General features: G+C 41.2%; 6 protein-coding genes, 2 long non-coding RNA genes and 5 pseudogenes across 16 annotated transcripts; 8 read left to right on the forward strand and 5 right to left on the reverse strand.

Moving 5' to 3' along the window:
• The first annotated feature begins 38,382 nt into the window (after positions 1-38,382).
• Positions 38,383-40,182, forward strand: LOC118983179 (transducin-like enhancer protein 1; annotated as a pseudogene).
• A 16,731-nt stretch (positions 40,183-56,913) lies between these two features.
• Positions 56,914-59,915, reverse strand: LOC118983184 (protein SET-like; annotated as a pseudogene).
• Positions 59,916-79,624: 19,709 nt separating this feature from the next.
• On the forward strand, positions 79,625-81,413 carry LOC118983362 (uncharacterized). The gene is made up of 2 exons (XR_005065710.1): positions 79,625-79,707; positions 81,303-81,413. It is a non-coding gene; the product is annotated as an uncharacterized LOC118983362 (long non-coding RNA).
• Positions 81,414-113,105: 31,692 nt separating this feature from the next.
• On the reverse strand, positions 113,106-116,085 carry PAQR9 (progestin and adipoQ receptor family member 9). Its single transcript, XM_037040320.1, has 2 exons — positions 115,600-116,085; positions 113,106-114,712 (listed from the first exon to the last, which is right to left on the reverse strand). The coding sequence occupies exons 1-2, from the start codon at positions 115,621-115,623 to the stop codon at positions 113,423-113,425; spliced, it is 1,314 nt and encodes a 437-aa protein (XP_036896215.1). The 5' UTR covers positions 115,624-116,085; the 3' UTR covers positions 113,106-113,422.
• A 23,070-nt stretch (positions 116,086-139,155) lies between these two features.
• LOC118983093 (uncharacterized) lies at positions 139,156-149,888 on the reverse strand. Of its 2 annotated transcripts, XR_005065650.1 has the most exons (5): positions 148,299-149,888; positions 147,184-147,429; positions 146,664-146,924; positions 143,022-143,773; positions 139,156-139,812 (listed from the first exon to the last, which is right to left on the reverse strand). It is a non-coding gene; the product is annotated as an uncharacterized LOC118983093 (long non-coding RNA). The 2 variants fall into 2 exon arrangements; XR_005065649.1 differs by lacking the exons at positions 146,664-146,924; positions 148,299-149,888 and having other exon boundaries at positions 147,184-148,066.
• Positions 149,889-155,830: 5,942 nt separating this feature from the next.
• U2SURP (U2 snRNP associated SURP domain containing) lies at positions 155,831-200,927 on the forward strand. 6 transcript variants are annotated; one of them, XM_037040327.1, is made up of 28 exons: positions 155,831-155,936; positions 163,469-163,513; positions 165,031-165,162; positions 167,509-167,607; positions 169,550-169,664; positions 170,317-170,450; positions 172,929-172,996; positions 173,514-173,608; positions 173,687-173,722; positions 173,811-173,893; positions 175,071-175,236; positions 175,429-175,640; positions 176,562-176,605; positions 179,670-179,774; positions 180,815-180,881; positions 180,958-181,121; positions 182,747-182,909; positions 183,297-183,376; positions 184,230-184,317; positions 185,895-186,017; positions 186,948-187,119; positions 188,133-188,228; positions 188,888-188,954; positions 192,787-192,946; positions 195,285-195,395; positions 197,668-197,786; positions 198,812-198,988; positions 200,018-200,927. In XM_037040327.1, the coding sequence occupies exons 1-28, from the start codon at positions 155,892-155,894 to the stop codon at positions 200,154-200,156; spliced, it is 3,105 nt and encodes a 1,034-aa protein (XP_036896222.1). In that variant the 5' UTR covers positions 155,831-155,891; the 3' UTR covers positions 200,157-200,927. The 6 variants fall into 6 exon arrangements, with proteins under 6 accessions (XP_036896222.1, XP_036896229.1, XP_036896226.1 ...); XM_037040334.1 differs by having other exon boundaries at positions 186,963-187,119; XM_037040331.1 differs by having other exon boundaries at positions 173,687-173,719.
• Positions 181,369-182,469, forward strand: LOC118983085 (60S ribosomal protein L13a-like; annotated as a pseudogene).
• Positions 200,928-262,115: 61,188 nt separating the features above from the next.
• CHST2 (carbohydrate sulfotransferase 2) lies at positions 262,116-264,382 on the forward strand. The gene has a single exon (XM_037040382.1). The coding sequence runs from the start codon at positions 262,230-262,232 to the stop codon at positions 263,811-263,813; it is 1,584 nt and encodes a 527-aa protein (XP_036896277.1). The 5' UTR covers positions 262,116-262,229; the 3' UTR covers positions 263,814-264,382.
• A 125,041-nt stretch (positions 264,383-389,423) lies between these two features.
• On the reverse strand, positions 389,424-918,904 carry SLC9A9 (solute carrier family 9 member A9). Of its 2 annotated transcripts, XM_037040394.1 has the most exons (16): positions 918,494-918,900; positions 902,796-902,998; positions 875,329-875,406; positions 873,692-873,768; positions 786,706-786,821; positions 754,863-754,968; positions 685,501-685,639; positions 680,699-680,804; positions 661,948-662,036; positions 604,083-604,196; positions 601,787-601,898; positions 582,956-583,109; positions 503,659-503,710; positions 487,103-487,182; positions 392,203-392,308; positions 389,424-391,110 (listed from the first exon to the last, which is right to left on the reverse strand). In XM_037040394.1, the coding sequence occupies exons 1-16, from the start codon at positions 918,666-918,668 to the stop codon at positions 390,883-390,885; spliced, it is 1,935 nt and encodes a 644-aa protein (XP_036896289.1). In that variant the 5' UTR covers positions 918,669-918,900; the 3' UTR covers positions 389,424-390,882. The 2 variants fall into 2 exon arrangements, with proteins under 2 accessions (XP_036896289.1, XP_036896300.1); XM_037040405.1 differs by lacking the exons at positions 389,424-391,110; positions 392,203-392,308 and adding an exon at positions 478,548-478,641 and having other exon boundaries at positions 918,494-918,904.
• A 76,120-nt stretch (positions 918,905-995,024) lies between these two features.
• Positions 995,025-1,002,529, forward strand: LOC118983195 (60S ribosomal protein L23a-like; annotated as a pseudogene).
• Positions 1,002,530-1,029,776: 27,247 nt separating this feature from the next.
• LOC118983135 (ubiquitin-conjugating enzyme E2 L3-like) lies at positions 1,029,777-1,030,398 on the reverse strand. The gene has a single exon (XM_037040448.1). It carries the CDS (start codon positions 1,030,396-1,030,398, stop codon positions 1,029,934-1,029,936), a length of 465 nt encoding a protein of 154 aa, XP_036896343.1. The 3' UTR covers positions 1,029,777-1,029,933.
• Positions 1,030,399-1,054,376: 23,978 nt separating this feature from the next.
• On the forward strand, positions 1,054,377-1,077,217 carry DIPK2A (divergent protein kinase domain 2A). 2 transcript variants are annotated; one of them, XM_037040427.1, is made up of 3 exons: positions 1,054,377-1,055,355; positions 1,070,079-1,070,382; positions 1,074,396-1,077,217. In XM_037040427.1, exons 1-3 carry the CDS (start codon positions 1,054,699-1,054,701, stop codon positions 1,074,725-1,074,727), a joined length of 1,293 nt encoding a protein of 430 aa, XP_036896322.1. In that variant the 5' UTR covers positions 1,054,377-1,054,698; the 3' UTR covers positions 1,074,728-1,077,217. The 2 variants fall into 2 exon arrangements, with proteins under 2 accessions (XP_036896322.1, XP_036896330.1); XM_037040435.1 differs by lacking the exon at positions 1,054,377-1,055,355 and adding an exon at positions 1,055,440-1,055,628.
• A 19,165-nt stretch (positions 1,077,218-1,096,382) lies between these two features.
• Positions 1,096,383-1,097,219, forward strand: LOC118983206 (SAP domain-containing ribonucleoprotein-like; annotated as a pseudogene).
• Positions 1,097,220-1,153,433: the final 56,214 nt, after the last annotated feature.

The following is a 1,153,433-nucleotide window of genomic DNA, read 5'->3' on the forward strand; positions in this document are numbered from 1 at the left end:
CTAATAAAAACTGCTTCAAAATAGCAAAGAGCAAAATAAATGATTGTTTATTTTGCACACATTTCAAGAATATGTTATCCAATAGCTTAAATGTTTTAGATGATATTTTATTAAAAATTCATATTTTAATTTATAAAGTGAAAATATTGCTCAATTTACTTTCTGGTAATGATTTGAAGCTATTGTGGCCAAAAAATACTTCATTCTTAGGAGTAAGCAAAGTTTTCAAAGTTTAAAATTAAAAGACAAAGTATTAAGCATGCCCAAATGAACGGAAAACTGTTGGAACACAAGCGTGCAGCTGTGTTTCCTCATTTACGGGCCGATGACCATGTTCACACCCTCACTGATGAGTTCGGGTCCCCACACCGATGGCTCCGTTGTTGTTGACAGATGTGGAAAGACCTTGACGTTACCATGTGCTATTGAAAGTTTACTGAAACCCATATTACTTTGTCTCAGAAACATGCATTTGACTTGGAACTAGAGTTCTGGACAAAGTTATAAACCTTCAACGTCCTGAGAAGTTTAATGTATTAAAATTGAGACAGACCCAAGTGGACTCTGAAAGCATTTTGCAGGTCCACCTCCATGAGCCCGGTTTCTGGACTGTGGCCAGGCGGAACTGACATGGCAGGGAGCCCCAGAGCCCCAGAGCTGCAGGCGGCAGGAAAGGGGTGAGGCAGAGAGGACAAAACCCTGCGGGTGGATTCCCCAAAGAAAAGCAGAGTGGCAGGTAAAAGGATCCTTAAGATTCAAAGTATGTATTGCCGAGTCTCCCCAGTTAACCAGGTTGCACAAAGAATCAAAGTCATGGATGGGAGCATGAAGATATGTCCCAATGAACTGACCACTAACAAAATTGTGCTTCACTCAGACTTTCCTTGCTGCATCTTATTTGCATCTAGCTAGACCCAATATGTCAACATGCTTGTTGGTTAGTCTCTGGTCAGTTTATCAACCTTGCAAACATCTGAAAAGACAGTGCAAATACAGTAGTGCGGGGTGCGGGGCTGTAGTGCGGGGCTAGCCTTGTAAAACACCTGAACCTTCATAAAATGGGTGCAGAAAGAAATGGGAGGTGATGGGCTCTTTTGACGAGTGAAAACCTTGATGAGTTACTTCCGTGCATGACTGAAGGACAGAAACTAAAAAAGGCTGCTGACTGAAAGCTCCTTCAAAAAAGAGTGATTTTTAATGCCAAAGGACTAAGGAAAATCTGATGAGAAAAATGAAGAGGCCCTACAGTACTGTTTTCAAAAGTAATCTTCTACATTGTAATGAAGGGAGGGAGGTTTGTATTTGCTTGAAAGTGCTTTTGTAGGGAAAATTATACTTAAAAATCCACATGCAAGTCATTCTTTGTTCATTGTCAGAATTGGCACTTATTTGCAAATATAATGACATTTTATTAAATAGAAAGTAAACTTAACTTTCAAATTTCTAGTTTCATTTTTGAAGATAAAATTCTAAACAATATCTGCCATGAAAATTTGAAGCCCATTTTAAGTAAAATTTCACTAGCCTTTTCCAGTACAATTCATCTCAGATATGGGAAATCGCCAATTATCTTCAAAGGTGCCCAAGCAACAGTGCAGGGCACTGCATCAGATTGACGGGGAAAGGGTGGGAGAGAGGATGATGGGGGCTGGACTCTGCCCTTAGCTCCCTCTCACTGGGTTTTTGAGGCATGAGCCGTATCTGGAACTCAGGGCTGGGCTGTGGTCCCCCGAGCATGACAAGGTTCTGGCTGCAGTGCAACGACCTCTTGATTTGTAAGTGCTACACATGCACAACAGGAATGAAAAGTATCTGGGAAGCAATTAGTGTGGTGTAGAAAGTCCTTATGTAGCCCCAGTTAGTGATAATCCGATGTTCCTGACATTTCCGTAACATCTGTCGTCCTGCAGAGCTATGAAACTGGTATTCCCCATGTTCTTTTATCTAGGAAAATATAATGGTGTGATTATAATATGGATGATATCTTCGTGATGAGATCGCCTTTTCTGAATTTAGCTCTTTATTTCTTATGCATTTGTTTTTTAAAGCCTTTTTATTTTCAATTACATTTGACACATAATAGTATATCAGTTTCACATGTATAACCCAGTGACTGGATACTATATGACTTATTAAGTGGTCACCCAATAAATCTAATACCCATCTGACACCAAATACAGTTATTACAATACTATTGACTCTATCCCTTATTCTGTACATCACATCCCCATGATTGCATTCTTCACTACCAAGCTGGACTGCTGAATCCCTTCATCTTTTCCACCCATCTCCCCAAGCCCTCTCCCTTTCGGCAATTCTCTGTTCCCTCTCTGAGTCTGAGTCTCTTTCGATTTTGTTTGTTCATTTACTTTGTTCTTTAGATTCCACATATAAGTGAAATTCTATGGCATTTGTCTTTCTCTGACTGACTTATTTCATTGAGCATAATACTTTCTAGGCCCATCCACACAAATGGTAAGAATTCATTATTTTTTATGGCTGAGTAACATTCCATCGTATATACGTACCACAACATTTTTATCCTCTTGTCTATTGGCCCTTGGGTTGCTTCTGTAGCTGGGCTATTGTACGTAATGCTGCAGTGAACATAGGGGTGCATATATTCTTTTGAATGAGTGTTTCAAGTGTCTTTGGATAAATACCCAGAAGTGGAATTGCTGGGGTCCCAGCCTAACTCTGGGCTTACTGGCCTGGGGTTCCAGTGCTGGGAGAAGTCCCTGTAACTCCTGGCTGTGGAAAAGCAGTAGAGTCTGTGGCTGAGTGAGATGGAGGGCTTCTTGGGTCTCAGGCATTCCTCTTAACAGACCAGATCATGGGCTTACTCACACTCACTCACTGTGAGGTCCAGCACTGAGTCAGCAGCTCAGAGAGTGCCAGGATCACACAGGGAGGAAGGATGACTGAACCATTTCCCCAGATTCAGGTTCTTGTACCTGATATGCTAGTAAGCTAAACACCGAGACACTGGTGCTTACAGGTAGAAAAGGGTTTATTTGATTTAGCCAAAGCAAGAGGAGAGAAAGCAAGATCTCTCAAAATCTGTCTTTCTTGAAAAGCAAAATTAGGGAGGTTTTTTTTTTGTGCTTCAGGAGTAAATGAGGGGGTGTGTCAGAGAACTGAGTGGAAATCTGTGTCTCTTCAGTCACAGATAACATTTTGGCCAAACAGGATTCTGAGCATCAGCAGCTGGTCACAACTTTCTTGAAGGCATTTTTCCCTTCTACAAAACAAACTCATAAATTCTCCTGTGACCCCAGAGCTCTGCTCCTGCTGGACGAAGAAACAGTATATCACCAACACCAAATGATATGGTCAGAACAAGGGCTGCTGGGTTGAGGGGCCAGGATCCCGCCAAAGATCTCATAATTGTGCATCAGTGAAACTAGCTTTAAAGGGGAAAGCAGAAACTAGATATCTTGTGACTATTGCCACTGCTTAAGCTCTCATTAACTATGTGCTTAACTAGCCATATTTTTCTATTATCTCAAGTAAAGTGTACCTTTAAACACTTCTCCCAGAACTTGCTGTATAGTTAGGCCTTCAGAACATGACTGCCGTGCTTTCCTTACTATAAGCTATGTGACAATCAAAGCAGCTGAAACATTAACACCTGAAACATTTCTGGATTCTACGATTTAATATCTAAATATGTTTACTGCTGCTGATTGGTTTCAGAACTGAGTGTTCTGGCTTCGGGCTTCGGGCTGAAGGAGCAGTTCTCTCCAGGGCTGAAGTGCTGGCAGGAGCCATTGTCCTGTGTTGGGCCCTGCTCCCACCCGCTGCAGGCCTGAGCAAGCCTCACATCTGAGTCTCCACCAACATGGCTAATGACTTTCACTCCCAATCAGTGATTCCCTGAGACCCAGCCCCACCCTACTCATGAGCCCTCACAAGCTGCTTTCAGAGTCTCTTCTACACAAATGGTCTGCTCATGCTGCAGAATTTCATAAAATCTCCAAAGCCCCCTGGCTGGGTGGATCAGCTGGTTGGAGCCTCATCCCGTGCACCAGAATGCTGTGGGTCTGATTCCCAGTTAGGGCACATTCCTAGGTTGCAGGTTCAATCCCCAGTTGGGACATGTACAGGAGGCAACTGATTGATGTCTCTCTCTCACATTGACGTCTCTCCCTCTCTAAAATCAATATATATCCTCACGTGAGGATTAAAAACAAAACCAAACAAATCTTTGAAAGAGACCATCAGTGTCTGGCCTCCACATGACCTGTACATCTTTCTAAGCCTCAATTCACACCTTAGCCTACCCCAGATACCTCCAAGGCCGGTGCAGGTGGCCACAATCTGCAGATCACTTTGCAGCTTCTACTGAGCGGCTTTAGGCTAGAGACAGGCCACAGCAAACCCTGGCCTCCAGCAAAACCTCTTCCAAGAGGCTTCAAAACCAACACACCTGGTGGCCAGATGCAGACCACACCAGAGAAAAATTCAATCAGCTCCACAAAGGACACAGCCACAGGGCAGACTCAGCAGGGTCTGGAGCCCTGCTCTGTGAGATTGGCCTCGAACAGCTTGTCCACTGCAGACATGGTCAGTCCTCACAGCCAGTCAGCCTGGGGGGTCAATGCTGCCCCAACAGGTCAACAGCAATCAAGGCTCAACTAAAACAGAAAAACACACAGACACACACAAAACAGGGACCCACCTGAGCACCTAGCCCAGGTGACTAAGGAGCCTGTGCCACTGGGCCCTGCAGAACAACGACTACCTAAGGCCACTCTGCTAACACTGGGAGACACAGCAGATCAGCCCTAACATGGGAAGAAATGAAGAGGGGCAGCCAGAATGAAGCAACAAAGAAACATGTCCCAAGTGAAAGCATAGGACGAAACTGCGGGAAGAGTAAAAGAAATGGAGCAGGCAATACACTAAAGGTACAGTTAGAAACACCGACCATAAGGTTGCTAAATAAACTCAGGGGAAGGTAGATGAACTCAGTGAAAACTTTAACAAGGAGATAAGAAACATAAAAGTGGAGTTAGAAATAATATAAAAGAACCTGTCAGAAATGACCAGTACAATAACTGTAATGAAGAATAATTAGAAGGAATCATCAGTAGATTAGATAAAGCAGGGGAGCAAATCAGCAACTTGAAAGACAAGGTAGCCTAAGACATCCAATCAGAACCACAAAAAGAAAAGAGGAAAATGAGGATGGTGTAAGGAGCTTGTGGGACAACATCAAGCATCACAAGACTTTCATCGAAGGGTACCAGAAGGAGAAGAGAGAGAGCAATAGATTGAGAAGTTATTTGAAGAAATAATGATAGAAAATTTCTCTATGTATTTAGATATGTTACAGTTATCATAAAGCAACCCTACTTCTGGGAATTTACTCTTAAGACACACTTCCAACAACATGAAAATACATTGCTGCATTATTTGTATGTTCGAAGTATCAGAAACTACTCAAATGTCCAAATATAGGCCATTTGGACATGCTAAGCTGCATACAGACACATAATGGAGTGCTATACAGCTGTGAAAAAGAGTGAAGAAGATCCCTATGAACTGATGAAGTAATTCCCAGATATTTTTATGTGAAAAAGGCAAATACAAAAAAGCACACACAGATGACCTTTATGTAAGGAAGGGAGGATAAGAAAGTGTGCACAAAACTTTTTTGTGCATATTTTATGATTCAGCAAATGAGTATGTAATATTAATATTAGGAGTCATGTTCTCAATGTAGAAAAGAGGGATACAAAAATACAGAAAAGAGAAAGACAACAAGGACCCATAGGGGCTAGACTGGAATTGGAGGTACAATATAAACTGAAAGATGTTTCACATATACACACTTTCATGTGCATCTCTCTCTTTCTCTGTCTCTCAAACACACACACACACACACACACACATGTGCACACATACTTGTAGCTCTTCTGTAAGGGCCTAGAAGCAATGACACTTCAATCATTGTTTTTAAATACCATTTCCCACTAAAAGGAGTAACGACTCATTGGGGAATTGCCTAATTCCAGGGCAGAGGTAGGAAAAGCACAAGGTGAGTCTTATGCCAGAACCTGAGAATGCGCTAAAAAAATAATAGACACAGACATTTAAAAGGCACAAGTCAATATGAGGGGATTCTCACTGGCCAAATCTAGTTCAGTTTGAGCATGAAAATAAATAAAAACTATAGAAAGTATAACTTGTTCAATAATAAACCGTGAGTTTATATTGGTAATAAAAGGCTTAATGAGAGAAGGGAAAGTTCTTTTACACTCTAAAATGCTAACTAGTAAACACAGAGGCAACAAGGAAGTTGGGAAACACCATTCGCAACCATCAGAGTAAAGACTGATCAGGCAAGAATCATCAACGAAGGCTAAATTTAAGGGTGGAGTAAGTTTGTTGAAAAATGGGATATCTAGCTAGTCTCAATGTAGTTTCCCACATTATTTATTGCAAGAGGAAAAACAGTAATTATACGATGGAGAAATCATCTTACACACGTGAAAAGCGCTAAAATAAGACTAACAGGTATCTTGCATCTCCATGTATACATTCTGGGAAGGACACCATGTATATATTATGTAGGATGTCAGCCAAAATGACATAACCCATGTCTAGTAATAAAAAACTCAAACTGAAAGACATTTAAAAAAATAACTGGTCTATATATCTTCAAAAATGTCAATAGCATGAAAAACCAAACAGAAGTTGAAGGAACAATTCCAGGTTAAAGGAATTATACAATAAGCAATCCTAGACTGGATCTTGTGTTGACAACAAAATTACCAGGAAGGACATTACTGGAGCAGCTGAAAAACCTGGAATATAGACTGTAAATTTGGAAAAAAGGCTTATATCTGATGTCATTTTTTCTTGTTTAAAAATATTTATTTTATTTTTCATTTTTAGACAGAGGGGAAAGGAGAGAGAGAGACAGAAACATCAATGTGCGGTTGCCTCTCATGCGCCCCCTGCTGGGAACTGACCTGCAACCCAGGCATGTGCCCTGACTGGGAATCGAACTAGCGAGCCTTTGGTTCATGGGCTGGCACTCAATCCACTGAACCACACCAGCCAGGAGCAATGTTATATTTTCTGAAGTTAATAACTATATTTTAGATATGTAAGACAATATTCTTGTTCTTAGGAAACACACAGAAAAAAAGCATGATGTATGCAATCTTTTCTCAAAGAGCTCAGAAAATTACAGATATTTTTCTATCCTATAGTATTTTGGATGGATAGATAAATAGATAAATGCAAGTAGATAGCTAGATAAAGCAATCATGGCAAATCTGAAGCAAAGGATATACTGTACTATTTTTACAAATTTAAGTTTGAAAGTATTTCAAAATAAAAAGTTAAAATAGTTCTCATTTTTGCACCTCTCTATATATCTCAATATATACCCAGTGAACCATAAACAAGGTACCAATTTTTGGTATTTTAAAAATAGGTTTAGTGTATTAATTTTACCTTCATTATTTCTCAGTTTCATGTTTTGTATATCCTTATACTTTTGGGCTTGAAAGTTTATGATGTTTTTCTTTTTTTAAATTAATAAGCACTCATCACTTTACTGTACCTACTTTTTTACAGAATCAGGGTCATTTTCTTTATTTACAGACACTATTAAATTGTGTTTCACATGTTTTCCTTGGCCCTGTGCTATGTAAAAAAAGACATTTCAAATTTCCATGTGGCTAATACCATTTAAATAGTGTTTTTACCCAATCATTCCTAACTACATCGTTACATAACAAGCTGAGGTGTTCCACTCTTACTTTTTCTAAGTGACACCAAGAAAAGCAGGTGTGTGTGGTGTGTCTGTTTAGAAAGGGGTTTATATAAACTTGAAATGAAAACATAAATGAACAGAAGGAAGAGTAGAGAACAGGAAAAACAGTACATTCCGTTGTCTATTCATGACCGGCAATTTGCCCCATGTTACGCATTGTGGAATTACTAGTGCTGACAGGAAGAAAGAAAAGGAACACCATTTTGAAACATTTAACAAATATTACTTTCTTTTATAGAACAACAGCACATACACACAGAATCTTTAAGCCTAGCTGAATTACGGGATCATTTTGGTGTTAGAGTAATTTGGGTCTCTTAAAGGGATATCCAAAATTATGTTCTTGGTGCATGGAAATAAACTGTTTACATTACAGTAAAAAAAAAAAAGAACAAGCTTAAATCTGTTTGGTATAAGAGCCATTCAAATAAAACAGAACTATAAGAAATCTGGCCTGCTACGAGGTAAAAAACACAATTTTTTATTTCAAAAACACCCTGTTTGTACACGTTGCTTTCTCCATGTTGAGAGAAAAATGTTGAGATCTTTGTTCTGACTATTTCCTTTTGGCAGGTGTATCTCCTCAGAAAGTATATCCTACATGGCCAAAAAATGTCCCTTTTGCAGCTACTATAAATATCTTAGCCAGGCACTGGAATATTTGCTTATTGTCATTTTTCTCTGTAATGTGTAGATGTTTCACTTCCCCAGTTTTACAACTAACTTCCATGCTGACTCTTTTTTTATTTAATTTTATTTTTTATTGTTTATGCTATTACAGTTGTCCCAATTTCCTCCCTCTGCCCCAACTCCACCCTGCCCACCCTCCACCCCTGTCTTCCACAGTCAATCCCCACACCATTGTCCATGTTCATGGGTCCTTCATATATGTTCTTTGACTAATCCCTTCACCTTCTTTCAAACAGTCCTCACCTCTCCCCTTCCCTCTTTTAGCTGTCAGTATATTCCGTGATTCTATGCCTCTGGTTTTATTTTGCCCATTAGTTTATTTTGTTCATTAGATTCCTCATATACGTGAGATGATATGGTATTTGTCTTTGACTGACTGACTTATTTCACTTAGCATAATGCTCTCCAGTCCCATCCATGCTGTTGCAAAAGGCAGGGAATCCTTTTTTCCTGCTGCCTAGTACCCCATTGTGTAAATGTACCACTGATTTTTAATCTACTCATCTACTGATGGGCATATGGGCTGCAGTAAATCTTGGCTATTGTAAGTAAGCCTGCTATGAACATAGGGGTGCATAAATCCTCTAAAATTGGTGTTTTGGCTTCTTGGGGTACATTCCCAGCCATGGAATATTTCAGTCAAAAGGCAGTTCCTTTTTTAATTTTATTGCGGAAATTCCACACTGTTTTCCACAGTGGCTGCACCAGTCTGCATTTCCACCAACAGGGCAGGAGGGCTCCCTTTTCTCCACATCCTTGTCAGCACTTGTTGTTTGCTGATTTATTAATGATAGCCAGTTTGACAGGGGTGAGGTCCTATCTCATGGTGGTTTTAATTTACATCTCTTTGACGGCTCGTGATGTTGAGCATTTTTTTCGTATGGGCCATCTGCATGTCCTCCTTGGAGTAGTGTCTATTCAGGTCCTTTGACCATTTTATAATTGGATTGTTTGTCTTTCTGGCATTGAGTTGTATAAGTTCTTTATATATTTTGGAGAATAAACCCTAGTTCTATGTATCATTGGCAAAAATGTTCTCCCATACAGTTGGTTCCCTTTTCATTTTGATGGTGGTTTCTTTAGCCGTGCAGAAGATTTTTAGTTTGATGTAATCTCATTTGTTTATTTTTTCTATTATTTCCCTTGCCCTAGAAGACACATTGCCAAAACTATTGCTACATAAGATCTAAAATTTTACTGTCTATATTTTCTGCTAGTATTTTTGTGGCATCATGTTGGGAACTGCCCTGCCTGGTTTCAGAAGCTGTAATCCCCCATGGCTAAGGCTGAGTAAAAGAACTTGGGACCATAAGCCACTAAGGAGACAAAGCTTATCCTCCTGGCAGGGGCACTGCCTCTGACCCCTTTTACTTCACCCTGCTTGGCCCCAAACAACCGGTTAGCCAATGATGGGTCAGATTCCTTAAGGGAGGGATGACCTAAGACAGACATGGTCATGAAGGGGCCCTCAGGGAAGGACTTGGAGGGCTATAGAGAAAGGAGGTGATGGACCCTCGTCCCTTGGCTTTGTCATAGCCTGAGTCTTCATTCTGTCTGCAATAAATCTCCTAATCTCTTGGCTGCCTTACTTTCCCTGCCTGATTTAAGCCTGAAACAATGCTGGAGGGTGGTGCAGACCTGGACAGGAATGGGCCGTTCCCTGGGGCCATCAGGCCTAAGAAAAAACACATAAAATCCTGTGAAACTTGCTTTGCTAAGAATGTCCTCAATTTCCTGATAAGCGTCCAAGCATGAAATGAGTTTGTTTCCCAAAGTTTATGGCCCTTTGACTAACTGACTCTGACTCAGAATGAGCCCTCATGGTTCTCTGAATGTTAATCTGTAAGAAGAAATCAGCAACATCCTTTCCTTTGTTATCTGTAAAAGGTAATCACCTAAAGCAAACCTGAGCATAATGAATGAGAACCTTTTCTGATGTATGCTAATAGAAAGCTATAAAAGCCTGTCCAGGCAAGGGTCAAGGTGCTCTCTCACTCAGAGAGTGGCCATGCTGTCCCTTTTCTCCACTGGACTTCTGCAGTCCGTGTGAATTTGTTCATCGTATCCACAATACCACGGACACTGCTGGCTGGAGTTGACATCAGCATCACAACTTATATTTAAATCTTTTATCTATTTTTAATTTATTCTGGTGTATGGTATAAGTTGGTAGTCTAGTTTCACTTTTTTTTGCATGTCAGTCCAGTTCTCCTAACATCATTTATTGACGAGGCTTTTTTCACTCCATTGTAACAAGCTCATGTCCCCTTTGTCAAATATTAATTGACGATAAAAGTGTGTTTTATGTCTGGGCTCTCTATTCTATTCCATTGATCTATGTGTCTGTTCTTATGCCAGTACCAGAGCCTTTTGATTGCAGTGGCCTTGTAGTAGTTTGATATCAGGTATTGTGATCCCTCCAACTTTGTTCTTCTTTCTCAAGATTGTTGAAGCTATTCAGGGTCTTTTTTGGTTCCCTATAAATTTTTGGAATATTTGTTCTAGATCTGTGAAATATGCCATTGCTATTTTAATAAGAATTGTGATGAATCTATAGATTGCTTTGAGTAGAAGGAACATTTTAATGATGTTAATTCTTCCAATCCACAAACATGGTAAATGCTTCCATTTATTTGTTTCTTCCTCTGTTTCTTTCTTCAGTGTTCTTTAGTTTTCTGAGTGCAGGTCTTCTATCTCCTTCATTAAATTCATTCCGAGATACTTTATATATACATATTTTTGTTGCTATAGTAAATGGGATATTTTTCTTAGCTCCTCTTTCTGATAATACATTGTTGATATACAAAAATGCCATTGATTTCTGCGTATTGACTTTGTATCCCACTACTTTGCCAAATATTAGGTCAAATAGTTTTTGGTGGAACCCATAGGGTTTTCTATGTACACTGTCATGTTGTCTGCAAATAAGGATAATTTTACTTCCTCCTTTCCAATTTCGATGCCTTTTATTTCTTCTTCTTGTCTAATCACTGTGGCTAGGACTTCCAGTACTATGTTGAATAAGAGTGGTGAGAGTGGACACCCTTGTCTTGTTCCTGATCTTAAGGGAAATGCTTCTAGTTTTTGCACATTGAGTATGATGTTGGCAGTAGGTTTCTCGTATATGGCCTTTATCCGTTTGATGTATGCTCCCTCTATCTCCACTTCACTGAGTGTTTTTATCATAAATTGGTGCTGGATTTTATCAAATGCTTTTTCTGCATCTATTGATATGATTATGTGATTTTTGTCATTCACTTTGTTTATTGATGTATTACATTTATTGATTTGTGAATATTGTACCATCATGCATCCTTGGAAAAAAATCTCACCTGATCATGTTGTATGATCTTTTAAATATATTGCTGGATTCAGCTTGCTAGTATTTTGCAGAGGTTTTTTTTTTTTTTTTTAGTAAATAAAATTGCTCCTCCTGTCTCAAAGCTTTTTTTTTTTTTTTTTTTAAAGATTTTATTTATTTATCTTCAGAGAGGAAGGAGAGAGGGAGAGAAATATCAATGTATGGTTGCCTTTCATGTGTCCCCTGCTGGGAGTTGGCCTGCAGGGAACCAGCCTGCAACCCAGGCATGTGCCCTGGCTGGGAATCGAGCCGCGATCCTCTGGTTCACAGGCCCGCGCTCAATCCACTGAGCTACACCAGCCAGGGCCTCAAAGCTTTTCTTTATTCTTAGGATTCACACAGTTCATCTACAAATGGCTGTCTGAATTTGTGTCTGTTTTTTTTTATCTTGTTTTTCATGTGGCAATCCATTTCAGCCTGAAAGTTCAGTTTTCTTTTGTTAGGGAAATTTATTATCATTATGTCTTTAATGTTCACATTCTCATAATTTCATTTCCATTTCCATAGTTACACTTTCATATTTCAAATAGAAACAATTAGTCACAATTTTCTTTCCTCTGACATTTCCTCCAAATCTCTTACCTTTCACTTTTGTTTTGTTGTTAAAATTTTCCCTGATTCCTATTTGGGTTTTCAGCACTGCCAACTTTATGTTTTGGGTTTTTTTTACATTTTATACATCATATTTTTCTTTGAACCCTTATGTTTTCCAAACATGTCTTTGTTTCTTTGCAGTATTTTATTTTAGCCTTTTATGTTTCATTTTTGTTGATGTTATTTTATTTTTTGTTTTATTTTTGTTTTTCTGTACGAACCATAAGGCGCATTATCAGGTACAGTCATGTGGTATTCCCAGCATCCTATATGGACCTGTTCCCTACTGCATTATTCTTTAAAGAGGAGTGTGTGTGTGTGCATCGGCGTGCTCATGTCCTGGTGTGGGAGCACTGGCAGGAGCAGTGGGGGAGCTCTGCAAGGTGTTGAGGAGGCAGAGAGCCCAGCTCCACATCCAGGGTCCACCCTTAATGCGGACTCTGCATAAAGGGGCAGGTGTCTCAGACCCACCTGGAAGATGCAGGCAGTAACACTGGGGTGGAAAGAAATGGTCCTTTTTCAAATTTGTCTGCAATGAGGCAATGCCTGTCTCCTAGTCCAAGAAAAGTTGGCAAAAAAATAAAGCAGGCTTTAGAAATACATTTTTAGAGACTCCTGGGAAGCAAGTAAACTAGAAAATGTAATGATGGCAAGTGTACTCTAACAGTGATTGAAGGAAACATAATCTACTGATCAGCTGGTAACTGTAGAATAGGCTATACTAACAACTCACAGAATATTTGTGTATTAAAAGTTTCCCTGTAAGTATTTATAGACATCAGCAGCTGCAGCTCCTGCATAACCAAGGGATGGCCCTGACCACAAGAAATAGGGCAAGCGTCAGCAACTCACAGCAGAACCAGCAGAAATGCTGCCCACGTGTCCTATTCCCAGATATCAACAGTGACACTGCGGAGGAGCGATGAATCTACATGATGACGCCCATGGAAATAATATTGGAACCACCCAAGAGCAGAGATCAGAAACTGCACATCGCCAGAAGTGTCTTAGTTCCCCTCTCCCCACAGTTCCCCTGTATACACTGGCCAGGACACCTGAGATGCTGAAATGGGCTTTGAGACAATAATCCCTCATCTTTATCCAGGTGGCTGGCACCTGAATAAAACCACTTTCCTTTACATCAGTGCCTCTTGAGTATTGGCTTTCGAAGCAGCAGGCAGCTGAACCTGCATTTAGTTACAGTATGAGTTTTGGTAAAATAAGCAGGTGACAGATTTGATAGATACATAGAGAGATGGTGCTTATAAACAGAATTAATAAATATTCATATTTGCAGAGGCTAGGAAATCAAGAGAGTTTCCTGAAAGGACCCAAAAAAATCTCCAATTAAGGGAGATAATTAAGAAGCCTACCTGATTTTTAAAATGTGCTCATCAAGATGTCAGAGGTCATCCCCCAGAGCACAACTCCTCGGGTTTGAAACCAAAAGATGCTGCCTGAAGCCCATAAAATCACACCCCAAGAGGGAGGCAACAGGTAATAGAAGCTAAGACAAGATTTTATAATTCCGTATAAATGAGGAAATGTGTGTATCTCACCTGTCCACGCCCACTGTCTCTTCGCCTGCTATAAAAAGCTTTATGGGCAAAAACGATTAACTGGCTAGATCGGTCCTTCTTCCCCTCTGCCTTCCCCATTCCCTGACTCGGTTCAAAGTGGCCTCTCTCTCCTCTAAACCACAGTGGTTCTTCACTTGAACATCTCACACCATTGACTATAGCTGTGCACATTCCCTTGTGTTTGTCAGAAAAATGCCCCCTGTGTATGCTCACATCCACATCCCTAGGGAGAGTCTGAGGATGCTTTAAGGTCCCTGAGACGGGCCGTTTCCGGAATTCTCTGGGCAGGCCCAGTCTAATCACAAGTCCTTAAAAAAGATAGAAAAGCCAGGTCCTTTCCCAACTGTAAGAGTAAGAGGAAGATGTGATAACAAAAGAAGAGTTAGTAAATGCAACTTTGCTGGCTTGAAAGATCGAGGCAGGTAGCCATCAGCCAAGCTAGGCAGGCTGTTTTTTCCAGATGCCAGAAAAGGCTAGTAAATGGATTCTCCTCTAAACTCCCTAGAAAGAGTGCAGCCCTGCCCACACCTAGATTTTAGCTGGGTCAGACTTCTCACCTCCACAGCTGTAAGACAATAAGGAAGCTAGTGAGTCACCTTCCAGTGGACTGCAAGCTCTCTGAGAACAGGTGTCTTTTCCTTTTTCTTCATAATAGTTACGCTTGTGCTTGATATATGGTAAGAAACATGTTGATGTTTATGAAACATGGTATTTTAATCTTGTTTCCTCCATTACATCTGCTTCTGCAGGATCCACCTGTTATGCCTAATTGAACTTGGTTACCCTCCTTCAGGAGGGTATGCTATATGCTCTGAAATAGTTTGTGTTCTCTTTCAGGTCAGGCTGATGGGGATGACAGGCAGTGAGAGGTAAGGGAGTGAACACCTTTGGCTATCAGGTTATTCAAAGTGTGGGAAAGATTTGGCATCTCCCCTCAGCTGGGAAGAGGAGCAATTTAGACCAAATAGTACACCAAACAGTCCTGATAGTAGACCAAATGGTAGACTAAATAGTAGACCAAACTGTCAGCACACTCTCCCAGGGCTAGGCTCGACCAGCTCTTTCTCCATTGCCGCCGCCACCTCCTACATTAGTTCACCTTTGACAGCATGTCTATCTCATTTCCTCTAACAAGGGTGACTGACTCTCTTGAGAAGATGCCCAGAGAGAAGGAACCAATTCCCTTTATTTCTAGTAAACAAGAGTCCTGGGTAATTTAAATGCATGCTAGAAGTCTTATGGGGATTGCCTGAGGCAGGCAGACATGACATGTAGCAATTAAACATGGCACTGCTGTAGAAAAGATGTCCCTTGATCCGTGTTACTGGAGGACAGCAGAGATGGGCACTCCCCAGGTCATGGAAACGAAGTAGGGCATTCCTTCAGTGCCTTGCATAGATTGCACCATGGCCTTCCTCCCTTGTCCTCTCTGCCTGGACTGCTCCTTNCTGTGCATGCTCACTGCATGCTCCTGGCGACGATTGGTAGGTGGGCGCGTGATCAGCATCTTGATTGGTAGTTAGTACTCGTGATCCAGGGATGCCCCCAAGGGTGGGGCCACCTGGCTTGGCTGCAATATCCTGTTTGGGTTGCCTCAGCCAAGCCCTCCTGGTGAGATCTTCTTGATAGATTGCATCTGCTATCTTTAGGCCCCGACATTATGGGGATTGCCTGAGGCAGGCAGACGTGACATGTAGCAATTAAACATGGCACTGCTGTAGAAAAGATGTCCCTTGATCCGTGTTACTGGAGGACAGCAGAGATGGGCACTCCCCAGGTCATGGAAATGAAGTAGGGCATTCCTTCAGTGCCTTGCATAGGTTGCACCATGGCCTTCCTCCCTTGTCCTCTCTGCCTGGACTGCTCCTTGACCAGCTGCCTCTCCCACCTTCCCCACTCATATTCTTCCTTCAGGGCTCAGCTCAAGCATCACTTCTTTAAAGAAACTTTGGGGTTTGTGGCTCTGGAAAGAGAGCTGAAGGGACAACCACCAGGATCCCTCTGCTGAGTCATTCTCCAATACCACAGATGACATCTTTATGGGTGGAGCACTCTCCTTCCTGTGGCCTCAGCCTGGAGAAAAGCAGTAAGCCTGTCCTCTGGACTCCCCCTCACCCCACCCTGTGGAGCTCACGCTCCGTTGAGGAGAACAGCCAGAGAGCGGCTCTTTCAGTGACCAAGCATAGCAGGCAGAGGCAGGCAGAGGAGGATCTCGGGGTGCCTTGGGACTTTTGCTGACCTATCCCTAAGACCAGTGCTGATAAAAGCAAGCCTGGGCATGCATTTTGGTCCTTCCTTTGCACAAGCAGGCTCAACACAAGCCATCACACACTGTGGATTGCTTTGTAGCTCCAGTTTGCCCCAGGCCAGTCACAGGCTGAGTCTTAGGCTCTTGGCCTAAACCAGAGCCTCTCCCATAAGGCCTAGAGTCAACCCAGTGGCCGGCTTCAGACAACATCAGAGTAGGATCCAATAGGCCTCACAAGTGGCATATTCAAAGGGAGATCTCAGTAGGCACCAGACCTTGCTGAGACAAACTCTGCATTGTGTGGTCAGCACCTATATAGCAGTTGACATGCTGTGGTTGGGGTTGAGCCCCATAGTCAGCCAGCCACGGGGTCGGTCAACCTGAAACACAAACAGGCCAATGGCAATCAAGACTCTCTTACAATAGGAGGACCCACATAACTCACGAAAGGATCATTTTTGGAGAACCCAGTCAGGTGATCAAGGAGACAGTGCCACTGGAACCCACAACACCCACTACATATACCACCTCACAGACTGGGAGTCATGGCAGCTCTACCCAATACACAGAAACAAACACAAAGAGGCAGCCAAAGTGAGGAGACAAAGAAACATGCCCCAATGAATGAACAGGAGAAAACTCCAGAAAAAGAGCTAAAGAAAATGGAGGCTGGCAATTTATCAAATATAGAGTCCAAAGTAATGGTTATAAGAATGCTCAACACCATGAAAAAGGATATAGAAACCATAAAAAACGACCAGTTAGAACTGAAGAATACAACATCTAATGCAGAATACACTGGAAGGAATACACAGTAGGTCAGGTGAATCAGAGAATAAAATCAGCAATTTGGGAGATAAAGTGGGGGAAAAAATCCCAATTAGAGCAGCAAAAAGAAAAAAAAGTGTCTTTTTAAAATGAGGATAGTTTAAGGGACCTTTGAGACAACATGAAATGTAACAAAATCGGCATCATATGGGTACCAGAAGGAGAGAGAGTGAGCCAACAACCAAAAACCTGTTTGAAGAAATAATGACTGAAAATTCCACTAGCCTGTGAAGAAAAACAACACACAAGTCCAGGAAATATAGAGTCCCAAACAAGATGAACACAAAGAGGTCCACACCAAGACACAGCATTATTAAAATGGCAAAGGTTAAAGACAAAGAAAGAATCTTAAAAGCAGCAAAGGAATAAACGTTACTTATAAAGGAGCTATCGTAAGACTGTCAGATAATTTCTCAAGAGAAACATTTCAGGCCACGGGGGGTTGGCATGAAACATTCAAAGTGATGAAAGGGAACAACCTACAACCAAGACTACCCAGCAAGGCTGTCATTTGAAATTGAAGGGGAAATAAAGAGCTTCCCAGATAAGAAAAAGCTACAGGAGTTTGTTACCATCGAATCAGAATTACAAGAAATGTTAAAGAGCCTGCTTTAAGAAGAAGAAGAAGAAAAAACCCAAAGAAACATAGTTAAAAGACAAAAATGGCAATATATAAATACCTATCAGTAATGATTTTAAATGTAAATGGCTTAAATGCTACAATCAAAAGACATGGGGCAGCTGAATGGGTAAGAAAACAGACCAGCCCTGACTGCTGCTGCTTTTGCCATGTATAATGTGCATTTTCCTGCCCAAATCTTTAAGGGAAAAATAAGGATGCACATTATACATGGGTATAATGATTACATACAGTGGGTACAATAATCCCGTGTATAACGTGCACAAAAATGTGGGTAGACATTATATACAGCAAAATATGGTAGCTGATTGGTGTCATTCCATAAAGCAAAAGGTCACTGGTTTGATTCCCAGTAAGGGCACATGCCTGGATTGCATGCCCAGTCCCTGGTTGAGGTGTATGTAAGAGGCAGCTAATCAATGCTTCTCTCACACATTGATGTTTCTCTCCTCTCTTTTCCCCTTCCCTCCCCTTTCTCTAAAAATAAATAAAATCCAAAAAAAAGTCAAAACCAAAGAAAGCAGACCCATACATATGCTGTCTGCAAGAAACCTACTTCAGAACAAAAGATACATGCAGGCTTAAAGTAAAGGAATGCAAAAATATATATATCATGCAAATGGAAATGAAAAAAGTTGGAATAGTAATACTTATATCTGACAGAGTAGACTTTAAAACAAAGGTTATCATTTAGGACAAAGAAGAACACTACATAATGATAAAGGGAGCAATTCAAGAAGAGGATGTAACCCTTATAAACATGTAGGATGTACCCTACATAGGAGAATCTAAATATATAAAGCAAATCTTGATGGACATAAAGGGAGAGATTGACAGTCATTGTAGGGGACTTTAATACCCCATTGACATCAAATGGATAAGTTTTCTAGTCAGAATATCAACAAGAAAATGGTGGCCTTAAAAAAGACACTAAACAGATGGATTTGATTGCTATCTTCAGAGCATTTCACCCTAAAGCAGCAGAATATACACTCTTCACAGGTGCACAGGGAACATTTTCTAGGATAGACCACAGGTTAGGAAACAAAACAAGTCTCAGTAAATTTAAGAAGATTGAAATCATATCAAGCATCTCCTCACATCACAATAAAACTAGAAATCAATCAGAAGAAAAAACTGAAAAACACACAAAAACATGGAAGCTAAATAACATGTTACTAAACAATAAGTGGGTTATCAATGAGATCAAGGAAGAAACCAGAAGATACCTTGAAACAAATGGAAATGAGGACAAAACAACCCAAAATGTATGGGAGACAGCAGAAACAATTCCTTTAAATGCTATGAGGGAAATTCATAGCATTACAGGCCTACCTTGAGAAACAAGAAAAATCTCAAATAAACAATTTACCTTTATACTTAAAGAAACTGGAAAAAACAAAGCCCAAAGTGAGTAGAAGGAAGGAAATAATAAATATCAGAGCATAAATAGATGAAATAGAGGCTAAAAAAACAATATAAAAGATCAATAAAACCAAAAGGTAGTTCTTTGAAAAGGTAAATAAGATTGACAAACATTTAACCAGACTCATCAGAAAAAAAGAGAGAGAGAGAGAGAAACAAAATAAGTAATGAAAGAGCAGAAGTAACAACTGACTCAACAGAAATACAAGGAATTGAAAATATTGTGAACAACTGTATGCCAACAAATTTGACAATCTGGACAACATGGACAGATTCTGATCTGGACAAACTGGCATGAAAACTGACATACAGATCAGTGGAATAGAGTAGAAATCACAGAAATAAACCTGCATCTATATGGTCAATTACTATTTGACAAAAGAGGCAAGAACATACAATGGGGTAAGAACAATCTATTTAATAAATGATATTTAAAAAATTGAGCAGATACATGCAAAACTAAATTGAAACTAGACCATCTTCTTACACCTTGTACAAGAATAAACTCAGAATGGAGAAAAGACTTCCATGTAAGATTGGAAACCATAGAACCAACAAGAGAAACTGGATGGAAAAGCTGCGGTACATATCTACAATGAAATGTTACTCGGCCTCAAAAAAGAACAAAACCTTAACAGTTGTAACAGCACAGATGGACCTGGAGGATGTTATGCTAAGTAAAATAAGTCAGTCAGAGAAAGACAAGTACCATATGATTTCACATAAATGTGCAATCTAAAAAACACTGTAAACAAGTAAACCAGAAACAGACCCCTAGAAACGGAGAAGAGACTGAGGGTTGCCAGAGGAGAGGGGGTTGAGGGAGTGGGTGGAAGACGTGAAGGGACTGAGAAGTACAGACTGGTAGTTACAAAACAGTCACAGGGATGTAAAGTGCAGCACAGGGAATACGGTGAATGATATTGTAATAACTGTGTACGGTGCCAGGTGGCTCCTGGAAGTATCTGAGGGAACGCTTTGTAAAGTATATGATTGTCTAACCCCTATGCTGTACACCTGACACTAATACTAAATAATGTTGAATGTAAACTATAATTGAAAAAATAAGAAAAATTAAAAATAACTATTAGACATGTGACAAAATGAGGCCCTGTGACTTACTTATCAAAATAAAATACAATTACTAGAAGCAGGCCAACTGATTTTCCTGGAAGTGGAATTAGGAGGTAGTACTTTAAAACAAGGATTAAGCAAAAAAAACCAAAGGACTCATGGACACAGACAGCAGTGTGGTGATGGCTGGGGGCTGGGGGTATAATGGTAACTAAATGAAGGGAACTGAATGGTAATGGGAAAAATACAATAAAGATTAAACTAAAAAGTAGAAAAATATAAATAATACAAGAAACACAGTGTTTATTTAATAAGTAAAGACAAAAAAACCAAGAAAACTAACCACGTGGAATAGAAAAAGTTACCATCTTATTAGCAATGCACAAGGTATAGCATTGCTATATCTTTTAATTTAAGATTCAGTTTCATACATACATCTTATGGATATAATCCAAAATGTTGAAAAACCTTTAAAGAAGGCATTAAATAAAATGTTATCACATAGTCATCAAATTGTTGAAGAGTTTATAAAGACTTGTGGGCAGACTAATGCTATACACTAAGAAGTAAAAGAAGAAAAATTAAAAATTACTTAGTGTAATTCTATTTTGCAAATAATGCACATAAACAGAATTGGAGAGAAATGTACCCGGTAATAACAGTGCTTACAATTAAACAATGGGAATTGTGGCGACTCTCCTCCTTTCCCACTTAGTGATCTTGAGTGTATTTGCTAACCAGAAAAAATTAAGAAAAAAAGGGGAGGATATCTACCCAAAAAGGACCTTCTAAAAGCTTTTAACAGATCAGGGCCAGCATCGTGTATTCTAAGCCAGGTGGTCAGAAGATGGTGTCAAGGTTTCAGGAATTAATGCAGTCAGTTGCAGTAGGCAAACCTGCCCTTCCCCACAGCAGTCTCACCGGTCTGAAGAATCACATGATCCAACCCTTTAGCCACTGGAAGGCTAGACTGTAAGTAGTCAGTTGGCAAGCATTTGTTAGTGTCCCCCAGGTTTTGTCAGTGGACATATAGAGGGTGAAGACAAGTATCATGGTCACTTGGGTGCAGGAGGGGTTAAGGTGGACCTCAACAGGGTGGGAACTGGGTGTAATTTTTTTGTGATGACTGTTGAGGGGATAAAGATTCCTATGACTTATATAAACACGACTCAGCAGAGAGTTTAGTGCATGAAGTAAATGCTGAAGGGGGAAAAATGATCAATGCAAAAAGACTGATGTAAAAACTGTGTCTTATTTTCAGCTTCCTCTTTCAATCATCTTATTAGGTGGGGCAGTTAAGACCATACTATAGTGAAGTCCAGTCAAGATCACAGAGGTTACCTGGCTGATGTCATATCATGGGATGCTATCAATAGCTAATATAGCTCCTATGGCCTGGACTTTGCCCATCTGTATACTCACAGAGAGGCATCATAGGAGGAGGTGATGAACGGCACAGCTTCTTTAAAACAGGTTAGCCAGATATGCTGTGTTCTACAAAGGAAATGGGGTAAAAGTATAGGAAGAGAAGCATACACACCATCCATATGGATATTATGAGCTTATGGCATTCTCTAAGGGCTGCCAGATGAATACCAGAGATGGACAAAAGTATCAGATCCCTCCCAGTTTCCAGGAGAGAATCACATCAATATCATGAACTTTCCAAAGAGGACATTCTGTGATGTTCTCAGACAATAAATTTGCTACTGTTTGTGTTATTTTCATAAACAAAAACAAACACAAAAAGTTATAGGCATCTTATTACACTGTCTGAAAATTTAGGGCAAATCATTCCCATGGGCTGATTATGGACCCATGGGTTTTTTAAAAGATTTTATTTATTTACCTAGCTGGTGTAGCTCAGTGGATTGAGCACAGGCCTGCAAACCAGAGGATTGAGGTTCGATTCCCAGTCAGGGCACATGCCTGGGTTGCAGGCTGGTTCCCTGCAGGCCAACTCCCAGCAGGGGATGCACGAAAGGCAACCATATATTGATGTTTCTCTCCCTCTCTCCTTCCCCTCTAAAGATAAATAAATAAAATCTTAAAAAAATGTCTAATCTTCTGTACAAGTGGATGAACAGTGTATGTAGAAAGATAGATGATAGATGGGTGATAGACAGATAATATATTCTTTAAAAAAGATTTTATTTATTTATTTTTAGAGAGAGGGGAAAGGAGGGAGAAAGAAAGGGAGAGAAACATCCATGTGTGGTTGCTTCTCAAGCTCCCCCTACTGGGGGACATGGCCCACAACCCAAGCATGTGCTCTGACTGGGAACCAAACCAGTGACCCTTTGCTTCTCAGGCCAGCACTCAGTCCACTGAGCCACACAAGCTGGGGCTGGACCCAAGGTTTCTTAAGTGCAATACACAGTGCCAATTTTTGCAGCTTTTTGAATTTTACAATGTTATTGGAGATCACTTGAGACATAAAGACTATACTCACTCTTTTTACAGATGCATAATGATCTATTACACAGATGTAGCCTGTTGTTGTTTTTTTTGTTCTCACCTGAGGACATTTTTTTTCATTGCTTTTAGAGAGAGAGAGAGGTGCAGGTGGGGAGGGATAATAAAAGGGAGAAAGAGAAATATCAACGCGAGAGAGAAGAACCAACCAATTGGTTGCCTCACATATGTGCCCAGACTAGGAATCATATGTGCCTGGACTTGGAAACAAACCCACAACCTAGGCATTGCCCTGACCAGGAATCGAACCTGCAGCCTTTTGTTTACAGGACAAAATTCCAACCAAGCCACACCAGTCAGAGCAAACTGGGTTATTTTTAAAACACTTCATAGAGGTATGATTGGCAAACAGAAAGTTGCACAGACTTCTGGTGAAGATGGTGGAGTAGAGGAGCACTGTACTCATCTCCGTTCATGGCCACATCAAAATGACAACTAAGTTATAAAACAACCATCATTGAGAACCACCTGAACATTAGCTGAACAGAATTCCCATAACTAAAAATATGAAGAAGAAACCAAGATGAGACTGGTAGGAGGGGCAGAGACAGAAAAGGCAGATCCCAAATCCATGGTGTGGCAATTAAGGAACAGGAGGGATATCTCAGCTGTGGAGGTCCCCCAGAGGTGGGAAAGGCCCCAGCCCCATACCAGGGGCCCAGAACAAGGCTCCCGAGCCAGGACGAGATAACATCTGGCTGCAACATCCAGACAACATCCAAGTGAGATAACGGGCTGCTGGAGTCCCAGGAGTTCCTCTTCTAGGATCTGTACACACACTTAGTTGATGACAGACTCACTCACTCCGGGCTCAAGTGTTGGAGCAGCAGCTCAAAAAGCACTAGGGACATATAGGGAGGAATCAAATTGACTAACTTCAGGGTGAGGACTGGAGGAACTGGGGTCGGGGCAGCTCCATCCAGGGACAGAAGTACTGGCAGGTGCCATCGTTCCTCTGTTGCATTCTCCCTGCCACCCAGTTGGTCCAGGGAGGGTGGGTGCCAAAGCTGATCTCCCTATTAACCTGAATAACATTGTTCTCCCTGGCGATTCCAGGATGCCACCCTACCCAAAATGCACACATGGCCTGGCCAGCTTCTGGTGCCTTTTCACACAGCGAGCAGCCTGCCTTGACTCAGGCTGCAGACTATCTTAAAATTCCTCACACAAGCAATGGCTGGCCTCAGTGTGCTCCTGTACCTCTTGCTAAGTGGACCCAAGCCTGCACCAATGGCAGCTGGCCTCAACTTGCATTGTGACTCCCATCAGGTGACTCCAAGGCAGTCGTAAGCTACGGTCAGTATTAGCATAGAATGTAGCCTAACCATGCAGTCACAAGCTTTTTTTAATTTTTAAAAAGATTTTACTTATTTATTTTTTGGAGAGAGGAGAAGAGAGGGAAAAAAGCATCAATGTGGGAGAGAATTATCAATTGGTTGCCTCTTGTACATCCCCAACTGGGGACCTGGCCTGCAACCCAAGCATGTGCCCTGACCTGGAATTGAACCAGCAACCTTTTAGTTTGTGTGATGATTTCCAACCCACTGAGACACACCAATCAGGGCCGAAGGGAGCATCTTTTTTTTTTAAGATTTTATTTATTTATTTATCTTTAGAGGGGAAGGAGAGAGGGGGAGAAACATCAATGTATGGTTGCCTTTTGTGCATCCCCTGCTGGGAGTTGGCCTGCAGGGAACTGGCCTGCAACCCAGGCATGTGCCCTGACTGAGAATTGAACCGCGATCCTCTGCTTCGCAGGCCTGTGCTCAATCCACTGAGCTACGCCAGCCAGGGCCCGAAGGGAGCATCTTAAAAGCAGCAAGGGAAAGGCAGATAGTTACATGCGATGGAGCTCCCACTGGACTGTCAGCTGATTTCTCAACAAAAAAACTTGCAGATCAGAAGGAACTGGCTCAAAATATTCAAGGTGGTGAAAAGCACAGATCTGCCACCAAGATGACTCTGCTCAGCAAGGATAACATTTATAATCAAATGAGAGACTAGGAGTTTCCCAAACAAGAAAATGCTAAAGAGGCCCAGGCGTCAGTATTGTATTACCTTATGTAATCCTCACAGCACCTGAAGATGGAGGTGTTTTGCTATTTAAAACCAGGGAAACTAAGACCCAGAGAGGTAGCCTCACTTGCCCAAATTCACACAGCGAGTCTCAGCGGAACTGGAATGTGTGCCCACACCTCTCCTTTCTCCAAAGAGCTGTCCTTGGCTCCAGAAAGAGGTGGCTTCTGTAAGTTTTAGGAGCATGCTGGCCAACCCTGCTGTCCTAGCCTGCAGCCCAGAAGCCTCCACGGGTATGTGCGTGCCTGTGATATTCAGGCCAGGCCAGGCCAGCAGGTACGGAAAAAGCCCAGGCTGCTGAATGCAGAGGGGTGGCTGGGCCATCGTGGGGGCTAGATGTAGGGACATCCTTTTCCCCAGCACAACAAGCCGTGGGCTTCCTCCTCCCCTCCTGAGCCCTGCCTGATATGTCAGGCCCAGAATGGGGCACTAGCCAGGGACTGGGGGGTTGGCAGGCAGGCAGGGTTCCAGAGCAAGTTCTGAAGGAAGTCCATGGTGGGGGTCACAGGCCTGACCAGAAATGGCGAAGGGAGGGAAATATTTCTGGCCTGAGAGGAAGGACCCAGCTCAAGAGATGAATCACCCAGGACAGATTATCCTGAGGAAGTTCTTGGGGGTAGGATAGTGATCGGCACCCTCCTCCCAGGGTGACCAGGAGCCCAGGGTCAGCTGGCCAGTGGTCAGAGAGGCCAAGTGCGGCTGGAGCACTGGGTCTAAGAGCTCCCCCTGGCTCCGGGTACTTTCCAGAGGTGACTTCTCAGGGACTCTGCATGAAGAAGAGCACCTCCACTTTAAAGGTGAGAAATGGAACCTTGCAGATAAGTTGCTCCCTCAAAGTCACACAACCAGAGATGGGATGGGAACCGGGCGTTTGCCTTTTCTGCGGCTGCAGCTTGCCTCCCCAAAGCAGGGAGCCGAGCCTGCCACTGCCCTCCCCTTCCTCGTGCTCCCTGCAGAGATGTGAATTCTCACCAGTAAAACCATCAGGCTCTACACTCATAATGCAAATCAGGCTTGGGGTCCCAAGCTCACTTCTGGATACAAGTAACTAGGCTAGTCCTAAACTCTCACTGTACAAATGATGAGGCCAGAGAGGGCAAAGGTCTCACCCAGGATCCTGTAGCGAGTCTGGCAGAGGCTAGCTTAATCTGACTCCTGCCTGCCAGCCACAAGTCACAGAGGCTCACCTTCCCTGTGAAGACCTGCATGTCACTGTGTCCCTGCCCTTCTCAGACACAGGTGACGTGAGCAGCTTCCCACATCTGTGGAATGACGTCTGCATGCTCAGCTATCAACTTCTGCATGGCTTCTGCAAACTTCTTTACACTCCTCCTCCTCCTAACTCTTTGCTCTCTGTGGGCTGGTTATCCTGGGATTCTGTGAGCGTCACCTCAGTGTTAGGCGTGGGCCTCTGGAGGTGCTCATGTCAGGGAAGGGGGTCACCTCAGAGCGATGCCGCTGTGACAGGGTCCGGCACCCAGGCTGTGGAGACCAACATCTCCAGTTGAGGAGTTGGCCAGGGATGCCTTCCAGAGGAGAAGGAATTTTAAAGGGTGCTTTTGTTATTCAGTTCTCAGCACACACCTCCCCTTCAGAGAGGCCTTCTCTGGCCACACCAGCGACACCCCCCAGCAAGCCACATTCTTTCACAGCTCCTGGTGTGAGCTGAGTTGTGATGGTGGCCAGGACACTTTGCTAGCCCTGACTTCATGGCGCTCCTTTCCAATGCCAGGCGCAGACAAGACAGAGAGTGGGCATGGAGATGAAGGCAGGGCTCCCTGCAGTGGCCAGTGCTCAACAGGGGGCGAAGTGGACGACAGGAAAGAAGGTAGCTGGAGATGAGGCTACTTCAGACTGAGTGGCCTCGGAAGGTGTATCTGAGAAGTTACACTTCAGGGACTTCCTCAAAGCCAGACAGTAAAGACAAAGCTCAGAGGAGACTCTCGCTCTCTTGGCTTCCGCACTAGAGCTTCTGCCCCAGGCTGCATGTGTCCAGTGTTCTCCAATGCTGAAAGGGCCCTCACTTCCTCAACGGCCTTCCCCAGATGCAAGTCACTGGGAGCCTGGAGCCTGGAGTCTGGAGCCTGGAGCCTGGGAATCTCCACTCCTCCCAGCTGCTCCCGGCAACTCCAAATACGTTCACAATAAAAGCTTTTCCTCTGTTTTGTGTTGCTGAAGTTTTCTTAGAAGTACTGATGAAGAAAATTAAAGAAGCAATTGCAAATACTGTAAAACTCCAGCCCCAGAATCTATCAGTAGAAATGCTTTCCAACTGGGACATCCTTTCCTGATGGGTAGTGACACCAAGTGGTGGCTGCGGCATCCTCATGAACTTGACTTTACAAACACATAGTACTCACCATTTCCAGGCAGCGTTCTAAGCCCTTGACATGGAGCATCTCAAACCTCACAACCCGAAGCGGTAGAAACTGTTATTCCCAGTTTACACATGAGGAAACTGAGGCTAGGGGAGATTTCAGTAACTTCCCTAAGGTCATGGAAATAACAAAGGGTGGAGCTGGGATGTGAACCCCTTCGGAGCCCGCACTTACAGCAGGGTCTGGTCACGAGCACAGCTCAGTGTGGGCTGTGAATGATTGTCAGTGTGGTCCTTGGAACCCGGGCCACCTCCCCTTCTGTGTCTAGCAGAAGGAGCCAAAGCCCCTGGCCCACTGTGCCTGTGTCCCGGGCACGCACGGGCACCTGAACCTGGAACAGCACCTGCTGAAGAGACGTGCCCAGTTATCCACACCTGGTTTGGGGTCTTGGAATGAGTCAGATACAGGTTCCTGACTGGGGGACCTCCCAACTGTGTAAAAGATAGAATCATCGGACAATTATTAACCCCAGAAAAAGCCAAAAAACTTTAAAAAAAACCTGCCCTGGATCATGCAGTTGTTAAGTGGCAGAGCTGGGACTCAGACCCAGGCTAATTTGACCCCAAAGTGTGTGATCTTTTTATCAGGTCATGGTCCCCAGTTGACGCTGGGTGCTGGGATAGAGAGACGCGGGGGCCTCTTGGCAGGGAGCTTGAGCCCAGACATCAAGCTCCCTTGGCGAAGAAGGAGGGAGGGCCTTGAGCCCCGACCTCACGTGGGAAGGGCTCTGCCATGACCAGCTCAGGGGCCGTGGAGCACAAGGAAGAGATGCATTAAAACGTGTTCTCCTCAAAGGAGGGGGTTCTGTCTGCTGTTTCCTGCTGTATCCCGTACCCCGTGCAAGGCCTGGACACCTTCATCTTCAGTGTGGGTTTTGTGAATGTGCGAAGGAGGAAGAGACCCAAGTGTCTAGGACAGAAGGAAGGTTAATCAAGGAAGACTTTCCAGATGAGTTCCCATTTGGGTGGGCCTTGAAGGATGAGTTAGGGGCTTATCAGGCGGACAGAGGGCAAAGGCATCCCAGGCAAATGTGCAAAGGAATAACAGGGTAGAATACTATCAACCATTTTTTTAAAATAAATCTTCACCCCAGGATATGCTTATTGATTTCAGAGATCAAAGAGGAAGGGAGAGAGAAACATCGACCGGTCGCCTCCCTTATGCGTCCTGACCGGAGACTGAATGCACAGCGTAGGTATGTGCCTTGACAGGGCATCGGACATGCTACCTTTTGGGGTCCGGGACAGTGCTCCAACGGAGGAAGCCACCTGGCCAGGGCTCGACTTTTTTAAACCACAACCCACCACACAGACATATACAATACCTGCACACACACATTGTGCACACACATTGTACACACAACCTATGAGACCAAATTACACATTGTACACACATGCAATTAGAACTTTATTATGCGATGAAATTTTAAAAATAAATGTACATCAATAATGGAAAAAAACAATAAATTAAAAAAGAACTTTATTATACACAATGCCCTCTCATTTTTGGTCTCTCTCCATTTCGTAACTGTTAGAGGCAACTCTCCCATTGGTTGTGACACAGGCACAGGGGATTTGGGTAATTTGGAGGCTGGAAGGGGAATTCGGAGCCAGACTGTAGAGGCCTTTGGAAGCCAGGGTGATGGTTTGGACCCTTTTAAGTCCTTGCCTCTTCTGCAAGGTCAGACTCTGCAAACTCCTGGCTCCTTCTCTAGCAATTCAAGTAACTTCCTGCCTCTCCGGCTAGTCTTCTTCAGTTACCTCCGGCTTCTCTGTTTCCCCAGCTGGTTCTGTACATCTTACTGGGTTCCTGGGGCTTTATGCTGGGCTCACTGGGCCTTCCTGGCCTCCCGTAGCACCCCATCCAGGCCTTGGTTTGAAGGACACCCCACTTCTGGGTGGTGGAGATCCATCATCTGAAAGCCCACACCCTCCCTTTTGAGTGCCAGGCACCCACAATCAGCTGCCCTTCCAGTGACTGGCAGATATCTCAAACCCCAAGACCAAGTTCCCCACCCTGAGGCTGGCCCCTCCCCCAGTCCCAGCTCCATGTTGTCCTCACCATTCATACATACTGTCCTGCAGGCCAGAATCCTGTGTCCTTGGGGCCTCCTCATCCTTTCTGTTCTCCTCTCAATTCCATCCACTTCTGTCCATGCCAACTGACACTATCCCTTTCTTAGCCGGGCCTCTTCTCCAAGATCACTGTTTAACCACCTGCTCTTGTCTCCCGCCCCTTCCTACGGGTTCCTCATAACAGCTGCCATGAGACACCCCCACTTCTCTTTATATAAAGTGCAAACTTGTTAATATTCTCTAAATATTGGGCCTCTTCTCTGTAACCCACCCTCACCCCTACTGCCTCTAACACTCTGTTCTTCAGAACTGCCAGACCTCCATGGGCCCTGCTGCCTCTGGCTTCAAACACTCTAACCTAGTTAATACCAACTCATTCCTTCTGGATCCCAGTGTAGGAACATCTCCTCCAGGAAGCCTTCCCTGATTCACCCAGGCTGGATTTGGACCCCTGTCTGTGTGCCCGCAGTCCAATGTGCGTCCCCCAGTTTCCCGCCTGACACCTGTCTCACTGCAGGTGCCCAAGTCTGCCTTCTCCATCAGATGGCCACATGACTGAGGGGCAGAGGTCAGAGCCTGAACTCTCTGGGCTAAAACCCCAGCTCCACCACATACTGGCTGTGGGAGTTTGGAACTTGATTAGGCGCCCCCCACCCCCGTGATCTGCTTCCCCCGTACTGTACAGTGATGGTAGTTGTGATGATAATGGTGTTGACAAGAAGAGCGGCGGTTAGAGGATTCGGTGAGTGATGTGCTGCAGTTCCCAATGACAGTGCCTGGCCCAAAGTCAGTGCTGTCTCTGGTTTGATGATTCAGTCACTCCTGTGACCAGTGACTTCAGGACAGCAGACCCTGGGTGGATCTGACCCACGGCTGTGTCCCCAGCCCCAACATCTGGGTCATGAGTGTGACACAAATGAAGCTCTGGTCTGAGAGATGCATACAGAAAAGAAAGTGCACATTTGAGCCATGCTTTGGAGGTGGACTGCTGAGGGCTCTGTGCTAAGTCTGTGGGTAGACGGGAGGAGGAAGAGGAACATGGCCAAGATGAACCGTGTGACTTTTGCTCCCAAACCTTCGCCTGTTTCAGTTCACCCTCACCCCCACCCCATCATTCACTGACACCTCCATCCACCCACACAAGGCCTCCAGCTGGCATAACAGTCATTGTTCATTCCTCCCTTCACTCTCTCTACCCCTCACCTTCTCCACTGAGTCCTTCCAAGTTCTGCCAGCCTGTCTGAGCCCCAGGCCTGGCATCTTCCTTCCTTTCTGCACCCACTTCCACCGTCGTTGTTCCGATTATGATTGCTGCGGAACAAGTGACCCCAGAACTCAGTGGCATAAAACAACCAGTGCATTATGCTCACACATTATGGGCTCAGGAATTTGGACAGGGTGTGTGTGGGATGATGACTACAGAAGCCTCTGTCTACAGTGCCTCAGCTGAGGAGACTTGAAGGCAGGGATGAACTGATGGAGGCTCCTTCCCCCCACCGCCTGGCACCAGGGCTGGGCTAGCTCCACTGGTGAACTCAGCTGGGACTGTGGACTGAACACTTACATGTGGCTTCTACACAGGCCTGGGCTTTCTCACAGCATGGCAGCCTCCAGATCCCTCCACAGCGGCTCAGGGCTCAAACAGGAGTGGCCCAGCCCAGCCAGAGGCTGCACTGCCTCTTATGACAGAGCCTTGCAAGTCTTGCAGCACCACTCTGGTCACACCTGACTGGTCCAAGTCCTCAGAAACCTGCCCAGATTCGAACTGGGAGAGCACAGACAGCCCACCTCTCAATGGGAAATAACAATGCCAAATAACTACCCACTCAGTGCCAAATAACATGTGGCCATGTTTAAAAGTCACCACGTGAACCAAAACCACCAACATCATGTACCTGGACTGGTGGGTAGTCTTCTGGGTCTGCCTGGCTCCACTTTGTCCAGCCCCACCCATCCCCTCAGTGGATTCCCCACAAAAGAGATGAGTCATCCTTCCTGTCTATCCCTCCCCAGCCTTTCTGTGGAACTTCCCACTGAAATTTGAGCCCCTTGACACACCCACCCACACAGCTGTGCAGGATCTGCTTACACAAACCCCTCTGGTTTCAAAGGCCTCTCCTCTTCCTGCAGCCCAGCTCTGCACCCTCCTGGGGCTATTGCCCAGCTCTTTTTCACCGCAGTACTCCTTCCTGAAATGTCAGAGCCCCAAATCCTGTGTCCTTCAGATCTCAGCTGGAATGCCACCTCTTTGGATCTAAAATAACACCCCCAGCACCCTCCACTTGCCCCTGGGATGTCTGAACTTATGCATGTTTGTTTACTTTTCATCTGAGAGAGAAAGACCCTTGTCTTTCTTATCCCTTGTTGTACCCACCGTTCCCCACCATGGCGCCTGGGACGGGCATTTGTGGATTGTGAGTGAAGGCATGAAGGGTAGTTTTCAAGGACTGGGTGCGTGGGTTGGAAAAGCAATTCTAGGAGGATAGAGAGGCCTGGCCTAGGTGAGGTGGAGGTGACTTACTAGAGTCGGGCACTGCCACTGACCAGCTGAGGACTTTGGGGAAACACTTTCGGGCCATGAGCCTCAATTTCTTCAGCTGAAAGTTGAATCCAATAGCCCCCTAGCTCACTGGACAGGGTGTATCCCAGGACTAATTCAGAACCTTTGGCCAGCTAGGACTGGGTCCGACAGTGAGGCTGAGCTGCACAACTCTCAATGCCCACCAGGTGTCGCCCCAAGCGTGCGCTCAGAGGCCCTCTGAGCCCTGTGCGCCAAATCTTAATTCTATACCCTCAATCCAGGCCCCCACCTCACTTTGTCCGCACAAGCAGGACTCCAGAAAAGGCTGCCGGACCTGGGCACGCACCTTCTGTTCCTATCGACGGGGGTAGGGGAGAAATAAGATGAGACAGTTACCTCCGCCCTAAGGAAGGGGCTGCCTTCCCCCGAAGCGGGTTTTGGAAGCCCGGGAAAAGACGGAACCCGGGCGGGATTTAACACCGCACAGCCGGCTCCATGCTCTCGGCCTGGCGAGGACAGGAAGACAGGTCGGGTCTACGGTTCTTGGCCCAGCCCTGATTCCCCCGCCCCGAGCGCAGTCCTGGGGTGCTCACAGGCCCAGCGTTTTGAGAGTTAGCGACTTCTGGGGATCCAGCGGATTTCCACTAATCGACCCTGCGCGGGAGAGGACGCCGCAGGAGGGCGAGGGGCAAGGCGCGAGAGCGCGCGGAAAGCTGGAAGCAGGGTCCAGCCTTTGGCGGAGCGCTGGGTGGGCGCTCCCGAAACGCGGGCGCAGGTGGGACAGGAGAAAAGAGGGAGGGACGGGGAGGAGGGAGCAGAAGCAGAGTACCCGCACACCTGGTTCCCGGGAGTTTTGCACCTGCAGCTACCGCACAGCTGGGCGGCGCCCCGCGCGGTGCTCGCTCCTCCCACCCTCCTCCGACCTGCGGGATCCCGCGCTCCCAGCGTGGCTCCGGCGCCGAGTGCGCGCCGGAGGTACAGACAGCAGACCCCCGGAAGGCAAAGACTGACGCCTCCCGGGCGGACTGTGTTGATTGCCCTCTGGGGTCGGCCCGTGGGATCAGCACAGTGGCCAGCGGGGACTATGAACCCGGAAAGCGTGGATCACCTCTTTCTTAGCCTGGGCATGATCTACCTCCGGATCTGGTAAGGGCCGTTCGCAGCCCCTGCACTCGTGTCCCGAAAAAGTTGGCGTGTCCCAGAATAAGGTTGTGCCGCCTGATAGCCCCCGTCAGCCACCCACTTCCGTGGCTCCACAGAGAGGTCGCGTGGGCAAAGTGCGGGAGCAGTGATCGTACAAAGGCCTCCCGCAGGCGGGCGCCCCAGGGGCACACAAAGCCTGAAAGGCATGAACAGGGAGACATCCTAAGGACATCCGAATCTGGAAGTCCCCAGAAGCAGAGACAGCCAGTAGGGATGCTCCAGCTTGGGGGACTCACAAGAGGGCTAGCTGCTTCAAAGAGATAGCCAATCCCAGGGGCCAGCAGGTCGGGCAGGAACACTGAGCCCGGATCCCCGACCACAACCGCCCCCAGGGAGGTCAGTCCCCAGAGCCCGAGAGGCGAGGTCACAGCCACTCCTAGATACAGCAGTCCCCGGGTGACAGGCGGGGCCAGTCCATGCAACGGGGAACAGGTACCCAGAGGGAAGGACGTTCGCTGACAGAAAAACAAGCAAACAAACAAAACAAAATAAAGCAACCTCCCCGCCCCACCCCCCCACACAAACCCTGCCCCAAACCCTGGCGCTATGTGATTTCCAAGGCCCCTCAGCCTCCCTGAGCCCTTTCCCTTGGCCAAGGGGACAGTGCTCACCAGACGAAACACACACAAAGGTAGGACGAGAGGTGGCCCGAGACACCGAGGGAGACAAACTCGCAGAACCAGAGCCCCAGAGAGGCGGGACACCTCACCCCCTAAAACTGGGCGCGGGTGTCTGCGCGCGGGCGGGGCAGCCCTCCTGGAGCTGCATTTACACCGCTAGCCACCTTTTGTACTTAGAAGATAATGCGTCTGAAACTCGGAAGGGTGCGTGTGGGTACTTCAGAGCTTGATAGAGATCCCGGCGCTAATGGGCGTCATGGGCAGGTCGCACGCTACTTGTGCCCCCAACCCCAGCCGGGAACCTTCCTATCGCTCTGCTTGAGTGACAAGGAGTAGGGCTTCGGAGACTACGGCGAGGGGTGGTGTGTGGCAGATCCTTCGGGTTTTGTCATTCACTCCTCCCCTTTGCCCACCCCGCGTCTCCAGAGAGGGGATTTCCTAAGTTGAACCGCAAGGGGAGCCCTCGGATGCGCACAGAGCGAACGAGGCGGCCTGCTGGTTCCGACCCCAGCCGGGAGGCCGCTGCTGGAACGGCGCGCGGCCTGCCTGGTGTTTTAAGTGTTATTGATTCGCCGGAGGCTGAGTGGCTTTTCTCCCCCCGCACATCCCGCCTCTTGGAAGCCGGTAAGGCTGACTGACTGTATCCGTTTGTGGCTGTATCTCCTTTTTAATTAGAGACTAGACTGAGGGACTCTGGAGGGAAGAGGGTAAGGGAAGACAACCGAAGATAACCACCCGGGCTGCACAGCCCATCCGATCTCCTGCAGGCGCTGAGACCTAATTGACCCCTGGGGGGGGGGGGTCCTGCTGCCCTGGAGAGAGGGATTCAGGGAGAGAGCTGACTTATGGCCCGGAAGCTGCCCTTTGGGGCAGAGAGAGGTCCAGGTCGGGAGAAGAAGTTGCAGGGTGATTTGCAGCCAGGCTCTGCGGCTCTTTGGGCCTTCAGCTATCCATCTGTAAAATGGGCATGAGAGGTAAAGTCCCTAATAGGCCTTCTAGTTCCCCAGATGTGATTGGTTCCTTATTGCTCAAGACTGATGGTAGGACATCTGTGGTGTTCTTATTTTTATCTGCATAGTTCACGTGACTGAAGCACCACCCCTCTGTGACAATCAGATACAATAATAATAACTTTAACAACGGCATTTTCTAAGTACTTTACATGTTTTAACATGTTTCATTTTTACAGTAATTCTATGAAGTGAAGACTAATTGTCAATATCTTCATTTTAGCCATGAAAGTACAGGAAAGGGATGTAACTTGCCCAAGGTCACACAGCTAGTGGGTGAGGGGAACTTAGATGGCACTTTGGCTCTGACCTCTTAGCTGCTAGACTACTGTTTCTGTGGATTGTTTACCCTCATGTATCATTACACTTCTCTGCTGGTATGGGCTTTCTTTGGGTCAGCTAGGTGCTCAGAGATTCCTCCTGACTTGTGGAATCCACATAATCTTTCTATGCCGTGCCTCCCTCACACATTTCAAACATTCCGGTTCAGTTTTGGTGGCTGAGATGGCTAGTAGCTCTCCTCAGGCTCCTATTCAAATCCATCATCACCTGCTAGCCTCCCTGTCTGTCTCTGTGAGCCTCCGTTTTCAGATATGTGGAATGGCCACGGTGAGTCCTGCCCAACAGGGCTGCTTAGAAAAGTCACATGGGCTCGCGTTTGTGACAGGACTGCCTCGGCACATAGTAGGGGTGCTCCAAAACTTTACTGATGCATTCAGTACATACTTGAGGAGCAGGTGCTTACCCTTGAAAGGTTTTCTTAGGCTCCGCCTAGAAAGAAATGCCAATCAGCCATAAAGTAGGCAATAAAGAGCTTTATTGGGGTTTTCGCACCTGGGTGAGATTCTCCCAGTCTGCAGGATGAGGCCGGGAGAAGTCACACCCAAGCAGGGAATGTAGTGGGGTTTTATTTTCCTTGGCTCCCCGTGGGAGCTGGGGATTGGTGCCCTCTGAACAAAGAAGCAGTACAGCATTGGTGGTCTCTTCCTCGGACTCAGGTTACTGGGAGGATGTCCGTCTTGGCAAAGTCCAGCCGGAGCTTCCTCCTATCCGCACCCACCCTAACAACCCTAAGTGACATTTTTAAGGTCCACAATCCATTTGTTCAGTAGCCATTTAGTAAACTGGCAGGCAGGCTTCTGCTCTCCAAGAGCTCATAATCTAATGAGAAAGGCAATAAACAAGTGAGCAGACAAATGAAAAAAAAAACACATACATTAGGATATTGCAGAGGCCTGGGCCATGAGTAGCAAGAAAATCAAGTAAACAAAACATAGATTATGATAGACAATTAGGGGAGGCAGGTTCTCTTAGTGGGGTTGGTGAGGGAGGTGACTCATGAGGTCACGTGAACGATGACATGAAGCCACGCATGTAAAGCTCAGGGACCGAGAGAGCTGCTCCGGAGAGGTACCCACAAAGACAAAAGGGCCTGAGGCAGGAAGAAGGCTGGCGTGAGAAACAGGAGCGGAGGGAAAGAGGACAGGAGTGGCCAGTTATGCCCCTGGAAAGGCGTGGGGTCAGCTCACCTCTGGTGCTGTTCATACAGGGTAACCGTGCTTTAAGAAATCTCAATTTTAGGGCAACTGCCTTGGGGGAGCTCAGGTTGGAGAGAATGAGGCGCATAGCCTAGTAGCTGGCCATGGCTCTCAAGCAGGGGGAGCTCTTATTTTAACCAGAGAGAGAAGTCTGGGGTGAGATCTTCTCTTTCAAAGCAGTATTGAGGATTATGCAAAAAGAAACTGCAGGTGAGTGGGCCATCTTTGTGTAAAGTAGGGCTAGCTCATCATCACGGTTCCCATTGGAGCCTGCATGGGGTTATCTTACATTAGGAAATGGTCCCACCCTCAAGTCAGTACCCACAATCACTCAGATGCCTGTCTTTCTCTTATACCTCCCCCATCTCTCCCCTTAGCTCCATCAGGCCATCAGTCCGTAGCAAGTATGATCAGCTCTATCTGTAGCCACCCCCATCACTGCCACCAACACCAAGCCACCACTGCCTCTTGCCTGTCCACTCTGCCTGTCCCTCTTGTGGGGCTGGGGAGATGGAACCCTGCGAGCATCATGCCTGCAGCCCTTCAGTGCTTCCTGATGCTCCTGAGAAAATTCCAGCCCTGGGTCTTCTCTTGTCCCCAGGGGGTCCTCCTTCCCAAGCCCTGGTCTGCACCATCTTCTATTTGTCCTTCCTGTTCCCTGGCAACCCCAAGCTTGTTCCCCTCCCAGGACTTTGCATTTTCTGTTTGACCTGCTCAGAATGCTCGTCCCAAATCCTTCCCACTGCTGCCCAGTTCGTTCTCTGCTTCACTGACGCTTCCTAGGGGAGGTCTCCTTGACCACTGCGGCTAAAATGGGCCTTGTCCCTTGCCTCCCAAAGGCACCCCTAATTGCCATCACAGCATCTTTACTTACTGATTTTGTCGTGTGCGCCACTGTCTGAAATGGCCTGTTGGATTCGTCCATGGTGTGTACGTCCTCTCTCTGTACAGGTCCTTGAGGACAGGGCCTTTGCCTGTCCCCCAGCACAGTGCCTGACACCTGATCGATGGTCGGCATGTATCCAGTGATACTCTCACCAGACAGGCACGAGCTCCTCTAGGCCAGGGGTGCCAGAGGGGGATGCGTGTACTCCATTGGCCTGTGGGGAGAAAACACTTAGAATTCTAGTCACAATTTCTCTTTAAATGTTTTTGGTAATAAAACATACACATACATACTAGAGTGTATATAAAAGATGTGTGAACAGTTGTTTTTTAATGAACATCTGTGCACCCACCACCCTTTCAGAGGCAACAGCTACATGAACCTTTGGAGTTTCCGATGCCTGCCTGTGTAGTTTTTCCACATAGAAATGATTCCTAAACAATATTGGGTTTCATTTTGCCTGATTGTAAATGTCTATCTCAATTGAATCCCACCATAACTAGAAACACAACTTCTTTTGTTCACTCAACATTTATGTTTGAAGTACATCATCTTATTTTTCAGTATCAAAAAGGAAATCAAGCCTCACTAGTGTTGTACATACACACCGCACAAATACCAGTGTGAAATCACGAATGCCCAACATGGTTTGGCAGTGCAGTATCAATACAGTTAGGAGACTTCTGCTGGGACCTGCAGGGTGAGGTGGCAGGGCCCACGCCCAGGGAGGACCTGGGGGCCACGCCCTCAGCCTGCGGGCCTAGTGCTTCCTCTCTCTGTTTCTGCTCCAGTGGCTTCACTTCTGTGGTCGCTCTGAGCCAGAGCATCGTCTATAAAAATATCCCGGGCCTGGCCCCCAAACATTGGGCGATCTGCCAGAACCGGCCTCGCACTGTCATCATCATCATCACCATCAGATAATGCTTGCAAATGGGCCTCTATGAGTGTCAGGTTCAGTTTCCCAGTGACCGCTGGAAGTGCTCAGTGCCTGGAAAAGGGGGGGGGGTGCGGCAGGTGGAGCACACGGAAGGAGCTAAGGAGGTCCGTGTGGGCTTGGGTTCCCCCAGACACCGCGAACAGGGTCTTACAGCCTCTGGGGAGACCAGAACACTCTCGGGGACTCTCTCACGTTCTCTGTGCTGGGACAACCCCAACATGGGATCCCGAAGGTGCTGCGACTGGAATTCAGCTCTCCCGGTGAGGATCAGCTCCCTGGTTGGACCAGACCGCCCCGGGTGTGTACGGCCCCAATGATAACTGGCTGAGGCAGCCCTTCCGTTGTTTTCTAAATTGAAGCCCAATGTTTAAAATTAGCTGTTTTATCTAAAAATATACATTTCTAGCTTCTTTTGAAAAATAGGCGTACCCATGTATCTACGTGGTTGTAATGGGCCAGAGCTGAGAATACAGCTTCCAGAATACCGCAAAGAGAGAGAACGGGGCCCAAGTGGCCATTCCCCCTTGGTCCCGGACAGGCTGAGAGGCACAGATCAATGTAGAAATGAGCCTGAATTTTCCAACAACATCAAAAAAAGAACGGTGGATGATAAGGACTCCAGCCACTATGACAGAGATGGTGACAAAAGCGGTGACAATTTGGTTGTGAATTTGTCTAACGAGGACCCTTCGTATCTGAGAGCACACCCTACCCACTCACCCAGGGAAATGGGATTGGCAAAAACCACCTGCGGGAGAAAGATGCTTTCTGCAGCCAAATGTCCATGGCCTCCTAGGGAAGTTACTCTTCTTTGAAATCTAATGAAATGAGCTTGCATGAAAAAGCCAGCTCACCCCATCCAGCACACTGACACCTAGGAGTGACGTGCCAACGCCAGGCACCAGCACCACTCCAGGACTCTGCCCAGGCTTCGGCAAGCCTCCAGCCAGGGACCTCCTCGTTAACCAAGATGCTGCCGGCCTGTGCCCCAGCCTCTTGGGAATGGTGTCCCTGCACCAGCCTGAAGGGCAAGCTGACCAGCCCTCGTACCACCTCCTCCCGCCTCCGCAACAGTCCAGGCAGATGAGTGCAGTGGTCACTGTGGTGGCCTACTGGGGGTGCCCCTGTGGTTGTGTCTGACCCTCCCCCCTCACGTGTGAGTACCTGGGTCCCTCCCAGCCTGGCAGGAATCCCTGGGGGAAACCTGCATACTCCTTCTACATGATGTCAGGTGGGCAGACGCAGCCTGTCCCCCTTCCTCCCGATGCCCTCATTGTGCCTGGCACCCCTGGACACACTTGCCAGATCGACACCCTGAGCCACTGGGAGGTGGTGGGTGCAGTGACCGTCAGCCACCCCTCGAAGCCTGTATGCATGGGTGAGAAGGACTGTGTCAAGTCTGGGACATCAGCCACCACAGCAGTACGAGTCCCATCTCTCAGCTAGACTATCTGAGTGGAGATAACTATGTCTGCTCCGGCAAAGTGCTCCCTAGTGGCTGTACTCTGACAGTGGAAGGGGAGGTCAGCACTTGTCCATTTGGGACCTCTCTGCTGTGACCTCCTGCATTAAGGCAGCACTGACATCCCCCAGTCCCTCACCCCAGCCCCCTACCCAGACTCCTGTAGCCTGCCACGCCCCGGCCAACTCCAAGGTTGGCTTTTCCTGTTGCAGTGATGGCAACACCGCCGTGTGGGACCTGCACAGACGCTGGTGAGGCAATTCCAGGGCCACACGGATGAGGCCATCTGTGCTGACATTCCTAACGACAGCACCAAGCTCTGGACCGCTGCATTGGACAGCATAGTCACATCCTGGGGCCTGCAGAAGGGCCACAGCTGTAGCGGCATGACCGCACCTCACAGGTACTCTCCTGGACTGCCCAGCTGGGAGTGGCTGGCTGTGGGCATGGATACCAGCAAGCGGGAAGTTCTCCATCCAACAAGCCAGACAAGCGCTAGCTGCATCTCCAGGAGAGCTGTATGCTGTCCCTGAAATGTGCTTATTGTGGTCAGCGGTTTGTGAGTTCCGGAAAAGACCACCTCCAAGCTGCTTGGTGGACCCCTGTGGAGCTAGTGCATTCCGACCCAAAGAGCCCTCACCTGTGCTCAGCTGTGACATGGCTGTGGGTGAGAGCTACTAGTCACTGCCTCAGGGGACAAGAAGGCTACAGTCTGCAAAGTCACCTACTGAAAGAATTGTGTGGTTAGTGTTCTAAGATTCCCAGCATTAGTAGAACCACCAGATCTTGGAGGAGTTGGTAAGCGCTGGTGTTTAGATCAGGGTGGATATGTGCGCATAACTGTACAGACATAGTGTGAGCATGAAACAGTGGAAGTTCAACTTTGTCCCACTCTCTCCAGGCGCCAGGCACTTCCTGCCCTCGCAGCCCACTCACAAGACTCCCCACAAGGAGTGGGGGCGCCTTAGGGAGCGCAGGGGACAAGCCTTGCGCTTTAAAGTCCAGTAGGCTTTGGGTTTCAAACCCCAATGCCAATACTGATTAATTATATAAAAATTGCCAATTTACTTCATTTATCAAAGCCTCAGGTTTTTCACCTATAAAATGAGAGTTAAATGCTTCCTTGAAGGGTTGTGGTGTAGTGTAAATGAACTAAAGTTTGCAAAGCAGAGGGGTCCTTTGAACATAATGTCCTCTGGACTTGTAGCTACTGCGATTGTAGTGTGTGTGAATGTATATTTGTGTGTGCGTGTGTGTGCATATGTGTCTATATATGAGGGGCAAGCTGCTGCAGCAAGTATGGGGTGCTATGCAAGTATTCTGTGTTTAAGGCTTTTGTTTGTTGAGTACAATTATAAATACACTTCAAGTCTCACGTGCTAGCATTGTAATGTATTAATGCAAACTTTTTAGAAATATATATAGAAATAATGTTTTTCAAGGCAGCATGGCATAAAAGAAGTGTCTTTATATCTTAATGTCATATTTAAGTAATGAGAAATTTTCTATAATTTCCTGAGAAATGTCACAATGAATTATACATCAGCAGACTCACATGCTTGAAGGTCAGTAGTTGTAAATAGCATTCATTAATGTCACATATATGTTAACACTATGCTCTGACTATATACAGAGAAGTGGCGTGGAGATATTTACTTCTTAGAAGACTACATATTACAAATCAGACTATTGACAAAGTCGCTGTGTACCGTTAGAGGTTAACTGAATGAAAGATTTCTTTTGGCTCTTTATCTCAGGTGAATGATGTAATCGTTTAGAGGTACAAACCAGTAACAGCCCAAAGAGCTGTTAACCGTCCAAATGATCTGAGAAACAGATCATTTCTAGTTATTATTTTTAACGGTTGTGGTGTAACCAGAAACACGAGTTCAGCTGCCTGTGGCAATGAGAGCCAAATTCCCGAGGCAGGTGCTAGTGCAAAAGGACGAGGTTTATTCAGGGGCCAGGACCTGGGAGAATGGCAGACACCCGCCTCACAGACCACATCCCCTTCCTGCTCAAGCCCAAGGTTCTTACAGGGATAGAGAGAGGAGGGCTTTTGTTCTTCTACCCACCTTGTTCATTCATCTTTCTAGCCTTTGGCCTGCTTAGTCTGAGAACCTCTCCCTGTGCCTTCTTGGCCAGTGGGGGAGACTCCCCATTACTCCCTGTCTGTGGTATCAGTGTCAGTGGTGGGAGGTGGCGGGGGGGAGGGGGGCACTGCAGATCCCACCAGGAAGCCAGGAGATGCCGCAGCCTTCAGCCTGCGTCTGGCTGCTGGACGCGATGGCCACACATCCAGGGAAGCTGGTTGGAGTCCACGGGGCATCCCTGAGTCCCGTGTTCACCCCACCACTGGCTGCCTGAGCTCTGACTGTCTGTGGTAACAGTGGCAGTATTTACATTAGTTTTGCTAAGATCTGCTTCTCCCTGAGGGAAAATCACAACCTTAATAATCAATAATCAACCTTATTGATTGTCTTCTAAGTCTGTAAATCTTTAAGTTCCTCTCACAATAGTTGTCCAGGTGACTGTCACAATATTTTTTAAATGGTGCTCATAAATCTCAAACGAAGATGTGGTCGATTTGTCAATATGTGCTAACAAGGTACTTTGTCATGGACTGTGTGAAACTGCACCAAACTTCAAGTGAATATAAAATAACATCCGGGCAGTTGTGACATTTTCTTGGTCATTCCCCAAGAATCACCATTAAGCCTTTCATGTCCGCTTGATCTAGGGAGCTAAGGCTAGACCTCCTCCCTCGGTGCTGACTGCCCCCCTTCCAAGGTGGGCACGCAGAGCAGCAAAGCAGGAGATGCCCGTCTCCCCTTGACCGTCAGCTGCACCAGCCTGAGGAGTAGCTGAGAGATTCCCGCAGCCAGAGTCGCCGTGTTTTCCTCGCTTGTGCTTCACCTCTCCTTTTCCCTCTCCCACTTTTTCCTGTTTCCCCGTGACGCCCAGTGCTGTGCGCAGTCACCTTTCATACTTGCTCTCCAAGTCCAGCACATGCTCACGGGGGAGGTATTCACCCTTCGTATGAGTTCATGTAAACGCTTCGAGGGTAAATGACACTCTGTCAGCTGAAAGTCTGTAAAGCTTTTACCACTCTTAGTAAGAAAAATGTGTGGTTTTGAAGAGCACAACCTAGTCTGGTCTAAGTGGCATGGTTTTTTTTTTACAGGTTTATTTTGCATTGCTCTATAAATAGAATCTGAAACTTAGAAACTGAAAACACCCATCATGTTGTGTAGCTTACTATACAGTGAGGGTGAGAGGCTACCATAGGAATGACCTTCGTGGAGGCAGGGGCAGCAGCATCGGCAGAGCCGCACCCAAGTGGGTGGGAGTTGGATGTGAAGCACACATTTTCCAGTGAGAACATTTGTCGCATCCTGAAGAGGGAAACTGCATTCTTACTCTTTCTGTGCGCGGATCCTTTACATTTTCACCGAAGCAGTTACCGGTACTTGTCCTCTTGTGGCATGACATGGACTGTAGGACTGTCATAGCCTGGCTCGGAGTCAAGGACTTGCAGAAACCAGATGCTCATTCTTAGCTAGAATTCCTTAAAGCAGCATTCCTCAAGCTTTTGGAACCAGGGATTGGTTTTTCCATGGACCGGGGCTGACTGTCCTTGGGCGGACAGGAGGTGGAGATCAGGAGGATACTGGTCCTCTCGGGGGTCGTTGGGGGCACGCCATGCCTTAAAGACTCAGTAACTATGACCCAGATCACGTGTAGCTTGTGGAAAGCAATGGGGGAGCGTGATGAAATCCTGCTATAGGAAATGGGACCTCAGTGTGGTCTGAACTCCCCATAATCAAGGAAATTACATTTTCATTATTATTTTGTTATGTCAATTAGTAGCTTGTATTTGTTGTCTGTACATTAATCTAGAAAACCCTTCTTGATTTTTAAATCCAGATAATATGCTTTATAGAGTATACGTCCTTCTAGTAAGATAATTAAACTAATTTCAATAAGAAATATAAGGAAAAGCTGAAAAATTTAGTGCAAATTAATAATATATTTCATGATAATCACCCAGCTTTATGCTTGAACACCCATAGGTGTATGTATGTTATTATGCAAGTGTAATTAACTAGGTTGCATCCCATAGATTTGGGGTTGTAGTGTGTTCATTTTCATTTGTTTCCAGGTAGTTTTTTATTTCTTCCTTGATCTCATTGCTAACCTATTTATTGTTTAAGAACATGCTGTTTAGCTTACACGTGTTTGAATGTTTTGCAGTTTTTAAATTGTAGTTGATACCTAGTTTCATACCACTGTAATCTGAGAAGATGCTGGATTTAATTTCAGTTTTTGGAATTTGTTAAGACTTATTGTGTCTAATATGTGGTCTATGTTTGCAAATGTTCCGTGTGCACTTGAGGATGTATATTCTTCTGCTTTGGCGTGAAATGTGGTGTAAATATCTATTAAATCCATCCAACCCAGTGCATCATTTAAGGTCATTGTTGCCTTGTTTTTCATCTGGGAGATCTGTCCATTGATGACAGTGGGGTGTTAAAATCCCCTGTTACGACTGCATTGCTGTCGTCTCTCTGAATGTCCCCAAGATTTTCTTTATATGTTTAGGTGCTACTATGTTGGGTGCATACATGTTTACAAAGGTTGTATCTTCTTGTTGGATCTTTACTGATCTTTTTTGTCTCTTATGGCCTTTGTTTTGAAGTCTTCTTTGTGAGATATAAGTATTGCTAACTCAGCTTTCTTTTTGTTTCCATTTGCATGGATTTTTTTTCCATCCCTTCATTTTCACTCTGTGTATATCTCACGTTCTAAGGTGGATCTCTCGTAGAGAACATGCATATGGGTCATGTTTTCTTATCCATTCAGCTACCCTATGTCTTTTGATCAGAACATTTAATTTGTTTACATTTAAGGTTAGTATTAGTAGATATTTATTCTTTATACCTGTATTTCTCCTCCCCCTCCCATCCCCCTTTCTGTTCTTGTTCTCCTCCTCCTCATTCTCCTTCTCCTTCCTCTTGCAGGCCCTTTAATATGTCTTGTAATACTGATTTGGTTGTAATGAATTTCTTAAGCTTTTTTTTCTTTTTGGGGGGAAGCTCTTTATTTTGCTTTCAATTTTATGAGAACCTTGCTAAATAGAGAAGTCTTGGTTGCAGGTCCTTTCTTTTCATCACTTTGAGTATTTCATGTCAGTCTCTTCACTTTGAGTATTTCATGTCAATCTCTTCTGGTCTGCAGTGTTTCTGTTGAGAAATCAGCTGACAGCCTGATGGAAACTCCCTTGTGGGTAACTGTCTCTCTCTTGCTGCCTTTAAGATTCTCTTTTAGTCTTCAGTTAACCTTTGTCATTTTAATTTTGATGTGTCTTGGTGTGGGACTCTTTGGGTTCATCTTGATTGGAACTCTCTGTGCTTCCTAAACTCGTGTGACTTTTCCTTCACCAGGTTAGGGAAGTTTTCAGCCATTATTTCTTCAAACAGGTTCCTTGTCCCTTATTCACTCTCTTCTCCTTCTGGTATCCCTGTAATGTGAATGATTTTATGTTTGATGTTGTCCTAGAGGTCCCTTAGACTTTCCTCGTTTTTAAAAATTCTCTTTTCTTTTTGATGCTCTCCTCGGGTGCTTACCATCTGCTCTTTAGATATTGTACTTTTTTCCCATTACCATGTAGTCCCCCCGAACCTCCCTCCCCCCAGCAGTCACCATGTTGTTGTCCATGTCCATGAGTCCTTTCCCCCTTTTCTCAATCCCTCCATCCCCTAACTTCCCCCTCTCCCACTGCTCTGCATCTGTGGGTGCTTATTATTATTTTGCCTGTAAATCACTGATTCGACCCTCTGTTTCATCTAACCTGCTATTGTTTTTTTTAGTGCATTCTTTATTTCAGATATTGTAGTCTTCATTTCTGATGGGTTCTTTTGTATGGTTCCTATGTCATTGTTAATACTTACTGTCTCTTCATTTAAGTTCTTGCTGAAATCATTTATTCTTCCCCTAAAGTCCTTTAGCATCTTTTTACCTATTGTTTTAAACACTGTATCTTGTTGCTTTTGCTTCCATTTCATCTCATTCTTTTTCTGGGTATTTATCTTTTTAAATTTGGAGTGCATTTCTTTCTCTCCCCATTTTTCTCCCTGTGTGCTAGGTAAATCTGCTAGGACTCCTAATAATGTTACGGTGGTGTGCAATGAATGCTGTCTAGGGAGTGGCACAACCTTCCAGGTCACCTGAGCTCCGTGCTCTAGGAATGTTTCTCATTGGTTATGGGCACCCTCCTGTTGTAGCTGAGTCTTGAATGTTGGCCCTTTCATGGATGTCGTTAACCCTTCAGGATGGCTGGCTATAATGGTAAACCTGGATCACCATGTAAGAGACTGTGCAGGGGCTGCCCCCCAAGGCGGAGCTGTTCTCAGCAGGGTCTGGTGCCTGCTGGAATGCCCCTTGAGTGTGCTACTTGTGTGGATAGTTGGGCCCAGCTCTTGTGTGTTTTGAAGCCCACCGCTGTCTTTACTGGTTCTCCTCACCCATCTTGGGTGAGGTTCGGGTACATGTCCACATGAGATGTTGCGTGTAACTGGCCTTGACTTCCTGGCTGGAGCTACCACAGTGTTTACTGTTTGTAACTGGATGTACTGGACCTGGTGTGCATAGGCAAGGTCAATCTGTGTATAAAATTGGGGTTCCTCTTGGTGGGGGCAGATCTGTAAAAGGACCAAGACTCCCTAAGGTTGGTCTTCACCTGTTGATGGTTCCACCTCCCCCTGAGTTTGCCTGGTCTTCTTCCAGAGCCTGGTGAAGAGAGACCATAGACTGGGCTCAGGCTGGTTGTGACGCACATATTCTCCCACAGGTTGCAAGCTCAGTAGGGTGGGGCAACCAGGGTTGGGAGAGCAGGACAAGTGGGTCCCTTACTTGGGGATAACACAGCCAGGCACTTAATGAGGAGAAATTGGCTTCTACTCCAGAGCCAAAGTACTCAGTCTCTGCCAGAGTCTCCAATTCTAGTTTCCCCTGGAGGGGCTCACAGAAGGTTTAGGTTGGGTACAGCCAGGTATCCCAGCTGCAGGAGTGACCTCAGTCACCCTGGGCTCAAGGAAACAGATTAAAAACGTTTCCCATTAGGTGTGATGCAAGGAGGGGGCTAAGCACTTTGTGCTTGTCCCAGGGTCCCAGACAGTAGCCTCTGAGGACTCACATTCTGAATGTCCCAACTCTGAGCAGCTCTCCCTTCCCCCCACAGCATTGCACCCAGCATGGCTGGGTAGCCAGAACTTGGCAGAGTTGAACCATACAATCTCCCTTTGGGAGTAGTGCCCTCAAGCCTGGAGAAGAGGGGTGGGCACTTCCCCTCTTCCCAAGTAGTAGTGGGGTAGCAGGAGAGATAGGATTGCACCACCCCTTCTGCCCCACAGTGTAGCCATGTGCCCCAGAACCTGCCCATCTGGTTCCTGGACAGAAGTTTACCTGAGAGACATGGTCTGAAAGTCCCATCTCTTCGCAGCACTCTGGTCCCTCTGAGCCACTGAACTCGGCAGCACAGAGCCAGCCAAGTGATTCAACAGGCTGGGGAAGGGGAGCCAGCTGTGCCCTGAGGTGGGGAGACCAGCCCTCTTTCTCTAGCCACAGTGTAGTCACTGAGTCTCCACCAAAAGCCTCCCCAGAAAGAGAGGGCCCTAGAAGTCACTGCTGGATGCAGCTAGCAGACTCTGCAGGACCGGAGTGTGGCCGTGGGGTCTCACCAGCAGTCAGAGACTGGGCAGTGCACTCCCTGGTGCTGCACCAGGAGGAGTGCTCCTCCCCGGGAAGGTGGTGTCTGGGTGTCCCAGGCAGACTGAATCCCCACTGGTCTTCACCACGAGATGCCCTGTGGGCTCTTCGTCCCATCTCTGTTGCTCTGGGTTGGGGATCCCTGTGTGGGGTTGAGAGCCCGCTCTTGCAGGGAGGGAGTTTTGTGGCTTTAATACCCCTCTGGGTTCTCAGAGCTGCAGCACCTGAGTGCAGGGGCCAGCCCTGCCTGCAATTTCACCTTTCTTACCAGTCCCTATGTGGCTCAGTCCATAAGTCTTTAGTTAGCTTCAGTTGGTTATTCAGGTCAGTTGCTCTATCGTTTACTTGTAAATCTGGTTTGGTGCTGGGAGCAGGTGAGTATAGCTTCCACCTACTCTGCAGCCATCTTGGAATCTCTAGGTAGTAGTCTTTGGGATATTTTTGTAGCTAATACTTTTACATTTCTCTCAAGCAATTTTTGTGTTTTGTGTGCATGCATAAAACTTTAATGCATTTTATATGATACCATTGTTTTATTTGGGGGTAAATAAAATTATTTATCACTGTCATTCCCACACTCTGAAACCTGGGATTCATTTTTAGGACAAAATCTATAAATGGTATTGTCCAGAATCACGTTTAACCTTCCAAAATGGACTTGGCAATCATTACAAGCAAAACTGAGGAATTATGTTCCTACAATGACAATTTAGGTGAGTAGCTCACACACATTTTGAGATGATTTGATGGTCTTCTGCCATCTGGTGGACACTAGTAGAAGTGTCACTAAATAGAGTAAAGTAGTCTGTATCTAAATTAGAACTCATTTTCTTGTTCTGAATTCATGTGTTTTGATAATGGAAAAGCTGCTTCTAATTCCCAAAGGAACACCCCACCCACCCTTAATAAACAAAAAATTACATCATAGTTTTTACAATGATGAATCCTGTCTCTAACTCATAAAGTTATACATGCATGTGTTTATACAAGGTATGTATGTTGATATTTTTCTGAATCATACATATATCATACCTAGCATAGATCACATTTGCTGAAATTGCTACTAGAAAATACGGCATGCAAAATTTTCCATTTATAAGGTCACTTGTTAGTTCGGGGTGTCCTCCCATGTCATCTAAGGTTGACGTTTCCTCCTTGACTTTCTGTCTTGGGAGATCTGTCCATGGGTGTCAATGCCCCGTGATGACTGTATCCCTGTCAGTCTCTCCTTCCTTCCCATCAAGATTTGCTTTACGTATTTAGGTCCTCCTATGTTGGGTGCATAAATGTTTACAAGGGTCATATCCTCTTATTGGATTGATCCCTTTGCGATTGTAAAATGTCTTTCTTTTGTTTCTTGTTATATCCTTGGTTTTAAAGAGTATTACTATTCCAGCTTTTTTTTGTTCCTATTTGCATGAAATATCTTTTTCTACCCCTTTTGATTGGAGCATTTAATNATGGGTGTCAATGCCCCGTGATGACTGTATCCCTGTCAGTCTCTCCTTCCTTCCCATCAAGATTTGCTTTACGTATTTAGGTCCTCCTATGTTGGGTGCATAAATGTTTACAAGGGTCATATCCTCTTATTGGATTGATCCCTTTGCAATTGTAAAACGTCTTTCTTTGTTTCTTGTTATATCCTTGGTTTTAAAGAGTATTACTATTCCAGCTTTTTTTTGTTCCTATTTGCATGAAATATCTTTTTCTACCCCTTTTGATTGGAGCATTTAATTCACTTACATTTAGAGTGGTTATTGATAGGCGTGTAATTATTTCTATTTCATTATTCATATTTTTAATTATTTTTGACTTTTTTATTTCTTAAAGGGCTTTATTTACTTTTAGAGAGAAGGGAAGGGAGAGAGAGAGAAAGGGAGAGAAACACTGATGTGTGTTTGCCTCCTGCAGGCCTTCAGCCCAGGCACTTGCCCGGACCGGGGACTGAAGCAGTGACCCTCTGGTTTACAGGCCGGTGCTCAGTCCACTGAGCCACACCAGCCGGGGCATTGTTTTCTACTTCTTAAAGAAATCTCTGTAACTTTTCTTGTAGTACTAGTTTGGTGCTAATGAACTCCTTCAGCTTTATCTTTTCTGGGAAGCCCTTTATCTCTTTCCTGGGAAGCCCTTCAATTTTAAATGATAGCCTTGCTGATTTGAGTGGTCTTGGTTGTAGGTTCTTGATTTTAATCACATTGAATATTTTGTGCCAATCCCGTATGACCTGAAGTGTTTCTGTTGAGAAATCAGCTGATGGTCTAATGGGAGCTTCTTGTACCTAACTAACTGTGTTTCTCTTGCTCTTTTTGAAATTTTTCTTTGTCTTTAATCTTATCCATTTAAAAAATGTTGTGTTTTGGTGTGAGTCTCATTGGATTCATCTTGTTTGGGACTGTTTGCTTCCCAGACTTGTATGTCTTCATCAGGGTAAAGAAGTGTTCAATCATTATTTCTTTTTTTTTTCATTCTCACCCAAATATATGCTTTTATTCGTTTTTACAGAGAGATGAGGGTGGACGGTTGGGAGAGAAACATCAGTTGTCTCCTGACAAGGAATTGAACCCGCAGCCCAGATATGTGCCCTGACCAGGGATCAACCTCGCAAGCTTCTGGTGCCCAGGACGATGCTCCATCCAGTTGAGCCACTTGGCCAGGGCACAGCATTATTTCTTCAAATAGGTTTTCAATTCTTTGCTCTCTCCCTTCTCCTTCTGCTTGATGATGTCCCAGAGGTCCCTTATACTGTCCTCATTTTAAAATTATTATTTTGGTTTTACAAATTTGTGGTTTATTTTACATTGTCTTCCAAAGTTCTGAATTGATCATATTCTTTAATCAGGTTTTGATTCTTTCTAGTGTGTTCTTCATTTCAGTCATTGCATTCTTCATTTAAGACTGGTTCTTTTTTAGGGCTTCTATGTCGTTTTTGTGTGTGCTTACTCTCTCTTACTGAAGTTCTTACTTAAGTTCCAGAAGCATCCTTATAACCAGCACCTCAAACTCTGTATCTAGTAGATTGCTTGCCTGCATTTCTTTAACTTGTTTTTCCTTGAGTATTTTTTTCCATGGGGTGTGTTTCCTTGTCTGCATTTTGGCTGCCTCACTGCGTTCGTTTCTGTGTTTTAGGGTGCTCTGCTGTGTCTCCCAGTCTTGGCAGGACCACCTTATGGAGTGGATGTCCTGTGGGGCCCAGTGGCATAGTCTCCTTAGTCTCCTGGGCTGGGTGCTCCAAGCATATCCCCTTTTTCTGTGTGTGTGCTCCTTCCTTTTGTAATTGAGCCTTGATTACTATTGGCTTGTCAGTGGGTGGGATTGGCTCTCAGGTTGACTGGCTATGAGAACTGGCCATGGCCACAAGCTGCTCTGTGGAGACAGATCCCACAAAACAAGGTTTGCCCTGGTGGGGTCTGGTGCCTGTTGAGACTCTGTTTGGGTGTGCCACTTAAGGAGCTAATTGAGCAGTGCTCTGCTGTGGTCTAAAGCTGTCTATCAGGTATGTTAGTGCTGGGACCTCTTGGAAGGGGCTCTGCTGCAGGCCAATGTCAGCCACTGCATGCGAGCAGCCCAGGTCTACCTGTTAGGAGCTACAAAGGGATCCGTGGTGGGTAGCTGCCTCTGCTGGCCTTGGACACACTTGGGAGAGGTCACACTGAAAACTGAGGCCAGCTGCCACTAGTATCTGGTCTGGAGCAGGTCAGCAAAAGGCACAGGGCTCTTGGAGGCCTGCTGCTACTCACCCATTGCCCATAAGGCTCAACCTTGGATGGTATATGAGTTAGGTGAGGCAGGGTCTCAGGGTGGCGTGAGTGGTATTCACCAGGTTAGTGGATGTTCAGTTTAGCACCAGAGCTGAGCCTAGGGTCACTCAGTGAAGTCACGGAGTATACCAAGCCTTGGGGCCTACAACTCTTTGATAGTTTTTAGAGAAAGACTGCAGGACAGGCTAAGCCTGGCTGCCTGCCATCAAGACCCTCTGGCGGTGTGAGAGGTGGATGGGGCAGGTCTTGGGGAGTCATCAGAGTGGAGTTCACCAGGCTCATGAAGACTCAGATTTGGCCTTGTAAGGGGAAACATGTTCACCTGCCTGCTGGCTGTTGGAGGAGGGCTCAACACAGGGGCAATGGTGGCTGTCCCTCCAACCCTCACCCTGAAGTCACACAATTTAGTTTTTCTGATGGGACAGTTTTTCAAAGGGACAGTTTGTCGCTGTCCCTTTGCCAGAGCCAGGGTGAGTGCCTGCAAGTGAGAGTCTGTGCACAGGCCCTTTAGGGTGAGCCTGGGTTTCTAGCAGCCTTCAGGCTCACCTGGGTGGACAGAATCTCCACTAATTTTCACAGCCAGATGCTATGTGGGCTCCTGTTCCCAGCGGTAGTGTCCTGGGCCGGGGAACCCAGCATGGGGCTAAGGCTCCTCATGCCTCAGCATGGGGGAACCTCCAGACCTGAGATACTCTTCCCAATTCTCAACTACCACTCGTGGGGGTGGGGCCTCACGTTTTGCATCTCTCCCCTTCCTGCTAGTCTCAGCATGGTTTCTTCTTTATATCCTTGGTTACAAGATTCCGTTCAGCTAGTCTTCAGATGGTTCTTCAGGTTGATTGTTCTATTATTTCATTGTAATTTTGATGTGGTCACAGAAGAGGTGAGCATAATATCCACCTCTTCCACCACCTTGTCTAGGATCTAATAAATTCTTAATAATTAATTGAATTTGTTTCTTAGAAGGACTTTTCTTGTCCATTAATAAGAGGAGCTGCGTGGAGTTGTAAATATAACCAATAGCAGAGTAGAATGACACTGTAGATGTCAATGGAAATTGTTGGAAGTATCAGATAATTTTTCAACACTCTCCTTAAGATGATATCAGTAAATAGGTCTGATTGACCATCCTGGTTTGGTGTGCTGATCTTTTGATTTTTCCTATTTCCCAAACTCAAGGTCTATCATCTGTTAGCAAGAAGACCTTGGTCAGGTCATTCAGAATACCAACGGCACAATTTTATCATATTTTCCAAGGGACAGTAGCACCATCATTCATACTTACATCTCCTAGTTGTAATAACTATTAGATGAAGGGAGAGAAGGGGAACTGGAGTAAAGTTTGCATGCCTTTTATGTCCCTAGTCTGGTGCTCTCTATTTTATGGAATGCTCTGTCTTGGTTTTTGTGATTGCAAGTAACAGAGAAAAACAACCCACATGGCCAGAAGCAGAAACAAAACCCATGGGCTGTCGTAACTGAACAACTCAAAGATGTGTATCTGGGTTCCCATGGTGTCCCTGGAACTGAGCTGCTCTCTCTCACCTCTGTTCTCCTGCTGTCGGCCCAGTTTCCAAACACTGCTGTCCCTTGTGGTCACAAGATGTTTCAAGCAGCAGCAGAGCTCATTCAAGTCTACTAGAAGGGAGTAATTGTCATTTCCTAGAGTTCCCAACAAAAACCTCATTGAGTCTTATTGCCTCTATTTGGATCATGCACCCATGCCCGAACCAGTTGTGGTGGCCGGAAGAAAAGCTGGGTTTTTCCTGATGGTCTAGGCTGTGTCACATGCCCACACCTGGAACCAAGGGTACAGTCAACCCTGCCCTCATGTTATGCTCTCCAAGGGGAAGAGTTGGGGATCCCCCTGAGGGAGACTGTGCTGCTGACCCGTGGGGACCCCAGAGGCTGAGTGACAACAGCAACAGATACCAATTACCCATAGCTGCCCCTTAGTACCGCAGGCCACACAAGGGCGGTAGCAGGGGCAGGAGGCAGATGGGAGGGACAGCAGAGTCATAAGGGCATACAAATCAGAATGCTTCTGGCTCCATCCCGCTCTGCTAGGAGGGGACCCCAGCCCCTGAGTTTCCTCCCAAATTATTCTGGGAGTCCCTAGAGACTCTGGTGAGGAGTCCTATGGGTACTTCTGAAACAGTTCTTAGGGGCCGCACTCAGAACCTGTAACCTCTTCCTGCTGTGATGTTTCTGTGCCCGCTAAGAGCAAGACACTCAAAGCGCAGTGCTGCTCCCGTGGTCTGCACCTCTCCAGAGGCACTGTGTATGTGCCAGAAGGACCAAACTCTGTTTAAAAATAATGTGTATCTTTCCACATGCTAGCAGAATCCTTCGTCCCCATTTCTGCCATCCAGTCCTTGTTTCCTGACAGATGAGGGTCAGGTGATGTGTGCCCAGCCAACAAGTAAGCCAGGGGTTGGTTGGGGCTGGGCATGACTATTAGTGGTTGTAAGGCCAAGGGAAGGGAGCCATGGAGCCAAGGGAAATTCCTTGCGGGGCCCTGTTCAAGTTCGAGTTCAGAGCCCATGGACGAAAAGGTAGGGAACAGATAGTTGAGCAGCACCAAAGTGGACAGATGAACTTGAGCCTGAGTTAACTGCCTAAGTATACCACAGCCATTCTCCCAGAGCAGATCCCTGGGTGGGTACTGTATTCTGAGAGGGGCTGTGCTTCTTTGGCCGTGGAGGTTGTATTCAGACAGCCTGGTGTGTTATTACTTATTCTTCCTTGTAGTCCCCTTGCACTAAGGGTCCCTGGGGGCTGCCCTGGCCATCAGATCTACCGTGGGGGCGACTTTGCTCGCAAGTCCCCCCGTGTGCCATGGATGAGAGTAAACATGACTGAGACATGATATGATATTCTTGGGGAGGAGAGGTGGACAGTTTCCCAGAGGAAAAAGGCCTTGAGCAGTAGTCAGTTTCTCAGGGGGAAAAGGCATTCAGCCCCTTCCTCCAAGGGCTTTTATTGGGTTGTAATACACAGGAATACAGGGCGTTAAGGATCAAACAGCAGATAACACTTCCAAGAAATCTGAGGGTTTAGTCTGAGTCAGTGTCTGTCAGGAAAGCGGGTTGCAGAAACTTTGGGAGACATACTCATTTCCTGCTTGGACCCTTAACATATGAATGAAAGCACTCTTAGCAAAGCAGGTTTCACAGGATTTTAGGAACTCTTTCTTATGCCTGATTACCCCAGAGACCGCTCTAGCAAAGCAAGGCTGCACAGCCTCCCCCATCACAGGTTTTCAGGCTTAAGCGGATTAGAGCCAGGAAGTGCTTCTCCCAGAGGACATGGGGACTCAGGCTATGTGAGAATAGCCAGGGGCAAGGGTCCATTGCTCCCTCTTTGTTGCAGCTCTCTGAATCCTTCCATGATGGCCTCCCAAATGATCGTGTCTGGCCTAGGTTGCCCCTCCTCTGAGGGGTCTTACTCATCAAGGACTTCTGACCATGCTTTGGGGGCAGGGAGGAAACTGAGGCAGCATTTGCTACCAGAGACAAGCTTTGTCTCCTGTGGCTCGAATTCTAGAGGTCACTGACTCATCCTTAGCCACAGGGGGTGGAGTTACAATTCCTGAAACCAGGCAGAGCGGTCCGAAACAATCTACACCATAGACTACTGAGAACCATGCCTCTCCTTCAAGGACAGCCAATTACGGCTCCTGGGCCAGGCTCAGCATTCCCACTCTTTCTCCATTAGAGCTCCTTTCTTCATGCAAATCCATGCCTGGAAAGGAAGGTAGCAGTTGACTTGACTGCCCTGCTGTCCTTGAGGCATTCCTTAAACTCCGTAGAGTGGACGTTATAAAGAATAACATCTAATACTAATAGAGAGCTTACTATGTGCTGGGCAGAGTTTTAAGGGCTTTATGTTCACTATAACAATTCCATGAGTTAGGCACTGTTACTATCCATGGTTTATAGGTCATCGAGGCAAAAAAATTGTAATAAATCGCACTCTCCATCTAGAGGCTACACAATTGTCTGTATTGATCAGAGCACCTAGCACAGTGTATGACTTACAATAATAATTCAGTAAATACTTTTTAAAGTTGATGGACATGCAGTAGATGTAGTGGTGGGCCTCCCTGACCTCTTCTTTAGGATCAAAGCATTATTCCTCCAGCTGTTGGGGTGTTGGCTGCCGAAGGCTTCACCAGCATCTGTCTAAGAATTTCCCACATAACAAGGTTACAAGCCTTCCCTGAGGACAGTGCCCAGGGGCTGGTGTATGTGGGAGTTAGCACATGAGTCCCCACTGGGAAATACTCTGGAGGGTCATCCCAGTTCCCCCTCAGGATGCAATCAACTGAGATTGCATCTGCAATTAGAGGTCATCTGCTGTGCAGTGTCACCTGTCCCTCTGTGCCGTCTTCTTTCTAGGTGTTCTTACTGACTACACCCCTCAGGGAGCCACCTGCACACAAGTCTCCCTGAGGGGTTTGTCTCCAGGGAACTTGGCCCCAGGCATGTGCACTGTGTCCTTCACGCAGCCTTGCAGTTCTTACCTCGACAGCCCCTTCTGTAGACTGACTCTTTTCCCAGAGGTTTTAAGGTGGCGTGGCAACTGGTTGCTACAAAATATGCTGTTGCTGAAGCATAGTCTTGCTTTTCACTGTGACCTTGGAAATTCAGGAAGATGCCACTTTTCACCACCGTTGCTCTCACTAAAGCCCGAACTCTTTGTTCGGCCTGGATGTCTGGAGCTGGCCTGAGTGCCCCTGTGCAGGTCCCTGCCCAGGCCACAGTGGCAGCTCAGGACACGAAGAACGTCGGTTTCTCCCTCTGCAATTCTCCCAGGAGCTCCGCCCCAGCTTTACAGCCCTTCCCATGAACCTCTACCCCGGCAACCCTCTTGGGCCAGTGACCAGCACTGATGTTCCCCTGTGGACCTCAGCCATTAGTTCAGTCTCCTCCTGCCTGCCAGTGAATTCTCTTGCAGCTCTCTTGCTCTTTCCTCCCATCTGCCTAATAGTCAGGGCCACACAACGTACTTCTGAATCACAAATTTGGTCCAATTCCTCCCTGCACCTCCTCTGTAAATTTGCCTGACTCCACTGTCCTGGCCTCTCCCTAGGAACCATCAGGTTCTGAGCATGTGGAATAGGTTGGGGCAGGGAGGAGAGGGGAAGGTGAGAGGGACAGCATCTGCTTAGGACATGCAGCTCAGACGGTGTCTTACTGTATACAGTAGGGGAGTTAAGAAGTCAGACAACCTGGCTTCTTCACTTACCCATCCATGAACTGGGGATGCTCTGGTAAGTTGTTAATTAATTAAAGTAATGCAGGTGGAGCACTGGGCATTGGGCCTGGTCTGGAGTGAGTGCTTGGTACATGACATTCGTGTCAGTTACTAGGTTCTTGTCTCCCATTTCTAGCCCACTCTTCTGTGCTGTGCTTTATGGCGCTGGCTCTATCTGGGACTCTGCAGGACACGTTTCTGCTTTACGAACTACTCCACATGGGGAGCTGCTAAAGGGGGAAGCCAGAGGGACACTTCAAGGCTGGGGGAAGGAGGAGGGACTAGCTCCTTCCCCTTGGGCTTTATTGGCATTCCTGTGAGCATCACATTAGCGAGGCCCATCTATCCCAGAGGGGGAGCCATTGTGTTGTCTTCCCCTCACTTGCAGGACCAGCCTCATTGCACCCCACCCCACCCAGAGACACCAGCACTGAGGCTGGCACCCTGTTCTCAGAGACCCCAAGTCCCTCCTCTAAATTCTTCCTCTCTGTCCAACCTCTGGGGTTAAGAGGGCTGTTCTCCCCCAAAACCCTACCCCCGAAGTTGCTACTGCAGTCATTCCTTAGTGCCTCCTTTTTTACCATTTTTGTCACCTAGTTAGCAACTGTATAGCTAGTTGACAATTACATATCTGAAATTCTCACTGCTCAGACACCTGGTATGGATTCTGTCTTGGATGTAACCGTTTTCCATTTCATGAATGAGGAAACAGGGGTTCACTGGGCTAAGGAATTTCCCAAAGTCACCAAGTGGTTTTTGGGGATTTGATCCAGGTCATCTGATGCCAGGACTGCGTGGCCCTTGTACATTTCATCACTGCTGTGGCCCCTGGGTGTGGGATGGGGTGCACTCCGCACATCCGCACCCCCGGGGCCCAGACTGAGGGCCAAGCCCAGCTACTGCATGGGTGCAAATGGGACGCTGAGTGCCTCCAGAGCTAGGTGCCTAACGTCCTCTAACTAACTAACTTATTTTAACCCACTTCTAAATTGTTTATTAAGTAAAAAGAATTCCATAGTAAATCAGTTATACAACTTCTCAATGCCAGTGGAGCTCATAAAAGGGTTCACCAAGGGGATGAAGTTTTACTGGCAGAAGCCGACTCTCGGTAGGCCCGACCCAGACTTCTGCAGGGGACACCCTCAACACACAGCCATTTTAATTTCACTTCTATTTCAAAAACTGTTCATGCAGCACTTTCTGATGGGAGACAGATGGTCAGAGAGAAGAAAGGGAGTCGGGCCAAGAGAGAAACCTCTCACGTCACACAGGGTGGCCCAACTGCTCATGTTTAAGAGATGAGAAGCCAGCATTCTGAAGGAGGCACAGTGACATTCTGGGAATCTGGCCAAAGTAGGGATTATTACGGAACGTTTCTGACTTCTCTCAGAATATTCCGGAACTCAGTGTCTTTATAATGCCAGAGAGATAGATTTTTTCCAATAGTAAGAGTGCCAGTGCATTAGCAAATATTGAGCTATACTTTAATTTTATTATAATGAATAGTTAAAAATGGGATCCCAAATAAAAACAAATGAGTTGCTACATGATCATTGTCAGGAAACCATGAGCGATGAGAGAAGGTCTGCTGCAGCCCGATCCTGGGAGCCAGAGACATAGCGCCGCCCCTGGACCTCACCTGCCACGGGGGCTGGGCCGTGGCCTGGGCAGCGGCAGGTGGCTCTGCCTGTTGTGCCTCTACCTGAGAACAGAATCGTGTGAGCGAAGAACCATTTTACGTATTTAAAGAGCTAAAGCCCCACGAATCAATGTTCCTGGGAAACTCACAGACAAATATAATTTTTGTAAGAAATTGGTTCTTAGAATCATGCCAGGGAGCTGAACATTCAGAACTAAATATTCTCCCAGAATAAAATCCCAGAAAAGTGAATATTTCTCCTGTCCAGGTGCTTCTCTCCTCGCTGGTACTCCATTCTCTCGTGTCAGTGTGAGAATGTCTGAACCTGCAGAGAATGCTGTGCATACACGTGCACCAGTAGTTTTATTGTAACAAGGCAACTTGAACACTTTCACCATTAAAAACTGAGGCTCATCTTTGCTTTGGTATATAACAATTTTGTCTTGGATCTAACAGTTATATCCAAGTTAACAAATAAAGGGGAACAAAATTACAAGTAGAGAAATGTTAGCTCCAATAAAATCCCATCGGGTGGCAGGGCTCAAGTCAACAATAGGAGAGAAGTTCATTTTAAAAGTGTCATCTTAAATTCTAAGGATGTTCGTTAAACATCACAGTTAAACATGCCAAAGGAGAAGCCATGCTGGCAGAATGCCCACGTGACCACCTGAACACCTGCAACCCACCCTTTGCTGGGCTTCCATGACTGCTCCCCACTCCTTTTTAGAGGGGTCTTCTTTTTTTAAACAAGAGAAAGTGGACAGATTCCTGTTGGTAAATTCTAACTGTCCATATTCACATACAGACACAGTGTAATCTCTGAGCCCAGCATATAGCAAAGGAAGAAAAGAGCTAACATTCTGTGCATTACATGGGTCCCAGCACCCTGCACCTTCCAGCAGAGGTAAGGGAGCAGAAGGTTTTCCTTTGTTCCCACAGAGCACGGTGGTGTTGACTCTATAATGAGCTTTTTGAGATAAGAAAGAATGAAAATGAATTTGGGACAGAATGGGGTAAGAGATTTTTCCCTACTGTATTCTGCTCAAGGCACATCCTCCCCCAAATAAGGTGAGAACCATAGTGTAAAGGAGAGAAAAGAGATCTCAAAAGCAGGGCACGTGGACACTAGAGAGAGAGAGAGAGAGACAGAGAGAGAGAGAATGAGACTGCAACTTGCTCCTGGGGACTGGAGAAAATTTTTAAAAGAAGGTTGGAATGTACCAATATTTGATTCTCCTCATCTTCCTCTCCCTCCTCCCCTTCATCATGATTGCCAGCTTCTCCACCTTCATCCTCATCCCTCTTCTCATCACTGTCTTCACACCTTTTTCCTCCTTCTCCTCGTCTTCCTCCTTCTACCTCTTTGTGATCATCTTCCCTTTCCCCTTCTTCATCATCCCTGTCAGGAACCAAGCAGTGCTGTAATGGATTTGGCCAAATACCATCGTCGATGGCTTCTCCCGACTCATCTGCACCTGCATCAGAGTGCTCAGTAGGGCCGGTCAAGGAGCTCTCTCCTTTAAGCATGGTTCCTCATGCTTTAGTTTGTGTGCGACTTGAACGTTTCATCAAAACCTTTCCAGATTTCCATTTGATTTCAGTGGATGCTGAAGATGGATCACCACTCTCATTCAGATGAAGTTCTTTGGGGAGAACTTTGTTTTTAATGTAATTTTCATCAAAATAGAAATCCATTCTGTAACCTGATTTACTCTCTTCAAAGTCTGTCGCTTCACCTCCTATCAAATAATGCAGCACCTCTTCATCCTCTTTCCCAAGCAGTGCAGACACTTGTGGGTGGTTGGCAAATGTTGTTACCCCCAAATCTGAGATTTTAATGACCAATTCTGGCCTCATCTGAAAAAAATCCTTGGCAGAGTTTGTTGTATTTCTGTTCTACTTTCAAAATCTCCACACTGGCTTGTTTGTTAAGCCTGTCTATTCCATCATGTACTTCATCAATATGTTCAATTGCTTCTTGTATCTTTTCCTCTCTTTGGTAAGTCCTGGCTTGGGGGCAGGAGGCCGTCTCAGGTTCTTCATTTGAGGTGGGAGCAAAGACTGGCATCTGGGGGCCATGCTGTGAGAAAAATCCAAGAATCAGACTTGAGAGAAATTGCATGACATGAAGGAGCTCTGAGAACCCAACCTGTAGAGAATTTTAAAAAGAATTTATTTGAGCCAAACCTGATGGAAACTGCCCGGAAGGAAGATCTCCACACTCTGGAGAATGACAGTTTTGGAGTTTCTTTTATGCATTGGAAATTATGTGCTCTGTTAAGGTTGGTTACACTTATTTCAAAGGTGTGTAACCTAGATGCACAGAAACAATGGCCAGAGTCTGCTTAAAAATCTTCACTAGTTGTAGGCATGGGGCATGGACTGCTCACCATGATCTGCCCAGTTGGGAATTTATGATTTATCACAGCACCCCCTTCTCACCCACAATATTGCCTTGTTATGATAAATCAATCCAAGGGTTGTATCCGTGAGCAACCTTTTGGTCAGATAGTGTGGTCTCACAGTGCTAGGAAGGCTCATTCTTAGGAAGTCTCAGTGGACCTTTGGGGATGGGTAAGCACCATAACCATGGGATGGGAGTTGAGGTCTAATTTTCCCCAAAAGGGAAGGACAGACAGATGGAAAGCAGTCAAGTTTTATGACCTTCATTGCGAATAAAACTCTCTGGACCATATCTACCCTGTGGACTCTCAAGATCTGAGTTTTGCCTTCTGTCTCACTTTTCTGTGCTTTACATTTAGTATTAGATTCACATAAGCTATGAAAGGAGGATTAACAGTTACATATCTTCTTAAAGAGTTGGACTATATAGAGAAACCTAAAGAACAAGTATAACTATAGTCATGACTAGTATTATGAGCAGACAGGCAAAAACAATTAAACTGGATTCTGAGTTCAACATTAATTTGTTGGTATCCAGACCTCATCTGTGTCTCCACGTTGCTGTCTGTCTCTGATGTCAGTGTCTTCTTGTCCTAGAGGAGTTTTGGATGTCCCTTGTGAGTGGATGCAAGTGTTGGAGACAGGGGTAGACGTCCATTAGTGGTTAGGTGCCTGGTCAGTTCCCTTTCAATGAGGTTGGAGAGTGTCTTTTATTTCAAGTTCATTCCAATAAACAAAATCTCCAGATGGCAGTCAGTGATCTTTAAAGTCTTTGTCTCCTGGGAGCTTCTATAAAAGGAATTAGTTACCTACTTGGCATTTTCTAGAAGTGATTTTATTCAACCTTGGCAATAGTGTAAGATGTCTCCTTTCAATAATGTCAGCTCATGAGTTCTTTCATCTAATTTAAGTCCAGTTTAAATGCACTGTGATGCATGAATGAATGCAAACCCAAAAACTGGAGAGCCAGGGAGCAGGGAAAAGCGGAGTGGCAGTCTTGGGTTGCCTGTAGCCTCAATTGTTTGTTTAATTTTTGGCCATTGTTTACCCAGATGATGTATCCTACAAGTTTTTCATTACTAATTTTGCAGCATTTCCTATGCAATTTAACATAAAATGTTGAAACACCCTTGAGGTGTTCCAGGGGTCCTTCTAAGTCACCACAAAGTTATTCCTACCTACTTATATGAGATTTTAACCTTCAAAACCTCAATTTGTAATAAAACTTAAGAAGCAAGAAATTAGCATTTTTTTAGCTTGGAAAGTTTATGAACACATTTTATAACCCCTAGAAACATATTTCACAGGCATCAAAGTCAATGGTTAACATGAACTTATTTTTGTAAAACTCTGATAAAATATAAATATTATATTCAATATCAATAACTCAAAAGGCATGTCTTTTCCATTTAAGCCAACAAACTTAAACAAAGTTTTATTTACTAAGATTAATCTTAGATCATATGACTTAAAAGGCATTAGAGCTACTTTCTGTATTTTTGAAAATTTGAGAATACCCAATTTTTAAAAGGGCTTTCCTTTCCATTTATTTGTTTGTCTGCTTGTTTATTGAATTTTTATAAGAGTTTATTTGAGCCAAAACTGACAACAGGTTCCAGGAAGCAAGATCTCAAATGCTCCTAAATTGATTTTAACAATACTGCCCTGAGGAAGAAATGCTCTCGCATTTATTGTACAACATACCTATATAGATAGACACAAACAGGAAACAGTTGGATCTCAATTTTGTTTTGGAGGCGTTTACCATTTATATCTGCCCTTGACAAGTTCAGTTCCGAATAGCCGTCCCCCTTTTAAAATCAGGACATTCATTTTTAGTGCTTCGAAGAATGATGGGTTGATGCCCCAAAGACACTGTAGGTTGATCCATTTGTCTAAAGCTTCTTTTTGAAGCTTTAAGAGACCAATTAAATATGCTTTCCATTTATGCTGCCTAATTTTATAGCTGGCTTTTTCTAATTTTATTCACAAGAAGATGAATTTAGGAGTATCCAAGGATCGTTGTCTTGGCCATATTAGTATTAACGGGAGGCTGAGTGTCGGGGCTGGTCGGCCTGGGAGGCACAATTTCCCTCGTTTGTTTTCAGATCCACAGAGTCTGAGCGAACTTCTAGGATCCTTATGTATGAGTTTCTAGACAAGCCCAAAGTGCTGTCTCTCCCTGTAAAACTGCTACACACCCTAGAGGAGGCTTCTTTTTAGGCAACCCCCAAAAGATTCTTAGGTGTCAGTACCCTGAGCTGGGGGGCCGAGGGCCGGGGCTGAGACCGGAGAGGCTGGCAGGTGGGGGCAGCAGTTTGCAAGCCTGTGGATGGGGCCCCTGCAGCAGCCCCGCCTTGGGCGGCTGCAGTGAAGCTGCCAGCCCTGTGCTAAGTGGACGGATGCCTCCTGCTCTCTCCCACCTGATTGGCATCCAACCTCCTGCCACCCTTGGAAAGGGTGCTGGTCCCTCCCTGTGGGATACCTGTCCCACATGGCAGGGCCTTGCCCCATTCAGGGCCCACCCCCTAGTGTGAACCCTGACAGGTTCCAGAAGTTTTACTCTTAGGGTTCAGTACTTGACCATGCTTGTCTCCCCACTGTTGCATTCCACACATCTACCCCACAGGGGCAAAAGCAGTTTCTAGCTTCTGCAGGATGTTCCTGGACTCCCCTGTCTGGACTGTGTTGTTGTTGTTGTTGCCCCTCACAGATGCTCCTCTGGTCAGCCAGTCTCTGCCCGGTGCTCATGGTCCTGGCAAGTGCTGCCCACTTGGCACCTAGACTCTGGGGTGTCCAGGTGACTTTTCCAACATAGCTAAAACCAACATGGATCTCAAAGGAGGAGAATTGATTTGAAGCCCAGTCACAAGGAGACTTTGCAAACTCTGTTTCAACAGGACCCTTACTCTGTTATTTGAACGGAGAATGACTGGCTCAAGAAATTGGCGTACCAGAATCCAGAGTCTAGATCTGGCTTCGAAAACAGTGAACGAGGCGTGTGAGGCAGAGCCTGCTGTGGTCTGGGGTCTGCAGAAGAAGGCACCTCCGTCAACAGGAAGGGCCTCTAGCTGGGGCTCAGGAACGCGTCCCAGAGGAACCCAGGAGGAAGCAGACATCCACATCTCCATCGCAACACGGCATGAGAAACAACAGATTCCCTGGCATTAATTACAACCAGGAAAAACTAGCTTGACAAACAGGGGTCATGGAACGCAAATTCAGATCTCGTTCAGAACCAGAGACCTGGGCACGCTGCCCAGAGCCGGAGCGAAGCCCTGGGTGCCTTGGCGGAAGGCCCCGATCCCGGGCCTCACCTGCCTCCTCAGCTCAACCAAAGCCGTCCTGTCGGCCTTCCTCAGCAGCTCTCACCTTTTCCTCCCTGGATCCTCTGACAGCAGTCAGTCGTTTGCTGCAGCTGCAGCTCCTCTTCTCTCCTCCACTTTAATTGTCCCCCGGATTTTCCCCAGGGCTGTGTGGTCCAGTCACTGCAGGACACGGTGATCCAGGACACCCAGGCTGTGCAGGGAGGAGAGGACTCTTGCCCTCCTTGGACACTTAGGAATCACCTGCCATCAGGAGAGACCTCTCTAGCCCCATACCAAAACCAGCGCCAGAGCCCACTGAGCCCACCCAGCCCACCGAGCCCACCGCAGGGCAGCGCTTCAGTTATAAGGCTTCCCTGTGTGGTGTGCAGATGAGGGCCATGGGTGGTCCTGGCTGAAGCAGCGACCTGGGGAAAGGTATGTCTGGGGTCTTCTCTGCAGACACGACCAGGCTCGGCAATGAACTCTTAAGTGCACAGCCTCAGGACCACACACAAGCATTTCTAAATGGGATCTCTGGGAAGAGGAGCCTCCAGGACAATGAGCAGCACCCATCAGTGAGCAAGAATTTCAGGCTCTGCTGTAAAGATGACCAGGGCCTCTGTTTGGGAGAGGACAGGCATCATTCTCCCCATCCCAATTCAGGCCTGTTTTCCTGGGACATCACTCCAGAGTGACAGAAAGGAGGAGGAGTCAGGGACCCTCCTAGGGTTTGGGAGCAAGACCAAGGCAAAAAGAAGCAGCCATTACTTAGAAATCCAAGAGGAGTGTTTCTTCTCTCTCTGTGGGCAGTGTTTTATTGCCTCGTGATGGTTGCCAAGACCCACAAGGCTGCTGGAGTCATGGCAGGTCCCAGGCAGTGGACGCCCTCCCCCAGGCCTAAATGAAAACAAAACACTGTCGTGAAAACATGACTTCCTCTTGGCCATTGTCACAACTGTGCCATCTGGATAACCCCAGAACTGGGGCAAAAAGAACACAAGGAGAATACATGAAGACGAACTTCTTCTCACAGGTTTTATTCTGGGGCTCAGCAGACAATCTCGAGGTTGGGTTGGTTTGTGTAAAAGAAGAGGATGCTCTGGGTCTCCGTCGTGTGCCTGTACCTGGAGGCTTAGCCTAGCTGTCCACGTGGGAAGAGACAATCAGAAATAACTCTGGCAACAGGCTGTGAGTGACTGAGTTGAAGGTGAAATCTCCCTGGAACATTTAAAACAGAAAGAATATTGCAGGCAAACTTAGAAGAGCAGCTTTAAGCCATCACTCAGGAATCTATATGACTCTCACTCTTTCTGTTATTTTAACATTTTTGATTGCATAGAAATGCATATCTGCCCATAATTTTTAATACTGCTTTAAGAAGAAAGTATAACTTACCTCGGAGCCTCTTGGTGATCTTTATCTGTGTGGCTTTTTTTTAAAACTGTATCTTTTAAAAATGTGTCTTGAAATTTTAAACAGAATGGGACTCTTCATTGTACAATAAAAATATATTTGAAAACTTAGAAAAAGTTTCTTAGTCACCTAAAATTACTTGAGCAAGATTCAGCAAGAGTTTACTGGACACATCAGAACCATGAGGCTTTCCCAGAGGGCCCATCTCTCTCGAGATAAGCCCTTCCAGGGCGCCCTGCCTTCCTCCCCCCGCTGGCTTCTCTGGGATCAGCTGCATTTCCACAGTGGATGCTACGTGGCCCCCATCTCCACCGCTTCAGATTCAGGGACCTGAACAACTGCCAATGCCCCATTGGCTATTTGGGTTGAGGAAGCAAGTGCCCTTTCTCTTGAAGCTAAAGAGAGTTCGGTCTCTCATTTAATTAGGGAAGCTTTTGTTGAGACTCTCAGTAAGCAATCAAATTAAAAAGCCAAAATCAAGAGTGGCAACCTATTTTTCCTCCATTCCCTGGAGGAAAATGGTTGTCTCAACCATTATCCACCTCCAGGATTTTCTAAGAACAGTTCAGACAAATTAAAGACCTGCTGCTGAGAGTCTTGGGTTTCAAGAAAAGCGTACCCAAGTTTACTCACTGTGAAGTGGGGAGCCAGTGGAGCAAGATGGGTCCCTGCTGGTACCTAGTGCTGGATGCAGGTCTGCAGAGTGGTCCTGGGTGGGCTTCTTCAGAATGCTGCTGACTATACCAAGTAAATGTCGATGTAAGGAACGGCCAAACCTGTAGAGAATGTTTGTGTTTATTTGAGCCAGAACTGTTAACAACTGCTGGGAAGCAAGAGCTCCATGCTCTGGAGAGTGACAGTTTTGCAGTTTCTTTTAGGTATTTGAAATGTGCTCTGCTGAGTGTGGTTACCCTTTTTTCAAAGGTGTATAACCTAGATGCACAGAAACAATGGCCAAATCTTGCTCAAAAACCATTTATTGGGTGGGCTGGGATGGGAGTAAAAGACAGAAAACTGCACTTGAACAATAATTAAAAAGTATATATTTAAAAAACCCATTTACTAATGAAGTTACAGGCCTGTGGCATGAGAACCTTCCATGTCCTGCCCAGTTAAGAATCTACGATTTATTACAGCAACCCTTTTCCATCCACACTTGCTTTTTCATTGACTATATTCTACCTTACTATTTCTTGGAATTCGCTATTGTTTATGTTGTTTTCTCATTACTGAATTTTAAAGAAAGAAAAATAACAGAATCTATTGACTTTTCTACTGGTCTAAAAGGGTTTTCTAAAGTAGCATATTGTTTAATCTTTTGTATGACTGTTAACAGACAACACTGTTGGATCATTTCCTAAAGTTATTTTTCTTCATTCTTTAAGTCAGCAACAAAAGCAGGAAAAAAAATCAGCCAATGTAAGTGTTGTGTCCTAGATAAGATCATAAGCTCTAAGGCCCTAGACGTCTGAATTTGGAGCCTTGGTTTTGCCATTCACTAGCTGTGTGATCTTGTGCAGGTTACTTTACTTCTCTGAGCCGTAATTTCCTCATCTACAAAATGGGATGATAATTGAAGCCACATCTAGTATTTACATGTAAAATAGACTGTATGCCTGGCACATAATATATCCCCAGGGAGTTTCTACTATTTAATGAAAATGCAGGAGCTCAAAACAGCATCGGAGTGGGAGTTGCCTCTTGCTAGGGCATCAAATGTGTGTGGCAGCGAAGCACTGCACTGGTGGGGTAGCTCTGTTGGTTTGAGCGTTGCCCTGATGCACCAAGGTTGTGAGCGCAATCCCTGGTCAGATCACACACAAGAATCAGCCAATGAATGCCTAAAAAAGTGGAACAACACATGATGTTTCTCTCTCTCCATTCCTCTCTTTCTCCAGAAACCAATAAAAAGTAACAGTAAAAAAACCACTTTCATGAAGTGTATTGAAACTTTTAAACTCATATTTATTGAAACTGCATAAAGACAGCTTACAAAGTGCTAAGTAAGGTACAACCCTTGCTTTCAAGGAATTTCCAGTCAAGCAGGGGAGTAAGAGAAATATCCAAATAACTTAGGTGCAGACGATAAGAAAGAGCATGGCCATGGGATAAGAATGAGCTCTGGAGGTTCGTAGGATGGGCAGCCAGAGGGTTGCTTCTCAAGAGCCACAGATGGGTAGATGGGTAGTATGGGTAGGTAGGGCCATACCTGAGGAGGTGACAGTCATTTCAAGTGAGGAAACAATAGGAACAAAGCATGGAGATGATGAGCGTGCATTCCTCTCGGGAAACAAGGACTCACCTGTTTGACCAGAGCACAGGGTGATGGTGAGAGTAGTAGGAAGCAGAGCTAGTTGGCCCAAACCATGGAGACCCCAAGGAGTAAGTATACCAGGGAGGTGTTTGTCTGCTTTATTTTGTTTTTAAGTCGGTGGTGTCAGGGAGACATTGGTATCACACAAAGTGCTCAAGTCTCTTTTGCTTCCGTCCTCCCCTCCAGTAAGGCCCTCTTTCTCTCTCTCTGCTCCTTTTCTGCTATACTTCTTCAAACTCTTGCCTAGATACTTTGTCTGGAATTCAGATGCTTCTAAACCCACTGCAGCCTGACTCCTGTCCCATCAGAGAATTTGGAATGGCCTTCTCAAGCACACACATGGCACTCTTCTCTTAGATTCTATTTATTTATTTTTAGAGAGAGGGGAAGGGAGGGAGAAAGAGAGAGAAACATCAGTGTGTGGTTGCCTCTCACATGGCCCCCACTGGGGACCTGGCCCACAACCCAGGCATGTGCCCTGACTGGGAATCGAACAGGCAACCCTTTGGTTCGCAGCTTGCGCTCAATCCACTGAGCTACACCAGCCAGGGCACACACATGACAGTCTTGCTGCCACTTTGCCATCTATATCATATTGACACACTGACTGTTCCTCCTTCCCTGTCTTTTCTTGGCTTCCAGAGCACGGCACTTCCCTGGATTTCATCCAACATCTCTCATCTCCTTAGCAGCCCATCTGCCTGTGCCTGTCCTGAGCCATCAGTCTGCCTTGGGCATCTGATCAGAGGCCTCCTCCCTCCCCTTCCTCCTCTTCCCCTGAAGGATCTTACCGCTCCTCTTCAGTTTCTCATCTTCTGCCACTTTCATGCTGAGGATCCTTGTCTACAGCATGGCCTTCTGTGCTTCTGAACTGCATTTCCTCTTATTTTATAGACAACTCCACTTGATATCTCTTAGGAACCCTGATGCCAATGTGTCTGACCAGACTCACTGACTTCCACCATCCTACTGTCTGTTGAATAAATGGGACCACAACACGTGCACTGCCTCAGCCAGAAGTCCCGTGCCACTGTACAATGTTTTCTCTCCTTTACTTCCCACACCCAGCCACCAAAGCTTATTGCTTCTCCTTGCCTGTCCCTTGATGTTTTGTTGAAATGCAATATTGTCCCCTTACTGAAGCCCTGCAGCAGTCTCCACCACTAGGGGATGGGTTGCAGACTCATCACAGCTCACAAGCCCTATAGGATTGCAGATCTGGCCCTGAAAAGGCAACTGGGTTTTATCCTAAGAGTATCTATTCCCATTGCCCTCAGGATACAAGCCAAATGTGTGATCAATAAGACCTTTCATTCCCTGGCCCCTGCCTGTTTGGCCAGCACATCTCGGGACTCTCCCCCATTACACTCTGCCCTCCAGTCATCCTGAGCCTCTTCCAGGTCCTGGAATGTGCCGCAGCCTCCTCTGGGCCCAGCCCGTGCACCTGCCGCTTCCTACGCATGGAGCATGTGTCCTCCCTTCTGCTTTTGTCATTTCCTGTTTATTTTTTTTTACAGTTTCCCTCTTTTCCTTTTCTTCCCTTCAGGGAGCCTTCCCAAACTTTCAAGTCCAGGTAGGGGGTCCCTGCATCGTTCTATCATATGCCATTTGTTTTCCATACCTTTTATTTTTTATAATTATTTTTATTCTAGAAGGTTTTACTGTACACATGAATGTATTTTCCATATGAATATTATGTTAAATACCAATTTGGAATAGAAATTTTTATTATGCAAGGAAATATAAAAGATATCTTTATGAATGGATGATTAAGTAGTTAAATACATATTTAGCACTAAGGATAATTACTTTGTGTTTCATTTGAACTAATTTGCTCTGGCATTATATGAATGCATTATTTCATTTGGGATATTCTTGTAAAGTGCCGTTGGTGCAAAATCTGGTTGTTCTAGGTGTTCCTGCTCGGCCTTGTATTTGTCACACACACCTAGCTAGCCTGCTCCTCTCAGAGCTGCTCTCCGTGGAGACCCGTCTGATTAAGCTCCCGTGCGAGGCCCCACCCCACAGTCGGCTTTTTGCTTTCTTGTTCTGTGTCCTCCATCTTCAGTGTCCCTGGGCTTGTCCATAACTTTTATACTTCTGCGTTGTGATCGTCAACTCCCTTGTCAGGTGCCCTCGTGATGTCAGTTGTCAGCTCTGTGTGGAAAGGACAGCGTCTGTCTTCTCCCTCATCTAGTCCCAGCACCATGCACCTGCACCGGTGTGTGGAATGCGGTAGGTGTTCAGCACGTGTGTGTTGGGTGAATGAATGCATGAACTCAACAAAAGTTATTACTATAATAACAAAAAATTAGAAACAGCAGCTATTCAATGTTATAATTCATTCAATCACTATTTAATAAGGAACTATCATGTGTCAGGCTCAGGGTTAAGAAACTGATTATGAAATAGCCACCAAAATGTGAAAACATGTTTGTAATGCGATCTCAGGTAAAATAAATAGACAAATCAGAATGGAAAACTGTATACGCACAATACTATAAAATATGTAGGGCATGGCCTGGCATCGTACAGTGGTTTTTAAGGTTTTCTATTTTTAGGTGAGGGTTTTTTGTTCAAATGAAATTTTATCAGCCCAATATCTGCTGCATCTCAGGCGGAGGGCCAGAGCCTGGCACACTTCTCTTCCACTTGTGTTCTCTCAGACTCTGCACCCAGCGCCGCTACCAGGCAGAGGGCAGCCACTGTGGCGTGGCCACAGAGGGTTGTTTGAAAATCCCCAGAATAGACTTATGGTTAAACATTGCTGTTTAAAAACATGCACTGTTCTTTGAGCCTTTCCAAAAATACTGCTAAACTGACAGCAAAGAAGCCAAAAGGCCAAGACCACAAAGAGAGAGAATGGGTGAAGGGTCAATGTCAGCTTATTTTTGGAACATGGTTAGGGGCTATATGAGTGGAGGCTGACCCAGCAAAGCTGAGAAAATGATTACCCAAGTGTCTGCAGATGGGAACTGTTAAGAAGGAAGCCAGTCTGTGGCACGGCACACGGGAAAAGCCGCCGGATTGGAGGCACAGATTCTTTTGGAAGATCATAGAAGCAGGGCTGCAAACACAAGGTTATAGAGAGTTTTGTGAAGGAGCAGGTTTCTTTCCCCTCTCTCGGCAGCCAAATGACTTTCCCCCACCAGAGTAGAAGCCAAGTGTGCGCTCTGAAAAAGGGAACCAGAAGATGTTCCAAACTTAGCGACAAAGGCCAAGCGAGGGTGTGGAGACACCTCACCAAATGAGGAGATTTAACTGATTAGACTAGGGTTGAACATGGGCCAGTTGAGCTCATCCTTGGCATTTTTATATTCTGTTGCTGAGAGAGAGAAGCAGAGCTAAAAGCCATGTCTCTCCACACAGAGAAAGCCCATATGATATAGAGAAGAATGAAGTCAAACGCAGATGAGGTGGGAGAGAGAGAGATTGATTGTGTGTGTGTGTGTGTGTGTGTGTGTGTGTGTGTCTTGGATGTGTGGAGGTCTTGAGGTAACTGGCTTTGACTGGTTCTTGTAGCTCTCCCTTCAATCCTATAAACTCCTCAGTATCCTGTATTAGTTTGCTGGACTGGCACAACAAAATGCCACAAAGTGGGTGGCTTAAACAAAAGAAATTTATTTCCTCATGGTTCTTGAGACAAGAACTCCAAGGTCAAGGTGTTGGCAGAATTGGTTTCTTCTGCAGTGTCCTTGGCTTGTAAATGGCTTCTTCTCTCTGTGTCTTCACATGGCCATTCCTCTGTGAGTCTGGGTCCTAATCTCCTTTTCATATAAGGACACTAGTCAGATTGAATTAGGGCCCACCCTAATAATCTCATTTTCCTTGAATTGCCTCTTTAAAGGCCCTATATCTTTATATGGTTACATTCAGAGGACCTGTATGTTAGGACTTCAATATCTGAAATTTGGAAAGAACATAATTTACCCCATAATAACTAATTTGTACAGCAAATAGATAGCTTTTTAAATATTTTTAATTTTAAATTACAGTTGACATGCAATATTATGTTACTTTCAGGAGTACAACCCCTTGATTAGACACTATATAACTTACAACATGATCTTGATAAATCTGGTACCTGTATGACACCAAACATAGCTATGACAATATTATTGGCTATATTCCCTATACTGTAATTTATATCCCATGATTATTCTTAACTACCAATTTGTATTTCCAATTCCCCCAAACTCCCTTCCCATTTGGCAACCATCAAATGTTCTTTGTATCTATGAGTCTGTTTCTGTTCTGCTTGTTCATTTATTTTGTTTTTAGATCCTACATATAAATGAAATCATATGGCATTTGCCTTCCTTTTTTTGATTTATTTCACTTAGCACTATACACTCTAGGTCGATCCATGTTGTTGCAGATGGCAAGATCTCATTCCTTTTTATGGCTGAATCATATTCCATTGCATCTATGCACCAGTTCTTCATTCATTTATTGATGGACACTTAGGTTGGTTCCATATTTTGGCTATTGTAAATAATGATGCAATTAACATATGGATGTATATGTTTTTTCAGTTTACTGTTATGGATCTCTTCAGATCTATAGCCAAAAGTAGAACTGTTGGGTCCTTTTTTGTCTCTTGCTATAGCCTTTGTTTTAAAGTCTATTTTGTATGCTATAAGTATTGCTACTCCAGCTTTTATTCATTTCCATGGGCATAAAATATCTTTTCCATCCTTTTACTTTCACTCTGCTTGTTTTTCAGTCTGACCTGGGTCTCTTGTAGACAGCCCATATGAGGTTCTTGATTTGTTACCCATTCAGCTACCTTATGGCTTTTGATTAGAGCACTTAATCCACTTGCATTCGAAGTAATGTTGATAGATACGTGCTTATTGCCATTTTATTATTCATATTTTTATCTTTCCCCCCTTTTAAAACAAGTTCCTTTAACATGTCTTACAATATTTGTTTGGTGATGATGAATTCCTTTAGCTTTTTCTTGTTTGGGAAACTCTTTATCTGCCCTCTAATTCTAAATGATAGCTTTGCTGGGTAGAGTAATCTTGGTTATAGGCCCTCACTTTTCATCAGTTTGAATATTTTCGACCAATCCCTTCTGGCCTGCAAAGTTTCTGTTGAGAAATCAGCTGACACTAATATGAGAACTTCGTTGTAGGTAACTAACTGCTTTTCTCTTGTAGCTTTTAAGATTCTCTCTTTGTGTTTAACCTTTGGCATTTTAATTATCATGTGTCTTGGTGTGGGGTTCATTGGGTTCATTTTGTTTGGAACTTTCTGTGCTTTCTGGACTTATATGTCTATTTCCTTCACCAGGTTAAGGAAGATCTCTGTCATTATTTTTTCAAATAGGTTTTCAATTGCTTTCTCTCTCTTTTCCTTCTGATACCTCCATGACGTGATTGAAGCTGTGGCTAATGTTGTCCCAGAGGCCCCTTAAACTATCTTCTTTTTGTTTTTTCGCTGTTCTGATTGAGTGTTTTCTGTTAACTTCCCTTCCAAATTGCCGATTTGATCCTCTACTTCATCTGCTCTACTGTTGATTCTATGTAATATATTCTCCATTTCATTTCATGTATTCTTCATTTATGACTGGTTCTTCTTTATATTTTTATCTCCATTTTTGTGTTTCTTATCCCTTTGTTGAAGTTCTTACTAAGTTCCTCTACTCTTCCCCTACGCTCATTGAGCGTCTTTATAACTACTGTTTTGAACTCTGCATCTAGTAGATTGTTCGTCTCCATTCTGTTTAGTTCTTTTTCTGATTTTGTTCTGTGCTTTTATTTGGCACATGTTTCTTTGTATCCTCATTTTGGCCACCTCCTTGTGTTTGTTTCTATGTATAAGTAGAGCTGCTATGTTTCCTGGTCTTGGTAGAGCAGCCTTATGTAATAGGTGTCCCATGGGGCCCAGTGGCACAGGCTCCCCAGTCAGCAGAGCTAGGTGCTCTAGGTACACTCTCTGTGTGGGCTGTGTGCACCCTCCTTCTATAGTTTAGTCTTGATTGCTGTTGCAGGCTGAGGTCTCAGGAAATCACCAGGATGGGATGAACTGTGTGAGCCAGGTTAATGGAAACTGAAATATGGTGCCCCACTGCCAGCTCTGTTGGGGGAGAGCTCATTAAAAGAACAATGGCCTCTGCCAGCATTTGTGTCTGGGATAAAGCTGCCCCTCCTGCTCTCGCCCTGATGCCAGGCACTTTAGTTCCTTCTCATATGCCCCTGATGACTTTTGAGCTGCTCTTTCAGTACTGGAGCTCAGAGGGAGTGAGTCAGAGTAAGTCTGTGTATGGGCCCTTTAAGAGGAACTATGTGGGACTACGGGAGCCCTTCTTCTCATTCAGTCTCAATTTCCACTCATTTTCACAGCCAAAAGTTACGGGGACTTCTCTTCCTGGCCCTGGAACCCTGGGCTGGGGAGCGTGGTGTGGGACCCTTTGCTTCTAATGGGGGCACATCTGTAGTCAAGCTATCCCTCCCAGTTTTTATCTACCTCATGTGGGTGTGAGACCAGCCCATTCCATGCCTCTGCCTCCTGCCAATCTCAATGTAGTTTCTTCTTTATATCCTTAGTTATAGGACTCTGTTCAGCTAGATTTCAGGTGGTTTTGAATTCTGGTTGTTCTGTAGTTTAGTTATGCTGACGCCTTGACAAGAAGTTAACTTACGCTATTTTTAACAAGTTTTTTTTAAACTTGATTTTCTTAGAGAAAGGAAGAGAGAGAAGCATTGATTTGTTGTTCCATTTAGGTTTGCATTCATTGGTTGATTCTTGTATGTGCCCTGACCGAAGATCAAATCTGCAAACTTGGCGAACAGGATGATGTTCTAACCAACTGAGCTACCTGGTCAGGGCTAACTTAAGCTATTTTTAATTTAGTTTTCTCTACTTGTACCCCAGAAATTCACTCAGCTCTGACTACTGCTTTGTGAACATTATAGTCTTCCTTAATTGTTCTTTAAATCTGCACTACCATTAACCTCCTGTTTATGTTTGTGTAGCTCATGGAGCCACATGACCAGATTCGTAGAGCTCCACTCTTCAGTTGTCTGACCTTGGTGAAGCTCTCTATGCCTCAGTTTCATCCTCTGTAAAATGGGGGTGATGATAATAGCAGGTTGTTGTGAAGATTTAGGATGTAAATGAATGTAAAGCATTTAGAACAGAGACTGGCAAATGGTGTTAGTGTAAGCATATACAACGGGGGACCAAAAAAACCAGAATTTATTTACAGAAAAATTGTGTAGTTGTCCCTACGTATTTAAACTTCAGTCACCTTCAGAGTACTGTCCATTGGATGCCCTGTACCCATCGAGACCTTTTTCCACAGCTCCAAACAGGTTTTGAACTCATTGATTTGGATGCCTTTTAAGTGCTTCTGCCATTTTTTGGTTTCATCTCTTCCACATCAACAAACATTTCCTCTTGAGAACTTTTATCAAAAAAGTTTTTTAAAAAGTCACTGGGGATGAGATTGGGTGAATAGGGAGGGTGGGGCATGAAGGTTTTGACTTTTTTGTTCAAAAAGGGCTGAACTCTCAGCGTGGTATGGGCAGGTGTGCTTATAAATGACCCATCATGAAACAGACAAATGCACTGAGTCTTCCAAAAAAACTCACTAAAGCCAAACACAGCCTCTCGTAACAATGCCAGCTGGTACACTGATGCAGATGCGTTTCTGGAATACTCACCTATCAGGGGAAGCCTGAAATACAAGGGGCCCACCCTCCAAAAGATAGTTCCGGGTTTTCTGGGCCTGCCTCATACTATCATTTATTCATTGTGTAGTCTCTACAGGAGGTGAGTCATGAACGTGGTAGATATTCATTAATAAATATTAATGAATATTCATTAATTCTACTTAATAAATATTCACTAATTCTACTTAATAAATGTGTGTACTATAATAAGCCGTTCTTTTAAAAAATAAGCAGTTTTAAAGGGAACTTCAAATCTTTATCAGTATGTATATTATCTGCTAATGTAAGAATGTCTTTATAACTTTCTTTTTCATGGTTTTAGTCGATGGCCGCTATAAACAGCTGTAACTGTGAACCACTATCTTAAATACCTTAAGCCAGTTGGTACAACAAATAATTATAGAGCCTTTTTTGTGTACTTTAGGAGTTCTGCAATTCAGGACAGAGCCTGGGGCAAAAGTCGGGCTCACTGGCTCCCAGGCCTGGCTCCAGCCCTCCTCTGCAGGACCGGATAGTCTCATGTTCTCTGGGCTCTGGCTTCTTATTTTACAGACTGAGGTGTGATTATGTACTTTTTAGGATCTCTCACTGCAACGTTCTAAGTTATTTACCTTTGAAAGAATATTTTTTTTCTTCTCCTCTTTTGGGGGGAGTGAGAGCAAGTTGAATTGTTGAAAGAGCATTTTATATGAGCTGCTCAGACACCTTAAAAGTTACACTCTCCCCTTTTCCTGCTTTGTATATAACCTTTAGTAACTCCAGTGCTCAGTTAGATGTATTCTTGGGCATCAGTTATATGAATGAGAAATAAATCAATAAAATGGGCAAAGATAAGTATCACTAATAGTATCTTTTAATAAGTTGAGCATTTTAGTCTCTAATGCATAGTCCTCCCCCTGACCCAAAGAAACCAGTGAAATGGTAAGAAAAGAATAAAACATTCTATTTTATTGTACTGAATTTTAACTCCTTAGCTTTTCTTAATTCCTTCTGAATAGTGTTTTGAGCCATGACCTTGTGTTCAGTTGATTGGTCAGTCTGCAGTTGTAGAGGGGGCCACCACCAGGAAGCAGGGTGCAGGGGGCAAAGGAGGCAAAATGTGTGATGTCCACTGTTGATAAGGCTCCCACCCTCTGCTGGGGGCATTTGCATAAAGCACTCAGAGATCTGTACAAGAGCACACTCCTGCACGTGCCCAGGAACCCCACGTTCCTTGTTCTGTTCAACAGAAACCCATCCACTCCCATGCTCTTCCTGGGGATGGTGCCGAACAGGCAAAATTCTAGCCCTCATGGAGTTGACATTTTAGTGAAATATGTACCTCTGACTAAAAGAAGTGGATGAAGGAAAGTAAAGCAAAGTTTAAAGCCTCTGGGGCAGACGCCCACCTGAGCAGCACGGGGCAGTCTCCTCTGGAGGGCAGCTCTGCCCCTGCCCCCACCTGGGCTCTGCGGGTCCCCACGGTCGTCTTCTTGCACCTTGTGTGTCTGACACAAGGAGGTCATTAACACACCCTCCTCTGAGCATTACTTCAGTAATAATAATGAAATGAAATGAATAATAACAATAATGGGCAGAAATCAATGTTTTATTGAACATTGTATCCATATTCATGCCAATAAAAATAATTAGGTAATAAAATAAACTTTACAGGATCAAAAGAAGGAAAAGTAATAGATTAATATCTTTTAATTGCATTAATTTTTTCAAATGAAAGGAGAAAAATCATATACCAACATACTAGTCTACCACAGAGATGAATAATACATAATAGGTTAATAATAATTAGATAACAAGAAAAATAACAGAAGGAATTCATTTCAGCTTTTAAAGATATTACTCAAATGCAGAAAAAGTTTTCATGTATGAATTAAAACTTACACTTATTAAACAAAAATATTACACCTTGTAGTTTGCACTATTTTAATTTAATTAATAAATAATTATAAATAAAATTCCAAGAGGTCACATAGAATAAAAGACTTAAATTGAGTGAGAGAGAACTGAAATTGCACGAGTTTTGTTACAATCACCACTGGCACTGCTTATTCCCAACCCAGCATTTAGGTTTGGAAGCAGTTGGAGACGTGAAGTGCACCCGCGCAGGCGTGGTGATTCTGAGCGGGTAGGAACTTAACTCTCAGACACATGCATGCGGCAAGTCCGTTTATGCCAGGGCTTCTCTAAGCCAACTTTCATGTAGCATACAATGTTGATTGAAGGATTAGCAATAAAATGTGCTAATTTTATGTATTACAAAATTGAATAGTAACCTCAAAAATTTTTTTAAACTTAGACGAACAAAAGATTTGGGGGGAGGAAGAGTATTTTACATCGTACCTGACGTTGAGTAGAATTGCCAGTCTGTTGCTACAGTAAAAGCAGACCAGCTGTCACCAGGGAGCGATCCCAGTCAGGGCCGCCCTGCCCAAGCTCATTCCCTGGTTCTTGCCTTGCTCAAAGGAGTTGAATACAATTGAGAAACACCACGGTATAGTGGACATAGGATAGCAAGTTTATTTATGAAAAAAATACGATCGCGAAGCTGCAAGCAGGCACCCGGCTAGTCTGAATGCCCCAGGTAATCAGGAAATAAAGTTGTTAGTAAGTTTGTTGGTAAGTTTCAGTTTGTTCTATATACCTGAGCTGAGGCTACAAATGGGCACTCATGTAACCTGAGTGCGCCGACTGTTGGGGTTCAGGGGTCGTACCAGTGTACCTTACCAGGAGCTGGAAGTTCACTAGAAGCTTACTAGCTTCTAGGTTTCCCCTCCTTCTTCCCTTCTAAGCCTTGAAAATAATGTGCAGCTACAAAGACTTTCTTTCTCACCTAGTAAAGTCTCCCTGTCTTAGTGAAAGTGCGACAGAGGCTTCTTTTCCCTGCACAGAGTCTCCGAGACTCCCCTCCTCCTGCATTATCCCTGCTTGTGATGTCCCTGAGGCCCCGGCAGTCTTACTGGACTGGGCTCAGGACTGCTGAGTCAGCAGGTGAGACGTGTCTCCCCAACGCCTCGGTTCACTACCTGTCCTACCTAATGCAACTTTTTTTAATTTTATTTTTTATTTATTTTTAAAAAACATATTTTATTAATTATACCATTACAGTTGTTGTTCTATTCCCCCCTTCATTCTCCTCCACCCTGCACACCTCCTCCCCCACCATTCCCCCCTTTAGTTTATGACTATGTGTCTCTAGTTCATTAGATTCTATATTTCCCCTACTATTCTTGCCCTGCCCCCTGTCTATTTTCTACCTACTTTCTATGCTATTTTCTGTACCTTCTCCCCCCTTCTCCTCCTCCCACTTCCCTGTTACTAACCCTCCATGTGTTCTTCATTTCTATGGTTCTGCTCCTGATCTAGCTGTCCTCTTGGTTTGCTTTTGTTTTAGGTGTGGTTGTTGATAACTGTGAGTTTGCTGTGAGTTTCCTTTCACGGTTCATATTTTTCATCTTCTTTTTCTTATGTAAGTCCCTTTAACATTTCATATAATAAGGGCTTGGTGATGATGAACTCCTTGAATTTGATCTTATCTGAGAAGCACTTTATCTGCAACTTTTAATATGTTTCAAATTCTGTACATATAAGTCACCCCTTTATTGTCTGTTACTACTCCAGTCACTACTCTTGGGAAAGTCATGTCACAGGAAATGAGGGAAAATAGTAAGGAAACTAGTACAAAGAATAAACTTAATATGAAGTTGTGCCCTCTCCTGGAAACAATGGGAAATTTGGGTTTTAAAGTTAATGAGGATTTAATAGCCTTTCTCTTCAAGAAGTTCAAAGTACCTCACAGACATGGTTAAATACATGTTTTCAGTTTCTGAGTTTGAGGAGGGACTTGTGATAGGGATAGTCACTGAAATTTTCCCCTGATGTGAATTTATGAAACAACAGTTGAATTCCAGATACATATATAGGGAAGAAAGAATCAGACCCAATCGATAACAAGCAATGATTTAAAGCCATTATTTAGGAGTATGATATGACATTGTCTGTTACAGTTGAAGATGGACATTCCCGGTGACCCGGCTATGCCACTTGTAGGTGGGGGGCACCTCAGGGAGCTCTCCTGTTATATATCCAGAAGACACATGTGAAAGTATTCTGACAGACTGAATTTACTGGGCTCAGCCATGCTCCTCAATGCCACTAATGACCCTCTAGGAAGATTGCCTCTTTGGAGCCACAGAGAGGTGGATTTGCTCACCGCCGTAGGGAAGGTCAGGGGAACTCCACTGCTGTGGAAGCCGTGGTGCCCTAGCATTCCTTCTGCTCAGCCAGCCAGGCCCATTGCACTGGAGCTCCTGGTCTCTCAGCTCCCTGCACGGCACAGTCCAATTACTACCCTTCCTCATGTGTCACGCTGCAGGTGTCTTCTATCCTGGGGCCTCCTTGTCACCAATGAAGTGTAAGACACCACAGGACCTCTTGGGGCAGACTGGCTTGATAGGGCCCAGGAGGCTGCAGGGAATGTCCCTGGCTCGTGCCTGCTCACAGGGCGGCAGATGTCTCTGCTGCTTCCTCCTGGCTGCCAAGAGGAGCCAGGAAACAGTGTCAGAAGTGCAGGAAGCTAATACCCAATGAAGCAAATGCTAACCACTGGGAGGTAGAGGATGGCAGCAAGCCCATATGTGACTCCTTCTCTTTCCTCTCCCTCAAAGGGCTCTGCTGAGAAATGTTTCCAGGTGGCCTCTCTGGAAACTTCCCATGTGACCGGGCAACTGGCTGTGCTGCCCAGCGAGGTCAAGGTGAGGCAGAAACTACTAGCTCGGTCAGAACCCCCTGGTTTGCTTCTCCATACTCTTGCCTCATTGCCCTGCCTCCCCCCTTCACTCTTGCTTCCTTCGGTTTGCATCCTTCCAGAAAGGTTTAGAATGTAAATTTTGTTTGACTATAATTTCTAGGAAATCAGACTCAAAGAATGAAATTATCGCAATGCTTAGCCAATTGTCTTATGATCACAAAAAGTAATTAAACCATTAGTACAAAGACAAAGAAGAAAAAAATAGAGGGGAAAGAGAATTTCAAGGCTGCAAACTAAAATGAAAACAAACATGGACTCTCAGTGACTTAGAACAGCGATTTTCAGCTGGTGTGTAGCAAGAATTTTTAAAACATGCAAAACCTGCCCATTTAGTCAGGGGCACTGACCTCTTTTCCCTTCAATTGTCAAATTGAAAAATGAGAACCAGCAACAGTAGCTGTAACAGTGTCAATAAATTAGAATTTTACCTATTTTTGTCAAATAGACAAAAAAATTAATATATTTTTGGTGTGCCACAGAATTTTAGCTATTAGTCTATGTGGGCCATGAGATGAAAAAGGTTGACAATCGCTGACTTAGAAGATTTCACTTCTGTTCTTTCTCTGCGGCTCACTGGTAAGCTAAGTTGTCTGGTAAAACATTTGAAATGATTGCAGTATTATGACAGGCTTTCGGTTTCTTAAACCATGCCTCAATATATGGATGCTGCCAATGATTAGTCAAGAAAGGGAAAAAAAACAGTATTCAGAAGAGTAGTCATTGTTTCAGGTACAACTTTAATACATTTTATTTTGTGAAACTGATCGAGTTTTGGAAGTTCATTCAACAGTTCTGTTGTCAGGCCACCTAGAATTAAAATCTAGCCATCGCTTAAAAGTTACTAGTCTTTAAACTTCAGTTTTCTCTTCTTTTAGACAGAAATAACCTGAGGGCTGTCGTGGGTTTTAAATCAGGTAATTCAGTGTCAGTCGCATAGTACTTAGTAGATGTTGTTGTCACCGATTATAGTCCCAGTGAGGAAAATCAGTTCTTCATGAGCAAAAATGCTACTGGAGAAAACTATGTCTATGCTTATTATCATGAGAAAGATGAATTTCAGGAGGAGTTTTTGCCATGGAAACAGCATATTTTTTCATCACTTTAAAAAAATTTGCTGGGATTTTTTATTGGATTGCATGAATTTTTATATCAATTTGGCAAGTATTTGACTTTTTTTAAGAGGGGGGAAGAGAGGAAGAAAGAGAGGGAGAGAAACATTGATGCATAAGAGATACATCGATCAGTTGCCTCTTGTACACCCTCAATGGGGACTTGGCCCACAACCCAGGCATATGCCCTGACTGGGAATTGAACTGGTGACCTTTTGATTGGCAGGCCAGTGCTCAGTTCATAAGCCAGATGATTTTTTTCATCATTTAAATGTGTGTGTGAGTGAACTTATTCTTCACTAAGCATCTAACTAGCATTTTTCTAGGGATGAGAATAAATGGAAGTCAAGATGGACGAGGTCCCTGTTCTCAGCATTTTTTGTTGGTGAAAAATAGCTTACTATCGTTTTTTGTTTATTTGCTGTTTCAGAAGGAGAAGTTCACCACCTGGCTGGTGACAAGAGACCCCAGGACAGAATGAAAACCTGACCCAGTGCTCTTTTGAAAGAAACCAAGACATGTCTGGTCTCTGAGAAGGAGTGGAAGGAGGGCAAAAGGAGCCAAGAGTTCTAATTCCAGAAGGCACAGGTGCTCACAGTGGTCCCAGGGAGGCACTATTGCCCAGAAAGCGTAGGGAAAGTGGTATGCGGGACCACAGCAGGGACAGTGCTGTGTCAGAAGACCTGCCCAGCCCGGCCACTTACCTGGCCACCCAGCCTTTAGAGCAGGGAAGACTTCAATCATGGGCCCCAGGCTCTGCCCCCTAAAAGTTCTGTCTTCCCAGGCAGGGGTGGGGATCCCCTCCTTCTACACCTGTGGGACCACAATTTGCTTCTGCCACTGTCTGGTTGCCAGGTGCTCACCTCTCACCTACCTGTCACAAGCCAGGCTACCATAAGCCCAGTGAGGACATCCCCCCCTCCTTGGGAATTACCCGTTCCTTAAAATAATTCTCCCAAACCATATATACAGACTTTGTCCACGAGGAAAGGCCTTCACCAGGCCATCTTTTAAAATTAAAGCTCATCTTCCATTTGCTCCCTGTGCTCCAACCACACTTGTCTTTTTCTCCTGTTCCACAAATAAGTCATATTTCTGTCGCAGGGTCTTAGCACCTACTCTCCGGCCCCCTTACCCCTGCTGCCTGGAGTGCACATGCCCAAATACTCCAATGACAGGCTTCCCACTGTTCAGGCTTCAGCCGACATATCGCTTCTTCAGAAAGGTCCTCCCTGATCTCCCTATTTAACACTGGTCACCCCACTTGCATCCCAGACACTATATAATACATTTTATTCCGCCCCTCCCTGCCCCATGTTTTCTCTCCCTCCCTTCTGCTTTTTCTTTATTTTCTCATGCCTTGGGTGGAAAGTACTGAGTCAGTCATATAGCTCAACTTAAATATACCATTATTACCTTTTATGGACATTTCTCTCACTGTCCCTTGCTTTCTCTTTCCATCTCCTCCTCCACCTATGCATCTGCCATGAAGCATTTTATATCCTTTGAAATAAGTGCAATATTGTAAAATGTCAGGTGTTGTTTGGTATATATTTTGAATTTTTATTAATAATGTTATGCAATAGACCTCTTCTATTTCTTATATTATGCATTCAACATCAGGTTTTAAAGGCCCATCTATATTTGCTCTACATGCCTCTGTCCACTGCTTCCACTGGCTGGCGTTCTGGGCAGTGTGCATCCACCCCTTGGGACACAGCCGGCTCCTGGCTTCCCTTTGCAGTGAGTGTACTCATCTCTGCCCATTCATGGACTTAGAGGGAACTGATCTGGATGTGTATTCCTATCCAGAGGGAGGGATTGCTGGGTTATGTCCATGTACGGATTTATAAATGCTTCACATATACTAAATCACTCGGTCCTCGCAAGAACTCTGTGATGTGGATGTTATCATTATCTCCATTTTACTGATGAAGAAACTGAAGCACAGACTGGTTAATGACTTTAAACTTGTAGATGACTTCTTCTAGGTGAGTAAGAAGAGCCCCCCAGCGCCACAGGCTTTCTACCGCTCACCCCATTTCCATATGCTCTACACAAATGCCGCTCAGAGATCCACAGCCACCAGCCTGCCCTTTACCTAGACTGTTCCTCCCTGGTTGGTTAATCCTCTTGGCCCTCAGTCTGTGGAAGGGATGGGCCAGGTAGGCCCATTACTATCAGTTCCTCACCTGTCTAGGCTCTTGTATTGCCCTCATGTTATCTAGCCACCCTGGTAGCTGATACTTTGCCAGGCCAGGCAATCATTTGCCTACTGCTGTTGTGATAGAGAGGACAAGGGTCTCAAGGTCTGGGTGGTTCTAAATGCCATTACTAAATGTTATTCTTGCTGAATGTCAAATGTAGCAGAGTATTTTGCAGATGCAGCTGTAAATAGGAAGAACGGGGCAGGAACTCAGTGGGGGGATAAACTAGCCAAGTGCAAAGAAGAAATCAACGTGTAATTGACCACGGTAGTGTATAGAAGCAATGGCTAAGCCTCCCTCCAGGAAATAGAGCTTTGGATAGGAATCTGTCTCCTTTCCTTGCTGTCAGCAAATAAAACTACCTTGAGGCAACCACATCTCATTGTTGACTAGAGCACCCCTTGAGTTCAGTAACAGCTGGGGAGAGACCAACTCCCAACTGTGCCCCCAGTGTACCCCAACAAGGACTTCCTTGATTTTGCCTATCATTTGCCCAAAGCAGATCATACCCACCCTTTCTCTTTGACCAGTTCCTTGTGGTTCCCATACAGATTTACATGGGTTTGAAGATTCATACTCTTCTTTCTTACCTCTGAGGCAACATCAGAGTTGGATTCTGTGGGGGCCTTCTAGTCTTCATAATGTTAATCATGACCTGAAATTATCATCTTTGTTTATTTGTTTACTTGCTTATTGTCTGTTGCCCACACAGTCAGACCTTAAATGCATCATGAGCAAGGGCCTTGTCTATCTTATTTATTTCTGTATCTCCAGCTTCAGTTCGCATATTAGTTAAGAGTGATATAGGAACCCTGGCGAGGTGGCTCAGTTGGTTGAGTGTCGTCCTGTGCATGAGGAAATTATGGTTTGACTCCTGTTCAGGGTGCATGCACATGAGAGACAAGCAATTGTTCTCCCCCCCCCTCTCTCTCTCTCTCAAATCAATAAACAAATCCTCAGGTGAAGATTAAAAGAGTGATATAGAAAATTGCCATGTTTTCTACCCAAACACAGTTGGAAAAATACATTGTGTTCCTTGGTTTCATTTATATAAGTTTCAAGGATCATAAAAATATAAGTATAGCTTTTGTTAATGTAATAAATGAGATTGTAGGTAATATTCTTTATCTCTTTGTGTCTCATGAGGAGAGGTGTATTTGCAAAAAGATGGCTGTTCCATGAAGCAGAATATAGACCAACCATATATAATACTTCATACCTGCAGTTCTCAAAGTGTGGGCAGAAGGCCTTTTGGGGTTCCCAAGACCACCTATTCAGGCAGGGCTCGCGGCATCAAAATCATGTGTGCATAAAACATCTGTTCAAAATGCAGGCCGGATCAATGGATTTTAATGCAACTGAGTGTGAAATGCTCAATACGGACTCAGCTTCCACAGAGCAACCAACGTTTAGGAAACTCCCACTTGTTAAGTTTTGGTGTAGTAACACAGAGGAATGTCTTCACTTATCTGAAAAGACTATTCAGAGACTTCCATTTTCCAATTTCATATCTGTATAAGGTCAATTTTCTTCACATACTTCCACCAGAAGATAGCATACTACAACACACTAAAGTGAGATGCATGTGAATCTAATTGTCTCCCACTGGGCCAGGCATTAAAGAGATTTCTAAAAATGTAAAACAGTACTGTCTTCTCACTACACCTTTTTTTTGTTCTGAAAAATATACTAATGTTTAAATAAAATTCATCTTTTTTATCACTATGTAATAGGTTTATTGTGGCCACTTTAAAATGAATTAATAAATATTTTTTTAAATTCTCAGTTTTACTTTCTAATACAGTAACTATCAATAGATGTCACCCAGCAAAAATAGCTCTTCAGGTTCTCAATAATTTTTAAGAGGGTATTCTGAGCGTAAAAAGTTTTAAAACTTCTACTTTATTCCATTGGAGGGAGCTGAACATCAAGTCTATCAACTAGTTGTAGAGAGTCACTTCTCAGAGCCTGGAGTCTTGATTTTTAAGATCAAGTTTTTATATCTTAAATAGATCAAGTTCAGGTGCTCCCCCTCCAGGAGCACTACGTAGGCTTTCCCCCTCCCCCTCCCCCCAGGCATCTTTGCCTTTCTCTCTCCTAAGCTCCAAGGGCTGTAACTTGTTTCTTGAGCCCAAGCAGCCCAGCTGATTCATTTCTACTGTCTCTATAACTTTCTAAATACACTTTCTCTTATCATTTGAAATGAATAAATAAAATTCAGTTCCAGAAGAACTGAAAACAATAATTTTAAAATAAGCCATTTGTATCAATATTACTATGGAACAAACTTCCACAAAATCTCCGAGGTATATGACAATATTTGATGTAGCTCCAAGATCTAGGTGTGGAGCACCAACAGCCCTGAAGCCCAGGCTTTCATGGGCGCATTTCCATTCCTGCTGTTGGCCTCATGTGTAAGGGAGTGAACGCCAAGTGCTTGGGCACCAGCACGGGGAAGGGCTGGGCCTCCAAGGCCCCACCACACCAACAGCGCGCTGCTGACACACAAGCCCACCTCTCCTGTTGCCGGTGCTCACTCAGTGTTGGAGGTAAGGGACTGCTCCCTTTACTTAGGTTTCCGAAGCTTAGGAGAAGCCTCAAAAACATTTTTTAAAATTGAACCTGAACTACTTATGTATGAAAATGGACACTGAATCCCTAAAACTCTGCCTTTGCCAAATTTTCAAGTTAGTGATTCAAGCCAGCTACTTTTATAACTCCCTCTCAATAAAAGTTCTGTAAAACTACAAAACCAACTTTTTAAAATAGTGCCAATCTGTAAATGATAAGAGTTATACAAGGGTGGTCTCTAAAGTACTTTTTTTTGCAGTTAGATTACGGCACAGTTAATAGAGTGAGAATAGTAATTATAAAGTATATTATGTCGGTTCACCCAAGGGGGACTAGTTTTGCCACTCAACAAGGTGTGGCACACTTCTGAAGAAATGTGTCTCTTCTAGTACCTAATTGTATTCATTGTACTGTGGATTGGGCTAGAGAGAAAAAAAGAATAAAGAAATTAATTAAAAACATAAACTCAGAGGCAACACAAGAAATAGATACCTCATAAACGACACTCTCCTCGACAATTTCATGGCTCTAAGAAAAGGAAGAAAATGCTTATATTTAGATGAAAATTTCCCCAAGTAGTTTGAAATTCTTTAAAAGGAATCCCTGTAGTCCTGTTATGTGAAAGATCAATATTTTCTTCTCATTTTGTGCATAAATTGAATGTTTCTGGTGAAATAACAGGATAAAGTCAAAGTTGTTTAATTATTTGACTCGCTTTAGCATTATTTGAATGGTCTTGATTAATTGATCACTGGCAGTGGAACAATGGAGAAACAGTCTTCAGTTTATTGCCATTTACTAGTGCCTGTCATGTGTTAAACGTGAGGGAATTCTAGGGTGATAAACCTAGTCCTCGTTTCACACGGATCCTATAGTCTCTTTGGGGAGGTAGTTAGTATATATTACACACACACACACACAGAGAGAGAGAGAGAGAGAGAGAGAGAAAGAAGACATTAAAATACAAGTTCTGAAATGCCACAGAGAGTAGTTGAGGATGGAGTGGTGTTTTCAACTAAACACCCATTAAGCTTCAACCTGTGTTGAACGTCATGTTATCTACATGGGGTTACCCTCACCCCCAGCTCCAGGATGATCCCCAATCAGTGCACATCAATCAAAGTAATCCAAGTCTCTGGCACAAGCAATAGGTCCTGGCACTTCATGGGTTCCCAGAGCTGTCCACAGGGGAGCCCAGAGCAGGGGGCTCGGGACTCTGAGGGACTCTGGGAGGCAGATGCTCTCCCTCCTTCTGAACGAATGTGTTACATGGGTGTGAGGTCTGGACCTGTTTCTTGACACTGTTGTGTTTGAGGATCTGCCCAACACAAGCATATCAGTGGGGACAAAGTGCCTTTCCACTCTGAAACACCGGGGCCAGGCATGCAAGTCCAAGGCAGCTTGGCTGCTAAGACACAGGAAGGTCTCTTCCCTGCGTGGCCACCACATCCACCTGCACCGTGCTGTGAGTCCCAGCCTAGTGCCTCAAAGGAGCAGGGACGGTGTAAAATTCATTTCGATAGTGGCAGTGGTGACAGCAGCAACACCCAGTGTCCCATAGCAGCAGTTTCCAGGGTGGCACCTAGTACCCTGCACCCGGGGACAGAACCTAGTGCCACCACAGCACTGTGTCTACCAGGCTGGTTCCGCAGCCTAATTTAGGCCATGGTTCCTTCTCCCCAGCGTTGTGTTACCCAGTACAGTTTCAAAACATTGATTTCCTTAGTGAGTCAGAATCAATTTTTTGTGCTTAAACTGAGAACCCTCCATTTACCAAAACATTCCTTTTTATTTAGACAATAAAATAAGCTGGACTTTCTGTTACTGGAATTCAGATGCACCCTAACTGTTATAGGAGTATTGACAGTAAGTGTCCTCAGAGCTCTGAGCAATAGCAGGTTGTAAGGGCAGGGCTTGTGTGCACTGAACTCAGCCCAGTGCACCTACGGCGGTACCTGTGGCAGGGAACAGTGACAGCACAGAAAGAACTGCAGGTCTGAACTTAGCTCTGTGGCCTGGGTCCTCCTGGAACCCAGGTGAGCATCACGCACTTGCTATCACCCTTTTAGTTGTGGGTCAGGCACGTAGGAAGAATGATGAGTAACTTACTCTTTCCAATCACTCTTCACTCTCCTCACCCCAGCCAAATCCTGCTTTGATATTGTTGGCTAGGGGTTTGCAAACCCGTCACTGTGCTGGTCAGTCCAGCAAGGTTGGCAGTCTATGGTCTAGACTTTTGAGGGACAGAGCTAGTTCTGAGATGCCCAGGAAAGTTTCTCCCAGTTGGCCCCTATCCAGATGAACACGCTTGTGGAGTATCCCCTGGGCACAGGGGTCGGTCATTCAGTGTTGAGGCCTGTCATAGGGCCAGCAGACCATGAGTTTATGAAGCAATGCCACCATCCAAAGTAAGTAAGTGATGTTTAGAAATTAATTCAGAATGTGAGGGCGATCTGGCTGCAACATTTATCATGGCTGGTCTGTCTGACTAGGCGGTGTCCCCTACCTCCCTCACCATTCCACCTGTACACTCAGTCAAAGAAAATGTTCATCCTCATAGAGGAGGACCTTCCCTGACCAAGGGTATTCTAGTAGCTCCCCTCACCTGCCAGGACCTCCGAACACGCTCCCGGCCCATGTGTAGGGGAACGCAGGGCAGTCAGTCAAGTCCCCAGACTCCAGACACATGCAAATGAGGCGCTTCCTGCAGCCAGTTGCTACTGTTTGTTTCTTTAAAAACAATTTGTTAAAGAACTTGACTTGAATAAATAAATAGTACCTTCATCACTATGGTTATTATTCTGTGTTTCTAATTGCACTTAGATTTTGACTTAGTTATTTCTTACTATCTTTTTAGCTCTTCGATGCCTTTAAGATATATTTTTTGTAATTTAGCCAGAATTTGAGGTTATTTTGCATTAGAAAGTGGTCCGAAATATCTATATGGTAACTATATGGTCAAAATTGGAAATATTCTGTTAAGTTTTTAATTCTATTATTATATTTCCATTCTTATAAGTTTTAGTCTTTACGTCCCTTTGACATTTAAAATGATTATTAACTGCGTATGTTTTTCTTTTTTTATCTGCACGTATCTTCAAGCCTGCCTTACATGTTTCTAAAATCGTTAAACATAGTCACGTTATATTTTGCATTTGATATCCCATATCCGAGACATTTGGGGTGCTCTTCCTGCCAGATCTTGCTCGAGGCACCTTGTTTCATAGGATGTTCAGTGTTTTTGACCGAGGACTGTTTATTCTTTGGAGTGTGTGTGTGTGTGTGTGTGTGTGTGAGTTTCTAGAACTCATTTAAAAAGTCCATAAATTCAAAGAGCCTTCTCCACCTTCTCCACTCCCGCGCTCACCTCTATAACCCCTAGAAGGAAAATGCCGAGGAGGACAAATTTAAAAACATGTGCATGCACACACATCTGTGTTTATGATATGATGTCAGCTTAACGGAATGACGTGGAAGGATGCTCCATATGTTGTTAGCACAGGTACGTGGGCCTGGGGGTGAAGGCAAATGCGGAGGGAGAGTGATGTGAGTGATGAGGAGAAGGAGGGTGGGGAGTAGCAAAGCGAAAGAGAGCAAAAGATGCAAAAATTCATGGATCCATCTAGGAATTTTTATAGATGTATATATGCGGAAAGAAAGCTTAAAATAAAATGTATACATTCAAAGTAAAATAATTGAAAACTAAATGAAAAAGTAGATTCAGAGAATAATGCCTGTGGCCATGTTCAAGGATGATTCAATTTTAGGAAATATATCAAGGTCATTAAATATACTATATTGACTAATTAAAAGTAAATAATCTTATGTTATAAATACATATCTTTAAAAGAAGCATTAGTAAAATTCAGGCACCATTCCTAATATATAAAGAACTTCTAAAGTTGGGGGAAATCAGCAATCAATGAAAAAATAAGCAAAAGATCTAAAGAGGCAAATTACAGAAGAGGAAAGGCAAGCGGCCAATACATTTATATGAAAAAATTAAATTTTCACTAAGTCGTTAAGGAGGCACAAATTAGGGACTTCAACCTTCATTTATCGTAACTGCAGCAAATACTCTCTTGTCCGATTCTGGCTTTTAGAATTTTAAAAGTTGTTTTCTTAATTGACAGAAATGTAAAATGTTTCTTGTGTATATAGATTTGTCATTCTTATGAGTTTGATACCATTTTATACCCAAGATTCACAAAAATGGAAGAGGTTATGTTATAATAGTGTCAGCAAGGATGCGAGGAAATCAACATTCTCGTCTCATGTTGCTTATTGGGGGGGTTGTAAACAACAGATTTTGAAATATAATCAGGCAACAACTATTAAAACATTAAACATGTTTATCTTTTGAACTTTTGAACTTGCCGTCTCATTTTGAGAAATCTATACTGCAGAAATGAATAAACTGGGTAGTAGAAGGACGTTTCTTGCAGCCCAGTTTATAATATGTAACTCCATGGGAAGTGGAGAGAATGGACACAGCTTAATATCCATCAGTAACAAAATGATATATTCTATGGAGATTTACAAAATTGAAGCATTTTCCCTAATTCTTTACATTGTGTTTACATTGATTACTGTATTTGGAGGGATGGCCATAATATACTATTACGTGAAGAAAGGAAGATACAGGATGTTATAGATAATATATTGTTTTTTGCTGGTCCAGGATTCACTAACTTGCCTGGTGAAACAGAATCTGAGTTTTCTTTTTGAAAGTGTTATGAACTGGAACCCTGTTCTGCACCCCGCAACGTGATGCTGTTATGTGGTGGGACCTTTGAGGGGTCCTTAGTTCATGAAGGTGGAGTCCTCACAAATTGTACCCTTGTAGAGAGAGTCATGAGCTCTCTCTCTCCCTCTTCCCATCTCTGCCTTTCCCTCCTCACCCCTTCTTCTCCGTCCCAGCCCCTCTCCAGCTATATGGACGCCTGGAAGAGTATCATCACCAGACATGTTGATGTTGAACTTCCCAGCCTCCAGAACTGAGAAATAAATGTTTTTTCCAGTTTAGAGTATTTTTGTTATGGCATCACAGACTAAGTCAGGGAGCCTATTTTCAATCCATGAGCACCTAGGACACTTGCCTGGATGGTCACAGTCAGAGCATTCCTTGGGCCACAGTGATTGATTCGGGGATGGCCATTTAATTCCTATCAGAGGCAGTGAGTGCAAAATCCCAGAACTTACATTGATCTGTGGAAAGACTAGCATGCTCTCTTTTCTCCCGGGTTTCAAACTATGAAGATACAAGCCTGCAGCTGTGGCTCCCATCTTGCCACCACAAGGGGAGACTTGCCCAATAACAGACTAACATAGAGAAAAACAGATACTGATTTGAGGCCCTAGATCCAGCTATGCTTGAAGCTTTTCAGTTTTGTGAACCAACAAACCCCTGTTTTTACTTAAACTACTTTGTTTCTGTGAGTTGCAACTGAAAGAGTCCTGATTAATATATGTAATAATGGGCGTGACTTGATTTTGACTTTGTAAAACAGAGCCTTCCCACTTATGCATGAGTGCTTGTGTAAGTGCACATGTACACATGTTTAGTGTAGGGGAGGCACACTAAGGTGTGAACACTGGCTTTCTCGTGGGGAGGGCACTAGAGGGGGTGTAGGGGAGTTTAACACATTTTTCTTTATACACGTCTGTTTGTATCTTTTGTAATTTTTAAGCCTTATACATTTTTTAAATAGGTGCCATATATTTTATGTTTTTCCAAGTATGAGATTTTATATGGGGGACGTGGTGGTGGTGGGCAATGACACAAGTGACCTGGGAAAAGAAAAAGACTTAACATTTGATACTAGAAACTTTCTTAAAAATCCCCACCCGAGGACATGAGCAGTGATTTTAGAGAAAGAGGAAGGGAGGAAGAGAGGAATAGAAACATCCATCAGTTGCTTCCTACATGCCCCCCACCAGGGATGGACAGAAACCCAGGCATGTGTCCCGACCAGGCATGGAACCCATAGCCTTTTGGTGCATGGTCAACAAACGGGGCCCCCTGGCCAGGGTTCTTTTCTCTTATGGAATCCATCCCATAAGAAACCATAATTGATTTTATTGATTTACATTTTAAAACAAATAATCATATTAGCCTATGAAAACTTAGAAGAGCTTTTCCTAGTGAATTGTTGACTTCAGAACTGAAATATAATTATCGTTCTGTATAGCTTTATCTTGATTATAAATTATTGACAATCTTGAAATGCCCTTCTTCCTAGCTAACCTATTATACATAAAACATCAACCCACTCTACTTAGAAATAAGAAACAAGATTTTTCCCTAGTGATTAAAATGCATGCCTCCAAGTTGTGAAAACAAAAAAGTAAATTATTTGATGATTGACCTGGAAATTGTCTTTATCAAATTCAAATTCTGAGTTAATAAACTAATTTTAAGTTCTTAATCATAACCTATTTTGAAATATGTTTTAAATGATTACTTATGAAAATGTTCAGGACTTCTTTCCACACTGGCACTTTTCATTATTTCATTAAAAATGTAACCAAGTGTCTGATCATCCCAAAAGATCAAAAATCTTTGGTTTCATAATTTTATGAAGATACAATTTGGAAGGATATGTTGTTATTATAGTGCTTATACCTGCATTATTTAGTAAGATGGTTTCTTTAAGATTTTATTTCTTTATTTTTGGAGGAAGGGGAAGAGAGGGAGAAAGAGAGAAACATCCTTGTGTGAGAGAAACACCCATTGGTTGCCCCTGTCACGCCCCCACCTGGACACCTGACCAGCAACCCTGGCGAGTGCCCTGCCCAGTCAGTGAAATAAGTAAATAATGCCTACTGACAGTGCACAATAATATGTAATACTTTTTCTCTTACAGAATCCATCCCATAAGAAAGCATAATTGATTTTATTGATTTACAGCACTGTCAGTATTCTTGTAATGTAAAATTTAGTGACTAGGCTGAACATTAAATTTTAACCTCAGAATCACCATCAATCTTTTATTTAGATCTGAGAAGCTCCTGGGGTGGGGTTCTTACAACAGCGGAGTCTTCAGATGGTTCTTGCACGGAGCAATTCGCCTTCAGTGTGTTATGTCCTCACTCACAAATCTGTAAGCGAAAGTATTGCCTATTATAATGGAACTCATGTGACAAAATAGTTTTTCACTTTGCATCAGAGTAAGAATTATGTTGCTTTGACTAACAGCTTACAGTTTTCTCTCTGATTTATTAACTGTAGCCAAGTCTTTAATTTCCGCGAATAACTAAAAATGCTGTTCTTCTAATCTTCTGCACTGAATTCTGGGCCATGCAGAGATTAAGTGAAGTGACTCCAAACCTAACACCCTGTAATTACAGAATGTCTGTTTAGGTTGGCGGTTGGTCATCTTTTCCCCTCTGCTTCTAAGTTGGGAAAAGAGTTTTCTGAACTGCAAATTAAGAAAGTCTTCACTTGTTCATCTGTGGTAAAGCAAACAAGAGGTTTAAAGAGGCCATCTATTTAGCTACCATTTGTGATGTTTGATCTCAGATTAGGCCTGGGTTTACAAAAGAGGTCTGCTAAATTTAGAGTGCGCAGGATTCTTTAAGATGGCATTACTCCATGGTGGTCTCTTCCGATAGCCTCTACTGAATGGTTTGTGATTAGGGAAAAAAATGTGAATATTTTAAACTCTGACAAGTTTGAGAACACAGTTTTGGAGGGAATAGGAATATCTATAAATTGGTCAAATAACTTACTAAAGGACTTCTTTTTACTGGATTCTTTATTTTTAAGAAATTTAAATTTTTAAAAAAAAATTACACTGACCTACAGTGTTATGTTAGTTTCAGGTATATAGAGTGTTTATTAGAGATTTATATACCTTACAAAGGGATCCCCCTTATGAGTCTAGTACCCCTTGGACACCCTACATACTGCAGTCCTTACAATATTACTGACTGTGTTCCCTGTGCTGTGCTGTACATCCTGTGACTTTTTATAATTGGCAATTTGTACGCCTTCCCTTTTTCGCCAGTCTCCCCAATCTCCCTCCAACCTGACAGTCATTAAAAGGTTCTCTGTACCTATCAGTTTGTTGTTCTGTTTGTTCATTTATTTTGTTCTTTAGATTCCACATATAAGTAAGTCATATGGCATCTGTCTTTCTCTGTCTGACTTATTTCTCTTAACGTAATACTCCCTAGGTCCGACCATGTTGTTGGAAATGGTAAGATTTCATTCTTTTTATGGCTGAGTAGTATTCCGTTGTGTATATGTACAACCTTTTCTTTCCCCACTCATCTGTTGTGGAGGACCGCTTTGTTTTGGGCTGGCAAATGTGACTCAGCTCTGTATGGAAAGCCTACAGAAGTGAGGTGGTGGCAGGAGTCAGCCCTCCAAACCGAGTTTTCTTGTAGGAATCAGGCCTAGAAAATGCATACAGACTGTTATGACTTGCTCTTGCTGAAACGCCCTCACCCTGGTCTGAAACAGTAAATGTGTATTGTCTATGTTCAAGGTAGTTTCCAAAGCCTGCGTGAATTTTCCTAAGGACGGAGCTAATCAGCTCGCCACCTTTCCCTTCTGCGTGTGTTATTTTCATTTCCTTGATCGAACCTAAAATGTGGACAGTAATATCCCATGTAATAGATAATAAATCCTTCGTTGATGTTAGACCCAAGAAAAACAATAAAAGTCTGTCTCCCTCAAGGGTTGAGGTGCTCTCCCCTTGAGAGAGTGGCTGTGCCGTCCCCCTTTTCTTACAGGACTGCTGTTTCCTGTGCATTGTTTTCATCTTCAGTCACAACAGGTAGACACTGCTGGCTGGAGTCTGCCACAGGCACTCAGGTTGTTTCCACGCTTGGCTATGGTAAGTAATGCTGCAGTGAACATAGAGGTGCATATGTCTTTTTTGTTTAGTGTTTTGGGTTTGTTTGGATAAATACCCAAATCTGGAGTTGCCGGGTCCTTCTTTATCTCTTGTTAATAGCCTTTGCTTTAAAGTCTATTTTGTCTGAGGTAAGTATTGCTACCTCGGATATTTTTTCATTTCCACTTTCACGAAATATTTCTTCCATCCCTTTACTTTCAGTCTGTGTCATTTGATCCGTAGACAGCAAATGCAAGGGTCTTGTTTTCTTATCCATTCAATCCCTTTGTCTTTTGATTGAAGCAGTTAAACCATTTGCATTTAAAGTAATTGTTGTTAGATATGAAATTATTGTCATTTTATTATTTCTATTTTCTATCTTGCCCCCTCCCACTTTTTTCTTCTTCAAAAATCTCTTTAGCGTTTCTTGTAATACTGGTTTGGTGGTGATGAACTCCTTTGGCTTTTTCTTGTTTGGGAACTAAACAACTTCCAAATCACCACCTATGATTGTTAACCAATTTATAAGGAAGCTGGTTTTACCTCCTTGGCTGGTGAACCTGTTGCTACCACTGACCAGCACCCAAAGGAAGACCACGTGACGCATTACCGTAATGGCCTGTGTAAAGAAACCCCCAGGGAGGGAAGACTTAGCACTCCAAACTCATTTCTAATTAGAGTGTGATGAAAAGAAACTGTGGAGTCACACCCGGAAAAGGGGGGCCAGGAGGGCTGCTGGCCTGTCTGGGGCAACCTGTAGTCGACCAAGCTCTGCATCAGCATATGAAACAAAGCGTTTTATATCCTGTTTGGGTGTTTACATGTGTAAACTCACCGGGAGTGGTGGGGCTCTATTGGCCGGGCGTCCTGCCGCAAAGCGAAAGGTACCCAGTTTAATTCTGCTCAGGGCATGTGCCTGGACTGTGGGTTTGGTCCCTGTCGGGACGCATACAAGAGGGAATGAATTGATGTTTCTCTCTCACATCGCTGTTTCTTTCCCTCTCTTCCTCCCTCCATTCCCCTCTCTCTAAAAATAAATAAATAAAATATTTTTAAAAACGTGTGAACTCTCAAACGGACCTAGAAGAGGACATTTCCTAGATTAAGAATTTGACACTTTGTTTTAAGAGGGACTACGATGGGTAATGTGACCTTCCACCTTAGAGGTAGTATTATTAATTAATGAAGGGTATTAGGTTAGTTTTATTTTTATAACTCAGATAAACTTAAAGAAATGTCTTGTTGGCCACTGAAAGTGGGAAAACATCTACAATGCTGTGTTTTACTGCCTGTTGCTTCCTCTGCGTGGAGAGCCTGCCAGGAGCAGGGTGAACTGGAAAGGTAAAGACACAGAGCCAGGCAGACAGACAGACCTGCGTTCATATTTCAGCTCTACAGTTACTGGCTAGATGATAGCAAGCATGAAACTTACCCTCTCTGTTTCCTCGAATGTTAGGTGGAATCAATGATAATGATACCGGAGGGTTTGTGGAGATAATGAAGTAACATATGCAAGGTGTCTAGCACTTAGTAGACGCTCCAAAACGTTGCTTTTCTTCTTTCTCTGTGTCTGCCTGGTAAATCACTCGTCCTTAAGATGATTCAACAATTCTCTTGCCTGCCAGCTAGCAAGACCTTTGTCTTATTGTGAAAACGGAAATGTTAAAGTGGAGTTGGGATATTGTTCCCAGGTGGTCTTTGGAACACTTCCTTGTGTTTCCTCTAAAAGACACCGAATAAATTGTCTTCAAACAGCCAGAACTCCTCCAGAAGCTGGAGTAAGAAGACCACTTGGATCTTCGAAGTACTGGGACCCCGAGTCAGTTCAGGATGATCTTGTTTTCTTTTGTACAATCCAGGCCTAAGTTCTGTAATGTCAACTGACATAAAAAGGCGCCTGCCTTTATAACTGACTTCCAAGCCTAGTAACATCTTCACTGAAGAATCTCCCCAGTTGATTTGCTTGTTGCTCTAATTTTCCACCTGCTGTTTGCCTGACTAAGAGATCTGCTCCATCTGTGGAACCAGTGACCACACACACAGACTCAGGTTGCTGTGGCAGCCGTCCTCCGACAGACTTTCCTCCTCCGCCTGGGAACTTCAGGGTGACCCTCGCGGCTCCGCACACATGTCTGTCGTACTCCAGTGGAGATGAACTGGTAAATCAATATTTTTGATCTGCTTTGCTGCTAGAAGTCAATGATCTGTCACAGTTCTTGCCCAGTTCACCTAGTCATCGTGGTTTAAATGTTTTTAGCTTTGCTTAAAGTGTTGGGTTAACTGTTTGAGTAACACACCTCAGCGATAAACGTCGAAGTATGACTTGAGCACATTTGACTACACTTTTGCACAACCCAGAGCACACGTGATTTTATGCTTAATGTTTAATCTGACTATATCTTTTGCAACTATCCTCCAGGATTTTTCCTGTGTTTTCTCTCTGGGGAGGTTTTTACTGGTAATCATCCTATTGTGAATCACCTTAGGAACCCTTCAGTTTTGCCAATCATTCCTTCTAACCTGTAGACCAAGCATAGCTTGCTTTAAATGATACTAAATAAGATGCTGTGGTTCTATCAAGTCTTTGATATTCACATCTGAATTTAATCATCTGTAGGTTTTCATGAAATCAACATCTCACTTCTACAATTGTGTATGACAAACAATTCCCTGTCATAATTTTTACATTAAATAAAGGAACCCTCAAATCAATTTTCTGTTGTGTCTGTGATGTCATCACTTGATGGTTTGTCAGAATTGGCCACCTTTTTCTGTAAAGGGTCAAATTGTAACTATTTTAAGCTTTGCAGGCCATACAATCTCTGTTTAACTGCACAACTCTGCCATTGAAGTAGTTACAGGCAATTTTTAAATGTGTGGGCATGGCTGTGAGCCAAGGTAACTTTACCTATAGCTATTGAAACTTGAATTTCATATAATTTTCACATGTCATAAACTATTATTCTTGTTTTGATTTTTTCTAGCCATTAAAAAATATAAAAACCATTCTTAGCTGTGAGCTGTATAAAACCAGGCAAAAGGCCAGATGTGCTCTGTAGCTGTGATTTTCTGACTACAGTGGAGTGTATGGCCAGGAGCAGATCAAAGTTTCGTGGAGATCTCCCTTTATGATGTGGGAGAGGGGTGCTTCTTTAAGGAAAAGAACACAAAATTACCAATACAAAATTATATAGAGGGCCTCAGGAGGGACCCAGACAGACGAGAGGCCCTTGAAAACTGAGCCTCTGTGTGCCCTGGTGATTCAGCTTCTGGTAGAGCTTGGAGAGCTCTGCTGCAGAGGGTCCCCATACCTGGCTAACCGTTGGCGATATCCAGAGAGTTTTTCTAAGGACCGTTGCCAGAACCCAAACAGATTTCCCGAATTAGAGTCTCTTAGGTCAGAGCCTAGGAATCAGCTGTACTGTAAACTCCCTAGGTAATCACTATACAACCAGGTTTGTAAATCACCATTTTACTAACCATTTTGTAATAGTTAATGATTCCATTAGAAGTGGCATCAGAAAAACATTTATTGCCTTAATTGTGTAGACTGCCCAGAAATAAATGTTAACTATTGTTATTGATCCTTAGACCAAATGTACAGTTTTATCAAGAGAACGCTATTGGTACATTGTCTTGACACAGCGTATTTGCACACAAACCCTCATGCCAGTCAAGCTACACTCTTTCTAGGGACGGTTAACCCATTCAAATGGCTCTGCACCATTGGGACTCTGTTTACTATTTCTATATATTAATCTTTTTTAAAGATTTTATTTATTTATCTTTAGAGAGGAAAGGAAGGAAGGAAGGAGAGAAGGAGAGAAATATCAATGTATGGTTGCCTCTCGTGAGTCCCCTGCTGGGAACTGGCCCGCAACCCAGGCATGTGCCCTGACTGGGAATCGAACCGCGATCCTGTGGTTCGCAGGCCTTCGCTCAATCCACTGAGCTACACCACCAGGGCTCTATATATTAATCTTTATTTTTAAAACTATTTTTTAAATCTCAGATCTTTGAATTGGCATACATTTCAGACCATCCATAAAGTAAATAAATCAGTGTTGAAGAACATTTGATACTTATATCATCACGGTTGGGGGAATCAGTCTATAAGCCTATGCATAAAGGTGGAAGCTGTGTCACCTGTCGTTTCCTCATTAAATGCCAAATTTATAGACGCCTATTTTCATAAACATTAAATTTTCGAATATTTCTACGATGTTTTGAGGGTTCTTCACAGTCAAACTTCGGTAGCTGTCTGTAGAGTAGGTTCATTCATTCCTGTCTTAAGTTATGAATGCATTCATTTGACAAGTGTTACATGACCTCCTGCCACACGCTGCGTGGTGTGCGGGATGCTGAGGATCCAACTCTGCAGTCCCACGGCTCAGATTCTAATGAGGGGAGAGTGATGACAAACAGGCGATTTCACAGGGTGATGGGTGGGGTGTGGGAGACAAAACAGGGTGAAGGCATGGTAAATATATGAGTGTGTGGAGGGCAGGGGCGGCCACATAGATAATCACAGGTGGCAGTGAAAGGCGTCAAGGAGTCAGAGCTGTGCTCTCCAGCGCGGGGGAGACTGGAGGTCTTGAAGAGTGGCGAGAGCCACATGTTGAAATGATATTTGGGATATAATGGGTTAAATTAAATATAACTAAAAATTTCATTTGATTTTTTTTAACCTTTTTTAATGTGGGTACTAGAAAACTACATGTGTAGTTTGTATTTTTTTTCTATTTGACCACATGGATGTAGAAAGAAAGTTAATTCCGTTCCAGTTTTTTTCCAGAGGGCACATATGCCCCCAGGACCCCGGGTGCGTTGCTAGGCTCTTAAGAGCTTGAGCTAATAGTTATATTAGTGTTAACACACTAAAATGTTCAGAACGGTTATCGTGTGCCAGGCACTGAACGATAGAGCTTTACATGCATTCACTGAATCCTCACACTACTGTGAAGTGGGAAATGTTTCTAACCCCATCTTTCACAGGAGGGCAGGGAGGTCCAAAGTGGGTCAGGCAGCTTCCTACGCTGCCCAAGACCATGAAATAGCGGCGCAAAAATTGAACTGCGCCCAGGTCCCACCTGTAGGAGGAGAGGGGCGGAGGAGCAGGCAGGTTTGAGACTCCCACGGGAGCGGCCCAGCCTCTGCGGGACTGGAAGCTCGGAGCCACAGACTCACAGCGCGGGTGGGCCGTGCGGGGGTTCCTGCGGGAGGCAAGCCGGGGCCTTTGGGGGACCTCTACCGCTTGGAAGTGGTCTCACCATCTCCAGGTGACCAGGGTGTGTGCCTTGGGGGCATGTGTGTCCACAGCTCTTTGGACTTCTCTCCCCGCGGGGCAGGATCCCCGCTCTCGCTCCAACTCTGCGCACCCTTGTGGGCTCCCCGCTTGTAGGAACTTGGTCTGCGCCTCCGCGGGCTGCCCCCTTGCGCAGGCACCTAGCTCCGAGGCCGCAGCGTGGACAGTGGGGACAAAGCACCAGAGAAAAACCCGCTGAGCGCTCTCTCTCTCTCTCTCCCTTGTCTACACTGTGCTTGACAGTTGTCTTGTCACAACTATTTATGGGACTAGATGGCATGGACCGGGAGACGAAAGTTTACTTTTAAAGGTACCTTGGTATTCATAGGACGAGCTTCATTTTGTTACGCCCAGCGGGAAAGAGAGAACCTCCTCCTCACCAGCCTGAGACTGGCTCACAGGACAGTTGTGACTCATCCCTCCAGGACGGCTCTCTCTGCGCCCGGAGGAGGGAATGGTGGCCCCCCGAGGCCAAAGGGATTCTGTGAAACAGCAGGGTGGGAAACACAGTGTGGAACCGCCACGTGGTGCCAGGTAAGTCCTCCGATCTTTCTTTTATAACTCTCCTCTCTCAGTTCGTTTGAAGCTAGTTCCACCTGTAATAATACACCTGGAGGAAAAGTCCCCTGTTTTCCACCTTTTGCCCGGGATCCCCGTGCCTGCCTCTGTGATAAATCAGCACCTGTACTGCAACCAACTTAACACCTGGGGAAACGTGTTAGGTGACACCAAAGAGCAAAATTAGAGGCTTCTGGAAGGATTTTGCATCTGCCATCGTTTATATTTGGACCTTTCTCTGAGAGCTAAAAGTGACAAAAAGAAAACACAAAAATTTTTTAAAAAGGCAAATTAAAATTTTAAAAATCAAATCAAAACAAGAATTGATGAGGGCACGCATCTTCTTCTTACTTCAGGTGCAAGACATGGCCGTTTTCTTACAGCTGGAGTATTATGTGGAAATATCTGTAGAAATGTTTATTTCCTTAAATAATTTCTTTCTGTGCTTTATGGCATTTCTGTGTAATGAAAGTAAGAATATGAAGGAAATGTAAATTGATACCTATAGATTACCATCAAAACAAATTTATAGTGGTTAAGGATGAACTAACACAGTGAACCAGTGAATTACATGCTGAAATAAATACCTACTCGGGTCATTTTGAATTAATAATGTAGGTCTCAGAGAATTACATTTGGTACTGATAAATGTTCACATGCCGTCTCCCTAACTCTCAGCTGTTCACGTGCACTTTCACAGTTACGGAGGTTCAAGGTGGGGAGGACGTAGGTTATGTGAGCAGACAAGATACGGGACTCCTTTGATTAATCCTACAATTTTAGGAAGTACTCATAAATTGTGCAGGTAATCAGACTTTTAAAATTTCCACCTTCTTTTAGGAATTCCTTCAGCTCTTGAGAAAAAATAGAAGTCAGAAACTGATAGCGATTTTCTGAGGCAGAGAAAAACAAGTGATTTATACATGAGTCAGAGGTCATGTTGTATCCATATGTAGGATTTCCTTTCCGTTCACGTTGCACATTTTGAGTGAGTGAGCATACTCTGCTCCTTTCTCTTTTTCCTCTGCTGTTCCCATTATGCATATGCTACACCTTTTGTCGTCCCACAATTCTGATTTTGTTGTCCCACAATTCTGAAATATTCTGTTCATCCCTTTCTCCTCTCCCAATTTTTTCCTTTTCTTTTCAGTTCTACTGATGTATCCTAATTCACTGATTCTTTCCTTAGTTGTGTACCTAGTCTACTAATGAACCTGTCAAAGGCATTCTTTATTTCTATCACAATGTTTTTGATTTCTAGCATTTATTTTTATTCTTTCTTAGAACTTTCATATCTTTGCTTACAATTATCCATCTGTTGTTCCTACTGGCTGTCTACCCCCTCCACCTATTAGAGTCCTCTACCCCCTCCACCTATTAGAGTCCTTAGCATAGTTTTTTTTTTAAGATATCTTTAGAGAGGAAGGGAAGGAGACAAAGAGAGAAGTATCAATGTATGGTTGCCTCTCGTGAGTCCCCTGCTGGGAACTGGCCTGCAGCCCAGACATGTGCCCTGACCGGGAATCGAACTGCGATCGTGTGGTTCGCAGGCCCACACTCAATCCACTGAGCTACACCAGCCAGGGCAGCATAGTTGTTTTAAACTTCCAATTTGATCATTGCAATGTCTTTGCCTTACCTGAGTCTGGTTCTGATGCTTGCTCTGTTTCTTCAAACTATGTTTTTTTGCCTTTTAGTAGCACTGTGATTTTTTAAATTGAAAGACAGTCATGATGTACCATGTAAAAGCAATTGAGTACCAGTTCCTGCAGAGGTTTCTGCTCATGGGTTCCTAACGTGGCAAATTGTAATTCTCTGTATCTACCTGTCTGTAGCTCCACTTTTGAGGAGGTAAAGTATGGTTGAGCTCACCGCTCAACCTCACCGCTCTGAGAGATCTAGGAAGAGTTGTTGATTTTTCAGTTTGTCGGGATTTTTAATTGTTGTTAGGGTAGAGTGACAATTGCTAGTTCCTCACATCCCAGAGGAGAAACTGGAACTCTTCTATATTCTTTAATTGCAGCAATTGGAAACCTCTGGCTAACTGAAGGGAGGAAAAATAAGAATAACAAAAAAATTATTTATTTGCGGCTAGGGGTAGCTCACAGAATTGCATAAAGACGTATATAGGGGAGTCGTGGGAAATTTGGAATGCAGAGAAGCCCTGCACTTGCAGGCTGACCTTGGATCCCATGCTCACCCACACCCAGGAGAGCATACCCACCAGTTCAGCAGAGGGGTTCTTCCTAAAAGAAAGTTCAGGGTGTTCCTGGAAGGAGCAGGGGGCCTGCATGACAGAAATGAGGACCTTCGTCCAGGGAGGGAGGAAGCTAAGCAGCCGCTGAAGTTCTGGCTTCCTTCTGATTGCTTCCCGCCGAGATGGAGGGCCTCATTCGATTTTTAGATCAAAGACTCATCCAATGCCTATGGAATTTTAGAATTCTGTGTTCTCCTATATTAGTAGATTTTAGGTATTGGGAGCTGGGTGTCTATATGAAAATTATGTAGACTGTACTGATACGTGGGAATGCTGCTTACTGTTTCACTTGACACGTATTCTAAGTATCTGTGTTGTTCCTCTCTTCATCTATTTTAAGTTGGCATTCAGGAAAAAAAGAACTCTTAGGTAATTCTCTTCCTATTTTTTTTTACTTTGAAATAGATCCAAACTCTGTGAAGAAGCTGCCTGATATAGAACCTGCTTTGTCTTCCAAGGAAAACTGAAGGTAAAATTTCAGACGTCCAGCAAACCGTTTACCAATAATTAGTTTGGAGAATAAGGAGTATTGGCTTCCAATTTTTAGCCATCATTTCCTGCTTGCCTGTTGTACCAAATGGGGTTCAATCACAGAAAACAGAACCCACTCAAACTACTTGGGGCAAAAGGGGATTTATTAATGGGCATTGGTTGGCATCCACATCCGAAGACTGCAGGAGTCGGCTCAAGGTTGAGCTTCCCAAAACAGGAATCACAAAGCCCCTGCTGAGTCAGAGAGCGGCTAGGGAGTGGCAGAGTTAAGATGCTGACTATATCCTTAAAGTGAATGAGTGCAGATGGGCTGCGTTCACGCTTTGAGCAAACTGACCTCAGGCGCGAAGAAGGGAAAGAGGACCAGCAAAGGAGATTGTGGGAGGGCAAGATGAGGGGTGGGAGGAAATCCAGGAGGTCACACCAGCTAAGGGAAGGTGTTCCTGAGAAACAGAGGGGGGAAGAGATCTAAGCAATGGCCGTCAGTCAGGAAGGCGGTTGTTAGAAATCTTCTAAGAACCGTTCTAGTGAGATTACCGACGACAGAATGCAGTGGGTTATGGAGTGAGTGGGCAGCAGGAAAAGGGAGACGTTGTATGCCACTCTTGCAGGAAGTCTGGCTGTGAAGAAGAGGGGTGTGTGTGTGATGGCGGAGAGAGGGTAACTTTCTCCTTTTGGAAGGTGGGAGAGACCAGTAATACATTTGTAAATGTTCATAGGAAGACTCCTATCTAGTGGAAGTAGTTGGACATACAGGATAACAATGGGGAATAGGTAGAGTGTGATTTCTGAACAGATGGGAAGTGGTAGGATCAGAGACGTGAGGGGAGAGTGGGGGTGGGAGGGTCAAAGACATGGAATACCTGAAGTGGAGAACAGGAGAGCAAGCAGTTCAGGCAACACAGAAGGGTCACTGCGCAGCATTAAGTGCTCATACACAATTCTGTACTTTAAAAATGAAGTATTTCATGTATCTTATATACAGATCCTAAAATGTAGCACTAGCTTAGTGAAGGCAGAATGGGGGCTGTGCAAATCTTATTATATGTGGCTGGAAGGTTACAAACCTTATGGATCAGTTAAGACACTTCCAATTACGAGGAATAGATACAACTTGAACTAGATTGTAAAATAAAGGGAATTTATTGCCTCACACAAGGAAAAGTCCAAAAGTGGGTGGCCTTCAGGCACAGATTGACCAAGGCTCCCTTTGTGATTTATTCTTTTGGTCCCATTCCATGAGCTGGCTTTATTCTCATCCTGGCTTACCTCAGGGTTATGCTTTGGCAACATCAGCTAGGGCTGAGGATCTTGGGCGGGGGATGGAACTATGCAGGAAGATGGAACTGTGCGGGGTGGGGGGACCCTGTGTTCTGCCTCCCTCCTTTCACTGAATCTTTCACCATTTCTTCCTTTGCCAGGACCTAACAAACAGCCAGACAGTAAGGGAGCCTAAAATAACTAATACAGAGCAGATGAGGGAAAGGATTGGGAATGGATCTTAAGGCAAACAGGCAGGTGCTGGACAGGCTCAAGAGTTACTGGGTGGCCAAAGTGGGAGCAGCGATGGAGCAAGGTAGATAGAAGTACTCCCGGCACACAGACCCTAGGGAGCTCATCTCACTACCAGGTGGAGGGTGGCTTGTTCTTCCTCAGCCTGAGGATGTGGTGGCTGCCATGTACTGGTGACACAGTCCACTATTAAAAGTGGATGCTGTTGTGAGTGGCCGTTTGCCTCTCAGCAACCGGGTTCTCTGCCACTGTAGAGTGAGGGGTCTGGGGTAGTGGAATGTCTCAAGTTAGCCACGTCCTGACCTGAATGAGAGGAATTTGCATCACGAGGAGATCCTGGGTACTGGGAACTTGCTGCAGTTTTAAGTGAGGATTTTGGATTGTTTGGGGGGAATAGGACAAGAACATGTAGATTACACGAGTAATTGTTGTATTATACTAAGGAAAACATGTATGGAAAAGATGGTGTGGTTTAGCCAGTCAGGTGCTGGGCTGTGCTTACCATTGCTTTGGGCTGGCACTTTTCTCCTCCCTCCTTCTGTAGCCAGGTGCTCCAGAGCTTGGGCGGGAACCCCACATTGTATAGCATTTAGTTTGGCGAGTGCTTTCCATAACACCCATTGGCCCAAACTTCAGTCTCCTAGCAGTTGAGATTATGGTTGTATGCCTGTGCACCAGACAGCCAAGGGGGTGAACAATGAAGTGGACAGCTGTTGTTTTTGTCTGCTCACCCTCCCTTTCTTTCAGAATTAACCTCTCCCCTCCACATGGTTCTGGAAAGGGCTGCAAATTACAGGCGTTCCCACCCTGATGCCTCCAGAGTCTATGTGACCTGAGCTAGGCCAGTCAGAGCCTCTCTCCCCGGAATCTGAAATGGGGACAGGTGGAAGAGGGCCAGAACACAGCTGAGGCTGGCTCACTCGTGCAGGGGGGCACTGGACACTGCTCACTTGGGGTGGGAGTTCCCCGCTGGAATCTCTAGCATTGCCCTGTTGCTGTCCTTTCTGAGGCCTGGGGGGTCAACTCTGTGCATTCTGGGAACTCTCCAGTGTTCTTCCTGCAAACTTTCTTATGCTTGAGAGATTTTCCATTCCTAATAACCAAAAAACCCTACCAGAGGCAAGAGTAAACATGATTTAAAATTTTAGCAGTCACCACAGAGCTTAACAAATGAAGGCAGCTCTCCCTCGCTAGGGTTATTTGGGACAGAATTCACACCCATCGCCAGGGTTCTGGGAATGGCTGTATTGTATAAAAGTCCAGGGACCTTGTGTGCCTTTGGAAAATAGGGAGGTTTAAGGAAAATCTTCATCACCTAGACTTACAAGTATTTCTTAAAAGAAGATACGGTTTCAAAGTAACTCATGAATTTTCTATTTCATTTAACTAAAAAGTATAAAGTAATATACTAAGGGTGCTTCTTCAGGACAAACTTCACTATTCCTGCTGCTTTTTATAAAAGGATGATTTGTTTCTTATCATGCTTATTAATGTTATCATACATACTGTTAATTTAGAAATAATTTGTTTGCTGAAGCATATCTTCTGAACATACACAGAAGCATACAAATACAGTCCTAAACACTATGCTTACAAATAATTTATTCTTATTTCATACATATTTGTCAGCAAAAAATGTATAGTTATACAGAATTTTACATTCAAGACCGTAGGGAACAAATGTCTCAAAAAAGCAAAATCATGGCAAAGTACACAACAGAAATAAGTCACAATTTTGTTCAGCTACATTCACAGAACTGACCAAAGTGATACCTATTTCTATGGACTGGTTTTCTTAATTTACCAGGTAATGTGGAATTATGAATAAACGATGCTTGGCAGAATATGCTAATGCTTTGAAACCACACTGTGGTCCCTGCAGGGAAGTTCACACACACACCCTGAGAAAACCCTTCCAGCTTGCTAAATGTCACTGACCACAGTGTATATGATGGCCGGGGCCAGAGTAGCCTAAGAATTAACTTAGCAAGCCGTGGAAAAAATGATTGTTTCTTTTTCCACACCTGCATTATCCTTTACTCTCTTCCTCCATTATTACCATTAAATGAACTAAAAAAACAAAAACAAAAAAACTGTTACCAAAGGATCTCTATATGGTCACTGTAAATCCTCTGTCTGCCTCTGAACTGAAGGAAGAAATGAGTATGACCCTTCAGCTAATGCCCTTCACCGCAAAAGGGAACCTGCTGGTTGTACATTCTTGTAAATCTGAGTGCAGTAATCATATTTGAATCCTTAGTTTAGAAATGGATGAACCTCATAAGGCAAACGGCTTGAGAAGGCCAAAATAGAATCTTTGCAGAAACCTTTTGTCTTGGAGGCTGAGTTTGTGTAAAGTGAGGGCTTCACGGGTGGTGTCAGTGGTCTGAGAGAAGGATGAAATGAAAGGCATTCACAGCCACTGCAAGTCACAGAACTTCCCCCAGCCTGATGCTTAGCCTGTCCCTGCCCTGTTCTGTGTAGTGATGGCGTGGGGCTTTATTCTTTCCACCCAAGACACATAAGGAGCAGGGTGTCCAGGGCTGTGCATTTTTCTAGTTACTTTTATGTTATTCACAGCGGTTGTACCCTCATCAAGGTGATCTGTTTATTGCCTTGATACTCAGCTGCTTAGAATAATTTTGCTCGTAGCCTCCCTAACAGAAAACCAGCCTGGTGCAAAAGTAGATCTGTGCTAAGCCTTGCTGGGAGAGTGGCCTTAATGAAGTTTCCAACAAGAATTTTAGAAAGACTTTTGAATTTAGCCTTGTACACACCTATGACATATTATAACATATCTGGCAGTATTCTTCTTTTAAAAAATTGTTTTTTAACCCATCTTTGAAACTATACATTATTTACACTTTTAAAGACCTACTAGGTCTTTATCATTTGGGTAAGAGTTCAAGGTGATTAAACTCCCAGGACAAATATGAGGCTTTCCAAAAAGTGCTGGTTCTCATCTATGTGCTAAGGAACAAACAAATTGCTGTTATAAACTTTTAAAATACAAAGTGAGAATATTCCTTTAAAAACTTTTCCTATTAATTTTCTTGTTTGCATCCAGCATATGAAAAACAGATTATGTTCCCTAACTGGAAATGGAACTAAAAGATGTGAAATTCATGTGTCCCCATACTATCTTCATCTGAGAACAAGGGTTTATTTACATGGCATCTTTTTTCAATGCTGGGGTGAGCCAGGAGGGGCAGGGTCATCTCTACAGCAAGGGTAAATAACCAGCTGGAGACCCCTTCACTCTTACTTGAGGGCTTATTGCATGTTTTATGTGGAGCTGTAAGGCATGAGAAAGGTGACCTGCAACTTTTACACATTCAAGAAATTTTCTTTAAGAAATGCCACGTTTGGAATAGCTTCCAGAGATTGTTCAAAAACAACAAAGTATTAAAGCTCATGCATTATATTTAGAAGCCCAATATACTGGGGAAACATTTTCAAAATCTCAAAAAAAAAGTGCTGTTTTTCCATTGAGTTAAATAATAAATAAGTGAGAATTTTGTTGCATATAGGTGTGTTCAGAGCTTTTGACAGGCATGTCCTTCCACAATTAACAGCCAAATCAGCATTCTTGGCCCCTTACCTATAAATAAACATTCTGGTTCTGCAACTTGCTCTCACACTCAACAAGCTCTTCTAAAACAAAATGGCCTACAAATTGGTTAAAAATCTGTAAATCAAAAATTTGTATCAGCTTTCTGGAAAAGTGACTAAGAAGAACTTACACCCATTTTCACATTTAAGAAACAGTCATTCATAACATTGACAAAATTAAGTCTTCGACAGGAGGGTGTGTGGCCTCTCACAAAGGAGTGGAGTGATTCTCAGCTTCAACCGAGGAGTACTTCCTTTTCAACTCATCTAGTTGTGTTTGCTTTTCCTCAGGCCATACAAGACAGAATATCATCAATTTTTCAAGAAAGGGTTTCCAAAAATAATTTACAATTGGATGGTGCTATCCCTAATGCATTTTGCCTTATGCTCTCATTTTATGGAGGACACAAATTAAGGATATTAAGCCAAGGGTAAGTGATACCACTCAAAATATACCTGGGCACTAGTGCTCAGGTCAAAAGCTATAGGACATGCCACACACAATTCCTTGCCTGTCTATTTGAGCACTAATGGCAGGGGCGTTCACATGCCTTTCTAGGGAGCAAATGTAAAACTCAGGGGAAATTCTCCATCGTTGAACTTGCTGTTCCACTCAGGCTGATCAAATCTAATTCTTGCTTTCCCCTTCTCATGCCTTCTGCTGTCTTTTTTACATCTGGTACTTTTTCTTTATAATTTCCTCCATTTTTCTAACACACGTTTCATAGATTAAAACACAAAGATCTTAAAGGAGGAGAAGGGCTAAAGAACATTAATTTTTAGAGATTTAGGCATTTAAGGTTGCATATTTTTAAACTTATCCTGTCTATGGAATTCAGACATTTAATGACATCACAATTTAGGCACTTTGTATGAGCCTTACTTCATAATTATATGAACATTATAAACCTCCCCAAAGTGACTGTTATTATTGTCTTTGTTAACTAGTAGTGATGATAAAATTTTCAACCTCTTCTATGTACATACATGCCTGCTATGCCTTCACCTGAATTCACATGAAATTTTCTAGTTATTTTGAACCATAAAATTCACAAAGACCTAAGAGCAGGCAGAAACAAAAAAAAAAAAAAAGAAGGAAATTGATTGTGGGTAAGTAGCATGTTGATTGAAATAAGATTCTTTGCTAATAGAAAGGAGAAAAGAACCAAACTCAGTGTCTTGGAACATTCTGGTTATGGCAAAGATCAGAGTTTGATCCCTGGCCTGAGGGCCCTTCTGGTGCTCTGACCCCTGTTCTATCCACAGATAAAAGGGTAATGGCTGCGACAAGGTGATGGATCCTCAGCCAAGGTCTAACATGCAGTGGATGTTCAATGGTCACCAAAGGGATCACATGAACCAATGGATGAAAATCAACTCAAAGACTCGGACAGAATGAATGAAGTCAACCATGGCAGAATTCAACAGATGCACAGTCCAAGATGATAAAAATTAAGTGCTGGTAACATTTTGTGTAAGACTTTATAATCCAAATCCAAGGATAGCCATATCTTCACTCTATTTTACAATTACATATATATATATATATGTTTTTTTCTCTCCAATTAGTGTTTGTGCTTTGCCAGACATCATAGCCATGCAAACTAGTAAACACAGTCAAGCACACAGAAATCTCCACATTCTATTACCAGTTTGAAAACAATTCTGTTGCCTTGGATTTACGAAAAAACCTTGAAATGACGATAACGCCTACCATAACTGTTTTCTGCTATAGTTTTGTACAGGTCACCTAAATAAAGTTGTGAAGAAATTTGAAGACAAAAATCCCTGTTTTTAATTGCTGTTAGCCCTCAGATTCAGCACCAAATCATTTAAAAATTATAAAAATCAGCTCTATCCCCAAATTTCGCATTCTTAGAAATCATTGCCCTGAAGTAGCTTGATGAATTAGCCTGAAGTTTTTGACTGCAAGCACTTTCAGGCAGGATTTATGAATGGAGACATGTGAACCACTCTGGCCAGCTTCGAAGCCCCATACTTTCTTCCTAGGCTATTTATAGAAAGTGGATAGCCAGTGGAAAAGAGCACATTTATTTTTACAAGCCAGTCATGACATGACCAAAGAACTCACTTCCACTCTCTGGGAAGGTCATCTTCTTTAGCTGAGGGTGCAGCTACAAGGACAGGGAAGAAAGGGACCCCTTTCGTCAGCTGACTCAGCCTGAGTCAGCCCCAGAGACCAACTCCACAGGGTAACAGGCATTGAAGTCAACACCCTCATTTCCCAGGCATGACTCTATGTCTCCAGCTCCTTGAGATGTCATCTCGGTTATGACTAACAAGTAAAAATGCCATGTATTACATAATATGCCTCAAAATTCTATGCTTTCAAAATAGGTTGTACAGAGATGATGAAGTGCATTCTTATCATTTGTCTCACATTTCAAACAACTGAACACAATAAAGAAAAAGTGAATTTTCAAGGATGTGGCAAAATGGAGAGTGTGAAAAATATTGTTAAAGCTATTTTATTCTGATGGCCCTGTTACCCCTGAAATATGTAATGTACCTGGACAGTTCCATGCAAATTTGGATACTTAGTAAATATTTCCTGATTCTAAAATATCTTCATGTATCTTGACAGAAATTGGATATACTTTAGCACATACACAGTTTCACAAACATGCCTGGTCTGTGTAGTGCACACGGTTTCTATTTGCAAACATGAAGTGAAGCAAAACCACTGTTTTCAACCAGAATGCCCTTTTGTCCATATTATGTATGGTATGTAAAAGCTAAGATAGGATGGGAAAGGGAAAGTGGGGGAAGGAAAAGGCAAAAGGAAGGAAAGTGATTCCTCATTCTCTCTCCCTGGGTTCGGGCATCGGAATCATTTGAAAATGATATGGGTATAATTTTATCCTTAAGAGGCTTCTGATTAAGGACAAAGACACAGGGCAAGAAGAGAATTCTGTTTGCGGACCAAGGTCTCCAACAAAAATTTTAAGTGACAAATACAAGGTTTATTTTTTTTGTTCTCAAACTCATTAATTCTTTTTAGAAGTCTGTCTCTTGAAAGTTCCTTCTGAAAGGGAAGAGGTCCCATTTTACAAGGAAGGTATGAAATACTCGTCAACCTATGTCTCTAGCTTCCAAAGCCACATTCTTTGAGGCTCTAGAAGAAACAATAATGGCATGGAAATAAATTTGCAGGTGGAAATATCCTGATCTCCACAATTGCCTTTGAATGCATGTACTGCATCAGTTACAGGTGAAGAATGACATCCTTAGTAGGCACAAATTCTCAGCCTCTGTACCCTAACGGGAATCTCCTTGCACTTTGCAAAAGGCATGACAGCAACACCCAACTGCGAACGTGCAAAATATATTTACATTCCCATTAAGAGGCTCTAATTTAAATATAGACATATATAAGGTTAGGCTCTGTGTACAAATTAACACATAAGCATACTGGTTCCTCCAGGGAACTGTGTCAAGCCTCTTGGTTTATAAATATAGTAGTGATTAAAAGCACAAATGCAAACAGCAATATTTTTAGGAGCATCCGCCTACCAGTACCGAGGTAAGTGTTCATCTAGTTTATGTGCTTGATCTAAATTATACCATGCAGTCAAGACTTCCCATTCAATGACTTATGTGGCTCTTAACCAAAAGACCTGTCAAGAAGTGTAAGTATTTAAATAAGCTACCTCAGTGGTTTGTGTTAATCTACGGTTGCCACCTCCAGTACAGGTTAGCATTTATAAGAAATGTCTTAAATAACACTGGTCAATGTGATTGTTAAAAAAGATCTCAGGAGCACGTTCACTCATTTCTCCATAATTTAGGGTGACTGTTCGTTACCACGGTCTGCATCTAAATGAGAACTTCAGTATTTAAAGAGGCAAAGGTAATCTTATTGAACTCAAAATTCCAGTTTCAATTCAAGTAATATGCTCCTTTCACACTGTATCTTACCTATTCCTGAGTATTGCATTTTTAAGCAAGGATAGATGGCACCAGTCTAGAACAGTGTCCTCTCACCTTCCCTGATAGCTGCATTAGGAACCACAGTCACATTGGTGGTTCGGCTCCTTATCCTGGCAGAGAAGCCAAACGCTGTGTCCTGGTAAAGCTACTTCCATGTTGCTCACAGCTTGAAACCGACACCGTCTTCCTTCCCTACTGGGTGGAATGTGAAACCCTGATTTGTAGTAAAGAAACAGTTTACTCCAACTGCCCTCCCCTGTATTTGAGGACCAGTCATTTGGGCGTTGCTTCAAAAGGCACATTTATTCCAGTGGTAATTTAAATAAGTAGAGAAGGAAAGAATAAGATTAAAAACAAAACAAACCAAAAAAGATAGGTTTTGTGGAATACATTAAAGTAAGTGGGCATCTGGGACCTACATAGACCACTGAGCTCCTCCCCAGTAGTCTAATGAGAGTCCCTAAGGTGAAGTAATTCACATTTGTATCATGGAACGCAGGCCTTCAGGAAACACTGTTTAGGGAAGTACAGTAGTTGAGAACTCTCAAGCAGCTTGCCCTGGCGTCCGGTTAAAGTGTATGCAATGCAGAAGGGCTGCAAAATTCAAAATTACAAAACAAATAAAATCCAGTGCATATCACAGGCTTGATAGATTATGAAAAATCATTGTATATATTACTATTTAAATAACATCTGAGAAACATTTTGAAATAATTCACATTCCATGCATTTTCTAGCAGGTTAAGCCCTGGGCTTATTTATGTCCTTGTGCCTGTTTCCTACAAAGATCCATTCTTTTGACAAATACAAGCATTCCTCAGACTGAAATGGAAGTACCCAGGGATTTGGTCTACTTACCCTCTTTAATGCGCACCTGATCTCACAGGGGCTACTTGTTATTACCGCTGGCACAGAAGATCATTGGAAAAGCGAATTGTTTGGGCGTTTATTTGGGATTTTATTCGCTGCCTTTGAAAACTCCCTAGATGTCACAGACATCACCAGAATCTTGTCCACGGGCAAAAACCAGTGGCCCTCTCCTTCCTGCTTGACCCTTTTCCCTCTTCCAAAGCCCCAAGTGCATTGAAACCCCCGTCATAGCGGACTTTTCCCCCCCTGCGGCTCTAGAGCAACCTCCTTGAGCAAAGAAGGAAACAACAAAACTGGGAAACAAACCAACAATAGCAACAACAAAAAGTCCAAACAAGTGGGCAAACCAGCAGCCTCCTGCAAAGTAGAGGCTCATTTTTTACTGGAAAATTCAGCACTGTTTAGGAACTTCTTGATGACCAGCCCCAGACAGACGACCAGCAGCAGCATGTAGCCCACAGTGCCCAAAAACGTGGGCGCAGCAGGCGGCGCCTTGAGGAACTGGCGCAGACCCTCCTCCACGTAGTACACCTGGTCGTAGATGCTGAGGAAAGTGAAGATGTGAAAGAGCTGGTGGCTGTGGCCAATGATGTCAAAAAGGCCAGGTTGGATGCGCTCAGGGATCTTGCTCACATTGAAGAAGGCGGCCACCACCAGCCAAAAGTAGCGGCGGTAGAAGTGCACAAAAAGCGTGGGGTTCTCGCCACGCAGATCAAACAGCCAGCTCTCAAGCATGATGGGGCAGGCCATGCTGAGAGGCATGACGAAGACGAAGGTACGCAACGCGAACGGGTAAGAGCACCAGTCAGTGCGGCTCTTGCAGCAGGCCACAGTGCAGGCCACCGCCAGCACGAAGGCCACGGGCAGCACCAGCGCGCGGTAGGCAGCGATGAGGCGCGTGCAGTCCACGTGCCAGCCCAGGCGCTGCTGCACGTAAGGGGTCATCACTCTGGCGTCCAACAAGCTGAGGCTGGGTAGCAGATAATAGTAGTAGGCTACCGTGCTGCCGAAGCCGTAATAGCTGATGGAGGCATAGTCCAGGTAAAAGAAGGCGGCGCGCAGGCGCAGGGACAGGCAGCTGAACACGTGCGCTGTGCAGCTCATGGCGAAGGTCAGCAGCACGCCAGACGCATAGCACCACAGCGGCAGCAGCCACGGGTGGTGGAAGGGCACGTCACGGCCACTCAGAAAGAACAAGCGGCAGAACTTGCTCAGGAACAGCAGCAGGGGGATGAAGTGCGTCCAGAAGTTGAGCGTCTCATTGGTGGGCTTCAGCATCGAGGCTAGGCACTCCTGCGCCGTGCAAGGTAGCCGCCGGTAGCCTGACAGTATGAAGCACTCCACGAAGTCGTCGGGCACCTCGTCCCAGCGCAGCAGCGGTTTGGCGGAGGCTGGAGAGTCCCCGGAAGCCGAGGGGTGGGAGCGTGAGGTGGCTGCCAAAGCCGCCGCGGTCGTGGCCGGCGGACCCTTTGTGCCCGAGCTCCGGGGCTGCAGGCGCCGCGGCATGGTGCCTCTGGCTTGGCTAGGACGCGAACAGGCGACCTCTGGCGCCGGCTCCCGCGCGCTCTGCAGCCCCCACCGGCCGCCGTCGGAGCCTTTGTGCTCGCGCCGAGGGTGTCGTTGCAGGTTCAAGACAAGACCTGAGCCTCTAAGCAACCGTTCCTAAAAATAAGTAAATAAAAATAATTGGTTTGTAAACAGCCAGCGACTAGAAAGAGCGCGCGGGGCTCTGCGTCCCCTTCGCCAGGCTCCTGCCCGCCTGCGCTGCGGCAGCCCCAGCGGTGGCGCGGCGGACTGCGGCGGCGGCGCTGCCCGGGTGACTGGGCATCGCGCGGCGCGGGAGGCGGGGATGTGGGAGATGAGGCTCTAGAGGGAGGGAGGGACGAGCGCACCGAGGGAGGGCGGAGGCCTCTCCGGCTAAGGTTTCGGGGCCGCCTCCGGGGGTAGAGTTGTCCCCTGTCTCGAGTTCCGTGCCATCCTCCCCACCCCCTTCGGGCCGCAGCAGCCGGAGCTGGCCCGTTAATGATTGATGCGGGGGCAAAGGCTGCGCCAGAGACTCAGCGGCGCGTGGTGGTCGCGAGGGCGAGGGTAGACGCCAGGGTTCGAAATCCGACAGCCACGCGAGTGTTCTGGAGGACACTAGAGAGCCACGTTCGCTAGGGGCGGAGAGCTGCGGCCCCGCGAGCGAGGGGGTGGGGTGGGGGAGGAGATGGCGCCTGCGGCGCCTCGGCGGGGCCAAGCGAGGAGATGCGCTAACATTAAGTCTAGAGGTAGTGGTGGCAGAGACGCTCCGGAAATAGGGGCAGCTTTGAGACCGTGTCCGGATCAGGATCGTGTCACTGTCAGAAACATGGGACTGCCTCTCTTTCCCGTGTGTGTGTGCGCGCGGGAGCGCGCGCAGCTCTTGCTGTGGACACCGCATCACGCCTTAGTTTATCTTCTCTCCTATAGCAGGCTTATTCAGGTGCGTCATTAACCCCCCTTCTCCCTCGTCCTTGTCTGGTCCAAACGAACCATCCCATAAGTGATCTCTGGTCGTTCTCACCAACCTTCGCGGGCCGCAGCGCAGTCATCCTCGTGTTCTTGTGTCTTTAATTGGGAATGTTGTTTGGAGCCTGAAGTCCGAGAACTCGGGGCCGCACTGCTCACGACCACGGGATTCAGAGACTAACGATCTGCAGGTTTTCCTAACGAGGGCTTCCGTAGCAGAGCTGTGTCAAGGAGGGATGAATCCTAGCAGGAACGGAGACAGTTCGTAGAGACTGTGAGGCGGTGGCTTGGGAAAAGCCTATGCATAATTGACCAGCAGTACCTGCCAGGCTTAGGTGGCTGCAGGCCAGTGTAAAGGAAGACTAAAGAACTGGAAACCAGTTGTGATGCGCTGCAGGTGAAAATATACCCTTGAGCCTTGTAAAGGCGGCCAAAACCTGCCTGCTGTAAAGTGTTTACCATTTCATTTCACAGAAGTTTCTCTTAGTGATGCCCTGGGGGGTATGACTGAGTCTACCGGCAATATAGTGTCATGGCAACAGGAGATAATTCTAAGGGACCAGACACTGTTCTAAGTGCTTCACAATTGTTAAATCTTTTTTTAATGAAGATTTTATTTATTTATCTTTAGAGGGGAAGGGAAGGAGAGAAGGAGAGGAATATCAATGTATGGTTGCCTCTCGTGAGTCCCCTGCTGGGAACTGGCCTGCAACCCAGGCATGTGCCCTGACTGGGAATCCAACGGCCATTGTGTGGGTCGCAGGCCCACGCTCAATCCACTGAGCTACACCATCCAGGGCACAATCGTTAAATCTTTTAGATATTATTTTTCCCATTTTTACAGATGAGGAAGGCACTACGACCGTAATACATAACATGCCCAATTGGTAGAAGGGGAGATTTGAACCTATGCAAACTGATTCTAGATCTTATGTATTCAGTTCTTAAACCAGAACATCCAACAAACTGTTTTGCTCAAAGAAAACTAGAAGAACAGTTTGATTTAGGAAAAGGTTTTCATTTGATAAATGAAAGGTGATCTTCATCACTACAGCCAATATTGTAAGGAGGTCAAAGAAGATTTACTTAGTAGTGGCTCAAGGAGGACCTAAGTTGTAGGTAAAAATGACTTATAATTTAGAAATTATTCAGTATTACAAATGTCTAAAATTACTAAAAGGTAATCGAAACAGTCTCTTTAGAAGTTTCAGCCTTCTCTCTGAAAAAACCTTTTCCACTAGTGACTGGCTCAGCAAACTCTTACACAATTAGGCCAAAGGTACACTTGCATCTTATGCCTTTCTGAGCTATCACAAATTCCTGATGGATGGCTTTTAAATTAATGATATTTTGCTTAACTAGTTGCTTGATTAGCAAAATGGTATTTTGCCGATGATAGTTGCTTAACTAGTGTTTTGTTTTAGTATTTTCTGTTTCTCCACTTCTAGAGCTTTGCTGTTTTAAAGCCAAATCTAATTTCCTTTCACATGTGGACTAAACAGGCTACTTTGTAAAAGGGATTAAGAGTCAGGCATTTATTATTCAGGCCTAGGAATGATACACCTGAACAAGGCAGGCCAGAAAAAAAGTTTTCATATTCTCTTTGTTACTGCACAAATGACCTGAGCTGTGATCTGTAAAAAAATGTTGATTCTGTAATAATTCCCATATTTGCCAACCTCTTAGTTGCATAATCAGCTCACTTACATAATTGGGGAAAATATAGTAGAAAGTTCACATCAAGTTAAATAATGTAATTGACTGTAAATGAATATAAAACTCTAGTTAGATAAAATAACTTTTATCTATATGAGTAATTGTGATAAGGCTGGCTATAGTAAATTATGATATTATTTAAAACACTCATTGTTTTATAAAGTCAAAAAGTCTGTCATAACCTTCTTACTAGTCTTTTGGGAACTCATTGACATCTCTGCTTTTCTCTCTTTCCTCATCTGTGTCCCAGCCACATGAGGCACCGAACTGGCCAATGCCATGAACTGTGTTCAGGAAAGCTTGCTCCCAGGTGCTGCCCTTACTGTACTGTGACAAGTCCAAGTAAAAGGCAACTGAGGAAACAAACCTGACCTAACTTTATTTTTTAACCCAGCAATATGACTTCTTTAATTACTACCAATCTATTAATTGGTAGTAATTTTTCTAAGTTTCTTGAGATATAAAAATGTGTTCTCCAAACCCTACACAGTCGGGGTTTTGTAGTGTGTTTCATCTCCAGGAAACTAACTGCCTCTTGTCAGTGAGAACCATGCTCACGTCCCCTGGGCTTGGCTGAACAGATACAAGCAGTGGGCTCGCTGCCATTCCCTGAAGGTGCACTGGGAGATAAAGCATCTCTAAGCCGGTGGCAGTGTTTAGAGGCAGAACTGGCTAGTTTTCTCCCAATTGAAGGCTTGTTCAACTAATACCCCAAATGCAATTTGCATAGCTCTGTGAAGGCCCTGTGCATTCGGGAGCTGAGGGGTCCTGACTGCAAAATACAGTCATAGTCATGTATACGGAGCAAACAGGACAAAGAGTTGGCGCATATAGTTTGCTTTGGTCACGTTCTTATAGACCAACTATAGGTTTATTTGTATTTCTCTCTACAGCAATAATAGGAAGCATGTATAAAAAATTCCCCAGCAAATTTGATGTTCTCTAATAGGGACAATGTACTATGTGTAAAACCTGCAGGAAAAAAATGCTGTAATATTTACAGTTAATACACCAGTTTTAGGGGGAAATAAAATTTTTCTAGTTTCATTTTTAGCCACATGCAGCCAACCAGACAAGCAAAACCCAGTGCTTTATTGCACCCAAGGCTCTGTACAAAGAGGGCTCTGTAAGGTTCAGTCCCTCTCCTCAGAAGATACAGTATAAACAAAGTGCTTTCCTCTCCTCCCCGAATTGAAAACAGCCATCACCTGAATAATATTATTACCTAAATTCTTCCAGGTCAGATATGGTTACTATCAGACTATAGGGTCTGAGTTCCCTGATGGTGGAAAACCTGGCAGTGGCTTCAGGTGTAACTATGGCAGCCTTTGAGCAAAAGTGCAATTGGAAGGCCAGGTGGAGTCTAGAAGCTAGAGGTGGGTGAATGAGTTTTTATCTGACACTATTCCTGCCTGTTTTCTGAGTGGTGACAGGGTTATCTTTTTCAGAATAGCTAAGGGAGACTTGTTAGGATGTTTTTACCTTTTGAGATTCTACTCAGGGAGTGACAACTCCATACTCCCTTCTCTCCCACCAGTTTACCTATTCTCTCAAAAGTGGGGTGCACACACAGACTGTTTTAATAGATCTCTTTCTAAATGTACTCTGTGAAGGTTTTAAGATGGAAGGTACATCTTATACCACTTCATATGTAGTACATGGAGATAACTTGCAAGTAATATGCTGGGGCATGGGGAGGGGATAAAAGGGGTAGGATCAAAACTTCACTGACTTCTGCCCCGCAGCCCACCACTCTTATTTGTCCAGCCTGCTTCCATCCCCTCTCCTAGGTCCAGGGTGGGACTTCCCTTTCCTGCCTCTCAGGTTGTTGGCGGAGAGTGTTTTGGGGTCAGACCCATCAGCCAGCAGTCCTGGCTGACCAGCCATCTCTGACCAGACCTGCCCAAGCCCTCAGGCTCTCCCTCAGCTTTCCTGAACTATCGTGGCAGTCTCCATCTGGACCTATTTCTCTCAATTCTGCCCTTTCTGTTTCCTGGCTAGAGCCTGTGTTTTCTTACAACAAAGGCCTCATGTTCGCATGTCATATGCATCCTAATTCAGAGTTACCCTTTGGGGAGGAGATTGTCATTGGCTGCTGCTTGCTCTTGGTAGGAACTTTTCGGTAGTTTCATTGACAAGTGTGTAGAGTTGATTATTGAGTTCTTGCTTCTCATTGTCTGTTGACAGTTGTGTGTGAGACACAGTGCATTATCCTCAACACATATTTGTGATTGGGGGAAATCTTTTCAGTTCTGTAAGCCTTTAAAAGCTTAGAACTTTGAGTCCTAGAGTCTTAGAATAGACTGACTCCTTAAGTCATCTAGTGCAGCTCCCTTCCCATTTATGATAGTCCTTTCGATGTATTGATCATATACTGTATTCGGTTACTGGGATAGGCACTTTACATGTATTATCTCTAAGTCTCAGAATACCCTTTGCAAGGTAAATCCACTGTCCCCATTTTCAGACAAGAAAACAGATGCTCAGCCTTGAACATCTCCAGTAAAGACAATTATTACCTCATAGGGCCTTCTCTTCATTTTTAACATTTAAAAATTGTGATTCAAGAGCTTTGTTAATAATGAGTACACCTGGTGGGACGAGAACAACCACTGGTGCATCTGGACGGAAGCTCAGCGGGGTCACTGAGTGAGGTCGCCGATTGGATCTGGTTGGAAGGTCCCGGACAAGACTGATGCCAACCAAGGCGGGCGTCTCTGCAGTATGTGACAGCTGGATATTGATTAGACATGGCTGGAAGGTACATTTTATATACAAGGCATTCTCCTGTGAACAAAGAACATTTGTTGTTACCAGGAGACTTGCCATAGCCTAGATTTCTGTGAAGAGGCGAACAGCAGATTCCAGGATTTCATAGATGATTCTTGCACTTAGCATAGTATTATTGATTACTGTAATTGATTAATACAGAAAGGAAAATATGGCATCATGGCATATAATACCAACGGGACAGCATCTCTGTGACTGAGCGCTGGGCTCAATTAAGCTCACTTGCCATTCATCTCATTTAGGTTTTTTACTCTTCTTTAAAAATTAAAAAAAAATTATTGAGGTGTAATTGACATACAACATTATATTAGTTTCAGATACACAGCACACTTGTTTGTTTGTATGTATGGAGAAATGGTCACCACATAGGTCTGTTAACATCTGTCACCATACATAGTTTCTTTTCCTTGGGATGATAAGTTTTAAGATTTACTCTCCTGGCAGCTTTTAAATATGCAGTATAATATTGTTAACTGTAGTCACCATGCTGTAATTACATTCCTAGACTTACTAATTTTTGGACGTTTATACTTTTTGATCCCCTTCACCCATTTCTCCCACTCCTTACTCCCCACCTCTGGCAACCAGCAATCTTCTCTATCTATCGATGTGCTTGGTTTTGTTTTAAATTACACATATAAATGATATCACGTGGTATATATGTCTTTTGTTATCTGACATTTTATGTAGCACAGTGCCCTCAAGGTCCATCCATGACATCACAAATGGCAAGATTTCATTCTTTTTTTATGACTGGATAATAGTCCATTGTGTGTGTGTGTGTCTCCACTAATCTATTAATAGACACTTAGGTTGTTTCCACGTCTTGGCTGTTGTAAAAAATGCTGTAGTGGGCATGGGGGTGCAAATATCTTTTCAAAATAGTGTTTTCATGATTTTTCATATAAATACTACAAAGTGGAATTGCCAATTACCATTGGATCATATGGTAATTATATATTTAACTTTTTGAGAAAACTCCATACCATTTTCCATAGTGGCTGCACTGATTTACATTCCCACCAACAGTGCATAAGCATTTCCTCTTCTCCGCATTCTCACCAACACTTGCTGTTTCTGGTCTCTTTGATGGTAACCATGCTGACAGGCGTGAGGTGATACTTCACTGTGCTTTTGGTTTGCATTTTGCTGATGATTAGTGATGTTGAGCACCTTTTCATGCACCTGTACATTTAAATTTCATAAATGATTTTTTTCTTTGAGATACAATACCTGTTTGTTTAAAATATTTATCAGCATAACTATCCAGGTTCCAGTCACTAAGCCAGCTGAAGGATATTTCATATATATTGACTATTTTAGAAAAACACCTTATGACAATACTGAGAGGTAGGAATTATTTTTTAAAATAATTTTTATGTTTCCATTATAGTTGGTGTACAATATTATATTAGTTTCAGGTGTACAACCACTGATTAGACATTTATATAACTTACGGAGTGATCACCCCGAAAAAATCTAGAACCCATCTGGCATTACCATGCCTAGTTATTACAGTAGCACTGACTACATTGCCTATGCTGTACTTGACACCCCCATGACTGTTCTGCAACTACCAATTTGTGCTTCTGAATCCCATCACATTTTTCATCCAGCTTCCCAACTCTCTTCCTCTCTGGCAACCATCAAAATATTCTCTGTATCTATGACTTTGTTTCTAGTTTGTTCTTTTATTCTGTATATAAGTGAAATCATATAGTATTTGTCTTTCTCTCTCTTGACTTATTTCACTTAGCACAACACCCTCTAGGTCCACCCATGTTGTTGCAGATGGCAAGATTTCATTCTTTTTTTATGGCCAAATAATACACTGTTTATATATATGAGGCCTGTCCAGAAGGTATCCAGCCATGTAATGTGAAAAATAGAGACGTTTATTGAAGAAGATACAAGATATAAGAAACATTGTACATAGGATAATGACACCTCAATCTCCTTCAAAGTAGGCACCTTGGGACATCACACAGTTCTCCCAGTTACCATCAGCTGCCTTGTATTTTCCTGAATCTCATTAATGGTCCAAAACCTTTTCCTTTCAAAGGTGATTTTAATTTTGGGAAAAGCCAGAAGTTGCAGGGTGCCAAACCTGGGCCATAGTGGAGCAGTCACCTGGGTGATTTGGTGTTTCTCAAAAAACTCTGCATGAGACGTGATACGTGAGCAGGTGAGTCGTTGTGATGAAGCTGCCAATCACCAGTTTCCCATAGCTGAGAGCTTCTGAATCACCTGAATAGTTTGTGCAGAAGAACATTCAAGCCTAACGCAAAATTTGAGGCAGATTCATTGCTCTACTCGCTCAGTCATTTTGAATGTGACAGCCACACAGTATATATGTTGACTCAGTGTCATCTACCACCCTCACTGACTAGCACAGCGAAGTCATTATTGTTCATGCATGTGCATTACGGTCCACTCTCCATGGCTGCCAGGTTACATCAATGTCACGCAAACTGTTCTTGTTATATTAACAATGGGTGGACTTTTTCCAGACAGACGTTGTATGTACCACTTCTTTTTTTATCCATTCATCTATTGATGGGTACTTAGGTTCTTCCATATCTTGGCTATTGTAGTAATGCTGCAGTGAACATATGCATGCATACGTCTTTTTGATTTAGTATTTTGGATTTCTTGGGGTAAATACCCAGAAGTGGAATTGCTGGGTCTCTCTTTGTCTCTTGTTATATATCCTTTGTTTCAAAGTCTGTTTTGTCTAGTATAAGTATTGCTAGCTCACCTTTTTTTGTTTCCATTTTCATGAAATATCTTTTTCTATCCCTTTACTTTCAGTTTTGGGTTTTTTTGCTCTGGAGTGAGTCTCCTGTAGACAGCATATATAAGGGTCTTGTTTTGTTATCCATTCAGCCACTTGTATCTTTTGATTTGAGCATTTAATTCACTTGAATTTAAAGTGATTGTTGAGCCTCCCTGGACCTCCATGCCTGGTGCTTTGGCCTCTTCCGGGTCTACCACAGAGACCAGCTCAACCTCGGGGACCAGCTCAACCATGAGGACCAGCTCGTCCTGCATCCCTCCACTGCCCACTTTCTCTTTCTCTTGCCTCCCTTTGGCTGCTGTGGCTGTTGCTGCCGCCACTTGGGTGCCCCTGATGCCCCTTCTGCCCCAGGGTGTGGGGGATCTGTCCGTGAAGGGGGTCAGGGGTTCGGGCTCCATTTCCTCCCCAAGGGGCTGTTATGGCCAGCGCCACCCCTGGGGGCCATTTTCCCATTATCTACCCGCCAGCCCAAGGAAGGGTGAGGGGGAAGGGCCGTCAGTTAATATTAGGGTGGTGGTGGTGGTTGTTTTAAACAAAATGGAGAAGCATAAGTAAATAAGAGGCTTTATCTAAAAAAATTAAGTGAATGTTGATATATATGTATTTATTGCCATTTTATTGCTCATATTTTATTCCCCCCCCTTTTAAAGAAGCCCCTTTAACATTTCTTATAATACTTGTTTGGTGGTGATGAATTCCTTTAGCTTTTTCTTGTCTGGGAAGCTCCTTGTCTGTCATTCAGTTCTAAATGGTAGCTTTGCTGGGTAGACTAACCTTGCTTTTAGGTCCTCGGTTTTCATCACTTGGAATATTTCGTGTCAGTCTTTTCTGGCCTGCAAAGTTTCTGTTGAGAAATCATCCGACAATGTCTTATGGGAACTCCCTTGTACGTAACTAAGTGCCTTTCCCTTGCTGCTTTTAAGATTCTCTTTGTCTTTAACCTTTCGTATTTTAACTGTGATATGTCTTCATGTGGGCCTGATTGAGTTCATCTTGTTTGGGATTCTCTGTGCTTCCTAGACTCATATGTCTGTTTCCTTTGCCAAGTTAGGGAAGTTTTTTTTTTCATAATTTCTTCAAATAGGTTCAGTTCCTTGCTGTGTCTCTTCTCCTTCTGGTACCCCTATGCTGTGAATGTTGGTACACTGATGTTTTCCCAGAGGCTCCTTATACTATTCTCTCTTTAAAAGAAAAAAAGTTTACTATAGTTTTAGATAGAGAAAGGAAGGGAGAGAGAGGGAGAGAGAGGGAGAGAGAAACATAAATTTGTTGTTCCACTTGTCTATGCATTCATTGGTTGATTCTTGTATGTGCCTTGATTGGGATTGAACCTGCAACCTTGGTGTATTGGGGTGACACTCTAATCAACTGACCTACCTGGCCAGGGCAGTCCTCACTTTTAAGGATCCTTTTTTCATTCTGCTATTCTGAGTGTGTGTTTTCTGCTACCTTGTCTTCCAAATCACTGATTTGATCCTCTGCTTCATCTAACCTATTATTGATTCCTTCTCATGTAGCCTTCATTTCAGTCTTCATTTCTGACTCACCTTTTTTTGTTTTCTCTCTCCATTTTTATCTTTCATATCTCTTTGTTGAAGGTCTCACTGAGTTACTGCATTCTTCCCCTACATTCCTTGACCATCCTTATATCCAGTGTTTTGAACTCTACATCTGGTCAATTGCTTGTCTCCGTTTTGTTTAGTTCTTTCTCTGGAGATTTCTCCTCTTCTTTCGTTTGGGTCATATTCCTTTGTCTGCTCATTTTGGCAGCCAGCCTGTGTGGTTTCTATGTATTATGTAGAGCAGCTACATCTCCTGTCTTGGTAGAGTGGCCTAATTCAGTAGGTGTCCTGTAGGGCCCAGTGGCACAGCCTCCAAGGGTGTTCCAGGTAGACCCTCCATGTTGGTTGTGTGCACCCTCCTGTTGTTGAGCCTTCGTTGTTGTTGGCATGTGAATTGGAGAAACCGATGCCAGGCCAGTTCATTCCAAGGACCAACTATGACTAGAGTGAAAGAGCTTTTATGCAGGGGCCCACCCCACAGGGCAGGACTCACTTCAGGGCTCTGGTGCCTGCTGAGTCCACCCTCTGACTATTGCTCATGGAGGTGGTTGTGTGGAAGGTCACTGTGGTTGGAAGTTGTCCACTGGGGGCAGTGGCTCTGGGACCTCTTGGGAGATATAGTCCAAGGTCAGCCACTGCCGTTGTCCTGCCCAGGGCCGCCTGGCATGAGCTACTAAAGCAGAGTGATCTGCTAAAGGGCTGACAGATGGCTGCTCCTTGTGCTTGAAGATGCCCAGGAGAGGCCAAGCTGTGAATGGAATCCAGATGCCACTAATGGAGGGCTTGGGGCTGCTTAGAAAGAGTTAATGTGGCATACTGAGTCTAAGTGCTGCTTCTTTGGCATTTGTGGATCTTTGAGAGATTTTGGGAAGATCTGCAGCATGAGCCAAGACTCATGGTTTTTTATGGAAATGCCGCTGGAAGTGGCTTGGGTGTCCTGTAAGTTGGTTGATGTGGGGACTCAGAGTACAAACACTAGGGTGGGACAAAGACTGTTAGCCACGTTGATGGAGACTCATATATGGCACCTGCCTGCAGTGCAGGGGGAGGGCTCAGCAAATGAACAGTGGCTTCTGCCAGCACTTCAGTTTGGGAGAAAGCAGTTCCTCCAGACCTTTCCCTGAAGCCAGACAATTCAGTTTCTTTCTATAGGTGTCTTTCAAGCTGCTGCCTCAGCCCTAAGTTTGGAGCAAGTCAGTCTGTCAACAAGTAAGTCCATGAGTATACCCTTTAAGAGGAGAGTCTGATACTCCAAAAGCCCTTTATTTAACTTATCTATAATCCCCACTGTTCTTTTACAGCCAGAAGTTATGGGGACTTTCCTTCCTGGCACTGGAACCCTGGCCTCGGGGGTCTGGTGCGGGGCTGGTACCCCTCAGTCTTCATGGGGGAATCCCCAAAGCTGAACTATGTCTTCTGGTTTTAACTGCCACACATGGGTGGGGGGCACACCTGTTCCACATCTCTGCCCTTCCTACCAGTCTTGACGTGGCTTCTTTATACCCTTAGCTGCAGGACTTCTGTTCAGCCAGATATCAGGCAGTTCTCAGTGATGGTGTTTCTGTAGTTTAGTTTGTAACTTTGATGTGGTTGTGGGAGGAGGTGAGTACAGTGTTTACCTACCCTCTCCGGAAGAGTAGGAAGCTGTACTCTTGACTGAAAGTCCTGTATTGACCTTTTAAAAATGTATTTTAGTGAACTTGTATTTATCTTTTGCCCATTTATATGAAAACCACAAGAATTTAGGGTTACCAGTGAGCCTCCTCAGCACACAATTTATTTTTACACAATGAACAATGAGCCTTTTTTTAGGAACATCCTTATTGTCATGGTTACCTATTGGCATCTGAGCCTTGGGTTCCAAGAACTATATGGTCCAAATGCATTAAATTTGTTTCAGTCTTGACCCTGCCCTGCTGCTCCGACCTTCCTTACTCCTCCCACCATTCTCAACAGTAGAGGCCTCATGGTCAGGTGCAGTTGATTCACTGTCTAGAGGTGTTTCCTGGAAAGGGGTTGGGGTCATTGACTAACCCCAGCTATTTACCTTTTAAGCAGTAATAAACACGATATATATACAAAGTTGGTACTAGATCCTCTGAGCAGGAAAGAGCAGAGGAGCAAGTTGGAGCACAACAAAGAAAAGTCAGAGTCATCTTGTTTTCAGTTTTAGGGGAAATGGGCCTCAAGTTTTTAATGTAACTACTTTGAGATTTCTTGTTGCCATTTTGAAAGAAGGAGCATTTCCATGCTGTTTCAAACACCGTTAAGCTTTCAGTGTTTTCACTTTTAAGTAAATGCTAGGCTGACACCTGCACCCCATCGCTGACCCCCAGCCCAGGAGGGTCAGGGCTGGGGTGAGGGTTAAGCACCATCTGGCAAGCAAACCACGTGAAACTAAGCCTTGCCAGTCAGCCATGCTTGTTTATCTCAGTGAGAACTGTCAATCCTGGGTCGTTTGTCCTTGGCTTATGTCTCACTTTGTTTGATTTCTCTTTTTGCATAATAATGCTTATGCTCACTAACTTTTCATTAACAAATAGATTTGCATGCTGGAGAATAGAACTTCACTTTGTTTTTCACGTTAAATTGCCTGAATGGCCAGTCCTGCAGCTGGAAGCTTCCTGATTGTATTAACCTGATTGGATTGGGTTTATGTTGGGCTGGGTGGGGAGTGGGAACGGAACAGCCCTCAATCTAGTACTATCAACTCCTTTACAATAGGGAGTTGTAAACTCCCCTATCTACTTACCTCGTAGGGGAGACGGGCTTGCCCAGTTATATTAACACATTACAGCACAACAACTTTGTTTTTTTAAGTTATTTTTTAAATTAAAGTAATATCGAGTAATTGGATGTGGGCTTGTCAGAGCAATAGATTTATAAAACACTTTAAACAATTCCAAAAAAAAGCATAAAGTAAAAGCCTCTCATAAAGAAAGAGATTAGAGATGGAAAAAGAGGCAAGAAAATTCTATTTTACTTGGGGTATTTTTTTGTAATTTAAAAAATATTCATGATTTAAGACTTGGGCCAAGGCTCTTTCAACTTTGCTGCACAGACTGTCTACCTCAGGAGAGACAGGCACAGCACAGATGTTATAAAGAAAAGAATAAAACAGGGGAGGAAGGAGGGAATTTTTTTGTGAGGTGGACATGGAAATAGCCAGGCTTAAGTTTCCACATTAAAGTGGTACTGTCATTTGGGCTGATGTGCTCAAACTTCACTTCAGCCTCTTGGCTGATGGCAGAAAATCATTGCCCCAGTGGGGAATGGAGGGGAGCCCCCGGGGAGGGTCTGCTCCGAAACCTGCTCCATGTGGTCGGTGGGTAGGTCACATAAAGAAAGGATTTTTATTCTAAGTCACTAATCTTCAAGACTAAGTTTGCTGGTTGTCAATCACTCTCCCTCATTCTAACTTCTCTCTTCCCCACCTGTTCCAGCCTTCCTGCTATTCTAAGTCCCAAGCATGTGACTCTAGGAGAGGCACTGCGCATTTGTGTACAGGTTGTTCCCTGCACAGCGGTCTTGCCGAGTGGGCGGGGAGGTCTCCTTAGCAGCTCAAAACCCGCCCAGGAATGGGCTGCTTTTGCCCGATTCACTGGCGGGGTCACAGCTGCCCTTGGGTCCTTGCACTTGCTGTTTCTCTCTGCCTTCCCTCTGCCTCCGATGCTCCCTGCCCTGGCATTCTCCCTTCATTTAGTTCTCTGCTCAGCAGCACCACCTCCCAGAATTAACAGCCGCCATCACTCTCCGCCTCCTCACCCTGCTTTATTTTCTTCATAGTTCACTAACTGACATTATATAATATATGGTGTAAAATATATTTATTCATTCTTTCCCCCTACTGAAATATGAGCTCTATGAGGCCTTTGCTGGCTGCTGTATTCAGAGCACCCTTCAGAGCGCCTGGCAAGTAGTGGGCACTTGATAAACATTTGTGCGATGTTTAAGAACACCCACCCCCAAGGCTTTCTAAGCCCAGAGTTAGGCTCAACTCAGTATTTGTTTTGTCCCTGCTCAGGCAGAAGCTTCTCTAATTAACTGACCTCCAAGGCCCAGAAAAGCTAAACCAAAAATAGAAAACACAAAAGCTGTTGGCTGTGAACCTCAGTGACTGGGGAAGTGGTGTCTGCACTTCAGAATCAAATCACCTGGGGAGCCTAACAACAAAACAAAGTCCCCAAATGATGCGTGCCTTCCACCCCACGCCCTCTCCGTGGAGCCTCTGACAAGGGGTATGTTCACTGGTGAATTAGCAATTTATCTGGAAACATGTACTGTGGGATAGGGAAGACATACAACGCTTTGATTTGAATTTTAAAGGTCAATTCTAACAACGTGGTTTGTCATTAGAAGTCCTCAAATATCTTCTATTAATAGCATCATGTAGCACGCCCACAGCTCAGTAGAGGGGGTTGAGGTTCTGTCTCCCCAGGGTTTCGCCTTAGCTGAGATCCCAAGAGGCGGAAGTCAGTGCTGAGATGGTGCCTTGGAAGTAGAAAAAACTAACGCGCACCCTCTTTGCCTGCCATTTGAGCCTTTAGAATTTACCAGATCTTCCCCCTGACAGTCTGGTTAAAAAATGTTTGGAGTCTGGCAAACGTCCCCAGAACTTTCAGAGCGCTGCTCGCTAATCGTCAGTTTGGGTAAGAGCGCAGCGTGCAAGTGGGCAGGTGGGATGCTGCTCCCGCCCCATGCAGCACGGGGGCGCAGGGTCCCGCCCTGCTCGCTCAGGAGGTCAGCCTTTCGGGAAGACCTGAGGGAGCCGACCAGCCCCCACTGCTTGCTGTCAGCCGTTTTGACACCTGCCCTCTCTTGGACGTGGCAGCTTCTACAGATACCAAGCGACCTGACCTCCCCCGGAGAGCTAGGCTAAAGGTCCCTGCTAGCTCAGTGCTTGCTGCAAGGGGGGAAACAGCTCCTGGGAAAGAGGAACTCAGGCGAGGTGGGGGAAGATTTGCGTTCAGCGCCAGTAACTGGTGGGTTGAAGCTGAATTTTAAATGCTTCCCAGCTTGTTCTAGGTTGGATTTCATGAATTGTGCTTAATAAAACTTAGGAAAGTGTAAGCTTGTGCATTTAAGAGGGGTGATTATCTGATGGCACAGGAACCTTGCCTACGTGGTAGGTCCTGGGAAAAGCACAATCCATGCCTTACTGTCTGAGCTGTTCAGGGGGGATTGTTCCAACTGCAGTGCTTCCTGCCACTTGCATTCTGCACGTTGTCTTTGATGGCAGAGCTTATCGTGACACACCTTAGTCCTGGGTGTAAAAATTAAAACCTGATGTATTTCCTCTTTCCAGTCCTTCCTGCAAATTAAGAGTCTGTCCTGAGAAGACCTCCACACTGCTAATCCTGCACCCACAGTAGTGCCAGTGATATTTCCACCAGGGCTTTCCCCACATCGTATGGGAAGGTATTTATATTTCGGAGCTTAAAACTGCCAGCTCAGAGCTTTCTATCAGAAAGGATTCTTCTTCCAAAAGTGTGAGGAGTCCTGTGCTTATTTCTTCATATAACAATTGAGGAAAATTTGCCATCAGCCTGGCCCTTTCTTCTTTTCTGTGAATGGTAAGATGCCATGTGGGCACCTGTGATGGCTGGTCAGCGGTCCTCAGGTGAAATGGGAAAGGAGGGCCTTTGGGGACCATTCTGGCCTTTCCCTAGCCCTTTCTATTTCTTCTTAGTGTACAGCTTCTTAAGGTCAATTTCCCTCAATTTACAGATATGAAAACCAGAGCCCAGGGAAATAAGACTAGGTGTGCAAGGCCACACAGCTGGGTTTCTGACTCCCAGCCCTGTGCTTTCTCTGAAACTACTTTGGGTACAGTGTGGGGTGGCTGAAAGAGCCCTGGCTTTCCAGATAAGTCCTGGGCTTAAAGGTTGACTTTGTCACATACCAGCTATGTGACCACAGGCAAATTGTTTAACCTCTCTGATCTGCAAAGGGAAACATAATGTTTTCTTGCAAAGTTGTGAATATTGACCTATAGAAAGTGCTAGACACAGACTAGGTATTAATAACAGGTGCTGCCTCCTCCCCTTTCCTTGTTTACTCAAGGAAGGATAAACACTGCTACAATGTTGCAAAATACTGGCTTAAGCTGGTTCAGTTTCTAAGGATGTTTATCTTTTAGTAGAGATCTTTAAAAGTGAAAAAGCCATTGAACTCTGAAGGTATGAACTTTGGTAAGGTGAGGACATCTAGGCATGAAAGCCAGCTAAATGCAGTGGAATGGGTGTTAGGGGCAGCAATTAAAGCAACCTCCGCTTGAAGGTGATAGGAGGAGGCCTGTGTGAGAACATGAAAGGCATGAAGACAGACATGGGCCAGTTCCAGGCAAACAGCCCCAGTGAAGGTTGCCATAGTCAGGGAATTGGCATTACTAGTTAGACTGAAGAGAGACGGAGCTCAGAACCAGAATCCCAGAGAAAGTGAGATACGTGCTATCCGATTGGCTGACATCAGGGGTGATCAGTCTGGAGGGGGTAGGGCCTCAGAACCTGGTTTCTCGTTCAGGACCTGGAGAGGCTGGAGGTGGGGCCGACTGAAAGACCCCAGTGTGCCAGCAACTGCGCCTGCTCTTTTCTTTAGGCCTGGCTCGAAGAGGGGTTACATGTCATGTCAGTTGTCATTAGTTCTTATTTGCATACTGAGTGGTTTTCTTTTTTGAAAAAACAAAGAATTCTAGGGGAAAAAACCCTAAATTCTAAACCATTAGCAATATTCTAAATTCTCTCCTAATCTTTCTTGATATCCTACTGATATTTCATACCATTATAATCCATGTGTGAATTCCATCTTATGTTCTGTTCTAAATATAGTTCTTTCTATGAATTAACATAGTACACATAGTATCCTTTCCATTTTTAATGCCTCCGAAATGTTTCATCCAGGTTACAGCACAGTTCTCCACTGGAAGTATGTGGGATGCTAGGAATGTCATGATTACCTACTGCACCATTATGAGAAGATCTTTAGACATTTTTTCTTTTGGGTTGTTTCCACAGCATAAATTCCCCAAAATGGAATTATGAGATCAAATATATAACCAGTTTGGTGGCTCCTGTTATGATTAACAGATTTCTTTAGGGAAATAAAAAACTGAGGTGTTTCTCCTTACTACCCTGTCAACCCAGAGTCCACACAGGACCCATGCCCCATATTCCACGGGGACGTGCCCACACTTTGTCCTGGACCCTGGGTTCCCACACTGTATGTGTGCAGCAAGGTTTGAGCAAGGCTAGCCTTCAGGCTGAGGCCAGAGTCCCTGCTGGGGAAGCTGACTCATGCTGGCCTCCACTCAAGGCTGACCGCAGCCCCAGGGAGAAGCCGGAGAGGAAATGCGGCTTCTCTGTCTATTTAGAAAGCACGTGCCTCATGCAGCAGAGCCGAGGAGGACGCGGAACTGAACTGGAAAAGGACTTGACTGTATGGATTCCCACAGTTTACTATGGTGTACTGTTGCCAGGTCTTTTCATAATGAAGACCCTATTTGTTCAGTTAGAAGTGGAGATAACTAATTTTTGTTTATTGTTGCTCTGCATTTTGTTGTTCCAAAGGAAAGCCGGATGTCTGTCTCACTTTCTGCTGAGCGCTAGCCTCAGGCCACTAGTCTGTGAGCTACCCTGCTGACATTAAATGTCAATTCAGAAGGCAGGTCCCCTACCTGCTGTGCTGCCTACCGCCCTGCCCGGCACATGGTACAGCACTGTGTGCAATAAATATTTGTTACATCCCTGAATGAATGGATGTGAGAAACTTCTAAAAGATGAGACAACCCAGTTCTTTTTTTCCCCAGAGAACTTTCTATCCAAGGAGGTTTTTTTAATAGTTAACGGTGACAACACAGAGTTTAGCAGACTTGAAGTGCAAACCAGCTATGTCCTTGATGTAAAGACCAGTCCAAACAAAAGGGACTTAATTTCAGAAATTCTCCTGTGAAACACAATTTCATCAGTAACTTTCAGGGAAATTGAGGATCGTTTTGAATTTGGCTGGTGGTGGAGGGAATGGAGATGTGATGAGTCAGCACCCAAGGCCCCATCTCTAAATAGTCTGGCATGAATTAATCATTAGACAACACTCAGGGCCTCACCCACGTTTACTTTCAATTTTCAAGATCATGTTTCACAAATCGCACTGAAAATAATTTTTCTCTCAAAAATTTGGTTAAAGAACATCTATGCTATGAATAGGATACTGTTTTTTCCATTTCCAGTCAAACTGGTTGTTGTTAGTGTAGAAAGCCATTGTTTTTTGATATTATTGAATTTTGATATCTACCCATTTTTTGAAATACTTTTACTGTAGCATTTTTTGTTGTTTTTGAATGTCTTAAATCTTTTAACTATCCTCATCATTTGCTATCATTCTTTTAACCCACTGCTTGATTTAATGTACTAATATTTTATTTAGACTTGTTTATATCTTCCTAAGTAAAACTGTTTTATAATTGTGTTACATATTTTGTAGCACGCTTTGGCACTAGGGGGCACATGTGCAGTGAACTAGTGGGCTTTCTGTCTTTTTTCATCACCTGGAATGGTTTGAGAAGCATGGCAATAATCATGTAGTATTTATTCCAGAATTGTGATGTTTTAGACCATTAGGGACACATATCAACTTAGAATGTCATCCAATTAAAGGTAAAAATTATGTTATTGTAGCCATAAATGAAAATTTGATTAAGTTAAGTAAGTTTTCTAATACAAATTCCAATATTACAGGAACAGAAGGGAACTACCTGCATCCGCCAAAGGCTGTGAATTACAGTCAGCGAGATCGTCAGCCTGAGAGGAACAGCAGAACGACTGCTGTTAAAATTAGTGACAAATCTGGAAAGTTTTAACAAATGTGGTAAGACTCCTCCACGAAGCTTAAAGATAAGCTGTTCGCAGTGGTGTGATCATATACCTAGAAAATGCAAACAGTTCCTATTAAAAAACAATGAGAACAATTAGAAATTTTAGCTCAGTCGATAAATACCAGATGTATATACCCAGATCATTAGCTTTCTTCTATATTAACAGATATCTTTTAGATATGGAAAAATACCATTCATAATAGTGACAAAAATTATAAAATAACAGAACAAAATCAATGATAAAGGCACAAGAATTATGTTTTTTAAAACTAACATTTTATTAAAGTACCTAAATAAATGAAGCATTACACTATATATATGGGTAGAAGGATTAAATGTCAATTCTTAACAAACTAAGAGATACATTTAATGTAATAGAAATGAAGACATGAAGATACATTTTGTTAGAAATTAGACAATGATTTAAATATTTGGAATAAAAATATTTAAAAGTTTATTGGATAAATCTGGAAGAGCAGTAACGGAGCACTTACCTTAGCAGAGAGAACAAAACTTACTATAAAACTCCTAAAATCAAAATGCTATAGTTGCAACACAACACACTTACAATATAATTCAGACATATACTGACTATATATTAGGACTTGTACCATGAATTTGTATTTTAATTATGTGGGAAAGGGTGTGTATTAAATGGGGTTGGCACAATTAACTGTTCATCTGGATATTTAGAAGGGTAAGATCCTGAGTGAGTTTGTTTGGGTTCAAATCCTAGTTATGCACCCTAGCTGTGTACACTTGGCTGGTTCCTTAAATTCTCTAATTCTTAATCTCCTTATCTCTAATCCTAAAGTCTATAGGGTACACAGCAACTGCCACAAATAATTGCTCAATAAATGCTTGTTCTTATTGTTACTCTTATTATTGTTACTTCTTCACATTATATAAAACAAGTCCCAGATGGATTAAAGAGCTAAACTTAAAGCATAAAACATGCCCTGGCTGGTGTAGCTCAGTGGATTGAGTGTGGGCCTGTGAACCAGATGATTGAGGTTCGATTCCCAGTCAGGGCACATGCCTGGGTGTAGGCCAGTTCCCAGCAGGGGACACACAAGAGGCTACCATACATTGATATTTCTCTCCCTCTGTCCTTCCCTTCCCCTCTAAAGATAAATAAACTTAAAAAAACAATAAAAATAACAAGGAAATATAAGAGAGTATTTGTATAGTCTCAGTTTAGGGGAAATTTAACCTGTAGCAAGACGGAAGACCCACCAGCTATAAAAGAAAAATCTGATGAATTCAACAACATAAAAAGTAGAAACTTCTGCCTAGAAAAACAGAGGTCTTGAAGTCAATATAGGACAGACAAGAAAATGTCTTTAAAATACAAAGGATTCCTACAATCTGATAAAAGAATAAAAAAAGAAAACAGTCTAAGGATATGAAATATTAGTTCACAAATGAATTTCATTTAGCTGAGAAATGTATAAAAAGATGCTCAGCTATACTAGGCCAGGAAAACACAGATTGCAGTAGTAGTGAGTTATTTTCTTAATCCATCAGAATGACATCAATTTGTAAGTTCATTGATTTACAAGACGTAACATCCAGATTTGGCTGGAGAACAGGCAGCCGTCAGCACTGTGGGCCAGAGTGTGTCTGCTATAGTTCTTGAAAAGTTAAATCTTGGAAAGTTGGCAAATCAATTAAAATAAAACTTGCACATACATTTTGACCCAGCAATCTCACTTTTGAAAATCTAGCCTGTAGAAATACAAGTGCCAATAATCAAAGGATAGGTGTATAAGAGAAGATTTGTTGCATCATCTTTTGTAGGCCACTCCCTCAAAAATAAAACAAAACAAGAAATGAAACCTGAAAATAATCTGAAGATTTCTTAAACAAGGTAAAGTATGACCTTATGGAATAGAGGGCTTTTCTACAAAGGAATAAATCACACACGCCTGTATTGACCTGGGGCCCAAAAGCAAGTTCCCAAGCCCTAACACAATGGCCCACATTTACTGAACACTCCAGTGTGGCATCTTCCGGTGTAGTCATCTCCTGTGGCCCAGATGGCCCTTCTGAGGGAAACCAGGATCCCTTCAACAATTTCAAAACAAAATCACCTCTACCACTGTAGGAGGGGAACTTGTTATGTTCCATGGCTTGGCCACACAAGAGCGGGAACATCAGTACCGGCCGGGCTCACATGGACAGTCTGCTCCCATAAGCCTTGACATAATGAGCACCAAACCTTAACATGATACCAGATACAGAACTTTTTCATCAGAATTCCATCTTTTTTAAAAATATATTTTATTGATGATGCCATTACAGTTGTCCCATTCCCCCCCTTCACTCCCCGCCACCCTGCACACCCCTCGCCCACCATTCCCCCCCTTTTGTTCATGTCCATGTGTCACAAGTTCTTTAGATTCCATAGTATTTTCCATAGTATTCTTGCCCTCCCCCTGTCTATTTTCTACCTACTGTCTATGCTACTTATTCTCTGTACCTTCTCCCCCCTTCACCTCTTCCCACTCCCGTGTTGCTAACCCTCCATGTGATCTCCATTTCTATGGTTCTTCTCCCAATCTAGCTGTCCTCTTAGTTTGCTTTTGTTTTAGGTGTGGTTGTTAATAACTGTGAGTTTGCTGTCCTTTCACTGTTCTTATTTTTTATCTTCTTTTTCTTAGATAAGTCCCTTTACCATTTCATATAATAAGGGCTTGGTGATGATGAACTCCTTGAATTTTTTTTTAATTTTTTATTTATTTATCTTTAGAGGGGAAGGGAAGGAGAGAGGGAAAGAAACATCAATGTATGGCTGCCTCTTGTGCGTCCCCTGCCGGGAACTGGCCTGCAACCCAGGCATGTACCCTGACTGGGAATCGAACTGCGATCCTGTGGTTCGCAGGCCCGCGCTCAGTCCACTGAGCTATACCAGCCAGGGCTGAACTCCTTGAATTTGACCTTATCTGAGAAGCACTTTACCTGCTCTTCCATTCTAAATGAAAGCTTTGCTGGATAGAGCAATCTTGGCTGTAGGTCTTTGGATTTCATGACTTGGAATACTTCTTTCCAGCCCCTTCTTGTCTGTAAGGTCTCTTTTAAGAAATCCACTGACAGTCTGATGGGCACTCCTTTGTAGGTGACTGTCCCCTTACCTCTTGCTGCTTTTAGAATTCTTCATTTTAATCTTGGTTAATGTAATTATGATGTGCTTTGGTGTGTTCTTTCTTGGATCCAACTTTTTTGGGGACTCTCTGAGCTTCCTGGATTTCCTGGAAGTCTATTTCCTTTGCCAGACTGGGGAAGTTCTCCTTTATTATTTGTTCAAATAAGTTTTCCACTCGTGGCTGTTCCTTTTCCCCTTCTAGTACCTGTATAATCAGAATATTGGAACATTTAAAGATGTCCTGGAGGTTCCTAAGCCTCTCCTCATTTTTTTGAAATCTTGTTTCTTCCTTCTTTTCTGTTTGGTTGTTTCTTTCTTCCCTCTGGTCCACTCCCTGGATTTGAGTCCCAGTTTCCTTTCCATCACTATTGGTTTCCTGTGCATTTCCCTTCATTTCAATCAGTTTAGCCTTCATATGTTCCTCTAGTTTGTGGCTAAAATAAACCAATTCTGTGAGCATCCTGATTACCAGTATTTTGAACTGTGCATCTGAAAGTTTGCCTATTTCTTGGTCACTTAGAATTATAGGCTCTGGGGCTTTGAGCTGTTCTTGAGTTATAATGTTTGGTCTGTTCGCACCTGTTATGTTTGAGGGGCAGAACCTTAGATGTCCACCAGGGCGGGGCAACTCAGTCACTGGGTTGTGACGCAGTCTGGCTGGGTGGTCCGTTGTTGTCGGACTTCCATACAGTTCAATTTTCACTGTTTTGGCTGCGTTTTTGTTTCTAAAACTTTGCTGTTTTTAAATTTAGTTGTGGAGGGGCACAGTGTTTCCACCTACGCCTCCATCTTGGCTGGAAGTTAGAATTCCATCTTGCTAAAGAGTGATTTAGTGAGAGAAAGGACTAGATCTGTGGAGGAAGCTCAGCTAGCCCAAGAAGTCAAAGTAAATGCCATTTAGGAAGATCATCGAAAATATTGCCAAAGCAAGGGAAGAAGCTTGCACATACTTCTGGAGGAAAGATGGGACCTCACTCTCCTGGATGTTTCAAATAGTCACGTAATATGAAATGTTCTTCTCATTTCATTAAAAGAGATTTGTCTTATGTGAATGTTTTTTAACTTCTTGTTAGCATTAACAACCAGTTGTTCTAAAGTTGATTGGAATTGGATAGATACTCCAAAAAAAGTAGTCCCCCTTGACCTGCGGTTTTGCTTTCCACAGTGTCAGTTACCCACAGTCCAAAAATATTAAATGGGAAATTCCAGAAATAAAGAATTCATAAGTTTTAAAATGCAAACACATAGATACATACATATGTATATAAATAAATAAATGTAGGTGATGTTTTCTTAAATGTCCATACCAGGTTTCTCTCTCATCATACCTGCATCCTTGTCCCTGGGATATTCTGTGTTTTGGCTTCCTCTGCTGTTTTTTTGTATTTGCCAGAAATGTATGTTCCACTGGGGACTTCCTCACCTATTCTCTTTGTTGCTTAATTTTATTCACCCCCCCCCTTAAAAAAACCGTCTGTATAATGGGCTCTGGAGGGACAGGTGGTCACTGTGTATGGTTGGTTCAGTCTCAAACCAGAAGCCTTTAATTTCATGTTACTAAACAAGAAATAGGGGAAAACTGCCCTGCTTATGTGTGCATTTATATATATATATAGATATAACTCTGTACAAGGGCAGAGGAAGATATGGAAGGATACACATGAGAGTTAACATCTGGTTTGGCACCTTGGCACTCTCTTGTCCTTGAGTGGGAAGCTCTGGTGATTTAGTGAAAAATAATACTTTATTTTCCAACTGAGGCTATGACCTGAACCAACAAGCTACTATATCCATTATCATCATACTACTTTGTCAGTTTTGAATTAGTTACTTACAAAGAATGCAAAATCCTATAACTGCCCAAATAAATCATCTTAATTAAGGCCTCTGAGCCCAAAAAAGCTTTTTAAACAATAGCTAGGAATAACTCAAATTGTTTCAGAATTTAAGAACACTAGTCTTCAGATTTCCATTTTAAATTTTAAGAAATCTACACAGAGAACTTATTGCAAAAAGAAATTACATTTAAGAACACCTTTGTGATATGTGCCAGGAGCACGGGAGATTTTAAAACTACTTTAGTCTTCTCAACACACATACTTTTGTAAAAGTATGGCCTTTGATTTTTCTGCTAGTCAGTGGAACAGCATGTTCCATTCTCAGTGCACTAAACCACAGGATTAACTAATACTCAAGCAAAAGCAATCACATTTATTAAAGTTCCATGAAGCTGTGGTCTAAAACAATAAACCATAATAATTTGGTATCCATTAATCAAATTACTGTTTCTAGTATATTTTAAATTCCCTATGATTAAAAGGGTGAGAAAGGGAAAAATACTTGTTTTTATAAAGGATAATGTTGGGGAAAGAATAAACCCAAGGGAGTGTAAGCAATTAATTTGCATTACTTGACAACTCATGATTCTGGCAAAACCATATGCAAAGGGTTAGTGGGCTGGGTTGAATCAACGTTAACCAACCACACTTTGTCGTTGGAGCAGGTGGCAGGAATTCAGAACCAAAATGATTGCCTGGAAAGCCTGGCAGAGGCACAAGAAGACAGATGGCAAAGAAAGGGAAAACTTTCCCCCATTAATTCACCAAATATAATACAGTATCTCCTTTTTACCAGTGTCAAGTGCTTTTCAAAAATTGATCTCATTTAATCTTCTCATGAACATTACAGAGAGAGAGAGACAAACAGAGAGAGAAAGACAGAGAGAGGTTGCAGAGAGACAGACAGACAGACAGACAAAGATAGGTAGGACCAATGTAACCCAGCTAGTAGGCAGAAGAGCAGAGTTTTGAATGTAAACAGCCCTGTGTCAAGGCCTGTGCTCTGTTCTCTTTTCCCGGGACTGTTGCCTACACCAGTAGAAATTATTTGCTGAATCTCTTTATTCCTTTCTAGAGTGTAAACTCCTAGATGGCAGAGGCTGCGTCTGCCTTGTGGATCCATGTGTCCCTCACTGTGCTCCACAGCTTCCTCTGCTAGGAGCAGGGCACTTCGTGTTGTTACACTCCATTTGGTGCAATCTGCTGAGGATTTTTCCTTTCCCTTCAGCCAGGCTTCTGGTGCTCCTTTCTGAGAGTTGTTACTGCTTGGTTTCCTGCTCCCACTCTTTCCTTCAAAGCCATTGCCCATGTAGCAGACAGTGGTCTTTTAAAATGCAGATCAGATAACCTTGATCTTAGAATCAAATCCAAATCCTTACCAATAGCCATGGCCCTGTTAGGGAGCTGCCCATGTGTGTCCTGTGGTCTCCAGCCTCTCCCTGTGTTCCAGACACACCAGCTCGCTCCCCATTTCTCATTATTCTGAGCTCTGTTCCACCTTGGAGCCTCTGGGCTACAGCTGCTTCCTTTACTCTCTTGGTTTTCTTTGATTATCCTCGAGAAATATATGCACAAGGGAGCACATACAAGGATGTTTATTGCAGCATTGTTTGTGATACAACTGAAAAAAACAGCCTAATATCTTGTGTTAGAGGGGGCCTATGCACTATGGTGTATATCCTTTGCACTTCAGAATATTATGTAGCAGTTAAAAACAGACATGAGCACAGATAGGAGTATAAATTGGTATAGCACCCAAAGAAGACAATTTGACAATATCTATCCAAATTAGCAATGTAAATGCTGTTTCACTGTGCAGTTTCCCTTTTGTAAATTCATCCTGCAGACAGACTTCCACACAAAGTTCTAGTACACAGAAAAATCAAGTGGCCTCCACTAGAAATGCCCGAGGGTGGTACAGGGACCTTGGGAGAGGGTCTGGACTTCCTCTTCCTGGTGGAAGAGGGAAAAAGTGCTCCAGGGAAAGACTGAATGTGTAGGAGGGCGGAGGGTATCTATGGAACATGGATCTAACATTACAGAGTTCTACTGGGCAAGACAGATCTAGCCTATGCCACTACTGGGCTGTTGAAATGCAGCTTGAGATGTGCTAAGAGTATAAATACGTACTGGATTATAAAAGTTCAGTCTGAAAAGATTGTGAAATATTAATTTTTGTATGGATTACATGTTGAAATGGTATTTTGGTTATATTATATATTAAAATATCATTATTAAAATTCTATTTTTCAAATGTAGATCCTAGAAAATTTTAAATTGCACATGTAGCTCCTATGATATTTCCATTGGACAGAGTTGATCTAATAAGCACAGGGGAAAGGGTGAGAGGGGGATCCAGGTAGAGCAGGGCTGAGGATTAAGGAGGCATTTTGAAAACAACGGCCTCACTTTGGTCCGTTTTGCTCCCAGGTGATGTGTGGTGGTTTTCAGTTTGACCTGGGGAGGGTGTGGGACCCAGCACAGAAAACTGGTGTGGGTTGATGCTAGATGGCCTCTGTTTGTGGAGGCAGTTCAGGATGCACTCCCCCGGGTCTTAACTTGGCTGATAATAGCTCAACATTCTACCCCTTTTACACTGGAGTTCGCCCTGAGTAAGACCAGCCCTTCTCTTAAAAATGTAAAAAATGCTCAACTCACTTATAATAAGAGAAACACAAAACAAAGTACAAGGAGATACCATTTTTCATCTAGCTGATAGGCCAAGATAAAAACAAGATGAAAAACCTGGGTGGGCCAGGTTTGAAAAAAGAGGGTGGTGGAATTTAGTTAGTACGACCTTTATGGAAGACAAACTGATGGTGTCCAGCAGAACCTTAACTGTGTATATTCTTTGACTTAATCCTGGTATTTTGCCTACAGACACACATTGTGTAAAATGACATATGTAAAAGGTATTCATCACAATAATGTTCATAAAAGATGAAGACTGAAAATAATTTAAATGGCCATTAATAGTGATGAAATAGATGATGTGTATAATTTCAATAGAATTATAAAATAATCACACAACTTCACAGCAGGCAGCCACTAAAATAAGGCAGACCTATAAGCACAGAGAAGGGTCTCCAAGATACATCATTAAGTTGTTTAAAAAAAGAAACCAAGTGAGAACAGTGTAGGTAGCACACTGCCATTTCTGTGGGAGGAAAGCTCAATGTATTTACTCACTCACATATTTATAACGGTATAGGCTTTTTGAAGGGTATGGAAAAATTATAACAGTGGTTGCCTCCAAAGGAGAAGTGTGTATTGTGGGAGAAAGGAGACTTAACCTTTCACTGCATACTATTTTGTACCTTTGACAATTTATAAATTATATACATTGTTAATCCAATAGAACTGAGTAAAGCATTTAATGACTTCTATATAGGGCATTTCTAACCTTTTTTTTAATTCATTTTACTCATTTTACTGGATTTACTAATTTTTTTTTAAAAATCCTCATCCAAGGACATTCTTTCTTTCATTGCTTTTTTAGAGAGAGAGGAAGGGAGAGAGAAACATCAATGTGAGAGAGAAGCACCCACTGACTGGTTGCTTCCCTTAAGTACCCAGACCAGGGATTGAGTGCACCTGGCCTGGGGATTGAACCCGAGAGCTAGGTATGTGCCTTGACCTGGAACTGAACCCACAATCTTTTGCTCACAGGAGAATGCTCCAACCAACTGAACTATACTGGCCAGGGCTAATTTTTAGGTTTTAAGAATTTTGATTTTTCCCTCTATTTTGATAAATGGTTTAAGTATGATAAAACCCTTTTATCATACTGAAACAATTTATCAAGTTAATGAAAGTTTTTAAAAAAACACATTGAGAAATCAAAGTCCTCCTATTCTTTGACATTTTCTTGAAATATACATTTAAATTATACAGAACTGGGTAAAACACCCAAACACCCAATGCAACATACCTTCTATCTGTTAAAGAAAACTCTCAAACAATGCCAATTTTGTTTCCTCCTTTCCAATTTGGATGCCTTTTATTCCCTTTTCTTGTCTGATCGCTGTGGCTAGAACTTCCAATACTATATTGAATAGAAGTGGTGAAAGTGGACAACCTTGTCTTGTACCTGATCTTAGTGGAAAAGCTTTTAGTTTTTGCCCATTGAGTATGATGTTGGCTATAGGTCTTTCATATATGGCTTTTATTATATTGAGGAATGCTCCCTCTATTCCCATTTTTCTGAGTGCCTTACACAATGGAATTCTATGCTGCAGAAAGGAAGAAGGAGCTCCTACCCTTTGCAACATCATGGATGGAACTGGAAAGCATTATGCTGAGCAAAATAAGCCAGGCGGTGAAAGACAAATACCATATGATATCACTGTTAAAAGGAATCTAAACAACAAAACAAATAAGCAACCAAAATATGACCAAAGACACTGAAATATGGAACAGGCTGACAGGGACCAGAGGGGAGAAGGGAGAGAATCACAGGGGGAAAGGGGAAGGACTCACACGAACAAGTATAAAGGACACATGGACAATAACTAAGGTGGGGGGGCAGAAATGGGAGGGAAGTGGGGAGCACTGGGGGGGAGCAGGGCTGGGAATATAAAACAGAAAACTGTACTTGAACAAGAATTAAATTAAAAAAAACAAAACTCAAAAATCAAGTACTTCTGTGTTTTTAAAATCTGAGTAAAAACTGCATAAACATAGTAGATATCTTAATCCATTAGAGCTGTTACAACAAAAACACCATGGACTGGGTGGCTTAAACAACAAATGTTTGTTTCTTACAGTTCTGGAGGTTGGAAGTCCAAGATCAAGTCTAGCGGATTTGGTGTCTCGGTGCATAAACAGCTGCCTTCGTGCTGTCCTTTCATGGTGGAAGGGGTGAGAGCTTCCTGGGTCTTGTTTGTAAAGGCACGAAGCACATCCAGCAGGGCGTGGCCCTCATGACCTATTTACCTCCCAAAGGCCCTGCCCCCTCATATGAGGCATTGAAGGTTAGGATTATAAAGTAGAAATTTGGGGGGGACACAAACATTCAGCCCATAAGAGGAGGTACATTTATTAAATCAGAAACAATAACTAAGGAGGAAAATAAAAATGTATTTAATTTGCTTTCCTACCTACTCTTCTGAAGCCAAATACAAAGATCACATGTGAGTCTCCAAAGTCTGGATTGAATTATATGGGTAACTTAATTGAGTTGGAAGTGTAAAAGAAAACTGATTTTACTGTAATTTGCCCATGAAAGAAAAAAGGATGCATGATAAATAGCCAGTGGAACTGGTTAATGAAAGAATGATTTTAGTAAATGACCTGAATTCACAGAAAATTTTCAAAAACTGTCACAAAGTATGATGGTCAAGGTCCTTCGTTTGCAAGGTGTCCCTGGGCCTGGTCATAGTAAACCAGGGGCTCTTTCATGAGGTCTGCAAGCCTCTGGAGAGCAAGTAGGTTGTCTTCTGAGAGTACTTTTTTCCAACAGGACTAGAATTTTGGCTCAGAGTGGGTTGAGTCAGGAGATCAGAAGACTGGGCTACCTGGCAGATTTCAAAAACACAAAATTGTGAGCTAAATTAAATGACTGTTGTATTGAGCTACTGAGTTTTGGGGGTTTGTTATGCAGCAGTGGGGGTGGTAACTCCCCATCAGCCATCAGCAGGGCATGATATATCTCCCATTCCCACCAGCAGTTGGCATGACTGAGCTTTCTAATTTTTACCCATCTTATAGGTGGGTAGATAAGCATAAATGGTATTGTTTAATTTGGATTTCTTTAGGATTATAAATGAAATTGAGTATCTCTTCATATGCTTGGTGGACTTTGGGCTTTCTCTTCTTCAAGTTGCTGTCTTTTTCTTGATGATTTTTAATCCCTGCATATTCTAGACATTAATACCTTTCCATTTTTAGATACTACAAATATCTTCTATTCTGTAATCTGATTTTTATCCATGATGGCCTTGTTGAATAAAACTCAATTTGTCTTACGTAATCAAATGCATAAACATTTTGCCTCATGGTTTGTGTTTGTGAAGTTTTAAGAAATGCTTCCCAACTCCAAGGGTCACGAAGACACCTTACTACACTGTCTTTCAGCTTCTTTAGAGTTCTTAGAAAATTTACATTTTTCATTCATCTTTCATTCATTCTGCTAGTTTGGAAAGTGCATTTTCAAAAGCGCCTTTCCAACCATGACATTTGGTCCCAGGGCCCTGCTTGGTGTGTGGTGTGGGATGGGGTCTGGGTTTTCTTTTCCTTCAGAGTGAGTCAGTTTCCCTAGTTTCCCAATTGTGCAATTGTCTGTTGCACAATTCATCCTTTCCCCCATCGGTTTGTGGGGACACCTTTGTTGTGTATTAAGTTCTCATGTGCAAATGGCATGTTGGAGATCTTTCTTCTATTCCATTGGATGATTTGTCAGTTCATGTGCTATTACAACACTGTTTTCTGTCTGCTTTTTACAAAACATGAGTTTGATATTTTCTTGGTTCTAGGCATTCAACCATATACTTTTATTCTATATTCTCACATAATCTGCTCAGAAACCTGCACGTTCAGAATTATCATCTGTATTTTACATGTAGTGCTATTTTACAAGGAAACAGGCCTAGAAAATTTCATTTCATTGCCTGAGATTTGTGTGCTGTTGTACATACAGTACAGCTAGGGTCTGGGTAAGTGCGCCTGGCTTAAGAGCATTGTTTTCTTCCTAACATGCCTAGTTTGCCAGCTCCTGGTCTGACTGTCCTGTAAGCTCACTGGAGTCCTGACCAATAGGGAAAGGAGAAAAATTTCATCATCTCTGTCTCTTAGCAAACACTGGCATGGTTCTAGGTGTAACTGGCCTATTTTTTCACTCAGACCCCTCATGTCTTTCCCAAGTAACATGACTAATGCTACCAACACGCGAAGTTTTAAAAATCCATGTTCTGAGTTAGATTTTGGTCACATATGTAAGAATTAAAAAAACATACATCTCCAGATGCTGGGAGTGATGTAGTGTTTTCTAATTAAAATACATGCAATTTAGCTCAATGGTTAAAAAAAAAAGAGGCCAGTAAGCCTAGGTCCTCACAATGCAGGCAACTGTTATTACCCACCCTCTTTCTTTGTAGTAGAACCTTGACTTCATGCAGATAATGACCCCCTAGTCAGCCAGATGCTCCATATAAGCCAACTACTGTCATCTTATTCTCCGCCCATCGGTTGGTTTACACCTGGGCAGGACCCCATTTCTGGCCAATGAGATTGAAGGGAAGTCTACTAGGGTGGCTTCTAAGAAGGTTGTTTTTTCGCAGTCTTAAACAAAAAAGATATACAAGCTTTCAGGAAGAAGAGGAAACCTCTTCCTCTTGTGTGATGTTGGGAGCTATGGCAGCCATTGTGTGACTGACAGGTGGGCTGACCCACTGAAGATGGCAGAGCAGAGAGGGAAAGAATCAGGTCCTGGTGAAACTGGACTGGTAAAGTGACAAATCCTGAAACAGTCTCACCTCTGAAGTTTTAAAAATATATATTTTATTGATTATGCTATTAGTCATCCTAATTTCCCCCCTTTGCCCCCCTACCCAGTACCCCCATTCCCTCCAGCAATCCCCCACCCCCTTAGTTCATGTCCATGGGTCATGCATAAATGTTCTTTGGCCACTCCATCGACTATACTGTTCTTAACATCCCCTATTTGGTACCTACCAATTTGTACTTTGTAATCCCTGCATGTTTTCCCCCATTCTCTCTTCTCCTCCCAATAGATAACCCTCCAAATGATCTCTGTATCTATGATACTGTTCCTGTTCTGCTTGTTTCCTTAGTTTGTTTTTTGGATTCATTTATTGATAATTGTGAATTTATTGCCATTTTAATGTTCATCATTTTGATCTTCTTTTTCTTATATAATTCCCTTTAGCATTTCCTATAATAATGGCTTGGTGATGATGAACTCCCTTGGCAATATTAAAAATGTCATTTGTTGAATAAACATTATATTCAAATAGACCAAAGGGTTCATAGTAAAAAGTAAGTTCCCTCCAACATCTGATGCCAGAATTTTAAGTTTCCTTCCCCAGTGGCAAGCACAGTGGCCAGTTCTTAAAGACACACAGGGTCCATCACAAATGACACCCCTCCTTTTTATTACAAAATCATAAGCATGTAATTCTGTAATGTAACAACATCACACTCAAGCACACCATACGTTTTAGGTGCAATGTTCAAACTGCTGTCCATGTTGTACAAAACATTCACATACCCCATCAACCACATTCAAGCAGGCCTTATTTCTGCCGAACTCTGTATATTGCATAAACAAACATACATCTCATACTAGTTATCTACTGCTGTGTAACAAATTGCCCCAGAACTTAGTGGCTGGAAATAACAAACATTTATTTTCTCACTCTTTCTGTGGAGAGTGGTCCAGGGGCTTACCTGAGCCCTCTGGCTCAGGGTCTTTCAAAGGCTGCTGTCAGCGGTCGCTGGAGCTGTGGTCACCTCATAACTCCACTTAGGACGATCTGCTTTCAAGTTCACTTAAGGGGTGTTGGCAGGATTTAGTTTCTCACAGGCTAACGGCCTCATTTAACTGGCTTTTGGCCTGAGGCCTCCTTCAGTTTCTTGCCACAAGGGCCTCTCCACTGGGCACTGCGGAGCATGGCCACTGACTTAATTAGAATGAACAGGCAAGAAGAGCTAGACAAGTCAAGGAAGACAAGCAGCCAAGGTTTGTTAATAACCAAATTTCAGATATGACATTTTACTGTTACTGCATTCTTTCCATTAGAAGCATGTCACTGGATGGGACCCACACTCAAGGGGAGGGGATTACATATTGAGCATGGTTACCAGGGCTGAGAGATCACTGGGGGTCATCTTGGAAGCTGCCTAACAAATGTGTATGATGTATTTCTATCTATAGGTACCTTTGTTGGGCAAGCACAAAGGTTCTTACCTTGCTTCTGTCATGCAGCCATGTGCCTTGGAGCCATTTCTAAGTAAGTAGAGATCTCTCGGTCTTTCAGCACTGGCCAAGCTCTTCAGCCCAACTCATACACTGAGCATTCTTCGGGTGTGCCATATATATTATTCAACAGTCCCTTGTTGATGGGCGGATGGTTAGGACATTTTTAATCTTTCGCGGCAGTGACTTGCTGTACATTTCCATTACTGGTGCGAGAATGCATCTGGAAGGTAAATCCTACAAGCAGAACCGCTGAGTCAAAGGGTAGGTGCACTTGACATTTTGATAACTGGCTGAGTTGCCATCCTGGGGAGGGTGCACCAATTTATTTTCCAACTCCTAGGTATGAGATTTGTCTATTTCACCACAGCTTCTGGAGGTATTTCCCCCCACAAGGGAAAGGAGAAACTGGACAAAAACTAAAAACCAAAGTCCAATAAATGGCACAAATTAAGTCATTAATGTTTAGCAACTAAAAATGGAACAAGACTCTTCTATTTGCTAACTTGATTTGGCCTTACCAGAGTATCTTGCTAGTATCACATACAGTTGAGGGGACTTCTGCATTTAGGCCCCAGTACACCGATCACCTGCTCTGGCTCCTGTCACTACACTCTCAGGGAATACCCACCCCACAGAGGCCGTGCAGCTCTCTAACAGCACACAGCTACGGGATTCCACCTGCATCTGGAGGATGTACTATCAACAAATAGCAAACTAAGTTTACACTGAGTAATTATTTACTTTGGAAACTACAGCTTCGGGCATCTTTGTCTTTTCTGCCCATACTTAAAGCATTAGACAGACAGGGACAGTCTTTGCTGAGAGTCATGCGGTCCCCTGCTTTGCAGTGCTTGCGCGGAACCAGCGCTCAACCCAGCCCGAGCCCGGGTGCTGCCCTCTGTCCCCTCCTCACAGTGCCCAAGGGCCCCAAGGCCCCACCACTGCTACAGTGAGGACAGGTATGCCGGAACTACCACCAGGACTCAGAAGCCACCGTCAGCCACCAGATCAACCCGCAGCTCACACTTCCTATGTCTACCTATTCGGTCATACTTCTTTGCGTTGACATGGCTTTGAAGAACTTGGTCAAATACTTTCCTCACCAATCTCATGAGGAAAGGGAACATGCTGAGAAACTGATGGAGCTGCAGAACCAATGAGGCAGCAGAATCTTCCCTTCAGGATATCAAGAAATCGGATGGTGATGACCAGGAGAATGGGCTGAATGCAACGGAGCACGTGTTACACTTGGGAAAGAGTGTGAATCAGTCAGTACTGGACTTGTACAAAGTGGCCATTGCCAAAAATGATCCCCATTTGTGTGACCTCACTGGGACTCACTACCTGAATGAGCAGGTGAAAGGCAGCAAAGGACAGGCTGTGACCGTGTAACCTGCTCATGCAGGAAACTGGCATCGCAGAGCATCTCTTTGAGAAGCACACCCTGGGAGACAGTGGAGAGAGCTCAGCCTCAGGCTGGCTTCCCACAGCCACAGAGGCGACTTCCCTGGTCACCAAAGCAGTAGATGCCTTTTGGAATTACCTGTACCTTTTCTGTAACACGTACCAAGTCATCCACTTATGTCTTTCATTTATACCATTTCTTCAAATAAAGTAATGTGGTACCCCACCAAAATGAACTATAACAAAATATAATAAAATATAACCTGAACTAAACTAAACTAAAAAGTTTAGTTTGAGGTAAAAGTAGTCTTAGAGCCCAAGGATAGCTCTCCTCCAACTCCCCTCCAAATTCTGGAATCCTTTCTACAGTCAGTCAGCTTGTGTATTTTCACAGAGGAATACTGACTTCATTAAAACGGACTGGAGCGGCAGGGAGGGAAGAAGGCATCAACAGCTTCCACAGTTTCCTCAAGTCTGCTCTTCTCTAGGCTGCTGACTTAATGTTGCAGCATTCCTTCTTCCCAGGACTTGATTTCCAGATGCACCATCACACTGGTTTCTCTCCCTTGAACATACTCCTATTTGAAGATTTAAAGACGTCAAGCCTGAGGACATCGCAGTGCCAGCCAGTTTTTCTGCGGATCCCCACAGGACAGGAGGTGCACTTTCAGGACCACTGGGTGAGTTTGCATAATGACAGAAAGCTGCTGTGAATTAAAAAGTGCTTCGATAATATTCACAGCAGTATAATTCACAATAACCAAGAGCTGGAAGCAACCCAACTGTTCCTTGAATGAATGGATAAACAAACTGTGGCATAGACATACAACGGAGTATCATTTAACCTTAAAAAGAAAGGAAATTCTCACATGTCTACATCGCAGATGAATGTTGAGTATATTATACTAAGTGAAATAAGCCAGTTACAGAAGGCCGACACTGTATGATTTCACTTATGTGAGATACATAGAGCAGTCATATTTATAGAGACAGAAATTAGAATTGTGGTTTCCTGGGACTGTGACAAGGAATGGGGGACAATGGCGAGTGCGTGTTTAATAGGTACAGAGTTTCAGTGTGGGAAGATGAAAAAGTTCTGGAGGTGGATGGTGGTGATAGTTTGCACAAGAATGTGAATATTCATGTCACTGAACTGTACACTTACAAATGGTTAAGGCGGCAAATTTTATATTATCTGTATCTTATCATAATAAAACAAATTATATCCTGTCATAGCAGTAACCTCAAACATTTGAAAAATAAGTGTATATGTGGCCGAGACTCATTATTCAGAAACTGTACAGGTAGTTTGGGCTCACACCTCCCCCTCCCCAAAGTCTTCCTTCATCCACGGTAACCTTCTGGAGCCATTTCCCAGGGCAGAGTTGATTAGACTGAGCACGGACAGCTAACCTGAGCTGGACTATTCAGAACTGCTCAGCTGTGATTTTGGAATTCAGTTTCAGGAACTTTTTGTTAGTTTCTGTGTCTGGGGAAACACTAAGTATTTCATATAGGTAGGAGCTGCGAGGCTGCCACCTCTATGTTTGCTTATTGTTTATTGCACAAATGTTTACTGGTGCCTGCTATGTCCCAGACATGCTACTGTGTGCTGGGATTCAGCCCTGCCCTCCTGGCCAAACAGAGCAAGCCTGAGTGCAGAGGTATTATCTTGAATATTATGTGGACTGTTCTCTCCAACGAACAACACAGTACACTTCGTTTTTTTCACATTTGATTTCCCCTTCTAAATTATTTTTTAGTACATTTTCTAGCACCAGCACTAGCACAATTGCTTAATGAAAGCTTGGTCGACAATGACAGGATATTAGATTTTCAATTGTAACAATAAATGTCACAAGAGCACCAAGATCATTCACAGAAGTTGCATGTGTGTGTTCACTGGCCACCGATAAAGGATGGGATGTTTTTTGTTTACCAGTGGCACCAGCGCCGCCTTGTGGCAAATTATTAAATGACTTTCACTGTCCTTGGAGCCTGCCTACATAGAAATTACACAATTCTTTTTTTTTAAATTTGAAGATGTAATTGGCTTTATAAATGGAACTCATGAATTGTGCTGCATCCCATCAAGCAACTAGAAGAACACTCCCCAAATTACACAATTCTTGAAAAAAGTTTTAATTGGGGTTGAGAGTTTCATATCATTTCAAAATTTGTACAGGAGACTTTCAAATCTGTTTAAAGTGAGCAAGATTTGCATTTTCTCAAAATGAGACAACATGGTGCTAAGGTTTCCATCCTGTTCTCTGAGCAGCTCTTAGTGACTCCTGCAGCAAACTCTTGGGACCAGAACACACCCCCTTCAGAAGTTCCACAGCATCCTTCATGAGGTCCTCCCTGACTCCCCCTATGCTGTACCAATCTTTTGTGCTCCCCTAAGCATGTCTCTGATGTAGAATGTATTCATTTACACATATGTGAGTGCCTGCATGGTGCCTACTCTATTCTAGGGACTGCAGACACAGCAGGAAACAAATTGGACTAATATTTGTCCTCACTGATTACACTCTGATTGCAACACATCTGTCTCCTGTACATCCTGGCAGTCACCTGACAACAGAGACCCGTTTCGTCCCATCCTCACTGGAACCACGCCATCTACCCACTGAACTCCCCAGGAACAACTTCAGAACTTTGAGATAACCGTATTTATTAGGACCACTGCCATGAAAGTTTTCTGGTGGGATCAAAGCTGTGCCCGTCAGCCAGGGAAAAAACACAGAAGCAGAGAGTTCACTTTAGATCCTGTGGTCCACAGATAATATACCCCTCCAAAGATGTCCACAGAACCTTCTGAATATGTTAATTTGCATGGCGAAGAGACTTTGGGGATGTGATCAAGTTAAGGCTCTTGAGGTGGGGCGCTGATCCTGGATTGCCATGGTGAGCCCGAAGTAACCACAGTGTCCTTTCGCAGGGGGAGGCAGTAGAGTTAGAGAGTGGACACAAGATTGGAAGCAGAGGTCAGAGAGGAGAAAATGCTGTGGCTGGCTCTGAAGATGGAGGAGGGGACTACCAGCCAGATATATATATGATATATTGTGTTATAAGTCACTAACTTCGTGGTAATTTGTCATGGCAGCCTACAGGACACTAATATAGACTTCTACCTGTCCTCCCCCCAATCAGCCCTCCCCTCTGCCCATTCTCCCCAGTACACAGAACAGATTTCTAATTTGTTCCTTTTCCCAAGCCATGGCATTGTCCTGCTTTTTCTTAACACAAGCCTGTCACTGTGTTTCTCAAACAGGGCTGTCTAACCTTCGGCATTCTTTGGTGTATCTTGGATTCCTTGAGTTTTCTACGAGAACCTAAAATTTTATATGTTCAGTTCCAAAGTTAGGTAAAAAATTAATATATAATTCAACCTAGAGCCCAAAGGTCAGCCTCAACCTCATGAGAACAGTGAAGGCATTCTCATTAAAGTCAGGAACAAGACAAGAATATCATCTGCACACTCTTGCCGCTATGCTGGAGGTACTGGCTAATGTCATCACACAAGAAAAAAAGAACCAGAAGATAGAAAAAAATGGGACAAGAGGAAGTAAACTTGTAGTTATATGCAAATGATATGAGCTGAAAGCCCAAGAGAAAAAACTAAAAAACTATACAAATAATAAAAGAATTCAGCAAAATGGCTGGGCACAACACTGATTATAGATAGAAATCAATATATAAACAATTACTTAGGACATGTAAATAACAGAAAAACTTATGCTAACAGAAATGATAAAAGATAATAATATGCAAAATCCGTGTGAAGGAAATAAATAAAATATGAAAAAGAAGTATGCCATATTGTTTGATAAAAAGATCTACCAGGATAGGAATATGAAAATCAAGCCTTGTGTTTTAAGATCACTACAGTTGGACATCTGTTATTGGCAACCAAATAAAATTGGTAAGAGAAATAGTCTTGTTCATTTTCTCTTCATAAGTTCATCCTCCATCCAGCTGTTTAATTACCTGCTCTTGCCTCAAGAGTTTCAGTCTTCACAGGGATATTTAGGCTCTTCACTGGTGGAAGGCAGGGCACAGGCTAAGTGAGGTCTGTTCCGTGGGTGGTCCGCACTAATCCCACCTTTGGACTGCCGGGCCACAGTGAGTAAGAACTCCCTAATTGTTGCCTTCTGCTTGTTGTCAGGACCCGGGATGGGCAACTTAAGTCCTCCTTTGTCTTCATCACACACCCCCCATACTCACTTAGGAACACCCATTTCTACGGTGCTCCATTTGGACCATCCTTGGTTTATCTTTCCTTTACCCCATCACCCGAGGATATGTCTATTGGTTTTTTTTAGAGAGACAGGAAAGAGGGACACACACACACACACACACACAAACATTGACGTGAGAGAGATACATAGATCAGTTGCCTCCTGTAGGCACTTGGACTGGGGATCAAACCCGCAACCTAGGCAAGTCCCTGTCCAGGAATGGAACACACCACCATTTCATGCACAAGGCAACACTCTAACCAACTGAAACACCTGGCCAGGGTTCATTATCTTATTTTTACAATTGCTGCATAGTAAAGGTAATCTTCCCACCAGGATCATATAGCTAAAAGAGCAATTTTTATTATCTTCAACCTGTCCGTAGCCCATCTGTGGACTGTGTGATTGGGAAAATGTAATACGAACTGCAGTAAATTGTATGATTTCCTTACTATTTATGGGTAGGCCCTTGGCAACAGTAATTGTGAGTCTAATTAAAATTTCTGATTTTGTAAAATTCCATGTGTCCATCAGTGCTACTTCATCTTCCTTCATTCACAGTTTGAGTAATAGGGCCAAGATTTCATGACTTATATGTATTCAGGAGAACTCTGCTCATTGCTGTGACTGTGAGTTTTTAAAAGCATACTTAATTAGGCCTTAATAAAGGCCTGTGTATTACTTCTTGTAAGGTAACATTAGTCTGATCTTCTTTGGGGCTTAATTGTATAAAAAAGAGGGGGAAGAAGCCTGCATTAACTTTCTTTTAACTCTCGGGGTAAATATTTAGTAAAAATTATTTGTATGGGAAGTAGGACTTTAGGGATTTGTATAACAAGTGTGCATATATTCACTGTGTAAGAGACGAAGTCGGCCTGCAGCATTGCCAGAACATGACTGGGCACAGCCAATCCCACTTCTCCCTTCCTCCCAGCTGATGACTTCACTTTCTAATCCTAGACTGTAAACAGATAATGGAGATCTGGTGTGATGAGCATCTTGGGTGAGAAGTATAGGGTGCTGTGGATCAGAAGCAGCCTCTAACTGAGGCTTGATGGCGGAGGGAGGTCTGCAAGGTCCTGGAGAAAGTACCATCCTTAGTAAGAGCAGAAAAATTGATTAGCTTTCAATTAGAGGCCAGGAGGAAGGGTGAAGAAGCAGCACAGAATAGAAAAAGTGCAATAAGATCTGAGATTGAAAATAAATTCAGGCTCTGGCCAGGTAGCTCAGTTGGTTGGAGCATCATCCCCATACACCAACATTGAGGGTTCAATACCTGGTCAGGGTACCTATAAGAATCAACCAATGAATGCCTAAATAAGTGGAACAAACAAAAATCGATCTCTCTGTCTCCCTCTTCCTGTCTTCCAAAATAAGTAAATAAAATTTTAAAAAAGGACAATATATTCAATTGGATTACCGGTTGCATAACATTGTTCCATTTTAATTTCAATGTACAACACTTGTCACTTTCTAGTTATTTCTTGCTTAGAAATGATTTTTTTGCTGTTTCTTCATCGTCTGTTCTTCTAACCCCATCCCCTTACACAAGAGCCCTTAGCCTGATGATTCCTTAGTGCTTGGTACGTATGACAGTTAACATTGCTTGAGGGTCTGCTGCTCTTTCTCTGACCTGGGCACCAACATCATCCAAACAGACAAAATTCTACTTCTTCAGAGTTGGTTCAAATGCTGCCTTCTCTGTGAAATCTCCCCCATCTCTTTACCCCATCCCTACCCTCAGAATTATTTACTTCATTCAGAGATCCCACAGCTAATTATCCTTACTTGCAGCATCAATTTAATTCTGCGTAGTGTTAGTTTGCTGTTCCCTTCTCTGGTCCAATCCTCATTAAGTTTTAATCCTAGAAAGACAATGTATTTTTACTTGTCTCTGTAAATTCAACACTTTGGCCAGGCTTTTATACACAGAAAGTTCTCAAAAACATTTTCCATAAATAAATTAGGGAGAGAAGGTAGTGAACTTGTCTTCTTCCTCCCTTCCCTCAGTCTTCAGTGCCATTTTTTAAACCGTAAATTCTGACCATGTAACAGTCTTACTTAATATCCTGTTGCAGGCCTCTCTATATCCTCAGAATTCTAACTACTAAGCACACTTAGAAGAACCCTGTGTGAACTTGCTCCCCACCTTTCTCTCCAGGCACATCCCTCCCTACGCCTGGACTAACAAATCGGTGACCACACAGAGGCCTACTGATTAACACCACCAGGCTCTTATTTCAATTACTCTCTGTATGGTGTTCCCTTCCACTTCTGTGATTAAACATGAAAACACTCAATTAAAGAATGCAATTCTTAAATAATTTCCATGTATGCTGGATTTAGAATAGCGTGTATTTATGATTTTCTCTCATTCATCCTGTCTGCCGGTACCCTAACCTGTAGACGCCCTAAACGGAGTCTATCCGATACCTTCATTGCCAGAGTCTCAGGTTGAGTCAAATGCTCCTCTCTCCGCTCTTGGGGCACAATTCTATATTCAAGTGCCTTGAGCAGACTGCAAGTTTCCCACCAGGTCGTGAACTCCCGAGGTTGTGCGAACGGGGTCTTTATCCACATAACGCTGGGTAGGTACCCCGAGTTTGCTCCTGACTTACGTTCTCAGTTGAGATAAAATCCTGCCCAGGTGATCAGTGCGTTTCTTCTTTAAGGAGACGTTCCCTTCTCCCCAGGAAACAGAGCTGGTTCGCAGCTACTAGGGGTTGGCGTTTGCAAAAGGGTTAAGTATCAGCTGGCCCAGAAAGGCAAGAGAAGCAGATGCTCTAAATTTCCGGGTCTGATAAACACGCCCAGCTCCCGAGACCAACCAGAAAAACCAGCCTAGTGGGCGGGGCCGGGAAAAAAAAACAAAAACCAGCGACACCGGAAGTCACGTGTGCACCAGCTTGCATTTCCCATCTCGGCAGTTGACTATTCAGCCTTGCTGGCGCTCTGGCGGGCTCCGCTGTGATCCACTCTCTCGGCTCTCGACTCGCTCGAGCTGCTGCTGCTGCTGCTGCTGCCACCGCCGAAGGAGGGGCAAAGCTCAAGATGGCGGACAAAACGCCAGGCGGGTCTCAGAAGGCCAGTTCAAAGGTAATTTCTTAGAGGGCTTCGTAAGTCAGTGAGTCTCTCACTGTCGTCCGGGGCCTGCAGACGCTTCTGGCCAGCTGGAATAGGACGGGTGGGGGTTCGCGTTCTGGTCGCAATGGTAGGCCGGGGTGCGGACGCACGGTTTTGCGCAGATTGAGAGGCCTGGTATCTCCCCTTAGTCCCAGCCCGGATTTGGCTCGTGACTCGCGGCCCCTGGGGTGGGGTGGCTTTCCTGAGTATTTCGGCCGGTACTTGACATTGGAGTGAAATCAAGGACTGAGGTCTGAAGCGGTGAAAACGCGCTGTTGTGTCTCACCTTGTTGCGCTGAGGCCACGGGTCAGCGCCTCGGATAGGCGGGAATCGCTTCCCCGCGATGAAGTCCCTGCTCCGCTTTTCTCGGTTCTTTAGCTTTGGATCTCACGCTTCCGGCTTCCCTCAATTTCCTCCCTGCCCTCTTGGGAATAAATAACCTGTAAGACCTCCAGTGGTGAGGGGAGGACCAATAGTGGAGGGACGCGGGGAGGGAAGTGCAGAGGCGGCGCAGGTCTCCTTTGCAGTGCTTCACCGCCTTGGTTAATTTTCTGCGCTTCACACGTGGTCTTATCTCATTCCAGAGGAAGTACAAAATGAGCAGTTCATTCCTGGGCGCATATTCGAAGACTTGGGGTCTCCTGCGTTTCTGTGTGTTTCACTCAAAGGAGAACTTCCGTGTACTTGGAAGGCACCTTAGATTATTAGTACATTGCTGTTGAGTTTACAGGGAGCGATGTGCGCGTATTTGTGAAACCATTGAGCTATGGAAGTAGTTTAGTTATTTGTTGTGTTTAGTAGCATCAGGTCTTATTTGCCACCGTGAGCCGTTCATTTAATCTTTTTTCTTTGGGTTCCTCATATCAAACACGATATAAAAAGTAATAGGTACTGCCCGGGGTAGTTGTTAAGCTTTTTGATGGTGATGTAAGAAGTTGTGTAACACTTGAAGGTTCTGGGGACTGTTACATCTAGAGTGAGTGTGATTATAAGTCGGTTATTAAGTTAGGGCAAGCCTTGTGATTACAAATTGTTGTGACAAACATAATAAGCCGTTTTGTACTTGATGTCCCAGTTTCATATTTTGTGCCATTTGGTGAATGATGTTCATAATTAGTTCGTGATTAGTAATGGCTTTACCAGACATCCATCCTATAGTTATATAGAAACTATGGTAGAGGGCCAGTTTTGCGTTGACTTTGTTATTTTCTTCCTTCCCTGGTACATTTGCCCTTGGGGAGTAGGGGAATAGTTGGGTACCTTACTGAACCCAATTTCTCTCAACAGACTCATGATAAAGCTAGTTAGTTAAATCCCTCATGATAAAGCTAGTTAGTTAAATCCGTAATTATTCGCCCTGTAGCGTCAGGATTTTAACTTTTTCTGAAAGTAATATTTTAAGAATATCCTATCTTGAGGTCTTGGATACATTGAAAACATCTTAATGTCCGTGTTCAGTCTTGTATAATAGCACTTCTTGTGGTTGTGTGTGACCGTAACCTGTAATTGTTGGGTCTTCCAGTAGTCTTTTTGAGTATATTGCTTTATATTAATCATCAGTTGATGCTATTAAGACTTGATTTTTCTACAGATGTTTGTAAAAGGGATGGGAATATCTCAGTATTCAATGGATATTGATGTGACTATTAATGTGGAGGTTGCACAATGTGGAAAGATCTTGGATTTTGATAACAAACTAGATTTGGATTCAGTTTCTGCTTTGGTACTTAATTATATTTGCAGTTTTAAGGCACATTGTGTAAATTATTGTCTCAGTGTCCTCTTTTATGATATGGATATAATCCTTTTTACAGGGTTGATAAGTAAGGATTAAATGAGTTGATGTCAATAAAGTACAAAATAATACTGGTTCTTTTCCCTTTTTATTCTTAGAGGAAATGAAAAATACTTTTCAAAATGTCAGGATAAAGTCTAATCCTGAGATAAGTCATTAATTATCATAATGACTTCCCAAATAGTTGCTTTTTATTTTTAATACAAGTCCAGAAATTACTGGAGAGAATGTCAGGTTATTTTGACTAATACTACAGAGTTTGGAATTTCTAGTCTTTTATCTCTAGGTTGCTTTCCCCTCCCCTGGTTAAAGCAGATGAGTGACATCATACAATACAGATGGAGTGAAAAGATTACTCTATTTCATGCTTATTCTTTTTTGGTACTTAAATTCCCATTAATATGGGGAGGGATGTTTGTATATCATATTTCTAGACATTGAGGACAGTTTTAATTTAAAAAGGTACAACATACAAGGTTTTTGCCATTGATAATGGCAAAGTAATTTTACATGTCTTAGTTATAAAATAAAGAGATGAAGTTAGATAATCTCAACAGTTTCTTCTAGCTTTAAAAATTACATTTTATGTATGCATAGTCAAATGACTTACCTTTATGTGTACCTTCTCTCCATGAAGAGATCCCGCGCCCTTTTATTGTTTGTGTAATTTTGCTATGCTCTTCCTTTTAAATCCTGGCAAATATAAAGATTCAGTAAATGTTTTAGGAATGGGCTAAAATTTTCCTGTGCATTATTCCTGTTTATCACCAGACTAAAACACTACTTTGGGGGAGGGGCATGGATGCCATGTTGTAGCTTTGATTTTTGAGAAGAGAGACAAAGAAGGAGCCTATAATTATTTATTTATAAACTTGTTAAACATGTTTCCTTAGAATTTTATCAAATTATTATTTTGACTTTAAGAGGTTTTTTTTTTGTTTGCTTGCTCAGCAAAAATGAGAATATGAAGAAGAATGTAATATTTTCTTTCCTCTGCATGTCCTGTGCTGGTAATAGTACTAATACTGAATTGTGTGCCTGTTACTGAACTCTTATAATTATTGCCATGTTGTCAAAAATTGGTTTAGATAGGTAAATAAAAAACCAAAATACTGCTGGCTTTCTGGACATTCAGTGCTAAGTTGGTTTGGAAAAAATTTTGACGGTTTTCTTACAAGTATTTCACTTGTAAGAAATAAGTACAATGAAGATCCATTCAAGGCTGGTGATCCTTAGGCATTTATTACTGTCTATGTACATGTTCTTTTGCAGTGCCTGAAGATGTGTTAACCTATAAAAGATACCCATTTGCCTTACTGCATCCCATTTGGAGTGCAAGTTGAAGACTCCTGCCGTTGTCTTTTTACAAAGAACTTCAATTTTGAGATAAAATTTGCTACAGGATAGTAAACTAAAAAATATTGATATTGGCAATAATTTGCCTCTTATGCTTGTATTAAGTAGCTATCACATTTTATTACACACCAGCTATGCGCTAGATACTTTGCTGAAATAACTTTTTTTGAAAGCAAGATACATTTGCCTATAGCACTTGAGACGATTTTGTACTGTTGGGAGTTTCTTTGAGGAGTTAAATATTTTTCACTAGACCCATCCTCAGTTTAGATAAACTGCAGGACATTCAAAATGTAGTTATAACTTCTCATGTGTTGATAGTGTTTTGGATGTAATTTTTAAAATAATTTCAGGTTTGTTTTTAACTGTATTATACATGGTATATGACTCATTGATCTTACAGAATTTTTTTTTTGAGAGGTGGACCTTGTTTTGGCTTGGAGAGTGGTATTAAGCCAGGAAGCTTCTCCATGTTAGTGAGGGGAGAGTATAGTATGTTGACAGTGTGCAGTGCAATTTTGTTGTGTAGGTACTTGTTGCAGCAGGTTATATCCACAAGTTGAGGATCTGTCGATTGCCCGTCTGGTGCTTGATTTTGAGAAAAAGGGGTAAAAAACCATTAAATAAGACCCTGTCCCCTTTTGGGCAGTATGCAGTCTAGTGGAAGAAGAGAATCAACATTACAGTACAAGGCAGAGCTGTCAGAAGTACCTAAAAGTTTAGGGAAAGAAGTGAGAGCTGGTTGAATTCCAGGGCAGGGGGAATTTGAGTGATTGAGTCCTTTTTAACAATAAGAGTTTTGAAGGATACAGAGAGGAGGTGTAAAAAAGAGGTGGGTGAGGCAAAAAAAACCTGCTGGGAAATGGATTGATAAGTGGTCTGGTGTAGGGTGCTTGCATATGATACAGGAGCTGAGATGGAAAGGTAAGTTTTAGCTAAATTGCAGAGGGCTTTCAGTGCTGCAGAATAAAATTAGAGAGCCATAGAAAATTTGAGACAGGAAAGTCCTTTATGAAAGCAGTTCTGGGGATATAGTTTAGGAAGGATTTGAAAGTGAGGAGGACCAGTTTGAAGATAATTGCAGTGATGATAATTGAGGATTGCTTCAAAAGTCTCACTTCACATCTTTTCTGGGAAGCTTTTCCTAACACCTTCCATTAAGATTTGCCAGTGCTCTTGTAGCATAGCCACATTTTTAGTTGTCTCTTTTGTTAGCTGCTAATGACCGGAGCTATGTTTTACTTTACTTTTTATCTAATGCAAAGCACAGTAGTAGTAAATGGTTGCCCAGTAAATGGGTGAACAAAGGGAAGATCTGAACCACAAGGTGTCTTTAGAAAGGATAAGGGGCCCTCGTAAAAGCTAAGATGAACAGAATTTGACTCAGTGGATTACAGGGGATAAGGAAGGAGTCCAGGATGACCCTGCTATAATGCTGCTGCTGCCTAACAATACTGATTAGGTAATTATTATGTATCAAACCCTGTTTTAAGCGCTTCACCTGTATTTATCCTTCACAACATTCCTGAGGCAGGTGCCATTCAGTTTTACATATGAAGGAACTAGGCCCAAGATTACAAATTCTGATTCCAGGTTTGTGCTTTTAACATTTTAGTACTTCCAGACCACCCACTGTCAGAGGTCAAGAGGACAAGATGGTTTGAGAGGAATTTTAGACATACTGGATCTGAGTAGCTTGTAGGAGTAGTTGAGAGCAGACTGGGATCTATGAGAGGGATCAAGGTGGAAGATGAAGAATGGGGTCTTCTCAGTACAAAGAGGTTTTGATTTGTTTCCTGTGGGAGAGATTGTTACACGTGTATAGATGCAAGTTGATGCTTCAAAAGATGAGAGAAGAAAGACATTTGGGAGACAGAAATGGGCATGGATAGTTGACTACACAGAGTGGCAGTGTTGGAGGAATGTTACTGTGGATAGCTTGGTAATTTGAAAGCGTGGGTTGTGGAGGCCTTTCACTCGAACTAATGTAGGAGCAACCAGGAAGAAAAAAGTAGTTTTTATTCTCAGCCACCAAGATACAGGGTCATATGGCATACTTACAATTGGCTTTACCTTTTTCTCCTCAGCAGCTGTCAGAATGATTCTTATTCCTTTTGGATTTTCTTGCTGTTTTTCCCCACATCTATACTGTCTGCTTTCATTACCCTGAGATAAATTTCTGTTATGTTTGCTTCTTTATTTCCTCAAGCCTTCCCTATTTTACTCTTTCATTTCTTGCTTTTGGGTCTTATCATTTTGATGAAGAATTGTGCTGCAGACTTTAAGCATTAATTTGTTGTTTGTAAGTTTAAAAGAAAACAAAAACCTAAGCCCAAGACAAATAGTTCAGTTCCAGGTTAAGAGGAAGAGGCTCAGTTTCTGAGGTAGCATTACATTTACATTTACTGTTTATCTGGACCATTAGCTTTAGAAATTGGCTATTCTTTTTTTTTAAATACCTTTATTTTTTAAAGATTTTATTTATTTATCTATAGAGGGGAAGGGCAGGAGAGAAGGAGAGAAATATCAATGTATGGTTGCTTCTCGTGAGTCCCCTGCTGGGAACTGGCCTGCAACCCAGGCATGTGCCCTGACTGGGGAATCGAACCGCGATCCTGTGGTTTGCAGGCCTGCACTCAATCCCCTGAGCTACACCAGCCAGGGCAGAAGTTGGCTATTCTTTTAAAATTGTATTAATTACTGTTTGAATTTAACTTCCATATCAATGGGAAATGTCTGGTTTGCAGTGAATATGACCAGTGCCATCTTAGGTTAATTGAAATCAGCTGATGCATCTCCTAAGCCATGCTGTTATTTTTAAGTCCTGGAAATGATTTGGATGTGGTGGCATAGAAAATAAAAAGGAAGGGGAATACATTCTTAGCTTCTCTTGTATGTTTATTCTTCTGGTTGAACTTGAGAATTATTTTTGGCAATCCATTTGCCCCTGGCAAAGATTTCCCTTTGGGATTTAGAGCTGTCAAATGAAATCCTATTAGGTATGTAAATAAATTTGGGTATTAATGGACATTTTCTTAACAATGAATTTTCCTATGCAGGAATATAAGTCTCTTCAAAAGGAGACTTGAATAATTGAATCTTTATGTATAGTTTGTGCTTTCTTCACACAGGTTGTGTACATTTTCTCTTAATTCGTTTGTAGGTGTTTTATATTTTTTGTTATTGTTATGATTAGGATATTATTTTTGTTACCCAGCAGGTTAATACTGCTACATTGGAAGGCAGTTGATTTTTTCCCCCAGAGCATTCTATCTTTTGATGAACTTTTTTGTCTTTTCTAAGAGAAATTATTTATACTCTTTAGTTTTTAAATTCCTAAGTGTCTGAAAATGAGCATATTTCACATTGTTTCAAAGTGTTTTGTAGAGTTAATTTAGATATCAAAAAATTCTTTCATACCATCTTGTCTTTTAAGAAAGGTTAGCTTTGAGAAGAAAGTGAATGAGGAGGATCACAATAAAAGCTGGAGACAGAAAATGATGGATAAGAGAGAATGGAGGTGGGAGGTATCTTGGTGCTTGGTTATTTCAGGCTGATTTTGACTAGGACCCAGTAAAGTGGAGTTCAGAGAGAAAAATAGATTCAGTAAGAAAATCCAATGAAGTAATACTGGGTGTATTCATATGAATCTTACTTGAATAGCCATGCACCTTGGCTTCTTTGTCCTTAGATGAACAGTGAGAAACCAGTGAAAGTCATAGGCTGTATGTAACCTGAACTGTAGATCAATTAAGAAAAAAATAAGATGAGATTTTGAGAGTTGATACTGTTGGAAGCTGCTGTGACTTGAAGACTGAACTCTTGTGCAATAGTCAGCCAAAGTGGCATGCTCGGGTGGAAGCAGCCCCCTTAAAACAAGCTGCAGATGGATGCTTGTGGGGAATTTGATAATAGGATTTTGTTTTTCTTGAACTGTTTCTGCAGTTGAATTTGTACCTTTTGCTGGATATCCAGGATTTGTCTGTGAATTTTCTTGTTAGAATATCCTTACATGAGTTTGGGTGATTGGAGAAAGGGGGTGGGTTTCTTTGTTGTATAGTAAGTTGCTGCTAAGTTAGTGTTGCAGCAGTGAACAGTGTGTCTTATGACTGTCATTTGCATCATGTTTTGGAAAATACACATGCTGAATTTTAAAGAATGGACTTGCACATTTATTATGGATCACAGCCTTTTTGTAAGTTAGAGATTCTCCCTGTTTAGTTTTATTAGCTGAGAAGAAATTGCTGCAAGTTTGGAAAAATTAAGTATGAGAAAAATTCAGTATGAGAAATACTTGTTAGCATAGTAAGACATTTTTCTGATCAATTAATACTAACTTTTTCATACTTGCAGACTAGATCATCAGATGTTCATTCATCTGGATCTTCAGATGCACATGTGAGTATGAGACAGTCTTTGTGTTTTCTTTAAAATGTATTTTTTTTGTTTATATCTCTACCCTTATTTTACTTAATACACAGTTATAATGTCTGAGCCTATTTTTTTTCCCCTTTTTTGTTTTTTTTCTTTTCCCCTTTTTTGTGCTCTTCTTTTTTTGTTCTGTTCATATAAGTCAGCCCTTCAAACCATGTTAGAAACCTAGTATGTTTATTTCCTTTTTTTATCATGCTTATAAAATTCTGTACATACGTAAATGTGTGTATTTGTACATTGGCTGTGGCATTGCATTATACACAGTGTTGTTTTCTCATTGCACAATATACCTGTTGGACATCCCTGCATGCGAGCAGGCATGGCTCTTGTCTAGTCTTCCTGACAGCAGCATCATATTGGTCCAGTTATTTATTAAGGTATTTCTCTGTTGGTGGGCATATACTTTTGTTTAAAGGGTTTTGGTATTTTGAGTAATACTGCAATAAACATTCTTTACATACATTATTACAAAAACACTCAAAGTATGGTTTTTCAGACCCTTGACAATCACTGAGAATCTTCCAAGAAATCGGTAAATTCAAAACTATTTTGCTGTAACACAAAAATGTTAATTGTCTTTTCCCTGTGGTGACATTTGCATTTATGGTGAAAAAGCAATTGATGGGTAAAATGTCAGCACCTGAGCAGGAATCAAGGCAGTGTTATCAAAATGTACTAGTAGTCATTGTATTCTTTCCCATAGGCTTTAGTAAAAATATGCTAGTTTCTCTTAAGCACGCTCTTGGTGCAGCAGTAAAATTACTAACATTCGTTCTTGTCCTTTGTGTGATTCTTTTATTTTTTTTAAGATTTTTAAAAATGTATTTACCTTTAGAGGGGAAGGGAAGGAGAGAGGGAGAGAAATTATCAATGTATGGTTGCCACTCGTGCATCTTCCTGCTGGGAACTGGCCTGCAACCCAGGCATGTGCCCTGACTGGGAATTGAACAGATTCGCAGGCCCGCACTCAATCCACTGAGCTATGCCAGCCAGGGCCTTTGTGTGATTCTTTTAATGTTGTATGCAATGAAATGGCAAGTACTTATAAGGCAGCTCAGTTTACCAAAATGTGATGTTTGTCTTGAAGAAAAGTACTTGTGGGATTGTTTAAGTTGTGAAATGAAAGTGGATTCTTTTTTCCTGGAATCCCATTTTTATTCCAAGGAGCAACTGGCAAGGTATGGTGATCAGACTTGGGTGTCTGCCATGTATTTTCCTAAAAATGAAAGAAGTGAACCTGTTACTTCAAAGTAAATGACTCTTTGTCACTGATATAAAATTCGAGCATTCAAGTGCAACGTATAGAATTATTGGAAACTTTCCCTATATGTGAAGACTTTTCTGAAATTGGTAGTAGTATTAAGAAATGAGAGTTTTGATAGTGTATAATTAAATTTGTCAGTATTTGAACATTTAAAGTTCTTTCTAGTTTTCAATACTACATATGTGGTTTTTTAAAACTTGCTTTTCTTTTCCTGAAGATGGATGCATCTGGACCCTCAGATAGTGATATGCCAAGTCGGACACGACCGAAGAGCCCGAGAAAACATAATTATAGGAATGAAAGTACCCGTGAAAGCCTTTGTGATTCTCCTCACCAGAATGTCTCAAGAGTAAGTGTTGATAAAGATAGGAAAGTATAGTTAATGGTCCTAATCTGTGCTTCAGTTTGGTGGTTGGATAGCTGGTTTTGTACTTGTTGTTACATTTAGTACTATTTGAAAATAGCATTCTTTGTTGTATTTAGGTTAATGATAAACTTAAGTTCATCCAAGGAAATGTTTTTTTTAGCTCATAAGTGAAGTAGGTTTTATTTGAAATTTTATTTAAAAACCAAGGAGTGTTTCGAATGTAAAATGGTTAATAGTCACATTTATTTTTCCTTCCTTCCACCAAACATTTACTGAACCAAGTGCCAAATGCCAGTCACTGGAAATACACAGGTGATTAGAACAAATCTCTTGCCCTCAGAGCTTCTAGTCCTGCCCTGGGAAGCAAACACAACAGGTTCTGTTTACTCTGGTTGGTGCATTGTCCGGGCACTACTAGAACCCAGAAAAGGAGCTTCTTTACTGCATATGTCTAAAAGGTGCTCGTTTTATTTTAAATATTTTCTTGTGATTAAATTTGGAAAATAAAGAAGGTAATCAGCACCAGTCAGTATTAACATTGGTAACACTTCATTTTTCTTGTTAAGTATTTCTCAGCACAAAAATGTTTTTACTTTGCGAGATTCACCCTACAGGAACAACTTATAAATACTCTTCTTAGTTCTGATTTTTAAAATTTTCACAAATGTTTTGTAAATAAACTTTTTAATGGATGATTGTATTTGTGAAAACATTCCTTAATTCCTTAACCATTTCCCTATTGGACTAAGCTCTTAGGATATAAAGAAAATGTGGCCTAAACATTTTGTTTTGTAAAATTATGTCTTTTATTGAATTTATGTATAATTTTATAATTTGTTTAAACTTTTGAAGTTGAAACCAAAGATGCTGACTGAATGATGGCAAAACATTTTTCTTTCTGTCTGAGAGAAAATTATTTTGAATCTGTTCCTGAAACCCAGTATTGACTTTTGGGTTACAAAGTGCTCTATTTTTTCAAAAGGATTTTAATGTAACTTGAAAATAGTTTTCTGCAATATTATTCTTTTATTCTGCATATCTCAGGGGCAAGCTTTTTTAGTAACTAGGGATTGATAAAGTCTAATTTTGGCAATTGGCTAACTTCTTATTTTAGTAGGTGCTAGAGAAACCTTCAAATTTCAATTGCAGATTAATATTTTAGATTGTATTTATTTAGCATTTCTTTTAAGTTATGAATCAAAGTCTAACATTCAAATGATGAACTAAACTAAAGGCCTGCAATTTATGCAAGCCATATCTCAGAAGGAAATTGCTTCTGTGTTATGTAAATGAAGATTTCATTAAAGTTCTGTTTTTCTCAGAAAATGAAATTAGTATGTTCATAAATATCAGTGTTATTGATGAAGAACAAGTGGATAAAAAGTTGTGGCATATATACACACAATGGAATATTACTTGACCATAAAAAAGAATGAAATCTTATTTTTGTGAGAGTGGATGAACCTAGAGAGTATTATTATGCTCAGTGAAATAAATCAGAGAAAGACAAATGGTTTCACTTACCACATGATTTCACTTTCATACGGAATTTTAAATAACAAAATAAATGAACAAGCAAAACTGAAATAGAGTCATAGATACAGGGAACAGACTGATGGAAACTGAGTGAAAAAGCTGAAGGAATTAAGAAGTACAAATTGATAGTTACAAAATAGTAATAAGGACACATCGTGCAGCATAGGGAATATTACCAATAGTAGTGTGATAACTGTGGTGCCAGGTGGGTACTGAAAATATCAGGTGAAACAAAATGGGAAAGCATTGAAAGCAAATAAAAAAAGCAGTGATTTGCTGAATTGTACAAGGAAGTGATGTGATTTGTAGTACCTGAACTGGTGGTTATAGATGGTATTTTGATTTCTGCTACTGAACCATGGGAATGTATCCCTCCTTCTCCCTATTGGAAATATCCGTTTTCTGTTCTACTTCTTTTGCTCAGAAACATCTGCATTTTCCCTCAAGTGCTTTTATTCTTGCTGCCAACAAACAGGTTCAGTGAGTTTGAAGCCTTTGACCTTTAATTAAAAAAATGGCTTTTGTATGTTACCAAACTTGTATTAGCAAATGATGGAGGTATTCTTTAATGAATACTTCAGGATTAAGCTCAAGGTAGGTGGGCATCTGATACTTCGAGTACCCTCAGCTTTTCTTCTTTACAATGAGTGAATTTTTTTTTAAATCATCTATTCTGAAGACTTGGTTTATCAATTGAGATGTATCAGTTGAGGTATACACCTCAGTTGAGTTCTTAGTGAGGTAGTATTAAGAGTGTGTATGTAAAAGTATGCCTTTTATTTCTTTTCATAGCCTCTTCTAGAAAACAAACTTAAAGCATTCAGTATTGGAAAAATGAGTACAGCTAAGCGAACTTTAAGTAAGAAGGAGCAAGAAGAATTGAAGAAAAAGGTAATATTTAAAATGTATTTTGAGTTATCTTTGGAAATAAATATATCTAAAGGGGGAAGTAAGTGTATGAGCAGTTGAGAGCTGTTTTTCAGCGACTTCTGACTTCCAGGGTCAGATCTATAACATAAGGTGGAATCAGAGGAGTCGAGCTCTGTATCCCTGTGTCCTTCACCATTTCTCTGCTGTGTAACAATTTTGATTATTTTTTGGTCGTTTCTTTTTTATAAGCAAGTGTGTACTTGTAGATTGTACCTACTCCTTTCTTAGATGCACAGCAGCATGCTGTATATAGTATGCTTTTCTCCATCTTGCTTTTTTCACTTAACATTATACCTCAGAGATTACTGCGAGTATATTGAAATACTTATTTCTTTTAAATAGCTGTGTAGATAATGCAGCAGTTTATTCAACTAAAATTCTATTGAGGGCATTTGTGTTTTGGTCTTTTGACATGTCAAAGAGTGCTGTTATGAGTAGTATTATGCATATGGTGTTTCTGCTAGTGTATCATTGGGATATGTTCCTATAAGTGAGATTGCTGGGTTGATGGTAAATAACATAGATGTAGCTCTGCATTATACTGTCACATGGCTCTTTACAGGGCCTCTGCAGGGCCATTTGCACTCCTGTCAGCAGTTTCTGAGATGTGGTTTCCCCGTAGCCTGTCAACAGAAAAAAATACCATCAAAGAAGTTTTTGCCAGTCTGCCAAGTGAAAATAGTATAGGTTTAAATTTGTATTTTTCTTATAAATAAGGTAGGACAGCTTTTCTTGTGTTTGTTCTGTGAACTGTCTGTTCATAACTAAACTAATTCTATAAATTAGGTTATCTATATTTTTAGGAACTCTTTGTATATGTAAATAGGTATATTAACACTTTGTGTATGATACCAGATGCAATGTTTTGTCCCAGTTCATCGATTGTCTTTTTATTTTGCTTCTGGTGTTTTTTTCATGTAGAAAGTATTTATTATGTAATCAGATTTATCAGTCCTTCCATAGGGTTTCTGATTTTTTAGTCAAGTTTTCCCTACTCCCAGCTTACAAAAGAATTTCCTCATTTTTTCTAATATTTATATGGTTTTATTTATTTATTTATATTATTATTATTTATCTGCACCTAAGGATTAAACCCACAATCTAGGCATGTACCCTGACTGAGGACTGAACCCACAGACCTTTGGTGTACAGGACCATGCTCCAACCAACTGAACCACCCAGCCAGGGCTGGTTTTGTTTTTTAAACTGAATTTGATACATTTGCACATCTACTTGTGCATAATGTGAATAATTGGTTCATTTTAATCTTTATTCAAATAGCTATCAAGGTACCCCCTACCATTATTCACTGAAAAGTCCATCTATTCTTCACCAATTTGAGATGCCACATTTATTTAATGCAAAATTTCCATGTTATTGGATTTATTTCTGCATTTTTTATTCTGTTGCATTGCCTTTCTAGTCATATATTTTTAGCACATTTAGTGTAGCTACAATGGAAATTGTCAAGGTTCTTAGCCTTTTTTTTAATGCCAACCGTCTGGAGATAGTCTGCTTCAGTTTCTAATGTTTATGTCTTCAGTGGTTTGTGATGGAAATCTTTGTATTCAGTGAGTTAAATTATTGTGCTGTGGAAACAATATAAACATTAGTAGAATAATATATTTTTATAGTCATTTGCCATTAACCATTGAATTGTCTTTAAACAAATTAATGGGACCTTTCCAGGTCCCACCAATTGCCAGTAGAAGACCAAAGCCTCTGTTCGTTTCATTGTTAATTAATATTAATATCTATTAAGGATTAGCTATTGCCCATTAGGACTTGTTAACCTGCTTTCCCCAGTGTGGGGAGACGTTTCATTGACATTATTCCCTGAGGAGTTTAACCCTGTGAACAATAATAATTTTTATATTGTGATATTACATTCATGTAAATTTAGGAAGATGAAAAGGCTGCTGCTGAGATTTATGAGGAATTTCTTGCTGCTTTTGAAGGAAGTGATGGTAATAAAGTGAAGACATTTGTGCGTGGAGGTGTTGTTAATGCAGCTAAAGGTAAGTGTGAGTGTTACAGCCCTTGAGTAAACCCAAAAGCCTTGGATAAATGATTGCAGATAATTATCAAATAAGTTTGATGGCATTTGAATTTAATGTTTCCTGTCTATCAGCACCCTCTAGTGGTGATATTTATTACCAAACTTAAGTGACTAAATGTGGATTGAGAAATTGGAGTCAGATAAATTTTACAAGTATTTATTACCTTCCAAGTTTTTATTTTTCGAAAAGGTTTTATTTATTTTTAGAAAAAGGGCAAGGGAGGGAGAGAAACATCATTCGGTTGCCTCTGGCTCTCGCCCAACCAGGGATCTGGCCAACAACCCAAGCCTGTGCGCCCACCAGAAATGAACTGGCGACCTTTCAGTATGCTGGACAATGCCAAACCACTGAGCCATACCAGTCAGGGCTACCTTCCAACTTTTAAGATAGTAGAATACTCTCTAAAAATTTTAATATGTCATAATTTTACTATAAAGTGATTAAATTGGTATTTTTGAGAGTAGGATATTAATTGAACTTAACTTCATATTTGGTCAATAATGATTATCTTAGTACTAAAGGTGTTTTATTAAATTTTATTTTTAGATAAAAATAAATAAAATCCAAATAATGTAAAATTAATACTGAAACTTAGTATTTTAAATTTCAGAAGAACATGAAACAGATGAAAAAAGAGGCAAAATCTATAAGCCATCTTCAAGATTTGCAGATCAAAAAAACCCTCCAAATCAGTCATCCAATGAAAGACCACCATCTCTTCTTGTGATAGAAACCAAAAAACCTGTAAGTCATACTTAAATAAAATGTTGACATGATGCCGCCAATGATACTTTCAGTACTTCCACTGTAAGCAGGACTTTGGTTTCTTTTAAATTATTTTGGGAGTAGATGTTGAGTTTTAATGCTTAATCTTCCTAGATGAGAGAGAATAAATTAAAGTAGGACATGGAGATAGATAATAGTTTGTGCTGTTGGAGCAGTGGGTATTTGCTATTGCTGTACTCATATTGCTATGACTGTATTTTACTCATAGCATATAGCATGTGTCAGTTTTTAGGTATAAATGTAAAATGATAAGATTGTATTTTTAAACAATTCTGAATTGAGGTATTTAAGTTATATCAGTATGTGTGGTGTTAGTTACTTTGGAAGCTAAATGTACTCCATCAGTGTATATTGTACCTAGAACAGTTTTGAAATTTATTTGGAATTGCTATCACATACTTTCTTTTAAATGTTCTCAATGTTAGTAAAGTTTTTATTTTTTGAGAGTGAGGTATTTATGAGAGAAGGTAGATAGATGTCATTTAGAATCAGGTTTGGTGAAGAAATATTACATTGAATAATGAGACTGACTTTTCTTACATGACTTTTAAAATAGCTCTAAGAGCAGTTTTTAAAAATAACAACAGCTTTATTGATATATAATTTGTATACCATAAGATTCATCCTTATAAAGTACACAATTAAGTGATTTTTTTTTTTAGTATCTTTACTGTTGTGCAGCAACCACTGATCTCTAATTTCAGAACAATTTTATTATTTCAGAAAGCAAGCTAATGCCTGTTTTTAGTTGCCGCCAATCTCTGGCAAGAACTAATCTACTTTCTTTCTCTTTGGGTTTGTCAGTTCTGGATATTTTATGCAAATTGAGTCATACAACATATGGCTTTTTGTGTCTGGCTTCTTAGCATAAAGTTTCAAGGTTCATCTGTATCAGCACTTCATTCCTTTTTGTGTTTGAATGATATTTCATATTATGGCTGTACCACATTGCTTATCTATTTATCACTGGATGGACATTTGGGTTGTTTCCACATTTTGGCTATTATAGTAGAATATTGCTGCTACAAGTATTTGCATATAGGCTTTTGTGTGGACATATGTTTTTAATTCCTTTATATATACCTAGGAGTGGACTTGCTGTGTCATGTGGTAACTATTTAAGTTGTTTAGAAACAGCCAAACTATTTTCCAAAGTAGCAGTACCATGATATAGTCCTATCAGCAATGTGTGAAGGTTCCAGTTTTTCCATAATTCATCAATACTTGTTAAAGTAGTCTGTTTAAAAAATTTATTGTCATGTTGATGGGTTTGAAGTTGTACCTATTTGTGGTTTTGATTTACACTTCCCTAATGATGTTGAACATTTCTGATGTATTTATCATCCATTTGTAGTCTTCTGTGCAAGTCTTCAGATTCTTGGTTCATTTTTTAATTTGCTTGCTTATTTTTTGTTGGGTTGTAAGAATACTTTACACCTGCTAGAGTCAGGTTTCATAACAGGTCTCTGATTTGCAAATGTTTTCTCTCAATCTGTGGATTATCTTTACACTTCTTTGTAGTGTCCTTTGAGCCACTAAAGTTTAATTTTGATGTTCAGTTTATCAATATTTTTTTCCTGTCACTTATGCTTTTGATGTCATGTCTAAGAAACTGTTGTCTAATTCAAGGTCTTGAAGATTGACTTCTGTGCTTTTCTCTAAAGATTTTTTAGGTTTTAACTTCTGCATTTAAATCTCTGAACCGTTTGAGTGAATTTTTATTATACAGGGGTGGGCAAAAGTAGGTTTACAGTTGTATGTGAAACAGTTTATTCTTGTATTATTACTTATTATTGTATGATTTATTTGTATTACAACTGTAAATCTACTTTAGCTCACCCTGTATGCTGTGAAGTAAAGTTCCAATTTCATTCTTTTTTGCATGTGGGTAGTCATTCAGTGGTCCTAGTACCATTTGTTAGAAAGACTTTCCTTCTCTTTTGAGTTACTTTGGTACTTTTAAGAAGTTATTCCAAAAGCAGTTTTCAAAGTAATTTTGTAACAGAAATTTCAGAGATATTATTGATTGCTTCAGTAATTATTCTTCCAAGGATATTGTTTTGATGGATGTGTATTTTTGGTAGTTGTTTGTGGCAGGTACTTTACATGGCAGGTCAGTCACTTTTTAAGTTCACTAATTTTGCCCGGTATTCCCTCCAACAGTAATATTCAGGCGTAAGTATCCCAGGCTTTGTGGGAAATAATGTTACGCTCCTTTTAAGACTGCTGGTTGTTATTTTGTTTGTTTTTAAAATGGTTAAAATCTTAGTTTGAGAGAACAGGAAGGGAAACTGATAACAGAAGCATTCATTCTTTTCAATTTACATAATTAGAAATAATTGGCACTATAATAAAAACTATTTAAAATGATTATTGAACCATTAGTTTTGTTTACCCTTCCTTTATTTGAAGTATAACTTGTCATATCCTTCATAGCCGCTGAAGAAAGGGGAGAAAGAAAAGAAAAAAAGCAATTTGGAACTCTTCAAAGAAGAATTGAAACAGTAAGTTTTCTAGTGCTGAGAATCAGAGGTGAACTGAGCTGATACTTACAGATGGCAGGTGTGAAGAATGGAGCATACCAGTTAGTACTAACTGGCTTACCGTGAGGTGTTTTTTAGATGCTATAGAGGTATTTTGTGGGGTATGTTTGAAAATACGTTAGCATTTCATCCAGCATCTAGTTTGCTTGTATTATGTGGATACAATTGAATCGATTAATGACCGGAGTCCTGTTTGCAGTGGAAACAATACAGTTAACTGAAGTGTAGGGGTGAGGAATGGTCGAACTTAGCCAAGAAAAAACAAATTCTTGGTTTCAGTGTTGAATTTCTTTCTCACTTTAAAGGTGGGCTTTGTATTTCACTGATTGTATGATGTAGCAGAAATTTTCTCATAATTCTGTTATAGCTGAGGGACTCTAATCTTATTTGAAGATGACACTTGGACAGATTGTATTTTTGCTAAATGTGAACAAATAAATTTTGGCTCATTATTAGTGATTGTAAATATTTTCAACAGAATTCAAGAAGAGCGTGATGAGAGACATAAAACAAAAGGCAGGTTAAGTCGATTTGAGCCACCTCAGTCAGATTCTGATGGTCAGCGGCGATCCAGTAAGTGACGTTTGTTTTAGTGTTTGCATTTGTGATTAACCGTTCTGAAAACTAAGAGTTGTTTTCTTTCTTTTAAAGTGGATGCGCCTTCAAGAAGAAATAGATCATCTGGTGGTAATACAGTTTTTTGCTTTTTTAATTAATAGGAATTACCTAGACATTGTATTTTTCAGGTTATAATTTTTTTTTCTCTTTGCTTTAGTTCTTGATGACTATGCACCTGGGTCACATGATGTGGGAGATCCAAGCACTACTAATTTATACCTTGGAAACATTAATCCACAGGTAATATTGGAAAACTAAGATAAATGTTGGCTTACATGCTTTTATACTTTTTGAAGAACACGGCTTTGTCAATAAAGTCAATTAAGTCAAGAATCTGAAGTGAGCACATTTGATGGAACTAGAGTCTCTAAAGTGTTTTGCTGGTATGGGCTGAATTGTCTTGTAATAATTCTTGAGGATTTGTCTCCTCTTTCTGTAACTGCACTGTGCGTCCTCTGAATTTGAACAATTTTACTAGGTGCTGCTTTTATTATGTGTCACATGAGGATGTGGCCAACGGTGGATGGCATCTTTTGGACTACCTCCTGCTGATGCATAGTTTGCTTCCTTATGGGTTTCTTTCACCTTCCTCCTCCTCCCACTCCATAATAAAAACTAGTATTTGTACTTTTTGTCTTTCATATTTTTAAAATTCTTTTCCCCATGTCATTGTTAGTTGTGTTATGGGGAATGTAGTGGTTGCTATACATAGAATATTCTTTTAAATCTTTTTTTAAATTTTTAATTTTTATTGATTTTGGGGGGGGGCAGGGAAAGAGAAACATCTATTTGTTCTTCCACTTGTTTTTGAATTCATTGGTTGCTCTTTGTATGCGCCATGACCAGAGATCAAACCTGCAACCTTGGTGTATCGGGAGGATGCTCTAACCAGCTAAGCTATCTGGCCAAGGCTCATAGTATACCCTTTTTTGAAAAGTGTGTATTTTTGGCCTTATTGTATATTTAGTGTTTTCTCTTTTCTTAATTACATTGGTAGCTGAGTGCTGGAAAAAGAAAAGACGATTAGATCCTGTTTTTTCTTTAACTGCCAACAAGTACTTCCTTCTTAACTTAAATGTGGTCATTACTGCTGCCTGAAAAAAACATTGCTAAATGCCTAAACTGACTTATTTGAGATGCAGGATCTGCAAAGGAGGAAGTGGGAAAGTAAAGGTGTACTTTTGATTTTTCTAGCCACCCTCACCCTGGCTATTGGTTTATATAAAATAGTGTGTTTTTTGTATAAAAGATTTGTGAATGCCCCACTAGGGCAGGATTTAATTTATGCAGAGGGCCTAGTACTTGAATGGGAAAGTGTAGTATTAATATGTTCATTTTGCAGAAACTACTTTGCATTTTGTTGCACAGAATTCTTTTCTCTCTCTTTTTTACACAAAAAATTTACGACTTTTGATAGATGAATGAAGAAATGTTATGCCAAGAATTTGGAAGATTTGGACCATTAGCCAGTGTGAAAATTATGTGGCCTAGGACTGATGAAGAAAGAGCAAGAGAGAGAAATTGTGGGTTTGTGGCCTTTATGAATAGAAGAGATGCTGAAAGAGCTTTAAAAAATTTAAATGGTAAGAAAGTTGTTATTTGTTTATAGAATTCAGACACTTTTTTTTTTTTTTTTGGTTCTGGAAAGTATTTATAAAAATCAGAGGAAAAGAAAGGACCAGACGTGGAAGATTAAAAATTAATTAAAATTGCAGAAATCTTATATTTTCTTTTGTGAGTTATTACCAGGGTAACCATTCTTTTCTTTCTTGTAGGAAAGATGATTATGTCTTTTGAAATGAAGTTAGGTTGGGGTAAAGCTGTGCCTATTCCTCCACACCCAATATATATTCCGCCTTCTATGATGGAACATACGCTCCCCCCACCTCCATCAGGACTGCCTTTTAATGCGCAGCCTAGAGAGCGTTTAAAAAACCCCAATGCTCCCATGTTACCGCCACCTAAAAACAAGGAGGATTTTGAGAAGGTAATTTTAAAAATGTACATAGGGCCGCATATATTTGTAAATACTAAATCTGTGGTAGTATTTCTTTTCAACAATTTTATAGAAAATGTGGAATTCTGTTTGGCAACTCTTAAGTAGATGTGTTCCCTGCCTTAGCCCATGGAAACCCTGTTTAAAATACTAGGTCTTATTATTGTGGCTACCATTCCTTTTTGGCCACTTATTAAGTTCTCGTCCCTTCCCCATTTATCCACTGTTGTATCCTGGTTTGCTTAAGTACAGTATCTAAATTTACTTTGTTCTGAGAAAGTGATGATTTTGTACTTAGTTAAGTGACTTTTCAGTTAGAAAGACCTCCTAAATAGTTAAACTGTTTGGATGACAGCTAGCTAACTTAGTTCTCAAGATCTTAGGTATTAGAATATTTGAGAGCAAATGTGGTTTTTAAAAAAACATTAACTCTAGTAAAAGCAAAGGGTATTTTCTTTTTATTAAACATAAAACCAACTTAATTTCAAGTTATAAAGGATTTGTTGGTTGCATTATGAATTAATTAATTACACAAAATGTCAGGGCTGGTTTTAAAGGCTTGGGAACAAAGTAGCAAACTGTATTATGGTCAGAAGCAAACAGTTAATTATTTCACAAATTAAAATCTTTATCTGATAATTCTCAGTGTAGTACCTATTGCAGTGCATTGATGTGCATTCTGGCAGGAATGTTCTGATTCTTTGCATTTGGTGAACATTTATTGTTCACTGGACACATACATTTTGCTTTTATGTAATTGCTTAGTGTATAATTACTTCAAAAGCAGTGATTGCCTGCAAAACTTGTGATTAGATGTGTAGTATTTTCAATGCATATGTATATTTTTGCTTGTTACTTGTTAACAATACTCACATATTCTATGTTTATTATCTGATGTGACTTCATATACAGACTCTGTCGCAAGCCATAGTCAAAGTGGTTATCCCAACAGAAAGGTACATGTTTTTCTTTATTATTACTGATCTAAATATAGACAATATCCCCTTCTGAATTAAAAAAAAAATGGTGTTGAGGAAAAGGTGATATCTTGACTGAGCAATGGTTTCTTCCCAGTACTTTTGGGGGGATATTTGAAATTTAACTACCTTTAGTATACTGTGCAATTTTATGTCATTATCTGTTTTGTTTTTATTGTCACCATTGTAGGGAACTTTATAGCTTTAGTAGTAAGAATGTGTTTAATGGATTTAATCTGGTGGTGTTAGTCTTAATCATATTAGATTATTGTGATGGGGAAATAAGGGTTTTAAATGTGTCTTAAATTTTAGATAATGTTATAGTTTGACCCAATATTATTTTTTTCTTTGTTTCTGAATTGTATGTGTGTAATATGCAATCTTAGTCTAGTTTCCTTATTGAAGGCATAGCTTCGCTTTTTTCTGATTGATTAAGGAATTCTTGTTTTCATGAACACTGTATTAGAAAGTTTTAAAAATGATGACAGAGGTGTTTGGAATTCTTTTATTTTCCTGTTTTTCCCAACATGATGTCGAAGCAGAAGAATTCATGCTGTAGGTATGCTCTTGCTCAGTCAAGCTAAGCCTTTTCCCAAACACAGGAACACAACACTGGTTGAATAATAAATGAACACAAAAGAATACCAAATTCTCTTTGACATTGGCCTTGGTGAGCAACACCAGCTGAACTGTCTGCGGCAGCGGGGGACCAGGAAAACATCATGGGATGGATTGGGAAAGTATACAGTTTTTGACCAGACATTGGTACGATCAACTCCAGTAAATGTGGTTTTATTATAACTGAGAAACAATTTTTTTTGTTGTTGTTGCCCAGAATAAGATAATTACCATTTTAAAATAAAATAGTGCACTTAAAATGTCACCTTTTTGTACTACACTGTTTCATTCTGGTAGAAAAGTCACCCTTTTTAAAATAAGAAACACACAATCCTTAGGGGAAAAGAGTGTGATAACATTTATTTAATAATATTGAATTCAAGTTAGCAACAACTAATTGTCAGATTTTGATTTTAAGTAATTGTATGCAACATTTTAAAACTTCTTTTAAACTCTAAATTTTCTACAAATAGATTTTATAGTTACAAGCCTGTTTAAAACTATAGTAGGTTTTTTTCTTCTACTGATAAATCATTCACAGGAAAATATTTTGTAGCATTCAGAAAGCATCTATCAAGTAGTACCTTTACATGTGGCTCAGCTTCTTTCTGAACTAAATGTTGAGTACATTTTGCTAAAAAGTCTTGATTCACCATTAGAATGATTTCTTTAAAACTTGCTAAACCATTTTTTCGTCTATCTTTAATACCTAAATCAGATTGCTTTTGACTTAATTCATACAGGTTTCTGAATGTCTAGCAGTTATCCACCTAGAAATTGATTTTTGTGTGTTATGATACATAAAATTTCCCTTTGCTTTAATACGACACATACCAGTGGGAGTTTTGCAGCTGAATCATAACTTCACACAAAATAATGTCATTAACTATGGATCTGAGAATACATTCATTCTCATTGGATATCAAAAACTGCAGATTTGCAGAACAATTCTTCTATAAAAGAAAAATAGTTTTTAGATTTAAAATTAATGTTTTTTAGGTTTTTGTTTTAATCATTTGAAGTTGAATCACTAGTTTTTAAATATGTAGTTTCCCCTTTGTAAAGATTTAAACCATAGAATTTTTTTTATCTCTTCAGGACCCTTTAGGTAGTCAAAAATTTGTTTTTTTTTCACTATGTAGAGATTTTAGTGTCCACTTAAGTAGGTTTGTTTGAAAACTGAGAAAATAATTATAATCACCATGAGATAAACTATTTTACTCTTCATGTACTCTGAAGCAGGCATTCTAGAGCCAAAAAAAATCTGTCTTAGTCTATAACTATATATTTATTTATATTCTAGCAGTTACATAAACTTAATTTCTTGATTTGAGCTGAGAATGCCAAAGGTGTAAATTAGTGTGTGCCTTGTATAAGAGCCAATATCCTTTTGCTTTCCCTAATAATTATTTGCCAACTCTATGCTGGGGAATTGGTAAAATGAAAAATTAAAAACAGTTTATGCTAAGTTGAGTCATTTTGCCTGACATTATATTCTATGTCTAAAATTCTATTTGGAGTCTAAAAGGTATAATATGGTTTTAAGACTCAGCTTCAGATTTTAAAAATAAAGGCTTTCTATGAGCCTAACCCATAAAATAAATGTATTAAAAAGTTACTTGTTTATTTTTGGCTTAAATACTGAAAAGTAATTGTTATGAAAATGTGAAGGGCATCCCACCATGGCCCTCATTTGGAATATTTTGGAAAGAGGACTCCATTTAAGGCTGTGGCAATATAATTGCTTCATTGATTCTTAATACACAGGCAAAATTATACATGTCATGAATTGTGTGAACTAGTTTGAAGTGTGGTCCAAAGGGATGTTGCCTCATTAAAGGTCAGATTTAATGAAAACTCCATCTGCTATATGTGTACCAGAAAAATCACAGGAGTTAGATGGATTTTTTATTAGGTCAGGCCTTATATTTGTTAGATGGTTTTACATTTCTATAAATGATAGAGATGTGTATAACATTTGAATACCACCAAAAAGATGCTTGGTTTAGTAATATTTTCTTTTAAAAACTGAGATAGTGTATAAGATTCTAGATGGCTATGATAACATGTAAGCTCTAAGTTGCTAATACTACGTATTTGCAGCTTTCTAATTAGTTGTGATTGACAATTTAATGTTTTGCATTTGCAAAGTGAAATTAAGTGGCATTTAGAAAATTAAATCTTTGTTACTATGAAGCTGTGTTGTGATTTCCTACCCTCCCGTCACCTTTCCTCCCCCTCCCACTCCCTCTCCCCACTGTCCCACTCCCTCTTAATGCACAAGGCTCCAGGGTACTTTTTGGTATGAAATTCTCTATTAGTCAGCAGAATAATTTTTTCCTGCACAATATAGTAACTTAGTCAAGTGTAGTTTTGTATAGTGGTAGGTCTGAATCCATTTTCTTTAACTTTGTTGTTGTTGTAGGAATTTGCTCGCCCTGATACATCGAATGATAGAGTTTGTTGTACGTGAAGGGCCAATGTTTGAAGCTATGATTATGAACAGAGAGATCAACAATCCCATGTTCAGGTGTGCATTTTAATGTGATAAAATACCCATATAAAATGTACCATTTTTATGTATCCAGTTCATGGCATTACGTATGTTCACATTGTTATGTAACCGTCACCACTGTCCATCTCCAGAACATTTCTCATCTTCCACAACTGACACTTTGTGCCGCTTAACCAACAACTCCCCATTCTCTTGATCCCTGGGTCCTGGCAGTCAACATTCTGCCCCGTGTCTTTGAATTAAGTCACTCTGTGTGCTTAATAGTATGTGTGCTTTTGTGACTAATTTATTTCACTCAGCTTAATGTCTTCAAGGGTCATCTATATTGTAGCATTTGTCAAATTTCATAATTTTGAAGTTTGAAATATATTCCATGACATGTATGGGCCATGTTTCATTTATCATCAGGCATGCCTTTTAAAAATACTTTTTGCTTCATTTTGGAATTAAAAGTATTTGCAAGAGTAAAGTTCTATAACTTTCAGGTTATTTTGCAATAGGGTGAGAAGACGGTTTTAATTAATTGGACTAGAATGATCTTTGGTCAGTTTTCCATCTTATTTTGATTTAGTTAATTAAATAGCATTGTTTTTAGCATTCTGTAGGAGGAAAACACATTCCATTATTCCTTAATGAAAGAGTCTTATAAGTGAGATACAGTAGAACAAATAAGATTTACAGGAACTTGCTTTTTTCTGAATAGATATGCTATCTAAGATATTCAGTTAACACTTTCTTAAGTAGTTTAAAAACCTCTCTATGAGATTATATCTTGGGAAAATATCTTCATTGTCAGACTCAGTATCTGACACATGAGTGTTCAATAAAATTATAAGACTCGGCAAGATACATGCATGCCTTTTTTAGTCATGAAGGCAGTCTGAGGCTGGGGTGAGGAAGGGCGCAAATGGAACAGGGCATGAGTAAGGATTTCTCTTCAGCAGTCTTTGGTTTTATTTAGAACTCAATAGGCAAATAATATTTCTCATCTGTTTATATTTACTTGAATACAGTTCTTTGTTAAAGAATATGACGTTTAATTTGTTTTATTTTAGATTCTTGTTTGAAAACCAGACACCAGCCCATGTTTACTATAGGTGGAAGCTTTACTCTATTTTGCAGGCAAGTAGAATCAGTTACTTTGTTAATTTTGACTGAGATACTGGAGCTTTCTGATAACATTCTGGGTATTTATTAGGGAGATTCTCCAACTAAGTGGCGGACAGAAGACTTTCGTATGTTCAAAAATGGATCTTTTTGGAGGCCACCACCATTAAATCCATACCTCCATGGGATGTCAGAAGAGCAAGAAACGGAAGCTTTTGTAGAGGAGCCTAGTAAAAAGGGAGCACTTAAGGAAGAGTAAGATTGTTTTCCTTTCTCTTACATATTCAGAAAGTGCTTTTTAAAAAAATTTTGTTTATTTATCTTTAAAGGGGAAGGGAAGGAGAGAGGGGGAGAAACATCAATGTATGGTTGCCTCTCGTGTGTCCCCTGCTGGGAACTGGCCTGCAACCCAGGCATGTGCCCTGACTGGGAATCGAACTGCGATCCTCTGGTTTGCAGGCCCACGCTCAGTCCACTGAGCTACACCAGCCAGGGCCAGAATAGTGTTTTTAAATGGTAGCTTTAATTAATAGTCTTACTAGATGTTAACCTTAATTAAAATTTTTTAACATGTTTAAATGGTAGCATCTCATTGTATACTTCATAATTTTAAACCTCTTAGCAAGTATAAGTGTGTGCTCTTTGGACCTTGACCCCTTCCTACTGACAAAATTAGTGATGATCTCTTTAAGCAGTGATTCTCTGGCAGTGGAATACTTCCGATTCTTACAGAAATTATCTCCAGAGTCTTAGAATTTTTGCCTCTGAATGGAACCTAAAGAGGAAAACTTACTCTATGGCCTAGTCAGTTCAAATGGTTGACTGTTTAAAGCCTCTCTACAGAGTTTGCAGAGTGGGGCCACCCTGGCACATAAGTTATTATCAGTGCTCAGTCAGCTCTGGTACAGTGCAGTTAACCTAGTTCAAGAAGCAGAAACATCTTTTTCCAAATGGCTGCTGAAGATGGCAGAGAGGCAGGTCTTGGCACTTGATGGCCAAGGCCACCTCCTGGGTGTCTGGTTGCCATTGTGGCCAAGCAGGTACTGCTGGGCCAGAAGGTGGTGGTTGTGTGTTGTGAGGGCATCAGCATTTCTGGCAGTTGGTGTAGAAACAAGTTGAAGTACCTGGCCATTCTCTGCAAGTGGATGAACAACCACCCATCCCACAGTCCTACCGCCCCCCAGCCTCTAGTGGCATGTTTTGACAGACTGTCAGGCATGTCAAGTGAGACCAGGCTACTGTGGCCTCCTCAAGACATTTGATAGGATCCCTCCACCCTGTGACATGAAAAGTGAATGGTAGTTCCTGCTGCCCTTGCAGTTGGGCTTCTGAAGAGTACATGGAAGTTTGCCTGCCTAGGACTGTGGCTCATGAGATTGGCTGGAAGTACCAGGTAGTCACAGCCATACTGGAGGAGAAAGAGGAAGGAGAGGGCCCAGATCCAGGAAAATTATTCTTCCTCATATAAGTTCTTCAAAAAATGTCACATATTTGGGGGGCTTAACTACAAATCAGATTTAACACAGTTTAATCATCAGAATTATTTTACTCTTTGGGTTTTATTTTTTATTTTTTAAAAGATTTTATTGTATTTATTTTTAGACAGAGGGGAAGGAAGGGAGAAAAAGAGGGGAGAAACATCAATGTGTGGTTGCTTCTCTCATCCCTCCTCCCTGGGACCTGGCCCGTAATCCAGGCATGTGCCCTGACTGCCAATCGAATCCTTAGCCCTTTGGTTCATAGGCAGGCACTCAGTTCACTGATCCACACCAGCTGGGGACCATTTGGGTTTTAAAGAAAATTAGTTTATGGGTAAAAACTATAATGGTATTTGAAATTTATATTTAAAATATTTATAATTTTACAAAATTTGTATTTAGACAGAGGGACAAATTAGAAGAAATCCTGCGGGGGTTAACTCCAAGGAAGAATGATATTGGAGATGCGATGGTATTTTGTCTAAATAATGCTGAAGCTGCTGAAGAAATAGTGGATTGTATTACTGAGTCATTGTCCATCTTAAAGACACCCCTTCCCAAAAAGGTATGGGAATGATTTTTCTTTATGGGACATTCAATTAAGTAAAAGGGAGATACTAGTTAACTTTTTGAATTGAGATTAGTTTCCTTTTTACATGAGGAACTTGACTGAAGAGATCTTCTGTGCAATTTTGTTGTATTAATTGACACACAAGTTATCAACGGTTTGAAATATAAATGATGTACAAATTTTATCCTTGCAAAATCATGGTTGTGGTGATAGTGAATTTCTTATAACTATTCTAGTTAGTCTTGATTATTAAATTATAAATAATCATTAGCCTTATGACATTGATTCCAAAAAATTCAATATGAAAAATTTTTTGTAGATACATTGTTTGCTCATGGATTTCATTTTTAATTGGTTTTATGTTATCTTTTTGTATTCTAGATTGCTAGATTATATTTAGTTTCTGATGTTTTGTACAACTCTTCAGCAAAAGTTGCCAATGCTTCATATTATAGAAAATTGTAAGTATAATATTGTAAAGTGATATTCCTGAAATTATTTAAGGGTAAGGACTTCAACAATAAGAAATAATTTAAATTTCTTCATAGGTATAGGATTTTCTTAAAAAATTGCATTACATTCCTTGAACTAAATGAATTTAAAATGGTAGTAACTTTGTTTTTATTGAATACCTAGCCACTTGTATAATAAATAAGCTGAAACAATATAAATAATAGCAAACAAAGGAAGAGACAAAAGGCAAAGCATTAACTATAGAATATGTGTTTTCTTCTGGTTGTCATTGCATTGTTGTAGTTCGTTGCTAATGTTTACCTAGAAGGCAGTCAAATTATGTTGCTCTACTGTAATTAACATATAACCCTTCTGTAGTTCCCCAGAGTTCCTTTTTGGTGTTTATTTTATGAATTAAGGAAATTTTTCTCCAGCAGTTGACTGTGAAAGGAAATTTGGAGGTGTGGATTCTAATCTTAGCTCTGCTATTTTTTTGCCTTGGAAGAGTCATTTAACTTTTTTGTTTCCTTCTTTATAAAACAAAAAGATCAGACTAAAAGTGTCCAGATGTAAATGGCTAAAAGTGTCCTAGATGTAAAGTTTCTTGCTAATCCAGGGAACTACTACTTAAGACTTGGGGATTTCGTAGGAGAAAATTTTAGAATTATAGGAGTTAAAGCAGGCAGTTCAGATGCAATTTTAGAATTGGTTAGTTCTTGATTTTCTTAAAAAAGATTACTTGATTTACTTGTAAGTTTATTTTTTTTCAAGTCCAGGAGGGGTTTGTTTGACTAGCATGCTGAAGTAGATAGGGATTTTTGAACAAATTCTATTGTAAAGAATATATTATTTCAATTTCAGTTTTGAAACAAAGTTATGTCAGATATTTTCAGACCTCAATGCTACCTATCGTACAATTCAAGGCCATTTACAGTCTGAAAACTTTAAGGTATGTTTATTGTCTCATTATTTTTTCCTTAGTGTTGTATATAGGGGTGATGGCTGGGAAGCACCTTGGAGGGCTAGGAAAGTACATGTGACAAATATAAAACATAATTTAGATGTTCCAGAAATTATTTTATAATTTACTGCTCTGTTACTTTCATTATCAAAAAACAGCTGAAATTTTAAAGTATGTTATCTACTGTTATTTTTCTGAGTGTTTGTTTTAGTTACAAGTATTTTATTTAAGTAGAATATTAGTCTTCCCTTTTCTCAAAACACATTCAGAAGATCACTTGTTTTATAATGGCATACAATAATGAACCGCATAATGGTGCCAGTGGTTCTATAAGATTGTAACGGAGCTGGGAAATTCCTAGGCCAGTGACATTGTAGCCATTGTAGCGTCATCGTAGTGCAGTGCATTTTCACACGTTTATAATGATGCTGGTATAAACCAACGTACTTTGCTGTCAGTCATACAAAAATACAGTCCATACATACAATTAGTATAATCCATAGTACTTGATAAGAAATGACTGTGTTAGTGGTTGTGTATTTACTGTACTTTTACTGTTATTTTAAAGTGTACTTTTTATTCTAAAAAGTTTGCTGTAAAATAGTATGTTGTGTTATCTGGCAGCAGCCTCATAAATCTCTTGAATATCATTTTGTCTTGTGCTTGATTTAATCTCATGTTTTGTGCAGTATCATGCTGTACAGGCGTGTAGCCCAGGAGCAGTAGGCTGTACCATAGAGCCGAGGTGTGCAGTAGATGTACCATGTAGGCATGTGTGTGCACCGTATGATGTTTACACAGTGATGGAATTGCCTAATGATGCATCCCTCAGGGTGTATCCCTGTTGTTAAGCAGTCCATGACTTGTATAATTTGGATTAGGAACACATATTTTAGTTATTCATATTTATAAAGTATATGCATTATTGTTTTTTTATAACGTTAAGCTGCAGACCAATGTTAAGAAAAACCAAACAGAAAACCTTATAATTGAGTAAATACATATACTTTCATGGTAAGAAGATTTTTGTAAGGAAATTGTTTAGTTTGTGAAGATGCCCAATGATCCCATCATTTAGGGGATTCAAACAAATCACTCCACTTAAAAATGTGTTGACTTTAAATATTGCCCATAAGTAGAGTTTATGTGGAGAGGCTTAGGGGTGGGCCAGAAAAAAAGTGTTAGAATTAGGAAGTACTTCGTTGGATCATAAAGAAATTTGGGTCAAAACTTGCCTACTTTGCTTTCCAGCTTTTACAAGTTTCTAAGATAGTAAGGTCCCAGAATGTGGCCTTATGTGGACCACTAGTATATATGGGACATTGGTCTTAGTGATCAAGGGCAAATAGTAACTATTTCTTTTTCATTATATTTACTTTGAGGGTTTTTTTTAAAAATGTGGCATTGATTTGTTAAAAACATGGCAATGGTAGTTTTTTCTTTTAAATTTTAAAAATGTTAGTTTAAAGAAAAATTTGGCAAATTGGGGTGTTCATTTTCATGTGATAAAGTTTGAGACATATTGTCCTAAATAATAATTCATTGTTTTTCTCCTATTTATTTAGCAACGGGTAATGACATGCTTTAGAGCATGGGAAGACTGGGCAATTTATCCAGAACCATTTTTGATCAAACTACAAAATATTTTCTTAGGACTTGTAAATATTATTGAAGAAAAGGAAACAGAGGTAGGCACTCAGTGTATTTGTCTGATTACTTTGTTTATTGATTTGAGAGAGAGGAGAGAAAAGGGGGTAGAGGGAAAAAGATAGATTTGTTGTTCACTTTTCTGCATGCATTAGTTGATGCTTGTATATGTCCTGACCAGGGATCAAAGCTGCAACCTTGGTGTAACCAGGACACTGCTCCAACCAGCCTGGCCAGCGCCTTGTCTGACTATTTAAAAACTTATTTCTGGGGATGCCATGGAGGTGTGATATGTTACAGATGTAGCATTTCTTTGTGAAAATATTTGCTCTTCACCACTAAATAGTGGGTTTTGTTACTGGAATTGCAAGAACCCAGAAGTTGAGATTATGTGTAACAGGAATTCTCTGTTTTGTGTCCTTATGTGAAAATTAGTGACTGGTTTTTTATTTGATGATATGAAAATATTTTAGTAGAAAAAAGTGAGTAATACAGCAATATATACAGCACAATTTCACTTTGTTAGACTAAAGATAGCTATATGATATTTTCATGAAAAGATGTATCACAATGATAGTGGATTCTATTCATCACCATTTTGTGCTTTTTACCTCCTCAGTAGTTCTTGAATCTTTCATCTTTATTTCTAGAATTCTAATCCAGTGATATGATACAATTCTATCATATTTCCCCTTTCATTCTTACAAGATCCTCCTAATTGGTCTCCCTGCTGCTCCAACCACATGGTCCTTGTTTCAATTTCTTAAATATACAATGTTTCCTTGGTAAATATTTGATAAGTAATGCTGAAATGACTGCTGCTTCTTTGTCAGATTGGATGATAAAATATATTTATTATGTCCTCACATTGGACCTGGGCATATGGGTATCTAGTTGGTTGGTTTGTACTGGGTTGCAGACTAATCTTTAGAAATATGACTTTAGCAAGTTAAAATGTTACAGTACTATAGTATGTGTTTCCACAGGATGTACCAGATGACCTTGATGGTGCCCCTATTGAGGAAGAGCTTGATGGTGCACCTTTAGAAGATGTGGATGGAATTCCTATTGATGCTGCTCCCATTGATGATCTTGATGGAGTCCCTATAAAGAATTTTGATGATGATCTTGATGGAGTACCTTGTAAGTTCTAATTTCAGACTGATTAAATCTAGCTAATAAGTTCGATTCTAAAACTTTCATTTTCATACAAGCTCATGTTGAAAAAGGTTATAATTTCTGCTCAAGGTGTCAGACATTAACTTTTTTCTGTTTCTTATTTCTGCCTTTTCAAAATTCATATAGCCAGTAATACAATGAACTATGCCAAGAAGGTTTTCTTGTCACATTTATTTGTTTGGACAGTTAGCCTTTTATATGAACAAATTTTTCCTTTTGTCTTAATTGTCAGGAAACTATAGGTAGAATTTTATGCTCATTGTTTTCGTAATCTCAGGTGCCTGGTTTGATCAGTTCTGTTTTTATTATTAGTCTTCCTAACTAATATGTTCAGTTTTTTTAGCTGCCTAAAATCAGCTTTAGAAATAAAAATTATACATAATCGTCATTACATGTGAATTATGTTAAGATAGTGAGCAATTTCTGAAATTGATGGTTTAAACTGTAATTAAGTAAAGGTATCAAATATTATTCTACTTTCTTCTCCATTTGCTTGAAATAATAACCTATGTGTTCTGAGTTGATTTATATACTATTTAAAAATTGGATTTCAGATGCAGAGAATTAGATTAGTCATAATCCTTGTTTTTGGCACTCGAGTTATTGTAGGTTCATGTGTGGCCTTACTTTACTTTTTAATAGTCCATTGCGGCAGTTTCCAGCTCTGTCATCTCATGGCACACATAAACCAGTGCTAAGATTCTGGGGAACACCAGTGACCAAAAAAAATAGGTGTAATTTTGGTTCATTCACACTGAACAGCTGTTAATTGTCTGTTGGCTGTTGCCATTTTTTAATCTTGCAATCTATGGGAAAAGAGGTGAGTGCCTCTGACTAAATAGTCAGGTATTATTGCAGGTTTTTAAACTTTTGGGGACACACCGGTTCAAATTGCTGTTACAGTAAACACTCATAGACTCTAGAAGTTAGGGTTATCCCCTAGAAGTTAGGGTTAACGGCTTATCTTCCCTCAATAGTGGATGCGACTGAAGACTCAAAGAAGAATGAGCCTATATTTAAAGTTGCCCCTTCAAAATGGGAAGCTGTAGATGAATCTGAATTGGAAGCACAGGGTGAGTAAAATCAAATACTGAGCTTTAGAAAACTCAGTACTTGGATATGTTTGTGTGTGTTTTCCTTTTGTGTTTTACAAAGTTTCAACCTTAAAACCCAATGTTACCACATTTTATGATTAGTGGCTAAGTTTTCATTGTGGTGGTGGTTATAATTCCCTTGGATCTTTTAGTTTTTGTGCTTTGAGAGTAATTAGAGAAATCACTAAAAACCTTTCAGGTAGAAAGCATTTCAGTAGAAAATGTAGAGGGGGAGACTATTTGTAAATTTACTTAGTGGTGAGTTTCAGGGAAACTAAGCTTTGACCCTTCCATAGTGCTTATTCTAATCTGCCTTTCCTACTTGCTTGGACATGTATCCTAGTGCTTATAATCTGTAATTGTTACTATTTGTAGGTTCTAATGAAATACATTTTAATCATTCAGCATAGAAATAAGAATAACATTATTTGTCACTTCATGAATGTGAATAAAGTTATAGTGTATGTGTGAGGAGGAAAGAAATAGATTTAGCATAGAAATGGCCATTCAGAAAAAATAGATAAAGGTAGATAACCTCTGTAATATAAAATTTCAGTTCTAAAGCTGGGTTTCTACTGTGCCGCTGCAAAAATGCTAATTTACCTTATGGAATTACAGCTTTTTTTCCTTCTCTTCAGCTGTAACAACTTCTAAATGGGAGTTATTTGACCAGCATGAAGAATCAGAAGAAGAAGAAAATCAAAAGTAAGAATCTAAGTTTTGAATATACCTAGCTTCTTTTACTGCATATGTGTTCCCTTTTTCATTAAAAGGTAGCGAGGAGGGAAACTTCACTGTTAAAAAACTTAGGAGGATCATTTTTAGTTCTCCATTGTTTTTCCAGTGAATAAAGAGCTTTAGATTTCTGGTAGTGCTACATCTGGTTACACTTTGCTTTTGAGTTCAGGTATTACATTCTCACTTTGTAGTTGCTAAACAGTCACTTGCATTTATTTTAAATCTCTGTTTTGGCTTCAGAGAAAGTGATTATTAAGATGTGAATGGCAAGGTTATACTTCTTTTCTTTTGGATTGTACATTGCTGGAAAAATGCATGTTGCATTGAGACTATTCTGTTCTTTAAATGTAAAAACCTCAAAAGAACTAAGATTAAAAGGAAGAGATGTTTTCCTTTAATGTATTAAATTATAATTTTAAATTTTGCTGTTTGGTAATCACCCAAAAATTGTTTTTTGCATTTAACACCAAATGTAATTATAGGAATCCTTGCTCCCAATTCTCCTGGAAGTTTATATTACTAGTTCTTAGATAGTACTTGACACCTTTATAAATCATTGCAAAGGAAGTTAGTATTTTTAAATAGGAAAAGAGATGGCATCAAAAGCACTAAGCAGAGGTTTTGTGGTTTTTTAAATCTTTTTCCTTTTATTGCTCTCAAATGGAAGAGTGAACAAAGGGACCTTTGTGTCCCAGCAGGATTTGGGCATAATATGGATTCAGTAGATGGGTATCAGTACCATTTACATCTTTAAGGAGATATGATTGATCAGTATTTGTGGAAACACAGTTTGATATGATGAGGAAAAGTTAGCAGTAATTTCCATAAACGTTGGTGTGATTAGAACAAGTCAGCAATGGTTCTGACAGAATATTTACAAAATACAGATGTGGTTTGCTGATGGAAGTAGCTATCTGAGGCTGTTTAGGAGTATAGGAATTGGGAACAGTTCAGTTTGCTGTAAAACAGTGGTTTTCTTAACCCTTTATATCTATAATCCCATTAATAAACATCTCATTGTGGAATCATTACTTTAAAAACAAGTATGTATACTCATAAAAAGAGTATTTAATTTAGGGGAAAGTAAGGGTAGAAAAGCTATTGCAGAACTCAAATACTGTTCTATTGGTTTTGTTTCTAAAGATTTTTTTCCCATAAGTTTGATACTTGCATTTATGTTTGGAATATAAATGCATTTTAGCAGTGAGTAGAATAATCATAGATTCATATAATAAAGCATGGATCACTAAATTTAATTTATATTTTGATCTTTCTAGGAGCTCTAAATCATAAAAGTAATTTTATGAAAGTACAAAGAAAAAAGTTTTCACATACAATTTTCTGATCCTTGAAATTTTCCTGTCTCTCACTACTGCTCTCTAGTGGCTGAATCCAAAATGCCTTTTTACTAAGGAACTGCTTTTTGGACAATTACTGTATTGTGACAGAAATGTGATTTTTAAAAAATATATGGCACCACCAGTGTTTTAGAGAAAAGTTCCAAATAGTAATATAGCATAAATTGAATGAATTCTGTATATGTTTAGTGTCTTGAATTTCCATTTCTTTAAAGAAAAGGAAGATGAAGCTGTGATGAGATCTGAGCCTTAAATTGGTACCATAAGAACTGAACTCAAAACCAGCTAGAATACATTGCTTGGGCCTTGAAAAATTAAAATAGCAATTGTAAAATATTATATATTTAAAATTATTAAGTGTAGTATAGCTCATTTAATGTCTTAATAATATGGTTAATGTTTAATGTCTTGTCATCTAGATCCTTTCTCTTATATACAAAAACATGCACATCTATTTTAAACATAAACTATACAATACTGTACATAATATTTCTGACCTGTATTTATCACTCTAGTGTCGTGGGTATTATTTCATGTCAGTCTGCATATTTGTCTGCTCTGTAGTCATCTATGTTCAGAAGCAGTTATTCAGATGAGTGCACAAGAAAGTTTACCAAGGAATATTTGAAGTTGCTAAAAAAAATTTAACAAATGTAAATAACAGATTGGAATTTAAACATTTCCATTACATAGATATCAGAATTCAATGAACTGTGTCATGTCCTTACTGATTAACTCTTTCCGGAGTAATCCTTCAATAAACATCTGCATTTTGTGCACACACACGCAGTGTAACCTTTTAGATGAGATTGGGTGTGTTTAGGGTGGTATGGCCATAGACAATGTAACCTTTTAAAAGCATCCAAAACACTTGAAAAAATTTTAGGCGCCACAAAACAAGAAGTTCTTGTTTTAAATGTTAACTTAAAAATGCATTTAGAAAATGTCTGACAAATTAATTAGAAATATTGAAAGGTTTATTTTTTATTATTTTTTAAAGATTTATCTGTCTTATAGAGGGGAAGGGAAGGAGAGAGGGAGAGAAATATCAATGGTATGGTCGCCTCTGGTGTGTTCCCTGCCAGGAACTGGCCTGCAACCCAGGCATGTGCCCTGATTGGGAATCGAACCGCGGTTATTTGGCCCGTAGGCCGGCGCTCAATCAACTGAGCAATAGTTGGTTTTGACTTTTTCTCTTTAAATATTGTATTGAGTTGTGTCTATATGTGATGTTAATGATTTGTGAACTCTAAGGGTATTAAATTTATAAAGCATTTTAGTTATATTCTGGAAAAGACCTTTGGATGAGAAATTAAAAAGCTAGTCTTTTCTTAGTATCTTGTCTTTTCTGATTCTAAATTGCCAGTACTTTATTTTTATCTGCCTTGCTTAAATTTTTCTCATTCAGTGTGAAAGTCTTATCAGATTCTAAAATAATTAAAATTTTATTTGGAAAGAATTTGTTTATACCGTCTTCACATTATTACAGATAGTTTTGTTTATGTACTAAAAAGACTCCTACTTATAGTAGAATGTATTTAGTACCCAAATACCAATGTATACAGGCTTCTCGGGCTCAAGTGCTAAAGAGAAAGGGCATATTTACTAGGCTGAGCCAGCAATATTAGTATTATAATGTTGCTTCTTAGGAACTTGGTTTATATACATAAACATTCTGAGTTTGTTTGGGTTTGGGTGACTTGATTTGCCCAGAGTTAGCAGATACACATACAAAGTCCAGTCCCAGAACACACAACTCCTCCCTTTTTTAAGCCCCTCATTTTTTATGCTTAAAGAACATTTTCTAAATCTTACTCTAACAGTGGTGACCAGCTTTCCATAGAGTGCTTCTTGTCTGTTTCAACTAGATTGCTTCTGGTTCTTCTTTGTATCCCTTCCCATGGTAGTTGCTTCATCATTTTCTTATCCGACAGAACCAGCACAACTTTCAGAATTATTAGTGTGTGGCAGTATTTAAAATTTACACAATGGTTTCCTTATTCCTAGGGTTATATGCTAATCAAATAAGGTCTCTGCATGCTGCATCATTTCATAGTAACTTTATGATCCTCAAACTCATGTATTCTAGCTTATTGTTTCTGCTGAAGGAAGGGTAAACATTAAGGTGAATGAAATCACTCTGAACTGTGATTTTATTTAACTGCTGCAAGGAAAGCTTGTTGCAGAATGAAAGGTACACCTAACATAAGCACAACTTTTTAAAGTGTGTTTTATGTTGAAGCCCCAACTTTTTCTGTGGAGGAAATGTAAGTTTCATAAAATTATCTCTATTGCTTGATCAGATATTTTGTAAAAAATGTTTTGAATAGCATCGTCTTATGTTTTGTTAACGTTATTTAACCTCTAAGGTAATTTAAGCCAGAGTATAAAACACTTTTTTCCCTGCCTTGACGAGCATTGTATTCTGCTTACTTCCAAAGTCAAGAAGAAGAAAGTGAAGATGAAGAAGACACTCAAAGTAGCAAATCTGAAGAACATCATTTGTACTCTAATCCAATCAAAGAAGAAATGACTGAGTCCAAGTTCTCTAAGTACTCTGAAATGAGTGAGGAAAAACGAGCTAAACTTCGTGAAATCGAGGTTAGTATTGCAGTGACACTTAAATTACACTGACCTTTCTCTTCTTTTACTGAACTAGGCTTCCTCTTGGAGTCGCACCTTGGTACATCCTGTTCCCTCTCTGCCTAGAAACCATTATAACAGCTGACTTCCTTCAGGGCTCTTTGTGCACGCATCCCTTCTCTTCCTGTATCCTTTTCCTTACTCTTCTGGATTTTCAAACTTCTCCTTGTTTATCTCTGTTGTGATTTTACATGTATTGTGATATGTGTATTATGTTTTGTAGGATTTTTTTTTAGCTTGTTTGCTTGCTTAATGTCTGTATTCCCCAATAGGCTGTGATATCCACCAGGGGAAAGGACCATGTCTATTTTCTGTTTATCATTGTATCTCTAGTGTCTGGCACATAGGAGATCCTCTGAATTACTTATATCTGGCATTATGAGGTCCATTACAGTTTGAATCTACGTAGTATATAACTAAGAAAAGTAAGACATTTCTGGCATGTTCAAGTTGTATATATTTATTATAGTAGGCTATTTTTTTTTTTAGTATATATGTACTGTTAGTGATAAGAGGAGAGTAAACATTAGGTGGGGCTTAACAGTGAGGAGGAGAAAAACTTAAGGGAGAGTCCAGACTATCTCCAGCAAACTTTTCCCTCTTTCTATCCCCTCCTTTTTTAATGCCTCTATTTATTACCAAGGGTTTTCAGACATGTTGGAGTGAGAAGGGTTTTATAACGAGAACTTCCTGTTCTTACCCCAAGGTGATGACACAGTCCCAGTAAATGTTAGCAGTAGTTAGCAGTCAGTCTGTAATTTCAGATGTGCACAGTAGTGATTTTTAATGCTCTGTCCATTCATTCATTTAACAGGGTTTTTGTGTTTTTTTTGTTTTTTTTTTTGAATACCTAGTCTGTGTCAGTGTTACTCCTCTTACTCACTAATAATGTCTGTTAACATTAGTTACCTTATTTCCACTTCTCTCTACCTGTTCACCACTGGGCTGCTACAAGTTCTTGTCCACCTTTCTCAGATATCACCAAGCCAAAAAGTTAGTAGAAGGCATTTTGTTTTAACCTTACACAGAATCATGTGTCAGTTATGAGTGTAGAGGATGGATTTCAAAGTTAAGTTGATTCATTTTTCCTGGGCTGTATCAGTTATGCCCTTCATGGAATTTGTAACTCAGAACTCCTTCCAGCTTTAGTGAACTCTGCCCTACTGACCTGATGGAATTATTGGAGTAGAAACAGAGACCGAGTTCACTAAAGATGTATTTTCTTTATAATTGAAGTGACATTTTGATAATTAAAAATGCCAAAACAACTGATTGTTCTCAAATGTTTTCTTTATTGGTGTGAAGAGAAGAAAACTATAATGTAGCTTTTTTGCGCATTTGGGTGGTTTTTATGAACGTTATTTTCACACTGTGTTTGTATTTTTGTGATGTCTGTGCACATACACCCCTTAGTATACACAGTGTCATACTTTGTGTTCTTTGACCCTCCAGCCTCCCCTTTCTTTGCTAGACACATGACAGTTGTTTCCTTTGCTCTCGTAGTGCTTACCTTCACAACTTTGTTGGGATTTGCATTGTGAACCAAATTCTAATTTTAAAATGTAGATACCAAATTTGTTATCATTGTGTTTAAATAATAAGTTCTTAAGGGTGTGAACCATAGTCCGGCCTTTGGAGCCATCTCACGGGGCAGTGCCCAGAGTGTGCGGGTCCGTGCCCGATGGCTGGAGCACTGCAGAATTTGGCTTGTCTGACCAGTGGATTTCACATAAGGGAGTTTTGTGTTGATGTTACATTCGGACCGAGTATTTATCAGTTGCTACCTTGCTTTTTCTTTTTATACACTTTTTCAAATAAAAGACATTTTTTAAATTGAATTTATTGGAATACAGGTTTTAAATATACAACTCAATAAAACATCGCCTTCACACTGTGTAATGAGCCCATTCCTGGGCCCATTGCCCCAAGCAAAGCCTCCTTCCATCCCCATTTTCCTCCCTTTGTCCACCATCACCTGTCCCCACCCCTCTTTCCCTCAGGCCATTACCACACTGTTCCCTCTGTGTTGTCTGTTGTCTGTGTCTCTGGGCTCTTTATATATGTTGTTTTTACTTAATCCATTCACATGCTTTCATCCAGCTGTGAGCCCCCTCCCCCCCCAGTAGCTGTCTGTCTGTTCTGGGTGTCCATGCCTCTGTTTCTGTTTTGTTTGTCAGTTTCTTTTGTTCATTAGAGTCCAACATATAAGTGAGGTCATATGGTATTTTTTTAAGAAGGAGTAAAGCAGTACTTGAAAAACTAGAATATTGAAAAACATTCATCTCTTACCTCACAGCTCAAAGTTATGAAGTTTCAGGATGAATTGGAATCTGGAAAAAGACCCAAGAAACCAGGCCAGAGCTTTCAGGAGCAAGTAGAACACTACAGAGATAAACTGCTACAACGAGTAAGGACTAAATATCAATAACATGTGTTTTAGAAAGTTAACTTGTTTGACTACCTAGAGTATTGGTATATTGGTGTATTAAGGAAAATATATTTCAAATTACATCCTTGGATGTGTGAATAACGATACTGGTAGATAATTAAGAACATGTGAAGTTTGATGTATTATAGTTATTTCAACTTGGAAAAGTGTTAGGGCCGTAGTATAATGTTTTATTGTAAGTACTACCTATAAACAAGAAAATCCTGCTGGGCGTATGGTTGGAAACTGGAAGACCCTGTAGGGAGAGCGTTTGTGACAGTGAGACACCAGCAAACGTGAGAAATGCCATAGAGACAAAAAGGTAGAAGTCGGGGTTAAGAAAGTTCACTGAGGACTCGTTTCTGTTGTTTCCAAGGAGGGACAGTGAGTGGCAGCCTACTTCATTGGTGAACTCTAAACTTTTGAGGGGCCTGATACTCTTGTACATTTGGAAATCTGTAGGGGTATGTAGAATTTTAGAACAACCCATGTAGTAATTATTGAGAGAACCCAGGAATTTTATCCTGGCAGCTATATCTTGACTTACATAAAAAAGATGATACAGAAAGAGAAGTGGGAAAAACCTAAAAGGGAGACTGTCACTACAGAGCTGTTAATGGTGTGGGACTGGTGTTGGGAGCAGCAGCATGGCGACGCACCTTTGGCACTGCGGTTGGCCTCTAGGCTCCTGGGACCTCTCTGCCGTGTGCTTATGCAGCCTGCTTTTTCTCTGTGAAACTGGGTTGGTGGTCCCAATTTTGCAGGATTGTGAGTTAGATAATAGCTACTGTTACATTTTATTATTGAATAAAAATGCTTATAATATTTTAAGTATAGCTTGATTTCTATAAATTTTCAATGAGGAAATAACATCCACACGTCACCAGAGGAAGTTAGTCCCCTCAGCTCAGTTTAAATTTGTACTCTACATGATGTATTTTGAATACAGATAAATGAGATTTGTATAAAGATGCTATGTATCTGCACCACGTGAACCCCTTTGGGAATGGCGGCACATGTTGATCTTTATGGGAGACCGACTGTACTTCGGGATGCTCGCCGACCCTGATGGCAGTGCTACACAAATGACCGTTTTAGTCCTCCTGCATTCCAGATGGCAGTTGGAAAGGAGGCTGTGTTTATTGAAGGTCTCTGTGAGGGATCAGCAGGCTGTAGCCATAACCTGATTTTTGTAAATACATTTAACAGATCACAGCCATTCTCCAGTGGGAAAGATGAATACTTTTGACAGTACTGTATGGCTCACAAAGCAGAAAATATTAACTATCTGGCTCTTTGCAGGAAACACTTGCCAATATCTGATAGAGGTTTCTTATGAGCTATCAGATGCTTTCTTGATACATACAAGTCAGAGAAATTAAATTCCTTTCAGTGAAGATCTGAGTTGGCTCCGTGGGGTCATTGTCTGTAGCCTCTCCTTCAATTGTATAATGAATAGAAATTATAATTTCAGGTGAGAAGTGGCAATTGTAGCATCTGAGGGTAAGGAAATAAGTTTTTTCTATTCATATAGTTGTATGGTCACATAGTCAGTTTTTAGTAACATAAGGTAGGATTTAAAATTTCCAATTCAGTTGCGACTTGTCTCTCACTAATAAGATTTTCTGATGGATGATTATTGTAATTAGCTGTTTCTCCTTTTCAGTCTATTGCTTTGGTAATAGCTCTCTTTTGATTAAATCAATTTGCTGTACAATTAGCAGCGCTACTATTTTATTGGTGTCTGAGATGGCAAGGTCAATGTATTGTTAGTTTTTTTCCAATTTCTCCATAGAGGGAGAGGCAGCACTGTACAGATGGAAGCTATGAGACTTAGCCCTAGAGCTTCAGCTCTAACCCAGACCTCATTCTGTGTGACCATGGGCGTGGTACTTAACCTTTCTGAGTCTGTTTTTGTCTCTAGAACTGGCATGAAAGTACTGTTCCTATGGGTGTTTTGAAAGGAATACATGAAATGGTATATGGAAAGTTGTTTAGTAATTGCCTGGCCTATGGGTAAGCACCTGGTAAATATTTAGCTATCTCTGGTATCACTCACTGTTAATATGCAAGGTAAGTAGAAGAAATGAGTATTTCTGAAAGAGTAGGAAATATTTTAAAAAGTGGTATTGTACATTCAGTAGTAATTTAAAATGAGATAAGTACAATAGAAGATAAAGTATTATGTAAATGAGGTCAACTCAGATTGGTATTTTTTAATGACTTAAGTATTCTTTTAAAAAAACAACAGGAGAAAGAGAAAGAATTAGAAAGAGAACGAGAAAGAGATAAGAAGGATAAAGAAAAATTGGAATCTCGCTCCAAAGACAAGAAGGAAAAAGATGAGTGTACTCCAACAAGGAAAGAGAGGTATGACGTTTCTCATTTAGTACCTGTACTGGTTTTAGGGTTTAGAATGATGTTCCATTTTGTAATATTTTCATCACCAATTTCAACAAACTAAACTATTTTTTCATGATCAACTTGTTTGGCTCCTACTTACAGGAGGCAGAGTTAGCTGAGAGGTGGGACAGTTAGTTGGTACTTGGCTTAGGTAACTGGAGCATCATCCTTTTATCCCCTTACATGGTTTATAGTGTGCCTTAACTAAGAGTTCAGTTACCATATTAGGTATCAAATGTAAGGCTTAAATTACGAAACAGCTTGCTGCATCTTTCTTGTGCTTCCAGTGTGAGCATTCCTTAGTTTTCATTTTTACTTCCATAGTCCCTAAATGTCTGATTTATTAGTGAAAATTGCTTCAGTTAACTTTTTTCCTAAGAAAAACCAAGTGAATGCAAATAAAATTCTGGCTTAGTCACTCTACACATAGTTACAAATAGCATAGTTATTGATTAAATAGTAAATCTATTACTTTTTATCATTACTTTGATATAATTTCAGTTTTACAGAAAAGTTGCATGAATAGAGTAAGAAATTTCCAGATATCCTTCACACATGTTCCCCCCAAATGAAATATTTCTACTTTTGCCCAGTTTTCTTTTTTCCTTCCTCCTTCCCCCAACCATTTAAGAGTAACCTGCCAACATGATGCCCCATTTTTTTTACATAATCCACAGTAAAAGTGTAGCATTAAAAAACTTAACTGCTTAGAGACCTTGCTGAAATTTTGCCCAGTGTCTCTGTAATCTCCCTCATAGCAAAAGAAAATCCAGTTTAGTTGAATTCAGTTTTTTGTCTTGATCAGTCTGTCTTTAAGACTTAATTGGTTCTCGGTATAAAGGGCTTAGAATGCTGTTGGAAGATAACATCACTAAGGTTAGTGAAATGAAGCTAGTGTAAACTAGTAGGAGTTAATGGCTAATCTACTAGAAAGAAATTGAGTATCTGATCCTTTGCTCACTATGGACTGTTCTGGGGGCTTTGTTCCATAGGAAAAGGCGACACAGTACGTCCCCTAGCCCATCCCGCAGTAGCAGTGGTAGACGAGTGAAGTCCCCGTCACCAAAGTCGGAGCGGTCCGAGCGTTCAGAAAGATCTCATAAGGAGAGCTCCCGGTCCAGGTCATCTCACAAAGACTCTCCTAGAGATGTTAGCAAAAAGGCCAAAAGGTAAATGCAAGTTGTTTTTTGCAGTATTTCAAACACCAATTTCCTTGTCACTCCACCAGCTTTTGAAAATAATTTGGTTGGTAGCCATTTTTTTAAAAGGATTTCAGGAAAAAAAGTAAAAACCAAAGAGAGATCCTTTCGTTTTAGAGTATGCCTTCCCACCTTCCCATACACATCTCGGGACTAAAGCACAAGAAGGCTTCCAAGAAGTAACCACCAGGAAGAGTTTTAGCTGCTTTACTTTTTGTTTTATTCTTCTTTAGTTTATAGAGAATATTCTTTGATTTTTGTCAAGGCTGAAAGAAAAATGCATCTCCTATTCCTCCTGCAATCTTAATAGCATGTTCTTGGGTAGATACTCACGAAAATAAATACCATTTCAGTGTGTAATTTAGTGTATGCTTTGTCCTTGTAGTTCCAGAAAAGTGGTTCAGAAATGTTTTATTTATCTGGTGCTGTTTTCTTGAGAGCTAAAACTTTACTATTGTAAGCATTTTACTAAAATCTTTACAAAATAGATAAGTACTTGTGTATATGTCTATATGTATACATATAAATGCACTTACTTATTTGTTTGGCTGTCTTTATGAACAGCACTCACAAAATCATGCTTTCTCAGTAGTTTCCTTGAGTGATACTGCAATAGTTGGAGCCTTTTCCCTCAAAAAGATAGGCTGTAAAGCTATCGTGTGTTTAAAATTTTGTGAATGGTATTAGATGCCATTTTGAACTTTATCTTGTGGATTTAGAGGTTCAGGCTTGGGGTATATCAGTAACTTGGGGAAATTGTTAAAACTGCAAGTCCCCAATCCCAGATTTGGATTCAGTAGAGCAGTATGGTAAGGCTCGGCAGTCTGGACAAAATGTGTGAGAGTGTGTGTGCACTGAATGGGCAGAGTAGACATCTGGGAAGTTGACAGCCTCTTGTATCTCACTGATGTTTGTCATTAAATCTCATTGTAGAGAACTTAACAAGTCAGTTTGAATCACAGGGGTACTGTGATAAATTGTTTTTGTTTGTTTCCTCAGATCACCATCTGGTTCAAGGACACCTAAAAGGTCTAGGCGATCACGGTCTAGATCCCCTAAAAAATCAGGGAAGAAATCCAGATCCCAGTCCCGATCTCCACACAGGTCTCATAAAAAGTCAAAGAAAAACAAACACTGACATAAAACTTTTAAGATGCTGTCACTTATTGGAAATGCGATTTTGTTTTGTGCCTGAACGGTCTGGTTTTTTTTTTGTTTTGTTTTTGTTTTTTTAAATGAAAGAGCATTCCTGGGGTTTTTGTTCATTTGTCTGTGAACGCATGTGTACACTCATGAGTAACTGCATCTGTAGACCTGTCATTGTTTTATATTGTGTAAATTACTTTCGTTGTGGCTGTTTTGAAGATGAAATTTTTATTGTGATGAATTTCATCAGAAATGTGTACAATGGATCTGCTGGCAGTAGTAGTATTTTTGTTTTAGGATGCTGTGACTTAGCAAGACTAATACAGATGTCTTCCCCCATTTTGTAGCTTTGACAATTTGGATTAGATTTCAAATAAAATCTGAAGAGAAAACCATAATGTTGTTTTTTTGCCCTGTTGGTGACATCAAGTCCCTTCAAGTCTTACTGAGTTTAGCACTTGTGTTGTGTTTCTATACCTAATGCACTTTACAAGCTCCATTGTTCAAGCAGCTCAAGTTTTATGTTTACTAAAATGACTGTAAAAATTAGGGGACCTGAGACTTCTATTCGGTAGGTTCTCCAACCAGTTTCTTCAATAAGGTTCTCTTGAGTAATACTAGTACCCAGAGATCAAAAGACAAGGTGAATGCGGCATGGCCTTTTGTTAATGGAATGGCTACCTAGAATATTTTTTCTTTTTTCAAAGAAGCAGTATGATTTCAGTACACTCAGCCTATGTCCTGAGCAACTACTTATTATTTGGGGAAGATTAAATCTCCATCTTTTGATTTTTCATCGATCATGAAAGAAGTTTATTTAAAAAGTTTTCTAACAAGGGTTGCTATAGAATTTGTTGTTTGATAGTTGCCCCCGATCGCCCTCTATAGGCGGTCTTCACACCCTGCTGCTTGTGTATGCTACCAGGTTCTGTTTAAGGAACCTTTGGGGTTTTTTTGGTTAGTTTGGTTTTTTAGATTTAATTTTAGCTTTAATTAAAATTTAAAAGTGAAACAGTTAAGGAAACTTAACATCCAGTGGTTTGTAAACTCAAGGTGCAGAAGTTGATTTAAAATTTGCAGAGTTAAAATCTGTTATGCCATGGGGAAAAATGGCTGCAGTCTGAGGAAGAAATAGGAATCATTGTATGATGTCAGTCATAATATTGCTATAAATGTAGTGGATTAAAGGGCTGTGTGGACTTGAACTGACACTGCTCTTATTGAGTCTGCCCCTGTTTCTCCTTTAGATACTTCACACTGTGGTTTGGTGGTGTTTTATTCCCCTTAAAAGAAAGAATAGAAAAATATTCCAGTAGTAGTTTGTTTTGTGTTAGCTTGCTTTTAAAAAACATCTTTTCAAGTTGTTTGCCTAGTCACAAAATAAAATAAGGTCTACACATTTGGGGGGAGTTAGGTGTATTAGCTCAGCAGTGCGTGCGGCATGCCATTTCCAAACTGGGCAAACCTACAGTAGCTTTAGAAATGAGCTGATCAGATTATTTTACTTAGTGGTTGTCAACATGCAGTATTGTTTGGAGGTTATTTATTCTGTTATTCACTCTCTCGTCTGTCCATATTGTCATGAAATGTTAATTTCTAAATGTTGCTCAGAATATACACAAGCATTTGGTGCTAGTTTTTAAAACCTACAAATATAGCCATTTTTAAAGTACATGGTTTTATTCTCAGTTTATTGCCTGGGAGAGTAGAGGTTATATAATTAATTACCTTTCTTTGCAAAAATAATAATGTTTGAGTTGCTGCTGATTTGGACATTCCATAGTTCTGGTTTATAGTGTAGGGTTCAAAATTAGTCAGGTAAAGATTTTGCCAGTCAAGTTGCGTGGAATGCTTGCTTCCTTCTCTCTTAAAAAATATCCCAGAGAAGTAGAAGTGAATTGAAATTGTTAGGTCAATTATGGGTGCTTATTTGTAGCATTTCCTTCTACTGGGATGAGATTTCACAGTTCTTTTGATGTGGATACAGAGACAGTGAGATTGTTTACTCACAGTGGGTAAGACCAGCTTCCTTTTGGCGGGGATTGCTTAGGGTGATAGAATTATGTATTCTCTGAAGTTTGTCAATGTGTATTAGGTTGCATTGGTTTTTTTTTTTTTCCTGGAATTGCAAGTAATGTTAGGTTATTTTCAATTTTACTCAATGAGAAAAGTGTCTAAAGTAATCCTGTTTAATTCTCCATGGATTCTATGACATTTTCATGGGGAATATTCTACCCTATATTTATAATAGTGTATTACTCCTATCTAAATAGTGTATTTCCTATCTAAAAAACTCTTAATTTAATTGGATGGTGAAATTTCTACAGGTTGACTAATCTATTCACAGGCAGGGCCTTCTATTTGCAGGAAATGCCCTGTTCTGGCTCAGTGATGGACAGTTACTGTCTTCTGCCATAGCTATCGATAAGGAAATCCTCTGTTGTCTAGTCTTCTTATAAAAAGCGTGGTGTAAACCCTCTACCCTCTAACCTAACGTTTACAACAGGGATTCCTTATCAAGTTAATTACTATTTAATCTCCCTCTCTTCTACAGACAAGAGAAAATAAAAGTAAGTGGTGGTCTATTTCTTACCAAAGAGAGACCTTTGATTGAAAGAATTGTGTTTGGGAATTTTCTTTTTTTTTTGACATACTTACTTACCACTGTTAGTAAGTGTATGAACATTTCGGAACTGTAACGTGTTGAGAACTTACAGATTAAAGAACTGAACAAAGAGTCCTGGCTCTGAAGAAGGCTCTTAGTTGGCTCAGAATGTTTTTGGCTTTTAGGCTAAAGTTTGCAGAAGTTATTATACACTGACCTAATTTTTCTTTATTGCAGACTATTCCTGTGGGCTTACCTTGACTCTTTTATCCTAAATAAAGAATCTCAGAAGGAGGAAATTCTTGTATTTTGTTCTCCCAAACTTGAATATTCTCGAGCACTTGAAAATATATTTTAAGATATTTCAGTTTTGATCTGATTTAGGTTTATTAAAAATATTCTACACACATTTGCCTCCATGTTGGTGTAAGTTCTGAAAAATTATATGGCTATGATAATATAGTTTATTATTTTTATGATTAAAAATGAGAGCAAATGAATCTGTTTGCCAAAATGACTTAACCTATTCTCAGATAACCACAACAGTATGATTTTTTTTAGCAGAGAAAATTGTTTTTAAAAAGAAATAGTTCCACTTTCCTAAGACAGTACATTTAAGAAATAAGAGCTTTTTCCCTTTGTTTTCCCCTTCTATTTTAATGGGAAAGCTAATTACAGGAAATTCCCTGTAGGTACTAATGAAGGTACTAGTATAAGTTTAAAGGATATGTGACTAAAAACTCAGAGCTTGGTTTATTCATATTTCATATGTGTGTTTTAGAATAGAGGTTAGGAGGTGTTTAATTCATTATCCTTTTGGCGTTTCCTTATTTTTGTTATCAGTGTCCAGGACTTAGATCATATACAAATGCGAACCCCGGGGAAGTGCTGTGAGGGCAGACAGTGGGGACCACTCCTGCTCAGAGCCAGCCCCTGATCACGCGGTGCCGCCTCATGGAGCTTTGTGTACTTGGATTCTCTGTGTAATTGGTTATTTATTTAGTTTTGTAGATCTGTAGATAAAATGTTCTCGTTCATTTTCACATGTAAATTATGCTTGGAATACTTGTGATTCCTCTTTTTACTTCAACAATCTCTTGTACATTTTGTCTTTGGTAATTTTAAATATCAGGAAAGACTATTTTTTGGAAATGAGAAAAATATTGTTGAAATTGGCTCAGCTGAATATTCTACAGGAAGACAATTTTGGGGGGTGAGCTGACCCCATCATTTAGTTACTCTTGGTGTGAGGACCCAGCTGACTGTGGGCCTGCTGCTCAGAGTGTCACTTTGGTTTTTCTACACGGAGGTCGTGCAGTTACAGGCAAAGGTGGTAGAGCTTGCCTTCTGTTGTTGTGGTTTTGACTTTTGGTTACTTGAATAAAAATACGTTGTTTTCATAGCAAACTTTAGACTCTTACTTGATTTTCTCCATGTAGTTTCCTGACGCAGGCCCAGTGAACCGGAGCTGGCGCTCGGCGGCTTTCTTCCGCATGAAATGGGTGCTGTGTCATTTCGGTCGGTTGTACATGTTCAAACTATAATAAAATCGTTTTATGATAGCTTATTTTCTTGATTGGGGAATTTTGTTTCCCTATTGGTTCCCCCTTTTTAAACAGTTACTTTGTTCTATTTTACTTCATTGAGGAAAATTCCAAATACATACAATAGTAGAATTAATAACCATCAACCTACAAATATCAACCTATTAGTATGTATTTAAATGTTTTGTTTTTAAAGCATAACAACAGCATCATTATATTAAAAATAATTCATTTTTCCTTTACATTGTTCTTATTTTTAATTATGGTAAAATACTCACAACCACATTCACCATCGTGACCACTTTTAGGTGTACAGTTCGCAGTGCCGAGTGCATTCACGTTGTGCAGCCAGTCCCCGCAGTGTTGCGTCTCACAAATGGGGTCTTCGCCTGTTACATTTCCCGTTTCTCTCTGCCCCTCACCCCTGGCTGGCAACCTCCGTCTTGCTTTCTGCACGGTTGGCTGCTGCGGATACCTCTCGTCAGTGGAATCACATGGTGTCTTTTTGTGACTGGCACATTTCATTTAGTGTCATGTCCTCGAGGCCCCTCTGCGTGGTCACATGTGCACCGCTTCTTTTTTAAAGCCCACTTTTTCTTTCAAGTTTCTGTAAGTCTTACAGGACTCTAAAAGGGTTTGTCCTAAATGGCACATAGGTGTTTTCTGTTCTGAGTAAAAGCTTCAAAAGAAAACAAAGTATATATGCCAATTACTCTATAACACTTTCTTTACCATTTTTTCACTTGTTATGCTGTGTTCTCTTTAATGGTTATATATGATATAATTTAATTTTCAACATTTCATAGCATGGAGTTCAAAGTATATTTTCAATGCAAACTTGTTTGATTTTGAAATTGTACTGTATTACTGTTAACGACCATACACAGATGCCTTTGTTAGTTTTTTTTTTTTTTTTACTTCCTGATGAAAAGGGAAGTAATGTTTTGGCATTTAGTAAACTCAGTGTTTGGATTAGATAGATACTCATTTTGCTATGGAGTCATATTTGGACTTGAATACCAGCTCATCTTCCTCACTGTGTGACCTTTTGGAGTCTTATTTTCTCACATATAAAATGGAGTAACAACCTTGTGTGTTTATTGTAAGGACAAAATCACAAATTACTGGCACGCGGTTGTCATGCATAGAAGTTAAAGTTCATAAGCATTCACTATTTCTGAAAACTAATGATGGGAACATCTTCTAAAACAGAGTAACACTACAATTCCATAGCATTGGTACCTATAAAAGATACTTTCTTGTACTTGGTTTGTAGTTAACAGATTTTGGAAACTTACATATGGGGATATTCCAGTTTATTGCGCACTGAATGCAATAATAATAAATTATCACTTTATAATCTGCTGGCCTGCTCTTGTAGACATTTAACTATGAGAAAAACATTTTAAATTTTTATCAAGTGAATTTAAAAAAATATGTTCTATTGTCATTTATTATTGTAGAATTGCATGAACCAAAGTTCCTAAAAGGGGGCCCATAAAAGAAAATCTCCATGTAGACAGTTTAAATAAGATATATGTAGAAAGAACCTGGAGAATAGTATGAAATACACTGCATGAGATTTTTTGTCCAAGTCCAAAATCAAAAAAGAAAAATCCATACCAATTATCAGAACTGAGTAGCAGTGTACAATTTTCACAAATGAATGGACAGAATAGTATCCTGAAAGGAGTCTAAAAAGAGGTTAATAATGTATAATTGAATTTACAGTATGTATTTTGCAAGTTAAAATTTTTATTTTCAGATGACATAGAAATAACAACTGTACCATAAAATAGAGAACTACAACTATAGAATTTGAAAAGGAAATGACATTTTAAATTCTCAGAAATAATAGCTTTGCATAATGTCCTCAGGACATTTGTGAAGCTCTGGAAACTGCACAAACATGAGTTTGGGAGAACGAAAGTTTGATTAAAAACACTTGGTCTCCCATCTCGCTGAAACACTGAAATGGGAAAGAAGCATCGCCTCTCTACACCAGCATTCTCTGAACAGCCAGCATTTCTATTATGTGAAGTGCGTTAGATGAGTTTTCAGCATGTTTTGTTTTATTGCAGTTCAATTGCTACAGGGGTGAACAGTTTATTAAAAGCACTTAGGAAAGTGCTTTTCATATGTTTTTTTGGCCACACTAACATTTTAATAAAGGATTTGTCAAGTTCTTCATTTATTTCTGGGAAATTAAACTATCTGGGCCTAATGTAAGCCTCTATCATGGAATGTAGTAAGCTATCAAAACTAAAAGGTGGTGTGAGTAGATTTTTTATCTTTATATTCTCCAATCACAACATTTAGTTAATGTGAATTTTAACTCTTAAGTTTCAAGACCACCTATGTGTGTGTCCTGAGTGTTTCATAGGACGCTTACCCTTGACTTCTGATACATTCTATTTTAAGAATGTTTTCTCCCTAGAACAGTCTGCAGCATGTCCAGCTCTGTACCAGGCACTATACTTGTGGGAGAATGACAAGCAGAAATCTCACTCAAGTACTTCTCAAGATACTGGTTTAATTCTGAACTGATTGCCTTAAAAGCATGATTAATTTTACTTAAATGGCAGGCATATATTAAGAGAAAATCTTGAAGCAGGGAATGATGGTTTTACTTGTTCTCCTCACTGACACAAACTTGTCAAAACCTCCGATTATTTTTTATTTGCATGTATTTTGTACTGAAACAGTGTGGTCTTCATTTTGTTTATTATGTAATAAAACCCAGCTGACAATGTATGAAGAATGAGAAAGGTTTGGTGCTCAGATAAAGAATCACTCTGCCTACTGTGTATTTTAGTTTATAATGGGATAAGTCGGACACTTCAGCTACCTAGATCTGTTTGCATATTTCTAGAACAGCTTATGTTCATCGGTAACAATTGTGACTGGTCCCGCCCTACCCAGTAGAGTCGTGATTCTCTTCAAGTGCCATAGCGGGTCACAGTGGGATTCAGATTACTTAGCTACGCAGAAGGTGGCTCTTCTGGTGCAGCAGACCCTTTTGGTGCAAATGGAGGAGGAGATAACATACTTTGAGAAAAAGGAGGACATGCCTTCCCCTTCTTACCTCTTCGGATTTCATCGTGCTCATTTCCCTATTTTCTCTGAAGTTCTTAGTTCTTTCCTTGCAGACTATGTTGCAGACAAGGTAAATATGATGAATAAACTGTTCGATCTTGGCTCAAATGATGTTTCTCTGATTAATTCGTGCTGATTGCTTTGACCAAAACATTGCCCAGTGCCGAAAGAAAAGAGACTGGGGCGAGCAGGCTGAGAAATATTAGATGTTATTACTTCCGTATTCTCATGTGAATCGGTAGTTGTCAAACCTCAGGGATATTTTGGGTGGAATGTGATTTTTAAAGACATTTCTGACCATGATCCTATTCAATAAATCTGGATTAGTTCCCACAAGGCTTGAAAGGAAGCTGAGTGCCTCCTTGAAATCCCAGCCCTTGGTATTTTGTGGCCCAAGATGACTTGGCCAGCCAGTCAAAATGTACCTGGACTCCAAAGATCCAGGGACTCCCTCAGCCTTCCAAGCACAGGTTCCAGTCACTTCCCAGCTGTGTGGCATCAGTCAAGTTGTTTAACCAGAGGCACTCTGAGTCCATTTTGTCATCTGCAGCAGGAGTGTGCCATCCACTTACCAGGGTTCATCAAGCTGAGCGTCTGCTGTGCACGAGACACTGTTCTGGGTCCTGGGAATATGTGATGATGAACAGGACAGTCTGGTTTGTCCTTCGTCGTGGAGTGTGCATGCTAAAGGGAGTGGCCAGACCAAATCAAGTGAGATTATTTCATATGGCAAAATGCACTAGGGGCGGGGGGAAGACCAAGTGGGTGAGGATTACCTTTTTAGATAGGGTTGTCAGCCTCCTGGAGGTGCAGTGCGAACTGAGACCTGGATGATAGGTGGTGGCTCCAGGGTACCGGGTGCTGCAGGCTGAGGGAGCCCCGGTGATGGATGTTTTAGAGAGGACTGGTGTGCTGAGGAATGGGAAACGGTCACGGTAGCTGTAGTCCTGTGGGGAGAGGAGAGGTTGGCGTGAGAGGCTAGCAGGACTTAAAGGTTTTAAGCAAGGAAGTGGGCTACTCACAGATTCCTCTGGCCACTGTCAAGAGCATGGGGGAGGGGACTGGAGGAGAGGCAGGGGAGCTGGTTGGGAAGGTGTTGGCTGTGAAGACTACATGGGATCGTGTGAGTGAGTGGCATTGACCCAGACACACAGCAGCTTCCTGATAAATACTGGGTTGGCCAAAAAGTCTGTGTAGTTGTTTCTGTAAAATGACACGTTTTTCATTTTTACCGATAACTTTATTGATTTGGGCATTTTGAGTATGTTGGTTATCTCTTGCTATTGGCTTCCAGTGGGTAGAGGCCAGGGGTGCTGCTGAACATCTTCCAATGCATAAGACAGCCCCCACTGCAAAGAATGATTTGGCCAAAATGTCAGTAGTACCAAGAAACCTCTAACCACTTTGGGCACATTTGATCTGTCCCAGCACCTTCTCCATACACTGCACAATTTTTTTTTCAATTACATTTTTACCTTTCTTGAAATAATAAAGCATAATGTGCCAAAAATGTTGCATATCTTCTCTCTTTAATATTAAAATGCCTGCACAAAAGTTCACTGATTTTGATGTTTTTCTTTTAAGTGTGCTGTGATAGGACAGATGTCACAATACAATGTAACAGAATTGTTTTGAATGAAGTTAAAAGACAACTAAGCACTGCCAGAGCCATCACACGGAAAAACTAAGAACTTTTTGGCAAACTCGATAATTCAGCCTCATCTTTTTAGCTAGTGATTTCCATCCCTCACACCCTCTCTCCGAAGTGGCTAAATTTAGGTCACCCTGAGATTAGCTGGATTCTGACTCTCTTAATCTAAACAGAACAGGACATAGCACCTCTGTTGGTACATAGCACCTATGCAGTAGGCTGGTACATGAGGGAATTACAAACTGTAGGCCAGCAGTCCCCAACCTTTTCGGCACCAGGGGCAAGGTTCGTGGAAGATAATTTCTCCAAGGACTGGGGTTGGGGGTCAGGTGGTTTGGGGATGATTAAAGCACATTACATTTATTGTGCACTTTATTATTACACTGTAATATATAATGAAATAATTACCCAACTCACCACATTTTAGGGTTAGCATGTGAACTCAACACTGACAGATGAGTGCACAGTGTGGGAAAGAGGCACAGATAGAAATAAATAAAATAATGGGTGGGGCATGTGTGGACTAAAGTGTCAGATTCGGATTTAAAGCCTGCCACCAGGCACAGCTTGTCACTCACTGATAGAGTTTCAATATGAGTCTTCAAGCAGTTGACCTACTACGGTCCATGTGCTGTCACCCCTCTCTGCTCCTGATGATCTGTATTTGCAGCCTCTCCCCAGCAGTAGCATCGCCGCCTCAGCCCCGTCTCAGATCACCAGACGTTATATTCTCACAAGAAGCACGCAACCCAGGTCCCTCATATGCGTAGTTCACAGTAGGGATCAGTCTCCTGTGAGAATCTAATGCAGCCCTGATCTGACGGGGCGGGGGTGGGGGTGGGGGTGGGCAGAGCTGAGGCGGTGATGTGAGCGGTGGGGAGCAGTGTCAATACAGATGAAACTTCCTGGCTGGGCAGCAGCTTGCCTCCTGCTGTGTGGCCAGGTTCCTAACAGGTCATGGACCTAGCAGGGGGTTGGGGACCCCTGGTGTAGACAACAAAGCATCCTTTCCTACCCTTAGCACCACCCACTGCTCTACTAACTGCTGCACTGTAGGTGTTACTTGGAAAAAGATGTGGTCAAGTAAATGGGGGAAACGTGGCTACAAAAGCTTCATAGCCATCTTCTACATGTGCTATGTATCCCTGTGTAGGAGTCGTCATGTCCCGTTTCCCAAACTTAGCTGATCTCCGAAGGCTCGGGTTTCACCGAATGTACTCTGGAAACCTCCTCATATTGTGATTGGGCAACTCTGTCTTTCCTTCCCGTGACCTAGGGAGTGGGTGAGTTAGGTGTGCCAGCGTCCTTGGGCACAACAACAGAGACCATCTCTAGCTAGGTTAAGCAAAAAGGGATTCAGTGGAAGCCTGTGGAGACTCAGAGAATGACAGGACAGCTGGAAAGCCAGATGTGGGAATGGGCCAGAGATGAGAGCTTTGGGCAGGGGAGCCTGAGTCCCGTAGTGAGCAGTCTGGCCAGGTCCCCACTAGGGAGGGTCACAGCTCCAGCCGTCTTCAGCCTTTGTTTTCCTGCTGGAGGTCTGGAGGAGGGGGGCACCTGATGGACCTAGCTTTCCAGGTCATAGACTTTCAGAAAATACAACTTTAATGGCAGCAAACCATCGTTTACTATACTTTGCCAAGGTCTTCTTAGAAACTTGCATTGTTTTTACTTAATTCTAAATTATACTTAGATGAACATCATTATGCATGGCATTTTTATTTTCATTCTTTTAAAAAAATTTTGGATTATTCCCAGAGATGGAATTCTTGGGTCAAAGAATATAAACATTTAAAAATTCATGTGATGCGTGTTGCCAACTTTCTTCCCCAAAATGTACTATTTTAGACTTTGTTTAACGTTGGGGAGTGAGTGTTTCACCGTACCTTTGCCAGCGTCGGGAATCCTGGTTTCCGTCTGCACTGAGTTACCAGGCACGTTCAGAGAAGAGGCTGAAGCTGTGGGGGCTTTTGTTGGGTGGTGAAAACTCGGGGACAGCTCGGGGAGGTTTGTGATCTCCAAGTATGATCTAGTTTGGAAATAACATTGGAGGTCTTAAACTTGAGTTCTTGTGTGCAAGTGTGACTCAGAAGTCCCCCTCCTTTGTCATGATAGACAATGAGGTCCTCATGGATCAGGTAGCCCCGTGGACTGTGATTTTAGAGAGAGGTCCCAGACCCCCAGGGCACCTTCTGGAAGAATGCATCTGACCTGGTCAAAGCACCATGTTGCCCAGTAAGGGAATCCATTCCGGAGCTAGGGCCTCTGCCTGCCGCTTTGAAGAGGACTCTATGCCAGAGTCAGGCAACTTGGGTTCTTCCATGAATTAGCGTGTGCACTTGAGCAAGAAGTTCTGTCTTTGAGCCTCAGTTTCCTAGTGAGTCAGTCAAATTTCTGTTTCCCAGACACTGATCCACGGACCAGTGACATCAGATTCACATGGGAACTGTCGGAACTCAGATCCCCAGTCCCACCCTAGAGGTCCTGGTTTAGCAAGTCTGGGGTGGAGCCTTGGGCCTGAAATACATAAAATTCCTTTTAATTATGGAAAATTCAAACATATACAGGAGTATAATGAACCCCCTTGAGTACATCATCCAGCTTCAAAGAAACACCTTCATGGTCACTTGAATCTGTAGAAAGTCAACATTTTATTTTTTTAATTGTACACAATCTCAGTAGGTTTCTCTACAAGGTACAGACTTTAAAAAATCCACAATACCATTGTACACCAGAAATAAATGTGATCCCTTAATATCATAAAAAATCCTGTCATTGTCTACAAATTTACAATTGCCTTATAAAAATGTTTTTTTTATTTTAAATTGAAATCCAGGTAAGGATCCCACATTGTGATTGGTTAATATGGCTCTTAGATAACTTAATCCTTTGGTGTCCCTCAATTTATTTTTATTTTTTAATGATTTTATTTATTTATTTTTAGAGCGGGGAAGGGAAGGAAAATGAGAGGGAGAGAAACATCAATGTGCGGTTGCCTCTTGGATGCCCCTAACTGGGGACCTGGCCTGCAACACAGCCATGTGCCCTGACTGGGAATTGAACCCATGACACTTTGCTCCTCAGGCCTGTGCTCAATCCACTAAACTATACCAGCCAGGGCTGGTGTCCCTCAATTTAATTTTTCCCCTTTAAACCTTTTGTTGAAGAAACTGGTTTTCTGTCCTGAACACTTTCTCACAGTCTGGATTTTGTTGAGTGCCTCCCTGCCCCCCAGATGTTTATTTTCTACAATGCAGTAATTTGAGCTAGAGGTTTGATCTGACGTAGGTTCAGAAACTTTGGCAAGAGCACTTCATAAAAGGTGGTGTGCCCTTCCATTAGGGGCACATAATGTCTGGTCGTGTTTCTTTTCGTGACCTTGGCAACCATGGATGACCCTCCGTCATCCCTCCGTTCACGATGGTCAGTGGTGACATCCTCCATTCTTCATTCCCTTTGCAAGTGTCAGTGGCGGTAACACAGAGGAACTTCCCTTGGTTCCCATTTGCTTGTCCATGGTTTGGTTCACATGGGGAAGGTAGCCTGAACACTACCTTTAGTCTTCAGAAGCATTTTGATGCTGGAACATCACTAGCATCCTCCAAAGTAACCACTGAAGTTTTATTATTTTTAGTATCATTTTAACCTCATGGGTTTTAGCATTTTTGAGGTGCTTTAATCCATCACAATTCTTATTCTTAGGATTCCTCTCGTTGGCCAGTGGGAGCTTCTTCAACTTGGTCCCTGAGTCCTTTTGACACATGACATTGGTCTTTCACAGCTTTCCTCGTTTCCTGAAATGACAGAATCTCCCCTGCCCAGGTTCATTGTGCAGTTTTCACTACAGGCCTAGAACAACCACTTCTCACGCTTTAGTGGAGCTCTTATTTTGAAGAGACTCCTTGGGTGATTGTGATGTGCAGCTAAGTTTGGGGAGCGTTGGTTTAGAGTTGAGGTTCCTTTCAACTCCAAAATGCTTTTTTTTTCCTTGCCAATTAAAGTGACAAAATATATTGGAAATTATTTTTTTAACCCTTACCTGAGGATATTGTTTTTATTACTGATTTTAGAGAGAGGAAGGGAGGAAGAGAGAAAAGGAAAGAGGGAGGGGCAGAGAAACATCGATTGCAGGTACTGGAGATCAAACCCGCAGCCTTTTGGTGTAGGAGATGACACTCCAACCAGCTGAGCCACAGCAGCCAAGACAGGAAAGGGTTTTTAAATATTATTTATTTTTAAAAATTTTATTTATTTATCTTTAGAGAGAAAGGGAAGGAGAGAAGGAGAGAAATATCAATGTATGGTTGCCTCTCATACATCCCACACTGGGACCTGGCCTGCAACCCAGGCATGTGCCCTGACTGGGAATTGAACCGCGATCGTGTGGTTTGCAGGCCCGTGCTCAGTCCACTGAGCTACACCTGCCAGGATGGTTTTTAAATATTTATATGAAATGAATATATTTCAACCCCTGATATTCTTTCCTTTTGTGTGCTGCACTTAAAATTGGCACAAGTTTTTAAAATGCAATTTGACCAAATATATCATTCCCTACATATATTCATACACTTTGACCCAGAAATCCCACTTTTAGAAATCTGGTCTAAGGAAATGATTTTTAAAAATGAAAAAAGATATAGGCATTAAAACTTTATTTGGAAACTAGAAAATTAAGCATAGCTCAAACATCCAAAAATAGGGAGGAGTTTGGTGGACAGCAGAGAGTTTACTGGAAGGACCACCATGAGGCCATTATATGGTGTCTGGGAAGAATGTAGCCCGATGTGAAGTTGTATGCATGACATCATGTTAAAATATGCAGGCTAAAATGGTTTAAATGAAATATATCAAAAATGATAGCAGTAGATTGGTAGACTTATATGTGATTTTTCCTTTACCTTCCCCCTTTTCAAACTTTTCCCCCAAATATTTAAACACATATTTTAAATTCCACACATCTGTGATCTTACATATTAAACTGATTTGAGGACCTTGTCATTTAGAAACAACAGGGGTTAGGGCAGGGGTGTCACACTCACGTTCACTGAGGGCCACATCAGCCTCTCCGTGGCCTTCAAGGGGCCGAATGTAACTTTAGGACTGGATAAATGTAACTACTCCTTAACAGTTAAGCGAGAGCTCAGTGCTGCCACTGGGTAGAGACAAGGTGCCGGGCTGGATAAAACAAGGTGGAGGGCCGGGTTCGGCCCGCGGGCCTTGTGTTTGCCACCTGTGGGTAAGCAAAAGGGACAGAGAGTAAGGCACAGCCCAGAGTTCAGGACATCCTAGGGGGTGATGGGGGAGAAGACATGGGCACCGGGTTGTCCCGGCGGACGTGACTGTCCTTCAGCCTTACCTCAGTTTGTCTTCACTGTGCTCAGAAGCAGGCTCCAAGCTGGAGTCCTCAAAGGCCCCCTGTCTGCCTGCTGGACGCGCAGGCATCTCACTGCTGGGATGCCATGGGTCAGCTTTCTCACAAGGAGTTCAGGGTGGTGGCCTGATGGCAGGGGTGGCGGTCCAAGCTAGCATGCTGAGCGAGCTGGCTTGTGTGCAGGTAACCGAGGGAGTCGATGAACATTACTTTGGGGCCTGCCCTTTTCATTATTTAGACTCAGAACAGATCCCTTTGGCTTGTCCTTATTGGTATGGGAGGCATCTTTTCTGACACCCCTCACATCTGGAAGGCCCTTCCCTGGCTTTTTTCCCCCCTTGACAGGAGGTGGTGTGGAGGGGACGCGGTCGTGAGGAAGTGGGGAAGCCCCAGGCCAACTGCGGGCCCCTAACCAAGCCTCTCTCCCATGTCTGACTCTGCCCCTGCGCACTGTGGCCCTAAGCCTTGGGGACGGGAGGGACGGAAAGGCAGACAGGAGCCACGGCAGATGTGGACTTGGAATGCCAGGCTAGGAATTTTCGACTTTCTCCTGGGGAACTACAGGAGCCATTGAGAAGGGATTGACAGAATCTGACCTATAACTGAGGAAAACCACTCTGGCATCCGGTGGGAAAGACATTGGCATGAGTTAAAAATCAGCAGGAGGGCAGCCAGGCTGTGGGCCAGATGAGGCCCCGTGAGCTTGAGCAGAGACCGAGGCAACAGGGTGCAGTGGGTGGGTCCGCTGAGGAAAAGGGGACTAGTATTTGCCGGATTCTGTTGCAGTTTGCTCTTGGCACATAGCTAGTCTCCTGGTATTATTAGTCCTGTGGCTGCTGTAACAAATGCCCACAAAGTCAGTGGATTAAAACAGCACAGGCTTGTTCTCTCAGAGCTCTGGGGGTCAGAAGGCAGGGCTCCGGTCCTTCTCGGGGCTTCCGAGGAGAATCCGTTCCTTTGCCTCCTTCGGCTTCCAGAGGCCACTGTACTCTTCAGTGGGGGCTCCATCTTCCACCTGAAGCCCCTCACTCTGACCCTGGCTCCGTTGCCACATGTCCTTTATCTGATGTGGGCAGACACTCTGGTTTCACTGGAAATTCTGCCTACCCACAGAATCCAGGACAATCACCGAATCTCAAGTTTCTTCACCTAATCACACCTGCCAAGTCCTTTCTGGCATCTAGCATAGAACAAGGGTTCTGGGATCAGGATGTGACATCTTTGGGGGCCTCTGGCAGCACAAAGCTGTCTGCACTGAGGAACATGCACACTGGACCTGGTTGGATAAAAAATAAATCTCTGCATTAAGCCACTGAAATTTGGGAGTTTGTTGTTAGCTAGCATTACTTACCCTGGTATCTCACCTAACCGACTATCATTCTGAATGCGAGAGAGACAGGGGAATGGACGGTTTAGCCCCTCAGGAGGTGGGAAAGCTGAAGGCCTTTAGTCAACGTAAATATTCAACCTGGGGTACAGCTGACACACTTCTGACTCTGAGTATCAGGTGAGTATCCTGTTCCAAACAATCCAAATGGGAAAATAAGAATATATCCATTACCTCAGTGTGAAACCTGAACAAGCCAATAGATCTACAAGGCATTTCGTACATACTTCTCCTTTCAATATATTTTTTAAAGAGTTTACTTATTTTTAGAGAGAGGGGAAGGGATGAGAAACATTGGGAGAGAAACATCAGTGTGTGGTTCCCTCTCATGTGGCCCCCACAGAGAACCCGGCTTGCGACCCAGGCATGTGCCCTGACTGGGAATCGAACTAGCAACCCCTTGGTTCACAGCCTGAGCTCAAGCCACTGAGCTACATCAGCCAGGGCTCCTTTCAATATTTTTATTAGGCTTTCACGGGAGCTCACTTCTGAGTAGAACTGAGTAGAGTTAGAGGCAGCATACTGAGCTGTTGTCTCACTTCAGTCAGGGGCCTGGAGGCTTCATGGCACCAGGTGGAAACTACGGGAGGGACACAGGACACTGTGGAGGGGACGGGGCTGGGAGGCAGAGGGGCTGGACAAAGCAGTCTGGCCAGAGGTCAAGTTTTCTGGATGAAAACAGGGTTTTTTTGGTGGGAGTCTTAAGTTTTTTTTAGTTCTTCATATATTCAAAAATAATAAGGAATAAGAAATTTTGATTTAGAGTATATAAATTGTAAAGTCAAAATTCCTGGTGGTGATGGCTAATGATTTGTTGCTTAGACTGTCTGACTTTTTTCCTGTTCGTGCACTAACACGCACGCAATTTTAACTGCTTTTCACATGCGCTATATCTTGGATATACTTCCTTGTCATTACCTATAAATCTGCCTTATTCTTTCACTGCTATTGATGGGCAAATTTAAGTTGAGCGCCTTTTGAGTGTGAGCACTTTCAGAAATCTGTCCACTGAAGGACAAATAAGTCTGTTGGAGTGCAATTGCTGTATCAAAAAATTTGTAGTAAAAAATATTGCACTTTATAAATGTGATGGGTTTTTGAATTTCCCTTCAAAAATATGCCGATCCTGAGTTTTTGAGGAGCAGAATTAGTGGAGTCAAAGAGGTGGGCCTGGTGTGGGGTTAGGGCGGGTGCTTGTGTGAAGGCAGCAGGAAGAACCAGGACTCGCTGGTTGGGGTTGTGGGGGCCCCAGGACCAAGCTCTGGGAAGAAAGGTGTGTGTCTGTTTTCATGCTCTGTTGTTAATGGTGTTTGAACGAGGGGCCCTGGCAGCAGGGACGACAGGCCCAGAGCCATGGCCTTGTGGTGTGGGGGTTGCTGCATGAACAGGACTTGGCCGTGAGGTCAAAGGGAATGGGCTTAGGGCCCATCCAGGGAACTTTGGACACTTGAGCGTGGGGGGCTCACGTAAGGGCCAGGAGCCTGAGGAGCAGCGGGACTGGGGTCTGTCGGCGCCTGTGATCACTGGCTCTCAGAGTGTCCTAAGACTGTGACCTGTCTTGGCACTCTGATGGCTCTGGAGTGTGGTCCCAGGACTGGCAGCAGCAGCACCACCACTGGGAACTGGATTGAAGTGCACATTCTTGGCCCTGACCCAGATCATCTGTGTAAAGCATCTCTGAGTCAACAGGCAACCGGTTGGAGTTGGCTTCTCAAACAGCGTAAACCTCCTGGGCTCTCAAGGGCGGAAGTGAGCCCCGGGAGAGGAGGCCCAGGAGCCTGGCACGATCTTGCCCAGGCTGGGGCGTCCCCTGCGGCTTCAGCCTGAAGGAAAAGCTTTAGACTTTACAAGTCTCCTGCAACTAACTTGTTTTTCTCCTTTCCCATCATGAACATAATCTGTTGGGCTAATAAAATGCCAGGTAGACCTCATTTCTGCGGCTCCCTGGTAGGTGCAAGATACAATCTATCATCAGTCTTCCTCACATAGGGGGTAAAGGAAAGCTACATGAAGATGGATACCCTAAAAGGCTTATTAATCATGTGAGTTCTGCTTTGGAGAAGCCAAATGGCTCCGTGTTAGCTAATAGCTTTATGATCATGTTTTAGACTCTTAGAAGTTATGTTTAAGGTAAACACCTTGGTCAGGAAAGAGGCCTCTTGGGATGCAGAGTGTGAGAACATTAAAATTGGAAAGGGCAGCTGGAGATGGTAATAAAGTTGCATCTCATCATGGGGTGATATCAAAAACAGCTAATGGAGGTTGTGTAAGCTGCCTGGAGAGCCCGTCTCTGTGCTGTGCCCTGCAGAGTGGGCATGGGAGCGCTGTGTAGAATGCACGTTACAGGCAAGTGGTGGGCACTGTGGTCAAGGCCAGGGCAGCAGGGCCCTGCGCCTCTTCCCCACTGGCTAGGGAAGGGAAGCCATTTAAAGGTGAAGTGGCTGAAACTCAGGGGTGGCACACATTTTAAACCCCTGCAGAGAAAGTGCCGATCTCTGATGGAGTGGGGGTCTTTTATTGTGCCCAGGGTGAGGGGTTGCCAGGCTGAGAGTGAACACGGAGTGCCCAACATCCCCCACCCTGGAGCCAGGGCACCCCATCCCCCTGCAGCGACCTGCGGCTAACCTGGGGGAACCATGTCCAATTGGTCACTTTTGTGCTGCAGGGAGCAAGGGCCGGCCCTTCCTCACCGCCTGTCTTTCTCTTAATTCCGCACATACTCAGTGAGTTTGTTTGTATGCTGGGCACTCCCTCCAGGAGTGAAGAAGGGTGACCAGGAGGAAATGAGTCGTCCTCCCCCCTGCCTGTAAGAGGCGTCTGGTTCCACGGGGACAGCAGGAAGTCTGCAGTCTCCCTCACAAGTGCCCAGGCACAGACACTGTTTGGGAAGCACCATCCCCTAAAAGGGAGCAGCTGGCTCTGGCCCAGTCGCCTGGAGCAGGGCGAGGCTCCCTTCTTCCCTGGTGTCGGCCCAGCTCTCTGTTCATCTTCTCCAGCACATTTGCAGTGAGGGACCACGATGCTGTCGGGTGGCTTTGCAAATGGAGGCGTGTGGATGCTGTCTGTACGGTTCTCGACTGTAGAGAATTAATAAAAGTCTTCATGAAGAGATACTCTCCAGAGGCCTGCATCTGATTTCCTTTGAGATTTCTCCCCTGTGAGTGACCTTTTCTTCTAAGCATGGGCCTCTAACATTCAGAGTTTCCTCGAATTTGCTGCTTTTGCTCCTGGGCTCAGCCTTCGTGATATTATTCCTGCATCCCTGGCCTGCACCTCGGATGCTGGGATTGGGGCCTGCAGCTGGTGAGAAGAAAACACTTCAACAGATGAATTCTTAAGACATCAAGGTTTGGTTATCTCAGCAGCTTAGAAAAGACACGGGGCAGGGAGCTGAAGCAGACAGGTGGAATTAGGACCAAGTGGAATGCTTCTCAAAGTTTTGGGCGGCATCAGTGGGTCTGCAGAATTAACTTGTCTCCATAGATTCTGAGAAGCGGGCAGCTGCTGTGTGGCTGGATGTCCAATCCCTGCCTCAGAGAACTGGAACTGTATGTCTGCACTCAGCCACTTCTCTGGCTTTTAAACCTGCATTTCTTTTAAGTAAATGCCTGACTCAAAGACATGTTACACATACTCGTTTTGTCCACGTCACTTAGTTCTAAAGAACTGTTGTGTTTTTACAAATTGTTCTTTTCAAGAATTCAGTGAAACAGAGGCTGGTGTCAGCAGCTCCTGGTGTGAGGTGGGAAACTGAGGCCCACCTGAGGTCTAGCATCTTGTCTGAGTGGTGTCCCCACATTCCAAGCCGAAGGAGCCAGGGTGCTTAGCTGAGTGTAAAAGAAACCGACTCCAGCTTAACGGGGACAAGAAGAGTGACTGGGTTGCTCCCGGAATGGCCAGCGAGGCAGGGGAGCCCCACACAGAGCGTGGGCGGGTACAGAGGCACAGACCCCAGAGACAGCCGCCTCTGTCCAGACGGATGCTCGTCGGCTCCGCCTGCGCGAGGCTGGCCCTCTGAGTCGAGGTCACCAGCCTGAGTGTTAGCCCCTTCTGGCTCCTCTGGTGGGATGGACTTAAGCTGGGGAAGTTTTCAAACATTTGGTGTTCATATCTTCTGCCCGTTTCTTTATTGAGTTGATACTTAGTTCTTTCTGAAAAGTCCCTCTTAAACGTCTTTCTTTGGGAAGTTTCTGGGAAACAGTGAAAAAGTATAAGAAGAAGCTGAGAGCCAGCTTATCCTCAGGCCATAAATTTAAAATGAAATGTATTTACTTCTCAGACCAAAATATTCATTGTCAGCAGTGTGTATTATATAGGGTTATTTAGAAATCTTTGGTTGTAGAATTACTAAGGAACCCTGAGAAGCCCGGATCTCTCATTTTACTAGCTATCAGGCACAATCCGAGCAACGAAAGAAAAATAAACAATTGAAGAGAAAAAGAATCTCATTGCTTCTGTCTTAGATTTTCAGAAATGACAATATTCTAAAGCCGTAACCTCAGAAAACTAAAGAACACCTTATTTTGAGCCCATTGCTTGAATCTTAGTTTTTCTGTAATTGTGATAAAAAGTTTAACCCTGAGTACCTTGATCTGCTAGAATTTCATGCCACTTGCTTTAAACTGCAAAATCCATTTTCCTACCACCTCTGTGAACCTGTATTGAGCGTTCAGGAAACCTCCCATGAAGGACACACACAAAGACCCCATCGTGAAGCGTTTACCAGTCTGGCGAAGTGGGCTGTTTCCAGGTGAGAACACCATTTCACGAAGGAGCAGGACGGCTCCGCCTCCCAGCCTGCGGTCAGACAAGGACCCCATCGCCTGGTTTCTGGTTTGATGATCCGGTGAAGACATTTCACCGGCCTACACCTAGGGTTTCTCCCCTGCCGATGGCCAGCACTGCTCTGCGGCTGCATTGCCCCCTCCCTCCCAAGACTCTTCCCAGCCCCGGGAGCCACGGAGTTGCCAGCAGTTTTCTGCAGAGGGGAAAGGAGCTGTCCAGTCCTGAGTCAGGGACTAGTGCTGGCCAAGTGAGCAAAATAACGGAAACTTTGAAATCTCCCAGATCAGTAAAACAAAATCCACAGATGCCTTAGGGGAGTGTGGGCATCTGCGCCAAGTGGCCTTTTACTGGATTTAGACCAACTCTGTATTCTGATCTCAAGGAAGAAGTTTTCATTTAGTTCAGTGATGAACTTTCTCATGGAAACCGCGTAGACTTGCGTCCAGAAACCCTGGGCCCAATGCCGTGTGAAGAATTGATTCCTGCACTCTCAGTTCTTTGTGCTAAGACTGTGAGTTTGTGGAACTGATGTGTTGAAAGAGTAGGACCTCTGAGAACCCACAGGAAACCACTTGTTCTCCCCTCTTGTCCTCAACCCCCTACTGGACCCCTCTCCTCCCATTTCTCCCCATAGGAGGAAGAAGAGGGAAATTTTCTCATTTCACTCATAGTTGTCTCTGTAACTTCTTATCCTCAGTCCCCAGAGTGGTATTGGGTTAAGGACTGCAATTGAAAAAATTTTTAATTTCAGTTTATATCTAATATTGTTTTGTATTAGTTTCAGGGGTACAACATAGTGGTTAGACATACACTTCATAAAGTGTTCCCCGATATTTCCATACCCCCCCAGGCTCCATGCACAGTTACTATAATATTATTGACTACATTCCAACGTTGTGCTCTCCATGAGTGTTCTGTAACTACCAAGAGGCACTTCTCAGTCCTTTCACCGTTTTCACCCACGTCTCCTACACCCCTCCCCTCTGGCAACCATCGGTCTCTTTCTGTATCTATGAATCTATTTCAGTTTTGTTTGGTCATTTATTTTGATCTTTAGATTCTACATATAAGTGAAATCAAAAGGTGTTTGTGATTCTCTGACTGATACTCTCTAGGTCCATCCATGCTGTTGCAAATGGTAAGATTTCATGGTTTTTTGTAGCCACATAGTATTTCAGTTTGTATGTGTACCACAGTTCTCTCATCACTTGCCTACTAGTGGGCACTTGTGTTGCTTCCATATTTGGGGTATTGTCAATAATGCTGCAATGAACATAAGGGTACACGTCTTCTTCTGAATTAGTGTCTCTATGTGTCCCCATGTTTCCATGGGTTATATCCATTGTTGGATTGATACTTTTACTATTATATCCTTCTTTGTCTCTTATTATAGCCTTTATTTTAAAGTCTGTTTTGCCTGATAGAAGTATTGTTACCCCACTTTTTTGTTTCCACTTGAATGAAATGTCTTTTTCCATCCCTTTACTTTCAGTCTGTGTGTGTCTTTTGTTTTGAGATGGGTCTCTTGGAAGCAGCATATATATGGGTCTTGTTTTCTCATCCATTCAGCTACCTTATCCCTTTTGATTGGAGCATTTAATCCATTTACATTTAAAGTTATTATTGATAGGTGCGTATTTATTGTTATTCTTTATAACTACCTTCCTCTTTTTCTAGTTTCTTCTTTAAAAAGTCCTTTTAAGATTTATTGTAATACGGGTTTGGTGATAACAACTTATTTAGCTTTTTCTTGTCTGAGAAGCTCTTTATTTCTCCTTAAATGTTATTTTATTTTTTAAAATATATTTTATTGGTTATGCTATTACAGTTGCCCCGTTTTTTCTCCACTTTATTTCCCTCCACTCTGTACCCCACCGCCCACCAGCCTTCCCCACCTTAGTTCATGTCCATAGGTCATACATATAAGTTCTTTGGCTTTTCCATTTCCCATACTATTCTTAACCTCCCCTTGTCTATTTTCTACCTACCATTTATGCTTCTTATTCCCTGTACTTTTTTCCCCATTCTCTCCCCTCCCACTGCCCACTGATAACCCTCCATGTGATCTCAATTCCTGTGAATCTCTTCTTGTTCTAGTTGTTTGCTTAGTTTGCTTTTGTTTGGGGGGGGGGGTTAGGTTTGTTTTTGATAGTTGTGGGTTTGTTGTCATTTTACTGTTCATATTTTTTATTGTGTTCTTTTTCTTAGATAAGTCCCTTTAACATTTCATATAACAAGGGCTTGGTGATGATAAACTCCTTTAACTTGACTTTATCTGCCCTTCCATTCTAAATGATAGCTTTGCTGGATAGAGTAATCTTGGATGTAGCTCCTTAACTTTCATGACTTAGAATACTTCTTTCCAGTCCTTTCTTGCCTGCAAGGTTTCTTTTGAGAAATCAGCTAATTGTCTAATGAGAAGTCCTTTGTAGGTAACTGTTTCTTTTTCTCTTGCTGCTTTTAAGATTATCTCCTTATCGGCCCTGGCTGGTGTGGCTCAGTGGATTGAGCGCGGGCCTGTGAACCAGACGATCGAGGTTCGATTCCCAGTCAGGGCACATTCATGGGTTGCAGGCCAGTTCCCGGCAGGGGCCATTTCCCAGCAGGGGATGCACGAGAAGCAACCATACATTGATGTTTCTCTTCCTCTCTCCTTCCCTTCCCCTCTAAAAATAAATAAATAAATATTTTTAAAAAGAGATTATCTCCTTATCTTTAATCTTGGCTAATGTAATTATGATGTGTTCCTTCTTGGGTCTAACTTCTTTGGGACTCTCTAAGGTTCCTGGACTTCCTGGAAGTCTATTTACTTTGCCAGATTAGGGAGGTTCTTCATTATATTTTCAAATAAGTTTTCCATTTCTTGCTCTTCCTCTTCTTCTGGCACTGCTATGATTTGGATGTTTTTGATAGTTGTGGGTTTGGATGTTGGAATGTTTAAAGTTGTCCTAGAGGTTCCTAAGCCTCTCCTCACTTTTTTTGAGTTCTTGTTTCTTCTTTCTGTTCTGGTTGGCTATTTATTTCTTTCTTCTGCTCCAAACCATTGATTTGAGTCCTGGTTTTCTTCCCTTCACTGTTGGTTCCTTGTACATTTTTCTTTATTTCACTTTTTATAGCTTTCACCTTTTCGTGTATTTTGCAACCATATTCTACTATTTCTGTGAGCATCCTTACTACCAGTGTTTTGAACTCTACATCTGATAAGTTGGATATCTCTTCATTGCTTAGTTCTATATTTGGAGCTTTGATCTGTTCTTTCATTTGGGCCACATTTCTTTGTCTTGGCAGGCCTGTTACATAGTGAAGGGTGGAGCCTTAGGTATTTGCCCGGGTGGGACATCCCGTGTCTCTGCATTGTGGTGCTGTCTGTGGGGGAGGGATCCGAGAGGGAACAGTGCAGCTTATTTGGCTCTGGACCGACTTTCAGCTGGCTTCCCTCCTTACCTACAAGTAAATTGGGCCCTTCTGGTACTGATTTCCGGTGGGTTTGTGTACATTCTAGGACCCTGTGGATCTCTCCAATGAACTCTCCTGTGAGACTGGGAGTTTCTCCTGCCACCTCAACCCCCACAGGTTTTTTTCAGTCAGAGGTTTTGAGGCTTTATTTTCCTGCGCTGGAGCCCTGGGTTGTGTGGTCTCTCTTGCTCCCCAGTTATTCCTCCCAGTTTATCCGCATGAGAATGTGGGACTGTGCTCTGCTAGCTGATGTCTTGCCATGAGTCCTCTCCATTCTGGCTGCCTGTCTCTGCCCCTCCTACTGGTCTGGATGAATATTTCCTCTTTAAATCCTTGGTTGTTGGACTTCCATACAGTTCAATTTCCTGGCAGTTCTGGTTGTTTTTGTTTTTAAATTTGTTGTCCTTTCTGATGTGTGAGGAAGCAAAGTATATCTACCTATGCCTCCATCTTGGCCAGAAGTCGAGCTGTCTCTCTCTAAATTTTAAGTGATAGCCTTGCTTGGTAGAGTAGACTTTGTTGTAGTTTCTTGTTTTTCATCATTTTGAATATTTTGTGCCAACCCCTCTGGCCTCCAACATTTCTGTTGAAAAATCAGGTGACAGTACATGGGAACTCCCTTGTAGTTAACCAAATATCCTTCTTTTGCCTCTGTTAAGATTTTTTTCTTTGGCTTTAAACTTTGCCGTTTTAATTATGATGTATTTTGTTGTGGTCCCCTTTGAGTTCATCTTGTTTGGGACTCTTTGTGCTTCCTGAACTTGTGTTTCTTTTCCTTCACCAGGTGAGGGAAGTTTTCAGATGTTATTTCTTCAAATAGGTTCTCAATTCTGTTTTCTGTCCCTTCTCTTCCTTTTTTAAAAAGTATATTTTATAGATTATGCTATTACAGTTGTCACATTTTCTCCCTTTTATCCCCCTCCACCTTGCACCCTCCCACCCTCCATCACTACAACTCCCTTAGTTCATGTCCGTGGGTCGTACATATAAGTTCTTTGGCTTCTCCGTTTCCTACACTATTCTTAACCTCACCCCCCCCATCAATATTGTGCCTACCAATTATGTTTCTCATTCCCTGTATCTTTTTCTCTCATTCTCCCTTTCCCCCCTCCCCACTGACAACCCTCCATGTGATCTCCATTTCTGTGATTCTGTTCTTGTTCTAGTTGTTTGCTTAGCTTTTTTTTAATGTCAGTTGTTTATACTTATGAGTTTGTCATCATTTTACTGTTCATATTTTTATCTTCTTTTTCTTAGATAAGTCCCTTTAACAGTTCATATAATAAGGGCCAATGATTATAAGCTCCTTTAACTTGACCTTATCTGGGAAGTACTTTATCTGCCCTTCCATTGTAAATGATAGCTTTGCCAGATAAAGTAAACTTGGAAGTAGGTCCTTGACTTTCATGACTTGGAATACTTCTTTCCAGCCCCTTCTTGTCTATAAGATCTCTTTTGAGAAATCAGAGGGTAGTCTAATGGGAAGTCCTTTGTAGGTAACTGTCTCCTTTTCTCTTGCTGCTTTTAAGATTCTCCCCTTATCTTTAATCTTGGGTAATTTAATTATGATGTGCCTTGGTGTGTTTCTTCTTGGATCCAATTTCTTTGGGACTATCTGAGCTTTCTGGATTTGTATGTCTATTTCCTTCACCAGATTGGGGAAGTTTGCTATCATTATTTTTTAAAATAATTCATCACTTTCTTGCTCTTCCTCTTCTCTTCTGGTGCCCCTACGATTTGAATGCTGGAACATTTAAAATTGTCCCAGAGGTTCCAAAGTTCTCCTCATTTGTTTTTTGGAATTCTTGTTTTTTCATTCTGTTCTGGTTGGATATTTATTTCTTCCTTTTGTTCCAAATCATTGATTTGAGTCCTGGTTTCCTTACCTTCACTGTTGTTTCCCTGTGTATTTTCCTTTATTTCAATTTGTATAGTCTTCACTTCTTCCTTTATTTTTTGTCTGTACTCAATCATTTCTGTGAGAAGCCTGATTACCAGTGTTTTTAACTCTGCATATGATAGGTTTGCTATTTCTTTGTCACTTACTTCTTTTTCTGGAGTTTTGATCTGTTCTTTCATTTGGGCCATACTTTTTTGTCTTGGTGAACCTCTTAGATTGTAAGGAGTGGAGTCTTGGGTATTCACCAGGATAGGACAATCCACTTCACTGCATTGTGGCACTGTATATGGGGGAGTGGTCAGAGAGGGGACAATGTTGCTAGCTTGTTCAGCTGCCACCCCACTCCCCATCACTTCCCTTGCTTCCCACAAGTGGATTGTGCCCTTTCAAGTGCTGATTCCTGGGTGGGTGGGCTTGTGTACATTCTAGAATGCTGTGGGCCTCTCCAACAGAGAGGGACTGGGAGTTTCTTGGCCGGAAGTCGAGCTGTCTCTCTCTAAATTTTAAGTGATAGACCCCCACCAACCCCACAGGTTTTTACAGCCAGCGGTTCTGAGGCCTTATTTCCCTGTGCTGAAACCCTGGGCTGTGTGGTTTTTCTTGCTCCCCTGTTGTTCCTCCCAGCTTGTCTGCATGCGAATGTCAGACTGCCCAGTCTGCCAGCCTCCACCTTGTCACGCATCCTCTCTGCCCTGTCTTCCTGTCTCCATTCCTCCTATCAGTCTGGATGAATATTTCTTCTTTAACTCCTTGGTTGTTGGACTTGCATATAGTTTGATTTTCTGGGAGTTCTGGTTGATTTTTGTTTTTAAACTGCTTGTTATACTTATTCTGGTTATGCAAAGAAGTAAAGCGTATCTACCTACACCTTCGTCTTGGCCAGACCTCTCTCTTCTTCTTCTGATACCCCTGTGATACTGATATTTTTATGTTTCATATTGTCCCAGAGGCCCCTTAAACTACCCTTGTTTGGAGGGAATCTTTTTCTACTTGCTGTTTTAATGGGGTGTTTTCTGCTACCTTGTCTTCTAAATTGCTAATTTGAGCTTCTGCTTCATCTAATCTGCTGTTGATCCATTCTAGTATATTCTTCATTTCAGGTATTGTATTCTTTATTTCTGACTGATTTCTTTAAAACAGTTTTTATGTCCTCTTTGGTGCTGGCTATCTCTTTGTTGAAGTTCTTACTAATTTTCTTGAGCATCCTTATAACTACTGTTTTGAATTCTGCATCTGGTAGATTGCTTGCCTCCACTTCATTTAGTTCTTTTTCTGGAGATTTTTCCTTTTTTTTTGTTTGTTGGGGGGAATATTTCTTTGTCATCCCATTTTGGCTGTCTCTCTGTATTTGTTTTTGTATATTAGGTAGAGCTGTATGTCCCCCTGTGTTGGTGTGGTGGCCTTATGTAGTAGGTGTGTTGTGGGTCTCAGTCATGCAGTCTCCCTGATCCTGTGAGCTAGGTGCTCCAGAAATGTCACTTGTGTGAGTTATCTCAGCCCTCCTGATGTAGTTGAGCCTTGACTGCTCTTGGCCCACCCATGGGTTGGGTCAGCCCTCAGGCTGGCTGACTATAAGGGTTGCTATATTATTCTCAAGTTCTACTCTGGTTGCAGTTGAGACCACTGCCCCAAACTCCTCTCCAGTATCCATCAAGACCAATGTTACACGGTAAGTAGCTGAGTCAGAACTCAGGCCCCAGCTAGCTGGCTTTGGAGTCACCTTCCCAACTACTGTGTTACAGTGACAAGACCATGTCTCCCCTGATACTGGAAATAGATGATAAAAAGGAGACGTGCTGCTCAAGATGAACTCAAGGACGATTTGTCCAGGATTGCAATTTTGAGCCCCTCTTTTGTGAGTCTTGCATGAGTCATCTATTACTAACTTGTGAAACATGGGTGTATGTAGCACCTCTTGACTTATTCTTGGCCATCTGAACTTTGGCCAAAACTGAGACCGAAAGAAGCCCATGTCAGTACCCTGTTGTGTGTGTGCCTGTGTGTGGGTCTTCAGTGTCACTGTCACCACTGTCATCATCTGCATCTCCCAACTAGTTACACATCATATTTAAGGCACCTTTCAAGGGTACAAAAACAAATAATATCACCTAAAAGAAAACAGGTAGAGTTTAAGAAGGAGAGATGGAAAAGCAAAGAGCAAGTATGGATATAGAAAAATGAAATAAGGCTAAAAACCACACACAGTTACTGTCAGTAGGGCAAAATTGGACTTTGAACTTCCTACTTGAACTAGGAGGAGCCCAGCTAGTCTTAGAATGTGAACCAGAGAGAATTTCTTCTGGGCCCATATAATCAGTAGATAATGACAATTAAAGTATTTTTCATCTACTTAAACAGGATTTATTTTTAACGACTAAATAATTATAGTGCTATTAATGCCCTCGATTGCCCACTCTTCCTCCTAAAAAGCTTCAATATAAACAAATCAAAACCATAAAAGTTCCCAAAAGAACTAAAATTTCCCAAAACACACAAAATTATTTCTATCTTCAGCGTGAAGTTGGTGAAACACTCTACAGTGAATATAGTGGTAGAGGCAATTTTCCTTTAATGAGGAAACAAAAGTGGCGTGTGGTTTTGTGATGGTGCAGCATTGCTCCTCTTAGAGGTGGACAAGGACCCAAGCAGGCCAGTGGGAATTCCTTACCTACAATTTGGATCACAGAGTAGCTTAGGGCAAGAGGATGCTTGGCAGTCATTCACTTCAATGGCTGTGCCTGGACGGGGCTGAAGTGCAGTCACTTGGGCACCTCCACACCCCCGGGCAGACCTACTGGCCCTGTCCTTTGTGATCCAGGCACTGTTACCTCCTCTCTGTCTGTGAGACTGATGTTCTCACCCCCACACTCTCAATTTTCTGAGAAAAATCTCTTTTTCTTTATGGTCAGACTCAGTTCCTATTTCTTGCAACCCGAGTATTCTAACACACTCTCAATATGGCTTCATAGTGAAACACAGCCAGTGGAGTGTCTTGAGGTGGTACATAAGGAACCTTTAACATTTTGGGTTATGTAATTACTTTAAGGCATATTGGGGAAAAACTATAAATAGCACATCAAGCCCATAATATAATGGGTATCATTGCTTAGAATGGGAATACACTTATTTAAGTCAGAAAATGAGTCATTAAAAAAGAGCACCAATTGGGGATAGTACAGGTGTCTGTGACTATGGGGAAAAATCCCAAAGCGGGTGTGTGAATGTCCAATGAAGGCCATGGGAGCCTGCCCCATTTTGTAGGAAAAGGGGACGCCAGATTTGAGTTTGGGAGTGTTCCCTCTGTGCCACTATGGGGGCGGGGCAGGCTGAAGTGAGGAGAGCCTGGAGGTGGCTGGAACTGGGAGAAGGCACCTGTCTTGGTCCCAGAGAGCTGGCCCCAGGGGCAGCAGCATGCTGGGCCAGGCTGGGAGAGGAGGGCTGCACCCCTCTAAGACTGCCAGATGGTCCTTTGTCTTCCCCCCGCTTGGCCTGCAGGTGCAGAGACCACCTGAGGTAGGATGGGAGCAAGGGCACTTTCAGGGGCTCTTTTTGGGATTCTTATCTTTCTTTTATTTTCCCTCATCCTCCCTTCCTCCTGTCCTCCCCTTCTCGACTAGTGTACCTGGACCACCCCACCCAGCTCAGGCCTGCCTGGCCTTGGTGGCTGAGCCCAGGACAGCAATTGTGAATGCGGGGCTTCCTAGGCACCTTGGCCCCACAAGAGAGGAATGTGCAATGTAACCCAATTCTGGTGTCTCTTAGCTGGAGCTCTAGTGCCTTTGATGATTTCTGATGTTTTCCCATTTGTTCTCCTTTAAGCTCAGGCTCCATAGACGAGGAAGGGGAACCTTTCTGCTGGCATCTAAAGGCGGGCCCCAGGCCCTTCCATCCCTCACTGCCCACCCCACACACTAATCTTGAGATTTTCTGGTGCTCTGCCAAGTTAGGAAAGGGAAGGGTCTAACCACTGCAGCCCGCAGCTGGAACTCGGCTCTGGTCCCCCAGCAGGCTGTTCATCCTCCCAGGGCCTGGTGGATGCCAACCCCATGGCACCTAGTGGCTTCCTATGCACAGGCATTTGTTCTCTCTATAACAAGACCCTGGGTCGGCCAGCTAGTCGTTACTCAACTCTGCCATCAAGGACCTGGTAAGTCACTTACCTTTCGTTCCTTAGCTGTAACATTAGTGGGCTGTGCTCTACGGTCACTGTATCAGTTATTTATGACTACTAACAAAGCACCCCGCACCTTAGTGGCCTGCAGTGACAGTTTCTCAGTGCTGTGGTTTGACTGGGCTGCTGTTTGCTGGTCTCACCCATGTGCACTCATGAGTAGCACTCAGCTGGTATGTCAGCCGGGGGCTGGGTTCAGCCTGGACTTCTCCCATGTGGCCTTTCACCCTGGGCTGCTTCTTGCCATGTTAATCACAGGCACTTTGGAAAAGAATGCTGAAGCTGCATGACCCCTTAAGGCCTAGGCTCTGAAGTCAGACAACTTCACTTTCACTGCATTCTCTTGCTTAAAGCCATGAATCCGGTCAGCCCAGATACAAACAATGGGGAGACAAACTACTTCTCTAGATGGGAGCACCTGACATTGCAGAGAGATGGGGACCAAGGGGTTTGAGTCACGAGGAAGAGGGCAGCATCGTTGTAACAATCTGCCTGATCTCTCAAACCCCTTCTGGTGCAAACCATAATTCTCAAAAGCAATTGCACTTAAAACTATTAGAAGAATGAATGCATTGCTCCTAGAGGAAGCATAGCTTAAGGGGAACGGCAATTTGCCTGGTTCAAACCTCAGCTCCATTTATTTCTAGCTATATAACCTCAGGTGAGTTATTCTTCCTCTGTTTCCCAGGATCTCATCTGAAAGATGGGGCACTAATAATGACATCCGTTTCATAGGGTCATGTGAATACTGAGTAACGCCTGTTCCTGGAGAACACGTGGGTCAGTTGCAGAGTAAGTGTGCTGTGAACGTGGGAGGTGTTGCCATGACGATTTTTAGTGTCCGCGTGGGTTTTAGACAATAGAAGCTGGCGTTCTGGAACCACCATTGAGACTAGACTTTGTCTTGCAATACTGCACAGAACAGGCACCCAGAAGTTTCCCCTCATTCCCAACTACAAGACAAAACCATGTTTTTCTAACCATAATCCAAACACTGGGTGGGGTTTCTGTCCATGTGCATGTATAATATCAAGGGACTTATCAAAATTTAAAAAACTTCTCAGGCAGATGATCTAACCACATGGCTTTGTCCCGACCCCGGGTTCTAGCTGCCTTCAGCTGCCCTCCGTCTGTGGGGACCAGTGGATGCCTTCAGCTTTTATGCCACAGCAGTGGTCCAGAGCTGACATTGTTAAAGGCCTTGAAACTGCCTGATGTGAGGGAGACAAAGAGCCCGCTTGAACTAGCAAATCACTCATTTTTATCGCTGCTCCTCCCAGATGCCAGGGTGACAGAAGAGACACTCAGAGAGAAACAGTTTCCAATGATGTCATCCAAAGAAAGAGGGAAAGGGGATTCCAGTATCGTTTGCTAAGATCTCAGAAACCGCAGGGGCTTCAGATTTCCTTAGGGTTTCTCCTTGTTCTCCAGTTCTCAGCCAACTCCACTAAGGATATGTATCTCGATCTCTCTGTCTCTCTCTCTCTCTCTATACATATATATATAGCTATATATATATACATAGCTATATATATTACATTGTATATATATATTACAGTGTGTGTATATATATATACATATGTACTATATACTATATATATTACAGATTATATATAGTATATCATCTTCATTGTTGAGCTCCCGAAGATCTTACCATTCATAAGGAAAGAGAATAAAACATTGAGCACATTTTCCCGTAAAGTCAGCATGACGTATTTTGGGGCAATAGCAAGTTTTGGAGCCATATGCTTATAAATTAGTCTAAGAGTGTATATTGTGTGTGTGTTTTCACAGTTTTCTAAGACAGCTAGTCATTTCTTACTCTTAAGAAGAAAAATAAAACTTCTAAGATTTTGTTTTGATCTTTAAATCCAGCTAAATAAAGTTCTTCAAAAATAAGTGGATTTTGAATCTGCTGAAGGTCATGAAGCTATTCAAACTAGTATGTCCCTACTAACTGTATTTGAAAACACTGGTGAAGATGACAATATCATCAATGCGAGGATTCATTTTTTATTTTAAAGATTCCATAAACCTATATGCCTAATGATGAGTTTCAGACACACAGAGAGTAGAAAGTGAAATTTACAATTTTCTTCGACTCTCAGAACTTATCTCCAGAGACACTACTGTTAATAGTTTCCATCCTAGAATCTTCTGGCACGCACCATCGTGACTTTGTATAACAGGCTTGTATCTCTGTTTCTTTTTTTTTTTTTAAAGATTTTATTTATTTACCTTTAAAGGGGAAGGAGAGAGAAACATCAATGTATGGTTGCCTTTTGTGTGTCCCCTGCTGGGAGTTGGCCTGCAGGGAACTGGCCTGCAACCCAGGCATGTGCCCTGACTGGGAATCGAACCGCAATCCTCTGGTTCGCAGGCCTGTGCTCAGTCCACTGAGCTATGCCAGCCAGGGCTCTGTTTCTTGATTTCATGTTTAAATGGTATCTTTTAAAATTTTTTTATTTAATTATTATTCAAGTACAGTTTTCTGTCTGTTACTACCATCCCAGCCCACCCCCCAGTGCTCCCCACCTCCCTCCCATTTCCACCCCCCTTAGTTTTTGTCCTTGTGTCCTTTATACTAGTTCCTGTAAATCCTTCCCCCTTTCCTCTGAAATTCCCTCCCCTCTCCCCTCTGGTCTCTGTCAGCCTATTCCATATTTGAGTGTAATTGGTCATATTTTGCTTGCTTGTTTGTTTTGTTGTTTAGCTTCCTGTTAAAGGTGAGATCATATGGCATTTGTTTTCCACCACCTGGCTTATTTCACTCAGCATGATGCTTTCCAGTTCCATCCATGCTGTTGAAAAGGGTAGGAGCTCCTTCTTTTTTTCCTGTTGCATAGAATTCCATTGTGTAAATGCACCATTTAAATGGTATCTTTTAACTTCCTTCCATCAAGAAAGAAGACTGTGGTTCCCTAATACGACTGCCCCCCTCCAACCCATCACACTGCTGCCTGTAATTGTGCCTAGTTCTTCAAATGGTTGTTTTCACTGGGGGAGAGAATCACTTAATTATCACTCCTCCTTCTCGCTCTTCTATCTTTTCTTGGACCTCCTTATCCACTTCCCACTTTATGGTTGTTATCATTACAACATTATGCTTTACCATAACTACGGTCTTGTTCATGTAGCTATAACTAAGCTTTCCATCCTATTCATTCTAAAAACAGTATTTACAATAATGTTGTTGGTCATTGCAGAGCCAGCTATGATTGGAGCCAGGCACCACAGTAGAAAATGTAATCCTTTTTTTAAAATCCTCACCAAGGATATATTTATTGATTTTTTTTGAGAGAGAAAGAGAGCATTGATGCGAGAGAGAAACACTGATCACAGCCTAGGTACGTACCCTGACCGGGGATCAAACCTGCAAACTTTTAGTAAATGGGACAAGTTTCCAACCAATTGGGCCACCCAGCCAGGGTGAAAATATAATCCTTAAAAAAAAACAAACTTTACTCACAGGAGAATTTTTCAAGTGTCTTGTTGTAATGGACTTCCCCTGAAATCCTCCCAGTGTCCTTCACTTCTATGAAATCATAATTTCTACCATTCTTCTGACATAATGTACATTTATTTTTTTTCATTTACTTTGTTTAGTTCTCTGATGTAGGGCATATGAGTGATAAATCTTTTAGTATTTGTTAGACTGGAAGTATTATTTAATCTAATATTGACACTTTGCCAAGGCATAAAATTCTTGATAGAAAACAATTTTGTATTAGACTATTAATTATATTGTGTGACTGACTAGAATCCAGTGTGGCTTAGAAAAGCTCAATTGGTGTTCCTTTTTGGTAATATGACTTTGTCTTCCTGGAAGTTTTTAGGACTTTTTCATTACCCTTGCAGTCAGGAAATGATAGCAGAATGTGCGTAGATGAGGCCCTTCTCTTTAATCCTGTTTGGAACTTGGTGACCCCTTTCAGTCTGAAAAGGCCCCTCTTTCAGGTCAGGGGCATCTTGTTTCATTGCTATTGTGGTTACTTCCTCTCTTCATGTATGACTGTGCATTCCTTCTGGAATTACTATGAGATATATATCAAACTACTGGAAGATTCTCTCTACTTCTCTGTCATATTTTCTATTTCTTTGCTGTTTTACTCTGTATATTCTGAGAAATTTTGATGCTGCCTTTAAAATCAACAACTTGTTCTTCAGTCTTTTCCACTATTCCTTCTATTCTTTTATATCGGCCATATTTTTAATGGACCTCTCTTCTTTTTTCCTGATTGATTGTTTCCCACGGTGCCCAGTAGCTCACATGAGTTTCCTTTGCAGAAGAGTTTCCCTGAAGTGGAGCCCCGTGTTTTCCTGTAGGTGGGTGCTGAAAGGCCACCCATACAGGTGTATGGACAGGTAAAGCCGGGCAGGTGGCCCGGGAGACCACACGGCTGGCAGGGTGGCAAGCTCATCATGGCTCTGACTGCATAGGCATTGCCACAAGCCCTGACGGAACCTGGTGCCTTCTTTGCAATCTGCTGATTTGCCACAGGACACACCTTTGTATGTAGCAGAACCTGCAGCTTCTCCAGGGACCCACACCCTTGCACCCTGCGCTAAGGTATATTATCTGGCCCTGCCTCTCTCTCCACTCGTGTTCCCTCAGAGTCCTCAAAATTGCTGTCTCTGATGCTACCTTTCCTGGTGGCTGGGCAAAGAGATGAGGTAGATGGGTCCACCATCAGAAGCCAGGGGCTGGAAAGTTTTTGTTTTGTGTTGTTTAGAATTTTGCTAAAAAAAATCCTCTTGCATGAAACACTTTCCCACAAAGAATGTATCAAGTTTACCTTGTACTAAATTTCTAAGTTAGCTAATATGCCTTGATCTTAGATGCCTAGTTATAGGAAGAAGATGCACCCCTGAAGAGTCCTTGTTTAAATGGACCTACTATGAAATCATTCATCTGATGAACACTCCAACCAAGCTAATATTGCCTCTTCCGAGGCAGTCTATTCTTCCTACTTTAAATACCGCACCTCCCCTGAGAAGGCTGGCAGGAGAGTTAACAGACTCATTATGTTCCAAATTCTGGTATCTATTTTCACGATCTGCTGATTTCATTAAATACAAAATAAAATCGCCACCTATTAAAATTGCATTAAAGTACTAAGTTAAACTGACAAAAGCTGAGAAACTCAGAGCCTGCGCTGTTTTTTGGCCTCCTGTATACGGAAATTTCTGTGTTTCGTAGACTGAGTGGATTGGGCCCGGCCTGCACTTACGGCCCAAATGTTCTGCATCTCCCCAGGCTGGGTGGCAGCCAGCAGTGCAAGCTGCCAGGGAAATGTCTTGGTTTCTCATCAGTCAGTGATTGAAGAGACTTTTAATGGTTCAGCAGTTATTTTCTGATTCCTGGAATCAAATGAGGCCAGTGTGAGGGTTGGAAGAGAGAAGGTTTTTCATGACCACGGCAGGGCCTTCAGAGGGGCTTGGGCTGGGGATCCTCCCCAGGTGGCCGTTGGGGGCAGCTGGCCAAGAGGCCAGTGGAATGGTTATACTTGTACCATCATGTAATTGTCGTTACTTTCTCCAGAGATTTAAAAACAAAAATTAACCCAAAACAACCTTGGTTCTTATAAAAAATAGGAACAGAAAGTTACATGTCTACGGCTTTCCAAAAACCAACATGTAATTGGCCTGTACCCACGGGAGTGAGGCTGACGGCATTTGAGGGTGTTTGGATGGGTGAAGTTGGATGCCACACAGGGCAGAAGCATTGGCTGATGAGAGAGGTCGGCACCTGGCCCGGGTTGGTGTTCACTTGTGACCTTCAGCCCCAAGACTCTGTGGACTTGACCTTCCTCATCTGTACAATAAGGCTGTTGCAAATAATGTTTTGAAGATTTCGGTCTGTCTGCTGGTGCACATATACACAAATTCTCTAGCAAATATTATATACATCCTATGGGTAGAAACATTTTCAAGTTTACTAGGTAATGCCAAAACCTTTTCTCTAACATAGCAATGATTTTATGATTCCCACCATTAGTCAAGGAGAGAGTTCCCATCCTCACCAACAGTTGGTGCTGCTACATTATTTAAGTTTTGGCAAATTCAGTGGTGAATATCAATATCTCATTGTGGTTTTTAATTGCCACCTCACTGATTATTAACGAGATTGAGCACCTTTTCATGTATATTGGCAATTTCAACTTATTTCTCTGTGAAGAGCCCATTCAAATCTTTTGCAGTTGTTTCTATTAGGTGCCCTGCCTTTTTCTTACTAACCTGCAGGAGTTCTTTGTGTAATGCGCATAGAAGTCCTTTGTCACTAACACGCAGTACCTTCTCCCATTCCATGATCTAGCTTTTCTTTTTCCTTTGTGCCATTTTTGATGAACAGAAGGTCTTATTTTTAATGTAGTTAAGTACATATATTTTTCCTCTACGGTTAGTGCTTTTGCATAATGTTTAAATTTTTGTTTTCCTATTGAGATCATTATGCCCTTCTTCTTTATTATCTTCTAAAAGCAGTGTTTTACCTTTCACATTTAGGCTGGTAATGTAACGGGAATTTATAGTATGAGGTTGGTTTCCAATGGCACTTTTTCCATGCGGACATCCTACTGTCCAAGTACTGTTCACCGAAAGGTTGTCTCTGCCCCATCCTTTGCAGCGATAGAGCCACCTGGCCTATTCCAGTCCATGGTCCATTTTTCTCTTGGTACACCAATATCACACTGTCTTAAGAATGATAATTTTCTAACAAGTTTTGATATCTGCAAGGAGCAGGTCTTCCTTCTTGTTGTCCTTTGAGGTTCTCCTGACCTTGTACATCCACCAGCTTCTATAGTTAGCGGGTATGTTGAGCCAAATGACCAAGTTTGCCATGAGTGAAGCAGTACTTTCTGAGCGAAGCATTTCGAAGGGTTTGGACATGTCACAGGGGTGGGCGCTCGGGCACAAGTGACACCAGTGTGCACTGCCACACTCAGGTCACAACAGAATTTGTGATAGAAGAGGACTACATTATATATATTTTGTGATTTTCATTTGGGTGATGATATATTGTTAACCTCATGCCTCTGTTAGCTACTTAAAAAGTATGAGTTAAATATATTAATCTTTGGGTGAGTAAGAATGTCAAGTGCAATGGCAAACAATGTATTTTCTCTTATCATTGTAACTGTGTGTGTAGTACCCATGTATTGTTAAGTTTGAAAATAATTATATACTATTCTGATAAAAAGGCCTAGTACATTCAACAGAAAAATGAGTGTTTTAAAAAATTATTTTAAAACTGTAAACCTTAACAGCAAAAGCAACTGTACGTATGTACAGTTGTGTGTATGTACGTATGTGTGTGTGTGGATGTATAATTTATAGGAGCATTTCAAAGGAAATAATACATTTTGGATGTGTGCAGTTTGCTAACATCTTGTGCAATGCTCATGAGCCAGGAATAGAAATATTTACCTTTGAGTTAATAAGAGAATAGCGTGAAGAAAGTGTTCAGTGAGCTGGAGCTGGAGCTTCAGGTTGAGAGAAGCTGCTTTAGGGCACACAGGGGCACACACAAACGCTCCGTAGCAGAGAAGCTGGGACCTGGGGGATTAATACTAGACATACAACCCTAAACCCAACCAGAATGCAAAAACCAACCAGTGCCTCCAATCAGCTGTGTGGTTCATGACCAAACGTAAATGAAAGGGGTGATTTGGTACAGAAGATGGAAAGTGTAATAAACAAACAAGCAAACAAACAAACTCCACTTCAGCCTCTGTTAATGAGGGTCCTGACCCCAGTCAAATCACATGCAAATCAAGTGCTGCCTACCACACAGGGAAGGAATTCACAGGGTGGAATTTGTATTGTACTGGGGAGGTACCGAACTGAACCACTGAAGGTTAATGAAGCAGTGAAGCCAAGGAACATTGCAAAATCAAATTTACATCTAGGATGTTTACACATCCCTTCCTTCATTCACTCACAGGTATTTGTTCAGTGCCACCATGTGCAAAGCACTGGTGCTATGCTCTAAAGCAGTTTTAAAGATGTACATGATGGTATTATAAAATATTTAGATTGACTTCTTTTTTTTTAAAGATTTTACTTATTTACATTTAATGGGGAAGGGAAGGAGAGAGGGAGAGAAATATCAAGGGAGGAGAGAGGGAGAGGTTGACTCTCATGCGTCCCCTGCTGGGAACTGGCCTGCAACCCAGGCATGTGCCCTGACTGGGAATTGAACCACAATCGTGTGGTTTGCTGGCCCACACTCAATCCACTGAGCTACACCAGCCAGGTCTTAGATTGACTTCTTAAGTGGAAACATGTCAACTTTTGAATTGTTACATTTCTCATAAAAGACTGTCCTTGTCTTTGGGAAACTTCATTTCTGAGGCAGTGTTTGTTAAAGATTAGGGCCTTTCCACTCACAGTGTGTCAGACGGTTTTCATGAGAACAAGGAATGACTTTCGATTTCAGTCTGGGGCTGGTCTGCCTTTAACATTTTAAAATTCTTGCTAATCTTCCTCTCTTTTTCTTTAAAAAGGATTTTTTTAATCCTCAGCGGAGGACATGTTTTCGTTGCTTTTAGAGAGAGAAGAAGGCAGAGGGAGGGAAGGCAGGAGGTAGAGAGAGACGGAGAGAGCTGTAACAGAGAAACATCAATGGGTTGACTCTGATGGGATCCCCAGCCTGGGACCAAACCCACAGCCCAGGACTGAAGCCGCACCCCAGGCATATGCCCTGACAGAGAATCCAACCCTCAATCTTTTGGTGTAGGGGATGATGTTCCCACCAGCTGAGCCACGCCGGCCAGGGCGCTTTTTTATACAAAGAGAAAGCATGTCTAACTAACTAAGCCTTTTATAGGTGATAATCTAGCCAGAATTTAATAATTTTGTCTTGTTTTGTTACATCTATTTTTGGTTACTTTTCATTTCTGGAACAGGATAATGGTTTTCCATATGCAGTGGTGATGTACAATTTCTATTTGAAATAAAAACATTAGGTCCTGAACAGTGCACCAGGTGAAAGAATGTGTCAACTAAACAATAGAACAATTGGAAACAGCACATGACATGAAGGTGATTGAGGAATGAGTGAGGTTTGGGAAACTCACAGGAAGACACACACACACTTCTTTGCTCAGTTAAGTCAGTGGTTCAAGCTTAAGCTGCCTCTTCTTCCTGTGGTAATTCTGGAAACCTCCCTGGAGGAGGCTTTCCAGCCTAGCTCCCTATGGATGGAGACTGGTATTGGAGCAAGGGGCTTTGCAAATGGGGGATATTTCCGATTTGTGAAAGCATTAAGTGTCAAGGTGTGTGCTGCAGTTGACAGTGGTTCCCCACATAAGTGAGCGTTAGAATCAGCAGGACGGCTTTTCCAGGACCTGCCCTTGGAGATAATTCAGTGGGTAGGGGGAGGGAAGTGTTTAAGCCTCATCTCAAGGGGAGTCCTCAGACCACAATTTGAGAAGGCTTGTGAATCTAGAGAATAGGCACAGAGCTTGGGGTTAGACCCCCTAAGTTTTTTTTTGATCAGGGATTGGCAATATGACTGGGCTGCTTCCACTTTCTTCAGCTCCTCTCTGAAGTCCATGGCTAAGCTCAATTTCAGCACATTTCTGTATTTCTCACATTGCCCATAGGTCTCAAGAGCATATTTGCTACCAGTTAGGTAGCGGTCTTGTGGGAAGGTTTGGGAAGAGAATGCTTGGATATGAGAGGAGGGAGAAAGGAGATCTTCTTTCCCTGCATTCTCAGATTGTTTTCTACATAATGCTAGTACAGGGTTAGGCATTCAGTGGTCCTTGGGGAACACCATGAAATTAAGTTTGCTAAAATGCTACTGAACCTAAGTAACCATGGGCAAAATTTCCAGTTTTCCTGAAATTTTTGTCTTTCTCTGGTGGGAAAGTATAAGCACAAGCTTCTATAGATTGTTCTGAAAGTGAACCCTGATTGTGAAAGCAGATGACATCATTTACTTGCTACTGACAGCCAGAACCAGCAATGTGGGAAGTCCTGTGCAAATAAAGACTTTGAATCAGGAGAGACCATGGGATTACACTAAACATGAGTCCCAAATGCACACAGTGCATCTCCAGCCCTTTGCCTTGAACTAGCAGATGGATAAAAATCTGTTAGGGGATATTTTCTGTGTGAGTGATTTAAAAGGATATAAAAGATTTCTGACCCAGGCTCGGACTGTGGGCAAGCTGTGGGCATATCTGCAGTTATTGAACACATATTTCTAAGGGTTTCCAGCAGGACCTAAGTAAGCAATTGCCTGCCTCTGTGATAGGGAAGTTTCATACGGGCCGTAAACATCCAAGCTGATGGCCAACGTGGTTGCACTGATCCAGCGCTGTGCAGAAACCATGCTGCTCTGCCAAGGCACCCCGAATGGCACCGTCTCGCCTGGGTTCTGCTCCAACATGGTGGGCCAAGCACAAGGGCAAAACCTGAGCGACAAACACCCCGGGCCTCTGATCTGGTGACACCAGCAAAAATGTGACAAATACGTGAAGCCGTTGCAGCCCCCATACATCATGGACATAATGAAATGGGCCAGGGGTACAAAAGCTTCCAGAGCAGTGCCATGCGTATGAATTGTGGATGAACAGCGGCCATATCCTAACCCTGACAAACTCAAAGACCTAAAGTTACCATAGAGGATGGTCTGAAATGAAAACCTCCTAACGAAAAACAAGTCATGGTGGGTAGACGTGCCCTCAGCCTATATTTTCCTCAAAAAAAATTCACCCTTAACTGAGCCTGTCTATTATTATTATTATTTTGCATCTACGATAATACACTTTTGGAATGTCAGAGTAATCCCCCTTTTTCCAGACCCCTCAGGGCACAATCTCCCAGCCAGTCACAAGACCAAGGAACCCCTCACTGTTATCTTGTCACCCATGTGTGATCTCTCTGTGCTGTAGACGTTCATCACTAACTATTCTGTACCCACCAATGTAAAATAAGCGTGTCTCTTCATTTTATTTTTTTATCCAGTCTCAGAGATTTTCCTGCTTTGCTTTCTCCCACCTCCTTTAATCTACCAACAATGGATTTCATGTAACCCTTCTTATGTCTTCTTTGATTCTAGTGTAAAAATAAACTGTAAAACTGCCATTCTCTTAATCCATTGAGATTTTTGCTTACTGGCAATAGTCAGTTTTCCTCAAAGAAATGCTAATAAGACTTTTCTTAGGCTGGATATTTTGTTATAGACATTTCCTTGATATAATCCTACAGAATTCCAACGAAGCTCACCTAGGACCACCCTGTGGGCCCGGAACCAATGCTGGGTACCAGAGGGTCTGACTTTTTGTGAGCTGTTCTTAGAAAATCCTCGAGGTGGTACTAAAAGATAGGAGTTAAAATGAATGGCTGGCTTTAATTTCATCTTTTCAATTGGAGCTACTTACTGTGAGTCTGAACAAAACCTTTTGCTGGATACATGCGAGTCCGAATTGGTTCACCTCCCAAGATAAGGGGCATTTGCTCCTGCCAGCTCAAAGTTTGGGTATTCTTAGGTGACCAGGAATCTATGTGGAGGTGTTTGAGGGAACTCCTCAAAATGAGCAGGGCTCCGTAAGAAATTCCAACGTGACTGTAGTGAAATACTGATTGGTCTGGGGATATGCACATAAAGCTGGTTACCACGCACTCTGAATCCGCACAGCGGTGGTAGACAGCTGTGGTGAGAAAGTGAGGCATGTAAGAGGTGACAGTTAAATAAACTTTGGAGGTGACAGTCCTTTGGAGTTCCACTCATAAGCAGCATGCTTCAGCCCACAACTCAATACCCCTGGAAAGTTGTTGAGACTTTGCAGCTAACAAAACAAAAACATAAGAAAAAACAAACAAAAAATCCTAAAATTAATATAGGAGATTGTGCCTCTAATGTGGACAGAACCCCAGTCCCTTTATACTCCCAGAGGCTACCTGTTTAATTTGTATGAAAATTCAGTTTGCAAATACCTAAAGAAATGGGAAAATTTCATTAAAAACAGTATCAGCTTGAAATGGCCAAAGTGGGAAACTCTTGATACTTCCAAATTATTTTTTCTGTGTCGATTAGAAAAAGCTCTAAAATTAAGCTAAATAAATGGAAAGCTTATCTTGATTGGAAATTACAAGCTTCCAGGAGGGGCATGTATGAATTATTTTCTCTACAGGAAGTTAGTGTGAAAATTTGAGGGACTGTCTCTGAACTAAAGAAGGCTTCTGAAACTGGTAAATGCCAGGGCCTCCTTCCTCCCCGTCATCCAGCTGCTCCACTCTATTTCTTACTTTCTGAGCTTCTTTGTCTGGACTTGCCCTCCCTTCCGTTTTTCCTGCCCTTTCTATCTCCTTTATGTCTTCTCCATCACCACTCCCTACTGACCTAGGGGAAACTGAAAGTAGAAATCTGGACAAAGATAGACCAGGAATTCTGGCGGTTCCAATTAGAACACAATTAAGAAAGCTAGATAAAGATTTTCCCGACTCTTTCTAAGACTTTAATGGGTTCCCAGAGGAATTTGATTGAACTATTATGACACGATCCTGGCTATTCTAACATATTCCAATTAAGACACCAACTGGTTTCTGAGAGCAATGCAACAGAATGGCTGAACAAGGTTAGCTGACAAACTGTAGGGGACGACGTTTAGAAACAGAGACAGACTGGGAAAAATGCAAGAAACTAGTCCACTGGCTTTAACCAGCCACACCTGAGATTTTTTTCCTGGAAAATGGGGTGGAGCAGAATGCAGCTGTATAACAGAAAGCCTGATAAATCAGTGCTTGATTTCTTTAAGCGTTTTTGAGAAAATGTTCAAACAACACTCAGGTCTGTTTCCAGATAGTTTTAAGGATCATTAAAACAAACTCTTACTAAACTCAGCATCTTTGGAAGTTTAAGGTGAAGAGCTTGTAACTATGATTGAATAACGTAAATTAAACTGGCAGACCACACATACTGGTGAACTGGTAACTCTGGTTGATCAACTATATAAATCTATTCAAAAGAGAGAAAAAGATAAACCTGCCAAAACTGTGAACTTACAGCTGCAACAAGTAGGCAGTCAGGTAAGACCCCAAAGGTCTCTTAGACAAGGCAAGAGAGATCTCTTTTTACTATTGAAAACTAGGTCATCTTAAGAAAGATTGTAGAAAACTAAAATGGAATTTAGAAAAAGAAAAGAAACAGAAGCAAGCACAGGGCTGCCCTGAGGACTATGAGAGGGTATTTCCCTTCTCTTTACCAATACCGTAGGAAAAATTAAAATTACTGTAAAAGAGGCAATTACTAAGGCCTTTGTAGATACTGGGGCTACTTTACCTGTTCTTAATCCAAACTAAGTAAATTGCCATCTCCCTCAGAGTAAAGCTTCTGTGCAAATGGTAGGAATGTCTAATCAATCAGTGTCTGTTTTTATTTTTTACTCTTTTTATGTTTTATAGTTGTTCCAATTCCTCCTTTGTCCCCCTTCGCCCAGCCCTCCCACAACTTCCATCATCAATCCTCACCACACTGTCCATGTCCACGGGTCATTTGTATATGGTCTTTGACTGATTCCTTTCCTTTCTTGCAAATATTCCTCCCTCTCTCCTCCCCTCTTACCACTGTTAGTCTATTCAGTGATTTTATGCTTCTGGTTCTATTGCTTATCAGTTTATTTTGTCAATTAGATTCCTCTTATAAGTGAGATCATATGGTATTTATCATTCACTGACTGGCTTGTTTCACTTAGCATGATAATCTCCAGTTCCAGCCATGCTGTCACAAAAGGTAGGAATTCTTTCTTTCTGCTGTGTAGTATATATTCCATTGTGTAAATGTGCCACAGTTTTTTTTTTAAGATTTTATTTATTTACCTTTAGAGAGGAAGAGAAGGAGAGAAATATCAATGTATGGTTGCTTCTCATGAGTCCCCTGCTGGGAACTGGCCTGCAACCCAGGCATGTGCCCTGACTGGGAATCGAACCGCGATCGTGTGGTTTGCAGGCCCGCACTCAATCCACTGAGCTACACCAGCCAGGGCTGTACCACAGTTTTTAACCCACTCATCTACTGATGGGCAATTAGGTTGTTTCCAACTCCCAGCTGTTGTAAATAGTACTTCTATGAACATAGGGGTGCCTAGGTTCTTTTGAATTGGTATTTGGTGATTCTTAAGTTATGTTCCCAGAAATGGAACTGCTGAGTCAAAGGCAGTTCCATTTTTAATTTTTTGAGGAAATTCCATACTGTTTTCCACGGTAGCTGCACCAATCTGCATTCCTACCAACAGTGCACTAGGGTTCCCTTTTCTTCACATCCTTACCAGCACTTGTTGCTTGTTGATTTATTGATGACAGCCGTTCTGCCAGGTGTGAGTGAAATAATCTCATTGTGATTTTAATTTGCATCTCTCTGATGGCTTTTTTTTTCCATATGCCTATGGGCCCTCTATATGTTCTCCTTGGAAAAACGTCTACTCAGGTCCTTTGCCCATTTTTTAAATTGGATTGTTTGTCTTCCTGGTGTTGAGTTGTATGAGTCCTTTATATAGTTTGGAGATTAAACCCTTGTCTGATGTCTCATTGGCAAATATGTTCTCCCATATAGTCAGTCTCCTTTTCATTTTGATGATGTTTTTTTAGCCATGCAGAAGCTGTTTAATTTGATGTAGTCCCATTTGTTTATTTTTTCCTTTATTTCCCCTGCCCTAGGAGATATGTTGGCAAAAATATTGCTATGTGAGATTTTACTGCCTATGTTTTTTGCTAGGACTTTTATGGTATCACAACTTATTGTCTTTGTATCCTGCTCCTTTGCTGAATTCACTTTCTAGGTCGAGTAGTTTTTTGGTGGTGCCTATAAGGTTTTCTATGTATATTATCATGTCATCTGCAAATAATGACAGTACTACTCCCTCATATACTGTGGTACAGTTGCTGACAGAACAAAACAACACAAAAAAACAAAACCCACACCAACCAAATTACTCCCTCCCAAAAATCAGCAATATGAACAACAAATGAGCAGAGATTAATAGAGGTGGAAAGTGAATAAGAGTATTACAAGAATGATAAAAATATGAGATGAGAAAAGAAAAATTATTTTGAATGGATAGAGGGAGGAGAAGTAACAAGAATATGGAATAGAAACAAGGCAAAGAAAGGGGAAAAATAAAATCAGGTGATACAAAGCTACTCCTGTAGTTCTTCACTTCAAAACTTCATAATAGCTAAGATTCTGTTGATTGTTTCGGTTAATTGTTGGAAGATAAGCTGAAAATCTGAATTGGGGGCAAGAGCAAGTGGACTCAGCTTCTACCTACTCAGCTGTCATGTTAGGGTCCCCCAATGTCTATTTTTAGTTTTTTAAATATTTTATTTATTTATTTTTAGAGAGAGGGGAAGAGAGAGAAAGAGAGGGAGAGAAACATCAATGTGTGGTTGCCTCTCATGTGGCCCCCACTGGGGACCTGGCCTGCAACTCAGGCATGTGCCCTGACTGGGAATTGAACCAGCAACCATTTGGTTCACAACCCATGCTCAGTTGTCTGAGCTATACCAGCTAGGGCCCCCAATGTCCATTTTTAAATCGGAACTTGTTCCCTTCTAACTAGGGAGTGTAATGGGACAACAAAGTGCCTCAGTTCACCTGAGAAAGAGAGATTTCCTTGAAAACATCAAAATATCCATTTTCCAGAAGGGTAAATGTATTTAGAACTAAATAAACTAAATATTGAACCAACTGAGAAAATAATGATTTTAAAGGAACTTCCACAGAGGAAACTAATTTTGAGACTGTTTGTTGCAGTGTTATCAAACAGAGGTCCAAGGAGGGGCAATATTTGGCCCGCCAAGGAATGCCAAAAACTGTTACAGAAAACAGGGGCCCCGCCCAAGGATGGTATACTAATACCTACTGGGCTTTTCTGTCCGCCACCAATTGGAAAGATGTCTCTCAATGCCAGAGATTTGTGAAAAGGAAAGGAAAGGCCTATTTAAAGCTGTATAGATTTAAAGCAGTGACCCGATGTCCCCATAAAAATATCACAGTACTTTAGGATAACCACAGATGCCCGCAGTGCTTCCTCCTCCCCCTGCCTTAATTCAGGGCACTGTATCTCAGGAAAAGAGCACACGTCGGTTTTTCCAGGCCGCTGGTATCATCAGCTGTGTTGACCGTCCAGGCAGGATCTCCAATTAATTCAAAGTCATGCGGCACCTTTCACTGGCAAGAGTTCTTTGTGCCAAGTTCCAGTCAAAGTCTCTTTTGTTTTCCAGGCCATGTGGCCAAAGGGAGCACCCCAAAGCCACGTGGGCCTCTTCTACCAAAGCTGCAGGGGTCCACACTCCACCAAAAGCGAGTGTCTTTCTTCTTCACCTGGCTGCAGGAATCTCCATTCTGGCAAAGCTGCGTGGTTTCCCCTTTCACCTGGGAAAGAGGGGATCTGCACTCTGCCAAAACCACATGGCTCTCTCTTTCACCCAGCCAGAAGGGGACCCTTACTCTGCTGAAACCGTGTGACTCTCCTCCAGTGGGTGACAGGTCTGGGTTTAAATCCCCGCACCAATCCTGCTTTGCAGCCCCATTTCCGACTCCTCCCACTATCAGTTACACCTGCCAGTATTTCTGTATTATTACAGGTTTACTGGGCTGCCATCAGGAGTCTGGGCAAGTACGGGCCCATGGCATGGAGCCAATTAACTCCAAGCTCTCATGCAGGCGCTGTAACTTGGGGGACCTGCCCCCTAGTTACGTCTTGGGTGGAAGTCTCTTCTATCCCCCTGGTTCAGAGCATGGCCACAGCTATTTAACATATCTATGAAACCAGTTAAAGGTTATAGATATGTTAAATGACCATTCCAGAGGTTAGCTGGGAAACTGTTGCTATGCAAAATAGCTCTCAATGGCCCTGATCCATTTGTCCCTCCCCTGACACCTGGGGGGATGAGGACATCTTAATATTTCCTGGACACCCTGAGCTCTGGATCCCATTCCAAATCCTTTTCTGCCCCACCCCCCCAGCCCCCCATCCTGGCTGTGCCCAGGACATTCCAATGCAATTTAGGGCCCTTCCCAGTACAGATACTGGTAAGATTAAACCAGCCACTCATATTAAAATAACTTCTGACAGTCCTCTGCCCTTATCTAATATTTGCCAATATCTTTTAAAACCTGATGTAGTTAGTTGAAATTAAGTTCATTATACAAGATTACTAACAATGGGGCCTTGTAATTCCATGTATAAGCCCACATAATTCTCCTATCTACCAGTAAAGACACCAAATGGAAAGATTGGGATTTTCACAGGATCTCAGACCTATAAATAAGATAGTTACTCCCAGACGTGCTGTGGTTCCAAATCCACGTACCCTATTATTAGCCATTCCAGTGGACTGCCAATATATTCCAGTGATAAATTTATGTAGTGCCTTTTCAGCATCCCAGTAGAAAGAGACAGCCAATATCTCTTTGCCTTTACCTGGGAAGATTGCCAATTTACTTGGACTGTAATGTTCCAGAGATACACGGAATCCCACCTATTTCTCTCAGATACTAAAAGCTGATGTAAATGATGTTGCTTTGCCCGGAGATTCCATTCTAATCCAATATGTGGATGATTTACCTTTATGCTCTGGGACATATTAGACTCCCAAGAGGACACAATTTACCTATTATAACAGCTCTCCATAAAGGGACATGAGATCTCAAAGGAAAGCTTTGTTTCTGTTTGCCCCAAGTAAAATACTTTGGTTATCCAACATCTAAAGATGGGCTAACAATTAACTCTGAAAGACTCAGAGGAGTCCTCGTGTTTCCTCTCCCCAAAACAAGAAAACAGCTTAGAGGATTCCTGGGTCTGACTGAGTACTGTGGCAGTGGGTTCCAAATTTTTCATTAATGGCCCAGGCTCTGTATGTCCTATTAAAATCAGATCAACCGGATCCAATCCAGTAGAATCCCAAAGGTGTTGGGAAACTCCCTGCCTAGTTTCAGAAACTGTAACCCCCCCATGACTAAGGCTGAGTAAAAAGACCTTGGGACCATAAGCCACTCAGGAGACAAAGATTATCTCCCTTGTAGGGACACTGCCTCTGCCCTCTTTCACCTCATGCTGCTTGGCCCAGGGCGGATGACTGGTTAGCCAATGACAGGTAAGATCCCTTAAAGGAGGGATGACCTGAGACAGGCATGGTTGCAAAGGGGCCCTCAGGGAAGGACTTGGGGGGCTATAGAAAAAGAGGGTGATGGATCCTTGCCCCTTGGCTTTGACATAGCCTGAGTCCTCATTCTGTCTGCAAGAAATCTCCTAATCTCTTGGCTGCCTTACTTCCCCTACCTGATTTAAGCCTGAAAAAATGCCAGAGGTGGGTGCAGCCCTGTGCTGGAAAGGGTGGATTCCCTGGGGCAATCAGGCCTAAGAAAGAATACATACAATCCTGTGAAATCTGCTTTGCTAATACCCTCAATTTAAATTATAAGGGTCCAAGCATGAAATGGATTTGTTCCCCAAAGTTTTATGGCCCTTTAGCTATCTGACTCTGACTCAGAATAAGCCCTCTGAGTTCTTTGAATGCTATCTATTGTTTGATCATTGCTGCTGGACAATGATTGATGAGCTTTATGCATAGGCCCTGTATTCCTGTGCAAATTAAACCCAATAAAAGCCCATTGAGGAACAGGTTCCTGGCCCTTCTCCTCTGAGAAATCGGCCACCTTTCCTCCCCAAGCAGATCATATCTTGGTAGACTTATTCTCACCTGTGGTGGCGAGGGTGAGGGGCCCTGAGGGCACAGCACCCCCAAACAAAGGGAAACAATCTGTGGAAGCTGTAAAGGAAGTATTAGGGTGTCCTGCTTTGGGACACCCTAATTATAACTTCCTTTTTCCTTCTCATGCATGAAGGTGCAGGAGATGCTTAACAATTTCTGACTCAGATGTGATAATCATCCTAGATGTATATCATATCATAGTCAGCAGCCAGATTCGGCTGCCAAAGGGCACTCTCCCTGCCTGACAGCCGTCTTGCTACAGCCATCTTGTGCAAACAGAAGAAATAGCTGTGGGCTCTCCTTTAACCATTTGTGTTCCTCATTCGGTTGAATCTCTTCCACTGAACTCTCATCATACTCAGCATTTCTCTGTCAGTTAACTGGCTTCTTAAGACGTACTCCTGCTTTCTGTGCTGAATATTAATTTAACTTGATGAAACAGTCTTTTGTATTGAATTTATTGAGGTAACGTTGGTTAATAAAATTATATAGGTTTTCAAGTGTACAATTCTATCAGACATCATTTGTATATTGTATTGTGTGTTCACCACAAGTCCATGTAACAGTCTTCACCCAGTGACTTTATGCCCAGCATGAAGACACCCATGATCATACTTTGCTTACTGACCACCTTCTTGTTCCTAGGGATGATTCACAGAAAACTTGTATTGACAATGCTGACTTAATTTAGTTTACAGATGGATCTTATCTGAAAGATGACCAGGGACATTATCAAGCTGGTATACAAGACTTCCATGGTGGACATAACTGAAAGCTCTTACCTACCTAAAAGATGTGCCCAGTAAGCTGAGTTAATGGCTCTAACTCAGGCTTGTCAAATGGCCAAAGACTGGCTATATGTAGCATGTACATATAGCCAATATATACATGGACAGTTGCTGAGCCTTTGATGTAGGACATGCATTTAAAAAGTTGTGGAAGCAGAGAGGCTTCTTAACTTCCTCAGGGCAGCCCGTAAAGAATAGAAAATGGGTTTTAGACTTATCAGATGCCATACAACCACCAAAACAATTGGCGATCATCAACAGTCTAAGCTATTCTAAAGCTGCCACCATGGAAACAAAAGGGAAGTATTGAGCTGATGCTACAGCTGGACAAGCAGCATTAAACAACCAAATTATCTAGACCTGAGAATGCTCATTGCTTCCTATGAAATCAATAACACACTCTTTCACAGTTTTTTACAAAAAGATTTTATTTATTTTTAAAAAGAGAGGAAGAGAGGGAGAGAGGGAGACATCTCTCAGTTGCCTCTTTCGTGTCCTCTAATGGGACCTGTCCCACAACCCAGGCGTGTGCCCTGACCAGGAGTCAAACTGGCAACATTTTGGTTTGGGGGACGATGCCCATCCCACTGAGCCCTTCCGTCTTCCCCTCTGATTCTAATGCATAAAATAAACTACAGAACTGCCATTCTCTGAAGCATTTTCTCAATCTGTTGAGATTTTTGCTTCCTGGAAATTGTTGTCAGTTTGGCTCAAATAAATTCTTATGAGACTTTTTCTTGGGCTGGAAGTTCTTTTGTCAAAGAATTGAGAATTACTTTTCATCATACAGAGAGGGCTTCTTTCTCTCATTAGGGATTTTTACTTTATTTTTGTTGGCATTGCCAGTTTGGCAAGCAAAACACCATGTACTATGATGCTGTATTGATACATAAAATCTTCATTTTCTGGGCACAGAGTCTGGTTGGTAGCAATGGCTGAACTATGCTTCTCTGTAATGGGTAAAAACATGAACTAAAACAGTAGGTCGAAAAGCCTACCAGCCTTCTACATTCTGGACAGAGATCATTTGGGGGAAATAAAATATCCATTATTAAAATAGTGGTGAAAAAATAAATCTAGATGAACCCAGGTGTTTGTTGTAAAAATCAAAATAAATATCTCAGTAAAAAAATTCCTAATTTCTTATGTTTACTGAAATTTCATCAAGCCAATTAAGTGGTGAAATAAATGACAAATGGAACATTGGCTGGAGATGAAGAAAACAGTATATTTTCATGTGAATGCTAGGAGTTTAGATATTTATTGGATTGGAATTTGACCTGTGACATTAAGATGGAGATTGCCTCCTAAAAACTCTAAGTGGGTCATGAATTGCAGGAAAGACTTTTTTTGCATAATAACTTGTATCCTAACAGTGAAATCTTGCATAGAAATAGACAGCTAACAAGGCAAAGGAAAGCAAACAGTTCAACAGATCAACAAAACACTCTGTGCTCGAGAAATGGATGTGACAGTGCTGTGCTGAAGCTGAAAGGTTACTCCTTTGAAGTAAATAAAACCACATGTTATGTCCTGACTGAGAAAAGACATGTCTATAAAAGGACAAGGATGTAACATCTGAAAACTAATGAGGTGTTACATTTTGAGCCAAAATTGCATCCAACTTTTCAGCATGTAACTAGGCAAGATCTGAGCCAAAAGATAAAGAGTTGACATACAACCGGTTACTCAGAACTCAGACACTGCCATGGGGGTTGTGGGTGGGGAGGAAGCCTTTCCCCATCTTTCTACAAACCTCAACCAGAACCCTCCTTGTCCTGAAAAAAAGCCTGCACCAAACCAAATCCCCAAATGTCCCTCACAAAAAAAGGAGTAAAAAAAATGAGATGAAATCCTTCTTTTTTTGTAGACCCTGGGTTCTTTTGATGTGCTTCATTCCACCCTGAGAAGAGGTCCTTCACCTGGTGTGGGAGCAGGAATTATTATTGGGTTGGCCAAAAAGTTCATTTAGTTTTTTCCATAAGATGGCTCTAGTAGTGCTTAGTTGTCTTGAACTTCATTCAAAATAATTTTGTTAGATCGCATTGTGACAGCTGTCATATCAGTGTGCATTTAAAAAAAGTATCAAAATTGGTGAATTTTTGTGTAGCTATCGTAATATTGAAGATGGAAAAAATACACAGGATTGTCAGCATATTATGCTTTATTGTTTCAAGGAAGGTAAAAACAAAACTGAAATTTGTACAGCATATGGGGAAGGTGGTGTGACAGATCGAATGTGTCAGTGGTGGTTTGTGAAGTTTCAGGCTGGAGATTTCTTGTTGGATGATGCTCTACAGTTGGGTAGGCCAGTGGAAGTTGATAGCGATCAAACTGAGACATTAACCAAGAACAATCAATGTTCTACCAAGCGGGAGAGAGCTGACGTACTCAAAATATACAAATCGATAAAGTTAGTGGTGAAAATGAAAAATGTGTCTTTCACTTTATGGAAAAAACGAAATGGACTTTTTGGCCAACCCAGTATTTACTAACCACTCTGTGCAGGCTGCGAGCTTTACTCTTCACTCTCCCTGGCTTTCTCAAGTCATTCTAGGAGACAGCTATTGTGATCCCAATATTACAGGTGGGAAACTGAGGCTCAGGAGGTGACATATCTTGTCCAAGAACACAGGGCAAGCAAGTAAACTTGTAGGAAACTGAATCAAGGGCTGATTCCCAATTCTGTAGATCGGTCACTATATCTTGTTTCTAAATCTCAAGGAACTTAATTCCTTTCGTCAATACTGAGAGAATTTTCCAGCTGACAGCCTGCTATCAGATACTGTGGTAACTGAGGTAGAAACCACATTGAAGGCATGTGGGTGTTACACTGGACACGCTTTACATATTTTAAACAAAATTTGATTACTGTACAATCATATGGATGTGCCATAGAGTTTCAGCTAATATGAAACTCTATGCTTCTTCAGGACCATTGACTTGGTGGCTGGTTGATTATTTTTAAAGCATTTCTGATCAAGGATCAAAACCCACATCATCAACACTTGTCCACATCTGCAGATGCTGCGGAGCAAAATAGAGTTAGAGTCATCTCTCCTGACTGATTAGGCGTAGGTGGGAGGTGGGTCCAGAGGCCCACAGTGAGGGCAATGGCCACCTCTCAGTGGGTCCAGGGAGGAATGGCTTCTAAGTACCTGACTGTGAGGGGACAGGCACTCTGTGGAGAGAACCAGTTTATTCCGAGGAGGAATTCCTGCAAATTGGCGCTCCCGACTGGGGACGAGGGCAGTGGTCAGAGCAAGGCACACTGAGTGCCCCAGCTTCAACCCCATTGTAGTGTGTTCATAAATCACAAGTGCTGGGATGCTGGGGTGAAAGCAGGGGAAGTGAGATATTCCCAATGTGCGTTAAGACCACTTTCTAGCTGAGAGTGCAAGATGGCTTTTACTGCCTTTGGGAGATTTTTGGCAGCATGGAGATGTGGATAGTGGTGACAAAAGCTAGTGGTGTTGTTTCCAGGCATTAGTTCCTCCAAGAAGCCTTCTCCTGGAAGTTGTTCAACCCTATGCACTTTGGACATGATAAATAACTTCATGCAGACTGTTGGGATGAGCCAGCAGGCCAGACCATCAGAGTGGTGGATGGAGTCCACCCAGAAACTGCTTTTAGTGAACTGAGTATTGACATTATGCCATTAGATTGCATTGACTAGGCTTATAAGAACCAGTACCTTCTGCCCCAACTCTGTAGTCATTTTCATTATAAATTTAGAGACATATTTAAGGATATAGTCAACTTTCTATACTACATAATCCTTTTCATAAGGACCCATGGAAAGTCAGCCAAAATATTTATTGAGCACTTACATGTCAGACACTATGCTAGTATTGTGAATAAAGTAGTTAACAAAGAAATCACATGAATGAACTTCCGGCAAATATGGAGGTGTAGGTAGATACACTGTTCCTCCTTGAACAACCAAGAGAAGGACGACAACAATTTAAAAATAAAAAACAACCAGACTGACAGAAAATTGAACTGTATGGAAGTCCAACAACCAAGGATTCAAAGAAGAAACATTCATCCAGACTAGTAGGAGGGGCAGAGACAGGCAGCCAGGTGGAGAGGGGTCACAGCAAGGCAGCGGCTGCAGGACCTGAGGGGGCAAGGCAGCGGCTGGTGGACCCAGTGAGGCAGCGGATTATGGAGCAGGGTGGGAAAGGTTGCAGCTGGCCAGCAAGGCAGCAGCTGGAGGACCCAGCAAGGCGGTGGCTGGTGGACCAGGTGGTCCTATATTCATGTGCAGATAAACTGGGAGGAACAACTGGGGAGAGAGGCAGACCGCACTGGAGCAAGCCAAGGCTCCAGCGGGGAAATAGCCTCAAACCTCTAACTGAAAACACCTATGTGGGTTGAGGCAGTGGGAGAAACTCCCAGCCTCACAGGAGAGTTTGTTGGAGAGACCCACAGGGTCCTAGAATGTACACAAACCCATTTAGAAATCAGCAGCAGAAGGGCCCGATTTACTTGTAGGTAATGAGGGTAGTGACTGAAAGCCAGCCCAGAGCTGAACAAGCAGAGCTGTTCCCTCTTCGACCCCTCCCCCACAGATAGCGCCACAATGTAGAGACATGGGATGCCCCACCCTGGCAGTTACCTAAGGCCAGGGTGGGGCATCACTGTGTAACAGGCCCTTCACTGTGTAACAGGCCTGCTAAGACAAAAAAAAAAAAAAATGGCCCAAATTAAAGAACAGATCAAAGCTCCAGAAAAAAATACAACTAAATGATGAAGAGATAGCCAGCCTATCAGATGCACAGTTCAAAACACTGGTAATCAGGATGCTCACAGAATTGGTTGAATATGGTTGTGAATTAGATGAAAAAAATGAAGGCTATGCTAAATGAAGTAAAGGAAAATATACAGGGAACCAACATTGAAGAAAACTGGGGCTCAAATCAATGGTGTGAACCAGAAGGAAGAAAGAAACATTCAACCAAAAAAGAATGAAGAAACAAGAATTCAAACAAATGAGGAGAGGCTTAGGAATCTCCAGGACATTTTTAAATATTCCAACATCCCAATCACGGGGGTACGAGAAGGACAAGAGCAAGAGCAAGAAATTGATGAATTATTTTAAAAAATGACAGAAAACTTCCCCAATGTGGTGAAGGAAATAGACTTCCAGGAGGTCCAGGAAGCTCAGAGAGTCCCAAAGAAGTTGGACCCAAGAAGGAACACACCAAGGCACATCATAATTACATTACGCAAGTTTGAAATGAAGGAGATAATTCTAGAAGCAGCAAGAGATAAGGGGACAGTCACTTACAAAGGAGTGCCCATCAGACTGTCAGTGGATTTCTCAAAAAGACCTTATAAGGCAAGAAGGAGCTGGAAAGAAGTATTCCAAGTCATGAAATCCAAAGACCTACAGCCAAGATTGCTCTATCCAGCAAAACTTTCGTTTAGAATGGAAGGGCAGATAAAGTGCTCAGATAAGGTCAAATTCAAGGAGTTCATCATCACCAAGCCCTTATTATATGAAATGTTAAAAGGACTTATCTAAGAAAAAGCAGATAAAAAATATGAACGCAGTAAAATGACAGCAAACTCACAGTTATAAACAACCACACCTAAAACAAAAACAAAAGCAAACTAAGCAAACAACTGGAACAGGAACAGAATCACAGATATGGAGATCATCTGGAGGGTTATCAGCAGGGGAGTGGGAGGGGGAGGAAGGTATAGAGAATAAGTAGCATAAATGGCACGTAGAAAATAGACAGGGGGAGATTAAGGATAGTAGTATAGGAACTGGAGAAGCCAAGAACTTGTATGTACGACCCACAGATATGAACCAAAGGGGGGGGGAATGTGGGAGGGAGGGGGGTTGCAAGGCAGAGGGGAATAAAGAGGGGAGAATGGGACAACTGTAATAGCATAATCAATAAAATATATTTTTAAAAAATCACATGAATGAAGCTGGATGATAGAAGATGAAATTTTTTCTTAGTTCTCTATGGTAGGCAAAGCTGTCAATCTCCTGAGCAAATTTCCTGTTTCCTTCTTTATTCCTGCTACTAAGAAGCTCAGAGCCTTGTTTGTTTGTTTGTTTGTTTGTTTGTTTTGGGACTAACCTTTAGCAATTGCACAGGACGTGATGGAGTGAATCACTACCCAGACCATACTGTTATACACACCCCTGGCTTCATGTTGGATTTCCTTTGATTAATTTTCTTGTACTTATTTTTATGGGTCACTGCACATCCCATATATACATTTAAATAGGGAGACTATATATAAATAATAAACAAGGCCAACAGGTCCTTGGGACCAGAAGTCAGGAGATACTAATGATTAGATGTGGTCTCTAATTGAATGTGGAAATAAATCTGACTGAAACAGAATGCTAATTAGTGTGAGAGCAGTCCTGGCTGTGTGGCTAATGGGGTCAGGGGTTAAAAGCCAGCAGCCCAGCCATTGTTCGTAATAAACAGGGCCAGGCAAAGGTGTGAGTGCTGATGTGGGGACTGGGCCAGAGTTCTTACAGAACTGGCTGGCTATGTACTGGAATTTAAAGGTGGGAACTCAAAAGAGAACACACTGCTATAAGGGCAGATGGAGCCCTAGCCAGGTAGCTCAGTTTGTCAGAGCGTTGTCTTGTTATGCTAAGGTTGCAGGTTCAATCCCTGGTCGGGGCACATATAAAAAAGAACCAATGAATGCGCAAATAGAGAAACATCGAATTGATGTTTCTCTCTTTCCCTTCCTCTTTCTTTCTAAAATAAATTAATAAAAATTTTATGAAAAGGGAGATGGAGGATAATACACAGATGGAGACTAAGCATGAATGAAACCAAATCGGTAATTAGGCAGTAAGCCACTGTGCCAATTAGGAAGTCATGGTTGTAACAGAAACTGACTCTGATGAATTTAATGGGGAGGAGGGAGAAATTCTGGATGCATTTGGAGTAGCTCACAGAATCTAAAGGCAAACCACATAATAGGTTTACAAAGGACAGGGACCCTTCTGAAAGCATGATGAAACATCTCTAGGGCTCCACTGTTGGGATGAGAGGCAGCAACTGTTTTATATCTTTTGGTTTTTCTGATGAAGATTCAGATTGCCTGGCACATGGTAGGAGCTCAATACATCTAGACTGAATGAAAGAATGAATGGAACTTTCATGGAGAGAACATCTAATTTGCTGAGCCTGGGTCACATATATGACCCCTGGGAGAAGGGGTATCTTGGCCAAAGGTTTCAGCAAAGCCACAAACAGTAGGAAAAGGTGGTTCAGATGCTATGGAGAATGGATGGGGGGCAGTCAGAACCTAGAGGGTGCTCTCTACAGGCAGCAAATGGCTGGGGGACTAGAGAAAGTGCTGTGTCTAGTCATGGCAGGTGACCATCTCTTGGTCCAGCTAGCTTGTCCTTATCTATTAATGTCTAGAAGGAAAAAAGGCAGACTCCAACCGCCCCCCCGCCACCCCCCCGCCAAGCCAAGGCTTCGTCGCCAACTTTCAAGGCTAGGGTGAGACCCAGAAAGTAGACAGCTGAGCTAGGTCCTAAAGCAAAGATGCTGGAAGGTTGAGCACGTCTAGGTGGAGTCTGGGGAGGAGAGTGGTGCTCAAACAAAGACAACAGGGTGACACATTGGATAATTAGCTGCTTATGTTCTTGGAATAAGCCTGCTTTCCATGAGCACACATCTCCCATAAGATCCTTTTTTGTTCTTCTTAACAAATTTCTTGAAGTTTAAAGTTAAGGACACCCTTTCAGGTATTGCAAACCAAGACACACCTCAACTAGGTGGCCACAGCCATCTCTGGGCTCTGGCCCCTGGGCTCCAGCCCCACCCGCCCACTTGCTGTTCTGTAAACGCACAAACCTCATCCCCACCTCACATCTGCTGCACCTGCTGCCGTAGTCTGCACGTGAGACTCCTCCTCAGTTCTCACCAGGCTCCTCCTCACTCTTTGCAAGGGTCGCCTCCCCCATTTTACAGTAGATGCTTCCAGGCATTCTCTTCAACTTTGACATATTGTATTTCTCCCTTAACACTTACTATTCTCCAAAATAATCTTATCTGTCTCAGTGTACGTGTACTTACAGTGTAAGTGCCATCAGTAGGAACTAGGCTGGTTCCACTTCTGACCTAGAAGAGTTAGACCGGCACCTGGCACCTTGTAAATATTTGTCAGTATTAAGTTCTCCTTAAATTTCTGGGATAAACCCAACTTAGTTGTAGTGTACTGCCTTTATACCCACACTCAGATTTGTTTTACTTATTTATGAGTTTTATATATTTATCAATCAGTGAAAGGACCTATTTCATGCTCTGAAATCCCCTCTGGTTATTTTCTGTCTAGTTTTTAGGAGTTGGGAAAGTGTTCCCTTGCTTTCTATTCTCTGAAAGAGTTTGGCTAAGATAGAAATTATCTAGCCCTTGAGTCTGGCAGAACCGTCTTTAAAGCCCTCTGGTCCAGCTGTTTTCTCTTATGGGAAGATTTTAAATGATGGCTTCATTTCCTTAACAATCATAAAAGTATTCCAGCTATTTCTCTCTCTCTCTCTCTTTTTTTGGATGGTTAAGGAAATTCCCTCTACTCCATCCCCTTGGCACTTGATTATTTTATTTGCATTTTTAAACAAAATTAACTAGAGTGGTTACCTCTGGAGCTTTTGTGTTCTATTGTATAATGGGTCGATGAGTATTCAGTGTTATTTAAAATCAGGTACAGGCACCATTGGACTGATGATGACAGCATGTTTTAAATCAAGGATTATTGCCCTGGCTGGGTGGGTCAGTGGGTTGCAACTATTGCCCCGTCTGCCAGTTGGATCCCCAGTTGGGTCCCCAGGTGGGGTGCCTACCAGAGGCAACCGATCAATGTCTGTCTGTTTCTCTCTGCCTCTCTCTCTGCAAGCAGTGAAAAATGTCCTTGAGTGAGGATAAAAAATAAAAGAATAAATAAATCAAGGATTATGATCAAGCCAATTCTACGTACTTAAGTTTCTCTAAAAATCTATTATTTGCTGAAAATAGGAGTGCCTGAATCTGTCTTGGTGCTCAGGGGCAGACACTCTCCAGAGGGGAACCTTGCAGGCCCCAGAGACACAGACAGGCCTAGATGGGAACTGTCCAGGCCACTCAGCCTTACATCTCCTAACGCAGACTAGGAAGGTCTGGGAAGATCTCTCTGCTGTATTCCACAGGCGGGGTACTAGGCCCACAGCACCTCAAAATATTAGGTCCCCTATTGGTCTGGGGTTAGGTAAAGGCTACAGAAAGTTTCCAACAGCAGTTTCCTTTCCATATTACAGACGCTAGAGAAGAGAGTGCAAAGGGGCCTCCTGGAAAAGACTGAGGTTAAGGACAACCCTGTGGCGTGATGCTCCTCTGCCAGTGAAATTATCATGTGACTTATATATGTCTGGATCATCATTGTGCAAAAAGGGTACGTGGATTTAAATGAAAGGAATGTCTGAACAAAAATGGTAAAAAAATTTCAAGCAAGGAGAGGGTGGAGGGAGATGTAGGGACCTGTGAATTTATGCCAGCTGCACACTCACGTAGGAGCGTCTGGCACATGCATTTACTATTTTTGCCAACTGTAATAAATGTTACAAAATCGCCACAAAATTGTTTCTACCCAATTGTTTTAAAAAAGAATCCCTACATCAAGCAACTGCAAGTCATATGCTTTTCAAGTAATCACAAAGCCAGAGACTAACTGAAAATTATTAGAAATTATTTTTCTTGGAATCATGTTGAATACTAAGATTGAAATTTTCTTTCCTTCCCAACTCCCTCTCTCTTCCGCCAGTCTTTAAACGTGCTAATCCAACGTTCGTTTTTGTGGGGGGAAAGCCTGAGGGAAGAAGGGAACAGGGACATTTGAGTCAGCGCTTGAATGGAGGCAGGTGGGTCCTGAAATGAAGAAATCGGAGTCCCTCAAACTCCACCACCTGAATCTGTAGGCAGGGATTAAAACGCCTATCCATCCTGACCTGCTGCCAGAGGTAACGCTGGGCTTCTTGAGAAAGCTGATGCATATAAAACTCTGGTTCTCTTCCTTTCTCTGCAGCGAATCTGACCTAGAAGCGGCATATCTTTTCACTTTATCAGGATTACAGGGTCGGGGTGGAGGTGGGGGAGATATGAACGCTACTTGTAACAGTATGGGTTTTTTCCCCCTTTGAAAACAGGGTTAAGTCAAGTTCTTTGAACATTTTTCTACCCTGAAAGACCACATGAGTTACTTTCCAAAGTCCTTGCACTTAAAAGAATCTATGAATCTCACTGAAGAATAATGGTACAAAAAGCAAGCAACATTTTAAATTTAGGAGGATCCTCTGGTTGAGAGGCTGTCAGAAATAGCACAAAAATATATTTGCATTAACTTTGTCAAACTGCTAAAAACTTCTTGGGACAGAAGACAAACAAAACGCCTCCGGATCCGCAGCATTCACTGGGCCCTGGGGCTTCGGGACTTCTCGGATTCAGCCAAGGCCTTAGTTGGGCTCTAATCATTTGGGCACCTACCACCTACCACCTTCAGTTACTGGAGGCTATTATAACTGTCCCGTTTCACAGCTGAAATTGAGGTTATGGCTTAGTCTTCTTTGGTTCAGTTACGGGTCGGGGGAGAAAGAGAGAAACTTTTCTTCACTATCTTTTTTAAAAAAGTATTGAACCAACTAAAAAATGATCTCTCACTTTAAAAACAGTGTTTCCTTTAGGGCCAAACCGTTTGATCTCATCTCTGAAACCAAGAAGCAAGATAAGTATTTTACTGTAAATTAAAACAAAGGGTCACCTCCCCGTATCCCCATTCCCGAAGAGTCAGTAACAGCGGTCACAACATTACCAGCCAAGACCCGGAGTGCATCTGCTGGGGGTCGTAATAAACCGAAAGCAGCCCTATTCATAGATGTAATAGGAGAAGGCACCCACCGGCACAGTGCCCGGACCGCGTCTTTTTTGACCCTGGGGTCAGAAAGATTTATTACTTCCTCGGTGAGGAAGACACCTCAGGCCAGCTAGAACCCGCGAGCCAGTACTAGAAAGCCTGCAAGCGGCGCTCGGCGTCCTCCGAGAACTGCTGTGCGCGGGTGCGTTTTTGGTTTCCGGAGGGGCCGGGCGGTTTCAGCCCCTAGGGAAGAGCAGAGTGGGCGGCCGTTGGGGGGTTTCTGCCCAAACTTTATCACCTACTCTTTCCGAGAGCAAGAATGTGCTGCTGAACCCGATAGCTGCACGCAGAATCTAAGTTACCCAGAGCTCGTGGTGCCCGAGTGCTCTGAACCCCGCGTCCGCGCTCCTGGGCTCTGAGCACGCATTGTTACGGCCTCCGCCAAGTGGATGGCGAGCCAAGCAGCATCGCAGTAAATCCAGCCCCACTTCTCCAGTCCCTAAAGCCGTGGCGGCGGGAGCCCGTGTTGCAAGGGGACTAGCGCGGGGGGCGGGCGCGGGACGCGCGGCGAAGAAGTGCAGCGCAGCGAAGGGGAGGAGCTGCAGCGACAGACGGCGGCGCGCACCAACCCGGCGCCGCCTGCCTGGAGCCGCGCAGAGGCTGGCCCGAGCGCGTCGCAGCCGCTCAGCGTAGGGTAATCTGGAAGCAGCATCCTCTCGGGCCGGTGGCGGCGGCGGTGGGGGTTTCCTCTCCCCAAATACCTCGTCGGCCAGAAGCGGCTGGTTCCGGGAGCAGGGGGGGCGAGGGAGCGCTGCGGACTCCTTAGCTGCGTGCTGTTTATGTTGGGTCCTTCTCGGCCAGTTGGAGATTGCGGAGCGGCGGGCGCTGCCCGCGATGCCCGCCCGAGCATCCTTTGGGTGATGGAAGAAACAGCTGCTGCCGCTGCCGCCGGGTCGCGGGGCGCCCTATTCTCCGCCACCAGAAATATGGGGAGATTTGGGGCTTGGAAGCCAAGAGCGGGAGAGGCGGAGCCGTTTCGCCTGGAGCCGTTTTGCCTGAAGCTGGGTCTCGTATAAGCCCCCTCCCCCCAACCTTCCCCAGCGGGCTTCGGCCCCAGGAGCTAGGAAGGAAGCTGCGGTCTGGAGGAGGCGGGGGATACACAGCAGGAGCCGGGGCGCACTGGGCTTAGCAAAGAGCGGAGCAGATCTGGCCGGGTGAAAGTTTACCTTCCCCAGCCGCCGAGTGCCCGCTGTTCGGAAACTCTGCCCAGGGCTTGGGCTGCCGAGTCCCGCGGACCCCTTGGAGGCACAGGGACCCCCAGCGGGAAGGCGGCGCGCGAGCAATCGAGGAACCAGGAACAGCAGGACAGACCACCGGCCCGGGATCCGGGGCCGCTCCGGGTCGCGCTTGCGGCTCCAGGTGAGCTGGGGAGCCAGGCGGACCCGAAGGTGGGCGTTACTTTGGCAGAGGCTGTGGCGGCGGGGAGGATTGGGGCTCACCAGTTTACTCCGCTTTACCCTCGCAGGTCTTTCTCGGAGCCGCTGCCATGGGAGAGCCAGTCCTGGGCGCAGGGGACCAGCCACCGCTGCTGCCGCGCCCGACTAGGAGCCGCGGCCCCAGTCCTTGCTCCCGAAGCCGGCTCGCTTCGTTCCCATCCCGGGCTGTAGGGCCACCTCCGCCGCACCACGGGCCTGGGCTGTGCCTGTGATGAGCCGCAGCCCGCTGGGAGCTTTGCCACCGGGCGCGCCCCCCCGGTTGCTCCCGGCTGTGCCTGCCTCCGCGGCGCGTGCCCTGCTCCCGCCCTGGCCCCGGCGCCCGGGCCGACGGTGGCCTGCGTCGCCCCTCGGAATGAAGGTGTTTCGTAGGAAGGCGCTGGTGCTGTGCGCGGGCTATGCGCTGCTGCTAGTGCTAACCATGCTCAATCTCCTGGACTACAAGTGGCACAAGGAGCCGCTACAGCAGTGCAGCCCCGACGTGCCACTAGGTGCCGCGGTGGGAGCGGCTGGGGATGGCTGGGGGCGCCCCGGCCCTCCTCCAGTTGTGTCGCGCCGCGCACACACCGGTTTGGACCTCCGCACCCCATACCGCCCTCTCGCCGCCGTCGTCGGGGAGGCTCCCGCAGCTGCAGCGAGAGCCGCAGCCCCTTCAGGGAATAGCACTCGGGGTACCAGGGGTGGTGAGGACAAGAGGCAGTTGGTGTACGTGTTCACCACGTGGCGCTCGGGCTCGTCCTTCTTTGGTGAGCTCTTCAACCAGAACCCCGAGGTATTCTTCCTCTACGAGCCAGTGTGGCACGTGTGGCAAAAACTCTACCCAGGGGACGCCGTTTCCCTGCAAGGGGCAGCGCGGGACATGCTGAGCGCTCTCTATCGCTGTGACCTGTCAGTCTTCCAGCTGTACAGTCCCGCTGGCAGCGGGGGGCGTAACCTCACCACACTGGGCATTTTTGGCGCAGCCACCAACAAGGTCGTGTGCTCTTCACCTCTCTGCCCTGCCTATCGCAAGGAGGTCGTGGGGCTGGTGGACGATCGGGTGTGCAAGAAGTGTCCGCCGCAGCGCCTGGCGCGTTTCGAAGAGGAGTGTCGCAAGTACCGCACGCTAGTCATCAAAGGAGTGCGTGTCTTTGATGTGGCAGTGCTGGCACCGCTGCTCCGTGACCCCGCCCTAGACCTCAAGGTCATCCATTTGGTGCGTGATCCTCGTGCTGTGGCCAGCTCACGTATCCGCTCGCGCCACGGTCTCATCCGTGAGAGCCTGCAGGTTGTGCGCAGCCGAGACCCGCGAGCCCATCGCATGCCATTCCTGGAGGCCGCTGGCCACAAACTAGGAGGCAAGAAGGAAGGTGTGGGTGGACCAGCTGATTACCACGCACTTGGCGCTATGGAGGTCATTTGCAACAGCATGGCTAAGACACTGCAGACCGCTCTGCAGCCTCCAGACTGGCTGCAAGGTCACTACTTGGTGGTGAGGTACGAGGACCTGGTAGGAGACCCTGTCAAGACCCTACGGAGGGTATATGACTTTGTGGGGCTGCTGGTGAGCCCTGAAATGGAACAGTTTGCCTTGAACATGACCAGTGGTTCGGGCTCCTCCTCCAAGCCTTTTGTGGTGTCTGCACGCAATGCCACACAGGCTGCCAACGCATGGCGGACTGCCCTCACCTTTCAGCAGATCAAACAGGTGGAGGAGTTTTGCTATCAGCCCATGGCCGTGCTGGGTTATCAGCGGGTGAATAGCCCGGAGGAGGTCAAAGACCTCAGCAAGACCCTCCTCCGCAAGCCCCAGCTCTGAGAGCGCTTCTCGGGAGACCTGACTGTGGATGGGAGACACCCACGGGAGGATTGTGGTGTGTTTAAACAGAAACAGTCCAGACCCAAAGCAGGCAGCCCACGTGTTCTATTGTAGATGTGTAACACAACCACACAGTCGCTTGGCTGTCAATGTTCTGTGTCATTGAATTTCAAGGAAGAGTCCCAATACACACATCTCAGAAAAGGCAAGACTTGATTGACAGTCCTGACCAGCTGCCCTTCTCTCCTCTGTCCCGCCTTTTCTCGTTTTTTTCCTTTCTCCCATGTCTTGCCCTCTCCCCTGCCTGCCCTTTGTTTTGAAATGGGATACTGATTAAATCAAGATCCAGTAACCCAAATCTTGTTTACAAAGTTTCTGTGGTATCTGTGAACCTGTAACGGAGTAAGTTGGATGTGAGGGGTGGGATAAGGATAGGGACAGCGGTTCCGCAGCAGGAAGTCCCACTGGCTGTGACACACCAAGGAGGCATTCTTTTAGAGTAGACTTCTGTAAAACAAAGGTTATATGTGAGTATTAATAAAGAAGATAATACATAATATTCTTTTTTATATATGCCTCCATTACTTTGGACTTACTCTGTTACTCTGTGTAGCTTCAGACAGAATCTGCTTCCCCATTCCCCAGCCGCCCTTTCCAGTCTGTTTCCTAAAGAACAGCTAAGATGGGCGGAGGCAGCTTCCGATTCCCCGGTTAAGAGCCTGGGAGTTGTTTTCTCAACGTGTAAATCACAGCCTGTCGGGTGCCTGGGAATGGGAACAAATCTTCAAATTCAAAACTGAGTGGGGCAGTGGGGGAGAAGGCACATGCTACTTCGCTTTTTCCACCTGGAGCACAGAAAGGCAGAAGCAACCCCTTGAGAACCTAAAGGCATTCCGTTTTGATGACTGAGTGAGGGCTGGGGAACTTTGAAGCAGAGAACAATCTTTCAGCCCTGAGGTTAGTTCAAAAAGAAGTGTGTGTAATAAAAATCTTGCTTTTTTTTAAAAAAAAGAAGTGTGTGTAATAAAAAAATACCTCTGATTATTAGAACACAAACCTCAAATATTGGTGTGAACGTACTGTTGGCGGTGGTAGCAGCTTCCTGGGTTGGAGACGTGGGAGAGGTGTGTGTGTCTGGACGGCCAGTCTGCTCTGACACAGTGCGCGGGGACGTGTGCAAAGGGAAGTTTTCCCCGAAGGTGATGAGGGAACTCACAGCCTTTTCTTCCTCTCCCCTCGTCCAAATTAGTAGAAAAAAGAATGTGAAATTTCTAATGGTTTATTTGGGGTGCCCCTGGGACATGTTGCCTTTCTTTATATTTCCTAGAAGTTCAAGGAAGTTATAACAACATGTGCTTCAGCCAAGAGCTTCTGTTAGATAGGAAAATGAATCACCAGCTAGTGTGTTGGATTTTGAGGTTTGGTCTTTCCCAGGGAGGAACCTATTGCGATTTTCCTGCAGTGGTAATGGTGGTGGTGCTGCTCTGAGCCCATTTGGCCAGGAGCGTGCTGCAGAATGTCCGGGTGCACTAAGGAGTTAGGAAGCCTGGAAGAAACAAGGCAGTGTAGTTACCTAGTACGTCAGATGAGTGTATGAGTGTTAGAATGTATGTGAGATCTCCGCAGGCCAGCCCCTATAGGTTAAACACTGGGGATTTTATTTTAAGGAAAGCATGTTAAAAAAATATGAACATGGGAAGTATTTTAACACAAGATGATATCTTAAGTATAATTTTCATTGCTATGTGAAATCTACACTGTTAAGAATTCCAGGATAAACAAGCACAGAGGTTTGAAAAAGATGTATTGAGCAGTGGGTTTTATAACATTCTAGAATAATTTGTTTTTAATTTATTGAAATAGTGTATAGTATTGTGTTTAGTAAGCCCTGTTTCAGCTATAACATATGGGCCATGTTTTCTATGAGCTTTTCATGGTAGTGCCCATGCTGAATTGCCTTCAGCAGCGGAATGCTTGTAACAGCCTTATTTTTAGACTACTTTAAAATTAAGTGGACAAGATAAATATTAATATTGGATGACTATAAATGAAGCAGGTTTATGGGGAAATTAAGACAGCATCACTAAAAAGGAACCCCTGAATGAAATAACCATTTAAAAACATTTCGGATGCCATTCAGCTCTTCTCACTTAATGACAGTAAAATTCATGCTTCGTTTTTGAGTGAAGGATTTTTAAGCAGTTGCATCACTCATTCCTCAGTATATTGAAGGACTCTGATTGCATTAAAGTAGAATTACAATGTTTTGGGACTTTGTACTTAGAAATATGTTCGATGCTGCATAGATGCTACAGGGTATCTGTGGCCTCTGCTTGGATGACATTTTGAGCTGGACTCCAACAGTCCTTCCTTGCTGTGTTCAGATGGGGCTTTCACCTGTGACTCGCTGGCTTTGTAGCAGCTGCATTCTCTCCACTCCGCCACTCCTGGGCTCTGCAATTTGAAAATGTGAATTGTTGCTCCTGGAGACCTGTACCTAGCTGTATTTTAGGAAAGTGAGACAGGGCAGTTCCCTCTCACGGCCAAGATAGTCATATCAGTGACATTCAGCTTCCACAGGTCTGAGGAGGAGGGAAGGTTTTTTTTTTTTTTTTTGGTTTACTTATTTTTTTTTGCATTAATAAGCTTCTGTCAAGTCCTTGGTGCAAGCAGACCTGTGTCTCAACACACTGCAGTGGAGCTGTGGCCGTGTTCTGAGGCAGCAGAAAGTGTGAAAGAGGTCTTTCATGTTTCCCAACTTGGCAATATGAGGAAATATTTTTCAGAGCAGGTCATCAGAGCAATTTTTATTTTCAAACTCTGCACAGCTGATAGCACGCCCGACCTACCCCTTTGATTATGGAGTGCCTTTGTTAATTAGAAAGCTCTGTTTATAAAATGAAGCCTACCCATTGCATTTAGTCACAAATACGCATGTGGAACAAGGCGGTGGCACAGGCTGGGTGCTTGGGTTTCAGGGAGCTCGGGGTACTCAAAGGCCTCATTCAGACTGACCCATGGGTGCCTGGCAGGCAGGGATGGGCAAATCCTGTACCGTTCCGTGTCTACCACAGAGTGAGTGCTTGATAAATATTTATTACAGACGTGAATGAAACATATAACTATCAAACTTTGCTCAGAGGCAAAGAGGAAGAATGTGTTACCTCTTTGGAGAGAGGGCCAGGCAATTCACCAAAGTTTGCTGAAGGAAGTGGGCCTTCGCTTCTGTTTCCAGGTGGCATGCGGGCAACAGAAACATCTTCAAGGTTTCCAGGGTGACCTCGTATGGACCAGTATTTCCCAACAGTGAATTAGAAACAAACATTCAGAGTTTCTGAATGTGGAGAGGTAAAAGTTTCCAAATGAGGAATTCGTTTTGTATTGTTTATTTTCTCAATTTTACAAACAAGGTGAAGGCAGGGATCAGAGCATACCTGCAGAACGAAGGCTGTGCTGTTGCCTCGGAGGGCTGGAAAGTTGTTCGTTATTGCAGGAGCCACCTGAAGGCACAGTGTGAAGGCCCATGAGGTGGAGTTCGCCTGGGCACAGGGGTAGTTCGGGAGTCTGTGACGGTGCTGAGACAGTAGCTGCCTGCCCCACGCGTACTTGCCCGGCCACCGCCAGTGCTGTCCAGGGTTTTCGCTGCACACAGCACAGTTGTGGCAGGATTATAATGTCAATTTGAAATTAATGTGTATTTGAGTGAGGCCATTAATATTCTCTGGGTCTGAGCAATGACATAAAGATCGTATTTGGAACCCAGTCCCTAGAGATGGCTTCAGCAAGACCAAGAGGGAAATAAAGAGGCATGCGTTCTTCCTAGTCATGACCAAGGATGAAGAGTCAGGTTATCCCTCCCCGAAACTTTCTCCCTCCCTGCACACAGCACATGCACCCCTGCACGTACAGGTGAGCAGCTGCATTGTTTTCAGGTCTGGAAAAGACAGCATGTTCCTACTGCCTGACGGGTATGTGGTGAGGAGCACTCTGATATCAGGCCTTTGGAAGGTGAGTGGCCAATGGTTCTTTCAGACCCCGTGACAGTTTTGTGTCAGGATCTACTGTGGATGGGTAGAAAATGACAACACAATGTGAGAAAGGCCTTGATGTATGTGATGGGATGTCACAAGGTCAATGCACAGTGCACAGAGCCCTTTGTCACTCACCATGTGGAGGCCCCTTTTAAGTCTGTCACTGCCTCGAGCCTGATTTCTCCATCTAGTTCCTCCTTTCCAGGTGCCCAAGCCCCAACTTTGGCAATTCAGGATCAGGTAGAGGCACTGAACTGTCTCGGTACAGGCTCTGGTGAGAGAGCTTGATAATGGAAATTACAGGGCTTGACTCTTATTACATCTGATGCAATTCCATACACCCTTAATCAAATAATGCTAAGGAAATTGTTAAATTCTGAATGGTATATCAAGTTTACAGAATGGGAAACTTTATGAACTAGTGTTTGGGGATGATATTGTTTATAACCTTGAAGGAGGCTTGAAGGGGCTGATATAGGCTTCTATACAGGCTTCTGTCTGTACATTTGTCTTGATGCTAAAGTGTGGTCAAGGCCAAAGCTGAACTCTTGGTTGAACCAGTTGCTGGCAATCAGATGTGAAAGTGTTTTTGGGCTGCTTAAATTTCTCCATAGAAATTTGCCTTGAACCAGTTGGTCCCCTAGATAGGACCAGTCATATAATTTGTGGGGTTCAGTGCAAATGAAAATGTGGAACCTCTTGTTAAAAAATTGCAGAGCATTTCAATTAGGCAGCAGCAGGGAATTAACCAAGCAGGTCCCTTCTGAGAGCGGGGGCCCAGACCATGCAGGCTGCACACAGTGGGGGCAGTCCTGGGGGCAGATGCAGACTCTGAAATGCCCAACTGCAGGAGAGAGTGAATCATGCTGGCCTGCAAGCCCCTGAAAGAAGGGTGTAAAAGGATGAACTATTGTGTGTAACTGGAATGAAAACAAAGACATCCTAGCGAGACAAGTGTACTTTGTGTGACAGAATTCCAAGGAGGTAAGGGCACACAGGACAGATAATCCTTGGGGATGCAGCGAGTGGCTGGCATTGCCTTCTGAGTCATCGGTTGGTCTTGATCCTGTTCAAGACCGGGACTGCCTGTGCTTTTGTGGGGACCCTTCTCATCAGAACAGGGCAGATGTCTTCCTTGAGTAGGAAGACCATGACCTCCTGGTCCTCAGCACGTGGATGCTGGCAAGGTCTGTTCGTGATAATGTTCCCGCCCTTCTGGAATTTCTAGGGACTCTATTTGCATTGTGTATAGTATAGAGAAAAAGTCTATATGTGGAAAAGCAAAAGGTCAGGTCGGTAAACTTGAGCTATACAGGTGCAGGATGTGCTAAGCCAAGTGGCATGCCTCCTCAGTGTGCTTCATGGAGTCAGCTGATTTTTATTATAGGTGTGATGTGCCCCCACTTTTCCTCTGGGTAACAGTTCTCCATCCTCTGTATACCTCTCCTGACTCCCCTTTCTGCTCTACTTTGTGCAAAGATCCTGGATCTGTGTTAAGCTTTTATTTATCAGCTCTGTTCCAAGCTACATGCCCCTCCCCTTGCTGCCTTCTTCATGGGTCTGCTGGTGGTAGTGACTGCAGAGTGGGATTTTCATTCATAGCCAACTTCTAGGTGGGGAAGGTCTGGGTCCCATTTGTAGCTGTGTGTCTCCCCAATACTGAGGCAGCACCTGCTTGTAGGTCTTTATTAAGTGTGTGCTAAAGAAAAGATACAACCCAAGAAATCAGAGCAGAAGGGATTGAGGGGCAGACACTTTGTCAAAGAGGCTTTAGAGTTAGTTTGCAATAGTCCATGGTGCCCTGAACTTCCTATGTGAAGTTCATATATGGCAGACAAGCTGAAAAAGAAGGCAAATTCCTATGGACAAAAGGAATACCAAATGGTGCCTGGAAAGGCCTTAGATGTGCTCTTTCCATATTCATGTTTGAAAGAGAGAAGCCATCAAAGCTCTCAAAAGGAAGATAACAACTGAATTATAGTCAAACAGGAATGATACAATTTTTAAAGGGCCCAGTAGAAAAATGATTACTGTAACATCGGCTGAGGCTGTGGGGTATTTGCTTTTGACATGTGGGACTCACTGCCATTGTGACCCTCTTTCATCCTTCTGAGGGACTGGCAAATTTTCCAGACACAATGTGGAGTTCTAAAGATTACATTTCCATTTTCAGATGTCCCACTTCCTCTGGTAAACTCTTATTCTCTCTAGGACTGAACTAGATCCTGGGGGGAATTAAAATGTTTGATGTCCACATATTGGTGCACAGTATCTTCAGATGTAAAAGGGTATTGTGCTATTTCTTTATAAAAATAAAAATGACACATTTTTTCCCCGAAAGAATGACATTGACATTCATAGTTTTCAGCCTGTTATTTAACCAGCCTTCCTGCCTGGTGAGACGTGAGCGCCGGGTACGCTTTATTTAGGTTCAGTATTTGCTGCACACAGTTTTTAATTTATGTTTTCACACTTCCTAAGTGACTTCTTGATGTGCTGTGCTCTTTGTAACTTTCTATCACCATTTTAATTTCACTTTCCAATGCCCTGAGTAGGGATAATGATGATGGTGGTGATAATAATTGTACCATCATTTACCCTCTGTAGACCATTTGCTGTGTGCTGGTCAGTGTGCCGAGCACTTCACACCCATGGTTGTGTCGGATTCCCATAACAATCCTGTGGGATCCGTGTTATTATTGTCCCCATGTTATGGAAAGGAAATAATAGGTTTAGATGGGTAATTTCCCTAATTACCACAGCTGGTGGTAATCTTCCTCGGCCACATAGCCAGTAAGTGATCAAACCTCTTTCCTTTTGTTTGGGACATCAGGTATCATACAGTTTCCGCTTAAGGAATACTAACAAAATAGCAAATCCTTTTTTCCCCCACAGGCAAATGCTTTCTGAAAATGCATCTTGAATGTTTTTGGCATTATGCTTTCAGTCAGGGAACAGGTGTTTGCAGAATCCTTAGAAATGCAGTTAAAATTCTTTTCATGAGTGCACATAGTTTTATTTTTATTAAATTGATTGGGGTGTCATTGGTTAATAAAATTGTGTAGGTTTAACGTGTACAATTGTATAATGCATCATCTGTGTATTGTACTGTGTGTTCATCAACCCAAGTGAAGTCTCTTTCCATCACCGTTTATCTCCCTATACCCTCATCTACCTTGCCCATCTCCCTTTCGCCATATTGTCCCGTGTCTGTGAGTTTTTTCCTTAGTCCCTTAACCATTTTCACCCAGCCTCACAGTCCCTTCCCTTCTGACAAGTGTCAGTCTGTTCTCTGTATTGATAAATCTATTTCTACTTTGTTTTTTACTTTATCCTATTCATTAGGTTCCACACATGAGTAAAATTATATGGTACTCATCTTTCTCTGACTGGCTTATTTCACTTAGTGTAATGTTCTGCAGGTCCATCCATGCTGTCACAAAGGGTAAGATTTTTTTGTTATGGCCAAGCAGTATTTGTGTAAATACTATTTGTGTAGTACATTGTGTAAATGTACCTTTGCTTTTTTTATCCACTCATCTACTGATGGACACTTGGGCTGCTTCCACATCTTGGCTATTGAAAGTAATGCTGCAGTGAACATAGGGGTGCTCATGTTCTTTCAGATTAGTGTTTTGAGTTCCACTGGACATATTCCTAGATGTGGGATCGCTGAGCCAACTGTGTGTTCTCTTTGGAGAAGTGTCTGTTCAGGTTCTTTGCCTGTTTTTAATTAGATTATTCGTTTTTTGATGTTGTGTAAGCTCTTTGCAAATTTTGGGTATTAACCCTTTATCAGCTGTATCATTGGATAGTATGTTCTCCCATTCATTGGCTTATCTTTTCATTTTGCTGATGTTTCCTTTGCTGGGCAAAACTTTTTAGTTTGATGTAGTCCCATTTGTTTATTTTTTTCTTTGTTTTTCTTGCTGGAGGAGATATATCAGAAAAAATATGGCTATGAGAAATGTTTGAGATTTTAATGCCTGTTTTCTTCCAGGATTTTTATGGTTTGAAGTCTAATACTTAAGTCTTTCATTCATTTTGAGTTTATTCTTGTGTATGGCATAAGTTGGTGATCTAGTTTCATTTTTTTGCATGTATCTATCCAATTTCCCCAACACCATTTATCAAATAGACTATCTTTACCCCATTATATGTTTTTGCCTCCTTTGTCAAATATTAATTGACCATAAAGATGTGGGTTTACTTTTGGACTCTCTATTCTCTTCAATTCATCTATATGTCTGTTCTTATGCCAGTACATTGCTATTGTAATTACTATGGCCTTGTGGATTGGTATCAGGTAGTGTGACTCCTCCAACTTTGTTCTTCTTTCTTAAGATTCCTTAAGAAAACTATTGGGGATCTCTTGTGGTCCCATAAATTTTTGAAGTATTTGTTCTAGTTTTGTGAAATATGTTATTGGTATCTTGACATGAATTGCATTGAATCTACAGATTGCTTTGGATAGTATGGACAATTTAATGATGTCAGTTCTTCCTAGCCATGAACATGGCATATACTTCCACTTCATTGTCTCTTCTTCAGTTTCTTTCTTTAAGGCCATAATTTTCTGAGTATAGGTCTTTTACATTCTTGGTTAAATTTATCTAGTTTTTTATGCAGTTGTAAATGAAATTGTTTTCTTAGTTTTCCTTGGAATAGTTCATTGTTGGTGTATAAAAATTCCACTTATTTCTGGATATTTATTTTGTATCCTGCTACTTCAGTGAATTCATTTATCAGTTCTACTAGTTTTTGGTGGAGTCTTTAGGGTTCTCTGTGTACAGTATCATGTCACCTGCAAATAATGACCATTAACTTCTTTCTTTCCCATTTTGATGCCTATTATTTCTTCTTTATCTCTGATCACTGTGGCTAGAAGCTCCAGTACTCTGCTGAACAAGAGTGGTGAAAGCAGACATCCCTGTCTTGTTCCTGACATTAAGGGGAACACTTGTAGTTTGCCCATTAAGCATGATGTTGGTTGTGGGTTTGTCATATATGGTCTTTATTACATTCAGGTATGTTCCCTCTATTCCCACTTTGCTGAGAGCTTTTGTCATAAATGGGTGCTGGATTTTATCAAATATTTTTTCTGTGTCTATTGATATAACCATGCGGTTTTTATCCTTATTTTGTTTATGTGTTGTATCATGTTTATTGATCTGTGAGTATTGTACCAATCTTGCATCCCTGGAATAAATCTCACTTGTTCATGGTGTATGATCTTTGTGCTGTATTGCTGAATTCACCTTATTAATATTTTGTTGAGGATTTTAGCATCTGTGTTCATCAGGAATATTGGCCTATAACTTTCTCTCTTTGTAGTGTCTTTGGAATTAGAATAATGCTGGCCTCATAAAATGATCTTGGGGGTCTTCCCTGCTATTGGATTTTTTGGAGCAGTTTGAGAAGGAGAGATGTTAATTCCTCTTTGAGTATTTAATAAAATTCACCTGTGAAGCCATCAGGTTCAGCACTTTGGTTTCTTGGGAGTTTTTTGATTACTGCTTCAATTTCACTCGTTGTAATCTGTGTCCAGATTCTCTGATTCTTCCTGATTCAGTTTTTGAAGATTGTATGTTTCTAGGAATTTGTCCATTTCATCCTGGTTTTCCAATTTCATGGGTTTTCATATTATTTTCTTACAATCTTTTGTATTTATTTGTTACTTCTTTTTTTATTTCTGATTTTATTTATTTGTGTCTGCTCTTTTTTTTTCTTGTGGTTAAAGGTTTGTCAGTTTTGTTTATCTTTTCAAAGAATCAGCTCTTGATTTTATTCATATTTTGTTTTGTGTTTTTAGACTCTATTTCTGCTCTGATCTTTATTATTTCCTTTCTCCTAGTTACTTTGGGCTTTGTTTGTTCCTCTTTTTGTAGTTCCTTTAAGTGAGAAGTTATATTGTTTATTTGAGATTTTTCTGGTTAAAAAATTTTTCTCTCTTATTGATTCTAGAGAGAGGAGGAGGGATGGGAGAAAGAAAGAGAGCAACACATTGATGTGAGAGAGAAACATGGATTGGTCGTTTCCTTCATGAGCCCTAACTGGGGATCAAACCCACAAACCAGGCATGTACTCTGACTGGCAATTGAACCAGTGACCTTTTGGTGTGAGGGATGACGCCTGACCAAATGGGCCACATCATCGAGGGCAGAGATTTCTTGTTTCCGGAAGCAGAGGGTAATGCTATCATTTCCGCGTTCAGACTGCTTTCCCTGTGACCCACAGGTTTGGGGTTGTTGTGTACTCATTTCATTTGTTTCAGAGTATCTTTTGAGTTCTTCCTTGATGTCATTGCTAACCCCTTCATTGTTTAGTAACACGTTATTTAGCCTTCATAGCTCTGCCTTTCCTGGACTTGTGTGTCTTTTTTGTACACCAGGTTAGGGACATTTTTGGTCATTGTTTATTTAAATCATCTTTAGATCCCTTGCATTCGCTCTCTTCTCTTTCTGGTAACCCCATTGTAGGAATGTTGCTACGCTTCTTGTACTTCTTCTTGATCTTCTTCCAAAGATCCCTTAAACTATCCATATTTTTTAAAATTCTTTTTTTCCTCTTCTGATTGCATGCCTTTTCCTATCTTGTCTTTCAAATTGCTGATTTGATCCTCTGCTTCACCCAACCTGCTATTTATTCTTTCCAGTGTATTATTTATTTCAGATATTGTATTCTTTTATTTCTGACTGGTCTTTTTAATGGTTTCTATGTCTTTTTAAAATGCTCTGGAGCATCCTTATAACCATTGGTTTGAACTCTATATCTGATAAATTGCATGCCTCCATTTCATTTAGCTACTTTTTTTTTGGAGATTTCTCCTGTTCTTTCATTAGCAGTATGTTTCTTTGTCTCCTCATTTTGGCTGCCTCTTTGTGTTTCTATGTATTAGATAGATATGGCATGTCTCTCAGTCTTAATGGGGTGGGCTTATGCAGTATGTATCCTGTGGGGTCCTGTGGTACGTGCTTCTTGATGACCTGAGCTGGGTGCTCCAGATATATACCTTGTGCGAGTTAAGTGGGCTCTCCTGTTATAATTGAGTCTTGATTACTATGGCCCATTTATGTGTGGGACTGACCCTCAGGCTGGCTGATTGTGAGGCTCAATCCTGACCCTGGTCTCACAGCTGCTCTGCAGGTCCTGACCACACAGAGTGGAATTTGTCTCAGTAGAGTCTGGTGCATGCCAAGATCTCCCTTTGGATATGTGGCTTGTGAATTTCACTGGATACTACTCTGATGTTATCTGAAGCTGGCTACTGGGTATGTTGGTTCTGATCCTCTTAGGAGGGACTCTTGTGTAGTCCCATGTCAGATGCTGCCTGTGATTGGCTCTGGGTAACTCTTTGGAGCTACAAAGTGATCCACAGTTTGTGGCTGCCTCTGCTGAACGTGGGTACACATGGGAAGGACCAAATTTTGCACAAAGACTGGATTTTACCAACACTGGACCCAGGGGGAGGGTCAGCAAATGTCCCAAGACATCCCAAGATCTGCCTCTGCCTGCTGGCTGCCTATTAGGCTTAGTCACTGAAAGAGCCTCTGGTGGTACTTGAGTTGCGTGAGGTAGGTCCTCAATGAGTCACTAGGTAGAAGCGAGTGGTGTTCGCTAGATTGATACAGGTTCAGGCTTGGTGTCAGTACTGAGTCTGAGGCCATTCAGCAAATCTCTTTTGCTATACCAAGTCTAGCTGCTGCACACTGGTTGTTTGCTCACCTTTGTCTTGCGGTCTCAGAGAGACGTCAGTGTGAGGCCTACAGAGGTTATCAGGCCCCACCTGATTAAGATTTGGTCAAGTGAAGGGAGGGCTCTGCTCTGGTCAGGCATATGAGGGAAAAATGGCCCCTGTTTTAGAGTCACACAACTCAGTCTGTCCCCAATTCTGTCAGAGAGGATGGGGTTCAGCAGGGTGGGGCCACAGGGAGTTGGGAGGATGAGGCTAGTGGGTCTCCCCTGAGAGGGAGGTGCTGGTTAGGCTCCTGGGAAGGTGGGGGTTGGTCCCTGCTCCAGAGCCACACAACTTACTCTGTCCTGGACTTTGCCCGCAGCCTGGGCAGGGCAGAGTCACCAGGAGTTTGGTGGGTGGGTCCGCCAGAAGTGACCTCCAGTGAGGGGAGGCACCAGTCCTGTTCAGGGGAAAATGGGGGGAGTGGCCGCGCAACTCAATCACTGGTACACCCTGAGTCTTCTCAGACCTCTACACCCTTGCCAAGGCAGCTGACTCTTCAGCAGGGTGTGAGCTCCATAAGGTGGGGCAAGAGGGAGTCCAGAGGGTCATGTGTGACTTTACCCCAGGCTGATGCCACAGGGAGAGGATTACTCTGCCCAAGAAAGATGCGAGTGTGATGTGGGAGAGGGACTCAGCCTTGGGAGACTCATCCTGGTGTCTGTCGCTTCAGCTCTCTCTCCAGAACCTCAAACCTCAGTCTCTCCTCATGAATCTCTAGTCTGCTCTGCCCTCCCTTTCCTGGAGCCCAGGGTGAGTAGCTATGAGTAGAGTTTGGATGTTGGCCCTTTAAAAGGGCACCTGTGTCTCTAGCAGACTCCAGTCTCTCCCTGGTGGGCAGAATCCCTGCTGATTTTCACAGTTAGATATTATGTGGGCACCTCTCTTGCCTATGGTGCTCTGAACTGGGGAGCCCCGCTTGGAGTTGAAGCCCCATACTTCTCAAGGGGAACCTTTGCAGCTGAGATATCCCTCCAGAATCTTAGCTGCTGCCCATGGGAGTGGGGCCAGCCTTTTTGCATCTCTTCCCTTCCTACCAGTGTCCATGTAGCTTCTGTAAATCCTCAGTTATAAGACTTTTGTTCAGCTAATCTTCAGTTGGTTATTCATGATGATTGTTCTATAATTTAGTTGTAATTCCAGGTTGGTCCTAGGAGGAGGTGAGTATAACATCCACCTACTCTGCTGTCATCTTGGATTTGCCTCTGATTTTTTTTTCAGCAGAAAGAAAAAAATTAACATTTTTTGATGTAAGTGTGCTGGTCTGAATTTCTCTTGGAATGACCTTTGTTTATCAAAACATATAATAGGCCATTTTGGTGGTTGGGAGCTCTCTGTGTGAAAACTGAGCAGGAAATTTGGAGAGTGGAAGAAAGAATTTGAAATGAGAGGGGAAGAGGTAAAGGGAAGAATACCAAGACAACACGATAGGGTGCTGGAGCCCAGGCAGGGGACACCACAGAAACGCTCCCCAGAAGGAAGGAAATGGCAAGGACAGGAAGAACAATGTTCAGCCTGGAGTTGTTTTGTCCTGTTGAGGTGCAGTGAGTCACCTCTGTTGCCCCAAACCTCCAGGAAAGGTTGCTACGTGCTTCATCTGGAGTGGGTCATGCAGGCTGAATGGATCAGAGTCGTGCCAACCTGGATGGCATGCGGCAGCAGTCACAGGAGGCACAGTGCAGGGAGGCAGCTGCAGAGTCAGTGGGAAGGAGAACTGAGGGTTGACCCGAGGAAGTGCTGGCTTTCCTCAGGAGTCCCTGGAGGTGTCGGGAGGAAATTTCTCTCCAAGTGAGCAGTGGGGCTTCTAGCTGATCTTATTTAAGTTTTAAAGAAGAAATGGTCTGAGCAAAGCCCAGAGAATAGGTAGGGGTTGTCCAGGAGGCTGATCTATTGCTATAATATAAGATAGGTACTCAGTGGGCAGGTGGAGACCTAGCATAGAGGAAATATTGGCAGGTGATGAAAGCTGATGTAATCCAGTCAGTTTAGTCACTTATAAGTGTGGAAACAAATGGAACTACATCAAAGTAAAACTTTTTCCACAGTATAGGAAACCATCAACAAAATGGAAAGACAACTTATTGCATGGGAGAACATATTTGTGAAGATGCATGCCATTGGGGTTAATGTACAAAATTTATAAAGAACTCATACAACTCAACACCAAAAAAAACCCCATTCAATTGAAAAATGGGCAGAGGACCTAAATAGACAATCCTCTAAAGAGGACAAACAAATGGCCAGTAGCCATATGAGAAGACGCACAACATCACTTATCATCAGGGAAATGCAAATTAAAACCACTATAAGATATCATCTCACACCTGTCAGGATGTCTATCATCAATAAATCCACAAACACATGTTGGTGAGGATGCGAAGAAATGGGCACCCTCATGTGCTGTTGGTGGGAAATCAGATCAGTGCAGCCACCGTGGAGAACAGTATGGAGTTTCCTTAAAAAGTTGAAAATGGAACTGCATTATGAACTTGCAATTCTACTTCTGGGTGTATATTCAAAGAAACCCAAGGCATCAATTTGAAAGGATATATGCATTTGCATATTCATTGCATTGTTATTTACAATAGGCAAAATAGGGAAATAACCCTAGTGTCCATCAATAGACGAGCACACAAAACAGTCGTAGTACGTATATACAGTGGAATACTACTCCGTCATAAAAGGAATGCAGTCTTACCATTTGTCACAACACAGGTGGATCTAGAGGGTGTTATGCTGAAGGAAATAAGTCAAAGACAAATCACCATATGATTTCACGGATATGTGGGATCCAAAGAACAAAATAAATAAACAAAATAGAAACAGACTTATAGATGCAGAGAACAGACTGATGGTTGCCAGTGCTGGGGGTGGGGGTGGGGGTGGGGGCTGGGAGCCTGGGTGACAAAGGTGAAGGGATTAAGAAGTACAAAGTAGTCACCATGGTGAAGTACAATACAGTATAAGTAATATAGTCAATAATATTGTAATAACTATCTATGGTGTTACGTCCATACTGGACTTATTGGGGGTCCGCTTTGTAAAGTGTGTAATTGCCTTACCATTATGTTGTATACCTGAAACTAATACAAAATAATATTGAATGTCAACTGTATTTGAAAAATAAAATTAAAAAAGCGAGAGTTGCATTGGCTGAAGTTGGGTCAGGTGTCTGTTCCTTGGCACCTCAGTAGGGCACCTTGACTGATGATCCTACCAATGTGGAGAAGTGATTATCCACAAGAAAATGAGGGTGCAACTATAAAAAATAATGAATGTCAGGTGGCTTTAAGTCAATAGGTATCTTTTATGTTCATTTATGCATTTTATTATTATTCTCCTGTTTTCTTAAATAATTGAGGGATAGATTCTTTAGAGCTTCCTACACATAGGGCACTTCATTTTGCATTGCTGTGTCAAAATGTGTGTAGAGATATGCCTTAGTATATTGGGTTGCCATGCCTGTTGGATGGAAAAGAAAACATTGATTTATTTAGTCTTAAAATGTGGATTAATTCTTGTACTAAAATCCATGTTGGTACTGTATTTTGTGATGATCTTCTTCAGTTTTTTTAAAAAAAGATTTTATTTATTTATTTACCTTTAGAGGGGAAGGGGAGAGGGAGAGAAACATCAATATATGGTTGCCTTTTGTGCATCCCCTGCTGGGAGTTGGCCTGCAGGGAACCGGCCTGCAACCCAGGTATGTGCCCTGACTGGGAATCGAACCGCGATCCTCTGGTTCGCAGGCCTGTGCTCAATCCACTGAGCTACACCAGCCAGGGCCTTCTTCAGTTTTTAATAATAATGCCCTCATACTTCCATCACGCTTTGCAGTTTACCAGGTATGGCAGACAGTGCTGGTATCTTGCCCACTATCCATCCTCCCCTTCTTTCTAACTCACAGAACCTTAATTTTGTTCCAGAAGGCAATATGTTCAGCTAAAAATATTTTTCAGTGTCTCTTGTAGTAGGAATGATCATCTGACAGCCAAGGAGATGTATATGGAAGTCTACTGGGGATTTTTGGATAAGTGTTATGTCTGATATAGACAGAGCTTTTTTTTTGCCTGTTTTGTCCTCTTCCTCCCTCTTTTCTATCTGTCTGTCTTTTCTGCAGATTCAGTCTGGAAAGTGGGGCCTCTATCTTGTGACTGAGAGGCAGCCAGGAGGGCAAACACCACTTGCAGAGAAAGCTGGGGTTGTTGATGTCACAGGGGGCACCACGCTCGCAGTGGCCCTCAGAATCCCTGTGGTGTGGGGAAGACAAACAATTATTTAAGCTGTTGCTGCCGATTTTGGTTACAGCCACATGCGGTCCTAACAAATACACTAAATGTTCTCACTAATATTTTACTAAAGCATTTGAAACTGGCCATCTCCAGGCAGGAGTGAGGTGCGATCTGCCATTGAGAGGATAAGAAACTGATACTCAGGGAGGCTGCATGGCTCGCTCACAAGGTATAGTAATGTCAGTTTTGATGTCCAAATTAGTACTCTTTCTGCTCAGCTAGTCATTCTCAATCCGGTGTGACCCTGTCTCTGCATTCTAGCTTGGGGGGTGGTGGTATTTGGGGCCAGCCTTTGGAAAGATAGGTGTGTTTGTGTGTGTCGCCATTACTGGGGAGTGGTTCAGGCATTTGGGGGCTGAGAGCAGTAATGCCGAGTGTGCTGCCAGGCACAGGACTATCCCACATAATGAAGAATTGACCAGCCCCAAACATCCTATGAGAAATACTGAGCCAAATTCAGCCAATGAGGATTCAGTACTCACTGACTCAGAACTGAAAACAAGGCTAGCTCATAATGATAATAAATGTTAGGTGATAATGATATCACTATAATTATCAACATCATTTTGGGCAGTTTTGCCTATGCTGAATTTACAGATTTCCTCTTTCTCTTTCTAAATTCTGTTGCTTTAGGTGAGCTGTAGAGAAAATGACTAATTGGATGGTGGGTAACAGACAGAGAAAATAGGAGGGGTACTGGATTGGAACTCTCAATGAGAAGAAAGATTTGACATTTTATATTTATATATGTTTATATTATACATATACATATATTATATTTATATACATATTTATGTCGTCCTGGGAGGATAGAATGTAGAGCACAGGGTCAGGAATCCTTGAACCCTCCTTTTCTGAGGTGGTGCAGTTGTTCCTGGTCGAGGGCTAGGGCGGTGGTGCTGGACTGGAGGTGGAGATGCTACGGAGCTAAAAGACTAGGATGTCAGACGGGCTCCCAGCACAACCACTGAAGTCCTGGATAGTCCTGGAAGGGGCAGTGGGAGAGCAGAGGTTATTGATCTGGGGGCTCCCGTCTTATAGTTGTCTCTGGTTTTTGAAGATGACACGTTTGGTCTCGTCATGTCCCAGTGCACAAGCTGGCTCCTTACTGCACCTGTGCATTCTTACCTGTGGATGACACTATTCCAGCTCACACCAATGTGTCTTTTCTTTGAGCTCAAGTTGGTACCCAACTCCACAGTATTTTGTACTGGCTTTAAAATAGTTGATGTATGTCAGTCTGGTCAATATTTCAATTTAACTGTAACCTCCTCAGAAACAATTAGACCACATTTTCCTTTCTTATCTCTTGCACAGAAAGTAGTGAAAGAAATATTTCAAGTGACTGAACTACACCATGGTGAGGTGAGGTAGGGCACTGGTGTCCTAGACACCAATCAGTAGTCCTTTCTCGACTGTGCACTGTGTGTGCTTTGCCTGTGGCGACACACATGCACACACACATACTTTGTTTGCAGTATTTGTCAGGGACCACTGTTTTTCTCCCTGCTGTCATTGCCCCGTGCACGTGGTTCTATCACGCCCCTGCAGTGGTGACTACAGTCCCCTGTCTGCCCAGCATCTAACTCCCTATTCTCTTCTGGGAATCCGTGCCTCCTGCTCTCTTGGTACATGCAGCTCTGTTAAAGCAAACTCCACCTGAAACTCTACAGTTTGCTATGCTGAAAGTCTGACTTCCTAGGACACAGTGATTGGTTAAGGGCTGAGCACACGACCCTGTTAGAGTCCATGAGATGGAACTTCAAGGTTTTTGCTGAGACTTCTGGGATGATCAGGTATTCTTATTCACAGGAGAAGACATATGGACTGTATGCATGTTGCATCCAAGAGAAGGGAGCCGACCACAAGAAACAGAGCCAAAGGACACAGACAGAGAAACCAAGTACTAGTGGAGAAAGAGAAACTAGGTATTGGTGACGTCATTTTAGCCCTGCTTCAAATTGGAGCTGAAGTCATCTTACTCGGGCTCTGCAACTACAGTGCAGGGGCCAGTTACATGCCCTTGGTGCTACAGCCACTTCAATGGGCTTGTTCTTGTAATGAAAAAATCCAGACAAATGCTGAATTTACCTAGTGTGTTACATGCTCTCCTATTACATGGCAAGCTCTCTAAGGCAGGGCTCCTTGTCTTCTCTTTGCACTTGCAGCCGAAGGCACAGTGCCTGGCACCTGGGACTCCTCCAAACTATGTTTAATTAATTGTGAATGGAATGACCTTGAGCTCACTTTACAGTGTTGCTGCTCCAAGTGGGGGCCTCAGACCAGCAGCATCATCCTCTCACAATCCTGCCAGATGGGAGCCTGCATGTTAATCAGGATCCCCAGGTGACCCGTATGTGCACTGAGGTTTCTGCCGACCTCCAGACAACTTCAGTTTGCAAACGTCCAGCCTGGAGTGGGTCTGCACAGGGAACACCACCTCAGGTTTATAATTCTGGCTGCATTTCAGGCCTGTTTTAGTGGGTATCTTACTCACAGGGCTCCATACAGGTGTACACAAAGATGCTCAGAAAGACAGCAGTGGCAGGTATAGCTGGTCCAGTCCTACAGAGTGAAGGAAGGAAATGACCCCCAACTTCCTGGTGGGGTCCTAGTTCTCCCCCTCCCTGACATCACAGCCTGGCAACCTGCCACAGGCATGTAGCATTTGCTTGCTTATGAACATGTTAGCAACCCACTAGGTTTTTCTTGATTTGGGAAGCCTGGAGAAAGCTAATTGAAATCTAAATTCTGTCACACTCTAGGGAACATTAACTGTTAGAATGAATTCTGGGCTTCTGCCCTGTGGCATTTTAGCCAGGTGCCCGATTCAGGAACTTGATCTGTGGAGTGTTTCTGAGCGTATATTTTTAGGAGGCCTGAAGATAGACAATCATTGTGGAGATAACTATGTATGGTGTCACCTCAGTACTAGACTTACTAGGGGAACCTCTTTGTAAAGTGTATGATTGCCTAACCATTATGCTGTACACCTGAAACTGATGCGAAATAATAATGAATGTCAACTGTAGTTGAAAAATAAAATTAAAAAAGAGTGAGAATTGCACTGGCTGAGGTTGGGTCAGGTGTCTGTTTCTTGGCACCTGAGCAGGTCACCTTGGCTGACGATGCCACCAAGCCGCACCACGCGGGAGGTCATTGTCTGTGAGAAAATAAAGGTGCAATTATGAAAAATATAAATACAGAGTCTCACCTCAGGATCACATATGCATGTTTTATACCTGTGTACAAGAGACAGAAATGATTTGCATAACTTTTGAATAATGCAGGGCAGAAAGAATGAGTCATGTCTTTTCTGTAACTTAAGAATTCATGAGTTAAGAACTTCAAGCCTGGGGCAGGAGAGAAACACACTCACATTCCTCCTCGCTGAGGTTTGCTCTCCTGGGGGTGGGAGCAATGACTGACGCATCATCCCCATGGGGATGTGGTCCTGGCACTGCTGTGGGCAGTTCTTCCAGGCTTTACAAACCACCTGGAAATAATTCCAGGCTTTTGGCCATCATTTCTAGCCTCCATCCAGCCTACAATTCTGACCTGGTTGTGGATTGGTTCTCTGGGTTGCAGTAATGTTATGATGCTCAGTGATGGTGTTAGAGGACTTTTAAGAGCTGATTGCTTATAGAGAGTTACCTCACCTCTCTGATGAACATATCCTGGTGTGGTGACTTGCATTTTAATATCCAGTGTATTACCCATCCTTTGTTTGTGGCAGGTCAAGTGCCTTCATTTATACAATGTTTGACAGCCAACTTGGTTTATGTCTCCAATAAATGGCAGAGAGCAAAATCGCCACCGACTAAAGAAGACACACTGTGGGACATGCTGAACCTGCCATCACCTAGAGGAGTGCTCATCGGGCAAGAGTTCTGCACATCTGGTCACCCTGGCTCTGAGGCTGAGCACAGCACTCAGAGTTGGGGAATCTCAGAGCATGGCACTGGAGATGGCCTGTCTATTATCTATCTATCTATCTATCTATCTATCTATCTATCTATCTATCGTCTTTATGTTGATTTTTAAGGAAGCTACTTCATGGACAAGTAGAATTTTAACCTCAAAGCCGAGCAAGGTAAGGAAAACACCACATTGTAGGCTTGAGTGCACCTAACAGGTGGGTGGCACCTAACCTAACAGGTCAGGGCTTGCGTGTACCTAACAGTTAGCTGGTGCATAATGCCTTCTCCATCAGGAGACATAGCAGCTCTTTTAGATTTACCAAAGTGGTGGTTGGTTACATTTTCAAAAGCATCTTTATATTTACAATGATTGGGTAGAAAAGATCCTCCTGACCTTGATCTCCAGAGGATGATTATGATCTGCTGATTTTGACTGATACGCTATTCCAGGCACTGTGCTGTGCATGTATGTAATCCACACAGTGACCTTCTAAGGTGGCCACTACTCACATCCCTGGTTACAGATGAGGCTCAAAGAGGTGGAGTAATTGCCAAGGCCACACAGCGGTCTCAAACACTCACCATTTGACTTTTCCCAGTTAAAGAGCTTGTAGTTCTTCTTATTTTAGGCTGACCGGGCTACTTTCTGTCAGGTTAAAAACCTGGAGTGTACCTGATTATTTCCCAAGAAGGGAGAACATCATACAACTCCTTCCTTACCTATGGGTAATTACTGAGAAATCTTTGTTTTTCAATTTTTCCATATTTTTTTTACAGAAAACTTCAAGTTATCTCATCTAGAAGCCAATTAGGATCTGGTCTGAATGACTATTGTGTATCATCCATAATTTGAATAAAATGAAAAGTTTAATGGAAATCTGGGTGCAGGAGGCAAGCAATTTCTGTTTAGGTGACATTTAGAATTAGTTTACGTGGAAGATTTAGGAGAAGTTATTTACATGTTTTCTTAATCAGTAGTGCAAGCAGGAGACCTCAGTGACCCCGCTGTTAATAAAGACACACATTTAAAACTTAGTGACACGTGGGTGTTGGTTTTTGAGAGATCACATTGTCAAGGGGTGTTCGGAGTAAGCTGAAGAGAAAAATCTGCAAACTTCTCATCTTCCATGACTTTTATGTACTTAAGAATAAAGACATTGCCTTTGTGTGACAACTAGTACTATGTCATGTCCTAGCTGTGTTCACTGAAAAAGAAGATGGCTGACTGAGCACAGATTTGGTTTTCTAGAAAGTACAGGCAAAGCATGCTGGCCCGCTCAACACCCAGTAAGAGGCAAAGGTCAGGGAGTCTTTAATGAAAAGTAGTGTTATCGGCTGGTGACATCACAGACTAGTATGGGCCAAGGACTCAGAAGGATCAACGGCTTATTAAATTCTTCATGAAAGAGTTCTTAGTTCCCCTTAAGTTTCCCCAAGAATACAGAGAAGACATTGTGTCTTTGGCTTCTTTCTCTGGGTGTCGGTCTCTGACGGAAAGACACTCCTTTACCATCAGGGACTGCTCTGAGCTCTGTTTTTCACTGACCTTATATAGCTGGCAAGAAAATTAAATAAGATGAAGCCGAGTATAGCCTAGCACTTAGAGTGCACGATGGTCTCATATTGAAAGAATTCTTTTTCTTCAAAAAGCAAACCCTTGATCTGCAAACTTATGTTTACATCTCTGATTTGGAAGTGCAGGAAGCGGTCTGGCGTTAAGCGAGGACAGGGGGTGAAACAGGAATTGTAACCAGAGTAATAAAGGGCAAGTTAGGGTTGTGTTTAAAATTAAGTTTCCTTTAGCATAGAACACCCCTAGCAAACGATAACTTCTTACATCTGAATTTTATATTTTTCTCTTTCCCCCTTTGTTGAGACTTGGTTAAACTGTTGAAGACAGTTTAAAACCATATCCTTCACACCCTTCCTCAAACAAACCAAAACAAACCCTGAATTCACAAACACGCATTTAAGATGCTGATTGGAACTCATAAAAATGATATTAAGCAAGGATATTTAGTGTTTTGGTGGAAATGCCCATTCTCCATGGCTCATGCAATTTTGCCTACAGCTCTCAAGGCACTAAAGGAATTAATCTGGAAAAAAATATCAAAGGCTTTTTAACATTAAACAGCCTTTTCATGTTCCTAAGCCATCTGTGCTGTGACTTCAACCAGCAGTGCCCTGATGTTGCCACACCGGCTTGCCTTGCCCGGGTGTGAGCATATTCTGCTCTGTGTCCAGACTCAGCCCCAAGTCTGGCTGATTTCACTGAGGGGGTGTAGTTGATGGTTTTCTGTTGTCCTCCAACTCAGCCAGATGTAAACATAAGTAAGAACAGGGCAAACCTTTCCAGGGTTCCATGGGGCCCATAGCATCTGGATTCCTTTCTCTGTTATTCTTTGAGTCTGAGATCACTGGTTCCTTCTCTGCTACCTGCCTGGATCCAGGGTAAGGTGGTCATATTTATGCTAAGAATATTCTTCCACGGTTGCAAAAATATTCTACTACTGTTGCAAAGCAACGGTAGCTTGGATATTCAAAATAGATTCTTAAAATTATATATTTTATAATTCAGCAGAAATTTAAAGAATTGTTATGTGCAAGAGACACAGACACACATTCTCTGCCCTCTTGGAGTGTACATTGTAGTAGGAGAGACAGACTAATAAGCAGTTCAGATACAGTGTGACAAGTGACACCGTAGGCCTTGATCAGGGAAGGAGCAAGACTTGTGTGGAGGGAGGAGCTAATCACTACTGGGAGGTGCTGGGGTACTCACGAAGGCTTCAGAGAGGAAGTGATGTTTCTCCAGGGGTCTGAGACGGGAGGTAGGAATTCCCTAAGGTGGTGGGGTGGAGGCCAGATTGGGGCACCAGGCAGAGGGAGCAGCGGGTACAAAGGCCTGGAGAAGTACAGGAGAGCTGGCATGTAGACTGGGAGTGATGAAGCTGGTGAGGTTGGGAGGACCACTCGGAGCTCCCCAATAGCATTATCCTCTTCATTTACAGTACCAGAACCACCAACTTTTAGTGAGGTGTGTGACTGCCCAGAATAAAGACTACATTTCCCAGCCCCACTTTGCAACTAGATGTGGCCTGTGGGACGGAAACAGAAGTGATGTGAATATCCTCTGGGCAGTGCCCTTAACGAGTGTGTCCTTCCTGCTTGCCTTTCCTGCTTCCTGTGGGCTGGAATGTGTAGGAGGTCAGGAACCTTCTGGGGATGGCCCTGCCCCAGAGAGGATCTGCGTCCTGTTACTGGGGGCATTTTATAGCCATGGACTGCAATGCTCAGATGGTTTAAGTGAAAGAAAAATAAACTTCTGGTACTTTGGGTCTCTGTGATAGCAGCTCTATTTTTGTCCAAAATAATTCAAGAGGCAAACTGGGGCCAGATGTTTCTTTCTTCCATTTCAATAACATGCTAATGGAGCACCTGCTTTGTGGAGGGACTGTGCGAAGGGCTGGGGTTTCGGTGGCAACAAGCTGGTGCCCATCCCCACGGAGCTAGACTCTAGTGAGGCACTTTAAAGGACTTTATGAGCAAAAGACTAATAACAACGGTGATGAAGAAGGTGATGGTTAGAGAAGCTGACATTTGTCAAAAGCTCTCTCTGTATCAGATACCATGGCAATGTTGTCTGATACAACATTGTCACTTTTTTTTCATGCAGTCCTCACAAAAACCTATGACTTAATTGCTATTGAATTATGGTCTTGTTTTATAGGTGAGGAACGAAGAGGTTAAGTAACTTGTCCAAAGCCACATTAAGGAGTTTGTTCTTGATTTTGAGAACAGTTGGGAGCAGGGTGGTGTCTGAAGCACCTGCAGGTATAAATAAATAGGTGAGGTTCAGGTTCAGGTTACTAGGCCAGTGCAGGGTCCAGGCTTTGTCCAAGGCTCGCACTGTCAGGTTGCTGCTGCCTCCAGTTGGGGGCTGACTTCTTAACTCTCTGACAGACCATGCAGTTTGGTCTCCACAAAACTGGCTGCTTTGCCGACTCCAATCACAACCCAAGCAGAACCATTTTAAACATTTTCTTTATTTTTTGATGGTTGATTATGAAATAACTTCAGATTTAAGAATGTTGTAAGAATAGTACAAAAAATTTTGTATCCCTTTCAGTCAGATTCCTCAAATGTGAACATGTCACAGAGCCACAGTAAAATGATGAAAACTAGAAAATTGATATCAGTGCAATTCTGTTGTAGAATCCAGACTTCCATTCACGTTTCTCCATCCTGCGGGTTTCCCTTTTCTGATCCAGGATGAGTCTGGGATAATATATTGCATTTAGTCGTTGTGTCTCCTAGTTTCTTTGAATCCATGACAGCTTGCTCTGTAGTGTTTGTCTTTCATGAGTTTGACATTTTTGAAGAATACTGGCCAGTTATCTTTCCAACCCCTAATTGGGGTTTTCCAGGTTTTCTGATGACTCAGTTCAGGTTATGTGGTTCTGACAAGAACACCCCAGAGGTGATATTGTGTCCTTGTGTGGTAAGTCAGGAGGCACACGAAGATGATTTAGTAATTTGATAACTTGGTCAGGGTGGTTTCTGGTGAGTTTCTCCATTTGAAAGTTACTATTTTCACCTTTGTAATGGTCAGTATTTTATGGGGAGATACTCTGAAACCATGTAAATATCTTGTTTCTCACACTGTGCCCATTCATTTTAGTGCCCATTGATAACTCTTGCCTGGAACAGTTATTTACCATGGTGTTTGGTCTAATGGTAGTTCTCTGTCTCCATCACTCCTCCCACATTTATTAATTAGAGTTCTACAACAATAATGAGGTTTCCTGTATTTCTCATTTACTTTTTACATAATTATTTATTTATATCAGTGTGGATTGATGACCTTTTATTCTATGGGCAATGATCTATTACTATTATTATTTTATTGCTGAAATTATGTCAGACTTGGCCAATTGGCTCCTGTGTCACTTTTTAAAACCATTTTTATTGTATTTTTTCCATTACCATTTAACTTCCTTATATCCTGCTCCCTCCACAATCTCCACACTGTTGTCCATGCCCATGAACCCTTTTTCCTTTTTGCTCAATCCCTCCACCCTTTAACCTCCCCTCCAATAGTTGTCATCCTGTTCTCTATGAATCTGTCTGTATTTTTCTTGTTAGTTCAGTTTGTTCATTAGATCCTGTGTCATTTTGATGACCCCTGTCATTTTTTTTAGTATTTCCTACTTTTTGGCGCCATAACAAGATGGTCCAGGCTCATCTTTTACTTTTTTTTCTCTGTCCTGCAATCAGCCCTTTCTCCAAGAAGCCCTGATTCCTTTTATTGGAGAATGGTGTTTAGGAATTAGATCTGGATGCTAACATGGTCATTAAGCAGAACAATTGTAAGGCTTAATACAGGGTTCTCGGTTGTGGGCTGCTGCTTTTCATTCTTTCCTGCTTAGTTACTTCTTTATTACCACTTTACTTTTGCAGCATGTGAGGTGTCAGGATATAAGCTACTGTTCTAACAGCTACAGAGATATCAGTGTCTGTATTTATTTTTATTTACTATGTTTCCACAAATATTTATGGAATATTTACAATACTAACAATTCTTTTTTTTTTTTGGCCCTGAGCACCAAACTTTATTGCTACTACAGCTGAAAAGAAAACAGATTGTGGATACTGTAACTCTGATTGTATACTTGCATGTTTTGCTATGGACTATCTTTAATTTCTTATTAACTGGCCAATTTGCTCAAGCAACTGATCAATTTAGTGGAACAAAAATCAGCTTGGCTAGTGGTTTGGCATTTTTAGATGCTCTTCAAATGACACATTTTTCATTTTTTAAACAATTGTGCTATTGTATGGATACAACTTTAGTAGACATTCAGTTCCCCAGCTTGTAATGCATTTGCCAAGGTGGTTGAATCATATCAAATCTTAGCATACCTGAACTCTGGAACACCCATTCCCCTGAAGGATATTGGAGAGTTATATGTATAGTCAACAGTAATTTATAAACTCCAAGGCCAAATTTCCTGTTGCAAAAGCTAATCTGTTCTATTTTGGTAAAGAAAGTCTTTATTTCATTTTCTATGGTTTCTTCATCAAATTCACTCTATAGATCAAAGAGGACTGCAGTGAGGAAACTTTGGAACACAGTTCAATCATGTGGACTTAACCAACGATTCCCTACATGGATAATGCAGTTAGAGCAATCATATAAATTAAAATACCTAATTTTTCTTACCTAGAAGTCAAAGACTCTTCTATATTACATTTGATGCTTCCTGTAGCAAATGATAGATTTCAAAGGAAAAATCAAGATTTCAAGAGAGAAATGAGGAGGAATTTTATATATTCTTTAAAATAAAAATGCATTTTTGGTTCTTGTTACCAAGAACCAGTTTCCCAAAAGATGAGCATTTCCTGATATGATCAGACCTGAGTTGCTATTGTAAAAGTAGTTGCTGTTCAACAGACACTTCTCCAAGGAGGACATACAGAGGGCCCAGAGACATATGAAAGGATGCTCAGCATCACTAGCCATTGGAGAGATGCAAATTAAAACCACAATAAGAAACCACTTCACACCAGTCAGAGTGGCTATTGTTAATAAACCAACAAAGAATAAGTGCTGGAGAGGTTGTGGAGAAAAGGGAACCCTAGTGCACTGTTGGTGGGAATGCAGACTGGTGCAGCCACTGTGTAAAACAGTATGGAATTTCCTCAAAAAGCTAAAAATGAAACTGCCTTTTGACCCAGCAATTCTACTGCTGGGATCATACCGTAAGAATCCTGAAACACCAGTCCAAAAGAACCTATGCACCCCAATGTTTATAGCAGCACAATTTATAATAGCCCAATGCTGGAAACAGTCTAAGTGCCCATCAGTAAATAAGTGGATCAAAAAACTGTGGTACATTTACACAATGGAATACTACACAAAAGAAAGAAATAAGAAACTCCTACCCTTCATGGCAGCATGGATAACCTGGAGAGCATTGTGCTAAGTGAAAGAAGCCAGTGGTGAAAAACAAATATCATATGATCTCACCTTTAAATGGAACCTAATCAACAAAACAAGCAAACAAGCAAAATATAACCAGAGACATGGAAATAAAGAACAAACAGACAGTGAGCAGAGGGGAAGAGAGAGGGGGATAATAGGGAAAGAAGTGGGGAAGACAAATGAAGAAACATGCGTAGAGGACCCATGGGCATAGACAATGGGGTGGGGGTAGACTGTGGGAGTGGAAGGGGGGCCATGGGGGCAGGGGAGAGCCACAGGGGAAAATGTGGGACAACTGTAATTGAGCAACAACAAAAAAAGGAGTTGCTATTCAAAAGATACATCTGAATAGGATGTATATCTAATTTCTCAATGGCACCATCCTTTCAAAGCAAAGGACATCCCCAGCAGGTTTGGAAAGGACATCTACGATAGATATCTCTAATACTTCCTCTGAGTTTCAAACAATATTTCAGTAAGAGAGTGCTTATTATGAGGCATTTTTTCTCTTATAATTGTATTCTAAAAAATAAGGTCCTTTTCAAACCTTATCCTCTTGAGACACAATATAATACAATTTTGAAGCCACTTGGGAGCGTCATTTCTGCATCCAGAGCTCCTGATATAGAGAATGCCAACTTCTCTCAGCTGAGCACACAGAGTCTTGTCTTCCTGTTGGTTCTTGCTGCTGCAACTGATAGTTCTTAATTCTACTTCTTTGTCGATTACCCCTAAGGGCAGGTCCTGTTGCCATCATGAGAGCTGTGGGGCACAGGGAAACTCGTGACTAATGCACATCAGGCAACTTGGCAACAGAGTGTGTTATCCTTCATCATTTGTTAAAAATGTAACAGATAATCTGCTGTTCATCAAACACCTTCTCAGGACCCGCCCCACCCTCACTCTGATTCCACGTGTTGTTGCTGTTAATTGTCCCAGAGGGTTCAGAGGTGGCTCTATAAACCAGTTCTGACAACGCTTATATTTTCCTACTCTCTCGGGATTCTGTGCCCTTTATGATCTCCTAGCACCACTTTCACTTCTTCAATAAAGTGGTCATTTTCTGTATTAGAAACATGCCCATGTTCTACCCTATAGAGCTAGGCCGTCTGTTTAAAAAAATGCTTCAGGGAAAAGATTCAACCTGACACAAACCTTCTTTGATGGTGAAAGGAAGGGCACAGGGCACAGACTCACCCAGGGCCTTTGGATTTGAAGTACTTTCTGCCTGGAATGCTATTTCCTGAGATCTTTATATGGCTCTTCCCCTCTTACCATTTAGATCTCAGCTTAAATCTACTGTCCTCAGAGAGTCTTCCCTGACCCCACAGGCACTATCTCTTCCATTCCCCTGTTTTATTTCTGCACAACACTTGTCCTTATCTGGTATTATTTTGTTGGTTGATTTGTTTACTTGCCATCTGGGAGCTCCATGGGAGCCCCTTGAGAATGGGGACCTTTTCTGCTTGGGTCATAAGTGTGTCCTCAGGATTTAGAGCAGGAATGGTGAAATCTGTCTCCCAACTCTGCAATGCCTGTGTCAATTTGTGATGTTGACAAAATGCCATTGCCGCTAATAGGATACCAACAGGAGTCCACAATTTGGGGTACAGGTAAGGAGGAGAGACTTTGTTCAGTGCTGGGGTACAGGTAAGGAGGAGAGACTTTGTTCAGTGCAAACAGCTCAAAAGTGAAACAGAACAGCTGTGAGGTCACTTGGGCAAGAACGGAGAGGAGGCCTTGGTGTTTCACCTCCTGAATTGCTTTCCAACCAGGGAAACACAATCTCTGATGGAAAAGGAAGTGAGCTCTGCTGAGGTAGAGGTGAGGCTGATTTATAGAGAGAAGAGTGTCTGTGTCCACTCATTGGTTGGCCTATTTCTATGCAAAGAAGGACTCTAAATCCTCACAGTTTGATTGGTCCAAATAACACCATCCTGATTGGTCAAAATGAAGCTGCTTTGAGGGGTCAGTGAAGATGCAAATGCAGATGGGGAAAGTCTCAGTCCCATTGGTCAAATTTTGATCCCAGGAGCTCTCTTATAAGGAAGGGTTTACACAGATGGCAGGAGCACAGTGCAGGAGGCTTGGCAGTCTAGTCAGTCTATGGCTTTTCCTTGAAACACAGTGTGCTCTGTAAAAAATTATTGAAATACTCTGGTTGTGAATTTGAGCCTAATTAACCAGAGGAGTCCTTTTTTGGCAGATATATTCTTCTCAGGGTCAACTGTACATAGAGCTATCAACTTTACCTGGAAGAAACAAGACTGTGTGCCTCATTTACTGGTGTGCTGTGGTCTCAGGGATGTCACCGAATTGTAAATCCACATGTGCCTGTAGGTGTCTTTTTGAATTTCATTGTTATCATCACTCTCTTTGTAGGGAGTAGTAAAGATGAATTCTAGTGGCAAGTGAAGAGTCATCTGCTTCTTGCGTTCAAACCTCCTTCCCTTGCTGAACATTACACAAGTTAATCATTCAGTGTGCAGGCCAGTAAGCTGTCATCTGTGTGTGGAGTGTGCTTCACACTGGAAGTTATTTCCTAATGTGGGGTGCAGAGAACTTTGCTTTACTTTGACCATCTGGGTCTGGCTGCTGCTTCTGAGGGGCCTGGGAGGGTCTGTGCCACTGGCCACCTCACCAGGTGAGCCAGGACTGAGGCCTGCCCCCCCATATGTCTCCTAGTTTGTCTCTCCTCACCCCAATTAATATCACAAAAGGGCAATGTTTATGCAAAACTACATGCTGAGAAGCCTTTTGCTCCTAATTTAAACTATTAAAATGCCATTAAGGATTGCACAGCACAATTCAGCCCTGTTTTCCTTCATTATTTCTTGAATAACAACCATGTGGGAAGAAATGTGTTCTGTTTCTGTGCAAAAAACAGAGCCCATTTCCAGGATGGGTTCTGATGCCCTTTGGTGGAATTTGTATCCCCACATCCAGCCTCCTGTACCCAGAGATGGAATTAGCAGATACAATTTCTGTCAGCAAAAATAAGAGCAGCCAGTAAAAACATGCTAAGTCATTTATTTTAAACATTTGGCTGAATAAATCATGGTGGCCCCCACGCTGGAGGCAACCTTCACTTCAACCATGCAGCCTTTTGGATCCATGCTATTTCTGCCCAGTTTGCTTGTCCCTCTGGTACAGCATCAGCACTATTACACCATGGCAGATACTCATCAGAGGTGACAGCTGCTGCTCAGAGGCAAAGCTGGTTATCCCAACACCAGTTTGTATGTCCCGGGGAACTTTGCATGAACATACAGTCGACCCGCAGGGCTGGTTATTTTTGAAGGTTTGGTCCAATTTACATTTTTGGGAGATTAAAACGCAGGCAGTTTGATCTCAGCTTTGACCTTTCAAATTGCTACAAGTTAATCTTTAGCTAAAAGCATGGTGGGAGGGAATAATTATATTTTGTGAAAGAAGTCAGTTATGCGCACAGAGGGTGACCATAGTTATGTCGCTGTGTCTCTTAGACAACATTTTTGAGCTAGAAGTGGTGTGAACAAAGGAAGGCAGTATTTTTGTGCATTTTCATTGAACAACTGTGCTAGGTTCTGGAGGGCTGCTCGGCAAACAAGCCGCTGCGGGGGCTTCCCCTCACCCGGCCTTTTCTCCACGTGCGGATGGTGCGCCCCAGCAAACGCTGCCCATAGCGCCTGACAGGAGGCAGGGAAGCTCCTGCTTAGCAGCCGTGTGAGTCATTCAGGGAGCCAGTGTGCTTCCATCTGAGTCCACAGTCCCACCACAGTCCCTTTAGGCAATGTCTTGCTGACCTTTGAAGAAAGAGCCATTTTTTTGCCTCCCCTGCCTGGTGAACTCCCCACAGCTAAGCGGAAGGGGCTCCTCTGGGACTATGTACTTCCAGCTGGAAGAGAGAGAAATGACAGCTGATTTGCTCAGTGCCAGCACTGTGCTCAAAGCTTTGTCTCCGTGAGCTGGTCCAGCCCTCATGCTCACCCCTGAGGAATAAAGCAGGTAACCTGTTTTACTGGTCGGAGGAACTGAGGTTTTCACCAGGTGGGTGGCAGCTATGGGAGTTGAAGTCAGGGCAGGTGGTCTGACTCGAGCCCAGGCAGGCTCTAAGCCACCATGACGGTTGGCCTGTCATCTGAGGGGTCCAGACGCTCCTTTGGTCCCACTATTTGCCTGACTGAAGAAATGAACAGAATTTCTGGATATCTCTAAGCCCTGTGTCCAGAGAGATAGGTTCTACAGAGAGAGCCCAAGGATGTTTTCTCTCTGGGGATAAGATCCACCAAGTCTTCACATAATGAAATCTCATGAGCTGTGACTGTGAAGTAAGTCAGTGGTTTTCTAACACACACAAGTATAGCATCCAGAGTCAAAACTTGAGCTGGGACAGACTTATTCTGAAATTTGGAATAAGCCCACGCCCAGGACACCTTCTCCTTTGCTCCTCTTTGGCCTCTATACCCTGTCCTTGACAAGGAAGCTCCTTTTGGAAGTGGAGGAAAAGCACAGGGTTGAGTATCATAAGATGAGGGTTGAAACCTGGGCTTCACTGAGGGCAAAACAAATGACTTCAGGCAATCTACTGAAACTCCGAGTCTTCACTTCCTCCTTGGTAAATGGAAATAATTACAACCACATCTGCAGTGATGGGCCAGTATTTATTCTTTGCGGCAGGTGGGTTTAACGTTTGGAGTAGAGCTAAAAAACCTTTGCAGAAAGGAGCTGGGAAGTTGGTTTTCTCTCTAGGAGAAGCTGGGCATGTATGATAAGACTATGTGATGCTCCTCCTTTCCTCCAGGGACGTGTGAACTGGTACTGGCAATTTCAGAAATGGTTTCTTCTTGGCACAATTGTTGGAAGAAGTACAGCACCTTTTGTCACTGGGCTGGAAAAGGTCTGTTTGTTGAACTCTCTTGGGGACCGTATGATGCCTTATGGATGTTTACACCCTTTTAGACCATGGTTGAGTGTTTAACACTTTGTAAATTTCCCTTGTGTGGACCTTGTAGGTAGGCACTGAAATCATTCAAAAATGATAAAATCTGGTGAATGGCAACGCTGCTCCTTCCCTTGCTCCTTATGACACACCGTAGGCAATTTATTGGAACTCTCAAAGCCTCTGTTTTTCAACTCAAAAATGGAAAAGTGTTGCCTTCTTTATAGGATTGTTAAAGAATTAGAAGGAATGTATGAAAAACATTAAGCACAATGCTGGCATGAGTCAGATGCTCATTGAGTTATATCTGCCATTACCAAAATTCTTTGAGCGGAAAGGATAACCATTTTCACAATGGATTAAAATATGTTATTTCCAACACACTATGACTCTTTTAAACATTTAAGGACTCTAGTATAGTTTTAAATAAGTGTTTATTAGTGTATATTTTGTGCCCAGTTAACAAAGTCTTAATGGAGACCTGGGGTCACTTCAAGTGGTGGGGAAGTGAGGTTTGAGAAAGGAGGGAAAGATTAAGAAGTAAGGAGAACTGTAGAGATGATTGAGGTCCCCAGGGCTGCTGTGCTGGCAGCGGTAGACAGGCACTGCTACAACCCAGCGCATTGCATTGTGGCCGCTTCTACAATGTGGAGGCAGAAAGAGCAGAGGCCAACACGGGTCTGGGGCCACTATCTGCCTTTGAGTTCCATTCTGCCAGTTACTGTGCGACTTAACTTCTCTGAGCCTCAGTTTCCTCATCTGAAAAATGGGATGACAGCATTTACCTCATAGGCTGCTGTAAAGTTTAAGGGAATTAAGTTTAAGTCATTTAGAATATTACCTTGTAATATTCAATAAATGTCTGCCTAAAAATGATTGGATCAACATTTCCTGAACATCTTCTATATGCCAGATGTGCTTTGACAGAGGAGAAAGTATCAGCAGAATACTTGTCCCCACAGAGACTTTAGACATGTAAGCAATGCATGTATACTAGAAGCATCACGAAGAAAAATGAAAGAGAGCAGGGAAACATCAAATGTGTCAGGGAAGGTGGCCCAGACAGGCCTCTGGGAAAGTGACATTTGATATGAAAACTGTTAAAGACAGGGTGATCATGTGCTGGAGGTAGAGAAAAGACTATGCTTTGGGAGGGTTTCAGACCTGTGGTGCCTATCTGTGGTCAGGGACTGCCGGAGATATTATGCCGTGTGTGACATAACCCCTGAGTGCCAGCAGCAGCTGTCAGCGGGGCCATCCACGCAGAGTGGAGGTGCGTGGAGGAGGGAGGTTTCTGCAAGTAGCTATGGAGACCAGCCCAGTCCTCCCAGGAGAGCACTGGCTGTGTTCTGCAGGCACGGGCCAAGGAAGTGATGCCCCAGAGAGCGACTGCAACGGAGAGGACTCTGGTTCTTTGAGGCATTCCACAGCCTTCAATTCTTCCAGCCCTCTCAGCCTTCCCCACCCAACGTCACCCCGGAAGTCCAAGAGTGTTTCCCGGGAGAGCTGGGGGGCTGGGACCCAGGACCTGCTTCAGCACTCGGACCACGGACCAGAGCAGTTTCCTGTCTTCTGTCACTTTCTTTGAAAACATTTTTTGTTGAATTTATTGGGGTGACATTGATTAATAAAATTATATAGGTTTCAGGTATACAATTTTATAATACCCCATCTGTATATTGTATTTATTGTATGTTCACCAGCCAAAGTCAAGTCTCCTTCTGTCACCATTTATCCCCTCTTTACTCTCTTCTACCTCTTCTGCCCTCTTCATTCACTTTCCACTCTTCGCTCCACCTCTGCCTGAGAGCTGGCTGTAGGAGCGGCAATCCTGACAATGTGATTGGAAGGTTCACGTGATTAATACATACTTTCATTAAGCAACATTGAGGCTCTTAATGGAATTGGAAATTGGGTAATTATGGGAATAAATAATCACAAATGGTAGACTCCATGCAGCCGAGGAGAAAACAAAATCAGATACATTTCCGCACTTTAAGGAGGGCCCTTTGACCCTTCTCTCCACCAGGTAACTGCAACTCTGCTTAGACCCATTTTTATAGATATGAAAAACTGAGCTACTGATACAGGCTTGCCAGCATTGTGCGTGTGTGCATGCATATGAAATGCCAGTGTTCTCTTCACAGCCGTCGGAACTGAGCGGAGAGCAACACTTGTGGTGAACGATCAGACTTCACTGATTGTCTGGGCTGGGCTTATGGTCGTGCATGGTTACTAGCCCAACTTTCATGATGGCCCTGCCGGATGCCTATCCAGCGTACAGTCTCACTTTTAATAGAATGGGGATTCTGTTAGGAGTTGGCAACATGTCCAACTAAAAATGCATGCCTCTCCGAGGCCCCTTGCAGCTAGGGGGGCCCCTGTGACACCATTCCGGGCACTGTGTAGCATGCATCAAGGGGATTTTGGGGAAAGTGTTGGCTTTCTGGATCCAAATTCTTTCCCTTTCTGTTTCTTGCTTTTTTTCCTGCCTGGATTTAGACGTGGTGACTGAAGGTGCTGCAGCTATTTTGGAATCATAAGGAAATAAGCCCGAGGATGGAAGCCTAAAACAGAAGGCTCGTTGAACTGAAAGGAGAGGAGAGCCCTGATTCCTGACACCAGCGTTAAGTTTCTGAGCTAAACTGCTGACCCCAGACTGCTGCTTGCGTGAGACCAACAACTCCTTTATCTATTTAAATCCCTGATAGTCTGGTTTTTTGTTATTTGCAGCGGTACACATTTCTAACTGGTATAAATAGTTGCATAACGATGGGTTAGCCGACATAAATACATTTTTTCCTTTTGAAAATGGGCAATAGATTTCATATAAAAACAGTGCATATGGGTGGATAATGAAAACAATATATAGTCTAGTTCTCTGCAGGAGAATTGGCCTTCCTAGCTACTGCTTTGTCTTAAATTATGGCATGTGGCCTCCTATGTCTTTTGTTCCTTAAAAACATTTAAATTGAAGCAATCCTTTGTGAGGATGCTGCCAGGCCACTCGCACTTCCAGATCTGGCCTCTATTGAGCCTGATTTCTTGCCCCAGCTTCTTGTCTGTGTTTGCCACACAAATGCTGACCTTTCTGCTTTTGGAACTTCGGAGACAGTTCTTGCCCCTTCGTTTTGCCAGAAGTGATTTGACCTAAAGCCATTAGACTGGCCAAAGAGAGACCAGCCATAGTCCTATTTGCTTGCCTTGGCTCTTTAAAGAAAAAAAATGCAATAACTGATGCGGTCATACATCATTGTATCTTCTCACTGGAATGCCCTTGGGTTAGCTGCTGGTCCACTGGGTGAGAAAGAGGAATTCGGTTTGGGGCAGGGGGCTCCCGGTGCACAGTCACAGCTCCGAGTCTGGTGCACTTGGACCTCCCTGCCATGTGGCTTGGTAAGGAGGAGAGCCCTGGAAAGAGCGTATGCACATTCCTTCAGCCCTCGGTGAAGGGGATTGTGGTGGCCAAGATGTGACTAAGCCTTCAGACCCCTCTTTGCTTGTGTCCACATCTGGCCAGAGATTTCCCAGAGTAAAGAAATTCATGTGTTTCTTTTTCCATAGTGATGAGGGTAATGTGAAAGGAGCCTGGGGTCAACTGCAGAAGTGAGATGGTACTTATGAACTGCCCTTATACTTGTGAAATAACTGTTCTCCCAGTCCTTCCTTTTTCCCAAACCATAGAATTGAATCCTAAATCAATGAGTGCCAACATCACATACCTGCCAATGCCAAACATGGTAAAAAAGATGGAAATGAAGTGGGCCTCTCCAAAGACACTTTGCTCTCCGTGTGCTCTGAGTGGCTACCTGCTGCAGGGCGCTTGTCATCTCAATTCCTTGTTGTGCAAACGTCTCCAAGTTCATTTCCCCTTATCCCTTTGTCCTTGTGCTATTTATGGCATAAGGCTGAGGAGTGAGTTGCTGAGGTCCTTTTAAATATATGCTTCATAAGTTTTATGAATCTCTATTGAATTTGCTTTTTTGTTTCCTAGTCTAGTTGGAATAACTTCTTTCTGGAATGTAACTCCTTAGCCTTCTGAAGGCAAAGGACACCCCACCTCCTGATCCCCTAGCCCTCTCAGCCAGGCAGCCTGGACTTGGCCCAATCACCTGCTTCATTTCCTGATGCAATGGGGTACCTGCCACGGGTACATGGATTCTGCTGATTCACTTCCCCTGCCCCTCAGCTCAGGCGGTGCTGGTCCCAGGGACACTGCTACAGACTCCCTCTTCAGAGGAGCGACGCCTTGTCTCTGCAGCCTTCCTCCCACACGTGGTCTTTATAGTGCTAAGCCAATTTCAAGTGTTCAAAGATCAGAAGGAGATGAATTTGGTAGACCTAGACACATGGATAGGTCAGGGGGGCATCTGTTTAATAATCTGGCAAAATCTTCAGCCCACCCAAATATAGCTGACAGCCATCATAGCTGGTGTCTCAGCATCAGAGCACCCTTCTTATTCGAGACAAATCTCTCACTGTGGAGTCTTGGAAAAGATCAGGACCCAGGTGCCCATGATGACACCAAGGAGAGGGATAGATACTCTTCATTGTTTACTTTTTCCTTGTTCGGAAAAGAAGACACTTCAACTCCTGGAATTTTCCAGGAGTTGTGCGGAGATGCAGAGTCATGGGAGATAACTGTGTCAGGCAGAGTGGGTGGCACTGGTCCTGCTGGGACATCCAATACCTCCTGCTTGTATGAGAGCTTGTCTGTGTCCCTGGGATGCCCGGCTTCCCTCTTTCTGTCTGTTTTCCAAGCCTAGATCTTCAGTCTTCCAGTCAATACTGAGAGGGCCCTCATCGGTCTAATATATCCCTTTTGGTACAACCTACAATTCTAAGTGGCTCACAGGAAAAATGAAATCTTCTATGTCTCTCCTCACCACACAATCCACTAGAGCAAAATCAGGAGAAACTGGCATGGTGCTCTATAGTTTCAATAATCATTTTTACCCGAGATGGACACCAGCTCATTTCTAATGTGAGAGGGATATGATACAACTTACTCACCCCTATCATGATCCGAGTGAAGTCCAGGCTTGTTTACTTTATTGCATTTTAGGGATGTTCAGATTACCAATGTTTCACTATATAAGTAATATGTAAATGTGTGCTTCTTGTAAAATGTTCAGACATTGGAGGGATGTTCAGAGGAAAACACGACAGCCCCTCAACCACGTGCCCCCATCGCTCATCATCCCACTTCAAGTGGCAAGCACCGTGAGCCCTGCTTTGCATTTGTTCCATTCATACACTTTCAAAACACATCATTGGGACATACTACAGGTTTTTCTTTGTGACTTTTTTCACTTAACAATTTGTCTGGGAGATCTTTCCATAAAGGCCCAATATATTTTTAAATGAGTATGTAATATTCTGTATCAGACCTTTATTTAACTTTTCCCATTTAGGAGTTTCTAATTTTTCACTTACCTTTGTGTTTGTATGTTAATGTTTTTCTAAAATACACTTATCTAGAATTGAGGTTTTTTTCCCCTAGAATGGACTTCCAGGATCAAATATGATATTCATTTGTAGTTTTGACAGGTGCCATTTCACAGTTTCCAAAAAAGGCTTCATGAATTTTCAGTCCACCTACTAAAGCTAAATTTCAGCCTGGAGCTAAATTCTATAGCCCTTCATTGATTTTATAGGCACTTAATTCCTTTTCCACTTAACATTGTTAAGGTGGTTTTATTTCCTGCAACAGAACACTGCCTGATATACCATGCTATGATGACATAACTCCTTTGCTTAGAAAACTTCTGTGGCTACCAAGTACAGCCCAGACTAAAGCACTAGATGCTTTCCTCGAGTTCCACTCTGTTTGAGGACCAGCCACCCCTTCTCTTCCTCTGACATCCTGAAAGACTCAGCTTGCCTTTCGGGTTCTCTGAAACTGGGCTCCACGCCCAGTTAGCCAGTATGGTTCTACTGTTTCCTTATGTTCATTTTGTTCTCCAAACAGGTTTGCTTTTATCTGCAAGGTGGATAAAGCATCCTCCTGTCCTCAGGCCTTTGCTTCTTCCCGTCAGGCTGTGTTGCATCCCCAGCCTGTCCTTTCCTTACCTGTCCTCTCCACGCCCAGCACAGTCCCGCTGCTCTAGAAGACTGCCCCGGTGCCAGTGTCAGTCCTCCCCTGCGTGTGTCCCCCCCCACCCCATGTGTGGGCTGTGCTCCGGGACACACTGTCCCACCCTCCAAATGAATGCGGCGTGTGATCGTATCAGAGTGTAAAGCTGCTGTTTACAAGCGTATGTGTGTCCACCTCCTCTTAATCTAGATAAGTCCCTGATGTAAATGGTGCCACATCTTGTTTTCCTTTCGTATTCTAAAATGTTTAAAACAAGAGAAAAGAGAGAAGTGTATTTATTGAACCCTTACTTAGAAGAAAGTCATTTCTTTTTTTTTTAATATTTTATTTATTTATCTTTAGAGGGGAAGGGAAGGAGAGAGGAAGAGAAACATCAATGTATGGTTGCTTCTTGTGCATCCCCTGCTGGGAACTGGCCTGCAACCCAGGCATGTGCCCTGACTGGGAATCGAACCGCGATCATCTGGTTCGCAGGCCCGCGCTCAATCCACTGAGCTACACCAGCCAGGGCATGAAGAAAGTCATTTCTTAAGCAGGACCCCATTTGATATTCATGATGAGCCTGGAAAGATATTTCCACATTTCAGAGATATGCAATAGTTTTCCCTGACAGATTCCTGAACTTCAAATTCAGATCTACCCCAGCACCAGGATGCTTCCTAAATCCATTGCCTCCCTGATCACCTTGCAGGCCTGGATATCCCTGGGTGACAGAGATGGCCAGTTCCTACTATGGGGAATTAATTCAAGAAGAATGAAAACATGCCTTCTTTGCCTAGAAAAATGATCTCTCAGGACTCCCAAAATATGTGTGATTTTATTTTCTTTCAGATATTTAGCAAACTTTATATTTTGAGATAATTTTAGACTTATAGGAAAATTGTCAACATAGTCCAGTTTCCATATACCCTTTACTAAGCTTCCTTTAATCTTACAATCTTACATCAATATAGTATCATTATAAAAACTGAGGATTTAACATTGGCACCATGCTCTGCACTAAAATGCATACAGTATTAGGATTTGCTCCGTTGTGCTGGCCATGTCTTTTTTCTGTTCCAGAGGCCAGCCTGGCTTGCTCAATGGCACGCAGGCACGATGTGTCCTGGGGCTCCTCTGATCTGTGACAGTTCTTTAGTTCTTCTTGTTCCTCATGACTTCAGCAGTTTTGAAGAATACTGATCAGTTATTTTGTAGAATGTCCTCAGTTTGTGTTTGTCTGATATCTTCTCATGATTAGACTGGAGCAATGAATTTCAGGTGAATAGCACAAAGGTGATGTACCCTTCCCAGTGGCTCGTATCTGGGGTACATGATATCATAATAACATCACTGGTGATGTTAGCCTTGGCTAAGGTGATTTCTTTGCTCTGAAATGACCATTTTTACCTTTGAAATTAATAAGTATTTATTTTGGGGAAGATAGTTATGGAAATATCCTGTTTTCCCTTTGCTTTTCACTCACTGATTTTAGCATCTTCCAGTGGAGTGTGCCTTTGACAACATGACTGTGGTGTTCTAATAATGAGTTTATGCTTCTTTTGTCCCTTCCATATTTATTAATTGGAGTTCTGTAAGGAAGTGTTATCCCTTCTCTCCCATCTAGTGTTAATTCATTCATTCACTCAATCATTTCATCTTACTATGGGCTTAGGGATAGTTATCTTATAATTCAATACTCTTATTGTTTGTTTTGTTGCTCAAATTACTCCAGCTTTAGCCATTGGGAGTGCTTTTAAAGCTGGGTCTTTGTGCCTATTAATATGCCCTATTCCCCTCCCCCTCCTCCTTCTCCTTCTTGATCTTCCTCTTTTTCTTTAAATCACTCTTTACTTTGCACCATCGTGTGATGCTCCAAATTTGTTGTGTTTCCCTGCTCCAGCCCTGGAACGAACACTTCTCCAAGGAGCGCTAGTTTTGTTGGAGCATAGTATTAGAAACCAAGGTCAGGGCACTAGGTGTGCTCATTGCTGCCTTCCAGAGCCTCTCAGGAGACAGACTGCGAAGGGACACACATGTAGGTATACTAACTTATGCATGTATGCATTTCTATATTTCTTTCTATTTGTCTAGCTGTATTTATTCTGTGTGCAAATTTGTGCAAACTCATATTTTTGTATCTTTCTGTTTATCTGTCTGTATTTATCTAGCTGTTTATATGTTAAAATTAGCTGTAACACTTGACACTAAATCCAAAGCCATTACAAGAAAAGAACACCGGGACAATGGGGAGTGAAAGTAGGGAGTGTCAGTTTGGGATGATGGAAAGGTCTACAGATGGATGGTGCTGACGATTGTACAATAGTATGAGTGTTCTTAATACCACTCACTGAAGTGTATACTTAACAAGGGTTTAAGTGGTAATTTTCCTGTTATGTATTTTTACCACACACATATGAAAATAACCAGAAGTTCATAATGTCACCTCTCATTCCCATCAAGCACCACAGGATTTATTTTAGCCTCCCTGTTGCTTTATTTGTAACTTCTTCTTTCTGCAGCTGTAAGAAACTAGGTTCTCATGATCTAGTATATATATATGTGTGTGTGTGTGTGTGTGTGTGTGTGTGTGCATATCGGAATTTCTAGCACACTACACCTGTGAGAAACTAATTTACTACAGTACAGTGTTTAGGTACTTTTTTGTCTTTAGTCTTCTGGCTGCTGTTTTCCAAAATTACTTAGCTCAGTTCTCCTTTCCTCACCTTCTTCAGTGTGGTTATGTCATTCATTGGTAATATACTTGGATTCATTTGTCACAAGTGCTTGACAGACAATGAGACAATGCATGTGAAGTGCCTAATGCACTACCTGGCATGGAGCAGGGTCTTAAGGAATATGAGTTGAACCTGAATTTGTGGCAATGATTAGTGTCCATCAGCTTCATTACTCCATCCCTGTGACATGTCAAAAGAGCTTGCATCAGGTTTCAAGTGCCATTTTTGTGACTCAGAACTAAGGTAACTAACACGCAAAAGTCAATTCAGAAGTGCTGCCTTCATTAGCATCATGCTGTAGACAGCCGAGCTACTTCTCACAGGACAACCAATCTCTAGATTTAAGGAAGTAGCCTTGAAAGTTGTGAGTCATGCAAGGGGCAGAGGATTCCAGGGGTGTGAATCTGCCTAGAAACCTGACAAAATGGGACCCTACACCCTTATCTTGTCTTTTGAAACAGCCCCCATGTGTACACCCACCCCCTCCTTGTTGGAAACTCATGTCTTTATCCCTGCAGTAGAGGCTGAGGTTCACCAAAGTCGAGCGATGCCTCCCCTTGGCCAACTGGAGATTCGGTTAGGATTTTTTTGGTTGTAGGCCATAGGAAACAGCCCTAGCCAATTTAAGCAGAAAGGGAATGTGCTGGAGGATATGAGGCAGCTCTCATCTCAGAACTGAAGAGCAAACCAATGGTCACTGTTCCAGAACAACAGGGACCATAGTAGCTCTGGGAAACTTGGTAGCAGGGAACAAACATCATGGTGCCCAGGCCAAGGCCACCAGGATGAATCAATTCCAGAAACTTCTCTTTGTATCTCTTCACTTAAGACTCAGTTTCTGGGAGCCTTCCATTGGCGTAGCCTGGGTCACATACCCACCCCTGGATTGGAGGAAGGCAGAGCACATTGCACAGAAACCCACCAACAGAGAGAGGGTGACAAATGGCAAACAGCAGGTAGTCACTGTTCTCTGTGATGGATTCATCTTCCTTCCATCTATTGTGACCTCTACATTAATTTATCAGTAAGAAATAAAAAAATAGGCTTTTCTCCCCACGTTCCCTACATGTCTTCACTTTAAATCTTAAATAGTTCGCCCTCACTGCCCGCAGGTGTGAGTGAGATGATGACACACAGCAGGGCTCCGGGCCACCCTCCAGGGCAGTGGGAAGTGAAGGTCAGGGCAGGCCCCTCGAAGCCCTAGGAAGCTTTTGAGCAGTCCTTTACTGTGGGGTTTTGAAGCCCTGGGATTTTTCCAATTTTATATTTTGTGAAGTCCTCAAATAAAATCAAATTAAAGTTAAGTTGGGTGTGAAAATCAATTTAATACAATACCAAGCTTAAGAACCTACAAGTTTGGAATTGGAGAGACTGGAGTTAAAATCCTGATGTGGCCACTCACCAGCCATGTGCTTTTTGAGTTTTTTGACTCCTCTAGGGCTCAGTTTCCTCATCTGTAAAATGGGAAAGGGGAGGGTCTAGCAGTTTAAGCATAAGCAATGGCATCAGACACTTAGATTGATTCTCCATACTCAGTAGCTCTATGACCATGGAAAGTTATTTAGTATCTCAAAATTCTTTTCTTATCTGTAAAATGGGAAAGTAGTAGTGCCTCTCTTCCAAGGTTTGTCCTGAAATTAAATAAAATAATTTACATAAGTCACCAATGTTATTATTATCACAGAATTCTCTTGAGGGTTACATTTATGTGTTTGAGTTACATACATCCTGCAAAACTACTGTAAGCCCTTAATAAACAGTGGCCATTGCTGGCACTTGGCTTAATGGCTGTTGGGGAATTATCTGTGCTTCCTTTCATCTGTGTGGATAAGTGAGTTCCCGTGTATGTTTATATATTTTAAGCAAATTGCCTTGAATCTGATGAGAGACTTGCTGTTGCTGTTATTTTCTTCAGAGAACTCTAAAAGGTGACAAAGATCCAAGGACTTTAAAAACAGTGTTTATAAACTGATTTGCTTCAACACTCTAACTTCCTTCTGAGTAACTGAAACAGTGAGACTTGTCTCTGCTGGCGATGTTCTGTCTGAAGTGTATTCCGATCATTCTGGTGAGAAAAACAATAGGCAGTCCTTTTTCTGAAAAGTTTGAATTCTTTGTCCCCTGTTTCCTACAGTACCCTTGCTGGCGAAGACAGGTGTCAGGGTCCTGATGTGGGGTGTGGCCCACAAAGGTGCTTATGAAGCTGAGCTCCTCAATGGCCGCCGATTCGGGGGCAGTTCTTCTTGTACAAGCTAGATTTCTTATGTTCATCAGGAGTGCTACCATTTCGATTTTTAACCTCTTCTGCATTCTCAGACCCTGCCCTTCTGTCCTTATGACTTATCACCCTTGTTTCTCTAGCGGTTGCCTTGTCTCCTCCCTGGAGACTTCAAGCTAGGTCATGACCCTCTGTGACCTCTGGCTGACAGTGTCCTTAGGATAGAAATAATTTCATCAGCTTTCTCTAAAGAACAGGCCGTTTTGAAGAAATAATTGAACTTCTGGGCAACTGCATCACCCCCTGGGTGACCCAGGGATGTGGCTCCTCTGACTTCCAGGCAGCTCTGCCTACAAGGGTGCTGCTTCTTAGTTGCATTTCTTGGTGCCCTTTGGGCTTCCGGTGTGGTCCTCTGTGGCCTGCAGCTCAAATCATCATGGTGCCCAGGCCAAGGCCACCAGGATGAATCAGAGTTACCTTCTATCTTCTGGTGGGATTGGCCTTCATACTTTTTCAGAATGACTTCTCTGGGTCTCCTTGGGGCTTCCCCATCTGACACTCGATTCAGTCTTCAGCTGTTGCAATTTCTCTGTGTGTAGTAGCACATATACATTTCATATTTATGATAAACCTACAGCTTCTGGAGACTTAACTATTTTCAAAAGGGATTTAACTATCACTTTTGAACTCTCCTTTTACTTGATTATCCATCTTTCATTTCTTTAATTTTGAGCTCTACATAGCAGAATTTTACCACTAAAATTCTCATTTGTTTCTGGGGGGAAAGTGAGGCAGGGTCTAGAGACCTAACATAACAGTCAAAGAGCCTTGAATGAGGTATGAGAAACACTGGTTCCACTGTTTAACAGGACACTATTTTTCCACTGAGAGAAAGTATTTATTGAGCACTTACTACATACTCAGCATTGTGCTTGGTGATATGGAAAACGTAATCATACTTAAAACCCAACTTCTGCTTACTTCCAAACAATGTTGGTGGACAGAGAAGAACAGGTTTTGGGAATTTATATACGTGTAAATTGGAAAGCAATGCACATCAGTATAACAATGAATTTTGTTTAGAAAAGCGAGAGAGGAGATTACAATTGTTGGGGAAGCCTTTCTGGGGGAAGTGGGCTTTGATTGAGTCTTTGAAGGAGGGAGGCTGTGCCTGGTGATGTCTAAAGCATTGCCTTACAGACGGGTAGACCTGGGTGTGACTCACACACCTCATCTCGGAGGTTGTGTGGAATGGGGTGAATCATCTTGTCTTTTGGAGCTTCAGTTTCCTTATCTGCAAAACAGAGAAAATACATCACAGGGTTGTGAAGATTAAATATGACAACATGGTAACTGACTGAGGTGCCAAATTATTTCAATAGGAGAGAAGAAAAGATTTTCAACGAATGGTGCTGGAACAACTGGACATCTGTATGGGGGGCATGATCCTCGCTCCATGTAGAGTAGTTTATCTGAGATGGATTATAGAAATGATATATAAAATCAGAGATTCATATTCTTTAAAAAGCATAGGAGAATATCTTTGTCACCTTAGGTAGGCAAAGACTTTTTTGTTAAGACATGGAAAGCACTAATTATAGATGATAAACTGATAAATCAGACTTCATCAAGATTAGAAATTTCTGCTCATCAAAAGATACTGTTAAAACATAAAAATGCAAGACAGATACTAGGAAAAAATATTTTTAACACATAGATCTGATAAAGAACTTGAATCTAGAAAATACCATGGCTCTTACAACTCAACAGTAAGAAGACAAACAACCTAGTAAAAACATGGATACAAGATTTGAACAGAGAACTCACAAAAGGAGATATATGAATAATCAATAAATACATGGAAAGATATTCAATATCTTTATTCACCAGGAACAGGCAAATTTAAACTACAATGAGATGCTACTGGGTACCCATTAAAATGACTCAAATTAAAACAACTGATAACAATTAGAACACTCACACACTGCTTGGTAGGGATTACATGGTGCAACCATGGAGATGATTTGCCAATTTCTTACAAAGTTAAAAGTCCATCTACCCTGTTACTCAGCATTAAATTTATAGATATTTATACAAGGGTTGTTCAAACATATGCCACCAAAAGACTTGCACAAAGATGTTTATAACAGTCTCCTTCATAATAGTCAGAAACAAGAAACAACCTACCTGTTCATCAACACATGAAGAGAAGCAAATTATGGTATATCCATGAGTGAATACTACTCAATAATAAAGACAAATTACTAACAGTGGGGGAACCCTATGCTGAGCAAAAGAGAACATTCATATGCTGAATTCTAGGACACACAGAATGAATCTATAGTGATAGAAAAGAACAAGGGTTGTCTTTATGGGATGAAACTGACTGAAAAATGGGACAAAGGAATGCTGTGGCGTGATGGACATGATCTCCATCTTGCTGAACTGATCATTACCCAAGAGTCTATAACCGTCCAAACTTACGGAGCTGTGGGTATTACAGCAATCTCAGGGGCTGTAGCTTTGATCTCCTGCTCATTCAGCCATCTCCTTTGCCCAGCAGGGTCCTCACCTACAATGGTGCACCTGAATTCTTAACTCACAGATACTCTCTCTCTCCTCACCCCTTCCTTTCTTCTCTCTCTTTCTTTCACAAACACACACACACACACTCACTCACTCACTGTCCTTCCTTCCATTTTTTTTATCATCTTTACTCCAACTCATCCAAAGTTAGCTTAAGGTGGCTTGTAAAAATACATATCAGCCACTGGATAAAATGGTGCAGAAAATAAATGTAAATTCAAAGTCACAAAGAAACAGGCACATGGGTCCTGAGCCCTGAGGCTAGAGGCTTAGCTCCCAGCTTCTTAGTCACAGCAACAAAAAGGGCAATAGGATTACTTACTAAAGAGCCCTCAGAGCAGATTTTCTTTATCACAAAGCAGTGTCCTCAGCGGCTATCTGTTATTCATGGCTGCAGGCTTCCCAATTTGTTTGCCTGAGTGGTGGAGTACTGGTGAGGGGAGGGGGACTGATGATTTTTTTGCTTTTGGTTCAGTTTTCCTGGCAGGGAGACAGTTTCCTTCTGGAAGTGGGCGGTACTGGGGCTCTCCCTGCAGTGGAAACGCATAATTTGTATTCTGGGTCTCTCTTGTCACCCTCCTGTGATCAGCCTGCTGCACGCTTAGTTCATCCTCACGTTATTTTTCTTCAATCTCAGTTTTGATGTTGACACCTTCCCGTGAATTGTATTTGGCAAGACAAGCTTGTTGCCGACTGGCCCGTCCCAGCAGACATCTCTTTCATTTGTCTGGGCGGCTTTCCTTTGATTATGGTGGGCTTACTTTTTCCTTCCCCTTCTCAGTGTTGTTTTAGATTTTTGAAACCTTCTCTTAGTGTTTCAGTTGGAGCTATGAAGTGCAGGCATTTTCTAGGTGAAAAGCCCTCTCCCATCGACTCTTTTAAGAACCACCAAAGGATTTCACTCACATGTGGAATCTAATGAACAGACTGAACGAACATGCAAAACAGAGACAGACTCATAGATGGAGAACAGATGGCAACTACTTGTTGTGGGGAGGCTAGAGGGTGGAGGGATTGAGCAAAAAGGAAAAAGGACTCATGGGCATGGACAGCAGTGTGGTGATTGCTGGAGGGAGGGGATATAGGGGGACAAAATAGTAATGAAAAAATATGATAAAGTTTATATTTTAAAAAATGAGCTTCCTAAATGCAGGCAGTCACTAGTCTTGCAAAAATGACAGCTCCTTCTTCCTCCTCTCTGAAAGAGTTACTTTTCTTAAGAATCTGCCAGTTGGTAGCCGGAAGTGAGATTTTCAGACTGAGCACTGGAATTAAATCTTACCTCTCAGGAATGGGGAGCTTGCTATATAGTGTCAAGTACACCAGGCTGGGTGTGGGGAGATACAGATTCCAGGTTAACTTCTGGAAGTAAACTGCTGTGCGATATTAGACCAGAAACATACCTTTCCCAGGCCTGCTTCCCTCATGGTGCTATGGAAGAACTAATCTCAGAAGGGTGTTGTGAAGGTCAAACAAGATGCAGTAGTGCTCCTGATTCATGATTTTACTTCCCAAGGTTCTCTTATCAGTGATTGACCTTAGTCAGAAAACATCAAATGGAAAATTCCAGAAGTAAACAGTCCATAGGTTTTAAGTTGAGCACTGTCCTGAGTAGCACGATGAAATCTTGTGACATCATGCTCCATTCTGCCTGGGATGTGAATCATTCCTTTGCTCAGAATTTCCACACTGTATAGACTTCCCTCCCGGTAGTCACTTAGTAGACATCTGGGTTACCAGATCAACTGTTCCCATATCCTGGTGCTTCTGTTTAAGTCACCCTTATTTTACTTCATAAGGGCTCCAAAGCACAAGGGTAGTGATGCCGGCAATTCGGATGTGCCAAAGAGAAGCCCTAAAGAGCTTTCTGTAAGGGACAAGGTATGGATGCCTAGCAAAGAACAATATGTACAGGGTTCACAACTATCCACAGTTTTAGGCATCCACTGGAGGGTCTTTGAACATATCCCCAAAGATTAGGGGGCTACTGTATAGCAGTTGAAGGTGCTTTGAAAATCGAAGAGTTTTAAATTCTAAGTCTGTAAGGGAGAGGAAAAGAAGGAAATATATTTTTACTGGGATTGAGTTCACAGGTGGTAGCAGCACATTGATAGTTATTTCCTGTCCTGAGGAGTTTTAGACAGAGTTCGAAGGATGTCTGTAAAATGTAAAACATTGACTCTTGAAACCCATCTGAAGTCTTTTTCTTTTCTGAAGATTTTGAGACCAGACTTATTTATTTAATCTTTCCTTTTCTAAATACTTAGCTTCTTCTTCCCAACACTGATATCCAGGCATTACAAAAATATCTCTTACCTCCCTTGACTGCTGGAATGTTTCAATGATGAGGGTTTTAGAATTCATGTTTCTCTTTTTGTTTGATTGCCGGCAGCCCCGTTGCTACTACACCTATTGCTTAGTCTAAACAATTATGATACCTAAGGTGCTTGGAGAATATTCTCTCTCTTTTTTCAATCCTTACCCGAGGATATGTTTTTACTGATTTTAGAGAGAGAGAGGAAGAGAGAGAGAAAAACATGGGTGTGAGAGAGACATTGATCAGTTGCCTCCTGCATGTGCCCCAACTGTGGATCAACCCACATCCTAGGTGGGTGCCCCGAGTAGGGATTGAACCTGCAACCTTTGGCTGTACAGGATGACACTCTAACCAACTGAGCCACCTGGCCAGGGCTTGAAGCATTTTCTTCTGCTTCTTCTTTTTCTTATCTGATATTCCATATAATTTTTCTTTTGCATTTGTATAACTTTATTGAATATGTCCCTTTTGGAAGTATAAGTCATTTATATAAAGTAATTTGGAAGTGTAAATAATTAACACATCACAATGCATGATTAAAGTGTCCCACAAGAAAAATGCATCCTGAGTTCTAATTCAGCATCTCTCCTCCTGTCTCCGTGGTTTGAATTCTAAAGCAGCTATAGGAGTCGATGACTCCCGCTGAAAAAACAGTGTCAGGTGAGAGCACCAGACACTAGAGAATTCTTCAGGTGTGTAGACAAGGACAAGCTTTGGGCTGGTTCTTTCCCAGCAGCTCTGACTGGTTGACTCCAGCTGCTATCCTGGTCTCCATTTGCAGATACATGGATAATCAATGCCTGGAACCCAGACCAGTATGTCTTAAACTTTAACCTGCTTATGAACTACCTGGAGATCTTGTTAAAATGCAGTTTGGTAGTTATTTATGGGGTGGGGCCCATGAGCCTACATTTCTACAATGTTCCTGGGTGACACGGATGCCGACACTGCTGTTCTGTGAACCATGCTTCGAGTAGCAAGGACTTAGAAATCATTCAACACAATCTGCTGAGTAGATGAATTTGACTTTGTCAAGAGTTATACTTCCTTTTTTTTTAAAGCATTTTTATTGAGTATGTTATTGCAGTTTTCCCAATTTTTCCCCTTTATCCCCCCTCTGCCCTGCCACGCCCAACCCTGAGCATTCCACTTTCTCTTAGTTCATGTCTGTGGGTTGTACATATAAATTCTTTGGATCCTCTGTTTCCTATACCATTTGTATCTCTCCCCATCCATTTCATGCCTACTAATTATGCTTCTTCTTCCCTGTACCTTTCCCCCCACTCCTCCCTGCCCACTCCCCACTGAATTCCCTCCATGTGATGTTCATTTCTCTGATTCTGCTTCTGTTCAAGTTGCTTGCTAAGTTTTTGTTTTCATTGTTTTTGTTTTTTTTTTAGGTTCATTTGTTGATAGTTGTGAGTTTGTTGTTATTTTATTGTTCATATTTTTTATCTTCTTTTTCTTAGATAAGTCCCCTTAACATTCCATATAATAATGGCTTGGTGATGATGAACTCCTTTAACTTGACCTTATCTGGGAAGCACTTTATCTGCCCCTCCACTCTAAATAATAGCTTTGCTGGGTAGAATAATCTTGGATGTACGTCCTTGCCTTTCATGACTTCAGATACTTCTTTCCAGTCCCTTCTTGCCTTCAAGGTTTCTTTTAAGAAATCAGCTGATAGCCTTATGGGAAATCCTTGGTAGGTAACTCTCTCCTTTCCTCTTGCTGCTTTTAGGATTCTCTCTTTATCTTTAATCTTGGGTAACTTAATGATGATGTGACTTTGTGTGTGCTTCCTTGGGTTCCACTTCTTTGGGACTCTCTGGGCTTCCTGGACTTCCTAGATGTCTATTTCCTTCGCTAGATTGAGGAAGTTCTCCTTCACTATTTGTTCAAATAAGTTTTTAATTTCTTGCTATTGTTCTTCTCCTTCTGGCACCCCTATAGTTTGGATATTGGAATATTTCAGGTTGTCCCAGAGGTTTGTAAGACTCTCTTCACTGTTTTGAATTCTTGTTTCTTCATTCCGTCCTGGTTGGATGTTTATTTATTTATTTTTGTTCCAAATCATTGCTTTGAGTCCTGGTTTCCTTCCAGTCACTGTTGGTTCCCTGCATATTTTGCTTGACTTCATTTTGGGTATCTTTCCTTCGCTTTTATTTTTTGACCAAGTTCAATCAGATCTGTGAGCGTTTTGATTACCAGGGCTTTAAATTCCCCATCAGATAAGTTGGTGATCTCCTCCGTTCTCTTTCTGAGGCTTTGGTCTGTTCTTTCGTTTGGGCCCTATTTCTTTGTCTTGGCACACCTGGTAAATTGTAAGGGGGTAGGGCCTTAGGTATTACCCCCAAGCAGGGGAACCCTCTTTACTGCCCTGCCTGTGGGGGAGGGGCCAGGGAGGGAAGAGGGCAGCTCGCCTGCTTGTTTCTAGTGCACTTTCCAATGGCGCTCATGTGAGACTGGGAGTTTCTCCCACCTTGGCAACCTCTGTAGTCCGCAGTCAGCTCTGAGTCTCAGTTTCCCCGTCAGCCAGCCCTGCCCACGCAGCTCGCTGAGCTCAGCAGACAGCCCCGCCTGCCTGGTCTGCCACCTGTCCTCTGTTTTTCTGAGCTGGCCCATGCAGTCAGCCGCCTTACTGGTCTGGTTGTTCTGGTTGATTTTTTTCTTTTTGAAGAAAAATCTGGTTGATATTTTCTTCAAACTCCATGCGGTTTGATTTTTCTGGAGCTTCTGGTTGTTTGTTGATTTTAGATTGGTTGTTATCTTCCTCTTGGTTGTGTGAGGAAGTGTAGGGTTTCTACCTGTGGCTCCATCTTGGCCAGAACTCTCAAGAGACATACTTCCTAATTTCAGAATTGATTGTATCATGAGACCCCCTTCTCTTAAAAATCCTTGTTCTTTATAGTCCCTACTTTCCGTCAACTGAGGATCATGTACTAGAGATTTCTCTCATCTTCCTCTTGATGATCGTTCTCCTTTTTTTCCTTCCTCCCCCATATCACACATTCTTAAAGAGAAAATGCTGTGAGTTGTAGTGTTATTGGATAAGAGCCCAGTCTTTCTAGCCTTAGAGGTGGACTTGCTTATACCTACCCCCTGGGGTCCTGCAGGGCCTTGCACTAGTGGGTGCTTCTTAGATATTTGTTGACTATTGATTGGCCTGTGATTCAAAATACTTTTTGCTGACTGAGAAGAAACTAGGAAATTGACAAGAACTGCTGCCCTTTGTCAGCCTGTTCCTGCTCACACAAGCAGAGGCTAGCACCCTGCACTGTTTGAATAAATGGCTGTGAAGACTGAGGCCCTCGTCTCCAAGAGACCAAAGGGTGGAGACTGGTATGGGTGTTCCAGCACTGGCTCAGGCTTTCGGCAGTTCCTCTAATGTTGGTTTACCATACATTTAGACCACAGATGCCAAAGGTATTCACACCTGGTGGCTGGAAAATGCCACAAAGTGTGCATGTGCAAAGCCATCCGTACCTCCTCCACATCACATGCTTTTGGCCATGGCTCCTTTCCACTCACTTCATCTCCATTACTTCCTTTCCTGCCTCAATCAGGGTTGCAATTTACAATTAGCCAGGGTTTCTTACCTGCCCACATGATATGTGATTCAGTAATACAAAGTAATACTTAACACTGACATTTTAGAACTAATAACCTACAAAAATGAACCTCTCTCTGTTGAGCTCTTCACCTTGGCATAAGATTATCATCGTTCCAGTAATGGAAGTGATCTGTTTATGTTGCAAAACATCAGTGGTGAGGTGTGCAAAACAAACTTGTTATTAGTCATGCTTCAAGTATACAAATTTGTTAATATTTAAAGAATACATTAGAGTATACTCAGGAGTTTCTGTATAATTTCATTCTTATTGATTTGCATTTGATATGATTTCATGAGTGAGTGGAAGAGAAAGGTTTTGTTACAATTAGTGAATGGTAACCTGCATATACATTAGAGGTTGGATGGCACTTCTGCTGTCTTAAAAAATTCAGCTAAAGCTCCAAAGCCAATAATGATTGGACGGTAAATTCCTGGGAAGTTGCTGCTAGATATGAACTTACAGCACTTACCCAGAGATGGCCTGACCAAAGAAACCTACATAAAGAGAAGATTAGAAATTCAAGGGACATTATCAAGGAAATGAATCACGTGCCCTGAGGAGAGGGTTTTGGCTCTTCCTTCCAAGTCTGGAGTTGTTACTATAGAGAGTTAGCTAGATATTAATAAAGAAAACAAAGGGAATTAGACATTGTGGTTAAGAAATGTGAGAGCATAAGCCTGCTTGGTTAGCCAGGAAACTATAGCATTGACAGACTCATTCTAACAGTTTAGGGTGCTGCCCCCAAGGAGACTTAATCCTAGAAGCACTGTCCACCCTCTGGTACCCGATTGTTGAGGGGTGCAGGAGGAAGAGCCTGACTATAGAAGACTATCAGTCTAACAAAGGGGTGGTCCCACCATAAGCCCACAAAACTTTGAAAAGATGACTGGTTATTTTGATAAAGCTCCTGATTAAAACCCCAGGGGAATAAAGAAGCCCTAGCCCCCCTCTTGCTCAGTGACCCACACTTCCCCTGTTCCTCTGTGCACTCTCTCCGTCGCCTGGGAACGCACACAACCATGTGGGTCTAGCAGCCATGTGGGCCCACAGTGCACCTCTTAGGTTCCAATAAAGTAGACTCTAATATGACACAGGAACTCTAGAAACTGTCTTTTGTATTGGCCTTGCTGAAGACATGGTTGGACTTTTTCCATGGTGGGGCACGTGGAAATGGGACATTGGAAACTCAAGGGCAGATTTCCACCTGAATAAACCTTGCCACACCACAGTCTACCCTGTGTGGGTCCTTGCAATGCTTTTCTCATGATTCCATGGAAGAGCCTGATTTCCACTACCAACAGGGTGGGGCCTCCCTCAGGGCCCTACCCTAGATCATAAAAATACCAATTAGGTGGTTTGTAGGTTCACTTTGCACCATTCTGATTGACCTTAAACCTGCCTTGGAAGAGAGCTGGGTGGAGGTCGAGAAGGTATGAAAGGGCAGTGCAAGTACAGACCATTGTTTACTCCCATGCAGGTCAGGGCTGAGCTGGAGGTGAGGGGGCTCAGGTTGTTGATGGAGAGGAAGCCAAGCATTGAATTACATGGGATTGTTTGAGAGTGAGTCTTGATCAAAATGAGGCTTGTTCTTAGAACTGCCAGTTTGGGATCTGTCAAGCATGGCCAAGAAGTAAAGAAAGGAGAGCTGACGGGCAGGTCTGAAGGCAGTGGCTGGAGATAAACAAAGCTGTTTCCTGTTTGAACTCTGTTTGATTCAGATCATTCAATGAGTTGGTTTCTTTTTATTTTTTTTTCAGGTTCTCTTATTTCTTCCCTTTACTTTTTATTTTTATTTTTTATTGTTGTTTAGTTACAGTTGTCCAAGCTGGTCTCTTAAGTAAGGCTGAGTGCACCCATGGGAGTATGTTCTATCAGGGGTTGCCATCGTTACTGGGTGTCTCAGGGGAAAAAGGGTAGGGAGCTTTTGGACTATATTTTTTAAAAAGTCCCATCCTCCAAAAATACTATCCTGTTGCTCAAGGAGTGGCCTGAGTAGTTGGAGGTCCCTGTCCTAAAATATGTCCCTTATAGATATTTCCTGATTTGAAACTTATTTCTTTGGATTAGCAAACACTTTTGTTTTGTCCTGAGGAAATAAATATTTCCAGGAGGACAGCACTTATGATGATATTGACCAGTGACCTTGGGAGATTATCTGATGGAATCAAGTTGCTGTTCTTGCTCAGGAGCCTTCAGTGGCTCCCCAGTGTCTGTGATTCAGTCTGAGCAATTCAGGCTGGAACAGAAACTGCTCCCAGATTAGTCCTCTGGTCTGGACTGTTCCTAATCTCTCCCGTTCTATCCATGTTGATGTCGTAGTTCTTCTGGATTCCACACACCCTCTTGAAAAAGCTGCTCGCTTTTCCTACCTATTCCCATCATGTCTTTCTTCACTCACTACCTTAAAAATCTACCTCCTGGGCTGCGTTCAGATGCCACCGCCTGCTTAAAGCCTTCCTCGAGTCTCCTAATTGATTTCTCTCATCCTTAGTGATTCTTAAAGCAGAGAGCAGCCCTTACTTGGATAAGATGACATTATACAACAGGAGTTAGAGAAAGAGAAGTAAAGTTTCAGAAAAATTGCAGTTCATGAAGATTTAGTGAATAGTCGCTGGGGCTTCCTTTAAGAGTATATTATCAGCACTGCTCACCCCGCCCCCTTTTATAGTTCTAAGGTCTACCCTTTCCTCTTACATTGAGTCTGATGAGATCTCCTCTCCTGAGTGTCATCTGGGTCCCCTTCCTCTCTGACCACAGGACAGTTCTCAGAGGGGTTCCCACATAAATTGTGGGAATTTCAAAAACAGGCTGATGACCACCTTCTTCCTTCTCTGAAGATGTTAGTAAACTAGAAAGCTTTCTAAAAATTCCTGTATCTATAGACCTTTGTCTGTATACACATAATTCTAGTGCACAGCACTGCCAGTCAGCCTCAGAATTTTCTATTTTCTACCCCTATGGACTGCGTGCTTCTTGGCAATTTCTTCATTGGATATACACATTCTATTGCTCCATGTAGAGTACTTTGTACTTTGCAGGTGCTTAATAAAAGTTTGGTGAATGATGACCCATGAGACAATCAATATGTAGGGGAGAAAACTTCAGAGAAAAGCTAAATGCAAGTGACAATATAGCTGTTGGGAGAGGTGTGGCGTGAGGGGCTCTGTGTACCAGCTGCCCTTTTGCCTGAGACTGGCCTGGAATCAGGCTGACATACCTGTTCACACAGGGCTATAGACATCAACCTGAAAGAAGCTTTATGCCCTTCTCCTTGCTTCATCTCTTCATGCATGTTCGCACCAGGGGCAGGCAGTCAGCACAAATGTAGGCTTGGGAGTAAGGGGAGTTGTAATTTTGACCACTCACTCCAATGTGTGAGGAAGAGGGTTTGCATTTTTAATGGATTCAGTAGTGTCTAAATAGTAGGTTAGCGATACTATATCCTTCATTGACCGGTTGGCAAAATTTAATGCGTATGTTAGACCCAGTTCAAGGACAGTGTGAGAGATGCTCTCTTTCCAGGGTTAAATCCTCCCTCCCCTGTGGAGCCTTTCTGATTCATATAGTCTACGCACATCACTCCTTTATGAGAGATCATACAACATTTCATACTGTACAAGCTCTTGATTATGTCTTACTATTTTAAGTTAGTTTCTTTAATAGCTTCTGTCTTTCATTTGCTTCAAAGCTCATATCTTCCATTGCATCCTTGCTTCTTGTCACATGAAGCCATCTTGAACACATAAAAAGAACTGAGCAATTATTAATTATTTTATCCTTTAATTAAACCCAGTATGGGGTAGATACTACAGGTTTTTAGGGGTGTGGGAAAGTAATTTGGGGAAATCATCTCTAAAGATCAAATGTACAAATATTAACTGAGTTTGCCTCTCACTTATTCTCAGGGGATTTGAAGCAGATCCACAAGACTTTTCAAGAAATAAACCACAAGTAGCTGAAAAACACAAAAGTTCAAATCACATCCGGTGTAACCCTGTGAGAGAATTTCTGTAGCAGATGAAAGCTGTCATTCTGGACCTGAACTTCAGTATTCTGCGATAATGTGTGGGCTGCAAAAATGCTTCTAATCTCACTGACAAAGTTACATTCTTATCCATAAATCATAACTGAAATTAGAGGAACTAACTGATTGATAGTGAAAAATGTCCCCAGTGACAGTATATGTATGTATATTTAAATCAAAGTAATTGGTTAATATTATGGAAACTTTACCTCAGTTATGAGTGGCATTTTTCTTAATTTCATGTGCATTATTATACAAACATGGCACAGACCTAGCTTTTAAACTTACTCCCCTACCCCCACCTCTGGCATTATTCATACAGAAGCTTTCAACCAGAGACTTGGAAAGCACTTTTAACTACAGCTCATATCATTAGTGTTTCCGCCATCTAAGCAGAGAACTTTGGGATGCAGCTTATAAAAAGCTGAAGAAAACATAAAATGTGAAGAGTCATAGATCTGTTTCTTAAATATTTTTTCTGTGTAATGAACATCTTAATGATTGATTTTTTCCAGTTACTGTATTTTCACATATCTGAGACTGAGAAACCCAAGAGTGTTTGTTAGGATCATCTCTGTATCCTGAGATGTGAACTTGGAACCACGGATCTTTCCTCAGCTTTTTTCTGCCCGGCTCCCCTCTGGGCCCACACAGCTTGTTGTCAGTTCCTCATCTTGCTTCTGATCTCCAGACTGGACTTTCTAGCTCCCAGATGAATATTTTAGAAAAGGCCTATGGATTATCTAATTCAACAAGCTAAGAAAGTCCTCGTGATATTGTTACTAAGAAATATATGCATTAACAGCATTGACATTCTATATATACCCGAGTCAACTTTGACTTCCACAGTATGTCTCCTATAGGCAGTGGTAGCCAAGTCCTGTTGATTCGGACTTCAGAGTGTCTAGAGAATATTCTTCCATGTTTCCATTTCTATTTGCACGGTCCTAGTTCAGGTCACACCATTTTTTTGCTTGACTGAGTCATGGCAATAAATAATTGTCTAGTTGTTTTCATGGGCTGACATTGGTTCCCTCTGAAAAGCATCTTCTATGTGGCCCCCAGGGTGTGCTTGCTAAAGAATGACATGGATGAGGCTTGTTTTCTGCTAAAAATCCTGTGGTGGGTCCTCACTATTTAGTGAATCTGTTTCTAACTTAACTCCTTAGCTTCATTTTTTGCAGCTCCCTCCCACCTCCCCACACTGAACATACTGAGCACACTGAGATTGCTCAACAAGATACCCACTTTCACCACCTGTGTCTTTGCTCCAGTCTGTTTCAACCCTAGAGTCTTCAGCAAGACAAAATGTAAATGTCTTACAACTTCCTTGGCCCCAAGCATCATTCTTCCTTTAAGGTTTAAAAACAAGTCCTCTTGGCAGGCTTTATGAAGATGTTGTTTATGTTTCTGCCTCTTTTATGTATCAGACTCTCTTAGAGAGCAGGCACTGTGTCATTTTCTCTCTCTTTTAAAAATATTTGACTTAGTGATAACTATATATTAAGCACTCAATAAAATCTTCTTGTCGAATGAATGAATAAATGGTTTCTTCCCTTGTAAATCTTTATCTGATGCTCTGAAGCAAACATATTTTCTTCATTAGGTGACTATAGTGTTTTGTATACAGTTCCAAGTTTTTTCTCTTCGCCTATGGTTTTCAACAGTTTTCTATGATGTGTGTTGGCATGTTTTTCTTTTCTTTCTATTTATCTTGCTTGGGCCTGGAAAGACTTCTTGAATCTGTGGCTTGATGTCTTTGTAAAATTCATGGTCATTATTTCTTCAACTATTATTCAGTCCCTTTCTTTTCCTCCTCCTCTTTGGGACTCTAATTCCATATATTGAGAATTCAATAAATAGACTTAATAGATGATTAACACAGCTGGAAAGAGGACTAGTAATCTGGAAGACAGGACAGTCAAAATGATCCAGAGCGAAGTACAGAGGAGAAGATGGAAAATACCACGAAAGACATGTGGGGCCCAGTAGGAAAATTTGTTTATTGAGTTCTCAATTTTTGATATCAATTTTAGGATTTTCATTTGATTCTTTTTCATTTATTCTAAATCTTTGGTGAAATTCTCACTCTTACTATCCATTTCTTAAATCTATAAATCAGAGGGGCTTTAAAATATGTAGATGATTCCTCGGAACTCTGGAGGGTTTGTTTCTGTTGACTTTTTTCTTTCTTGGTAACTTGGTCATCTCTTGGGTGTCTGGCAACCTTTTATTGAATGCCATATGGGTATCAATTGCAGAGACTGAGTTGATACGTTCTTGCCCCAGAGAGAATTTAAAAATCTCTCAGGGCCTGGACACTGCTGGCAGCTGGGCCCAGCGTCTCACTGTCTTAGAAGCCGCTCTGTAGGTGCTTCTAAGTCAGAAAATGTCTCCGTGAGAAATGCTGCTCTGACTGTCGGGCCCACCTCTCTCTGCTTCTCTCTTATCCTCCGTCTTGGCCCTTTAAGTCCCCGAACTCCAATTTTTGTCCCCATTTATCTGTGAGATGATGAACCCTCTACTCAACTTTTTTACCGCTTGGCAGTTGCTTTCTGCTTGGCCCCACAGCCCTTCCATGTGCGCTGTGTATGAACCAACACATGCCCCAAGGAGTGAAGTGGTAGGAACGTCAGGCTCACCTCAGTGACTTCCCTGCTCTCTAAACTCCGGGCCCTGTGCAGTCTGACTTGTCTGAGAGTTTCCAATGTCTTCAAACAGATTTAAAAATTTTTTTTTATCACATCTTTGTAGCTTGTTCTGTGCAGTGATTAATCTGTTACAAGATAGTCTGCCATAGGTGGAAGTTGGACTCCATTTTTTTTCTATTATAGAACTTTCTTCTACTCTCCATTTCCAGATGTGTCTCTTTCTTCCATTTATTTCTTCCTTGAGAGCAGGAGCAGTGTTTTCTTCCATTTTTCTCTTGTAAAATGCCCATTAATTTATTAATTTGTTCAATGACATATTTTGAGCTACTTACTATGGGCTAAGTGCAGAGAATATATCTGTGAATAAAATAGACAAGGTCTCAGCTGTTACAGAACTCAGGTTCTAGTGGAGAAGAAGGCAGACAAATAAACAGCAAAAATATTAAATGTACAAAATTACCTTAGAATACTGGACAAGGGGTGGGGGGCTACTTAAAGCCCTCTTTGAGTGGGTCACCATTAAGTTAAGATTTAAATGACAAGAAAAAAATCAGCTATGAAGATATTTGGAGAATTCCAGGTAGACGAAGAAGCAAGAGTGAAGGACCCAAGGTGCTTGCTAAAATGGATTAATTTTGTGAGATTTTAAATGAAAAATGTCAATATAAGCTATATTTTTAGAGGAAACATGTTTTAAAATGTTTCTTATTTTTTCTATAAATAATTGTCTCTGGCTGTAAGTGTGTACTATATATGAAGTACTTTAACTCATTTAGGATTCATGACTATTGCTTATGGTTCATGAAAGAGTTAAGATACCTCTAATAAGCATAAGTCCCTACAGAAGGGCCCCTCATTCACCAGGATGATAGAGCTGAGTAGAAACAATAATTGCTTTTTTCTTACCTTTGAGGTATATACAATATGCTATTTTTGTTTAACAATCACATTAGTAATTATGATTTATGTAGAAATACTACATTTTACCAGGGCTCATAATCAGTTAGGATCTTAGCAAAAACTAGAATTCAATGCACATAATTCAGGAGGCTGCAAAGAAGAGTCTACTTACCGGGGTGTGAACAGGGTAACAGAATAAGGAGAGAGGGTGGGGTACCCAGAGACTAGCAACAGCAGAAGCCAGCACTACCCAGGCCTGAAGGGACGTGGGCATTACAAAGCATGACAGTGCAGTGTAAGCTGAATTCGGGAGGGAAGTGGCTGCTGTTAGAAAACACGGCCTGGAGAAGGCAGGGGGCAGAAAAGAAATGCCCTGTCATCCCTTTCCTCTTGCCTCCCTTGGTCAAACCCACCCAGGAGCCCGCTGGTAGTGCAGACTGGTTGATGTAGTCTGCAGAGTTGATTTCCATGGCTCAGAGTTGCACAGACAAGGGCCAAGGAGGGACTCAGGGAAAGGGAGCAAACCAACCGCAACTCACATGCTCACTCTTGAAACAGCAAGCAGTAATGGATCTGAAGAGAGTTAAGAGGTTTCTTTTGGGGCTCTAGCCTCACTAGTTCTTGTGTGATAGAAAGTGACTTTCTCAAGTATAGAGAACCCGAATGATTTTCAGTCATTCGCTTTGCCTTGAAGGACAGAAAATTACTGTGAAGAAAGTTAAAAATTTGCTTAGGAGACAGTGAGAATAGCTTTCTCAGTGGAGTTCTGAAGGATTGTGTTAAGGCAGAGTCTGGCATTTGTGCTTGTAGGAGGAAGGGACAGATTAGGAAGAAGGGGGACAAAGATGCAGGTCAGAGAGGGGTCCAGGAAGAAGGAGCCTGCAGTGGAGCATGGGTGCTCAATGTGTAATCATTCATGCTTCCCAAATTTAAATCTTGTTATATGCTGAAAATTTGTTTGCTAACTGAGGAGTCATGAGAATGATATGATTATTGCTTTATGACACAGAAATAGCTATCCTTTCCATTCAGCAATTTAAAATAGGAAAATATTAAAATTTTATTGCCATGCATATACTCAAACACCCATACAGGCTTATCTACATGGCCTCCCATACAAAACATCAATGTTTTCAGGCCTAGAGACTTGTTGGATTTAGGCTAAGTCATATTTAGGTCATGTATGATATTTTCCTCTAAAATATCCCAAATGTAACAACCTCTTATTCTACATCTGAATATTGTATAACTTTTCAGTCAATATTTTTTATTAATGTCTGACTTAAATTTCCCTTTCTTTCCAAACTGAAAATAGGACAGTTCCTAGATGAGAAAGGGCAATGTGACAAATTGTATTGGTTTAGAGTGTACATGCCCCATTTTTCCTGTGTGTTTGAAATGATTTATGTCCCATGTTATTTTTCAAAAGCTTAGTTAGCATTTACCATTTTAGTACTTTATAAATTTTTCGCTCATGAAATCTCAAGCAACTTTGTGAAGTATATAATATCAGTATCATCTTCATTATACATATGGGAAGACTGAGGAGTGTGGCACAGAGAGTTGAAGTAACACCAGACCACACAGTTAACACGGGACTCAGTCCCAGGGAGTTGTCTTCGGAACCTGTGGGTAAAGCCACCACGCCAGACTTTCTGTATTCAGTGGAGGCTTGTGCTTTTGGAAATTCTGCTCCTGTGGGGTTCCGGTTTCCACATTATAAATTGGAATATTTACCAAACATTTAAACTAACATTTTCAGAAGGACCCAGTATGTAAGCCTTCACCTTAAAAGTACTGTTGATAAGAGTAAGAGAATTTGTAAGAGAATTTATCAACGTTTCTTTGGGCCAATGAAAAAGAAAGATCTAATCAGCGCTTCTGAAAATGTGTTCCCTACAGAAATGCCTTGCAGGATGCTCCCTGCAAAAAATGTTTCTATCATCAATACAGTTAGTAGAATATCATGTACTGGGTGCCTATATTTGAAATTCACCACATACAGTTCAAAGACACTGAGCAGTTCTCCAGTAAAGACACCTATTTAACTTCTTTTTCAATCTTAGTGTTACCAAGTTAAATTTCCAAAATAATTATCCTAATATATCTATTAACATCCTCTAGGACCAGCTTTTTACAATTTTGAACATGTTTCTAAAAATCAAAGCTTTAGCTCAGAAATTTCTAAAAAGCAAACAAAAAGTGAAGAGGCTTGAAAAAAATGACCAAAAAGTAAAATGGAAGTACAAACTTATTTTGGCTTACGTTGTCTAATAATCTGCTAAACTGATATTTTCTGTCATCAAATAACATTGTCCATTGGATTTCTTTCCAATCTTGCAAGTTTGGAAAGTATAGTGGCAAACTTCTGTTACCATCCCTGTGTGTGCTGTGAATGTCTCCTCGAATAGTCTTGCTTTTTTGACATTTTGGAGTGATTTTGAATACTCATAAAGGGCATATCTAAATCCAGAGCTGGTGGAGGCACTGTTAGATATCCGAGAAGAGCCATGGAGCACACACAGATATGTAAAAATGAGATATTTTTATTTTCTTTTAAAAAGATTTTATTTGTCAATTACAATTTACTTTCAGTGTTATTTTGTCTTAGATTCAGGTGTACAGTATAGCGGTCAGGCAATCACATACTTTAAAAAGTGATCCCTCTGGTATACTCAGTATCCACTTACCACCAGATGTAATTATTACAATATTATTGACTATATTCACTATACTGTGCTTTAAATTTCTGTGACTATTTTGTGACTACTGAAATATAGAACACAGAAATGAGAGAGAAAAAAGAAATAGAGATAGACATAAGGATGTCCACTATCTGGAAAAAGTCCACCATTTTTAATAAATGAGAATACTTTATATGAGATCAGTGTAACTTGGCAGCCGAGAAGAGTGGACTGGAATGTGCATGTGTGAACAATGATGACTTCACTCTACTAGTCAGTGGGGCTGGTAGACACTGTTGAGTGAGCGCATGTACTGTGTGGCCATCACATTAAAAACGACTGAGTAGAGCAATGAATCAGCACCAAATGTCATATTAAGCTTGAACATTCCTCCATGGAAACTATTTGGATGATTCAGAAGGCCTCAGCTAGAGCAAGTGGTGATTGGCAGCTTCATCAGGACAAGATGCCTGCTCATGCATCATGTCACATACAGAGATTTTTGGCAAAAACATCAAATCACCCAGGTGACTCAGTCCTCCTAGAGCCCAGATCTGGTGCCCTGCGACTTCTGGTGTTCCCCAAATTAAAATCACCTTGGAAAGGGAAGACATTTCAGACTGTTGGTGAGATTCAGGAAAATACGATGGGGCAGCTGATGGTGATTAGGAGAACTGTGTGAGGTCCCAAGGTGCCTACTTTGATTGAGACTGTGGCATCATTCCCCTGTGTACAATGCTTCTTGTATCGTTTATCTTCTTCAATAAATGCCTCTGTATTTCATGGTACATGGCTGTATATTTTCTGGACAGGAGAGAGAGAGGGAGACAGAGGCATTATTGATCCATTATTTATTTTAGGCTCTTTGGTTATCATAACCACTCCATGCTTTAATTTATCTACTTCTGGAATGGGATTCCCAATCACATTTTACGAATATGGCTAAGAATGTTGGTAACCAATTTCCTTAGGGTTTTTTTTTCCTGTGTGTGTGTATGTATATGGGAAGCTCTTTATTTCTTTCAATTTTAAATGATAGAGTTTCTGGGTAAAGTAGTCTTGCTTGTAAGCTCCTTGCTTTTCATCACTCTGAATATTTCATGCCAAACCTTTTTAAAATATATATTTTATTTAATTTTAGAGAGAGGGGAAGGTAGAGAGAAAGAGAAGAAGAGGAACATCAATGTGTAAGAGAAACATTGACTGGTTGCCTCTTACATACGCCCCTAACTGGGGGGGTCAGCCCACAACCCAGGCATGTGCCCTGACCAGGAATAGAATTAGCACAGCAATCTTTCACTTTGCAGGATCTTCACTCACTCAACCAACTGAGCTACACGAGGCAGGGCAATAACAAATCCTTCTGGCTTAAAATGATTCTGTTGAAAAATCAACTGACAGTCTCATTGGGAGCTCCCTTGCAGGTAACTGTCTTTCTCTTGTTGCTTTTAAGATTCTCTCTTTGTCTTTAACCTTTGCCATTTTAATGGTGATGTGTCTTGGTGTGGTTCTGTTTGGGTCCATTTTGTCTGGAGCTCTCTGTGCTTCCTGGACTTGTACATCTTCCTCCTTCACCATGTTAGGGAAGTTTTCAGTCATTATTTCTTCATATAGATTCTCAATTCCTTGCTCTCTTTCTTCTCCTTCTGGTACCCCTATGCTGCAGATGTTACATTTCATGTTGTCCCAAACATCCCATAAGCTATCCTTGTTATTTAAAATAGTTTTTTTCTTATTTGCTTCTCTTATTGGGTATTTTCTGCTACCTTGTCTTCCAAATCACTGATTCAATCCTCTGCTTTATCCAATCTACTGACATTCCTTCTAGTGTATTCTTCATTTCAGATATTGTATTTTTCATTTCTAAATTACTTTTTAAAATTGTTTCTGTGTTCCTTTCCATGCTACTGTAATTCTCACAGAGTTCCTTGAGCATCCTTATAATCATTTTTTGAACTCTCTGTCTGATAAATAGCTTGCCTCCATTTCATTTACCTTTTTTGCTGTCGCAAAAACCTCTAAAAACTCACAAAAACATTAAAGCTAAATAACATGTTACTAAGCAATGAATTTGTTAACAGTGAGTTCAAGGAAGAAATCAAAAGATACCTTGAAACAATTGAAAATGAGAACACACAACAGAAAGCCTATGGGACACAGCAAAAGCAGTCCCTAAGAGGGAAATTCTTAACATTACAGGCCTACTTCAATAAACAAAAAAATCTCAAATAAACAATATCACTTTTTACTTAAAAGAATCAGAAAAAGAACAAAAACATTTCAAAGAAACTAGGAGAAAGGAATAATAAAGACTAGTGCAGATATAAATGAAATAGAGTCTAAAAAAATACAAGATATCAATGAAACTAAGAGCTGGTTCTTTGAAAAGATAAACAAGATTGACAAACCTTTAACCAGACTTACCTAGGAAAAAAGAGAGAGGACCCCACTAAATAAAATCAGGAATGAGGGAGGAGGAGTAACAATTCATACCAAAGAAACACAAAAAATTATAAGAAAACATCACAAACTACTATATGCCAACAAATGGAACAATCTGGATTAATTCCTAGAAACACATAATTCTCCCTAAAATGAATCAGGAAGAGTCAGAAAATCTTAATAGACAGATTACAACTAATGAAATTGAAGCAATAATAATAATGTAAGAAATCTCCCAGGAAATGAAAGTTCTGGACCAGATGGCTTCTTCACAGGTGAATTTTACGAAACACTCAAAGACCTAATACATGTTCTCTTAAACTTTTTCAAAAAGTTCAAGAGAAGGAAAGACTCCTAAGCTCGTTTTATAAGACCAGCATTATTCTAATTCAAAAACCATATAAAGACACTATAAAAAAAGAAAATGATAGGCCAATATTCCTGATGAACATAGATGCTAAACTCCTCAACAAAATGTTAGCAAACCAAATATAGCAATACATCAAAAAGATCACACACTATGATCAAGTAGGATTTATTCTGAGGATGAAAGATTGGTACAACATTCCCAAATCAATAAATGTGTCACATTGCATAGACTGAATGAGGGAAAAAACCCACATGATCATGTCAATAGACACAGAAAAGGCACTTGATAAAAATCCAGCACCCATTTATGATAAAAACTCTTAGCAAAGTGGCGAAAGAGGAACATACCTCAATGTAATAAAGGTCACATATGACAAACCCACAGCTGACATCATACTCGATGGGCAAAAATGACAAGTGTTTCCCTTAAGATTGTAAAGAAGATAGAAGAAAACACTTTCACCCTTCTTATTCAACATAGTACTAGGGGCCCTAGCCATAGTGATCAAACAGATGAAATATAAGGCATTCAAATTGAAAAGGAGAAAGTAAAACTGTCATTATTTGCAGATGATATGATTCTGTATATAGAAAACCCTGAGCACTTCACCAAAAAGTAGTAAAACTGGTAAATGAATTCATTAAAGTAGCAGGCTACATAATAAATATCCAGAAATCCATGGTAGTTTTATACACCAATAATGAACTATTACAAAGGGAAACTAAGAAAATAATTCCATTTACAGTAGTATCAAAAAGTGCCTAGGAATAAATTTTACCAAGGATGTAAAAGACCTGTACTCAGAGAATTATGACACTGAAGAAAGAAAATGAAGAAGATACTAGTATGTGGAGGCATATACTGTGTTCATCAGTAGAAAGAATTAACATCATTAAAATATCTATAGAAATATCTATATCTATATCTATTAAAATATCCAAAGCAATCTATGGATTTAACGCAATTTGTATCATGATAGCAATGGTGTATTTCACAAAACCTGAACAAATATTTCAAAAATTTATATTGGAATAACAAAATGGAACAACAAAAGACCCTAAATAGCCACAGAAATATGGAGAAAGAGAAACTAAGTTGAAGAAATCATGCTATCTGATATCAAACTATACTACAAGGCTATAATAACTAAAACAGCATGATACTGTCATATAAACAGACATATAGAGAGCCCAGAAATAAACCCTGCATTTATGGTCAATTAACATTTGATGAAGGAGGGAAAAACATACAATGGGGTAAAGACAGTCTATTCAATAAATGGTGTTGGGAAAATTGGACAGATACATGCAAAAAAATAAAACTACACCACCTTCGTATACCATGCACAAGAATAAACTCAAAATGGATTCAAGACTTAAATATAAGACTCAAAACCATAGAAATTTTAGAAGAAAATATGGGCAGTAAAATCTTGAACATTTCTTTAGCAATTTTTTTTTCTGATATACCTCCTCAGGAAAGGGAAACAAAACAAAAAATAAACAAATGAGACTATATTAAACAGAAGTTTTTGCCCAGCAGAGGAAAACATCAACAAAGTAAAAGATAACCCACTGAACAGGAGAAGATATTTTCCAATGATACACCTGATAAGGGGTTAATAATTAAAATTTATAGAGATCTCAGACAACACCAGAAAAACAAGCAACCCAATTAAAAAGTGGGCTACAGACTTGAATAGACATATGAAAAGATACTCAATGTCAATAATCATCAGAGAAATGCAAATTAAAACCACAATGAGATATTGCTTCACACCTGTGAAGAATGACTATCAATAATAAATCATCCAATGAGCATTGGTGAGGATGTGAAGAAAGGGGAACCCTCCTGCCCTGTTGGGGGGAGTGCAGACTGGTACAGCCACTGTGAGAAACAGTATGGAGTTACCTCAAAAAATGGAACTGCTTTATGACCCAGCAATTCCAGTTCCAGGAATATATGCTAAGAAGCTGATAACACTAATGTGAAAAAATATGTGTACCCCTATGTTCATTGAAGTGTTATTTACATTAGCCAAGATTGGAAGTAGCCCAAGTGCCCATCAGTAAATGAGTGAATAAAAAAGTAGTGGTACAGTTACGCAATGAAATATTACTGGGTTGTAAATAAGAAGAAAATCTTACCTTTTGCAAAAACAGGGATGGGCCCGGACAGTATTATGCCAAGCGAAATAAGACAGTCAGAGAAAGGCAAATACTATATGATTTCACTTACATGTGGAATCTAATGAACAAAATAAACTAACAAATGAGCTAGAAACAGATTCTTAGATACAGACAACAGACTGACAGCTGTCAGAGGGGAGGGGATTGTGGGTGTGGGTGAAAAAGGTGAAGGGATTAATCAAACAAAGAAAAATCTCATAGACACAAACAATAGTGTGGTGATTACTGGACAGAGATGGGGGTGGGGGAGGTAGAAGAGGGCGAAGGGGGGATAAATGGTGATTGAAAGAGGCTTGATTTGGGGTTGTGAACACACAATACAACATACAGATGATGTATTATGGCATTTTAACCCTGAAACATATCGTTTTATTAACTAATGTCACCTGAATAAATTTAATACAAATAAAAGGATGTTTGTTCCTCTCTCTTCCCCTTCTCAACTCTCTCCTTCCCTCCCCTTCCTTCTCCTTTCTTTTCTCATTCTCTCTCTTCCTCAGTCTCTCAATAGCCATTGGGTTTAGGTTTGTTGTATTTCTGGACAATTTGTTCTGACTGTGGTGTTGGGCCCCTGACTTTGCCCTCCACCTTTGTCCGGGTAGTCTGCCCGCCCACTCTCCACTCTTTTGGTTCCTTTTGGACAACAAGTTAACAGTCTCAAGAGCAACACAGAGAACAACTTGATTTTCTCACAGTCGTTATTGCTCCTCATATTTCTGTCCCTCAATTCATGTCCCAAGGCCCAGGATGCTGGAAAACCACTGCTGTGTTGGACCCTCAAGGCTGCACTTCTATTTTCCGTTGGCCTTGGGCTTGCTCTGGCAGGAGGGAAACTGCTCTGTGGAAGTGACTTGTGAACCGTACAAAACGAATCGCTTTTTCACAGCACCAGAGCACCATTTAGTAAATTACTTTTATAGCACAGAATGCCATCCTGGTGTACTCGACTCACATGTGTGAGCTATTTTCTCCCTTAGAAAATAGGGTTCTGGCTTGCCAACAAACTTGAGTCTGGTAGATAGACTGGGGGCGTATTTGGCGGAGGGCGTGCCAGAACAGGGCAAGTGTGGGGATAGTGTTTGGTCCCTGAAGCTTCCAGAAGGGTTTTCTGGGGACTCTAAAACTGAATTCTTGGCCATCGTTTGCTGAAGTAACATTAATTAGTGATAGCAATAACAACAATGACAACAACAATGGCAACGATGGTTTATTTAGCTCCTATCAAATTCTGGCGCACGGGAAGCTACCTCACACAGATTATGTACCTACCAAAAGCAGTGCGAGGTAGGTGTTTTTGTATCATCATTTTCTGAATGAGGATATGAGACTTGGGTAGAGAGGTGAGGCCCCATTCTTCAGATCATGTACATAGAATATATTGAAGTAAGGGTTAAAACTCATTCATTTACTCAACAAATATTTATGTTCCGGGAACAGTTCTAAATGCCCAGGATAAAGCAGAAAAAACCCCAAAAGTGAATATAGTATATTCGATGATAAAAAGTGTAATGGAGAAAAATAAAATAGCACAAAGATGTAGAAAGCATTTGTGTGAATGACAGTTTTATTTTACGTGCGAAGGGGTCAGGGAAATGCTCTCTAACAAGATGACATTTGAGTAGAGGGTTGAAGGGAATGCAGAAACCAGCAATACACATATTCCAGAGACAAGGAAACAGGAGGTGCAAGGGGTCTGCTATGGGTACGTGCCTGGCATGGCCAAGGGCAAGAGGCCAGCATAACTGGAGCAAAAACAGTGAGGGGAAGGGGTAAGAAATGAGAATTAATGCTTATATAAAGGCTGCTTGGAGAGCTTCCTTGTTCCTTTTGCCATGTGAGGACATAATAAGACAGTGGCCCTTTATGTACAAACCAGGAAGCAAGCCTTCATCAGAGACTGCATCGGCTGGAGCCTTGATCTTGGACTTGTCAGCCTCGAGAACTGTGACAACTAAATGTTGTTTATAAGCCACTGAGTCAGTGGTAGTTTTGGTATAGCAGCTCAAATGGACGAAGACACACTATAAAGGCTAGTGATGGGCCATCTTTTTGCTATGAGAGATATCCAGTGCCTGGTACCTTTTAATTGCCCAGGGTGAGGTGGCCTATACTCTCTGCTCCTGAAAGAGAATAATCACCCTTTGGGATTCCATAAAAGGATCACAGATGGATGCGCTAATTCTTCATGATTTCAGCAAGTGATAGTTGGAAAGGATACCTTCTTCATTCTACACCTTTGGAAGCTTGCACAGGGACGTAGGCCGCCCACCCAAACAGCTCTGAGCGGGTCCCTGCCATCCCCTACAACTACACACCACTTTGAACCACGAGAGTGGACAGTTGGTTCTGGGTCTTCCCACATTTCTTCTTGAGAGATTTCCTATACCAACCCCTAGAGGGTTATGAATATTTTTCTTAATTCTTAATCCTTATCAGATAACCAACGCTTTGCTGTATATTTCCTTGTTGCCACACTGCTTTGTACATCCTGAAACCTGAACTTTCTTTTCATCTGTTCAAACCCTTGTCTGTACACCTCTCCCCTTCCCCCACCACCTCCGCCAGCTCCTGCTCTGTCATCAACAGATACCCATTCTCAGCCCCTTCCCTGAATGTTCCCTTGACCTTTTCACTCTAAATGGAACGTGGTTGTCCCCAGGACACTGCTTCTCCTGCCATCTCCTCAGGAAGAGACTTTGATTTCACACCCATGGAACTTAAAACTTGGAAAAAGAGTCAGCCTCTTTTTCACTCCCCTTTGCTGCTCCTAATTAATCATTGCTCCTGCTTCCAACTTCAAAGACCTGAGCTCCTTTGAAGCTAATCCTCAGATGTTATTGCTCCCTCAACTACCTTGTTGCTGGCACTCACTGACCTTAGCTGATTGGTGCCTCAAGCATCCGCTTTGCTATCTTTATCTCTATCGCCAATAATAACAATGACAGGATTTTCAGAGTGTTCTCTCTTGTGGAAGGAACTCTTCTAAGGACTCTAAAAGCATTGTTTTGTTTAATTCCCATGATACTATGAGAGAGGTACAATTATCATCCTCATTGTACAGATGAGTAAACTGAGGTGTGGAGAGTAGTATTTTTTATCCAATGCCACACACAGGTAGTTAGTGATAGAGTCAGGGTTGGAAATGCAGCCTAGTTCCGGAGTATGTGCACTTAAATGCCACCCCGAGCTGTTTCCTTGTACATGTTCCCAGTGACCTCAGCATCTGTGCAGGTGACTCATTGGACACTTTGGCTTCCCTGTTTCTCAGTCTGCTTGGTTCCCCTTCTCTAGCACAGCTCTCCACTCCTACACCCAGGGTCTTTTCTTCAGTTACAACAGCGTTATCTGAAAACAGGGATTTTTAAGTTTTCCACTCTCTGGCACCGCCCCTTGTCTTTCAAACTCTTTATTGTATCTTTTTTAACTTTATTTATTTTTATCTTTTAAACATTTAATTCTTGTTCAAGTACAGTTTTCTGTCTTATATTCCCAACCCTGCCCGCCCCCCCCGCCAGTGCAAACTCTTTATTGTAATACTTCAATTTCAGAATTCCTCTACTCCAACTCCACTGACCCTGTATTATTTCTCTTACAGTAATCCCCCTGAAATTCTTATTTCCTTTCAGTGGACGATGGCAATAAGCTGGGGGAGCACTTCCTAATTCAGTTATCTAATGCAATGTAACAAATTACCCAAAGCTTAGTAGTGCAAAACAACACCCATTTTATATACTTACAACTCTGTGGAACAGACATTTTGGCAGGGCTTGGCTACATGGTTCTTCTGCCCCACGTGGCATCAGCTGGAGTCTCTCATGAGGTTGTAGTCAAATGTTGACTAAGATTGGAGCATCCAAGACAGCTTCACTCACATGACCGGGAACTTAGTGGTGATGCCTGGGGTCTCCCTTCCCCTTCCCTCTCCTCCCTTCCTTTCCCCTCTCTTCTTCTTCTCTTCCTCCTTCTTCTTCCTTTCTGTCTGTCTCTCATCTCTCTTGTCAGTTTATAGAGGACAACCTCCAGATATCTATCTTTGGCTTGTTTACACGGCAGCTGGCTTTCAAGAGTGAGGGTTGTAATCAGCAAAGCTAGAAGCTGCAGAAGTTACATGACATCATTTCTGTTGCATTCTATTGGTCAAAACAAAAACATACGATGAGCCCAGATCCAAGTGGAGAAGAAATAAACTACATCCTTTGGTGGATGAGTGGCAAGATCACACCGCAAAGAGTGTGTGGAATGGAATATTGTTGGAGCCATTGTTGGAAACACAATTTAACTGTGACATGGCACTGTAATTTCTCCTTTGTAGGCGCTCCTCCCTCCCTTACCCTCTCTGCTGCCTCCTCGCCTGACCTAGTCAAACTCTGCTGTCAACCCACTCTATGCCGGCCCCTGAGCAGCTGAATGTTTCTGGGGAAAAGTCACACACTTTTCTAACTGCTCTCACTTTTCTATTATTACCATGATTCTTAAATGGTCTCTGAAAACTGCTAGGCCATCTTGACAGTTTCCTGGATGTTCACCTTCCTGTACTCCAGCAGGACCAATTCACACCTCTGCTTCCTGAAATCCCCAACAGCATTCCATCCCTCTACTCCACGCTGGGATTAGCTTCACCTCACAGTTTCTAGGTTCATTCAGATAAGAGGTACTTCATTATTCTACCACTGTCTCGTCTCTGTCCACTTGTATGAATCTGTGCTGGCACGTCTGGCCTTCCATTCTGCTGAAATGTAAACAGAATCTCTGATCCCATCCAGGGCAAACCCTTGCACTTGCTCACGGAATCCCTCACCCACTCGTACCTTGACAAAGTCTTCATTCCTGCTTGTATCTCTCCTCTCTCCATCGTCACTTTCTCTCACTCTGCGGATGTCTTCTTGTTTCTACTTAACACTCTCTTCTTCTCCTTGGCTTGAAATGAAATTCATCCCCTGTTGACTCCAAAATCAGGTCTCTAGCTAGGTCTTTTCTCCTGAACTCCAGACCATATATCCTGCTGCCTACTTCATGTCTCCATGGAAACATCTAATAAGAACTTCAAAATTAACATAGTTAACACAGAACAATGGATTCTAGCTCCCTACTTCTACCAGAAACTGCTGCTCCTCAAGTTCCCACTTGAGGAAAGGGCACCACTATTCATTTAATTTCTCTTGACAAAAATGTAGTGATTTTAATAGCTTCTTGCTTTTCTACACACCCCACGTCCACCCATCCATCCACCCATCCATCCATCCATCCATCCATCCATCCATCCTTCTGTCTACCCATCCATCCACATACCTACCCATCCTTGCACTCTACCTCCAAATATTTCGAATTTGACTATTTTTATCATCTTCACTGCTGTCCCGCTGGTCCAAGCCCACAATAATACCTCCTTGAAGTCCATTCTACCTTTAGCTTTCCTGGTTACAACTTATTTTATTACTAATTGGGTAAAGACATTGCCCTGTGGTTAACATCACAGCATGCAGCATGAAAATGTCTGGTTCGAATGACAAACTAATTAAAGTGAGAGTCAACTTATTAAAGTGAATATCAGAGCATTTTACACGTCTGCTTAAAACCCTTTAATCATTTTACACTACAATTGAAGAGAATTGACTTGTAAATTGTGGCCTAAAAGGCCCAATATGATCTGGCTCCATTCTCTGAACTCGACTCTTATTATCTCCCCTTCACCCACTCCATTCTAACCAGCTGGCTTTCCTTCTTGTCTGAGAACAAGCCAAGCTCCCTTCAGTCTGAGCGCTTGGTTGTGGTACCTCCCTGGGTGTTTGCATGGCGGCTGTCTGTCATCATTCACATCTTAGTTCTGGTCATCGCCTTCCAGAGGCCTTCTTTGGTTACTGGAGATGAAGCGGTTTCTTAAGCTCCCTATAGACACTCTAGATCACATGACTCCGTTTTATTCCTAGTAATTACTATCTCAAGTTTGCTTATTCATCAAATTGTTTCCATGTTTACTATTTATCTTTCTCACCAGAATGTCAGCTCTTTGAGGGCAAGGATTTTATCTTGTGATCTCCAGAACTTAGACAAGGCCTGGCACTGAGTTCATGCGAGGGGGAATCCCCCAACAAGATGGAATTATCTTCTGGAAGATGGGTGCCTTGAGGTACAGTCTTCCCTGGCTAGGTGACTGTTCTAGGAACCCATCCATACCAGTGTACCAGCTGGTGTCCTTGTGAGAGGCTGTGTCAGGGCTCAGTGAATATTTTTTTAAAGACACTTTTGAAGCAGTTGCCCATTTCATGATGGGTGATTTATGAGCGTACCTGCCACACTGTGCTGAGTGGTCAGCAGTTTTTGACCCTCCCAATTTACCTGATCTGGATCCCATCAACTTTGTGTTTGTTTCCCTGGATGAAAAAAGTCCTCAAAGGGAAACATTTTGCTAAGGTTGAAGAGCTGAAACAAAATATGGCGGAAGCACAAAAAAGCATCAAAATGGAAGAGTTCAAAAACTGTTTTGAGCAGTGGAAAAAAAGGCCTCAATAGGTGTATTACATCAAATAGAGAGTACTTTGAAGGTGATTGAAGTTTAAACATGTAAGAATAAATACACAATTTTTTATAAATAAATTACAGGGTTTGGGGGGGTCTCCTTTCATACCCTATGAATATTTATTAACTGATGGGGGCAGTGCTTTTTGATTTATTGACCAATATGAGTAATTCACACACATTAGAGAAATTTTAAATAGCATCAAAGCATGAAGTAAAAAATAAAATGATCCTTTTGTCTGCTCTCAGAACCTTCCTCTTGGGGTCCTACTCCTAAGAAGTAAGCTGGTTTTGGAAGTTGTAGAATTTAGCATATTAACATTACTCCTTTCCTCTTCTGTTTTTATTTTATTTTAATTTTTTAAATTTAAAACTTACATTTTTAAAAATGTCTTCATTTGGTTCCCTTTGTAGCCACAATCCAGTGTTACTTAGCGTCCCTTTATTGTACGAAGAGAAGACATGCACCTCAGGCACTTTCTTGCTCTATTCTTTGGCCCCTCCCCTCTTGGCTTAGGTCATTACCTTACATGATCAAGGTTTATTACATTTATATTCTGATCCGTAACTATAATTAAGACTTCTGTGCTTTGATGATAGGTTAGTTTCTTAGAATCAAATACCACTAAATGGCAATTGAAATTATGATTATGTAAATATTATTCAGTGGAGAACCAAGTAGTTTGATTAGACTTGAAGAAAAAGAAAAATAATCCTAAATCATCAAGCACATGGCACTAAAATGAAAAAGATCCAGTCTTCAAGGTCAAAATGAATTGTTTTCCACTTCATATTTTTTCACTTACTAAAATCATGGTGCAGTTTAATTTGCTTTGATTTGACATATGACATTTTTGACAGCTTTGGTTTGTCTTTTCCAAAATCTCTAATTGCCCCTTTTTTCTTGTTGTTATGAAAATTATAATAATGAAAATAAATCTGTTTAGCAAAGTAACTGGGGGCTGGGCATTGAACGTTTGCATGCATCATTTAATTTAATAACCACAATGACCCTATGAAGTAGGCATTACTTTTATAGCTATTTTCAAACAAAAAAAATGACTCAGAGAAGTTAAGTAACTGCCCAAGGTCACATACATGTTTTGCAATTTGAACCAACCAGTCTGATTTTGGATTCTGAAATTTTCATCTCTTTGTGACGTCTTTTTCCGATTGTTAATATATCAAACTTCTTTATTACATTGTTATTGAAGTAAATCTATTTTTTTCAGTCAAAGAGGGGGGATTTCCAACTTCCTGTTTCAAATTGCACCTTTGGGTTTAGTGTTGTGGCATAGCTAGCACCTTGACCTTTTATTTCGTTGCACTTCTGGTTTGGTCCACGTGACCTTTCTTTTATTTAATTTAAATTTTTGCTGGCATGTGATGTCAAGTAGGTTTTTCAGAAAAGTAAACTGGAAAGTAGAATATCTGTGACGTTGTGTGTTTAAAAATCATTGCCTTCCCCCCATACTTGACTGGTAGTTTGGCTAGTTACAACACTTAGGTTGAAAATAATCCATCAGAACCCTGCCTGCATAGCTCCGCTGTCTTCCAGCATCCAGTCTGGTTGACGATAAGTACGATGCCAGTTCTTTCATGGGTATTTCCCCCTCCGAAAGTGTTATGTGTGTCTTATGTTTTTGTTCATTAGCTGCTACATCAAAGATGTGCTTGCTTCTGCTGTGGGAGATTTTCTTCTGTGATTTATTTGATAATTTCTTCCCTTTCAGCTCTTTCTTTCCCTTTGGAACTCTTGCTGGATTGGTGTTGGAATTCCCTGATGGAAGTTAGATCTACCACACTGCTTGTTTTCCTTTAAAACAATTATTTTTTCTTTCCTTTTTCTTTTCAGTCTTTACTATCTTGAACTTTGTTTTCTAGCCCTTTTATTATGATGATCTTTTTTAGCTTGACAATTGTAGTTGTTCTTTCTACCATGTTCAAGTATCCTGTTGAATTTTTTTATCGTTGTTCAAGTACAGTTGTCTCCATTTCCCCCCCACACTCTCCTCTGCCCCACCCATCCGCACCTCCCACCTTCGATCCTACCCCACCTTTGGCTTTGTCCATGTGTCCTTCATATATGGACAAAGTTCCTTGATGATACTCCTCCCTTTCCCCCAGTATCCCCTCCCCCCTCTCTGGTTTTGATGGATACAATCTCTTCAGTTATATCTGCATTCTTAGTAATTGATCACTTGTTTACTTTAGAGATTCTTTTGTTGATTTCCCTCAAATGTTTATCGAACCTTAGCTGCTTGTTGCTATGTATAATAAAAAAATAAATATTTCTAATATGGGCCACTAAGGTAAGTTTCTTCTGTAGCTTAGTAGATCTGTTTCTATAACAGATCTCACCATCCTTCCTTTCAAATAAAGAAAAGCCAAAATAGCACGGACTTTATTTACTATGACTCACCAACATCCGCATGAAAAACCTCAGCATTCTCAAAGTTAGTGTTCAATGTCTTTACAGGACAGAGCTCTGGCTTCATGCAGAAGCCAACACTGCGGCTAATGGGTTCTCCAACAAGTATGTAAGTAGGAGACACAGGAGGTCTGGTCTTGCTCTTTTGTATTCAGTTTCTTTTTCAGAAGCTTAGAACAAAAACCGTTTAATTAGTTTACAATTACATAATTGGGTAAATTGGGCTAGGCTCATCTGGGTGGTTCTTCTGTGCAGCCCTTTAATTAATCACATTGATTACAGTCCCCAAATAAATTTTTGCTACATGAACATCTCCATCTGAGCTAGGAGACTGTATTTCTTCTAGGAAAATGGTTTCAAGCTCTGCTTGAGCCTTAACTTCTTTGTGTTCTGAGATGCAATTTCCTGAGCACTAGGTTCTCCTCCAGGAGAATCACATCACGTCTGCTTTTGATGCACACAGATTCGTGCTCTGGGCGAGTTCACATTGCTTGCTGTTCATGTATCACCTCGTGTATTTTTATCCAAGTGAAACCAGAGGAAAGTGAATATCATGGGAAAGTTTCAGGGAAAAGACATCGTAAAAAGCCTGGCTTGAGGGGTAGATGTGAAGAAGAGAGTCTGCCTGGTGGGTGGTGGTTCTGCCACGCGTTAGTGTTTAATGCAGTCAATTGCATGCAGGGGATTCCTAGGGGATTTTTTCGGTAAATTTATTAAAGCTTTATAGTTTTAGGTCGGTTTAAGATTCACAGTGAAGTTGAAGGGAAGGTGCAGAGATTTCCTCCGCACGCCCCCTTCCTATGTACACAGCCTCCCCCAGGAACCACAGCCCCCCTGGAATGGTACATTTGTTGCTATTGATGACCCTGCGCTGACACATCGCAGCCACCCAAAGTCCATGGTTCCCATTACAGTTCCCTCTGTGCTGTGGGTTCTACGGGTTTGGACAAATGTATATAGTGACCTGTACCTACCATTATAGAATCACACAGAGTATTTTCTTTGCCCTAAAAATCTGCTGTTCTCTGCCTATTCATCCCTTTCTCTCCCCTAACCCTTGGCAACACTGATCTTTTCAGTATTAATAATTTCATCTTATTGAGAGTATCATACACACAGTAATTAGCCCTTTCAGATTGGTTCTTTCAGGTATTAATATGCATTTAAAGTTCTTCCACCTCTTTTCATGACTTGACAGCTCATTTCTTTTTAGTGCTAAATAATATTCTATTGTCTAGATGAGGGGTGTCACACTCATTTTCACCAGGGGCCACATCAGCTTCATGGTTGCCTCCAAAGGGCCGCATGTAATTTTAGGACTGTATAAATGTAACTACTCCTTAAGAGTTAAGCAAGAGCTTGGCGCTGCCGCCAGGTAGAAACAAGGAACCAGGCGGATAAAGCAAGGTGGAGGGCCACATGTGGCCTAGATGCACCACAGTTTATTTATCCATTTACCTATTAAAGGACATCTTGGTTGCTTTCAGTCCAGTAGGTTTTAATGGTGGTGAGGTTTGTTTCCTTTTTCTTAAAACCCAGGAGTCAGAACCATGTCCTCCAGCTCCAGGGCACCTCACAAGCCCATCGCCCCTGTGGCACACCTCCAGGATGCAGAGTGTGGAGCAGCTGTTTAACTGTACGTTGTTTAGAAAAGGGGCTGGGCCAGCTACCCTTGGACCTGCTCTGGCCCTTTCCTAACTTGATATTCTGTGTTTGTTTTACTAATAACATATTTTCTTGTGAATGTAAGATCATTGAGAAATTCAGAACTTAAAATATTAAATACCACTTAATATTCTACCACGCAAAAAAGGTTAACATGTCAGTGTGTATCTTTCCGTTTCTTTTAGGAAATAGGTTGCATACAATGTATATAGTTTTTATTTGAGTTTTTAAAAATGTCTATGTCTTCAGAAACATGATCCTTAGTGATTGGCGTGATATTTATCATATGGCTAAACCACAGTTTAACTATTCTCTACTTTTCATGTTTGGGATATTTATGAAGTTTTCGATGATGAATGGTGCTATCAGAAATGTCTTTGTCCATAAAACATTTTTTTGCACATCTCTTAGTTCTTTGAATGAATTCTTAGAATGGCAGATTTTAGGCCAAAGTGTTTCAATACATTTTCAAGCTTCTGATACGTACTATTGGATTGTCTATCTGTTGAAGTTGTAGCAGCATATACACTTTTTGTTAGTGTGTAAGAATTCTCTTTTGACTGCACTAGCATCTAAACTTCATACTATCTTAAAAAAAGAAAGAGACTTGGAAGAAGATTTTCTATCAGCACGATAAGAGAAAATAGTTTTCAATATCCCATTTACATGTCTTCTTTTGTAGTTTTGTTTGTTTTCTTTATTTTTCTGTTACTATGTCTATCTTCTATTCATATACTTGTAAGAATTTTGTATATTAAGAATTTTTCTCTTTTGTATATTTGTGTATGGGAGAGAATTCTTATATCGACATATGGAGTCTGTCCAGAAAAAGTCCAGCCATTGTTAATAAAGGGTTCAGCACAAATAACGCCCCCTCTTTTATTATAAAATCATAAATATATAATTATGTACATAACAATATCACACTCAAGCATTCCATATGACATTTTAGGTGAAATATGCACATTAAAACTATGAATTATTACACCCATCTTACTTCCCTACCAACCACATTCAATCAGGCACTACTTCTGCTGGACTCTCTATAACAAGGATGTTTTGCTTGACATCGATGTAACCTGGCAGCCAAGGAGAGTGGACTGCAAGGCACATGTGTGAACAATGACGATTTCACCATTGCATTCAAAATGGCTGAGTGAGTAGAGCAATGATCTGCATTAAATTTTGCGTTAAACTTGAATATTCCTCTATGGAAATTACTTGGATGATTAATCACCAGTTGCCACAGCCATAGGCCACTTGTGATTGGCAGCTTCATCACGACAACATGCCTGCTCACACATCATGTCTCAGGGAGAGTTTTGTGGCAAAACATCAAATCATCCAGGTAGACTCAGTACCCCCTGTGGCCCAGATTTGGTGCCCTACAACTTCTGGCTTTTTCTAGAACAAAAATCACCTTTAACAGGAAAGAAATTTCAGACATTTGATGAGATTCAGGAAAACACACGGGGCACCTGATGGTGATTCCAACAAAGGGTTTACAGAGCGCTTTGAGCCGTGGGAGAGATGCTGGGAGGACTGTGTGAGGTCCAAAGGTGGCTATTCTGAAGGGCACCGAGGCATCATTGTCCTATGTGTAATGTTTCTTGCATCTTCTTCATTAAATGTCTCCGTTTTCCACAGTACAAGGCTGCATAATTTCTGGACAGACCTCAGATATTAACATACACATATATACAATCAAACAATATTTTTAGTTTCTGATACTCTTTTTAGTTTTGTTTAGAATTTTTTAAAATAAAGAAGTTTTAGATTTTTTGCATGAATTCTTTCTCTTAATGGGTTTATTTGTTTTGGCACTTTTGAAGTTTAAATCTTTCAATCATGTGGAGTTTACCTTTGTGCAAGTGTGATATAGATGTAACTTCATCGTTTCGCTTAATGGATGGCCAATTGTATCAACATCATTTGCTTAGTAATATTTTACTTACCCACCAAATTGAAATGTTATTTTTTGAAATATACTTAATTCTTACATGCATTAGGGTCTGCTACAAAAGTATTGTTTATCACTTTATTTGCTTACTAACAGTAGTACACTGTCTTAATTATTATATTTTGAATCCATTCTTATAAGTAGCAGTAAAAATTCCAATGACTAGCTTTTGCCAGAAATCTAAAAGCAGCTCTTGCCTACTTATTTTTTCATATGAATTTCATAAGAATTTAATCACACTATTTTCTACCCCTGATCTACAGAATCTAATCTGTTAAGTCTAAAAATTAATTTGAGGAGAACTAACATCTTCATAATACCTAGGTTTCTCCCGACGTGATCTGTCTTCTCATTTATTCAAATAGCCAACTTGTTTTTATCTGATCAATAAAATAGGTACAATAGAATATCTTTAATAGACCCGTGAAATCAGGCAGCAATGTGGTCTCACCCAATAGCCCCACACCAGAAATCAGGACACTGGAGTTCTTGCCCCACCCCTGCCACCAACTGGCCGGGTGAACTTGGACAACAAGCGTTTCTGGGTCTCAGTGCGTCCACCGGTAAACCGAGGCGGCCTTGGTGAAGAGTGCTCTATGATCTCTCCAGCAGCAGTGGTCAAGGATTCTATGAATCATGACACAAAATTCATGTAGCAAGTGGTCCCCCAGAGATGGAGTAATGTCATCACGGCTCACCACTGTGCCGTCGTCACCAGCGTTCACAGCAATTTGATTGAATATATCCACCCACACCCCTTAGTTGCAAGTCACTAAGAAACAGAACTGTGTATACCATGGAATTAGTTCCATTTCTTGCATTTTCTAGCTTTCAGTGCTTTGATAAAGACAAACTTAAAACCACCCCACAATGCCATTGTTGCTGTTCCAAAGGAGGGGTGAGATGTGAGCCCTCGGTGGGAAGAGGTGGGCCTCACGTTGAAGGCAGGAGCGCTGGGCACTGTTACCATTTTGCAAAGCTCCAGGGAAGCAAGACAAAAGAACGGAGAAGCTTTGAAGGTCCCTGCCAACCTCTTCTTAAGAGCAGCAGGATTAGGAGAAAAATGAGGCTTCTGAGAGCATGACCAAGCATTTAATACCCCCTTGGAACCCACAAAACAACAACACAATCATCTTCATCTCCTGATTAAAGAGAAAACACGAAGGAGAGCGGCTTTGCTTGATCTCTTTAATTGGATTATGAAGCTTAGATGGAAATTCTTTTGTAACAAAGTGGCCAAAGCTTTATGGCTAGGACAGAATAACTCAAAGTCGAGCTCCAGGTTCACCCAAGACCTTTCATCCCTAGAAAAATGGGGCTTAATTTCTACATCACAAATGGTTTTAACCTGCCCACTTCTCCTACTGCTAGAGAAACAATAAAGTATTCAAGAACAATGAAACTCGAATCAGTTTGGTGACAGCCCTTAATAGCTCTCATTTGGATGGATATTTTTGAAAGCTTTTTTTTTTTTCATTGTCACACACAAAAAATGGACTGGAGATGCACAAGCAGGCACTAGAAGAAGAGCTTAAAACGTTGGCTGAAAAAAAATGCAGCACAGTCTGAAGGAATGTATTACAGACACAAGCCAGAAAATGTTTTCAATTTCTTTTGGTGTTAAGATACAGCGTTAAAAACCAGTCAGTTCTGAAGAGTCACTTGAGGCAATTTGCACATGGCACGTGTACTGCAGGATGGCAGATGTGCCTCTGAATAACGGAGCTGGTTCTCCTGAGTGCTGCCTTCCTCTCTGTCCAGGCCCCCAGCCCCTGGAAGCTGTGGCTCTCCTGCAGTTAAGGAAAGGGATGCAAAAGCTTGAGGGACAGTCCTCGGTCTTTCTACAAAGTTTCTATAATAGTGACTCAATCTGAAACTAACTGTTCTGGTGCTATTGGAGGTTTCTGTGAGGTAATCCACATATGGCATTTTAACATCAAGAGAAAGAGTTTTTTCCCACCCTAGCAACCTTTTCTTTTTTTCTTTCTGACGGTGAAGGAACATAAATTCACCCTGTTTGTACATATTGAAATCCTTTCGCATTTTGCTGTGGAAAGTAGCTTGCTGTAATGCCTCCTCTACAGTTGGGTTCTGGGGAAGCACTTAATTACATGCCAAGGGGGGTGGATTTCATGTGGATTAAAGGGTGATGAAAATGCTGTGAAAAGTGACATGGATGGAGAGAGAGAATAATATGCCAAATGACCCTGACTTCGTTGCAGACGTAAGAAAGAGGTGGTGCACACCAAGCGCCCTGCAAACAGAAGACTGTCTGGGCCCTGGTAAGGGAGGGTGGGGACGAGCAGCGCCACAGTGAGGTCACTAGGATGTCTCATTCCATGTGTCACGGCGCCACATGAGCTCCCCTGTCTCTTCCTGCTGCCTTTCCATCAGTGCTAATGCTGAGCACGCCAGGGAGTTCTGCTGGTCAGTCTTTATTTATAGCCACCCTGCATAGGCTCCCAGTGTTTCTCAAGAACAAATTTCACCCTTCCATGCCTGCCCTTGTGAATGAGATCTCCCAGGTAAACACGCTCATAGCATCCTGTGGGTTCCTTCCTGGCTCCTGAGCTGTCTGTAAATGTGTCTCTGCCTGTGTGCTTCCTGCTCTCTCAGCCAGACGCACCCGAGTCAGGGCTGCTGCTCCTGGCACCTGGGGTGGAGTCTGGCTCAGAGAGGGTGCCCAGCAAATCCCTGTGACAAATGAGTGAACTTTTCAGTGCATGAGAAAGGTGCAGTTTCCATTTCTCTTTCTTGTCCAGGCAGAATTCTCCAACAGTTTAATTTCCATTCGTCTCCTTTGTACTTTCTCATTCTCTTTCTCTGTCCTTTTCCCCCTTCTTCCCCTGGCTCATTTATAACAACTTTAGTGGTTCCCTTGGTTTTCTTTTTCTTTCCCCCCCTTCCCTGATGCTCTCTCTAGAAGGAAACAGATGGGTAGAGGATTTTACATGAATACTGAATATCACATCCTCATTGATGAGATCACTCCAGAATTTTCTAAATTTATTCTTCACAGTTACATGGACAGGGAGAAAATATCTCTAGGTTTCTGGGAATCAGGACGCTCCTGCCAGGTTCAGATCATTACTAAGTAAGAGACAAAGGCTGACTACAACCGAGCTGCTGGGAAGTTTTCTGTAGCAGTAGGATATATTTAATAAATAGCACTCACCTGGAGTGTGCTGGGCAACAGCTCCTTCTTTCATCCATGGGTAATTCTTGTCACTGTATCTAAATGTCATACCTGGGAGAGCTTAGATAAGCTCTCCTTTAGACACTTGCAATAGCAGCTGCCTTGGGGTTACCAAAAGGAGCCTACTTGGACCAGGGAAGAGTTTTTTAGTGGCACATTATTAATAGCACCAGATTATTTTCCCTCTCCCTTTAAAAATGTGAGCAAATGCATCAGAAGGGTGATGCCATGCCTTTGAGCATATGAACAACATTCTAGGTATCATTGCTTGCTGACTGCATTTGCTTTTCTCATGTCCAACTCTCTGGAAGATAAAGTACATATGGGCTCGGCTCCTTCAGAGAAGCAATCTGAACTTTGTCCTTGTTAAGTCCAGCAGCCGGGTGTTGAACCATCTCTAGTATTGGCAGCACAAGCTGAGTTTGATTCAAACACAGGCATATGCAGCGATGGAACCTGGTAGCTAAGTAACCCAGGTCCCAGTGATGTCCCCAGCAATTCAGCTCTAAGTCAACCACCCAGCTCTCCTGCCCTCACCTCCCTCCGCCTGCCCTGGTGCAAAGCTGCAGTAAGTCTCAACATCCTAGTCCAGGCACGGAGGTCTTTTAGTAACTTAGCAACGTAGCAACAGAAGCATCCTTGTGCTGTTTAGTTTTTCAGATAAAGAAATGATAGTCATAACATTTTGCATTTAAACAGCACAGTCTCCAAGTACCTTAAAGCCTATTGTGAGTAGAGAAAAGGAGTCACAGGAATGTGCGCCTCCGAGGATGCATGGGTGCCTTCCACAGGTGGCTGAGCTAGACCCAACAAGGCACGGGGTCTGTTCCACCGAGCAGCAGAACCAGGAGGCACAGAGAGCACTTCCAGCCGATGGAGCAAACTAAAGACAAGGAGCTGCAAACCAGTCCATTTTTTCTTGTTAAACTTTACAACTCTTAAGGAGTATAGTATGGGTTTGTTATATATTTTGATTCATATAATGATTGCTAAATTATTGAGGAAATCAAGGAAGGGTAGTGGTTTATTTTATAGCCTCACTGCTAAATAAAGAATCAGCTACAGAAAAAGTTTGCAAGACACTGTTAGTTTTAGGTGTGATTATCCATCCTGTGGTTGTTTTCTGATTGAAAGGCAGATACTATTGTGTTTTGCCTAACAGTGCTGGTTTTGAAACATTGCCCCCAGTTGTTTGATATTCCTTCCACTGAGAGACAGGGTTTTTGTTACACCCTCCCCCTCAGTCTGTGTCACTGACAAATAGCATATTGTGGAGGTTATGCTATATGACTCTCTAGGCTGATTCACAAAAGGTGGTACTGCCCCCTCCCTGGTCACTGGAACACTCACATTGAGAGCCCAGGGAAGCTATGTAAAAAGTCTGCCCCAGAATGAGGCTGTCCTGCTGTGTAGAAGCCCAAAGGCCTCTGGTTAAGCATTCTGGCTGACCTCAGCTTCTGAGTCCTTCCCACCCAGGCACCAGATGTGTGAGTGAGGAAGTCCCAGATAATGATCCCAGCCCCCTAGCCATTCTCATCTTCCCACCGGAGGCCCCTGTGAACCAGAAACTAGCCATCCCTCTGTGCCCTTTCCAAATTATCTGTAGCAATAATTGTCACTGTTGTCTTAAGTCTAAGGAAATTTCTTAAGTAACAATCACAACTGGGACTTTACAGAGCCCCAGTTGTTCATGTTTATGTCCAAGAAGAGAGGTTGTGGCCCTTCCTCAGCCCCTGAAGTTGAATATTTGTTTGCAAAGATAATTACGGTCATTTTTCTCTTACTACGTGTTTAGGTTGCGCATGGGCATGAGGTGCAATTCTGGCCAGTAAGATGAGTGGAGAGGTTTGCTGGGGCTGCTTCTGGGAAAATTACCTTTGCTCTTTATGAGACCCACAACACAGAATAATGACCAAAACACGTCTGTGTGGAGTTTTGCAAGGTGTGGGACAGGGGTTATTACAATATCTTTATATTGTACCCGTGCCCAAGAACAATCCATGTTAAAATGTCCTGACTTCCAGTTCAGAGTGGCCGAGAAAACTCTTGGCCAGGATAGCCCCATTCTACGGTGCTGGTGGTCTAGGGGACCACAGGTGCTCTCCATGAGCCAGCCCGCCTCTAGGCCCCATCACTGTCAGAGCCTGGACCACTTTCCCACTGCACTGTCTTATTGCTCTATCATCAAAGTCGTCCTACTACTCTTTTCTTGTTTACTGTCCCCTAATGGTCACAGCTTGGCAGCAATAGTGCCCAGGAGCAGTTTTGATACCTGCCCACACTTCCAGCTGAGAGACTTGGTTGAGGAGTGCTTTGCCTGTGGGTTCCAAGCGTTACTTAAAGCTGCCTTGACCTTGGTTACCTTGAAGCCTGCCCCTTCTCACATTTCCTCTCCCTGAGCCAGGCTGGAATTCAATCTGGCCGGCTCGTCAGGCCGCCACTGTGAAGCTCACCAGAAGAAGTCATGTGTGCGCAGCTCTGGCTGGTGGGCTCCCAAGAACTGTGGCTGCAACTCCTGTCGTGGGTGAGGGACCGTGGCCACTCATCTGTGCAGTCTCATCTCCAAAGGAGTGCATGTGGCCTTTTCTTTTTGTGCATTTGGTTCTGCTTGGGAGGGCATTTCCCTGGAGCCCAGGATGGCCCATTGTTTTAAGGGGATTGTCCATTCCCAGTGCTTCCTGCAGTCTTGCAAAGGAAACCTGCTGAGTCACTTCCAATGGCCGAATAATACTGTGTCCAGGCAGACATTTACTTGGTGATGTTTGTGACGAAAGAGGCCACTGACAGTTCGATCCCTGCTCCTTTGTGCAGGGGCCCAGTTAGGAAAGGGTGTTGGCAAGTAGCTGCCTTCTGGGGCCCCGAGAAAATACTTGGTCTCTCAAGTGAGACAGAGCTGGGTTTGAAAGCTGAATTTGCCCTTTAGACACTGTTTGGCCTTGGATAAGTTACTTAACCTCTCTGAGTTAGCTCTTTTTTTTTTCCTTATGGAAATGAGAATAAAGCTGAACACACAGGGTTGTTGGTAGATGAGCTCACTGCATAGCACCATGCTCAGTGTACGTCTCCATTCAGATGTCCTCTTTGAAGATACAAGTGTCATATCGTGGACCCAGAAATACAATGAGCGCTTGAGAGTGAGCGTCCCCACAGCACTTGGTGATAGCAGGATTGACAGGGATGGAGTGGAGAGGGTCAAAGGGGAGAGACAGAGTCTGACAGGACAAGCGTGATCGCAAGAAAGATGTTGATTTTCTCCCCTGACAGTTTTTACTTGGGTCAGGCCTTTTACCATAGAAATGACTGTGTGTTTAGTTTTTAGTTATGAAAAGCAGTTCTAAGGTATACAATTTTCTCACAGTTTAACATCTCCAAATTTTGAATTGATTCAACAATTTACGGCATTTATAATTACAACCTTTTTTTGTGGTATATAAAACAAGAACCCATCTTGTAATTGATAGCATCTTGGTTCTGATGAACATCATAATATTCCTTTGTAATAACAATAGTTTTAGGAGTCCAGGCCTTCACTGGGATTGATACAGGGTGCAGCCAAGAAGGGGGCCCTGAAAAAGGACTTGGAATCGTGTCCAGAACTCAAGGTGTATAGGAATTATTCGAGAGACATATAAGATGTCCTCACCCCTTCCCCCACAGGAGTGAGTTGGGGGAAAGGACACATGGAGCAGGAACATGCAGGGCTGTTTTGTACAGCCACAGCCTTGCAGCTAATCCATGGCATGGTCATTTAACATATCTATAGCCTTTGGCAGGTCACTTGGATATGTTAAATGGCTGTGGCCAGGTTTTGAGCCAGGGGGATGAAGTCATCCCCCGCCCTAAGATGTAACTGGGGGGCAGGTCCCCCGAGTTACAGTGCCTATGTGGGAGCTTGGAGAAGATTGGCTCCAGGACACGGGGCCACACCTGCCCAGACTCACGATGGCAGCCCAGTAAACTTGAAATATACAGAAATACTGGCAGGTGTAACTGATCGTGGGAGGAGTAGGAAATAGGAGTACAGAAGAAGATTGGCATGAGGATTTAAACTGAAACACAGCAGCCATTGAGGGAGAGCCACGTGGTTTTGGGTAGAGTGAGGACCCCCTCTTGCCCAGGTGAGGGAGAACCACATGGCTTTGCCGGAATGGGGCCCTCTGCAGGTAGGTTTAAGAAGAAAGCCACGTGCTTTTGATGGAGTGCGGACCCCTGCAGCTTTGGTAGAAGAGGCCCATGCGACTTTTGGGGTGCTCCATTTGGCCGCGTGGCCTGGGAAGAAGGAGAGACTTTGCCTGGAAAAATGGGTACAAAGAACTCTTGCCAGTGGATCGTGAAAAGGTGCCACGTGACTTTGGATTAATTGGAGATCCTGCCTGAACAGTGACATAGCTGATGGTGCTAGCGGCCTGGAAAAACAGACATGTGCTCTTTTCCCGATTTACGGTACCTGGAGTTAGGACAGGGGGAGAAGGGAGTGCTGTGTGTGTAGGTAGATATCCTAAAGGACTTTGATATTTTAATGAAGATATCAGGTCTATATAGCATTAAATAAACATTTCCTTTCCTTTTCACAAATCTCTGTCATTGAGAGATGTCTTTCCAATTGGCAACGGACGATCGGGCCCAGTAGGTGGTCTGGATGGTATTCGTATACCATCCTCTGCAGTCTGGCCCCGGTGTATCTGTTCTTTAACAGTTTTTGGCATCCCTGGGTGGGCCAAATATTGCCCCCCCCCTTGGACCTCTATTCTGTAACAGGATCTCATTGGAACTGCACTGTATGAAACAGTAGCCACTAGCCACATATGGGCTCTGAGCACCTGAAACATGACTGGTCTAAACTGTGATGTGCTGTGGTGCAAAGGGCCAAATTCTGAAGACTTAATGTGGAAAAAAGTAATGCTAAAGTATCTCCTTAGTATTCTTATTGATTATGTGTTGAAATGGTAATATTTTGGATCTATTGTGTTAAATAAACTGTATTATTAAAATTGATTCCATCTATTTCAGTTTACTTTTTAAAGGTGGCTACTAGAAACTTTTCATTTCAATGTGCAGCTCGCTTCACACTCTCCCAGATGGGGCTTCTCAGAGGCCGTCCGTGTGACCCCCCTGAAGGACCCGGATGCATTTCAATGCCAGATTTGGTTCACATGTTGAAGCTGATTATGTCACAGAGGAAGAGGGTATAACATGTTCGTTGCTGACTTCATGAGGCTTTCTGGTGAGAGCAGAATGGACCCCAAGCAGGTTCAAAAAAGGCTTAAGAGAGGAAGGAAAGGGGATTTGGCTTGGGGTTAGGGGTGAGACTGGGTGAGTGTTCCCGCATGCTGGCGGAGGCTTGAGTGACTTGAAACTCACCTGAGGGGACACCTGGGCATTCTTTTCAGGTTTCCTAGGTGTGGGGCAGAAGGGGAAAACAGAAGGGTGGGGTTAAGGGTGTCAGTTCCAATGGTGACTGAGACACAGAAAGGGGAGGCAGGCGACTTGCCCAAGGTCACACAGGGCCAGCGAGGGCAGTGCCAGCACTGGAGTCCAGGCCCCGGAGACCACACTTTTTTCTTCTGTTTCACAGCACCTCACGGAAACCACCCAGGAGGGCAAAAAACAGCCTCCTTTCTGGGCCCTGGCCTCTGTGGGTCTGTTAGGAAGGAGGAAACTGAAGGACGGCAGTCAGGGCAGACCAGCTGCTGGGAGGACTCTCCTGCTGGGGCAGCCACAGGCCAACTCGGTTAATGTGTGCAGAAAAGCTGGCCTGACGAGTGAGTTGAAAAGTAAACACTAACTCAACCTAAAATGAAAATGGGGTTAAGAGTCTGAAAAAAAACAAACAAAAAAAATCCCCAAACATAAGCAAACTCATGGGAACAGAGTAGGCATTATGCACTCCCTCAGTTTTTTTTTTTTTTTTACTTTACTTTATACGTGAGGATTTAAAACCTCCAAGAGAGATGATTAGCCTAGGGACAGAGTTCTTCCATCATGGGTACAGAAGTTTAACCTCGTCACAAAGTGAAGGAAATAAACTCACTGGGGTTACTTCAACACTCCCATGGGAGCTGTTCCAGGTGGCAGCATGCATTTGGGAAGCTCAAGTACTTCCAGACATGCTTGGGGGGCGACTGGTGTGGAGATCTGAATCTTTGTCTGGTTCTTGGCTTCTCTGAAGTGTTTTCTGTTTATTGTACCTCACAAAAATAAATCTGAGTTTGTTTTGATTTTTCTGATTTTCTTCTACCCTGGAAGTAGGGCAGGCTTCTCAGTGGAAATGACTTTGAATAAAGCCTCAAATAATTTCCAGTTCCAGCTGACCCTCGCTGGGACCCTGCAACCTGTTCTATCTGCTGCCTTCCAGGAAGAATGGATGGAAGGAATTCATTGAGAACCAGAAAAAACTTCTCCTGTGTCATGGCCATCCAAGAGATTTTCATAAATACTTGCACACAGAGTTAACCCCCCGCTCGTATGGTGAATGGGACACAATGGATATAAAAAGGGAAAAGCTGCAGAGAATACCCAGTTACTCATATTCAGCTTTGAACTGTGCTTTGCTCTGCACTGTCTTTGAATATGGGGGGTTTTATGGTTGAAACAGTACTGACATATATCATGAGAGTGCTCTGTGCCAAGCCCAGAGTAAGGTGACTCCACATTTGTGATACTGTCTCCACTGATGCTGTTATTTACTCTCTGAAGGGCTTTTGTGCTTGGAGAGGAGCTCTCTGCCACCTGCCTTCCTTCTGATGCTCAGTTTATTAATATTTTGCACTTGTGAGACATTTCTTTAATTGTTAAATAATTCATATTCCTCTAAATATTTACACACTATTTAACCTAACTACTAGGTCAAACTTTAGGAATTTGAAAAGATTTTTTCCTCCAAACTTAGAAACTTATTTCATTAGACTCTTGAACAATTAATTTTCACAAGTCTAATATATCAGATCCTCCTAAATGATCTAAACACCTTAAGTGGGAGAGAAAGTGCACTGTGTATCACAATGACTGCAGACCTTGTTCTTATACTGACCAGAGTGACCTCAGTGCCTTACTGTTCCTATCCCTGGCCATGTCCTCATTCTCTGTTCATCCTTGTACCTCCCCAGAGCAGTAGTCAGGTGACCAGACCAACTTAGATGGCAGGTTCTGGGATGTACCAGCAGATACTTGGTCCAGACATGGGACTTCTTTTTCAAGGTCAAAATGATTTAAACTAGAGCCCTGGTCAATGGCACTGGTCTGGGTCCACTTTTTTATTCATTTCTCTGGATAGTCATGAGATTTAAGGCATTTGATATTCATTGTCTTCCTCACTATCATGCCATTGTTGTGTATTGACTAGGACTTTAAACACCATTGGAACATAGTTATGCTTTCCTAGTGTCTTATTACTGTTAATAAGTGCATTTTGGTGATTAGGTTGGTGTAGTAAATTCTCTTTGCTGGGCTGCATAGTGGGTGCTCTATAGCTCCTCCCGTGAGGACTGAGGCACTGGTTCTCCCAGTGGGTAGGCATGCTCCTACTGATGGCTCACAACAGTCCCTCAGAAACTGTCCTAGGTAAGGGCAGCTGCCTTCTCTGAGGACAGGTTGATATGTTGGTACAAATTCTTGATCCCACTGCCTCATTATGGGATGTCACTGCAGAGCTGTTCCAGTTTTCGAGCCCTCCTGGGATCAGCTGAGCGTTTGTCCTCACTGTGTAACAGCTCAGCTTTCCCCTCTGGCCCGCCCTGCTCCCCCCCACCCCTTGCTTACAGACATTGCTCCCAACAAGACGACCCAATAAACTCCCATCTCAGAGTCATTGCCAGGGAGCCCACCTACAAAGGTTGGTGCCAAGCATAGTCTGAGGAAGCAGAACCTGAAATAGGATTTGGGGGCTGGATCACTGGCCAGGTGGTAAAGAGGACCCCATCACTGGCAGGAGCGCTCTGGTGTGTTATGTGGTCCAGTGCGATCACCAAAATGCCACTGGCGGTGAACTGAGATGGGATACTGGTGGAATGGAATTCACTGGCAAATGCAATATCTCAGGATCTGAGAGGTCCAGAGAAAGCAAGCATTTCTAGGATTATGGAACTGAATGATGATTGATTAGGAATATCAAAGCATTGAGAAAAAGAAAGACTGAGGGTGATTAATCACTAATTTAAGGTAAAGTGCAAAAAGCAGAGGGCCTCCTTGACAACCTATAAATAGATTCTCATAACCTGCAGCCAAAGAGCATAAAAAACCCAGCATCAAGCTTAAGACTTAAGCCCTGGCTGGTGTAGCTCAGTGGATTGAGCGCGGGCCTGCGAGCCACACGATCGCGGTTCGATTCTCAGTCAGGGCCCATGCCTGGGTTGCAGGCCAGTTCCGGGTTCCCGGCAGGGGACGCACAAGAGGCAACCATACATTGATATTTCTCTCCCTCTCTCCTTTCCTTCCCCTCTAAACATAAATAAATTAAACAATTAAAAAATACTTAATTACAAGGGTAATGGAGCTCCATGACAGGTTGAATTTTCAAACCTGGCAAATGTGCTTCCCCAAGGTTAGGGTCTTGATGGGACTCTGCGACTCTGGGTGAGGTCATGTGGATTAATGTGATTGAAAACCTCAATCCCTAGGGTCCTCTGAACTCTCTAAGCCTTAGAGAGGCTCATTATTAGAGTTCATTATTAGAGGCCAGTGCAACTCTTTTTTAAAGGCAAGGTAGAGGTCTCTACCTTGACAGCACCACGTGGCTCGTTCTGGCCTCTTCCAGTATTTCTTTCCTCTTCTCTAGACCAGTAGTTCGAGCTGAGTCACACTATAACCTGGTCAGAGGAGTGCTGGCCTGACAAAGGGAGGAAAGGGAGCAGCAGTATCTGGCCCACATGTGGGAAACTGGAAAAGGATGAATCGATGCTGAGTCTGGAGGGGGTAAGGTAGAAGGGGAAGTATAATGTTGGTTAAAGGAGAGTTTATTGGTACGGAAACACTCTTGCAGGATACATGGTTTAACACCTTGACAAGGACCCTGGGAAACGATGTTAACATGCTGCTAGCACATTGATCTTGGAAGCTTGAAGAAAGTGGTGGTTTATACTAACTGAGGGAGAAAAGTCGCAACTGTGCGGCGAATGGTAGAAGGGATCACAGACTCAGAGAAATGAGAATGCTAGAGAGAATGCACGAAATAAGAATAAAACAACCCAAACCCAACTGACTATATTCCATGGGAGAGTCAGAAGAACTATGCACTTAAGGAAGACTAAGGGATGAGCTGGTAAGAAGGGCCTTATTGGGAAGTTCAGGGGTGGTTATGTTCTGAAGGCCAAGCCTGATGGTAGGCCATGCTGGTATAGCACTGAGTTCCCTGACAGCAATGGGGCTGATAGAATCCGGGTGGAGGGACTTAACTATCAGAAGCAAGGAAGGCACACTTATCATAATTCTGGGCAAGGTCAAAGTGGAAGCCCGAAGCCCTGACCCACAGGGAGCTATGAAAATGATTAGTAAACTGTAGTGTCCCTACAGGCAAGCTAGATGGACAACCAACAAAGGATTGCTCATTTGGTACAAGCAAAAGATATCAGGAGGCCGAGGGGACTACTGCAACAACAGCTTATGGTGTCTCTTATCCAGTTTCCAGACAGGAGACGGCTTTTGCACTTGAAACCTGCTGACTGCAGGAAGGACCCTGCAACACCATGGCAGGGGAATATGATAACAATTCCCCAAAGGGCCTCCAACGGTTTACTCAGTTAGGTGTACATTGGAGGACGGGAAATATCCAAACCTGTCAAAGACTGTTGACAGCAGAGTCTGAGTGACATTGATATCTGGAGGCCCTCCCTCCCAGATAGCATAGGTCCAGCTAACAGAGTGCACTGAGTCTGGGGACTCATCCAGAGGTCCTTTACCTGGAACAGACATATGTGACACTTTGCAGAGCTGCCACATTTATTCCTTGGTCTTTAAGCTAAGACATATTGCAATGGAAAAAGCCAAGTGGAAGCCTTTGGAACTGCTCTCCTCCTAGTGGCTAAACAGGCAGTTACTTCGGCGGTCCTCACCGAGCTACTCCTAACGTCACACCTTCATGTACTGACCTCCGACACTGACTCTGAGCTGGGCAAAATGGCTGTGAGCTGGCATGATACCAGCAAAGACTAGATAGGAGTTTTCACGCAGGAGCTTGTCTTCTCGGAATGCTTGCTTCTGGGATCAGCTGCCATGTAAAGAAGCTCTGGGTAGGCAAGTTAGTCACATCAAGAGACCGTGTGGAAAGGGAGGTGCCAGTCCCCAGCTGTCTATGCGGAGGCACCAGCCACCCGAGGAAAGCTCTCTGGGATATTCCAGCCCTAGCTGCCCTCTGACTGCATCTACAGCAGAGACTTCAAGACAGACTGACAAAAAAATGACCCAGTTAAGTCCCCGTTAACTAACAGGACTGTGCTAACTAATAAAATAGCTGCTCATTTAAGCTACCTAACATTTTGTGGCAATTTGATATTCAGCAACCAGTTACTTAAACAATGCAATTAAAAAAATCAAGACAGCATCCTGTGGAGAATGGCAGAAATTAGTATAACTGATAAAGTCCCAAACCTTCTCAAAGGGCAGAATTTTGAGTGGTGCATCTGGTTGTATATGTTTATGGAAGGAGAAATGGTCAGGGTAAGAATCTGAATGGACTCCTAGGCAATGGGGAATGGCTAGACCAGTTGGTCATAGACCTGGCAAGAGAAAGATGAGAAAACTGTGGACAAGGAGGTCTGGGAAGAAGGCATGTGGATAAATCCAGGGCAGTGGCCATAAGGTGTGTGCTGTGCATGTTGGAGAACACTTCACTTCTGTGTTCCAACTAGCTTACCTCCACGCTCTACAGAGAAAGTGTTATTCCTAAATTTCACTTCCCCTTCATTTCCTGAGCTTGCCTTTGTCCTGACTTATACATTTCTAGAAACAGGTAGGTCATTATATGTGTAGGATTAAATGACTCCTCTGAGAGTTGGGTCCCAGTGTGGTAAGAAAACCCTGAACCTCTCTCGCTATGTGCTGGGGTAATGTTCAGATGATCTTTTTCTGATCTGGTGGTTTGAATGCTAAGGTATGCGTATACTGTTGACAAGAACTGCTACATCCATTTTAATTAATCTGTAACTCTGGAATCTGAAGCTTTAGTCCACAAAACATGCCCAGAGATGGTCAGGATCACATTGCAATTCATACTATTTGAGGTAGAATATATTATCCTTTCTTTATTAAGAGACTTGAGGAGGTACTTGGTTTTGTCCTTAACTCAGTTAGTTGCTTGGCTGTCTTCCCAGCTCCAAACAAGGTGCTTTCTTTGAGAATACACTTTTACTGACATGGTGTCACCCTGGCAGCCATGTTTGTATTACCTGACTGAGCCTCTCTGGCCACAGTTGAATGGACTAAGGGTGGGCCTCTGACCCGAGCTGGACCAATCAAATTTTCTCCTGGGAACTTGGAATTGAGAATATGACCCAGTAGGTGTTAGCTACTTTTTTTGTAGATAGAGAACAAAGTCTCAGGAGCTTGTCCATGTTCACCTTCTGCTCAGACATGAACTAGAAGCATCAAAGTCTGGTCTTCAGAGGGAAAAGATATGCAGATTTTCAGAGCTTTTCTCTTTTGAGTTTCCACTCTTGCCTGATCCCACCTTCCTTACTCCTGTATCTTGCTAAACTCCCCTCTCAACCCTCTTTAAGCCAATTTGAGTTGGTTTTTGTTACAACCAAAGAGATGTAACCAACAGAAGCTCTTTTGCTGGGCCATCCTGGTGGTTCCTGTATGTTGCTGCATAACATTTTTTCTTCCTTCCTCCCTCCCTTCTTTCTTCTCTCTATCTTTCTCCTTTTATTTCTTTTAGCCCCCCTCCCCCTCAAGACCTCATTATGATTATGCATTCAGGTTATAGAGAATCTTTGTTTTAACCCAAAGCCATTTTCTTGCCAGGAATCCCATAGCTACAAACCCTCAGCTTTGAAGGGTAAATTAAGCTGAAGGGTATACCTCCAAGAATATAGTTCACAATCTATTATCTGAAGAAAACAAGCAAAGTCATTGTTCTTCCCTAAAGGCAGCCTCCTCTTAGTTAAGTATGTAGGTCTAGTTCCATTTGCTTGATTGTCAACAGCTCCTTCCACTGAGGAGGGAATAACAAACACCCGGAAGACAAAAGAAAACAAGAGGGGATTGTGGTCTTTTATATGAGTTTCTTTATTCTATTTCAAAATTCTTTAATATGGAAGAAGAGAGATTTGACAGTCCTCTCACCTGTCATTCAGGGAGAGTTAGAATGCGATGTATTTATTTAAATGTACTTGATGAATCTTCACTCAGATTCAAGTACTCTTACGTGTCATGGCAAAGGAAAAACAACAAAAACCTGAAAATAGTGCAAATTTTCAAAAATAGGAGAATGATTGGATAAACTATGATACATCCACACTTTAGAAAGTCAATTTTTATTACAAAAGTGATTTTAAGTGACACGTATTATAGTAAGAGCTCTATCAGGGGCCAAGCCTACTAGTTAACTCCTTCCTCACCAATAAGTCTGTCTCTTTCCATGGTTTTTAGCTGGGCACGTAGCTGCCATGGAAAAAGCCTGCATTTTCTAGCTCCCCTTGCAGCAAGGTGTAGCCATGCAACCAGCTCTTGGTTAATGAGATATGAGGCTGCAAAGGAGGGGTGGGGTATGTTCTGTCTTCTTTTTTTCCTCCATCGTACTTCTTGGGACTATGGTGGCAAACTAACTTAGGCCACGTGGGTGAGGGGAGGGTGGGCGGCAAAATAGAAAATCATGGATGCTTGGCTCATTATGCGGAGCAGAGTTTCCAAAGCCCACCTGAACATCTACTTACAGACTGTTAAGTCACAGAAAGACTTCTGTTTTCTTAATTTGGATTTCTATTACCTATAGCTAGATTTATAGCCCAAGTAATACCTATATAAGCAGGAAAAGGAATTCCATTGTAATGTTTATTATGATATCATTTAAAAGTATCTGTGAATTTGCCTTGTACACAACATATACATGTACATGATCTATATATGTAATGATTATCAAGAAAGGTGGGAAAGTATATGACCAAGCTTCTAACTTTGACTTCCTAAGATGTAGAATTGGGGGAGAGTGTTTACATTTTTGCTTTAATATTTTTTAACATATAACAACCAAAATTAAAAAAAATTTATTAAAAAACATTCATTCCCAGCCTTCCTAAGGTAGGAATACCTAGTGTGAAGGTGTGTGTAAACCATGCAGTTGAAAGCCTTTGGGGTAGAAGTTCGGGAGCAGAAACCCAGCCTGCTCTCCCCCATGGCATGGTGCTGCCTCTGCTGAGAGATCTATGTTTGTGGGTCATTCTTACAAACTTGTTTTTAGAAAGAGCCTGCTGGCTCTTTTATGTGGTTGGGTAAATGGTATTGTGAAGATGGATTATTTTTATTAAAAAAAGAGAAACTGTCGTGTTTTGCACAAAATTGTCTCTTGGTTTGCTTCCATTGTGGAGCAATTTTAGGGAGAGGTGGACAGAATGAGTGAGCGAAATAATAAGCTGTGGGAAAAAATCTCCCTAGTGACTTCTCACTGGCCAATCACATGGCCAACATTCAGGGTGAGAAGGGGCAGATAACCCTGAACTTACTGCCCAGAATGAAGCACATCACCCACAGGATGCAGACATTTACATGTTTGTTGATGTGGAAATAAAAATTTGGAAAACAGAGGCTTCAGAAGCAGTAACCAGAGCAAAGTTTTCAAATGTCTTTTTCTGAGTTCAGAAAAAAATATTTTTGCTCTCCATCAAACCTCTTTATTACTTTAAGGAAAGAATGAATGCCACAAAACCATAGTTTGACGAAAGCTAAAACCGCACTATTTAGGAGCAAATTAAAATTTTCCACTTAACTAAAGAAAAGGAAAACCAATAGCTTCCTTTGGTTTTCCATGTCTTGGTAAAATGGAAAAAATAATCTCTGAGAAGGGGAAGGTATGGCAATATACATCTGGAAAGGCATCTTTTCCAGGACCCAAATAAAAGCTATTAAAAAGGATTAAATAAATTCCAAATAGCATCCTTAATTTGACATAGGTAGAAGTGTCTGGAATAGTAGAAAGAATATGGATTTTGGAATCAAGCAGGTATGGGTTCAAATCCTTGAATTTTCACTTATATCAAGTATAACAAGATGTTAAAAGAAAACTTTTCAGCATTAGTTCTGGCCAGGGCTTCAAGACCATGGTACTAACTTACATCACAAAGTGAGGTATGAGACCACCATGCAGAAAATGAAAGGAAGAGTTCAAAACTAGTTTTGGTTCTCTATTTCCCCCAATATAAAATAGATAAAAGGGTTGACTAGAAATCAGAAGAAAAATTTTGTTTGGAAAGGTAGAAGATTTTTCTTTTACTTCAGGCCTAGGGGAAGATCTTCAGTGAGACCACCAGTGAGACTGACATGAGTCCCAGTGGTTCAATGTCTGAGTTGTGCCCAAGGCCTAAGAAAGATAAAGGCATATTGTGGATTCACTTTGCTGAGAAAGGAGTGAAAAGATGTTGCTACAGAGGAGGCAGCTTTCATTCCCCAAGTTGATTGGGGCAAAGAATAGATTTCCTTTTTATCAGATGTTGCCCATGAGAACATCTGTGAGAAAACTGATGAAGGTTGTCTTAGATGTCATCCAGGAAGTCTGTTGGAAGGCAAGGTGAACGCAGCAGAGAGGGAGGAGCCCAGTTATATGGGAAAAATCCAGTCCTGGGGGGTGTCTCTGAAGATCCCACAAAAGTGTCCCTCAACGTAGAGTCCGTGGTGTATGCCTGTGGATCCTGGGAAGCACCAGTGTCAACCGCACTAACAGTGGCAGGTGGGCGTGATTTCTAAAGAAGACTCTCAGGAGCCCAACTATCAGTGCTTACAAATCCACAGCTTATTTCAGGAAAAGGATAAGACAGAGCATCAGCATCAAAGCAAGGACACACATCTCAGCCAAAGGCTGCATCACAGCAAGGGGATGGGAAAGACCAGGTGCAAACTTCAGTTGCCTTCCTCCTGTGAGGGCCATGGCAGGAGGCACTTTCTCTCTCAGAGGAGGAACCACAGATGAGTGCATAGCACACCCCAGAGCCAGGGAGCTTCTTATAAGCTTCTGCCCAGGTAGGTGTACCTTTACTGTGAGACCAGTCCCAGTGACTGAAATTTGGGGGGGGGGTGCTCAACAAGTCCAGCTGCATCAACCTTGTTGTTATCAATAAACAATGCTGACAAGTGGGTACAAACCACCTGCAAACTCCTTGGACACATGGTTCCAAAGTGATACCAATCATGCCTATTGGTGCCACGCTGGGGCATTTTTCATTTCAGTAGAACAGCACAGATACATTCCAGGATTGCTGGAATTAACCCCCATAGCACACCAACTCATGATGTATCTGTCTAGTGAGAATGCCTCTGCCCCTTGGCTCAGCACTCTGTGCCTAGAAGAGGTAGACGCAGCTGAGGGAATAGGGCAGAATAGAAGCTCAAGATGGAGAAACAGAAAAGAAGTTGGCCACACCTATTTTTCTAAAGCATGTATGACAGTAAAAAGAGCTTGTTTAACAAGTACAAAATAAACATTCTCAGGGATAAGAAGGCTGTGAGTCCTAAGTTATGTGAAAGTGTTTTATTTTTCTTAGTAGTATTCAAAGTAAGGATGAAATGTGGTAACAGAGCCAAAAGCTAATGCTAAAATAGAAAACGAAAAGAGTAAGATCTATAAGTAAATATAAAACCTAGATTTCTGAAAAAATTAAAAATGCATATACCATAGTTCAGATGGCCAATAAACATTTGAACGGATGCTCAACATCACTAATCATCAGAAAAATGCAAATTAAAACCACAGTGAGATATCACACCACGCCTGTCAGAATGGCTATCATCAATAAATCAACAAGCAACAAGTGCTGGTGAGGATGTGGAGAAAGGGGAACGCTTCTGCAGTGTTGGTAGGAATGTGGACTGGGGCAGCCACTGTAGAAAACAGTATGGAAGTATGTCAAAAAATAAAAAATGGAACTCCTGTTTGACCCAGTGATTCCACTTCTGGGAATTTAGGCAAAGAAACCAGAAACACTAATTTGAAAGAGCATGTAGACCCCTATGTTCATTGCAGCATTATTTACAACTGCCAAGATATGGAAGCAGCCCAAGTGCCCAAGCAGATCAGTAGACAAGTGGATAAAACAACTATGAGACATTACACAATAGCACACTATTTGGAGGTTAAAAAAAGAAAGATTTTATCCTTTGTGACAGTGTGGATGAACCTGGAGAATATTATGCTAAGTGAAATCTAGTCAGAGAAAGACAAATGCCATCTGATTTCACTCATATGTGGAATCTAATGAACAAATGGAACTGTGGAGGTGACTTTGCCCAAAAGTACCCCCCATCCACCACATGATCTGCTTGGGGAAGAGAGGTCAGAGGAGAAGGGCCAAGAATCCCTTCCTTAATGACTTTTATTGGGTTGTAATACACAGGAATACAGGCAGCAAGGATCAAACAGTAGATAACATTTCAAAGAAATCTGAGGGCTTAGTCTGAATCAGTGTCTGTCAGGAAAGGGGGTTACAGAAACTTTGGGATACATACTCATTTCCTGCTTGGACCCTTATAATATGAATGAAAGCACTCTTAGCAAAGCAGGCTTCACGGGTCTTTTAGGAACTCTTTCTTATGCCCGATTACCCCGGATCCCACTCTAGGCATCAAGAGGCCGCGCCACCTCCCCCATCACAGGTTTTCAGGCAGATTAGAGCGGATTAGAGCCAGGAAGCATTTTTCCCAGATGGAAATGGGGACTCAGGCTATGTCAGAATAGCCAGGGGTGAGGGTCCATCACTCTCTATTTGTTGCAGCCTCCAGAGTGCTTCCATGATGGCCTCCCAAGTGATTGTGTCTGGCTTAGGTTGCCCGTCCTCTGAGGGGTCTTACCCATCTCTGACTAACCAACCAGGCATTGGGGGCAGGGAGTTGAAGCAGAAGCAGCGTTTGCTACCAGAGACAAGCTTTGTCTCCTTAGTGGCTCGCATTCCAGAGGTCGCTCACTCAGTCTTAGCCATGGTGGGCAGTTACAACTCCTGAAACCAGGCAGAGCCGTCCCCAACACTGAGCTAAAAGGCAAAATAGAGACAGACTCACAGATAGAAGGCAGGCTGACAGCCCTGCGGGGGTTGGGTTGGAAAGTTGTGGAACTGAGCAAAAAGGAAAGAGAATTCATGGACACAGACAACTGTGTGGTGATTGCGGGGGGGGGGGGTGGGTAGGTGGAGGTGGAAGAAGGTATAGGGGGATAAATGAAACTGTAAAAAACACGATAAAAATCAACCTAAAAATAATGTATACACAAACTTTTAATTAGTGTGATTAAGGAAAAAAGCACGAGTGCAAAACCATACAAGATTAGGAGTAAGAAAACAGAGCTACAGAGAAGGCAGATAAAACAGTAAGAGAATATTACATGCAACTCACTGGCAACCTGTTTGAAAATCAAGAATAGAGTCGGCAAACTTCATGTGATTCTACACCTAGAAAAAAACAAAAATTCTGGTTTAAATTTTCTAGAATGAATAACAGAACTCTATAATGTTGGACATAACTTTCCTTCATTCTAGAAATAAGAACCTAGAAATGGAAATAGGAAAGCATTTTATTTATGACACCAAAAAATTTTAAAATGTGGATAACAAAAATACAGAACCTGAATGAAATAAATGAGAATACTAGGTGGAAGGATATAAACTAACATCTGAAAAGAAATGGAAAGACTTACGTTCATGTGTGGAAGAGTTAACATTGTACAAAATCAATTGTGTCAATATTAATATATGAGTATAATTCCAGTGAGGTTTTTTGGGGGGATAATTGATTGTGATGATCTTAAATTTTATACAGGAGAAAAAAACACACCTATGAACAGCCAGTAAAAGTGTAAAAAGAAGCTTAGTGAGGAGGCATCTGCTTTTCTAGTTATTAAAACTCTAAAAAGCTACCATAGTCCATCAGGATGTGATACCAGCGCAGGAACAACTGTGCACATTGCAGCACAGATGGACAACTCAGACACAGATCTCATTTTGTATGAGAATTTTTATATCAAAATGCGATATTTCAGTTCAGTGTAAGAATAATGATTTACTTAATAAAGAATGTGAGTGCGACAGGCACTCCATCTGGAAGAAAATTGAAGAGGACTTTTATCTAACGTCACTTATAAAAACAAATTCCAAGTAGATGAAAGAAATGAAACTTGCAGGGTCTCTCTAAACTAGTGGGTGTCATATTTTGAAACTGTACTTTGGCTGCCACATGTTGAGTCACCCTGTCCAGAACCATCACAGGGTGAGTGAAGGCCTTCAACGCAATGGAGGGAGAAACAAGGAGGACAGAGGCTGAGTAGGCAATGGGGTTGTCTGCTAAAGAAAGCCAGCTGGGGAAAGACAGGAGAGAGAGGGAGAGGGAGAAGGAGAGGGAGCGATTGAGAGAGAGAGTTAGTTTATACTGCAGTATTTTTGCTGCAGCCTGGCATCAGTTGCTGTTGCTACAAGACAGGATGGCTCTGGCCAGGCCTTTACTGTGATACCTGCAACTGCCCTGGAAGGACAGCAAGACTGACTTCTGTCTCAGACACTGAGGGGTAAAGGGTCCGAATGTCATGTCTAGGAACCCTCCAGTCTTTCTAGAGAAGTTCTTTCACAAAGAGGAAAAGAAATGTAATTACTGCTGCCTCTTTTTTCCTATTTAAGTACTTTGGAAACAAGTGGGAATAAAAGCCAAAACACTAAGCAGAAGGCTGACTGCTTTCCCCACTGACTTTTGAGGAACACCAAACAGGTGTGGGGGTCACTCATGAGCAGTTAAAGGCCATGGGATAGTTGCTTTTGAGAGAAGTCCTATTCTGGTGCTTCGGCATGCAGTCCTGAGAGACAGCCAGGCCAGGCCTCACCTGGGAGCAGCAGTTTACATGGGGAGGAGAGCCATCAGAGGCTGGAGGAGGAGCTGGCCAGAACCGAGGGCCCAAGGGACAAAAGGAGCGCTCAGTGTGTGGTCAGGTCCCAAGGTGAAGCAGTGTGGCAGTGGCAGATACCCACCCAAAGCACTGGGAGAGGCTGGAAGGGTTCTGCAGGGGCAGGTAACTATTCTCTAGGCCAGAGACATGTTATTGAAGGACAGATAAGTGAGGACAGAGCCAAAATGAACCCAGTACCTTCAAGGCCACTCTTGGGGGTTCTCTGTGAGAACCGGTTCCACCGTGTGTCTCCAGTCTCTTCAACCACACCAGCTCAGAGGACGTTCCGAACGTCAGAGGACGTTCTGAAGTGCTCAGGGCTGGCCGCCTGTCGGGAACATGTTTGCGGTCAAATAGACTCGATCTGGAATCCTAAGTGACCCACTCACCAACTCTCTATCTGGTCGGGGGCACATAGCCAGACCCCCTGAGCCCAATTTCCCTGCTGTTAATATGAGAATGAAGAGACCCGCAGATGCGTCAGGGGGTTCAACAGAAATGAAGTTGAGAGCACTTAGCACAGTCTGGCCCAGAGTAGGCACTTCATCATGGGAGTTGTCTTCGTTCTGTCGGAGGAAGCACAGGCGGCCCCTTGTGACCCCCTGGAGGTCCATTTTCCTTCAGTAAGGCTCACGTGGCCCAGCCTCGGTGGGCAGGGCGAGTTTGGCTTAGTGAGCTCCATCCCAAGGTGCATTGTTACCTGCCATTTTATCTAACTTCTGTACCATTGTGTCCCTTTGTCTCGAATAGTGTCTGGCACATAGGAGGTGCTCCAAAAAAGTGTCCAGTGAGTGAATCTTGTCTTTTATCCTTAGACTGCTTTGAGTGAAACTTTAGAAAGTCCATAATTTCACCTGGACAATTATTGTCACCTGGCGATCTGCCTCCCTGTTTCAGTTTATGGTTTTTCACAAAGAATTGCCACCCTCTCAGGTCAGTACCAGGTCTTGGACCTTGAACCCCATTAACACACACCCAAACCCAAAGCTGGCATGAAGAGGACATGTTTTGTATAAAATAAGAAAAAGTTTTCTGTATGATGCTTTAGCAATTATTGGCTGCTGGAAACTCACTTGACAGTTTGGTAGGCTTTTTTGGCAATTTTCCTGTTCAGGATTTTTTGTAAGGTGAGCAAATCTAATTTAGAAATGGCTTTCAGGTGTGATGGAATTTTTGAGAATACCAAACCAGACAATTGAGTTTAAAATAGTATTGTATTCTGGCAGTAAACTAGCAGTGATTTGGAACTTGTTGGTTTCCTTTCACATTTGGGAGTCAGTGATTTTATATTCTGACCCCAAATGTTTTTGTAGGTCCCCAAAGAACTCACATGCTGTGGGCGCTGAGCCGAGTGCCCGATGGGGAAAGTGATTTCCCAGGATTGCAGACCCAGCACATTTGTGACTTCTTCTTGTCTAGAGAGGGTCTAGGTGCTGTAATGAAAGAGAGAAAGGACATCTTAGAGGCTGTCTTCTAGTCCTGGCTTCTTCGTTCATCCCTGACGCTCCTTTTAGTGTCTTAGCCCCACGACCCCCTTTTGGTTTTCACCCTGTGCACTGAAACCTCTGCACCACCTTAGCCATCCCCCGGCCCCCCAATGGCCACAGACCCTGGCTATCAGGCACACTGATCTGTGTGATTAAATTTTTTTGTTGGTGGACTGAGTCATTCAACTTTGCATCCTCTTGGACAGGAAGGTTAGCAAATATGGTTTGAGGGTGAGAAATAGTGGATACATTCTTTGCATCTACCAACAGGCATCTTCCCTTCCCAGGTCATGTGGCTATGGGCAGTGGCCATCTCCAGTGGCCTTCTCGTGAAGGTACTCCTATCTGGAAATCCCCCACCCGTGTCTCCCCTCCTCACACTAGCAACAGCCTCTGGTCTTATCCCTGTCCAGAGAGTGGACAATGGAATGAGGGGGAAGGGAATGGAGAGCAAATATCAGAAACCTGATTATCCAAAGGCCTTATCAGACTTGCTACTCAGACTACGGTCTGAGGATGAGTAATGTTTGTACTATTATCTGGGGACCTGTTAGAAATGCAGAACCTCAGGCCTCACCCCAGGCCTGCTGAATCATAAGCTGCATTTGAATACAGCCTTTAGGTATATTAGTGTGAACACTGGGATTTAAGAAGCCCCACACCAGATACCTGGATGTCTCTTACCTCCTCAGTGCCCACAGGGCTGACTCTAACCAGACCATGGGCCCCCACAGCTTGCCCCACTCCGGAGGGCCTGCTCTTCCTCGGGGTTTCTGGCATGTCTTAAATATATTCAATAATTTCATTGTAACACATTTATCATCTATTACTTTATTTTTTTTTACTGATTCCTCCCATTTAAACTATGAAGTATTATGTCAACTCATTTCCTATCACCTGGCAGCTTTCAATAAGCTTAAAATAAATTTTTCCTTCTCTAGACTTTAGTTTCCTCATCTGGACAGTGCAGGGGCTGGGCTTCACCTCAGATGTGGCTTCCGGTCTCACATTCTGGACTCTCTGATGGGCCTGAAAGAATCAGAGCTTCCCAGTTGAGCAGCACCTTGGACGTCACCTAGCTTCACAGCTTTCTCCCCACATCTTGCTGCACGAAGCCCTCACTAAAGCGTGAGTCCCATTAGTCACACCTGTATGAAATGATTGTCCAACTTAGGTAAGATATTGCTAGTGACAGAGAATCTAAGACCTTTGCAGGGAAGTTATTTTGTTTCTAGAAGAATATCCTACATTTTTAGAAACCTATTCATATGTTTTCGAGGCTACATAGTTAAAGTGAAAGAAGATAGATAGTGGAGTAAGACAGAACCGATCTCCAATTCCATGACAGCCACTAATTAATTGACTATGTGAGTTGAAGAGACTCTAAAATGACCCCGTGACCCCTGCCTCCTAATATTCATGCTTCATTATGTAACTCTCCTCCCTTGAGTGTAGGTGACCTACTTCTAACAAGCAGAGTATGGTACAGGAAACAGCTTGTCACTGGTCTGATTCCTTACAGTATGTGGCAAAAATGATGCCGCTCCCGTAATTATGTTATATTATATAAGCTCCATGTCTCTATCAGACTGTTTTGCATGTCCAATGCTCGCTTTGAAGAAGCAATCTACCCCGAGTTTTGCAGCCACAGGGAAATAAACTCTACCAGCAACCTGAGGGAGCTTGGAAGTGCACCCTTCTCCAGTTGACCCCTCAGAGGTGAGCCTGGCTCTCACTGACACGCAACTTCAGCGCTGCAGGGGGCCCAGCTGAGCCCCTCCTGGCCCCCTGACTTTCAGAAACCGCAATGATAAATGTGTGCTGCTTTGAGCTGTTACTCGTGTTTCAGGAAGTACAGAGAGGAAGGTGGCACCATGGCAGTAGTGGGGAGGGTGGGAATGTGTCAGTGACGCGACCTTGGGTACAAGTAGGGGAAACCCATCTGCTAACAATGGGTTGAGTGACACAGATATTTACTATCTCACATAACCAGAAACCGGTCTTAACGCTTGGTTAAGAAAGTGGTTCCATGCTGTCATCAAGGGCTTAGGTCCTCTCCCCCTTCCTTCTCTGCCATCTTCGGTGTGTGTCCTTGTCCTTCAGGTAGCCTCCTCATGGGTGCAGGGTGGCTTCAGCAGTGCCAGGCATCACCAAGTCCGGCAGTGGAAAAGACATCTTTCTTTTTTCCTGATGCATCTTTGTTTTTAAGGTCCCAGGAAATGTGTTCCCTCCCTGTCCTATCTCTTCATATATCATTGGTCAGGACTGGGTTACACGCCCCCCCCCCCACCCCAAACCAGCCAATGGGAAAGAGCAGAGTTCATCATGCCGAGGTTGGTTAAGATCCCTTGGGGTGGAGGAGAACCAAGCCTCCTCTGAAGCGCAAGGCCTCCTAAGCCTCGAAACCACTCAGACTTCTGTCAGCCAGGCGAACAGGCTGGGGTGGACAACTGACAAGGCGGGCGTTTCCTTTGGGCACCCAGACTTGTCTCTGTTTTCAAGTAGGAGTCCGCAAGTGGCTACTCTGTCTAGAAATGTGAACTTACCCTGCACAGATTCTCAAGCATTTTAATGGTAGTCACGTGTCTGCTTGGGGAGGAAGTTATTCTGGACATACTGTGTTTCACCAAATCCAAGAAACCATAGAATATAATATTTACCATTATTTTATAAATGTCTAAGAGAAAAAAGTTATTTTAAACTCTGACATGTCTTAACAGCACTTCTGCATAGCCCTGTAGTTGGTAATACTAGTCTCTTGTGCTTTGAAATTTCTTCCATCTTTTCTGAAAAACTTGGCAATTACTCCTGCTTTTAGTTGCACTGTTTGATGTGGGGCCAATGTAAGTGCTTCATTTTTGGTGGATTTTTCCCCTTTTTTAGGCCTTGAAAGCAGTTCGTTGTTGTTCTGTGAGAAAGTAAGAAATTGCAGTTGTTCATGTAACAACAAATATTTGTTTCACAGATGTCGAATTTACGCCCACTCTGCTGTTTCTTTTTGTATACGGAGTAACTCACTGTTTGAATGCCACAGTAGAGGATAATCTTTTGAGAGGCTTTTAAACGGTATTGAACCTCCACATGGGTTGTTGCAACCATGCCTTGAACTCAGCTGGAATAACGACACTGTGAACAGCTGTGCCCAAGCCTGCCATGCAGAGGCAGAGACAACTGTACCATGATTGCCTGGATTCTAAGGCTCATTTTGATTTTAAAGATGGTAAAATGTGGGGGAAAGGCTTGTCTTAGAATCCATGAAATGTATGTTTAAATAGCACAATAGCCTGTGGCTTAATCAAGACTGCTGATGGCCTTGTGAGCAGGGCACAGCAGTGTACTCGAAATACAGGGGAGGCTGGTCAATCGCGCACTGAATGGTTCTAATTACATCAGGGATGTTAAGCAAAGCTCTTTGCTGAGCTGGCTGCTCAACATGAGTGTTCACCACCCGTGCTTGTGACTTTCTTATTGTTAATTGGACAAACACTTGTGTCTTCTGTCACTTCCTGCATTTGTTTTCTGCTTCACTGCACTCTTTACTAAGGCAATAAGATTTTGCTAGACAGGAAGGTGCATGCATGCCTGCATGCGTGTGTATGTGTATAAGTGAGGGAGAGAGAGAGAGACAGAGAGAGGGAGAGATAGAAAGAGAGAGAGAGGGAGAGAGAGAGACAGAAAGACAAAGAGAGAAAGAGACAGAGGAAAGAAGAAAGGAAGGAGGGTGGGAGGAAGAGAGTCAGAGAGAGACATGATAGTTTTGAGTATAAACAACTACTCACCTTTAGAAAAATTGGTCAGTCATTTGAAATCAAAGAGGAAAACATAAGACGCTGGTGGGATTCTGTGGAAGGGGTCCATCTGCCCGGTTTCCCTCAAGGACAGTCTTTGAGATGAGACCAGGCTCCTGCTGAGCCTGCACCTAAAGACCGGAAATGGTGGAAACAAACCCAGGGCCGGGACCATACCACCCTGTGGAGATACAGATTCCCTGGGAAAAGAACGGAAAGAACAGAAAAGCTGTGGGGGAACCGTCTTGTCTGAAATCAAGCCAGTGAGAAGGCACTTTCTCTTTTAATGATTTACTGTAGAAAATATGCCCTTTGGCAAAGCTTCCCTCTGCCTTGCAGTTTGTTGCTCTTCAGCATGTTGGTGCCTGGCCCACCCACCCTGCATAACTCCCTGCCATGTGGCAGGAACCATAGTGAAATGCCAGCGTGTGTCTGTCACCTTCGGAAAGGAACGGTTGGGCTCGCTGACATCTGTTCCCCACGGGGCCTTTTTGTCCTTCAGCACAGGCAGGCTGTGGCTGAGGCAGCTTCTGAGTCCATTTTAGTAAAGTGAAGAGTCTCTTTCTGCTTCTTCTAGCTCCCAAGTCATTGTTTCTTTTTCCAATGTTCATATTTAGAAATTTCACTTCTTGTCTTGGTAAACAACAGGAGAAAAGACATGTTCTCTCTCTCTCTCGCTCTCTCGCTCTTTTCTTTTTGGGGGAAGACTGTGTGATATTTGGCCATCACACATGGAACATGTGTGCCCTGTAATCTGATGGAACGAGGTTCAAAAAGTGGCTCCTTGACTTATTGACGTGTTCCCGGGGGCCAGTGTGTTAACCACTCCAATTTCAGGGCTGCTTATTGGAGAATGAGGGTAATAAGTGGGAGATGGCTCCCCAATTGTTAGAGGATGAAACGAGGTCACATCCAGGCACAGCGCTGTCTGGAGCCCACTAACTGGGCGATAGGGGGTAGCCAGCACTGGTGTGTTATGCATTTGCATTTGTGGGGTCTTATGTTCCTTGTCCGTCCTTACGGATTCCATCACTGTGGGCCCGAGGGTTCCTGAAGGGAGGCGTTTGCCTGTGACCATGTTCTCATCTGACAAACACGCTTTCTCAGACGGCTGCCTCTACCTCCACCCTGTACGTCCAGTTTCAGATTTCCACCACTGGTCAAGCATCTGTTCCCAGCCCCAGGTTTACAAATTCCCCTGCTGACTGGACCCAGCTTGAAACTAACACCCAAACTGGACTCACTGTCCTCTCCCCAGATGTGCTTTCCCTTCAAGGTGCCTTTCTCACCACTGCCCTACTTCCTCTCTGCCTTTCCCTCTCTGCCCGCTCTGCCCGCCCCGGTTCCTCATTCCCGTCCTGATGCCCTCTGGTTTCCACAGTTTTTCTGTAATGAGCCTTCCTCATTGTCCTCTTTGTTTGCATTTTCTCCATCTTCCAATTCATTCTTCATTCTGTTGCTCTTATCCACTCCCCACACTGTTTAATACCGGTCGTAGCTCCACATTACCTTGGGTGTCAAATCCAAACTCCTGAATAGGGCCAGTAAAATCCTTCCTGATTTGGTCCACCCCTCTTGCTCATCCCATCTCTTTCCTTTTGTCTTCAAATTCCTCACACTCTAGCCACATGGAACGTTTGGGACACTCTTTCTTGACTGATGGGCCATTCTTAGGCTTTGCACAAACTCTTCCATCTATCTGGAATGCAATTACAAAGGTAATTTTTTTTTCATTTTTTTCATTGGGTCATTCATTTTAGTTCAGTTGACACTCCCATAAAACTTGTCTTGGCCATAGCTTTCAATCTGAGTTAAATTTCCCCCACCCCACAATGTACACTGCATCTTAGTGTACATTCCTTAACAACAACTCTTGCCACACTCCTTGCATGAAGGAAATTTTCTGCTAAGCTGTGCATCCACTGTACCTAGCTTTGATTCTAGCACACAATAGAATTACAATGTTTTCTGAAAGAGTAAACAGAAGAATGGAAGAAATGGATCATTTTGGTGGGAATACATCTAGGAGGTGGATAGATGGTCTTCCAAGACATGGCATCTGCATCTCAGTACTTGCCACAGGGTACTTTATGTTGTGAGGCGAACTGCCTGTGTGCCACCTCAGTTATCCGCACATGGAGACAACTCTAGTCACCTACTGTGCTCTCCAGAATCAAATAACATTGCCCACTAGGGTCAGCTCCCTGAGCCTGGGGGGAGATAACCAGCCTCCTTCTGTTCTGACGATGGAGGTTACATAACGCGTTTAAGTCCACCTTCTCAGATACTTGACCTAGGAGTACCAGAGACTTTGGGGGGATGAGTGTTATGGCACGTCAGCCCTGACTCTCAGTCTTTCTCACTGGAGATGATTGTTTAGTTTTTACATATTGGTTTTTACTGTCAAAGTGCCCTATAAGGGTTAATAACACATTTTCCACCTCCCTTTGTATGCTTATTTCCTGTTTCTCTATAACAGAAAGACATTTTGACAATGCATGAAGATATCTGTAGATCTGGGCTGCGCTTTGAAAGCTTGTGGGTTTTCATACTTTTTAGCAGATTGTTGAGGCTTCTGAATCTCTAATTTATCCTGAAGGTATTTCAGTTCTGAGACACTCTGATCAGCTTATTTCTCCAGCTATTTCTTTCCAGCCTTCTGAGGGAATTTTAACACATCTATCCCTAGTTTGGTGCATTTTGAATATTTTTGTCTCATTTCTATAGATAGAGAGGGAAACAGTAGGGAGGAGGGTGAAGGTGGCCTTCATCAGGAACACTTGCTCTCTCTCCCACTGACAATTTCTATGGTTTGCTTTTCTTTTTTATTTAGTTATTATGGGTAAAAAGAAACTTTTAGATGAGAATTGATGCCTTTTGTTTCTTTAATGGGTCATGGGTCTTTTAAATGCCAAGAAGGTCATGGCCATTCTTCAAATGGTTAAATATGACAAGAAGGTTAACAGATTAATCCCAGGTCATATATCAAATAGCGTCAGAATCTGGGATGAACAAAGACCCAGGCCCTGGCATGCTGTCATTACAAGATTTCTCGGACTGTATCCTGATCCTTTATAGTTTAGGTGACACACTTGCTTTATCAGTCACTGTCCTTGTTTGTGACGAGACAGTTATTTTTTTCCCATGAGCACAGGAGATTTGGCCTCCTTTAAAGCTGACCTCATAAACTTGCCATCGTCAGATACCCAAGACAAAACAAATGGGGCTTGCAGTTCCTAGGCTTGCAGGTGTTTTTCCCCAGGTGCCACCAGCCTGCACGTGAGTCAGAAATGATGACCCAGAGTGATGCTCCAAGAACCAGAGTGTCTTTGATGCAGTATTTCTTAACTTGGCTGCATGTTCAAATGAAAATTCCAGTTCTTAGGCCCCAACCTCAGAGATTTGTATTTAATTGATTTGGGGTGAGGCTCAGGCAAGGTTATTTTAAAAAAATTCTCCCTGAACGATTTTAATGTATGAATGAGGTTAAGAACCAATGTTCTTGGCTCTTTTGCTGATGCTGCGAGGAACTACTTCATTCTTAAAACCAGGCTTTGTAGAGCCATGGCCAAATGGGTCAAAACTTCACTCTATTTTTAATGCAAGCCACATTTATTGTACTCTGCAGATGCTGAAGAAAGAATGTTGGTGTATCCTTGGGAATTACAGACATAATATAACGTCTCTGTAAGTAGGCCAAGACAAACAAAGCAAACTGAGGCACTCAGGAGTCTTCTAAAGCACCTGGACAGGTAAACTCTGATTGGAACAAGTTGGGATGTCATTGGAGTGAGTACATTTATGCCTCTTGAACCTGTCAGATGTCCTTGAAATAAAGTGGTGCATAAAACAATTTATTTAGTCTTTCCAGAAGGTTCTTCATAAGAAGGAAACTCAGTACCTTGGAGAGACCTGCAGAACTGCCAGGGATCAAGGACCAAGTAGGACAGGAAATGAGTGACTTTTTCAGCTTTTAGTGAGGCTTGCACAATGTTGTGATCAAGAAACTTTGTGATTTTTCAGATTCTTTTTATTTTTATTACTCAGTTTGAGAACACTCTTTGAACAACAAGGCTCCACAAGCAAAGGCATTAATGGCCAGCCCTCTGCCCTCCTCTGTGTCCATGCTGGCCTGTCCAGGACAAGCAGAAAGGCTGAGTCGTTTGACCCCAGGTCATGATTCACACTCTGAAATTGTGAGCTTTCCTAAAGTGTCATAAAGGAAGTGAATCATGGGAATTCTAGAGACTGTTTTAAAAGGCTGACGGGAATGTGGTAATCTACTTACTCATAGGCAGACAGGGGGAGAACTGTAAGCAGAAATGCCATGTAAAAATTATGTTGCTCCTCTCATCTCTAAGGCCCGCTACGCTGGCCCAGAGTCATGTTGCCTAGTTAACCCAGAGCCCTATGCCTTAGGTCCACTGGAAGGTCTTGTTTCTCTAGCATCTATGTCTGCTTCTTTTAAACTTAGCACTGTGGTTTTTCTACTTATTACCCACTCAACTATTTATTATCCACTCAATCCATGGAATTCAGGTGGGAGCTGTTACTAACCCTTTTCCCCTTCCCACCTAATATCCATATATGGTAGCTCCAAGGGTAGACATATTTCCAAAGCCTGGCCAATTAGCCTGTTCCATCCCTTTGGCCTTAGGGACTGTTACAGGGTTGGGCACCTTGTCCAAGCTGGTCCAGTGAATTCTGGCCCAGGGATTTCGCTGTTGAGAAAGAGGCTCCCTCTGGCCATCGAGTTTGCTAAGCTAGTAGTAGGGCCAACATGAAGAGGGAGGCTTCTTGAGAAAGGAAAACCAAAGAGAAGAAAGCAGAGTCAAGAGGTCAAACATGACACACTTCTTGAAAACCTGTTTTGGGTATCTGTATCTAGTCATACTTACCAGATGTGCCCTCTGGACTTTCCTGTTATATTAATCAGCAAATTCCTCACCAAACATTTTGTTCCTTAAGCTTGTTAAGGAAAATCTGAGCCTGTGAAAGTCTTAAGCTTGTTAAAGCTGTACTTCTGTCACTCACGGGATCCTTTCATAAGGGCCCCTGATGAATAGCTTCCTATATACCCCAGGGTCCCAGCCAATAAAACTAGCTTGTCCTACTTCCTTAGGGAGCTCTTGGGCAGTGGTGTACAGCAAGGCCAGCCAACACACAAGTCCGTCCTGACAAGCTAATGGGAGAGGGCTAGGGCCTGACTCAGATAAAATGCGGCATTTGACAGCAGTTTTCTGGAGCCCATTGTTCCCCAATAGAGTGACTGTGAAGAGCACAAGGAAGGAGGGGCTGGGAAGACATCATTACTGAGCATCTTCTACATGCAGGTACTGTTGGTGCTTCACATATGTGACCTCTCTCAATTGTTACACAGTCTTGTGCATATGATTACTTCTGTTCACAGATCATAGAGTGAAATCAATAACAGTAGTGTGTATTGAGTGCTGTATCCCAGTGCTATTTACAATTTCACTTCATCCATTACAATCATAGTTACCTACAAGTCAGAGATTGTAGTCTATGTTTTATAGGTGATGAAACCAAGATTCAGAAGTGTTATAAAATGTCAAAAACTGAAAAGGTTAAATTCCCCATTATACTGCTGAAAAGAAGACAAATCTGAACTTAGACCCAGTTGGGAAGGCAAGCTTGATATGAAACAGATCTTCATTTGCAGGCTTGTGGTGGAGCTGCCTAGGGAGGTATTTTGGGCTAAGGAGGCCCTCTCAACATGTCTGACATCGAAAGGGGAGACACTGCACAGGAATAGATTGTGCACGGTGTTGACCCTGAGCTCCCCAGCTCAGGCCCTGGCATAGTAACCACCAGCTTTAGTTAGGAGCTCTGGTCAGGTTACTTGCTTAACAAGATCTAAAGGAGTTCTCTCCCTAGGATTGCATCAAGACAGCAAAAATGACTAATTAGAACACAATGTAGAGCACAGCTTTCATCAGCTTATATATTGCAAAATAAACCCACACAGTTCCTAATCATACCGGCTGTTCCTCGTATCTGAGCATCTGGTGTTGATTACTAGTTGCTAATATGTGGCCCTGGCTGGGATCAGGGGCTGTTTGTGGGCCCTATTAGCACTCTCTTTTATGTTGTGCCCGTGCTAGCCGTGCTGCTGGTCTGTGCTAATGCCCTGCGGTGAGTTTGCATTCTGCATTTATCTGTGCCATCTTCTAAGCCACAGACCACGTCCAAGTGAGAAAGTATCATCTGTGTCTTAGAAGGCAGCCACTTGGAGCTCAGTGTGCAAGGCTGCTCAGTTGCATTTCAGTTGTGCCATTTACTCTTGCTCCCACTGTTAAATGAGTTGACAAGGAGGCCATTAGGCTGAGGTGGCTCTGATGCTGTGGTGGCTTTCATAAGCAGAGCCAAATCTAAGCCTGTAGATGCCTCAAGCCTGGTGAAATCAAAATGCCAAGGACAACCAACCACAAATACCAACTAGGCTTTACACTCTGGCCAAGCAAACAATTTTCTCTCTTAGCTTATGCACCTAAGTCTTTCCCCAAGCAGCTGTCAGAATATTGCTAACTAATTAGAATTGACTTTTACCTAGATAAACTCTTAAAATTTTTTAATACACCAAAGTTTACCTTTTAACACCACACATGGAAATAATGCTTCGGGTAGGCCGAACAATGGCTCCCACAAGGCCCACATTCTGATGCTCGCAACCTGTGAGTGTGTTACCTCACACGGCAAAGGGCCATTAATGTGAGTTAGTACTTAGAGATTCTGAGTTGGGGAGAGCATTCTGGTTATCCAGGCAGGTACCCTGTGTCCACAGGATCCAGGAGAATACGGAGGCTCAGAGTCAGGAAGGTGCTCTCATGACAGAGGTGAGAGGTAGGAGGGATGCTAGAAGCATGATGAACTAAAGAGCTTGGCAGCTGCCAGGAGCAGAAAAAGGCAAAAGAAACAGACTTGCCTCTGAGCCTTCAGAAGGATCAACTCAGCTGCCACCTTGGCTTTAGGCCAATGAAGCTGGCTTTGGACTTCTGACCTTTAGCACCGCAGGATAAGAAGCTGTGTTATCTCGATGCAGCTGAACTTGTGGTAACTTGTAGCAGCAATCTTCCACACCAAAGTTTAGGTGCTGGAAGGACTGTTTTTCCAGCAAATGCCTTCTGTAAATATGTGTTGCTCGGTGTTTCAGTATCATGTTCGCCGATATGTACAAATGACTTCCCCTGAGCCACCTGTGTGGGTTTCCTGGTTCCTCCGGCTTTAAGAGGGGAAAGAACACCTTCCTGTTTGTGTGCATTCTCAAAAATGCTCCCTTTACTTACAAGGCCTGTATTCTCCACTTGCTTCTGGTGCCACACCAGCGATCACCTGCCCTTTCCCCCACCCCCACCCCCCACCAGAGCAACTGCTGGTAACAACTGCCCACTTGCCCTGTCACTGGGTTTTACTGTGCTAAGAAGAGTCCTTGCCAGTCAACTAATACAAAGTTAACCATTGAATTCACACTAGGGTTGTAATTCAAAGATAGCAGTGGCAGGCCAGCTTCTACCGGGTTAGTGGGGCCCGGAGGGTGGTGAGTTCATCGCGGGACTGAGCCTCAGCTAGACATGAGGGTGACTTCACTTGGAATTCGACTTCAGCGTTATTGGAGCCCATTAGGCTCAGAAGAGGCCCATGATTAAACTGGATTTTACACATTCATAATTGGGCATATTTAATGCTGGTGACTGGTATTTATACTTGCCATTGGGGAGTCTTCTTCCCTTCACTAGGGATGAAGAATTATCATCAGAAGCTTGCTTAGTAGCCATGAAGTCAGAGCAAAGGGAAGTAGTAATATTTAAAGGAGTTTTGGGTGTATTTAATTCAGAACAGCTGTTTTTAAGAGGCGCTTTGAAAAAAGAAATATTTGGTGAAGTCTAGTATGTGGGAGTTATAAAGGAAGAGCTATTTGAGAGGCATCAGGGCTAGGGGCCCCTCCTCCTCACCCGTGGTGGCCCCGAAGACCCTTAGATAGCTGGCCTGGCTCTGCCAGACACCGGCCTGGTGCGTCAGCCCTGTGCCCCGGCAGAGTAAACCTCCTCATGATTCCAGCCTTCTCTCTGCCACCAAGACCGATGATGGGGTTGCTGACCTTCCCCTCCGTCTCTCTGTGAGCTCCGGGCCCTCCACTCACTCTTGTGTTCCCGAGTCTGTTTTGAAACTGGGTACAATACAATTGATTACCACTTATTTTTCTAAATTACAACTGCAGTTTGGTTTTGTTGCTTTGAAATTATAGCCGGGTCCCCTTGATTGAGTTTTCAATATTCCCAGTTTCTTCAGTCACACATTTACAATCTTTTGGTTTATTTGCACAGATGGCTGGACTCATGCATTATGTATGAGTTTTATAGGTGGTGTCTCAGAGGGCAGATTTATTCCTGAAGGTTTGCTGGGCACCATGGTCCCTCCCGTGCTTTATCCACATGTGTGATGAGAATTTCACTTTGAGTGGGGTTGCCTAGTCTCCTCGTGGGAAGCCCACCCACTGGCATAGCAAGACACCTATGAGAGAGACAGGGATCACATCTACTTTCTTTCCACCAAATTTCTCATTGAGGATGGGGTTGTAAGTGTTGAAATGGAATCAGAACTGTTAAAAAAACATACACATTCATCTTTATAACTTGGAAAGCTCAAGTCATGCTTCTCTGTTCTGCAACAGTGCAAAATCCCCATGTTTTTCACCAGTCTGGAATAGAAAAATGCAATTTGGACATTCAGGTACAACTTGACTGATAAGAAGGTGTCAGCCCCAGCATCTCTCTGTGGTCAGTGTAACCGTGGGAACTCAGCTTTCCTTGGTTTAGAACCCACGTTTCTTACCTTCCTTCAATTGCACGCTATTTCACATGTGAACGATTGGTTGTGACTTCTTTCTTTTAATGGTGTTTAATGAACAACAATGTTGAAAAAATAGTTTTCTTTCCCTTCCTGGCATCTGTCAGGAGCTGTGCGTGTGTTACAGCTTTTGGTCTTCCTCTTCTCGATCACCGTGGCCAGCTCTGCCCGCACTGATTTGGAATTCCTGTGAACGGTCAAGGAGGCGAAACAAGTGCATGGGTGCACACCAGTCACGTGCTCCCTGTCTCCCACCCCCAACACTAGTCACACACCGCAGGGTTCAAAGGATTGTCCTATACCCAGGGCAACAACATTTTCTCAGAGACCCTCAGGCCCAGCCTTGTCTCGACAGAGGGCTCTTTGGCATGTTATGCAGCTGTGCTACCTGTCTTTATCCCTTGAACTTGACCTACTAATGCTGCCCTCCACAGGATTGGCATAGTGTGGGAGATGCATCAGTGGGCTAATTACATGCGACGGAGGAAAGCTTATCCTACAGAGCAGGAGCTCTTTTGAGGTGAGAGCCTCGATAAGTGCTTGTGAAATGCTGATGCCTGGAAAGAAAGAACTAATAATTCTTCTGTCATTTCCAGGCCACCTGCGAAAGCCAAGTCTAGTGGGTGTTGGAGGAAGGACCTGTCATTATAACAAGTGCGATGGCTAGGGGTCATCTTCACTGAGCTGCTAAATGGACTTGTGTGTAGTTTTTTCTTTTTAATGTGGATAGGTCATTGTTTTTATGGCTGTACTTGTTTCATCTTTCTTATAGCAGGCCAGGCTTATTGGCATAGTCTGGTATTGTAGACTGAAAATTATTAGGAGTAATTTTTTTCTCCCAGGGGAAAGCTTCCCCTACTTTTTTTCTAGGTTCTTTGGCAAAAATACTTAGTCTTACCTGGCTGGTGATAGGTGAGTGACTGGACTGGATTTGCTTGCAGCTCCTTGGCACGTGTTCCTCAAAACATTAGTATATAAGAATATCTAGGTGACCTAATCAACAAACAAGCAAGCAAGCAAAATATAACCAGAGATGTTGAAATTAAGAACAAACTGACAGAAATTAGAGGGGAGATGGGAGGGGAAAATGGGAGGCAAAGCGGGGAGGGTTTTCAGGAACATCTACAAAGGACACATGGAAAAAACCAAGTGGGGGTGGGGAGGGAAGCAGGGGAGGGAGGTGGGAATGGCTGGGGTTGGGAGGAGTGGGGAGAAGAAATAAAGACAACTGTACTAGAACAACAATAAAAAAAAGAATACCTAGAGGGTATTTAAAATACCCGTGGACCACCATGTTAGTAGAAGTTGCAACACAATTTTTAGAAATGTAGCATTAAAACTGCACTCAAAATGAAAAGCAATAGTGCTGAGTGAGTGATATAGTACAGTCTGTCACCTTTTACTGATGCGTCCGTATCTGTACAGAGCTCCATGTACCATGTCAGCGCAGTGGGCGAGACTTTGAGCCACGGACGAGTTTCCCTGCCCAGTGTAGTGCTTTGTAGTTTGTACTTCCTCTAAGTCTGAAAATCCCAATTTATAACTATATCTCTGGTAATGGAAAGACACGTAGGATGGCGATTTCAGATAGTTCTGGGTATTGGAATAGAACACAACCCCGAGATTCCGAGGGTGCCCTCATTGCTGTCTCAGGGCCTGCCAGCCCCTCTGTCTGTTAACAGGGCCTGCAGTGGAAAGACAGACGTTTCAACAAGAAAGGTGGTGGCAAATGAATTTCTTCTTTATTCTTTGGTTGTATTTGTAAGTTTTCTTTATATTCCTTTGTAATGTTTAGATATAGTTTTCAAATATGCCCATTAATAGGACATATGTTTCTGCCTCTCAGAAGAGATCATTTTAGAAAATAGTCACTTCCAGGAATGGAGTTGTCTGCATGACAGTATGTTGCTTAAAAAATCTTGATGTCTTATTTCAACAATAAAAATATGTTATTTCACCTCTGGAGTGATGGGTTCAGGCTGTGGAAGACATTGAATATACAACTGTGATATGCAACTTGAGCAACACAGTTGAAATGATTTGTTGTAGACATGGTCTCTAGTGGCATCCAGAGTCATGAAGTGAAATTATCAGCCACTTAAAACACTCCTTGAGACCCTTTCCCATTGACAGAATATTTTGGTGAGTCCAAGCACAGAAGACTTGCTGTCCTTTTACATGGCACTCTGAAAAACCATACTGGGTGCCCACGATTTGATTTGATAGGCAACTTTTTAATGCGAAATCAAGATCATGGCTTAAAGTGCTTTCTACATGCCAATTATTCTTATATGTAGAAGATTCCAGGTCTAGCCCACCAGTCTCAGAGTAGGGCAGGAAGTGAGCGCAGCAGGCCTAATCCTGGTGGTTTTGCCCCAGTGGGACCCAGCCTGGATCCCCAAATATTCCCAGACACTTGAGCTAAATAAATGCAGATGAAGCTAAATAAATGCTGATGAAGATGGATTATTAGGAGGGTGTACTTTCTAAATAAAGAACAGCAGCATTGCAGGTCTTGCAGGATGGCAATCCACACTAACTGAATTGTCAACCCCTGACAGAAGCAATTATCATCTCTTAATTTCTAGCTGGTGCGGACGATGGGGACACAGGTGGCTCTAGGTGAAGTATTCACCAGGAAAAGGGATGCACTTGGAGACCCATAGCCAAGGTTGATGAGCCAACGTCGGACCAAATTCTAGTGCAGTTATCATCTTAGGATCTAGTGTTATGAAAAAGAGACAATTTGAGTGATTTGGTGGATGACGTTGCATGATCACAGGGCTTGAAGGGAGCAGTTATTTTTTCTTCTTTTGTTCAGGCAGCAGCTGTGGCTCCCTAAAAATGATACCCCAAATGTGTTGCATGCCAGGGATTTACAACTTGATGATTCAAGGGTTTTGTGAGTTAGTGCTTTCCTAGCCGAACAGTGGCCTCTGTGCTGCGTGCAGTGATAGCCCGAGGGTTGAGAATTAGAACACAAATGATAGTACCATCCCTGTCATCTCCTAGTTCCCTTTTCCCAATATATTTCTTATGGCCTCAGTGAACGTGATAGCACCTGCAGGCCAGGAGGCCCCCCTTCCCGAAGCCACTGCAGCTTACTCCTGCCTTTCCCCTTCCGTGGAGTGTCCTTCTAGCCTCCCCAGCCTTTATAGCCAATCCCCAACACTGCATCCTTTGGGGAGCCCATGATGATTTTCTGTGTTGGATGACACCTCTCACTTCTAGCAGGTGAAGTGATTCTCAACACTTGTCTAGTGATTCTCAACATTTGTCGCACATGAGAATCATCGGGGGGAAATTTAGAAAACCTGACATTCAGGTCACAGCCCAGATCAATTAAGTCAGAATTGCTGGGGGTGGGACCCAGGCAGCAGCAGTTTGTAAAGCTCTGAAGGTCTGTCTGACATTCAGTCAGGAGGGAGAGCTACTGCTATAATGTTTTCCCTTTTAGGGTCCTTCTTAAGCTGGACTCTGCTATGGATTACACAAGACACTGCTGTTTCCATTTTACCCGATAGCCACATTGGTGCTCCCAAGTCAGGGGCAGTTTTCTCACTTCAGTATTCCCTGACTGCCTGCAGCAGATAGCTCGGTGAGTCCGAACATTGTTTCTCGTTCCATCCTGGACCCTGCTGGGGGGGCCCTGGGTGAGCACCGACCCCAGTCAGAGGGTGTGTGGTTCCTGCTGTTCTTGCGGTCACCATCATTGCCATCTGTGGATCTGGGCAGGGAAGGCCATGTCTATGTGTACTGAGATTAGGACAGCAAAATCTCAGGCATTCCAAGGCCATTATCATTGAACAAAAGATTATATTCTGCTAGAAGAAAGTGCACTTAAAGGCACAGATGGCTACAGAATTTTTTTCTCTGTTCAGGAAGTTTCCAATTGAATTATCTGTTGCTGCATAATGAATTATCGCAAAATTTAATGGCTTAAAACAAGAGTAAACATTTACTATCTCACAGTTTTGGTGGATCAAGTGTTCCAGGGTGGCTTATTGGGTGGTTCTGGCTCAGTCTCTCGTGAAGTGGCAGTAAGACATCAACCAGGACTGCGGTCATCTGAAAGCCTGACTGTGGCGGAGAGTTACTCCCAGGGAGACTCACTCGCCTGGCCGAGCTGTTGGCGCCAGCTGTTGGTAAAAGTTCTTTGTCACTCGACCTCCACGTGACTGCATGAGTATCTTTGGGACAGGGCAACTGATTTCCACCAGAGTGAGGATCCAGGAGAGGAAGGCAGAATTTGCAATGTCTTTTATAATTATGTGCCGTTATCTCCCCAGTATCATATTGGCTACACAGGTCAACGTGTGAGGGCACCACACAGAGGACACGGGTTTTCTTCCCTACAGGAGTGGGCATTTAAATGGTTCTGATGATTCTCTACAGGGTGGGCATGGGATAGTGGGCTAACCCATAACTCTTGGTTACTTGGATGAGTATTCATAGGTTTTGTTTTTCTCTGTCTCTGGTTTCTTTCCTTTTGTCTTGTTATATGTCCTGAGAACTTGGCCTTCTCTCCCCAGCCATGACAAGCTCTCAGGGAGTTTTCTGTGTCTATCCTTTTCTCCCAGAGATGGTCTACCATCACCACCAGTCGGAACGGTGCGCATGCGTGTGGTGGGCAGCTGAATAGGCTGTGGGTCCAAGTTTCGGGAATCTTAAACTTTATTCTACTCAAGAGGAGAAAGCACGTGACTCCCTGTGTTTTAAAACAGTTGCTTAAAAAGGGGACTCCCCATCTTTCTTAGGCTAACTCAAGGAGTAAGTGCATTTTCCTGTGGGGATGCCTCTTGCATCCGTAGTATTGGTTTTAGTCACTCTAGAGTTTAGTGTGGAGGCTAGACAATGGGTTCTTTTTATTTGGAAGAACTTCTACATTGAAAAGAAATAAAATTTTAAGGCAGTTGTTATATTGTTATAATAGTCACAAAGATTCTCTTAGTCAGATGGAAAGCCAGAAATTAGGGAAAAAATCAAAGTCCAGACCCCTTCCTAATTTGCCTTTCGACATTTGTAGATACCGTAATAAAAAATCAGGACACTGAACGCTGAGAGTACAATTGTCCTACATTTAAGTATAAAAATAAAAGAAAAAATGGCAAAATCTTCCTAAAAGATAACCTAAAACTTTTCATGTCCTCAGTATTAGTCTTGCTAAATTCTGGGTTGGAAGGTCCAAGAATACGGCCAGAGAGAAACATGGGCTAAACTGTTTTTCCAGACGAGGTCCTACTAAACTGTCGTCGGTCCTCAGGGAAATTGGAGAATTAAAGGAGAAAATGTAAGGAAGGTCACGTAGAATCTGCTGGTGCTAGATTACGGAGGCAGGAAAAAGCAAAGTGGGAGAATCTGTAGTCGAACTGGATAAAAGGAGAACTGAATTGATACTCACTCCTTTTACATTGGTGGGTACAGGAGAGTGAACATTAACATTCGTAAACAAAAGTTCCAGGGGACTCTTACAGGAAGTTAAAAGAGAGTTTTATTCTGATATTTGCAAATCAGGGAATGTAGCCTTTGGACCGAAGACATGCTCTAAGGTGGGGAAAGCAAGGCGGTGGTTGTAAAGGTAAGAGTTATAAGGAAGTGATCAGATCAAAGGGATGGGTTTCTAGGGAAACAAGACTGTAACCTTACATCAATCATGTGTTTTCTGATTGGTGAGGGCAACTGGAACTTCAACAGTTTCTGGATCAGTAGTCAGCAAGTGGGGCTGTGAGATAAGAACAATGGTTAGTTTGGGTTGACTGGTGGTCCGCAGGTAGAGTCAGGGATATGGCCACCATTTGGAGACATAAGACCTGGTCTGCAGAGGAGGAGGGGTGTCACACAGTTTCCCTTGGAGACTACAAAATAAACAAATAAAACTAGTTTTGTGGTGAAACAGACAAAGCATGAAATACAGTTCATCACGTGGACAGAGTCACAGAATTTAAACTGCAAAGCTGCCAGGTCACCCAAGCGGAGTCAGAGTTCAGATTGCAGAAGGGTCTGGAATCCAGATATTTGGTCACAAAATTGTGATATGAGAATCCTCACACATTTGGTAAATAGAGATGCTATACAGGCAGTAAGATAAAAATGAGCAGTTTCATGTTTTTGTGCCCTGGTGCCTGTGGCTGTGCCTCTGATGGGTTTGAAAAAAGAAAATTCCTTTGACATTTCAGAGGCGTGTTGTCCTAGATGCATAAGGACAATAGATAGGCTCATTTAAGGTCAGGATTGACCTTTGGTAAGGAAGCTACAAACCTGGGACTACCCACCACGACCTGCCCAGTTAGGAATTTAAAATCAGACCATCCTGTGCGGTTACGTCCAGTTCAGGTAGCTGGTCAGACCTGCCATGTAGCCCCCTCACTTGTCAGGTTTGCTATGTGCTACTGTTTAGATGGTACCGTTCCTTCTGTTCCCTTCCTGTCCCCTCCCTTCCCTACAGACCGGCTTGCTGGACATCCCTGCTCCTCCCCACTCATTCCCAAGACTAATCAATCTGTGTGATGAAGTGATGAGATGGGCCAAGAGGTCTCCAAATTAGTGTGCTTACTGAACTCTATTGTTGCTTATCTGTCACATCTTAATTTAGCCCATTGGTGACGTTGATAATGGCACAGTCTAACCTGGATTATCAGCAGTTCATTGCAACGGTTTAATAAATGTTTGTCCAACTGAGTGAATGACAGACTGATGGGAGATATTTGGGAGGTATCTGGAACTTTCCATAGGTAAGCTTCTTTCTCCTTGCAACCTCCCCCTTACCTAGTCTAACAGGTGTCCTGCTATGAATAACAAATGCACCTGAATGCTTCTTTGCTAATCTCACAAGTACTTACATCAAGATTTTGCTTCATAGCCATCTGATAATCAGTTATCCTTTAACTAAAGTTTTTCAAGACTTCATTCAAATGTAACTTACTCTTTGAAGCCTTCCTTACAATGTATTCTTCCCCTCCCCCAGAGCCACTCTCAGACTTGACCGGACAGGACTACGGCATCACTGTAAAATTAAAAACAATGTGTGTAAACCAAAGGCTCTCCGGATCCAGTTGTCCCTTTTTTGGTTACTAGTCTGCTGTGGATCATTCAGGCTGTTCTTCTCACTAACAGTTTGTGTTGGAAATGCTTCCATGTGAGTACGTGCATGTAGACCCCTCTCTACACAGTATAATTGCTGTGGAGAATTTCCTAATGGAGGTGTGCTGTAGTTCAGTTACTCTTCTGCTATGGAGGGATATTTTTTCCTCCAATATTTTGCAAGAATAGCGCCACAATGAATATAATTTTTGTGCCTCCTTCGGCATAAATGCCAAGTATTTCATTTCGACAGAAATGCCTGAACATAGAAGTCTAGATAAAATGTGTATATATATATCTTTGATTCTATATATTCTTGATATATTTTTGTATTTAGTAGTTTCATGTTCTACTCTCATGCATTGGTAAGAGTTCTTTGTGTATTTTGAAGAAAAATCCTTAGTTGGACACACATATACATATATATATCAATAAAGTATATATATGTATATATTTTCTCTCCATTTAAACCGTTTTCATATTTTGTCTTCAGTCACAAAAATTTCATACTTTTGGGCAGTGAAATTTATCATTCTTTGTAGTTTGTATCATTCTCAGGAAGAGTGTTCATATGTGCTGGCTATTCACGTATTCCATTTTTTTTATCCTATAGTTTTATGTTTTCCATTAAGTTGTTTAAATTGCTTGGAATTTAGTTTTGTGTATGTTAGAGGATATTATCTAATCTTTCTTTTCCCAAACTGTAAGTCAATTGATGCACATTATTTATTAAATAGTAACCCCTTCATCCTCACACCCAAATTGAAATGACATTTTTATGAACAGTTTTTAAAATATATTCATGAATTTGTTCCTGTACTTTGTGGTAGATTTGCTTGATCTATTTGCTTATTTCTTGGTCAGTTCCACACTGTTTTGGTTACTATAGCTTTATCATATGTTTTGGTATCTTATAAGGAATCAATCGTTTCTTAGCTGCCTGTCTTCTATTAAGTATTCAATGGATAAGACTGAGTTATATTTGTCTTTAAATGTCAAAAACATTTCATATAGTTTGTGTTAATGTCTGAATGATGGAAATGAATTAACCCAGAAGTTATTGGTGTTATTGGGGCTACATTTTGCATTCCCAGATCTCAAAGTTCATAGTGAAAAATAACACATTTCCAAGTTTTACTCCATTTCCTATTATAACTCATTAATTCAATGAGGTATTTCATAGGAATCTCATGAGTATTATTTAGTTTGTTTTTGAATAAATAATGCATCTACATTATACAAACCCCAAAGGGCACAGAAGTGAAAAGTCTTTCCTTAGTTCTTCAGAGGCAATTATACTAAGAATTCCTCTTTTAATCCTCTAGGATGGCAGCACAGCATCCGTTTTGTTCTGCATCTTGTTATTTTTATTTAACAGCATATTTAGAGATTATTCCGTATCAGTACATGTAATGCTGTTCCATAACATGGTTGTTCCATTTTATTTAACCAGGATGGCAATTCAGTTGTTTTAATAAATACCCTTTATATGCATGATATTCTCAAATATCTAGAATAAAAGTTCTGCAGATGAAATTGGTGGGTCAAAGGGCATTTACATTTTCAGTTTTGTTTTATATTAAGTTGCCCTCCAGAAATAGTCTAGAAACTGCATGAATAAAGACCTGATGGCACTTGCCAGCAGGCTTCAGACTTGCTCAGACATGCACTGAGTGACAGGGCACAGCGCAGAAACTCCAGCTGGGACCCTGACCACCAGCGGAACCATGTGCTTATACATGTATGAATGTATATGATGTACACATGGAAAGAAGCTTAAGGAAGTCAGTTAATTGGAGTCCTGTTTAAAGCTCTAATGATTAGTGGAAGTGTTAGTAGTTTGAATAAAGCCCCTTTGACTTTATTATTTATTAGAAACTGGTGTTAAATAATAGGTTTGAATTTCACAGTCCTGATGCTGCTAATCAAAGCACAGAACATTTCTTAAGATTATAAATTATTATTCTTCACAGCAGGAGCATAAGGGGAAGTTGGATTTATGAATTACTAACTGGGATACTAGCCTCTGCTTGGGTCTTGGGCTGATTCAGAGGGAAGGAGTCTTATCATCATGTCTCAAAATTGGAATACATCTTACAGATTGGGCAGGGCAGAATTTCCTGGAACTCACAGTACCTACCTGCAGTCAGCTGGGACGAGTAGCCCAGCCCCTCATTATCCTTGTTGGCAATAGTTGATGATGTTTAGCTGGAAAGAGATTTTTCCTAGGCAGGAAAGGGGCTTTGCCTGTGGAACAGGGGGCTATTTTTGGTCTGTCCTCTTAGGGAGTCGGTGCTGGGGTTAGACTGTGTGCCTCCCCTCCCCAGCCACCTCATTTCCACCTGCTATGCCGTATTTCTCTCCCTTCTTGCCACTCCTGCTGCCACTGATGTGGGTGTGTTTGGGAGATTTCCTCTTTCCCTGGTGGGTCTTTCTCCACACCAATGGAGAGAAACAAAACACCAAGCTCTGGTTCCTTCTTTTCACATTATAAGGGCAGAGATAAGATGAACCTTTATGTGGGCCTTTCTTTCCTTGCCCTCTACTATCTCCTCCCTCTTTTGGAAGTGCCTCATGGTTCTGGTTGCGCACAGTCGTACGCAGGAAGTGGCTGTCCCACCCTGCTTTAGGTGGCTGTCCCTTCCCTGGCACTTCCTCCCAGCCTGGCATGACACTCTGCTCTGTCATCGCTGAAGGATGAGGTGGCCTGCCAGCCTCTCTGGGCTCTTCCTGGGTCTTAGGACCCCTGCAACTCCTTCTGTTACCTTTCCGGGCCTGCTTCACCTGCCACTTCAAGGGTAAGGACTCAGAACTGCCAATTAGGAGCGGGGAAATGCCTTAAATAAACATTAGCCAAAACCAATCATACTGTATAACAAAATTTTATTAGGAGTAAGTCAAATTAGAAAACTTCATGCTTTACCATTTGCTACAATTACCTGGAATGACCAGAGTTATACTTAGTTGAGTATAAAACATTTTTTGCCCCTGGATTCTGCCGTGTGGGAAACAAGAGAATCGACGTGCACAGCAATGCCTGACACCACCCGGGTTCATGTTTAAGGCCTGAGAACTGGTCAGCAAAGCACATGTTTCTTCCAAGCTCTGGGCCTGAGGAAGACAGCATTCTTACCTCCCTGAAGACGACTCAGTAGCCTGGGCACCTGGAGCCAGCTATTTGGAGTCTAATATTGACATCTGTGTTTGAAAAAAAGCTAGGCTTGAGGTATATTTATAGCTTAAAGGCACAGGTCATGCAGCTGAATTAAAGGCTATTGTGTTGGTCTCTGTCGTGAGTCAGGAGCCACCTCTTATAAAGAGGAGTCCTGATGCTACCGACCTCGTTGACTCCTTGGTGTGGCCTGTGTGTCATCAGCTCTATTCCTCTCACTGGAGCTCCAGCTAAGCAGCTGTGAGTGTTGGAATCTGAGGACAGGTTGGGGCTCCTGCACTGCCTTCTGCCACACAGAGAGCAGTGTGTGCTGTGGAATCTCATTACCCACCAGGCAGAGGGGCTCACTAAAGACCCAAGAATGCAAGCAAGGAAGAGAGGCTCATTCTTGCGGTGCCACATCATATGGGGAAACGAAACCAGTCTTCCTGTGAATGAGGTCCTACCAAGCTGGAAAGCTGTCTGCCTCTAGTGCAGGGTAAACCCAGCTGTGACTGGCCCCTTTGTTCAATAGGAGAAACAGTGTGAAAAGGACACCAGTGAGCACAGTGGGTCCCCATGTGGCATGGGTTCCATGAGGCAATCAGCAGTGGTATCGAGCACTTAGCTGGGCGCTGCAAATAGCTCTGGGATCATTAAGAGTGAGTGGGAGTCTAGGTCCTAAAAATACAAAACTTATCAGTTACTACTTAACTGGGCATTCCTTCCAACTTAGAAGCAATGTGTTTATGCTCAGAAACTCATTTGCTCATTTTTAAACTTTTCCCTAATGAAGGAAATAAACTCCAGAGTCTACGCGAAGGGCCTGGGCAGCTGTGTACAGAGAAGAAACACCTGCAGACAAGCACGGGTGTTTCGTCCTCACAGGAGCAAGGCTCCCAACTCCTGTCCCTCTCCACCCTCCCCACCTGCCCAATTCATTAATGAAAATGGTTGCTGTAAAAACTGAAATTCAGTTGCATAATATAGAGGAACAATAATAAATTCTCATTTCTTCAGGCACCAGAGGATACATATGACAAGGGTTTGATTCTCTCCAATTTATGATCTTAATACATTTTCCAGTTTCTCCTCTGTGTTGCTTCATCATCTTGGCTTGTATTCCTCAGTGAGCCCTGCATGCCTTGTAATTAATTTGCACTGTTCATGGTCATTAATTCCCCTGGGGCTGACCTGGAGTTTGCTCAAGTTTGAGTTCATAGCCTCCTAGGCCAAGGTCCCCCTCATAAATGTTTTCCTTGTTTGGAGTCTGGGGTGTAGCTTTCTTGTCCAGACCCGGCCTGGCAGGAGGACTGCAGGGTAAGGTGGATTGCTCCTGGTAACTCATGGCCAGCTCATCCTGGTTCACAATGCATTCCACATCATCTTCCTTTAGATGGTCCTGGAATTTTGGAGAGAAATATTGAGAGAGAGAGAGAGAGAGAGGAGGAGAGAGAGGTTACTTCATGCTGAAGGCAGAAGGCAATGGTAGTCCTACCATGTAAGTAAGAAAATAGGGTGTTTTTTTTTCCTTTTTCTAACTACCTTGTCTTGCTTGGGCTGAAGTTTCCCATGCAGCAGGTACTGTCTTTTCCATCTTTATGGGTGTGGGGAAGCACTTCCCTGAGTTGGCATTGAAGACTTGACACCATAACACAACCTCCGTGGTTTAAGAGAGTTAAAATAAAATTCAGTGGGTTTCTTGAATTGATATCTAAGGGGTTTGAGAGGACTTAAGAGGCAGCAGAATCCACTGATCAACACTTCTTCCATTGGCTTTGGGAAGACCATGGAGAATTGCTTGTAGAATGATTCCTGGTTAGGTGACCTCAGGCCCCTGATTTATAGGCCCATGGGTCTGTAGCCTGTGTGAGGCGGATGGCTTCTCAGAGCACAGACGCTAGACCCTACCCTCAGAGTGTCTGCGTTGGGACCTGTTAATCTGCACTTGTAACAAGTTCCCAAGTGATGCTGAGCTGCTGAGCTGGGGACCAGGCTTTGAAAACCGCTGCCTTAACTGTTGGGCCCTGAGTGCACTGGAGATGCATTTTTCCATGTACACAAGGAGGCCAGCTGGCCAAACTGAATAGGAGCCTCAGACAGCACGATTCTGTTCTTCTGCAGTCCCTGACACTCAGACTTGCTGCTAATGATTCGAATTGCTTCTCAGCAGTTTTTAATGCCATTCCCTTGAGCCAGAAAGTACAGGCTTTGTATGTTCAAAACCTCGAAACACAGCAGTTTGTGAGGACACATGACTTCTTTCACATTTTCTAAATTCATTTTATGGTTAAAAATCCTGGTAACAATAAAAAAACTGCATTTTTCAAAGGAGATTGAGCCCATATCAGCAATAACAGAAAAGAACAGAGAAAAGCTTTTTGGTGCAGTGAATTTCAAAAATGCTTCCTCCTCAAGCTGGGAAGGAACAGCCTCAAGATTCCTGGGCTCATCAGTATTCACCACGCCCGCCCACCTCTGGACACGTACTCACCCCATAGGCCTGAGGACTGGTGAGCAGTCTGGAAATCGGGCCACACCATTCGGGTAACGTTGTGGTCAGTGGAGGACCAGAGTGGGTCAGAATTGGTTTCAGGTATCTGTGAGGCCTGTTAAGGACTACTTGCCGAAAGAGACTTAGTTTTTCATACACAGCACAGAACTTCACATGCGGCCAAAGAGATAGCTCTGTTCACCTTTAAATCCTCTGCTGCCTCACTGAGGAGACAATGTGGCCTGAGGAAATTAGTGTTTATAATCTTTGCTCCATGCACCTTTCCAGCCCCCCCCCAGAAGCCGCTGGGCATGAAGAGGTGACGCTGGCCCAGCCAACACCACAGAGACGTGGGAGATGCCCTTCTCCTCCCCTTACCCACTCAGCGTCTCATCTGCTTAGAGAATGTGTGGTTAAGAATGATCTCAAACAACGGCATAAAATTGTGTTTCTTAAAACTGCACACACAACTGAAACCACCAGTAATTTTCACAAAGAAGCAAGAGGTATTTCATAAAATGTTCAGTCCTTTTAGAGCCGGATAGTGAACACAGATTGTTTTCCAAAGTACTTTTTTTTTTCAATGTCAACATAGTCACTTCATGCTTCACACATCAGTGCTTCTGTATACAGAATTATGTTTAAAAAGCAGGTAACAGGTTTATTCCATTTCCTAGCACCTGTCTTTCTCATGTCTTCACCCCGATGTGCTCTACGAGTTAAAAGGAAAACCTGTTCATCTAAAGCCATAATACTTCCCTCTGATCCAGCAATAGTGAAATCCCCAGGGGCTGGCTCACATTGCTTTATTTTATTATTATTATTATTATTATTTTGTTCAAAGATAGGTAGTCAAAATCATTTCACTATTCCATCAGAAACAAATTTTAACCTTCATATTATCTCCTCTGCCGGAAAATATTTCACCTCATCAGCTTCCCGAAGGGCCTTAGTAAACAGGGAAAAGGAAAAAACGGAAAGCAGTTAGCATAGGTTGGCTGGTGACGGTCTGCGGACACCCGCAGGTACTCAGGACACAGCCGGTCTCAGAGACGGTCCTACTGGAGGCCGTCCACAGCTGGACAACACCCCTCTGTCATTCCTGTGGTACCTGAGTGTGTGAGCACAGAGGGAAGATGCAGCCCCTGGGGGCCAGCAATCTGGTTGCTTCTGGCTTCAGAGTGGTGACAAAGCAGGGGCTGCACATGAGCTCAGCTAGTTATGACGCAAGGAGAGCGACTGAAAAGATGCATAAGGGGGCATGTGATTCCAGATGCAAGTGGAAAACTTGACCTCTCTTTTAGAGGGGCAGCTGTTGTTCTCAGTTAAGGACGAAGGAGGATATTGAAGTTCAGAGCCTGATGTTTGCTGTAATACCTTCTAAGTATATCTACAAGTCTGGAAAGCCCTCGGTGGTCTTCCATTAATTTTTATCAGTGTTATTTTCTTCCTTTTATGGATGAAGGAATTAAGGCCTAGAGATGTAATGATTTCCAATAATCCAAAGCCTCCCTTTGCTATTCGAGTTCACTAGCATCCTCCCTGGTAGAAGTTAATTTTTCAGGGCAGAATTACACATGTGAGCAGCTGCTTCTCTAGAGAGAAATGCTCTCAGACCTCACCCCTGCTGGCAATCCGCAGGCCCTGTGCAGGGGCATGGGAGGGCACCTGAGTTTATCAGGGTCCATGGTGTACATGTCAGTGAAAAATGCTTTTTTCCGGGAGGTGAGGAAGACAAGATACAGGTACAATCTGAGTGTAAATCAAGGAAAATCCAGCCAATATCATTTGCAGCTGGAAAAGTGCCAGCAGGTTTGCAACATTTCTAGAGATGTCATGTAAAAACTAAAACAAACACAAAAAACAGACTTTTCTCAAGGCTCTAAGAGACAAGGCAACTTCCGCTGTTTGAAATTCTCAGTAAACTGGAAAGTCAAATTGCCAAAATAATGTCACAAAAGTAAAACCCAGATTTAGAAATGTGTAATGGACATATTCTCCCCCTAATCCCGTTGGGGTATCCCTTCATCTCTCTGCGTACCATTAGCGAAGCTAACGCCGGAGGATGGAATTGGCCACTTTCTGTGAACCTGAGGCCTGGACCAAACAGGGGACCCTTTGCCCCCGGACAGGCTCTGGCATTTTCAACTCGGGAGTCCTGGGCACGACTGCCAGCTCCGCGCTGTACTGACTGCGTGGCTTGTGATCCAGGTGTTCACCTCTCTGAGCCTCGAGTGTTGTGACTACTAACGGAAATAACACAGGCAGGGGTGGTTTTAAACTCTTTCCTGCTATTTAAATGATATTTATCTTATTTTAAAAACTTATTTTCTAAGCAACACTTTCAGAAGAAACTGGTGTCTCAACCATTGTTGGCATAATTGTAGCAAATGAGACCGAGGGTAGAGAGGAGAGAATGACACGCCAGGCGTTTGGTGTATAATTGGGTTCATGGGCTAGTTAGCAGGTGGAAAATGGGGTTTGCCTCTACACAAAAAGTAGTTATTTGGGTTAAAAGTTGTATGGGGGGCCAGTGTGAGGTAGCAGGTGAGAGGGAGGGAGAATTTTTTCGAGGAAAGGCCCTCCCAGGGAACTCATGGTGCTGTTTTGTCTGATCCGGTGTCTCAGCGGCTGTGAGTCAGAGGAGTAAGGCATTCACTGTGTGGTATGACTGGAATGGAAATGTAACCTGCCATCCGAGGCCACAGTGGGTGTGGGGCAAAGGGTTCTCCAACACCTGGGTTTGTCTAGTGCTTCCATACATTATGGGCTCACTGGCCATTCATTAAATTTATGATACAGGAAGATATTCAGGGGTGGTATGAGTGATGAAGGTAGACTGAGTAATCATGCAAGAAAAGAATGAGGAGAGTAATTTATAGCCAGGGAATGAGGTTTGCCTGAGGATAAAGGCTAAGAAAGTTCAAGCCGGAGATGGACTTCTTGGGCCTGAGTGATTAGATAAAGGCCACCATGAAAAGAGTGGTAATGGCATAAATAAAGTGGTTAAAAAATAACCTTTGTGTTTCATTCACTCACTCATTCATCTGTTCTTTCATACCTCACTTGTTTTTATTTTTGTTTTATGTGCCAAGCCCCTGAGGCACCCGCTGAAGGAAATGGACAGCCACCTTACTGGGTGGAAACACCCCGGTCTCTGGACTGTGGTCTCCTTGAGGGCAGGGCTGTCTTCCTCTACTGGGTTCAGTGCTTGGCATGTTTTAGATGTTCAGTAAATAGTTGTTGAGTTAATAAAGACAACTGGCTCTGAGGGCGTTAAGGACCTCATTGCTGGATGGAACCCAGGCAGTCAGCTGACGGCAGAGCTGGGCCTGAGATCAGGGACATTTCCACCACACTGAGGTGTCTTCCTTCCATCACGGAGACACTGTTCACAGACTTGCCTGACTGGGTAGCTGAGTTGGGACCCAGCAGTCAGTGACTTTCCGAATTCTTAACTGCAGAGCCCTGTCTGGAGAGGGGCCGGATCTCCATGGTGGCCTGAATTCTTAAAAAGTAAGAAACCTCTTTTGATCTATGAAAAAAACTCAACTGTAGATTTTGGAAAATGTGGTTTTTTTCCCATCAGGTTCTAGTACATGTTTGGGAGGGAGATTCCCCACCGGGTATTTTTACTACAGCTAGTTTTGCTTCTCTAATAAGCTAGGAACACATCGGGATGAAATGTTAACCTCTGGGGGAAAAAACAACGGCTTTTCTCATCTTTAAAGGGCACGAGTTTGGAAATAGCACTTTGGTTTGGGAGATGTGAGTAAAATTTGGAACTCTACCCAGAATTTAACATTCATGAACAGGGAAAGACAGTGAGCAGAAACATTTTCTCCATTGGCCTGAGCTGTCAGAGGTCCAGAGGTAAATTTAGTACTTAACTGAACTAACATCCAAACTACCTGGTAACATTGTTTGCTCTCTCTGTCCTTTGTTAGTTTGTGTTTTGATGTCTTTAAATCCTCATGTTTTGTCCATTGTAAATTGCCAAAACCAATGCTTATGGTCCTACGTGTATTGGTAAGAAGTAAAAGCCCAAAACAAAGGTCAGCTCCACAAATAAACATTTTTTTAAGGGGACTGAACTTCACTGCTCCTATTGACTAAACGTCTGCCCTCCTAAAATTCATGTGTTGTCCTTACCCCCAAGGGAACAGATGGTATTTTAAAATGGGCCCTTTGGGAGGTGAGGAGGGTTGGACGGGCCATGCCAGTGGGGCCTAATGGTGGGATTAATGCCCTCGTCAGAAGAGACGTTAGAGAGTTGGCTTATGCTCTGTCTTCAAGGCCTTGAAGAGGAGGCTGTGTGGGCACGCAGTGAGGAGGTGGCTGTTTGCAGTCCTGTGAAAGAGCTCTCACCAAAACTCACCCCTGCTGGCACCTTGATCTCAAACTTCCAGGCTCCAGAACTGTGAGAAAATAAATTTCTGTTGTTTAAACCACACAGTCTGTGTATTTTGTTATGGCAGCTTCACTCTGGCCCTCTTTAAAAGTCTTCAGTTCGACAGTCCTGAAGAGCTATGTTCTATCTTGGCTTTCTCTAAATTTGCCTAATCATAAAGATCATTTTGGATATTTGTTAAAGAGTCAGATTTCCAAGTCCTCCCTTGGAGACTCTGACTCAGCAGGTCTTCGAGGTGGCCTGGAACTGTGGTATTTTTTTTTTTTTTAAATAAGCACCCGGGGGATTGATGATCAGGTAACCATGGACTGCAGTGGTCTTTTTCCAGAGTATTGCCCTCCATGTGAGATTCGGATCTTAAATAGAAAGACAAAGAACATGGTCTCTTTCATCCATCAAACCATCATTTTAGGGTGAGAATACATATAAGGTAAGTCCATTTGGCCCAGAACCTAGGCCTATCTAATGGCCCCTGCCAATTTTTCCATTTTTGGCTGGAGAATGGGTTATATACTTGGTTCAATGAGATGAAGGCTCAACGATGCTACACCTGAGAGCGAATTAACAAAGCAGCACATCTCAGCTTGCATAGGAAGACTTTGTGCTTATTTAGAGCATTTGGATGTGTTTGTATGTATGGGCTTGATAAATGATCTTGTTATCAGGATAAAGTACTTGTCAACACATAGCTGTGTAAGGAAGGAAGGCACATTTATCTCTCTATAGAGTTTTCAGGAAGCTATCCCCTACCCTTCATTTATAAAGAATTTCCATATGTCTTATTTTCTCTTTATAGCTGCAGGTGGCTATTATAGTCCCATTTTCTAGATCAAGAAATGTGAGAACAGATGGCTTTTTAATTATGTTCTAACCTATTCCTACTTCCATTCCCAGAACACTTCTTAGCTTCTAGTGCCAGCTTGCCACCTGAGATGGTCAAGGATCAAGGCCAGGTGTGGGGGGAAGGGTAGGTGCATGCTGGAGTGGAAGCCAGCTTTGCCCTCCAAGCCCGTACATTCTTGCAGAAGACCAGGTCCCACTTGCTATTGACTTGATGAGACCCCACACTGTTGTTTACAGAGCATCCATGAACAGAACTAGCAGAGGACACCAAAAATTTATTACACCCCATCACTTTTTGATTCCAATGTACAAACCAGCCCTCTTCTGCTTTGTTTCCCATGCAGTGGGGTCTGGATAATTGAGTGTGTTTTCCCTCTTTCCCATGGGTATGTCAGCTTCTGTCCTGGACATTCACCATCTTGCCAACATGGTTCAGTATGTGAGGAGCCATTCTGAGGGTTTAGAGTTCTGGTCAGAGAAAGCCTTTAAGATTCCAACTGAAGAGCCTTATTTAAGCTGTTTCATCCCCCTGTTCTCTCTGGCTTGGGGGAGGGCTCCCAATTCTACACCAGGCACTTGTAGAAAACATAGGAGTGGGATCCTGTCTTTGCAGCAGCAACTCTATTTCAAGAAAAAGCTATCAAGACGATGCCTTCTTCTAGGCTATCCAGGAAGTTCTGATTTTTTTTAAAGGAAAAGGCAGAAACTCTCTATTCACACAGATAGGTGAACATATACTTCTTTGATTGACAATCCTAACCTTTTACATGTTAAAGAAAATTTCCTAGATAACTCTGGGACATAAAAAAGCAGCAAATGCCAGAATAAAAGCCCTGAGGGGTCAACAGAACTGCCTCGAATAAGCCAGCAAGGAGTAATTGCAACCCTTTAGTCCAGTCTCTGACCTGAGCTCTGCTAACTCACATCAGCTCAGGAATGGCTCTCTCCTTAAAGCCAAGTTAATGTTTCCCTTTATCCCAGTAGACTTGGATTGGCCACAATAAATTGCTTCAGCTCCACAGTGATTCCACTGCAACACAAACATCTTTGCCTGACAGAGTTTACTGCCTATCATCTTATAGCTAACTGTTTACACCTCCATCTCCTTCATTAGACTCTGAGCTCCTTGAGGGCAAGAACTTTATCATTATTTTTAAAAATATTTTTTTATGGTACAACAAAACAGGAATATATCAATGCTGACAAATCTGATACAGCTTAATAAAGTTTCATAAGGCAATGAAACCCCACAGGACAGGAAATGGAACTTTTTTGCCTACCCATGAAGCCACTTTTGTGTCTCATTCTAATCCAAGCTCCTCCCTGTCTCTGTAAAGAACTAGAGTTCTGACATTTAAACCTATTGCTTCCTTGAATTCATATTATAGTTTTGTCATTCAAACGTGCATTCTTACACACCATAGTTTAGTCTAGTATATTTTAAAATGTTACGACTTTTAATCTATAGATTCCTCCCCGGTACTTTTAATTTCTGTACAATTTATCTGCTAGAGGATCTGTGGAGTTTCCCACAGTCTGAATTTTGCTGAATGCAAATGTGTGTGCAGCCCAGCTTGTTCTTCTGCCTTTGGTAGTTCCTGCAAATCGCCAGGTAGGCTCAGATTGGATCAGATTCAGGTTCTATTCTACTCCTTTGGCAAGAATACAGAAGGCACATCACATCTTGTTGTCTGTCTTTGTGTGATCTTGGCGGCCACTGATGTGTAATACCTATATATTTTTGCTCATTGGGATTGCAAATAATGAATTATTTGCTGTCTACCAAATGCCTAGACTCTTTGGTCTAGGCATTTACAATAGTAAGAAGGGGAGAAAAGGCAATTTCATGGCAGGAGCAGTATGCAGTCATCGACTTTTGAGAAACTGTGTCATATGTAAGGGACCTGCAGTCCTCTGACCACTACATGTCTGGGGCTGACGGCAAGCTGTTTCTGCTGCATAGAAATTCAGTCATGGTGAGGCTAGGAGCCAGGTCACACGCATGGTGGAAAGTCATAAGAATAACAGTAGTAATTTTCTTTCCCTTATAAATCACATGGTGTTTTCTAGATCCCCCAAGGACTTTTTCTTTGGAGTTCATTAATTTCACTAAGAAATTTTCTGATGTTTGTTGTTCTAACTTGATCCTCTCAGGTACCAGGTGCGTTCCAAATGTGTTAAATGTGCTGCATTTCAGGGAAGTTTGAATTAGTACTAGTGCTGCTTCCTCGCTTTGTCTTTATTCTCTAGGGACTTCTATTTTCTATTCAGAAAATATTTTGCCTATTTTTAAAATGTGTAACTTTCTCTTGATCCTTTTTATCTTCTTTTTACTGTTTGAGTTAAAATTTCTTTGTTTTTACCCACTATTTCTCTTAAAGTAATATTATCCATCTTTTTTGGTATCCTTTTACTTTAGTTACTACTCATTTCTGAAATGATTTTATTTTTTATTTTAAAGTATCTCTAGTTTCTGTTTTCTGATTTTGGTTCATGTTCTTTCATGTCTTATATACTTTTCTTAATGTCTTTTAACTTGTTTTAATATAGTATGTTATCATTTTGATCTACTCATGGGCATGTCTTTCTGGCATGCTTTCATTTTCTCTTTTTTTCCTTATAATAACCTATATGGGATTTTACTTTTATTTTTTAGCTCTCCTGCATTTATAGAATGAGGCAAGGTTTAGGAGTGCTTTTTCAACTTTACTGGGGTCCCTATCCTGTTGTTTTTATCCAGTGCAGGCATGGTGGCTTGCATTTTGAGCTTTCCTGCCATGGCCTCAGCCTACCCCTACCCTGCTGCCCATGGTTACCTGGACCTGGTCTTTCCTTTATCACTAATGTCCCAACCTAACTTAGTTTTGGCTCTCCTCAGGCACTTTCTCCTGAGGGCAGAGCCCTGTCCTGACACGGAGCCCTGGGAGGTCCATTTGGAGAGCTCTCAGGAGTCCTGACTGCATTAGCCCCTTCAGTCCTTCTTACTGGGACTTGCCACCTACTCCTACTAGAGAAGGCAATGCCCACATTCCCAGCCACAGCTGTTACTAAATTGGTCTGACTACATTTTCTAGGACATACTATTGGTTGTCCAGGAGTTCTCCCACGTCCAGGTTCCTCCTGTGTGGATACTTGTGCTCTTGGTGGTTTGTCTCTGCTCACTTGTAATTTGGAGTTTGTGAGAAAACTTGACCCTAGTTTTGTTATAAATGTGTCTATGGGATAGTTTTGTATAGGGATTTGCAGAAATTGAAATTCTGCTCTGGTGCTACTGCCATCTTCCCAGAATCCTCCAGGAACTGTATTTTATTTTGATCATCTGTCTTTGGTAATTATTTGCTATCTAGCACATTACTAATGAATGTGGACGTGGTCTAGTCAGATTTTTAAATTGCACTCTGTATCAACTGCCTAAGCGAACTGGGAACTGTCCATGATCCAAACCACGCAGCTTAGATTTATCACAATGGACTTCCTACATGATAGCCAGGTCAGTCAGACGGTACCTGGAGCCATGGTTTTTCAGTTTCCTGGCCTTGAACTTGCACTTGAAAAATGCCTGTATGTTGATCATTTGCACACAATTTCATGTGACATTTCAAAGAGTTCCCAAGTGTCTTGAAACCCATCCATGCTTCCCTAGATGTCCTGAGCTAGGAAACTCTGGTCAGGAGTGATTAAGTATTAAGGATGAGGGCAGACTGAAGGGCAGGCGATAAGCAGTGAGCTTGCTATACTGGGAGTTGGTTTTATCAGTGATATCCACAAGATCTACCTATCAAATGTTAAGATAATTCTACTGGGCTCCTCAGTTCCAGACAGACAATCCATGAATGGAGAAAGGGCAGTAGGAGAGGTTATAGGAAAGAAGACAGTTGTGTACGATACCAAAGCAACCAGTGTAAGCAGGGCAAGTCAACCCAAGATGAACAGATAAACCCAAGATAAAAGGGGGAAATGTTGGAATCATGACACTGGAGGAAACCTAAGAGTTCATCTGATCCACAACTTAAGATCTTAATGCGGAAGAATGATTAAACCTAGAGTTTCTACAAATGCTGTCACCTGATCACCTGTACCAGTATCCCCTGGTTAAATGCAGATTCCTGGGCCCTTGAACTTGACCCTCTTGGGTGGGGACCTAGTAATTTGCATTTTAGAAGCCCCCTGAAAACCCCTGGTCTAAATGATACATGGCAGAATGGCATCTGGTCTCTCGAAGGACCGAATGTGGAGTTGCCATTGTCTATGAGCTGCACAGTTCAGTAATAGTAACAATGGTGCCAATAATATTACTTTTACTACTACTGCTTTCCTCCTCCTACTGTGTCCTCAAAACTTTTCCCTTTGGACACAGGATGGGATCAAGAGAGTTCCAGGGATTTTTTCCACCTATCAGATGCAGCTAAAATTCTTCTGTGCTAATGGAATATTACTTTTGGTTCAAACGTTTTGACAGAAAACAGTTCTGGAGAAGAATGTTTCTGCTACTAACATGGAGTGGGCCTTGCTTTTGGTGGCCTTCGGGTTAGAGGAAATGCCGCGTAGACCCAGGCTCCCTTTGTTAGCTCACGGTGATTTCAACAGCAAGCCTTTCTGGGTCACCCCCCCTGGTGGTGTGTAGGAAAGCCAGGCTGTGAGAAATGACTGCTCCAGTGTTCTAGGTCTCTGCTCCAGTTTGGAGGAAAATTTGCACTCGATATCTCCTCCTAACACCAACTGGACTTGATCTTGTGAAGGCCAGGGGCTTCATTGGCTATCCCAGAACTCACATCTGAGACGGAGGCAGCCAACTCTGCCTACTTCCGCTGAACTCCCAGAACAGAGTGTGTGCCTGAGGGGGACTGGTCCCATGTGAACACTGTCAGGGATCCAATGGGGACACATAATTGTATTCAAGTTCTACTTGCACAAATAGAGACAGTCACTTGTGCACTGGCAACTCCAGCGTGAACCCTGTGGGTCAGGATTCTCAGAGCACGGAGTTAAAGAGGAAGCTACCTTCAATACTTTCATGGGGAGGGACACAGCACATACCAAACATGGATGGCTGAGGTTCTGGCTGCTCTGACTGCTTCTGAACTTTAGCAAAAGTCTTTGCCACTTCGTGCCTCAATTTTCCTGTTGCTAAAGAGCCCTATGATGCTGTATGAGATCCAGTTAGGTCCTCATTCAGATTGCATTACCTTGTGTATTTGTTTCTCGGGGCTGCTTTCACAAAGTCCCACAGACTGGGCGGCTTCAAACACGAGGCAGGTGTCGTCTCAGCTCTGGAGGCTGGAAGTCTGAGATCGAGGTGTTGTTGGCTGGGTTGGTTCCCTCTGCCAGCTCCAAGGGAGAACTGTCTCATGCTTTTCTCATACCTTCTCGTAATGGCCAAAGTCTTGGGTTCCCTGACTTACAGAGGCATCTCTCCAATGTCTACCTCTTCCCAGGCTGTTCTCCTGTGTCTTCACATGACCGTCTTCTTACAAGCAAATCAGTAATATTGGGTCAGGGACCCACCCTATTCTGGTGTGACTTCATCTCAACTGACTGCATCTGCAATGAACCTATTTCCAAATGAGGTTACATTTTGAGGTACTGGAGGTTAGGACTTCAATATATCTTTTTTGGGGGGAAACAGTTTGGCTTATAACTTTCTGCTACTTCTGAATAATCCCAATATTTTTTAGAGATAGCTAAAAGATAGACAGTCTGGGTTTGAATTACAGGCCTGTTACTTATTATCTGAGTGGGCAAAATTTCCAAGCTCTTTGACCCTCATTTTCCTCATCCATAAAATAGAAAATAGCTTATAATAGTGGCCTCATAGGGGAGGGGATTCAGTGAGATAAAAATAGATATACTTTTTAGCACATTTCCAGGCACATAATGAGCTCTCAACAAATATTAGCTAATATTATTTTTTCACTGTGTCCCTTCAGGAGTTATAAATGTTAGAAGTATAATATTTCAACCCCCTCCACAGTTAACTCAGGAAACACCCACCGCTTGGCCCCCGGTACTATGTCTCCCACAGGCTGCTGGAGCCTCGAGGAAGATTTTCCAAAGTTTCTCTGGGTGGACTCCCTTCAGTTCTTGGAGCAGCGCTGTGCATGGGCGCCCAGAAGGGCGTTGCGCTTTGTTCTGTGTCAGCAGCAGCTCAGTGGGGCATGTATATTATGAGGGTCCAGTCTCCACAGGAACAAGGTGCTGACTCAGAAGGTTGCTGTTTTCATATTGGTGTTTAAGGTCACCCTAGAGTAGCTGTTTCATCATCCTGTTTGTTTTTCTGGGCTCTGGTTGTCCTTGAAAGCACTCGAACTTTCCTGTACCCTAAGGACTCCTTCTCTTCCTGACCATTTAACAAAAACCCTGAGTAGGTACTCTCACACACACACACACACACACACACACACCCCAGTGAGGCTGACTTGTGTAACCCACGGAGTGTTTACAGGAATCTGGGTATGTGACATCGAGTTATTTTTGAGCTATGGAATGAAGCCCATTCAGGAAACTTTAAACTCTATTTCCTTCGACTGAGCAGACACTAGAGGACAGCCCTTTGTTGTTACAGAGACACACGAAATAAATAACCTCATTCTCCTCTCCAGGCACTCTTTTCCCTCTCAGCTGCAGTCACTTTCAAACTTTTTTTCACCTCAAACTCCTGCCTGGAAATATATTTTATAATTGGAACTGAGTGCGTGCCCCAACATCTGTTCAATCATACATATATGAAAGTAAAAATACTTCTGTGTTGTATGTAAATCTATTCCTATTCCCTATGCTATGCTATGCTATCCTATCCTATACTATCCATTGCCACTCCATCTGTCTTCTAGAATGCTTATAATGGACACTGCTAGTATGTACCAGTATCTAGTTCTCTTTCAGGTACCTGGTGTAGGGGCATCAGTATCTTGGAAGTAGGTGGGGCTATATGACTAATTCTGGCCATTGTTCTGTGGTGGTAAGTGACTAGTGTCACTTCCACAGTGAAACATAGAAAGCCAGCATGTCACTTTCCAGCTGACTCTTTCCCTGTGACCTTGACCCAAGAAGGCCTCGGGCTGGGACAGTGGAGTCGAATCAAAGCTGCCTGGATCACTGAGTTGCTGCATGGAGGACAGTTGCCCTGGAGGGTCACACATTCCTTTAGCAGCCTTTCCATGCCAGAGAAAAGAAACTGCTACTGAAATTTTGGAAATGATAGCTCATCCTATTCTGACTAATACAGTGTTTTCTTCTTCTTCCCCTCCTCTTCCTCCTTCTTTCAGAATGCTGGTCTTCAGTTATTGAAATGATTTCATGACCTATTATGGGTAGCCTCCTGCAGTTTGCAAACTATTTTCCAAAGTGTGTACCACATTGGTATTCCCTGGGTGTAGGTGTGGAGAGCTCCACAGAGGAGGGATAGTGTATACCAGCGTGGTCTCTCCTCAAGACCTTAACTTACTGGGGCTGGTTGATTTAAAGACTATGTGGCTGTGTGACTGGGGACATAGAGAGTTAGGTTGCAATTGCTTTGGTGGAGAGGTACCAGGATTAGTTTCTAAGCTGATGAAGAGCGGACTTACCCTTTCAGTGTGCTTTTGCTGTTTAGGTATACATGGATTCAGAGTCAGTCCTCATATATTGTTATCAGTAGGTCTATGTGGGCATTGAGAACTCAGATTACTGGTGTATCCTGCTTATTATTAAAATAGGTTGGAATACAAAGGCATGATACTGCTACTAAATTGTCAAGTTGTGAGGTCGGAGGCCTCCATTTATGGATGTGTCCTTGGCTATATACTTGAACTTCATTGCCTTCTGTAGATCTTGCCCCGCTTACCTTCCCAACCTTATTCCCACACTCTTTCATGAGCCTAGTTTGTGGTAAATGACATTAAGCATTGATTCCTGTTTATATATTACGTTCCCTCTGGGCTTTTGCATATGCTTTTCCCTCCATTTGAACAGCTTTCTTTTCACCTTGGCACCTGGAAATCCTAAATTCATTCAGACAGAGCTCAATTTTTACTGTCTCTGAAATCCCACTGATCTTTTTTTTCCACTATTTTTCTTAAATTTAATTATTGTTCAAGTACAGTTTTCTGTCTTTTACTCCCATCCCAGCCCACTGCCCACAGTGTTCCCCATCTTCCTCCCATTTCCACCCCCCTTGGTTTTTGTCCATGTGTCCTATATACTTGTTTCTGTGAATCCTTCCCCTTTTCCCCTGAAATTCTCTCCCCTCTCCCCTCTGGTCCCTGTCAGCCTGTTCTGTATTTCAGTGTCTTTGGTTATATTTTGCTTGTTTGTTTTGTTGTTTAGCTTCCTGTTAAAGGTGAGATCATATGGTATTTGTCTTTCACTGCCTGGCTTATTTCACTCAGCATAATGCTTTCCAGTTCCATCCAAACTGTTGCAAAGGGCAGGAGTTCCTTCTTTCTTTCTGCTGCATAGAATTCCATTGTGTAAATGTACCATAGTTTTTTGATCCATTCATTTACTGATGGGCACCTAGGTTGCTTCCAACTCATTAAAATCCTAGAGGAGAACATTGGCAGGAAAATCTCAGATATTTCACGCAGCACCATTTTTACTGATATGTCCCCTAGAGCAAGGGACATAAAGGAAAGAAATCCCACTGATCTTTTAACTACTGCTCTCCTACAACTTACCAGTCTCTACCTTATAGTTACTAAAGTACAGTTCTCCCCCAATCCTGCCTTGAACCAGAGTTGCTTCTCTTTTACGTTTTTTTATCTTGAGGTTCCACATAAAATTCCATCCAAATAAAAGGGTTTCTGTGAACAACAATAACCACAACATATATCCCAAAGTTAGAAAATCCACTAACTGAAAAACAAGATTGATTCATTAAGCCTTTGGAAAGCCTTTCTAGGCTACTCACAGTTCCCATATCCACCCAATGCTTTATGGATTTTTATATTTGCATGTTCTGTTTCCACTACCAAGAACATTGTTCCTCACTTTATCTTGCAGGGCAGACTGTTTATTTTTTTAAAGCCTGTGGGATCGATTGCTATTTACCTCCCCAGGAGCCAGTCTTTCTTTTTTCCTTACAATAGAAGGAAGTTCTATTTCCACAAAAGATTGGGTGACCAATTAAATGAAAGAAGTTTATTGGGTAGGATTCCTAGAGAAGTTCATTAATGAGAACATCAATTTTGCCCTTTCTGCCTTCTTGCCTGGAACTTAAATGAGCTGGCTAGTGCTCCAGCAGCCATTTTGGAACCATGAGGTAAATTTGAGGCTAGAAGCTGTATACTAAAGATGGTAGGTGAGAAAGATAGAAAAACAAAAGTAAGAATATGGGTGATATCATGGAACTCTATTACCAGCTGCAGATTGTCTAGTGTTGGACATCTTTTACATGAGATTAAAAATCTCTGTTTTGATTAAACCACAGGTTTTTCTTTTATATGTGGCCAAACATAATTCAAATAGATACACAGATGAATTCAAATAGTACCTCTTCTTAGTCCCAACTAGAGAATTTCTTTAATGAGACTCCCACAGGCTTTCTCACACAACCTCCCTGATAACACTTATGTATCAGAAATATTTGACAATACATCACCTTTCCCTGAGGAAGAAACATCATCTCAATCCTCTTTGTATCTGCAGTGCTGAATGTCCAGTAATCAGAAATGAGTCCTCTTAACTGACATTGGTTGAGTTAAATTAAGAATTGGAAAGTATTTAATGTTTTCTGTTAACATGCAGTTTATTTTGGGAAGGGTATTGTCTGAAACCCAAACCTTAGTTGGGTGTAGTAGGCAAGAAATAAAGTCATGGGGAATGACACTGGTGGGAGCCTTAGGGACCGGGGTGTGAGAGGTAGGCAGGGCTGGACCAGCCACTGGAAGGAGAGGTGGGAAAAACCACAGCCATGGATTTCAGCCCGTCCGGCTCTCCCTAGGGCAGCTCTTGTTTTCCTGTACACAAAACCTCACTCCCCTGGAAAGCCCCAGCAGGAGACTGCCTGCATTAGGAATGCTTTCCATTGCCCTCTTGCCTCTCTGGGAGGCAAAACTTCTCTCTGGAGAGCGGTTATCGCAAACAACTGGCTCCTTAGTCACATCTGTAGGTCCCTCCTGTGGGCCCCAGTGGTGTTTTCTTGGTCCCCCCAAAGCACTTTGGAATGGTCTGTCACTCTTGAGTTGCAAGATTAAATGAATAAATGTTTGGATAAGAAGCTTTCCGGCCCCAGATCAAAGTCTTCATTGCTCAGGGTCTAGACCCATTTCAGACTAAGTATAAAGCCTGCCTTCACCTTGGAGGGAATTATGGGTGCAAAAGGAGAGAAGTCCTGCCCACACTCACCATATCAGCACATCTTCTCAGGAACAGAGCTCAGATGGTGTACTCAGAAACCAGTGTGCTGAGAAAATGGAAAGATATCTGTTCTATTAGAACCATTCAAAAATGCTGTTGGCAAGGACAAATATGATCCTTTGGCTAAATAAGACCACTGGAAAGCAAGTTAAGCCATGCATCACGATATGATCATTCTCTCCTTGTAAAAATTATAAAAATGTTTGGCACATTTACTGTGTGTGTTTGTATCTCCACTTTATTAAACAGCACCAGGGCCTTTTTTTAAAAAGTCACAGGTCTGAACTTAAGCCAAAAAAGTGGCAGAAGCTGTCCCACTTGCCACAGAAATGGAAGAGAAAGCACTGAGTCATTATACAATTCCCCTCTCCTAAATCAAACCTGCCATTTGCCACGATTATTTACCATGGCTTTGTAACTGTGAGCAGGCAGCTGAGGAGAGCTGGGAGTCTGCTCATTCTTTAAAATGACATGAAGTGGCACTTGGCATCCCAAAAGATAATTGTTTTTTTCCCCCTCCTTGTTAATATCCAACTGCTTCTGGGAGTTCTGTGAAAGATTCATTTGAGGTCAGCTCTAGAAATTTCTGTGGAATTTGGCTCTTGGATTCTTTTTGAAACCCAATTTGAATTCACTCTCAGGGGTTGATTGTGACCTTCAGTCAGAATTCCTCTTGTCCTCTTTTGCAGGATGGAGAGCTTTACCCCATCCATGTCCCTCTACTCCCCAGTAGTATTCACGGGGGAGGTATTGGCCGTTTATGATCATAAGTAATCGTAATCTCAGAATCTCAACCTGAATCTTACGAAATGGAATTTGAAAAGGAGTCAAGATTTTACCAGATTTCCACCCAACGTAATAGGACCTTGGGGTCTGGACAAAAACTTGAAGCCTGTGGGGAACACTTGGCCCTGGTGGGGGGGCCCTTGCTCATCAGCCTTTTCCTCACCCACAGCAAAGTGAAAATCGATGGGCAATCTGCCAAACCCAGTGCCGCTCTCCGTGGACAAAATGAACGACACAGACAGCCTCATCCTTTGGCTTTCCACGAGGTTTCAAATACCCCTGAGATTCCTGTTGATCAAGTACAGACAGGTACAGGGAACATAAATATGTGCTCATATCAATGGACCTACCTATAGTATGAATGAGTTCCTGCTGTTTCTATCTGGAAATTTCAAATTGTATGCAACAGTATTGAGTTTCTGACCTGGGTTAAAATAAAAAACAGCAAGCTCATGCACCTCTGGCTCAGGACTGCAAAATTAATGATGTTGAGCATTTATAAAATGCTAAGTATATTGGGAGTGCTGTGTTAAGCGCTTTATGTGATTAATCTCTTTAACTCTAGAAAGTAGCTGTATCATTAACCCCATTTTGTGGGTGAGGAAACTGAGGCACAGGGAGACAAATGAAGGAGCTAGCCCATGGCCATGCAGCCAGGAGTGGTGGAACCGAGATGGGAACCGAGGCTGCTGCGTGGCTAGCCTGCCTCTCACTTTGGCCCTACAGCATGACCACATGCCTGGCCTCAGCAAGAGTCACCAGAGGTGACTTTTCTTTTCTAAAAGAAAGTTCTTTTCTTTTAGAAAAGAACTCCATTTTTTCTGCATTCTCTGGGGCTGCTTCAGCACCATGCATACCTGAGGCCGCCAACCCAATAGGAGACTGTAGCCCAGGAACTGGCTTGGTTTGGGAGCAGAATAACTCACGATTTGGCATGGCAAGATTTGCCATAGGAGTGTGCACTGGTGACTTTCATTTGCAATGGTTCTAATATTTTGTACCATGTATCCCTAGTTCCTTAAGGGAAAAAGAAAAGAAGAGGAAACTAGTGACAACATGGAAGAGGAACTGAGATATCTCACCCCCATTTTTGTACTACAGTTTTGAGGTTCTGTTCATCAGCTGTAGTGTTTCGAGCATTTCAGGAATTCAATACATAGCTGAGGAGGTATGAGGTGTAGCTTATAATCCAGAACCCAGTTGAGGTTGGTGTATAGAAGTTAGTAATTCACCCAAGACTGAGACATTCTCTGTTCTTTCAACCAACAAAAGGAAAGTCCAGGACATTCAAAAGTTGATGAAGTTGGGGAGTTTTCATATTCAATGTGCCATCTGCTGACTGAATGCTAGTGATTACCGTATTCTCCTAACTGATCTGTTTGTTATCGCTGATTTCAAGAGTGTTTGCAAAGGAAGGTGTGTGTGTTCTCTGGAGGTGGAACTGGGAGGGAAGTGGCAGGAGTGTTGATAATCCTTCTAGGACCTGCATGAGAGCTAGGGCAAGGCCCTGGGCCCATGCACATAGTGCCAATGGATTTGGAGGAGGCCAAGCCCAGCCTTCTGGGGCTCCCCCTGTTGGTGTCCATAGGGCAACACGGCCCCTGATGCCATTCGGAGCCCTTGGAGTAAATTTGACATTTGAATGGAGGCCACAACATTCTCAGGTGGTGCCCAGGGTCCCTTCGCTCACCACTGAGGTTTACTGCCTGGTAGCATCCCCCCAGGCCCCAATTTCCTTTCAGCTGGGGACTTATAAATTGTTTTTGCTCAGGCTAAGGTTGCATTGTCTTGCACTGTGGAGCTGGAAAGCAGTCACAGCAGATTCCATTGATTGCAGATAACCATCAGAATGGCCTCATCTTCTAGTGTTTGCCCCAGCAGGAAAAATAACCCAGATTAACACCAAAATTTTTAGAATAAAACTTCATAGTGTCTGATAGACCAACAACTCAGGCCAGGGCAGATCATCTTTGAATCATCATAGTTCATGTCATTCAAGGTTTTAAGGGACAATGTGGCTCCTCTGTTTCTGGACCTCACGAGTGTGAGTCAGTGGAATTCTCCATCTCTTAGTCCCTTCACTGTCCCAGTGGCCAGGCTGGTGTGGGATGAGGGATAACTTCTGGTGAGTAGGGGAGGCCCAAGAATGGGGAGGTTGGCATTGACCTGTAACCTTCCCTATTGTGTGCTTGAGCTTTTTCTTAGCCAGCTCGCATCTTGGGCACAATTTTTTTATTTTCCAATTTAGAAGATCGCTAATAAAGCAAGCTCTGATTTATTCGATGACTATCTTTTTGAGATGTCTTTGCAAATTCTCACTCTTCTTTGCCTGCACTGTGAAGATGACTGTATCTCCTCGGGGTTTAGAATAATCCCCAGTGCTGCTATTCATGCAAGCTGATACAATCATTTTCTCAGTTTCTTCTCAGCTCTTGTCCTTCAGTGGTAATGAAATAACAGTGCATTAGCTTATAGAATGGTTGCATCCATAGACCTTCACACTTTAATCATGAATAGTCTGTGTTGAGAGAAGAATTCACACAATGCCAAAGGAGATCTTAGAGGCTGAAACATTTCCCAGAGATCAACTATTTTCCAAAGGGCTCAAAACTCCACTGAGTGCTTACACTTAAGTATAACTGGGATGGAGTTCTCCAGTAGATTCTGGCCTGACCAAAAAAAGTCTTTCTGGAAGAAAAACACACTTAGGCTTTTGATTGATTTGTTTTTATTCAGAAAAGCTGATGAAATTGATGTTATATGTGGAGAACTGGCCACTGCTTTATTTCTGACAAGACTACAATAGGAAAAAATGGAACATTTCCTTCTGAGTAGAATTGTAGTGAATTGCAACCTAAAGAGCTTATGGAAATAGCTTTCAAATGATTATTTTTGTTTGCCTAGATGCTGCCATTGATGATTGTAATTTCAGCTATCCAGAGAGAGAACATGGAGAAAAGCTATAATAGAGACCAAAGAACACATCACACTTTACCATCCAAAGATGCATCCGTTTCCCGGGATTGCTCAGTAAAATGTAAGTGTACAGTTCAGATTCTTTTTATTTGCATTTTCAGGGCCAATAATTTTCCCCCATGCTTTCTTGAGAAGGGTTATCTTGGCCCTGGGTCATTGTAACCACTTACGAAATAAAACTTGACCTTGGAATTTTCTTGCTTTGCATGCAAAGGTTACACCTCCTAGATTACAACGGAGGTGTCTCGGGGTGAATCGTGCCCCTGAGGTAGCTCAGGGTTCCAGGCAAGGGGCCCATTCCAGCCTCTGGGACAGTTTTAGGTGTGATGATTTCATCTGTGCTGAAGAGGGGATGCCACCTACTATATATAGTGTCACTACGGAGCAGAGCCCTATTGATAATACTCCATGAGTGTTTCTCTCTTATTTTTTGACTTATTCTTTGCTTAGAAAGAGTAGGATCATTACAGATATACAGTCACTTTAGCTTCTCAGGTCATGACCAAGATGAATAATATTACTAAACTGTGAACCAATAGACTAATGCCAAAAATGGTGAGACCATCCCGTAGAGAACCTGAAACAACCTTGGAAAATCCGAGGGTTACAATGGCAATTTAAAGCTCTGGTCATCTCTGGCCCAAAGCAAACTAAATCCCCTGGCCTCTGCCCCCCTCCTGCACTATGGCCCCAGGGTTGATGAGGAAGCACTGGCCAGAGAACTGACACTGCTGGTGGGTGGGGCAGGGGACCTCACATGCGTCTTCGAGAGCATTTCGCCATCAGACTGTAAACCTGCCTCAGCCGAAGGAAGGACTGAGACCACTTGATAAAGGCTGGTCTGCTCAGCTGGGCTGTGAGCAACAGCACAGGCTAGAGCAGGGGTTTCTGTGCTCAGAGTGGATGGGAGGGATGCTTCCAAGGCCCTTGTCTACACCTGCTCTGTTGTGGGGCGAAACAGAGGAGCTTGGTGTTGGAGGCTCCATTCACTGTCTCTGAACAACAGCAACCAGTGGCACGCTGTGCCAGTAACAAGCTGCTCCAATACATTTTGATTTGACTTTTGTTTCATTCAGTTTTAAGAATGTTTCTAAATGATTTTTAAAAATGTCCTATTGTCTTTACCCTTTCAGCTCTGAAGCTCTGGAAAAGGCTGAGACCAAGCAAGGACACTCACGTTTGTCCTGACTGAAGTTGACTTCCTTGACTCCCTCTCCTCTGGGCCTGTTCCTCCCACTATGCTCTCTGTCTCATGGAAGACTCCATCAGCTGCTTTCATGCTCAAACATGGGCCTGCCCTTCAACTCTCTTTCCTCACAATCAATCAATCAATCAATCAATCATCAAGTTCTGTCTGTTTAACTTGCTGAAGACTTCCCCATCCATCCATCTGTCCATCCGTCCATCCGTCTGTCTGTCTGTCTGTCCATCCATCCATCCATCCATCCATCCATCCATCCATCCATCCACCATCCTTCCACCATCCATCCATCCATCCATCCATCCATCCACCATCCTTCCACCATCCATCCATCCATCCATCCACCCACCATCCATCCATCCATCCATCCATCCATCCACCCATCCATTTATGCACCCACTTCTCTCCAGCCCACTGCTGCTGCCTTCACCCAGGCTGCCAGCACCTCCCCGCCTGGCAGCTGAGACAGTCTCCTTATTGATTTACAGCTGTGCTGACCAGCCTCAGCTCACTATCCCAACTCTACTCCCATTCATAGCCACAGTGGTGCCTTTGCAATGTAACTAGATCGTGATATTTCCCTGTTACAACCATGTCCAAGGCTTCCCATGTCCCTGAGGAGTTTAAACCCTGAAGAGCATGATACAAACAGACTCATTGAGACCCGTCTCCTGCCATTTTCAATGTAATTGCCTGTGCTGAGTCCTGTCTTCTCTCATCCTTTGCATTTGGTATTGAGTGCTGACTCCACCACTAGCTACGTCCTCCTCTTCAGTTACTCAGAACTAAACTTTTAAGTGTACATCCTCCTGGAAGCTTTCCCAGACTTTCTGTCCTCTGTCTTTCCAAAACCTGTGCCTAGTATAACTAACGGGACCATGAAATCTATTGTCAAAACTAGGACACCTAAGGAAGTGAAAGGGGGAACATGTACATATTATGCACGACAACAGGTGTAAACTAGGACTGGCCCAGGCAAACCAGGATGTATGGTCATTTAAACCATGGCATTTATTGCCATTTCCGATTGCTTGTTAACTGGCCAGGGCTCCCTGTAACCTACCTGGAAGACTGCAGTTTTCTAGTTTTCAATGTAGTTGCTTCCATAGTGGGTATTCAATATATACTTGTACATAATATATAAAAGTATATGTGGCCTTGATGTCCAATGGAGCTAGGTCTTGCTCTCTAAAAAATCCCCTAGCCATCCCAAATAGTACAGAAAAGGGGTGTACTAGATTACCTTGCCAGTACCTCCAAAATCCTGCATTCCAAAGCACATCTGGCTGAAATAAGACCAGTGGGTTCGTGCCCAAAGTATGTTTCATGGCAGAGAAGCACATTGGAGTTTCAAGACATATTACAGGATATATGGGTTCTGGGCCCAAATAAGTCATGGAAATTAAGCTTATAGTTTTATTGCTAAGATCCTTTAAACACTGTGAAATAAGCAGTGTTTCTCAAATTTAGAGAGACCCAGAACCCATCCCCTTTCCTCTCCCATATCCTAGACGTCATGTTCTATGAAATCTACTTTGAGAATCAGTAAAATCCTATTGCCCAGATACCTCCAGGTAGAATAGGTAAAAGCTTTGGATCCCTAAAGGTCAGGGATGTACTATTTATTTCTTCCCATTTCCTAGACCAGGACCTGGCATACGGTCGATGCTAAATAACTCTTTGTGGCATGTGGGCTGGTATGTCATGCACTCAGCTGAGGACAGAAGAGCTCAGAGTAAGGGTGCCATCTAACCCTGCCATACCAGCACTGCAGGTGACAGGAACAGGGAAGATGCTGACTTGCCTGAAAATGACATGGGAAACAATGAGGTTGGTGAAACTTCTCTTTGACACCCTGCTCCCTGCTGCTGAGCAGTGTCCTCCTTGGCCTCACAACGTGTTCTCCTCCCACCTCCCAGAGTCTACTCCCGTAGGATTTGGCTGTCCATGTCTCTTCACCAAAGTACCAAACTGATGAGGCTTAGTCTCAACCAGCAGTGTTGGCTCAGCTGCTTCGTGCTAACTGATACCTATCTGGCCCCAGGGAGAGCAGCTTGAGTGGCAGAAGACTAGGGGGCAGGGCTTATTTTGAGCAGGATCCTGCCCCTCTCCCTCCACCATCATATTTCTCAATCCACCCATTTGTGAGACTGGCCCTGATCCTGTACTAAAGCCAGATGTTCTCTCCTTTACCCAAAGAGGACCTCACGGACCAGCATTCAGAAAATAAGAGGAGGAGGCCCTTGGTCTTGAAATACCAGGAAAGAAAAGCACAAACCCAACTTAAAACTACCCGATAATGGAGGAGAAAAGATGGCAATCAGAAGTTATATGCAAATGGTAGAGCATGTTCAAAAAGTCTGTCTTGAAGAATTTTTTTTGCAGTAAATGATTTATTTTTCTTCTTAGATATTACTTCTCCTTTCAAGTTAATTATTTAGGGTAGAATGACAAAGTTCCATGAAGCTACAAGCGGAATCTCTTCTTTTTCCACTGTCCCATTCCCATCTAATGGGTCAGGAAGGGGGACATTCTGGAAACACCACAGTGAAATTTTTCATTTGAGCCAATGTGAGCTGTGAGTGAGTCCAGCTGGAGGGACTGTCACCCGCATCGCTGCTCTAAGCCAGTGGAAGGGCACCCAAGGTGACTCTCACTCATGATCCTTTGCTCCTTCAAAGAAGAGCCATCCTCCTGGCTCCTTCCTGGCCCAACCTGCTGCTCCAGCTGGAACACCAAGCATGAGCCAGGGGTTTGGAAGCAGCAGGAGCCTCTGCAATGACACAGGGCCAGCAGCCTTCCATTTGGCTTAGAAGCTCCTGCACCGGGCCTAGCACAGTATGCGGCTGCCAGGATATGAATATGGGCCACGTACAGCCTCATTGCTTCAGGTCAGGTTTTGCCTCCCAATAAGTTCAGTCTGGGCAGACTTTGCCACCAAATAAATTAGCAAATGCTTTTGGGTTTTAAGCAGTTTAAATACTGAACTACTCATGACAGCTTGTGAACGTATGCAATTATATCCATTGTGAAAGTGAGTAAACTGAAGGATCAGAAAGTTGAGGGAATTTGGCTCCATTCACATGCCTGCGACTCAAATCCCTCTTAGCCTACTTCCAGAACCCAGGTTCTTTTTGCTATGTCTTGCCTCCTCCTGACCACAGGATGGTCCTCTGTCTGTGCTTTCCTGTGTCTGCAGAGCAGCCCCTGGGGGACACCCCAGAGCTGTAAATGAGAGGTGTGCATTTGGTTGGGTCTTGAAGTCTCCTTCCTGGCCTTGCACTCTGTGCCTCTAAGAAAACACATGTTCCGCTTTCTAAAATGAGGTTCACACTGAAGTGGACAACTAGGGAGAGAAATCTGCCTTTTTGAGAACCTTGTTTCCCAAATGCAAGATCCTAGTGGACCAAGTGGCATGTGTGTCCCCTGCTGCCTCCGTGGAGGCCTGCAGCATAGGTGGTCTTAACTGAGGTAGGGGCCTGGGGCTGGTCAATGCCACGCTGCTGGGAGACAAAGTGAAGGCACTAACTACACCAGGCCCCCAAAGCTGTCACTGGAGCTCTGATTTCTTTTCGTTCTTACTGGCACAAGTAGGGGTGGGGATTGAGAGTGGGGGAAGAGGCCCCATAAATTGGAGAAAACATGGATATAAATCTCTCCTCATGTATCTTTATTTTGGAATGTATTTAAGGATACATATTATATGCATTCTTCTCCCCATACATCTCTATGCTCATATCAATTCATAAATGAAATATATGGCTGCTTGGCTCAACTATATTACTTGTTTGCAAGATTCCCCCTGCAGGTTCATGAGTCGGCCAGGGGAGCTGCCCCGCTTGCGCTGGCTTTCAGTGACCTACTTGTATGCACTGCTTCAGGCAGGGATTAACAAGTAGCCTGGAAGATATATGCATCCTATTATTGTAGTATTATTTGGCTTCACTCTGCCAAAATTAAATAGTGTGCGCATAACGTTGACTTTGCTATTATTACACCTTTCATAGGAAACCGGTCATGAACAGATAGTTTTGGAAATGGCTGGAAGAGGGAGACTAGTTCATGCTGCTTATCGTTGTGTTACTGGCACAATTGGCATTTTCTTGATAATTGCCTTTAATATCCTCAGTGCTTCGGGCAGAGAGGATCTTTAAAATGGAATCCACCTGAGGCCTGGGAATGATTGTGCAAGTTCCCTCCCTGTTGTTGAATGTGATTTGAGACTGAGGTTGGCTGCCATGAATTTGAGTGTATTACTGTCAATTGCAGGAGCTTATGTGAGTCTTTTTTTGGCCTGGGATTGGAAATTGCTGAATAATGGGACACTTGAGCATTGGGTAGTCTCAGAATTGAAAGTTGGTTTCATCTCCGTGATCAGATTTTAAAATATGATTCCTATAGTATTTTTCTACTAATACTGAAGAATTCTATCTTCAGCAGAAGTCCATGGTTTGAATGCCTCTGTAACCTTTGAAGAGATATTTATTGTTAAAACCAAGCATTCTGTCAGGGATCAAATAGTAAAAAGAAGAAGAACTTTTTATAAACCTTTTTTCTACATTGGTGAAAAACATAGAATCAATAAGATGAGATAATGAAGTAAAAATTTATACAAAATGTTGTAGAATATACCCAGCTAAGTCGAGCACTTGGTGCACTGAGAATTCCATTTCTTCTAAGCTAAATTACAAAAAGTCAGATAGAAAATCAATGGACTATTATTTATGTTCCATTTAATCTAGGTGCTTTAATAATATCTATCTGGCCAAATACAGTATTAATTTTTCATTGTTGCAGGATTCACTTAACCTCAAGTAAAACTAAAGTAAGCTTAACCCAAATCACCCACCTTGTCCCATAACAGTTGGTGTAGAGTGGGAGAGAACGTGTGGGATTTAGGAACAGGAAGGGGAGATACAGGAGTTTGGAGTTTCTGACTTTTTCAACTAACCAATACCTACAGAAGATGTGAAATAACAGAAAAAAAATATATGTATGGGTCTTTGCCCCATCCAAACCCACCCCCATTCCTGACACACGGCTCCTGAATCCCTTATACATTCCCAAGTGACAAGAACACTAAGAACACCTTTTGTTCCAATGAGGTGACTGGTGGCTCCTAGAGGCCCCCTGGGTACAGACTGTCACCATAAGGATCAGGCCATGGTTGGTAGCTTGTAATATTTAGAGTGTTCAGCTCTATACCCTGTTCTCCAGAGAAAGCAAAAGGGCTGGAAACATAGTTAATAATTGGTCATGCCCATGTGAGGAAGCCTCCACAAAATCCCAGTAGTAAGCAGGGGGTTCTGAGAGCTTCCAGGTGGGTAAACACACCCACACCTCGAGAGTGACACACCCCAACTCCATGGGGGCAGACACTGCTGTGCTTGGGACCCTCTCAGGCCTCACTCTATGTATCTCTGCATCTGGCTGTTTATCTGTAGCCCTTAATGAACTGGGAAGCGTAAGTGTTCCCCTAAGTTCTGTGACTCACTCTGGCAAATTCACTGCACCTGAGGAGTGTCTTTCAAAGCTGCATCAGAAGCACAGGTGATAACTTGGACTCGCCAATGGTGTCTGAAGGAAGTGAGATGGTCCTGTGGGAATGAGTCCTTAACTTGTGGGATCTGACTTAACCTGTGGTATCTCCAGCAGACAGTGTCAGAATTGAGTTAAACTGTGGGACACCCAGCTCCTATCCAATGCTGCCTTGTATCATGGGGGAAATAACCCACACATTTGACAATCAGAGTGTCAGAGAGAACTGTGCTGTGTGAGGAGTGAAGGAGACTCAGAGGAAAGAAACAGGGTAGGAAAGAACTGTGTTTTTCCCAACCTGGGAAAGAAACATCTAGTTTTTTTTCTCTATAGTGGGGAAAGGCTAAAATCTTTACTTTTAAAGATTTTTAAATCTTCACAAGGCAAGATTATTGCCAAACAAGATGCCTGGAGATCTAGTACAGAAGCCTGTTTCAGACAAAATTAGAAATGCTAGTATTTCTTTTACATTAACTTTTTTTTAAAGAAAAATCAGCTAAATTGGTCATCCAAATACTGAAAGAAAATAAATTCACAGACAAGGGAAGATGGAGGGGTGGAGGGCGGGCAGTGGCAATGCCAAGGGCCTTGCCCAAGCTTCTTCTGACAGGCTCTGTGTACCGTATTGTCTAATAATTGCCTTACACAAATCCTAGCTCCACTTTTTGATTCTCTTCTCAGGTCTCCACTGCGCAGGTGAAGAAATCAAGCGGTCAGAGAGGCAAATTGCCTGCCTAAGTTCACACAGCTCCTCCTAGCAGGACTGGGACTCTGGCCTCGGTTGGACATGTTCTTACTAAACATGGCTCATATAGGAAATGGAATTATGTCTAAAACAACATTATTATGAGGATTAATACTTACAATTTTAAATATTACAACATTATTGTGAGGATTAATATTTACAATTTCAGTTAGTGTTTATGACTCACTGTAAAAGTTTCATCTGCAAGATGAACTAATCAGAGCATTGAGGCCCCATCTATGATAAGATTAAATTATTTGATATTACTGGTTTAGGAAAGCTGAAGTTGCCGTTAGCAGTTCATGAGCTGAATTTGGCTTGCAAATAGATTTTGTGTATCCAGTTGATGGAACAGGCAAATATGTCATGTTTAAAATTTTTTTGAACTATTAAAATAAACAAACAAGAAAGTTTATATAAAAATCAGACTTCCAGTTTCTCCTAAACAATCAGCAGATCCTGTAAATGATTCAGCACTCCTAAAAGGTAACAGTTGGTTCTGAGTACCAGCTATTCATTTTAGATATTGTCTGCAATTTCCACTGTGCCATAATCCCCACCAATCCCCAATGATCCCTGACACTGAAGTCATTGCCTTTCTTCCTCCTCCCCTCAAATCTAGCAGCTCCTTTTATTTCCCTCTCATGCTTTCCATTTAGGTCCTTTTAGGTGGACTTTCTGATACAGAGAGTAGTAGAAGCCAGAAGAAGAGAGGCTTGCATTCAAGAACCTACCATGCCACTAATCAGTTCTGTGATCTCGGTCTACCCATTAACCCCTCTGAACCTCAGATTCCTCATCTGTTACATGGGAATGATGAATGGTTTGGGGAAGATTGAATTAAATAGTCCGTGAGATTATTATGTTCAGTAAACTAACCTTAAGACAATCTTAAAAAATATTTCTTAAAGGACTTTTGCTACTTGTGGTCAAGATGGCAGCACAGGCAGACATGGCTCGCCTCTTCACACAACCACATCAAAATTTCACTTAAAATATAGAACAACCATCACACAGAATCATCAGAAATGAGTTGAATGGAAGTCTGACAACCATAGAATTAAAGAAACCGCATCCATCCAGACCCATAGGAGGGGCACAGATGTGGAACAAGGTGGTCACTTACCCATGTGTAGTAGATAAGAATTTGGGAGGGATTTCTCAAGAGTGAACAGCCCAGACCCACACCAACCCCTCCCCCGCCAGCCCAGGGTTCCAATGCCAGAAAGATAAGTCTTCACAACTTCTGGCTGCAAAAACTAGCAGGGATTGACTTCATAGAAGAATCTCCTGGAGTCCCAGTCAGTTCCTCTTAAGGAATACACAGGGACTCACCTACTCAGAATCACAGGTATACTGAGAGAAAATGAAGTATCAGGCATTAAGGTGAGCAGAGGCCATTGTTTCTTTTCTAAACCCGCCCCCCACAGAGCCATAGAGCCAGCAAGCTGGTGCCACATCTGAGACTTCATCAACCTGGCTAACACCGACCAGCCTTGGCGATCCCCAGAGACTCTGCCCCACCCAACTTAAGGGCCTACTCAAGTTGTTTTTCCATATGAATGGCTGGTCTTGGCCCATACCACATGACTTCCTAAATCCTCTCAAACAAGCAACAGCTGGCTTCAGTGAGCCTCAGGCCTGGCACTAGTAGCAGCCAACTTAGATTCACAGCTTAGCTTTGTTTGGGAATCTCCAAGCCCAGCACAAGTAGCAACCATCTCAGATTGCTTTATAGCTCAGGCAGGGTGCCCTGGGCGAAACACAGGTGGGGCTGACCTTGACCTGCACCACCCAGGAAACCCCAGAGCCAGCACACCCAGACCACATAGGAACACCTCTACCCTGCCCCTGCACAGCTGATTCTTCATGGAGGGTAGGGGTTGGTGATCAGTGGTCATAGCCAGTCCTTGCAGCTGACTGGCCTGAGGAAATTTTCCCCTTGATTGGCCAACAGCAACCAAGGCTCACTTATAAGAAGAAGGTGCACCAGCCCATACAAAGGGTACACTTCAACTACCCAGCTTGGGTGATAGGAGAGGCTGTGCCACTGGATCCTCCAGCACACCTACTACGTTAGCCCATACTACCAAGACATGGAGTCACAGCAGTTCTACCTATACATAGAAAGAAAAAAAAGAACACAGGCAGGCAGCCAAAACAAGAAGACAAAGATGGCCCAAATAATAGATTGAAACTCCAGAAAAAGAAATAGAAATAAGCAATCTATCAGATACAGAATTCATGCTCAAGGAACTTAGTGAGGACCTCAGCAGCATAAAAAAGATCCAGTCAGAAATGAAGGATACACTAATTGAAATAAATAACACTTTATAGGGAAATAACAGTAGAGTGGATGAAGCTGAGAATCAAATCAATGATTTGGAACTTAAGGAAGTAAAAAACAACCATGCATAACAACAAGAAGAAAAAGGAATTCAAATAAGTGAGGGTAGTATAAGTTGCCTCTGGGACAATTTCAAGCACTCCAACATTTGCCACATAGAGAAGAGAAAGACCAAGAAATTGGAAATTGATTTGAAAAAATAATGGTACAAAATTTTCATAGTTTGATGAAGGAAATAGACGTGCAAGTCCAGGAAGCACAGAGAGTCCCAAACAAGATGGATGCAAAGAGGCCCACTCCTCCAAGATATATCATAATTAAAACACCATAGGTTAAAGAGAAAGAGAGAATCTTAAAAGCAGCAAGAGAAAAGAAGTTAATTACCTACATGGGAGTCCCCATAAGACTGTCCGCTGATTTCTCAAAAGAAACTTTGCATGCTAGAAGGGACTGGCAAGAAATATTCAAAGCCATGGAAAGTGGGGAACTACAGCCAAGATTGCTCTACCCAACAAAGCTATTATTTATAATCGAAGGGCCAATAAAGAGCTTCCCAGATAAATAAAACTAAAGGACTTCACCATCACCAAACCATTATTACATGAAATATTAAAGGCACTTATTTAAGAAAACCGAGATCAAAACTACGAACAATAAAATGGCAAAAATACACATCTAAAAGTACATATCTAGATTCAATAGTTGAATCTAAAATACAAACTAAGCAAAGACGAACAGAGAATCAGATATGGAGAGTGTTTGGATGGTTGCCCGATGAAAAGGGGGTGTAGGGGAATGAGTGAAGAGGTGGGAAGATTAAGAAGTACAAACAAGTAGGTACAGAATAGCCATAGGGATGTAAAGTACAGTACAGGAAATGGAGTAGCCAAAGCACTTACAGGCATGACCCAGGGACATGAGCAATGGTGTGGGGACTGCCTGAGGGAATGAAGGCTGCTGGGTGGGAGGGGCAAAGTGGGAAAAATCAGGACAACTGTAATAGCACAATCAATAAAATACAATTGAAAACAAGAAATTTTGCTTCCCACATCCACAGTTGACACTATACTGACCATGCACCTATAACCTGTCATATCCACTCTCACAGCTAACTTTTCTTATCACCTGTATCCTTTTCTACACTTTTTCCCCCTCTTTCATTCCTTCTTTAACCAAATGACTTTTTAAACTATGCTTCACACCATTTCAAGATTACCATAATTACATAAGAATAAACAACAAAGCAAACAAGCAAGCAAAATGTAACCAAAGACACTGAAATGCAGAATGTGCTGACAGGGTCCAGAGGAGAGAGGGGAGAGAATCACAGGGGAAAAGGGGAAGGACTCACATGAACAAGTATAAAGGACACATGGACAATAACTAAGGTGGGGGGCAGAGATGGGGGGGAGGTGGGGAGCACTGGGGGGCAGGGCTGGGAATACAAGACAGAAAACTGTACTTGAACAAGAATTCAATAAAAATTTAAAAAAGAATATCTTTCATAATATGAAATAGAACAATTGAGTAAAATGTGCAAAGGTCTTTTTTTTCTTGACTTTGAGCTAAGGATCAGCCGTGGTGCCAACGTACGTATCTGAAAGGTACAATGGGGAATGGAGCTTTGAGTCAAAGGGGTGACAAGGAAATGAGAACCCTTGAGCTGGATGTAGGTTCCCAGGCCTGATAACTCCAAAATGAGGGAAAATGGCCCATGGTGGCCCTTACAGAAATAAATGACCTGCATTTTGGCAAAAGCATATAATTCCAATAAAATTACTCACAAGGGTGAATGGCTTTCTCCTTGAATGAATGAGAAAGCCTGAGGCAAAAGTTTTGTTTTGCCTGCTGAGTTCTCTGTAAGGTTACTCTATTTGGGTCAACGGTTGGAAGGGATTTACTACTTGGAGTTGAGATTGACCACTGTGGCCCTCCAGTGGATAAACATGGTGATGGGAAATGGGTGTTTGTTTAGAAGCTGTGCTCTGGAGTAAACAGACAGGGAAGGAAGTCAGTACGGCACTACAACTCAAATACTGACCTTTAACCAGGTGTCCATGTCATCTTGACTGAGTTAGCCGATGCCCTTTTAGTTCTACTTGTTAGGTCATAGATCAAAGCCTTACTGCATTCAATGGCATAAACATCAGCTCTTACTGGGGAGGTGGAGAGGATGTCTCTCACAGGTACCATATTCATGGGTTCCTTTCTCTCGGAAGTTTATTTCCCAACTTCTAGATGTGGCAAAGAGGCTCCCTGGTCTTCTGAAGAGCAAAATTCAAGGCTGCTTAGCAGGGCATTGGAAATGCAGGACCTGCTGCCTTGGAACAGATGCTGCCAGTTAAGAATAGATTTCTCAGTGTTTCAGGATCCTCAAGCACAGCTGAGCTATTTTACTGTCTGTGGCTGGTCTATTCTTACACTTTGGGAACAGCTCCCCTATAGTGCAGTGAGAATACAGAACACAGGAGATGGTTGTTGAGTTAGACATCCTGGGGGCTTTGAGTAGATAGTCTGTTTGGGGAGCTTGTTCTGAGAATTCTGGAATACAGTCATTCCAGATACTGAGTGTGCCCCAAGCTCCTTAAGTTTCCTGCTGGAAGTCAAGGAACATGGGCATACAGGCTGTGGGACAAAACCTGGGTCCACTGTTGACATTTTATGGCCTTAGGCAAGTCACTTCAATCTCTCAGAGCCTCAGTTTCCCTATTTCTCAAACAGGGATCACCTGATTCAATGAATTGATGGGGAGCAAATTATGTATGCTTGTATCACTCACTGTATGCCAGATGTCTGGTATATAGTAGATGCTCAAGAAGTTTCAGTTCTTTTTCCTTTTATGATGCCCACCTGTTTGCTACCCTAGCAGAAAGTCTTCTGAAGTCATGGAAAGAGTGTTTAATATTTTATGTTACCCATCACTTACCTTTCTCTTTTTTAAAGCATTAGAGATCTTTCCTGAGAGGTCAAGAAGGCTCTAAGAAGATGAAATTAGCATGTAAATTTCAACTTAATTCCAAACTAAGCCCCTTAAGGAACCTTTATTTGCAGAGCAGCGCAGACTGTATCAGGAGACTGAAAGGCATAGGAGCTGTGTGCGAACCTCTGCCAGGGCCACAGGGGCTGCAGGCCTTGGTGCACTTTCCAACTAACACGTACAATAGAATCACTTGCAGGCCTTGTTAACACAGCTTGTTGGGGGGGACCTGAACTTTTGCATATCTTATAGTTACCAGATGTTGCTGATGACCCTGGTCTGGGGACCGCACTTGGAGAAGCACAGCTTAGTGGGAGGGGGCATGCATGCGGCAGTGTGGACTCCTGGGTTCTGGGCCCATCATTTTTGAAAAAGCTGCACGATTAAGCAAGTCTCTTAAGTCCCAGGAGACAGGGGTTCCCCTTTGTTTAACAATAGGAAAAACGTAAGTTAGAGCAAAGCTTCTTAATCTTTGCCCTGTGGCAGGTGGCACCCAGCCCCTGCTAGATGATGGAGGGCACATCTGAAAACCATCCAGTGGGTTTGACACACAGGCTGGGAAAGTCTGACCAAGTGGTTAAAAGCATGCACTTTCAAGGCCTGGAACTCTGAGGGTAAGTCCTTACTCTGCCTCTAGGTGGGGTCTCGCAGCTGTTCGCCTTCATCTGAGTCTTGGTTTTGCCACCTTGCAATGGGCACAGTGCTTGTACCTCTGTCAGAGGTTTGTGGTCAATATCAAGTGAGGCAGAGCGTGTACAGTGCATGGCATGTGGTAGTTTGCATGTAGTGAATGCCAGTGTATATCAGATAGTATTTCTTCTTCTTATTAGCTATTATTATTTCCATTTCTAAAATTCTGTGATTCGTTCCTATGCCTATCTTATAATTTAGTGGAAGATGGGGGAAATGCTCTAAAAGAATTCTTCTCAAATTTAATATGAATGTGGGGATCTTATTAAAGTGCTGACTCTGATCCAGTAGGTTTGGCGTGGGTACTGGGACTCTGCATTTCTAAGCAGCTCTCAGGTGATACCCATACTCCCGGTCCATGGCGCTATGCTGCGTGTAGCAAGGCTCTTCAGCAGTCATCCTTGAACTTGGGTGCACATTGGAATTGTATGAGGATCTTTTAACTCCAGGTCATACTCCAAACCAGCTAAATCATAATCTCTGGGGGTGGATGGGGCTCTCCAGGCGGTTTCATATGTACATGGTTTCAGCACTGCTGGTTTCCAAGTTGGCTGCAGGTTGGACAACTTTAAAAAATAATTATGCTTCAGTCCCCGCCCCCTCCAGAGATTTTGATTGGGTCCCCACTGAGGCATGACCAGTAGCCCGCAGAGAACCCCCCGGTGATTCTGATGAGCAGCAATATTTGAGAATCTCCCTCCAAAGTTTAAAGTGCTCGTTAGTAAGGCACAGGGAAAAGTCAGTTTATCTGTATTGCAGGAGCTTGAAGTAACTAATTTCCCCTCAGATGGACTCCTATTTCACTAGGAGATATGGGCTAAAATATGGCCAAAATAAAAAAATTTTACCCTTGTTTAAAAGGCAAATACCCTGTTTAATATCTGCATTCAGGAAGCTGTGTTATCCAGTAGCTCAGAAATAGGCCCAAGAAAGACCATTCGGCTTCTAATCCCTTCCACCAGTGCCTTGGTGTGACCTGGGGAAATATTTTCTATTAAACTTTGTGTAAATGTTTATGTTTCCATATTTTCTCATTTGAAAAACCTGGCTAATCCTACAAAGTGACCACAGCACTGGTGTGTGGTCAGATGTGGCTTCAAAAACACCCCTGCTGAACGTCTCCCAGATTGTTCCGATTTCCTGACTAAATTTGGACTTTTATGCAAAATGCATACTTTGTGAGCCTTGAAAATAAATCATATTTAAAGTATACTCTTCTAGTTCTCTCTTTTAATGGTACCAATTACTTGCTGTTCTTTTCATACAATGTTCAGGCTTAATGTACCCTAGAGATTCAGAGAAATCAGCAAGAGGATGCAAACGAGGTTTTAAAAGCCGTTGCAAGAAGACTGGCCTTGTGGCAGTGAGTCTTTTTTGTGAGCCCCCGGTGAACAGTCCCCCACTTTTCCATTTGGTGCCCACAGGCCCCCAGCCTGCACTTCTGGGTGTCGCCTATATGTGAGCCGTATGAAGTGAGCCCGTCTTTGTTTCTCTAGCACTTAGCACCGTGCCTAGAATATAGTAGGTGCTTAAGAAATTTCTATTGAACAACGGAATGAGTGGCAGGAAGATGTAAAATTAGGTAGCACAAGAAGAGGCAAAGGACTCCAGAGAACAGAAAGGAAGTGAAAACAAGATATTGTTAAAGAGAATGAAGTTCAAGGAGATGCAGGAAAGGCCAGGAGTCCCGATGAGGTTTTGTGGAGTGGGGAGGATGAGAGATCCCCTGAAATAGTCAGAAGAACAGTGAGAAATGACAAGAGAGAAAGAAACAGGGAAGTGACTGATGAGGGGCGGAGGGAAGTCGCAGATAGGGTCAGAGGAGTGAAGGCTAGGAAGGAGACTGGGGACATGGGGAGAGGGTCAGAAAGGAGCTTGGTATGAAAAGAGCCTCGCATGGACCCACAATATTGGTCTGTTGCTCTTTCTCCTTATGGGGGACAGACAGGAGTGGCTCAGTCCTGATACAGGCAGGTCTGGAGGGTGGGTTACTGTGAGGGATCATCACCTTTTCTGGAATTAAATGTTTTCAAATTGCTTAATCTTCTTTGCTTGCAATTACTCTCCATAAGAGTCCCTCCCACAGTGCAAATCTCAGTGAAGCCCCAGCCATCCACTACTAACACCACAGATGACTCCTAGGCAGCCTTGCTTGCCCTCCCTTTCCCGCCTGCCACATCTGGCCCTTCCCCCTCAGAAGCACTAGGGACCTCTAGGCATTTCCCTTCTGACTTCCAGGCACTTCTGTGGCCCACTTCCTGTCCCCACAGATCCTCAGCCAGCCTGCTCACAGCCATTGTGCAAATAGAAAAAGGGGCCCCTGGGGGTCCTGGGCAGATGAGTTAGAGAAAGGTGCAGGTGAGACAAAGCAAGACAAGTGTCATAGAGTAAGAGACTCTACAAGAAGCTGTATGTGTGTGATGGAGAGGGTGTGTATGTAGAGGATTGTTTGGGAAACTTCTCACAGAAAGTGATATTTAAATTGAGTTTCCAAAGATGAGCAAATGTTTTCCCCTTTCCAGGTGTTTTTTTGTGGTGGGGGAAGGTGGGGTGAGAGAAAGAGACTTCTGGGTCAGGAACTGCATGTACAAGGAGCAGAGGCGGGAAACAGTTTGATACTGAATATTATTAGGGTGTGTTTGTGTGAAAGGCATTGAGAGGGGACTGAGAAGTGATGAGGTAAGAACAGGCAGGAAGGGCCGGGCCATGAAGAAACTGGAATGTCAGGCTTAGAACCCAGATGTCACCTTATAGGCAATAAGGGTGTCTGGTTTTAAGCAGGGTTGAGACACAGTGATTTGTCTTTGGGAATGAATAATTACTTTGGAAAGCTATTATTATTTGATTTTTACATGTGAGTAGAGTCAGGCTCAAAGGGCTGTTTATAAATGACCTGCTCCATCCATGTCACACTGTTAATGGCACCGCCGGAACCTGCCTCCTTTGTGTGGGTGGCCTCCAGGAGATTCCCCTTGCAGAACTTGCTAGGCCCATTCCACATCCCTCAAAAAACAAAAAGGACAAACATTCAGGAAAGTAAATATTGCCCCTGGCATCCGAAAAGAGGTGATTTTAAAAATTTGTTTCCTCTATTTTTTTAAGAGATGGACTTTATTCACACTGGGTTAGTCCTGAGAAAGCTAAACCAAAATGCCCCACTGGAAGCTCATTGGCATTGGTTTGCAGAAAACATGTTGAGTGCCAGCTGAGCAGAGGGGAAGAGGACTTGGCAATATCTTCGTTCCCCATGGGAAGATAGGTTGCTCTTAATTGCCCACCGATTTATACAGGTCTGCCTATGATAAAATTGAATTTTTTCAGCATTTTTCTCCTTTTCCTATCTCCCATCCATAGGTGAGATTTCTACCAAACAAAGAAATGACCTGGGGGAGAATAGAGAGATAAAAAAGAGCCTTGAAAATCTTAACCAGGACGTTAATCTTCTGAACCAAGAGCCAGCCAAGCCACCCAGGCTGTGGCTGACTCTCCCTCATGGCTGAGCCTGGGAAGTAAGTGCCTTTGTGCAACTCCAGCAGGAAGAAACACATGAATTAACGGGGGACTGCACCTCTTGTCTAAGATGTGGACTTGAGAGAGGCCCTCAAACTCTTAATCATCTGGACTTTTGTAAGAGCGGTCCTCTGAGACAAGAGGGGACATTTATGCCTTGTTCAGACATGGCTTCATTTGGGTGACATTTGGGTCTCTGTCAAGAACTTGGTTTCAAGTTGACAGACTTGATAAAAGTCCAGCCAAGATGGCCTCAAATTGAGACAGCCAAATTCTATCTTTAGAGAGGCCAATAAGTTACTGTTATCACTGCTGATAAGGCTGAATCTCTTTGAGGTTTCTCAACTTAAAATAATGTGAATAGTGACTTTTCCCAAAATGGTCCCTCAGACATTCAAAATTCATCTGTTATTAGTTATTTTTAAAAAAGTTTGGTTTCATAACCCTCTCCTTCTAGGGAATATTCCTGTTACAATTTAAATCAGGGGCGTTGAGTGCCCTGGTTTTAACACACAGGTCTTTCCGAGACGGACGGTTTACCTGTAAGCCCAGGTGGAGAGCATCCCTGCTTTTAGGTCCAACTCACCTCCCCATCCCAACGCACACTCACTCACTCATACACTCTCTCATTCAACACACACTCATACACTCACACACATGCACACACTCTCACACACTCCTAAATGCACACATGGTTTGGCATTCTAGTTCCTTCTGCTGGTGACTGCTCAGCTATGTTGACAACTTTATAACTCAGGGTCAGCCAATTCACTTGGGTCTATGGACAAACATTTTGGAGAATATTTTATATTTTGATAACTCACTCTGGACTAAATGTCAAGGTTGTATTGAATTTTGGGGATGAAGAAAAAGATTTCTTTTTCCTTTGCTCAGGCAGAGAAAAGGCAGTCACAAATTTTATATAAATATCTATGTGCTCCAGAATCCTAAATGCCAATCAGTGTGGGTCATTCGGGTAGGTTGAAAGGGGAGTGTTGAGGGCAAGTTCTTTGGAAGGTCCATTAGGCATCGCTTCTGCTGCTTCTCACCACACTCTAGCAGGGGACCCTGTCCCCGGGTCGCACTCACTATGCTGGACGGCAGCAGGTACTGACGGGGACGATGACAGCAATAGATGTAATGAGTGCTCAGCCTGTCTTATTCTCTACCTTACTTATTTGTACCATTTAAGGTACGTAATGCCATTTATAGCAAAGAAAACAAAGTTCAGAGAAGTTAGATATATTTTTCAGAGTCACACATCTCATAAGTGGTGGAAACCAGGACCTGAGCCAGGTCTCTTCGTCCTTAAAGTCCTGAAGGCAATTTTTGTTGACTCGATAAAAGCTCACAGTTATTTGGCTTTAATTCTTTATAAGACAGGGATGCTGGGGGAGGTGAATTGATAGGAAGAGAGAGCCCGGGGAAGAGGATGCCTATGAAAATGTAAGTATAATAGTGTGCAATAGTCTCAAGGAAATCTTTTGGAAAATTTGACAGATCTGGTTAAGGAAAGTCAATTCTATTTAAAGCCCATGACCAAAATGAATTGCCCATCATGTCATAAAGGAAAAGACTGAAGGTAAAAGGCAGCAGGCCTTTGATCAGCCGTGGGCTGGCAGACACGCAGCTCGTCACAGAACTGTCTCCTCAACAGCCTTCCTGGATTGTCTCAATTTCTCAGCTGTCAAGCCAGGGAGGAGAATGTTTGCCATTTGTCAAGTTCATATTCATTTGAGAATGGACAAAGAAGTCTAACAAAACCTCCTTTCGTGGTATGTTCTCCTTGGTGGTTTAATCAGACTATGAACATTTATTTTTTTTCTCCTTGTGTGACTAGTGTAAAAAATCATAAAAATGGAATTTCTTAAAAAAATTTCCAAAATGTGACACTGAGAAACAGGGACACTGTTTTCCTTACTGTGCCATACTCCAACCTTACTTTCTGCCTGAAAGTTCTCAATGTGTTTTGGGAGCACCCCCGGGAGGCATGGGCAGCGCAGGCCTGGGCAGGGGCAGGGCTCTGTTGGCAGAAGGCCGAGGGCTCCCCGGGAGACCTGGCCCCTTCCACTATGACTCTGGCCCCCACACGCCTTCCAGCTAAACCCAGGCGCCTGCACCATGAACCCACCTGCTTCCAGTTTACTTCCTAGTATTTCACTCAAGGGTAATATTTACACCTACACCCTAAAATCATTGCAAGAATTAGAGGAGATAATGCATGTAAAGTGCTAATACCATGTCTGGCATGCAGTAAGCACTCAAAAGTTCACTATTATCATACCTTCAAAAAATTTCTTACCCTGGCCAGTGTGGCTCAGTGGATTGAGTGCTGGCCGGCAAACCAAAGGTCACTGGTTTGATTCTCAGCCAGGGCACATGCCTGGGTTGCGGGCCAGGTACCCAGTGCGGGGCATGAGAGAGGCAACCACACATTGATGTGTCTCTTCCTGTCTTCCTCCCTTCCCCTCCCTCTAAATAAGATTTATTTATTTATTTATTTATTTTTAGAGGGAAGGGAAGGGAGGAAGACAGGAAGAGAAACATCAATGTGTGGTTGCCTCTCTCATGCCCCGCACTGGGTACCTGGCCCGCAACCCAGGCATGTGCCCTGGCTGAGAATCAAAGACAGGAAGAAATACAAAAATTTCTCCACTTGTCTGTAAGCATCATGAAGGTGAGTTTGGTGTTGTTGGTGAATCACCAAGGCCTGTGATAGGCACAGGGCCCAAATTCAATAAATACCTGTGAAACAAATATATAGTACTCAGCTTCTTCTGCCTGGGATGCTGCTATGACATGCTTTCCTTGGGTATCCTCTTATCCTTCCACACATTCGCACACTGTAGCCAGGGTGATGTTTATAAAATAAAAGTACTATGCCTACAGCTTCTTTGGCATGAAACGCAACTCTGGAACTTGGTGAACTTGGCCCCTATATTCTCTAGTCTCTGTTCCTCCACAGCTTTGTCTCTCCCTGCTCCAGTCCTTTCTCAGGCATTCTTCTTTCTTTCTATCTTTTCTCCCGGCCTGCTAACATGTTGTCTTCCTGTGGTTATGTCTATGAATCCTTCAGATCTCAGAAATCTTGCTTCCTCAAGGGAGTCACCCCCACTCTCTGTCTGAAGTTATATTGACCTATGCCCCCTGTCCTTTTTCCTCTTCTATAACACTTATGGAGCCATAGTCCATTCTTTCTAATAGTGGATAGCTCAGTTATCACTGGTGTAGGCTCCCTAGGGCAGATTATGCTCATCTCTACCCAGCTCTCTACTGGTAGATTGACATCAGCCAGGGTGAGAGTATTTACATGATGGAAATTGGTATATGCTACAAAGCAATTTTTTTTTATCCAGATGGCTGATTGTTAAACATTTATTAGTATACCATTGGTTAGTCTCACAAGGGTTAGAGGATGAATCCCAGTCCATCCCACAGAGTCTGGCCCATAATAGGCTTCTAGAAAAATTCATGGAATTAAATGAACAAAATTTGAAACCAAACTGTGCGATATATAATATATAAAGGCTGGGGAACCTCTGGAGCTCTGTGCCTGCAACCCAGCTGTAGGGTAACCAAATCATCTCTGTTTGCCTGGGACTGTCCTGATTTTAGCACTGAAAATCTCTTGTCATGGGAATATATATATATTCTTTCATCTTGACAATAACTTCATGAGGTTAGTTTTGTTTCCTTTATTTTTCAAGTGAGGAAGTTTAGGCTCAGGAAAGTGACTTATCTGATGTCACAAAGTAAATATGCTGAAGATTCCTTGACCTGCACCCTGGGGCTCTGCTCTAGCCTGTTGCCTTCTGCTCTTGATTGTCTGCACCCTCACTATCTCCAGCCTCGCTTGGATACCAAGCAGACTTGTCTCTCTGGATTTACTTGCCTGGTCCCCAGTCTCATGACAATAGCAAGCTGCCTGCGCACCCTCTGCCTGGATCAAGATCTTCAGCCTGACCTCTGGATGTGCCCAGCATTTGGGGACCTACATGTGACCCAGTGAGCACAGGACATGGCATGACAGATAAAGGCTGAGAAGCCTCTGGAGCTCCATGCCTGCAATCCAGCTGTAGGGTGACCAAATCACCTCAGTTTGCCTGGGACTGTCCTGATTTTAGCACTGAAAATCTCTTGTCATGGGACTCCCCTGCAGTCCCAGGAAAACTGGGTGATCGGTCACCCTACTGAGATCGTAGAGAGATCTAAAGCCATCAGATGAAAAGAAATCCCAAAAGAGTTTTGAAAGCACAGCATCCTTTTAGCCACACCTTTAGGTCCACTGTTACAATGCCTGCTAATTCTGTGTCTCCATCTTCATGAGTGGCCAGCACCGAGAGCAAGTCATTTAATTTTTCTAAGCCTTTGTTGATATATCTATGATATGGAGATAATGAGAACCAGCTACATAATTTGTGGGACTCAGTATAAAATTAAAATATGGGGTACTTTGTTAAAAAATTATTATGAATTTTAAGATGGTGACCAAAAAGCACTGAGTGCTTCTGAATGGGGATTTCTCTGCAACTCCACCTGTCCTAAGCTCCTGAAGGTGGACTTGGAGATAAAGGATAATGCCTGTCATTCAGAGCTGCAGGCATTCAATGCCCAAAGCATCAGCAGCACTGAGCATAATGCCTGGCTCAGAGGTCATGTTCAAGGGTAGTGGTGACTATTTCTGAGCTCTGGCCTGCCTCCCTCTGGCTTGTTCAACCTCTCCCACAACAGACACCTGAATTCTTGCCTTGATGGTAACCTGAATGCAGGTAATCTTTTGTAAGTCACTTCAGCTTCTCCAGACTCAGATTTTTTTCCCCCTCTATAAAACATAGGGATTGCAAGAAATCTCTAAAGAGCTTACCAGCTCTAAATCTGTTTCAGCCAACTCCGTGACATTTATACATGAGCAAGGTCATAATGTTTCTTTGAAGCAGTTTCTCCTTCCCTCAGTCAGCTGAGATTCTATTTGGCCTTCAAGTTCCATTCATATCATAGTTTCTCCCCCCAAACTCTGAATACATAAATCAGACTTCCTGGATTATTTCTAAAGTCCCTTTGATTCAAAGGCCAACCCATTTTTCATGTGAGCCTTCTGAGGCTTGGGATGGCTGAATGCCTTGCTTGGGGCCAGATAATGAGATGGAGGAGAGTAGGAATTAAACCCATGTCCTCAAAAGTATTCCACTGTTTATTTTCTGGCCAAGGAAACACCAGTGGGTAACTTTATAATTTTACTTTGTAATTATTCTTTTTCTGAAAAATTTCTCATAAAAATAAATAGGAAGTATAAAACCAAAAACAAAAATGTAACTTTAACTTGGGCTCATTAGATCATTGTTGTTTTCAAATAAGTCTCCATTTTTCTCAAATCCTGACTATGTGACCCATGCTTGGTTTTATGATTTCTCTAGTAGTTTCTATCTAGTAAGGATGAGGGTTTTCTCTCTTTGCCTTTTAGTGTGGGAAACCCAGACCCTTTCTTCTCAGATTTCTATACTCTAGGGTGCATAAACAGATGTTCCTTTAAAGGCATAGCTTCTTAATCTTTTGTTCTCTATATCTCAACTGGTCTTTTGGGGATATCTAATCCTGTCCTTAAATAAAAAGGTTGGAAAGAGGGAAGGAATGTTCCCAGCCGTTGCCTGGGTCTGGTTCATGAGAACTCCCACCAGACCTGTCTGTGGGGCATCTGGTCATGTGCCTGGTTGGAAATTTTTGAGCTTTTTCCAAGGGTGAGAGTTAGAGTAAAAAAAAAGTTGCTCTCTGTCCGTGGAAATCCTGTTGCTTCCTAAAATCATGCCCACATCATCTGTGCTGTTCCTTTCACTGAGGGAGCCCTGGATGGACAATTTAGCTCACTTTTTGAGTAATTTATTTTTTAACTTAAGGTTGTACTTCTCTCAGGAACTGGCTCAGGGCCAGATGAAACATGTACTGTCTTAGTGGGAGTTAAGACTATAACTTTCCGTTCTTCCTTAGTTTAAGACTAACTTTCTGCTGTGGTGGTTCTGAACCGACAGATGCTTCAGAGTCAAGTGGAAAGGGTTTCTTGTGCCATCTCAACATTCATTGAGGTTTAGGACAAAATGCCATTTTCTCCATTTTCAAATAGCTTAGAAGTCCAAACGTTCCTATTCTAAGGAACTACGGTTTGCCAACTACTTTGAGTCAGCCTGAAGACGAGGTTTGTAAAGTAGGAGCAGTTTCCAGTGGGCACTTTCTTCCTCTCTCACAGAGCTGCGTACTAATCTTCCTTCTGGAAGAAAGTCACGTAAATCTGGGCTGCTAGGAATTTTCATCTGGAATCGTGCCAACATGAGCGAGAGCTAAGAAGCCTGGAGTAAGATGCGGGGGTGGTGTTGCCTTTACAAAAACAAAACCAGCAGGTCTTACACTTAAAAAAAATCCCAGTTTAGAATTTAGGTTTGTACCAGTTTCAGAAACAGATACTTCCTGCTTCCTTCTCGCCATCTTGACTCAGGGATGCTCTCTGGTTGTAGAGACTGCAGAGCTCCAGCTGTGGCTGTGCAGGTCGACAGAGCGCTCCGTAGAGGGGCTAAGAAAACTAGGGGCACTGTCCAGCGTGGGCAGAGAAGAGCAGTGATGAGAAAGGGTGTATCCATAGGAACCGTGTCACGGCCCCCCCCCCCCCCCCCCCCCCCCCCCCCCCNCCCCCCCCCCCCCCCCCCCCCCCCCCGCTCACAAGGGTGCGTAAGTGCTAATAAGCACAAATGGTCATCATTTTCATGAAGAGAAAATAAGACCAAAAATGTAAGTTCTAGAAAAATATTCTTTGCCCCAAATCCTTGAGGGCTAAGAATGTCATCAAATCAGACTGGATTGTTTATGTGGCAGGATGTTGGATGTCCTTAGCCCTCTCCTTTCAGAGATCAGGAAATGGGCGCCCAGAAAGGTTCCGTGAGTTGCCTGAGGTCACAAAAGGGAAGACGATCTGTGTAAACAGCCCGATTTCCACAGAACTTTTCCCCTCACGTTCAGCTGGGACTAAAAGTGGCTGACCATGGCTGTCTTTTCTTTAAAAGTGAGTCCATTGTGCAGTAATTGGCCTTTGGTCAACAACCAGGCCTCTTCCTAGCTGTCCAGCCTGTCTGTCTTATATACGAGGGATTATATGTAGTTTTACAAGTGAGGAGGAAAGGCAGTGAAATAGCCCTGATGACCAGGCACAAAAACAAATATGCCTCGATAATCCAGATTTTGATAATTTGGGTCTACCAAGAGAAGATGTTATATGGCTGGTGAGGAGGAATGGAATATTATTGTGGGATGGAATTGTAAATATTCCACAATGATAAATCAATGTGCCCACTTTCCTTATTGGTTATGATCCTCTCTTTGGATTAGTTGGGAAATTTAATGGAATGAAATTATTTAACTATCATGCTTTTATCATACAATTGTACAGAACTTAACAATTAAGTGAGAACACATCAATTTACATGTTCCAAACATCTATTTTGTAAGGTATGTGTTCCCATTTTATAGATAAATTAAAACCACAGGGAAGAATAACTTGCTCAAGGGCATACAAGTAACTGACAGACGTGGGGCTGACCACAGGGCTCCTTGTTCCAATTCAAAATTCTTTTCCACTATATCAAAATTCAATTTTTTCAGGTTATGGGAAATCCTTCCTTAGGACCAAGATAAAATCAGACTTGACCTGTGCGCTGGTTAGTCACTTCTACCCTCAATGCCTCTACATGTTACCTTGCAGAACTAAACAAGAGTAATGGGGAGGATTAGGACCAAGTGAAGTTGTATTAGAAGCAGGTGAGATGTCATGTCTTATTACATGATAAATAAAAATATTGGGAAACTGTCTCTTCTGATTGTGCTAACAATGCTGTGGAGAGAGACTATGCACTGAATGTTCTATTGTCTCTACTTCCTGCTCTTCTGACTTTGCTCCCCTCTGTACTGAACACCAACCCAAAACATTATAAAACCAAAGAGTGAGGATTGCTAGCCCAAATTTCAATTTCTCTGAGATCTTTCTAAATTCAGGCTTAGAAAATATTTTGAAAATACATTATACTTTCCTACCCAATAAGGAAAAAGTTAAGTGAGTTAGATCTTTGGAGGGAAGAGACACATTTTACTTATGTACCAGAAGGTGAAAGAAAGCATTTAGCTCCAATCTTCACGGAGGAACAAAATCTGAAGGCTGACAATTTGGTCTGATAAGTCCTTTTTAAGCTACAGGGGAGCAAAAAACCCCAGGGAAATACTCAATTGCGCTCTCACAATGTCAGGGCATATGATATAATCCACTTCTGTCATTTGCTGAACAAGCACTGATGTGTGGCAGGGGGTGGGGGTGGTGGTTGATGGTTGAAAATGCCTTGCTACAAGGCTCAATCCAATAGAATGTGAAAGAAGCAGGAATAAACATTAAAGAAAAAACAGAAATGGCTGCCAAAAAGTTGACCCTCATTGTAATGTCACAAAAACTCGTCTACAAAAGGTCTGGCCTTGCTGTTTTCAGAAGCATGAGCATTTGTTTGGAAAGAGGCTGTTCTTAGATCTTTGCTTCAACCTCCATCTGACTATCTCTGACTCTGTCCCAAAGGAGAGAAGCAGGTTAACTGCGGGATGTCACACCAGGGCAGAACACGGCCTATGCAAGTTGGACACTGGCTCACCAGGCCAGACAATGAAATGGGGCTTAGAGAAGACTTTCTGTATAGTAGATAGCAACCTACCCTGTTGTAGGCAGCTGATAGAGAAGCAGTATGCTGTACCTTCCTTCAAGCCACTCATTCCTTGTGGTGGTAATCCCAGCTTCTTAGAAGTTCTGCTCACTTTCGAAGCCGAGTCTCTCAGGTCACTTCCTCTTTCTGTGCAGCTGCTTACTGACTGTTTTCTAATCCTATTGGGCACTTGGGGCTGACATCGCCCCCACACCTCTGACCAATGCTCATACCATGATGGCTGCTTGTGCTCCACCATTCCCTGCCTTATGCTGCTGATTCAAGGAGGTGCCCAGTCCACCACCCATCCCAGAGAATAAGCTTCTCTTTAGATGTACACCTCTCTTTTCAAAAGCCTCCTTCACCACCATGCTGGGTCTTTCACATGGACCCAGGATGGCCCTACAAAGTAGGTTTGGGTGTGGCTTTTGCAGTTGAGGAAATGAAGCCTCAGCTCTATTGTGAATGAGAAACCTGCACTTCAGTGTCTTGCTGATTCTAAGGCCATATGGCCACTCAAGGAGTGTGGGGGAAGGGTTCTATCCTAAAGGTTAAATCCTGTGCCTGCCTGCCTTTGTTTATTATTGTTTTTGTCCTGGAGCCATAGGAACATAGCTCCATGTGTAACTCACAAAACTAACTCAGGGCTGGCTGGTGTGGAACTGGCAGAGCAGTCTCAGCTGTAGCCTTGTTCTGTCCTGGCAGCCATGATGGCCAGAAACTCTGCTCCCTGTTACAAGATTTTCTTCACACTCTCTCCCCAGAATGCCAGCATTTCTATTTCTTCCATGAATTCTCCCACAACGTTCCAAGTGTTATTCCCATTATACAGATAGAGAAACCATGTCCTGAGAGCCATGACGGGGTGATGGTTCACAATCTTTAGACTTTTTCGTTTTTGGGAAACACTTTGTTCTTCCTTTATTGTCCATTCTGGATGGAGGAAAGGTAGCATGCTCCTCTTCTCCTAGAGTGTCCTGGACAATGGCCCTGGTTGCAGTGCTAGCTGTCAGAGCAGGCCTAGCATTCCCTGGAAGCACTGCAGCCCAGGGCAGGGAGGCAGATGGAGCCCATGCCCCCTCACCCCACATGGGCAGAGCCCATCTCCAGTTAGTGACGTGCTAGCCCAGGATTGGTACTGACCAAACTACTGAAAGTTAACTCTCTGTGGGACCAAGGATATGGGTGCACATGGGTGGGGTACAGGGGGAGCCCTATGACCCTCCATTGAACTCCCACTGTCCTCGTGCCCACTTCTATCACAGCATTTTACCTGAGTCATGACTTCTTCAGTCACTTTCTCCTACTGGACTGTGAGCTCCTTGAGAACAGGGTCTGTGTCTTTTCATTTCCTTCCCTAGCAGGCAGCATGGTTCATTAGCACGTGTTTACTGTCCATAAACAGGCACTGAACAAAGGGAAGAGCTGGGGCTGTTTTGTGTAGCTCACCTTCCTTGCTGCTGAGGTCACAAACTGCTCTGGATCCCGGGATGCTGGGATCCCGCTCCTCCCTGCTCATGAACCGTCCACTCCCCAATGTGTGCTGGGGAGTGGACGGTCAGAGGCCATTCTCCGTCTGACCTGCCCCATTTAGGGGCTGACCACACAGAACAGAGGTAAGGTGTCAGCAGGCAGACCCCTGTGAAAGAACACTGTGGTAGATTTAGGGCTGGGAGTGAATGGTTTGAATTATGTATAGTTTTCCAGGGTTTGAAGGGGGATTGTGTGAGTGACACACAGCTGTTTCCACTTAAAATTGATTGGCAAGTATCATTATAAATGAACTCAGAGTTTAAAACAAAACTCCATGGAAATGAATCATTCTAAATTATTCTAAACTGGTCAAAGAACTTCTCCAGCTGAACACCCCAAAGATCTCCTTTAGTCCTGATTTTCCTCCCATTCCGCCCTCCCGGACACTGCAGTTCCTGCCGTCACAGAGAGGAGATGTATCCCAAGTCTTTCCTTCTGGCTGCTTGCCGCAAATTGTAACCGGCACCCAGCAACTGCTCCAGCCCTGTTGGCAAAGCTGAAGGAAAAATGCGGCCTGAAACAGAGGTAGCCACACTTGTCTCACTCCACTTTGGGGCAAGAGCCACGCTCTTGGAGATCAACCTTAGAGCAGGCCTTGGGGCTCTTAGAGCTGGTTGGTCGCAGTACTCAACAGGGAGCGACTGACAGGCTGGTGGTAGTGCTGTTTGCATTAGTCCTTCAGCACCAGGGGACTTAAACATCAAAATACTGTCTGATTTCCAAAATGTTCTCACTAGAGAATGAAGAGACTAATTCATAGAAACACATATCCCCAGGGTGTGATACTCAAGGAAATTTCAGAGAGTGCTGTGGTTATTAACGGTCAGTCTTAATAGAAAGCCTGATTAGAGGATGCTAACCAAACAAAGAAAATCAATTGCTGAGAAAAATTAAATTTTAAATGTGTCAGCCGTAGACTCTAGCAAAGGTGAGTTATAGAAAATCTTCTGGCAATCTAATTAATGAAAGTTGCATTTTATTCCTGTTATACTGGGCCCAGATTACCAAGCTCTGATCTTTCTAAGATTAGGTCTTTGTAAGACATTGTTGGCTCATCCTGACAGGGCTGACGGTTGGTGAAAGCCCCTGGCAGCCACATACTCCATCTGGGGAGCGTCTGTTCTGCTCAGCTCTGTAGAGTGTTCTTTGTGTTTCAGGAATCAGCGTACTGTTCCAGGGAACCACGAGACAGAACTCAGTGGCCCGCTTCTCTGTCCTCTGCTGCCTGGCACACAGAGTAAGTGCCATGGCTGGCCCATGCCACTTAGTCACTTCCCTGACTAGTTTTGTTTAAAACCACATATTCGGATTGTGGTCCAGGAATTATAAGATAATAAAGACTGAGAGAATTGCTTGTTCTTGGTCAAGGAGCCTCAGTGCCACAGACTGTCTTACCAATTTTAGGCTTGTATATTATCTACTTTAATTGGAAGAATTCCTACTTGTTCAGAATGAAAAATAAACCCCATGTCTGAAGTTTCCCTGAGTTCTGGCAGAATGAACACTACCCAAAGGCCCTATGCTATGGAAGGCACTTGAAAAGATGAAGTCTGGGGTCTGGGTGGAGAGAGGAAGCCTCCGAGTGGCGGCCAAGAAGGACCTTTGGCTGGTGAAAATGAGTCAGGAGGCAGCAAAGGAGAATGGTGACACCTAGTCTCCCTGCCCAAAGCTGCAACAAGAACGTTCTGTGACTGGTATCAGATTTCTGAATAGACACATTGAATTACATGTGGCTGAGACAGCCTGGATGGAGGGACCCTGGGGGTGGGAAGTTAGAGGGTTTGAAGGTAAGGTATGAGGAGGAAATGATGCTTTGTTGAAATTGCACAGGTGGACACATTCCTTCCCTCTTTAGCCATTGAAAACTTCTTGCCCCTCACAGGACCACAAATTGGCCACACAGGCAAAGGGGATTGCCAGCTTTCTTTTCCCTTATGGATTAATCTACCCAACATTTACAATGTACAATTACCACATGTCAAGGAGTTTGCAAGCCCATGGGAATATAACCATAATTATGATATAGTCTTTCCCCTCCAACTTGCTCCCATTCTAGTGGGAGAGATAGAAAGTAAACAGGTAATTCCAGTTCCTTGTGTTCAGTAGTCTGAGAGGGGCTAAAGAGGAATCTCTGGGAATACACGGGACTGTCATTTAAATATTACCAAACTCTGTGGCAAGAGAAACTTGCCTACATTGCAATGCTTCCCAGAAGAGCTGGTATGCAACCAAGTACCAAGCAGACCATATTCCATGCACCAAATTGCCTTCAAGCCATGCCTTTAAGATTGTATTGACAATACTCCACAATGACATTAAAAAAATACCTGCTTGACTCATATCTGACATATAAATATGAAATACTGTACTCTGGACACCTGGTAAATCCTTGATCGTCTGACCAGGACCAAAAAATAGGACAGCAGGAAACATCAGCCTTCCTGGAGTCAGCAGCATATAATGGACATGCCAGGAAAGGACTAGAGAAAGATGGTATTGACAATATTTTTAAAAGGTTTTAATTACTTATTTTTAGAGAGAGGAGAAGGGAGGGAGAAAGAAAGGTTGAGAAACATTGATGTGAGAGAGAAACATCAATCCGTTGCCTCTTGCACACCACAACCAGGAACCTGGCCCTCAACGCAGGCATGTGCCCTGACCAGGAGTCAAACTGGAGACCCTTCTGTTTGTAGGACGATACTCAACCCATTGAGCCACACCAACCAGGGCCGGAATTGGCAATAACTAAGAGCACATTCGTAGGAAGCAGTTAAAACATTTTATCAGTGTTACTGCTTCCATTTCTCCAACAACCTTATGAGGAAGGAGCAATCCTTATTTCCAGTTCATAGACTGACAAACAGGCTCTGAGAGGTCAAGAAGCTTGGGTAGGCACAGTATCACACAAACACTAAGTGCTGAGTGCAGAGTTCAATTTTAGTTCTGATCCTAGGGTGGTTGTGGGGACGAAATAAATACCAATACTTGCAAAGTGCTAGGAAAAGGGTCTGAAATGCAGCCAGCACTTGATAAGTGTAAACCACTTTTACTAACACAGATAAATCTCTCCTACAGATCTCTCTCAAGATAAATGATCTTCTCTCAAATAACGAACCTCATGCAGACCCCTCTGTGATTAAAGGCACTAATTATCTGCCTCTAAAGGAGAAAAGAATTGAGGCAGGAGCTTCCCAGCTCCCTCTATCCAACCAGGCAGCAGACTCCCAGGGAAATGAGAACATGGTGTGCATTGCAAGGTGGCCCTCCTCAGAGCCAGCCAGGTTCGTGAAGAACAGTGGGGGTTGTCCCAGAGCCCTCGGCTGGGAGAACTCCCAGCCCATTTGCCCCTTGCTTTTCCATCCAACCAGGTGTCTCAGTGGTACCAAGATGAAAAGACTTTCCTTAGTCTAAACCCTCCTGATTCCCACTCCAGCAGGAGGGTGTATGGGATATTTTTTTGGTGGGGGTGGGAGAGAAGAGACGTGGCGAACTGCACTTCCCACTAGTTTTTTTTCCAAGATGTAGACACTCTGGGCACTGGGGAAAGCAGACATCTATTTTCTTCCTTTTATTTTAAAGCAGTGTCTATAAAATGTATTATTTATTTTTAGAGGTTGTAAATGTTCTGTGTTCCATTTTCTACCTTCTGTACCCATCCTAATAGTATTTCTAGGAGATTGTCACCAACAGCTGCGGGGCCGAATGTTGATACGCAGATGTCTTTTTATTTTTGCTTGTTCTTAGTCTACTTTCAAAAACTACACCTAATGTTGTTTCACTGTTGGCTAATGAATGTTCCTAGATGCATCTCACCCTTCCTTCAACAAATCAAGACTGGGATATTTCAGAGGGAAGATGAGCAATAAATTAAAATGACATGAGAAAAAAACCATCCTTATTGTGATCTTTAAAAGGAGAATGATAAGCAGGCATTTTTTACTTTATTTCTTTGAGTAACCCAAAGTAACATTCAGTTAGCTCTGTGAAGTAAATATGAGAGAAATATTATTAGGTGTATTTTTTTATGAGGAAATAAACCTGGAGAAAAAAGGCAATTTGCTTGTTTGGAATACACAACACAGTCAAGCAGAACTTGTGACTATATACAGACCTCGCAACTAGCCAGTAATGGTAATAGTCAAGCACCCAGAAGCATGCATTCAACCAAATAAAACAAAATAACCCGTCAGTCATAAATGGCTGCCCTTCACAGGGTAAGAGTCTGGACTTGCCAGAGTCCCCATCACTCTTCCCTTACAAGGGATGGGGTCTAGGTTGCTATTCCTGAGCTTTACTCTGTCTTCAATAGCTAGTCCTGCTATCTGCCTGAAGATAAGGTATAAGACCTCTTGTCTACACAAACGTAGTGGTTGCTAGGATTTTTGAGACAGATGTGTGGGACAGAGTCAGGTCAAAGGGAGTTAGAGACCAGAGATGCTAACAAAAATCTTGGGAGAGAGGGGTTTGAGCTTGGTCTCACTAGAGGGAGACTGGCGAGGTGGAGAAGGAGGTGGGGAGGTGGCCAAGAAAGCACAGGCGTGACGTGGCTAAATAAAGGAGTCGGTAGGGTAAGGCTGGTTTGAGTTGTCTTCTGATATCACATGCCACTGTCTCTGGGTCTCTGGGAAGGTCTCTTGATGCTGATTTCTTATAAAAAACAACTTTGATTTATTCTAATAACTGTCAAACTAAAAAAATATACTCACTATGTAAAGCTAATGGGAATTGCCACAAATTTTTAAAAATATTTTATTTATTTATTTTCAGAGAGAGGGGAAGGGCAGGAGAGAGGGAGAGAAACATCAATGTGTGGTTGCCTCTCATGCGTCCCCCACTGGCCTGCAACACAGGCATGTGCCCCAACTGGGTATTGAACCTTGATCCCTTGCTTCACAGGCCCACGCTCAATCCACCGAGCTACACCAGCCAGGGCAAATTGCTACAAATTTAACCTCATGAGGTGGCACCTAATAACGTCAAAGCTCACTCATAGCAGTCTGGTCAATGACTAAGCAGGCAGGAATCCTTGCGCCTGGCACCTGAATGCATGGAGAAAGTCTTTTAATAGCAGTTTGAGAGTGAACATAAGAGAAAGACTCTGGTCCCCAAGGAGGACCCTGGGCAGCCCAGTGGGGGAGCTTCTTGCTCCTCTACTTAGGTATCCTGCAGTTTTCTTGTTGATCTCGGCAAAACCACTTTGGCTATTGCCTTGTTTCGTATCTGCACATAGTAGCTAATGAATGAATCCTGCCCCCATGGTGTGGGTAGATGAATTAGTTAATGTTTGTCAAGTGCTTTGAAGATCAGAGCTCTACCTGCTGTAAAAGCTTTCTCCTGCTGTTCCTGAGCAGTCAATTGCCTTAGAAAACGAGGCCACCTCACAGGGTGGTGGCTGCTCTCCATCTGACAGCATAAAATCTTCCCTATATTTTCATCTGTCAGAAGAAAGGGGTTTGTTTAAATAGTAGGCAGTGTTTTTCTGGAAACAGCTTCTGTGAATCAGTAAAGAGGCTGCAAACTCCCATCATATTATCATTTGTCTTTTCCCCCAGCTGACATTTGCAGTCTGTGCAAGTCACAAATTCCTGAAAGAGAGATGTGCTGGGGGGAAGCTAAGTGTCAACAGTGACAAGCCACTAAGAATTTCTGCAAAAATACACATTTAAAACCTTGCAAGAAACATCTGCAAGATTATCGGGGCAAAATGGTAGGGAGAGTGGAGGCTTTTCCATGGTGTGCTTCTATTTTCCTAACTCTAAAATGGGCTGATAGTCCTGGGCTGTCCCTTTGCTTCTCTGGCATATTGTACAGGCTGGTGCTGTCACCTGTGTCTCTTGTTTCAAGATCTTTGCAACATACAAGCACCTGCTGTTTGCTCATAGGAGGTTTACTTAGTTCTCTGCCATCTGGATGGTGTGATAGTTCTTACCACCCTTGAAGTCGCTTTATTTGTTTGTTCATACTATCTCTGCACTGCACTGTGAACTCCATGAGAGCAGGTACCTTGTTTATCTTACTCACTATGGTACCCTTATTGCCCGGACTGGCCTGGTATATCGTCATGGATTAATAAATGTTGCTTAAATAAATCACTTCTATCCTTTATATATTACCACCCTGGTGACAACAGACTCTCGTTTAGAAGAGGAAGTGTCTATATTTGAAGACACTTGTGGGTTGAATCATATCCTCCTAAAAGATATATTCAAGTTCTAACTCTCGGCACTTATAAATGCGAGCTTATTTGGAAATCAGATCTCGGTTGTAGATGTAATCAAGTTAAGAAGGAGTCATACCGGTGGGCCCTCCATTCATTGACTGCTGTCTTCAGGAGAAGAAGGAGATTTGTACACACAGGGGAGAAGCTGATGGGCAGCCGTAGGCAGAGACTGGAATGAGGTACCTAGAAGCCAAAATGCCAACGACTGCCTCCTAGCAGCCACAAGAAATGAGAAGAGGCAGGGAAGGATTCTTCCCTGAGCCCACGGAGGGAAAATGGCCCTGCTGATGCCTTGAGTCTAACCATCTGGCCTTCAGAACTGCAAAGGAATAAATTTCTGTTGTTTGGAACTGCCCAGTCTGTAGTACTTTGTTACAATAAAGGGAACTAATATTACAGATCAACAAGAAACCCTTTGGGGGATGAGATGGAAAGACCTTCTCACTATTGCTTGGAAGCCTCCAGAGCAGAGCAAGGCAGTGTGTCTATTTATTGCAGATCTGTCACAGTGGTGATGGATACGGATAGGAAGGGAGGGAGGTGTGTGGAATTTACTGAGGCCAGCCCTTTTTGCTGAAGAGTCCTCTGATCCACCTGGAGTCTTTCACATTCCAGGGGACATTTCTCCCAGGTTCCTTCACTTGGCATAGTTGCTGTCACAGCTCTCCCCGGTGTTTATTTACTGACTGCCCTTCACTTTGGAACTTTGAGTCCTTACTTTGTGTGGTCATTATTTTCTGTTTCCATTGAGACCAAGGGCTCTGCTTTGGGCACTGTGGTCTATGTGTCAATTATGCTTCAGGACATTTCCCTTCACTGTCATTATAATCACTAAGCTCCAAAGAGTCAGCTAAATATACTGCATCTATTGCTCTGAAGTTTATATTCCTTATTGTAAGTAAGAAATATTTAAAGATTCAGTTCCAGGGTTTCTGAAATATCAGTGGTTCTTGAGTCCGATGTTTAGCTCCCTAGGAAGACTGTGCACTCTGGGGCAGCAGTTCTTAGACTCGTTTGGGCGACAGACCCTGTGAGAGTCCTGATGAGGTCCCAGAGTCTCTCCCCAGAACACACACTCAACATCTAGATGATCACTGTAGGCCCTGGGCCCCGGTCGGGAACCTCTGCTCTGCCCTAGATAGATCATCTTCTCCCACAACGGAGCTTGTCAGAAGAGGCAGCTGTTTGACCCATGGACTTCTCAGAAGAGGAGAGGGTGTGAGGGAGTCCCAGCCGCTGGCTTTTGGGAAGACAGTGGAGGAGCCCTGACCTTTCAGTTGATGTCATCTGACTCTTTTTCCTTTATCTACCTAGTTCACGTAAAAACTCCTGCTCTCCTGGGCACGGGGCTCAGATAGGGGCAGGGGAATAGCATCGGCCTTCCCTGAAGACCTGCTGAACAAGTGGGGCCACCATGGGGTCATTGCAGTTCCCCCACAGCAGGTGAGCCTGGTCTGACTCTCCGTTCCCACAGCCTTCTTAGGTCCCTGAAGCTCCCACAACACAGCCCAGTGGGAAAACACTGTGTGGTCAGGCCAACTGGAGCTTTAATTGCATTTCGGACCTTGCTCTTACCAGTGTGTGACCCTCATCAGGAGAGTTCCTCCACCCCGGGAAGCAATACCTGCCCAATAGGGCTGAGCTAGGAGAGGATAGAATCAGAGGAACTGAGGAGTTGCCCAGGCACTGCGGATGCTGAGTGTGTAGTAGCCAGTTCTCTGTTCATCTGCATTAAGACTCTCACGGCAGCCTCTTAAAAGCCGCTTCTCTTATAGTCAGCTTCATCTTCTTAAAATAATGCACTCTCATCATCTAACACCTTCTTGAGAAAATGTGCAAAAATTCCCTAGATCTTTTACTCAGGTTGCTCAAATTATGAATGAACTGATGTTTTTTCTGTTTTTAAAAAAATGTGTTTCCGTCCCTTCTCACTGACCAGAAGAAAAGAAAATTACAAACAAGCCTCCAGCCCTTCTTTTTCATGTGGTGAGAACAGGTCCGTGCCCATTCCATGCTGGCCCAGGTTGAATTCGTCCTTATCGCCTGTGTGACCATGTCACGTAACTTCCCTCAACCCCAGATTTTTTTCACCTGTAAAATACTGTTTGCGCAAGAATTGAATGAGAAAATGTCTGTAAAATACCCAGCACAGTGCTTAAGCAATGAGAGTTTGAGTCCTACAAAGCGCCTGAAATATGGGCCTTGTTAAGTATTTGTTAATAGTTCCGTGTGAAATAGTCAAATACGTCTCCCATTTCCTCACCTTCCATAAACCAAGACCTTGCTGTTGGCCTCAGTCTACTTTCAGATTGCGTTTTACCCTGCCAGGGTCAGCCTGTGTGACCTTTTGGCGTCTCCTCTGTCATTGACTGCAGGCTCCCGAGGCCTGCAGGGGAGGCCTCCGGAGGGGAGGGCCCTGCCGTACATGCCACCTGTGCGAGTTGGGGTGGAAGGCTTCCTTAACTCCACTGAGGGTGAGGAGGCTGCAGGCAGGAGCAACTGAGCAGCAGACACTCCTGGAGGCCATCCGCACTTGAGGACTATCTATTGGTGCCTTGTGCGCTGTTCAGAGTGAATCCTGCAGGTCTGGTCTCTGTCTATAGCAGCGATTTCTCATGGAACACATAAAGTAAGTACCAAAATTCTGTGGCACACCAAAAATATTTATTTTTTTGTGATCTGATGAAAAAAATGTAGAATTTTGATGCATTCACACCAGATGGCTATTGTTTTGTTGGCTGTTGTCATTTTTTTTTATTTGACAATTTCCTATGGGAATGGAGGTTAGTGCCGCTGACTAAAAATAGTCAGGTATTGTATGATTTAACAATTCTTGTCACATACTGGTTGAAAATCGCTAGCCTATAGTGTCAGCTCAGGGGAAACCCAGGGGTGCACCAACCATCACTGGGGCATGTTTTTAGGCATCATAATATGTATTGCTTTAGGAAGAATAAATCTGTTTTCTTTTTTAGTTAATTTTTATTTATCGATTTTGAGGGGCAGAGAAAAAGAGAGAGAGTGAGAGAGAGACATCAGTTTCTGTTTTTCCACTTAGTTATTCACCGGTTGATAGGGTTAGTTAGCATTGATTGGTTGATTCTTGTATGTGACCTGAACAGGGATTGGACCTGCAGCCTTGGCATATTGGAATGATGTTCTAACCAAGTGAGCTACTCAACTAGGCAAATATGTTTTCTTATGGTTGAACCTCTGATACCACTTGGCATTGGTTTTTTGCTATTCATGCCTGTTCCTGCTCGGTGAGCACTTTATGTATCTGGTTACATGAAAAATTCAAAGTGCTGTCCTGGCTGTTGTGGCTCAGTGGATTGAGTGTTGGCCTGCAAACAAAAAGGTTGCTGGTTTGAATCCCAGTAAGGGAACATGCTTGGGTTGTGGGCCAGGTCTGAGGTGAGGGGCATGTGAGAGGCAACCACACACTGATGTTTCTCTCCCTCTTTTTTTCTCTCCCTTCCCTTCTCTCTAAAAATAAGTAAATAAAATCTTTAAAAAATAAAAAAAATCAATGAACAGTTGTTAGCAAAAATGGAAAGAAAAATATACAAATCTCGAATGTGCCAGGAAGGCAGGTTTTAACTATCTTTGGACCCAATTATTGGGGAAATGAGTACTTTGTTTTTTTATTTTTATTATTTATATATTTATTTATTTTTAACCCTCACCTAATGACATTTTTCCTTTCATTGCTTTATTTAGAGAGACAGGAAAGGAGAGAAGAAGGGGACGAGAGAAACATCAATATGAGAGAGAAGTACCTATTGAATGTCTCCCCGACATGCCTGCCCAAGTGGGGATGTGCGCCCAAACCAGGGGTTATCCGTGCAACTCAGGCCTGTGCCCTGCCCAGGAGTTGGACCTTAACTGTTCAGCTATGGGACAATACTCCAACCAACTGAGCTACAACTGCCACGGCGAGAAATGAATACTTTGAATGGGATGGAGAAAAATGAGAAGAAATTCCTCCCTACATCCATTTTTTCCCTCTATTAGCACTTGCTGGGTATCCCTTGTTCCCAAGTATCCCTGTAGGTTTCATTTCACAGGCAGCCTCTAGTCCTGGTATTTCTGAAGCTGCCTCGTGTTGTTAGTCTCTGAACAAGAACATATTTTCTGGTAAATGAAAGAACTGCTTGTGGACAAAGCAAGAATCCTCTCTCTAGACAGCAATGGAGACAATAGTCCAGTAAGTTGTGCTAGCAAACCTCAACTGGATAGTCAACCCTGCCAGATGACACTATTGTGCGTGCATACCTTAAAGAAAACCCATTTTTCTCCCGGACCCGACTTGTCTTTTTCTTCCCAGCTTCCTGTCCGACTCCTGTTGTCAGCCAGTGGCCTCACTATATAGTCCACCAAAAATAAAGAGGAACCACATGGGTAGCACAGAACAACCTCATCTTCGCACCATCAAACTCCCCCTTTGCTCCTCTTATTTCTGCATGTTTACTTTGTACCTTCAAAGACCAGGCCTCCTCATGGGATCTGGACCCCACCTCCTCTCTGACACCTCCTCTGGGATTCCTTTTGTACCCACTCTGCATCACTGCTGTCTCCCCCTCCACGGAATCATGTTTGTCAGCTACATGCAGACATGATGCAGTATCTCCTATTTTCAACTCTATTCCACATTTTGCCCCATTTCTTTGCTTCCTTTTAGTGCTCAAATGCTCAAGAGTTAATTTATGCCCACTATATCCACTTCTTCATTTTCACTCACTCCTCAGTCTATCCCCAGCTAGCTTTTGCTCCACCACTCTGCTGCATTTGTGCTTGTCAAGGTCAATCAATGAATGCTGTGTTTCCAACTCCAAAGGACTCTTCGTTGTGTCACTCAGCCCCTGTCACAGTGGCCACTCTTCTCCACTCACTGTCCTACCTGAGTTCTCATGACCTTCAACCCTCCTGGCTTTTCCTTTACTCACGGGTCTCTCCTTCACAGTTTGCTTTGTAGACTCCTACCCCTCTAAATACAGGGCTTCCTGGGGAGTCTTTCCTGAGACCTCTTCTCTTCCCCCAAACACCATCTCTCTGTGACCTCATTCATAGCTTTAAGTACCATCTAGAATTTAACAAATCATATTCATGTACATGTCTAAATGGAATTCTAGAGTCTTCTGCACCCCAGCCCAGCCCTCCCTAACTCTGTGAATGGCACTGTCATCCACATGGTTGCTCACGTCAGAACCCTAGGTGTCAGTCTTGATTTCTCCTCTTTCTCATGCCACCCTCCACACCAAATGCACGAGTGCCCATGACTCTCCTTCCAGACTAGATCTCAAGACGTCACGATTCCTTGCATCCAGGCCACCATTATCTCCTGTCTGCACTAATGCCACAGCCTCCCAGATGCCATGCCCAGTTTCCCATGATTGCCCACAGAACAACCAGAGTGGTCTGTCAAAAGGTAAATTAGATTGCATGATCGCCCTCTCAAAACCTTTGATGGATGCCTGCTCACTTAGAACAAAATCTACACAGACTGCAAAACTGGCACATCTGTCTACCTCACTGGCTTTCCTGTGGAACTTTCTCCTCAGTCCTTCTCTTCCTTGCCACACTTCAGCACATTGACTGTGTTTCTGTTCTTTAAACAGTCTGAGCTCTTTCCCTACCAGGCATGCTGGTCCTTCTGCCTGGATTGTTATTCTCTCAGCGACTTAAGAGGCTGGCTCCTTTTCATTTCCAATTTAGAAAGCCCTTTCCTGATTACCTTCTTTAAGGCAAAGCCCTCCCTCTATAGTTACTCTCCATCAAGGTGAACGACTATGTAATTATTCCATTTGCTTGAATTTTGTTTTCTTCCAATAGACTGTTAGGCTGTAAGCTGAGTGACAGAGGCTATGCCTTCTAAGCTGATAGAAGTACAGAAGTATACTCTGTACCAAGTATATAGTATTTAGTACTTAGCAGGCACTAAATATTTGTAGAATCAGTGAGGTGTTTGTTATATTCATGTGCACTTAAAATCAACAGCCACATATGTCTCTCTGTCAGGGACTCGTTTTCTTTTACCCGTGCTCAGAGTTCTTACAAATGGTGATAGAGGCTGCTCATTTATCCTATGGGGAAATAAAGTAATTTTTTTTCTCTCAGCAGCCATGATCTCCTTGAATATGTCAGCAGACACACACTCAAAAATTAGTCTTTTAAAGATAATTTCAGTTGAAAAGCTCAGAAATAATTTTGGCAGGTAGTCTGAGAGTACAGTCGGGAGCTAGAAACATTTTCTCCAGAACTTCAACTACAACACATTTGTAGAGGCTCCTTCAGACACAAAAGAAAGAGGAAGGAAGTCTAATTCTCTAAAAATTGCAAATGGTAAATCCAAGTGAGAGCTAAACTTCTCTTTAAAAAAATCATCCTTCCACAATGAAAGAGAAAGAAATCTATAAAAAGTAGACTTGGGGTGAGCAGACTGGGGTGAATGAAGAGTAAAGGAATTTCCTTCTTAAATGCAGGGAGAAACAAATGCCAAGTTCGAAACCAAATCAAACAGTGCAAAAAGAAGAAGTCCTTTAGCATGGTTCCATATGGAACAAATACAAATTTCAATTCAAGAGGAAAGGAGACATATTTTTGTCTGTTTTTCCTTTTCTGCTTCTTCCTGTCATTACTAGTAGATTGATTCTATGTTCTGTGTTCTGAGACTTTTCTGTCCTATCTTTTGAACTTAGAAGTATTTTCCCTGCCAAACCCCATCCTGCACGCCCCATTCTTCTGTATTCTCAGTTCTTCCACAGACATCTCTCATCTGTGGCCACCTCCTGACAATATAAAAATATCCTCTAACATGTCTTCTGTTTGGCATATTTAGGGGTAATACTCTGAGTATAACACAGCATTAACAGGACAGTCTGACCTCAGCGTTTTGGTGAATGTGTTTGCACACTGTTCTGAAATGTGCTAGCAACTAGATTTCCCAGGCTATCAAAAGGAAAAATCAAGTACATGCAGCAACTTCTGAGAAGTAGTTCCAGTTCTTCCAAATTCATTGCAAACTTTGAACACTAACTGGTCCAATTCCCACTAAAAGCTGCAAGCCTGGATAAGCTAGTTTTACTAAGAACAGAAAGGTTCTGAAAGACTTCTCTCTTGTTGCTTGCACCGCATGTCAACAAGTTTTTCTATATGAATGTTTCTGTTCCATGTATAAGTACTAGCTGTTTTTCATGCCCACATGGATTTTAATGTAGAATAGATATCTAGAAATCAGAATCTGAGCTTTCTTTGAAAAATACTTATTCTAAAAATGCTTAATTTGATATTAGGTGCATTTCACCTCAGTAAGTTATATAAAAATCCTAACTTGATAAATAATTATAAAACAAATCTAAATGAAATAAAACAAAAATGTCATTGTCCCTTCTCCCCCCTTCAAATTAACTGTTCTGTATGATGCTACAATAGTGAATACACATCAATATATATTTGTCAAAACCCATAGAATGTTTAGTACAAAGAATGAACCCCAATGTAAACTACGGACTTTAGTTAATAATAATGTACAATCGCTGCTCACTGGGAAATGTTAATAATAGGGTCAATTGTGCAGAGAGAGATGGATTATATAGAAACTCTGTACTTTTTACTTGAAATTCTGTAAGCACAAAATTGCTCTAAAAATTAAAGTCTAGTAATTAAAAAGCATAAAGTAGTTAATAATCTCTTTGGTTTCAAGATCTTTGGTGATACTCAGGATTGTTTCACTGAACTAATCTGAACAACCTGAAACTACAACAACAGTGAACCAGAAAGAAGCACTTGAACTTCTCTTGCCACTGTCATGGCACGTTGATGTAACACTGGTGTCTAATGCTCCTTATCAAGTTTGACACATTCCTCTCCTTTCAGCTCCTGGACTTAAAACCCTACACACTATCTAAAGCCCATTTCCCTGGGATCTCTTTTGTCAGAACTTCCAACTCTCCACTGGAAGTAACTTGGTCACTCTTGAACCTGGGGGTAATTTGCTTGACCTTTCCAGCTTGCGCCTGTTGTTCTAAGGGCTTCTCGGGTTTCTATCACACGTTAGCGTTAGTGATGGAAGATCCTTGGGTTGTTGTTCTCTGATTAGCTGTATCCATTCTCCAAACACCTGATTTATTATGGACACCGAGGACTGTCACAACGGTGCTTGGTTTTACTCCCTGGCATGCTGCTCTTGTCTGCCTGCAAGGATGCATATTTTGTGCTCTTTAATATTCTTCATCAACTTTGTTTGACCACATTTGACCCATTTTAGGGTCATTGTTAAAAAGCCTTGAAAATACAACCTTATTGTTTGATGTGGGCCCTGCACTTTCCACTCAAGTTAATCTTTGCATATGGCACTTGCTCTAAAAGGGTGAGGAAGGCAACCAGCTCACTTTCGAGAATCCAACCACTTAAGAACAGGGGGCTGTTTCTGAGGCTCAGCACGGCTAGCCCAGACAACACACTGCTCCATGATGCTCCTGACGAATCCTGTGGAATGCAGGGTGCTTCCTGTTTAGGGCGGCCTTACAGTGTGGTAGTTTATTGTCCCTTGAAGGGGTGTGTGTGTGTGTGTCTGGGGTGGAAGTAACAGCAGGGCAGTTGATGGGAGCTTAAAGAAAAAAAGATGAGAACTTGGGAACCTGAGACCAGCAGAACAGGGTTTTCAGTAGAGGTATGAGGAAAAAAATAGCCAAAATGAAAAAAAAAATAACTTGCAGACCTTGTAAAAGAAATTCCCCTCTGTGTTGGTAGCAGCTGATCTCTCTTTACATGAAATCTGAGATCACTGATTAGCACAACTATGCTGACTTCCCACCAAGCTCTTGGAAGTGGCGGGTAGGTAGTACTGGTGAAGCTGAGCTCACCAGCCTCCACACCCACACTGGCCCAGGGCTCCTCTTCCTGGGTCCTGGGACTGAGGGCGACTTGTTCCCGGGACCTCGAGCTCCCTTTCCGTCCCATTTAGCTGCATGCAGATGCTGCCCTGCCCCGCCTCCCCACTGCCAGGACACACGCCCCAGGCACCCACAGAGCTAGGATTTATTCCCTGTGTGCCCTGCAGACCTAGCTCTGTGATTTTATTTCACGATACAGGAAGGAGGGCAATGAGAAGAACATCCTTAGAAAAGTTCTTTAAAATACTTAAAAAATGCTAGAGGCATAATTCGTGGGAAGTGGAATTGGCCAGTCTTTGAGTCTGCTGCAGGCACTGCTGGTGAGGTGCAGAGCAGCGGGCACCACCTGATGCGCTGGCCAGAACCACCGCAGGAGAAATGAGGGGCCCTGGGGCGGCCCAGCTGCTTTCTAAATGAGTATGGACTTTAGGCAGGAGGGTAGAGGGGCAAAGCTTTATAATAAATAGGAAGTCAAGATGTTTGTGAGCAGAATGGCCACAGTTGTTTTATTTTAAATTCAGCTCCAAGTGGTAGGGAGTGGACTTTGTTAGATTTTATCTCACATTCAGCATCAGAACAGCTAGCATATCACAAGCTGAAAGGGGCAGGCTCTGTCCTTTCTGAGGAATGTGCCCAACAGCCGACTAATCAGAACTGAACTGTGCAATACGTGGCACCTGGAGAAAACTCCCTCTCATCACTCATTTAAAAGTAGGCAATTAAGCGGTTTGGATATTACTTTGAGAGTGGCTTTTTAAGCAAAAAATTTGTTATTAATGGCACACATTTTAGGGCATGGTTAGTTGCATTTTCTTGAGTGTCGTGCACATGGCGTTTCCCGAATGTCATAAAATATTCTCCATCTGTTCCTAGCAGGAGTGATGAATCCCATTGTCTCAATTCCACCATGCATCCCGGTGTTAAAGTTAATGTCAATAGCAAATTAACTATCCCTTTGACTGTTTCAAATGCGACTTTTAATTAACTATATTAACCTGGTATATCATCATGTGAGCAGCAACTAAAATAAGATTATAGGCATTTTCAACTTTTGAATGCCTGCAGAACATGAAAAGCACTTTATGAGGCCTGCATTAATGCATATTTCATTATAATGTAATTCTACATTAGATATTCCACTTATGGATAGAGCCAAAATAGTTTCTGCTCTGTAGTGATGCTAATTTAAATGAGTAAACCACAAGAAATCAAGAAAGTTTAACTCTTTGTGCATCTCAGCATTTTCATGCTTAAAAGCATAAGAGTTCCTTTGAGACAGAATCACGTCTCTAGTTAGCAGAGAAATGGACGACACTTCTGTTTCAGGTGGGCTGGGGTGAGGGAGTGAGGATGGGACGTTTCTTTTGCAACATTAACTAATGAGGGACAATCCTGAGTGTGCCCTGGGCGTTGTCCCTCTACTCCGCATGTGGACAGCTTGGTCAGGTCTGCTGCACTGAGCCTCCAGCAAGGCTGAGCTGCCCGTGACAGGGTTGTGAGCGGCTGGTGGGTTGCCTCGACCACTTGAGTAAGAAGAGCGTGTGCAACATAAATGCATAAAGACATGCTCGGCAGGGCTGCCATAAAGCATCCTGCGCAATATGACTAATAGACCTGCTATGATTTTTATAGCTTTTCAAGTTATTTTTGAGTCAGTGCATGCATTCAATTATTTCCTGTTAATTAGGGAACAGAACAGGCCTAAAGACTGAAAGGAAGAGATGCCGTGGGAAGTGATCTCTCCAGAGGAAAGTGTTCTGGCGAATCCTGATTTGTGACTCACGAGGAGCCCAGATCACTCTGCCATATGGATGGCAGCCGCCACTCAGCAGATTCTCAAGCTCCCCCTCTGCATCAGACGGGCTTTGGGACACGAAGATGAGTAAGCGGTAGTATCTGCTGTGAAGGAATTCACTCATCCATTCATCCATTCATCAACATTTACTGAGCATTAATGATGTACACTATATATTAGGAATCTGGAACACGTAAACATAGTATAAATTAATATGATATTATGACAAAGCCAGTTATAAAGGTAGAGAAAAAAAATCCATCACAAGTATAGAGGTAGAAAGAGAGATTAATTATATCTGGGGTAGTCCCAGGAATTCTCAGCATTCAGACTGAATCTTAAAGATGGATTGGGGAATTAAGGATGGGCTGGGAAAAGGAGGGCCAGGCCATTTCTGGCAAAGGAGTAGCATGGGCAGATCATGGAGTTAAGGACTCATGCTTGAGAGGAAAAGTAAGAAAATAAGAAATTTTGGCTAGAACTTCTGGCTTCACAGGCAAGAAACGCAGCTAGAAATAACATGTGCAAGACCTTGTGCATTGTGTTAGGGCTTTAGCTTAACTCCGTTTGCCAGGAATGGCAAAGCCCAGAGCTTTCAGCTTTCTAGTCTCACAGCAGACACCACAATCTGCCCTAAGTGGTGTTCCTTCCTGCTGAGCCCAGGCCAGCCTGTCTCTCCACAGGGCTTTAGGAGGCCACCACCAACTCTGCTGGAATTGGATTTAGAAGTATATTTACAATCTTTGCTACAGGCAAAGGAAGCTAACTAAAGTTTTCAAATATAGAAACGACAAGGTCAGATTTGATTGCAGGGAAGACAATTTTACTAGTACACTAGAGAGTGGATTGGAGTGGTGAAAGTCTTGAATCAGGAGAACTAATGGTAAACAGTTTAATAGTTTAAGCCATTTGCTCTCAATCTGAGTGCACACTAAAATGGGTGCTTGTTAAAAATATCTTATACCTACGTAGGTTTACCCCAACCCAGTGAGCCCAAGTGGTTTACATATGCCCAGGCATTGAGATCCACTTGTCTGAGTATTAGTTAATGAGAACATTTATTAACAGAAGAGTTTTTAGTTTTCCTTCAATAGGAGCTCAGAGAGGAGAAAAGATGACTTGGAGAAGATGGGAAAGGATTTGCCAATGTTTGGCCTTTACTCAAATAGTACTATAATAACGGCTCTGCTTTCTTGGTATTCTTTTATGTGTTTGTTGATATATAATATTATTTAATCCATCACCCTCTAAATATGTATTTATTATCCCCAATTTATAGGCAAGATAACCGAGTCTCAGAGACTTTAAGTAACTTGCTTAAGATCATAGAGCAATCTGATGCCAAAAGTTATATTCTTTTCACTCCTCCATGCACAGGAGATAGAAGAAATCTGAGCAGTTGGGGAGTGTGTTGTTAGTCTTGGCTATCATCAAGTTCACTTTCAGAAACTAAAAACTGAGGCTTTTGCTGTGAAAGAGGCTAGGCTGGCCATTCGGCCCAGGAAATGGGTGTTTTTACACCTACTGTAGTCTTTTTGGGGAAGACTGATGAGAACATGAACATTGTTCTCTGGGTCAGAACAAGGTCATTGCCACCTGGTAGAGACTGTACTTTTCTTTTGGTTGGCTCACATCCTCATTGTGGGCACATTGGGTCATTGTCTTGACTAGGTTGTTTGCTTGGTTGTGATTCCTGTGAACACACAGAAAACCTCAAAACTTAAGAAACACTTTGGCTCATGTTAAATGTCCTTTTGCAAATGTCTGTAAAACTTGGATTTGTTTCACAAAGTTAGCAACCAAACAATGATTCATGGTAGTCTAATTACCTGGATTGTTCCAGAACTAGGAAGCAGGAAACCAATAATGGTAGCGGAGTGTTCACAGTAAACACTAAGTTCTTACATGGTTTGAAACTTCAGTTCTAGAAATCTCACTACACAGTCAAGACAACTATAATGGCTAACACCCACGATGTGTGTTTAATTTACAACCTGTATGTCACCTACCAGCCAGCAGGGTGATAGATAGGCCATGAAGGCAGGGCTCGGGAGGGACGTGTTACTGTAGCCAGGTGAGTCCATGGCTTTCCCTGTGCCACAGAGTGCAGAAATCCTAACTCCAAGTCTAATGCCTTCAGTTATCATATCACTTTAATTTCCAGCAATGGAAACCAGTAAAGAATGTTTTATTTATTTGTTATGGTTTACTCTCTCAGCAATCTCTTATGCATTTCATTAGCATCTGCTTTTTTATCTTTGGAAAAAGTGTTCTGTGGAGCGTTCAGATTCCTTGGTGGGTGAGAGGGACCCCAGTGGGTGTCACAGTGAGGAGAAGACACTGGGAGAGAGAGTTGAACCCTAGGCTCTAGGATATTCATCCCATCTGCAAGCAGAGTTTTGCTTTTATTAATTTTATATTTGAAAACAAAGGCTACAATTGGTGTGAAGAGCACTGCTCTAGACATAAGAAATCTCTGGGTAAAATATTTGCATATGTATATCAATTGGTCTTCATTCTATTTTAATTATCTGGAAATCTAGTTTTGATCTTGTACATGTCTGGAAAAAAGCGGCTGGAATATAGCAGGAAAGAGTTGTCACAAAGCTATGAACTTGACTCTCAGGAGAGGTCTGGATCTACCTACTGGCCTTTACACTGTGACCAATGGACTTAAAATGGGTTTAAAGATAGAGTTTTTGATTTCACAATTCTGGTGACTAGGTTTCAACAGCATATATTAACACAGAGCTGTTGGAAGCATGCTGAAAAGTAATAGATGCCCCAGTGAAGGAAGTGAGTTAAAACTCTGTCACCCACTGCATGGAGGGACTATATCACAGTGGGTGGAAGTGTGGGCTCTCTGGACTCTAACAGATTTTGGTCTATGACCCCATTTAGCCCCTTACTGAAACACTGTGACTCTGAAGTTCAGTGTTCTCTTTTGTCCAACGGGCAGAGCAGTCAGGCTCTACTGGCGGGGCAAGCTCCTTCACAGGCCTTCAGGGCTTTCCCCAAGCTTTCCTGACCCCCTGGCGCTACCCCCGGCTGTCTGAATCAGAAGGGAAGGCCAGGCTCTGAACTTTTAACCAATGCCTCAGGGGACTCTGAGCTGCCTCCCCATCAACTATGACTTTAGAGGCAGGTTCATAGATCTTGATAAAGTTTCTCGGGGATAAAGAATGGGAAGGGGGATCCCCAGCCTACGATGACCCTGGCCTTGCTTTGTAGGCCCTCGTCTTGCTTCCTCGACTTGCATCCTCTCTGGTGGCAGAGAAACATCTCTCTGGGCACTTTGAAAATCAGAACCCATTGCTGCTTCTTGTCAGGGCCAGAGAGAAGGCAGCCGTGACCTCATGGAGGAGAGTCACATGCTTTTCGCTTTTCAGTCCTTAAAGAAAAGGGTAAAAGAAGCCAGGAGGGATCCTTGCAGACCAACTAAGTGACTTTTGTATATAAGAGGTTAATATGGATGCCCCTTTAAACCTGCAGTTGTGTATTTGGAGAGGTGTGGAACGTTGTACCAGGCTGGAAACGGGCCACATCGTTGCAGTGGTCTCGGCGGATCTCGGAGAGAAAGAGGGCCCATTTTGACTGCAGTGTCAAAGTGTTGTGGTTGTCAACTCAGCTGCGTCTAAGTACATCTTTAGAGCCTTCCTTGTAAATAAAACTGAATCCTGTTTCTGTAATAATTCAGTTTGTATACAAAGTGTTGCAGAGAGGAGGACATAGTAAACATTTTCGGCCTGATTTGGTCTTTGTGTTTTTCTGTGTCAGACTGGAAATCCTGACAGGCAGACAGGGCATAAAGGTATACTTAAAAAAGATATCTTCGTGAAACTCAGAGAGAGACAGAGAGACAGAGAGAAACTGGGGAGCAAGTGGCAGAGAGTCCGCTCTGCTTAATCTCTTATTTTCAACTTAACTCATTCCAGCCCACGTTGTGTGTGTATAACTGATCCTGGGCCATGCACACATATATTTTTAAATGATTCTTTAAAAATAATGCACACCCACCTGCACCTGAAAGTAGGGGATGATCTTACAGGCTCTTGCTTCTACTCAGACCAGCCGGTGGGCAGAGAAAAAGAATTAGAATGGTCCAGGACAAATCAATCACCTTCATGTTAAAAAACAACTTAAAACAACCCGAGAATTGTATGTCTAGGCTGTCAAGTACTTGACATAATCCTGGATGTGGGTATAGTGCTTGGCAACACTATGACAATAACTTCTCCCCATTTCAAAGAGTAGTAAACAGACATTTGAAAAGTTAAGTGACTTGCCCAAGTCTCTTAGTTATTAAGTGAAAGAGACAGGAGTCTAAACCCATGTGTTTTGAATCTAAAACACTTCTAAGTCCAACAATGTCACACCACCCTTAAATTATAACATAAAAGAATGCTATGTGATCTGAAAATGTCTTCCCTTCTGTTCCATCAGGCATTGCTGGAATTAGAGCCAAGGAGTGGCTGAGACTGCTGGGGACCTTCAGATTCCATCATTTAAACCTTACTAATGCCTCCCACACGAGACTCTTTGTCAACTGACAGCCCGAGGGATGAAGTTTTGACCTCCCTCTGCCACTGTCTGCCACCACTGATTTCACTCGCATTGTTATCAGTAATTATTTGTGAGTCCCCTGGAACTCCACCTTGCTCTGTCTCAATCTCCTCGTTAGTGCTTCTTCCTGGTGTGCAGGTTCATCAGGCAGTGCCTTGGACCGGCGCCCTCGGCCTCCTTCACTACCAGTACGTATTGACTGTCATCTTTTTCCTTTGTAATTAATTACAATCGACACAGCTGCATATGAACTGAGGGGTTGGAGGGAAGGAATGCAGTTTACAGCTCTCTCACTAGCTTAAGCCTTATACAGGGATTTTCCCTGTGTGAGTCCCAGGCTGCTTCATTCTTGCTCAATACACAGCATTCCTTTTCCCTCCTACCTCACTCTATGTCACACTCCCTCCTCCTTCCACACTGATGTAGGACTTGGTTTCTAACATGAATACATTACTCTTCAGATTCTTTTCATTGATGTTCCTAAGGCTCCTCATTGCATTGTATTGCCATGTCATTGAAAGCTATTGCTGTGCCAGCTGAGTCTGAGTTGTTACCAGAAGTGAATTGTTGGGGTGTACTCTGAGTTCTTAACAGTCACAAGGACTCTGATGGTTGCCTGTCCTGATCCAAAGCTGAGCTTGGCTGTGTTCAGTTTCGATCATTAGCTACGTCTTAACAATTGTTGCTCAATTCACAATTTTCTTATTATTATTGATACAACTCTGTGTGACAATTGTTTCCATTACAAGGATTCTGCTGTCTGGATTATGTGGTGTGCTCATATGTACAATTACAGCTCTCCAAATGGTATTAACTGGCATGAAAAAACCGGCAGCCAGGTCACAGACTAATGCATAGCAAAAATCTCAAAAGCATCAGGACACAATATGAGAACTTTTGTATTGTAGCATTGTAAACAAAATAATAGGTGGCTTGGAATCATGGTTGATTAAACTTGTCTTAAATGCCCTCAGGACTACTATAGCATGCTTAGTTTCCTGGACACCCTTTCACACTGTCAACCAGCAAACTGTAAGTTCATGCTCAACCAGCCTAGCACAGACTGAGGTTCCAAATTCTGTGCATAAGTATGCCAAGCCACAACAATTAAGTCAAAAGCAAATAAGCAAATAAAAGAGTGGGGATAGGTCAAAAGACAACACAGAGCATCAACCTGAATTAGAGCAAGTCTCTCACAGGAATACATTATTTAATTAAATGATTTTATTATCATTTAATTAAAAGAAAACTTTTTGATTCTCTGCTGATTCAATATTTACTAGAACACCTGCTATATGTCAGGCATATGCAGTAGGCCTCGAGGGTAGCATGGTGAGAAAACAGGTACAAAGGAGTGGCTGGAATTTGTCAGTGGAAAACAAGATGAATCCCCCATCTCAACACTCTGTACCTGGTAGCATCCTTGAAGAAACTCTGAGAGAGGTTTCAGTTCTGGTCTTGGGTGGCTTCTCTCCCCTGGCTCTCTGTTTTTACCTTTTTGCTAAGATTTATGCTGGAAAGGGGGCATGAATCCTTCCCCAGATATAATTTGTAATATTATTTACTGTATTCAGTAACTATTACTATTCCTGCTGGTGGCAAAATAATAATTAAAGCTGAAAGAGGTACTTAATTCTAAGAAATTTCTTTAAAAATCCTTAACAAAATTCTGAAAAATAGGCCTCCCTCCATCCTTTAGGCTGAAAAGTTTGCCCAAAAGAGTCTGGTACTTACATTGACCACAGTCAATTCTTTGCCTGGGTTTTTCTCAGGATACCATTAGTTTGAGAGAAGTGGGAGTTGATTTACTCTAATTAGAATATTTTCACTGCTCATCAGTGTTTCCATTTTGCAGACCTTTCAGAGCAGAGGGGTTATGGGTGCCTAACTCCCCAGGACTTCTGGTTATGGGGACACGCACCTGTGATGGGACCAGTGTGGGAGCCTCCAAGGGCTGAACTTAAAGAATTGTGGTCTGGGTGATGTGAGGGATCCAGAGTGGGATTTAAAAACAATCATAACATTTACACAATGGAGTTCTATTCAGCAGAAAGAAAGAAGGAGCTCCTACCCATTGCGACAGCATAGATGGAACTGGGGAGCATTATGCTAAATGAAATAAGCCAGGCAGTGAAAGACAAATACCATATGATCTCACCATTAACAGAAACCTAATCAACAAAATGAACAAGCAAGCAAAGTACAGCCAAAGACATTGAAATTGAGAACAGGCTGACAGTGACCAGAGGGGAGAGGGGAGGGAATAATGAGGGAAAAGGGTGAAGCATTTATAGGAACAATTATAAAGGACACACAGACAATTACAAGGGGGGTGTGGAAACAGGGGAGGTGGTGGGGAGGGGTGGGGGGGAAGCAGAAAACTGTACTTGAACAACAATAAACAAAAGGAAATAAAGGAAAAATTGTGCTTTTTACTACCAGAAAAAAAAATAAATTCATAACTGAATTGAGAAGCAAAAAAGGTAGGATAGTCATTCTAGGTCATAGCTGCTCACTGCAAATTTAGACCAAAGAATAAAAGGTTAGGAAGGCATCCTGTAATAATCATTATTGGGTATCTGTGAGTTTAAACACACTTTTCAGGAGGTGACAAGTTGCTTGCTATGGTATTACACGCTGTGCAAAATGGCTGGGGAGAGATTTGGAGAGAAATAACATCAACTTCAGACCCCAAATTGAGAATTAAATTTCCTGAGAAAGTTTTGATCCTACCTGAAGAAAACTGAAAATATATTCCTTTAGCAAAACTACTCTAATAAGCAAATGCAGAAAATGGTGCTATATGGTTGGTAGTGACTGAAATCCTTCACAATGGTATGAATTATTGTGATACCATAAATTACAAGACCATAAACTTTTCACACTTTCTCTGTCATGCTTACTCACATGCAGACAGGAATAGATCTAGATTTTATGGAGCTGGAAGTTTACTCAGTTTAGTAGGCCCTTTTAAACAAAAAGAATATAAGGCATTTAATGTAAAATAAGGACAGATCCCTCATAGGGGGCTCTTTTGAGGAAAGGACTCTATGAGCTGAGTGTCACTAATTCCTGATGAATCCACTCTGGACATGAGCTCTGTTATGGGAAGCTAGGAGGAGGCTGCCACAGAGGAAATGCAAACTAGGGTTCTAAGATTCTCTACTTCCCTTTGCACACCTGAGTGCTCTGCTCACCTTCTTAGAAGCTACTTGTTGATCCCCTAGGATGGAACCTGTCAGTGAAACAAACACCAGAACTTCTGCTTCTTTAATACCAGTAGACCATGGTCCAGAATTTACTGATGTGGAAGATTTCTTATGAGGCCACTTGTAATGCTCATTGTTGATATACTTCTATGTATTATTGAATTAGCTTAGGTTTAAAACACCCCACCCAATGCCACCATCTATGTAACAACTAGAGCAGAATCTACCAATAAATTAAGTGTAAAGACCAAACAACTAGCTACCAAGGATTAGATTCATCAAGATTTAACCTGAACAAGCTGTTAAAATTGGGCAATGCATGTGAACACTACATCACCTTATTTCAAAAGATCAAAGAAACTAAAAATTAGCTGTAAAACGTCCATACTGGGTGATCTATTTAATCACTCAGGATGGGTATAGTGTGTCTAGTACATGTTCAAACTCACACATATGTGTATTCACCCCCCCCACACACAAAATGTGTCTCTTCCTAAAAAGATTATTTTTCCTTTTTATCTTAACACTCTTTGAACAAACTATCAAAGCACTCCTCCAATGCTAGATAACATAATCCCTAAATGCTACTAATACAAAAGTGACTGTAATAACACAAGTGGCATTGACACTTCTATAGTTTCTCAAATCTGCAACTATCCTATTTTCTAGTCTTTACTCCTTTAGTCATTGAAAAGACTGGTCTATGCAGTTCAGACACTGGGAGGAGGGGAGGATGGTTTGACTTTTAGCGATGGTTGGTTGTGCAGCACATCCCACAGACTTAATACCAAAGAGGTTCGGCTGCTCTTCCCCGTGGTTCTTTTCTTTTTTGTTATGAAGGAAACTGACTGTGATTGATCATGTGCACACGAGCACATGTGTGACAGGAAACATTAAATTCTTTGTGATTTTATTTTTGTGGTGACAGGAACAGGAAGACATTCTTTTAAAGTTCTTTGCTTTTTCTAGGCGAAGTGTGAAAATGGAGGGCGAGAGTAAGCCAGTTCTCAGAATGAGATGTTCATCTAAGATATAAAGAGGAAAAAAAGTAATTTTCAACAGCTAAATGAGAACTGCCACAAGTGGTAGTCGATCAACTCAGTGACGCGGCTTCAGCATGTTGTCTCAGATTCAGCAAGAAAATGTTATAGAGAGAAAATTGCAGGAGTCCTTGTTGTAGTCCCCCCTCCAATGAATTTAAAGGGTCTGCTGGAACTTGGGTGGGCCTTCTGTGAAGGAGGTGTGCCTATCATTAACTCTAGTGATGTGTCAGTGATGAGTCAGGGTTGTGTGAAAAGGAAGCAACACAAGATATACATTTCCACCTAGGCTATTTACCTAACACTACTGCCTTAAAAGTGTGGTTCTAGATCTTATGAGTGCCCACTTAAGGAGTCTCTGTCTGTGACCTGAGCTCTAAGCAAGGTCCTGAGCTGCTAACTAAGTAAATATGGATCTAAAAAAAAACCCCAGCCAGGTATAGTAATCAATGATTTGAACAGCTTGCAAGTTATAGCTGAAAGAATGGCTTACCCACCAAACCCACATAACTCCCAGGTTAATTATAATTCTAGCTTTCGGGTTGAAAATTATTTAAATGAAAAATTATTTACAAAGGGAACAGCAGGGGGGAAAACATGTAAATTAGACTCATTAAATGGACAGATTCACTCACAGTTCATTTCAAGATAATTTATGCCAGTTTTCTCTGATGTCATCTGTTGTTCAGGTTGATAATTAGTCATGCTCATTATTAACTGCTGGAGGTTGCTTAGTAGTTTGGCAGAGGGAGATGTATTATTTGGGAAAGCTCCCATAGATATTGAACTTTCATTATAGGTACAGGGTTTATTTGCAAAAATGCAACACATTTTTAAAACAATTCAATATCCCGATACATTTAGTTCTGTATTCTCAGGAGGCTTTGCAGAAGAATATCTCTCTCTTTACTAGCATATAACAGTGGAAACCAAAAGAGAACAAGGTAAAATGTTCTTTCTAACTCTGTAGCACTTACTTCTTAGAAGTAAAGGTAATATTTTAAAGTTCTTCACAAGGCATCTCATTTATAGGCCAAGTTACAGGCCTCTTGAGAAATCTAATGTATTGATGATGTCCATTTACAAGGTTCTATGACCATAAAATTAACTCTAAAACTTTGCTCTACAGCTCCACTAAATGTAAGAAGTGTGTGTACCTAAGAAGGTAAGATGGTAATCCATTTAGAACTTTTGAAATTCTTGGTGGAGCTAACAGTCCTTCATGTGCCTCAGCTCTGTGTAATATAGTAACTATGGCCTTAAGAAGGTAATAGAAATGGCGCCCACTCTTAATGTTGTTTTTCTTTTAAAAAACAAAATGTTTTCTGGCATGTAGTTGTTTTTTAATTTTTTTTCAAAAAATACTTGGCCCTGTTCAGTGTTTTACACTCACATCATTTTCCATTTATAATTCATTCTCGTTACAGTGCATTGAAAGAAAAAAAAGTGTTATATAGTTCTTTAAAAAATTAAACAAAAATAATAACAATCAGGACATTCTAAACCATTTGTCCTGAATGTAAATTCTGAAGGTAGTAAAATGAATGAAACATGATTTATGAAACAGCTGGATGAAAGGGAGTTCTCTAGGAAAATGCTTAAGCTTTTTATTCACATAACAGAATGAAGAGAACATTAAGTTCCTGAGCATAGTTTTGGATATCTTGAAAGGGATGTGTCTTTAAGGCATACGAATGAGAAAAATCAAGTAAGTTGCATCTGTAAGTCTGGAGTTTGACTGAGGTATAAACTTGTGACTCATCTCTGTTTCCATGTCATTTTAATCCAAGAGTATAGATGGAATCACTTCGGGATAGAGAATAAGGTGAGAAGAGAAGAGAGCCTGGGGAGAGAATCATGGTGGACCTCAACATTTAATGGACAAAGGAAGATGAGCCTGAAAATGATTGATCAGAGAAGTGGGAGAAAACTCAGGGATGACAAGTCGGAAAAAACCATAGCTATAGAACTAGTATTACAAAAAGGGTTGTAAAGAACATTTTATGAATTTGACCCCAAACAAGGGAAGTAAAATAAAAAAATAAATGAATGGGACTATATCAAAATAAAAAGCTTCTGCAAAGCAAAGGAAAGCAACAACAAAACAAAAAGACAAGTAACAGAATGGGCGATGATATTTGCAAACAACAGCTCTGAAATGGTGTTAATAACCAAAATATATAAAGAACTCATATAACTCAACGCCAAATGAAAAATCCAATTTAAAAATGGGCAGAGGACCTGAACAGACACTTCTCCCCAAAAGACACACAAATGGCCAACTTGAGAAATGAAAAGATGCTCAACTTCCTTAGTTACTAGGGAAATGCAAATCAAAACTGCAAGGAGATACCACCTCACGTCTGGTAGAATGACTGTTATCAATGACACCAGTAATAATACATGCTGGGGATGCTGTGGAGAAAAAGGAAAACTCATTCACCGCTGGTGGTAATGGAAAGTGGTGCAGCCATGTAAAAAGCAGTAGGGAAGTTCCTCAAAAAATTAAGAAATGAGTTACCATATGATCTAGCAACCCCTCTCCTGGGTATCTAAGCAAAAAACTTGAAGACATTTATTCACAAAGATACATGCACTCCTGTGTTCACAGCAGTGTTATTCACAGTGGCCAATGTGTCCTTGGATAAGGAAGATGTAGTATGTATACACGGTGGAATACTACGCAGCCATAAGAAAAGACGAAATGCTGCCATTTGGGACAACATGGATAATGGATAGACCTGGAGAATATTACACTAGGCAAAATAAGTCAGTCAGAAAAAAGCTACGAATCGTATGATGTTACTCATATGTGGGATATAAAATTGAAACTGAGACACAGACAACAGTATGGGGACTACCAACGGGAAAGGGGTAGGGAGGGAGTAAAAGGGTAAAGGGGGCCAAATTTTTAGTGACAGAAGACGACTTGACTTTGGATGGTAAACACACACAGCAATATACAGATTGTGTCCCACAGAAATGTACACTTGAAACCTATGTGATCTTACTAAGCAATGTCACCCCATAAATTTAGTGAATATAATTTTTAAAAAGAGAGCTATCAACAGTATCGTATGCTGCTAAAAAGACATGACAGGAAAGAACTATATAATAATCTCTCTTCTCTCTGGTTTAGAGCTATAGTGGTCACAGCTGACTTAATAAGCCGCTTCAGTAAAGTGCTTAAGAGGGATGGTTCCCTCCTCAGTGCGGTGAGGAGCGGGAAGGGAACAGAGAGAGACTGTGAGGGTAGTCGACTTTTCTGAGGAGTTTGACTGTGAAACGGGAAGTGATAAAGGGTGATTCATGAAGGGGTTGTGAGGTTCTTGGAAATTTTTATTTTTGTGGTGGGTGTTCAATGGTTAAGACTTAAACATGCTGAAAAACAGTTTTCAATGATTTAGTTGAAGAATGGTTGATGTCACAAAGGAAGAAAGTGTGAGAGGCAGGTTTGGTTTTAATGTTTGATAGATGGAGAGGAGTTCCCGTCTAATGGCTTTTAGGTGTTTTGTGAAGTAGGAGGTAAGCTTATTTATTGAGAGTTAGAGGAAAGTTGGAGAGCTGAAATTTGAGAAGAGCAGATATATGTTTGAGAAAGTAATTAAGGATAAAAATGGTAAGAGATCTGAAGTAGGGAAATTGGGCAGTATGGGTTCATTTGAGGTTGGTGATCAATAATTTATAAGGGAATCAGTTTTCCCAGGTGTGTAAATCTCTGTAACAGGGCTGAGCTACTCAGGTGCTGTGTCCTCAAAAGCAGAGAGTTGGATTCATCACTGCTTGGGGTTTTGCCAGATGGGCGTACCAAAGAGATAATAGGCAGAAGAATCTAGAGTGCTTGCAAGGGTGTTATTAAAATGATGGAGCTCGGATTCCAATGTAAATAAGTAGAAAATGGGAGGAAAACCATAGATCTTAGGGAACAGAAGTCCCTATTATGTCAAAAAGGGTCTCATCTATTCATATGTCATTCTAATACAGCTTGTCTACAGAAGAAGAAAACATATTTAATTTCAAGTTATACATCTCTAGAGACACTGAAGATAAAGAATTTTTTTTATTAATTTAAAGAACTAAGTCCAATTTTAACCACTCCCTCTCCCCTGAAATTTGTAGGAGGGCCCAAGCACAGACAAAACAAATTTCAAGAACAAGCTCAAGCTTGTGTGTGTCTTATCTGAATATAGATTTCTGCTATATGCCAGCTACAACTCACAGCATAATCGATTTGTGGGGGAAAAAATACTCTCTTCTTTTAATTTGGCTAAGCATAAAGAAACATTGCTGGATGCAAAGAACTGTAATCCAGATGAGAAAAAAAATGGGGAGAGAAGGATGAAAACCATAAGTTTACTCAAAAGGAAACCTCATTTAATTTTTCCATTATTCTCAGCAAAACAAATGCTGAACTAATTGCTAGGGAAGCTGATGCTTGATGACATAAAAAATACGCCTAAAAATAACTAGCCTGAAGTCTCATTCTTTTTTCTGTACTATGTGGCCTTTTTATATCCAATATTATATTGTTTTTAAAAAACTTTTGGATAAAATGAAAAAGGAAAGAGATAGAATTAGAAATAAAATAATAAAACAGGAGAAACATAGCGAAAACTTTGCATCCAAATTCCACAAAATTTTTCAAATGACTGTTGTCAATTCTCTTCACCAAATAACAAGTAATTTTATGGTCAAGGGCAAGGCCATCTTTTCTTTATGTCCAGAGAGGAAAATGACTAATTATTCTGGAAAAGCAAGCAAAAGGAAATGGAATTTTCTTCTTACCAAGTAAACCTCAAATAAGCACAAAACATCTAAAGATTTAAGGACCTGAATGAACTTGGACCTGGTAGGACTCATAAACTGAAGTAATGGCTAAAACTACAGAAAGTGCCAATCTGTGAGTCTCTGAGATGACAGATGAAGTTTTTCTCAGCAAAAAACACTCAAGGAATATTTCATCATTGAATTTGGACATGTACACGCTGAGCAACTTTCACAAGCTTGGCAACCAGTCATTTAGGGCTTTAATAGAGAAGGGGCTTTATGTATGGTTTACACAGACGGTAGTGTGGGAAAGGGTCAGGGACAGCTTTGTTTGTTTGCATTAACAAATGGAGTGGTGAGGAAGATAAAAGGGGAAATGAAGAAGATAACTCAAGGAAACAGGTAAGTGAAGGAATAAAGATGAAATTCAAAATTCCTCCAGTGAAACTGTTCCCAGTTGAGGTCCAGAGCTATAAAGCACAATACAGGGCAAAGACCCCGGACGGGGAGTTCCATGCTCTAGGTTTTAGTCCCAGCTTGGCCAAGCCCATGTTTCCTTACCTGTAAAGAGAGAAGAATGTCTTCTGCTCTGTGCTAAAACAGAAAGTTCACCAGGATTGTCACCTGACCGCGCTCATTCACAGCCATCCTATTTGACTCAGGATAGCTATCTTTTCAACCCTTCAAATACTTGAGATGTGTTTTATAGGTAACTGTGAGTAAACAGCTATTTCCGACTCCGTCTCCTGAGAATATTTCCAAAACCAAACTGATGAAGAAAATTCATCAGTAAGGTTGAATTCATTGTAAGGTTAAGGAGCCTCATAAAAAAGACGAGTCTATGTATTGCCAAGAGCAATGTAAAATTGCTTCCTTTGTTTTGATCAGAAATAGGGTAGAAATCAGGTAATGCAAGAAGCTGAATGTAAAGGTAAATGGCAATTAATGGCAGCCTGTTAAACTCTATTCCGTTTCTTTCTTTCATTTTCATGTATGTTTCCTGTGATTGGATCATAGAAATAAATATGTTAACTATTCACCTCTTGGAAGTCTAAGAAAGCACTTTTATTCACTGAATGCTATCAAAATAGGCTCCTAGCCCTGGCTGGGTTGCTCAGTTGGTTGGAGCATCATCCCATGCACCAAAAAGATATGGTTCAATTTCCCTGTCAGGGCACACGCCTCAGTTGCAGGTTTGATTCCCAGTCAGGGCAGGTACAGGAGGCAACTGAATGATGCTTCTCTCTCTCTCTCCCCTCCTCCCTTCCTCTGCATAAGGTCAATAAACATACCCTTGGGTAAAGACTTAAAAAATATGGGCTATTACATTTGTTGAACTTGTAAACATAAAAACATGACAAGTGTGCTGTTTCTGGAAAGTAGATTCCTAATGTGCAGGGGAGAGGGAGCCAGGCAGTTCTTCCCTTTCTTCACATAAAGCCACAAGAGAAAATACACTCCTTTTCATACAAGTGGCTTTTGTTTGGCTGAATTCTCACAGAAAAATTTGTGTTAGGCACTTCCATTGTGCAATGTGGATTTGGTTGAAAGCATAAATACATATAAGAGACTGAAAAATGAGTTCTAATTTCTAAGCTCACTAAAAACTGTGGAGAATACTGTACAGGAATCATGGGTTATTTAGGCTTCAGGAGTTGCTGAACTTGCATGCAGACTGCTTTGTGTTTGGGGAAGTGCTCTTGCTAAAGGGCAGAAGGGACATTCCACGTGCTTTACAGATGAGGAAACTGGGGCTTGGAGGGCTTGGCTCAAGCTCACATGGCAGGGACAAAAACCAGGACTTTTGACTTGAAATGACCTTTGGGGCCCAAATGCATGTTCTTTGAATGTGATTTCTGATTTAGCTGGAGAGTACCTGACTTTTCTCACCAGGAACACGATTCATTTAAATAATTGCTTGAATGCAATGCTTGCAGTCGTATTTTATGATAGAAAAATAGTTTGTTTGTATGGTCACTGGGATCCCCAGTGATTCTCCTGATCACAGTGCAGGGGGAAGGTAGCTGCACCAGGTTTCTGCCAACTGCAGCTGTGGGCATCCAATGGTCCCCTGCCCCCAGCCTCTGCCCCTGGCTGCTGTGAAACCGGAGTGGTACCTACGGAGTAGTCCACCTTCTGTGTGTTTACTCCCAGTGAGGGACATGTGGCATTTCAGATCACTGTTGAGCTGGAAAAGAGTTATTTTTCCTGAAGAGCCTGCAGTTAAGTTTAAAGATGTTTACATGAGAGAAGGGGTTTAGTGACAGTTTTTGGCCCCTGCAGAGGCAGTGATACCTGGCCAGCCCTGAAAGCCCCTCTCCTTGGGCAGTACCTGGGCAAGCCTTATCCAAAGAATGAGGGCAGAGCTGCAGTGTGGTGAGGAAGGAGAGTAAAGCACATCAATTCATGTCCTTGAATAATAATAACAGCAGCCCTCTACTGGGGACCTATTTTTTTCCTCAGTCCTATGCTAGTCTGAAGTTTAATATTGAAAATCTCACAAGAGTCCTGAGAGATAGGCATTATTATTATGATCGTCATCCCCATTTTACAAATTAAGAAATCAAGGTTCAAAGAGTTCAAGTAACTTCCCCCGTGTCACATAGCTGGCATGTGGCAAAGATCTAAATCCAGCACTTTGACGCATGTCTCCTGCTGCTCTAGGCTAAGGAGTTTGAAGTTGACTTGGTAGGATATGGTATCACTGCTATAATCGTAACATAAATTAACCTGAGGGTTAATTTAAGCAAAGTCTACAAATAGGAGCTAGGTTGATGAGACTGAATTTTCAAAAAATACTAAAATAAGTGTTCTGCCTCTTTTTGAGTAGGATGTTAACCGCAGAGGATCCCCCCAGGAAAGACAGCTTAGGAGCAAGAGCGAGTGCCCTCCAAGTTCCAGGGAATACCACTTGCGATGCTAGTCTGATTAAAAAACATTTTCTTTTATTTTTTAATAGCATTTTTTCCATTTCCATTTCTCCCCCTTACCTGGCCCCACCCACAATCACCACACTGTAATCCATGTCCATGGGTCCTTTTCCTTTTCTCCTCTCTGTCCCTAACATCCTTTCCCATAGCTGCTGTCCTGCTCTCTATCTATGGATCTGTCTCTGTTTTGCTTGTTAGTTCAGTTCATCAGATTCCACATATGCATGAAATCTTTGGTATTTGCCCTTCTCTGACTGGCTTATTTCACTGAGCATAATGTTCTCCAGGTCCATCCATACTGTCACAAAGAGTAAAACTTCCCTCTTTCTTTTACAGCTGAGTAGTATTCCATTGTGTAAATGTCTCATAGTTGTTTTATCCACTCATCTACTGATGGGCACTTGGGCTGCTTCCAGATCTTGACGATTATAAGTAATGCTGCAATGAAAACAGGGATGCTTATATTCTTTCAGGCTAGTGTTTTGGGTTTCTTCAAATACATCCCTAGAAGTGGGATCACTGGATCAAAAGGCAGACCTGTTTCAAATTTTTTGAGGTATTTCTATACTGCTTTCCATAGTGGCTGCCTCAATCTGTGTTCTCACCAACAGTTTTGTCCCAATGAACAGACTCAACAAGAACACAGACCAGGTCTATATAAGTATGTTTTCACCTGGGGGACCCAACCACTCATCCTTCCTCACAAGATTAGTATTTCTGCCTCCCCTGTTTCTGTGACTTGCAGAAGTAGAAGAACACAGTCATGAGTGATGCAATCTTTGGATCCTGGGAATGTCACTCCCTGGCCCCTCCTCCAGGCAGCCTGGATACTACCATGAATGCACCATCTAATTCTATGTATTTGGGGGCAGAGTTTTCCAGCATCTATCCCTTTCTATCCTCATTGCAACAACTTTTATTTAGGCCCTTGTGACTCCTTCCTAATCAATGCTGTTAATCAATCTTTCTAAACTCCCATGTCCACAAAAATCACCTGATTCCCATTACATATAGAATCAAATCCAGACACCTCCACCTGATATGCAAAGTCTTTACAGATTTTCTTTAACATAGATTTTTAGTCCCTTCTCTTAATAGCCAAACCTGCATGTGCCAAGCTGCCATCTCACTTTATCCCAGGCTCATGTAATACTGTTCCACATTCTCACTTGTGCTTGGGACCTTTGCTTTGCCTGGAAAAACTTATGCATATCTCGTGTTTGTTCTGTGCTTCCTAGTTTTGAAAGTGGTTTCATTTACCTTATTCTCCTAGAAAATTATGGTTACTATGGGGAAGACATCATTATGCTCATTTTACAGACTAGAAAATATTGGCTCTGAGCAGGCCTAGAACCTGAGGTTCCGTAGCCAAGGGGCCAAGGCAGGATTAGGAGGTAGCTCTGCAAATTCACTCTATTTCACAGCTCTGAGTTTCTTTTCTCTCTCTCATCTGGCCTTCCCTCTGGCTCCCTCCAATTTCTACTTGTGAAATTCTACCTTTTTCTCAAAGTCCAGCTCAAATCCACTAACTCTATGAACACTTCCAGAATCATTTGTAAGGGCTGATGCTTCTCTCCTTTTTGAGTTCTTAACCAGCTTGCCTGGCATTTAAAGCAATAAGGGGAAAGGCCTGAGCACTACTGGATAAGGGTTGAAGGCCAATAAAGATCTAGGGTTGAAATCTTTTTAATCATGACTCCCATTAGGAAACACATGTTATATCACAAACTAGTGTATACACATACCTAAAACAAGATTCGTGAAATAGTATTTACTTTTAATTCTTCAAGGTACTATAATATTTTCTCTAGCCTACTTTCATTTGGTTAGAAACCCACTAAAATGATTTTAAGAACCACTAACGAGTTCTGATCATCAGTTTGGAAAACTCTGGTTTAAATCAAAGAGTAGCAGAAGACTGAGCTAGCAAGAGAGCTATGTTCATCAGGGGTTTAATCTGTCATTCCTAATGGGAACACAAACAGTTCTCACAATGAGGCCAGGGAGGAAGGGCCACAGCTGGAGAGTACCAGCTCCTACTTGCTGGAAGGTCAAGGATAGCGATTATTTTTTCCAATGTTATTGAGGAATAACTGATGAATAAAAGTTGTACATATTTAAGGTATATGATGTAGTGTTTTGATGTATGTATTCATTGTGAGTTGATTGCCATATCAAGCTAATTAAAAAATCCATCATCTCACATAGTTAAAACATTTTTGTGTATAAGAACACTTAAGATCTACTGTCTGAGCACATTTCATGGACACAATATGATATTATTCATTATAGTCATTGTGCTGTTCTTGAGATCTCCAGAACTTACTCATCTTGCACAACTGAAGCTCTGTCCCCTTTGACCAGCATCTCCCCATTTCTCCCACCCCAGCCCCTGGTCACCTCCATTCTCCTTCCTGCTTTTATGAGTTTGACGTTTTCAGATTCCACACATAGGTGAAATCATGACATGGTAGGATTCTTAATGGGCTGATTAGGTATTTCTGTTTCACAGTCAGGGGTGTCCAACCTTTTGGTGTCTCTGGGACACACTAAAAAAAGGAGAGTTGTCTTGGGACACACATCAAACACACAAACACTGACAATAACTGATGAGTGAAAAGAAGGTTTTAAGTAAATTTATGATTTTGTGTTGGGCCACATTCCTTGCCAGTAAGTAAGTCATCTGGAAAAGAGTGGGATTTGTGGGTGCCAAAAAACTGGGGAGGAAGATTTCTCAGCAAGACATATCTGTAGACTGAGAGGAGACTTATGTATGTGTCTTTATCATGAATATAGCAGAAAATCAGCTAGAATTTTAAAATAATCAAAATATAATACAATTGTTTGTATAGTGAGTCTGAGATTTTCAGGTCTGTAAATCTGTCACTGGATTTAGTATCATTTCAACTTTACGACACACTTGATGTTTGCAAAGTACTTGCACAATTACCAATGAACAAATTGTTCCTCTTCTGAACATTTAATTTCAGAGAAGACCTGAGGACTTTAGACTAAAAGAAAAGGAAAAAAAGGAAAAATAAATGATCAAGCTAAAGATAAGCCTTCTGAGATTGTGCTGCTGGACTTGTTTAAGGTATGGCGTTCCTGGGGCTCTCTCTCCCCCCAGCACCCAGATTCTGCCTGCAAGCATGAACGGGGGGGGGGGGGGGGGGGATGGGGGAAGTACAGGCTTGCTGCCTGCAACCCAAGTACTAGGTGGAGCGAGGGATGTGGGAAGGGATGTCTGCAGTTGCTGGGAAAGGCTAGTGAGGAAAGAGACAAAGCATTTATCATCTTTCTGTTCCAGCTATTAAAGACATGATAAAGGACTGGGGGAGCTTTTCTTGGGAGCCTGTATTTATAAGCCAGAAATCAACTCTTGCCAAGTTCACAGGAAACTGGTCAGTGAAACCTAACCCACTGGTGGATTTCAAGGAATTTCAAGGAAATGGCTTCAAGGGATGTAAAGGGCAGTGGTTGGAGGATGTGTGAATTTCCTTTGGAAAAAACTTATCTCTCCTGGGCTTCTAGACCCTACATCAACCATTTTCAACCTTTCTCATCTCACAACACACATAAACTCCTTACTCAAATTCTGCTGTCATTTATTTTGGGCCACCAAAAAAACCGTTAGTATAATTTTGATTCATTCACACTGGATGGCTATTGTGCTGGCTGTTGTCATTTCTCTACCCCACCCCCCACCCCACCCACCGCCCCACACTCTAAGGGAAAAGAAGTCAGCGCACCTAACTCAGTAGCCAGGTGTTACATGGTTTACACTTTCTTGCAGAACACTGGTTGAAAATCACTGCCCTGCACTGAACAGCCCACAGCATCAGCTGCCACTGGCAAGCCTGTCCCAGAAGGCCGAGCAGGGCCTGAGGGCTGGTGGCATTTATCAGATAAGGGGAAAAAAACAACCTTTTCTTTGAATGCGGATTTGAATTCAGTGTTTTCTGTTAGATTGGTTAAAACCTCTGGCAGAAATGATCCCATATCTGACCGTGAATAGGTAACTGAAATATTACAGCTGAGTTGAGGGACTGAGTTGGCTTCTTAACTGGAAAACCTACTGGTAGATCCTAACAATCACACCACTGGATTATTTTTGTTACTGGATATTAAGAATCGGTGTGTTAATGAAACGACACATTTATATTTTGAAACACATATCGATTGGTCCAAAATTTCTCTCAAGAAAGAATGAAAACATTTGTGGCCTCATTTTTATCCACAGGAAACTGGCGGGTATTTTCGGGAGCTACTGTCCAGAACGATTTTAGATTTTATTTTCTCCCTGTCACAGCACTGTCCACGCGGTCATGCATTCTAGTCATTATAGCTGACTGGACTGTGCGACTCTGTGCTGAACGTGCCGCATGGCCTCCTGCCGCCCACTCAGTCCCATGGCACCTCTCCAGGTTCACTCTCCACCCGTCACCGTGGACTCTTCTTCCCAAACACCTCACACCCTGCTTGTGCCTCTACCTGTGCTGTCTCCTGTGTCAGAAAGCCCTTCACATCCTTGGCCCAGCTCCTGGCAGATTCTTCCTTTCTAATTCCCTTTTCCAAAGTTCCTGCTGTGTGGCTTCCTCAATTCTCCAAAGCCAGTTAGCTGGTTATACCCCACTCTGGCTTCCACAGCACTTTTGCTAATAACTTTAATATCATTATTAATGCATTGGTGACTGTTGTGTCTACCTCAGTAGGATGTTGGCATCATGAGGGCAACCGCCCCCTCTCTGTGGCTTCAGAAGGAGCTGGAAGACATACTTATATTTTGGGTGGGGGGAGAAGTCCTAAAACTATATTCTGTTAAAATCATTGAAGAAAATTTAAACGGAATACTTATCTTTTTTCTAGAGGAAGAAACATTGAAATTAAGTCCAGTTCTGGAAGCATTAAATGTGTAGGTACCTCACGAGTGACTGTCATCCAGATGAATCAGGCCTGTGACAGAGGGGAAACTGAAAAAGCTCTTTAGCCTCTGACGCATCACTCTGCCTTTCCTCATCCGAGTCACCAAACAAAAACACAACACCCATGCCCGTGAAAGAGAAGTCTGATTACATCAGGTGTAGGGAATGAATTAATGCCAATGAAAGGGAGCTCTGACTTCACAGGTGTGGGGAATAAGAGTTTCCATCTTGGCTTAAAGGCTGATGGCACCGTCCTCTGGACAGCCACCCTCTGCCCTTCGTCCTCCCAAGCGGGGGCCTTGCAGGTCGATTTGTTCAGGCCCTCTTTCGCTATTTGTGCATCCTTGTCATGGGACTTTCCTCCAGGTTTTTCTCTCTGCTCAGAATGGTCAGCCTCCCTTTCCGTTGTTTAATTTCATGCCAGGAGACCCCCATTCCTCCCTGGCCTCTTTCCCCAGGACTAGAAGAATGGTCTGTGGGTCTCCAACTTCTCCTGCTTCACTAACGACCAGCACACTCACCTCTCTTCTCACTCTTATGTATGAGCTGCTTTGACATAACTTGACACTAGGTCATCACCATCTGCCTCATGAAGTGAACTTTTATTAGGGCAGGCCCATGTCTGCCCATGCGTACTGTTTGTGAGTACGGCAGCTTTGCATGCAGACGAGGGCTAGAAACTGTGGTCCCTAAGACAGACTCTGCCTCATCTCCCTGTCAGGTGATAATGCGTGAGGCCAGCAGCCATGACATACGGACAAGATGTCTCTGGTAGCTCATGAATTTGTTGGCAGCCTGTAAATGACTTGGCTGCTGCAGTTGAGAAGGAGTAACCAAGTAGCAGTTAAAGAATATTAAAGAAACAAAACAAAGCTTTTTTCTCCAAGGGAACTAAGTGGGGATAGAAGGAGACTCAACTGCATACACAATATACAGATACTGTATTATAGAATTGTACCCCGGAAACTGATATAATTTTATTAAACAGTTTCACTGTAATAAATTCAGTAAAAAAGGATGGGGTTAGGAGAACTTCCAGGTTGGTGAACAAGTGGAGATGGGAGGTTGCTGCCTACTTAGAGAGGCCATGGGGGCCCCACCACCTTTTCTACACACCTGGCCCTATGCATCTCTTCCATCTGTTCATGAATTATATCCTTTTATAATAAATCGGTAATGTAGTAAACAAACAAACAAAACTCCCAAATTTAAAACTGGCAACACTGAGGCAATGCCTATATTTTCATCAGTCTTAGCATTTTTTCTTCTTTTTTTTTCTCATAAAAATGATTCAATACTAACCCAGAAATCTTCAAATATAACATCACACTGCTAATGACAAAGCACTCAGCTTCACCTGAAAGGAGCAATTGGAAGACTTCCTTTGTCAGAAGAAAGTACAAGGGGAGTAATTATCATCAAAGGCTTGTACTGTTTCCATTGTGGAACAGAAAAATTGCTGCATTTCTCTGTTAAGTCCAAAGTGCTATCTGTGGTGTAATTTCAGAAAAAAAAAATAACTAGGGGATGATGGACTGTAACTTAGAAAAATCATAAATAAAACAATGGAATGTGCATAATAGAATATGCAAAATCTACCTACCACCCAGCTACATCCATTTACTCAAGATCAGATAAGAAGATTTATATCTGATTTTATAGCCTAAGTAGAACCGTTTTCAAAAAAATTTTAAATGAAGACTGAAGATTTTGTTATGGTATTAAGATATGGCTGTTACAGCTAGAAATTATTATAAGTGCACAAAATAATGGCTATTTTGGTCACTTGGAGATAATAAATGACAATGAATACTAAGTACATTAAATGATGCTTCCTTTAAGAGATTAGACATCACCGGATAGTAATGATAACAATAAAGCTAACATTACTGAGCACTGTTCTAAGTAGTTTGTGTTAGCCTATGAGGGAGGGACTTCCGTTATTCCCATTTTGCAGCTAAGAGACTGAGGCATGGAGAGGATAAATAATTTTGCTAAAAATACACAGCCAGTTAGAGGATAGGCTACAAAAGCAAATCACTGAATCCTGACCACAGACCAGACTTTTTTTGTTTGATCAAAATCAAAAATAAAATGTCTAAGTTAATCCTTTTAAAAAAAATCATCCCCCAAGGATATGTTTATTGAATTTAGAGAGAGAAGAAGGCAGAGAGAAATGAAAACACTGATGTGAGAGAGAAACATCAACCAGTTGCCTCCCGTATGCACCCCAAAAGGATTATATCTGCAATGCAGGTATGTGCCCTGACTGGGAGTAGAACCCTCAGCCTTTTGGTATCTAGGATGACACTCCAACCAGCTGAGCCGCCTGGCCAGCTTTCTTTATGTGCAGCTTTCTTTATGCCACAGTCATGATCCTGAAAAGACACCTGTAAATCAGAACTTTAAAAACAGAACTGGATTGGAAGGTAAGCTTTGTGAGAATTTATCTATGGCTATATTATCCCTAGTGCCCTGGACAGTGTAGCTCTTGATAAACATATTATGGTAAATGAATAAATAAACAAATGAGGAGAGTCTAATATACTGCTTTGCAAAGAGAACATGCTCCACAGATATTGGTAAAAATTGGATTTGGAGGAATTTCTTTTATGAACCCATTCTAGAAGAGGAAGAGTTATCTTCTAAATTTTTATTTTCATAAATTCAGATTTTAATATTGTTTGCTTCAAGTGAAGATGAAATGAGACAGCATTAAAAACTGCAACCCCCACCCCCCCCGCCAAACAAATCAAGGATGCAAAGCCTTATAGAATCCTAAAATTATTGTAGAGAACTCAGTTATCAGCTTGGGACCTACAATTTGTTACAGTCTCAGCAGGGGCCCAACAAGATCGGGAAACAACTCATCACGGCGTCATATTGTAGTCCCTTGTCAGAGCTCCAGAAGAGCTGTAGCCCAGCCATGGGGTATTTAGGCTGCGTATTTAGGCCATCAGGTCTCTAGAAAACTGCACTGTTTAACTGTTTTAATATGTTTGGGCTCTGAGAAGCAAGTGAACCAATATCCATAAGTAGAAAGCTAATTTAATAACCAGCCAACTTTTCCAATGGATTTAGCTAAAACAGAGGATAGTATTTATTATTCCCATGATATGGAAGGAGACATCAGGAAAAACCCTAGTTATGATCTGAATAAAAGACAACTCACGTTTCCAGGTATTGTGGACATTTCCTGACACTGGTTCTCACCAAAAAGTCAGAGGAACACAAGGATCCTGGAAGCTAGTACTTTCTCTTAGTGAATTTCAATTTCTTTACACTTAGGTGCTAAGTTAGGTGCTACCTACGAGATGTTTCTATACCAGCCCCTGTGAGGACAGACAAGGGTGACTGACAGTCAAGCTGAATCCCCTCAGGATTAACCACCCGGGTGTGGTGATGAAAGCTCGACTCTTCCCTGCAGTCAGCTTCCCCTAGGGGGAGGGGCAGCCCTTACAATGTTACATGTACCCTGAGCAAATAAGCAAGACTTCACGAGGGTCAACTATGCCTATCCCATTTGCTGCTGGGCCTTCAGTGCTAGTATATTGTCTGGCACATAGTAGGCAGTCAATAAAGCATTCATAGCACAAAGGATTTTTTTACTTACATCTTCTGCTATCCTTTCTGCTGCTACTGAAGGTAAAACAGAGCCTACCCATGACTGGTGAAGTTGCTGATGGTGAAGAACCGTCCCATAAAACTATCAAACGTGTGCCACTCACAATAGCATCGCACATAATCCTACCAGCAATCAGCAGACAAACCACTGAGCCAGATCCCTGGGATTCTTCCGGTAGACACCGACTGCTCTTTGTTGATTATGAATGCTGGCTCCCAGTTCGTCAGTGACCTTGGATGTACCTTTTCCCTCCTTTGGGCTCAGCTGCCTCATTTATAAAACCAGGATCACAGACCTAACATTCCTCGTTCCTCTGAGAGTTTTTTGTGAAGCAAACTCAAGTCATTCACAAGGCCACGGTCCTACCCCAATAAATAATTCATGAACGCCTCAGCCAGTCAGAATAAGAAACAACTGCAAGGCAGTGATCATTGTTTAAAATGGAAATATTCATACCTATGATTTAAAATAAGTGTGACTGTGTAGGATATAACGAATTCTGCCAAGTTTTAGGAGGGGAAGTCTCCCCACTCCCACCCTCCTTTTTAAGACTGCAGTGCCATTGCATTTCACTTCATTAAATCCTTGGGCCCAAGTATCATTTTAAATTATCCTGATGCTCGTGTTTACTTTTCCTGGAGTGCAGCCCCAGCCTGTTACACTTTGGTACAGGAGGGGGTCTGGTATCCGCCACTTTCCTTGCCAAACTTTTGAATGGAAAACTCATCTGCACATAATGTTTGAGCCTTTCATTCTGCTGGTAATACTGCCACGTGCTCTTCATTCCAAACCGGTTATGGGAAGGAAGTCTCCATCCACGTGGCTTTATGTAATTCTGTTACTGTGTCAACTTGCCAATCCATTGTTATCTTTGCACTTTATTCACACTTATTTAAAATGTTGGCAACCATGTGATAATTCCTTATTTTTGGTTGATATCAGCATACAGGAAGTGTTAAACATTATTTTAGGCTGCCTTTCTTTTTTTTTTGGAAAAGGTCATTCCTATCTGGTGTCATTCACATTTGTAAGATGAACACATACACATGCTCAAAGGGAGAGATGATAACTGAGAGAATGGCAGAGACTGTAGGAAACAGACCAGCAGGGTCATTAGTCACTGTGATAAGGCAACCTAAGATTCCCACACCAGCTATGTAACAACACTGTGAGTCTAAGCAAGTCATTTTGTCTAATGACTTAAGATCTGAATATAAAGACATCAATTTCTACTCCTAACCTACTTATTATAAAAGACTATTAGTGAAGATGGCAGGTGGCTCTAAAATTTTCAGTTTTCCTGTTGATAAAGTGAATACATGACAGATGAGAGAAGACATATTCCAAAATTACCCAGGCAGAGAGTGGCTTTGAAGCCTGATTTTGAATATAGCAAATCAGGTACACTACTTAAGCCTGAAGGAGGGTGGACCAACCATCGGAGCCCAGTGATGTGGCTGTCCCTGCCTAGGAAGAGGGACACGGAGGCTGGGGAGGTTGGATGTCTACATGTTGTGTGCTGTTCAAATGCTAAAGAGCAGCCTGGGTAAAAACACTAGGTTTATATCTGGTATGCCCTGCTCTGCTTTTAGACTCAGCAATGTTCAGATGATTAATTGGATTTTTCCAGCTACATTAATGTCCAGAACGAAGGTGCCCTAGATAGCAAATATTGCTTGTTTGTTTGTTTGTTTCTTTCATTCATTCATTCGTTTGACAAATATTTATTGGGTTCACTAGATGCTAACCACTGTTCTGCGCCTTGAGGACACACCAATGGATGAAAACAGACCCAAACTCCTATTTCCAGAAAGCATATGTCCTGGTCAGATGGTGATAAGTGTTACAGTGAAAAATGAAGCAGGGGAGGGGTGAAAGAAAGAGTGGGCTTGTTGGGACTGCTAATTTAAATAGTTTTTTAAAAATTTTTATTTATTGATTTTCCAGAGAGAGAACAAGAGAGAGAGAGATTGATTTGTTGTTCCACTTATTTATACGTTCGTTGGTTGATTCTTGTGTGTGCTCTGAGTGGGGATCGAACCTGAAACCTGGATTGTGTCAGGATGGTGCTTTAGTTGAGCTCCCCAGTCAAGGCCCAGGCTGCTAATTTAAATATGGAGCCAGGAAGCTCTCAATGGCAAGTTGCATGGAAGAGATAGAGGAGGGGATATGCGAGTGTCTGAGGGAAGAACCTCCCTGGTAGAGGGAAGAGCCAGTGCAAAGGTTTGGAAGCAGGAGTGTGCTTGGTATATCTCAGGAAGGCCAAGGAGCAGGAGCAGGGAGGGGGCTGAAAGGACACTAGGGTTCACATTGAAATTTGAACCTTCTCATGACTGGGAAAGAATATTTCTCCCCATGGGAATATATATAATGATTTATTTAAGAAATGATTGTATATATATAATGTATATATATATATATACACACATACACATTATAATACATTATAATCATATACATATAATGTGTATATATATATATATATATGCATACATTTGGTGTTGTATATGTAAAACAACACCAAATCATATATAATGATTTGGTGTTGTTTTACACGTGCACCTCCTTCAGGCTTGGCTAGAGTGCATTTATCTCTATGAAACTAAAGCAGTTAGGAGTCTTTGGCATATTTGGCTTTCTAACCCTAAAAAGTCAAGGACCTGACTCAGACACTTGGGACTGCTTTATGGTGATGTTCTTGGGGTGACCAACAATGACCCCAACCTTATCACCCCATATGCCTTCAATAGCTGTTGGAGATACGAGCTCTACACTACACAATGTGAGCAGTCTCGATTATTCACTGGTGTGATGGTGACTTTATGAGCATGTAGGGATGGGGTTTTACATGTGGCTAGGGATATCATGGACATAGAGCTGTTGAGATAAATTTCATTGAAGTATATTAACAGACTTTAGCATGAGGCAGATCTGAGCTTGAATCATGGAATTGACGCTGGCTATGGAATCTAAAGAAAGTTAAGTTTCCTGACAATTTGTTTCTTTCACCTCAAATAGCATGCTTGTAAGAATTTAATAAAGCCCAAAGAGTGGTGATGAGAACTAAGTGAAGTAATGCACCCAGCAGCAAACAATTGGTTCTCAGTAGCAATTCCCTTTCTCATCTCCTCCTTCTGAGATTCTCCATTGCACCGCATGACTCAGAATTACTGCTGAATGACTCATAATGAAATCTTAATTAATCATCAATTTTGGCACCACAGGCTTCCGACAGCGCTCTCGATTGGGGGAGCCCGGGTTGTCTGAGCAGAGGCCTACACCACCAGCAGTCCGTTTATGTTGCACTATAGTGTCTACAGAGCAGTGCAGGTGAAGTGAAATAATACAACACCGAACACAGTGGTTGTCCATTGTTCATCTTCATCAAATGTTCATTTTCATGACTTTTTTGTTCTCCTGTAGTTTTGAAAAATTTTTATGGAAATGTATATGTTTTAATTATGCTATGAAAAAGTTAAAAAAAGCAAGCAAAATTATGTGAGTAACAGTAGCTTGTTTTCTTGATAATGATGGTGAATTTAGACAGTTTTTTCCTATTCTTGGATTTGAATATTGGGCATAAATTGGATGTGAATTGAGACTGTGATTGTTAGTTTTCTGGGTCAACTTGTTGGGGGGCCTTAAGAGCAAACCTGAGGTTCCCCCAAGGAAGAAACTCTGCCACAAGCCTGCAGCACTGGCTCCTGACTGACAGGCTCCAGACTGCTGACGTGCCCTGCAGATTTTGCACTGTCCCGCCTCCACAATCACCTAAGCCAATTCCTCGAAAAAACCCTTCTTTTTTATGTGCATATGCATGCATGCATGTCCTATACATATGTGTATACATATGTATGTGTTTGGATGTATATATGCATGCATGCATTTACATATATATAGCTCCTGCCAACTCTGTTTTTGTTTCTCTAGAGAGCCCTGACTGATACAGGTGAATATGAAGGCTTATTTATTCTTATTTTTCTGTCAGTAATTCTTTATGATGTCTCATTTGCATGATGCAATTTTACTGAAATGAAACTTGAGCAGCTCCAAACTGCATAATCAATTTCTCTCTGCCTCATAACAATTTCTTTTTGGCCTGGCCAGGCAACCTGACCCTGGGGTGGGAGCATCACCCTCCCACTGGTGGAGGCCAGCAGGGCCTACCAGCAAGGTTCATGGGGCACATTACCTGGGTTCTACAGGGACGATAGTATAAACACAATGGCCGGTGGATGATATGTCTCTAAAATTACAGATATATCAAGAAGTCACAGAGTGGAAACTGGTTCGTTTGCTACTCTCTGGGTATCAATTGCAAGCATAACTAGGATATTAAAACTTTGTTGTCTAAGTGAAAATATGTTTGTGTAGTGATGATAGCACTGCCATTTCTGGGATGAATGCACAGGAGGACAAGTTACCGTGAGAAAGGGTATCACTAAGAGTATAAATCTGCTTTTATTTGTTGCTAACCTGTCCACTGTGATGTGGACAGATAAACCCTGCTGAAAAGTGAGGTATGAGCTTCACATCATCTGAACTTAGAGCCACTTCTCTGTGCCTAAAGCCTGGCTGGATTACCGCTTCCTTTTCTTGTTTAAAAGTTGCTTTTCCCTTTATTCCCCTTCTTCATTGTAAAGCCTCCCTCACAGTGCTGCCAGAATTTGAACAAAAACACCTTTGATCTCATTTCCAATTTACCATTTTCTTACTATACATCTTGTCATAACCAAGCAGCCTTTTTGCATACTCTTTAGTTAAGTTTTTTTTTTTACTTTGTACAGATTTGGTTATCAGACACTTAAAGCAATGGCAGGGGAAATTGTATTTTCAGAAGAGAAATCAACCAGGAACATTAACCAGCGTGACTTGGTAAGAACCAGCTTCTCCCAGGAAGCTTTGGGTAGTTAAGGAGTTACCAGAACCTCCAAAAGATAGTTAACGGCTAAGAGAAACTGCTTTTAAGGTGGTAGCAACCTACGCTGTCCATAAAAGTGCAAGATCAAGCCAGGCAAGATATCTGACCATAGGTAACAGAGCTGTGGAAAAACAAAACTGTAGCCTCAATAAAACCTCCACTTTCCACTGTCCATTTTGTAATTCCTGGAATGCTCTACTTTTTTCAGAATTGCTTTCTCTCACCTTGTTTTACTTTTGCTTCTGCCATCTTCATGTGGCTTTTCTTTACTCCACTGTTACTTAATTTTTATGTACACAGTCATTCCTTAAATTTGTTTTCTTTCCTTTCTACTGTGGATTTCCTGTATTTCTCTTGCCTTCTGTCCCCTTTCCATTTTTACTTCTTTTTCATCTTATTCTTTGAATTTCATTTCTCGGTTTTTAATTCTTCTTCCTCTCCCACTGATCTGTTGTGACTTTAATCATTGTTGAGAACCTCTAAAATCACCTAGTGACTGATATTTTCTCCCTGAAAGAAGAGGGATTTGTGACTATGGAAAACTAACTATAAAGACCTGACACATTCAATTTTCAGTGCAGTCCTTTCCTTTCTTCTGTGGTGCTTTTGCTTGGGATTAGAGCTGGACAGCTTACTGCAGCTCACAATGGCAAAGCCCTTCCAGACTGACTTCGTCCTGACTTCTCTGCCCTGTGAGTCACAAGGCAAGGTATGTCTGAGCCACTGTGTTTACACTGATTGCTGGAATTTTAAAATTGTCCTTCACTGTGAAAAACTTATGCAGGTCTGCCTGGAAAAGCAGCACATGGCAAGGTGTGTCTGAGCCACTGTGTTTACACTGATTGCTGGAATTTTAAAATTGCCTTTCACCAGGAATAGCTTACTGAAGTCTGCCTGGAAAATGAAGTAGTGTTATTTTATAATGACCAGAAGCATTGTTCTCCTCAGCCCATTCATTCCCCCTCCCCATTCCTTCATTATTTACAGCATTGACAAAAGCACACAAAGGGGTTCCTGGGAGAAGGTGAGGGAGCTTTGTGTTGTCTTCCTGGACCAGAAGCAAGATCTTGACAAAGCGGTAACAGTAAAATATCAACTAATAAAATAGATTGGTCCTTCAGGACTCTAGGTTTTACCATCTGACATTCAGAAATACTAGACAGCCATGAAAATACCAAGCTCATTTGACCCTGAGAGATTTCAGTGTAGCCTCTTGTAACACCTAAATATGGAGTACACAATTTTTCAACTTTTTAAATTATTGTTTTTGATAAGTTTGGTTATGAATCCACTTTACCTTTCTGCATTTCTGGAAGAACTGGAGTGCAAATCTCAGTGAGTAAGAGGTGGAAGCAAATCTCTGCCCTGCTGCAGGACCTGGGGGACCATTGCTCTCAAAGGATACTTATGGTCGAAGGTGTACCACATTCTGAAGAGCCACGCACTCTCCGTTTTTGTTGTGCTTTTATTCAAGTTATTTGCCTCCTGGGGAGAGACAACAGAAAAAGACATTGAATGAATGATTAATATAAAATATTAATATGTAATATAAATCAACATTAATATTCAACATCAATATATAATATACACATTATTATACAATAATGTATATTATTATTAGACATTTTATACACCATAGTTGTATCAATATTAATATACAATATATATTTTCACTCTAAAATATGTCAAAGCAAATTAAATTTTACTACATTAAAGAAACTTTCTAGGCATAGGCATTTCTGTCTAAATGGTAAAGCAGCTGTCATGCAAATTAGCTCAGAGATCATGCCATCTGGCTTAGACTCTTAGGGTGCAATTCAACATTTACTTTCCTTAATAATTCCTGTTTTATTAAACAGCTAAGAAATGCCACTTTTTGACATCAAATAAAAATGATATTTCTGTCAGATTGCTGTTGTGGGAATTTTGCAGTTTACTTTTATCAGATTTGGATGGTATTTATTTATGTCTGACAAAAAGGTCAAGACTAAAGAGAAAATAACAGCCTAATAATTTTTAAACTAGTTTTCATTCAATTTGTTTTTGATAGGTTACTACCAAATGCTAGGGTTAATTTTTATTTTTTTCCTGCTTCAAAACAGATATTCCTATAGGAATCCTGTAATAGTTCAATGTGCTTGTCTCATTTAAACATCTAAAATTTTTATTTTTCCAAAAGGGCCACAGGGAGAGGGAAGAAGAAAAGGAATTAAAGACAAAAGAGAATGCATTTGGCGGGTGTTTATGTGAAAGTAGCAGATGAAAATGTGGAAAAAAGAAAGAAAAGGCAACTAGTTTTTGTGAACTTCACAGACAGCTGACAATGAACATCACAGTGTGGTAACAAGGGGAGTCAGCTGCATTTTTACTTCTTTTGCATATCCCATTTTACATATTAAGAGAATTCCAGGCTTCAATCAATTATAATTATCCTCATCATTAAAAACATTTATATCTTAACATAGACTTCATTGCTTTGTTTGGGCCCACAGTTTCCATTCCCAAATTGTTTCATGAGTTCACAGTCCAGTGATGATGTGAACACTGTCAAGAAATCACGACCCATGGAAGACAATAGCAGTCCACTGGCTGTTCCAAAGCCAGCCCTTGGATGAATCCAACGTGATTTGCTTTCATTTTATTTTATTTACTTTTGCCGATTTCCAGAGAGTTCCATTGCTGGTGAATGGTAAGGAACTGAACACAATGGGCTGCATTCTGCTCTCTGAGACATGTGGATCAGCAGATGCTATGGTTCTTTTCCTCCAAATGAAATGGGATACAAGACAGCAAAATGTGATTCCTTTCTAGTCAGCTGTTTATCCTTTGTCTGAAGTGGTTGAAGGAGAGACTCACAATAAAATTAAGATCTGATTTCAAACCTTGTAGTTTCCCAAATAGTGTTCCCTAGTAGCCACTACTCTGCATAATAGTGGTGGAAATCCTGTGCCAGTCATTCAGGAAAGGACAGGTAAAACTGTGTTGCGCAGGTTTCTTATATACAGAACATCTCAGGGTGTTTCATTAGTAAATGAGCATTGTAAGACTTCAAGAGGGAGTTGTTTCTCAAAGTTGGGCAGGAATCCCAACCCCACTGTGGGATATCTATGATCTTCTCATAGACATTCAAGTCCCACAGATCTGTTTTCTGATAGACTCCGGGTGCCATGCATTCTTTTTTTCTTTTAATTTAATTATTTACTTTTAGAGAGAGGGGAAAGGAAGGAGAAAGAAAGGGAAAGAAACATCAGTACATGGTTGCCTCTATCGAGCCCCTTGCTGGGGACCTGGCTGCAACCCAGGCACATGTCCTGACTGGGAATCGAACCAGTGACCCTTTGGTTTGCAGGCCTGCACTCAATCCACTGAGCCACACCAGCCAGGGCCCATGCATTCTTATCTAGAGTTAGAATTTATTCATAATTCACCATTCTCTCACCAAAAGGAAACCAAACTGCCTGGTTCAATTCTATCCTTCCCCGAACCTTTCTTTATCTATTTCTACCCCCAAAAGGTGTCAGATTTGCAGAATCACTGCTGCACATAGTACTTCCATCATCTCCAAGTTGTTTCTAGTCACCATTTCTCCAGCAGACACAGCATGTTGGGGCTCAGCCAGCAGAGTTAGGTAAAACTACTTACCTTCAACTCAGCTAGTTATAAAAGCTCTGGGCCAGCAGTGGAGTGTGGATCTCTCTCTCTCTCTCTCTCCCCTCTCTCTCTCCTCTCTCTCTCAGAACAAAAAGAACTTACAGAATTTTATCCACCACCAGGCACAGGTAATATCTAGGGATGACAGATAGTTATTGAGGAAAACTGATACGAAGGAGTGTGAGCAGATTCCTGTCTTTTGTTAGGTTGTTCATTGTAAGTGAAGGTGGGCCATGCAGTGCTCAGCCCAGCTGGCAGTCAAGGGCCCAGAACCCGAGCACCCAGTCTGCAGCAGCCCTGCCAAGTCACGTTTGCCACTGTGACAGTTCCCAGCTCTTGAATGCCCAGCCATTGAATGCTAGACATTAGCCAGTCCTTAACTTTTTCAGTCAATGTTTTTCAGTTTTCACAACAATCCATGAAGGTAGGTCATGTGATACTTATTTTACAAGTGAGGACCTAGAAAAAACCTGAGAGGGGAAGAGATGAGCCCAAGGTCACACAGTTAGCAAGCGGCAGAACTGGAACCGGAAAGCAGGACTGCTGGGCTACCAAGGTGGTGCTCTCTCTGCTAGTGTCTCACTCAGCCTCTGAACCTGGGAACGTACAGGCATTGCGTAATCTTCTACTTGGGCTGCAGTGTTATTGTCTATAAAATGGAAAGAAAAAAATGGACTGGCTGTCTCTAAGGTCCTAATCATATGAAAATACTGTATTTTATTAATGAAAAGAATAACAATAAAGGCCAATAGTTGTTGAATAAACCATGTGCCAGACACTATTCTAAAGGCTTTTCATATAGTAACTCTTTTAATTCTCCAATTTAATGAAGCATATTCCATTGTTATTCTTATTTTATTTTATTTTTTAATTTTATTTTAACTGTTGTTCAAGTACACTTTTCTGTCTCTTACTCTCATCCCAGCCCACCCACTGATCCCTCCCCACCCCCTCCCATTTCTAACCCCCCCTAGTTTTTATCCATGTGCCCTTTATATTTGTTCCTGTAAATCCTACCCCTTTCCCCCTGAAATTCCCCTGAAATTCTGTCCCCTCTCATGTCAGGCTGACAGTGTTATTCTTGTTTTATAGATGAGGAAATTGAGGCAACTGAGGGCACAGGGCAGCAGCCAAGATTCCTTTCATCTAGGTGGAGCCTCCGGGTATAAGTGGGGAGCAAACTGGGACGAAGAGGCATTTGAACAAGGAGCTGAATTGGACCTTGGGGTGCTCATGGGGGCTGAGAGAGAGCAGCTTCATATACCCTAAAACTTAATGAAAATGCATGGTTCCCCTCTGTGTAAGGAATGTCCTAGATACTAATTTCCTGGTTTCTCGGGTATTAGCAACCCTCCCTGACTTTTTCCCCCTTTTCCCTCTCTATTCCATTCCATTCCATTCCATTCCATTCCATTCCATTCCATCCCATCCCATTCCATTCTTTTCATTTTATTTTATTTTCTAAGTTGAGTTTGACATAACTCAAAAACACTCCCAAAAGGGCTTAAAGTCTATTTCTGGCAAAACTTCCAGGGTAGGTTTTTGTCAGTTGATGAGAAAAACATATATTAGTTAACATTTTGGAAAAATGTTAACAAATATAATCTATTTTTCAAATATTATCTTACTTGGGAGACTGGAGATGCTATTTACTGTACTACTTTGCGGAGAAATAAACGGGGTCCCAATTGGAATACAACACACAGCACGTTTTCCCAGGTGAGGGAGATACCACTGATGATTTAGCCTTGACTTTCCTGCTGATCCTAGAAAAAAATTTGAGTGAATATCTTAAATATCTGTTGGCTCAGTTCTGGATCCATTCATTTATATCTCTGAAGTTATTGATGACTTAATAACTTGCTTATGAAAGGCCATCAATAAATGAGCAGAAATAAATGAGTTAGTCTACTGTGTGCTCTGCTTGTGCACTGGGGGTTGAAGATAAATATGCCAAGGGAAGGCCAGCCTGTGCAGTCACCCCGGAACAGGGATCTGATGAGGCAGCACAAAGGGCAAGCCATGGGGTGGATGGGTAGAGGGCAGCAGGTAGCATCGATTTACCTGGCTTACTCTGAAGCAGAGATCGGCTCACACCCCAAGGACAATGGATGTGAGCAGTCATCAGAAGTAGAATCTGGAACTTGGTGCTATTTTCTTTATCACTAGAAATGTTTCCTCGTTTTTGAGTTCCTTGATCCAAAGGAAAAGTAGTATGCATGTTGAAACAAACAGAAGATCCAGAAACTAAAGACAAGATTTGAGTTCTCTTTATGGTTACTGTTTAATAGCAAAATGCCAACTCTTCTTTCACAGCTGTAAATGGAAACTAGAGATTCAAAAGCACTAAACCCCAATATTTATTATCCCTTGATACCTCTAGAAGACAGAGCGTTTGATATACGTGCAATTTCTGCTTCCTTTACTATTCTCTGCTTCTGGGAAATTTTTAAAAATGGCTGGGCCATTTGATACCTTTCTTTTTTTCTCCTTAAATAAGGGAAGAGATCAAAGGCTTGGAAGTGACTGAATACAGGAGGGAGTAGGTAGTTGTCTTTTAAGTGACCCCCTCACCCATAGCAACACCCCAGAGTGGGAGCAACAGAAAATGATAATGGTATTCTTTGTTTTAGGCTTATGCGGACTCCTGAGAGAAAGAAAACAAAAGACTCCAGCCAGAAATCTGTGAAAACAAGACATTGTTGTATTAACCTCAATGAAAAACAACTAAGCAAATGTAAATCTATTCCTGTATCAATATTCGAATGGGAGGCCTTTGCTAAATGAATTGGATGAACTCTGCTCTGGGATAATCATATGGGATCACTCCTCATTTCAGGAGGATTCAGTGGTTTAAGAGGGAGAAGAGATTTTCCTTTGTATTTTTCAAGATTTCACATTCAACATTAACGCCAATGTGAGTTGCATGGAATGCTAACGAAGACAAATAATTATCATAACAAATCTGTGGAGCTTCTTAGGGGCTCCAAAGTATTTTTCAAATAGTGCCTGTGAGTAGGATTTGATGGCAGTATTTTGTCCTATCACCTTCCTCCAGTTTGAAATTATTTATGAAATAATTTTCAGGTGGATTGTCTTGATTTTGTAATTACCAATGGTAATTGGTAATTACCAACTAGGGACGAGCAGGCTCCATGTCCCTACAGAGAAATAGGACTGGCTTCTGAAGAGGTAGCACAATATAACTGAGGGCCAATAGGATTTTTTTTCAAATTTATATTGTGAAAGGTAAATCATTAATTCTTAGCCTCCACATAGAGAGTATTTCAAACAACTATTTTTCTTCCCCATGCCATGATTGATTCATAAATATTCCCAAGAAAATATGATCAGAAAATACATGATCAGGGAGACAACTACTTACAGATGGGTAAAACCGTAAACATGACATACAGACAACACAGACATACTACCAGATGGGTTCAAACTCATGGTTTAGCTAAAAGAAAGGGCCTGGTTCAAATAACTTTGTCCAAATAGAAGATCCAAGATAAGCCAGAGGAAAAGTGTTAGGTTTAGATGACTATAATACCGAGGTAGTTTAAAAATATATATCCATATGTTCTTTGGAAATTTTCCCTTTAAAAGATGGAGAATTCTCCTTCCTATTGTGTGTGGCCTGTACTAAGTGACTTATTTTTAGTCAATAGAGTGGGACAGAGGTGATGCTGTGTTCTGTCCAAGCCTTGGTTATAAAAGGGCATCGTGGCTTCCTCCTTGCTATCTCTCTTGGACCACATGAGGGAAGTCAGCTGCCATGTTTTGAGGACACGCATGTAGCCCTGTGGAGAGATTCTGTGGGGAGGAACTGAGTTGCCTTGCCAATAGCCAGCAAAAGAGCTGAGGCCTCCTGCCAACATGGAGTGGATCTTCCTGCCCTGGTCAAGCCTTCTCAGGGCTGTGGCTCTAGCTGACATTCTGACTGCAACCTCATGAAAGACACTGAGTCAGGAATATTATGCTAAGTTATTTTCAAATTCCTGACCCATAGAAACTGTGAGATATTAAGTGTTTGTTGTTTTAAGCCAGTAAATTTTTGGATAAATTTTATGTAGTGAGAGGGAGCAAATATAATGATAAATTGGAATCATAAGTTCTAGATATAAAAGGCATTGGAGTGGAGTTGGGAAGAAATAATAAAGTGACGAGGCATAACTCTTTGTAGTTTAGAAAGTACATTCATGAAGGTAATGTATATACAGAGAAGTTAAATAACTTGCTCAAGGACACATAGTGAAAAGAGGTTGAATGTGAACCCAGGCAATCTGGTTCCAGAACTTCTATTCTTAACTGGTATCCATCCATCCATCCATCCATCCATCCATCCACTCCTCCATTGATACAAACATACAACACACCCATACGAAGCATTAATCTAGATACGAGGAGGATGCAGCAGTTACCAATTCCAAGTTTTTATCCTCAAAGAGCTTACACTGTAATCAATACAATGATAATACAAAGGCAAACAACTACCTACCATAAATTCAGAGAATAACATCAGCAAGTAAGGAGATGGGAGAACAATGAAGGAGAAATTATTGACAGGCCAGGGCAGGATGCTCTGAGAAAGTGGCATCTAATCAGAAGCCTGAGTGATGTGCAGAAGAGAGCCATGTGGAATCTAGGGGGAAATGGTCCAGGAAGGTGGTTCTGCAGGCATGAAGGCCCTGGAGTCACAGTGTGAGGGTATGCCTCCCAGGCAGGAGAAAAGCTAGTCTCATTGGAGCAGAGAGAGCAAGGTGGGAATGGATGAAGGCAGAGTAGGAGAGAGATAGAGGGGCCAGATCGTTGGCCTGGGTGATGAGCTTGGTTTTATTCTACATGCGATGGAAGCTTTGGAAGTTGGAAGTAATAAAACAACCATTTTAAAAACTAGTTTTTCTCTTATCTCCACGCTGCCCATTGTCATGATGAGGTTCTCATCATGTGAGAGAAAATTACGTGAGAGAATAAATAAAATTATTTATTTTTTTATCCTTATCTGAGGACATTTCTTCATTGTTTTCAGAGAGAGAGGAAGGGAGAGAGAGAAAGTTCAGTGCAGGAGAAAAGCATTGATTGGCTGCCTCCTGGACCAAGGATAGAACCTGCAACACAGGCACATGCCCTAACTAGGAATCAAACCTACAACCCCTTGGTTGCAGAATGATGCTCCAACCAACTCAACTACACAGTTCAGAGCCATAATTGTATTTTATTTTTTTACCACTAAGCTTGTTCCTCTATGGGCTCTCTTAATGCTAACTTCCAAATTTTATTTTCGGTTGTCATTTCTGCTTCTGTGTAACCTGGGTGGATCAGTTCTGGTCACTGCATCTCAGGAAAGTCAGAGCAGAGCTGAGAGGGGTTCAGAGAAGGGCCACTTTAATAACTAAACCAGGGAGAATGAAAGGACCGGGATTTCTCCAGTAGAGACCTCAGTAAGAAGGGATATAGCAAAGGGTCTGTAAAAAAAAGGCAGGGTGTGAGCAAGGTGAATGAAGATTTGTTTACTAATTCCCAGAAAACCTTCACCTGGAGTACCCTTAGAACTTGAAAGAGCTCTAAGCTCTTTCTTAGTGGGAAAGAATAAAAGCATTTGTTCTCTGCACAATTGATACTTATTACCCATAGTCATCTAGAGTTCCAAGGACTGGAAATATAAGTAGGTTCACAAGAAGAAGAGATTAATGAGCTGATGGTAGGGTGTCCTAGTTATTAAATCAAATTTCATTTTGCCTTGTGAATATTTCAAATATTCCTAATAAACTTATAGAAAACAGACTACAGGTTCCCACATATACATCACTCATACTTAACAACTATTAACATTTTTCCATACTTGCTCCTATGCTGTTGGAGTTGGCCTCATAGAATGTAAATTCCTTGCTATACCCCTACAAGTATTTCAGAAACTGAATACATTCTAGGCCCTAAAACTGATCTCACCCAGATGAGGGTTCTTTATATTATTGTAAGTAATGGTATTTTGAGAAAAATATAATGAATACTTCAGAGCAAATGTCTTGGGTTCTCTTTAGGCCAACATTAAATTTATTTTGGCTATACTTAACTTATGACTTAAACAGCCAAGATTTTGCTGTTTAGGATGAAATTCCATACACTGATATTTATCTTACCTGCAGATTCTACAATTACAAGCTCTAGAAAGCAGAAATAATAATGAGGAAAAATAAGTAGAGTAAGATGGCACCTGCCCTTTAGTGGGCACCTTTCATACATCAGGTGCAATATATAAGATCACACTTAACTTTTACGTTGACCAATCAGGATATGTATTATAACCCCTATTTTAAAATTTTAGAGAATTAAAGTAACTTTCTCAAGATGACAACAACAGCCAGAATTTCTAGCCACTCCACAACACCGAAACTCCAGTCTCTAGTTCCTCAACTCAGTGAGCCTGCTGCTCTCTGCTTGGACTGTCTACCTCCTCGCACTGCAGTTGGGAAAGGGCCTCCAGGCAGAAGGTCAAGGAGAGCATAGGCTCACCTCACCTGTTTTCTTTCTCTCCAGGATCATAATTCTTCATTGTCTGTTACCCAATACGTAAATTACTTTCAGTTTGTTTGTGTCTTTCCATCTGAAGTGGGTGTCATGTGGGCAGCATATGTGTGGGTCTCCTTGTCTTATTCATTCAGCTACCTGTGTCTTTTGATTTGAGCGTTTAATCCACTTACATTTAAAGTGATTATTGATATGTATGTAGTTATTAGCATTTCATTATTCATGTTTTTTATTCTTATTAAAGATGTCCCTGTAATATTTCTTGTAGTATTGGTTGGGGGTATTGATATATTTGTGATACCAGTTATTTTACCATGGGAAGCCATTATATATTTGGAAAATAGTTTTATAGGGAAAACTATTGTCTTGTTTTCAGATAAATACACAGTACTATACACAGTTGATCCTTGAACAATACTGCTTGAACCGTGTAGGTCCATTCACACACAGATTGTTTATTTTTATTTTTTATAATATTTTAATTATAGTTGACATGCAGTATAATAGTCAGTTCAGCTGTATGACATTCAAATTAGACATTTACATACCTAGAAAGTGATCACTTCAGTAAGTGTAGTACCTATCTGATACTATACATACTTATTATAATATTATTATTATTTTTTAAGTGAATAATCTTTTTTTCAATGTATTTGATTGTTGTTCAAGTACAGTTTTCTGTCTTTTACTCTTATTGTAATATTATTGGCCAAATTCCCTAACCTGTACTTTACATTCCTGTGACTGTTTTTACAACTGTCAATATACACATTTTAATCCCTTCCTTTTGTATCTACATCTCCATCTCCCTCCCATCTGGCAATCACCAAATTGTTCTCTGTATTTATAAGCTTTTTTCTGTTTGTTTGTTCCTGTTTTATTTGTTCATGACTTTGTTTTTTATAGTCCACATAAAAGTGAAATCATATGCTATTTGTCATTCTCTATCTGACTCATTCCACTTAGCATAATGCATTCTGGGTCCACTCACGCTGTCACAAATGGCAAAATTTTATTATTTTTTATGGTTGAGTAATATGTCATTGTATATATGTACCACTTCTTCTTTATCTGTTCATTTATTGATAGACACTAAGGTTGCTTCCACATCTTGAATATTGTGAATAATGGTGCAGTGAACATAGGGATATACTTGTCTTTCTGAAGTGTTTTGGGTGTCTTTGGATAAATACCAAGAAGTAGAATTGCTGGGTCCTTTTTTGTCTCCTGTTATAGCCTTGGTTTTAAAATCTATTTTGTCTGATATAAGGTTTGCTACCCCAGATTTTTTTTCACTTCCATGTGCATAAAATATCTTTCTCCATCTCTTTACTTTCAGTCTCTGTGTGTCTTCAAATCCTCAGGATGAAGTAGATCTCTTGTAGACATCATTTATATGGATCTTGTTTTATCTATTCAGCCACCTTATATCTTTTGATTGAAGCATTTAATCCATTTACACTAAAATAATTACATTTAAAGTAATTATTGATAGTTATTGCCATTTTATTATTCATAATTTTTATACTTTTTTCTTCTTAAAGAATCCCTTTAACATTTCTTATAATAATAATGGTTTGGTGGTGATAAAGTTTTTTAGCTTTTTCTTGTCTGAAAAACTCTTTATTTCTCCTTTGATTTTAAATGATAGCCTTGCTGGGTTGAGTCATCTTGGTTGCAGGTCCTTGCTTTTCATCATTTTGAATATTTCATGCTAATCCCTTCTGGTCTGCAAAATTTTTGCTGAGAAATCATCTGACAGTCTTATGGGAACTGCCATGTAGGTAACTAACTGCCTTTCTCTTGTTGCTTTTAAGATTCTCCCTTTGTCTTAACCTTTGGCATTTTAATTATGATGTATGTTGGTATGAATGTCTTTGAGTTCATCTTGTTTAAGATTCTCTGAACTTTCTAGGCTTGTATGTCTATTTCCTCTACCAGGTTAGGAAAGTTTTCTGTCATTATAATTTCAAATAGTTTTTCAATTCCTTTCTCTCTCTTCTTCTTCCTCTGGTACCCCTGTGGTGTGAATATTGGTATACTTAATGTTATCACAGAGGCCCCTTAAAGTATCCTCAGTTGGGGGGAATTTTTTTGTTTGTTTTGCTGTTCTGATTGGGTATTTTCTGTTACTTTTTTTTCTAAATTTCTGCTTTGATCCTCTGCTTCCTCTACTTCACTGTTGATTCCCTCTAATGTATTATTAATTTCTGACTGGTTCTTTTTTATGTTTTCCATCTCCATTGTTATGTTTCTTATCTCTTTTTAAAGTTCTCATTGAGTTCATTTACTCTTCCCTTAAGTTCACTGACCATCCTTTTAACCACTGTTTTGAACTTCACATCTAGTGATTGCTTTGCAATCTACTTTTGCATCTAGTAGATTGTTTGTCTCCATTTTGTTTAGTTCTTTTTCTGGAATTTCATTCTATTCTTCTATTTGGGATATCTTTCTACATTTCCTCATTTTGGATGCTTCCTTGTTTTTGTTTCTGTGTATTATGTATATCTGCTATGTCTCTGGATCTTGGTAAAATACCCTTACATAGTATGTGTCCTGTGGGGCCCAGTGGCACATTCTCCCTTGTCACCTGAGCCAGGTATTCCAGGTGTGTTACTTGTATAGGCTGTGTGAACCCTCCTGTGTAGTTGAGCCTTAATTGCTGTTGCCACCTCAGTGGGTGGGATTGACCCTCAGGATGCCTACTATGAGAATTGGCCATGACCACAGCATATGAGCTGCTGTGGGGCTTGGGGGACTGACCCCATGGGTCCAGATTCACTTTAGTGTCATTCTGTTGTCTGCTGAGTATACTCTTCAGGTGTCTTGTTTTTAGAGGTGGTTGAATGGTGCTGTGGTGTGGTATAAAGATAGCTACCAGATACATTAATTATGGGGACTCTTGGGAGGGACTCTGATGCAGGCTGAGGTCAACTACTGCAGGTATTTAGCTTGGGTCCACTTAATATAAGTTATGAAGTGGTATGCAGAATGTCACTACTGGTGCTGGGCTTGGAGGTGCCTGGCAGAAGCTAAGGTGTGATCCAAAGTGGGCTGAACTAGTGCTTGGACTGGAGCCACCTAGCAAGAAGTACTGGGTATGCTGAGGCCAGATGATGCTTATTTGGTGTTTGTAAACCTTTGAGAGATTTTAGAAATTCTACAGCATGACCCAAGACAAGCCCTTCATATGGGAAAGCATGTTAGAAACAGCTTGAGTGGGCCAAAAAGCTGAGTATAGTGGGGTCTCAGGGTATCACCAGGGTGGGCAGAACAGTGTGACCCAGATTAATGGTGTCTCATATACGATGCAGTCTTGCTGCCAGCTTTTTGGGCAATAAGCTCAGCAAAGGAACAATAGCTTCTGCCAACACTTCTGTCTGGGAGAAAGCTGTCCCTTTAGACATTTCCCTAAAACCAGTCAGTTCAGTTCCTCCCTGTATTTCCCTGATCCTTGTGAGCTGCTGCCTCAGTACTGGAGCTCAGAGCAAGTGAAGTCTAAGTGAGTCTACGCATGGTCCCTTAGGAGGAACAGCATGGGACTCCAGAAGCCTCTGTCTCACTCAGCCACAATCCTGGATGATTTTTACAGCCAGAAATTATGGGGACTTCTCCACCCAGCACTGGAACCCTAGGCTGGGAAGCCTGGTGTGGGGCTTGGACTCTTTGCGTCTCAGAGGGGACCCCTACGGCTGAGGTATCCCTACCAATTTTCATCTGCCACACATAGGTGTGGGACCAGCCTGTTCTCATCTCCATCTGTCTTATCAGTCTTCACCTGCTTCTTTATACCTTTAGTCATAGGACTTTTGTTCAGCTAGATTTTGGGTCCTTATCTGTGATGGCTGTTCTGTAGTTTAATTATAATTTTGATGTAGTCATGGGAGGAAGCAAGAACAATATTTACCTGTTCTACTATCTTTGCTGCAAGTCCTATGCAAATGTTTTCAGTAAATATTACAAACATATTTTCTTATTCTTATGATATCCTTAATAACATTTTCTTTTCTCTAGTTTAATTTATTGTAAGAATACAGTATATAATTCATATAACATACAAAATATGTGTTAATTGTTTATGTTATGAGTTAAGGCTTCTGATGAATAGTAGTGTATTAGTACCGTTGATCCTTGAAAAGTGTGGGGGTTTGGGGACACTGAACCCCTATGTAGCCAAAAATCCATATAAAACATTTGGCTCCACCAAAAGTTAACTACTAAGTTCAACTACCTATAAATGAGTTCATCATTTTATGTTTTTATATACAATCTGCAATTTGTAACATGGGATACTGGAACTAAAATAAGTTTTGATATACTTTTAAGAGGAAAATGTGTAACTATGTACAAAGTTACATTGGAAATATGAGGATGATAATAGTCTGCACTCAGGGTTATCTTGGAAAGTGAGGAGTTAATGTATTTGAAGTGCTTAGAATAGTGTTAGCGACAATATCGGGAACTAACACATATTAGGATGATCAGGAAAAGTGGGAAAAAGAGGAGTAATCAGAGCAGCCCTTGCTGGAAAGCAGGAATTTTCATTGAAATATTAAAAGCAGGTGTGATGCTCCAGTGAGTCACCTTCTTTGTAATGCTGTGCTCCCAAAGACACAGATTCAATTCAAAATCAATTACCAGGAAAACTTCCTGTGGGGAAGGGGGGGGTGGTCCTGAGGTTTGTGTGTGTATGTGTGTGTGTTTTAATGTAAGAGACAGAATTCACAACTGTAATACCTTCCATTTTTCAAAGTAGCACATTTATGTAGAGTGCATATTGAAGTTTAATAGCCACATATGGAACATGGTTTCTAAAGCTCCTGGGCCAGATACAAGTAAGAGTGCAATACCATTAACACTCTGAAGGTGTTACAAGGCAAAAGAAAAATTGTGGTGTTGCTAGTTAGTCACAGCTACAACTTTGTATCTCCCTAAGGGTTTTAAAAAAACTTTCCATAAATAAAGAAAAATTTTCCTTAAAAATGTTTTTCATTGACTTTGAGAGTGCACGATCAATAATTGCCATAACTATCTCTGAAATTTTTAGCTTTTGATATGTAAAAATAATGTCTTATTTTAAAAGAGGTTGACCGGGGGAAGATGATTCTGTTTGTTAATGCAAGTCGAGTTTCATCAATGCTAACCAAGTGGAAGCACACAGCCCTCCTAAGAATTAGGGTTTATGCCCTGTCATCAGACTGAGCAACAGATGCTGATCACAAACAATGAGCTGTCAGGCAAAATGAGGGCAGAGAGGTTCCTGACACATGGTGTGGAAAGTACCAAAACAAACTAAGAAAAACTGTCCGGGGGGAGTGGCCTCTGCGTGGGTGCTGTGGTTTGTTCCTACAGCCTGGACCCACTGCTTCCTGTGTCTTGACACTGAACATCCAGAATTATTCCAAGGTGTGGAGAAAACCTCTTTTTGAAAGGTAGCTACCTGGTAGCCAAACATTATCATTATTCTGAAAGAGCACTTTCAGAATGCTCCTTAAAATAAAAATCATTTTTAAGCAGCAGCAACTCACTAAAAACCATGCAGATTATAATGTTAGTTAACATTTAGATAGCTCTCTATCAGTCCTCTGCAGCAAGCTCCAAATGAGAAACTTCTTTTAAAACATCGTGGCCTATGAAGTGTTGTATCACCTGAGGAGAGAGTACAATTTGCCCTCTCCTGATGGTAATTCAGTATATTACTGATTATTAATTGCCCCCCCCTTTAGTTATCAGATAGCCTACTTATGGTTCAGCGATAGCAAGTCTATAGGACCTCATGACCTAACTATTTATGATTCCTTTTCTTTCTCCTTTGATTTTGGCTTTTTGCTTCTATTAATTTTTTACTGAATTTAAAAACTTTTAAAACATATTTTACTCTTATTTTATTATACATGGTGGTGCAAGCTGCCTCAAAACTAATTTAATTGGCCCTGGCTGGTATAGCTCAGTGGATTGAGCTTGGGCCTGCAAACCACACGATCGCAGTTCGATTCCCACTCAGGGCACATGCCTGGGTTGCAGGCCAGTTCCCAGCAGGGGATGCACGAGAGGCAACCATACATTGATATTTCTCTCCCTCTCTCCTTCCCTTCACCTCTAAAGATAAGTAAATAAAATCTTTAAAAAAACATTTAATTGTTAGGTAGTTTTTATAGATAAAATTTCACTTAATTGTCAAAAACCTGTTAAAGTAGACATTATTATTATTCACTTTCTACACTACAAAGAAACAAGACTCAAAGATGTAAAAAACTTGCCTCAGAGCCAAATACCACGTAGTTTTCACTACACTGTGTTGTACCAACTCATTCATTAACAACAACAAAAAAGTTTTCTACTGGTTTTAGTGTGTTCAGGTAAGAGTTATTACTGAATTAACATTAGTGTGAATGAGCTAAAATAGAATGCATTTAAATGGAAAAAGAAAGGAATTAGGCTAGTAGGTAATATTATCAATAATTATATGTGATTATAAAATATTAGGCAGTTAGAGAAAGATAAAAATCTTCTTACTCTATCTCTTTTCTTTTAGAGAAAAAGATATAAGAAGGGTAAAATTTAGATGAAAGCTTTACTTGAAAGTAGAGGAATGGATTAGTTGACCTATATAAGATGAAAATGCTTTGTGAAAATCAGCTACCGCCAGCCCTTAGCACCGCCCATGACAGCCCACCAGTGTACGGAGATGGCTCTGATCTCCTTCTGAGGTCACCAAGCTGGCCGTATTCCCACTGTGCCGACACCCCACTGTGCTCAGGCCTGCAGTTAGGTGTGTTTCCTGGGCAAAAAAAAGTTTCCAAATATACCATCAGCCTAGCTTTGGAGCACATGTGACACAAATATTAAAGTATATATGAGCCGGGATCATCAGCATAATTTTCCAGCCCTTTCTGTAGAGCACAGGATCCTTCTTTCTGTCCATGTGAACCTGGGAAGCAGCAGCACTAACTGGCTATACCACACAGATGGTACTGTAGGGAAAAACCATACATAAAAGAGGTGGATCTCCTTCAAATTCATATATGATCATACACAATTCTTAAGTGACATCACTCACTATGCTATTTGATCATGTCTGTCTACTAGCAATTTCAGAAAAAGGTGCAACATTTCCACACAACTGTTTAAGTACTGAGTTAAAAATGACTAATGCAAAACCGCAGTGACATGTTCTACTCTGATGTCAGGTTCAAGTCCAGAGTTTGGAGAAAACACTTCCCTTATTGGAGGAAACAACAGATTGTTCTGAAAGATTTTCCCCAAGGATTTTCAGCTCTCTGTAGATAACAATTGCTTAGCTAAGTCAGCTGCTGTGCTTTTGCCAATTTTCAATATTTCTGTACACTCGGACCTGGTAAATGAAAAGTCATGTCTCAGAAACAGGTATGTTTGTTGGATGCCCAACATGCATCGGACATGCATTGAGAAAATTTCACTGTGATTAGTTAGCTAGCAAGTTACCCAGCAGGATGTGAACTTCTAGGCTGCCCGATTTCAAGAGTCCTGTTCTTGCTCCCACACTGCAGTTTCCAGGCCTCCTGCTGCCGCACAGAGGGCACAAGTGTATGTGAGGTATAAGCACTCCAAAGTTATGCAGAGGTTGGTGACTTCCTAAATCCCAATGGATTCTATAGTCCTCTGATTAGTTTTATCTGCAGAGGTAGCTCCCTTTAGAACAAGCCTCTTGGCCACATGCTGAACTAGCATGGGATAGTCCATGGAACAGAACATCTCGTATATCTATATATACTCTATGCATTGGCTTCTTTGACTTGCCTGGTGTGAGGAGGGCGCTTCCTTTGGATCTTCATCCAGGTCCACACCAACTCTGTTAAAGAAAACAGAAAACTGGTAATGGCCTTGCTATAGTTGAGACGAGACAGTCTTGTGTGTCAAATCACCTGAACCTAACACAATACAAAGCAGAGGGAAGGTATGGCAAAAAGACATCCTACCTCTCCCAGGATCAAAAGAATTTCAATTAGATCTTCGGAAAAATGAGAAGTGCACACAGCTGGGCCTGTACGCAGTGGGGAGGTGAGGCCCCACAGCCGTTCTGTTGTCTTTCCCAGCAAGAGCAGGGCCTGACAGCCTGGACTAGGAGCCTCAGGAAAACACTCTGCAGCCCCCACAGCAGGGCTCCTGGAGGGAAGGCTGCCTGCTGCACTCACTAACTCAGCTGCTCTGGGCATGTGGGGGCCCAGGTTGGACAGGCTCCCCTCAAGACAGAGAAAAACCAGGTTCTTTCTCCAGGAGCTCACAGAGAGGCTGCCGGTGGGGCGGGTCCAGGTCTGTGGGAACTGAAGCTTATACAGTTTGTTTTGGAGGGGGGCTGTTTGTGAAAGCAGCTTTAGAAAATAAATGACCAAAACTCACATACTTGTAAAATCTGGAAAAGTAAAACATATCTCAAAATTCAGGAAATACATATAATATTCTCATTAGTTAACTGCCGGATGCACCCCCAAAATAAGTTTTAGTTAAAATAAGTTTGTGGGTTTTTCCTGTATACCGTGATCCTCTCTTTATATGAAGATGATTTTGTACTAGAGCAGGAAGCAAAGGTAGGCTTCCCTCTAGCAAGACTGATATAAATTATTGATAGCTGGGAAGCATTGCAGCACGCCGGCTTACACGCAGACACACCTGTGAGCAATACAGCTACAGGTAAGTGCCCTGCAAAGACAAGATCTCTGGTCAACTTCATTTCGCACAGCTCTGAGTGACACTTAGTGTATGTGATACACGACTGAATATCTTCCCGAGTTTGCATTTTGACAGGGTGTCAGGAGAATAGAATCCTCCACTTTGCATTTTGCACATCTTGTGATGGAATTCTACAGACTAGCTTCTGGCTCAGTGAATTTCAAACCTTGTTTTTCCTCCACCACCTGCAGATTTCTGAAGCCAGGTGCTATGGGATATGCTCATCTTTGGTTCAACCAGAGGCACTGTTCCTGGAAGCTGGTTCTGCACCAGGATGGCCAGCAGTCACTTGCCCCCGCACAGAAGCGACTCTGGGCCACATGGGCTTATTCCATTAAAGGCAAACTAAGTGTATTTCCAATTCTGTTTCCCCTTAGTCAGGTCCCTTGACTAAGGGCCCTGCCACAGCCACTCCAGGGCCATATGACCAGGGGAGAAGTCTGTTGGAGGGGAAGCTGTAGTGGACACAAACAGCACTTGACCCCAACTATAGCTAAAATATATTCTTTTTACAGAACTTACAAAAACACAAGACCATGGGAACACAGTGTGGGGCTATTCTCATGCTCTTGGAAGGGCAAGAGCAAGTCAAGGGTCCTAGAACTTAAACTTCCTCTGCTCCAGAGGGGGCCCTGCCTGTCGTGGGCTGGGGTGGGGGACAGGCTGGGACAGCCCTGGGGGTGGGCTGCTCCGGGCTGCAGGTGGTGCAGCCTGCACCAGAGCCTTTCCTGTGAGCACCACAATGTCCCCAGCTGTAGAGCCTTTCCTACAACTGGACCCGGTAAACACAGGCCACCCTGCATGCAGTTCCGTCCTCTAGGTGGGGGAGGGGGAGGCAGGGTTAGAAGCCTGCAGGCAGGCAGGCGCCTGCGCAAAGAAAGCTGCAACCCTGGAGAGGCAGCCAGTGAAAATACCTGATTCTTCAAAAATGAGTGCTCTCCAGGTATGAATACCCCTTCTCTAACCCAGGGGGGAAGGAAAATGAGTAGCTCTATTTTATTCTGAACTTTTGGCCTTCAGGTAACTGGGAAGGACCTCTGGAGGATGACTGACTTTGATTCTGTTGGAGTAGACAGAACTATTTGATCTGTGTCATTGAAGTTGGAGGGAGCGAAGGAAGGGCAGGGGTGAGGGAAGAAAGGATAAGGGCAGAGAAAGACAAAGAGGAAGGGGAGGGAGGGGTAGTGCAAGGATAGGGAAGGGGAGGAGGGGGGAGTAGTGAAAAAAGAAGAATGGGGAAGGATGTGGAGGTGAAGGGAGGAAAGAAGGATAAAGGATATGAGAAAGGGGAAGGATACAAGGAAAGAGCAGGGAAAAGAGAGTGGAGGCGGGAGTTAAAATCCAGCCTCCCAAGATAGGTCCAGGCAGTGACCTTGGGGTGCAGGTGGTCTGAGTGCACCCCTATGAACAGTGGGGCCTGAGCTGAAGGTCCCTCTGCCCCTTTCTCATGTGGCTGGCCCACCTGAGCCCCTCTGGTGGGTCTGAGCTCTCTGGCTGATGCTGGAAGCCCCCAGGAGCCCCTAATGGGCAAGCCTAGTGGGGAAGCCTAGGCTTCCCTCAGAGCCACCTGGCACCCATGTGGGTCGTGACTGAACAAGGGTCCTGAAGTTCCCACTGCTGCCTCTGTCATAGGGGTGTCTGACCTGTGGCCCACAGGCCACATGCAGCGCAGGGTGGCTATAAATGCGTCCCAACACAAAATAGCAAATTAACTTAAAACCTTTTGTTTGCTCATCAGTTTTTACTAGTGTTTGTGTATTTGATGTGTGGCCCAAGGACGCTGGAAGTTTGGACAGCCCTGGTCTACCTGGTCACAGAGCCTTTTTCTAGTTCTCTGTGTAGAAAACTGGAGAGGATAGAAATCATATTTCACAAGACACCCAACATTTAAAGTTTGAGGCAGTATGTACTAAGGTTTTTGACCAAAACTTAAGCTTTCCTCCTCAGCCCCAACCAAAGCAGACCTTTCAAGTTTCAGTGATTCCAACAGGCAAATGGAGCTGAGGAATGACAGCAGGGGATTAAGTTTTTCAGTTTTATGTGGGAGTTGGTGAAGAGCATCTCTGAGTGAAGAGCAAGGAGCAAGGACGGGCCTCTGTCCTCCTCCCATTTCACGGAAGCTCAGTGGCTCTCCTGGGGCTGGGCCTGGAGCCCTTCCTGGCCTGGAGCAACCAATGTCTCAAGTGGCCAGGGAAGAGCAACTCTGAGGAGGTGATTTTCTCCTTAGCGAAGCTGGGTGAACAAACAGACACAGCTGTGCCCTCACAGGGCACCGAGTTTGGCAGGTTTAAATACGTGCTGGGGGGGAAAGGCACAATGGAACGATGCCTCCTTTCATTTGTGGTCTTAACTTTTTTGGAGAAAAGTTGTGCTAAAGTGTATTCCCTTGTTCCTGGCCCCTTAAACAGCATGCGATTGGGGCATGCCGATCTTCACTGGAGTGTGAGTATCGCACTGGCCCCATAGGGCTAAGACTCGCTGTGCTAACAACTTCTGAGAGACATATAAACTTCTTTATGCCCGCAATAAATGGTGCCTGCCTACGAATCTTTTCTTTTTAAAATTCTTGTATCTGTTGTTAGGCTGCCTTGATCTTCTGCCTGAGACAATGTGTTAACACATTGTCCCTATGTTTCCCTCCCTTTTGGTGTAGTATAGAACTGACAACCTGATAGTCAAGTCTAATGCATTTACACATTCAAACATACACAACAAAAAATACAATCTGAACATTATAGGAGGGCTTACTATAAACCCAGTTGTTCTCTGCCCTACCCCTGCATCCCCTCAGACCAACTCTCCATGGACTCTGAGGGCAATTTTCTGCCTTTTCTTCAGTGTAATAGATGAACTGATATCACATGCTTGACACATTCACACAGCATCCCCAGGGTTACGCAAACATGCCAGCTGTATCTGTGTTTCTTATTCTGCTGTTCAAGAAAACAAGTCACAATGTGAAAGTGATATTCTTTTCAGGTTAACCTTGAATCCATTCACGTTTATGTATTAGGATTGTTTATACACCGAGTTCTTGGGGATTATGAGAAGGAAACCATGGTGTCACCCCGGCTGGCGATGCCGTAGATGTATGCAGCAGCAGCGCCCCAGGTGAGGTCACAGGTGCATCAGATGGAGTTTGATCTCCTGAGGTGATGTCCAAGGCCGTCTAGCAGCTTTCCCCGCAGTGGTAAGCTACCGTTTCTGCTGGTCTGATCTGGACACAGTGCTTCAGGGAGGGTAATTGGACCTGTCCTTGTTTCTGAGCCTCAGAACGGAATATGGTCTGAGTCTGGGCACTGCTGGGATCTCCCAGTTCCTCTCCCATCGACTGAACCCCCTCCTGCCCAACTCTAGCTGAGGGTTTGTATATCTGAGGTGCTCGCATCCTTTTCTGCACTGCCCATCGCTGCCCTTCCCCTTCTGGTCACCACTGCGGACCACCCATCTTGTTGCCATACCTTAACTCAGAACCCCATCACTTCAGTTTTCACTGACTGGGGCTCCCGGTAGCTGCGTACCTTCAACCCTGTTCTCTGCTCCCACACCAAACCCCTTCTGTGTGGCACCTGTGATCACTCAGTCTGCGCCATGATAGCCCTGCTCCACCCTGTGTTCACCTTTCCGGTTTCACCCAGTTGTGAAGCGCAAGCCGGTGCTCTGTGCTCTGCTTGATACCCTAGTCCTAGCTGGAATCCTAGAACTTAGGACCACTGGATAGCTGCTGAGGGGTAGTGACCCCCAGCTGTTAAGAGGCTGTCACTGGTGTGTGACCTGCATCACTTGCTGTGTCCCCCTTGTTAGTACAATGGGGATAATAATAGAACCTGCCTTTCATGGTTGTGGTGAGGGTTAAACTAGAAAATCATTATAAAGTAGTTAGCATAGGACCTTGTACCTAGTAAGCTCTCAAAAAATGTTAGCAGCTATTGTCACTGTTATTATTTTTACTCATATCACTTTTTAAAAAAAAAAACTAGTGGGGCCCCGGCTGAGTCCTGCCACACTCACTATTCACTAATTTCAGAGATGAACCCTTCTAATGCCCAGTTCTGCGCTGGGCAGTTCTTGAATATATAGTAACACCTATAGTTTAGCCACAGGGAGTGTCCAGTGTCCAGCAGGGATCTCTAGTTTCACAGGAAAACATCATTTTTGTCTGAGACCAAGCTTCCCAGATAGAAATTTATTTACAGTTTATAAGTGGTTTAGGGAGGTGAGTGGGGAACAAAGAAGGAAAGAAAGGTGTCCATAGCACGAGGGAAAGGGAGGGAAAGGGAAGACCCGAGGAGAGGAAGCAGCAAAGAGAAGGGAGGTGAGAAAGAAGGAAACACTGCATTACTGCACAGACTAGGCACAGGCGCTGGGTTTGCAGCCCCAAGGACCCCGAGGGTGCTGAGGGTGCATGTCCCCGAGAGCGGGGTCACCAGGGGGTGGCGATGGACAGCCCGCAGCAAAGAAATTCCTCCAATGGAAAGAAATGAAGAATCAGGAAAGGATTAAAAAGCAACTAAAGAGCCTGGTTAAAATTTGATATGATGTTTTGCATTCTGGATGTATCTTTTAATTTTAAGCAAATTGAGTACTGCCTCTGTGGTATTGCAATGGAAACGAGAGTGAACGTTGTGTATTCCCAGCACCCTCTACAATCCCGCTTGTTTCCTCATTTTCAAGGAACATCAGGTCCATTTTTAAAACAAAAGACATCTCTGTGCACCACCTCCCTTCATATCATGCCTCCAGTCTCCTGTGAGTTTTATTGGACATATTAAAATCTCAGGATGCTTCTATTTACAACCATGCCAAAAAAGCATGTTCTAAAGTCAGATATTTTTTTAGAGGGGAAGAAATGCAAGTAATGAACAAAAGGCTCACTTTTCCCATTAAAGCAAACAAAATTCATTCTGATCCCATCACTTAGCACCTCCTGAAAAGCAGTGAAACATTAGTAGAGGTCAGTCTCATCGTGTGAATTCCAATAGTATTAGGTGAAATTGTGGTTCTCTAGAGCCCCTGATGACAGACACTGGGTGGTGGGGAGGAGAAACCATTTCCTCTAAGGAATGTATTTAATGACTAAGTGTGAAAAATGACATTTCCCCTCAGGGAAGAGTGAGTGAGTGGAGATCACATAAACACAGGACAATGGAGGAGCCTGAAAGATTTGCGGAGCTGCGAGAACTATTGTGTAGCTGTGAGAACCTCACACAGTGTCAGAATCTGTGCTTCACCCCACCCCACCCCATATTATTTGAATAAAAATTAGTGTAGCTATGTATGACCTAAATTAATCTAACACAGTAAATCATTCAAATATTTCAAATTTGTTTTGAAGAAATAAGAAAATGAACAGAAGTAAGTGGGAAAAGTCACCTTAATTTATATTGCTATCTCAGCATGGCATGGTGGTTACCAGTTGGGCCCATGCAGCAAGGCTGTGTGGGTTTCAATCTCACTTCTATTATTTACTACATAGCTAACTTAATCTCTTTAAATCTCAGATTTTTCAACTATAAATGGGAATTAGCATGTATGTACATTATGGGCTATAATCAGGATAAAATGAGTTAATGTATATTGTATCATATATATATATTCCTATATATATTGTATACACAGGAATATATATACAATCATATACATATGATACAATAATATGTATTGTATCACACACACACACACACACACATATATATATATATATATATATTCCTATGTACTTATAGTACTATAAGTATATGTATATAAGTATATACATATACTTATATACTTATATACTTATATACTTATATAAGTATATATAAGTATATATACTTATATACATATACTTATATACTTATACTTATATACATATACTTATACTTATATACTTATATACTTATACTTATATACATATACTTATATACTTATATACTTATATACTTATATAAGTATATATAAGTATATATACTTATATACTTATATACATATATGTATATACTTATATACATATACTTATATACATATACTTATACACTTATACTTATATATATATATATTCCTATAGTACTTATAGTACTATAAGTATATGTAAAATATTGGCTGACACTTAGGAAGCACTCATGAAATGTGGTCTTATTGTTCTTGGTGTTATTATTAGAGAGAAATTAGTATATTCTAAAGCGAATGGTAAATACAATGTAGGTTAAAGCCAAGAGTAGATTTTTTTATAAATGATAGATGTTAGAATATAAAGGTCAATGGCAAGATCTAATGGGAAAGACAGACAATGGAAACAAAGACTATAGTATGGTGACATGAGCATTGTACACACACCAACAAAGAGCGCAACCAAGTTGGGCTGTGGAGGGTTTGGGTACACGGCACAGAAGAACTGGGCATTGAAAAGTGAGTATAGTGTATATGCTGGACATTAGCTTTTGATTGCTGAGACATCCATTTTAAAAGACATTCACCTTGAATAAACATATTACCTGCTATAGCTATACTACACCGCTACTAGCCAACAGCTACCTGAGGAATTATGCTGCCCTCATTCATAAAGTTCCCTCTTTGAGAAAGCCCTGGATAACCCAGATAACTGACCACTTGAGTCATCTGGCTAAGTCACATTAAGCTTTAAACTAGCCAGTGAAGAGTGAGCCCATGGAAACCTGAGCACCCCACCTTTGGACCCTACCTTTGGACCCTACTAAAGGCAGAGGCCCAGGTCCTCACTTTTTAAAAAAATTTTATTTACTTATTTATTTATTTATAGAGGGGAAGGGAAGGAGAGAAGGAGAGAAATATCAATGTATGGCTACCTCCCATGAGTCCTCTGCCGGGAACTGGCCTGCAACCCAGGCATGTGCCCTGACTGGGAATTGAACTGCGATCGTGTGGTTCTCAGGCTTGCGCTCAATCCACTGAGCTACACCAGCCAGGGCACCAGGTCCTCACTTTTGATGTCTGTTGTCCTCTCTCATTCTTTCTCTTTCTGGGGTTCATGTTTGTTGTCTCTCTCTCTCTCAATTTTATGTGTGGCTGGAGCATGCTGAGTATCCTTCAGAACATGTGAGTAATAGCTCTTGTTCCTTAAAGTTCTCTGTTGGTTTTTGCTAGAGTGCCTCTTGTGATCATAAAAACCACAAGGTTCGTGCTGCCACAGCAGTGGCCCCAGTGGGGGAGAGGGCTGTGGGCTCACTAGGAGTGACACAGCTGGGTGAGTGCCTCGTACATTCCTAGCCCATAGCCTCACTTTCAATGGTCTGAGAGACATAATAGTGAGGACAAGTTTAATAGTAAGTGAAAAGGAGGTGGTAGAGGGCACTCCAGGCTGCATAGCATGAGCAAAGGTAGAGAAGTTTAAAAGAACAAGGTAGGTTTAGGACAAGGTAAAAAGGTCTGAGTGGCTAGACTACAAGGATTATGCGTGTTGAAGTTGGCAGAGTTGCTTTGCATGAGATCAGCAAATGATTTGAGGCAAAATGATGAAGGACCTTGAATGTTATGCTTAGTAAAATTTTGGTTGTTCGTTTTCCTCTGGACAGTAGGGGGTGAAATGATTAGATTTTTATTCCAAAAAAATTACTGGGGGTGTTCATTTTGCTAGTAAGAAACTGGAGACATGGAGCTCACGTAGGAGACTGCCACAATGAGTCCCTCAGAGCAGTGGGGGTGGAGAGGAGAGAGATCTGAGAAATGTGTGCCTGGAGGGTGGTGGTGGTAATACAAGGTGGGCTGACTGTGGAGTGAAGGAAAGTATTGAGATGTTCTGAGTTTCCACTCAGGACACCTGATTGGTCTGTCCCTGCCATTAACCATCTGGTAGGAGGAGGAAAGGTCTGTGTGGGAATTTCCCTGTCAGAGGGACTGAAGGCCAGCAGGGTCCCAGCACTTCCATTGGGAGTGAAGCAAGGTCACAGCTCTTTACATGCTCATATGCTCAAGAAAAGCACCTCTCCTCACCCTCCTTTAAGAGTTTTGGCTATTTGCTTGTCTAAAGTGAAGGTTGGGACCAAACAGTAAAGTCCAAGGAATAATGGAGGGACAATGGGTGTTCCAAGGCCAAGATCAGTGGACTGGGAATATTCACAGAAGCTGGAGAAGGGTGTGTCACACTCAGTATTTGAAGAGTTTGGACACCTTTTTAAAGAAGGGCTACAGCCCTGGCTGGTGTAGCTCAGTGGATTGAGCACGGGCCTGCGAACCAGAGGATTGCGGTTCGATTCCCAGTCAGGGCATGTGCCTGGGTTGCAGGCCAGTTCCCGGCAGGGGACCCACGAGAGGCAACCATACATTGATATTTCTCTCCCTCTCTCCTTCCCTTCCCCTCTAAAGATAAATAAATAAAATCTTCAAAATTTGCCATTATCTTTGAGGGAGGTGAACATTTTCTGGGTGGTAGTAGATAGAGACAAATTTCGGTCTCGATTAACATGCACTGCAAGAAACAGTACCCCATGGGAGTTATTCAGCTGCAGTCAATGTGGGCTCAGTATCAGAAAAAGCTACAGGCCCCAGTTCATGGATGCTTTCAAGTAAAGGATGATAGATCATATCAGAGGCGTTGTGATAACAAGTTCCTCGTGATAGCAGCAGGGTAGATGCATTTACATTTTTATTAGAAGTCTGGAGTTTTAGAGCATAAAGGTTAATGTGTACTCAAAGGCAACTCTGATTTTGAATTTAGGGAGTGAGAAGTCGACATATCTGCCAATGAGGTGAAGGGAGAAAGGGAGGTTGTAGCATTTGGACGCATAAAGCATGAGATACGACTGCAAACTCCCATAGAAGAGTAAGATAAAGTCTGGTGATGCTGCTGAGGGAAGAGATGCCCCTCTGGGGCTCCCCTGTGTGTATGTTGTTCTCCTAGGTGCTCTGCTAGGTCACACTTTCTCAGCCCTGGGGCATGTCAGAATACCAAACCGAAAGCAGCTGGATGTGGGGGTCCATGGGACATTCTGTTGGTGTCCTGAGGCTGTCCACATGACATTTGTTTTTCTCTCAGAGATTAGAGCTGTGGATTAGTTTCCATGGATCATTGCCAAGGCTGATCAGACTTTCCTTCACTCTTTGCTGGCAGTTACTGAAAATACTAGGGAACAGCTAACAAGAAGCACAGAGCATGATCACTGGGAGTTAGACCCCCGACTAGCTGGTCCCACCATTTACTTGTGTGGCTATAGGCAAGAAGCTAGGCATCGGTTTCCTTTCTCATGAAATGAAAGGTGACTGGTAACTATTTTGTCAGGTTGCTGTGAGCTAATGCATGTAAAGGGCTCAGCATGCGACTTCACCTAGAAAGTGCTCAGAAGCGGTAGCTGCTGTGCTCACGTGGGGGTTGTTCATGTCTTGTCTTTGTTGCTTAGGCCTCCGAATAAAGATTTAACTGTGAACATTTCTAGCATAAGATTATGTTTTACCCTTTCTCACCTGATCTTAAGTCTGTTTTCCTGGGGATTCTGGCTCTGCTGGAGGCTTACCTACAGTGTAAAGACTGAGAAGTAGATGTGCTCCAGATGTGATGATGAGGAGCCGAGGGACAAGCACGTACAACGTCTGACAACTATGAAGTACATTTAGGAACATGCAGCTACACTGAAAACATTATGTTCTCTTAAGAATAAACACCAATAAACAAGTACATGTCACAGACACAAGTGAGGATATATATCCTGTTCTTTAGGTCTGGCAAAACTCACCCTGAGTTTGGAGTGCTTCGTTCCACCAAGATGTAAACCAATGTCAGGCTACAGGAGTTGATCAGAAACTGGCCTGAGACTGAACACGCAGACTAAGTTCTTCAGCCTGAACTGCAAGCACACTGACACCCTCGGGTGGGAAGACAGCTGTAACAGCTTATCAAGGCATCTGGCCTTTCTTCCCTAAGCCCGTGCTTGGGATGCTCTGCCCGGGCGGTTAAGGAGCTGCCAGAGGCAAGTGCACATCCCCAGAAAAACTATCCTTTTAACTGGATTAGCTTGTTTAAATTCTAGTGTGTTACTTGGTGGGGTGTCTTTTCAATGTCAAACTGAGGATATTATATGAGAAAAAAGAGAGGCATTTTATTGCTGAGCACAAAGTGGTTGTAGGAGCCTGCTTTATACGTTGGTGTAAAACCAAAAGTGGTTGAGAATAAATCCCAAACTGTCAGGGGTCTCACTCAGCAGGAAGTGGCAAACCCTGAAGCTGGAAACTAGTGTGGTTACAGTCATGCATTTCTTGATGGCAGGGATACATTCTGAGGAATGCATTGTTAGGCAGTTTCATCCTTGTGAGGACATCATAGGGTGCACTTACACACACCTCAATGGTCCAGCCTGTTACACATCTAGGCTACATGGTACAGCTTATTGTTCCTAGACTACAAGTCTGTATAGTGTGATATTGTACTGACCAGTGTAGGGAACTGCAACACAAACAGTAAGTATTTGTGTATCCAAGCATAAATAAATACAGAAAAGGTTCAGTAAAAATATGGTATAAAAGATTTAGAAACAATGGTACACCATGTAGAGCACTTACCATGAATGGAACTTGCAGGACCAGAAGTTGCTCTGGGTGTCAGTGAGTGAGTGGTGAGTGAATGGGAAGGCCCAGGACACTACACCGGTGTCCCACAAGCCCTCCCCCTGCTTCCTTATGACAGGGTCAGAAATGGAACATAGAAGTTGTCAAAGCTGCTCCACGAACAGGGATGTGGGCTGGACTAAGTGGAGATATCGAGGAGAAACTGGCTGGGTAAGGCACAGGTCACCGTAATAATGACTCTCAGGAGGGAGCAGAAGGTGGCGTGAGAATCAGTAGGGATGAAAAGTCACGGTGGAGACATCAGGAACATGGGGATTGCCACAGTGAATGATGTGTTTTTTTTGGCTATTGCATGTTAGAGCAGTGGTCACCTTAAGAAACTTTGTGGTGCTCATAAAAAAAGGTGTTTAACATAGAGAGGGTATAGAACTGAGGACTCAGTATTTTGACTTTGGAAACTTGTTTTGGTCCGGTGACCCTGTCTGGCACTGAACTGATGGAAGAAATAAACCTTATCCATGCTTTACATCATTACAACCCAAAAAATATAACCAAAGGACGGGGACAGGCTGGCTACGTACTCCCACAAAAGGCATTTCCCAAAGCGGCAGTGGCTGCTGTGCGGTGTGGGCCTGAAGTTGCCATACCAGAGCAAGTCTCCACATTGCTCTCTGAGGTGCTCAGGCTTCAGGGGGAAGGGACCTCAATGGAAATGTGTTCTCTTGTTGCAAGGAGTATATTCTCCCCTTGAGAATCTATGCGCAGAAAGCAAAGGTGGGCTTTGACAATGGGGGGGATATATGACATATATATTTGCGGGACCATAAAATTCCTCTATGCAATGACCCAGGAGAAAAGTTACATAATCCAGCCTAGTGCTAAAAGAAGAACAACAGAGCCTTGCAAAATTGAGTGGATGCTTACCTATAGCGCAACTTATGTGAAAGGTACAAGTCCACTGGTTGATTCTAAACTTGCCATTCCCAATTGGCTTTACCTATTAGTAGGACAGGTAGTCTAGAAGATGTTTTGAGAAGCCTATCTCCCCAAATCACGACCTTTTCTAACTTCTGATGCTTGAACTTCCTTAGCATGGGGTTAAGCTCTTTATTTCCCTTTGCAGATTAAAACCTAAAGGAATGGACTTGAGAGAGCTAATATTGTATTTGGGTTTGTATTCACACAAGGTACAAGTGACTGGATCAGACTTATTCCTGAGAACAGCAAGGTGAGGCTGAAAGGGCACCAAGGTATTGAGAGAAGTATTGGAAGAAAGGGAGGAGGAGGGTGAAAAGGCAGCTGGAGACAGGATTTAACTGTGGCTGCTACCACGGACCGAGGGCTCGTGGAGGGCTGGCACGGGCACTGGGTAGTGTTTATGTACCACCTGAAGCAGACGGAGGTTGAGAGGGGGGCTCACACTGAAGGATCACTGTGAACTTACTGCAATTAAGAATAAAAAAGAAAGACATAACTTATTTCTCTAAGTTAGCCATTAAAAAGCACTTGCAACTGGATTCTGTAATAATTTGGCGCTAGTAAATCTACTGTTTTGGGTTATCCATTACCAGTTGGTGCAGAATCATTAACCAGGTGGAACTGAAACATGAAGAAATTAGCCAAAGAAGATTATTTCACCAACACTAATAAAGCACTAATATTGAAATTAAAACAGCCTTGGGATAAATAATGGTTGTCAAAACCATTATTTAAGCCCATAATTGAAAGTAGGTTATAATCCATAATCACTACAAACTAACAAGAAAAATGATATTCTCCTTTGGAGTGATTAACGCTTTGTAAGACCATGAAGTGTTATTAATAATTCAGAACCAGATTTGTGATATAAATATATTTACTTTTTTAGTAAAAGTATTCCTTCCTATTCACACAAGAAAGTTATCAGAAATAATCAGTTCTAGCCCTGGCTGGTGTAACTCAGTGGATGGAGCGCGGGCCTGCGGACCAGAGGATCTCGGTTCGATTCCCAGTCAGGGCACATGCCTGGGTTGCAGGCCAGTTCCCAGCAGGGGATGCAGGAGAGGCAACCACACATTGATCTTTCTCTCCCTCTCTCCTTCCCTTCCTCTCTAAAGATAAATAAATAAAATATTAAAAAAGAAATATCAGTTCTAATTATCTTCATCTTTGCTAACAATGAGTAACTATCCTAATTTTACAGGGAAGGGGGCAGGAAGAGATCATGGGTAAGCTAGGAAGCTGCTACTTCATGACTCATCAAAAGAGAAGAAAATAATTTTAATTTTTTGCTGCGATGGATTAAAGCAAATCACTAGAAAAATACCCATAATGTTTTATTCTGGCCAAAGCAGCTGCTACTAACGATGGGGCTGAGGTACATGCTTGTATGCAGGACTACATAAAAATGAAGTTAAATGCTTAAACTTTAAAAAGTAAAAGAGTCTACAGCCACACCACTCTGCATGCGTCCTGTCTGCTCTATTCTCAGAAGCTGAACCAGGTCGGGCCGGGTTAGTACTTGGGTGGGAGACTATCTGGGGATACTGGATGCTGCAGGCTTAAAACATAAAATAAGTTAAAACATTTTTTAAAAAGTAAAAGAATCCATGGTTAATGCTAGAATGACATTAAAAATGGTATTTGACTTCAGACTCAAAGGGTTAAACTCTGGGGTGTGAGGGAGAATGAAGAAAAATGCCCTTGAAGAGGCTGTCTTAGAGCACGCAGGGGAAAGAGGAAGATAAGAGGGTGGGGTAAAGTTTGCTACAACACAGCTTTTCAGCTCAGCACAAAGACTATAGAAAGTGCACAGCGTGAGAAGAATTGCCATCAGTTCTGCAGAAAATTAAATAATGGGAGTTAAGTGAGTGCTCACGGCAAAAGGCAACGTTCAGGCTTTTTTAGTCTCATGATGACAGCTTAAACAGCTCTTGTACACGAGCTGATGATAGTTCTCCTGACATCACACTATGCAAGTTCTGCAAGGAATTACCGACTAGGACGGGTAACTCAGTCATTCATGTATTCATGTATTCATTCATTCATTCACAAAATCCTGGTTGAGGATATACCGTGACCATTATGACATGACTAATTTTGTGGTAGATGTGAAACGTGTTGTAAAGCTGGACACAGCCTTAAAGTGCTTACACTCAATTCCATTAAATCAGAGATGCCACCCATTCCTTTATGTACTTCTAAGAAAAAAAAAAGTGCCGCTAATTGTATTCCTGACAGCACTAATGGTAAGACACATCTTCTGGGTGTGGATGGCATCCACTGTGTTCTCTCCTCCTCTGAACTGGTTTTGGCCTGAGGGAAGCAGGGGCAGGATACGGAAGGAGGGAGGGGAATGAAGACAGGGTATCCATTCCTCAGGCTTCCTCCCTGTCCTGCCTGTATGTGCCTCGCTCCCAAAAACCTCAGCTCCTAGTTGGCAGCTTTCTTTATACAGCTACTGTCTTTGGGGTCTGGTCAATATGCCTTCTCCCTGACCTCTTGGGTATGGGGTAGTGACCATTCTCCACTAAACTTAGCCCTCGGATATTGCACTATTCCTTGTTGGTTTTCTTAAACCAGCTTATATTTTGGTAAACATTCCACATATTAACATACTAATCACCCAAGGATCTTATTAGAATGAAGAATATGATTTAGCAGATATTTTTACCAGTTTGAGCTGCCATGACAAAATACCATAGGCTGGTGGCTTAAACAACAGACATTTATTTCTTCACAGTTCTGGAGGCTGGGAAGTCCAAGATCAAAGTGCTGGCTGATTTGATGACTAGTGGAGCTCTCTTCCTCGCTTACAGATGATAACCTTTTGGCTATGTACTCACATGACCTCTTCTTTGTACACACAAAGAGAGCGCACAAGCTCTCTTCATATCAGGATGCTAATGGTAGAGAGTCAGAGCTCCACCCTTACGACCTCGTTTAACTTTAATTACCTCCTATTCAGCCCTATCGCTGAACCTAGTCATATTGGGGGTTAGGGCTTCTATATATGAATTTGGGGGTGACCCAATTCAATCCATAGCAGTAGGTATGGGTGGGGCCTGAGAGTCTGCATTTCTGGTGAGCTCTCAGGTGATAGGGTTGCTGCAGGCCTTTGGAGCACATTCTGGTGTCAGGGAACCAAAGTCAAAGGTCTCAGGTCTTGTTTCAGGACAGAGCGAGGGTGTTCAGTGATGGGTAAGACGACACATAGCTAACAATGTTAATGAGGCTTGCTCATAAATGATGCTGATGAAGAAGATATCAGCAGTGCATCACCTTTATATGCAAGATGCCATCAAAGGAAGCACAGAGACCCAAAGAGATTCCCAGGAGGGCAGCTAATTCTCTACTAAATGACCACAAGTGAAACTGCTTTGTGCAGTGTCTTTCAGATATTTGGACCTTTCTAAACTATGTAAAATTCTGCAGATGAAATGCTTCATGCCTCCAGATCTGAAAGTCTATTACCAAAGACCACTGTTCTCTGGAACATTATTAATAATGCTCATTTTAAACTAAAGCAAAGAGACAAAAACTTCAGTACGTATGAAAAATAATAATCCTAGTACATAGAGGGGAAAGTAAACCCTGTATGAATTTCCAAATTGGTACTTTGACTAAGTTTACAGAGACAGTGTAACAGGGTGCAGCCAAGAGGAGGGCCCCAAAAAGAAATTTGGAATGGGGTCCAAAACTCAGGGTGTCCAGGAAATATTAGAAAGACATATAAGATGTCCTCATCCCTTACCCCCTCCACAAAGGTGTCAGTTGCGGGAAGGGACAAATGGGGGGGGGGCATTGAGAGCTGTTTTGCATAGCAACAGTTTCCCAGCTAACCTCTAGAATGGTCGTTTAACATATCTATAACCTTTAACTGGTTTCATAGATATGTTAAATAATTGTGGCCATACTTTGAGCCAGGGAGAAGGGAGTGACTTCCACCCAAAATGTAACTGGGGGCAGCCCCCCCCCCCCACCCAGTTGCAGTGCCTGTGTGAGAGGTTGGAGATGATTGACTCCACGACATGGGGCCTCACCTGCCCAGACTCGATGGCAACCCAGTAAACTTGGAATAATACAGGAATGCCGGCAGGTGTAGTGGATTGTGGGAGGAGTCGGAAATGGGGCTGCAAAAGAGGACTGGTGTGGGGATTTAAAACCCAGACACTGTAGCCATTGAAGGCGTACCACATGGCTTTGCCAGAGTGGGGACCTGCGCAGCCATGTGAGAAGGAGAGGGAACCACACGGCTGTGACAGTGTAGAGAGAGAGCCATGTGCTTCTGGCGGAGTCGAGGACCCCTGCAGCCATGTGGAGGAAAGAACCATGAGCTTTTGACCAGAGTGCAGACCCTTGCAGTTCTGGTAGAAGAGGCCCGCGTGGCTTTGGGGTGCTCCCTTTGGCTTCGTGGCCTGGCAAGCAGGAGAAACTTTGCCTGGAAAAAGGGTGAAAGAACTCTTGCCAGTAGGCCATGAGAGGGTGCCACATGCCTTTGGAGTCGTTAGAGATCCTGCCTGGACGGCGACACAGCTGACAGTGCCAGGAGCCTGAAACACGGATGTGTGCTTCTTTTCCTGAGTTACAGTACCCCGAATTAGGGCAGGGGGAGAAGAAAGTGCAGTGAGTGTCTGTGGGTACCTAAAAGGACTGTGCTATTTTAATGGGGACATTGGGTCACTACTTTAAGTCTTTGTAGCTTTAAATAAACCTTTCTTTTCCTTTTCACAAATCTCTAGCAGTGAGAGATATCTTTCCTCTGGTGACAGACAGATGAGCCCAGTAGGTGGTCAGGACAGTATTAGTATAGTATTGGGAGGGGCCCCTGCTGTTCTGTAACAGTTTTTGCTATCCCTGGGTGGGCCAAAATCGCCCCCTCCTTGGACCTCTGTTCTGTAACAATAGGTGCAGCTTAAAAAAGTTGAAGAATCAGGCCACTTTGCCATCATTTCATTCAGACTGGTAATGAGCATCACCAGCTAGGAGAAATGAGGACTGGTTTATGAAAGAGCTGCATTTTTTTTTTAAAAAGGCAGAAAAAAAGAACATCTACCTAGATATATTTTGACAATTCCTTTTTTGTCAAAAGGATTTTCTTTCTTTCTTTCCTTTTTTTACAGATTTTATTTATTTATTTTTAGAAAGCAAAAGGGGTCAAGAAAGATGGAGAGAAATATCAATGTGTGTTTGTGTCTCATGCACTTCCTCTTGGGAACCTTGCCTGCAACCCAGTGCATGTGCCTTAGACTGGGAATCGAACCTGCAAGCCTTTGGTTCATAGGCCAGCAGTCAGCCCACAGAGCCATGCCAGCCAGAGCTATTTTGACAATTTCTTACAAGTGAGACTACTTAATCCTGGGCTTGGGAATACCAGTTTTTTGTAGCAATATGTCAGCAGCTCTTGGAACTGCTTCGGATGTTGTGCCTTTATTTTCTGAGAGCATGAATTGGGCTCGTTTGGATGTGAGATCAGGCCACTGTTACCACTAATGATAATTCAGAGTAATACTTTGGAGGTTTCATGGTAAACAATGTGATGTCCTATTTATTTTGACGGAAAAGTGGCAGGCACACACAAAAAATAGTTATCTGAACTTCTATGGCTCGAACTTGGGAGAACCCTTTTTTGCATTCTTGGACACAGGTTCAAGGCCGGTGGACCAACCTGAGGTCTCCAGACTGTGAGCATCCCCGGGAAGCTAGAACACTGGCTTGGCCTCTCAGTCCTTAGTTGCATAGTCTCCAACAGAGCACAAAAAGCCTCTAATTGAAATCAGCTGCCAGTATTCAAAGTTCCCGTTTCATTCACAGTTTCAGCCTTCTCACCAAGGACTAAGTTAACATGACACAAGTCAGTGGCAGAGGATTGAGCAAGTATATCTTGCCTGAAGCTATCCTTCTACATGAAAGAGAAAATCAAGCTGGCCCAAGCCTAGGCACAGGCTGGAGGACAGTACTTCTCAGGATGCTCTCTGCCTGAGTACAGTACCTGAGGGTGCTTTTTTCTTTTTTAGCCCAAGCAAATATTATCATTGACATACTGCTCTTATTAGGAGCTAAGCAGGAAGATGGACATGGATGGAATCCAGAAAGTTTGTTAACCAATCGGTTGGAAAGGGTTTTCTGAATGTGAAGAGATTTTGATTTGCGATTGTTTTCACTCCCTAGATCTGAGGGGTGTGTTGCAGAGGTCCGTGTGGCAGGGGTGGGGAGAGGAGGGCAAAGAAAACACAAATTGAGCTGAAGTGCTGAAGTCGAATTTAATAGTCATTGAGCTATCACTGTGAGGTTGTGTTTAATTACTTTCGAGACAGGTCTCTGGAGGAACTCACTTGCTTTTGACTTTGAGTTAAATAATGAGGTCCGACTGAGGAAATGCCGACCTTGCCTGTTTCTCTCTGCACCCCACTCTCCTTTCCCAATCTCCTAGGAGAGGGATGGAAAGGTTGGCTCTCACTCCATAGGCTGGCCCAGACATTTTTAGGATCAGCCTATATTAAGCATATACTTTTTTGCTTGTTTGCCCCCTTGATATGCCAACTACAGCCCTGAACTGTTGACATAGGAGTCTGGGGTGAGCAGGGCATATTCAGGTTTAGGATGGGTATAGTGCCTCATGCAGTGCCTTGCTCGTGACAGACACCTCCAACTCCTTGTACTCAAAACTGAACTTCATATCTTTCTTCTCATTCTCCCTTCTCCATTTTCTGTCTTATGAGTCGTACCACTTTCACCTAGTTACCCAGTCTAGGTGGGTAAGCTCTTGGGTGTCCAACTAAGCTCTTCCTCATGTTTGACTCCGCCCACTTCCGTTGTCTGCTTTCCTGCCTGGATGTTTCCACTTCCCGGACAGTTTCTCAGTCCCGCTCTTCCTGCTGATCCTGATGCTTCTGTAGGCAGGCCGTTGTCACGGCCTTCTTTACTGCCAGGAAAGTTTTCTTCTGCACTTTGCTACTTTTTCTAATTTCTTAAGTTGAATAGGTAAACTTTGTTTATTTTGAGTATTTCTTTACTTTTGTTTTAATATTCCTAATACATTGAAAGCATTTAAAGCTATACATTTTTCCTTTGAATATAGCTTTACCTGTGTTCTATACTCCTTGTTGTGAAATGTTTTCTTTTACTCTCTAGGTAATATCACATTTTAGCTAGGACGTGCCTATTATACAACAGGCAATTTAAAACAGTGTTTCTAAATATACAAGTAATTACCAAAAAGGTTGATTTACAATATCATTGATTAAAACTAGAAAAGTGGGCCTATAATATTACTTTTTCTTTTCCCTTTCAGATGAATGATACTTTGGCTGAATTGTGTTTTAGGATCATCATTTTTTTTAGTGAATAATCCTTCTTTCTACAGATGTTATTTCAGTGTTCTCTAGATTTTAGTATTTTAGATTACGAATCAGTAACCTGTTCTATCCGAAGGTCTATAAGATTTTCTCCCCATCTTTGAAATGTAGCAATTATACTAGAGTATGTCCCAGGTTTTGGATTTTGTCATGGTTGTTGCCCCCTCCTAATTCATCTTCTCTAGGACTGGTGCAGGGCAGATTTTAATCTGGAGGACCAATTATTTCTTCAATTTAGAGAATATTATCTTCTGTTATTTACTTGTTACTTTCCAGGCACTTGTTACTTCATATCCCCAGGTATTCCCTGCTAACTAGGCGGGTCCTTTGGATCTGTCTTCTAAGCCTCTCTCCTGGTTCCCCGTGGGACCTACTCTGGGAGCTAGTTCTCTGTGTCCTGAGATATTTCTTTAACTTGATCTTGCAGAACATGAACTCTATTTTCAGCAAGTGAGCATTTATTTTTCTCTATTTGTCTACTGAGTTTTTAAAGTTCAGAAATATCATTCTTAGTTTTTTAAATTTTCTGTGCTCTAATTTTATCTTTGTTCTAATTACTTTTATTAATGTCTTCTTCTTTCTTTGATTAGTTCTACTGTAAATGAAGCCGCCGGCTCTACTTGCTCAGCCTAGTTGCTCCCTCTGGTTAGATTCCTCTTAAGTGGGTTGTAATTTTTTATTGCCTACTTATTTGTGTGCTCTCTCAGTACTTGCATGGTCCCTGCTGGGTATTCTATCAATGATGGCAGAGCCAGGTCAGGAGGCACTCGAGTGTCTGTTGTTGTGGGTTGGTGGCCGGCCAGCCAGCAAGCAGGCTGTTACCTTCTGCCAAGATGCCCATTGACTCTCCTCTCAGTAGAGCAGACTGAGACCAATCCAGCCCATCAGGTAAGCCTCATGTAGGCTCAAGAGTGTGAGTACAATTTGGTGACCTCTTTGTATTCCACACTTGTGGGCAGGAGAGACATAGGGCTCTTCTAAGTGGACACACACCTGCTGTAAAATCCAAGGCCTTCACTTTGAGGTTCCTCCTCTGCTGTTGGCTGCCAGGTCTTTCTGGCTGCCCTGGAGCCAGAAGTCCCCACATGCTCTCTCCTCGATGCGCCCTCTGAACTCTACCTCAAATCTCTCTTTTGTTGACTGCAGAGAAGGGATTGAAAAGGACAGGGAAGAAGGGCAACACTTACTCTCTGGCAGCCACCATCTCAGATTCCAAGCTATTAGAATTATCACGTGTAGAGTGCAAGCATGATAATCCTGATACCTTCAGGGGCTTCCTAGCCCCTCTGTCAAAACGGGTCAAACCCAAAGCCCTTTAAGCTGAGTTTTCCTCCAGCTGGATACATTGGACCAGGCCCCATACCATACGTTTCCAGACATACTAGACTCCTCAATTTCTCAAAATCCATGCCATGCAGTTCCCCTTCTGGAAGTACACATTTCCTTTATCTGAAAGTTCCATTACTATCCTAGTCTCTGGCTATTCACATCCTTCTTATTTCCTAATTCAGATACTGCCTTTTATGGGAAGCCTCATCTGGAATATATTTCCCTCCTCAGTGCCCTCCACCCTCACCCCTGAAGCTCCTATTCATTTCTCAGTGGTGGCTTTTAACATAATCTGCCTTTTCTTAGATCATCTGTGTGTCTTCTCTCTCCCTCTCCCACTCCGAATCTTAAATAACATGAGGTCATGTTCCGAGTCTGTTTCATTTTATCTTTTCCTGCAGTGCCTAGCATGAAATGGGTGTCCAAGTGCTGAACTGACGATGGGAAGCAATTAAATTGGACATTTACAGACCAATCCTGAGGTTTTCTTACTATAGATGGGAGATGGAGCCACAAAGATCTGCTGGAGTTTTACCGAGGAACTATGCCCTCAGCATCAGCTCACAGACTTTCACCTTCAGAAAAGGTCTCGGAATCCCACAGGAAGGACTTCCAATTATTTCTCCCCCCCTCCACAGAGGGGTTATTGTACAGAGACTGACAGGATGTGGAGTAACAGGGACTGCGGTCACCATAGCCTCTGAATTTCATGCAGAGCCTCCTCCTCAGTTGTGGGGGAGCATGAGGGTTAATCAAGTAGAATATGGAGGCTAACTCAACACCATCCCACGGGTTTGTGCTTTTTAGAAGACCTGTTGTACAGGAACCATTAAAAAGAAGAGTTCTGAGGGTGAAATGCCTCTGGCACTTCAGGAAGTTTGAAAAAAGGCACGGCGTTAATAAATAGAAGGACTGGGTAAGCAAGTAAGGGGCAGTTCTATGGAATGCACAAGAAGATTTAGGTGCCTTTTCAAAGGCCACTCATTGTAATGAAGAAAGATGCACTCTACTCAACCTTGACTGAAGATTCACACTCAGAGGGAGCACTGGGACTCCTACAGGGAGCAGAGCTGCTGTGCAAATCGTTGTGAGGAAGGAGGTTTGGCTGTGGAGGAAAGATGAACCCTTTACCCAACACCAGACCTTTGTGTGAATTGGGAGTGAGCAAAGAAAAGGCCATTGGGCCCTGGCTGGTGTAGCTCAGTGGACTGAGCGTGGGCCTGCGAACCACACAATCTCGGTTCAATTCCCAGTCAGGGCACATGCCTGGGTTGCAGGCCAGTTCCTGGCAGGGGACTCACGAGAGGCAACCATACATTGATATTTCTCTCCTTCTCTCCCTCCCTTCCCCTCTAAAGAGAAATAAATAAAATCTTAAAAAAAGAAAAGAAAAGGCCATTGGGTGAGCCACAGTCTAACCTTGATCCACTCTAACTGTTCCTCTGCTTGGAGGCACCCTGAAGTAGCTGGTCTCATGGTGCCATTTTCCTGCTTTGGCTCTGGGAGCTGTGTTAAAGGAACTGGAACAGACCCGTATTGTGAGCTGAGTGTGTGTGTTTATTGAAAAGATGTATTAGTACGTCCCAAGCAGCCTTCCCTAGGGGAGACTGTGCTGTAGCTCTTCCTGCAGGGGAACCTATTGCCCCCTCTAAGAATCCCATTAAGTGTGTTGTCACTTTAAACAGGCCACTCTGCCCAGGGCCAGACACATAGCAGGCTCTTGAAAAAAGTGCTGAAAATGGAGCAGTCAGTATTCGGTGGAAAGGTAGGGATTCAGTTTCATCTTTTCTTTCTTTTTGGCCTTCACACCATTTGCTCTTACAATACTATTTCAATTCCTGTTTTTCTCTTCACAGTCTTCTGGAGACTCTATATGTATATATATACATGTTTGCATGTATATGTGCTTATGTGGGTAAAGGTATATATGTCTTTGTATATGTGTATATGTGGGTATATCTGTATATATGTCTGTGTATATCAGTATATTTGTGTATAGATGTATATGTGTGTATATCTGTCAATATGTGTGTCTGTATCTTTTAATTTAGTGTACATATGGGTGGCTATGACTGTGTATGTGCATATATCTCTATGTATATGTGTTTATGTGTGTATATTTTTGTATTTGTATATATCTGCATATATGTGTGCATTATGTGAATATGCATGTGTATATGTGTGTATATATGTATGTGTGTATTTGTGTATATATATATATATATATATATATATATATATTTCAGATACCCACTACCCACTACAGCCTGGTGATCAAGCCCTTTCTCCTAAGAGCCACATTGAAAAAGAGTGTCAATACCATTTTTTGGGTTTATCCCAAATCTTACAGCATTGTTGGAGGATGGCGGGGGGCGGAGGATAAAAAAAAGACAGTTATTTTAGTGGAATGGGGTGAAGGAGAACATTTTGGGATGTGGACATTAGCCACTTAGTCTACAGGGCAGTATGTTGGTACAGGAGAGAGAGGGAAGAGCTGAGAGAAGGAAGATCTGAGAATTGAGGGAGGATAGCATCTGTAGCTCCAGGGAGGGGCTGCCTCAGAGAGGAGAAGGGACAAGTCTTTCATGGGCTTAGGAGTCTCTTTCCAAGCTGAGTGACCCTGTGGCAGCAGACTCTGAAATACTCCTTTCTGCAGGTTGAATTCTGTCCCCATTAAACACATATGTTGAAGCCTTAACCCCCAATGTCATTGTATTTGGAGATAAGCCATTTTTAGAAGATAATTAAGGTTCAATAAGGTCATAAGAGTTAGGTCCTGATCTCATAGGTATGGTGCCCTCATAAAAGGAAGAGAGAGAGAGATCTCTTCACCTGCATGCCCCAAACAATCACCATGTGAGGATTTAGTCACAACACACACGACAAGGGTCCTCACCAGTGACCGAATCTGCTGGCTCCTTGATCTTGGACTCTCAGCCTCCAGAACTGTGAGAAACAAATATCTTTTGTTTAAGCTACCCCATCGGTGGTATTTTGTTATGGCAGCCTGAGCAGACTATGATACACCTCAAAAATACCCCTTATGTGGCCAATGACCTGTGAAAGAGTAGCTGCCATATCCCAGACAGACTCTAACTCTGGGGAAAGCACACCCCTGCTCTATGTGATGGGCACAGAGGCTGGGGCTCTGGGACAGCGGGGATTTTCAGAGGAGGGAGTGTCAGATTCTGCAGTCTCGCTGTCCGGGGCAAGGAGCTTTATTACATGCATTTCTTGTTTTTCCCTACCATGTTATCCTTTTGGGCTAATTCTTACTCAGTGCCCTCAAGAATAAGCAGACCCAGTGGGAGGGTCTGTTCTGAGCACCAAAAGGCTGGCATAAAAATTCATGATTTATTATCTCCTCTTCTCACACCTGCTCCCCAGTCTCCACGGTGAGGCTGCACCCAGTTAGGAATCCGGTCTCTGGAGCGAGATGCCTGTGTTCATCACTCACTGGTATTGTGACCTAGGGCAAGTTACTTAAGAATCCTGTGCCTTTGTTTTCTTATCTATAATGTGGGGACAAAACACCATCCACCTCTTAGAATTATTGTGGAGGATCAAGCAAGTGAATGCATGCAATAAGAACTTAGCCTGTGGTACACAGTCTGTGTTGGCTCTTATTATCTTTTGCTTCAGCAGGGGACCCGTGGAAATTCTTAGAGGAGACATTGGGGCAGCTCAGTCCTAGCCCCATGATTCTAAAGGAAAAGACTTTGAATCATCTCAGGTGAGGTGGGAGCCAGAGAAGCTTGGGTGGCAGGTGTGGTAGGGGAAGTGTGTTTTTGGTATCTGTGTTCTCAATGAAGTGTGAAACAAGGTCATTGCCTGGTGGAGCCACGGGAATTTGGGAGGGATGCATAAGGAATGAATTAGATAGCTAGGAGAGTGGGAAAAATGAAATCTGGTAAGTCTGCTGAGCAATCCTGAGTGACCCTGTGGGTCTAAGATGATGGACTAAAAGCGGAAACAGAGGTTTGACTGTGAGTGCATCCCCGCACCCAGGGCCAGTGCTGGCAGGGAAAGGGCCTGGGCTTGCTTTCCAACCAATTGTCCTCATTTGCAGGCCTGGGTACCCACTGTGCACTGGGGGCTGCTTGTATATACATGATTGTGCCAGTTTTTCCCATACTGCATTGTGTTAATGACCACTGGAAATATATTAGAGACTTCACACCTTGTTGCAGCGTCACATTCATTTCATTGTCTCTTTACCCTGAGACTACACATGTAGATAGCCAGTTGAGGTAATATAATTTATGAAATGCCTTGGACAAAGAATTTATTTTCTTAGTTTATTGGATACCATATTCCCTTGTCATTACCCTGTTGGGGATCTTAATCTCGGCCACAGCAATAAAGGCACCATGTGATGATGAAGGCTTATACTTATAAAGCACTTACTATGTGCCAGGCCTTGCTTTAAGCACTTCACATATATGGACTCACTCATCTTTCACAACAACCCCATTTTACAGTTAGAGCACAGAGAGCGTCAGGAATTTACTTGCCTGGGGTCACACAGCGAGCAACCATCAGAGCTAAGATTCAACCTGGTCAGCCTTGCTCTGAGAGTTCATGCTCCTTGTTTAGTGCATCCCTGAAAGTAAGTTAAAACATTTGTGTGTCTCTAAAGTATTGATTTTTCTGAGGAAAGATGTAGTAGACCTACCTACCTCTCATTGCCATTTTCTTACCTTCCTATCATGTATTTACTTCCCCGCCCCACCACGTGACTAAAGATAAAGAAGATCAGCATCATCGAGCCAGCTAGTCAACACATATTTATGAAAGGCTTGCCCTGTTTCCACGTAAACGAGGTAAAGATGACCAAAACACTCTCGCTGCATCCCCAGAACTCAGTCTAGCTGAGGGTCAAAACAAACACGGAAAGTACAACAACGAAGAAACCCCCATAAACACAAGATCCTATGAAGAGCAAGCTACGTGCAGAGAAAGAACGGGTCCAGGATGCTGAATGTATTTCAGCCTCAACGGGAGCCTTTTCAGTCTCTGAGCAGATGCCAGCTCACCCGGCTGTATTGGAGCCATGCTCTGGCAGCAAGATGCCTGGCACTCTAGCCTCTGTGCACTTGAATTTCCCGAACACAGGGAGCGTGGGAGGATAGAAACTGGAGAGGACGCCCCGAGCTCATTTTTAGCAATTTTAATTTGTCTCTTTGACCAAATGAGACATGGGCAGAGGTCCACAGATCAGGTGGAGGGTCATGTCCAGGGCGTGTTTCTCGTGACAGGCAATGTGACAGTGGGCTGAACAGAAAGCAGGGAGGTCTGGAGCCCCTGACACGTTGGCGCCAACCCGGGCCAGTCTTCCACAGGCTGCGCAGTCTTTGGGAAGGCATTTAAGCCTTCTGAACTGCAGTGTTCTAATTGATGAAATGGAGAAAGTAATACCTTCCTCAGAGGGATATTGTTAGGCTTAGCAATGAGTGTATAAAGTTCCTAGGATAATAGGCACTCAATCAACCAAAGTCCTCATTATTTGTTATTACACAGAGTTAGACATGACAGTTAAAACTCTATGACGAATAGTCTTAAGTATATTCTTTATTTCTGGAGCAGCTCTCTATTCTTCCTAGTTCTAGCTCATCTTGGGAATATTCACAGAGGTGAAAGTGCCATAAAGAGACAACGTATTATATGCAATTGCTACTCTAGAAGGTTAACACTGGAGCATTCTTAAGTAATTACTGATCATTTTTAAAAATATTTAATTTATTTATTTCCAGATAGAGGAGAAGGGAAGGAGAAAGAGAGGGAGAGAAACATCAGTGTGCGGTTGCCTCTCGCATACCCTTCACTCGGGGTCTGGTCTGCAACCCAGGTATGTGCCCTGACTGGGAACTGAACCAGTAACCATTTGGTTTGCAGGCCCACACTCAATCCACTGAGCCACAACAACCAGGGCAATGACACAATCATTTTAACTTGGGCTGGACTCATTTTCACTTAATATTGTGGTGAGGAGAAGGGTGAAGGGAATAATTATTGATTGATTGTTTCTATCTACCAGGCACCGTGCTAAGCAGTTTTGCAAGCATCTAAATATTGCAATTGCTTGGGAGTTTGGTGGTAGCATTATTCACATTGTAAAGATAAAGAAACAAGGCTTCGAGGAGTTGAGTCACTTTTTCAAGGTCACAGACCCAGTGAGTGTCAGAGTCAGTCTGGCCCAGGCCCTTTGCTATGGCCTGCGTGGTAAATGCCTTCCTGAAACATGTGTTATGATCATAGCTATTTTACAGATGGAGAATGGCAAACCAGAGCAGGTAAGTGCTTAAAGTACTTAATATTATGATGCCTATAGTCAGTGAGTAATACTGTTTGTTGTTTTTATTCCATGGTAGCCAATGACAGGAATCTCCGAGATCCATTTTCCCTCAGGGCAAATGCCAGGGGCCCAAGATCTGGAGTACGCCTTCCGACTTGTACTGCTAGAAATAGAGTTCAACTAGAAAATATTCACTTATATGGCCAATCCCATTATTCAGGCAGATGGTAGCAGATGCCATAGACTGAGAAAGTTTAAAATAATACAAATATGTTTATAATCCTTGGGCAGACATTTAGGTTTGACATGGGGCCCAAATGGGTATTAGATTTTTTTTATTATATGTAATCATGATATTGGGCCAAAATATTGTATTAAGAATAATCTAGACATCTGTATGAAGAAAAAGTGATGATCACATTGACAAATATTTCCTTTTTAAAAAGATTTTATTTATTTATTTTTAGAGAGAGGGGAAGGAGGGAGAAAGAAGGGGAGAGAAACATCAATGTGTGGTTGCCTCTAGTGCACCCCCTATTGGGGAAATTGCCTGCAACCCAGGCATGTGCCCTGACTAAGAATCAAACTAACAACACTTTGGTTCACAGGCCTGAGCTCAATCTACTGAGCTACACCACCCAGGGCTTGATATCTCTTAAGCAGTTTAAAAATACACAAGCATGGCCTATTACAAAAAAAAAAAATAAAGTATATCCATGACCAGGAGGGGCTGATTCAATTAAGATAGAAATTTAAAAACTGAAATTAAAACAATGCTCTGGTTGGAAAGGAAATACAGGTTGTATTTTGATGTTAATGCTTAAAATGTATTCCTTTTCTTCCTTTGGATACTTAACCTCAAGCTGCAATTTTGTCATTTCAGTTGAGTTTGGGGATGAGAAATAAAGCTAATATTTTGCAGGTTATCTTTTTGATGCATATTTTTGGCTCATCTTCACTAACAGAATTCAATTTTAAATACCTGAGCTCTTTCCCAGTTAGCTACGGTTGACGCGAGAGCAGCTGGCTTCTGACAAATCCCCTTTGGTCTCTTATTTGGCAGTGTTTTGAAATGTAACTTTAAAACATTATAGAGGTTCATAGTGACCATTGCTAACATTACCAATGGGCCCCACCCCACCTCACAGAAAGGAGTGAAAAACTCCAGCCAGCCTAAACTCTAACCCCAAGATGCCCCTGACCCAGACTAAAAGGCCACACATGGACTTTTTATTTATTCTCAAAAGACAGGGAAATTTTCATGCACCTTCAAGGTTCCATTTATAGCAGTGACATAATGGTGTCAGTGCTTTGAAGGAGAGAGAACAGGCAGCAACTGGTATTATGCCATTAAGTGCCCAGAATCAATTACATCCTTGCTGAGATAAGGGGCAATTTTCCCATTTAAACTTCACAGATGTACAAACTGGCAAATTATGGTTGGGTTGTTGCTTCTTTTATTATAATTAACAATTTAAAAACACACATTATAATGCAATTAGCTGTTTACTGGCTATTACTGGCTCAGATCTAGCAGACACTTTACTCTCAAGTATATAAACTACTAAAAAAGTATTTTAATGAACCCTTTTATATTCAGTCATTGGTGTGGCAACATTTTGGCCGTTCACAATACTGCCACTGGAAATTTCCAAGCTGATCTGGATTTATAAGAAGCATCTTGTGGAAAACTTTCAGTTTCTTTTCTAAAAATACCCAGCTCAGAGTTCATTAATTCTCCATTTCCGGGAAATGTGTCAGCAATTTTCTGGCCTTCTCCCTGCCTCCCCTCACCCCCCAGCCTTTGTGTTTTTGTTCACCCCCTAAATTCTTTCATCTCACTGTAGACTCAGATTCTTACATTTTCCAAACATATGCATACATGCAGAGTGCCTGAGAAACTGTTTTTGCTCAAGGTCACTTGGACATGTTATGATCACCCTCATGTGGACAACCTATTTGAAGGAAGCTAATAATTAGATAATGAGCAGGGCTATGTTGGAAAAAGGGGCTAGAAATAGAAATATATTAAGTGTAACAATAGATGATTATTCATAATTATAAGAGCGGGCACTTATAGGGTATTCATTACGTGTCAGACACTGTTTTAAGTACTGTTTATATTGTCTACATACTAATTTATATAATCCTCACAATGACCCTCTGAAACAGTTTCTGTGACAATCCCCAGTTTATAGAAGGGACAAGGGATGTGTCAAGAGGCTGAGTAATTAGACAATGTCTATAGAGGTTACAAATGGCAGAGTTGGCATTCGAACCCAGACAGTTGGCCCCAGAGCCCATGCCTTCAACCGCTATAGTCTGCTAGTGTCTACTAAACACGATGACTTTTTAAGCAAGGTCAAACTATTCTTTTATTTCCATAAAATGAAGTAAAAGAGATTTGAAAAGCAACTTTCTCATATCCCGATAGACAATCAACACTGACGGAATTCTTGGGGAATTCTCCTGTGCTCACTCTCTACCAGGCTAACGCATGAGGTAGGTTAAATGTCTAGAAAACATCCACGGGAATGATGGCAAAACCTGGGCTTGTGTAACACGTTCATGCACATCACAGGTTATTGAAGTCACCCTTACCTCCTAAGTGAGAAAAGGCACCACCATATTTTGTTATATATTTAAAATTATTGTTATTTAGATATTTAGACTTTTTAGGTTTTTAAAAGTAGTATCAAATCTTCCTTCTATTGTATCAGGGTATTTTGTGTAAGGAATTAAATGGTCTCTAATGATTGCCAAGTTAGGTAGAGAGGATACTTACCTTATCCTCTCCTTTGACAAAATAGGGGTTGAAGCAACTTAGGACAGAAGGTCAAGTAGTTGAACAAGGACAAGTGTTGGGTGATGAAAAAGGAGATGGGATGGGGGAGGAGCCAGTGGAAAATGATGGTTTCAGAAACTTAGGGCGGGACATAGTTATAAAACCAAGTCCAGCATTTTGTGCTTAACAGGCATAAAGCAACAGTGCAGCATTGACAAACTGTGTCCTGGCTTCCGATATTTCATCTGTTAGCCTTGTTCCATGCCCAGCTGTTGGCACTTAATGCTGGTACTCCTCTCAGCATGTCTCCTGCTGCTCCTTCCCCCCACTGGGTCTCTCAGCTGGCTGTCAGCTCATCTCTTCAAAGCCACAGCTTGATAATGGCTTGAGAACTACCTCTCCCAAGAGAGCTGGGGTAGAATAAATGGAAGGACTTGGAAAACTTGAAAAGGGGTTACAGGTGTTTATTATTATTAATGGGACATTTAAAGCAGTAATATTTTTAAGCCCAGAACTGACTCACATGGTAACTCAGGCAGCTATGCAGGCTATGAGCATGTTTGGATGACATTTGGATGAGGGTCCCAACTTGGGACCTTTATACTATAACTGTGTGTGAAGGAGGCTTTTTCTGGCATCGGGAAGAGAGAGGACAGGAGAAGGCATAAGACATAAGCCTACCGAGTCTACTTGCAAGGAGATGAGAGGAGAGAAGAACCTGTCCGTGCTATCTTTGTGACCAGAGCTAGGGCAGTTCATCTTTACAGTTACTGAGTGCCTGCTGTGTGCCAGCACTGTGCTGGGTGCCAGAAGTGCCACAAGACCCAGACATGCTCTTGCCCCCGACAAGTTGAAGGTCCAGTGGATGACACAGAGAAGCAGCTGCTCTCCATGGCTGTCCACACCCAAACACCTACTTTTAGTGGGAGTTAGGGAGAGGTCTGGGAGGAACGGGGTGGGGGGTGTAAATTGCCCCTGCAGAGTGAGAGGCAGAGTGCACGGGGTCCTGGTTGTCAGGGAGTGTGTAGAATGAAGCCTCTGTGTGACATAAACCCATGACAGCAGCTAAGCCCCAACCAAAGCCAGAGTCACAGAATGACCTGTGTTCCTTACCTGGCTAGTAAAGACCTCAGAGGTCATCTCCTCTAAAGCTGTTAATTTATAGATGTGGAAAATGAAGCCCAGAAGATGTGCTGATTCCCTGGGTAGAGAGCAGCAGAGCTAGAAATAGAAACCAGATGCTGTGAGGCCCTATCCATGCCACACTTAAGGGCTTGGCAGCTGTGAGAATGAGGACATACCCAGGGGAAGAGGCATTTTCAGTCTTAATGGTCATTTATACTTCAGGGTTTAAAGACTTCATCAGAGCCTTTTGGAGAACAGAGTTGGAAAGAGTGTGAAGAGAGAGGGGTGGTAGGCTCCTGGGATGGGGGAGAGCAGGCTGTGGCCACTGAACACACGCCTCACTGACTCACAGTGTGGCTCGGTCTTGCACTGCCATGGGTCCCCCACACAGGTGACTTCGGGCCTCATCCCTTTGGCTGACAGGACAGAACCCTCTTCTGACACAACAGAGGTGGGTCCCGCAGTCTCAGGCAGTTCTGCGTATCTGCAAACTCATATACCCCTCTTCTCCACAGACAGAGAGGCAGATCCTGAAGGCAATGCAGGAGACCGGCCCAACTGCTGCAATGGTGGTGTGCACAGACAAGCTCCAGCTGGCCTACATGGGGTTTCTGCAGGGGGCAGGGTGACAGCCAGGTAGGGACTGGGGAAAGCAACAGCCAGAGGCTGTGTGCTCTTCAGCAACCCTCACTCACTGAACCAGACTCCAAGAGCTGGCAGGCCAGTGCATCCACAGACGGCCTAGGGAAGCACCTCCTCACTCGCATCAGGTGCATTAAGAACTTGTGGCAGCACTGGTAGTCATCAACACACCTGACCCACCAGCCCCTCTCTCCAGCCATCTTCCAGGTAGGGTTGGTCATGTGACCTGGTTGGGCCAAAGACACATAAGCAGAAGTCTCTTGGATAGTACTTCTAGAGATTTGTACTACTGATTCATAGTACTGAAGATTTTCCTGGTTAAAAAAGGGTGGAGGAGGGGGGTGACTGATTCAAGGTTATGTGTGCTTAACCCTTAACCCTCTTTACCCTTCCTAGAACATGGATCTGGGGCAACCTCTTATGACCATGATGAGCCAGCATGACAAGGGTGATAGAGCCAGAGTCACCATTGTCATCATTGATTTTCTGCACTAGATCTGAATTGCTTCCTCCATATTCCTTAATATGTGAGACAAGACCCTACTTGTTTATGTTGCACAGTTGGGTAATTTCTTGTTTTATAACAAGCAACAACCCTGGATGCAAGGGTTTTCACAACTAGATGCCATAAAACCTTTTTTGTCTCACCTCCTGCCACTTCCCTCCCTCCTCCAAACTCCCTTTTCTCCAATGCAAAAGTCACAGCCCTGAAAAGTATCCTCTGGAAGAACTTGGCACACACTCTGCTCCATGCTCCAGCCTGTTCTTACCACTACATAGCACATAGAATCACGTATTATGATCAGTTTGCTCAGATTCTTTCAGTCATCTTCTAACTTGGCTCCCAGCCTCCGCCATTTCCCTCTACAGTGTCTTCTCAGGACAGCAAAGCGGTTTCTAGAAAACACCAGTGAGATCGCATCTCCCATTTTTGCTGACTATCCAGTGACTCTATTTTTTTTCAAAGCAAAAGAGAAACTCCTTACAATTGCCTGCAAAGTCCTGTGTGATCTTCCTACCACCATTATTTCTCCAACCTCAGCCCCTACTATTCTCCTACTATCTAATTCTTCAGCCACACTGGCTCACTTGATATTCCTCCATGCAACAGGCAAACTCTCATCTTACAGTCTTTGTGTAAGTTGTTTCCTTTGCTAAAATGCTTTTCCTCCCTCCTCTCCTTCAAGTCTCAAGAGACATCTTCCCATTAAGCCTACTTGAATGATCCTAATTCAAATTGCATCTTAACCCATCCCCTATATCTAGTTGTCCACTCCCTTTCTCCACTTAACCACAACCTGTGGGCTAGCTTTCCTAAATCTAATTAAGATCATAGGGTTCAATTTTGTTGCCTTTGCTTCTGATTGTGTGGAAGGATAGGCAGCTCTGTAATGTCTACAAAGATTTCCTGCAATATGTCAGGGCAACAAGAGCTCATCTTGATCTTGACTTGGTTTTTGAGAGTCATGTGACAACAGCGAGTAGGTGTTGAATTGTGTTCCATTGGTTTCCTCATAGTATAACTGCGTCATAGATATTTAATGACTGATGACATTAAAAAAGAAGAAAGACAGAAAGGAAGAAGAAAGAGAGGCCTCATAGGTTATCTTTTTTGCTTATTTGGAAATCTTATGTGCAGCTTCCATTGTGCTGGCATCTCCTACAGTTCCTCTAAGCTGAGGACATCCTCATGGGAAAACATTCTGTAATTTTCCTTTCCAGCCTCTGTATTGTGCTGTAATTTTCCTTTTTAGATCCATTGCAACTACTAACCACCTTGGCCTCCTCTTGTTGGCACCATCAAAACTGAGGGCACAAATAGAAAGAGAAGTCCTCTCTACTCCTTATTTCTGCGGAAGCTGCTGATCCTGCCCCTGAACTGCCTCCTGTGCCAGCTCCCACCTCTCCATCCCCACAACTCCTCTGCTAGGTCAGGTGCTCATCTTATCTCACCTGGAGTCAGTCTCACATGTTTCCATCTCTCCCAGCCTGATCTATAACCTCCAGTGCTGAGCCAATTTGACTCAGGGACAGCATCCAACATTTCAATGCCCTGACTATAGGATTAAATCCTGCAGCCTGGCCCCAGCACCCACCATGACCACTCCATAACCAGCTCTTGCAGTCTCACCTCCACCTCCTGATGCCTTCTGGGCTTTGTGCTAACCAAGCTCATGTGGTCCCCGTCACGAGTCCCTTCCAACCTCTCTTCTATGGCTCATGTCAACCCCCCTCTCCCCACCCCGCGCCCATGTTGCCCGGCTCTGCAGCTCTTGTCTGCAGCTCTGCCCCTGTTTCCTTCAGACTTGGCTCCTGTGCCTCTCCACTGTCAAGCTTTTCCATCCCTCAGCTGGAGTGAACACCTTCTATGGGCACGCCTTAGACCTTATCAGGACAACTTTTAAAACACTTATGTCTCAATGGTGTCATGTATTTAATAAAGTATTTTTTACATTTCATATTATAAAACATTCTGTTTTGGGATGTCATTTTCCCTCCTACCTGACTATCTCATAAGCAACCTGAGAGCAGAACGCATGACTGATGTGCCTTTTCTCCTTAAAGAAGCTTTGTTCCCTCCCTGATGAACACATGGCACCTGGCTCTCGGAGTTGGAGGAAAGCTGTAGCTAGAGGGAGTCCCATGACCTTGAATTTTCTTGGTGAAAAGATAGCAAAGTCAATGTTTTAAAGTAAGAACTTCAAGTAATCCTTTTAAAAAAAGTAATAATAATTTGCTTATTTTGCTAATACTATTTAAAATGTTCAGCTTAAGCACAATTTACAATAGCCAAGAGCTGGAAGCAACCTACGTGCCTGTCAGTAAATGAATGCATCAAAAAATCATGGTACATATACACAATAGAATTCTACGCAGCAGAAAGAAAGAAGGAGCTCCTACCCTTTGCAACAGCATGGATGGAACTGAAAAGCATTATGCTGAGTGAAATAAGCCAGGCAGTGAAAGACAAATACCATATGATCTCACCTTTAACAGGAACCCAAACAGCAAAACAAGCAAGCAAAATATGACCAAAGACACTGAAATTCAGAACAGGCTGACAGGGACCAGAGGGAAGAGGGGAGAGAATTTCAGGGGAAAAAGGGGAAGGATTTACAGGAACTAGTATAAAGGACACATGGACAACGACTAAGGGGGATGGAAATGAGAGGGAGGTGGGGAGCATTGGGAGGGTGGGCTGGGATAGGAGTAAAAGACAGAAAACTGTACTTGAACAATAATTAAATAAAAAAGTATTTGAAAAAAATATTCAGCTTACACGTTTTCATTTCTAAATGTAATTCTATAGCAAATAGGAAATTCTGAAGTTAGAACAAGGGAAAATACCAGTGCATTGAATTTAACACATTGCTTGATACATTAGACTTTCACTACATGGTCCTGAAGAAATAAATCATCAACATCGAACTTTGCAGGAAATACAGGGTTTTGGAATGAGTGGGCCTGGGGCGCATAAGCCCGGGGCAGGTCTCTGCAGCAGGATCTGAGGGATGATGGGAAGCCTCATTTAGATTCTTTCCCAGTGTGAATGCCAGTTAGTCCGAAATAGCCCAAGAGAATCCTTCTCTCTACTCTCCTCAGTCGAACCACCAGTACACCTGAAGGGCCAGCACAATTATACACAAAATAGGATGGCTTGGCACATTTTTGTACCTTTTCCCTTTTCCTTCCTATACGAACACACTGGGGTAGGTGTAAGACCAGGAGGAATCATGTAGAGAGAAGTCACAGGCACTAACAACATTCTTTTTTTAAAGATTTTATTCATTTATTTTTAGAGAGGGGGAGGGAAAGAAGCACCAATGTATGGTTGCCTCCTGTGCATCCCCTACTGGGGACCTGGCCTGCAAACCAGGATTGTGCCCTGACTGGGGAGTAAACTGGCAACCTTTTGGTTTGCAGACCTGCACTCAGTCCACTGAGCCACACCAGCCAGGGCAGCGTCAACAATAATCCTTTAAAATGATTGTTCTAACTTCCCTGTCTCTCTAACCAACCCCCCAGGTCCAACCCACCCACTGTCCTTGCTCTGCTTGTCTTCAGGACAGGTCTTTCCTGTTTCCCTCTGCTATCTCTGTGCTCTTCTCTTGTTCTGAGTTCATGGCAATCAGCCCTCACAGCACCTCTCCTGCACCCAGCACCATGGGCTTCCCCCTACACAGGGAGAGGCAGATTGGAGCCTGCCTGGGGCTCACACTGGTGTCTTGTGCTGAGAGCACTGGGTGGTGGGCTCAAGATCCAGTCCTACTGTTAGCAGGCTCGGAGCACGGCCACTCCCAGGCATGCCCTTCCCTCACCCAGCTAGCTACTGGGCCAGACCCCGGCCTGTGAAAATTTATTCTGAGAGAACTTAGTGTTGGCACGTGGCCCTGTTGCCTGTCACTGCTCACAGAACGTTTTGAGGCCTTCAGGCAGAAAGTGCTATAAATGCAAAGCAGCCTCCGCCAGATCGTATTCGGTGTATCAGCAAACGATAGGTGATTTACTGTCCTGTTGCATCGAGCCCCTTTCAATTTGGTCTCATGATTTGTGAAAATCTAGGCAGAAGCAAGGTTCTCTCCCTTGCTTTCTTTGTGGTGTAGGTGGGAGAGGAAACAGTGAAGTATGGCTGCCCTGCTTCTTGGTCTAATACAGCAAAATAAAACATTTTCTTCTTCATGGATTGTAACTCGAGGCTTATTCAGGATAAATGCACTCTGGCTGACCAGCTCCAATCCAAAGGTCAGCTTGTGAATTTCCCACTGAGAAGGCCAGTGCTCGCCCCAGGGACACACATCTCAGCTGGGATGAGCTGGCCGTGTCTGTTAGCACCACGCCTCTATCTGGGTGGGGTTTGCTTGGAGCTACGCTCCTCTCTGTTAACTCATCTCTAATGAGTCCACTCCAAGTCACTGCCATCCAGATAAATGCCTTCCCCGCTCCCTGTTTTTATGTACCAGACACCAAGTTAGTAGCCCTGTTCCGTTCCATAGCATTGTAATGCACAGCTCTTGTCAGAATACTATTATCTCACATTTGATTCAACCTGTTCTTCCCACTAGAGTCTGAACTCCAGGATGGCAGAATGAGGTCTACCCGGTTCCCCACTGTTGCTTCCGTCACAGTGGCCGGACACTTAACAGATGCACCACACATTTTGAATGAAAAAAAAAATCACAGACAGGTAGTACTGGAAGGCACTCTGAGGCTCCCAGAGGTGACATAATTTGACCAAAGACACAGTGTTTTAGCAAATTTTGGCCAATCATATTCTCCTGATTTCTAATCCCACATTCCTTCCTACAGTCACTTGTGAATCCCTCCCCTAGTCCTTGTCTGCAGGCTCGAATCCCAGGATGGTAATGGTGAACACAGGGTGGCAGGAGGAGGGGGTCGCCCAGTGGGAGTCCTGTCACATCCAGCTCCCTCAGACTGTCACCGCCTCCTGCTTCATTTGAGGCTGGGATACTACATAGAGATAAAGATCTAAGACTTTAACCCAGAAAACAGCTGTCCTCTAGTGAAAGAACATTTGAGGCCAGAGGCAGCTCAATAGTCATAAAAGTAGGTCAAGGTTGGGGGATGGGTGAAAAAAGGTGAAAGGGATTAAGAAATATAAATTGCTGCTTATAAAAATAGTCACAGGGATGAAGTACAGCATAGGGAATATAGTCAATAATATTGTGATAACCATGGTGTCAGATGGTACCGACTTACTGGGGTGATTACTTCTTAAGGTATATAAATATCTAATCACTATGTTGTACACCTGAAATTAATTTAATATTGAATGTCAGTGGTAATTGAAAAGTTAATTTAAAAAATTCTAGGAGAGCTCCTTAGTTAAACGAGGGGAGGCATGTTACAGTCCCGCTGCTAGGGTCTTGGGGAAAGGATTCTCCACCCTCAAACTGGAAAGCTGGAGGTGGGAGCGATTAAAAGACTCTACTCACAAGAAACATCTATTCTGTTCAGGGAAGAAATGTAGCTTTTAAGAGTGCTCGCAGAATAATTTTAATCAAGAGCAAGGTGATAAACATAACAGCACGAACGGTACAGAAGGCTAGAAGGAGCCAGGTGCACCGAGAGACACACAGTCTCTAAATGAAATGGCTGATTCTCTCTTATGGTCACCAGACAATTATGGCGTGGAGTCACTCGCTTGGCATTTCCTTTTTCAAAAGTAAATCATTGGTTTCTTCATTTTCGTTAAATTGTTTTCCTGGCCTCCAGGGAAAATATGACACAGCAAAACGCAGACGCAGAAGGGAAAGGCCAAACTGGTACAAAACATTTAATTAAATCCTTTTTAAAAAACAAGCTTCCTTAGCTTGATAAATGGATGAAACAAAATGCGCTTACCCAGGCAAAACAACGGAGCAGGCCCACAACAGTTTATAAGGGGCATGGATTGGTCACAGGTGTAATTCATCCTCCTGCCTGTCATCTGTGCCAGGGTATGGACCAAGGGGCTGGGAAGCCACCTCAGAATGGTGACTTTGCAGGGACAACTCTGTACTTCCCTCATGGAGGAAGTTTATGATGGAGTTGTGTGTCTAAGGGTGAAGGTGAAGCCAGGTTCTAAGCAGCACCAGCATGTCCGAGTGTGGGAGAGAGAGTGTGGGGAGCCCTCCCAGGCGGGGCACTCCAGCAGCCCTTGCGCCAGACAGCTCTGCCTTTCAGCCTGGGAGAGCATTTAATCTCATTGACCAAAACTTGCATCTGAGAGACACAACACCTGCAGAGCTTTTTAAAAGTGCAGATCCCCAGCTCCATTGGGACAATAGAATCGGTCACCTGACAAAGAATCAGAACACTATTTTATAGAACTCTCAGCTTTGAATGACCCTCAGGCTCTGGGGCCCCCAGGTATGTCTGGGTCAGGATTGGACCGCAGTCTGCAGTAACTGGTTCAGGGTGCCTTGGCCCCTAAGTTGCCTCCAGAGTCACAACCCACTGTCTCCAGGAACGTCAGTGCTGAAGAACTTGGGGGCTCATGTGCCCGAGGAAGGTCACGCCACTGGCTGAACTCAGGACCCTGAGAGGTGGGCCTCTGAGTCCATCTCCCTAGCCACAGCCCTCCATGGGATCTGGAAAAGTTCGTGGAGGAGACACTGCCACAGCTCAGCACCAGGTGGAAGATGGAGTAGAAGGGAGAACTGGAGCAGCAAAGGCAGCCTGAGCTGCTGGGGTTTCAGGAGCAAAGGATGGAGGGGCCTCACAGTGGGCTTCTCCCTGGCTAATGCAGCCATGTAGCTTTCACTCACATGTAAACTGTCCCTCCAGCCAGGGGACAAATTCAGGGACCCACGCCACTCTTGTCTGTGCCCCTCACCCCCTTATTCTCCAGAACATTCAATAAATACTAGGTGAAGAAAAAGAGGGTGAGGCAGAGAACAGAAGGACCCGGGCTCTGAAAGGAGGAGGCTAAGACGTGTTTATGGGCCCCAGCAGGTGGGAGGAAGCAGTTCAGGGGGATGTTTGGACACAAGGACAAAACAGAGACGGGTCTCTGTAGGAGCAGAGGTGGTGCTTACAAAGCTCTGAAACCTACGTCTGACTTGAAGGTTGGGCCCCAAAGTTCAGCGTCAACCCTGGTGCTAAATTCAGTCTTTCCCTGATGTTGCGGGCTTTCCTGAGCCACAGAATTGGGCAATGCAAGTCGAATTGTCTTCAAAATGCCTTAGGCCACGTTCCATCTGAGTTTGCAGCAGGAAGGTGGGGCCAGTGGTGCAGGAAGTGAGGGCGCACATGCTGACTGACACCTGAGAAGGTATCTGAATTTCATTGGCTCTTTTTCTCCTCAGGGGAAAGCCACGAAGGATTTTGTAAACTCTGAAAACACGGTGATTTCATGTTTCCCCCAGGAAATCGAAGGTCCTTTAAGGCATTCTAATGATTTCTTTAATGTCTGCTAAGCTAAGGCTGCTTGAATTCAGGGAGGTTTCCCCATTGTTTACTGCTGGCAGAGTGAGGACACCTTCCATTGGGAACCTGGAGCTACTTGTGAAATAAGCCACAGGAACCTGAGAGAGTTCGCCCAGGGCCTCAGCAAGCCTTTGCTTCCTGCGGCACTGAACACAGTGACTCTCTTTGATGTGAAATTCCAGGAGGATCACAGAGGACTTCCTGGGAGAAAGCCACTTGAACAGCACATCACCCAGAGGAGCTTCACTGGCAAAACTGAAGCTGTTCAAATATTTTGACATAGAGGGGTCTTTCAAATAAGCCTGGCATAACTTTTGAGGATTGTTCTAAGAGCAGAATTGAAGTGTTGGAGGTGCTTTTCTTGGGAATTTTATTTCCTGAGAACCCACTACATCTCTGCTGTCAGGGAGTCTGTCCATTCATGTGCTCCGCCCTTTCGGATGGGTTTCCCCTTCTGCAGGGTTTTTCTGAGCTGTTACAGATCAGCCCTTTGTTTATTGAGCTGATGTAGCTCAGTCCTTTGTTTTTTGACTTTAAACAATCTTTTTATTTTCAATTACTGTTGATGAGCTGTGGAGGGCCGACCCCACAGAGCAGAACTTACTTAAGTAGGGCTCTGGTGCCCGCTGAGTTCACCCCCTGGGTGTGTCCTTTGTGGAGGTGGCTGGGTGGTAGTGCTTTGACGTGGTCTGAAGCTGTCTACCAGGTGCTCTGGCTCTGGGGCCTCCCAGGAGGTGCAGGCCAAGTTCAGCTGCTATTTATATTCTTCCTGGGGCCACCCAGCATGAGGTACAAAGCATCTGCAGGTGGCTGCTATGTTTTCTGAGCTTGGAGGTACCCAGGAGAGGCCACACTGTATACCAAGGCCAGATACCCCCAGTCCAAGCCTGGGGCCATCTAGTGAGAGGTATGTGGTGTGTTGAGGCCAGATGCTGCTTGATTAAGAGATTTTAGGGAATTCTGAAACATGAGCCAAGAAAGGCCATTTGTATAGATAAGCCATTGGGAAGACTGGGTTAGGCCTGCAAGTTGGGTGGGTTAGGGTCTCAGGTGATCCGCAGGGTGGCGTGAACAGTGTGAGCCAGGTTGGTGGAGACTCAGATATGGCACCCACCTGCTGGCTCTGTGTGGGGAGGGTTCATCAAAGAACAATGGCCTCTGCCAGCTCTTCTGTCTGGGAGAAAGCTGCCTCTCCAGCTCTCATTCCAAAGCCAAACAATCCAGTTCCTGCCCATACATCCTTGGTTCCCTTCAAGCTGCTGCCCCTGTGCTAGAGCTCAGCGCAAGTGAGTCCTGGTAAGTCCATGCATGGGCCCTTCAAGGGGAACACCCGGGACTCCAGAAAGTCTCTGTCTCACCCAGACACAGTCCCTGATAGTTTTTACAGCCAGAAGTTGTGGGGACTTCTCTTCCTGGCACTGGAACCCTGGAACTCTAGTGCGGGGCTGGGGCCTCTCACTCCTTAGCGGGGAGCTCAGCAGCCAAGCTATCATTCCTTTGTATTTTTACTGACAAATGTGGATGTGGGACCAGCCCGTTCCACGTCTCCACCCTCTTACTAATCTTGATGTGGCTTCTGCTTTTTATTGTTAGTTTTAGGACTTCTGTTAAGCTAGCTTTCATGGTTCTGAAAGATGGCTGTTCTGTAGTTTAGTTGTAATTTTGATGTGGTTGTGGGAGGAGGCAAGTACAATTTACCTGTGCTGACATCTTACCCAGAACCCTAGATATTCTTATTTATATAGTTTTTTCTTTCACTTCTCTCACCTTCAAGTCTTCCCTCCCTTCCATCAGAACTTACACATTTAAACTCTCACTTTCTTAGAGCCCTCCTCTCTGTTTGCCTGAGTGACAGACTGTCATGGCAGTCTCATCTAAATACATGAGTAAGTGGGATGAACTACAGTCCCTCTAAATTCTCCAAACCCCTTCCTCCATGTTGTGGTGGAATATCTGTCTCATAGGGGCTCTTCGGTTGTTTAGAAGCTATTTCCAGCCACATGGAAAAGAGTGTGGAGCTATGCCAGGGAAAGTGAGAAGTGCATTTGAAAATAAAGTGGGACCCTTCTAGAAAACCTCTGATGAACATTTTTAGCATCAAACTACTGTGTCATTCCTACTGTGTCAGATACCTTAGTGCTGGGAACTGCACTGCCTGGTTTCAGGAATTGTAACTACCCCTCACGGCTAAGTCTGAGTGAGTGACCTCCAGAATGCGAGCCACAAGAAACAAAAGCTTGTTTCTGGTAGCAAATGGTGCCTCAGCCTACTCCCCGGCCGTCAAAGCATGGTCGATGTCCATGATGGGTAAGACTCCTCAGAGGGAGGGGCAACCTAAGCCAGACATGATTACTTGGCAGGCCATCATGAGAGGACTCAGGGGGCTGCAACAAAGAGGGAGCAATGGACCCTCACCCCCAGCTATTCTGACATAGCCCGAGTCTCCATGTTCTCTGGGAGAAGCACTTCCTGGCTCTAATCCACTTAAACCTGAAAACCTGTAATGGGGGAGGTGGTGCAGCCCCTTGTCTTACTAGAGTGGGATCCAGGGTAATCAGGCATAAGAAAGAGTTCCTAAAATCCTGTGAAACCTGCTTTGCTAAGAGTGTTTTCATTCATATGATAAAGGTCCGAGCAGGAAATGAGTATGTCTCCCAAAGTTTCTGTAACCCGCTTTCCTGACAGACACTGACTCAGACTAAGCCCTCAGATTTCTTTGAAATGTTATCTACTGTTTGAACCTTGCCGCCTGTATTCCTGTGTATTAGAACCCAATAAAAGCCCCTGGAGGAAGGGGCTCCTGGCCTTTTTCCTCTGAGAAACTGGCCACCTCTCCTCCCCAAGCAGATCATGTCTTGGTAGTGTTTACTTTCATCATGGTGGATTGGAGGACTTGAGGGCAAAGTCACCCCCACACCTTAGCACATATTCCCAGCCACTTTCTTAGAGGCTGTGGGTCTTTCCACATTCACGAAAAAGCCAGAGATTAGTCTGGCAGGTAATGGTAGGTAATGAGGTATACTGGAAGGTAATGAGTCTCTCTCTCAAGCATTTAGAACAACCCAAGACCACACTTGCTAATTTCGTATGAGCCAATATCTAAACTTTTTTTAGAAGAAAACCTTGTCATCTTTCAATGGGCAGAGTGATGTTGATGTGGTTTTTGCATGACCAAGGTGGGCAGTGCAAAAAGAAAGTCTATTTTATGCCAGCCTCCCTGTGTGCCCTCTTCTCAGAGTTGCTTATCTTAGCCATGGATTCTCAGCTTGGATATATGTGAAGTGTTCTTTAAAATATCCCCTGGGCAGCCATTCACTTATTCTTCCACCCGGGCATCCAGCCATCCAGCCATCCATCTAACCATTATTTTACTGAATCGGGTAACTTATTCCCTTGCTCAAAATCTTCCAGTGATTTGCCACCACCCTCAGGAAGAGTCCTCGCTGTGGCTAACAGGCTCCTTTATAACCGAGCCCTGCCTGTCTCTCCTATAACTCTCCACCTTCCTCACTCTGTTCTATCACACTGGCTTTCTCGTGTTCTTTAAAGGCCTTTTTTCTCACTGTTCCTTCTGCTTAGAACCTTCTTCACTGAGATTCTTATTCCAGATCTCTTATTAAAAGTTACTTTTCCAAAAAGGTTTTCCTCTTTACAAGAGAGAAAACTCTTTGGAGTTTCCCATGATTTCACTTTACTTTTTAGCCCAACACTTAGCTAAGATCACCACCATATAAAAGCACAGGTTCTCAGTCGTTTCCTACCTCTAACTCTTCCTACAATACAAAGCCCAGGAAAGTGGGAGCTCAGTCTTTTCTCCTCTGTGCTTTATCCCCAGAGCCCAGAGACACATCTAACAACAGTACTTGTTGAATAAATGAATGAATGTCTGATGTAAGTACTCGGTTATCCTCATTTTACAGAAGAGGTAACTGAGGGTTAGGTGACTCATGTAGAAAGTGGTGGATCGAGGAGGCCAATCTAGTTGTAAATCCAGGTCTGATGCTCTTTAACCTCTTAACTCAGCAGCTACTATTGCAGGACCCTTTGTTGAGGCACAATTACTTTCTTCTTCCAGTTCCCACGATAATATAAGGGACGAGACAGTAAAGAGAAAATTATTGGGTTGGCCAAAAAGACCATTTATTTTTTCCCCATAAGATGGTACTAGTAACACTCAGTTGTTTTTAGCTTCATTAGAAACAATTTTGTTAGATTGTGTCATGACAGCTGTCATATCAGCTTGCATTAAAAGAAAAGTTATCAAAACTGGTGAATTTTTGTGTAGCCATTTCAACATTAAAGATGGATAAAAATAAGCAACATTTTCAGCATGTTATGCTTTGTTATCTCAAGAAAGGTAAAGATGCAACTGAAATACAAAAAAAGAAACCTGAAGATTTGGGCAGTGTATGAAAAGGGGGCTGTGACTGATCGAATGTGTTAAAAGTGGTTTGTGAAGTTTCCTGTAGCTATTGACATTTTGGCCAAATAATTCTTTGCTGTGGGGTTGTCTTATGCATGGGAAGACATTTAGCAGCATCCTGGCCTCTGTCCACTGGAAGCTAATAGTGGGAGATAGCCAGCATGCTCAAATATCAAAATGAATAAAGTTTTTGGTGAAAATAAAACACGTGTTTCTTATTTTATGGAAAAAAACTAAATGGACTTTTTTTGCCAACCCAATACAGAAAGAGGAGCCAGCACCTGGACAAGACATAGAGAAGGGGACGTTTAACTCCATATGAATCTAGCTGAGAGGGAAAATACTTTCCAGTCAAGAGGGAGGGGTCATTTTAGGTAGGAAAAAGCACACGTTGCAAGAGCACTGGGGTGTGAGGAGCACCCAGTGTCGAGCACCCAGAGGGGTCCAGCCCTGCTGGAGAGGGTGGGGGATGCAGAGGGAGCCAGGGCTGCAGAGCCAGGTGCTGCCGTGAGGGAACTCCACCTTCTGAGTACAATGTGGACCAAAGTGGATGGATGTGCAGGGGCAACCAGATGAAATCCCTCCAGAACAGTTTCTGAAAGGACTCAATATAGTGCTATACGGCAGCATCTCCATGGAGACATGCCCCCGTTTCAACATAATGGAGAATACATTTCCAGCTCCCCAGTCTGGAATGCTCACCAAGCTCTCCACACTTAAAAATGGGACACTCACTGTGTTATCAGCTTCTGTACCTTGCTCGCTACCCATGTGAATGCTAATTTTTAAAACTGCCACATTTCAAGTAACCTAGATAGATAGGAAAGTGCAGCCAGACAGGCAAGGTCAACTAGGAGAGACGCGTGGAGGCTTGCTGAGGCGTGGACAGGACGGGAGAGGATGGTGTAGCGTAAGAATGCTGTGTGGGTCTGTGGGGCCTAGTGTGGGGGTTGGGGATGAAGCACAAAGGTTTTCCTACTTCAGCTGAAAGAATGTTTTCTGAAGTTTCCATTCTTTGGTTGTTTCTAGTACTTAAATAGGCTCAAGTACCATTTAAGTGGTGAAAGTATGACCAAGGACTCTAGTCGCCGCCCCGGGGAAAGAAAGAAGTGTTTGAATCCTCTGGAACCCTTGCAGCTGCACAGACACATGAAAGCGTGAAGTGTGGTGGGCACGAGCCACCCCTGTCTATGGTGAGCAGAGCAGGGGAGAGGTGGCCGGGAAATGTATTCCCCGCCCCCACCTCCCACTTACAGTTTCTTGAAGTCACTGCCGGGTTCCACACCCCTGCCCCGTGTCCCTGCTCTGTCTATGATGTGAGCATTGTTTCATGGATTTAAGTCATAGTGTTTTAAGGTGTAACTTCATTTGCTGTTCTTTTGATTGCTGCTTTGTAATATTTTATCTATGTTAATTATTGTTTTCATGTGCTGTTTTCAGGCGCTTCTTGGGAGACCTGCATTTTAAGAAATGAAGAACTACATAAAGAAGTCCACAGATGAGGGACCACATTAGTCAAACCTGTGTCTAAATGAGTATTTTCTTATTTGCCTGGTGCTAAGTGTTAATAAGTAGTAATCTCTCTTTCAAGTGTAAGGACCGAGGTGTGATGTCCAAGGTCAGACATGGAGGGAGCATGGGTAGAGCTGGGAATGAAAGGCAATATTCCCAAGGGTTCTCTTAGTTTCCAATAACTAGAAATCATGTATCATGTTTAAGTTAGCTCTTATGTTCTCAACAAGTCTTTAAAAGTAACAAAGTTCTTATGTTCTCTACAAGTCTTTAAAACTAAAAGCTCTCAAGAAGGTAAAAGTATACATTTTCCACTTAACTCAAGGAGCAATTGAATTGCAGTTCTCTTGGCCAGAAGAAAAATTCCATAGACCCAGTTCTTAACCCGAGTCATGTTACGTGTTCAGTCTCATTCCCTGGCTTAATGAAGTAGGAAATGGATAGCTGGCTTGGAGTTTCCTGACTCGAAGTAGGTGCTGTAGTGACATAATGCCCTTCCAGTCTCCCACAGCCACACCAGGCTTTTTATTTCCGTATTTAAGCACAGGCAAGGTCAAAACAATAGATGAAATTTCATAAAATAGTAGTAGTTACGCCAAACTGTTTTTACCGACTTCCTAAAAACACTTTGGAGTCAGCTCCAACTGTGTTTATAAATGAAAAAGGAAACGAAGCTCAGCACCCCAGCCACAAAATTCTTTGGTCCTGCCTTGGCCAGATGCCTCGATTTCCTGTTCATAAACAGGGTCAAAGGGGAGGCCAGTCACTTGTAAATGAAGGTTCTGGCCTCCCAGATCCTCATGGTCAAAGTTGTTAATGAAGGTGTAAGGTTTGCATGAAGTCATGACGCAAGTATGAAGAGTTCCAGGTAGAAGGAAGCAATCAGCTTGGGGCCCACAGCCCTTGGAGCAAATGCAGCTCACAGAACGCAGCTTTATCACACCTCCCTTCCCACCTCCAACACACGCCTGCTTCTACAGACTGCCCCGGTGAGGCTGGGTGCTAGGACTTTTTATTATCCCCAGAGAGCTTGTAAAAGGATCCTCTGCTCACTTGTAATCTCAGAAGTGGTCTCAGTTCAGTAAGAACTATGTACAGTCACAAGTAATAATACTGGAACCTGAATTTCATTCAAAGGGAGTCCCCTCCACCAGCCTTCAATCTTCCTGCTCTTCCCCAACCCAACTCCTACTTGCTTGTTTGGTTTCTCCAAGGGTAGGGGGGAAGAGAAGAAGGAGAGGTAAATGAGCAAGAGAGGTTTCATGCTCCTGGCATGACTGTGGCATTATTTCCTTTCGGCTATGACATATGTTGGAAGCTGCTGTGGGCATTGGCGAGAGCTCATCAGAGGCCCACCCGCTGGGCTCTCTAACCGGCGGTTCCCTGACAACGATTTTGTGCTCCATCCACCCCTCTCTTGCCTCCTGATTATCCCACTGCATAGCCCAGTTTCTTTCTGTTATGCTTTCCTTGCCTCTTCAGGTGAGTCTAAGACAACTCCACATGGCTTTCTCTATTACATCACACACTTCAATCAGAAGGAAACACTCCTGTACATGTTCTGGTGGGAATGTATGAACTTCCCAGACTGAGGGTGTCACCATGTTGTCCCAGGCTGCTTCAGCCAGCTCTCGCCTTTTAGATTTCTCTGAGAAGTCAGTCAGTGATCTCCCACTGGGTCTCTCAGACTTCTGGGGATGGGCACCAAGCTCAGGATAGTCTCACTGAAGCTTCGTCTCATGAGCTTAAACTGAGGAAGAAGTCTCATCCACATAACCTCTTTCTTACAGGAGACCGAACTCACAGATTTACACTGGCCAATGGAATATATGTCGACATGATACATGTCATGGCCAAGCACAGGCTTTTAAAGACTTTGAGAGTTTCAGCCTCTTTGCTTCTGCCGTCTACTATGAGAGAACAGCATGATAGGACTGCTCTCTTAGTCTGGGTTTTAAAATGAGAAAACAAGGGCACCAAGACTCAGCTGACCACCGGTTCTTGACAGCCAAATGTTGTCAAGCTAAGCTGCAGATAAGCAGAGCCAAGTGGATTCAAGCAGAACTGTAGCCAACCCCTAGTCTTTACATAATTTAAACAAGAAACATGTCTTTGTGCATGCAAATCACTGAGATTTAGGGCCATTGTCCTTGCAGCAAAAACTGACTTACATATCAGCCAAGTAGTGGCAAGTAAAGTCTTAGAAAAATTAGGGGGAGTATGTCCTAGAATCCAAGTAAAGAAAGGGTTTCAAGTGAAAAGGAGGATGGATTGAGTTGAACATTGTTGATAGCTCAATAAAGATGAAAAGTGGCTTGACCGTGGGATTTAGCAACATGGAGGGAGCGTCAAGACTAGTAAGAACAGTTTTGATAAAACTATGAGGCCACTGCTTGGTCAGAGTAGGGTCACGAGAGAGAGAAAGGAGAGGATTTGTAGACACTGGGACGTGAAAACCCTTTTGAGGGATTTGGCCATAAAAGAACAGAGATTGACAGGAGAGCTGAAGGGGGTTTATGGATAAGAAAGGTTTTTTACTTTTTTAAGATAAAAATAATTAAACTGGGTTTTAAAATTATTCAGTGAAGAGGACAAAACGGCGATATAAGAGAGAAGAGAGACAAGTGTTGGAGTAATGTTTTCCAATAATCGAGAGAGCATGTGACTAATACAGGAATGGAAGGATGGGCCTCAATGGGAGGAAGGTGGTCTTTAGGACAGTGGTCAGGAGATGGCTAGGTTTAGGGGGACTTGTGCAAGGTATCTTTTCCTTGCTTCTATCCTCTTAGTGAGTTGGGAAGATCATCAACTGAAAGAGGGCTGAGGGAGAGGTGATGAAAAGCTGAGTGGAAGAGAGAAGATATGAATGAACTTGTCTCTCAGAGTGGGGTTGTGAATGGGCTTCAGGATGATTGCCCCCAAAGGCCCTGATGACCTACCCCATGCCTAGCATTCGCCCTTGGGAGTCTCATAGTCTAGGGTCAAGAGCTGTCATTCACATGCATCAGTGGGCAGGGCATTCTGTGAGATGTGGTCAATGAAAAAGGAAAGGGTGGGGATCATGGTGGGAGCACAAAGCAGGGTAGAACCTGTTCCGGCTAGGGGGCTGGTACTGCTTATGACCCAAAGGTTCTCAGAAGGATGACTGACTCCTAGTCACTTGAGGCATGAAGGAGAACTAGGAGTAATCCAGGTAATCGGGGGGAAGGGTGTCCTGGTAGAGAGAGAAGCCTGTACTAAGGAGGTAGTGTGGTGTGTCTGGGGAAAATGAACGTTTTTTCAATGTGGCTGAGATATATGTGTGCACACATGTGTGCATGTGCACTTGTGTATGGACTCATGTGCATGCAGGTTTGGAAGAGGGGTGTACATATGACCAAGCAAGTCCCCGAGACATGTGCTGAATGCCATGATCAGCAGCACCCTGCATCCCTGCTTCCATACGATGTGCGTCACACCTGCAGCGACCCATGTATCTCCCTGAGCGTACCTACTGCAAAAGCCAATATGTCGACGTTGTTATTTATTCTTATAGCATGACCAACCCAATGAGAAGTTGATTTCTCAATATACACACAGGCCAGGTTTCTGTTTCACCTAGGTGTCCTACTGAGTTACAGAGCCCGAGGCTTTGGCTCAGTGACTAAAGAAAGGCCCCTGCCAAATGTTTGTGTTAGAGATCGAAGGCTGAAATGTTAAGTAAAACAAAAAGAAATCAAAACTATACTATCAGCATATATGAGTAGTTTTACAAAATACATTTATTCCTACAGTTTTGAGGGGGCAGGGGTTGTTGCCAACAGAAAAATTCTCTGAAAACATTGCTTCAGATTGCACCATAAAAAAAGAAACAGCGTAAGTCATAGTTTGCAAATGCCCCCTGTGCTGTCTGTTTAACATGGTTTTCAATGAACACTTCCCAGGGTGCCCCTGCTAACTTCCTATTAAAATGCTTCTGAAGGCCCAGAAAAGGCAAAAAATTCCAATATATTGAAAACCCAAGTAATGAACAAACAAGCATTAGAATCTCACAAAAAATTTCAATAGTCATAAGAGAAAAAATTTCAATACTCATACGGAGAAAAGCAACCAGTGGCCTATCCATCTTCCAGCTCATGGAATAAAGACAGCAGACACACACACTTTGTTCTTACTTAGCCCCACTATCTACCTCTTTGTAGAACTTGTGTAAACCAGAGGGCCTATGGCGAAAGGTAATAGGGAAAAGGTAGAAGGTGGGAGTTGGGGGTATTGTGTCAGCTACACAAAGTCAGAGATTTTGTCTTTTCTATTTTATGCTGTACCCAGTGATTGACACAGAGATTAGAAGCTCAGTAAATATTGAATGAAGGAAGGAAAGGAGGGGCCAGAGTTTGGTATTTGTAATGTCACATTGCATTCTGAGGGTCTAAGTCCTGTAATGAAAGTGGCTGCCAAGGTGGAGGCGGAGAAATGTTAGGAGTTGAACTGTGTTGGTCCAGTGGGTGTGAAAACCAAGCAGTGTGGACAACAGAAAAGTCTGCACACATAGGGCCCAGCTTCAAAGATGACCATTTACTTCACCCTAGGGTCTAGGTTGTAAGTGTTGTAAGTTGACTGGCTAGCATGGCTCCAAGAAAAGAAAGCAATGAACAATGAGACAGGTACTGACGGGAGCCAGGGCAGTCCCCACTTGTGTGTTGGTAGACAGCAAGTCTGGAAAGATTTCTCTATATTCAAATACAGGCAAAGACAAGAAAATTAGCAGAGTTGATTGGGATGTCCTGTAGAATGAGGAAAAGGGGACATCTTTCTGAGGACTTAGGAGAAATGAGTTTCTTTTTGTTTTTTAAAGGATTTTGTTTATTTTGAGAGAGATGGGAAGGGAAGGAGAAAGAGAGGGAGAGAAACATCAATGTGTGGTTGCCTCTCACGTGACCTCCACTGGGGACCTGGCCTGCAACCCAGGCATGTGCCCTGACTGGGAATCTTGAACTAGCGACCCTCTGGTTCACAGCCTGTGTTCAATTTGCTGAGCTACACCAGCCAGGGCAAGGAATGAGTTTCTGGAATCAGGACAAAGCTTTAGGAAATGGTTAGTCACCCTAAAAAACATGCAATAATCTTAGACTATAAGAAACAGGTTGGAAAGTCACCAAGAAAAAAATAGATTGCCTTGCTGGTGTTTACATTAACTCAAACTCATTAGAAAGTAGTTTGGCAAAATGGATTAGAGCTTTAAAAAATGTTCTACCCTTTGACTCCTTAATTGCATTTCTTGGAATTATTCTAAAAAAGTAATCAGAGATACAAAATTTTGTATACATATATGTAAATATGTATAAAGTAATACAGTATCATTTTAATAGTTAAAATAATTCTAGTTCTCATATATTCCAATGACAATTTAAATAAGTTACTTTGGCATATTCATATAATTTTATTATCAGTCCTTGGTAATATGATTTCAAGGATAGCTAATACAATTATAAAATTATCATGCTACATTTTTAAGTAAAATATGTAATACAATATCTGAATTTTGTAAAAAAGGGTCTGATTGCCAAAAAGTGTTTATCGAAAACTGTAAGGTATAGAGAATAATTATTTCTGTGTAAAAGAACTTCAGGTGAATTTTATCTTTTAAAGTGAATTTTTAGTTTTTGAATTTTATGTAACAAGCATAAAAATTAAATATCTGGTATTAAATACCTGCTTAAATGCTTGGTATTGGTCTATGCAAAATAGAATGCAGGTTACTGTCTTAAACATAATGTATTTTCTCCGCTTTCTTTGAAAATCCCATTGAAATGACAAGAGAATGAATATGACAAAAATGAATAGATCCATGGGGGTAGTAAATTAAAAAAGAAAAAGGTGGGTTTACTTTGATGGCAAGACCAGAATAAACTGCAATCCTTGTGGACAAAGCTGCATGCAGCCCCAGTCCCGGCTGAGGCCCTGGGAGGGCACGCCTGAGGGGCGAGTGAGGAAACCCAGGCTGTGGTGGCCCCAGGGTCGGCTGACCCAACCCCTGCCCTGCATTTCAGCTGCAGCTTTTGCATGGTGGGAAGTCATGTGTGGGTGCTGTGCCTGAGGAGAAAGAGGTTGAGGGGATACGAGTTGAGTCTTGATTTCTAAATTGAATCCCAAAGAAAACAAGAAAAAAACAGCCAGTGCCACCAAGAGGCCAACTGTTGAGATGCTTTTGAATCACTGCCCCTAAACATGGGTGCCACGTCATTACTGGCCAGTCGCACTGCACACTGCGGCGAGTCTCCCACTGGGAAGGGTGGCATACTCTTCCCAATAACATAATGATAAAAAGGAAGAAAGAGCTACTATTCTTCCAAATGTTTTTTCTATTGAGTACAAGGAAATCTGGGTTAAAGTATATTTTGCCACTAATGAAAAATTCTCTCTCTTAAGCAATTTGTTCAAATTGAATCTATTTGATGGAAAACAACACTTATTTTTAGAACCCTGGTTTAAGTCCCATATTTTGGCTATGCAATTGATCTGTAGGGTAAGAGGCAAAATGGGAATTTTATTGTCAGCTCTTTGGATTTTACACAATAATTTTCTTAAACCATTTTGTTAAAGTATAAAATGTATACTAGCAGGTGAAATATTATAATAGATTAAAAATAAGACATTTTCTGAAGGGAAGTGAAGGATCCCAGGAAATTAAACAATGTTGATCAAAACACTAAATCTATTTCAAACAATATTACCTCACTGTTCACGTATAACAAAAATAAAATAGAGGGGGCGGGGTGGGATGAAGGCCCCACTGTTTAGTACTTATAGATGTGACTTTTCTATATTGCTTTTATTCTCAGTTTAGGATTCTATATTACCAGGAGCAGAGTATAGAAGAAGGGCACTGACATATAAAGAGGATATGACCACTTTAAGTTTTATTTCTGGCATGAGAAAAACATACAGAAAATATTAAGGTCAAGCTGAAAATGCTGTAGCTATCAAAAAATGATAACCACACACAACACAAAGACAATTTATAAAACTATATTGCCTCGGTCACATGACACAGTTCTTTGGAGTGTTGTTCCATGCACCAAAAGGTTGCTGGTTCAATTCCTGGTCAGGGTACATGCCTACATCGCAGGTCTGGTCCCGGTTGGGGCATGTATGGAAGGCAACCTATTCAGGAGTGTCCAAACTTTTGGTGTCTCTGGGACACAGTAGAAGAAGAAGAGTTGCCTTGGACCACACATTAAATGCATAAACACTAAGATAAACTGATGAGCAAAAAAAAAGCTTTTAAGTAAATTTATGATTTTATGTTGGGCAGCATTCATAGCCATCTTGGGCCACATATGGCTTGCGGGCCATGACTGGGCACCCCTGTGAGATGTTTGTCTTTCACATTGATGTTCTTTCTCTCTTCTCTCTGCTCTCCCCCTCTCAAAATCAATGGGAATGTGTTCTCAGGTGAAGATTAAAAATAAAAAAAAATTTAAAGATTATTTCAAATTAGAATGCAAGACTCTGATTACAAAGAAATTATAATGGAAAACTTTACCTCTTTCAGAATCTGACATCTAGTAAACATATAGGCGAGGACACAAAGAATTTGAGGAACATAATAAAAAACTTAATTTAATAAATATGTATAGAACTTTTCCTTAATAACAACAAATATTCTATTTTTCATGCCCATGAAACATACCCAAATTAGCCACACACTTAATCATAAAGAAAATGTTATATCTAAAAAATAGAATTATTAGCTGACTTCTCAAAAGAAACCTTGCAGGCAAGAAGGGGCTGGAAAGAAGTATTCGAAATCATGAAAGGCAAGGACCTACAAACAAAATTACTCTATTCAGCAAAGCTATCATTTAGAATGGAAGGGCAAATAAAATGCTTCCCAGATAATGTCAAATTAAAGGAGTTCATTATCACCAAGCCCTTATTTTATGAAATGTTAAAGGAACTTATCTAAGAAAAAGAAGAAGGTAAAAAATACAAACAGTAAAATGACAAGAAACTTACAACGATCAACAACTGAACCTAAACAAACAAACTAAGCAAAAACAAATAAAACAGGAACAGAATCATAGAAATGGAGATCACATGGAGGGTTACCAGTGCGGAGGGAGAGGAGAAGAAAGGAAAAGGTACAGGGAATAAGAAGCCCAAATGGTAGGTAGAAAATAGACAGGGGGAGGTTAAGAATGGTGTAAGAAATGGAGAAGTGAAAGAACTTATATGTATATACAACCCACGGACATGAGCTAAGGAGGGGAAGAATGTGGGTGGGAGGGGAAAAATGGGACAAGTGGTATAGCATAACCAATAACATATTTCAAAAAGTAAAATTATCACAAGTTATTTTCTCATAATTTGATAAATTAGGAAAAATCAATAAAAGGTGATAAAATTTGTAATCATTTGGTAAACTAAGAAACTCTTAAAAGCTATCAAAAAGAAATCAAAACTGAATCTTCTTAAATGTAATCTTTGGATCAAGCAAGAATCATCAATGGATACTGAACACAGTGGGGAGAAGATTGTTGGAACCAGGATACTCACGTGGTGCTCAAACACTGCCCCACAGGTTAAAGACTAATTGCAAAGGAAAAACTATCCAATTGCACTGGAGATTACCACTGTAACAGCATGGACAAACTCAGCATCACCAACAGTGGGAAAACCTGACATTATGTGCCCAATGGTATAAAACACACATTACTAAGGATAACTGAATATTCTTGCCAAAAATGTCAAACCAGAATTTCAAGCCTTGACCTAATTTCCAGTTTACAGGAAATACAGCTGAGAGAACAATATACAAGTTGGTACTATAAGGAAAGAAACAAGTCCAGAATGTAGAACAGTGCACAAAACAACTGACCTGGTTTCTTCCGAAAATTAATGTCATGTGGGAAACAAGGAAGAGAAACTGATTTAGAGATTTTTTAACCAATTTATCAAATGCAATACATAACCTTGATTGAGTCTTGAATTTAAAAACATTAATATATTTTTTGCAATAATTGGGAAAATCTGAATATGTACAGATAAAACTATTAATGGTTTTTAATATTTTAGACACATTACTGGTATTTTGGTTATTTAAGAAAATATCCTGCCCTGGCTGGTGTAGCTCAGTGGATTGAGTGCAGGCCTGCGAACCACACGATCATGATTCGATTCCCAGTCAGGGCACATGCCTGGGTTGCAGGTCAGTTCCCGGCAGGGGACACTCCAGAGGCAACCATACATTGATATTTCTCTCCCTCTCTCCTTCCCTTCCCCTCTAAAGATAAATAAATAAATAATATTAAAAAAATATCCTTATTCTTCAAAGCTGCATGCTTCAGGATTTAGATAAGAAGTATATGTCTGTTCTTACATTTAAATGACTCAGTAAAAATGAGGAAATAAAAAACCTCATATATTTACCATATATAATAATATGCAGATGGAGAAAAAGGTGAGGAAGCAAAATAGGTAAATTATTAACAGTGGATAAAACTAGGGGAAGGGTCTGTGGAAATTCATTTTACCATTAGCTTGAACCATATGAAATTGCCAATATTTGATCATTTTTGAGCTACAAAATGACAATTTTACACTCAAATATACAAATCACCATAGGAAATACTTGAGAGGTGATTAAAAACTTGCCATTAAAATGATTCTAGGATCCAGATGGTTTTTACAGCTGACTTCTAACTAGCCTTTATAGACGTGATCGTTTCTGTGCTATGCTATTTCAGATCATACAACATTAGAAAAGTCTTTACTTCCTATTGTGGATATGGCAGAGCCTTCACTCAGTTAGCAGGGCCCCCTTCTCCCGAGAAAACTATAGGCCAATCTCAGTTATTGCTATTGATACACAATTACAGGAAAAAATAGCTATCCTGAGAATATAGAGATAATTCAACATCAGGACATCTATCAATATATTTCATCACGCCAATAAAGTAGAGGAAAAAACTATGTGATGACTTCAACACATGCTGAAAACGCTATTAAAATTCATTTGATATTTCTAATAAAAGCTTTGAGTAAAGTGAGGTTATTTAATGAGTGCATGGTACTGCTCAAAGGATTTTAACATGTATTTTGTCACTTAATCTTCACACACTTTATCCTCAGAGATCCATGCTATTACCATATTTTACTCTCTTGAGTGAATGTCTAGGAGAGAGAATGCTGAGTCACATAGTAAGTTTATATTTAACTTTATAAGAAACTGCTGCAGGAATTTTCAGATTGGCCATACTGTTTTGCATTTCCACCAGCAAGGTATTGTTTCGAAGTCTGTAGCTTATATTTTCAGTCTTTTATCTTTTGCAACACAAAAATTTTAATTTTGCTAAAGTCCAATATATCATTTTTTTATGGATAATGCTTTTGCCTAAGAACCCTTTGCCTAATTTGAGGTCATGAAGATTTTTCTCTTCATTTTCTCTGGGAAGTTTTATATTATACATTTTTATCTATGATCCAACTGGCATTAATTTTTGTATAAAGTCTGAGGTTTAAGGCAAAGTTCATTCTTTGGTCTATGGATATTGTGTTAGGTTTCCACTGCTGTGTAACACATTACTACAGTCTTAGAGACTTACAAGAACACTTATTGTTAGCTCACAGTTCTGTAGGTCAGATGGCCGGCACAGTGTGACTGATCTTTTGCTTAGGCTATCACATCACTGAAATCTAAGTATAGTTGGGTTGAGCTCTTGTCTGGAGGCTCTGGGGGGAAATATGCCTTCAAGTTCATTCTTGTTGTGGGCAGAATTGTGTTCCTAGTGGTTGCAGGCCTATTGCCCCTTGCTCTTTGTCAGCTGTCCACAAGGGCGCTGTCAGGAGGCAGACACTGCTGGCATTCTCTGCTGCATGGCTGCCTCCATCTTCAAGTAGCAAGGGTGCATCAAACCCTTGTGTTTTCAATCTCTGTATCCCTCTTCTATGACTATCCAGAGAAAACGCTCTACTTATTAAAAAAGCTCATGTCAGCACATCCAGAAAAATCTCCCTATTTTAAGTTAGCTGTGCCATATAATGTAACCTAAGCATGGGGGTAAAATTTGAAATATTTACAGTCACAAGGATTATGCAGGGTGTATGTGCCAGGTTGAGAAGGGGCAGAAAATGTTGGGAAGAATTTTAGAATTCTGCCCACCACAGTAAGATATTCAATTGTTTCAATACCAAATGTGGAAAATAGCATCCCCATTCCATTAAATTGCCTTAGCATCTTTGTTAAAGTCAATACGCCATATTTGTGTAGATCTGTTCCTGGACTCTCTTCTGTTCAATTGATCTATGTGTCTATCCCTTCCAAGATAACATATTACTTGGTATGACAGTTTTGTAGTAAATCTTAAAATTAAGCAATGTGAGTTCTATAATTTAATTATTTTTAAAATTTGATTTAGTTATTCTAGTCCCTTTGTATTTTTTTTCTGACTTTAAAAATGAATCTGTCTCTACAAAGTGTCCAGCTAGAATTTTGATTAGAATCACATTAACTTCATGGATCTATTCATGGACAATTGAATCTTAACTACATAGAGTCTTTCAACCCATGAACACAATATTTCTCTCCATTTATTTAGGTCTTTCTTGATTTTTTTTATTGGCGTTTGGTAGTTTTCAATATACAGATCCTGAATGTTGCTTATTATATACACTTATATGTTTAAATTTCTTTGAGTATTACTACTATTTAAAATTTTTTGTTTCCAGTTGTTCATGATGTACATTGGGCTTTTGAGGGTTGACCTTGTATCCTAGAACCTAGTTAAAGTCACTTATTTTCAGAAGAATTTTTTGTATATTACTTGGTCCTATACAAAAATTATATTGTTTACAAATTAAGAAGCTGTATCTCTTTTTTTCCAGTCTGTATAAATCTTAACGATTTGTCCTGCCTTGTTGCACTGGCTAGAACTACCAGTACAATGTTGAATACAACTGGGGATTCTTGTCCTATTCCTGATATTAGGAAGAAAGCATTCAGTCTTTTATCATCAAATATAATGTTAGCTTTGGGTTTTTGTAGATATACTTCATTAGTTTAAGAATGTTTCCTTCTACTTTCAAATTTGCTAAGAGAAGGTTGCTTTGTGTCAGATGCTTTTCCTGTTTCAAATGGTATGATCGTGTTTTTCTTTTACCTGTTAATATGACAGATTTCACTGATTGGTATTTTAATATTGGACTGGTCCTGTGTTCTTGGGATCAATTATGCCTACTTGTGGTGTTTAGTCTTTTTATGCACTGCTGGATTTAATTGGCTAGTATTTGGTTGAGGATCTTTGCAGCTACGCTCATGCAAGATACTGGTTTGTAGCTTTACTTTGTTGTGAAGTTGTTTTCTGGTTTTGGTATTTGGGTAATTCTGGCCTCTTAAAATGAGTTGGAAAATTTTCCTTTTCCTTTTCTGGTCACAGATCACATGTATGATTTCAATTCTCTTAAATTTGTAAGGTTTGTTTTACGATCTGGGATACCGTGTATTTTTTGTGTCTGTATGCACTTGAAAAGAATGTGTATTATGCTACTCTTGGTTAGAGTGTTCTATACATGTCAGTTGATGAATGGCATTGTTCAGTTCTTCTGTACTCTTGCTGGTTTCAGTCTACTTGTTACACTGATTACTTAGGAAGGATCACTGCAATTTCCAACTCTAGGTGTGGATATGTCTATTTCTTCTTTGTCTTACAAGTTTTTGCTTAATGTATTTTAAATCTTTGTTGCTATATTAATACACATCTTATATAGCCATGTCTTTTTTGTAAGTTGACCCTATTATCATTATGCAATGTCCTATTAATCCCTGTGAAATTTTCTTGCTCTGAAGACTATTTTGTCTGATGTTAATATGGCCCCTCCTGCTTCAGTTTAGTTTTCATGGTACATGTTTTTTAATTCTTTATATTTTACCTACTTATATTGTTATATTTAAAGTGTACTTCTTTTTTTAAAGATTTTATTTGTTTATTTTTAGAGAGAGGGGAAGGGAGGGAGAAAGAGAGGGAGAGAAACATCAATGTGCAGCTGTCTCTTACATGTACCCTACTGGGGACCTGGCCTATAACCCAGGCATGTGCCCTGATTGGGAATCAAACCTGTGACCTTTTGGTTCATAGGATGGGACTCAATCCACTGTGTCACACCTGTCAGGGCTAAAATGTATTTCTTAGAGACAGCATATTAGTATATAGTCAAATCTTATTTTTATCCATTTTGACAATCTTTCTTTTAATTGATGTCCTTATGCCATTTGGATTTGGTGTAATTATTGATATAATATATTGGGATTTAGATCTACCATTATATTACTTGTTTTCTCTTTGTTTTTTCCTCTTTTTCCTCTCCTACCTTCCTTGGCGTTATTTTTATGTGTTTTGTATTCCTTATCATCCATTGGACTTTTGACTACTATTTCTTACTGTTTAGAGTTTTTCAGGGGTTGACCTAGAAATTATAACATAAGTTCTTAATTTTATATAGCCTACTTTGAAGTAATATTTTATCACTCAGTAAGAATTTGGAAAACTTACCACCTCACAGGTCCATTCACCCACTCACCATGAGAAAAAGTTTTTCTTTCAACAATCATATGTACTTAAAAGATTACTTTTAAGTACCTAAGAGAAAAAGTAGTTTATTACATTAAACAGATATTTAGCATTTCTGTGTCTCTTCCTACATTTCTATTGTTCAAAGTTCCCCTCTATTATAATTTCTCTTCCATCTGAAGAAACTTATTTTTTTTAAAAAAAGCAAGTCTGCTGGTGAAAAATTCCATTCTCACTTCTGTACAAATTGCATAATTTCCTATCACCCATCATCAAGTTTCCTGACTTATTCAAGTGTCATAGTTTATTTTGTTGTTGATACAGTCCAGTGCATGTTTTATTTTGGTCATTGCATTTTCAGTTCTAAAACTCCTATTTATGTATTTTTTTGTAGATTCTGTTTCTCTACCTATATATTTTCCCATTTTTACATTTGTTTCTATTGCATTCACTCAATTCTAACATCTGTGTCATTTGGGGGTTATATCTGTTGATTGAGTTTTCTTTTGTGACATACTGAAGTTTTTCTGGTTTTCATGTGCTGAGTAATTTTGGATTTATCCTGAAAATTTTGAAAATTGTGTTAATGACTCTAAAGCTATATACATATATGTTAAGTGAAACAGAATTCCCCTATGAAGAGTGTCAATATTTTGTTTTATCAGGCAATCAACCACATTAGGCCCATGATGCTGTCTTTGCCTGTGGTTCGAACATCACTTCAGCTTCAAAGACTTTGCAGTACTATTCAGATCTGTCCCACATGTTGGGCATCCATTGTTCAACCTGGGACTTGAGCGTTGCTCTGCCTTGTTGTTTATTTCTCACAGTTTTTGGCATGCAATTTAGGGTTGGATGCATGCATACCCAACTTGGGGTGACCCCAGAAGTTTATATACAACTTTACCGAGACACTTTCTTATACTTCCTCCTCTGCACAATCTTCTCCATATTTTGATCTTTACCAAAACCTGGGGCTTTAGCTTAGTTTCCCTAAACTACTATGTTTCCCACCATTTTTCCATTATATGGTGCTGGCTTCCAAGGTCAAGTAGTGAGAGGATTAAGAGAGAAAAAGTACAATGGGAATTATTCCTAAGGTCTCAGAGACCTCAGTACCTCTGGTTGGAATTTCAGGGGTCTGCTCAGCTATTATTGCTATCATCATATTGCTATCTCAGGATTGCTCAATATTGTGATTAGAAAGAATGAATTAAACAATGAAAACAAACACAGGGCATTTTCCTACTCTTCTAACCCACAGGGGTCCCCTTCCTTGTTCTTGGTGTCAAATGCAGAGACTTTATCTTGCAGTTTTTTTTCTGTCTTCTTTACTGCATAATTCTAATCTTTGAATTGCCTTTGAGCCCAGGTCAAAAGATTACAGAAAGGAAAAAGATGAAAAATTCACTACTGGTTTGATAGTTCTCTGTATGCTGGTTTCCTTCTCAAACCTGTCTGCTACCATTTATTTTTAAGAGTCGTTAGAAAAGTGGTACATGTATTCTGTCCAGGGCTTTTAGTTGCAGTCAGTGGGAAAGACATGGGAGAGTAAATATGCTTATTCCATCTTGACCAGAAATGGACTCTCCCCACAGCCTTTTGAATAACAAGTTCTATCCTTTACATTTAGAATAACTGTTTTCAAATTCACTTATTAGGTTGAACAGTTTTTGCATGGAGTCTACAGGATTTTCTATGTACACTATCATGTCATCTGCAAACAGTGACAGTTTTGTTTCCTCCTTTCTGATTTGGATGCCTTTTATTTCCTTTTCTTGTCTGATTGTTGTGGCTAGGACCTCCAATACTACACTGAATAGAAGTGGTAAAAGTGAACAACCTTGTTTTATTCCTGATCTTAGTGGAAAAGCTTTTAGTTTTTGCCCATTGAGTATGATGTTGGCTGTATGTCTCTCATATATGGCCTTTATTATGTTGAGGAATGCTCCCTCTATTCCCACTTTACTGAGTGTTTTTATGATAATGGGTGCTATACCTTATTAAATGCTTTTTCTGCATCTATTGATATGATCATGTGTTTTTCCTTTGCTTTTGTTTATGTGGTGTATTACATTTATTGATTTGCAAAAACATGTTTGCTAATGATACCTCAGACAAGGGTTTCATCCCCCAAATATATAAAGAACTTACACAACTCCACTCTAAGAAGACAAGCAACCCAATGACAAAATGGACAAAAGACCAGAACAGACATTTCACCAAGGAGGACATACAGAGAGTCCAGAGACACATGAAAAGATCCTCAGTATTGCTAGCCATCATAGAGATGCAAATTAAAACCACAATGAGATACCACTTTACACCAATCAGAATGGCCATCATAAACAAAGCAACGAACAACAAGTGTTGGAGAAGTTGTGGAGAAAAGGGAACCCTAGTGCACTGTTGGTGGGATTGCAGACTGGTACAACCACTATGGAAAACAGTATGGAATTTCCTCAGAAAACTAAAAATGGATTTGCTTTTTAAGTGGAATTAAAAATCCCACTGCTAGGATTATAGCCTAAAAACCCTGAAACCAGAGTTCTGATGAAACACCAGTCCAAAAGAACCTATGCACTCCAATGTTCATAGCAGCACAATTTACAATAGCCAAGTGCTAGAAGCAACCTAGGTACCCATCAGTAGATGAATGGATCAAAAAACTATGGTGCATTTACAAAACGGAATTCTATGCAGCAGAAAGAAAGAATGAGCTCCTACCTTTTGTGACAGCATGGATGGAACTGGAAAGCATTATGCTAAGTGAAATAAGCCAGGTGGTGAAAGAAAAATACCACATGATTTCACCTTTAACAGGAATCTAATCAACAAAACAAACAAGCAAAATATAACCAAAAACACTGAAATAGAGAACAGGCTGACAGTGACCAGAGGGGAGAGGGGATGGAATTTCAGGGAAAAGGGGGAACGGTTTACAGGAACAAGTACAGAAGACACATGGACAAAAACTAGGGTGGAATGGAAATAGGAGGGAGGGGGGAGGGCTGAGTGGGTGGGCTGGGATGGGAGTAAAAGACAGAAAACTGTACTTAAACAACAATTAAAATAAAATTTAAAAAAATAAAATAACTGTTTTCAACATCAAAAGTACAACTACACTACAGAACAACCATCATTCAAAACCACCTGAAACCTAGCTGAATGGAAGTCTCACAACACGAAATTTAAAGAAGAAGCCACATTGAGACTGGTAGGAGGAGCCAAGATATAGAATGGGCTGTTCCCACACTCATGTGGTGGATTGGATAAAAATCAGGAGGGATATTTCAACTGCGGAGAACTCCCCAGAGGAGCATGGGGTCCCAGCTCCAGACCAAGCCCCAGCACCAGCCCAGGGTTCCAGTGCCAGGAAGAGAAGTCCCCATAATATCTGGCTGTAAAAACTGGCAGGTACTGTGACTGAGTGAATCAGAGGGCTTATGAAGTCCCAGGAAGTTTCTTTTAAAGGGCCTATAAATGGGCTTACTCTGACTCACTTCTTCTGAGCTCCAATACTGGGACAGCAGCTTAAAAGGCACCAGAGAGGAACTGAATTGTCCAGCATCAGGGTGAGAGATGAAGGGACAGATTTCTTCCAGCCAGAAGTACTGGGAGAGGCCACTGTTCCTTTGCTGAGCCCTTCCTCAACAAAGTCAGCAGATGGATACCATATTTGAGTCTCCAACAACCTGGCTCAGACAATTCACCCCACTCTGGTGATTCCCTGAGACCCTGCCCTCCTCAACTTGCAGGCCAAACCAAGCTATTTCCAATGGCTTTTCCATATGAAAGGACATTATTGGGTCATGTTTCAGACTTTTCTAAAATCTCTCAAACAAGCATCATCTGACTTCTGCATGCCATGTACACAGTAAGTGGACCTAGACTTGGCACTAGCAGCAGCCAGTGTTTGTTTGCAGCTTTGCTTCTCCTGGGTACCTCCAAGCCCAGCACAAATAGCCATATGCAAATTGCTCAGTAGCTCATGCTGGGTAGCCCCAAGAAGAACATAGGCAGGGTATGACCTTAGTCTGCACCTACCAAGAGGCCCCAGAGCCAGTGCATCTGGCGGACAGCTTCAGACCATATCAAAGCACTACCAAATCACCTCCACAAGGGATACACTCAAGTGGTAGACTCAGTGGGCACCAGAGTTCTGATGAAATAAGTCCTGCTCTGTGAGGTGGGTCCCTGCACAGCTCATTTCTATGGTAGTCAGTGATTGCAGCCACTCCTTACAGCTGATTGACTTAGAGGTAAATCCCTCCCATTGATGTGCCAATAGGAGTCAAGGCTGAACTGCAATAGGAAAGTGTACAGACCACAAATGGGAGGTGCAACTGGAGTGCCCAGCTTGGCTGATTGAGGAGGCAGTGCCACTGGGCCCTCCAGGACACCTCTGGTAGAGTATAAGACTACTCTACCAAGTTTGGGAGATGCAGCAGCTCTATCTAATGCATAGAAACAGACTTAGGGAGCCTGCAAAAATGAGAAGACAAAGAAACGTGTCCAAGATGAAACAACAGAACTTCAGAAAAAATAACTAAATACAATGGAGACAAGCAATCTATGAAATACAGAATTCAAAACACTGGTTATAATGGTGCTCAATTAACATGCCAAAAGTTAAAGACAGAGATAATCTGAAAAGTAGAGAAAGGAAGGGAGCTCCCATAAGACTGTCAACTGATTTCTCAAATTTTGCAGGCCAGAAGGGATTGGTGAGAAATAGTCAAAGTGATGAAAAACAAGGACTTACAACCAAGATTACTCTACTCAGCAAAGCTATCATTTAGAATAAAAGGGCAGATAGTTTTCCAGACAAGAAAAGCAAAGGAGTTCAGCACCACCAAACCAGTATTACATGAAATGTTAAAGGGGTTTTTTTAAGAGGCATAAAAAATAAAAATATAAACAATTAAATGGCAATAAATACATATTTATCAGTGATTGAATCTAAAATACAAAATAAATGAACAAGCAGAACAGAAACAGACTCATAGGTACAGAAAACATTTTGATGGTTGTCGGATAAGAAGGGGGTTGGGAGAATGGGTGAAAAAGATGAAGGGATTAAGAGTATACAAATTGGTAGTTACAGAATAGTCACAAGGTTGTAAAATAAAGCATAGTCAATAATATTGTAATAATCATGTATGGTGTCAGATGGGTATGAGGTTTATTGGGATGATCACTTAATAAGTTATGCAATGTCTAATCACTAGAGTGTATACTTGAACTAATGTAATGTTGTATGTCAACTAGAATTGAAAAAAATGCTTTAAATGAAGAAAAATAGAACAAGATCTGACTCAGAGGAGACATGTGGCTTTCTACTTATCAGTTGCACAGAAAGGTTTTAAATCCCCTGATGGTTCTTGCTGACAGGTGTGAACCGTTCCCTCCTGACCTGTTTCATAGTGTTGCTGGGGCCACTACAGGATTGGTGGTTAGAGCCTGGAGGAAATTCAGGGGTCTTTTTTCATATTGCTTGGGCTGACATTGTATCATCTACAACTTGACAGATGAGATATGGTGAAGTAAAAAGGATTAATTTAGGCAGAAATGTGCAAATCAGTGGGCTTGGATTTAATTTTTGGATAGAGAGGAATGGGATATTGAAAAGTTTAAGAGAAATACGGAGGAACCTTGAGGATTCTGTGCAGGTTCTTAGAGGAGATAAGCTTATTTTCTCCAACAATGGTTCTTTCCATCATCAGACCAAGACACAAGTTCTCAAACTTAAACATGCACCAGGACCCCAGGAAGACTTATCAGAATACATATCATGGAGCTTCACACTCAGAGTTTCTGAATCAGAATGTCTGGAACAAGGCCCAAGCAAGTGCATTTTTAGCAATTTCTCAGATGATATTGATGATGCTGGTTAGAGGATCACACTGCACTTTGCTAATTCCAGCTTGAGAGTATTCACTCATGGGGTCAAATTTCTGCCCTGTACTACTTCCTTCAGTCATTAGTAGAGTAGAATCTTACTTTCTGGTATGAAAAACATCAAAGATATTTTAGCAAGATGCTTTTGGCATCACTGTTTGCAGCCCTCTGAAGTGAGAAAGCCAAAATTAAGATACTTTTATTGAGATAATTTGTTGTTAGTATAAGTACTGCATCACATTTGGTAAATATGTAAAGCCTTATTTTGAACTTATTTTGTTTAATCCATCTGTATCGTGCAGTGTTTTCTATATAAATTGTATGTACCTGCCACAGATGTTAGTTTTGTGGTAATAATACCCTTCTACACTGAAAAAAAAACATTGAACAACAAAAATGTAAAAAATAATAATAAAATAAAATTACTTTCAGACTTCATCTATTACTTAAAGATAAAATTATTTCTTAAATAAGCACCTATATTGGATAATACTTTATGATAACAGGCTAATAAATGCTCTTCAAAAGAGCAGGATGTTCATTGTTTGGTAAACTTAAGAAATGGATGAAGCTTATTGATATTGATATTCTCAAGAGTGCATCAGAGAAGATAAATAAGAACACAGCTAGGGGAAGATAGCTGGCAGTTGTCAAGATAAAGACTATTATCTCTGGAACTGAAGATTCTGTACACAGAAAGAAAGCATATTGAAGAGTCTGATGGCACTGGAAGCAAATTTGCAAGCTGCTTATTTATAATACTGATTATAAACCTAGGATACCTAGTATGTTACTAGAATCATCCAATATCTCTAATAGAATATGTCAAATAGATTGATTTGAACAATAAATATTTAAAGTTATCTAATAATTCTTAGAAAAAAATCTGTGGAAATTAGAACATCATTTTAAAGGGGGGCTGGGGTAGGGAATATAAAGTATAAGTCTACACTTAATGAGTACATTGATTTTCTATGTTTTGTGACAGAGGGCATTTCTCAGGCCTGTCAACCGATATGAATTGATGCAAAATATACAAATGGGTACAAAATCAATGGGAAATAATAAATTGATTTATATTGCTAAAATGGTGCTAATTAAATATCAGAAAAGACTGTAAGCAGAGACTATCTTAAGAAGGAACTAGAAGCAAGTTCTAGAAAGAATCTCTCTGAGCTGTTGGATAAATATTATGCTTTTTGTCAGCTTTTCTCCTTAAGAAGTTTATACTTTTAAATTCAGAAATAGGAACTAGCTATAAAATTGATGAATCTAGTTATTACATAAAATAAACTAATCTCCCCAAAGACCAGTATTTCTTTCTACTTTTCGTGTAAGCCATGCTTTCACAAATACAATTAATTAAAAACACTTTATATGTACACATTTGTGTGTATAAATAGGCAATAAAAGAGCATTTGGATGAGAAAAGGCTCATGGCTGGTCATCTGGGTATCATTATAGCAACATTTGCTGCACACTTACTGTGTGCCCTAAAATCTTTATACATGCCACACAATCCTTATGACAATCAAAATAGGTAGTTAATATTGTTTCAATTTCACAAATAAGAAAATTGAGGCATAGAGACATTGAATTTATTGCTCAAGTTCCTACAGCTAGTAAGATAGCAAGGAGGGTTGGGATTCACACCATCTTCCTCCAAAGTGTGTATTCTGATTCGCTGTGTTAATAACCAGTGAAGCAAGTTATTAAACATTCATGAATCTGGATACAAGGAAGAAAAGCAAAGGCAACACAGCTGGATACTGAGGAGGTGAATTATATTTATTCCTCCATTATAGTAAGTTGATCTGCCTCACATCTTAGTAATAAACAAATTCTGTAAGTAGGTGTATTTAACTCTACTGTTGTTTAAGATTTAAAAATATTCCTAAAGACAGTTCCCTATTTACCTTTGTGTGCATTCTTATCTCAGCTCTTATTAAAAGCTTTGTAGCCAGTGGATATAAATAATAAAGAAAGCACTCTAGGGTGGCATATAATGGGGATGGGTCATAAACCAGAAATGGAATTTGGATGTTTAACTAAAATGACAATGGAGACAATACACTCACGGAAAGTTGTTCACTCTGCAATGGACATAAGCCAGTGTGTGTGTGATTTTGGGGTTTGTTTGATGTGTGAAAGAAGCCAACACCCATTTGACTTAAGTTCCTGAATAGGTTGGGAGATGGGTATGAGAACGACAACTTCCCATCATTCCAGATTCCTACTGAGGAAAACAAATTTGGCTGCTTTGGACTGTAGCTGCCTTGTTTACCTTGAACAGTTCTTGGTCAAAGAGGAAAGGTACACCAGAAAATTTCTGTGCTGCCTGAACAAGTCAACCCAATCACTCATGATGGATGGTTTCCTGTGTCTGTTTTAACAGGATTGTATTAGTTCTAAAAGCACATCTCTTTTTCTCCAGAGGATTTGTTAATCAAGGCAGATTGCAGGCATCAGGGATAAACTCATTTCTCTAAGGTGGCAGAAGAGCTTGTGACGTGCCCTGGGCTCAGGCTACCTGGGCTGGAGTTTGGCTCTGCAGCCCAAAAGTGTGTGTGACCCTGGGCCTCATTCCCAAGCCTCACTCACCCTGGAAGGCAGCTACTATTATCATCCCCATTTTACAGGTTAGAGGCTGACTTACGGGAAAGTTATGTGCCTTACAATTCATAATCTAATATCTGGCACAAAATTAGTACTCAATAAAACTGGTTGTTACTGTTCGAGATGTTAGAAGTCCAAATCTGGAGGCTGTGGAAGACAGCTTGCTGAAGGCATGTTCTGACGCCATCTGGAGCACCAGTTCCATCCTGCTCTGCTGAGTAAGGTTTGCAGACTGTACTTTAGATGTTTTGAAGAGATAGGTCCAGCACGCCTATCTGGGGAGCCGAGGAGAGGTTTACACTGTGGTATGGGCTCCATTTTTGTGCATTTTGTTAGCACCATGTGTTGCCCTACACTAAACCAAGGATGGGGTCACCACCGCAAATTAATTGCCACTGACAGAGAGCTCTGCCCTATGGGTCTTTGTGGTTTATTTGTAAGCATGTGTAATCATTTGGTGATAATCCTGTTTACTGGCCTCTATAGGGCAAAGCTTTTGTTTCCTGGCTAACACCAGAGCTCCTTCTTGGAGACTGGAAATTGGGTTTTCCCCACCACCAGTATTAATGTATTCCACAGAAGGAAGGAAATCCAAGGTCCTGGTCACGAAACCAATCTGCTTTCTTTGACATGCACACTTGCTGAGATAATACAGGAGGAGTCTAGTTTTTTTCTGTACAATTTTTATTTTTTAATTTTTTTAAATCTTTTTTTAAAAAGATTTATTTATTTATTTTTTTGACAGAGAGGAAGGGAAGGAGGGAAGGAGAGAAATATCAATGTATGGTTGCCTCTCATGGGTCCCCTGTTGGGAACTGGCCTGCAACCCAGGCATGTGCCCTGACTGGGAATCGAACCGCGATTGTGTGGTTCTCAGGCCCGAGCTCGATCCACTGAGCTACACCAGCCAGGGCTTTCTGTACAATTTTTAAAAACAAAGGGGATGGGACTCACATGAACAAGTATAAAGGACACATGGAAAATAACAAAGGGTGGGGGGTGTAAACGGGAGGGAGGTGGGGAGCACTGGGTGAGGGCAGGGCTGGGAATATAAGACAGAAAACTGTACTTGAACAAGAATTAAATAAAAATAAAAATTAAAAAAAGAAAGAAAAAAAACAAGGATCTGTAGTTTATTTCAAATGCTGCATTAAAATATTGTATTTTTTAAAAATAGAATAAAACAGTTTCAAGACAGAAGCTTGAATGTGCCTAAAACAAGACTTATTCAATGGACAATTTATTTCATATGGAAAAATCATTTTGAGTTTCTCTCAGCACAGGATCATTGCTGTTTTAAAGTCATTTTCATCAACGTGCAGCTCATATTAACACTGAAACTTTTTACCTTATATAAAACATTGTACCTCCATTGTTTTGGAGTAGTTTGTGACTAAGAGGTAAATTTTATAGGAATAATAAAACTCAAATTTTTGGTAAACAACACAAATTTACATACCTAACAATTAAGTAGAAAAAAGAATTAAAATAATGAAGAAGGAAAGGCAATGTGAAGTGTATAAATCACACACTGTAGGAGGGCACTTGAGCGCATTCAATTTTCCATTCACATTTCTGCCCCTTGGGTTTCCACATTGTTAAAAATAACAAAGCTCCAATTTGCTTATGTTCTAGTATTGTATGGCACGAGTCTGATATGAAAGTCAGTTAATGAAACCTTTTTCTGTAAATAAGAAGGGCTTTGTTAAATACAATCTAAAAGGTAGACAACTTTCATGTAAACAACTACAATGGAATTGAGAATTTCCTTGACATTGTTCTAAACCATGACAGAGAAGTAGAGCACATGCCTGTATGGCTGTAACATGGTTGAGCAAAATTTATGTTCATTTGCATACATGCTAACTTATAGTCCTGTTCCTTTACATTGTATCGTGTTCTATATCCTTCCCATTAATCAATGCACAGTGACACTTACTCCCCAAGATAGCCTCTGCCTTCCTCTAGTACAAGTGCTAAGGAATTTAAACTGAAGACTCAGCTGTACCTGGCTCTAGGCAGCCCCAGTAAAATCTGGCTGTGTTTAATATTAGCCCCATTCCCACTTGGGGTTAGGAAGTTCGCAAAGTGTGGTCCTGGAAGCAGGACCTGGAAGCAGCATCAGCATTGCCTCGAATGTGGTGGAAATGCACATTCTTAGGCCCTGACCCAGACTACTAGTATGCAGAGCCCAGTGGTCTGGGTTAATGAGCTCTTCAGTTGGATCTGGTTCTCACTCAAGTTTGTGGACCCTTGGTTTTAACTTCGCCTTGCTGCCTGTATCCAGTCTGCCTGGGCTACCTCCCTGGGCACTCTGGTATCTATAAACTTCATTTTCTTCCTCTGATTTCCTCATGACTGGGTCTCTGTTCTCTGACTGGGTTTCTGCCCTGATTTCAGATTAACACTCTAGTTCCAGCAAAGATTTCCATACTGCCTACCAGACTAAAGGAGCCCTGTCAACTCCGTTCCCTAAACACCCCCACCTTTATTCCTCTCCCTTCCTGGCTGGTGGCCAAGCCTGGCACTGAATCAATTGGGCCACTTGGAGCCAGTTCCCACTGGGGCATCTCCTTGACCTGATGGCCTCAGGCTTTGCCTCTCTGCAGGCCATAATAACACTGGCTAAGTTGACCTCCAAACCCCTCACTTGTGGAGGCTGTGGTTGACACCAATATTCTTCCTTACTGGACCCTGTTCTATAACCTGGATAATTGTTCTAACCTGCCTAAAATCCCATTTCTATACTTCCTTCTCCCTGCTGATCTGGTTATTAAGAGACTGCATAAGCTATGACATCTATGCAAAGTGAATGGATGCCTTCAGAAATCACTGTAGGAGAATTAGGTAAACATTTTAGGATAAAACATGTTACTGTTTGGGGGACCTCTTCAGGATCATGAAATACAACAGTAAAAAATGCTATGTTATATTATATTACTTTAACAAAATGTTGACATCACCATTTTTATTTTCTGAATATTCTAATTTACCTGACACGGCACTTGATACTTTTATCTTGTGGGGATTGGTATCTTCTATCTTTTGTTTTCCAAGCCCTACTTTTTCCATGAATTAATCCACCTACTGAATTTTATTTTCCAGAAACCTGAACCCAGCACTATCTTACTGACAGTCCACAGGGGACCCAGTGCTAGAGTTTAATGCTGTATGTGTTTTCATCCATAAGAGCTTCTGGGTAGCCATCACTGTGAAGGAAATGACAGGTCACATTTTTATGCCTGGAAAATGATTCAACGAGCATTTCATAATACCCTCCATTCATCTTTTGTCAAAGTCCTTTGATGAGCTTAGTCAATGTTCACAGTACATCAAGAAGTTATTTTTTTCTTGAATTTGGATTAGTGCTCAGACACTTGGCCTAGTTTAGGAAGTTTAGGCATAAGTTTTCTTATACTAAACTTCCCGCTTCTGCTTCCTATTTGTCAAATGGGTAGAAATGATCAGTAAATGCTTAACAAAAGAAAAATTATAAATGCAAGATGAGGGTGAAGTAGGAGGACCTTTCTTGAACCTCCTTGCAGAACCAAATTGGAAATAAAACTAAATAGGGAACAGTCACCTGGAGTTACCAACCGAAGACTACCTGAAGAGGAGAATTTTAACCAAGGATGGGAAGAAACCACTTTAAGACTGGTAGGAATGGCGGGGTCATGAAGCACTCTGGCCAAGACAGGGCAGACTAAGGTTATGGAAGGATAGCATAGCTATGGAAGCTTCCCCATGAGAGGAGTGAAGTCTCGACCCCATAATGGGATCCTCAACCTGAAGGCCAGAGCTAATTCAGCCGCCCAGGTAGCATCCAGTGGTAAAAGGTGGCAGGGTTTCTGTCTGCTAGGGAGAGAGCCTGCCAGAGAGCAAGCATTTTTTCTAAGGGGCCGAAACACAAATGTTTTTCTCAGCCACTCACCTTGAGCTCCAGTAAAGGGAGGGTGGTGCAAACTTGAGTCCCCTGAGAAGAGTCTGCAGTGGGAAGCAATGGGGAGAGAACAGGGGGAGTGGGGGCCAGGATCCCTGAGTGAGGTCATCCCCCAATATCATAGCAGACATTTTACTTGAAAAGAGCAAGCCCCTCCCAGGGGAATCAGCCTGGGAAAAGAATTTACCCCACTTCCTGGGATATTGCTCATTCCACCTTGTATTTTAACCCCGGCTGTGGAGACAGCAACATAGGCAGACTCAAGGGGTGACAAAGACTGGATTTGGGGTGTGGCAATGAATAAGTAGCTATTAATAATAATCTTAAGTGTAAATGGATTAAACACTAATCAAAAGACATAGTGTAGCTAAAAAAATAAGAAAATGTGAGCACCTATATATATGCTGTCAACAAGAGACCTGCCTCAGAACAAAAGATTTACACAAGCTGAAAGTGAAGGGATGAAAAAAACTATACCATGCAAATAGAGACCAAAAATGGGGTAGCAATACTTATATCTGACAAAATAAATTTTAAAATGAAGGCTATAACAAGAGGCAAATAAGGTCACTACATAATACTAAAAGGATGGACCCAACTAGAAAATATAAACATTGTAAACATATAAATATCCAAAAAAGGAGCCCCTAAATATATAAAGAAAATGTTAGTGAATTTTTTAAAAATATAGTTCATTGATTATGCTATTACAGTTGTCCTATTCCCCCCCTTCACTCCCTTCCACCCTGCACACCCTCTCCCACCAACATTTCCCTTTAGTTCATGTCCATGTGTCATACTTACAAGTACTTTAGCTTCTACATTTCCCATACTATTCTTGCCCTCCCCTTATCTATTTTCTACCTACCATCTATGCTACTTATTCTCTGTACCTTTTTCCCCTCTCTCCTCCTCCCACTCCCCTATTAATAACCCTCTATGTGATCTCCATTTCTGTGGTTCTGTTCCTGTTCTATTGTTTGCTTAGTTTGTTTTTTTGTTTTTGTTTTAGGTGTGGTTGTTAATAATTGTGAAATTGCTGTCATTTTACTGTACATGTTTTTTATCTCTTTTTTCTTAAATAAGTCCCTTTAACATTTCATGTAATAAGGGCTTGGTGGTGATGAACTCCTTGAACTTGACCTTATCTGAGAAGCATTTTATCTGCCCTTCCATTCTAAATGAAAGCTTTGCTGGTTAGCCTAATCTTGGATGTAGGTCCTTGTCTTTCATGACTTTGAATACTTTTTTCCAGCCCCTTCTTGCCTGTAAGGTCTCTTTTGAGAAATCAGCTGACAGTCTGATGGGAACTCCCTTGTAGGTTACTGTCTCCTTATCTCTTGCTGCTTCTAGGATTCTCTCCTTCATTTTAATCTTGGGTAATGTAATTATGATGTGCCATGGTGTGTTCCTCCTTGGGTCCAACTTCTTTGGGACTCTCTGAGCTTCCTGGACTTCCTGGAAGTCCCTTTTCTTTGCCAGATTGAAGAAGTTCTCCTTTATTATTTGTTCAAATAATTTTATCACTTGTTGCTCTTCTTCTTCTCCTTCTGGTACCCCTATAATTTGGATGTTGGAATGTTTAAAGATGTCCTGGTAGTTCCTAAGCCTCTCCTTATTTTTTTGAATTCTCGTTTCTTTATTCTTTTCTGTTTGGCTGTTTCTTTCTTTTTTCTGGTCCTCTTGATTGATTTGAGTCCCAGTTTCCTTCCCATCACTGTTGGTTCCCTGTACATTTTCCTTTATTTCACTTAGTTTGCCTTCATTTGTTCATCTAATTTGCGATCAAATTCAGCCAATTCTGTGAGCACCCTGATCACTAGAGCTTTGAACTGTGCATCTGATAGTTTGGTTGGCTATGTCTTCATCGCTTAGTTGTACTTTTTTTGGTGCTTTGATCTGTTCTTTTGTTTGGGCCATTTTTTTTTGTCTTGATGCACCTATTACACTCTTATTATATAGTGAGGGGTGGAGCCTTAAGTGTTCACCAGAGTGAGGCAACTGACACGGCTGTGTTGTGATGCTGTATATGGGGCAGGGGTCTGAGAGGGAACACTGCTGCTTGCTCCACTCTCAGCTGGCTTTCAGTCACTTCTCCCACTACCAACAAGCAAACTGAGCTCTTCTGGTGCTGATTCCCATGTGGGTGGGCCTGTGTACATTCTAGGATCCAGTGGGTCTCTCCAATGAACTCTCCTGTGAGGCTGGGGGTCTTTCCCAAAATCTCAACCCCCACAGGTATTTTCAACCTGTATTTTGAGGCTTTATTTCTCTGTGCTGGGACCCTGGGTTGTGCAGTCTGTCTTATTCCCCAGTTTAAACTGGTTTATCTGCTCACAAATGTGGAACCTCCTGGTCCGCTAGATGCTTTGTGTGCCGTGCCCATCCACAATCCGCCACCTGGCTTGGTCTGCCCGCTGCTGCCTGTGCACCTGGGGTCTTCCAGGCACCATTTTGCCAGAAGTCCTCTCCACCCAGCTGCCCGACTCTGCCCCTCCTACCAGTCTGGATGAATGTTTCTTCTTTAACTTCTTGGTTGTTGGACTTCCATATAGTTCAATTTTCTGTCAGTACTGTTTTTTTTCTGTTTCTAAATTCTTGTTGTCCTTCTTTTGGTTGTGCAAGGAAGCACAGTGTGTCTACCTACACCTCCATCTTGGCCGGAAGTCCATCTAGGTGGACTTTAAGGAAGAGATAGATAGCAATACAGTCATTGTGGGGGATTTTAACACCCACTGTCACCAATGGATATATCTTTCAGACAGAAAATCAACAAGGAAATAACATCCTTATACAACACACTAGATTGAGTAGATTTAATTCATATTTACAGAACATTTCAATCCAAAGCAGCAGAATATACATTCATCCAAGTGCACAAGGATCATTTCCAAAGGTAGACCGCATATTGGGACACAAAGTAAGTCTTAAAAAATTCGAAAATATTAAAATTGTATCAACCATTTTCTTAGATTATACTGGCATGAAACTAGAAATCAACTTCAGTAAAAAAAATTCAAAAANAAGAGATAGATAGCAATACAGTCATTGTGGGGGATTTTAACACCCACTGTCACCAATGGATATATCTTTCAGACAGAAAATCAACAAGGAAATAACATCCTTATACAACACACTAGATTGAGTAGATTTAATTCATATTTACAGAACATTTCAATCCAAAGCAGCAGAATATACATTCATCCAAGTGCACATGGATCATTTCCAAAGGTAGACCGCATATTGGGACACAAAGTAAGTCTTAAAAAATTCAAAAATATTAAAATTGTATCAACCATTTTCTTAGATTTATACTGGCATGAAACTAGAAATCAACATCAGTAAAAAAAATTCAAAAACATTCAAATACATGGAGGCTAAATAGCATGTTATTAAATAATGAATGTGTTATTAATGAAATCTAGGATAAAATAAAACCTACCTGGAAACAAATGAAATTGAACACATAACAACCCCAAATCTATGGGACACAGCAAGAAAGTCCTGAGAGGGAATTTTATAGCATTACAGACCTACTTCAAAAAGAAAGAAAAATCTCAAATAAACAATCTAACTATATACCAGAAAGAAAAAAAGCAAGCCTAGACTAAGCAGAAGGAAGTAAAAAGACAGGATAAGAGTGGAAATAAATGACAAACACACTAAAAATAAAAAAATCAATAAAATCAGAAGCTGTTTTTTTTAAAAGATAAACAAGATTGAGGACCTTTAACCAGACTCATCAAGAAAAAAGGAGAGCAGTTCCAAATAAACAGAATCAGAAATGAAAGAGGAGAAGTAATGACTGATATAATAGAAATACAAAAAAATTATAAGAACATACTATAAATAACTATATATCAGAAATTAGACAACCTTGGTGAAATGAATAAATTTCTAGAAACATACAATCTTCCATAATTGAATTAGAAAAAAGAAAAAAACCTGAACAGACAGATACCAACTAATGAAATTAAAGCAGTAATCAAAAAACACATAGCAAACAAAAGTACTGCACCAGAGGGTTTCACAAGCAAATTTTACCAATCATGCAAAGAAGAACTTACATCTATTTTTCTTAAACTTGTTCAAAAAATTCAAGAGGAAGGAAGACTTCTAAACTTTATTTAGAAGGCCAATATTGTCCTAATTCAAAAACCAGATGAAGACATAACAAATAAAAAAATTATAGGCCAATATCCTTGATGAACATGGATATTAATATCTTCAACAAAATATTAGCAAACTGGATCCAGCAATACATTAAAACTATCATATACTATGATGAAGTATTTATTCTGGGGATGTAAGGTTGGTACAATATTCACAAATCAATAAATGTGGTATACCACATAAAATGAAAGATAAAAATCACATGATCATGTCACTAGTTTTGGAAAATTTTTTTGATATAATCCAGCTTATGATAAAAGCTCCCGGCAAACTGGGAGTAGATGGATTATACCTCAACACAATAAAGGCCATATAAAAAAAACTCACCACCAATATCATACTCAATAGGCAGAAACTACAAGTGTTTCCCTTAAGATCAGTAACAAGACAGGAATGTCTGCCTTCAACAGTCCTGTTCAACATTGTACTGGAATTACTAGCCACAGTGATCAGACAAAAAGAAGAAATAAAAGCATCCAAATTAGAAAGGAGGAAGTCAAACTGTCATTTACAGAGATGACCTGATTTTGTACATAGAAAACCCTATAGACTACACTGAAACATTGCTAGACCTAATTAATGAATTTGGCAAATTAGCAGGATACAAAATCAATACTCAGAAATTGATGGCATTTTTATAGACTAAAAATGAACTATCAAAAAGAGAAATTAAGAAACAATACCATTTACTACTGCAACAAAATAAAATAAGGTACCTAGAAATAAATTTAACCAAGGAAGTAAATGATTTATACTCAGAAAACTATAGGACACTAAAGAAAGAAATTGAGAAAGACACAAATAAATGAAAGCATACACCATGTTTATGGAATGGAAGAATTAACATCATTAAACTGTCCATACTACCCAAAGCAATCTATAGATTCAATGCAATTCCTATTAAAATACCAAAGGCATATTTCAAGTTCTAGAACAAATATTTTGAGAATTTATATGGAACCAAAAAGACCATGAATTGTCTCAGTAATCTTAATAAAGAAGAACAAAGTTGAAGGTCTCACAATATCTGATATAAAATTTACTATAAGACCACTGTAATCAAAATAGCCTGGTACTGGCATATGAACAGGCATATAGAACAGGGAAACAGAAGAAAGATCTCAGTAGTAAACCCATGCATATGGTTAATTAATATTTGACAAAAGAGGCAAGGATATACAATGGCCTGTAAAGACAGTCTCTTCAATAAATGGTATTGGTAAAACTGAACTGGTACATGACCCCCCCCCCCCAAATAAAACTAGATCACCAACTTATACCATACACCAGAATAAACTCAAAATGGATAAAAGACTTAAATGTAAGTTGTGATACCATAAAAATCTTAGAGGAAATTATGGGAGTAAAATTTCAGATACTTGGCATAGCAATATTTTTGCTGATACAGATCCTCAGGCAGAAAAAAAACCAAATGGAATATATATATACAAATGAGAGTATGTCAAATTAAAAAAGCTTCTGTACAACTAAAGAAACCATCATCAAAATGAAAATGAAATTTACTGTATGGGAGAACATATTTGCCAATGATACATCTGATAAGGGTTTTCCAAAATATGTAAAGACCTTTTATGACTCATTACCATGAAGACAAATAATCCAGTTTAAAAATGGGCAAAGGACCTGAGCAGACACTTCCTTAAGGAGGACATACAAATAGCCCATTGACATAAGAAAAATGCTCAACATCACTAATCACCAGAGAGCTAAAAATTAAAACCACAATGAGATACCACCTCACACCTGCCTAAATGGTTATTATCAATAAATCAACAAACAACAAGTGTTGGTGAGGTTGTGGAGAAAAGAGAACCCTAGTGTACTGTTAAAGGGAATGCAGATTGGTTCAGCCACTGTGGAAAACAGTATGGAATTTCCTCAGAAAATTAAAAATGGAACTGCCTTTTGACCCAGCAATTCCACTACTGGGATTATACCCTAAGAATCCTGAAACACCAATCCAAAAGAACCTATGCACCCCAATGTTCATAGCAGCACAATTTACAATAGCTAAGTGCTGGAAGCAACCTAAGTGCTCATCAGTAAATGAATGGATCAAAAACTGTGGTATATTACACGATAGAATGCTACACAGCAGAAAGAAAGAAGGAGCATTCTTTAGAAAAACTCCTTTCATAGAAGGAGCTCCTACCCTTTGTGACGGCATGGATGGAACTGGAGAGCATTATTCTAAGTGAAATAAGCCAGGCGATGAGGAACAAATACCATATGATCTCACCTTTAACTGGAACCTAATCCACAAAACAAACAAGCAAGCAAAATATAACCAGAAACACTGAAATTAAGAACAATCTAACAGTAACCAGAGGGGAGGTAGGAGGGGGTAATTGGGGGAAAAGGGTGAAGGGTTTATAGGAACAAGTATAAAGGAGTCATAGGAAAAGCCAAGGTGGATGAAGTCACTGGAGGGAGGTGGGGGTGGCTGGGGCAGAAAGGACAGGTGGGGGGAAGGGCAGCACACTGTACCTGAACAATAAAATAAAATAAAAAAGAGGTATGGCTTTGAGAAATGCAATGTGATTTACCCGAAGTACCATTGTTGTGTGGAATATCAAAATGACAATATAGATTAAAGAAACACTTACATAAAGATAGCATTAAAAATAGATTTACCCATTTTTGCAATTGTCACAGGCTACCATTTTTGTCAAATTGTCCACTGTATTCATACTTCAGGTTTAGAGCAATCATCTTCCAGCTAATTGGAAGGTCTCTTACTGAATTTTTGACTCCCCTTTCCTCTGAGAAATTGTCTATTTTGTGTCTATAGCAACCCTCTGGCTAAACATATGGCTCACTAATCAAGTATGTTTGAGCACGTCTCGTGTCCCTAGTTCTTTCTTAAGTGCTGTGAGGAATTAAAAACAAAATGGATTCACTTTGTCCTTGGTATTACTGCTTTTTCTGAATAAGTCTGACTAGAGTGTGAGGATCTTGAGAATGAGAACTGTGTCTCACTTGACTCATATCACAATGTACTCAGTAAATAGTGTTGAATGAAGATATAGATAATTCATAGATAATTTATTTGTAGGGATGGACTGTAAACAGACATCACCCTGAGATTTCTAGGACTCCTTGAAAAGTCAGTTCAGTTGGTGATAGGTCATAGTTTCACCTGTGACTGACAGTCAGCTTTTCTCCAGGGAAATGTAGTGCCAGAAACTGCCACTGTACTTTTGACCAAGTCAGTGACATCAGAACGAGAACAGTGCAGCTACGCTTCCTCAGAATTTCCTCAGTTCAGCAGGGCCACTCACCTGATCTGAAGCCAAGTCAGCATGGGGGTCGTCCCTCCTCCAAACACCCAGACTGTGAAGAACACAAGCAGCAAGGTGGTAGTGAACATCATCTGTTTGGGCTGAGATTCTGTGTCCCGAATAGCTAAGGCAAATGCGATGGCTCCTCGCAGACCTTTGAGGGAAAACCAAAGAGAGGGAGACGGGGGTGGGGGCGTGGGGGGTGGTGGAGAGAGAGAGAGAGAGAGAGAGAGAGGAAATAAACATCTTCATAAACCTTACCCTCTCATTTAATTAAATTTACCTATTTATCTTTAAAATTTGCTAACAAACACAATTAGGGTTTTTTTAGGTTAAACTTTTTATTTTAACATAATGGTAGATTCACAGGCAGTTGTAAGAAATAACAGAGACTTGCTTCATGCTCTTTCTCCCCAGTGACAACACCTTGCAGACTCTCAATATCGCATCCAGGATTTTAACTCTGATACAGGAAAGATCCAGTATATTCCCTTCAGCACAAAGACCCCTCGGGTCATCCTTTTAAAACCATGTCTATTCCCTCCTTCATACACCCTCTTCCAAACTCCCTCTTTCTTTAAAAATATTTTTTGAAGATATTATTTATTTTTAGACAGAGGGGAAGTGAGGGAGAAAGAGAGGGAGAGAAGCATCAATGTGTGGTTGCCTTTCCCATGCCCCCTACTGGGGACCTGGTCTGCAACCCAGGCATGTGCCCTGACTGGGAATCGAACTGGTAACCCTTGGGTTTTCAGGCTGGTGCTCAATCCACTGAAACACATTAGCCAGGGCCAAACTCCCTCTTTAACTTCCAGCAAACCAGTGATCAATTTTTTATTTCTATAATGTTGCCATTTCAAGACTGTTATATAGATGAAATTGGAATTGACATTTTTTCACCCAGCAAAATTCTCTGAATATTCATCCAGGTTGCCGAATATATCAACAGTTTGTTCCTTTTTATTACTGAGGGTATTCCATGGTATGGAAGTATCAGTTTGTCTAACCATCCACCTATTGAAGGGCATCTAGGTTGTTTCCAGTTTTGGGCTATTACAAATAAGGGTGGAGCATGGGTAAATATAAAATTTTCACTTTTCTGAGATAAATTCCCAAAACTGCACAAAAACCTATGGCATTTGTATATTTTTAATAGAAATTACCAAACTGTTTTCCAGAGTGGCTGTACCATTGCACATTCCCTCCGGCAATATATGCCGTTCAGTTTCTCTGTGTCCTCACCACCATTCAGTGTTGTCACTACTTGTTTTCTAAATTTTAGTCACTCTGGTAGGTGTGTGTACGGTAATAGCTTATTGTGGTTTTCCTTTGTGCTTTCCTAATGACTAATGATGTTGAACATTTTTTAAAAGATTGTATTTATTTATTTTTAGAGAGAGGGTCAAGGAAAAAGAAAGAGAGGGAGAAAGACATCGATGTGTGGTTTCCTCTCACGCACTACCCACTGGGGACCTGGCCTGCAACCCAGGCACATGCCCTGACTGGGAATCAAACAGGCTACCCTTTGGTTTGTAGGCCAGTGCTCAATCCACTGAGCTACACCAGCCAGGGCCAATGCTGAACATTTAAAAATGAGCTTTTGTTATCTTTTTACCCTCTTGGGTGAAATGTCTCTTCACATCTTTACTTCATTCTGTAATTGGATTGTTGTATTTTTTGATTGTTAAATTTTGAGAATTCTTTAAATATTCTAGATATATTCCTTTGATGTACATATAGCTTGTAAATATTTCCTCCCACTTTGTAGCTTTTTATTGATGAACCCTAATTTGTTAATGTGTTTAAAATCAAGTCTAAGAACTTTTGCTTAGGTCTAGGTACCAAAGTTTTTCCCCTATGTTTTCAAATTTTTTTTTCCAAAAAGGTGTGCAGCTTCAAATATTACATTTAAGTCCATGATCATTTTAAATTAACTTTTCTATAAGGGTGCGGTTCATTTTTTCACCTATGGATATTTAATTGCTCCATTGAATAGCTTCTGCACCTCTGTCAAAAAATCAGTTGGGTGTATTTGTGCGGCTCCTTTTTCAAGTTCTCTGTTCTGTTCCATCGGTTTGTGTGCCTGTCCTTCTAATAGTACACTGTCTTGTTGCTGTAGACACACAATAGGCATTGAATAGAGTGACACTTATATTTTATTTTAAAAATTATTTTAACTATCCTATTTCTTTTGCCTTTCCATATGTTTAGAATAATGATGTCTACATCTAAAAACAATCTTTCTAGGCACATTTGTTTTTAAAAAGTCAAATGTGTCAGATGACAATTAAAGAAAAAGACTTATGGACCTGTGAAACATTGATGAAGTATTCTAGCCTGAGTGAATACTTTCACAAAATCTGAACTAACCTATTAAAACCTGCTTTTTTCCTGTTTTATTTTTCTTCTTTAACAACAATATGCTAATTAAACTTTTATGCCAAAATTTCAAAGTGTGGTAACATTCATGGAAACAGACATGTAGACTCTAAAGAAAAGTAAATAAAAACACATATAGCAAAGTGAAATATCAAAATGAAAAGTCTCTCCTGGGTAACATGAGAACTGTAAGACCTTTATGAGCCTTGTTATATCAGGTAATAGGACACACAAACATTTTTGATGACAGCAAGTATAAGTCAAAGACATAGTGATTGGGTTATTTTTACAGAAATGTTTAAATCACATATGTAAAATTTTAGTGGTCTGCTTTTATAATATTTACTGTATCATCTAGATTTCTAAATTTCTAAATCTTTATTCATTTACTTAAAAAAATTAGAAACTGGACACATAGTGGAAGGTAGAAAACTGTAACTAGCCTGGTTTTTGTCCCTGGGATGCCGACTTAGAATTAATGCTCCTTTGTCATCTCTGTGCTGAGGTGATATAAGAGACAAGTGGCATGACATGAGATCCAGAGGACTAAACTAGAGACATTTAATATATTTTGCCTGAAACAAGAAGGCCTCAGAAAGAGAGAGCAACATGCACATCAATTATAAAATACCTTCAAGGAAGAAAAGTAATGGAGGGAGGAAATTATTCTAAATCTCCCTGTAGACAAGATAATGGCCTGAAGATAAGGAAGATAACATTTGAAGTAGATATTAATAAAAAAGTTCTTACACATCAGAAATTCTGAACACTGGAGATGGCTGCACTCGAGAAGAAAAGTCCCCCACAGGAGATGCTCATGTATTCAGACCCAGCTGAAGACAGGAGAGGGGAATATTAATAACCCGTGATACTGGGGAACAGTTTAATAATGTTCTGTTTGGGAAATACAAATGGTGTCATTAGGGAATGAAAACTCAGGAAAAAAGTCTTACCGTAGACTTCTGTATCTGAGAAGAGACTTTATAGGTCTAGGTAAAGATCCTAGCAGTGTTTAATCACAGTGCAAGCCTGGAGATTGATGGTGATCTTCCTGTTTTCTCTTTTCCTCAAGCTCAGATTGCTAGAATGGCCATAAAGGATCATTACCCCAAATTAGTTGGTGAGTATGAGAAGTATTGTGTTAAGAGTCTAATTATTTATTGAATATTTATAAGTGTGTTTGTATACTTTGGATTTTCATGAGAAGGAAAAGAATAGAGATTAGAATAATAGTTAAAACTTATCATAACATGTTTATTGTAAACTATTTAATCTTGGATATCAAGGACAAGAAAAAACACTATCATTTATCTTCCTAAGTATATTTAATAATGTATTTCTATTATATTAAACTGGCATAACTATGTTCTTATGCCTAAATTATCTATACATCAGTAGTTATTGGTTTAAAATATACTCAAATGACACCTGTTATTCTGACTTCTAATATATATATATCATATTATATATATATATTTCTCTATATTTGTAGGATGCAATGAAGAGGTCTGTAAAAAAAAGAACAAGTTCAGTCACCGCCTTGTACTGGTGACAGGTTGAGAACTATTGCTAATTAGGTCCAAACTCCAAGATGTTGACAAGAGGCTGCCTTCTCCATATAATGACCAACTAAAAAACCCACAGAAACAGAGTTTTTCAGAAGAAGGGACCATCAGTCTGGAGCCCTGGTCACACGTAGCACATGGAACGTGCACTAGAGTGAGATTCTAAGTGCACAGAGTAGAGCTCATTTAGAACTCCAGATAAGAACTATTGGCTTTTCCCCACTCATCTTTTTTGATTTCAAAGTTAGTTATCACACATTTGGAGAGTGGGCAATTGTCAAATCAATGGCTATTCATTGTTTCATTCCGCACATGTGTATCTTAGGTAGCCATAACAAAATACCATAGGCTATGTAGTTTCAATAACTGAGATTTATTGCTCAGTTTTGGAGGCTAGGATGACCAAGAGCAGGGTGCCAGCATGGTCAGGTTCTGGTGAAAGCTCTCCTCCTGGCTGGCAGAAGGCCGTATTCTTGCTGTGCGAGAGTGAGCTCTGCAGTGTCTCTTCTTATAAAGGCAACAATCCTATCATAGGGGCTCCACTCTCAAAAGCTGCCAAACGCCCCACCTCCAAATATGATCACTTGGGGATTAGGGCTTCCACGTACAGATTTGGGGGGGACACGACTCTGTCTATAGCAGTAGGTTTTGATTACTAGGTATGAAGAGGTTTTGTGCCCACTTAAGCCTATCTCCTTACCAGAGGGCTTTAGGACTAAAATAAGTTACTTAGGCAACCATAGAAATACCACAAATGAAAAATGACTCTTTGCTTGGTTTCTTTTAGCAAATCATTGTTTCCAAAGACCCCACAGCATTTTGTTTAGAAACCCAGGAAATTCAGAACTCATTGTCAGACTTGTATTTTGTTTCATTTTATGGGTACCTTGGCCCTTTGATCTTATCTTTCTTTTTTTCCTTGTTTTCTTTACTTTTGATAAACTATTGCATTTCATTTTAGATGGGCTTACTTTTCAGAGATTTGACATATTTCACATAGTTAGTTGGACAATTAGCATCACCTTGGGGGAACAAAAGAATTACCTGCAGTTAAATGTGGTTTCATTTAAAGTTGGCCTCTAAGGGATCCTTATGTAAATTATGTTGATGTTCTACTCATAACAATAGAAGAGTATCAAAGTATATGAACCAATGAAGCTTCCTAGCAAGAACCCCTGCTGCATTTTCCTGTTTATCTTTAAAGAGCAAAAGTGAGACAATATGCTACACATTTGCAAGTGTGTTCTGAATGGTGAATGTCAGAAACAGTTACATTTAAATCAAAGCAATGCAAATTATTTTTACTGAAGGTGCAAAGCAACAGTTAAAAACTAAATAGTTATTGAGCACTCACTTCGTGCTGTTCAGTAGACGAAATGGAATGGGGGGAGGTGGGGATGAAAATTGGGGAATGATGACCTCTATTTTGGACTCCATGGTCCTATAAATATGACTCTCTTAACTGGTAAATTGTGATAAGGTGCATTAGAGGTGTGGAGTCTGCTTTGTGTATTTAGTCTAATGAAGAAAGATAAAGGGGCCGAATCATGACCATTGCTGACAAATGTGCAAAGTTTAAAGTACTGAAATCGTTGGTGGGTTAAAGAGGTCCTCGCACCACGATTCATGGAGAAGACCAAGAGCTGTAAGTGGGGAGGAGGAGGAGTGGACTGATGAAAGAAGGTAAAAGGATTAGTCAAAGAACGTAGGACATTGACAGCTATAAGGGAACTAATTATGGAAGCGGAGGGTGGGGTGAGGGTGGGGGGTGGGGTGGGCTTGGTAGAGGGAGATGAAAGGGGAAAAAGTGGGACAACTGTATTATCATAAACAATCAAAAATAAAGAAGAGGTCTTTGCATACATGATTTTCTATACCTGAATTATTTTCTCTTACCCAAATTTTCTCTAGCTGTTTCTTCGACAACCCTCACCTAAACTTCGCCTAATTTCAACAGTTCTTCAGAGCTCAGCTGAGCCACTGATTTCTCTATGAAGCTGAATGGTGTGCAGAGTGGTGGAGGTCCCGAAAACAGCACAGTGTATCTCCCACGACCCTTGATTGGAGGAAAGGGAAGTAGGTGATAAGGTGTTTAAGATACTTTGGATAACAATGGCAAGTTGATAGCTGTGCCTTTCCTGAAGGGAGGAGGGCTGCTGCCCAGGGTGAAAGGCTTATGTGACTTTAAGAGTCAGGCTTAGTGACTCCTGACACAGCCAGAAGAGGCAGATGCCCACTGTGGATGCCCCTGTGTCACTGGGAACTCTTGCCCTGACTAAAGGTGGCAGCTGAAATAAGGTAAAAGATACTGGGGAACTGGCAAAAATGGTGGACACTAATGCATTATAGGAGTAGCTGGATATGAGGTCATGCAGGAAGTTCTGGGCTGAGCCTTTAAATGAGGGTAGGCTGAAAGACAAGGGGGTCTACCACAAGGTCTGGTTGTAAGGAGGGAGCCATGTGGTTTGGAGTAAGAGTGAGCCTTGAGGTCTGGAGTAAGAGAAAGGAGGCCCGCTGGGAAGCCTGCCTGGAAAAGACGGCAACTGGTTCTTACCAGAAGTGATGCATGTTATTACTGGGTCAAAAGCAGCTGTTCCTGCCCCAGTTTCTCTTTCTCATTCCACCATCACGATGAGTCCCTACAGTGGTTCTAGCAGTGGTTCTCACACTTTTTCGACATTAGAATTACCAGGAGGACTTGTTAAACCTCTGATTGAGTGGGTCTGGGTGGGGCCTGAAAATCTGCATTTCTAGCAAGTTCCCAGGTGGTGCTGATATTCCTGGGGCAGGCTAGCAAAAAGCTAGAAAAATTATTTGGCAGGTGGAATGGGGAAACTGAGACAGAGAGCTAAACAAACTGCCTGAGCAATTTATACACATTCCAGACCATGCTGGAACAGACATGCCTTGATCTTGGACCCTCCTTGGTGACATTCTGATCAGAGAACGACCTTTAGGTTCATTTTGATGCATCAGCACACAAAGTACCCACCTGGAAAGCTGATGAAAATTCTATTGAGATCCTGCCTGCTAGACCTCCCCTAAAATTTCTGCTTTTAGAAAAACAGATAAAATCTTTTGTGACAAAGGCCTCAAGGCATACTGTCTCTCTAGAGCATGCCCACAATGTCTTTCTTCAGGTGTGTATTTTTGCTTTCTTTCTCCTAAGTTCTAAGGGTCCCTGCGAGACTTGCCACCAGGGGAGCAGTGGGCAGCAGCAGCTTGTCCTGGGCTAAGCTGTCCCCAAGGGCCCTTATTTTGCCTCTATAACTTGTGTCTGGAGTCCACGTTGCCCAGCTGGCTCACTTCTGCCTCTGTGACTTTCTCTCTAAAAAGCCAAGGCAGCTCTCTGAGCAGCCTGCTAGAATCTTCCTTTCAAGTATAGTTTCTCTTTGCATGCTAAATAAACTTTCCCTTGTGCTAGAGTTCTTGGCTGTGACATCTTTCTTTGCCAAAGTCAAGAACTGAGAGCTGACATTGCTGGTAACATTTTTGGTCCAGAGATGACACTTTCAGAACCCTTGGCTTAGGGAATTATGATGCTACAGAGTGGAAGGAGCTGATGATATCTGAAGCAGTACCTGGAGATGAGGCATTTTGCCTCTGACTCCCACATTGATATCATCCCTGGCCTTTGAGCATTTACTTCTGTGGCTCAATCACTGACTACTGGGAGTTTGTGTGTCCCAGCAGTTTAGTCTAGCCTGAGACTCTCTACATTTCTCTCCTTACATGTCCCTATAGTATTACAGAGTATTTTTTAAAAGATGGAAATGGAAACTCCATAGAAAATGGAGTTGGGAGGAATGGAATTGTCAAGGTTACATAGTAAATGGTATGATTGGTTATTGAACTTGAGTTTTATCCCTGCTATTGAATATGTAACTCATAACAGTGATAGAAAAGTCATGGTTATCTTAAGAATTTGAGTTTTTAGGAAGGATGTGAAGAAGAAAATTTTCTTCTCTTTTTAGGCAGAAGACCAAGCTGAGGGAATATTTTGAAACAGATGCTTTGTTTTTTCAATCCTCATCCAAAGATATGTTTTTGTTGATTTTAGAGAGAGTAGAAGGGAAGAGAGAGACAGAAACATTAATGTGAGAAACACCAATTGTTGCCCTAGTACATGCCTCGACTGTGGATCAAACCCACATCCCAGGTATGTGCCCTGACTGAGAATAAAACCTGCAACCTTTCTGTGTATGGAATGATGCTCCAACCAACTGAGCCACCTAGGTAGGGCTGACATAGATGTTTTGCCTTTTGCTCCCCAACCACAACTCTCTCCCCTTCCGTCTCTCCCCTTCGTTTCCACCCCTCTCTCTGTTTCCCCCATATCACTGACATTATGTTGCCCCTCAACCTACCCCCAGCCCAGGCCACCTTAATCTAAATAAACTTTCACTCTCTAGAGGTGTTTCACTCTCTAGTCAAAACTCCCATTTTCTCATGCAGCCAAAGTGAACTTCCTGCCAGGAAGAAAATAATTGAAAACAATTGGAAAGCAAAAATCTAGTGAAGGATAGCACAGGATCCTTGGACATGTATTAAAATATTTGTTAACATGCATGCTTTTATATTTATTTGTAGACATTAAAACAGCTCCAGGAAAGTCTGGTGACATTTTTCAGGCACTGAGGAAGTAGGTGGTGAATGGGACCAAGGATCCTAGAAAGGGAAGGCAAGGCTGTCATTCACAGGCAGGACACCTGTCTTAGTATCTCCTTCTGTACTGGTGCAGAACCAGGGCCTCTAAAAGTTCTTGGTGCTTCGGAAAGAGGCTTCCAGGGAGGGTCAGTGTGAGTTCCAGTGGTGGGACCTGTCTGTGAAGGACTTGTTTGCACAAAGAGCACTTGAACCTCCCTAATATATCAGAGTTAATGCCAAAAACTTCTAAATTACTTAGTGATAGTGTGGAGATTTAGTACGAGGCATTTTTAAATGTAAAATTGCTTTTTGCTTGTTTGTGTTTATCACTTACTTGAGTCAATCTTATTGACTTATTTTTGAACTCTAGCCACAGGGCAGAGTTAGAGGGGTCTGTACCTGGCATAAACAGTCTAATTTTTTTCAACTTGGTTTGCATGTATGGATCGTTTTCTAAAGTTATGTTTACATAGTGCCAAAACAAGCAATTAGTAAGCAAATAGAGGCAGAAAATGAAAAAACAAATCACACAGTCCATTTGTTTGCCTCAGTGGACAGACAAGTTAATTTGGTTTGACACATCAATCAGAAAACTGTGATGCTGTGAATGTCCTGAAAAACCAAAACCAAATGTTGTGAAGTTCCTGAATTAAATGATAGAATCATTTATTTTCCTGTATTTTTCTAGGACCTTCTCTTTGAAACACAGGGAGAGTTGACAAGCTTTTGCATTGTTTCCTCTCACTACCCAGCATCACCCGGGGAATGGTGAGCACTCACCGGTTCCAGTCTCTCACCATGTGGGATGGCAAGGTGCACAAGGTCTTGCCACTTCCTCACACTCAGTAAATGTCTAAGTAGACAGTGACATTTTGCACATGTCAATTTGTCCCAGAGCAGGCTATAAGATATCCTCCTCACAAAAACTGGTACTTTGAGTTACCACATTTTGATTCATGTATTAGTGTCATGATTAAGTCACTGCTGACACTGTAGGTAGACTATCAACGACTGTTCTTAAAAGGAAGGAAGGAAGAGCCATGCGTCTCACCTTGCACAGGTACATCACTAGCACTTAGCATTGGCCTCGGGCTATGTCCTCAGCAGTGATTTGACAGTTTGATCACCAACCTTCTTTGTAATGAAAACCTGTCTATGATAGGTTTCCCGAAGAGTGTTTGTGAGTTTGTATGAATCATGTCTCTGTGAAGCATTAACGACTTATCTCATTTGTTACAGTTAAAGAAAATGATGGAAACTCATATTTGTTGAGTGTTTCTTAGGAGGCTGGCCCTGTGCCAGACAATTTGTATATACGAGGTCTAGCTGAAAAAAGTCCAGCCACTGTTAATACAATGAGAACAGTTTGTTGTGACATCGATGTAACCTGGCAGCCAAGGAGAGTGGACTGGAATGCACATGCATGAACAATGAAGACTTCACTGTACTAGTCAGTGGTGGTGGTAGACACTGTTTAGTGAGTATGTGTATGTTTGGCTGTCACATTCAAAATGACTGAGTGAGAAGAGCAATGAAACTGCATCAGACTTAGTGTTAAGCTTGAACATTCCTCTGTGGAAGCTATTCAGATGATTCAGAAGGCCATAGCTATGGGCAACTGGTGATTGGCAGCTTCATCACAACAATGTGCATGCTCGTGCATCACATCTTGTGTAGAGCTTTTTGGTAAAATATCAAATCGCCCAGGTGATTTAGCCCTTTGTAGCTCATATTTGGCACCCTGGAACTTCTGGATTTTCCCTAAACTAAAATCACCTTTGAAAAGGAAGAGATTTAAGACCATCAATGAAATTCAGAAAAATACGACGGAGCAGCTGACCCAGAAAACTGTGTGAGGTCCCAAGGTGCCTACTTTGAAGGGGACTGAAGTGTCATTGTCCTATGTACATTGTTTCTTGTATCTTCTTCAAAAACATCTCTATTTTTCATATTCCATGGCTGGATATCTTTCAAACAGACCTGGTATTTTCCAGTCTGGTTTCCAGTGCTGACCATCTAAGGTAAGTATTATTATCCCCACTTTTTAACTCCCTGTAGCTGGGCCTGCTTCAAAGCCTGAGCCCACCACACTGCACCAAAACAGTAGTTCCTACTTAGAAAATATTGTGCTTGCCAAATAGCAGAGTCGAACTTGCTGCTTAAAAAGGCAAGAGCTAGTAATTTTCATTGTCAATTTATTTTGGAGCTACGTGAAGAATGATAATGTTTTGACCTAATAATAGGACAAAGCAGCTCCATGAGGCTGGCCACAGTTCTCAGCTAGTTCTTAGATGTTCTGAATTTATCACAATCACATACACTTGGTATTTGAAACTGTGAGGGCTGAATGCAATATGCAATTCCTATGGGCCAACTATGCTTGTCTACTTTGTCACAGCAGTGCTGCCTGTGGTGATTCATCAGTCAAGATGACTTTTTCTGGGACTGCTTGACACACCATTTAAAACATTTTCATGGCTCATTTCCAGCATTAGCTGGATAGCCCTGTTCCATGTGAAGCCCTCAGAACACCTCCATTTGGCCACTTTGCTCACTAATGCCTGCCCTAAGCCACAGTGGGTGCCATGTGAGAGTGACTGGGGCTTGGTGGAAGTTCATCTGTCATGGCAAAAAAATTCTGGGCATGTGCCAATTAACTGGTTAGTGGCCTTATACGAGTTGGGAAGAGGTAGTGACTTAATTAATTACATGGGCTATGTCCGGAGCAGGAAGCACATATAGCACACAATGGTGGGAGACACTAGACTCTGGGGGAGGGACTGCAGAGGAGGGCCTGGTGCGGAATACAGCACGGTGGAGTCTTCCAGGCTGCCTCTCGCTGCAAGCATGAGCAAAAGAAGACAAAAGTAAAGTCCTGTTGCTTAGATGGCTCAGAATCTTGGATCACTCTTGTATGTACGTGTACAAATACCTTTTTCTTAAGATGAAGTTAGATGTAGCCTGATTCTTGATTCAAATCACCTGGCTCATGTAAAAGTTCCTGGATTTTAAGTGAGATCTCAGGTTTTTAACTGGAAAACAAACACATTCTCTCAATACAAAGCAAACAAAGATTTAAAAATGTATTCTGGGATCCTAATGCAATGTTTGAGAATGTGTTAACAACTTTTACTATTATCAACACTCAGGGAAGGAGTTTTTAGCCAGAAGTGAGCATGGGGAACATATGATTTCTTTCCTTTTAAAAACAAAAAGTTTTATTTGTTGATAATCTGTTCTTAAAATTATTATTGCTTCAGTGACATTTTAGTGAAATGTGCAATTTTAGTTGGATAGACAATGTTGTAGTTTGTTCATTCATTTGCCTAGTCATCAACCAGGTGTTTGTGGCAGGCTATTTGTTCTTGACCATTCCTGTCCTATTGGCCCTGGGAACTCTCAGGTTCAGAATTGGCAGCAGCTCAGGTCAGGCTCATTGGCAACTCTCAGATCAGGCTTGCCTGGTTCCATGGCTCAGCAATAAATAATTTTAAGGACAGAGGTCAACAAACAAAATCTTTTGTTTTTTAAAAATTATAGTGTGCTGGCTATTGAGGTAAAGAGTGGACCAAATGAATAAGCAATGGCCTCACAAAGGTCTAGAGGGGCATATAGGCAGGCAGACCAAAAATCATGGTAGAATGTGGTGGGTAGTAGGAGGGGAGAAGTATTGGGTCTATATAAACAGATGAGAGGGACCAGTCCAGACTTGAGGACTTACCAGACTTTCTATAGAAAGTGATGTCTAAGCTGAATCTAAAGAATGAAAGGAATTAACTAAATAAAAGGGTGAAGATGGGTGGTATGGAAAGGGTTATGGGCAGAGAAAGAACCTAAGTGTTATGGGTTATGGGAGGAAAGAACTCAGCATGCTCAAGGAACTGGAGGAAATTTTAAAAACTGGCTAAACATTTCTATGTTGATCAGATGGCAAATGAAAGAATAAGAGGTGAAGACTGGCATCCAGGAGTGAGGCACGAGAAATGAGTTTAAAGACAGAAGCTCAGAACGGATGCCACAAATTATGATTATGTTCTGGGATGTGTTTCTGAAACTTTCAAGTGCACATGAATTTCCTGGGGAGCTCATTAGAAGGCAGATTTGGATTCAGTATTTCTAAGAAGCTCCCTAGGGATGCCAAAGCTGGTGGACCACACTTTTGGGCATCAAGAGAACACATGAAAGTGTCCCTTTTTAGTGGTGTCTGGTCATTGCTGTGAGACAGCCTTGCTGGCTTACTAAAGCTCCACCAGCTCGAGGGGTCAGACATAGACTGTGAGACTGCCTAGGCACTGTGGAAACAATGGCATTGGCTCTTCAGCTCCATGAATTCTGTGTATCCTTTGTTCTTGGTTGAATTGATAGGTGAGCTGGGTAAAGTCACTATGGGTCACATCTCCACTTGGCTATGACCATGGCCTGATTGATGGCTCACCAAAAAGACCCTGAAAAAGTCTCTACACACTGACAGTTGTGTTAAGCTGTCCTTCTGTAGACCACTGGTGTCCCCCAATTGAATAATAATGGTGGTCTTTCACCACTGAGGGGGAAATGATTCATAGTGAAAATGTTTTCTTAATTTAGTTTCTCTTGCATGTCTTTTGCTTAATCTGTTGGTGCTGGCAGCTCTTTGTCGATGTGTGCTGGGTGACAACCAAATGGCCAACAGACAACATGAGCAGCAAGTCTGGAGACCTGGTGCTGTATGAGCTCATGGATGAGGTTTCATATTACTCTTGTCCATTGCGGTCACATTTTCCTTGTAAAAACCCTTCCTACTTTATATGATAGGACACATTAGGGTTTCAATGTCTCTTCAAGGTGTAAAAGAAATGCACCCATTGGAGGAGCATGTTCTCTGATACAATGACAGGATCCTCCCACCTGCCTGGGTGCTTCTGTGCCTGTCTTGTGCCCAGGTCAGCACAGCAGCTCTGGGCAGAGGTTCTGTAGCCCCATAGGCCACAGTGTCTGAGTCACAGTGGTTGCAGGAAGGCTGTCAGGGCTCAATTGGGCTTGACATTTCCTCTCCTTTCAGCAACTCCTGTTTCTTATTTAGCTTTAAATTAAATTAAAATTGTAGCACATGGATTTGAATTAAAACAAAGGTTTAATCTTTGTACTAGGCACCACATCAATAGGAAAGCTAATATGTGCGAAGCTCATCCTCCTTTAATTTAAACCACATAGCTCTGCCTTTTGGGTTTCAAAGGAGCTGAGAGCTTGGGCAAGGCAGTGCACTCCTGGCATTAGCTAGGGCTGTGCCTAGGAGCAATGGGAACAGTTTCAAGGAAAGCTCAACATCCTCTTAAGTCCTTGTGTTGGCATCATGTGGCACAGCAGAGCAGTTTCAAACTCCTGGCCTTGAATCTAAAGAAGCTCTTAAAAATGTTTCAGGGTAATATTCCCCACATGACTTTGACTGCAACCTAGCTACCAAAAACAGAATTTGCATTAACAGCTTCTCAAGACAGCAAAGACAGAGGCAACTACTCCTGACCTTGACACCATTGCTCATTTTCCATTTCCAAGGCTTTGTGTGGGTGCAAATTACAACACGAATTAGGTAGGGTCTTATCTAAGTGAGAAATTCAATCTGAGCCATGACAGTTGCTTCGCTCAGTTTAATTCACTCTAGAGGCAAAAGGTAGAGGTGGGGTAGAGGGTGGTGGTGGTGGCAGTGGGAACATCATGAACAATGTTGAGCTTTACTCAAAAACATTGCTGTCCCCGAGCCATCCACAGAGCTCCAGGCCCCACTCACTGCCAGGAGGTGAGTAACAAGCAGCTGGATTCCTGCATAATTTTCATCTTCAGGTTTATCCAGATTTGGAGACTGGTATGATCAGGTTTTGTGGGGCCTGAGACACTTACACATTTTGGGGGCATTATTAAAGAAAAACAATGTAAAAATATCTTTTACAAAAACTTCCTATACCATGGTACACAGCGCTAGGGCCCTAAGATCCTCCCAGGATCTTGGAAGAAGCCTGTGTAAACAAGGGAGGCTGGAACTGAAGCTTTGTTAACTTTACAAACGCATCTTCTGCTGGGAAGGAATGGCCAGCTCTTCTGCCCACTGCCAAAGGACACACATTTGGTGGGGACAAAGCCAATGGAAAAGGGACTATCAAATGGTAGGTGTAATTAACTGAGACAGAAAGTTCCAGGTCTTCGCTGACTGGCCTTTGAATCACCTGTGGTGTGCCCTCCTAGGAACCGAGCATGGGCTGAAGCTAAGTTCTCTCTGTCAGGCACAAGCCTATTGAGGCAAAGGCCCATGTTTTCATCTTTGTTCACCAAATGCCTACCCAAGAAGTAGTGCCAATGAAGGTCAGCTGAACAAATAGCTGGATGACTGTGAATGATTAAGTGTGTAAATAAATTCACGCTGTCATTTGGGATGGAGCATCACTATCTAACTTCTCCAAAGGACTGTCAAAGTGCTTGGAGCTATGGACAGAAAGGTTCCATCTAAATTTGTTCGTGAAGCATGGACAACTAGATTCCACCACAGGACTTCTAAAGTCACCCTTCTAATTGGATAATCGAGACCACTCCAAGCGTAATTAAGAATATTAGACTATATTATAAGACAAACATTCTTTAAGAGTTGGGCTTTTTCTTTTAGTTTCAGCAGGGGGTGTTCTCACACACCCAGAACACAATAGATGGTGTGTTATTTGATCTGCTTCTTTACCTCCTCCTCTGGTTTGGTCACCTTAAGTTGACCTTTTGCATTCTTTATATCCTGGCAAATACATTTAAAACTCTAGGTCTTAAATGAGGTGTAGTATATCAGAGTTCATGGCAAAAATCAAAGCTGAGTCTGGAGCATTCTTTTTTGAGGAAATGCATTGCCCTGCATGTGCTGAACTCTCACTTTTACTTCCTACATTCTGATGGGGGTCAGCGGGTGCAGTGTAAAACCAGAATCAATGACTAGAGTGGATTTCACCCATGTGTTTGGCTTGTTTTGAATTAGATGAGGGTTAAGTTTGCATGAGGAATATGTTAGGCATGCTGGGATTGGCCTGGGTTAGGAAGGACATGGTTTTGATTTAACTTTTGTTCTCATGACCTTGAGGGTAAATCTAAAGTGGTGTCAAGTAGATGAGAGGCTCTTAATTCAAAGCCAAGAGGCTTTGGTTCAAGTCTCAATTTCATCTCTAATTGGTCTTGAGATTGTCAGCAAGATACCCAATATTCTCCCTTGCCCCCTTAATCTGCAAAAGAGACCAATATGCCTCTACTATGTTGCCCTGGCTAGGAGTCTCAAACATTGCTCACCTTTCTGAGAAAGGTCTCACAAAGGTGTAGAGTGACTTGTGAGTTGAGCATCTCTGATTCCTTTACATAACCATATAACATTGCGCTCTTCTCATTTTAAAGGTAAAAAAGATGACAGTTTTTAGCGGAAAATTCAATGTTCTTTCCATAATATGAGGAAATATCATCAATATTATTAACTTGTAATAGAAACAGCACTACAAATACACTAGAAATACAAAGCACTAGAAATACAAAGTATCCCAATCTCTTTGTTGTTCAGAAGCATTTCAAAGTGAAAGGTGTACAAAACAACATACCAGTCAAATACATAAACACAGCTCATTTTGGACCAAGAGGACACTGGCCCTTGAGGTTAAACTGCTAAATTGCTAACAATGTGTGCTTCAGTGAATGGCAGAAGATATGGGTGCTCAGGGTGGAAGATAAAGGGTGTCATTCTCTGGACATTATAGTCATATGCATATAGCTGTCTTGAAATATTGGCATGATGTTTTTTTTTTAAGACAGAAATAGCTGGCTGGCATTCCAATGAATCAAACCAAGAATGTCGATCCCATTAATGGGATGGCTATCCTTTTCTTTCCAGAGGGTGGAGATGCTTCAGAATAGGGCCAGGGAGTAAATATTTTAGGTTTTGTGGACCACGTAGTTCCTGGCGCAATAACTCAACACTGACTTTGTAGTGTAAAAACAACCACAAACATTTGTTTTTAAAAAACGGGTCCAGCTCTGTTTCAAACTTATTTACAAAATCAGTATAGACTAGATTTGGTTCAAAGGCCATAGTTTGCTGACTCCTGCTTTAGAATATCAGAAAGACACCACCAAATTCTGGGCTTCCTCACATCCCCGGATCCCACACACTGTATTGCTGGCCTCAGTTTTTAATGCAGCCCCACTTCTGTGGCTAAACAAACACAGGTGCCAAACCCTGGAGAAACCATCAAGCCAGGTAGCCATTTGGGCGGACATTTCATGTCCCAACATAGCTATCTAAAATCCTACACTCATCAAAACATTCTTTGTAAAACAAAGTATTGTTTAAAATACAATATCCAACTTTAAAAAATAAGCCAGTATTCTCCAGAACACAGCTACTTACTGATATTTTGATGGTAAAGAAGGAAAAGTACTATATTCTGCCATGTATAATGTATGCTTTTTGGCCAATTTTTTGAGGAGAAAATAAGGAAGCACATTATACATGGAAGTGCATTATATGTAAGAAAATGAGGTACTTTCCAGTTCCTAGAAATGGTTTGCAAAAAATGCAATCCAGTGCTTATTTATAAGTGATCAAATTTGCCTTTTGATTTCCTATAATATAAGTCATTGTTCATTGTTCATTGTAAGCCAGAGTTCATTGTTGTTCTAAGTCAAAAGTCACCTGTCAGTCCAACTTGTTCTCTTTATGATTCCTTCTTGCATCCCAGCACATCTATAAATGTAGGTGAGCACTGTCAGATGCCTGCAGAAGGCAATTTAGAAAAACACCCTCACCTAAGAATATGCTTATTGATTTTAGAAAGAGAGGAAGAGGGAGAGAGAAGAATAGAGGAGGGGAGAGGAAGAAGGGAGGGAGAGAGAAATATCAGTGTGAGAAACATCAATTGGTTGCCTCATACACGCCACAACCAGATATCGAACCAGCAGCCTGTCAGTGCACGGGGTGGTGCTCAACCAACTGAGCCACACAACCAAGGCAGCAGTTTCTAACTTTGGATCTCCATTTGCCTGTACTTTACTAAATAACTCATTTTCAACCGAAGAGCTGCTACCCTTTATGTGTGGAACAGGCTAGAATAAAACTGAAGGTGAAAAAAGCCTTTCATTCCTAGTACTATTTCTAAAAAATGTAGGTTTTGAAACACTTTGTTGTGTTTAAAGTGGTGTCCCACAGACCTCAGCTCAGGGATGTCTTTGTCCTTGGTTAAGTTACTTAACCTCTTTGAGGTCCTGAACTTCAGTTCCTCCATCTAAAAAATGAGTTAATAACTACTTTATAGGATTAATCTATAGTGAGTAGCAAAGAGAAAATATTCAATCAGTAATAGTTTCAGAAACTTTTTCCATATCCTTCTGTAGACCTGAAATTTTATTTGCTCTATTTTGAGAAAAGTTATTGTTTGTTTTACTCTCTCATGTTTTCCAATGAGCTGCCTGTGAGTATAACATGGGTGCATACACACCTAGAAGGCATGTAAGGGGAAAGGTCTCCAAACAGGAAAGACTAATGGTAGGAAAACTGATTGAATAAAAAGAAACCACAATCCCCAGTGTAGTTCAGGGTCAGCAGATTCATCTGGTGTATTTTCTTTTGGAAGAGGGAGCCTCCAGCCATGGTTGAAGCAAGCAGCACATAAGCTTCTTGAGCACAGACTTTGTCAGTTCACCCACCAGTGCCTGGAACGGCTCTTGCCACTGGGTGAGTGTGCAATTAATACCTGTTTTTCTCAACCAACAATTAAGCATCCTTAGATATAATCTGCCTTTGTATGAACCATGAGAAGTTCCTGGAGGTCAGCATAGGGAAGCGACAGGGATTCTAGGGACAAGGAGCCTTAACACTGAATAAGGATGACACCATTTACAGACAGACTACCTTCTTACCTTCAAGTAAACAATTTATAAAATGATCATACAAATTCCCCAATATAAAAATTGGTCTGAAATAGGTCAGGAAGAAGTCCAATATATTCTAGGCCAATGTCTGGAACATGGTGTATCTTGAAGCTGTCCCAACAAGATTTCCTTTCCTTTCCTTTTTTTTTCCTGGAGCAAAAAATCCCATTGTTGCTCAGAACTTATTGAGTATCAGCATGGTACTGGGTACAATGAAGCAAATAGGAGTTATGCTGCCCCCGAAGGTCTCTATGTCTCCGTGAAGTTTCCACACAATGAAGGAGTGAGAGAACAGTAGCAGTGATGCCAAATACAGTTCACATACCTGAAAACATCATCATGTGCTGGAAGTTCCAGGGGACCCTGTGCTTCCGGCCCAGATTCAGGAGGAAGGAGAGGGGATATATGTTGCAGGCTCTGGCAACAAAAATGGCTAGCTGTGGGTAGGCACGGCAGCACATTGAGGAAGATATGCACTGAATGTGTGAGTCCTGGACCTTTACATTTTATGTTCTTCACTTTCTCTATATTATGAACCAGAAAACAGGGATAAACATGCATGAATGCATGTCCAACTGGCTTCTAACATCCCTCTTTCAATGCAAATTCCTTTCCAGAAATAATAGAGAACCCTGCATTTCTTTGAATATATATTGGCTTACAGTTGTTAACCCAATACCATTTCAATCACTGTGCATTTTCTCATCACATTTCCTTTGCTGATGACTAGCTTAATGTCCAGTTCTGCTGCCAAATGGGAGGCAGAGAGTATGCAGAGGCTGTGGCACTATCTTCCCAAGCACTACTTTAGGAGGATAAATGTACTTTGGCTCCTGATTACCATCTCACATCAGTTTATACTCCCTGGGTGTAGCAAGCTTCATTTGTTTTATTTTATTTTTTTAGCAAATTTAATTTTGGAGGAATTGCCTATCTAAACGTATAATACAACTAATGCTTTAAGAGGCATTTGACTAAATCCAAANCTTACAGTTGTTAACCCAATACCATTTCAATCACTGTGCATTTTCTCATCACATTTCCTTTGCTGATGACTAGCTTAATGTCCAGTTCTGCTGCCAAATGGGAGGCAGAGAGTGTGCAGAGGCTGTGGCACTATCTTCCCAAGCACTACTTTAGGAAGGATAAATGTACTTTGGCTCCTGATTACCATCTCACATCAGTTTATACTCCCTGGGTCTAGCAAGCTTCATTTGTTTTATTTTATTTTTTTGGCAAATTTAATTTTGGAGGAATTGCCTATCTAAATGTATAATACAACTAATGCTTTAAAAGGCATTTGACTAAATCCAAACTTTAAAGGTTCCGATTTATGAAAATATTGGTGGTAGTCATCACTCTCCTTTTGTTATCTTGGACTCCTTCCCTGGTAGCCTATCTACCTCAGCAATTTTCAACCAGTGTGCTGCAAGAAATTTTAAAACATGTACTACCCGACTGTTCACTGAGGGACACTGACCTCTTTTTCCTTAAATTGTCAAATAAAAAAATGACAACAGCCAACACAACAATAGTTGTCTAATGTGAATGATTCTAAATGATACCTATATTTTTTGTCAGGTCAGCAAAAAATATTCATATATGCTTTTTGATGTGCTGCGGAGTTTTAGCAATTAATTTGTGTGAGCCATGAGATGAAAAATGTTGACTATCACTGATCTACCTATTCTAGTTTGCCCTCAGATCAGGTGGAGTCATTTGGGAAGAAGAGCTTCCTCCTAAAGTCCGAGTTTTGGATGAAATTTGAGGGTTGGGTGGAGTGCTCAGTGAAGGGAGAACAGGAGGCGAGTGCAGGGAGGTGCTTGGTTACAACAGGGCCTTGACAAAGGGGTCAACTCTCCCGGCTGTAAGGGTATCTGCCTGTGATCTGAGGAGGCATTTGTCCATTTCCAAGTGGCAAGGAGGACAGCTGCTGCTGACCGTCCTTGGGGACATCCCCAAAGCCTCGATGTCCTTTTGTTTGGCTATCCATTCCCATTGGGAATGCCCATCCCCCAGACTGAGAGCTACAAAAGTCCTCTGCATTGAAAGTGAGGTCTAGATGTTTTGTTACTTTGTTCTTAGGAAAGGATTATCTTATTGAAATAAACTTATATGTGCACAATAATTGAGATATTGAAAGCACACCCATCATGCCAATTTCATTTGGTCTTTACTCTGTATATCCTATTTTCAAAGTCCTTCCTGGAAAGATTTTACCACCTTGTAATAAAAACATTTCTAAAGCTTCATAATCTTGGCTGTCTTCTGATCATGCTAATGCAGATGACTATATCTCTCTATAAAGAACAGATTGACATTTTTATGTAAATGATTCATCATTTTAAACATGTTTTGAATATTTTAAAAAGTCACTCTCCTTTAATTCTCTCCTTTTACTTCCCCCAGTATTTTCTCAAGTTCTTGCACTGAACCTAAGCATTTATTAAGGTTCTGAATTTCTTAGGATGCTTTTCTCCCCCAGCTAGAAATTACTTATCTGCTTTAAATTTCGCCCTGTAGTAAACCTGAGAAACTACTTTAACAATTTAACAGAATAATCAGTAAAAGTAAGTAATTTGTTTTCTCTCATCACCCCATGTTCCTATTTCAAAGGATACGAAGGCTCCAAGTATAAAAAGAGCATTGAAGATATGATTCTGGAATGTGAACAGTGCCAGGCCCATATAGCAGAAGATGACGTTCTCAGCCAAGAAGTTCATAAATTCAAACAACTGAAAACAGAACAGAAACCAAAATCATTAATTGTGACTCAGGTTTGAATCCACTTAATAACCTGTAACATGTTTGGTGATTGAATGGTTCTCTACCTGTGAAGGGATTCCTTTGGACTTGCGCTTAGCTTTTACAGACTGGCTGACTCTCCTGTGGCTCTCTACCCAGTGACAGATGCCACAGCCATGTGTGAACTTCCCTTTCTCCTTCCCAACTGCAAGGCTGCCAGAAACACCCCTGCAAGGCTGCCAGAGGTACCCCTGGGTTATCTTAACCAGCAGGGATCCTCCATGGAACAATTCCTCCTGGGGTGACAGGATATTTTGTTATAGAAACCAAAATTACATGCTTGCTTAAGGTGCACTGTAGTCCACAATAATGATGTTTAGGTTCTTCTGCATATCACCTAGTAGGCATGCTTGAGTTCCCAGAACCTGAAAAAAAACAACCTTCAGCTAAATATTCTCCTTGGGTAGGCCAGAAGGGCAAAACTGGAAACTTGCAATAAGAATGAATGTCAACTGTAGTTCAACATTAGAATGATCAGTAAGTATATTTTAAACTTCAGACAATGAGACTCATTACATTGACTGATGTAATGATATCCACTAAATGCCTACAATTTCTAGCTGGTTAAAAAAAAGGTGATTAATCCCAGGGATCAGTTTAAACAGCAAGAACACAATAGATATGTCAAATTCAGTCAGAGGCATGAGGTAATAACATCTATGCTGACAAATGCTCCCTGGAACTATTTTTAGACCATTAACTAAACAATTTAAGTTTAACATGAAAAATGTTCTCCCGCTGTCAGATTAGAAGCAAAAAGGAAATGTGTTCAGGAGCTACAACATAGTAGATTTGGAAAGATTTCAGTTTATATTCCAGACTTTTCATCTGAAAATTCCTCAAACTTCAATCTCAGACCTAAACGTCTCTGGAAGCATTTCTCTTGGCTTTTTAAGAACTCATTTTATTTTCATGTAATGTGTTTAAGTGCTACAAATAATGCAAAATACTTGTTAACTGACAGTTGACCGAAAGAAAAACAGAACTGGTCAGAAACATTATCTAAAACCAGTAACAGAAAAAGTGGCCCTGGCTGGTGTAGCTCAGTGGATTGAGTGCGGGCCTGCAAACCAGACAATCACGGTTCGATTCCCAGTCAGGACACATGCCTGGGTTGCAGGCCAGGTCCCAGCAGGGGACTCATGAGAGGCAACCAAACATCTATCTCTCTCTCTCTCTCTCCTTCCCTTACCCTCTAGAGATAAATAAATAAAATCTTTAAAAAAGAAAAAAAAGAGTAGATTAAAGCAGGCACAGCTCCTTTGGCACAAGGTAGGATTTCTGCAAAGGCAGCGATCATCGGTTATTCTGAGCACTCGTTTCATATTCTAGAAAAGCTCATCTAAACAAACTCTCTTACCCAAATAACCACAGAAAACTTGAGAACATGGGAGCAGTATATAGGGGAAGGGGAAAACTTTTCTATGTCATGGAAGCTTTACTTTTCTTAAAGCGATTTGGCTATATTAATCTGTTCAGTCTGCCATAACAAAATAACATAAACAGGATGACTTAAAACAGAAATTTATTTGTCACAGCTCTGGAGGTTGGGAAATCTAAGACCAAGGTGCAGGAAGATTCAGTTGTAGTGAGGACCCTCTTTCTGGTTTGCAAACAGTAGCCTATTGCTGTGTCCGTATGTGGTGGAGAGAGAGATCATCTCTCTCATGTCTCTTCGTACAAGGGCATTAGTTCCATCCATGAGAGCTCCATTCTCTTGGCCTAATCACCTCCCAAAAGTCCCATCTCCAAATACCATCACATTGGGGGTTAGGACTTCACCTTCTGAATTGGTGTGGAGCACAAACATTCAGTTCCTAACAGCTATTCAGTTTTTAACATTTGTAAATACATGTCAAGGTTAAATTCATAGGGCCTCTTCCCCTGTGTATTTTACTTTAGATGGGACATTTTTTCCAACTATGATCCATCCAACATCTTCTTGGTGGCCATTCTCCGATTTTCCTTTGAGGTTAACCTTCTTCCCCACTCTCAGCCCCCAGATTGACGCCTCCATAGCTCAGATATGGAATATGTGAGTTGGGACTAAACAACTTAAACCAAAGCATTTCTCCAGCCAGCATGCTTGATTCAGAATGGCTGTGATGCACTGTGAGCCAAAAAAATACAGAGAGGCTTTTGCAGGGAGTGTGGGGACAAAGGCCCCCACCTTTTCGCTGTATGACAATTCAGTCGAATGCAGGCTAAGGGAGCTGCTGTCAGTCATCTCGATCCCCAGAAACAACCATCTGAGAGAGAAGCCCTATCCTGATGCTACCATTTAATGCTCCATGTTCAACCTCTCCCAAAGCAAAATCTACCCTTGGAGTTTTGAAGTAAAGAGACCAAGGAATCACTTTTTAAAACATATTTTATTTATTTATTTTCAGAGAGGGGAAGGGAAGGAGAGAGGGAGAGAAATACCAATGTGTGGTTGCCTCTCATGTGTCCCCCACTGGGAACTGGCCTGCAACCTAGGCATGTGCCCTGACTGGGAATTGAACTGTGATCCTTTGCTTCACAGGCCGCGCTCAATCCACTGAGCTACATCAGCTAGGGCATCGCTTTTTTATTTGAATTGTGGTTTCCATCACTTAAAATGCTACAAACTCCTTTACAGTCCTGCACCAGTTTAACAAAACAAAATACCTCTCTAACTCAACAGAGATGATAAAAGGGTGTGTAGCCAACTTTTTGACTATTTTTCAGTCAGCAAAATCTGTTATCCCTACCCACTACCACCACTTAATTTTAATCCATTTCTCACCTTAAAAATGCAAATAAGTATATGAGAAAAATCAGGGTTTTTTTCCTGTTGGTTTTTTTTAGATACGATGAGAATTTGTCCTACACATATGACATGGAAACCCATGATACTAAACATTTGTTTCAGATATTTTCTTCCTTTGGGTAACTCAGGATTTTAATTCTATTTAGCCACTTAATTTATTGACATCTAAACTGACCAGAACTGCAAGCAACTGTTTACGTACACATTGTATAAAACTTTGATTTTCCACTTAGGTCCACTTCTGAACCAGCTCTTTGTTCCAGTGACCTAGTCCTGTACCAATACCACAGTATTTTTAATGAATGTAGATCCATAATACATGGTATCATTTCATAGATATAGATTGTTTGCATGCTCTACCTTCTTCAGAATTTTCCTGGTTATTTTTGCACATTTAAAGAGTGTTTTTACTGATGCCTAATTACTCAGAAAAGAGTTTCACTCATATGTTTATAGTTCAGGATTTAAAGAGAGAATATTACTAACACCCAGGAATTACTCTTATTCCTTGTCCTACCTATACCTCCACACCCATTGCAACTATGTCCTATCAGCCCTTCATCATCATGAGTTAGCTTTCCTTGTTTATCAGTTTTTTTGTGAATGGATTCGGACACTATGTACTATTTCATATTTGTCATCTTTTGCTCAGCACTGTTTGTGAGATTTTTCGTGTCATATATAGAAGTAGCTTATTTTTTATTATATGAATATATCATAATTTATTTATTCACTCTACTAATGGTAGTCATTTGGGTTGTTTCCATTTTGGGGCTGTGATGAATTTTGCTGCTGTGAATACATGTTTGCACTTCCATGGAATTGCTGGAACATGGTGCCCAACAGTTTTCTACAGTGACAGCACTGATGCGCACTCTCGTCAGCAGTTTTGGTTGATTCATATTTTTGCCTACACTGGCTTTGAGGGCTGTTCTTCAAATACACATTTTTGCCTCTTGACATGGCCATTTGAATTTAGGAATAGGTGTGTCCATTCACACAAAAAATAACCACTTGCATTTTAATTGGAATTATATTAAATGTAGAGATGAATTTGGATAGAATGCACATCTTTATAGTTACTAAAACTTTGAATCCACAAATTTCATATATTCTTATAACTATTTTTATTTTCTTTAATTTTTCTCACTAATTTCCTTATAAAGATTGTGCATATCTTCTGTTAGATTTATTCTTAGATATTGATTTTTTGTGCTATTATAAATGGCACGCTTTTCAAACTTTCTTTTCTAGTTGTTTGTTGCTGGATACACATATATAATTAATTTCTTACTGAGCTTGTATTCAGGGCCTTAATAAATTTACTTAATAATTCTTGTAATTCATAATCATGTTGTTTACAAATAAAGATAGTTTTGTTTTTTCTTTTCCACTCATTATTCCTCTTTCATTCTTCACTTGTTAGATGGTACAGAGCAGGACAGGAGTTGATGGGTCTTCTTTACCTTACTCCCAGTCCCGAAGTGAAACTTTCAAAATTTCTCCACTAAATTCACAGAAACCTTTTAACAGATTAATGGCATTTCCTTGTATTACTTTTTAAAAATGGATTTAATTTTGTAATATTGTGTTTAGGACTTTTGTGTCTCTATGAAAAAAGACTGGCTTATAATTCTCCTTTCTTATTTAGTCTTTATCAGGTTGTATTTTAAAGTTACTGACATTTCACAAAGCAGATTCCTGTTCTTTTCCTTAGATGTTTAGAAGACTTCTGAGCTTGGAGTTCTCTTTATGGATAAAAATTAACTATAGGTACAATTATTCTAATAGATACAGCATTAGTCAGATTTCCTATTTATTTCTGTATTAGTCTTAGAAAGTTATGTTTGTCACTCATCTAAATTTATATATTTACTGCATACAGTTGTTCATAAGATCTTTAATATTTTTGCATTGGTATTTACATCTCCTCCTTCCACCCCATTATTGACAATTTGTGTGTTTTCTTTGTGATAAATCTTATTTGGGAGTTATCAATTTTGTGAGTGTTTCCAAGAAGCAATTTTGGCTTTGTTGATTTTTCTATGTTGTACTCTTTTTCCTCCCTATTTCATTAATTTATCTATTGTCTTCATTATTTTCTGTTATCCACATACTTTAGTTTAATTTGTTTTTATCTAGTATTTTAGTTCTTCAAATCTTGGATACCATGGCTGCTTTGTCAATTCATTTGAAACCTGCTTTTTTGTATTTTATCTAACTTTTCTAGTTGCTTCCTAAGAGAGAATTGTTCTGATGTCAGCTATCCCTCATAGCCAACTCTTCCCTACTTATTGTTCTGGGTAAATACTCATTTTTGTCAAATTTTCACCCAGATTTTTATGATATTTTATTTTGTAACACACAGAATATGTATATCAAATTACAGAGAAAACACAATTTTATAATATCATTTGGAGAAAGGATACATTATTTAGAAAGATTACAGAAAAACTTGGCTAATTTGGGGGAAATAATAACCAAAACTAAAGATGAATTTCTAACTCACTCCTTATACCCAAATAAGTTTCAGAAAAATAAAGGGTATAAATTAAAAAACAAAATATATAATGAAAAGAGAACCAACTATATGGGAAAACATATTTGCCAATGATACCTTGGACAAGGGTTTGATCTCCAAAACACATAAAGAACTCACAGGACTCCACTCCAGGAAGACAAAAAAAAAACCAAGCAAAAAGTGGGCAAAACACTTGAACAGACACTTCTCCAATGAGGACATAAAGAGGGTCCAGAGACATATGTAAAGATGCTCGGTATCACTAGCCATCATAGATGTAAATTAAAATCACAATGATAACACTTCACACCAGTGAGAATGGCCATCATAAACAAATCAACAGGCAACAAGTGTTGGAGAGGGTGTGGAGAAAAGGGAACCCTAGTGCACTGTTGGTGGGAATGCAGGCTGCTGCAGCCACTGTGGAAAACAGTATGAAATTTCCCCAGAAAACTAAAAATGGAACTTCCTTTTGACCCAGATATTCTACTACTGGGATTATACCTTAAGAGCCCTGAAACACCAATCCAAAAGAACCTGTGCACCCCAATGTTCATAGCAGCACAATTCACAATAGCCAAGTGCTGGAAGCAACCTAAGTGCCCATCAGTAAATGAGAGGATGAAAAAACTACGGTACATTTACACAATGGAATTCTATGCAGCAGAAAGAAAGGAAGGAGCTCCTACCCTTTGCAACAGCATGGATGGAACTGGAGAGCATTAAGCTAAGTGAAATAAGCCAGGTGGTAAGAGACAAATACCATATGATCTCACCTTTAACTGGAACCTAATCAACAAAAGAAAAAAAGCCAAAAAATATAACCAAAGACTTGGAGATCAAGAACAATGTGACAGTAACCAGAGGGGAGGTGGGAGGGGACAATAGGTGGAGGTAGGGAGGGCTTACAGGAATAAGTAAAAGGACATATGGACAAAATCAAGCCAGGTAGAAGCAAGGGAGGGAGGTGGGAATGGCTGGGGTGGGAGGGGAGTGGTGAGGGTTAAATATAGACAACGGTAATTGAACAACAATAAAATAATTTTTTAAATGCCATAATTTTGTATATATTTTTCAATCAGAAATTTTTATAAGAATTGTTTGTATTAGCAAAAGCCTAGAAACAAATACTTATAATAAATAAATAAATATGATATGATTATATAATAGCATACAGAATTTTATAATTTTATTTATTTATTTTATTTTAGATTTTATTTATTTATCTTTAGAGGGGAAGGGAAATAGAGAGGGAGAGAAATATCAATGTGTGGTTGCTTCTCGTGCATCCCCTACTGGGAACTGGCCTGCAACCCAGGCATGTGCCCTGACTGGGAATCAAACTGCGATCCTTTGGTTTGCTGGCCCACACTCAATCCACTGAGCTACACTAGCCAGGGCAGAATTTTATATGTATTGTTATAGAAAAAACCAAAGATCAATCGTAAAATACAAATTTCTAAGTTAAAGAAATAATGGATATATTTGTGTATGCATGAATCCATCAAGTGAATTAATAAATACAGATAACTTTCACTTTACTTTATGGATCTTTGTTTACTATTACTTATTTATTATTTACTTTATAGCCAGAGACACTGAAATCAGGAACAATCTGACAGTAACCAGAGGGGAGGTAGGAGGGGATAGTGGGGAATAGGGTGGGAAGTATTATTATTACTGCTTTTTACCATGAACCTGTGTTACTTTCATAGCTAAAAATACTAGATTAAATCATAAGAACAATTTTAGAATAAAAATTATTCCAAATGATTTCTTCCTTTGGTCTTGTTCAGGCAGCAATTCTTCATCTTTCCATTTTCAGTAACTTATCAACCATTCTTACCTATTTTTAATATTTTTCTTATTTTCTTTAAAAATTGCCTTTGAGTACATAAAAATACAAAGAGCAAAAAGAAAAGCACTTATCTTTTATGAAATATTTTTTCAGAATTTTACAAATTATAGATGAATAGACAACTTGCATAATGTTACATGAATCTGGCCATATTTTTATATAACTCACTTTATGAACTCAGTATTTTTGTAAGTCTCTTTCCATGGTAAGAAGTTTGAATTGACTAAACAATATTTAATGTCTACACAATACCTCCTTATATTTTCCTACCAAATTTTATTTCACTGTACCCATTATTGTACATTCGGTTGTTTCCACATTTCCCTCTTATAAACGATGCTGCACTGAGCACCTTTGCACAAATTCCCCCCCCCCCCCACTAAGCGGTTACTCCTTAGGAAAAATTCCTACACGTGGGTTACTTTTGTCAGTGTATACATTAAATTTTCTTTTTCAGCACACTACCAGTCTGCCTTTCAGAAAGAATATAGCAATTTGCATCTGTAATAACAGTGCAGAGGGTCCCCTTTCCCCCACACTCTAGCCAAAATTTGTTTTTGTCGATTTCTAAACAACTTGAAAGACTCACTTATTTTAAGTTGTAGGTGGCTGTTAGCATTTTTAGAAGGTTCACTTCATAACAATGCAGCAGCACTAATTAGCGCTCTTTTGTCTCTTTGCATCATGTAACACTGCTCATTTAAATAAACAGGCTTCATACTAATCTTCTCAGAGCACTCAATGAAGTGTGTGGCAAATTCAATTTAGTTTTACACACAAAAATCTCTTAAAGACATGTTTCAAAAAGGAGAATATATAATATGTCCATGCTAATAGAAGTAACCAATTTGACTTTTAGGACTTCATTGCCCAAGTAGAGCTTGGAGTAGTCAATTACTTTAGGGATAGATTTATTGGTCAATCTTAGAATGAATTAAAAAGCAAAAAAATCTCTACCCCTAAACCAATCATCCTCCTCATCATCACCACCATCCTCCTCATCATCACAATAACAATGTCAAGCTAGTTCATCAGTATTCAATATGAATACAGTAACTTCAAACTTACTTCCTCCTCATTCTGCAGTCAGTGAATAATGACTTGATTCAACATTTCATTTATCCAGTACTGTAAACAACATTTGTTTCCTTTCCATCAATTTACAGTTTAAAGAGGACCCAGGTTCAAAGTAATTTTTGCTTAGCAAAGCTTTTCCTCAGGGGGCAGAAAAGCAAGGTAAGAGTGCAAACAAGACTAGGGAAATATTTAAACTGCATTAGAGATCAGTCTGTGTTTACAACCTCTGAAAGCTCATAGGAAGCATTCATATATTAAACAGTTTACCTGGTCTTATCAGATGCTATGTTTCTTAGTCTGAGTTATTTGCTGACTATTTTGTAAAATATTTTTATCACTGATTTTGACTGACTTCTATTAGTAAGAGAATAAACTTTACCATATTACTATGGTTTATATAGGGAAATATTACAACAGTTCATTATATCTTGCTTACCTAATGCTAATTAAATTCACATGAATTCCCCAACATGACTTTTATTTGACTTAGTACAGTCTGACAAAATCTATGATTTTCATCTACTTGTTTAAGTTATGAACCAAGATTCATTTTAGCTGGAACGTTGAAGAGCCTACAAAACTTAATACAAAATTTTTTTATAGTATTGAGTTTATTTATAACTATTTTGAACAAACTGGAATACAAGTGATTAGTTTAATTCCTATATCAGGAGATTTGAAAACAAATATCACAATGTATTTTATTGAAATGATAAACTTTCGCTCCTGAGATTCTAACATTTGCTCAGTCCCAAGTCCTGAGGAAATTTGCTAAAGGTGAACTCAGTAATTTCTACGAGCTCTAGAGGTAGGGCAGGAGAGGAGTTGTTACTGAAGACCCGTGGCCTTTGCCACTAGGACAAAAGTGATCTAAAGGCTTTCTTTTCCATCAAAATCACAGTTCCCAGTGTGCAGGCTCCCTGCAAAAGCTGAAGACTTACATTCCATATGAGTATCAGTGCAATCCTTGGAGATCTTTCTAGATTTAGGACACTAATAAAAAGAGTATTACTGCTTCTAAAATAGTAATACTACTGGGATTTTTTTTATGACAAGTTGTGATGGGAAATATGTTAAAGGATTTTACTTTTAAAATATATAAAACTATAAACATGAGTCTATCTCTTTCTCTATCTCTATATAATCTATGGCCTAAAATAAGACCATGCAGTTTGGAAGTTCTGTCTCTGCCACCCTGCAGGAGGCAGGCTCCAGATCCAAGATCCAATTCTTGAAGTTGAGGGTGTGAAGGCCCTGCAGGAGAGGACATGGGCCACATAAGTGTTCAGAGAGCTGCTGCTTTGTCATATGTTTCTTTGCTTGAGAATTGCTTGGCCCCATGCACGCCCGGCTCTGACCCAACCTTTTCCTACCCCTGCATGTCATTGTCTCCTTTTAAACCTGACTTTTAAAATCATGAGAATTTCAAAAGCACAGACTATAAAAGTATAGCAAAACATATTTTAGGAAGATGAATTGGCATCATTAAGTAAGTAAAGCTAATATGGGATATAAATATAGTTACAGCTATAAGGAATTGAGCTTCATTAAACTGAATAAATACTGTAGCCAGATTTTCTTGAAATCCTTGAGCTTATAACTTAAAGGAAAAGTTATTTTCTATAATTTTGCTAAATTACTTTAGCCAGTAGACACTGATAATAGTGTTTTTATTTCTGGAGGTTTCCCAGTTTTGAATCTTTGTAGGGGTTTTTTGGTGGGGGAAAGAGATATTAAAGTAAAGGTCAGTTTAAGTCAATTGAACTTCTCAGTTGCATTTAAGTTAGTATGCTATTGAATTAAAAATAGCTTCTCAAGTCTTTATCTTTATGGAGTATTAATTATCATGAGATTGATCAGAAAAGTGGTCCTCACATAAGATTGGCCTTAGATCTATTTTGATGAACTGAAACATATACACACACCTCACATAATACAAGAAGATGAGATTTCAAGGGTAGAGCCACCTTGTAATGTATATGGTCCAGACACAGAGCCAATGCTTTTGTGCTTCAACACTCTCATTGAGGGGCTGCCCAGCTGGTAACTGAATGCTGCCAAAGACAGAACTCTCACTACTTCTACTACTTACAAGGAAGCAAAAGGGTCTTTTGGACATTTATGATTGTTAGAAAATCCTTCCATACACTGACCTGAAATTTGGTTCTCTATCACTTTCAACCACTTATCCTACTTCTACTTCTTAGATTATAGAAAATGAGCCACAGAGAATATGATTTTATTTCACACTACTCTGCTATTATAGCGAAAAAGAAATTTTTTTTTCAATTTTTTTTATTTAATTATTTTTCAAGTATAGTTTTCTGTCTATTACTCCCATCCCATCCCACCCCCCATCCTCCCCCCTCCCTCCTATTTCCACCCTTCTCAGTTGTTGTCCATGTATCCTTTATATAGATTCCTCTAAATCCCTCCCCTATTTCCCCTGAAATTCCCTCCCCTCTCCCCTCTGGTCACTGTCAGCCTATTCTCTATTTCAGTGTCTTTGGTTATATTTTGCTTGCTTGTTTGCTTTGTTGTTTAGCTTCCTGTTAGAGGTGAGATCATATGGTATTTGTCCTTCAACACCTGGCTTATTTCACTCAGCATAATGCTTTCCAGTTCCGTCCATGTTGTTGCAAAAGGTAGGAGCTCCTTCTTTCTTTCTGCAGCATAAAATTCCATTGTGTATATGTACCATAGTTTTTTGATCCATTCATTTACTGATGGGCACCTAGGTTGCTTCCAACTCTTGGCTATTGTAAATTGTGCTGCTATGAACATTGGGGTGCATAGGTTCTTTGGGATTGGTGTTTTAGGGTTCTTAGGATACAATCCCAGCAGTGGAATTGCTGGGTCAAAAGGCAAGTCCAATTTTAGTTTTCTGAGAAAATTCCATACTGTTTTCCATAATGGTTGTACCAGTTTGCAATCCCACCAACAGTGGACCAGAGTCCCCTTTTCCCCACACCCCCTCCAACATTTGTTGTTTATTGCTTTGTTTATGATAGCCATTCTCACCGGTGTAAAGTGGTATCTCATTGTAGTTTTAATTTGCATCTCTTTGATAGCTAGTGATATTGAGCATCCGAAAAAGAAAATTTTTATGAAAATAGCTGCAGCAGTAGGCAAGTGTACATTTTCAGCAGCAACTGCCGCAGTCCAGTCTTGCTAGTCCCCAAAGTGAACATTTTTCTAGGCATTTGTGGCTGGCATGTGGGGCTTGAGGCTAGAATTTTTCACGTGTCAAATGAGGATGAAAACAGTGTTGACCTCATAGGGATGTCTTACTGAGCACCTAAAATCATCTGTGAAATACTCTAACCTTCAACTAAATTCTATCCTGGGCCCTAATTAAGTTTTCTTCAGAACGTTAGTCACTACTCATGTTATGCTGTATTTGTATATTTCATCTGCTCCCCACAAGAACACAAAGTGTGGGGGCTATGGTGATCAGACTTATGTTTAAATAAGTGTTTTCCAGGTGGATCTTCTCAGTGGATATAAAAGTACTGGTTCTTAGGGCAATAAGGAGTTATGGTGTGACATAATCAGTTTCTCCATGGTTTTGCCAATAAATACTTGCTAAAGGAAATTAACTACTTGAAACAATGTATTTTCTCTGTGGATATTAAACCTATGCTTTAAAAAATCTCTTAAATAAACCAAAATAAAATTGACATTTATATCAGGTACTGGCATGAAAAATTCACACATTATCAAAACTTGTAAAGGTTCATTTTCCATTTAACTTTTTTATTTAGCTATTCTTAATCTTTGTTATTCATCTTGTGTGTCATTTTATCTTTGTAATTGGCCTACTTAAATTTCTTCTGGGGTGGGAGTATGAAGAGTGGACCCCAAAATGGGCAGATTTCTAATGATGTCATTTTGTAAGGTCTCTGAGTTGAATACCAGTACCTCAGCGACCCACCCACATATGGCTGAGGATAGACCACTTCCATCCACTACCAGAACCATGTGCTCTTTCTACATGCAGAGCTACCACTGGAAACGTATAGAATATTGAGCCCCAAACACGATGAGCTGTATTTTGACCTCTTGATGCCACCGTACTTCCTTGATGAGAGCATTGCACACTCAAAACCTAGGGTTGAGGACATTGTTTAGTGTTGTTTTATGATCAGCTATTTCACAATGAAATGCAGTAGAACATCAAGACAAATGCATCACACTAGAATCAAGCCAGTATTTATTCAAAACGGCTTTGCTTCCTGTATTTTAGAGACAGAAGTTGAAGTAAATGTTTGAAATAACATTTGGTTGTATCATTATCTTCAAATTTTCAAAAGCTCCTTTGCTTGATGCTATGTTATTTCCAATAAACACTGTCATTTATTTTAGTTCATTCATCATATTCAAATTACTTTGATAAGCTTTCTAAATTAGCTAATTTTAAATGCTCTGATGGTACAATGGAAATTATAACTTTTCGGAAAAATTTCTTTGACTGCCCTTACCCATCTCCTAGTTTTGAGGAAAACAAATTTGAAGACTAATTAAACTGATTTACTCTGTAATCTGACCAAATACATTCTCTGCTTAACTTTTCATCTTGTTTTGGGGTCATCTTTCAAACAATACATAGGGATTGATATTTTATAATTTAGAAGGTAAAGAAGTACACATGTTTTTTTCTTGTGTGTTTCAATATGATTTTTACTCTAATATATGTACATAACACTCAACCTTATACTATACACAAACAGTAATATGTTTAAATCTGAATAGTTTGTTCTCTGGATGGTTAGATATTTAATTGATATGACTGGCAAAGAAAAGAAGAAATGCAGCTAAGTGTTAAGAATCATACTCATTATGCAGAAGTCTCTGAACACAAGTTTTGAGCCGTGGTGGAGTGGATTATGGAAAGGCTTGAAGCTCAGAGTATAGCATTGATTCTGCTGAGCATGGTGAAAAGCTGGAGAATGTGAGAGTCTTAGCAAATCAGAGAAATCAGTGAAAATGAAAGACAGAAATATATGACATTTGAATAATGCCTTTTAGTTTGAAAGTAGCTATCAAATGATTTTTATGATGCTATGGATATCAATAAATCAATAGCTGATGAAAATTAAATTTGCTTGGCTCATTCCTTCGTAATGAACATTGAAATGCAATGAATGCAGATTGTCAGTGTTTACACTGTACTTCAGAAAACTCTTATTTTACACTGATTAACGTTGGTGACCTTTTTTCCTTAACCTCTCTTTGTATTTAAGCTATTGTACATCCTTGACAAAATAGGTAGAATTTCAAAAATTATGAATTGTTGTAATACAAGAATGTTTCTCACTTTGTTCACAAGGATGGCAGTTACAGTTTCACATTAAAAACCATGCAACCATAAATCAATTCTGAATGAACATTCTAGCTTTGACTTATATTGGTGGTTTAGAACTAATTTTATTTTGTTTCAAACTGTTTAGGTATTTTGAAGTTACCTCACAGAGTTCCCTTAGAAAGTTCTCTTGTAGTGTATTTGTATTTTTGATAATGTTCAAAAAGTTTATATGCAATATAAACCATATACATACATAGAGGGAAGACTCTTACACATAGTCACCAGAAGCTCTTAATATTCTCCACTCTCTAGATGAATTCCACCTTCCTTTTGTAAGGCACAGTGCGTTAAGACAGTACCCTCAATGCTGGTGGCTACTGAGTTATTCTCCAGGGTGCCCAAGTCACTGCTGCTCCTACCACAGGAATTTTAGGTTTAGTAGTACTCTACTCCACTTGTTCCAAAATCTGTTTATCTCTGACTTCAGTTGGGGTTTGTAACTGTGGAATTTAACTATATAGATTAATTTAGTGCAGACATGAAAGTTTCCTCCCCCCCAAACTAAGTTAAATGTGTAGAAAAGACTTGATAAAATTTAGTTGCTTAGAAATGCTACTGACTTAGTAATAAGCAGAACAACTGTAAAATGTGGCAAAAATACATATTTAAATATAGAAGGATCCTTAAGTTATACTGGTTCGCCAATGTATTTTAAGTCTTGGCTCTGAACTAAAGACACAGAAATAGAAACTCTAAGTTCTGGTAGATATATTTTGGGTGTGTTTTATACAAGAAAGAAAACCTAGAACTCTAAGATTTTTTAAAAAAAGCATTGCCTCTATCAAAAGATTGGCAAATGAATATGCATTTATGTAAGTGTCAATTAAATATCAGAGGTGTTGGTGTCATTGTTAATAATTCCTTGCTTCTACTGACTTTTCCATTAATTGACTGGTACTAATTTTCTGTTAGATAAAAGTGAATGTTCATTCCTTCTCTACTCCAATTTCTTTTTGAATTTAATGCAGAGGTGGCAAAAGTAGGCCTGCAGTTGTAAGTATATAAAATACAGATTATATTCTTATATTATTATTTATTTATTCTTATATTAATCATTTTATTGTTATTACTAACCTACTTTGGCAACCTTGTATTTCCATTTGGTTCTTTTCAAAACTTCTTATACTTCTTCATATTACTAATATTCTCCTTTATCTATTTAAGGATACTAATCATGTCTATTTTAAATTCTTGGTCTGTCTGTTTCAATAATTTTGCTTCATGTGTTCTTCATCAGTTTTAGTTTCTATTTTATAGTTGTTATATTCATTGGGCATCTTGTTATTTTGGCCTACAAGTTCATATTTTCATGGGGTTCATCCTGTCTGGTAATGTTCTGAGGAAAGGTGAATATATAGTGCCTGTCTAGAAGTGTCCAGCCATGTAATATGAAAACTAGAGACATTTATTGATGAAGATACAAGAAACATTGTACATAGGACAATGACACCTCAGTCCACTTCAAGTAGGTAGGTACCTTGGGACCTCACACAATTCTCCCAGTTGCCATCAGCTGTCCCATTGTGTTTTCCTGAATTTCATCAATGGTCTGAAATCTCTTCTCTTTCTAAGGTGATTTTAGTTTTAGAAAAATGCAAAAGTTACTGAGTACCAAATCTTGGCTGTTGGGGGCTGAGTTACCTGAGAGATTTGATGTTTCACAAATAAAATTCTGTATCAGCCATGATGCATGAGTGGGTGCCTTGTTGTAATGAAGCTACCAGTCACCAGTTGTCCATAGTTGCAGCCTTCTGAGACACCTGAGTAGTTTCTATGGAGGAACGTTCAAGCCTAACACAAAATGTGATGCAGATTCATTGCTCTACTAGCTCAATCATTTTGAATGTGATGACCACATACACTCAATAGTGTCTACCAACCCCAATAACTAGCATGATGAAGTCATCATTGTACACTCACGCATATTCCAGACCATTCTCCTCAGCTACCAGGTTATATCAATGTCATGCAAACCATTCTTGTTATATTAGCAATGTTTGACTTTTTCTGGAAAGACTTTGTATACACTACAGTGTCCTTTGGTGATTTTAGGAGGTGGGAAGGGATGAACTCCAGGCTAGAGATAGCCTTCAGCACCATCAAATTTTTGAAGAGCCCTCAAACTGAACTGAGTTCACTGTTCTGGCAATTCCTCTGCCAGGTACTCACCCTTCAATTCTTAGAATGACATAAAACTGGGAAGAGGCAATCTCTCTAGGCCAGTCTCCATTAGCCAGGGGATTGGGAGCCACAGGAGACAGTGGAGAAGCTGCTCAAGGACAGGGCAACTAATTTCCCCCACCTTTATCAACTTATTTACTGCCCAGATGTTACCCCATTGACACCACACTGCATGCCCTAGGCTGTTGCCATAAGGCAGGTGAAGATCACCCCAAAACATTGAGGGGGAAAAGGTAATGCAGAAGTTAAAACCTCTAACTGAACCTCTCTTTCCACTCCTTTTTGGGCTCCTTCCAGGTGCCACGATCCTCCACACTGCTCCAAGACCACCTCTGGCCTCTCCAGGACTCGTTGTAGTTTTGCTACTTGCTCAGCCTTATGTTTCTTCTCAATTATGTAGCATCTACAGGTTTTATTGGAGAGGAAGGAACCTGCAGCTGACGTTAGTTTTCTGTCTTGTCAGAACTGATTTTTGTGTTATTTTTTTGAAGTTAAAGTTGCTGATTGAGAATGATAAATGGTATTGAGGGATTCTCCTCTGTAGGGGTTTCTGAGGTTAATTTGAGTTGTGTCAGCCCTCACCAGCAGTAGAGCAGGGGCCGCTCAAGGAAAACTGGGCTGGGATCAGCCAGTGGCCTGTGCCCTCCGGCTCTTTGTGTGTGTGAGGAAATCACACATTGAATTTTTGGGGACCTATCTATTTCAGATACTTTCCTCTTTGTTCGCATCTAAATACAATTCTGTTTGTCCACTATTTGTTCTATTTTTGGTTTGAGAAACAAAGTTACTCTACTCAAAGAGATCTAATTGCTTGTACCCCTTATACTTTCTGGGGTGTCCAACCTGCAGCCCACAGGCCATATGTGACCTGGGATGGCTATGAATGTGGCACAACACAAAATCATACATTTACTTAAAACATAATGAGATTTTTTGTGATTATGTATCACAGTATATTTAAGAAGTGGCCCAAATAGACTCTTCTAGTGTGGACCAGAAACATCAAAATGTTGAACACCCCTGCTTTACATGCTGAACACCCTAGAGTCTCACATTCTGGAAAAATCAAACTGAGCACTCAGAACAATGAGTAAAGTCGCAAAAAGGCAATTTCTTCTATAAGATACACAAGATAAACTAACCTGTAAGCTCCAGTAGGGTGCTGATGGCCACATTTGTTGTGTTTATGACTGAACACCAGCTCCCAGCAGAAAGCTTAGCGTATCATAGCACTCAATAAATATCTGTTGAATGAATGAAATGAATAAAAAGAGAACTCCCAGGAACTCCTTTGTGACAGTATAAGTTTGCACAGTCCTCCTACATAAAAATATTTATAGGATGTAACACCCTGAACTGAGAAATTCTACCTCTTGGAATTTATCCCAAATAGATAATGTGACAAAAATGCATAGATTTACATCAAGAGGTTTGCTTCTTAAAATAACAAATATGAAGACAACCAAACCACACATCAAAAGGAGAAAACTTAAATGATTGAAAAGGGACTACGCCTCTAAAGTTTCACTGCCATATATGAGGTTTCCTATAGATTTTTACCAGCCTCACTTCATTCATACATAAAGGAAGTCATCCTTCTTAGACTAACAAGAATTTTTATATTTGGTATCTGTGGAACTTTTTATAGGGAGTGCTTTTTCTTATATTTACTGAGCTTTTTTTTCATTTGTTAAGGTGGTAAATTGTACTCAAACATTCTAGTAGTAGAGAATCCTTGCATTTCTGGGATAAAACAAGTTCAGACACAATGTACTTCGGTTTTTACAATGATCAGTTTGGCTTGCTGATATTTTGTTCATGCTCTTACATCTATGTCCATAATTGAGATTGGCATATACTTTTCAATTTTATTGCTGCCATTGACTGGTTTTGATTTCAGGAGTATTACAATAGCTTCATGAAGTGATTTAGTGGTACGTTCCTCTATCTTTTTTTTTTCTTGAAAGGTTTGTATAAAATTGAATGATCTATTCCTTGAAAGTTGGATAGTATTCACCTATAAAATAATCCGGGCCTTGTGTTTTTTGTGAATGGATTCTCAGTTACTGATTTACTTTCTCCAATGCGTATATGTCTATTCAGTTTCCCCACCTTCAGATAGTTTTGATAAGTAATATGGTTCTAGGAAATTTTCCATTTGTTTAAGTTCTTAGATTTATTTTCATCAGTTGTGCATGACATGTTCTTATCTTTTTAAAATTTTAAAAATTTTTATTGTTGTTCAAGTACAGTTTTCTGTCTTTTACTCCATCCCAGCCCACCCCCGCAGTGCTCCCCACCTCCCTCCCATTTCTACCCCCCTTAGTTTTTGTCCATGTGTTCTTTATACTTGTTCCTGTAAACCCTTCTTCTCCTTTTCCCCTGAAATTCCCTCCTATCTCCCCTCTGGTCCCTGTCAGCCTGTTCTCTATTTCAGTGTCTGGTTATATTTTGCTTGCCTGTTTGTTTTGTTGTTTAGGTTCCTGTGAAAGGTGAGATCATATGGTATTTGTCCCTCACCACCTGGCTTATTTCACTCAGCACAATGCTTTCCAGTTCCATCCATGCTGTCACAAAGGGAGGAGCTCCTTCTTTCTTTCTGCTGCATAGAATTCCATTGTGTAAATGTACTGCAGTTTTTTGATTCATTCATTTACTGATGGGCACTTAGGTTGCTTCCAGCACTTGGCTATTGTGAGTTGCGCTGCTATGAACATTGGGCTGCATAGGTTCTTTTGGATTGGTGTTTCAGGGTTCTTAAGGTATAATCCCAGTGGTGGAATATCTGGGTCAAAAGGCAGTTCCATTTTTAGTTTTCTGGGGGAATTCCATACTGCTTTCCACAGTGGCTGCAGCAGCCTGCATTCCCACCAACAGTGCATGAGGGTTCCCTTTTCTCCACAACCTCTCCAACACTTGTTTGTTGATTTGTTTATGATGGCCATTCTCACTGGTGTAAAGTGTTATCTCATTGTGGTTTTAATTTACATCTCTCTGATGGCTAGTGATGCTGAGCATCTTTTTATATGTCTCTAGGCCCTCTGTATGTCTTCCTTGGAGAAGTGTCTGTTCAAGTCTTTTGCCCATTTTTTACTTGTTTTTTTTTGTCTTCCTGGAGTGGAGTCCTGTGAGTTCTTTATGTGTATTGGAGATCAAACCCTTGTCCGAGGTATCATTGGCAAATGTGTTTTCCCATGTAGTTGGTTCTCTTTTCATTTTAATGCTGTTTTCTTCAACCATGCAGAAGCATTTTCCTTTGATGAGGTCCCATTTGTTTATTCTTTCCTTTATGTCCCTTGTTTTGGGGGACAGATTGGTGAAGATGTTACTACACTGAATGTCTGAGGTTTTTCTGCCAGTGTTTTCCTCTATGACTTTAATGGTTTCACAATTTATATTTAAGTATTTTATCTACCTTGAATTTATTTTTGTGTGTTGTGTAAGTTGGTGATCAAGTTTCATTTTTTGCATGTAGCTGTCCAGATCTCCCAACACCATTTGTAGAAAAGGCTATTTTTACTCCATTTTATGCTTCTTTCTCCTTTGTCAAATACTAATTGACTATAGAGATGGGTTTATTTATGAGCTCTATGTTCTATTCTATTGGCCTATGTGTCTGTTTTTATGCCAATAACAGGCTGTTTTGATTATAGTGGCCTTATAATACAGTTTGATATCAGATATTGTGATCTTTCCTGCTTTGTTCTTCTTTCTCAAAGTTGCTGCAGCTATTCGAGGTCATTTATGGTTCCATATAAATTTCTGAAATGTTTGTTGTATATCTGTGAAATATGTCATTGATACTTTAATAGAGATTGCACTGAATCTATAAATCACTTTGGGTAGTATGGCCATTTTGATTATGTTAATTCTTCCAATCCATGAGCATGGTACATGCTTCCATTTGTTTGTGTCTTCCTTAATTTCTTTCTTCAGTGTTGTATAGTTTTCTGAGTATGGGTCTATTACCTCCTTGGTTTTTTTTCTAGGTATTTTTTTTCTGTTGCTATATCAAATGGGATTTTTTCCTGATTTCTGTTTCTGATGTTTCATTGCTGGTGTACAAAAATTCCTTTGATTTCTGAATATTGACTTTGTATCTAGCTGTTTTGCCATATTCGTTTACTAGGCTAAGTAGTTTTTTGGTGAAGTCTATATGATTTTCTATGTACACTATCATATCATCTGTAAACAATGACGGTTTTACTTCCTCCTTTCCAATTTGGATGCTTTTTATTTCTTTTTCTTGTTGGATTGCTGTGGCTAGGCCTTCCAATACTATGTTGAATAAGAGTGGTGAAAGTGGGCATACCTGTCTTGTTACTTATCTTAGTGGTAAAGCTCTAAGTTTTTGCCCATTGAGTATGATGTTGGCTGTAGGTCTCTCATATATTGCCTTTATTAAGTTGAGGGTTGCTCCCTTTATTCCCACTTTGCTAAGTGTTTTTATCATAAATGGGTACTGTTGTCCTTTTTAATATGTAGTTTTTAAATGAAACCTTATTTCATTTAAATACTACATTTAATTACCTGCATGTGATGAATTTGGGTATGCAGTTTAATTATATTTATTTTGTACAATTGATTATAATTAAACAAGCAATACATAAATATAGTTTTAAAATCATAAGATCATTACAGAAGATAGAATCCCTTCTGACTACTCTTTCTATTCCCTCTCTCTCTCATCCCATGTTGTATGTTTTTATCTGGAAAGATAAACTCTTAAAAATGTTACTGTTTTATGTTTTTCAAAATTGTATTATCTTAAAAATTTGCTGGTTGTAGGTTTTATACATTATTTATTTAACAGATACTATAAAATTGCCCTCTAAATGAGTACATCAGTTGACTTTGTCATGAGCAGTTTATTGGAATATCTATTTCCCTAAAACATTACAAACACCTAATTTGATCAACTTTTAAAAGTTCTGTTAATCTCATGAATATAATCTTATTATTGTTTTAATTTTTTAGCCCTTGATTAATAGTGAGTTTGACCAACTTCGCATGTTTGGTGACCAACTGGAATTCCTGTTCAATGAATAGCATATTCATTTTTTAAACATTTTCTTTAGATTTTTGTTCAAAAGTATTTTTATTCTATATTGAGTAAACATTACAAAATACTCATATCTGTGAAATATTAGAAATATATATACATACACACTCCCCATACATTTGAAAAAATAGGACATGACCTTTTTATCTCAAAATTGGTCTACGCTTTTCTGTTATCCCATCCTACCATCCTTCCTCTGCTATAATCTCTGTTCTAAAATTTGTGTTCTTTATTGCCTTGGTTTCATTTATACATTTGTTGCACATCTTAGTATCTCTGAAAAATGTATTATTTGCTTTTTCAAATTTATATAAATTAAATCATGTTGCATACATTACTCAACACTTTTGTCTTGAGATTTACCCATGTTGTTTTGCTCTAGTTCTGAGTTATTAATTTTTATTGCTGTACTGTGTAAATAAATGAAACACATTTATCTATTCCACTGTTGATGGACATTCGGGTTGTTTCCAGTCCTTTGTTATTATAAGCAGTGGAGCTCTGACTGTTCTTATACCTGTCTCCCGATGCATATTGAAGCATTTTAACTAGACAGTATTCACTAAAAGTGGCACTGTAAAGTCAAAAGATATATCCATCTTAGCTTTAGTAGATACTGTCAAATTGTTTCCCAAAGGTATTTAAATTTATATTCACACCAGCAGCATATAAATGTTTCAGTTGTTCCACACTCTCACCAAAACTTGACACTCATTAATTTACTCATTTGACAAAAAGCTACTGAGGACCTACTACGTGCCAGCCACTGTTGTGGGTGCTGAAGATACAGTAGTGAGAAAACCTGACAAAAGTCTTTGTTTTTTTGGAACATAGTCTATCGAGCAGAAACTAAATAAGACAAATAACTAATACATATAGTATATTAGTGGTAAGAGCTATGGTAAAATAATACAGCATAAAATGGGATAAAAATATCAGGGTGCTTATTGGAATTTTAGATAGTGTCCAGTAAGATTTTGCTGAGAAGAGGCTTTTACATAAAGACCTAAAATAAAAAGTACAGGAGTAAGCAAGGTAAACATCTGGAGGAGAATTCCAGTTAGACAAGCAGCAACACAAAGGCTCTGAAGAATAGCAAGAAAGCCAATGTAGTTGGAGCAGAGAAGCAACATAAAGAAGAGGAGATCAGAGTGAGAACCAGGAACCAGGTGATTTAGGAACCTGTAGGCTTTGTGAAGATTTTGGCTTTTATTCAGGAAACGGGATGTCACTGGAGAGTTTTGAAGAATCGAGTGACACGGTCTGATTATGCTTTAAGACCATCATTCTTGTTACTGGTTTGCACATAGCCTAAGGAGGCCAGCACTGAAGTAGAAGGATAGATTAGCAGGTTATTTCCCCAGTGGGAGAGACCAGTGAACCTGGACTACAGTGGTGGCAATGGGGCTGTGAGAAGAGGTAAAAATCTGTATATTTTGGAAGTCAAAGTGAGAGAATTGTTTGCTGAAGGACCAAAGATGGAGTTATAGATGACACTAAGATTTTGGCCTGAGCAAATGCTCCCATCAGACTGCTACTAATGAGGTTAATGCCTCCATGGAGAAGGGGAATTAGCCACATTTTATGCATGAGGAAGCCAAAGCCCAAAGAACTGCAATAACGTGCCCAAGAGCATACAGCTAAGTATGTGGATCTTGGGCTTGAAACCAAATAGTCTGACTCCAGGGCCTATATTCTTAACCAGTATACCTATTTCATTCCCAACCTCCTGTCCCCAATCTGCTAGTCATGGCTTTAATTTTAATTCCTATGTGATCATTGATATTGAACATTTGTGAAATATTGATAACTACTAATGTTTGAAGTACCTGTTAATAACTTTATCTATTTTTACAAATCAATGGGCAGTTTACCTTTTCATTGCTGATTTGTAGGAATTCTGTATATACTCTGTTCTACTCATGCTTTGGCAGTTACGTGTCAAGTTGCAAATATTTTCTCATGCTCATGACTAGACTTTCTCCTGTTTTTATGTTGTCTTTTAAAGAACAAAACTCTTCATTTTAGTATAGTCAAATTGATCAGTTGCCCCTTCATATATTTTTTGAGCTTTAGAAGTCTTTCCAAATCTGAGATCATAAAGATTGTCCTCTAAAAGTTTTATGAGTTTTGCCTTTCACATTTACATCTTTAACCTAACTTGGAATAAACAGAAAAAAAGTAGTCTCTTCTGTTAGAGTCAAGAGAGTTAGTTATTACTATTTTGGGGAGTATCAGGGAAGTGGCTTAAAGAGGCACGAGAGAGGTTCTGTGGTGCCGGTAATCTTTCTTGATGTGGGGGCTGTCGACACAGTTGAGTTCAGATCCTAAAAATTCAGTAAGCTGAATTTCAGTGCACTTACATGCATTTTTTTTTGTGTACATTATACTTCGATTAAGAATTTAAGAAGTTAAATATGACAGTCTCATGAATTTAGTCCATTTACAGTTTTGTTTACTATTAATGTATTTGAATTTATTTATACCATCTGCTTTCCAATTATCCTTTTCTGGGCATTTGGGGTCTTGTTGCTGTTGTTCACATTTCCTGCCTTCTGTTGTATTAACTGACATATTTTCTTCTTTATTTCTCCACTGGGTTGAAAGTTATATATTCTATTGTAAAATACACATTTTATGTAAAGTGAGTTACTATTAATACTCCCTTACAAGAACTTAAAATCCTTTGATCTGCTTCCTCCTCATTTTAATATTTTATGATAGTTTCTCATATTTTTGTTTTCCTCTTTAATTTCTTTAATCATTTTAAATGTATACTTTTGTGACCTTTACCTAGTTATTCATTATATGAAAATCTTGGGGTCTAATTCGGTTTGCTATTTCTACTTTCTCTCATGGTGGTCTCTTTCCCTGTGTATTTTTGATTTGGGGCTGTGAGCTAATGTTGGTAGATGGAGCTTTCACAAGGGCAACATCTTTGTGACCTTGGCCTAGAGTGCAGCCCCCCAAAGAGGCTTTGGTTTTGTTTTAGCCGGTTGTTCCAAGGAAATTTCCAAAGTAACACCACGTTTTAAATTTATTTTAAAGCTTGAGTCTTTTGGGTCTCACAGGCACAACCTCCATATGGTCAAGCCTGAGGTTTAAATTGCTCAGGATACAGCTTTCCTACGTAGAACCCACCAGGATTTTCTGAGATATTTTAGATATAGTTACTCACACTTACAACTATTTTCTAGGCAAATGTGGCACAAAGTTAGACTTAAAAAATAGTTTAAAATTGTCATTTGCAACCTCTTAATTCAATTCCTATTTATTTCTAGGTCTTGGTTGACTTTGCTCACCTTGTGCTAAGACTGTGCTAACCACTGGGAATATGACAAAAAATACAGTTTTTGTCTTCAAAAAATTAATAGTTGGATATAGAGATTTATAGCCTTATTACACAGAAATAGCCAAAACTTTGTATGGGTACCATAACTTCTTTCTAGGCCCAACTGATCCCAGCTTTCCTTCCCATCAATTTTGGAATTAGCCATACTCTCCACTTCCTCATTGTATTATTGTCAGTTCAACTGAGTCATCACAGCTGAGTCATTCCCTGACTTAAAAGATAGACCTAAAGCATCTAGTATTCCTAGCAAATATAACGAGCTTCCAAGATTAGAAAAGACTGAGCACCTTTGAGTGGCGTGGAAACATCCAATCCACCAAGGGTCTCCCTGTGCTGTTCTAATGCTGCCGCATGAATCTATGGGCAGCCTTGGCACTTCATGGCACTACATTCACAGCATTAGAAATCTACGGAAATATCAGAAATGAACATGGAAATGCGCTTAAAATTCCAGGAAAATCTACCCTGAAAGTTACCTGAAAAACAGAACATGGGTCTAAGTTTCTCACTAGGCCTGTGCCTGCCTTTCATTACACACACCTCTCGATTCTCACTAGGTCTGCTCCAGTTTCATTTGGCTCTCAGGTCATCGCTTATTTTCATATGGGGTCTCATTACAGGGCCTCTGCCAGTTTCAGAATGCCATGGAGAGAAAAATAGAAAATGTCAATAATTAATGTACTGTCAGGGAGATACACCTTCAGTACCTCCTGATTCATGTAAAAATTTCTAGTCCACAGATCTCAGAAGCGACTAACAAAAAGCCAGCATTTAACTTTCTGAATGTAATTTCATAATTTTATAAAATATTGCTTATCTTTGCTGCAAAATACATTATTTTTTAAAATTCTTTTTTAAAAATTTATTTATCTTTAGAGGGGAGGGGAAGGAGAGAGGGAAAGAAATATCAATGTATGGTTGCCTCTCGTGCATCACTTGCTGGGAACTGGCCTGCAACCCAGGCATGTGCCCTGACTGGGAATCAAACTGCGATCCTCTGGTTCACAGGCCCGTGCTCAATCCACTGAGCTACACCAGCCAGGGCCATTATTTTTGCAATAAATAATTGCATTTACTTAGGTAGGAAAAATTATGTGTAAATTGGAATGAAAAATGTAGGTAGGAGTGACTAACTTTAACTTTTGTGAAACTCTAAAACTTTGAAGAACTTCACGTTTTTACTCAGTTTTTTTTTAAATCCTCACCTGAGGATATGTTTTTATTGAATTTAGAGAGAAAAGGAGAAGAAAAAGAAGAAAGAGAGAAAGAGAGAGAAACATTGACATGAGAAACACTGATGTGTTGCTTCCCAGACGTGCCCCAACTGGTGTGCGCCCTCACCAGGGATTGAACCCCACAACCTTTTGATGCATGGGATGACACTCCAACCAACTGGGCTACGTGGCCAAGGGTTCTTACTTAAAAAAAGGAATTTAAAAACTATACATAGTTAGCCTTTGAACAACATGTGTGTTAGAGGTATTTACTGACTGTGCAGTAAAAAATCCATGCATAACTTAAGCCCACCCTCTCTGCATACACAGATTCCCAATCTCAGATTGAAAATGCTGTAATTAATTTTATCAGTACTCAAAGCTAACCCCAGAATCACCCTTCCACATAATTTGTATCTCTTAGTAGCTGTTAGATATATATTTAGTGGTGAGTCATAAAAAGAAAGTGTTGAGTTAGAAAGACACAGCTTGAATCCCAGCTCTTTGGTTGCAAGCTGTGTGAACTTGAGAACTTGAAGCTTCAACATCATTCCATATAAAACTGGGAAATTTAATACCTACTGTGCAAGGTTGCTATTATGTCAACCTTCTGGCAAACATGAGGGGCTCAGTGAAGGGTAACTGTTATCATTGCATTTTTCTATGCCCCCCTCAATGTTCAGCACATAGGGATCCTCAATTATTAATCACTGAAGGACAAAAAAATCACGACATTGTGTATATATATATCTGAGGCAAGAAGGTAATGAGAAAGAAACACAATACTGATGGTACACATTTATTTTTACTTGTGCCACATAAGCTATACAAAAAGAAGAAAGAGGTGAATATAGATGTCTCTTTTATTCAAGTCAAACAATGAAATCTAGTGGCAGTGTTACAGTTCTTTGACATGCTGAAAGGGCATGATTTTGGGGTCCTGTCTGCATATAGCCTTCAAGGCCACAGCAGAGCAGATGGAAGACTGAGAAAGGGAGACTAGAAAGTAAGAGGAAGATTAAGAAAGGACTGACTGTTTCAGAGAAACCAAGTGAGGTGGAGGTTTGAAGAATGTATCCATGGTCTACCCCAAAGAACACTGTGCTGAGGAGAAACAGCCGGAAGGGATCAAGAGGTTTGTGAGACAACGGGCAGGGAGGATGCTTCTGGACCCAGAGGAGACTCCAGTCCCTACTGACACAGGACAGGGAGAGGCTAGAAGCTGAATTGAGATGGGGGTTCAAGGTTAACAGATTCCATCCAACTGATGGCCTTACCTGTGTCAGTCAAGCTAAAGGCAAGGGAGGTGTGGAGTTGGAGAATGTGCAGAAAGAGAAGAAAGTGGATAAGCTCTAATAAACAGGGAAGAATGTGTGGTGACCATGTTGTTTCTTAATATGTACATAGCAGTTTTGAAAATGCATGACAGTACTAAAATTAGTTTATGCATATATATTTTTGAAAAAGCTTCTATAGCATGCAATATTATGACCAATTGGTAGGATTATATTTCTTGAGAATCCACATCCATAATCAACCAAGATGAACAAAGTATACTGAATACTATATAGATGTCAACAGAAATGATCAGCTTAGAAAAAACATGGACCGTCTGTTTAAAAAATGTTAGCAAAAGGAGCCCTCGCTGGTGTGGCTCAGTGGATTTAGTGCCAGCATGCAAACCAAGAGTTGCCGGTTTGATTCCCAGTCTAGGTCTAATGCCTGGGTTGCAGGCCAGGTCACCAATAGTGGGTGGGTGAGAGGCAACCACACATTGATGTTTCTCTCCCTCTCTTTCTCCTTCCCTTCCCCCCCTCACTAAAAATAAGTAAATAAAATCTTTTTAAAAATTTAAAAAGTTAGCAAAAGGGGGATGGTTAATTTAGAAACTTTTTATATTTTTAAGACTTTTGAAAATATAATTTCTCAAGTTCCTGTCAAGATGGAATAGATAAACATGGTGCTTGGGACCTATAACACTCACATCAAAATTACCCTGGCTGGGTAGTTCAGTTGGTTAGTGCATCATCCCAATACACCAAGGTTGTGGGTTTGACCTTTGCTCAGGGCACATACAAGGAGCAACCAATGAATGCATGTATAAGTGGAACAACAAATATCAATGTTTCTCTTTCTCTTACTTCCTCTCTCTCTGTAAAAATCAATAAAAATATTAAAAATTACAACTAACCAAAAACTGATTATTGAGAATTGCATGAAATCTAGCTGAACAGAAGTCCTATAACTAATAATATACAGAAAAGCCCCATCTATACTGGTAGGAGGGATGGAGATGAGAAATTGGTTGGTCCCACACCCACATATGGTGGATGAAAATTGGGAGATGTATTTTAGTTGCAGAGGTCCACCTAATAAGCAAGGGGTCCCACCCCCACATCAAAGCCCTTAGCCCAGCATTCTAGTGCCAGGAAGAGAAGTTCCCAAAACTTCTGGCTATGAAAATCAGCAGGAACTCTTACTGAGTGAGATGGAGGGCTTCTGGAGTCCCAAGCATTCCCCTTAAAGGTCCTGTACACAGACGTAATCTCAATTACTTCCTCTGAGCTCCAACATTGGGAGAGCAGCTCAAAAGGTAACAGGGACATAAGGGGAGAAACTGAGTTATTTGGATTCAGGACTATGGCTGGAATGGGCAGCTTTATTCAAGACAGAAGTGCTGGCAGAGGCAATTGTTTCTTTCCCGAGCCTTCCCCACCAGAGCCATCAGGCATGTACCATATCTCAGCCTCCATCAACCTGGTTAATGCTGCCCATCATCAGAATGATTCCTTAAGGCCTTGCCTCTCCCAACTTGCCAACGCACCCATGCCACTTTCAGTAATTTTTCTCTACAAAGGCCCTCTCTTGTCTTATGCTTCAAGGAGCATCTCTACATGCCTAGTACTTCTTGCTAAGTAGCCCCAGGCCTGGCAGTAATAGTAGCTGGTCTCCATTCACCAGTTGGCCTTGCCTGAGCACCTCCAAGCCTAGCACAAGTGGCACTACCTGCAGATCACTCCAAAGCTACTGTGGATGGCTCCAGGCATGGCACAAGCAGTGGTTGACCTTGTACCTATCAGAAGGCCCAGAGTCAGTGCACCCAGGGGTCAGCTTCAGACCACACTGAATTACAATCCAACCACCTCCACAAGTGACACACTCAAGAGCAGACTTGGTGGGCACCAAATCCTCACTGAAGGTCAACCCCTGCATAGTAGCTCTTCTGCTGTAGTTGCAATGGTCTTCACAGCCACCTGACCTTGGGTCAGTCCATCCCAGTAACAATCAATGCTCAGCTACGTCAGGACAACACATTTAGCCCACACAGTGACTGCACCTGGAATACCTATCTCTAGTGACCAGGGAGGCTATGATACTGAGCTGTACAAGAAATCTCCTACATAAAGCCACTCTACCAAGTCCAAGGGACATAGCAACTATACCTACTACTCGAAACAAAGTCAGGGAAGACACCAAAATGTAGAGACAAAGAAACAGGTCCCAAAGGAAAGAACAGAAGAAATCTCCAGAAAAAGAACTAAATGAACAGAGGCAAGCAAAGTACCAGGCACAGATTAAAAAAAATGGTTGTAAGGATGCTCAAGAAACAGTGAGAACTTCAACAGCATGAAAAATGACATAGAAACCATAAAAAATCCAGTCACAAATGAAGGATACACTAACTGAAATGAAGAATAATTTACAGAGAATCAACAGTAGATTTGATGATGCTGAGAATCAAATCAGCAATTTTGAATATAAGGAAACAAACAAAAAAAACACTCGAGCAGAACAGCAAAAAGAAAAAATAATCCAAAAAATGAGGATAGTGTAAGGGGCAATTTCAGGTGTATCAACATTTGTATCATGGGGGTTGCTTTTAAGAGAAGAGATAAAACAAGGAATTTAAAATCTATTTGAAAAGATAATGACAAAAAACTTCCCTAACCTAGTGAAGGAAGTAGTGTACAGGTTCAGAAAGTACAGAAAGTCTGAAACAAGATGAATCCAATGATACCCATACCAAGACACATCATAATAAGAATGCCAAGGGTTAAAGACAAAAAGAGAATCTTAAAAGCAGCAAGATAAAAGCAGTTAGTTATCTACAGGGGAGCTCCTATGAGACTGTTAACTGATTTCTCAAAAGAAACTTTTGCAGGCCAGAAGGGATTGAAACTTTTCAGGCCATAAAAAATTCAAATGATGAAAAGCAAGGACTTACAACCAATATTACTCTACCCTGCAAAGCTATCATTTAGAATTAAAGTACATATAGGGCTTCACAGAAAAGAAAGACTAAAAGGCTTCATCACCACCAACACAGTATTATATGAAATGTTAAGCAGGGGTGTCCAAACTTTTGTAGTCTTTGTTCCTCACTGGAAAAAGAGTTGTCTTGAGCCATACATTAAATACACTGCAACACAAAAAAATCTCATAATGTTTTAAGCAAATTTGTGATTTTTATTGGACTGCATTCACAGCTGTCCTGGGCTGCATTCAGCCCAAGGGCTGCAAGTTGGATACCCTTGTAAAGGTCTTTTTCAAGAATAATAAAAAAGATTAAAATATGAATAACAAAATGGAAATAATTACATACTTATTAGTAATTATTTTAGATGTAAATGGATTAAATACTCCAATAAAAGGATATTTGGTGACTGAATGGATAACAAAACAAAACCCTTACATATGCTGTCTACAAGAGACCCACTTCATATTAAAAGACATACTCAGACTGAAAGTAAGGAATGGAAAAAGATATTTCATGGAAATCTAAACAAAACAAATAAAATTTGGGGGTAGCAATACTTATGCCAGACAAAGAGACTTTAAAACAAAGGAAAAAAAATTCAGCAATTTCACTTCTGAGTATTTATCCAAAGAAACCAAAAATACTAAATTGAAAAGGCATATGCACCCCTATGCTCACTGTAGGATTATTTACAATAACCAAGATACAAAAGCAACCTAAGTGTCATCAATAGATAAATGGATAAAAAAGAAGTGGTACATATATACAGTGCAATGTGACTCGGCCATAAAAAAGAATGAAATCTTGCCATCTGCAACAACGTGGGTGGACCTAGAACATGCTGAGTGAAATAAGTCTGACATAGAAAGACAATTACCAGATGATTTGACTTATATGTGGAATCTAAAAAACAAAATAAGCAAATAAGCAGAACGGAAACAAATTCATAGCTATGGAGAACATTTTGATAATTGCTCGATGGTTGGGATGATCAGTGAAGAATGTAAAGGAATTTAGAAGCACAAATTGGTAGTTACAGATTAGTTACAGGGATGGATAGTACAGCATAAGGCATGTAGCCAATAATATTTTAATAAGTATGCATGATGTCAGATAGGTACTAGACTTATTGGGATGATCACTTCATAAGTTATATAAACGTCTAATCACTGGTTGCACACCTAAAACTAATTTAATATTGTACATCAACTATAATTTAAAAATTAAAAATAAAGTAAATGTTATCTTTTTAATAAATTAACACAGATCCCCTATGAAAAAACTTTATTTTGAATATTAAGAACAGAGTCCTAGGAAGTATGGATTATATACTAAATAGTGTCCCAGGATGAGGTAAGTACTACTTCTCCTATATTGTAGTTTAGGCCTCTGTGGCTCAGAGAAGTTAAGTGATATATTCAAGATCACACAGCAAGTAAGTGACAAGTGAGTAACTAACTCTGTCAGTTAAATGGTGGATATTTTTCCAGAACACTGAAGGATCACAGGAATCTCATCCCCCAAGACTTTCAACAGCCCTCCCTTTGCTCTTGAGTGTCCTGGGAAATCATTTCTTTGGTTATTCTAGGACTTACCATTCAGATGTCACTATAGATGTAGAGCCTGATTCTTGGCCTGTAAATCCAGGGAAACACTTTTCCTCCTAAAAGTACCTTTTCATTTTAATGGTGTTAGTGAGTTGTTGTAGAATTCAATTTGAATTGATGCATAAATAAGAAAGAATGAAATAATAAAAATCCACAGGTATAAAAGAAGAAAAGTAGATGGTTTGTAGCCAATACATCTGTTTGGCTACAATGACAAAAGAAAGATGCATGAGAATTGATAGGAAGATGCTGAGGTTATAACTGTCAAGTACACAGTGGAGGAAACAAAACTGTATACATACAGTTTATTCTTGACTAGATCAAAATAAGAAAGGCTGGAAGGAAAAATGCCAAAATAGTACCAGTTATAGTGGTTGCTTTTCAGCAGAATTTTCTTTTAGTCTCATTATTCTGTTTATATTCACAGGTATATTACAAGAGTTATGTTGTTTTCATATAATAGGAAAAACAAAGTCAAAGCCATCTCTTAAACCTCCTGGCAGGTGGCTTTGAGGTCTGAGTCTTTCAAATTCACAGGGTGAACTGTATCACACCTTCAAACCACAGAATCCCTGCTTGTCTGGGGAAAGGAGTGGGCAAAACAGGTACCAGGAGCAGAACAGGAAAAATCTCTTGGGTATATTCTCTTGTTCCAAACAGCAGAAATGCAGCTGGACACAGGATGCATTTCACTTACGTCCTAGCTGGGAGGAAGGGAGGGCTACCCAGGAATGCCGAGGCCAGGCCTCTCAGTCGGTGCCCATCCATCCCAGTTGTCTTTAATGTGATTTAAGCTAATCTATTTACTCCCTACATTTTAGCATCTACACACCAGGTTTAATGAAACAGACCTGGCAATAGTTGAGGAGAACAAAGCCCCTCTCAGTGCCCCCCACACTCTCACCCCAGCATTGCACCCAGCCTCCTCACAGCAGCATTCACCTCCAGAAACCAGTTCTATCTAAGGAGACAGAAAACAATTTATTCAGCTTCAATTTGCTGAGAGGAAAACCTTCTATTCTCTAATATTAATTCTTGAAGCAGATTCAAAACAATTTTCATTCCTTGCCAGTTTTAGGCTTTGAAAGATATTAACATAGACAGTCTTTGAAATCTTAGGAGCTGGGAGCCATTGTAAGGATCTTGAACTCAGCAAGGCATGAAAGGAAGTCGCAGGGCAAAGTACATGTTATCTTATGTGTTGAAATATATATATCAAACTTCCCGTGAGGTGAGGGGTGTGGGTATCCCTGGGGAACTATGGACATATGCATAGAGAGCTGTTGCATTCATTCCAAGCAGATCTTCACTGTAACAAGGATTAGGGTTTTTTGAGGAGATATTTCCTTATTTTAAAGTAGGTTTTATCTCTAGTTCTGAAACTTCCTTCATGCACTTTTACACAAATACACAAGCACATAGAGAATAATGATATGGTAGTTTGATAGCATATTTCAAGACCTGTATTTCTTTTCCACAGATTTCACATTTTCATTTTTGTGTTTGCTTCTTACCATTTTTTTTACAGATAGCCTGAAATCTGTTCCTGCTGCTCCTTTTCAGGCTTTACTGTAAGATTAATAATAAATTCTTATTTTAACTAAACACAGTACCTATATTGGAGTGTAGTAGGCTTCCACAATAGGTAAAATCTTTAGTTGATAGGCAACACAGGTTAATGATTTGTGTTTTTTTGTTGTTGTTGTTAGAATTTTATATTGGTTCGGGAGAGTAAAAATCTGGAAGCATGCCATGGCCAGAGTGGCTCAGTTGGCTGGAGCGTCATCCTGTAACCAAAATGTTGCAGGTTTGATTCCTAGTCAGAGCCATGCCTAGGTTTCAGGTTCAATCCCAGGTCCAGGTGTGTACGGGAGGCAACCAATTGATGTTTCTCTCTTGCATTAATATTTTTCTCTCTCTCTCCTTTCCTCTCTCTCTAACAGCAATGAAAAATGTCCTTGACTGGGGTTTAAAAAATAAATCAAGTAACATTATCACAAAGTTGAAGTAATTGGATTAGGTTGATTTTTGTTCATGCAGTTGACTACTTGTCTGGTACCACATAATACGCGTTTGCTGTGTTACATCAGAATTTGTCTGCTCTCCCATAACAAAGACAGTCCCATAGACTCCCAGTACCAGGCAATGGTTTACCTTTCTAAAACACAAATAAGCTCACGCCATTGTTTATGAACCTTAGCTGGCTCCTTACTGTCTATCAAATAAAAGTCAAACTGCATAGCATGACATTCAAGATTCAAGGCCCTCTAAGTTCTAGCAAGAAGCCCACCTCCCTACTTAACCCTCTTTCCTTCTGCTCCTCAGCAGCAAGGCTGAACCAAGGAGCCATCCAGGGAGCTGTTCTGTAGGGAGTGGTGGTCCAGGCACAGATTCGAAATGGGATTAGCCGGGGAGAGAGTGGCATGTTGTGTCAAAAGCCAGGCAGTGTGCACCCGAGACAGGATAAGAGGACTATCACCAGGCTGGGGCATGGCCAAGGCTAACTGGCTAGAACAAAATAGATACTTGGGCCGTGGGAGCAGGAGGAGGAAAAGGTCAGAGCCAGAGAGGAATAGAGAAAAGCATTTCTATTACTTTTCCTCCGAGAACCCCTTCCCTAGGCTGGCTTTGCAGAAACCACAGGCACTCGAGGAAGAAAGAATTAGTATTCCTCTTTTGAGTAGTAACATTGGACTTGGATTCCTTGTGTTCAGCTCCCTGATCCACCACAGGCTGGCTCTATGACCATGGCCAGGTTAGTTTGCTTTTCTGTGATTCCTTTAATCTCCACTGCTAAAAATGAAATAAGAATAATATCTACCTCATTGGTAGACATAAACATTGACTCATGTATTTGCACATAATGGGCTTTCTATAAATCTTACCAATTGTTATGTTATTATAGTAAACTTTGGACTTTTTTCTTTTCATATTTAGGAAATAAAAAAGCACAGAAAGCAGAATTTGACTGCAGTGACCAACTAGTTCCAATTTTCCAGAATCTTTCCTATTTAGCACTGCAAGCCCCCAGTGCTGGGCAAACCAAAACCATTAGTTGGTTACCATAGTAAGGAGTCTGGGAATTCGTTGCAAACAGAATGGTATGCATTGAATCATACAAAATTGCCATTTTTGTAGGTCAATACCATCAAATAGCATCAATTTTATATGGCCCAACCTAGTAAAAAGTCTTAACATGGCTAGGAGGGGCTTATGAGAGTGAGGAGCCTTCTATACACTAACTTCCTCTAGATATCTTTTGTCCTTCTGGATCGAAAGAAAGAAAAGGTGACAAACATTTCTTGAGCACTTACTATGTGCCAAGCATTGGACAATGTGGTATGTTAGGAGTCCGTTATCTTTACTTTGTTTTATCTGCATGACTCATAAGTCAGGAGAATCAACAACAGGAAATGATAAAAAGATGAAGCTAGCAAAAAAAAAAAAGCCCGAAAAAGAGCATGTGGATCTTAAAGATGAGGGGAAGACAGCCTGGGCCATGGAGAAAGGAGACCGCGCTCTGAACACAGTACACTGACTCTGGAATGATCTCATTTGTCACGGCTCAGAGACCCAGCCAAGCCTCACACCCGAGAATCTGGAAGGAAGTCAAACAACATGCCATGATCCGAACCACAACACTGAGATAGTTGAGAAGAACACAAATGAAACTTTTTATCTTATAAAAACACAGAAGGGAGAGATAGTCCAAGTTCATTCTGACTTTTGAAAAAGACCTAGAGGATTTCATAATTCTTCTGAAGCATTTTGGCCCCATTTCTACTAAAAAGTTTTACTTTTTTTTTTTGATACATAATTCTCCCTGTAGAGGTTTGGACAAAACAAGGGCACGGAGTTTTGTTTGGCAGATGTCGTTCTATCAAGGGATCAGCAAAGCATCCAACATTGTTTCACTGGATAGTTTTATAGGGTGAACTGAACACATCCAAGCAAGGATTTTTAACTCATGAGAAGACTTGAAGGAAAATGTAAGAAAGAGAAGAAAATAGAAGCCATAGCTTTCAATTCCAAGGATTTTGTGACCTATGACTGGTTCCTGTCTTCAAGGCAGACTGAGAAGCCACAGTATTTTATAAAGTATTTTATATTTATGAAAATTTATGTAGTATTATAAAGTCATATATAAAGTTGTTGATATGTATGTTAAAAAGTGAAAATTCACAAAAGACTAGAAAGATATAATATTATAGCTAATGCTGTATTTCCAGTAAAATTCACAAAAGAAGTCTGTGGGAGGAGGGTCCTGCTTTGGTTTGAATTTCCAATGAGAGGAGGAGATGCCCCACTCTCCGCGCCCCNCCCCCCCCCCCCCCCCCCCCCCCCGCTCTGGGATGGAGGAGTGAGAATGAGACTCCTGAGGTCAAACTTGCGTGGCGTCTAGAACCCGAGCAGTCAGCCATTGCCTCATTTCAGATTTATGGTGTATTGCAGCCAGCAGTTCTCGGGTTTGTAACAGGCACTGCATAAAGTGAAGGGAATTGCTTTCGAGGAATTGACAAGTTTGTGGCTAAGAAATAAGAACTGACTGATAAGCAAGTGAATTATTATGGTTAGTAAAATATTCCAGCTATCTTATCTAGCCAAGGTTTTTCCGTCTGTCACAGATGAAAAAGTGCCCGCACATTTTCTCGGGTCCATCAGAAATCTCAAACACACTATCCAAATAGTTGTTGCAACACGGAGACAAAGGAGACAAGAGTCAGACAGTTATGTAACAGGCAGACCTGGCCCGCTCAGAGCTCCATGAGCATGTGCATTTCCCACTTCATGTGTTCTGATCCATCGGCTTCAGAGTGGTAGCCACTGGATGTAAATGCAATGAAGAATTTCCATACTGTGTTCCAGGATGTGCCTATGTCATCCACCTGTCTTCCTTTAAGCCTTTCAAATCTGATTTTATGGAAAAAGAAAATCCCATTGTAAAGCTGAAGCTTGAACTGCAAGATGTAGTTACAAGTCCCAGTCCTAGCACTCAAAAACAAAACAGCCCAAATATAGCCCAATGTGTGTAGAGTGCCACAAACACTGTAAAAGCGATAGTGTGAACAGCTTAATCATCACGACAACCCTATCCACTCACCAACAGTTATTTGGAGAATATTGTTACAAACTCTGGCACTGTGAAGGAACACGATCTTGTCTCACCCCTCGTGCATCTTCTTGGGCATCCTGGCCTCACCCAGCTCTTGAGATTTTGATTGCTCTCTTGGCAAGGAAAGTAAACCACAGTCCTCAAACTTCCCCTTTTTTGTTCTTTGTTCTGAACTCTCTAGAGCCCACAGGGAATTCAGCTGAGTTTTCCTCAAAAGCATAGTCAGGGCACCTTTGTACGTCAGGTGAGGGCACCTTCGCATGTCACCTGTCTGACAGGCACTCAGACGAGAGCATGAGAGAACTGAAACCAGTGCCACACTGCATCCTTCTGTTGGAAGTGGCGCTAAGCTGGGAAAGACAATGTTTGGGAGCTTGTCTCCAAAATCTTTATAAAAGAGATGGTCCATGCAACCCATTCTTCACTGCGCTTCTTCTCATCTCTTTTCTACCCTGTCTATAATATTATCTGTGGGTATTGATGAAGAGAAACAGTAGGAAAAACAAGACTGAATAATCTAGGTAGTTGTTGCTCAGCATCTATACAGGAGTTTCATTTTTATGCGGTAGATCTCTTTCACGGCAGGGAAATCTCCCATGACATAGGAATTAAAAAGAAATATTTAAAAATAGTAAAAAACAAAAGAAAAGAATCTTCCACGTAGGGACAGCTCTCAAAGGGTGAGAGTGTGATGCAGGGACCCTGGGACTCCCTGGGGCCCAGTAAGGGAGTCCATGAGATTAACACAAATTTCAAAACATTACCAACACTTTCCTTGCTTTGTTCATTCTTATCATCTCATGAGTACGAAGGTGTCCGGGGGCTGCATAATGTGTGATATCATAGCAGATTGAATGCTGAGGCAGAAAAGAGAAGTCAGCTGCCTTCTGTGAAACCAGACATCAAGGGGATTTGCAAACACATAAGCGAAAGGTGTTATGTTGATGTGTGATGTTTGTCATATCAAAATGCAATATTGCTAAAGTCCTCATTTTAAATATCTTATATGATAAATATGAACATGTGGAATCCACAGCATGCTGGTAAATGTTTAACAACTGGCTTTCTGGTTGGGGTGGGGTACCCTGATTTGCAGTGTTAGCTGATTGCCATGGTGGACTCCCCCACTGTGGCTGATTCTAAGTTGGCACTGAGTGTGGAGAAGAGAATTACACACTTGGCTGTCTGGAGCTGAGCCCGATCCATGGGTTCTAGCACATGCTAATACGTAACTCACACAAACAAAAGCTCTTTGGGGTTTCAACAATTTCTAAAAGTACAAAAGAGTTTTGCTATAAAAAGCTTGAGAACTATTAGTATATGATATAATCACATTTTTGTTAAAAAATATGTGTAGAAAAATTCTAGAAGGATATATACCGACCTCTAACAGTTACTCCTATAGTGAAGAAACTTAAATTTTACTTTACAAATTTTTGCAGGGCTTGGAAGTCAAATAAAAAAAGAAAAATAGAAATTTACTTTAAGGTCCAGAATTTGCTCAGAGACTCTGGGCCTCAGTTTCCAAATTGGTAAAATGAGGCCAACAGGAGTTATTTGAATAACAGGAGTCCTTCCAGCCTGGGAACTTTGTGACTTGGTGGTATTTCCACCCATTCTAGTTTACTTCTCACTAACATAATCACTGTAGGAACACCAGGGCCCTTCAGTTCTGCACACGGGCCCGGATCTCCTGCTAATGAGGCCTCTCCTACAATGCTTCCCACTCTTTCCTGGGTCTTTTGCTTGTTCTTGACTAGACTTTTTATATCTCAGCTCAAGTGTCTTTTCATGAGGACTCCTTCCTTGGCCCCCGACTAGTTGGGCTCTTTGTTACATAACCCCAGAGATCCATGCACTCCATCTCAAAGCACTTAATGTTGTGCGTAACCTCCAGTGAGAGCAGCACTGGTGTGGATTTTCACTCACTGCTCTCCAGTGTGGGGTCTGGGCCTTCACAGAGAACAATGAGACTCATTCATTCTCCCCACAAACATAAAGTGAGCACCTACCAGTGCTGGGCACTACAGTATAGCAGTAAGCAAACCAGACCAGGTCCCTGCCCTCCCCGAGTGGACATGCCATGGCTCACAGCCACATGGGGCATGAGTAGGCCCGTGCTGGGAACCCAGGTTTCCCATGTCCAGTGCTTGTCCCTCTACCTGCTTTACTTCCCAGATGCCAAGAATGTGTGAAGACTGACCTCGAGGCACTGGATAATTCAGTACTTGTGTTCTCTCACTCTGGGTGGCATTGCACCAGGTGTTAACAATTCAAAAAGTTACTGCTCCAACCCAGCAGAAGATGTCTTGTGAAGGACACACACTGAAATCTGGGGAAGTGTAGTAAGTGAGGCCGAACAGATAGAAGTAGTCAAATATATGAGTATACCATACATATAACATAGCAAAGTTGACCTTTGCTGTGTTACTGATGCATAACCATGAAAAATAAAACACCCTATATCTTTAAATGTCATATATTTTTGAATCACTTTGAGGTAGAGGTATTTTAAAAATATATCTGAGAGAGGAGAAAAATAATTCAAACAGATCATTGTAGCGAAAGAAACTGTCATGGAAAAGTCTTTGTAGCGGAAGTGAAATGACATTCCTTTGTTAATGAGGTGAATACTTATGAAGGGCTATTATGCATATTTAAAAAATAATAATGTGGATCTCTTTTTGTAATGCAATAACTGTCTGGGCTTAGTCCATTGAACCTATTGTCTAAAATATAATGTAGTTTTTAACATAAGCATCTAAGAATAAATTGAGCCCTATATTGCAAGCTGGAACAAGTCACAAAGCTGTGGCAAAGGCCTTCCTTATTAAAGATTTCCTCTGTAAAAAAATGAGTGTAATTATTACCTCGCCCAGTCTTCACTCTAAAGAACAGTTCTGTTTTAGATAAGAAAGCCTACATTTTACTCACTGAAAATTAATTCAGTTCTCAGATAGTTTGAAACTCAAGACCAGCTCATTGTGATTAAAAGACGGTAATGTTTCAAGAACCAGGTAAATCTGGAAGTCATTGGAACACAAAGATAACTTTTGGTCCTTTTAAAGTTTGAAAATAAACCCTGAAATAATTTTAAAGGATATGTAACTTCTGTATAGCAGAGACAACAACTCAAATCATCTCTCTGCTCACGTAGGTCAAAGTTCAAAAGGTAAAATGTGACTCTATGAAGTCTGACTGACTATAAAAAGGGAATATTTTATTTATTTATATTTTTTATTATTGTTCATTTACAGTTGTCCCCATTTCCCCCCCATTACTCTCCCCTGTCCCACCCAACCCACACTTCCTACATTTAGTCCTCCCCTAACTATTGGCTTTGTCCATGGGTCCTTTATACATGTTCCTTGACTTGACCTTCCCCTTCTTTCTGCCATTATCCCCTCCCCTCTCCCTTCTGGTCACTTTCAGATTCTTCTTAATTTCAATGTCTCTGGTTCTGTTTTGCTCGCTTGTTTATTTTGTTGATTAGATTCCACTTATAGGTGAGATCATATGGTATTTGTTTTCCACTGCCTGGTTTATTTCACTTAGGATAATGCTTTCCATTTCTATCCATGCTGTTGTGAAGGGTAGGAGCTCTTTCTTTCTTTCTGCTGTGTAGTGTTCCATTGTGTAAATGTGTCACCTTTTTTGATCCACTCATATACTACTGCTGGGCACTTAGGCTGTTTCCAGCACTTGGCTATTGTAAATAGCCCTGCTGTGAACATTGGGGTGCATAGGTTCTTTTGAATTGGTGTTTCAGGGTTCTTAGTGTATAATCCCAGTGAAATGGGACCTTAGTACATTGTCAATGGGAATACAGACTGATGCAGCCACTGTGGAAAACAGTATGGAGATTCTTCAAAAAAGTTAAAATGGAACTGCCTTTTGACCTGGCAATTCCACTGCTGGGATTATGTCTATTGGGTTTCTCCACATTACATCGGGAAGCCTGATATTCCCATGGGAATCCCCCTCTCCCAGAGCCCACTGTGTTGTGCCTCTGTCTCTCCCAGAGCCCTGGAACTCCTCCCTAGAGTCAGGCAGTGATGTTTTCTGGATGCAGATAGTGGGTGTGTTTTAGTGAGTAGACCATTGGCTTACGGTAAGCTTTGGGACAGTGGGAAACCCCAGGCTTTTTTTTGCCCACAGAACTTGGTTTTACTCCCAGCAAGTTTCAGCAGGGCAGAGATGGAGGGGCCTAGCATCCACTGGAGTCCCAAGTGCTGACTGGCAGGGTAGATTTAAGTGATTTTCTATGACAGTAGCAGTTTATAGGCTTGATATTTGAAAACTAGTGGGAAAGCTGAGATGTTGGACAGTGGGACCAAAACAAAGTATTTGGTGTAAATACATTCAGTTTGGCTTGAGGTCTTCTTTGAATTGCAACCCTTACTTAAGTCATTGAGAAACCAATGATACACTTAATGTTTTACTTTAAAAAGCTTTAAAAATAGTCACATTTTTATAATGCTCTGTGGCATAAGTTGAAGCCTTCTAATATAATTTAAAAATCAAACATTTTCTTTTCAGATAGAATTCCTAGGTAGAGGCCTTTAAAAAAAGTGACAGAAAGGTAACTTTGATTGCATAAATCATTAAACTATTTGGGTAAACAATAGAAATAAAACCATCTTTCTTCTAAAAGTAGGCCTAAAGCTTAACTCTCAAATCATCATAATAAATCATAACCATGAGAAAAAGTTAGGACAGAATCAATCACTTATAAAAGCACTTTGAAGTACTGAAAAAGCATATACTATTTACATTCAAGTCAAAGTAAAATTAAGCTATTGATGAACATAGAGATCAGAGCAGGTTTTAACATAGCTTAAACCACTTTAGTGTTGTCATAAAAGAAAGATTCCTGTTAAAAGCAGAGCCTGGAGTCAGGTTCAATCACATCACTTTCTGCCAGTGATACGTGGGTGGCATATTTTCAAGTCCAGTTGAACATTATCAATAAATTTACATCCATTCTTTCTCAAGTCTGCAAAACTTGGTGTGACTTGCTTGCAATTAGGTACTAACATATGCTCCTGGAAACAGGACTTTCTTTATCTCTTTCCAAGGAGCTGAAACATGTCTGTCGTGGCAATATGCACTTTTGGAGAACTTATGACTAAAGATACAAATGTGTGTCGATTAAGAATACTGCCACCTCCACTGACGGAATTAGAGATTTAATTTTAGTCCCCCAAGCCTCAAAAGTACTGACCCTAAGAAGATAGTATTTATTGGATCTCCAAATAATTTTAGGGGGAGAAAAAGTGGGAAAATGTTCTTTTTCCTAGAATTATCTATAGGCTAAGATAGTATAGATAAGGTTAGATTCATATAGATTCTGTACTTAGCAACTTTCCAAATATATTTCATGAAATCCATCATAAATAAATCACCGTATAAAACTGACACTGGAAAATGAGAGTTCAGCTGTGGGAGATGCTTTAGTCACTAACTATAGAGTGCGTATAGGCAACGGGGTGATGTGGGAGGAAGTGACTTGGATTCTGTCCAGTCCCACTTCCCTCACCTATACCTGTTTGTTGTGTAATCCCACTTGCTTACCCGCTCTGTGTCCTGGTTTCTTCCACAGTAAAACAGTTGCTAATAGGATCTAAATCACCAGTTGTTGCCATGAGGATTAAATATCCTAATTTTCTCTAACCTGCCTTTGATGGTGACTGGCGCCTGTTAGGTACTAAATAAATATTCATCACATCTACATTCTACCACATTAAAGATTAAGTTAGTGAAAGTATATACCCCTAAAGAACTCTTTCTAGTTGGGGCTGCCACATTTTTACGTGTAATGCTTTGATTACTACGATGAATCGGAGAACCTTAAAGAAAGACTTTTATTTACTGGCTTCAGATAGATGAGCAAATCACCCGAAAGGGGATCTATCAGTTGTCCTTTCCAGTTTGGGCAGTGTGGCTGCCTTCTCAGGTCTCACTTTGGTCATGTCTCTGAGACCTCCTGCTGCAAATACAGGGTGAGGAAAGAGGAGGCTTACGGTTGTTTGTACAGAAAATAATACAATAATTAATGAATAATAATACAAGAATTAACTCTGTGTTTCACACACTCACAATGGTAAACCTACTTTTGCCTCATCCTGTATGCAGGCATTTATTCCAATATCCAACTCTTGATGGCTTTAAGCCCCCACTACTCACACAGAATATAAAGTGCCTCCAGAGTTTGCTTTTTCCAAAGGGGAGCTTCATGAGGGACCTTGATGTTCGGCGGGTCACTGGTTCTCAAGGGTTAGGTCACATTAGGAGCAGAGGAGCTCTGGGACTCCTGCCCAAGTCCAAGCCCAGGGCAGTTCAATCCCAGTCTCTGGGGAGCACACCGCTGGATGATTCCAGGGTGCTGCCTGGTTGGAGAACCAGCACCCTGAGCCCAGCAGTGAGTAGCTCCCGCCTGAGTCTCTTGCATGGTTTGGCTGTGATCTGCCACTTTGAAAACCCCTACCTACCAAATGACAGAACCTCAGCCTTTCCCTGTTAGTGTCTTTCTAGCCAGGGTGTCCAAACAGTGGGCTGCGGGCAGCATGTAGCCCAAGATGGCTATGAATGTGGTCCGACACAAAATTGTAAATTTACTTAAAACATTATGAGATTTTTTTGTGTGATTACATGCCAGAATGTATTTAATGTGTGTCCCAAGACAAACTCTTCTTCTTCCAGTGTGGCCCAGAGATGCCAAAAGGTTGGACACCCTTGTGAGGTTCAACTTTGGCTACTCATTAGAATCCCTTAGGTACAATGAAGAAAACTTTGCAGCCCAGGTCCCACCACCAGGAGTCTAAATAAATCAGAGCTCCTGGGCATGGGGCCCAGGCATCAGGGATTTGTAAAAGCTTCCTAGGGATTCTGATGTGCACCCAATGAGCAGGGGTGGCTCATAGGATCAGAGGCTGGAGTCTACCATCCCTCGGCTCTGGCTGCCCATGTGGTTACTCCACCCAGCCATGACCGTGATGCTGCCTGCACCGGCCTGCCCTTGCTTCACCCCAAGCTGCAGACCACACTCTCTATTGCTGATCACACTGCAACTGCACCTCCTGCAATTCTAGGACTGCCTCATTCCTTGGGAACACCTGGTGTTTCTGCCACTGGCCCCTTACGCTCCATTAATGACTGCATCCTGGTCTCAGCCACCTGTCTCTTTCTCCGACCAGTAGGGGAGGACTTTGTTGTCTCATGTCCAGGTCCTTTAGAGATAGTTCTTTAGTAGAGTTATTCGTACATACTTTTGAATTCTTTCAAGTTTACCACCCAGTACTCTGGGAAGAGAGGAGGGTCCTAGAGTGAAACAATGCTGTCCTCCTTGCATCCAACTTTACCATTTAGAATTCCCCTTCACAGGGTGCAGTCATGCCCACAGGTGGGTGGGTGAGGAGGATCACAGTCATCCTCACAGGGTCCCACAAGGGGATGCTGACCCTTAGGCTGCAGCAGACGCCATCCCATTTGTACAAATCTCCCCAGTAAGGGCTTCATTTTTCCTCCCTGTTCATGACTTCTTCCATTAACCCTTTCCACTTCACACATACACCACTACATGCCCAAATTTCAGTTACAGATATAACTCAAGCTTTTTCCTGTGGGTTTTCTGGACCTTGAGCAAATTGGGAATTAGAATGAGATGCCTGTGTCAGTGACTGTGAACATTCTGGAGCCTTTAGTAAAGAGTTTTGTGCCCAGAACCTTGAGAAGACAGCTATGGAATGTTGTTGCCTTATTCCCCAGTCCTAGCAATGGTTCTGCCACTACACAGACACTCATTAGGGCTAAATGGGAAAAAATGTTTGCTGAAAATCAGACTACTCTTCCCTAGAAAGTTAGATGGACTCAAATTATTTTAGTTTTTATATAATTGGATGAAGCAAAGGAACTCTGTAGACCATCTGCCCCAACTGGTACGACAAAAACAAGCCAAGAACCAATCAATAAATGAGCACAAAGGGGTGGATAGGTGGTGTTTTCTCTAAGAGGCTGCTGTAAATCATTAATTTATGTAAGAAGTGAGTACAGACAGTATCATAAAATTGAATCACCAGCCCGCAGACCACCACTTGAGAACACTTGCATAAAGGCATAAAAAGTTAAGATGCAGTTACTCTCGTGGCCCTAGGGAAGATCTGGGGGGAGGTGCTCACAGAACTTTGCATTAACCATCTAGACAGCTGCTGTGTCAGAACTCAGAATACTGAAACTCGGCTGGGTTAGCTTGGAAGCTCTCTGGGCCTGTCAGCCTCTAGTTGGCCAGGTGACCATGCCCCTTGACCCTGTGCTATCAGCAGAGTGGCATCTTTACAAAGGAAAAGCAAGCTAAAGAATGACGAGTGCTGAGGTATGAAGTCATAGTCCTGGGAACCCAAAATAATACTTTCTCCAGATCTGAGTCCCAACAACCACATTTTCATAGCTCTCGGGGGAAGAGAAGAATTACAGAAATTCAGTGACCTACATGACCGAAAAAAGTTTAGACATTCTTTCCTAACAAAAGAATTTCTTTGTTTTCGACCAGGAGCCTTTGCTCCTCTAGTTAGTCCTTGAAAATGTAATCTGAAGAGAGCAAGGCACAGTAAAAAATGAGAAAAGATATATGTTTTCAAGCAGTTTTTTAAATAACTTGGAACCATTGAAAAAATACATCAGAAATAGCTTGTTACCTGGGTGTTCATTGTTAAAGCCAGTCCATTATAACAGCCATTCCCTTCTCCCTCAAGAACAGATCAGTCACTGCTGACTGCAATTGAGCTCTTTCTCAGTGTAACCCAGAACAACTGTGTAAGTGACTTTCCTAAAACCAAACTCTTATTCTAGTGTATTAGATTTCCCTTCCAGGGACTTTATTTAGAATTCTATATTATACCTCCACTGATGGGATTCTTGGGGGTTTTGAGCTGTCCCTACAGAAACAGTTTAATTTCTCTTCTGAAGGGACTGCCCCAAGGTCTAGCATTTCATTACATTCCTTTGCTGCGTCTTTCCAGACCATCAAGAAATGATATTCTTAAATTTGGCAACGTGCTGTAACAAACACACATATTCATTCAGCCTTGCTGCCTTCTCTGCCGCATCTACACTCACGTGTATTCAGCCTTGATGTGGGCTGCATCTATAAAATGTAATTAAAATGAGTAGAAATATTACAGTAATTTCCATGAATCATCTCAAAATGCCACTATGAGATGGAAGCCCTTTGTATCTGCACTTATCGGCGAGTGATAAAATTGTAATGGGCTGTTCAAGGGGGCTGTGCTATTGCCATTCTTAGAAGTTTTAAGGTAATAATGAGCCACCATCTGTCTTGAATGTCATCAAAGTAGGGACAGGCCAACTAATCTTTTATATCATAGCCCAATAAAGTTTTCCACTATGTACTGAAGCAGACCCATGCATAGAAAGGCATGCCATAGATATATTGTTATGTTGGTATTCAAGCACAAATGATGGAATTCTTTTGTCTTATAAAGGTGACAGAAATGAGAAAAAAGAGTGAGGAAAAGAGTGGGAGCAAGAGGGAGAGAGAGACAGAGAGAGAGAACTATCTCTCTGAGGGGCTGAGTCTTTACATAGTGAAAAATAATACAAGATCATTATTTGGGGAAAACCATAATAAATTAATTTTTAAACAATGCTGAATGAAATAAGGATACTTTCTCGGGGTTTTGGAAGATGAGAAAGACAAAAATTAAGAGAAGGTTTGGAATCTTGTTGGCAAGAAATCCCAAGGTGAGTTAACACGGACCCCAAAGACAGCGCCCTCTGGGTGGAGAGGAGGATGGCCCGCTAGTGACCCTGACACAGAGCCTGCTCTGAGGGCGATGAGAAAGCCGAAGAAAACGACAGTGATGATACTCAATTAACCTTAGCCCTGTGGAATGTGGAGGAATCCTGAAGAAAGAGAAAAGCGACAGTGGTGAAATGGAATACAACGTGTGTAACATGAGGAGGAAGCGAGCAGGACAGAATTTGTGGCAGCACCAATACTTTGGAAATGGAAGAAGAAAAGGCTTTCTTGGCTCTACCTCTGAAGGCTCCCTTGGCTCAGTGTCAAAGCTGAGGAGGGAGAAGGAGAGTTAAGTGGAGGACGGTGGCCGGTAGAGACAAGGTTACTTGGGTTCATCGGCCTCTGAAAAAGGGACGGGAAAGAAGAGGAGAAGCTCAAGGAGAGGAAGAATGACGGTGATAAAAGGCAAAGGAATAAATTAGAGAAAACAGGAGTAAAATGGGTAAATAAATCTAAGTGCTGTTTCTTAAGATGATCAGTATAATATGCAGTTTCATAAATTTTAATAAGGGAAAATATATACACATAATTTCCTATTCAAATATATGGAAACGACATTAAAAATAATATTGGGTTACGATGCACAACTCTGTTCTTTGTGTGACCTTCTTACTTCCTCTGAGGCTTGCAAAATCTGAATCTCGGTATTTACATGATGGATTTTTGGTAAATATTAATTGGTAGTTTTATATGAAAATATATCTATAGTGCCTGGCACAATATAGTATTCGACAACTTATTTTATTAAAATTTATGTAAATATGGAGAGAATAGATAGTTTGCTGGAAAAGTAAAGTTGGCTTTACTTTCTACTAAAGAAGTAGAAAACCTAAATATTAAACCATGTAAGAAATTGAAACCGTTATCAAAAATTACTTCTAAAAGGCCCTGGCTGGTGTAGCTCAGTGGATTGAGTGCAGGCCTGCGAACCACACGATCGCGGTTCAATTCCCAGTCAGGGCACATGCCTGGGTTGCAGGCCAGTTCCCGGCAGGGGACCCATGAGAGGCAACCATACATTGATATTTCTCTCCTTCTCTCCTTCCCTTCCCCTCTAAAGATAAATAAATAAAATTAAACAAAAAAATTACTTCTAAAAATGGCATCAAGCTCCACAGTCATTTGAAAATATGTCCACACACTTTAATACTTCTCCCTTCCAAAGGGGGAGCTTAATTCTCTTCTCACCAAGTGGAAGTTGGTCTTAGTGACTCACTTCTGACAAAATCTGGCAGAAGAGACAGTGTGTGACTTCAGAGACTAGTTAATAATGAAGGAACTTACACTCTCTCCTTGCATTCCCTCTCTCTGGTTTCACTCACTCTGGGGGAAAGTGGACTTGTGCATCATAAGGACACCCAACTGGTCCTAAAGAAGACATTCGGTGTAAAGGTGAGGCCTACCGCCAACAGCTGTGTGAGTGACCCAACTGGCAGTGGGCCTTCCTGGCCCACTCGTCTTCAAATACCACAGCGCTGGCCAACAGTTTGTCTTAACTTCGTGAGAAACCCGAGCAAGAACGGCCCAGTTAAGCTGATGCTTCTGAATTTGAAGCCCTTAAAAACTGTATGAAATAATAGAAGTGTATTGTTTTAAGATGCTAAATTTTGGGCCCATTTCTTATACAATAGTAGATAACTAATGCACCAAAAGTTGCTTTTAGAGGTGAGTAATATGTATTTTTAGTTTGTCCAAGTTGGTCTCTGGGTTGGAGAATTGACTCCACCCCTCCAAGCCATCAAACTTCCTTGGATTTAAGTTTCCTTCTATAAAAATCTAAGTTTAAAAATGTATCTTTGTAGTCCTGCCTTGTTCTGATCTTCTTGGATTTTAAACTTAAAATTTTCATCTGCGATCAGGTACTATGATAAACAAACAGAGATATGTTGTTTAAAAAGTAGGTAAGATTTAATGAGAATTTATAGTACAATTATAGCTTTTCAAGGAGAAATGCATGAAAAATTTTTAAGAGAGAGCACAGTGTATGTCTTCCTTAGCCTCATTTCTCCCTGGGCCCCATACTTGGTGTGTGACAGGTACCTACTACTGAGGTTGCTGAACGGTAGCTTGTGGCTCCTACCACAATGCGAGTTACTTGTGGAGTAAGGCTTCCTAACTAGGGGCTCACAGACCATCATTCTTTCTGGGCACCGAAAGTACAATGTATTTGTGGCATGATGTGGGAGCTCCACTCTCATCAGCATTTAAAAGAGAACACCTATTAGCCAAACTACTAAATGTCCATTATACAATATAATGCCTTTCATTGGAAAAAATCATCAGCCTAGGTATAAAGAAACTTAACACTTTGCCATCATTTATCAATGCAGCCCTTCTAGGATGGTATTTTTAAAGGTACTTTGAATGAAGGAAAGAAAAAAAAGTGGTAGAAAGCTTGACAAAAGAAATGTAATTAAAGTTTTTTTTTAAGCAATTCTATGCTTTATGAAGATATCTTTGATCTTACTTCAGAAACCAGGGGGCAGGAGCATTGTTGCCCGTGACATTCACTCCCCTGCTGTGCCTCGGAGCAGGTAACTGGGGCAGAACACACTCGCTTTTGTTCAAAGTGACTGAAGGAAATAGCACAAAACCATAATCAAAAGCCACTGTCATGCAAATCAATAAGGCAGAGGCTCGCTGCAGGAAAGTCCCGTGAGCAATGGAATTGTACTTGGTCTTTCTTTCCATGTCTCAGGATTACCCTAGACATTTGCTTTATGCATCCAACTCATTACATTTAAATTAATGCATCATATCAGAATTAAATAAAACCATTAATTAGCATTTATATTTCTTTCCTTTATCTTTTATCTCAAAATGTTAATGGTCATAATTCATTTATTCATTTATTTATTAATTCAGCAAGAATTTAATGAACTCCTAAGTTCATCAGAACCAAATAGTAAATTTCCATAAATTTTCATATAGATCACAATGTCATAAGATGTTAAATAGGACAAAAATATGTCTAGAGCCACAAAAGATTAAGGCAAATTTAGATGTTATATATGTAACTAGTTTATCAAAAGGAAGTATGGTGAGCAGTGAAGTGGGTGTTATTTCCTCCAAGACGCTTCCTTCATTATCTTTGTTAAGGCACAGATCTGAATGTTTTTGGTGCAGATCTGACGGTTACCATCAACCCCCTGCCTAAAATCCTGAAGTAATTATTAGGTTTAGAGGATACAGCTCTTCTAAATGTGGCACAGCAAGCCACTGAAAGGTCCTCCTGATCTCTCAGCTCTCTCCCACACTCTTCCCTTTCCTGTCCCAGATCCTAGCAGATCCTACCCACTTCCCCAAGGCAACCGGGGCCCTGGGCACAGAGTGCTACCCCTTTTTCTCTGGGACTCGTCACGTTCTTTTTTATTTTATGTTTTCATATATTTTTTTCCTCTTTGCTTGCATTCCCCCATGAAATCTTCATGATAACCTCCTAATTATCTTTACACCTAACTCCAAAACTCCCAGCTCACAGTCAGCATCCCCTGAACAACTTGCTTCCAGGAAGCAATTCAGTCCTTTGGTTCTCATGACAAGTTGTGCATCCCTCTGTGTGAACATTTGCCACAGGAGGTTGTTTCTGCATGTGTGTGCCCCATCTTCCTGCGTGTGTGTGTTCCCTGCTACCTTAGGAGCTCCTGAGAGTGAGAACCACTCCTTATCTGACTCCATTTCCCTGACTTCTAGCCTGCCGTGTGTTCATGTTCTGCTAGTCCATATTCGGTCTGTGCTTGAATTGAAAAGCTGGAAAGCCCTTCAATCAGATCTTGACAGGGAGTGGTAGTAATGTAAGCTTTGTGCTCTCCCCCTCCAATAGGCAACAATCCTAGAAAAAGCCATTGCAACCACTCACTTAGGGGCAGAGAGTTTTCTAGGAAGCAGGACCCAGCCCTCATTGAAAGTCTCATACTAGCATGATTCAGGGACTTTGGTTTTTGATCACTTCATCCCTAGATTTGATTCAACAACTTGATGAAAAAGTCTGTCCAGTGATTTGTCCTCAAGATAAGTAGCAAACTCTGATCTTTCATCCCCATGTATTACAGTGCGTCACATGTGATCATTGTCCAATCCTCATCTAGGAGAAGGAGCCGGGTGCATATCTCATGCTCTATGTCAAGTCACAAATGATTGGGTTTAGGCAGGGATGTCCGACCTGTGACTCACAGGTCACCTGTGGCCCGGTATGGCTGTGAATGTGGCCTAACCCAAAATCATAAATTTACTGAAAACATTATGAGATTTTTTTGTGATTACATGTCACAGTGTATTTAAATGTGTGACCCAAGACAAACTCTTCTTCTTCCAGTGTGGACCAGAGATGCCAAAAGGGTGGATAACCTTGGTTTAGAGCATGGTCCTTAAAACTCGGTCCTATAGTTCAATCATTCGTTTTTACAAGTGAGAAAACCGAAGCTCACAGGTGTTAAATTAACTATTCACAGCCCCGCCATTAGTCCTAAAGATGAGGAGCGGCCCAGGCTGGTGTGGCTCAGTGAATGGAGCACTGGCCTGTGAACCTAAAGGTGCTGGTTCTGTTCCCATCCAGGGCACACGCCTGGGTGGCAGGCCAGCTTCCCATCTGGGGCTGTGCAAGAGGGTCCCCAGTTGGGGGCATGTGAGAGGTAACTGACTGATGTAGCTCTTGCCCATTGATATTTCTCTCCCCTCTTTCTCCCTCTCTTCCTCTTTTTTAAAAAGTAAATGAATAAAATCTGTAAAGAAAGATGAGGAGTGAACCTCAGCTTCCTGGACTCTCAGTCACATGTCCTTTCTACTATGTCACCTGGCCTGTACCACATTCCAGATATTTTTCTTAGATTTTCTTACAAAATCATGCAAACCATATCCAATTGAACTCCCACTACCTTATCTTTTGTTGAAAATTTAAGTTTGGATTTTCATTGCTGCTTTCTCATTCAGTGGTGATAAACACTCAAAATAGCATCTGGGGAAACGGAGATAAAACAAGCATCTGGAAACAATGTGCTGTGATGAAGATGGCAATGTTGGTCCGTAAATGCTAGGGAAGGAGTCTCAAAAATAATGCAGAAATATATCTACATCTAGCCCAAGCTGTATTTTAGTTTAACAAGTTAAAATGCACTAAAATTGGTAGATATGCAAAGATAATAGAATTAAATATAAGATAAAGGACTACTTATCTGAATTAGCAGAAAGTATAATACAGATATCTAAATATTTATTCATCCATCCATTCATCCACCCACTCAAGGTTTTCTGAATAAATGATGCTAAGCCTCACAATTGCTACTATCTCATCTATGATCAGAGGATCTTTAGGCAAAATAGTTTGAACTACAAAGTCAAAAAGTCGTGTTCAGTTCGCCTCTGCTGCTTGTAGGTTTTGATAAACCCTATAACACATGTTCTTCTCTTTTCTGCATGATTCCCATCTGCACAGAAAAGTATTCTTCTTTTTTCCACCTTAAATATAAGAATTTTCTTTCAGCCTCACTTCTCCTTCGAACTATCATTTCATTTCTCTGTTCCCATCACAGCAATATTCTTTCCAAGTCCTTCTCTGTACATGCAGTTCCCAATTTCTTTCCTTCCCTTCTCTTTTGAACTTGGAGCCCTTAAAATAGTGCTTTGAAGTGAACCCACTAGAACTGGGATTTTACCCTGACGCTCCAACAACATGATTCTTATCTAGGTCATCAGCGATGCATGCTCTGCACTTGACCTTTGAGAAGGGTTTGGCACAATCCACTACGCTTTCCTGAAACAGTCTTCACTTGACTTCCAGGGCATCATACGTTCTTGGTTTTACTTCCTCCTGGCTCCTACTTCTGTCTGCTTTTTTGGTTCCCAGCAGCAGGCTTGGTTTTGGGGTCTCTCCTCCATTATGCCTGTAGACAGTGCATCTGGTCTCATGTTTGCAATACCATCTTCATGCCCTAAACTCCAGAATTCTATGTCTAACTGGCTACTCAGCAGCTCCACTTACTGACTGATACACATCACAAATGTCACAAGTCAACCCTCAGCAGTTCACCTTGCAGTCTTCCCTAGCTAATAAATGGCACCTCCAGTCTTTTAAAATTGAAATCATATCAGGCCATGTGTCACATAAAAGACTCCAGTGTTTTTCCGCGTTGTTCAGGCTCTCTGTGACCCGTCCCTTGTCACTGCTCTGATATTGTCTCTTGTATTCTTCCCTGGTCCTCTTCCCCTCAGCTACATTCATCACCCTGCCCCAGGTGGCTGTTATATTTGTCATTCCCAACTTCTGGACAGCTCTGTCCCAAATATACACATAGCTCTCTTTCACATCTTTCAAGTATCACCTTCTAACTGAAGCCCTCCCCAACCATCCTATCTAAAATTGCCACCTCACTTCCCCACACACTTACACCTTGCTTCCTTCTCTACATCATTACTGGCCTGTGACTTACCATAAGATCACTATATATTTAGCTTGTTTATTTTTATTACTATAAAGCTCCTCTACTAGAAATATTTTTTTGCTTATATCCCAGCACCTTGAACAGTAGCTGACACACAAAGTAGACTCTGAAATATACTAGCTGAATGGACAAAGGTAAAAAGAGCTGCCTTTTAGGTAGAAAAGTAAATAGAAAGTAAATGCGGTAAGTACTTCATAAATGTTAATGCATAATAAATGTTAATTATTTAAATTCATATTATATGTTTATACATCGGTGTATGTGTATGATTATTTGTTGGAAGTAATTTTTAGGTTGGAACCACAGGCAGGAAGGAGAAATTCCAGTTAAAAGGCTATGATACAGAAGCACATGGCTTTACAAGGTAACAACCCTGGCAGCACCCTGAAGCTTGGCCCTGATTACCAGCTCCCAGGTCTGCCTAGGGAGTGATGACATGAAGGAAGAAGGGACTAAGAGGCAGGCAGGGACCCGTGTGAGTGACATCATGGGGTTTGTATGCAGTCTTCAGGGTGAGACCTCTGGGCTCACACACCACTGTGCACTGATGTCCATCTTGAGGGTGTCTCACAGTTCTTAGTGCCTGGGGCAAGAGTCAGGGCTTACAGTATCTGTCTGTCTTTAAGGTTAGGGGTGCATACCCTCAAGCAAGAGAACCACTGCAAGCCCAGTGGAAAGGCCCGCCACGCCTGTCCATGTACTCTTCCAGGCAATGCTCGGCTCTCAAAGTGCTCATCCTCACGGTAGGCACAGCACCATCTCCCCGGTTCCCGTTACTGCTTTGTGCCTAACACACAGTAATGTTACATGTTTTCTCACAGGCTGAAGTAAAACAAATTCATCTACATATAAATCACATTAATTTCAAAATGTGTTTTAAAGTGTAAATGCAGTTTTAAAGAAACACTGCATTTTTGAAGGTATAAAGGATACGGAGTTCTCAAAAGTCTTTGTGTTCAAATATAACTATTTGATTAGTTGGGACAGGCACAGTCCATGAATAGAAGTCCTTTGTAAATCATAGTGCCTTTGAATTTTATAACACAAAGTTTGTCTTTATGGATTTCCCCCCGGACTTCACCGACTGACACCCATTATTCCCATTAGCCTGTCCTGGGGACAGAGGCACAGAGGCTGTGTGACTGCTGCTTCTCCCACTGAGGGTGAACATGAGGTGGGAGACGTAGAGGAAGACACGTCTTTAATAACTATGTGTCATCACATAACACTTTCCCAGTTTCAGAGAGGACCCAGTGGCGATTTCTACAATGCCCGCCTCAGCTATTCGCTACAATGTGTAATTGGTTCCTACACACGGTTTGAACTTTGTTGCTACATTGCTGCAGGTGTGGCCAAGGGCCTCTGATCTGGGACGTTAATTAAAAGGCTGGATTGAATTTCTTGCAAAGTGGTGACCTCAGACTCTGTATATTATAGTGGGGAATATGTGTGCATGCATATGTATGCATATATGGGTAAATATGTATGCAACATATGCATATATTATAGGGAAAAAGTAAATAGAAAATGACAGACCCTAAACAAAAAAAAATGAGGACAAGTATGAGAAGGGGAGGGAACAAAAATATACTAGGCTCCTCCTCTGAACCAGGTGCCCAGTAATAGGGGCACCAATAATAGGGGAAACAAAAATGGGATGCAATTACCCAGGCATTAAAAAATAATCTTTACAAAAACCTCCCACCTGAAAGGACAGTGCCTTAAGAATGGAGCGCTTGTCAAGCCTTTCAGAAGTGAACAGAAGGCTGTGGGGCACTGCGGCTCCGGCTTCCCTTGGCACTGGGCTGCTGTCTCACCATGCGATGAGTTATCTCTGAGGCTCTGCTGAGCAGTCTAGATAGCACGACTTAACACTGCCAGAGTTAAGCTTCAGCTTCCCAGAACACAAGTGCTCAGAGAACCGGACAAGGCCAGGGAAGACAGCCCAAGATGTTTATTTCCCTTTAAACCCTAAAGAATTCCAATAGTCTTCCTAATTAAAAGGAATAGTCTAGAAGACGATAGATTGTAAGGTTTTAGGTATTAGTACCAATTTTTTGTTCAATTTTATTTTTAACTAGAGGCACTTAAAATTTCTGAAGTTGCATCTTTGTGTTTTCACTGATGGGCAGAGAGGCAGGGTGAACTTGAAGAATTTCTGGGTAGGTAGGAGGGAAGATCAGGCCCAGCTGAGCTTAGACTATGATAAAGAAAGCATTAAGTATCTTTTAAAAGTACTGTTTAAGAATTTCTGCTCAATGATAGCTCTTGCTTAGATGTCATTTTTGTTTTCTCCACTTCTACTACCTCCATATCACATCAGGTATCTTCAGCATCATTGGATTTATTATGGCATCCTCTCTACCTTCATTTGCAGTTTGGGATGGATTATAATCATTTGGCCCTATATTCATGCTTCTTGCCATATAACTTTGCAGTGCTCTCTGACTGTGGGCTGCTGGCCTTCTCAGCCTCTTGACCTTGGGCTGAGCCATATCATTTTACTTGGCCAATGGGATGTTTAGGACACGGGATGCAAACAGAGGTTTGAAGTGGACTGGCACCCTGGGGCTTGCTCTTTGCCAATAGAAGAATGACAGACACACAGCACTGCCTAAGCTGCTCCAGCCAAGCCCACCCTAGGAGAGAGCCCCAGAAACCCACAGACACACGGACAGGCCAGTGAGACAAGTGGAGCCCAGTTCCACTGGACTCAAAAGAATTGAAACTGCCTTAGCTGGTGTGGCTCAGTTGGTGGGGAATCGTCCTGCAAACCAAAAGGTTGCGGGTTTGATTCCTGCTCAGCCCACATGCCTGGGTTGTGAGTTCAGTCCTTAGTCAGGGTGTGTGCACAAAGCAACACATCAATGTTTCTGTTTCACACTGATGCCTTTCTCCCTCCCTTGCCCTCTCTGTGGAATCAATTTAAAAAACATAGAAAGTTTTTAAAAAGACTTGGACCCTGCAGATGTGTGAGTAATGAACGTTTATCATTGGATACCACTGGAGTTGTATGGTTAGTTGTTTGTTGCACGGCAAAAGCTCACTGATGAAAACGCCGTTTGGTCCATGCTCCTGTTATCCGCCAGACTGTTTCTAAAATGGAAACCCAACTATCCTAAAACTAGTCTGTCTGAGACCCTTCAGCGACTTCCTGTTGTCGGGCTGGATGGTGTCCTCCCCAAATTCCTATGTCAAAGTCCCAACTAGTAGCATGTCAGAGTGTGACCTTACTTGAAAACAGGGTCATTGAAAATGTAAAATGTAATTAGTTGAGTTAAAATGAGGTCATACTGGAGTAGGGTGGACAGCTAATCTAATATGAATGGTGTCCTTATAAAAGGGGACATGTGGAGACAGAAGTGCTCACAGGGAGATGCCAGGTGAGCATAAAGGCAGATACCAGGATGATGTGTCTGTAGGTCCAAGGGCACAGAAGACTCTTAGAAAACCACCAGACACTAGAAGATAGACTAGAAGAGACTCTCCCTCACAGACCTCAGGAGGAAATAATTCTACCAAAACTTGATCTTAGTCTTCCAGCTCCAAAACTGTGAGATGGTGAATTTCTATTATTTAAGCCACTTGCCATTATCTTTAGGATAAAGTCTAACCTCCTTCACAAGGTATGAGAGTTTTTCATTTTTTTCATTTTAAAATTATAGTTGACAAACAGTATTAATTTCAGATGTATGCCATAGTGATTTATACGCCTTACACTGTGATCACCACACTAAGTCTAGGAATCACCTCTCACCGTGCAAACTCATCACATGGTATTTACTGCATTCCCCTTCCCCTTCTTCTCTCATCTCCCCACCAGCCTCCCCTCTGGCAACCACCAGTTTGATCTCTGTTTCTATTGTCTGTTTTTGTTTTGTATGTTCATTTGTTTGATTTGTTTACATTCTAAATATAAGTGAAATCATGCACTATTTGTCTTTCTCCATCTGACTTATTTCACTTAACATATTATCTTCTAGGTCCCTCCATTATGCTGCCGCAAACAGCAAGATTCTATTTTTATTTTTTATTGCTGAGTCATATTCCATTGGAAGTTCTTTCATAAGCTAGTCTCTGGCCACCCCTTTGGTTTTATCCATCACGTATCCTGGTAGCTTACCCCATTCTTTAGCCACACAGAACTACTTAAAGTGCCTCCATAAACTCCTTTAGAGCTTTTGTCTCTCCCATAATTTTTTCCTCAAATGCTCTTCCTGCTACCTTCCAATCCCCCAGTGGATTCCACATAATTTACCTAATTAACTTCTATTTGTATTTCAAGCTCCAGATGGGGCACCATTTCTGGATACCTTCTCCTCACCTTCCCAATCCTAATGACTAGAGGATGCTTATTGAATGCTCCCCAAATACCCTATGTAGATATTTCAATCATAGTTTATTATATATCTTTATCAACAGACTTGATAATGAACCTCTTGAAGGGAGGGTCACGTGCTACCTGTCTCTTTGTTCCTACAACCTGGTGCAGTGCTTGACACAGAGGGGCTGTGCAGCAATGTTTGTGGGAGGGATGTGAGGAGTTCTTGTGCCAACGTCCAAGCAGAAGTGTTTGTGGCCTCTGGGAGGTGTGTTCTCTTGTCTGACAACTGGCAACTGAGTTTACTTGGAAGCAAAAGCACCCAATTAAAAACCGAACATCACTTTCTTCTTCTTCTTCATTTCTTTTTCTCTCCAGAACTACAGAGTCCCACATGCTTTATGAGGCTTTTCGATGTAAGTGACTGTGAATTATTACTGGCTGTGGGCCTTTCATCTTCACGACTGACAGTCTATAGTCCACATTTCTCAGGAGGTAGAGATTATTATAACTATATTTTTGCTTACCAAGAGAATTGTTAATGGTTATCCTGGAGGGGAAAAATCTATAAATATCCAAACTTTAATGAAGCCTTAAGCTTACTTGCTTCCTTTACTAATGAAATTCTTTCTGAGTGCACTGCCAGAATTGCTATATAACCATTACACTGAAAAAAAGACACAAAGCCGGTAGCAAATTTTTTTTACCTGTTTGGTCCTCATTTTGGAATCCAACGACAGATTGTTGTAGGTATAATGTGCCTGTGTGACTCCACAGAAGAGAACAGCCACTATCCCTGCAATTCAAAAATATACCAGTTAAAACCAATTTTCTTTCTCAACCATGTCAAAGGGTAGGCCTTACCCCAGCTAAGAGAAGATGAATTTTGTGTCAGTAGAGTTAAAACGGCTAGTAATTACTATGATAATGAAGTCAGGTAAACCTTGCTACTTGCTTTAAACATTGGCCTGACAAGATTAAATCTAAATAAAAGTATTAAGAAGTAAATTCTTCTTGAGGATAAATGATTCTCCTGGTCACAAGTTAGGAAAGTTATACTTGGAAAAACATAAACAAAAGACTATAGCCAACTCTGGGCTTCTCATAGGGCCAACTGCTTTGCTGCATTTTATATTAAATGCTGGCACATTTGCCCAGATACTTTCTTTCCATCGGGTACTTTGAGGAATCCATAGATGTTCCCATTGGAGCATAATTTAGTATTAAAAACTACAAGTCACAAACATAAGAAATCTTCAATGGTTTTGTTGCCCCTGCCAATGACCTTAATTTGCCAAGCCAGAACAAGAGCCCTCATTTGTCCTTACTACACCTCACTCTGAATGCCACGTGAAGCTACACATACCCAAGATGCTCCCTGGGGGTGGGGAGGGGGTGGGGATGGGGAACATGGGGAGTATCTGCCTCTGTGCTGGGGTGGAGAAGTGGTCAGGGCTGCAGTCTACTTTGGATTAAGTATTCTGTTGATTATGAGGCATTGGGCATAGAAGAGGGCTTTGAGAGAAACACAAGATGTAAGTATTCTTCAACTCAGACCAAAGGGATTTAGCTGAATTTTAAGCAGCAGAATCTTTTCAACTAAAAACACTCAAATTAAATGTTGATGATCCTTAAGAGTATAGAGTTATATGAGCTGAACACTGACATTTCCAATAAATCTGCAATAAAGAATTTTAAAGAACCAAGCACATTTTCAATATGTAGACCTTATTCTTCCATTTATATATTGGTTATTTGGGGGATTGGCTTTGGATAAAACATTATTAAGGCCTGTTTACCTGACACTAGTGCCTAGACATTTATATCACTTACTTCTTTTTAATAGCATGTCTCAAAATTGTATGCAAAAGATGAAAGCAACCAAAAATTTTTGCCAAGAAATATGTATGCATTTCTATAGATCTGTGGGTACTAGCTCAGTTTCTTAGCCTCTCTTCCAAAATTCTAAGGAAAAAATGCTTATAAAATGTTATATTTTAATCTTCACAGAATTTCTATTAAAAAACAACCAATATCAGGGAAACTTTCAGAATACTGAGGCTCTTCAAGAATTTCAGGGCACAAGGATGATTGCCATGAATGTTGTTTGCTATCAAATGTTTTTCTTTCCTTCTTTAAAAATGTGATTTATCTATCTCTGTTGATTCTTTCATCTGTTGGAGATGTTTCCAGATGAGGCTGACGTGACCGCCTCACTGTGGTGGAAACACGATGACTCTACTGATCTGGGGAGACCTTGAGAATAAAAAGGGTGGGAGTGTGTTGGTAGTGCACAGATGCGTGCTGAGAACAAAAAGTCATATGGAAGTGTTCTGTAGGAAGGGGCGGGGACTACGATATATTAACACCCATTGTAGGCCAAGACTGCACTCGTTTTATTTACATCATTTTATTTACTTTGTTCATTTATTATCTCACAACAGGCTTAGCATGATTAGGTTAACCTGCTTCTCCCACTGTCTTCCCTTTCCCACTAATAGCTTCTCTGTTCTTCCTGCTACTCAAAGCCAGAACTTGGGGGTCACAGTTTACTTTTCCTCTCTTTCTACATTAGTGATTTCCTTGGCTTGTCCTTTGAAACTTACCCCAAACCGAACCGTTTCTCAACACTTCCACCCCCAACCCCATTTTATTAGCCACCATCATTTGTTGTCTAGATTATAGCAATAATTATCCCCCATCTCCCCTGTTGCTCCCCCATACATTACATATCTCCCATTCAGCAATAGTGATTCTTTTAAGACAATTTAGATCATGTCAGCCCTTGGCTCAAAGTTTTATAATGGATCCCACGGCTAAAAGACCCTGCAGGATCGGGCCCTGCTTCCTTCTCTCCTGTCCACGGTGTCTGACCCCTTCCTATCATTCTCCCCACTGTGCCATACTCTCCCAATTCAGGGCGTTCCACTGCAGTGTCCGCGCACTTCTGACTCCCACTGTGTGGAAACTCGTCTCCACATACCCACATATCTCCCTTCTCCCCTTAAGATCATCGGACGGGCCTTCTCTATGCTCTCTATAAAAAGCTCATTGAGTGCAGAGGGATTCACTGGTCTCCAACCCTGGCAGCAATGCCAGGCACGTGGTAGGTGTTCCACAGTTATTTGAATAAATGTAGGAGCATTGCTATCCTCATGTAACAAGCAATAAATTCAAGTAATTTATTTAAGGTCACTTTGAAAGTGGCCGAGCTGAGATTCAAAATTCCACAAACTCTCTATATTATTCTGTATTAGACCATTCGTGAGTGTCTTAAGGTAATCTTAGATTATCTAAAATATCAATTTCTGATGTCCCCATGAAATAATCAGAGATCTGATGAGGAGGATTGCATCTCTGAGCTAGCTGGCTGGGTATCTGGTTTGAGAGTATTTTCCCTAGTAGCTCCATTGGTTTTTGTATCCTTGCTTCCATTGGAACACCAACAGGCCATGTTTCTGCTGGGACTTTGCGTTCCGTGTAAATATATCACATAAGCAACAAACAATGAAGAAAGTGCCTATTCGACCAGAGGCTTGATGCTGTAATTAAAATAAAACAACTACATTGATCTCTCTGGCTTAGCATACATAATCATAACTTTATACCTTGGTACTAATCTCAGACAAAACACTGTAATTAGTATGATTTTTATAAGCCACAACACATTTTCAAGATGTCTCATCTAAATACATCTATTACTTATCATATTTTCTGCCATTTAAACAGATTCAGAGTTAACAGTTTTCTACCTTATGAAAGTGCATTTCAGTTGTCACTGTATTTTTACATGTTTATGACTGCTTACACAGGTGCCACTGGCCTGTGGGGCTCTAGACAACTCTCTTACATGCTCTGGATCTCGAGTCTCAGGCATACAAATGAGGGGGAGGGGACCAAATACTTTTTGGGCCAATTAGCAAATTAGTGTCTCGGCTCCAAAGTTGTGGCCCTAGGCCGGCCCTGGGACCCTGGACTGGGGCCCTGAAGACCATGCCCTTCTTTCCCTGGGCCTGTTGTGCTCTGCCAGTGTGTAGCCCCAGAGGGAGGGAGGCCAGACATGCGGGAGAAAAGGGTCTGCACCGGAGCTTGCCAGCTGACATTAGCTCACAGACCACCTCCACAGAACCCTCTCAGAGAAAGCAGAAACAGTGAGGCAGTGTTTTCAGAGGTCTGGGTCCCTGCTCAGTGGTTTCCTCTTAGGAGCTTCTGGATTTTCTTCCCTTTACCCTTCCAGGGTCAGGGGTCACACACTTGTTTCTGCGAATACTACTTCTGTGTTGCTTCAGCGTCTCTTATTTACTTCACCTCTCTGCCACATGCATCCCCAATTTCCAGCATTACATTCTGTCATTAGCCAGCCAGTTTGTCTTTTCCTGACCGAATCTTTACCAGTCCTTTCCTGTGGGTCCCTTCTCATTCTAAACCTTGATGGTTCTCTGAAGCTGTTGATGATTTGTCATCTGGAAATAAGACCCGACCTGTATCCTCCTGTTACCATTGGGGCAGTGGGGGATGCCAAAGGCAGCTGAGGTGCCGTGCCAAGTTCCAGAGGAGTGCACTCAGTCTGATTTCAATACTACCTATGTTTGGAATTGGTATTTTTAGAAAGTGAGGTGAAGTCAAGCCACTAGATTGGAATAAGTGGCTTAGGGGTGAGAGTAAGTTAGGTCTAGAACTATGAAAGAAGCATGACCCAGACTTTGACTTGTGTCTTCTTACCCCCAGTTGCATGATCTTTCCAAAGTGTGAGTGCTGTCCCAAAATGGAGTGGCTGACTTAAGGAGCAAGAAGTTCCCCATCATTTGAAATGTTTGGGTTCAGTGAGCATCTGTCAGACCTGGTGTAGAAAAAATTCTTCTCTTAAAGTAGAAGTTTGAATACACTCTAATTCTGTGGGTCTGTTATTTCCCTATACAGTATTTTATTAATTTACTAGGATTACCACCTCAATGTCTGTTTTTAAGTCCGGGACAAGGAAATAATATTGGTTCTAAATGAAGCCCTTAAACATTCTAAAAATATATTTTAGTAATTATGCTACTACAGTTGTTCCATTTCTCCCCTTCACTCCCCTCCACCCTGCACACTCCCTCCCACCCACATTTCTCCCCTTTAGTTTATTTCCATGTGTCATACTTATAAGTTCTTTGGCTTCTACATTTTCCATACTGTTCTTACCCTCCCCCTGTCTATTTTGTACCTACCATCTACGTTACTTATTTTCTGTACCTTTTCCCCCTGTCTTACCCTTTCACTCCCCTGTTGATAACCCTCTGTGTGATCTCCATTTTTGTGGTTCTATCCCTGTTCTAGTAGTTTGCTTAGTTTGTTTCTGTTTTTGTTTTAGGTGTGGCTGTTAATAATTGTGAGTTTGCTGTCATTTTACTGTGCATGTCTTTTGCCTTCTTTTTCTTAGGTAAGTCCCTTTAACATTTTATACAATAAGGGCTTGGTGATGATGAACTCCTTGAACTTGACCTTATCTGAGAAGCACTTTATCTGCCCTTCCATTCTAAATGAAAGCTTTGCTGGATAGAGCAATCTTGGATGTATGTCCTTATCTTTTATGACTTGGAATACTTCTTTCTAGCCCCTTCTTGCCTGTAAGGTCTCTTTTGAGAAATCAGCTGACAGCCTGATGGGAACTCCTTTGTAGGTAACTCTCTTCCTTTCTCTTGCTGCTTCTAAGATTCTTTCCTTATTTTTAATCTTGTGTAGTGTAATTATGATGTGACTTGGTGTGTTCCTCCTTGGGTCCAACTTCTTTGGGACTCTTTGAGCTTCCTGGATGTCTATTTCCTTTACCAGAATGAGGAAGTTCTCCTTTATTATTTGTTCAAATAACTTTTCTACTTGTTGTTCTTCCTCTTCCCCTTCTGGTACCCCTATAATTCAGATGTTGGAACATTTAAAGATGTCCTGAGGTTCTTAAGCCGCTCCTCACTTTTTTGAATTCTTGTTTCTTCATTCTTTTCTGTTTGGCTGTTTCTTCCTTCCTTCTGGTCCACACTGTTGATTTAAGTCCCAGTTTCCTTCCAGTCACTACTGGTTCCCTGTACATTTTCCTTTATTTCACTTAGCATGGCTTTTATTTTTTCATCTAACTTGTGACCAAATTAAAAACTTATAAAAGAGAAACAGTAGCCAAAAAGACTGTATAAAACTAGATTCGGTCAGTAACATTAAGAGTTGCAAAATGGCAGCATGCATGTCTCCCAGGCTGGGCCCTCAGGCCTCCACTCTTCCCAGGCTGCTTTCTGGCTATGGCTGCAGGGAGAACATGGGTGATATTGCCAATGGATTTGCCCATTCGAGACTCAGTTTTCCCATGTGGTAGCACCCATCTGTTATGAGTATAAAGCAATATAATGGATATTAAAATGCTTTATAAATTAAACACTAATAAGTAAATATTAAGTTTCACTATAAAATTACTAGAAGTAGAGAAAGGGAGATGATGTAACAAGAAGGAATTACTCAGGGAAGCTCACTCCAAAGATAAACACTGCAACATTTCCTGTTTAACAAGTTATGGAGGAAGCAATGCGAAGCATCCAGTACAGGTCTCCCACATCCTGGGCCTTTGATGCTTTTTCTTACACATTAAGTCCTGAGTCAAGGAAAGTCTAGTGAAACTGTGCTCCTTACTCCTAGTAATCCAAATTTAGACCACTCTCGGTAATACTACATTCAAGGTACCAGATTTTTACAAGCTAGCTTGGGTATCTGCTATTCATCCACTGAAATGTTATTTACCTACTGAGGTCACTCAATGAGCAAAGCACAGGTTCTGGCTGTGGGGACGCAGGGATGCATAAACCCAGTCCTAGACCTCATGCAGCTTTGTGTGTCTTAGAGAGGCAGCACGTGCACAAAGACGTGTAAGAGCAGGTAGAATAAACTAGGTGACAAGACCATAGGAATTCTGGGAGGGAGTAATTTCTTTGGGGCTGGGGAAGATAGGAAAGAGGTGGGGAGAGGTTCTTTAAAGGACCAGAGTCATTTGGTCCTCTTTAAAGATAAGAAGAGTCTGGGAGTCCAGGGTAGGGAATTCAACGTGAATGAAGGGAGAGAGATCAGGGACTATGGAATACATAAGAGAAATATGCAGTTTACCAGCATACTTTAGGTTTTAATCTATTATAGGGAATGAATACAAATTGAATTAATGATTGCATTTTTAAAATATAAAACTTAATAGAAGCAACTAATATACTCTATGGCTCAAAATGGTCAAATTAATATTAGGACAAAAGTATTTCTATGACATGTTTCATTAGTACTATAGTATTCACAAAAATTAGAAATAACAAATGTCTAGTATATCTTCTGCTGGCAAAGATTACTTTATTTTCTTTCCCAGCAAAAGTAAAAACGGATCATTCTGTTTCCATCTGTGCTGGAAAAACAAGCAGTCATTAAATGCAACTGTTATGCCCATCTAAAGCCTTGAATTCAAGTTGTATTCATGAGGTCCTGTGTCAATGACAAATGAAACCAAGTGCACAGATCTGTGTCTGCAGGGAGCAGGGCACAATAAAAAATATTTGAGATCTAAAATAAATAATGAGCTCTGGAAGAAATCAAGAATTGGCCTAGAGAAAACGAGAATGTGTGGCTCATGCATGTGCACAAGATTGCCTTTTGGTGTCTGCACAGCGAGACTTTAGTGGTAGGCAAGATCCCTGAAGGGCTGGCTGCAGGGACTCACTTATGCAATTTTGAACAAGAACTAGAACCAGCACTTTACAACCCTAGCTAAAATTGCTGTTTGAGAACCCACGAAGAGGTACGTAGTTAAATTCAAATTAATTGGCAAGCGAAGAAACTCAGGAAACAGCACAGGGTGGCCCACAATTCCTTGAAAAAACTAGTGATTCTGCTAGCAAGTAAATTCATTACAGAGAGACTAATTTTCAGAGTACAATTCACACATTTTGGTTGAGTACCATTTACACTGTTCTCCTTGATTCTCACTTCTGGACACTCTCGCAGAAGTACTAACATTCTGTATATGAATGGGTATAAACACATGCTTATATAATTAAGGTTCAATGTCTAGTTGTAAATTAGATAAGAAAACTGTACTACATTGTGTGTCAGGAGATCTGCAATGTATTGGTCATGGTTCAGACACTTATCTAGTTGGCTGACAGGAGCAATTTAAATTCATTGCCTGCTCTATTGTTTTCTTCTCAGTGAAGGAAGGAAGACGGTCTGCATTAGCATTCTTCAAATTTGGGTAAACAACACATCCCAATAAGGCTGGAACACAATATAAGAACATCATAATTCTTTATTAGAATTTCTGTGTATTCTAAAGTCTATAAGTACCCTTGTGGGCCAAAAAAATACCTATGCTTGTATGCATATAATAAAGCTTTTATTATTTTATGTTGCCAGTAAGGGCCAAGAAACATTGACAAATGCTGCTCTAGATGACCTAGAGGATCTAGATGACTTAAGCATCTTCCAACCTTAAATGTCTGTGATCCGAATGGTTCAGTTATTATATTTGCTTCAAGGTCTGCATAGATGGGTTTGAAGACCCATCTATGGGTCAACTTGTGGCCCACAGCTTCACATGAACTCCTGGATAACTGATGTGTCTCCCCCTTGACCTAGATCTCCTCAAGGCTGCATCTACCACTTCCCACTTCCTATTGTCCTCAAGCCCATGACAGAGCCCAGCAGGCATCAGGTGCTCAAATGTAAAATTGTCAAAGGAATCTATCTCTATTTCAAGAAATATTTATCTGCTTTGAAAAGAGAATGCAGGAGAAATTAGTTTTTGATCCTCACAGATGAGTATTTATCTGGATTTATTAGTGGCAGGGTCCATTTTCTTCTAATATCCACATTTTCTTATTCAACAGTACTGTCACCTACAATCTCTGTTATTGGTAACATTATTCAGGAGTCCTTTTCTCATTAAAAGTTGATGAAGTCTTCAGATATGGAAGCTGAAAAATAAATGTCTGTCACATGGAGTATAATTTCTTTGACATTAAATACAGACTTGAAGGGTTTCTAAGATTGGAGAATATTGTATTTTTTGGACAGAAAATATTGATTATGTCATCAGAATATGGAAAGAGAATGAGTGAAAAGGAAAAAAATGTCTTGCTCTCAGATGGTACTCTGAGGGGCTTTAAGGTTGATGGGTTATTTTTCCACTCCACACTTTTATTTATTTTTGATCTAGTAAAAAGAGACATTTCTGACTGGCTTTCTACTACCACCATTATACAGGAACCTGGTACTAAGAAGTCAAAGATTTAATGAAGTAAAGTACTCCTTCCGGGAATATAAAAGATTCTAAGTTTCCAAAGAGTACAATTACTGTCTAGTTTTCCATACTTGGTAACACTACAGCTGGCAGATTAATCATGAGTCTGTGAAATATAAGAACATCAATAAAGAAAATAGTACAGATCTATTCTTACTACTGGTTTCTCCAATGTAGAGTGTAGGCATGTATTTTAGAATTACTTAATGTCCATGTTGCAAAGTTAACAAATTTCTATTACTGACTATTAATGCTAATTAACAAAGTCTGGAGAGGAAAAGAATCCTTTTTCACTTAGGTCCCTGCATTCCATCTCAAATGTTGGTGTTCTTCAAGCTGTGCCCTTCTTTTCAGTTTTCATTTCCTCGGAGCCAGCTGCCACACTCAAATCGTCACCTACGTCCCTAGTCAGCATCCTCACCCAGACACCATGTCCCATTGTCCACTGTAGCTTTCCATGGGGAGTTTCCATACTTGTGTAATATCCCCATGATTATTTTGAATGAATTCATTTTTGTGTCTCCCTTTCTACTACATGTATTTATTCACTATATTCCTCATTTCGAAGAAAAAAGAATTGATTCAGTTGATATAGGGAACTGAGAATTATCCCTGACTTCTTTTTCTCCTTCACCTCCCTACATGTTGTACATTTGTGCCACCCGTCTTCTGACAATTTTCTACATGCTCATGCAGAATGTAGGTTCTTGCAAAAGAAAGAAATTTATCTTTTCCCCTCTGCCTTCTGGCACTGTGAGGAGATGTTAAATGACTTGAAGCATTTACAGCGAAGAAAGCAGGGGTAAATTTGTCCACTACTTAAGTTACATGTGCAAAGTTGTTAGAATATTGAGATGATGAGCTATTTGGTTCAAGAAAGTGCAGGTGTGAGTTGATGAGTTATTATGGGAGGAGATGTATTTTACACCTGTGTTTACGGAAATGGCATCGTTGAATGTTTGCTTTTGGTTCAGTGTATGGGCTAACTAATCTCCTTGAGAATTTTGGGTGGCTCTTACTACAGCTTGAATGCTTAACATCTTGAGTCTCCAGGTTTTATTTTTCACTTGGAAAACCCTCAGTGTACCTCATTTGTTGGTGAATTATTAGTTAATTAAGTTGGATTTGCATAGTCCTTTCAATATGAAAGCAAGAGCAGTTTTTTTTTATGTTAAAAGAAGTTGGTTAATGACAAGTACTTAGAAGCTCAAACTGGCCATATTTCTCTTAAGAAACCCTCCAAACTAAGTCCCCTCCTGATGATTTGTTTTATTTACTGAGATCTAGAAGCATACTTCCTATCCAGCCGTGCAATGCATCAGTGGCAAGCCAAAGAGGCACATTCACCTCTGAGCTAAAAGCCTTCTCAAAGAGTCCAGGGCAAATTTTTGCCAAGCTGAGAGATGATGATATAGAGATGAGAGGTAATGAACCGAGTTACTTACTTAGATCAACTGAGGTCTTGATCCATGTCCAGTGATAGCCATTTCATTTGGCAATCTTTCCTCCTTGTCTATCGTAAAAGAGAAAGCCTTTCCCAAATTCTCCTTCTTCTAACTACTTAGTACTTACTCTGCAAAAGCCTTTCAATAATTGACCTGATGGAGAAGCAGGATTTGAGCTTCCAAGTGTCAGTTTTTCCTCATCACAACCATGTAATAGGCCCGTGTCACATAAGATCAACAGAACATTCCTGGGTGATGGGATTGAGATCAATTGTTTCTGTTGGGCTTGATACTTGGTGTGCCGAGTGTTCCTCTCCATCAGATATCTTGGTTAATTCCTTAAGACTGGCCACACCATTACTTGTTTTTGCCTGGTTATGTATAAAATTGTTTTCAGAGCTTTTTCTGTCTAGAATCAGGCTACAAAGCCCAATAGCAAAAGGAATCAAGAGCTTTTTCTCTCAGATTTTCACATGGTTATTTTCTTAAGTGGAAATGATTCTACACTGAGTAAAGAGTGCACTATAATGTTTACCTTTTTGTATGAGAACATGAAGTGTGCCAATGGCCTTCCTCCCTCTTCTTTCCCTCCATTGGACATAAAACATGCCCTGAGAATCTACAAATGGAAGCTTCCTTTTACAGCAGTGCCTGGAAGCAGAGACTCATTAGACATGGTGTCAATGTTGCCATTAGAAATCATTCTTTGGGTGTTTAATGACAGTCCCTGAAAGTTTGCTTCTGGCAAAAACCTGACCCCCGAAGCCTCAGCTGGGAAATAGAATACAAAAATGAATTTTCAAATAACCTGTCTAGCAGTGCTTTTTGGTTATCTTTATAAACTGAAAAGCAGCTTCTATGACAGGATTCAATTCCATTAGAGATTATGCTATTAATAATACTGCTGAATTATTTTCAATATTCAATTTAAAATAATGGCTCAGTAACCTCATGACTTTTGGGAAATAAGCCTCTGCACAAGAAAAATTCTACTTGATCAGAAATTAGGTATGCATGTGTATCACACACTTCAGAGAGAGAATACCTTGGGGTCATGCATTTACTCAAAAGCCACATTTGTTCACATACAATGTCCTTCCATTACAATGTCCTTTGCCTTAGCAGTGAAGAAAATTAAATGATGCCAATTAATAGAAGGACTTATTGCAATCCCTCAGCAAGTCAGCAGAAAAGCCAGAAACCAGGGACACACCCCTCAGTGGCTGATTTTTTTAAGTAGGGCAGTACATCCACACACACTCTCTTCTTTCTGTGCTCTCCCTGCGTGTGGAGACTCCCAAAAGCCCATTTCTAGCTAGAAATGGAATCTCATCCTTTAAAAAGTATTTTTACCTTAACATTTGACATTTTGCTCAGTCTTCCCAAAGAAGAGTTTTCTCAAACTGTACTTCTCCATTTCCAGTAGCAGAAAATTGGACTTCTGGGTGTAGAAATATCAACTTTCATTTGCATGTCTAAAAGCCACTTGTTTCCATAAAACGAAGTTCTTCTGTGTGACTACTGAACATTTGCAGGTGCAGTTTTCAAGAGAGGGAGATGATGGGCCTGCAAATGTGGCCCTTGAAGTAAAAGATGATCAAAAATAAATCAAATGATCATCATCAAATTAGGAACAACTGAAAGTGAAAGGAAAAGAAGGGGTAATGAGCAAGCCCTCCCTACCACTGAAGGGCTCATGATGAATCTTTTAAGCTGAATCAAAAAGGATGAACACTGAGAACTGTCTTTAAAAAAGCCTGGTTCTTTTTGTCTATCAGTGTGCACCTGGCAAAAGAAGGTTCCAAGTGTCCCAGCCTAACAGCTGTGTGATTTTCGCACCTCTCTTCTCTTCTGATCTGGCACCACGTTCCGCAGCTTCTTTTATTGAAACACTTTATGAATTCATCCTTCCCTTGTACTATTAGGGCTCCTTGGTTTGCAAGCAAGAAGAGCTGGTTCTGACTCCTGTAATCAGAAAGGAATTTACTAGAGGAAAGCATGATAGCTCTCAAAAAGGAGGCACAAAGGCAACTCCAGGGATCTGTGGAGTGGAGAAACAGAAGGTCTCAACAGGGCTTTGCTGTTGGAGAGAACAGGTACCAACATCAGTTACACTTCCTTCTATCTCCCTTCTAAAGTTTTGTATTTCAGGGAAAGACTGGCTGCTTGACCTAGCTGTGAATGTTCTCCCTGGTAGAAGAGGGTGGGATACCTTGATTAACAAGATGGTATCTGATGGAGAAGTCATTCCCTAAGTAACAGCAGGAGGCTATTACCAGTGAAAGTGAGAATGGGTGCAGGGCAGCCAAACTGATGAATGTCCACCACATTCTTCTAGACTAGACTCTTATTTCCTCAGGCCTAACACTTCAGATTAATATAACTTATGACATATCCTTTAGTTGATGCATGAATCTGTGCTAGAATATCTTGAGCAGAGGACATACAGAATATGCAAGAACATTATCAGGCCTAGGGCATGCACTACCTTATACAGAAGCCTGTTATTCAGGTTTCAGCAATTCCCTTTTGTTGAACTAAAATCATTCATTCCATTCCTCAAGGTATTGAGTGCCTAGAAGGTTTCAACCAGCCTGCTGGTGCTGATGTAGCCCTCACAGACCTGGTAGTCTAACATAACGTCTACTCACCAATCCTAATTCTTCACACCCACTCCACTGCTACATTTCAGAATTCTGAAGAGTAACTCAACTCAACTAGTCTGGTGAAATCTAGAAGCACATAAACAAACAATAGTCACTTAGAAACTATAATGGAAGAAGTTTCCATTCATCGAAGTACCTCAAAATATAAAATAGCTTACAAAGTACTTAACAAGAAATTTGTAGTTCTAATGTGAAGATAGTGATAAAAATTTATGAAGGGCCATAAAAGATAACTTGAATAAATGGAGAGATATATTCCTGGGTGGGAAGGTTTAACACTGTAAAAGCACCTCTTCTCAAATTAATCTAAAAATTCAATGTAACCATAATCATTATCCCCAAATTATATTTTGCTTGAGACCTAACAGAATTATTTTTAAAGTCCATCTGGAATAATAAATATGTACATATTGCAAAGAAGCTCAGAACATGGGGAAGGGGGTTGAACATGGGGAAGGGATTGAAATGAGCCATGAAGTTGAAATGATAAAAATGGTAAAGACCAAAAGCTCAGTAGAACAATAGGAAACTGAGAACACACATACACATATATGTATCTCCACACATGGAATTCGTGTTAGAAATTGAGAGGTTAAGGTTGAAGGGTTTTAGGACAGGTGGATAACCATCTAGATAAAAATCACATCCCTAAAGTTCCCTGCAGCTCATATAAAAACAAATTCCAGTTGGATTTTATTATAAAAATAAAACCAGACTACTATTAAAAGGAAGACTACATTACCATTAATAAACATTTGGGCTTCCTAAATGTAAGTTAATACTATCTTAGGCTTTGTAAAGAGGATATAAAATTAACCACAGAAAAATTGAAAACTTCTACAGTAACCTTTTACCTTACCTAACACTATAAAACATATTTAAAATTTATTTAAAATGTAAAACCACAAACTGGAGAATATTTATAGCCTATATGATAAACAAAAGGTTAATATTCTTAATAGAAAAGAGCTCCTAAAACTTAATGTGACAAAGATAAACATCTCAGTAGGAAAAAAAAAGAACAAAGAACATGAATAGGTGGTTCACCAAAGAAGAAATCAAACTTATCAATGACATGTAGTCCAACTGCTTTCCTCAGTAAAACTATAATAAATTTACATCATAATAAAATGGAACTTGTTTATCGAGTTAGCAGGAACGAATACCATTGAGGGTGGTAGACATGGGAGTGAATAAGCTCTCACATTGTTGATGAAAAAACAAAAGGACAAATTTTTCAGAGGATAATTTGGATGAATTTTTCCAAGACATTAAAATTTTAGCCTTCTTATTAACCCAGCAGTGGTATTTTTAGGCAGTTATATAAGTAGAAATCCAAACATCAATCTACAAGTGTTACCATTGCAATTGTGTTAAAAATATTGAAAACTATAAACAAAAGGTTGGTATAATAAATTATGGAAGTTGATATGATATGGTAGGTGGCCATTAAAAGCAACAATATAGAAGAACATCTGATGTTATGAAAAACACTCACTATAAATTGTTAAGTGGAGAAAACCCACTTGCTTAAAAATAAACAATGTTTGCATGCATATATTTAATCAAGTATATGTACATGCATAAAATTAGATAGACCCAGACCACTATTAACAGTAGTTGTTAATAGGCAGTCACAACACATGTAATTCTAATTTTATTCCCTTCTATGAACTTGCATTTTCTACAGTGTACAAGGTGAAACAAAAGCAGGTTTACAATTGCGCCTGTGGAAATATAATACAATAATTAATAAACAATAAGACAAGGACAAACCCCGTATTTCATGTACTCACAACTGTAAATCTACTTTTGTCCCACTCTGTATGTGCTCTACTTTGGCCATAAGAGAAAAGTTTTTAAAAATGTTTTTAAAAGCAAAAGAAATCCTTTCTAAAATGAAATCTTAAGTGAAACCCAATTTGTGGAACCAATACAGGGATGAAGTCGGGCACTTAGAGCACTCTTCACTTGGTAGACACCGTTGAGCAGCCCCTTTGAAATGACAGGGCCCGGGGATTCTGTTGAGAAACCATCGCTGGTAAACCCTATTCCTAGGGCCGACACGATGTGTTGTTCGTGAGCCGTACACGGCCCCATGAACCCTGGTCACCCCTCAGCTACTCATACACTCTGTGATAGCTCATTCCACATAGGTCACTTTAGTCCTTGCCATATATTCACTGGTTAAGCATTTTAGAAAAAGAGTTTTTTAGATTTTAGCTTTGTATGATATTAGTTTACTTGTAGATTAGAAGTAGAAGAATTTTTATCATTACCTCAAGTACCCTCAGAGAACTTAATTTGATACCACACCTTCAGATTTTATTGAAGGCTGGTATGGAAATGACTACATAGGAATAGATTTCCATCTTCCCAGAAATTATTATTAAATATGCTGTCCATTGAGGTGTTGAAAGGCCGTTATATAAAGAAGCATGTAATACATTCCCCTAAAATTTTAGTACCATAAAAATAGTTTGCCCATTTTTATAAATGAGTATGATATCCTTTTTTAATGATGTATTTTTCCTGTATAACTTGTCATGTTTTCCTTTTGGCTTTGGCGGCCAGAAAGCTCAGAGTTATATGTATGGACAAACCACAGCAATAAACAGCTGCCTAATTTTTCAGGAAAACTCTAACCCAAAGCATTCGAATATTTATTCTGAACTAAATGGTCCCATGATATACATGTTACAAGATATTGCAAATCCAGTTTGGAAATAAGATAGCATTAAATAATTAATAAAGAAACACATACATAATTTGGACTAAGTAGCCTTGGTCTCTAGTTGTAGAAAATGCTCACACTTAGACTGGTTTGTATCCAATGCCTACTAGGCATGTTCTTTAATCTGAAGCACTGCTCTGCACTGACTGTGGCCCTGGGTGCAGCCATCCACATGTGGGTCTTTTTGCTACTTAGGACCATACCTGCCCCCATCCATCCCATCACGCTAATTCCTAAGAGATCGTCTTTATGGCATTCTTAAGGATAACATGTTAGAAAAGTGTGGTCAAAGAGCAAGGTGCAGATATACTAGGAGGAACCCCAAAAGTCTTAAATTGTCTTCTGGAGGACAGTCCCCTTGTAGTACAGGCTTCCCCCATTAGGTGAATGTTCTAGGAACCCATCTGCATCAGTGTGCCAGCTGGCATTGTTGTGAGAGTCTGCATTCGGCTTCCGTGAATTTTTTTGATGCATTTGTTCATTTTCTGATGAGTGATTTATTGGGTTGGACAAAAAAGTTTGTTTAGTACTATTTTATACAATGGCTCTAGTAGTGCTTGGATGCCTTTAACTTCATTTGAAATAATTTTTTTAGATTGTATTGTGACTGTTGTCATATCAGCATGCATTAAAAAAACTTCTAATCTTTTTAAAGATTTTATTTACTTAGTTTTTAGACAGAGGGGAAGGGAAGGAGAAAGAGAGGGAGAGAAATATCAATGTGTGGTTGCTTCTTGCATGCCCCTAACTGGGGACCTGGCCCTCAACCCAGGCATGTGCCCTGACTGGGAAACAAACCAGTGACCATTTGGTTTGCAGGCCAGTGCTCAATCCACTGAGCCACACTCACCAGGGCAATATTGGTGAATTTTTGTGTAGCCATTTTAATATTGAAGATGGAAGAAGATATGCAGCATTTTTCATGTATTTTGCTTTATTATTTTAAGAAAGGTAAAAATGCAACTGAAACACAAAAAGAAAAAAATTTGTGCAGTGTATGGAGAAGGTGCTATTACTGATTGAATGTGTCAAAAATAGTTTGCAAAGTCTCTTTGTACTATTTGGCCAAATAGTTCTCTGCTGTGTGCCTGTCTTATGCATTGGGAGATGTTTAGCAGCATGTCTGGCCTGTACCCACTAGAAACCAGTAGCAGGAGAGATAGCCACTGATATGCTCAAAATATCCAAATCAATCAAGTTATTGGTGAAGATGAAAAATATGTCTTTCATTTTACAGAAAAAAAACTAAACAGACTTTTCGGCCACCCAATTTGAGCACACCTGCCCCACGCACTGACTATCTGGCAGTGTTTGGCCAAAATGGCTTGACCTCATGCCCGACCCTCCCTATTCACCAGATCTCACCCCAAGGGCCTTTTTATTGTTTCCTCAAATGACAAAAGTCCTCAAAGGGAAATGTTTTGCCTTTGTGCAAGAGTTGAAACAAAAAAATAGTAGAAGCACTAAAAGGTATCAAAATTGATGAGTTCAAAACTGTTTTGAGGAGTGGAAAAACAGTCTCCATAGGTGTAGTGCATCGAATGGAGAGTACTTGGAAGGTGACTAAAGATTAAATATGTAGGAATAAATACCCAATTTTTAATAAATAAATTCCATTTTTGCCCCCCCCTTTGAACATGGGCCATTACCTTTAAAGTAATTAATAGAACAAAATCTTGCTGAAATGGACTGGGAAGTAGAACATTGTTCATACACAACACAAACCATTCCTGTGTTTGTGAGTGTGTGTTTATTACAAAGTACAGCAGTAGACTAAAAAATAAGTAAGTTAAGATGGTAAAGACCAAAAGCTCTGTATGTGCTCTGTATACTTCTTTATCTTCCAGATAGGTCAAATATGTATTCTTATTTTTAATATTGCTAACATCATTTTACAACGTGGTAAGTGATAGAATGTGAAGAAAAGGGAACTGATGAATATGCATTTTCACCTCCATTATTTTATTGAAGGGACACCAGCGGTCTTCTCTGGGGTAAGCTTAGGCTCTTCAGCAGCCTCCCTGTTAACTAGTAAGGCACTAATGTAACTGAGGTTGGAATGCTTTGGATACAAGGGCCCAGCAGGGTGGACTCTGGTATCGTAGTCCTGACTATAGTAACATAAGCTTGTCATTGGCAGGGTGGCTTTCTGTATCAGGGAGAGACACCCTTAAAGCCTGAGGGAGTAGCTTGGTCCCTGCAGCTCTGCAGTCAGTTGGGTCAGCTGCCCAGGGCACCCGGATAGGTATCATTACAAAAAAGATTTGCCAAGGAGTTCCTGTTCAAAGGACAGCCCACAACAGCCTAGGAGCAAGAGTGCCAGGCAGGCTCCTGGGGCCCAACATCTTCCTATTCTTAGGGGCCTGCCTCATATTTCACAGGTGAAATTTCATTCAAGGTAGTGATGCTTGGTGCCCACAAGCGCAGCCTCTGGAGTTAAACCTCCAAATTTTATATCCCAACTCTAGCACTTACTGTTGGCTGAGTATACTAGGTACAGTTCCTAAATTTGAATCTCTCTGCAAATTAATGAGAACATTCATAAAAGGCAGTTAGCCAGCACCTGTAGCATAGTTCTCTTGCAATATAAGTCAACTTTTATTATTTTAGGTTTAAAGTACCACCTATTAAAATGCAAATTACCCTGGAGAGGTACACTGCTACCAGGTAACACTTTTAGAGAGCTTTTCACCACCTGAATGCCAGTTAAATTGTGGCGAGAATCAAGGACCTGGGACTGGAACCCAGGAGAAGCAGGAAACTGGGGAAAGGAGACACAGCTTTGGCATCTGCCAGGAGCCACAGTGATTCTTTTACACGGAAAAGCGCCCAAGCGTGGTGGCCACCCAAGTGCAACCCCCCCCCCCCCCGCCACTGCAGAAATGCAATCTAATCGTTAAATCCAGATAGCAGGCCCCATGGCCCTGGGGACCCCGAGGACTGCCCCTTTCTCTACCAACTGTTCCATCTCAGAGGACTCTATATAGAAGGGGTATTAAGCTGTAGAGCCTCCACATTTGTTCTGTTTCTGGCTGCCACAGAATGTGTGCCAGGACTGTGGAGACGTGTACACCCAGGGGAGGCTGCTTCTGCGGGCACTTGCTATTAACAGCTATTCGTGAAGGTACCCATCACCTCCGTCAATTAGTCATTTATAGATCGCAACATCCCCTCCTGAGCAGCAAGGAGAGAAGAAATGGCATTTTGGAGACTTTCAGTTCAGCTTTTATGTACAAAATGGATGAATTATTCTTTTTGAATCCCCAGAGTACCCAGGAGGGGCTGATTTGGACACCCACCTGTGCAGAATGAAGCACTGACCTGTTAGGCCGGCGGCCTCGGCAGACAGGAAGGCGCTCCAAGACAGCAGGAAAAACAGGCCTGTTTCCAGAAGAGGGAACTCACACAGTTTGGTAAATTTGGTCAAGTGATGAAGACAAGTTAAGGGAAACAACAGCTGCTTTGACATCTAAATCCCCTTCTTGGCTGAGAAACACTGATGTGGTTGTGATAGTTGGAGAGCAAGGGAACCGATTTTCAGGCCTGGCTGGGAGGCTGCAGTTCTCACTGGGATGACTGCGAAGGCCTACGTGAGTTTCACGCTTCACTGGGGGCTGGGTACTCAGGGGAAAACACAAACCTGCGTTTGGGTATTTTGTAAAGTGTCTTACCTAGAGGATAAAATCAGCTAACTGTGGGTACAAAACCTCTTGAATTTGGCCTTGGGCCTCGGGGTGTGTCCCTCAGGAGACCACAGCAGACCCAGGAAAAAGCCCCACAGCGTGGGTGAACGAGGCGCTGCTGGCGCATCAGCACCAAGACGGCCACTGCTTCTTGGGGGGATGCTAGTCTGTGACAGATCACCTTGAACACTCTTCTGTCCTGGGGAGGGAAGGAGGATCGGGAGAGGCATTAGATTTAGTGATAGGGAAGCTGCCCTTGTCCCCTTGGTATAAGCAGGATGAGGAAAATGTGTGTTATTTCTAGGGTCAAACAAGAGGCCCTTTTGCAGGCAATGTTTTTTTTTTTTTTTTGGCCAGGGTGACACTTAGTCAATAGCCTACAAATTGTAAATAGAGCGAAAGCACAGCTATCCAAGTCACAGAGAAGGGGTTAGGGAGAGTGATTAGGGGTGACCAGTGGGGAAGGGTTACAAGCAATTGTGCTCGTGATTAGGCAAAAGCACTCTGACAAATAAGGAAATGAAATGTTGCATTTTTATGCCTCTAGAAAAAAATCTAAAAAAGAGTCCACATTAAGAAGTGTTTGGCAGCAGGGCAGGAAAGTAAAAACTATGACATTGGGGTCGAAGGTCCAGGTTCATGTCTTGGCTCTGCTAGTCACTGGGTGGTGGACTTCTGAGCAATACATTAACCTCTCTGAGTCTCATTTCTACCCTATACGAATGGTCAAGGAGAATAATTCCCACTCACACCAGGGTGAAGAGTAAAATAAGATGAAACTCACTAAAAATGTTTTATGAAGTATTAGAAAGCACAATATGCCAACAAGAGGCAGAATATGTCGCAGTTAAGACCACGGCCTCTGGGTTCAGATACACGGCATCAGCTTGAGCGTGTCCTGTGTCCACTCCATGCCTTGGCTTCCCTTCTAGGTGTATAAACCAGTTACTGTGGGTTAAGCACTCAGAAGAGTGTGCCTGGTATGAAACAAGGGATACACAAGTTTTTCTATTCAAATGATTTAAATTAACTTGTTTTGTTAAAAAACAAAAAACACCTCTCCTGGAAATAGATTCAGTAAGGATCTGAAGTAATTCCTAAGTGGAGGGAAACATGGGCCATCCTTTGACCCTTTTCCCACATTCCCTCTTATTGCTGGTGGAGCTTGTTTCTGGTGGAGCTGTTCCTCTGATTCCCTCTTCTAGTTTATTGTCCAGAAGGCATTGGACAGTTTGAGTGACAGGGTATCGGGTGGGTATATGGCATTTTTTTCTTATATCCCTTCCAGAAAGCAGTTGTTTTCAGGCCAAGCCCAAAGCTTGTCCAGAGCCCAGGGACCTTTGCTTATTGTGGGCAAACTCTGGAGGTCAGCACAGTGGAGGAAACACCTGTGCACCTGTCTGCTACTCAGCCTGAGTCTGTGAGAGCCAAGGCCACCGGGGCCCGCGTGACTGACTGTACCCCAGTGCCTGAGCTGCCATCTCTTCTGTATCTCCACCTTTTTGTCCAGATCTGATCCAATTTCATGGCAGACTTTCAATCTCCAGGATTTCTCCCCTTTCCTTATCAACTCATTTACTTATGTATCTACACATTACCTTCACATCAGGCAAAGAAGAGCTTCAACCTCAGTTCTTCCACCTAGAGCAGGCGCTGGAGCCCAAGGCCCGGGTTTAAGTGCTGACCCGGAAATGTCCTGGCTGTGTGGCTGCAGACAAGTTATTTAACCTTTATGAGTCTGTTTCCTCAGCTGTAGACTTGGGAAGATAACACTGTCTTCCTATCAGGATTATCATACAAACTGAGATAGTCCATGCGTAACAGTAAGGACAATCAATGGCTGGCACGTGGTAGTATTTGCAACAACCATTAGATGATATTATTATTATCATGTCAATTATTACTGATATATGACCCAGACTGAGCTACCTAAACTCTTTGACCTCAGTTTCCCCATGTTAAAGTGAGGTTAATTATAACCTGTCTTACAGGGTTGATTCAAATGAGAAGATGTATATAAAGGTTCTGGCAAAAGCTGACATTTACTAAATGTTATCATCATTACTATTACTCTAAACCTGTGACCTCCATTATAATTCCACTTAATAATTAAGAGGCAGCTCTGAGTGGTGTGGCTCAATGTGCCAGCCTGAGAATCAAAGGATTGCCAGTTGGATTCCCAGTCTGGGGCACAAGTCTGGGGTGCAGGCCAGGTGCCCAGCAGCGGGCGTGCGAGAGGCAACCACGCACTGATGTTTCTTTTCCTCTCTTTCTCCTTCCCTTTTCTTCTCTAAAAATAAATACATAAAATCTTTAAAAAATAATAATAATTAAGAGGCAATAGGGAGTAGTGATCAGGAGCATAGTCTGTCTCTTGGTTTCACTCCCTGGGTTTGAATTTTGGCTCTGCCTACTAGCTGTATGACCTCGAACAACAGTTTCCCTTTCCTAAACTTCAGTGTCCAATAAAAATATCATCTGTGCCTGGCTGGTGTAGCTTAGTGGATTGAGCGCGGGCCTGCGAACCAGAGGATTGCGGTTCAATTTCCAGTCAGGGCACATGCCTAGGTTGCAGGCCAGTTGCCATCAGGGGACCCACGAGAGGCAACCATACATTGATATTCTCTCCCTCTCTCCTTCCCTTCCTTTCTAAAGATAAATAAAATCTTTAAAAAATATCATTTGCATGATCTGATTACTGTGAAGGTCAAATGAAGTGTTGCATATAAAACAAATACAGGGGTCCTGACATATCATAAAGAGTTGGTAGATTATTAATCAGTATCTTTGTTAGAAAACAGCCTTACCTTTCTGACTGACTTTATTTATGTCAATGGAATTGACATTCTCCAGGGTTTTCAGGACAAAACTTAGGAGTGGACTTGGATTCTCTCCTCTTATTTATCTCTTATAACAAACCAACTACTAAGTTCTAGAAGTTATTTGAATATTTCCCCATTTTAATGTTTCCGCAGAGTTACCATCACAGTTCCCTGGATTCTAATCCTCCTCCTCTGATCATCCCACATGTTACTCGTTTATGTTGTAAAAATAGGACTTTCCTTGTGTCACTGTCCTGAGCAGGATCTCCCTGGAGTAACACTCCCAGATGCTCCATGAGCTGACTCCATCCCACCGTTCCCTCTCATTTTCCGTTGCTCAGCAGCCCAAACCCTCTGGTCCTCTCAGGCACAGGCACCATGTGCCCCTCAGTTTCATCCCCACTCCTCTTCAATCACCTACCATGTAGCCTTTGCCTATATTCTACCAGCTCAAGTCCAAGTCTAACCTTGCATGTAAATACTACTCTTTAAATTATTTCCCAGGATCATGAGATTGGCCAAGAGTCTATTGAACTATTCCAGACACAATGTCCTCATCCTCATTTCAATGATAAGTTGAAATAGCCCTAATGAGTTGGCTGTGGCTTTGGCTCTCAGTTTCTATCCAGCTATTATACAGAGTTTATTGTTCCAAGCTTGTCACTAGTTGAAGGAAGGGTCCATGTTTTACTCATATTTTGAAACATGATTTACTCATATCTTAGAAACACTTAGTAGAACCTAACCTTTTAGTAGATGGTCAGCCCCCACAGGAAAAGACTCCAACATATTTTTTCTTTGTCTGGGGCCTAGACCCATTTCACACCTTTTATTCCTATTCTTTTCTTCAAGGTCTTTAGTTATCCTTTGCTCTGCATCTTCTTTGTGGCCTTCATTTGGCTCTCACACTTGTCATCGGCCTTCTGGATTTCCTTCTCAACTTTGACTTATTTTCCCATCCTTCCAAGCACTCAGAGTGAACAGCCCACCAGACCAGCATCATTCCCTGGCCCAATCCTCTAAGAACTCTACCAGTCCTCCTACCTGTCTGTTGCAAAAGAGGGAATGACATGACCCAACTGCCAGACCATCATTTCTGCAAACACCATTTCTTCCTTGCTTGCTGTCTCTTTCCCTACAATAGCAATAGACGCTTGTTTAAATCCACAGTGATCTTTGGGTTGGCCAACACTGAGCTGGTGATTGATGCGCATAAGAAAATAATAGAGGATATGGATACCTGGTTTACCATTTCCAGTCAATCCTAACTTGTTCTAGACCTTGAATCTTCAGTTATCCCTCTTGATCCTAATATAGCCAATCCTGGTGCCCACTGCCTACCTGTTTTCTGAGGTAGTAATTGTTTAAGACAGTTAGTGTCCTGTAATTAGACAGTGTCAGTAGTGCTAAATCTGGCCTTGGACCAGACAACTATCTGGCCCCCCCTGCCACTGGTACCAACCTACAACTGAAAGATGACTCAGGTGGCCCCAGTGGCATTGCGTCATCCTTGAACCAGACTAGCTATTTCCAGGCCTGGAGGTTGTCCATTTTCAGAAACATTACCAGTACATTGCTTTTAACAGTCCCCATCTTCTCACACACGGACAAAGGATATCAGTGCTGTGACAACAGCATACGCAGACCCCATTGCAAACGAGCCTGCGAAGATCCCCAGGAAATTCCCCACGGACTGGAAGAACGCGGCGGCGTCAAAGGCATTGGGATTCTCCTTGGGACTGTAGATGGATATGGAACTGCAAAGAGGAGAGAGTGAAGGTTAGTCAGTGATTTCCATCTTGTTGCCCAAGTACCAGACGTCTGAATTTAGCACCCACTTTTGAAAAGGGCACCTTCTCTTATCAGGTTAGGTGCCGGATCAAAGAGTCAGGGGAAACGAGGGAGGCCAGGTAGAAGTGGAGAAAGCAAAACGCTTTCCCTTTCCTTGGCACCCACATATTGCTGCCAGTCAGTAAACATTTTTATATTGGAAGGGTCATAAAGAATATTGTTTCAGAGCAAACCAGGCATTAAAGCATGGTAGGTGTATAAGGAATCTGCTGAGAGATAGATAACTGTGAATTATTTAGCAGCCATATGTCTTCAGTGCTGTTATATATTCACAAATGTTCCTGATAAAAAGTGCACATTTATGGCCTGTGCACAAATGGGTGATAAAATCACAGCGTGCACAAAACATTCTGCTGTGATATTGTTATAAACCACAAAGCACTCCTCCGTTCCAGTGTAACCCTTCAGAAACAGCAGGCCAGGCAAGAGCCTCACAGGATGAACCCCCGGGGAGAAACAAACCCCTCATTTTCCCACAGAAACTAATGGCAGCAGCTGCCTGAGGTCATCTTTTATACATCATTCTGGTGGCTGCCAGCATATTTATTTCTAGAGAGAAAAATCAGTCCACCAATAGGCAGTCTGTTCACTTAAATATTTTTAAGGATGCCATATATTTTCTTTTTACCAGAGCCTCAAACCCCAGAATGTGAATATGAAGGTCAAGATGCGCCCTATTTTAGGAAATACAAACTCCACGTTATAGCATTAAAATGAGCAGATGTGTTCGAGCCACTAGTTTCGGGATCCTGGTGAAATAACATTGCTGGCCTTTTTTTTCAGTTTTAATATTAGTAAGAGGCCTTTAAAACTCATGAGAAAAAAAAAATCAAGACTTTCTCAGTGGATGCTGGAAGGGACTTTGGAGCAGTGTAGAGAGAAGTACACTGGACACACCGACTTGAGATTAGACTGGGTTGCACAGAGATGTCATCATGGCGTGAATGACTGAAGCATGCCAACTCTCTGACCCTGCTTTTTGTGTCTGGAGAGTAGTTAAGACAACAGGGGGAGTGGATTCCAATTCTCCCAAAGGAAGATGTGTGGTATATAAAAAAGGTAGTTTTAAATGCTCCTAGTTTTTTCCCGGATGTTTTTAAACCCCTAAAGTAGAGCAGCTTTGATCCTGTAATTGGATAAGGAAGATGAATGTTGATCTCAAATGCAGCCCTGAGATGTATACAGAAAACGGTTGCCTTTGAAGTGTTCTTCTTTTTGTAAAGGGTTGTGCTTTGCAGAAAAAAAAAAAAAAAAACCAGCCAGTGTATGTTTGGGTCCTTTGTATCGGAGGGCCCTGGGAAAGAGGGCAGAACCCCCTCCCTGGCCATCAGAGACTTGGTGCCCAAGCTTCAAGGCTAGATGAGAGTTGACATTCGCCAGCTTATTTCTTCACTTCAGTGAAGAAACAGCAGCAATGAGAAAATACTGTGTTTGCATTCTGCCTTTCAGACAAAGGTTTATGCCCAGCTACAGTTTTGTAAGCAATTCTGTTAATTCCTGAGGCTGTTCCCCGAAGATCTGACCCCTGAATGTACCTCTTCACCCCCCTCTCCACCTGCAAGAGGTATTTCCTCTGTCCCGATGCTTCCCAAGCCACCCTGTCACATCTCACATCACTGAGCCATGTCCTGCACCATTATTTACATAATGCTTTTCTTTAAATCAACTCCTTTTTATTCAAATACAAAAACTTGTATTAAAGAACATTTATGAAATACAGGTTTGATATAGTAATTATATTTCTTTTTAATGACTAGGAAATAATATAATTATTAAATTAAAAAAAAAAACTTCACCTGTGTGTCACCTAAAATGATCTGGGTACTTCAGTTAGTTCAGAGTCTGCACTTTGGGAGACCTTCTCTTCCTGGGCTCCAATCCCCACCTGACGGGGCACAGTCAAACTTCATGCCTTTCCTGTGATATTGGCTTAACTGAAGGGGAAAGCTTAAATCTTCTTGAGCTACAGAGACTCATCCAGTGAATTTACCAGCCCTAAATCTCCTCAAAACGAATGCACTCATACCTGCTACATGCCTGGTGGTGCATTACATGCAGGGTGTTGGGCGGGCAGGGAAGGGCGTAGAGAAGAGAAGCCGAATTTGAGTCAACAAACATTTTATTGAACAGATGCAAGGCATACCTAGGCACAGAAGCCTCACAGATGAAAACAAGTAGCTCTAGCCATGGTGCCGAGTGGGGTTTTGTCAGAAATACACAACTTTCAAGGGTGCAGATGAGGAAAGGAACACTATTTTTGAACAGAGTAACTATTTTAGACTGACTTTCTTTTTTAAAAATATTTTTTATTCTTAATTACAGTTTATGTACATTATTATTAGTTTCAGATGTACGGTGTGGGGATTAGACATCTATATAACTTACAGAGTGATCACCCCAATAAATCTAGTACCTGACACTGTACATACATATTGTAATAGGATTGCCTATATACCCTGTGCTGTACTTTACATCCGCAGGACTATTCTGTAGTACAAACTAGTAGCTACAGACTATTTTAGACTTTCTCGCAAGGAAGCAAGCCAACAGGCAGTGGGGGGGAGAAGGTGTTCCAGGCTGTGGAAGGCATGTGAGTAAAAACAAGGAGGCAGGTGAGTTGGGGGCAGCACCTCAAGACAAAACTCTATACTTACAGCTGAAACCCAGGGAGCATGTTGGTGGGCACCTGCGGAGGGGAAAGGTGGGCAGGTGTCATTGCTCAGAGCTTCAAATTCCATGCTAAGAATATCCCAAAGCCCTCCCATTACATAATATTTTGGTTGTGCCTGCGTTATAACTTTATTTGATCCTATAGCATTTCTGCCAGGTAACTAGGGCAGCTATTATTACCCCTCCCTTTCCTCTTTTTTAAAAAAATAAAATCCAGAAACTAAGAATCAGAGAAATTAAGATCATACATCTAATTAAATTCAAAATGTAGATTTCTTTTTTTCTCTCTTAAAAAATGGATCTTTGGGGAAGGAAAACAGGATAGTTGAGTGAGTCTTCCCTGATTATCAGGGTGGTAGGAGTTCAGGTTCCCCAGTTTCATGCCTGGATGGAACATGGCAACACCGACCTGTGCGCAAGGAGCGAGTGGAGCGTGTTGTGTGGGGCCCCACCCTCAAGCAAGCAAGACTCAGGGCTTCTCATGGAAACCTATGTGCAGGCCTGGATTCTGTTCACAGACCTTCAGCTGTCTGGGTCTGGCCTGGGACTCATTCCACAGGCCAGGACACAGCCTAGAGCCTGGCCTGTGGCAGGCTGGATGAAGGCTGATGGGACGAAGGCAGGCAGACTGGAAAGCAGAAAGGACAGAAGGGAGAAATGCAGGAAGGAAGGAGGCTTGCCAAAGCTGGTTGTCTTTGAAATGAAGCATCACCTACAAGATATTTTTTAGGCACTGTTTCCATGCAGTCATGTTGTGGGTACTTTCAGAATCATTAATCCAAGCCTGAAAGTGACACTTGAGACTCATAACCTGAACCTTAGAGATCTGACCCATATTGGCTGCATGGCCTTGGGCAAGTTATATTCAGACTCAGTTTCAAAGTTCATAAAACGAGGGTAAGGATGGTCCTTATCCCCCTAAAATGTGGGGATAGAAGGTATATTTAAAATCTGTACAATTAGCATGTGAATTGCAGGGCCACTCGTAGAGTGTTGATTGTGTGCATGAGAAATAGTCACTGAATAGTGACTGACCAGGATCACCACCATCATTCTGCTGAGGCCTTCCCCAGGCTCACGGTGCCAGGGCACAGAGTGCTATGGCTGAACCAGGCCTTGTCCCCAGCCGTGGGCAGACCTGGTGTGGCTCCCCTCCAGGCCCACCAGGCCCAGGGTGCTGCAGAGGAACTAGTCACAGGGGGACAGGAAGGTCTCCAGGGAGGAAATGCCCATAGAAGTGAGGCGAGAAGTGGCATGTTTAGTGAGCAGCTCTTGGCTCCTTGGGTCAAGGAGAAAAGGCAGGTCCTCAGCAGCCTGGGCAGGGGTCCAACCTAGGACAAGAACAGGCCAGGACACTGAGCTTGAGGTGCGTCTCCCCAAGTTAAATGGGGGACATTTTCTAGGTAAAGCCTTCTGGCTTCTGGTGAGAAGGGAGGCAAAGAAAGCAGAAGCCTATGGCCCAGAGAGGCTGACGGCCCAGAATAGGGAGTTGTCCCTTCCGCTGCTGTAATTCTCTGTGAAGGAGGCATCCCTGGGCTGTGGTTTTGGGCTTCAATCCTAAGCCTCTGGATAGTGGAGTGGCTACAGAGGGCGTCATCAAAAACGACCAAGGTTTTGGGTAGTAGATGCAGAGCTTTCCAATTTCAACCCAAGACAGAAAGAAATACCATGTTCCCTTCCTCCCCTGCACCAAGGGAGACGCTGGAACCGTTAGTGGATGCAAATACCAGAGAACGGAGAGGAAGGGGAGAAGCAGACTTTCTGGCAACCTGTGTGGTGCTTGCTCTTTGGAACCCACTCTGAAGAGGCACCCTTTATGGCGCAAACTGGTGAAGAACAATATACAATCCTAAGATTGCTGGGAAAGGGTATTTGAGTTGGATGGACCCAAAATCCTTGAAAATGACATGACCAGAAATAGTGCTGTTTAAATATTCATCTCATAAGCTGGAAATAAGTCCAGTTATTGATTCATTCTGTTCAGGAACAGATTATGCAGCAAAAACTAGTTTGATGATAGTGTAGAGTATCCATTCTCAGAAATAAATACGTGTAGCATCTTTTATTAAAAAATTTGAAATGGGTGAAATACCCTAAATTCCTTTGATGAAATGACACGAATAAGAATTCTGTTGCTCACTGTATCATTTAAGACAGACAGGAGAGCAACTCCGTGGTTCTTCAACTACCCATGTTTGCATCTTTGCGATGTCTTACAAGGAACTGGCCTGGCAGCTTACTTAGCACTGGGAACACAGAACCTGAATCTGTGACCTGGGAGCAAATAGCAACTCCGCCACACATGGGCTGTGTGGCCCCGAGCGAGCTACTTAAACTACGTGTACCACGGTTTCCCGCAAAATGAGGATGATGATAATATCACCCATCACATAAAGTTGCTATGATAAGTCGGTGGCTGATTGCTTATAAAGCACTTGAGATGATACTTGGCACATAGTAAGAACTAGGTAAACATTTCTTAAGTAAATCATCCTTCTTCAAATAACCCACCCCGCCTCCACCTCTCTTTTGAACAATGAGCTTGGTTTGGTTCTAAAAGAAGTATCTCACACTGGATACCCAATTAGCACCTCAACCAAAACAAAGCTGAGATGTCATCACCGGCCTCACAGTGACTGATTGGTCCCTGGTCTGGGATCTCTGAGTATCGGGGATTATTTGAACTAACAAATTGTTTTGTGTAGAATGGTGTGTAGCACAAAGGCTCAGTAAATGTTAGTGATGAAGAAAAAGGAGAAGGAGAAGGAGAAAGAAGAAGAAAAGAAGTTATTGCAATTATAATGGAGTGAAAAGTAGGGAATACATAGAAAGCGTTCTGTAAAGGTGTACCTCCATCCCTGCCACCAATGCTATCCCCACTGTGACTCAGGCCACCTTCCCTTTCTGGACCCCATGGAGTCATCTCTCTCCTCATTCTTACAATCTTTCTCAAGACCACTCAGTTTCGAACACTGTCCACTCCTGTTCTTCGATGCTACTGATAAAATATTTGCCCCACAATTACAGAAACCACCCCAACAGGCTCCTGTCATTTCCTAAGCACACTCTCCTCTGATTGGTCCCCTGGCTCCCAGCATCACTGTCTGGGTACCTGACTGGAGCAACCTGCCTCTCTGTCTCCCAGCCCAGTCTCGACTCTGTTGTTAACATAAAATCAATGTCATTTGAAACTTTTAAAAGAAAAGTCTCAAGCAAACATGCAAACACTTCGTATCCCTTTCAAAATTTCTATGAACTTAATCATTTAAAAAATGAAAAAATGATTGCTATAGCCAAAATATACAAAAGGAACTTTCATTTTCTCTGCCAAATCTTTGATTTATAATGAAAATTTTCTAAGTACTGATACAAGTTTATTAAAGAATTCTTGATTAGTTGAATATACATACATATTATATATATAATGATTTTTCCCCAGTCACTCTTTTCAACTGTGCTACATCAAAGCCTTTTCTGCTGGGTATGTAGCTCCATTAAAGATGCTTTGGTCAAATTCTACTATTCAATTCCCTTTAATTATTACAACGTAGTGCTATTGAGCTCAAAATCTAATTTTCAAAGCAGGATGCTTTCCCTCACTGCAGAATGTTCTAGAGCTGGCTGGATGACTTGGACAGGAGAGGTAGAGGAGGCATTCCTCCACCCCGTTCCTAGGCAGCAACACCCCTGTTGTTGGAGGGGGACTGGGGAGCCAAGCTCTCCACCTATGTGGCCAACTGCTAGTCCCTGGCAGGCAGAGTCCCTGGCCTCAGTCTTGTTCCTGCTTGATCTCTCTCTCTCTCTCTGGCCTCTGCTGACACGGTGACTCTCCCATTCTGCTGAGAATCTCTTGACAGGGCCAACCTTCTCTCTGCGCTGTCAGCTGTACACATTCTCAGCCTGTCTCTGGGCCTTGGATTAGGGGCTACTTGGGCAACTCTCACCCTTCTCTTGAGCTTCAATCTTTATTTGGGGTTCCCCTGAGCACCCTCCCTAGGTCATCCAGCACTGCACTGCGTGGGCTAACTTTACCGAACTCCCCAAACCCACCACACGCGGGAGCCTTCAGGCTCTGCTGGCATAGCAGGGTCCAGTCGACTCCCTTCAGAAATCTCTAGGCCGGTCCCATGTTCTTGCGTGCTCCAAGGCCAAGGGGCCACATCCAAGATCGCCCTTCCCTTGCTTTGTGTGACAGCCTCAGTCCCTCTGCAGTTTCCCTCACTGGGAAAGGAGCTGACAAGCCCCCCACTTGTAGGTAGCCCCAGTCCACCTGTGTGATTCCAGTGGAGTTCCTCCCACTGGACTCAGGAAAGAGGAAGCCCCCCTTGGGGGAGGTAGCAGCTTTATACCTCCGATGCTGCCCTTCCTCCAAGGATGACCCTTTTCTTCCCCACCCCTCTCACAGAATGACTTGAGGTGGGGAGATGGGGTGGGGGTGGGAGGGAATGAGGCTGATTCTGTTGCCCATTAGCCAGTTGGGAGCCCTGCTCCTTGTTAGTACAGAGCAACCTCTGTTCTCTGCTCTGCTCCCTGAGTCCGATTAGGTAAACAGAGTGGGCCACAGGATGACATCTTGTGACCTTTGTGCCTTGGTGCTTCTAGTTTCTTTTCTCCCTATCTGATGTGGTTTTGTTGTTCTGCTCTTAAGGATACATTTTAAACGAAAATGTACATTTTAATGAGAAACACAACACAAAGCAGTGATATGAATTTGTAAAACTGCTCTCCTTGGGCGGCCCTGAGTGTCACAGATAAGAAACAAAGTAGAAGAAAAACTAATTGCAATCTTATTTTGTGTTAAAATAATTTTATTTATAAAAAATGAAACAAGTGGATCCTTATCTATTATTTATAGTTTAATAACTATACCAACCTGCCCTTTCTCAAGAAGTTGCTTAATTATGAATAAGGAATTGATTTTTATGGGGCCAAGAGTTGTGTGTACACATTGGAATTCATTCTGGCAACTGCCTGCCCATTATTCCAGCTTATGTTCTGCCAAAGGCCGAGGAAGCTCTGTCAAAGAACCTGCTATAAAACATAATGACTTCAGCAGTTGGGGGCATTCCAGGCACCCTGGCAGGTTAGAAGAGCTGCCTCTTAATAATCAGAGGTTCTGGCCAGAAGTTCCCTGAGGTTGAGTGGGAATCATAGGCTTTCACCTTCCCAAGGGCCACTGACTTCATGGGGTGCAGAGCTGTGTTTGGGGAGGCACATTATTCAGCTCTTTCAGCTTCTGGAAGACCATTTAGTTAATGACTGCTCTATAAGAATCCAAATGCATACAAAAGAGTATACGAAAGAGAATTCCAAATTCTTGACAAATATTCTATCATTTCGATGCCTGAATAGAAAGACAAGGAGAATTCTGTGAGAAGTCTGAGTTAGTGTATCATAGCTGCCCCCAGAGTAATGATCTTAGGCTGGATGAGTGATCCATCCATCCACTGATATGTGCAGACATTGGTGTAGGCACTGAAGACACAGGTGGAAACTCAGCAAAGCTCATACTCCTTTCAGTGGAGAAGACAACCTAATAAAGAGCTAAGCAGATAATACATGCTTTAATGACACAGACTTGAACCGAAAAATAAAGCAGCATAACGAGATGACATAGAGCATGATGGAGCGCTGCTACAGTTAGGGTGGCCAGGGAAGGCTTCTCTGAGAAGGGTTATTAAGGGGGATCCCAAAGGAAAGGGAGCGGGAGAGCTTTCCTGTTCCTGAAGCAGAGCTGGCTGGGTGGGAATGAGCAGCCACCGGTGGGCAGTGTGGCTGAGGGCAATGAGTTGGGGGAGAGTGGTGGGTGGAGATGGGGTATGGGCCAGGTCTCACGGAAGCTTTCAGGCCATTCTTAGGACTTAGATTTTTCTTCTGGGGAGTAAAAGGGCAGCCACTGGAGGGTTGTGGGTAGGAGAGAGTTGTAGTATAGAATATTCCAGGTGAATGCTGTGTTAATAGCAGTGGAGGAACCGGACAGGAGATAGCGTGGTCCCTCTGTATTCAACAGAGAAACGCCAGGTTTCTCTCCTTCGGTCTGGATGCCACCGTCTGAGTGAGAGCTGACAAGCCACAGCCTGCCTCAGGAGAAAGAGTTGGGTAGACAGGGGGAGATAGAGGAGGTAAGAGATCTTAAAACAGAGATGAATTCTATAGAAACAGCTACATTGAGCATTTTGAAAGGTGGTCATGCAGAGGAAGACTTGGCCTCATGCTGCATGTTTCCAAAATGTAAGATAGAGTTCCAATGTTAGACATCATAGGGAGAAAAATTTTAGCTTTATATTCTATTTCAAAATTTTGTAATTCTTAGGTCTGACAGAAAATGAAATGGGCTCTATAAAAGGGTAGTGACTTCTCAATTGTTGGAGATACTTGAACATAGAATAAAAGAGTACCTTGCCAGGGTGCTACAGAGGAAATTCATGTACCAGACAATTGGATAATGTGGCCTTAAGGAACCTCTGGCTCCAACAGTCACTGATTGACTATGCACTTTCTCTCTTCCTCCAGGACTATCAGGAGAGGGATGCCAGGTCCTGGGATCTCTGTGCGAACCCAACGTTGCCACTGGAAATGGCTGAGCACTCAGTGGGTAAGGAGCAGCACTTTCATCGAATGCGATAAAGGTGCTGACAATTTAGGCTGGAGCGGGCTGATAAATGACATCAAGAAAAGTTACAAACTTCAGCACAAAACAAAGCCTTTGACAGGTTCCTAAGTGATTCTGATCCATTAAGTTCCAACTTTAAGGTGACAAAGAGATCTGAGTTTAAAATTGTTTAAAAGGGAATGAGAGTTAAGGAGGTTTGTTATAAATTATATGTGCATTTTCTTTGAAAAGAGATCTTAAATTACTTAGCAATTTGGCCTGAAAAGACTTGTCTGAATTGAATTACTCTGTGGGCTTTGAGAAAATTTCTCTTACATCTAATATTAAGAGAACAGTGAATCTGAGATAATCCTAAAGATAAAAGTAACTTGAAAATACTCTTCTTCCTTCAGTTCCTTCCTTCCTTCCTTCCTTCCTTCCTTCCTTCCTTCCTTCCTTCCTTCCCCTTTCTTTCTTCCTCCCTCCCTCTCTTCTCCATTTCTTTCTTTTCTGAAACAACAACAACAAAAAAGGAATTTGAATTCTACTACTGTGAGCTTCTAAAAGAGGAAATCTTTCTCATATTTTGATGAGAATTTCCACCTTTTTTTTCAACTTCTCAGCTCCTTTAAATCTTACTGATGAAATCTTAGCTCCAAAGAGTACTGTGATCTGTAAAACTTTTATCATAATAGATATAAAAAGATATGGAAAAGTAGGCTAATAGCTGCTAAAGTTGGAAATCTAGTTAAAATTAAAATATAATCATTAACAGGTACAAGCAAAACCAACTATTAATCCCCAAGGTTGTAACGGAGAAGGCGGTCAGGTGCTCCAGCAATTATTGAGCACTCAGAATACTTAGTGTTTTCTGTATTCATTACTAGAGGGCATTCCCTCTGGGTCAAAAAACTATGCTAAGCATTCTACAAACATCTTTGTTAACCCTTACAGTGACCTCCTGATTTGGTGATATTGTAATTTACTATTTATAGATGAAGAAACTATGGTTTAGAGAGATTAAGTAACCATATATATTTAACCCCCTTCAGTCCACGTTAGCAATCTCATGAAGAAAGTATTTGCATTGTAGAGAAAAGCAGACTCAGGGAGGTTAAATCCGTTGCCCAGGTGACTGCAGTGAACCGAGCAACCAGTGGGCATCCAGCTCAGGTCTCACTGATCAAAGGCCTGTGCACAGTGAAGACTGGGAAGTGGGAATGCCCGGATTTATCACTTCAGTTTGCTTACAGATAAATATCTGAATAATTATTTCACTTTCATAGGATTGGGACAAAGACCACGTTAGGAAGTTTAAGATTTTAGGACTTCTAATGTTAATTTGTGAGAAAAAAAGTTAGTTAACATACCCATTTCAATAGGAGGAGTTTTGCTAACAACCTAGTGCTGCAAGCACCCGGATTTCTTCACGGCGACCTCTTCCCCGTACTGAATGGGTTTAGTCGAAAACTACCCCCATGTCACCAGTTCGGGTCTGCCTGTTGTTCCCTCTGTGTTCCCATGGGGTGACTGCCGAGCCTTTAGAGCAATTACTTATCTCTGTCTCTGTGTCTTCATGAGAGTGAGGTTCACTGTGGGAAGCGCTAAACTGCTTCCACCTGGAATGTGGATATCACGACATAAACAGTAGCCGTTAGTGTTGTTACAGATACTCATACCAATATTACCATTGGAATAATTACTTTATCTTTCACCATTTGCTTAGGAGAAATCAATAGTAACTGAACTCTACTTCTAAGAATATGGGGCATTTAGGAATTCCAATTAATGTGTCCGAACGTTACAAGAATCTTTCGGGATGGAATGAGCAATATATTTACAGTTAGATCAAATACTGAATTCATCTCTTTCTTAATGAGGCCTGGAGAGCAGAAGGCTCTTGGGATCACATCAAACAAAGAGATGCTATAAATTGCTAACAATATCTAAGCATGAAAATTCCACAGTTGTTGTGTGATTCCAACAGAGCTGAACTTCCAGCAGCCTTGCTGGAGAAAGGGACATCAAACTAGATAGACTACAGCAATCTGTAGCTATACCTGAAGTGAAAGACGTTTCTGAACAGAGGGTGTCTATGGACTTGTGTGAAATTGCTAATTAACAACAATCAAGAAAAACTGATGAAACCCATGGAGTTTGCTTTCATGGTGCTCACCCATTCACAGCTCACCGCATGCCACGCAGAGAGAAGGAAGGATCTGCAGACAGGCACTGATTTGCATCGGGGCCTGAAGTGTTTCACAAATGCTGTGAAGAGGACGGATCATGACTGAATGGAATGCTAGATCACTCTGGCTGGGTCAAAGTCCTTTTACAGAAAACAAGCTGCCTTCCTAATTTGGTTGCCTTTCTTTCCCACATTCAACAAACTGCTATTATAAACAGCTGCCTGAGACAGTTTCACCTGTTGACAAGCCAACTCCCAGAAAATACCTGAGCTGATTAATTCATTCCCTCAGTCCCTTCCCCCACTCTTCCACTTATTAGCAATTAAGTGAGCATCTGCCCCTGCCCCCCCAAAAATCACAGCTTAATTTAATTAAGAATCTGCACCATTTTTTAGAGTTGCAGATAAGTTTGCTTGAGTTCAGAGTTATATTTGAGGGCAAGACACATAGCTGTCTTCTTGAACTAACACATTTACCAAGGCTGTTGCAACATCCCACAGATTTCAGTTTTATGTTTGAAGCATGGGAACCGCAGGCCAACAAATCTTAGCAAAGATTTTGCTTCCACACAGTGTTTTAAAATCACATTATGTGTGTCTAGCAGTTGTAATAAAGTGAATATTGCAGAATGCTGATGTTCCATGGTAATGTATTCTCTGATACTAGATCTTCAGGACAAAGCCTTATTTGGAATATGAATATGGACTTCAAAGTATATTTGAATCTCAAACTAATGGAACTTGTAAAAGTTGAGAGATTCCTATCTCAAGCAGTTAACAGGCCTTTCCTATAGCACACGATAAGGACAGTTTCTAAAGACTTGGAGTCAGAGGACAAGCAAAAGTATTAACATTATATTTACCAAGGTCATTGCTGATCTTGCATGAGCACAGGCTACCACAGATACCATGAGCGGGGGCCCTGGGCTCTGAAGCAGTCTTGAAGGACAGGGGATGGTTTTTGCCCATCTAGACAAACAATAGTTTAGACTCTGGGGACTGTGCAGGTGGGAAGAGTCAGTTGGGGTTGGAGGTTGGAGTGAAAGAAAGTCAGTGGAAGTCCCCCAGCTAGAACCAGGTAAGCAAGCCACACGAGTCCCTAAACAACCAGCAAGGGGACCAGGAAATCTATAATGTGCAGAGTCCAGGGATGGATGTGAACCTGACATTTATAAATGCACATGTGCACTTTTCTGGAAAAAGAGGCCTTAACTTTCATTGCTTTCTCCATGTGGCTTATGACCTCAAGAAGGTTAAAACCCATTGAAGTCGGGGGACACAAATAATGATGATAGGAGGAAGTGGTCAACAGGTGAGGCACACAGATCTGCAGAAGGTGAGACAAGAGGGAGAATCAGATAAGCAGTGCAAGGTACAGGAAACAGGAGCACCTGGTAAGGGAGAGACCCTGTGCTTACCCCCTGACCTTTTCCACACCTTTCCTGCTTTGTCAGGAGTCACCTGTGGCTGCTCTGGAACACCTGGCCATGCATAGGGGAACATAGCTGAGTATTAATGAGTCAGAATGGCAATTCCTGACATCTAAGTATATCTATATATAAAAATGAGGACTTGTGAATTTATTGGTACAGGAGTAACTGACAGACAGGAAGTATAACAGTATATAGTATACCACGAAGCATACGTTAACTTGTAGCCTGGATCAATCTTACTCTCTCTAGATACTTTAGCTCATGTCAACTTTATTGATTCAACACGTCCAGAATCACCAGGGCTTGGCTCTCCTTAGGTCAGCCAGGTGTGTGGGGCACAGCAGCTCCCAGGCTTGGTTCAGTGTGCCCATGGTGAGAGCTTTGAAACATCCACTGTCTTCATTTCATGACATGAGAGCAAATGAGATAAACAGGCTGATGTTCCCCCAGGAATGCGGGGGAGAAATGTCCTTTGAGGGCTAAATTATGGAAAAGTAACATGCTGGTAATAAAAAGCATTTGGGATGCAGATGGGTTGAAACTAGAGAATTGTTCATACGGTTCAGAAAGGAAGAAGCAGATAGCCAGGGGGAGGTTAGAAGGGAGAGCTGGTACAAGATGCCCAGTCACGGGGCTCCTCCTCTTTGAGGGGCAAACAACAGGTCATGGGGCTGCTTTTGGATAATTCCCTCTGCTCCTTTTAGGGCACGACTCTCTCTCTCAATCCCGTCTTTGTTTTTTTTTTTGTATTACCATTCTACCCATTTAATGGGTGTGCTAACAGCTAGTGTCGAACTCTACTTCTTAAGTGGGACTAAGGTTATATAGAAATTGCAAAGTCTTTGAGAGAAAGGACAGAAATAAATAATTATAACTCATTGCCTCCTCTGGATTAAATATCTTCATTAGATTCTTCTTCAAACCTATTACCACATTCTTGGAAAATTCACCTTTTAAAAAATCTCTCAGGGCCAGTGTTAGCAAGCATCCACATGGAAACTGAGGTGGTCCATTGACGGGATAGAGAATGTCACAGATAAAATCAAGGAAGGGCTGTGGCTCCCTTCAGATCCATCAGGAGTGAGTGCATGTGTGTGTGTGACAGACAGAGAGGGAAACCCTGAAAAATCTTCTGTTGAGAAAGAGAAAAATCCCTGCTTTTGTGCATGAAAAACCCACTTCATTACTTAATGCCAATGAAACATCACCAGGAGGCGGTCAGTGCATAAAGAGAGGTCAGTGCCCTGTGAACGCATATGAGCTGTGATGGTAAAAACCTAGGTAGACTCATAGAAAATGTATGATCACCTCCACAATCTGGGAACAAGAATGTCATGGAAGGCCTCAGATGACTGACTGGGTGCCTCTGCCATCCTCTGCCTTGGAACTGGCTGTCCTTGGCTCGGATGCCAATCAGTCTGCGTGCCAGTGGAGAAGAAGAGGGCATGGTGATGTTAAATTACTTACAGTTAGAATTCTCAGCCCTTAAAATTCTGGTTTAAAAAAAGAATTTAGTAACTTATCAAAATGATGAGAGAAAAAATTCAAGTCAAAATACAATAAACTAGTGAGATATTAAAAAAGATAATCCATTGGTAAATTGAGTGATCAGTCTGTGCAATCCCAGCTTAATTTTAGAATCTTAAATATCAAACTTGGGAAGCATACATAGTCTGTGTCTGCAAAATGTCCAGTGTTAAAAGTCTCTTGGACTTTGTACTTTCTATATTGCAAAGTTAATAGCTACCATTTCTTGGGGGCTTTTGAAAGCCAGAACTATGGCATGCATTTTGTATCCATTACTTGTAAACTTCACAACAACCCCATAGGGCAGATAATATTATTTACATAATACAAGGAGAAACTGAGGAAGGCTAAGACATGTGGTCAAACTCACTGGTGAGAAAGTGATGGGACAGGCATTGGAAGCAGTTCCAAAACTCGATTGTCCTCTCTTTTGCTGCCTGGCCACTGCAGCTGGATGTTGGCGAGTTTGAGCATCAACAGAAGGTTAGTTACTTGTGGCAGTCCTGATGGGTAAGTTCTTCCCTGATGTCATCTCTTAGTGGTGACGTCTTTAAAGTACCTATATAACTTGTGTCTGTGTATTTCTTTAGTTATTTCTTTGTGTGTTTACTTAATAGCAAATGAAGGTTAAAATACAAAAGCAGCCCCAAGGCTATTGAAACTAAGGTGGACTTCAAGTCAAGATGGTGCCACAGGCAGACATGGCTTGTCTCTTTGCACAACCACATCAAAATTACAACTAAAATATAGAGCGACCATCACTCAGAACCACCAGAAATCAACTTGAATGGAAATTTGACAACTATAGAATTAAAGAAACTACATTTATCCAAACTGGTAGGAGGGGCAAAGACATGGAATGGGGTGGTCATTCACCATGTGTAGTAGATAAAAATTGGGAGGGATATCTCAGGATCAACTAGTCCTAGCCCCCACCAGGCCCCCCAGTCCAGGGTTCCAGTGCTAGGAAGATAAGTCCCCACAGCTTTTGGTTGCAAAAACCAACAGGGGTTGAATCAGGGGAAGAAATTGTACAGCCCCAAACAGTTCCTCTTAAACAACCCACATATAAACTCACCCATTCAGATTCACTCCCTCTGAGCTCCAGCACTAGGGTAGTAGCTTGAAAGGAACTAGTGGTATACAGGGGGAAACTGAGGTGTCTGGCATCAAGGCAAGCAGAGGCCATTGTCCCTTTCCTAAACCCTCTCCCCACAGAACCAATAAGTTGGTGCTATATCTGAGACTCCATCAACCTGGCTAACACTGATCAGCTTTGGAGATCCCCAGAGACTCTGCCCCACTCAATTTATGGGCCTATCCAATCTGCTTTTCCATATGAATAACTGGCCTGGATTCACACTTCACAGCTTCCTAAATCCTCTCAAACAAGCAACAGCTGGCTTCGGTGAGCCCCAGGCCCAGCACTAGCAGCAGCCAGCCTGGATTCACAGCTTGGCTTCACCTGGGAATCCCCAAGCCCAGCACTAGGAGCAGCCATCTCAGATTGCTTTATAGCTCAGGCAGGGTGGCTCCAGCAAAAAACAGGAGTCGGGCTGATCTTGGCCTGTACCACTCGAGAAACTCCAGGGCCTACATGCCCAGTGGAGAGCTACAGACCACTTTGGAGCACCACCACCCTGCCCCTGCATAGCTGATCCTCCGTGGAGTGTGGAGGTTAGTGGTCAGTGGTCACAGCCAGTCCCTGCAGCTGACTGGCCTGGGTAAATCCCTCCCTTGATCTGCCAACAGCAACCAAGGATCAACTACAAAGGAGGGTGTACTCAGCCCACACAAAGGAAACCCTTCAGTACCCAGCTTTGGTGATGGTGGAGGCTGTCCCAATGCACTGTGCAGGACACCTGCTACATTAGGCCGCACTACCAAGACATAGAGTCAAAGCAGCTCTACCTAATGCATAGAAACAGACACAGGGTAGCTGCCAAAAAATGGAATCAGAAACATGGCCCAAATGAAAGAACAGATCAAAATCCAGAAAAAGAGCTAAACATAATGGAGAAGGGCAATCTATCAGATGCAGAGTTCAAAACACTGGTTATAAGGATGCTCAAGGAATTTCAGCAGCATAAAAAAGACCCTGTCAGAAATGAAGGATACACTAATGGCTTGGAACATAAAAAAAAATCATGCAGAACAACAAGAAGAAAAAGGAATCCAAAAAAATGAGGATAGTATGAGCAGCCTCTGTGACAAACTTCAAGAGGTACAACATTTGCCTCATAGGGGTGCCAGGAGAATGGTAAGAGCAAGAAACTAGAAATCTATTTGAAAAAATAATGAAAGAAAACTTTCCTAATTTGATGAATGAAATAGACATGCAAGTTCAGGAAGCACAGAGTCCCAAATAAAATGAATGCAAAGAGGCCACTCCAAGACAAATCATAATTAACATAACAAAGGTTAAAGATAAAGAGAGAATCTTAAAAGCAGAAAGAGAAAAGAAGTTAGTTACCTACAAGGGAGTTCCCATAAGACTGATAGCCGATTTCTCAAAAGAAAGTTTGCAGGCTTGAAGGGATTGGCAAGAAATATTCAAAGTCATGAAAAGCAGAGAGCTACAGGTAAGACTGCTCTACCCAGCAAAGCTGTCATTTAGAGTCAAAGGGGAGATAAAGAGCATCCCAGAGTAGAAAAAAACTAAAGGAGTTCATCATCACCAAACCATTATCATATGAAATATTAAAGAGACTTATTTAAGAAAAAGAAGATCAAAATTATGAACAATAAAATTGCAAAAAAATACATACCTATCAACAACTGAATCTAAAAAACATACTAAGCAAATAAAAAGAACAGAGGCAGAATCATGAGTACAGAGAACATTTTGATGGTTGCCAGATGGGAGTGGGGTCATGGAGAATGGGTGAAGAGGTGAGAAGATTAAGTACAGAATAGCCATGGGGATGTTAAGTACAGCACAGGAAATGGCACAGCCAAAGAACTTGTAGGCATGACCCATGGACATAAACAATGGTGTGGAGACTGCTTGAGGGAGTGGGGGTTACTAAGTGGAGGGGGGAAAAGGGGGAAAATCAGGACCACTGTAATAGCATAATCAATACAATACAATTTTTAAAAAAGAAACTAAGGTGGAACAGAGTTAGTTCTCCTCCAGACCTTCCTCTAGGCTTAACAAAGTGTTTATGTGTAAAAGGGAGAATTTTTTGCTTGTCTGGCAGGAAATAGTATATTTGTCCTTGGGCTGCTACTAAGTTTTAGATAACAGAAACATTATTTTTCTGTTGAATGGAATGTATTACCAAATGGAGACTGTTCTGGGGGTGGGGGGCAGAGTGATGGAAACCTATACCACCAAAGTGGATTTTAGTACATCTAGATAAGATGTCACTAAGAAATGGGACCCTGGTGAGATCTCCTTGAACACATGGTTTGTGCTTCAAACACAGGGTTTGGAGCAGTAGTTTCTTGGTGTTTTAAAGACACGAAACAAAGGTTTTAAGTGGAGCTGGTGGATCTTATCCTCCTTGGGTACCCTCCCCAAAGAATCATATTCCTTTTGGCTTCAGAGATGGTTCAGCAAAATTGAATACATTCACTAAATGGGAAATTAATTATACTAAGATGTATCTTATGCAAGAGGGTGATCCCTTCTCAACTCTTATTAAGCATCTGCCTGAGGCTACCATATCCAAGAAACTGTGCTGACTTGTTACAAAGAAAATGATTATTTCCTTTCTTATTGCTGCATTCTTTTCAATGTGTCCTGTCTTGGATCAGGATTTAAATCAATGTGTCCTTCATTGTTGCCCAATTTAGTGAAAATAAATTTGTTAGAGTTATATTCCTCTTGAGTCTCTCAACTAAGATAGAATACAATGTTGTGGATAAGTTAGAGTGGTGTGGGTAACACCTAGGTATGAGAGAGAGAGAGAGAGAGAGAGAGAGAGGGAACTAAACAGAACCTACAAGCCTGGCACTAACCTTGATTCCCAGGGCAAATGACATATGGGATAAATATGGGCAATCAAAGAGCAATGACGATTTCTCTGGAAAGATTCCATCAGCTTGTGTTCCTATTCCAAATTCCAAATTCTGGCTTATTTATGTGTAATGGTTGCTTGATTGGCTTAAATGGGGAACAAACTTGGCAGCAGAAGGAAGAGAGAGGGGACATAGTGCTTGCTGCATAATAGTTACTAATATACTACCTTGTCTGCTAATAAAAATAAAACAATCCTTAGTGACTGGACTTAAAAGGGAAAAAGCTCTTGTTTCTCAGTCATTTTTCTGGAATAGGATGAAGTGGAGCCTTTTTGCAATGTTTCCCATAGCCCAGGGCAAAAACTTTCTCCAAGGGCTTCTCTGCTTCCTCTGAGTAAGAGGAAAACAAACCAGGGCACAGCATAGATTAGCAAGTTTGAATGAAATATAATTTCAGTGGTGAAATATGTACTCTAAAGCATTAGGGCCCATGACCAAAGGGAAAAAGTGGGATAACATTTATTTTAGGGATTTGAAGCTTGTGAGAGATAAAGCGGATAATATCGACCCTAATCCCTCCTCAACACACGTGCACGCGCATGCTCAGAGACAAGCGGCCACACCACCCTGCACACCTGAATCGTCTCGTCACCCTTCAGAGTTTCCTGGGAGTGAAGGATTTTGGTGTTCATAGGTGTTTGTGCTATGCTCAGTCTTACAGACCCCAGCGTTGTAATGTTTTATTACTCCCATAAATTACCCAATATTTATATTACTTTTCTCTTCCCCACATTAGATACTTTCTGTTGAATTATATCTGACTGCTCCCATCAGGGCTATGCTCTATGGGATCATCAAAACGACGTGGCACCAAGCTTAGCGAACATGACAAACTCATTCAGACCCTCCCCCCGCATATAAAATCTTGAACACGTGCATGGCAATCTTTCCTCACTAGCCTTCTTCTTCACCCTCCTTCTCAATGCTTAGCAAAAAGAAAGTACCAGAACACTTAGCATGAAAGATGTTATTAATCAGAACAGAGTTAAAGAAAAGCAACTTACTCTTAACCTATTTCTTGCTGATGGACCAAGAGGAGCATGTTGGGTCCTACAGAGGTTCCACAAAGCTCTAAGGGCAGTGCAATGCTCAGAGCCGCAGAATACTGGCTTAGAGGAATTACCATTGGCACCATCCTTGCTATTACACAGCTCTGTTTAGAGTGGCATATTTGATGCTGTGGGGGTAAAAACAATGAACACTGCCGTGCCGGAACAATACTGAGAGCTAGCAACAAACAGTGGGTTCCAAGTCAGGGGCCACAGGCAGAAGGCCCGTTCCTGCTTATTGATTTCCTGAGTTCTCCAGTTCCCTGGTAAAACTTCTTTTGAGCACATTCCCATAACTTTTTATTTTTAAAAGCTGGAAATGTTAGTGTGAAAAATCCACTCCATTGTGAGGGACACGTTATCTGAGAGTGTGGCTTTCCTCACCGCTGTTTAATAAGTGTTAGCAGCTGTTCACGCAGTGACTTTTATTAAAACAAAACAAAAGAAACTCTATCCACACAAAGACAAGTAATGCAGCTGCTTCCGTGGAGCATCATAAGGCATCCTGACAAAACGATGCTCCTGCCTTTCACCAGAATCAAGGAGACGTGTCTGAAGGTCTGAGCAGAAGCAAAGATGGGGCTGTGGCTGTGCTCCACCAGGGGCTTCCTAGAGGTGACAGAGCTGGTGAGGGTCCAGTTCCTACCCGGTTTTCCCAGGTAGATACTTAGCACCAGGTCATTGCTGTTTCTTTATGTAAATTCTTCCAATAGCAGCCTTTGAAACAGACATCTCAACCGTACATCTCCACCTGCTACATCCTGGGAGCAATTAGCACTGGCTCAGTATTTGTTTGTCTAAAGTTGGCCCCTACCTGCGTGTTATTAAAATGCTATGAGAAAGAAAGTCAACAACAGTGTGTTTAAAAGCGTCCCACGTCTCAGTTGGGAAGAGGGCGCTGCCTGCGGCTGCCCTTCCTCCTTCCACAGGAACGGAGTTTGGTTGTCTATGTGGAACCCAGTGGGCTCCAGTAAGGTCAGAGGTACCGGTGACGCTGGGCTGCCACTTCCTGAGCAATGAACGGCACTATCTTCCTCAGGAAGCAGGAATCTTTTGTTTGTTGTTATGGTTTTGTTTGATTTTTGTTTTTAGGGCCTTGATTTGCTTGGCAGACCAGATGCTGAAAACGATGTGAGTAGAATCACAGCTTTGAAGTGTGGGCAGCCCCAGCACCTCCTTGCACAGGAGAGTCAAGCTAGTTACCCCTCATTGCCTTGGATGGATAGTTCCCGCTATCACACTGGAGCTGTGGCATTCGCACATTCACTGCGGCAGGAGAATGAGTAGGGAAAGAAAGCCCACCCTGTGCCTCGTGGGGCAAGAGTTTGAAAAAAAAATGATAATCCCTGTCATTCCCCCCCCATCTCACATTACTGTTTAACTTTTAAAAAAGTAATTTCAAATCTGGGAACAGACACAGCTGTTTTGTTGTTACTACGATCACTGAATTATAAACCATATAAATTGCCCAATGCTTAGAAACCTAATGATAAAGTGATTTTACTAGGAAAGCACAGGTGGTTCTTTTATTTTGTGAGGAGGGCCTATGTCCACACACACACACAAAGTTACAGCTGCTCCTAACACGGAGTAACAGGCAGTCTTTGTGACGGCTGCTGTCATTGACATAAGGCTGAGAGTGACTTACGAAGAGTCCGAGGGGCGCTGGGGGACTTTATAAGCTAAACAACTGCCTGTGTTTGGTCCTATTTGCCACTGACACGGTGACCCCACAAAACATCACTTCTCTCCTTTGTGCTATTGCAATGCAAAGGGCAATGGGCTGACCGCAGACACTGAGGAATAAGAAACCCTAATTCCTTCATAGTGCTCTTAAGTGTTAAAATGTCATACATAATCAGATATATAATAAGGTGAGGATTATTAAAATAAAGAAACAAAGAAACACCTTATGGATCCCTCCAGACCCATAAGAAGTCAGTGTCTCAAAATATTTCCTCTGTCTCATCATATCTCAAAGTAAGACATCAATAGCACTTAAAAGAAAAAACCCTTCAAAACCAAGGGAATATGGAGAATGAATCACCTGTCCAAGGTCATGCAGCTTATCAATAACCATCCCAACTATTGTTTCCCGGTCTCTAACCTACCAGCTCAGGGCTGGGGAAACCTGAATAAACTAGAATTCTATGAGCATGTGGAAAAAAACCCCAGAAGAATAACTCATTAATTCACCCAATTTAAATATTAACATTGGTAAGTCAAGTCTTAAGGCCAATAACTCTGCCATTTCAAATATTACTGATGAACAGAGATTGGTGATGTTATTGTTCCCTCCCACAGATTTGAGATTACTCTCCCAAAATTCAGCAAGAAAACCAAAAGACTAATGAGGATGGAAACATCTGTGTTGGTCAGCAATCATGGCCAAGGACAGAACTGGGGAACTATGTCAGAGTGGCCGAGTGAAACTAAGATAATGAAATACAGGGGATCCAGACTGTTAACTAGACCATATGGCTAAAATAGTTGCTTCACAAATGCTTCCAACTACTTTAAATCCTCTTTTTCGTTGTGACCAAGGTCAAGAGTGGACCTGCTGGGATGCCTCTTTTGCTCCTCTCCGGGTTTGCAAAAATCAGTAAACAACGTGGAGAGGAAGCTCTGTGTGATTTATTTCAATTGAGCGAAAGAAAGTAGAAATGGGGAGGCGAGTGAAAGATGCTGCAAGTGTATTCATTTAAGGGCACATTTCAGTTCCTTAGACATGGGCCACTGAGGGGAGAAGCAATCTTCATAATGGCTGTAGAGTAGTCATTTTTTAAAATTTCTTCTCTTTGATGAAACTCCTAATGATAATTTCTACTAGGATTCATGTGTACTCATTTGATAAATATTTTCTGAGTACCTGTTAAGTGCCTGGCACTGTTGTAAATACTGCACAATATGTGCAGGTATAATAGGAGGGGTAGGCAGAGACAGATAACAAACATGTCAACCAATGATCAGTCTTTGAGATGGGGAATGATCTGTGACCCTGCTCACACAAAGATTTAAAATAATTCAGAACTTAGGGCTAAATAAAATAATTCAGAATTTAGAATTATAAAGGGACTTCAGAGATGACATCTCACCTGCATTTCATCATAGTCCAATGGAATAAGTCCTGTAGCAAGCTCTATTTTGTAGATTTGGGGGTAGATATTAAGCATAATTAAGTAACTTGGTCAAATCCATTTTAACAGTAGATAGGGGGGTTTGAAATCAGGACATTGGTCTTCAAAGTCCCCTCTCTTTCATTGTATCATATCACCTCCATAAATTGTGTTTAAAACATGTGTACCTAGGTAGGGTTTCCAAATTCATTATTGAACCATTCTCCAAATTCATGTACTTAACCCTCTCACCCTTACTGCTCATGTATAACTCTACAGATTTCATGTATAACTATTGTTTTCAAATCTTACTATGGAGAACATAGGAGGGCTGGTGTCAGACTCTTTGAGCTTAAGAGTGAGTCTTATCCCCCTTGAGGCAGCAATTTTCTGAGCAAGTGACTCCAACCTCTAAGTACAGTAACTTACAGGGTTCCATCAGGTAGGTGGCAATGCATGGCACATGCATGACATTTACATGGGCAACCTCCGAGGAGACATGGTTTTTCTCTGCCTCTGTTGGCTCATCGGTAAGAAGGAAAAGGTTAAGGACATTAGTTTACCTTATATTGCTCTTGGGGTTGTCCTAAGAATCACATGTGGTAACGGGCGTGGGGCAGCTGTGTGATGGGTGGTAGAGTACAGTTATCACTGAAGAAACCTTCCACAACAGATATCTGATGGAAGACAAGGAGCTGGACCAGGTTTCCTGCTAGCTCCATTCACAAAGAGGATTCAAGAGCTCTGCTGAACTTTCTGGTCAATGGTGTGAACAGAATGCTGGCTAACAGACCTGCTGGTCTACTTCCTGGGTTTTCATGCTCAGAGGCCTTTGAAGCACACCTTTAGGGGGCTATTTATTGAGCCCATTAGCTAGCTATCATTCAGAATCACTCAGAAAGGAAATCTACTTCTGCATATTTTGATAAGTGCCTATATCAGATGGAATGTGTTCATGTGTTGGCACAAGAGCACTGTTCCCTTGTTGGACCCAATAGCCTCAACTCTCTCCTTGCCTGCTCCCCGCTCTGCCTCACTGCCCCCTTGCCCATCCCCCTCCAGAACTGTGCCTAAGGCAGTCCTGCCTCCACTTCTCCCTGCCCTCACCCTACCCCCTCAAGAGGAGACCTTGCTGTTTGTTCCTGGAGAAATTCTAATCTGTCACATTTCCAGCCTGGATACAACAATCTTCCCATGTCCTCTTTCTTGTTTTTATTAAATTCTTAGTCAATGTCTTCCTTCAATTTCTAAACACTTATTACTCCTACAGATTTTATTTGTTCTTAACATTATCATATAAAAAATTAACTTTGCTATTGCATTGTTCAGTGCTTCAAAGCAGCCAAGTGCCTGGGGAGAGAGGAATTCCCAGGACCACTTGCTTTGACAAAGTCACGGCCTGCTCCCAGCCTGACCTGCAGCACAGCACGTAGCCTGCCAGCCCTGCAGTCCCCGCCTCCTTCCTGTGCCCAAGCCGAGGCTCTGGCTCAGACCCACGGACTCTAGGTCACAGCTCCCAAGATCTCAACAGGGAGCTCTTAGCTAAAAAGCCCATCCTTGAAGAAGTTCTTCCAAGGTCAGTGCTCCTAACATTTACTAGCTGCCTATCACAGGACTTAGTTAAGTTTTAGTAATTCTCTCAGCCTCTAGACATTTGTAACACTCAAGCACATTACTTAACTCTATTTAATAATAGGTTTTGTGTTTATTTTAATTAATATTCCATTCATTTTTAATGTTTTAATAATTCCATTTAAAAGGCTATGGGAAATACAGGAATCAGTGGGCCGATTCTGCATGTAGCCTGAAATGAGACAGCCTTCCATGCTTTTCTACAGGCTATCTGATGCTCAGTTCTGTAATACGGGGTAAACTGCTTCTCCCACCTGTATAAGGGGGATGGGGGTAATAGCACGTGGCTTTCTCCAAAGGAGTCCCTTTAACATTATAATATCTTCCTTCTTTCAGTGTCCATTCTGTTTCCGTGGACCATTTAACATGCAGTCCCACTAAAATTCAGGCGTTTGAAATGGCATTTCCAAGACTTGTGGCTGAGAATTGCCTGTGACCATATATGTGCTTCGAGGTTTTAAAGTCAGAAATCTAAGTCCAGCTGTATTAAGTACTTGAACACATTCAGATTGCTTTAGAAAAAAAAAACTGTTGATTTTATCACTGCAGAGATGGAAAAGAAATATACACATCAAGCCCGCACATTCTCCCATTATACCAAGTACATTTACCTCCTGGGATTGGAAATATGTACATCTTTTCATTAATCAACCACATGAATACTGACTTCTAACCTAGAAGTCAACTCTGCATGCCTTCGTGTAATACTTGTAAGTGCTGACATCTGGGATTTGAGACGGACCTAAAGTATGTGAGAACTAAACATTCTTCAGACTGCTGTGGTGGCCATCCTTTGAGATGGCCCTCAGTGATCCCTGACACTTGCTATCCACACCTTTGTGTAGCAGGGTTGGTCTGTGTGACCAAGAGAATATGGTAGAAATGATATGTCATTTCTGAGACGGGATTCAAAGTCACTGCAGCTTCTGTTTTGGTTGCTCTCTGGTTGTCTCACATGTGCTGTGCCCCAACCTTTCCCTGGGCTGCTCTCTCTTGGAAAATCTAAGACATGCTGAGCCCCTGGGGAGTGCATGTGACAGGAAGTGAAGTGTTCTGCCAACAGCTGTGTGAGTGAGCCTGGGAGTGGACGCTCCGGGCCTGGTCCAGTCTTCAGAGACGGTAGCGCTGGCCAATGGCTTGACTGAACCTTGGGAGAGGCCCCAGCCAGCCCCCCAGGGCAAACAAATCTGAGGAACTGGGACATAAATGTTTGCCAGATTAAGCAGCAACATTTTGGGGTAATTTGCTATCTTTTGCAACATTGGATAACTAATAGTTAAATTCTAATGTTGTTTCACATTTGATCATCAGGAAACAGCTTTAAAGAACTATTAAAATAGTGGCTTTGTTTAACAGATTATTGCTTTACTTTGAGTGTCCATAAAGGGCAGATTTAGAAAGTCAATTTGCAGAATCCTTCTGTGTCTTTCATAGACTGTAATGAAGAGCATTGTCCACAATGTCACCTGTGCCCTATTTCTCATAGAGTTCAATAACAGCATAGCACTGGCTGGTGATTTGTGTGTTTTCTTTAACCAACTTGGGGAACCATATAAACTGATATACTTCCCTTTTCACTTTGCTGCCAAAGGGAATGAAATTTAGTACTAAATTAAACATGTAATTCGTGCCAGGTAACCATTTTCTGATTTTTTAAAAGAGATGTCTCATCACCTTTCACTTTTACTTACTTTTTTTTTGAAAACTAATATTCCTTAGCCTTATAAACTAACTCAAGTCCTTTGTGGAAATAATTTAAATCTAATTCAAGATATCATGAGTTTGTGAGTGCCTATTATGTGCCAAGCAAAGTACTAGGCTCTAGAAATATAAGATGAATAACACGAGCAATATGGAGAAGCAACCGTAAAACCAGGTGACAGGTGTGATCTTCAGAGAGTAAATAAAGCAGCAGAAAAGTGCTAGTGAGTGAACACGACTTCTGACTCGAGGTGGCAAGGAGGGCTGGGCCTGATGAAAAGGAAAGGCTGGTCCTGAGTCTCGGGGAAAGTAGGAGTCACCAAGGACATGGTGACAAGTTGGTGTGGCCGGAGTGGGGAGTGGAGTGGAGGTGGATGTGTGTGGGGTACAAACCAAAAACAACTAATGTGCCTCTTAGTATCTGAAACACGCTTTATGTGAAGAGACTGCGACACAATGAAGGCTATTTTTCCACACTGGTACCGACCAGATTAATAAGTAGCTAACCTACCACGGAATAATAAAGCAATTTAATAAGTTTACAACACTCCCACTCAGCTGTGGTACTGCAGAATTCTTGCAAAACTAGAAAGATGGATAATTCAGAATTGGAAGCATGTCCAATTCCTATGAATTACTGACAAGTGCTGTCAAGCATCCGACAAGGGCCCACCTGGCTGAGGCAGGAGTGAGAGCGAGTTCTGGAGTCTCTGCTTCCAAAGAAACAACGAAATCTCACAAAGACGCCGATGCCCCAGCACCAATCAAAATGAAAAACTCTTTTCTGCTCGTCTAAACCACACTGGAACCCACTGAGTTCATGTGCACCACCGTCGGTGACAGGAGTTCTTTCCAGGCCCCCGGCATGGGGTGCACTTCCCCTGGAGAGTGTCAGAGCAGCAGGGTGGGAGTTCTGGCCTCAGCGAGGCCACCGGGAACTTCCAGGCTGGAACCATTCAGCATTTAATGCTGAATATTGATTAGGATCGAATGGTGACTTCCTGGATGGCACTCCACAGAAGTTTTAACTCGTTCAGACGAGTGAGGAGCTGCAATCCCACACCTCACTGTGAAGGCACGAGCCGTCTTCGGAAACTAGGCCGAGTGGTGAGAACGCTACCACAGCAGCCAGCCGCTGCGGGTGCTGGCTCGGGGACACGGCGGGAACTGCATTTTTCTGGTTATTTTTGTTTGTTTATTAAGAGACACTGAAAAGCTTAACTATTATGTGGAATTGGCCAGTTTTTAAATGTTCCAAACTAAGAGAGTTAAACACTGTGTGGAATACACAAAACACGTCTGCAGAGGGGGTCTGGCTGGTGGAGCACATGTTTGTAACTTCAGCTTTAGGCAATTGTGCCAGCAGATATTATCTTTGGCACATATCAGAGGAATTGCAGAGAAACTACTTTTACGACCTCTCTTTGTTCCCAACGCCCTTCTGGCATCCTTGAGTGCTGACAGGAGTGCAGAGCCGGAAAGTCATTATAGGTGCTTCTAGCAATGGGTAGAACTAAACTAATGAAGAATTCCCTCTGTATTAGTGTATGTGACTTATCATTAAACTATAACAACTTTTAAAACACATAGATAGCTGAATTCAAAATAAAGAAATGGAAATCCCCAGGAGCAAGAAACAAGGGAAAAATTCAAAGCAAGAATGAGAAGCTCCACCCGATGTTATGAAAAACAAAACACCTCACAAGAGACAACTTTGTACGCTTCCTTTAACTGACCTGAAGAACAACGTAAGCCTATATTCCTCCACTTTTATTCTTTGTCTCACAAATAAAGTATAATAGATATATACATAATATAAAGAAAGTAACCATTATGAGGGAAGAGCAAGAAATACAAAATAAAAAAGGGAAAACTTATGCATAAGAAATAGAAAAAACAGCACAATCTGAAAGATCCTTCAGCTACACTTAAAATGGTTACTGATAGTTTAAAAATAGATACCAGACATAATTGTAGAACAGCTTTGATTTAAAAAAGAAACAAACTGCCCTGGCTGGTGTGGCTCAGTGGATTGAGTGCTGGCCCACAAACCAAAGGGTTGTTGGTTCGATTCCCAGTCAGGGCACATGCCTGGGTTGTGGGCCAGGTCCCCAGTAGGGGGCACGTGTGAAGTAGCCACACTTTGATGTTTCTCTCCCTCTCGTTCTCCCTCCCTTCCCCTCTCTCTAAAAATAAACAAATAAAATCTTTTTAAAAATTAAAAAAGAAACAACCCAAAATTTAGAAAATAAGCCATAAGCAATAAAATGAAAGCTCAGCCGGCCAGCCCAAAAGAGAATTAGCTGTGCAGGATGCGAGCAAACCACCATGACACAGGTGAAGAGAGGAAGAGGATAAACAAATGTGAAGGGACAAGCAGAATAAATTGAAAAGCTCCAACACAGGGCCAGTAGCAGTTTTAGAAGAAACTATAGAAATGAGAGGGGGACAGTACTAAGAAATTTTTGTAGAATTAAAGAATTATATCGAGCCCTGAGTGGAATAAAGTAAAATTAATAAACACTTAGGCTTGTAATGAAACTGCACAATTGTAAGGTATGAAAAAATCAACCAAAGACTGCTTAGTCTAAAAATGAATAACAATTACAGGTCATATTTTTAATCAATAGCAATAAAATCCCAAACAATTTTCTAATAAAGTTCTGAGGGGAATATTTGTCAGTTTTGAATTCTATAGCTAGATAAATTATCATTTAAAAATGAGAACACGATAAATAAATTTTAAGCCAATGACTCATAGTTTACCGATAAATTAATACTACTAAGATAATTTACTAACCACATATGGTTAGTAAAATATTACTAAAGAAAAAGCTTCAGAAAAAATAAAACTAGACATAGAGGAAAAAGTGAGTTCATGAAGCAATGTTAAGCAAAGAAAGTATGGAACATACAGATAAACCAAAATAAGCACTAATTGTAAAATTAATAATGATTATTGAATGATTAAAAATGAGGTGTACCTAAAAACCATGCAATTAATAACATGAATGATGGAGTAATGAAAAGAGATGAAGCATTTCAATTCTTAGGGTTATGCAGAGTGATTGATGCTAGAAATATTTATTTCGGACATTGGTAAGCATGCTGTGTGAATTATGTTCTTAAAATTTAAGGATTCTGACTAAAATAATAAACGGGATTAAAGTGAATCAGTCCACTGTATTAGAACAACAACAGCAAAGAGACATAGAGAACTCAAATCCACATGAAAGAGGAAAGGAGAAACCAAGCACATAAAAGCATTTACAATGAAAACACAGAAGGTAGGGCTGTGCGTGTGTGATCAGAGATGAAGATAAAGTTATCTATCATCCTAGTCTACTATTTTAATGTATATTATATATAAAATATATGTTATATACAACATGCAGGACATATATATTTTCTAAATATGTATTATCTATTACATGTTTTGTAATCTACATGTATATAGATATAAAATTCTTATATAAGTATAAAGATATATATATAAAGAGATATTCATGTGGCATTTTTATAACAGTGAAGAAATGGCAACGACTTAAATGTTCGTCAATAAGAAAATGTTCCAGTCACTTGTGATATAGTTGTATAAAAGAATATTACACAGCAGTTAGTATTAATTAGTTAAATCTAGGATTACCAATGTGGGTAAATTATAAAAAACAATGGAGAAATAGAAAAAGCAAGTCATTAAAAAATAACATGGCAGACATCATGAGGGGCCACCTAAAAGGCATAAAAAACCTTCTTCCCCCCCATCCCCCCAATGACTTTCTCTATTAAGGAAGCTGAAAAGCTAAAATATTCAGTATCTTGCCCTCTCTTGCAGCAAGTGGGCACCATAAGATGAAGTGAAATCCTTTGGGTGTCTTTCCTTTACCAAATAAAAAGACAAAAATTTAACAAGGAAAAGGCTTTTGATGTTGCCTTCTCTCTTTGTCCTCCCTGAACGTGAACCTCTGATTTCACAGCCAACTTGCAAGGAGCAAGTGCAAATTCACACAGTTGGGGAGAGCAGGATGACAGGCTGCCGCTGTCTTTTATGGTGGCATCCCTGAGGCACTGGACCGCTTTTCCCAAGACGTCTTGTTATGTGAGACAAATACACTCTTAATTATTTAATACCCACGGAGGATTTTTCTGATAGTTGTAGCTGAATGCAGTCAAATTGAAAAAAATAAGTGCTGTATATTTTCATATAATTTTTTAAAAACACAGACATCGGGTATGTCTTGGTTATGGGCACACACAGACTGAGCACGTTTAAAAATGGTCGGGTAGGATACACGCTGCCTTCATTCAGGACAGCCATTCCTTTCAGGGAGAAGGGAGCTGGGAAAGGAAGGAAAGGGAGGGGGACAGAACTCCAACAGTTGTTGCACTTTTTCTTCCTTTAAGAGGAGTTCTGAAGTAATATCAATCTTTTTTAAAATCTAGGTATGGGTACTTTTTTCTGTATATTTGTAGATAGCCCAATCATTTTAGAAGACTTCTCTAGAATAAAAAACCTGCAAAATTATGTAAGTTCTCCAGTTATCCATGATGGAACATGGTTTGCAGTGTGCTTCGTGGGTGGAGCTCTACAACTCCTTGATCTGATCTACTTCCCCACTCGCTGAGTTAAGGTGGGGTGCAGGGAAGTCTATTGGTGCTGACAGTTCTGTGTGCAGATCGGTTGCAACCGTAGCAGAAGGCCTAAGAGAGCAGACATCTGGGAAACTTGCACGTTGCAACAGGGCGAGTAAACAACAATGCTAGAGAGCGTTCTGAGAACTTGAGATGCCTGCATCTAAAGACGCCAGCAAGAAAACCTGATGTTTGGCAGTTGCCGTTGCTGAGGGCGAAGATGGGAGAACAGCAGCCAATCTGCTCTACAGCAGACCAGCTTAGAATCAATATTTTTTCAATTACATCTAAAAATTGCCTCATAAGCGGGTATTTGGTCAGCAAGCCAGCAATGCTTAGTTATTAAATTTTAACAAAATTTTACCTGGATGAGATATGCATTCTCATGGGAAAAAAATGAAAAATGTCACAGTGTAGAAGCGAAAAGTGACTCCTTTCCACCTTCTCCAGTTCCTAATTTCCACTCCCATGGGTACCACTACTATTTCTTATGCTTCTAGAGCTTTCATGCATGGATTAGTAAATATATACTCTCTCTTTTTAAAAACAAATATGAGATAATACTTTACATAGTATTCAGTGAGTTGCTTTTTAAATTAAGTCACATATTGAATATTTTTCCAAATTGGCTCACATAGAATTATCTCTTTCTGTTTTGAACACTTGAAAATGTCATATGAAGTGATCATATTTATTAAACTGGTTCCATGTTTATAGACATTAAGGTTGTTTTCAATTTATTACTTTTATAAACAAAGTTGCAATAAATATTGTTATATCCATCTTTCCCTTACAGATATGAAAAGCCACTTATATCATATTCAAAATTTCCATGTGTGTGTTGGGATTTTTTCTGACTCAGGTCTTCCATAGAGCTGCCAGCCTTTCCCTTCACAAGTACCAGACTTGAATGGCTGGAGCTTCATTATACATTTTAATGCCTGGTAGAACTCATGTCCCAGTGTTACAAAGACTTTCAGAATGTTCCTTGTTTTTCTTGAGTGTTTATTTTTCCAGATAAACTTCAGCACCATATTGTTAAGTTTAAAATATCTGGTATGTTTCTCTGAGTGGCCAGACATTTTCAAAGACCTCACCTTGGGAAGACTAACTCTAGTGAGAAATTGGACCAGGGGTGTTCTGGGCTGGAGACAAAGAGCAGAGAGGAGGAACAGGGGGAAGCAGCACTGAAGGGGGTTAATTGAAAGTTCATGTAATGACAGTGAGAACCCCCATATGCTTTTCCGTACAGGGCTTCCAGAATCAACCTGGATGTCCTATTAAAGGAGTGATTTGGAGAAACTGACTAGTCACAGATACTTAGGTTTGGAGGTGTCCCCAATGAAATGACAGCTTCCCCAATGACCCTGCAAGGAGGCACAGCAGTCCACAAGCCCAGACCTTGCCCCACTCCTCATCCAGTGCCTAATTAAAAATTTTTCCTTACTCTTAAATGTGGATAGAGAGGTGAGGGAAAACAAAAAACAAAACAGAAATAATGGGAAGTAAGAATTTTCAGATAATGGACACAATTTAAGCACTAAAAAAATCTTTTAAAACCTAACATTAATATTCTGAAAAAAAGATATTGCATTCATGAAACAAGGGGTCTAGAAGTAGAAACAATCAGAAAACAAGAAAGGGCTTTAACAAATAAAAATAATACAAAGGTTAAAATAAAAAATAAAAAATTAGAGCATAACATTGAACAAATCTCTCAGAAAATGTTTATGTTAATGATAGGTAGATAGGTATTTAGATAAATATAGATAAAGAATAGAAAAGTAAAAGAGAGAGATGGGAAAATGAGAAGACCAGATCAGAGGGTCCAACCTCTTCATTAAATGAAATTATCAGAGAAACAGTGTGAGAAAATTACCCAAAGGGCAGGATATAAGTTTCTAAATTATAGAGCCACCCAAATATGAAGCACAATGAGCATTATATTCAGACATATGATTGTGATATTTTTAAAAAAGAATAAAAAGAAGGACTTTATTCTCTGAGAGATGAAAAGCAGAGTACAAATGCAGGGACAGAGGTCACATGGCCCTGGCTTTCTGAAAGCAGCCCCGGAAACTGGAAGGGATACATGTGTCTTAAAAATTCTGAAGTAACATGATTTTTAGCCTGAAGTTCTATAGTCTCGTTTCAAGCACGAACAGAGAATAAGACCTTGTTCACCATGCAGTGTCTCAAAATGACTGATGTTTATGTTCTCTTTGCAGGAACCTACTAAAGAGGCTGCTCTGTGAAAATATAGGGCACAGGTAAAATAGGGAGTGGATGTGAACACGAGAACAGGTACGTTGTTGAAGGGAGTAAGTGCCAAGAGAGAAATAGGGGTGGGAACAGAGGCTTTAGGCTCATTAATGATTAGGATCAGGAGAAAAAGATGCAACACAGCCCAGGGAGAGAGATGGGTAGTGAGGTCAGTGCAGCGCTGGGAATGGGTGGAAGTGGGGCTCATCTCAAAGAGAGGTGGTTAAACAGCTCTTAATGCTTCAGAAAAGAAAGTCCAACTTCTCGAAAGGGGTAGTTTGAAAAGAATGAAGGAATGGGGAAGCAGGTTTGGTTGAGTCAGTGGGATGAAAGCCTGTTTATAGGGGTTAGGGAGGGAGACCAGAAAGCAAGGAAGAAAATTACATTATATATATATATATATAATGTACCTACTCTCTCTAGGGACAAGCAAAGGCACTATTTAGGAAGGGGGAAATAAGGGTGTATCTAAAAGGAGGAATAAAGGAGATGATAGAGAAGAAGAGATACCATGTATTTAACAGAGGAAGAGATGAGTTTAGAAAATCTTAAAAGGAACACAAAGATATGAGAATCCAAGTGAAGCCATTCACTCCAACAAAGAAGAGAAACAATTTTTGAGACAAGTGAAAAGATTAAGAATGAGGGCAGGAACAATGACGTGTTATATTAAGGTCTGGTTGGTTGTATAATAGTTCATTTCTAAGTGATGACAGGTGCTCTTATAAATCATTGTCTGGAGGAGAAATTCAGAAGGATGGAATTAGAAGTGAAGAATCAGAAGTTTAAAGAATAAGAAATAGATCTGAATTATGTTAAATGGGTGGAACCCCTGGGGCTTAGAAAGTGGTTCTTGAGAGCCAGGTAGTTGCAGCAAAAATCTTTTTGTCCCCAATAAAGAGACTCGGTGGTAGAAAAACAAGTTTACAAGAAATTTGTTCAACAAGATAATTTAGTCAGAAAACAGAATTGCTGAAAATAATTATCAAAAATACATGCTTTCCCCCCCATGAATAGGTAAATTGAGTATGCATTTAGTTTGTTTTATAATGTTTTATTTTTAGATGTTTTTGTCCATTTTGAGAATATTTTTCTTTTATTTTTCCATTTTCTATTTTTACTAACTGTCACTGTTTGTATAGTAAAAATTTACCAAAACACACACATATTAAAATAAAACTAATAGTCAATAATAGATGATTGGTTAAATGTTGTCAAACCCTAGGTATGGTACAATACAATTTCTGAATAGGTGTATATGTGTATATTATACATATGTATAAGTAAAGAAATGGCACAGGGCAAAGGGTTTTGTGTCTAAATAGGGTGGATCATGGTTCTAATGTGTCTATTATTTCCCTTGTGTATCTTCAATTTGTGATTTTATTCTAAAAATGTATAAATTGCTTTTATTTAAAGATGAAAAGTAATAGGAGCAAGAAAGAAAAACACAAAACTTTTTCAGACTTGCATCTTTTGGATCTTTTTCTTGAATTTGTGAAGTCTGAGCTAACTGTTAGTGAATACGTATACTCGGCTGTTTGGCCTGCTCTGTGTTCTCTTACACCTACCTCATGCCCTTTACACAAAAGATCATAAAATCATGACAGTGAAGTACAATATTCATTTAAATCCAATTTTACCCTCCATTCATTAGACACCTTTCCAAATGACTATTGCAGGCCCGAGTCCTAACTATTGAGCAATTGTGGTTTTTTAATTCAAGTTAATGCATTTTTGGAATATTTAGTTCCTCTTGTATTTGGGGATGGGGTGAGGGTAGGAGTGGAGAGCAAACAGCAGGGTAAAAAAGAGAGATGTTAAAAAAAGAGAGAAAGTATTATAAAACTCATCTGTGGCACTCCAAAAATCAAAATGATACATGAAAAAGACATCAAATATTCATTTATAGAACAATTATTGATGGACCAATTTGTTTGCAGTCGATTGTTGTCCAGAGTTCTTTTAAACTGGATCCTTTCCTGCAAGGTGATTAGGAAGCATTCTAGGGCCTGGAGCATGATTGAAAACACACATCGCATTGACTCAAGAGGACCTTGGATGGACAATTAAGAGGTCAAGGACAATGATATAATGAAGCAACTGGAGATCAAAGTGATGGTACTTTTAAGTCATAACTTTGGGTTAATTTCCAATGTTAGCAGCATCTACAAGATGGATAATAGATGCTGGGCTTGGCTCACGACAGCATTCCAGCCTGTCCCCAGTGCGATGGGTCACTGTAGAGTCGCACTGGTCCCGTCTCCATGCACAGAGAGTGATTACTGCTGGAAATGTCAAGCTTGAAGAGAAGTAGATATCACTATAAACAGCAGCACAGCAGTTAAACTGCATTTTCAACCTGCTTGCTTCAAAGTCTCAAACCCTGAACTCATGTGAATTTATCTAAGTAAATTTAAGTAGAAGTTAAAGCCAGCCCATTTAAATAGAATATTGTTTGCAAGGTAAAACCAAATCCTATACAATCATATTGCCTTCACAGTCTCTCTCACTCATGGGATAATCTTGTGTCAATAAGCAAGGAGCCCGCCTGGCCTGCAGTCACCCTGACCTTCAGGGTAGCATCCTGGGCTCTGACAGGTTTGCAAGAGGAAACCTGGGGATTAGAATGCTAGACCACCAACATAGATGCTCAACTGAAAGCAGAGGTAACTAATGGCTTCTCTGAAGTGATTTCAAGTTTCCCCAACAGAACTGTGTATTTATCAAACCTCTGTTTCTTAATATCCCTTTGTTTATAGCCAAACAGACCAAAATACCAGCAACTAGTCTGAACCAATTTGAAATTACTTGCATGGAAATCCCAGGGGATTTGCACCAAGTAACATTTCCATACATCCCTGCGGGCAAACTCTGTGGCGTTTCTCCCTGAAATGTTCCAGTTGGCCACACAGATGGGACTACCATGATTTCTGTTTGAATATTACACATAAACAAAAAGAATTACCTCAACAGCATCTTACTTAAAGAATTGCCTTAGAAACTTGAAGCACTTTAAGAAAGCCAAATCGGACTGATATGGATTTTCTTCTTAATGTAGAAAAATAAAGTAATACAGCAGGGGCCAAAATATGTAACAAACAATTTGGAAAAAGCCATGCTGATTGCAATAGTCTCCCAATAATACACTGGTAGTATTCTCTTCTCAGTTTGATTTCTAGGCTCCAGGGAGTGCCAAAAGGTACAAATCATTTTCTCATGGCAGCTTTTACTGAGATCAGTTACCTCTCCTTGTATAGAGGTTAGGGTTTCATGATTAATATCTAACTCAGGGGAGTCTGAGCTAGGCTAGTTTTGTGGGGGGAGCTTTTCCTTTCTTCTTTTCAAAAAACATTTTAGAATTGAAAAATGTGAAAAATAAATTCCTATTTTAACAGCAAATGATTAATTTGGGGGCAGTTGTAGACAATCACTTACTGAAAAGAAAATTAAGTACAGCATCATGAAGAATTTGTGAAACATTATGTAATTTTAATATGTTTGAAGCCCTGGCAACCACAGTCTTCAGAATATGTGAAAACTTCTTAGATTTAGCAATCAAATTTTATAATCATGAAATCTTCCATGAATATTTATTAAGTGCTACTAAGCAGTAATAAGTAGTAGTAAGTCTGGTATCTGTGCCGACTTTATGAATTGTATTTTAACAATATCATTGGGGATTTGTTTTCATGTAAGATATGATAGTAGACTCACAACATTCCTTTTCTTTGGTCTTTTTATAAATTGGCCAGCTAAATGGTCCAAACGTATCACCTTTCTCATTTTTCACTGAATTGTAATGCTACTTCCAGCCTATAACACATGTGCATGCATGCCCACAGATGTGTGACTGTTTATTTCTGGGTGTTTGATCTTGTTTATTTGACCTATGTCTGTACTTGTACCACATTGCAATAATTAGAATAATTAAATAATTATACCATTCTTTCTTTTTGAGGATTGCTTAAACAATATTTCAAATCATTTTTCTTTCATAGGAAATTTAAATAATTTTATTGGATTTTAGAAAAAAGAGCATTCATATCATTTTTGGGAACTGTGCTACATTTTAAAATGAATTTGGGGAGAATTAGCATTTTTAATGTTGAGCTTTCCTGTTAGACTATAGTATCTCACGGGTATAGTATAGTATAGTATCTCACGGGTTCTGAGTACACCCTCTGCTGTGCCTCCAGGAGCCCCCGCTCTGGGGCGGCAGTCAGCACTTGAGTGAGCCTGGATCCTTCCTTTGTCTCCTTTGGAGGTCTCCCACAAGCCCCCTTATGAGTACACCATCTCTCAGGGTTCAGTCTAGTATTTTCTGGGCTCAGTTTCCTGTTCCTGCTTTTCTTAGCTCTCTAAACAAGTCCCTTTACTCATTTGTGTTAGGCCTGTACCCATCCTGCTCCCTGTACCCTCTCATACTTGTGCATCATTTGCTAAGCTGTATATGTATTTCTTTGATCAGTCTTTCCTCTCTTTTCTAATGAGCCACAGAGTATGCAGCTTGGAAGAAAATAGTCAGCAGAGCTTTCTTCAGATTCCAGGCACTTGAATTCATATCTTCCAACAGACAATAGAGTTCATCTCACTGATTGCCTAATAAAAAAGAAGACATTGCTCTCTGAATATACTGTAATTGGATTTCTTTGCTCACATGGCATTCAAGAGGGACCAAGGACAATTTTTCTGTCTCTTTGTTAGTATGATAAAGTTATAAGTCATAGTTAGGACACTAGAAACTTTCCATTCCCATGATAGAACTATCCATTCAGATTCCACACTTATGGGATCATTTTATGCACTGAGAGTGGGTGCTTACTTGATGTTCCTTCTGATACTATCTGACTATTATGGCAATCACAGCATTTTAAAAGACAGTTGTGAGGCCAGACATTTGAAATAATAAAAATATAGTTTATGGAAATTTTAGTCAACATACTAAAATTACCACAGGAGATAGATCAGTCAGAGTGAAGAATAATAGTAAAATAAGTGTAGCAGGCATCACTGTTGAGGTTTTATCATGCATTAGATTCTATAAATAATTTAACATTGTTGACTTTTATAACAGCTGCATGGAGTGTGTATAATTATCTCCACTCTATGAATGAGGAAAACAGGTGCTCAGAGAGACTAGAGCCTTCCCTAGGGTCACATATGTGAGTGACAGAAGGAAGAACTAAACCTTCCTCTAAGTCTGTGTTCTTCTCAGCACATTGTTCTGCCTCCACTCACCCTGACCCATCTACATAATTCCAAGAAGTGTAAAGAAGTTGCCTACCCAGTTTTATACTGTAAAACATTCAAAATGGCAAATTAGAAAGTGCTAAGAGACTTCTAGATGTATAAAACTTTAGAACTGAAAATTTAGGAGGAGAAAAAAATAACTATTTTAGCCTCTTCCCTCTCCCTCCCTGCAATGAGTAATCTGGGACCTTGAGTGAAGAGGCAAATCAGTAAATGATTGGATCAAAAAACTACAATACATTTACACAATGGAATACTATACAGCACAAAGAAAGAAGGAGCCCCTACCCTTTGTGACAACATGGATGGAACTGGGGAGCATTATGCTAAGTGAAATAAGTCAGGCAGTGAAAGACAAATACCATATAATCTCAGCTATAGTAGAACCCAATAAATAAAACAAACTAAGCAAAGTAGAACCAGAGACATGGAAATAAAGAACAAACAGTCATCAGAGGGGAGGAGGAGGGGGATAATAGGAAAAAGAAGGGGAAGGATCTAATTAAGGAACATATATATAAAAAACCCATGGACAAAGCCAACAGATTGGGGAGGACTGAATGTAGGAAGTATGGGGTGAGTGGGGCAGGGGAGAGTGATGTGGGGAAAATGAGGACAACTGTAACTGAATAACAATAAAAAATAAACATTTTAGTGTTCAAGTAGACTTGTCTGCATTTCCCCCTGCGCCCCCCCAAAATAAATAAGTATAAAAATTTTGAAAAAAAGTAAGTAAAAGCTAAAAAGAAGAGGCAAATAGTTCTATATGTCATTCAATAATATCTGAGGTTATTACCAGGTTATACATTAAATAGGATTATACATTAAACTATATTTATTCTGCTATAAAATGTTGAGAAAATTTCCCAGAGAATTTTAGGAATGCAAGGGATATTTATGGATCATCGTGTCAAGCTGACTCTACAGCTATAAGTAACCAAGGTCCTGAGGTGTCAGAGTTGACCTAGACAGACAAGAGCTAGTCACTGGCAGAGCTGACACAGACCTCAGTCTTACTAACTCCTGGCCCAGGAGGAGGCTGTCAACTCCTCCTGGCTTCTTCTCCCAAAGATTCTTAGTGACTTCTCCTAAAAGCCTCTCCTAAATATGGACAAAGGAAAATCTCGTTGTTTGATGAGATTAAGTAAGAGGTCTAGCTTTTACTAATCTGTTACATCAATCACTCCTTTTTGCTCAATAAGTAAGATATTAGACAAATGCCTGCCTGCCTGAAAGTTGATCACAGTCTAATCAGAGAGAGCAATGAAACAACCTAGAGAGTCCTGTGTGATGGAAAGAATGCTCGATGGAATATGGGTGCCCAGAGGACACGGAACATAGTTGGGCTTTAGAAAGAATCTGGAATGGTGCCAAGACAGGTTTTCCCGAGTTCTGTCTTGAGAGATGACTAAGAGATGAAGGAAGAAATGGCATTTCAGGCAAAGGGACAAAATCTGTCATCACATGAAGTCTGCATAGGAACATCAGATAATGTCACTTGATTAGGCAGGGGTCAGCAAACTACAGCCAGCCACTGGGCTTAGTCCAGGCTACTACCTGTTCTTATAAATAAAGTGTTGTTGGAACACAGTCATATTCATTTATTTACATAGTGTATTTGCTCGCTTTTGTACTACAGTGACAGAATTAAGTGGTTGCCACAGAGACCATATGGCTTGTAAAACCTAAAATATTTATCATCTGACAATTTATAAAAAATGCTTGCAGAACCCCAAAGGAGGGTAGGTAGAAGCAGGGTGTGGATTACACACAGCTGGCCCGTGGGCTTCATCTGATGGCCATGTTTTATTTGGCCTGCACATTGTCCTTCTGTTTGTTTAAAAGAAAATGTGAAATATTTTCAACATTTAAAATTTAAGAGATTTTGCATAAAAATACAGAATCCTAGCTTCTTTTGACAAAGCAGAAGTTCCACTAATTTTTGGACCTACTTTTTCTCATGGCAAGAATTCGAACTGAGTAACAGCATCCTTCTTCAAAAGAACATGAGATCTTCACATTCCCATTGTCCTTCTACTCCCAGCCCACCTTCCTCGTCTGTCTACCACAGCCCTTAGGAATCTAAGTTTACAAATCCCAGATGGAGTTGGAGATAAAGGCATTACTGATTCAATGAAAGGCTAGAAATGCCTTGCTGAGGAGTTCAGACGTAATTCGTAGGTGCCAGGGAGCTGCTGGAGGGATTGAAACAACCCACTGACTCAATGTGACTGGCCTCTTAAAGAACAAGATGGATGGCAGCATGAAGAATGGGCAAATAGAGATGGAGACCAGTGGCTGTGAGAGCAGGTAAGAGGTTTTTGAAGAAACCCAGAACAGGTTTTAAGGGCAGCCTTAATTTAATGTGAGACAGTGAAGAGTAACTGGATATTAGGAATATTTGCATGACAGTCAAGATCACAGCTGGTATAGGGATACAAGTAGGAGATATTAAATGGACAACTGCTTTTACTGGAATAATGTAGGGAAGACACCTACCATTTTCTGAATCCCCACGTGGGCACTCTCACTGGAGTCCTAAAGTCAGTAACTGTGGAGTCTGTTTTGTGTGGCTGACTGAGAGACCCCGTCTCAAGAGAGTTTATGCATCCAGAGCTTTGAGAGTGCGGTGGGGTAGAGAAGCTCTTTATAGAAGTTCTTTATTTTTTTCTTAGATTTTATTTATTTATTTTAGAAAAAGGGGAAGGGAGGAAGAAAGAGAGGGAGAGAAACAGCAATGTGTGAGAGAAACATGCATTGCACCCCATGTACCCCAACCAGGGACCAGGCCTGCAACCCACATAGGTGCCTTGACTGGGAACTGAACCAGCAACCTTTGGCTTTGTGGGAGGATGTTCAACCAAATGAGCCACGCGGGTGGGGGCCAGAAATGCTCTTTAGAAGAAGCTACTAAAAAGGCATTTGGGGCCAGTGGCTATGGCTTTCCATAGTAGGCAGTTGTAGAACAACAGGGTGATTGAAGGGGAAAAAATGGTTTGTAGGAAGCCTTGGGATCCAATGTGCACCCCAATTTGGAAAGTCCAATAGCTCTCAAGAGATACAGAGACTTCACAGGGGCTCAGAGACAGTACAGAATCCACATGCCTCTTCCCACTCTCTCCTAATTCTGTCTACGAAACTAAGGTGGTTCCTGATGGTGGGGGATAGGCTGCCTCAGAACCAGCCTGGCACTGTCACTGGAGACGTACCATCCTCCTCGGGCTCCCTAGATGCACAGGAGCTCGGTCACTGCTTACCTGGAAAGACCCTCATGACTCTTACAATACGAAGCTATTCTTATCTAATAGTAAGGAGTATCACCTTAAGAATTGCAATGTTATTTTTACTTGTGAATGGAGAGATAATCTCAAAATAGTTATTTATTTGAAGGGAAAAGAAAACAAGTAGATATTGGCCGCATCTTCTCCAAATGGAGAATGAAAGACAGAGGATTTATGCCATTTCTCTGAGGTGGGGAAGAATGGCAGTTTCCATAGAGTATCAAATCAAAAGGAATCAAACTGATACCATAAGTGTTTAGCTAAATATTTATAAAGGAAAGTGAGCAAAAGGAACTAAACATTGAGTTTAATAAACTGGGAAGCATGAGTCTGTTTTCTGACTCAGCCAGGAAGCTGCAGATTCACACCCCAGAGGCTTTCAGCAGTTCTCTGCCAAGGGGAATAACACTCCTGCCTTCTCCCCTCTTGTACCAGATCATTGAGGGGGGTGCAGGAGAAGGTGCTGGACCATAGAGGCTTGTCAGTCTAACTAAGGGGTATGGTCCCATCTGAAGCCTGTGAGATTTTGAGAAGTTGATTGATTTTTTTGAGAAAGCACCTCATCCATCCCAAACCCAAGCTTGTGGTTATAACCCCAGGGGAAAAAAGAAGCCGTCTCTCTTGCTTGTGACTCAAACTCAGACAGTGCACACACCTGTTCTCACCATGGGCATGGGACTCTAGCAGCTATGTGGCCCTTGGCCATGTAACTCCACACACATGCTTCAGGAGGGAGCCTATAATAGGCTGGAGCTGGAAATACAGGCTAACCTAGTCAGATGCTGAACTGGACCAAGCTTTAATGTGGAACATCAACTCTGGGCAGTGGCCTTCATCCTGGCCCTACCGAAGGCAAGATTGAACTTTTTTTCCATAGCGAGGTGGATAGAGATAGGACATGGAGAAATCAGGAGGGGAACAAGGCCTTTAATTGTGCCTATCAGTAAACCATACCACAGAGCCACATCCTCCAGTGCAGGTCTCATAAAGTTCTTTTCTTTCAGATACTTCAAGAGCCTCACTTCCACCAGTAACACAACTATGGCACCCTGCATTTTGAAAATTATGATACGTTTCCCAACCATGTCCATTATAACAGTGAAAAGAGTTTTACAGAAGAGAAAGAATTTTTCCTCAGTGACCCACACAACTTTATATAACTCATTCAGAAAAGTTGCTGAGGCAATTGTTAAGCCCTATGTTTTATTAATATCATAGAGTGAGGTTGAAGAATGTCCACAAGAATAACTGGAAGACAAGAGGAAAAGCAAGGAGGCTAAAAAAGGAAACCAAGAAAATGCTGTCACTGTAAAGATTACAGTTTCTGAAACTCAATCCCAGACAATGTTCAATATTTGAAAGAACTTGCGATGAATGCTCTAAGCACAGTAATTTTGTCTGTGTATGAGGAAAAAAAGAAAGAAAACACATTCCAAACAGTAGGTAATATTTAGAAAGGAAGCTTACTGGGAGCAAACCAGAAACATTGTGCTTGTCTGACAAAAATAAAATTTTCAAGTTTTCAAATATTTGCATTTTTACATTATACACATAATACATACTTTCCATGCACAACATTTAAATATTAAAATCTTTACAAAACTTTTTGTTTAGTGTAATGCATGTGTGCAATGTTTGACACTGCCCCAGATAAGAATTCATCTTGTAGTGTCATGCTGCGTCAATCCTGAGGAAAGCTACACAAATCCTCATTTTACCGGGACAACAGCTTTGGGTAAGAAGATAAACGCATCCTCCTTAATCCCCACTATCCTCCAGCTGCCTCCAGAGAGCCACCCACATTGCCAGGGGTATCAGGAAGGACTGAGGTGAAGCACTGTTAAGAATGGCCTTTTCTTTCCCAGTATCTCAACAGACTCCACCAACAGAAGAGGCTATACAGTAAATACCATTAGCATGGTGTTTTAGAAATTTGCAAAGAGCTGTCTCATTAAGTTGCACAAAAGCTGCACTTGTATTTGATTGATGACAACAGTGAGGGTCAAATAGGTTGAACAACTTGTCCAGGATCATTAGGAAGTGACAGAGGTGGGGCCTCAACCCAGGCTCTTGAGGTCACTCAAACCCTTCCCACCGATCCCCTTGTCACAACTGTGACTTGGCCATGGAACAGCCCTGAGGCTCAGGGAACCCCTCTTCCCTTCAGGGGCACCTGTGTCTGTGAGTCTGACATGGTCCTTCGGCTCCTTCTCAGGGAGACTCCTTCTCTCATAGGACCTCTGTATTTTGACATTCATTCAAATTATCTCACTTGAAATTGTACCAAATATCTGAACAGTGGGGTCTATTACTAAGTTATGCCACTTGCTAGCTTAGGGAGTCTTGGGGAAGTAGCTTAGCCTTCCTGAGGCTTGGTTTTCTCATCCATTCAATAGGTATTAGATAGCTCTGTTGATAGGATTACATGTGATAATGTATGTAAGTTGCTTACCAGTTCATAACACATAGTAAACACTCAATAAATATTAAAATTAAAAATTAGCAGAAAGCTGGTAATACACAAGCTCAGGTGGAGATGAACATCTACTTCTTCAATTAAACTGTGAGATGCCAGAAGGAATGGGTATTTGTATGGCATGTAATTTATTTTATTTTATTTATTTTATTCTACCCTGGGACTCCCCTTAAACATATGTTGGTCCCTTCTACATACTCTTAGGGAAATGCTACTTTCTCACTGTGTGTGCCCTCTTAGAAGGAGCATGCTCTGTTCAGAAGGTGAGCAACTAAGGGCAGAAGGGACAGACAGATGGAGGAGGGAGTGATGGAAGAATTGAAGAACAGAGAAAGTACCATATGCATTCTTCCATATTTCTTGTTAGTACTATGGGATATGGAAACCTAGTTGAACTATTTAAATTGATTATTTCTGCTAGACCCATCACTTGTTGAACTATACTTTGGTGGTATCAGTTATATGATATTTAGTCAACACTTTGTTTTATAGGTGATATAGATCAGCCCCACAGAACATGTTCAAATATGCCTTTGAAATGCTGTAGTTAAGCTATTTTATTTTCTCCAAAATTCATAAATTCAAATGGCTTCTTATACAAATAAACAAAAGTGAAAAATGTAACTTAGTTAAGTATTTTCTTTACCAAAATGAGTTTAAAAAACACACAGATGCCATCAGCAGAAGAGATTCATTGTCAGTGTTTTACTAATTGAAGTCCACTTTGGGTATATTCATGTCTATTTCTCTGTTTTCCTCTGGGCCATTTTCAGGAAGAGAGGTTACCTTTGTGAAAATATCATCAAATAACAAAGGTAACATTCCGCAAACGTAGCTGATGGCATTGGGCACAGGAAGCCCTAAGACATACATTGGCTTACCCACTCCCACTCAACTCCTCAATTCACGGTTATTCATTCGGCTTCACAGCTCATCTGATCTCCCAACTACCCACTCAACTAATATGTACTGAGCACCTACTTGTGCAAGGAACTGTGCTGCGCAACAGCAATACACTGGCGAGGAAAACAGACATGTTCCCAGCCCCCATGGTAGGAGATAACGTAAAATAAAGAATAAACAAGTAAATATATAATGGCAAATCATGAAAAATGCTATGGTCAGGTACAGTATTGAGTTTGTCAGTATTAAACTGGTATGAATAGTTTATATTAAATTATATTGTATTTAATACATTCCTGTATTAAACATATATACTAAAAAAATTACTTATTGTTGATGTGAACAATAAGTTCAAATTAAACTGTGTGTCTTATTTTCAAATTAAACTGTGTGTCTTCACATTTTATTTGCTAAACGTGGCAATCCTACAAGTACAGAAAATAAGCATGTGTGTGTGTGTGTATGTTGTAGGCAGTAGGGGAGCAATAAAGAGAACAGAGTCAGACAGAGTTCACTCCTGTGAACTTCAGTTGAACAAAGGTTGGACAGGTGAGAACAAAGAGGTGGGATGCCATTGTGGGTGGGGATAGGGATAAAGAAGTCTAGATAAAACAGATTGCATACTCTAAGTCCCTAAGACATTCACTTGGTCAGCAAGTATTCAGTGAATGTCTGTTATGAGCCAGGTACCAGGCACAGGGGCTACAATGGCCAGTACAGAAGCACTCTCTTACCCGCATAAACCTGTACGTCTGAAGAACCAATGGAGGATAACAGGACAGAAAAGCAGAGAAATCAAATTTATCAAGGGGATGAAAGATACTCCAGCTGTACCATTTTTATTCCCTTAACTATAAATATGAGGCTCAGTGTAAAAACCAAACATGTTGCCCTGGCTGGTGTGGCTCAGGGGGATTGAATGCCAGCCTGTGAACCACCAGGTTGTAGCCGGTTCCATTCTCAGTCATTGCACATGCCTGGGTTGCAGGGCCAGGTCCCCAGTGTGGGGCTTGCCCATAAGAGGCAACCACACATTGATGTTTCTCTCTCTTCTCCCTCCCTTCCCCTCTCTAAAAATAAATAAATAAAAAATCTTTAAAAGAAAAAAAGTGTATATTTTTGTTTAATTCAACCACCATTTCTCCTCAACTTGGCCAAGGGAAAAAAAAGGAAACAGACAGACAACCTTTTGCTGTCCTTTACAATAATTGCCATTGGGCTACTCATCAATAAGGTGCCTCAAAATCAATAAGAAGTAAAATGAACTCTCTAGAGAAACTTCAGAATAGTTTAACTCCCTGAATCAATCAACTCAAGTAGGGATAAAAGGCCGAATGCATAAAAACAACACAAAACAACTGCTCGTCTGACCCCGTGTGTCTCAGGAATGGTGCAGACATCCCAGGTGTGAGAAAGGAATGACAAAGGATGAATGCTAGCAACGTGGTCACCTTCTGGGGAGTTCCAGAGGAACCGTGAATACCTCATGCTTCAGTGAGTTGTGCTTTTGCTCTAAACATCAGTTTCTTCAGGGAACAAAGTGATTCTTGTGGCTAAGAGCACAAAGCTATTCCTCTGATCACTGAAGCTAATGTAATTCTTTCTGCCTGGACAATTAACTGAGAGATTTTTTTTCAGATAATAGCTATTTTATTAATGATAATGTAGTTCATGGGGGAAAGTAATGAGATTAGTTTTCAGGCCATGGGTTTAACTCATTTTGTGAAATTTAAGGGGAAAAAATGAAGTTCTAATTTACAGTTCATTTTTTAATTTGTTCATTTAAAAAAAGAATTCATATTTCAAAGTATTTTCAGAATATTTTAGAGTTTGCCAATGCATATTTCTTTGGGAATGCTCTTTCCTAGACTTCCATTAGTTAAAGCCTAAAACAAAATCTGATAGCTTGATTAATACATGTAAGTCGGTAATTCAGAGAGTAGCTATGTAAAATTAACCTCGAGTACCTGTGGTAGTCAGTCCGTTTTTCCAGCCTATTGCTGTCTCCTGGAGTCTCAGTATTTTATTCAGAATGTGTGCTATACCCGTCAGATTCACATCCACTGTAAATTTGAAAAGCCTGCAATCTGCCCTTCGATCTCAGTCATTGATAAAAATATTCAACAAAGTAAGTCCCTCAGTAGAACTTTCTGCCAAGCTGCTAGAAATATGAGCTTTTTATTGCTACTTAAATCAATAACAAATTACCTAATTTTACTTACATCTAACTTTAAGTTCTCCATGTTAGTCCACAAGTTTCTGGTAAGAGGTCAAGCCCCTTGCATAAATCCAGACAAAATTTAGTAGGGATTTAAAATAATCCCTGAATTTGGGGCAAAAATTCTAATGTACTTTTAAAATCACAGAAGCAGGCTTGTTCACAGGGGACCAACTAAAATGATGAATGGAGTACAACTATGTCTTATAAACAGCAGCCAGGATTTGCAGAGGAGAAAATGTTTAATTCCTTTGAGAGCTTTATATTCTCCAATATACGAATGGCTTCAGAGAAGAAAGAATATTCTTCAGCACTAAGGGTGGCAAATTCTAATTTGTGCAGAGTTCAGTTAGGAAATGTGAGTGAAGGAGGCCTTACTCTTTTACTTTTCCTCCTTTGATGGAGACATGAGCAGAACTAATACTTGTCCTCTTACTCCCACACAAAGCCACTGCGCAAACTCCCTGGCAAATGGTCCCTGGGCTCAGCCCTGGCAAATGGTCCCTGGGCTCAGTTTAGAGGCAATATGGAGACTGTGACTAACTGGAGGTGTGAGTCTGGGCTAAACAGGAGGGGCAGCCATTTCTAAATGCCAGCTCATTGTTGTCAGGGGAGAGATACTGTACTCTCCCAGTGTTCCCACCTTTCAGCTTTTTCGGAAAAACAAACAAACAAACAAAAAACCCAAGATCTAGGTTTTCATGTTAGTTCTCTTGATTTTTAAATCTGGGCTTTAAATGACTTTTTTCTCAAAAATGACTTTTTTCTCGAAAATGAACAAACAAAAACACCTTGCCTCTCAAAATTGAGGAGGCCCAACAAAACCAGACTATACTAATTGTGATCTGATTCTCAGGACCAATGGCTTGATGATACAGGGAATCAAGAAGGAGATGAGTGGAAGGAAGTGTTTGCTGCTCCTCAAAGTCACCCTGCCTTCCTTCCAGATCACCAGATCTAGGTGGCGTGACCTCCGCCTGGTCAGACTGCAAAACAGTTCTCCCCGTGCCTGGACTGACCAACCTTGAACACCTTGTTTCACTCTTAATGTCTATGTCAGCTCTCAGAGGAGAAACTCACGGCTGGAAGGTTCTTGCCAGTGTGTGTTGGAGAGGTAACATGTGGTCTCAGCTTGGCAAAATGATTACCATTTGGAGACAGAAGATTTGGGAAGAAATTTCTGGCTGACAAAACAATAGGCACAAAAAGTAGAGGTGGAAATGGAGAGTGGTCTGAGATGGGCGTGGCAATGAGAGCATTCTAATAGAAGTGGACGGTTTATGTCAATTAAACCTGTGGTCACATGCTGGCCATTTCCAGTTATGTTTGGTCATAACACTGTTTAAATTGAACCTAAAGTACTTTCAGAGGGCATGCACGCTCCACTTAGCCACTGTCCCTATGACTTCTCATTGTCTTGTACCCTGGGCCATCACAAATTTACATTACCAACCTGGCCCCCAAAGTACTTGGATCAAAGTACGAAGTATTTATAGCTGGGGATCTTCTATCCCATCTATAAGCTTTAATTATATATATATATATATAATATATACATATATATTATATATATATGTATATATATATGTTTCCTGAGTTAAGTTTATAATGCATAAATCTAATACCTCTTAAACATTACCCTAAGAACCCTGAAACAACAATCCAAAAGAACCTATGCACCCCAATGTTCATAGAAGCACAATTTACAATAGCCAAGAGTTGGAAGCAACCTACATGCCCATCAGTAAATGAATGGATCCCCAAACTATGGTACATTTACACAATGGAATTCTATGCAGCAGAAAAAAAGAAAGAGCTACTATGCTTTGCAACAGCATAGATGAAACTGGAAAGCATTATGCTGAGTGAAATAAGCCAGGTGGTGAGGGACAAATACCATATGATCTCACCTTTAACAGGAACCTAAACAACAAAACAAACAAGCAAGCAAAATATAACCCAAAACACTGAAATAGAGAACAGGCTGATAGGAACCAGAGGTGAGAGGGGAGGGAATTTCAGTGGAAAAGGGGAAGGATTCACAGGAACAAGTATAAAGGACACATGGACAAAAACTAACTGGGGTGGAAATGAGAGGGAGGTGGGGAGCACTGGGGGCAGGGATGGGCTGGGATGGGAGTAAAAGAGAGAAAACTGTACTTGAACAGTAATTAAATAAAAAAATAAAGTCTGTATTTTCTAATGTAAAAAAAACCATTATTATATGGTTATGAATTTGGAACTTCGGGCTGAAAGCTCTCGGGGAAGTGGGGAGGGTGGAGGGATCAAGCTAAGAAAGATAAAAGAACTCATGGACACAGACAACAGTGTGGTGGTGGTGCGCAGAGGTGATGGGTGGAGGGGAAAGAAGGGGCACAAGTGGCAATGGGAAAAATACAAGAAAATGTGAAAGAATAAAAAAGAGAAACAAGGAATCTAAATGGAAAAATTTGAGGTGTGGTTTGAAGCTAGAGGACAGTTGCATTTATATTTTTGGAAGTCCATGCATTTGGTAATATAACTCGTTTTTATCTGATTTGATAAGCTGTCCCCATGGTTTGGGAGCCTGATGTAATAGTTCCACAATCCCTGGCGCAACTCTGGGCAGGGGTTTTAAGGCCCCATCAGATCAGATTGGGCCTCTTTTGTTCCAAAACAACTGATCAAGTAAGTCTCCACACTAATCAGTCAGACAACTGGGTAGTTGGCCAAAGATTTCAGAGGTTTCAATTGTCAGTTCATTGTTCTGATACCATAGACACATGCATTCCTGGGGTTTTGCTCTCATAATTTAAAATCAGGTTTTGTCGACCCACATGTAAGCCTTTTACAAGTGTCTTTTCTGTGGATCCTCACCACACACCTACTCCTTCATCTGTGAGGCAGAGACCCACTGACAGTACAGGGCTGAAGGCTGTGCCAGTTGAAGGTGCTCAGAGGGAAGCAGTAAACACAACTCAAAACCTCTAGCAAGTACACAGGGGAGATACTTTTACTCCCATTAAAATGCATTTATTACTTAAGTCATTTTGATTACAGAAGGATAATAGACGTATACTCTCTGCATTGAAGATTAAGGCAATGTGAAAACATAGAGTACAATGTGAAAGTTATTTTCTTACATTTATATGAACTTATAGACAAATGTCATTTTTTACATAAATGTGTATTTTTTAGAAACATTGTTTATAACTTAAAATGGCTTAGAGACCTCTCTATGTCATCTAATTTTGAAGGATGTGGAGTTCTCCTTCGTCTGTGTGTGGTATTTAATCTCTTAAATAGACATGTTGCTGTTCACGTTTTGTTGTTCTTACACTGATGTAATGTACTGGTATCTTTGTCTATGTAAGCGAGCATTTCTTGAGGTACATGACTAGAAGTAGTTTTGCTAGGTACATTTAAAATTTGGGATGACACTGAGAAACGCATTTAAGAGTGCCTGATTCTCTGTCCCTGTCAATGCTGAACCAAACCCACGTGAACTCTTCACCTCTTGCTAAACTGGTGGATGAAAATGTCTAATTTTAATTTTTACTTTTCAGTTTGGAAATAAATATCATTTATACTTAACTATATGCAGTAATATGTATACATATATATATGTATACACATACAGAGATCTGTAAATTATTTGTTCACATTTTTATTCATTTTCTATTGTATTGTTTTTCCCATTGATTTGTGTTTTTTTTTTAAAGATTTCATTTATTTATTTATCTTTAGAGGGGAAGGAGAGAGAGAGAGAAACATCAATGCATGGTTGCCTTTTGTGCGTCCCCTGCTGGTAGTTAGCCTGCAAGGAACCAGCCTGCAACCCAGGCGTGTGCCCTGACTGGGAATCGAACTGCGATAGTCTGGTTCGCAGGCCCAAGCTCAATCCACTGAGCTACGCCATCCAGGGCTTGATTTGTGTTTTATTTGTATTTAAAATATTAAGACTGTCAGAGACATTGAAAATATTTTCTTCTACAGTATAATTTGTCTTCTAACCAGCTATATAACTGTTAAATTTAGTATATAGTTAAATTGGCTATATTTTATGTGGTCATTTTGGGTCTTATTTAGGAAGACCATTAACATTCCAAATTTATAGAAATGGCTCCTAATAATTGTAGTTTTTCTCAACATTTAGCTTTGTAATCCCTTTTGAATTCTTTTTAGAAATGACACAAACCAAGCATTTAACTTTTTGTCCTGCAGAAGCAGGCTCTGCCCCACACTCTTTACTGAACACCGAACCTGCTGCCTTCACAATGAAAGGCCAGTCTGGCCTGGGTTTCAGATTCTTCCCCTCAGGAATAAAAATGTGCTGCTTTCCCATCTTCTAAAATTGAATGTCCCTGTGGTCAAGTCCAAGGCCAATCTGATTGTTTCTGATGTTGTAAGTGACTTGGATTTTCTGCCTAAATGCCTGTGTAATTATTTTAAACTTGAAATCTGGTAACTGTCAGATTAGCTCATGGTGTTGTTGATTCCAGATGAAATTTTCCTGGCACCCAGCTGATCCTTTAAGTCTTTCCATCTACTTATTACAATGTTTCAGGAAAATATTGTTTTATAATGTTTTAACTATTTTCCATCTGTTTTCTTCTTCAAAAACACCCACTGTCTACCATTAGTTTGTACCATATTCTCAATAGTCATCATTATATCTTTATTATTTTCTATCTTGTTTTGTGTTATTTCCACAAGTCTGTCTTCTATGTTCTTGCCAGTGTGTTTAGAGATTGCATTCTATTTTTGTTACTTGTAAAGTGTCTTTTATCTCTTTATGATTTTATTATCTCTCCAGCTTTTCCCTGAGCTCTGCAAGCACACTTTTAATACTCCTTAATTACTTTATGCCTTTTCTATCAAGTCTTGAATCTCTTCTCCAAATATACATATTATACATAGATTATGATAGATTAGAAAACTCATGTTTTCTTTCATAATAATGGAAGGTGTCTAAAATTTTTTGTGGTAAGTTTGTTTGGAAGTTGTGGGCTATTTTTTTGGCTGAAATTTTTTTTAAAATCCAGTTTGCAGTTTTGATGAATAAGTCCGACTCCCTCCTTTTTGATTACTCATTCTTAATAGAGATTTGCTATTTATTAAGGAATAATGCAGGGAAAATGGTAAAGGAGAGTTGTGTAAACTGAGGCCCACTGCCATTTTAATTTGGGTTTTGTTCCGGTTAGCTGTTGTTATATAACAAACCACCCCAAAATGTGATTTAAAACAACAGCTATTTTGTTTACAGATCTTCCAATTGGGCAGAATTCAGCAGGCTTAGCTCATGTCTGCTGCACATGGTAGTTTCAGCAGCTCGAACAGGGTTGGGGGATCCTCGTGAAGAACAGCGCACCCAGATGTCTGGGAAGTCTCGGTGGTGTTACTCCTTCCCCAGGCCTCTTCCCAGAGCAGCTGTGCCCACCCATAGCAAAGTGGCTGGGGTCTAGGGGCGTGTCCCAAGGACAGAGAGTGGAGGGGGCTAGTTTCTTCAGGATATCACCCCTTTCTCTGCATTTTGTAGATTCATGGGGAGGCATCATAGACTTTATCTCTGCATGGGAAGAGTGCCAGAGGATGTGGGGACCGTAGTTTAAAAGGGCCACTAGTTGTTCGTTTCAATCATCTGTTCCTCAGTCTGCTCCCTTTCTCTTGGGAATGCATCTCTTTTGAAGTCTATGACATTCAAACTGAGATGACATAGAGAAAAGCCCCATAAATTACAAATGAATTATGCTTTGATTTTGAAATTGCTGCGCGCGCGCGCGCACACACACACACACACACACAGACACAGACACACACAAGTAGCTTCCCACACTGTCCTGGCTAGGAGGCTAGAATGTGGGTCAGCATAGTCTCTACTCACCTTTCATTCTGAAGAGTCAGACTGTTTTCCCCTCATTTCTCTCTTGGCCCATCCACTCAATCTTACTTGCACCCTAAACAATGGATATTGGCTGGTCCGCCAAGTAATGTGATCTGCTGTCAGGCCTGAGAGGAGCCGCCTGGGCTCAGAATCGTTCCATCTCTTGTTCGAGATTTCACGTTATTTGGCAACAATACTTTATACTTATATACTTCATAGTTTCTGGTTTGGAGTTGACTATTTCCCTATTTCATGGGCTACAAATTTTTTTTATTTTTCAATGTTTTTCTTGGTTTTAGTTTCTTATGAGGGATTCTAGTGGAATAAAAATATTTTACCCTGATATCTTAAGCAGAAGCTCCATATGAACTTTAAAATTACCTTTAAATTCTCTGTTAGAATTTTAGAAGGAAGATGACACTGAAAGTATAGCTTCCTCGGGGGGAGGGTTGATTACTTCATAATATTAATCTTCCCATCCTATTTCATAGTAGGTCTCCTCGTTATTTATCATGGCTTTCTTATCCTTCACTGAAGTTAAGATTTTTCTACTCAGGTATCATAAAGATTTATTATTTAGAGATATTCTAATTAGTTTATATTTTAATGCTCTTGTGAACAACTTAGTTTTCTCATTACCATTTCTTATCAGTTGTAGCTAATTGATTTTTGCGTGCCAGTCTTTTGTCCAGTCAGATTTCTAGGTTCTGTAATGTTTTACCATTAGAGTTGCTTGTCTCTTTAAAGTAGAAATCATGTAAGTTCATCTATAAAGTATTTTATTTTAATTTTCATATTTTAAATTTCTACAATTTCATTTTTTATGTCAATATATTCTTGTTTTATAGATGTAATATTCTTTTACAAACATTTTAATAAGTTAATGGAGCTTAGTTTTCTGCATATTTTTTCCACATAAAGTTGATCTTAACTGCTTTTATAATCTGTACCTCCAGTGTAATCTCACTTCTAAAATCCCCCCAAATTTTTATTTTTTAAGATGAAGATAGAAAGAGATAGTGAAGCTGCCATCTTGGTGAAATTAGAATGCAGACTTGAGAGACTCAGTGACTGGTTCAGTGGTACAAAGCTAGAAAACAGGAAACTGAATCTATACTCCCCGCCTGGCCTTTACTTCCCCATGGAGAAGTAGCACACTCGACCCACACATGAGGTACATCCTAAAATGATCATTTTTCCACCAAAACTTTCACCAGAATTACCAATAAAAGAAAAATGGAATGCATACATGTATATATGTATATTTTTCTATTTTTTCTATTTTTTTATAGAGATGGTAATGAAAAAGCTAAAAGCAGACTATTATAATAACAATAGACAGTACCTGAAATCTAATTGGTCTTCACATAATTAAAAATTAACATTACTTACGAGATATTCTTATGTTTGTAAAAAACAGTGCAGGCAAGTGAGGATGGGGATAAAGATAATGGCTAAATCTGCAAACGTATTATAGGTTCGGATTTAATTTCATGGCATCCCATATAGCATTTTCACAAAAATGGCATTAGATGCCATTTCACTACTCAACTGCATTCTGGAAACAAGCTATTTGGCACAGGCTCCAGAATGTGACTTTAATATATGTAATTTGAGTGAAGCACCTTTAGAAAAGTCAGATGAAACCACTACAGGATGCTGCTGCCACAGGGTAACAGCAGCCAGCGTTCAGCCTGCTTTTGTGCGTTTCTCTTCATCAAAGAATTCACTGGCGCTCACTTTACTGTCTTTTGAAATGAGTATCTCATGCTATTAACCCATGAAAAGTTAACTTAATAGGGACAAGATTTCTCCCTTTTCCCTTCTGTAAATACTGTTTGCCATCCAGCAGTACAAATAAATAAATAAGTAAATTTTAAAAAAAGATGTTGAGGACCCTGGGATAAGAGAATTGCTAAGAGTTCCCAACCTCTTTCCCATAAACAATGGACATTTTAAACCTATTAACACAGGACCCAGACATTCAAAAACAGTTCATTTATTACCCAATAGTTGGCGAGAGAGTCAGGCCTTGCCAACAGGCTCAGAAAAACAGGCCCTGAATTTACCTTCAATAGTTGATCAGCTGCTCTTCCCTGAGTTTAATCAGATTCCCTGAGCATGACATGGCCCAGTGAGGCAGAGCCCACTTAAGACCTGCCTAAGCTTGCCATGGAAATTCATTATGGAACCCAAGAAACATGAAACGACTATATATACTCCAGGCTGAGAGAGAGCTTTCAATTTAGATCAAAATTATGAGTGTATATTGATTTGGTCCCTTGTTCTCTGAAAAAAAATTTAGAAAAAAAATTCAGAATTAAGCACCTGAAATAAAAAGCATGTTTTTGTTTTTTCAGAAGGAGAAGTCAGGCTTAAGTGCATTAGAAAGAATATATGCCTTAGGACAAAAAAACTCTTAGCCCAGGGCTCCTGAAACTATATTTTCGTCTTTTTAGATATGCTCCACCTCCCCTCAAATGATAACTTTATTCAAACTCTAAGAGAAGCTTTTCACCTCCTCCCCAAATCTTTAATGCATGGTGTTTTGCATCAGGTCAGTGATAGAAGCCATTCTGACAAACTTTGGAAACTGTAAGTCATGAGAGGCCAAGGTTGTGAATGGTTCTTCTCATAGAAAGCTTCTCATCAATGGCCCTGATACCCAGTTATGAACTACCCTCTGTCCCTAGATCAGCGTCATGTCCATGGCTACAACATAAAGCAAATGAAGGGATCACTGTAGGTCCCCTCCCCCATCAGACATCAAAGACCACAGAGACAAATGGCATTTGGGAATAGTGACAAAAGTGCAATGTATCAATCAAGGAAGGATTGGTTACTCAGGAGAGAGAGCAAGGTTCAGCTATCCAACCAAACTTTGAGTAGTTTAAATTATCCTAAATGTTGGTATTAAATTCAGGGGGTGATTGTCAAGTACCACCTCAAAATTTCAACTCTGACTTAGAAAAATAATTTTTTGTGAAGGATGCAGATAAAGATCCAGCACATTAATTCACCCTTCATCTGTCCTAGTGCTCACCATAGGGTCCTGCGGATAGCATCTGTCTTTATGTGCAGCTGTGCCTACTAGGAAAGACAGCTCTACTATACGATCTTTGGGGCACTTGAAATTCTACAACAGTAATTTCCTGTGGTGAATTAATAAAGTAGACGCTGATTATGATTCAGCATCCTGAGTAGCTTGACTACAGAAAGAAAATGAGCTGATCATGCCAGTGTGAACACTCTGGTCCTTGGGTCAGTAATTTCTTGATGTTTGGCACCCTGGTTTCACCTGTCTCTGTACTCGGCTAAGTGCAAGTAACTCCCTTTGTGCATGGATGGCTGGTCCAAGCCCTCCACTTAAAGAGCCAAAATGTCCGATAGGGCTAAAAGGAATTAGGAGCTGCTATGACTGAGTGACAGTGTATAGCAGAAGGCAGAACTATCTCCTCAAAACCTCTCAAAACTGGCTTGTTGCCCAGAATGTCGGCTCGTAGTCACATGTTCACTGAAAGAATTTTTAAAGCATCTCATCACACAGCATATCAACAACTGGTGTGGTATGGAATGTCCCTTGTTTCCCACCCATGGAAGTAACCTCTTCCCAGAAGTTGAATAGATGGGGTCTCAGAGTGGATCTTACATATGACATCACGGGAACGTAAGGGGATCAGAACTGGGTTAGAGAAATGAGGAGAACAAAGGGAAAATGAAGGACAGCCTCTAGAGAGAATCTGACCAACTCACAACTGGAAACAGTAGGTATGCAAAGGATAGAGCCTAAAATCTGGAGGAAAGAATGAAGGGGTAGCAGGGAAGTGCTTCACTGGCTTCCTAACGTATAGTAAACTTTTGCACTGTCTGAAATTATTACAGACTGTGCAGGGGTGTCCAACCTTCTGATGTCTCTGCACCACAGTGAAAGAAGAAGAGTTGTCTTGGGCCCCACGTTAAACACATTGTAGCATGTAATCGCAAAAACATCACATAATATTTTAAATAAATTTATAATTTTGTGTTGGGCCATATTCATAGCCATCTTGAGCTGCATGTGACCCACAGGCCACAGGTTGGACACCCTCAGAGAGTTTCATAGTGGGTGTAAGTTGATTTCAGCATTTTTAAGCCAACTTGCAAAGGGTTATCTGTCATCAGATTCTTTTGCACCATTTTGAGAAACATTTTGGTGAACATGGCTATGTGAATGCAAACTGGATTGCTTTAATAGAACAGCTCTCCTGTGCCTCCAATTTGTCTACGCAGATATCTTTCCCTCCACAACCATTCAATGTCTACCATCTTTTAATCTTGTGGTACATTATGGATTACTTGGTTCTGCCTCAATTTTACCCATTCCCATTCAGCATTATTTTTGTCAGTCATTCCTTGTTAGATTTAGGATCGTTCCACCAATGTCTTTACTTATCACTCCTCGTCTTCCCATTTCCTACTTCTATCACTGGTTATCTCTGAGTGATAAACTTTGTCAATCTGAAAGTGCTTTAATTTCATTCTTACTTTTCATTGACTTTAGAACTTTGATTGTCGGTTATTTTTCTTTGATACTTTGTACATATTATTTCACTGTCCTCTGGCAGCTGTTACTACTAATGAGAAAACTGCTGTCATCCAAATTGTTTCCCATTGTGAGCTATCCATTGATCCTCTCGGGTTGCTTTAAGATTTCCACTTTGTCTTTGATGATCTCACATTTCATTATAAGGCATTTGGTGAATTTATCCAATTCTGGACACAATATGGTATTTCAATTTTTCTTCAATTCCAGAAAATTATTATCTAGTATCTCTTTAGATATTGCTACAAATCAATTTTCTTTGGTTTCTTTGTTTGAAATTCGCATTCTGAATTTTTCTTACACTATCTGGCACGTTTCTTCACCAGACCTTTATATTTTTTATCTGTTCTGCATTCTGTGTTATTTGCCAACTTTATGTTCTGGTTCACCAGCTGGATTTAATATGACAGTTATCACATCTAACTGTGATATTGACATTGGTTTTTAATGTTAATATCTGCCTTTTCATTTTGAAATATTCTTTTGTTTTGTATTTTATTAATTTTCTTAACCTGGCTCCTCCATTTATTCCTTCAGCCATTTTTAATATGCCCATTTTATAATTTATCTCAAATTTATCTCAAATATGCCCATTTTATAATTTATCTTTTCCTTTTTAGTTTTTCAGGGTGCTTGTTCCTCGGGGTTAATTTTTTGCTTATCTCTTGGCTTTTCTTCATAGTTATTTCCTTTTGTGGCCTGCAAATTTTTATTGTGAACTCATTTTCAGAAAAAGTTTTTTTTTTCTGTGGAATTTCCATGTGCCTGAGTTAAAAAGTGTCACTTCAAAGCCCTAAGGGATATTTGAAAATAAAGGGAAATGAGGCTGAGACCCGTGTTTTAATAGTCCATAAAACTTTCTGCCTTCATTTACTTGCTCATATTTCCTGTATCACAACTGTTCAGGGCAGGCGTTTTGATTCGAATTGCAAATCATGACAGGTTTTCTCACTGTTAATTACATGAGGAGGATGGACAGAGTCCGTGTAACTGAGGAAGCACCTCGAGAGTCCCGGCTTTATCCAAAGAGCTTTGCTCCAGTTACATGACCGTAAGTGAGCCTGCAGACAGGGCTCTGATTTCCACATGGAAACTGACTCCAGCTTCAAAACCTCTGGGTCCATTCCCTACCCCAAATCATGTGGCCCCTGACAAGGTTAGCTTTCTACTCTTGCCATGATTCCTCTCACTCATTACACCCAGGGAATTTTCTTTTCTCTTCTTCAAAATCATTTCTACATGTAGAAAAGACGTTTAGCCTTTTAAAATAAAGCATCCCTTTCAGTTTGTAATGGCACAGAGCCTATCTGGTGCATTCCAATCCACCATGTTCTGAATATTCTATTATTGAAATGTGGCAGCTTTTGTTCTGGAATGTCCATTACACTTGCCCTCCAATCACTTTCTTTAATCCTCATCAGAGGACATGGTTATTGATTTTAGAAAGAGGGGAAGGGAGGAAGACAAAGAGGGAGAGACACGTTAGTTGGAGAGAGAAATATTCACTGGTTACATGCGTGCATCCTTACTGGGGACTAAACCCAGGCATTTGACTAGAATCGAACCCATGACCTCTTGGTTTACAGGACAGCACTCCAACCAACTGAGCCACACCAGCCAGGGCCAATCACTTTCTCTTAATAATAGATTCCATACCTCTCTGACTGCAGGGATGGGGATATGATTCACATCTGGCCAGTCATAATGTTGAATTCCCTTAGACTTATGTCATTGGCCTAGAGGTGATTGTCTGAAACAAGCAGAGCTAATGGAAGTTCTTCTCTGTGTCTGATATGCAGAAATTGGGAAAATTAAGTATTATATTGAGTCAGAACAATACAAGCCTGGAGATGTCATTAGTCACCCTCTTCTCCTTTGTAGAGTAAGTCATCTATCTGTACTAGGAAAGAATGAGGCTAGCATTCAAAAGGAATCAGGGACAAGAAAAAATAGACAATTGTATTTGAATCCCTGAGATCTGGCATGCCCAGAGTTGGCCTACCCTCTGTTAAATAGGCCAAAGAATTCCTTTGGGTTAAGCTCATTTGAATTGAGTTTCTGACTTATATGTTAATAAATGAAAGTATAATGCAATCGAGATAAAACCCCTCAATATGGGTTTATTTTATTTATTTACTTTTGGTAGGCCAGTGTTTGATGCATGGCTTTACGTGAAGCAAAGGAAGTCATGAGAAACAGTGAGTGAATGTCAGAACTAATCTGGGTGACAGGGACAGTCACAGGATAAAGCCAAGGTCAATTCCCAGGAATCTGCACAGTGCCATTAAGAACTAAGGTGGGGGGCCGGACAGTGGAGTCGTAGGCAGGAAACAGGAACCAGATATCAGGAATGAGAAAACAACAAACCGCACTGCAGTAGCAGGCAGGGTGTGGGCAAAAACCACGGGGTGTCCTGACTTACTTGTAGGCAGAGGTCAGCTGAGCCCTGTCTCCTCCTGCTGCTTCTTAAGGAGGCCAGGGAGCCTTCCCGCTCCTGCCAGGTGATGCCACCTGGTGTCCACAAAATGAATCAGTGTAGAATTGACTGTCAGGGGAAGGGGCCCCGTATACAAAAAGGGCCATAACTTTTTCTAAAATTACTTTTTAATCACTGCAATATCTCGACAGACATCAAAACAAATGTGTTTCATGTTGATTATCAGTTTCCAAGGCAAATATAAAAGTGAATTACCTTCAGAAAGTTGTTATACTTCTCAGTTGGCTGTAACAACAACTTCCATTTATTCTCATCAAAAGAAGACACCTTCTTATCACTTTGGTGTTTACACTATGGATCAGATGGGAAAACTAGGGCTAATGAGGATAACAAATAAGGCTTTGTAAGTATTTGAAGGAAGCAATATAAAAATCTTCTGAAGTAAATTTTAATGAGAGGATTGGTATTTGAAAAGGTAAATTACCAGTAACTCATATGCAGCAATTATTTGAGAGCCTTCTAAATAGCTGTTACATGCTGTGGGGAAGGACAAAAGTATAACTTGCCTTCAAGGAGCTCGCAATCTACTTAGAAATGCTGTACCAAGAGGAAGAATGGAATTTCTTTAATGATGTGTATTAACAACCAAACCCTATTCAGATATTTTCTGGGATGATTTTTAGAGCAAGTTTGCTGTACATAGGTATTAAATCATATTATAGCTATTGTCTGCCTGTTTCAGTGAGGAGTAGCTCAGGGCCGGCCATGATGGGCGACTGTACCCATTCATCTCATCCCAGTGCTAGACATAATGTCTGCCTCAAATTCTCAGTGAATTTCCTTTGAATGCCTGGATAATATCTCAAGGTTCCTCTTAGTGGCATGGTTCTTTGACTCTCATAGCCATCTCATTAACTTCTATGTTAAATTCCTCTTAAGATGTATGGATTATTTAAAAAATGTGGTCTTTCAAAATGTCACTCACTGTAAGTGCAAAGCATTCACCAGTATTACACTTTAGATGACATTTTCTAGCAAGAACCTCCAAGCAGCATACAACACTCTCATTTGAAAAGAAAACCAGTGCTCCATTTCTCTCTTTCTCAATGATCAACATTGAATTTCCTCATAAGAATTTGTTTAACATGGAATGAAGACACTTCCTGTGTATTTATTGTCATCTAAGAGCCAGCTGTTTAACGAGGACCTTATTTTAGCTCTGAGAAAATCTGAAGGTATTTGCACATGTGGAGTTAGTTCACAAGTAGAAGTTGCAGTACTACATGGGCAATATTTCTTTTTTGAAGATAAATAGCTAAAAATACCCTCTTTCTGTTCTTTCATGGGTAAAAACAATTTCAGACTTAAACCTATGTAGACTCTGTGTGAAATGAAGATTGTCAATTATCAAGTATGTTAATAGGGAGCTGTTTGGACCAGAGTTGATCATAAGTACTTCAGTCTGTTTCCAATAAACATATATAAACTGACAGAAGAAAACAAAAGTTACCTGTGCTCCCAACTAATACTTGATTACATATATAAAATATTTATAATTTGATATAACTACACACATATGAATTTGGTTGTGATGTTTTCCTACCAAAATAGATCTTATTGCATACACCATTTTAAATTTTTCTTATCTTCTTTAGAAATATATTGTAAATAACTTTTCACATCAATACATGCTTTTTCTATATTTTTCAAATGACTACAGAGAATTACATGATATTAATATGTTATAATTTATCATATTTTTTGGACTATAAGATGCACCTTTCTCCCCCAAATTTGGGAGGAATAATGGCTGTTAATGCTGCTGTTGAGTTCTGTGTACATTTACATTGGTAAAATATTATGTTATTTATATTATTAAATATTTTACCACATTTTTGGCTTCAAAAGTTTTTTTCCTATTTTCTTCTTTTAATACCTAGGTGTGTCTTATGGTTCAAAAAATACAGTGCTCAACCAACTAGTACCTTATGTACAACTTCTCACTCTAGTTAGTTCATTCATCTCCATGGACATTCAATGATCTGAATTACTTCTTTGTCCAAAGTTCTAAAAATGAAATAGGTGGATCAATAGATTCATAAATTCTAATGACTCAATAAATATTGCCGAATTGCCTTTGTAAAAGTTTTATCACTTTTCTCTTTCACTAAGAATATAGATGTCCCTTCCAGACACCCCGACTTATGGCAAATATGATATTTCTTTCTTGAGTTCTGAAGAGTTGAAGATTCGCTAAGCAAAGACTGATATCCACTGTTGGTTTACTTTATTTCTTTCTTTTATTGTTGTTCAAGCGCATTTGTCTCCATTTTCACCCCACTACGCGCCCCCTGCCCCACCCATCCCTGCCTCCCACCCTCGAAACCACCCCCTTTGTCTTTGTCCGTGTGGTTTATTTCATTATTATTGAAGCTGATCTTATTTAATAGGATTAATGGCCACTTATGGTTCTTTCCTTATTTATTACCTCCTGATAGCCTTTGACCTTTTTTTCCCTATTTTTCTCACTTGTTTTTTATTGGTCTTTAATAAGAGTAACTTTGGCAGCTTATACCTAACATTTATTAGGTGTACTATGTTTAATCCCAGCCAATAAGGTAAGTGTTCTTTACGGTCCTCATCTTTTAATGAGGCATTCGAAGAACGGACAGATTAAGTACCTTACCTAAGGTAACACAACTAGTGCACTTAGTGTATTAAGGAGATTAACAGTTCATCACGTATGTTATAAGCACAATTAACCTATCAAAATGTGTGTCAAAATTGCTGTGGTTGGTTTATCCTTTGTCAGTTAGTNATCTCATCCCAGTGCTAGACATAATGTCTGCCTCAAATTCTCAGTGAATTTCCTTTGAATGCCTGGATAATATCTCAAGGTTCCTCTTAGTGGCATGGTTCTTTGACTCTCATAGCCATCTCATTAACTTCTATGTTAAATTCCTCTTAAGATGTATGGATTATTTAAAAAATGTGGTCTTTCAAAATGTCACTCACTGTAAGTGCAAAGCATTCACCAGTATTACACTTTAGATGACATTTTCTAGCAAGAACCTCCAAGCAGCATACAACACTCTCATTTGAAAAGAAAACCAGTGCTCCATTTCTCTCTTTCTCAATGATCAACATTGAATTTCCTCATAAGAATTTGTTTAACATGGAATGAAGACACTTCCTGTGTATTTATTGTCATCTAAGAGCCAGCTGTTTAACGAGGACCTTATTTTAGCTCTGAGAAAATCTGAAGGTATTTGCACATGTGGAGTTAGTTCACAAGTAGAAGTTGCAGTACTACATGGGCAATATTTCTTTTCTGAAGATAAATAGCTAAAAATACCCTCTTTCTGTTCTTTCATGGGTAAAAACAATTTCAGACTTAAACCTCTGTAGAATCTGTGTGAAATGAAGATTGTCAATTATCAAGTATGTTAATAGGGAGCTCTTTGGACCAGAGTTGATCATAAGTACTTCAGTCCGTTTCCAATAAACACATATAAACTGACAGAAGAAAACAAAAGTTACCTGTGCTCCCAACTAACACTTGATTACATATATAAAATATTTATAATTTGATATAACTACACACATATGAATTTGGCTGTGATGTTTTCCTACCAAAATAGATCTTATTGCATACACCATTTTAAATTTTTCTTATCTTCTTTAGAAATATATTATAAATAACTTTTCACATCAATACATGCTTTTTCTATATTTTTCAAATGACTACATAGAATTACATGATATTAATATGTTATAATTTATCGTATTTTTTGGACTATAAGATGCACCTTTCTCCCCCAAATTTGGGAGGAATAATGGTTGTTATTGCTGCTGTTGAGTTCTGTGTACATTTACATTGGTAAAATATTATGTCATTTATATTATTAAATATTTTACCACATTTTTGGCTTCAAAAATTTTTTTCCTATTTTCTTCCTTTAATACCTAGGTGTGTCTTATGGTTCAAAAAATACAGTGCTCAACCAACTAGTACCTTACGTACAACTTCTCACTCTAGTTAGTTCATTCATCTCCATGGACATTCAATGACCTGAATTACTTCTTTGTCCAAAGTTCTAAAAATGAAATAGGTGGATCAATAGATTCATAAATTCTAATGAATAAATATTCAATAAATATTGCTGAATTGCCTTTGTAAAAGTTCTATCACTTTTCTCTTTCACTAAGAATATAGATGTCCTTTCCAGACACCCCGACTTATGGCAAATATATTTCTTTTTTGAGTTCTGAAGAGTTGAAGATTCGCTAAGCAAAAACTGATATCCACTGTTGGTTTACTTTATTTCTCTCTTTTATTGTTGTTCAAGCACATTTGTCTCCATTTTCACCCCACTACGCACCCCCTGCCCCACCCATCCCTGCCTCCCACCCTCGAAACCACCCCCTTTGTCTTTGTCCGTGTGGTTTATTTCATTATTATTGAAGCTGATCTTATTTAATAGGATTAATGGCCACTTATGGTTCTTTTCTTATTTATTACCTCCTGATAGCCTTTGACCTTTTTTCCCTATTTTTCTCACTTGTTTTTTATTGGTCTTTAATAAGAGTAACTTTGGCAGCTTATACCTAACATTTATTAGGCGTACTATGTTTAATCCCAGCCAATAAGGTAAGTGTTCTTTACGGTCCTCATCTTATAATGAGGCATGCGAAGAACGGACAGATTAAGTACCTTACCTGAGGTAACACAACTAGTGCACTTAGTGTATTAAGGAGATGAACAGTTCATCACGTGTGTTATAAGCACAATTAACCCATCAAAATGTGTGTCAAAATTGCTGTGGTTGGTTTATCCTTTGTCAGTTAGTTTTATTTGCAGTGGTTTTAGCCTGTTAAGACTATTTGACTCTATTGCTATAAATAAATTGGCTTTTAGAGTTTCTGCTTTTGATATCTTGATCACCTGAGAATTATTGTATTTATTTTTAAATAAATGGAATCCAAACATATATAAACATTCAGACAGGAAAGAAGGATATAAAACAAAAAGTTAAGTTATATGTTTTCCCTTTTCATAAGCCATGGTCTTAAATAGAAAAGTACCTTATTTTCACTATTTATGTTTTTATTTATTTTGGTGGTGGCCCTCTGACTCTGAATAATATGCATACGTCTCCATTTCTTGACTTGCCAACTTTACACAGTAGATACTGACTTACTGTTATGAAAGATGTGGTATTATAGTTAATTTATCCCTTCCTTTCCTTCTCCCCTCCCCCATCTACTTTTTACAAGAAATATCAATTTTCATTGTCAATACCTGTATAACTTTAATATACTTCAACCTCTATTTCTTGATTTATCAACTTCCAATGGTACACTTTAAATAAGTGTTTCATTCATAACAGGGAAAATCATATGTAAAAATGGTTATTCTCTATATTCCTTGGATCATAAAATGTCATATTTATGAAGGAATGTTTCACTAGAAGTAGGTCTATCTTTACTCATTTTAATAGAACCAGAGGATCTGTGTGAGTAGAATAAAATACATTCATATAAAAGATTATGTAAATTATTCTAGGTATATATTTATTTGTATAGCACAGATTATATAAATTATGAAGGCTTTCTAACTAGATTGCTCTTTTTATTGCTTTGAATAATTTTGTGATGTATATAGAACTTTACATATAGAATGTCACTTATACTTTTCTTGTACAGATAAGGAAAGAAGTGCAGAGAGTTCATGGCTAAGTGTAGTCACGGCAGAGGCCTTGCAGGTTTTGTTTGATTTTGTTTCTATCCAGCATCCACTCACTTTTCCTTTTTGTAGCATTATCACCCTAAGCAATAATCCCACTGTTCCCCAGACTTAGTTCATGTGCTTCCAAATGAAACTGATTTCACCTTTGAACTCATGAAGCATGTGGCTGACCTGAGCAGTACCTTTCCCTGGCTGTAGTGACTAGTTCCGAGTGGATCTGGAATGGCATAGAAATCTATGAGCTATACTGAGATTTGGGCTGGAAATTGGGAGACAGAGAATTTTCCTCTATTCTTAAAGAATGACACAGCCCTGGGAAGTGAGGGCCATCCTGTGACCACATAAGGGAGCTAAATCTGAAGAAGCTGAGTGAGAAAAGAAAGAGTCCTGTTTATCCCCCTGGGCCCTCTCCTGAGCCATTTCCATTCCTGCTGTCTAGATGCATCAGCCAACACTGACTCCCTTTTTGTTTACCTGGTTTGGGTTGGTTTCCTGTCAACTGCAATAACTGAATGAGTAATTCCTTGCCATCCTGACACCTGTTCTCTCGACTTAAACCCAGGGTTCCTTCTCCTCGACCAGGCTGTCTCGGAAAGTAATGTCTTGTTTAAGAATCAAAACCACACATCCTTCCTTAGACCTCTTCAGTTTATCTCGTGCTTTTTTCACAACCTATTAAACAATATTTAGAGGTGCAAATCCATTATGCAGAGTTCACTCCTGCATGAACTAGTATATACATATGTGTTTGGGCATGACATTCTCTGTATACTTGAAACAGCAGTGGGGGTCGAGTTAATTTCAAAACTCTTACATTAAATAAAGTTACTTTCATTTTAAGATGAACAATTCTGGATCATTTAACCCATATGGATACCACTCACCACCTGCTGCTGTATAGAAGACAGTGGTTATCAAGTTCAATTATAAATAGTGTCTGAAAATCAGAGTACACTAACATGTAAAATTTCAAAACTATGCAAAGTTCAGAGGATGATTTTGAAGCAAGGAGATCTGCTGGTGGGAGATGGGACGGTGAATGGAAGCACGCAGCCATTCCAAAGGGTCTCTGGAGGCACCGACAAGGGCCACTGTGACTAATCATACTTGATTTCACGCCAAAAATGTATAATTTTTTCCATGGTAGAGAAGAACTCTATCACTATTTCTAAACTTAACACCCTCTCCCCACAAACATGTAACTAAAAAAGAGAAAACACAGAAGAATGAATGAATGGACATTCAAAGGACAGTTTTCATTCATTCTTATGCATTTCAAGTTCATGGACAGTGTTGAGTAGGTTACTACCTAAACAACAAATGCACACGTAAAGCCATAGTTGCCGTGCTGTACTGGAAGGGGACTGATGGAGGCCAGGCCATGGGGAGGGGTGGGCCAGTGGGTCCTGAAGGAGATGGTGTAAGAGGTGAAAGATTTGATGAGGCAGAAACAGAGGCTGGGAGAAGCAACGCTGTGGTGCAAAGGCATGGAGGTACCCGCCATGCATGGTTTAGCGTGCAGGGAGAGAAGAGAGACAAATGTTCGAACTAGTCGTCTGAAAGTCACAGAAAACTTTAATAATTCTTAAATAGGGTTTTTTTCCCTAAGGGAACTAGAAAGTAGGTGAAAGAGGAGTGTAGGGCTCGGGCATTAAAAAGATGGTGCATGTGTAAGTAGATATACAAAAAGAATATCCTGTGCCGTACACTAAGTTTAAGAAGCAACTGAGCAAGAACAGTCAAGAGTACAAAACATGGATAACTGCGTGAGGTGGAGGCACTGGTGCGCAGACAGCCCATGCCCAGGACAGTGAGATCTGTCCCCTCAGTGGAGGTCAGGGGAAGCTCTGGTGGAATCCAAGGTAGCAGGCAGAAGAGCGCCTGCAGATTCAATTGTGTAGATCTTATTGTGTGTGTCAGGTATTCCTAATGGAAGATCACCTTCACTTTAAGGATGAAATTCTTTAGAGTCTCTCTGCTCAATACCTGGATTGCCAAAGCTGGGGAACACAAGGTTTTGGCTAAAGTGGCATGCCTCTCCTGCCACAGGAGGCGGAAATCTTGATGGCTAGGGAGGTGAGTAGGAAAGGCACTTCCAGTAATAGCTGCGTGTGGACCTGAGGTGACACTAAACACACTGTGTAAAGTGCCTCCCGGCTTGTGCTTAATCAGCAGCATCAACAGTTGCCCCCAGAGTCCGCATTTTTAATGCAACTGCTGCAAATGGAAGTGCTGCCCTGGAAAGGCCAACACTCCCTGCGCTGTGGCTAAGTGATTCTTCCCCAGCTCAGTGGTTTGGATCTTTGCTCGGCTCTTTATAACTTGGCGGCTCGAACAGTGAAAATAGGAGGCTTGGCAGATTTTTTAAAAATTTGAGGAGTGTCTTTAACAGTATTTGTATTTCTTGGACAGGGATTCCTGATGTCCTAATTAATTTTCTTGATGTTTCTTTAAAAGCATTCTTCAGCATTTGTGAGTCTGCCATGGCTCTTGCTCTTAAATTGCTCCCATATCTTCCTTTAATGCAAGAAGGGCACTTTTTGGTGGCCAGGTAAAACACATTTACTTGGAGACTCTTACTTGTGAGTTGCTGAACTGAGGGGCAGTTCTGGGCGGCATCCTTACAAAATGTCAGCCTGCAGGAAACAGGAACTGAGCTGCTTCGCTGGGTCCTCTCTCTCGGGACCTGACTTCTAGGAGTCCTTTCTTATTTCACAGCACATTTTCAAGTATATCTGAAGTAGTTAACATCTTGAATTGAATCTTGTGGTTGCATTTAATTGTTGGATAGTTACTTTCCTGTGGTTATTTGACGGTTGCCCAAAATGGTGGTCTTCAATATAAAATCAAGAAGAGACCTCTGACACAGGGAAAGCCACTGAAGTGGCTTTATTAAATATAAATGGTGTCCACTGAGGAGGTGAGGAAAAAGCACTAGTTCTCACCTCAAAAAGAAAATTCTTTCAGGATGAAGGAAGAATTATGTGAGCTCTTAGTGAAGCTCTGTCGGTTTCACTGGTGTGATGATTTAAAGTTGCGTGTGTTCCTGTAACACATCATAATTGCATCGAGAAGCAAAAAGAGGATTCTGACTCTCAAGTTCTAGTTCCAATTGTTTGCCAAGATTACTATAAATATAATGGTTTCTATTAGTCTATTAACTGGAAAATGACTCGTATAAGGAACATAATTAAATCATATTGATTTGAAATTAAGAAAGCTCACTATGTGCATTTCAGGAACCCTAATTGAATCAGCTAAATATGTACATTAAGAAGAAAATAAATAAATGTTACCTTCCTCATAGTATGCTATAACAGACTGAAATCATGAAGCCTATTAACAGAGTTAGACATTAGGTGCCTAATGAATTATACTCAATACTGGAGATTTTCTTTTGTAATAATTCTTTGAAAGCTAAGCTAGAATTTGTATCTCTATGACATAATACAAAATATGCTATTAAAAGCAGGAGGAGTTATCACCAAGTGGAAGCCTATTTCACATCACCAAAGAAACATTGGCCAAATTCTGGTACTTACTATGTTAGCACTATGGCCACTGCATCATTCAGCACACTCTCCCCGAACAAGAGTGTGTACAGGTCGGGGTCAACATGCAGTTCGTGGAAGATGGCCAGCACTGTCACTAGGAAAAAACACACACAAACATGCAGAGTCAGCTGGGACACAGCCATGGACCCGTACTTGGCTGTGGTCACTCAGGAAGGCATTCAATCAATGCTTATCTCAAATCTGTCCTCTATACCCAGAGGGGACCTTTATTCAAAAACTCATCTGATAGGCGACTCCTCTTGCTTAGGGACTTCTCTGGGCTCCCGCTGCTTATAGAGAAAGTCTGAGCTTCTTGTCCACATTTTCTGGAACCTGCACTCTGTTTACCTCCCAGCATGTCCCTCTGCACCCCTGCCTGCCTCTCCTTTGATGCCTCTCTCGAATCACACTGAACTTACCATAATGCCCCCCAAGAAAATGGTGAAGTTTTTTAACTACCTTTGCATTTGGGTTCCCTTTACCAGGACAGCAACTTCTTTCCCATCCATGTGCTACCATCTTTCATTTCTTAAATACATAAACACACACACATTTGCACACACACACATTCTTGCTATAAAAAACTTCACTTAATCTTTTAAAGTCTTTCAAGTATTTCCCTAGGCCCCTGACCATTGAGACCTGTCTCACTCCTTTTTTGATCCCAGCATTTGCATTAAATCATAGAACTTATCACAGAAGAAATAAGAAGAGACTGTGAGCTCCCAGGGGATAGGACCAACCTTTGCAACACAGGGTACTTGGCAAATGCTTAGTGAGTATTTGATGCATGAGTGACCAAGTGAATGAATGAATAAACGAATGTTTTGCAGTGATCTACTCCAGTGAAGGAACAGGTCCTCGGCGCCTGTCTCTCATTCTCTTCTGAGGTCATACTCATCTGCAAAGAGGGACTGGATATTCCTACGAGCAAGACCTAAGGATGTGTTTCTGGTGGGCTGCCACAAACTCAAACGGAGCACCTGTGAGTACATCAGGACAGGAAATAATCACATGCTGATTATCTGTGCTCATCAAAACTGCAGTGTCTTGTCATTTGAAACAGTTATGCAAAGTGTGAACAGCCATCATTAGGAAAATGATTCATTGAGTTGATTGCCAAAGGGGAAAAAGGGTGATTGAAAATAATACTGATGGTAAATTTTTAAGGCAGAGTGGGCATTTTAATTTCTGTTCTTCCCTTTCCTATTTCATGGACTGTGAAGTTAATAACTATGTTGTATAAAAAAAAGTGCTATGGGAGGGGGGAGATGAGTTTGGAGGTTTTATAAGTAGGGTCAAGAAGTTTGGTGCTTGTCCTGTGTGAAGTGGAGCCAGGAAAGGGTTTAGTCAGTAGGGTGACACGACCTAGTTCAAACTTTAGAGATGAACTCAGGCAGCAGGGCAGTGAACACAAGAGATGTGTGGCTGGAAGGTTTCCCAAATGTCCCTGTAAGAGAGAAGTTGAACCAAAACAGGAAGAGTCCTTGATTCAGGCTCCCAAACTCCTGTTCATCCACCAGCCTGACTTTTCATAGGTCAGTGACCACAGCGCTTGGTACTTTACTCATTCATTGGTTCTCACCTTCTCTAGCACAGTGATAGAATATGGTAAGTCTTTAATGAGTGAATGAATAAAAAGAAATATGAGGCAGGGCAAAGCACAGGAAACAATACCCCCATAGTATTTACAACGGAGAACTGGTGGGTCTTGGTGCTAGGGACAGCAGAGAGTGACTCTGGTTTTCAATCCTGGGCAACTGGGAGACGGCACAGCATGAGAAATTAGTGCGTGGAACAGGGGATCCAGTAAGTTCAGTTTCAGACATACTGACTCAAATAGCCAGGTGGAATTGCAAGTGGAAATTTAAATAAGAAAGATGGAAAAAAACTGAAATAAACGACATAAGAAAGAATTTGGAGGCTATAAGCATATAGATGAAACATAAGGCCACAGAGTGTCAGCGATTGCCAGTGGTAAGGCATATAGAAAGAGAAGAGGGTTCATGAGAGATCTCAGGGGGACATTTACAGATAACAGGTGATAGGGGCATGAACACACGTGGTATACTTGCTAGACCTGATCCTAAGCATGAACAAATCAGCTGGAAATCTTACCTAGCGTGAATTTCTGTAAACATATTTTTACTTACTAAAAATTTTTCCTAGAAGAAGGAGTATGAAACTCAACAACAAGATTTGGGATAGTAAAGGCAACAGAAATAAAACGTCATGAATTGGCATGACAATTAGTGAGATCCCATTTTACCATAGAATCAATTTCATGATTCTAGCTAAATAGGTTCTTAATTGTGATAGGCAAAGTCACAGGTGATGGTGGGAGAGGCAGAAATGACCTTTGTTAAGCAATCCTCTCTGTGTGGGTCAGAGTCAGGACCCTACATCAAATCAAAACAAAGATGCTTCAGCTGGGGAGGGGAGCACTAATTAATAGCATTTTTCCTTTTGCCAGCATCTTGTGGAATAAGAGTAAAGTTCTTCTTAAAATAGAAAATTCTATCATGGCAGGTGTACTGTTGACTGTAGTTTCTGCAGTTTCTTCTCTGTATTCGCAAGCTCTGAAAATACGATGACTTTTCATTCCTCCACAAGGGTGGGATAAGGCCCTCGGCGGGACGGGCTCTGCTTCTTTCCAGTCAGAACTTTGGGTCTTTGGAGGGAAGGCTTTTAATTACATGTCCAGTTTTGGTCAAAATGGTTCTAACATTCCCACAATTCCTTTGGCACAAAGAACTGAACTCCCATTCATAAACGTGATCCCACACAGAAGAGAAAGCTATTACTTTTTCCATTCCCATCTACCCTGCAGAGAAACAGAATAGTTCAAACTGAAGCCAGGCAGTGTGTCCTACAAGAGGGAGTATGTGCTGGGACCGCAAATGAGTTGAATAGGTGAGCAAGGAAATGAGCCACCCACTCTTGCTGCTGAGCTTAGAGCTTTTAAAAAGCCATTTAATTAGTTTGCTGGCAGGGCTCAGGCTCATACACAACTGTCCCAGAGTCTCTGTGGCGCCTTCCCAGGAGAGAACCTCTTGGAGCAGCTGTGGACATGCTCACACCAGCTCTGCCCACACCCTGATTGGCAAGGACAGCATGTGCCTGAGCTGGGCTCAAACTCAGTGCTTATTCAGAGGATACTTCTCATGACAATATGAGAAGAACACTCCAGAAAGCACATGGATAGCAAGGGGAGAGGACTATCTGAATGTATCAGGGTAGCTGGGTTTTTTTGTTTTTTTTTTTGCCTCTGTCACACTTTAGTTCTACACACCTCCTGGAGGCAGGTTCTGATGTCTCACTCGGGACTTGGGGCTCCTTCTTTACACACCCTCTTCCTACCAGACTTTTGAGCTAGAAAAAACCCACTTTATCGCTTACATTGGTAATAAGGGGCATACTCATATAAGACCTTATGCTCAAATACATGAGCACAGTCACAAATACACACACACACACACACACACACACAACCACGCACACAAGCACCTCTAGGTAAGAATAGGATGACTGAGAAATGCTGTTGGCTCTCCAGAGATATCTGAGAACCCATTTCAACAAACAGCAAGGGCAGTGGGGAGGGAATGAGGAGGCTGAGGTACAGACTGCTCTTCTGAGAAGCTGGTGATAAAGGAGGGGCCAGAAGAAACAACAGCCTGCGAGGTAGAAGGCCCATGTGTAATGATCCTACCTGGAGAGAGAAGGTACAGACTGCCTGACCCTCCCAGCACCTCAGTGTGTGGACTCTTACAGGATATTTTGCAGTTTTTTTAATAGCTAGCTTTTCACCTACCCACTTTCTTGATGTTCTTTCAGTCACTTCTCTTCTAAGTCTTCAGGGTGATTTAGTGACGGTCCCTTCCCTAGAACCTCCAACAGGAAGCTCTCCTGCCCACATTTTCCTGGTGTTTTACAAGGAATTTAAATTTGAAATGATATTTAACGCAGCAGCTCTGACAACCTGGCACAAGACCTGCCCGGGTCTGTGGACAGCACCACACCGCAGTCCCTACCCCTGTGGCTTCCAGCCTCGTCTCCATGGAGAGTGCTATCTGTGCTGTTCAGCGAACATTGGTATGTATGACACTTCTCTCCGGCACGTGGAGAATCAAAAACATCTCAGGCTTGCACAGCTGAATCGTGTCAGGCTTAACAGGTGGAAAACCCAGGTATTCTCATAAACGAGGTAGCATTTTTCCATTTCCAAAAGTAATGATTGTGAAATGTGTTTCCTTTTTTCAGAGGGAGAATGGAAGAGGAAATTGTCCTGTAACTTTCTTCACTTTTCTGATAGATTGGACCTACTGAGATTTCAAAAAGAGGCTTCCAAAAAACTTGAGGCTTCCAAATAACTCGAGGCTGGAATACTGAAATTATTTTCGCCCAAACTTTTTCAGTGAAGACTTGGCAATAGAATCAGTGCATGCACGGACTGATTTTGTAAGTCAAGCTCTGCCAATTATATCCTAGAAATACAACTGGAAATCCTAAGTCTTCTGAAATAGGTCAGAGAAGCAGTGCCAGACCCAGAGAGCTAATCACTAGATGTTACTTGGTTGAGGTCATTCTAAATTAGAAGTTACATAAAACACCGCAAATGATTTAACTCTAGGAGGGGAGTCCAACCCATGGCCTGAGGGCTGCACACAGCCCAGGATGGCTGAGAGTGTGGTCCAACACAAAATCATAAATTAACTTAAAACCTTTTTTTGCTCATCAGTTTTTGTTAGTGTTTATGTAATTTAATGTGTGGTCCAAGAGAACTCTTCCTCTTCCAGCATGGCCCAGAGATGCCAAAAGGCTGGACACCCCTGCAAGCATTGCTGTTTTGTTTTGCCCATCATTATGAGGCATCATTACGGTACAGACCAAGCAGTAGAGAAAATACTATGTGCAAGCCCACTATTGCAGCCCTCGTCTCCAGGGGTCCTTGGGAGAAACAAGCTCTCACGGTTTCAAAGTATGGCCCAGGGACCCCTGAGGTTCCTGAGACCTATCTTGGAAGATCCCCAAGGTCAAAAACATTTTCAGAATTATATAAGTATGCTACTCGCATTTTTTCATTCTTATTTCTTTATCTGTGCACAGTGGAATTTTTCAGAGGCTATAGGATGTGTGGTAATGCGATTGATTACAGAAGCAGATGTGAGAATCCAGCTGTCTTCTAATTCACCAGGCATCAAAGAGAGTTCCAAAAATGTAAAACAATGTCACTCTTCTTGGTAAACGTTTTGTTTTGGAAATAAATTTCTTTTTCATGCAGATATGTTATTTAACATGCAGATGATTTGTGATTATTTTAAATAAATCAATAAAATGCTTACTTTCTTTGAAGCTCTACTATGGTGAGTATTGCTAGTAGGATACACACAAACAAAAGCTCCTTGTGGGGAGCCTTTCCCAATTTGGAAGATCTGTAAAGGGTTGTGACACCAAATTGCTCCAGAACCATGGTCTTAAGGCATTAGCTCTATGTAATGGGTTAACTTTATGCACTAATAATAATACTAGCTAAGCATCATTTTTGATAGAGGTGACAAGACTAGCCCCTCCAATTATTTTCTGTTGAGCTTAATTGTCTTGTTGGATTCCTGTTTCGAGAGACTCCCTACATCTAAGTATATTAGCATATTTGGCCACACAACACACAGTTCATTCTTTTGGCACATGTGTAGATGACTTCTACTAACTCTTCAATGAGGAAATTATTCTTTTCGTATTAAGTGCAGTAGTACATTTCTGGAATCACATTTCAGTCATTAGCATTTGTCTGTGTGCACATTCTCTTAGGGGAGGTATGTGTTTGCAGAGAGAGATTCTTTCTTCAATATATGGCTGCACACTAAAAACGCTGGCAATCATAGGTCCTTCCCTTGACGTCAAACCTGGTTTTCCAAAACAATCTACTTCCTCTTTTGCTTAAAAACCAAAGTATAGTCTTTAGCAGTCACCAAGAGTATAAAAAGGTATTCAGAAGATCATGAGGCTTGACATTATAGAAAAACAAGTAAGTTATATAAAAAATGGAAAGCAAGAAACCTGAGAATAAACTGAGTCGGGGGGACGTTTTCCGGATACCGTACTTGGGAACTTATGAGGTGAAATCTGCTGGCACATTTGCTAGTGCTTTACAAATTTCCTCTAATGTATCTCCAACAGAAATATCCTAAATTTAACATTAGTACAGAGGAAAAACATTGGACAACCACCCAGTCTTCTCCCCTGTGGGGGGTCATGAGCCACGGTGCAGTTCCGTGGGGAGCCTGCAGTACGCCCAGTACCTGAGTGAACATGACTCACCCTGTCGCACAAACATTCTCCAATCAAGACCGTTATTACCGAAGCCCCTGCCATTTTAAAAAATACACACGGTAGGCAGTGGTTTCCTTGCAAATCATGAAGCAGATGCAGAGAAAAGCTCAGGGGAGTCATGAAGCCGCCGAAGTTTGGATGGGTCACCAGGAAATCAGAATTTAGAGGTGAAAGTATGACTGTGACCCATTTAGTGTAATAACTATGGAAAGAGACTATTGTGTTAGTCACGATCATGGTGCCCATCCAATAAGCGGGCTTCAGAGATGAATTTTACTGTTGCTGCAACATGGTGAGACAAGCTGTGGATCCAGACCCGACGGATATCACAGGCATTTCTAAAGTGGAGGGTGGCTACTCCTGATTTCTAAGTAGATTAGCAAAGCTGCTAAGGGTAAATGAGAGGAATATTGAGAAGAATCAATATTGGATCTGTGTGAGAGGGAGGGGGAAATACAAGGAGAAAGGACTCCTGTGATTCCACTCCTTCCTGCCATCACTCTGGGTCATTGACCAAAAAACACCCCCACCCCTGCAAGGAAGTCCACGCCCTGTGCCTGGGAGCTGTTTCTATGTTCTCTTACACAGGAGAGGGACTGTGCAGGTATAATTAAGCCTATCTTAAAACAGGCAGATTATATGTGTCTATTTGGGTGAGTCCAACTCATCACATGCGTCCTTAAAAAGCTGATAGAACTCTTTGCTTAGAGTCAGAGAGATACAGCAGAAGAGATACTGAAAGGAAAAAAAAAAGAAGTCAGGAAGGTTCCAGGTGTGAGAAGGATTTCACACTCCATTGTGTGAAAGAGATGTAGGGACTCGCTTGCAAGGACCAAAGAAAGGCCTTTGGGAACCAAGGTGTCCCCCAGCTTTCAGCCAGCAAGGAAACAGCACCCCAGTTCTGTGCTGCAAGGAACTGGATTCTGCCAACAATCTGCGTGAATGTGGAAGTCAGCAGATTCTTCCTAGGGCTTCTTCATGAAAGTCCAGTCAGTCAGCACCTTGATTTTGGCCTTGTGAGACCCACAGTGGAGAAGCCAGTGGAGTCAATTTGGATTGCCGACCTACAAACTGTGAGATGATAATTTGTGTTGTCTTACATCGCATTGTCTGTGGTGATTGGTTACAGCACCCCTGACAAGGAGTCCATTCTGCTCCCCTCTCACAGAGTGGCTATAGAGGGGTTGGAGGTGAGGGCCCTGCGGTGACTGTATAATCCCTGAGTTACTAAATAGAGATGTGGCTGGAATGATTCCTCATAAGCACAGTCCTCCTCGCCCTTATGCCACCACTGGCAAAAAAGAAGCTGCTTAGATAAATCCATGTTTTAGATCATGCTTAACGAGGAAAAACCTGGACTAATGAGAAGGCTGTGTGTTTGTGAATATGTGTGCCAGTGGGGCCCTCTGGGCTGACTAATTATCCCTGTGTGTCACCCTCGGTGTGTCAACATCATCACACCCAGCACATCACTCATTTATTCAGAATGTATCCTTTTATGGCTTATCAAATCACTTTGCTTTCCAGAGTTTATGCTATCTGTGCTACACTGCTGAGCTGAGAAGAAAATGACGAGGCCCAAGTCAGGATGTCAGGTAAGCACAACCGGGCAGGCCAAGTCTGAGGATGTCCACACAGCGGTCCCATGAGAAAAGCGAGCAGTAGCCATGTTTGTGTTTTTCTTTGTACTTTTTTGTGCTTTATAAATGTTCTACAATAAGCATGCATTATGTTTAGAATCAGAAAGGACAAAATACCATTTTAAAATTGGCAAAACTTGCCCTGGCTGGCATAGCTCAGTCGATTGAGCATGGACTGCAAACTGAAAGGTTGCAGGTTCAATTCCCAGTCAGGGCACATACCTGGGTTGTGGGCCAGGCCAGTGGGAGCCACGTAAGAGGCAACCATACACTGATGTTTCTCTCTTTATCTCTCTCTCTCTCTCTCTCTTCCTCCCTTCCCCTCTCTAAAAAATAAATAAATCTTAAAAAACAGAAAAAATTGGCAAAACTTAACGAGGAGACAAATTGTAGAACTCCGAGTCCATTTTCGTGGCCCGAGATGCACCAGTGCAGACCCCTCCCCTTTACAGCCCGCTCAGGGCTTCCTCCCTGGCCTTCCAGACTGCCGGGCCCTCTGTGTGACATGGCACTTCCTGTGGAAACGTCCTGTCTCTCTAAGTGTTTTCTATTCCTTTCTGTGGGAAACTGGTCTCTCCTACTTTCCCTGCAACACCTCTAGCCTCGCTTTCTCTCTCCTTTGTAAACCTGTCCCTTTAACATAGATACTGCCCAGGAATACCTTGTCAGGCCCCTTGCTTTCTGCAGACTCTCCCTGGGAAATCTCATCCACACTCAATAATCTCAATTTCCAGCCCATCCTTTCTTGTCCATCAGCTGCAGACTCCCACATTCAGCCACTTCCAAGACAACTCCACTTGGTGCCCTTCTGAAACAAATACTTATTAAGCACCAGCTGTGTGGCTAGCACTGGGTAGGGATGTTCCCCAGACCCTGTGCCCTTTTAGCAGCCCCAGTTAGCCTGCTGCCCTTGCTCTTGAATTACCTGTCTCAATGAGTGGCGTCATCACCAACCCAGAAGCTTTTTGTTTGTGATTAAAAAAAATGTTGTGGTTTATCTTGTTTGCAATGGAAACAATCTCTGGCTTTAGAGGATATAATATTAAGAGGCAAGGTCCACTTTGCAGTTCAGTAGTTTCAAGGTCGGTCAAGGAAAGAAAAAGAAACCAGTTCTAGAGGTGCTATATTACATCAGATACTGCAGTATACGAACTAGCTTTGTCATATCTGAAACTCTAGCCCTCTCCAGTAATCCTTTCTGGACTAAGAAATAATGTAAGAATGCAGACGTTCAGGAGCAAATCAATGCTGCTTTCTTGTGTGAAAGCAGCATTTTAACAAACAACTGCTAAGAAATGGCCTGCAAGAATTTTAACTTTTCTTTGATTTGGTCCTCTCAGAGGAAAAGTTGGTCATCACTGTTATCAGTTGTTCATCTATGTGTTTGTCAATGCCTTTGACAGTTTCTGGCAAGAAGGAGGCAATTAATTCTGTTAACTGAATGAGTGAGTGAATGAATGAAACTTGAAGGTCATATACCATGTAACGAACTCCTTCTGTCTATTTTATATTCTTCCATTTGACCAGTCACTTCTTAGCCCACTCACTGACCTGATAGTGCTAGTTATAAAACACTGTCTCCATTTCAGTTCAGAATGATAATGTGAACAGCACAGTGGTTTTTTTTTTCATCTGTAAAAGCCAGTCCAGGTAAAAGGCCGGTCCCTGTCCTTTCTTGGCTGTGTTCTAGGAGAAGGGAAGCCACTGTTCAATGATTCCTCACCCAAGGGGCCTCAGTGAGGAAGGGGACCCCTTTGTACAGCAAGAGGACCCAATGCTAGTCTGGGTGGGTGCTGATGGGTGGTCTCCTTGCCCCCTAGGCATCTCATGCTTAGCGAGGTACTCCCTTTCAGGGTGGTACAAGTGCTCATTCTGACCCTGAACATGAGTACCCAATGGTGTTAACGTCAGGTAGCCAAACTGAGCTCTTCAGGGGGCCAGACAGCCTCCCGTCCCAAGGAGTGCTCTCTAAGAATTTCCTAATCCAACTTGCCACCATGTGCAACGTCTTCTTTAACACATAAATGGAATGGATGCTCTGGAAACTGGCTTTCAAAACTGTCGTGCAGGTCTGTCTTTGGGTGTTGCTGAGAATGAGCTGCTTTCATTGAAACAGAGCCATTGTGTTCCCCAGAGCAGCGAGTGGGAGAGGTCTGTCAGCCACAGCTGTTCTCCAGCTGCCCACAGAGCTGCGGAACTGCTTCAAACTTTCAGGGTGTTCTTGAAATCCCACCCTCAGAACACCTGGAGTCTTGTTTTACCCACTTTCCATATCCTGAAGCACATACAGTGGTTGGTTGTCAGCTATGATCTTCCCCTATTCTGTTCTGCGGAGCTGACTTTCCATAACTGGGCCTCCAGGTTTTTGAAGTAAGAACTTTGTTATTCAGAACTCTGTCCTAACGTAGAGATCATGGTAGGGAACTTGACTCTGACATCAAGCCGACCCGTTTAGATCCCAGTTGTCATGCCAATAAACTTGGTGATCTTGAGTCTGTTACTGCACTAAGTTTTCAGTAAACTTCATCAAAATGGAGACAAAATACCAAAATACCAAACTTCAGCAAAATGGAGACAAAAACATTCTCATTTTTAGAGAAGGATTAAGTGGAATAATTTATGTGAAGTGCCCAGCATATTGTTAGCTCAATTCATGGCAGTTACTGTTACTGTTATTATTCATGTCATCAAACTATCAGAGTGTTTGCCTATTATGAAATGAATGATAGTTTCTACCTGTGCATTTCCCCTTTGACACTCACAAATGACTTCCTGAAGCAAGGACAGATATTATTAAGCAGAGAAGTAGTGAAGATTCTTCTCCACCTCCCTCCCTTTCTCAAAAAACCACCCCTTGAAATTCTGCATTTGGAAAAAACAACTAATTTCAATATAGTGTACATTTATTTTCTCTCCCTGAGTCTCATGGTCCCCATGTAAAAAATGAGGTCAAGCAAGATTATATTTAAGGTACTCCCAAAGCTAAGTTTCTATGGTTTTGAGACCCAAAGTCCTGTAGACTGTAGACTCTAGATGTGGAGTGTGCATATTTCCCTAATTATTCTGCTTGAGCCCCAGTGCAAGACTGAGGTCAGGAGTTTCAGAGCAGCAAGTGAAAATAGTGTTGAGGACAAATGATCATGAGTCTGATTCTTCTCTGGATGAGTGAGGAGCAAGCCATCATTCCAGGACTGTCAAGCCAGGACACCTACACAGGGTGCCTGAGCCCAGGCAGATCTCAGGAATGTTGAGCAGGTCATGTTGTCTATGGCCCTGGATGAGAGTGAAAAACCTATTCATAGGGCCATCTCTTATAGGAGAGCAATGTGGTTCATAGTTCCTGCAACTACCACATTACCTTCTTTAACCAAGGAAAATATTGGCTTGAGGCTGGGGAGGTTTCCCAGAATCTTCTTTCCATAAGGGTGGTCCAGGTGTCCATGAGTCCCTTCCTCTTTGAATTCAGGACCGTCTAGACTACCTCTGTTTTACCTTTAACCTTACTGCCCGTTGTTGTCCTACATCCCCCTCTAGACTGGAGCTTCCTGAAGGCAGGGTTTGTGTCTGGTTTATCATCCCCTCCTCTGTCCCTCCTACAGGCCTAGCACATAGCTGGTGCTGAATAAATGTTTGCTAAATGACATCAATAACAAAATGAGAACTTGACTGTTGGGTTTCATTTTTTTCATATATCACAGTTAAACAGGGTGAGGCAAAAGTAGGTCTACAGTGCTGGCTGGTGTAGCTCAGTGGATTGAGCCTGGGCCTGTGAAGCAGAGGGTCACTGGTTCGTTTCTCAGTCAGGGCACATGCCTGGGTTGCAGGCCTGGTCCCCTGTAGGAGACACATGAGAGGCAACCACACATTGATGTTTCTCTCCCACTCTTTCTTCTTCCCTCCCCCTCTCTCCAAAATATATATATTAAAAGTAGGTTTATAGTTGTGGATACACAATGTACAGAGTATTATTATTTATTAATTATTGTACTATTTTCCACATGAACATGGTAAACCTACTTTCATCCTACTCTACGTCTTACAGAATAGTAGTGGTACAAGACAGAGAATATTGTAAATACTTTGTCTCCCACCTCTGTGACGTATGACCCTTGTAAACTGAAATAAATCACTTAAGTTTGGAGTCTCAGTTCCTTAGAATGGAGATAGTTAACTGGTGGTGGGGATAATCTAGTCAGATGACATATGTGCACCCTGTTGAACGACACACTCTCCAGACAGTACAATTCTTTCAGAGCTTTTAATTGCTGCCAATATGTGGTTTTGGACAGCCCCTAAGCCCTGACTCAAGTGTACCATGACTCTGATGGATAGAATTGGGCATGTCACTGACTTCAGAGCTGCTAGCAATTAGCTAAAGTCAATAATATATTTTGATCACATAGATGTCAGTGTCTTGCCAAAAAAAAACAGTTTAGTCATCTAGGGAAACAAAAACCTTGGATTTTGTACCAATCTTTCATTGAGTTACTATAAACTTTTGAGAAAAATCCCAAAATTTCTCTGCCCCTCAATAATGTCACCTAAGAAATGGATCTTCTCTACCCAAGAACACTATAAAAATAACTGAAATACTGGGCACAGAAGCTATTAAAGTTCTTTGGAAGAGATACATAATATAAATGCAAGCTGTTATTTTAATTTCTGAGTGAATTTGCTTAAGAATAGAGCCTGGGTTTACATGATGGTGTTTTATAGACCTGGGTTTATGTAGAGGCTTTGAAACTGATGTTATCCCAGTGTACTTGACATGGAATTGGACAGACACAGAAAACATGGTCAAGTGCTCCTAAGTGGCACTAAGTGCAGGTTTGGAACCCAGCTTGCACAGTAAAAATGGTTAGTCTGTCTGTAGTTCCTGGAAGTATTCTGCCTTCGACAGGAAGTATGCTGGCTTTCTAATGGATGTACCTACCCCCACCTCTGGAAATCCATGAAAGTATATGAAAATACCCTAAATATTCTCTCACCATTTTCCTGGTTCTCTCATGCAATACAAGTGCAATACTGCTCCACTAAGTGTTAGATACTAAAAGTTGAGTTGCCCAAGTTTCTTTACAGATAATTGGGCCAATGATTTCAGGATGTCAGCCTTATATTGTGTGTGAACATTTCTTTTTTGGAATCCGAGCATAAAATTATCTCCATCTCCTTATATGCTGCTTAGCAGATATTCAATGCATGTTGCCTTTGTCTTCAAGGCTAACCCTGGTCCTGAAGAAACGACTTTGTAAATTATATACTTCTCATTTTTGGCTGTGAATAGAACACATCTATAGAAAAGGAGTTACTCTGTTTTCTCGTGTCTGAGTAGATTGTTGGTAACACAAGTGAAGAGGAGCCGCAAACCCTAAAATGCAGAGGCAGATGGGGCTCGACATGAAAAAGAACAGTGTAAATGACCTTAAAAAAAAGACATGATCAAAACAAAAAAAAGTAATGAAGACCACAAATAAATACTGAAAACAACAGTGAAGAGAGTGGGCAATCAAAGGGACTGAAGAAAAACCAAACCGAAAAATAGAAACTCTTCTGATTATGACAACGTTAGCAATCATTTCTCCTGTGTTCAGTCAGTCAAAATTCTGACCACAGAATTGAATGACAAATGAAAAAGTACAAGAGACAGCCAATTAAGTCACCCTTACTGGAGAGGCTTTTCTCCAGAAATAACAGTTCTGCTTTTAATTATAGGTTCTGGGGTCTGTTAATCAGCTATCTTCCTCAAGGCTAAGCTCCATGCAAATAACAGAGAAGGATCCAACAAAATGCCCTGTTTAATTAAAAAAGAATTTAATTAAAAATATTTTTATATACATGACCAGTCACTGTTATTTATGCAGATGTTCTCTCTCATGCTTCTTTAAAGGGAAGAGGGAAAGCTTTTTTTTTCTTTCTTTTCCTCCTCCTCTTTTTTTTTTTAAATATATGCTGTTCTCCTGCAAGAATAACTGTGAAATGAGGAGCTCTGTGACTGGTAGTTAATACCTATTTTTATCAAAACAGCAGTGCAGCTCACACATCACCCTTGCAGCTGTAACCATAGTAACCCCAAATAGAAAGGGTCTTCTGATTATCAACATGATCCGAGGTAAGATAGTTCATGTCTTCTGGAATAGTTACACGGCAGTGAACTTTAAAAGATGGAGGTGGCTCCCTCTACCCCCACCCCACAACTTAAATGTTAAATGAAAAGACTGACTTGCAATCAGGATGTATAAAATGCCTTTCATTTTGGGAGACTCATTTCTGTCAAGTATTAATAATAAGAAAGATGAAATACATCTTTCAGTGCTATACATCTGCCCAGTGTTCCTACCTGATCATGCCAAGGAAGCAATAATAATATTTTGCTGCGTTGGAGAATTTGTTACAGGGAAACCCCCCCGGGCTCCCAGCAGGATGAGAAGCCATAGGCTGTGTCTGTGCACTCAGAGGACGGCTGTGGGCAGGGGTGAGTGTGGACCTGTGTTACATGAGATAAGCTGTAGTCCGTGGCTCTGGGGTAGACCAGCAGTCAACTTATGAAGAAAATGATACTTTAATTAGAGAAACAGTGGAACTAGTTTGAAGAAGCAGTGAAATACAAAGCTAAACACAGATCTGAATTTGGCTTTATAATTGGGGTAGGATGGGGTGAGGAGGGATGAACACGCAGGAAATAAGAGCCAGAACACCCATGTTCAATTATTCTATCAGGGGCCTATGGCTCTATGTACTCCCAAAGCCAACGTACGAGCCTTCACACTACATTGTGTGATGCCTAATATGACAACCTGGCAGCGTCGGGAAGTACAGGAAAACTCCTCTGACTTTTAAACATTCAAATATACAGCCCATATTACAAAAAGTAGGGAATCTACATGAGGATAAATATCCCTGATTATTTTTCTAATCTCTTTAACGTTTGTGATTTACCATGGAAGTTGTGGGACAAGTGAAGAAATTTGAAGAGAAAACAACTATTTCATCATGGCTACCTAAGAAGAGAATGGATATCTTGCAATTTTATGTTCAGTTATAAACAAAGAAGAATGTTATGATAGTGTCATCTAAAATGCCAATCAAGATCCTTGGAAGAACTCATTGTTAATATTAATTTATTTATCAATGCTTAGCAGTTTAAAAATATAAGATATACTTTTATATAATTTTATACAAGATAAAATATATTTTTCTGCACAGCATTTCATTTGATCTTTTACCCTTCTGTAAAGAAATGCAAGGCACCCCCCATTTTTGGTGTGTTTTGTTCTCACAGCATCTATCGTAAGGACGTGGAAAGCGAGGTTTAGAAGAGTCAAAGTTCTGAAGTGTGGTGCCCCATTCCCCTGCGACACTAATCTTGCCTTAATGAGCAGACACTTTCAATACCCAGGGTGCTCTGGCCACTGGAAGGCCATGTCCTGACCTCATTTTCAGGTGCCTCTCCTACCTCATTGCACATCTATTTTATTTTTAGCGGCAGATCCTCTTGAGATTGAAAGTTTATGATCCATTCACAACTGTGATTCTTTTATACGGAGAATTTCCTGGGAGCTCTCTTAGATGCTTTAACCACAATCGCAGGATCTGGGAACACAGTCCCCAGGGCCCTTGCTCACGTGTGCCCCTGAGTCCAATGTGCCCCAGAATTAGAGTGACACCTAGCGGTAACTTTGGGTAGCATATTCTGGGAAAGGCAGCCAGGAAACCCCTAGTTGGTAGTCTCTCAGGAGGGAGGTCACTATTTCCAGAGGTGGAAGTGTCAGAGATTTTATTGCAGCATTCTCTGCTCTTCTGCAGTGTCCTGGGAACTAGGACTTCTGCAGTTCCCTTGCTTTGAGGAGGGAATACACACGCTAGGGGAAATACATCTTTATTACAAGTATGCTAAAAATTAACATGTCACCCTTGAAAATTACAGACATGTCCTACAAACTCCTGACTGGATATTTCACTCAACCTAAAAACATCAGTGCTGAGCCTACGTCACTCTCTATAATTCATCACATTTATTCAGAAATGCAAATATTTCACTCATCAATTTCTATATGCTTCAGATCTCTGGATGAGCATCAGTAGCATCAACTGGACACTGGTTAGAACTGCAGTTTTGGACCCCAGCTCAGACCTACTGAATCACAGTCTCTGAAGGTGGAGCCAAGTAATCTGCATTTAACAGACTTGCCAAGTGAGCTTTATGTGTGTGCAAATTGGAGAACCAGTAACATAGAGCAAGAAGTAACTTCAGCAATCATCCAGTTCCTCTAGGAGTGTGTGAGTAAACTAAGCCTAGACAGATTAAAGGCCACCTGGTTTACCCTGTGAGTTAGTAGCAGGAACTACACTGGACCTCGGATCTCCCAACTGGCAACGGTCCAATAGCATAGGGCTATAACATTTGCCAAGCCGAGGCTAGTTGGACTCAGTGTTTGCAAAGCAGAGACTTTTTATCTGTATTCCTCTTGGCTTCTAATTTCCATAAAAGAATGATCACCCATGCATTTAATTTAGGCTCCAGACAAGGTAATGCCAGAGTGAATTTTCTAAATTCAATTAGCATGAGCTAGCAGTTGCCTTCCGAAAGCCAAAATGCAGAGTTCACCCACCATCAAGCACTGGGGAGTCTTAACATACTGCCCTGCCTGAGCACATCAAGATGGTGACTCAGATCTGGTATGTGAAGTCATTGATTTACTTTTATTCTTACTTTATGGATATATAATATCATACTGAGTTTGAAGATTTTCCTTTAAGATTGTTTCATTATACTTCATAGTGTTCTACTAACATGATATTAAAAATGACTGGTTAATTATATTACTTCTATGAAATTTTGAAGTTTTTTGTTTTATGAACACAGATGTGCTTCCATATAAATGCATAAATGTCATCACATTGTACATACTCATTGCTCTGTTTTATTAATTTATCTTTTATTAAATAATTTTATTTTCAATTACAGTTGACATACAATACCATAATAGTTTCAAGTATAAAACCTAGTGAATAGACATTATATAACTTATTAAGTGATCACCCGAAGGATAAATCTCATACCCATCTGACACCATGCATAGTTATTAGAATAATATTAACTATGTTCCCTATGCTGTAATTTATATCTCCTTTAACTACCAATCTTTGCTTCTTAATCCCTCCATCTTTTTCACATATTCCCCTAACCCTCCTCCCACATGGCAACCATCAAAATGTTCTCTGTATCAATGAGTCTGTTTCTGTTCTGCTTGTATGTTTATTTTATTTTTAAGATTCAGTTGTTGATGGATATGTACTTATTGCCATTTTATTGCTCATGTTTTTTTTATCCTTTTCTTCTCCCTAAAGAAGACCCTTTCACATATCATGTAATACTAGTTTCGTGTTGATTAACTCCTTTAGCTTTTTCTTGTCTGGGAAGCTCTTTATCTCTCCCTTCATTCTAAATTATAGCTTTGTTGTATAGAGTAATCGTGGTTGCAGGTCCTTTTTATCACTTTGACTATTTCTTGCCAATTCTTTCTGGCTTTCAAAGTTTCTGTAAAGAAATCAGTGCACAGTCTTACAAGAGTTCCCTTGTAGGTAACTACATGCTTTTCTCTTGCTGCTTTTCAGATTCTCTTTTTGTCTTTAACCTTTTGCACTTTAATTATGGTGTACCTTGGTGTGGGTCTCTTGGGTTTATCTTATTTGGGAGTCTCTGTGCTTCCTGAACTTGTGCGTCTATTTCCCTCACCAGGTTAGGGAAATTTTCCATCATTATTTTTTCAACATAGGTTTTCAATTCCTTATTCTCTCTTTTCTCTTTCTGGCACCTCCATGAGTGAAGTTGTTCCAGAGGCTCCTTTTACTATTCTCATATTTTGGATTCTTTTTACTTTTTGCTTTTATAATTGGGTGTTTTATTCTTCCTAATTTTTCAAATTTCTGATTTTAACCTCTATTTTGTCTACTCCACTGTTGATTTCCTATAATCTATTCTTAATTTCAGTTAACGTATTATTCATTTATAACTGATTCTTTTTTATGCTTACTAGTTCCATTTTAATGTTTCCTATCTCTTCTTTGAAGTTCTCACTAAGTACATCTACTCTTCCTTTGAGTTCATTGAGCATCCTTATAACAAGTGCTTGAACTCTGCATCTAGTAGAATGCTTGTCTCCATTTTCTTTAGTTCTTTTTCTGCAGTTTTGTTCTGTTCTTTCCTTTGGGACATGTTTCTTTGTCTTCTCACTTGGGCAGCCTCCCTGTGATTGTTTCCATGTATTAAGTAGAGCTGCTATGTCTTTGGGTTTGGTAGAACATCCTAATGTCGTAGGTGTCCCACGGTGCCCAAGCATATGATACGTGGAGATGCCCTACAACCTACCCAATGGCTCCTTTATTGATATGATTCACTTGCCTGTTTTCTTGTTCTTTCCCCCCTTTACTTAAAAAATGTTGCAATAAATAGTCTGGCCATCCTAGCCCACAAAATCTGAAGAACATGTATTTTCTCTTGCATAGAACAGTCTGTCAGGAGTCAGATCCTTGGGTCCAAAAGGGCGATGTATTTTAAATTCTAATAGCTGTTGCCAAATTGCTTTCCAAAGTTCTGTTAATGACTTAGATTTCCACTAAAAATGTATGAGAGTCCACTTTCCCTGCCTGCCTGCCAGCAATGACTATTACTTGTTGTTAAAATTGCTGCCAAAGTACTAGGGGTAAAATCGTGTGTTGTTACTTTATTTCATGTTTCTATGTTTCTGCTACGTTTGAACAACTTTTCACATTTGTAATTTAAGCAGATTTACTGTTGTATGAATTACCTCTCCAGAGTCTTTGTCTATCCTTCTGTTAGTTACTGCCAGGTTGTTTTTAGTGTTCTTTGTATATTAGAAAGATATGAATACACTGTCTACTATATTTACATACTTCACTCCCAATGTGTTGTCTGTTTGTTGACTATGATATCTCTTCTTATTCAAAAATGTTATTTTTATATAGTCAAATATACTTGTTCTTTACAGATTCTGGTTTTCTATTTTTTGTTAAGAAAGAAGAATTTCTGTATCTTTAGCCAGAGTTATTTTAGTTTTTATTCATTTACATTTTAATTAATATATATATGTATATATTAGGTAAATTTGCAATTTTATCATCTTCTAAATGGATGGCCAGGCAATTGTGCAAGCACCATTTGTTAAATAAAGCATCCCTCTCCCAATGAATTGAAATACCACCTCTGTCAAACTCTCATTTATACGGGATTCTGTTCCTGGCTCCTCTATTCTTTTCCACTGGTTTCATTAGTCCTAGGTCACTACCTTATTGATTTGTTTCTAATGGTTTAATAGTATATTTTTATATCTGACTAAGCAGTTCCCCTCATGCTTGTATTCTACTTTATAAACCTTAAGGCACTTTTATCTGGCTTCATCTTTTTAAAAGTGTTAGGCTTTCATGGACATCTCATTAATTTTTTATGTTAATTTGGGGAAAAGTGGCATTCTTCCCATCAGCAAGATGGTGAGCTGACATAGGCTACTGGCTTTATCCCTAAAATCATAACAGAAAGTATAGGGAGAAAAAATAAATTGGAGCTATCAAAGAGAGTTCCCAGAAAGAAGCTCCACAAAAGCCATGAGAACACTCTAGAAAGAAGGCAGGCTGCCTTAGATTGCTGTTCATTGCAGGTGGGGGCAGGGGGGGCGGTGGCGCAGCAGGTGGTACAGGAGCAGCAGCCCCAGAAGGTCAAGCAGGTCAACTCACCCATCATCAGGATCTGCAGATTTCTATGACCCAAACATTTATCGAGGATTCATAGCATTCTGGTCCCCATTTACACAGGTCTCTGAAGCTGGCGTGTAGGTGCTTGCTCATGCTACTCATGGCATGGAGAGCTGAGTGCCTGTGACTTCCCTGGGAACTGCAGGTCCAGGCTGCAACAGCACTTAGTGGTACATAGGCACCTATCCAAAAATCAGATGGCAGGGGGCAAGGAAGCCAGGCTAAATCACCTCTGTTTCATTCATTAACCTCCGAACCTCAGTTGGCTGTTTTGTCGGGGAGCAGCCATAAAATAAAGGTGTTAGCTTAAATGATTCAAAGTCTTCAAAATCCCTTTTTGCAAAAAAATAATCATACAATTTTATTATTTTAAATCACTCCTTCTATCATCTAAACAATATTCAAGACATCATCTGGCTCTTGGTCAAATACAGCAGCTATAAAAATTTTTATGAGACAATTTAAATCTAACTATATTTGATAACATTTAAAATTATATTAGTTTCCTATTGTTGCTATAACAGATTAGCACAAACTAAGTGGATCAAAACAACACAAATGTTGTGAGTCAGAGATATGATATGAGTCTCCCTGGGATAAAGTCAAGGTTAGAGCAGGGCTGAACTCCTTTCTGGAGGCCCTAGAAGAGAAGCAGTTTCCTTGTCCTTTCCGGATTGTGGAACAGCATCCACATATCCTGGTTCAAGGTCACTTCCCACCACCATGAAGTCAGCAAAATTATAACTCTCTGTGTCTTTTGTTCATAATCACATCTTTCCTTGATCACAGCCTGAAAGTTCTCAACTTTTAGGCCCCATGTTATCAGATTAAGCACCCCCCAGATAATACAGAGGAATGCCCACACTGCAAGGTCCTTAACTTAACCTTATTTGCAAAGCCCTTATTGAAATGTAAGGGAACATAGTCACAGGTTCTGCATATTAGGATGTGACACCTTTGGAGGACCATTATTTTGCCTATCACAAAAAATTATTGTTAATATTTCAGGTGTGATGAAGCAATTGGAGTTATGTTTAAAATAGAAATTTGTTGCCTTAGACTGATGGTTCAGTTAGTTGGAGTGTTGTGCCCTGCACTAGAAGGTTATGGGTTCAACTCCAAGTCACAGCACATAACTAGGTTGTAGGTTCTATCCCTGGTTAGGGTGCATACAGGAGGCAACTGACGGATGTTTCCCTCTCACATCAATGTCTCCCTCTCTCTGCCTCTGTCTGTCTGTCTGTCTGTCTGTCTCTCTTTCTCTCTGCTCCTCTCTCTGTGCTCCACTTTCTTTAAATCAATAAATATATCCTAAATGAGGATTAAAAAATTAAGTAAATAAATAAAATAGAGATTTGTTTATAGCTTCTTTATTTGACCAAGTATCCAGATAACATCTAAATTTTCCTTTTAGATGATATAAGGAGTGTTTTAAAATAATAATATATATTTTATTGCAAAAATAATTCTACCTAATAATTTGAAAAAATAATACAATTAGGAAAAAAATCACCATTTATCAATCTTTTTTTAAAAAGATGTCTTCTGCTTTATTTTTGTCCTAAACTACTTGAAGACAAAAGTCTTGGGCAGATACCAAAGGAATGCTACTTTTTAAAATAAAGCATATTGGGCATACAACATTATATTTGTTTCAAGTGTACAAAATAGTGACTCAACATTTGCATCTTTTGATATGATCTCCACATTAAATCCAGTACCCATTTGTCACTGTGCAAAGATATCATCACTCCATCACTTTGACCTTTGTTTCTCCGAGTCAGTTCTTTCTTTTGCTTTGTTTGGTCGTTTGTCTTGGTTTTGTAAAATGCCCAATATACCTAAATGAAATCATGTAATATTTGTCTTTCTTTGCGTTATTTCCCTTACCATAATATTCTTTAGGTCTATCCATCTTTCCTCAAATGGCAGGATTTCTTTTTTTATTGGTAACTAATAGTCCCTATGTATTTATGTGTGCATGCATATATGCATACATATGTATATACACATGTGCATGCATATATACATGTATATTAAAGCTTTATCCATTCATGTATTAGTGCACACCTAGGTTGCTTTAATATCTTGGCCATTATAAATAATGCTGCCATATTTTTACAAAAATATTGCAAAAGTATAAGGATGCATGTATTTTTTCTAATTTATGTTTTCAATTTCTTTAGATAAATACCCAGAAGTGGAATCACTGAGTTATATGGTAGTTCTAGTTTCACTTTTTTGCAGATCCTCCATACTGTTCTGCATAATGGCTGCACCAGTCTGCATTTCCAGCAACAGTTCTAAAGGCTTCCCTTTTTTCCATATCATTGCCAACAAGTGTTTGTTCCTTTTTTGATGGTCGTAGTATCTCAAATTTTAACTTGAATTTCTTTGATGATTAGTGATGTTGAGTATCTTTTCACATATCAGTTGGTCATCCGTATGTCCTCTTTGGAGAAATATCTTTTCATGTACCCTTCCCATTTTTTGATTAGATTGTTTTTCCCTTGTTTTTGCTTTGTGTACATCCCTTAATGTTTTTTGAATAGCAACCTCTTATCAGATATATCACCCTGAATGTCTTTCCCCATTCAACAGGTGTCTTTTTCATTTGGTTGAGTAGCTTGCTTTGTTAGGCAGAGATTTTTAGTTTATGAAGTGCCATTTGTGTATTTTCACTTTTGTTTCCTTTGGCTCAAGGGCACATATCCAAAAGGATACCACTAGGGCTGACGCCACATAGTGTCGTGCCCGGGCTTTGTTCTGGGTGTTTTATGGCTTAAGGACTTACATTTAGGTTTTTAATATATTTTGAGTTTATTTTGTACATGGTATAAGAGAGTGATCTGGTTTCATTTTTTACAGGTATGTGTTCCATTTTGTCAATCTTAATAAAACTAACAGGTTCAGACAATAAGCATCCATGTTTCACGGGGAAATTCACAAGGAGGAACCAGGCTGTCACCACCTGAACCCCTGATCACACTTAGCATCACTGAAGTCAACACACGGACCATACATGACTTCTGAGGCCCATGATACACATGACACAGCTCGATCTAGATGTCATCCTACATGCAATATTTTTGCACAACGAGGTGAACCTGGACCTAATCAAGACTTTTAGAGATAACAGGCACCTATGGAACTATGAGGACACAGGAACGATGAAATGATACCACAAGTAAACAAACAGACAAAGTGGAACTGACCATACTTCCTCAACAAGTCAAGAGCACAGGAAGAAAAGGTGGGAGGGAAGACAGCTCTGCACGAAAACAGACATAACAACTAATTGTCATGTGTGAACTGTTTCTAAAAAAGGCAAAGACAGAAAAATATGAATGTGGAATGAACATTAGATGATACCAATGAATTGTGTGAAGTTTGGCTAGATTAATAATGACTTTATGGTTACATAAGAATAATGTCCATAATTATAAAGATGTATACAAAAATACATAGAAATAAAAAGGCAATGTCTGACATTTGCTTTTACAAAATCTTCCACTGATGAAAATAAATATAATAAATAAATAAGTGTATTTGTGTTTTATCTAAAGCAAAATTACTACTTTGCATATATTACATTTCCAACTCAAAGGAGGCAAGAGCATTCCACTAAGCAAGTACATAAATTCAGGAAACCCATCCCTGTTCCAGGAAAACAAGCAAAAATGAGCATGTTTCACTTGCTGGTGGTAAAATAGCAGCCTCATCTTAGAACAGCAGAAAATAACAATATAACAATTAAAAAGAACAATGTAGTATCTCATTTAAACCTTATACAGAAACTCCAAAATAAATCTTATTAACCTAATTTTAGAGATCAAGAAACTAAGGCTCAAATGGGTCAGGAAAAATGAGGATTTAAACACAGGCTTATCCCACACCATGGACACTGTTCCCACCCAATATTCAATGACTATTCTACTTACTCAATAAATATTTACTATGCACTTTGCAAAATTCGATGGTCCTTTTGTATTCTTGATACATCCACAAATGCTTTCTTAGATATAGTCATTAAATATTATTTAATGTTAGTAATGATAAAGAAATAAATCCTATTAAGCACTATGTATATTTTGATTTGTTTGATTGGAGAATTAAACTAATAATTTGCATCAACTAGATTTTTAAACTCTAAACTTAATGAAAATAATTCTGAACTGTATTATCCCAACTGACTACATAAGTCTGTATTTATTACTTTGGGGTAAATGTTTATTTCTGATAGCGACCCTACCCAATTTAGGGATATGAAATGCACCGATATCCTTTGAAACAGGGCTACCATAAAATAAATGTGAACTCTCTCAGATTTCTAACAAGTTTATAAAACAAAACAGTAATCTGCATTAAAAAAAAACCAGCTCTACAATCACCAGGTTTTAAGAACTTGTTATTTGTGTTCTACTGTGGCAAACCACACAACTGAGACATGTGGACAGAAGTTTATCGAATCTGCTTCTCTCAAATCAGAAGCTGCAGTAGTTAGAATTTTGACTGACACATCCATGATATTTAAGTCATACAGATATTTATTCTTGTTTCTTTTTGCTTTTGAAGCATGGGTATGAATTAGTTTATGGGTAATTACATGGTGGAGGAAAAACATAAGACTGTGAAAAGAGACTTTAGAAAGAAATTTCAGACATAGTTTAATATTGCAAAATAAAGTGCTTATATTTCACCAAATGTCATTACCTGTATAGTGCATTGTACTGGTGCTTAATTTTCTCAGTTTTAAGTTGTTGTGGTGTTTCCATTAAGGATCATATGTTTGGGTGAAAACTTCAAAAGACTAACTCACAGAAGTAAAGAGCAGAAGGATGGTTGCCAGGGACTGGGAAGTGGGAAGTGGGAAGATGTCGGTCAAGGTCATAAACTTCCAGCTGTAAGATGAGTAAGTTCTGGGGATCCAACATGTAGCTTGGTAAACACAGTTAATAATACTTTATTATACACTTGGAAGTCATTAAGAGAGTAGACCTTGTACCTGCATTTTTATACCCATTAAAGGAAGATAATTATGTGCAGGATAGAGGTACAAGGTTACCTCTAAGCTTATTATAGCAATCATGGCACCACATGTAGGCATGTCAAATCATCACACTGCACACCTAAAGGTCTCTATGCTGTAGAACAACTATATCTCAGTAAAGCTGGAAAAAATGATCCTATTTTTCCTTATAGCACTTCCATACTATATTGCTCTATAGCAGCATTATCCAAAAAATATAATAAAAACCACATACATAATTTAAAATTTTCCAGTAACCACATTTAAAAAGTAAAAAAAAAAGATTTTTAATAGTAAATTTCATTTAACTCAACATTAAATAAATGGTACGACTTCAAAATGTAATCAATATAAAATTATCAATAAGATACACATTTTTCATACTAAGTCCTTGAAATAAGGTGTCTTTCATACTTACAGCCCACTGTTCTGGCCTGGTCACATTTAAAGCAGCCACATGTGACTCGTAACCACTGTGCTGGACGGGCCAACACTCCAGAGAGCCCTGTTTCAGGTTACTGAAATCAGGACAACCTGTACTAATTTTCTTGACAGAAAATAGTACCAGTCTATGAATCAAGGCTTATTTTCTAGTTTTAAATAGTGAACTAACACTTCTAGAGTTCAAATAGTGCAGCTGTATTTGAGCCTTAATGCAGCTGAGTCATATAAAATGAAGACATTTTAATCCAAATAGGAAACAGATGAAGTGAGAAAATGCACAGCCCACGTGTGCGTGAATGAGTAGCTTCCTGGAGACCTTGGAGGAATTGAAAATTCTGTAAACACCACGACGAGTTTATAGGATCTTCTGGGTGATTGATACTTAATGGAATGTGCTGAGTTCTTCCTTTTCTAGAAGGAAGCTCCTATTTGGACATCCTCAACCCGAAAAACTTTAAAAAGCCACACTACATACAATAACTGCTTCTGGAAGTCTAGAATCCATGGCTTGGCACCCTCTGGACAACATTAAGCCACTGTCCACCTTGTGAACATAAAGAAGGAAATATCGGCTGCACAGACAAGAAGAAAAGTACATATCTTATTGTAGCTGAATGCATCTTTTTCTGAGGACAAGACCCAACACTGCCACGCGGCCCTGCGCTGGAGTTCAGCTATGTGCAGGGAGTTCCATCCTCAACTCCAGTCGCTGCCCCTCCCTGGGGCCGTGAGACTCCTTATCACCGAGGGTGATGAGGGGACTCAACTGCTTCACGTTTCAGCGTTGAAAAGAGATCCCCTTTCACGCACCATGCTTTGCTCTGGCAGTTTCTGCCGCAAATCTATTAATTTACAAATTTAATAATATTTATTGAGAACCTATTCTTCTGGATACTAGAAATATAAGAGTGAACAGATGGGGGAGGGCAGAAAAGTAAAAACACAAAGAAAAGCTTTTCTTTCATAGGGACAGGGAATGAGGAAAGGGGATGAGAAGCACTGTGATATGGGGGTGACTGTGCAGCGGGAGGTGGGGTACAATTTTGGATAGCATGATTAGGGAAGGTCTCTTTGAGATGACATTTGACCAAAGACCCAAGGAAGGAGAGGGAAGGGGAACCAGAGCTGCGAATGCTCCAGGGTAGCAACAGGACCGGCGTGTTTAAGGAACAGACAGGATGACCCTGGCATTCCCCATTATCTTTACATGCCTGAAAGACCACTCTCTTTATCTCATCTATCCCAGCGGAAGGAACATTTCAGACTTACTACCATAAATCATTACCTTGGTCTAAATTTATCAAATCAGGACCCAAGTCTGTGATGACAGAGACAGGGGTAGCCTGAAGTCAGAGGGCTCCCTAACGGGCTCCCTAACGGCCTTCCTAATGGCCTTTTGCCATTTGTAAATTGAGGGATGTTAACTAAAGCATCTATTTCCATAGTCAGGCTTTTACTGTATTGCCATTTTGTGGATCTTTTTCCTCCAGTCCCTCATGCTCCTATCTTCCCTTGCACTCCTCACCTGAAGATGAGCTGGCTCATCGATCAAACCCTCTAAGCTCTTCTCCCTTCCCCCCTCCCATTTATCATGCATGGTTTTCTCGGGGTCTCAGCCTTCAGGTCTCCACTCCCCGCTAACTGATGCTGATGACCTTTAACCTCATTAGCAAGATTCTCGTCAGCGGAAAAAGGAGGATATTAAATCAATCAAGTAATAGTCAACCATCCCAACTGCTGCTGAACTGAAAATTGGCTGAGGAGAGCCTGAAATGTGCAGGGAGCATTATACTTAAGTCTAAATGTGTATCCGTAAGAGAAAAATGCAAATAGTTAAAAACACCTACTTAAGATTACCTAAGGCTAAATGGGAAAAAAGAATCAATTTAAAGAACACTCAGAAAAAGCAGACCTCAAGAGCATAGGTTCTCTTTTGTAAGTTAGTGAGTCACAATAATTTAGGCAATAAGTGAATAATTGTTGGATAAGATTAACTAGGTGTTTTAAGGTTGTGGAAGATCTTAAATTGCAGCCAAGTAGCCGGGAGTAGGTTCAGTGTTTCACTATAGCAGTTAGCTCCCTGCAAATGAAGGGAGCTAAGTACTTTCATCCACGTGTGAGTCTCTACTGTGTGAGACCACCTCTTAGCATCTGCTGAGTTGAGGTTAGAGCCCCAGAATGTCCAGCTGAAAGGCTCTGGGTTGAAAAGTCAGTTTCTTCATCTGTAAAATGAAGGCCTTGGATGAGTCGAGATCAAATATCTTCCACTTCCAAGAACTCATAAAATCTAGAGAGCCTAAGTGGTGCCCAGAGGTGCCCTGCTGGTCTGTGGCAGACTTGGAAATTGGACTTGGCTCCCAGGATTCTCTTTATGGCTGCAAGTCCATTCTGTACTTTAAAAAATTCTGTTTAAGTTCAGCTGTTTGACAGAATGTAGATAAATAACCCTCTTACCGAGTTGTAATTTTTTCTATTTCAATCAATTTTCATGTCAAGTAAACATAACCTCTAATGAAGGATATCAGCAGCTAAAGCAGGAACAAGCTTGAACACAGTTCAGTTTGGAGTGGCTGCCTCACGCAGTAGAACACCACAGGCTCCGCCTTTAGCACTGGGAGCAGGAAACAATAGGTGCAATGCTTTTAACATGCAGATTTGTGCAAAAGTGACCTGCCATGGGACCTGACCATAGCATGCAAAATGCCATGCATGCAGAAAAGAACCCCGACTAACTAGAAATTGCTGATATGTTTGAAAATATTTTCTCCTGAGTCCATGTTCTTGTGGCTGCCAATGGACTCCTGCACTTCCCTGGGCTGTGAGAGTGGGGTGTAAAATCACCCAGGGATGACTCAGTGGCCTGGCCAACCCCAGCTCTGGGGACAGAGCAGTCTACCCCTGCACTCCTGTGGGGGCTCTGATTCTCTACTCTACACCAGAGGTTCCAAATCTGAGACCTACTTTCATTTCATTTATAGAAGTTTTTCTGTCCTCTATAATATAAGCCAAACAAAACAGCTAAAAACTAGGAAATATATTTGTAACTTACATTCCAGACAAAGGGTTACTATCCCTAACATGTTAAGAGCTTCTGAAACTTGAATAGTAAAAGAACCACAGCGCCACTGAGAAAAGGCATCCCATAAACATGTCCCCTCAGCATAGGGACAAATGTCCAGCATCACCTATCATGAGAGGAGTGCTCAGTCACGCCACAGGGAGACCCAAATGTTGGTGTGTCGGCAAAGTGGCACACACTTTGTGAAGAGAATTGACATCCAGGGAAATTAAAGATGTATTTACCCTTAATCTGTTCAGAAATCTATCTCAAAGAAACACTAGTGAATGTGAAAATCTGTCAATGGCAACACCATTCACAATCATAAAAGACAAGGAGGAACCTAAATGTCCATCGACAGATGACCGGTGGGAGGAACCATGGGGTACGCCACAGCCATACAGGGGAAGGAGAAAGGTCTTGACATTGGCATACTGCTAGGGAGCACTCTCCAAAATACTTCAAATTCAAGAGCAGTAAAGTGAAGAAGTAGAATAGAGTGCGTACATGTTTCTGTATTTGCTTGGGTTTAAAATTAGAAGGGTAAACTACGATCCAGCCAAAATGGTTGAAAAATGAAGGTGGAGGGGGCAGGATAGAAGCTACATATTTTCTTTTTTTTCCTATAGTTTTTATTTGGGGATTTTGTAGATATTTAATTTAATTTTAAAGCAAAATGAAACAGATGAACATTATTGCATAGTGACTTGTGACTTAACCACACAGAGGAATTATTTTAAGAACTCTTAAAACAGGGTAATTTGTCACTTTATTCCCTAGTGGAATATACCTAAAAGTTTTTTAAAAAAGTAAAATCTTAAGCAGTTTTTAGTAGTATTTTTAGTAAGATGTATATTATAATTTTGAACATATATATTTAAGCAAGTAAGAAATTATAACAATATAATAAGAAGAATAAAATTAGGCAGAAAAATTAAAATGCAAACAAAATTCAAGTCAGTTAAGTAAATTTGAACTGAAAATATTAATGTGAATTTATAATATTATTTCTTGTTCAAAACAGAAATATCTAGAAACAATAACCAGTCCAGTTACAATGGAAACCCAAATGCCCAAATTTGTCTAAATACAAGAGTTGGCAAAAGTAAGTTTAGAGTTGCTCATATGGAAAATAATGAAATAATTTATAAAGTATAATACAAGAATAAACTGTTTCACATACTCACAACTGTTAACCTGCTCATCTCCGTCCCAGCATATTTCCCACTTAGAAACAAACAAGGCTTCTTGGGGAGATGGCTAGCTCTAAGTCAGGGTGGATAAAACGCGCAAGGTCAGGGTGCAACGTGGAGCCCCACCACAGACCGGGGACCTGTGCAGGACTCCCGGAGCCATGGCCGGAGAAGGGCCCCGGAGAGACGCGAAGGGGCCCCAGTGCCGCGTCAGTGCTTTGGGAAACTAGGATCGCGGAGGAGAAAAACAACAGCAACAGATCGAAACGTATCAACTATGTTAGAACTCAAGTGTTGATATATGGTTGTATCTAGAGGGTGCTAGGAAAATGCATTATTTTGAAAATTAGTAAATGAAGGGAAGGACTCAATTATTTACCCTGTTCTTTTGTTCAAATATCATGGGTACTCAAATGGTTGATCACAAAAACTCCTTCTTTATAGGAGAGTCCCAGCTAATCAATGCAAAAGGTAGGACAGAAGTAGCATATCACTAGTTTATAAGCCTTAATATATACCAGAATAAGCAGTAACCACTGATGGGAACTAAGGCCATTAGCTACAATGAGTAACTTTAAAATGTAGAACTTCTCACCCTGGCTGTGGTGGCTCAGCAAATTGAGCGCTGGCCTGTGAACCAAAAGGTCACAGGTTTGATTCCCCGTCAGGGCACAGTGGCCTGGGTTGTGGGCTGGTTCCCCAGCTGGGGGCGTGCCAGAGGAAAGCAATCAATGTATTTCTCATACATTGATGTTTCTCTCCCTCTCTTTCTCCCTACCTTCCCCTCTCTCTAAGAAGTAAATAAATAAAATCTTTTTACAAATGTGGAGCTTTTCAAGACTTTTATGTGCATGTTAATCACTTGGGGATAGTGTTAAATTCTGGGTTCTGATTTAGTAGGCCTGACATGGAATCTGAGATGCTACCTTTGTAACAAGCCATCACATGGTGCCAATACTGCTGGTGAGAGGGCCAGACTAAGAAAGGGAAAGGGAAAGGGAAAGGGAAAGCTGCCCCTGACAATGGGAAGCTGGCCTGATATCATCAGCTTGGCCTTGGTGTTCTCCTGCTGAGCATAACTTCACAGAACAACATCAGACAAGGTTATTAGTGGTCATGATGGGTCAAGACAAAAACAAGACTACTGTGTAATCACACTGAAACACAAATGATGAATACTACCAAAGCACAAAACCGACCAAACCTCCCCCTATCCTGGCTCTGAGTGGCTGCAACTTTGTCACCAATTGTAGCTTTGGGCTCAGTCTAGGCTTCTTTCCTCTAGAAAACCGTTACTGCAATGCCCAATTACTTCTGCTTCCTAAAAGCCCCAAATCCAGAGCAAAGGTCCAACTCCTTAAATCCTCCCTAAAAATCACCAGACATAAGCCCAAGTCCTATAGCAAGTTCTTTCTAACACCCTCTGAGAGCATCTTCTCTCAATGCAGCATGTGACGCACTCATCTTGTCCCACCACAGGTGTGTTCTGGGGGGCTGTGTCGGAATGTCAGTTCAACAGTGTGGTGGGTCTGCCTGATGGCCAGGCCACTAACCACTGTGCGCTTCCCAGCACAAGGCTGTGGGGATGTGCAGCCCCCACCCATAAAGTATTCTTTGCCATGAAGAAGTGAATAAATGAACAAACACACTAAATCTGATTTGGTCTCCAGATTTAACCAGTTTATAAGAAATGCAGAGGACACAGGAGCAAATATTCAATTCAACCACTGGATAAATTGCATTTTTTTTCCAACAAATAAATGACTAGGCAAAAAGAAGATGAAGGGGAACACATAAATTAACAGAGACTCCATAGTCATATCAGTCATTTGTAATGTATAGTCCTTGTTTGGGTTTTAATTCATACAAACTACTGCACAAATTAATGATGACAATGACAAAAAAAAAACAAGTATAGGTGGGCATGAATAAAAACATTAGCTGTATTTGATAACTGCTGACGGGTAGTAGAATTTTTTTTGAATTCTCCATATTCTTAGTATGTTTGAAAAATTGCATAGTAAACAACTTTTACTATTTAATTCAATAGATGATTTTGGGAAGAAGAGAAGGTAGAAAAATAAAGTGCTGTAATTCAAAATGGTTATATATTCTAGAGAAACAAACTATAATAAATTTTAAAGAATTTTTCCCACTGCTGAAGTTGCTTTCACATCTGTTTTTTGAGAGCTATTAAAATATCCACCTGTTTTTCTTTTCTTTTTCTTTTGTAATCACTAACAGATATGCCAACTACAAGTGAACAGAAATAAGAAATTACTATGTACACTCAGATGATGGTTTAGAGAAATACTCAATTTAAATGTTGGATTCTTAAAAGAGGAAAACATACTGTTTGAGCAATTACCTGGATCTGTAGCCGACATCAGTGAACCAAAAAACAAACAGTCGGTGAAATGGAAATCTCCATTTTTCAACTGGCCAGCATTCACCATAGCTTTCACAAAGCCATACATAATTAACCTGTTAAAGAGAAAAAGAAGGGCTTCAAACACCAACTTGAATCCCATGCAAACCCATGCCAACATAGTTAACATTTAATCTGCTTCTCAGATAAGCATCATACACCAAGAGGTCTGCGATCTTTTTGGCACCAGGGACGGGTTTCATGGAAGACAATTTTCCACAGGTGGGGCGGGGAGGTCAGAGGAGGTGGGGTCGAGAGGCAGAGCTCAGGCAGTAATGCCAGTGGTATCCACAGATGGGGAGGAGGGAGGCTGGGGATGCCTGATTATTACACTGTTCTGTCAGTTCCTGGCCAGGCTAGCTGTTAGTACACTATCTAAATCTCTTGTCTATCACATCATAATTAAAAGGCCAAAGGTTAAAGATAAAGAGAGACTCTTAAAAGCAGCAAAAGAAGTTAGTTACCAGATGGTTGCCAGATGGAAGGGGGAGGGGGAGAATGGGTGATGAGGTGAGGGTTTAAGAAGTACAAATCAGTAGTTACAGAATAGCCGTGGTGATGTAAAACAAAGTACAGGAAATGAAGTAGCCAAAGCGCTTATACACATGACAAATGGACATGAATGATGGTGTGGGGATTGCCTGAGAGAGTGGGGGTGCTGGGTGGAGGGAGACAATGGGGAAAAATCAGGACAAATGTAATAGCATAATCAATAAAATATAACTAAAAATAAAGAATAAATCTCTTGTCTGTGAACACAACTCATTCACCTGGAAAAGGGTAACAGAATATTTCATAGTACATTTTCAGGAAAGTAAGATAAATCAAAAGGGTATAAAATAATGGGCATGGACAATAGCAGGGGACTGACTGTAGGTGTGGGGAGGACAGGGTAGGGGAGGGAAATGGGGGAAAGGCACAACAACTGTAGCTGAACAACAATAAATAAAAAAATAATCTGTAAATACAGCATAGCAAATCATGCTCACAAATACAGTGCCTGGGTTGACAGAGGTAAATAGATTGCTTTTCAGTTTTCATTGTTTTGCCTGCCAGGGGTGTCTGAAAGCGTTTAAATTTCTAGTCTGCCCATTGCAATGAGAAGGATGTTGGCCACTTGCAGGGCACCCAGTGAGCCAGTTACTTCATGACAGATATGACTCTACTACCGTGGGTGTCAGGACACTTCCGCAATGTCAGAATTCCTGTCACTTGAACATACTGTTTAGAATGAATCCTGAAATGGTTGTTTTGATCTTGCAAGGAAAGCTGGTGTTTTTTTTTTAAATGAGATTATAAGGTTTATAAGCTTACCAAGCCTACTCTATAGAATGCAAATTGTCTGTTTTGTTCATCATTTGCCACTCTGTAGACTTTCAATCATACTTACTTATCTAGTTGACTAATGGATTTTGCTAAACCCTCTGTAGAGGATACACAGAGGCTGGTAAACTAGAATACAGTGAAATCACTGTGAGTGATGGTAAGAGGCTTTAGAAATTAGACCCTCAGTTGCAGGTGAGTGCTTAAATATTCACATGCATGTAGAGTTAGTTTCTTAAAAATGTTCTAAGGTTTCAAGCATGGCTAGAAAGGCTAAAAATTGGTTATGATAAATTATAATGTCAAAGAAAGTACAGATATTTCAAATTCTGTTAAGAAAAATTTCTCTGTGAGAAAATATTTCAGATATACTTTCATTTAAAACCAGGTTTGGCCACTCACTAGCTATATGATTTTGAGGACATTACTAAACTTTCTGAGTTTCAATATCCTTATTCATGAGGTAGAGATGACAAGAATAGTTAGCCATGGAGTTGTTTTAAGGATTGTCTGATGTAATAAACTTTTGGTTTCTGGCACATAGCAAACTTTCAAAAGGATTATTTTTCCTAGTAATAATAAGAATCAAAATAGGTAATATTTACTTACTATTTCTATTTCTTCACATTTTTACTCAGTTAATCCACACATCCATCCTATAAAGTAGATACTATTTATATTTTACAGATGAGAAACCTGAACAAAATGAAGTCAGATAACTTGTTCAAGGTGACAAATTACTATTAACTTGTGAAACCCAGGTGTAAACTGTGGGGATTTGACTCTAGTGCCCAGGCTTTTAGCTACCACACCATATGCCCTCAATGAACAGCTATATATTTTACATTATATGTTACCTCATAGAATATATTCACAACTGCCCAATGGGGAGGTGGTGAATATATTAGGTGGTGGCTGGAGGCAGTACAAAAGATCAACAAGGGGTTATTCCGAAGAAGTTAGAAACAATACTACTCTCTGAGTTGACTTATTAAGACAACCCACAGTGGTTTGGAACTGATAGGTGCAACATTTCTGTGAAGAGTGGGGATTGTAGTAGGAGAGACTGAATCTTCGCTGGGCTGGAGGTAGTAACATATCAGAAAGACCCATCAGTAAATGAATGAATCAGAAAACTATGGTACATTTACACAGTGGAATTCTACACAGCAAAAAGAAAGAAGGAGCTTCTACCCTTTGTGACAGCATGTATGGAACTGGAGAGCATTATGCTAAGTGAAATAAGGCAGGAGGTGAAAGACAAATATCACATGATCTCTCCATTAATAGGAACCTACTCAACAAAACAAACAAGCAAGCAAAGTATAGCCAAAGACACTAAAATTGAGAACAGGCTGATAGTAACCAGAGGGGAGAGGGGAGGAGATAATGGGGGGAAGGGTGAATGGTTTGCAGGAACAATTGTAAAGGACACATAGACAATAACAAGGGGGGATCAAACAGGGGAGAAGGTGGGAAGGGCTGAGGTGGTGGAGAAGAGTGGGGGAAAAGGCAGAAAACTGTACTTGAACAAAAATAAAAATATTTAAAATATTAAAAAAAGAAAGATAGACTGTGCCTTAGAACATAGTAGTGGTTGCCAGAAAGAGTCAAGTGCAAGATGCCTCAATCACAGCAGCTCACTCATACTTATCCTGGGAGTGTCTGCTGGTTATCAGAGTACTCAGCCTTTTGGCAGGCATCAGCCAGCTTGACTCAGCTTAATTGTTCGTTCAATAGACATTTATTATTGAATCCCTCCTGGGTGTCAGACTCAGTCCAAGGTGCTTAAGATATATCAGTAAACACACACACACACCAAGATCCCTGCATGCATTTTAGCAAGACAGACACCAACAGCAATAATCACAGATTTGAATCATATCAGTCACCCTCATCACTCTCTGAATGGGAATTGACAGGTCTGACCAATACTGGGACATTCTGTCCAGCCACCACATTACCACGGAAACACTCTGGGATAGTCAGGCATCCCCCCTCCCCACTGAGGTCAGCCCTACTTCACCACAGTCCTTTCTCATTTGAGCTACTCCTCAAACATTGAGCTCCAACAGACTCTGGAATCAATACAAAGTTTATGACATGTAACTGCATTTCTGAATTTTATACCCATCAGTTAATTTTGTAGGAATTCCTAATGGGTTAGGAATCTGAGGCTTAGAACTAAAATGACTTGCTTCATATTGTATAGAAGCCATTAGACTGTGTAAGATAAAAAATATATGCAGTATACTACCCAGGTTTGGCAAGGTTATACTAGAAGCTTCATATACTATTGATGTAGATGAAATTAATTGTTTCCTGTAAACTTATATCAAAAAAATCAAATACGAACCAAAAGATGTTTATTCAGATTATTTCTGATTACTATTATTTATGAGTGAAAAATTCAAAGCAATCTAAATATGAATGTGTGTATATATATATGTGTGTGTGTGTATATATATGTGTGTATGTATATATATATATATATATATATATATATATATATATATATATATANTATATATATATATGTGTGTGTGTGTGTGTGATAGCCATCGTTCACATAACAAGAACAGTTTGTGCAACATCAATGTAACCTGTCAGCTAAGGAGAGCAGACTGGAATGTGCATGTGTGAACAATGACAACTTCACTGTACTAGTCAGTGGGGGTGATACACATTGTTGACTGAGCATGTATACTGCATGGCCATGACATTCAAAATGACTGAGAGAGTAGAGCAATGAATCTGCATCAAATTTTGTGTTAAGCTTGAATATTCCTCTGCAAAAACTATTTCGGTGATTCAGAAGGTTATAGGTATGGGCATCTTGTGATTGGCAGCTTCATCATGACAACATGCCCGTCTGTGTATCACATCTTGTGCAGAGTTTTTTGTGTGAAACATCAAATCACCCAGGTGACTCAGACCTCCTACTGCCAAGATTTGGTTCCCTGCTACTTCTGGCTTTTCCCAAAACTAAAATCACCTTTGAAAGGGAAGAGACTGCAGACTGCCAGTGAGATTCAGGAAATATGATGGGGTGGCTGATGGTGATTAGGAAAACTGTGTGAGGTTCCAAGATACCTACTTTGAAGGGGACTGAAGTGTCATTGTCCTATGTACAATGTTTCTTATATCTTGTATCTTCAATAAATATCTCTACTTTTCTATTACATGGCTGGAAAGCTTCTGGACAGACCATACATATATGTATAAAGCCCAGTTCAGTACAAGATCAATATGATCATTGTTACCAATAGTCATTACCACTAATAATTATAAGCCAGTAATTAGTGTCCATCTACTATGTCCAGGCACTCTCTTATAAATTGTAGCTATTGTCATTGTCATTACATTATTATTAAGAAAAACTAGTTATAACTATTACATTGGCCAAAAAGTTCATTAGATTTTTTTCCCATAAGATGGTTCTAGTAGTGCCTAGTTGTCTTTAACTTCATTTGAAACTATTTTGTTAGATTGTATTGTGACAGCTGTCATATCAACATACAGTGAAAAACATCAAAATTGGTGAATTTTTGTGTAGCTATTTTAATATTAAAGATGGAAAATATGCAACATTTTCAGCATATTCTGCTTTATTATTTCACAAAAGGTAAAAATGCAAGTGAAACGCAAAAAAAAAAAAGAAAAGATTTGTGCAGAGAAGGTGCTGTGACTGATCAAATGTATCAGAAGTGGTTTGTGAAGTTTTGTGATAGAGATGTTTCACTGGACTGTGCTCCTTGTTTTGGTAGACCAGTTGAAGTTCATAGCAATAAAACTGAAACATTAGCCCTGGCTGGTGTAGCTCAGTGGATTGAGCGTGGGCCTGTGAACCACACGATCATGATTCGATTCCCAGTCAGGGCACCTGCCTGGGTTGCAGGCCAGTTCCCAGCAGGGGACCTATGAGAGGCAACCATACATTGATATTTCTCTCCTTCTCTCCTTCCCTTCCCCTCTAAAGATAAATCAATAAAAATCTTTTAAAAAACCAAAGCAAATTGAAACATTAATTGAGAAAATGAACATTATCCCAAGTGAGAGATAGCTAACATACCCAAAATATTCAAATTAATAAAGTTATTGATAAAAATGAAAAATGTGTCTTTTTTAACAGAAAAACCATACAGACTTTTTTGATGACCCAATATAACAACTAGGAAGCTAAAAAATGAATAAATTAAGGAGCTCTGATCAAGATGGTGGAGGAGGTGAACATTGTACTCACATTTTCCCCTGACCACATCAAAATTACAACTAAATTACAGAACAATCAACCTGGAGAACCATTTGAAAACTAGCTGAACAGAAGTTCTACAACTAAAAATATAAAGAAGAAGCAATGTTGAGACTCGTAGAAAGGACAGAGAAGAGACTAGGTCGACTCCACACCTACCTGTAGTTGTTGAAAATCAGGAAGGATATCTACGCTGCAAAGGCCCCCACCCCAGTGCCAGGAAGAGGAGCCCACGAAACATCGAGCTATAAAAATCAGCAAGAATTCCATCTGTCCAAGAGAGATGAAAGCCTGCTAGAAACCCAAGCATCCTCTTAAATGGCCTGCTCACAAACGATTGCTCACAGGCACTCGCCCTGGGCTCTGGCAGAGAAACAGTGGCTTGGGGGCACCAGAGACAGAAAAGGAGAAGCTGAGTTGTGTGGCTTTAGGGTCAGGCCTGGAGGGGTGATTGCCATTGTCTCTGTGTTGAACCCTCTACCCTCACACCCAAATCCTCATCTAAACTAGCTGAAGAACACCACTAGCTCCACCCTGTGACTCCTGAGATGCCAAGCCATTACAACGATTCACAGGATATGAACCAATCCAATCCCCTGTCTCTGGCAACCACCAATCCATTCTCTGTTACTATGAGAAAGCTGAATTTCTGAACGGGATTGGGAAGGTCTGCTAGCCAAGTTCATTAATCTATTCGTGCATGCATTCATTAATTTACTCATTAACACATTCATTCAACAAATAAATTTCAATACACATAATTCAAGGAGCTAACATTTTATTGAAATAACCAGACATTTAATAGCTAATTTATTTTTTATTTAATTAATGCCATGATTAATTTCTCTATAGAGAAGTATACAGTGCACATGTGCACACTTCTGCCAGCTGGGACCATTAAAGAGAGACTCTATTTTGTAGGAGGAATTACAAGGTCAGTTTTAGAAATGTTGACATTGAGGGGCTGATGAGACTGTTGGTTATACAAATGTGGATCCCAGCCATGGCTTTGTTCAGGAGACAAATTTGAGAGTAAACACAGTGTGGTGTGTGCTATTGCAGTGTTGGGTTGGTGAAAGTCTGAAGAGAATGCACAGTGGACGAGGGCCCATGACTGAGGACTGGGGAACTCCAGCATTTGAACATGAGAAGAGGCAATGAGACAGCTGAGAATACCAATAATCAGTCCATAGATAGATGAGTGGAAATCTAGTAGTGTCACAGGGGTCAAGGGAAAGAAATGTTTCAGGAAGAAGAGGATAATACATAGAGTTGAATGTTGTCAAGAGGACCATTTATTTTCGTGGCATTTCAAGTGTGGGGCTACAGCAGGATTAGAATGGATGGAGAGCCTGAGGAAAATGAGGAAATTGAGGTAGGCAACATATCCGAATCTTCTAAGTTTGGCTGTGAGAGGAGCCAGCTCTGTCTCCAGACAAAAAGAGGATTGAGGTGAGTCTTGAGTAGCTCATAAAGACATGAAGAAGAAGCTGAAACTCACATTTCATGGGGCTCACAAACAGGTGCCAAAATGGCAGTTCTGCTTTGTCAGGGTGAATGGCATGAGGTGGTGAGTCTGACTTTGGGTGGAACTACAGGGGCCTCAAAGGGCCTGCAGATGCATGGGTTCCCGGAGGTGTCTAAGGAGTGATGTTTCTTTTTTGTCACTGTTTCTCACCGTTTTTAACGTTTATTATCATAAAAGCCTTTACCAAGAAATATAAAGATAAAATAGACATGATTTCCACCCTCAGGAAGGAGAGACAGCCGCCTACATAAACAGAACAAGTGATAGAAAGGGCTAGTTGTCCTAGGAGAGGTGCAGGTCAAGGGCACTGACTTCCTGGAGGAAAAGCAGCTCTCTTTAGTTGAGGATTCAGTCAAGGCTTTTGAGAAGAAGGTGGCAAATCTGCTGAACCTGAAATACATATCCAAGTAAGAAAACTGCTGGCAATATTCTGTCTCTATGTTAGGTGTTCCAACTACCGATTTATTTTTCCAGCATGCAAAATTTTTCCTACTGAATTTGGTTTGTTCTCGAATCAGTGCAAAATCCAATGGACAAACAAACAAAATCCTTCCTTTGGCAATCCAGGGAACCATCGGCCATCTGCCGTCCACTGCAGAGATGTGGGGGAAAGGTATGTCCTGACTGAGCTGTGGCCCCACTTAGGGCTCTCACTTCAACCCCCAGGAAGCCCAGAAAGCCTGTAGGCTCTGTCATAGGTGAAGCAGGTACTCAGATCTCATAATGCTAGATGACCCTTTAGGTCCATTCTACTTTTCCCACCAGTCTCAAGTTTGTTCCCTCTGCTTCACTGAAGATTGATTGGGGAGAAGAAGCAGATCAAATAGCCAGGGTGCCTTGTGGGCATTTAAAAATGGGGATCCAGTAAAGCCCCACTCAGCTTGGCTATAGTGACAGGTGAGCCCTTGCCCAGTTCCTATGCCAGATGTCTTGTACAAAGAACTCTGAAGACTGAATTTTGCTGGCCCTTCACCTTCTCTCCTCTGAAAGGGGTGGAAGGAGACAGGCTCTGGAGGAAGGTGAAGTTTTCATCCAAGTATGCTATCCCAAAGGGTAAAGTTAGGAAGTAGGGTGGGGGCAGGAGGAGGGGAGCAATGAAGAGAGGGTTCATTGTCAGGGGCATAAGTGTGTGTTGAGGTTGCAAAACTCTGTGTCAGGGCATTGACCACACAAAAACTTTGTTTGCAGCAGCCAACAGCAAGACAACCACACTACACACACAATTTTCTTTGACCCTGATTTCTGTTCTCCTCTTAGCATCCAACCCTCCATAGAACCTTGATTCTTCTCAAAGTTTCTATCTGTCGTGTAGAGGCTCTCTGGCCCTGAGATTCTACTAAGACTAAATGTGGGGGACAAGGGAAGGGAACAAACACTTGAACATTTGTTGAGTACCTACTCTATGCTGGGCCCCATGTTATGCATTTACACACTTTTAAATCTACACACACACACACACACACACACACACACACCAGTTGGGCAGCCATCATAATTCTTATTTATAAAGTAGGAAACCCAACAAATGATAGAACTGAGGTTTAAACATGTTTCCTTTCTATTTTTTTGCTATTGAACACTTTTTAGAAAATTTAAGATGTCTCTGTCTTGACTTCCCAAATTTGCGAAGCCAATAGTGTATTCTTTGTTCCTGTTAGAGTGCTTCTGACATGTTACATAATGGGACTCACTCTTCAAGGCTTTAGGTGTGTCACCCAGAAGACCTTCTATTTAGGCAACTAATTTGGCTGTAAAAGCATATGGAAAGCATCATGCCTTCCATGATTTTCCCTTTAAGCTAGCTCTACATCTGGCTTCCTTTAGGCCTAGAAGTAGCCACTGTGGGCTTTTTTTTTTTTTTTTTTTTGGTGGGATGGAGGACTACAGAGAGGAAATTGTGATAAAAAACATTGTTTTTAACCATGGCTGGGGTCCACGGTTCTGGGACTTTGGGACCCCTGGAGCCCCTGGAATGAAATTGAGCCCCTTTCCCAATACTCTGCTGCCCACTCGCCGCCTTCCTGGTCTTCCTTTGGAGGCGTCACTCCCCCCACCCCTGCACTTCTCTGCTGAGTCCTGCTCCCACTGCAACCTGTGTGGTTACCGCCAGGAATTCAAGCTTTTCTTCTGCAAAATACCTCAAGATTTTGGGAGAAATGTGGTCTAAACCCCAGGTGTGAGTGTGGAATGGGCATCAGGTGCAATGCTGACATATGGTAAGAGGTGGAGATATGCTGAAAGAGAAACTGCACGCAGGTGAGAACAGAGCTGGCGTCTTGATTGTATATCTGCTCATATGCTTGCTGTTGGCGCATTCAGGGCTGAAAGACATCACTTCTGAGAAGCCTGGGAGGAACACTGGAGGCAGTTTGGAACTCATCCATGCTAAATGACAATCCGTTGGGCAAATCTTGTCAGCCTGCACTAGTAGCCTGGGAGGCATGCATTCCCTACCACCCACTCCCCACATCCTCTGGGAAATCTGAGCTCCCCACCTCTCTCTACTTTTTGGCCATCCTACCTTCTATTTCTTTCAGAAAAATAGTCTCATTGCTCACTGTACATAATCATTCATCTCTTGCTTCCATCCCTCTGTCAACTTGTGGTATCCCCACTGCCTATCCTCTGATGTGTTTCAAAAACTTTTTCCCACATTGTCATCCAGGTCTGAAATTCCACCCATGCAGTCTTTGTGTGCCCATCTCACCCGACTAATTCAAAGAGAGACAGCACATCTGGGCTGTTCTGCCTTCTGCCCTCTCTGTTCCCATCCACACATACATACACATTACTCGGCCTCGCTAGATCCTAAGCATCAGAAATGGCTCTGTGCTCTAGGAGCTCACTGAGTAGGTGAAGGGAAAAGCAATATATGTAAATAAATGAACTATTAAGTGAAAAGTTGTAGGTTCATGGAGGAGACTAAGATAAAGCGATAAAGGGTTCAGAGGAGGAAGGGAAAGCCATGGTCTGGGGGATGAAGGCATTGGAGGTGAATCTTTCTTGCAGACAGATGGGGTCAGACATGAGTTGTGATATGAGGAGGAAAAACACGGGTGACTACTACAGGAAAAAGTAACATGAACCACCAAAACAAGCAGGTAGTAACAAACGAGGTGTGGACAGGGAAATTAGATAATCCAGTGTTATGGTTTCTTCCAGTGTATATTGCTATATATCCTAATTCAGCGGTTCTCAAATTTTGCTACATACTAAAATTACATAGGGAACTTTGGAAATCATAATGCCCAGGCTATATCCCAGACCAAGTGTATCAGAACCTCTGTAGGTGGGGCCCAAGTATTAGTATTCTTAAAGTTCTTCCATTGTACCAACATGCAGCCAGGATCCAGAACAAGTGTTCTAGGTCACCTGGCAATCAACAGGTGCAGAGTGGGGCCTGACATCCTGCAGGTGACTTCCAGGTGGTGCCAATGCTGCAGCTCCCAGCTACGCCACATGCAGGAGATGCTAAATGAGGACCATGTTGACCAAGTACAACCCCTCAGCCAACTGTGTGCATTCTGGTCCTGATGGTAAATTCCTCAAGGGGGCAGCACTTTGAATTCACAAATGGAGCTTGCCTGAGTTTCTCTTATGGGCAAGTACCTAATGCCTACTTCTTGGGGACTTGGTCTTCCCACTGGTTTGTGGATGACAGACAAGGATTATTGAACAGCACGTGGAAATTCAAGGTGCTATTACCTCTCAGCTCCAATTTGGAGCTCCTTGTATAAGAAAATTTTTAAAAGAGGAGAGGAAGAGGGTGTGGGAAAATGTCTCACCCACCAAAGTATATGATCCAACAGAGCTCCACTGTGCTGTGACCCAGAGCTCCGCAGAGGCATTTTTCTAAGTACAGAGCCCACCCTTTCCGGACACAGGAAAGGAGCTGCACCATTGCTTGGGTTTGATAACATCTGGGGCTGCTCACTGACAAGTCCTACTGACTCTTCAAAACTGGTAAAGGACTCGTCATGCTTTTCTTTCTAAATATTTTTTAAATACTAGCAGAAGTTATACATTTGTTAAGGGCATACTGTGCCAGTTAAATAAAACAACAGGTAACTTTGCTTTGGGCTGAACTATCAGCTCGTAAGATCTGATCAGCAATACAAATCCATATGTATGTGTATGTATGTGTGTGTCTGTACATGCGGGCACATATATTATATATAACATACTCTTATGTATGCATATAAGTTTTGATTAACACCAAGTAAGAAAGCTTATACAAAGTATCTGAAAGTATGAAATTCATCCACGCTAAAACAGCTGGAAGAGCCTGCTGCTCTGTACACGCAGGCCCTTGGCCACCACTTTTCACCTCCAAAAACAAAAGCATGATTATTCCCTCATTTGCACTCACCCTGCCTGCGAGATGCATAATATCAAACATTAATCTCCTTCATAGGTGAAGTAATTGCTATAAGGAGCTCAGAGGCCTATCGACCATCTCACAGTGTTCGCTCCCCTGTTTTTCCTCAAGTGCGAAGCATTGTTTGGAATCAGTTGTTTTTATCGGGGGAAAAAAAACTTAAAACTTATTCAATCCAGAACCCCTACTTAAGAATATAGAACCCTGGCTTGGGTGGCTCAGTGGATTGAGTGCCGGCCTGTGAACCAAAGGGTCGCTGGTGCAATTCCAAGTCAGGGCACGTGCCTGGGTTGCAAGCCAGGTTTTCAGGGGGGGATGCATGAGGGGCAACCACACGTTGATGTTTCTCTCCCTTTCTCCCTCCCTTCTCCTCTCTCTATAAATAAACCAAATCTTTAAAAAATAAATATATATATAGAAAACATGACCCACCCAGGTGAATGGCTTGGTGAAAATCACACAAAACCCAACTGGTAACAGAGCCAAGGCTGGAATGCCTGTTTCCTCCTAAAGGGATTTCACCAAAACTGGAATTTCAGCAAAGGAAATAAAGCCTGGGACTTGAATATAACTTCCCTAATTTATTACTCCCACAAAAAGTTCCCTAAAGCACAATTATGTTCTTCAGCTGTGCCATCTGGGACCCTAAAACCAGCTGCTGGCCGAGAGAGGCGGTAAAAAGCAAGAAAATGCAACTCACTCTCTGGATTTCTCCCAATCAGGTCCATTTTCTAGTAAGTAGCAAGCTCATAAATAATTTAGATGTGTAAAACATACTTAGTTCAAACTGAGATGTTACCGTATTTACTGTTTGATTGATGGCTTTAGAATATCATTAACGGTAACATGACGCAATGAGAATGAGTGATGGGAACCAAACATTAATTCCTTGCCCTGGTTCTTATTTCTGAACTATGTCCCTATGTTTTGAAAACTTTTTGATCTAGAATGGAGAGTTTCGATTGGCCTATTTTGCCTAGGATGCAGGTAATACAACTATTTCTAGAAATTCCTTTGTAGTTGTAAAGTCCACTTCTTTTGAATTATTTCAAATCACTTTTTAGAGCAGACACTTTTTTTCCAATAACAAGTTTCCTCACTAATGAAACATAGAAAAAAACACCAAGTGCTTTAGAGAATAAGAAAACAATAAAATATTTACTCCCATAAAGTAAACACTCGCTTATAGATCCTGAGCTTTGAGCTCTTCGCCACCCCAGCAGCACAAACAGGTACCCGTTTAAGAAGATCATTTGGGTTGTGCAATTTTGATACTCTCTGGTGTCTTTGGCATAATATTAACTAACCAGAGTCCCCAGCTAGATACACATGGGGCCAGTCTAACCAATCTGGGGAAACTTTGCTGACAATCTCCCAGTCATCCTGGCTACACACTAGCACACATTTGGCATAACTCCCTCTTTATCTATGTCCCTGTGTCCCATCTACTAACCCCTATCCATTTGACACCATTCCCTGGCTTCACACTATTAGGAGTTGAACGGAAGTGTAGATAGTTCTGCGGGTCCCTATATTGAATGGGCTTTTAATTCAATTGTAAGTCAGAACCTGATGGTAACCACCATCTGCACGTGACTGCTAAATAAGTGAGCCAAAATTTAATGATTTGATTACTTAAGACTGCTATTCTTCTGGGGAATAAAGCACATGCTCTTATCAAGTGTGATTTTATCTTCAAAGACACAACACGGAACACAAGTAGCAAACACAAGGCCCAAGAGCCGAATAGCTGGCCCTCCACCTGTTTTATCCAGGCTGGCATCTTGTTTCTCAGCAGTGCAAAGCTCTCGCTTAGCTGTTAAGGAGTGGTTTCATTTATTCAGTCCTAAAATTACATTCGGCCCTTTGAAGGCAACCACCAGGCTGATGTGGCCCCTGGTGAAAATGAGTTTGACTCCCCTGACATAGAAGGAATGGTGCTTTCTTCTTTATAAATACACGTTTCAAAGGAAAAGAAAGGAGTGAAAGTTACTTATTAAGCCCTCCATTTTCACGCACGCCCGCTATCTGCCCCCCACTCGGCCACAGACTTGGCACGAAGTGGAGAAAACGGTAAGGAGCACCCTGCCTGGGCCCAGAGAGAAATGGCAGGCAATTTAGGGTGGTGTCTCTGCCGATTTGCAGCTCTGTGACCATTGGCAGTTACCCTAGCTCATCTTTTCCTTAGTCTCCTTGTTCATAAAATAGGCCTAATGAGAGTTCTCTTTTATGTTATTACCAGAGAATCACCGTTAAATGATGCAAGGGGCTCTTTAATTCTTCTAGCCATCACCTTTGTTGGACAACACAAAAGGCCATTTAGCATCAATGTCCCCTCAGAGAACCAGTGAATTTTGAAAAGCTCAGCTTTGGAGCTGTGAAGAGAAGCCTTTAAGAAGTTGTTTTCAATGCAGAAATGTACATTTTCATCTAATTTCACTATAGAAGTTGTGGAGACTTCATTGGAAAGAGTAATGGGATTTAAATGATTCTTCACACTGGATCCCCGGTTGGCAGGGAGACAACCTCTCGCAATGCCACCACGTCCATTCCAGGTCCCCCTGCAGGGCGTATCTGTAGGTGAGTAGCTAAGCTGAAGATGGTGAAGGCAAGTCTGACAGGAAGCCACACATAGCTTAAGAGGCTTAGTCACCCACATAAGGAAAATAGTCAAACTAATATTACAAAATTCCTAAGTTGACAAGGAAAATAGTCAAACTAATATTACAAAATTCCTAAGTTCCAGTGAAGGGGCAAAGGAAAATAGTAAGAGAAGGCAGATCTACGGCAACATAGTCAGCAAAAGGAAAGAGGCCTGGATCATCAGAAGTGTATTTGTGCCCACAAAATACACTTTTGTGTAGACTTTTGAGAGGTATGAACCTGCCGTATTCAACACTGACCAGATCTCAGTTTCTCGTTTAAACACCCCATTTGGAAAATGTCTCCTAAGATGCAGAAACAAGTTAGATGCTGAGAGGCATGGAGCTGGGTTTACCAGCAGAGAGAAGGCCGTGGGGCAACATGGCACCCAGCGCTCACAGCTGCGGGCTGGTCACGGGAAGAGAGAAAGAGGTATTAATCTGTATTCTTGATCCATTCATTTACTTTGGGCACTTAGGTTGCTTCTGGCGGGGAGGGGTGGGGGAGAAAGGCAAAAAACTGTACTTGGACAACAACAAAAAATGTTTTAAAAAATCTGGAGGAATGTTTTATTCCTCCAGAAAGCAAGGAAAAAAAGGGGGTGAGTCAGACCAGCCTATTGAAAAACTGTCCAAAGAATGAGTTGGAAGCACACTGTGGTGGGAGGTAGTGAGTTTCTTTCCCTGGACGAATTTACTCAATCTTTAATTATTCTATAAAAAGGATAGTGGAACGCTTAAGTGAATGAATTTTGGGGGCTGGAACTAAATGACTTCTTATGGTGATTTAAAACTCTAAAGCTTTGTAATTCTATAATAATATGAAGAAAAAATAAAAGCCAAGCCCAAGAGAGGAAGAGAGAAAATTTTATAATTGACAGTATTTTCTAGCACTTCGTCAGCTATCAAAGTAAAAATAAAGACAAGTTTGTCAGGACCTAAAGCCTGGCACCGGAACTGATTTTGTGAAACAGTACTCTTTTCCTAAACTGACAGCAACTTCCTCACAGACGCACAGCACAGATGAAGTCATCCTTGTTATACTTGAGCCCTCCCGGAAGGCACAGGGAGGCATTCACAAAACTCATTGAATGCCCTTAGACTGGGGAACAGCTTGTTGTGCTTTCCCAGGTGACCCTAAACAAGATGTCTAGCAGCCTCTCTACCATATCAAAGACCAAGGCTCCTGTTCTGACTTCTTGGAGGACTTGCCTGCACCTCAAACTCACCAGCTCTGACCCTGAACACCCAGGATCTGATCGTGAACCCTAGTGGTACTCCACTATATCTCTCTGTCTCTTTTTTTCCCAGCAAAATAACAAATATCACCCCCATAACCGAAATTCATTTTGGACAAATTCCTCCCTCGGCACTGTGTCTGTCTCCATATGCAATCCATCTAAAATGATGCTTTACCTCTTGAGATGGTTTCAGGTACATCCACTGTCTAGTCAGGTTAACACCACATACCCTCTGGATAGTTCTAGGCCTGCTGAAATGGTCTCCCTGTCATTCCCTCACTTCCCATCACCACACTGCCACGATCATTGTAAAACATAGCTGTATATATCACCATACTCAAAACCAATTCATGACTTCCCATTGCTCTTAGATTAAATGCCAAAACACTTGGGGTACTTATTTCTTCCCAAATCCCTTCCCCATCCTTTTCACCCTGCTCTGTGCCCAAAGAGGCTGACCTGCCTGGGCTCCATCACTGGACTCCTTGTTCTCTTTTAGTGAGACTTGACCCATGGGGGTAACAGGACATTGGCAAGAGACTAGAGTGGGAGAGAAGAATAAGGTTTGGATATTATTTCTTTAGTCTTTCAGTTCTTCCTCTTCGTGGTATATATACACAGGCTCTTTTGTCTTTCAAGAAAAGGTCACACTTCTAATCAGCTGGTTCTGCCACACAGCACTCTGCAGGTTCTAGTGCCATTTCACCCTTTTCTCCCCAGGCAATAGTGCCCCCCCTGTGACGAGCCCTGGACTGCTGGACTTCTCCTTCTGGATATTTTGCCCTATAGCCGCAAACATCACTTTTTCAAGGAAACTATTCTGCACCTTCCCAGAAGAGTCAGATCGGCCTAATGGAAGTTCTCTAATGCATATACTTCGTCATAGCCCTACACCCCTGAGTTGAATGATTAATTTGTGTAATTGATCACCTATGTCTGCCTTTACCGCTAGGATGAGAGCAGGAGCTACCCCTGTCCTAGCCATTCCCAGACCTAAGACCACCTACACACAGGTGCTCGATGGTTATTTATCAAATAAAAGGGATGCTAAGAGTAGAGAAGAGGGAGAGGTAGAAAGAAATGTGAAGGCAGGTTTGAAGGCATCCTGGTCAGAGTGAACAGAGTGACCAGAACCATCATAAACCCAGGACTTCCACACTGTGCGGCCAAGAGGTGAGGGTCGCATATATGCCCTCTAATGGTCACAGGAAGGCTGAGGGAGGTATGGAATCAAAAAAAGCATTTGGTCCCTGGCTGGTGTGGCTCAGTGGCTTGAGTGCTGACCTGTGATCTGAAAGGTCGCTGGTTCCATTCCCAGTCAGGTCTTATGCCTGGGTTGTGGGCCATGTCCCCAGCTGAGGGTGTGGGAGAGGCAATCAATTGATGTAGCTCTCACACATTAATGTTTCTCTCCCTCTCTTTCTTCCTCCCTTCTCCTCTTTCTAAAAGTAAATAATGAAATTTTAAAAAATTCTTTGGCAAGATACAGTTCAGAAAGATATCACTTCCCATTTAAATGTACTTTCAAAATGTGAGATTTATACCCAATAGAATAAGTCAATTTCTATCTCATTGTACACCAAGCCATAGCTGAATTTGACATAGGTATTTATTGAGCTATTTTCAAAAATGGTAGCTTTTCTCCAAGACTCAAATGTTAATATATTTTTTAGAAAAACCACACACTTAATTTCTTATACAGTATTATCTGTTATCAGTTCACATCCAATAAGCGGTTACTTAAAATGTCTCCTATCAGACTCCTGACAAGTGGAGAAATGTGGCCACCATGGGCCTGGGAACCTGTGCAGAACTCAGGCAAGTCTCTGCTGTTAGGAGGCTGTGAGAACCAAGAGGAGGAAGGACACTTCCAGAAAGATTTGTAAGAGAGTTCAAGGTCAGAGTCAGAATATCAGTCTACCATGGGGTTTCCAGTTCAAATGGTGATGACAATAGGCTGAAGCAAAACAAAACAATACAAACAAAAAATATCCAACAAAAATCCAAGAGGTAGGTGGTAAGTAAGGGAATATGTTCAGGTAGCAGAAAAGAAAGGAGAGAGAATTCTGGAGTGAAAGTATAGGAGATTGGTGAAGTCCTTTATGTGGCAATTTACCATTTGCTGGAATGCCTGGGAGGTCTGTAGGGGACAACAGCAATATTTCACCAATCACAACTGGTGAGAACAGAAACGGGCCAGAGGAGGATAGACGGGATACGGGAGAAAGAACTATGAATGAATCACAGCCTCCAGTTGCTTTGCGATCTGTAGCTCCTGGAAATATAACCTCCCGTGGTGCCTCCCGGAGTGGGCAGACCATGGTGTAGGCCTCTGCAGAACATCAGAGATGTCCTTACACTAAACATCACCTCATGCAGACCAATGACAGGGACCTCATTAAAATGCAGACTCTGATTCAGTCAATCTGGGACCCAAGATTCTGAATTCTAATACACTCCCAGGTAATATGGATACTGCTGGTCAATGGGCCGAACTTTAAGTAACAAAATCCTGAACTACACACAGGGTAGTCATTTTCCAGTGAGTGCCACCATCTGAGCAGACCTCCTCTCTCTCATTCCTCAGCTACCACAGAAGTTGTTATCTGGCTGCTAAGTGGCAGCTGAGCACCTATAAAATTGTTAGGGTTGGTAAACAAGAGTAGCAGATTGTGCATAAAAATTCAGAGAATGAGTTTCTCTTGGAAAGTAAGGAGACCAAGCGTCATGAAGCTTTGCTGCTTCATGAAGGCAATTCCCTGGAGCTGAGTGGTAGCAGGCTGTCTGCTTCAGATGGGTGTGCACTTTCAACTTTCAACGCTGGACTGAACTACTCTTACATCTAGGTGACTACAACCTTTTACATCCTCTGGCTCATCCCGCTTTGCATTTGTGTCTGTGAATTCTGATACACTAATTTGAACAAAGATGCCCCCCATTTCTTGGAAGAGTACTTTGCTTCCAGTAAAGTCTTTTTAGTTACCAACAGAATTCTCCACTTGGAGAGCAATGACACTGGTATTGAGGATGGAAACAAGTCCACAAAGAACCCATTTTCTGTTACAAGGTGGCCTTATCTGTTTGCAGATAAAGCAAGAAAAAACTGAATAGTTGAATAAACACTGGCAGGCTTAGTAGGTCCACACTTCACCATGAGAATGTTTGAATGCGACATTTTCATGTGGTAAGAATTAAGCAGCTACTTATGTTAGATCATGGCTGAAGGATCCAGGTGGTGAGGAAAAGTTCAAACTACAGAAGTTGAAGATCAAAGGTTATGATGAGTTAAACAGGAGAGAAAAGAAAGAATGAAGTTAAGGGGGGAAAATGACTGCTTCCCACCTAAGCCATTTCTTAGGAATTGGCAAATCTATAAGCTTTTGACTTGAAAACATTAAGAACAAAAAGAAACATTCCAGGAGATGGACAGAAAGCTGAAATGACTCCTTTTTCCTCCTTTCCATCTTTGGATGTGCAAGTTTCCCTACTGGTTTGATTTGTACTGTTTACTCAAAATTTTCTGTTCTTACATATTTCTCTCCCTCACACACAATATTTTGAGAAGAAACTCTGGGGGGAATGTTTTCCTAGCATAATTCTTTCATGTTTTTGTTGAAAGGGTACTGCAACACCAACAGAGGCCTCATAGAGTGAACATTTCTGGCCTTGTTATGGATCGAGAGGTTGGAATGAAAGCCACTCAGATATCAGTTCCTTAGACCCCACCAGGCTCAGTGGTGTCCCTCCTGTACCCGAACCTGTTACCTGGGCTGAATCCCTCAGGGAATGAAATGTCTGGTGCCAGCACCTCCTAGCCATTCCCACCTACCACCTGGACAGGCGGGTTTACTGGGACCCGTGAGTCCTTCACAGAGCCCCGCAGGTGACTCAGGCTCAGGTATGTGGTAGCTCATCAGGGTCAGCCCACCCAGGTGGCTTGCTCCTGTAATTCATCATAAATTCCATTACCTGAGGACCCCACTTTCTGAGTTTCAAGTTGACAATCGAGTACAGGGGAAAGACCATTTGACTTATCGTCAGAAACTTTGGGTTGAACTCCAAGCACTGCTGGATAGGAGCTGTTTAAACTAGGATAACTTAGCCTCTCAGAATGTCAGTCTGCTCTAAACGAGGATGGTGACAATACCAGCCAGAAAGTATGTTATTTTTGCACAGAGTAGATAGGTTAATAAATGGATGTTGAATCCTAAACAGATGTTAAAATTCGATGTTATTGTGTTCATGGACATTCATTTCTTAATGTGTTCTTTCAATTCATGTCTGCTTCTTTGCAGAACACAACACACCATGACTGGATGGTCCTGATTGTGGAAACATGTACTCCACAGGAGACAAAGGGCTTAGGTCTTCCCCATGCATATGGGAGGCTTGCCATCTCCTAGTCTACCGGATCTTCAGGGCAGGGCTTGTAGCTACCTCCAGGCACCTCTGTTCCTGTGGGGAGACATGTGGGCTGCACCAGCCCATCGGCACCAAATCATAGGCACAGTGCTTGATGGTAAAGTAAACTGTAAATTTAAACCCTATTTTTACTTGGGAAAAAGTCTCCTTTCCTTATGTTTTTAATAAAAATGCAGATCAAGCCATGTAACCAGAACATACTCTTTAGATTTCAAGTAAGCCCTTTCAGGAATGAGAGGAATTAGTTAAAAACACAGAGTTTGGATCTTAAGCTTTTCATTACCTTTGCCTCAATTAATCTAGTCACTATTCCATTGGAGTATTTGCTTGTTTTTCTTAACAGAGAGATGGTGAGAGTCTTAACAATGTGGAAGATGGTAGTCCTGCAGAAATACCAGGGTTGGCATTTTTACATGAAAACAAAATATATGCAAACATGTGTGTGATGTTCCTTGTTGAATAATGTATAAGGCTAATAAAATTATACTTTAATACCTGCCGTTTCCTTCACATGGGACGCCTTCTGTCTTTGCCACTCTGACCCTTCAATGTCCACCTCCAATTGTCCTACTAATTCTGCAAATCTCAACTCAGGAACCAGTCTCTGTGGGCAGCCGTCCTGACCTGCCTGCCATCTACCCTGGGTCTTCCAAGGCAGCGTTCTCTCCTCCCTTCTACACATGACTCCGTGGTCATTGTAGCTTATCCTGTTGTTTTGAAACATTTGTCTATTTGTAATTAGGCTTTGGGAGGCACCGTAGGTAATTCTTCCTGTCTTTAACACCTAGCACAGTGCCTGACATTTAAGAGGTACTGAACAATTGCTTGCTGAAAACATTCGTGATAAATGAAAAAGAAAAGAATACTATGGTGGTAGTATTGAACTATCCCCACTCCCAGTCCTATGGAGGTCCTCTTGTCATTTCTGGAAATCACCCTCTCTTCTTAACTCATCAGCCCACGTGTATGTAGGTCAGACACGGTGACCTCCTTTGCAGGCCACCTTTCAATCACAGAAACAGAGACTACATGGAGACTCCTCGCAGTCCCCTCCTGAAACACTACTTCTGCTGTGCTCCTACTATTGAGTAGATATCCAATAATTATTTAATTAAGTAACTAATCTACTTTTTCTCTAATGCTTGTCCCTAATTCCTAACCCTAATAGCTGGCATTTTTAAAAGGCTTCCAAATGAATGTACTAAATTAAGCCCAGTTGATATCTAAAGATTCTAATATACACACACAAATGTGCCGTATTTGGGTTCGTTACCAGAAATAGGGTGCAAATCTTCCAAGGGCTCTATCCATACAGCTATATGCATGGCAAATAATTCAGAAAAGAAGATAGATTTTTACTCAGACCCAGGGTTTTTCTTTGCTGTTCTTTCCTGGCAGTCACAGTCATGACTGACTGCAAGGTGGAGGCCACCTGAGGAAGAAGAACAAATGAACAGGTGAAGAGTTTTATTTTTATTTTTTTAATCCAACCCAGACATACAGAGGTGTCAGGAAACCAAGCTCTCCTGCTGTTATAAGCCTACTCGACGTGTCTCTGAGGCCTACTGGTGTCCTGACACGCCATTTATAACTTCACAGAGCCAGCGTCCCTTTCCACCTCTTCTACTGCCGCCAACAGTATCCTACCTGCCCCCTTCCCAGCTCCCGTCCCCTGTCCCTGGGGAACACATGTGGCCTTCCATGGAAAATGGGCATAGTCCTGGAAAGTGCCTTCTTAAGTTGTCGCGTTCAAGTCTCTTTTCCAGGACCAGTTTAGGAAGGCTTAATTTTGCGTCAATGAAAATTTTGACTGTCTAGGTACAGAAAGGACCCATGCAATAATTTAAAGCTTTAACTCATGTAGAGTTAAGTCCTTAAGCATTTTCCTTAAGCCTTCTCTTAGTTAAAAGAACACTTAGCTAAAACAAAGTCCAGGGCGCAGGATATAATTTTTGTACTTTAAAAGGGTCCCCAGCAATGCCTCTTAAACACCCCCCTTTCAGCTCCCACCCATTGTGATCACAGGCCACACCCTCAGAGGGGAGGAAGACCGGGTCGAAAATCCTCTGGTCTAACTGCCTTTTGCTTTTGTTCCCTGGGCTTGGGAAGGAGACGTTTTCTTCTCACACTTCAATTCCTCCAGAATTTCCTTTTAATGTTGCTGCCGGTGACTGCTAATTAATCTTGGCCACAATTCTAAGATTAAATTTATAAATGAATTTTTTTATTTATTTACCTATTCTCTATTCCTAAGGTTCAATTAGTTTTGACAACTGGTGTTTTCATATTTGCTTAGTACAAACAGGACTCTGAACACCAATAACTTGGCTATCTCCTAACCCTCCATTTCACATAAAAATAAGTTTCTGTGTAATCCTTATTCTGTATCATAAGTTCTAGCTATTGCTAGTGCTGCCTGTTCTTTTTGCACAACTTAGAAATTGTGAATTTTTTCCCTCAGTCTCCTCATTATAGTCTGATGATTACTTTGCACTTTATTCCTTTCTGGTCAACCCAACAGGCTGATTGAATTCTGATACTCCTACAGATAAATAAACCCAACCACACATAACTTTGCTCTGAGTTTCAGCATCCGCCTTATCTATGTGGTAAGACAGATTTTTACTCAGATTTCTATTTATAGAAACAATGAGTCCCAGGGTATGTGATTGATGGGACAAATATCGCTCTAAAAAACCAACAAACCAATAAGCAGAAACAAACAAACAAATAAATAAAACCTGTTTCTGAAAAACTTGGCCAACACAAAGGGTTAGATGCTAAACTTCAAAACCAGGTGTCGTGGGCAGAGGGACCCAAACCTGCCATTTACTCAAGTTTAAGTGTATGAGGTCAGAATGATGACCTGATAGGACCTGGGAATTTGGGGCAAAAGACAATTTTCCTGTTAATCCAAAGGAGGAACCACTTCCCAGTGAGAAGCGAGATGAGTGTGTCAGGGTCCCCCAAAAGACGCACACCCCCGATGCAGCCCCAGCACTTCCGGAGCACCAACTCTGACTGCACTGAACTCTCAGGAAGCACATTCCCTGAGTACGATTACACTTACTGCATCGGTGGGACTTTTTAATAAGCACTTGAGGGTTGAGATGAATCATAGAAGATTTTGAACATGAGATGTCCACCCCCACAAAAAGCCATGAGTAATTGGGACCAAAAAAATGAATAGTAAGAAAAGAAGCTGCCTTCTTAATTATAGGCAAACAACAATGAAGGCCTAGAGTTTAGCGCGACAAAGAAGAATCAAACTTGAATGAGCACTGTCTGGCATATAGCAAGACATTCAATAAATATTTGTTGGTTGATAAGTAGGGGTTTTAAAAGTTTCTGAGTATTTCAAGAAGAGGACGCAATGGTTTAAAATCTTTCTTTATTTTTAACCAAAGCACATCAAGGATAGGACTGCATTTCTAATACAAAACAGTAACAATAGAGAAACTGCATTATAAAGTGCTTTCTCTAAAAATGCTACTTGGGACACCCATGGAACCACTGTTACCTTTTAAAAGCCAACTCCAATGGCCTGGTGTATTGTGCCGTTTGAATGATCAACATTTAGAAATAAAATATATCCCCACCAACATTGTATTATTCTATGAGGTCCAAAACTTCTCTGGCCACTCGTTAGGTGTGACACCTGTTTCTCTCACTATTATGAAATTACCCTTTAGTGAATCATATTCTACTCACTGCTAAGGAAAAAGGCTTCCGCCTCTATCTGGCTAAAATTGTACAGCTGGCAGGGCTCATCCTCTATAACAAAGTGCATTTTCACTTCAATTTGTCAAGAAAAAAAAAAGACATCTGTGAAAATAAAACAGTGCTTTCCCTTTAGAGATGAAGAAAATGTTTTTGGCAATGATTCATTTGGATCTATCACTTTCATTTACACTATGGCGTCTGTTACTCTCTGATTACTTGTCTAGGTCAGCAGATTCAGTCATTTACCTAACGTTAATTCATTTGACAGACAGTTACTGGTGCTCGTTTTGTGCCAGGTACTTTCCAGAATAGTCACCAAGTCCCCATGCTTGCTAAATCAAAATGATCAGCACGCTTTCCTCTACTTCCTCCACAGATTTTCTTTCTTTTCCATGTTCTACATATTATCCTGTCCCTTAAAGTTGTTTTTAGGTCTTTGGTTGTTAGTAGGTGGAGCTGTTATTAAACAACTAAGAGGAGACTGCCACATTTCTAAGCACTGTGGCTACTCTGGGCTAGAGTAGGGTGTGAACAAAATAAATGGTGCTATCCTCTTGGGAGTTTATGCACCAACAGAAGAGATAAACATTTAATAAGCAGATACATGGTGACTACTTGTGGTGAGTATGCTCAGAAAACGACCATATCGATGATGGAGAACAAATTGGAGTGGGATGGAAGGAGTAAGGCCTCACTGAACCTGGAATCTAAAGGATGGGAAAAAGAAAGTCATGTGAACCTAGAAGGGAATCATCACAGTCAGGAGAGCTCGAGAAAAAGTCTTTGAGGCAAGGAGTAGAGCGTCTTCTGGGACTCGAAGGCAGTGGAGGGGAGTGGATGAAGGAGAGGGGTGAGAGAGCTTGAGGAGGAAGCAGAGGCTTGCCAGCCTTGGTAAGGTAGTTGGATTTCACCTGGAATATAAGAAAAGCCACAGGAGGATTTCAAATGGGATGGGGAGGGATTTGGTCCAAGTTACATTTTTAAAAGACTGCTGTGGCTGCTGAGTGGAAGTGCAGAATCACAAGAGTCCCTCATTGTATCCAGGTGAAAAGTGATTTGCTTAGACTTGGGGAGTGGCAGTGAGGATGAGAAGAAGAGCAGACAAGAGATATATGTAGAAGGAAGAAATAACCACCCTGAAATAACTCCTAATTCATTAAGTAAGGGGGTGGGGGACGGAAAAATCAAGAATGACTCTCGAGGTTTTGCTTTAACAGCCTAATGGATTATACTTCCAATACCTGATGTGGTGGGTATGTTTTGCAGGCAGCTGCTGACACTGAAATGGTTGTAATGTATTTTGGTTCTCCTATGATTTACAATGTCTGATTCTCTCATTATAATAAAAAGCCATCCATAATTTGGTTCCTGCTGAAATATATAGGCTCATCTCTTTCCCCTATTGCCTAGTAACGCATGCTGTACCAACCTGATCCCCTCTGCTCTCAGGCACCTTCCTTTCTCCGCTCTACTGCCCAGGCTGTTCCCTCTGCCTCAATTCCCTCTCTTCATCACCTGGCCAACTCCTCATTTAAAAAACTTAGCCTAAGTGTCATCTCCCTAAGGAAACCTTCCTTGACCTCCAGCCTGAATTAAGCACCACTCCATTGAACTTCCAAAACTCTATGTTATTTTTGGCCCTGGGATCCAATGACCCTGGGATTGAATCCAGGCTCCTGAATGTTTTGGCTGTAAGATCCAGGAAAAGTTACTTGACCTTGCAACACCTCAGTTCCTTATCTGTGAAATCGGCTTAGTAGTATCTACCTCATTGGATGTTTTGAGGAAAACACAATATAATCTAGGCAGAGTGCTGGCACCTACCATTTAAAATCAACAGAAATATAATCTACTGTATCTGGTCACTATTTCCCCACTGTATCCCTGAAGGATATTACTTGTGTACATATTTTTGTTATAATGTTTCCTATTATATGATACGTACTTATTAGGTGTGCATTTTCTCTTCCATCCTGTGAGTTCCTTAAGTACAAAGTCTGGTGTTCATCTCTGTGTCTTTTTTTTCAAACTGTATCACATATAGCAGCCCGTTGATTACATAAATGTTTGTGGAACTGAAGTGCCCACGTGAAGGCCAAGTGGGGTGGAAGGAAGTACTTATCTGATTTTGACAATCAGGACAGGAAATGGGGCCATGAGCACTTCTTGGAGTTTGCTCATCTGTTGGACTGTATTTGAAAGGCAGGTGTTTTAGACACTTTGGGATGACTGTGTGACTCAAGCGTGATGATTAGTTTCCTAACCCACCTCCCTTCCTTCCTAAAATCTACTGTCTCCCTTTTGCAGCATCTAAATACTGTAAACTTACTTTTTTTCCCTTCATCATTCTCTAGATTTCCCTTCCGATGCAGGTAGTCCATTTCCATACAGCCAGTCTTTCTGCATGGATTTACATCTAAGGATGAAGCAGTTGGTTTCTTTACTGCCTCACTTTCATTCTGCTATTTCATCTCCTTGGAACACACTTTCTGCCGGGCAAGTTTTGAGCATCCTTTGTACGTACTGCCCTACATTTGACCTGAAGATGAGCATGCATCACTCCCCACTCTGGACTACAAAGACATTTTGTATATTCATATGTTGCAACACTTATTATATCATATTATCATCCATTAATAGAGCTGCCAGCACTTAAAGAGCAGGGGTTATTTCCAATTCATCTTCATACCTGCAATGTTCATCTAAATGCCTGACATATTGTAAGCCCCTAATAAATGATGAATTGGTGGATGGATGGATGGAGAAGATAAGCCTTACAGGCTAAGCCAGCTCCCCACCCCACCTCTGCTGAGCTTTATGAAAAGTCAGCATAACTCTTTGAAAAGATCTATCAGTTATGATGCTGTAGACTGCAAATGACAAAAAGACCTAGGCTCATTTTGTTAATTTTTCAGTTCTTTCATTTTCCTGATCTATATAACCTGATCCTTTGTGGTGACAGGACGGCTGCAGCATCTTGTTCAGCTGTCATTTATAGACACTAGGACCTTCAGAAATGAAAGGGTTACCAAATCTTGGGATAGAAGAAACCTTTCCCAAAAGTACCCCCTCATCAGAGACTTCACCCTTCAAGGCTCATTGGATAGAAATAGTTCATATACCCACCAATCTCTGGCAGGCAACCTGGCCACACCTACAGAGATTTGCTCTTGAACTAGGGAAAAGGTCAGTCAGAGCCATGCAAGTAAGTAGGTGGATATCTGGGGAAAAAATAGAATTCTGGTCACAAGGGGAGGAAGGGAGGATTCTGGGTAGGTATCTATTCCCCAGAGTCTAAGTTCCCAATTAATTCTCTTATTCAACATAAATGTGCAAATAACATTGCATCTGAGTTCTACTGCTCATTGCTGGGCCTGTGCAAGGTCTATAAAGGGACAAGAACAGTGTTCCTGCTTATTAGCAGTCCTCATTTTATTGCCCCTGTCTCTCAATTTCCCACCCTCACAGCTTGTTCCCATTGCAGGTTTTCCCACCTGCAAGCTCAACCTCATAATATGTCCTCAGTCATCCTCCCGAGCCAGGAAGTGCTTGGATGCACCTGTCCCCCTCTAAGACCAAGTCATTCTTACTGGAGTGCAGTGCCCCACAGTGAATATGAGACTCTTTGAGATGTGATAAAGTCACCCTTACTATTTCCCAGACCTAAGTTATGTTCTTGGTATCCAAGTTTTAGTAATCCCTCCATATCTATTGTCATTTTCTGCGTAGATATCTTTTGCCGAGACTAGCTTTGAAAGAAATAATGTCTTTCTGAGTGGCAATATATCCCCATAATCTGTTTGCTTCTAACTGCAAAGAATGTGAGACATCACTTGAAACTGTGCTCTGGTGGCTCCTTTGAGCACTTCTCTCGCCTGCCATCTGCTCAGCTACAGCAGTATGTCCAGGAATTGCCTTGATGTCTTAGTCTGCTTGGCGCTCGGTGCGTGATCTGCCCCACAGAGTTTATTTACACGGCTTCTGTTCCCGAGGACTGGATCTGCTCCAGGGCTCTGTGTGGGTTGGTGACTAGGAGCTGTCACTTGATGTTTATTAAAGCATGTGCCACTGATTCAGAGGATGAACTTGATGACAACAGAAGCCCTAGATTTCACACCTCAGAAGATAAGCGTACTATGCCATGAATTTAAAATATTTCTTTGTCTGAAGCACGGTGGAAGGTTACGCCCTTCCATCAAAAATTCCCTGACTTAGCCCCTAAAACCTATATTGTATTTCACTTGTAAATATCTTAGTTTGGGTTGAATCTGTGATCTAATCACGGACAAAGTAGAGTGTACAAAGAAAAGTAGAGCAGCTCTTTGTCATTCTCTCCCCATGTGGCATTAATGACCCTCCTCTCGTAAGTGAAAGTGTGTATTTTTGGTGTTAACCTCAAAGAAAGAAAGAGCTTTGGACAACATCGCTTTAGCTGCGTGTGTGAATGCCTCAGAGGGACCCATGGGGGCTGCGAATGAGGGTGTGGGGCGGCCTCTGCCCGCTGGACTGTAACTTCCCATCAACAAAGCCATCATTTAAATGTTCAATAGCAATTTTCAACTGGTGTGTCACAGGAATTTTTAAAACATGCAATACCTGACAATTTAGTCAGCTTCACTGACCTCTTTTCCTTAGATGGTCAAATAAAATTTGACAATAGCCAGCATAACAATGGCTGTCCGGTGTGAATGAATCAAAAGTATACCTTTTTTCCTCCGATCAGCAATATATATATATATATATATATGTGTGTGTGTGTGTGTGTGTGTGTGTGTGTGTGTGTATGTGTGTGTGTGTTTGCTGATCTAAAAATATATTTCTGCTGTACTGAAGAATTTCAGTAATTAGTTTATGTAAGTCATGAGATTAAAAAGGGTTGAATATTGCTGGTTTAATATACAATTTTATTTTATTTTATTTTTTGCTATTTTAAAATATGCAAATCTGCTCTTCAATTGGGTCCATCTAAGTACCTCCTCAAACCCCCTCCCCAGCCCCCCTCCCTGGTTACCCAGGGCACTGATGAGCTGTCGTCTCCAATGTGCTTTCTTCCCCAGAGTGACCGGTTTGTGAACTCCGGGGAAAGGAAAGTAGAATCAGAGAAACAAAAACGGGACAAAGTATGGCATGAGGGTCACCAGAATGGATTCAGTCAGAACACAGGCTGCCTTAGACTGAGGGCGCTGAATGATGAGTAGCACTGGGAATGGGGAAACTGAGGCCAAAAAGCCGTCAAAAACATCAACCGACTATATTTTGCTTTATTGTTTACATCATCTGGATATTTGATTTCCGCCCCCCTAAATAGTCCATTCTGTGAACTATTACTACTTCTTTTTGGTCTCACCTCAGCTCAACTTTACCCTTTAAAAGTATCAGATTTTGAATCTTAAAATAGATAAAATTCAAAGGAAAAAATGGCCTTTGAGTTTGAATGTCAAAGCAAAGACCCCAAACAACTCTGGCCATAATGTATACATAAGAAAGAATAAGATTTTGGTCACAGCCAGGTTTTTCAGTCCCTCTAGCCTAAGTACCAAGTCTAGATCACAGACAGTTTTCCAAGCTAGGAGGAGAGAAGAAATTAGAGATCGGGAAAGGTAAAGGACAGATTACACACACTGGTGTGTCTCTGGGCTGTAGGCTGGGAGCAGGGATGGAGGAAGAGATGCCACTCCTCAGACAAACTTAGGGCACCATAAGAACTTAGGACTCCAAGAAAGAAAACTGTACTTAAGCAAGAGTTAAATAAAAATTAAAAAAAAAAGAACTTAGGACTCATAGATTGTTTCCTAGATAGACCAAAGCGAGGGCACATACTTTCCTCCCTTTCATAGCCACTGAGGGAGCGTGCAAACTGAGGGATTGAGTACAAACCAGGGTGTGAGGTGCCCACACAGACAGGCCAGCAGACTCAAGAGGCCTGACTGTCAACACGGTGGGGGCATGGTGGTCATCTATTTGGAACAAAAACAGAAAACTAGCCAGGATGCAGACCTAGCTGGGCACTACAGAGAAAGGACCAGAAACACCAGCTGCCCCCACTCCCCACTAGTACTGGGACTCCTGGAGCTTAGAGAATACCCAAGAAAAAAAAGAGAGCATCTTGAACTGACTGAGGATGCCTGAATTGACTAATGAAATTTCGAACTGATTGAGATTAATGCAACTAGTCAGGATTTTGCTTTTGCCCTCTGGCATAATGGTGGTTTCAGTTATAGAAAATAAAATTACACGCCTTTATACCCATAAGTTAGTAGTTATTTATATATGAATACATATATATATAAATAGCTATATCGTATATATTATATAATTTATGGAAATAGAAAAGAAATACATAAAACCACAGGATAGTAGGATTATGTTTTTATTTGTCTTCATATACTATTTTTACTTTAATCACTGTCCAAGAGGCACATGGACTTTAATATTAGAAACAAACCTATTAGCTAAGAAAGGATAAAGAATGTGCTGTAAGTTGCCAGTGTGCAAGCCTCAGAGACATGAAACATCAGTAAGAGAAGATCCTGTCTAAGCCCTTCCCACTCAGCAAGCTGAGAGAGAGACCCTGTGATCACGTCTGACCCAGAATTTAGCAGGAACTGTTGGTCACTCACTCTACGCCCTTTCCTTCCCTTCTTTCTTGCCAGCTGAACTGCGTTTGTTGGGGTTTCCTCCCTCAGTGCGCTCTGGGTAGGAGAAACCCTCTTCCCAGCCCCAGGAGGGAAGCATGTCAACTTAAACCAAGGAAAGTAAGGGAAATCGGCTGGGAGTGAACAGCTATGGTAGAAAATGGTTTTCATCTCCTAAAAGGAGACTGAAGGTGAGACAAATGCCCCTTGCAGCTTCTGGAGGTCTGTGTGTGAGAAATAGCAACAGTCCAGTCTTGAGGAGGGACATCTGTGTAATGAGAAGAGACTGGAGATGGGAGAGCCAAGAGAAGGGAGGAAACTGGCCCCGGTTTAAGTTGCGTGGATGACCAAATGTGAGACCTCCAGGTGCCTGGTTATCTGAGACGGTAAGTCCACTTTTTGCTTGGCGTTTTGAACTGTTCTTGTTTGTTCTTTACTTCCTGCACTGTCACATAGCGTACACACTTGGTAGACAGCGCAATCGATAATAACGGATGTACCTGTCTGCTTTCTGTCCTCCATGAGTTTTTCCCTCCTCCCACCCAGCATCATGAATATTTGAGAACACATACCATGTGTTTTCAACTTATCTTTGTGTAGTTAACCCAGGGCTGTGAAAAAACAATGTAGGTGGATCCTCAAGGGACCTAAATTGAAGAAAAATTATTCAGTCATTAAAAATAAGTGAAGTTCTATCCCTGGCTGGTGTAGCTCAGTGGATTGAGCATGGGCCTGCGAACCAAAGGATTGAAGTTCGATTCCCAGTCAGGGCACGTGCCTGGGTTGCAGGCCAGTTCCCAGAAGGGGATGCAGGAGAGGCAACCATACATTGATATTTCTCTCCTTCTCTCTTTCCCTTCCCCTCTAAAGATAAATAAAATACTTAAAAAAGAATTAAGAAGTGAAGTTCTGACACAGCTGAAACATCAATGAAATTTGAAAAAGAAAATATTCTAAGTGAAATAAGCCAGACACCAAAGAACAAACATTGTATGATTCCCCTTACATGAATAGTCTAGAATAGGCAAGTCCATAAAGACAGAAGGTAGATTGGACATTACCAGAGGGCTTAGATGACTTACTGCTTAATGGTTACAAAATTTCTGGTTGGTGTGCTGGAGGAGTGTTGAAAGGAGGCAGTGGGGAATGGCTGCACAACACCGGAATGGGATTCATGCCACTGAGTTGTACACTTTAAAATGTCTAAATGACAAATTTTATGTGACATATATTTCACTACAATATAAAAGGAACTGAAGGAACACTGTCGCTACTACCTACCACTCAGAATTGGCACAAAGAGGATTTTTAACAGGGGTTTTAGGGAAGGGCAGGGCAGGCCAATAGTGACCAGGCTGCAGGAAGCTTCTTAAAGGGTTCACAACTCAGACGAAGAAAGGAAGGAGAGATGGTCTCCTTTTCCCCTCTATTTGTAAAGCCCAGGATCCACAGTCATTTGGATCGCTGGATAGATTGTTGCAAATAGGTTCTTTGTGGGAGGAGGACCAAACTGGAGCCACAGGAATAACCAACTGCCCCATGAAAGCAGAGAGAGGAGAGTCTGTCCACTTGGGTCTATCTCCTCAAAACTTTAATTGTTCACATTTCTTTACAATTTTGTTGTTTTTCTTATTTTCATTCACTCAACACTTAACTACCTATGAACAAGTTAAACTCTCTGCTAATTGAATAGAAAAACACACAGAATCATGATAGTGGCTGTCGCTACTGCAGAACAATGAGGGGCCAAGAGGAAAGCCTGGTGTTTTAGCCCTCGTGTTGCATGGCCAGAAGTAGCCTAGCTTCTCTATGGCAGGTGCCGGGAACAGTGAGCGGTCTCCAGCAGGGTAGTCTTCCCTTTGGCCTTGGCTACAGCCTCCACCCTGGGCAGTGGACCACCAGAGCGGAGGAACAATGTGTACTGTACCTGTGGCCCAGGCTCCTGCATGCAGAATCCTGGACAACCAGTACTGCTTATTCCACAGGTGCCGTCAAAATGACCATTCTGGTACCTTTTTCTCCTGCAATTCTCTGTCATTACTAAGCCTCTTTGTCAAAGGATTTCAGCCTCTCAGATACCTGAATCTGTTTTAGTGGGTTATGATTATTTATTTCTAAATGCATGAGGCAATATTTAACATATTCAAAAAGACATAAGGAGTAAATCAACACAGAACTAGGAAAAACACATACCCAGCTTAAAATAAAGTGTTGACAAGATGGTTGAAGGCCCCTTTCAGCCACATCTTCAATCCCTTTATTTCACCAGATAGAAGAGGCCCTCAACCCCTCTCAGCAAAAAACCAATGTTCAAGAAACTTAAATAATAGAAAATCATTCTACATTCAGTCATTAATTTATGTATGCTTTCATTCAACAAATGTAGCAAGAGCCTGGTGTGTACACGCATCGTGAGAACAGGGTACCTAACCTCTACTGCTCACTCAGTAACGTGTTTAAGGTCACAGAGGTGACAGAGTTGCAAGGTAGACATAATTCAAGTAACACAGTGTTCTTTTTTCTACTCTCCCTCTCTAGATGGCTAAAAATAAAATGCCAGGTGAAGTGTCCTGTGGCTAAATAATAATAAAGATGATCACGTTGTAAACTATTTTCACCTCTATTTTGGTCAAGATATATCAAGTCGATCCAGCTACAGCCCAATCGGATCCATTTAGCAAACGACAATAGGGAGCATGCTCAAAGTCAAACATTTGCTTGGGGTAGAAGGAAGGGTCTATTCACTAGGACACAGAATGAAATCCCTCACCAAATCAACATTAACACAAGTGAGAAAGGCAATTCTTGCCCTGTTGGTAAAATAAATGAAAGTAAACTCTGATCTCTCTCCCTGTTCCCCAGAGAAGAAGCAATCACTAGAATGACTTTTGAGAACCACTGCCTAAATGAAAACCTCAACAATGAGTAAAGCTTCTACAATCAATAGCACAAAGCAGAAAAGTAGGCAATAGACCCCTAAAGGCCTCAAATAAAAGCACTCATGCACTTTGGGAAACTCTGGGAATTACTGAAGCAATATTTTATTTGGCTTGGGAACCCCAGATTTATATATATATATATATATATATATATATATATATACACATACACATACATACATATATACACATGTATATGGATTTATAAAATTATATTTGCACTAATCATATTAACACACTGAGCCTGGGAAAGTAGAGCTGGAGATTAAGACTTATGTCATTGTACAGCAAGGCCCAGGGCAAGCAGTCTTATGAACCAATGCTTAGCACAGCTCCTGGTGTACATGTGCTCAGGATGCTGACGAAATGAATGAAGCAATGAAGCTGAGGCAAGCTAAAGGGAAAGTGGGATTCTATAAAACATTCAAATGATAGGCTTCCTTTTGGTCAGATTTCATGGTCACCAAATAGGCCTTTGAATAACTACTTGGATTTCTCAGGTATAATAACTCAAGGAGAGAGTAAGCTGAGTGGGTGCCTCACAGATGTTGCCAACAGTACAGCGTTAGTGCGTAAGACCGTGGGTTCTAGAGTAAGAGAGACAAGTCCAAATCCCTGCTTCTTCATTTGCACTGGTATCTCATTGTGAAAGTTACCTTCTCTAAGCCTTTGTTTCTTCAACAATGGTTTTAATGCGCTACTTTCAGATTCTCCTCTCAAGTTACCTGTTCATTCCCAGGTACTATTTTTTTTTAAATCGTGACTATGAGACCTCAAGAGTTTTGTGGGTTATGCAAACAACTTCCCTTGTGATATTTTAATAGGCAATGCTCTTCCAGGAATCCATACCTTTATAAAGAGTGTTCTTTTTATGGAACCTTCCATTTGGCTTTTTGGGTTCCTAACAATTCTTTAAAATCTGTGCATCCCCATCCCTGGGAAGATTGCTCTGTCCCTGCCCAACCCTTAGTCTCCTCCTAACACCAAAGTTAGTCTCTCACTATCTCACATTCTTCCTTGTACCTGTATTGTAATATTGTATCACATACTACTCTATATCTCTGTTCATATGTCCATTTCTCACCTAGCCTGGGCATTGTCTAAAGGTAAGAACCACATTCTCTTTGCCACTATACACTAACATCATTTCAATGTTCATTTATTCATTAAACAGATGTCAATTGAGTATCTGCTACATGCAAGGCACAATTCTCAGCATTTTGATTCCCAGGTAAACAAGCTAAAATCATGCCCTCTTAGAACTTATGTTCCAGTGGAAGCGAATGTTCAATACAAGTTGAACAGACACAAAACACACTGAAAAGAGAGCTGTATGAAAGTAACTATTTATTCCCTCTTTCAGTTTTTACCTAAGTTTCTGGGATATTTTTTAACCCAAAGTGAGAAGGTGGAAGAATGAGAAATCTCTCTTCTATTTGCTTTTACTTGTCATGATATTCAAAATAAATGATTATGGTAGATGAGATCTATAAAAGACAAACACACCACAATTCTGTGCTCCTACACACTCAGGAGAGGATAGTTAATTGGCTCACTAATTAGCTCTTGAGCAAAGGGCTAACATGGTAATGGGCCAATAATGAGATGACTCTTCTGAGCCAGGCTGCCACTAATCACATCTGTTTTGTACAGTATTAATCAGCTCTGAAACAGTGGGCAGGGAACATTAAGAAGGTGATGACTTTCTAAATAAATTATTTTCTGCTTGTTCTGACCATCATAATTGATGTATTTAAAATAATTATTTTAATACACTAAGCAGAGAAAAACTGAGAAAAACTCAGACATTGAGTCATTTTAGTAACATTCTTTGATTAAAATACCAAGTTATAATATTTTATATTACTAAAGATTTATGGTAGTAATAACTCAATAGATTTCATGCCACATTAAAAATACCAAGGTACTATGTAGCATTTTAAGATTTGTTCTGAAAGTATGATGCTTTCTAGGTCTTTTACATCATCTCATCTGGAAAACAACAGTTTCTGTTCCAGGATTTTAATTAGTCCTTTAACTCAAATTGTCTCCCTGGGTTCACTGAAAAATTAGCTCTTTCAATAGTTCTATTACTCATTATGTTCCAGATATATTTAATGTTCTTCCTGTTAGTCATTTGCTTTTTCCAATTTTTACCAAGATGCTCTCATAGGAATTGGAAGCATTTTTATTTTTGGAAGACAGCAGGTAGAATAATTGAGTTTGAATCACAGAAATAAAAGCTTGATTCAGAATTCCCTCCATACCTAAAATAAGAACCCTAGTAAAAAGAGTCTAAAAAGTCACATGGATGGCAAGGCTGAAAGGTCTGTGCTGATGACAGCTATCAATCTAGAGTTCCAGATTGATAGGCACGTTGGACATGTGCAAGGTAGCCTTCTACATGTTTGGTTTGTGTAGAAAGCGTATTTTATTCCTGTGTTAATATTGCAATATGCTATCCTATACTAATATTTTACATGCATCTGTAGAAAATTGTCACAATTTTCTAGCATTTAGGTTGGCTTCAGTTAATTTTCTTCTAAATATATAATAAAATTTTACTGTAGAAAATTTGAAAGTGTGGGAAAGTATAGAGCAAAACAGATTATCCTTGGTCTCGTTCACATTCTAAAAATTTACCGTCATCATCATTATCATCATCAAGAATGTTTACAATATCTAAATGCTTAAAATGTGTTCACATGCTCTGTTAATACTTCACGTGCATTTGTCATTTATTCCTCACAAAAACTCTATGCAATAGTATGCTGGATTTTTAAAACTATTCTTAAGTGGTTAGCACTTACACCCATGCTTTTTTGTGCTTTCCCCTTAATTTTAGGGTTTGGAAGACCAAGAGCTACATGCCCTAGACTCCAATACTATTGCTACTGCTGTTCTTCCACATGAAATTACATTTTGTCGTCTACTGAGATGCTCTGGCACTAGAGTAATTAGATTGGGGAGACAAGGGAGGAGTCAGAATCCACTCTTCCTCCTGCAACAGTGGCAGACACGTGGGCTGTAGTAGAAATTATTTTTTCAGTGGACTCTGAATCCCCTTCCAGCCACATGCCATGGGGCTTAGGCATAACTAGTACAGCAACAAGGTTTCCTACAACCCCTCACCCCTGGATGGGATCTGTGATCCCCTCACTCTGCGGCAAAGTTGTAAAACCTGGTGGCTACCTCTTGGCTCCCCTCCCCAGATCTTAAATACCTAGAGTGGATCTATTTTCCCTACTGAACTGTTAGTGTTATAGGTAAATAATAATATCACTCAGGGTATTTCACAACACCAATAATTCTCCGATGCTCCAGGCACTAACCTGATGTCCAACAATGCAATTAAATTCTGACACTGTCTACCTGGTGTTAGCCTCAGATCTCCCATGTTCCAGGGCTCACTGCCCCAACTGCCCTAATTCAGAGTCCAGTCTCAAGTCCTGGGTCATTTGTAGTTCTGACCTACCAACTATAAGCCAGTGTTTCCAGAACACCCCTCAGTTCAATAATTTGCTAGAATGGCTTACAGAATGCAGGGAAATTCTTTACTTACCAGTATTGGTTTATTACAAAAGACATAACTCGAAAACAGCCAAACAGGACGCATGTATAGGGCAAGGTATGGTGGGAAGATGAGGAGACACAGAGTTTCCAGGCCCTGTCTAGATGCACCACCCTTCCAGTGCCTCGATGTGCTCACCAGCCTGGAAGCTCTTTGAGCCCCATCATTTAGGGGGTTTATGGAGGTTCTATTACACGGCATAATTGATTCAGTCATTGACCACTGACTGAAATTAATCTCCAACCCTTCCCCCCTTCTCAGAGATTGGGAGATAGGGCTGCAAGTTCCAAGTTTCTCATTATGCCTGGATGTTTTCAAAACCAGCTTCTCTCCTGAGGCTATCTAGAGGTCCTCAAGAGTCACCTCATAAGCATAGACTCAGGTACAGTTGAAAAGAGTGTGCTATGAATAATTAAACATACTCCTATTGCTCACAAAATTCTAAGGGGTTTAGGAGTTTTGTGCCGGCAACCCAGGACAAAAACCAGTTATAGTCACGTGTCCTTTCATGACAGGGGTAGATTCTGAGAAATGCATTGTTAGGCAATTTCATCATATGGGAACATGGCAGAGTACAGGTACACACACCTGCAGGGTACAGCTACCTCACACCTCGGCTCTATGGTACAGCCTACTGGGCTACAAGCCTGCACAGACAGCATGTTACTACACTGAATACTGTATACACTTGTAACACAATAGTAAGCACATGTGTGTCTAAACATATTTAAACATAGAAAAGGTACAGTGAAAATACAGTATAAAAGGCAAAAATGGCACAACTGCGTAGGGCACTTAGAATGAATGGAGCTTGCAGGGCTAGAGTTGCTCTGGGTGAGTCAGTGAGTGAGTGGTGAGTGAATGGGAAGGCGTAGGGCATATGTACCCTACCAAAGACTTTATAAGCACTGTCCACTTGGGCTACACTAAATTTATAGGACAACACAGGATTAAATCAAGCATAAGAGAACATAATGCATAAGGCTGCTTGCCAGGTTACCACAGTGTACCACTCCACAGCAAACTTCTTTATATAAGAGAAAGAATACCCTCTAAAATAACAAAGTAAAAATATCGTGTTGTAGCACATAACCCAATACCATGGTCACTTATTATTATCAATATTATGCACTCTATGTGGTTGTACGCACTGCACTTTTATCCCACTGGCAGCACCGTAGGTGTGTTTATACCAGCCTCACCACCAACACAGGAGTAATGTGTTGCTCCATGACCTTACAATGGCCATGTTACTAGGCAGTAGGAATTTTTCAGCTCCATTATACACTTATGGGGCCACCGTCTCATAAGTGTGGCCTGTGGTTGACCAAGACATTATGTGGCACATGACTATCTACATATGTTTCCCACGGAACCACAGCTCCCATTTCACAGTGGAGGACAAAAAGAGATTAATAAACACACTGAAGGCCACGTGGCCAGAAAGCGTCAGCGCTGAGGTTTCCGTGCATTGGCTCTGTACTCAGAGACAACATATGCAGCCCCGAGAACAAATCGCACATCATTTTGGCACATTTTATGGCAGTCTAACGTTTATGCATTTTATGTACTTGACCCATTCCATTTATAAATATTATAATTTGCTCATTTTTATAAGATATTACAGGATTTTTTTCTGTCATTTGCACATTTGATTTGTAGAGGGACAGAACATTTCATTTTATTTAACATAACCTATTTAAATAGGCCCTAATAGTGGACATTTGGATGAGTTCCAATCTGCACTCTGAAGTGATGATGAAGTGATCATCTCTGTTCCCATGCTTTGCCTACATTTCATCTTGTACGGGGAAGAGATATTCATAAAAATTGGGTTGCTGTATCTCAGGCTATGAATTGCTTTAAGATTTTTTATGCTTATATTGTAAGATACCGCCAAATGAGTAAACGAAAATGAAGCAAATTTGAGGTATGTTTTCAAACTAAACAAAGTATAAAAAAGAAATTCCTCTTGCCTTGGCTGGTGTGGCTCAGTGGATTGAGTGCAGGTCTGTGAAGCAAGGGGTCACCAGTTCGATTCCCAGTCAGAGAACATGCCTGGCTTGTGGGCCCAGTCCCTACCTAGTGAAGGGCATGTGAGAGGAAACCACACACTGATGTTTTCTTCCCTCTCTTTCTTCCTCCCTTCCCCTCTAAAAATAAATAAATAAAATCTTTAAAAAAACATTAAAAACAAAAGCAATTCCTTCTTTTACAAAATACTTGCTCCTGTCTACTACCCCCTAAAAACGATATAAAAGTCCCTGATAGAGTATTTATTTAACACATTAACAATCTGAGGCACTTTGCCATGAAAAAATAAACCAATTACAGTAAGATGATGATGTTAATAAATGTCACTTACAGGTTAATTTATGGGTTAATATTTACTTACAAACCTTATCTGGTCTTGTGACCACAGTAAAATTGAGGAAACTCCAAAGTTCAAATTTCACTTGGTTTCATTACCTAAAATTTTGTATGAGAATTTTGCCTTCAAGCAATGTCATTTTTTAAAAAATCTTCACTTGAGAACATGTTTTATTGATTTTAGAGAAAGAGAGAAAAACATCAATCAGTTGCCTCCCATATGTGTCTCAATCAGAGATTAAATCCACAACTAAGGTATGTGTCCTGACTGAAGATCAGGCCTATAACATTTTGTTCTATAGGATGACACTCCAATCAGCTGAGCCACCTGGCCACAGCCAAGAAATGTAATGTATATAATAACATATCCAGGGTTAATCTGCTCTTTTGCTGCCCTAAGTCACTCCCTAAACACCTAGACCAATAGTTCTCACGCTGTGGTCCTGACACCCAAAACTTCAATATCTCCTGGAACTCAAATTGGGTTAGAAACCCAAATTCTTCAGCTCTACCTAGACCTACTGAATCAGAAAGTTTGGAGATGAGACTTAAAATTTGAATTTTAATCAATCTTCCAAGTTTTTTTTTAATCTCATCCCCGTTGAGGTACCTTGGTCCCATCCACGCTCTGTCCCAGATGCTGTTTCTCTCAGTTGTGCTTCTATAAGGGGAGTCAGATCACTAGGGCTGCCACTGTGGTTGTCTTCTGTAGGGTTCTGAAACAGGGCAGCTGCTAGGAGATCCTGGAGTCCCCTGGGTTATACCGTTTGCAGAAGTTGCCAACTCAGTGAGGAGTTGGTCAGAACCATGGGTTCCCTGCTGCCTCCTGAGGTATAAAATTATATAAGACTAGAGCAGAGAGAGGAGCATTACTACTTTAGACAACAATTAAGGAAAGATACGTAATATATACTAGATGATTATTATCTATAAACCAGATTGTTGCTTTGAACTGTCATAAGTTTGGGATCTGAAGCTGAAGTTGGATTCTCAATTGGCTATGGGTTAAAACTAGATATGGGTAAAATCTAGATGAGACTTGTGCATAAATTAATGTAGTTTTTCCAAAACTTCACCCATTCCCTTGTCACTGTCAATTTTCACGAATATGACTCAGTTTAAAATTCACAATATTTACCTTTGTCCTAATCAATAATAATCATAATATCATACTTTTGATAGACTAGTTATATACCTTTTTCTTTACAAAGTCAAATAAATGTGTATTAATGAAAACAAAAAAGCTACTTAAAAAAACATCTTACATATCATCTGTGATGTATTAGGTAAACATAAGATTTATTTACCAAATTACCATATCTCTTCATTAGGGAATCCCAAGGAAGAGCACAGAACATGACAAGAGAATCTGGCTATGTTGCTACCGCATGATGCCACCTCACTAAAGGGGACCAGAGAAAGGGCTGACCTGAAACTAAAAGCAAAAACAGCTATAAAGCGTGGGGGACAAGTAGGTTTACAATAGTTCATGTGGAAAATAATGTAATCATTAATGAATAATGATACAAGAATAAACTCTGTGTTCTGCATTTTCACAACTGTAACCTACTTTTGCCCCACCCTGTGTCTAAATACTATATTCTAGCTAGTGAAATATTTTTCATGGAGGTATGGGTTGAACATTCTGATACTACTGTACATATATACTGGAATTAAATAATTGAGTAAGTGGGTTTTTTTCTATCACAGAGACATGTTGTAGATCAGCAAGGTCAGGGCTAAAAATGATTCATGTGGTAGTGGATTAGAGTTAGAGACATGGGTAAGAACTCATGTTTGAGTTAATATAGATACAGATGATTACATATAGAATACATATAGATGCATGTACATACACAGTTAGTATACACACAATTTTTCTTTGGTCAGGCTAGAGGGCCTATAAGGAAAGACCCCAGTAACACTGAGTACACCTAACACTCAGATAGATCTTGGTTTCTAATATCATCCTCTAATAAAGGGAGCCAGTGCTCTTAGGGGAAATGGCTGATTCCAGCACTGGGCGGGAAACATGCACCTGAGCCTGGAACATCATATAGTGCCAGGGAGTAAGGAGTGACTCGACCCCAAAGAACCCCCAGTGATGGGAGTAAGCTAGCAGGGCTCAGGAGCCAACTGAAAAAGGCAAAAGGTGAAACAATGGTCAAAGGTGAAAATAATTTGAACAACAAAGTTAAGTGGTATTGGATTATAAATCAAAGAATAAATAAATATTCATAAGTCCATACTCAAACAATAAATAACTGAATAAATTAAATTGGGGAGAAGAAGCAAATCTCTTTGCATGGAAGAATTCCAAAAAATTATGTAGATACTCTACCGAAAGGAAGGGGAACGGAACTCTCCACCCCGTGTGGGATGTGCACAGGCACCTGTTTCTGAAGAGTGCGGTATGAAAGGGGGGTGGGAAGAGTGACTCTGTGGTAGAGGAACCTGACTAACAAACGCTAACTCAGCCATGGATCAAGGTCAACATCAACAGTCATAAATCATCTTGGTAGTTTGCATCCCTGATTTAATGTGATGAAAACAGCATTTTACCTCTGCAATCTTTCTCTCCCGAATCAACAGTCCCATTCTTAATCATGAAAAAAATATCAGACAAATTCCAGTGGAGGGACATTTTATAATATTGTATCTAAGCAGCTCTCAAAATTGTCAGTCATCAAAAACAAGGGAAGCCTGAGAAACTGCTGTAACCCAGACGAGCCTCAGGAGACAGGACAAGTAGATGTAATGTAGAATCCAGATGGGATCCGGGAAGAGAAAAAGGAAAGTGGGTAAAAACTAAGGACATCCCAATAAAGTATGGACTTCAGCTATTAATGTATCAATATTGGTTTATTAGTTGTAACCAATGTACTAAACTAATGTATTGATAAGATGTTAATTATAAGGGAAACAGCCTGTGTGAGGTAGGGAGAGATGTAATGGGAACTGTCTGTACTATTTGTTCAATTTTTCTGTAAATGTATAACTATTCTAAAATATAGCCTATTACTTACAAAAATTAGAATAAATATACACCACACCTCTTCAAGATAGCCTGCTACTTATTCCTAGCAAGTATTCCTTGGCTCATTCCAGTAAGACTGCTGGATAGGGTGATGCCAATTTTTACCAGTTTAGAGGGTGATTGGGACTGAAACCCAATCCCCACTTTCCTTATACAGCCCACAGCCCAGGGCATGGGCTGCACCACTGTAGAGGAGGCATCCCCAAGTAATTTGCTTAAATATATTGGCATGTGCTTATAATCTGAATAAATGTATTGGTATACTCTCTTCAGTGGCAGTTTCCATGGCATTCTTAATTATTTCAAGAATAAAAGCATGCATGTGAGGAGAAGAAGGCTATTTTTTTTTCTGCTGCATAATTCTTTAAATATGAATGCAAGTGAGAAATTCAGCTTGAATATCTTCTGACACTTTTAAGCCCCTAAAGGCAGAAGTTCGGACAGGATGACCATCCAGACTTTATGATTCTGCAGATGCAGGTGGTGAGTAGCTGATATGATTGATTGTAATAATAGTAGCTAAGATCAATTAAGGGCTTGACCATGTCCCAGGCACCAGCAATAGAAAATTCAAGGTAATTTTTGAAAAGTCCTGAATCTTTAATGCCCCCAGCTAAATGCCAATCCTCAAGTTTGCTTTAGGACATAACAATGTCCCAGTTTTGCCTTTGGTTATGGTGTCCTCAGACATCCACTCGGCTGGCAGTCACCTGCTGTTGCCCCTGTCCTTTTCAAAAACATTGGCAAAGGCTGCTGCAGACTGTCAAAGGCATCCCTCACGGTGCCCTTTGATCCAGGAGATTGACTGTAACGGTCTCTGCATGTGGCCCCCTCATCACAGGAGTCCAAGCTGTGTTAAGCAGAGGTGACAGCTACCTGTACATACTTGTTTCCCCTCAGTTGTCCCTAACTCAACCCCATTTCAGAGCCGAGCCACAAAAACAGAAACCTTGGCCCCCTCACCCCAGGGACCCACCTCTGCTCACTCACCAGCCTGCCCTGGCTCTGCGTGTGTCCCTCTCACCATTAAAAGACCTTCCTGATTCTTTCTCCCCCATTTCATTTAGGTGGTAGAATTTGCCATTTTATGCTCTAATGGTTTTAACAGGCTTCAAAATCTCCACAGGTTTAGTAGCTTTTTTTTTAGTAAAAATGGTTAAGTGAAAAACATTAAAAAATGTTTCCTGAATTAAGCAAATGAATAGTGATTAAGTCTGATGAAGTGGAGAATCAGAGAAAAGGGGTATATGCCCAGGGTAGCTTTTTACACCAGGTATTTATGAAGCCAGTATCCAAAGGAAGTTTTTAATGGGAGAGGGATTAGATGATCATATCTGAAGTAGACCACTAAGAGGAACTACCTTAGATATGGTGAATAGACACTCAGAACGCAGAATTAGGCATTCATTTTCAAATCTGTCCAAGTCTAATGGCCAATTAAGGCCCATTTGTTCAACTTCGCCATCCTCTTTTGTGTTCTGCTGCTTCAAACTGAATGCCCAGAGCTTTTTCAAGAGAGCTTGACCTTTACACAAAGGAGCTTTTTCAGTTTAACCTCTAATTTAATATGAATGACATACAAAATATACTAGTTTGATGCTTAGGAAATAATTCAAAGGAGAGAGACATGAGGTTTCCAGACAAAACGCAGCATAAAGACTGACAAATGAGAAAGACTAACCAGTGAGCATATTTTAGCAACCAATACATGTCTTTGTAATAGGCTTTTTGTTGTTGTTGCAAAGTAACAAGAAAATAACTTACAGATATTTTTATTGTTGAAGGACAGGAAGAAGACTCCAGAAAAAAGAGAGAGGGAGATTTTCAAATGTCTAATTAAAAAGATCACAATTTTATCTCTTGGATTGCTCTCATTTTAAAACAATACTAACTTTTTAAGTCTGTTTTCACTCCTGTGTCATAATCTACCTTAATGACTAGCCTCGAAGTCTGGAAAAAACAGTAAAATCATCCTTCATGAAGGCATCACACCTGTGAACTATGGCCCTTATGGGGTTAACTCTTAAGACTACTCTTAAAGTCTCGGGGTAATACGTAGCCCATACCTAGAACACTAAGGCTGCTGTTTATTTACCTAGAAGTTCTATTTATCAAGGCCTTGACTTTGCACATATAGACTTCAAATTTTCAAATCTTGCCAGGTGGCAAAGTTTATATCTATTGTGTGACAAGCAATGGGGAGAAAATGTTGTATAAGACTAACACGGTTCCTGCCTCCAGGAAGTTACATTTCAATGATAAAGGAATAAAATAAATAAACACAGGTGACTGCTTTAGAAACTGATATTTCTTATTAAAAATTAGATCTGGGTCAAAACAGTTCCTCTTCAAGGGGGCCATCTGAGCAGAGACTGGATGAAAAGAAGGCACAAACGTAGAACAATGAAATTCAAGAGCAAAGACCTTGAGGCAGAAGTAGACTTGGAGTTCCAGGAGGAGAAAGAAGGCCAGTGTGGCTGGAGAAAGATGAATATAGGCAACAATCCAAGGGTAGGCAGGGGTAAATCGTGTCACCTTGGTAGGCCAGGGCAATAGATGGAGTATGATTCCCAAGCTGGTGGGAAACAAGGAGAAGATTTTAGACACACAAGACCTGGATTTCAGTAGGGAAATTAATTTAGGGGAAAGAGAAGGGCAGCAGGGGTCCAGTTTGGAAGCTGTCAGAGTGGCCCAGGCAGCAGATGGTGGTCGTTAGAACCTGGGGTGGGTGGGAGAGGACTGGGCAGTGGTCCATTTCTTTACATACTCATTGAGTACCTCCTGGGGATCAGAAAATTTCTTAGGTTCGCTTTTCTCTCCTTTTGGACCTTTATTCCCAGCACTTCAATCATACTTCTCTCACAGGACTTATCACACTGCATTTTCATTTTCTCAATTGTTTGTTGGTGTCTTCCGTATATGCTAAATTGTGAGCTCTTGGACAACATCTTTAGAATATAATTTATTTTTCTATTTCCAAAGCCCAGTGCCTGGCATTTAGAGAGCTCTCAATAAATGTTTTTGAGGTTAATTGAAATGTTGAATTAAATTCGAGACTCTAATGTCAAATTCTCAGGAAGAAAGCTTGTTATCAGGTCTTGTTTATTTGGGTACACTCACCTTTTTTAAAAAAAAGTTCAAATAATTCCTTTTGAACATGGTGTGCTTTGCCAGCTACCCATCCCACATAAAAATAGCACTGAGTAATATAAATAAAATTAGAAAAAAATTGGCTCGAAATCCTTTCTTCCTCAGTCATCTGCTGTCAGAATTCCTCCCAAACCAAGAAAGAGGAGGGCCAGGTAGAAAGCTCTGTCATCACTGGTCTTTTGATGGTCCTTACAACGTCTGAGGTGAAAATGTTTCTCTCTACATTAAACCATCTTATAAGTCCACATTTCCTTCAAAAGTAATATTTTTAAAACCCTTTTGTGACCAAATTATAATTTGAATAATCAGACAATAAAACTACTGTGGCAGGCTGAACAATGGGCTCACGTATTATCACATCCTAACCTCTAGAACCTGTAAACATTACCTTGTAGGGAAATAGGAGATTTGCAGGTGTGATTAAACTAAAAGTCTTGGGTGGGGAGATTATCCTGGATTTTTCAAGTGGGTTCTCAATGCAATTAATTACATATATCCTTGCAAGACGGAGGAAGAGAGAGACTTCAATACACAGAGAGAGGAGATGTAAAGATCGAAAAAGAGGTTGACCTGGATGTTTGGAGTGATGTTCCCACAGGACAAAGCATGCCAGCAGCCAGCAGAAGCTCAAGGAAGCAAAGCACCAATGCCTCTCAGAACCACTGGAGGAAGAGCAGCCCTGCTGATGCCTTGACCTTGGCCCTGTGACATTTATTTCAGATCTGGCCTCCAGAGCTGTGAGAGAACAACTTTATGTTGTCTTATGCTTTCGTGTTTGTGGTGATTTGTTACATGGCCATACTAATACAGCAATGCTAGGCTTTGAGTTTTTTGTTTGTTTTTTTTAACAATTCTCCTTGGAGATCTGGCCTGCTTCCTGTCCTCTGTAGCTTCCCACTTCAACTCTCACCTTACTACAAAGGTACGATTATTCTAAGACCTGATGAAATGACCACCTGTCCAAGGTCCCATGCTTTAGAGACCCAACTCTACCTTGTCCAGAGTGGTTTCCTCCCCACAGGGTAGAGAGTGAGTGGGGTCCGGGAAATGCAGCCACTCCAAACTCACAACCCTCTTAATCCAAGCCTCACTCCGGTATATGAGACATTGGGATTCTCCTCCATTAATGGTCCCAAACCTGCTCCTGGGACCCTGTGGGCCTCTTTTGCTGAGTCTGAGATGGAGCCAGAGTAGACTGGAAGCAGGGACTCACATTCTCATTGCCCCTGTGTTCTGGCTCTGAACTTAGAGTCTAGAGAGTTCCAAACTGGATCTGGCCTTCCCAGTCACAGTTAAGGCAAAGTATAAATGTATGTATTTAGCAGTCTGTGGCTTAACTTTCACTTTAAATATTTAGGTACATGGCTTGTGGGTGTCCATCTGTGCTCTTATTCTGGGCTCGCAAAGGTGAAAGACCCACAGCTAGGTCTGGGCACACCAAGCTGACATCATACGACTTGCCCTGTCTTGCTCAAGTCCTAGTGTCTAAACGTTTAACGAGCAGTCCGCCTTCTTGATCTCCTCCACCAGAGTTCTTATATAATATTCTGGCACATAACTATAGCCAACAGGGAAGAGGATAAAATAAAGTACTGGAGCTTTTCAATCAGACTTGGCATCAAATCTGTGTTCCACGAGTAGCGCCATGTTCTTTGAGTTCATGGAACCTCTGCCTGTCTCTTGCCCCTGCCTCACTGCAATGATCTCCAAGGCTCTACCTCCGTCCTCTAGTCCCTTTCCATCTGGCAGCTTGAGTGACCTTTCCAACAAGACATTCAGATCATGTTACCAACAAAGACTCAAATCTCTCCTTGGCCAAACTGTAGTTAGGCCTCTGCCCTTTCGTGACTAGGTCCTGTTCTTGGGACTGATGCTCAAGAGCAAGAATCCTCCTAAGTCAGTGTTTCTTGAAGCCCCCACCCATGATATATCATCATCCTGGCCTTCCTTCAGCAAGAATCCTATTGAGTTTGTTCAGCTAGAATCTGCCTTCCTCCTGATGTTTCCCCTAGTAATTTTCCACATGCTGAGCTCCTTGGCGATAAATCTCCCCTCTCCATTTTTATGGAAGCGAGTCTAGTTCTACACTGACATCTCTTCCCTGATTGCAGCAGTTGCTGATTAGAATCACTGTGCCACTTACCTTCTGTGCAGGCATTTTGCTTTGACATCGGCCCTCTGCAGAACCCTGTCCAAGCATTTCCCTTCACACATAGAAAAGCCAGTCTCCAACGCAGCCCGTGGTCTGGGTCCGAGTCTTCTGACTTCTCTCCTCCCTGTTTCTTCTTTGCTTACCTTTCTCCAGACCCACATCCCTTCCTCCAGTTCCTTGAACGTGCTATGTTCGTTTCTATTTTAAGGTCCTTTATATCTGCCTGGAATGTTCTGCCTGACATCTCCTCAGGATTGGACCTCCTCTTCCAAGTACCTCCCGGCTCAGTTATCACTTCCTGATGTCCCATTACCAGGCTCATACCATCACATCACTTATGACTGGAACCTTCGTATTACTTGATGGTTTACTTATTGTCTGTTTCCCCTGGTGGAGTGGAAGCCCCATGCAGGCAGGAACTTGCTGACGGGTTCCCTGCTGTACTCTCATTGCCTGTCATTGTGCCTGCTCTATAACTAACCACTGAAGGAGCACTTGTCACGGGGTTGTTCTCTGCGGTAAATGTGTGAGTTGCCCACCTTTCATGAGGCCCACAGAAAATGCTGGTCCTCCTCGCCTCTCCTTCTGACAGGATGTACATCTCCTGGCCCTCTGGCCTCACTACCTATTGCTTTATGCGAGAGCACAGAACTTCACTCACCCATCACAAACAGAAAGAAACCATTCCTCTGATGAGGCTCTAAGAAACTTGATTAGGTTACTCTTGCTGCTTCTGATTTTGCTTTCTTGATAACAAAGAGGACCTTTCTCACCAGAGTTCTTATTATTTCTCCCTAAGTATAAGTATTGCTAGAACTTATCTCATAGAGTGGTGATAGCTTGTATACTATTCTGGCTTCTTCCATGGACATGTGTCCCCCGAAAACAGGGCTCACATCTAATCAATCATTTTTTTCCCACAAAACAGAAGCACATCCAATAAGCCCAATGAGTAAGTATGTTCGGTATGTGTGTTTCATATGTATAAAATCTAACAACCCCTTTCTACCCGGTCACCTTCACTTGTTCATGCAAATACAGCCATGTAAGAGGTGCCAAGCCATGTACACCCACACGTTTCTATACACATTTCTTTGTCTATTTACTTGCTTGCTACCACAATCCTCCTCCCCGAACACACATGCATGCTTACATACACAGTTTCTTCATGAAAAAGATTTCAGAAACCTTCAAAGAGTAATGTAAGGTATGAAAGATTCATTTCAACTATATAAACTAGTAGAAAGAGGGGTAAAAGAAGATATAAAAATAAGATGGTAGTAACTAAAGACAGGAATTAAGCTAAAATTACAGGCCCAAATAACCCAAATAACCCCAATATATATACCAGCATTAATATAGTCAAGAGAATAATAAAAGTGACATTTTTCATAAGAGTCATTAAATATGATATATGTATTCCCTAACTGGACCTAATTATTTAACTCTTGATTTTTTTCAGAGCTTTGTTCACTTCAAGAACATAAATATAGACTATTAAAGGAATTTTAAAGCACTTCATTATTGTAAATATTGTGAACACATGATTTTAATTATTTGTTCATTATTTTAAATTGATATTCATAAATGCTGCCCATACCTCTTTGCCTTATCTGGGAGCTTTGCCACTGTGGTGATGCTAAAACACAGATAGCCCTGGTGTCATTCTTTATCACACATATCAGATGTTTATCTGTTTACTTCCTTTACAGAAAAAGTATCCCTGGTATAAGCAGAGATGAAAATTAGCTGTAAAATCACATGTCAGAAACACTCCAGGCATTGGTTGACTTTTAATAACAGTCACTCTGACAGGCATGAGGTGATACCTCATTGTGGCTTTAATTTGCATTTCCCGGATGATTAGTGATGTTGAACATCGTTTCATACGCCTGTTGGCCATCTGTGTGTGTTCGTTAGAGAAGCACCTTTTAATTTTCTTTGCCTATTTTTCAATCAGATTGTTCATTTTTTTATTACTGAGTTGTATGAGTTTCTTATGTATTTTAGATATAAAACCCTTATTGGATATGTCATTTGCAAATATATTCTTCCATTTAGTAGGTTGTCTTTTTGTTTTGTTGATGGTTTCATTTGCTTTATAAATGCTTTTTAGTTGGAAAGAGTCCTATTTGTTTATTTTTGCTTGTGTTTACCTTGCTTTTAGGGACTTACTAAAAAAAAAATAGTACTCATACTGATATGGAGAAAAGAGAACCCTCGTGCACTGTTGGTGGGACTGCAAATTGTGCAGCCACTGCGGAAAACAGCATGGAGGGCCTTCAGAACACTAAAAATAGAACTACCATATGATCCAGTGATTCTACTTTTAGGTATTTATCTGAAGTAATTGAAAACACTAATTCAAAATATATATATAAGCACTTCTATGTTCACGGCAGCATTATTTACCATAGCCAAAATATAGAAGCAACTTAGGTGTCTATTGTTAGATGACCAGTTATAAGAAAACATGGTGTATACACAGTGGAATATTACATAGCAGTAAAAAAGAATAAATCTTGCAATTTGCAACAACATGGAAGGATCTAAAATGTATTATGCTAAGTGAAATAAGTCATGAAGAGAAAAACAAATACTGTGTAGTCTCACTTATATGTGGACTCTAAAAAAAAACCCAAATGTATAAACAACAATAAAAAAACCAGACTCACAGAAACAGAGACAAAAGGGATGGTTACTAGAAGGAAGGAAGTGGGGGTGATAAGTGAAAAAAAGTGAAAGAAAATAGAGTCAATAATATTTGATAAATTTTTATGGCTACAGATGATTATTAGAATTTTGGGGGTGATCATATTGTAAGGTATAAAAATGTTGAATCACCATATTGTATACCTGAAACTATTATAACTAATATGATATTGTATACCAACTGTATGTAACTAAAAATAAATAAATAAATTTATTATTTAAAAAAAGAAACACCACAGTAATTTGAAAGACTCGCAATGCACAGCAAAATGCTCTGGCATCAACGAGCGAGGCTAAAAATTCCACTTCTGGAGATTTGGCTGGACTTCCTTCTCTCCCACTCAGGAAAACACCCCCAGATTCCAAAGAGTAAGCATGCTACTGTACAGGACTAATGTTAAATGCTCTCTACTCCATTCGAAAGTGAAAAGTAAATCACTTATAAAGTTCAATAACTTCTCAATAGCATAGCATTTGCATCACCTCTTAAAGCCAGCATTGAGGAATATGGCTAGTTGGGACCTTTAGTGGATTCCCAGACCTAAGTAGGTCAATAGTTGACTTGCTTCTTAATATAATTCTCAGATAGCCAAATTAGTCCTTGAACATCCCTTAACTGGTGCATGGGATATAACTATCCTGGTTTCAAAAGCATATCCCTGTATAGTAATCCTTGAGCACACCATGAAAGTTTGATAACCACTGGCTAGACCAAGATAAGGAAAATCTAAATGCCGATGCTTAGACATCTCAATTACTCTGCATTATGATTATACCCCAGGGGTGAGCAGGGTCAGAAATCTCAATTATTCAGGCTCCCATGCAGGTGCTATTCCATTTGTTGTATGAGTAAGTCTTCAACATCTAAATATTAGTTAGTAGATTCATCACTATAAGGATGAAAAAGAACTAGAGACTCTCAAGTCAACAGCTTTTTAGTTAAATGCACGATACTCTATTGTCTTGATATTGCAGTAAAACTTGGTCTTAAATTCAAATGACAGATGGTTTAAGAAGTCAAAGTGTCTTATTTACAGTTCTATCTTCAGTTAGAATAATTTACATTGAGCTTTGTTCTAACTTCCAATGGGGTCTTTAATAGCTTCAGTAAATGCAATGCGTTTGAATTTTCCGACATTTTTTTTTATTCTCACAAGCTTCACAGTTCTTCAAAGAGCCCCAATCTCAGTGGCATTCTATTTTTTGTAATATAGTAGTCAAGACCTTTACCCAGGTCCTGAGCAAAGCAGGCAAATAGTTATTCTGCACAATTGAGCTAAAAAAATAAAGAAGTCTAATTAACAAAAACACTAATTGGACTTCCCCATCTCTAATACATTACTTCCTGCTCTACATAAATATCAGTCAAATCATTGAATAATTCAGCTCTCCAGTTCCCTCACCTCCTGTGGGCACAAGTCTACCTGCTGTTCTGTAACAGTAACATGGGACAAAACGTTCTCTGATGCTGTGTGGTAATGTCTTTAAGTAACAATAACTGATAGGCATTCTATAATAAAATGAAAAGAAGATACAGGGTCAAATCAAAATGTAGTTAAAAAACATACATAAAATATATAAGATATAAAATATATAAATATTTATTATATGTTATATAAATATGTGTTTTATATAATATAAATATAATACTTCCACCTTGACAAACATACCTTCATTAAGACTGTATAGTATGTAAATATGTGTTTTATATTTATAAATACAGATACATGTTTTCTCTAAAAAAATAAACCCACGGAGGAAAGAGCCTTTTGAGGAAGAAGTTTAAAGTATTTCACAAAAACTTCTGCATTTTAATGAAGTGGGCCATTTAGATTGCAACTGTACAGGAACAGTAGATTTCCTTAATTATGTGATTAGATAAATATTTATATTTTTTTCCCTGTTGAAATCCAGGCTTCCTGTTGAGTGTAAATGCCGGCTCTCTGCTCTGCAGACCCGGGATGCCGGAGGAGACTCACACCAGATGTTGCTCTGACGAGCTGTGGAATCATCGTCGGTGGCCAACTCCAGTTTTGAAGGCAGGCCAGCCAGGCCCCCAGTCTGGCATTGCAGAGTGAGGGGAGGTTGCAGTTCTCGTCCCTGCTGAACAGGTTCCTGCCTGTGGAGGAGGACGCATGCTTTTGGAGGGCACCCTCCTCTCTAAGCGTCTTTCACTTTAAAATCACTGGTGGGATGTTTCTGGCAAGCCTGCCAAAGGGTCTGACATGGAGATGGTGGAAGATGATGCGATGCTTGGCCTTCATCACTCCTGCTGCTGCAGAGAAGGCCCTCACCCATCAGCCCCTGTAGGGACCGCCTTGGTTAAAGATATTCCCCTTGTCTAAGGGCATGCATGATTCTGCCCAGGGGCAGCCTGCATCCAGCAGTATGAAGAGTACAAAGACCGCGTCCCCTCGTGTCAATTTAGGACAACTCTAAAGGACCATCTTGGTTCCAGGGCCTCCTATCCCCTTGGGGCCAGCCGGGGCCTTGGTTGGGACCCCGTAGTAGCTTTGCGTCAGCTCGTCTCCCTCTGCCCCATCGCACCTCCCTCCACAGGCTAGGGCCACGGGAGCACTCCCTGACGTCTGCGCCTCTCCTCTGCATCTGGGTCGGCTGTGACCGAAGAAAGAGAGGAGCAGAAGTGCCTTCCCAGAAGAAGTAAACACCACAACACTAATCAAGCCCGGGGTAAGGAGGTGGACATGGAATCAACAGGCAAACACTGAAAGAAAAAAATGTAGTTGAAGGTAATGGGAAGAAGACTACCCTCTGAAGACTACAATTAAGAGAGCAGTATTATCTGTTCTCGTTGGACTGAGTTCAGTCAAGGGGATTCTGGACCAGAGCTGGCCATCCTCCGTGACAGTAGAAACATCTGTTCCAACCCACATGGCTGGCAGTTGAGAGGGAATGGGTTGGGAAGAGAGGGCTGTTTCTCCATCCAGAATCTTTTAAATTACATCTCGGACACTCATCAGGCTCTATAGGAACAGCTTTAGAGTTACTTCAGAGAAACCTTACTTCAAAGTGATGTTCAGAGATTACAAAATAAAACTCCAGCATTCTCAGAAATCTCCTCAGCAGCAGCAGAGTGGGTGCCCCTCCTGCCACACTGTGGAAGAGAACCGGCATCCCAGGGGGCGTTCCCATTAGCAGGCCGAGCTGCTGCCTCTACGCAGGCCGAGCTGCTGCCCCGACGCAGCCCCGCTGATATGGAAACCAGCGACGCACGGAACTCTCACGGGATCTGGCCGCTGTTCTGCCTGTCTAGAATTCTCCTTTCCATCTCCTTTGCTACAGGTCCAGAGTTTGCAGATGAGACCATGAGTTTTAGACACCATTTCCTAATAATGCAGGTGAGATACGATTTAACACAGGTGATGCTCCCGGGCTGTACTGACCAGTCCACAGACACCCATCAGAACTGCCAGCAGGCCTGCCCATCTTGGGGGTGGTGAAGGGGTGCTCCTTGTAAGGAAGGCAGAGGTAGAGTCAAGAGTGTGGTGGCAACATTAAGAATAATAAATGTAGACCTAATCCTTGGTGATGTCTTTGTCCCCAAAAGCCGTCTCAGGCCTGGTTGTCCGAACACAGCTCCAATTCCTGAAAGGGCACCAAGAAAGCTCTGTGAATGGTCCCTTTTCTTCTTTTTTTTTTTTTTTTTACAGTTATCTGCTAGATGCTCTGAAAAGAGCTTTTTGTGCTGAGCTTAAGGCAGCTCAGTTTAACGAGCAGTAGGCAAAGCATTGTTAAAAATGGATAAAAATGGGAGATAAGCTTTGCTCCCACAATCTGCTCCCAAGGGTGATGGAGAAGCGGAGCCCCTGGGCCCCTGCAGCTGCACTTCTTGTGCTCAAAGGCCTTTCTCTGGAGCTAGCACTCCCTCCATTACAGTTTCCTGGGGCAAGCTGTCCCCACCATGGTCCTGTTCTGAAAGGCCTTGATTGATTGAGGGGTAGGCACTCACTTAGGTAGCCCCTCACAGAAAGCAGCCAATGAAAAGATTAAAATCAGAGGAGAAGGAATGTTTTATTTACATTTCTTTGAAGTTCAGGCTTTCATTCCTTCCCTTTCCCCACTCTCCAGAGCAAATGGCTCCAAGAAGTTTTGCCCCTGTTGGAAAGCACACACATGCCCCTAGGCTGCAGTTACGCCTTGTATTTTGCCACATTTGGAAGGTTTTTCTGCCTCCTTCAAATTGGGATTTGGCCTGTGAAAAAAAGGTGTAGAGGAATCACTTTGCTTACTTCAAATGCATGCAAGTTGGGAAGCGGCAGACCGGTTGAACTTGGCAAGCTCTGCTTCCTTTCTCCACCTTCTACCGATTGCTGCCACAGAGCTCCAGTCTCCTGTTTGGATGGGTGGGGGAATGCAGAATTTTCCCTTCAAGAGTGCTAAAGAAAGCAAGCCAAGTGAGGCCACCCCATGGCTTGGTTGTCGGCCTTTTGTTGTTCCTTAGTACCCTTCAGGAGGCCCACTGGTTACCATGCGGTGAGTTTCGAAATGGCAGCGACCCATGGCAGCCTTAGAGGGTTTTGAGAGGTGGATGCTGGACTTGCTGTAACATCCCTGATGGCCCCTCACAGTAGATGGATGTGATTGGGTGTGGAGGGGGCTTAGGTCCAAGGACCCCAGCTCTCTGGGATTACCTGCAGACCAGCACTGCCCAGGAGAACATACAACAAAAATTTCTAATTCTTTAAGTGGAGAGGGGAAGGAAAAAGAAATACAAAAGAAGACAGGTTTTTGATAAAGAAAAAGTGAGGAATCTTCCTTATGATCAGGCATGTCTAGAGTCTCAAGATTTCTCTTTCTCCTCTACAAGCCAGGAGAGGGCCTGGGAGCTCACCCTTCCCCCACAGCTTTGGGTAGGCCTTTCAGAGATCATATCTGAGGCTCCTGAGACAAAGATGTGGAAAGGGACGGCCAGTTCCCAGGGTTAATCACCTAAATTCACAATAGTAAAAAAGCGGGACCCAGGGAACAGAAAACATAGAAAAGCCTAACCAATGAGGTGATAACATAAAGGAGCGGTTCTTGCAGGCACTGTCTCTCAGTGAAAGTTGGTTCCAGTACGGTAGCCCCAGAGCCAGGCTGTGGCGCGTTGGGACTTTTCTCGCCTTATCCCCATGAACAGAAGTAAGGTCTGAGGCCAGGAAGCTCCCGCCAGTGACTATTTTCTATTCTTCCTTTGTTGGGGTTTTTCCTTTTCAGGCTCCCAACAAGATCATTTTGCCAGGGGAGGGTAGTTTTGTGTGTGAAGGGTTTGGGGGATTGCTTGTTCTGAAAAGTATCTGCAGACAATAATTGGGAAATGTGTGAAACCTGCCATCAGTCTGTTTTATTGACGGGGGAGCCTCAGTGGGCCCCAGAACAGAAGAGGCTTTCCCTAAGCGAGAGAGGGGATGAAAGGGCCGAGGGCTGGAAAGGATGAGTCAGAAGCAGATGCCAGGAGGGGAAAGTGACAGAGAAACAGAGGGTGGGAACTGAGCCAGGGCTCCTGGGACAAAGCCCGGATGAAAACAAGGCTCTGGAGATGTTCAAAAGGAGAGCTGGTTCTCACAGAAACGCCTCCAAAATGAGCTTTCAGAGATTAAGACAAGGGTGGGTTGAGGAGAGACGAGGTGTGGGGGGGTCCTATCTGTTGAGCTATTTTGTTTTCATCAAAGCTTTCTTCCCCATTACAACACTGCCTTAGTCCTGCTGTGAGCAATCCAACATCTCTGGACTTGGTTTATGACACCCAGACAAATGGTAACTAGAAGCCTGTGATTCCCTTGAGGGGAGCTGCAGATTCAATGAATTATAATTGCCGAGCTTCGGTGGTTTGCAGCACCATCAACATCTTGCTGTGGATCTACCACCTCATAACCAGGACGTGCTGGTGAATAGGCCTTTGCACCATGCGTGCTTTCGGAGCCCCCGCCCTACTCACAGTGCACAGGAGACCGGTAGAGACTGGTAGGCTCTCCCCAGCCCTGAAAAGCTTTAGCACAAACATCCATTTGTTTTATAATAATCCTTGCCCTATATAGATTAAGCTTGCAAAGATTTTCAAAAGTACTTATTTTCAAAAGCATTTATTGGTCCTCCACACCTTTGCACATCAGAAACCAGGGTACTCTGGGGCGAGAGTTGGTTAAATGGATAATCCATTTTTGTAGCAATAAATACAAAGCAACTGAAAATATTAATAGGGATAGTCACCCTATAAGAATTTGTGTAATGCAATATTTTGTCCCCAAACAAAGGGGGAGGCTTCCCTTAACTGGGCAATGAGAATTATGTGCTGCCCTCTTTGTTTCACCCAAGGAAGCTGAGTTAAATGTCTGACTAAAGTAACAAATTAATCCTGCTAGTCTACTTCTAAATAGCCACTGAAATGATTCTGTTTTTGTTTTTAATGGTCCTATAAGTAAGCTGCCTCAAAGCTTTTTTTAAAAAAGGCATACATCATATATCAGCAATATAATAAAAGTACTTTCTGTAGGGGCTTAAGTAAACTGTAGGATGAACCAATAAGATCCAAATCAGGTCACAAGAGAAGTGAGACAGTCAAACCTCTCCCTTGTGCTCTCCCAGAAACCTGCAAGCTATGTAAGACAAGGCCCCTAGGGCCAAACAGTTCATAAATGCCAGAGGAAGAAAAATTAAACAACAACAGGGAGAGCTCAGGGCTTGATTTCTTCTCAATAACAGAGATTTGTGACACCTAAATCAAAATCAGTAGGCAGCTTCAAATGCTGCCGTGTCCTAACCGGATAGCAGAGATGAACCGGAATGAAGCAGTGGAAATCCACCAAGGGGGCCTTATGGAGAAACGGAGAATGTACTTCCTCCCATTCGAATTTAATTTTTTGTAAAAAATTTCAAGCATTCAAGGCAAACAAAACACATCTGTTTACTACAGTTGTTGGCTCAATAGCCATTTTGTGACCCCTGATCTAAATAATCAATATATTTTTAGTCCACTGGGATTTTCTCAACAGTGGAACTCCCAGCACTTAGAGGGAAACAATTTTTCACTGGGGAGGACTTGGCTGTGCATTGCAAGTCAGTCAACATCCGGGTCTCCCAGGAACCAAAAGCTGTAACACCATTCAGATAACTAAGAGTGTTCTCTCTGACTCCACAAAGTCTAAACACGTGTCTCCTACCCCACAGTCTGACAATCCCAGTGTCTAGTTCCATGGCTGCCCTTTTCTGACTTTCAACATTTTCATGTCTCACTTGGCATTTTTCTTCTTCCCAATCAAGGCATAGCATGGTTTTCAAGAATTAGGAAGGATGGTGTCATCGCAGACCCTTCGCTTTGTCTTACACTGGCTGAGGAAGAACCCTGCGGAGGGTTTGGCAGGAAATGAGAAGATAATGGGTGAGGAGGAGGAGGAGGGACAGTCAGTGCAGTCACTAGGCAAAGGAAACAGCGGGGAAAGCGTGTGCGGACAGAGGCGGGACAAGTGAGTTGGAGTATTGCCATCACCACACGGTTTTCCAAAGCTGCTCTCTTTCATCCCCTTCCATCACCTTGGAACTTCCCCAGACTGTTCCATTCGAGAAATTCTGCATTTATATCTTTGGCTCCCAAATAAAGGTAGAATCTTGTCTTGACAACTACCATTTATAACCTCCAGTTATAATGAGAGCATTGCCAACTCATGGTCAACAGCCCACACTAAGTTCAAGGTGGCTGTTATAGGTATAACCAGCTTCTTCGAATGAAAAAATTCATGTAGGGCAGATGTATCCCCAAGTCACTGTTCATTTATCATTTAACATAATAATATACCTATTGCTATAGAGTTGCATTAAAAAATAAGAATTACTTTTGGATGATTGTATAATATCCTTTGTAAATTTGCCATCAGTTCTCCCTAAGTAGGGCTTTTTAATTTTCTCTGAGTGAAATACATTGTCTCTTATGGGGACTTAAAGGCTGTAGAAATCCTCCCTGATGAAGTATTAGCCCTCATATCTTTAATAAGATAAGAAGTTCCCTGGTATAGACAGACTTGAAGATGTATGGAACTAAGCTGCTAATAGTGGAGAAAATGAACCAAGATATGTGAGGGATTTGGGGGAATATAGGGCCAGACAACTTCAAAAGTTAAAGATGAAGATAAAGTGAGGCAGAAGGCTTAAGGTAAGAAAGGTTAAAGGTCCCTGGCCAGGTAGCTCAGTTCGCTAGAGGACTGTCCCAACACACCAAGGTTGTGGGATTGATCCCCAGTCATGGTACATCCAAGAATCAACCAATAAATGTATATATAAGTGGAACAACAAATCAGTGTCTCTTTCTCTCTCTCTCTCTCAACAATAAAAAATAAATAAAAGGTCAGGAGGTATACATGATACTAAGCTGGTTTTAGCAGAGAATAGCAAATTCGGGGTACAGGGAGAGGGTAGATAGAGGGTATAGAGGTAGAGGGGTCACCTAAGCCTTCACATAAAACTGAGTCTCTAAATATAATGCTTATATTTATTAATGAGGAAAGGGGGATTACAAACCAAGAGGTTACTAATAAGTTGCTATAGCCTTAGAACCTGACTCAAAGTAACCTTGAATTTTTTAAAATATCTATACTGCTTAATAATTATGATAACACCAACAACTAATATCCATTAACTATGTTACAGGCAATGTGCTCTCAGCTTCACATCGATCAAATTTGTTTACCTCAAATCCACAGTCATCCTCATTTCACAGCTAAAGAAGCTAAGGGGAGAAGATTAAATAACCTGCCCAACTTAGTCACATGGGTAGTAAGTTTCCAAATCCCTGCTATCAACCATAAGCTGACACCGCCTCCTTTCACGTCTGATACTCTGCTATTCCCTGGATGACAGGCCCCCTGAGAACTACTGCTACACCCCTAGAGTGGGCCCCAGAAACCCCGTGTGGGCCACCCCTTCCCAAGACAGAATTGCTCAAATTAAGGTGGACACCTCACCCCGAGTGAGTCTATGCAGATTCTAGCCACATCCACTCTGAATAGTTTGGGAGTGGGATCGAAATAACCACTCAGGATTGGTCATTTTTGCTGAGAAATGACTAATGCAGGGTTATGGGATGTCTGCCTTCCCACTCCACTGAGAGACAGCAGAAGAGAGAGAGGAAGGATCCAGAAGAGATCAAGTGTAAGAGTACCCCCTGAATCTTCAATGGTTGTCCGGCTCCTTATCCCAGACCAGCCCGTTTTCTGCCACTAGATTCAGTGAGATGTCCTCTGTTCTTACAAAAACACCTCTTTTCTGCTCAAGCTGCCCTGAGTTCGTTTCTGTCACTTAAACTGAGGAGTTGCGGCTAAAGTCAGAGTCCCCTATCTTTAGTTTCTGTCTCCTCTTATGTATTTTACTATTTTAAGCATCCCTCACTTTAGCAACATTTTCTGTCTTCTTTCATAGGAGAGACCTTTCCTAAAGTGCACTGAGACTCAGTCCTAGAACAGTAATAACATAGATGCCAGCAGACCTCTGTGCCCTAATTGGAAAGACTGGGGACAAAATAGCCCCACCCAACCCCGTGCTACTTTAGCCTCCGTGTCCAATCTCCCACACTTTGATGTGAACGTGTTTCATAGAATGCCCTGCACGGGGCCTGGATGAGGGGCTGGGCTTGGAGTCATGCTTGCCCACGGGTGTTTCTTTGAAAGTCCCCAGACAGCCCTCTTTAGATGTCATCTTCTGGTGAATCTGATGTCGTTGTAAGTATGGAGAGGACAGTCCACATTCGTTGAATGGAAATGGTTTAAACAAAGAAAGCAACCACCACTACCAGATCTATTATCATAAGGGCCCTTTTTACAGTAATTGTAAGGGTATTCTGAGATTTTGGTGTTTGAACTTTAATGGGCTATTTTGATAGTCTACCAATTTTATGAATATGGAATTCTACTGCAATCTTTAATACATAATTAAAACAGCCCCTGATAGAAGCATAACTTCCATATTCCCGAATAAAACTTAGCAATTGGGTTGATTTATTTGTGTGATCATCCTCAAAGCAGCCTCGCCCAAAGAACTATGTTTTATTGAGGGATGTAGAAGCAAAGATACCACCTGTGATTATTTTCTTGAGTTGGCCGGAGCTTGCCCGAGCAATCAGTACGCCATGGGTGGGCACAGACGGGACGAGGAGACTCTCTCTCCAGGCTCCTCATTGCATGGATGAGGGTGCTGAGGCCTGAAGAGCAAAGGCACACAGCTGAGCAGCAAGGTCAGCACTGGATCCTCGGTCTGCTGACACTCCTGATGTAAAGCTATTTCCATTTCACCTGTTTCACATCCTACCACTTTTTGTCATGCTGACTTTATCCTACTAGCTCAACCAAGAGATCCTGGGCTGAAAGAATCCAGCCATCTGCTTTAGAGTAAATGTCTTGATAAACAGATGCGTTCAAGTAACTGGTGTGTGATTTTGTCACTGTGGTTGTGAAGGAAAAGACCATCCCTTGCACTTCTCTTTTATAAAAAAATACTATCATAGATCTTATGCCCCTGGTTTTTTAGTGTCAGTTGAGCCTCCTGTGACAGAAAGGTGTTACTACAAACCTTTGAAGTGCTTGTTGGCACACGCCGAATTTTCTTTGGTGTACTAAGCAATACATAATTCCACTCTGTAATCTTTCCCAGAAAAGCCATGCAAAATGAAGTGAAAAGCAAAATAAACTCCCTTCCTTCCTTCCTTCCTTCCTCCCTTCCTTCCTTCCTTCCTTTTTTTCTTTCTTTTCTCCTGAAACATGGAATATGGCTCAGGATCTCCACCTAGTGGAATATTTAAGGTGCTAACTCTGTTGTAAAATCTCTAAAACAAGCAATTTGGGAATGGGGCTACCACATCAAATTAGTGATTATTTCTACATAAAATGTTTTTATCAATAGTCTGATATGATAAGCCAATGTTTATTTTTTAACTGGGAGGGTTTTCTAGGTTATTATTAAGAGATTTTTCCCCACCAAGATCTCTGACCCTTGACTACCACCCTTTGCAATATTGCAGGCAGGATATCTGGGCTCTTTCTCCTGCCCTTTACCAAGCTCTTGTTAGAACTAGATTAACTGCCTATTGTGTTTTGCAGGAGGGAGCATAGTATTATGGGCCAGTGTCTAATTAACCTCAACCAGGAAGTTCCGTGTGACCAGGGACTCACTCCATTCTTTCATACCTGTAGCATCCCAGCCCATTGGAATGAACACTGTAACCCTCGACAAGCATATTCCATTGTTTCTTCTCTTTTGAAGAACAGAACTGTTATTGCAGTCTTGTTTTTCATAGGAGGCAAAGGGGTTTGAATTTCTTCAACAATAAGTATGGCTCTTTCTCATCATTTATAGCATTTTAAAAAATATTAATGAATGTTTAAAAATAACAGTCTCTTTCCTTAATGAAATGGTCATTTAGAAATCCAGTTTCCCAGTCATCTTTATCACTTCTTGCATTTCTATGATACCTCTCCATCTTATAATCTAATCATTATAAAGAAGAAACCTAATGATTTAAAATTAACTCTTCAGACCATAATTATATCTTTCCAGCCTTTCACTTTCTCATAATTTTTAAATGATCAAAAATATTCTCTTGCAGAGAGCTGGTATGAATTCTAATGTTTGCACCGTTTGTTTCAAAGTTTGTACCAGGCCCTTCAAGATAAATAGACGACAGCTACGGAGGTACTCTCCATGACCACCCATTGGTTTGTGTGTAGCTGGACCTTCCCACCTTTTCCAATACTTCCTTTCCCCTTATTCTCCACGTCGCCTCTTCTTGCTGCTTCATTTAAGTTCACTGAGGGACTGCCAGATACCAGAGGCCACATGAGAGGGGCTCCTCTCTCTCATCGACTCTCAGCCAGGAGAAAAACCAGATAAATACTTCTACCTGCCGATTGTAATGGTGGTTGCACAAATAAATGGTCAGAGGAATTCTTTAGGAAGCAGACACACGACCTCCCCAGGGCATATGACTTAGTAACAGCACTCTACCTCCAAGGTACTGCGCTCGGAGGAGGTGTGTCTCCTCTGAACACAGGAGAGCTGCTCTAAGATCCCGCAGGACCATGTGAAGCCAAAGAACTCCTGCTCAGGCATAATCAGACACACGGGCTCCACACGTTGGGCTCCTGAGGGGTGTGGCGCTATGCACATGACGGGAGCTTGAAAAGAAATTGTTGCGTGAGTGGCAGGGCACACCACGGCTCTCTGAGTGTCTTCATTCAGCAAAATGTGGGAGCCAACGAAGGGAAAATGGATTTCTTGGTGAAGTTTCCAATTCCAACATAGCTTATTTAAAACAAGAGCAGACTCTTACCTCTATACAAGAATTAGTATAAATGTTTGTATTTGATCACTTTGAGGAAATGTTTCATTATAAATATGAAGAGTTACAAATAATAAGGTCTATAGTTTGTTATGAAAGATTGAACATGAATTCATGGTTAAGAGTTCAAGTGCCTCCTTAGGTTCCCCATTTGCTGTCTGTGTGACTTTGGCTGAATAATTTCACCATTTTAAGCCTTGATTTCCTCAATCGTAGAGTAGGAAGAAACAACATGGTAGAATTATCAGTTTAAAGGAGAAAATGTATGTAAAATATTTAACAACTGACATGGTGAATGGTAAATATTGTTGCTACTCATTAACCAAGATGAGACAAAGAGTTGCCATGGCAAATAAAAATAAAATTGTTTATTTAATCTTAAAAATATGGGAGTGGCTTTTTCAACTCTTCCTAGGGCCTGACCTTGCTCTGGACTCTGCCGCATCATGCCTTTTCTCCCCCAGGGACCAAAGCCGCCCTTCACCCCTTCACGGGATCCATGCGCTCCTTCCTCATGGTAATGCGAGTGAAATCAAGCCTGTAGGAATTTGGTTGCTGATACCATCATGGTCTATTTAATGTTTTATTCTTGAGTCCCTAAGGCATTCCCTTGAAACAAAAGCAAAATTGAGAGAAAACACCGGAAAACATGAGAACTGTCTTTCCCACAATTTTACAGATGTTCCCTTTTGCTATTTTTAAGAGTAGTCTTGTGGCCTCCAAATCTCCAGAAAGCTTTGTTAACATGGAATTCCATGTGAACTGTTGAAGAAAAAGTATTTACAGACATCTACAACCGAGAATATAGCACAACAGGCAGTATTCCCGGAAAAGGTCAATAAAGCACAGTAAGTTGTGTTAGATAAATAGGAGCATATGCTCTGGCTGAAATTCAAACTCCTCCCCCCATGTGTAACAGAGGACTAATGATGTTTACATGCACAACACACTTCCCTGAGTGCAGAATTAAGTTGTGCCAGGAGGTGTGCGGGATTCCTAGGAAGCTGTTGGTGACAATGGGCCTATTCTCTGCCAGTGTATCTGAATGCTTATGGTTAGCTTTGGGTTCATTCTAAGTATATAAAGAAGATAAACAATTATCTCTTGTTGATACTGTCATGATTCATAATAAATTACTTGCAACATCTCATATGATTTCTTCACAAATTAATCTATAAAGTAATACTATACCAATAAAAATACCCAGTTCTAGGTGATTTTGGAGTGAGATTAAACAGTTAATTCATAAATTTATTTTGAAAATAAGCAAGAACAGTCAGAAAAGTTCTGAGAAAGAAAAAGAAGAGACATTAGCCCTATCATATATTACAACGTATTTTATAGCTATTGTAATTAAGAGAGTGAGGTACTGGTGCTTAAAAAGAAAGACAGTCAATAAAACTGAATATATTGTTCAGGAATAGACAAAATAAATGTGTGACTGTGCGATATGACAAAAATAGTATTTCAAATGGGTGGACAGAAGATGGCTTATTCAACCAATGCTATAGAAATGAATGGGTCACTATCTTGTATGTGGAGTTGGAGAAAGGGTGGGTAAAGTTTGAGCCTTATGTCACAACTTTTATACCAGAAATTGGAGATAGGCCTAGTAATTATTCCAAAGGTAAGCATTTAAAGAAAACAAGGAAGAATTTTTAATAAAATTTAGGCTGTAAAAGGCCTTTGCAAGAATGACCTAAACCCCTCAAAATAAAGTACATAACATCAATTATATGAGAAAAAGATATTTACAAAAAAACTCATTATAAACTATGACAAACTGGAAAAACATGTGTAGCTCACAGAACAATGGAATAATCTCATTGATACATAAAGAATTCCTGCAACTCAATAAAAAAAAGTTGTAAAGTTCATTCACAACAAAATACCATACCATAGTGGCTGAAATAACAGACATTTACTTCTCACAATTCTGGAGACTGGGAAATCCAAGATTAAGATGCCAGCAAATTCAATTCCTGGTGAGAGCCCTCATCCTGGCTTGCAGATTGTTGCTTCCTCAGGGTGTCCTCACAGGGTGGGAGAGAAAGAGAGCTCTGGTCTCTCTTCCTCTTCCTAGAAGGACACTAATCCCATCACGGGGGTCCCACCTTCATGACCTCACCTAAATTTAATTACCTTTGAAGGTCTCCACTCCAGATAGCATCACATTGGGCATAGGACTTGAACACATTCCTTTGGGAGGGGACAGTATAAATTGAGTCCATAACAATACAATTTAAAGAAGCAGTGAGATCTTAGAGCAGGCCTGAAATGCAGCGGCTGATGAAAACATCTATAAGGAGCAGGGGAAGGACTGCTCTCTAAACAGAACCAACATTCACTGAATACCAACAGTGTTAAGATGGAGTTATTCTTTGTGGGATATACTTTTTGTGTGACATTCTGGGTGGGATTCTGATCAATTGCATGTATTTTGGCATATACTAAAGAAGGGTATGCCCTGGCTGGTGTAGTTCAGTGGATTGAGCGCAGGCCTGCGAACCAGAGGGTCTTGGTTTGATTCCCAGTCAGGGCACATGCCTGGGTTGCAGGTCAGTTCCCTGCAGGCCAGTTCCCAGCAGGGGACGCACTAGAGGCAACCATACATTAATGTTTCTCTCCCTCTCTCCTTCCCCTCTAAAGATAAATAAATAAATAAATCTTTTAAAAAATCATCCCACTATACTTTAAAAAAAAAAGAAGTGTAGTAATGGAGTAACTAGATTGAATCAAACTTGCCTTTCCAGATGAATCACAACCTTACTAGTCACACATACATACACATAGGCAGACAGCCTGAATTTGCCGAGGGCAGGTGCCCTGGGGAAAAGGCTCGGATCTGAAGTTCAAGGATAGTGAAAGATACTGAATGGGAATTTACTCTCTACAGTGAACTGTTCTGATTCAGCCTAACTTGTAATTGAACCCCCAGTAATCTTCTTAATTATAACCAGGACTTTTATTGACATTGGGGTGGACTCAGGTAACAAGACAGGATTTCCTTCATCCTCCTGTTGCCATCCCTGTCATAGTTTTTTTGCTGTGATCGTGGTAGAAGCCACTCAGAATCTTCTCTCCTCTTATCAGCCAGTAGAGGACTTCGCTTCCTCTTCTCATTTACCAGCAGGCAGAGAAGTGACCACATCCCATCCCTGAATTGACAGAGAGAAGACACAGCCCCCTTTTCAGATTCTGCCCACACTGGGCAGCAGAAAGGGGAGAGGAAATGCCCAAGGATGGCCAGATGGTCTGCTGAGCCAGAGCTGGGCCTCAAGCCTAGGCAGATGGGTCCAAAGCAGCCTCAGAGGACCCCCAGAGTGTGTGTGTGTGTGTGTGTGTGTGTGTGTGTGTAGAATAGCAGCATGGCCTCCAGAGTGGCTCACACGTGACTTAGCCTTTGCTGCGAGGACAAGGCAGGGTACGGAAGTGAAACAGAGACCATTGCCGGAAGTCCAGACTCTGGTGTGCCTGTGAATGTCAACATGCCCAGATAACATCCAAGAGGCCCCGTCCCGATACTGCAGTGACCCGAAGTCTCCTAGTATTGGACACCATTCTGGGGAGAGAGATTTAGTTTCAGCTACCCAGAGTACTAGAGCCAAAACACAAAGTAATTTTAGTTGTAGAGAAACAGTAAAAATAATGTATTTCTGGTACGCTCAAGCTTGTGATTTAAAGGACAGTCGGTATAATCGAGTACAGATATTTTGGAAGGAAGGGCCTCCAGTGCCAGGGTCCGCCACGTGTAGTTCACTCCTGTGGCTCTGTGGCAGTGTTCCCTCTGGCTGTCACCTCAAGGAAAAGCAGGTCTGGAAGGAAGCAGAGCACTTAAACCCTGTTAGTTAAATGCTCCCAAAGGCATTCCATCTCCAAAGACGAGTGGGGACGACTGCCGTGGAGTGCTAATTAGAGAATTGATTTTTGTTGCTTCCAAGTCCGTTTTGTGAAAAACTGTCAGATCCCAGAGCTGCGACTAGAAACTGGAGCCACCCCTGCCCCAAAGGTCCCGCAGGACTGACCCCAATGTCAGAGATGTGGCGTCTACTCTGTTTCCACCTGAAAATACCAGAGAAATTTGGAAATTGGGTTGATTTTGGCTAAAGGATAACACTTTAAAATCATTATTGTTAGATTCCATCGTGTAACAACTATACTTGAAAAACAATAAAAAATAAAATAAATAAAACTACTGTTGTTAGGGGACCACTGTGGTTCTGGGGTTTGTTTTGTTCACCTTCTTCTTCCTTTTTTTTAAATTGTGAGTGTGTCTACTGCTCAAATCACTGGTCTGAGACTGTGAGTTATTTTTTTATAGAGGTGGTACATTAATTGGCTCTGTAACTGGTGGTGTGCTGCTAATTGCTTAACAACTGGCTGTTTTGGGGAGAAAGCCCTCATTTGTAGCATTTGCTGATTTCCATGGTGTATATAAACAAGGACCAATTTCAAGCTGCTGATGTGAGGTGTCTGAAGAACATTTGGGAAAAAATGGACAATGTCTAGCTCATTCTCACATCGTAGCTCTCCCATACACCCTAACTGCAAATAACCTCGAGAATGTGAATAATACAATGCAGCAACAAGTTAGGAAGTGATAAGTGCTTAGTATTTATTAGCTGTGTCTTTAATATAATTCATACATTTATATAATTGTATACCTTAATTTTAATAAGGGTTGTATGATTGTATAATGGTTATAATAATGGTAATAATGGTTGTGACAACTGGCCCACAAAGGTCCTGAAACATTACTCTTGGCTACTGTGAGCCAGCACAGGCCACCCCAGTGCACCACTAATTGTTACCCTGGCCCCAAATGCAAATAAAACAAAAGGCTGAGGTTTGTTTAAAATCAAGTAAGGGATGGGAAAGGGGGTGATCCCCACATACAAGGGAAAATGTCAAAATTCTGATTGTTGGCATCCATAAAAAATAAGTAAACTAGTAAACTTCTTCTTTTGGTACTGTGTAATCTTTATATAATTCAACAGTCAGATTTTAAAGTCAGTAAGATATAGCCAACAGAGGGCTGGCCACTTGGCCTTTCTGAGAAAGCACCTTGGTTGGGGGCCTTCACTGGTCCCAGTGGTGCCTTTCATTTTTTAAGTCAAGCCAAAGGTGTGTAGGTGTTTGATTTGTTAGTATGTTTCATAACTTCATGTAGGAACGGAATATCGGTTAGGAGCACAGGGCGGAGTCAGGAGGCCTGCATTTGAACCTCAGCTCTTCCCGCTTACTGCCCACGTGACATCTGACACAGCACTTACCCCTCTGGGCTGTGGTCCCCTCATCAACAAACGAAGCACAATGCAGCCTGCTTCACAGGCTGGTTCATCTATGCGATGTGCTTGGAATAAAACGTGTAATAGGGGGCCTATAAGTGTTAGCTATTCTATTATTATTACTATGTATATCATGTATCCTAGTATAAAGAAGAAAAAACAGTTTTTAAAAAAGCAAAAGTGGAACTACACATTGTTGCAACATTTCCTAATTCTAAAAATGTTCATATTCTACACACTTGTGTCCACCCTGAGCCTTTCACCTTGGCCAGCCCATGCGAACATTCCACCCCAAGGCTAAGAGCAAATGCGCATGTTCCCACGCCCTCTGCAACCCTGCCAGTCTCTGCTCACATGCCTCCTGAATGCTCCTCAGCTCTCCCAGCTTCACAAGGTGGCTCTCCAACACAGACCTTTGTCCTCTCCTGGCCCAGGACAGGGGGCCTGGAGTCGGACGTCCCAGCCCCACTGCTATCTTGTATAAAGGACCCCACCCATGTCTCAGAGGGCTCTGGCCTCACTACCTTGAGAGAGAATGGCACTTCCTGGAACCCACACCTGCTGGTCTTGACCCCCTGAGCCCCTGTCTGAAAGGGGACAGAAAGCAAATAGCATTTGAAGCTTCAGTACAGGAGTGTGAACAACGGACTGGAGATGGGACTTGAGCCCTGGGAAGACCTTCAGCTAACAGGGGAAACGCATTGGACTAAATGCAGAGTTAGTAGTGTCTGGCACTTAAGACCTTCAGCTAACAGGGGAAATGCATTGGACTAAATGCAGAGTTAGTAGTGTCTGGCACTTAAGAGGTGTTCAGTAACTAATACTTTTCCTGGGACACAGGAACACTGAACAGTAAGTAGTTCACCTCTTTCTGGACTAACTAAATAATTTATCATCTCTAGGAAAAATTAGGAGGTTGGATTAGTTGATACATATCTCTGCCTCAAACACTGTTCATGTATTTTCCCTTGGGCTTAAGTTTGATTATACATAAAGCCCAGAAATAAAAACAAGCCCCGTTGAAGGAGTTCAAAACTGTTTAAATTGTGATTCATAAGTTTCCCCACCAGAGGGCACAATAAAAAAGCCAATGGCTGCTGAGCTACCACAGGGGTCTCCTTTCTCCTGCATGATCATGTCTTTCTGCTGGTTTTGGACAGGAGTTCCAGCCTCCTCTGTGGTGAGAGCTGCCCCCTGTGTTCAACGCCCATTTTAACACAACCCACACTCCTTTCTTCACACAGGTAGAGGCTGCCCAAGTCTGAAATCCATAAATAATTTGACGAAAATAGCTTTTCACATCTGCTTATTGAAGATCTTTTTTTAAAGTTCCAACGTTTCTTTCCAATAGTCAAAGAGATTCTAATTTTGAAATGGTCTTCACATGTAAATTTAATAGACTTTAAATGTAAATTGTGGTGCCCTTAAGCGCTGCTAAAATCTGGCTTCGACTCTGCATGGACATCAGTGGTTAAAAAGTGTGGCTTGGAGCTATCTACATCCCTTTGTTCTGTGCCCTGACTGTCGTTTAACGGGAGTCCTTGGGACAGTGAAGAAATGTATACATCCCTCTCATGTTTTAAATAAAACCTGTCATCTTCACATTTTAACTGTAAGTTTTTGAAATCGTAAAAACCACAATTTTTTTTTTACTGCTTTACTATCCCTTTCGCTTTCTGAAAATGCAGCATCTTTTTAGAGCACCGACAGTATAAAAGGATTTTAATACACACCAGTAACAAGCTGTTATTATTCCTGTTCTCCAAAGGGACCAGATATTAAAGATCATTATTCACTGTCCGCTCAGTCTTTGTGGCAACGGTAGAATTTTTCTTCTACGTGCTCAAATCAAATTTTGTTAAGGGCATTTTCCCTTAATATTGAGATGTCCTCAATGGGGATTAATGAACTCTCACAACGGGTTGTAGATTAGTGGGGAAACATCACTCCTAATGAGCAAGGTAGCAATGAGAATAAACTCTAACACATTATAAAGGCAACTCTTCCATTCTGAGGAACTAATGTGTGGTATTTCCTCTCCATTTTGTAAAAGGGGAGAGTTGGCCATATTCCATTTAAAATAAAAGCTATTTCCCATAACTGTAACTTCTCCTGCACATGCATGGATTTTTATAAACTGTCTAATATAAACTATCTAATTGAAGAAGACTAAAATTCAAATGAATAAAACAAAAAGACTCATAGGTATGATTACATGTTCAAATTAAAAGTCTGAGAAGACCTATAAAGGGGGACTATTTTTCTAGGTTAGAATCTATTCGGTCATAAGTGAGGTTCTAAAGAAGTATTTTATTTCCATTTCAACAGGGATGAGTTTCACACCATGGTATGAATGTTGCTTCAACTGAGGAAAACTCATCTCTACAGATGTTTGTTATTTTAGAGAGATGGCAATTTGTGACATGTTCCATTATAAAAATTTTATAAACTCACTTAAGGGAGTGCTAAAATATATTCTCAGTATACAAATCATCTTTAGGGGAAGCCAAGAACTTTCCACATTCAGGAACTGAGTATTTATCTGAGGAAAGCTACATTAATTTAGTTCTTTGGGAATACTCAAGAGGGCACTAAAGAGCTTTTCTGTCGCATCTTCCCTAGCCTTAATCTCCCTCTTTCAAAAATACCAGGCTAGTGTAGGTGTATCCATCAGAGAGATCAAGTCTGCATCTCTGTCCTTCTGGGCCCTCCTGGGAAACAGCCCTTTTTATTTAGGACTGGACACCAGTTACTCGTAACTCTGCGGCCTCAAACCTACTCACTGCGGAGCCTGCCAGGCCGGAAGGAGCGCAGTCCACCCAGATTCCAAGTCTCCAACTCAACCTCTTCCCTCCTCCTCTTCCCTCCTCCTTCATGAAAACTTGAAGCAAGGTTTATGTGAGTCAGATTGTTTTTTTATCAAAAAATTTTCAGGAGAAAAGTATCATCCCTTAAAAATGCTTAAGTAACTTTCTGGTTAATTTTAATAGAATTAAGATTTGTTCTGAGAAACTAGTTATCCACCTCGTGAAGTTTAACCAAGCACTTTAAATCACAACCTAGAAATCATTTTCTGACCATTTTCTTTTCCTACGAGAAATGAGAAAATCTCTGAATTAACCTCCCTGAGCACCTTTCTCACACTTTATGGTAAGAGAGCACCGATTAATTTATTAATATTATTATTATTTTCAAATCATTTCCACTGATGCTTCTGTAAAATGCAATAAAAATGAAATGCTGGATAAATGATATTTTTATATCTTACAAAACACAAGTCCAGATATTTTATTATTAAGTTCAACAGATGGAAAATCACTACGAATGTTCCTAAATGCTTGTCCTCCTGGTCCAGTAGCGGCCTGTTCACAGAGTGTCACGAGTCTATCGGTAGCACTTTTTTTCCTTTTTATTGCATTTACTGGGGTGATCTGGTTAACAAAATTATACAGGTTTCCGGTGCATAGTTCCCCAATACAACGTCTGTGCACTCCTATTGTGTGTTCACCACCCCAAGGCAAGTCTCCATCCATCACCACTCATCCCCCCTTACTCTCCTCCCCCTCCCCCAAATAGCATCGTGTTAATGGTCTTTCTTCTCTGAGCAAAGTTGTAAAAAAATGAGACGTTCTCCTAACTACATTGTCTGAAGAGTATTAACGCTATTCAAAATATATTTCAAAGTATCTAAATAGCTATGAACAAACTCAAGGTTCGACTAAAGTTCCTTTAACTGTGTGGAACTTGAGACACAAAACCCCATTACTATTCCTGAATGCTGAAGTTCTTCAGTATGGGAGGGATGGAATCAGGGGTTGTCTCTCAGAACTGTAGGTCAATGGCTATGTTCCTTGTGATCTCATCCAGCGAGGAGGCAGGCAAAAAGAGAAAAAAAGAAGATTGGAAATCATCTGGCAACTATGTAAGAAAACATCTTTAAAAATAGCTGTGTTTTCCTAATTGAATATATGGAAAAGTAGTTAAATTTAGAAGGTAAAAGGAAAAAAAAACCTTTGAGAAGACTTCTCTACTATTTTTCCAATACGAAAACCATTTTCTTTCCACTTTTTCTTGTTCTTTCTTTCTTTTTTTTCCACAAAAGTTATTCATTAGAAGTAGCCAAGCTAAACCACACATCAGTGGATGTAATAGACAAGTTACTGCTAAAAAAGATTAGAGACTTTCAGCTCCTGAAAAGTGCAATTTAGGTTGCAACTGAATGAGTTACGCTGTTTGATGTGCGGGCTCTGTGTTTGATTTCCTTGAGAGATGAAATAATGCAGTTCCCCAAATCCTGTGAGCACAGTGCTGTCACTAGCAAAGGACTCTTGCAATCACACTGTCCTAAATTTTTTTACTGGATTTATATTCATTTCTGGATCCAGCTTAGGGAATCCCTTTGTTGGGGAAACCTCATATTCCAGATGTCTAGATGGTGATAAAATAATAGACATAAAAACTTCATTAAAAATTTAAAGTGGTGTGTATGTGTGTGTATATATGTATACAATACTGTTATTATTTATCACTTTATCATGAGTCTCAAACTTCATTACTGTGAGTGATTAAAAAGTGTCAGTGTCAAGGGTGGTGTAGCACTTAACCAGGGACAAAAAACATTTGCAGAGATCAAAGAATTAGAAAAATATAGAAAACACTTACAGTTTTGACAAATACTAATGAAAAGCATTTGAGAAAGTAATTTAATTTCTCTAATACTCAGTTTTCTATAAAATGAGCTACTGTCTGCCCCTGCCTGTTCCTTATGATTGTTGTGAAAGACAGATAAAAGTGCTTTGTGAAGAGAACAAAGAGCAATCAAAATTCTAACAAGTATCTTTCCTGTAGAGACGGGCTATTTTGACATGAAATTCTTTCCTGAAGCATGTGCCATTCACAACAACCACTTACATTTTTTAAGTGAGTTTCCATTTACTTTCCACTCCTCAAGGATAACGTTTACCTTTTCCTACACTCGTAATTTCTCTCTGCAGGGATGAGGCCGTCATTGTATGGCCCCATGAAGCACAGCAGAGAACTTGTTAAATAATCAGATTACTGATTTTCGTAGAGGCCTTAAATTTGTCACCCAGAATCGGTACGTTTATGCCGCAGATTAAAAGCAACACCTTCACAGTCATGTAAGCAATTTATCTACATATGTTAGAAGTCATATGTTTACCTGGATGAAGGAGAACCCAAGAATGGAATGCCAAGTTATACAAAATCAACAGGAAAAAACTGTAAGACATAAGTAAATTTGGAAACAGAAGTGGTAGGTAAGACCCAGACAGAAAGAATCAATTAGTAACAGATGATTAAATGAAGGTTAATATTTGGAGGAGGGAAAAAAATGTTGCCACTGCATGTAATTAAAAAGCATAATAAAGACATCATAGTCACAGCCATAGAGAAAATGATCTTTAGAAATGGGATTATAGAATCACACTCAATTAGGAATTACAATACATTAGGATCTCACTCATAAAAAAAAAACTTTTGTGCATTGTTACTTTGTAAATAGTGTTTGGACACCTAAAGAAGAAAAGCGAGCCCTGGCCAGGTGGCTCAGTTGTTCCGAGCATCACCCCATGCAGCAAAATGCTGTAGGTTCAATCCCTGGGGTCAGGGAGCACACGGGACATAACCAACCAACATTTCTCTCTCATGTCTACGTCTGTCTGTCTGTCTCTCTGTCTGTCTCTCTCTCTGTAAAATCAATAAATATATCATCAGATGAGGATTTAGAAAAGTAAAGAAAAGCAAGAAACTCACAAGAGCTAATATGCATCCTGTAAATAGAAGAAATAAGGCTTAACTTGGGCAATTAGGAAAGCATCGTCCTTGCAATCCCCATTCAAAGGGGTTCAGAAGGAGGCCACCAAAGGTGTCAGGCTAACCAGAGGGAAAGCTTCCTGAAAGCCGTATAGAGCCCCGAGTCCAGTCTATTCTTTGGACCTCTGATACCACAATAGGGACAAACGCAATAGGGCCACTGCCCAACGGCTCAGCCAAGGGGCTGTCTCTACAAGCTGAGTGCACTTTGGGAGTTCCTTAGCCTAAAAGCATTTGAGTCTTAGATTTAGGGAAGGACTCTCAGTTTTTTTCCAGCATTGCCACTGAGGCCATAGGAAATATCTGCTATGTTCTGTGTGTTATTAAAGAAAGGATTTTTAATGGGTATTCTTTTTTTAAATTAACAGGCTATTTTTTTTAGTAGTTTCAAGTTTACAAAAAGATTGAGCGGAAAGTACACAGAATCTCAATATGTGTCCTAATATACCCCCTGACTCCCACCCACCCCGTTTCCCCTATTATAAGCCAATATTGATTTTAAGAAACCCAAAGGTCTACTGTAGATTTATAAAATGTTTAGCAAGATTCAATTCTATAAATAAGCATCTTTATGAAATTATTTAGCTAAACTTTAATATTTAAGAAAAAATAAATATCACTTTAATAAAGAAAACTGGGGAGAATTTTATTATCGAAATATATACATATATTCTTATGATGCAGAAACAAATCCTTAAATGGGAGATGGAGGCAACTGGCGAACTTAATGCATGTGAAATGCCTGTAGTGGCCACCACAAAACAAACACTTGATAAATGCATGTGATTGTTGTTACTATAGTCAGTGTTCCTACTGTAAAAGAACTTGTCTGAAGAAGGGAGCAGGTGACATGGAATCCTTGAGAACCTGAGGAAATACTGAGTAACCTACTTCACAAAGCACTGGAACAGGGTTCCAAAATTTAACCCAGCCAAAATCAGGCCAAATTCATATAGATGTTGAAATTACATTTGGAGGAAAGAGATGCAACTACAGAGCAAATAGTCAAGAACTATATGAAAGTAAACATTGTAGGCACTTTCTACCTAGTAGCAATGACCTTCAATTATACTTGCTCATCAAAGCTAAAACAATGATGCCATTATTCATATTCACAATTCATTGACAGTGTAGCATGCCTATGGATACATTGATAATGTATTTCATGCAGTGGGACTTAGTAAGGGTGAAATAAAGCAATTAAGCATCTCAGAGCTGTAGTTGGGATTGACTTCTATTCCTTTTATCAGGGCCAGCTATTTTTAATGACATCAGAACATAATTGCTAAAACAAGTTGAACATGTCCCACACCAGCAACATTGAAACCCTCAGACCAGAATGGCGGGCATTTCTCACTGTGACAGCTGACAGTGTTCTACCAATTACCTTCTACATAACACACATGCAATATTTGACCTGGACACATGCACAGACACAAAGAGCCATATAAATGTTATGGATATAAATTATAAAATTAATTGATTTGGTTTCATGTTGACGATGCCTGAATAATATGGATTAAATGCAAGTTAAAATTATTGTGATTCCTATAGTCTGTCTTTACTAAATCCTGGGTAAGTTATTAAATCTCTTACTACTCTTTTTTGTTATTTCAACTATTTATTTTTCAAAGAAAAGATATGCATTTCTCAAATTTTCTCATTAATTCAGTGATTCACTTGGCAATACAGTTAATGATCTTACTAAAAGTGAAGGCATGGTAATGAAGAGGTCAAGTTCACTAGAGAACTCAAGACAAGGATGGAAGGGGGTCTAGTACATGAGATTCAAACTGTGCTAGACCAGATGGTCAAATCCAGAGTGGGCTTACGGCTGAAGCCAGAAAATTGACAGTCACTGGGACCACCTTTCTCTCTCCACCTCTGACCAGTGGCTACACCTTGTCACTTCCACCCCACAGTTAGTTCTCTGAGTTCAAACTGCCATCGGCTCCCAACTGCTCTTTGGTCTCCCCCTTGATTTCCTCTTATCTAATTTTCACACTGTAGTCAGAGCGACCTTTTAAAAATGCATATCCCCACTCGGCACCCTCCAGACTACGGAGTCCTGTCCAAACTCTGGAACAAGGTCTCAAGTCTCCGGACTCAACTGCCCTCACCATCTTCCTCTCTTACTGTGTCCTGTTCATGCTCTGGCCTCCACAGACCTTGCTGCTGGCCTCCCACATGCGATCCTCTCTGCCTGGCAGGTCTTCTCCCGGATCACGGCGTGGCTACCTCATCGAAAGAAATGTAAGATCTTAGGTTCGAAGTCATTCCCCCAGAAGGCTCTCCTGGCGGGCACCCTAAGTGTGCTCCCACAGCCCCCCTTACTCCACCCCAGTGTTATCACATCACCCTGACCCCAGCTGGTCTTCCAAGTCCCTGGGCTCTGTGCCTGCCACTCCCCGTGGCTCACACTCCCTGCAGCGGGGCTTTCCCGTGTGCCTGTGCGACTGCCTCCCACAGACTGTGGACTCCAGGCCGCTGGGACTGGGCCATTTTCTTGCTCATCAAAATGGCTAAACTGCAACATGTAGCTAATAAAATGTTGAAGTTGAAATTATTTATAACAATGCAATATCTTTAGGAATAAAGTAAATAAAAGTGGTGCAAGGCTCATAGTTAAAACCTTCATTTTTTAAAGAATTAAAGAAAACAAGTAAAAGGGGAGATACTCAGATTTTAAGAATAGAAAGTAAATATCATAAGTATGTCAGTTGTCCCAAAATGGACCTATAGATTTGATGCAATTTTATTCAAAATATCAACACTGTGAGTCAAGGAATTTGGTGGGATGACTTTAAATTTTTTACAATAAAAGAAAAAGATCCAAACCACTATGACACTCATGAAGAATGATACAGGATATGGGGTGGGGTAGGGGGAGGTAAGATTTGTCCTGTTAGATATGAAGAGTTTGTTATTTCAAGGTAATGGCAATTAAAATACTACAGTATTGTCACAGGACCAGACCAGTTGGTCGTGACAAAGTCAGACAGTACTAAGCATTAGTGAGGACGTGGTGCAATGGAAACGCCCATACACGCAGGTACATATTCAGCTTTAGATAACAACTTGGTATTGCACAGTTCACTCCAAGTTCATTGTTTAAAGGACCTTTCACATAGGCCTTGGGTGAGTATTTGTAGGTGGAAGAAACCCCGTCAATAGGAAACTGAGTAAAGCTTGGAATAGTCTCACACATTTGCATATTATAAATGAAAGTGAATGAGCCACAGCTGAAAACCATAACATGAATGAATCTTAGAAAAATCATGAATTTGGAAAAATAAAAATGGCTTAACAATGTAGAGTGTGATACTGTTTTTATAAAGCTCCAAAGTACATGGGAGAACTATACATAAAATTCAGGATAAGATTCACCTTTAGGAATTGGGAAGAAAAGAATTTAGGAAGGTGCAAATAGGTAAATTTGACAGTTTTGACAGTTTATAGTTTGGTGAGGGATTCATGGGTTTCTACTTTGAGGTTCATCTTCAAGACCCTAGAGAGGGGCAACTAAGGCTGTTTGGCATAGCTCTGTACTCTTCCTTCCTAAGCTGTTCCAGCAAAGTGAATAAGCTGCCAGGGTCAAGCTTTCACCACATCCAAAGTGCCAACCTCCCTTTCCCAAAGCGCCACAGCCGGCCAGATGAAGGTGGACACAGACAAACCAGGCCTAAGTTCCTGCACACAGGCCAATGGTCAAGCCCCAGACTGAAAATACGCCTGTGTGAGCGGAGGGCTGGGAAAAATGGAAGAGAGAGGGAAGCTGCTCCAGTCTGGCAATTAACAGTTTATTAAGAGAATCTTACATTTGAGGCATGGCTTGGGTGGTGGCAAGATGAAGCAGACCCCCATGCTGCTAGACCAGTGTCAAAGGATGACATAGAACAGGGCAGAATGGGTGGGGGTACTGGTACCTCACTATCCTGGGAGAGGTCAAATGCCTTCCATTTGCCCAGACCAGGCCTGTTCAAGGAACTGGACACCGTGGGGTGTAGAGGAGAGGTACTATTTACATCAGAACAGAAGTGTTGGCTACAATCAGCTAGTCTCTGAATGGACTTACAGGAAGCAATCTCTGTTCTGGCCCCAGTCTAAATTATTTAGTCCAGTAGTGGCCATGTCATGGACAGTCTCTTCCACAACATGACGGTCCTTGACAAGGGATGCACAGCTATGGAAGAAACCCCCTCAGCAGAGTTTCAATTTGCACCTAATATGGCCGCACCTCTGTTGGGGACCACCCTGCCTGGTTTCAGGAGCTGTAATCCCCCCATGGCTAAGGCTGAGTGAATGACCTTCAGACCATAAGCCACTAAGGAAACAAAGCTTATCTCCCTGGCAGGAGCACCTCTTCTGCTCTGTTTTCCATAACTGGCCTCCAATGCTTGATCAGTTAGCCAATGATGAGAAAGATTCCCCAATCGGGGAATCACCTAAGACAGGCATGATCATGTGGAGGCCCCAGGGAAGGTCTTGGGGGGCTATGGAGAAACGGGGTGATGGACCCTCACCCCTTGGCTTTGACGAAGCCTGAGTCCTCAGTCTGTCTGCGAGAAATCTCAGAGAATTCTTTGGCTATCTGTCTCCTCTGCCTGACTTAAGCCTGAAACAATGACAGAGGGAGGTGCAGCCTCGTGCTGGGAATGGCAAGTTCCCCTGGTGATCTGTCATGAGAAAGAATTCCTAACAATCCTGTGAGACCTGCTTTGATGAGAATGGTTTTAGTTAAATGATAAAGGCCTGAGCGAAAAGTGAGTTTATGTTCCCAAAATTCTGTAGTCTTTTAGCTGACAGACCCTGACTTCAGAGGAGCCCGAATGGTTCTTTGTATACTATCTACTGTTTACTGCCTGACAATGAGTAATAAGTTGTACCTGAACTCCTGTGCAAGAAACCCAATAAAAGCCTGTCTAGGCAAGGGTCAGCGCGCTCTCCCCTTGAGAGAGTCACCAGGCTGCTCTGAGGTGCTCCCCCCTTGAGAGAGTAGCCATGCCATCCCTTTTCCTCCACAGGACTTGGTAGTCCCTGTGAATTTCTCATGCTTCATCCATGATGCCACGGGCACTGCTGGTCAGTGCACACGTCGCACCTCCACCTCCACATTCTCTGCAACACCATTGGTAAAAGAGAAACTGCAATTCTCAGATTAAATAAAGCTTTTCCATGATCCCCCACTCCAGAGGAGCAAAGGTCAGTTTTCCACAAATGCCACGAATGCCAGTAGCACAAAATCTAGTGAACTATGCTCTCTACCTTATCTCCTGTGAGCTTTATGTATATTTTTCCATAGAAAATCTTAGACACAAACACAGAACATTGTAAGATTCATCCTGTAAGTCACCAGGGTAGGAGCTCATTGTTGCTGGTTCCAGACTATCAGGACATCTAATGGAGGAAGCCAGTGGGTTTCCCCTCTAGGGTCTACTTGAGTCTCCCCTATATTTTCTTTTAGAAGGGATAGGTTTTGCACCAGGTTCTGAGTCCCATTTTCTAATGCAAGCTCTTACATAGATAAGTCTGAAGATATTTTACAGTCTGAAAGATGACCATGATAATTCTTCCCGTCCTTCCATGCCTACCCCTTTGTTATGTGACTTTATCTCACCCTCCGTCAAGAGATGAAGCCTGCTTCCCCATGCCTTCATTCTTGGCTGCTCTAGAAATGATTTGACCTATACCACATGGTGGAAGTGGTATTACCTGGCTTCTGGGCCTGGGCCTTAAGGGGTATTGCCTCTCTCCTCCCATCACCTTGGAATGCTGCCCTGACACCACCATGGGAAGGAGCCGGGGCCAGTCTGCTAGGGGAGAAAAGGCCCCATGGAGTAGATCTGAATCTGTGGACCAACCAGCTGACTGTCAGAACCAGCTACCACACACTCCAGTGAGCTCATCTGAGACCACTCAATCGCAGCCAAGCCCCAGACAACTGTGTTCATGTGAGTGACCCCAGGAAGAACCTCAGGATCGCCCAGCTGAGCCCTTCCAAATTGTTGAGTCACACAATTGTGAACTAATGAAATGTTTGTTGTCTCAAGCCACTAAGTTTTGGGATGGTTTGTGACAAAGAAATAGAAAACTGATATATCTCCTTTATTTTTTTTACCTTTATCTGAATGGGGTATGTTGTGTGTGTGCATGTCTGTATGTGTAGAAACCACATTTACTATAGCTATTGCATCAGATTTTGGTCAAATTGAGAAAAATGTTTTGACTTTGAACCTGAGGGTAAGGAAGAGCTAAGGTAAAGTGGGTAATTCCAAGACTCGAATATTTTACTACTAGAAATTTTTCTTTTTTTTCATATCAACAATTTCATGTATCATTTTTTTCCTTGTACATGACTTTCAACTTCTCTCTTCCTAAACTGGAGTTAGTCTTTCTTGGTTTTCCTTTTTGATTCTTCCAGAATCGGTACATTTTCCTCTGTCCTATTCTGTCCTTCTTGTCCCCAATACCTTCAAGGCTGTGACAGAAGGATCCACATGCATAGACCCATACGGCTCTGATGACTCTACCTTCTCTACTTCAAACTGCACTGCTTGATGTTGTCCACAGTCCCCTCCATCCTGCCTTCTGTTTTTTTCCCTCGTAAACTTCACTCTTCTCTCTGCTGCCAGAAATACAGCCCAGGCATGCTGTGCTGTGGATTTGAGAAACCGTGCTGCTAGAGCTTGGCCTGTACTTGACAAATCAGAGGTTATTTTTTTTCCTATCCAGCTGTGTCAGGGAAGCAGTGTATTTGTTTTTCTTTTTGACATCAGTGACAGCTACGACTGTGCCACTCCCAATCCGGAAAGCAAGCGAAAGCACAGAAGCATAACGGGGCCTACTAGGCGGACTCAACACGGCCTTCCCCAGCTCTGCAGCACTGCAGCCTGCTGGCATGGAGTCGCAGAGAGCAGCAGCCCAGACACAGTCTCACGGGACAGTGAGGAACACACAGCTGAGAGGGAGGAGAAGGCAGAGGGAAGGAAGGAGAGAGGGGGTGAAGACAGATGGGAAAAGAGAGCGGAAAAGGCCAGGGCTGTGTTGTTGATAAGAATTAACTGGGGGAATCTGGCAAATACACCCTTGGCACCTCTGCCTCTTCACTACTGCCTGCCAACCTGAATTGTTCTCATCAAAATACACACAAAGACAAACAATAGAAGAATCGGAGTTTCTCAAAATGAAAGGCATCAGTGTAATCAAATGGAATCTACTTCATATCGCATACAAAAATCAGTTTCAGAGAATGAACTTACTGCAAGAGGCAAAATTTTAAAATACTATAGAAGAAAATATATTTCTGACTCTGGGGTAGAAAAGGATTTATTAAAATACAAAAATGCTAACCATAAAAGAAAAAGAATTGAATTTGACTACATTAAATTAAAGAACTTCTATGCATTAAGAAGCCATGCATGAACAAAGTAAAAGCACAATTCACAAACTGAGAGAAAATATTTGCAATATATATAATGAACATGAATTAACATGTAGAACATATAAAGAAATTTGGAAAATTAATAAAATATGATGAAACAACTCAATAGAAAAATGGATGAAAAGTTTGAGCAGACATCATAATATAAACCATACTCAACGGCATTAACTATTGGGAAATACAAATGAAGACCACAATATACTTCTATTAGATTGCCAAAATTTAAGAAAAAAATTGGTACAACTGCTTTGGGAAATCATTAGGTATAATTTTGTAAAAGTGAATATTTATTTGTAGGTCCTCCTATCTGGCACCACACACTTAGGTATATATAGAGGATGGCTACCTAGTCTAGGAACACAAATACATAATAACTGGTTCATTGTTATTATATTACAGTACACAATAAAATAATAGGATGCATATTTGCAGACTTCATGGTCACCATGAAAGCAGCCTAGAGAATTCTTCAGTTCTAATTATATGTGGAGATATGTAAAACCTTAGTTTTCCTAACTCTTTGTGCAGACTCATGAAAAACACACTGGTTCTTTGTGTTTTGTAAATTGTAATTCCCTAGAAAAAGCTTATGAAACTGAAATCTACTCAGACTTCCTCCCATGAAAAATTCCTGGGTACTTGAAAGCAGTTCACTGCTTCCCTGACATCCTTCTGTCATCTCAGGGTCCATGTTTCCTGAGTGAAGAATTCCACTGGAAGTTGTTCTCTTCCCAGGGTTAGAACTTGGACGCTGAGGCTGTGATCATCCTCAACGAACCATGCCTCCTCAGGTGTTGGTCCTAGACTAGCAAATGTCCCTTCTTCCAGGTTTAGAAGTCAGCATTTTGCAACGACTAAGACTCACCAGTCAAGAACAGAGCAACAGCGATTCTAGAACCAGAGCCAAGGGGACTTAGGCCTGAAGGTCCCCATGTCACGGGGCACAATGACACAAGACGGCAGGGCGAGAGCCTCCATGGGCCCCTCACTCCTATACCTCATGAACACAAGGACAGAGTTTCTGGCATGGCTTCTGTACTGTGTCTATTAAGGCTCCTAACAGGAAAACAAACATTCCCAAGGATGCTGGTATGAATACTATGAGCAACCCAACATTTCCAAACCCAGGATTTCCAGAGTGAGTTACCCCAAGTCCCAGAACTTTAACTAAGGAAAATGATTCACATCACCCCTCCAACTATCTTCAGTGAGAAAAGACAGGTTCCATTTCTACCGTACAATTATACTCAGAGCTCAGTTCTAGACATTCAGATTTTTCATAATTGTTAGCCATCATGATAAATGTAAACTTCTGAAATTATTGAGAGCTTGGTTGGTCTGACAGATGTAGTCATTTGCTGTAAAACACTATAAGAATACTAAAGTAGCATGTAAGGAGGGAGACAAAGGAGTGTGTTCTGAAGTCAGACTGACTGCTATTTACTACTATTTCCTTACTGTGTAACCTTGGGCTAGTCTCGAACTCAGCTTCCCTATGTGTAAAATAAAGCTAAAAACAATACCTGTCTTGAGGGGCATTGGGTGAATAAAATGAGATAATGTGTGTAAAAGACACAAGTCACTATCCAGCACAGGGGATGAGGTTTAAAAAATGAGCAGTGTTTAAAATAAATGACTGTTCTTCATCATTTAGACCCACGTCTCTTTCTCCAAATATCTGGGAAATAATGGCATTTTTTAAAATCCATACACACAAAAGATTTTAAAGATCATTTTCATTGCTTCTTTAAAAAGAAGAACTTCACTGATAACTAATTAGTCCCCAGGAGAAGCTGCGTGTGTGACAGGAAGCATGAGGCTGTCATCATGATGACACCTTCCCATGGCACAGCAGGCTGGGGAGGCGGGCTCAAAGGTACAGGAAGAGTTCCCAAAGGTGGAGCACAGGAACCGGAAAATGTTTCAAATATGTGAGTTTTTTTTAAATAAACAAAACCAGAGATGAATTGAATATAGTTCTTAAGTAGAAAAATGGAGGAGAGGACTGGAAAAGCTGTCTGAATTCTTTAAGAACAGTACATCCTTAAAATTCTTAAAATGTTAAAATGATTTTATTACTGAAAGGGATATTGTTAAAGGTTCCCGTGTAATATTAAATATAATAGTAGACAGTGTGGGTCTAATTTCTGAAATGATGTGAGGTTAACAGAACTTAATTAAGACCTCTTTGATTTGAATGGACCCAGTGATCTCAATTCCCATACAGCATTAGAGTGCAGTGTTAAATCCAACCTTCAGTTTGGACAGATGTCCTTCCCTGCAGAAGACCACGGCCCCCTAGCTGAGTCTTCACTCATGACTCTCCAGCTCTCCTCAGGGCCTGCGAGGTCCTGCGAATTTCTGACCCCAGGCTTCACGGCCCTGTGTCCGCTGACTCTCCAGCACTTCGGTTCCAACATCCTCTTACACTGCTCTCTGAAACTGCTCTCCACCTTGGATCCCTGCACAGCGTTAACCACACCCACCAGGACTAACGCACCTGATGGCAGGAAAAATCCAACTACCTCATCCCTCTCCATCATTGACTACCCAGAGTCTCCCTGCTCTCTGAAATTATTCTCAGGATCCAGTCTTACCCTCTGTCCTGAATCCCTCCTTCTGCCCACATCCAGCAAGTATACTTGCACAAACTCAGACATCCCTACCTCTTACAAACATGAATTCCTTTTGGATGGGATTTCCAAATAAAAATCTTTGTCTGTGAGAACTACCACAGAGCTAATGAAGAAAAATGTGGCATGTCAGTAAATGCTCACTGATTTACACAATTGTATCTTTTACTTTAATTACATTTTACTTTTCCTGCCTGTAAGATACAGAAGTAAATGCATTTTGGGTATTAAGAATGTTGACCCTGGAGCCAAACTATTTGGTTGCTAATACTAACTCTATTCTGACTTTCTGTCCTTCTCTCTAATCCTCAGCTGTCTCAACTGTTAAATAAGGATAATAACAGTATCTATCTAACAGGATTATTTTGAGGATTAAAAGAAATAACCCATGTAAAATACTTCTAAAATACGCATAGTACCTATCAAGTACTCAATAAATGTTGTGCTGTTTTTATTAGCATTAACTTATCAGAAAAACATAACAGGCCATTTTCTAAGGTCAGTGGGAGTCACAAGTTATGAAAGTGTCAATTTGGTATGAATTTAGGTTTGTGCTTTTCCTCCAGAAGTTTTGAAATTGTATCTGGAGAAAACAGCATAAAGTAAATCTTTGCTTCTTGTCACACAGTGTGCAAAACAATGAGCCTTTCCATTATTTTTCTCTTATTTCTGCCGCAGGGTAAGTGCTAAGTCACTCATCACCTCCTTGGGGGAATCCAGTGGATACGCCAGTTCCCATCTCACTTGACTTTTGCCATGTCAAACACTGTCCACCCCCTCCCACCGCCTCTTCCCTTGAGTTCCAGACACATGCCCTGATGGTTATCATCGCGTTTCTTAGGCCCAGTGGTTCTTGGTCTTTTATGGGCCCCTCTTCCAGCAGTGTTGTTGCCTGGGTACTTTTCTTTCTCACTCCACACACTGGCCCCATCTTCCCTCAGGATTTCACCTGGCTGATGACAGCACGTCCACCTTTACTGCCCCTGCCTGAGGCCAGGCCCTCCCCACTTCTAACCCAGTCTGTGGAAATTGCCCCTTACATGGCACCCTGCCTGCCATCTTTTCCCCGCTTAAAAATTTCTCCTTCGCTAGAATGACCTTCCGGAAGTGTAGATCTGCCCTTCTCAGCCTCCAGCTAAAGCTCTCCAGTGGCGTCCTTTACATTGCTAGGAAGGTCCCCAAAGCTTTAAACTAACAATCAGTCCCGCCTGCACTTTAATGACCCACATTAAGAAGACTCCCTGCAGATATTTGCCATTCAGATTATGTTCAGTTCAAACAAATAACATGGTTTCAATGTTATTCAAATCACTTTCCGATGTAAGTCATTGATTTCACTCTTACAATCAATTAGAAGAGGTTCTCAATTCCAGGAAACAAATATCGCCAGATTTCTTTATGTTTTTTATACAATTCAATTATATAACACACGCACACATATGCACACACTACATATTGTCACACTTAGATTTATATATTTTTCATGACAGTCAATGCATATTATATAAATGCATATACTTAAATATACTCAAAATTTGTTACACAAAGGAAACAGGGAAATAATGGAAACCGATTATTCCAAAAGTTGACAGCATTGTCTACAAGTTTAGGAATTGGATGCATTCTCATTTTCAGATGTCTATATTATAAAACTGATAAAAATCAATCTCTGCTATAAATGAACATTTATTGATAGGCTGTACCTCTCAGAGCCTTCTGTCCCTGTGTAGGAACAATCTATAAGATGTGTAGAAATTCAAAGAAACTGCTATAAAAAGAAGGGGTCCCTGGCTGATGTAGCTCAGTGGACTGAGCATGGGCTTTGAACCAAACAGTCTCCAGTTCGATTCCCAGTCAGAGCACATGCCTGGGTTGCAGGCCAGGTTCCCAGTGGGGGCCACATGAGAGGCAACCACACATTGATATTCCCCTCCCTCTCTTTCTCCCTCCCTTCCTTCTCTCTAAAAATAAATAAATAAAATCTTTTTAAAAAAGAAGGGGTAATGGTAAGACCTACTGGCTCAGAAGCTGAAGTTCTGAATTCTGTCTTAACTGCATGACTATAATGATTAAGATGATTAAGTAGTCTTTCAAGATGCTACTTTCTTCCTCTCCAGAATGAGGGGCTTTAATAACACAGACCTCTAAGGCCCTTGCCAACTTGGAACTTTGAATAGTTAGCTATGGCAGACCCAGGGAACAGAAAGCCCTCTGCTGAGCACACTTTAAGAAGGATCAGGCCCACTGTGCCTCTCATTCACAAACAGTGTAAAGTCCCTTAAGTGTCCAGACCTGATGAGGCTCCCCAGTCCGCGTTCCTGTAAGCCTCCACCTTTTCAGGTGTGAAATTTTCAGCTTCCTCACTGCTCTAAGCATGCTGGACATTTTCATATAAGGGAGCCCGATTTATTCTGGGCTTGAATCAATAAAAATGTAACAAAGAATTCAACATACCCCCACCTCTTGCTTTCAGATACAAGTAGTGACAAACCCTTAGCCTTCCAGTGACATGCTAGCCATTCACAAGGGAAGGGCTGGATGAGGGACTAGTGTGTGCTGTTATGTTCAGTTTGTTGTGTTAGGGACTTAGCAGTTGTACACAGTAAGATTCAAGGGTGGGGTTGACATCCCCATCATTAGTCACAGCATCTGGATATGTTTTCTGCAGTGGAGATTTACTACGTTGGACAAAAGTATAAGTGAATTATAATTGGCTTTACCATTTGTACCACATTTTGCTTTATGATGAGCTATAGGCCAGAGTCTATATAGTTAGATTTAAGCTTCACCAGCAAAGCCAATAATATATAATGAGAAAGAAACAAGCCTGTATGCCCATATACCAGTGAAAAGCCATCCCACTGTTAAACAATGCTGCTAATATTTGGAGATGCCTGAGTCCGACTGCTCTCTTCCACACTTCCCCTTAGAAAGAAAACCTTGGACAGGTAGCTACTGCTGTACCCCTGGCAAATGCAGAGAGCGCCTTTCAGAGCAGATGGAAAAAGAATGCAGTGTGCTTATCTGTGTTATTCAAGACAAAATAAAAAAGAAAAGTGCAATGTGCTTCACATAATTCAAGCCAAGTTATCCACATTCCCCAAGTCAGGAGTCCAAAACTCACGGAGAACATCAGATTTCAGTTTGCTTTGATGTGAAACCTTGTGTTGGTCAGAAGGCTTGGAAGTGAATCAGAAAAATGTGTAAAGATGTGATATGCTGAAAAAAAGAACAGACAATTCACCCGGACACCGTGGGTCCAGGAAGTGCGAGATTCCTGCCAGAGGTCGCCAGCGCACCAGTCTCATGGAACTTGAGCTCTGAGTGTCACTTACCCTATGACGATGCAGGAGATGGCTGTTCCCAGGAAGGCATAGGTCAAAATAGATCCTAAGTTTTGAAAAAAGTGTCTCTGGGGAGAAAAAATATATATATTATATTATATGTATAATTATACATATATATATATATATATATATATATATATGTTGTACATTAGTATGTTTTCTTAGTATATCAGGAGATTAAATAATGTATGCATTTCACCACCCCTCCTGTCCCTCACTGCTCAGGCGGATTTTGTTGTTGGAGTCTCTGTTTCTGGTCTTGCTGCACAATAACTCTTAACCAATCTATACTGCAAAGGACAGAGGTATCTCAGAAAAGTAAGGAGAGAAAACTCGTGGAAAATGATGAAGGAGAGATGCGAGAAACAACTCGCTGGCCTGGTGAGACCTGAGACAAAGGGAAGGGACTGAGCCATGTCCACGCAGGGCCTGAAAGGAGAGTTTTTAAGAAGTTTGTTGTCATTGGAACCCTTTAGCATTTTAAAAATGCTATTCCAAAAGATGTAAGTTGCCTTCTGACCTTTATTATTGGATTTCTGACTTATATGTCCTCTGAGTGTTATGAAACAAAACTTTAATCACTTACAACAGTTTATTTTCAAGACTCACACAAAATGACACCTAGTACTGGGAGAAGATGTGGAAGAATGGCCTGAAGGAACCCATCCTTCTCAATCTTCTCCAGTGCTTGCTGGGGAAAACTCCCTCCCGGTTCTGTGAGTGGGACCTGCGCTGTCAGACCTGGCAGCAAGAGGGAGCCTGAGTCCAGGAGAAAACTAGGCCTGTGCCGAGCAAGTTCCTGACACCTGGCAGTGGGGCTGCCAGGCCAAGGTGGAGGGCCCAGGAATGCCAGCGGGCAGGCGGCAGCACAGAGCCTGGATGCCTCAGCCTCCCAACACTCGGAGAGGCCAGAGCCCTGCTCCGAGGCACAGTGGCTGCCAGCACTCCAGCTGTCACTCGATCACTAGTTGAACAGCCGTGCACGTGCAGGCTGGACCCAAGCAATGGCAGGCAAGAGCACCGAAACTGTGGAACCGGGCTTCCTCTCTGAGCGACGCCAGCTGAGTGCTAACCAAGCATGCGTGAGCTCTCTCACCCTGATGGATAAACCCAGTGTCCCTAACAGCCAGCTCTGTGATTCCTGCCATCTAGAATAGCAATGTGCAGTAGAGATATAATGTAAGCCACGTATGTTATTTAAAATCTTCTAGTAGCCATGTTTTTAAAAAGCAAAATGAATTTTGGTATTTTATGAAACCTACATACCCCAAATGATTTTTCTGATCATTTCTACATGAGATCAATATAAAACATTATTGAGATATTTTACATTCTTTCTTAATACTAGATCTGAGAAATCCAATGTATATTTTACACTTGAAGGTATTTTCATTCAGACTAGCACATTTCAAAGGTTTAATGCTACACATGACTAATGGCCAATGTAATGGCCAGACCAGGTTTGAGAGAACTGCAAGCATGTCAGATTTCCATCTGCATCACATAATCTAAGACAATGACATTCTTATCAAAGAGGTAAACCCATCGAATGACTGTTTTCTCAGCACGGCTGGTAATATTCTCTAATTAATGATGAAAGAGGAAAACGATCACTGTCCATTTACCTTCTTCAGGCTGTATCCTGCATGGAATATGATTGGTGGCAGCAGAACGTTGAAGAAGATTTCTGGATCAAATGTCATCTGCCAGAAAACACAAGGTGCAGTCAGAGAGATGCTCCTTCAGGCCACACAGAAAGTGTGTTTTTAAAATGCAGTTAGATCACCTTCTCTAAGGCTGTAGGAGGCAGGTGGACATGCTATTAAATGAGCAGAGATGAAAATGTAACTGTAAAGTAACATTTTAAAGGGAAAGCCTCTCCTCCATTCCACAGCTGACGACGACAACAAGCCTGGATGAGACGTCTCTGGACAAAGAAATCCTTTTTCCTTTTATTTTGCTTAGTTTTTTATTCTTCATATTTTAAATGTTTTTACTCCACTTTGTTTTATTTTTTCTGGTCAAAGGAATTGGTAGTACTCAAACATTTTAGCTCCTGACAAAAACTTATTTAAATTTTTGCCAAATAAAATATTTTCCCCACTTTATCCCATTCCAAAGTTTTAAATATTTTTAGCCTCTGTGGAAAAAAAACACACTTTAAAGTGAAAATGGACTGTCTAGTTCATTGGCTTTTATTTCAATGCCAAAGTAAAACTGATCTCAAAAAATTTCACTTGGTGTGAAGTACAATGAAATGAGTTGTAGAAATTTTTGAAGCCAGTAGCTGGGTAGTCCAAAAATGAAAACATTTACTCTTTAAACCTTCCTTAGAACCACTCTGTTCCTCCTCCCCAACCCCCCCCCCCCCATACATGCACACACTGCATTCGTTACTTTACCACCAAGGCCTTCTTACCAGCATGGTACTCATCAAAATCTTGTAGATGTATGGACTTCACACTTGACAACTGTAATTTCTAATTTCCTTTCCCTTCTATGCCTGAATTCTTACTCATCTCTAAAGGGGGATCTCGAAAGCTATTCCTCTCTCATGCTTTGATTTCCTGTTTAAAACTGACCCTCCTCTCTTCTGTGCTCTTTCTGCACCTTGGGTCTTCCATATAGCATACGTGCTCCACGGCGCACGTTATGGAATTACTGTTTTGTGTTTGACTCTTTCCCCCTTAAATGGGAACTTATCCAGGATCATAACGATGCCTTAGTCAATTCTGTGTTGCTTCCATCCCAGCTAGTGCTAGCTCATTGTTGAAAATATATTTTCTAAATTGAAAAAAAATTGCTGTTGAGAGTTGCATCTATTCAGATGAAATGAAGTATGTATGTATCCATAATATTCTCACACAATATAAGTATGGATTACATGGAAATTAAGAAAAACCTTTCTTGACTCCATTTTCTGATTCAGATCAGACTGAGTGTTGCCAGAGTCCATCATCTCCTGTCCCCAAACTGACCCCGCCACTCCACTCACCTAACGGTAGGAAGGGGCGGTGGAGGAAGGAAGAGCCCTCTCATAGACCTAAGTACTCACCCACTGATGCTCAACCACGTGTACGGGTAGGTCAGTGATGGCTCACCCACCTCTCCTTGCCTCAGTCTCTTCATCCTTAAAATGACTATAATAATTGTGATATCTAATTCTAAGGTGGTTATAAAAACTAAATGAATTAATATTTGTAAAGCCCTTACAGCTTTGCCATTTATTAAGCGTTTTTAAGAATTTATTACTAAAGAAAAGAAAATATGTGGTTAAGTATTTCAAAGTTACTATTTTTTTAAAAAACTGCCCTGTTATCAGGAATTCTTGAAAGTTATAACTGTGTCAAATTTGGGCAAAGATCTTACTTTTCCTTCTAAGTTTACTATTTTTTCCAAGATAATCTGAAACAGCCTTGTTGATTTATTTTTATGAGGCCTCTTGGAGAGTATGTCAATTGCACATTTGAAAGTTTTCAGCAAAGACATGTACTTCCGAGAGCTGGAGGGAAGAGGCCATGCAGCTGTGATCATGTGGCAGACACAGTGCCGGTGGTGCAACATCACGTCTTGGAGAGAAAATCCCCGCCGCGGCAGTTTTTCTGCAAAAATCAGGTGGATCATTCAGCCAGAACGTTTCAATAAGCAGAATGCCCATTCCCGGCATGCAGGTTAACTAATGTGCTATTGGATTGTGTTTTCTGGAGCAGCCAGAGGAAACTGGTGCCTGGGAATGGCGTGCAGCACATGAGGATTTATTTGTATATGCAAAACAGATTTGTGTTGCTCTCTGACTAGCTGAAGCTTAGGAGCTGCTAAATCAGAGATCTGGGAGTGACTCCAAACCCAGACAATTTCTCAGAAATGGCTGGGTCTGCGTTGCACCAACCTCCAGATGGTGGTTCCACATGCCGTTCTCTCTACGTTCAAACCATGGCATTGGAGACGAGACTGCTTTTAAGGCCCAAACAATGAAAATCCTTCAGTACAAGGGGGAAATATCTAAGATGGGGTGAATGGGAGAAGCAGAAAGGTAAAAATATTTTAGCTGAAGACACTAGTTGTTTGAGATATAAATCTCCCAGACCAGCACCGTCCAGTAGAACTTTGTGTGATGATGAAAATTCTGTGTAACTATACCACACACCATGGAGACACTGGCCACGCAAGTTACTGAATAGTTAAACTGGAAGCTAGTGCTGAAGAAGTGAATTATTTTATTTTCACATCTGTGGTGAGCTGCTATTGGATGATACATTTATAAACAGCTGCTAGTTTAAAAATCCTATCATTCCATTTTTAGATGGTCTACCATCTTATACAAGGTGTGGCTAATTTGGAACAACAGACTTGAGACTCTCAGATGGAAGATTTATGGATGCCTCACAAAAGCTGTGAGGTTTTTAAATATTGGGTTTTGATTTTTCTTAAATTCAGACAACGGGGGACACCAAAACATTACTGTGTTCCCCAGGATGCAGGAGTGGCACCTGTTACCTCATATGTGCACTGGGGTTAGGTGAACCGTGGCCTTGGCCTACATTCACGGAGATAATCAACTTGAAAACTTCCACAGAACATGTACCCAGTTTCATCCTCAAGTCCATACGAAAAAAACAGATATACAATTCTGTTTGGGCCTGATTATTAAGGCCCCCCAGTAACTCAATATGACTTATCTGGGAAGAAATATCAGTGTTTTACCCAGCTACTTAATAAATAAGCACTAAAATAACAACCTTTATAGAGGACTGTGATTTATGTGGCATATTACTTCCAAAGTGGCACTTTAAAAACATTATTTCGTCAACTCTGACAACATTCCTGAGTGGTAGCTGGCAAATGCAATCATCCCCATTTTCCAGAGACAGGACCAGAACGCATGGTGTGCCCTGCGTCAGACAGCATGACAGGATGTCACTGGGAATGAGGTGTGTATGCGTGGGCAAACTAACTGTGTTCTTTCTGAGGGAACACCAAGAGAACATAATTGCTAAAGCACGACTTAAGAGTGTTTAAGGGAATTTGAGGCTCAGAAGTAGGCTTTCCTTATTTCAGCAATTCCTAAGTCCTTTGGAAAAGTGAAAGTGTTTAACACAATGATGTATTCCATCATCTCCGATGCTTTGTTCATTAAAAGTTTAACAAGTCCCTTCTCTGCTGAAAAGTACTTCAAGATATGTGATAGGTGAACTGAATGGAAAAAAAGATACTGTGCGATTTCATCAGGAGGCAGGGAGCTAAACTGTAATGGTTTTCTAGGACAGAGACAGCAGTCTGGGTTTGGTGGCCCCACAGGGGTGCTCGACGTTGAAACGGCACAGGAGCTGGATCTTGAATTGGGTAGGACACGCTCTGTAGAGCATCAACATACAGAACCCCGCTCCTTTGTCTGTCCTGGGGGCCGTGGGCCAGCTTCTCGAGCCACCGAGGAAACTGGCAGCTTCCTGGGGTTTTAGTTGTACATAAGAGCAAGTAATTTGAAGTATTTAAAATAGTAAAATAAATGCAGCTATATTAAAAAGTGAAATTCCAATGTGCGTGTCTTTTTAGTACAGATAGGAGACTTCAAAGAGATCGAGACTCCCTCGGGGCAGGCAGCTTTGGGATGGCTCGAGGGTGGGCACTTCCTCTCCTCTGTACGGGATACGATTTGCTGTGAGAAGCACTGGGGAGGGAGAAAGAATAGATTCAGAGTATCTGATGAAAATATAGCGGATGCAGATTAAGTGACCTTGGTCTCTCTGAACTTCAGTTTCCCCATTTGCAACATGGGCAAGGAAACACCTACTTCTTAGAGTTGCTTTTGTAAATTAAATGCAGAGACAGGTGCATAGGATTCTCCCTAGTACCAGTCCTGTTTGTTTCTCAAGAAGTATTCACTGTACTTGAATCTAAAATGAAAAAAAAAACCCTGGAACAATGTGTTGAGGACAGAAGGCACAGGGCATATTTGGGGAATAGAAATGGACACTTAGGACTCTTGAGAGACCGAAGAGGAGGGTAAGGCCTGGGGAATGGGCGTGTGGCTCATGACACTCCCCGGACTGTGATGCTCCCTCTGAAACAACAGAGATGGATTTAAATTGTGTGTATGAAACAATGAACTGGCTACTGGGAGTGTCAATCTGTGCATCTTTTGGTAGACTCTTCAGCAATGGGCATCAAAGTGTCCATACCGTGTCATAAACAGCACCTCATCTGAGAATCTGTCCTGCAGATACACCTGCACACGTGTGGAATGACATAGGGCCAAGAACATTCATTGCAGGTAAAAGAATGGGGGGGAAAGAAAGCACCGAGGAGGACCGGACCTTGGACTGGTTGAAGGCATTACGGTGCCGTCCGTAAAACTGACTCCTGTGCAACCGTTAGAAAGGCTGAGGAACTGATATGGTTGCTGCTAAAATTTGTTGTCAAGCCAAAAGAGCAAGGGGTAGAATAGCATGCTGGTGTGCATGACAAAAATTGATGTGGGCCCGCCACACCCCATGTCCATCTTCTCCTGCCTGGACATGTAGACTGCGTTTCCTTGTGGTCACGTGGGGCCACATGACAGAGGTCTGGCCAACTGAGTGTGGACGGACGCCATGGAGACCTCTCCTGACCTGCCCCCCAGACTCCCTAGATCTCCAGTGCTCTCTGTCTTCCTGCATTTGCTGGCTCATAGAGAGCTTCTGGCAGAAGTCCCACAGCCACAGGGACTTCAGATTAAAGTGACACTATGATTAAAGGACACTATGACAATTGGTGGTTCCTGGAGGAGACTGTAGTTCTCCTCTCACTGGGTCCAGGCATGAGCGAGAAATAAACCTTTATTGTGTTACATCATTGAGATCTGTGGGTAGTTTGTTAAAGCATTTGGCCTATTCCATGATTTGAGTAAAAAAGGGGGAGTCTATCATTTACTTGTAACATATATACATAAGTATATATACTATTGGTTTCCACCTAGAAGGTTAAGGAGGAGAACCTGGTGGCAGAAAAGGGGTGGGAATGGAAGGATTTTCTGGGTGTACTTAATGAGGGTGACTTTCTCTGTCCTTCATACCTATGGCTACAAAGGAACCACTGCTCAGAGTGGTGCACCCCAACACCTGTGCTATAGTGACACACAGGAAATGGTTGTCTTGAGTCAAAGGGGGGGGGAACTTATGAGGCTACTGAGGGCTGAAAAGGTGAGACTAAGGCTCTGACCATCCTGGGCCTGAGGACAAAGCGGTTGAAACCCCATGGTGCACCTGTAACCCATCAGCATGCCATCTGGGGAGCACTGGGTGGGATGCAATGCTCCTGGGCCTGGTCCCACACCAGGAAAGGGAGTGACTGGTCTAATCAGCGAGTTAGAGAAAAAGAACTGAGAGAATGCCGCTCAGCACCCCCCGGCCCCCGTGATGGAATCAGCCAGCTTACTGAAAGCGCACGTGCCCGGTCCCTCCAGACCTCCCTCAGCTTTTACAAGAGCAGAGCCCAGCAGGAGGCCTATGCTGTCCAGCGGGGTCTGTGGCTGGACGGGTAAGTCTTTCTGATTCAGGAGGGAAAGATGACAAGCCAGCTCTATTTCACCCAGCTTTTGATCTCCATCTTTCTCATGGGGAAAACGAGAAAGTATCTATCTTCCTGTATCTGTGTCTCAACTAGTTTCGAAATCAGGTGGGCAAAAGAGATACTCAATGACCCCTCTGAGATTCCAGCATACCCTTTTGAACCTGTGGAACCTTGAGCCACATAAATGTATTATCTACTCAGATATAAAGGCACTTTCTTTTTTTAAAAAAAATAAGATGTGTTGGGTAGATTTGTTTGAAGGAATCTCAAAATGGGCCTGGATGAAGGAAAACCACTCTTGGGTAGTCGGTACCCAAAGGAGCACGTGGTAATGATGATGTGACTGAAGGTGACTGTCACGGAGTGGAAAGGAAATGACAAACCCAGAAGACATTCATTCATTCAACAAGTCTTTACTTCGGACAAGCCAGGCTGTGGCAGGAGGATTAGCCGGGCTTGCAGGTGAAATAGGTGAAAAGGAAAAGCCCCAGAAGGTACCCTGTCTCTGCACCTGAGTGCGTGACACAGCACGTGTGCTTGGGGAGGAGCTGACTTGGCAGAGGTAAGATGGGAAGAAAAGCTGAGGGCTAACTGAGGCCTCAGCTCACCGAGTGTGAGGGGTCTGGGAGAAACTTGGAGACGTGCGCTTGGTGGAAAGGTCAGAGCTAAAGAGAAATGCTCCAGAATCATCAGCATAAGTGATTTCACGGGTGTAGATGGGCAGTCTGAGGGAGTGAGTGCTGCAGAAAAATGAGGAGGACCAGGGACAGAACGCTGGACAGGGGAGAAGCGCAACCGCTGTGGACAGAGACAGTGAAGGAACAGAACGAGGAGGAGAACGAAGCTGGAGCCACGGGAAGCCAGGGAGGGGCAGAAGGAGGGGTGCTCCCTGCTCAGAGTTGCCTGGGCTGCCTGAGGGAGCAAATGACAGTACAGGCCACCCCGTTCCATCGCAACCTCAGACAGACAACACTTTTTCAGAATAATCCTACTGCATTTGGGACATATTTTCCCCCAATTATTTATTGTTTATCTGAAATGTAATACATGAAGAGAGAAAGGCAAGAATGAAAAGCAAAATGAGCTTCCATTTTTGGGCCTCACTGTCTGGGGGAATGACAGGGGCAGCTGACTGTACCTACCCCACTGCGATGCCCATGACTGAGGAGAGAAGTCTGAGCACCCAGCAGAAATCCTCTGGATTTCCTAATTAGAAAGTGGTTGTTGATCCTTTTCAACTGGTTACAACCCAGAAGTGGGCACAAAGGGTTGAGGAAAGAGTGAGCCGGAGAACTCAGCAACAGTGGGCTCTGGGCCCTGGGTTGGGGGCCACATGGCAGGCTGTGTCAGGAACCTGACCAGGGCCCCTAGCTGGGAAACAAAGGATGCAGGCCACAGAGGAGGAGGCGGGGGAGCAAGGAGGCCAGAAATGGGGTGGGGCGGTGGTAAGTCAAGGGAGGTGAGGAGGTAATGAGAGCAGCCAAAAAGATAACAAACAAACATTTTGTAAAACGGGAGAAACCCTATGCCCAACATTCAAATCTGTGAACTGACCATATTAGGAGATGGTTCTTCACCATAGAAAGCCTCCTCTCATTCATTCCAGGTGTTTCCTAGAGAGCCCGGTGCTTGGCAGGCACTAGCCCGAGAAATAAGTGTTACCTCATGTAGGTGAGTGTTTAAGAAATACTTAGTGTTTGTTCGCTTGTTAGGTTAGGTTCATACCACATGATCTCACCTTTAACAGGAACCTAAACAAAACAAACATGCAAGCAAAATATAACCAAAGACACTCAAATACAGAACAGGCTGACAGTGACCAGAGGGGAGAGCAAAGAGAATCACAGGGGAAAAGGGGAAGGATTCACAGGAACAAGTATAAAGGACACATGGACAAAAACTAAGGTGGTGGTCGGGGCGGGGGGGAATGGGAGGGAGGTGGGGAGCACTTGGGGGGGCTTGGATGGGAGTAAAAGACAGAAAACTGTACTTGAATAATAATTACATAAATTTAAAAAAATAAATAGTGAAAGACAAAAAAAAATACTTAGTGTGACAGTCGCACAGGCCATCAGAGGGAGAAGACACCTCAGCAGCCGGCTGAGGTTTGCAAACTGACCTCTGCCGACCTCCAGGCTCTGTGGAGAAGGTGGTGGCCAGAGGACGTGGGGACTGACGCCTGGTGCCCCCTGGCCCTGCCCTCTGGTCGCTGTCTGAGCAACTGTGATCTCACTTGTTGTGCACACTGTGCGCAGTGTTGCACTCACTCATGTTTTCCTTGAATGAAGGAGTCCTGTGCTTAAAAAATGTTTGTGACCTTGACCTAATATTGTCCCCCAGAAATCTTAAAGGACATGTGAAAGGTCAAGGGGTCACTCTGAGGCACCCTGAATTTAGAAATCCTAACCAAGAGCTCTCTCCTTGATTGTGTTATAATGTTCTGAATTTTGTTTTAAACACGTTTTAAATGGCATGTCAGAGTTAAAGACCACCCCCCTGCCCCCAGCAACCCTCTCCAGAAGTAAGCAATGCCCTGAAGTTAGAAAGTGTTCTTTCTGTAACTATATCTTTTTTTTAAATATTTTATTTATTTATCTTTAGAGGGGAAGGGAAGGAGAGAGGAAGGAAACATCAATGTATGGTTGCTTCTGGTGCATCCCCTGCAGGGAACTGACCCCTGCCGGAAACTGGCCTGCAACCCAAGCATATGCCCTGACTGGGAATCGAACTGCGATCGTCTGGTTCACAGGCCCGCGCTCAATCCACTGAGCTACACCAGCCAGGGCCTGTAACTATATCTTAATACTTCATAAATACAAGTATACCTCCATAAGCAATAATTAGCATTATATGTGTATTTTAAAGTTTCACAGAAATTTAACAAATACTCTTTTGCATTCTTGTTACCTAACAACACTGATTTTAAGATTGAGCTACATTATTACGTGTGTCTCTTGCCCATTCACTTAGACTGCTATATAGCTAGCTTTCTAGCACATGAAGATATCATTATCGTTTTTCCCCTTCTTGAACAAGGGAATTAGGTCAGGTTATTTCCCATTTTTTGCTATTATTAAAAATAATGGAAATGATAATCTTGTGCTGATATCTTTGTATACATGTAAAAGTTTCTCTAGAAGGGGAGAATACATAGAGATAGCACTGGCTGTTGTGGCTTAGTTGATTGGGCATCAACCTGCAAACCGAAAGGTCACAGGTTCGATTCCAGGTCAGGGCACATTCCTGAGTTGCAGGTTTAGTCTCGAGTTGTGGTGTGCACAAGAGGCAACCAATTGGTATTTCTCTCTCACATTAATATTTCTTTCCCTGTCTTTCTTCCTCCCTTCCTCTCTCTCTAAAATCAATTAAGGAACAAAAGTTTTTTAAAAAGGAAATAGAGGTAGAACTCCTGAATAATAAGGTTTATAAATCTCAACTTCACTAGGCATTGCCAAATTACTTTAAAGTAATGACACCCCTCACACTCCCATGGCACAGTGTAAGACCATTTCCCTACACTCTGGCCTACACTTAATATTGACAAGTTTCTAATTTTTGCCAGCAAATGAGGATGAGCTGATATCACATTATTCGTTTTGCATTTTCCATTACTAAGGGACTGAGCATATCTTCCTTGTTTACTGGCCTTTTGTGATATCTCTTTAGCGAGTTTTTGGGTTATGTTTTTTGCCCAGTATAACTTTTTCTCTTGAAATAGGTTCTTTAATAAATCTGGTTACTCTTTCACTTTGGTTATTTATATTTCACATATATTCATCTATTCTTTCACTTCTTTAAACTGTTTAACTTGTCTTTTAACTTTATCAATGGTGTCTTTTTCATGCAAAAGCTTTTCATTTTAATATAGTAAAATTCCATTTTTACTTTATGATTTCGACTTTTGGTAATGTCTTTAAGAAATCTCTCCCTGTCCTGATGGCATAAATATACTTTCTCTTAAAGTTTTATCTTATTGGCTGTTTACAGTTAAGTTTTTAATAATCCGTCCCAAGTTCATTAGTTATATATGTGAAATAGGAATCTAATTTACTGTTCTCCCACATGAATAGTCATTTGTCCCAAAGATACTCGTAAGTGTTTGGTAGTTCACCCCCACCCCACCAATTTCCATCTGCTCATCTGCCACTGTCCAGTGCGTTTTCAAAGATTCATAAAACATTCACTCTAATAAATATTTAATGTCTATTATCCAATGGCCATCCTGTTTAATAATTCAAAATATAGGAAAAGCTTTATACAACCATGTATATACAGTCACTGAAGCATTAGTTATACTAAATTTAAAAACAACTCAAAAATCAAGCACACGTACATCCCTCACTCTGCATTTTTCAAAGCCTGAGGAAAGGTTTAGGGTATGATAAAAATTAATAAAGCATGTTACAAAGGTTTAGAGATCATTTGGTTTAATCTACATAGAAAAAATTATGTAAAGAGTAAGTGGGAACTGAGCAAAATTTACAGTATTTGCAAAATGTTATGAGATCATTTGAGTTCTTCCTTAAAAAAAGAAATTTTCCTGTCCTCAAATGAAGATCTTGTAAAGTGATCATTTAGGTCGTTATACCACAAATGTAGTAGAATCACTAATAAAAAACACAGATATTTTTAAAGCAACAAAGAATTATGAATATCTGAAATATAATGGAAACTTTTAAAAAGTTAGAGATAAAAGGTAATAAATAACATATGAGGTGCCCTGGCCAGTGTGGCTCAGTTGGATGGAGCATTGCCCTATAAACTGAAAAGTCACAGGTTCAGTTCCCAGTCACAGCACATGCAAGAGGCAAGTGATTGCTGTTTCTCTCACATCAGTGTTCTCTCTCTTTCTCTCTTCCTCCCTTCCCTTCTCTTTAAAATCAATAAGTATGTCCTTGGCTGAGGATAGAAGATTAATAATAATAATGATGATGATAATAGAAAAGTTAAGAATTGAGGACCCTGATTTGTTATGATTTTTCAGCTTGATAAAATATTGAAAGAGTCTGATATAAAATCTATTAGGTAAGCAATAAGTGTTTGTTAAATGGTTAACCCATGCCATGTCCAAATTTATTATTATTTTTATTCTTTTCAGAAATTACTGCAAGACTGAGTATAGTCCCCCAAATAGAATACTTCATATAATGAATGTCAGTGGTTAAAAATAGTGGATCTCAGAAACATACAAATTTTCTATTAAAGTTTGAAGGAACAGAACTAGATTATAGAGAAATGGTGAGAGAACAATGTAGAGAAAAATTTAATATCCACAAATGAACACTGAGAAAGCATGAGAATATTTCTTTTCAAGTAAATAAAATTCTGAAAGTTAGAAATACACTATTGTGAACATTATGCATGCAGAATGACAGATGTAATCACTGGTATTTTATTGGAGGCAGACAGTATCTACAACTCCACGCAAAATTAAGTGGAAAATTGAAAATAAAACATTTACATAATTCTGAATATTTGGCAGCATGGGGCTATGAAAAGAACATTGAACTCAGAGTCAGAAGACCTGTCCTAAGATCGGTTCTGCTGCACATCAGTCGTGACCAAGTCATGGGGCATCGGTTTCCCACTGAGACCTGGATGGTGGCCACGTATGTTTGCCTCTAGGAATAACAGGGAGTATGAGGTGGGCAGTGCAATAAGGAAAGCATTGGGAAGTAACCCACTGCCTTGGAAAAAAGAATGCACACTCACCATAATTTAGACAGGGCTGAAGTCAAGGGTCTGTCTGCCTCATTTATAGACTGGTATAGCTACCACTTGTCAATTAATTATAATAGCAATTTTTTAAAAAGTAACAATGTAATATTCTCATAAAATTATTACAGTTTTAAAAGAGCCTTCATAGATAGTCTCTCATTTTTTCTTCTCAACAGCCCTATAAGATAAATACCCCATTTTTACAGCGGTGGCACCAAGGCTCAGAGAGTTAATGATTTTCCCAAAGACACATACATTGTAAGCAGCAATATTTAACTCACCCCCTAGATCCTAATGGTGGCTCACCACTTTGTTGACAACAATAACAATAACACAACTAGCAATTAATATATTTTGAGAACTTACTAGGAACCAGCCACTATTCTACATGCTTTACATGTATTTTTCCATTTGCAACTCACAATGACCCTACAAAGTAGTTAGAATATCCCATTTTACAATGGGGAAACTGAATTTTAGGGAGGTTTATTATCTTGCCCAACCTCACACAGCTCGTAAGTGTCATTTGAATCAAGCAATACAGCCCCAGGGGCGCCCTCCAAACTACAAAATTCCATCAGCTGTCCACCTGCTGGCTCAGGTCACCCACTCCATGGTCGGATGTGTCTTCATTAGTTGCAAATACATAAAAGCTATCTAGATTTTCCAGGTAGTTGCCATAGCTCCCAGTCCCTGAGAGCTATAAATTCTCCTGTTTCTGTGCAAGATTCTTGAAAGATGAACTTATGTCTGTTACCTTTATGGTTCTTTACTCACATAACTGTACATACTGACTTGAGTTGGCAGCATGGAGCTGTGAAAAGTAAGAACAGTTTCAGGTAATGCCTACTGTCCTGGCCTAATCCCTCATCCCGCCCCTCTTCACTCTTGGGTCCCAGTTAAAAGACAAAAGATAGGCTTTCCCACTCCTAACCCTAGACACCCAAACTCCAGGCCTTTTCATGGACTGTCCATAACTTGATTTGGCTGTTGGCCCATTGCGGGTCTTCCCTTTCCTGTGTGGGTCACCTACCTCCCCCACCAGCTACAGCCATGATAGTGAGACTCCATTCCAAGACCGACTCACTATCAGTGAGAGAAGAGAAGAGAACAGGTGGATCTCAGGTAGGGCTGGTTCCCCGAATCACCAAGAATTTTCGTTCCTCAGTACTCAGGTAAGAATCACAAAAGAAAAAGCATCCAAACAGTGATGGAAACCTACAAATCAAGAATGAATTTCTCCCCTCCTCACCGCACTCCCCACCAATTGGGAATTGATCCTAATCCTGCTGATCTCTAAATTAAAGGCAAGAGAAACTAAACCAAGCACTTCCCTGTGCTTTGTAACTCTCAGAACATACAGAAGCATTGAAGTCCCACAGGCTTTCTTTTTTGACTTATAATGTGTCTGAGTTTGCATTATCTCGTGTGTCTTAGCTTTGAAGTGTGTGCAGCTTCCCCATTATAAGTCCTCTCGGGAGCAAGAGGCCTGGGGAAGCAGGACAGGGAAGGATGGAGTCAGCAAGAGCCATAGTCACGGCAGGAACACCTGAGGGGCCTGGGAGCGGAGGAGAGGAGCTGAAATCAGCAAAAAGTGGATGCAAAACAACCTGATTTCAAATTAAAATAACCAGTTTTTCAAATAGTGCATTTGCCTTTAAAATGGTGCATAAAAACACCCCTGAAGGTTCTTTATCATCCCCACTGCAGACTTCTTCCCAAGGGGGAACCAAGCTTGTCAAGGGCAGATGTGAAGTAGGGCAATTATTTACAACACATTTAACACCAAACATAACTTCTCATTTATTTTGAAAAGCAATCCTCCAAAGTGAGTATCACGAATTCCTGTTTTAGAGATAAAGAAAAACATGAGAAGTCAACTTGTCCAAGGTCTCAATGTTAGAAGTAGCAATGAATATTTGGGCTGCCTCAAAATTTGTATGTTGAAATCCACCCCCAAGAGGTCGGTATTAGGAGGCAGAGGCTTTAGGAGGTGATTAGGTGATGAGGGTGGAGCCCTCGTGAAAAGGCTTGGTGCCCTTATAAACGAAACCCGAGAGATCTCTCCTATCCTTTCCACCATGTGAAGACACAGCAGGAGGACAGCCATCTATGTACAAATCAGGGAGCTTGCTCTCATCAGACACCAAATATGCTGGCACCTTAATCTTGGACTTTTCAGCCTCTAGAACCGTGAGAAATTAACACTTGTTGTTTAAGTCACTCAGGCTATAATATTTTTGTTATGACTGCCCAAAGGGACAAAGACAAAAACATTGTATACTTCCTATATCACCTCAAGATATAAGTGATATATCTTTACACCCAGAGTTTAAGCTGAAGATATGAAGCTCTAAGAGTGGAATTTTAATACAATCGTCACATGGAAAAGGACTTTTTGGTAAAGTGAAAAATAAGGCGTTTACTAAATGCTCAGCTCTCAAGAGCTGGGGCAAGCTGCTTCTAGTCTCCCGCAGTGTCATTTCCCCCCATCATGTGTTAACTCATAATTTAGGTGCTATTCTTGAACACATAACTTGTACACAGGTTTCTAGCCTACAGAAGGCATAAGAGACCAAAACATGCCCTCCCAAAATATGCCTTTTTGGCATAAATAGTATTTTGAACTGATTATTTTTAGAAGCAGCACACACTGGATACGCCCTGAAAATAGGCTTGTAATTACCCTTTTGCAGGGGAAATTTACATTAGGAAAACCTCTTTTTGTCGGGCAGTCTCCTTCTTGGTACCAGGAAGAGAAGGATGATTCTAAATCACAAGAAATTTGTCATTGGGGAAGGCATAACAACCTTGCCCGGTTTACGGTGTTTTTCCTGGTCACCTTCCTAAAAATATGCCACCCCACACCTTTCTTTATTTGTTTTAGTTGAACATGAATTCTAAGCCATCTTTTTGAGTTAATCATTCCCTAGACTTCTCCAATGCACCAGGGAAGAACCCCCCAAAAAACAAAAAGGAATTATCTTCTGGAGGGTGGACCACTTGTAGCTGAGCAGAGGTGTCCAATCTGCAGCCCACAGGCCACATGCAGCCCAGGGTGGCTATGAACGTGGCCCAGCACAAAACTGTAAATTTACTTAAAACAGTATGAGATTTTTTGTGATTATGTGCCACAATGTTAAGTGAAATAAAGGTACATACATTCTCACTATTTGTATGCATGCATGCACAATCACGCCTTATTCATTTCATCACTATTCGGCAGCACCTACATTTGTGAGCAACTATTTTCAAGAACGAAATACATTAAGAGTAAAATTAGAACCAAAATATCTGATGAGCCCCTTGAGAACTCATTGAGAATTGCAGCTACTTCTATCAAACCAAGTACTGATGCACTGGCTTCTCAAATGCAAGGTCAAACACCCCACTAGTTTTATGTTGCTCTCTTTTCTTTTACTTGTATAATAAATTTTTTTAAGATCACGGATATTTTATTACATAGATATGTACATTTTCTATGTTAGTAATCACAAACTTGGGACCTGCTCAATGATTTTAAAAGATTATCAAAAGAGCCACTGCATAATTAGGGTTATTATGTAAGGATGTTTTTTGCTAATCTGAGGTGGTGGATATCACAAAAATTATGCATGGACCTTTTTTTGCTCATCAGTTTTCATTAATGTTTGTGTATTTACTGTGTGGCCCAAGAAAACTCTTCTTCTTCTTCCAGTGTGGCCCAGAGACACTGAAAGTTTGGACAACCTTGTAGTACAGGCTTCCTCCACTAGGTGGGTGTTCTAGGAACCCATCTATATCAGTGTACCAGCTGGCATTGTTGTGAGAGGCTGTGTTTGGCTTCAGCAAATTTTTCTGAAGACTCTTCCAATGCATCTGCCCATTTCATGACAGGTGATTTACGGGCCCACCTGCCCACACTGCATTGAGTGTTCAGCAGTTCTTGAACAACAACAGCATGACCCCCATGCCCCACCCTCCTTATTCACCTGATCTTGCCCCAAGTAACTTACTTTGTTTCCCTGAATGAGAAACAAAAAAGTCCTCAAAGGGAAATGTTTTGCCAATGTAAAAGAGGTAAAACAAAAAACACCAGAAGCACTAAAAGGCATCAAAATCAATGAGTTCAAAGACTGTTGAGCAGTGGAAAAAAACACCTTGGTAATGTGTACTGCATCAAATGGAGAGTACTTTGAAGGTGACTAAAGTTTAAACATGTAAGAATAAACACACAATTTTTTATAAATAAATTCTAGGCTCATTGGGTCCCCCCTCATACATATGAAATGAACATGTTAATAAACTTCTGTTTGTTTTTCTCTTGTTAATCTGGCCTTTATTAGAGGTGCCCCTACTCAAGAACCTACACAGGCAGCAGAATATTTTTTTCTCCCCAACAAGGGCCTGTGTGTCGATCCTGGGACTCCCCTTCCCCGAGGCCTTGTTTCCCCTGTTGCGAGGAATCCTGCCAGCCCATCAGGGTTTGCCAAGACTGAAAACAGCCTCCTCACTCCAGGCCACATCCAAGCAGCCCACATCCGAAGACAGAACAGGTTGGTATTTTTGAAGTCAGGCCACTCAGTCCAACTGGGAATGACTCAGAAGGGCCTTCTAACTCCAAGGACTTAGCCTGCATCCCAGCTTCACATCTCCCTGAGCTGCTCAGACTTCATCCACCCTCCCTTCAGACAGTGCTGATCTGAAGGGCACTCGACCCTCCTGTCTGCTCAGCTCCACTGCAGAGTCTGCTTCTATGGAAACCAGCATGCAGCAGTCCAAAAGATGGGTGAAGAGCACCCAAATCTGTGAGCCATTCTTATTCCATACACCACCACCTGGGGCAGAACTCTGTAAACAGATGGTATCCTATTAGTCTTGTAATCAGAAGTGGACCTCAGTGGGGCATGGGAGACACCCAACACAGGATTGGCTTAAATGGAATGGGGGAAGGCCAGTCAAATGTGGATCTTTTGGGGGGCCCACCATCCTGTGCTGGCCAGGGTAGGTCCCACCCTCTGGCTGCATGGGCTACTGACAAGGAGCTGCTTCCTGACCTTAAGGAAGAATTGGGTAAGGCAGTTGGCTGAACCTCATATGACCGCTGTTTGGAGACCAGCAATAATAAATGAGCACTCTTCCCACAGTTTAATGTAATAGAAGAAACAAAGCAAAGGGGAGCAGAATGGAAAGATTCCTTTTAAGTTTTATCTACTCAGACTGAAAAGTCTCAGGGGAACTCTGTCTTTGTCCCTCCCTTTCTCCCCCTCTGTTTATCTCTCCTGTGCCCAGCCTCCTTTTCTCTCTCTCCCTCCAGCCCTGCTCAATCATTTGGAGATGAGACTTTCAGAAATTCAACCCTCTGAGTAGCAAACAAGCATCACTGAGCCCTGGTACTTCCCTGTGAGGGGAATCTGGGATGGACAGTTGGATATCCAGGCCAGCAACTGAGATGGGGCCAAGGGGCCTCTGGCAAGCCAAGGATGACACTTTATTATTTCCTCTACCCACTGGGACACAAGGGGGTCTGCCACATGCCAGTGCCCCGAGCTGAGCTAGGAATACCATGCGACCACAGACAGCCCTGTCCAGAGCCTACAGTCTAACAAGGAGACTGCTATTAATCCAAGCATCATAGATACAGATGCCAACTTACAGCTCAGCTAAGACACAGCGGGAGGACCACCGGTGGGGCTCTAAGACAAGAGACCCGGATGTTGGAGTAGAACGGGGGGAGGGGGGGGACATGGAGTGGGGCCAAGTGCTCCCACCAGCTAATTGGGCCCCAAGGCCACCCTTATCTGAGGTCAAGGGCCCCTGTACACATGGTGCTGCTGAGAACCAGAATATGGGGTTATCAAAAATAGTTACATAAAAATAAAATTTTAGTAAAATATGAGCTATTCTACTGATTTCTGAGTCGAGGTGTGCATATGCTTAGGGAATATATAAAGAACATTGTATATCTCATTTTTATCTCCCTCTTTTGGAAATTCTGGTTTGACGCTGCTTTGTAATGTACATGATACAGCCACACAGCAGCACTGGCTTCCCATTTGTAAATAAGCAGGCGCACATACACTCAGGAGGGTTTCACTGATGGGGTGGGTGCATAGGTGAACATTTAGGAATTGGTGCTTTGAAGTATGCAGCAGTTACCTGGTGGTTAGTAAAAATAATTACTATTTACTGAGAACTTATTACATGCCTGGCATAGTAACCCTTTATACCAACCATTTCACTTAGTTTTTTTGAAGTTGGTACTAGTATTGCTTCATTTGGGGTTAGGTCACACGAGAAAGATCATCTTGCAGGCTAACGGTAGACCTGGGGTTTGAACCCCAGAATTCCGACTGCAGAGGGGGCCCCTAATCACCATATATACCATTTCCCACCACACATGTGCTGATGCTTAAAAGATTACTATTTGGGGCGTTTTCAAAAAGGTTACTTAGGAGGGATACTTTGTTGAAGAATAACACATAATAAATACAGAAAATAGTATCAAATGACAAGGTATGAATCATACTTTTAAAGACTGGCCTCTCAGGGAACATTATCACCATGGTCTTGAATTGTGTGATCTCGAACTGAAAAGCACAGGGGGCTGGAGAGAACAGCATCAGAGCCCCCAGGCACCAACTCCCAGCCTCCCAGCCGTGAAACCTGTCCTTCTGTACCGAGGAGCGTGCAGCTGCCGGCACCCCAAAGCACCGGCCCACGGTGTGTCCTCGGTGTGCTTTGCTATGCCGGCTCCCCCAGTTCCTAGGAAAGGTGTCTGTAAAGCCACACCAAGTCCTTCCGGAACTAGACAAATGGATGGTCAGATGGATAAAATCCTGTTTTCCACACATGGCCAAGGCTGCAAAGGCCTAAGAACCCTCATCATGCGCTCAGTGACCTAAGAGGACCCAAGACCAGGCTACAGTCAGAAGGCAGGAGTGATTGGAAGATGGGCGGGCATTCCAGGTGTTTCTGCCTATGATGGTCTGGGGTGTTTTCTAGGGCTTGATGCCGGGAGCCCGGGAAGCCATCCCCTTTACTCCCATAGCCCCCTTCCCCTTACCAAATGTTGTCATGTTAGAAGGAGCACCAAACCCAGCGTTCAACCTACTCCTGTATTTTCACATCGCTCTTCCTTTCCAACCGAGAGAGTAGGCGAGACATCAGTCTGATCTGTGCTCAGACCACGTGTCATGTCAAGAGGACATAGTCACCAACAGCCTTTACATTATTTTGAGTAACAAGGCTTATTGCTAATGATTAAAGTTGAATAGCTGGTTAAATTCAATCCCCGCCCCAAATGAATAGCCCAGTGGTCTGTTGCTGTAGGACAGAAGTCCTGGGCGGTGACGCGTGTAGAAGGATGAAGAAGTCCTCTGCCCAGTGGTCAGAATTTCCTGAGGGCCGCATCCACAGTCCCGTCTCAGAACACGGCGCCGGTATCTAGGTGCCAACGCGCACAAACGTATCTGGTGAAGGCACGCTGTCTGGGAAAACTCTGAACCCTGCAGTTTGGAGTGTTCGAGTTCCGGCTTAAGTGTGGTGGGACAACTCCTGTGACGAGGCTGCGCGTTCTGAAGGCAAGCCTGCCGAAGTGGCCTGGATGCCACGCAGAGCCTGCCTGTCTCCATGGCGCCGTGTTCCCATTAGTCCCACGGTTCCTGTGCCCTCCCCACTCCAAGGTGAGGTCTCTGCTACTCCTCCACCCTTCTCTCCTGCAACAAATATAAGTTTGCCAGGGCTTTTTGTATTCATCAAATTATCTTGAGTACGATGACAAATATAGCAGAAAATGACTTCTAGAAAGGAGAAAATGGCTTTCAGAAAGCATAGGCATCTAATGTTGTTTAGTTTTGCCTTCTGTTTTGAAATTCCCTTCTTCCAGACCTCTGTGTGGCTCCCTCCCCACCTCAGTGAGATCTTGGCTTCAATCTTACCCCTCAGGGAGCCTTGCACTCGGGATGAATCTATTGTTCTGTCCACCCTCTCTCATTTTGCTAACTTGTCTTCATAGCAGATATGTCCACCTGAGATCAGATTACAAATGCTTATGCCCAACTGTCCCTTGTCTGTCTCTCCCAGAGAAGCTAAGCTCTGTGAAAGCAAAGACTTTGCTTTGTTCAAAAAAACAAAAAGGACTTTTGCTTTTGTTTACTGCTGTACACATACCACACAGAACAAATGCCCAGCATATGATGAACACCCAATAGAAACATATTGATTGAACGACTACATGAATGAAGAGAATTTGTTTTGTTCAATGACTAAATTATAACCAAATCAAACTAATCACCAGGGAGTTCAAATTGACACCGCGATGAGAGAGCACCTCACACTTGTCCAAATAGCTCATTAAAAACACAGGAGATGACAAGTGCAGACGAGGCTGTGAAGGAAAGGGAACCCTCCCACACTGTTATTGGAATATAAATGGATTCAGCCACTGTGGAAAATGGTATGGAGGGTCCTGAAAAAATTAATAGTAGAATTACCGCATGACCCTATTCTAATAGCAGAATTACTCTTCTAATAGTGGAATTACCGCATTCCCCTTCTGGACGTTTATCCAAAAAAATTTAAATTAGGACCTTGAAGAGATAGCTCACTTCCACATACATTAGAGCATTATTCGCAATAGCCAAGAGATTACCATAACCTAAGTGCCCATCAATGTAAAAATGGATAAAGAAAAAATAGATAAAGAAATACAAAGATTTATTTGTATTCAGTCATTTAAAAAAAGGAAGAATTTCTTTTATTTGCAACAGAGTCGATCGACTGTGGGGACATCATGCTAAATGGAATAAGGTAAAGACAAATACTGTACAATCTCGTTTATGTTGAATCTAAACTAACATTCATGGAAACAGACAAAAGACTGGTGGTTGCCAGAGGTGAGAAGTGCGAGTTTGGGGAATGGATGAAGGGAATCAAAAGGTACCCGTTCCCAGCCCAAGGCAGGGAAGTGCTGGGGATGCAATGCACAGCGTGGTGACTGTAGTTCAGATACTGTATCACATATTTGAAACTCTCTACGAGAGTAGGTCTTAAAAAGTTCTCATCACAAGAAAAAATGTAGCTATGCGAGATGGTGCATGTTAATCAAACTTACTGTGCTCATCATTTCACTATATATATATATATATATATATATATATATATATATATTAAATCACGACATTTTGCACCTTAAACTAATACAACCTTATATGTGAATTATATCTCAATAAAAGTGGAAAAAATAAAGTAAAAATGTCTTTACACTAGTGAAAAAGTGAGAGGGATACTTGGAGTGTTGAGACATTTCACTTTTGGGAAGTTGAACTAAGGTGGAAGGAAACAACTATAACAAAAAATGTTAAGCTTCTCTATTAACAATAGATCTCTTAATGAAGTTTTAGGATGAAAGTGGATAAATGTATGCAAACAGCCTCATCCCACTCACTGCCAAGCTTGAGGCCCCCAGGACCATCTCTGTGGTAAGATCCAAGACTTGTCATGATATGGAAACACAAATCCTGAATCCCTGTTCTCTGTAGAATAGAGGAATAATTGATAGGGTCATCCAATGTTTCTCCAAATCCCAAATGCTGATTTATTGTGATGTTTGCCTTTCTTGGAGTACCTAAAAGAACAGTTTTCAAGAAAATTTCTCTCCTGTCCTTTATTGTCCCCAAGGTGTCCCCACATTAACTGCACACATTTATCTCATGGTCCAGTGACTCTTGCTGGTCACACTGCTCCTCCTGCCACAAGAGCTTTGCCCTCTGGTCTCTGTAATCAGAATACTTAAGGAAAGGGAAAGACTAGGGGAAAAAAGTTTTCAAATAAATATGTAAGAATTAAGACTCCAAATCACAAAAAGTCAAAATTACCATTAAAAATGTTGAACAGTAGAAAAAATTAAGACATTGAAATTTTTTAATGCTACAAATACAAAATTATTTTTAAGTTATATGATTACTGTTGCTCACCAGGCTTCCTTAAAGAACCACTAAACGGTACACTATTATCAACACAATTGATAGCAGCTTCAGTGTGACCCATCTGCAGCCTTGCAATCCCCTTTATGGAAACAGTAGACAGGACAGGTTACTGAGCAGTGTGACTTACTCCAAAGTAACAGCCCTTACCAAGGATAGTGTCACTTGCCACACAGGAAGTGAAGATGTAGCAAAATTTTCACTGGGTCGTTTCCTTTGACTGTTTACATTGCAGTCAACTGATTTGTGAATGATAGGAAGTGCAAATTTAACTGCGCTGACAACTTCTGAAAATTGCCTGGGTCTGCACGACTTTTCTAGCCAAAGGACCTACTGACCCTTTGAACTCAATATGGCAAAAACATATGTGTTAAGTCACTGATACGTGGATTAATAAGATACATTCCTTCATTCACCAGTTTTAAATCGTACTTGTAATTTCCCCCTAAAACCCAGCTCCTTCCCCTGACTTCTAACTTCCCCATTTCTGTCCCCGCACGCTCTGTGAACCCACAGGCCAGGGTCACAGAGTCAGCGGATTTCCCTTCTTCCTTGGCTCAGTGGGTCCAAACCCTACAGCATCTCTTTCCTTGCTTCTCTTCCACCTGCCTCATAGTTACCACCCAAACTCAGGCCTCATCCAGCTCCTTACTTTTACTCTACACCATGCACATGGCCACCTAAATATTTCTTTGCTTTTGTCGACATTATATTCTTCCACCGACTACAAAGAGAGAGAGAGCAGTACTCATCCTGGCACTCAAGGGCTTCCATAATAAAGCTGGGCCTTTCCCCAGCCCCCTGGCTCACTGGCCTCCCCGACTTCAACAGATTGAAAAGGTCTTTCCTTACTTACCACCTCCTTGTCATGCTTTTCTACCTGGTCTGCTTGGAATGGCTCTCTCACCTCCACACCACACACACATCACCATATCAGAATCTGTAGCTATCCTTCTTTGAAATAATTCCTATCACCCTAACAAGATATAATATTGTCCTTCTGAGTGTCTGTGGTACTTGGCCCACTTCTTTGGCGTCAGCCTTGTAGTGTATTTATTCATTTATTCAAATGCTGTGTTTTCCCTGATTTACTAATAAAATGTTTGAAACCATTCCTTATTTCAGAATTGAAACTGACGGGACTCATTCAGTTCATTTGTATTGAAAGAATGAATGATGGAGAAAGTTTTATCACCTGCTCTTCACAAGCAAGTTTTTAAAATTCCTATTGACACAAAATTCAGAAATGCTTAGTAGATGATGTAGTCTTCCTAAATATTACATAACAAATTAATGTGTGTAAAGCCATTGTGTAGTAGAATATTGGTTCCAATCAGTTAAACTAGGTAAGCACACTTTGGATCCACAGAAGAATTTGACAAATGATTTTTAAAATAACTGGATAACTATGACACAACACAATCTATTTTTATTTTCACAAAAGGTAGTTTTGAGATCATCCGCTGACTGCTTATAACATATAGAAAAATACTGTTTTCACAAGTTTTTAAGTTAAAATAGTTTTTCTTATCTAAACCTTCATCTGTATTGAGCATGAACAAAACAAGATAGGTATATGATATTTCCTGATATTTTTGTATGTTTACATGTGGTATAAAAGTACAGTGTAGTGCTGCTTATATAAATAACAACAGCCCTCATATTTTCCAATTTTATGCCATCTTGTTGGGAGGAATTCAGGGAGCCATCCGTCCCAGTGCTGTTTCCAAGCCCATCAATGCCTCACCACCCCAGGAACACATGTACTCTTATAAAGCTTCCAAAAGGAATTCATTCTAGCTTCTCCAAATCCTGAAGTCTGGAACTTCATTCCAGCCTCTAAACTGCATCTTCCTGAGAGTAAAACTCAACCCCCAATCCTGTAACTCTTAGAAACAAAGGCCCAATGCTGTCTTCAATCTGTGCCACAAAGAAAAAGGACTCCATGGGGCCATGCCAGTGGCTTCTGTGACTGCTCTGCTAGACCTCTTCTTGTGCCCTGAGCATCCTCGTCCCTTTCCAGCTCCGGTCCTCGTTTCCCTCTACCTGGCTCACTGTGAGACTCCCACAGCCCAGCCAAGGCACCCCGTCCTTCTCTGTCACAAGGCCAGTTGGGAGCCTGCCCAGTGCTGTGGGGTATGATAAACCACTCAAGACTCAGGATAAAGTGCTGTGCATCCCAGTTCTTCCTCTGACCAGTTGTAGGACCCTGGACCTACCATGTAATTTCTCTAGATACACATTTATTTTCTGTAAATACACAACTACATTTAGATAACACCTTAGTTTCTTCAATCATTAAGCATCTAGGGTGCTCCAATTCTACCAACTCCAAGATGATAATGTCCAAATATTCTAGCTGTATATGCTCTACCAAGCTTTCAGACTCAACCTGTTTATTAATTTATTTATTCATTTATTTAGAAGCAACTATGCACTGAGCACTGTAATAGACCTTGAGGATACATTGGTCAATAAAAAAGGCATGGCCTGCCTTTGTGAAGTTTACTGTCTATTGGACACTAAACAGTAGGAGAATGGTAATTAATAAGCAAGAAAACACATATATAATTGTAGATGGTGCTAAGTAAACAGAATAGAAAAAAAGAGAAAAGGGAGAGGGAGACACAGGGGCAATATATGAAAGAATTATAAGAGCAAGCCCTCTCTGAAGAAGTGACATTTCAAAAAAAGAAAAAAAGCCAAGATTCAAGAGATAAAAAGAAGTCTGACATCTGAGGAGCAGGAGTTAGACCATTTTAGACAAAATCAATGACATGAGTGAAGGTCCTGGAGCAAAACCCAGGGCAGTACAGGGAGGGGAAGGAGCACGAACGTGGCATTCCTGTCTCCACCATATTCACCCGAACACACACGGGACTAAATCAACAGTTCCCAAACTTGTCTGCCCAGAATTACCTGGTGATCTTCTAAAAATTCCAAAGATCAGGCCACACCCTAAACCAGTAAAATCACAAACTCCAGGGATAAAGAAAAAGCGCCAGAATTTTTTTTAACTCTTCAAGTGACTCCAAAGTGCAGACATGGTTGGGAACCAGTGACTTAAATCAATTCAGTGCTGAAGGTGTTGTTTTACTCACCTATGAAATGATGGGGCTCAACTTCACAAGGTCAGGTCCCTTCCTTGCTCTAAATCAAATGACCTGTAGGTGGATCCAGGCTCATTTTCACATACCCTTGCCCTCAAATCTTCTTTCCCTCTTTCCCTCTACCCTGGGATTCTCATATTCTCCCACCAGGTCTAAAACCTTCAAGTCAGATTCTTCTTTTCACACTGTGCCTATGTCCTGTATGCAGCAGATTCTGTTGATCCAAACAGCCTGTGAAGCTTTCTCACCCACAAACCCAACTGCACCCCTCATCCTGCAATCCATCCTGCCCAGTGACCTTTCTGAGCACAATTCCTACTGCTTATCCAAACCATGCCCACCCTTCAGAGCCCTTCTCAAGTGCCAGCTCTTGAAAGAAACCTCCCTAACATATTCAGCTACCTGTGACAACTAGTCTGTAAAGTTTCATAGTCCTTATGGTCCCTAAGATAAAATTGAGAACTAAATTATATACAGACATAGAGTATACATCAGTATTCTCTCCCCAACAGATTTTAAATAAACCAAAAAACAAACACACATTTTATTAATCCCTGGCATATATTAAGCATTCAAACATTATCTAGAAGCAGTAATGGCAGCATTCACTTCGAGATAGTGCTGACTGGCGGTGGTATCGGCAGGGGTATTAAAAACGGCAGTGGGAGTAGCAGAGAGAGCAACAGCAGCACAATGTAAAGGGCCCCGTGGGAGCCAGGCATTTCAGGTGCATCATCTCATCTAAACATTGAAACCGTCCTTCAAAGCAGTTCTAATTTGCCCACTTTACAAATAGGAACGTTGGAGATTTGGAAGTTCAAGGAATTTACTAAGGACATGTGGGAGATCTGTCTGGTCCTAAATTTTTCCCTATTACTCCATGTTACCTCCTTATAAGCTTCCCAATGAATATTCCCTTTTTTGGAGTCCTTTTGCTTCTGACATGACTGATTGATTGATACGAATAGTTGCATGCAGTGGAGAATCCCATAAGAAAGACAGACTATAGGTTTTTCACTTGCAAAGATTAACTAGGGTCCCCAAATATTAGCATGTAAATGTAAGCAGCAGATATGCACTAATGTCCTCCAGCCATTTATAACCAAGTTCTTTCCACTTCATGTCATCTAACACAGTAAGCGTACCAGTGGGTACCCATTCCCCTGGGTATGCAGTCACCTATTGCCAACCTTGGATGTCTGGAGAAACAAATCCGAATTATGATTCAATGAGTCACATGATTCAGGAGTTAATCTCGAAATATTCTTGAACCATTCAAGTTCCATTTCATGTGCAGAACTCATACTCTCCCCAGTGAAAAAAAAAACAAGGGGATCCCAGCAGTGAAATAAAATTTCTGATCTGGTGTTTGTTGGCAATCCTGTTAGAGAACAAAATTGTGCTGCTTGGAAATGCAGGAAAAAATAAAGGTAAGAAAATGAGGGGCAAAATAATTATGTCCTGGTACCAAACCAAAGGTAAAACTGAAGAGCATTTGTTAAAGTCCTATGATGCTAATTAGGTCAGTTTCAAAAAGTGTTTATTTCAAGACAGGTAACTTTCTATCATCCATGTGAACAGGAGAGACTCATACAGCAGAGATTACCCAAAATGGCACATGTAGAACTTGCTCCTTTTTATCCCAGAAATACATTATTTCACTTTCCTTTTGTGCACTTCAATTTGCTTTCCTAACTAAGTCTAATTTAGGACAATATTATATTTAGTTTGACTTTCCTGAGCCCTCACCAAGTGGTAGGAGGAAGTTAATCCAGACATGTGTTAGTAACAGATAATATTTTAAATACCACTAAAAATTACCCATCTTGAATGAGAAAAAATGGCAGACTCCTACCCTAAGTATCTCAAAATGGAAAAAAAAAGTATAATTAAAAAAAACTAAATCCATGTGGGATAAGAGTGATAAAATACACTTCTATACTGTCAAGGAAGTTTTTAACTCTAACCCAAGACAGATCTGGAATAAGTCATGTGACATTCTCGTTCCTAGCACGGACTTACAGTGTTAAACACATTCACTTATTGCAAAGACTGATCCATAGCACACAAGGTACCACAAAAAGTAACTAACTGCCCCTGTTTTCTGATCCAGGCTCCTGAGAGCAGAAAGAAATTTTCCTTCCAGCACCTGAGGCAGTTCACAAATTTGCAATAATAAAGCCATATTTTAAAAGATAAGTCATGTCAGAATTTTCCTTTTTTCTACCTAAGGTTCCATAACTAAACTAATGGAGTAAAACTCTATTGAGATTAATCTCTTGTCAAGTGTACTTAAAACCAGCCAAGAGGCACCGTTCTGTGTTGGCAGCCAAAAAGCCAGTCATCCTAGATCAAGGTTTGCAAGTGCAAATTTTTTCAGGCCCCCATTTTCCTTTTGACTTAAGGGAAATTTGAACTGAGTAGTCAGCTGGTAATGTATATAATGATACTCAAAACACATGTGAAAAGTTGAATCAAGTACTCTGAAAGGCAGAGTCAACTGAATTATGTCATTTTATCTACTATAACTCTGGCTTGCAAAAAATTATATGAAAAATTACATAAAAAGCACAGACAACTGGGCTTACAATAAGAGTATAGCAAGGTGTTAATCCCCCAGTCAATCAAATGACCCCAATAGTGGGCTGTTGAAGAAGGGCATGTGTGTGTGTGAATATATTACTTTGGGTGGCTCATAGATGATACAATTATTTATACAGGAAAACAAAACATATAAGATGGGATCCTTACCTTTTCAAGCATAGCATTGCCTTGGTGAGGACTGATGTTGTGCTGGCTTATTTCTCTCTTGTATTTATATTCATAAACTTGATCCGTGATATTAACCAGCAGAGTTGATGGACTGAAGGCCAGTTTCCCACAATCATACACAGTTCCACTTTCAATATCAGTTGGTGCTGTGGCATATCGTAAGATTAATCCCATAATGAGGCCTAAAATAAAGAATAAACAATTGCAGTGGAGGAACAGAGTCTAAAATGTTCTCTATTGCATGCTTTTAAATATGCAACTTGGACCTTGTAGAAGTAGCAAGTGAAAGAATTGGGTCATTGCCTGTTTCAGACACTTGTTCACTCTTTCATAGACACTAGTTCAATAGATTGTATCGTTAAAATATTTGTGATGGACGCTACTGTTTGAATATCCAGCATATATTCTCTTTTTTCTTTTCTTCTTAATGGACCCCTCTATTTTGGAGGGAAGAGCTATCCCTCTTTTCTACCCACCCAAGTGCTTCAAGAAAGCCTTTGCTCTGTGACAGACATTGCCTAGTCCAGTTAGGAGATGGGATTCCCATGGGGAAAGCTCTGGCCGACAGATCAGCATTTATCTAAGAAAGGCCATGAGACTAAAAGAAAGCACTTACGTGGCTGGGAGAGAGGTGTTCTTGTTCTCTCCCTAAGACATGACTAAGGCAATATATTTCCACTTTTTTCTGCTAGCAGATATCTTGTGCCCTTGAGGGAATCTAGCCCAAGGACACAGTAAATACACTGAGTAAGACTAATATATAGACAGGCCCAGGTCCTGGATGACTTAAGTGAGCCACTGGATCAACCTATCCTGAAACTAATTCTAGACCTCTTGCTATGTGACATAGTATATTCTCTAATTTTTCAAACAATTTTGAATCCATTTTCAGTTTACTCATAGCCAAATGCATTCCAATGACGTACATTCCTTTCAGTAAAGAGTTGAACCCAATTAATGGCTCTTGACTTTTAAGTTTATAAACTCTGTTCAGATGCTCCTGGTAATCTGATCACATGAATGCTCTCAACATTAGGGATTTATTAATAGCAGCAAAGAAATGTCAAAGGCCTACACATTCCTCAATTTAAAATTAGGAATGATGTATGTGTTTTAACATAAATCCACTCTTTTAAGATAAAGGTCACATGTAAAACATCCAATGTTGGAGGTTTTACAACTCTCCTTTGATTCATCTAGTAACCTTTCTTTCATTTAATAAAATGTTTTGAGGTGCATATTTTGTGCCAGACATTTAGTAATTTAAAATAAAAATACAGTTCTAGCCCTACAGGAGCTCAAATCTGTAAAATAAAGACCCATATGTAAGCAAACAGCTGTAATACAATGTGACATGTTTTATGACAGCTGGTAAGCACCCTGTGTCATGTGGGCATAGAGTGGAGACACTCCAAGGCCTCTTGAATGACCCAAAGCTTCAGGTGGATGTTAAAAGGTCACCTATGACTTGTCCAGGTGAGCTGAATTGGGGAAGCTGGGATTCAGGCTGCATATGTGGGTGGCAGCATGAGAATAGCCACGGAGAAAGCTAGAAGCTGCCTGGGATTTATGTTCTCCAGTGTGCAGAACCACTGCTGAGACGGCTGCACGGGCAGGGATTGTGTCTCCTGGCTGTTGTGCACCTGGTTGGGTTCTCGACAATGGAGTTTAAGCAAAAGTGATACGTGCCATTTCCAGGCCATGACATTGAAGAGGTAGGGGAGTTTTGTCTCTTGTCTCTTCCCATTTATTAAATAGGTGAGGAGCGAATAAAAGCACTCGCCCTGAGACGCCAGGTTGGGGAAAGCCATCTACCAACCAGTAATATATGCATTGGACTATTATGTGAACGGAAAGTTAATTTCTGTTGTAGTCACTGAAATATTAGTGTTTCCATGTTAACAGGCACTAAGATAACCTAAGATAACATATAAATACAGAGGGGCTTAAAACACCATTTAGAAAGTTAGTAGTGGTGTAAGAAGAGAAGAAGAGAAAAATGGAGGGAGGGAAAGAGAGTCCGGGGAGAAACTCCAGACTGTAGACCACAGGTAGGGGCTGGGTCATACAGAGGTCCCCTGTCATGCTGCTAAGCTTTCAGTTTTAACCCAATGGCAATATAGGACTATTGAAGGATCTGAGGCAGTGGAGCAAAACAATCAGATTTTCACTTAAGAACTATCCCTTGGGCAACCATGTGGAGAAGGAATCGGAGGGAGAGGTGAGGATGAAAACAGATTTCTTTAGAGAATATTTTTACCTTACTTATTCTTCAGCATTAGGCCCACTTTTCCGTAACAGTGAAATATATTGTATTCTAACCTTTATTAGCAGGAGAAAATAAGGGATGAGTATAATCTGCCATGAGCGTTTGGTCTGGGGTGGATGTGGGCGGCCTCCCATGAGCAGTGTCAATGACTACAATAGGACTAGTCAGGAAAGACAAGGGAAAACACGCCACCCACACACACTGCCAAGGGCTTTAGGGCACCTGCAAAAGAATCACTTGCCCAACACTCTTTGCCCATGAAGGGTTCATTTTCTAAGAGTCATTTGGCAGGTACCATGAATGGTACCAGGACTTCTGCTTTCCACTCTGGGAGATAAAGGAGCACAGTACAAGACGCCATCTGCATGGGGACTGAATGGAAAGAACCTGCATTAATACCATTCCAAGTTCCCACAGGGTGAACCACTCATTTTTGCAATATACTTTCAATGGAATAACAAGAAGTAAACATGAAGTCTCACTTTTTAAATTTTCCCAAATAGGGAAAACAAGTAGTTGTCATAATAACAGGCATCTTGTACCTGGGACCCTGTGGCTAAATTCATACAGGGCCTCAAAATCTGAGTGGCCCTGTCTGAGTGGCCCTCTGCACCAGCTCTGGTCCCAACCTTCAAGAAGAGGTACCCTGGAGTAAATGAAGTCAGCTGTTTGCTGCCAGAGGTCACCTGATGAAATGCCCATAAAAATGGACCTGTCAGACAGGCCTCCCACTGTAAGGAGTGAAGCTGTCCATAAGTTCAACCTCTGTGCCCCGGAATCCATGCCTATATCCCCACTGAGGCCAGCCAAAGGCTGAGTGAGCAGGGGTACTGACAGGGAGATGGGACTCCTCTGAAGGGCTACTCATGGCTCACAGATGTGCAGTTAGCCTTGCCAAAATTGTCTCAGAGTTGCCCTGCAGCGTAAACCTTCTCCCACCAGCCTCCTTTCCTTCTCTCTCTCCACAGGGTGGGGCTGCACTGAGGTCAACAGCTGTCCCAGCAAGCACGGGCTTCCTCCCCATTTTCCTGAAATGGAATGTCCCCCAATAAATCTTTTGCACAATGAATTTCTTCCCAGCATCTGCCTCTCAGAGGACCCAAATTAACTCTCTAGGAAAAACACTTGGGCTTGCTTCCCCCGCAGCCCCAAGGGCTGAGAGGAATCCTCATCTTGGCAGGGTATCTTGGCAGAGTATGAGGAATGGTGGGGAAGCCGCTGCCTCACCCGCCTGCGTGCCTCTGCCTCAGTGTCAGTAACCCCCAAATGCCTGATGTCACAGGCCAAACGCCTACCCATAGAGTCCATCCACTTAATGCTTTAGCCACCTGCTGACACAAATATGAAGTGTTGGGTGACCAACGCCCACATAATATATAAGAGCAGGTGACAGATAAAGTGGAATTGCTAGTAGGAAGAAAATGCAAAAAGAGTTTTTTTGATACTCACACAAAGCAATAGGATAAAGAAAGCTACAACCACTTGTGAACAAGAGAGGGAAAGAAGAGCCTGCCTTCCACGGCTTATAGACGCAACCCACCACTCTCATCAGTGAGTCATGAGTCCAAATGCTACATGCTCAGGAGAAAAGAAGAAACCTGTCCTGGCAAAGCAATACCACCAGCACACATGTGCACAGCCCTGGTCCCCACTCACATTCTCACAAGCACGACACTTCACTGAGCTCTTTCACCAGCCAGCTGGTTGTATCTCCTTCTCCAGACAGAACTCAAGTCCAGATGCATCCCTTGCCCCACAAATCTGGGCATCTGTGCAGCTGGCATTGCAGCAGTGTGGACCCCCCTCCCTAGCAAACCCCAATCTGTCCCCAGTAGCATCGGCTTTGGGATGGAGCTTCAACCATAGACCTCATCCCTAAAGCACTCCTATCCCACAAACTCTATCTCGGGTCTCATCTGTGGGGCCCGTATTCTGGTCTCTGAGTTCTTACAGCACTCACTGTGTGAACCACACCCCTGCTGGCCCTGCTTTTAGAAAGACATATTGTTTGGCATTGCTTTGCAGACCTTGGCTGTGTCTCCCGCTCCAGACAAAGAGGCTGCTTAGGACAGACTCCACGCTGCTCTTCCCTGTCCTCTAGAAAAAGCTAACCACGTGAGGCAGAACTGTAACCCAACTTTCTCAAGGTCCATAAACTGCCTTGGAGTCAAGAAGAAAGGATCCTTTGAAGGCATGTAGTTAGTCAGTGACCACATCTGAAAATAGCATGTGTAAGGACCTTAAAGGGCTTGCCACATAGCTCTCCTAGCAGCTACCTGACAGGCAGGGACAAGGTGACGTCATGGGAAAGGGAGCAGGGAGGGAGAGAGGGAGGAAGGGAAGGGGCCAGGAACGCTCTGAAGGAGGGGCATGGGAAACGCGGGCCTTGCAGTTCTGGCCCAGCTCTCACGTCAAGGCCACATTCAAAACCCGAGAAAACTCTACTCCCGCCCTCCTCGCGCTTCCACACCGCACACATAGAAGGCCTTGCTCTGGGAGAGCGGGAGTTACTGAAATGAGTAAACTATTGCCTTGATCCTAAGACATTAAAACATTCTAATGCTACCACCCTTTTCCTCTTGCTGAATCCTGTGATCCTGATTTCCAGTAAGAATAAGGTACCCTCGGCCTGCAGTTTATAAGCGATTCCCCATAGAACTGACATTCACCTTGAGGCCCGAAGCACCTTCCTAAAGGGCCTTTCTGAGAGGAATACGGATGGGGACTTCCTTAAATATGTAATGATTATATTTTTAATAACACAAAGTGTTAAAATCTCTGGCTCTGTTGAAAACTCGTGGGACCGAACCTCGCACCGGCAGACTCCTGGGACACCCCCACCTTCGCTGCTTCCCTGCCAGAGCACTGCGGCCCCAGAGCCAATAAAAGTCAAAGAAAGCCGAGTAGGGCTTCTTAGAGAGACAGAGGAGAGAACACTCTCTTCTTCCTCAGGATAACCCAGCTGGTTGCCGGCCTCATGCTGAAGTCAGCAAGAGGAATGCAGAGCAGAGAAGAGGAAAGAACCCGGGTCCTTGGTAACAGGAGCAGGCTCCGAATTAGCCAGCCCTGAAGGCCATGCTTCTCTGGGCTTCTAGTCATGGAAGATAGTAAATGTCCTTATTGCTTAAGTCTTATCACTCAGAGTTTCTGTTACTCTCAGCTGGATGCATCCTAACAGATAGAACCATTTTTATTTTTTTTTAACAAGCGAATGCACAAAGTCCAAAGGAGCCCTAAAGGAGAGACCAGCTCTCCACCCAGCAGAGGTTAGGAGAGGAGGTTCTTAGGGATGTACAGGACTTCACCAGGTGAGAACAGGGCATGGGTTTTCTAGGGAGAAGCACACGAAAGTTACTGAGCACAGAGCTAATGAGGCAGGTCAAGCAACTTGGTATGTCTTACTAGGCAGCTGAGATCTAGGCCCCCAGCAGAGCCAAGGAGTAGAGGGTGTCCAAGAAGGAGTAGGTTTTGGAAGAAGGTCTTGTGGAAAAACTGAGTGAGTTCTTTGCTGGCAAGCAGATTTTCTCTGGTTTGGAGCACAGGAAACTGCATTTGGAGGCAATTATCTGAAGGGGAAAAAAGAGCTACAATTCGGTAAAGACCTGGAGAGGAAGTTAATATCAGAAATTATGTCTATTTATGTGAGGAAGAATTTAGCAAAGGAATTCGAGTAGAGAAGTTTCAAGATGATAGCAATAAAATAAAGCCTAAGTTAGAGTGTTTCTTACCATTTTTAGGACTTTTTTTTACAGTGGAAGACTCTTTAAGGCAGGGAATCTGTGATGTTATTTCAGTCACTCAGATAAAAATTTGTGAACTAGGAGTTCAAATGGGGGACAGAGAAGGAAAGGGTGTGACAAATACAGGCTCCGGCACAGATAACACCCCTTTTTTATTACGAAACCTCATAAATCATACTCCAAAATCATAAGCATGTACTTCTGTAACCTAATCATATCACACTCAGGCACACCATATGGCATTTTAGGTGAAATGTTCAAATTAAAACTATAAATCATTACACCCATAGTATTGCCCTACTGACCACACTCAGGCAAGCGTGACTTCTGCCGGACCCTGTGTTCTAAGAAAGCTGAATCGGTGCACACCACTTAACTCTCTGTAAGGCAGCAGTCACAAATGTGAGACTTTAAATGGCATCTCCACCATTTTTAACTTTTTATTTGATATTTGCCCACATTCCCCATCTTATCAAAGACTTCATCAGACAACAGATATGGTGAGATATTACGGGTTTGAATTTCCAATGCTAAGTGCATTTCCTAACACTTCCCTCTCAGCAGTTTAGTTTTACCCCGAGATCAGTCAGGGACAGAGAGTAAACATGCGAGATGCCAGCTGGTCGTTTGGGTCTTTTGCTCTTTCTCTGCGCATCCCCCCCACTTTGTAAATCCCAAGGGCTAATGAAAAGTGTTGGTGTTGCCAAAAGGACACAGTTGTTTGGGTGATGAAAAGATCCCATAAAGGCTTCAGAACAGGTCTGGGGTGCCTCCCACAGGAGCCTCCCATAATATCTCAAGGTGGGAGGTGGGCCATGAGGCTGGTGCACCTGGGACATTTTGTTCACAGTTCTTTTTTGATAATTTTATTTATTTTTAGAGAGAGGGGAAGGGAGAGTAGAAGAGAGGGAGGGAAACATCGATGTGTGAGAACAACACTGATTAGTCTCCTCTTGCACGCACGTGCCCCAACCGGGGACCGGGCTGAAGCCCAGCCATGTGGCCCGACTGGGAACTGAACTGTCAACCCCTTGCCCTGTGGGACAATACCCAACCAATTGAACCATGCTGGTCAGGACTCATTCACAGTTTTAATCTTCTCAGAGGACAGATATATACGGGAACAGAAAGTCCCAACCATCAGATTTTCCACGACGATGGGGTGTCCAATATTCTCCCCAATCCTTGTTGCAGGATAACACACACATGCCTGCACACACATACACAACATACACAAAGGAACCCACAGATGCAACACACAAAACACACACAAACACATAGACACCAACACACAAACACATACAACATACAACATACTCAAACACACATACATATACACATGTACAGAAATACACAAACACACACAAACAAATACACACAGAGACATTTCACAAGACTCTGATGTGCCTTTCACAGCATTATAGATAACTGCTCTCTGGATATTACCTCAGATGGTAACGTACACATAGCTAACATTTCCTTGCAACCACCTGAAGAACTTTATGGAAGATATATATAGGGATCTCTAACCAGACCCATACTGACTGAAGCAAAATTATTTCTTACTTTACAACATTTACACAAAACAGTCTACTTTTTTTCAAACCAGAGTTGGAAACATTACAAAGTATTGTAAATGGTAAAAGAGAGAGAAACTGTCCAACAGATAGAGATGGTCTCCCAAACTCCCTCTTCACTACAGGGGAGTAATGAAGTGAGGACGAGAAAACTGGGGAAAGCAGAGGAGACAAAAGTAGGAACCGTATGTTCAGTTTCATTTCCCTGGTGAAGTAGTGCTCACACTTCAGTGCATCAGAACCCTCTGGAAGGTTGTTAAAATGCTGCTTGCTAGCCCCCAGTAGGTCCAGGTTGGGGCCTACGCATTTGTGTTTCTAACAAGTTCTCAGGTGATCTGATGCTGTGAGTCTGGAGGCCACACTGTGAGAAGCAATCCTGTAAGACAAGAGTTGCTACCGATCTGAGTACCATGCCCACCATGGCACTCCATCAAAATCCATGCCCTGTCAGGCTCACACACACGGGTTCACAAAGCCTGGAGGGCCCAGAGGTGCGGCGAATGATTCCACCTTCAGTCTCTTCCAAAAGCTCCATACAATTAAACTAACATACAGTGAAAGCCTATATTGTATGATCCACTGCATAAGACACAGTGCCTTCTCAAACTATTCAGTACCTTCCACACCCAGTCTGACAACCACAGGCATACAAAGCCAGAACGTCTGTGGAGTTGTGGCGCCACTTTCCTTGACACTGGGGCAGCTTCGTCATTCTCCCTGGGACGTTTCAACCCAGCCACTTGGCATGGACGCGCTCGCACTGTCTTCCCCGTGCTGGGCTTTGTGTTATGGACAGCGTAACATGACCGAAAGCTCCAAGGTAAAAGAAAACCTTAACTACCCACCTCCTCTCCCCAGCCTTTCCCTAGTCCTGACTTCATGAGACAGTGACACATCAAGAGCAGATGTTCATGAGAGGACAACGGGGGCCCAAATTTGAGACCACTAGCTTTCAAAAATGGTGTTCCTGCCTGTTATTCTCTGCAGCTTTTGGCCAAGCCATAACTCTTCTGAGTTTCTATGTCCTCACATGCAAACTAAAGATCATCCGACATACTTTGCATGAATGTAGTAAGGAGAGCGAGATAACGCTAATAATGTGCGCGTGCAGTTACTAGATGTCTCAATATCTGTCTTCTGGAAGCGCCTGGCAAAAAGTAGGTGTTTATTAAATGACAGCAACACTTCTCAGGCTAGATGTGGGTCACAAGCGAAAGAACATGGGTTTTATGGTCCTGAGAGTAAAGTTCAGCCCTGACGGTTACCAGCCAGTTACTTCTTTGTCTCCGAGTATCAGCTTCCTCATTTGTAACGTGAAAATGATAACACCCTGCCCCCACCAACACCCATGCATCCGTCATCACAGCCAGGTTTGTGATACCTGGCGGCTGCACAGAGCCAAAATGCCAAGGTTTGAGTCCCAGCTGGGGGCATTTAGACCTGTGTGACCTTGGGCAAGTCACTTCATTTTGTGGTGCCTCAGTTTCCCCATATAAGAATGGTTTTGTGAGGATTAAATAAGTTAACATATGTAAAGTACTTCCGACTGCATAGTTCACATTATAAATGCTACATGTTAGCTACTGCTACTATTATTAAATATCATTTTGATAGAATAGATGTTTAGCAGATGTTAGTTGTTTATGTCCCCATTTCACTAACCACATAGCATGAATTAAATTCAGATTATATATTCTATCTGTAAGTAGTTCGAATCATAAATTCTGTTTTCCTGACATGCAGACTCCTCCCATTGTAGAACTCTGGGCGTGAATCCTTGGAGACCCACCGTCCTGTGCTCAGAGGACTTCCTCGGTAGCTCCTGGGGGATTCAAAACCACAGCAGAATATGTAGGGGTTCATGTTCTTAAAGTTAACTTCTGAGAATGCACCGAGAGTAACATGCTTTTGACTTTTTCACTTCTTTAATCTTTCTTTGGCTAACACTTTACAGCATGGAAAGTCTTGCCTTCGTCTCTGAAACTTCTTTAAATCAATCTTTTTATGCCAAAAAGGAGAGCATGTTTAGTTCACTGGGCTCTTAATCCTCATTACCTTTCCTTCAGAGCCCTTCAAATGAAAGCAAAGTCAGTAGGATGTTTTTAAATTGACATTTTAGCCATTTTTAAAAAGGATTTCCTTTATTTATTTTGAAAGAGAGAGGAAGGAAGAAAGAAAGAGGGAGAGAAACATCAATCGTTTGCCTCCTGTACGCACCCTGACCAGGGACCAAACCTGCAGCCCAGGCATGCGCCCTGACAGGGAATTGACCAGGAAATTGAATCTGTGCAGAGCCCTTTCCTCTGCGGACAACACCCAACCAACTGAGCCACAGGCATCAGGGCTCACTGTGATTTTCATACTACAGTTTCCACCACACCCTGAGTCTGCAGGCAGCCCTCACAGCACCTGCACTGATGGCATAACTTCCTCTCTTCACTTCACTGAGAACTGAGATTTACTGAAGGCTCACTACAGAATCAGAGCTGGACCAGAAGAACTGAGAGCGGTTAAACAATACCAGCTAACCTCTTGTGTGGGAAGAAGTACCCAGTATCACATGCTGATGGGGTTCTGAGAGGAAACTGGTTTGGGTTGGAGTGGCTGAGGGATGCCTGAGGGCTGAAGTCAGTCCTAGTCTGAATTTTGAAAGACTTTGGAGCTACAAGGGAACTTAGGGATACCTATTTCCTTTCTTCCTCATTTTACAGACAAGATAAGTAAGGCCAGAGGCTAAGTCACTAGCCTGAAGTAATGCATGTAGCTACAGACAAAAAAGTCATCAGGATTTAAAAGCTCAGATTCCCAACAGAGGATCCAATGCTTCCTCCATAAAGCACTCACACTTGAACTAGAAAAACACCTGGGGGAGGGCCTTCCAGGCAGCAGGAAGGGCAGGGTGTAGTCTAAGCCACCCTGAAGACCTGGTGGTCATGGGAGGCGGGGCTAGACTGGGGGGGGGCGGGGAGAATGAGTGAACAGGGGAGAGTGACACCCTGTCCAACTGCCAGATTTTTTGTCTTCAGGACATCTAAGCAGTGCTAAGATGAAATTGATATCTTAGGATTTTTTTTAAAAAAGAAAGATCACTTTTAAAACCTTGCTGATTCACTGGGTGACTATATTTTCTTTAAATCTTGAACACATGCTACTGAATGAACTAAATTGGCCCTATTAAACTGGTAAGTACATTCTTAAGGATCAGGTATAATTTAATAGTTTAAGGAATTAAAAATCTAAACTTTTTGCCTTAAAATTTCATTTCTGCCCACTAAATAACCAGCAAAATTTCCACAGAAAGTCAGAGTCAGTGTCGTGTATTGTAAAGCCATGAACTGAAAGGTAGAATTCTAAGAGGTTTGCATTGCTCTGTCCCTAAGCGCAGACCCCAGACCTCAAGCACATGGCATTATGAATGTCCTAGAAAATATGGGAGCCTCAGTGATGTGTAATGGAACTCTTAATGCTGTCAGGAAATGAGCAATTTTTCTTTTAGGAACAAGAGCAGGGGATACAGGGCCCTACGTTAGCAGCACTAAGTGCACCAGCTGTTGTCAGTCAATACTTTGACCATCAATAGTCATTTAAGCTTTTAGTCCAATTTAAATGAATATCACCATGATGTATATTTTAAATCAGTTATAGACTCTAATCCTTCAATTCTGAAATAATGAGAGCCATAGAACGTCATGAGACTCAATTACCCATTGCATTCCTGGTGAGGCAAAAATATTGTGAGAATGTTGCCACCAATTTTTAAAAACCTCCTGTGGCCCTTAATACCAAGAGAAAAGCTATTGTTCATATAGAGGATTATTTGTATGTGGAGTAGCAGATTTATCTCCAAAGAACAGAGTCAAATTAAACAACACATATTTTAAGTTTAACGAGTTGGAAATTGTTTCTAAAAATAAGTAAAAAAGCAGTTAAATGATCCCTTTTTTTCTCACGTTACTTTAACTGCTCACTTCCTAAGGCCCTCTCCCTAGAGTGCTTTATTTAATTGGATTCCCCAGCATACTGATAAAATGCATCAGTATCTATTATATCTTCTGAAAGGTATTTGAAACATATCAACAGAATACCAGCAGGAAGGCTGGGGGCAGACTGGGCTGAGCTATTACAGAAAATTCAGTGTTTTAGAAAAATACTTACGGCTCTTGATACAGAGGAAAATGACATGTATACAAACAGGTGATGAGGGCAGGAGCAGTATTCGGCCCAGTAGAGGAACAGTTAGCCAGATTCTTTGGTAAGCATTAGGGAGGGAACTGCAAAACCTTAGAAGATGGTTCACTGTATGTATCTATGTGTAGGATGGACATGACTGAGGTACACTTTACTCTCAAATGTTCATCTCCTTCGATGGAATGTTTTTAGGTTTAAATTTTCACCATAGTTTTGTCTCTTTTTTTCCCCATTGATTATCCTCAGGATCCTGGTAGGACGCCAGCAAGAACCACGAGTTCCGTTCTTGATGATAAAAGGTTTTATCTAGTTCTATTCTGAAATGTTACTCTTGGACCTCCTAGAAAATAGAATCTGTCTATCTAATCTTGAAAGCATAAACCATCTGAGGATGCATCCGGGTCTCACACACAGCCTCTCCCCAGAAGGACCGTTGAGAGAACTGACTTATTTTAAAACACCTTTGGCATCTCTGAGAGATGGGAGGTTGAATCCCAGCTCAGCAGCTAATTAATTACATAAGTCTTGGTTTTTTCTCCCTGAAAGGAGGATGTTGGACTATGCTCTCTAAGGCTACTTCCCACTGTATGAATTTCAAATTTGTGTATAGCTACCGAGCAATTTATTCACTTGGCTCCTCCTTTCCCTGTGTCATTTAGAAGTGTTTATTAGCAAGTCCTATCTCATCCCACTGTTGTAGTTTCAGACTATGTTATTACGTCACTGACACAAACTCCCTAATAAACACTTGAGCTGTAACGTTGAGATCATCCCTAGGGAAGAAATACGAGAAGCCATTAATGCCATCCATATGGACTATTTTCAGAGACTATCAGTGAGAGCTGTTGTAAGATGAACGTGAACTCATTAGACGCGTGGATGAGGAAAAGCACAGGACCCCTGGCAGGAGTAGCTATTCAGTTTATGGGAAGTCACTTCACTTCTTTGAGAGCCAGTTTCTTCCTATGTATAATGAGAGGGCTGGTGAAGATAACCTCTAAGAGCCCCTTAAATTCCAACTACTTCAACTCTATGCCAACAAAAAATATTAAACAACACTAAAATAAAAGTCTTTCCATTGATTAATATAGTTCAGGACAAATCAAGAATAATCAAAATTCTAGTAGTGGAATAGTAATATCCTCACAATTTTATGATTCTTTTACATTGCACTATTTCAGAAACTGCTTTCAATAACTTTCACATTAAAAAATCATGAAAGAAAAAAATTGTGAAAAGATAAAAATCAGACAACTCAACTTAATCAAACTCTCATAAACTTGATTCCTAAACTGCTTTAATAAGATCAATTTAGAGAAATGCTATTTCAACTATTGTGCAATATGCTAATATTTTGTAACTTCAGCCACAACTTAAAATACCTCAAGCAGTTTTTGAGAGTGAAAGGTAATCTGAAAATTTTCAGGTTCAAAATAAAAGTTACATTTATTTATTGTACTAAGTATATTTTAATTTTAGTAAGTCTCTAAATTTAACCAAAAGTTTTACACAACAGAATAGCTAGCATATTGGGTTGGCCAAAAAGTCCATTACATTTGTTTCCATAAGATGGCCCTAGTAGCTCCGGATTGTTTTTAACTTCACTCAGAACAATTCTGTTAGACTGCATTGTGATAGCTGTCATATCAGCATGCGTTAAAAAATGTATTAAACTGGTAAATTTTGTGCAGCCATTTTAATATTGAAAATGGTAGAAGATATGCAACATCTTTGGCATATTATGCTTTATTATTTCAAGAAAGGTGAAAACACACCTGAAAAGTAAAAATAAATAAGTAAATAAATAGAGATTTGTGCAGTGTGTGGACAAGGTGCTGTGACTGATTGAACATGTTAAAAGTGGTTTGTGAGATTTTTTGTTACTAGTGACATTCTGGCCAAACAATTCTTTGTCTTATGCTTTGGAAGGTGTTGAGCAGCACCCCTGGCCTCTACCCACTAGAAACCAATGGTAGGAGATAGCCAACATACTCAAAATATACAAGTCAATAAAGTTACTGGTGAAAATAAAATGTATCTTTTATTTTATGGAAAAAATGTAGCAGACTTTTTGGCCAAGACCACAGATAAGCTGAAATTGGTTCAATCAAATGCAGGGCTATGAAGGAATCTTGCCCTCTAATAAAGATTTGTAATTTTAAAATCTGCATTGTTTTGCTAAAATATATATAGTCCTTTAATTTAATGCCAAGAATTACATTGTTTCTGGCTTCTCAAATTATATCTCGCGTCCTCATTGATTATTTATTAGCCAACTCCAGAAAAAGATCCTGGACCACTGATGATAAAGAAGGACGTGTAATTGGAGACCCTGGCTTGACATCTGACATCACTTCCTTTCTGTTTGACCATTTCTCTTCAACGTCACTGTGATTTTTCCCCCTCAGGTGAGAATTTTGTTATGTGATTTAAGACCCTCAATACAAAGAAATTTAACTGTATGCTCTGAATGGGTCAGCTTATCAGTCTCCTGAAAGGAATTAATATATAAAATATATTAATAAATATATATTGACAATATATATATAGTGACAATATATAAAATATATTGTCAACTGCTTAGCCCAGAATTTCTGTGCCTGCTCAAGAGTCTCGCAGCGGGATCCAGTTAGGCAAGGCAGTTCTTATGGTCTCCACTCATGACCATACATTGTTATCATCCCGACATCGTGTGGTTAGCACATAAAAGGCGCACTGATCCTCTTCCCGGAACCTCAGCCGTATTAGAGACTTCAGGGCTTCCAAAATGAGGGAAGTAAAATATAGTAAAACTATATTCTTTGCTATGATTTATAGCAATGCTTCACCTGTTTCCCTTGTATTCAAAGTTCCTATTCATTGTCAGGCTGAGATAAAAGTAGTAAAGTGAACTATTTCATCAATAAGATCAGCTTTTAAACCCCTGGTGTCTTGGATTTTACTCTAAAAGATGAGGGTATGGCCTGGATAATCTCTGTCACATTTAATTGTGAAAGGAATGACAGTGTAAATTGCACAGGTAGAGCAACGTGTGGAGAGTTTAAAATCATAAACAAAGGCATTTCCACACCCCCTCCAAAAAGATGCATAGCAAATTAATACTAATAATGACAGTAATTACACACTAGAAAGTCTAAAATCAGGCCAAGAAATAAAAGTACTGCATAAAGAATCTCTTGTATATTAGAAGACAAAACATTGATCCTATAATTAAAATGGATTTGGAGACAATTATTCCAATAGGAGAGGTGGGGTACATGTCTGCAAGTTTTCTTCTTAAAAATTAGTTGACTTGAGAGGATTTACTTCTGACATTTATGTGATGTTACTTTTAGAACTATCTTTTCTATAGGTTTTTATTTTATTCCTTTTAAGAGAAAGGGAAAGAAGGGAGAAAGGGAGAGAAACATCAATGTGTGGTTGCCTCTTGCACGCTCCCTACTGGGGACCAGGCCGGCAACCCAGGCGTGTGCCCTAGACTGAGAATCAGATCAGTGACCCTTGGGTTTGCAGGCCAGCACTCAACCCACTGAGCCACACCAGCCGGACTTCTAGAGCTTCCTAATGTCCTGGGTCCCTCTCGTGACTGCAAACATCCTTTTCAGTTTTTATCATCACAAACAGCTGTGGTCTGACTGCTCACTTGATGATGCCCCTGCAGCTGTCAACAGACTCTAGATGTCTGCCTAAGAACATGACAGTGACATTTACCGGGTGACAAGGCAACTTCCCGCAGCTCACCTGCAAAGAAATGAGCGTTCATCTTGTTGCCGCACCTTTCACCAACCTAATGACTTCTCAACGGGCACATTTTCTCCAGTTTCGGTACTTTGCCATCTGAGCACGAGTCTCTAGTTTCCCAAGCAACAAGTTTCCCATCAACCCTGCAATGTCTGCACTCACCATACAGCATCGCTCCTCCGGTCTCGTGCAAGAAGCGAAAGCGATGATTTTTAAATAACCAGATGGTCAAAATGGTAAGGATGAGCAGGAAATTGAAGACGAGCAGCTCCACCGCTCCCTGGTGTTGAAACTGATACTCATCCTTCCCTGCCAGGAGTCTCTGCTGCCTCTCCATCCCCAGCTCCTTAGGAGTCTCCAGATAAAACCCTAAAGGGCTGTCCACTCAAAAGGGCTATATTGTCAGATTTCCCTATGACACCCTGGCTGCCTGAGGATTTCAAAGTACACACTGCCACTTAAGTTGCCACTTAGAGCACTCTGCCTGGCTTGGTGTTCTCACAGCGGCTTCTCATTTCAACTTCCTGTTTCTCCCTTAAAGCAGCCCTGTCGCTTTTCAAACTCCAGTGCAGTTTCACCGTGGCTCTCACGGTCTTAAAATAATTACCTCCACAAAATTACATTCCAAGTGGGGCAAGCCTCTAAGCAGCGATTCTGCAATCTTCAGTCAGGATCTTCTTGTTTCAAACAAGCCTCCTTTAGCTGCATAACTGGTGAATTGTAGGTAATAAAACAAATCACCTGACATCAGCAACATTTCTAAGTGCAAAAAGCCAATTCCTGAGTTACAACCTCTCTCACATGAGAGATTTTTCCTCCCCAACCAAACAAAGCCTGACAATGTGATGGGGGTTGATAACTCCAGTTTGAGCTAGAATGATTTTACAGGGATTTTTGTTTTTAAATCAAAAAGCAAGAAACAATTTAGTATACGACTCCCTCTTTGTTTGAGTTTATATAGCAGGTAGTCAAAAGAGCAGCATTTAAACTCTGAATCAAGTGTTCTTCTAGCATGAATAAACGAAAGCAAAAAGACAAAAAGAAATTGTCTCCATCTCTACAACTGTGCTGTTTGCATACATTAAGTTAAAAAAAAAAGAAAAGAAAAGAAAAAAGAAACCAAACATACAGCTATCCTCAGCAGCCACATACCTGAGTTTTTCTCTGTGGAGCTTCTGGCTCAAACATTCAGGGGGCCGCAGCAATCTGTGCCACAGGCCAGCCTCCTCTGTCCTGTGGCAAACAGTGTGGTCCCCTAAGGAAGAGTCTTCCACCCTCAAGGAAAGCTCCAGAATCACAGGGCTCAGACCTTAACAGTCTCGATTCTTCAGATGTGGCAGGCTGGTTCGGTTTGAATTCTTATTTTTATGCTTTTTTAAAAAGTTCAAGACAATACCTCATGGGCCCTGATGCTTTCTTAATAATTGTTATGACTTGTTTGCCTTATAGGTCCTACAGTGCAATTAGATACATCCCAGGATTAAGTGAGGTTTTCATAATTCCACAGAATTATTATAATTCCAGAGTATTAATCATCTAGTATCCCCATACTTGACAGAATTAATATTCAGTTTATACAGTGTAAGTGATTCATTGCGTAGGATGAGGCCAAATGTTCTTCAAAGGGTCTTGTCACCAAGCGCTAGAGGTCAAACATGTAACATATTGGGAGCTAACCAGCTCCTCAATAGCAGGTTCGCCCACAGAGGGAGTCTATCAGGCTCTCTCCATCCAAACTCTGCTGTTTCAGCTCCTTTGCCTTCTGCAGCTTTAGAAGCTATTTCCTCTCCGGGTTGAACTCAGCAGGGTAGTTATGCTGGCTGCAGATGTTCTTTAACACTCTGCCCTTTTTGGCAGGCCTATCTGAGATGACTAATATTCAAACTGTTTTGAAATCTGTCAGCTAATGCTTGCAAGAACTTCATGAAGCGTTGCTGGTAGGTTCTACCTTTATAATTTTGCAACCCCACAAGTGTACACTTAGGTTGTTAGATTTGTAAGATAACGCAAATTTCAAACCTGGCAACATTCATCTTTGGGGGGGGGTGGAGGAAGGGTTCATTCTTTAATTATTTTGATCTCTTTTAATAATGATGAGTAGTCCATTCAGGTAAAATAAACTTTCTTGTGTTGTTTTATTGTGATATCCAATTTCACTATCTTGGCAAGGAAGCAACTCAATGAGAGGATTAAAGGCCCTTAAAATGTTTTGATAGATCCTTACATTGTTTTTGAAAGTCCTAAATTTGATGTCAACAAATTCAAATAAGTATATTTCTTTTTTTTTTAAAGATTATTTATTTATTTATTTATCTTCAGAGGGGAAGGAGAGAGGGAGTGAAACATCAATGTATGGTTGCCTTGTGTGCGACCCCTGCTGGTAGTTAGCCTGCAAGGAACTAGGCTGCAACCCAGGCATGTGCCCTGACTTGGAATCGAACCGGGATCCTCTGGTTCGCAGGCCCACGCTCAATCCACTGAGCTACGCCAGCCAGGGCTCAAATAAGTATATTTCTTATAGAAACAATACACACGACTTCTCTAGGAAAACAAACAAACAAACAACAACAACAAAAAACTAGTCAGCTCCTGCCTACTGGGTCTTACTGTCCCTGTAGCCAGGATCTGCCCGAGCTGAGCAGTGGCAGCGCCCCTGCACAACCGGTTCCCACACAGTCCATTCACTTGTTCATCCCACTGTACTTGTTCCCTTCCCTGCATAGCCCCCTGCAGTCAGTCTTTGGTATCCATGGCTCCTGGTTTATCCCAGCAGTGGGATGCCTTCACTCTTCCATTGTCCAGTCGTGATGCTGCTTAACATCAGAATGGACAGCCAAGGAGAGAAAAGAGCTGAGGAAACTCCTCCCATTCTTTCACTTAGAAAAGTATTTCAACCTTCTAGTTTGTGTCTTCTTCTCAAAATATCATTGTACATTCTGTTGTACCAAGAAAAATGAAATGATAAAATCGAAATACATATCAATTTGTTGTCTACTAAGGGCCAGAAAATGTACTAAGAAATTTAATTTAGTCTAATTTAATATTCATAAAATCCTTCCACAGATGAGGGAGTTAAGGTTCAGAGAGAGCTAGTAACATACCCAAGGATGCACAGAGTAGGAATTAACTCTACATGTAGGATGTAATGGCCAGAAGATGCATTTCAGCTAGGGTGATGAACTCAGCTTGGTTTGTCAGGGACTTTCCAGGTTTTAGCACTGAAAAGTCCCAAAGTATCCCAAGACACTCCTCAGTCATAGGCAAACCAGGACAGTTGGTTATCCTAACAGCTAAATTTTCCAACTTTCCCAAATCCTGTGCTGTCAATAATAAATGAGCTTTGTGAGATTCCTGACGGGGTTCCTCACATGAGGAAGAATACCAGTTAAACATGAAGGCATGGTTTTATTAGCTGGTGACCATATCTATTAATACCAGGTTCTCTAGTGAAGTTGGATGAGAACCCAAAACGTGGGCACAAGGTCCAAAGAAGAATTCTTGATTGTCCTTTAATCCCAGTCTTAACACCTACTCTCAACTTGAGTCACAGTTTCTCGCTGCAAGATGCAACATGCCGGTGAAAGAAAGCGAAGAGAAAAACAGGATGGGCCAGCGCATGGCAGTGAGGGTGCCCCGCCTCAGCTTGCCCATTCAGTGCCAAGGAAGGAAAAACCTGAAGAGGAGCCTCATAGCCAGGGCGAGGTGACCTTGCGTAGCCTAATAATCCCACCCATTGGTGAATGTGACGAGTCAAAACTCATAGACTGTGTTTCAGTATCTCACCCATGTTTTGAGAGCAACTTGTCCTTGGACAGGAGAGTGGAGACTGTAGGCTCAGAGGATGGAGAATTTCCTGGGGGAGGAGAGATGCTGAGAGTTCCTCTTCCCCACTCCCTGTATCCCCATAATGCTGGGTTGTTCTTCTCTCTCCACCACTGAGCTTAACTGAAAACACTTAAGTCACCCCAGGCTCTGGGTTAGAGGAAGATGCTGTCGCCTCATTCATCAGGTCGCTCTCCTAATATTTATTCCTCTCTGAGACAAATGAGATGGGAGTTTCATATTTTGTCCCCCCAAGTTTCTGAACTGGGCCACAACGGGGCTGTAATTAAGTTTACTTGAGGGCCCCACAGCGCATTCAACTAAAAACTCACCCCTACTGTACTTTCAATCTCTCCATTAACCCACCTGTTAAAGTGATTAAGTGAGCAGCGGTTAGGTGGGCAGCTCTCAGCCCGGATCACTGAGCAAGCACACCACACCTAAGCCGGAGTCCACGCTCTCAGAGCTGAGAAAATGAAATTTAAGAAAAACCTATCAAAAGTAGCCAATTAGGCTTCCCTAAGTAGGGCAACCACTTAAGCCACAGCCAATCAGGTCATTTCCTTGCTTCACTCCCATATTTTGAAAGCTTCTCTCTACCTCTTGTTGGTGGAGTGCTCCTGGACACTTTCCGTTTGGTGCTGCCCCAATTTGAGTGCATGTGTGCTCACATGAATTCTTAAAAATTTAAAATATCTTTGAATATGTCTTAGCTTCCCCTACCCCCCGGTTCACGTTTGTATAAAAAATGTCCCTAGTTTGAGCAATATGAAACCCTCACATTAAAATATTCTCACAAGAAAATGAGAGTTTACAGATTTCACGAGAAAGTTAAATTACATAATACACACTGGGACAATATTAAGTCCCAAAGAAATTCACTGCCCTATACGCAGTGTCTCCTTTACATCCTCTGTAGGGTCTCAACCTCTGGGACCTAGGGCCATGAACACAGGGTATAACCCCTGAGTCCTTTCCATGTTCTTTGTTAGGGTGGCAAGGTTAAATGAAAGTCACTGCAAGCTAGTGAAAATGAGAGGGTTTGTATACTTTTATTAAACAACTCATGTACAGAAACACGTGTGGCCTGAATGAGGATCTTTGCCTCCTTCTACCAAGCAGGGTGTGTGCCAGCCATGCTCTGAGGAGGAAAATTGGTACACAGACCTCCCTGTTTTCCCAGGTGAGGTCTTATCTTGGGACTGCTGATCCCTGGCGCCCAGGAGCGCAAAAGTAGGGCCCCATCCAGTGATTACCAGAGAGGAGGGGAATCCTCTTCCCTTCCACTTGCTTTGGATACCACTTGCTGGCCTTGCCCTACATACTGGATCCCACTTTTTTATTTCAGCATTTCTTCCTTGAAGAGTCACAGAGCTGTACAAAGCTGGAGAAAGGCTAATCTGACATAGAGCCTGTGACCCAGCCAGGTCTCCCTAATGCCAGAAAAGGACCACGGCCTCACAGCTGCTGCCTCAGGAGTAGGAGGGTCTCAGACCGATACCCTTCGGTTCCTAAATCAGTCTCTTCTCTCCCTTTTGCCCCCAACCTTCTATCCAGATAGCACACCTTTCTTTCTTTCTTTCTTTCTTTCTTTCTTTCTTTCTTTCTTTCTTTCTTTCTTTCTTTCTTTCTTTCTTTCTTTCTTTCTTTCTTTCTTTCTTCCTTCCTTCCTTCCTTCCTTCCTTCCTTCCTTCCTTCCTTCCTTCCTTCTCTCTCTCTCTCTTTCTCTCTCTTTCTTCTTTGTAGTGAGCACCTTTTCAAGAAATAATAAATGTTATATGCCAAATATGTCTTAATTTTCTTTAAGTTTAAAGAGAAAAGAAATGATGAGATTTATCAGTCCTCTCTTCTGTCTTGCACATATTGGTCAGTTGTGAGAAAATTTTTACTCCTTGGCTCTTTATTTTGTTCAATTTCTGTGGGCTCTTCTCAAGGCAGGGTAGCTGCAGGCCAGTCACAGTGGCTGCAGCCTCCCACCTGCCCCGGATGGAGGTTTCAGAGAGGAAAAGAAGCGTGAGCTCCAGAGCCGAGGCCAGAGAGGACGAGATGGAGAAGTGCCACTCTGAGACCAGCTTGTTTTCGTGTCAACTCCCTGCAATCAAAGACCTGAGGAAATCAATTTCTTTGATCTCCTATTAAGTGTCCTCATGGTAAATTCACATTTCTCTTAAAATGTAATTTCCATGGCTTACAAACTCCAACCTCATTAGGTAAAAGAATTTTGCCCGGTTACTTCTCTGTTATATTGTAAAATTTTTTACGTGAATTAACAAAGAAAGGCGCCTTGGCCCTCACCTGTGCCTATTCTCTCCGTTTTTCTCCAGTGACAGGGGAACCAGGGAAAGAGAAGGCAGAACTCCCAACAAGGATCAAACTTGGATGTATTTTTCTGAAATGAAGTAGGTCAAGAGCCAGCAGGTTTTGACAGAAATGCCACTTAGTTCCCCCTAAATCTACTCAAATTCCAGCCTTTGAGGCAGCCTTTGTTGCAGAATATCTCAGTGCGGGTCCCTTAAAAGCAGAGCCCCAGACAAGGACTCAGGTGCAGGTGGCTTATTTAGGAAATGATCCCAAGAAGCCTAAGTGAGGAAGTTTGCACAAAGATGAGGAAATACCATTTTTCAGAAATAAAATGTTAAGCCTCACAGTAGCTTAATTCATTCCCGTATCTTACAGGGTCTCTGCACTTTGAAACTTTAATAATTTATAGATATGCTCACAACATTCCTTAAGCATAAAGTTTATTTATGCTTGAGGCAATTAAATTAGATAAGAAATTCACGACAAACAAAATGCGTGTCTCTTAGATAAAAATGCAAATCTTACCCTGTGGGCAGAAAAGTTAAAGCCCCAATCACCTGTGAAGAGGAAATTCAATTTACTTTGAAATGTCATTTTCTGGTGGTTATGTCCTATCTAGAGTTTAACTTTCAAATTAAAAGTTTAAAACTACGCTGGGACTCTTGGAAGACTATGTAACTTGGTGTGTGCACGTACAAACATACGGTACACACCCCCTGCCAAGGCACCAGCAAATGAACTTCAAATCAATGGTAGGTCGTTACCTATTCATTTTAATCCATCCTAGCGGATACTAAGTGATGCCATAAGACAATGTTATTTCATGTTTGTAAAAATGCCCTGCATTACTGGGTAAAAATAAAACAAGAAATTCACTAATCAAGATAGGGTTTACAAAGATATTATTTTTTTAAAGATTTTATTTACTTATTTTTATTTTATTTTATTTTATTTATTTATTTTTAAAGATTTTATTTATTTATTTATCTTTAGAGGGGAAGGAGAGAGGGAGAGAAACATCAATGTATGGTTGCCTTTTTGTGCATCCCCTGCTGGGAGTTGGCCTGCAGGGAACTGGACTACAACCCAGGCATGTGCCTTGACTGGGAATCGAACCGCGATCCTCTGGTTCGCAGGCCCGTGCTCAATCCACTGAGCTACACCAGCCAGGGCTATTTACTTATTTTTAGAGAGAGAGGAAGAGAGGGAAAAAGAGGAGAGAAACATCGATGTGAGAGAGAAAGGTCAATTGGTTGCCCCTTATATGCACTCCAACCAGGAACTGAACCTGCAACCCAGACATGTTCCCTGGTGGGGAATTGAACTACTAACCCCGGCTTTTCGGGATGACACCCAACCAACTGAACCACGTAGGTCGTTACAGCACATGTAGATCCAAGAATACGTCTTGGTTCACTAAGCTAAGTATGTATGTGCAAACAATAATAATTATATTATTCAGTAAGAAGACCCAAGTATTTAAATCATTCATTCTCATTTCTAAGCTCTAGCTGAATATTTGTTTTCCCCCCAAATTTATTTGTTGAAACCTAATCCCCAAAATAACGATAGTTGGAGGTGGGAACTTTGAGAGGTGATTAGGTTGTGAAGATAAGGCCCTAATGAATGAGACTAGTGCCCTTATAAAAGAGGTCCCAAAGAGCTCTCTGACCCCTTCCACCACGTGAAGACACAGCTAGAAGACACCTGTCTATGAACCAGGAAGTGGGTCCTCACCAAAAACCAAATCTGCTGGCTCCTTGATTTTGAACTTCCCAGCCTCCAAAATTATAAGAAGTAAATGTTGTTTAACTCACCAGTTAGTGGCATTTGTTATAGCAGCTAAGATAGACTAAGGCAATAGGTAGGGGAAACATTCTTTCTCAAAATATTATCAGCACCTAGAAATTTAATTTAAAGTTGTAAGAGAAAATATTATATTATAATGGCTGTTAGAAAGATTCTTCCAGGTTTCCCGATTCCTAAACAAAACTAGTAAATGATAATTAAGGATATTGAATCATTCTTAGTATCCTTGCTAAAAGAATAGTTTTTCTTTAGTACATTTAAGATTCAAACTTGAGAGACAATAACTAATATGAAATTCTAAATGATAAAGTCATTTTTTAAAACAAAAATGTTTTCGTAACTCTACTTAAACCTTGTCTGTTAAGACACCACAATCGTGAGAAATATTGAATTCATAAAAAGCAGAATAAGTTGGTTGTCAGCAACTTAATATTAAACAGTATTGGATTCCTTCAAAACCTCTACCCACGCAGCTAGATTTATCTCCATGTAAAAAAATGGCATTGTTCTGTTAAAGATTCAGCAACGTAAGCTCAGAGCTCCTCCTTCCACTACTTCACCAAAGGAGAACATACACAGAATAAGTAGCTGAAGAAAAACACAGCCATACTCAAAATATAAGGCTTTGGGTGAACTATGTTTGAGGATGTGGCTTAGACTTCACCCCAAATCTACAAGGAGGCAGAGAATACCACACTCAGACACACCTGCTGGGGGTAAGGCCTGGACTGTGGAACACAACACATCTGTTTCTTTCCTTGGAGGACGTCTGTAAGAATTCAGCCTGTTTCAAGAAGGGATATTTTACAGTAACATCAGTATCATGGCTGAGTGAGAAGATGCCTTAGTTTCTCCTCTTAAAGTTACAACAAGTCAGACAACTCTAATGGAACACAGAATTCCCTGCTCATCACACAAACATGTCTGAGACATCCATGCTTTGAGGCATTTGAAGGCAGGCATATCAGAAGGAGCAAGGGAGGCAGGAGGGAGTGAAGGACAGAGACAGGAGCTTCAGATGCAGCCAGGCATGTGCAATGGCCCTAACTGACGTAGTAGGAAGAAAGGAGCTGGATTGAGGCCCTCACATGACAGCCGAGAGGACCATAAGGACAAAAACAACATTCAGGCCGGAGTGTCTGCACCCATTGCAGGTAACCAGGTGACAGGGAGGAGACATGGTATAGCAGTGTGGTACCCATGAACTAGAAGCCACCATAAATAGCAAGAAGGCAAAGCCCCAGACTACCAAATCCACCTCCCCCCACCACACAGAACCCAGTAGAAGCAGTGGAGATGCCTCAGGTAGCACAGCATTACTGGTAACTTCGGATTACAAAGAAGCAGTGCAGAGAATTTAGCAACCCAGAGCCCCATTGCCAACCACATACCACCATGAAACCAGCAAAGCTTGACTACAGAGGGGATGCCCACCTACTTGGGGAATACAGGACATTTTCCATGACTAAGTTGTCACCATCCTACAGAGATCATGAATATCCTAGTGGAGCTGGTAAGAGAAAACAAAAATTTGTGCTATAGTACCATCTACTTGAAAACAAAAGAAAAACCTCTACTTAACAACTGGATGGATTGTTAAAAGCAAAATATTACCTAAAAAAAAAAAAACCAAAACAGTTAGTCAATACCTCAAATGCCCAGGCAGAGAAATAATCTATCAAAGACAATAAATAAATGAGGTAACAAGGTAGCTCAGAAAATAAATGAAAAGTCTTCTGAAACCAAACTCAAAGACATGGAAGACTATGATTTACATGACAAAGAACCCATAATGTCAATTATAAAAAAAAATTCAGTGAGATACAAGAAAACTCAGAAATTCTGGCACTGAAGATGCACTAAATGAGTGAGGAGGGTATTAGAGAGCATTAGAAACAGAGAAGACCAGATGCAGGAGAGAATTAGTTAAGTCATGGTAGAAGCTGAGAAATGATTCAGATGAAACAAGAGGGAAAACGGAATTTTAAAAAGAAGAAAGAAAAAGCCCTATGAGAACAATCTGACACATTAGAAAGAACAATGTAAGAATAATGGGCATGCTGAAAGGAAAGGAGAGGGAGAAAGGAACAGAGAGACTATTCAAAAAGAATAATCAGTGAGAACCTCCAAACCCTATGAAAAAGCTGGACTGTAGAATTCAAGAAACTAAGAGAACACTTAATCACCTCAACGCAAAAAGGCCTGCACATGACACATTATATTAAAAGTGTAAAATGGCCCTGGCTGGTGTAGCTCAGTGGATTGAGTGCAGGCCTGCGAATCAGAGGATCATGGTTCGATTCTCAGTCAGGGCACATGCCTGGGTTGCAGGCCAATTCCCAGCAGGGGACTCATGAGAGGCAACTATACATTGATGTTTCTCTCCCTCTTTCCTTCCCTTCCCCTCTAAAAATAAATAAATAAAATCTTTAAAATAAAATAAAAGTGTAAAACCTTAATGACAAGAAAAGAATTCTCAAGGCAGCCTGTTGAGGAAAAATACCCTCTAAGTAAACCCCATTAGATTATCATAGTATTTTTAGCCGAAACATTACAAGCTAGAAGAGAGGGCAACAAAATACTCGAATATTGAAAGAGAGGAGTGACCAAAAGAAAATACCCAGCAAAGTCACTGTTTAGATATGAAGGAGAAATAAAGGCTTTTAATTTAGAAAAACAAAAGCTAAGGGAGTTTACCACCACTGGATCTACATTACAAGAAATATTGAAAGGAGCTCTTCTACCTGAAACGGAAAGATAAAAGTGTACAATACTGTGAGTGGGACGGCAGACAGGCAGAAGCAGGAAACTGCAATTCTATTTCAGAATAGGGTTTTAAACACTTAATTATAACATAAAGGCTAACAAAGAAAATGGCATTTTTTAAAAGACTATAACTTCTGTAATTTGGGAGCACATGCACAGCATAAAAAGGAAAAATTGTGATGACAACAAAAACATAAAAGGTAAAGAAGAAAATGACTGAACTTGCACTGGCAAGTGATGATAAAATGCAATCAGAAAAAAAAAAAGGATTATTGTATCTATGAGACTTTTTTAAAACCCATAAGCCTAAAGGTAACCACAAGGTAAAAGGGGAATGCAAGTCGAAGCCACATGAGATACTACCTCATACCTTTTAGAATGATTAATATCAGTGAGAAAAGACAGAATGAGTGCCAGAGAGGATGTGGGGGAAAGAAAACACTCACACACTGTGGGTGGGAATGTAAATTTGTGCAGTCACTATGGAAAACAGCATGCAATTTCCAAAAAGGAAAAGAAATTAAGAAGAGTGCTGCTGTATTACTCAGAAATCCTTTTTTTCTGGGTATCTACCTGAAATTTTTGAAAACTCTTATTCATAAAGTTATATATGTGCTCCTATGTTTATTGCAATGTTATTCACAATAGTGAAGACATGAAAACAACCTGACTGTACACTGATCAATGACTGGATAAAGAAGATGATGTATACATGTACAATGAGTGTCACTGGCCACAAAAAATGAAATATGCCATTGGTGACAACATAAATGGATTGTGATAGTACCATGTTAAGTGAAATAAGTCAGATGGAAAAGAGCAAGAACCATACAACTTCACTCAGATGTGGGATCTAAAACAAAAAAAGCAACAAACAAATAAAACAAACAGACAAACTCATAGCCACAGATAACAGAGTAATGGTTACCCGACGGGGAGTGGGTGGGGAGAAGAAAGATGGTAATGGGGGTCAAATATATAGTGATGAAAAGAGACTAGCCCTTGAGTGATAAACACACAGTAGGCATACAGATACTGTATTATACACCTGTATTATAAGTTTCAGTGTTGTACACCTGAAAGTCATACAGTGTTATTAACCAATGTTACTCCAATAAATTTAAGTTTAAAAAAAAAATCAGATCTTCTCCTGGCCAGTGTTGCTCAGTGGGTTGGAGAATCATCCCATAAACCAAAGGTTGTGAGTTTGATTCCTATTCAGAGCACATATCTAGTTTGTGGGTTGGAGCCCCGTTCCTGACACATCAGGAGGCAACCAATCAATGTTTCTCTCTCACTTTGATGTGTCTATCTCTTTTTTCCTTTCTAAAAGCAAAGAAAAAATGTCCTCAGGTGAGGATGGAAGAAAGAAAGAAAAAAGAGAGGGGGGATAGTGGGAGGGAAGGAAATGAAGGAAGGAGGGAAAGAAGGGGAGGGAAGGAGGAAGGAAGGAAGGAAGTCATAATTTAGAAAAATTAAAAAAGTTAAAAGTCAGGTCTCCTACAGAGACACAGTAAGAAAAAGAAATAAAGAATGCTAGGGTTCCACCTACCCTTCAACCTTCTGGGCTTACCTTGACTGCAGTGATCAAAGAAAGAGAGAAAGGTTCAATCTTCTCTGCTCCTGTGCCCCAAAAACTCACCAAGTAAGGTGTGGCCCAAACAATGTGTCTCGATCACCTACTGAATATTCCTGTTCCAAGGAATCAAGAGTAAAGCAGAAACTCTCTCATGGCACTGCCAAAGAAAAAGTCAAACACAGGGGGAAGTTTCCTCCTGTGTAGAACACTGTGGACACGTGGAATAGGAGCAGAAGGGTTCTGTTCTTTAAAGATGGAATTAACTGCCTTCTTGATGGCTGCATTAGGAGGACCAGGTTCCTTCCTGAGCTTGAGCTCTGCCTGGTGGTCGGTTGTAGGTGATGGCCCCTGAATCACATGTCCAGATTGATATCTATACTGTTTACATTGAAACCCCAATATTTAATCTCTACCTTTGTGTTTTCGTCACATGCTTACCTTTCCATACAATAAAACTCTCAGCAATGTTCCATGAATGATAACAGAAATATAGGCATAGGTTGTACTATTTTCAAAACTGAGGACAGATCTCTCTCCCCATTCCCTGCTAATCGCATTCATTACTTACATTCTCTGTGATCCCAACCTCTTTCCCTTCTCTATTTCTCCATCCCCAACAGAGACCCACAAGAGTCTTAATATTCCTGTGCTGCTGCAGCTTTGCAGCTGAAATTCCTTTAATCTAGGAACCAGATTTTACAGATGTGGCCTCATTTGAAGTGTTACCCTCCATAAATCTCTAACTAAAGCTTCCGTGGATAGTTCTAAGCCAGGGTCATTATGCTGTTTTTTAAGTACTTTGCCCCCAAACCTTACCTTTCCTTGACTTTTGGGTATTTCAGGCCTTGACTATATTTGCCCCCACGTTATCAGTAGTAGAACTATTGTTTCAGCTGTATCTTTTCCCACAGCAGTGGGATATCCCCGAATGTTCTATTTCCTCTGATCTCCCATGAATTCTGCAAGCTTAGTAGACTTTTGAATTCTTTTTGCTTCCTGGGTAGCACTGATTGATGGATCAAAGTTCTTGACCTTTTGTTTTTGCAGTCCGACCATTGTTCAGGGTTCCCCCATCGAAATTAATGAGTTCCGGGTCAGCCTAACGTGTTCACTGTTCAAACACATCCAGTCACCAGCACCCCAAGTTGGATAACTTTACCTGTAAGTACCTTCCATGAGCCCAGCACCTAACCCTGACCTGTAATTTAGTGTTCAAACCCCATATTCCCTAAATCTTTGCTAAGAGTCCGAACCCTGTAAGTTTTCTGGACATCTTTCCTCAAGCCGTGGTTGCACGACTATGTCACCTTCAAACTCATCAAACAATATCAATGTGTTCTCCACAAATCTCCCCAGTTCTTATATCATAAATGTGAAATAGTTCTGCAACCACCCAATGTAACGTTTCTATGCAATATCCATAAACATAGAGATAATAGTACTCATACATAATAAAAAAGAAATACTGTTACTTTAAAGGCAATTTTTAGAGCAGTTTATAGTTTACAACAAAATGAAAAGGATAAAGATGTATTTCCCATACATTCTTTACACACACATGGAAATAGCCTCTCCATTATCAATCAGATTGGTATAATTTTCACCAAGGATGAATCTACATTGATGCATCGTAATTACACAAAGTCAATAGTTTACCTTAGGGTTTACTCCTGGTGCTGTACATTCTATGGGTTTAGTAAAATATGGAATAAAATATATTCTTCTTTTTTAAAAAAATTTTTTTTGAAGATTTTATTTATTTATTTATTTATTAAAGATTTTATTTATTTATTTATCTTTAGAGGGGAAGGAGAGAGGGAGAGAAACATCAATGTATGGTTGCCTTTTGTGCGTCCCCTGCTGGGAGTTGGCCTGCAGGGAACCAGCCTGCAACCCGGGCATGTGCCCTGACTGGGAATCGAACCGCTGTCCTCTGGTTCGCAGGCCCGTGCTCAGTCCACAAATACATTCTTCTTTATAAAATCATACAGAATATATTCACTGCCTGAAAACTCCCCTGTGCCCTACCTATTCACCTCTCCCCACCACTCCAAGTATCACTGATTTTTTTATTGTCTCCATGGTTTGGCCTTTTCCAGAAGCCATATAGTTGGAATCATACAGTATGTAGCCTTCTCAGATATGTTTTTTCACTTAGTAATATGCAGTTAAGATTCTCTTGTGTCTTTTCATGGCTTGATAGCTCATTTCTTTTTAAAATATTTTATTGTTTATGCTATTACTGTTGTCCAAATTTTTCTCTCTTTGCTCCCCTCCACCCAGCTAGCCCCCTACTCTCACAGTCAATCCCCACACTGGACAGCTAATTTCTCTTTTTATTGCTAAATCATAGTCCATTGTCTAGATGTACAGTAGTTTACTCATTCACCCACTGAAAGACATCTTGGTTACTTTCAAGTTTTGGTAATTGTAAATAAAGCTGCTATAAACATCCAAAAGTAGGTTTTTGTATAGACATGACTTTTCAACTTTGGGGGGCAAATACCAGGGGCAGAACTGCTGAATCATTTGGTAAGGGTATGTTTAGTTTTATAAGTAAATGTCAAGCTGTCTTCCAGAGCAGCTACACCATTTTGCATTGCCACCAATGAATAAGAGTAACTGTTACTCCACATCCTCACTTGCAATTCACATTATCAGTGTTCTGGATTTTGGCCATTCTAATAGGTATGTCGTGGTATCTCACTATTTTCTTGACTTGCATGTCCCTGATGACATATGATGTGGTGCATCTTTCCATATGCTTATTTATCATTCATATGTCTTACTTGGTAAGCTATCTGTTCAAGTATTTTGCTTACTTTTATTTGGGTTGTATGTTATTTTACTGTTGAGTTTTTAAGAGTCTTTGTTTATTTTGGATAATAGTCCATCATCAGACATGTCATTTTCAGATACTTTCTCCCAGCCTGTGGCTCATCTTCTCACTACCTTCACACTGTCTTTTGCAATAAAATCTTGCTTACAACTATGTCTTTCATGGATTGTGCTATTAGCATTGTATCTAAAAAGGCAACACCATATGGTTAATAATTGCTGAAATTGAGAGATGAACACATAGAGGTTCATAATATTATTCTCTTTTCTTTTGTGTTATGTTCAGAAATTTCTAAATAAAAAATGCAATAAAATTGTTTTTAAACAATAAACAGGGGGAAGAGTGAGAGCCTAAGGAGGTGGAGAAGGAGAGGATAGAAAAGGAAAAAGTCTCTGTCCATAGTGTTTTCTATCTGGGCTCTCACTGGGAGAGTTAACCCAGTTAACCCTCTCCATATTATTTTCTTTATATGATTTCTTGAGCTCCCAAACTGTTTTATTGGGGAAACAAATAAAATACTTCCCTTTTCCTAGTCCCATCTTTTATCAAGGAGTCGGTCTTTCTCCGACTCCTTATCTTTCTCAACGTACGAGTACCATGGCTTCACTTTCACCCTTTCTTGTTAATATTTTCATTGCAAGATCAAACCTCTTTCCAAATAGTTTGCTTTCCTTTAGATGTCACCTAGCAAACCAAATTCCTGACAGAGTATTCCAAACAGAAATCTTGAAATTGTTCCTCATGGCCTTTAGTTCGTAGTAAAAAATGGTTTTGTTGAGGGTATTTTTGTTGGTGGTGTTTTGTTTGTTCACTTTTTGCTTCTAACTCGGCTTTAACATGGACATAGCCCCTATAAGGTCAGTCCATATTTCTCTTACCTGTTCTGCTACCCTTCTGTAATTGAAGCTATACTTGGGGTGATTGAAATCTATATTCATAGGCAGGATTCCCAAAATACTCAATTCTGAGCCAATTTATGATCCAAGGTAGAAGTGGAGTGTTTCTTATAATACTGGTTTGGTGGTAATGAACTCCTTTAGCTTTTTCATGTCTGAAAACTCTTTACCTGTTATTCAATTGTAAGTGATTGCCTTGCTGGGTAGAGTAATTTTTACTGTAGGTCCTTGATTTCATCACTTTGAATATGTTGTGCCAATCCCCTCTAGCTTCAAAGTTTCTATTGAAAAATCAGCTGACAGTCTTATGGGCAGTCTCTTGTAGGTAATCAACTGCTTTTCTCTTGCTGTTTTTAAGATTCTTTCTTTGTCTTTAATCTTTGGCATTTTAATTATGATGTGTCTTGGCATGCATCTCTTCAAATTCATCTTGTTTGGGACTCTGTGCTTCTTCAGCTTTTGTGTCTATTTCTCTCATTATATCAGGAAAATTTATTATTATTATTTATTTAAGTAGATTTTCAATTACTCATTCTCTTCTTCTTCTGGTATTCATAGCATATGAATGTTGGTAATCTTGAAGTTGCCCAGGGGCCCTTTAAACTATCCTAAGTTTTGGATTATTTTTCTCTTTGCTCTTTTTTGCTCTTCTGATTGAGTGTATAAAAAATGTTAAAAGAACTTCAAGAAAGGAGGAGCAGGAGGAGTGAGAAGAATAAAGAGAAGAAGAAAGAAGAAGAAGAAGAAAAGAAATAAAGAAATAAAGAAATAAAGGAAGAAAGGAAGAAAGAAAGAAAAGAAAGAAAGAAAGAAAGAAATAAAGGAAGAAAGGAAGAAAGAAAGAAAGAAAGAGAAGGAAGAAGAAGAAGAAAAAGAAGAATGTAAAGGAGGGAGGAAAGATCAAGTATATGAATAACAAAATGGCAATCACTGCATATCTCCCAACAATTACTTTAAATGTTACTGAATTAAGTGCTCCAATAAAAACACAGAGTGGCTGAATGCATAAGAAAAAAAAAACCCTTACGTGTTGCCTATGAGAGACTCAAGATCAAGTGACACAGACTGAACATAAAGGGATGGAAAAAGAATATTTCATAAAAATAGAAACAAACAAACAAACAAAAATCTGGGGTGCAACATTTATACCAGACAAAATACACCTTAAAACAAAGACTATAAGAAGGGACAAAGAAGGACTTAGCAATTCCACTTCTGGGCATTTATCCTAGGAAACCCAAAAGACTAATTTGAAAAGACATATGCACCTATATGGTCATTGCATCATTATTACAACAGCCAAGACATGAAAGTAGCCTAAGTTTCCATCAACAGGTGAATGGGTCAAGAAGTTGTGCATATATACCATGGAGTTTGACTCAATCATAAAAAGAATGAAATCTTGTTAACTGCAGCAATATGGATGGGCCTAGAGCATATCATGCTAACTAAAATATCATATAGAAAATGACAAATATCATATGATTTCATTTATACGTGGAATTTAAAAAACAAAGTACACAAACAAGCAAAACAGAAACAAAATAGTAGAGAACAACTCAATGGTTTTCAGATGAAAGTGGTATTGGGGGGATGAATGAAAAAGAGGAAGGGATTAAGAAGTAGCAATTGGTAGTTGCAAAATAGTCACAGGGTTAGAAAGTACAGTATAGGAAATGTAGTCAGTAGTATTGTAATAACTATGTACGGTGTCAGATGGGTACTAGATTTATCAGGGTGATCACTTCATAAGTTATATAAATGTCTAATCACTATGTCATATACTTAAAACTAATGGAATATTGTATGTAAACAGTGATTGGAACATAAAACTTATTTTTTTAAGGTGGGGTATTTCCACAATCCTCTGTAGGAACCTCATGTGCCAAAGAGACTATTTGGCCCCTGATGTAGAATAAACCAGGGTAAAACAGGCAAACTTTGGAGCTGCTGATCTAGAGGTGCCCTGAGGCATGATCCTTCAAAGTGGAGGTCAGAACGAATATGTTAGTCTCCTGTGCCCAATGGGAAAATTAATTTACAGACCTGGCTGAGAAGCACTATATGAAGAAAAAAGATACTATGAAATTCATAAACATCCTGCCCACAAATGTCTAAAAAGGCCTCACATAGTGAACACCACCTGTTTTGAGATTGCATGTAATTGGAACTCTGCTTCGGAGCATCCTTGTGCCTGATGTAGCTGCTGTGACTATGTTATCAGCTGCTGGGAAATGCCCCAGTCCAGGCTGGCCAAGCCCTACCTTAAGATCCTCAGTCTTCATAGGTCACCTTTTGCTGCCCAAGTTTCCATCTCATCATATACTTGTTTTCCAGCCTATGTGTTAGAGGTCTTTTAAGTCTAAAATTCTCCCCTGCTTTCCTCTGGGGTAATAACTGATGAGGCAAACGCTCAAAGAACAGATAGCAAACTACATTAATGGTTTATCAGGGCTTCTACTAAAGCAAGTTGGAGAATGCAGCTTAGATCACAAATTCCTCAGATCTAGGATCCACACACTTACACTGGGGCTGAGTCTGCAGATCAGACTCTGTTAGCTCACCCAGTCAGCTGCAAAGCCAAGACTGCACTGTTCACCGTTCTCAGTGGGAACTGCTGCCAGTGGATGGAGCTTTCCCAGGGGGGTTGCTGCATGGCCACAGAAGTGGAGGTGAGCCTGTTTGTACTTGACATCTCAGGGGTCACCACAAGAGAGAAATGTGCTCCTTTTCTCTGGCATGAGCACGGTCTTTAATGATTCACATGGTGGGTGGAGGGGCAGGAGCAGGGGTGGGTGATGGAGGCCGAGGAGACTACCATGGGAAGGCTGGAACTTAAGCTCAGTCATATAATCAGAGAAAATCACAAACTAGAAGGTTTACCTCCAGAATGTCACTGAACTCTGATTTTTACTATTGATACAGTGATGTAACTGATAACTTTGTGTAATAATGCTTTTAGCAAAGATTTTCCTACATTCTAAAAATTCTATCCTTGGAAATAGGATTGTGTATTTCAGTATCTCTGCAGTAATAGTATTTGCACACAGTAGAAACACTCTACTGTTTGTCAAATACCATGGTTCTCAAAGCCATATCAGCAGCATCAGTACCACCTGAGAACTCTTTAGAAATGCAGATTCTTCTACCCCAGACCACTGCATAAGACACTCTGATGGAGCAGAGACCAGAATGGTTCTGATGCTCAATCAAATTTGAGAACTACTGGTCCCAAAATTAGCTTGATAAATGTATGAATTGCTAGAGCTTAATGACTCAAATCATAGAGTAAAAGGAGCCAACACAAAAAACTGCTAAATATGGTATAAAAATAGTAAAATAACTGGCGTATTACATCACAGGTGAATAATACCACACATGCCCAAACCTCAAGGTGACAGTGAACCCAGTCATGGGTAAATCTGATGCGAATGTTTTGTGTTCTTCTTTAAGAAAATCATTGTGTGTAGCCAGTAGTATCATTTTTTTTAATTGTGCAAGAAGACAGCAAACATCCTGCTTCTCTCACAGGCATTGCATCACTCTCCTTCCCAAGGGGTCAGCATCAGCCTCACTCTGCAGAGTCCTCCAAGACTGGCCTCTTGCCTTCCTTAATTGTTCATCTTAATCCTCCTCCTTTCATACACTCTGCCTCATCAAAAGGCATCATTGTTTTGAGATAATATTGGCCATGGTTCCGCCCACAGTACCACCAAGAGCTTTGACACCATAGATATAAAGAGGATTAATTATTATCCAGACAGCTAGGATAACAAATAGTGCTTTTCTTTTCCAGTCCTTCTCTTCTCCTACCTCCTCTACTCTCTAGATACAATGCCCCCTGCCTCCCTTTACGTGTCCAGTTCTAGCTCAGCACTCTAATCCCAGCTCCCCAGTGATACCTTTGGGATTCCATGCTTGTCCTGTTCTCATGCTTTCTTGTCTATCTTCCCCATATTTTATCTCACCTTCTTCCTTCCATTGCTTTTTCTTTCATGCATTCTTAATCTTCCCTCACTCCTTCCATTTTCTTCATCAGATCCTTCTTCCTCCCTGCTGTCATCTCTTCCTCACCCCTCTTTTATCTTGTATCTGCTTTTGGCCCCACTCACTCAGGAGAGGCTGACCCACCTGGGAGGTAGACAGGAAATACGAAAGGTGCTCTTGGGACACTGAGGACATTTAGCGCCCCAAGGGTGAAGGGTCCATTCCTGTGCTGGGTGTTCCCGGCAGTAACAATATTTAGAATCCAGGAATGGCCTAACGTTTATGTTCTATGCACATTTCCCCCCTGAAGTTTGCCCAGTTTAAGTCTTCTAGTTTCAAGAATTTGCTTTCTCTGGCTTCATTTTCCTGTCTCTCACCCATTCCAACTGCACTATTCACTGGGAAAATCTCTTACACAAAACAGGGAGATTGCAGCCTCACTCCCTGTTCTTCATATAAAATCAATGCAGAAGAGATAGTTAAAATATAAAATATGCATATACAGTAGCATTTAAATCAGCAGGTGACAAAAAGTTAAATGTGTCACCAAGTTCTCCCAAGGTATGCTCTATTATCGTAAACTCAGAAGCCTGAACAAGACAACCAGAGGGCATGTCAAAATCCTATTGTTCGGGCTTCCTGGAAGTGAATTTCTAGGTAGCCATGTGTTCCTTGGTGTGCCAAGTAATAATTCCTTAGTGATTTTTAATAACTTCCTCTCATTTGCGATAGATTCTGCTTAGAAAGATCCCTGTTTCTTGCTGGACACCATGGTCCTCATTCCTCAAATTCACACCCCCCCCCTCAATGTTCAGGGACCCTTGTTGCTCTTAAGCACAACAGAAATGACCCAAAGTGTGCTCTCCATCGTTTCTCAACAAATGGACTTACTACAGGCCCTGCAACTCTCATCGTGTTTGTCTTATGCACCCCTTTCTTAGTTGTGGCTGCTGTTTTACTGACTTCAGAGGCAATAACAATAGCTAACATTATTGTTACCATCCATTTCATACAGTCAGCTCACACTCAAAGATATAAGCACTATTATAGTATGTGCATTTACCACACGAGGAAGTTAGATACAGAGGCAGTAACCTGCCCCAAGTCCCATGGCTAGGAAGTCACAGAGCTCCTTTTCCCTTTTCTTCTCCTTAATCTCATACCACACAAATCTCACTAACTCAAAATTTGGATCAAAGGCCTTGAAATACATAAATTTGTTCTTAAAATAACGACATTAATTAAAGGCCAAATTTTGGTTTCATCAAACAAAACATGATTAAAACTATCAGAACCTTTCTTGGGTTGAAGGTGGAGCACCACACTGCCAGATGAAATTTTGATCACTAATCATCCTTTGCTTCCTTTTAAAAGCATGAATCTTCTTTCAGCCTAGGCAGTTATACATTTCTCTTTATTTTGCCCCTGTTACTTTTTAATATGTAGTATCAAAAGGACTATCCCTTTTCTGCTTATAACAATGTACCTTGAGAAAATAATGAAGTAATCTGACCTCATTTCTTTCATGTCGGGATTGGATGAGGCCCTGTGTCTAAGTCTGCTCAGGCTGCATAACAAACTCTCACAGACTGGGTGGCTTATAAACAGCAGACATTTATTTCTCATATCTCTGGAGGCTGGAAAGCCCAAGACCAATGCACCAACACAACTGGTGTCTGGTAAGATCTCCTTCTGACTCATAAACTGTCATCTTTCTCTCCGCTCATGGCTACTCCATTTCCTATCCCGGAAGGGACTAGAGAGCTTTCTGGAGTCTTTTATCAGGGCACTAATCCCATTCTTCAAAGTTTCGTCCTCATGACCTAACCACCTCCCAAAGATCCCACCTCCAACTACCATCATATCGGGGATTAGATTTCAATATATAAATTTCGGGGGACACAAAACTATAACACAGTCTATAGCAGTGTATAAGGAGACTTAAGTACACTGCTAGTAGAACATAATCTTGCCTTGCCCTCTGCTCAAGTTGTGCCTAAAAGAATTACATTCACAAGCCTAAGGAGTTCTACATGGTTAGCTGGACTCTATTTTGAATAAACACATAAGGTGAAACTTTGAATGCTGAAAGCTTCTTTGAACACTGTCTTGACCTGCCTATCAGACTTACGTGGGAAAGGCAACTACACTCCAGACTGTTAGACTTTTTGATTTTTAATCTGCATCTGCCACAGGCACATGTGTCTCGGAGAGTCTTTAAAAAAACCTTGTTTTCACTTCTTCCCTTGTAAAATGAGATTTTACAATCTGCTGGGGAAATTTTGAGGATTGAATATCAAATGATGGCAAAGCACTTTGAAGGTACTAAATGGGAAGGTTAATAATTTAAGAGTGAAGCAAGCCTTCATCTGAGTTGTTGAAAGGAATATGGGGCATATTCATTTCAATCATTTATCATTTCACTGAAAGCTCCTCTACCTTGAGCTACTCAGAAAACTTCAGATTTGTTTCAAAGTGAGTCTTCAAAATTAGTTTTCTTTTCACAGTTTGTCAAAGTTCTTTCATACCAGTTATCTTGTTGGGACCCCACAAAAATTCCAAGAGGTATAAATAACATATTACTTAAGGATGAGACTAAAAGGAACAAAATACCCTACAAATTCTTGTTTAAACTCTAGGGGTTTATTATTTGCACGTAAGGAAAATCCCAGGAGTAGAGAGTTTGGGGCAGACACAGAGACTCGGTGGTGTCATTAAAGACTGAGGATCCTTCTGCCTTTTTCTTCTGTCATTTTTCATAAACTGGCTTGTCACCTCATATTTAAAAAATGGCTGCTGTAGTTCCAAATACCATGTTTATTGTCAAGGTAGAATGACAGAAAAGAGGGAGTGTCACTAACCACATCTGTTTCTTTATAACACAGTGCTTTTCTCGAAGCTACCCCAGACAGAGTCCCACTAGCACTGGATCATATGACACCTGCCAAAGCAAGAGAAGAGAGGGCAGTGAGTGCATAGTTTTCCAGGCTCTGCGGAGGGAGACAGCAAGGAGAACGGGGGCTGAGAAGCCAGTGCTAATGTTGATGAAGACTGACAGTCATTAGAAAGTCAATCATTCAATGTGGTACGACAGAGGAGAGTAAAGCAGATCTAAATCTCTCTGCTCAGGAGGAAACATCAACAGTAACGTGTAAAATCAACGGAAACTTTTTAAAGGGTGACCACGTCAGGGACCACTCTGGGCAGTCTTACTGTGAGCGCCTTGCACCCCACGGCGGTGCTGCAGCAGACAAGAGCCTGCCCGGTGAACATGAATTTGTTTGTTAGTTCTTAAAGAGTCTTCCTTATGACAATGTAACACCTCAGCCCACACTGTCTTCTTCTTGTTCTACTCCATTTTATATGCTAATTATATTTTATTGATTATGCTATTATAGTCCCAATTTCCCCCCTTTGCTTCCTCCACCCAGCTCCCCCCACTTCCCCAGGCAATCCCCCCACCATTGTTCATGTCCATGGTCATGCGCAGGTTCCTTGGCTGCTCCATTTCCTGTACTGTACTTTACACCCCCATGGCTATTCTGTAACTACCTGTGTGTACCTCTTAATCCCCCTCCCTCTTCCCCCAAGCTGCCACCCTCCTCCCATCTGGCACCCATGATAATGCTCTCTGCATCCATGATTCTGTCTCTGGTTTTGTTTGTTTAGTTTGTCTTTTGGATTCAAACCTATTCCATTTGGAAGGCAAGTTCAGCAAAGTCACATTGAGTATGTGGGGGGAATTAGTCATTTGACAAAAGACTGCCAGAGGGAAGACAACCCCTGTGGCTTCCCGTCTGAAAGTGTCAGAGTTGGGCTGCGAGAAAAGAAGACTGAGGTGCCAGCCAGGGAATTGGGTGCTCGGGGCTCTTGTGTGCCAATGAGATGGCTGCTGTTGAGGGCCCCTGGGTGGCTTGGGAATGAGGCCGGGTGGCCAGAAAGACCAGAGCACGCTGAAAGGGTGGGAACTTCAGCCCCACCCCCTGACTCCCAGGGAGGAAACAGGAGCCAGTGTCAATTACCATTGGCTGATGATTAATCAATCTGCCTACAAAATGAAACCATTAAAACCCCTAAACACCCGAACAACAGCATTTGGAGAGCTTCCAGGCTGGTGAACACTCTGAGGTGCAGAGAGGACGGCGAGCCCAGAAAGGACGTGGGAACTCCACTCACCCTCACTCCCTATACCTTGCTCTGTGCATCTCATTTTCAGTTTTACTTTCATAATAAACCAGTAAGCATAAGTGAAATGTTTTCCTGAGTTCTGTGAGCTGTTCTAGCAAATTACTGAACCTGAGCAGGGAGTCATGGAAATCAATTAGTAACTGGTCGGTCAGGAGTTGGGTGGCCAGGACTGACTTGTAATTGGTGTCTGAAGTGGGGGAAGTCTTTTGGAAGTGAGCCCTTAACCTGTGGGGTCTGTGCTAACTCAGGGTGGTTAGGGTCGGAATTGAATTGAATTGAACTGTGGGACACCCAGTTGATGGCTGGAGAGTTGGAGAATTTCCTGGTTCTGGGAAAAACACCATGCATTTGTTGGCAGAAGTGCTGTGACTAGAAACATCTGATAGTTACTTCAGAATAAAGTATTTGCTGCTTACCAACAAAAGAGTGTTTAAGTTTTAACTAGGTAATATATTTGTTTGCTCCACCTTATTAGATTTTACCGAATCGCGTCACTAACTTTGAGAGTACCTGTTTTCCCACATGTTCTCTAACACGGCGTGTTATCAGGCTTTCTGCTCTTTGTTAATATACTGGGCGAAAAATAAAGTATCTGAGTAATATGCATTTCCATCACTATTAATGGTGCTGAGCATCGGTGCATGTGTGAGGTGAGAAACATTGTATTTCCTTGTCCTTGAGCTGTCTGCTCGTATCTTTGGCCTTCCAAAAACTGTTTTAACAAGTAAAACTTGATTATTAAAATTACTATTATTTGTTATTGTCATTGTTTTGCTTCCCTGCAGTGAACCAGCTCCAACCCACTGGTAGACGTCTGCAACCATTTCTTAAGTTCTCCTCCTAGTTGGAAGAGATGAGACCCAGGTACAGGGACAAAGATGGGATCCGGGGTGGGCAGGACCTTACAATGATGGACATCAGAGAAGAAATAACTTTAAAGAGGGTGTTAATTTTTTTTAATCTCATGATTCAAACATTAAAATGCCTCTAAGTGAATCAATGATAAGAGGGTAATTTTCTTTATTTTCAGTAGTTTAAAGAAGAAATCGAGTATATGACAACATTCCCAGGAGGAATGAGGAAGAAGACCAGGGAATGGTAGCTGAGATGAACTTCCAAGCTCCAGAACTTTGGCTCTAGGACAGGACGAGATTTCTCAAAGGCGGCTTCTCCTGTAGTTGGGCCCTTCAAAACAAGAAACAAATGACATGGGAGTGTGGACTGTTGACTCCACTTTTGGGTACTATTTTTTATTAAAATTACAATAGTAACAATACCTGAGTGGGGAAAAAATCTTATGGTTATTTTTCCACTGTAAGCACATTTTGTGGACTTTGTTTGCTTGGTTACTTTAATCACTTTAAGAAGTTCTCAAGCTGAAGAATGTATATTTAACTATAGCATAGGATTTTCTGGGTTTGTGGTCATTAGCTAAAGATCTAACTGGAGATAAGGATCCCATTCACTGCAGTTTGGGGGTGCTGTGTGTTCACAGACATGGGAGAAGAAGGGGAAGGTGCTTGTCAACCCAAACCAGAGGGCTGGCAGGGCAGTGTCATCACCATGTTGGGTGACCGGCTCTTCCATGACACTGTGGTTGGTGGAAAAGAATAAGATGTAGACACTGGCAAATACAAAGAGGACCAAAAAGTGCCTTACCTCAGGGTTTGTCAGGGACCTCAAAGTAGCCCAAATTACTAACCGGGCTCCCTCCCTCTTTCTTGCTTTCCTGCGCTCTGGGGGAGACTGACAAGGCCAAACAGGGACCCAGGTGAACCCCAAATTGGTAGTCTGCGTTTTTGTGTCTTATCATCTTGCCGTTTCAATTGCCCCAGGTGGTGGGGAGTGGGATCCAAACTTGCTGTATTAGTTTCCAAATAGAACTAGCAGCACCAAGTTTTCCAAGTTGAGCAGAGTTAATAATGTGCGTCTGAATGCTCTGATAAAAAAGGGAGTATTGATTATTTCTCCTGCATGAGGAAAGGTAACCTGGACTCTAGAGATGTGGTCAGAATGAAAGATATCAGCTGAGGCATCATTAGCCTTGTGACTCCCACAGAGCAGTGAAACTGTCCAGCATTTTGGTGCACACGTAGCACAACATGCCCTTTGTGCAATGAGAGCACTCACATTAGAAAGAAGAGGGTTACTGGGCGGCATGCTGACGCTCTCACGGCCCGCTATGTGTTCCCCTTGTGTTCCTTTTCTCACTCTCACCCGTAACACACTAGCTGATAGGAGCTAAGATGTCAGGTTTCCTTCTACCAGCATAGAATTTAAAGAGGGATCCTTTGAAACCCAAGAGCTTTCCAAATGCTTAAGTGGCTGAACTTAGATATGAATAGCTCTTGAAAGGATGGAGGAGGCGGGACCAAGACTGTAAGGGATACTTCCAGGCGGGGAGGCCAGGCAAACGTGGATTCAACAGGGTTAAAGAGTGGAAGGAGCAGGGTCGTGTTTTCCAATGCCACCTAATGTCCATTCTGTACAATTCACATGTTTTTGTTTTGTCTTTTTTCCTCGACAGCACTTCACCATAAAGGCCAATCTAGGAAAGCAACAAACTGGCAACACCTAATATTCGAAAGACCTTTTGGATTTTTTTCCAAGCCATACTTTTTTTTCCCTGTTAATAACCTGGCTTGCCAATGGTGTTCTCCAATGTCCCACAGCTAAGTTTTCACACATTAAGATCTAAAGCCTGAAGATCAGACAAGGAGGAGAAAGGGTGAAACTTCAAAGGAGAAAACTCATCCAGAGGCTGGAGGAACAAAACTTGTAAGAAAGTGAGTCTGCTGGAAATACTTGGGGGAGCAGGCTCTGGCAAATTCAAGTCAATGGGACAGATTCTCTTCCATCTCTGTGAGGACCTTGGGAAGACTGCCGGCCCCCAACCAACACGGCCTAGCTGAGACAAGGCAGCAATGTTTGGGGAATCTAGGTACAGGCATCTGAGAACAACCTCATAGGGCCCGCCCACTGCAGTGGCCTGTGGAGGAAGCCGCCAAGGGTTCCTAGAGCCCTGAGGAAGAGACCCAGAGGAGACCTGCCATCAAAGGAGCAGGCTGCATTGTGAGGGGTCCTGACAACTGGGGGCAGTGGCAAGGTCCATGAACGTTTGACCTTGACACTTGTAGGCTGTGAGCCAGGTATTTGGTTTCACTGGGCCTCAGTTTTATTATCTGTATCCATCTCACAGTGCTGGTATGAGGACTGCACAAGCTAGAACACCTCAAGTTCTCAGAACAGTGCCCTGGCACGTGGTTTGTGCTCAGTAAAAGCTAGTTGTTACAACAATTGGTTGCAAACACTGCCCTGAACTCCTGGTGAGACCCACCTCACTCCCATGGTTGACAGAGCAGACCCTCAGTCACTAAAAGACCAAGACAGAGAGTGTGGCAGATAGGAAAGGGACCAAAGTGACATGCTACAAGCAGGACCAGTAAGGATGAAATGACATGTCCCTACCACCAACTCCTCAAACAGGACCCTCCAGATTTATATCAACCAGAAAGGGAGAGAATGGAATTACACAGAGTAATTTAATTACCCAAAATGCATTATTTTAAACTGGATGGCATAGAGACAGCGTCACCTGACAAATCAAATATTTTCTACCATCAGGAGACATGAGGTAAATGGGACCACTGAACTGAAATCTTGTTATATGGTTCTCTGACCTCATTTTGTAAATAAACAAATTTAATTTTATGCACATTCGATTTATGTTCATCAATCCACTGATCCACATCTGTCCGGGACGTCCTGGAGACCACCAGCATTCATTAATCAGTAGTTTCTCTGTCAACTATAATGATTTTTTAAGTAAATTTCATGTGGTTTTCTGAGCCTGAGCATAATAAAATTTGAATTTTAAACAAAGAAAATTTACATCACTAGGTGTAAATCATCTCTCCCTCCCATCCCATTAACCAGAATTAACTACATTTTTAAAAAGATTTTATTTATTTATTTATTTATCTTAGACAGAGGGAAGGGAGGGAGAAAGAGAGAGAGAGAAACATCAGTGTGTGGTTGCCTCTCAAGTGGCCCCCACTAGGGGCCCAGCCCACAACCCAGGCATGTACCCTGGCTTGGAATCAAACTAGCAACTCTTTGGTTTGCAGTCCACGCTCAATTCACTGAGATATGCCAGCCAGACCCAGAATTAACCACAGTTAACACTGTATTTACTCTAATTTTTTATATATGCCTATGTATTTTAATTGTGAACATATGCTATCTAATATTTTGCATTTTGTTTTACACTTAGCATTGTGTCAAACACATTTTCCTAGGAATTACCTAGAAGTAAAAATTTGTTTGTAAATCATTTTATTTTTTTCATTTTTTATTTTTTTAAGATTTTATTTACTTATCTTTAGAGGGGAAGGGAAGGAGAGAAGGAGAGAAGTATCAATGTATCAATGTATGGTTGCCTCTCATGAGTCCCCTGCTGGGAACTGGCCTGCAACCCAGGCATGTGCCCTGACTGGGAATCGAACTGTGATACTCTGGTTCGCAGGCCCGTGCTCAATCCACTGAGCTACGCCAGCCAGGGCCGTAAATCATTTTAATACCTATATAATATTCCATTATATGTGTTAAACAAAAATATATTAAATTTTCTCATATTGTTGGACAATTAGATTGTTCCTAATTTTTCATTATGATTAGTAATGCTAATAAACTCCTTTTACCTAAATCAATTGCAATGTCATATTCCAGATTGCTAGATTTGAAATTATTTAATTGTAAAATGATATGAGCTTCATATACTTTACATTTTTATTTTCAAATTATTTTCCAAAACAATTCAATATTTAAATGTACTTTTTCTCAAGCAGTATTGGTTGGCCTTTTTCAGCTAGCCAATGATGAGCACTATTCTTTGCTCAAAATATATTTTATTGGTTGTGCTCTTGCAGTTTTCCCAATTTTCCCCCTTTGTCCCTCTGCCTGGTGGCCCCATTCCCTCTAGCAACCACACCCCCCTTAGTTCATGTCCACGTGACATGCATATAAGTTCTTCGGCTTCTCCATCTCCTGTACTATTCTTAACCTCCCCCTGACTATCTTGTGACTACCATTTATGCTTCTTATTTTCTGTACCTTTTCCCCTATTTTCCTCCTTCCCTCTGCCACCTGATAACCCTCCAAATGATCTCCATTTCTATAGTTCTTTTCCTGTTCTGGTTGTTTGCTTAGTTTGATTTTTTTTTAGATTCAGTTGTTGATAGTTGTGAATTTCTTGCCATTTTAATGTCCATAGTTTTGATCTTCTTTTTCTTAAATAAGTCCCTTTAACATTTCATGTAATAATGGCTTCGTGATGATGAACTCCTTTAGCTTTACCTTGCCTCGGAAGCACTTTATCTGCCCTTCCATTCTAAATGATAGAGTAATCTAGGTTATAGGTCCTTGCTTTTCATCACTTTGAATACTTCTTGCCAGTCCCTTCTAGCCTGCAAAATTTCTTTTGAGAAATCAGCTGATAGTCTTATGGGAACTCCTTTGTAGGTAACTCTCTGCTTTACTCTTGCTGCTTCTAAGATTCTCTCTTTATCTTTAATCTTTGACATTTCAGTTATGATGTATCTTGGCACACTATTCTTTAAAAAAAATCCCCTTATTTCACTGGTCTTTTTCTTTCTAGCCATCATCCATTAATTCATTCATTTGACAAAAATTTAGTCAGTGCTTAATATTGAATATAAAAAGAAAATAAATGTCATTGCTTAGAAGAAAGACTTTAGTGAGTGCTGGCTCTGTGCTCAGCAAGCACTGTTCTAGTGCTGAATGTCAGCTGTAAGCAACGCGCCAGGGAGGGGTGTGCAAGGCCAGCAACACAGGGAGCACCTGACGGCAGGGGCCTTCTCCCCCGGCACAGAAGACACTGGATTTCATTTCATTTTATTATTATTATTTTTTAATCCTTACACAAGGATGTGTTTATTGATTTGCAGTGGAAGAGAGAAAGAGAAAAACATAGATTAGTTGCCTCCCATATGCTCCCTGAACAGGAATCAAACCTGCAAACTTCTGCTGTAGGGGCGACACGCCAACCAACAAAACCAGGGCTGAGTTTTGTTTTAAATGTAATGAAAAGCCATAAAGAAAGTTCATAAAGAGCATGTTGTCACATACACTTTTTAAAAGTATTATTCCGACTATCTGGTACAGGGAGACAAGAGGGGCCTCAAAGCCTATGCTTCTAGACCAGGAAAATGGTCAGCGTAACTTGTGCAGGGGGTCCAGATTATTATTGGCAAATTATTTTACATAATTACATTTATTAGCCTTTTATTTTTTATTTGATTAGAAATGTATTCCTGATTGTCATTTCACTTTCAAAATTTTATATAACTTTTGACATACAGAAATTCAAAATTTATTATTTCTTCCTTCATAATCCTTTCTTGCTCTAAATTTTCTTTTTTTGTGATTAATGGTTTTATGAAACATGTTATTAGAACTCTAATTCTTTCTGTCACAGTTTTGTCTGAGGCCTAAAAATCCTGTGACAAAAAAAATGGGTAGGAGGTACCGCCATATTCCAAAGTGGATGCCTGAACCGCAGCTCCGGCAAAAGAGCGACATACAGCAGTGCACGGCCCTTAGCCACCCACTGACAGAGGCCTTAAAGGACTGATCATCTAAAAACCAAGGGAGGAAGGCCTTCTTTTGAGAGAGTGAATGGTGTGGGTCCCCCCCACTACCCCGCTCTGAAGGAAGGAATTGGAAACTCTTCCTCCTCACCTGAAACCTAGGTGGGGGCTTCTTGGAGGCCACTCAGGGAGCTTGGTGTGTGGTTCCCTGGCATTTGAGGACACAGTGGACTAGAATAAGACTCAAGTCGATTGTCCACAGGGACTGATTGGCTAAAGTGACCCATGGCAGCAAAGACTGAGTTTAGGCACTAATAATCAGAAGTGTTTCTTTCTCAGAGGCCAGAGGAGGTGAGGCATGGTGGTGCAGAGTGTTGTTTAAAAGGGACCTTCTACAGTGACCAACCCTCCTGGTTTGCCCGGGACTGTCCTAGTTTTAGTGCTGAAAGCCTCACATTGAGGGAAAGTCCTCTGTCCCAGGCAAAGCAGGGTGGTTGGTTGCCCTCTATCTTGTCCAAGATGTTGTGCAAAAAGAGCAAGTCAACCCTCAGGAGAAAGGGGATAAGGCCGAAAGCAAAAACCAGCTCCTGGGAAGCTTTGCCTGCCCTCTGCCCCCCGCCCCCAGGAGATGTGCAGTGAAAGGGACCAGCAGAGGAATCCCCTGCATGACAAAGTGCCCGCTTTAAACATCTGTGACTGTTGGGGGAGCCAACCCCTGAGCACCTCAGTACCTGCCAGAACGTTATGCTTCTCACCACTCTTTCATGACTAAACAAGACTGGAAGATCTTATCATCCAACAGTGGTTAGATAAATGATAGAACTTTCCTGTCCGGGACAGCACTCAAGTACACAGGAAACGTGGCAGGTGGGGAGGGATGGCAGCGAGAAGCATGAAAATGACAGATGTCGCCTTCTCTCCTTCAATGTCCCGGTCACAGTGCAATGCACAGAGATAATGGTCGCACTGGATTGTTCCCAAGAAGGCAGTTTTCTGAAGGTGCATTTGTCAAGTTGGATTTCTTGTTTTCAAAGCCTGTATGTTAAACTCCATTCAGCTCTATTTTAACTCTTCTTTGATTCTTACGGACGTGCTCTTTCAACTATAGGAGTTTTATTGCATGTAGTCGCATGTTCATTCTTTAAGATACCCTTTAGAAAAGTCTGACAAATTCTTAACACTTGGCACATTAAAACTTTAATTGAGATTATATTAAAACACATTAATCTGGGGAAGATTTAACAATAGAAAGGTCAGTCCTTCCAGACTGTCAAGAGGGCTTTGCCATCTGCAAGCTATGTGACCCTGGGCAAGCTATGAACCTCTCAAGGCTCAGCCTTCTGATTTGTAAAATGAGGCTAATGATTATACCTACTTCAGAGAGTTGTGGTGAGGATTACAACGAGTTAATGAAGGGGAAACACTTTGAAAAGTGCCTAGCTCTGGCCAGGTGGCTCAGATGGTGGGAGCATCAACCTATAAACTGAAAAGTCACAGATTCAATCCCCAGTTAGGGCACATGTTTCTCTCACATTGATGTTTCTCTCTCTCTTTCTCCCTCTCTTACCCTCTCTCTAAAATCAGTAAGTGTATCCTTGGATGAGGATAAAAAAATAAAACAAAAGGTGTCTAACACATAGTAAATGTTATGTGCTTACTATTATGCTACTATGATCCAGAAACATGGCTTGTATGGTTACTTTATGTGGAGTCAAATGAGCCCAGTTCAGACCATGGCCTTTTCCCTACACGGTTCTGGTTAGGGTTGGACACAAGACAAATGTATACAAGATTTGAAGGGAAGAAATGAGGCAGCAGGTGGGCCTACAGCTCTTTCAGTTAATGGCTGACGTCCCCCTTCAACTCTCTGAGTCTGGTTGGAGTCGCACGCTGGCTTGCCGTGGGGAAGGATGGCAGGGCAGGGCATGCATGTCATGGGGGTTGGAGGGAATGAGAGAAAGAGGCAATCTCCAGGCTCTGCCCTGCTATTCCCCACTCTGGACTAACTTTCCCACTTGCCACCTCTGCTGACCTGAGGCCAGTACCAGATTCAAAAACAACTGCTATACATTGATTTCTTAACTGGTTCCCAGAGTGTGTAGCCCTTGAACAAATCCCTCACGCTCCTTCACTCATAATGGTTCAGCCACTCTGACAGGACCCTGACTGATACAATGACTATTTATTTACTCAATGTTTTTCTGTATACGTGTCAGTAAAATGTTGTCATTTTCATCATGTACACTTTGCACTTTTTCAATGAGTTTATTATTAGCTACTTTGTCTTTTGCTGATCTTGAGAATGGGATCCTTTGTTTTCCTTATTGTGTCTTCTAATAGCTAAACTTAGATTTTATTGATTTTTGTATAATTATATTGTGGCACTGTAGCAAACTCTCTTATTCATTCTCAACACTATTTTTTAATTAAATTTATTGGGGTGACACTAGTTAATAAGATTATATCGGTTTCAGGTGTACAATTGTATAATACACCATCTGTGTATTGTGTTACCTGTTCATCACCCCAAGTCTCCTTCCATCACCGTTTATCCTCCCTATACCCTCTCCTACCTCCCCACCCCCTTTTCTTCTGGTAATCACTACACTATTGTCTGTGCCTCTGAGTTGTTTTTTCCACCCTTTCCACACAGCACTGAAAACTACCTCCTCTCTGACAGCTGTCAGTATATTTTCTGTGCCTATGAATCTGTTTGTATTTTGTTTGTTAGTTTGTTTTGTTCATTAGATTCCACATATGAGTGAAATCATGAGTGAAACCAGGTAGCTTTCTCTGACTGGCTTATTTCACTTAGTATAATACTCTCCAGGCCCATCTATGTTGTCCCACATAGTAAGGTTTCCTCCTTTTTTTTGGCCGAGTAGTATCTCATTGTGTAAAACAGCAAAGTTTCTTTTTTAATCTACTTATCTACTCATGGGCACTTGGATTGCTTCCAGATCTTAGCTACTGTAAATAATGCTGCAGTGAACATAGGGGTGTATATATTCTTTTGAATCAGTGTGTCAGCATTGTTAGGACATATTCCCAGAAGTGAGACTGCTGGGTCAAAAGGCAGTTTCACATTTAATTTTGGAGGTAACTCCACACTGCTTTGCGCAGTGGCTGCACCCATCTGCATTCCTACCAACAGTGCATGAGGGTTGCCTTTTCTCCGCATCCTCATCAATTTGTTGTTTGTTGATTTATGGGGTAGCCAGTCTGGCAAGTGTGATGTAATAGCTCATTTGGTTTTAATTTGCATTTAGAGGGTTTTTTTCAGGTACTCTTTATGCCACTTAGGACGGGATAAAGGACTGGAAGCACAGTATTATACCTTTCCCTTTTCTTAGGCGTGTATTGACTGTCCCGTAATAAACCCTTTTGTTCCTGCCCTATTCTTCCTATTCTCTCTGACAGGAAGTATTTCTCCCCCCTGGCTCTTCAGCAAAAATTTGAAGCTATTTTTCAGTTGTTCTTTGGCAAATGGTATTTGCGAAGCTCTTCCACGATACTCCACTGCTAAGAAAGAAGAAAGCGACTACCCTTCAAACTCCCGATTCCTCCTGGTTTTATCCCAGCCCCTGGGACAGATTTTTTAGTTCAGCCCACATAATGAAACTCTTACTGCTTCTTTTCAAGCCTGTGATAATCAGATCAAATTGCAAGCATGAAATGTCAGTGACCCAGAATCTGAATGAACGAACTCTGGTGAAATTTCAGCCTCTCAGAAACTGGGTCTGCTTCACTCAGAAAGTCCAGCACTGAGTCACAGAAGCCAAGGAGGCTGAAAGAGGGGACAAAGATTAAGTAAGCAAATTACATAAACACTTGAGAAAAAGAATCATTTTCTTCAATCCATGAGCCTACTACAATTCAGTTCTTAATGGTCAGAGTGTAACACCATTGCATGAAAAGGACTATTCATACACAGCTCTTCTCAGTTGAATCATTGGTATTGAACATACAACACAAATCACATTTTAAATGCTTTAAGTAAAAAAAAATATCAGTGGTTTTGCTGAATGAAATATTGTGCTTCCTCTAAAAGAACAGACGGAAGCAAAAGCTCCCTGCTCACTGGGCTTTTGAGCCAAATTCTACCTACCACCTCTTATTGTATGAACTGCAGGCCAGAAACGGGTTTTTTAAAAAATATATTTTTAAACTGTTGAAAAAAAACAATATTTCATAAAACATGAAAAATATATGAATTTTACATTCCAATGTTGTTAAAAGATAAACTGGGGCACAGTAAACATTTTAAGAATTATTTGAGCAAAACTCTATATGAGTCTGGCCTGCCACACTAGTGGTGGTCAGGAGCCCTCCGCTGCAGGAGATCGGGGAGTAACTTTGGTAGAGAAAAGGTGGAAGTGAAATAAAGAAATCATTGGTTGGCTATAGCTTCCAGCCTAGTCAGCAGTGTGTGACTGATTGTCCTTTGACTTCGGTTTGGTAAACCTGAGGCCTCTGTAGGCTTAGCTCTTTGGCTTGCTTACATGGCCCACCACAGCCTTAGAGTCACCTTCACCTAATGGCCTCCTAGTTCAAGTCATTTCACAGTGTCCATAAACAAAACATTTGTGAAACAGCAACACTCATTTGTTACATTATCCGAGGCTAATTTCACGTTGAAACCAGAGTTGAGTCTTTGAAAGAGTATGGCCTAAAATGCTTATTGTCCTGTCCTTGAGAGAAAATATCTGTTGTCTCCCGAGTAGGGTTTCAAAATATTGGCACAATTGATATTTTAGACCACTCCCTGCCCACCCTCCCCTCCCTTATCAAAATATCTCCAAACGCTGCCAAATATCCCCTGGAGGGGGTGGGGAAGGTGCAGAATCCCTGTGGGTTCAGAACCAATTTTGGAAATGATAGAAATGATACAAACACCACCCCTATATATTTTACAAGTCTGTAAGGGTGATTTAGGCTGTCAAAGTCTAAGAAAAGGGAAAGAGAAGGGAAGAGGAAGAAAAAAGTGCTACTATATCCTTGAGAAGTTTTTATAATATCATTTTTTATTTAAAAACTCCCAGCCCTGGCTGGGGTAGCTCAGTGGATTGAGCGTGGGCCTGCAAACCACACAATCACGGTTCAATTCCCAGTCAGGGCACATGCCTGGGTTGCAGGCTGGTTCCCTGCAGGCCAACTCCTAGCAGGGGACGCACAAAAGGCAACCATACATTGATGTTTCTCTCTCTCTCTCCTTTCCCCCTCTAAAGATAAATAAATAAATAAAATAAAAAAAAGGGGAGGAAATATAGTTTTAAAAAAATAAAAAATAAAAAATAAAAACTCCCCAAGCAGAAAATATATAATGGTGTTAAAAAATACAACTCACATGTTTTCTAAGTTATGCAGGGATCATAAAGTTACTTTTGATTTTGAAGGCATCAATCAGTCTTCTTCTTAACAGCCCCATGAATATTGAATATAATGTAGCTCCTCCTAGTTGCAAGGACTTCATACATGGTTTTTTCTGATAAACTCTCAGTTGTATACTGAGGATAGCATCCAGGAACTATGCTGTTACAGGCCCTGGGCCTTATTTTGGTTGGGTTCCAGAAAGTCCTGTGATGAAAGCATTTCCTCAGTCCCCAGAGGATTCACTCTGGGGAGAACCTTTCTCCTCAGAATTCTTTTTGGTTTAACCTCGTTGAACCTTCCCAACCTCAGCTTCCTTGACTTCATCCTTGCTGGGACCTTAAAGACAAGCTCCCCCCTGTCGTGTTAGAGGTTGGCCTGGGATTCAGACGTGTTTGGCATCTCTGGAAATTGTGCCGTTGATTCAATACTAGCCTGTTTTCCCAAAAAGTGAGAGCCTCCTGAGGGAGACCTCTTCCTGAGGGAAACGGGTGCCAGACACTGGGCCTTCGCCTGGGAACGCCTGCAGGGAAAGAAGGCCCTGCGCGCAGTGAGCCATCTGCCCTGACTCTGCGCCCAGTCCCTGTGAGAATGGGACTCAGGTCTCTGCAACAATCCCGTGAGAACTGTTGACCTAAAACACCATAAGACACGGGCATTTGTCTACCTAAACAATAAATTTCACCACCTGAAAAGTGGTAACCTTTCTATTTTAATTTTCAAAAAAGTTAAAAACGTTAACTCTCACACAATTACAGTTAGTATGTATCAAATATCCATTTAATTTAGTAATGGCGGAACTGACAGGATGAGACACTGGTTCAAAGAATCTAAAAGACCAGTTAACCAGGTCCTCATTAGTTGTAGATTCCATATTTGCAAATTGTCCACTCATTCAGATTTATGTGTGACCCCAAAATCAACACCTGTGGCACTTTCGCAGTTGTGTGTAGAGTGTTTGTGGACACACAGAGATCATGTGAAGACAGGCAAAAGATCTGAGGCTCCGAACACACGAGGTTGAACAAGGTGACATCAGAGCCTCTGACCCTGACCCCATCCAGCGCAGCCAGCACAGGTGTTCTGAGACGGCGGCAGGTAAGGAGCAAGCCCAGGTCAGCAGACCTCCATTCACTCTAAGCCTCAGGCCGACTCTGCCGCTGCCCTCTGTAAACACTTTTACACTTAAGCAACATGCAGAAAACTTTTGCAAAAATTATTATTGGCCCCCAATTCTCCCAAAGAAAAGGCCATTTTGTGTACATCAATATGTTTAAAATGAATGTTCTAAATCGGAAATGCTCACTATCCAAGCGTATAAACAAGGAAACTTTTCCAATTTACCTGCACTAACCCAAAGGAAGGGTTTTCTGGGACAAGGTTTCTCCTGGAAAACATGTAGGAGGAAAACCTCCCAAACATCTGAAATACATCATGCAATACTTTTTTCTGTCTTTTCAAAATTACCTGTCAGTTTGGCTTTAGACTGTTCTTTATTAACTAAGCACAGCTAAAAATAATGTCTATTTTCTGAATTATTTTCTGCCCATTTTCACAGAAACCTGAAAGGAGGTGGCCGCTCTGTTTAAAAGAGCTGACAATAGAAAGAAATGGTGGTATAAATACGGTTTAAATACTTAGCAGGTATTGACAGTGAGAGAAACCACTGTGAAAGGAAGTGAAAAATGTCCCCAGTGCAAAAACACAGTGTTCACGCTGCATCCTCAACTCATATGCAGCCGTGTACAGGCCACGCGACTATCTGACATAGAACTCGGCAAGTTTAGTCTCGAGTAAGTTTTACATTATTGTGCAGAAGCCGCGTGCCCTCTCTTTCTGCACACAGATGACACGGTGACTTGATTGGGTGTGACGTAAGTGGACAGCTGTGCCCTCCCAACAGGCAGTGCTGGATTCATATTTACTCTGATAGATTGTGCCCAATGCAAGTTTGGTAGCTACAGAAATAACCAAACTGCACTCTGGGGACTGGTATTGCTTCTGTTTCTGATTTCAGAACAAATTAGTAAAAGGAGCAGGTTCTGCTACAACAAATGAGCCACTGGGTCCAAACGTTTTAACAATAGGAAAGAAATACCATGTCTAGAGGTCACGGGCAAGTCAGCTGAACAGTCAGCCTCCTTCCATTGTGGTTTTAGGTTCCATCCTTTATGGTTAAAATGTAGGGGTTCTTATATGTGTCATTTGGTAAAGGTGTAGGGGGTCTGCCTTAGACAGACCAAGACAGTCTGCCTTGGTCTTAGACACTCTGCCGGGTGATGTCCCTGTGTTTCTTACTTCTTCCCACCAATGATGCTGTGGGGCTGATGTCATGTTTCTTTCTTCAAATCGAATTCCATCTCAGTCAGTGTCTTGTTTGGTTGCAGCTGCTGGGAAGTCCCATCTTGGGGTTATTAGGCCTGCTCACCTGAGGACCTTCCGCACAGAACATTTCAAATAGTGAGAGGCAGCTGGGAGTTTGGTCCCTGTTTGTTATGTGTGTTAGCAAAACCCACGTCTTCTCTTGAGATCACAGAATTCTCTTGAGGGCGCTGCTTCTCTTTGGACAAAGGCAGAGATGCTGACGACAGCCATTCTCTGACACTTCCTGCGGGGTACCCTCAGTATGCCTCTGGTCCCTGTCCCCTTCTCAGCCTGAGGAAATTGTTTCCTCCTTCTTTGCTGCTTCTGAAGTGCTCTTGGCACGTGCTCCCCCTGGCCTTGCCTCTCTCACAGGGTTCTCAAGTGTGAGTCCTACGGCAGCAGCTCAGCAGCACTGGGTGGGTGTGGGGGGTGCAGGGAGCTTGTGATAAGGGCAAATTATCAAGCCTGGCCCAAAGGAGAGAACTGAAATCTCTGAGACAGGNCTGACACTTCCTGCGGGGTACCCTCAGTATGCCTCTGGTCCCTGTCCCCTTCTCAGCCTGAGGAAATTGTTTCCTCCTTCTTTGCTGCTTCTGAAGTGCTCTTGGCACGTGCTCCCCCTGGCCTTGCCTCTCTCACAGGGTTCTCAAGTGTGAGTCCTACGGCAGCAGCTCAGCAGCACTGGGTGGGTGTGGGGGATGCAGGGAGCTTGTGACAAGCGCAAATTATCAAGCCTGGCCCAAAGGACAGAATTGAAATCTCTGAGACAGGGGCCATGCAAGAGTTTTCATAAACTCTCCATGTGACGCCAGTGCAAGACTACATTTTGGGGTGCCTGACTGAGCATAGCCATTCAATTAGCTCCGATTTTTTGAAGCAAAAGGATCAGATAACTTCTGTTTTCAGCCTTCAGTGTAGCACCTTCACTCTGACCCAAGGAAAGGGAAGGACGTGGCTTGGCTATAATTGGAAAATAGACAGTAAACACAAAACATAGGTACCTCACTCAGCAGTGGATCCAAATAGACATTTTCCCAAAGACATGCAAAGAGCCAACAGGTACATGAGAAAATGCTTAGGATCACTCAACAGCCAGGAAAAGCAAATCAAAACCATGATGAAATATCATCTCACACCCATTAGCGTGACTACTATAAGAAAAAAGAACAAGGGCTGGAGAGGATGTGGAGTAAAGGGAACCCTCGTGTGCTGTCAGTGGGAATGCAAATTTGTACAGGCACTATCGAAAACAGAGTGGAGGTTCCTCAAAAAACTAAGAATGGAACTACCGTATGACCCAGTAATCCCATTTCTGGGTATTTATTTAAGAAAACAGAAACACTAACTCAAGAAGATACAGGCACCGCCCAGCCCCCACGCTGATTACAGAGCTATTTAGCTGAGACATGGAAAGAACCTAAGTTTCCACTGATGAATGAATGGATAAAGAAAATATGGTGTTTATATTCAATGGGATATTCAGCCATTAAAAAAATAAAATCTGACCTTGAGGGCATTATACTAAATGATAAATCAGACAGAGAAAGACAGGAGCAATGGGGGAAAATTGGGACAACTGTAATAGGACAATAATAAAAAAGATAAATAGCATATGATCTCACTTGCATGTGGGATAAAAACAGAACAAAACAAAACCTGAGGTCACAGTTGCAGAAAACATATTGGTGACTGGCAGAGGTGGGGGTTTGAGGGTGTGTGAAGCGGGTGAATGAGACCAAAAGGACAAACTTATAGCTGCCAAATAAATGTGATGCGCGTGTGACGCACAGCAAGGTGAACACAGCTTATAGTACTGTGTTGTATATTTAAAAGTAGCAAAGAGAGTAAATCATAAAAGTTCTCACTATACAAACAAAAGCTTTGTATCTATGTGTGGTGACGGATGTTCACTAGACTGTGGGACCATGTTACAATATGTATGCACATTGAGTCATTATATAGTACACCTGGAATTAATGGGCATAATCTATGCCGCAAATAAATAAATAATAGGTGCTCAATAAACCTTTGGAGAAAAAAAGTAAAACATAAGCATCTTTCTGAATTTCCTAAAGCAAATAACAAAACATCCATCCATGCCTCAGTAAGTATTTTAATAAACTGCCCCACCACATAAGGATTCACTTTAACATCAACAGGTTTCTGAGCAAGTGGGTTCCAGGAACGGTGAGATGGGGTAGGGGTGGGACGGCCTGGGACCGAGAGTCAGGAGTATGAACAGGGAAGGAAAATTGTATATGAAGAAAAGGCACTGCATCAAGGACGGGAAAGAAAAGTGATGTTTTTCTGGACCAGCATGAACTTCTAGGGAAGCTTGTCACCAAAGCCTTCATTTCTGAAAGTGAAGCCACAGAACAGATTTGACGTAGAGACTGAGGAAAGCAGCGACTTATACTGCTCAGAAACCAAAGTGCCAGAAGCACTGAGTCCTCCGTGGCTGCGAGGGCAGTGTCCGCTCCGTCTTCCTGTGCGCAAGTGCGTTGTGCCTGTGCTCTTGGGCACTTGGCCTTTTGCCTCTGGGTGTGGCCAGTACAGTATAAACAGAAGGGCTCTGTGTTACTCCAGGCCTGGGATCTAAAACGTGGTGCAAGCATCCTTCTTCCCACTTTTCCTCTCCATGTACAAGAACAGGAAGACGCTTGTGACCCACCCTTGACCATGTAAATGAGTGGGAAGAACTGGAGTGGAAGCCAGAGGGAAGGAGATTGAGTCCCTGAATGACCATGTGGGGCAGAGGAGTCCACCTATACCAATCCTGGACCACCAGCTGAGTGAAATAGTCTTCATTAATCCACTGGTTTGCTGGGTTCTTTGTTACAGCAACTTACATTTCCCTGTAACTAACACCAAAACCAGGAGCTCATGTGAAAGATCAAGGCAGTTCTCACAATTTGTTGAAGCCCAAGTGGTACCCAAGCCCTACAGAGCCTGCTTCATACACAGTTACTAAATGAATGAAGGTGGCATCTTTAGGAGCTGTTGGAGCAAGAGATACCCAAATGTCTCATAGAATAGTCTGCCTCAGAGTAAATCCAGGTGGTGTGTTGCAACCTACAATGAGAAAATCAAATAGCACACAAATTGCAGCCAGGGGTTAAAAGCCTGTGGGAATCTGTGCATACCGTATCGAAGGAATTGCTCATTATGACGGTAGTCATTTAAGTGACTTGCTGATAGTAACCACAGTCACTGTCATTTCCAAAACAAAAGACTTATACATGCACAGACATATACAGACAGGTTAATTTTTCTTGTAACAAGTTTGCCAAGACAGCAAGATTGCTGTGTTCTATATGATCCATAAGAAAACAAAAATCTGTTGCCGCAAAATGCAGAGTGAATAGGAAGCAGCTCTTTACTTACTCTGTAAAAGGCAGTATTCGGTAGCATATGACTCCAGCTCCAGTTGCTGAACATTTTTGAAGGCCTACTATGTGAGAAGTGTGAAAATTGCATTACATCCAGTGAAGAATTCAAAGATGCCAACAAAAATATAAGTAAAGATATCAGAGGGAGAGAGTGTTGCATAAAATGGTGGTTTAAGTTTCTAAGAAATGGCCATTTAGAGGCCCCTGATAAGCTCTGGCTATGCTGAAACTTTCTGCGGTGGCTCTTTTTAATCCATAGCACGAGAATTGCGCTGAGGCTTAAATAAAATAATTTACATAAACACACATGGTATATTGTGACCATCAGCAAATGTTCTTTTCTCCATACCCTGTAATACATGAAATGTTCCATTGGTGATTTGTTGTAGAGCCATATAATTTTTTTGCCTATCCCAAGCCCCCACATGTACGCAAACTCTCCATCCAGAGCGAGGAAGGAAAGTTGCTTTTTTAAATCAAGGGATAATTGCCTATGATGGATATCAGGTTTTTCAGATGCAAGCAAGAAAATCCCACTCTGGTGATTAATGATAAAAGCTGGTTTATTGGAAAGAAATACGATAACTTACAGAAGCCACAGAAAGCTCAAAAATGATTGCTAATTTGCATTTTGCCTTAGCAATGGAGACTGTTGTTATAATGTCACTCTTGGCATAGCCACCTTGGGATATTTTATATGTCCTGAAGTAATCTTCATTGGCTTTCTGGACTCTCTGCTGGGCCACACCCCACTTCTGCACCACCCCGGAGCTGCTGGGCCCTCGTGCCCACAGGCCTGGATTCCTAGACAGACAACTCAAGGGCTGGCTCATGATGCTTCTGTTGTGCTAAACATTTTGCTGCAAACATCCCCACATCTCCTATGACCACCTACTTACCAGTCTCCCCCTATGGCAAGATAGGGTTAGGTGTTGCATGGGATTAGGTTAGGTGTTGTGCTTAGATATTGCATGGGATTAAGTTAGATGTTGGGTTAGGTTTGCATAGGTTAAGATAGGTGATGAGTTAGGTGTTGCAAAGGGTTAGTTTAGGTATTAGGTTAGATGTTGCATGGGGTTAGGTAAAGTGTTGAGGTGAGGTGTTGCATGGGGTTAAAATAGGAGTTGGGGTTAAGTGTTGCATGGTGTTAGGTTAGGTGTTAGATAAGGTGTTGCATGGGGTTAGGTTAGGTGTTGTGGTTCAATGGCATGGGATTAGGTTAGATGTTGGGTTAGGTTTGTATGGGATTAAGATAGGTGATGAGTTAGGTGTTGAAAGGGGTTAGGTTATGTGCTCAGTTAGGTGTTGCATGGGGTTAAGATAGGTAATGGGTTAGTTGTAGCATGGAGTTAAGTTAGGTGCTGGGTTAGGTGTTGTGTAGAGTTAGGTTAGGTGTTGGATTAGGTGTTGCATGGGGTTAGGTTCGGTGTTGCATGTGGTTAAAAGAAGTGTTGGGGTTACGTTTACATGAGCTAAGGTTAGGTGTTGCATTGAGTTAGGTGAGATCTTGCGTTTAGGTGTTGCATAAAGTTATATAATGTGGTATAATGAAGTTCTGTTGCACAAGCAGGGGTAGTTCATACAACTTCATGGAGGGATATGCAAATTTGGGGCAAGTTTACAGGGATTTCAGTCTCTTGGTGTTAAATGGTCTAGTTTTAGGGCAATATTTTTCTTTCCATGCAGCCTCTGCAGACTGTTGAGACCAATTGTGTCTTGGGGCCTCCTTTTCAGGAAGTACAAGGTTATTCAGTTTCCCCTTGACTATGACCTAAAACTTCCTCATTCTATTGTGGTCCTATGGAACACAACTAATTTAGGGCTGATTTTGGCTTATCTGTTAACCTGATGCTCACACCCTCATCCAAGTGCATGCACTAGATAACAGCCCAAGTCAGAAGCAAATTTAAGTTCCCCAACAGTCCTTGTGATCAACAGCCTCCCCCACTTCCCAGTTTCTGTGTTCCTTATGACTCCTTATGCACTTACCAAACCCCCTTTTTTAAAATTTGAAATAACCAATCCAACCCCAGCCTGAGAACCCGAAAGCACTGCACTCAAGGGCCCTGATGAAGACATGTATGCCAGGTCTTGTCTGTCTCTGTGTCTTGACCTTCCCATGTGCACCCGACAGACATGGTTGGTACTTCCTTGAGAAACATTGAGTAATGAACTGTGTTTGAATTTCTCTTGTGGTCTGTTTTTGAACTGTGGCTCACCATCCCCCACCCTGTGCTACACTTAATGAATGTTAATTTAACAAAGTCATAACATAAGTGTCTTACAGCAATTTCTTGGCAGAGATAAGTAGGGCATTCTGAAGAATGAGCACTGTCTTTTAATTTTCACAAAGATGCTGTTAGAGCTAGCAGCAGCTCTGTTACTCATTCAGCAATTTCGCTGTGAACTCAGAACTTCCAGGGAACGTCTCGTGGTGCCCTGGCTGCTCCTAACGAAGCTGCTTGGTCCTGAGTCTCACCACCATTCATCATCATTCGGCTATGCCCCCAAAGATCAGCTAAATCCAGGCTGCAGTGTTTAATACAGCTGAAGACTGGGAGATTACAGAAGGAAATTTAAATAGAGGAAAAGAAAAGTAAAGCTTTCTGTATATCAATGTTCTTCCCTTCCCTTGGCCAGTCAGCTACGCAACTGCATCTATGCCACATTTTAGGGGCCAGCGTATTGCCCACGCCTATCTTTGACCATGTCACAAGGGGATATATTATTTCCTCCCCCAACCTGTCTCAACTCTGATGTCCTTTGAATGCCATGATAATCTCTGTAAACACTTCACCTTGACCATGTGAAGACACCCCACTGCATGGGCTGATGTGGTTCAGTTTGGCTTTTCTGTGTCCTGGCTTGAGCATTCTGGAGTTGAATTTGTCTTTTGCATAACAAAGGGCCCATAACAGATTTTCTTAAAATAAATTTAGCCTGCCTCTCAGCAAACATAACAAATTGTCTACATTTACAGCAATTGCTCCTGCAGATTCACTGGTTTCAATTTTGAAGCAATTTACTACACACTTAACAAATATTTAAAGAGCTGCTTGTAGCAACAAGGCTGTAAGCTGAGCAGGAGGAACATCAATCAATCAGGTGTAGATCACACTTCCAGTTTGGAGAAAATGGCAGGTAAATGCAGGTACATAAATAGGTTCAGGAAATTGGCAAAGGGGTGACCGCAAAAGAAGGTACAGGTTCAAACAGTAACACAAAGGAGGAAATGTTCTTTTCAACAGAGGATGCAGGGACTAGACTATTAAAAGCTTCAAAAAGGAGGTAGTCACAGGCTGTTGATAGGATAAATAAGGAAGAAAAAGTATATTTCTGCTAGGACGGCATATGTAAAAGTGTTTTCAGAAAACCCAAGCAGCTAAAAATGTTAATGTGTAGAGATATGAGGAAATTTAACCAGGAGATGGAACTGAAAAAGCCAAGAAGTGTGTACAGGTTGGAGGGCCCTTTAGGCTGTACCCCCACAAATTGACTTCAAAAGCACTAAAACCTGTGACGGAATGAATTCATGATAAGAGTGCCGTGGTTTTAGTCCCACCGTGTGGAGAATTGATTAGTTGGAGACACCAGTCACGGTAGCCCAGGTGGAAACCATGACAGCCTCCAGTGGCAGTACCAGAGCTCTCCGAAAGCTGCAGGTAATAGATACAAAACATCTGAGCATTGGGAGTTCCGTAGCAGAAGACAAACTTTTGAGAGTGGTCCAGGTAAAGGAGAAAGGGAGGTGAGCATGTTGGCATTCAGGATGCAGGGTGAGGCAGGAATGAGGAAACACAGAAAAAGAACAAACTGGATAAAGTTAAAGCACGGCAGTTTCTAAAATTCTCATGCTCTGATGTCCTGGGCACCTGGATCCCTCTGAGTGCACCCCACACTCTGCCTAAAAATCACGATGAGGCCTTCCCAACTTCGTGGGAGTTGGAGCAGGGAACTGCTGCAGTCTTTGTCCTCTACTTCACCCTCATGCATTTATTACTCCAGTTCCAGATTCTTCTGGCTTCCCTTTCAGCTGGCACTCCTCACCAAGGGACCAACCGGAAATCCAGTCAATCATGATTTGCAACCACAGACTCTAGACACATGACCTGGGAACTCCAGTAAAGAGCAAGCACAGAGTCCTGAACCCCAGATAAATTAAGTCCCTTGGTAGAGAAAGTGTAAGTGATATGCAACCTTCTGATTATGAAACTAAGGTCTACACTCTGGAGTCAACTGCCACCCTCACCGACAGTGGATCTCAGGCACTAAAAAGCAGTGTCAAAGAGCACAGAAGCGGCCATGCCCCCCACAGGGTGGAGGTCTGCAGGAGCTCCCTTGAGATCAGCCCAACAAAAAGGACCTTCCTGTTTCCCAGCAGTGATCTCAATAGACAGAAAAAAGCTAAACCCTGTTGTTGGACAAACCTGGAGATCAAATATATATATGTATATATCAGCAAAGAAGTAAATGTCGAGAAAAACGCCCAAACCTACCATAGAATTTATTGTTTTTTTCTTGTGATAGAGGTTAAACACTTACTATTTCTTAGAATAAAATGCATTCAGAAATTTTATTGTAAAGCCAGTAAAGTCATAACTATTTCTTTTCCTATACAATTTCTCTGGGTTGGTTTAGACACTCTCTTTAAAGAAAACTTATGCCAGCAGGTGTCTCTCTCTGCACATGGTAGAAAAACACTCACAGAGGTGCAAGGAGTATTTTTGTTTTGCTCGTCCATCTGCAATGTAAATAGGCATGTTTGCAAAATACGTCAAAACTCTTTTGTTTTTTACTTTACACTGTTAGAAAACCACTGAAAGGGTATAGTGTTATGTTCCATGTTATGATTTGGGTGATGATTAAGTAAGTGTGTTCACTAGGCGATAAAGCATCGGGCTACACTTCTTTAAGGTGCTTTTTGTACACACATTATACATCAAAGAAGTTTATTTTTATAAAGGTAAAATTCTTAATTTGACTTTCATTTACATTACTTTCATGTTTCACTTCTCAAGTACATAGAACATTAAAAATTGGCTATTTTATTTATTCATTTAATTTGATATGTTTTATAAATAATGATGCTTGGAGCATGTATTAGAAAAAAGTTAAAACATAACTGTAACATTTAAAAGAAAAATGAAACTTGTTTGAGAGTGAGGATTATTCAGTAAAACTGCAACGTTCCTGAGTTGCAAACTTTCAGAAAGAGGCATTGTCATCATTCCCATTCAACTTCTTGGATGGATCCCAAAGATAGGGGGGTTGAGCACTTGGACCTTCCTGAACAGGTTTTGTTCATCCTAGTCTTCAACCAGGTAAACTTATTTGAGCAATGAAGAAATGGCTATAAACCACCCCTTGCCAAGTTAGCAAATGATATCTGAAATACAGTGCTTGAGAGAAATGCTTAATTAAAATAAAAAATGAAAAAACTTAAAATCCTATCAAAACTGTCGAGACCAGATTTTTATAAAACTCTCGGACTGCCGTTTCTATTCTATGCTTTGATCTCAAGTTTCCATCATCTTATCTTCATTTTATTATATCTACACCTATCAAGTCTTTCCATCTCTATTTTATTCCCTCTGTATTCTGTCATTTTTTGAATTCTAAAGAAACAAAAAAGCATCAATATTTTAGTGGCACCTTGTGATGAAGTATATATTTTTCCTTCACACAATTCACATCAGGCCATAAAAACTTCCCTCTGCCTGAACCGCTGATAAAACGGACAGTGTAAAATACCATTCCGGCAGCATTGCCGCTTGCTTTGAATAGTATTAGAGCAATTGCCTTAATTCTCTCTTGGAAAAAATATCCATTAAGGCCCTTTAATGAACAAAAGATATATTTGTAATGGACCAAATGGCAACCTGCCCTTTTCTGAAGCAATCACAGTGCCCAATAAAGGAAAATCCGTTCCAATGTGGTGCCTCTGAACACCAAATATTACAGGAATTCCTTGTCAGCAGGACGCTCTGCCAAAAGCACTCCACAAATTGGTTTACCCTTTCTTACTATCTTGTGGTCTCATTAGACTATCAGCTGATTTCTCTAGATATTTTTTAAATATTAATAGTAGCATACTGGATAGTCCCAATAATGTTGACCTTAAAGTCCTGTGTTTATTTATCTCCGGATCTCTGGGCTATTAAAATCAATAAGCATTACAAATCCTGTCACTGGGAACATTTTTTTTCATTATTTTATGTTAAATACTTCTTTCTGCCTTCCTCTTTCCAATGCCAGCCACGTCTCTGCCCTCTGTTTTGCTTATTGTTTCCTTTCTCTCTTCTTTGTTCGGCTTTTGTACAATCATTTCTCTTTGCTCTGGCCCTTGTTCCGGCCTCATGTTCATTTCAGCCTCCTCCTTTTTTCCCTTGCAAACCTCTTTGATTGCAGTTGACAGTTTAAGATTTTTTTCTTTTACTTTCCAGAGGCCCCCGTTGCCATAGTGATACTTGACGAGGGGGAAGACAGGACTGCTTCCATTGGCACTCTGGTTGCTATAACAATGCCAGTTTAGCTGAGAATTCTGTGGCAACTTGTAAGAAGGTGCTAGTTCACACCTTCTGTGGGACAGCCTGCCAGGAAATGTTTCTTAGTTAATGGTTGTTTGCAGCAGGAACACTCAAGTCCATAAACTTAAGGTCAGCCCATACTTGAGAAACTAAGAAATCAAGACACCAGTCCTCACACCCTGAAAAGGGTGTCTCCCTCCCCTGCCTTTGCTTGCCCTCCCCTTCTACTCTATTCATTTTCGACATTAAAAGCATTACTGCTATGTACTGAACTGTGTGTCCCCCAAAATTATATGTTGAATCCTAACCGCCTCCCACCCGCAAGTGACTGTGTTTGAAAACAGCACTTCTACGATGTTGAGTAAGGGTAAATGAGGTTATGAGGGCAGGACCCTAATTCAATTAAACTGGTAGCTCTATAAGAAGAGGGAGAGACGCAGTAAGAAGCCAGCCGTCTGCAATTCAGGCAGAGGGCCTTCCCCAGGAACTAAATTCACCTTTACTTTGATCTTGAACCTCCAGCCTCCTGACCTGTGGAAAGACAAATTTCTTCTGTTTAAGCCACCCAGTGTCTAGGGTGTGGTATTTCTTTTTTTTTTTTCTGATTTCACACTATATTACAGAGGTTTATTTACTTTTTACTTTTTAAAAAAATTACTTTATTTTTGTTCAATTACAGTTGTATGCATTTTCTCCCCACCACTCCCCCACTCCCCGACCCCAGCCAACCCCACCTTCCTCCCTTGCTTCCACACTCCCCCTTGGGGCAGGTGTCCTTTTCCAGTAGTCTCTGAAAACCCTTCTCCCCTCTGTTCCTTCCCCCCTCTCCACTGGCTATTGTTAGATTGTTCTTAATTTCAATGACTCTGGTTATATTTTGTTTGCTTTTTTCTTTTGTTGATTATGTCCCGGTTAAAGGTGAGACCGTATGGTATTTGTCCCTCACCACCTGGCTTATTTCATATAGCATAATGCTCTCCAGATCCATCCATGCTGTTGCAAAGGGTAGGAGCTCCTTATTTCTCTCTGCTGCATAGAATTCTATTGCATAAATGTACCATACTTTTTTGATCCACTCATTTACTGATGGGCACTTAGGTTGCTTCCAGCACTTGGCTATTGTAAATTGTGCTGCTATGAACATTGGGGTGCATAGGTTCTTTTGGACTTATGGTAGTCCAAGTGAGTGATACAACACTTCAGTATTAACATTTATAGATCTTTGTACGTGCTTTTGATTTTAAAGACATCAATTTCTGAAAATATACCAAAGTAAAGGAACTATATACTATTGCAATATGCATTTTCAATGTTTCAATTTTGAATATGAGATGAACCGGGAGAAAAAGATGATAACATTCATTGCAGTTATTGTGATCCTCATTTTATTGTTGTCATTGCAACTTTATTATTCTCCCTCATGAAAAGCAGAACAAAATTTTCCTTTGTTTTTTGCAATTGTGTGTGTCACTTACCTTGACTATAAAGCTAAATAGCTCACAACCATGAACCCTGGTCTTTGGGTTTATTCCATCTCATGTTGGATAGGGTAGCAAATTACATCAAAGTATGAAACTACCCAGGACTGATGTCAAAAAACCTAAAGCTACATTTAAAAGAGAAAAACTACTAAATATATATATATATATATGTATATATATAAAGCCTTTCTAGTGACAGGTGTTCTAATACAAAGAAAAGGCCAGAAAAAGTTTAAAACTGGCCATGCACAACCAGAAAGAAAGAAGAAAAATGTGGCCCATCTTTAAGTGTGTCAAAATAAAGGACTTCAGCACAGGGTTATGCAAATGTGGAGGTCATGGACCGGCTTGTTCACTGGCCACTGCACTGGGCTCTACCAAAGGTGCTGATCCAGACAACACAACTTTATCTGAGCAGGTGTGAGGCACCTTCGTGTTGAAGAACAGTGGCAATATACTGTATTATCAGTGCATAACTTCACAGAAAATTTTGGAGCGTAAATACTGTGAAATTTTATGAGAATACCTAGGGAACGTCAAGGAAAATGAAGGTGCTTCTTGCAGAACGACATGAAAACTAATTTCCAGTTGTAATTGGTCTATGTGTGCTATAAAACCAGTTGATGTTTCTTATTATCGTGGTAGAACAAGAGCCTCTGTGTTATTATGATATCAATAACTTCCTTGTGTGGCACCACAGGCGGGCACTATGCCAAGGGATTCGTATCTGCTATCTCTACTTTTCACTGCAAACTTAAAAGAGAAACCAATGTATGGGGAAAGGGGTTCTGAGAAGTAAGGTAAGTTGTTTAACTTGGTTAATTTCTAGTGTTTCCCTTTAAGGCTCAGGCCTTCAAACCTGAAAATGTAGAAACTTTGACTGCAAACTGCTGCAGCTTTGAGTGTGTGTGTGTGTGTGTGTGTGTGTGTGTGTGTGGCTGCCAATAGAGAGAATGAACGAGTGAGAATGGGGACACAATCACTCAAGGGGAGTTAGGTCTGTTGCTTTATTTTGTAACTTCACTAGTTATTTTACTGGTAACAGATTAGAATTATTACAACATATAACCATATTCAATTCCAGAACATCTCTGTATTACTAATTGACATAGAAATAAAATGCCCTTCTCAGTTTTGTGATTTTCAATACACTTTGGTTCCTGGAAAGCCCAAAGCTTGAATGTTTCCATCTAATATCTGAGCTTCTCAGACAAACCTTTTATGTTCCTTAAGGAGAAAAATCCCATCAATAAAGTGTTTTTCAAAGAACTGTCTTCTCTTTGAAAATGCTCATGTCTTACTGAGCTTCTCCACAGGAATAGGAGGATTCTCATATTTCTAAGAGGTATTTCCACTGAATAGAGAGGACAGGTTGGAATTTTAGTAATAGCATGGAGGAGAGCCAGACTCACCCAGAGGGAAACAAGGCAAAAGCCTGTGGTCCTCTCGGCTGCTTAACACCTGGTCACTCTCTGGCTCCTCACGCCCAGCTGCCTTTGTGTTCAAACCCCAGGTGGTGGGGTCTTCCTAGTGCCTAGTGATGGGTCACCTAGAGGGCATCTCTCAGGTGAGTGTTTAAAATATAAATCTACTCAGAATGAGAATCAGTGACCCTTCTTTATGGATCCCTAGAAATTAGCAGATTGGTCAGTGATGTATATAGTGTAAGAGGAAAAAGACAAGAGAAGAATCGAGAAAGCTGCCTTTTTCTCCCAGCCTTCTCATTCCCTGAACAACTCTGGACCAATAATTAATGTTTCTGAAATTCAATTTCTTCTACAAATTTAAGGGAGTTTCAGATAAAAATCCATCTTTTCTAAATCTCAAAGGGTGTTAGAATATCACCATCATTAATATTATGGCAAACAAACTAAGGAATGACCTATACACATCCTTGCTCTTCAGACAAGGATGAAGTGCAGCTGTCTCCTGGGGACACCAATATCATTGCACATCCAAGGCAAGGAAGGCTTAGGACTGAAGGAAACCTGCCTCTGATTCCTTGACTTCAGAGTCCTGGTGCCTTAGGCCAATTTCTTGCATGTTAACTCTTTTACACCCCATTGTTGCAAAAGTATTTGAGGTGACTCAAAGAACGTGTAAAGAGTAGAATAACCTAAACAGACCAGGTAACTGGAACAAAGGGAGAATGAGTGTAACCGAACACTAGCGCTGGTGGAAAAGTTGGTTTTGACTCTCCTGATAAAGGAGTCAAAAAGGAAAAAGTGATCAGTTGTAAAATTCACTATGTGGTAGTGGTTGGAGTGTAGGTGAGAATAGGGTGATTCGTTCAGAATAGGTGTTCCTAGAACTGAGGTGAGAGAGATGTTCCCCATGGTTTCTTTTGAAGGAGAAATATGTCATGTGATATAGTGGGTTTCAGCTAAGAAACGCAAGAGAAGAGTGATTCTATTAACATATGTTAATATATAGAATCATAACCCCAGGCCAAGTAAAGGTTATGATTCGGTAGCTTTGCATCTGTGCAGTTGACAAGAGCTTCAGGTTCTTTTGATACAGTTAGGCCAGTGGAAAACCACACCTACAATAAAAAAGGTGTTGATTTTCAAGGGTTGATTTTAAATGCATTCCTCAACAGAGGCAGACGGGGAAATGACAAAGCGTGATTAAATAAAAGCAGTTTTATGAGGACCAGAGCGTACAGTCTGGGTATACCGCTGCAAAAGATCCATGTTTGATCTTATGTTAAAATTACATTAAAGTTTAAAACATCCAGAGGGCTCAAAAATAAGTAACTCCCTTTGTGAGTCTCACTTTGTAGTGAAGGTGGGCTGCTCCCAAACAACCGCACTGACTAAGACAGGCCGAGGGAGTCCAGAAACATCTGCAAAATGGTCTCTTCCTTTGGTTCAAGTAGATTATTCCAATCCCTGTGTAGTTTGCAGAGGAACTGAGATTCAGGGTTGGTTTCTTGGCTCATTTTTCTGTAGTTCTTTATAAACATGAAACCTAATCCTTTAGTTTCCTCAGTGGTATATTATAATAGTTCATATACTTCATAGTTACCCTGAAAAATAAATTATGTAATGTATGTAATGCTCCTAGGGGGTATTACCTGACATATCCCCTAGGAGATGTGTACGTATTCAATATGTACATATTCAAATGTACGCATTCAATACATTTTTAACTATTTTTTGGTAGGGATTTCATTTGTGTTTGTGCATGAGCTCTTTAAGGGCTTCGTATAGTCTTTTAGACAATGGCAGTCCTAGCACTAGTAAACACTAAATTAATGTCTATATTTACTTTATCCCCATGAAGCTAGTATATTATTTTAGGTAATACTTTACAAGTTTTAATTTTATGATTGCATGGTCTTTTTTTGGTATCTACTAAGAAAATAGCTTGTCAATATCTGTAAGTAAATGCTACAACAAAGATTTTAGTTAATATTTTTAAATATAGAAATTTTTACTTTAAAAAAGTGTGAAGTCTTGTTTTCAAACTATCAGTGCATCCCCACGTAGCCCTTCCTCTGCGGCTGAGGTTGGAGGATGGCCAGAAAATTTGTCCCCCTGATTCTCCCTTTTCTCTTCCTCCCTTCCAGCCCTTGGTCACTTTGCTCTCTGTTTACCTCACCCTTTTTCTGTTTGTTTGTTTGTTTGTTTGTTAACAACTTTATTGAGATATAATGTTTAAACCATAAAGCTTAAAGCATATTGCTCCATGGTTTTTAGTCTACTCACAGAGTCGAGTAGCCATCCCTGATACAGGGTGCAGCCAAGGGGGGGGCCCAGAAAAGATTTGGAATGGTGTCCAGAGCTCAAAGTGTACAGGAATATTGGAGGAAATATTAGGATGTCCTCACCNCTGTTTGTTTGTTTGTTTGTTTGTTAACAACTTTATTGAGATATAATGTTTAAACCATAAAGCTTAAAGCATATTGCTCCATGGTTTTTAGTCTACTCACAGAGTCGAGTAGCCATCCCCACAACCAGCGTTAAAAGGCATAGTCGTGGGACTTCAGGCTAAGATGGAGAAGTAGGTAGACACACTGTGTCTCCTTGCACAACCAAAATGAAGGACAACAAAAATTTACAAACAAAAGAAAATAGCCAGAACTGACAGAAAATTGAACTGCATGAAAGTCCAACAACCATTCATCCAGACCAGTAAGAGGGGTGGGAGAGAGGGGTCACAGCAGGATAAAGCAGTGGTTGGCAGACCCCGGGCACAGTGTGGCAACGGGCAGACCCAGTGAGGGCGCAAGGTGGCTGGCTGACTGTGATCACACGATTCTGCGCAGATAAACCAGATGAAAATGGGGAGGGAGACAGACCGAGCAACCCACGGCCCCAGCACCAGGAAATAAAGCCTAGAAGCACATATTAAAAACACTTGTGAAAGTTGAGGTGCTGGGAGAGACTCCCAGCCTCACAGCAGAGTTCATTGGAGAGACCCCAGGGTCCTAGAATGTACACAAGCCCACATACCCTGAGTCGAACCAGCACCAGAAAAGCCCAATTTGCTTGTGGGAAGCAGCAGAAGGAACTGAAATCTGAGAGAGAACAGAGCAAGTGCCATTGTTCCCTCTCTGACCCCACCCCCACATATAGTGTCATAACCCAGTGACTGGGTTGCCCCACCCTGGTGAACACCTAAGGCTTCACCCCTCATATGTAACAGGTATGACCAGACCTCCCCCCCCAAAGAAAATGGCTCAAACAGAAGAATAGATCAAAGACCCAGAACCAATACATCCAAGTGACCAGGATGATCAGGATGCTCACAGAATTGGTTGAATTTGGTCGCAAATTAGATGAAAAAATGAAGGCTACACTAAGAGAAATGAAGAAAAACATACAGGGAACCAACAGCGATGGGAAGAAAGCTGGAACTCAAATTAATGGAGCAGATTGGAAGGAAGAAAAAACCAACTAAACAGAAAAGAAAGAAGAAACAAGAATTCAAAAATTATGAGGAGAGGCTTAAGAACCTCTAGGAAATCTTTAAATGTTCCAACATCTGAATTATAGGGGAAGAGGAAGAGCAACAAATGGAAAACTTATCTGAACAAATAAAGGAGAGCTTCCCCAATCTGGCAAAGGAAATAGACTTCTAGGAAGTCCAGGAGGCTCAGAGAGTCCCAAAGAAGTTGGAACCAAGGAGATACACACCAAGGCACATCATCATTACATTACCCAATATTAAAATGAAGAAGAGAATTCTGGAAGCAGCAAGAGATACAGGACAGTCACCTACAAAGGATTTCCCATCAGACTGCCAGTGGATTTCTTAAAAGAGATCTTACAGGCAAAAAGGGGCTGGAAAGAAGTATTCCATGTAATGAAAGGCAAGGATCTACATCCAAGATTGGTCTACCCAGCAAAGCTTTCATTTAGAATGGAAGGGCAGATCAAGTACTTCTCAGATAAGGTCGAGTTAAAGGAGTTCATCATCACCAAGCCCTTATTATATGAAATGTTAAAGGGACTTATCTAAGAAAAAGAAGATAAAGATATGAACAGTAAAAAGATAGTAAACTCATGGTTATTAACAATCATACCTAAAACAAAAGCAAACACCTAGAACAGGAACAGAACCACAGAAATGGAGATCACATGGAGGGTTAGCAATAGGGGAGTGAGAGGAGGAGAGAGGGGGGAAAGGTACAGAGAATAAGTGGCATAGACAGTAGGTAGAAAATAGACAGGGGAGGGCAAGAATAGTATGGGAAATGTAGGACCTAAAGAACTTATGACACAGGGACATGAACTAAAGGGGAGGAATGTGGGTGGGAGGGGGTGTGTAAGGTAGAAGGGAATGAAGGGGGAAATGGGACAACTGTAATAGCATAGTCTATAAAATATACTTTAAAAATAGAAAAAAAAGGCATAGTCATCCCTCCCCTGAAGCCCTATATTCCATAGTCATCCCTACATGTGGCCCCTTTCCCTCAGCCCCTGGCAAATGCTGGTTTATTTTTGTCTCTATAGCTTTATTTCTTCTGGACATTGAATATATATGTGATCATATAATATTGATTGGCTTCACTTTGTTTGACAAATGCCACCCTCTTCTACCTTTAATTTAGCCTCTGGTGCTAGATTGTTCCTAAGCTAGACAGGGCCAGGGCTTCTAACTCCCTGTTACGAGGTACCTTCAAGGTAACACACTGTCTGGCTGAGGTTTTTCTGGCAGCTATTTCAGTCAGCTTTACTAAGAGGCCTTATTTGTCATCCTCACCTCGGGAAGTGTCTGGGCCTGAGGAGGATAATAAAAGCATAAAGGAGAATAAATCCTTTGAAAAATGGAAGTTTTTTAAATTAATAAACATTTTTAGAGCATTTTTAGGCTCACAGAAAAACTGAGTAGAAAGTTTTTCTACTCAGAGAGGCTCCCATGTACCTACTGTCCCCAGAAACATATAACATCCCCATTATCAACACCCCCATCAAAGTGGTTCATTTGTTATGATCAGTGAACCTAAATTAACACATTATCACTCAAAATCTATAGTTTACACTAAGGTTCACTCCTGGTCTTGTACATTCTATTGATTTTGACAAATACATAATAACATATACCTACAAATATAATATTATACAGAGTATTTTTACTGTTCTAAAAAGCCTCTGTCCTCTGCTTGTCTCTTCCTTTCTCCCACCCTATTAACAGCCACTGATTTTTTAATATTTTCTTCATAGTTTGACCTTTTGTGGAATGTCATATGGTTGGAAATATACAGAATGTGGCCTTTTCAAATAGGCTTCTTTCACTTGGTAATACAGGGTGGATCAAAGGTAGGTTTGCTTTCTGCTGCATAGAATTCCATTAGGTAGGAGGGAGCAAAGATGGTGGCTAGGCAAGAGGGAGAGGATTCCACCCACCCCTACACAGGGGAGAAAAACCTGGCCGATGCACGGAGGAACAGAGCAGACAGCCACCAATACCACAGCATATATGAAAATAGGAGATCAAAAATTGTAGCGGACGTTGCAAAACCAGATGGTAAGGAGTGTGCTTCAGGGCAATAAGGGCCCAGGGATCAGAGCGGGGACCAGGGAGGCGACAACCCCAGGCCCGGCCCCCACTGGGCCCCGAACAGGGCTCTGGGGAGAGAGCTGGTTGGCGCTCTCTCCTCGGTCAAACAGGGTTTGAGCAGCACCGGGAGAGACCTGGTTGCGTGAAGTCGCAGACAGGGTAGTAAGGACTGAGTGCCAAACACACAGGGGCTGTGAGCACCCACGAGTAGCCCTAGGAAGAGTGTGCACCTGAGCCCATACGACTGAAGGCGGCCTGGCCAGGATTGATTGCCCGCAATCCTGGGAGAGAAAGCTTTATGGAACACCCAGGAACCACACCTGTGGACCCGGAGAGAACGCACTTCTGCAAAAGGCCTGGAGCTCACATCCATAAATCCGGAGTGAGTACGCTTGCCTCAGGAGACCGGGAGCCCACACCCAGAGCCCTGCAGAGGGGCCCTGGGCTAGCTCTGGGGAGAGTGTTCCTGAGGCTGACTGAGTGCTGAACAGGAAAGGAGAAAAGCGTGCAGGTTGCCACTCAGTCTGCTGCAGCCAGTGAGAACAGAAAAACTGGTTTGGCCAGTTTGAAACCAGCAAGAGTTTTTCGTTTGTTTGTTTGTTTGATTTTTTAAAAGTAATTTTTTATTTTTTAATTTTTATTATGTTTTATCTATCAATTCCTTTCGCTCCTCTTTTATTCTTTCTTGTTTTATTCCTTCTTTTCCTTCTAATTTTATCTCTTCTTCTGTTCTTAGTCTGCTTTTTTTTTTTTAAATACCCACAAGTGAGACAAAAACCCCAGAAATGTGAAAGACCAGAGTTGGACCCAAAGAGGGGGCATCCCAACAGTTGAGACAGAGACAAATTTCACTTTGCTATTAGAGAGAACCTGCAAGTTATTGCATAATATAAATATGCAAATGTTTCATATTTGTATTATTATATTTTCATTATTCTTACATCTTTCAGTTGAATAATATTTTTGTATTCCTCTCTTTGTTTAGTCTTTGCTTGGCTGGTTATCATGTGTCATTTGACAGGTTTCCCTGTTCTCTCATTCATAGTGTACTGCTAATTTACTGACCTTCACTTCGCCTGTGTTCCATTAGCATACCACTGAAGGCCCTATACTCCCTGTTCTTGTTATCTAGATCTCATAGATTCTCTATCATTTGATTGCTGCTCTCATATTATTGTGAATAATAGCTGTTCCATACTATTGTAAAAATACTACACAACACCCCTCCCAGATCTTAGCCCACTTCATGGTTTCCTGAACTCTATTACTGTAGTGGTTAACTCTATTCTCTCTCACACTACACCTATTTACTAGCCTTTACTCTCACCTTACCTCAGAATCTGACCTCCCACAACCTCACTGCTTTCTAGATCCAACTCATAATCCTTCCCTCTCCAACAAGAGTCTTACCTTCTTTTCATCCTTTCTAAAAAGTGGCTACTTGGGAGATCACAGTTAACACTATACATAGCCAAAGGATCTCCTGTCTCTTCTCTACTGGCTGCTACTGTAAATAGCATAGAATACTTCCTTGCTATCTTAAACCATTTTTCCTTACCCCTACAGCTGATCACAAAAAAGAGTAGGTGGAAGTGGTGAACACCAGGATACCCGAAGGAATCTCACAGGTATTCTATCACAGAAGTTCATACCATAAACCCAAGTAGCCAGAAGAGATCAGTTTAAGAAGCTGATGCCCTGGCTGGTGTAGCTCAGTGGATTGAGCGCGGGCCTGCAAACCAGAGGATTACAGTTTGATTCCCAGTCAGGGCACATGCCTGGGTTGCAGGCCGGTTCCCTGCAGGCCAACTCCCAGTAGGGAACACACGAAAGGCAACCATACATTGATGTTTCTCTCCCTCTCCTTCCCCTCTAAAGATAAATACATAAATAAAATCTTAAAAAAAAAGAAGCTAAGGCTAACAAGAAGAGTCTCACAAACAATGAGAAGATAATGAAACAATCCCCAAATGAATGGAAAGGAGGGAGCCTCAGAAAGAATGCTAAATGTAATAGAGGCAACTCAACTATCAGATACTGAGTTCAAAGTATCTGCAATGGTTATCTGGAAGCTCCATGAGCACACAGTGAATTACCAGAAACTACAATGAACTCACTGCAAACTATATCAACACGAAAAAGGAAATAGAAACTATCAACAAGGGCCAAGAGGAAATGAAGAATACAATTTCTGAACTGAAGAACACAGTTGAAGGAATCAAAAGCAGGATAGGTGAAGCAGAAGATCGGATCAGCAAGCTAGAGGACAAAGTAAAAAAAAAAAAAAACTCCCAGAAAGAGCAAGAAAAGGAAAAGAGACTCAGAAAGAATGAAGAGGAATTAGGAGAAATACAAGACAATATAAAACATAATAATATCCAAATAATAGGGATACCAGAAGAAGAAGAAAAAGAGAGAGGGATAGAAAACCTATTTGAAAAAGTAATTATGGAACACTTCCCTAATTTGATGAGAGAAAAATCCACACAAATCCAGGAAATACAGAGGGTCCTAATCAAGAGGAACCCGAAGAGGCCCTCTTTAAAACACATTATGATAAAAATGGCAAAATTCCAAGACAAAAAGAGAATCTTAAAGGCAGCAAGGGAGAAAAAAGAAATAACATACAAGGGAGCCCTGATAATGTTAGCAGCTGACTTCTCAATGGAAAAGCTCCAAGCAAGAAGAGAACGGCAAGAAATATTCCAAGTAATGAGAACCAGGGGCCTGCAACCATGGCTACTTTACCCAACAAGGCTCTCAATCAAGATAGAAGGCCAAATAAGGAGCTTTCCAGACAAAAGAAATGAAAAGAATACACCTCCCCAAACCAGCTCTGCAAGAGATGCTAAAGGGACTGCTCTAAGGAAAAGAAGGAAAAGAGAGAGAGAGAGAAACACAGGTATAAATGCTCCAATCAAAAGGCATAGAATAGCTGAATGGATAAGAAAGCATGACCCACACATATGCTGCCTACAAGAGACCCACCTCAGGACAAAAGACCTACAAAGACTGAAACTGAAGGGCTGAAAACAAATTTTACAAGCAACAGACAGGGGGAAAAAAGCCGTGGTAGCAACACTCATATCAGACAAAATAGACTTTAAAAATAAAGAGAGACCCAGAAGGTCACTTCATAATACTCAAGGTAAGAATCCACCAAGAAGACATAAACATTGTAAATATAAATGCACCCAATGTAGGAGCACCCAAATACATAAAGAAAGTCTTAGAGGACTTCAAGAAAGATATTGACAGCAACACAATTATAGTAGGGGATTTTAATATCCCACTGTCAAATATGGACAGATCTTCCAAAAAAATATCAACAAGAATATTGTGGCATTGAACAATGCCATAGATGAAATGGACTTAACTGTTATATATAGAGCCCTTCATCCCAAAGAAGCTAAATACACATGCTTCTCAAATGCACATGGAACATTTTCAAAGATAGACCATATGGTAGGAAACAAAACAAGCCTCAACAAATTCAAGAAAATTGAAATCATGCCAAGCATTTTCTCCAACCACAAGGGACTGAAACTAAAAATCAATCCCAAGGGGAAAAAAACCCACTCAAAATAATGAAGATTGAATAGCATGCTATTAAACAATGAATGGATCAAGAATGAAATTAGAGAAGAAATCAAAAAGTTTCTGGAAACAAATGAAAATGAACTCACAATAACTCAAAATTTATGGGACACAACAAAGACAGTCCTGAGAGGAAAGTTCATAGCAATACAGGCCTACCAAAAAAGATAGAAACATTTCAAACAAACAACCTAACCCTATGCCTACAAGAATTTGAGGAACAATAATAAAGACAGCCCAGAGCAAGTAGAAGGAAGGAAATAACCAAGATCAGAGCAGAATTAAATGACATAGAGACAAAAAGCATAATTCTAAGGATCAATGAATCCAGGAGCTGGTTCTTTGAAAAAATAAGCAAAATTGACAAGCCTTTAAGCAGGCTCATTAAGGAAAAAAGAGAGAGGACCCAAATAATCATAATCAGAAATGAAAGAGGAGAGATTACAACTGACCCCATAGAAATACAAAGCATTGTAAGAGATTGCTATGAAGAACTGTATGCCAAGAAATTTAAAAACCTAGGTAAAATGGACAAAGTTCTAGAAACATATAATCTTCCAAAACTCAATGAAGAAGAAGCAGAAAGCCTGAACAGACCAATAACAGTAGATAAAATTGAAGCAGTAATCGAAAAAATCCTGACACACCAAAGCTTTGGACCAGATGGTTTCACAGGAGAATTCTACAAAACATTTGAGAAAGAGCTAACCCCTATTCTTCACAGACTATTCCAGAAAATTCCAAATGATGGGAGACTCCAAAACTCTGTTTATGAAGCCAACATCATCCTAATCCCAAAACCAGATAAAGACACAACAAAGAAAGAAAACTTCACGCCAATAACCCTGATGAACATAGATGCTAAAATCCTCAACAAAATATTGGCAAACCACATCCAAAAATACATTAAAAAGATTATACACCACGACCAAGTGGGATTCATCCCAGGGATGCAAGGATGTTTCAATATACGCAAATCAGTAAATGTAATATATCACATAAACAAAAGCAAAGACAAAAAACACATGATCATATCAATAGATGTGGAAAAACATTTCATAAAGTACAGTGCTCATTTATGATAAAAACACTCAGCAAAGTGGGAATAGAAGGAGCATTCTTCAACATAATAAAGGCCATATATGAGAAATCTACAGCCAACATCATACTCAATGGGAAAAAATTAAAAGCTTTTCCACTAAGATCAGGAACAAGACAAGATTGTCCACTTTCACTACTTCTATTCAATGTAGTATTAGAAGTCTTAGCCACAGTGATCAGATAAGAAAAGAAAATAAAAGGCATCCAAATTGGAAAGGAGTAAACAAAACTGTCATTGTTTGCAGATGACATGATAGTGTACAGAGAAAATCCTATAGACTCCACCTAAAAACTGCTCAACCTAATAAATGAATTTGGCAAAACAGCAGGATACAAGGTCAATATCTAGAAATCAAAGGTATTTTTGTATACCAACAATGAAACAGCAGAAGCAGAATCAAAAAAAAAGATCCCATTTGATATAGCAAAAAGAAAAATAAAATACCTAGAAATAAACCTAATCAAGGAGGTAAAAGACCTATATGCAGAAAACTACACAATACTAAAGAAAGAAATCAAGGAAGACACACACACAAACAAATGGAAACATGTACTGTGTTCATGGATTGGAAGAATTAACATCATCAAAATGTCCATACTACCCAAAGTGATTTATAGATTCAATGCAATACGTATTAAAATACCAATGGCATATTTCACAGACACAGAACAAACACTTCAAAAATTTATATGGAACCATAAACAACCCTGAATAGCTGCTGCAATTTTGAGAAAGAAGAATAAAGTAGGAGAGATCACAATACCCAATACCAAACTGTATTACAAAGCCACTGTAATCAAAACAGTCTGATACTGGCATAAAAGCAGGCACATAGACCAGTGGAATAGAACAGAGAGCCCAGAAATAAACCCAAGTTTATTGGGTCAATTAATATTCAACAAAGGGGGCAGTAACATAAAATGAAGTAAAAATAGCCTCTTCAACAAATGGTGTTGGGAGAAGCTACGTGCAAAAAAATGAAACTTGAGCACCAACTTACACCATACACCAAAATAAATTCAAGGTGGATAAAAGACTTAAATATAAGCTGTAACACCTTTAAAGTCCTAGAGGAGAACATAGGCAGGAAAATCTCAGATATTTCACACAACAACATTTTTACCGATATGTCCCCTAGAACCAGGGACATAAAGGAAAGAATAAACAAATGGAATCTCATCAAAATGAAAAGGTTCTGCACAGCTAAAGAAAACAGTATCAAGATAAAAAGAGAAGCAACAGCTTGGGAAAACATATTTGCCAATGATACCTTAGACAAGGGTTTAATCTCCAGAATATACAAAGAACTTCACAACTCCACTCTAAGAAGACAAGGAACCCAATTAAAAATTGGCAAAGGACTTGAACAGACACTTCTCCAAGGAGGACATATGGAGGATCTAGAGACACATGAAAAGATGCTCAATATCGCTAGTTATCAGAGAGATGAAAATGAACCACAATGAGATACCATTTCACACTGGTCAGAATGGCCATCATAAACAAAGCAACAAACAACAAGTGTTGGAGAGGATGTGGAGAAGAGGGAACCCTAGTGCACTGTTGGTGGGATTGCAGACTGGTACAACCACTGTGGAAAACAGTATGAAATTTTCTCAGAAAACTAAAAATGGATCTGCCTTCTGACCCAGCAATTCCACTGCTAGGATTATACCCTAAGAACCCTGAAACACCAATTCAAAAGAACGTATGCACCCCAATGTTCATAGCAGCACAATTTACAATAGCCAAGTGCTGGAATCAACTTAAGTGCCCATCAGTAAATGAATGGATCAAAAATCCATGGTACATTTATACAATGGAATTCTGTAGGAGACCATTCTGCGTGGTGTGGGCCCAGCTCCCACTCAGAGATGCACAGAACACACGCACACCGATAGGTTCTCTCGTAGGGAATCGGGCCTGCAATGTGCCTAGGCCACTTTGAGTCTTGCTTTTTGCTAAAAAACTCCCTCATCTGAATTTGTGGCAAACATTTACTGCAAAATAACTTCCTAAAATTCATGCTAAACCTTCCTAGGACCAGTGTAACTGGTCCAACCACTTTTGCCTTTTCATTTGCAAATATCCCTCTTCTGTGATGTGATTAGTGGCATTGGCTCCTTTGTTTTCTATAGAAGGAAACCACCTAAAGCAACCGGTGCATAGTAAATAAAGACCATCATGTAATGTGCTGAGAAATACAATAAAGGTGGTCAAGGCAAGGGCCGTAGTTTTTGCTCCCCTTGAGAGAAAAGACATGCTGTCCCTTTTCCTCCACCAGATTTGGTAGTCCATGTAAATGTCTCTTTTCATCCATAACGATGTGGACACTGGGACGGTGTCTGCATCAGAATTCTACGCAGCAGAAAGAAAGCAGGAGCTCTTACCCTTTGCAACAGCATGATGGAACTGGAAAGCATTATGCTAATGGAAATAAGCCAGGTGGTGAAAGACAAATACCATATGTTCTCACTTTTAACAGGAACCTAAACAACAAAACAAACAAACAAAATATAACCAAAGACATAAATAAAGAACAGGCTGACAGTGACCAGTGGGGAGAGGGGAGGAAATTTCAAGGGTGAAGGGGAAGGGTTTACAGGAACAAGTATAAAGGACACATGGACAAAAACTAGGGGAGGTGGAAATGGGAGGGTGGGAGGGCTGAGTGGGTGGGCTGGAATGGGAGTAAAAGACAGAAAACTGTACTTGAACAACAATTTTTAAAAAATAGGTTTACAGTTATAAGTAATCAAAACAAAGTTTATCTTTGTATTATTACTTATTAATTATTGTATTATTTTCCATAAAAACAACTACTAACCTACTTTTTCCCCATATCTAGGATTCCTCCATGTCTTCTCATGGCTTGATAGCTAATTTTTTTTAGTCGCTGAGTAAAACTCTTGTCTGGATGTACCATAGTTTATTTACCCATTAACTTACTGAAGGACATATTGGTTGCTTCCAAGTTTTGAAAACTATAAAGCTCCTATAAACAAACCTCCATATGCACTTTCTTATGTGGACATAAGTTTTCAACTCCTTTGGATAAATACCAAAGAGCAGGATTGCTGAATCATATGAAAGAGTATGTTTAGTTTTGTAAGAAACTGTCAAACTCTTCCAAAATAGCTGTACCATTTTGCATTTCCACTAATGAATGAGAGTTCCTGTTATTCCACATTCTTACCTGCATTTGGTGATGTCAGTTTTTTAAATGTTGGCCATTCCAATAGGTATGTAGTATTATCTCATTGTTGTCTTAATTTGCATGCCCTGATGATGCAAAATGTGAGTCGTTTTCTATATGTTTATTGCTATCTGTATGTCTTATGTTATGGACTGTCTGTCCGTATCTTTTGCACATTTTTAATTGAGTTGTCTGTTCCTTTATTGTTTAGTTTTAACAGTCCTTTGTGTAGTTTGGATAACAGTCTTTTATAAGATGTTTCCTTTGCAAATATTTTCTCCTAATCTGTGGCTTTTCTTCTCATTACCTTGACATTGTCTTTAGCAGGGCAGGAATTTTTAATTTCAATGAAGTCTAGTTTTTTAATTACTTCTTTTGTGGATATTGATTTTGGTGTTGTATCTAAAAGAGTATTGCCATACCCAAGGTCAACCAAATTTTTCTTCTATGTTGTTTCCCATGAGTTTTATAGCTTTTTTATTGTTTTACATTTGGGTCTCCAATCCATTTTGAATTAATATTTCTAAAGGGTGCTATGTGTCTAGATTAATATTTTTGCATATAATGCTCAGTTGTTTTAGTACCATTTGTTGAAGAGACAATCTTTGCCTTGTTACATTATTTACTAGATTCAGGAGTTTTTCTGTTGATTCTTTTGAATTTTCTATATAGATAACCCTATCTTCTGTGAACAGAGACAGTTTTATTTCTTTTCCACTCTGTATACCTTTTATTTCCTTTTTTTACCTTATTGCATTAGCTAGTACTCCCAGTACAATGTTTAAAAAAAATGGTGAAAGGTGACATTCTTGCCTTATGACTTATCTTAGCAGGAAAACTTAGAGTTTCTTACCATTAAGTATAACAGCTGTGTTAGCTGTAGGTGGATGATAGATATTTTTTATCAAGTTGAGAAAAATCTCCATTATTCCCCATATTATATGAGTTTTTATTACAATGGGTATTGCATATTGTCAAATTCACTTTCTGCATTTATTTATTATCATGAAATTGTTCCTCCTTTGTTTATGTGGTAAATTACATTAGTTGATTTTCAAATGTTGAGCCAGCTTTGCATACTTGAGATAAACCCCACTTAGTCATGGTGTGAAATTTTTCTATACATTGTTACATTTTATTTGTTAATATTTCTTCAAGAGGTTTTTTTTTTCTTGTTTTTACGTATGTTCATGTGACATATTGGTCTACACTGTTTTCCTTGTAACATCTTTGTTTGGTCTTGGTCTTACAATATGGATGACCCCATAGAATGAGTTAGGAAATACCTTTGTCTCTATCTTCTAGAAGAGATTGTAAAGAATTGGTGTGCTTTTTTTTCTTAAATCTTTAGTGGAATTCACCAGTGAACCCATCTGGTGAATTCCATTCTGGGCCTGGTATGTTGTGTTTTTTTTAAATTGATTAATTATTGACTCAATTTTTAATAAAAATAGGACAATTGAGATTGTCAATTTATTCTTTTTTTGCATTTTGCCAAATTGTGTCATTCAAAGAATTGGTCCATTTCATGCAGGTTTTCTAATTTGAGGCTTAAGTTTGTTCATACTATTTGTTTATTTATTTATTTATTATCCTTTAAATGTCCCAGTGATCTGTCATCATGTCCCCCTTTTCATTTCTGATGTTAGTACTGTATGTCTTCTCTTTTTTCTTAGTTAGCCTGTGTAGATACTTATAAATTTTATTGATTTTTTTCTAAAGAATCAGCTTCTAGCTTTTGCTGATTCTCTTCATTGATTTCCTATTTTTAATTTCATTGACTCCTGCTCTATTTTTGTATTATTTCTTTTATTACGCTTACTTTGAATTTAATTTGATTGTCTTTTACTTTTTTAGAAGTAGTTTAGAAGACTGATTTTAGTTCTTTCTTCTTTCTCAAGATATAAATTCAAGACTGTTATCTAAACTACACAAAAGACTGTTAAAACTAAACAATAAAGGAACATACAACTCAATTAAAAATGGGCAAAAGATATGGACAGACAGTCCATCACATAAGACATACAGATAGCAATAAACATATGGAAAACGACTCACATTTTACATCCTCAAGGCATGCAAATTAAGACAACAATGAGACACTACTACATACCATTCAAGGCTATAAATTTTCCTTTAAATACTGCTTTTACTGGATCCTACAAATTTTGATTAAGTTGTATTTTTATTTTTACTTACTTAAACATATTTCTAAATATTTCTGGAGATTTCTTCTTTGGTTCATGTGGTACATAGCATTATGTTGTTTAATCTCCTTGTATTTGAGAATTTTCTAACTATCTTTATGTTATCAATCCTATTCCATTTAATTCCATTGTAGTCTATGAATAAACAATTTAAGTTTATATTCTTTTAATATGTTAAGGTGTGTTTTGAGGGTCAAAATGCAGTCTAGCCTAGTGAATGTTGCATGTGGCTTGAGAATAATATAAAATCTGATACTGTTAGATGAAGTAGCCTATCAATGTCAATTATATACAGTTGATTAATAATACTGTTGAGTTCAACATTTGTCCTTACTGATTTTCTGCCTGCTGGATCTATATATTTATGACAGTGTGATATAAAATCTTTTAATTCTTTTATTTCTCTTTTTAGTTCTACCAGTGCTTGCCTCATGTTGTTAGGTGCATACACAATAATTATTTTTTTCTTACAGTATTTAACCCCTTTATCTTTATGGAATAGCACTCTTTAAGCCTATAATTTTCCTTATTCTGAAGTCTGCTGTATCTGAAATTAATATAGCAACTTTCCCTTCCTTTTTATTAGTGTTAACATGACATATCTTTCTTATACTGTACTTTTGATCTGTATGTTTCTTCATATTTAAAGTGGGTTTTTGTATACAACATATACTTGGGGCTTGTTTTTTTATCTACTCTGGAAATCTCTTTTATTGGTGTATATTAACCATTAATGATTAAAATGATTATTGTTATAGTTTATTACAATCTACCATATAAAGTAATAGCTGTTGGGAACCATCCTGTCTGGTTTCAGGAGCTGTAACCCCACCAACAGGCAAAAAGGCCCCACAACTAGGGGACCTTGGGACCATAAACCACTAAGGAGACAAAACCTATCCTCCTGGCAGGAGCACAGCCTCTGCCCCATTTACTTCACCCTGCTTGGTCACTGGAGGATGACTGGACAGTCAATGATGGCTAATATTCCTCAAGGAATGAACAATCTAAGACAGGCACAGTCACAAAGGGCTATCAGGAAGAACTTAGGGGATTGTGGAGGAGGGACAAAAGACTCTCACCCCTTGGCTTTATCATATCCTGAGTCCTCATTCTATCTTTAAAAAGTCTCCTAATTTCTTGGCTGTCTTGTTTCCCCCACCTGATTCAGGCCTAAAGCAATGCCAAAGGGAGGTGCAGCCCCGTGCTAGAACCAGTGGTTTCCAGCGGGGGGTGATTGGGCCTAGGAAAGAATGCATAAAGTCCTGTGAAACCTGCTTTGCTAAGAATGTCCTCAATTTAAATGTTAAGGGTCTAAGCACAAAATAAGTTTGTTTCCCAAGGTTTTACAGCCAATTGGTGTCACTCTGTTTACCAGACCCTGACTCAAAAGGACCCCCATGATCCCAGAAATGTTACCTGCAAACCCTTCCTCCTTTCTTTGATATGCATCCCTGTGTAAGCTAAACTCAATAAAAGCCCATTGAGAGAGAGTCTCAAGACTTTTCTCTACCAAGAGACTGGTCTGCCTTTCTTCACCAACCAGATCATGTCTCGGTAGATTTATTCTCAACTGAGGCAACCAGGAGAGCTCTGCAGGACAAAGCTCCCCCACCATTAGCTACTGTTTTCTATCTATTGCCCTTATTTTCTGTTCTTATTTTTTGTCTTTCACACTTTTTTTTCCTGCCATTTGTAGTTTTAACTGAAGACTTTATATGATTTTTTTCTTGGCAAATCCATTGTACTTCTTTTTTACTTTTTACATAGTTGTCTTACAATATATATTTGCACATTTTCCAAATCCACTTTCAAATAATACTGTAGCACTTCACAGACAGTGCAAGACCTTATAATAACAAAAAAATCCTCCCTAAGTCCTCCTTCTAGCTCTGTATTATTGACAATTTATATATATATACACATATATACAAACATATATATGTGTATATATATAAGCATACATGAACTTTCATAGTTGAATACATGTTGTTATTGTTATTTTGAACAAACCATTAGATCAATTAAAAATAATATAAGTGGATTTTTGTTATACCTTCCTGTATTCATTCTCCAATGCTCTTCCTTTCTTTATGTAGATATGAGTTTCTGATCTCTATCATTTTCCTTCTCTCTAAAATATCTTTTAATATTTCATGCAAGGCAGGTCTACTGGCAACAAATTCTCTCAGTTTTTTGAAAAATAATTAACATTCATCACTGTACAAATTTAAAGCATACAGCCTGATGGTTTGATTTACATATATTGTGAAATGACTCCCACAATAGGTTCATTTAACATTCATCTTCTCACATAGCACAATAAAAAAGGAAAGGAAAAAAGTAAAAAAATAAAATAAAAAGATCTCTGACTGGCGTGGCTCAGTGGATTGGGCATCATCCCACAAACTGAAAGGTTGCCAGTTTGATTCTCAGGAAGGACACATGCCTGGGGTGTGGGCCAGGTCTCCCTCTGGGGGAGTGCAAGAGGCAACTTATTGATGTTTCTCTCTTATGTCAGTGTTTCTCTCCTCCATTTCTCCTCCCCTTCTCCTCTCTAGAAATAGTTAAATAACTTTTTTAAAAATAAAATTTTTTTCTTGAGATGACAACTTATAAGATTTATTCTCCTGTCTCCTATATATCACACAGCAGTGTAAACTATGGTCATAATGTTGTGCCCTACTTATTTTTCTTACATGTGAAAGTTTGTATCTTTTGATCATCTTTATCCAGTTCCCTCACTCCCCACCTTTTGTGGCCATGAATCTGATCTCTTTTTTGAGTTTTAGTTCATTTGTCTTTTTCTTTTTTATGAGACTGCATATAAGAGAGATAATGCAGTATTTGTTTTTTTCTCTGACTTATTTCACTTAAAATAATGCCCTCAAAATCCAGCTATGTTATTGCAAATAACAGGATTTCCTGTTGTGCATATTTATCACAACTTCTTTTTCCATTTACTTGTTGATGTACTCTAAAGTTGTTTTCATGACTTGGCTATTATCAATAGTGCCACAGTAAACATGGTAGTATAGATATCTCTGTGACATACTTATTTTTGTTTCCTTAGGATATATGCTCAAAAGTGGAATTGCTGGATCGTATAGTAGGTCAATTTTAACTTATTGAAAACTCTCCATACTGTTTTCCACAGTAGCTGTAGCAATTCATTATTCCACCAGCCTTGCACAAGGGTTTCCTTTTTTCCACATCCGTGCCAGCATTTGTTATCTTCTATGTTTTTGATGAAAGGGATTGTAACAGGTGATATCTGATGTTTTTAATTTGCATTTCCCTAACAACTAGTGAGATTGAGTATGTTGTCATGTACTTATGGCCTTTCATATAATTACTTTGGAAAAATGCCTATTCAGGTTTTTTGCCATGTTTTAGATAATTTGGGGTTTTATTTCCTAATTATTTATTTATTTTTTGCTGTTGATTATATAAGATTTTTTTTTACCTCTTTTGAAGATTAGACCCTTATCAGATACACGGTTTTCAAATATGTTTTCTTATTCATTCTGTATGTTGTATTTTCACTTCATTGATGATTTCTTTTGCAGTGAGGAAGCTTCTTAGTTTGATGTAGTTTTACATGTTTATTTTTTAATTTGTTGCTTTAATTTGTGCTTTAGGTGTCATATCCCTCCAAAAAATCATTATCAAGACCTATATGAAGTAACTTTATTTCTATATTTCTTCTAGAAGTTTCATGGTTTTAGGTTTTACATGTAAGTGTTTATGCATATTGAGTTAATTTTGTGAGTAGTGTAAGATGCAGGTTCAGTTTAAATCTTTTATATGTGAATATTTATTATCCTAGCACCATTCAGTGAAAACATTCTCTTTTCTCTATAGAGTATTCAACACAATTATTCAATTTTGTTGATCTGGAAATATCTTAATTTTTCCTTTATTTTTCTTTTTTTCATAAAAAGTAATTATGTATTTTATTTTATTTTTGTACTGTTTCATTTTTTCCATTATTTCTTAGTCACCTGTAACCCTTCCCCCCCTGCAATCACCACACTGTTGTCCATGTCCATGAGTCCTTTTCCCTTTCTGCTCAATCCCTTCACCCCCTTTGCTGTCATCCTGCTCTCTCTCTCTCTATGGGCCTGCCTCTATTTTTGCTTCTTAGTTCTGTTTGTTCATTAGATTCCACAGATGAGTGAGATCATATGGTATTTTTCTTTCTCTGACTGGCTTATTTCACTCAGTATAATGTTCTCTAGGTTCATCCATACTGTCACAAAAGGTAAAACTTTCTTCTTCTTAAGAACAAGTAGTACTCCATTGTGTAAATGTCCCATGGTTGTTTTATCCACTCATCCCCTGATGGACACTTGGGCTGCTTCTATCTCTTGGCAATTGTAAATAATGCTGCAATGAACACAGGGGTGCTTATGCTCTTTTGAATTAGTATTTTGAGCTCTTTCAGGTATATTCCCAGAAATGGGACTGCTGGGTAAAAAGGCAGATCCATTTTTAATTTTTTGAGGTATCACTATACTGCTTTCCAATCCACCACACCCTGTGTCATGTAAGCCCTACTGCTGAGGAGTAAGATGGAAGACCTTCACTCCTTAAGCCTAACAGAAAGCCTGCAGACAGAGGTGAATATTTGAGAGGACTGTGACTTGAGCTGACCCTCTTTTGAGCCCAGTGCTGGTTAAAGCCAGCCTTGCTGTGCATCCGCATTCTTTCTGCACAACAGGCCCAGCAGAGGGAACCACAGGCTGTGGATCACTGATAGCTCCAAACACGTTACCTAGGGCCAGTCACAGGCAGGGTTTTTACAGATCTACCTAATACATAGAAACAAACACAAAGAGGCAGCCAAGATAGGACAACAAAGAAACAGGCCCCAAATGAAAGAATGAGAGAATTCTATAGGAGAAAAACTAGATGAAATGGAGATGAGCAAATCTATCATTTTTTCCTTTGCTTTTAAAAGATACTTTTGCAGGATAAAGAACTCTGGTTTGGTGTTCCTTTTCTTTTTTCCTCAAGAATTTAAGTCACTCCACTTTCTTCTTGCTTATATAGTTTCTGAGAAGTTGCATGTAATCCTTATCTCTGTTCCTTTATAGGTAAGTTGTTTTTCCTCTGGCTTCTTTCAGATTTTTTCTTTTCTTTAATTTTCTGAAGTTTAAATGTGATATATCTAGGTAGAGCTTTTTTCGACATTTATTATGCTTTGTGTTCCCTGAGTTTCTTGCTTTCTGGTTTGGTGTCTGACATTAATTTAATTCATAGTTACTATTGCTTCAAATATTTCTTCTGTTCTAATCTCTCTTTCTGCTCATTCTGATATTTTCATAATATGTATGATATACTTTTGTAATTGTCTAAAAGTTCTTGGACAGCCTGTTCTGGTTTTTCTTTTCAGTCTCCTTTTCTCTTTGTTTGTCAGGTTTGGAAGTTTCTATTGCCGTATCCTCAAGCCCAGAGATTATCTCCTTAATCTACTAGTGTGCCCATCAAAAGCATTCCATATCTCTATTGCAGTGTTTTTTATTTTTAACATTTTAAAATTCTTTCCTAGAATTTCCATATCTCTGTGTACATTATCTATCTGTTCTTACATGTCTAATTTTTCATTAAAGTCCTTAACATGTTTGCCACAGCTCTTAGTAAAAACTGGTCTGATTGACAATTCCAATATCGTACCATAACTGGTTCTGGTGCTTGTTCAGTCTATTCACACTATATTCTCGCCTTTTGCTATTGTAACTTTGAAAGGTGAATATGCTGTACTGGGTAAAAAGAACTGTCATAAATAGGCCTGCAGTGACATAGTAGTAAGGGGTGTGTGCATCAGGGGACATTCTACAGTTTTATGAGTAGATGAACCTGTAACTCTGGCCTGTGAACTTCACCAGTACTTCTCAGTCCCTCCTCAATGCCTTAGGTGTGGTAGGATGGCTAGAGGAGGAAGAGTTATATATTTTCCTTCATTGGTGTAGAAGGCTAGAGGTAGCCAGAGGGGCATATTTCCTTTTCTTCACATAGAAACCTGGAGACGGCTAAATTTGGTAACTTCTCGTTCCTCAGGTAGATTAGACTCTGACAAAATCCCAGCAGGTACTGGTCTAGTAAAGTTCTACCTTCCGAGGGCAGGATTAGTTAAGAACAGAATTATCTGTTGTCTTTGAAAGTGGTTCCTTTTGTTGTCCCCCTGCTGGAAGCTGGGAGGATTTGTCTTTCACATTCATTACAAGGACCTGGCAGAGCTCCTGGAGGTAGATCTCATAATATTGTGAGGGCTTCCCTATGCCTGGGTCTCAGAGGAGTTTTTAATTCTCAGGCTTGTCTACACTGAACCTCTAGCAATTTAGATTTTTCTATCTTGGCAGTGGTTTGCATGGGTTTCTGATCTAGTAAGTTGTGGTTTCCTGTATCTGTCTATTTCTCTGATTGTGATGGTTAATTTTACGTCTCAGCTTGACTGCCTCTGGGGTACCTGGCCAGTCATATCCAGAAGTGAATTAAACATCACTTGGGAATATGTCTTTGAGGGTGTTTCTGAATAAGATTGGCATTTGAATCAGTGGATTTACTGACTTGTCTTCCCCAACGTGAATGACCATCATCAAAGCCATTGAGGTCCTGAGTGGAACAAAAGGCCTCACTGTTTCTAGTGTTTTCTAGAAGTTAGAACTTTGAGCAGTGAAATAGAATATTTGAAGAGCTCTCTAAGCAAAGTATTAAAAGAGTAGCTTGATTCTTGCATTATAGTAAAAATGTGACAGAAGAGAAGTATTTTGAAATGAAATTGTTAAGCAAAAAGAACCAGAATTTATAGATTTGGAAAATTTTCTGCTTATCCTTATTTAAAAGAAAATGAGAAAGTGTGTTCCAAAGAGAACACTGAGGGTGTGGCCAAGAGACAATTTAATAAGGATATTAATGTGACCGTGAACCATGGAACTACACAATCATCTCAACAGAAGAGCAGGCACAGTTCTTCAAGACAAGGGAAGAACGACACGCCCTCCCCTACCAAGGAGATTGTCAGACTGCCGTGTCCATCACAGTCCCAAAGGGAAAGGGCCCAGGCGAAGGGGAGGCTACATCTTCGGTTCAGGGAGGCTCAGATGACCCTGTTCAGTGCTTCAGTGGAGGAGCAGAGCCACCACAGACAATATGGCAAGGGCGGTCTTGGGGCCGACATTGCTTTTTCACAGGTCCAGAAGTCAGAACATTGAACTGAAGAGGATTACTCTCAAGTCTCAAGGTTTAGTGTTATTTGCCCTGTTAGGTTTTAGACTTACTTGGAACCCATTAGCCCTTTCTCTCTTATTTCTACATTTTGGGATGATAGGATCTATCCTAGGCCTATCCTACCTTTGTTGTTTTGGAAACACATAACTTATTTGGTTTGACAGGTTCATAGCTGGAGAAGAGTTTCGCCTCAGGATGAGTCATCTTGTGAGTTTCACGTCTGAGTTTTATATATGTGAGACTTTGGAATTAGACTTTAGAGTTAATGTTAAAATGAGTTAAGATTTTGGGGGTTGTTAAGATGTAGTGAATATATTATGCCTAAGAGAAAGACATGAATTTTGGGAGGCCAGGGATAGAAACTTATGGACTGAATATTGCATCCACTCAAAATTTATGTTGAAATCCTAACCACCTGTGTGATAATATAGGAAATGGAGTCTTTGGGAAATGGTGAGGTCATGAGGGTGAAACCTTAATGAACAGGATTAGTGTCCTTGAAAAAGAGACTCAAGAGGGTTCTCTTGCCCTTCCCCACTATGTGTGAATGACCAAGAGGACAGCCATCTGGACCAGGGAGCGGGCTCTCAACAGACATCTAATTTGTGGGCCCTTGATCTTGGTCTTTTCAGCCTTCAGAATTGTGAGAAATAAATTTGTGTTTTTTAAGCCACCCAGTTTATGGTATTTTTGTTAGAGCAGCCCAAACTGGCTAAGGAGGCAGAGGGTTGCGCCGTGCACCCTCACTGCCCTGGTGGAGCTAAGAAGAGTTGTTGATTTTTCAGATTGTTCAGGTTTTAACTTGTTATTAGGACAGAGTGGCAACTTCTAAGCTCCTGACATGCTAGCCTAAAACCCAGAAGTTTTTGCTGAAAGCATTTTTTAGAAACACATATTTGGGAAGGTCTGTGAAACAGGATTCAAGATTGTATCCACAAACTAGTACCAGATTATTAGCATCCAGAATACTAAAATTTATTCAAATGCATTTGTATAGTTCCCAGTAAGTTTTGTATTGAGGGCTCTGCAACTGTACAAATTGCAACAAAACCAAATATAATGACCAACTTCAAGGGCTTAGATGGAGGTAGAACAGAAGGAAATCTGTAACCACTGTTTTAGAAAGAAAAAAGAGTTCCAAACCTAATCTGAGAAAGAACGCATTTTGAATGATGTAATTCATGTCCTGTTGGAAGGATGTATTAGTCCTCATTAAATCGTAAATAAATTTCCTATAAGTTACAAGTGGATAAAAATTGGGGATTGAAATGATCTTCCATCCTGATAACTATTAGACAAGAGTCTGGTGATCTTTAACCAAACATTCTTTTTTTTTTCTTTTAACTGTGAAATTTCTTACTAAAAAAAGAATCTTTAAATTGGCCAGTATCTCTCATAGGCATTTTTATACAGCAAAGTTAAAATAAAACTTTGATACATGCTCACAACTAAGTTGTCTGAAGCGCTTCCTTTACCATTGCAGTAGAAAATTACTAAGAGTTGTAAAGGACGTTAGCCCACGGATGCGGACAGCACTTGAATTTCAGATGTATGAGTGGGTGGGTGGGGGTGGGCCAGGATTCCTCCCTAAGTGACATCTAAATACTACAGAATAAGCAGAACAAGGTGGAGCAGAGCGCTGGGAGGAGTATGGTGCGCAGCAGGTCTGCGGCTGTCTGGTCAGCAAGCGGCCTGGGAGCCTGGCCACTGCCTCGTTCCTCTCGGCACTCCCCTGCACCTCCACCTGAGAGACAGGCACCCTGCCCCCACCCTCCCCGAGACGCCATTTTCTGTCTTTTAAAAAATGCTGCTAAAAAGCTAGAGAGAAAGGACACCCCTACGAGCCCTCAACCAATGACAGAGTGAAGCAGTTGATACATATGTGCCTGGTTTCTCCTCTCCTCAGGTGGGATAATTTTGGTGTGTTTTACGGTTGTATCTCCCTGGGAATCCAGCTCCAGGCACGCTGTGAGCACTGGGTTCCTTTTCCTGTGCCATTTCCGTCTCCCTATGGGTGTTTTCTGTGCCACCCAGATGAAGTGCTTGCACTAGGCCCTTGTCACAGAGTCTGCTCTGAGGAATCCAGACAGAGCAGTCTCTGTAGCAGAACTGCAAGGAGCTGAACAATGGAGAGAGTGTGTACCACAGAAAGAGGTAAACGCAAGGTTGGGCCAGGGTATTAAGTGTCCTGGTTTGCCAGATTTATCATTTAAAAATACAGGACACACAGTACTTACTCTTTAATTTCAGATAAACAGCAATTGATTTTTAGTATAAATATGGCCCAAGTTAAAGTAAAAATTATTCATTCTTTACCTGAGATTTAAACCTAACTGGGTGTCCTGTATTTTATTGGGCATGGCCATGAGATCGATAGAGGATTTTGAGCTTTATCTGTAGGACACTTGGGCTCCAGTGTGGAACATGGGTTTGAGCAAGGCCAGGGAGACCAGAGAGGAGGCCTATCCCAGCCCAGAGGTGAGGCCTGGAGTGGGCTGTCAGGGAGGTGGGGGAGGGCACTTGGGAAGCTGTCTGCCCTTCTCAGACTAGGGCCAGGGCAGCAGAACTAGCTCACTGGAGAGGATGGGAAAAGATTGTTCTAGATATTCTGAAAATGCCCCCTATGGATTAGAGAAAGACACCAGGTTTGCAGCGCAGGGTGTCCCTTTCTCCCTCCTGCAGGCACTTGCACCTGTGAAGTGAAGCCGCCTTGCTCAGGCTCAAACACCTGGCCCCTGCCTGCATCAGGCAGCACAGGCGCTTTGGGGCTAACTTTCCTCAGCTTCACTAGAAGGCGCTCAGCTCAGAAGATCCTTCAGCAGAGCCTCTGGGAATCATCAGCTGTGAGGGGCAAGGGACACTAAGAACAAGGAAATTTCCTTTTTTCGGCTTCAAAGAGAAAAGAGCTCATTTTCTCTTTGTTGTTGTTTTCCCCCCGAGATGGACCTTGCCTTGTGTGGTAACCCCAGGCTTCGTGAGGCTTCGTGCAAAGTCACGAAAAATTCATTCTCATCCTGGAGATGAACAGGAAGCACGTTCAGAATCACACAGCCGTCTCTGCGTGAAGAACTCTTCAATTTCACTGCCACCTTCATGAAGGAAATCCCATTTTGCTGGGGATCCACTTCAGAAACAACATACTGAAAAAAGAAAGAAGAAAAATAAAATCCATTATAACAACAATAGACTCTTGTTTCAGTTTTGTTCCATTTCTTCTACTCGTGAAATGCACACCAAAGACCATTAGGGATCATCATATAAACTGCTTCACTGCAAAGTTAAAGTGAAAGGGAAAAAAAAACACCTGTACCAACATGAAAACAGGGTTTTGTTCATTTTTTAAAACCTGAATTTGACTGTAACTTTTTTTCCTGGAATTCGAAAGGGCTATTTTCTCAAACTAAGTTATAGCTGCTTGAATCAGACATTAGAAAGGCATGTACATGAGTGGTTACTTAGAAATCCCCTTTCTCCCCACACTCACACGTGCACACAGATGCCGTAGGAAAAGCGTCTCGTGTGAGCCAAGCCCCAGGCACACGTTCTGCTGTCCTGCAGGAGTCAGGTTGGCATCCCAGGATCTCTGTACTGAGAATCGTTTCAGTTATTTACATACCTTACGTATTTAATTCTTGTAATAACCTCATAGGGTAGATATTCTCCTCCCCACTTTAGAGTTGTAGAAACTGAGACTCAGGAAGGTTAAATAACTTTCCAAAGGTCACATAGTCAATAAGTGAGAGTTATGGGCAGGCAGAACTGTGTTCCTTCAAAATTTATATGTTGAAGTCTTAACCTCCAGTACCTCAGAATGTAACTGTATTTGGAGACATGGTCTTTGAAGAGATAATTTAGTTAAAATAAGGTCATTAGTGTGGATGCTAATCCAATATGACTGGTGTCCTTGTAAGAAGAGAGACACCAGGATTTGTGTCCATAGGGGAGGACACAATAAGAATGTGGCTATTTGCAAGCCAAGGCAAGAGGCCTCAGGAGAAACCAACCCTGCTGACTTCTTGATCTTGGACTTCTTGCCTCTGGAATTATCAGAAAACAAATTCCCACCATTTAAGCCACCCAGTCTGTGTACTTCATTACAGTAGCCCTAGTAAACTAATGATAGTGACCAACCCAGAATTTTCACCTGGTCTGCAGTTCTCCTGAAATCTTTTTTCATCAGGGCATCAGGTCTAAGAAGAAATGGGGTAAAGAGAAAATTTATTTTACTTAATTTCCAATATCCCAAAGCAAACTGGGGTTTAGCACAAGCTGAGCAAGTTATCCAGGATGTCCCAGCCTAGTGGTCATGCTGGTGATATGGTGATGTGGGCATTCTGGGGAGAGAGGACAGAAGGTTCTAAGCAGTAACAGCTCAAACTCAGAAGATCAGGTGGCAGCACTGTTCCTCCAGGAAGTCAGTTTATTGAACCAGGCCCCAGACCATAACTAGAGTCTGAGGCAGAGAACCCAGTCCCTGCCATGTAACCCAGCCCAGGGGACTGGGAAAAGTGTAGTGTGGGGGCTGTGCACCCTCTCTCCCACCAGATTTCCAAATACTGTGCTGGCGCTTTGATGACTAAAAGGTCAGGCTCTTCACTGGTCCAGCAGAGATCTCTTGGGGCGGGGCAGGGCACAGCGGGGCAGGGCACAGCAGGGCAGGGCAGGGCACAGCAGGGCAGGGCAGAAATGGGCCTCGGCCCAGGGACCCAGACAGCTCCCCAGAATATTGAAGAGGGCCACAATGAACTGTTCCTTCTCAAAAGTTTTAGTACCTCCCCAGTGAGAGCAGGGAGCACAGTTACCCATGGACTCCTGTTTGCTTAGGTGACACTTTGAATGAATGGGAGCTAGCTTCCAATAGAAACGACTACTTCTCTTTGATTTCCAAGAACAGAGACTCTGATTTTGTCTACCTACTCCTATCACCCTCATGAGTGAGGTTTCAGTCCTGCATCCTAAGTTCATAAATCCCTCTATTACCATTTTCATTTGTTCTTTTAGTTACCAAACACCCCCAAAACATTACCATATGTTTGTAATTTGACATCTGTGATATTCAGGCTATCAAACCTCAGGGCTCAGAGCAGAGGACCTTTCTCCCAAGGTTTAAGGACTGTACTGGGCCATATAGCTCTCTAGAGACCTGAAGTGCAGAACAAAACATGGAGACAGAAATGGTGTTGACTTTGACCAAACCCTTAGGGCAGGCACTTTCAGCATGGAATACCTAAGCTTTCCATACACGGAGGCCTCAGGCTTACTAAATACTGAACGTAAAACTACCTCCAACTCCACTCCACCTCACACTGTCCTCACTAGCAGAATAAAAACTCCTAATGTCCCTGTTCAGTCCTGTGATGGTCAGAACCAATCAAAATTGACTCCACAGTTTCCACCAGTGATGGCCTCAGTGTCTTCAGCAATCTTTTTTTTTTGCCAGAAGAATCTAACCCTAGAATGGGGGACTCTCTGGAAATGACTCCATAGTGTACCAACCAAAAAAGAGGATTTGCCTGCCTGCTGCCACAAAGCCAAACTCATGAGCCAGTTGCTGGAGAGAAAAAGAAAGAGGCTTTTTATTCAGATGCTACGTGATCTGAGAGAATGGCAGGCTCTTGTCTCAAAGACCATCTCCTCCACAAAATCCAGACGAAGTGCAAGCGTCCTCAGCAAGACCAAAACAAAAGGCAGTGTCCAGAATTCCTGTTTCCATTTGAAACACAGTCCTTTGGAGACTGTAGGTCAGCAGTCCCCAACCTTTTTGTCACCAGGGATCAGTTTCATGGAAGATGGGGGTGAAGGGGAGCCGGAGCTCAGGCAAGCTTTGCTGGCTCTTTCCCTCACTGCTCACCCCCTGCTGTGGGGAGGGTGGGGCCAGGGCAGAGTCAGGAGGTAGAGCTCAGGGGAGCTTCACTCATGGCCTGGTTCCTAGTAGGACTCAGACCTTACAGATCCTAGGCCTGGGGGCTGGGGACCCCTGACACAGGTGGCTGCTAAGTAGTCATCCCTGCAGCTTAGCTTGCTCCTGACTGTAGTCTGCTTCAGGCTCCCTCCTGAAACCTGGAGCCATTTCAACCAGTGGCCCTTGTGACCCTGCAGGCTAGGGCCACCAGGGGGCACAAATGCATTGGCCAGTGCATTCACCAGGTGAGTGAGAGAGCATTACTTTGTACCTTCGGGTCTATTATCAGCTTGGGTGTGGGGCAGGTCTGGTGCTTTCTCATGCTTCAAGTGGGTCCATCTCCCAACCAATCCCTTTTGCCTCAGGCTAGACTGACAGGCCTCTTTGCTCCAACACCTCCCCTGCTGCCATTTTAACTCCTATTGTGTGCACCTGCCTTATCCTAGTCCCATCCTCAAGCTGGCACGCTAAGAGGCTAGGAGAGCATTTTTCTCTATCCAATTATTATGCTAGTTGTACATACTCAGTGTAAGAAACCCCTCTGCCATCTTGGCCAGGGGGATCTCCCCTGGTGCTCCATCAGCTCTGCACTGGTGTGAGGCATTGGCAAGGCATGGCTTGGTTACCTGAGCAACATGGCCCCACAGTCCTGCAGATAGGCAGCCTGGGGCTGCATTGCAAAACACAATGTCCTTGTTATGGCCGCAGGCAGTTTGCAAGGCATTGACCAGCTGCAAGTCCTCTGAGTACTTAAACCTCTGACCTTTATCCCCCAGGAGCATGGCTCAGCGCACAAGTAGCTGCTCGCCTACTCCCAAGGCCAAGCTCTATCTGCCCTGGTGGCCCCGACCTCAGTCCAGTCCCAGTTTATCGGTGTCAAAAGTACTAAGATACTGAAACTACTCTCTCAAAGATCCTGGTGGGTCTGAGCTGGAGAGCGAACAGTGAAACACCCATAGTCTTGAGTTACTAAGTTGCAATTCACCAGAATAGCCTTCTCTCATAGTTATTATGGAGTTATAGTAAACACAGAACATTTCTATTAATACATGCACCCTCCACATAGGAACACATGCATTCCTTAGAGGTGGGGTCTCTAGGTGGGTAGCTGCATTAATCCATTGCTCACCTTGTAGTTATGGATGCTTTCTCTCTTCCAGGAAATTGCCTGGATTGTTATCATCAGTCAAATCTTATTGTCAGAGTCAAGTGGGACTCAGAATCTCTAGACAGAGCCTCAACTCCATGTTTTGTTCTGCACTCCCAAGTGTGGGGAGAGCAGAGAAAAGGCAAGGACCCCTGCATTGAAAGCAAGAGCATTCAGCCATTGAAGCCTGGGGTTCTGGCTCACTTCAGTGAAGAGCCTCTTTCTATGACTATTTCTAGAACTGCTGCTTCTCTTGTTATTATTGGTTGTATGCAAATTAGTTTGGCCTCATATGTAATGCTGGAAAGCTGAGGTGGCCCTCACCTACAGCAAGCAGCTGTGTACACTGGTATTGAGATAAGTGCCAGAACCGGCACCTATAATCATAATTCATGTAATCATATACTCTGCATACTCAATGTTGTTTTCCTCAACACTTTTCTGTGTTTCAGCTGCATGTGGTTTTCATCTCCTGCTCATAAGTCATGCAGAACCAGAGAATCCATGAATATTAGAGTCATAATGAATAGTCAGGTGTCATCTGAGCCGAAGTACCACCTGATAAGGAGAACTCTGCTGTCATGCAGCAACCATCCCTGCTTCAATACTTTTTAAAAAATCCTTGCCTGAGGATACATTTATTGATTTTAGAGAGGGAGATAGAGAAACATCAATTGGTTGCCTCCTGTATGTTCCCTGACCAGGAACCAAACCCACGACCTTTTGGTGTGTGGGATGGCACTCTGACAGACCAAACACACCAGCTGTGGAGCTTCTTCACTACCTATAGTATCAAAAAGTTCACTGCTTTGTGAAGAAACCTACTCTCATTGTTACACAGCTGTAAATAGAATGTTTCTGTGTCTTTTGTTTTCCAAATTGAGTTAAAATTTATCCTATAACATCCAGGCTCTCTTCTCAGCTCCACCCTCCTAGTTAGGATCCAGTAAGTGAGTCTGCTGGTGCACCTGGTCCAAAGTCAGCGGTTCTCCAAGTGTGCCTGTCGGAGCCTCCAATCCCGTTCCCTGGACCCGTCCCTCCCGGACCTCCAGCAAAGCCGTTCCACTGCTGTGTGCTCTTCTCACTGGGATCCTGCGTGAGGTTTCACTTTCAGAATGGGCTCTCATGTCCCATGCAAAGGCTCTTCTGCCTGGTCCCTTGAGGCTCACAGAGAGAGTATCTGGACCTGTGCAGTCATTGTCCAGGCCCAGGGCAGGACACCCCAAAATATTGAACAGTGGCATATTGGTGACTTTGAATCAAGGTTACTTGACAAGCAAGTGGTACAAGAAAGGTACACTGACCCCTACTTCTCTCCTTGAATGAAGGAAAGAAATCTCCCATAGGAAGTACCCTCCTTGTACCAGGTTGTAAAGAGACATTCTTATCACCACAGACAAAGAATTCAGGGGGAAAAGCTCTCATAAACAAACCTTGCTACTCCTTTACTAATTCACTATTCAAGCCCAAACTTGTTTACATTCCTCGGTAATGAGCACCAAAACTTAAATGTCATTTTGCTGTCCATTTCTTCACCAACTTATTGTTTCTTTGTCTAACAAGTACAAAAAGCTGTCAGGTTCATCATTTCTGGAAGCATTATTCATGACTTTCTTGTGTGCATCTATAAAAATTGGTATTGCTCCTGTTAATCTGATTTTATGTCAATTTTATTGTACGTCTAGCATAAGAACTTATGAAGGGGTGGGGAGGTGATTCTCTCTTTCCCAGATACTGTAAACACATGCAATTTTTACCTGCTCATCAGGAAAAGCCTAACATGACAAGCTTAACCTGGCCCATTTCCACGAGGTAACCAATATAAGTAAAATCAAGAGAAAAAGAACGAAAGTATACAATGCATTATAGCTTTCTCTTTGTCAGGTGATTTTGCATGCTTGGAATCCTATAAATCTGTCAGAGAGTAAAGGAAGTTGGTCTCCCATCACTCCAAATAAGAGCTGTAAAGTTTAAGATGATGTATCCACTGTCAGTTATCTGTTATAGGTATAAAAATAGAGAGACTCCTTATGTCAAAGGGGAGAGTGGCCAGGCTATGACATGCATCTTGATCATAGGTGACCTTTGGGTCTCTCCTTCCTAAGATGCACTTTTTGTCCACACCTTTGAAAGAGCTGAGGAAGGAAGACCTCATCTGTCAAGGCTGAGAAACCAATACAGATAACATCTTACTATTACCTCATCTTTTTTTTTTTGAGTAGACAGTGAAGCAACTTAATTCAGACTTGACTGATGACTATCTCTTGGCATTTTGAATCTTTTATTCACTGCTTTGTAAAAAGAGTTTATTAGTTTATTTGAGGCACTGCAGAGAGAAGGGAGTCTTCCTAATTTTTAGCCAAATAGTCTCCTAAAATAGTCTGGAAAAAGGGGGTGGGCTGAGGAAGAGAAGAAGGAGCACAAGGCAAAGAAGGAAGCCCATGCCTTTCTGAAAGCTGAAGCCAAAGCAAGGGCTTTGAAGGCAAAGAAACCAGTGATAGAAGGTGTTCACAGCAACAGAAAGATCTGCATGTCACCTGCTTTCTAAGGTCTGATGACGCTGTGTCTCCAAAGGCAGCCTAAATATCCTTGGAAGAGCACCCCCAGCTGAAACAAGCTTGATCACTATGCCGTCATCAAGTTCCCCCTGACTACCAAGTCAGTTTTGAAGAAGATAGAAGACAGTAATACACTTGTGTTCATTGTGGATGTCGAGGCCAACCAGCACCAGATCAAACAGGCTATGAAGAAACTCTATGACATTGATGTGGCCAAGGTCATAAGACCCTGATCAGGTCTTATGGAGAGAAGAAGGCATATGTCTGACTGGTTCCTGACCATGATGCCTTAGAAGTTGCCAACAAAATTGGGGTCATCTAAACTAGTCCAACCAGCTAATTCCAAATATAAAAAGAAGGAGGAGGAGGTGGAGGAGGAGACAGGGAAGGGAAGGAATGGGGAAAAGAAAGGGAGAGAACATTTCCAGCAAACATTCTGATGGACTGACCTACTTCAGTTGTCTGTTAAGGGTGAATGGTCTGTTTGACTGTAGCTCTGCCTAGATAATGAGCAAATTCCACATTAGTCATATCTACCTCATGTGTAGGATCTCATTGCCTGCCACACCCTGGGGCTATCGCATCCTGGGATGGGTTTCTCTAGGTCTGTGGCCTTGCACTCAGATTGCTGAGAAGGGTCTTGTGAGAAAGTGAACCAGGACCTGATCCCCAAGTTTTTTCCTGTAAATCTGATCTGATGTCAATTTTATTATTGATCTAACTTAAGAAGGATAGAATGGGGAATTCTTCTCCCCAGTACTATGAACACATGCAATGGGTACCAGCTCTGAAGAAAAGCCCGATTTGACAAGCTTAACCTGGCATATTCCCATGAGGTAATTACTATGAGCAAAAACAATAAAAAAAGAGCAAAGGCATAATATGCTTCAATCAGCCTCCAAAGCTAGATTGTACTTCTTCTTCTTGAACTCTTAACTGAACTCAGCCATTTGGCTCAGAATTCAATATGGCCTCTTCTAGTTTACAAGAAGTATCGGAACTACAAGAACTACATTTATCAGGCTGGCCCTCCTGGGTCAGAGGTCTCTGGATTTTCCTCGCATAGTAAAAACAGACGTTGCTCCCCTGAGCCTAGGTTCAGACTTGTCAACACGACTGTCAACCTCCTGGGTCAAGGGCTCAAAAAATACAGATGTTATGGACTGAATATTGTATCCCTGAAAAATCCATCTGTTGAAGCCCTGTTTCCTAATGAGATTGCATTTGGAGATTGGACCTTCATGGAAGTAATTAAGGTTAAATGAGGTCATAAGGGCAGGGCCCTGGTCCAGTAGGATTAGTGTCTTTGTAAGAAGAGACACCAGAGCTCTCTTTCTCACTGTGCCCTAATATGGTGAAGTGAGAGAGCTCTGGTGCCTTTTCTTATATGATGCAGACCCTGGCCCTCGGGGTCTGTGTGTTGTGGATGCGACAAACAAATTCACATAGACTGCAGAAGTCCTGTGGAGAAAAAGGGACAGCGTGGCCACTCTCTGAGTGAGAGAGCGGGCCCCCACCCCTGCCTGGAAAGGCTTTTATTGTTTTTCTGGGTACATTACATTGAGGATGGTCCTCATTTACTATGCACAGGTTCACTGTAGGTGATTAACTTTTATAGATAACAAAGGAAAGAATGTTGCTAATTACTTTCTAAAGAAAAGGATGTTGCAGATCAATAGGAAAAGTGGATAAACTGGTTACATTCCATATTTGGGAGGTTTAACACAGATTTTAGGAATTTACTTTAGAGATATGCAGTAAACATTTTCTGCCTCAATTCAGGGTGAGGGATTTTTAACAAAAGCAAGCCTCAAAGCAGCCTAGGTACAATGCAGACCTGGTTCCCTATGGGAGAATCTATTCATGGGCGTGGGTCCTGTGTGCCAACCTCACTCCCTGTCAGTTTTCTGAATCAGGGGCTGGGCGACATTCTGCACACCATGCAGGAGAGTCCCCTATACTTACAAATCCAAAATGCAAGGCAGAAAGAAAGCTGTTACTAGAAACCAAACTTTATAAGACCTTGATCTTGGATTTCCAGCCTCCAGAACTGTTAGAAAATAATTTTCTGTTGTTAAAACAATTCAGTCTGTTGTATTTGGTTATGGCCACTTGAGCAAACTAAGACCAAAGAATAAAACATATGCCTATCTCACAGTTTCTCCCCTCCGAAAAAAACACATAAAAACAACATGTGTACATCACTGAGCACTTTATAAAGGTTGTGACACCCATTATTAGATTCTGACTGCAGGCCAAAATGGTGTATCATGACACTCATTCCACAAAAGGGGAAAGAGGACAGTGGACGGAGGTGATCTGTGCAGTGTCACACTGGGGGTCAAAGTGTAAACTTTTACCCAGAACACTGCTCTTTGCTGCTGTCCCAACAATTGATCTTCACACCATGATGTCACCTGCAAATCGGATAAAAAGTTTTAGTGTCTTCACACAGACATCAATAAAAGCATTTAAAGGAGAACTGATTACCCTCTAACCTGATGATGACACTTGGATTTCAGCTTGTAAGCCCATTAATGACTTTTTGGCAGCAGCCATCAACCCTGTGTATTGACAAGGGTTCTGAGATCCTGTTAGGAAAGAACACCTAGATTAACCAGGAACGTGGGTCATGGGCACGGGGTGGGGCATGAGCCAGTGAACTTGGAACTGCAGACTCTACTCCAAACCCCCAGGACAAAATGGAGTCCTCACAGAACAAGGAGAGCACTTTCCAGTGTGAAGACAAAAACGTTATATACAGGTTGGCCAAGGATACTTTTTCTCTTAGAATTCCTTCTTTCTGGTTGTCTCTCTCTGACTTACTGTTCTTTGTCAATATGTAAATTTTGGATCTCAAAACCAAGTTCTAAAAGAAATTCCTCATATGAAGCTTTATATAGAAGATAATGAATGTCTGAGGGACAAGTTCTTCAAAGTTTCACAGTATACGCAGGCGCAGATTTCAAGAAGGACTGATAAGGGAAGAAATGCTGATTCTCAGCCCATTCCCAGCAACTGTTTCATGGCTGGCAGAACAATTGGGTGTATAATCAGGGACTATACAACCTTGATTATAGAGGATTACACCAAGAGACATAATAATACTGCTATAATTATATATCAACAGTTAGGCCTCAAATTCTTTTTTTAGAAAATAGCTACTGCAAATTTTGCAGTTTAACAAGAAACAAAAATCACAGTAAAACTCCTTTGTGACTAAAATGGTGGTGTCCTGCCCCTCCCTCTCTCCTCTCCCTTTAAACCTCCTCTAAAGCTAGTTCTACTGCAAGAACAGAAAACTGCAAGGAATATTCAGCTTTTAACTTGATTTTCCCCTTAATTATTCAGTCCTGCATAAGCTAGATGCATGCTTTCAAAACAGATACTGGCTTTAAATTATTTAAGAAGTAAAATGGCTCAAATGAGACTAATTTAGCAATACTAAGAGAAGCAACTTTATATAACAGCCTTTTTTTTTACCAAAGCTCATAAAATGCCACTCTTATTTACCCAAAATGATGAAAACTTTTTATTGTTACAGAAACCAGGAATATAGAAAAAAGATCATTTTAGAATAAGATGAGAATATGTTTTAATTTTATCTTGTTGATTTTTAAGAAGTTGTGATTGAATGAGATGCTTTCTCAATTAATTTTGAAAAGTAATTTCCCCTAAGTTCTTGTTCGAGCCTTCCTCCACTAGGGTCCTATGAGCCGGATGTTCTCCACTCCTACTATTCATCGTGTTCCCCAGAAAAGCTGAGAAGATAAATAATAATGTTGAACTTCTAATATGGCTCTTTGTAAAAATGAAGGTAATGATTGAGTTATCAAATTGTACACAAAATAATTGAACAAGCATGCACCTCTAGCCAAAGGACTTAAATTCCATGTAAAAACTAAGTGAGAAAGGTCCAAACCCACTCGGTGACACGTTTGATATCAATAAAAATATGAAACTCTATTCTTATTTCAGAAGGTACTTATTTCCAAATTGATCATCAATTTACCGAAATATTTTTTCTTTGAAAATAGGGCCAAATGAAATAAGAGAAAATTAATGAGTTACAAAAATTACACAAGGTCTTCATACATAATTTTTTAAAAAAAGTCATAGAATATAATTGGACACAAAGTACTACACTGTATTTATATCAGAAGCAGTTACGTTTTTGACAAAAGTTATTAAACAGAGAGTAATAACAACATGTTAACTGTCCAGTGCTTTAGTACTTCCAACTCGCACACTCGTTCCTGGTCCATGTGTCAACTGGGCTCCCTGCCCTGTGGTCTGGGAGATGCTGACCTGACTTCTTGGTGGAGGCTCCGTGCCTTCCTCAAGTTTCCCACAAGTACAAGTTGAGAGAACAGGGAATATTCTGCATTCTTAAGGTCATTTCAACCTCCAGGCTCCTTCCGTCCCAGTTTCAGCACTAACTTAAATACAAAACATCCCCAAAACATCCACAAAAAACTCTGCCCTCACAAAGCAAAAGAAAATGTACATAGAACTTTCTGAACATTTTGGAGTGATAGAAGACTTGGAAGGGGCTCACACTGCAACACACAGGAAATCTCAGATGAACATATTTATCTTTGTTCTTTACTTACCCTCAGGCCTCCCATCACTGGAGATGTGCACTGGCCCTTCTCCCCACGGAGGTTCCTGCCCCATGCCTTCCAGTGGTTCTAGCGCGCTGCCTCCTTTCCTTCTTGCCCCCTTTCCTCAGGAGCAAACAATCTTCTCTCCCCATCTCCAGAGTCACAAGATAGTCATCAAGATACTGTACACACCTAAATATGAGATCCAAGAACATATTTTACAAAAGAGAATGCTCCCTTTAAGAAGTTTTTGGCCAACTTAAATATGTAGGTAAATTAGTAATTTTCAACCTTTTTCATCTCATGACACACATAAATTAATTACTAAAATCCCGTGGCACACCAAAAAATATATTTTGGGGGGGATCTGACAAAAAATAGGTATAATTTTTGCCCTTCCTGGCGTAGCTCAGTGGATTGAGCGTGGGCCTGTAAACCACACACGGTTTGATTCCCAGTCAGGGCACATGCCTGGGTTGCAGGCCAGTTCCCAGCGGGGGACTCACAAGAGGAAACCATACATTGATACTTCTCTCCTTCTCTCCTTCCCTTCCCCTCTAAAGATAAGTAAATAAAATATTTTAAAAATTCTTAAAAAATAGGTATAGTTCTGATTCATTCACACCAGATGGCTATTGTTATGTTAGCTATTGTCATGTTTTTTATTTGACAATCTAAAGGAAAAGGAGTCAGTGCCCCTGACTAAACAGTCAGGTATTGCATGTTTAAAAATAATCTGTGGCACCCTGGTTGAAAATCACTGATGTAAATGATTGATATGGAAGAAATAGCCAAATGTCTTCTTATGATATTGTGTTTCTCAATTTAATCATTAAAAGAACACAATACATAGGACCTGTATTTCTTTTGAAATACAGGTATTTTCCCCACTCTTACAGTTCATAAAATTCTTCATATTTCACATGGGTGTCTCTGCCATCAGTAAAGCTATTGCTGAGTCACCTAACACGGTTCTCCAAAACTCATTAAGTCCATTGCTTCTGAACTAGTTTGAAGTACAGTGTGTTAAATCCAGTTAGTCTGCTTGTATTGAAATCTTATCCCAAATCATAAGAACCAGCTTGTTGTTTATGGTTCTATGGTTCTTACACTATGTTCTCCATAATGTAAGCACTTAATTTATTGCTTTTAAAGTGACCTTTAAGCCTTATTTACAATGACATTCAACTTTTACAATTGAGAAATCATGCTAGGGAATAATGATTATAGACAGGTTACATTTCTTTGCCTCCCCCTTATTTTTTGTAACCAATTCTCTTGGATGATCTTTATAAACAACTGAAATTAACATTGATTGAAGCTGTTTCAGGTGGATCTTTCCCAAAGGGTTCTTTGTTGTCCAATGGGAAACTATTGAAATAATGTCTTACATGAGATTTGTATTTAAGGTTGCTATCTTTTTTGGAGAGATAAATAATTTGGAGGGAGATACTTGCTTTATTTTTAAAACACAAATGACACGTCCTTTCAAAGACTGTCTTTGCAAGGAAGTTTTTGTTCTCACTGCTGCACTGAGGTAAAGTTTTTTTTCTCTCCAGAATCTCAGAGGAACTCCTCCTCAAGAAAAGAGCACACAGAGACAGATGCGCCGCTCTTCTCAGAGGATGGCCACGGATGGTGGGTGGGCTTTTGGAAAGGGCAGGGTCTGGCCTGAGGACTGTGAGAGCAAGGGGGAGGGAGCCAAACTGAGTTCTTTAAGCAAAGGCGGCTGGAGCTCACAGGACTGCCACATCCCGGATTCAGGCCAACCTCTAGATATGTTAAAATGAACTTTGCTTTTGACCTCATTCAGGAATAAGACCTGAGCAAGATTCATGATTCCTATGGAGAATCTGAACTGGAGAAAGACACCACTTCATGCATAACAAGAATTCTTTCTCATATATTGGAGTGCCTGCATCTTCAGCCTGGCAGGGATGACTGGGGCCGTGAAACTATCCTGAATTCTACAATGGTAGGTACTTGTCATTACACACATGCCCAAACCCCCAGAGCGCACAACACCCAGAGTGAACTCTACCTGAAGAGTTGTGTGATAATGTTGTGTCCAAGTAGATTCATCTACTGTGATAAATGCACCACTCTGGTGGGAGATGTTGATAATGGGGGAAGCTGTGCTTGTGTGGGAGCAAAGAGTATGTAGGAATGAGGCTCCGTACCTTCCCCCCTCTTTTGCTGTGAGTCTTAAACTGCTCTAAAAAATATAGTCTTCAAAAAAAATCTCTGAGCTCTGGGGTGCTGCCATTTTTTAATAGGAAGCTAATTCTTTTCCAGTAAAATTATAACATCATTTTCTCAGGTTTTAACTAAAACATTTAATTATTGTAATTTTACAATGAAATTATATGACGAAATGAGCCACTTTCACAGAGATAGACTGATGAGTACAATAAATATTGACCAAGCTTTTGTTGGTTGAAGTACTTTTCTATAAATATCATTGACTATTTCTGTACTCTCATTTGGACAAATAAGAGTAATGATTAATTGGAAAACATTTTAAGTTTCCCCTGTGCTTAGAAAGATAATGACTCAACATACTCAATAAAAAGCCACTTAGGGGACTATACTTTAAAGTAAAGCAGGAAACAGAATGAAAAGCAGGTAATAGATCAGGTTAGAGGGGATTGTGAGGCAATGGACCAAATGAAAATTATTGAATATCCCTTTTGTGGCTTAAATCTGTCATCAAAGGTTAGATTAACTTCTAATGGCTTAAACCTGTCCTACAAATGTTGGAAGAAATGGTTCATAGAACTGCAATTTTAACCCTTAAGGCACAACCTAAGGAACAAAATGCTTCACTCCTTGTGATTCTACAGTAGCTACCTCACTACATACAAAGGTTGGCACAGATGTCTCCTCTAATAATAATGATTCAATTAGAACTTTTGATGTTGTATGTGATGCAAACTAAATTTAAACCGTGAGACAAATCGCTTGCTGTCTCTGAACATCTATATTCTTCTCTTCCCTTAGTAATCAAGTTTTAGGCAGGCATGCAGCTGAAGATGACCTTTCCCAGTCTGCTTTGCAGTTTGGTGTGGTCATGTGATTATATTTAGACCAACGAAATATGAATAAAAGTAATGTTTGCCATTTCTAGGCGAGGGCCTTCAACCATTGGGGATATATTTTTCCCACCTCTCTTTCCACTTTTCCTGTAGGCTGCAGTGTAGACACGGCACTGACAGTGTCACCCAAGCTAGAAAGGAGGTCACTCTACTGATAGCAGAGGAATCAGGTGGAGAACTCTTGGTCCCTGGAACAGAGCTGTGCCGTTAGCCTTAGATGATCCAGTCAAACTATAGCACAACAAAAAAACGAACTATTATTTTAGCAACTAGCTTTTGTATTTTTGTCTTTGTTACAACAGTTTAATATTTACCGTGAGACAAAACACGCTTGAAAACAAAAAGGACTTATTGAAGAATGTTACTGGAAAGTCTACGGCAGGCTTCAGTGGGCTTTGGGATCAGTTTGGTGAGGGACTTACTCCTTGCCAGGTCTCTGTATTCCATGTATTAGCCTCAGGCTGAGTCTGGCTTTTCTACGGTGGCACTGTAACTGTAACGGGGGTAGGTCGAATCAGAGGCCCCTGGAACACAGACCCTGGAAAACCAGGGTGACTCCACCCAAAGCGAAAAGGCAGGGGGCGGGGCAGGAAGGGTGTGTATGGAGCAGAAGGCACAGCATCTAAATTGCATCACATAAAAGCGGCCTGTGCCTTCAGTAAGGAGGCTGCTGCTGGAAGGAGGGGTCAGGGCAAACTGTGAACAAAGAAAGTGAGATGAGAGAACCTGCCAGCAGAGTGACTCCTAACAGAGCCACTGGGGTTGGGGTGGGGACAGGGGCGGTGGACAGGATGGCTCATATGTGAGTGAGCCGGGGGCCCCAGGAGCCCAACCCTGGACCAGCACATGCGTGTGCACCTGTGGAGGGCTAGGGAACTTTTGCCCTGACTACAGATGGCAGCCAAAAGAAGGTAGAAGACACTGGGGAGCTGACAAAAACCGGCAGACACTAATGCACCGTAGAAAGAGCTGGAGGCTCAGTCACGCAGGAATTTCTGAGCCAAGCTTTTAAATTGCAGCACAGAGAAACACAGCGTCTGTAGGTCCATTTATCTGCAGGTCCATGGGCTTTTTGGCCCTTCGCCTAGATGGCCTGCCTGGCTTCAGGGAACCCAAGCTCAGAGGGTTCCCCAGGGGGTTCCCAGAGGCTGCCTGGTTTGGAGACATCCTCAGTGGCCCTCGCGCAGAGAAGATTGTGGCAGAGCAGGTAGCGCTGTGGGGGATCTGCGTGGTCAAGCACACAGACACACTGGTGAGCTGATGCCTGGAGAAAAGGTAGCTACAGGGGAGAGAAACTGACGCTGCGAGAAGGACTCAGGCAGGTGTACACAGACCCGTTAGAGACACTTGGAGCCGACCTGTGACCAGGAATGCTGAGTTGCAGTTCTCTGTTTTTGAAGGAGGGTACTTTTGAGTGGCATATTCTGAAGCTGGTCTGGCTTGGCAGAGGGAGGCACGGCTATTCGTCTTTGGGTGTTTCAAAGGGAATGGGACTNCTGGTTTGGAGACATCCTCAGTGCCCCTCGCGCAAAGATGGTGGCAGAGCAGGTAGCGCTGTGGGGGACCTGCGTGGTCAAGCACACAGACACACTGGTGAGCTGATGCCTGGAGAAAAGGTAGCTACAGGGGAGAGAAACTGACGCTGCGAGAAGGACTCAGGCAGGTGTACACAGACCCGTTAGAGACGCTCGGAGCCGACCTGTGACCAGGAATGCTGAGCTGCAGTTCTCTGCGTTTTTGAAGGAGGGTATTTTGAGTGGCATATTCTGAAGCTGGTCTGGCTTGGCAGAGGGAGGCACGGCTATTCGTCTTTGGGTGTTTCAAAGGGAATGGGACTTAATGTCAGAAATCTGCCATTTTTTTTCACCAAACTCTTGTCTTGGGAGTCCTGCCTCTTGGGTGGGGGTGGGCGGGGGTGGGGGGGGGCAAACTCCACAGAATACTATTGGCTGGTTCTGTAACAGTACAACCATTAACTGATCACTGAGATCAGAATGTAAGAATTTGGTACCTAATGAATATTCAGAAGAAGTTTCTAATAAAAGAGAAGTAAATGCTGGAGAGATAACCACACCAAAATTCACTACATGGTGGTTCAAAAAATTCCTACCATAGTGGGAATATTTTTTAAAAAGAGAGAACATAAAAGAAAGGAAGGAAAAAAACACTCCCAGTCTTTCCCAACTACCTGACCCAAGCTACTCTGAGAAACTGTGCCTTAAAAACTGTGAGCTTCTACAGTAGCCAAGTGCTGGAAGCAATCTAAGCGTCCATCAGCAAATGAGTGGATCCAAAAACTCTGGTACATTTACACAATAGAATACTATGCAGCAGAGAGAAATAAGGAGCTCCTACCCTTTGCAACAGCATGGATGGATCTGGAGAGCATTATGCTATGTGAAATAAGCCAGGTAGTAAGGGACAAATACCATATGATCCCACCTTTAATTGGAACATAATCAACAAACGAAAAAAGCAAACAAAATATAACCAGAGACACTGAAATTAAGAACAATCTAACAATAGCCAGAGGGGAGGGGGGAGGATACAGTGGGAAGAAGGGTTTTCAGGAACTACTATAAAGGACACATGGACAAAACCAAGGGGGAGGGTGGAAGCAAAGGAGGGAGGGGGTTTGGCTGGGGTGGGGATCAGGGGTGGGAAGAAAATGCGAACAACTGTAATTGAACAGCAATAAAGTAAAACCAAACAAAACAAAACCAAACAAAAAACTTCCCATTCGTTGTCACTTCCCCAGGACTTAGCGCATATGCCAGGCATCTGACAGAAGCCATGAAAAATTTGTTTAACTGAATTCATTGAAAGTTCAAAGGAATGACTAAGACATAAGTGAAATCATGTCTAAGCAAAATGTTTAACTCAAATTTTAAGTTCAAAATACTGTATTACATTAAAGGTATTAGATGAAATCAAATATCTTTGAAAGAAAATAGGAAGTTTAAGGCAGAGTCCTAGTGAAGCTTTTGTTAAACTGCACCAGGGGAATGGAGGGGTGTGGGGGGATGTGATACTGAATGACAGCAGCAGCAGGAAGTACCGATATCAGATTATGGGGCCATAGTCACAGAGCAGCTGTATGATGCTGAATGCCAACAACAGTGGGCAGTGTGGAGTGTTAGATGATGGGGTAACGGTTATAGAGCGTCTAGTGGATCTCCATTCTGGACCCCAGCTGACAACTGGAGACAGATGGTGATGCTCAACATGGGGTAGCAGGCCCGGAAAACCACCCGAAGGATGCTTTCTGGAGGAGCTTTTGAATGTTCTGCCAGAACCAAGGGGGAGGGTGGAAGCAAGGGAGGGAGGGGGTTTGGCTGGGGTGGGGATCAGGGGTGTTCTGCCCCTTCTCAAAAATGACTTGGAAAGCAGAAAAATTCGAGGCCATAATCATCATTCCAGCCTCTGAAGTCCATCTTGTTGGTATAGAAACATTGCAGAAGATTGTGATTGTGTGCTTCAGGTTCCCGACTTCCCAGAAACCATCTAATCTGGGCCTACAAAGTTCTGGTTGAGCAAGAGCATTTGGCTTAGCAGCTGCACCACGTGGTCTGCTTTCAAAGCAAATGTCTTTATTATTATTTTATTGGACTGAGCCAACTATAGAGTAATGGTTGTGGAAAACCTGATTCCAATCTTATACTGGCTTTAAACATATTACTTTGGAGAGAAAGACTAATGTAGCAAATAATGAGGAATAATGAACTGCATGTATGCTCTATGGATATTGGGCTCTAAACTTCTCGACAGAAGCGTCTATGTCTAATTTGTATTTTTGGTCCTCTAACAATGAACTCAAACAATGTAAAAATTATTTTTTTGAAAAAGTTGTTCATTTAGAACAGTCATGCTGTTTAATTGAACTGTAGGCAAAAAGTAAATAAAATCATACTAGCCACTGACAGTTCCTAAACTGTTGGAATACATTTCTAAAATTGCTTTAGTAAAGTATTGCTAGATACTTGAAAGTAAGACACAAATATTATGAAATACACAATCACTAATTTGCTTTATGTTCATTTGCCCCAAACTAGTACCCATGCAATCATTGTTCCTTTTATATATATTTTTAACAAAAAACGCATTGTTAAAAAATATCTTTTATAAGAAAAATTAATCTACTGTGGTAGAAGTCAGAATAATGGCATGAGAAGGATGGGTATCAATTGGAAGAGGGAGAAGAGAGCTAACCGACAGAGTGGACATGTCTGTGTTGATCTGGTGATGTTTAGAGAAGTTTATGTGTGTGTAAACACTCATCAAGTTACACTTTTAAGATTTGTGTATTTTACTGTATGTAAAATATATCAATTTATTTTTAAAATGTGTATTTTGCTTATGTGACATTCTAGACTTAGATGCCTTTGCCTACAGTGATTCATTTTACTCGTAACAGCAGAAGACTAAATGCTACACAGTGCATTGGACAGGCGGTATTTCCTTCATGTATGGTCAAAACTCGCACTGAAATTGTCACCACATTTCATGTAACGGACCAGTTGATGAGGCTGATTAATAGCTGTAGTAATTAAAGGTCTTTTAAGGTAAGCTGAAAAAAAATGGGAACCTTAGGCAATTCTGAAACTCCAGTACTTTTGCTGCAGTTTTGTGGTACATTTTTTTGCCTTTTTCTGTAGTCCAGCCACAATCTTATATCCCTGACATTATAATTTTGTGGCTATGATTATGTCACTGGTTTTATTCAACTCTCTCAATGTATTTAAAATTTGAGAGTAAACATAAAATTATAAGTGAAAAAAAATACATGGTATACCTAAAGTTCTAAACGTAAAATTTAGTGTTAGTATCAACTCAAAACACTTTCTTGTATTTTTTATTCCTCTTTGGTGCTCCCTCCCAGACCATCATTTGTTGTCCACAGTTCAGAACACAACCTTGTTTAGGGGATCAACCCCTCCGCATATAACTGTTTACTGAGTGCTCACAAGTTCCTAGGCACTGACTGGGGCAATAAAGTAAAAGAAAATAAAGATTTCTTCCCCAGATAATTTACAATCTAAATGAGGAGCCAGAATAATGCATTTAAAAATTATGTTTAAAATGTCTAAATTTTTAAATGCCATTTTTATTACATTATAATTTAGTAAAAATAATAAAAGATATTGTATATAGTGGTAATCTGGTAAAATGTTTAACAACTGGCTCTGCAGGAAAAAAGAAAAGTTTTGGTTCGTAGCTTTTGCCAGTTTCTGTGGTGTGAATACTCTTACCATGGCCTGATAGCAAGGTACTAATGTGAAACCCATTGGCTTGAAAAACTCCTCAATCCGTTCTCATGAGTTGGGACAATACTACTACTAAATACCAACTAGTTAAATATTTAGTGAGTACAAATTATTTCTGAAGCAGTCTCAAAATCATGTAAAATTGTCAAAAAATTCATTCATTAAGCATCATGAGATAATAGAAAACATATATGTTGGTTTCTGCCCAAGTTCCTAGCAGAGTCCCTAAGACCCTTACAATTTCCTAAGTGATCAGAGCACTGGCAGCATCTGTCATTCTAATGTGGCAACTCAGGGTGGCCCCTCCAGTGCCCCGGGATGGGGACTGGTCCCCAGAAACACCAAGCCACATTTAGGAGCTTAGAATTTCAGCCTCACCCCTTGGCCCCAACTCCCTCCTCCAGAGAGCGGAGAGAGGCTGAAAACTGAGTTAAAAGTTGGTCACTCCTTCATGAAGCAGCCTCCACAAAACCCCAGTCGGACTGATCAGAAGCGAAGTGTTTTGTGTGAGTTGTAAAGACAGAATCACAAGGAAGATAAACATAACACAGAAGAAATGGGTTTTTCCTTTACAAGCATCTACCAATCAGGGATTCTGAGAGCTTCCAGGTGGGCAAACACACTCACATCATGAGGGTGTTGTACCCCAATTCTACAGGCACAGAAGCTCCTACATTTAGAACCCCCTAAGATCTTGCCCGATGTGTCTCTCCCTCTGGCTGTTTATCTGCATTCTTTAACACACTGGTAAACATGTTTCCCTGAGTTCTGGGGGCCACCCTAGCAAATTAACTAGACGTGAGGAGGGAGTCATGGAATCCTTCAGGTTGGTCAGAAGCATGGGTGATAAAACACGCTTGCGGCTGGTTTCTAAAGTGGGGGGTGAGGGGCAGTTTTGTGGAACTGAGTCCTTAACTAGTTAGATAGAGTCAGAATTGAGTTAAACTGTAGAACAGGAGCTGGTGTTGCAGAGAATTGCTTGGCGTAGTGCAAAACCTCCACATACTTGGTGATCAGAAGTGAAGTGTTTTGTGTGAGCTGTAAAGAGAATCACAGGAAAGATAAACACAGTAGGGAAGAAGTGGGTTTTTCCTCTACAATCATCCACTAAAAATAAAGTATAGTGTTAAATATAGGAAACAAAGATGAGTAATTATAGTCTCTGCCCCCAAGGATTTTATAATCCCATGGGATTAGATATGTAAATTACTAACTGTAAACAAGATCACAAAGCTTTGTAAGAAAAGCATAAAGGTTGGAGCCCTGGAACTAGATCCTGGGTCAGAAATGCTTCCAAGAGAACCCTCACGCCCTGTTGGTGGGAGTGCAGATCGGTGCAGCCACTGTGGGAAACAGTAAGTATGAAGGTTCCTCAAAAAATTAAAAAATGGAACTGCCTTATGACCCAGTGATTCCACTTCTAGGTATATAGCCACAGAAATCCAAAACACTAATTCAAAAAGATATATGCACCCCTAAGTTTACTGCAGCATTATTTGCAGTACTCAAAATATGGAAGCAACCCAAGGGTCCGTGAGTGGATAAAAAAGTAGTGGCACATATATGTAATGGAATATTACTCAACCATAAAAAAGAATGAAATCTTACCATTTGTGACAGCTTGAATGGACCTGGAAGGTGTTATGCTAAGTGAAATAAGTCAGATAGAGAGAGACAAATACCATTTGATTTTATCATAAGTGGAATCTAAAGAAGAAAATAAATGAGCAAACAAATGGAAAGAGACTAGAGAAACAGAAGATAAACTCCTGGTTGCCAGAGGGGAGGAGGGATGGGGGATAGACGAAAAAGGGGGAAGGAATTAAGAAGTACAAATTAGTAGCTATAAATGACTCATGGGGATGTAAAGTATCGCATAAGGAATATAGTCAATAATATTGTAATGGCTATTTTTGGTGCCAAGTGGGCACTTAAAATATCAGAGGGATCACTTTGTAAAGCATATGACTGTCTAACTGCTATGTTGCAAAACTGAAATTAACACAACATAATATTGAATGCAAACTGTAATTAAAAACTAAAATTTTAAAAAGGGAAATGCTTCCAAGTGGAGGTGACACTTGAGTTGAATGGGTTGGACACGGGTAGGAAGTATTTATTCTAAAGTATTAATGGTGACCGGACATCGGCAGCCCCAACACTTGAGAGTGGGCAAAAGTTATGTTTATTAGATATTTGGGGGGATGCCTTATTTTTTCCTTATAAACATTTTCAAAGACAAGAATTTTAAATAACAAATAATTAAAGTCAACTGATAGACACCAAAAATAATTAGTGAAATAGATTAAGACCAAATTTCTTAATACCAGCATATCCCAAAGTTTCTTGGAGTATTAATAAATCATATCTAAAGTGACATTTTATGGTTAAGGAAGCTTGGGAAATAGCGAAGAAAGGTAAACAGGTCAGTTACTGCAGCACTTCTCAGAGCCTTTAACTTGTGTCTGTGCATTGTGACCCTCAGAGAGCATGGTGTGTGTCCACAATCCTTTACAAAGACTCAGAGGATTAGTGCTAAGTGCACTTCAGAAAAGACAGAAGTACAAATGGCTCATTAGTGGAGTTGTAAAGTGGCTTTTTCTTTCAGCAACTATTCTTTGACTCATAGTTAGTCAAACCAATAACATCTTAAATTGTCATTAAGACAACATTAAACAGCCCTGGCTGGTGTAGCTCAGTGGATTGAGCAAGGGCCCGTGAACCACACGATCGCAGTTTGATTCCCAGTCAGGGCACATTCCTGGGTTGCAGGCCAGTTCCCAGCAGGGGACACACGAGAGGCAACCATACATTGATATTTCTCTCCCTCTCTCCTTCCCTTCCCCTCTAAAGATAAATGAATAAAATCTAAAAAAAAAGATTGTTGAAACATTAAACAAAATCAACACCTTAGTTCTACTTTGTCACCTCTCAATTATATTATGGGTAGCATAACATCTGACAATTGAGAGTAAATTTTAAAATTCTCTAGAATACTAAAGTGATATCAAACATGAATAAACATCATACCACTTGTTTAAAAAACCCTAATGACATTTGGTGAGGTGATACAATAAACCTATGCCCCAAATATTGGTTCATTGCCAGTATGCAAGTTGACCTTATGGGCAATGAATTTCCTCCATGGAAGAAATTGACATTATTCTTCATAAGGCAGCTTTTGGAGCTATACATTCTTTACTTACTTTTTAAAATTAAATTTTTGGAGGTAACATTAGTTAATGGAATTATGTAGATTTCAAATGTACAATTCTATGATACATCATCTGTATATTGCATTGTGTGTTTACCACCCCAAATCAAATCTTCTTCCAGTACCATATACTTGACCCCCTTTTCTCTTTTCTATAACTACCAAACCCCTTCTCTCTGGTAACCCCCATACTGTTTTTTTGTGTTTATGAATTTTTGTTTGTTCATTTGTTGCTTTCAGTTTTATATTCCACATATGAGTGAGATCATACGGTTCTTGACTGTTTCTGTCTGACTTCTTTCACTTAGCATGATATTCTCAAGATTTATTCATGTTGTCATAAATGGCAGTATTTCATTTTTCTTGTGGCTGAGTAGTATTCTATTATATATATGTACGGCATCTTTTTTATTCAATCATCTATTGAGAAACATATTAGTTGTTTCCATGTTTCGGCCTCTATGAATAATGCTTTAATGAATACAGGAGGGAGGGAATATATCTTTGCAAACATTTTTTGTTTTTTTTTGTTTTGTTTGTTTGTTTTTGGTAAATACCCAAAAGAGGGGTTGCTGGGTCATATGGAAACTTTCCATAGTGGCTGTGTCAGTTCACATTTCCACTAGTAGTGAATGAGGGTTTCTCTTTCTCCACAACCTCTTCAACACTTGTTATTACCTGTCTTGTGGCTAACAGCTATTCTAACAGGTGTGAGGTGGTAACTCATTGTGGTTTGGATTTGCATTTCCCTAATAGCTAGTACAGTTGATCATCTTTTTACATATTTGTTGGCCATTTGTATGCTTGGGAGAAGTGTCTGTTCAGTTCCTCTGCTCATTTTTGAATTGGATTGTTTGTTGGGTGTTGAGTTGTATGAGTTCTTTATATATTTTGGACATTAACCCCTTGTCAGAGCGGTTGCTTGCAAATATCATCTCCCATTTGGTTGGCCACCTTTTTGTTTTGTTGGTGGTTTCTTTTGCTGTGCAGAAGCTTTACTTACCTTTTCAGGCATTTCGTAGAGTCCTCTAATAAAAAGAAGTCCCTCCCTGAAGGTTGGTTAACACTCACCAAACTGATCAGATTTTTTTTTCTAAGTGAGAATCGGCAGCAAGCTTGCCCTGAGACCGTAGGTGCAAAAGAAATATACTTTAGTTTAGAGGAGAGGGGGAAGATGTGTGCACGGTGTGGCTTTCCCCAGGACACAGGAGTCCAGGTTTGATGGGCACTAAAGTGTCTGTGTCTGGCTGAGGCACTACAAAGAAGAATTTTTCTCTCCTTCTGGCTTCTTGTTTCCTGCTGATGTTACCCAAAAGTGCTGATGTAGTTTGTTAAGATGAGCCTCTCAAGGACAGAGGAGGGCAGGGAAGGGGCAAAGTTCTTACCAGTCCAAAAGTTTGTGTGCCTGACACTCAGATGACCAACATTCAAAACATCATTACTTGGAGTATGGAAAAGTTTATTGATTGAGAAAGCACTCAACAGAAAAGATGGGGGCTTTAGAGGATCCCCAAATCCATCTTTCCTCAAGCCCAAAGTTCAGTCTCCTTTTAAGTCATGGGAGGGGAATGAGAAAAATGCAGGTTAGAATTAAGATAGAGTCAGAGAGCCTGAGCATATATGGGGAGGTGGGAACACATGAAACAAAACCAGCATGTCCTCAAGGCCAACTGGATAGTAATAGATGCCATCATTTTGAAATTTATGCCCTGGCTGGTGTAGCTCAGTGGATTGATTGCTGGCCTGAGAACCAAAGGGTTGCTGGATTGATTCCCAGTTAGGGCATGTGCCTGGGTTATGGGCCAGGTCCCCAGTAGGGCACCTGCGAGAGGCAACCACACATTGATGTTTCTCTCACTCTCTTTTTCTCTCCTTTCACCTTTCTAAACAAATAAGTAAAATCTTTTTTTTTTTAAAAAAAGACATTCCTTTTCTCATCACACTGGCAAATGTTTACTAATTACCCAAAATAGCATATGTATATCTGGTTTCTTCGTGTCTACCCTCACTGTTTATCTCCGTGGCAACTAAATGTAGCCCATTGCTGCTTGCTTCTGTACCTAAATTGTACCAGAATCCCACAATGCCTCCCAGCCCCACAGAGGCAGACCTGAGTAGTTTCCAGAGTGACCATGAGGCCTGCAAAGCCTAAAATATCCCCTATCTCATCTTTGGGAGAAAACATTTACCAAACCCTGGTTCAGTCTTTTATTTTCTTTTCATTCTAATTCTCTAAAATGTCTTCAAAGTGACTTTAAGTTTATATTTTGGAAATTGGATTTTCTCTGTGAAAATATTCAGGGTAGTTTACACAGAAAAGCAAATTATAGTAAGTCTGTGTAATAGCTAAGGCATCACAAGCAGCTGAAAAATGAAGAAATAAAATGTTTGTTTTGAAAGCATCCTTTTTCAAGATCATGAACATCTGGATATTTCCCAAGGCATCTGGAACACAGAGTGATTGACTCACTTCTTTTCAGCCTGGTGCATTTTGTAGACACTAGAGGTAAAAACTAATCATTAGAGGTAAAAGTAATAACTTTATGTAACATCTCTGTAAAAAATCTTTCTCATTTTAAATATCAGTTTTCTTGCTCTTTTAAAATGCATCAAGAAGTACAAACAAGCCTATAATTTTGTTAGAGATTTTGGAAAATTTAAAGAATATAGCATTTTGGTGTTTTTATTTATTTGGTTATGCAATATCAGTATACTCATTATCTCTGTGATAAAATATCATCACATTTTTTTAAAAGGCCTCAAAACTTAAACTATGTGTTTTTCAATTATTACCTATTAGAGTATTAGCAAAGTGGTATAAGGCATATCCCATGTGTGAGCAATTAAGTCGAAATGAAACTTGTTCCTTGGTCTCTCAATGTCAGCCCTCTTAATGTCAGAATGGCTTTTGGTTAGAGACAAATACATTGTCATGAAAGGGTCTGTCTCTTTGTGGCCAGACTGGGGTTTCACTGCTGGCACAACTACCTTAGAGTCTATTTGGGTCTAAGTATCTACTCAATAAAATGAGGCTATTCCTTTTATTGGAGATATGGTATATATGAGCATAGTGTCTGAAAATAATAACAAAACAAGGTCTCTCCCACATATTGACTTGCTTACTACGTGGCAGAGGAGTAAGGTGCAGCCATGTTTGTGAGAGAGCATGGTGCCAGATGCACCCCACGCCTGAAAAATCCACTTGAGTTCCTGTGTTCTCGTATCTCCACGGCAGATTACCAGCAAGAACTATATGCAGAAAGTGTGTAGCTCACCTGAACTTGCCCTTGCTGAGGCAGTGTCAGACTTTTGGGATAGATGAAATGAGTTTCTATTTGAATAAATCTTTCCTTTTCTGATTTAAAAAATTAATCTATCATTAGATTTAGGAATGGCTGCTAAAACGTCTGCAAAGAAATTGCATATAATTCAAAAAATTGTCACAAAACTTTGGTTTTTATTATACCACTTGGACAAGTTTTGAAGATGTCTTCCAACAATAAAAGACAACATTCAAATAAAATCAAATGTTTTTGACTACCTTAATCTCAGCAAGCCCCTTCCTGCTAATTCTGTGGGAAGCAGGGGAATTGATCCATATTGTGCAATCCAGTTGAGGAAAGAAAACACTAGAAATGTGAATAGCCTTTCCCGTTTCGTCTTTTCATTATTCCATTCTCTCCACACTCACAACGACCATAATTGATCCTTCTTTGAGTTATCCACTCCTTGGAGGATTTACAAACACACGAGTATGCCCTCTGGTGGTAGAAAGGTATTTACCTGACTTGTGCAAAAGACTGGGATTTCTACCCAGTCCTTCAAGAAAAAAGGCAGTGTCTTTGAGATTTCTGCTTGTGTGACCAATGACTCAATTGACTCAAGGGTTTGTTTTAATCATTAACACATTAAAGTCAAATTTTATTCATTATTACCTTTTAACGTTAGTTTTAGATGGACTATATAATGACAGAAAATACCCAAGGGATTCCTGTCTTTCTCACACTTAGGGGCGTGGGGAGAATTCAAGACAGGTGCCTTGATGAGGCCCCTGGTTCAGAGGTCACACTGAGAGGGTACCTCATAGGTCTTAAAACACGTAGAATTTTACTTTTATTCTAGAACATGAGATTTGATAGTTCAAAAACAGATAATGAAAAATTTAAATTACTAGTTCATTTGGAAAAACTATAATGTACAAAAATTCACCTTGTTTCTGTGATTACTCTATTAATAGCTTTAAAAAAGGCACAATTGAATTCATTCCTAAGGATAATAGACTGTTTTTATAGTAAGTTTGTATAGCTGCAGATAGAAGAGATTAAATTACCACTTCAACAGTGAATTGTCTTACACATTGTAACAACATGACGATTTTTACGAGAGAACCCAGATGTTCCCTCTTCAGTAGGTAGGGCAGCCATATAAAATACAGGACGCCCAGTTAAATTTTAATTTTAAGCAAATAATGAGTACACTTTTTAGTGTAAGTATGCCTCCTGTAATATTTGGGACCACTTTGCTAAAAAAAAGTGTGTTTTTAATTTAAATCTCAAGTTTAACTGGGGACTCCTTAGTTTTGTTTGTTAAATCTGGCAATGCTATTGATAAACCAAGCCCTTTTAATAGTTTTAAGGTGTTGTCAGGAGTCTAGCTGGCTATCAACATCCTTTACATTAACCCATTCATTCATTCACTATTCATTCAATGGGCCTCTGATTACCCCCTATACTGTTGTCAGTTTCAGGAGTAGTTCAGGAAAAAAGCTCCTACCTTATAGATTAGTGGTTTTCTAACTTTGTTGTCCATTGTAATCAGCTAGGGAACTTTTTAAAAAGTGTTACTGAAGTCCTAGATACAACCCTCAAAATTCTGAATTACTTGTTCTGGGGTCTGGACTCCTCATCAGACCCATGTAACCCCCCCCCGCCCTCAGGTGATTCTCACGCATGGCCAAGGCTAAGAACCACTGCTGCAGATGAAGACAAATTATATTTTCTTAGTCCTCTATTTTTTCAGTGCCTGTACCTGCCAACAGCTGTGCCTATTAGTGTTTGATTGACTCAGAAGATCAGTTGTCCTCAGAGAAGCATATTGCATATAATTTTACCTGGTTAAGATTTTTCCAAAGCAATATAACTTTTTATTAAGACAGCATATACATTTTAAAATTAAAATATTTTGCTTCAATTTTATAACTATGAATATTTAAATAGAAATATTTATCCATTCATTCAAAGATGCTTATTTCTGTCTAAGCACCAGATACCCTACTGGGCACTGGGGATGGAGTCATGATAAAGACAAAGCTTTCTATTCCTTCAGGAGAGAGATGATCAATCTGGAAACAAGAAGTAAATACTTTCTATGAAGAAAATGACTCAAGGAGCCAAAAGGAATTAAGTGGTGGGGAGGGGTGCACTTGAGAGACAGCAATCAGGCAAAGCTCGGGGGACATTTGACCAGATACTTGAATGAAGAACTGAATCATGCAAAGATCTCCAGCAAAAGGTAAAAGAAATAGTAAGTGGGAAGCCTCAAAGGCCAAAACAAGATTGTTGTGAGAGACCCCCTGTGGCTTCGGTGAATTTTTTGGAAGACTCAGTGATTTGCCCACGGTGGGTGATTTATGAGCGCACCTGCCCACGCTGTGCTAAGTGTTCAGCAGTTTTGACCCAAAACAGCATGACCTTCCTACTCCACTCTCCCTGTTCACTTGATCTTGCCCCAAGCAACTTTTTTTTTGGTTTTCCCAGGTGAAAAGAGCCCTCAAAGGGAAATGTTTTGCCAATGTGGAAGAGATAAAACAAACAGCAGACACACTAAAAGGCATCAAAATCGAAGCATTCAAAAACTGTTTTTGAGCAGTGGAAAAAAGTCTTGATAGGTGTATTGCATCAAACAGAGAGTACTTTGAAAGTGATGAATGTTTCAACATGTTGGAATAAATGTGCAATTGTTAATAAATAAGTTCTGTTTTGAGGGGGGCCTTCACCTTGTATTATATAGTAATAGATCATTTCCATTTCTACCCCTTGATTCCTGGACCTGTGAGTCCCAGCTATAGGAGAAACACCACCATGGATTGGATGGATTTAGACACAAACAGCACCCTGGAAAATATGGGAGTGGCACCACTTAGCATTACCCCTAGTGATTCACTACCAGTATTTTTGCTTCCTGTAACCATGGCCTTATGATGGGCTGGTGTAGAGGGCAGAGTTCCAAAGGGAGAAATGCTTCCAGCAGGAGTCACAAGAAGGAGTCCTCTCTATACAATGACAGAGGACAGGAGTACTGGAACTACAAATCAAAGGGGAAAAAAAAGCTAGAAGTTGCTGGCATGACAAACTACCAAAAGCTAGGAATAGTCATGGGCTGATTCCCCTATAGGTTTCAGAGACAGCACAGCCCAGAAGACACCTTGGTTTGAACTTCTAGCCTCTAGAACTGTGAGACAACAGATTTTGCGGGGTTTTTATCATAAGACACCTAATGTGTAGTACTTTATTATGAACACCTTAGAAAAGTAATTCAGTGAATATTTTAATAAATCCTTTAGATTTAGCAAGTCACAAAATTGGTTAGGAAGATGTACAATACTATTTTCTGGCAAATATTGGCTATGGTCTACTTCTTGTGTTTCAGGAACAGTGAAGAAGGCACTAGAAGGTAAATTGCATCAGATAGTACAGTCTTAAAGTGAAACACATGTTTACATTCTCCACAATGAACCACCTTTTATTTTTCACTTTAAGAAAAGAATAGGATGACTTTAGATATGGAATAACGTTGGTAGTAGACTTGGGGAATATGTGACAGTTTTACAAATGTAGTAGGAAATGGTTTGGCATCCAATGATGTTCCTTTTAAATTCTACTCAAGCCAAGGGTCTGAAAAGACAAGGGAGGTCATTATGTTGCCCATACTCCCAACACGGTATTTAATTCGGGCCATGGAAGTATAGACAGTCTGGACAGATCGGGGAGAAGAAAGGGGGATTTTAATAGTTCCATAAGGAAACTGTTCAAGGAGTGTAACATTCATCATTTTGTCAACAGTGATTTACTTAAGGCTGAGATTTTTAAAGCAGTTCAATAGCACTTTGAAATCTAAATGTAGTGGGGTTTTTTACTGCTCAAAATACATTCTAATATATTGACACAATTTAGAGCTTTATTACTAGTTACAATGACCAGATCATTTGCAAAAAATAAACAAACAAAAATCTATAAATGCCCTAGTCAGAAATTCTTTAGATTTTACAATGAAAACCAGAAAAGTCCACTTTGTGAGAGAGAAAATCATGGGATGTCACCTGGTTTAGAGGAGAGATTTAAAAAGCAACCCCAGGAGGTAGTAACAAGAAAGCTATATTTAGTAACAAAACTGGTAACCACTAGTTAGTGACTAGTTTATAGTTAAAAGATCATGAAGATGCAGAGATCAGCTGCCAAAAGAACCAAAAACAATAACCCTACACGAAGTGAGGACACGCCAAAGAAACATGATGGAAATGAGGTCATCCTTATCATATGGTTAAGCTGACCTGAAAATATTAAGAGTTGGACAAGGCTTTGATGATTTGGAACTTCTACATGATGAAAAGTAGACAAAAGAAATGGTTTTATATTGCACTACTCAGCAATGTTTTAACATTACATTTCCTCTGAAGTTTAAGGATATCTGATAGCCGGAATTTGAGGAGATCAAGGCCACAGAATGAGGCAGTCACCCCGAGATACTTCCTTCTGGTGTGGAGGGCCATACTCTCCAGAGGAATAAGTGTAAATTATCAATTATGTTATATTCATACTTAGAAAAGAACAAACTAGTGCAAGCCATCTTCTATGCCCCCCTCAGAATTCTATGCTGGATCTTTTGCTTTTAGCTGGTGGTCAAGAGAAAAAGTAAGATAACTGCGCAAAGCATTCTGTTGTCTGGCCTAAAAGTGGATGCATCCTACCTACCACCCTACTGTGGCCGAAACTGAGTCCTGAGGACATATTTATATTGCACTTTGGGCTGGGAAAGGTGGTCTCCCATGTGGAAGAGGCTATGAGTTTAAAAAGCATCTGGCAATTTCTGCAAAGAAATTGATACATACAAACGTGTATAAAAATTCCCTATTTTCATTTTGTTAGCATTTGCAGAAATGTCTGAGCCCAACTATTAATTTTCAATCTTTGTGGATTAGATTGGTTTTAGATAAATCTGCTCAATCTACACTTTATACTTTGATTTGGCTTTTTGATTCAATCTTTTTCTTTTTTACTGCATGAGTTTATTTAAATTTATTAATCTGATGTGTTTAGTCTTAGTTCTGTCAAATTATTTTGTTTTTTTTATTTTTTAACATTTGCTACAAGGTCTTGTTTTTACTTTGGTTTAGTTCTAAGCTGATTTTTGTTCTAATAGTTTCAATTTTTTTAAATGAATATAATTTTCCTCTGATTTTTGTAGGTTTGAAAGGTCAGTTTGTTGGCTTTATACCTGTGGAATAATTTGGTCTTGTATCGAATTCTTCAGACATTTTCTCTTTTCTTTTGGAACTGTAAATATATATTTTATTGTATTCTAGTATTGATTGAAACTAAAAGGAATTTGTGTAGAGTTTTCTCTTCATTTGTGGAATAAGGTAAATTTTTAGGTTATTTCTTGATATCTACTTATTTGTGTAAATGTGTTCTAAAACAAGATGTTGTGAAAATACTAAATACTTTCTAAAGTTTTGTACTATTTCACAATTTCCCCAGAAATTTGTGAGTTTTTGTTGCTTTACACCCTTTCCCAAACTTGGTATTTCTAGTTGTTTTCATCTTACTCATATGAAAGGGTATGTAGTAGGAAGTCATTTGAATTTCAGTTTGCATTTTTCTGATGATTATTAGTGGTGAGCACTTTTCATGTATTTATTGACTACTTATATATGTATACAGTATTTATATACATATCATTTTCTATAAAATATAATAAAATATGGTTACAACTATGGTCATAATAAAATATATAATATGTATGTTAAGTGCATAAATGCTTATTTATATAATTTGATAGATATGATATTTTCTCCCTATCTATGGCTTGCCTTTTAATCTTTTAAAAATATTTCATTTATTTATTTTTAGAGAGAGGGGAAGGGAAGGAGAGAGGGAGGGACAGAAACATCACTGTGTGGTTGCCTGTCATCTGGCCCCCACTGGGGACCTGGATGCCAACCCATGCATGTGCTCTGACTAGGGATTGAACCAGCGATCCTTTGGTTTGCAGCTCGTGCTCAATCCACTGAGCTACACCAGCCAGGGCAGCCTTTTAATTTTTTTAATGGTAGGTTTTAAAAGCAGAAGTTGCCCTATGAAAGAACAAAGTGAGAGGCATCATACTTCCTGATTTCCAGCTACATTATAAAGCTATGGTTATTAAAACAGTGTGACACTGGCATGAAAACAGATATATTGACCAATGGAAAAGAACTGAGAGCCTAGAAATAAACCTATTTATACATAGTCAACAAATGTTTAACAAGGGAGCCACAAATACTTAATGGAGAAAAGACTGTCTCTTTAATAAGAGGTTCTGGGAAAACTGGATATTAGTACATAAGAAAATGAAACAAGACCCTTACCTTACACATCTCACAAAAATTAAACTGAAATGCATTAAAGAGTTAAATACAAGACCAGAAACTATAAAACTCCTAGAAGTAAACATAGAAAGATGCTTCCTGATGTGGGTTGTGGCCATGGTTTTTTGGTATGACACCTAAAGTGCAAGCAACAAAATAAAAAATAAGCAAGTGGGGCTACCTCAAATTAAAAAGCTTCTGCACAGCAAAAGAAACCATCAACAGAGTGACAAAACAACATATGGAATGAAAGTGGAAAATAATTGCCAACCAATACATCTGATAAAGGGCCCAAATCCAAAATATTTAAAGAACTCATAAAACTCAATAGCACAAAACAAATAATTCAATTAAAACATGGGCAAAGAAGCTAACGAGGCATTTTCCCAAAGAAAACATAAAAGTGACCAACAGTACATTAGTGGACGCTCAACATTGTCAGGGAAATGGCAATCGAAACCACAAAGACGCATCACCTTGCCCCTGTTAGAATGGTTTTCATTAAAAAGATAAGAGATAACAAATGCTGGTGAGTATGTGGAGAAAAGGGATCCTTTGTGCACTGTTGGTGGGACTGTAAATCAGTACAGCTGCTATGGAAAACAGTATGGAGGTTCCTCAAAAAATTAAAAATAGAACTACCATATAATCTGGCAATCCCACTGCTGAGTATATCTGAAGGAAACAAAACACTGTCAAAGAGACAGATGCACCTTCATGTTCATAGTAGTATTATATGCCATAGCCAAGCTATGGAAACAAGTTAAGTGTCCAATGATGAATGAGTAAAGAATGGAATATTATTTAGCCCTGAAGAGAAGAAAATCTTGCTATTTGCAACAACATGGACGCAACTTGAGGGCATTAATTATTTTGCTAAGTGAAATAAGTCAGACAGAGAAAGACAAATACTGTATGATATCATTTATATAATATTAAAAAACAAACAAACTTGTAGAAAAAGAGATCAAATTTGTGGTTACCTGGGGTGGTTGGGGTGAAGGGGCAATTGGATAAAGACAGTCAAAAGGTAAATTTCCAGTTACAAGATAAGTAAGTACGAGGGATGTTATGTAGAACATGATGACTACAGTTAACACAGTGCTATACAATCGACAGGAGTAAATCCTATGAGTTCTCACCACAAGGGAAGAAAGGATCTTGTTTTTGCTTTTTTTCTTATGTACATGAGATGTTGGTTGTTAACTAAGTCAATTGTGGTCATCATTTCACAAACATGTAAGTCAAAGCAATGTGCTGTAAACCTTAAACTTATACAACTTAAATTTAGAATGAAGATACTATTGCAAAACCTAAATAACAACTCATTTATTGAAACCACTCCAAAAGGAAACAAGACTGTGACTGTTATAGTGAAACACACCTTAATACAGGTTTGAACCTATAAAATGGATACTAACAATTCTGATGGGGAAGCAGAGAGGAAAAGGAGAAAGGCAGATATTACTGTGGAACCTTTCTGCACCTCCATAGCTTCCAACAAGGAAAAACAGGGAAGGAAGGGTAAGTGGGTTAGCACTGTAAACCAACAGCTGATAATTAAGAAAAAACTGGAAAAGAAGGAACAGGAAAGTCAGAATCATAAACTAAATGTTTACCGAAGAACATTTGTAGATTTCAAACCAGTCTTAAAACATGTAGCTACATTTACATTCTATTTTGGGATGAAATGTGATCCTATCCTCCCAAATAGAGATTTTTTTTTATTTGTTGTTTAGAACATCTTACATTTTTAATCCTTTCTTTACATGTTACGTAGAGCAGTTTTAATTAAGAAAACTGTAGAAAGTTAGTAACTGCCACTAACGGTGGCACGTGTCAGTTTTCCAGAGTCCTGCTTTGCAGGGGTCAGTGCATTGCTGGGATCTCAGCTCCCCCTCGCTGGAATCAATTGTGGCAGATTTTAGTCCACAGGCCGCTTTTCCCCGTATTTCTTTGTAAATGCTTTAGCGTTCTTACAGAATTTCTTGTGATCTTTGGAGTATTCTTCAGCTAGGTCTGCCCGAAGTGGGTGCTCGGGCTGAGGATCGTTCACCAGTGCTATGAGGTCTTGGATTACTTGGTCAGTTTTGGTTGCTGGCTTCCAGTTTTCAGCACTAATTACTGGCAGACAAACCTGCCCTTTCTCATCGATGTTGGGGTGATAAATCTTCGTTTTAAATATGATCTTCGGCGGTTTGAATGGATACTCGGCTGGAAAGTTGATTTCGATCCTGAAGGCCCCCTTATCATATGGAGGGTTGTCAGGGACAATAAGCCCTTGCCAAGTCAGTAAATTGGCGTCATCAACCTGGATGTTTTGGAAGCTTTTAATTCCACTTCTACGGATTTCTTCCAACTCCTTCACCAGCCGCCTGCTGGCCGCCATCTTGCACCTGCCCTGCTTCTGCCTAACGGAAGTTTGGACTCCAGCGGCTTCCGGCCCCAACCGCGCCCGCGGTTCGTGAACGCGCAGTCACGTGGCTCCTTCTTCGTGCCAGCCTCCTGGCCACTTTCATTTCTAACTTCATAAAGAACATTATACGTATTTTATTAAGTAACTTTTTAAACTATACAGTTTACAGCAAAGCCTTACACATGTAGAACAAAAGTTTTTAATTAGGACAAATCTCTTTTTTATGATGGGAGTTTTTGATGTTTTGGCTCAGAAATCTTTGTCTACCCCCTTCATTTAATCTTCAGTTTAAATGAAGATTTTCTAGGTTTTCTTCTAAAAGTTTTATGTTGTTTTAGTTTTTATGTTTAGAGCTATAATCCATTTCAAATTAAAGATCAGTATTTTTAAAAAGTTAAGTTAATCATGAATTTCTGGAATAAATTGCACTTGGTAATAGTGTGTTATTTTACGTATTGCTAGATTTGATTTACATTAATTTGGTAAGAATGTTTGCATCTATGATAATAAGGGCTATTCACCTGGAGTTTTGTCTATTGGTCATGTCTGTCTCGTTTTTGAATGTTAGGATAATGTTGGCCTTATAAAATGAGTTGGAAATACTCATTACTACTATTTTCTGTAAGAGTATGTATAAGGTTCCTGTTGCTTTTCTCTTAATATTTGCTTGAATCTATCAGTCCAACCATGAGGGACTGGCATTGTATTTGGGGAAGATTTTTAAATAATTTCTCGTTTTTTAAATAGATTTAATCACATGCTTATTTTTCACTCTGTGCCAGTTTTGTTAATTTGGCCTTTCAGAAATTTTCAGTCTTATCTAAATTGTCTTTTGGCAAGCAAAATATGTCCTTATTATTCTTTTAATGTATATAGTCTTCATAGAGTTTTTTCCTTTCATTCCTATCCTTAGTAATTTTTGTCTGCTTTCATTCTCTTCTGATTAGTCTGTTAAAAGACTTACCAATTTTATTAAACTTTTCAGAGAATTAGCTCTTTGTTCAATTGATTTTTATCTATTTATTATCTTTTATTTAATTCATTAATCTGTTCCTTATTTCATTCCCTCTACTTAAGTTGGGTTTATTTTTTTTAATATGAACTTAGGTAATCGATTTTTAAACATTTCTTCTTTTCTAATATTAGCATTTAAAGCTATAAATTTCCCTCTAAAAATCACTTTAACTGCACCCTATAAATTTGAATGTTCTTTTCATTGTGATTCCACAATAATTTCATTTCATTCAGCTCAACATTTTTTTAATTTAACATGTTATTTATTCATTGAACCATAGGTTATTTAGAACTGTGTTGTATAATTTTCAAATATTTAGGTATTTATTTTCAAATAAATTTTGATATTGTTTTAAAATTTTGTGTTCAGAAAATACATGCTATATGACATTGATTACATTTTTAGGACTTAATTTATGGCTTAAATTATGACTATTTCTTGTCCACTGAAAAAGAACATGTATTCTTTTTCATGTTCTCTATATTTTAATTGTTGGGCATGGTGATGTTCATGTCTTCTGTAAACAGTGAGTTTTCTGTCAACTTATTTTATCAATTACTGAATTTAGTAGAAATCTTGAAATATAAATATGAATTCATTATTTTTCTTTTGGTTCTCTTAGTTTTTTCCTTCATGCCCTTTTAAGCTCTGTTATTAGGTGTATACCCATTTAGGATTATTATGTCCTCTTGAGAAATTGATCCTTTAATTACTGTGAGATGACATTCTTAACTTTGGTAATGTTGCCTGACCTGAAGTTTATTTTGTCTAATATAAATAGAGCCATCTAAGCCTTTTTTAATGACGAAAGACCTATCATTTCCTTAATTTTTAAAGTAATTATTGTGGACACCATAAAGTTTGCCCTTGCTTTTTTGTCCAGCCTGAAAATCTGGCCTTTTAATTGGATTGTTAGAACATTTGTGTAGATCTAAATTTTCATCTTGCATTATTTTTATTCAGCCTAAAATAACTTCATCATTTCTTGTAGTACTGAACTATTTGTGCTGTTATTTTCTTAGCTTTGTTTGTCCAAAAATGTCTTTATTTTGCCTTCACTTTGAAGGATATTTTAACTAGGTATAGAATTTTATTATAGTTTTTTTCTTTCAGTACTTTGAGGTTTTTCCATTGCCCTCCAGCTTATATTGTTTCTAATAAGAAGTCAATATTAATTCTTATCCTATTAATAATACTGCTGCATATAAATTGCCTATTTATTTTGTCTTTGGCTCATTTAAAAATTTTCCAAAGTCTGAAAACAGTTGTTTCCCATATTATGTCCATTTCTTTTAAGTTGTTCATGGTGGGGTGGCTTGTTAGTCCAGTAGTTGTTACTTTATTTCTTTTTTGTCTCTTATTGGAAAATAAAATTAAAGAAAAACATGCAAAAGAAATTGAAGCTTAGTTAAATAAGGTTAAATACCTGGTACAGTCTGAGAGTTTGTGTCCCCCAAAAACTTATGTTAAAGTCCGAACCCCAGGGCTGATGGTAGTAAGTGGGGCCTTTGGCAGGTGTTTAAGTAATGAGGTGGAACCCTCATGAATGGGATTAGTACCTTATAAAGGGGGCTCCAGAGAACTCCCCAGGCCTCTGCCTACTGAGGGTACAAGTCTGTGACACTCTGCATGGGGGCTCACAAGCGACTGTGCTGGTGCTGTGATCTTGGATTTCCATCCTCCAGAGCTGTAAGAAATACATTTTGGTTGTGTCTAAGCTACCAAAGTGTAGTATTTTGTTACAGCAGCTCAGATAGTCTGAGATAATACCCTTATAATCTGGCCAAGAAATGAAAACTGGTTAGCCATCCTAGAAGCCTCTCTGTGTGTGTTTCCCTATATACAGCTCTCTCCCCCCCATATTCATTATCTCAGCTTTTGTAATACTCATTTCCTTGGTTTTTTAAATCACCCAGGACACTAGACACCCCTAGACACTATAGCACAGTCTTACCCATTTTTGTTAACCTGAGTTGTCTTTTAAGTCTCTTCCTACATACAAGTGTTCCCTCCATTCCTTTGTTTTCTTTACTGTTTATCTGTTGAAGAACAAAGATTTTTGCCTGTCTGGTTTTTCAGTGTTTGGATATTGCTGATTCATGTACTCATGATGTAATTCACCTTGTCCTTTTTTTTCCCTTTTTTGTTCTGCAGAGTTTTTTCAGGACCCAGAAGCTTGATAAAAGTAGCTTTTTTATCCCTTTGTTAAAATTATAATCTTTTATCTGAAGGCAAATATAATTTGTTTTCACTTGATTTTGCTGTTAGTAGCCATTTGTGCTCAATGCCTACATTAATGAATTCACTGGTGTTTGCAAACTAGTGATATCTTAATGCTGTTATATATTAGATGGAACAAGTTTATAAGTAAACACTCCATAATTTAATATTTACTAACTGGTATGGTGCATTTAAGAAAGATGAAATGAATGCTTCTTTGCTTTTACTTATAACACAATTATTGATGACTGTATTGGTTTCCTATGGCCTCTGTAACAAATCACCACAAACTTGGTATCTTAAAGTAACATACAAAACCTGTCCAGAAAGTATCCAGCCGTGCACTAGGAAAAATAGAAACATTTATTGAATAAGATACTAGAAATATTGTACATAGGGCAATGATGCCTCAGTTCCCTCCAAAGCAGACACCTTAGGACCTCACACAGTTCTCCCAACTGCAGCACAACGTTCCTTCTGCTCTGGTAGTGAATTTTCCATGACATGTTTCATGCCAAAATCCTGCATCAAAATCTCAGACACAGTAGTCTTTGGAATCCCCAGATCAGCTTCTAGTTCTCACACTGTCAGTCACTGATTTTTGTTAATTGCAGCCCTTACATGTTCAATATTCTCAGGTGTTCTGCTTGTTCCAGGCCTTCCAGAACATGACCACTTTCAACAGATTCTCCACCATCTTTGAAGTGTTTGTGTCATAATTTTACTTGTGATCCACTCATTACTTTGTCCCTGAAAGCCTCCTTGTATCCTCCAAATAGTTTCTGTGGGGGAACATTCAAGTTTAACTCAAAATTTGATGCAGATTTGTTGGGCTACTCACTCAGTCATTTTGAATGTGATGACCATACAGTACACATGCTAACTCAATGGCATCTAGTGCCCTCACTGATTAGTACAGTGAAGTTGTCATTTTCATGCATGTGCATTCCAGTCCACTCTCCTTGGCTGCCAGGTTACACTGATGTCATGCAAAGTGTTCTCATTATATTAACAAGGGCTGGACTTTTTGTGGTAGACCTCGTATATTTATTCTCTTACAGTTCTAGAGGTTCTATTTGACTAGGTTAAGAACTGGGTATCTTTGGAGGCCTACCACAGTTCCCAATGAAGTCTTTTGAAATATTACTTAATATTATTATGAAATCACAAATTTAAACATATCTGAGTGGTTTTCAATTAATTCAATTAGCCATAGATTGAATGGCTATGGCTAATGAGTATGGCTAATGGCTAATGAGTATTACTCAGTATGGCTAATGGCTAATGAGTATTACTCAGTATTACTTCTGAATCTTTCTGATGTGACCTTTGTAATGCTGGTTGTTCCTCTGCTTGTGTGGGCAACTTTGCCCACAAAGTCCCCCTGTCCGCCATGGATGAAAGTGAAACTACCAAGACATGATCTGCTTGAGAGGAGAGGTGGCCAATCTCTCAGAGGAGAAAAACCAAGAGCCCCTTCCTCAACGGCTTTTATTGGGTTGTAATACACAGGAATACAGGGGGTAAGGATCAAACAGTGGATAATATTTCAAAGAAATCTGAGGGCTTAGTCTGAGTCAGTGTCTGTAAGGTAAGGGGGTTGCAGAAACTTTGGGAGACATACACATTTCCTGCTTGGACCTTTATCATATGAATGAAAGCACTCTTAGCAAAGCAGACTTCACAGGACTTTAGGAATTCTTTCTCATGCCCAGTCACCCTGGATCCTGCTCTAGCCGTCAAGAGGCTGCACCACCCTCCCAGTCACAGGTTTTCAGGCTTAAGTGGATTAGAGCCAGGAAGTGCTTCTCCCAGATGGAAACAGGGACTTGGGCTATGTCTGAATAGCTGGGGAGCAAGGGTCCATCACTCCCTCTTTATTGCAGCCCCTCCCCCCACCGAGTCCTTCCATGATGGCCTCCCAAGTGACTGTGTCTGGCTTAGGTTGCCCCCACTCTGAGGAGTCGTATCTGTCTTTGACTAACTGACCAGGCATTGGGGGCAGGGGAAGAAGCAGAAGCAGTGTTGCTTCCAGAGACAAGCTTTGTCTCCTTCGTGGCTTGCATTCTGGAGGTTGTTCACTCAGTCTTAGCCATGGGGGGGAGGGGGGGAGTTACAACTCCTGAAACCAGGCAGAGAGGTTCCCAACATCTGCTATATAATATTTCAAGATATTCTAGTACATTTTGTGCTGTGGATCTGTAATTAGTCATTTCATCAAGAACTCATGACTTTCTTTACAAGAAAATGGTATGTCATCAAAATAATAGTCTACAAGCTAGGGTTACTGGTTGGAGATTTTGTTTTTTATAGGACTTTACTAATTCAGCACTATAGGGTTTTTCCTTAACCTTTTTAAATTTTACATCTGTATCTCCTTTCTTCCACACTGAGAATTCTTGTTCTCTAGGTCATACAAAGTGATAGCTTTAGAATATATCATAATTACTCATTTGCTTTATCCCATTTCAGTGTCTTAAATATGTGACCCATTTCTTCTTGAATAAAAGCATTCTGTTAAAAAATTTGATGATAAATTGTGACGCCCTTATAAAATATATGCTCTTTTTCCTAGATTCCCAAGTTATTTTTTTTCTATAAAGTACAGTAATTTTACTAGAATCTGTTTTGGTCTTCATTGTTCAGGGTTAATATTTTCAGAGAACACTGTGCTCTTTTAATCTATATTTTACAATAATAGTTTCATCAAGTTTTTAATATTCTATTCCAAAGATTTGTTTTTAGGATTCCATATCTGTATGTTGAATCTACTTTTCATATTCTCAATATTTGTTATTTTCTCTCAAATCATTTTATCCTTTATTTTTTTAATTCCTTTTTTAAAAAATTACTATTTCTTATAAGGCACTAGTTGTTGAATTTGGTGTTATGTGCTTTTTGTCCTACTTTAGTAATTCTGAAATATGTTTTTTTAGTTACATCAGCTATTCGAGTTTTTCTATTCTGATTTTTGTTTCTTCATATCTTGTATCTTTTCTTAATGTCTTTCAGCTTATTCTGAAATGGCATTTCCAATTTACATATATGCTGCTTATGTCTTTCTAGTGTGGTTTCTTTGCCTGCAGGGTTATTCTGTTTCTTATTGTCATCTTTTCTTATAGTTAACTTGTGTGGTATTTAACTTCAATAGTTTCCTAGTGCTTACTTTTATGTAAATTAAATTTTTATGACTTCTTAAGATATTTGGTTTAGATAGCTTTTCTTCTTAAAAGCTCCTTTTTTGTTGTTTTCATATATGTATTAGTAAAACGAGGATGGCTTGTTTGGTGCAGTTTCTAGCTCTGTTTCCTTCTCCATTTTATCTGAACCTTCATTTCATTAATCTGTGCTGTTCCTATGCTGAACAATGTTGTTTCATCCAGAAGTTTCACTTCAGTATGAGGATTTGCACTCGAAGGGAATCCTACTGGACCAGTTATGAGGTTATGAGCATTTACGGGAACTAGTCAGATCTTTAAAACTTACCTCTAATTATTAGAATATATTAAATGTCTCCTAGTTTTAGCTGCTGTTCAAAAATAAAATTGTCATGATTTTCAGTAATTAACTTTTAGTTTATGTGGGTTACTTCTGTTCTCAGGTCCATCAGATGTCCCATTACTTTACTCCACTTTTCACTGATAGACCCTGATAAGATACAGTGCTTACGACAACTGATGGCTTGTCCCCACCTACTTGTATTTTGAGGTTTGTAAGGTGACCCTGTTTCCCTGGTTGTTTGTAAATAGTGTTTTTTACTTTGCTATCTAGTGGTAATGTGTGTTTTCATGTGAGAATTCAAAAGATCTCAAACATATGCCATCATTTCAACCACTACCTTCTTAGAATTCCATTATAATTTAAGCAATATAATTTAATGTAAAAAGTTTGTTAGATATTAAAGAACCAAAAGGTATAAGAAGAACTCTTGATTATCAAAGACCTAAAAACTGCTGGAAGCAACTATACCTAGAGCTGGAGAGCAAAGAAGGATGTGCTGTTTGGCTGGAGGTGGTTATTCTGAGTTCAGATGAGGGGACTCACCGGGTTGGGACTGAGCACTAAGGTAATCTGGAGTGACTGCTGGTGTTTCCAGGAGGGGACACAGCATGGTGTGTGAAAAACTGCACACTAGAGGCAGGTACTGCTATCCCACGGAAATGCCACTGTCAGAGTGGGGTTTTACTGGGGTGATGCTAATAGGAACAAGCAAATGGTAAGGAAACAAATAATTTCATTTTGCCCCACTTGTTTTATGATTACACTTCATTGCTTCCTACTGCCAGAGATTAACAGGAAGTAAGCTGCCAAATCAAAAAAGCAATGTTCAGAATTCTAGTTCTAGCATCAAAAAGCAAAATATAGAAAGGTAAATTTGAAACTGAGAATTAATACTTTAAAGCTGGCTTATAATTGCTATATTATCATTATAAACGGTGCCTTCATCACTGAATAATCTTTATCTGTTTAGTAGTTATAACCTTAACTTTCATTTTATCTGATATTAATTTTGTCTTTCCTCCTTTTTTTGAATGTAGTTGCTTATGTTTTACCATTTTAAACATTTCTTCACTACTTTGTTTAAATGTGTTTTTTAAAGAAATGTATTGATAGATTTTGGTGTGTTTTTCAAGACAATCTGAGAATGTTTCACATATATTAGAAAATTTAATCATTCATATGTTTTACTCCTTTCACCCTACTTTGCAATTTTAAAAATATTTCCCTTATTTATCTTTAAATATTTCCCTTACTAGTTTTCCTGCTTGATCATTACTATTACTAATCTTCTCCATTTTCAATTACAAAATTCTATTGTACTTTTTCTTCAACTGATGATTATCATTTTTATATAGTCAAAATGAAATTCCTGTGAAAGTAAGGACTATATGGAAATAAGATACCAACTATGTTTGCCAGGTATTCTGTTCCTTCATTAGATGAGGCCTTTAAAACATTTTCATTTCCCTATCCTAATTCCCAAACTCCTAGGACTTGCTGATCTATTTTAATTGCTGTTGCAGTGTGTTTTCAGAGTTCTCTAGCAGTGTCCACTTCTTTCAGGAACTGACCGTTACTACTTACATCACACATACTCAGCTGCTCTGCATCTTTGGGTTTCTCTTTAGGTAACAGATGTGTTGGAGCTCATCAGTCTTTCATTTAGTTTATTTTTTCGTGTCTTGGTGTCTGTATTTTTGTTTGTTGTTTGGTTACAGACCTTTTCTTTACTATTTTCCTAGTTGTGCTACTGAGTGTTATATTCTTTTGATTTTCACATATTTCCAAACAGCTTTCTCAAAATTGATCATTAAACATTTTGGTTGTATTACTTATTAAATCATAGTCCTTTTCCTCAATATAAATGATACTAAATTTTCTTCTAGTTTCTAATATAATAAGTGAAAAGTCTGTTCTGGTCTGATTCTTGTTCCTCCTGATTATTTTTTTCCTCTATGGAATCTAATTGCACTCTTTTTCTTTATCCTTGAAACTCAGAAATTTAAGTATATTATTTCTTTTTTTAAAGATTTTTAAATTTATTTATCTTTAGAGGGAAGGAGAGAAATATCAATGTATGGTTGCCTCTCGTGAGTCCCCCGCTGGGAACTGGCCTACAACCCAGGCATGTGCCCTGACTGGGAATCAAACCATGATCGTGTGGTTCCCAGGCCCGCGCTCAATCCACTGAGCTACACCAGCCAGGGCCCTAAGTATATTATTTCTAATACATCCATAACAAACAGTATAACTTTATTTTTTAAGATTTTATTTATTTATTTTTTAGAAAGGGGAAGGCAGGGAGAAAGAGAGGGAGAGAAACATCGATATGTGGTTGCTTCTTGCATGCCCCCTACTGGGGACCTAGCCTGCACCCCAGGCATGTGCCCTAGATTGGGAATTGAACCTGCAACCCTTTGGTTCACAGGCCGGCACTCAATCCACTAAGCCACACCAGGCAACCTTACAAGTAAGAAGGGGCTGGAAAGAAGGATTCAAAATCATGAAAGGCAAGGACCTACATCCAAGATTGCTCTATCCAGCAACGCTACCACTTAGAATGGCAGGGCAGATAAAGTACTTCCCAGAGAAGGTCAAGTTAAAGGAGTTCATCATCACCCAGCCCTTATTATATGAAATGTTAAAGGAATTTATCTAAGAAAAAGATGATCAAAACTATGAACAGTAAAATGACAACAAACTCACAACTATTAACAAAGGAACCTAAAAACAAAAACAAACTAACAAACTAACAAACAAGAAATGTTAAAAAGGTGCAGAAGAAAAATGACCCCAGATGGAAATGTGAATTTCCACAAAGGACTGAACAACGTGGGAAATGGAAGGGTGGGTCGGCAAATTGGCAGAATTGCTTTCTCAACCCACAGCTGTACTATGTTTAAAAGATGCTGAAACATATGAAATGGATATCACGGTCCTCTGATTCATGGAAGAAAGTAACCTACTTAAAGAAACTGGATACAATGTAAAATAAAAATATTTAAAAGTGTATATTTGCCTTGGCCTTATAGATATTAATAATTTACCTTGTGTCTTATATAACAATTTTTTTTCAGATAAATTGTAATTTCATTTTGAGATTGGAATTTAAAGAAAAAGGAATTAAGTATTTAAAGTAGATGAAGAATTATAAATTTTCCTTAAAAATAGGCAGGCCTACAGATTTTGCTGGACTTGTTGTTTTGCCTGTATCTGTCTGGTATCAGTACCAGCTAGTCATCAAAGGATATCTTATTTGAATAATTGGCAGTAAATACTTTTTGAATTTCATAGCTTATCGGGGGACACGTACACAGACATTTGCACTGCTGAGGCAGAAGCACAGGTGAGTAATACTGCTAGCACGAATTAGGTCATTGTATTCTACCTTGCCACATGTGTTGAAAAGGAACAAAAAAAGTTTAAGAATGTTCTTTAAAAAACTCAGTCATAACCATTTATTTTATTGAGCACATGTCCTTTTAACATTTTCTGTGGTGAATGGGAAATGCACATGAATTACTTCTGGATACTAAAGTACAAGGGCTTCAGAAAAAGCACATGTGTAAGTCTTTGAGTGGCAAGCTTGAATAGCTGTGTTTTTTTTAATAGGACACCATTTTTACTTGAAACGATGACTGACAAACTATGATTATGAAGTCTGAGTACTAAAGGCATTTTTTTCTTGGATAGAAATAAAGCCTATTAATAAAAAAAAAAACAACCCAAAACTGAAAGACTTGATGCCAGTGACAGATATCAAGCCATAGCTAGGGCTGGAACCAGCTCTTCCGACTCCTTAGATCTAACTTGGTGGCAGTTGAAGTTCATACACTGGTGAATTATAGTGGGGAAAGGGGTTCACATTGAAGAAAAAAGAAGAAAAAATACAAAATTATGCACGAAGTGAATATATTTTACAATGAGAATACAACAAATTACTTGAGGACTGGCAGTTCAGGTCCCTTTCTTCTGAGACCTTTTTTGGCAATTTAATCAGAACTGTTTGCAAAGAAATGCCTTCGATTGCAACCTGGCTTCCTCACTGTACCTAAAAGCCACCACCACTCCTAAAAACTGTAGCACATTCAGGGTCCCATGAAAGCTGACAACGTACCTGAAGCATAAGCCTCATTAGTCACACACAAGCTCACTTCTACTCTTACTGATTCTATCATAGTATGATGCTTCTCATATTATCTGACAAATGTTAATTTAACTAATGAAAGAAAAAACTTGTGTCCAATTAAATTTTTACAAACTAAAAATATCTGCATGACTTGTATGTAGATAAGCAGAATTGTATCAGCAGCCCAGAAACACTTCTTGTGCACAGTCCAGTCACTGTATGTCTTTTGTACTGCCTAAGGATAATCCCTATCCTGATGTCTAATTACTGATTTTGAATTTTAATATAAGTAGAATCATACCGAGTGTGCTCTTTTGTGTCTGTCCTCTCAACTTTTCAAAAAAATGTATTTATTTATTTTTAGGGAGAGGGGAAGGGAAGGAGAAAGAGTGAGAGAGAAACATCAATGTATGGTTACCTCTCATGTGTCTCTCACCAGGGACCTGGCCCACAACCCAAGCATGTGCCCTAACTGGGAATTGAACCAGCAACCCTTTGCTTCACAGGCCCGTGCTCAATCCACTGAGCTACACCAGCCAGGGCCTGGCCTCTCAACTTTTTGCTTGTGAAATTCAATCATACTGTTTTGCACAGTTGTAGATCATTAATTTTCATTGCTGTATCATGTCCCACTGTGTGAATATACTAGAGTTTATTCTTTGTTAATGGACATTTGTGTATGCTTTAATTTTTTGTTATTATAAATAGTGTTGATGTCAATATTCTAATATATGCCTATTGATAAATAAATGCATTTTCTCTTGGAAATGCATACACTTAGAAATAAAATTGCTGGGTCAATAGAGTATGCATATGTTCACCTTTAGTAGATATTGCCAAGCAGTCTTCAAAAGCAGTTGTAGTAATTGACATTCTCACCGGCACTGTTTAAGAAGTATGACTACTTCCACCTTTGCTGATTCTAGAATTGTCTGTCTATAGCCATTTTGGTTAGATACATAGTGGTATGACTTTAATTTATGTAATGTTTGTATAGTTTCTTTTTAAAAGTGCTTTTTATCCCTGTTAGGTAGCAGTTAGGAATGAGGGGCTGGAGGGGAAGTAAAGCAGGGCCCCTGCCCATTGCAATCTAACAAAGAACTTAGAATAGGAGGCTAGAAATGAGAGAGACATGTCTCACCAACTAACTCAGCAGTCTTGAGCCTAGTCCAATATGATTGCCAGGTGTTCCAAAATTCACAAGAAAAACGATAGTACAGGAGGGGGAGCCCCTGACATTCTGTATCTATCATTTCCACTATCTGGGATAACAGAGCCTGAAACTTGTATTAATCCCAAGGTCTGGAAAGGGAAGGATTGGGGGCAACCTAGAAGTTGCCTACAAGCATAAAACCCCTAACATACCAGTAGTCGGGGCACTCAGACTAGCTAGGTGTCCACTTGCAGCTTTGTGCTCAAATGTATTTCATAAATAAACTTGCTATCTCACTTCTACTACATGAGTTGTCTCTCACCTGAATTCTTTTTTTTTAAGATTTTATTTATTTACCTTTAGAGGGGAAGGGAAGGAGAGAGGGAGAGAAATATCAATGTATGGTTGCCTCTCGTGCATCCCCTGCTGGGAACTGGCCTGCAATCCAGGCATGTGCCCTGACTGGGATCGTCTGGTTCAAAGGCCTGCGCTCAATCAACTCACCTACACCAGCTAGGGCTGAATTCTTCTCTCAGAACACAAGAATTGAGGACAGGGAACCCCCTTAACTTGGGTCTCCACCCCTACCCCCAATTGGATTTGCTTTGTATTTGATTTGTATGAGTTCTTTATATAATCTAGATACTAGTTTTTGTCAAATGTATGTATTGAAGACTGTTGCTTAATTATCCTCTCAATGGATAAAAGTTCTTAATAGAACAATTTATCATTTTTTTCCTTGGACAAGAGTTTTTGGTATTTCCTGTGTAAGAAATTTTTACCTATGTGTAGTAAAAGATTAACTTTTTCCAAAGAAAGGTATAGCCTTTTACCCCTTGCTCCCCCTTGGGAGATAACAAGCAAGCTCTTGGAATATTCTGCCTTATAAGAGTGTATTTGTTTACCTGGGGGCCTTAAGCCATGTCAAATAACCTATGCTAACAATGTGATTTAGGATGAGGGCCTTGGGCCATGTGGCATCATGACATTTGGAGGAGCTGGAGAATAAGGTCGGCAAAGTGGAAAGAGCCATGACTATGACTGACCCCCCAATAAACACTACAGACACCAAGGCTTCCTGAGCTTCCCTGGTTGACAGCACACATTGTTTCTGGGAGAAGTAAGCATTGTTCATGTAACTCCACTGGGAGAGGACAACTGGAAGCTCCCTGTACTTGGACTCTCCTACACCCCACCATGTGCACCTTTTCCTGGTGCTGATTTTCATTCTTCTGAACCTGAAGGTGGTCTTGCGGATTTCCCAATCACAGCCTATCGAAAGTCCTGAAGATGTTTTCCTATACTTCATTTTAAAAGCTTTATTACTTTACAACCCATATTTTGATTTGTAATACCTTTAGAATTGATTTTGGTGCATGGTGTATGAAGTACAGGTCAAGGTATATATATTTTTTCATATGATATTCATTCAACTTTGCATCAGATATTGAAAAAAAATTAGTAACTGCACTCCTGATTACTTTTGTTTTAAATCTGCAGATCACCTGTGTCTATTATGACTATTAATTTAGATTCTCCAGCTTTCCTGTTTTTTAAAACCGATCTGGTTATTTGTGACTCTTAGGTATTAGAAATTTTTTCTTGATATTTAAGTTTTTTTAAATGATGCTAGTATAATTTATATAATTTTAATGTGCAAAGAACCCAAAAGAATCTACAAACTACTAGAATAGAAACTGTAGCTTTGTTGCTGAGGTGAAGGCTATATACAAAAATAACTTTATTTCTATAAACCAGCAGTAAGTAGAAAATAAAATGTGAAGAGATAGATTAAAACGTTTTCTTAGAAAAAATATTTTTCTTTAAAATTTAACTTTAAGAAAGATCTGTGAAATCTGAAAGTAATTTTTAGAATAATTTTTTAGTGTTTTCCTTCAAGTTCCTTTGCAATTATTTCTAGTTTTAAGAGAGAAAACAATGTAAAAATTGTAATTCATTGGTAGTCATTTTGATAGAAACATACATTCCAAAATCGACATAGAGGATCGTTTAAATATTTTTATAGTAAAGTTTTTACCATTTACTATTGGTTACCTCTTTGGTATTTGAGACTTTACCACTGAAATCTCCTTTTTTCCTCTTGATATTGAAGATTACAACTGTCTTTCACTACCTATAGTTCCATATTAAGTACCAATGTCTTAAAAACTTGGTAATCAAAACATAATCTAGAAAAAGCTATATATGCTTTTAGATAAAGTTTAAAACTTTTAAACAAATTCTAAAAGTTCAAGTTCTGTTTTACTACTAAGCCTGCAAACTGATACCTGCAATTAGAGGCTATCTTCTCTTAGATGATACAATATTTACAAAAAGATAAATTATTATGACATTCCAGTTTAATCCACTAAATTGCGAGTTTTAGTTTGTCAACAAGTTCTAATGGTTTATCTTATGATTAGATGATATTTTACTTACCCATTGTGGACAAAAAAGGTGCTGCATACTAAACCTTACAAGCTCAGGGAAGGCCTGCATGGTGGCCTCACAAACTCAGAGACCTAAAGCAACCACATAGGCTGGTCTGAAATGAAAACTTTGTAACTAATAATGAGTCCTGGTGGGTACTCATGACCTAGGCTAGGGTCTTCCTTGACGAGCTATCTTTACTTTAACTGAGGCTACTGTCTTCATGCATCTAAGATAACACTGCTTTGGAATGTCAGAGTAATCCCATTTTTGCCAGATTCCTGAGGGCACGATCTCACACCAGAAAAAAGACCACAGAACCCCTCATTGTTATCTTGACCTCCTGCTCACGACCTCTAAGTGCTGTAAATGTTAACTATCCTATACTCATCAGTGTAAAAGAAGGATGTGTCTATCTATTTTTCTTTTTATCTAATCTGAGATTTCCCCAATTTGCTTTCTCTCAATGGTAATCCATTAGTCAACCACCAGGGAATTTTGTATAATGCCTTATGCCGAAGGGGTGTCCATCCCAGGCCCCAGGGCCACCACATTCAGCCCAACACAAAATTGTGAATTTACTTAAAACATTATGAGACTTTTTTGTAATTATGTGTCATAATGTCACGTAATCACAAAATCACAATGGCCCAAGACAACTCTTCTTCTTCCAGTGTGGCCCAGAGATGTCAAAAGGTTGGAAACCCTTGGTTATGGCTTCTCCTTTGATTGTAATGTATACAATAAAATGCTAACCTGTCATTCTCTGGAGCATTTTCTCAATCCATTGAGATTTTGCTTCTCAGCAGTTGTCATCAGTTTGGCTCAAATAAACTTGTAAAAATTCGCTTCAGGTTAGGAGGTTTCTTATGTTGACACTGTAATTAAGTTCTATTTTCTAAGTAGCAAGCAAATGTTCAAGGAAGCTTCATTATAACAAAGGAATGAGTAATATTTCTTATTCCATTTGATGTCATTTAAAATTTTAATTCCTAACTCCTCAAAAAATACCTAGAGTGTTACTACTTCCTGAAAAAAAGAGAAAAAACCATGTATACCAGTTTATTTTCTACACAAAGTGGAGAACAATTACAAAGAAGCATTAAAGGATCTGTCAGTTCAGACGAGGGAATCGGTTGTTGTCTCAAACACGGGAATCCCTATCTCGCACCTACAGTTCTACAGCCCAACTCCCTAATTACGTCACTCCGGATAAGACAGCCCGATACTTAGTTCCAATGATGTGATTTATAATAGGGAAATCTGGTCTTCATCCACAGGTTGAAGACCTTCATCCTGGCTTACAGCTTCCAAAACTTTTGGAATTCTCTGAGCAATGAGAGCATCATTTGTTATATTTGGTCTCTTGTCCTGAGATCCTAAAATGGCTTCAGGGAGATAAAGGTGAAATGCATGTCTTATCATTTATAATAAGCCCCTTTCTACCACACCTGAGTTTGTGTTAACAAAGTGACTTTTGGAAAGCATGTAAGGATGGGCCAGTTGCCAGGGCAATGAACCCTGATGAAGGGAAAGGACAAGGGAGAAGAGACAGAGGAGGAGTCAGTCACCAATGGACAATAATCACTTGTGTCTGTGTAATGAAGCCTCCATAATAATCCAAATGAATGGAGTTCGGAGGCTTCTGGGCTGATGGCACACTCAGGGAGAGCGAGAAAGTTCCAAGCCCTTTTCTCATACGTTGCCCTATGCATCTCTTCTATCTGGCTATTCCCGAGTTATATCCTTTATAATAAAACTGTAATCTAAGTGATCGAGTGAAACATTTCTCTGAGTTGTGTGAGCTGCTCTAGCAAATTAATCAATAGATGATAGACACATGGATGATAACCTGGGCTTTCACTGGCTTTTGAAGATGGTGGTGGGGACAGACTTGTAGGACTGACTCCTTACCCTGCCCAAGGAGCGAGTCATGGGAACCTGATCTGTAGTTGGTTGGCCAGAAGCACAGGTAACTAAGGCTTGTGATTGGCATCTGAAGTGAAAAGCTGTGTTGTGGGACTGAGCCCTTCACCTGTGGAATCTGCTGCTATCTTTGGTTAGTGTCAGAATTGAGTTAAATTGTAGGGTACACAGCTGGTATCAGAGAACACGCTTGTGGATGTGGGGAACCCCCTTCCACATATACACATAGCCCACATGTTGGAAGTGATGAGCAGAATCTTCAGTGCCCCCAAATGAGAATTCTTATTTATTTACCTACAGGGTTTATAAACCCTTTTATAAGGAAAAACAAAAACAAATCAACATATCTCAGCCATATAATTTTGAACATCAAATACACATTATTGTATGCTATCTTATAGTATATATAGGGTTCAGAACAAAGAATGCCCCCTTTTATTACAAAATCTTTTATTACAAAATCACAAGCATGTAATTCTGTAACACAACAATATCTCACTCGAGCACACCATATGACATTTTAGGTGAAATGTTCAAATTAAAACAATAAATTATTTTACCCATTATTACTCTTCCAACCACACTGAAGCCTTACTTTGACCAGACCCTGTATTTTATACATTATATACACATCAACATATACCAAGTACAAAACATAACAGCCTTCCTCAGATGTGGCTAATCTTTATACTTCGCACAGCCATTAAGCTGAAGACAGTGGCCAATCTTTTACACACATGTGGTTTCCATGACAGGATCCTGGCAAAGATGTATTACTCAAAAAGAAGTCTAAGCGTCAATTACCCAGAAGGATGCTTTTTCTCCTCAGAAAGGGGCAGCTGAGGTTCAAGGGAAGAGCAGTAGGCTGCAGCTGCCGTTATCCAGCAGGGGTGGCAGAAACATCATTTGCACAATACATTAGATTTGTAGAGGTAGGAGACATAGGAACGTGAGGCTGAAGAAGCAAACAGGCCGTTAAAAGAGAAAGAAACAATTATTCTAGTGCACGCATACTATTCTCCTATGAGGAGTACTATTAACACAAAGATAATGTCGGTAAACAGGAATTTCTTCCTTGTTTATACTCCTTTAATATTTGCTTATATCTCAATACTTATCACAAACATGAAATAAAGTTGGTATGTACATATCTATCTCTGCCACTGGACTCGAAGAACCCACACTCTCAGAATCTTATATGTGGGTGGAATTGAATAAGAGGCGCTATCAGTATGTATGCTGACCTATAAAATGGTTAATAATGTTAATATACACAGGTGTACATATTTTGGGTTAACTTTTCAAAATATCTTAACTGACTGAAATGGGGTTAATTTTTTTTGTCTTTGCATATACTACCTTGTCTGCTGAAACAAACTGGAAAAAACCCCAGACATTTTAAAAATGTACTAAGAGAAAAATGAGTCTCTTTGGATTAACTTAGCCAAGGTAGAAAACTCTATGTAACTCTGCATGTTAACCTGAATTAATATAAATCATATATTATAATGTTGCAGTTGCATTTGAGTTAATTTGCATTATTCTGACCAAGTCAGAAAACCATTATCCCAAGGAAAATCACGGTTTTAGTGTATATGATTTGAGAAATCTATTTTCATATCCAATGTAGCCAACTATTTGATATTATACCTGTGCTTAAAAAAACCCCTGTGTATAGAGTCATTGATTTAAAATACAATGAAATGGGCCCTGGCTGGTGTAGCTCAGTGGACTAAGTGTAGGCCTGTGAACCAAAGCATCGCTGGTTTGATTCTCAGTCAGGGCATATGCCTGGGTTGTAGGCCATATCCCCAGTATGGGGTGTGCTTGAGGCAACCACACACTGATGTTTCACTCCCTCTCTTTCTCCCTCCCTTCCCCATCTCTCTAAAGTAAATAAGTAAAATCTTTAAAAAGATACAATGAAATGTATTTAAAAGTCTATTAAAACACTGAACAGTTTTTAACAATAAAACCTGTCCTTCAGGTATACCTAATACACATGAATCAAATAACTAACACTATTTAACAGTTACAATTAACATCGGCAAGTGTTTGAATTTTTGCCACTGGAGTTACAAGGAGAAAACTTCCATCATTTTGTGGGAAAGTGACTGTGCAGGTCTTACAAACATCTAAATTAAGCTTAGAAACACAAACGCAGAAAATGGACAAGGGGAACTAGGAATCTATCTTCCTCATTCTTTCCTGTCGGTTTCCCCATCTCAGTAGATAGTCACTCTCCCAATAGTTTAGGACAAAAAAACACGCAGTGACAGCTGATGCTTCCCCTTCTTTCACATCTAAACTTTGAATAAACTATTACGTCTGTCTTCAGAATATACCCAGAACACACTGTTTCTCATCAGCTTCCTTGCTATTACCTCTCATTTCTAGCTTAGATTATTATAATAACATTTAATCTGAAATGTCATTCTTTCCATCATTATTTCATCCACCCATCCAACAACTAAGAAACAACCACTTATATCAGACACTGATTTACCCTTTGGCCTTTACCTGAATACTAATTAATATGGTACATTATTCTAGAACATAAACTGCATGTGTGCTAAACACTTAATAAGAAAATTAATAACTAGGTGAGGAATTATTTTCAAAGTTGAGATTCTAATGCTGTGCTTCTAAGCCAAATTAAATTAGAGAATCTAATTAATGTTATTAGGAATATTCTGATAGATCACAGTCAGTAAATAATTTTTAGTATATAACTCAGAAGTGATAAATACAATTAAACCACACTGCTATGTTAACACTACTTTTAGTCTCAATTTAAATTAACAAAATCTTTTGGTCTTTATATCTCTAAAAATGAAAAAAAATTGATGTTGAATTCTGTCAAATTCTAGCAATAGAACATATTCATCCATGCAAACTTAAGCTAAACGATATAAAGCCCAATCTCATTAAGAAATATATTTCAATAAAATATTACTTTTTATAATTAAAATTATATTTATTTGAGAATATTATCATCCCAAGATATGCACATTAAAATATACACACTTTTTTTTTTGCTGCAGAAAAGAATGATAACCATTAAGACTTTCATGCCTAAAACCATACCACATAAGTGTAGAATTCTGTAGGTTGGGGTTTTGTTGGGGGAACTCAAGAGTTAAAAACTTTAGCTTTAGTTATATAGTTAATAGGCTTGGTGACTAATGCATATAGAAAGCTGTTGTTCCAGGAGCTGGAACTTATGACAAGACCTACTGTGACTCCAGGAGGACCACAAGCAACTCAACCTTCCTGCCCAAGCCCTTCAAGCGGGATCAAGATGGTATCTAAGCCAATGTACTCCAGGGAGAAAACATCTGCTTGTAAATAGATAAAGAATCACTGGGATCCTGGGAAAATTGCTGGACTGCAACTTTTATCTAACCTTTTCTCCTGAATTCCAAAACCCTTACCTACTTTTTCCTGAATTCCAAACCTCTTAACTACACTATCCTTCTCCTTATATAAAGGTTGACTTGGGATGAAGGTAAGACAGTTTTTTAGGGTACATAATCCACTGTCTTCTCAGATCACCAGCCATCTGAACAGAGTGGCCATAAAGATTCAATCCTTGTCTCTACTTACTGGTTCTGGTAGTGACAGGTAGCATTTCAGTTTCTCAATAGCACACACTGTTGACATTTTGGGCTGATTAATTCTGTGTTGTTGGAAATTGCCTTGTGCAATGTAGACTGCTTTTGCAACATTCCTGGACTCTACCCACTAGATGCCAGTAGCCCCCCAGGTCCTTGCTATGATCAAAATGTCTCCAGATATCACCAAATGTCAGCCAGGAGGCAATAGACCCTAACTGAGAACCATGGCTACAGGGGATAGAATAGCAATACAATGTGAAACTTTGACTATCAAAGAGCCATTTCACTTAAAAAAACAACAGATGTATAGTATCAAAATACTATAATATTTGATTCAGTTGGTACATTTTTAAAAAATATTTTATTTATTTTTATAGAGAGGGGACAGGAAGGAGAAAGAGTGGGAAAGAAACATCAATGTGTGGTTGCCTCTCATGTGTCCCCTAATGGGGACCTGGCCTGCAACCCAGGCATGTGCCCCGACTGGGAATCGAACCGGTGACCCTTTGCTTCACAGGCCTGTGCTCAATCCACTGAGCTACACCAGCCAGAGTAAGTTGCTACATTTAAAAGTGATAGATATAAAGTGGCATTTTACAATGCACTGGAAATTAAGTTATTTGCCTGTTGGGAACTGCTCTGCCTGGTTTCAGGAGTTGTAACTGCCCTCCATGGCTAAGGCTAAGTGAGCGACCTCCAGAACACAAGGCACTAAGGAGACAAAGCCTGTCTCCTGAATCTATGCTGCTTCTGCTTCTTCCCCTGCCCCCAATGCCTGGTCAATTACTCAAAGACAGGTACGACCCCTCAGAGTAGGGGCAACCTAAGCGAGACACAATCACTTGGGAGGCCATCATAGAAGGACTGGGGGGGGGGGCTGCAACAAAGAGGGAGTGATGGGCCCTCACCCGCTGGCTATTCTGACATAGCCCAAGTCCCCATTTCCATCTATGAGAAGCCCTTCCTGGCTCTAATCCACTTAAGTCTAAAACCTGTGATGGGGGAGGCGGTGCAGCCCCTTGCCAACTAGAGTGGGATCCGGGTGATTGGGTGTCAGAAAGAGTTCCTAAAGTCCTGTGAAGCCTGCTTTGCTAAGAGTGCTTTTATTCATATGATAAGGGTCCGAGCAGGAAATAAGCATGTCTCCCAAAGTTTTTGCAACCCCCTTACCTGACAGATACTGGCTCAGACTATGCCTTCAGATTTCTTTGAAATGTTATCTACTGTTTGATCCTTGCTGCCTGACATTGATTGATGAACTTTACCTGTATTCCTATGTATTACAACCTAATAAACACCGTTGAAGAAAAGGTTCTTGGTCTTTCTCCTCTGAGAGATTGCCCACCTCTCCTCCCCAAGCAGATCATGTCTTCGCAGTTTCACTTTCATCTGTGGTGGACAGGGAGACTTTGTGGGCAAAGTTGCTCCCACACTTGTCATTATTTAAACTTGAGGAAGAATTTTGTATGTAAAATTATAATCTATTAGCCAACTGCCAAAAGCTGTCCATAGTTTACAGGATAGGTGGGTACTGTACATTAACTTACTGATCTTTTTCCAAACCCTAATAAAGTACTTTAAAATAATCTGAATTTACCTGATATAGCTCTAAGCCTTTTTTCCCTTGAGAAATGTATTAAGTTCTTGAATACTATCTTTCTTGATAAAAGTCTAGAAAGCATAACTGAAGAGAATAACCTTAGTTTTAAACAAATGAAAAATATCTAGATAAAAGGCAAATGTTTTTCAAAACTAACCTTGTATATATACTAGTAACCTTTTTTTACTTCCGCTATTCAAATGATGCCTATATAATCCAAGGATTTGGGGGCTGAGAGTTGTTTAAGAACTCCAAAGACGTTTTCCATACATAGAAACGGTACTCCCTTAATCCTGTTACTAGTCACCTAGTCTGTCACTATGCCCCAATTATCTCAGCTTAATCAGTTTACCCTGAAGTATGCTAAAGGAATCAATCATTCTAACTATACATATAGAAAGATATGTAGTGCTTTTGTTTTAAAGCAATTCTACATAAATTATCTCGTGTTAATTGCACACATCTACAGAACAGGTACAAAAGATGCTAGAGACAAATTTGCAGTTTAGTAATAACTTGTTAACATTTTAGTAGCAGCAGCAGCACTGACATCTGTAGATGTCACACCAGACTCTGTTCTTATGAAATCACACCAGACTCTGTTCTTATGAAATCCACCTTTGAGATTCTCTTCATAACTCTACATTGTATGGAGTTTTAGGATGCTTGAAGGCAAGTTAAATCAAATTACTCCCAAAGGTGGCAGAAAGTACTAAATTGTAGCAGCAAAGTTTCTTTAGTCACTTTGCACCAGGCTTGAAGACTAAATTTTCGGATTTGTCTTATTTAATGCAATAGCATTTAAAAATCACTTCTATCCAATATATTAATTTGTCCAAAGGTTTTTTTTCCAAAGTATGAATTCTTCTATCAGGAAGGGCTAAACATTAGCTTCAACAGCACTTTTCAAGAGGATGGCTCTTTTGCAATCAAATGGCTGTGGAGAAAAGTGAATTTGATAATGCAGTACTGATGTCTGTCAATATGCCTCTGTAGAGTTGGTCTATATATACATGCAATTACTAGGGTCTCCTAAAAAAATCACTGTTCGATCTCTAAAGTTAACTCAGTTAAGACCCAGGTATTTAATAGTGTATCAGGAATCACCTATCCATCACACTAACAACTGCTCCTCATTTAACTGAGGAGTGAAATGACTGTAACTCTTTATATTCTAGCGCTAAAACTAAATAGCATTATGTATTCGCAGCTACTGCTAAAAAGCCCAGGTCCCCTAAATTTTATACCAAAACAAAGCGCTGGGCCAACCTGTCCTTGTGGAACGCCAGGCGGCCCCCATTCCCTATGGTTACCACCACAGCTCCTGCGGGCCTACCAGGACCAAGCGGAGCGCCCGCTAGACCCTCAGGGAATCCCAGGGGCGGCGCAGGGACTGTCCCTACGGGTAGTAGGAAACGGCTTCTGCGCCAGGCTGGGAAAACAGGAGGGGAGCAAAGCAAACCTGCCAACAACTCATCCCCGCTTCTCTGCAGCGTTTGGGCAGGACTCCTGTCGACACCAGGCCACGTCGGTTCCCCGTGATCCTAATGTCCCTTTAACAGGATGTTTCGGGGACTTCGACTTTTCCGCGTCCACTTTGGAACATTTAAGATGCATCCAAAGACGAAGTCCCCAACCAACTCCACAACTGAAGCCTTTCACGTTTTCTCCGGAGGCCAGCCCCTCACCCAGAGACACGCGGGTTCGAGAAGGCAAGCTCCCTCTAGACTCACCGCCCCCTACCCAGCCCTAAACGCGCGCTCCAAACACAGAAGGCCGGGGAGGGGCAAGACGTCCCGCCCACCTGCCCCGCCCAACGCGCGCCAGAGAAGAGAAGGGGGTTCCAGTAGGTTTCCGCAATTCAGTTTTTTTTGCCTCCTCAGAGCACAGTTCCCATTATGGGAAAAGTCTGGCTCCAGCAATCCTCAACAGTTCTAAAAGATTAACTATTATTAAAACTCCTGTCACCACCAGAGCTCGCGAGTTTATGCCCACTTCATAGCTCGAGCTCCGCCCCCACGGAGACGCCCCCAAAGCCACCCCCGCGAGTCCGCGCTTACGCTTTACGGGCGGCGCGCGACGCGCTCGTCCGCCCCGCTTGCCCCGCCCCCTACTCCCGCCCCTCTCTGGAAAGCCAGCGCTTACGAACTGAGGCGTTGGGCGGTAGGCACGCGTGGTCGCCTCATCCACCCTACCTCCCATTATTGTTGCTACTTTTCTGGGTGAGACACTGCAGCTTCTCTTCCCCTGCCGTGAGTCCCTCCTTTCTTCTCCTTGGGACTCGGCGCGCGCCGCGGGCGGCCGCCTCCGCAGCTCTCACGCCTCGAGCGTGCAGTGCGCTTGCGCGCCCGCGGCTTTCGTGTCCCCGCGCGCCCTCCCCCCTCTCGCTCCTCTATAACTTGGCTGGCTCCGAAGAGGCGCCACGGGAGTCGGAGGGCGGGGAGCTTAGAGGAGGGAGCTTGAGAGTTGTGGAGACTAGTGACTGGAAGAAGTCGCAGTCTGCTCGGGTCTGCTCCTTCCCGCTCCCGGTCTGGCTTACACATCTACTCCGCCTCCTACCCCAGCCCTCGCCCCGGTCCTTCTCCCGTCCGGGGCCTCTGCGGGTAGTTCTCCGGGTTTCGGCGCGACGGGGGCGCCCCGGGGGTGCCCTCGCCCTCCGGGTGCAGACGGGCAGCGGGCGGGATGTGGCGCCTGGTGCCCCCTAAGCTGGGCCGCCTGTCCCGCTCGCTGAAACTGGCGGCACTGGGCAGCCTGTTGGTGCTGATGGTGCTGCACTCGCCGTCGCTGCTCGCCTCCTGGCAGCGCAACGAACTGGCCGACCGGCGCTTTCTGCAGCTCAATAAGTGCCCGGCGTGTTTTGGTACGAGCTGGTGCCGCCGCTTTCTCAACGGGCAGGTGGTGTTCGAGGCGTGGGGCCGCCTGCGCCTGCTGGACTTTCTCAACGTGAAGAACGTCTATTTCGCGCAGTACGGCGAGCCCCGCGAGGGCGGCCGCCGGCGCGTGGTGCTCAAGCGCCTGGGCTCGCAGCGCGAGCTGGCGCAGCTCGACCAGAGCATCTGTAAGCGGGCCACCGGCCGGCCGCGCTGTGACCTGCTCCAGGCCATGCCTCGCACCGAGTTCGCGCGCCTTAACGGCGACGTGCGGCTGCTCACGCCGGAGGCAGTGGAGGGCTGGTCGGACCTGGTGCACTGCCCCTCGCAGCGCCTGCTGGACCGTCTGGTACGCCGCTACGCCGAGACCAAGGACTCGGGCAGCTTCCTGCTCCGCAATCTTAAGGACTCGGAGCGCATGCAGCTGCTGCTGACCCTGGCCTTCAACCCGGAGCCGCTGGTGCTACAGGTAGGTACCGAATCCGGGCCGGGCGGCCTGCGGGAGGGGCCGCGCTGGGAGCGGGAGCCGGGAGAGGTGGCTCCTCTGGCGCTGGTTCCCCAGTTTAGACCTGGTGCACTTGGGCCAGGTTGCAGGTGTGGGAAAGGACTAGCGCTGGAATCCCTTGGGCGCTGTACGGGATTGCGTAGGGCGACCCGGCGGGTGCAATCTGCTCTTGTCACCTAGACGCGTCGCTTCAAGGACTTGATAGTGGATCCTTCGACGCCAGAGGGAGCGCGTCTGGTATGCTTCCAAAATGTCTTTCCTGTGAGTTTTCTTCTGTTCTCCTCCTTCCTTGCCTTTCTGCTTTTATCCTCCCAGGGTTGCATTTCCAGGCGCAGTCTGTTCACGAGTCCTTGGGCATTTTTTGGTTCTTTTCAAATGTTTCTTTACCGCATTTGCTCTCCCCTTTAGTAACATGCATTGCTAGGCTAACTTCAGCCCCACAGTTGGTCTTTGTCTTATTCGGCTCATTTACCTGGCAGATCCTTGGAAAAGCTAATTTGGGGGCAAGCTGGGGGAGCTAAGGGCACAAAATGGGGAAGGTGGTCGGGACGAGGTTAATAATAATCCTTGCTTTGGTGGGATTTAAGGGGAGGGAAAAGTTAAGGCTTCGTTCCACTTGGCGGCCGAAAAGGTTAAAGCCAAGACGGACATTTTCATCCGGCTCCTGTGACCTGCCCTGGTCGTCTGGTATTTGGCTGCAGGAAAAAGCTGAAATATTAGGCCAGGGCTAGAAATGAGAAGGAGATTTTCACCTCTCCTTTAGTTGAATTACTGGCACTCTCTTTCTTTTGAAAACAAACATGCCTTTTAGGGGAGTAGTTTGAGTTCTTTGCACTAGTGACAGCCAAACAGCAAACAAAACTTAAAAAAAATTAACCCAAAACAAAAATCTGTGTTCACCTTTGGAGTAGTTACTGAGTTTCTACACATTCCCACCCGGCTTTAGCGCCATGTCCTTGGATAGTGATTGCAACTGTGGGGGTGTGATCCCTCCTGCTAACCGCAGGGAAAGTTACTTGCTCTTTTTCCATACCAGTTGTTGTTGTATTTTCAGTACAAGGGGGAAAACATGGTTTGAAATCAATCACAAGTAATTTTGATATACTTTTTGCTTTTTCTGCAGTGTTAAGAATGTCACTGGTGGCTGGAGAGTTTGTACAGGGTTGAATAAATTAGTAATGTGCCATGTTCATTTATGTTGCTTTCTTTTCTCAAGCTCTGATACCCAACTTAGCTAAGAGAAACCAGTTTTGTTTGATTAGTTCAGCCAAATAACTTTAACACAATATAAATATTTAGCCTTAAAACTTTTAGTGTGGATCTTGGTAAGTTTGAAGGTGTGCTAGAATGTAGTATGTGGTAGGTCAGATTTAAAGTACATATTGTATATTAAAACCTTGCTCTTTTTAACAGTGAAATGGTTAAATGTCCATTGAAGAAATTTATTTGGTAGTTTTAAAACTAGTCAGCTGCAAAAGTTTAAAGCTGTATTTATGATATGTACACGTAACTTGACAATTTTTTAAACAATTTAAGCTGCCTTTTTTTCTTTTGAGAAATAGATGGTTATGTTAGCAAGGTGGTCCCTGGAAAAAACTTAAGTAGATTAGCCTCTCAAATTTGCTGGGATTCATAAATTTAGTAATGGTAAATACATGTTTTCTGTACTTTATAATAGTGGCTGACTATTTGAAAGATTTTAATCAGGTAATAACTGAGTATTGAGGTATAAGACACATTTAATACCAAAACTAATATTTTAAGAACATCATGGGTTATGTATGTAGTTCTTTCCAAAAATATGGCATTTGAGTATGAAAAACTTTGGTATTTGGTTTACACTAAAGTAAACCTGCTTTATTTGGGAAGGTTTTCTATTTTTTGAAGTTTGAAGTTGTGTTGGAATATTCAATTTACTTTATAGTTGAGATAACCGTGTGCTTGTATCTTATTTTCTGATCAACTCTCCCCTCAAAATAACTGTTTCTTTCTCTGTTTTCATCTTTAATGGTAAACAGCTCTTTAAAAATCAGTTAATATTCTTGTAATTTAAGCTTAGTGACATAATTGCTCTGAATGAGGGGGTATCCAGAAATGAGTTATAGGTAGGAGAGTGTATTTTTAGTATGTTTGGTGTTTATTATGAAGAAATATATGCATCAGTGTTGTTGACTGGCATTTGTAAATGCATTTTTAATTTAGGCGACCCAGTTCTATACATACTCTGTGAAATATAAATTGTACTCTTTATTATCAGTTATATTGTTACTTACTTATTTTTTTACTTAATTAATGAGCAGGTAGAATAAGAGACTTTATTTTTAAGTCAGCGATCTTCGTAGAGCTGCTGCTTTCTTTACAGAACCACTTCATCTTTGGTAAAAACTAGTGAGTTAAGAAATGTGGACAGTTATTACTTGAGGTGTGCTGATAGTATAAAACCACTGAAATGAATCTTAAAATTCTGTGCTTAAGTACAAAGATTGTTGCACATTAAGTGAAATCATGATGTCAATTGCTTTTTGTTATCTAGACAAAGTATATAATTTTAATGTACTGGTTTCTATGAAACTGTTAATAGCTGTTTGTTAGTTTTGGAATATTAATTGATAATAGAAAAACTCACCAGAATTTGGCTTTATATTTATATTTTGATTCATGTATTTTTAAAAATGTCTTTGTGAGGGTACAAGTGTGTATTTTATGGTTTAAAGAGGAACTCAGTTTTTCCTGATGGAGGGAGCTACTTAACTGAATTTTGGGCATTTGGTGACAAACTAGATTTTTTCAATCTTATATTGTCTAAAAATTAATTACTTTAAAAAAAAGCCTTTTGAGCTGATGTTGTCAAACTCTTAACAAATAGTTCCAGTGCAGTAAACATGTTTCCAAAATAAGCATTTAAACATCTTTTTTGATAAGGTACCAGTGGAAGAATTGAAAAAGAATGTATGAATTTAACCATAAACTTGCCTATTCTGATTCTAAGAAACAGTAACAAATTGAAGTTTCTATTATGCCCCGAAAGGACATTTGAAAGGTGTTAAATGTCTGTAAGGAATATTATAAACATACTTAAAGTTCTATATATTTATAATACAGAATTCCCATTTGAAATGGTGTGAAAGTATAACTCTTTCCATTGGTGGATAGTTTTACTATCATACAGCAACTTCTCCAGCTCTGAGGAAAGTTGTTCTGTTATAGAATTATTTCCTAAAAAACTTTTATAAACATCAACCCACAGGATAATGCTAGTACCTTTACCTTCTACTCTGATACTTTCTTTTCATCCTCAAGGTTTTACTTTACCAAGAGGTATATTTTAATTACAAATGTGTCATAATACTATGCAAAAAATTGAGGAGGACATTGTTGGTTTTATGTTGTGCAATAGCATTCCTGGAATATTCAGAAGTGGAGGTGTTGAAGTATTTGGCAGGATGACAACATGTTTTCTGTTATTGTATTGTTACATTTTCTACCAGTATTGGTACTTACCTGTTCTTGAACTTACAGAAGTTGGTGTGTGGGAGAAAAATGTCGGATTTCCGAAGTCCAGACTGTATCTCTTGACTTGATCACCTGGAGATAGTGAAGATGTTTTGTTTACAGAAACAAAGAAGCTCCTGGTTGTTTAGGGAGGTGGAGTTGGGAATTTGTTCTACTCTTACTTACATTTTGTAGAACTTACTTGCCTTAAGTTTCTGAATCCTGATTTTAATAGGACTTCATTACTTTTTATAGTATGACTATCACTATTTAAGCTATGCATTTTAAGCTTTCATTTTAATTCCTGTAAATGGCATGATACACTCAAAACTCTTTATATAGTGCATGATGCCTAGTAAGCACTCAATAAATGATAGATGTTAAAGAAGGTAAAAAGTAACTTTAATGCATTTGGTCATCTGTTTTGAAACTTCTTTGGATATGGATCACCTTAAAAACAGTTCCAATGACTGCTATCTACCATATCTGTACTTACATTGATTTAGTTATAGCCCTACATTATATAGGATGAGTTTTTACAGGAAACTTTGTTGTTTTTATACTTAATAAATCATTTCTGCGGGAGAAGAACATATTTTTAGGTGTTGTGCCTATGGTGTAGTTTCTGAAGTAAACAAAATATTATGGCCAGTTAGCTAATTGTAGGTTGATAAACTTTTCCTGGGTCATTTTAGTTATCTGTAAAATGAGACTGTTGGTTTAGATTCTTTCCTTTTGAACCCCAACGTCCCATGACTCTCAAACTCTTGATTTGAGAAATAATAATTTTTCTACTTCTCTTCTGAGCTTGACTTTAATTTGTGGGTTTCAGCTCTTCTAAAAGGGGTTGGAGGTGTTGGGACCTGGTCCCTGCCAGGGGTATAGGTTGGAGGACAGAATAGATAGATAACCTTACTTCACACTGGTCTCTCTACCCCTAAATTTTACACACATAAAATCAGGTTGAAACAAACACTGGAAACTGCCGTTATAGGAAATACATATGAAAAAATATATATATGTGTGGACGTAAAGGTAGCCAAGGATCTTGTATGGCTATATAGAGTTCAGAAAGCATGTTCTAGGTTTCTTTTCAAGTTTGGGGAGCTGCGTACTTCTCTCCACCTGACTGCTGCTGTAGTAACTGCGTTCCCAGATTTAGCTTCAGAGATGGTTCTTTCTGACAAGGTAATTCTGAGCAGAGCACGTTTATCCAATAAATTCATAAGCTTAAATCTAGAGGGTTTTTGTGGTTGTTGTTTATCTTCAGCGGAGGTTTCATTGGCACTTGAATATCCTTCATGAAAAAGCATACAAAAATAATAAAGTAAGTCTGTGTACCTCAGATCCAACAAAGAGGGAGACTTGTATTTTGGAAAGGCCGTAGAAATAGTCAGTGACCCTTAGGTTAGCCTCACTTCCACATCAGTGGAGTAGAATCATTTGACACTCTGGCCTACTTTCTAGATGAATCCATACCTTCTGACCGTGATTAATTCTGAGGTTCTTTCTGTACTTTTGTCTAATCTTTGAACTCTTTGTTTTCATGCTTCCGCTGCATGGGTCAGCCCAGGTTCCTCAAGCATGTTGAGGGGTGGAATAGAAAGCTTAAGGTTTGGGGATCTGTTTTCTGGACATGAGTGTTCAGTTTCTCAGGGGAAACTTCAGACTGGTTTTTATTCTCTGTTTTATTGGCTTTTGGCTTATGGTCTCTGGCTTACTTCCTGTATTGCCATCATTGCCAAATTGACTCTTCACAGAATGCTGACATTTTTTCTTTTGTCCCTTTTCATTCATGTGTACATTAAGCTAATGGGGCCTTAAAATACAAGCGCTATGTGTTTTTCTGCACATACAGTGAACTTTAGCATATAACTGTAAAATGCCTTAAGATTGTAAATTACTAAGGGAAGATGAGGGTGGTTATGTATTCATCCTGGTCATAGACCCTGAAAGGCTTTAAATTATGTAACCAATTTGTATTTTATCCAATTTGTATGCCTTTTGTAAAAACAGATTCTTGATAGAAGTTATCTGTGAAATAGCGGGAAGCTCTTTGGGCTTAACAGTCCTGGACTTAGAGTCAGAAGAACTGAAGTCTGTTTGAAGAACAAATAGACTGATCTAAGGTGTTTGGATTGGAAGGATCTTTCTAGGCAGCAAGAAGCCTGCTGTGTAGGAGATAAGTAAATGATTGTAGTGGATGTCGCATAGTAAGTACTGCAAACAAGACGGATACTCTATTAGGTAACTTATTTAGGGAGCGATATCTGGGTGTGTCTTCATAGCAGGGGGTACTAGGGAAGATTTCAGGAGGATTTGAGCTCTGAAAGGCAAATGGGATTTTGCCCATAGATGGGAGAGGACCAGCAATGGTGGTGGTACTGAGGGAGCAATCTACACTACCTTACAGTTATTAGGTGGCATCGAGCAAGTTGCTTAATGTTTAAGAGCCAGAGATTTTTAATCAGTAAAATTGTAAAGTTAACATTTATCCAACAGGATTGTTTTAAAGACTAAAGAAAACAGGATTATTTACGTAACATATACAAAATATCTTTAATTGTAAAGTTTTTTTAAACAAAACATTATTATTACTTTGTAAATTACCTTATTTTTAGATAGCTATAGTAGTTGAAAAGTTCTTTAGTACGTTATGTTGATATCTCTCTTAGAAATATGTAAATTTTATTCTTCTTTTAACAAACATTCAAATGTCACCTCCTTTATGTGTACACACATCATAAATACATATATGGCTTCTGCTTCAAGCCATAGTTTCTTTGGAATCATAATTAAAAGGGGGTTAGGGATTTGTTCCATATGAAGTACAGTGAGTAAAATGAATATTGTGGGAAACAGGGTTTAGATAAGGATCCAGCAGCACAAAGCAAATAGTTTAATTTTTGTCTGTAAATCATTATTATGGTTTAATAATTCTATTTAGTACGCTGATGAATGATTTTAAAAATAGAGGTTTAATTTGGGACATTTACAGGCATTCCTGAGACAGATTGTTAAAAGATTTATTATCCAAGGTAGATATGCTGCTTCAGGGCCTTCGTATTTTGCGTGTCTAGTGCTCATTTGGAGTTCTGACTCTGAAGTGAGGAGGCCCGACAGGGACTATGTGGTACTGCCCAGTGGTGCCTGGAGCTGATCTGTATGCCCTTGGGATACAGTAAAGTTGACAGGACAAGGCACAGTTTGTACAACTGTTGCTTTCTGGGGCATTAGGTGTGGACAGCAAACAAGGAACAAGGTGATTTCAAATTTACATTCTATAAAAAGAACAGAGCAGACTCCTCTGATGGAGAATTGGATTGGGAATAGAATACTTTAAATTGGGTGGTCAGGAAGAATGTTACATTTTAGCTGAGGTGTGGATGATGAGAAAAAGCCAGTGGTGCTAAATGCTGAGGGCAGAGGGTTTTTTAGGCAAGAGATGCTGCAAATGAAGAGGCCTCCATGCAGGATCAAGCATGGGAATTGGGAAATATGGTACAATATAGGGTCACAGAGAGAGTAGGCAAGGACTCTATCCTATGTAGCCTTATAACCATACATAGTGAACTTTAGGGTTTTATTTTCAGAGAAATATGAAACACCAGAAGTGTTTTTAACTGGGCCAGGTTTGTAGAAAATGGGTTTTAAGCATTAGAGAACTAGTTTAAGGGAAAGAGCTTGGTGGTTTGGATTAAGATGGTTGCAGTGGGGTTTATGAAAAATGGTCAGAGCTAGTATATTTTGGAGAAATAGCTGACAACTATTTCTTAAAGTGTTAAGGTATGAGGGAAAGAGAACGATAAAGTCTGTCTCCTGGGTTTTCAGTCTGAGCAACTAACTACTGACTAAGGAGTCCTCTTTATAATGAAAGAGCCCAGAGAAGGAATGGCTTTAGAATACAGGGACCCCAAGAGTTTTGTTTTGGCTGTTTTAAATTTAAGGCAATAATAGGAATACAAATGTAAAACTGGGCACCAGGTATTTAACAGAGGGAGATACTGTGCTAGTAGCAGATATTTTGCTAGGTTCTTCTGAAGCACCATTGTAAATCCAGTCTGTGTTTCAAAGGAGCCAGAGACGTTAGTATTGGCCAGGCTGTTTAAAGAAACCAGATATTGACTAAAGAAAAAGTAAGTTAGCATTCTTAGGTTATTGGGCCAAAGGAAGCTTATTTTTTTTTCTTTCTTTGAATTTTTGTTTTATTGGGAATATATTTGACTATGGTGTTTGTAGGTATATTTCAACTTAGAATTGTGGATCACAATTGCCGGTTGTCAGAGTAGGTAAGGAACAGTCAATTGAGACATGTACATTTATGCATATTTAAAATTTGTGGCTAAGTGTCTTTTTTTTTAGTGGGAAAAGTGTTTTTAAGCTATTTGCTTTAACTGATGATTTATTTCTATTAAACTTAGGTAGCTTTTTTGTTGTTGATGTGTTTTGACATTAGTTTCCAGTTTCAGATATAGCTGTGTTGGGTATGATATTTAGTGAAATAATACAACCTTTTTCAAAGCATTGCTTAATGGTTTTGGAATCTAGGTGGGTAGAAAATGGCATTCAGAAAGTCATTTAATGAAATAAATGGAACATATCTTATGACTTGAAAATCTTGAGATTGAATCCCTAGTATTTGCCGTGGATTTTGGTAGTATAAGTTAAAAAACTAAGGTCATAAGAGTAATTTTAACAAAAATTAGGGAACCATTTAATTATCCCAGTAATTTTACTATATTCCCTCTCCAAACAGTTCACAAAGCTGTGAACACATTAGTCTGTCACCAGTACAGTTGACTAATCTCTGTGAACAGCTGTTATAACATGCATTACTGCAGTGGAATTTTGTTAAAATTTGAGCTTTTAAAAATAATTTTAAAGTTAAATCAAGCCTTTATGCATTTTCTATGCTTTTGATAACATTTTCTATATGGAAGTGTTCTCAAGTTTAAATTTGTTTGTGCACACACTCACAGAAATGCCAATTCTGTTGAAAATCTGTAATCAGATCTTAGAGTATATGTTTTTATTATAGATAAATTTCTTTTTAAGTCAGTTTCTTTTTACTAGAAATTTCCCTTTTAAAAAGAAAAAAACGGTTTTGTAACACATTTTGTCCTTAGGCAAATTGCAAAGTTATGTTCCTTTTAATGATATGTTGTAAGGTAATAAATGACTATAAAATAGTTTATATTTTTTGTATGGAAGAAATTATGGTCTTTGAAATTTAGTTTGCAAATCCTACTTTTGGTCATGTAGGGAGGAAAAAAAGGAATGGAACACAAGTACATTAGAGTTGACCTCATTTACATGCCATTCATTGTAAGTAATTAAGTGAATAAAGCCCAGAGGTAACGTTTTATGTATTTTTACTCATACATTCCATGTCTCCAATTTTCGTGACTCTTCTGACATAATAGAATAAAACAACCTGGTAGAGTAATTTCTGTTGATCAAAAAGTATTATGATACTTTAAAAATTTGATATTGGTTAATTCTGATATTTCTGAAAATTAAAGCTTTGACGTATATTGGGTTGGTCAAAAAGTTTTAGTTTTTTCTGTACCATGGCTCTAGTAGTGCTTACTTGTCTTGAACTTTGTTTGAAACAATTTTGTTAGATTGTATTGTAGTAGCTCTCATATCAGGGTGCATTTAAAAAAAAACTTACCAAATTGGTGAGTTTTTGTGCCATTTTAATATTGAAGATGGAAAATATACAACATTTTCAGCATATTATGCTTTATTATTTCAAGAAAAGTAAAAACGCAATGGAAATGCAAAAAAACATTTGTGCTGTGTATGAAGAATATGCTGTGATTGATCAGATGTGTCAGAAGGGTTTAGAAGTTTTTGGTACTATTGAAATTTTGGCCAAATAATTCTTTGCTGTTGGGTTGTCTTATGCATTGGAAGATGTTTAGCAGCATCTTTGGCCTCTACTCACTAGAAGTCAATAGTGGGAGACAGCCGACATGCTCAAAATATCCCAATCAATATAGAATTGGTAAAAGTGAAAAATGTGTCTTTTATTTTACGGAAAAAACTAAATGGACAAAACTTTTGGCCAACCCAGTGTTTGGGTTTTTTATAGCATGTAGACCATGTTGAGGAGTTTGTGTTTTATTCTGTTAAGTCTCAATGTCATGTGATCCCTTCCCCCTTCTCCAGACTCTATTACTGTACCTCAAGCCATTTGTTCCTCATGCTTTGGCCTTCTACCCCATCTTTGTGCCCCTCCGCCGATTCTGAGAAGACAGTTTCTGGCTCTAACATGTGCGTAGAAAATTCTTACTATCCCACCCTCAGTCTGCCTAATATAGTCCTCCTGTAGATCTCAAGCTATGTAGCACCTCCTTAGACGGGTTGCCCTTTACCACACAATCTAATAAGAAGTCTCTGCTCTGTCTTGATATATTCCTTTTCTGTAATTTGTAACAAATTCCATCATTTATAATTTATGTGTGTTGAATAACAATCCTCCCAACTCAGGCTAAAAGAGCTTCCTGAGAATAGGGACTATATTTTATTTACAGCTGTTTACTTAGTATTTCATGGTGGAGTTAGGCTAGATCTAGGATTTTTAAATTCAGAGCGTTTTCATGCCACAGCGACTCTCTCACTGCTTTATACTTCAGCTGCTTATAGTAGTCAGTGAAATGTGGGTTAACTTAAAGCCCCTTATAGGTAGTTCCAAATTTAAAAACCTATAGAAAGTAGGTTTTGTTAAAAAAATTTTTAAAATGTGAAAACACATGATGTCATTTATATGTTTGATCCCACTTGGGATGAATACACTTACATTCTTTTTGCAGCATAATATGTTTTTGTGTGTGTGTGTGTGTCTGTGTGTGTGTGTGGGCGGGGTGCTGCCCCAGACCACTGGAGGCATTGTAATGTAAATATGAAATGCATGCACTGTTGCCGTTTCAAAATCCGAAAACTTCTGAAACAGGAGGATTCCGAAACTGAGGGATTGTATTAGCCTGACTTTCCCTCGTATTACTTGTGTAAGTTTAGGTGAATCACTTCAACTGTGCTGATAAGATTGAACTAGATTTACAACTCAGGTACCTTCCAACTCTAGAATTAGATTTCACATCCTCTTTATTGATCACATAAATGTGATACTTGCTTTTTGATCAGTAGATAGGTGGTAGGTTACTTCAGCATTGACAGTTTACTTTGTGTTGCTTACTTATTCAAGGAATAACGAATTACAGTGCTGTATTATGTGTGTACAAGTTACCAAGTTTTAAATTTTGTATTTTTAGTACTTGTGGATGCCCTATATATTTCTCAGAACACTGAGCATTTTTAAAGTCTGGTAACTAATTTATATGTCCCACTGTAAATTAGAAACTGCTAATGGACAGTGAAGATATATTTCTAATTTAGTGGTTCTTGGCTATATTTGGAAGGAGCTCATTATTTGTATGTGACTTTCAGGTAGGTGATAACAAAGTCAGCACATCTCTTGTTAAATATCTGGACTTTTTATTCAGCAGATTTAATTAAGTATTGAAATGTTTCTGTAAACAATTCTTTATAAAGTAGTATTAAATCTACAAATAATATTTTAAGCATTTTTTTCTCTGTTCCTTGTATTGCCCTGGTAAATACGTTGGTACAGGTGTTATTCCGGTTTTACAGAGGAAGATACAGAGTTTTGACTTTGCCAGGGTCACACAGATAGTGAGATGCAGAGGTGAAGGTTGACTTTAAAAGCTAGTTTTTTTATTTTTAGCTTGATGATTCTACTATATACTATATTGTTTTTTAGATATAGAATTTTATATTAGATACCATGAAGAATATAAAATAATTTAAATTTTCTTATCTTGATAGTAGATAGACTTTCACCTTCATTTTATTTTCTCTCAAAACAGAAGATGATCAGAGTAGTTGTTTATTTGTTTCTTGAAATCTTGTTTTTAAGCTACTGATAATGCATATGTATTATTTCAGTTTAATGATAACCAAGAAGTAACTTATGGTTTTCTGTTAAAAATCTAAAAGATACCTAGACATGATGGTTTATCTTATGTTTCATCTTTAAGTCTTAGCAGTTAACTGTGTTTGGCTAATACTTAAATACCCATTTTTAATATTTACTTTGATAGTAATACTCAACAGATGTTTTACTCTACTTTAGAGTAATAGAACTTTGTGCAGTTATACAGTCTTAAATTAATATTTAGTTTTAAAAACTTTACATCTTATCTTTATGACATACATTCAAACAGGATGAAAATCCTGAACAATTACTGGTAGTGCTTGTAATCCAATTGTAATTTAAATCATTAGTTGTTTAAAAACTCCTTCCTAACTGGAAAGTATTTGTACATATTTTTTCAATTGTAAGTAATTCATTAAAATATACACATTTTATTTTAAATTACTTTAAACTATGTGCCTGTTGTTCTTGGCAGTTTGAAAATTAGATTTTAGGATTTGGTTCAAAGTTTGAGAAGTGTGGATTGCCCCAGTCAACTTACTCTAGCTTCTGTATTTTGCATGTTGTGGGAGTTTGGGAGTCAGGAAGTAAGAGGTTGTGTTTCTGGGTGTTCATATACTTAAGAAATCCAAGCCATAACATCTTAAAAATTTTGTCTCACAAACCACTTGACCACAGTAATTTTGATTCTAAGCCCAAATTGTTTTAAATGCAATTATAATTATGTTGGCTTCCTTTGAGCATTTTTTGTACTACATGTGAAGTGTTCAAAAAAATTCTGTTGTCATCAGTGAAATCTGACGATTTTGGTAATACAATGAGAAATTCTTGTCATATGAGCAAGTGGTATAAATTAATTCATTAAAATTTTTTTAACAGATGTAGGTAGCAAACTGTATGAAAGATTGTAGTGCTCTTCTTAAAACGAGGCACAGCAGGATCTCTGTTAGCGTTGTTGGAAATCACTACATGGATGTGAAGTTGCTTGGTGTGACATTCGGTCCTATATTTTATCCTCTTCTGTATGGGGCGTGGGTAATGAAGTGTATATTTGACTGTTGTTTGCCAGTTGGAAAGGCTCCAAAAACAAGGGGACATTTGTACATGTGCAGATGTTGGCAGGGTTCCCTTTTCTCCTGTTGTCAAAGATCATTTTATTTGCACAAAGATATGTTTGTATCTGTTGTACAATATGGCATGTGAATGACATACCAGAATTGTATGGAAAAGTGTTTTGTTTTACTTCTGGATGTTAAAACTATATAATCTCACACATTTACTTATTTTTAGTGATTTTACTTTTTACGCCAATGACTTTATAAATGAATACTTCTGGGAAACAGTTAACTCTTTTGTAAACATTTTGTCAGACAAAATTTCCAAGGTCCTGTAATTTAAGTTGGGAGGAAGAGTTGAAAACGTGGTTAGCAAACAGTTCTTGCACTTCACATTGGACATGAGTCAATCTGTCACTTTTCCCAATGCCCAAAAGAAAGAAAACATTCTCAGATATAAGATTAAAAATATTCCTTTTCCTAATTGCTAAAGAATTAGTAAATATTTTCTCTGACTAAAATTGAATCAGTTCACTTACTATAGTTCAAGATTCATGCTATCTAATTTTTTATTTATATGATTAGTGTTTTATCACAAAACTTAAGATAAAAATAAAATGTTATGTGTACAAACAAGTAGTTATTGTGAATTGAAAGAATGGGAAAGAAGAAAATGTGAAAATAGGCAATTATTTGGATACGGTTGAGTTTTAGAAATCTTTTTGTTTTAAAAGTTGATGAACATTTTAACATAAGACTATTGAGTTTTGTCAAATTTATGAAAGCTCAGGCTACAGTTGATGCTACTTGTTTTTCTTGAGGGGTCCAAGAAGACGAGCCTCATCTCCAGCTCTCTGAATATATGTGGATTGTTTGATATTTGGCAGTAGAAGTAGGTTACATGTCTACTCTGTAATGCTTTCCTTTGCTTCTTCTGCAGTATTTGAATCAATGTCATGTTCTCAGCTTCCTTTTTCCAATTTGTGGAAGGTGCTCTGCTAAAGGAAAATACCTCCGATAAAGCCTATCATTTTATTTAACCTGAAAACAACTTGTTCGTTGTCATGGAAGATTGTTGCTTTAGAATGTTAGCTCTCCTGGTAGTTAAAAAATCTCTTAGAAAACTTTGAGATAGAATAAATAGTTCTGAAGTTGGGCTAAAGGTGAGCAGAAAATGTGATGTTGTACAGCCAGAGGGACTTGGAGTGGAGGTTGCATTCATAGGATGTCAGATTGCTCTTCACCAGCTGTTGAGGGTGGGTTAAAAGACACTTCCCAGAATCTTCCTCTGAACTCTACCCCAAGGGCCTGCACCACTTCTTAGTAACCAGCATTAATTATATTTATAATTATTTGCCTGATGCCTGTTTCCTACTAAAGTTTTTATTTTAGAGACTCTGTTTAGTTCGCTCTTATTGCCAGTGTTACACACAGTGCCTGGTGCCTGGTAAATGCAGCTGAATAATAGGCCTGCCTTGCTGTCCATTCAGAAGAAAGGATTGCTTGATTGTATTCCACATAAATCAGAAAGCTAAATGAAAGCATTAATACTTTTATTTTTATTTGTTTATTTATTTATTTATATTGTTGTTCAAGTACAGTTTTCTGTCTTTTATTTCCATCCCAGCCCACCCCTTCCCATTTCCAACCCCCTCTCCTTGTTTTTGTCCATGTGTCCTTTATACTTGTTCCTCCTATAAACCCTTCTCCTTTTCTCCTGAAATTTCCTCCCCTCTGGTCACTGTCATCCTTTTCTCTATTTCTGTGTCTTTGGTTATATTTTGCTTGTTTCTGTTGTTGATTAGGTTCCTGTTAAAGATGAGATCATATGGTATTTGTCTTTCACCACCTGGCATATTTTGCTTAGGATAGGAAAGCATGAATACTTTTAGATTTGGTAATAAATGAGTATCTTTTGTTTTGTTGGTTGCTCAGTTTGGTTCTGAGATTTTGATAAGCAATACTTATTCTGTTTTAGCTTTATCAGGTAAAGTTACCTATTTATTTTTTTTCAGATCTATAGTAATGGTATGAATTAGAAAAGAAACTTAAGTTTCTGTTGAACTAGTAACTATAACAAGAGAATCCAAGCTTACGCAATCTCTACTGAGAGTATTTGGGGATAGACCTAGGCTATCTTCATTAGCATCTCTTACAATATTAAGATAATTCTTTTGTAGAGTTTTCCATCTGATGAAGGTTGGCCATTTGCAAAGTACCTTGGAGCTTGTGGAAGAATGGTGGCCGTAAATTATGTTGGAGAAGAACTGTGGAGCTACTTTAATGCACCATGGGAAAAACGAGTTGACCTTGCTTGGCAATTAATGGAAATAGCAGAGCAACTTACAAACAATGACTTTGAATTTGCACTCTACCTCCTGGATGTCAGCTTTGACAATTTTGCAGTTGGTCCTAGAGATGGGAAGGTAATCATTGTGGATGCTGAAAATGTTTTGGTTGCTGACAAAAGGCTAATTAGACAAAGTAAGTATATAACTTTTAGGTTTGTTTTTGTATGCTTTTTTTCTCTTTGTCAAAATGATGTTTATATTTGTATGAAGCAAGTCTGTAATATTCACTTTAGGTGGCAACCTTGCATCTTTCTTTGTTTTATTTGATCAGTATCAGTAAATAAATACTGATTCATTACACATGCATTCTTGATCATAGTTTCTTCATATTTAGTAAAATATCCTTTTGGTTCATTCAGACTCAGATATACTCAGAGTGTGTATATATGCATGCTTTTGTTTTTGTTTTACTGGCCTGCTGTCTTCTGTGGGTTAGGAGTCTAATGCAGAATTAAGTTTTATATACAGGTTACAGACTACCAGAAAGATTGTGCTCTCAGGGAGGCCTTATTTTTCGTGCTGTTCTGCGGGGTTCCTACACTGTTTTTAATCGTGTAGGTGATTCCTGGTGCTGCAAATCTCTAGCCTGGTTTGACAGTGTTACATCTTACCCAAAACTTTGCTCACCATTTCCTTGTGAGCTCCTCACAGTGTAGGTGGGCAGAGTGTCTGAAGTGTATTTAAAATTAAATGCCTTAGGAATTTTAAAGCATTGGGGACGAAGCCTATAATTCTATAACAAATTTACTAGGTAAAAAGCAACTGAAGTTGTTGCTGTTTGGTGAGAGTGTTATATCTTTAACTCCCTCCCCTCCCTCCATATGAGGCACTTTCCATCAACAGAGAAACCAGAGTTTGTGGCACCTGGGGAACACCTTGAATGTAACAGCAGTAGATTAAGTGGGCTCTGTTTGCGTGATCCTGTTAAATAACTTGGTTTTCTCGGTGCCTTGTTCTGGTTCCACACTCACCAGACTGCTTTCTGGTTATATCTGACTGCCCTGTAGGGCCTCTTATGGGGTGGACACTTTGTGGGAGTGCTGGCCCCCACTTTACCTCTTCCTTCGTTTGTGAGGGTGGCAGCAGCCTGAGCACCATGCTTTTCTTTCTTAAAATGTACAATTCATCGGTTTTTATTATATTCCTAGAATTCTGCCCACTTGCCTAAACTGTTAAAATGTGCATTCCAAGGCCCTGGCTGGTGTAGCTCAGTGGATTGAGCACAGGCCTGCGAACCAGAGGATCGAGGTTCAATTCCCAGTCAGGGCACATGCCTGGGTTGCAGGTCGGTTCTCTGCAGGTCAACTCCCAGCAGGGGATGCACGAAAGGCAACCATACATTGATGTTTCTCTTCCTCTCTTCCTCCCCTCTAAAGATAAATAAATAAATAAAATCTTTTTAAAAGTGTGCATTCCAGTGTTTGTAACATGGTTTTTTGTAGTTTTATTGATGTGGACATTCTGGAATACATGTTACAATCTTACACCAATTCATTCCTGAGTTGGAATGAATACAACCTGTAGCTTCTGTATTCTTGCATTTCACACAAAGAGCATTGCTCCAGGTGTTTGTTGGCGCTGCCCACAAACTGGCGCTGCCCAGTTCTTCTCAAGTGGCTCTTGGTAGGGCTAACTAGCCACTTTGCAAAAGGCCACATCTGTTTCTTCACCCTCTTTTCTGAACTCTTTCTAGTAAATTACCTTATTTTCCTTTACAAGGAAGTGCGGATTTTGATGGGACATCTCCATCAGTGTCGTCCTTGCCTTTAACTTCTACACCAGTGAAAACAGTACACATTCATCCCTCTTCTTCATATGTAGTGCAGCCTGTGTCCGAACCTGTCCCACAGGTTTTCTTGAACTCCCACCTTCCTCCTCACAATCCATTTCCTCTTAATTTCCCATGTGCAGGCTTGTCCGAGACTCTTTCCTGCTTTCCCCCTGTGTTTAAAAGTATTGCTTACGCTGCTTTTCTCTACTTCCTGGGCTTCCATTCATCCCTCAGCCATTAAAACCTGGCTTAGAAGTCTGCATTACCATTAGCAACCACTGAATTGGCCAATTCCTGAAGTCACTGATTAGTAACAACTTCCTGAAATTATTTACTACCTTGGTTTTCCTCAGTTTTAGTAGTTCCTTTTTTAAAAAACATTAATCTTATTTCCCCTTTGCTTAGAGCTTTTAATGACTTCCCATTGTTCCTCAGTAAAATTCAGACTCTCCCAGAGCATGATCTGTGTGACTCACCCTAATGTGCTGCTTTTTTTCACATCCCTCTGTCCATTTTTGCCCTCAATGTCTCAGCAATAGTGGCCTTAAAGATTTCTTGAATGAACCTTTCCACATTTGGGCTTCCCATGTGCAGTTTCCTTTGTCTCAGATGCCTCCTCCATCATCCACATACTGCTAGGTACTAGTCCTCCAAGCCTTAGTTTAACTCTGAGAGACCTGACCACTCTATCTAATAGTAAAAAAGGGTGTTTCTTTCATAAATTTTTCCCCTGTTTCCTTCATAGTGTTTCCCACAATTTATGATAGATAATGTTTATTTATTTACTTGCTTAGTTCCTATTTCACTTACTAGATTGTAAGGCAGTGAGGATAGGAGCAGTGCATACTAATCTGTTTTGTTTACCATTAGACACCCTTGCCTGCTGTAGAGTAGGCATTCAAAAAACTACTTGCCCAATGAATGAGTTTCTTTCACTAACCTCTCCTCTGACAAACCCTTACGTTTTAAGGTTCTGCCCTTAGTCTTTTTTCTCCTTTGCTTTCAACATGCTTTCCAACACAATCAGGTCATTCTCTTGGGTCCATCAAGTCTTTTGTGCTGATGCATTCTAAGTAGATGTACTGTATTTCTGAATTCAGTCGTAAGTTTGGAGTTTGTTTCTAGTTGCATATATTATATGTTCACTTGAATACCTCATAGCCACTTTATATTTATTTATATATAAAATGTTAACACTATTATGTTAATAGTGTCTACCTTGTCATCTAATTAGAACCTTAAACTTTACTTACAAACTTACCTATTAATTTTTGTCACAGATGTTTCTACAATCTGGATTTTTAATCTCTACTATTGAAACTTTATTATTTTATTTTATTTTTTAATTTAATTTTAGAGAGAGGTGAAGGGAGGAAGAAAGAGAGGAACATCGATGTGCAAGAGATAACATTGATAGATTGCCTCTCCAATGCCCCCCGGCCTGGGGACCTGGCCCAAAATCCAGGCGTGGGCCCTGAATGGGAATCAAACTGACAGCGTCTCTGTTTGCAGGCCGGTACTCAGTCCACTGAGCCGCACCAGCCAGGGCTGGACTTCTTTTTTAATTGCTGTCACTGTGTTAGTCCCTCCAGTCTTTAGTCTAGAATTATCTTTCTATAAAACATCATGATCACAACCACACTAGATACATTGTATTTCTCTAGTCTCTTCTGTACCTCCTCCCCAAGTACCTGTCATACACTCTAGCCACAGTGAACTCTTTCCTGAACTAGCTGGACCAGTCCCTTAAATTCATGCCTTTGCACATACCGTACCCGAGGCCTAGAGTGATGTTTTTCCCTTTTTTTTCTTTTTGGCTTGCTTATCTTGTAAGGCGGCCTTTAGCAACCTGAGACAGAAGTAGCACTTCCTCTGTGTTCCTGTGCCGTACTACTTACTACTGTATGACACTATATATAGATGGAAGGTTTCCCTCTCCCCAGGGTGTCCAACACTTGGCATCCAACCCATGGCCTGCAGGCTGCATGTGGCCCGGGATGGCTATAAATGAGGCCCAACACAAAATTGTAAATTTACTTAAAACCTTCTTTTTGCTTATCAGTTTTCAATAGTGTTTGTATCTTTAATGTGTGGCCCAAGACAACTCTTCTTCTTCCCATGTGGCCCAGAGACACCAAAAGTTTGGACACCCTACTGAACCCTTCAGTAGTAGGGACCTCATCTGATCCTTCAACCTGGCACTTGTGTGCTTACAATAAATCTTGTATCAATATATAAATTAATATATTTAAATATTTAAAGTCAAAATATAATTTTAAGAACAAATACTACTATGTTCATGAATTGTCATATTTTGGGAAGCAATAAAAACTGTTAAAATATATTTTTCTCTTTCTGCTTTTTTTCTTTTACAGATAAACCTGAAAATTGGGATGTATGGTATGAAAGCAAATTTGATGACTGTGATAAGGAAGCTTGCTTATCATTTTCAAAAGAAATTCTTTGTGCTCGTGCCACTGTGGATCACAATTACTATGCTGTTTGTCAGAACCTCTTATCCAGACATGCCACCTGGCGTGGCACTTCTGGAGGGCTCCTTCATGACCCACCAAATGAAATTGCCAAAGACGGCCGACTGGAGGCCTTGCTGGACGAGTGTGCTAATCCAAAGAAGCGCTACGGCAGGTTCCAGGCTGCTAAGGAACTGCGTGAATACCTAGCACAATTAAGTAACAATGTGAGGTAGTCTATGGTGAACTTTTCCCCTTTAAATAGCACTGGCTAATACTAAACCAACAAAAACTGTCCAGAAAAAGGAAATTTGGAAGTAATACATTCAGAGGATGATAAGTGCACTGATAGATCTTACGTTACATCCATCAAAAATAAGACATTATGTCAAAAATCTCATGAGTCGTCTGCAAATAAGTTTGCTCTTACACTTTGGAGACTTGAGCTTTCTTTGACTGCTTTGCCCCCTTGAATGCCTGAGTGCATTAAAGAATATTGTTACGCTATTGGAAATGAGTCTGATAGTTACATTGGCTTGTGTATCAAAGGGTACTTGGTACTTGACTTAGTCGGCATTACTATCATGATTTTGTGAATCTCGTACATTTTCTTTGAATGTCAAGTTAGATTGGCCTGTTTTATAGGTCACTTTTTTCTTCCAATGTATACTTTTTGTTTTTTCATTTTTATGGTTTTTATTCAGTTACATATTCAGGTTACTGTAGTTGTTCACTTAAATTTGGGCTAGTTTTCATTCAGTGCTATGCGGTACATACTAACTGAAGGCAGGATTCCCAGGTTTACTGTGTTTTTTCAGAAAGCTGAATGTTATGTAAATACTTCCCTTCCCACTTTCTGTGGTTTCACCATTGCATGAGGTCATTTAAGGTTATTTAACAGTTACATCACTCTGTGCCAATAATTACAAGTGTACACTAAACATGAGGTTGGCATATGTTGCAAAATGTCATTTAGTCCTTTAAAGGCTTTAATAAGAGTATATTATTAACTTCACCTTGATGTTAATTTTGAGAGAAAAAAAACTCAGTATTTTTTAAATGCTAACTCTAGTCCAAGATAGTAATGCAAATGCCAAAGAAATATTAGGCCTAGTCCTATGGTTAGAATTTAAAATTGGTCACTTACGCATTCTTACTATCCCACTTCCAATATTTTCTGTCATTATTAAATTAAAGTCTCCCTAGTTATTTTATGTTCAAAAGGTAAGCTACTGTTTGTCAGTATAGATAACTTAAAGATATTCTACCTGTTGTTCATCAGTAGATTTGACAAAAATTAACGTAGTAGTCATCATCTGAGTTTAATCAGGCCTCATAAATTTTGATTGATGAACTAGTAATTTTTACTGTAAGCAGACAGTTTAGCTAGTGTGCCAAACTTGGTCTTCACTACCCAATTGTTAAACGTCAAACATCAAAATTTAAATATGTGGGTAAAAATGAACAAATGTGAAATTTGTGGGCTATTTTAAAAGTTACAATTTATATATTGTTGACTGTCACTAACAGTGGTGTTTTTCTGTTTGAAATCATTAATTTTGTTAATGGCAAAGTTTGGTGTAGTGTGCAGTATTTAGTTCTAGGCTGACTTTATTCTTAATCAGAAAGTGATTAAAATATGCACAACCAAAGCCAGGTTTTTCTTCTGTTTTTCATTCATTCAGCGACTATTTATTGAACATCAACTCTGCCAGGCACATTACTAGCTGCTACACACTCACTAAACATGACATGGTTAACTTACTTTACAATAATTATCAAATACTTTAATGTAGGTATATCTTAAGTTGAAATAGCATTCATTAAGCTAAGATGATTTCATGTTGTTTTACTATTAAGGAAATTCTATTTGTACCATCTATAACTGGGTTGCTATAAAAAAGAGCAGGATGTTATTAATAAAGGTAATCCCAGTTTAAAACTGGGTGAAGGGTAAGATCTCTTCATTATAAAATAGATTGCAGTATGTTAACTTTTATACATCAGTATGTTGCTTATTATCAACTAGCCCTCAAACACTTAAGTGCTAGGAATTTTACTATGCTTTTTACAACTTTGAGGGGGTTAGGTTAAATTACTTGTCAGACATTCAAGCCTCTTAATCAAAGCTTCAGACAAAATACACATTTTCAAAACGGAGCACCTTTTATATTTGATAAAGTATTCATTACAAACCTTAGAATGCTGATCACAGAGGGGTTGCCTCTCTGTGGTCTAGCAAACATCTTTTTGAAAGTGACTGATTGCAGGAGAGGAAGTGAGAACACAGCTGTTGGTGGTGACTGCTACTTTAGGTAGTTTTTAAAACTGCCATTCCCCTCTCGCTCCCCCAGATTATGTGGAATTTCTTTTATCTTTGGGAAAAGGCTGAGAAGATGCTAGAAGAATTAGGAATTTCAAATTACAGGGAAAAATGTGTATTTGAAAAGCAATAAATATTTTGTTCACTTTGCTATCAAGATACTCACTATCAGATATTTATTATACAGCAGCAATTTATATTTTTAATCATTGCCCATTAATAGATGCAGTAAAATATTTTTGAATCAGACATTTGGGGTTTGTATGTGCATTAAAAGTTGTCTTTTGTACTGTAAGTTACTGTTTAATTTGAATATTTTATCAGAACTGTCTCCCTGTGCCTTTACAACATAAAGTTGTTTCTGCAACTTTAATGCTCTTAATAAAGCATACTTTAAGAATCACACTTGTCAGACTCTCTCTTAACTTCAAATATCTAAATTGTTTCTTGAGTGAAAGGTGAGGTTATGTAGATAAGTCATTTGTTTTCTCTTGCATTTATTTTGACATAATTCTCAGAAACTATCTGGGTGTGAGCTGGACTTTGTGTTTTCTATTTTTATGTAATGACATTTTTAACTTTCATGACTAAAATGGTAATAAGCTTTATTATAGAATTATTTAAATGTATACAAAAGAGTCATACAAGGAACAGTAAGTAGTGTAACCATGGTTAATGCTAACTTCAGAACATGTGGTCCTACTTGTTTACATGCTCCTGCCTACTTGCTTCCAGCTTATTTTGAAAAAAATCTGGAGATATTTAATTCAAGTGTTTTACACATTACACATTTTCTTCAACAAAACCACAATATTATTTTATATGAAAAAAATTAATAGTAATACCTCAGTATTACTAAAAGCTCAAAATCCAACTGCAAGGGCTCTGAATCACTGGCTCTATACCAAGAGTAATTTGATTATTAATAAGCATAATAACAAAAATGGATTGTAACACATTAAATATGTAAATTATGTATTCAAAGTGATAACAAAAAATAAACCCATTTAGTCATATTTGGAAGGCTATTGAGGAATTAATCTGAAAACTGGTTAACTTGGAGACAAGAAGCATTTGTCCTGCCTATCCCAAGGTAATTAGATAATTGAGGGGGAAAGAATCTATAGACTATGTAGAATTATTCCAGTTAATAAATGCAAGAGTCTTGTTAGAGTGTATGTACCTAAATAATTGACAGAAGCTTAGGCGATGATTATGAATGGCTGGAAAAGCTGATGAAGAATTTTGTATGAATGGATCAGGATGTCAAGACCTGGATTCGCTGCTCATTCATGACTTTCCTTCCACTCAGCCAAAAGTAGTACCCAGCAGCACCTGTGAAGCATCTGGCCAGAAAAAATCCTGCACCTGGTCAAGCCCCCAAATCTGTCCATCACGGAGAAGCACAGCATAAAGGACCATGTGAAAGGACATCATGGGGATGCGGTCAACAAAGTCCTGAACGGGGTCCATTGTACAGGATAAATAACTCGGTTTTGTGTATCAAATTGTAAGGAAAAGGGGTAGGGGAAGCTTTTCATTCATGGAGACTTAAGTAACACATAAAGTAAATGCAAATGTTACCTTTCTACCCCGATTTGATTTGAACAGATCAATTTTGAAACGAAATAGAAACAAAAATTTGAACTGAACCATAAGGTAAATGTCTTGGACAACCTTATCTACTTAATTTTGCATTTGCTTTAATATGTGGAAAAACATAGAAGTACCTGTTCTATATTGTAGAAAGTTAACAGCCACAGTTGATTATACTAGTTAGCTATATGCCTAAATTTTATAATAGGACATTTTAGTTCTTTTTCTTTTGGAAAGTATTTGCTCGCGGTCCCAAAATTAAGTAGTGGTAAACCTAGGGCTTAACACAGATTTTCTGATGGCCTGCGACGTTCTACTGCAGTGAGATGCGACTTCTAAGAACCAGGAGCTTATATTTGGAGACAAAATCATATAGTTGTAAAAACCTTCACATGCATTTCCTCAGTTATTAAATTAGGGGAGGTGAAGATGTGTGAGGGCAAGGAAACAAATCCCAAGTGAGATGCAGACAATTTGAAAAAGAAGAGAATGTAAGGGTTAAGAGATGGGGAAAGGAGGATAGAAAATGAGGAAAAATAACAGTTCACACCTTTTTCCTTTTGACATAAGAACTTTAGGACTCTCAAACATCTCTGCAGATTACTTAGATTACTCTTCTCATCATGAGTTTAGTGATATATTCCATTTCTAGGGATCTGCCAGAGCCTTTTACATTTTATTGGTTTTCCCTTTCTTTGTCCAAAAATGTTGAAACTGTAGGCAGTGCCTTATTACCCTATGTTTTAAGAATATAGACTTGTAAGAAAGTCTGCCTTGCAAGATGACATCATTAAAAATGAGCTCTGCAGTTATTCAGTCAAGCTTAGAATTGTATTAATTTGAGCTTTTTGTGTCTGTCACAGATGTTTAGATAACTCAAGATCTTTAAAGAGGTTACGTATAGGCTGTTAGAGGAAGTGGTGACTCACAGAACTCTTTTCAGTATTTCATTTGAATTCTGGGACAATGCCAATGACCCTCTAATGCTAAGTGGGCTTACTGATTTTTATTTCTTTGTGAGGACTAGTTTTAGTTTTTGTAATAGGTCTTCATCCATTTTTTTAGCTACCCAAATTACTTCACTGTATGCGCAGTGTCCTAGGACTTCTCATGAAGGTTATATTTAAATTTTTTGATAGGCTTTTGAATATTTGGTTGGTGGGGAGGAAGTGGTGAGAAAAACACCCACCCCCAAATTATTTTCTAAGACTTGCTTTAAAGGGTGTGTTTTCAGGTGTCTTGTCAGCAATTCTAAAATTCAATCTTTTATAATCTTTTTTAAATCAGTGCCTACATGTTTATAGTAATACCATGGGTTGAATTTCTTTGATTTTCTCACTGTTATTGGGACATACATATACATTTTGTGCTTCTTTTATGTAATGTTTTTAAAGTATAACTTATTTGCATATACTTTGGGGAAAAAGAATGAAGTAAGAAATTTACAGGCAGATTTGGTCTTAGAAACTAGTTAATGATATTGCTACATTCTAAGATGTTATGAAATTTCTAAGTCATTTGCTGTTAAAGATATAAATAGAAACCTGAAACACTTAATACTCATCGTTTCCCATGGTAAAATAATGTTTCTTGGATGTCATTTGAGAAGAGGCAATTAAAAAGGAAAGATATACATCTTCAAACTGTTAAAAATAGATACTTAGATGTTTCTGAGAGGGAGCATTTGAGTCTCTTCTTTGACATTTACCAGTTGTTCTTGCAGGCAAATTATTCAACATCTGTCAGTGTTCACGTAGAGAAACAACAGAATTTCCTCTTTGACTCCATTACAAGTGTGGACAGATAGGGTAATGTATAGAAAAACACTTTGTAAGGGCTGAAGTCCTAAAGCAGTGTATTGTGATGACAAACGAACATTGATGGTTTGCCCAGAGAGAAAGATGACTTGATTCAAGGATTAAGTAATTAGCTTCTTGCCAGCGGACCACAGCTCCCAATGACTTTTATCTCCCTTTAAGTTAAGACTACACTAGTTTTAGCAGGAGGAAGAGGCACCAGAAATTGCCAAAAATGTGGTTCAGCATGAGACTTTTAAGTTTTCAGTGATTTTGCTATCTAAGATAATTTGTACTCAGCTAAGGAAAAACATTAAACTTTTGGGGGGAAGGAAGACTGATCCAAGACTACTATTGTCAGATTCTCATTTTTGAAGCTTAACTTTTTTTATCTTTTGTTCAGATAAAAATAAGAAGTGAATGTCAGTTACCAAGATGCTTAGGTTATGACTACTCACTTTCAGCTGTGGTTTCCTTATAAATCTTTGGTTTATCTGATCAAAATTAAGTGAAACAAATGTCTCTAATTTGTCTTAACATTTCTCCAAAGGAAACACAGTGAGGCTAACAGCAAAATTTGCATGCTCATTAATGATCAGTGAATAAACCACTCATCTCTGCCCTTCTTGGAGGAAGGAAAGAGTACCAGTAAAAATCGTAGGGAGTCTGATGGAGCTTTCTGTGTTGGCAGAAGCTGAGTCTCGGAAGGATTTAGTAGAGGGACGGGGTACTAGGAGGCGAAGAGAGGGCCCTCCTGGTGGATCCAGACATTTTCTTTGCCCTTTCCGTTGCCTGTACTAAAAAGTTTCTGAAAGAAATACCGGAATAGGTGCCCATTAAAATCATCCCTCTACCCCTGCTCCAACTCCTCTCTTCTTCAAATAAATAAGTGCTGTTCATTCTGTTCGTGTTGGAATGCATTCTGTAAGGATAGTATTTTGTATATAGCAGAGATCGCAGTAACTACATAGTAGGAATTACACAAGTTGTCATTTGGATTTTGTTTTTCATGGTAGAGCCTCAGAACTGTCTGTCTAAATACATCTACTTCATTCTTCTGAACTGGGTTGGCAAGTAAAGACCAGATAATAAACGTTTTAGACTTCACAGGTCATCTTGCAATTACTGACCTCCTAACATTTAATAACAGAAGCAGCCATAGGCAATACATAACTTATGAGCAGGGCTGTGTTCCAACAGACTTTATTTGCAAAACCAGGCCAGGTTTGGCCCATGAGTCACAGTTTGCCAAACCCCTGTGCTAACTTATGCATATGATTAATCCAGTCCAATTTTTCACTATTAAACACCGCTGTTAGGAATATATTTTGGAAATAACTTCCTACATGTTTGAGTACTTTTGTAGGAAGTGAAATTGTAAGGATAAAGTATGCATATTTAAATATGTAAATATTGCTTCCAAATCCTCCAAGACCTTTGCCAATATATAGTCCTCCAAACAGTAAAATTGGGTGTCTTGCTGCCTACTAACATTATTATTTTATTTTTACCGATAAAATGTGAAAATTACTATTTTCCTTCTTTTTAATTGCAGCTGCTTAAAAATTAGTTGAGACTTAAGAGAATCCCACTCCCTTGCCTTTTTTCTGCCTAATTTAGAGTAAATGAAGAGGCAGATTCAGAAATCAAGAGGATGGAGACTATTACCTATGCTGTTGATAAAGCTACTGGACAGTATGGCCTATATCCATGATGACAGTAGTTTTCCAAATACTATATTCTACAATTAGTCTTTCCCAGTTTTATCACAGGCACAGTTGGAAGACTGCAGATCTGCCATTGGCAGTCTCTCTGCAGAAAACACGGAAAAGCAGAGAATTCCTGATTCAGAAGACAGGTACATCCCAAAAGGAAAGAGAAAGTGGCTGGACTGCATAGGTTGCAGTGTGTTTCCCAAGCTCACTGCTCAGAGTCGTCATAGGGGGGTGGGGGGACAAGGCACATGCTGAGTGCCACCTGGAACAGGAGCACGGAGTCCGTCTCCCACCAGCAAACACCCAGCTCTAGCCTTAGTGAGGCAGACCACCTACCCAACAAGTCAATGGCCACTTAACTTCTTGTGAACTGCGCTTTTCCTTTGCTCATTTTCAAAAACTGGTTTGTTCATGAGTTTCTGTTGCTGCTATGTAGGAGTGCTTCATTTTATTAGGGGTATTACTTTTTGGTTATTTGTTGCAGTTACTGTATTAGATATAAGATGCCATTGCTTGTAAGATACTTTATACCCTCCCAAGGGAAGGGAGGTTTAATGTCTCAATGAGTGTTACGTCACAGTGACTCTTATCACTGAAAATTTTTATTTTGTGTGTATTGAAAGGGTTTGCTTAGCTTTGGGTGTGTGTAGTTAAAAGGGAAAACATAAGCAAAAGAGATGGGCTAAGCTATTTGCAAAACATTTCAAATTCAGAGGTCACCCCTCTCTTGGCCGACGGACGTCTCCGTTCAGCGCCCTCGCTGGGTGTGTTTCTCCACACTGTCCATCATCCTGGGTGTCATTGGGAACACGGTGCGGCCGCAGTTCTCTGAGAGCGCTTCAGTGCCACCCTGGAACGCGCTCCAGGCCGTGGGCACAGTCCTGTGTTTGATGCCGACACTGTTCGTACTTAGCAGTAGATATAACAAGGTTTCAAACAAACAAGAACCAAAAAATAGAACCTGTAACTGCCTCCTTCAGTGGTTTTTGAATAGTATGTTGAGAGAAGTGTTCAGGGGTAGCATCTTCACAGTAGTAATGGGAATAAAAGCCGAACTTGAACATGTGCAGCCAGTGGCTCCACTTGACAACGCCCTGGCAGCCCGTAGGCATGACACCATTGATTACAACACAAATGTCAATTTCGGGTATACTGAAATTTGAAAAAAATGTTGTTATAATTGATGAATTAGACTTTTTTTAGTGTATCATGATGCATCTTTTTTTTCTTTCTCTTTGTGGTAAGCTATATAAAAAATAGTCACCTAATTATTTTATGTGTACAATTCAGCACTATTCATTGCATTTACAATGTTGTACAACCATTACCACTATCTACTTCCAGTTTTTTTCATCACCCCAAACAAAACTGTACCTGTCAGGCCGTGGCTCCCCACTTCTCCTTTCCAAGCCCATGGTAACTTCTGATTTACCTTCTGTCTCTCTACATTTGCCTGTTTAGACATTTTATATATGTGGAATCATACAACAGTTCTCCTTTTGTGACTGGCTTCTTTCACTTAGCATACTTTTTAAGGTTCATCCATGTTGTAGCATCTATCAGAATTTTATTTCTCATTAGGGCTGAGTAATACTCTATTGTATGTATATGCTATATTTGTTCATCCGTTCATCTGTTGATGGATACTTGAATTGTTTCCATCTCTTGGTTATTGTGAATAATGCTGAAATGAACATCGGCATACAAGTATGTGTTTGAGGGCCTGTTTTCAATTCTTTGGGGCATATGCCTAGGAGCAGAGTTACTGGATTGTGTAGGAACTCTATGTTTAACTTTTTCAGAAGCCTCCAAACTGTCAAACTGTCAAACTCTCAAAGCCTCCAAACGTATCTTTTAGCTCTAACATCTGATTGACACTAGGTGAGTAGAGATGAATAGACAGTTGTTCTTTGTTCCCAAACTGGTGAGCGAGCAGTAATGACTGTGAGTGAACTGGGAGCAAGCACCTTCAACAGCGTCCACGCAGGTTCATGTCTTCCAAGTGCAAGAACTACCAGAGGTTCTTTAGAACAATGAGATTAGCTGTAGTGAGTAAATCCAAGGAGTAAGGACGTGCCCACAGTTAATGAAAAAGTCACCCTTTCCGAGGAACCACATGGATGACCTGGGGCTCGGGAAGGAAAGACGCTGATATGAGAAGGAGACAAGGAGAGAGAAGGAACAATGAATCTATTAATATCATTTAAAATAATACCACATTATGTACACACATCAAGTGACAGGCATTGTGCTTAACATTGCACAGTCATGGGACACTTGATGGGGATGCGTTCTGAGAAGTGGGTGGTTAAGTGATTGCCACGTTGTGCACCCATCACAAAGTGCCTGTCCACGTGCACACACATGGTCTAGCCTCCTGCACACCTGGGCTGTATGCTATAGCCTATAGCCTATTGCTTTAGGCTACGCGCCTGTACCGCAAGGAGCAAGCCTGTGTTGTACGCATGCTACTGTACAAAACAACACGAGAGTAAATGCATCTCAGTAAGCATGAGATGCGTGCCACTCTGCCAGTGTAACAGAGTACTGTTTCACAGTGAATGTTTGTGTAAATAGGTGCACTCTAAAATAACAATAGAAAGTGTAGTATAGTAACCATATAAACCAGTAACATGGTCTATTATCATTATCAAGCATTATGTAGTGTACATAACTGTGTGTGTTACACTTTGCTGGCAGCACAGTAGGCTTGTTTATGCCAGCATCACCCCAAACATGTGAGTGAGGTGTTGCGCTACAATGTTACCATAGCTATGATGTTAAGACCACTATGGTATTGCTAGATGATTGGAATTTTTCAGCTCCATTATAATTTTATGGGACCATCATGCTATATGCATTCCATTGTTGACCACAAAGCTGTCATACGGCACATGAGTGTATATGTAATCTTTAAAGCAAGGTTGGTATGCTCTTTCCATTTTGCAGATGAGATCTGTCTAGAAGGTATCTAGCCATATACTATGAAAAATGGAGACATTTATTGAAGAAGATACAAGATACAAGAAACACTGTGCATAGGACAATGATGCCTCAGTCCCCTTCAAAGTAGGCACCTTGGGACCTCACACAGTTCTCCCAATAGCCATCACCTGCCCCGTCATATGTTCCCTGAATCTCATCAACAGTCTGAAATCTCTTTCCTTTCAAAGTTGATTTTAGTTTTGGGGAAACCCAGAAGGCTCAGGACACCGAATGTGGGCTGTAGAGGGGCTGAGTCACCTGGGGGATTTGATGTTTTGCCAAAAAACTCTGCATGAGACCTGATGCCTGACGGGGCATGCTGTGGTGATGAAGCTGCCAATTACCAGTTGCCCATAGCTTTGGTCTTCTGAATCAACCAAATAGTTTCCGTGGAGAAATGTTCAAGCTTAATTTGCAAAATTTGTTGCAGGTTCATTGCTTACCTTGCTCAGTCATTTTGAATGCAATGGCCACACAGGACACATGCTCACTCACTGGTGTCTACTGCCCCCACTGACTTGCATAGTGAAGTTGTCATTGTTCACTCATGTGTGTTCCAGTCCACTGTCCTTGGCTGCCACATTACAGCGATGTCGAGTAAACTTCTCATTATGTTAACAATGGCTGGACTTAGTCTAGACAGATGTTGTGATATAGTAAACTCTTCCCCTGGAAGTTAAGTGCCTTGTCCAGGGCCACAGAGCTAGGGGACGGCAAGGATGGCAGGAGTTGAAGTAGGATTCTGCTTCTGGATGCTTCCCCCAGCCCTTTAGGGTCAACATTGCATTGTGCCATGGTGACCCTACACGCTACATCAGTGCAACTCTTTTTTGACCACTATTTCCTGGCTGTGGTCAGAGTGAGTCCCCTCTTTCCCTTGCAGGTGTGCTTGGCCCTTCCTGGGACTGGCCATTCTTCTGTTGTGTTCCTGCGAGGGCCCTGCAACTCCTTCATTGTGTCTAGTGTCCAGTCAGTGACATAGACGCTTCAGTCCTGACCTCTTAAACCACCCATAATGCTGCTGGTCAGAATGTGCTGTCCTCTAAAGTCCTCCTCTGTCTACTTTCTGCATACTTCAATGTCAAAGTCCTGTCTGGATTCATAAGGAGGCCTTCTATTGTTACAGGAGGGGGAAAAAAGGAAGCATAAGAGCATGTCTTTCTAAAATGTGCCCACCAACATGCCCTCTCAGTAGACCCACTCTCTATTTTCTGTTTACTTGTTTCAAAGATTATAAGAGCCATATCAAGGTGTCTTTGGCCCTTGGACTTGCAACTGCCACCACAGGGGGTCTCAAACTCATTACAGTTGCTTTGTTTCCCAGTTACTGTGGGACTTAAATTTTCACAGAGCACTAATGACATTCCAATTTGTGGATAAAGTGATTGTCGTAAGATTCTCCAAAACACAGCTTCCTCTTACTGATTTCCTCCTCAAGAACCTGCACTTGTTTTCTGTTGTCTCAATGTGCTTGTAATTCTCTCTTCAAGACCATTTAGAAACCCATAGGAGCAGGGAGAGGAGCGAGGAGTTGGATTGAGTGTCAGGCCTAGGGCACAGAGAAAGAATTTGGGGGGGGGTGCTAACTCAACACCCATGCTGAAATACTGGGTGATATTCTGAAGAATCTCTTTGAGGAATTTATTTAAATAAGGATGGTCCAGTCCTGGCTGGTGTGGCTCAGTGGATTGAGCACTGGCCTGTGAACTAAAAGGTTACCAGTTTGAATCCTGGTCAGGGCACATGCCTGGTTGTGGGCCAGGTCCCCAGTTGGGGCTGTGTGCAAGGCAACTAATCAATGTATCTCCCGTGCATCAATATTTCACTCCCTTTCTCTCTCCCTTCCCCTCTCTCTAAAAATAAAGAAATAAAATCTTAAAAAACTAAGAAACTACGGTTCAATTATGCAATGAAATACTGTGATACCTTCTGGAAATAGGTGAATCCAGGTTTTGTGGGGCCTGAAGTTTGCAAAATTTAGGGACTGTCTTTAATAAAAACAAAGAGAGAGAGAGAGATTCAGATACTTCAAAGGGAGTCTATGCCTATGTGGAGACTTTTAGCTTCAGCTTCACAAATACATTTCATGAAGAAAGTATGTTTATGAATGGCACTTTGTTCTTATGTCAGAAAAAACAATAGGCTGTTCAGAGGACAGCATATTTATTTTCACTTTGTGTGTCTGCAGTGTGATTATACATGCGTATATATGCATATGTCTGTGGGTTTGTGTCTCTCAAATACACATGTTTATATATGTGTGTATATGTGTATGTGGGGATATGTACATTTTTATATTTATATAATTCACTCAAAGGTCAGTGGGTCATCCAGACTTGTTCAATCCAAAGGGCTAGGCTGAATAGGAGACTTCAAGGTTTTGGAATGAAAATCTGGGAAAGCAGATGGAAGTAAGGTTTAAACCAGAGACAGGAAACTAGAATTCCCTAAGAGTTGGTTGCTAGGTTGGTTTTTAGGATGTTTTTAGAGTTACAGAAAGGTTGCAAAGACAATACAGAGAGTTCCTGATAAATTCTCACCCTGTCTCCTCAGTGTCAATATCTTTCATTACAATGGCAAATTTTTCACAACCAAGTACCAGCATCGGCACATTATTGAATAGACTCCATACTTTATTCGGATTTCAGTAGTTTTGCCCTAATGCCTTTTTTCTGTTCCAGATTATCACGGTACATTCAGTCCTCCTGTCTCCCAAGGCTTCTCTAGTTGATAACAACTTCCCAAACTTTCCTGGATTTTAATAACCCAGACACTTTTGAGGGGAACAGTCTGATGTTTTTCTCATGGTTGAACCTGAGTTTTGGGATTTTGGAAGGATGGCCACACAGGTGACATGCCATTCTCATCATGTCATACCAAGGGTTCGTGTTACCAGTGTGACTTAATCACTGATGATGTAAACCTTGGTCCCCTGCCTGAGGTGGCACTTGTCAGGCTTTCCCACGGTGAAGTCATATTTTCCCCTTCCCTGGTCTACTCTTTGGAAGCGAGTCACTAAGCACAGCCCATACTTACCGGGTGGGGAGTTCAGCTGCACCCTCCAGAGGGGGGTACCTGTAGAAATTATTTGGAATTCTTTTGTTCAGGAGATTTGTCTTTTCTCCCTCATTTATTTATATCAGTATAGACTCATGGAAAGTTACTTTATACTTTGGCTTAGAACCCAATGTCATATTTCTATATTTTGCTTGAATTGTTTCAGCTTTGGCCATTGGGAGCTCTTTAAGTTGAAGTTGGCTCCTGTGTCCTTTTGACATGCCCACACTGTTTTTTTAACATAGCTTTACTTTCTGGCACTACAAAGTCCTCCAGATTCACTTTGTATATGCGTGTTACCGGCCCCAGCCCTAGTACCAGCCTTCTTTCCAAAGGGCACTGGTTCCTTAATGGGAAGACAGCACAGAAAGTAAGATGTGGGCCCTTGGCGTCCTTCTTGCTTTTGTAGCGTCATTGCTTCCAAGCTCCTCAGTGGATACAGCAAGGAAATAGATGTATGTGTATTAACATACACATACACATATGTATATTCACCTATGTATAGCTAAACTAAACTTTATACGGATGTCTTTCTAATTCAAAGCCACAAGGTTTATTTTGGCCTCTGCCCTGTGTCCGCAGCCTCCTCCCCCAACAGTGAGAAACCTGGCGCCCAGGGCTGCTGTGCCTTCACCTGTCCCGTCTCAGGGCACACGTACGGCAGTGTCAGAGTTGTGAAGCCATCCCCCCACAGGAAACAGCCATCTCAATCTAAGTACCGGTTCATGTACATTTTCTATTGTTTTTAGTCTTACAGTTTCCAGTCAAAATATTATTTTCCAGTTACTTAGGCTCAGCACCTTTTCTTTAAAGGCCGGTTTTCTTTCTTGGGAGCTAGCACTCTAGATTGAGAGAGAAAAAAATGCGTTAAAGATAGCATGGAATATTGTTTTTGAAGATGACCAATAATTCCTCCCATCTTGTATACAAGCCCCTTTACCGTGGGACTTTTCTCCTTCCATTGAAAGATAGGTTTTATTTTCCCACTCCTTATGTCTGGAACTGGCTTTCCTAGTTGCTTTGGCTGATAAATGTGACAGAATGGTGTGATTTTGACCTAGACCTTGAGAGGCTTGCAGTGTTTGCCCTTGCCCTCCTGTCACTGCCGCTGCCTGTGAAGGAGCCTGAGTGTACCCGGGGACATGTGGCCCAGCTGACAGGCAGTGCCCGCTGCCAGATATGTCCATGAGGCCATCAGGACCATCCTGTGTCAGTTGAGTCATTAATACCTGCAGCCATGGAAGTGACTTGGCAAAAGCCACAGAAGAACTGCCCGGCGATGTGCAGCCTAAATTGGGGACTCACTGAATTATGAGCAAATAAAAATGCACTTCATTTAGGCTTATATATTTAGGTCGTTAAGTTTTGGAATACTTTGTTAAGCAGTAATAAATAGATGATCCAAGCACTAATGCAGCCTGGACATTTTTTAACATTTCAAAAACATTCTATGTCTCACCCGACCTAAGTCTTTAGAATGTTCCCAATGGGCTGGATCAGAGCAGCTGACTTGTCACTGGAGGTCACATGGTAAACAGCACTGCTGTTTCCATAAACAACTGCCGTGAAGTCAAGCTATTTATTTTATATTTCTCTAACATAGATGATTTTCATTAAGATTCCTCATGCTGGCTGGATCTTCAGAACATCGAGGGATAGCGAGAGGCTCAGTTTGGGTAAATAAATGGTGAGGGAGACCTTCCAACAAGCAGCATTTCCTCAGTCTTCATGACTTCTCTGGTGCCTTATTTTAAATTTCTGGATCCAGTTTTTAAATTGAAAGCTTTCTATGTTTCTTGTTTATTCCCATCTTTTCTTTCTCTCACTTCGATTTGTGTGTAGAATGTTATGTGTTTTTGTCATGGTAACTGCTCATAATGCTTTAGCTCCTTATCTCCAGTATCAGCCTGGTCAGCTGGGACCTGCGGGGCCTGTTTGTTGGCTGGGACGGAGCTCACACCGACCTGCTCAGGGAGGCCTCCTCTGCAGTGGTGGGGATGCCCGCAGGCCCTCAGAGCACCAGTCTAACCCAGGAACGCCGCTCTGTGTGAAGGAACGACGTCAACGTGCAGGCGGTTCCCGGAGTATAGACAACACGCAAACACAGGACCAGGAAGAAAGCCCTAGAAAGAAATGGGTGTGTTACTGTTTGGTGGAGATCATTGAATATAACCTCAACGGATTACATCAGAGACCTCTAAAAACCCATAACTAATTCTCTCTTCTTAGAATTTAGGAGCAAAAGTAATGTGAGCAGTTTAGTCCAGTAGTTTTTGAAATTAGAGAAGGGAACTATTTGCTAACAAAATCCTTTGTGAATTCTCATGCTGACTTTCTTAGCCGTCTCCTGGACTTGCCTCAGGGTGGCCCCAAAGGAGGGACTCCTCAGAACCCTATTATTCTGAAAAACACAGCTTAAAAATCATACATTGAATCTGTTTTTTTCATTTGATACATGACAAATTAGACCGGGAGTGATTAATGTCACTACAAGACTGCAGTGGAGGCAGTTAGAGGCAATACTTTGCATGGAAACTGGTCTCCTGCCCCACTTTGGGTCTTCTCCTTTTTAATTTAATCCTCATCGGAGGACATTTTTTTATGACTTTTAGAGAGAAAGAAAAGGAAAAAGGGAGGGAAGAGAGTGAAGAGAGAGAGAGAAAGGGAAAGAGAGAGACATCAGTCCATTGCCTCCTGTAGTACCCCGACCAGGGATCAAACCTGAAACCTAGGTATGTGCCCTGACCGGGTTTTGAAAAGGCTGCCTTTCAGTTTAAAGGATAATGCTCCAACCAACTGAGCCACACTGGAAAGGGCCTCGTTTGGTTCTTCTTGCGCTGCATATTCTAATTGTCAGTCCACGTCCCCCCAATTAGGAATCTTTCATAATGTATGTCTATATCACCAATATTTGAGGTTTTCTTACCAATTTTATTTTCTTAACATTTATTTAAAATGGATATGCTTTTTATACTTATGATGGTGGAGTGGTGAATATTAAAAATGAGTAGTAAACAAAGTAAGTGCATGAGGCAATGCTTAAAACTAAAAAAAGTAGATTTAACTCATTTTTAATGGTAATCACAAGAAAAATCTAAATAAAAGATATAGAACCACTTTAAAACTTCTCACTTGATTCTAATGTTCTTCTCATGATGCACACTTTTCTCAAGTTCAAAATCAATTCTGAGAAAAATCTGTTCAGTTTTAACTGAAATCATAAAGCTAATTCTCAATTATAAGCATGCTGGTACCATCTCTAAAATCTAGATGAATCTGGGCAATCATGAAGAAAATTGTTAAGCTCTCTAGAGATTTAGCAGTGCTTTTGTTGCTCTGACAAGCTAGTCAGGTTGTGAAAAACATATCTAGGTAATTGGGTCCCTCAAGAAAAAACTTATTTGTCTGCTACCTATGGATGAAGAAACCCATTAAGAAAACAATTCAGTAGTTTGGATCCCACTTCAAATTTCCAGAATTGTTTTCTCCATAAGTGTCTTTACCAAACTAGCACTATTTTAGTTGAAAAGCATTTACTGACGGCTATTTTTGTGTATTCTAATAGGGACAAAAAGAGTGATTTAAAAAAAACTGTGCGTTCAAGCCATCGGTTTTTTATTTACCTATCATGTATGGTTTTAATACAGATTCTAAATCCGAGTTTTGACAACCATTGGAGACAACGACAATGACAACCAAAGTAATGTTCATATCTGTTTTGTGTTTCCTTTTAAAATACTCTTAAGTCACATCTTAGAAAACAACGCATCAGATGAGATTAACTTTTGGGTTTACATGCCACCTCAGGTTATATTTAGTGCTACTGTCAAAAGATTTTATGGGTCTGCAGATCTTTCAACTTTATTCACATTTTTTGACAAGATTTTTTCTTTGTGTTATTTTTGTTTCCTCTTGTCAAATTTCTGACAACTTGATGCTTCTAAATGTATGTATTTATATCTGCGATGTGATCCTCAATACTTGTCTTGCACCATTTTATTTTTGACAGTAAGAAGTTAGCTTGTACCAGGACTTGGGCTGAACAAAATATATGTCCATGCATGTTACATATTTGGAGAGGTTGTCCTTTCTTTGGAGAACACTTCTATTTGTGGATGAAGGTGCCTAGAGTTGTGTGGATGAGCTACCAGAGAAAGAAGAGGAGTGTGGCCACAGGAACCTGTCCCTCGTCTACTTGCCCCCTATTTTCAACAAGACCAAGAAGAAATTCCGGAACCATTTTCAACCTGACTGTTTTCAAACAAAAGACTTTAGAAAAATCACTCATAGAGGAGAGGAAACCAGAATCTGAAAAAGTTGGACACTTTTCACTTGATCTTAGCCAAAAGGCCGAGAAGCGATAGGACACTTTTCATTAATCTTCTTCTGACTGGTTACATTTGGAATCTTTGGGAAAGCAAGTTTATTTTTGCCATTTGAAAGGACATTAGTATGGGCTATTGCATCATAGTTGATCTTTAGTCCAACAGTTTAAGTTAAAAGTTTGGGAAAACGGTGAGCTTCCCCCCTTTTTTATTTGAGCAACTGCCTTGTAAACAGATGTTCATGCCTGGCTGAAAGACAGAATGTTCAGGTCACTTCTCTGATCTCTGTTGAGAAAAAATTCCAGTTATGTGCTTTACTCTGTGGGGTGCAAGGAGGCAACCCTTACCCAAACCTCCAATGTGATCTCCATGTGGACTCCATGCCCTTAAAATAACTCTTTCTAATCTTCTCTCTTACAATGTTCCGGGTTTAAATTCCATCTGTGCCCACCTTTTAGCTCCTTTACTGCCTGTCCAGGGCTGAGTCACCATGAATAATCTCTCCATCTTTGAGGCTGGGTCAAGCCTGGAGGATAACTTGAGAAAATGCCATATTCGTGTGGTTGAACGTAGCTTTCTGGGTTTCAGAATGGATGTTCTTTGCTACGAGCTACTACAATGCCAACCTAAATGCTTTCATCTTAGACCACGGTGCAACTTTAATAACTGCTCTGTGCTAAGATAACAAATACTATATTATTGAGTCAGTCACATTGAACAAGTTACTGGCAAGCTGTTAAATACCTTAACATACTCTTTCAATAAACATTTATTTCTTTAAGGACCTGGAAGTCTGTGAGCATAAGAAATAAACACACAACCGTAGTGGGAAGCAAGGCGCCCTGCCACTAGAGCTGCCGAAGGGTTAGAACTGCTCTGGAAACCGCAGGGAGTCTCAGCAGACTTTGTGTAAGGAATGCGTCGGTGCAGGAGGTGAGACAAAGGGTAAAGTTCGCAGACCCGTTTTTTCATACTTTCTGGTGAATGATTATAGTATTTAAATGAAACTTGTTTGCCTTGATAGATATCTGTGTGTGTGGTGTGTCATTCGTTGGGATGGGAGTATGCCATGGATGGAGATTAATTATTTGGAATAATTAAATCAAATATAGATGGATTACTTCACTCATCTTTAAATGGTAACTAAGAATCATTTCTTATTAGGACAGAAAGTGACTTTAAAGTCTGAATCTTCACAATAAATATTTGTTTCTGACTACTTTTCTTCTAGTGAAATCATTCCTTATGAGTAGGAATGATGATGGCTGTTATGAAAACCAGACTTGTGTTCTTGGGAAACCTTATTCTTCCCAGAAACAGGTTCTCAGTTATTTTCTGTGGAATAGTTTTCGGTGCCTCTTTTCCTGCAAAGTTCAGCATCTCTTCCTGATAGGCTTTCATTATATACTCATACTTGAGGTTAAAATTGATGTCGTCTGTAATACCTACCAAATACACTGTACTAAATTCACAAGTGGGAAGGAAAATTTAACATTTCTTTCACACCTTGTTGCTGATCCAACAACAGAGCACAGGTATTTTGCTCCAATGGCACCACCCATTGAGAAGTGTTCAATGATATCGAGGCAAATATGATAAGGAAGTTTCTTAAAACACTTAAAGGAAAGAAAAGACTAATGTCAAAGTGAAGATTAAGAAAAAACCTTAACACAAACAAGAGAGAAGCATGAAAATGAACGCATTGCTATCAAAGGGTCAGACAGAAGGTATGACAACAGAAAGAGCATCTGGGCAATTCCGGAGCTAGAGGCTTCCAGTATACTATTTGGAAACAGTGTAAGGCACTATCATTTAAGAAATGACAGGCTGTCTAGTGAAACTTCAGGAAGAAAATGCATAGGACAGCTGACCAAGAGTGGTCCCTCATCATTATATTAAATCACTGGGTGCCTGGCTCAGAACTGGAATTAAGTAGAATACTTGCATGGTGGGTGCTGGGAAATGTAGAGAGATTATTATAGTTCATATTCTTTGATTGTAAGTAACAGAGAGTAACTCAAACTAGTTTATTTAAACAAAAGAAAGCCTTTATTATAAGAGTCTCATACTTCATCAACATGAACGTGGCCAGAGGAGCAAATTCCAAGGTACCAGTAAACAGGTTTCTCCACATTTCTTGCCTCAGCATCTTCCTATAAGTGTGATTTGAGTACAGGTCTAACTTCTGACTGGGAAGACACCCAAAGACCATTTGTACATAAGCCAGTAGGATAAAGCTAATGCGGCTCTTGGAGTGTTGATCATCAGCAGAAGCTTGCACCTGGGGTGGTGACTCCTCTGACACAGCTGTGAGTCCTTAGGGCTTGCACTTAACATGGGAGGAGTGTGTGGGTACAACAAGTGTGAGCAGGTCAGAGAGTCAGCATTCATGAGGCCTGGTGTCTGGGAGGCAGAGGCTCCAGAGGAGGCCTAGGAGCTGGGCTAGGGTCTTACAGAGCCTTGCCTTGCCTTTCCTGCCCTTTTAGCTGGGTCTTACCTGGGCTCCTTGCATTCCATCTCAGCCCATGTCACCTACTCAGAGGGGCCTTCCCCACCCCTCTATTTGAAGTAACCCCCATATACACTCAAAGTACTAATTACCCTGTTTATCTCCTACAAAGCAGTTGTTTTTCTGAAATTATCTTTTTTGTTTACTTATCTATTATCTGTTCTCACTTTTTTCTGGTCTTTGTGACATCAGAAGTCTTTTCTGATTTGTTCTCCTTCGTGTCTCTACTACCTAGCACAATGCCTTGATGTAACAGGTGCACAATGAACATTTAATGTATAAATGATTTCTAGAACATAGATTTCTAGAATTGGAACTATGAGTTGTATATGGTGCAAGGAGCTAGGAGATTTTATGGTGTCTTGATATTTTGGAGCAGAGTGAAGATTTTTCTAGTGCTATCAGAGGCAAGGTCTGTCCCTCCATGGTATCAAAAGGTCTTAACATGCCTATTTACTATACCTGTGCTTCAGGGAGGTTGGAAAACCAAGACTTATCATCTGGGTTGGGGTCCAGTCTTGGTATAGGATAGGGTATTATGTGCTCAGAGTGTAAAGAGGCCTTGGCTACATCAGACACCTCTACAATCTATGAGGATGGGCTCCGACGTCTCTTACAGATATTGTTTCACAGCTACTGATTATCTGCCAGGTTCTGGGGAATATGAATGGGGTCTTTAAGACAGGAAGAAGTGGCTGTTGCTAAAGCCCTGGGTTTTTAATAGAGAGTTTTGGAGGGGGTTAGTGAAACAAGAATTTATTTTAAATCATGTCTATACAGTTGAAAGACTTGATTTAGATTCTATGAAAAGAATTTAGATTCTAAGGTGTTGCAATTATGCATGAATATTATTAATGTTAGGACATCATATTTTTCCCATAAAATTTATCAATGGAAGTCAAACAAGGTGGTATAATTAATTACACAGGTTTCTTTCATTTTCTCTTCCTTTTGGGCTACCTTTCTGAGGGAAAATATAAGATATATTTTCATTTAAACAGGAAGAGTTTCTCTGAAAAGGAAGTTGGAGTGCAGTTCAGAAGAATGCAGAGAAGTTGGTCAGTTGTAAGTATTAACTTTCTCACTAGAACTTCAAATATCACTCAACGGCTAGATTTTTGATAACACTGCATTAACAACTGTATTGCAAGTTCTTCTGTATATACCCAGAAAACTCTTTTCTGGAATGGTCATTTCTTAAATGGTTTTACTCTAAGAATAAACTTCTTTTTGCACCACCAGGAAACATCCCTCTCTAATGGTCTGGTTTCGGCAATCTCAGACTAAACAAATGAGTCCAACTTTGGTAACTTGTGGTCCACCACACATTCTTCTTCCTACATTTATGAATGCATTATGTACACTCCATTCTGAGGGAAATTGAGTAATGAAATTAAGGAGAAAGATAGCTATTTTCATCTTCCAGGCTGCTTCCGCCATTGTCCAGTTTGTACTTTACATGATTATGTAGAGGTGAGTCTGCTCCCTTTCCTCTGTTCTCCCAGGCTCGCCTTCCACAGTGGGATCTCCCTTGTGCATTGTCCATAGTGACTTTGAAACGACCAGTTGTAAGGGCTTCATGAAATACTTCTTTTCCTATAGACTTTCTTATCTGTGTCTTATAACAAAAATAATGTAAAATAGAGGGCTACCAAGATGGCGGCGGAGACGGTAGAGCTCCGTGAACTGAAGCCTGCTGAACGAAAGCGGGAAAGTCTTGCTCGTGGTTTGGAGACTAAGGGAATAAAAGAAGATCTCGCCAACAGGCTCCAGGCCTACGTTGAAGGGCATGCTGAAGAGGAGGCAAATGAAGAAGATGTCTGGGAAAAGAAACAGAGGAAGAAGAACCAACGCCCAGAGAACTGCCTGTCAAAGAGGAAGAACCCCCTGAAAAAACTGTTGATGTGGCATCAGAGAAGAAAGTGGTAAAAATGACATCTGAAATACCACAGACTGAGAGAACGCAGCAGAGGGCCGAATGATCCAATGTACCTGTGAGCTGGGGGAGTAAGAAAGCTGCCCGAGCAGCTAGATTTGGGATTTCTTCAGTTCCATCCAAAGGCCTGTCGTCTGACACAAGCCCATGGTTGACCTGAACAAGCTAAAGGAAAGAGCTCAAAGATTCGGTTTGAATGTCTCTTCAATCTCCAGAAAGTCTGAAGATGATGAGAAACTGAAAAAGAGGAAGGAGCGATTTGGAATTGTCCCAAGTTCAGCTGAAACAGGAACCACAGAGAATACAGCGGCAACGAAGAGGAAAAGAGTAGAAAGCTTTGGGATGCCTGATGAGAAACTCAGTGTTTTCTGTTCTCCAGTGGTTTCCATCTCTCTGGTTCTTCTTGTCACATATATACCTAAATACAGTTTTGTGCCTAGGTTCTTCCTCGCATTAAGAGAGTATGTACCGCAGGTGCACCAATGAACTACAGTAGCAGTGTGATTTGCAGTTCCAACTTTAAGATTGTTGCTATTGTTTAAATTATTTTGCTTTTTAATAAAAATAGAAAAGACCAAAAAATGTAAAATAGCATGAATGTTACAATAAAATATTTATATTGAACATAATTCATCAGATTCAAGTTAAATTTCTAAAACTGTTATTAAAATGGAATTTGTTTTAAATATACTTATTCTAAAATGGTTGTTTAAGCCCATATTGGACTCTAAGCCCTCAGCAGGATTTGCGATTTGGAATTAATTGCATTACTCTCCAGAGCCGCAGACATCGCGCCCTTCGCCTACCCCAGGGGAGCTCAGGATCTGGGCCTCTGAGGGCGAGGCTCTTGTGTTTACTCACCCAGCCTTCTCTAAAGAGGTTCACTCTGAAATACATGGATTCTATGTGAAGATGTAATTCTGGAAAATTCTCCCGCTTTGTCACTTTCATTTGCTTTGGGATCTTTACTTTTGATTAACTGAACGGTGAAAACTAGTATTTTTAATATTCTTCAAATTGCATTTTTGCAATGTTTCAAGAGTTCGTGTTAAGCAGTCCATGTTAAAACTGTGTGTAAATTTTATCTAAGCACTCTTATAAAATACTAACTACTGATCTATGTTTCTGAAACATTTCTCTTTTTATTTAGGGGACTCTTCATGCCCCTGGGAAGCTCCACCTGGAGGACAAGCCTGGAGCTCGTCTTTGTGGCAGTTGCGGCTTCAGGGGATGGTCGGGGTTGGATGTGACTGGACACTGTGGGTGGCATTGAAAACTTATGTCTAATAAAAACCTGAACTGAGGTGTTTATAGCAGCTTTACTCATAATTACCAAAGCTTGGAAGCAAATACGATGGCCCTCAGCAGATGAATGGATAAACCGTGGTACCTCCAGGCAATGGAATGTTATTTAACACTGAAAATCAGCAAGCTGTCAAGCCAGGAAAGCCGATGAAGGAAACTTAACTGCATATTACTAAGTGAAAGAAGCCAGTTTGAAGGAGCCACATAACTGTGCGATTCTCACTGTATGCCATTATGGGAAAGGCAAACTATGGAGACAGTAAAAAGACGAGGAGTATGAGTGTGGTGGGAACGAATAGGCAGAGCACAGAGGGTTTTTAGGAAAGCAAAACTATCCTGTGTGATACTACAGTGATGGGTGCTTGTACACATATGTTGAAGCCCATAGGACGTAAAACACCAAGAGTGAATCAGGTGTAAAAACCACACCACTCTGGTGGGGACAGTGACAGCTGGGTGGCTACACTCGTGCAGGGAAGGAAGGGTGTTTGGGAACTCTGTGCTTCCCATTTTCCTTTCTGCTCAGTTTTACTGAGTATCTAGAATTTCTCCCTCTGAACCAAAAAGGAGAAGAAGTTTATTAATGAACAAAAATTATTAATGGGTATTTGGAATTGAGAAACCATTTGACATACTGGAAATAACACGGTCATTGAGTGACAGAGATATGATTTCAATATTGACTTTTCCACTAATAACTATGAAATTTAACTTCTCTGGGCCCCGTTCTTCTCATGAACAAATTAGGTGAATAATTGTTCAGGACGGATATAAGAACTAACTGAGATAACCTCTTACATGCTCAATAAATATTATAGTAGCTGTTATTTGTAATTTGTTTTGAGTTGGGGACCCAGAGAGTCTTTCCACGGATGGGAGAACAAGGAGGCCCTCGGAGGATGACAGACAAACCCACACCCTTTCAGAGGCAGGCTGCAGCAGATGGAGACAAGATGGAGTCTGACCAGTCTCACGAATGTCGTGTATGAACATTTTACTTTTTACTCTAACAGTGATAATGTGAGATCTCCTTAGGTAAACTGATGCTATTTCTAAAAAAAAACACGATACCTGAAAAAGTATTGGAGATGATCGAGAACTGGAATTACTTACACACAGAAAGCATTTCGTAATGAGATTTCCCCTCAAATATTAGGAACTTGACTAGTACTTCTAAAAGTAGAAGAAAGAAAAATACATACAAGAAAAACATTGCAAGGAAGTATTCTCAGTATATTGGATCTTAGTCACTAGTCTTACTAAGAAATTAAGCTTGCACTGAGGTGCATCAATGGAGAGCAAGGACAGGGCGAGTATACTGAGAAATACACACACAAAAATTAAGGCATTTGGGGGAGTGGCTCACCATCAAACCTGTCAAATGGCTTCTCCATGTTTTCCTTTACGCTACACCAAAAATCCCCACTTAAAAAACAAAAACAGTGCCCAGTGCTAGAACTTGCTAGTCTGCCACAAAGCCCATCTCTTCCTTTATCCCTCCTAACAGTCCTCCTTGCTCCCCTTTTTAAATATACCCTTTCCCCCTTCCATGCCGCGGCCTTCCGTTCTGGGGATCTGTGCCACTGCTGTAAGATGATCCTTTCCTTTGCCAGTGATGGCTTCACAAATCGGCCTGTGATGTGACTCAGTTTGTGCCAATGAGTCATGAGGAAGGTTTGCTGAGTGCTTCAGAAAAAGAAATTCCCTTGCTCTTAGGAAAGACCCACTTGACGGGAATACTCTCTCTTTCTCTGGTCATCATGAAGGTGCAGATCAGAGCTCAGAACTGACAGTCTTTTTCCACCCCGCAGAAGCCAATCTAAGATGAGAGTAATTCGCAGTGGAGGACTCAGTGGCAGGAATTATAGAGAAATAGGACTGTAGTGAGTGGCTTCTTCTAAACCCTTGCTATGGCTTGCTCTGGAATTCTAGGTATGTGAGCCAATACATATGCTCACCTGAGCCAGCTTATGTCAGTTTTTATTTGCTGCTGAAAGCATTCTAATTAATATTAGCCAACTAATGAACTGTTACAAATGGTTATTTATGATATCTTGGCTTTTATTAATGTTGTGCATGAGAATTTTAACAAAGATATTGTAAGAACTATAAGATCACAGCCCAAGATAAAGAAAACCAGGAATTTAATACGCAGGGAACATAATTCTCAAAAGGCAGCTGGTTCGCCTGTCGGAAGCTCCCACCACTCATGTTTGAATGATTGAATTGTTACACTAACGTCCTTTTGATTCACTTTTATTTTGACAGTCTCGTGAATTGTTATGTGACCTCACACCCATCTGGGTTGGAGACATAACAGAAACGCCGTGAATAATTATGTAAGAGAAGTGGAATAGATTTAATGTGACTTAATCATATCGTAGAAAATGGGAGCTAAGTAATACTGACAGTTATAGCAGAGTGATGGCAGAAAATTTTTTATAAGTGGGTTTAATGCAACGTTGAAACTACATGTAATAGCATTTAAGACTAGGTTTTCAAACAGATATATTTTAAAAGGATGGGATATGTTATCACATTGTGAAGATATAAAATGTGTTATCAAATTATGAAGATAAAATCACACCATTTTCCACGATGTGAAAACAACCTGTCTTTATTTTTCAGTATATAAGTAATTTTCAACATAAAGTGAAACACGACATATTCCCTAGACATCCTGAATTGCCTTCACATACTTTGAATTTTACTTGTAAACTTTCTTAATCGTAGTGGAATTAGAATGTAACTAATGTAGAATAAACACAATATGTCATTCGTGATTTTAAAAACTGTGTATTGTTGAATGAATGAATGAATGGATGCAGAGCATCGTTTGCACCTTCCTTTTGGTGAGCACTTGAGCTGCTGGCCTACACAGTCAGTTCTACAGATGAGGCACTGCATTGTACAAACCAGCTGCTCGTGAAACTTTTCTTATTATTTCATTGTCATAATTCACTGGATACTCTAGTTCCAGGTTCCTCTTTCCAAATGTCAACAGAACATTTTCACACACATACCCTACTATTAGCTCCAACTCAGATGTCTCAAATCACGGCTCCCTCTCAAATTGATCTTCCTTCCGCCGCCCACCCCTCCTTTCAGTTGGTGGCAGACCTTTCTCCCAGTTGCTATGGGATAATCGTGAGTGGGCACTGAGAATCCCCTCTCCACCTTCTCTCTTATTTGTGAGCAGTGGTGGCCTGTTTACTCTTTCTTTACAATGTCCCTCCTTCCTAGTCCCACAGCTACAGCCCTCAGCTGACTCATCCTTATAGACATGTCACTCTGTTCCCAGATTTTATTTTTCTCCAATTTAAAGCATGCTATGCACTTCTGCCAGATTAATCTACCTACACCATTGCTTTCACTGGGCCTTCTTTGGCTTGAGAACTCACAGTGACTATACTGCTTAGAGTTTGAATCCAGTTGAATTTGACTATCATTTAGGAACTTTTGTTGCTGGTTTAATATTACTTACAAAAATTATCTTTGAAATGTCTAAGAACACACTCTTTGCTCTAACCAGGTTGCTCTCTGCTATGTCCTGGGCACATTCCCAGCACCACGCCTTTGTGTTAGACCTTCACACCACTGGGTAGTTGAATTTTAAGACTGATTACTATATAAGTTCATACTTAAAAATACATCATTTTAGAAATCTTTTGGTGATATAAAAACAATCCTCTATTTTGGTATATGGCCATGCAAAATCACCTTCCTGTAATGAGCAATATAAAAACTCTATCAGACCAAATGATTTAATTGATTAAATTTTCCTCAAGTATAAGCGCGGTTCTTTCAAAACGTTGCGTTCTGCTAAATAAAAATGTCGCCACATCTCGTTCATGCTGCAGAACTCTGATGGCTTTGCTGTGTGAGCGTCAGGGGCCCCTCACCGCTGCCTCTTTTCTGGGGCTTTTGTGTGCTTTACTGAGCCTCTTGCAGGCACGCCTTCCGCCAATCAAAGGCCCATTCCTGCCGTGCCAGGCTCTTGCATTGGCTCCTGGATTTTTGCCAGTTCCTAAACCTGGCAATAGACTTGTGCTGCAAAAGTATGTATTGCTGCATTTCCCATTCACTTTAAATTCTGGGGGAAAAAGTAAGTCATATTTCTTTGGAAGAGTACTGTACTTAAATATTGAACTTTGAAGCACATGCACTTTATGAAAGCTGCTAAAATTTATACAACTTAAATTCAATGAAATGAATGCCTATAACCATGGTCGACTGTGTGTATTTCTGTGGTTGTCATTGGGCATCATTTGCCTAATTGATGGAATATGCAACTACATTCATTGTTATTTTAGCCACATTTCAGAATGAGATCTAGGATGTGGCCACTGACTTGCTTTTGAATTTCATAATATTTTTAGTGACATTATCCTTGGAAATTACATGCTTAAGACAAGTAGGGGGAGTGTGGATTGATGAGTTTAATTTAGTAGATTGAAATCTCAGAATCTTCCTGGATTATTTTGGCATTAAAGAAAATGTACTCTTTTTAAAAATATATTTTAGAGGTGATTCCATTTTATTCATTTATTTACTTTTAGAAAGAGGGGAAGGGAGGGAGAAAGAGAAGGAGACAGACATCGATGTGTGGGAGATACATCTCCTCCAGCGCCTGGCTGGGGACTGAATCTGAGACCCAGGCACGTGCACCGACCAGGAATGAAACCAGTGATCTTTTGCTTTGTGGGATGATGACTAACCGACTGAGCTATATTGGTCAAGGTGAGAAAAAGTGTACTCTTTTAAATATGGACTATTTAAAAAAATGCAAAAGTTAGAAATATTAGGAAGTAGATAAAGAAGTATATAAAAATAGAAACATTTATTTTTTCTCACTAGCAATCTGCTTTTTTTTTAGAAGTGCCTTTGACTGAAAAGGATTATATAGGGCATTTTCTCCCCCAAACTGTCGTGTAAAATTTTATTTCTTCATGAGTTCTTAAGTTATAAGCCAAAACAATGTTTTTTTGGCGCCTAACTGCTTTGCTTGATCTTGCAAAGCCTATTTCATGGTCTGCTAGATCCTAATGGAAATGGTTGGTAATGAGATAATATTTATTTATATAAATATAAATTTACAACAGGGCAAAAAAGCATGTAAGCAGCTTTAAAAAATTCATAGTGAAATTGTATGACTGTTTCTGGTTTCTTTAAGAGAACATTTTCTCCACAAACACACTATAGATAACACATGCACCTACCTATAGACATATAATGTATATGTTCCTTCTACCACGTATGTACCTTGGAGTGTGTATCATTGCGAGTGATTCTTGCTATATAATTTAAACCCTGTACTATCTCAAGAATTATTCATCAGCTTGATGCTTTCCTTGAAATTGATTGATAGCAAATCTTGAATTTACTTGCTTAAAACAATTTCTTCAATGGTATACCAGTTAAGTGGTTTATATATTTTGTCATCTAAGAACAGTATAAGAAATGTCTATAGTGTCTTCTGGTGACTTACACTGGTGTGTTAATAAAATTTCAGATTGACGATCTGCAGCAGGCTTCAGTCCAAAAGCTCTGTGGTAAACGGTTGCTGCATCGCACATTACTATTTGATTCCTCCAAAGTGCCAGTATTCTCAGATCCTTGTTGGTTTCTGGGCTGCAGAATTCCAAACCACACTCAATCTGCTGTGCCCTGGAGAAATTCTCCTTACAGATGAAGCATAGGGTGGTACTTGATTAGCGAAAACTCTGGGAACTAATCTCTTTTATGATGAAACTGGCAGTATTAAAACTGGGAAGTAAAACTTGTATGTGGTTGAGTTTAACAAATGGCAGAACGCAGCTGCCACCTGCCCAATCTAAATATGGGCAGAGGGAGCTGCAATGAGCAAGATCATGAGGGTTTCAAAATATTTCTCTCCACCTTTTGCCTTAATCCCTCAAACCACTGCCTTCTGTTCCCTTCTGTTTACTTTCAACTTTGCCAAAACAAAGACTCCAGTAACTCTCCCTTCTGCCAGCTTGACCAGTTGATTGAATTCTTTGTGATGCACAAGTTACAAAATGGCAATCCATGTCCTGACTTTGGTCTGCGAACCTTTTTGCTTATTGCGTTGCTTGTTTTAATGAATTAGCTCCCATCAGTTTAAAAATCCGAACATTTTACATAAAAATAAGGATCAGCATCTCTCTTGAAATATAAGATACTTTTGCAATATTTATAACCATCTGGACCTCCCCTTGGCCATCCTCAGTTGAGCTGGGTGATGTCTGACCCCTATGGACAGGGCATGACCCCTACAGTAACCCCCACTTAACCATTCCTCAGCTGTTTCAGTCATTTGTCATCCACTGTCCCCACTGGGGATGTGCTTTGGCTCTTGTATTCAATGAATATCTTACCCTAAATAGCACTTATGAACTTAGGTGTTATACTTGTTTATTCAAAGTGAAGGGAAAGAATGGTTTCCTCTTAAAAGAATACCAGACCTCAGGAAGCTAGAATGTCAGAGATTCAAGTCATGATGAGGTAGGTCTCTAGGCTGTGAAAACAAGAGTTCTTCCTATTGGAAAATCAGAGAGGAGGAATGATACTTCAGTTCTGGTTTGGGCCCTCCCGCCACACGTAATACTTCTTCCAGTCTCTCTCTTTCCGCCCCTCTGGGTCACCAATAGCAGCTGCAGGGGTGGCTGGACCTGGGTGAAACTGTCTCCTTCATAACTGAAACTGATGCTGGCCAGCCCTCTCTAATTCACCCTTCCTCAGACCTACCCGTCTTGACTGCAGGTTTAATATTAGGTTTCTTCCCTAATACCCTTTAGCATGATTTCTCCTTATTTACTTCTACACTAAATCTTAGGAGGCCTATTTTATGTTTTCCAGCAGATCTGATGCTATTTTCTTTATTATTTTGTCAGATTTTTATATTACATGTCATATTTTTACCCTCCTACATGACATTCTGAAGCAACACCTCAATATCTTGTATTTTTTTCTGTCTTGCTTTAAAATATCTGATAAATAAGTGTGTCATTGGAGCACATTCTTTTCATTAATCGAGGTATTACTGCAAGCCTGTATTAACATCCCACTGGAAATAAGCCTGCAGGAATGCTCATATTTTCAACAGGTTTTATTTACTGAATTTCTCCCTGGTGCATTCTTTCAGAGTAAAGTAAGAAAAATGAATTTTATGCCTGACATTTGGTTTATTTTAAAACTTCCCATTGTTTTATCCACAATACTGCTGCCTAAGGCTGCTTAGTAAAATTGCTTGTTCTAGAAACCAGTTGATCATAAAGTTCTCACTTTGGGCTTTCCTGTTTTGCCCCAAGTTGGGTCTGCAGGCTGAGCAAACGAACACAGACAGAGCAGCCTTAGTGCATTCCTTCAGCCCAGTTAAGACGGGACTGTGCTTGATGTTTTCCATTCTGTCCTTTGGGTGTGGGCTAATGGGATTCTACTAATCTAATATTTGTCATGGTATTAGTAGTATGAACACAGTGTCCTGAGAATAGAATATTTCTTTCCCATGTATTCTTACAGACAAAGGCACAGTTATTGAAGCATGTCAGAATAGAGCTGGCTCAGTCAGGCCAGGCCTTCTGTGCTCAAACGACCACAGCTACCCCAGTGCAGAGGCAGGACTGTGAGCTGGAGGCTGGAGAAGAGCTTGCAGAGGGCATACGGAGAGGTGCCTGTGATGGGGTGGAGAGAAATGGCATGACCTTTAAGCAAAACCTTAGGGAATTTGGGGGATATCCTTTTAATTAATCTGTGTTTTTTCCCTTCCATTTTACCTGCTTCCTAAATATATAGACATTCCCAAGAGTTTTATCCATAGTTACACTCTCAGTGGAAAAATAAGTTAATCTAGGCAGATCATTGGGTCTCAAGAGTTCTGGGAGGTCCATTTGAGTAAAATTTTCGGTAATATTGAATACAATCACTAACCAGGAGACTACATTTAGGGATCATTTTGACACCAGTGAAATTGCATCTGAGTAAAATTTAATTTTTGGCTATATTTTCTTAAAACAGCTCTGAGACTAAATGTGGCATCCAAGGCCATGTATGATTTGACCCTAATTCATTGCACTAGGCTATCTCTCACTTAAGATTCTTGTATGTTGTGTGCTACTGGCTGGATTGCTTCTTCTTGTCCTTTCCCTTGATATCTGTGTTTATATATATATACACCTTGGGTTCCTGGCATAAAGCTTTTAAAACTTGTAATTTCTTAAGAGACAAGAGTACTAGGAGCATCTTTTAACATCTAATATTTGATCTTTAGGAACCTTGGTTCCTGACTCAGAGCTCCTTAATCCCTTGGAATTGCCTGAGTGACAGAAGAGTCTTTTGTCCTAACGAGGTGACTCCTGGTAGGCTTGTGTTAGCCTCAGATGGGGCTGGTGACCAGAAAGACCAAGCCATAATTAGGAGCTTGGAACTTCCAGCCCCACTCCCATCCTCTTCAAAGGGAAGAGGGGGGTGGAGGTTGGGTTAGTGATCATTTATGCCTATTTGACAAAACCTGCATAAAAATCCCGATAGTACAGGGCCCAAAGAGCTTCAGGGTTGGTGAACTCGTCACTGTGCAGGACCATGAGGACGGCACGTTCCAGCCCACCAAGGACAGAGAAGCCTCTGTACTGGGAACCTGTGGCAACTTGCCTTTCACATCTCTTTATCCGGCTGCTCACTCTTGTCCCTGAACACATTCTTTTTTAAAAAAAAAAATATTTATTTAATTGTTGTTCAAGTACAGCTTTCTGTCTTTTACTCCCATCCCAGCCCCGCCCCCCCGTGCTCCCCACCTCCCTCCCATTTCCACCCCCCTTCGTTGTTGTCCATGTGTCCTTTATACTAGTTCCTGTAAATCCTTCCCCTTTTCCCCTGAAATTCCCTCCCCTCTCCCTCTGGTCCCTGTATTTCTGTATTTCAGTGTCTGGTTATATTTTGCTTGCTTGTTTGTTTTGTTGTTTAGTTTCCTGTTAAAGGTGAGATCATGTGGTATTTGTCTTTCACCTTTCCAAATCCATCCAGGCTGTTGCAAAGGGTAGGAGCTCCTTCTTTCTTTCTGCTGCATAGAATTCCATTGTGTAAATGTACCATAGTTTTTGGATCCATTCATTTACTGACGGGCACCTAGGTTGCTTCCAACTCTTAGCTATTATAAATTGTGCTGCCTGAACACAGTCCTTGTAACAAACCAGTCAATAATGTTAGCAAGGGTTTTTCTGAGTTCTGTGAACCACTCTAACACATTATCTAGACCAAGGAGGGCTATGGGGACCATGGTCTTCAGACAGTGGCAGAGGTGCAGGTGATGCCCTGGGCCTTGAGACTGGTGTCTGAAGTGGGGGGCCGTCTTGTGGGCCTGAGCCCTTAGCTCACAGGATCTGGTACTGTTACTGAGCAGAGTGGGACTTTGGCCACCTGCTGCTGAACACAAGCATAAAACAAAAGTTGGTGGGGAAGGAAGGACTTTATTAAAATATTTCCCAATTTGGGAGAGCAGAGGATTCCCCAACTCCAGACCAATCTCTTCCATAAAACACAGAAAGAACCCAGCTATCCCTAGAACCAAAGACAGTGTCCAGAAACTCTACCCCATTCTCATCTGTCCACTGGGGCCGAGGCTGTTGCAAACGGCTCTCTGACTTCAGGCTCCCTTCCTGGAGTGAGTGTCAGCTCCCTTCCTGGTGCTGACACTGCCATCACCTCAGTGCGGCAGCTTCCCTCTCTTGGGCACTGGGGCCAGGCTGCTGCTAGACCACTGCAGCCAGCATGTGGGGGTAGCTCCATTTGCAGGACCCCTGGCACTGGAGACTATTCACTGCCCACCAGGGCCAGTAAGCGTTCTACCCCACATGTCCATGCACTGATTTCAGAGTGAGAGAAGGGGTGCCCTCTGGACCGTCCGGGTGGCACGGAGCTGCAGGGCCCAGTGGGCCATCCAGAGCAAGTATCTCTGGGACACAACCCAGCATACAGGACTTGACTCACCAACACTTCTGCCCCTGACAGTAAGCAAGGAGAAAGCAAAATGGAAAAGGGCCAAGACTCTGATCACACTCAATTTAAATCTTTTTCCCCAAAGTTCCATGCACTTGGAAGCCTGTAGGAGGGTCCTTTTCTCTGTCCACACATTTCACTAGCCTGGTACAAACTCCATGCAATCTTCCTTCCGCTGTGTCATGCACTAGTTTTGCTTACCCTTTATCCTGGTGTGTGAGAATCTATCATGTGCTGCGCTTGGCTTTGTTTCCTGTGTCCCCATCCTCACTCCGAGGCCTGGGCTGCGACGCACCACCTCAGGGTCCCTCCCTTCTCCCCAGCAATCTGGCCAGTGCCCCCTGCAACAATACTAGCTCCAGGTAGATAATCTCAGAATTGAATTGCATTATAAAGCACCCCGCTGGTGTTCCAGAGAATCACTTGATGTGTAAGAATGCACACATCTGGTGTTGCATATTGTGTGTCAGTAAAGGAAAACACAGACACCTTTTTCATAGACAATAGAAAAAGATGCCCTGGTGGGGCATCTCTACTTGTTATGTGCCACCCACTTTTGAAGCCCAAGCTTAAACGTCACCAACTCCACGAAGACTCCAAGCACAGCTCTTTAGAAGTAATCTGTCCCTCTTTCATTTACCCATGGTGTTTTCACATCTGTGTTGTATCAAGTTTTATGTCTTCTATTTATAGCCACTCGTGTTTCTGTCTTAATTCTCACAAATTTATATATTCAAATGAGAGGGGACCCCCTAAAAAAGGAATTTATTTATTAAAAATTGTGTTTATTCTTACATGTTTAACCTTCAGTCACTTTGAGTGTACTCTCCATTGGTGTAATACACCTGTCAAGGCTTTTTTTCCCATCATTCAAAACAATTTTTGAACTCATTGATTTTGATGCCTTCTAGAGCTTCTGCTATTTTTTGTTTTACCTGTTCCACGTTGTCAAAATGTTTCTCTTTGAAGACTTTTTTTCATCCAGGTAAACAATAAAAAAATGTCACTTGGGCAAGATTGGGTGAAAATAGAGGGTGGGGTGTGGGGTCATGTCATTTTTGGTTAAAAGCTGCTAAACATTCAGAACAGTGTGGGCAGGTGCACTTGTAAATCACCTATCATGAAATGAGCATACATGTTCAGTCATCAAAAAAAATTCCCTGAAGCAGGATGCAGCCTCTCACAACAACACCAGCTGGTACACTGATACACTGAGGGATCCTATAACACTCACCGAGCAGGAGAAGCCTGTACTATAAAGGGCCCAATCTCTAGAAGATAATTCTAGTTTTTGGGGAAGTCTCTCCTTGTACAGATATAGATGTATGATTCACAAAACATTATGTATAGTTGAGCCTTGAGCAATGCTGGGTCAGGGGCATCAATGCTCCACACAGTTGAAAATTCGCATGTAACTTTTGACTGCCCCAAAACTTACTACTGTTGATCAGAAGCCTTACTGATAACACAAAGAGCCCATTAACCCACATTTTATGTGTTATATGTATTATATACTATATCTTACAATAAAGCTAGTGAAAAGAAAATGTTATTAACAAATCTTAAGAGAATATGTACATATATTTATGCATTTGCTACCTAACTTTTTCTTAATTTTTTGATATTTCTAGGCCACATAGTTTATCTGTGAATTTTCTGAAATTGTCACAAATGTACAAAATTTTTCTAACATATTTATTGAAAAAAATGTGTATAATGCACCTGTGCACAGTTCAAACTCTCTGTCTGTCTGTCTCTGTCTCTCTGTTTCTCCATATATAATTTGACATAAGTTGGTCAACCTATTTTCCATAGTACTCCACATAGTACCTTAGCATGGTAGATGGCTAATAAATGCATGCAAAGTTATAGACCTCTGGAATTGCAACTTGCTAAAAGAATCAACTTGATACTTGAAAACTTGAAATGTAAAGTAGTGGAAAATATTTTATTGGGGCAGAAAATTTAGAATTGGACCTTTGAGAATGTGGTAGTTTAGAGTAAATCATGACCAAAAAAGTATGTATTTGAAAGCAGTTGGAACAACACGTTCAAGGTGAGATCAGGGAATAAGAAAGAACCAGACCTGAAAATCTGCATCCCTAGAGCAGAGTTCTGACTGGCTCAGTAGTTCTTGACAATACTGTATGTGTTTCAGTTGAGGGAAATAACCAGTTTTTGTGATATAAGGTAAGCAGCATAAATTCCGCTATTATCTCAGGAATAATGGGTATTTGTGTAACATCCTACATATCCAATCTCATGATCTATTCACCTCAGAAAGCCGCCACCCCCAAGCACCATCACACTGGAGATAAGCTTCAACGTGTGAGCTTGGGGAGGACACATTCAGCCTAAAACACATATCCTCTATCCATAGTCACTAGTAATGTTTTTGCCCTTTTTTTTCTAATCATATGTTCATATACACACAAACATAAACACACATTTGGAGAAAGGCAAAATTCTCCTATGTTTTATAATATCAAATCTAAAGAAGGACAGATGCTCAAGGTCTTTACTGATTTCTTAAAAGTTTTTATGAAAAATTCCAAGTGCGTGTAAATGGATTCAGAATACTGTAAATCTCTACCCCCAAGCTTCAACAGTTGTCTGATAGCCAACCTTGTTTCATCTATGCCCTCAACCATTTGTCCCTCCTGTTAGTTTTTTGAAACAAATCCTAGATGCTATATATGTTTCTAAAAGATAAGAATTCTTTTTGAAAAGAATAATCAGAAAGCGCCATCACAAATAAGTATAATTAGCAATATTCCTCTTGCCATCAAAATTCAGTCAGTGTTCAAATTTTCAAGTGTATCATAAATGTCAGAGTTCCTAGTATCTATTTACACTTTTGCTTGAATTTAATGAAATATTTCAATCAGACCCACATATTTTGATTAACATGAGTTTAAGCCTTTCTCGGTCTATGGGTTTGTTTGCTTTTGTTTCCCAAGGAAAACGGAAGGGCTCCTGCTGGATCGGGTGATAGGGGCTCGTCATCAAGCTACAGGGGCAAGAATGGAGGAATAGAAGGCTCTGCACAGCTGCCTGGTCAGGTGGGCAGAGCAGTGGTCTGCACTTGACCTCTGGCGCCCCTGGAGACCCTGTGCAGCTCTGGAAGCTGTGCCCCTCGGAGCCAGTATCTGTACTCCAGGGAGGCTCCACGCGATGCTGACCTTCCCACCGCAGTCCCTGCTTCTGTTGCTCTTGATTCCATTAGTTGAGGCTTCTCCACTCCCCTTCTCTTAGAAATGTGGTTGTCGATACCATCTTATGACTTCTGTGCATGCGTAGCTTCTTCCTACTGGTTTCACTCTGGGTGTCTCTCCACTTTGGATTCTGCTGCCTGCTCCAGCCTTCGTGCTTTGCACTCAAACACTTTGATTTGGTTACTCTCTATTGTTCTTTTCTTTCATGAGTACCAGGTATGCTTTTAGTTTTTTTCTTTGTGGGTAAGGTGATCTCTTTCTATACTTCCTAGCCTAGCTAGTGGTATCAATGACCCAAACGCTGAACCTCTGCTATCCTTTCTCTCATCTCAACTAAACAAGTAGCCACTGGCTCTCAGTGATTCTGCATCATGAAGTGCGAACCAATTCATCTTATTATCTTCCCTTAGTATGATTACACCACTTCCCTGGCAGGTTTTTCCTCTTCCAATTTCTTCCTTTATTCTACCCTCTACATTTGGCAACCATAGTGATCTTTCAAAATAACAGTTTTTAAAAAATATTTATTTTATTGTTGTTTAAGTACAGTTGTCTACAGTTTCCCCCACCCCAGTCATTCCCACCTCCCTCCCCTGATCCCACCCCACCTTGGTTTTGTCCATGTGTCCTTTAGTTGTTCCTGAAAACCCTTCCTCCCTCTGCCCCCCACCATTCCCTCCCACCTCTCCTCTGGTTACTGTCAGTTTGTTCTTAATGTCAATGTCTCTGGTAATATTTTATGACATCATGGATGGAACTGGAGAGCATTATGCTAAGTGAAATAAGCCAGGCAGTGAGGGACAAATACCATGTAATCTCACCTTTAAAGGGAATCTAATCAACAAAACGAGCAAGCAAATACAATTTTTAAAAAAGCATTATTTGTCTTGCTTTTAAACTGAAAGGAAACATCCTATTTGTCTCTCAGATAAAATATAAACTCTTTAACATGTCCTGCAAGGGTCTTCACCCCCCGCATCACTCCCCTCTGGATCCATTGTTCACCGGCCGTCTCCAATGAGCACCGTTCCCTGACCACTAAGAAGTATCCACAGTCCCACAAACAAATCACTGCCTCTCATTCCTCCCTGCCCTTTCTCCTGCTCTTCCTCCTCCTTGCAATTTTCGGCACATTCTGCCTTCCTTCTTCACCTGGTAAAATTCTGCTGCCCTTCAAGGCAGAACTAAAGGTCATCTCATCAGTGATTTCCCAGTCATGGTGCTGATCATGGTGGTGTTTCCACAGTAGTTAATTTGCCTGTCGGACCACGAGTTACAACGGGCTGCTGTTATTCACTCCTGTGACTTTCCACCCGTGCTGTGGGACCTGTTTCAGGGTGTGTTCCATGAATTATCCTGGTCTCCCCTGATGAGTGCCGGGCCTGACACAGTAGACACTTACCAGCAGTAGTGTTTGCTGTAGAACACTAACTTTGAAACGATTCTTCTTACTGCAGTGTTTAAAGCTTGTTGTGTCTGTTCAGGATGCAAGGTTGTGGGCACAGCATTTCTGAAACACCACCATGCTGAAATACAGGCAGAATGGAATCTCTGCCAGTGGCCACCCCGTTGTTACTGAACTTCCCTAGATAACGTACCCAGCAACCATTGCCAGAACTTCTGCTTGGGAAGAAGAATCTCATTTTTTTTACAAATAGGAAGTTACTACTTGTGGATTGGAAAGGAAGAATGATGCCCAGGACTGTGTGTGTTCATCTGAGAAGCATCGCTCTGCTTTCTGCCCGTCTCTCCTTTTTCTCCTGCGTGGGTGGATAAAAGAGGGATTCAGAGGGTCCTGGATCTGGGGAAGTGATTCAGCAGCACTGTTCCTTAATGAGGAAAGTGACAAAAATTTTTATTTGACCTTAATACTCAGGATCAACAATTACGTTTCTTTAAGAATTTCAGGGCTAAGTTGCTCTGAAGTCTAACTCCAGAACCTTCCTCTTTACCCCCATGCCATTGCCTCCCAAGGGATCGCCTTTCACTCTCGCTTGTAGGTGGGGAAGGGGGAGCTAGTTTAACAAGTTAAGATTCAAAAATGTTTAATTTAAAAAAAACATCTTTTTTCTGCAAAATTATGATGGAAGAATCTTCAAATGACTGCTTTTAAGTACTTGTGATTTTGCTCGTGTTACTACTAAAAACCCAAAAGCAAGCGACCAACAGAAATGGCAGAATGATCCACTGTAGTTTCACTAGACACAGCTCCTTGTGGTGGTTATGGAGCCAGGATGATATTTTAATTCTGAAACCCAGCTACCTGTGTGGCCCTGTACAAGTTACACAACCTCTCTGTGCCTCAGTTTCTTGATGTGTGAAACAGGAGTTCTGAAGACACTTGCTTCATACCAACTTCATTGAGTGAGTTATTATTTATAAATTATTTAGAATAGTGCCTGAAACACAGCAAGTGGTATGTGAGTTTTTGTAAATATGTAAGTATCCCACAAGAGTGGATAGCGTATGTGAAGGTCATCTGTCATGTGCTCTTTAGTAGAACAATAAAGGTTGAGTGTTGCAGCCTCAGGCACTTGTTTTTAACTCTGTGGAGCACTGACACATGCATTTTTTATTTGATCTTTACCACGATACTCTGAGGAGAAGGAGTGACAAAGGTGAGTATCACCTTTACCTCCCTTAGTAAAAGATGATGCACCTACTTAACGGCAGGCAGAAGATGGGACTCGTTTCCTGTTTTTCTCAGGGGCATCTGCATATTTTGAAAGTTGGACTACGTAATTAAAATCACTGTATGGTGACTTAAAAATATTCATCGATAAAGTGCCAAAATTCATTCTGTCTATTTTTTAAATGCATACAAAGGGAGTTAAAAATCGCTCTAACTTTATTGTACAAAATACAGTCTGAATTCTGATTACCAATTCACGTGGATCTAGTCAATAAAAACATTTATGTGTAATAGAGTGAAATAGCCTTGTGCTGTGACCAGAGTAGTTCAGCAGTTGTTTGGTCCTTTCAGTAAGTTTCAGATTGTTTAGGCTGTGCCTGTCTCTCATCACCCCACCAGGGTGGTGCTACGGCGAAAGTAAGTCTTGGGCCAAAGTCCACCAAGGAAACTGTCACCTATCAGCAAAGAGATACCATGAAACCCGTTCTTGAATCTTAAACACCCTACTCCCTGTCGTCACACACTTAATTAATGAGGTACTCGTTCTTATTCAAGGATGTGTCATGGGTACAGGAAAAAATGAGAGCTCAGGTGTTTGGAACCACAGCTTCTATCTTTTTTGTATTTTTATACATGCAGGAGGCAAAGGGAAGCATGTTTCAGTTGGAGGTCAGTTGATTCCTAGGAGATTAAAGGTGACCCAAGTACACACTTGGAAAGGAAATTCAGGTACACTCCGAGAAGAGCAGGAGTCATGGTGTTATTTTGGAAGAACATAGAACAATGTGACATTGAATCACTGGTGAAGTTGGTTCCAGAAAGTAGATTAAGAATTAAAAAAAATAAAAATTTGAAGTTTACAGCATATACTATAAATTTCTGTTGATCGTAGAGGGAGTGATTTTTGTCGTATTTCTCCTCCTTTTATATAACAATCTATACATTTATACCTATACATTTTCAGTCTTGCCTCTATATCTTTCCAAGCACTGTCCTTGTTCACTGCATGAGGACTTGGAGTAAGTGAAGGTGGTGAGAAGCGGGTTAGAAGTAACCTCATGGTGGGCAGCAGCGAACTGCAATTGTAAGTGAGGTAAAATGAATGAATCCTATGGCCTCTTTTAGGGCAACACCTCTTCAAACTCATAACACAGTCCTGGGGTCCTCTTGTGTCTCCAGGGTGTTTATCTAGACATCCTCATAGTGGTGTGGTATTAGTCAGGCTCTCTGTGATAATGGAGTAATTTTGATGGGCCCTGGTGTGGCTTTGACATGACCCCATAAACTGAGGAAGCTTTCTTGCTTTTTGCGCCAGTAAGATCATCTTCATTTGCCTTGCACCTTCCTGCCCCAGGCATAGCGTCAGCCATTTTTATAAGATGCCTGGGAAAATACTATTGGAGGCCATAGACCTTGGTGCTAGGGTACATTTTAAGAGTAACATTCAGAGCTAAAATTTTTTCTTTTGTTTTGTTTTTTAAACTTTGTAAAAACATGAGGTAATGTTTCCTCATGGGCATATTTTCTATGGGGAATTTCTAAACCCATTTTATCAGTAGAGTGTTCCTAGTTTAATTCGTCATTTTAAAATATCTAATGCACAAAATAAACTAACAAGAAAAATAGAACCAGAGATATGGAAACACCAAACAGACTGATAGCTGTAGAGGGGAGGAGGGACAGGGACAATGGTAGGAGGAAGGGGGAGGGGACTAGTCACAGAGGAGTGTCTGTGAGAGAGAGGGGTGGATGGGTGGAGGGAGCAAAAGGGGAAAATTGGGTCAACTGTAATGGAATAAATAATAAATTTTAGAGCTGAGAAGTTCAGTGGAAACTTTACTACGGATGCATATATTTTTTACTTTATCTGGGTCCTGTTACAATGGTATTTGTAAAGAATACCAAGATTTTCAATGATGTTTTGCTGTATATAGTATCCCCTTAAGAACTTAACATCTCATGACCTGCACTGTTTCACGAAGTTTATACAGTATATAAATCCACATCTCCCAACTGGGGTCGTGCTGACCCAGTGTCCTCAAAGTGCTTAGTTTTGCTCCAAAGGCGTCCAGGCAATACCTCATGTTACAATTCATGTGGCTATCAAAGAACAAAACATGAATATGCTGTCAAGATTTTTGCCTGGGGTAATGGGTCAAAAATACTTCCTTCATACATATCACTTAAATAAAAAATAAAATAAAATATCACCTCATTTATTTTATACTATACTGCTACATATAACAGGATTCTAGATTCCTAACACAACTAATATAATTAGGTATTTACTAACAATACCATAGTGCCAAGATAAAAACACATTAATATAAGTAATAATCTTACTAGAATAAAGTTCAAACTTTTTGTATTTTCTTTTGTTTTTGAACTGCATCACTCTAAGGATTTGCGATCAAATTGCTTTGTTCTAGAAATTAGATAGCCTTTGTGTGGCTGTGTAATTACTATGTGATAGATAGTTTGGTTTGATTGTTTCCATTAGCTCTCCCTTTGAGGACCTTGGCATATTATCAGCTGATAATTCAAATTCTTAAAACAGTGGAAGCTTTTTACTGCTAGTGTTTTCTTGGCAGTTAGGAAAGAGGCAGGCCTGTTCTAGTTGAGATAAAATAAAACGCGAATAGCTCAGCCCTTGAAATGCTGTACATCACCTACAACATCTTCCTCCTCAATAAAGACGTATAATTAAACTATATATATAAACATATGAGTAAGTATTCCTGAATTTCTAGAATGCCAGAGTCTATATATTTTATATATCTGTATCTATCTGTCTATCTATCTGATACATCTCCTGATCTTTCAAGCTCTTACATTTATTTTGTTTTGTTTACTGAGCTAAAAATTCTTTATATTTTACAGTGTGTAACATCCCTTTAAGAGCCTAATTAACATCTCATGACCTGCACTGTTTCACCAAGTTTATACAGTGTATAAATCCACACCTCCCAACTGGGGCCATACTGACCCAGTGTCCTCAAAGTGCTTAGTTTTGCTCCAAAGGTACCCAGGCAATACCTCATGTCAAAACTCACGTTGTGTCTTTAGTTTAATAACAGGTTTAAGAAACAGTCATTTTTCAGAAGACTGGATAAATTCAGATAAGAGTATCTTAGGACTTAATAACTCCAACCTCTAAAATCCCACTAGGAATGTTACAAAATACATTAAGAATATATCAGAATAAAACACAGTCCATATAAAAATAATTGTAAAGTTGGAAGATTTTTATAGCTGAGAACTACAGTGCAAACTTTACTATGGATGTATATAATTTTCAGATTATCTTAGTCCTGTTACAATGGTATTTGTAAAGAATACCAAGGTTTTCAATGATAACACTATAACAAATGAATTGAAATGCCATGTTTTACATAAACTATTAACACTTTAGTTTTGGTGCAGAAATTCAAATCCTTGAGAGGAAACAAATACATGTTTGACATATTTCCAATGTCATACTTCATAATAATTGTACTTGCAACTATAGAGTACAATATAGTCTTTACATTCATGTAAATGTTTTTATTATATAGTAGTCCCCCTCCTCGTCCAGAAGGAATGCGTTCCGGGAACACCAGTGGACGGCTGGCTGGCTGAAACTGCAGATAGCATGTACCTATAAATACATACCTGTGATAAACTTAATTTATAAATTTGGCACAGTAAGAAATTAACAAGAATAACTATTGATAAAATAGAACAATTATAACAATGTGTTGTAAGAAAAGTTATGGGAATGTCACCTCTCTCTCTCTCTCTCCTCACGGATGATATCCTGATAACCAAGAGCCCACTAAGCAATGAACAGGCGGGCAGTGTGGACCGCATGGATATGCTGGACAGAGGGGTGATTCACTTTGCAGGCAGAACAGAGCTAGACAGCTCAAGATTTCATCATGCTGCAGAACTTCATGTTCTTTAAAACTTGAGTTTTTTGCTTCTGGAATTTCCTATTTAATATTTTGGGACCACGGTAGAGCATTGGTCACTGAACCTGTGGGAAGCAAAGCCACAGGTAAAGGGGGACGACTGGCCCTGGGCTGCTGTGGCTCAGCTGGTTGGGCATCGCTGCACACTGGAAGGGCGTGGCTTTGGTTCCTGTTCAGGGCACGTGCCTAGGATGCGGGTTCAGCCCCACTCAGGTTGTATACAAAAAACAACCAATTGATGTTCCTCTCTCACACCCAGTTTTGGTCCTCTCTCTTTCTCCTCTCTCTAAAATCAATAAGCATGTCTCAGGTAAGAATAAAAGATAAGGGGGATTGCTGTACAATTTTTGTAAAAATGCAGTTTTAGATTTAAAGATAACAAAGTATTATAAATAGCTAAATACATAATTCTTATATAAATACAGTGAGTTAAAGTATATTTAACTCACTAATGAGGGAACCAGCAGGATGGCAAAAAGAGATCAAAAGAGAATTCAAAAAAAATATTGAAATAAAATCGCTAAATTAGGTGCAAAACAGGACAATGAAGCTTTAACCTCTGTGGCTGTATTTTCTGCAGGGCAGACAGTATGAACACCTTTGCAGATCAAAATCATTTGCAACTTATAGATTTTCTACAAGTTAATAAGTCACTTTAAAGAGTCTGAACTGTAATTGTTGATAAATATTAAGTCAAGATATAACCCCCTAATCAGCTGACTCTCATTGAAAGGTGCTCCAGTGAGACGGAGGAAGGGCACACACTCAGCCTGTTGCCTTATTTCCGCACATTGGATAGGTTTTTCCTAGCGGGCATTTACAACAACAACAAAAATCCTCACTCTGGCCAGGTGGCTCAGTTGGTTGGGGCGTCATCCCCCACATCAAGAGGTTGCGGGTTTGATCCTGGGTCAGGGTGCGTATGACAGGCAACCAGTGGATGTCTCTCTCTTTCTCTCTGTCTCTAAAATCAATAAACATTTTCTCAAGTGAAGTTAAAAAATATTCTCACAGTTTTAATGAAACTGTGAGAATATTTTGAAAATAAAAATGAGAGAAATTTGAATATCTTATTAAAGAAGAAAGAACTAATTAAGTCACCCCCTTTCCTGATTTTCTGGGACCAAAGTCTCTGCTGTTTGCAGATTTTAAACCAAAATCTTTTCTCCCTTTTTCCCGCTTTTTCTTCCCCTTTCACAGGGCAGCCTTAGGTTCAAGCCTCTTATAAAAACTTGGTTTGTGTTTGGTCTTTATCAGACCGACCAAGGATAACTTTTTTTCTCTTTTAGGGTAAGACTCTACAAATAAAACAATAAGAATCATGTTATAACTTTTGGTTTTATACATATACACAGACTTTCAGTGTTATCTTATGTTTTAGGTAAAAAAAAGATTCGTTGTTATAATCAGTGAAAATATTCTAATGTGGATTTAACACATTTTAATATGTTTCAGCTGTATATATTTAAAATTAGACATTTTTATGATAAATGCACTTGGTGTTCTTTTCTTATATAGATAGCTCTTAAGATTCTTAAGAAATTCTCAGCTTCATTTGTAAATCAGCAGCTTTATAATATGTTTGTGGACACCCAGGCAATTATTTATTTTTTTATTTATTTAAGGATAATGCTACCATAAAACATTCACTTGGAATGTTGGGGAGTCTTCCTCCATTCCAAAATGGAGGCGGGGAGTTTCTTACTTGAGTGCATGAAAAGCTAGCAAGATAATTGGATTAAAAAAAAGCTCTTCCCTTGTCAGTTGGTTGGGCATCACCTGCAAAATGGAAGGTCGTGGTTTTGATTTCCGTTCAGGACACACCCCTAGGTTTCAGGTTCTGCCTCTACTACCATTTTAGGGGTGTGACCAGGGGAAGGTGGGCACATGTGCCACAGAAGTCAGAATGGTGCGATGGGGAGGTGGTGGACCAGAATCAGACTAGCCTGGGGAAAGAAAGGGTTGGTTGGGAGGTGGACCCACCCGAAGTGGGCCAGTGTTTGGAAAGTTGATTGGTCATTTTGAGAAAGCACCTGGTCCATACCATACCCAAGCTAACATAATCTCAGGGAAACAAAGGAACTCACTCTTCTCTCTCTCTCTCTCTCTCTCTCCACCTCACTCTCTTTCTCTGTCTTGCTCATGTGACCTGCACTTGTAGGGAGCACTTGTCTGTTTTCTCCATGGGTCAGGTGGCCTTCACAGCCACATAAACCATAGCCTCAAGGAGGGAGTCTCTTTCTCTCTTGTGTCTGCTGGTGGTGCTCTTGCTGTGCCTCACACGCTCTCTTGCCTGGGAGGCAGGCAACTGTCAGGCCTCGGCAGCCACTTGGCCCATGGCCCCGCGGGCTCCACATGCAGGCTCCAAGAGGGAGCCTGACATCGACAGCAGCAGGGAGCAAGCTGACCTACCTGGCTGGAGACTGCAGGCAGCTGCCTTCAGGGTCCAAAGGACTGTACTTTAAAATGAAGCAGGAACTCTGGGCACTGGCTTGTGTCTTGGTCTTGCTGGGGACACACGGTTGGACTTTTCCCATGGCAGGAAGAAGGGATAGGCTTTGGGACAGTAGTCCACCATCCTCCCCAATTGCACACCACCTGAATAAAACCACTCTCCTTTTGCACCAATGTCTACCCAGCAAGCCTGGGTTTTGTGGCAACAGGCAGCCAAACGTCCATTTTTTGTTTGGTTACAATAACACGGTCTCTCATCTCTTAAAATGAATTTATATTACAACCTAAAGCAGTTTTGACTTGAAAACCTATACACGAGTAAGCCCTCCTACTATGTGGAATAATGTTTCCATTCCACTGTCCTTTGTAGTTTAGGCTTACTTGAAGAAAGAGGTGATTCTTCTCTACTATCTATTATTAAAAAGTGACAGAATGAACAGTGGAGGAATTAATTTGTGAAACAGACTTGTCCTGAGGATCAGTCTTTGTTTCGTTTATTGTGAGTGGAATGGCCACAACTGTCCATTATTTTAGGGTGCAACCATTTCAGGTTTAGAAACTTCAATAATCATGTTTTAAATTTTAATTTTCTATTGAAGTAATTGTACAGAAATTTTCCTGGCATCCCTTAGGAGAAAAATCTGGCAGCTGGAATAGGCTCACTGCAAGGGTGACTGTAACCCTAAGGACAAAGCAGTCATTGGGAACTCTGCAGTTCCCAATGATCACTGCAGTCATTGGGAACTCCTTTATCAACATCCTGTGTTTCACAGGGGACCATTTTCCCTGTCAGGCTGATGGAGGAACTGAGGCCTATCCCCCTTCTAAGGTAGGAGCATTGGCACTTTGCTCCTGTGTTTTTTAAGAGATACTTTTATGAGACTTGTTTCCACATTCTCTCTTCTTCTTTGTGCATCTCTCTTTCTGCATTTACTAAGGTTTACAATCTCTCCTGAACATCTCAGAGGGAGTCGATTACAACTTGTCTTTGTTTTATTTTCTTCTTCCTATGCACACCAGACTCCATCTTGTCAGGTTGGGATTTTTGTATTAGAAAAAAGTATTTGTATTTTCTCATATCTGATTGAGGTCAAGTCATCAAGAGAACATCTTGGGTCAGCTCTGGAACACAAATTATGCAGAATAGAGTTTATTTCATTGAAAATAACTGAGCAGGAGTGGGCCTTCCCCTTCCCAACTTTTGGACAGAGGAGCACCCATAAAAAGTGAGTCTTACCTAGGGATAAAAATAGGCTACCTAGAAAAAGAGATTTATGGAATCTTTACAGAGATAAATTAAGGGATGGGAATGGGTAACATAGGACAGACAGAAGGAACAAATGCAAGAGACAGGGTCGATAGGATTCCTCCCTAAACTGATGAAGCCTTTTGAACTGAAAACTGCTCAGGGAATGTTTTCTGGAAGTGATACACTGTGAAGTGTTTCTCCTGCAGCCCATCTCCTCTTTGTCAGGATCTTCTCAGTTCCATGCCAGGCCAAGGGGTAGTGGGGACAGACCAAGCATGGCATTTATCACTTTGGAGGATGAAATGATGGAATCGACCACCAGCCAGAGTCCAGAAGCTATCACACAATTGTTTCTAACTCACCAATTTAAAAGCAAACAAAGTAGGAGGGATCACAATACCTGATATCAAACTGTATTACAAGGCCACTGTAATCAAAACAGCCTGGTACTGGCACAAAAACAGGCACATAGACCAATGGAATAGAACAGAGAGCCCAGAAATAAACCCAACTCTCTAAAGTCAATTAATATTTGACAAAGGGGGCAATAACATAAAATGGAGTAAAGACAGCCTTTTCAACAAATGGTGTTGGGAGAACTGGACAGCTACATGCAAAAAAATGAAACTTGAGCACCAACTTACACCATACACCAAAATAAATTCAAGGTGGATAAAAGACTTAAATATAAGCCGTGAAACCATTAAAACCCTAGAGGAGAGCCTTGGCAAGAAAATCTCAGATATTCCACGCAGCAATATTTTTACTGATACGTCCCCTAGAGCAAGGAACATAAAGGAAAGAATAAACAAATGGGATCTCATCAAAATTAAAAGCTTCTGCATGGCTAAGGAAAACAGTATCAAGATACAAAGAGAAGCAACAGCTTGGGAAAACATATTTGCCAATGATACCTCAGATAAGGGTTTAATCTCCAAAATATACAAAGAACTCATTCGGCTCCACTCAAAGAAGACAAGCAACCCAATCAAAAAATGGGCAGAGGACTTGAACAGACATTTCTCCAAGGAGGACATACAGAGAATCCAGAGACACATGAAAAGATGCTCGATATCACTAGCTATCAGAGAGATGCAAATTAAAACCGCAATGAGATACCACTTAACACCAGTCAGATTGGCTATCATAAACAAAGAAACAAACAACAAGTGCTGGAGAGGTTGTGGGGAAAAGGGGACTCTAGTTCACTGTTGGTGGGATTGCAGACTGGTACAACCACTATGGAAAACAGTATGGAATTTTCTAAGAAAACTAAAAATGAACGTACCTTTTGACCCAGCAATTCCACTCTTGGGAGTATATCCTAAGAACCCTGAAACACCAATCCAAAAGAACCTATGCACCCCGATGTTCATAGCAGCACAATTCACGATAGTCAAGAGTTGGAAGCAACCTAGATGCCCATCGGTAAATGACTGGATCAAAAAACTATGGTACATTTATACAATGGAATTCTATGCTGCAGAAAGGAAGAAGGAACTCCTACCTTTTGCAACAACATGGATGGAACTGGAAGGCATTATGCTGAGCGAAATAAGCCAGGCGGTGAAAGACAAATACCATATGATATCACCGTTAACAGGAATCTAAACAACAAAACAAACAAGCAAGCAAAATATGACCAATGACACTCAAATATGGAACAGGCTGACAGGGTCCAGAGGGGAGAGGGGAGAGAATCATAGGGGAAAAGGGAATGGACTCACCTGAACAAGTATAAAGGACACATGGACAATAACTAAGGGTGGGGGGCAGAAAGGGGAGGGAGGTGGGGAGCATGGGGTGGGGGGTGGGCAGGGTTGGGAATATTAGACAGAAACCTGTACTTGAACAAGAATTAAATAAAAAATTATATTAAAAAATAAATAAAAGCAATCAAGGTATTCATTTTGCAAATGTAGGAGATAGCAGTTAGAAAGGTCAAATATACATTTGAGAAGAGATTCAAACAAACATTTTAAAAACAAGGGCTATCACAGTAGACAAATATTTGGAATAAAAGGAAATTAAATGTTGCTTCAGAAGAACAAAGGAGTCCTGGCCTGTATGCAGGGGTCAGTTGCTTAGAGCTACTCCTGTAACTGAAAGGTTGCAGGTTCTATTCCTCATCAGGAGCCATACCCTATGTTGCAAGTTCGATCCCCAGCCCAGGTGCATACTGTCTCCGGTCTGGGAATGTAAGGCAACCGAATGATGATTCTCCTCACATTGATGTTTTTCTCTCTCCCTTCTTCTTCTAAAAAAAGCAGCAGAAGAACAAAGGACAAAGGAGAGCATAGTCTTAAATGGGTAACGTCATGCAATATATTCAAGGCTGTCAACAACTTAAGGATATTTTTGTTATTGAAGTTTCCATGTTTTGGAAGACAGGACATAGTAAAGTTCTGTTGATTAGCATGGGCTTCTTACATTATGATCACTGATTGGCAGGAAGACCAGTGAGTGATGTGGTGCCTCTGTTTCTTCATTCATTTTTTATTTCTTTATCTTTAGAGGGGAAGAGAAGGAGAGAGGGAGAGAAATATCAGTGTATGGTTGCCTCTCGTGCATCCCCTGGTGGGAACTGGCCTGCAACCCAGGCATGTGCCCTGACTGGGAATCAAACCACGATCGTCTGCTTTGCAGGCCCACACTCAATCCACTTAGCTACACCAGCCAGGGCTCTTCATTCATTTTTTATGTAGCTCTTAGACTAGAGGGTTCAGAGAGACTACACGGTTCTTATATGTATGAAGCTTAGAACAGGGCCTGACACACGGAAGTGATCAGTAAATGCTGGCTGCTACTACTTTGAAGGTTGACATGGACGTGTTCCTCCATTCCAGTGGACCAATCACCACCCTGGTGTGGTCAGGTCACAAGGTCATCTGGAGGGTGGGGAGGACCCAGAACCCAGTGGTGCAGCAGAGTTGCTAGCTTTTTATACTGACTTCATTCAAGGGTAGCAGACTCTGTATAATCATTTTAATACAAGTAAAGCCATGAACACTATTTATTTCATCCATGAAAATAATTTTCTAAGCATCCTGTATGTTAATTAACAAATAATCTGGTGCAGATATTAATAACAGCATTGAAGTGTTTGCTATATACCTCTGTAGATTTCTGATAGAGGGGTCTGCCAAACAATAACAAGCCTGGGGATATAGATTAAAAATAATTTGCACATGTATATCATGCTGTTTCTAGTTAACAGTTAACTCACGATGATAAGACTTCTTAGTAAGAGTGGAGTGAAATTTAAGATAGAAATCAACTCTGACGCCTGGATCACTTGCTAGATTCTGCTTCACACTAAGCTGTAGGCTGTACTGGGATGTTTATCAAGCAGAGCCCACACTTAATACTTTGACCATTTTTCTCCTTACCAATAAGACTGCATTGATTTAACTTAGGCATCAGGGTTGTATTCATAAAGTAAAATATTATTACAGAAGATAGTTTATGTGATAGGAAATCAATCATGTGAGTGCCATGAAGAATTTTAAATCTTATTATATCAAAATTACACTTTTTCATATTTGTGCAGAGAATTCTCTTAAAGGGACTGATTAAGAAAACTGGGATGTGATACACAGAGAAATATTCTTTTTCCAAGAAAGGAGACTGAGATTTGATTGAGATGGCAGCTCTGAAAATATACAGGTATAAACTCACAGAATATGCCTTCTTTGTTTAAAATATTTTATGAAAGTTAAACATGAGTGAAATTTTTAAAGATTAAAGTAGCCCTGGCTGGTGTAGCTCAGTGGACTGAGTACGGGCCTGGGAACAAGAGGATCGCAGTTTGATTCCCAGTCAGGGCACATGCCTGGGTTGCAGGCCAGTTCCCAGTAAGGGACCCATGAGAGGCAACCATGCATTGATGTTTCCCTCTCTCCTTCCCTTCCCCTCTAGGGATGAATAAAAATAAATAAAATCTTTTAAAAAAAGACTGAAGTAAAAAAAAGGCAAAAATGGAGAATCGAAACATAAAATTAATATAATTTTTATTTAAAAACAGTTTGAGTTTACAGAAAAAATTGTGAAGATATTATAGATATATCTCTATACTATCTTTGCATATATCTCCATACATATGATTAATGAACCAATTTTGAAAGACTTATTAAGTAAAGTCTATTTTTATTAAATTTCCTCACTTTTTACGTAACGTCCTTTTTCTGATCCAGGATACTACATTACAGTTCCTTGTCATTTCTGCTTTAGGCTTCTCTAGGGTGTGACAGTTTCCTTGTTTTCGATGACCCTGACAGTTTTGAATAGTAGAGCTTAGGTATTATCTAGAATGACTCTTGATTTAAATTTATCTGAAGTTCTTTTCGTGCTTAGACAGGGGCTTTGGGTTCTGAGAAGGAAGACCCCTGAGCCATGGCATCACATCATGTAGAGGGTACATACTACCCACATGAGTGATCACTCTCGTTATTGACCTTGATCACCTGGTTGAGGTAGTGTTTGTCATCTTTCTCCACCGAAAAGTCTTTTTTCTCCTTTTTTATACTGTACTCTTCAGAAGGAAGTCATTATGGACAAATGACATTCACAGAGTTGAGAGAGGTTGTGCGGCGAAACGGCTGTAACTGAACAGGGCTGCAAGGTCTCTCAAGGAGATCTCCAGACCAACCTCCAATGGATTTATGGCTTACACCCGGCAGAAGCCCAGTTCTAGCTGGGTGCAACACGGCAATTAATTTCACCTTGCAGTAACCCCTCACCTCATTATATGCTCATTGTAACACATTAGCATAGCAATTTTCAACTGGTGTGCCACAAGAATTTTTTTCTTTTTATTGAATTTATTGCAGGGACACTGGTTAACAAAAGTCACAGGTTTCAGGTGCACAATTCTGCACTACATCATCGGTACACTGTATTGTGTGTTCACCACCCCAAAACAAGTCTCTGTCCATCACCATTTATTCCCTCTATACCTTCCTCAACCTCCCTTCACCTACCTCCCACTGCAAGAATTTTTAAAACAAACATCCCACGACTATTTATTCAGGGGAACTGGTCTCATTTCTATTAGACTGTCAAGTCAAAAAATGACAACAGCCAATACAACAATAATCGTCCAGTGTGAGTGAATGAAAATTATACCTATTTTGGGGGGTAGATCAGCAAAAAACATGATATATATTTTTGGTGTGAAGCAGGATTATAGTAATTATATTATGAGTGCCATGAGACGAAAAGGGGTGAGAATTGCTGCATTACCATACTAAATGGCACACCATGGCCCCATAATCAGAAACAGAAAGCCCATCTGAGGACACAACATGGTTGCTGGGGCTCTTCTGGGAAGTCTCCATTCCTCGTCTGAAAAAACCCTGAATATTCCTTCCCATTAGTGAATACTCTCCCTCTTGATTAACTGAGCCTCAATAAAAGAAGTGAATCCCACTAGGGAGGGGCTGTTCTGCCTGTGACGTAGCCTTCTGTCTGACCCACTGCTTCACTAACAAACTCTCTTTCACTTTAAACTCAGCTTTGGCTTGTCTTTGAATTCTCTCCTGTTTAGAGCCAAGAACCCTTAGTGGGTTGCGGACCTGCCGGTTCCTGGATGCCTTGAACACCTGCACCAGAATGAGGAGAGAATCCTAAACTTTTAAAGTTGGAAATGTAACACAGAAGACTAAAAAAGTGTACACACAGAAAAAAAAGTGCCTCTATACACCACTTAGTAGCTTACTTTTTTCAACTAGGAATATACTGTGAAAATATTTCCGTGCCAGAATATGTTTCTACAACATGACAGCAACAGCTGCCTCATTCCCTGGTGCCCACATGCCACCAGCCACAAGCTGTCCAGTGCCGGCCTTTTGTTGCGGACTCCCGTGACAGCAAAGGCCAGGGATGCAAGTGTGCCGTCCTCACAGCCAAGGGTGGAGGGAGGAGCAGCCTGGGAGGAGGCTGACGTCCTCAAGTTTTCGGAGTTCCCACTATGCTGCGATGCAGAGAAGGTCACCTGTTTCCTAATTTTATCCTCTACTTTTATGGGTGAGATGACAAGGTAACATATAGAATTTATTTAGCACATTTCAGAATGTTTCAGAGGTGCAGACCAGATATAAACTAATTTTCAGTATTGTCAGAAAAAATGTTGACTCTTGGAAACAGTAAATGAGATTACTGGCTATTGTTTTAGGGCAGTGCTGGATGTCTATGGACAGGGCCAACTCCATAGGTCAGAGGTTAACCTGTCAATTTTTGTCAGGTATGTACACAATATACACAATAATTTCGGTCCAGTAGAAGAGATAACTGCAGTTGTCAGTCATTAACCAGTTTGAAATCTAACCCAGTAATCTCCCCCAACATTTTCTTGTTAAGTTGCCTGCATTTCACCTACTCAAGGTCTCTTTGGACAAGTTTGGGCATCTGTTGGTTCTCTCATTAAATAATGGGTTAAATAAACTAATTAACATGCTCATTCTATATATTTGCTTGACAGCCATGATTTGCCTTTTTGAAATTATATTTTAACAATATTACATGATGGGAGTTGTTTATACTTACATTTCAGCACTACTTTAAGATCCTGAAATGTGCTTTGATTATGATGTTTTAGCAGAATATTATTTGCCTTTCATGTAATTTTCTATATAATCTAATACATAGAACAATAGAGGGTATAGCAAAAGTAGGTCCACAGTAGGGAGTATGTGAAACATAGAGATTATTTGTATTATTATTTATTAATTAGTATATTATTTTTATACACATAAATTTAAACCTACTTTTGCACTACCCTGTATTATGTGATACATTCTAGTTTAATGAATACTTATCCACTGAAAAACTATTAACTTGATTTCATACTTAATAATAATTTTTCATTCCTTCCATGGTTGTGAAATTATGAGCTTAGTATAATTAGAAAACATAGTTGGGATAAACTTCAAATACTAAAATAATTAGGTCACTCTTGACAACACTGCAGATCCATTGCAATACTGAGGTTTGGCTTTACTCAGGAGTTAGAAAACTATGGACCATGGGTCAGATTTCACATGTCACCTGTTTTAGTTAATAAAGTTTTATTGGCTCACTGCCACATGCATTCTTTTACCTGCTGTCCATGGCTGCTTTTGTGTTACAACTATTAAGTTTGGTAGTGGCAACAGAGACCATGTGGCAGGCAGAGGCTAAAATATTTCTTATCTGGCTTCTAATGAAAAAGGCTTGTCAACTCTTGGCATTGCCTGCTCTAAAGTACAGCTTTGCACGTACTTGAGTGATGGTCCTACTAACAGGGCCTATTGACAAGCAAAACTCCTTATGAGAGCAACAGCTATCTTTCTGTTTTTCAAAATGGAAATGCCTTAAAAATTTTAATCCACTTCTAACATTTTATTGATTATATTCATTATATTTATTAAATAAATGTACTTTGAACTTCTCATTAGTGAGCTTGTCTTATGTTATCAGGCTTTCTAAGATATTTGTATTATACTGTTGACAATTGGTTCTACATCTGAATATTTTAATAGTTTAGTCTGGCAAATAATTGTTCGTCTTGGGCATATAGCAGCCTTTGCTGAGTGAGGAATAAGTTCTGTCATTTTACTTTAGGCCCACTTTTTGATGGTGACATAAAGTCACACATTTTTGATACTATTTGCAAAACCACATTTTGGTAAAAGTGTCTTCAAACAGAGGAGACCAGATATCATTTTATTCCAATAGTAGAGGAAAAATACATGCTCTCTTATGTTGTATATGAAAATCTTTTATTTCATGAATTGATCATCTCAGAAAGGAAAGCATTGAGCATTATATAATTAAGAGAAGGCAATTTCTAAACATGCCATGTCTGTGAAATCCAGATAATACTGTTGGTAGCTTGATTAGTTTCCAAACTCTACGCCAACCTCTGTCTACAATTTTTTCTTCAATTTTTAAAAAATTCATAAGCGGATATGTTGGCTGTTTAATCTATTGAAATGTTCTCATTCTCAGTTCTGGGCTGTGTGCCTTTTCAACAGATGCTCACCGAGGGCTTCCTGGGTGCCAAGAGGGTGAGTGGTGTTTAGAGATAAAGAAGAGATAACAGGGAAAGTGCCTTGCTGTACTCACCTTTCTTTCTGTCTGAGCAGGGCCCTGAACATGACAGACACCTAACATGTACTTACTAAGGACAGTGACAGGCACCCGCAAGCAACTCGGGCTTGTCAGAGGCTGCTCCTGACTGTGGGGTTATGTTTCTCAGCTGCCAGGCAACTACCAAGGCTGCTAGCTTCCAGGGCTCCCCACCATTGAGCCGTGTCTCTCTCCTTCAAGGTCACTGAGGAATCCATCACAGTAGATTTCTAACTGGCATCAGCTTGATTGTTCCTTTTGTTGATCCCCCACAGAGGCTGCTGTTGGGAGGCTGAGAGGCCGTCTCGGGATTCTAGCTCTAGATTGGAGATTCAAAGGGTTATTTGGATTTTTATAACTTCCCAGCACATGCTTGCTGTGTGTGTTTAATTTCTAATGATTTTCTGCTTGCTCTTTCCAAGCCGGGAGCACCGAAGTTTAGCTGGGAGGGTTTTATTTATTTATTTTTTGGAGGGGGAGGAGGTTGATATCTTAAAGTCACGTAGATGACTGGGATTTTGTGAGACCGATTTAAGGCTGTTTACCTTTAGGCATAGTCCAAGTCATAGGAGGACCCTTCTGTTGCTTTATCTTGCCTAGAATATGCCATTTCGGACTGAAATTTTTAGTCTCACATTTTTTGTACTCATGAAGAAGGAAATGATGAGTTCCAGAATTGGAAATGCTGAGACCTAATTGTTCATTTAGTTCAGGAGAGGAGGCTCGTGGCCTGGACCCCTCATTCCTCTGCCAACCTGGGATGTGGCTGAGATCGTCCTGTTAATGTTCTAGAATCAGGTCCCCACCCCCATTTTTTAAAATTTTAATTCTATTATTTATTTATTTATTTATTTAGCCTAATTGAGAATGTGAGGCAGTACATTTTAAGCAATTGTTGAAAAATCACTAACCTAATCTTTGCTTAAAGAAGCAAATATAGAAGCTGTGATCAGAATAATGCTAGAGGTTTAAGGAGGAAATCCTAAACCAAGACTCTGCTTTCTCTGGTTCCCCTTTTAGAAGACAATAGTCTTATTCTTCATTGCCTGATCATGTGGCTTATTTCTTGTTGACTTGATCTGTCCTTTCTGTTTCTATTGATGCCTAACCCATGAAAGATACAAACCACCTTCATCAGCTTACAAAGAACTGAACTTTCAACTATATTTCAAAACATTCCTCAGAAACAAATACTTTCAACATTTGAGGTTGGTGGTTCTTTTATATTGGAATAGGAACAGTTAGTGGATCGTGTATTCTTTAAAATTTTCCAATTGAAATTTTTTTCTCATTCATAGGCATGTATGTTTATAGAGATTAAAATAATTACCATAAAGGAATCTTAATGTTATGTTGTAAATGATACTTGAAGTTGACTATAACAAAACCTAAATTACACAAGAAGCAAAAATGGAATGACAGGTAATTTTCTGAAGTCAATGATATAGGCCAGCCCTAAATTAGAGGTTACTCAGATAAGGGGAGCTTGGCAGGCTTGCAGGCACTGTGTTTGAGTTTTGTTCCTGTAGGAGAGCTCTCTGAAAGGTGCCAGCTTTAATGGAATTTAGATAAAGACATTCTCATTTCAGCTGAAAGTTGAACATTCTTCTGTGTCTGATTCATGCCTGTAATATTGCCAAGTCTGATAAGATTTCAGAAGCACTTCAACATTTTTAACAGTCTCAGTTCCTGAATAAGCTGTCACAGCATCTCAACCTGGGGCTTAGGAGAAAAACGAGAAGAATCATTATCACTTTAGGCAGGCCAACTTGAGAAGTGCCAAGTAATGGAAATTTTTAACATAATAATATTCAAGAGCAAACACATGTGACTTCAGGCAACGTCAATGGGTGGGATTCAAGGATTCCAGAGAAAGCTCTAGAATCTTTCTCTCGCTGCTTCTAGAGCAATTAGAGACGCATACAATAAACCATAGCTCAAAAAGCAGCTATCACATTTTACGTGAGTCCGTCGATCTGCTTTCTCTTGCCATGTGACACCTGCTGAGGGCAGGCCTGTTTGGGAAGCACGCAAAGGCAGGACAAAGAGGGCTGAGGGACTGAAACAGGCAGTGCCTGGGAGGCAGGCCTGTGCAGGATTACTGCAGTGCTGGGTGGGTGCTTTGGAGAAGAGGAAAACTGTGTAAGTGCCAGGTGAAGAGTTTAAACGGCACCTTGTCTGAGTCCTTGTCACTCCAAGTATGGTCTGAGTGGGCCCGCAGTAACAGCAGCGTCTGGAGGTGCATTCGAGTGCAGGGCCCAGACCTGCTGAGTCAGAACGGCATCTAACCAGATCCCAGGAGACTCCGTACACACACACACAGGAGGCTGAGGAGCACTGATCACGTGCGTTTCTTTTGTCAAAGACCTGTTCAAGCAAAATGGGGTTGTGCAGTCTCCTGAGGTTGCTGATAGGCTTTCAGGAGGCCTTCCTGAGCCCATGGGTTGACAGGCCAAAATTGAGGATCAGATTCACTTTTCAGCAATGTCATTTCTCTTAACAGCTATTTTAGCAGGGAGAAAGGAAATTAAACCTCGTCTATTGTTATGGATGAAGGTTTCTTTGAACTGCTAGGAAGAAGAGTAAATACCCGTTAAGGACCTAAGAGAAAGTTAAATAATGGCTATAAAGGTGCAGGAACCTGCATTAATAGGAAATTTAGAGGTAAATATTACAGACCTCAAGTCTTTATCATAATAAAATCTTAGGAAGGTTGACTACATTAGGACACTTTTGACAGCTTTTAGGTTTTACAGGAGATTGGGAGAATTTTGTATAAGAAAAAAATTTTTAATGTGGAGGGAAAGCTAGATTTTAAAAGAGCATTTTCCCAGAAGTGGAATTGCTGGGTCAAAAGGCAATTCCATCGTTATTTTTTTGAGGAAACTCCATTCTGTTTCCCGTAGTTGCTGTACCAGTCCGCATTCCCACCAACAGTGCACTAGGGTTCCCTTTTCCCTACACCCTCACCAACACTTGTTTGTTGATTTGTTTATGTTGGCCATTCCAACTGGTGTGACGTGGTCTCATTTTGGTTTTAAGTTGTTACTCTCTGATGATTAGTGATACTGAGCATTTTTTCATATGACTGTGGACCATCTGTATGTCCTCTTTGGAGAAGTGTCTATTCAGGACCTTTGCCCATTTTAATTGGATTGTTTGTCTTTCTGGTGTTGAGTTGTATAAATTTTTTGTATATTTTGGAAATTAACCCCTTATCAGATGTACCATTGACAAATATGTTCTCTCATATTTAATAAAAACTTTATTTTATTAAATATGGACTTTCTTTTCATTTTGTTGATGGGTTTTTTTTGCAGTGCAGATTTTTAGTTGATGTAGTTTCATTTGTTTATTTTTTTAAAATAACAATCATCAAGAACACATGCACCCTTCTGTTCATAGCAGCATGTTTACAGTAGCCAGTATGTGGAAACAGTCCAAGTGCCCAACAGTAGATGAGTGGATGAAAAAGTTGTGGTGCATTTACACAGTGGAATAACACATTGCAGTAAAAAAGAAGGAAATCTTACTTTTTGTGACAGCTGGGATGGGCTTGGAGACTATTATGCTAAATGAAATAAGCCAGTCAGAAAAACACCACTACTCTATGGTCTTAGTTATCTATGGAATCTAATGGCCAAAATAAACTGACAAACAAAATATAAACAGAGGCATGGATACATGGGACAATCTGACAGTGGTTCAGGGGTGGCAGACTGGATGGAAGAGGTGAAGGGATTAGCCAAAGAATGTGAATGCGTAGCCCACAGGCACAGACAACAGTGTGGTGAGGGCCAGGGGGAAGGGAAGGCAAGGTCTGGGTGGAGGTGGGCAAAGGGGGTAAAAAAGGGGGGATATCTGTAATAGTGTCAAAATAAAAATGTTTAAAAAACAGCATTTTCTTCTTTTTCTAGTATATAACTTGCATATTTAGAATCAGCCAGTTAGATTCAGTTTAGCTGAGCTCAATTTTGAGGCAACTTTCAAAGCCTTATGGTCAGGAACCAGTTTAGTATCTGCCTTCTTCTCTCCATCAGGCCTGGTCAGGTGTTGACCTTGGCTATGGCCATGAAGCTTCTTCACAGCCTGTCTGATCTGGTGCTAGTTGGCCTTGGCATCCACAATGAACACAAGTGCACTGTTGTATCTTCTTCATGGCTGACTCAGCAGTTAGGGGGAGTCGATAATGGCACAGTCATCATCTCCTGAAGGTGCTCTTCTGAGCATATTTAGGCTGCCTTCCAAGCCACGGAGTCTTAGGACTCTGGGAGGTGGGTGGCATGATCTTCTTTTTTTGTGTGTGTGTGGCTGTGGACACCTTTTAGCAATGCTTTCTTTGCCTTCGAGGGCTTTGCCTTCGCTTTGGCTTTGGGAGGGCCAAGGGGATTCCTTCTTCGCTTTCAGCACCACCTTCGTGAAAAGTGAGCATTTTCAATACCAAGGCACACATTAGGGCTAGTTTAAGAGTGTTATGAAAAGCAAACTTTGCAAATAGTTGCTAGATGACAGATTCTGATGAGAGGAGGGAGGCCGTTCTTGACAAGGCTGCCAGCAGAGGTGGATAAGAAGGTAGAGCAGGTGGTTCCTGGGATCAGCTGAAGTGGAGGGAGCTACCGTTGAACATTAAGGAAACGTCACCATGGATCAGACTCATGTCAGAGTTTATGGAGCCACTGTTATCAGGGACCCAGCTAGATAAGTTAGTTGTAATAACAACCTTTCCCTGCCCCTTCAGTTATTCAGATGAAGACAATTAACCGTAACAGGAGCCAGCTTATGGTAAGTGCTATAATAAAGAAGCTTTATCAGGAGAAACAAGAGTGAAAGTGGACAGACAGAATAGTGTGGTTTGGGGAGTATTTTGGCATCATGGTACTTGGGATATGTAATTTAGAACCTGGCAGTGCATTTATCTCATTATGTGGCCCTCTTATTTGGGTCCTATGAGACCTTTCTAGTTTGCTACTTGCCACCTATAAACAAACTGGCTTGCAAAACACACCAGCTGCCATTCTATTAAAATTCCTCTTTTGTTTTGATTCCTCACTATGTCTTGATTGCCAAAACTTGGTGGTGGTTTGACAACATGATTCTAAAATGTTGGAATTTTTCATGATGCTTAATTTGAACATGATAGATGAAAGTAAAAACAAGCAGCTCTCTGTCTTATGCTGTACTTAGCTGATTTGGGGCTTATTACACTAAAATGTCAATAGGAATTGTTTTTGGAGAGTGGAGCCGGACTCTGGCCACTTTTACAAGTTGATGAAGCTTTGCAGCCTCATCTCTATTATTTGGGCCACTCGTGGAACTGCCAGGGTTCTACAGAACCTCCTAAGCTCGTGGACCCATTTGGGTGACCCATCCATGACCATTTCTTCTTTTCCATCCAGACTTTCTTCTGCTGCAGACCACTGTGATTTTTCTCAACCACACCTTCTCTGTCATCTCCAGCAACAAAACCTAGCTGTTTTGTGTTTTCCTGTTAGCTTCAGTTTAATGTTTTCTGATTTTATAGATTAAGTATGATAATTGTATTATTAATACAGTACTCATTAATGTTTTCTTTCAGTTAGCATAGTTAAATAATAACATTTATATCTTTATTTATTTATTTTAAAAAACTATTTTACTTATTTATCTTTAGAGGGGAAAGGAAGGAGAGAGGAAGGAAACATCAATGTATGGTTGCTTCTTGTGCATCCCCTGCAGGGAACTGGCCCCTGCCAGAAACTGGCCTGCAACCCAAGCATGTACCCTGACTGGGAATTGAACAGCGATCGTCTGGTTTGCAGGCCCACACTCAATCTACTGAGCTACACCAGCCAGGGCATAACATTTATATCTTTAAAGGAGTAAGCACAATGGGAATTTTAAACCCAGCCGGAGAAAAGTTGCTTCATGTAGGAATTTCCTAGGTCAGAAATACCAACACGGTGGCTGGATGTGGATCAGAAATATTTTTTGTTTGTTTGTTTGTTTGTTTGTTTTGGTTTAACCTTCAACATTTTTTGGTTGTTTTTTCAAATATTAGTTGTTAATATATGTAATCCTGAATTTCTGGCTTGTCCTGGTGAATCCCAAGCTTCTCTTTATTTCCTGTGGGCCATGTTCTCCCCAGAAAAGACGGCTGGTGTCAGCAGCTGTTGCCTCCTTTGTGTCGACCCTCTCCTGGTACCGTGCAGTGCAATTCCACTTTCCCTGTGTTCGGAGCCTTCTTGACCCTGGTGGGCATTGCATTTGGAAATCCTAGTCCAGATGGTCTGTGTGTGGGCCTGGCCTAGATTGAGGGAACGAGTAGAAGTAAAACAATAAAAATTAAATATTTTGCTTCTTTGACACCAAACTAAAAATTAAAATGTCAGCTCTTGAATCATAAGTAAAACTTCTTTTGAATTTAATAACGTTGACAGTCTTTTAAAATCAAGATAAGTTCTTATATTGCTAAGGTGTAAATTAACTTTTATGCAGGAAATAAGCAATTTTATCTGTTAAGAAGGTTGTCATACTTTGCAGATGTAACTTGGAGGCCTATTGCAAACTGAGCCCATAGTAATAAAAGGAGATGCTGAGTAAATGGTCTGAACAAAGCACTGCTAACAATCTACTTTAATTAAAATTTTAAAAAATCTGAAAGTTGAAAGAAGCATTTAGCAAAATTAAAATCTGTCAAAATGTAAGATAGATATTTACTCTCTCTTAACAATTGAGAGGAAAAGTAGAGTAAAAAATAATAGGCTTTTAATAAGAGGGCCAGTAAGATTATCAAGCAAGATTATTTTAACACATTTCAGATTCGGTTGTGCTAATGTATGCGTTTCATTAAAATAGAGATTTTCCTTATTAGCCTTCATAATTAAACTTATTATAAAACAAATGAACTTATGACTGTGAATTTTTTTAAGTTCTTTGTTTCAGTGCAGAATGCCCTCGGAAGCCAGTAAAGCAGATTAAAAAGATAACCTTGATTTAAGGGAGAATGGATTAGAACTAAGGTATTTCTATCGGACACCTAGTGCTGGAGAACTTTCGAGGGCATGTGGCTGGCTAGAAAAAAGAGTGTATGAACATGTAAAAAAAGTGTAGTGTTTATAAATCCTTCTTAATCTCAGAAGCAAAATATTGGGTTTTCTCACAGAAAATTTGTCTTTGGATACCTTCAGTAACACCAGGTGTTAATCTTCCTTCATTTCAGGAATAAAGGAGCAGACATCCCTTTGAGGGGTGTGTATGTGTATGTTGAGGGGGCAGTGTAAGGAAGGTTTCCATCTGTTTTCTATAACTATATACATTTACGTAATATATAAATGTATTTATTTTTATTTTTCAAGTAGCTCTTGTCTTTTATTGTGAACTTCCACTTCTAGTTTTGAAAGTGTGGTAGGTGCCATTGTGAGAAACTGATTTTTTTTTTTTCAATCAGAGTGACATGCCCCAGACCAGAAACTTAATGACCCAATCAAAACCTATTCTACTTCTCTTCTATTTTTTTTTTTTAGCTGGGAGCTATTATGTAGATCTCTAAGCCTTTTTTCCAAAGTATCATTTTAATAAGCAGTGGATTTCAACATTGGATTTGAAACCTGGAGCCTAGATCAATTTCTATTCTTATTTTTCTATGGTCATTAGGTTTATTTATATCATTTTATTTTATTTTTATTTATTTACCTTTAAATATTTTAATGAAATTTATTGGGGTGACATTGGTTAATTAAATTATATAGTTTTCAAGCATGCAATTCTAAAATTCATCATCTGTATATTGCATTGTTTGTTTACCACAACAATTCAATTCAACTTCTGTGACCATATATTTGACCCCCATCACCCTTTAGTACCCTCCCTCACCCCCCTTTCCCTCTGCTAACCACCATACTATTGTCTGTGTCTATGAGTCTTTGTTTGTTTGTTTTGTTTTGTTTTGTTTGTCTTGTTTGTTCACTTATTGGTTTGGGATTTATACCCCACATATGAGTGAAATCATATGGTTCTTGACTTTTTCTATTTGAATTCTTTTGCTTAGCATGATGTTCTCCATACCTACACATGTTGCCACAAATGGCACTATTTCATCTTTTCTTGTGGCTGAGTAGTATTCCATTGTGTATATGTACCAGATCTTCTTTATCGAATCATTTGTCAAAGGACACTGGTTGTTTCCTATTTCTTGGCCACTGTGAATAATGCTGCAATGAATATACAGGTACATATATCTTTGGGAATAAATGTTTTCTAAATTTTTGGGTAGATACCGAGAAGAGGGGTTGCTGGGTCATATTTAGAAAAGTTTAAAGAAACATAAGAAAATATAAATTATCCATCACCATACACAGAAAGGAAATTTATACATTGTCTTCAAATATATTTTATGTGGTATTCTATACTTATACTTTTTAAAATAAAATTTGGAATTATTCTATATATTTTTGTGTCCTGCTTTTTAAAAATTAACATTTTATTATGACAAATTTCCTGTACACTTATACATTCTTCAAAAAAAGTTTTAGAAACTGAATAGCATTGTAGTTATAAAAGAAACATGATGTATTAACTAGTTATTTTTAGTCATTTAGATCATTTCTTATATTTTCATTTTTAAGTAATCATGTGGCATCTTTTTATTTTAGCTTTCTGTGTCCTCCTAATTATTTTCTTAGAATAAGTTTCTAGAAGTAGAGTGATTGAAAATGTTTCACTAAACCAGTGACTTCTAGGTTGCAAAATCCCAAGGACATTTTCACTCTGTATTCACCTGACTTCTCAGAAATACTGCACCCACACATTTTTTCCCTCAACAATTCAGCAATTTCAACACTAACATTATTTTCTCACTCTATTTTTTTCTTAGCTTATCTGATCGATTCTCATGTTAGAGTTAAATATATACTCTATGTTGACAATTCATTAATTTCTGTTTCCCATTGTGGGACAGGAAGAAATTTTCCTTTGTCCTTCTAGGTTCTTTCCCCTTTCACAATAAGCAAATTGATGTGAGACAGATTAACAAGAACAAATAACCACTTTTAATTACGTATGTACAAATGGGAACCTCTCCCACACATGAGAGGTCTCTAAACACATCAGAGGTCCAGAGGCAGAAAGGCAATAATACAATGTTTTTGTGGCACCCTGAGCTAAGGAATCAGGTAGGGTGCCTGAGGCTCCAGAAAGGAGGGTCATCATTTGTAGATCAATAAGAAGAACATATGTTCAGTAATTGGTTGGTTGCTCTGCCATTTAGATAGGCCAAAAAATGATTATTTCTGATAATTGTTATCAAAGGCAAGACTTCTAAATTACATTTTTAGGTAGTTAAAAGGGGTTGCAGAGGTTTCTTTTGACCCACAGGGTCTCAGTTGCCTTTAACTCAAAATAATCCACATACCACAGAGGGAATTCTTGGTGTGACTGATTCTGAGCCTCTCCATCATACAGATATCTTTTCTGACCAGTTCGTTCACATCTTTACTTTGAGCATCTCACAGGACTGTCACACCTAACATTTTCAAATCTAATTGCCTTATTCCCTTCCCATCCTGTTCCTCTTTTGGGGTTTGCCCCTGTTAGTGAATGGTCCACTATCTACCCTGCTGTGCGGCAGGTCATTTGACCATGCTAGGAGCATGTTCTTTTTTTTTTTTAAAGATTTTATTTAAATTTAGAGGGGAAGGGAAGGAGAGAAATATCAATGTATGGTTGCCTCTTGTGAGTCCCCTGCTGGGAACCAGCCTGCAACCCAGGCATGTGCCCTGACAGGGAATCAAATCACGATAGTGTGGTTCTCAGGCCTGCACTCAATCCACTGAGCTACACCAGCCAGGGCTTATTAGGAGCATGTTCTTGATAGCAAATGCCTCACATTAAGGTCTATAACTCCTGTATCCAAAATGAATCTCAAGTCCCTCCACTTCTTTCAGTAATCTCATACCATTACTACATTAGCACACCTATTTGTAAAACAATTTAATGTGTGTTTCCATTATTATATTATAAGCTTTCTGATGGGGGAATTTAGCCTTTCTTGTTCTTTCCACAATTTGTAGCAAAGTATCTGACTTTTATTGGTACTCAGCAAATTTATTTTAAACAAATGAAATCGTTTATATAGCTAAGTGACCTTTGAAAAATGCTGCAGTAATTTTAGTTTTCATCAGCCATTTACAGTTGCGCTGGTCTTTCTAAAACCTTCACCAATTTGACAGTATAAAAATGATTATGCTTTACTTTAATTTTTGTTATGATGAACATTGACCTTTTAAAGATATGTTTATTGACTATATATATACTCTTTTGAGAACTTTCATATTAAAAATTTTATTATATTATTTGCATTAATTAATTTTGAGTTATATAGAATAACAATCTTTGGTTAACATATTAATATTCCCATTTATCATCTTATTTTAATTTTTGTTTATGATGTTGTTTTGATACATATAATTTTAACTTTTATTATTAATTCTACCAATGCTTTATTTTATGGTTTTTACCTTTGTGCCTAGAAAGTTTTCATTTACGTATAAGAGATTATCATCTATTTTTTTTCTGGCTGGTTTAAATGAAAAAATATATATATTTAATTCTTTTCATCAAATAGATTTTATTTTGGTGAATAGTACAAGGTAGGGTTTTCATTGTATTATTTTTCTCATATATGCATATTTAAGAAAAATGAATATTATATATATATCAAATATTTTATCTATTAAATATTAAAAACATAAAACACAGATTTTGTTTTTAATAAGTTAAAGACTATATTTAATTTGCTCTTAAATATTACTCTTTCTTTTGTAACCCAAGTTTCTGTCCACAGCTGGCTTAGGGGTGGTGTTCATGTTTGAGATAGAGACAGAGATAAGGAGAGGGAGAGAGAGTGAAAATCCTGTCCAGTTCCTTCTGTTCTGTGTCCCCCACTATGTTTTTTTCTTTGTTGATGGAGTATGAATCCATATTGCCATATTTCCCATGTGATCTGCATTCATAATTTACTGTAGCTGAAAGTCATCATTTTTATTTTAAGTAATGCTTCATGATATTCAAAACACTTTTATGTCATTTTCTCATTTAAATCTCAAATTATTCCTCGAGGTTGAGAGAGCAGGTATTATTAAACTACTTTGTAGATAAAGGAACAGAAAAGAAAGTTTGATTTGCTTCTTTAATTAGCATAGCCAATACAGAGTGTGTCTGAGATTAGAATTTTCCTTTCTTTAATTCTCAGTCCAGTACTGTTGTATTACACATGAGTAATTAACAAAACCTTACGATAATGATCTGCTTTACTTTTTATGTTTTCCGTGCTCTGTATTGTAAAATGAGATTGCTTATATTTCAAGTCCTGTCGGTTTTGTCTAATTGAAGCATTTACTTTCAGAGTACTTTCAAAAAATAATATACCAATCTGAGATTAGGAATACTAATCAAACTCATAGCAACATAAAAAAGGGTACTCTGGCCCTGGCTAGGTGGCTTAGTTGGCTGGAGCATCATTCCATACACCAAAATGTTCCAGGTTCAGTTTCTGGTCAGGGCACCCGCCTAGACTGTGGATCTGATCCCCAGTTGGGCTGAGAGAAGGAGGCAGCTGATCAATGTTTTTCCTTTACATCTATGTTTCCCTCTCTCTCTTCCTGCCTCTCTCTCTAAAAGTCAATGAACATATCCCCAAGTGAGGGTTTATTAAAAATCAGAAAGAGTACTCTGGTTTGAAAGAGTACTTTCGGAGTAGAGTTGAAATTTTCCAAATTTATTTCATTTTCCTTCTCAGCATTCTCACAACCACCAAACAGCCTCACTATTTGCTGAGTGTTCCCTGGACTACTCATCTTGGCTCAGAGTCTCTACAGTAGGGGTATCAAACTCATTTTCACCGGGGCCACATCGGCCTCGCAGTTGCCTTCAAAAAACTGAAATAACTTTAGGACTATATAAATGTAACTACTCCTTAACTGTTAAGGAGTTGAAATTACAATTGGCCCTTTGAAGGCAACTGGGAGGTTAACATGGTCCCCGGTGAAAATGAATTTGACACCCCTGCTCTATAGGAAGAGGGTAAACCTAAATATTTTGGCCCAGAGTTCTATAGTTCAAATTGAATTTAGTCTTCAAAACAATGAAATAAGTCTTCTCAGACAAACAGAAAATGATTTCATATTCCCAATAATGCTATTATTTCTTATATTTTAATGGCCTTTTTGCACCATAGTTCTTGAATGGTAATCTTCATTTTTCTACATCTAGCGGGTTTTTAAAAATCTGAATTTCAATTTGAACAGTTGTTCAGGGTGTTGGCAAGAGTTAGAAAGCATTCATATTTTATTCTTGACTGGGTTCTGGTTGAGAAATTGAATGGCACAGATGTTGAAAGACTAGCTTGCTGTAGACATAATGAAGCAGGCAAAATGAAATCTCCCAAGGATAAAAGTGTAATGTCCTTTGCTTTTTATCTTTTAGGTGCAGGCTTGTGCTACATCTCACTTCTTTGCTGTGGGGAAAAAAAAAGGAGCCCAAGTGAGGAGATGGGTTTTTACGCAAAAAGAAAAAAAAAGGTGTTGTGAAAAGGAGCTGAAGTGAATCTCAGGCTCAGGCATTGCTGCTCCTCAAAATTCTCCTTCCACAATGATGTGAAATGTAAATGTCCCCTCGGTGTTAATGAGAGTTGGGGTATACATATTCTTGGGTTTAAAAGGGTGGCTTCTGCTCGTTTAATAATAAGGCTTATAAAAATATATACAGCAAACTGCAGAGAGATGATTCGGGTAATCTGGGAGACTGAACAGTGTATATGGATCTTTCAAAAAATTATAAAAATATATAGTAAGTCTTATTCCCATGACAACACACTAAGTGAGTCTATCTAAGGTCTTGGAAACTAGAATATAATCTTTTCTTATTTGCTCCATCAATATGCAACTTCAAAATACATAAATCTTGTTCATTATCAAACTATTTATTGCAGAAATTTTGGATAACTTAGAATAATGTAATGAAGAGAGTAAATATGAAAAATAACCCATAATTCTACCACTCAGCAGTCAATATTTGTTGTTGTTGTTATTATTATTATTATTGTTGTTGTTGTTGTTGTTGTCTTTTCTTTGTCTCTCCTTGTATACCAATACATTTAAAATATTTGGCAAAACATTAGCCCTGGCTGGTGTAGCTCAGTGGACTGAGCACGGGCCTGTGAACCAAAAGATCGAGGTTCAATTCCCAGTCAGGGCACATGCCTGGGTTGCAGACAGTTCTGAGCAAGGGACACACGAGAGGCAACCATACATTGATATTTCTCTCCTTCTCCCCTTCCCTTCCCCTCAAAAGATAAATAAATAAAATCTTTAAAAAATATTTGGGAAAACATTAAAGTTTTAACTTTTTTCCCTTTAGTAGTAGTATACAGTGTTTCTTTTTAGAAGATAACCAATATTCCTCTACAACATAAAAAGTGGACTGAACCAAGGTCAAGTCATTAATATGTATCACAAAACCACAGAGCCTTGAAAAACAACTATAACTGAGAAATTTTTGTGGTATTTGGTTTAGGTTACTCCATGGATCACTGCATATTTAAGTGCTCAAATATGCTTGCTACGTGAGTGTTGAATTTCAGTGAAAAAATGAAAATAGGCTATAGGAATAAGGAGCATTATTTCCACCTCTTTTTCCCCATTTATTACTTTGGGTTTTCTGAGAAGCAGATACCAAAATGGGATTAGACTGCAAATGATTTACTGGTGAAAACACCTGCAGTTCAGCCTGTTTGGGCTGCTGTGATGGAGGGCCACAGCCTGGTGATTTTGCAACAACAGAAATTTATTTCTCATAGTTCTGGAGACCGGGAAGTTTGAGATAAATGTGTGAAGATTCGGTGTTATTCAAAGGCCATCTTTCTGGTTCATAGATGATTGGCTTCTCACCGAGTTCTCACGTGGCACAGGCAACAGAACTCTTTGGAGGGTCATTTTTAATGACACTAATCTGATTGATGAGAGCTCCACCCTTATAACCTAATCACCTTCCAAAGGCCCCACCTCCTGATACTAATATACTGGGGGTTAAAATTTCAACACATGAATTTTGGGAGCGATACGAACATTCAATTGATAGGATTCTGCCACTCTCCCCCTCCAAGTTACGTCCATCTGTCATACAGAATGCATTCATTTCATCTTAACAGCCTCCAACATTTTAACTTCCAGCAGCAACTCAAAAGTATAAAGTCAAATTTTTACCTAAAAATCATCTAGATCATATATGGGTGAGACTCATGGTACAACATATTCTGAAGCAAATTCTTCTTTAGCTGTGAATCTTTGAAACAAAATGTTATGTGCTTCCAAAATATAATTGCAGAAAAGGTACAGAATAGACATTTCCATTTCAAAAGAGAGAAATAGGAAAGAAGAAAGGCATGACTTGTCTAAAGTACATCTAAATTACGTGGTAAACTCCATGAAATCTTAAGGTTGGTGGATAATCCTCACTGCTCAATGCTCTGACCTCCTGACCCAATATAGTAACAATGTCAACTCCATGACTAACCGGGATGGTCCTACTTTCTGCCTGGTCGCCAGGGCTCCCTCAGGTTGGTGTCCTTAGCCAGAGGCTTACCTGGATGTCTCCAGCTCTGCTTACCCCCCAGCTCCACATGGAGGCTGCCAAAGTTGACACCCTGCTGAGATTCAGCCAACGCAACCTTGCTGCTTCAGGGCCACCTGAGCTGCGCTGGGTGTCTGAGGACTGCAGCACTGGAATACGGGGAGTAGAGCCTGGGATGTGAGGCAACACTGAGCCAGCAGGCAATGCGGTCCCACTGGCACCAGTCTTCTGAAACTACTAGGCTTCTCTAGCTTCCCGTCCCAACCCCACATCCTTGCATTCTGGGCCTGTGGCAGACTTGGCAGCTCTGGTGCTATCTGAACAGCCTCTAGGCTCATTCTTCCATTGGCTTAGAGAATAACATCTGGCTTCTGATGTGATCGCTGCCCAGGCCTGTCATTCACACTGAGACTAATTTCTTAATCAAATGGTCACTTGACTGCACCCTTAATGTGCTCTTTCTAACATGCTGTCTCATTTTTGCATAGGCTGAGAATTTTCCAAACCTTTACCTGGGTTTTCTCAGATAACACTGAGGCAACCTTTAACATACTTTCTGTAGTCATGGTTTAGCTTACTGTGGCTATTTCATGCAAATTAAATCATTCAGTATATGGCATTTTGTGATTTGCTTCTTTCACTTTGCATAATGTCTTCAAGGTTCATCTGTGAATAATATGTATCAGTACTTTATTTTGTTGTCAAATAATATTTCATTGTATGGATGTACCGCATTTTATTTATCCATTTATCAGTTAATGGACATTTGGGTTGTTTCCACTTTTGAGTTATTATTAACATTTTAAACAAGTTTTTGTGTGGACATTTCTCTTTGGTATGTGCCTACAAGTGTAATTTCTGGGTTATGGGGTAGCTCTACATTTAATTTTTTGAGGAACTGACAAACTGTTTTCCACAGCATATGCATCTTTTAAAATTCCCACCAGCAGTGTATGAAGGTTCCAATTTCTCCACATCCTCATCAACATTGTTATTATCTTTTTTATGCTAGCCATGCTGCAGGATGTGACGTGGTATCATGGTTTTAAGTCGCATTACCCTGACGGACTCACATTTCTGTTAAAAATAAAGCCCAGATCTCATACCTGCTTTTAGGCTTTCTCTGACGCCACGGGCCAGTCCCTCACTTGTGTTCTCATGACTTCCAGAAATGTTGCCGTTACCCCAACCTGTCATGTTGTACAGTCGCCGTTTATTGATGACCAATTCCTTTCTAAACGTTGGGCTTTGTGAGGTCAGAGACTGGTCGTGTATTCGTTTATCACTAGTGTGATTGAGAACAAACGGATCCCAAACCACGCAGAGCACATCCTCCATCTCCCCCATTTTCTGTGAAACCTAGACTTGCCCTTTGCCTTTTGGGCAGGAAGCTTTCTTGGTCACTGTGTTTGACGGGATAGGTGTTCCATTCACTGCTGTTGGGAATGTAGACTGGTAAAGCCACAATCGAAAACTGTACAGAGGCCCCTCGAAAAATTAAGACTAGAGTTACCATAAGACCCAGCAACCGCCCTTCTGGGCATCTACCTGAAAAACTCAAAAACATTTATTTGCAAAGATATCTGCACCCTTATGTTCATTACAGCATTATTCACAGGGGCAAGACATGGAGAAAACCTAGGTGCCCTTCAATGTAGAATTGAGTAGAGAAGATGTGGTACATATGTACTATGGAATACTACCCAGACATCAAAAAGAGGAAGTTCGGCCATTTGTGACAACGTGGATAGACTTTGAGAACATCATCCTAAGGGAATATGTCAGTCAGAAAAAGATAAGAACCACAGGATTTCTCTCATATGTGAGATATAAAACTGAAACTCAGAGGCACAAACAACATTATGGTGGTTACCAAGGGGAAGGGGGTGGAAAGGTAGTAAAGGGTAAAGAAGAGCAAATACATGGTGACGGAAGATGATTTAACTTTGGGGGGTGGGCACACAACGCAATATACAGATCATGTGTCGTAGAAATGTACGCCTGAAACCATATCACCTTATGAAACAATGTCACTCCAATAAATTTAACTAAAAAAAAAGAAAAGAAAAAGAAAGGTATATGGCACAAAATTAAGATCTTTTATGTGTTTCTGAGTGTTCTCAGAACTAATTTCTGTAAATGTTCCCATTGCCCTCAGAAAATTGAGGGACTTTATCAGAATTACTTACCCTCTTTTTATATTATCTTATTGTATAATTCATTGTATTAGCAATTCCAGAATACAGTGGTGTATCCTTAAATGTGCAAATGTTGATTTGATATTTTTAATAAATTATTTATTTATTTATCTTTAGAGGGGAAGGGAAGGAGAGAAGGAGAGAAATATCAATGTATGGTTGCCTCTCGTGAGTTCCCTGCTGGGAAATGGCCTGCAACCCAGGCATGTGCCCTGACTGGGAATCGAACTGCGATCTTTTGGTTCTCAGGCCCGAGCTCAATCCACTGAGCTACACCATCCAGGGCCTGATTTGATATTTTGATGGTCATCCTACAATGGCCTTTCAAGATCCTACTTTTCTAACTTATGAAGATCAAAATTTCTCACTTTTGATATCTCTTATAGGCTCTTTAATGAGTAAATGACATAAAATTATATACACAAGCACACATATTTAAAATAGACATATAAATGTACATGCATGTGTGTACACGTGTGTATGTAAAGGTTAGTGTCTTAACAGTTACACAAATGTTCCTTGTAAGGGAAATTTGGAAAGAAAAAGCCTCCCTCTATAAGCTGCTTGGAGGTGGGTAATGAAGGCCTGAAGGTGAAGGCTGCAGGAAGACCTCTTTCACTCCTCTCTTCCTCCCCCTCTCCTCCTTTACCTTTCTTTCAAAAACATTTCTTAAACTCTTGTTCTGTGTCAGGCATGATTCAGGGTAATGGGAACAATACATTTTTAATGTGAAATAGGCAACTAGTTTAGCATCAGAAGCAAACAGGAATTTGGGGAGGTGGGGAAGAAGAGTGCAGTGGGAAGAGAAAGAGGAGAGGAAGGGACGTGACAGGCAGCCGAAGCCTGCCGAGATGCCGACCGGTGAGAAGTCCTTGTGTGCGCTTGGACACTTGTGGTACATTAGGTACAGTGGTTAGCACTGGAAATAGAAAGCACATTTAAAGTCCACCGTCCTTGCTGTGCTTGGAGAGTTTTAATTTTTTTTAAGTCAGGTATAACATACAAGATAGTGTATGGCTGTATGAACTGTGTGAGTACAGCAGCCATGTAATCAACACTACAATTAAGATACAGCATGACGGTATCACCGCCACAACATTTTCTCATACCCCCTCTATGGTCTACTTCACCTCATCTCTAGCCCTTATGTCCCTAGAGTTTTGCCTTTTCCAACATGTGACATAATGGAATCATGGAATGTGTAGCTTTTTTAACCGAGCCACTTTTGTCTCGCATGTGTATTTGAGATTTATCCATGATGTTGTGTTGTATGTATCAGTGGTTCATTCCTTGTTATTAATGAATAATATTCTGTGGTGGGGATGTACTACAATTTGTTTATTCATTCACTGATTGAAGGATATTTGAGTTTTTGCAATTAATTCTTGCAAATAATTGTAAGTAGGTTTTTGTGTGAATGTGACTTTTTATCTCTGTTGGGTATATATGTAAGCACAGATTTTTGGGTCTTATTATAAATGCCTGCTGAACATTTAAGAAGCTATCAAATGGCGTCTGAGAGTGGCTGAATCATTTTGCATTCCTATAAGAGTTCCAGTTACTCCACCTCATTGCAGGCTCTTTGAGACTTGGACTGTCTGTGCTTCTCCTTTCTGGTTATTTTCACTTCTGCAATGTTACTTCATTTACCCCCCAGTTGGCAGTGAATTCTGGTGTGCCTGTTAGGCCCCGCATGGTGGTAGTGGGGCTTTGAGGGAGGATGAAGGACATGAAGATATTGGTAAGCATGGCCTGGCCCTGGCTCAGCTCGCTGTGGTTGCCCACACAGTGACAGCACATGTGCCCGATGGCTCAGACACCTAGGGACTCGAGCAGTGAGCAGCAAAGTGACAAGCTGTGGATCAGATTAGAGGGTAACAGAGATGAGAGACCTTGATGAGGAAGAGCAAGGGCCGAGTAGATGGCTTAGGAACAGAGGTGATACCAGCCCCTGTGTTCCCGAAGCGCAGCAGAAAGGAACCAGCACTGAAAATACTTAGGTAACTCTGCCGGACCAAGTACAGATGAGCTCCTGCAAGGCAGGAGCCAACCCAGAACCAGGACAGACTTGTAAGGAAAGTATGAATCTCACATAAAACAAAAGGCTGTGTGAGGCTGACAAGTTCAGGTAAAATTTCATTCCTAAAATGACACCAACCCTACTTGCTGCAGAATGAACACATGATTGGGTTAACTTCGGTTATCAGCAGTATCTGTATGTCGACAGATCAAATTATTACATTTATAACTTGAAAAAGTCTTTACAAATACAAATATAATGTAGGAATTATAGTTATCCTCTTTATATTTTAGTTGATGGAGTTGATTTTAGTGTGCTGGATGCATGCTAACCTGAACATGTGAAGTAGAGTAGCTAATTTCAGTATTTTATCATAGTGATTCCCAACACTGGTTGTGTATTTTTACCATGACCTGGAAAGAGTTTAGAAAGTGCTGCTCCGCTGTGCCCCACCCCTAAAACTGTTGATGTACCTGGTCTAGCCTGGAACCCATACACTGAAAATTTTTTAAAAATGCTCCAGGTTATTTGAATGTGCAGCTAGATTCACAAGCACTTTTTAAATTAAATTTTGTTCTTTTATTGGGGTAAAATACACACAGTATAAATTTACCATTTTAACCATTTTGAGTGTACAGTTTAGTGGCACTGAGGCCAGTCATGTTGTTGCACCCTCCTCGGCATCATCCACCTCCAGGATTCTTTCATCGTCCCACACTGAAACTCTGTCCCCACTAAACAATGCCTTCCTTTGCTTCTCTCTCCCCACCCTCTGGTAACTGCTATTCTACTTTTAGTCTCCATGAATTTGACTATTTTAGGTTCTTTGTACAAATGGAATTACACAGTATTTGTCCTTTTGTGTTAGCTTATTTCACTTAGCATAATTTAGTTCTGTTCTGGGGTAACCTGCGTCAGAACCTCCTTTCCTTTTCAGGTTGGATAGTATTCCAGTTTGTGTACAGACCACATTTTGTTTACCCGTTCCCCCATTCATAAACAGGTGGATTACTTCCATCTGCCTTTTGGCTGTTGTTAATACGCTGCAGTGAACATGGGTATAAAAATGTGTTCAAGCCCCTGCTTTTGATTCTGTTGGTTATATACCTGGGAATGAAACTGCTCACATGATAACTTTATGTTTATTTTTTTGGAGGAACCACCATACTGTTTTATTTTACATTTTCACAAGCTATACCTGAGGGTTTCAATTTCTCCATATCCTTGGCAAACTTGCTATTTTATGCATTTTTTGATAGTAGCCATTCTAATGGGTGTGAGATAATAGTTCATTATGGTTGTGATTTTCATTTCCCTAATGATTAGTGATAGTAAGCATCTTTTCAGGTGCTTTGCCATTTGGATATTTGAAAGAATGTTTATTTGTCTGTTGCCCATTTTCAAAATAAGGTTTATTTTTTGATGTTGAGTGAGAATGATTTTTAATGATTTTTTAAAGCAGAAATTCTCTATTTTTTTGATAAGTGTGATACACACTCCTAAAGTACAGTATTCTTGTGAAGGCATAGTTGTGTTTATGAAAGGGCACGGCAAAGCGAGGGATCACTGCCACCAGGGAACATAATCTATCACACCAGGTGACCCTGAGGTCTCCCAGGGCATATGGCTTCCACCATTCCAATGATGATTCTACTGTATGTCTCTCGCCCACATCGCTGCTTTGGTTCTGTGTCTGTTATTTACAGTCAGTAGGAATAAAACCCATACAAGTAAGAACCCAATGCAGAAATACATGGAACTATAGCAATGGATTTTGTAAACTCTGTATCAAGGTTCTGGGACCAGAAGAAGCCCCAAAGACTGCGGGTTTTGAATTGGCTGTCTATAACACAGTTTATAGGTACATTTTCCATTTAGGAAAATAGGTAGATAACCCCTGACCTAACATTGGTACAGCATTCATTTTGAGTTATTTTTACTGATTTACCTACAACTTTCCACATATAAGCCGTGTAGCTACAAAACACATTTATGAGACAGTTGCTTGAATCATATGCAGATGAGCCAAGAATTTGCATAAAACAAACTTACTTACGCAAGGTTAGCATCGGTTACCTTCACTCTGTGAGAAGCACATCAATGTGGGGAGGCAGAAAGAACTCAAGATCTAGTCCTCTCCTTACTGCCAAGTTTGGTATACCCTTGGCTGGGTCATCTGAGAGATCCTGGGTGTCAGTGTCCTTATTTATAATCCATCTCCCCGTGCAGAAAGTGCCAGGTGAAATAACCTAGGGACGGCTGGAAGTGACATCATCTGCTGACATGAGTATAGTGACTAACATTCAGAACTGACAAACCAGATGTAAAGGTCCTATTGAACTCTGATAATAACCTTCCCAGGTTGCTTTTCTGTTTATATTAGGCCTCTATTCACTCTGATTAAGTCATGGCGGCAATTGTTTGTGTTGTTGCTCAAATACATCAAATTTGCTTGCACTGGTACATGCATAATGAAAATTGAAATGATATGGAAGAATGTAATTCAGTTTATAAAATTTCATCTTGCTTTTCATCTCAAGAATATTGCATTGTCATTTATCTTCTCTGTGTGTGTCTCATTTCTCAATCAAATTAGTTAGCTTTTGAGGACAGAAACTGGGTCCTTGTGCTATTTTGATCTTCTGCATCTATACCAGCCTCTTACTAAAATATAGTGACAACAAAATCAGGAACTTATTGCATAAAATATGGCACAGTGCTTCTAAACTGTCCATGATATTTAGGTAGTAATGCCTTGTTATGGGTAATGTCCACCCAAAATTCACAAGTTGAATTCCTAACCCCCCATATTTCAGAATGTGACTTTATTTGCATGTAGAATCATTACTGAGAAAATCTAGTTAAAATGAGGTTATTGGGTTGGGTCCTAATGCAGTAGGACTGGTGTCCTCATAAAAGGAGGAGATTCGGACTCCGAGGTACACGCAGAATGAAGTCAATGTGGAGAGACACGAAGAGAAGACGGTTGCCTCCAACCCAAGGACAGAGGCCTGGAATAACCACAACCATGTGATAGGAACAAGCCTGATAACACCCTGAGTTTAGACGTTTAGTCCCCAGAACTATGAGACAATACATTTTTGTTGTTTAAATCACATGATCTGCAAGTAATATGCTGTTATGTCAGTCTGAGCAAAGTAATACACGGTTCTAAGGAAATGGACGGGGCTGCTTAGTGTCATTTGTTACATGTGGAGAGTTTTGTGTTTTGTCTCTGAATGCATTGATGATCATGACAATGATAAACACAAATTAGGCCAGTTCTGCATTGTCTTATGATGCCTCTATATACCTTCTCTTGGATGTCCTACAGGTGTCTAGAAGAGAGGTAATAAAGTTACTTCTAAACTCAAATCTTTCTCATCTAAGAGAGAAGGTGGAGTCTAGTTATGGTCATTTTTTCAATTTGTATTGCATTTCTTTTTCTAAGCATCCATTTCAAGTACAGGGACAGCTTTTTGGAAAATAGATGGGACAAGTATTTTTAAGTAACAGCAAATGTTACTTGAGTCTGTGTGGGTATTGTCTATGTGTGGTCTTCTGCATGATGACACAGTGGTGAATAAAACCTGTTACTTACTCAGGTGGTAACCTGGACCAAGTTGTAGTTAACCAGGCCTTGGGGGAGTAAATAGGAGGTCATAATGTGACCTCCTATTCCAGGTGGCTCTGAGCCACAATAATGGGGCCACAGTTGTGACATTCTGGTTGGATCATAGTGTGATTTTACTTTTGTTCAAGATTCCAAAGGTATATCTCTTTTCTCCCTTCTTCCCTTTGTGCAGTGAAAATCTACTAAATGCCACACAAATTTATGTTTGAGTTTGGCTAAGGACATGTTGAATGAGTATGTGTGAAAGTACATGTAAAAATTCCTAAGGCTAATTTTATTATTATATTCAGAGAATAATTACTAGTCTAGTTATATTTAAAGGAATGAAGAGCAGTATTTTTTTCTATATAATTCTAAGTATTGCTTTACTTACTAGTTTTTAAGAAAAGAAAATTGAAAGAAATTCAAAGCTTGTGGAATCCCAGAGAAAATGACACAAATTCTTTTTGCCTGAGATTGCCTAATCCCCAGGTTTTAGTAAGGAAAGGCATATTATTGTAAATTTTCAAATAAATAAAGCCATGCGTGTGTTGTGAGAATGATGGAGAAACTCACTTGATTGTGATTCTAGAAGTTGCTTTAATTTTCTTTGAGGAAAATGAGGGCAATGGGTGAGCAGGCATCAGTATGAGAATGGAAAGTTCGCCTCTAGTGCAAAAACACTGGGCTGTGTGCTTGGGGTAGAAATGTGTTCAACTAGAAGATACATTCATATGCTCCATTCTTCAATTCTGTTTTTATTCAATAAAAGTCTTTGCTATGGTAAGACAATAAAATAAATCTGTCACTCCTGCTGCGACTTTTTGGATGAGCTACTTTAAAAATCCTATTCTTTAGAATCTATAGTTAAGCATGAAATGTGGTAATTAGATTTCATAGGACGGTGTTGTAAAGAATGAGATGATATGAAACACAAAATTCTTAAGAAGAAAATTAATTGTAACAGGTTTCTGTATACATCTCGGTAACTCTCTTTGCCTGATTTTAAACTTTATGTACGTGAATAATTAACTAAGAAACTGTGATGTGTAAGATTTGTTTTTAGAGGGAAAAGAGTTGTGTTCAATTCTGACTATTAAAAAATGCTCACAATGCCAAGTCAAATAAGGAGCAGGGATTAATCTTGGATGAGATAAAAGAGTGTCTGGAAGAATTTACAGTTCACTTCACCTTTGCTAAGGTGAGAGCAAGACTGGAACACCCAGCTTCTTGGCAGGCTGCCCGCATACTAGCATGATAGAGTGAGCTTGGGGTAAACAGACCTTGGCCAATCCCTGGCTGTCCGTCTGGACAAGATATTTAACTTTTCTGAGCCCCATTTCCCTCAGTTGTAAAAAGGG

This window comes from Sturnira hondurensis, unplaced genomic scaffold (assembly GCF_014824575.4).
Source record: "Sturnira hondurensis isolate 20B ecotype Veracruz unplaced genomic scaffold, ASM1482457v3 Scaffold0000396, whole genome shotgun sequence".
Classification (NCBI taxonomy): Eukaryota; Metazoa; Chordata; class Mammalia; order Chiroptera; family Phyllostomidae; genus Sturnira; species Sturnira hondurensis.

Excerpts from the sequence above, each read along its gene's own strand:
- PAQR9 (XM_037040320.1), bottom strand. The coding sequence starts at position 115,623 with ATGACTGCGCTGCGGCCCGCGAAG. Across the intron at positions 114,713-115,599 it reads CTGCGCTGCGGCCCGCGAAG|GAACGGTTGCTTAGAGGCTC; the intron begins GTTGGTGAGAAC and ends ACTTATTTTTAG.
- U2SURP (XM_037040327.1), top strand. The coding sequence starts at position 155,892 with ATGGCGGACAAAACGCCAGGCGGGTCTCAGAAGGCCAGTTCAAAG. Across the intron at positions 181,122-182,746 it reads AAGGGAGCACTTAAGGAAGA|ACAGAGGGACAAATTAGAAG; the intron begins GTAAGATTGTTT and ends ATTTGTATTTAG. Across the intron at positions 188,955-192,786 it reads GAAGAAGAAGAAAATCAAAA|TCAAGAAGAAGAAAGTGAAG; the intron begins GTAAGAATCTAA and ends TTACTTCCAAAG.
- CHST2 (XM_037040382.1), top strand. The coding sequence starts at position 262,230 with ATGAGCCGCAGCCCGCTGGGAGCTTTGCCACCGGGCGCGCCCCCCCGG.
- SLC9A9 (XM_037040394.1), bottom strand. The coding sequence starts at position 918,668 with ATGGAGAGGCAGCAGAGACTCCTGGCAGGGAAGGATGAGTATCAGTTT. Across the intron at positions 392,309-487,102 it reads TGGTACACCTTCGACCATAA|ATACCTGAAACCAATTCTGA; the intron begins GTATCCTTTGAG and ends CAGGCCTCACAG. Across the intron at positions 391,111-392,202 it reads CCAGTCCTCAGGCCTATGGG|GACCATCTAAAGGAAGATGA; the intron begins GTGAGTACGTGT and ends CCAAAATTCCAG.
- LOC118983135 (XM_037040448.1), bottom strand. The coding sequence starts at position 1,030,398 with ATGGCGGCCAGCAGGCGGCTGGTGAAGGAGTTGGAAGAAATCCGTAGA.
- DIPK2A (XM_037040427.1), top strand. The coding sequence starts at position 1,054,699 with ATGTGGCGCCTGGTGCCCCCTAAGCTGGGCCGCCTGTCCCGCTCGCTG. Across the intron at positions 1,055,356-1,070,078 it reads CGGAGCCGCTGGTGCTACAG|AGTTTTCCATCTGATGAAGG; the intron begins GTAGGTACCGAA and ends ATTCTTTTGTAG. Across the intron at positions 1,070,383-1,074,395 it reads CAAAAGGCTAATTAGACAAA|ATAAACCTGAAAATTGGGAT; the intron begins GTAAGTATATAA and ends TTTCTTTTACAG.